The sequence below is a fragment of the Schistocerca gregaria genome, chromosome 1, assembly GCF_023897955.1.
Source record: "Schistocerca gregaria isolate iqSchGreg1 chromosome 1, iqSchGreg1.2, whole genome shotgun sequence".
NCBI lineage: Eukaryota > Metazoa > Arthropoda > Insecta > Orthoptera > Acrididae > Schistocerca > Schistocerca gregaria.
The window spans coordinates 263,674,184-264,827,616 of NC_064920.1; the positions used below are offsets into that span (position 1 = coordinate 263,674,184).

At 41.9% G+C, this 1,153,433-nt stretch overlaps 2 protein-coding genes across 2 annotated transcripts; one reads left to right on the forward strand and one right to left on the reverse strand.

The window, feature by feature from the left end:
- The first annotated feature begins 28,891 nt into the window (after positions 1–28,891).
- On the forward strand, positions 28,892–103,414 carry LOC126339971 (uncharacterized). Its single transcript, XM_050001676.1, has 8 exons — positions 28,892–29,248; positions 49,169–49,376; positions 59,866–60,151; positions 70,937–71,105; positions 77,741–78,019; positions 90,259–90,456; positions 97,507–97,672; positions 102,313–103,414. Exons 1-8 carry the CDS (start codon positions 29,102–29,104, stop codon positions 102,450–102,452), a joined length of 1,593 nt encoding a protein of 530 aa, XP_049857633.1. The 5' UTR covers positions 28,892–29,101; the 3' UTR covers positions 102,453–103,414.
- Positions 103,415–133,726: 30,312 nt separating this feature from the next.
- LOC126339987 (prolactin-releasing peptide receptor-like) lies at positions 133,727–686,284 on the reverse strand. Its single transcript, XM_050001677.1, has 8 exons — positions 686,179–686,284; positions 665,635–666,574; positions 385,606–385,785; positions 288,973–289,064; positions 254,693–254,842; positions 192,302–192,424; positions 143,942–144,076; positions 133,727–134,387 (listed from the first exon to the last, which is right to left on the reverse strand). The coding sequence occupies exons 2-8, from the start codon at positions 666,073–666,075 to the stop codon at positions 134,183–134,185; spliced, it is 1,326 nt and encodes a 441-aa protein (XP_049857634.1). The 5' UTR covers positions 666,076–666,574; positions 686,179–686,284; the 3' UTR covers positions 133,727–134,182.
- Between the last annotated feature and the right edge of the window lie 467,149 nt (positions 686,285–1,153,433).

Consider the following 1,153,433-nt stretch of genomic DNA (forward strand, 5'->3'; position numbering starts at 1 on the left):
TAATACATTTTCGTCTGTGGTGGAGTTCAAATGCTTGAAATGGCTCTGAGCACTATGGGACTTAACTTCTGAGGTCATCAGTTCCTTAGTACTTAGAACTACTTAAACCTACCTAACCTAAGGAATCACACACATCCATGCCCGAGGCAGGATTCGAACCTGCGACCGGAGCGTTCGCACAGTTCCAGACTGTAGGGGCTAGAACCTATCGGCCACACGGCAGGCTGTGGTAGAGTGCTTGACATGTTTTTCTGTTGTAGCGGTGAACGTATCCTCTTTACCTATTATTCCCTGAAGTCTCTTGAGATAAATATCATATTTCTTAATGGAATATTTTCCAGTACCCTATCTAATTCTTCATACTACTCATCTTTCTCGTCCTCAGTTAACCTTCGGTCAGTGCATGAATATTTATGAATGTTATATCATAGCACTGGTGTTCGATTGTGATGTAAGACATTCTTTTGTGAATGGGATGGAATTCTTTAACCATTTCTTGACAGCAAAGTCAGTACCAAATTCATGCCGTTTTCATCTCCCCTCGTAAAAATGACACAACCATTCTCTGTGTGTACCACTTCTCCATGCCACTTAATTTCCAGTAGAGCTACCACATCTGACTTGTATGTTTTTAATTCAGATGTCAATGACTCTGTCCCAACTGTTTTATTAAGACTGCGAATGGTCCATGTCCCGAATGTGAAATCCCGTTTCTTGTTTCCAGCTCGTGGATTCCTGTTCCGTAGCCTAGGTCTGTATCCTTATTTACTAACAAACTGTCTGTCCGAATGAGTGACCAACAAGCTGTCCGTCCACATGAATGGCCAGCGACAAACTGTGGCCAAGGAACAGCTCGACTATCCCGTTGCTGAGCACGCCGCCCAACAGGACATTCTTCATTTCAGTGACTGCTTCACGGCCTGTGCCACTTGGATCTTTCCCAAAAACACCAGATTTTCTGAATTGTGCAGATGGAAACTCTCCCTGCAATATATCCGGCCTTCTCGTAACCCTGCTGGCCTCAGCCTTTGTGAGTCATTGCCCTTACCCATCTAGATCCTCCCTGTTCCCCTCTGGTCCACTAACGCACCCACAGTCTTTTTAATTCTCTCCTTTTCTGCTATGCCCCGGCCTCCTTCTAACCTCCTGACTGCACCTAGCTACCCTACCTTCTCTCCACCTCACCCCCGTACGCTCCCATAAGCAGCACCACCGTGCTATCCCTCCCCCCTCTCTGCCCCAGCCTCCTCCTTACCCTCACCACCCAGTTACCTTTCCCATCATGCGCTGCTGCTCAGCTGTCAGAGATTGTGATTACGTGTGTGTGAGCTGCGTTTGTGTGTGTGTGTGTGTGTGGTGTGTGTGTGTGTGTGTGTGTGTGTGTGTGTGTGTGTGTGTTGTCTACTTTCGAAAAAGGCCTTGTTGGCAAAAATCTCACTTTCCGACAGTAATTTTGTTGCGCCTATCTGCGACACGCATCTCCAGTATGTGATGTGTAGCAACTATTCTTTTCACAATACTGTTACATTCCATCCTGGATTTTGCATTGTTTCGTTTTAAATATAGGGTATTGCAGTGGCTTTGGCACCGACATGTGCATTGCGGGTTGTATACAGAATAGCAGAATACAGTTTATGCCGTGACTTACCAATTAATAACACATCTGAATTACTGCCTCGCCTATCTGGCGTCGCCAGTGCGGCTGTTGTATGTCTGCCATCTTTGGGTTGATGCATATTAGCTAGTTGGCGGACGCAGCCCAACTTTGAGGTGGGTTATGGCTTGGTGGGGCAGCAGAAAGGAGCCCGGTGACAAGAAGCGTAGCTGCAACAACCTGCTGGAGAGGTGTGGCGCAGGGATCGTGTGTGTGTCTTGGCGTGGCTAGTCCAGTGCAGTGTTTCCTTTTCTGATCCAGGCAATGGAGGGAGGTTCGGAATCAAGTGTTGTTAGTTTCGGCGTTTCTTCCGTTACCACAGTTAGAGGAGAATTCTATTGCAGATGGTTGTGCTTGGGATGTCCAAATCTAGTTACGAAATGACTGCGTTTGTTAAACACAACGAATTCCTGGTCAGGCCTTGCTTATTCTAGTTCGAGATGCTGTACTGGTGATAGAATGTTCAGTGAAACATTTATCTGTCATCCTGCTGGTACATTTTATTTTATTGTTTATATTTTCAGCAGAGAGTAATTAGGGCCAGTGTTGGTTGGGTGTTGGAGGGTAACATTCTTTACTGTATATTTTCTTCTTCTCCTATCATTGTATGTTATGATTTGGATATATTTGTTAACGTACTTTAAACTGAACTGAGTCTGCACTGGCGTATTATACACGTAGTTTGTCAATTTCTGTTGCAGACTTCTAGGACTTGTAGAGGGGAATGAGTACATGCTACAGAGCGTGAATTTTATAGATTTTGGCGGCTGTTAATGTGTGTATAGGTAAAGGGTGATTCCGGGATGAAGTTTCAGGCTCTCATGGTTGATGAAAGGGGTAAGTGTGTTAATTTGAGGTACGGAGCCTTCATCAGGAAGCCGTTGAGTCGAAAGTTATAAACGCAAACCCTTCTGATACTTCTGACAGTGGAATACATGTACTGGTACTGTTGTTGCTAAGAGTGAAGCGGAGGCAACAATCACAGGTTGCCAAACAAGAAAAAATATACAGTAAACATGACCTCTACACTCCATACTTTAAGAGCTATGAGCACTTGTTCAATACAGGAGATATGTTCCACTCTAGCGAAGATGAACGAGAGCTCATAGTTCTTAAGATATGGATTTTAGAGCCCATGTTTACTGGACATTTTTTCTTCTCTTCGTCCATACTACCACTTCAGAAAGTTGCATACTGCCAAATTTTTTGCCACAACAGTGCCGGTATATGTTTTCCTCTGCCAGAGGTATCCGAACGATTTTCGCTTGTAACGTTCGACTCGTTCGTTTCCGAACCAAGGGCCATTTCCCCAATTTGTTACACTTACGCGTCTCCATCATCATTGAAAGTTTGTAACTTCATCTCGGAATCACCCTGTATATACATATATTTACTAGCGCCAGTACCTATACACCTACATCTACATAGGTAATCTGCAAACCACCGTAAGGTGAGTGGCGGAGGGTACTCTGTATCACTACTTGTCGTATCCCCTCCTGTTTCACTTGCAAATGGAGCAAGGCAAAAACGACTGACTGTACACCTCGGTACGAGCCCTAATTTCTCGTGATGCTTATGCTCGATGTATGTTGGCGGGAGCAGAATCGTTCGGAGGTCAGCTTTAAATGGCAGTTCCCCAAATTTTCTTAATAGTGTTTCCCGAAAAGAATGCCATCTTCCGTCCAGGGATTTCCGTTTGAGCTCCCGAAGCATCTTTGTAATACTTACGGGTTGATCGAGCAAACCGGTAACAAATATAGCAGTCCTCCTTTGAACTGCTTCGATGTCTCCCTTCAATCCGACCTGGTTCGGATCCCAAACACTCGAGCATTACTCAAGGATAGGTCGTAACAGCGTCCTATATGCGGTCTCCTTTACAGGTAAATCACTCTTTCCTAAAATTCTCTCAATAAAACGAAGTTGACCATTTCCCTTCCCACCACAGTTTTCGCATTCTCATTCCACCTCATATAGCTTTGCAACGTTACTCCCAGATATTTAAACGACATGTCTGTGTCAAGCTGGACACTAGTAATACTGTACCGAAAATTACAGGTTTATTCTTCCTACTTATCGGCATTAACTCACGTTTTTCCACGTTTAGGGCTGACTGCCATTTATCACACCAACTAGAAATTTTGTCTAATTCGTCTTGTATCTTCCTATAGTCACTCAACTTTGACACCTTAGCGTACACCACGGCATCATCAGCAAACAACCGTAGATTGCTGCCCACACTGTCCGCCATGTCTTTTGTATGTATAAAGAACAACAGCGGGCCTGTCACGCATCCCTGTGGCTCTCATGGCGATATCACTGTCTGTGATGAACATTAGCTGTCGACGACAACATACTGGGTTCCATTGTTTCAGAAGTCTTCGATCGACTCACACATCTGTGAACGTATTCCACATGATCGATCCTTGGTTTACAGACAGCAATGGTGCACCTAGTCAAACGCTTTTCGTAAATCTAGAAATACCGCCCCTGCCTGTTAACCTTGATCCGTAGTTCCTAGTATATCATGTGAGAAAAGGGCAAGGTGAGTTTCGTAGGAGCGATCCTTTCTAAAACCATGTTGATTCGTGGACATAAACTGCTTAGCCTGAACAGTCTATTATATTCGAGCCGAGAATGTGTCCAAGGATTCTGCAGCAGACAGAAATTAGTTTGGCGCTCTGTAACATCGTTGGATAACGATCGCGGTCATGGGTTCATGGGTTCCCCTTCAGAATGTAATGTACTCACTCCCCTCTGCAAGTGTTAAAAGTCTGTAGTGGGAATTTCCGAGCACCGTGTATAAAACTGCACTGTATTGCAATAGGTAGGAAGTGGACTTTTGAGGACTGTGTGCTGACTCCTTTTGTTCTCCTTTGCTGTGTGTGCTCGAAATTGTTTATATTGCTTAATAAGTTGACTTTAATATTGTTAAGAATTTACACCCACACAACCTCAAGTCACTTTCCACTCGCCACAATCCATGATTACAGCCACTATGTATAACACACACTTGTATTGAAAAACAAAATGCAGACTGGTTGTTTCATTCCATGATATCTACTTTTGTTGAGCACACTGTTCATCTTTCTTTTGTAATCCACCAATTTCTTTTTCAGTTGGAATACTCTATGAAGTTGCTGGAATTTGTTTGCCGAACTACGGAAAATTGCGAGGTCTGCATTTAACAAACGTTAGGGGTAACGTAGGACTGTCCGACACCATACTCCATATCTACATCTACATCTACATCTACATCCATACTCCGCAAGCCACCTGACGGTGTGTGGCGGAGGGTACCTTCAGTACCTCTATTGGTTCTCCCTTCTATTCCAGTCTCGTATTGTTCGTGGAAAGAAGGATAGTCGGTATGCCTCTGTGTGGCCTCTAATCTCTCTGACTTTATCCTCATGGTCTCCTCGCGAGATATACGTAGGAGGGAGCAATATACTGCTTCACTCCTCGGTGAAGGTATGTTCTCGAAACTTCAAAAAAAGCCCGAAGCCGAGCTACTGAGCGTCTCTCCTGCAGAGTCTTCCACTGGAGTTTATCTATCATCTCTGTAACGCTTTCGCGATTACTAAATGATCCTGTAACGAAGCGCGCTGCTCTCCGTTGGATCTTCTCTATCTCTTCTATCAACCTTATCTGGTACGGATCCCACACTGCTGAGCAGTATTCAAGCAAAGGGCGAACAAGCGTACTGTAACCTACTTCCTTTGTTTTCGGATTGCATTTCCTTAGGATTCTTCCAATGAATCTCAGTCTGGCATCTGCTTTACCGAGTATCAACTTTTTATGATCATTCCATTTTAAATCACTCCTAATACGTACTCCCAGATTATTTATGGAATTAACTGCTTCCAGTTGCTGTGAAGGAAAGACCGACATAGCCACAATCGGGCATAGAAATAATTCGATGACGTAAGTTGAAAATTTATAGCGATCCCAGAACCTCGCGTTAAATTCAAGCTCTTGGCTTAACCGCCTCGAACATCCAGACACGCTTCCCGTCGGACCAAATTCTGAACTTGTCACATGCTTGAGTCGTGCACTGACTGTTCACCTAGTTGCCTGCATCGAGTCCTATATTCGTGCAATAGGCGCAGACCCTGTTGTGCATCCGCACTGAAGTTACCAAGCGGTCACCCCTACAGATAAGCTATGTATTCAGGGCGGTCAGAAACAGCCTGAAAAGCTTGTATGGGTGTTGCAGCGTGGATGAAGCTAAGGAAGAATTGTTAAGGAAAAGATTCGATACGATACAGCATTCTCGAGTTAATTAGCATTAAAGTTAGCCCATTAGTCATAATTGTCCCATTTTTAATTGGACTTTGAAATTGACAGAATATTATAGACCAAATTCAAACAATATGTTACATGTGCGATGCAATTTGTCCATACCCTTAAAGACAGAGTAAGTACATAATTTCATTGACCACACAAGATACAAAAAACTCAATATGATAAACATAGTAGCAATTGTTTTACTATATGGTACACAAATTTCCTCTTCTTCTTGGAACGTATATCTTACACTTTGTAGCACACGGTCTAATGATGCGTCAGATATAATGTCTTTTACTGTACTTTCTTGTTTTAGCCAAACCATAAAATGACGTATTCAATACTTGCATAAAATTCCTTGTATTTATGGCATACAAATGCTACTTAGTGGAGAGTACTGCAACCCACATGTCAACAATTGTTCTGCTTCTTCACTGATTGAAAATGAGCCCAAAGCAACAAGATGGGATTGATGCTAAAATTACGTATAAGGTCACAAATTCTTATTAGAGGTATCAGTACTCACGATAAACAGGAAACATCTGGCCTTGAGTACAGCAGATGTCTGACTACTGGTTTACTTAGAGCCTCTCGAAAGATATAAATACTAGGTTTGCTCTACTAGGAACTGTGCAGACGCTGGAAATAACATTGTTTGTTATTGTTGTTGTTTCAGATGCTGATCAGCAGCACTGACGTTTTTATCATTTCTCACAGCGTTCTTCGTGTTGCGCTAGTTACTGTTGTTGTTGATTCTGAAGTTTTTCTTGCAGATCTAAGAATTTAAGTACGTGGCACTCATTTCTATGAATGTAAAAAGTATTGTTCATGAAGTAGGCCCTTCTTACCTCACGAAACACGAGTAGCAATGTTCCCACTCCGTAGTGCGCAACCCACAATGCGTTTAATACCAGTAAGCGCGTTGACTGTTCAGTCTGACATGTCCGACCCAGAAGGAACACGTACACTGCGAGGTCGGAAACAGTGTGCAAGTCTTGTAAGGAATTTGAAAGGAAAACTGCGCTGAGAAATGACTGTTAAGAAAGTAATTCTATACGTTGCGTCGTTTCCGAGTTAATTAAAACTGAAGTTAGCCAACCAGGCCGGTGTGCGCGGAAATTCGAGCACCCACCAGATACAGTGACAGTTGTTCCCACAGCGTAGACGGTAGCGCTCGAGACTGCTTTGTTCTTGGCTGGGGATGGATCCTTACTGCAGTCAAATTTTTGTGTCTCTGTCTTGTTCGGTTTTAGGACATTACCTCCGGCCGGCTGCTTCAATCTGCTCCCACAATGGCCTGACGGACTAACTACAAGCAGATTATTTCGCAAGTGTAAAATATATCAAAGCACAGCTCATACTTCTAAAAATTTTAAACGTGACTTTACTAAAGAATACTGACCGCAGAATTTTCCAAACAAAACCTGAACCAACAAATTTAAGGAAATCAATGTTAAGTGACACTTCCAACTAAATTGGCCATTACAGTTTAGCTCTTGGCAGAATTTAAATAATATGAACCTTAAAAACAAGTTGCCAACAAGATTCACTATCGCAGTGTAAGAAAAGCACCTGTTGGCAGCGTTTGGTAAATCATCTAAAGAGTTAAACTTAGATATACTGTAATACGTTAAAGAAAGAAACCATTCACAGAATTACATAAATGATTCAACTGACCACCAGAATTACTCTTGTAAGTAAATCGGGCAACTGCTGTAAGAACTTAATAAAATAATCTGCGACACGACCATGCCAGCACCTGCTCACCACGTCTCACTGAAAATAACTGATGGCAAAATTTAAGAAAAAAAAGATCCCTATGAAACAGCAGCCACCCACGGATTTTATTATTATAATTTATGGAAAACACCTGGTGTCAGAATTTAATAACATGATGCAATGAATTAAACAGCAGCTGCCAACCAGATTAACAGTTGCAAACTACAGAAAACAAGTGCTGGCAGAGTTTATCGAAATAATCCGATTAATTAAACAGCTAGCTATTAGGTTTGCGCTGGCCGGAGTGGCCGAGCGGTTCTAGGCGCTACAGTCTGGAACCGCGCGACCGCTACGGTCGTAGTTTCGAATCCTGCCTCGGGCATGGATGTGTGTGATATCCGTAGGTTAATTTGGTTTAAGTAGTTCTAAGTTATACGGGACTGATGACCTCAGAAGTTAAGTCCCATAGTGCTCAGAGCCATTTATTAGGATCGCTCTCAGAATGTCACTGGTAGCAGAATGTAACTAAATGATCTAATGTATTGAACAGCTACTGCCTTCCGAATTTGTTGTTATAAGTTATGGAAATCACCTGGTGATAAAATTTAATAAAAAAGAAGCAATGAATTAAATAACAACTGTTCACCAGATGAACAATTAAAACTTACAGATGGCAGCTGGGGCAGAATTTAATAAAATGGTCCGACTACTTAAATAGCAACTGCCGTCCAGGTTTTCTGATACAAATTAAGATACGCTAGTGCCGTTTTGGGGTCAATGAGCACACAAAATAAAGAGACAAATTTACGAGTGGCACTTTGCATAACACACGAAACACACATGAACAATCAAACTTGTTACAGCCTATACATACAGAGAACAGATCACCTTGAAGTTAAGAAACCACATCTGCTATGTCACAGAAACGACTTACATTTCATATAGCATTGCCATTAGAAATGGGCCCACAACACCACCCGATTTCACGTAGGAGCTCCACCGGTACTATAAGCCTAATAACAAACTATCGATAGGAAATCTCTTAGTAGCCTACCTTTCCTAATTACTCCATTTGCTTCACGGTAAATGATGACAGCCAAAACAGTCGCAGGATAAAGATTTGTTAAAATTCTGGACCACGGTTTCGGTATATCTATATATACCTTCATTAGAAGTAAATACCTAAAATTACATCCTGCAACGGGGATTAACAAAACAGTTGTGTCAAAGGCGTCGTCAGTAGTCAAAACATCATCTCCATTTATACTACTGGTAATACTTTGGCACAATTGTTTTATTAATCTCCGTTGCAGGATGTAATTTTAGGTACTTTACTTCTGATGAAGGTATATTTAGATATACCGAAACCGTGGTCAAGAATTTTAATAAATTTTTATCCTGCAACTGTTTTGACTGTCATCATTTACCGTGAAGAACTACAACAGTTGCTGTTTCAGCCATGTTTAAAATCTTTTCCAATTGCTCTACTGTGATTCTGAAATTTTTTTGCGTAACCTTAGAGGCTAGCACACAGACGGGCAGATCGCATAACGACAGAGTAGTCGTAAAAATAAGACGCTCAGTGTAATTTCTGAGGATGGTTGTAAAAATCATTAGCAGCCGAGAAAGCTACCTTTCGCTGACAGCTGTAGTTCAGGAACAAACTGGCTGTGAACCACAGGCATTCTATAATCATAATCACAGAGAGGTTGGAAATCCGCCTTCACATCTGACACAGAGTTTCTTCAAATATTCAAATGCTGAGCATAAGCCAAGGTTCAACAGTCATGCCTGAACAAAATTTCCCAGCGGGCGATATTCACTGGCCAAACAGCAAAACGTGGCACATCGGACACAGCACATACTAGCGTTTGAAGCATACCTGCTTCCCAAGCCTACGGCCGGTCCCGAAGACACCTCCCTTGCCTGTGGCTCAATGCTGGCCCGCAACTGAGCGTCCGCCCTTAAATCGCTCGTCACATTATGCGACCTTCCTTCTGGTGGCGAATGCACCGCTCACTTCATCTAGCTCTAACCAGGGCTGCTGCCAACCTGATGCATAAATCGATAGAGCATGGAAAGAAAATATGCCGAGTCGGTAAATAAACATTCCCATTCCTAACACGTCATGTGTCTCATACAAATGTAACAAATTGATATTGAAAGATTCCCTTTAGTTTTATTAGGCATATACCATAAATTAACAATTAATTTGTTACGTACCATGATTTGTAAACGCAGCTAGATGATATTTATGACCCTGCTGGTATGAATTAGGTAAAAGTTTTAAATTACTTATGAATAGTTTTTGTTAGGCTAAAGGAATCTTTTCCAAGAAGAAATTGAATATCTTCAGCATTTTCTAAATTCAAACAGAATACCATCACCTCAAGAATATTTGGAAGCCATCTGCGTATTATGAATACCTCTTAAGCATTTCGGGACGTTAGACACTAATCTCCTCCTCCTTCTCTTAAGCATTTCTGAACCATGTAGGCAATTTTTTTTCACATGCAACTGGTATTATGACCCCACTAAATCAGTTTAGGTGTAAAGATGTTTCATGTAAAAGGGCCCCAGAACACAGGATATTTATAAAGCAGTTTTTCAAAACTACTCTTTAATTGTGAAAGGGATAAATAAACACTGAATGCAGTACACCTTGAAGTTTTATTCCCGCCTAACGCCATTAGTTCCTGATGTTCCCGCTAGGTGGCACGCGCAAAAGAGTTATTACAACCTTCATCATGGAGTTATATCATGGTGCAGAGCGTGCACCGTGTCGTTTCTACTTTAATGAATCCAAATCCACACCTAAGTCCAGAGACAATTCAAGACTAAACATCGCGAGCCATCATCTCAAAGACAAACTTATTAACTGGTGTACAATCGTCTCAACGAAACTGAATGTGTGTCACATACGATGCTGGGACAGGGTTGGCTAGCAGTCTCAGACGCACAAATTGATTAAGTCCAGGTAAATCAATGAAACGTGTAGGCTCAGAATTGAAAATGCTTAGTGTTACGGTGTGGAAGGTACTTCGGAAACACCTGTCGTCTGAACCCTACAAATGGGAATTATTCCAAGCTTTAAGAATGAGTGACAAAGTAAAACGAGCTGAGTATTGTGTAGAAATGTATAATAAAATGTAGAGTGGAGATACTTTTCTTTATAAAATTATTTTCAGTTACGAAGCCTTTTTCCGTACCTGCGGTAAAGTGAATTGGCATAATGATTAGATACGGGGCGAAAAGAAACCACATCACGTAATCAAAAATGAGCGGATCTCGCCTAAGGGAAATATTTATTTTCGGCTGTAAGCTGTAAGAAGATTTACGCTCTTTTGGTTTTTGACGAGAACTGTAACTCGCATCTCATACTTGGACATGCTTGGACATTATCTAGTGCCTCAGTTACAACAGGATATTGGCACAAACTTTATTTTCGAGCCACCACACTATAATAGTGAAGTAGTCACATATCTCGTTAGGAATGTGTCGATGTGGATCGGACGTGGAGGATCTTAAGATTTAGATCTGTCTGTTTCCTCTTTGCCATGTTTCGCGTGTTACCATTTGTAGACTTTTGTCTACAAGAGGTAGTTAGCTTTTAATTACATTCCTTGCATTCAACTCGAAAAAAAATTAACACTTAAAATACCGTAACCTTCAAAGTTCTTGTTACAATGAAATTTGTTACATGAGGGTCTGAAAACGAGTTGGTAATTCAACATAACCAAAGTTACTGACTGGCTGGCCTGGCAGTATGGTTCAGTATGTGACTGACTGCCGGCAGCTTCAATTCTAATGCTCTTCCTTCTAGTACAGCCATATGCTTTCAGACACTACACAAAAGACAAAAAAAAAAAAAAACACTACCAATGTAGAATTATTCACATGTTTTGTGACAACGCAGTGATTAAACTTTGGCGATGGAAATATCAATTATTGTTGGTTTAGATAATAATAAATAGCAATTATCTAAAAATAACGCCATTGTTATCGCTACCATGATTTGACCATAGTTAATTTACTCAGTCAACATGAGGAGTCAATGCTCGGAGCCATTATGTATTACTGTGAATTAATTGGGATCAAATTATGATTACGAAACCCCAAACCACTCACCACAATTATAAATAAGGGAAATCAAGATTTAGACTGTTTCTATTGTTTCTTATTGTTACAACCATGTCATCGAGTTCATAGAAACGTGATTTGCGCTACAGCACTCGATGACAACCAAATTAATAGAACAATTTTTTAACTATTAACACAATGCAGTCAATGATTTTGTAGTCTTTTCCGTTTTAAATCCGCTTAGTTAAAGTTTTAGGGTAATTTTCTCGTATTTACTGATTTAGCTGTGTTTTTCAGTAGATCTATGTGATTGCGACCGCAGATGGCCGCGTACACACTGAGATATCTGATAGTTTGAAGCAGGCTTATGGGGAGCTTCAAACTTGAAATATTCATTTGATTAGCGTTTGTACAAGTTTTCTGATTTTTGCAAGTATTTTAAGCAGGGTCCAGTACGTGTCTGCGGTGTGTACTGTCAGAAAAATTGTAGTTGTAGTTGTTGTGGTCTTCAGTCCAGAGACTGTTTAGATGCAGCTCTCCATGCTACTCTATCCGGTGCAAGCTTCTTCAACTCCGAGTAATTACTGCATCCTACATCCTTCTTAATCTGTTTAGTGTATTCATCTCTTGGTCTCCTTCTGCAGTTTTTACCCTCCGCGCTGCCTTTCAATATTGAATTGGTGATCGCTTGATACCTCAGAACATGTCTGACCAACCGATCCCGTCTTCTGACCGAGTTGTGCCACAAATTCTTCTTCTCCCCAACTCTATTCAGTACCTCCTCATTAGTTACGTCATCTACCCATCAAACATCAGCATTATTCTGTAGTACGACGTTTCGAAAGCTTCTATTCTCTTAAATCTATACTCGACGTAAACCAATTTTTCTTCTTCAGAAACACCACTTCTTGCCATAGCCAGTCTACATTTTATATCCTCTCTACTTCAACCATCATCGGTTATTTTGCTCCCCAAATAGCAAAAAGTCATCTACTGCTTTAAGAGTCTCAGTTAATGATCTAATTCCCTCGCCGTCGCGTGATTTAATTCGGCTGCATCCCTTTATCTTCATTTAACTTTAGTTGACATTCATCTTATATTCTCGTTTCAAGACACTGTCCCTTCCATTCAACTGCTCTTCCAGGTCCTTTGCTGTCTCTGCAAGAATAACGAAGTCATCGGCAAACCGCAAAGTTTTTATTTCTTCTCCATGGATTTTTATTCCTACTCCAAATTTTTCTGTTGTTACCTTTACTGCTTGCTCAAACTACATATTGAATAGCATCGGGGATGGGCTACAACCTAGTCTCACTCCCTTCCCAACCACGGCTTCCCTTTCGTGCCTTTGACTCCTATAGCTGCCATCTGGTTTCTGTACAAACTGTAAATAGCCTTTCGCTCCCTGTATTTGACCTTTTCCACCTTCAGAATTTGAAAGAGAGTATTCTAGACAGCTTTATCAAAAGCCTTCTCTAAATGTACTAACGCTAGAAACGTAGGTTTGCCTGTGCTTGATCTAACTTCTAAAATAAGTCGTAGAGCCAGATTTGCCTCACGTGTTCCAACATTTCTACGGAATCCGAACTGATCTTTCCCAAGGTCGGCTTCTACCTGTTTTTCCATTCGCCTGTAAAGAATTCGTGTCAGTATTTTGCAGTCTTGACTTATTAAGCTGACAGTTCGGGAATTTCCACACCCGTCAACACCTGCTTTCTTTGGGGTTGGAATTATTATATTTTCTTGAAGTCTGAGGGTATTTCGCCTGTCTCTTACAGAAGATAGAGTTTTGTGCTGTTTAGCTCTCCCAAGGCTATCACTAGTCCTAATGGAATGTTGTCTACTCCCAGGGCCTTCTTTCGAATTCGGTCTGTCAGTGTTCTGTCAGATTCTTCACGCAGTATCATATCTCCCATTTCATCTTCACCTATGCCCTCTTGTATTTCCATAATATTGCCCTCATGTACTTCGCCCTTACATGTACCTTCTATATGCACGTTCCACCTTTCACTTTTCACTTCTTTGCTTAGAACTGGTTTTCCATCTGAGCTCTTGATATTAATACAAGTGGTTCGTCTCTTTCATTTTCCTGTAGGCAGTATCTATCTTACCCCTAGTTCAAAATTGGCTCCAAGCACTATGGGACTTATCATCTAACCTAATGACATCACACACGTCATGCCCGAGGCAGGATACGAACCTGCGACTGTAGCAGCATTACCCCTAGTGATATATGCAGCTACATCCTTACATTTGCCCTCTAGCCATCCCTGCTTAGCCATTTTGCATTTCTCCAGTCGATCTCATTGTTGAGACGTTTGTATTCCTTTCTCCCTGCTTCATTTACTGCATTTTTATATTTTCTCCTTTCATCAGTTAAAGTCAATATCTCTTCTGTTACCCAAGGATTTATACTAGGCCTCGTGTTTTTATCTACATGATCCTCTGCGGCCTTCACTATTTCATGTATCAAAGCTACCCATTCTTCTCCTTCTGTGTTTCTTACCCCTGATCTTTCAATCCTCCTCAAATTCTTACCTTTTTGTAGTTTCTTAAGTTTAATCTACAGTTCATAGCCAACAGATTATGGTCATAGTCCACATTTGCACCTGGAAATGTCTTACAGTTTAAAATCTGGTTCCTAAATCTCTTTCTTACCATTGCATAATCTATCTGAAACCTTCCAGTGTCCCCAGGCGTCTTCCACGTATACAACTTTCTTTCTTGATTCTCAAACCAAGTGTTAACTATGATTAAGTTATGCTCTGTGAAAACTACTACCAGGCGTCTTCCTCTTTCATTCCTCACCCCCATTCCTTCTCTTACTTTTCCTACTATCAAGTTCCAGTCCGCTATGACTATTAAATTTTTGTATCCCTTCACTATCTGAATAATTTCTTTTATCTCATCATACATTTTTTCAATCTCATCGTCATCTCCGAAGCTAGTTGGCATATAAACTTGTACTACTGTGGTAGGCGTGGACTTCATGCCTATCTTGGCTACAATAATGTGTTCACTATGCTGTACTTAATAGGCGACCCGCGCTCCTGTTATTTTATTCTTATTAAACCTACTGCTCCGCTACCCCTATTTCTCTTCCCACGCAGCCATGAAAGCCCAAAGGTACCGACTGGCCGTCGTGTCATCCTCAGCCCACAGGTGGCACTGGATGCGGATACGGGGGGGACATGTGGTTAGCGTACCGCTCTCCCGGCAACAGGTCAGTTTTCGAGACCGGAGCCACTACTTCTCAATCAAGTAGCTCCTCAGTTAGCCTCACAAGGGCTGAGCGCACCCCGCTTGCCAACAGCGCTCGGCAGACTGGATGGTCACCAACTCAAGTGCTAGCCCACCCTGACAGGGCTTAACCTTCTGACAGGAACCGGTGTTACACTGCGGCAAGGCCATTGACATTGCTCCTATTTGATTTTATATTTATAAGCCTGCATTCACCTGACCACAAGTCTCTTCCACTGAACTTTACTAATTCCCACTATATCTAACTTTAACCAATCCATTTTCCTTTTTAAATTTTCTACCTGCCCAATTAAGGGATCTGACATTCTACGCTCCTATCCGTAGAACGCCAGTTTTCTTTGTCCTGATAACGACGTCCTCCTGGGTAGTCCCCTCCCGGAGATCCGAATGGCTGACTGTTTTATCTCCGGAAAGTTTTGCCCAAGTGGATGCCATCATCATTTAACCATACAGTAAAACTGCATGCCCTCAGGAAAAATTACGGCTTTCAGCCGTTCGCAGTGCCTGCACAGAAAGGCGGTTTTGGTTAATGTTACAAGGCCAGATGAGTCAATGATCCAGACTGTTGCCTCTGCAACTACTGAAAAGGCAGGTCCCACTTCAGGAATCACACATTTGTCTGGCCTTTTCACAGATATCCCTCCGTTGATGTTGCGCCTATGGTGCGGCTATCTCCATCGCTGAGGCACGAAGGTCTCCCCACAAACGGCATGGTCCATGGTAAACGTTATTCCTATTACGTAGAACATCCACTTCCTTTCACATTTGCGACGTCATATATCAATTAAAATAATTGTCTTCTCTTCTGTAACGCCCAGAGTCTTTTATAATTAATATCTTATTTGTTGTTACATTTACACCTCGTTCCTGGCATTGATCGTTATTTGGTTGTAGTGCGGGGAGTAATGGTTACTTATGTTGGAAAGGATGGAAAATTTTGAGCAATGTGCACAGAAATACGTATAGATGCCTTTAAAATAGCGCAGTAGCACTTTTATCTATTTTAAGCTAAACAGGTATTTTTCTTCACTCACCAAACGTAAGTGTCCATGGTGATGTCTGCAGTTGGTGTGGGAAGAGGGGGGGGGGGGGGGGGGGGCAGGGAGAGCACTTGTTCTTCCTACTCCCTCGTGGAACTTTGAGTACAGAGCTTTTATTAATTACAGCATCTAACTATAAAAATATTTATTATATAACCTCTATTATCCGGAACGTATTACGTCACCTTCAAATGCGTCCGCTACATGTTGGCTGGCTTGTTAGTGGCTGTTAAAATAAGCGTGATCTTTGGTTTTTGGTATAGACAGAGAGATCATTGACAAGAAGGGATCCATGGCTTTTTCTCTAAGGAGCAGAGGTTGGCAGGTGTCACGTGTTGAGCTGTGACGGTTCAGAAATTGGTGCGCTGTGACACGCCATCGAGACATTGACTCTCTGTGGTACGGGGTCGCAGGCAGCTAGAAAGAGAAATAGGCACTGTCTCTTCAGACTTATTAGAGGTAGAGATAAAATCAAACGGGCACGTTGCTGCTTCGTTATGAAGCTTCATCAGAGTTGAGAATGTTTGGCTACGAGGGTCGATGAATGCAGTCAATGATTTTGTAGTCTTTCCAGGTTTAATTCCTCTTAAACAAAGTTTTAGGGAAATTTTATCCTGTTTATTGATTTGTTCTATATTTTTCAATAGGTCTATTTGACTGTGACCGCATGTGGCCACATAGTTTTGAGATGTCTGATTGTCTGAAGTAGGATTGTGAGGTGCTTCACATTCGAAATATTCATTTAAATAACGTTTTTACGAGTTTTCTGATTTTTTGCTATCTGTTTTTGCATTTAAGTCAATTTTTCTATTTTTTTAATGAACTTGGTGCTATGGTGCTAACCAGAGTCTTAAGTAATTCAGGACAGTTCAATTTTTCCCTGCCTCCTTCCCCAATTTAAATTATTTCTGAGGTACTTTCTAACCTATTCAGAGATTTACGCACGTAAAGTTTGTGATAAATTAAACAGAGCATTAGATACACTTTCAAGGCTTCTTTTGGTACATTATTTTAATTTTGGTGAAAGTCTTTGGTTGAATTGGCACACGTGATGCGAAGTGAACACGTATAGCGAGTGACTTGTAGATGCTAAGTCGTTGCTTCGTACCTCTATCTTAATTTTCTTGGACCATGAGGGATCTCTCGCGATAAATCGCAGTAACAACTGATGCGATTTTCGTGATGCTTGCATTACGTGGCCTTCCTCGTGGGTCAGAAGGAGGCTGGTACCCAACCGATGCCAGTGGTGCACACTCACTATTAATCACTCCTGCTTGTAATTCCCCAATCCCCCCCCCCCTCCCCCGCAGAATGATTGGAGAAAGTTATTTCTATGGAAATATGCCAGTAATCGAGCTGTGCAAAGAACCTTTTATCATGTGCCATTCTTTGTCCCACACGTGAACGATTGTTAACTGTATTGCGTGAAGCCTTGTATTTCCTTGTGAAGTGAACAAAAAGTTTGGAGTTTATATTACTAAGACTGAGAACTAGCATATGTAATCTGCACTTTAATAAATGATGAACTATTTGAACTTCCACACCTCAATTAAATTACAAAAACGATGCCCCTTCCGTTGATTTGATGAAGCATGGGCCTATTGTTCTAATACTATGGGGCCCATGACGTTGAACAGATTATTTTTACTTAGCCAGTTACCATGCACAAAATGGCGATATGCCCAAGACTCAACAGACCTGTTGCAATCTACAAAATTTAGTTCTCGTTGCGTGACACACCTTGAAAATGATCAGCTCATTTATATCAATTTTAGAAGCTGCACCCCCCCCCCCCCCCTCCACCAACCCCATCACTCTTTCTCTACTTTATGCAGACTCCACGGATAAAGGTATGAATTAATCATTTACGACAGATCATGATCTGCGGGTGTGATATTCTATATAATGGAGGCGGTACAATACATACAAGCAGGCCGGCTGGAATGGCCGTGCGGTTCTAGGCGCTACAGTCTGGAGCCGAGCAACCGCTGCGGTCGCAGGTTCGAATCCTACCTCGGGCATGGATATGTGTGATGTCATTAGGTTAGTTAGGTTTAATTAGTTCTAAGCTCTAGGCGACTCATGACCTCAGAAGTTAAGTTGCATTTTTGAAAATGGAAGCAGAAAAACAAAAATATCATTTCTAACATTAGCATTTAAGAATACTCAAAGTTTCATTTCGTCCGATTTTCCGTTTTGCGGTATAACCTCAAAGAGATGCAAGAGAGGCAGAAAATCACACATGCAAAAACATCACCTAAAACATTTATGTAAAAACATGGGAAAATGCAGATGAAATAAATGAGAATAAATTTACGAAACACTTTGCGCTACTCATGAAAAAAAGTAACTGTTACAGTTTTCATTATGTAAATCATGCAGGAAAGCTGTTATGAACGGCATCTCCTTGGCTTCTGTAAATGTAGGATCTAACAGTAAAAGCAAAAACTCTGAGCACGGAATAAGAAGAGATTATCCACGGTAAGCAAATGTAAGCTGGCAATAGTGTTCAAATGAAAAGTTTCCCTTTCAGACGTTATAGGAAATCACATCCGTATTTTATTTTAATGAAGCGTTGAAATAATTTGGCTTCCCATTTCACAGTTTACTTACCCACAATCTTGAGTGGGCTCCTTCTTCACTATTGGTGTAGACAACGTAGTCAAAATCCAGAAATTGTGATTTACTCTGTATTAATTCAGACATAAATGACACATGTATACTATTTTGAGACAAAGGAATGGAGCTTATAGGAAATGTTGCAGTGCCTATAGGATACTTGTTAGTGTGTATCTGGATAAACTTCATAATGAATAGAAAAATTTGACTTTACAGTGTCAGCGTTGTTCGGAAATACGATGCAGTGTTCCTTCAGACATGTATGCATGTCCAAAAGAACAGACACTGCGGCGACTACTGCCATTATGATATACACGGAATGTATTTGCAGTTGTGAATATGGACAAACCATCAGCTGTATAATGCAATGACGACAGTGAAAATTTGTACCGAAGCAGGACTTGAAGTCGTGTTTCCAGCTTATCGCAAGCGGTCGGATTACCATTTTTTTCTCTTCTTATTTTTTAATTTTTTTGTTTCATGAGGGCACGCTCATTTTCTGACTCACAATTGAAAATAAAGTGATGTTATTTTCCTTCGGAAATTTATAAAATTGAATATTCGTTTATTACAATTTTCGCTTGAAAAATATATAGAATTAAAAAAAAAGTAAAGATAAATGTTTTGCCCTATGGGAGATTAGTATCTAAGACCTTCCGATTACCATACTCTCATGTAGTTCGTATTTTTTCTTTCGTTACTCAGGTCGTATACTGTTATTTTCTTTTAAAAGTTGAGCTGTAACATTTTTCTACGTTTTCTTGTGGGTTAATGGACCCAAATGGTCACAATAATAATATTTGTAATAAAATTGTAGTGCAAGATGACACCTGATGGCCAGCATTGTATTTTATTACTAAATAGTATAAAACAGAATACATCCAAGCTGAGGATATCATTCCGGGAGCAGAGTGTAAGAAGGAAGAACATTCAAAATTGACAGAAAATTAAGGCCGTCTGATTCCAACTCTCCATAGCTGGGACACGGGTACTTCTTCTCGGAATACAGGCTTGTTCAAATGATGATATCGAGATTCAGAGTTTGAATCAGCTTCTCTTACCAGGTATTACTCAGGGTTCAGGGAGAATCCTTGAACACATTGGATGTGTACTGTAATTGATCGTATCGTTCCTGTGCGAAAGTCCAAAACTCAAGCACATCCTTGAGACTACTCCGAAAAACGTAGCGCGCACAAAGTCCTTTGATTTGGCTAATCGTATTGGGATAGTAGGTCTTCAGCGAGCAAAGGAGCGTTTCGGGCTCGATCGTATGGGGCGGAACTCGAAAATACGGGGCAAGCATCTTTTGAATTAGAAGCCACACACCTGTTGAAGATCCACATTCCAGGCGATGATCATCCGTGTCCATCACACGACACCGTATACGCACTAAAGAAGCTAGAACTACGAGGGTCAGTCAAAAAGTAATGCCTCCTATTTTTTTTTCTACGTTTAATTGTCAGGAAATTTAAATGCAATTACATAGGTTGAAAACCACAACATTGAGGATCATTTTGTCATTTTTCAATGTAATCTCCGCCCATCTCTACAGTTTTGGTCCATCTTTGAACAAGGGCATGTATCCCAGCACGGTAAAAATCACAGCTCTGCTTCCTAAGCCATTGACGCACGGATGTTTTGACGGCCTCCTCATCTTCAAAATGAATCCCACGATGAGCTTCTTTTAGTGGCCCGAACAGATGGAAGTCTGATGGTGCCAGGTCAGGGCTGTATGGGGGATGAGGCAAAACTTCCCATCCAATTTTGACAATCTCGTCAGAGGTGTGACGACTGGTGTGTGGTCTTGCATTGTCATCTGCCATTGATTTTGTTGGGCGAACTCGCTGAAGACGTGCTTTAAGTTTTTTGAGGGTTGTGACGTATTGAACAGAATTTATTGTGCATCCCTGCTCCAAAAAATCAACCAGAATCACACCCTCTGTATCCCAGAAAACTGTTGCCATAACTTTCCCTGCCGATCGCACAGTTTTGAATTTTTTCTTCCTCGGCGAGCTTGTGTGACGCCACTCCATTGACTGCCTCTTTGATTCGGGTTCAAAAAAAAAAAAAAAATGCACCCATGTTTCGTCCCCGGTCACAATTTTTTTCAGAAACTCATCTCCCTCCAAACGGAAGCGCTGCAAGTGTTGGGAGGCTATTGTTTTCCTTGCCTCTTTATTCTGATCGGTTAACATTCTTGGAACCCACCGTGCACAAACTTTTGAGTACCCCAATTGTTTAATAATCGTGATCACACTGCCCTTTACTAAGATAAATAATGCGACACACTTCATCTGCAGTCACCCGGCCGGCCGCGGTGGTCTCGCGGTTCTAGGCGCGCAGTCCGGAACCGTGCGACTGCTACGGTCGCAGGTTCGAATCCTGCCTCGGGCATGGATGTGTGTGATGTCATTAGGTTAGTTAGGTTTAAGTAGTTCTAAGTTCTAGGGGACTAATAACCACAGCAGTTGAGTCCCATAGTGCTCAGAGCCATTTGAACCATTTTTTTGCAGTCACCCGACGGTCACCACGAATGATGTCATCAACTTGCTGAATGTTGTGTGGAGTCACTGCACTCACCGGCCTGCCGCTCCGCTTTTCGTCAGTCAACGGTGTTTGCCCTTCAGCTTCCTTACAACGACGAACCCATCGTCTAACAGTGCTGACATCCACTGTCACAACACCATACACCTTCTTCAGTCTTTCATGAATGCGTATGGGCGTTTCACCTTCTGCATTCAAGAATTCAATCACATAACGTTGTCTCAAACGAACATCGATGTCGGCCATCTTACAAACTTCTGCTGTGCTGCCACCTGTTGACACAGAAAGTTACTACTGCAGTGGATTGCAGAAGAAGGTTTGAGGAATGGCGCCAAATTCAAATTTTTCACTTAACTTAATTTTTTTAAGTAGAAAAAAAATGGGAGGCATTACTTTTTCACCGACCCTCGTATGTTGTGTAGCCCACCTCTTGCAAGAAACTCTTCGACAACGAAGAGGTACGGGTTGGTGCGGGTCTACGTCGTAAATGTTTTTTGATGAATCGCGCCCCACACCACTACAGGCCAAGCCACTCCTGGGTGACGTCTTTCAACTACATTCCAAGGATGATTCGTCATCAGCTGGCCATACACATCACGCGGTGTAGGTACCCTGGTACAGGGGAGATTAGTGTTTACGTAGTTATAATCAAGGTCGAATCGTTTGGTACTGGAGAGCACAAGAGGGATGTGAGCGAATGCAACGGGGGGCAGGGCCATTTCATCAGTGAGGATACCGGTGAAGCTGTCGACGATGGCTTGATGTAACGGACCGCACGCGCTCGAACGTTGATCAGTCCCAATACTCCTCTTGGAGGGGGAGGGGGGGTGGAGGATGAGAGCATTTATATCGTATCTTGAAGAGAAATTTGTAACTAACGAAGTAACCAAAGGCCACCTGGATCTGCTGTGTCATCAATGGAGTGACTGTTAGAATTTGCCCCAAATGAAATATCTGGAACGTCAAGTGGGTTTTAATGAAGGCGACTTTTCTTTGCCATATCTAGAGCTCGGAGAAGATGGCCTCAGAGGCCTGTGTAGAAATCCTGTAACAGTCATTTGTAGTTCAGCGCCGTCGTACGCGGACATCTTTCGTAAATACGATGACCAAACAGTGAAGTGAATACATCGTCCGTAAGGGGACTACACTCAGCCGATTTCCATTGCACTTGACTTGATCACGTTGATGTTGACGCCTGCCGTATTCCCATATTTCTCCATCCTTCTTAGCGACATCCGGATGTTCTCAGAGTACCATTAGGCTATCGGAAAATGTTTTAGCCCCAGACAATAACGTCCACACGTCATCAACCATGTATCTACAACCTGCATTCGTGCATCCGTTTTACAGTATATATTCCCTCAAAGGGGAGATATTTTAATTGAAAATCGTTTGTCCTGTGTCGGCGGATAAATACGATATTGCATCATTCCATTATACAGCTGATGTTTGTCTAAATTTGCAGCTGCGAGTGTAATCCATATTGTATAACGGACGTTGTCGCCGCAGTGCCTGTTCATTTGGATTTGCATGCGTGTTCGGAGGAGCACTGCATCTGAGATCTGAACGGTACAGACACTGTAATATCGATCTATCCGCCAACACAGGGCAAGCGACTCTCCATTAATATGTCTCCCATGTACTAGAATATACATCTACATCTACATCTACATCTACAAGACGACTCTGCAATTCACATCTAAGTGCTTGGCAGAGGGTTCATCGAACCACAATCATACTATCTCTCTACCATTCCATCCCTAAGAGCGCGCGGGAAAAACGAACACCTAAACCTTTCTGTTCGAGCTCGGATTTGTCGTATTTTATTTTGATGATCATTCCTACCTATGTAGGTTGGGCTCAACAAAATATTTTCGCATTCGGAATAGAAAGTTGGTGACTGAAATTTCGTAAAAAGATCTCGCCGCGACGAAAAACGTCTTTGCTGTAATGACTTCCATCCCAATCCGCGTATCATATCTGCCACACTCTCTCCCCTATTACGTGATAATACAAAACGAGCTGCCCTTTTTTGCACCCTTTCGATATCCTCCGTCAATCCCACCTGGTAAGGATCCCACACCGCGCAGCAATATTCTATCAGAGGACGAACGAGTGTAGGGTAAGCTGTCTCTTTAGTGGACTTGTTGCATCTTCTAAGTGTCCTGCCAATGAAACGCAACTTTTGGCTCGCCTTCCCCGCAATATTATCTATGTGGTCTTTCCAACTGAAGTTGTTCGTAATTTTAACACCCAGGTACTTAGTTGAATTGACAGCCTTGAGAATTGTACTAATTATCGAGTAATCGAATTCCAACGGATTTCTTTTGGAACTCATGTGGATCACCTCACACTTTTCGTTATTTAGCGTCAACTGCCACCTGCCACACCATACAGCAATCTTTTTTAAATCGCTTTGTAACTGATACTGGTCTTCGGATGACCTTCCTAGACGGTACATTACAGCATCATCTGCGAGCAACCTAAGAGAACTGTTCAGATTGTCACCCAGGTCATTTATATAGATCAGGAACAGCAGAGGTCCCAGGACGCTTCCCTGGGGAACACCTGATATCACTTCAGTTTTACATAATGGATATACGAGTGCCTATCGCAGATACGACCCGACACCTCGCGATAAGCGGGAAATCCGAATTTGAGTTCTCGTCCAGCGAAAATGTTCATTCTCGTCTTGCCATGTCTTTTAATTAGTAGCGGAGTCTGCACTGATTGCCGGCCGGAGTGGCCGATCGGTTCTAGGCGCTACAGTCTGGAACCGCGCGACCGCTACGGTCGCAGGTTCGAATCCTCCCTCGAGCATGGATGTGTGTGATGTCCTTAGGTTATTTAGGTTTAAGTAGTTCTAAGTTCTTGGGGACTGATGACCTTAGAAGTTAAGTCCCATAGTCCTCAGAGACATTTGAACCATTTGTCACCGTTTTTAAATTCCTTCGCAGGTTAACGCTGTGTGCCAGACAAAATCTTAAAACCGAAAACATGTTTCAGTGGTATCATCGAATAAGCGTCATTGAGTAATTTAATCTTTCTCTCTTCTTGTGTGTCTTTTTACAAATGCAGCTGTGTCTTTCCACATTTATGTTATTCAGAATTACTTTGCGAACTATATGTGTGCTGACATCCTCTCGAGGCATGCCTAACTATTTTCGCCACATCAGAACTATGTTAACGAAACATTAACAATCTATTTCAATATGAAGTAGTTAATGATTACATACGTAATATATAGTACATAATTACGTTACATAAACATATGGATTAAGTAATTTTGACTATAAGTCGTTATTTTTCTATTGCAAGGACAGATGAAACTTACCAAATATACAGTAACTGTGCCTCGGTATAGAGGTATTGTCAATAATTTTGCAGGTCGTAATTGGTATTAATTCAGAAGCTTGTAATTTTTGCCAAAGTGGTGGTTTCCTTTCTAACGAAGGTTTCTGCGCTGAGTATAAAAGATTCTCCGTACATGAATACACCAGAGAGGCACCCGAGAAGCATTTCTCGCCTTTAACAGACGCCTGTGACCAATTGCCTAATTGAGTAGTTTGCCAAAAAATTTGCAGATGGGTGCAGCTGTGTCGGCTATGAAAAGCAGAGCCTCCGTGCAGTCGGCTATTTTTTTTTCTCGAAATAACAGAGGTTTTAAACACTCCCGACAGCAAGAGCTCTGCCCCACTGGGACCCGAGGGTTTCTGCAGTAGCGGCATGCTAACATTTAGGAGTCGGGTTGAGACAGTTTACAGCCACTAAAAGGAAGATAAAAGAATGCCGGTTAGTGGGAGAAGCAATAAATAGTCTTAATGCGCCCTATTTGCGACAATCTTATCATCCAGAATTACGATGGGAAATCGTAATTACGACTGCATTACGACCACCAACGCCCGCACGCAACCGATAAACTGCCAGATTCTACTGCCGTGTGCAAGTATTAGGCAGTACCTCACTTTCTGGCCCTCAATTACGTGTTTTATTTCCTCAGTTTGAATGTGTTTGGTTATTTATGCTTGTTGTTTTTTTGGCCTAGCTTTGGCCAGCGCGGCTGACTGTTGTTTGGAGGACCCGGGTTCGATTCCCGGTGCTCCCAGGGATTTTTTCTTAGTGGAAGGACTGGAACGAGGTTCACTCAGCCATGTAAGGCCAAATGAGGAACTACTCGACCGATTAGTGGCGGCTCCCAGAAACCGGACGACTGCCGGGAGAGCAGTGTGCTGGTCACATTCCTCTAGACCTCAGTTAGAAAGCAGCCATTATTGGAAGAGGACAAGGCGGTCGGTCGAGACCGAGTGGCCCATCCAGGGCCTGAACGTGAAACTTAACTTACACTTACGTGGATCAGTTGTTTCTTCCTGGTCCAGTAATAAACACCTTGTATCCAAGAACTTTCGCTGCCTATTTCAGTGCCTCTTTTCTCTTGTTTAGTCGATAGATACTCTTTATTAATGGCATTGACGGAAAAAGATAACAACACGAAAAAATAATGACTATAGAGTAATGACGTTTAGATAATAAATTTATCTAGGTAACGTGTTTAAGTGATTAAAACGAGTAGATCACAGGCTAAGGGAACCACACCGTGGTTCAGGTCGAAAAAAATTGATATTCGGTTTTCATCATATTTCGATAGATTAACGTTTTATTTAAGTACTCCGAAAAGGATTTTGCTGAAAAAAAATTTTTTTGAGCATTTAAAGGGTATTTTCCTACCATGTGTGTTTATCTTCCATGTCCACTTTTCTGTCACCCACTGTCAACTCACCCACTGTCTACTCCAAGCCATATGGAGATGCCATTACTAGCAAAATAGAATGTGTAGGCCATGTTCAAAAACGTTTGGGAACAAGGCCTAGAAAACTAACTGTTGATATGAGAGGAAAAAAAATTAGAAGATGGAAAACTGTGACTGGACAGGGTCAGTTAACTAAAACTGAAAAAGAAAACTTGCAGGTATACTACAGGTGGCAATTATGAGAAATAAAGAAAATCCGGAGGCAATGAAGAAAGATGTTTGGGCCATATTCTTCCATGAGTCCTCTACTGATGATAAGCCATATCATGGATTGTGTCCAACAGGAGAAAATTCGTGGTGCAAATACAATATGGCTCAAGTAACTGGAGAATCTTATTCTCACCAGCATTCTTTTCCTGCTGCTGTCATTACAGCAGTTAAACCTATTTTCAGAGACTTGGCTCTTCCTGACCTTCTAAGGAAATGTCTGCATGGGCAAACAAAGAACCCAAATGAATGTTTCAACAGCATAATTTGGAACCGCCTTCCTAAAACTATTTGTAGGCATGCATACAATGAAACCAGGAGTTCATGATGCAGTTGTTACATTCAATTGTGGTAATATTGGGAAGTGTTGGGTACTGAAAAAGCTGGGAATTAATCCTGGTGAAACAATAATCACTGGGCTGCAACATTGTGATAAAATGAGGATATCCGATGCAGGCAGGTCTGCATCTAATATGGCCAAGAAAGCAAGACAAAGATCCAGAAAGGTGAAAAAGAAGCTGGAAGACCTACTAGAGGCCAAAGAAGGGCCAGCAGGACAGTTTTAGGTAACTGTAAGTAACAAATTTCAAGTTTTTTCTTTCAAATCAATTTCCCGCAAACTAAAATTTTCAGTACATATGCCCCGTTATATCAGAAACTACATAGATAAATGAATGAAATTTTCAGAGACTCTGCATAATAGAAAAAAAACACCCCTGGTACTACATTCACTAATATTCCTCCATTAGGAAATTCACAAAAAAGTATTTTCTGCAGAAAAACTTAATATTTTTTGTTAATAAATTTAAAAAAGTATTTGTTAAAAACTATAAAATAGATAAAGTAGATTTTAGCACAGTTGACTCTTAGCATCATGTAACAAACAGTAAAAATATTATGGTCCTGCATCATATAGTTTTCTCAGAAATGGGTCACATACTCGCCTAAATTAACATGGGTTAGATAGGCAGGGTATGGTCCCTTTTTGTAAGCGTGAGATAAACCATTTCAAATGAGAAATTCTGGTACATTAAAACCAGTGTAACAGCCAGAACGTCGAATGCAAGCGCGAACAGTATTCCAGGAGGTGTGTTCCAGCAGGATAACTCTCTCCCACAACACCTCTGTTGAAACCCAACATGCTCTTCAGTCTGTCAAAATGTTGCCTGATAGATCATCAGATCTCAGATTGCTGAGTTCAGGTCGCATCACCAGACTGACGTACAAATTTGCAGTTAGGCTGCATATGTCAACCACGAGAGTGCTCCAGTTCTCATACAACCAGTTTTCATCAGCAGGCGAAACAGACCTCCACCATGCCCTCCAACGAGCTCTCGTTTGCACCATGGAAGTCACAAATGTCATTGGTTTCGGATCAGTGGAGTGCACGTTAAAGGGCGTCTCACTCGGGACTGTCCTGTAAGTAACTGATTTGTAACATATCGTTGTGTCAATGTGGTGACAACTTCTGATCAAACTGCTGCTGCAGATGCAACAGATGCGCCAGAGCCAAGCGCGAACACGATGGAATTCCCTCTGGTTAGTGCCACGTGGCCATCCAGAGCCCGGTCTCCTTGCGACGGTACATTCTCATGCTCATCACTGCCATCAATCATGTACATTCGTGACAAAAAATATAAACACCAACAGCCGTCCTTATGATATTATTTTATTTTGTCGCTACCGGTTTCAACGCTTCATTGCGTCATCTTCAGGCTGTTTTGATGTGGTACAGGTTGATACGATCCCCATGCATAATCCATAAGTTTCCAACATTACTGGATTCACAGATAATGTGTCAGCATTCCAACCATCAACTTCCAATGGTTGGAGTGCATTGGCAGTTGATGGTTGGAGTGCTGACACATATCTGCGAATCCAGTAATGTTGGCAACTGATGGAGTATGCATGGCGATCGTATCAACCTATACCGCATCAAAACAGTCTGAAGATGACGCAATGAAGCGTTGGAAATGGTAGCGACAAAATAAAATAAAATCATAAGGACGGCTGTAGGTGTTTTTATTTTTTGTCACGATAATAAACGGCCGTCGTCCCAGAGACCACCTGCTAAGATGATGGACATACAAAATCATGTACATTGCCTATATTCCTGCGAAATCTTTCTGCAGTATCACGGAAGGGACAACCAGATTCTCGTAGTTCTATTAGACGACGTAATTAAAACGGAGTGAGGTGTTGATTAAGGCGTCTTTGTCGACTTAAACGCATTCTTGACTAACATCAACCCCCCCCCCCCCCCCCCACGTCCTATCTAGAAGGTACCTGCGACCCACGAATTTTCCAGTTTGTATTTAATGCAAATCTGATTTGCATACTCATAACGGCGCGACTAGCGTGATTCTTGGTGTGGAAGTTTAATAGACATGTTCTTCCATGTGTAGAAACACGCCTACCAACTCTCGTTTACGTCGCACAGTTCCTGATTGGTGTTGTGATTTATTCCTTCGCCGTATCTGAGGGTCTTTGATCAAAACATAGATATTTCATTTACTGCGTTCTCATCTGTTATTGTAATAGACTTGAGTGACCCCCTTCCGTCCTTAATCGTTTATCACGCCTAACCTACTCCACTGTGCGTGCGAAGTAAAGTCGTGTCACGCCTGTAGCAGGTGATGAAGTCGTGGGTTTCGGCAGGGTCAGGCAAGTGAGTAGGGTAGTGGGTCGGCGAGTCCAAGCCGCACAGCTGGCAACGTCGTTCCACGTTTCGCAGAAGCAAGCCTCGCTTCCAACAGTGCAGAAACATCGTTATTTTGCCTCTGCTACAGTTATCCTAAGCTCACTTGCTTTATCGGCGTAGCTGTTGACTGCACAAGATAAGATGACAGATGTAGCCAGGAGGGTGAGCCTGCGCTATCGTAGTCCACCATGGCCACGACCGGGGTCGGCGAGCAGGAGAGCCGGCACGTGCTGAGCGGACCGCCGCTGACTGAGGCCGAGGTGGCGGGGGCGGAGCTGCCCCTGGCGTCCTACCTCATCCAGAAGCTGGCCGCCCACGGAGACCGCGTTCTGCAGGTCGGTGCGTGTGCTCCACAGGAGCAGCAGAGGCGCAGCGGTTTAGGAGACACCTGTAGAACATCTGGTGTAAATTCCCTGGCCATGTTGTAATACTAAGTGTTGATTGCAGCTTACTGGCTGTGGTCTGGTAGAGTGACAGAGTGGCTCAAGTCCTTAGGGCGCCTAGTAGCGTCATGGAATGTGCGAAATTTGTCTAAATGCTAATCCGAATATTTCTTTAAGCATTTAACCAGAGAACCAACACGTGAATGTAACATTTTAGACCTGCTGGTGACAAAGTGACCCGTACTTTTCGTCTTAATTAGTGCAGAAAAGAGAATCAGTCATCATTAGGCCATGACGGCATCTCTGAGTAGGGCTATAAATAGGAATACTTCTACATCTACATCTACATCCATACTCCGCAAGCCACCAGACGGTGTGTGGCGGAGGGAACCTTGAGTACCTCTATCGGTTCTCCCTTCTATTCCAGTATCGTGTTGTTCGTGGAAAGAAGGACTGTCGGTATGCTTCTGTATGGGCTCTAATCTCTGATTTTATCATCATGGTCTCTTCGCGAGATATACGTTAGATGGAGCAATATACTGCTTGAATCTTCGGTGAAGGTATGTTCTCAAAACTTCAACAAAAGCCCGTACCGAGCTACTGAGCGTCTCTCCTGCAGACTCTTCCGCTGGAGTTTATCTGTCATCTCCGTAACGCTTTCGCGATTACTAAATGATCCTGTAACAAAGCGCGCTGCTCTCCGTTTGATCTTCTCTATCTCTTCTATCAACCCTCTCTGGTACGGATCCCACACTGTTGAGCAGTATTCAAGCAGTGGGCGAACAAGCGTACTGTAACCTACTTCCTTTGTTTTCGGATTGCATTTCCTTATGATTCTTCCAGTGAGTCTCAGTCTGGCATTTGCTTTACCGACGAACAGCTTTATATGATCATTCCATTTTAAATCACTCCTAATGCCTACTCCCAGATGATTTACGGAATTAACTGCTTCCAGTTGCTGACCTGCTATATTGTAGCTAAATGATAAGGGATCTATCTTTCTATGTATTCGCAGCACATTACACTTGTCTACATTGAGATTCAATTGCCATTCCCTGCACCATACGTCAATTCGCTGCAAATCCTCCTCCATTTCAGTACAATTTTCCAATGTTACAACTTCTCGATATACCACAGCATTATATCCAAAAAGCCTCAGTGAACTTCCGATGTCATCCACAAGGTCATTTATATATATTGTGAATAGCAACGGTCCTAGGACACTCCCCTGTGGCACAGCTGAAATCACTCTTACTTCGGAAGACTTCTCTCCATTGGGAATGACATGCTGTGTTCTGTTATCTAGGAACTCTTCAATCCAGTCACACAATTGGTCTGATAGTCCATATGCTCTTACTTTGTTCATTAAACGACTGTATCGAAAGCCTTGCGGAAGCCAAGAAACACGGCGTATGCCTGTGAACCCGTGTCTATGGCCCTATGAGTCTCGTGGACGAATAGCGCGTGCTGGGTTTCCACGATCGTCTTTTCGGAACCCATGCTGATTCCTACAGAGTAGGTTTCTAGTCTCCAGAAAAGTCATTATGCTCGAACATAATACGTGTTCCAAAATTCTACAACTGATCGACGGTAGAGATATAGGTTTATCGTTCTGCACATCTGTTCGACGTCCCTTCTTGAAAACGGGGATGACCTGTGCCCTTTTCCAAACCTTTGGAACGGTACGCTCTTCTAGAGTCCTGCGGTACACCGCTGCAAGAAGGGGGGCAAATTCCTTCGCGTACTCTGTGTAAAATCGAACTGGTATCCCATCAGGTCCAGCGGCCTTCCCTCTTTTGAGCGATTTTAATTCTTTCTCTATCCCTCTGTTGCCTATTTCGATATCTACCATTTTGTCATCTGTGCGACAATCTAGAGAAGGAACTACAGTTCAATCTTCCTCTGTGAAACAGCTTTGGAGAAAGACAATTAGTATTTCGGCCTTTAGTCTGTCATCCTCTGTTCCAATACCATTTTGGTCACAGAGTGTCTGGACATTTTGTTTTGATCCACTTACCGCTTTGACATAAGACCAAAATTTCTTAGGATTTTCTGCCAAGTCAGTACATAGAACTATACTTTCTAATTCATTGAACGCCTCTCGCATAGCCCTCCTCCCACTACATTTCGCTTCGCGTGATTTTAGGTTGTCTGGAAGGCTTTGGCTATGTTTATGTTTGCTGTGAAGTTCCCTTTGCTTCCGCAACAGTTTTCTAACTCGGTTGTTGTACCACTGTGGCTCTTTTCCATCTCTTACGATCTTGCTTGGCACATACTCATCTAACGCATATTGTACGATGGTTTTGAACTTTGTCCACTGATCCTCAACACTCTCTGTACTTGAGACAAAACTTTTGTGTTGAGCCGTCAGGTACTCTGTAATCTGCTTTTTGTCACTTTCGCTAAACAGTAAAATCTTCCTACCCTTTTTAATATTTCTATTTACGGCTGAAATCATCGATGGAGTAACGGCTTTATGATCGCTGATTCCCTGTTCTGCGTTAACTGTTTCAAATAGTTCGGGTCTGTTTGCCACCAGAAGGTCCAAAATGTTATCTCCACGAGTCCGTTCTCTGTTTAACTGCTCAAGGTAGTTTTCAGATAAAGCAATTAAAAACATTTCACTGAATTCTTTGTCCCTGCCACTCGTTATGAACGTTTGAGTCTCCCAGTCTACATCCGGCAAATTAATATCTCCACCCAGAACTATAACATAGTGGGGAAATCTACTCGAAATATTTTCCAAATTATCCTTCAGGTGCTCAGCCACAACAACTGCTGAGCCAGGGGGCCTATAGATTCATCCAATTACCATGTCTGAGCCTGCTTTAACCGTGACCTTCACCCAAATTGTTTCACATTTAGGATCTCCGTCAATTCCCTTCGATACTATTGCACTTCTTATCGCTATACAAAGAAAGATAGGAAGACCTTTCTTCCTCGCTCTGCTTAGCATGAGCGACGTCTCAGATTATCTCTGCGGGCAGCATCAAAATTCCATCTCCAGCACTAAGGACGTTGAGTCTCAATAGATATGTTCAAGAGCATTGCACAATACGTTGTAGACAGGTACGTGGCGAGCAAAGTTGTGAGGGATGGAAAAGACCAGCGTGGTTCGTTGGCCGTCTTAGAAAGCTACTATGAAAGTAAAGAGACTTTCACACCAAATTTAAACGGAGACAAAGCTCCCAAAACAAACAAAAATAAAACAAAAAATAGCTTAACAAAAGTCACACGTGAAACATTCCACGAATTCAAATGTAAAATTCAGTCTACCCTGTGGAGAGAAAATCCTGAGAAATTTTGGTCTTACTTTAAATCAGAAGAAGAATCAAAGATATATTTCTCACTGTGACCTTAATCAGGATTGTGAACTTAATGAAGGACAACGAAATATGAGGGACGATCAAAATATTTCCTTCTGAGGGCGTTACTAGTAGCATAACTATAAGATCAAAATTATCCGGACACCTAGATGAAAATGACTTACAAGTTCGTGGCGTCCTTCATCGGTACTGCTGGAATTCAATATGGTGTTGACCCACCCTTAGCCTTGATGACAGATTTCACTCTCGCATGCATACGTTCAGTGAGGTGCTGGAAGTTTTCTTGGGGAATGGCAGTCCATTCTTCACGAAGTGCTGCACTGAGGAGAGTTACTGATGTCGATCGGTGAGGCCTGGCACGAAGTCGGCGTTCCAAAACATCCCAAAGCTATTCTATAGGATTCAGGTCAGGACCCTGTGCAGGCCAGACCATTGCAGGGATGTTATTGTGGTGTAACCACTCCGCCACAGACCATGCATTATGAACAGGTGCTCGATCGTGTTGAAAGATGCAATCGCCCTCCCCGAATTGATCTTCAACAGTGAGAAGCAAGAAGGTGCTTAAAACATCAATGTAGGCCAGTGCTGTGATTCTGCCACGCAAAACAACACTGCGTACAAGCCCACTCCATGAAAAACACGACCACAGCATAACACCACCGCCTTCGAAATTTATAGTTGGTACTACACACGTTGGCAGATGAGGTACACCGGGCATTCCCCTTACCCAAACACTGTCATCGGATCGCCATGTTGTGTACCGTGATTCGTCACTCCACACAACGTTTTTTCACAGTTCAATCGTCCAATGTTTACGCTCCTTACACCAAGCGAGGCGTCGTTTGGCATTTATCGGAATGATGTACGGCCTATCGGCAGCCGCTCGACCAGGAAATGCAAGTTTTCTCACCTCCAGCCTAACTGTCGTAGTACTTGCAATGGATCCTGATGCTGACTGTAGTTGCTGTGTGATGGTCTGGATAGATGTGTGCCTATTACACAGTACGACAGTCTTCAATTGTCAGTGGTCTCTGTCAGCCAACAGACGAGGTCGGCCTCTACGCTTTTGTACTGTACGTGCCTTTTCACTTTTCTTCTTTACTATCCCAGCGGAAACAGTGGACCTAGGAATGTTTAGGAGTGTGGAAATCTCGCTCGTAGACGTATGACACTAGTGACACCCAATCACCTGACCACGTTCGAAGTAAGTGAGTTCCGCGGAGCGCCCCTGCTCTCTCACAACGCTGATGCGGAGTACCTGGCAGTAGGTGGTAGCATAATCCGCCCAACATGAAAAACATAGGTTTTGGTAGTGTCCGGATACTTTTGATCATATAGTGTATATGCAACGTTGCGCAATTCTGATGTGAATACATAAACGCTGACATGTAGGCAAGGGATTAGTGTGGCATTCGTGTATTTTTGACGAGCATGCGGTAAATGTGAAAACGTGAACTATGGCAACGTTAGTGCCAACGGAGCAACGTGCTGTTATTCTGGTTTCTCCTAGTGAAGCACAAGCACCGGTAGATATCCGCCGTTGAGTGAAGAATGTGCATGGTGCAGAATGTTTGTCGAAAGCCACAGCTGGTCTGGATTTGACACGACACGGTGGTCGAACTCAAATGGAATACACTCGAGCACAATCCACATGCGATTAAAACGGCTTCAGTTCCCTGAACAAGACCGTGAAGCGTCGACAATTCTTGTTGGACCAAGATGTGCATCAGGCAATTACGGACTTCTTTCCGCAGCATGACACGGTATTTTACCAATCTGGTATCTTCAAACACATGCTGCGGTGGGATGATTGCCTCAATGCTCAAGGTAATTTTCCCAAAGTGGCGTACCAATGCTGGACTGTACGGAAACTAGTTGATCGCCTCTCATATTAAACGTGTATGTGCAAAACTGCTTCACAGAAGAAGATCGCTTCGTAAGACCTCTTTTCAATCTTAGCACGAAGGATAAAATGGCTGATATCGAAATAACTGAAATCTCTCAATAGAGGAAAGGCTACTGGAGTTCATAGGATGTCAGTACGATTGCGCATAGGGTATGCGAAACAACCTACTCCTCTTTTGGCACCAGTGTACCGTACGTTTCTACGAGAGAAATGTTTCTGATGATTGGATTAAAACACATAATTCTTATTTTCATGGAGCATTATCGAACAGTCGCACAAAATTGTAAGCCTATACCTCTGTCGCCGGTTTGTTGAATTATCTGGAATGCGTTTTATGCTCGCGTATTATGAAATTTCTGGAGACCGAGAATTTCCTCTGTAAGAGTCAATACAGGTACTGAAAACTACGGTTGATGGAAAAATAGCTGGCTCTGTTTGCCCAGGAGAGCAGAAAGCGGTAGATAGAGGCACCGAGGTAGATTCCGTGTACCTTAACTTTCTTAAGGTCGAAATGGTTCAATTGGGTCTGAGCACTATGGGACTTAACTTCTAAGGTCATCAGTTCCCTAGAACTTAGAACAACTTAAACCTAACTAACGTAAGGACATCACACACATCCATCCCAGAAGCAGGAATCGAACCTGCGACCGTAGTGGCCTAGCGGTTCCAGACTGCAGCGTCTAGAACCGCTCGGCCACCCCCGCCGGCCTTTCTTAAGGCGTTAGATACACTTCCACACAGCCACCTAATGAACACAATACCAGTGAACAGTTTATCAGACCAGTTTCATGACTGGACTGAAGAGATTCTAGCAGGAGACAGCATGTCACCTCCAATGGAGAGGAGTCTCCAGATGTAAAAGTAACTTAGGGATACCACGAGTGATTGTTGTAGCTCTACCACTTTTCGCAGTGTATATAAATGACATACTAGACAACATTGGAAGTTCTTCGGCGTTTTCGTGGATTATGCTGTTGTACTCAGAGAAGTTGGTAGTCTATAAAACAGAACCAAAGTATATGGAGATCAGCAAAAGGCTGACGATTGGTGCAGAGAATGGCAAACTGACTTTCAGCATAAAGAAACGTAACCTACTGCGTAGAGATAGATCGATTTAAAGAGAAACTAATCACAAGGAAATGCGGTGTTACTTACTGTCGCTCAATGATATATTCACTAGGAAAGTTTTTCAAAGGGCCGACATTAATTAGAAGCTAACAAGCGATGTGAGTTTGATACTCAGCAGTCGCGACATGGAGGCAACCCAAACTGATGATGAGCAATCTCAACAGATGGCATCACGCAGTGCAGCTCGTTAAACTTTCTCTTGCTTTAACTGAAACATTGCCTTATCAGGATCCATCGTGAGAACGTTTTCTTTTAGTTGGGATTGCATCAGGTCAGTGAGCAGGCTGCCGTGCGTCATTGTTCATCTACATCTACATCTACATCTACGTGATTACTCTGCTATTCACAATAAAGTACCTGCATAAGAAATAACCGATCGAATCGACGCATTTTTCACAATAAGATGTTACGTTAAGCAAGGGAAATAATCGGATAATGTATCTCTGTGGCGTTATGACTCACTGTTGTAGAACAGTTGACGAAAGAACACCGATGGTGTTCGGTCGTCTACCTACGAGCAATCCAGTTCTCTCCTGTTGTTTCACCAAAACACATATAAGAATAAAATATAAAATGGAAAATTATATGCATATAGGATGAAGGTGCTTGTGAAATAATGATCTCGACTAATTATGGTGAAATAGATAATTATTAAGATAGCAAAATTACAATCAATTCAAATTACATCTTTTCCGCACAAACTATCATAAACGAAAGACAAAGTGAAAGTGCTGAAACGAGTGAAACTGTCTTGGTCCTTTTTTCGTAGTGACGTTGTTTTAACTTATGTGGCATTCTGAGAGATTCTTCCAGTGTAAATGTTCACTGGAATTACAAACGTGTTTTCGGGGTTGCAGATAATGAGACATTTTATCAGATATCTTTAGTGATACTTTACCGGTCTTTTCCAATAAAGCACCTCAGACATGAATTAGATTTAGAATTTGTGGATAAGATATAAAAATGTTTGACAACTGTCCCTTTAGGAAGTTTACAACCATAGTAAATCATTGAAAGATAACTTCTCTAAGCCAATTATAAATCACCTATATTCTGTAAGACTTAATCTTAGTGTACAGTTGCTACACAATGTACAGTGTGAGAAATGATAAACAACTATTGCCTGTAATTCTGGAGCAAACAGTACTCCACATATCCAAACAGCAGACAAGACTTAACATTCTAAATATATATAGATAATGAAACAAAGAGACAGAAACATGGGAAAAACAGAAGTATTCACAAATAATATTTCATGTACAAAATCTGTGTCGTATGTATTGATTTAGGTCTCCCTCCTTTACCTCCTCCCTTCTATCCTATCGGATGGAATATGAAATGTGACATTGTGTTTTATTTGGAACCATGTCAAAATGAGTCTGATACCAATTTATTACTCCAGGTCTTCTAGAGACGAAATTACAATAACGTGATAACAATCCTGCTATCTCGAATATCTGTTCCTTTGACAAACATTCGGATTCCTGATTTTTATCGTATATGCGGGCAGGTTCTCACATCACATATTCACAAGATGCCGAAACAGTTGCAGTAATCGATCACTCATGGTGATGTGCATGTGCAGAAACCGACATTGAATGATTTTTATTTCAGTCCCTTGACAGTATCTGTGGTCATCAGTCCTCTAGAACTTAGAACTACTTAAACCTAACTAACCTAAGGACATCACACACATCCATGCCCGAGGCAGGATTCGAACCTGCGACCGTAGAAGTCGCGCGGTTTCGGACTGAACGCCTAGAACCGCTAGACCACCGCGGCAGGCGATGGGTTTGGTAGTAAGGGCTAGTAGCCTCACACATTTCATTTGTACAAGTAGGAACTGGTGATCCATCATGTGCTGGTTCTTTTATAGCCGTGTCCTTGCGGTGTAGGAAAGTTATCTTATCGAGATGTCGTCATGCCATTCGGGAATGTCATGGTTTAGCACATGCTTTATGTGTTTTAACTCACGCTGAATAGCTTCACCTGTAGTATCTGACTCTGGCGATGCTCTATCACCATCTCGCTGTATCATATCTTATCGCTCATCACATAATTTTCCATTAACCAATATGTCGTTTTCATCAATTATACAATAAACAGATAAAAAGAATAAAGGGAACACTTCAGAAAGGCAGATGCATACAGATTCATTGGAAGAATCCTCAGGAAATATAGTCCGTTAACAAAGGAGGTAGCTTACAAAACACTCATTCGACAAGTACTAGGATTTGGCTTCAAGACAGACAAAATTGATAAAATAGAATATCTAAAGACGAGCAGCATGTTTCGTTACCTGTTCATGTAGTTAGCACGAAAGCGTCATGGCGACGATCAGTAAACTCCAATGGTTGATGTTCCAAGAGGGCCATTCTTCACGGTGCTCTTTACTGTTCGAGTTCCGATACCATTGTTTCCTACAAGAATCAAAAGGTATATTTTTTCTATCTAAGTATATCTCGCGATCAGGCCATGAAGACAAAATTAAAAGACATTCGTGCTAACACGGAGACCTACCGGCAACCATTCACTATTGGAACAGAAGAGGGGGAGAGTGACGGTGATACAAAAAGTACCCGCCACCAAACACCCAACATAGTTGGCGGCGTATCGATGTAGATGTAGACGTACAGTACGTGTGTTTCAGGCAACTGCTAGGTGCTATACGAAACCTTGAGGACCATCTGAGCCCGTTTAGGATGTGTGAATTTACAGCTACGAATCTGCAACTGTGTAGTCCTTGCAATGATTAACATATTGCATATTTAAGAAAGAAATTCCACTCCATGAGTCCTTTAAATCGTACCGTCAGAATTCTATGATGTTTCCTACAAAAATGACTTTCTTGCCTCATGATCCTTGTGAGACCAGTAAAAATTAGTAGCCTATACTGTTATTTTCCTTTGTCCTGTCTTTCCAACTGAAGAGTCTTTCTTTATCTTGATTGTACAAAACTCAGGAAGAGGAATATTAACGCAATCAATTTGATACTGACGTGGTAATCCACATTCAGTTCAAATCCAAGTGCGACGAATGGAAACTGTATACTTTTTCGCTCTTGATTCAGGCTACTATAAACCTTGAGTACCTCACCTATTAAACCAAGGCTTCAGCCATTTCTTCTCTACGTTTCCTTCAAACCTGGCACATGTTCAGCCAGGATTCTAAGGACTAGAAACTGTGATACTGAATTATGGAACTCCAATTGAAAGACGTTTCTTCACTCTGCGGCATTGATTTGGCGGGGTGTGTGTTCTGGAACTTATTTGCGCCAAGTTAGCTCATTTCAATAACTTCTCTTACTGAAGATGCAGTAACCCACTGTTTACTTCTGTTGAGATTTACGTATCCTGTAGTTTAACAAAAAGTGAAGGTCGAATTCCTGGGTGGTTTTTCAAAGTAAATCGACAAAATTTCACTAACAGTTCGCTAGCTTTGTTCAATTCGAGTTTGTGCTCCCTCATTATGATTTCTTCATACACAGAAGCTCCAAACAAACTGGTGTAGGTATGCGTATTGAAATACACATATATGTAAGCAGGAAGGATACAGCGCTGCGTCGGCAACGTCTATGTAAGAAGATTGTCTGGCACAATTGCTAGATCGGTTACTGCTGCTACAATGGCAGGTTATCAAGATTTAAGTGGGTTTGAACGTGGTGCTATAGTCGGCGAGAGATGGGACACAACATCTCAGAGATAGCGATGAAGTCTACAGTGAATATCAGGAATCGGGTAAAACATCATATCTCCGACATCGCTGCGACCGAAAAAAGATCCTGCAAGAACGGTGCCAACGACTACTGAAGAGAATCGTTCAACGTGACAGAAGTGCAACCCTTCCATACTTTGCTGCTGATTTCAAAGCTGGGCCACCAACAAGTGTCAGTGTGCGAACCATTCAACGAAACATCATCGATATGGGCTTTCGGAGCCCAAGGTCCACACTTCTACCCTTGATGGCTGCACGACACAAAGCTTTACTCCTTACCTGAGCCCATCAACTTCGACATTCGACGGTTGGTGGCTGGAAACATGTTGCCTGGTCGGACGAGTTTCGCTTCAAATTGTATCGAGCGGATGGACTTGTTACACCCCTTCGTATTCTTACCGATCTATGGACAGCACTGCAGGACTCATGGTATCGATTCCTTCCAGCACTACTTCAGGTATTAGTCGAGTCCATGCAACGTCGTGTTGCGACACTTCTGCGTGCTCACGGGGGCCCTGCACGATATTACCAGGTGTACAGTTTCTTTGGTTCTTCAATGTGCATGGGACACGAAACTTTAATACTTATTTCCTTCATTGGTCAAATGCGCAAAAAGAATGTAATTACTATTATTATGTTCGTTATAAGTAGTATTACCCCAAGTACACAATTTCATGGTGATTAGAAAACATTGGTTTGATGATGTTTTGTTCACACATTTTATGTGTTAATTGTGCAAAAAAGAACATACTTAGATCTTGAATGTAGATCGTTAAATGATTACCATATAATACACAATGACAAAAACAGGCAAAGAATATAAATACGAAGATATTGATGTCGATTTGAATACAGGAAATAATAAATTTGTGGACCTTACTTGGATGCTTTTCAGTAACTCACCATAAGATTAACTCAAAGTTTTCGAAACCAGACTCTGCCCATATCAGTATAACCTACACACAATATCTAACTCTCAAAACTGGATCTATGGCAGCTAGTTTAACATTCATCTGCGAAGTAAAGTATGTTTTCATTTCTGGATACCTTTTACCTCAATTTATATACTTTTTATACCTTTCTGATAGAAGGGCTGATTTAATTTCTTAAGTCAGAGGCTTCCCGTTTCCAGGATTTCCTTAAGCTCGTTTCATTATGTGAGATATTTATGAATTCACTCTTTTACGAAACCTTTCTACATCTACATTTACATCCATACTCCGCAAGCCACATGACGGTGTGTGGTGGAGCGTACTTTAAGTACCTCTATCGGTTCTCCCTTCTATTCCAGTCTCTTATTGTTCGTGGAAAGAAAAATTGCCGGTTTGCCTCTGTGTGGCCTCTACTCTCTCTGATTTTATCCTCGTAGTCTCTTCACGAGATGTACGTAGGAAGGAGCAATATACTGGCTTGACTTCTCGGTGACGGTATGTTCTCGAAACTTCAACAAAAGCCCGTACCGAGCTACTCAGCGTCTCCCTTGCAGTGTCTTCCACCGGAGTTTATCTATCATCTCCGTAACGCTTTCGCGATTACTAAATGATCCTGTAACGAAGCGCGCTGCTCCCCGTTGGATCTTCTCTGTCTCTTCTATCAACCCTATCTGGTACGGATTGAAGCAGTGGGCGAACAAGCGTACTGTAACCTACTTCCTTTGTTTTCGGATTGCATTTCCTTAGGATTCTTCCAGTCAATCTCAGTCTTACATCTGCTTTACCAACGATTAATTTTATATGGTCACTCCATTTTAAATCACTCCTAATGCCTACTCCCAAATAATTTATGGTCTTAACTGCTTCCAGTTGCTGACCTGCTATATTGTAGCTAAATGTTAAAGGATCTTTCTTTCTGTGTGTTCGAAGCGCATTACACTTGTCTACATTGAGATTCAATTGCCACTCCCTGCACCATGCATCAATTCGCTGCAGATCCTTCTGCATTTCAGTACAATTTAAATCTTTGGAATTCTACTGCGTTAAGGAGTAAGTGGACTTTACTCAGTATATTTTATTGTTATTTGCGTAACTATCCTTTGCTTTGTTTTGTGTGTGTATAAAAGCTACATTCAAGTACGAATTGAAGATAATTATTGAGGAAATGGATAGACAGGCAGTGGCTTATCAGAAGCGTTTCATTGGTAGTAAATGTTGATTTCGTACTCATTTCGAGGTTTGTGTACAGTCTATGACATTGAATGCTACGTACTTCTCGGAATTCATCGTTTGAATAGGCTACAGCTGTACTATGCGGTAAGAATAACTCAGATGATATTATGAATTCGTCAGGAGTCAAACCTAGATTTAATGAAGCAAAATATGCTATTATTATCAACTTAAGGGTTTATCCTGGATTACATTCCTCTCGTAAAACTATCAGGAAACTTTGTAATCACTGAAATAGACCTGTATTTACGGACATCCTTCCTACCTTTTTTTGCATTCTATTGGAAATAGCATCAACTCCATACTATCGTCCTTTTCTATACCGACGGTAAGGATAAATTTGGGAGAACAAAAGTTCAGGGAGAAGAAGTGGTAACTTGACAGTTTGTCGATAGCTTTTTATTTGAATATGAGACGATATGGATAGTGTGTAGAAAACAGGTTATAAGCTGATAGTCCACCAAAGCAAAACGAAGGTAAACTATATCAAAATATACATTTACATGAATGCTCTGCAAATCACACTTAAGTGCTTGGCAGGAGCTTCATCGAATTACCTACACATAAATTATCTATTATTCCAATCTCGAACAGAGCACGGTAAACTACGAACACCTATATCTTTACGTGCGAGCTCTGATTTCCTTTATTTATTATGATTACCGTTTCTCCCTATGTAGATCAGCGTCAACAACATATTTTCTCATTCGGAGGAAAAAGTTGATGACTAAAATTTCGCGAGAGGATTCTACCGCGATGAAAGACCCCTTTGTTTTAACGATATCCACCACAAACGCTGTCTCATGTCAGTGACAGCCTCTACCCGATTTCTCGATCATACAAAACGTGTTGCACTCCTTCCAACTTTCTCTATGTACTCAGTTAATCCTATTTGGGGAGTATCCCAGACCGCGCAGCAGTACTCCAAAAGAGGACGGACAGGTCTAGTGTATGCAGTCTCTGTAGTAGACCTGTTACATTTTCTAAGTGTTCTGCCAATAAAACGTACATTTGGTTCGTCTTCCTCACAACATTTTCTGTGTTTTCTTTCCATTTTAAGTTATTCGAAACTGTAATTCCTAGGTATATAGCTGAATTTACGGCCTTTGGATTTAACTAATTTATCGTGTAACCCACGTATAACCGATTGTTTTTAGCGCTCATATGGATGACCTGACATTTTTCATTATTTAGGGTCAACTGACAATTTTCGCACCTTACAGTTCTTTACTAGGCGATCAATGGCAGCATCATCTGCAAACAACCTAAGACAATTGCTCAGATTGTCTCCTAAATCGTCTATATAGATAAGGAAAAGCAGAGGGCCTATAGCACTACCACGCGCAACGCCAGAATTCAGTTCTGTTTTACTCGACGACTTTCCGTCAGTTACTACGAACCGTGACGTCCCTGACAGGAAATCACGAATCCAGTCGCATAACTGAGGCGATATTCCATAAGCACGCTATTTAACTACAAGAAAATTGTGAGGTACAGTTTCAAAGCCTTCTGGAAATCTAGAAATACAGAATCAATTTTAAATTCGTGCTCAATAACACTCATCACTTCGTGTGAATAAGGAGGTAGTTGTGTTTCGCAAGAAAGATGTTTTCTAAATCTATGTTGACGGGATGTTGTCGAACTGAATCAGGGGGTACTGAGTGAATTACATTAGGAAACGAAAAATTGGGAGGAGATGAGTGTTGCTATTTGGGGAAAAAATAAGTGACAATCGTTGAAGTAAATAGGAGATTGAATTCAGACTGGCAGTACCAAGAGAATCGTTTCTGAAAAATAGAAATTTGACAACATGGAATATAAATTAAAGTGTTAGAACGTCGTACTTGAGGGTATTTTTGTACAGTGCAGCTTAAAGGGAAGTAAAATCATAGAGGTTACAAAGATAGATAAGATTTCTATTGAAGAGGTAGTGAATGAATTGCAGAGAAAATAAATTTCTATGGATACTTGAATAAAAGAAGAGGTCGGTTGTTAAAAGACACCCCGAGACATCAAGGAATAGTTAATTTGGTGATGGGAGAGCACAAATTTTATTTAGAGGGAGATCGAGTAATTACTGGGGTAAGTAGTTCAGTCAGATGTAAGATACATTAATTGCTTCAATCATGCACAGATAAGGACACAGTCGTGGAGAACTGTATTAGACCAATGTTCGGACTGAAGAACACTACAATAAAGTATTTACAAACATTTTTGGCTGTTTCCCACATGGCCATTCGATGCAAAGCTACCCGTTTTACGCCACTGTATAAATACCACACTGTTGAAAGTATCATAATTTATTAAGTACTCATATCAGCCTACGCTATTACTAAATTCCCAAAATTAATCGTCCGTTGCCATATAACAGCATTCAGAAAATTCATGATCCGCTGACTAGTAGGCATTCTACACACCAGCGATCATCTCCAAAATGAGAAGCGTTCGATTTAGACTGTGAAACAGAAAGCCATGTGTCCCTTAGTATCACACAAATATCTTTGAAATCAGAAATCGACACTCAGTGTCGTATCCGTTTAATTCTCGAAGAGTCCCAAGTCACCTGTGAAAATTATTTTACAGTCGTGGTTTTATGTTAGTCAGCACTGCCGTTATTTATGGATTGCTTGTTGTTTGGCTCAGTGACAGATAATCCCATCAGTGCTGTCGCCTCTCACGCTGATTACACTTTTTTCTTAGCTTTATCTTCTGACAGACTATTGATAGTTTTACATCCTATCTGATGATAAGAGAAAATTCTGTTGATGTTACTGTAAACGTTATGGTATTGAAAATAAGCCATTAAGTCTTGCAGAAATCTCTTCCCGATCCCAGATATACTTAAGGAAAAGAACTAATCGCTATTATCAACTGGCTGAGTGAAATGTTTAGGCGAAAGGTGGACAAGAAAAGTTCCTTGTCTCCAACCATAGTAACTAGTGACGCTGATATCTGAGTTCCTTCCCTACAGTGAATTTGACGTGAAAACCTTAAAATACAATGTGGTTTGGACCATCAACCTATGACGAAGGCAGTTATTATCTGCCTCCTTCACATTCCATTCGTATCCGTAGAGAAAGGGAATATAATCATTAACTTCATACGATCAGTTGCACAATACCATACAATTTTATAAATGACAACCTGGTCACCTCAAACTCACACACGTCGTCTGAAACTAAAAAAAAAAGAAAATAGCAAACAGAACTGATCTCAAAATTTAATGTGCGAGACAAAATTCTCGACAAATATAAAAATATGCTTGAAAGAACCTGGAAACATAGCTTTATAAATTGGAACGAGTTAGTAGATTTAAATATCTTGGAGAAACTATGCATCGGAGTGGAATATAAATATTTGCAATGGCTCTAAGAGTTAACAAAATGAAAACAGCACATGGTTTGACAATAAATATTTGCAAGAAGAAATACATATCTAGAAAACAACACTAAAACGCTGTTCCACGGCGGTATGGCCAGGATGTTTACACACATATGAATGATAACGATGAGCTGCGAGCTAGACCGAATTGAGGTCCTTATTAGGATAGTGATGGGTACAATACAAACCACGGATACTGGAACCTGAGATTAAGGAGGAGATCAAAGAAACTGTAGAGAAAATAACAGAAATAATGGCAAAGTGAAGATTAACCTTCTTTGGACACTTTTACCGGATGAATGAGAATAAGGTAAAGAAACAAATATTGCTGTGGTGCTGGTGAAAGAAATCGCCAATATCATGGAATACAGGTATCAGAAATTAACCGGAAAGAAACTACATCAAGGAATCGGAAATAACACACAGAAACCTTTTTAAAATATAATATTAAATGTACAAGGCTTTCAAGAAAGAAGAGACAAGAAATCGGCAACGAAACGTAAAGAACAAATGAAAAAACATCATGGGGAGAGGTTGAAGTACTGGAAAAACAGAAAACAAGGAAGAAAGAACAGCCACTGAGGTTCTTGGGTGACTAGCTGTAGAACACGAAGGTAAAAAAAGAAAGGTGTGAAAATGGTGATGGAGACATCATGGTAGGACACCTATCGACATATTTGAGAGGTGCCGTCTATTTGTCGGTACCTCGGTTCTCCAACTATCTCTTTTTTCCTTCTTCCCTATCAACAATGGAAACGATGTACTGAACTCAATATGCACTCATCACAAAACACCAGTATTAAAGAGTTATAATTAATAAACAACAAGCAGCAACCTGCAAGACAAAACAAATCTGAATAACGCTCATCATAATCCATTTATTCTCATTTTCAAGGGAATTTGTTTGCATAAATACTTTTGAGTTTTGTGTTTCTCTACCTCTCTCGCACTGTTATTGTCTTTTTGAAGTTATACTGCCATCGGACAATCGCACAAATCAGTCATGGAATGTTTTTAATATACTAACGTTAGAGATAGTATTCTTTTTATTTCTACGTACAAGTGCTGTGTCTCCTCCATTACACATAATATAACACATTTGCAAATAATCACTTACACTGTCAGTTATTGTAATCAAAAGATGGTACAGAAATATTACGATAATACGGCTTCACAAACAGTTTGTATACAGTCAGAGTTGATACATTTTCTGATGATCCTCTGACCTCTGAGTGTACACATATCTTTTGTAAAACCAAAGTATCGTAATATTTTTGTAGCAATTTTTGGTAAGAGAAAGAAACACTGGTGATCAGCATCTGTGTAATATTATGCGTAATGGAAGAGGGACAATACTTGTATGTAGAAAAGAATACTAACTCCAACATTAACATAGTAAATGCATTCCAAGGCTTATGTGTCCGATTTTCTGATTGCAGTATAACTTCATGGAGACAGTGCAGTGCAAAATAGGCAGAAAAGCTCACATAAGACCGACACAGAAAATATTTATGTAAAGGAACACACATGTAAATGAGAATAATTTCTGCAAAAGGTCTTGTGATAAACGTGGAAAAGCAGAAACCGGTGCTATTTTTCAGTATATAAATCACAAAAGAAATCATTTAGCTTCAGTTAGAAAAATGTTGTTGTGGCATAACAGCTGATATGGAGAGTTTAAATCAGAGCGCAAATTATACAGATTATATTGTGACTACGTTTCAGAACGAGAACACTTGGTGACATCCAACAAACGTTAAATATAATTTCAAATCTTGTAAAATTTTATTCTCGCCAATATACTATATGTCAAATATTTAACACTAACTCGTTTGTAAAACCTGCTTTATAAGTGAGAATTGCTTTCTTTGAGGGATCAGTAGTTTACTGATTTATTTTAAATTGAATGAAAAAATTCAGGTGGTGAGGAAGGTCAGGGTGGAAATTGCTGTCCAGGACGAAGTAATTAGGGACTGAGCAGAAAATCGAATTGCGAGTGGATTTGGTATGGAAATCGATCTCATCTTTTCTAAAGTAATACGACCCTCAAATATGTGTTTTGTGGCATACGGATAACTATGCGCCACATGTTATTATCGTTGTTTCTTTTCGAACCAGAGGGCAGAATGAGATTCTCCAGCAGATCTGCCCTCTACTTGAAGTGACACTGAAACGAATGCGGTTGAAATTTTAAGGTTTTGTGATCTGTCCAAATTGTTTACATAAATTTTTGGGAGATGCTCTTAACGTGTTAACAGAGTGAATGGTTCACCTATGTTTTTTCGATAGTAGTCAACCAATCACATTACCATGCGACTTTCTTTTGCACTACTGGCCATTAAAATTGCTACACCACGAAGATGACGTGCTACAGACACGAAATTTAACCGACAGGAAGAAGATGCTTTGATATGCAACTGATTAGCTTTTCAGAGCATTCACACATACAACGGGCTGACATAACGAAAGCTTCAAACCGATTTCTCATACACAAACACCAGTTGACCGGCGTTGCCTGCTGAAACGTTGTTGCGATGCCTCGTGTAAGGAGGAGACATGCGTACCATCACGTTTCCGACTTTGATAATGGTCGGATTGTAGCCTATCGCGATTGCAGTTTATCGTATCGCGACATTGCAGCTCGCGTTGGTCGAGATCCAATGACTTTTAGCAGAACATGGAACCAGTGGGTTCAGGAGGGTAATACGGAACGCCGCGCTGGATCCCAACGGCCTCGTATCAGTAGAGGTCGAGATGACAGGCATCTTATCCGCATGGCTGTAACGGATCGTGAAGCCACGTCTCGATCCCTCAGTCAACAGATGGGGACGTTAGAAAGACAACAACAATCTGCACGAACAGTTCGACGTCGTTTGCAGCAGCATGGCCTATCAGTTCGGAGACCATGGCTGCAGTTACCCTTGACGCTGCATCACAGACAGGAGCGCCTGCGATGGTTGTACTCAACGCCGAACCTGGGTGCAAGAGTGGCAAAATATCATTTTTTGACTCTGTATGCAGCATCATGATTGTCGCAACCGTGTTTGGCGACATTGCGGTGAACGCACATTGGAAGCGTGTATTTGTTATCGCCTTACTGGCGTATCACCTGGCGTGATGGTATGGGGTACCATTGGTTACACGTCTCGGTCACCTCTTGTTACCATTGACGGCACTTTGAACATTGGGCGTTACATTTCAGATGTGTTACGACCTGTGGCTCTACCCTTCATTCGATCCCTGCGAAACCCTCCATTTCAGCAGGTTAATGCACGACCGCATGTTGCAGGTCCTGTACGGGCCTTTCTGGAGACAGAAAATGTTTGACTACTGCCCTGGCCAGCACATTCTCCAGATGTCTCAGCAACTGAAAACGTGTGGTCAATGGTGGCCGAGCAACTGGCTCGTCACAATACGACAGTCACTAATCTTGATGAACTGTAGTATCGTGTTGAAGCTGCATGGTCAGCTGAACCTGTAGGCGCTATCCAAGCTCTGTTTGACTCAATGCCCAGGCGCATCAAGGCCGTTATTCCGGCCAGAGGTGGTAGTTCTGGGTACTGATTTCTCAGGATGTATGCACCCAAATTGCGTGAAAATCTAATCACATATCAGTTCTAGTATAATATATTTGTCCAATGGGTACCTGTTTATCATTTGAACTTCTTCTTGGTGCAGCAGTTTTAATGGCCAGTAGTGTTGCTCTTCTGCGGTTTTACTTCTCTTTTAATCTCTTGTATAGCACCTTTCGCCGTTGTATTAAGACCTGTGAGATAGAGTGATTGTATGGGTCAACGAATCTGTGGGAATGAATGAACGAGTGTCATTTTGTAGGTTTTCTCCTCCCTGTGTGGGGACTTAGTTTTAGTCATTTTACTCACATACTTTTCTTTTAATACGTGTAAGGACGCCGATAACCTCGGCGTTGGGCTACAGTTCGGCGCGCGCGCAATCGCGCGTGCGCGCTCGCGCGCACACACACACACACACACACACACACACACACACACACATTCTCGAAAGGGACTAACCCGAATTTGCCTCGACCAATTACGGGTAATCTAGATGTGTACGGATCGAAGGGAATTTGGATTACTGTCTTCTGGAGTGTGCTAACACTATACCACCCGGCTTGCTGCTCAGTAGAGGACCCCGTGTCTCCTGGACGTTAATGCCTTCCAGAAATAGCTGTGTGTTTAGTGATCATGTCTGCTGGCTATGACTGTGACGGTGAGTGTGTGTGTCGTGTGGGCAGGTGGTGTTGGGCCAGGAGTGGCGGGCGGACTGGATGCTGCGGCAGGCGGCGGCGGAGCTGTCGGCGCTGCGGAAGACGGTGCCCGGCCTGCGGGAGGGAGACACCGTGGCCGTCTGCATCGGCCGCTCCGCGCTCTTCGCGCCGGCCCTGCTGGCCGCGCTCTGCTCTGGGGCCGTCTGCGCCGTCGTCAACGCCGCCCTGCCTCACGGTGAGCAACGTCTCGTGCTCTCTCTCTCTCTCGGTCTCTCTCCCTGTCTCTCTCTTTCTTTAGTTCTGTTGCATCCTTCATACACTGCTGGCCATTATGTTCCATAAAAGTTAATGATATCTGGCAGTTCTCCCGTGTTTTTATATAACAATCAGTACGCCGGGAAAGCTTTAAACATCACATACTGGCCATTATAATTGCTACAACATGAAGATATGCAGATGATAAACGGGTATTCATTGGTCATATATAATACACTTGAACTGACATGTGATTACATTTTCACGCAATTTGCGTGCATAGATCTTGAGAAATCAGTACCCAGAACAACCACCTCTGGCCGTAATAACGGCCTTGTTACGCCTGGGCAATGAGTCAAACAGACTTGGATAGCGTCTACAGGTACAGCTGCCCATGCAGCTTCAACACGATATCACAGTTCATCAAGAGTAGTGACTGGCGTATTTTGACGAGCCAGTTGCTCGGCCACCATCGACCAGATGTTTTCAATTAGTGAGAGATCTGGAGAATGTGCTGGCCAGGGCAGTAGTCAAACATTTTCTGTATTCAGAAAGGACCGTTCAGGACCTGCAAGATGCGGTCGTGCATTATCCTGCTCAAATGTAGGGTTTCTCAGGGATCGAAAGTAGGGTAGAGCCACGGGTCGTAACAAATCTGAAATGTAACGTCCATTGTCCAAAGATCCGTCAATGCGAATAAGAGGTGACCGAGACGTATAACCAATAGCACCCCATATCATCACGCCGGGTGATACGCCAATATGGCGATGACGAATACACGCTTCCAATGTGTGTTCACCGCAATGTCGCCCAACACTGATGCGACCATCATGATGCTGTAAACAGAAACTGGATTAATCCAAAAACATGACGGTTTTCCATTCGTGCACCCATGTTCTTCGTTGAGTACACCACAGTAGGCGCTCCTGTCTGTGATGCAGCGTCAAGGGTAACCGCAGCCATGGTCTCCGAGCTGACAGTGCATGCTGCTGCAAACGTCGTCGAACTCTTCGTGCAGATGGTTGTTGCCTTCCAACGTCCCCATCTGTTGACTCAAGGATCGAGCCATACGGATAAGATGCCTGTCATCTAGACTGCTAATGATTTGAGGGCGTTGGGATCCAGCACGGCGTTCCGTATTACCCTCGTGAAGCCACCGATTCCATATTCTACTAACAGTCACTGGATTTCGACGAACACGAGCGGCAGTGTAGCGATACGATAAACCGCAATCGCGATAGGCTACAATCCGATCTTGATCAAAGTCGGAAACCTGTTGGTACACAGTTCTCCTTCTTACACGAGGCATCACAGCAACGTTTCACCAGCCAACGCCGGTCAACTGCTGTTTGCGTATGAGAAAACGGCTGGAAACTTTCCTCATGGCAACATCTTGTAGGTGTCGCCACCGGCGCCAACCTTGTGTGAATTCTCTGAAAACCTAATCATTTGCATATCACAGCATCTTCTTGCTGTCGGCTAAATTTCACGTCTGTAGCACGTCATCTTCGTGGTGTAGCAATTTTAATGGCCAGTAGTGTAAATAAGCACACAAAACAAATAGTGTAGCTGTCACCAGGAGTCAGTTCGAAAATACCGTCCAATTCTGCCCGTAACCTCGACAATGATGTCAGGTTTGCGAGGAAGTGATCTCTCAAATGATTGCACGTACTCTATATCCAGCTGAATCTCCTCGTTGTTGACCAGCTCACGTTTGGGTACTAAATGGGGAAGATACTGAGTGTTACGTTTCACCCGATGTTCTAAAGAGTCCCAAACAACTCTGTTGAGCCTAGTATACACGACGACATTGGGTTGCGCCACTTGTTGTATGGAATTAGTTGCACGCAAATGGTTTCATATTTGACTGTAGACACGGCTAAACCAGTATACACTTCAGTTTCGTCGTTTTGTGGGTTCCTGAATTGAGGCTGAAATAAAAGTTTTGGCAGCTGCACGTCGCATGAGTTGTGATGGAGTCAAAGCTTGTTGCTTGGAATCGTTGCATAAGAAAAAAAAAAAAAGAAAAGAAACTGGATGAAGAAAAGACGTCAACCCGGGTGCTCAGCATCCTTGCTGAAATAATTTATAATGGAAGACTCAAGAAGTTGTTATCTTAGAACGTCACCAGAACTGTTCACGTTTCTTCTAAATAGAGTTAATTATGCGATAAGGAATAAAAATACTGTAATGCATGAACCACTGACGCCAAAACTGAAATTACATATCACATTGCGTGCATTACAATCGAGAATAGTGGGCATGCTATAAGATGCGGCTTTAATTGCTGACTCTTTTTCATTAACACCAATAAGTATTAACATTAACACGAACAGTTATTAACATTGACAGCAGTAATTATTCGAAGCAGGCCGCATTAAGAAGAGAATGGTTGACAAACTACTCTCTTGAAGGTAGATCTGTTCAGTGGCAATATTTCAAAATTCAGACATGTCAATGGGGAGCACTGCTACGACGTTTTAAACAAACGAATATTGAATAAAGAAGGCACCTTCTTGATTTCTGTAGGCTTCCCTCCCGTTAACAACATCATTAAAAAAAAAAAAAAAGAGCTGGTGAACTCGAACGATGTTAGTCTTGTAGATGAGAGCATTTCCATATCTAGAATTACATTTGCTTGTATTTTTCTTAATTGAGTTGTATATGTGCTCCTAATTCAATAAATTTTGCCCATAAGCTCAGATATTGTCAAACTATCTGTGTTCTGATCGCACGTGATGGTCTCAGGAGGAGAAATTTGTAGCTTATTTTTGTAATCAGCATCACTGAAATCCCAAAAACACTTATGCAAAGCATAGACGTCCAAAAAGCGAACATTATTCTCCGTTCCCCACCTCATATTTCAGTTTGTGTATACCCTGCGAACGTACATAACCTCAAAACTCTTGCAACTAGTGTCGCCGAAGTTGGAAGACGCCGAAAGTGTTTAGTTTCACCGAAGAGTTGCGCAAACGCGTGGCGCGCATGTGCATCTGCGGGTAGGGCAGTTGCCTGCAACCTAGTGTCGTCGTGTAAACTAGGCTTAACATCAGCATCGAGTGGTGTTACGAGCCAGTCAGAAACGATAACGTGCTCTTCAAATAGAATCTAATTCTTGATTAAGGATGTTGTTATCTGGTGGACGGGACCATCCACAACATATAACGAATGTGTAGTAGAAAAAGCAGCACTTTATCAACTAGAATAATAAAATAAACTTCTGGTTCTATGTTAACGGTAATGTAAATAAATTATGGTACCAACACCCCTAATACACCACCCAACGACTAGGGAGCAATGCCTCGCTGAGTCTGCCGTGTACTCGAAGCTTTTCATCATTTGAAAAAGAGCCAAAATTGCGACTCGTCAGCCGAAACTACGCGCCTCCAGTCCTCGACCGCCTGGTTTTTGTGTTGTTTCGCACAGTGAAGTTGTACATCTTTATATGGTGCCGTGTTTTGCGACATATCCCACTCCAAATGTCCACTGCATATCATTCTATTCGCAATATTCGCCCAGAAACTGGTTGACATAGAACTACATTCACTAACCTTATCAAGTCCTCTAGGAGTTGGAATCGATTATCAACGAAAGACGGGCACTCGTCCAGTCACTGTCGATTAGGATCATTCTTCGTCCACAGGGTCACACGGTAGCGTATGATAAACCATTCCTATTTGACGTGCTGGACAGTCAGCGCTGATAAACCAACAAATCCGGCAACTTGATTCACTATGTGGTCATGGGCACTTCCAAACAAGATAGTTCCATTCTGCCATATCATAATATCTCCACATCGACTTGATTTCTAGCGCTGATTCCATGAAATGGACTGAGACTTGCACACTCCTTCCGTGCCATGACTTTATGGCGTAACTGTGGATGACTAATATTTTTGTCGGTGCACTTCCTGTTTTTCTTACTTTTTACCTCCATGTTCTCATGTGATTCCTTCGGATATGCTGTAAGGGTTTTAACGGAATGTTACAGACATTAAGGCAAGTTAGAAAATTCTCGGAATGATGACTGACAGGTCTACAGGTATGCCGGTATACTACGTACATCAAAAGATCGAACAACCAGTTATTTTCTGATTATGTGGATTTCCGCTGTAACTCTACATTATTTGTGCCTACATCTACATAATACTCCGCAAGCCATCTAATGGTGTGTGGCGGAGGGTACCTTCGGTACCACTATCTGATCCCTACAACCCTGTTCCACTCGAGAATAGTGCTCTAATTTCTCGAAATGTATGTGGAGGGTAGTAATATGTTGTCTAACTCCCTCTGAAAAGTGCTGTCCCTCAATTTCAATAGTAAATCACTCCGTGATGTATAACGTCTCTCTTGTAACGTCTGCCAGTGAAGTTTGTTTTGCATCCCCGTAAAGATCTCTCTGCAGCTAAGCGATCCTGCGACGAAGTGTGCCGCTCTTCGTTGGATTTCATCTATCTCCTCTATCAGTCCCATCTCATAGGGATCCCATATACACTCCTGGAAATGGAAAAAAGAACACATTGACACCGGTGTGTCAGACCCACCATACTTGCTCCGGACACTGCAAGAGGGCTGTACAAGCAATGATCACACGCACGGCACAGCGGACACACCAGGAACCGAGGTGTTGGCCATCGAATGGCGCTAGCTGCGCAGCATTTGTGCACCGCCACCGTCAGTGTCAGCCAGTCTGCCGTGGCATACGGAGCTCCATCGCAGTCTTTAACACTGGTAGCATGCCGCGACAGCGTGGACGTGAACCGTATATGCAGTTGATGGACTTTGAGTGAGGGCGTATAGTGGGCATGCGGGAGGCCGGGTGGACGTACCGCCGAATTGCTCAACACGTGGGGCGTGAGGTCTCCACAGTACATCGATGTTATCGCCAGTGGTCGGCGGAAGGTGCACGTGCCCGTCGACCTGGGACCGGACCGCAGCGACGCACGGATGCACGCCAAGACCGTAGGATCCTACGCAGTGCCGTAGGGGACCGCACTGCCACTTTCCAGCAAATTAGGGACACTGTTGCTCCTGGGGTATCGGCGAGGACCATTCGCAACCGTCTCCATGAAGCTGGGCTACGGTCCCGCACATCGTTAGGCCGTCTTCCGCTCATGCCCCAACATCGTGCAGCCCGCCTCCAGTGGTGTCGCGACAGGCGTGAATGGAGGGACGAATGGAGACGTGTCGTCTTCAGCGATGAGAGTCGCTTCTGCCTTGGTGCCAATGATGGTCGTATGCGTGTTTGGCGCCGTGCAGGTGAGCGCCACAATCAGGACAGCATACGACCGAGGCACACAGGGTCAACACCCGGCATCATGGTGTGGGGAGCGATCTCCTACACTGGCTGTACACCTCTGGTGATCGTCTAGGGGACACTGAATAGTGCACGGTACATCCAAATCGTCAACGAAACCATCGTTCTACCATTCCTAGACCGGCAAGAGAACTTGCTGTTCGAACAGGACAATGCACGTTCGCATGTATCCCGTGCCACCCAACGTGCTCTAGAAGGTGTAAGTCAACTACCCTGGCCAGCAAGATCTCCGGATCTGTCCCCCATTGAGCATGTTTGGGACTGGATGAAGCGTCGTCTCACGTGGTCTGCACGTCCAGCACGAACGCTGGTCCAACTGAGGCGCCAGGTGGAAATGGCATGGCAAGCCGTTCGACAGGACTACATGCAGCATCTCTACGATCGTCTCCATGGGAGAATAGCAGCGTGCATTGCTGCGAAAGGTGGATATACACTGTACTAGTGCCGACATTGTGCATGCTCTGTTGCCTGTGTCTATGTGGCTGTGGTTCTGTCAGTGTGATCATGTGATGTATCTGACCCCAGGTATGTGTCAATAAAGTTTCCCCTTCCTGGGACAATGAATTCACGGTGTTCTTATTTCAATTTCCAGGAGTGTAGATGAACAATATTCAAGCATCTGGCGAACAAGAGCCTTATGAGCCACTTCTTTCTTGGATGAGTTATACTTCCTTAAGATTCTTCCTATGAATCTGAGTCGTGTGTCTCCCTTTTCCCACCATCTGTTTTGTGTGGTCATTACACTTAAAGGTCACTCTGGACAGTCACGCCTAGATATTTTACGGCAGACGCTCTCTCCAGCTATTCGTCATCAATAGTGTAGCTGTACAGTAGTGAATTTCTTTTCCTACGTATGCTTAATGTGTTACATATATTTACGTTCAGGATCAACTGCCAGATTCTGCACCAATTATCAATTCTCTGCAGGTCATTCTGTAAATTCTTACTTTCTTCTTGTGTTACTACTTTGGTTAAACAAATGCATTATCTGCGAATAGCCTTAAGGAGCATCCGCCTATTTCTGCTAGGTAATTTATATGTAGTATACTGTGAACATCAACGGTTCTATCACACTTACCTGTGGTACTCCGGATACTACCTTTACATCTGTCCATTTAATTCCGTTAAGAGCGAAGTGTCGAGATCTATCTCCAAGAAAGTCTTGAATCCAATCGCAGGTCTGCTCCAATACTCGGTAAGCTCGTATTTTTTTCATGAAACGGCAATGCGGGACGGTGTCAAATGCCTTTCCTGAAATCAAGGAACACGGCACCAGCCTAAGCGCCGTTGTCCACTGCCCTGTGTATCTCATGGAGGAACAGAGCGAGCTGAGATTCGGACGATCTCTGTTTGCGGAATGATTGTTGGTTTTTACAGAGGAGCTGTTCATTTTCCAAGAACGTCATAATTCTTGAGCATAAAACATGTTCCATAATTCTACAACAGCTTGACGTCGGTGATATAGGTCTATAATTGTGCGATTTTTTTCCAGTCGTTAGGTACCTTTCGTTGCTCAAGCGATCTACGATAAATTACTGCTAGGAGGGGAGCACGTTCTTTCGAATAATCTTTATAGAATCTTATAGGTATCTCATCTGGTCCTGAAGCCTTTCGATTAGGCGATCGGTTATTTCAATATCTGCTATTTAGACGATCGCACGACGATTGAGAGGAGGGCAGTGTCATGATCTTCCGCTGTGAAACAACTTCGGAAGACCGAATCAAGTATTTCGGCCTTCTCTTTGTTACCTTCCGTTTCGGTGCTGGTATGGTCACTGAGAGAATGAATAGATGATTTTGACCCACTTACTGATTTTACAAACGACCAAAATCTCTTAGGGTTTTTACTCAGGTCGGTTGACAGCGTCGTACTTTCGAAATAATTGAATGCTTCTCTCGTTGCTCTCCTTACGCTCATTTTCGCTTCGTTCAGCTTTTTTTTTTTGTCAGCTAGGTTTTTACTTCTCTTGAATCTGAAATGACATGATATTTGCTTACGTAGTGCTTTTATAACACGGCTGTTTTACCATGGTGGATATTTCCCATCCCTTAAAACCTTACTCGGAACATACTTGTCGAGGGCATATTGAACGATGCCTTTGAATTTTTTCCATTTGTTCTGCACATCTGGGTCCTCATCACCGAATATTTGATGCTGTTTGCTGAGTTATTCTGAAATTTGTATTCTGTCACTCTTGCTGAGAAAGTATATCCTCCTTCATTTCTTGAAATTCCTTGTAGGACCCATCGTCATAGATGCTGTCATAGACTTACGATCACTGATACCTTCCTCTACGTTAACCGATACGATACGTTCAGGTCTGTTTGTTGCCAGGAGGTCTAAGACGTTACCCTGACAAGTTGGTTCTCTAGCTATGTGCTCAAGGTAATTTAATTTTCGGACAAGACATCCAGAACAATGCCACACGATTCCCTGTCTATGGCACCAGTTTTGATGGCATAACACTCCCAATCTCTACCTGGCAAGTTTACGTCACCCCCTAACAACGGCATGATCAGGAAAATTACTAATGATATTCTGCAAGCTCTGTGTGAAGCTCTCTACAACTACAGATCCTGACCCAGGTGGCCTATAAAAGCATCCGATCACCATTTTTGACCGCTCTTTGATACTCAGTTTCAAACAGATTAATTGACATTCGGAATCAGTGATAACCTCACTAGATTTTATCGGATTTTTTACTGCAATAAACACGCTGCCGCAATTGGCGACTAATCTATTCTTACGATAAACAGTCCAGTCTGAACTTAGGATTTCGTTGTCCTTGTCTTCTGGTTTCAACCTGCTTTCTGTTCCAAATACTATCTGTGCATTATAACCTTCAATAAGCGATACTAATTCTGGGACCTTTCCTTTGATACTGCTGCAGTTTACTAAAGTCATATTAATCTTTTCTATCGCTGATCTGCGAGGACCAAAAATTCTCTGAGCTCGCTGTGGCTGATTTAACAGGTAAATGGTGTTCGCTCCCAAGCGAGAGGTCCTCTAACCTGAAAAAATCCCATGAGCATGCCTCACCGTTTCCTGCTTGCAGTGCACGCCTGATCAATTAAGGGGAACCCTGCAATTCTGCACCCGATAGCGGAGTTCGAGAAATTCGCATCCGATACCGTTGCAGAGCCGTCTGAGCCTGTGGTTCAGACCGTTCTACTCCAAAACAGAGGACCGCGAACAATCCTTGGAACGATGCTACAAATAGACAGCTTAGCCTACATCCCGCATGCTTTCCTAGTTGCCTTCACCGAATCAGCTAGCAGCCGCAAGGAGCCGATGGTGGCCTCGGAAAACAAGCGGCAGGCGTTATTCGTGCTGACACGTGCCACTACATGCAGCCGGTTGCAGCCAGTGCGCTCGATAGCCGCCGGCAGGGCCTCCTCCACATCACGGATGAGACCTCCCGGCGAACTGGAATGTACACTCGTCTTACCTGCTATTCCTCTTACGGGCTCCGTCACCCGCTGGTGCCCCGACGTCACCGCAACTTCAAGCATTAGCTACAAGTTTGTCGACAGTACCCAACGCAGCTTTCAGCTGTTTACGGACAGCAGCCCACTCTCCTTGTGTCCGCTCACAAGCACTGTCTCTTGCGTTATCATTCTGTGTATAAAACAGATATAAGGTGTCAAATGGTGTTACTGAGTTTGAAAATATACAAGGGAGGATAAAGTAACACTAAAAGCTGGTATGCAGATTTCTCACTGAACTACGAAACCGCAATCTATTAAAAAGAAATAAATTTCTCTACCAGGAAAATTTACGTTAGGAAGTCGCCCTACACAAGGATATTCACAAGACAAAAACAGAAACTACTATTAATTTTCTAACCACTATCTACACAGTAAAATACACAGTTCACTACTTTACAGAACCACGCGAACAAAAAACAAAGACTAAATTAATTTACAGTGTATCACACAAGTGCTACTGCTACTCTTCTGCGCGGTCTCTCGGCTCGGCGACTTGAGTGCCTGTGACATGACTCCACTTGTCAGTTTTGTCACAGCCTCGACCTGTCTAAGGTGTCATGCCATTAGGATGCAGCAGGTACGCTTAGGCACATTCTTCCTCGACACTTGCCGCAAGAGAGACAGTTTTGTAGCCGTTATAGGTTTTTATACATTGACAGAGGTAATCTGGATCGATAATACGCCTCCCAGAAGAGAGTTAAGGTTCACTGAAACCAATTTTTTTAGACTAATGGCTTACAAGAACTGTAGGAAGAGTGTGATTAAACACCCAGGGAAGTAGGAATTGTTGCTGCCATCTGCCTGACACGGAGTTTATTTGACTCTTAATGCTTATCGACGTCTCAGAAGGTGCTATTAGCCTTCATTATCACAAATTTGTTTCAATGTTTTATTGTCAAACAAATAGTAATCTTTCAACGTTTTCTCTCGCTTTGGAGGTAAGCATGTCAGACTATTGTCCACTTCTGTGGTATGCTGCATCCATTTTCCATTCTTTGGGAGATTTTATCAAATCGTTCGATTGGCTACACACTTTAAATGTGGAACTCTGATGGTGTCTCAGACGTGCTGTAGGAACTACTCTTCTTTTTTATATTGTGCTGTAGTCTATTTAATTGTGCTTCACGTTAATTACGCATTTATCTTTACAAATAAGACTGCTGTTGTTTAAAATTATCATATTGTAAATAAAGAAATAAATCTTTTACTCAAGGGACAAGTTGTTTTAGTGTTTCTTTATCAATTTTTGTTGTATTTCAGCATATCGTGAATTTTGTGGTTGACAAGTAATAATTGGTACATGATCTGGGAACAGTTTCAAATATTAACAATTCTCACTTATTTTGTATTGCTCGATTTACTGTTGATTTATTGAAATGGCATTGCGTGATAGTGTCACTGAGCAAAGGGGCAAGACTCTATGGTTCAGTATTTTTTAATGACCCAATTTTCAGCTATGTTTAACTCATACAACTTTGTCTCTATCCTGCAGTGAATATCTGTAACTCTCTCGGAATCACCTCTTCCCTATTGGAATACCTCAATTTTGCTCTTTAAGATGCTAAATATTGTTAGTAATGGCGCTTTTGGCCTTTATCTGTTAGATGCTTAAATAAGTACGGAGCTTTTTGAAATAGAAGTCTTGACGATTGTTTTCACTGCAGAGAGCCTGCACCGAGTGCTACACGAGCTGAAGCCGGTGGCGGTGCTGTGCCAGCCACAGTTCGAGAAGTCCGCCTCAGACGCCAAACCGACCGACTGCCCGCTGCAGGTGCTGGGGTCTGCTGAGTCGGTAGCTGACGCTCAGCAGCTGCTGATGCGGAGCGCCCAGGGGCTGAAGGCGGACAACACGGCCCCCGCCGTCGCAATGCTCAGTTCTGGTACCACGGGGCACCCCAAGACCATCCGGATACCACGCCGCACCTTGGCTGTAACGATGCGCTTACTAGCGTAAGGCGAATGAATTTAGCGTTTTAATAGTTGTCAACAATCTTAACAAGCCTGTCATACAGTACTCTGAATACTACAGTGGTGGCATAAGCTAGGTGAATTAATCGAAGTATAAAATATTATTTAAAGATAAATTTTTAATTTACTCTACTGTCCTAATTATAAGATAGTAAGTGTGAATTGGAACACTTTGCCTCTTTGGATCATAAACCAAAGAAAACAGAATACACAAGCAAAATATCCCAATTTAACTGTGAAGCAACACATACTTTACAACGTCAATAAAATTGCAATATGTTAGTGAAAATTTTGGGCAACGGCCTTGCCGCAATGGCTACACCGGTTCCCGCGAGATCACCAAAGTTAAGGGCTGTCGGGCGTGCCGGCACTTGGATGGCTGACTATCAAGGCCACCATGCACTGTTGCCAGTTTTCGGGGTGCACTCAGCCTCATGATGCCAATTGCGAAGCTACTCGACCCAATAGTAGCGGCTTCGGTCAAGAATACCATCATAACAACCGGGAGAGCGGTGTGCTGACCCCACGCCCTTCTATCAGCATCCTCCACTGAGGATGACACGGCGGTCGGATGGTCCCGGTAGACCACTCGTTGTCTGACGACGGAGTGCTAGTGAATATTTGTCCCCAGACTGATCAAATGGTTGTGTTGTGATTATATTTGGATATCCACTGAAATTTGAGACAACAGCTATGTGAAGAGTCTCTGATGCAGTGATGGCTGCCTGCCGTACTCTTAAATAGTAAAGGAAATTAAAGTGATACGACCCATCGCCAGCGAAAGCGTAGATATGGACCATAAGCTCGTCGTGACGAGGGATGACGAAGAGAAAGAGGCGTGCTCTTCAAATAACACATCCTGGAATTGGCCTTGTCTGATTTAGGGAGACAGAAGAAAACCTAAATCTGTGTTAGACAGAAATTTGAAACCCATTTCTCCTGAAAGCCTTTACTGATCAACAGGCAGCATCACGTCTCGTTCCTGCGTCTGTGATTTGCGCTAAAGATGAATTTCATATTCGATGTTATTGAAATATGAAATACTATCTAATTTATTTTATTCTCATCAGTCAGTTTATGTAGCACAAATATATTTTTTGACAAAATTGCTCCTGGCGAATGGAGTAACTTCTATTTTAATCTCAAAAAATGTCACTAATTTTAAAACGTTATTCATCACTAATACTTTGTATCATTTTTCATAATATCTGTTGATCCTTGAACTGAATATAATAAATCGACATCACATTGCTTTCTGTCCAGAATTCTTTTAAAGAATTTTCAAAATTATTCTTAGCTTCTGTCCCGTACATAACAATATTTTTGCCTCTGTGACACCCATTTTCGCAATTTTTGTAAACTATTTCCGAAATTTTATGAAAGAGTGGAAGTCTTAAGTTGGATTTTTGTTTATGCTGATGCATACACCAATAAATAACGGCGTGTCGTGTCCTAATTCACAACAATTCACTGAGCTGTTCAACAAAACAGATGCAGATGTAGAATGGTACAACTTCAAGATTGAATTTAAAATGTTGAAATGTCTATTTGCTATCATACAATGTCCTTTACACGCGCATGCATATCTGTAGGATCAGGCACAACTGATTATCCAAAGCTGTATTAAATATTAAGATACTGATTTGCAAATTCCGCTAGCTTTACTACACTCCTGGCCATTAAAATTGCTATACCAAGAATAAATGTGGATGATAAAAGGGTATTCATTGGACATATATATTGTACTAGAACTGACATGTGATTATATTTTCCCGCAATTTGGGTGCATAGATCCTGAGAAATCAGTACCCAGAAGTACCATCTCTGGCCATAATAACGGCCTTGATACGGCTGGGCATTGAGTCAAACAGATCTTGCATGGCGTGTTCAGGCACAGCTGCCCATGCAGCCTCAACACGATATCACAGTTCATCAACAGTAGTGACTGCCGTATTGTGACGAACCAGTTACTCGGCCACCATTGACCAGACGTTTTAAATTGCTGAGAGATCTGGAGAATGTGCTGGACAGGGCAGCAGTCGAACTTTTTCTGTCTCCAGAAAGGCCCGTACAGGACCTGCAACATGCGGTCGTGAATTATCCTCCTGAAATGCAGGGTTTCGCAGGCATCGAATGAAGGGTAGAGCCTCGTGTAGTAACACATCTGAAATGTAACGTCCACTGTTCAAAGTGCCGTCAATGCGAACAAGAGGTGATTGAGACGTTTAACCAATGGCACCCCATACCATCACGCCGTATGATACGCCAGTATGGCGATGACGAATAGACGCTTCCAATGTGCGTTCACCGCGAAGTCGCCAAATACTGATGCGACCAGAACCTGGATTCATCCGAAAAAATGACGTTTTGCCATTCGTGCATCCAGGTTCGTCATTGACTACACCACAGCAGGCGCTCCTGTTTGTGATACAGCATCAAGGGTAACCGCAACCATGGTTACCGAGCTGATGGTCCAGGCTGCTGCAAACGTCGTCGAACTGTTCGTGCAGATAGTTGTTGTCTTGCAAACGTCCCCACCTGTTGACTCAGGGATCGAGACGTGGCTGCACGATCTGTTACAGTCATGCGGATAAGATGCCAGTCATCTCGACTGCTAGTGATACGGGGCCGTTGGGATCCAGCACGCCTTTCCGTATTACCCTCTAGAACCCACCGGTTCCATATTCTGCTAAAAGTCACTGGATCTCGACCAACGCGAGAAGCAATGCAGCGATACGATAAACCGCAATCGCGATAGGCTAAAATCCGACCTTTATCAAAGTCGGAAACGTGATGGTACGCATTTCTGCTTCTTACACGAGGCATCACAACAACGTTTCACCAGGCAAGGCAGGTCAACTGATGTTTTTGTATGAGAAATCAGTTTGAAACTTTCCTCAAGTGAGCACGTTGTAGGTGTCGCCAACCGTGTGTGAATGCTCTAAAAAGCTAATTATTTGTATATCACAGCATATTCTTACTCTCGGTTAAATTTCGCGTCTGTAACACGTCATCTCCGTTGTGTAGTAATTTTAATGGCCAGTAGTGTATTTATTTGTGACACATCAGAATTTGGGCTGGACCACAACTCGAGCCTAGATTTCTTGCTTACAGAGAGGGGTTAACTTAACCTCGTTTTATATCTGTTATTTTGTTTCAATTTTTGTGGAGCAGGAAGGCAGATTAAATAAAGAATCCTTATTCACAGAACTGTGCAATTCTACTGTCAAAGAAAGTATCTAAACGACCAAAACAAAATTAAGGCACAACTACGACGTAAAGACCGACCTTAGAGCAAAAAAAAAACTTTAGACGCTACAGTCACGGCTACTAGCGACAAGACGCCAACTGATCCCTCTGACCCGCCATTGGCGTCTTGATGTCTTTACAAAGATACTATCAATATGGTTCTGTCACTTGTTCCTGTACGTAGAAGTGACACCCACGTAAGGCTAACGTCTCATACCGTGAACAACCCAACTTTGGGGAGGGTCCAAGAGGACACAGTCCAGGTAATTAGCAAAGTACTGGCGGTAAAGCGGGTGGCGTCGTACACGAGTGAAACGTTCCAATAGGAAGGTTTAAAAATTGGGAAAGTACTTGTCATCTCCTCAGTAAAGATACAGTATTCTCAAACAATTGATCCAGGTGACTGCATTTATCTTAGTTTGTGGATAAACGTTATATCAGGGAAGAGAAGGGAATTGGAGTCACTAAAGTTGGGGTCCTTCTACGAATGACGGCCAACATCAGTATCATCAACATCCACACCTCCATGGTAGACATAGACTGCACACGATGCTCATTTGTATAACGTAGATTGCTCTGGAGACGTTGTGGAGTGCCTGCCTTAAATATGGAATAGAGTATTAGATTCCGCCCTCGTTCCATAAACCCAAAAATGAGATGATTCTCGTGAAACTGTAACACAAAAAACATGAAACATTTGCATATTATTATCACCGCACTGATCATTTGTAAGGAGATTGTCAAAATAGGTGAATGCATTACAGTAAACTGGAACTGTTAACACTTACAGATTTAATATACGTAGTTATGCACTTTAAATAAATTTATCATAGGCAAAATACCTAATCTTGACTGTTGTGACCAAGTGCTGTCAAAACTGAAATGTAACAGATATTTTTACCCTGATTTAACAGTTCCTGTTAAGATATTCATCGATAGAGTAGAAGGAGTTGCCGATTAAAAACGTCTTTAAAACTGTGTTTAAACTGTGCTTTGTCTGAAACCAAGTTTTTAATGGTTGCTCGCAAATTACTGAAAATGTGTGTTCCTAAATATTGGAACCTTTTTGGACCAAGGTCCTTATGTAGATTGTCGTTATTCCTAGTACTGATAATATGTATTGACCTATAGGTTTCGAAATTGAGATATGCCAATAGCCTCTAATTTTTTATGTGGTGAATTAAGCACTTTTGCAAGCGAAGCATTGTGTATGTAGCTTTCTCTGTATCAGACCGCTTAAGAAACCCAAACTGTGATTTGGACGATATATTATCTACAGTCAGATGTTTAAGGAGACACATGAACACACCCTTTTCAGTTTTTTTTTGGAAAAGCTGGCAGAAGTGAAACTGGTCGGTAGTCTGATGGTAACTCTTTATTCCGCTTCTTGTAAAGAGGATTGACTCCAGCATATTTTAGCCATTCTCGAAATGTACCATTGATAAGAGATTGATTACACAAATAACGTAAAATAGAACTCAACTCACATAAGCACTCTTTAGTCATATCCACTAGAATACTTATGGGAGACAAGACGTCATTTCCATTTTACTGAAGTTATTTGTAAGGATTGGTCAGTGATACACCATTGCAATTTTTACCAAACCCGATAATCGTAAGCTGTCTGATCGGAAACAAAGAACTTGTTTAAGTGGTTTGCAGCACTAAATTTACTTGTTACCAATGCTTCATTTATTTCTAGAGCTACATGTTCCTCTTCCCTTTTGACCCTAACTGTCTCTGTCTTCACTATAGCCCATGAAAATTTTTAGTTTGTTGCCTGATATAATTATCATTTTCTCATAATAACGCCAGATTTCTGGTTGTGACTGATCACCAGATATCAGGCAACTCTGGCGTCTGAATCGACGAGGGCTCCGCCATGCGCTGCTAAACGAAAATTAACCATGGGAAGCAGCTTTCAGTTGGATATCTGCGATGATCTCTCATCGCCCGCAACAAACAAGCCGTCTACAAGTACAGACTCGGCAGGTCGGCGTTGATGTAACAGATTACAAAAAAAAAGAAAAAAGAAAAAGAAAGCACCTTAAGGTGTGATAGTGTCAGGGAAATATGGACACAGCAGTCTGAACTCAGTGGTTCGTGAGAGTCAGGAGCAGTTCTTTGATCAGAGTTCCAGTGAACCTGTGCTAGACAAGTCCATACATTTATCATCGAGTTGACATACAAGTAACTGGTCTAATTGGCATACTGATGATTCAGATATCGCCCTCGGTGGGGTGGGGCTCTTTGATGATCAATACTCACTGGCAAACTAACCAAAGACTGTCGGTAAACTAAGTGTCTTCTTCTTTGGGAACTGGAGTACCATAACTAGATGGAGTATCCTGATAGACATATGTGCGTTGCTGTTATCACCACAACACGTCTGGTCCACTAGACCTTGCACAGAGGCTGCCACCAATTACTGAGGACATTCATATGTAGGATATGTAGTGGACGGGAACAGGTAAGGTGTACCTTCTGTTGCCTGTCGTCCGCAGCTCGTGATCGTGCGGTAGCGTTCTCGCTTCCCGCGCCCGTGTTCCCGAGTTAGGTTCCCGACGGAGTCAGGGATTTTCTCTGCCTCGTGATGACTGGGTGTTGTGTGATGTCGTTAGGTTAGTTAAGTTTAAGTAGTTCTAAGTTCTAGGGGACTGATGACCATAGATGTCAAGTTCCATAGTGCTCAGAGCCATTTGAACCATTTGTTGCCTGTCACATACTAAGATGACCCCCAAACATTTCACTATTGGTTGTGGCACCATATCAGACAATACTGCCCAATGATATTTGGACTTATACTGACACTAAAATGCCATATCGTCAACATTCACCTGGCAGATGATGATAAGGCCTCTCATAGTTAACCCATGTAGCCGATAACGAAGTTTGTCTAACAGCGGCTCTATGGGAGTATCATAGAAAATCACTGACAGGGAGCAATCTTGGTTCAGAGAGAGAGTAACGGTGATTGTGTCTGCTGTAAGTCCGTTGATCGTAACCTTTGAAGTCACATCATTCAGAAGACGCATCACAGTGTCAATGAAGGACTGGGAGAAGGCCAGCCACCACATCACATTCTAAAGATATTAGTGACACACGCCATCAAAAGCGTGATGAAGTCCACCAACAGCATGCAGCTGTGCACAGGATAAGCCTCTGTCGGTGCGATGACTTTGTGGTATACACTGAGTGCAATTTGTATGTTGCTGTTAACACCAAGACATATCTGGTCCATAAAGACGTCTTGGGGCAGGGTACTCAGAACCCAGGCAACCAGAATCCTCGTAAAGATCTTGAATTTGCTGTTGAGCACCGTAGGAGGCCAGTAATCAGCAGTTTCCTATCTGGCAGGTGGACTGATATGAGGATGGTCTACAGAGGCAGGTGGTATCTCCACTGTACGGATCTTGCTGTATTGTAACCCACTGGGTCATCATAACATCGTGCAACATATGATAAAACACTGTCTGGAGACCATCTGAGCTTGACGATTTGTTTGTCGCCTCTTTTCGGAGGGCGTCAGAGACATACTCATCTGATATGAGGTCCATGAAGATCGCCTCCGCATGCTCATTGAGGACGTGAAGCAACGAGTATATAACTTAATCAGTCTCCATCATCGTGGTCTTCTGTGGTGTAGAGCCGCTGGTAATGATCCAAGCAGGCGTTGGCTTTGTCCTTTTGAGCCGTCAGCATTCTGTGAGATCAGCAGTGTTCATGGATCATGTGATGGATGGCCAGCGGTTCACTCCCAGTTCCGTCCTGGCTATGCAGTTGCACAAGTGTGCCCTCAAGATGGCGTCTTGTAAGTGTAGTGGTCTTCGCTTGCAAAAGTCGAACCTGAAAATGACATCCTTGTGACAGTGGTTGGGGGGATATCTCCCAGTGTGACATAAAATGACACTACATAATCTGCCATTACCAGTACTGTGTCGATCACAGTGCTTCATCGTGAACTGCAGAGCAGGTTTTTCGCAATCAGGACACTGGCACTTCGTGGAAGGAAAACTCTTGTGTCACGTCTCACATTTATCCATGTTTCTACTATCTTCTACCAACACTCCAGATCTTCAAGGAGCGTAACATTCATCTTTCACAGTCTCCTGCTCTGCCACATACTGTGTCTTATGGGGAGGTAACGAACAGGTAGGCATTATTATCGGTAAAGACTGTCGGCCATACCTCAGCATATCGGCCATAAATACCTGGGAGACCTAGATCCGGTTAGGGTGACATGTTGAATATCTGGTAATAGAGGTATTTCCCTGTCTGTCGCTATGATTATTCCTGCAGGTATCAGTGGTGTATAGGTTCTGCATTAGCCTTTGTTGTTCCCAGCACTTGCTTGAATGCGGCGTTTGATCCTGCACTGAGAGGACACAATTGATTTGCTTCCTGGTATGATATGAACTTAGCTCCCCTCTAATAAGGGTGCAGCCTCCTTTGCATAAAACCGTGAATGGTCTCTTCTTTTGTCTGTAACAGTGAGGGTGTAAATATTCAGATCCTGACGCCCAAGTCCCCCTGCTTATGGGAGGTAGGTCACACCATTGATCATGATGTGTTCCTGCATGAGAATGACCATAGCTCTGCCTTTTTCCATGCATGGACCCTGGTAAACCTCGTATCGGTAACTAGCTGGGAACTGTCGATGGCCAGCTGAGGGGGCCGAGCAGTTCTAGGTGCTACAGTCTGGATACGCGCTGCCTCGGGGATGGATGTGTGTGATGTCCTTAGGTTAGTTAGGTTTAAATAGTTCTGAGTTCTAGGGGACTGATGATCTCAGGAGTTAAGTCCCATAGCGCTCAGAGTCATTTGAACCAACTGTTGATGTATACTTTCTATAGGAGTTTTATGTCAAGATTCGCCACCACAATGTGCCACGAAACATCTGCATCTTGCTTCTTGAGGAGGTTTATGGGGCATCCAGTATCCTGGCATGGGGAGGCAATATCATTGACACTGTTGGGAGTTCTCTCTAATATCATATAATTATAATGAAGTGATGCAGCTGCAACTCTTTTAGCTACAGCAAGAAACATAATGTGCTCGAAATCATCAGGCCACACAATCAGACTTGAGCTGTAATTATGTAGCAGAATTAACAGGGTGACTGAAGGTTTCAACACATCTGTGATGGGTGCAAAGACTAAATCCGTCAGTGGGCCATTGTCCAGAAGCATGGTGCTGTGAGAGGTCTCCTATGAGTCCACTGCCGATCAAATACCAATTAAGGAACCAACAAACTTATCTTCATGCTGGTGGTGGTAACCATAATCAGGGTCCACATCCTCTGCAGACATTGTCCAGCAAGTATCAAATGAAACCACTTGGTCTCTCTTCCACCACTATGGTGTCCATCGTTTTAAGATATGAGCAAGGATGTTAAACAATGACTAAGAGTAGAAATTGGGGACAAAAGCTCCAGTCCTCATCACCAAGTCTGTGGTGGCCAACCTCTCGTTTGGGACTGTTTCCCTTCTGTATTGCAAGACTGGCGCTGTGTGTATTCGGACAGAGCTTACTGTCCGTCTGCAGAGCCCTGCCATTGTGTCACAGGCTGCCAAGGTTAGACTGAAGACCTCACTTCTGTCAACAGTCAGTGATCACACGGTACAAAACGGGGAATTCCCCCACCCCCCACCCAATTGTATGTCGATGGGAACACAACTGGACTGGGCGACATCTTGTCCTCTCATCAGGAGATGCGTGATGCGACGTTGCCTGAACGTTGATCTGAAATGTTCCTTTTGCTCACAACCCTAACACATCTTCAACTGACCGTCATAAATTATGGCGGAATGGAATTTGCATACATGCAAGTAGTACAGGACATGTCCAGTAAGGCTTCTAAGGTCTATGCACACGTGGCGCAGCCCATTCATTTTTACGTTGTATGAGTTATCAGAGTGGCATAGGGTCTCAGCGCTGTGCTCACCATCTCTTCTGCCACCTCAACAGCAGTTCGAACAAATGTTTCATCATCTGGCCTAAATTCGTGGGGCCAACTGGTCCATTCGAATGTCTGAACTGAATGTCGTTCATCTTTCTGAGGATCATTTCACAAGCTGCTTCATTCACCAGCTTAGCGTAGGCCTTATTGGTCATGACAAGGAGGTGAATACCTATTAGCTAATGATGACTGATGCGAGCATCATTACATAAAAATTCTTCACCTTTCAGCACTTTCGGTTGCTACTACTCGGACGTAAAACAAAACATCACTATCGGTTTTCGTTGTGAAAATGCCACAGTTTATCGAAGGAAGTAAGCTGCGTGGAGACGGAGGTGAGTGTTAACCACAAAATACCATCTGAGCACTATCATGGCAGGAACATAAACAGGATGTCCATACGTCACACTACGAAAGGAGACTGCGTCACTTGGCTAGCCATACACTTTTCCCGAACAGTGTGGCATATGGAGGTTTGAATTGGTGCACAGATAGTCGAAACTGTAAAGGTGACTGCTTGCGATAATTTGGAAATGTGACTTCTAGTCCCAGTTCAGCACAAGTTTTCCTGTTTTATTAACAAGTAGTACAGTATCGTCAAAACTGAATTCATAATTTGCGAATCAGTTTCGTACTATGTTGAAATATGCCATGCAGAGTTAATAAAAATCATTTGTAACCCATTAAAGATATCAGTTTACTTTTTATGCTTTCATTTGTAACAAAATAGACCTACTCTGGAATACCTGATTTCAAGCGATATGTTTTGCATGGTACCATAACACTACTATAAGGCAGAGTGCATGCAGCAAAAAAAAAAATCTTTATTTGTTTGATGGCATGTAGGGCCTCTTAACATGTCTCTCCACGCAATTATGTACTCAAATATTTAAACGCTTGGTCCAATTCAGGTTTCAGAGCATTTACAGAACTAGAGAATTCTTCCGACGCATCTTACACTTCAAAAAGCAGGATAATGTAACAGAATGTAGTGATGTATCCTATATTAAATGGCTGTAGGGTGCAAGGCATGAGGCTAGTTTAGGTGAAGGGGAGGTGGTTCAAGACCAGACAAAACGGATACAATGATTGACGTATGACGCAATGACATAGGGCATATTGAGCTGGGCATAGTGATCTTGCTGTTGCAATGTCCCAGATAATCGGAGGTTGGCAACCGATCCCGTGTCCACTCGTTATCATTACTCACTGTCAAGATAGTTATAATTTGATGAAAATGCACTACAGGTATAGTATTACCTTTAATCTTAATTATTATAATGTACTTTATTGCTAGACTTATATGTATTATGCCTTTAACAGATGTCTGACTGTTGTGGACTGATCTTTCGAAACCGATAGCGTTTGAATTTCATTTTGTACTATTTTTGGCATTGAGACTGTAGATAAAATGTAGTTGTCAGTATAACGTATTAACTTTTTTATTATATTTCTGATAAGTGGTAGTCTTTACAAATAGTATAAACGAAATTTTTACATTTCAGCGTTTAGAAGAACTTGGAATAGTTCAACTGAGCAGTCGTCGTTTGTGATTTCAGGCGAAGTGATGCTATTTTTGGAGGAGACGACACCGTTTTGTTCACAACGGGCTTCTTCTGGGTCAGTGGAACGCTGTTCACTCTTTGGAGCATCGACACCGGTATGAAGTTCGTCGTGACGCCCGAGTTTAGTCCTCAAACTCTGCTGGAACACATCGAGATGTCTAAGGTTAGACACCAATTAATAAAACAGTCTAAGGTTTAAGTACGGTTATTAGCACGTAGTACGTAATGCAACCATACTCACCATTTCAGTCTCTTACGTAATCTAAATAAAATATTAGTAAACGCCGTTTTCCCGCTTTTTTTTAAAGCTCCTTAATAGTAGATTTCACACTGGTCTGGCTCATCTTCAGATAGGAATCGTTTCTAAAATAGATACATTCCATTCACTTAAGCATTTCGAAGCAGACCTGCTAATACATAATTGCATGCGGTGTAACACGCATGGATTGTAGATAAGTTACAACAAGAAATCATTCGGAAATACGTTATTGAGGATTGAGTAAAATGGAAAAAAAAGTGTCCGTCTCCAATTTTAGATTAACAGTTATGGAGTTGGTGTCGATCACAATCATATGGTGACTTGTTAAGAACAGTGCTTCCTGTTGCATCGGACGTATCATAGGACGCTGTCCTATGATACGTAACACACACTCGTAGCTCGTAGCGTAGTCCTTACACCGCTCGTGTTGTGAAGTTCTGCTGAAGTGCTCGTTACGTGCTTCTGTTAAGGGAGCTGTTGCGGATGAATCACGCATGAAAAAATATTTACGCTCAACTTTCAAACTATTCAATACCTCTCGTTAACGATGAACGCGAATCAAAACATTTATCATATTCGTAATTTGACACAAATATTCGTGTAACAAGTGACCTAGTCCAATTGTATAGAGGGCTCGAAAGGTTTCAGCGGTCATCTCGTGTCACAGAGAATATAAATCTGACTCTCTTGTACACAGGTTTGTTTTAAACTGAATTATCTTGAATTCATAATAGTTCGTAGCCTTTCCATTTACCTCTCCTCACGACAAGACAGAGAGGAAGTTTAAAATTGGATCACATTTAGCACAATAATGACAGAAATTATAATTAATATTAGTAGCAGTCACTATTTAATCTAGTGAGTCATAGTTTACAGATTCTGTGTTTTTCATACTTGTGTCCCGCGTGCAGCTTGTAAAGTAGAAATATAGGGTGGAACTCTATATATTGAAATTAGCGTTAGAATTTGTTCGATGGTAGTCGTAAGGCCTCTGCAAACCTTGAAAAACTTCCCGAAAGAAGTGATTTCTAAGCTTATCATGCGTAGAGAATGACAAGAAATGAAAAACGAATCTTTCTAAAAGGGGAGCGCTAAATCATTCACCAATAGGTGGACCTAAGGGTAATGTTTAAAAGCACTGAATAAGACTGAATAAGAACCACGTATTGGACTTGAAAGTGCAGAGATTGTAACATATGTTTGATTTTAAAATTTCAGGGGACGAATGCACAAGGACAAATGGGTTAGTATTAAATTTAGCCATCTGGGCCAGTGTAGGCGGAAAACTAATTACCTTTAGGTACCCATCGTTATAGAAGTGATGTCGACACTGTATGCTGCGATATTTTCGTCGCTAATAGTATCAGTGCCACGACTTGTCCTTAGGCACCGGTGCTGGTAGGGCGACGTAGTGTCGAAACAGAAGCATCAGTGTGCATTACAGATTCAGAAAGTCAACATGGGTCTGGAAAAGGTGAGCAAGGCTGTACTCGTAAAACTGTTTCACCAAAACAACAGCAATAGTCTGCTGCTCTTCGCGATATCGACGCATTAAAGGAACACAGAGAGATCTTCTTTCTTCATCAGGATTGAAGACGTGCTTTGGAAGTTCGAATTAACTGGCCATTTGGGAATTACGTCTGGAAATTCTCAAGGGCCAATTGCGCAACAAATTGTTGAAGGAATTACCGTTACCTTGGTTGGGAATGCTGGACACAGTGTACTATTTCCAAGCAGTGCATGATCTGTGTGACAGCAGGTACCGTTTCAAAAGTACCGCGAACTGTTGTCCTGTAATCTCAAACGCGGTTCCAGGCTGTCGTGGATGCAAATGGTCGTCATACTCAGCAACGTTTGTAACCAGGAATATAAACACGGTACGTAATTAACGAATTTTACCCTCTCATGTGGAAATAAAAACGTGTTTCTTTCAGTGGTCTGTTGCCAATTTCTCTTCCGCTTGTTCTTACAAATTTCCACAAAACTTCGTGGTCGCACGAGTTCTTGTTTTACACGTGAGCCCTCTTTGGTAGAGAAAGATTAATCGTAATCACCCTGTAATAGCAGGTTGTTACGACGAGGAATGGACTTATACCAGAGTGACTGGCATCTTCCTGTTTTCCGTATCATGAGTCAGTCAGTTGGGTGTACAGGAAAATCTTTTTAAATGCTTTTATTTTACTGTTATCTTAAAAAAATTGTATTTTGTCTCGTGACTGTTAACTTCAATTGAAAATCGATGAATACGGTTTAACATACAATTGAAGTCAGAGAACGGTCTCTGGTAGTACAAGGATGAGAAACGACCTTTTGTCTCTTTAATAGGAACGACCACGGAATTCATCGTAATAGATTTACTCAAACTACAAAAAAAAAAATGCATATCAGGAAGGCATGACCGAAAGAACAGTCACCACATATTCACATAATTAATTCGTCTCAACGAGCAATAAATCCACAATCTTCGGTGCCAATGCACATTTGCTTTCCACTTCCTGCAGGAATCTACAATTAGCGAGTAAGGAGGATATGGTCGGGAGCTGCAGGTAGGTGGTGCTTGGTGGAAGTGTGGGTCGACAGGGAAGAGAGTCGAGATAGACCGCACACTGGTGATAAACGCCGTGTCTAGATGTCGCAGTAGTTAACGCAACTGACTAGTAAACAAGAGATTCCGGATTCGGCTCCGGAGTTAGCATTCATTTTTACTCGTCGCTGTGGACTATTCATGAAGTTCCGATTCTGCTGGTGTCATTACCTCCTCGTCTTTCCTTTCCTTCATCCCCGTTCCACTTTCCATTTGCGTGATTTGTATCACAACTGCGGATTCCACGTGGTGTCTGTTTTTTCGCACATGCACTCGTATAATAAATATACAGTGGTGTAGCTGATGGGCCAAATGTGATTTTTTTAAATACTTAATAACCGTGGACAGTCACATAAGAAAAGTATTTGATAACATTAAACAAAAATCGACTGGTAGTACTCTGCAGAACAAAGTTAAACGATCACTTTTTTGAAACCTCGTAACTGTCTCGCATTGCGATGCTGACTTTCAAAGTTGTCACAAAGGTGCCTACTCCTTCCTCTGTAATGGAGCGGAAGCGTAGCGCCCTGCAACTTTACCTTTGGTCTCGACGAGGCTTCGTAGAGCAAGGTGTTCACAAATGCGAAAAAAAGGCCCTAGCTCAGAAATTCATTTGAGTTGTAAAGTGGCTAAATGTTGTCACATTAGTATCAAGTTTCAGATTAATAGTGTTGCTCACGCAGCATATGTTCGTTTTATCGTGCAACAACAAAGTTATTGACTGTGGATGGCATCGTCAGAATGAAAATAATGAAGTCACTGTAAAAAATGTCATTAATTTTGGCACTTATCTTGAATGGATTCCCACGTAGATTTCGTCGACGTTGTTATGGCTCATCTTGTTGATTCTAGGGTGATTACACTTTGATTGCTAGAAGGTCAGATCTGTATTTTAGCAATATTTGAAGACCTAACAAATGCGTTTTTCAGGAAATTCTTAATGATCAAACAATCCCAGATCAGAACAATGGTATGGTAGAAATACTTTTTGACTTGGTGTTCACGATCCACATTTTTATTAAACTTCTTGTAAATTCACATATACTTCTTCTTAATTTGTCACATCATCAAGAAAACAGTTTTGTATCAATCTTCATATATTTAATTTCCACTTTAACCAAACACATGACTTGACTGTTCTTTTACAAAGCGAAATAACAACTTCTGCAAAGTGAAACAAACTGCTCTGTGCGCATTCGCGCCAAAACGGTTACAAAAAAGTCAAAGATTATGACAGTCTCACAGAAATGAATACACACAAGAACCATATCACTGTAATATATTGATACATCGGAATATCTATACATTAATAAAACCAAATGCGAATATGTCACAAAAATATGTCTGTTACTTTGCAGAAAAGTAGTACGATACAACTGGTATCGGGAACTGGGGTTGGAGTGCCGTAAAGGTCACGTAAATAAAGAACCATTACAGACTACATCCCTACTGAACGTTGTCGCACCCTCTTCGGAGCGGGAAGCTACTGCCGCTTTTGCTCTCGTGAAAGGCTGGAGCCACTAGGGACCATTAAAAACCATTCAACGTAATTTGGACGCGATCCGAATCAGCACTGGGTACTTAAGATTTTTCAGCTCTCTTGTTTCCCACCCTCCTGTTTTTTTCCCTCCTGTGGCTGCATTAACATGTGTGTGATTGAAACGGCCAAGAGTCAAGCTGAGTCTACTAACACAGTTTGGTAACAACCTCAGAGCTACGTGCTCAACTTTGTTGAGCACCTTACAAATGCACCTATCGGGAACTTCGACACCAGTTCAGACCGGTGGCAGCTCCAGCTCCTGAAGGTAGGCAAATCCAACTCCAGTGGTGTTGAAGGTGTTGCCTAGTTGTCAGACGCTAGAGCAGCCATCAGGACGATTTGCTGTCGAAATACCTGGAGATATATTTCTAACGTGCTCAGCAAAGGTGCGTGGATGGCATTGATGGTGGTGCCGAACTGGGAAGTCCTAGAGGGACACTGCCGCTTTATTCATTCACATGTTAATGCTGCACTCCCACCAGATCGCGCCACAGGGTGGTAGAAAACAGGATGGTTGAAGTATTTTTCGCTGCTTCATATGTATGTGACAAGTAAACCTGATGGAAGTGTTTTGGTGAAACGTAAGATGATCCAACCACAAATAATAAAACTACTACACAGAAGTAGCAAGTGAAAAATACCGTATTATTTTGCAGATCTATGAAGTAGAACCTTTAGATTTGTTAAGGTATACAAACTTTTAACTGCTCTGGTGCGTCCTTTGAAGTGCAGGAATAATTAGGTATCTGTTTCCTTCGGGTTTTTTATAATGATAAACGAAAACTAGCTGTCTTCTTTTTCTGTATTTCATAGCTAGCTCACCTAGATAATTATGCTGGCTTTATCTTGTTGGGTTTGAAGTGAGCGTTCACACGCTTTGTTTTGCAATTATTCTGCGTAACAAGTGCTTCAGTAGCTCTAGACATTTCAATTTCATGATCATTGGTGTCTCTTAAATACACTTTTACACTCAATTCTACATTAACCTGTAAACTTGCGACACAATTCCTCTATATCTACCTGCACGAAATGTACCAGTCCTCATTTTACGGTGCTATGTGTGTTTAAAATTGTCTTTATTGACAGAGTACACTCGATAATCTGTAATATTTTTATGAAGTCCATTGTTCATACTCTTAAAGCGGCAAGAAGAAGCATCGGGAGTTCGTTTCCAGTACCAACGTAAAGCAGTAACTTCCGACTGTATACACGGAGATAACGAACACACCAACGAACTCAACTTACAGCCTTCTACCTTGTGTAGCCGCACGAACAGTAACTTACACCTCACGGCAAAGAGTCAACACAGAATCTTCGATCTGGTTCCAACTGCAAGTAGTAATAATTTTGTATGCGGGATGTAACAGAATAAACGTGTTGTTGAAAAACTTCGTGTATGTAATCAGAAATTTAATTGAGTGATAGTGAAAATCTGTGTTTTGCGGTAGTAAATCCACTTTTATAAGTCAATTAGTGATATAAATTTTATTTCTCCCCGATTCAATCTACATCAGTGATCTACATCAGTTATCCGAGGTGTCCATACCGATAGCTTATCAGCTTCCAAATTTATGGATTGGATTGTTTTGGGGGAAGAGACCAAACAGCGAGGTCATCGGTCTCATCGGATTAGGGAAGTACGGGGAAGGAAGTAGGCCGTGCCCTTTCAAAGGAACCATCCCGGCATTTGCCTGCAGCGATTTAGGGAAATCACGGAAAACCTAAACCAGGACGGCCGGACGCGGGATTGAACCGTCGTCCTCCCGAATACGAGTCCAGCGTGCTAACCACTGTCCAAATTTATGGCGCGGCTCGCCCCCGTCGGAGGTTGGAGTCCTCCCTGGGGCATGGGTGTGTGTGTGTTGTCCTTAGCGTAAGTTAGTTTAAGTTAGATTAAGTAGTGTGTAAGCCTAGGGACCGATGACAAAAATGGTTCAAATGGCTCCGAGCACTATGGGACTTAACTTCTAAGGTCATCAGCCCCCTAGAACTCAGAACTACATGAACCTAACCAACCTAAGGACATCACACACATACATGCCCGAGGCAGGATTCGAACCTGCGGCCGTAGCGGTCGCGTGGTTCCAGACTGTAGCACCTTCAACCGCTTGGCCACCACGGCCGGCGGACCGATGACCTAAGCAGTTTGGTCCCTTAGGAATTTACCACCAATTTGTACAGATTTATGTTGCTTAAGACAGTTTTCAGTTATTGATTTTCTTGTAGTATGAATCATTAAGTTTCACAGCTTTTAGAATTACATATTTTACACTCTTGTCTATGAAAAATTTCTTACGGTTAAACTTAATCTTGTTTCTTGTTGTGCAAAGCTTTCGAAGTCTTGTTCTTTTCTTAATTTGGCTACACTTTGGCCATTAGTGTAACATGAAGAGTAACAGAAAATTTGCTTTACAGCCCACCGTGATGTTCATGCCGCCGAACCAATGGGTCTCGCTTGCCCGACATTGTCCGGAGGACCGACTGCGGTCAGCGCTGCAGCAGGTGCGCGTCTGCATGACGGGGGGCGCCGCGCTCAAGGCGGAGGCGCACGCCTGGATAGAGGCGCGCACGGGCCGCCCGCTGACACAGTGGTACGGCCAGACCGAGGCCTTCCCGCTCTGCATGGTCGTGAGCCGCCAAGCGCCGGCGCCCCATGGCTCCGTGGGCCGCGTCAGCGCCGGGACGCAAGCCAAGGTACGCGCAGCACACAGCTGCACGCCGGCCAGGCGAGTCACACCTCAGAGTGTCGCTTAACATTACCTCCAAAGAGATCACGGCAAGTGTCAACACCCCATTTCCCAGAGAATTAGCTCAATAGAAGAGGGGTCAAAATAAGTGAACTCCTGGATCAGCTTACACGTTGATACTCGACCATATCTGAGAAACGTGAGGTCAACGTTTTCGACATATTTGCGGGAAGTTTATACTCTTTTACCGTGTGATGTCCTACACGAAATGGTGCTAGAGTGGTTAGAGTAGCAGCTTCTTAATTTTACGCCCCGTGTATGAAACCCGATTATTACTTTTATTTTAATTTTTATTTACATACCCATGTATGTAGAAGATTACTACATGAATGTTTCCCAGTGTGTATTGATATAACGTTGTCCTTAATCGTCTACTACTTCTACGCTACTGGCCATTAAAATTGCTATACCAAGAAGAAATGCAGATGATAAACGGGTATTCACTGGACAAATATATTATACTAGAACTGACATGTGATTACATTTTCACGCAATTTGTGTGCATGGAACCTGAGAAATCAGTACCCAGAACAACCTGCTCTGGCTGTAATAGCGGCCTGGGTACGCCTGGGTATTGAGTCAAACAGAGCTTGGATGGCGTGTACAGGTACAGTTGCCCATGCAGCTTCAACACCATACCACAGCTCATCAAAAGAAGTCACTGACGTATTGTGACGAGCCAGTTGCTCGGCCAACAATTGGCCAGACTTTTTCAGTTGGTGACAGATCTGGAGAATGTGCTAGCCAGGACAGCAGTCAAACATTTTCTGCATCGACAAAGGCCCGTACAGGACCTGCAACATGCGGTCGTGCATTATCCTGCTGAAATGTAGGGTTTCGCAGTGATCGAATGAAGGTTAGAGCCACGGGTCGTAACACATCTGAAATGTAACGTCCACTGTTCAAAGTGCCGTCAATGGGAAGAAGAGGTGACCGAGACGTGTAACCAATGTCACCCCATACCATCACGCCAGGCGATACGCCAGTATGGCGATGAGGAATACATGCTTTCAATGTGCGTTCACCGCAATGTCACCAAATATGGGTGCGACCATCATGATGCAGTAAACAGAACCTGCATGACGTTTTGCCATTAGTGCATCAATTTCATCGTTGAGTACACCATCGCAGGCGCTCTTGTCTGTGATGCAGCGTCAAGGGTAACCGCAGGCACGGTCTCCGAGCTGATAGGCCATGCTGCTGCAAACGTCGTCGAACTATTCGTGTAGATGGTTGTTGTCTTGCAAACGTCCCCATCTGTTGACTCAGGGATCAAGACGAGGCTTCACGATCCGTTACAGCCATGTGGATAAGATGGCTGTCATCTCGACTGCTAACGATACGAGGCCGTTGGGATCTAACACGGCGTTCCGAATTACCCTCCTGAACCCACCGATTCCATATTCTGCTAACAGTCTTTGGATCTCGACCAACGCGAGCAGCAATGTCGCGGTACGATAAACCGCAATCGTGATAGGCTACAATCCGACCTTTATCAAAGTCGGAAACGTGCTGGTACGCATTTCTCCTCCTTACACATCACAACAACGTTTCTCCAGGCAAAGCCAGTCAACTGCTGTTTGTGTATGAGTAATCGGTTGAAAACTTTCCTCATGTCAGCACGTTGTACGTGTCGCCACCGGCGCCAGCCTTGTGAATGCTCTGAAAAGCTAATAATTTGCATATCACAGCGTCTTCTTCCTGTCGGTTAAATTTCGCGTCTGTAGCACGTCATCTTCGTGGTGCAGCAATTTTAATCGCCAGTAGTGTATGTTAGATGAATTAATTTAAAAAAAAGAAATATATTGCGATTCTTTTTGGTGAAATTCATGTAGGGTACTTTGACTCATAATCAGTCCTAGCGCCAGTTTTCGGAAAATGAACCGTTACTCACGATGTGCCACGAAATTTTCGCCATTGTTTACGACGGTTCTTCCCCGAATGAGATTCATACGATATCACTGTAGCAAACTTGCTTTCGCGCTTTGCTCGTACTGTTCGGAATACCTTTATTTCGAATGTGTCTGCGACCGGTGTCATCCAAGGGAATGTACCAAATCTTCCTGATGAATAAAAATATGAAAAAATATAATAAATAATAGAAGTATTGATATGAGAATGAAATATCAGACATGAGAATGGAAAAAGGTTTTAAGCCCTAAGCATACCATAAACAGTACCAGATACAATACCGCAACATTGCCACCGGGTACAGTGGCACTCACCGGTGTTACCACTTCAGTTCATAACACCGCAACCAACATCGCACTCCAAGCGGGTGTACCCAAGCGGGTTACCAATTAACAGAATCACTTGGCTTCAAAAAAGACGCACTAACAACCATTGGTCACTCTCAATCCAAGGCAAACCAGAATGTCAATAGGCAGTATGTTACGGTGTACTCTCACCACCGTCAGTTGTCCTTTTAAAGCGTTTTAAAATAACGGAAGGAGGTCTCCGTCACCAGGACTTCAGAGGACGACTTTCGTCACCTCCTTTAGCGACTTCCCAACATTCGACAAGTCGCTCGGGTATCCGGCAGGGTACATGCGATGTTCAACTCAAATCCGCCCAACCAAAAACCGCCGCCAGGCACTGCTGCTCCAGCTCTCCCCTCTCCGTCACGTATCGTTCACAACTCACTGCCGCCGCTCCGAGCCTCCCTACCTCAACGAGGGAAACCAAAGATAAGTCACAACGGAGGTGACTATCGATACCAGCGCCAGAGGTAGCGCGACGCTAACCGCTTAGTCACCATTTCGTCTCAGGAAATTGTCCAATAAAAGGCACATAACTCTGACTGTCGGTTTTTCAGAAACTGTCGAGTATCTACGGATAACCGAGACACGTATTCGCTCCATTCCTCTTCCACTGAGTGAAATTCCTGGGAAACTGGGTGACGGCACTTGCCGTGCTCTCCTCTTTAGCTACATATTCCACTTTTCATTTTCACAATTGCAGTCAAAATGACGAATACTTCATTTGTAGTTGTACATTTCTGGATTTTGGCCATCTATCACAACCAGTGGGAAAATGTTCCTATCGAAGCACAAAAAGGACCACATGCTCCTGTTTAAGTTGGATACCAGCTGCGTCATTCTACCAACAGATCCTTTAAATAAAAACTTTCCCGAGTATTCTGGCATGCGAACATATTCACATCCTTTTTAACGTGAAACTCACCTCTCACTATCACAAGCTCCACTAACTGTCCGCCCACTGGCCCATCCTGTAAGTCGCTCACACCAATCCACTCCCTGTTGCCCTTCCTCGCTCACTCATTCAGCCCAACTCATTGCAGTTATCTCTTTGTATCTAACTGTCCTTTCAGCCACAGTCTCCTTCGCTTTATCCTACTAATACTTGTTCTTCCTCTCTCTCTTACTGCTACTATCTCGCTTAATCCTTCCCACTTCTGCTGTCTCTTCTATCACTCTTCCTCGTTTTCATTGTCACACACTTTGTCTCTCATTATCACAGCCCCACACCCACTGCCATTCTCTCTCTCTCTCTCTCTCTCTCTCTCTCTCTCTCTCTCTCTCTCTCTCTATTCCTCTACCACTGGCACTCTCTCCACTCTTTTCCTAGCGCTGTTCTGTCACTATCATTCCACTGTCATTTTGTTCCACTCATTCTCTTCGCTCTTTCTATACCGTAACCACTGTCTACTGTCTTTATTACTTATTCGTCTCTTTCCCACTGCCACTATATAGTTCTCTCTCAGAATAAAAAGCGTGAACGCAAGCTAAAATGTTTGGGAACATTATTTAAGATGCTGACGAAGATAAAATGAGGCAGTGGGTACCCTATTGTTCATTTTTTAAAACAGGAGCATGTTAGCCACTTTGTGCTTTGATACGAACATTTTCCACTGATTTCCTTCGTTTTCCTTCGACAGCAGGGCAGGTTGGTTCTGAGCACTATGGACTTAACTTCTGAGGTCATCGGTCCTCTAGAACTTAGAACTACTTAAACCTAACTAACCTAAGGACATCACACCATCCATGCCCGAGGCAGGATTTAGAACGTGCGACAGTAGCGGTCGCGCAGGTCCAGACTGTAGCGCCTAGAACCGTTCGGCCACTCCGGCCGGCAGCTGGGCAGGTCACACGTACGCAAAGTACTCCTATGGGTCTGGAAAATTCTGATAATTTACGTATGTGGAATTGCAATAATGCAGAAATACTTTATTTTACACTTTAGATCGGGCTTTATGTGCGTAAAAATGTTGCATGTGAGTCAGCCAACAGCATGGGATTCCAAGAACGATTCTAGTGATAATGGAGACATTTTACAGCTTATTTTCCCGTGCTACGTCATTTAATAACCAACGTTTCGCATCATACCGGATTTCATGTGTACAAGTAGGATAACTTCGAACCTGTGTATTTCGGAAACGGATGAAGATATCATGAACATTCCCAATATTGTTCGAAATCGGAATCACAGGAATAGCCATTTTACTGTTCATTCCATCTTGGAACCCGCTGCTCGGTTTTGGCACCCAAAAACCATGTTTTTCTACTTTTCCCAGGAACCTCCCTTGAACGAAATGGTGCCTCTATACATCACTTACAGCGCATCGTAGACCGCATTTAATGGGCAAAGAACCAACCGAATTGCTCCATTTTCCTATGTTCGAGGAAGTGTCTGATATTCTAACTTATATCCTGTACTGTAGGATGGTTACAGTAAAAGATCCTCCTGTTTGGTGTACAAATAGTACCCAGTTGTCCAAAACACTCGACCCTACCCTTCTGCCATCAATATAGCCCGAGGTATGAGGTCCGGTAAAGCTCCGTTTTTGTACGTGGCATTTTGGAACATAAGCAGAGCATGTTGTTGTATGCCGACACTAAGCAGCAGAGTGGCTTAAAGTGAATAAACATGTACTTACTAGTTTCTCACTTGTCAGATCGCGAGTATCAGTTAAACAATGACGTCAACAATTTTCTACTACCTAACACGTGCTACCAATGGCTAATCAAATAATCATCTAAGGAAGACAAATTATTGTCCAGTAGAAATGATTTCAGTGTAGATCTAAAATTTGCCTTGCCGTCTGTTACATATTTTATATTATTGCTCTAATGTTAAAAAATTTGTGGCTGCATATTCAACTTCTTTCTAAAGTTCATAAGTGACGCCATGTTCAGGAACAGACATTCATTTGTTGTAATAAATATAGAAACACTATCTGGACCATAAGTTTTTATTTACTTACTTTCTGTTTCAATCTGCGCTGCAGATTCTCTTCATGTCTGGTGCGCGAAGAGGAGTTTGTCAGCATTGTGTGAAACCAACAAAAACATAAAACGCAAGAATATTGTTGTTTTCTATGTTAGTTTAATACAACTTTGACAAACTGCTCTTTGCGACGGGAGAGTTGAAAGTGAACTGCACCGCAGAACACCTTCCAGCACCTCTCTTTGACCATGATGAAGTGGTGCAAGCACTGGTGTCGTTAAATAAAGAGTCGATTTCTTTGTTTGTTCATTCCATCTGAACTAATGATATTTTCAGTAATGAATATATAGTGTGTTTCTTAAGAGTCTTCAGGCGCATTTTCTCTGGTGTTTCTGCAGAAATTTGCGACGTGTCACTGGAGTCATATCCAACAAATACTGCTCATAACTTCTCATGCAACGCCCAGTATCGTCCGAAAACGTCGGTTTGTATCCCGTTAAAAACGATGTTACTTTTAAAGCAGAATTTTCCGTGTCCATTAGATGGAGTGGTCCCAAATTAGTGTGATGCGATATTCGTTTTTTCGATACGTATTAATAGCGACTGTAAAACAAGAAGCAGTGCAGTAGCTACAGCATGGCCCTAGCCCGGGCTGATTGTTACCTTCATGCAGGAGCGCTGATCAGTGGCTGCTGCAGTACTGGTTATCTTTCGTCTTTTACTTTCCCTATTAATACATATCGATAAAAAGAATACCACTGTGGACAACTTTTGAGTCGCTCTATAGAATGGGCACGGAATATTCTGCTTTAAAAATAATTTTGTTTGTAACGGGAATCAAACCGAAGATTCCCGTCGTTACAACACATCGGTTAAAAGATGTGATGAGCAGTGTTTGTATGAACCGACACAAGTTACACATTGCAAAATGAAATTGGTAATATTTGCTGAAACAGCAGGCAAAACGCAGCTGACTACTCTTAGGAGGGACACCCTCCTAACACGTCGATCCAGAAGTGCACCGACAGACTCTGGCACATGTTGAGGGATACCTTCCGAGTACTTTGCTACATGCGACCCACGGTCTACGGCGGCTCTTGGGGAATGATTTTATTTGGTGTGGTTTCTTCTTGCAATTAACTTTGTAACTGCATTCCACTGAAAATAATTCATAGCGGTACAAATGTCGACGACATGACATGTGCTTCTTGTTTCTATTCCGTCGCGGTATCTGATATCAACAACAGTAACGCCCTGTTTAAGTCGTGTGCATGAAGTACTGCTCGGTTTTGTCTACACTTCTGTTTTTCGACACCGTTAGTTGGTCATACACAGCAGTACTTTAGTTAGCATTACTGATGAACATGATGGTGGACATGAGCCGCAAGTATGGGTTCATTAAATGCAGTAGAATTTGTTCTAATTTATCGACTTTCGAAACGTTCACATACAGCGATGGAAATATTATATTACAATTTATTTCGACAGTTCAGAGTATACATCGGTTTAAGTCGCAATCCGGCGCGAAATTAAATAGCCTTAACAAAGACAAATTTTACGTCCATAGTATAGTGAAATGAGTAAACCAGATGAAAATGTAACACAGGGTACACAAGCGGGTCTAGAAACGCTCTGCGCAGCGCTGATACACCAGCCTGATTGTAGCCCGCATTACGGTCCGACAACCAGGACTGATGGTTTGGGTTGCCATCTTATTTCGTAGCAGGACCCCCATGGTTGTCATCCACGGCACCCTTACAGCACTGCAGTACGTCAACGATATTCTACACCCCGTTTTGTTAAGCGTTATAGCGTCACATACTAGGTTTACATTTCAGCAGGATAATGTATGCCCGCACACGTCGAGATTTTTTACTGCTTTTTTCGTAATTTTCAAATCCTACTATGGTAAGACAGGTCGCCGGTTTTCTCCAAATATTAGAATGTTTCGGGCATTATGGACAGAGCTCTCCAACCAGTTCGGGATTTTAATCATCTAACACGGCAATTGGCCAGAATTTGGCACGATATTCCTCAGGAGGACATGCAACAATTCCATCAATGCCAAGCTGAATAACACCTGGCATAAGGACCAAAGATGGACGAACTAGTTACCGACTTGCTCAATTTGTGAAGCTCTTTCTTGTGAATTAATCATCCAAATTTTCTGAAGTTGTAATGATTTTTCTGTCTCTCCACGTACACGATATCTACCGATTTCTTCCGCATTGTTTCGTGGTGTGTCGGCTCTTCTCTTGTCTCAGAGTGTACAAAAATTCAGCAAATGAAGCAACCTCTAAGAGAGTAGAGGGGTCTAAAAAATTAACTTATCAGAAAATGTAAACTGCTGAAACAGGAATAGCTAGGTAAGAATTGCAGTGGTATCGAAGTATCCGTGATTAGGAGAAAGAGGGATGATGCCTATGGGAAAATTGAAGAGATTTTTCAAGAGAAGTTTAGTAGCTAGGTAAGAATTGCAGTGATGTAGAAGCATCCGTGATTAGGAGAAAGAGGGATGATGCCTATAGGAAAGTTGAAGAGATTTTTGAAGAGAAGTTTAGTAGTTGTATGAATATGAAAAGCTCAGATTGTAATAAGAAACGAAGGGGTAGGCTGAAAACTGGGAGTAACACATATTTTTATTTATTTATCTCACAATGACATACGATTTGTCAAGGTAATATGCTGCAAATAAATAGCCCAAAATAAACAACACATAGCATACATAAAATGATTTATGAGGATAGAAAAGGTATTTGAAATTAATTATAGCAGTCTAGGTCGCAAACGCAGCTACATTAATGTGACCAGTTTCGATCAACACATGATCATCCTCAGATCTATAACTGCAATGTAAGACAGGATATAAATTAGAGGGATACACAAAAACCCTCAAAATCAGCTGAAAATTATAAAACACAAATTATTTATAGTGATGGACAATAGCAGTGCATGGGGCATGAACCAGTGAACGACGATAGTCAACAGCTGGGGAGAGTGGTGTACCCATTTCTTAAATGCTGCCTACAGTTGACAGCATGATGTAAGCATTAGCCAGTCAGGCATACGTCGAGACAATTATGTAGAAAAAGACGTAATTATTGAAAACAGAACGTCAAAATTGCGTAAAATAATTTTGCAATAAAAAGTAGACAGCTTCTTCATGCAGCTATTGTAAAACATACATGCTAAGAGTTTTAAAAACGAAAAAAAAATACACATCACATTCGTTGTCTATAGCCTGTCCTCTAGAGGCAACCTGAAAAAATAACTGCACTCTTATTGGTGTCTGTGGAGGTGCTGGACGCCATTCCAATAATGTCGCAGCAGGGTGATTTCCAAAGAGATTGCTCTGAGTACCGATAAGAGATGTCCAGCAGAAGACCTTCCATAGTTGCAGGAAGTCGTTGATTGTTGTTGTGATGTCAAACGCTGATATTGAGTGGTTTCAAATCACGGCACCACAAATATCGATAAATGAAGCAGAGAACGCACCATTGCTGCAGCTCCAGGATAGAAATAAGCAGTGTCCGTTAAGGTACGTAGCGACCTATAGCAACAGTTGCAGATCGTAATATGCTAACAAGCAGTAACAGTAATGGCATGAAAGGCTAGTAGTATTAAAGGAAAATAGGCTCCCATATTTGAAATGATTCGTTGAAGAACAAATATAAATTAAAAATGCTGTGCTATGGCTGGCATATACGGTCAATCATTTGTAAATCTAACATTATTCAAAAATGTAAACAACATAAAATTGAAAAAAACATGTCATATACCAGTACATTTAAAAACAATAACAAAGAAGCACAATAATATAGGTTATAGTAAAAAGACTGCGAAGAAAAGTGTAAAACAGATTTGCACATTCGTTAAATCCAGACAGAGAAATTATTTTTAATCAGAGCGTTAAAAAGCTCATGGAAATGTTTATCATTGAAGTGTAGCTTTTAGTTTATAATAGATGAGGTCTATGATGTGAGTAAATTTGGATTTCTTCAAACGTATGAAGAAATAGTCCTTTAGGTGCATTTCGTAAAATTTTCGTATTGCTAGAAATGCAAACTTCAGAATGATTATGATCATCTTTCAACGTACTTCAACTAGTCTTTTATAATTAATTTCAAATATTATATTGAGTTCACTGATTTTTCTAGTAATATTTTCAAAAATAAGTAATACAGTTAGCCTATGGGGATAAGAAAGGTGGTTAAGAAACAACCGACATTTACCTTACCTGTCTAGAGAAACCACGGAAAACTCAAATCAGGAAGGACAGAAAGACCAGATTCGATAATATGAGGTCAGCGTCTTAACAGATATACTGTGTCATTCGGCAAGTCCCTGTAGCATAATATTCCTTTATTTACACACAACTTGTTTCAGGTAACTTGCAATAAAAAACATAGTTTCGTTCTTCATTGTTGCACACAGGATACCCACCGATGACTTTTTGACTATGAATTTTAGTTTCATTTTCCTGGGTTCTTGTAACTCTAAACTGGGCCTTTTTCTAGAATTATGTACAGAATTCTTATTGCAATACTTAATAATATTTCCCCCGATATGTACCACAAATGGTGGATGTAATCACTTGCTGCAATAATGATGATCAATTTCTTAAATGGCTATATACAATGACTACTACTTCCAATTATTATTCTTGTGGCCCTTTTCTGCACTTAAAAGTCATGTCAATGTTTCATGCCTTAGATCCCCAGTTAAGAATCCCATAGGTAAGAAGTGGACATAGTATGTCAGCACGAGACATCAGCTAATGCAAACTAAGCTAACATCCTAAGAGCATAACATACTGGTGACATTCATTTTGGCTAGTACATTTGTATGTTTGTTCCACGTTAGCTGCAAATCAATGCTGATCGATAAAAGGTTTTTGTTTGCTACATAGTCTATAGATTTATCATCTACGCTTAGAATGACAGTGTTGCTTCTTCTCTTTATGGTATAGTACATAATGTTAATTTTCCTTACGTTAAAAGTTAATTTATTACGTATTGTTCAGTTGCAATCATTCATGAGTGTTTCATTTGCTGTCTGTAATAGAAGTTCTGATGTTTCATCAGTTACTATGATCTTGCTGTCATCGTCAATGAGAACTTTTTCTTCGTGACTTGCATCGTCTGGAAAGTTATTGATATGCATACCAAGAACTAAACTGAAGCCAATACACTAGCCTGACGTACACCTATGTTTATTAATTTCATGTTTGACAATTATTTTACTAAAAATTTACCATCAGTATTCGTGTAAACTATCTCCACTTTTTGCCCTCTGTTTTGCTAAGTAAGACTGAAACCACTTATTCCATGTTCCTCTTATACCTAGCGCTTCTAGCTTGCTCCATGGCATTTTACAGTCACCAGTATCAAAACCCTTGGACAACTGTAAGGAAATGTCCGTAACACAATCATCCCTGCCAAGAGCTTCAAGTATAACTTTTATGTACTCTGTAATGGCCTGTGTTGTACTTCTCTCACTTCGGAATCAAACTGAGCTTCACTAAAGAGGTCATAAACTTAAAAATCTAAAGTAAACTTTGTCTTGTCCAAAACATCATCATCGATTAATTTTGAACACATCAGTGATGTTTTCCAGTAAATATAACCAAAATTCAAACTCAATAAAACCGCCTGAGAAAAGCCTCCACCCTGCTCACTTCTTACTCCCGCCTTGGAGTTTCACTGTCCACCACTTCTACAATAACCTCCAAAACTCCAGCACGTCCCCTCATAGTTGACAAACCCTGTCTCGCAGACCTACTACATTTACCTCATCCGCAAAAACTCTCTCCCAGCACCACACAGAAACCAGACTGTTAACGAACCCGACACACTATCGTGGACCTTTCGTCCAAAAGTCTTAGCCATGTAGAAATATCAGTCCTTTCAAAAGGCCTCAATTTTTGTCTCACTCCCAAATTCTGTCATGCATGACTTGTTGAAGACCTTCTCTCTTCCTCCCAGTCCCGACAGTGGAAACACTTTTCGCAACCAACCCTGCCAATGAGACTCAACAAGAAAGCGTGAGTGATGTAAATGAAGAACAGCGTTACAAAATTAATAAATGTACCTTGTTCGCCTTGTTTGCCTTGCGCGTAGAGTTTTTGGATGTTATTAGCTCTAATTACAGTAGAAAAAAAGCTTAAAATAGATGTATAAAAATTTGAAATATTCAATTACCACCAATTTCGACTTGTTTTGTGCACCAGTTCCCAGTAAAATAAACTAACTTATTTGGTGTGTAGTACACCCTAACTTTACTGTGATCCAATACTTCACAGATTATGTTAGCTACTTCAAAGAACTGCGCAAAACGAAGTAAATATGCTAAATTTACACTATCCGACTATAATGTGCCCAGAGAATGAATAATTTTAGATAACTATGAAATTTTTTCAGGTGCATAATTTTCAGTTACGCTGTTCCATTCAAATTTGTTATGTTTCATACTAGTAATCATCCACTTCTTTCCATATCGCTGTAGCTAAAATGTTTTCATTATCGAAAAGATGTAACAGGTCAACTGTGTCAATACGAACACGATACGCTCATATCCTGCAGTATGTTTCCTGAATTACTAATAATATCAGAGATTCTGAAATCTGAGAATATATAAGTTTGCATTACTACACAGTTAAAAAAAAGAGCAATTCTTGGTTTAAGGATGTTCTGTGCATCAGAAAAAAACATTGTTCTCTCCTACGTGTTATGTCTCTGCCTTCTTTCTACCAGAGAATTGATGCAAGTTGGTGTTGCGGTTTATGAAGTTAGCGCATGGCAAAGTGAATCCATTTTTCACATAGGCAGGAACCGATAATATGGGCATTCGTGGTGATTACCAGAACAAACGACTAAAATTAAAGCCTGCTGCGTTTCACGGGAGATATTTATCCAGATGTTTGTCCTGGACTCAATGCAAGGGGTTAATTGAAGTGTTGGCCTTGTGTGCTAATAAGATTTTTGACTTCTCTATCCGCAGGTTTTGGACTTAGAGACCGGAAAGTGTCTCGGTCCAGGAGTCGACGGTGAGCTGTGCTTCAAAGGATGGGCCTTCTCAGAGAAGTACACGGACAAGGAAGGCTGGGTCCACACTGGAGACGTGGGACACTACGATGCGGATGGCAACTTCTACGTCGTCGACAGAGTAAAGGAACTCGTCAAATACCGCGGTGTCCACGTGAGTTCTTTAAGTTGCGACAGTATTATGGAGACTACAACTCTATCCTATTCTCTGATACGTACCTCATATTTACTCGCAGTGAGTAACAACTGTATCAGTTTTCCTCATTACTTCGCATAAAACTGGAAAACTAGCCTCTCGCTGCTAATGTATACTTCGGCGTAAAATTGAATTTATATATATATATTCTAAAACCATTCTGTCTCAAAATTATGAAAATTCTACAAGCGACGATGTATATTTTAATGAATATTAAACTTCATATATATATTAAACTTCATTAAAATATACATCGTCCCTTGCAGAATCTTCATAATTTTGAGACAGAATGGTTTTAGAATATTTTTAAAACAATTTTTTTCAATAAGAATAGGAAGGAAGTCTTTAATTAGTATATTGTATGGAAATATAAATGATTGCTACACTCTCAATACACATGTAGCTCAGTTTACTATTGGTTCTCCTCTACTGTCAGTCTTCTTTTGTGCTCAGAAATATATGCAAGTAAGACGTTCCTAGCACGTGCCGTGTGACGATCACGAGTGATGCTGCAGTCTGTGGATCCGCTTTCTCTACTGTACCCAATATGGCATCTTTTCTTTCAAAATACATCGAAATTAGCTTTTAAAATGAAAGATGCTTGTTAAATGGGTGATGATGGCAGTAACTTGGAAAATATACGTAATATAGTTTACTGCAGGAAGTTCACTTGGAGTAGATGGTAAATGCACTCAGATTTTATATGAACAAATGGACGATCATTTATTCATTACGACGCATACTAAATTCCATGTGCTACGTCCTTATACTTTACCTTGTGCCACATCTTTTTTCCTTCTACAACACTGTATCAATGCCCTTTTTAAATAACATATTTACTTGCATAAGAACATCACGCTGGGTACACAAGCTCTTTAACTATTCCTATTAAATTTTAACTCATAAAAAACATAGATTCACTTCAAACTACTTCCAGCGTAGATGATTAATTTCTGACGTCTTCTATAGAGCCTCCACATATCTCCCGCTCAGCATGTCACCAACCTGTGAAACGAAAGCAAGTGTGACACTTTCGTACAACTGTCTACCTTCACTTCAAACCAAAGTCCACACATATGATCAATTACTAGTGTGAATTACCATAACTTTTCCGTCTGTCTCGTGAATCGTAGTTCTACTCAGTCCAATGAGCACCATTGTACGGTTCTTCACTTTTTCTGCTGTCTGAATCACCTGTGGGGTTTTGCCTTGTTTTTATGATTTCACATTGATATTTTCTCTAGCATTACTACTTAAATAAAGAAATTAATAAACATAAAAAATTGTAACTTATATATGAAATTGGGATATTTCAGATAACATAACAAAAATTTTTGGAATCTCAGTTATTACACCGAGTGCCGAGGGCCAGATTGAGCGATTTCTCGGCAGAATGACTTGCTAGAAAGTCAGCTTGATGGCACCATCTGGACGACGCCACTTGGTTGAATACCTGGGAACATTATAAACACCCGTCTGAGAAACATTGCGCTCCAGATATAAAAACAGCTGTTGAGTAATGCGACTAAGGAATTCTGTTCCTAGGAAGACAACACTATGTCTCAGAACTAGTTGAGTCCCTTGTTTTGTGTTTTACTACAACCTGAGTTACCTAAATACATAAACGCTAAAATACTTTTTGTGCATCTTGAACTACTATGTTGTGAACAAGTCCGCCACTAACAAGACTGCATGACACATGAATGAGACATCGTTTTTGAAGCACATTGTGACGAGCGCTGCAGCAGAACAGTACTCGCCTTTCTAATAACAAGTTCAGCAATTCCGTTATTTCAAAATTATAGCTGTGACTGACATGATGAAGTTCAAGCGAAGTAAATGCGTTAGCCTACCTATTGTCTCTCCTAAGATATGATACTTCCGAAATAATACTGGTAAACTTCTTCATTTATGTAGAAATTGTGTCACTTGCTGTTGATAAATACGTTGTATGACTAGTGTCTCCTGCATCTTCGGCACGGAGCCTAACTTTTGTATATGATCAAAGCTTTGGCACTCAATGTTAGGAACGTATTTCCTAACTTTAAAGCAGATAAAACCTGTTGTATGTGCTCGGTCAACTGTGGTAATTAGAAAGTAAGAATGATAGCTGTTTCCTCTAGTTCACCATTTTCAATTTTCATAAGATGATTTTCATAGATGACACCTTTGCTTATTCATTTATGTTGCAGGTCATCTACAGACATCATGTTTCGGTAGATTACAAAAACCTTTCATTAAAATAAAGCTGTGTGCCACCCACTGTTGATGGAATACTCTCTCATTGTTTGAGGTTGTACCACCTTGTTTACTTGGTTAGCTCTCATTAACACTACCAGAAGGCTATAATTACTTTGTCTCTTCTTGGGTTTGTCTTAGAAGTCCTAAAGTTTTATTAATGTAGAAAATTTGAAATTCATCCAGGCCGCCATGCGCTGTTGCATTTTTCGGGGTGCACTAAGCCTTGTGATGCCAGTCGAGGAGCTACTCGACCGAGTAGTAACGGCTTCGGTCAAGAATACTATCTTACGACCGGGAGATCGGTGCGCTGACCCCACGCCCCTCCTATCCGCATCCTCCACCTAGGATAACACGGCGGTCGGATGGTCCCGGTAGGTCACTCGTGGCCTGAAGACGGAGAAAGAAAATTTGAAATTAATCAAACGAACCTTACGCACTTTTAATAACGTTGAACAAATTATTCAGTACAGGATATGGTCTGTTACTGTAACTGCGGTATATTATATTAACAGACGTCGCAGATGGACTATCCATGCTAGGTCATCTTAGGGTTTCAGTGTTAATGCTGCCTAAGAGGTCATCCAAACCACTGAAACTGCTTGAAACTGATGTAGACTTCACTACCATCCCACGATGAGCTAGGAATATAAGTATCCACAAAAACACAGCTCTGCTTGCTGGTGTAAAGCTTATTCCATTGGAGTGCAAGAGTTTTCTTAAAAGTTGCCCATCAACAGCTGCTCCATCTCAAGCACCATCCATGTTATGGGCACAAAGCAAACCTTGAGATACAGTGATTCCTTATAGAGGTGTACACTATCTATAAGATCCAGACGCTTAAGTCGAGATCCCTGCCATCTGTGACACACGATGTTCCCTGTCACATTGCACCGTGGTCACCCAAGCAGGCCCAGAGCATAAAGTGACATAAGATATGCGGTGACCACCAGACCCCAGCTAAGGAAACCTGGTTCGTCAAACCCATCGACAGAAAATGTAGGCTGCGCTCATTGAGGTTCTCGCCATTTGGCATGACCAAGGACCTTATCCAATGTCACGGAAACAGCGAACATGGTCTCCCCAAGTACTGGTTCTTTACTGTCCATCTTTTCCTTTTTTTATTTTGGTCATCAGTCATCTGATTGATTTGATGCGACACGCTACGAATTGCCCTCCTGCGCTAACGTCTTCATCTTGGATTAGCACTTGCAGCCTACGTCCTCAATTATTTGCTGGATGTATTCCAGTCTCTGTTTCCTCAACAGTTTTTACCCTCTACAGTTCCATATAGTACCCACGTAGTTATTCCCTCATGTCTTAATCGATGTCCTATCATCCTGTCCTCCTTATCACTGTTTTACACATATTCCTTTCCTCTACAACTCTGTGCAGAAAATTCTCATTCCTTACCTTATCAGTCCAGTAATTTGCAACATTCATGTGTATTATCACATCTGAAATGCTTCGATTCTCTTCTCTTCCTGTTTTCCCACAGCTCTTGTTTCACTACCATACAATGCTTTACTCCAGATGTACTTTCTCAGAATTTTCTTCCTCAAATTAAGGCCGATATTTGATACTAGTAGACTTCTCTTGGCCAGGATTGCCCTTTTCGTAATTTCTAGCCTACTTTTGTTATCCCCCTTTCTTTGTCTGTCATTGGTTATTTTATTGCCTAGGTAGCAGAATTTCTTAACTTCATCTACTTCATGACCATCAATCATGATGCCAAGTTTGTAGCTGTACTCATTTCTACTAATTCTCATTACCTTAGTCTTCCTTTGATTACTTTCAATCCATGCTCTGTACTCATTAGACTGTTCATTCTGTCCAGCAGATCTTGTAATCCTTGAAACTTCCTGGCAGATTAAATCTGTGTGCAGGACCGAGACTTGAATTCGGGACCTTTGCCTTTCGCGGGCAAATGCTCTACCAACTGAGCTACCCAAGCACGTAATTCTTTTTCACTTTCGCTCAGGATAGCAATATGATCGGCGAATTGTATCATTGATATCCTTTCACCTTGAATTTTAATTCCACTACTAGACCTTTCTATTATTTCCATCGTTGCTTCGTCGATGTGCAGATTTAACAGTAGGGGCCAAAGGCTACATCCTTGTCTTACACCCTTTTTAATACGACCACTTCGTCCTTTGTCGTCCATTCTTGTTGTTCCCTCTCGGCTCTTGTACATATTGTATATGACCAGTCTCTCCCTATAGCTTACCCCTACTTTTCTCAGAATTTCAAATATCTTGTACCATTTTACACTGTCGAACGCCTTTTCCAGGTCTACAAATTCTATGGACGTGTCTTGATTTTTCTTTAGTCTTGCTTCCATTATTAATCGCAACGTCGGAATTGCATCTCCCGTGCCTTTACCTTTCATGAACCCAAACTAATCGTCATCTAGCGCATCCTCAATTTTCTTTTCCGTTCTTCTGTATATTATTCTTGTCAGCAGCTTGGATGCATGCGCTGTTAAGCTGATTGTGCGGTAATTCTCGCACTTGTCAGCTCTTACCGTCTTCGGAATTGTGTGGATGATATTTTCCCGAATGTCAGATGCTGTATCGCCAGACTCATACATTCTACACACCACCGTGTCGTTTTGTTGCCGCTTCCCCCAATGATTTTAGAAATTCCGATGGAATGCTATCTATCCCTTCTGCATTACTTGATCTTAAATCCATCAAAGCTCTTTTAAATTCTGATACTAATACTAGATACCTCATTTCTTCTAAATCGACTCCTGTTTCTTCTTCTTCTATTACATCAGACAAATCTTCCCCCTCATAGAGGCATTCAATATATCCTTTCCACCAATCCGCTCTCTCGTCTGCATTTAACAGGGAAATTCCCGTTGCACTCTTAATATTATCACCCTTTCTCTTAGTGCCACGGAAGGTTGTTTTGACTTTCCTGTATGCTGAGTCTGTCCTTCCGACAATATAATAATTTCTTTTTTGGTGTCTTCACATTTATCCTGCAGCCATTTCGTCTTAGTTTCCCTGCACTTCCTATTTATTTCATTCCTCAGCGACTTGTATTTCTCAATACCCGAGATTTCCGGAATATTTTTGTACTTCCTCCTTTCATCGATCAGTTGTAGTATTTCTTCTGTTATCCATGGTTTCTTTGCAATTACCCTCTTTGTTCCTATGCTTTCCTTCCCAACTTCTGTGATGGCCCTTTTTAGAGACATCCATTACTCTTCAACTGTATTGTCTATTGAGCTATTCCTTATTACTGCATCTATAGCCTTAGAGAATTTCAGCTATATCTCATCATTCCTTAGTACTTAAGTATTCCACTTCTTTGCGCATTGAATCTTCCTGACTAATGTCTTGAACTTCAGCCTACTCTTCATCGATACTATATTCTGATCTGAGTCTATATCTGCTCCTGGGTACGCCTTACATTTCAGTATCTGATTTCGAATCTCTGTCTGCTCATGATGTAACCTAACAGAAATCTTCTCGTATCACCCAGCCTTCTCCAAGTATACATCCTCCACATGTGATTCTTGAACGGAGTATTCGCTATTACTAGCTGTAATTTTTTACAAAACCCAATCAGTTTTTACCCTCTCCCAGTCCTTGTCCCAAGCCCATATTCTCCTGTAACCTTTTCTTCTACTCCTTGCCCGACAACTGTACTCCAGTGCCCTACGACTATCAGATTTTCATATCCATTTACATACTGTATTACCTCTTCAATATCCTCATACACTTTCTCTGTCACTTTATCTTCAGCATGCGACGTCGGCACGTATACCTGATCTATTGTTCTCGGTATTGTTTTGCTGTCGATTCTGATAAGAACAAACCTGTCACTAAAATGTTCACAGTAACATACTCTCTACCCTACCTTCCTATTCATAACGAATCGTACTCCCGTTATACCATTTTCTGCTGCTGTTGATATTATCCTATACTCATCTGACCTGAAATTCTTGTCTTCTTTCCACTTCACTTTACTGACCTCTACTATATCTAGACTGATCTTTTGCATTTCCCTTTTCAGATTTTCTAGTTTCGCTACTACATTCAAGCTTCTGACATTCCACACCCCGACTCGTATAACATTGTCCTTGCGGTGATTATTCAATTTTTCCTCATGGTAACCTCTCCCTTGGCTGCCCCGTCCAAGAGATCCTAATGGAGGACTATTCCGGAATATTTTAGCAAGAGATCATCATACACATTACATGCCTTTAATTCAATGGTTTACATTCCTTCTGCATCCTCATGCCGTTGATCACTGCTGATTCTTCCACCTTTAGGGTCAGTTTGCCTCCCATAGGACAAGAGAGTGTCCTAAACCTCTGTCCACACCTCCGCCGTCTTTGACACGGCCGTTGACAGAAAGGGTGACTTCTTATGCCGGAAGTGTTCGTCCGCCAATGCTGATTATCAATAAAAGTTTAAGCAGCTGCGGGATTCGTACCCGGGACCAAAAATGTTTTGGTTGTGAATCAAACACGCTACCATTATTCTTTTCTGTTTGTTAGTCTTATTTTGTTCGTAAATGATAGTTGCATTTGTTGGGGCGGATGTCCCAAGACACTTGTTGAAGTTCATCGTTGGTATATTTACTCAGTTTTTTTTATTACAGAGAGCAGATAACCCTCTGACCGAACGCGCTGAGCTACCGTGCCGGTGTCTCGTTGCCGCCGGGTGCTTGCCGTCTTATCTCAATAAGCATAATTATCAACTGCGGACTGTTCGTAGTTTGCGGTCGTGAATGAAGTGACTGTGTTGGCAGGTGTCACCATCAGAGCTGGAGGCGTGGCTGCTGGGACACCCTCAGGTGTCGGAAGCAGTGGTGGTGGGCCTGCCGCACGACGAGGACCAGGAGCACCCAGCAGCCTTCGTCGTTCTGGCCCAGGGTGCTACCGTCACTCCTGACGAGCTGAAGCAACTGGTCAAAGGTGAGGCACAACCCCTTCTCGATATCTTACAGTAATAAATGAAATGTTAATCAAATAGACACCCTAGTTGCCAATAGGTGATGATGTACTTCATTAGGGACACGTTGAAAATGTGTGCCCCGACCGGGACTCGAACCCGAGATCTCTTGCTTACATGGCAGACGCTCTATCCATCTGAGCCACCGAGGGCACAGAGGATAGTGCGACTGCAGGGACTTATCCCTTGCACGCTCACCGTGAGCCCCACATTCCCAACATGTCCACACCACTACATTCGTAGTGCGCCTAAGAGATGTTTGCCCATCATTTGATTATCATTTCATTTCTAACAAAGCTGCATGGTCATCTACGGTAACTTACAATAATAATTTAGCATTTGCTGTCTTAAGACGAATAGTGCCTACTGCGCACACACAAACACACACACACATACATACACTCAGGGTGAGTCACCTAACATTACCGCTGGATATAATTCGTAAATCACATCAAATACTGACGAATCGATTCCACAGACCGAACGTGAGAAGAGGGGCATTTTTTTAAAAAAAGTAGGTTTGTGTTAGAAAACATACTTCCGTGCATTTTTGTATGGTTTGTATTAAATAATTACACTAGCCCCTCTCCTCACGTTCGGTCTGTGGAATCGTTTCGTCAGTATTTGATGTGGTTTACGAAATATATCCTGCGGTAACGTTAGGTGACTCACTATATGTATACATATACTTATGAGAAAAATGTCGCAACACCACAGGTTAATAGACGCACAAGATAATTCATTGCAAATGCGAAATTCTGGTGTGTTAATAACGGGTGTAGCTGGTAGAAGATTGAATGAAAGCATCTAAAGTGAGTAAATTGTGTTATAATGAGCTGGATTTTAGTTTGTGGGATGGAGTTCCGTGCCTGTTGCACTTGATCGTCCCGTAGAGGGACAGTTAATGCTGTATGTGGATGACACTGGAGTTGTTGTCTGATGATGTAACACATGTGCTCTATTAGAAACAGAACTAGTGACTGAGGAGGCAACAAGTCAACACTCTGTAGAACATATTGGTCCACGACGGTCGTATGTGGGTGAGCGTCACCCTTTTGGAAAACATCCCCTGTAATGCTTTTCATGAATGTCAGCACAAGAGGCTGAAACGCCAGATTGATTTATAGATTTGCAGTCAGTTTGACTACGAGAGGAGACCCGAGACGATTAGGTAGCCCAGAGTGTCTGGCACGTGGACAGGTTGAGCGATGGCCCTCAACTGACCTTCTCCTAACGTACACATAGCGGTCACTGGCGGGGAGAAGGAACCACCTTACATCTGGAAACACAACTGACCTCCTCCCTGTCAGCTCTCGCTTGTCACCACTGGAGCCGCAAATGGCCGTGGTTTGGCGAACAAGAGATGAGACAAAGCATTGTCGAGGTAGCGATGAAGTGGAGGTTTTCCCATACGACAATTTGACGAGTGTACCGTGAATATCAGGAATCCGGTAAAACATGAGATCTACGCCATCGCTGCGGCCGGAAAAAGATCCTGCAAGAACGGGACCAACGACGACCGAAGAGAACCATTCAACGTGACAGAAGTGCAACACTTCCGCAAATTTCTACAGATTTCAATGCTGGGCCACCAACAAGTTTCAACGTGTGAACCTTTTAACGAAATATCATCGATATGTGCTTTCGGAGTCGAAGGACCACTCGTATAGTCTTGATAACTGAAGAAACCAAAGCTTTATCACTCATCCGGACCCGTCAGTACCGACATTGTGCTATTGATTACTGGAAACGTGTTGGCTGGTCGGACGAGTCTCGTTTGAAATTGTGTCAAGCGGATGGACGTGTACGGGCATGGAGACAGCTCATGAATCCATGGACCCTTTATGTGATCAGGGGACTTTTCAAGCCCGTGGAGACTTGAAATGGTGTGAGGCATGTACAGTTGGAGTGGTAGGCATGTAAGTAACCTGTTTGGTCACCTGCATCGATTCATGTCCATTGTGCATTCCGATGGGCTTGGGCAGTTCCGGTAGGACAATGCGTCATAGAATTGCTACAGAGTGGCTCATGGGTCCCTCTTCTGAGTTAAAACACTTCCGATGGCCACCAAACTCCCCAGACCTGAACATTATCTGGGATGCCTTGCACTGTGCTTTTCAGAAGAGAGCTCAACCACCTCGTACTCTTACGGATTTGTGGACAGCTTTGCAGGATTCATAGTGTTAATTCCTCCAGCACTACTTCAGACGTTAGTCAAGTCCATGTCACGTTGCTTTGCTCCATTTCTGTGTATTCGCAATAGCCCTACACTGTATTAGGTAAGTGTCCCAGTTTCTTTGGCTCTTCATTGTAAATTGCTACTGCAGGAACAGTACAGTGCCCCAGAGCCATATACTAAACACAATTCTATACCCTCTTAGTAGTGAAGCATTCGTGCGACCATAATTATGGTGGCCATCGCTGCGAGCAATTGTGTACAGTGGCTATGTTCCTGCGAAGTCTGTCTGAAATATCACAGAGGGATATCTAACTCGTCATAGCATTACTACCGGACCTTTGTGTTGATAATGGCGTCTTTATCACCTTAAATACATAGACTCAGCACGTATAATCTCAAGGGTAACTAACGCTCATCACCATTACAGCTTGTTGCAAATCTGATTTTCATTCTCATAGTGGTGTTACTAGCGCTACTCTTTTGCGACTGATGCCAAATTTGAGCAGACAGCCTCGTCTTTCAGATGTATAAACAGGCCTACAATATATATATATATATATATATATATATATATATATATATATATATATATATATATATATATATATATATATATATATATATATATATATATATGGGTATTCTAAACCTCTACTGCAGTCCGTAAGGACATGGGTTGCTTAACAACAATGAACATAATCTAAATTTTTTTATAATTCTGTTAAAGTCTGTAGTTTTCCTGAATACACTCATATGTGTGGTACTTTATTGGGTTTAGAATGAACAATTTCCGCTGATCACTAAGTTATAGAGTCATAGTCAAATAGGGCACCACGCCCCAATTACTTAAATTAGAGATAGCCATCAGTATGTCACAAAATAACAGGAAAACATTTGCTTTCAGCGATTCTATGTCGGAAATGTTGTTTATGTTGGTAACATCGCTGGTTTGCAACGTCTGCAGATTATCGTCTTTGCTGCTGTTTGACGTCTCTTTTTGTGAACTGCTTTGTTTATGACCTACAGTAAGTTTGTTGACTATGTGCCAAAGATTTGTGCATGTCTATATATTCATTAGTGTAAAATAAGTTCTAATAATGTCATATATCAACAAATTCGGGAAAAGAAAATCCAGTAGTAACTAGTTAACGAACAAAGAAGTCTGTAATATTCATAGGAATCTATGTACGTGATCTTCAGGAATGATTCAGATTTTTGTCTTGATGGTGATGCCGTTTGTAGTGGATCCTAAAATCTTCCTACTAGTTTGTTATTCAGATTCTTCCAGCCAACCTGGCCCATATTGTCCCTTCCGGAAATATAGAAACCAAGGAGCTTGCAGTAGGAGAGATGTATTTGACAGTATCGAACGTGAGCAAGCGTTTATAGCTCTCAGGTTATGCAGATGGGACCTGTGTTTGGTAGACATTTTTTCTTGCTTTCGTTCCATGGTTAGGGGGCCGCTTCTCTTAAATTTATACAGTTACCCTTCTCCATCATCCCTGATAGTTAGTCTACTTCATCACGAGATTATTCAATACATCATAGCTTATTAGGCGTCCCGCATAGAGCATCCTAGCGAGGGAAATCAGTTTCCGAAGTGTTGGCAAAACATATAACTCAACAATTGTATTGAGTCAGTATATGGATCACCACACCAACAAAAAATACACAAAAGTAGAAAAACTGAGAAGCCAGTGAGACTGGAGATGAGAAAATTGCACGAAATTGAAGGAGCTATAGTGTTGTATTTGCGACATACCTTACACCAACAGCCTCAATCCGCAGACCTAACAGCTTTACGTATCGCAGACAGTTTTGGTGATGTTTCTAAAACTTTTGGGAAGTGCTAACGAAAACTTATTTTGAAAACGATAAGAGCATTGATGGTGAACTTCTTTGGTTTTACGTTGAAGTAGTAAGCGGACAACAGTGTCATACGATTATAAAGGTTTCCTGTCTTACCTTAGATCAAACATACAGAACAATGTCGCATCCCTGATGAAGATAGCTCTCGTGGTTGAACAAATTCCATACATTTTAATTAAGAATAAAATTTCGATCATTCTAATCTTTATTAATGTTGATGATAACATGTCCCCATTAATTTCTACAGCATCACCATCAGATAGAATAGCTGATATTGTTCCAGCAACTCTCAAACTTGCTCGGTATTGCATGTCATTATGGTTATTGACATTCGGACCATACATGGTGCTTCATAATGACATTCCTCACGGGAGAGTTTGAACTGACAGTCACCAGCTACCCCTACATATGGTACTTTTCTTTCCCTTCCCTGAGAAAGGTACACCTTATATGGTGCACCACTGCAGTCTATCTAATCTAGGCTAGTCCACCCACTGCTCATCGCAGTGAAATGAAGATAGTGCAATAAAGATCGTCTTTTGTTGTTGTTTTCAGAGAAAGCGTGCGGCAGCGAGGAGAAACTGCTACATGGGGGCGTCTTCCTGGTAGAGTCCATCCCTCGCGTGGCCACTGGGAAGGTCAGCAGGGGGCAGCTGCGGCGCGCTCTCCTGGAGAGGGTCACAGGAAGGGCCTAAGCACACTCTCAGAAATAGTAGCTGACGTCTTCTGTCTTCTGGGGTTCGCTGCAGTCGCACTGGGCAACGGGTACCTTCCACACAACAGCAGGCTACACAGAAACCCACTTGCTATCCGCTGTACATCTCTGTTCGCTGGTGTAACATTATCACTGTAATAAAGTTCACAAGCCTTGCAGAATAAGAACTGTGAGTAATTCAGTTAATCACAATCAAAAGACAGACAGTTCTCCAGGACACAATGTTTAATAGTGGTTTAATGCTGGTCACTACAATTAGGGGATCAATCAATACTCTCTGGTGCATCCTAGGACGAGTAGGGAAGTAAGACGAAGGTAACTGCAATATGTCAGCGTGTGACAGGTCTTAGTATCGCTTCATCTTTATCCCTGCATTTTACTGACGTAACTGTACAATTTTCGCTTCATCCCAATTGTCTAATCTGTTGCGTATAAGTGGCTGAAAATTTTTCCCATGGTTGCATTGATATGATGGGGCAAATTGTACGAAAGCCATATCCTACGGCCTAGCTGATGTGTTGGCACGGTTGGACATGCCAGGTCCCCTATTGTTACGTCAAGCATAATCTGCGTGGAAAATACTTATATTATCCGTTAGTAATGACTTTAGTGGTAGCATTAGTCAAAGGAACGCTTATGTAGGCGTGTAACTAAATTATGTGATCTATGTAGTTAAAATCAATTTTCGATCTTCAGGTTGTTAATGCCAAGAAAATTATAATTTTTCTTTTACGTCATCGGTCTTTTGACTGGTTTGACGCTGTTCGTCATCTTCTGCGTTAACTTTTTTAATGTGTACATTCTGTATAATCAGTTTTGTGTATTCTTGTCTTTGAATACAAGTTACGAATTCCTGGATGTCTCACAAATCATTCCTCTTCTTCTAGTAACCTTCTTATGTAACTCAAATCGTGACGTAAAATAAAATAAGAAGAAGAGGAGCTTTTTTGTTTTATGAATACCACATATCTTGCAGGCTTCAAGGCTTTCGAGACGAATCTTGGAAAGTATGCTCGTGTTGTTTGCATCTAGCACTTTGGTGAACTTTCTGTATGAAAAGTTTGCTACGCAGACGATCAAACTTGAAGGCATCGATCTTTAGGGCGCTAACAGATGTCACTATAGAGAGAAAGTAAAGGCTAACAGCTCACAAAGAACCACCAGACTTGACTGTAAATGGGAGTTGTTCAAGCTTAGAACGTGCTAATGTTCTGAGCTGGTGATCCTTACGAGACGAGGTTGTGCGATGGTTTAGCATAGTAACATACTGGAAATTTTGTCACAGGCAGCCATTCAAAATACAGTGATTTATATAACAGTGCGTCAGATTACGGTTAAGTATGTCAACACACAAATTCATGACTTTGAACTCATCTTAAAGTTTCTCCACAAATAACTACCACCAGGAAGGACAGTCAGCTTCTAATCGCACACCGCTGCAACAGGGCTCCCACGCACTTCCAGTATTAGTGTGTAGTCGATGGGTTACACGACACTGTGTTGTCCGTACGTAAGGAGAAGTCCGCTGTCAGATGAGGGAAGAGGTAATGAAAGGGGAAACAACCCCGTGCACATGGAGAATACACAGAGCAATATCCTAGAAGAAGACATAGCCGTCTCATTGTCAGTGTGTGATCTGCAGAAACGACGTATTCTAATTTTGGCGATTTATAATAACGCCGAAGTGGTCCAGTATTAGCTGTCGTCATGGTTCATTTCTGAGTGACGTGAAAAAAGACCATCCACATTGATTACAGATCATTAGATGCACAATTGATGAGTCAGGTGAAAAATCTAGGTAAGTCAGTTTTTACGAAATTGAGTTATTTCTACAGCTCGATTCAGATTGATCATACGCGTCTGTTGACAGGATAAAAGTGTAAAAAACCAAGTGTGTCGAGAGACAGCATTCAAAATTTTGTTGTAAGAGCCAAGTAAGTCAACAAAAATTTTAGATTATGGAATGCAAAGGCATTGACGGAAATAGCCGAAAATTTGAGCGAAATAATCGAAGTATCCAGGCGCAAGCCATCCCCTTTCACTGTGATCGGTGTTAATCAAAAGTGGTGTTGGAATAGAAAGTACTATTGAACTCAAAGTGCGCTGCAAAATGCTGCCTGTTAAGATAGTATCATCTGAATCCAGTCACTGCCTTACGCTGAAATGTTAAAAACTTTTCAGAGAGGAATACGAACTGGCATCATCAGGACATCATAAGAACGGCGACTGATCGGTAAGCTCCTTGAGATGCCCACACCTGCTTTTAATGGGAGGTTTAACTTCGGAATTCTTTAGTTGTATTCAGCACAATAGTCTAGCTTTGCAGCTATCTGCTAGTCGCTATAATGTAACTGGAACAATTCCGTTATTTATTCTAGATCTCCTTCCAATTCCCAAGCTAAAATATGGAGGTTTTTAACTCTCCATAAAGTTTTGCCATCCTTATGCTTTGAAGTTCTTCAGTCGGCTACCTCACAATTAAATAGTCGTGATTTGAGTACTGTCACTGTGGTATCACAAATAGAAGTTGTTTAGTCATTATTAATAATGACATTATTGCGTCTTTTTTATTTGACTTACCTGTTTCTTTTCCCTCACAGAGTGACGTTTGACTACATTTTGGGAAATTATTTCCACATCCGATAAGTCGAAGGTGTATGTACTTATACATTGCAGTAATCACCGTTCAAACACTGAAACCGCATTTTCTCGTGGCCCTTCAAATTACCGATTTCTGTGATTAGAAAGGAAGAAAACGACTTGTTGTCGCTAAAACAAGGACAGCTGCATTGGTTACAATGTATTGTGACATCAATGGACAATGGAACATTGATTTCATGAAATTTTTGTAACTCTTAATCCAACGTTAAGGACCTGTCCGTTTGTGGAAGGGTAATAGTAATTATCTGTCGAGAGTCGAATTCAAGCCTAATAGAATCATCTTACTGTACCAACAATAAAGGATTGTTGTATGAAGCTTCTAATCGCACACCGCGGATTCAGTAAAATGAAGTTCATTGCTATAGCGAAGAAAACAGTTCCTTGCCAACTCCCAGACAGAAACGAGATTTTGCAGAAGAATTTCCACTGTGACAGTTTCGGTCCTTGTGTTACGAAGGACATAATTAAAGATTTTTGTGTCACACAGAAGGTCATTTCTATACGTACCAAACTTTAGCCTGTTGTCAAAGTGAAAATTATTTTCCAGTGGAAGAGCACAATGGTTAGACCTGTTCTGCAGAAAAAGGGATTTGGATGGAAGATAATGTTTATCAGGAAGATCAGTGTTAATAGATAAATAAAATATTGTAATCTGGACAACAATCTATTTGCAGGAGGCAAGAAATTTAAGGGACGTTAAGCCAGTATGTTATGTTGATGAGACTTGACTTGATTGAATTTTGACTTTCAGGAAATGCTGGAACATATGGATGTAGTAGTAGTCAAAAACAACTTAAATGCGCCAAACAGGGTGGTTGCTGTAGATCTTGGAATACAATTAGGCGTCGTTAAAGTGTGTGAATTAATTTCCGACATGGAAACAGTTGCTGACGATCGCATGGGCAGAAGAATTCTGCTAATTGTGAGATGTGGTAGAGTGGAAGGTTGTACCCAGGTTCCATCGGCGTGATAGATTAATAGTGATCTTCCCGGTGTTTAGCCGAGTTGTTGTTTCCATTACCTGCAGAAAATGGAAACAACAAATTGACTGAACTTCTGGAATCTCTCTATTAATATTGTTCCCAATTTAGCCATACTGTAAAACAATATGTTGTAGATACACACTTAATGTCGTAGGAAACATATCGATCATTCATCAGCAAAAGGTTCTCTAAACGAAGAAATGCTTCATTGTTTGAAAAGTACGGCATGACTTGTGAACAGAAAATGTGAAAATGTTCGCTCTCCACACAAATACACAGAAAACAACCCAAAGACGAGACGTATTGCCTTGATACGCTACTTGCTAGCTGTCAAAATTCTGTTATGAGGCTATCGTCGTACATATGTCATCCCAGTGCTATAGAGTTAGCCTGACGTGAAGTGAAAGTTTGTGAGGGATCGCACAATATCGAGAGAGAGTTACATGTCGTTGACCGGACTGCAGATACTTTTACATGGTAGGGCTCATAGTGCGATAGTGAAAGAATGGTTTCGTTTCTGTCCTGAAATAAAAAGTTTGAACATTATTTCTAGCAATGAGTTGGTATCACGGAAGACATCATGGACAGTTTTGTATGTAATATTGGAGAAGATGACAACCGAGAATGTGGTAACAATGAACTCAGAAAGAACAATTAGAACGAATCAATGCTTGTAGTTTAAGCTGTAGCGTCCAGGACAACTGGCAATCCCGGAAGCTGCGGCAACTTCTAGTGTAGGAATAGCAATATTAAATGGCACAGGGGTGAGGAAATGTATGGGCTAGGGCACATGGTTGAAGTTTTGTTCTGACCGTTGACAAACTTAAGTGACGACAAACATGAATTTCTTTTACATCTGAAGATTGTGTGTGACATAATCATCTCACACGATTTCCTGTACTATGACTCATTGATAGTGAAGGTAACAATCAGTAATAGTCGACATGAATACCTCCTGGGTGAACACATCCCATGGGTGTTCGTGTGTAGATATGATGAGTAGTAAAATTTGGCAATGCAATCAACACGTAACGTCAGTGATTTCCTGGCACGCAGGTGAAAAGCAACATCGGCCAATGTATTATATGCACAGCTACGAAATTGTTATTTTGGAGGAACTAACAATTAACAACAGACGACGAAGCGAAAGGGTTAAAAAATGGCAGTAAACATACCACGAACACATGAAATTAATCCGAGACGAAATTAAATCACTAGTTTCATGAAAATAACGGGTTATCAAGAGTTGTAATAATGGAAAAATAATTCAAAAAGTAAGGTATTAACGTTCCTAAAATATACGAATTGCTGTTCTTCTAATACGACGGTGTATGCCGGTCGAAGGAAACAAGACACACGAAACAAGTGGATGAAATTGAATGACGGTTCATTTCCTATATGTCTGCATCGAATTGACACCCTATGACGTGAGTGCGATGTTGCATTAACAGTAAATTTTAATGTTGCTGTTTTCCCATGTACGTTTGCATGACAGCCGGGTGGAAGAACAACTGAATATATTACCGGAAATATGGACAATAATTCCCAACAGCTGTGGTCAACTATTATCCACAAATGACAGAGAAATGGAGAGAATTGCAGTTAAATGAATTTGTAAATACTGTAACATAATATTCCTAAGAAAATTCACGAAAACCTTTGGAGTCTACGAGGTTCATCGTCCGCTAACAACTTTTTCTAGCTCTCTGCTACTATCCATCAAACATACTTTCTTGCAATGCGTCCTCCATTAGGAAGTTAAAACAAACGTAAACAACATGGCAGCATAAGTTGGGGCCGATACATTTGCATTCTTTCGAAATGGCGCAAATCATCACGATTATTGTACTCAATTTGTATTGCTACATTCAGAAGTGCAGTACTAATAATTCGCTGATTAACATGGTCTTCCATGTGCATTAATGGATTCCAGTCTGATTAATTACAGAGGAGTATACTACAAAATTCTACTGGGAAGATGAAATGTAAGCTGAAACACGGGTATTGAATCGAAACGACATTGAAGGTGCTATAGACAAGGAAACTTTAGGTACATCATACATGGGGAATATTTCTTATAAAGTATCACAATTTTGTGATACAACGGACACGTTGATGTAGAAGATGTACAGGCATATATGTCAGGGTAAGTGCTTATATTTTCTTTTAGTCTATACGGTTCTGTACTAATATTTTGTGTAGCACACAACAAGGGCCTGTAGGTAAGTAACCTGGAATTAGTGGAAAAGTGTTACCCCCAGTCTCCAACCCATCCAGTTTGAACATATTACAATTTCCATCTTTTCACAGGCACAAAATAGTAACATTTCAGGAAAACGGTGCAGCTCCTAGTGCAGTTCAGAATTAAAATTCTGTTCACAGTTGCACAAATTCTGTCTCTATCAGACAACAACCAGGCTAATCCAAAATAGATTACCTCGCCTTACGAAGAGGAAGTTTATTACTTAACTCGCCTCCCGGTTATTAAATACGAGAACCACACACATAAAACCCGCTAAACTGTGACATATGAGACAAATAATGCTGAAAGGAAGTACCTATTTTATGCACTTCGATCAAGAATAATCACAGACCCTCTCACCAACACTCAGTTCCTCCGCACAGCAAGAGCCTCTTAATACACTGACATTCAATGTCTGTCTGCAATATACTGTTCCTCAATGTGCTTCTGGGACTGTTTTGTACAGACGCTTCTCGATCCCATCAGTGCACCCAAAACGGTGCCTGAAAAAGAACCTTCTGACTCAATTAAATTTCTGCTGAATCTCTAATCTGTCAATACATACCCTTCCTCATTTTTTCTACGGTATATAAATGATTAAATAATATGGAAATTAAGTTTTGATTCTCTGTTCAAATAAATGGACCTTGTATGATTTTTAAGTAGAACTCTGAGTAGTCCTTGGCCTCTGAACTCCTTTAATAAATCATTAATCTCCTTGAAAATTTATACATATTTATCATAAAAGAGCCAGTATAGGGTGCTGCAAGGAACAGCACTCAGCTACCAGAACGCGATTTTCACTCTGCAGCGGAGTGTGCGCTGATATGAAACTTCCTGGCAGATTAAAACTGTGTGCCGGACCGAGACTCGAACTCGGGACCTTTGCCTTTCGCGGGCAAGTGCTCTACAGAGTGAGATACCTAAGCGTGACTCACGTCCTATCCTCACAGCTTTACTTCAGCCAGTACCTCGTCTGCTACCTTCCCAACTTTACAGAAGCTCTCCTGCGAGAAGCATTCAGCTTGCATGTACATATGGTTTAGAAGTTCCTGCCAAGATATTGCACTGTTTAAGTATTTTCTCATATTGCGTATTAAAGAACAAGGCTGTGACTTTCTGACTACAGACGGGCGAATCGGGCCTAACCAACCGTCATGTTGTCCTTAGCCAGTGAGATTATCTGGATGTGATAAGATGTAACTTGATGCCGGCACAACGCTGTTCCGGGCGCTGTCGGGTTTAACAGATCTGGAAGCGCTACATCTCACTCAAGTAGCTCCTCAGTTGGGATCACAGGGCAGACCTCACCCATTCCAGTCCACCCAAAGAGCAAACATCCCTAGCAGAATTGGGAATCGAACGGATGTCCCCTGCATGACAGTCAACCACGCTCACCATTCAGCTGTGGAGGTAGTCTTGTTATATACAGACTGAACATTAATAAAACCGATAAACTGGAGGGACGGATTCCTGAGTAGAAATTGAGACAAACTGTCGTATGAACATGTGTTCAGCAATGCGTCGTTGACATGTTAGATGGCGCCGACGAATGATAAATCCTCTGACCACATGGCGTGTATTCATTGTATGTTGCACGGTGTGTGATAGAGGCAGCGTACTGTAAGCAGTAGAATGGTCCAGTATTCATGTCGGGAACGAGATGGGTGTCTGTATACGCCAAGCAGTTGGAAACGATCGAGAGGCAGTACGTCTATAGCAAAAGAAGTACTCTCACAGGCGCCAACCACATTACACAACATTTCAAGCCCTTTTTGAGAGTTTGTGTGATCAGGCAACCTGTTAGACAGATGAATGTACGGAGAAGCGACGAAGTTTGCGTACATCAGATTTGAAGGACCAAGTTCTACAAGGCATTAAGACGAGACCCAGTACAAGCTTCAGGCAAGTGGCCCGACTGCTTAGTGTAAGTCAAAGTACGAGTTTGTGTATCCTGCATAATACTTCGTCCCTCAGAGGCCACTTCGAGCATGTGTCGTGACACAGATGCGATGCAGCTCTGTTCTGTATTCCGGGACGACTTGTTGTCGTTGCACGCACATGTGTACATTTCCAGTCACTAATCCGTCCCTGCAGTTTGGCTGTTTCGTTAATGATCACCCTGTATAGGAAGGGTAAGATGCAACCATATACTATAGCTTCAAAATTACGCTATTTGCAATAATACGAACATGAAAATTGTAACTAATGTGAAAGAAACTAACTGAAAGTACGTTTGACATAAATATTAATTAGCTGGCAAAGTTTAGTCACTTTTCCAAAAAAATTTCTCAAGATAATAATATATCACTTATTCTTTATTAGTCCAAGATACTAGTATTCACTCCGGTACAAAACTGGACTGCTACTTATCACAAACTTTGCCCTTCTTTATAAGTTAATGACTCTACTGTTTCCTCAAATAAATACATGATGAAATGGTTTTATCAGGTTATTCTTACTCTTAAGATATCCTCCGTGCCCCTTTTTACTTTTTTGCAATACAACGGCAAAATTTTGTCAACGTGCTGACCAATGAGAAGTTTTTATTTACGTAAAGGTGTTTTCCTCTTTACACTTAGAAGTAGCTTCGATAAGTTTATGTTATTATTAAAAATATGGATTAGTTATTAACAAGTACTATCTCCAGACGGTGGTTCGTTGCATGATCACGCTCTTGAAAAATAACAATAATGTTTATTTGACACTACAATAGTGAACACATAGTAATAGAATACAAATTTTTTCTTTAATAATTTGGTTACATTAGCGGTTTCAACGAACTACGTCGTCATTTTCAAATGTAAAACATCAGTTGTAGACTATTTAATGAGAATTATGACCATACATTTTACAAAAATTACGAGAAATAATGAGACCAGGCAACCAAGGCAATGGTGGCACTGCAAAGTCACTGCAAGTTACGCTCATGCTTTCCCAAACGTTTATTCCATATTCTAGTGTAGAATAGATAAAAACTATACCAGGATAAACATTGTCAAGAATTCTAGCAATGTATCCTGCTGTGACTCAACTATCGTATGGCTGATATAAATTCATAAATCGAAAGATTATGAAGCACAGCAAACACATAATTTTACTGTGTCCCGAACGAAGAATCTGAAAACGCACATGAAAGAACAGGTGCCTCGATCCATTAAATTAGCACAGAAGTAAAGTTTTAAGGGATTCCTCTAGCTCACCTAGTACTAGAAGTGAGATTTTATCATCAGAGAAACACACACCAACCGTTACTTCCTTTCATATCCATGCCTTATAGTGCCGACCATTTAGATCCGTTCCCCTAACATGACTAATTTAGGATCAACATATTCAATAAACAGATCATAATCAAATACAGTCTAACCGAAAGCCTTGCACGCTCAACATGTAGAGGTACGACTACTCTCTGTTTTTCGTGCAGCATTTAAATGGCGCCATCCTCGTGAGATCTCAAGCGTCTGAAGTTCTGCATCCAGCTTCAAGTCGACCTGAGTTTGCTCCGAGTTTTGTTGTCTTCGAGAAACTTCCGCAGTACGAGTTCCTTACAATCCTGTATGCGTTAAGTCAGACTTACGTTTGCGAGTCTAATCGTAATAGTTTTGAAATGTTTTTATTGTTGTATCTTTACAAAAGCACTCCTGCCATGTCAGGTAATGAAGCAGCTCAATATTATAAATCGAGCGGACAATAACACTGGATTTGCACTGTCGTGGAGTAATCTACACTCCTGGAAATGGAAAAAAGAACACATTGACACCGGTGTGTCAGACCCACCATACTTGGCCCGGACACAGCGAGAGGGCTGTACAAGCAATGATCACACGCACGGCACAGCGGACACAGCAGGAACCGCGGTGTTGGCCGTCGAATGGCACTAGCTGCGCAGCATTTGTGCACCGACGTCGTCAGTGTCAGCCAGTTTGCCGTGGCATACGGAGCTCCATCGCAGTCTTTAACACTGGTAGCATGCCGCGACAGCGTGGACATGAACCGTATGTGCAGTTGACGGACTTTGAGCGAGGGCGTATAGTGGGCATGTGGGAGGCCGGGTGGACGTACCGCCGAATTGCTCAACACGTGGGGCGTGAGGTCTCCACAGTACATCGATGTTGTCGCCAGTGGTCGGCGGAAGGTGCACGTGCCCGTCGACCTGGGACCGGACCGCAGCGACGCACGGATGCACGCCAAGACTGTAGGATCCTACACAGTGCCGTAGGGGACCGGACCGCCACTTCCCAGCAAATTAGGGACACTGTTGCTCCTGGGGTATCGGCGAGGACCATTCGCAACCGTCTCCATGAAGCTGGGCTACGGTCCCGCACACCGTTAGGTCGTCTTCCGCTCATGCCCCAACATGGTGCAGCCCACCTCCAGTGGTGTCGAGACAGGCGTGAATGGAGGGACGAATGGAGATGTGTCGTCTTCAGCGATGAGAGTCGCTTCTGCCTTGGTGCCAATGATGGTCGTATGCGTGTTTGGCGCCGTGCAGGTGAGCGCCACAATCAGGACTGCATACGACTGAGGCACACAGGGCCAACACCCGGCATCATGGTGTGGGGAGCGATCTCCTACACTGGCCGTACACCTCTTGTGATCATCGAGGGGACACTGAATAGTGCACGGTACATCCAAACCGTCATTGAACCCATCGTTCTACCATTCCTAGACCGGCAAGGGAACTTGCTGTTCCAACAGGACAATGCATGTCCGCATGTATCCCGTGCCACCCAACGTGCTCTAGAAGGTGTAAGTCAACTACCCTGGCCAGCAAGATCTCCGGATCTGTCCCCCATTGAGCATGTTTGGGACTGGATGAAGCGTCGTCTCATGCGGTCTGCACGTCCAGCACAAACGCTGGTCCAACTGAGGCGCCAGGTGGAAATGGCATGGCAAGCCGTTCCACAGGACTACATCCAACATCTCTACGATCGTCTCCATGGGAGAATAGCAGCCTGCAATGCTGCGAAAGGTGGATATACACTGTACTAGTGCCGACATTGTGCATGCTCTGTTGCCTGTGTCTATGTGCCTGTGGTTCTGTCAGTGTGATCATGTGATGTATCTGACCCCAGGAATGTGTCAATAAAGTTTCCCCTTCCTGGGACAATGAATTCACGGTGTTCTTATTTCAATTTCCAGGAGTGTATAAACACTAAGAGTAGCCGACCGACGCGCCAGCGACGTCTGCATGCCACTCACGTATACCGTATTTAAAAATATTGGTAATACATACAAAAAAAACTTTGTAAAGTACCCTATGATTTTTCTCAGGGTTAAAACTATCTCCATACCAAATTTGATCGGAATTGGTTCAGCGGTAGAGTCATCAAAACGTAACAAGCGGCAAGTTTCGCATTTAGTAATATTGGTATTAGTATCGAAGTATGGATTACACACTTTGAGAACTGAATAAGTATTTTATTGCTTGCGTTGAATCATATAATGTAGAAGATTTCAACCAATAAAAGCGTTTTCACAAATATGATAAATTTCAAAAGTGAAAGAGTAAGTAGCTTTTTCAAATAGTAGTTTGTAGTAGTTTGTAAAGCAGCCTGTTTTCCTCTCAGGGTTCAAGCTACCTCGTACCAAATTTCATCCATATAGGTTCAGCGGTTCAGTAGTGAAAAACGTAACAGGCAGAACTACTTACGCATTTACAATATTAGTGTGGAGGTGGGAACTGATATGGATTAAGCATTGTGAGGATGGTATAGCATCCTACACTACATGTTAGCCGTGGCTGCGACCGCATATCAGTAAAATGAAATGAAATGTGCGTAGGCTTTATTCACCGGGAGACCCCAACAGTGATATTCGAGACCTCGGTGCAAGTCTTTTTATCTGAAGCCACTTCGGCGACCTACACGTCGATGATGATAAAGATTACGTACACATACAGAGATGAGCGAACTTATACGACAGACCTGGGGATTGAACCCGGGATCCCATAATTATAAGTGTATAGCGCTAACCACACAACCACGATCTGTTATTGTAATTCGTGACGCTTTTTAAAAATTGTAAAAGACCAGCGAAGCTCAGCGGATAAAATGCAACGGTGTTCTGACTGTTATTAGTATGGTGGTATACATTAAACCCGTAGAAGATGGTATAAGCACTGCATTCATCTTACCCAATCGTCTTTTGTAGAAAGTATCAAAAACTAAAAACGTTTTCAGAAGTATGATGAAGTTCAAAATTCAGAGAGAAAATAGTTTTTCAAAGAGTAATTATTATTCAGTATTTTGTGTTATATCCTTAGAACCAATAAATACGTTGTAATACACACTTCTTAATTAGCCTATGTTCTTCTTCAGCGTTCAAACTATCTCCGTGTCAAATTTCATCAAAATCGTTTCAGCTGTTCAGTCGTGAAAGCGTAACAGACAGAGTTACTTTGGCATTCATGATATGCATTTCGAACCAACATTAGACCATTTACAGGTCTCCAAAGCAATTCAGATAGGCAATCTCACAGTTCTAATATCAACTGCAGCTTATAGATTGTTCCATCTACTATTTTAAAACGTCTGTGAGTAAAATTGGTCCAGCCAACAGCTGACTGGGCATAAGGATTACATACAGACAATGCATAGTAGTTAGTGGCACAGTCTATAAGTTGCAGTTGGTATTGGAACTGTTAGAACGTACAGTGAATTGCTTTTGAGACAGGAGCGCGGTCTGATGTTCGACCGAAATCGATTGTTTTCAGTGAAAAGTAGAGGTGCAGCTACATATTTTAAAATGCAATCTTTAGCCTTACTATTATCTATTAGTTCTATCTGTTTCTGGTCAATAACATTCTTGAGTGACAGTTCCTTCCAGCTATTCGGCTATTCCGGTCGATAGACATTTGCTTATGATTTGCTACAATTCTGTATGGTCCACAAGGTACAGGCACAAACGTTCTAGTCACTCGTGTTATTGTTTTTGGTTTCTCTTTCGTCCTTGTTAGTAACAGTTGCCCTGTTTTGAAAGTAGCAGGGGGAGCCTTTGCATCTTTCTTTTCTTCATGACTGTGTAGAAAAGGTATGTCAATGAGCTTCGAAATTATATTATGTGCTTTTCCTGGTTACACACATCAGTTCGCTTTCATCAAGTAAGTCTGACTAAAGCTATTTAATTCTCCCATAATCCTCGATGGAAATGCGCAGAGACTTGCATGTGTCCTATCCCCGCAGTTTATGTTTATGTCTTACATGTTGTCAGAAACAGACTGTGCAGCATTATCGACAAACTACTCTTAAACTGGCCTGCATCGATGTATAAACCTTTTCCGAGCGTTCTTATAAGCGTTCTGGCATTATTTCGTTTGATGAGATATAGTACACATATCTTCTGAGTCCATCAACCAACATGTAATCTTGCCTGCACCAACTTCTAGAAGTAGGTAAAAGTCCAAAAACTATTGCTCGCTAAATTCCACTACAGGAATAGCCCAATGAAAAGTGTTGTTTACTTATCTTACACCTTAACACACAACACAATACATCAATCTCTACGCCCCTATGCGGTAATTGTTTTCAGAAATTACTTTTCCACTCATCTGCCACTCATTTCTCAGCTCTACGATGATCATATTGTTTAGAGATATGTAGTTTACCAGTAAGTCCAATTGTTGGAATGGGAAATATAATTTCTGTTCCGTTGAATAAAATTTAATTCTCCTAAAGAAAACTGCCTAATGCAGGCAATAATATTGGTCATCTTATGATGATTGCTGTCTCCTAAGTAACAATTTACGGTCTTTGGATGACAATATCCTATTTTTCTCTTCGCAAATTTCGTCATATTTTCTTCAGGGCAGTTTCCTGCGTTATTTAGTTTAAGGAAAAAAGCGTACCTCGTCTTTTTGTTAACGGCATTTTAGATGCCTTTGATAGGAAAAAAGTGTACCTCGTCTTTTTTGATAACGGGATTTCAGATGCTTTTGATAACTTATCACATCTAGATGACCCCTCACCTAGCAAATTATTGTTCACTTCTTCATGTTTAATTTCAATGCTGATCTGCTGAAAGTACTTTGTCCACTTTATATTATAATCTAGACTGACCAACAACAAATGTTCCAATTTCTGTATTCCAGGTACTGTGTCTCTTCATATGATACCCATTAATTTCACTCTGGTAGTTGCAATGATCGACTCGAAACCTTTATTATTATTATTTGAAACACCTTGCTCCACCTCTCTTCCAACTTGAGCTCGTCGACACACAAAAGTTTCCCCAAATCTGGGTGATGCAACAGCAAACTATTGAAGAAGTTATTTTTCACTTTTCCAAATATGGGATGACATTCTTCAGTTCAAATACAGGTGGTACTTTTTTTTGCATGTTTTGCAAGCATGAAGAATAGAGTGATTGATCTATCTACGTTGAAAAAATTTAAATAGGACAAACACGTCTTTAAGAGGTTTATTATTCTCTGGTTCTTGAAACTGCCTATTAACGAGATCTGGTAATACAACTTCTCTGCTACCTACATGGCCCAAGAAAGTCATCTGGCTTTTAACGCTTTCCATTCTTCTAATTTCAATTTAATCCTCCATTTTTATATTACTTCTAACAGATTACCCAATACAACAACATCTCCTTCCAATGTGGGACATGCCAATAGTATATTTTCTAAATAAACTGCCACCTGTTTTAGTAGATCTTTCCTCAGTATCTTAGCAATAGCACTTACAAAGAAAATTACCATTATATTCGAGCCAAAAGCACCACCTGGTACTAATGTCGAACTATCTATACAAAAAGGCCACATACATCCTTGGTTCGTATGCTGGTTGTAAATTCAAATAATCACCAATTACGTCCATTGTTGCAGAAAACTAGTTCCTCTAAATTTCTGCAATGTTTCATCTTTATTGTGGCCACTTCCCCTCATTACAGTTTAATTTAAACTATGAGCATCGAATACCAGTCTTATGCTTCTAAGATGTTTGATAGTACCACCAGACGTTTATTAAACACAATTATTGCCTGCTCTCTTAACATCTCCCCAATCTAATTTTGAAATTTCAAAATCACATTTACAATCTCCTAGAGCACCTGCTCTTTCTGAGAATATATTATAATACTTGACAAACTATTCTATCGTCTTTTTTCACTGTTCCTAGATCTATGAACGTGAGACGGTATGGTATATACCACGGTTATATCAGTAATAATTCTGATTAAAGTTGGTGGACTGATAAAAAACAACTATACCGTAGTAATCTATAAATGAACAAGAGTGAATAATCTCGCATTAATGGGAAGTAGGATTACAACATCTTCTCAAGTATGAGACGTATTTATATTTGAAATCAATGTTAATTTAGATTACGTTCTGCTGTTGTTCTGTCTGTCTGTCTGAGGTATTTCTTTTGGACTTCGTGTGGCGCCGAGTGCAGTTGAGTTGTACCTGATGTCATCACACGCACATCAAAGAGGACTCTGTGCTGTAAGCTTCTCCAAGGAAAATCGACACCCCAAACGTGCGAATGACAATAATATAAAGTACATGGATTTTTTTGTAATGGTATTCGTTTGATCACTAAAATGTTAGTTAAAGTCAGTCATTCTATGTTTAAAAAAATCGTGCATTTCTTTCCAAGTCATTGGATTGCTCCTATTGTAGATTCTTAATTAACGAATAACTAAGAAATATCTGTCAGGAGTCTGTCGACTTTTACAGAATGCAGAAGTGTTTGACAGCCACAGACTACTGCAGTCCCTCATTATTCTGTTGCTTCCATTAACTCCTTATTTACCTATAAAAGGCACCATGATCATACGTTGATTTTCTAATGTCAGCTGTGCTTACATTAATTCTATCTTGATATTTTGAGAAAAACACTCGGTTCTATCATAGGGTTTCTCAACTTATCATGAAAGTTACTTCATTATCCTTGTCTCATAGATCCTTCTGCACCTGTCCCAACTGAAATGATATCTTACAGTAGCATTTAAATAACAGGGTTTTTATTTCTTCTGTTACCTGCTACTAACATTAAATGAATACAGTTAATAACTTCATTACTTTCCACTTTCTGTTTATAAGCTATACATCATTTCATAACAATTTCAGCCTTCCATAGTCCAACAGTCATCCTTCACCGCTTTATTGCATATACCCTCATCTGATACTGTCTCCTTCGGAAGTTTATCTCCACCTACAATTTCGTTGACATCTTTAGTTTCAGTTTTACGTCCAGTTGTTCATCTTAAAAGTCACTCTACTCTCTATATACTTCATGCAGCACATAATTTAGCGTATAATTCGCACAATTGTCAAATATATAAGCCTGGACTTCTCTGCCTCATTGTCAACACATCAAACGAAGACGAATTTTCAGCACTGTGTGTTCTATTTTTAATGATAGTTTACTTTTCTTGTTTATCTAACTTCCTAAAGCTTAATAAACTGTCAGCTGATTTATAAGCATAGCTGGGAGGGGGGGGGGGGGGTGGCGTTAATTTGGTGGAGAAAACCAAACAGCGAGGTAATCAGGCTCATCGGGTTATCGGATTGGGGAAAGATGTCGGCCGTACCCTTTCAAGGGAACCATTCCGGCATTTACTTGAAGCGATTTAGGGAAATTACGGAAAACCTATAGCAGGAGTCGAGTGTGCTAACCACTGCGCTACTTCGCTCGGTTATAAGCATGGTAAAACATAATATTTGTGTTACTAGATCTCACTCATATGAAGTCAAAATATTCTGTCTAGGTATCTTTACTAGTTACAGCCGGTTAGTGGGTAATTTCTGGCTGTACTGACATTTCCACCTATTAGCCTTAGTTTTCTCATAGATGGGAATTAGTTTTGCGCTTGGCACAATATTCTCCATTATAATTGGTTGCTGACTAATAGCAGTTTGCTCCTTTAATGATCTTAGAGGTAGAAAATTCCTTTCCATTCCCTATTAAATCCCTGAAATCTTAGTGGCCGTTGACCTGCTATCTCTGCCACAATAATTGCTACCAGTATTTCTGAATACTAGCCTCCTAACATTTCTAGTTTATTATGAGGCCGTTTTTTCAGAAAAAATTACACAACGTATAGAAATTGATAATGAAATAGCCATTTCATTGGAATAATTAACTGGCGCCGACGAATATGGTAGACAGGAGTACTAGTGATTGTCGGTATCTGAATAAAGTACCTGTTTACTCTTGATTTGATTCGCATGTCTCGTAGAACTGAGGGAACGTTAAAGGCATCCTAAACAGTGGGAAAAGCGTGGATCGCCAACGACAGTAGAGCTGCCAAGCGACGAGCCAATTCGTCACCAGACATGAGCAATGCTTTCGTAGCCATGCACCTCGACGTGCACTTTTGTTCTGATCTAACAAGATACTATCTCCTGTAGCGTAAAATCGTGATAAAAACGTCTGACAGCCTGGGAGTGGGGTGAGAAGGTTCATGTTGTAGCAGAAGGCACTATTGTGATCAAATATAGAAAGTCTAATGTTTTTCCAGAAAGCACCAGACGCCAGAGATAAACACACAGAAGAAATATTGTTTTGCCGCTGTTATGAGCCTTTGGAAAGGTAAGGCACCACTGAACATAGTGATTCAGCAACAAACGAATAACACAATATACAAAGAGTGAGCATTCACTAACACAGTTAAACTACAAGCTGGAGAGAGAAATAGGATTGAGACGATGAAGACCGCCTCATTGGCCATAGAGAGAGAGTGAAGGGATTGTCTTCTTTGGAAGATAGTAGGATGTAGGCCGTTGGTTAACCAGCTAGAGGGAAGCGACTAGAATTTTCTAAGGAGTATTTTTATCGGTTGACGCTGATTATATCTGAGCAGATCCAATATGAATTTAATAAGAGATGAAAAACATGGGAATTCGAGGTTTTCATCAGAAATCATTTCATTTCCAACTCCATCTCGATCTTGATGTTGGGGAGCCTCCGCTGCCAGACTCCCACGCTGGGAGTTAACTTCCGACTGCGCCGGCCTGCTGCCCCGCCTTATGCGATTTATTGACAACTTGGAAAAATTTCGGACTGAACTGCGCTTAGAAAATGGTGAGGAGGTTCGATGGTTCTGCTAATGACTGATTCTGCAGTCACATCAGCGTCCCCTGCATTACTATTGTGCTGCCGAGCTAGAACTGTGAGACGACGTTTAGGGCCATTAGCCATTATATAGTAATGTGATTAACACGAGCTTCACTCAGAAGACTTATATTTTAACTCCAGCAGACAATTTGCTTTCAACACCGAACACAGACATACGTCATATTACTATTTGTTTTCAATTAACATCTGCTAATCACCGGACACTTCGCAATTACAATTATTGCACTTGCTCCACAATAGCATATTTTCTTCCCTATTTGTATGTCAGATGCGTCAGTGCGCTACTTTATTAATATTGTCACTAGTTGTCATTCGTTTTGTCACTAATTTTATCGAAATAAATCAAAGTAATTGTGATTCGTATCTCATTTAAAAGTCATAATGTTCCCCAATCATTATTTCGGAGGGCACCCTAATGTTATTGCGACACCCGCAGAGTTTACATTCCAGTTTTAAAATCAGACCCTTCGGAATATACATCCTGGTCTACGTGTAGTTGAACGTCCTATCTTGCAGTCTACAGTTATGTGTTTGCTCTTCAGTAACACACACTCTTTGTACTGTTTCCAATAACCCAATAGATTTACTGGATTATATCTATAGGCCGGAAAGTTGTCTTTAATCATTCACAGGGCTGTCTACCTCCTAAAGCCATTAAAACAACTCCTGGTTTCATATTTTCTGTCAAATGAAACAAAACTGAGACCAACACCTTCCAAACTCTATAACTGACTCTCAACCTGGCGTAAGCTTTAACCCATTCCAGAAATCTGTAAACACATCATTCTGTTTAATGTGTTACCAATATTTGTTTAAATCTGCATTTTACACCGCTACGTTGCGTCAGATGACCATAGCAATGCATTTACTAACAAATGAACTCGTATAAATGAAATTTTTCTCATGCTCGGACCCCACACTCATCAACAGCTCCTCGAAATCATTCCTGATTGGACCAAACCGTAAAAATTTCGTCATTGGATGAAAGTCTCATGAACAGAGATCCTGGACAAACTACGATAACATATTTTCTCTTTAGTATTAGTTTTATCGCAGCTCAGATACAATCTAATTATCTATTAATTGCACGTTACTTTTAATATCACCAGCCCACATATTCTACTTTTTTAGCCAACTTTTCGGTACTCTCTGATTCACAATAAATATTTTAATCTAATTTTTCAGATTTATTGGTAAAATTAGTTTCAATCTTCAAAATCTCATTCTGCAAAGTAATGACTTAATTATATAAATTTTGTATGTCTATGAGAGTTAAGACATTTGGTCCATTACTCCTGTTACCCTTCTTTCTAACATTTTAATGTCGTTTGCACATTCTGACGATCTTGGAGACATCGGGCTTTAACTTTTTTCTTCCTTATGTATTTGGTGCCGTGCTCCTACTTAAAACTCAACAAAGCAGCATGAAGTTGAATCATATTTTTCCTTGGTTTCTTGATTCACGCTAACCATTTCTGATTGTGTACTACTCATTTGTGACTTTTATTCATCACTGATGGAATCCATTTCAGAAATTAATCTACTCATTTCTGATTTTGCACAACTCATTTCCAGGCTTAACTCACCATCCCTAGTCTGTATTCTGGAACCTACTAATTAGATCCAGTGAGGCATCTGGCCGCTTGCAACAGATTATCGTGCATTGTTTGACATGCCATTGGTCCTGATTCATCAAAATGATCACTTTCGTGATCTTATACTTGTTATGGCTCTACCTCTATGTTAAAATTACCTTCTTTGGTAAACTTCATGTTGCAAATTGGTTAGAGGCACATTGTCGTCGATGCGAGCCGTGTGGCTTCTGTCTCAGTGCCGTAGCGACACCAGAGTGCCAAAGCCGAAGAGACAAGCCTCAGCGGCCGTGAATAGGGATGGTTGTGAGGCTACTACAACGGAGCACCTGAGGTGATGGTAAACTAACTGCAGGAGTTGACAGTGTGAGCCCCATGCTTCCTCATTATTATCAACTGTGCACACTCCTGTCAGGTGGGTCAACTCCCTAACATGTGGACCTGGAACTGCCAGTGCGTTCCGACTGTTTGCTTCTGCAACAGAACGTAAGAACCTAACAAAGAACAATTTGAATTTTAAGATCAAAAATGGTTCAAATGGCTCTGAGCACTATGCCACTTAAGTTCTGAGGTCATCAGTAACCTAGAACTTAGAACTAATTAAACCTAACTAACCTAAGGACATCACACACATCCAAGCCCTAGGCAGGATTCGAACCTGCGACCATAGCGGTCGCTCGGTTCCAGACTGTAGCACCTAGAACCGCACGGCCGCTCCAGCTGGGCTTTTTTTTCATGTATGGCAAGTTTCAGCATGGTCAAAACTCCTGGCGGAACTAATATCAACCATACTGAGGCACAATAATTATTTTTGCGTTCAGGAGATTTTAAGATCAGCCAGCAGTCATTACAATATAAGCACCTACTTTAGTTCAACATAAAAAAATAAAAACCTATACAAAATGGAATACATGTGTGTCAAATAAGGAAAAACCCGAACACACAAAGAAATTATAAAATTGCAGGTGGGAGAAAAATAATACAGTAAATAATGAGATATAATAGGAATAGGCTGCTCCTTACAAATTAACTTAATAGCATCACTAAAAGGTTGACAGATACCAACAAATTCTACCTACTTTCGACCCTTACGAATTTGAATATAGCCTAAAACCTTACGCTCCAGTAAGGTAAAAGAACCACATTAATTAAAACACAAATAATCAATAGAAGAAAAAATAAATAAGTGATGAAGTATCAATCCTATGTGTAGAAAAGATCTACATAACTGAATTCTAAATTCAACACAATTAACTGTTGAATATGGAATCAATTAATATAATCAACAAAATATTTTTTTTACCGACATCATCCCTTGGTTCTAATATGGGTAAATAATCTCAGGTTAGAAACTGACCTGGCTCATGCCAGTCTGAAGTCAGATCACGTAAGAATTTAAAGGTGGAACAGCCCTAATTACAGGGCTCCTGAACCCAAAACGTTTCTCAATAGAACATTGATATCACAATCTACTTTGTCGATATGAGCAAAAAAAAAAAAAAGCTTGTTATCCTGAAGGTGATGTAATCTTATGATTATAAATTATGTATCGAAGCAACAAATAAGAGAAATAATAATGGAGAGTTTAATTATAATTCATATCACCCCAACAAAAAAATATCATCAAATATAGAAGTTACAACATAAAACTGCATAACAATAAAATGCTAAACTCTATACAGTTCTTTTCTTCCTCAAGGGAATTAAGCATTTTGACTTAAGACTTAAATTCAAAATTTTGGTGAGAGTTGATTTCTAATCAAGCCATCCATTCCAGCCACTAATTATGATATTAATGATTATGCTACCCTTGTATGGTAAAACACCATGACCCTTAAAAATTCACTATATTAACAGACCAGACCTCAAAATATTTTCAAAAGAATATATTGTTGAGAAACAGTTGGAAATGAAATATACCTAGTTCCTTACAATAAGTTAACAACAACCAACTTTTAATACATTATTACACAGATTACTTAAATCAAGGATCACAATAAATATAAAACCTAAACTAATTATAAATTCAAATTCTAAAATAATTGATTAAAATGTAATCTTAAAGATAGGTGCTTCAAAGTTTACTATTATATTCTACAACTAGTGAATTAAAAGTTAATAATTTTAAAGCTTATCCCTTAAGAATACATAAGTTAATACCTACATTTAAAATTAAGTACATGCAGTTAATAGAAAAAAATTCTGAAGAAACTAGATATCTTAGGAAATTATTAAAATTTCATTTTTATAAATAGCTTAACAATAGTTATGATACATTAACTACCAGTTATTTTAGATCAACCTATGTTGAGATAAGTAAAATAAATACAAAAATTTTGATAAACCCTGATATCAAAGGTACACCAAACTAAACCTTCTTTAACAAATTTATTCTAATATTTCATACAACACAGGACGATATATTCTGGCTTTCACTGAAGTGTTTCGAACTTAACTAAAACGTGTGGAAATTATGTTCACTAGTACAGCATATTAGCAGCCACAGAAAGCAGTTTCAAGTTACATATTACCACTCCAGTGAAAAATTTTTCTAAATAGAGCTGTCCATTTTCTGCATTTCAACCTGGTTGCAGCAGAAGCCTATGCCTCATTGTTTTTGTTTGGGAGTGAAGGTATCAATTTTGTATACACTTTTCTGCTCCTCATAATCTCCTACTGTCTTACACACTTGATTTCGAGATATTCCTACATTGCGATTTGTGACACAACAGCTGCACATCCACTACTTAACAATTTCTGCTCACATTTGACTGATCAAATATACATCTGTTGTTTACATTTGTTAGTTAAGCTACCACTGTAGTTTCAACGATGATGTAGTTTGTACACTGCTAACGAAATTAGAATGGATCATGTTTCTGCATATGGTGTAGCATTATTTCTATAACACAGCTTGTATTATAAGTATGTTCTTTTTTTTTCAATAGAAATGTCAGAAGCATACACAATCAATACCACCCAGTACTGTTCGTATCAATAGTTGTATTCCGATATTACCGATTTTTGGATGGTACTTGAGATCTATATATCGAATCCTGACACTCCAGTTGTATTTACCATATGATCCTGACACATAGATTTTTCAAATACTTTTCATGGCCTGTAGTTCTATAAGACGGATTAGGTACATACAATATTACTGTTAATGTCACATCAGCAATATGGAATCAACTGCAGCTGCTCAGCCCTTCCCTATCACATCATTGCTTTTCATCACATATCACAGTGGGTGCCCCCCCCCCCCATGAACCATGTACCTTGACGTTGGTGGGGAGGCTTGCGTGCCTCAGCGATACAGATAGCCGTACCATAGGTGCAACCACAACGGAGAGGTATCTGTTGAGAAGCCAGAAAAACATGTGGTTCCTGAAGAGGGGCAGCAGCCTTTTCAGTGGTTGCAGGGCCAACAGTCTGGATGATTGACTGACCTGGCCTTGTAACACTAACCAAAATGGCCTTGCTGTTATGGTACTGTGAACGGCTGAAAGCAAGGGGAAACTACGGCCGTAATTTTTTTCTGAGGGCATGCATCTTTACTGTATGATTAAATGATGATGGCGTCCTCTTGGGTAAAATATTCCGGAGGTAAAATAGTCCCCCATTCGTATGTCCGGGCGGGGACTACTCAAGAGGATGTCGTTATTAGGAGAAAGAAAACTGGCGTTCTACGGATCGTAGCGTGGAATGTCAGATCACTTAATCGGGCAGGTAGGTTAGAAAATTTAAAAAGGGAAATGGATAGGGTAAAGTTAGATATAGTGGGAGTTAGTGAAGTTCGGTGCCAGGAGGAACAAGACTTCTGATCAGGTGACTACAGGATTATAAACACAAAATCAAATAGGGGTAATGCAGGAGTAGGTTTAATAATGAATAGGAAAATAGGAATGCAGGTAAGCTACTACAAACAGCATAGTGAACGCATTATTGTGGCCAAGATAGATACGAATCCCACACCTACTACAGTAGTACAAGTTTGTATGCCAACTAGCTCGGCAGATGACGAAAAAAATTGAAGAAATGTATTATCAAATAAAAGAAATTATGCAGATAGTGAAGGGTCACGAAAATTTAATAGTCATGGGTGACTGGTAGTAGGAAAAGGGAGAGAAGGAAACGTAGTAGGTGAATATGGACTGGGGCAAAGAAATGAAAGAGTAAGCCGCCTCGTAGAATTTTGCACAGAGCACAACTTAATCATAGGTAACACTTGGTTCAAGAACCATAAAAGAAGGCTGTATACATGGAAGAAGCCTGGAGATACTGTCAGGTTTCAGATATATTATATAATGGTAAGACAGAGATTTAGGAACCAGGTTTTAAATTGTAAGACATTTCCAGGGGCAGATGTGGACTCTTACCACAATCTACTGGTAGATTAAAACTGAAGAAACTGCAAAAAGGTGGGAATTTAAGGAGGTGGGACCTGGATAAACTAAGAGAACCAGAGGTTGTACACAATTTCAGGGAGAGCACAAGGGACCAATTGACAGGAATGGGGGAAAGAAATACAGTAGAAGAAGAATGGGTAGCTTTCAGGGATGAAGTAGTGAAGGCAGCAGAGGATGAAATAGGTAAAAAGACGAGGGCTAGTAGAAATCGTTGGGTAACAGAAGAAATATTGAATTTAATTGATGAAAGGAGAAAATATAAAAATGCAGTAAATGAAGCAGACAAAAAGGAATACAGATGTCTCAAAAATGAGATCGACAGGAAGTGCAAAATAGCCAAGCAGGGATGGCTAGAGGACAAATGTAAGGATGTAGAGGCTTATCTCACTAGGGGTAAGATAGATTCTGCCAACAGGAAACTCAAAGAGACCTTCGAAGATAAGAGAACCACTTGTATGAGCATCAAGAGCTCAGATGGAAACCCAGTTTTAAGCGAAGAAGGGAAAGCAGAAAGGTGGAAGGAGTATATAGAGGGTCTATACAAGGGCGATGTACTTGAGGACAATATTGTGGAAATGGAAGAGAATGTAGATGAAGATGAAATGGGAGATACGATACTGCGTGAAGAGTTTGACAGAGCACTGGAAGACCTGAGTCGAAACAAGGCCCCCAGAGTAGATAACATTCCATTGGAACTACTGACGGCCTTGGGAGAGCCAGTCCTGACAAAACTCTACGATCTGGTGAGCAAGATGTATGAGACAGGCGAAATACCCTCAGACTCGAGAAGAATATGATAATTTCAATCCCAAAGAAAGCAGGTGTTGACAGATGTGAAAATTACCGAACTATCAGTTCAATAAGTCACAGCTGCAAAATACTAACTCGAATTCTTTAGACGAATGGAAAAACTAGTAGAAGCCAACCTCGGGGAAGATCACTTTGGATTTCGTAGAAATGTTGGAACGCGTGAGGCAATACTGACCCTACGACTTATCTTAGAAGCTAGATTAAGGAAGGGCAAACCTACGTTTGAACAAGCAGTGAAGGAAACAAAAGAAAAATTCGGAGTAGGCATTAAAATAAATGGAGAAGAATTAAAAACTTTGAGTTTCGCCAATGACATCGTAATTCTGTCAGAGACAGCAAAGGACTTGGAAGAGCAGTTGAATGAAATGGATAGTGTCTTGAAAGGAGGATATAAGATGAACATCAACAAAAGCAAAACGAGGATATTGGAATGTAGTCGAATTAAGTCGGGTGATGCTGAGGGAATTAGATTAGGAAATGAGACACTTAAAGTAGTAAAAGTAGTAAAAGAGTTTTGCTATTTGGGGAGCAAAATAATTGATGATGGTCGAAGTAGAGAGGATATGAAATGTGGACTGGAAACAGCAAGGAAAGCGTTTCTGAAGAAGAAAAATTTGTTAACATCAGGTATAGATTTAAATGTCAGGAAGTCATTTCTGAAAGTATTTGTATGGAGTGTAGCCATGTATGGAAGTGAAATATGGACGATAAATAGTTTGGACAAGAAGAGAATAGAAGCTTTCGAAATGTGGTGCTACAGAAGAATGCTGAAGATTAGATGGGTAGATCACATAACTAATGAGGAAGTATTGAATCGGATTGGGGAGAAGAGAAGTTTGTGGCACAACTTGACCAGAAGAAGGGATCGGTTGGTAGGACATGTTCTGAGGCATCAAGGGATCACCAATTTAGTATTGGAGGGCAGCGTGGAGGGTAAAAATCGTAGAGGGAGACCAAGAGATGGCTACACTAAGCAGATTCAGAAGGATGTAGGTTGCAGTAGGTATTGGGAGATGAAGAAGCTTGCATAGGATATAGTGGCATGGAGAGCTGCATCAAACCAGTCTCAGGACTGAAGACCACAACAACAACAACACAGTGGGTGCTGTCAACATTGCTGTGTATAACTCAGAATGTTCACAGTGTTTTACAGTTGTGCCGCTTTTGATACGACTTTCTTAATTTTGATTCAGTCTAATAGAGTAAGGTTACTGAATGGGACATGTGTGTGGAGACAACTATTGAAGCAATGTGCAGTTGCAAGGAAAGATATATCAAACATAGGTTGTCACTCCGACATTCCTGTCTCTCGCATATGCTTCGAAGCACACAATGTATATTTGGAATTAAGTTTGTGTAACCGTGCGGTTGAGAACTATGATTTCAGAGATCATTGCTGTACTGTGTATCATAAACTTTCAAGAAAAGTGAGTTAGAAGTTGACTGCCCACGTGGATCCCCCCTCAGCAGCAGGAAAGATAGTATGAGAGAGCAAGAAAGTAAAAACAGAGAAAAATGAAAAAGTTAGAGTATGTTGTGATTCATGAATAAATGCTTTTCCTTCATCTCTTCTGTTGTTAATTATCTTCCTGGTGAGCTTCAAAGTGTATTATCTTATAAATATTCCATTTCTTAAAATTTCGTCTTGATTCAATTTCTTATTAATTAAGTCAGAAACCATCAGAAACTCATATTCTTTTTGAAGCCATCAAGGTTTTAGCTTTTAACTTTTAAAACACGATTTTTCTTTTCACAATTTTGGGATGAATAGGAAAGTGAAATACTTTTTCTGCTTTTAAATGCAATTTTTGACACTTGCCTCCTAACTTCGTCGTTATTTTATATTTTTAGGCTCTTGTCGTTCAACCATCTTCACTTTAATCAAACTCTTATTAGTGAGGTATCCAAATTTTATGACCGATTTCAGGTCTATTTAAATTTATTTTATTGCTGATTTCCTCTTTGTGATAAGCTCTTGCTTCCTGAGGTAGGTAACTAAAAGAAACTGATTAAGGTGTTTCACAATTGTAATATTTATAACTTTAAGGTTTCAACAGGCTAATTATTTTACTAGGTGACATTTCAGTGCATTCAGAAACTTTTCATGTAGTAAGCGTAGACACTCGGCATACAAGAACTATTCTTCCCTGTTTCTGTTTGTCCCAGAATTCAGTCAATTATTACCATCATTTTTATTTGTTTACAGAAACCGCCTGTAGAAACTGACTGTGGTTGAAACGTTTCGTGAATATTTTGACCAACTTCTTTTGTTTAGGCATAGATTTCCATCTGTATGATGTTACCACAGTACACATGAAATATGTTTTGAACTACAGAAAAGTTGTAGTAGTTATAAAAGAATTAGTTTGCGTGAAGAACAGCTATTTCGTATCATTTAGCGTCTGTAAGCCGTTTGTTTTCGGTAAACACTGAAAAGTCCGTATCTTTCAGGCAATACATCTCTGTAAATTTTAAGGTTAGATTGCTAGCTGCCCAAATTTTGATTTTAGTCTAAACATCACACTTTAACCAAGTTCAAGAATCCACATTGGCTGTCATCCTCCCAACCCCCTCCCCAACCTGTTGAATAAGACATTTTTCTAAGTAGGACTTTTAAGGGACTGTCAATCCTTACGTTAATGAGGACAAGGCAATTGTGACAAGGAATAGGTGGTTGGTTGTAATCTGGAGTGGATCATGGTAGAGGAGCAGTATCAATTGCAGTTTCTTGCTGTACTATTATTTCAAGGTAAAAATACAGTTCAAAAGATTATTTTTATTGTACCATATCTATATTTTGTACGTGATTTGAACTGCTAAGGCTATGAAATGATACCTAAATTCGAGTGTTCGTTTTTCAGTACAATGCATTTTCTTGTGATATTCATTTGGATCCATGTTAACTTCTGAGCGTGGACACAATTAATTTTGTTTGACTGAACATGTTTACAACATCTTTGTCCAGTACCTGCTCAAACTGGCACCATGAAAAGGAAAAGATCGTATACCCAATTGCAACAGGAAATTAAATATAGTTAAGATATTAACATTTCTCATTCTTCAAAATTAGTGTATTAGTGGGTAAACATTCATAGCATATTTTTTTATTTTTTTCTGTTCCTGCTTGTGGCTTCTCGTTCTCCTTGATTTAGCAACAAGCAAGGCATGTAGTTTCTCAGACAAGCGAAACAGTTACCATTAGTGTGAATAGTGTCTGGCAAATGTAAAGACTTGTCAGAATTGGATGAAAGGATAGCAAAATCTTTATGTTGAGGTGGTTCCATTTTATGGATATGCTGACTGATGCACTCCTTATTTCAAAGCCTTTATTTTTGTTTCCTGATACATTCGCAGATCAACATTTAGCACATAAACAATCATGCAGCAAGTAAACATATTACACAGCCCCCACAAAAAGTTAGCTGCATTTAACTACAAGTGACAAAAGAATAAAGCTGGTACACTCTTTATTGAGGACACATTTTGGAAAGCTTCGTAAAGCACACACTTAGAAAAATGTATGTAAATACAACAGCTTCAGACACAACATTGAACACTTACATATGATTCGCATATAATAACATCTTGTTCGCATACATTTGCGCCTGTGGAGTAAAGCTTTATACCAGTATTATTCCTCTGATGCTGATAAATATGCAGTTTCTGAGAATAATTTTTAAGAAGTAAACATAAAATCGTATTGTAAATGTTGCTCCATGTTTACATGACGGATATACACTTATTACCAACTATTATTCTGTTGAGAATGTTAAAAACGTTCGATGCATGAAAGTGTCACCATATTTAAATAAGCTGTATTTTCGCACTGTATAAAGTAACTCGTCCTTAATTTTGAACAAACCTCGTAAATTTCCACACTGTAGCATGGATAGTGAAGCACATTAGTTACAGCAATAGTTTCCAATGGTATGATGGTGGATGTACTGCTTATGAAGAAACCGGCGGAGAACCGAGAGGAAAGCGTTATGCGTTCGTGGCAACGTACACAATATTCATTTATTTCTTCCTCTTGGTCCTTGGAATATCATTACGATCGAAAGAGGTTCAGTGACTTATTAAGATTTAGAATTCACTTTTTCAACTTTTTCAGTCATTACTTTGCACTCCTTCCCATACACAGCATAAGTTTTTACACTTCCCCAGTTGCAGTATTCCACGCAGCGTAAATTTTTCCTCCCACACAGCCCGGACAGTAGATACCTTTCAGGAATGCATAATGACCAAAAAACATAAGATTTCGACAAGTCTCTAGATGTACTTTATTGATGTGCATGTTGTGAACGTTTTGATGGAAATAAGAGCATTGGAGCAGTATCGGCAGCCAGATTCCATTTATATTAAGAAAATTAAAAGGAAAAAGTGTAGGTTTTTAGCTACGTCGTACATAGATACATCTCAGAGTGAAAGTAACAGAAGACTAAGCTCAGGGAATCGCGCTGGCTCATCGTTAAGTCTACTCGTTTTGAATATATCTGCACAAAGTGTAAGAAGTAGTTGTTTGTCATTGACGATTCATACAAATTTCCATTTGATAATGGCGCTTAATTCCGTTGTGATCGACACGAGTACGATTTCGTACAGCTTTCAGTTTACGCATTTACGCATTTACGATAATACGCACCTTCCGTGTGAAGTTCACTTGAGTTCTCTTCCATATGTGATACCGAGTGAGAAAATGTCAAGAAGAGAAACATTTCCACTGCTTGTCGATTACGATCAGTATTTGGATATCTCAATCGGAAACGACATAATGAAATTAAATTTTACTTCAACGGTGTGATATTTAAACGTACCCAGGCTGTCAGCAATGAGTCAAATGAATGTGAAGAAATGAATGAGATCTCTTAAGCTTAGCATTAAGGTGTGGTACCGTGTAGGAAATGTGCGTTAATAGTTAGTGGAAAACAGTCTGTTCATAATTTGTAAACATACTACAGATTTTCCACTGATGTTCCAGCGACGGTAGTCCGAATCGAAACTGAGAAGCTAAATTATTGGAAGCTTTGTGCAAAAGGAGTTTCGGAATGCTAACAAGCAGTCACAAAACACGAAAGCTGAAATTTTCAGACTTGTTTGGATGGGCCACTACTGGAAGTACAGGGATAGATATTATAATTATTTAGTTAATGATCATGGGAAACAGTAAAAAAAAGAACTTTTGTTCCAGTGAAGCAGGAAACGTTCGAAGAAAAATAAACTGGTAGGTGCGATTTGCGGGCGAAAGCTTGTGCTGTTCGTTGATAGCATACAGCCGGAAACATGAGTGAAATGTGAAATGAAGAGTCCAACTACTTCGCGACGGAGACAAGCCATTCACAACGAAGTATGTATGCGGAAAGCGAGGCCCACATACTGCTACCGACCTCGTTCAATAAATTCCGAATTTCACTTTGAAATTTGACAAATACTCTCCTTGCAGCCATGATATGACATCCAGTTACTATGTCCGCACATGAAATGGCTTGCTTTTTAAAGTTATGATAATAGAGACATACTGAACACATCAATTCAGGGCCCTAACTGGTGGTATTCTGTACAGAGCTTGATGACTATTCAGTGCTTCGTAGGACAATAATCATAATAGGCAAGTGTGGAACTCTCACTATAAATGTCGCTGTCTTTATAGTGACAGCAGCATTAACAGAAAGTAGACGATACGTTTGGTAAGTCATTATTGTTCCGCGAGAGATAAGTGATTCTCACGTTCCTGCAAATCATCTTGTTACGGTCCTTAAGAAACAAGAAACACTGTGTTAAGGAGACAGAAGGTCTCAGGCTGTAAAAAATAAAAAACAAAAATGTATCCAGTGGGAACCTATTGCTCTTCTATAGAGTGTGTGCTCATCTCGATCATTACAAACTGGGTAGACACGTAGTGATTATTTTCTGCTTCAATGCAACACGCATTTTAATTCCCACCTGGTTTTCGCCCTGACACAAAGGGTGCGATATAGCTACCACGTACGAGTGAACCACGGTTAATATCGGAAATGGTGGACATCGTCATTCACATAGAAGAGTTAAGTTCAAAATAAATTTCTTCTATTATTCGAATATTCTCTGTCAATTACAGATAGCAGCAAGCTAAAATGTGTCAAAACAGTCTTTGCCTTCTCAAATCTCTTTTCTAACCGAAGCATCTAGAACGGATAACCTGGAAGACAGTGAACTGCTAAATGAGATGTAAATACAATAACAACTTTAAGAGATGTTCTCTGGTAAATCAGTAAAGGATTGCGGCTGTAAGGAACTATAAACCATTCAAAGTATGCGCCAAGTCCGCCGTACTTACTGTATTTTTAAAGATATGATTGAAGTCACTGAAGAGGGAATTTATCTAATCAACCTTATGTTTGGAATTAAAGGCATATTTTGTCTCATTCATATAGTGCATTTTGTCACATTCGACGTTCAATAGTTTGACTCAAAATATTTGGAACAGTTGATGTATTCTATCTTGGCAATGCACTTTGCTTTATTAACTTTAATCTTCAGCAGTTTAATTCAAGATAACTGTAATAGTAGTGAACAGTATGTTTGGTTCTTTCTTCACGCATTTGACGACTATTTTGATATGCACTTTCCAGTTGCTGAAACAAAATTTATTCATTTGTCCACACGAACCATAGTTTTCGAATCTCCAGTAATAGAACGATGGCTGCCGGAGCATAACCTGTAACAGTGGAATAAGTACTCTGTGAATGTTTCCAGCTTGGTAAACAGACGCCGCCAGGGTTCCCGTAGCACTTGAACCGTGGGCAGAACACAGAGGGCGTGGTCGGTCGGCAGTGGGTCCTCTCCAAGGAGCCGCGCACACGGCCTGCCTGCCAGGAAGCTGAGGGCGGTTCCTCAGACTCGGACCCTGCGGCTGCTGGTGGAGGTGGGGGAGCCCACGGCGGCCTGCCCTCAGGACTTGCCCTCCCGCCCCTCCTCCACCTGCTCCTCCGGCTCCTCCCCCTCCTCCTCGTCGTCCTCCGGAGACTCCAGACCGGCTTCCGGCGGCTGCTGCTGCTGCTGCTGCACCACCGCCCCCAAGGCCGACTGGCTGCGGTTCCGTAGCCGCCGGCGCTCACCAAAGCGGAAGTACAGCCGCAGCCGCTCCTTCTCCAGCCTGTAACAAGGGACCGTCACAAGAGCTGCGTCCTCCGGAACAGAATCAAGTCAACGGAACAATCCCAAAGTACCGAGCTCTACCGATACCCATTAAAGTTGCTACGCCACTAGTGACATCATTACAGGGCAAGTGCGACAGGGAAGTTGCATTCTGAGGGTTCTTAACAGACGGACAGACAGACAAATGGGCAAGACATGAAATTATATATATTATATATATATTTTACTGCTATGTAATTACAAAGCAACAATTTTCGGATTTTTTCTTTATTTATATTGTCACACCTTGTTTCTAACCATATTTCATGGATTCTAGGTCAAAGAAAAGTGCCATATAGGTTTCGATGCGTGAATTTGCGAGTATCAGAATATGTTACATGAAAGGAAATATTTTTAAAATTCACTGACTTCGAAGCTTCGATTTTCTTGTTGGCCACGGAGTGTAGACCTCAGTGCTGGGCCGGCCTGGGTGGCCGAGCGGTTCTAGGCGCTACAGACTGGAACCGTGCGAACGGTACGGTCGCAGGTTAGAATCCTGCCGCGGGCATGGATGTGTGTGATGTCCTTAGGTTAGTAAGGTTTAAGTAGTTCTGAGTTATAGGGGACTCATGACCTCAGAAGTTAAATCCCATAGAGCTCAGAGCTATTTGAACCTCAGTGCTGGGTGGTTATAATTAAAGTGCAGCTACTTTCAAGTGTCCAGTGTTGGCTGTAATTATCGTATGGCGGAGGTACTTTGCAGATATGCTAAAGTATTAGTTCGGAACTGATTTACACTGAAAAAAAGTTCAATTTTTAGCCAACAGGTGCAAATCTGGTGCTGTACAGGATCTCGTCGACGTCAACGGTGTTCATATTAAAAAATAGTGAGAGCAGTGGTTAACAATAAAATCAGCATCATGGCTTTCTACCTTGTTTGACCTTTCCTGCCCACGTCCCATTCTTAATACATAACGTATAGAAATATTTCTGTATGTCGTTCTTGAATTCATAGAGCCAGATTTTCATCTGGTGACCAAAATTGGAACTAATTTTTTTCCAGCGTAAATTGGTTCTTTATTAACGCATTAGAATATCTGCCATGTTTCGCTGCCGTATGATAATTACATACCACAACGGACCTCTGTGAATAGCGGCAACTCAGTAATAACCACCACATATTTGACATCAATTTCAACTTGATATTTCTACCCGTTCCTAACGAAAAGGGGTTTTAACAACAAAGCGATCCTATAAGGATGAAAATGTGGAAATGCCTACCTAGGAAAGTATCCTGATTTTTCTGAAGATTTGTTTCCATTATGAGGCACAATGTCAAAGCTTGTGTCTTAAACTGTCTTAAGCCAACATGATCGTTATTTAACTGATCAGCTGCTTGCTGTCTGTGCTCTCACGTGCTGTGCTACCACAAGCTAGGGATTGACTGTCAGACTGATTGTACAATAGTTCTCGCACCTCGCATCTTGCTCTCACTAGTTTCGGGTTGTAGGGATGGTATTTTCTGAAAGTGTGATTATTTTTCTCCAGTATCAAAGATACACAAGTTGAATATCAGCTTCTTTGCAGCTTCTCGCAATGATCGCTCTAGATACACCAACGAGAAAAAAGAGGATCTGAGCAGGACGGAGGAAGCAGAGGCACTGCACACGAATTCACTGACGGCTATTAGACAATTTAAAGAGGACCACTGTACGGGCTAGTCAATGAATTATCGGGAGGAACGTCCAATAATAGCACCACTCAAATGTTAATTCTGGTAATGTCATCGTTGGTATATATAAAATATTGGTGTTGTTTTTGTTTAGGAAGGGTCTACAGGAACGCGATAGCTCCTCTGGAACGTCGACACCTAAAGAAGGACAGGCCCATGAAAGAAATCAGGAGAAGCGCCGAACTGACAGTATTAAATGAGGTAAAAATAGAATGACAGCGAGATGCGAACGATGCATAACAAAGAAAGAAGTCAAGCTTTGCGATAAAGGGTAGCGGTAGTAGGTCAAGGTGTTATATTATCTCGTGGTTATAAATGAGAGAAAATGTAACACAAGGAGTTCAGCAACTAACATGGCATACATTAGACGGGAATTTTATGCAAATAAATTATGTGTGATGGTACCAGGTTACATAAGAAACTAAATTAAACTGTTAATATGCAGCATAATAATGGATGAAGTATGTGGTAGTATAAATTCAGATAAATATTAAATTGAAAAATAAAGGTATAAATATTCTATGTGATCAAAACTATCCGGACACCTGGCTGAAAATGATCCATCGGCAATGCTGGAATTCAGTATGCTGTTGGCCCACGCTTAGCGTTGATGACAGCTTCAACTCTCGCAGGTATACGTTCAATCAGGTGTTGGAATGTTTCTTGGGGAACGACACAGAGTGCTGCACTGAGGAGAAGTATCAATGTCGGACGGTGACGCCTGGCACGAAGTCGGCGTTCCAAAACATCCCAAAGGTGTTCTACAGGATTCAGGTCAGGTCTCAGTGCAGGCCTATCCATTACAGGGATGTTATTGTCGTGTAACCACTCCGCCACAGGCCGTGGATTGTGAACAGGTGCTCGATCGTTTTGAAGGATGATATCGCCATCCCCGAATTGCTCTTCAATCGTGGGAAGCAAGAAGGTGCTTAAAACATCAATGTAGGCCTATGCTGTGATAATTCCACGCATACCAACAAGAGGTGCAAACCCCCTCAATGAAATTCCACGCAAAACAACAAGGGGTGCAAGACCCTTCCATGAATAATGGTTCAAATGGCTCTGAGCACGATGGGACTTAAAATCTGTGGTCATCAGTTCCCTATAACTTAGAACTACTTAAACCTAACTAACCTACGGACATCACACACGTCCATGGCCGAGGCAGGATTCTATCATGCCATCGTAGTGGTCACGCCGTTCCAGACCGAAGCTCCTAGAACGGCACGGCCACACCGGCCGGCCCCCTCCATGAAAAACACGAGCACACCATAACACCACCGCCTCCGAATTTTGCTGTTGGCACTACATGCGCTGGCAGATGACGATCACACACTGCCATCGGACCCCCACTTTGTGTATCGTGATCCGTCACTCCACACAATGATTTTCCGCTGTTCAGTTGTCAATGTTTACGCTCCTTATTCCAAGCGAAGCGTCTTTTGGTATTTACCGGCGTGATGTGTGGTTCTGAGCAGCCACTTGACCATGAAATCCTAGTTTTCTGACCTTCGCCTAACTGTCATAGTACTTGCAGTGGATCCTGATGCAGTTTGGAATTCCTGCATGATTGTCTGGATATATGTCTGCCTATTACACATTACAGTCCTCTTCAACTCTTGGAAGTCTCTGTCCGTCAACAGACGAGGTCGGCGACTACGTTTTTGTGCTGTACGTATCCCTTAACGCTTCCATTCCAGTATCACATCGGAAATAGTGGACCTAGGGATGTTTAGGAGTCTGGAAATCTCGCGTACAATCGTATGACAGAAGTGACACTCAATCACCTGACGACTTTCGAAGTTCGTGAGCCCTGGTTTTGACATTTTACTGGTCCTGGCATGAGTCTGCAGAATCGACGTTTCGAGTGGCCTTTTGTAATGCGCTAGATAGGAGTTTTCCACAACTGGTGCCGTAATGCCTGCATCTCCATACATTTAGCCGCGACAGGTGAAGCTGAATATTTATCCACTATCTTCCGCACACACAGTAGAATGTTAATTCTGGTAATTTTTCGTCAACGAACTCATATTCGTCAGAATAGGGGGTTTCAATTAGTTATTTGTGTCTTGACAGTTAATTCTAAAATACTGCTGCGTACAGGCTATGGGATATATATTTTTGGGGAAATCTGAAAGAGCCACCCACCTTGTGAAATGGTTGCTGTGTGTTTGCTAAATGTATCTCAATGCTCTGTTTTCTAGAAGCCAGTCACTGTGCTACATGGCCAGATCCGGTAAAACAACGCTTCCAGTGTTGTGAACTATTACTGGATTTGAGTCTTTCCAACGTGCGAACGTTGTAAAGACAAATTAACTGGCATTGGTTGGTATTTTATTGTATTATTAATTTTTTTTGCCCAGTGTTATTTTGTTGGTGCGAATGACCTTTATGTGAAGGGCTGAGACTACCATTCCCCACACATATTTCTTTATGCCCATTTCAATGAATCAATGAAATGGTCATCATTTGGATTTGCAGCTCCTTGTGTTTACCGTGTCAAAACTTTAGGATGTGAGGTCCGCCATTTATGCAAAACACCGTTTGTTCCAAGTTCCCAAACATGTTTCAGCACCACTGTGCCACCTTGAGTGAGTTTCCTTTTTATTTAATCTGTGTACTTCGTGTGCATGATTTTTCAGGACCACTTTTGTATTATTTATTACACATAGCTTATCATGTTGTTGTGTGACAAGCCCTTTTATTCTCAGCATCATGGTGAAGTGTTGAGATGCACACGTAAGTATAACACGTATTTTCACAAATAAGGTCGTAAAAACACTTTGTACTTTCACCAAAACACACTAATCTGTATGATAGGACCCTCGTGACCGGTTAAAATATCTCAACTATATCCATCCTGATCCCTTTGTTTATTCAAGACGTTTAATGAATATAGAACTATTTGCTGGACTGGAGACTTATTTGTAACATTTTCAGACGAGTTATGCCATTTGTACGGGAGATTTTGTCATTCTGCAGCCATCTCAGAAACGATGGCAGAGCACTCCAGAAGTATACCGCTACAGACAACTGTCTTCAGCCAGCCGCAGGGCTTCTCAGAAACCCTCTTTTGATGGCAGCCGAAACAAATAACAAGAGCATAGCCATCAGTTAAATGAGGTGGCTGTAGTAAATAGATGTGGATAGCGTGACATATGAAAGTTTGGGTCGGGCCAGGAGGCGTGTACGGATAGCCGAAGTTGTGAAGGTGGCCGCTCGCGATAATCGAGTTGTCTGGGTTCAAGTCCCAGACCGGGAGAAGTATTTATGTTACTAGTAGGTGGTATATCTATGCCTAATACTGCTGAAGCCAAGATCTGTACATCAGCGAATTTATTTCCAATAAAGAAACGTTAACGTAAGTATCGCCGCCCGAACAGGCCACGGAGGCCCAATGGTACCGACCGGCCGCCGTGTCATCCTCAGACCATACGTGTCACTGGATGCGGATATGGACGGGCATATTGTAAGCACACCGCTCTCCCTGCAGTATGTCAGTTTCCGAGACCGGAGCCGCTACTACTGAATCAAGTGGCTCCTGAGTTTGTTAATCACGAGAATTATGAAGACAGTTACAACAGTTTTCATGAATGATTGATGCTAGGCGACATAGACTGCCCGTGATTTCCTTCTACGTCATAGTATAACAACAAACATATAGATAATAGACTTTCTTAGGTGACAGCAAATCATTAAATATAGACAGAAATTTCTCAGATGAACTGCGTACTACTATTATTATTTTATATTTGTAGTTTGTATGCGTGGGATGGTAGTGTGAATGTATATCCTCACCTGAATTGTCTACCTGAAAAATGAGAGGCAGTCCAACCACTTAAGGTTATTTGATCGATGACAGATGGAAGTAAAGCTGTAAGTATATTGCAAGACAGCAATTTCGTTTAGCAGTATAAATACTGAAATACCAGTCAACTTTGGGCACAGAGATGGCAGTCCAGTAAAGGTGGTGGTAAATATACACAAATCAATAGATTAGTACTATTAACAGAGCTTTAAATTATTTGCTAAGATGGAAGTCATACTAACGTTTCTAATTATTAATACCGTCAACACTGCTGTCGTTTTACTGGGAGCTGGAGCCAGCCCCGTTTTCGTGTTTTGTTTGTTGTCTTCAGTTGCACATGAAAGTGTTGTTGATAAGCGTGTCTGGGTATGCTGTGTTTAGTTCGTGAGTGCTGACACGTCCTGCAACCCTGCGACGTTCCGTGGTCGATCTATGGCTGTTCAGTTCCGCTTTCGTCTTGCAGTCTTGCAGCTATGACAGCTTCGTCAGCCCCTATCGGTCTTTACGGTGGGCCTGGAGATAGTAGATTGCACTGTGGCGTCAGATGCTCCTGCTTTGTCAGTCTGCGTCTTTGCGACGCGATCAGTACTCATACAATGGCGATTTTTTTCAAGGCTCCTCGTCGATCGCCTCGACTTCTTGAAGAAACGTGCTTGAAACTCAAGCATCTGCAGTAGCTAGCGTCGTGTGTAGAGTTGTAAGTCTTCCGCAGACGTCATAAGCAAGTGTAGGCTATGGTAGTTTTCGTAGTAGGTTTGGTCACTTAAGGCGTACCTATATTACCTGTACATTAGGTGTGTCGCATACCAACTGGACGCTACCTCATAACGATCACTTACGCCATCGATGTCTTAGTAATTCTGCTAAAAAGTGGTAGCAGTTTACTGTCTAGAAACTGAAAATAGGCTCATATAAAAAACACTGTGTAAACTATGAAACAATTTTGTTCCACACAGTTATTCGCCGAGCGGTTCTAGGCGCTACAGTCTGGAACCACGCGAACGCTAGGGTCGCAGTTCGAATCCTGTCTCGGCCATGGATATGTGTGATGTCCTTAGGTTAGTTAGGTTTAAGTAGTTCTAAGTTCTAGGGGACAGATGACCTCAGAAGTTGAGTCCCATAGTGCTCAGAGCCATTTGAACCGTTTTTGAACCGTTATTCTACTGTTTGTTACTTAACCATAAAGAGTGTTTATAGCAAAATAGAATCTGTTAATGTTTAATTCTGGTGTTATTCCAAAATTATTGATTTGTAACACGAAAGGTGGGGATGTTCTAGTAAAAATAAAGAAAATAATTCAGTTTTATCATTTAACGCTTGAACATGCCATTTCCGCAACAAAACTGTAAATTAAAATGAAATCGCAAAACAAAGACATATTCAGTAATTCATCGAACTTACGTAAAACATGCTTCTGTTATTCATAAGCTACTTTCACACTTATCAATAACTATTGGCTTTGATCATGACAAAGAGCGTTCTACTAGCACAAAATAACGACTTCTAATGAACTATACTTACATGAAAAGTAATTGCTTTAGTTACATAAAGGCACAGGGGTTGCGCTATCAACTAATTTTTAGTAATTATAAAAGAAAATTCGCATTTTGTAAGGACATAAATTAGACAACAGACTAACAGTGGATGATGTGCAATTCTAGTTCTGTCCAAAACAAACGAGAAACCGAAGAGAATTTATGTTTCTTTTCCTACAAATGCTACAAATACTACGCATTATCCTAACTTACGCAAATTACTTTTCAAAGAAAATTTGTAATTAAAATTCTAATAGTAAAATGTTGTCCTTTTAGTACTTTTGGCCAATTTGGGTATTTTGCCGTTAGTCTACGTACTACACGTCCAAAAAGTTCATGAAAACGACTTGACTAAAATGCGCGACTTGATTGTGTCTGCTCCGTGGTCACCGAAATTGTCTCAATTCTAATGATGTGTCAGATTCCAAGGTTGTATGGGATATCACTCGTGATAACCAGCAAATTTTGTCCTCATTATTTCGTGGGAAGCGGAAGTGCGACAGCGATTGCGATCCATAACTGTATCTCATGAATTCTACTTGCTTGAGGATATGTTTCAGTTCGTGTTTATGTAGCAAGGCACATACCACTCCTTTTAAAGTCTTGTTAGAAGACGACGAGAAAGTATTGAATGACACTTACTACTTGGCACATGCGGAAGTACCGCATCTATAATTGGCTGCTGCCTTGAGTGTCACCTTGATAGGGGTTCGTTCCTGCTGGTGCAACAGCGAAATTGCTTCTGCCAGGTAGTTGATTCACGAACTGGAATAGTTTGTCAGTTTTCGTCGAACTTCAAAACCATAGCCTAAGATTTCTGTTCTTGCCCGACTAGCCTTCTCTTTACTCGTTTAGAAGGCGTCTGATGTCAAAGAAGTGGTGTGGACAATAGTTGTGCACAGTGAGCAGGAAAATGTCGTCTGCATGGCCTCTGTTCCACTAGATGAAGTGCAGATATTCCATTAGCTCATAGGTGCCATCTTCTTTGTCTTTCCCGATGTCATAGGAATCGCCAACCAGCTGCTTTTTCATGGTCAAAATCCGACAGCAGTACGTGTGGGTTTCGAGCTCGCAGTCAATGATGTTGTCCTCCTTATTTGCCAAAATCGTTGAAATGGGGCTGCTCTACATAGCTTAATTGGTTTTTGGTGTTGGAATAATAACCAACCTGATTTTAAACTGGGACACTTTTATATAAATTATATTGCACTTCTCTCCCATCTAAGTCCCCTAACTTGGAAATGTATCTTTGACTGCGGAATATTATTAGACACATACGACCGTCAGTAACTTATCTACGTATGATTGTACGCTTTTGAACATACACTTTTATGTTCGAGGATATCCTAGATAAATTACATGCAAGAACAGGTCTTTTTCGTGACCACGAGGAACATTGCTTCTGAGTAAGAACATGGTGGTTGTATGTAAACTTTCGGTACTTCAGCCAGTGTAGACGGAAACCGGTTTACCGTATTGGTACGCACCTTTATAGGAATGACGCATAGGGTGTGCACTGTAGGATTTGCAATGTAAGCAGATTTAGTGTCATGACCTGCCGTTACGCGCCGGTAGAGATACCACGACGAAAGCTTGAAACACAAGCATCAGACTGCATTTCAGTTGCAGCAATCAACATTTGTCTGGACGTGGTAGACAGAGCTTTATTTGTAGAGCTGTTTTATCGAAACAACAGCAATGGTATTACTACTCTTCGCGAGAATAGACGTGTTAAAGGAATAAGGGGAAAGCTCCTCTTTCCGCACTGGGATTCAAAAACGAGATTTGAAAGTTCGAATTAAAAGCTGACTTGGGAATTTCTCCTAGGAGAAGCCAAGGACGAATTGTGCTACAAATTATAGAAGAAGCTACTGTTGCCATGGCTGAGAATTCTGGACGTAAGGTGCAATCTGAAAGCAGTAAACGAGCTGTGTAACGACAGCCGAACACACCGTAGTCCATCGTTCAAAAAGTATTACGAACAATTGTGAAATGGTCAAACTTTCACGCTGCAGTGGATGCAGATGGTCGTCATACTGAGTAAGCAAGGTACACAATTGACAAATGTTACCCTCTCGTGCGGAAATTAAAATGTGTTTCCTCCAATCGTTTCTTCATTATTTCTCTTCGACATGTCCCTACAGATGTTCCCACGAAGTTTCATTATCCTACGATCACTCGTTTTTCACGGAGGCCCTCTCAAGCAGCGAAAGTTTAATTATAACCTCCCGGTATATTACCTACAGTATGAAAATGAACCTGGCAACTGTGCTTGTAAGACGGATCCTATGAATTCTGCAGTAACGCAGTGTCTCGCTGAGAATGAATATTCCATGCAATATTAAATATTAACTTCTCGCGCTTCCGTCCTGAAGCGATATATTAAATGGCTTTGTTTAGTAGCAATGAGCTCAGAGCTGCGATAAAAAGAAAAGGTGAACTACGGCCACTGCGTCACCCGGCTTTATTACACACACAGAAGTAGAGAATGTACTTACGGACTGAGAGTCCACGAGGCGTACAGTGCAGGAGTGCTGCATGTGTGCAGAAAGGCGAACCACACGAACACCGTATAGGTCACGTCGAGGTGTGCATCGTTCTCGTACGTCTCTGGGAGCACTTGTCGCACGACCCTGCAGCAAGAGACAAACACGTCGTGAGTGGCTGGTCCAATGATAACAGACGAGCAGTAATATATCTGAAGTCTGGATATTAGGTGGAACTCAGTAAATTTCCAGTCATGCCAGAAAAACTCATAAGCTATAAATTAGTTCACAGAGGATAAACATGTTTATCTGAGTTCCACAGCGACACTCAGTTTTAGTTCTGTACGAAGTTTCAGTATCTGCATAATCTCACACACTTTGTTTTAGTCAGTGTAGTAGCTACACCATAATTTAATGAGCATCGTAGTACGTATCCACGTGCACCTCATTATATACTATCCATTGTACGCTACAAACTGAAATGATACAGCGAAGTGAGGGTGTCCAGAAAAGTCAGCGTAGGTGTTTGAAATGTACAGTAAATATTCGTGTCAAAAATATTTTTATTTTTTAAATGGACCCATCTCTGTAAATTGATGTTTCATTAATATTGCTGAACATTTTGTTACACATGAAAAATAAAGACAGCGGCAGTTTCATCTTGACTGCCACATAAATATCACCTGATGCACACCGATTCCAATTAGTACGCCAAATGTGTTTTGTGCAGCGAGTAGGTCTTCGATGCTCTATATGGTAATTTTTACGATGTGGTTCACTGTAAGCATTGGTATGAAGCATGATTAGGAGGTCACCCTCTCTGAAAACGTAGAGATGTTGAAGCTTCGAGCCATACATCGTAATGCAGCTCAGTATCTCTACTGGGAAGAATACCGCTCAGTAATGAAAAGTGTCTGAATGTGAGTCTTTATCACACCGATAATCCGCTTATGCGTAAATTGCACTTCATTCTGGGAGACAGATTTTGCGAAAACGTTTTTTTGAAGTCTGGTTGAAACTTTTGAAAGGCAGGAATCTGACAACCACATCGCTCTTCAAACGGGTGCGTCGATTCCATTGCTTTTACAAGTATATATAGATAGTGTACATTTCGAACAGATAAGCTTATAATAACATATGTGGAGCATTCGGTGCTAAAAGGAAAGTGCGTGGGGTTATTAAAACCATATAGTTAGCTGATAACAGGTCGTAGGTAAAGGTAAAGTTTCATGAACCAGAAGGTTACCTGACACTACAGAGTGCTTCACACTTCCTGTGCAACAAGCTACGCAAATTTAAGTATCAAGTGCGTTTTTCTTACTTATCACTTCTTTTTCCGTGTGGTTTTTGCTTTTAGGAAGCTTTACTTTTCGAGTACTAGTAATAGTGTTCCATAGATTTCGTATTTGTTTTGAATAGAGTCCAGAGACAGTTAGTGCTTATTTTCATTATTTCCAAAAAGATGTGTCAGCTATCAGCCGCCTTTAGTGAATTAGCAGGTTAGTTAAAAGTTGATTACCTAACTCTCTACTGTAAATTGTTGATTTCTTAGGATAGATAGGATACGATGTGTGATTGTTGTGTAGGGAAGCAGGAGGAGCTGGCCACTGTTAGCGAACGGCTGAACGTGCTGACGGCCGCGGTCAGCCGTCTTTAGGCTGCTGCCTCGGAGTGTAGCGGCAGTGCGCAGTGTTGAGTCTGGTGCGTCGCATGGTACACCCCAGATGCTACACGCTTCACCACGGTCCCTACTGTCGAGACATCTTGACGGGCACCGGGCACGGTTGGGCCACCTTCTCCCCAAGGGGAGTGGCGCGTTCAGCGGCGTTCGTGTCGCACGAGGCCGAGGGTCAAAGTGGAGTCTGGCCGTGTGGTATTGCCCACTCTGCCTGTGAGTGGCCATGTGGACGAAGCAAAATCAACATACTCGTGAGATGCAGAGCAGCATACGCAAAGAACAAAAAGAGTCTTCCTTGCAAAAAAGAATCTACTAGTATCATAAATAGTCTTCAATTTGAGAATGAAATTTCTGAGATTACGTCAGGAGCACAGCATCGCAAGAAGTGAATCATAGACTGTGAAAAAACACTCTCGAATACTGCAGCACGTGTAACACAGAAAAAGTAAAGTAGCAATTAATGCACGGTAGCCGCTGTGGAAGCAAACATACTTTTTTAGGTTATTAACTGAAAAAAAGTTGTGGAATAGGATAAGTACACTACTTATTTTGAAATGAAATTACTGCGTAATATTTAGGTCATGGATGGTTTCCAACATAAAGGGAAGTTCAAAATTTAATTTTCATGAGACGTCAGACTGCAACAAACACTCAGGTACAGCTAAAATATCCCATACGAGGTGGTACAGTAGCTGAGGCACTGAACTCTTATTCTGGAATCCACTAGTCCACTTAGTTGTCTGGGCAGCATGATAAGGATTTACTCAGTTTCCATAGACCATTCTAGTTTATCGGCGGGGTAGACACTTCGGCAAAGCTGTATCCATTACTCCAACCGAGAATTCCGTTGACTTCATTGGTCACGGCATGTCAAGTTATCCCTTCACCATCAGCAGGTAAAGGATTTTCTTTCATTGTTAGATAAAGCAGAATTGCAGACATCAACACATTTAAAGACCTTGTTTCTGTATGTACCTCTCAAATCTCATTATATTTTCGTCTAAGCACCATATTACTGAGAGGACACATGAGAACCATCTAAGTGCATCCAATTTACTTTTCCTGATGTCTCGTTGTCGTCTTGCACTACGCCTTCGTCTAGGTGATAGTTGTGGCTCGACATGTTTCTCACCCAGATTACCTCTGTCCATGTACTGATATACTGAAACTGAAGCGGTAAGCTATTCCTTAAAAGACTCTAATCAAACGGATACATACTCTGTCTGACAAGAAAAGTGGAGCATGAAGAGGAGGAGCAGGAAATGAAGGCAAACATGAAATTTAAGTACATAAAAATTCTGTACACTCCCCGGGTGAAACAATGCATTCGCAATGCTAAAATCAGGCAATCTCGCTCCCTTGTATGCAGCGATCTGACGGCCACGAGTCTATGGAAGAATCTCCGTAGCTTGGGGGTCGGAAAGGCAAAATCGGAAACTACTTTTCATGTGTCAGCTAACCAATTAAACGAATTCTTCTCTGCACCTTTGAATACCCGCACGGCTAATAATTACCGTCCACAAGAATCCCCAAACAGGATAACTAACAACGATACCTTCCATCTAAAACATATAACAACAAATACAGCAAGAAAAGCAATAATGAGAATCTATTGTGATGCAATAGGCAACGACAGTATCGGTATAACCATGATTAAGAATGTTGCCGATGTCTTAGTACCTGTCTTAACTGACATATTTAATTTTTCCCTCGTGAACGGAATATACCCCACTGCATGGAAAAGAAGCATAATTCGACCCATCCCTAAGATCGAAAACCCGCAACTGCCTAGTGATTACCGACCAATTAGAATACTTCCTGCTGTTTCCAAAGCACTTGAATATATTGTTCGTGACCAAATCACTTGCATAAATTCAGCCTATATGACAAATTTCAATCAGGTTTCTGTAAACATCACAGCACAAACACTGCTCTAATTAAAGTAACTGATGACTTGAAATATGCCATCGACAATCGAAAGGCAACAATATTGACGCTACTGGACTTCAGCAAAGCTTTTGACACTGTTAACTTTGACATATTGCTCAGAAAAATGCAACCGCTTAATTTCTCTGATAGTGCAATGAGATGGTTTGAAAGCTTCTTAAAAGACAGACAGCAATGTGTTGTCTGCGTAAACGAAAAACCTTCCTGGAAACATGTTTCGTCGGGAGTGCCACAAGGATCAGTCTTAGGACCACTTTTGTTTTCTTTATATGTTAACGATATTTCGTCGGTTCTGTCCTCTTGTAAATATTATTTCTATGCCGACGACCTCCAGCTCTACCTAAGCGTCAGACCTGCAGATGTAAACACTGCAATCGCTCAGATGAATGATGATCTGTCTTCAGTAGTGACATGAGCGAAAAACCTGGTGCTTAAATTAAATGCAAAAAAGACGCAAGTAATCTTCATAGCCCATCAGAAATTAATAAGTTCAGATTTCCGCGAACAGCTACCTCCTATTGTGCTCGACGGTACTCCAATACCATATCAGAAAACAGTGAAGAACTTGGGTGTAACTTTGGATGAGCATCTCAACTGGGCGGAGAATACAGTCGCAGTGTGCCGAAAGACGTCTGCTTGTCTCTATGCTCTCAAAAAGTTTCGGAACATATTTCCACAGGACTTGAAACGCGAGCTCGTGCAAGCACTCGTTCTACCGAACCTTCACTATTGTAATGTGCTTCAACAAGGCTTGAGTAGTGAAAACAAAAGAGGGCTATAGCTAACCATGAATGCCTGTGTGCGTTACACCTGCAACATTCGCCGAGATGATCATGTTAGTGCTTCATACTCCGAGCTAGGGTGGCTGCGGCAGGACAAATTGCGTGACTACCACAATCTATGTCTACTTCACCGACTCCTCGTCGCGCAAGCACCCCTGTACCTTGCTTCATAGATTAATCGAAACACGAGGTCACTCCTATTTGGTATCCTAACTGTGCCCACTCATAAAACACAATCTTTTGCAAACTCCTTCTCAATTGCCCCTTACCTTACGCAAAATCCATTCTCCTGATGCTTTTAAGAAGAAGTTGAAGCATTTCCTACTGTTGTTGTTGTTATTGTGGTCTTCAGTCCTGAAACTGGTTTGATGCAGCTCTCCATGCTACTCTATCCTGTGCAAGCTTCTTCATCACCTAGTACCTAGTGCAACCTACATCCTTCTGAATCTGCTTAGTGTAATCATCTATTGGTCTCCCTCTACGATTTTTACCCTCCACGCTGCCCTCCAATACTAAATTGGTGATCCCTTGATGCTTCAGAACATATCCTACCAACCGATCCCTTCTTCTGGTCAAGTTGTGCCACAAACTTCTCTTCTCCCCAATCTGATTCAATACTTCCTCATTAGTTATGTGATCTACCCATCTAATCTTCAGCATTCTTCTGTAGCACCACATTTCGAAAGCTTCTATTCTCTTCTTGTCCAAACTATTTATCGTCCATGATTCACTTGCATACATGGCTACACTCCATACAAATACTTTCAGAAATGACTTCCTGACACTTAAATCTATACACGATGTTAACAAATATCTCTTCTTCAGAAGCGCTTTTCTTGCCATTGCCAGTCTACATTTTATATCCTCTCTATTTCGACCATCATCAGTTATTTTGCTCCCCAAATAGCAAAACTCCTTTACTACTTTAAGTGTCTCACTTCCTAATCTAATTCCCTCAGCATCACCCGACTTAATTCGACTACATTCCATTATCCTCGTTTTGCTTTTGTTGATGGTCATCTTATATCCTCCTTTCAAGACACTACCCATTTCGTTCAACTGCTCTTCCAAGTCCTTTGCTGTCTCTGACAGAATTACGATGTCATCGGCGAACCTCAAAGCTTTTATTTCTTCTCCATGGACTTTAATACCTACTCCGAATTTTTCTTTTGTTTCCTTCACTGCTTTCTCAATATACAGATTGAATAACATCGGGGATAGACTACAGTCCTGTCTCACTCCATTCCCAACCACTGCTTCCCTTTCATGTCCCTCGACTTTTATAACTGCTATTTGGTTTCTGTACAAATTGTAAATAGCCTTTCGCTCCCTCATAAAGTTCTCCACAAAATTAATGCACAAGCCCAATCCTCTCATCTGTCAAATAGCAAAGATAGCGTCTCCTATCTTGCTCCTGAGATGCCTTCCTCTTCATCTATCTCTATTAGCCACGCAATCTTCTTTTCCTTTATATTTTCTTAATTATGTTTCGTCATGTCTCTCTATTCTTCTCCTCCCATCGCCATGCGTCTCCCTCATACTCCCTTCTGCCAGCACTCCTATCTAAAATCTGTCTCTTCAATAATGTATAATTATAACAGTACTTATGATCTGTGAATATAAACTCTATATGTATGTATTTTTCGAGGTGCACCTTTCTAATTGTTTATTTCACTTTTTGTACTAGATGTAGTTTAACATGCCTACTAAAACATATGAACGTAAAATAAGTAGAATACCTGGTCAGATGTAAGAGAGGGCCTGATGGCCCTAATCTTGCCAGGTTAAATGAATAGATAAATAAATAAATACCACAGAAACTAGTTCTGTAACGTAGATGATGTCCGAAGGAAGGAAGGAAGGAAGCTTGGGTTTAACGTCCCGTCCACATTGAGCTCATTAGTGATAGAGCACAACCTCTGGTGCTGGCAAGGATGGGGAAGGAAATCGGCAGTGCCGTTTAAAAGGAACCATCCCGATATTTTCCTGAAGCGGTTTAGGGAATCACGGCAAACCAAAATCTGGATAGCTGGAAGCTGGTTTCTCTGGAATGCGGGAATGATGCCCGAGCTGGGCCCAGACACGTTCTATTGGGTACAGACTGTGGATTATGCTGGCCACAGGAGTATTTCAAAACCTCGCAGACAGTCTGTAGGTACAAATTTCATGTGCGTACGGGCATCGTCCTGTCGAAAAGCGGCACCGTGATACTGTCACTTGAGAGATAACACTATAAGATGTGGGTTGACCGTGGCTTACCGTCGTGCCATCAGAGTTCTATCAACCACTAACAGCCGTAACCTGGAGTCGTACCCGAAAGCCTCTCCACACCATTACGCCAGGAGTAATACCATTGTGCTTCTTCAAAACGTTGGAAGAATGCGACCTTTCCGCAGTTCACCGCCATAGTCGCCAACGATGATTATCCAGAATAGTGCAGAATCACGCTTCATGGATAAGAACAACCCGGTCAGGACATGACTTCTAACACGACAGTTCGTGTTGCGGTGTTAACAGCAGCCTATGCTGCAAGCACTCTCCGACCAAAGATGCCCGACGACTCAGAATATTTCAGTGAGTCCGTAACATGTCCTCGGATGGCAGGCATAAATATCAAGGGATTTCGGCGTGCTTGGTGCACAGTATGGCGAGTCTTCCTTGTTTGCTTAGGCATGTTCAACCGAAACCTTCATAATGAGTGCCTGCCAAGACTTTCTCATTGTCCAACTTCGCGCCGCTGTGATTCCAGATGGGCCAAAATTCTGGAGAATGCAGGTTTCGACCAGTTGACAAAATGGAGACCGATGACCTCTTCCAAATTGATAAAGCTGTCTCACATGACTTCTTGGCTTGTCCGTGTCCTTCAAAATGATCACTTAATATCAGACGCAGTTCACGCCTAATATATATCGTGCAAGAATTGCCAAGAAACCTAATCATCCACAACACCCATGCACTCTGCTGGCCGTTCTGCCTGTCACAGAGAATTCAAACTCTAATGACTTACATACCCGCCAATGGTGTGTACGTGTACGAAGTTAAATTGGTATCCCGCCATGTCTCCTGGGTGCGCCAAGTTTTTTGTCAGATTGTGTGTGTATGAGAAAAGTGTGTAGGAGTTACGTTGTCATGAACATTATCTAAGTTACAGATTCTCAGGGTAATATAAAAGCGTTAACATAGGTGAAATAGTCGCTCTTCCTTTGCTCATCACGCGAATAGAATTTGAAAGAACATTTACTTGTTCAAGAGACCTTTGGGTCCATAGTTCGTTGCAACTTTCTTGTCCAGACTATCATGAATTATAACTAATACTATTAAACGTTGCCCCAACCTACATCTACTCTCTTAACTTTAACAACACTTACATATAGTTCATATTCCGAGATTTTAAACTTGTATTTCGTGTCACAAGATAATCAGTTCTTGCCTCCTAATAGTCTGTGCTTAACAGTTTTCTCTTTATGTCACACTCCTTCCATATACACTATGTCACAGTATTCCAGCTGATATTTCTGGAATACTCGCCCCGTCATTCTTCCTAACGGATTGCAACAAACAAGTTGTGACCGTTCATGATAAATGGCAGTTTCAGCCTTCTTAATTTGTTCCCGGCGGTTGTTGTGGCATGAAAACGCTGTCTCATGTGTTCATCATGTGAAAGTTCTGCTTTCATTTTGAAGTTCAAAAATTTTATCGCCAAACCCATTCGGTCGGTATTGTGACTAACTATTCCTTTAGCGGTCGAAGTCTTCCGATTGGTTTGATGTTGCCCTCCACGAATTCCTCACCTGTAACACGCTCTTCATCTGAGGGCAGGACTTGCCTCCCACGTTCTCAATTTTTTGTTAAATTTGTTCCAGTCTCAGCCTTCCTTTACAGTATGTATCCTTTCAGCGCCTTGTCGTACCATGGAACCTATTTCTTGATGTCTTAAGGATTGTCGTACATTCTATCTCTTCGTCTTGTCAAAGTTGTCCACATGTTTCTCAGTTCGTCCGTGCTGCGGAGAATCTCCTCATTACTTATGAATACACCAAAATCTCAACATCTCCTATTGCACCACAATGACGCTTCCATTCTCTTCTTTTCTGGTTTCCCCACAGTCCATGACTCACGTCCGTAAAGTACTGGAGACCAAACGTAATATACGGAAGTACCTTCCTTCACTTAAAACCAATATGTGACACCAATAAAATCCTTTCGGGCACGAAAGCCTCTTCGCCCGTGCTTCTCTGCTTTATATGTCCTCTTTGGTTCGTCCGTTAATCATAAGCTATTCAGTCAGATATACTGTCTGTGTAGGCTTCACATCGGTTCTGTCCCTGCAACGAATGTAATGGTTCTGCGTGCTAACTTCAGTACTTCGTCCTCCACTTTGTACTGGCCGCCAGCGTGACGGCTACGTAAGTGAAGGATGGGCATATTAGAGCGCTGGTCGTTGTCTGCGCGTTGATGAGCGATGCAACAGAAGCTTCTTCTCTGAGTTCAAGCGTTGAGTTACTCAAGCGCCACTGCATCAAGTGTCTCGATACGGGAAAAAACCACGACGTCGGCAGACACTGCCATGGGCAACAGTGTTACTATGAGAAAGCAAGCTGCAACTGCCGCGCTTTGTCGCAGCATGTATATGGCCATAGTGCAATAAATTTACTTGCCTACTTACAAATAATCCGATGAGCAGCTAGCTCATCCAGAATTACCTTTTCTTTTTAGTGTCAGTACTGATATTAGTGACAAATACGAAATCACTATATCACAACAAACATCCTGAGCCCCATGGCATCTGAAACAGATACTTCATAGAATTTTCAGCTGTGTCAGCCTCTCCTTTAACCGCAACATACCGTAAATGCCTGGAGCAAAAATCTGTCTGATAGTTGGAAGAAGGCACAGTACACATCCGTCTACAAGAAGGGTAGCAAAAACGATTGAGAGAACTACTGTTGAATGTCTTTAACATACATCTGCTGTAGAATATCCTGGGATCATATTTAATAAGTTATCACGAACAGGACACTGTCATCTATGCCAGTCAACACAGATTCCTAACACATCGGTCATTTGAAGCCCTACTCACTCTTTGCTCGCAAGATATACTGAAAGATATGGAACAAGGTAGATGCAGTACTTCTCGACGTCCGAAAGTCATCTGACTCGGTACTACACCAGAGCACATTGCCGGAAGTGCGTTGATGTGGGACAACAAACAAAATTTGTAATTGGGTAGCTGGATGAACCCAACGTGTTATCTTGGATGATTCATCTATGGATTTAGAAATAACTTCAGAGCCCAATGAAAGTGTTAGGGAACCCTTTCTCTTAATGATGTGTATTAATGGCTAGGAGCATTATGGGCATTAACGTCTGAGGTCATCAGTTCCCTAGACTTAGAACTACCTGTTTCGTAATGATGCGTAACCGATGCGCTTTGCGACGTCAGCCATCGGGTCAGCGTCGCTTCTGAAGTCCTCAGTTCTTTCTTGCATTCTTGAGGTATAATGTGTGCTGGTTGAAATGCATTTCGAGTCTGATAATCATAGTACTCGTTCTAGATGAACACAGAGTGAAGTGGTTAACCTCTGCTGGTAAGCTTTCTCGATCCGAGATAACTCAAGCTCCATGCAAAAGGTTCCGTAATACACAACTTCGTTGGGATGGTTGGCGACATCTCGCAGCTCGTAGATGTAAGTAGGTGTGAGTTGGTTAATTGGACACCCTATGATGCAAGGAACTGCCTTCTCTTATGAACCACGACGTCTAAAAGTGCAAGGTCTACATTTTTCTTCAATTCCATGGTTATTCAAGCGCTCAGATGGAAAAAGTTACAATGATCCAAAAATGTAGGGAGCGTTGCTGTCTCCTGTATCCATGTCGCAAAGATGTAGCCCATATATGTCCAAAACCATTTAGGTTACAAAACCGCCGACTGTTATGCATTGTTGGCTCTGAGCACTATGGGACGTAACTGCTGTGGTCATCTGTCCCCCAGAACTTAGAACTACTTAAACCTAACTAACCTAACGACATCACAAACACCCATGCCCGAGGCAGGATTCGAACCTGCGACCGCAGCGGTCACGCGGTTCCACACTGTTGCGCCTAGAACCGCTCGGTCTCTTCGGCCGGTTGATGCATTGTTCTCGACGTCTTCCATAAGAAGGTTATCTAGTACGGGAAACAGAGCGCTACCCACAGCAGTTTGCTTAAAATACTCTTCGTTAAATAAAAAGTAAGTAAAAGTAAGCATATATTTGGAAAGCTGTGCCGTCGAAACGCACTAAGGCGCCATTTGGTTCAGGGAGAAAATTCTTCAGTCGTTGTGCAATACCTTCTAGGTTTTGAATTTGGTGTTCACATGTTTGTACCAAAGAGCTCAAAAGGGAAGTCAGATATTTTGCTAGGTAATATGTGGATGCTCCTGTACTGCTCGTAATGCAGCAAAAAGTGCAAACCCTTCGTTATGTATCTTGAGCAGGGCTAAAGTCGTGATGCAACTATTTTTATACCCTCATGCTCTTTCTCAGATAGTCAGGAAACTGGCTGCATTTCAGGAGACCGAACGCGTTCCAGTGTACTTGATCCCTTGGATCCATATGGAAATGACGATGCTCTGAGTCCTACACTAAATGTCGTCTTGACAAAGTAAGACGTTACAGGCAGAAGAACAGTAGCGGTTTCCCTTGCCAGCATGTAAAAATACAATTTCTGTGTCTTCTCTTAAAGATGTCCTGTTTCGGTTCTGACATCCGAGTTATGACTTAGCAAGTCTCTCACCTTATTTCTTCAACAGACTCACTGGGAAGTCTCAAGACACAGTGTTCAATAGCTCTGACAAAATACTTGATTGGCAAAGTCTTCAGAACGGACGCGAAATTTAGTCCCTCTTCCAACAATGATATCGCAGCGTCATTCAGTGGTGGATCTGTGCATAAGCGTCTGCTCAGTTCATCTTCTTGCGATGACTAATGCGTAAGGCGATGAATCTTGGAAGTTCTACGCGCCACGACTTGCTGGCGCATCAAGTGCGAAAGCGACCACGTAGCACTGTCCACCCACTTCCAGGAATCCGCTGACAGACAGATGAAGTGGAAGCAAGATTCTGTAGGCTGTTTAGTTCTCGCCTTGCTTAGCGGGTTTCTTCTGACACCAACGCCCTGCTGGGCCTTTTCCATCCTCTTGGTGCACACAGAGTCTATATAAAGGATAAACTTGGCAAATGTCATGTATAGTTTGCCGGTCACGAGGTCTTATAAAAGACGAGAGAGAACAACAGTCGGTTTTTCTCGCTGTTCATGTGCAGCCGTCATAACGTTATGTGACGCGGAGCCGATGAACCACTGTAGGATGAATTATATCGCTAAAAGAAAGACGACGTGCGTAGTGGAACGTCTACGCTTGTAGTTCCAAGTAACGTTTTTACAGTAAATTCAGGGGAATTTCTTTTTGCTGGACATATACGCAACGTCTTAAGATACTCTAAACCACTAAGCGAATTCAAAATGTGTAAAGTAGCAGTAGTTTACAAAAAGACGAACAACTCAACCGCTATGTGCTGCAGTTTACATTTAAGTATCACCGTAAATTTCTAGGAAAAAAAGGTGAATCATTAAAGGAGCTTGAAAACAGTACTATAGGTAGATTTCAACAAGTTCCTTTTAACGGAACAAAATCTACAGATGCGAAGGTAAAGACTGCTCGCAGATGATACGGTTGTCTGTAAGAAATTAGCAACGGCAGAAGACAGTATCGATTTGCCGAAAGACCTGCAACGTGTTGACCATGTATAAGGAAGGAAATCCACAGCTACACTGCTGACGACAAATTTCTGAAAACAATATCTATCGTAAGATATCTAGGAGTAACAATCCAGTGCGAAATTCAGTGGAATGACCACTAAAATAAATGGAATGGAAAGTTGACGCCAAACTGAGTTTCATAGGAATAACCTTAACGAAATGTAACTTATCCACGAAAGAAGCGGCCTTCAGGGTGTTTGTTTCACCGATTCTTGAGTACTGTTCATCAGTGTGGGATCTTTACCAGGTAGGAATGATAGAAGAGATAGAGAAGATCCAACGAACAGCGCTACGTTTCGTCTCCGGTCTGTTCAATCGGCGCGAGACTGTTTGAGGGATGCTCAACAAACTGCAGTGTCAGATGTTGCAAGAGAAGCGTTCTGCACCACGGAGAGTTTTATTGTCGAAATTTCAAGAGCGCACTTCTGGAGAAGAATTGGACAATATGTTACTTCTTCCCATAGACTTATTGCATAATAACAAAGACTAAAAAATTCGAGGCAATGGAGCTGATAGAGGTTAACCGTCAATTATTCCACCCACTCGGCATTCTTGAGGGGAACAGAGAAGGGATGATCAGTTAGTGATATCGGAAGCACTCCGCTATCGTGGAGAACTGCATCAAGCCGGTCATTGGAATTAAGACAACAAAAATAAGAATGTGATTTTCACATAATATGTACTACACATTCGGTGCTGACAGTGGCGTTGTAGGTTTCGTTATTATAGTTAACACAGCTACACTCAAGATTGTGTTGGAATTAATAAAGGTTTTGTTGATCATCTACTCCTGTAAAATAGTTCTGCACTTAAATTTATCCAACTTGCTTGAATTCGTTGGATTTTGTGACTGTATTATGTAGTTCTTACAGCAAAACTTTTTCAGGGACTAAGTCTGAGAATATTACATTTAACAAATGCTCGTATATTGTGATATCAGAATGTACAGAAACTCCTACGCGACATTTTTACTTTGAGCACAACTTACACGTAGCTCCTCCTGTTTGTCAAGTAGAGTAGAAGGGGGGGGTGGGGGATGGTGGAGGTAACACAACAACAAAATATGAGGCAGCCGAATGCCCATGAATGAGCAATAGCCATAGGAAAGCCTATATGCTTGAAGGAAGTATAAGGTTTAACGTTGTAAGATAACTGATTTTGGTACCGATTTTTCTTTGGAAGAGAATTCCATCAGCAGGATGCGTACCTTTCCCACAAACAAATGCAGATATTTTTATCAACATCCAAATGAAGCTACAATTCAAGTAAAATATCTAGAAAATTTATAGAAGAAGAGGGAGATGAAGTAAGTATTCTACTTTTCATGCTGCAAAAATATTTTTATGTCCTCTGGAGCAATGAATTTTCAACAAAATATGTGGTTAATGAGATCTGTTGTGATTGACAAGAACTGGAAAGAAATATCATTGACAATCAACCTGAGTGGAATCAGAGAGTAGATGGTAGAAGCTCGAAAGGAATCAGCGGCTACCTTATATCGGAGACGCTTGTGAAATAATAAAAAATATAAATAATCTTTGCTGGGACAGTAGGTTTAGAGTATTGTAAGACTTAGCCCTTAGCTCATAGGCTACCAGCATGTTTTTGGGCTCCATGTCACCTCTCCTTTATATCCTTAGGGAATATCTTCTCCTTAGGGGAATCTTTTTGGGCAAAAAATGCACATACAACCACAAGTTAAGCAATGGGTAGTTAGTTCTAAGTGCAAACATTAATACCAAGACATGAACTTGTGTGTTTCACATCTAGCTGTGTTAAAGGCATACATGAACTATTCATGAGTTTTGTGACATTAAGTGTGGTCAGAGTAGTGATAAGCAACTGAGGCTACATTCTAGTTAGAGTTCAGGCTCTGCACGAATGACTGGATCGTGTAATACAGCGTGGTGCTGGAATGCTTAATTCCCAGTCCATAAACGAACTCCTTGAAAAGTCTGGAAGTAAAGGCCGTGCCATTATTAGAAACTAACACTGGGAAAGGTTCAAAGGCACCGAAATCTCTCTTCAGACAGTATGTTGCAGATTATGTGATCACTAATGTTGTAGAAGGAACCAAGAGAACCTCAAGAAAGCCGCCATGCATACCAAAGCATGACTTGACGAACGGACCCACTCAGGCAAGAAATTCCGCGTGCTTGAACCATAATCCAAATACTCTCGTCTTTCCGGATCTTGACAAATATTTTTAAAACACCCACCCCCTACCTGAAGGTTACTGGTAGTAAGTGAGTAACGAAGATAAAACTTCCGTTTGTTCTACTATCCATGGCCTATTGCTACGTCGAATACTTCCTCATAGAATACGGCCTAATAACTTCTCTTCTTTCTATTTTTCGATTAATTTCTCTCAAGGACTCATCCTCTTTCTGATATTTGGCAGCACCATTAAACAATGCAGGAAATTCCTTCAAATGTGATTTATTCCCTGTATCTTGCTATCTTAATTCAACCCTCTGATCACAGTTTCTTCAGAATTCCTTCGAAATATACGGCTCAACACCTTTGCAATAAGATTTTCAGTTCCCCTGGCATGCCTCACTTGGAAAAGGAAAGCCAAAATTCGACTGACGCACGAAGAGATGCAGCTCGTGCACCACCGCCACCTCAGGCCCCAGTTCAGCGTCTAATTGTTGGTCTACAATTGAAAGGGTTTACGATCCATATAGAACTTGAATTTTTCCAGGTCTAACATTACTGCCAATGCCTCAAGTTGGTAAACGGAGTACTTATTTTCCAGTGGTGTTAATCCTCTAGAAGCATATGATACCAGCCATTGGTAGTTTTAAAGTAATACGCCGACTATTGTGGCATAAATTTCCACAACGAATTATTTATCAAAGTTCGGCATCGTCACAATGCGACGTCTATCAAGCCTTCCTTCAAAGCCTATAACGCTGCAACCTGTGCTGTAAGCTTTTTCGGTATCTCACTTTGTAGATTGATCGACTGCGAGAAATATCGTACTATTTTCCTAAAAAATAATTGACAATTCCCGTAAATCTTGCTATTTCCTAGAATTTCTTAGTGAGAGGCAATCTTCAACAGTTCTTTTACGTTCAAGATCAGTTTTGATTTTTTCCGGTGACAGAATGTGCCCTAAAAACGACGTGTCAGGTACTCCCTAACACACTTTTTCGGATATGAGTTTGTCCCAACTTCCTAAGGTACATAAATATTTCCCCCAAATGTTGCTGATACTCCTGTCAGTTTTTGCTAAAAATCACCACTTCATCCAGGTAATGCAACACCAACTTCAACTTTTTACTTCAATACTACATGTGCAGCGATAATCGTCCTGTGCCAGTGGTGAACCTAAAAGGCATCCTATTAAACGCAAAAAACTTCCGATCCATTGCTAGCGTCATGACACGCTTTGATTTCTTATCGAACGGAATTTGATAATATTTATGGTTCAAAACCAAGGTAGTAAAAGTATTGAAACCTGCGAAACATGCAAAACAGGTATACAAGCCTGGCAGCTTAATGGAACAGAGGACCAATTTCTTATTAAGATCTGTGTAATCCACCAACATTCTCTGTTTGACAGATGGATTATGTACAAGAAATGCGGTTGCGGAATACGGTGATTTAAAAGTGCTGCAATCCCTCTTCCGTTAGACCTTTAGTTCCTTCATGAGCAATGGCGGCAGGTGAAACGGCGGTCTCCTCACTGCCATTAATACAGTACAGTAACTAATGAAGTTAGTTAGCCTTCGTCTATGCATGAGCACATCAACAACTCTGATTTACAACTGCTGTATTTGTTCCTCCTCACTGAGTAGTAAGTGCCGTAATTGTACCAGACCACCTACCCCTTGCCTCTGCTGTAACACCGTTACTGGCGATTCAGATTGAATGCAAAATGAAAAATGTCCTATTTGTGCACAACTGGAAGTCGAAGCAATCTTGAGCCTATTTCGGGAACAATTCGGTCCTCCTAATTAAATCATTCCACGTAGTCAGTTCAATAGATAGCCCCCCCATTATTCGATGGGAGCTCCCGGATGATGAACTTAGTGAAAACCTGTCCCAACATCCACAAGGCACTAGAATGGGCCGTCATATAGTTAGGATAAGAAAGTAATAGTCCTGTCAACGAAGGAAAATTAGGGGAAAAATCATGTAGTCTTAAATTTTGATACAGTGTTAGCATAGAGTGTCATAGACAACATTTAAAATTCCCCACCGATGGAGTGTGAGCATGGGAGTAAGGGGTGCCTTTAAACGTAACATCTATACGTTTTTCTTAAATAACTCGAATAACGAGGCTTCTAGCAAGAATATTCCAAGCCGTAAATTTTTACTAGATTAAATTTCCTACAAAAAAGGTCTTATTCTTTTTTTTTCTAGCTAGGATTAATAAATCTTACATTTAAGGGAATGGGAAGATACCATATTTTTAAAATAGTATTTTAATGATGTGAAATAAATGCTTATTATTAAATAAAATGGATTAAGAATAGTTATTAAATGTATTCCACATCTAAGTTCCGTAGAGCCATATTAAGGCGTATGTTTCCTGATGGGGCTGTAACAGGGTGAAGGGTGTGGTGGTGAAAAGAAGAATCACGAGGGAATGTAAGTCGCTAGATTCATGCACTTCCTTCCTTCATAGGTCTGCAAAATGATCGAGTGGGTGATTACACATTGCATCTAGCCCACTACGTCAAAATAAGTAACTACAGGGTGTTTCACAAAGTGATAACGACACTCCACATCGCGCCTAATGCATCACTCGTGACGCTTTGAGCAGACATGTGCGGGGACGTTTACTTTCCACAAAGTGCATTAATATTACACGGAATACAAATATGAATTACTAATAGAACTAATGCAAGAATAGCAATGGGAGGAATCTACACAAATTTCTACACACAATTCAACAGAAACTAGAGGACCAATTCATGCTTGGGCTCCTTCGTACCGGAGGTTCGAGTCCTCCCTCAGGCATGGGTGTGGGTGTTGTTCTTAGCATAAGTTAGTTTAAGTAGTGTGTAAGTCTAGGGACAAATGACCTCAGCAGTTTGGTCCCTCAGAAATTCACAGACATTTGACATTCTTGGGCGTACTGTAATTTAGCCGTAGCTTTCTTCCGGGAAAAGCAACTTCTTTCACCACGAGCGATGCTCGCTCTTCATTTTGCAGACAGAAAATATCTCCTCAGAATTTCCTTGCCAGTTCTCTTACGCGAGTAGACGAAATAGCTACTGTGACTTCGTGTTTGTAAAGTGGTGTTATTTCAGCTTGTTAAATTGGTACTTATTTGCAGCTATTAAGTGAGCTTTTTATGTAAACCACTTTCCTGTTAACAATAATGAGAAGTCTTTGACTTGTAAGTATGATGTTATCAGTGACCTTTGTAGTGATGGTGGGAGAGGTACTGGAATGGTAAGTGTGGCACATTGCTACTTTCTGTCATCGCATTTGTAAAGCTCTGTGATTGTATTGTAGTCGTTCATCAACTCATCAAGAGATTAGTGGTACATTGTCATCAAACATCACACAACCGAATGTGAAATGCATATAACTGTCATAAGAATCTGTCTCAACATAATGCAAACAAACTTGCTGTCCGTGAACACAAGTACAGTAATGTCATAACTGTAACTGTCCTAATCCACATCAGGTTTGTGTAAATTATGTACGGACAAATTTTCATGATAGTTATATCAGTTTCACATTTTTTTTGTGTCGTATTTGACTACCTATAAGTATTTTTAATCCTTTGATGTATATTGTTTTCTCCTGTGAACGTAGTTGTTATAACTGAAACTGTCAGAGAAGAAATATACAGCTGTGCAGCTGATGGCGCAGGTATCTATTTTCAATATACTAATAAGTGCGTGTAGAAATGTGTATTTTCTATTTGGTACAAGTCGAACACACGAGCTCATGTCAGCGCGGTGCCGTGGTCACCTACTGAGGCCGTGTGCGGCAGTCCAAGTCACTGCAAGGTGTCAGCCGCCATCAGCGCCATGCAGAGATCCGTGATCGCATTGCCAAGAATCTCGGTGCACATTACTATACTGAAATGAAACTACTTTGTAAATAAAATATTTAAAATTCCGTTTAATTTTTTGAAGAATTCGTCTGAAGTTTTCATTGACTGTATATGTTATACGAAGTTATTGCACACCTGTGTCAATACTTATGTAAATAAATCTCGAACAGAGAAACCGATCTGTGGATGTAAAATATTTTCAGCTTGGACTTTTCATTCATGCACTAACTTCTTGCAAAGTATTCGAGATTAAAAATTTCTGATTTTCTTTGTATCAGATGACATTAATAATCCTCCAAGAAAATTACGAATAATATTTGAGGACGTAATAACTCTGGCAAAGACTGTAATCGACTTAAAAGATTCAGAGGTGATTATATTTAACAAAATTGAACGCTTGAATTAGTGAATTTTAAAACTACGCAAATGATACAGTTCACTTCTGTATGATAGGTATAATCTGCTACAAGAGAAAAGTTAACAGAAATATAATGGTGGCAAATATAAAGACAAAAATGAGAGAACATAATTACGACGTTTGTGGTGGTGGTACCGGGGACGTGATCCTACATATTAACTGAGCTTCATTCATTCCAATATAGAGAAAGTTTATTGCAGAATTAAGCAGCATTACATTACTTTCCCAGTTGGAAATAATTCAACCACAACTGTTGGATATTGATGTTAGTGACCCAGGCACAATATCTTGCACTTCTCCTCTGATCGTCTTTGGCGTTATAAGAATAATCTGTTTAGTGTATTAAGTGTCAGCTTCGAAACTAAGCTCGTTACTGGCTACGTCTAGGAGTTGCAGTGCAGATCCACAGAGAGATTCCACACCATAAATTAGTAAGCCGCGTCTGCCATATCTTGCACAGTTTGCATTGTTGCAAAATCTTTTCACGCAGAATCCCTCACAGCTTTGAACCCCCTTCCAACCCTCTCCCCTACCAACCCCGTCACGCCCCACCCCTTACACCCTCCTGCAGTCTTTGGGTCCCTTTTTTTAATGGTGGAAAAGTGGAAAATACAAGTGCAATTGTCCTATTGGTTGAGGATATTGGCAAAACATGCATGGTTGCCAAGTATTTTCCAAGATAGCTGAAACAGTCTTCAAGGTGAAGGAGACAGGAGGCAGGTGTCAGCACAGTAAGGTCTGAGATCAATAATTTCACTAACCATGAAGGTCAAGGTACCAGCCATTTCAAGGTAAGAGAAGTGCCGTATTGGACTGTAAAGCCAAGGTGGTGGCACTAGATCTCAAAGTAAAGCCAGAGAGCCTGTAAGGGAGTTCCTACACCTCTATGACGCCACAATGGATATAGTCCCACTGTGCTAAGGATACAATTAGGGTAATTCACCTTAAAAATAAAAATAATTGCGTATTGTGTGGTCTGTTTATTTGAACATTTATATCAACAGTCTAGATATTGCACCTTCTGAGGACAAGTGTGTCGCAAAATTTAGTTACTGAGTTTTTTAAGTTACGGTAGAAATCATAAAGGGATGTTATTACAGCGTTTTTTTTTTGCGCTATGACTAATGGGGAGGAATGCTGTTACTATAAATATTTGGAGCTGCAGTGTAGTGTGAGATATAAACATTTATTTACCTTGTAGCGTTGCATACTGAGTCTACACTTAGACGAGCGTGCCAGCTGCTAGACATCCCCATGACGATGCTCCTATTGAACTTCCTCCTGTCTAAAATTATTTTTGACAAATCGCTTTAATCCACTTCTGTGCTGTTTTCAGTCAGATGGATGTTTCACTCACTTATATACATAGTATCTATTTTTACAATGACAGAGGCGGGATTACACGATATTGTCCATAGGATAGAATAAAAAGGTCACATTATTTACGGTTAAAGTAGTGACTGTTGTGTTCGCCTCGCTGGTTAGTCCGAGACTGGTGGCATTTACCAAAAAGTCTCCAACTAACAGTTGATCGGGGTCCGGAAAGTACCAGTTTCTTCGCGAAAAGTGATTCACTTACACAGCTTCGAGCGTCATGGCTGTGTCACCGGCTTGCTCTCCTGGTATTCTGCTACCAAAGAGAAAATCAGGGTCAGAAAGTCTAAAAACTCCGCCACGTGGTTTGTTGTTGTGTTTTTGTAGCTTCTTTATACGATCTCCTGTCGTGTGTTATTTCATGTATCACGTTCACCACTAAAAGCAAAGGTAAACAAAGTTTCTTTCGGTATTTATGTACCAAACTTCGTTCAAATAAATCTGTAAGAACGCCAGTTACATGAGGCTGGTTGGGGGCCAACGGTTCTGGCAACGGAATGTTCAGAAGTGGACTGCAAATTGGCGGCAGCTGTTGTGTGTGACATCCATTCGCAGGCGCTACGCTTAGACTGCCACAAACAATGGAATGCCGGCATTTAACGCCCTCGCTGTTTCCAAGCGCGTTGCTTTGTCCTAGCTTATCCACGATTATTCCAAACAGGCGATGGTACCACGAATGAGCTGTTGGCGAAACTGTTTTCACTGGTGCCTGTTATGCAGCACTACTGAACAATTACACAAGACATTCACATAACGTGAAATTATTGACTACATGTGGGCATCTTGTACAGTAGAAAACAGAAATATCTCATTTTTAAATGCAGAACGTAACTATGGTACATAATTATAGACGTTTGTTGACTGTCAATCTCCCAACAATTGGGTTTGTGCGATTATGGAAGCCGCATAACTCCTGACTATGCGATTGCAGTTTCAGCTGGTGAACCGTCTGTGCATGGAGCAACACAAGTGTGCACCTGACGAAGGAAGATTGTAGAGCATGACTTCATGTAGATCGCCATCTGATACGTGTCGCGGTCTGCATTCTGAAACGACTCAAAACAGTGGTCGCAAACGTAATCTTGGAGGTTAGATGCATATGCCAACTCCGTAACGTGACGTATTCCAACCCCACAGATACTGTCCTCGAGGTTTGAATGTGGGAGCCGCGCCAGTTTTACGACAGTAACGTGTAGCAGGGCAATGCTTAGCAAAGCACTTCTTTTACTATACAAGTGTTTAATGTATTCCATAATTCTGTAACAGCTTGCCGTCTGTATTAAAGGCTTGTGTAATGTGGTTTGTGTTGCACATCTTTCATAAGTGTTAGGAAATGCATCAGACAGCTGCATTTATTTTTTTACCTTGGTCATCGATTTCGGATATATTCAGACCATTCTTGGGCGATAACAATTGTTTTCAACTGTGGATTTCACAACTGTAATAACTTATCATTTTTGAAACGTTCTATTTAGTATGACATGTGATGTACGAACTATGAACCCTTGCAGTGTATATGACTCGAGGATGGTCTGTCTTTCACGAAAATCTATATTCAAACTGAGAAAAGTAAGTACAGCAGTTTATAAAATGGTGTAGTTCTGAACATTAGTAGCTTCATAGTTGGACGGTGTTATATCACGTACTACGAACGTTGTTGTGAAATTAGTTGTTTTGTGACTGTTACCACGGATGATTCACGAAGTGGATATCAAGAATCCAACAATGTGGCCTCGACAGTGTATAAGGCTAGATATAACGAAGGATCATCAAAATATTGGAGTGGCAACAGACGTGTCAACGGCAACAGCTAGCTCAAAACTAAACTTGAGAGATATCTCGAAGGAGTCTGTAATAACGTCGTAAAGGCCTTTGGTAAAGTCACAATATTATGGAGGAGCATCCAGAACACTGTGAAACCGATATTGGCGTGTTTTAAGTGCCTCTTTGTCTCGAATTTTGAAGGAAAAAACATTTCCTCACAGATACAGTAAAAGATACGTAAAAAAAAAGTGACGTTCAGTTCCTATGTAGGCCGCATAAGAAAGAAAAATTGTGCAGTAAATAGAAGAAAGTCTACTTCCGTAATGCTTACCTTACGTCTCAGATTCTCTGTCTGAGAATCATTAATACTGAAGCGTTGTTTATCTGGAGAATCATATGCATTGGCTACTGCAGCAAGCTATGATGATTTACAGGGAATCCTATACATCACCCAAGTGTAGTTTCGGCTAGCATTAAAACTGAATACAGATAAATCAAGTACTGCAGCACCACCGATATATCGTACTATGAGGAAAAAAGGTTCGCTACAGTTACCAATTCGTGTCTGTGTTTCACATTAAATTTTTTTTTATTTGTTACAGGCGAATAAAATATAAACAAAGAAATATGTTCGTGATTTTGAACCGACGATCTATTCTAAAAGTTATTGTCTGCCTCGTTCACAAAAATCTACCTGTGAAATTGTTGGTCGAAATGTTAAAACTATGAGGGTTCTTTCTTAAATAATGCACATTTTTTGTAAATATGATTAAGCATATTTTTGTTCGTATCCTACATTCTTTTATCTATTTTTCTACATTATTTTCATTGTTGTTCGAACATTACTCATATCGCTCAACAAGGTTTTGAATTTTCTAGCCAAATAAATCTGTCGCCTGTGAAGAAACCACACGTTTGACTGAAGTCGAACTTTTTCGTCGTCGCTGAACCCTTGGCCACCAACGAACTCTTTTACGTACGGAAACAAGTGAAAAACAGTGGGTACAATATATGAATTGTAACGTAGGTGTTCCATTTGTTCTCATCCAAGAGATGTGATCGCACCTTGTACTGGTACGGAAAAATGTAGCCCTGGATTGGCCTGGAGCAGCATCGTACTGGAAGACAGTTTTCTCAAAGCCACATAGTACCAGGGCTGCGTCTGAACACGACTCGAACTCTTAAAACAATTTGTCACAGTACGGGGAATTTCTGGTGCTATTGGATCTTTCGATCGGCCCCCAGTCCAGTGGCTTCTAATGGTACAACAATTTGTCTGCTATCTGTAGTACCGTTTTTAATGCACTGTGGATTTTAATTGTAAAAATAGCTATGAAGCGTCGAGTGAAATATCTTATAGGGTGATCGTCAGGTGTAACTAAGACATCTAATAAATAAATAAAAGATTTTGAACATCCGTCTGCCCGATTGTCAAGCTTTCTAATGTTGACCGATAATAGTGTTTCCAAGATGGCTCTTGCTGCTGTAATTTAGTTTCGCGACATTATTACTACAATGAATTTGCCACGATAGGCGTTTAATTATTAATTTTCTCCCTTGTTTCATTTGAAAGTTGCCATCTCGTTTTCTGGAATGATATACCTCGTGTGTTGAAATCGACTTGGTAAATTATTGGCCTCTCTTAAAGAAATCTGGTACTTCAGTCGGTATAAGTAAAGTAATGTATCTGGAGCCCAACATTTTCGGCTTTGCTTGTCACCTTTATATAAAAATCTGCAAAAAATGTTTGTATATACAGATATTCTATAACTGTATAAGAACTCTTATTAAAGATTTGTTCAAATACAAGAGAGCAGTTTGTGCAGTGATAAGGTTTAATGCTATTTGCTATTGAGCTTTACGAAAGGGTCATATTTGAAGTAGAGGCATAGCTTGTTGTTGCCCAGTTCATGATTTGTCACGTATCCCTTGTACTCGTCCCGAGTGTGTCAAGCATCAGATAACAGTTCCAGCACGTTCGATACTGCATCGAGCGCTGCGGCCTATCGGAAAATATCGAAACCATTTGAGCGCAAATACGTTTGACCAAGCCCACAAAATACACATCAGAATTGAGCTCTCTGTCTCTCGGCATAAAATTTACTACAAAAATCTCTTTTCTCTACCAAAACACAGTTGCTATGATCTTTCGAGCTGAAACTGTTTGTTTTACTTTCCCTCTGGTCGCTCCCCAGCTCCTAAGTCCAGGTGTTTCTCCGGTGCGTCTAGCACGCAGACATGTTGCTTGCAGGCGTTAGACTGGTCTCGGTCTAATCAAAGTTATTGCTGCAGACGCACTACGGTGCACCAAAGCCATACGCCGAACACGATGGTCCTCCTTCTCGGTAGTGCCACGTAACCGTCGGGAGCCCCGTCCTATTGCAACCGTACATTTTCGTGACCACCGCTGCCAGCACCACGTACGGTGTCTACATTTCTGTCAAGTCTTCATGCGGCTTCACGTAGCCGTATTACACGACGTAGTTCAAACTCACTGAGATGTTGGTAATGGCGTCATTGCCACCTCAAAGACTTTCTTACTAACATCAAATCACCACTACAAATCCCAAAGGCAACTAACGCACCCGACCGTTACAGCGTGTATTTAAAGAAAATCTGATTTGCATCCTCATAGTGGAGCTACTTGCGCCACTCTTATACGACTGGCGCGAAATCTGAATAGACATCATATTTCATTTATAGAAACAGGCCTACCAGCTTCCGTTTATGTCTCGCAACTCCTTCTTGATGTTGCGATTATTTTCCCGTCAACATGTATTTCATTTAATATACAGTCATTTGACTAGCAGCAATTTGAGCTGTGATCTTATGGTTCAAATGGCTCTCAACACTATGGACTTAACATCTGTGGTCATCAGTCCCCTAGAACTTAGAACTACTTAAACCTAACTAACCTAAGGACATCACACACATCCATGCCCGAGGCACGATTCGAAACAGCGACCGTAGCAGTCGCTCGGTTCCGGACTGAGCGCCTAGAACCGCTAGACCACTGCGGCCGGCTATGCTCTGATGTCCCTGCCTAACAACACCATCGAAAATAGCTACATATCCGCGAAAAACGAAGCCGCAATTACAGCAATGCTCGTAGGTTGCTGCCCAACCGCACCCTCATGAGCGAAATGTTTATGACTACCAAGATTGTATGCGAAGGCGTAGCTTTGGCTGTTACCATATTTTATGCATGTTAACTTAAAACATTAACCATTCCTATATGTGTGTTGAAGGAACAAAAAAAGTGATGGTACGCTGGATGACTACTACGCTACGACTCTGCACTCTGGCTAGCTGACAAAAGCACAGCATGCAACACAATCTTGATTTCAGTGCTTGCGAAAATAACGTCACGCAGTTGGTTGATTTCGAATTTATACTCGTGTATTACAAAATGATGCAACTTAATGGAACAACACATTAAAATTCTCTACGAAACGCATCGTTTAATATTGAGACTCAGAATACCTCAGGATGTGATTTAGTTTCGAAAGGACAATTAGCGTCAATCCAGTTCAAATGGTTCAAATGGCTCTGAGCAATATGGGACTCAACTGCTGTGGTCATCAGTCCCTTAGAACTTAGAACTAATTAAACCTAACTAACCTAAGGACATCACACACATCTATGCCCGAGGCAAGATTCGAACCTACGACCGTAGCTTTCGCACGGTTCCGGACTGCGCGCCTAGAACCGCGAGACCACCGCGGCCGGCGTCAATCCAGTTCGCAAATTCATTACAGTATAATTTATGTAAAATCAAAGTGCCTTACTGTTACTTCCTGTGTTTTATATTCTGTATCCAATTAATTTGTACCATGTATTTGAATGTTGTTGCCAATGTGATTAGTGCAGTGTCGTTAGGAACACGTGTCGCTTATTCATTGTCAGCGTAAACCATGATATGCCTCTTCTCGCGCACTTAATGCTCCGGTTCATATTTAATTAAACAGTTTTCTCTCTAGAAAATCACTTACTTCAGTCCTTATTGGATATAGTTGTCGTTACCTGAATAGTAACAAACTTAAGAGTATTTACCGCGTGGTCGCCAATCTCTTGTAGCGCACTTACGAATAGTCCGCTTACCTCACGTTAAATTCCTAGTGAGAAAAACCGCGGGTGTGTTTTAATTTGTATTACAGGAATGTTCACCCGGAACGTAAGGTAAATAGAAAGAGATGTGGACAGTTTGATAGAGGGAGGGAGGGAGGGAGAGGGAGAGGGACAGAGAGAGAGAGAGAGAGAGAGAGAGAGAGAGAGAGAGAGCTCATGAATCATAAATAATCATAAATGACAGGTATCTAAAAGTTATTTCCTGGATTATCTAAACAGATCTAATGAAATGTTCGTATAGTGACGAAATTCGTTGTTACATCACACGGTAATTTTTGTCGGTATGTGCGTGCAACGAAATTGTTTAGAAATGTCACGAGCGAAGGTTTCTTAACGACGATATGAATGTCTTGTAAACAAACCAGGAAAGCTTAGAATCTGGTGCAGCATAGAAAGATTGGTACTTTGCAGTCAGGAAGTTTAACCACAGTGCCTATGGTATCAACAAACAGTAACTCCAGCAACCCAGCGTGCCGCGCCGGCTGCAGCGCTATCCCACACAACTTGTTCTACATCTACATTTATACTCCGCAAGCCACCCAACGGTGTGTGGCGGAGGGCACTTTACGTGCCACTCGCATTAACTCCCTTTCCTGTTCCAGTCGCGTATGGTTCGCGGGAAGAACGACTGTCTGAAAGCCTTCGTGCGCGCTCTAATCTCTCTAATTTTACATTCGTGTTCTCCTCTGGAGGTATAAGTAGGGGGAAGCAATATATTCAATACTTCATCCAGAAACGCACCCTCTCGAAACCTGGCGAGCAAGCTACACCGCGATGCAGAGCGCCTCTCTTGCAGAGTCTGCCACTTGAGTTTGCTAAACATCTCCGTAACGCTATCACGGTTACCAAATAATCCTGTGCCGAAACGCGCCGCTCTTCTTTGGATCTTCTCTATCTCCTCCGTCAACCCGTTCTGGTACGGATCCCACACTGATGAGCAATACTCAAGTATAGGTCGAACGAGTGTTTTGTAAGCCACCTCCTTTGTTGATGGACTACATTTTCTAAGGACTCTCCCAATGAGTCTCAATCTGGTACCCGTCAGACATACAATGGAGAAACAAAGGACATCAGTCAGCTGAAGATAAGTCAGTACGAAATCACAGAGTGTTATGTATTTGTCAAGTTTTCTTTATAGTATTTACCTAAATCCTCAACCTCTTCATGACAGAAAAAAATTGTTTGCTGCAATATGCGCTTAATACAGTAAAAGTACTTCTGAAGCCTGCAGTTGCTATCGGAGATGCTTAATGATTCGGCACCGCTGGCTCTGGATCCCAAAGCTATCAGATGGTTGTGTGTGTGTGTGTGTGTGTGTGTGTGTGTGTGTGTGTGTGTCCTGTTATATAACACCTGCTCGCGTGACATTCAGTGGGTTCGTGACTCGACTCCACAAGTTTCGTATTCATGGCACGCCTGCCGCTGCCCGGGAGGCTTGGAGCCTTATGGTTCGCCCTGCCTCGGCTCTTTATCTTGGAACCTACAGAGGCGACCAGCCACGAAGAAACGCCCCAGGAAGCTGGGTCAGGGAGCCTGGAGATTTGTACGTCACTAAAACACCGTTTTCGTTAAACAACTCATTGTAATTGAATTTAAGCTTATTGCAAATTCTCCATAAATTCACTTCCAATTCGTCTTCGAATACAGTAGCAACAAACTATAAGAACAGAGAAAATTTTCACAACCAATCAACTGATTTTTCAACGTTACAGCACAAAGTTGTTATGTCTGAGGCTCTTAGCATGTAATACATACATGGTTGGCTGCATAAAGTAAAGATTCTCAGTGATCGTTTCCTCACATTCATTCTTTATGTCGGCATTCCCCGTTCAAGTATTTCTTATAAATCATCTCAGATTGCTGTATTAGTTCCCACTAATACTGTACAACTACCGTAGGCTGCCGTAGACTATTATAAGCAAGCTTGGACTGTGGCAGTTTTCCTATTAGCTTTGGTCAGTCAAGTTCGTACCTGCATTACCTGTGTGTTAGGTGCGTTGCATATCTATCGGGCATTACATCTTAACGAGCACTTTCTTTAGACATGCGATCAGTGCCCTACTAGGTTTCCCTAGTAACTGGAAGTGGTGAACCATCTAGAAACTGAATGGGGTATATAAACGACCACATAACCTACGGAAGATTTTTCTTCTACATAATTTTCCTCCTGTCACTTACTTGAAAATACTATTTATTTCAAGTAAGCAAATACTATTTATTTAAAACAAAATTAGAACTGTCAACGTTTAATTTAGGTTTTATTTGAAATTAGCTGATTTGTAACTTGAAATGGATGTTATAGTAAGAATGAAGAAAATGAAATTTTTTGAAAAAAGGTACAATTAAAAAACGCAAAACAAAAATATGTCAAACATCGCTTCAGTACTTCGTGACTCTTATATAAAACTCGTTTCCGTTATTCATAAAAAACTATTATATTTATCAATATTAACAGGAAAGAGTATAAAAATAACGACAGTATTTGTATATACATTTTTATGTTTGCACATGTTAACTGCACTTGTATCAAAGTAATTCATTTGTTTTCGTAAATTTACGCGGTCAACTAATTTTTATGAGTTACAAAAAGCAGTTTTTAATCTGCAGGAATTCTGAATAATGTGCGATTGTAATTATATGCTAAAGAAAAAGTCGTCCGCTCCCAGTTTCCCTTTTATACATTCTTTTATGTTTCTTTCGCTACCAGCGTTACGAATACTACCCTTGTTCCTACCATTTACTAAGTCATTTACGCGCTGTGCCAAAATTACCGAACTGTAGTAATGGTGGTGTAGGAGCAGCGTCTTTGATTCATAATCAAAACGTCTTCGACCCTGGTTCGATCCCCGCCACTGACTAAATTTTGATAAATAATCAGCATTGGCGGCCGAAGGCTTCCGGCATAAGAAGTCAGCCTCATTCTGCCAACGGCCTTGTCAAAGAGGGCGGAGGACCGGATACAGGTTCAGGGCACTCTCTTGTCCTAGGGGTGGGAAAGTGCCCCTAAAGACGGAAGAATCAGCAATGATCAACGACATGAGGATGCAGAAGGCAATGAAAACCACTGCATTAAAGACACGTAACGTGTATCCACAGGACATGTGGCCTGTAGTTGAAGAAGTGTCATGATGATCTCTCCATTGGCAAAAGATTCCGGAATAGTCCCCCGATTAGGATCTGCCGGAGGGGACAGCCAAGGGGGAGGTTACCATGAAAAAAAGATTGAATAATCAACGAAAGGATAATGTTCTACGAGTCGGGGCGTGGAATGTCAGAAGCTTGAACGTGGTAGGCAAGTTAGAAAATCTGAAAAAGGGAAATTCAAAGGCTCAATCTAGATATAGTAGGGGTCAAAGAAGTGAAGTGGAAGGAAGACAAGGATTTCTGGTCAGATAAGTATGGGGTAATATCAACAGCAGCAGAAAATGGTATAACAGGTGTAGGATTCGTTATGAATAGGAAGGTAGGGCAGAGGGTGTGTTACTGTGAACAGTTCAGTGACCAGGTTGCTCTAATCAGAATCGACAACAGACCAACACCAACAACGATAGTTCAGGTACACATGCTGACGCCGCAAGCTGAAGATGAACAGATAGAGAAAGTGTATCAGGATATTGAAAGGGTAATGCAATATGTAAAGGGGGACGAAAATTTAATAGTCATGGGCGACTGGAATGCAATTGTAGGGGAAGGAGTAGAAGAAAAGGTTACAGGAGAATATGGGCTTGGGACAAGGAATGAAAGAGGAGAAAGACTAATTGAGATCTGTAACAAGTTTCAGCAAGTAATAGCGAATACCCTGTTCAAGAATCACAAGATGAGGAGATATACTTGGAAAAGGCCGGGAGATACGGGAAGATTTCAGTTAGATTACATCATGGTCAGACAGAGATTCCGAAATCAGATACTGGATTGTAAGGCGTACCCAGGAGCAGATATAGACTCAGATCACAATATAGTAGTGATGAAGAATAGGCTGAAGTTTAAGACATTAGTCAGGAAGAATCAATACGCTAAGAAGTGGGATACGAAAGTTCTAAGGAATGACGAGATACGTTTGAAGTTCTCTAACGCTATAGATACAGAAATAAGGAATAGTGCAGTAGGCAACACAGTTGAAGAGGAATGGACGTCTCTAAAAAGGGTCATCACAGAAGTTGGGAAGGAAAACATAGGTACAAAGAAGGTAGCTGCGAAGAAACCTTGGGTAACAGATGGAAATAGTTCAGTTGATTGATGAAAGGAGGAAGTACACACACGTTGCGGGAAAATCAGGAATACAGAAATAGAAGTCGCTGAGGAATGAAATAAATAGGAAGTGGAGGGAAGCTAAGACGAAATGGCTGCAGGAAAAATGTGAAGACATCGAAAATACACTCCTGGAAATTGAAATAAGAACACCGTGAATTCATTGTCCCAGGAAGGGGAAACTTTATTGACACATTCCTGGGGTCAGATACATCACATGATCACACTGACAGAACCACAGGCACATAGACACAGGCAACACAGCATGCACAATGTCGGCACTAGTACAGTGTATATCCACCTTTCGCAGCAATGCAGGCTGCTATTCTCCCATGGAGACGATCGTAGATATGCTGGATGTAGTCCTGTGGAACGGCTTGCCACGCCATTTCCACCTGGCACCTCAGTTGGACCAGCGTTCATGCTGGACGTGCAGACCGCGTGAGATGACGCTTCATCCAGCCCCAAACATGCTCAATGGGGGACAGATCCGGAGATCTTGCTGGCCAGGGTAGTTGACTTACACCTTCTAGAGCACGTTGGGTGGCACGGGATACATGCGGACGTGCATTGTCCTGTTGGAACAGCAAGTTCCCTTGCCGGTCTAGGAATGGTAGAACGATGGGTTCGATGATGGTTTGGATGTACCGTGCACTATTCAGTGTCCCCTCGACGATCACCAGAGGTGTACGGCCAGTGTAGGATATCGCTCCCCACACCATGATGCCGGGTGTTGGCCCTGTGTGCCTCGGTCGTATGCAGTCCTGATTGTGGCGCTCACCTGCACGGCGCCAAACACGCATATGACCATCATTGGCACCAAGGCAGAAGCGACTCTCATCGCTGAAGACGACACGTCTCCATTCGTCCCTCCATTCACGCCTGTCGCGACACCAATGGAGGCGAGCTGCGCGATGTTGGGGCGTGAGCGGAAGACGGCCTAACGGTGTGCAGGACCGTAGCCCAGCTTCATGGAGACGGTTGCGAATGGTCCTCGCCTACACCCCAGTAGCAACAGTTTCCCTAATTTGCTGGGAAGTGGCGGTGCGTTCCCCTACGGCACTGTGTAGGATCCTACGGTCTTGGCGTGCATCCGTGCGTCGCTGCGGTCCGGTCCCAGATCGACGGGCACGTGCACCTTCCGCCGACCACTGGCGACAACATCGATGTACTGTGAAGACCTCACGCCCCACGTTTTGAGCAATTCGGCGGTACGTCCAGCCGGCCTCCCGCATGCCCACTATACGCCCTCGCTCAAAGTCCGTCAACTGCACATACGGTTCACGTCCACGCTGTCGCGGCATGCTACCAGTGTTAAAGACTGCGATGGAGCTCCGTATGCCACGGCAAATTGGCTGACACTGACGGCGGCGGTGCACAAATGCTGCGCAGCTAGCGCTATTCGACGGCCAACACCGCGGTTCCTGGTGTGTCCGCTGTGCCGTGCGTGTGATCATTGCTTGTACAGCCCTCTCGCAGTGTCCGGAGCAAGTATGGTGGGTCTGACACACCGGTGTCAATGTGTTCCTTTTTCCATTTCCAGGAGTGTACAAGTCGCTGAGGAATGAAATAAATAGTAAGTGCAGGGAAGCTAAGACGTAATGGCTACAGGAAAAATGTGAAGATATCGAAAAGGATATGATTGTCGGAAGGACAGAGTCAGCATACAGGAAACTCAAAACAACCTTTGGTGACATTAAAAGCAACGGTGGCAACATTAAGAGTGCAACGGGAATTCCACTGTTAAATGCAGAGGAGAGATCAGATAGGTGGAAAGAATACATTGAAAGCCTGTATGAGGGTGAAGATTTGTCTGATGTGAAGAAGAAACAGGATTTAGAAGAGATAGGGGATCCAGTATTAGAATCGGAATTTAAAAGAGCTTTGGTGGACTTACGGTCAAATAAGGCAGAAGGGATAGATAACATTCCATCAGAATTTCTAAAATCATTAGGGGAAGTGACAACAAAACGGGTATTCACATTGGTGTGTAGAATATATGAGTCTGGCGACATACCATCTGACTTTCGGAAAAGCATCATCCACACAATTCCGAAGACGGCAAGAGCTGACAAGTGCGATAATTATCGCACAATCAGCTTAACAGCTTATGCACCGAAGCTGCTTACAAGAATAATACACAGAAGAATGGAAAAGAAAATTGAGAATGCGCTAGGTGACGATCAGTTTGGCTTTAGAAAAAGTAAAGGCACGAGAGGGGCAATTCTGACGTTACGGCTAATAATGGAAGCAAGGCTAAAGAAAAATCAAGACACGTTCATAGGATTTGTAGACCTGGAAAAAGCTTTCGACAATATAAAATGGTGCAAGCTGTTCAAGATTCTGAGAAAAGTTGGGGTAAGCTATAGGGAGAGACGGGTCATATACAATATATACAACAACCAAGAGGGAATAATAAGATTGGAGATCAAGAACGAAGTGCTCGTATTAAGAAGGGTGTAAGACAAGGCTGTAGCCTTTCGTCCCTACTCTTCGATCTGTACATCGAGGAAGCAATGATGGAAATAAAAGAAAGGTTCAGGAGTGGAGTTAAAATATAAGGTGAAAGGATATCAATGATACGATTCGCTGATGACATTGCTATCCTGAGTGAAAGTGAAGAAGAATTAAATGATCTGCTGAACGGAATGAACAGTCTAATGAGTACACAGTATGGTTTGAGAGTAAATCGGAGAAAGATGAAGGTAATGAGAAGCAGTAGAAATGAGAACAGCAACAAATTTAACATCAGGATTGATGGTCACGAAGTAAATGAAGTTAAGGGTTTCTGCTACCTAGGCAGTAAAATAACCAATGACGGACGGAGCAAGGAGGACATCGAAAGCAGATTCGCTATGGCGAAAAAGGCATTTCTGGGCAAGAGAAGTCTACTAATATAAAATACCGGCCTTTATTTGAGGAAGAAATTTCTGAGAATGTACGTCTGGAGTACAGCATTGTATGGTAGTGAAACATGGACTGTGGCAAAACCGGAACAGAAGAGAATCGAAGCATTTGAGAAGTGGTGCTATACACGAATGTTGAAAATTAGGTGGACTGATAAGGTAAGGAATGAGGAGGTTCGACGCAGAATCGGAGAGGGAAGGAATATGTGGAAAACTGATAAGGGGAAGGGACAGGATGATAGGACATCTGCTAAGACATGAGGGAATGATTTTCATGGTACTAGAGGGAGCTGTAGAGGGCAAAAACTGTAGAGGAAGACAGAGATTGGAATACGTCAAGCAAGTAATTGAGGACGTAGGTTGCAAGTGCTACTCTGAGATGAAGAGGTTAGCACAGTAAAGGTATTCGTGGCGGGCCGCATCAAACCAGTCAGTAGATGATGACAAAAAAAAAAAAAAATGTAATGGTAAAGCGCGACTTTAGTTCTCACCGATTACACAGGCCAACGATGGGATAACTTTTTTGCTGAAAATAACCCATTGTTATGTTTTTTGGGGTGCGAAATCCAATTAGCAAATAAACATTACAGACTTTGTGAAAAAGGTTTATCTATCATACTTTGGATCTATACTTGGTGATAAAGATAAATCTTGGGCGCCACATAGGGTATGTTATGTGTGTATTGAAGATATGAGAAAGTGATCCAAAAAGGTGAAAAGAGCCTTTACGTTTGCTGTTCCTATGATAAGGGGGGGAGCCAAGAAATCATTCCGTTGATTGCTACTTTTTCGGTGTCCTAATTCGAAAAACAATAAATTAATAAGAAGCTACCCTAACGTTCGGTCGACCATCCGACCATTGGGTGTCGTGTAGATTTTTCAGTTCCTGAACCACCAGATGATTTAAATTCTATTCCGACAGAAGTATTTTCTGATGTACAATGTGATTTAGATGAAGCAGACGATGATGAACTCCGTTATAATGTAGAAAGTCTAGAGCCCAGATTGTTTATTCAGACCGAGCTTATCAATTTAGTTAGCGATCGGGGCTTAACGAAAGAAAAAGCAGAATTGCTTGGCTCTAGATCAAAAGAAAAGAACTTTTTGGCATCTGGGACCAGCATATACATGTTTACAAAGAGAGAGGAGCAATTTTCCAAGTTTTGGCAACAAGAAGGTGATTTAGTATACTGCTAAGACATTTCCGGTCTGATGAATAAGTTTGGTATTGAATAAAAAAAGGAAGAGTGGTGGCTGTTTATTGATTCATCCAAAACTAGTTTAAAGGCTGTTTTACTGCACAATGGTAACATGAATGCATCTATACCTGTTGGACATTCTATACATATGAAAGAAAGCTATGAAAATCTAGAAACAGTGCTAAATAAAATAGGCTATTCTGCTCATGGTTGGATGATATGTGGCGATCTAAATGTAATATGCATGCTCCTTGCTGAGCAAGGTGGCTTTACCAAATTTTCATGTTTCTTGTGTGAGTGGGACAGTAGGGCTTTGGATCAAAACTGGTGAAGAAAGAACTGGCCTGTAAGGTAGTCTTTAAAACGTGGTGAGTAGAACATTCTACGCAAAAACCTTGTAGATCCAAAAAACATACTCCTACCACCTCTACATTTAAAATATAGGCTCTGACTAAAGATGGACTATGGTTTAAGTATCTTTGCCAAAAGTTTATACACCTTTCTGGAGCTAAACTAACAGAACGCTTCTTAGTCGGACCTGACATTAGAAAATTGATGTTTGATGTTAACTTTGAATCCGCAATGACCTTAAATGAGAAAGGAGCATAGGTATCATTCAAGCAAGTCGTTAAAATCTTCTTAGGCAATGAAAAAGACCCAGAAAATGTTTCTAATGTAGCTACAAATGTTAAAGAAATTTAAAACTTTATAATGTTTAATGAGCCTGAAAGTTCACTTTTTGAACAGTCACCTTCATGGGAGATGCTAGCGAGGAGCAAGGAGAGCGTTTTCACCAGGACATTAAAGTGATGGAAAAACGCTACCAAGGCCGCTGGAACACTAACATGATGGGGGGCTACTGTTGGTCACTTCACAGAGAAGTTCAGCAAGCGACTCATCATAGAAAAAGCTACACAAGAACTTTCAAATAAAAAAAGGAAAGAAAATACAAACTAATTCCATTTGACAAGTGAATCCTCTGTTAACATATTTCATTGTTTTATGTAGCTTACTGTAAATATAAGCCATGTTTATGTTGTAACAAAGCGTTTCATTAATTTCCCCGTTCATCGTGTAGCATAGGACTTTAATACCATATGATAAAGAGGATACTGCTCGAAAACTATCGGTGATACAAAAAAACTGAAGCTACATTTGGATTCAGCTCACAAAAGCTATGAAGATCAGCTATCAATGTCATTTAAAAAAAAAAAAATTCGTTGGACTGTGTTATTTTGGACACCTACCAAGATGTTGTCTGCTATAGTTATATCAGACCTGTTTCCAGACTACTCAGTACCAGACTTTCAACGCGAGAAAATTGGTGGCCTCCTGTTCATATAATAAGTTTGGCGATATTGCGCTGTATAGGATGTCTAAAAATAAAGGGAAAGCTTTCTGAGTCCTGAAGGACGAAAAGTACATCTTTCTTCAAGCTGGCAGTACCGTATATTACATAACGCCTAGTTGCAGCGTTGATGGTGTCACTGTTTCAAATAAGTGGTGATAAAGATTCATCAGATTTGTTTCCGAATTCTAATTAAGCACGCAACCCACTAGCCACCAATCCAAAGTGAACGCACGACTGAGGCTTATGTTGTCATATGTACTGCCACTGATGGAACTCAAGTGAAAGTCATTTGCTATTAGGCACCTTCATGCTGTCTAATTATGCGAGCATCGATAAGCACTTGTCTGTTCCAAGAAACTTACATATGCTTAACCGTCTGCCATCTGCAGCCAGCTGGAAGACTTGGCAGCAAAATCAGTTCGCAAGGCACAATATCTGCGGACAACGCCACACAGTCTGTTTTACCGTTTGGAACCGAGAGGCTGTGTTAATTCTTTACGTATAGACGCTTTATCTGGTGACAAGGAAGTGGGCACACTGGAGTGATTCGTGACGAGAATGTTGCCCTTTCTATTGTTTACGCTGCATTTGCATAATTATATTTTATGGAAAAAAACAAAAATATTTGGCCAAGATGCAGTTATATGAGGCACGGGCAAAGACAGGTCTTTGTTAAAACTGACCCTAGCTTACAAAATGCTCATCTCGTTGTTTCTCCACTCATAAAATAATATTATGAGACTAGCGTGACTAGTGTAGCGCCTATTCGTTGAGCGTACGGCCTGCATAGATTTTTGTTTTTATTTTATCGAATTTTTATGCTGTTTACAACTTGCAACTCCTTCTATACCTTCTACTGTAATTAGTGCCTTATAAGCATGATCTTTTCCGAATATACTTATGACCAAAACGCCATTGTGGCAGCTGGAGTCCAAATATATGTTTGCATCCAACGGAGAAGTCAAAAATCATAGATTTTCGTTTAAGTAGTTTCTTAAAAAGTTTCATCGACTATTTAATCTCCTTAGGGGTTGAATTTCAGAAACACTGAAACAAGTATTTTTTAATTTTTAACAGAGGAGTCAAATATTAATTTATATAGATGTAGCTTTAAAAATGCTCTATTTTCAACAAAGCTTTGATCCACTATATTTTACCCATTCAGTGACTTTATTACAAAAATGCTGAAACACGTATTCTTTAATTTCTGACTGAGAGACCAAATACCAGTTTTCGTAATAGCAGCTGGAACATTGTATTAATAGCGGCGTACTTTCAAAAAGCCCTTCATCCCCTATTTCACCCCTTAAGAATGAAATTTCGGGAAAAAGTTTGTCGAACTATTCCTACACTATACACACCCTTTGCTATTTCCAGTTTCTGTCCATTGCGGTCTGGCCGGGGTGATAATGAGTCAGTGAATCAGTCTATTCTTATTTTGGCCCCTTAGGAGTTGAATTTCCAAAAACGGTGAAACACGTATTTTTTCATTTACAACCAAGAAGCCTAACAAAAATGTACAAAGATTAAGTTTTAAAAATGCTTTCGCACTGAAATACTTTCATAAAAGACTTGACACTCTATTTCGTTCTCTTAGATGTTGTATTTCCGTGAGCAGTGAAGTGGTTATTTTTAATTTCTAACAGAGAAGGCAAATAAAAATTTTCACCCTTTTAGCTTTAAAAATACTTTCATAATGAAATATGTTCATACAATATCTCATCCCCTATTTCACACCCTTATGAATGGCATTTCGAAAAATCCCCTCTTAAACGACGTCTTCGGTATAAGTTCAACATCTTCTGCAAATCTCATGTTTCTGTCCTTTGAGGTTTGGGCAGGGCGATGATGAGTCAATGAGTCAGTCAGTCGGGGCACTGTCTGTGATATACAAGGGGAGATCTGGAATTAGTGCACAGTAATTTTACTACCAAAAAGTTTCATATAAAAAAATCACAAATCCGGTATAGAGATTTTTCTTTCTTTCTGTTTCTGAACGGTCATGAAAAGACACGTCGTCAATCTAAAGACACTTGTATGTGAAACTGAAGATTTAGTGTTCAGCCTCTGAACAATTTATAAAATAATCAAGATTGGATTCAGATTGAGGTTTCCACTCCGTAGCGGAGTGTGCACTGATATGAAACTTCCTGGAAGATTAAAACTGTGTGCCGTACCGAGACTCGAACTCGGGACCTTTGCCTTAGTAGGAGCGCTTCTGTGATGTTTGAAAGGTAGGAGACGAGGTACCGGCGGAAGAAGGCTGTGAGGAATGGATATAAGTCGTGCTTGGGTTACTCAGATGGTAGAGCACTTGCCCGCGAAAGGCAAAGGTCCCGAGTTGGAGTCTTGGTCCGACACACAGATTTAATCTGCCAGGAAGTTTCAAGATTGGGATTATCAAGAACTTAGTTTTCACTCCTCTGACCCTAAACCCCTATGTTCTTGAACGTCTCTAGTTCTCTTTAAATATATTTAAAGCCAGGAGAGAACAAACTGTCTTACACTTCGAGGAAGCCAGATACGTTTGTGTTACTGTGGAACTTCTGGATACGTATTAGTGGAAAAGAAGACTTAACATATCAGCTACCTCACTAGATGGCATCCTTCTAATTAATTAAGTGTTGTAATATACGGAGTGCAAAACCAATTGAGATGCACGAATTACACGTATGAGATGTAAGTCAGACACATGGTTAGTGACAAATTGCACCAGGTCTGTTGAAAGGTTCACCTTTTTCTAGGTTAACTCTTGCTAAACTCATATGTAATTATTCTGTAGCGCTATAAGAAAATTCTTAAGACTAATAAACTTAAAAAAAGTTAGATTGTGTTTATTCACAGATGGTTCAGTGGTAGTGTTTCAGGACTGTAAAAACTGGGATCATAGTCTCTTACGAACTCCAGGTTGAAGTAGGAGGTCGTTTAAGGCTTTCACATGTCCCTAAATTCATTTCTTGCGTTGTGGTATGCAAAAGTTCGAGAACAGATCGGATATGGTGATGAGAGTGGGTGCCACATATTTTTTAGAAACCTCGCAAGACGACACACATTGCAGTATTAAGATTAAGGAAGGTGCCCGAAATTTTTACCTTCAACTTGGTTGCAGAGTGCTCACTGAATGTACAGATAGTGACACAGGTGATGAAATAAGCCCAACTGTATGTTCGTTGCATGAGTCGCAGTGTGGATTAGCGTGGTATTATCCTCAACTGATGTTAAAGGTGTAACATTAACTTCATAAAACTCCACAGAAAATAATTCAAAGCGTAGTGGAAGAGGCCCCCTTTAACAGTGCATCTACTTTTTTTATGTGATGTCCAGTGGTGTCACATACTTCCAAGATCACCTTGAGCGCCGTCATTTTGCAGGCACATTATCTGGTGTCCTCTAGTGGCACCTCGTCCAACAGGGTAGGAAGAATGTCTCTGAAAAAGATCAGGTAGATCGTCTTCATCTCGTTGGGATTAAATACGGCCCAATGATACGATTACAAATTATCCAAACCTATGCGTTCACACATAACCGGTGTTGGTTACTTCTGACCAGGAACGAACGCGGTTTGGCATCTGACCAAGTTCACAGAGCTGCAACTAGTGAACATCAGTAAACGGCAAGGAATTGAGGAACTGTGGCTGAACTGGGCAGTGCTCTGGATCCCATTGCGCAAACTCTACTCCACGTGTCTGTTTGTCCACTACTATTGCCTGAATTTTCTGCCTATGATGAAGATGTAATTCACGTTCAAAGAATTTAGCTTACGCTTTAGTACGCTTGCTCCACTTGGCGAGTGATTTCTCCCGTTGGCGCATGCCAGTGCACAGTTCTTTTCGAAGTGTGCCATAAGGTTGCTTCCTACGGGAGGATCTCTAAATAAGCTTGGACTTCCGGAAACCGTTTTTGGCATCTATTACCGAACAGTATAGAGCAATAAGTATTACAGTATTTAGAAAATCGCGATACATGTCGTAAACTCCTTAGTGTCAAAGAGCACAACCGTACGTGCAGGCCAACGCAGTAAACACACTTCGGTGGACGTACACGCCACGTATCTGGAAACATGAGGACTACACAGTACTACTTGCAATTTTTCGGTCATCGTAGTCTCCTCTTAATTGTAGCAAATTTCTAATGGTGCAGCAGAGACTGAGATGACGAAAGTAATGGGGTAGCGATATGCACATACATAGATGGCATTAGTATTGCGCACACGAGAAATAAACGGCAGTGCATTTGCGGGGCTGTCATTTGTGCTCAGGGGACTCATGTGAAAATATTTCCAACGTGATTTTGGGCACATGAAGAGAGTAACGGACTTTGAAAGAGGAATCATAGTTGGAGCTAGACGCATGGGACACTCCGTTGTTAATGATATGTGAGTCACCATTCCTTTCTTTGAACACTACTTGTACGCGTTGTGTGATTCGCTTTCCCTTTCTTTGAACACTACGCAAGTCCAAGCTAACATTTCAATTTTCGTGTTACTGAAGTACCTTTTTTGAGAGCCAAGATATTTCTTGAAACGTCGTTATGATGTGGATAATTAATCTAATAATACGAAGTGCAGTGTCGTTGTGCACCTGATACTTTTAAGAGGATCTCACACAGGCAAATCATTGCTAACATTAGTAATAACAACAAACTTATCATATTTCGCTTGATTCTAATCATATACAAACACTTTGTTTGATTAAAATATAGAAACAACACGTTTTCAAAGTGCTTTTCCACTGAGTCTTAGCTACATTAGGTCCCGTTTCTTCTTGACATTATTGTGTCAATGCAGTAATTTGCAAAATGATCTTATCTCATTTCCAGTTTGTATTTACTTTGATAAACACAGTTTAACACTGTCTTCAGTGACGCCGTGATATTATATATATTTGCAACTAACCACAAACAGGCATGGAAAAGCCATTATTGCACTTTGGGCAGTCCTAATAAAGACCAATAATGTTGAATCTGTTCTACAAATTGCAGGTATCAGATGCAGTACACACCGAAATTGGTAACAACATTTAGTTGTATTTATCGAACACCTTGTTTCTCCTAACGAAATAGAGAAAATATTAAGTTTCGGTATGACCCAAAAAAATCTTAGTTTCTTTTCTTATTAGATAATTTTCTGATACCAGTCATTCTAAATGGCTTTCGACCATACTACGTGATACTGGCTATACAACAAAAGAGAGTTTAAGTGAATTCTTTCCACAGGTTGTACATTTTTACAGTTATATCACTGATAGCCATTAAATGACACAATTGAAGCTAAATTAAACAGTAGGACCAAATCTACGTGAAACAATCACGCAATGAAATTTCAGACTGGAAGATTTCAGTGGTGTGCGTCCCCAATTACAGGAGCGGCTTTGTTTGCATTTATTTGATATTGTCGCGTACTGTTTCTTGCAACCTCGATCATTTTTACTTTTTAAGAATTTGCTGCTTTTTTCCTCTCGTAGGTTGAAATCCATTGATCTTTGCCTGAATCCGGATATCGACATGTTGCTTCAAAACAAGTCGGAAGAACAAAGAGATATGTTATATGTCCAGTAGGAAGGTTTAAACAAGGTGTTGTCCACCTTCACGGCTTAGGTACCTCCTGACTGTTTGCTAATCGATAAAGATAAGATCAATTGACCATATTCAATTTGGACAAGTAAGATATTTATTAATTTAACCGTAATTAATGAACACATTTCCGTAGTTGACAGGAACCGTTACTTTCCCCGTTCCCGAGTTAATTTAGTTACCATTTAACAACTCCATTTCGAAGATTTATTTGATTAACGAATCCATGCCAAGGCACACTTTTCTATCATGTAACGCAAATTGAAGCTTCATACACTGAACTCTCTGCACAAGAGATTTGATGTAAGTGCAGTATGATCGAACCTGGATGCTCTTTACACAGAATCAAAAACTCCATGTCTTCTACATCATTAGTCAACAGCGCCCTCTGTTAAGGTACGAGACAACCAGTAATTTTCTGGAACTTCCTATCGATATGTTCCTAAAATGGCGAAGTAAAATTCAAGTTCAGGATTATTTTCAGGTTCCTTTTCTCATAACGACATTACTGGCGTTATGACAGACTTTCATTTTGTTTCCCTCATCTATAAACCGTATAAATCGTCAGCAACAGGTCTATCTTACTTTGTGCTATAGCAGGCCACATTATTGATTAATTTGCAAAGCTGGCTAAAATATTTCAGTAAAGAAACGGAACTAAATAGATATAAAACGCAATTTATTCCTTTGTTTATTTATTCAAGAAAAATCATATTTGAATTTAGGTATGAAAAGACATTTATTTTCTGCTCATTTACTCTCTTAAAGTCCATTCGTTATCAGTATATCACAAGTCACTTAAAACTTCATTATCAATAAACATGCGATAATTGCACAAGAATTTAAATGCTTCACCTTTCCGAAACGCTATAACTGCCACCTGTTCTGACGCATAAGTTAGAAATTTCAGTCAAAGTTGCCTAAAACCCTCCTGTGTAATGGTGTAAACACGTGGCGACCTACGACGTCACCCTTGGGTTCGTTGACGCTTCAAACAAGGTTTTGACACTTGCACTCAGAGGGTGGCATTGCTGGTGTCAATGCAACCACCCCTTTCCTTGGGGCGTTGATTTCCCACACATTTCACGGTCAGAGACGACAATTCGCAGTGTGATGAGCAATGGGACGACGTTCTTGATGACGTTCTACACTGCTAGCAATCCTGGGCGTTTCAACCCTGATCGATGGGCATCATAGGAATGCACACCCACTGACCGTGATCTGACGCCACTGGAGTGTAGCGAAATCTCAATTTTGGAGGTGCTGTATAGATTGGAATGCATAGGGGCTGTTAAAAACTACTAGACGAAATCTATACGTTATCCGATACAGCAAAAGTATCACATGGTTCTTCATCCCTCCATTCTTGCGCCCTTCTGTGGCGAGATTATAATGTGGGGTTACACAATAATATGTGCGTGAAAGCGTCCTTCTAAGACACCACAGTTGGGAAACTCTCAGTGACACCCATACAACTTATTTTAGCATGAAACAAATATACCTGTCAGAAACTTCGTCTCACATTCAACCTCATCGCTTGTCTACCACCTGAAGCTTAGGCAACACCTTCGACACCCTTCAGATGATGTTTGCCTGCACACAGGTGCTAGAGGTGCCGCAAGGCTCAATATTCGTCCAAGTTTGTGACAGGTATATACGAGTATGTAACGGGCTCAAGGGAGGTGCGTGAGCAGGACCTTGGCTGTTGCGTAACTTTGGGGGGCGGGGGAAGGTGACTTAGAGGGACTCTTTGCCGTTTTATTCATCACGCACATCAACGTTGCACCTCACAGTTGTCACACCATAGTACTCAAAAAGGAAGTAATAAAATGCATAATAAACTATTGCTGCTTCAGATCACGTTCAGATTTTGTCGAATGGTTTTCGTCTCTAGTGGTTTCACCATGTATACCGTAGCAAAAACTGCAGTCACACTACGCTCGGAAGGTGCCAGATCGTGTTCAGTGGGGCTGCAGCCCTACGATGCTCCAAGAGCAGGGTTAAAACAGTACACTGTGTGGCAGCAGTGTCGAAATTTCCCAAGAACATCGTCCTGTTGCTTCTAGCACTGTGAACTATAGTTTTCGATCGGGAAATGTGTGGGAATCAACACCCCAATGGAAGATGTGTTTTCGTTGATGCCCTTTATGCCAACTGCTGAGACCTTTTCGTTTCGATACTGAGCAGAGGTATGTCCAAAATGTTTCCTTCGGATACCATAAGACAAGAGCGTGATCTTAACACTGGACGGTTCCGCCCTCCATCGCTGAGGCGTCGAAAGGGTGAAATGTGGGTCAGAGGGGGTGTGACGACGTTCTCGTCGAGTGACAGGTGCGAGGTAGCTTTGATAGAATTATAGCGAAGTTTGGTGACAATGTGACATCGATAATCCACTTTAGACATGAATGCAACATGACATAACAACCTGTAGGATAGAAAAGTGCACAGATGGCGATATAATTGCGTACTCAAGATATAAAAGGTCAGTAAACTGATGGAGCTTTCGTTTTTACTCAGGTTATTCATGTGAAAAAGTTTCCGACGCAATTAAGACCTCACGACGGGAATTGACAGACTCTAAGCCCGGCATGGTAGTTGGAGCTAGATACATGGGACATTCCACTCCAGAAACGCTTAGGGAATTCAATATTTCGAGATCCACAGTGTTAAGAGTGGCCGAAAATACCAAATTTCAGGCGTTACGTCTCACCAATGGAAGACGGCCTTCACTTAACGACAGAGAGTAGCAGTCTTTGAGTAGAGTTGTCAGTGCTAATTAACTAGCAACATTGGGTGAAATAGCAGCAGAAATCAATAAGGCAAGTATGAGGTACATATCCTTTGGGAAAGTGCGACAAAATTTGGTAATAAAGGCCTCTGAGCGCAGAAGGCCGAAGTGAGTGACATTGCTAATAGCACGACATCGAACGCAGCGCCTATATTGGGCTCGTGACCGGAGAACGACTGGAGAACCGTAGCCTGGTCAAGTGAGTCTCGATTTCATTTGGTAAAATTTGATGATAGGGTTGGAGTGTGGCGCAGACCCGATGAAACCATGCCCCAAAGTCGTCAACAAGGCACTGTGCAAGCTGTTGATGGCTCTATACCGATGTGGGATGTATTTATATAAAACTGGAAATTGTTATGTTCGGTTTCTTGGAGACCTTTATGAGCCATATATGGTCATCATGTTCCCAAAAAATGACAATGCGCCAAGTCAGTGGGCCTTTTGTTCGCGATTGGTTTTGACGAAAGTTCCCAATAATTCGAACGAGTGATGTGTCCACCCAGATCGTCCGACATGAATCCCATCAAACATTTGTGTGACGTAATCTAGAGGCCCGCCCATGTACAAAATGCTGCACCAGCAACATTTTCGCAGTTATGGACAGCTATAGACGCAGCATGAGCCAATCTTTCTGTAGGGGACGTTCAAAGACATGTTGAGTCCGTGCCTTGTCGAGATGCTCCACTAGGCTGGGAAAAAGGAAGTCCGACACGGCATTACGAGGTATCCCTTTACTTCTGTCTTCCCAGTACACAGACAAACGTTGTCGTCATCCTTGAGCAAAATTTATGTGTTGGAATTAATTACTGGTTTTCAAAAGAGTGATCCATTAATTTTGTTGCGGCGTGTGGCAATTGACTTAAAATATGCCTAGAGATAGGAAGCAGAAACTTTAGCTCAGGAACAATCAATTTGGGGAAACTTAGTTGTGGCATTTTCAATTCAGTGGCAGATTTTGGCTACATCTTTTGCCCTGAATACTGTCTGTCGTTTTAGCTCAGTACAAGCTCCTTCTCGTGAAAAATTCCTACACTGTCAGTTAATTATTTACCCAATTTCAGATGTGGAGGTGAATCTGTCATCTACCTAGGTTTAGTCTTATGAATACCAAAATGGTTTACTATAAAGGAACCTGTTGGATGCGGTATGCCGATGTCCTCTTCCAACCATTGGGCTCATGCAGCCAATTAAAGAATGACCTACAAATTAACATCGGTGACGAACACTACGCGTTTCGGCATTTTTATGACTGACAAGCATGAAAGAATGCGAAAGAAATTCCGTAACCTTTATGACTGAGCCACCAAGCAAGGTAACTGAAACAGATGGTTTTGTTGAAAGTTGGATGTGAAATTAGTCACTGACTCGAATGCATTTGCTGAATACTACCAGTAAATAAGGCGTATTACGCATACATTTATAGACAGTGGAGGAGGTTGGAGGGTGATGTGGATAGGATGTCGCAGGCGCTGTCCTTGGTGTCGGCGTGACAGACGAAAGCATAACGGTAGGACTCGTGATACAGTGCGTTTGATCGCTGCCGTGCCCGCGGTCCCCGACACTTGGGAGACTCCAGTGTTGTGCACGAATTCGGTTCTTTCTGTGCTGACCTGTCAGTGTGATCTGTTTCTAAATCCATTCGGATAGGTTATTACGGAAAACGAGGTTTTGATACCAAAGTTTATGTTTCGTGTAGGATGTAGCCTCTGCTTACTCACTTTACATTCCGTGTATGGGAGAAAGAAGTTACAACTATTTTGGCCAGAACTCTGCAGTAGTTGTTCCCCTCATGGTGGCATGTAAAACGCCTTCTAGAGAACACGATTCGTCCATGTTTTGATATACCAGTAGGTGATTTGGTGTCTGCACTGCTCCGCAGTTGGGCGTAATGTCCTGCTCACATTCCCATGAGACCAAATCCGTTTTGTACTTTGAACGGAATGTTATAGACCTATCAAAGGTTCTCCAAGTAGTGCAGGGTAACGTCCTTAGGAGCAATTACTTGCCGTGGTGAAACACGTGTAATATCTGGCTTGACGTCTAGTGGTAACTTTCACTACGGAAAGTTTTCCTGGACTTCAGCCGTCGTCTAGCAGCTGCATAATTGTACAGCGAGGGCTATGAGTCCTCATATAGCTTCTTCCGTTCTGCTTCTCCCTCCTCTTTGCGTCTTACTGGTGGAGAAGCACTACCAGTCAAGTGGTAGATGTTCTGGATTAAGGTTGCTCTAAGGCACTCATTAAGTGAGCGGACTTACTCGTTTAAGACCACGTCCACATGACGTCTGTGAGCCGATGCTCCACAAACCGGTATTCCACAATCTCCCACAGAAAAAAACTCAGTACAATTGACAAGAGAAACTGGCGATTTGTGCCCTCGTAAGACAACGTTCCTGTTGCAGACTTTTCCTTTCAAGTCTATACAATGTATTCTAAAACATAGTATGTAGTCTACAACAATTCTCGTGTATTTTAGCGTGTCGTAGAGCTGAATTTCCCATTCTTTCAATTTAATATTCATTTTGCTTTTGGTGGCTCTGTGTAAGTGGAAAACACATGTTTGTGTCTTTTCTAGATTGTGACTTAGATGCTGATCTTCTGCCCATCACATGTTACACGGGGTAATTGAGGGATTTCCATGCTAGTGTCAGGTACGTCGTCGAACGCGTCGTGAGAGGGGAGAGATTCGATGTTTCAGCGATAGAAGTGGCGTAAATTAATGACAACAGTTGCAGTTGAATTGGAAGTATAGAAAGTAAATGTTCTGGTGACCAGGTAGAGATGTGGAAAACTAAAGGAACATATAGGAAGCACTGATCGAACACCTTCAACAAATGATAAACGAGGTAATAGTAAACGAGTCGCGACTAACTCGTAACAATGTTTCACAGCGATCCAGCAAATATTTGTTTTATCATAAATCCAATCATGGATCACCAAAATGTCTGTGATCCATGATTGGATTTGCCACAAAACAAAAATGGTTAATGTAAACGTAATTACAAATAGATTGTCACGTAAAGGAAACGGTTGGAATTAAAAATGTCACAAACTAAATGCGTAAACAAGGCATTGGTCAGCATACTCTTAAATAAACTCCTGTGCATAACTGAGAAACTAATACGGAACAAAAATACACCAGATCGGTGCATAATAGTTTTCTGTTGTTTCATTCTCGATCTATTTGCTTGTCCTGTATTAGTCATTAGTGGATAAGATATTGTGTGCTGAGACTGGTTCTTACGATTGGTGCACTGGATCCGAAATTTCTCCAAAACGAGAAGAAGATGTATGCAACAGACTAGTTAATATGGGATGTGAAGCGCGGAAGATATGTTGGTGTTGAATGTAAGGCGGAGTGTATGTCTCTCAAGGGATTAGTACAGATTTAGAAAGGCAGAAATGCAGGCAAAATTAGCACAAATCAGGATGAAATATTTATAGGTGAAGATGTTGAACCTAGTCGAGTGCTGCCAGTAGTTTTTAGTAGAATTCTGGCTTTCCGTTTTGTGTCGATGAGTAGCATATTCCATGGGCTAGAAATAAATACTTTTGTGTTAATGAGAGGAATGGGTCGGTTTTAGGAGCTGAGGCGGAAATCGAGGCAACAGAATCATCGAGTGGTTCAGCCAAAAATGGCTACATGGCTTTTACGAGGGTTTTCGTGAAGTTTTCATACCAGTTCATTAGGATATTCAAGTGTCGTTGGAGGGGGTGCATATTATAGCGGGAGAGAGTGGAAGGTAGCTAGGTTGGCGATGTCGGCAGTATAATGCAGAAAGTAGGGTGATGGAAGTTTGGGACTGACTGACGCTTACAAGATCCGACGGAGTGGGGACGTCGCAGAGCTTTGAGCCGGACCAGCAATAGGTTGAAAGTACTGGCAGGCGACAAGGAGCGTTGACAGACCACAGGTGCCACCAGCAATTACGTACGTAGTACTATGTCACGACTGCAGCTACCACCCTATTCGCTGATGGCCGCCAACAAAAATTAATATCACACACTGTTAGCAATAGGCATTTCATAACGCTGGCCCTTGATTAAGTAAAACAATGAGCCAATAGTGACTTGGCAGTCACACATTCAGAAGTAGTTCATTGAAATAGACAATAATCGCGGAAGCCTACACTCCTCCATGAGGACCGACAGTACATCGGAGTCGATTAACATGGTAGATGTGAGTAATTTACACTGATTCACTGGTAATGAAAGCCTGCATCCACGTATTTCTTATCCAAAATTGTTGCTGCACAAGGCATCCTGACGCCGTGTATTGTTTCGGACGCTTATAGTTAGCTTACTCATTCGAACACATCTTTGTTCATTGTCTCCTGAAACCCAGATGAAGAGCCGCGCTGAGTTTAAGGCAATGAGTGTCCACAGCAGGTGACTCACCGCAGCACCATGAGGGGGCACAGCCAGAAGCCGAAGGCGCTCACCATGAGCACCAGGTACTTGTGCGCGCGCTTCTCCTCCACCACGTCCAGCTCTGCGTCGTACAGGCCGCAGCGGTCGCTCCTGTAACACGAACAAACAAATGTCGCTATCGTGTTGAGGCTGCTTTCTTTTCTGCAGATGGTAATTGGACTGTTCGTATACAGCAAGAGCTGCCACGATATCTTCAAAATTTCAGAAGCTGCTCAGGTATATTTTCTTATTTTTCCTTTATAAGGGACAAGTGATCTACGACTCTTTACAAAATAATGCATTTTTTTTATTACCTCAATCTCATTTCGTGTTTATATTGCATTAAAATATCTGTACGTCAGTGTAAATGTCACTGCTGTTGGTCTTGTTTTGAGACAAACCACACTCATGCTCAGAAATGAAGGATTATTGCAGACTGTGGTGCCACACAACGTGGCACTACACAAAACTGGCGCTAATAGCATAGACACATAGGGAACACACTCGACACAGATCAGTGTTGGTGACAAGTTGAGAATACCGTCCCGAAACACATGTGCTACAAAAAATCACTGTTTCCCGCTCATGTACCCCGACATCAATATGGGATATGATCACCATCCACATCTACACAGGCCGCACAACGGGTTGGAATACTGTGGACCAGGTGGTAGACCAGCTTCTGGGATATAGTCTCCCATTCTTGTACCAGTGCCTGTCGGAGCTCCTGCATCGTCGTAGGGGTTTGAAGACGTGTAGCGATCCGTCGACCGAGAGAACCCCAGACGTGCTCGATGGGGTTTAGGTCTGCAGGACAGGCAGGCCACTCCATTCGTCTGATATCTTCTGTTTCAATGTACTCCTCCACAATGGCAGCTCGGTGAGCCGTGCGTTAACATCCATCAGGAGGAAGTTGGGACCCACTGCACCCCTGAAAAGGGGGACATACTGTTGCAAAATGACGTCCCGATACACCTGACCTGTTATAGTTCCTCTGTCAAAGACGTGCCGGGGTGCACGTGCACCAATCATATCATAATCCCACCCCACGACATCAAACCACGACCTCCATACAAGGACATTAATGGGTTAGTATCTGGTTCCTGGTTCACGTCGAATGAAAACCCGGTGAGAATCACTGTTAAGACTATACCTGGACTCGTCGGTAAACATAACCTGGGACCGTTGTTCCAATGACCATGTACTGTGTTCTTGACACCAGGCTTTACGGGCTCTCCTGTGACCAGGGGTCAGTGGAATGTACCTTGCAGGTCTCCGGGCGAATAAACCATGTGTGTTCAGTCGTCTGTAGACTGTGTGTCTGGAGACAACTGTTCCTGTGGGTGCGGTGAGGTCCCTAGCAAGGCTACGTGCATTACTCCGTGGCCGTCTGCGGGCACTGATGGTGATATATCGGTTTTCTTGTAGTGTTTTGCACTGTGGACGTCCCGTACTGTAGCGCCTGGACACGTTTCCTGTCGGCTGGAATAGTTGCCAGAATCTTGAGATCACACTTTGTGGCACACGGATGGCCCGTGCTACGACCTGCTGTGTTTGACCAGCCTCCAGTAGCCCTAGTATTCTACCCCTCATAACGTTATCAGTATGTGTTCTTTGAGCCATTTTCAACACACAGTCACTTTAGCACGTCTGAAAACTTCTGCACACGTACTCGCTGCACCGTACTTCCAATTAAACTGCAACTGCACCAACACACCTGTGCATATGTGGACTGGTGCCAAGGCTACTGTGCGACGACCGCAGGTCAAATGCACCGCCTGGTCATACCCCAGGGTGATTTAAACCAGGAAACCGCCCACCAAAGCGTTGTTTCACCATGTATCAGCATTAGTCTTAACTTACAAGCATGAGTGTAGTTTCATTCACAGAAGACAACAGTTATGGATTGAAATGGCTCTGAGCACTATGGGAGTTAACATCTATGGTCAGCAGTCCCCTAGGACTTAGAACTACTTAAACCTGACTAACCTAAGAACATCACACAAAACCCAGTCATCACGAGGCAGAGAAAATATCAGACCCCGCCGGTAATCGAACCCGGGAACCCGGGCGCGGAGGCGAGAACGCTCAACAGTTATGTCCACTTTACTTTTCCACCCTCAAATTAGGAGTCAGTACTGTTCGGGTTTGTTTTCCCAGAAGTGTCAGTTTTCGTGTTAACAGAGCAAGGTGGACTAGTGATTACGAGTTAGCCGATAAATACCTCATTTATTTCTGCCCTGGGCAGCTCCTGCAACTACAGAAACCACACGACAGTACTTCTGTGTTCATGCACTGGCTATGGTTTGTATAGTACACTTTGGTGATAGTACGTATTCACTTGTTTTAACTTTCTGAAATTTTTGCAATGGAAGAAGGGTACCGGGCTAAAATACTGGAAAATCTGATTAATTTTATTTGTCTCTAACCAGCCACGGGGACTGCGCGTCCCTTAAACCAAAATATTCGGAAAATATTCCTCAAAAACTTCGCGTCAATTTGGCTTTTAAGGCAAAGTTATTCCGGCAAGGCTATTCGGTGCCTCAAGGGCCATCTGCTTCAGCAAGAAGAAAAATATCTTAACGACATTCAAACAAGTATAAAATCAAAATTTTTTTAAATGATTGCGAGAGCAACACTTATTCATCAGAAAAATTGATGGATATAACTATTATGTAGACCAGACAAAAAGTACCAACGGAAAGCACTTTGAACATTGGCTGTTTAGTACTTTTCCTCCAGCAGTTAGAATGGCACACCGACCAGGCATTTATGTCAATTCTATTTTAACTCGTACCTAATCTTCTACATCTACATCTACATCTACATCTACATCTACATCTACATCTACATACATACTCCGGAATTCACCATACGGTGCGTGGCGGAGGGTACCTCGTACCACAACTAGCATCTTCTCTCCCTATTCCCCTCTCCCAAACAGAACGAGGGAAGAATGACTGTCTATATGCCTCTGTATGAGCCCTAATCTCTCTTACCTTATCTTTGTGGTCTTTCCGCGAAACGTAAGTTGGCAGCAGTAAAATTGTACTGCAGTCAGCCTCAAAAGCTGGTTCTCTAAATTTCATCAGTAGCGATTCACGAAAAGAACGCCTCCTTTCCCCTAGAGACTCCCACCCGAGTTCCTGAAGCATATTTAATCACCCGAGTTCCTGAAGCATTCCAGTAACACTCGCGTTATGATAAAACTTACCAGTAACAAATATAGCAGCCCGCATCTGAATTGCTTTTATGTCCTCCCTCAACCCAACCCGATAGGGATACCAAACGCTCGTTCTGTACTCAAGAATAGGTCGTATTAGTGTTTTATAAGCGGTCTCCTTTACAGATGAACCGCATCTTCCCAAAATTCTACCAATGAACCGAAGACGACTATTCGCCTTCTTCACAAGTGCCATTACATGCTTGTCCCACTTCATATCGCTCTGAAATGTTACGGCCAAATATTTAATCGATGTGACTGTGTCAAGCGCTACACTACTAATGGAGTATTCAAACATTACACGATTCTTTTTTCTATTCATATGCATTAATCATATGTATCTATATTTAGAGTTAGCTGCCAGTCTTTACACCAATCACAAATCCTGTCCAAGTCATATTGTATCCTCATACAGTCACTCAACGACGACACCTTCCCGTACAGCACAGCATCATCAGCAAACAGCCGCACATTGCTATCCACCCTATCCAAAAGATCATTTATGTAGATAGAAAACAACAGCGGACCTACCACACTTCCCTGGGGCACTCCAGATGATACCCTCACCTCCGATGAACACTCACCATCGAGGACAACGTACTGGGTTATATTACTTAAGAAGTCTTCGAACCACTCACATACTTGAGAACAAATCAAATTACTCGTACCTTAGTTAGGAGTCTGCAGTGGGGCACCGAGTCAAACGCTTTCCGGAAGTCAAGGAATATGGCATCGGTCTGATACCCTTCAACCATGGTTCGCATGATATCATGTGAAAAACGGGCGAGTTGCGTTTCGCAGGAGCGATGCTTTCTAAAGCCGTGCTGATGCATGGACAGCAACTTCTCTGTCTCAAGGAAATTCATTACATTCGATTTAGGTAGATTGACAGAACAAACTATTGCTCATTTCTGTAAAAGAGCTCACCGATCGCTATGAAGTGCTTAAGATAGCGTGACATTGCTACCAGTTGGTCATGCGACTCTCCACCGTTGACGTAAGACATGCCGGTGCAGTTGTTTCTATGTGACAGTCGGTTCTATGGAATCAACGATGAAAGATGGAACCACGTGAGTACGTGAAAGTAAGCTAGAAATGCGATACCGTGTTTGGATGAATCCATGACCACACCACATATCAGGTCACCTGATTTATTGGTGTATCAACGCTGTCTGTCCAACGTGTATCAGGGAATATTGTACCACTTCCACCCATGTAACACGACGTAAGAGAAAGGGTTGTATAAAGATCGTAACAGAAAATGACCACAAACTAATGCCACACTGTGTAATGACAATCGGTTTCTAAATCGTCAGTAGCTACTGCTGCCAGACACTGTAAGCTCATTTTAACAAGTTACTGGTCGAAGACTGAGAAAGGAAGTGCATAAATCGGACACTTGGGGGTCAGGTACATCGCAAAATACCATCCTGCACAGCGGCAAACTATTGTCCACGTCGTTAATCTATTTTTATTTAATTAGACATCAAGTTCCGTAGGACACAATTGAGGAGCAAATCTACAAGGTAACGGGACATGACAGTACATGAAATTACAACTTAAAAGTAATAACTGATCAAATTAAGATGTTCATGAACCCGAAAAAAGTCAATCCATAAGCTTAAGCAGACGAAATCAACAAGAGAACAAAAATCAGCTTAATTTTTCAAGTAACTCATCGACAGAATAGGAGTGACCCATGAGGAAACTATTCAGTTTCAAACTGAAAGCGCGTGAATTACTGCTAAGATTTCTGAATTCGAGTGGTGGCTTATTGAAACTTTATGCAGAAGTATACTGCACACCTTCCTGCACAAGAGTGAAGGACGTCCGATCCTAATGCAGGTTTGATTATCGCCGAGTATTAACTGAGTGAAAGCTGCTTATTCTTTGGAATAAGCTGTTGTTGTTGTTGTTGTGGTCTTCAGTCCTGAGACTGGTTTGATACACCTCTCCATGCTACTCTATCCTGTGCAAGCCTCTTCATCTCCCAGTACCCACTGCAACCTACATCCTTCTGAATCTGCGTAGTGTAGTCATCTCTTGGTCTCCCTCTACGATTTTTACTCTCCACGCTGCCCTCCAATACTAAATTGGTGATCCCTTGATGCCTCAGAACATGTCCTACCAACCGATCCCTTCTTCTGGTAAAGTTGTGCCACAATCTTCTCTTCTCCCCAATCCTATTCAATACTTCATCATTAGTTATGTGATCTACCCATCTAATCTTGAGCATTATTCTGTAGCACCACATTTCGAAAGCTTCTATTCTCTTCTTGTCCAAACTATTTATCGTCCATATTTCACTTCCATACATGGCTACACTCCATACAAATACTTTCAGAAATGTCTTCCTGACACTTAAATCTATACTCGATGTTAACAAATTTCTCTTCTTCAGAAACGCTTTCATTGCGATTGCCAGTCTACATTTTATATCATCTCTACTTCGACCATCATCAGTTATTTTGCTCCCCAAATATCAAAACTCCTTAACTACTTTACGTGTCTCATTTCCTAATCTAAATCCCTCAGCATCACGCGACTTAATTCGACTACATTCCATTATCCTAGTTTTGCTTTTGCTGATGTTCATCTTATATCCTCCTTTCAAGACACTATCCATTCCGTTCAACTGATATTACAAGTCCTTTGCTGTCTCTGACAGAGTTACAGTGTCATCGGCGAACCTCAAAGTTTTTATTTCTTCTCCATGGATTTTAATACCTACTCCGAATTTTTCTTTCGTTTCCTTCACTGCTTGCTCAATATACGGATTGAATAACATCGGGGAGAGACTACAAACCTGTCTCACTCCCTTCCCAACCACTGCTTCCCTTTCATGTCCCTCGACTCTTATAACTGCCATCTGGTTTCTGTACAAATTGTAAATAGCCTTTCGGTCCCTGTTTTACCCCTGCCACCTTCAGAATTTGAAAGAAAGTATTCCAGTCAAGGTTGTCAAAAGCTTTCTCTAAGTCTACAAATGCTAGAAACATAGGTGTGTCCTTCCTTAATCTAGCATCTAAGGTAAGTCGTAGGGTCAGTAGTGCCTCACGTGTTCCAATATTTCTAAGGAATCCAAACTGATCTTCCCCGAGGTCGGCTTCTACTAGTTTTTCCATTCGTCTGTAAAGAATTCGCGTTAGTATTTTGCAGATGTGACTTATTAAACTGATAGTTCGGTAATTTTCACATCTGTCAACACCTGGTTTCTTTGGGATTGGAATTATTATATTCTTCTTGAAGTCTGAGGGTATTTCGCCTGTCTCATACATCTTGCTCACCAGATGGTAGAGTTTTGTCAGGACTGGCTCTCCCAAGGCCGTCAGTAGTTCCAATGGAATGTTGTCTACTCTGGGGGCCTTGTTTCGACTCAAGTCTTTCAGTGCTCTGTCAAACTCTTCACACAGTATCGTATCTCCCATTTCATCTTCATCTACATCCTCTTCCATTTCCATAATATTGTCCTCAAGTACATCGCCCTTGTATAGACCCTCTATATACTCCTTCCACCTTTCTGCTTTCCCTTCTTTGCTTAGAACTGGGTTTCCATCTGAGCTCTTGATGTTCATACAAGTGTTTCTCTTATCTCCAAAGGTCTCTTTAGTATTCCTGTAGGCAGTACCTATCTTACCCCTAGTGAGATAAGCCTCTACATCCCTACATATGTCCTCTAGCCATCCCTGCTTCACCATTTTGCACTTCCTGTCGATCTCATTTTTGAGACGTTTGTATTCCTTTTTGCCTGCTTCATTTACTGCATTTTTATATATCCTCCGTTCATCAATTAAATTCAATATTTCTTCTGTTACCCAAGGATTTCTACTAGCCCTCGTTTTTTTTTACCAACTTGATCCTCTGCTGCCTCCACTACTTCATCCCTCAGAGCTACCCATTGTTCTTCTACTGTATTTATTTCCCCCATTCCTGTCAATTGTTCCCTTATGCTCTCCCTGAAAGACTGTACCCCCTGGTTCTTTCAGTTTATCCAGTTTCCATCTCCTTAAATTCCCACCTTTTTGCAGTTTCTTCAGTTTTAATCTACAGCTCACAACCAATAGATTGTGGTGAAAGTCTACATCTGCGCCTGGAAATGTCTTACAATTTAATACTTGGTTCCCAAATCTCTGTCTTACCATTATACAATCTACCTGATACCTTCTAGTATTTCCAGGATTCTTCCATGTGTACAGCCTTCTTTTATGATTCTTGAACCAAGTGTTAGCTATGATTAAATTGTGCTCTGTGCAAAATTCTACGAGGCGGCTTCCTCTTTCATTTCTTTGCCCCAGTCCATATTCACCTACTATGTTTCCTTCTCTCCGTTTTCCTACTGACGAATTCCAGTCACCCATGACTATTAAATTTTCGTCTCCCTTCACTATCTGAATAATTTCTTTTATTTGATCATACATTTCATCAATTTCTTCGTCATGTGCAGAGCTGGTTGGCATATAAACTTCTACTACTGTAGTAGGTGTGGGCTTCGTATCTATCTTGGCCACAATAATGCGTTCACTATGCTGTTTGTAGTAGCTTACCCGCATTCCTATTTTCCTGTTCATTATTAAACCTACTCCTGCATTACCCCTATTTGATTCTGAGTTGATAACCCTGTAGTCACCTGACCAGAAGTCTTGTTCCTCCTGCCACCGAACTTCACAAATTTCCACTCTATCTAACTTTAACTTATCCATTTCCCTTTTTATATTTTCTAACCTACCTGCCCGATTAAGGGATCTGTCATTCCACGCTACGTTCCGTAGAACGCCAGTTTTCTTTCTCCTGATAACGACATCCTCTTGAGTAGTCCCCGCCCGGAGATCCGAATGGTGGACTATTTTACCTCCGGAATATTTTACCCAAGAGGACGCCATCATCATTTAATCATACAGTAAAGCTGCATGCCCTCAGTTTCACCAATCATATGCCCGTTCTGTGAAGATAAAACGTCAGGTTTTGTTGAATTGGGTGTTGGAGACCGTAAAAAAATGAGTCTTAATGGGATTTAGCGTAAGTTCATTTTTTACAAGTCATGAACTTAGGTCATGAACTGCATTATTTGAAAAAGAGCCAATATTGCACAAAACATCCAAAATAAGTATTTTAGAGTTGCCTGTAATACTAGAGGTCTTATCATTTATATAAATAAAGAACAGGAGTGGCCCCAACACTGATTCCCAGGCTACCCCCCCTCCCCCCCCCCCCACTTAACTGCACCCCACTCATATCCCTCATCACAGCCATTCTCATTTGCTGTCTGTTGCTAATGTAAGATGTGAACCAATTGTGAACGACTTCCCATATTCCTTAATGATCCAGCTACTGCAGCAATATTTTGTGATCAACACAATCAAACGCCTTAGTTAAATCAATAAATGTGCCTAACGTTGGAAACATTTTGTTTTAGCCATCCAGTACCTCGCAGAGAAAAGAGAATGTAGCATTTTCAGTTTTTAAACGACTTCTAAAGCCGAACTGTACATTTGATAGCAAATCGTGTGTTATAAAATGATCAATTATCCTCTTCGATAACTTTAGCAAACACTGATGGCATAGAAATAGGTCTAAAATTGTCTACACTATCCCTTCCTCCCTTTTCATGAAGCGGCTTTACTACTGAGTACTGTAATCGTTCGGGAAACTGTCCATTCCTAAAGGAAAAAAAAAAAAAAAAATAAAAACATGGCTAAATACAGTTCTAACATGTGCAGCACAGTACTTTAATAATCTTGTAGGCACTCCATCATATCCATGAGAGTCTGCAGTGATTTAATTATTGACTCAATTTCCTCCTTGTCTGTAAAACAGCGGAGTATTTCAGACATCAGTCTTGGAAAGGCATTTTCCAAGAGAGTTATGTGATTCCCTGTAGAAACTAAATTTTGATTTAGTTCACCCAGAAAATGATTATTAAATACTGTACATATATCTGATACACCAGTAAAAGAAATATTTTTACTACGAAATGAATTTATATCAAGTACCTTGTGCTGCAGGCCAGACACTTCCTTCCCAACTGACCATATGGTTTTAATTGTATCCTGGGAATTAGCTATTCTATTTGCGTACCACATACTCCTTGCCTTCCTAATAAAATTTTTAACCACCTTACGATACTGTTTGTAATGGGCTACTGTAGCTTGATTGTGACTAATTCTAACATTGTGATCTAATTCCCGCTTTGTTCTACATGATATCCTTATCCCACTAGCCAGCCACCCAGGCTGTCTTTTACTGCTAGTACCCCGTTTAGAACGTTCTAATGAAAAGCAACTCTCAAAGAGCATGAGAAACGTGTTAAGGAAAGCATTAATCATCTATTCTATCGGCACATTAAACGTCCTGTCACTCTTGTTCCTCGAAGAGAAAGTTTCCTACATAGTTTGCAATTATATGTGACATTTGTTTTAGTACAAAAGACTTTTAGTGTTAAAATTTGTCCATTCTGGTCTGAAAGGCCATTCACTACTAACAGAATGGGGAAAACAACAGACAACAGCAAACTGGAGTCGTGTAATGAGGGCAGACGAGTCGTGATTTTGCCCTTTTCAAATGATGTAAATGTGTTTTTAGGACTGAACAATCGACATATCCTTGTGAATGTCAGAACGACCTGCACTGGGTGGCCTTACAAATTCACAGATCGGTACCATAGGATCACACGTATTTAATTGCAGCTATAACTCAGTGAACTGAACTAATCAAATAGGGGTGGCCCTAAGATACATGCATGCTGAAATTCACAAAGAAGATTGTTTTTTGGTCACTAGTCTTCTGACTGGTGTGACTCGTCCCGCCACAAATTCCTCTCCTGTGTCAACCTCTTCATTTCAGAGTAGTACTTGCATTCTACGTCCTGTATCATTTGCTAGATGTATTCCAATCTCTGCCTTCCTCTACAGTTTTTGCCTTCTACAGCTGCCTGTAGTACTATGGAAGTCATTCTCTATGTCTTAACAGATGTCCTATCATCATGCCCTCCTTATCAGTGTTTTCCACATATTCCTTTCCTCTCCGATTCTGCACAGAACCTCCTCATTCCTTACTTTATCAGTCCACCTAATTTTCAACATTCGTCTGTAGCACCACATCTCAATTTCTTCGATTCTCATCTGTCCCTGTTTTTCCACAGCCCATGTTTCCACTGCCAAGGAATTCTGTACTCCAGACGAATGTTCTCAGAAATTTCTTCCTCAAATTGTGGGCTATATTTGATTCTTCTTGGCCAGGAATCCCATTTTTGCCTTTGCTAGTGTATTTTTGATCTTCTCTCTACTCCGTACGTCAGTGGTTATTTTACTCACTAGGTAGCAGAATTCCTTAACTTGTTCTACTACGTGACCATCGATCCTCATAAATATCTCGCTGTTCTCATTTCTATTAATTTTCATTACCTTCGTCTTTCTTCGGTTTACTCGTAATCCATACTCTGTACACATTAGACTCTCCATTCCATTCAGCAGATCATGTAAATTTACATCACTTTTACTCAGGACAGCAATGTCATCAGCGAATCGTATCATTGATATCCTTTCACCTTGGTTTTTAATTCTACACCTGAATCTTCCTTTTATTTCCATCATTGCTTCCTCGATGTACAGATTGAACCGTATGGTCGAAAGGCTACATCCTTGTCTTACATTCTTTTTTAATACGAGCACTTCGTTCTCTGTCGTCCACTCTCAACATTCCCTCATGGCTGTTGTACATATTGTATATGACCCCTCTCTCCCTATAGATTACCCCTATTTTTCTCAGAATTTCAAACATCTTGCACCATTTTACACTGTCGAACTCTTTTTCCAGGTCGACAAATCCTATGAATGTACCTTAATTTTTCTTTAGTCTTGCTTCCATTATTAATCGCAACGTGAGAATTGCCTCTCCCGTGCCTTACCTTTCCTGTAGACAAACTGATCGTCATCTAGCGCATCCTCAATTTTCTTTTCCTTTCTTCTGTATATTATTCTTGTAAACAGCTTCGATGCATGAGTTATTAAATTGATTGTGTTGTAATTCTTGCACTTGTCATTTCTTGCCGTCTTCGGAATTGTGTGGATGATGTTTTTCTGAAACTCAGATGGTATGTCGACAGACTCATACATTCTACACACCGACGTGAATAGTCGTTTTATTGCTACTTACCCCAGAGGTTTCAGCAATTCTTATGGAATGTTATCTAACGCTTTTGCCCTATTTGACCTTGCGTCCTCCAAATGTCTTTTAAATTATTATTCTAATTTTGGGTCCCCTATCTCTTCTAAGTCGACTCCTGTTTCTTCTTTTACTATATCAGACAAATTCCTCGCCTTCACAGAGACTTTCAATGTATTCTTTCCACCTATCCTTTATTTCCTCTGGATTTAGCTTTGGAATTCTCGTTGTACTCTTATTGTTATCATCCTTGCTTTTAGTGTCACCGAATGTTGTTTAGAGTTTCCTGTATCCTGAGTGGGTCCTACCGACAATCATTTCTTTTTCGATTTCTTCACATTCTTCCTGCAGCCATTTCGTCTTAGCTTCTCTGAACTACCTATTTATTTCATTCCTCAGAGCTTGCATTTCTGTATTCCTGAGATACCCGGAACATTCTGCTACTTCCTCCTTTCATCGATCAATTGAAGTATTTCTTCTGTCACCCTTGGTTCCTTTCCATTTACCATTTTTGTACCTATGTTTTCCTTCCCAACTTCTGTGATGGCCCTTTTTAGAGATGTCCATTCCTCTCCAACTGTACTGCCTACTGAGGGTTTCCTTATTGCTGTATCTACAGCCTTAGAGAACTTCAAGCGTATCTCACCGTTAGTATCTCCGTATCCCACATCTTTGGGTACTGATTCCTCCTGTCTTCAGCCTACTCTTCAACATTACTTTGTTGAGATATGAATCTACATCTGCACCTGGGTTCGCCTTACAATCCAGTATCTGATTTCGGAACCACTGTCTGACTATGATGTAATCTAACTGAAGTCTTCCCGTATTATCTTGCCTTTTCCAAGTATACACCCTCTTTTTGTGATTCTTGAGCAGAGTATTCGCTATTACTATGTCAAGTTTAGTACAGTGTTCAATTAATCTTTCTCCTCTCTCATTCCTTGTCCCAAGTCCTTGTTCTCCTGTAACCTTTTCCTCTATGGCTTTCAATACAATTGCATTCCAGTCCTCCATGGGTATTAGATTTCACCTCCCTTTACACACTGTATTACCCTTTCAGTATCGTCATACTCTTTCTGTATCTCTTCACTCTCAGCTTGCGACGTCGTCATGCATAATTGATCTATCGTTGTCGGTGTTGGTTCGCTGTCGATTCTGATAAGAACAACCCTCTATCACGGAACTGTTGCAGTAGCACAATCTGTGCCCTACCTTCCTATTCATAACGAATTCTACTCCCGTTATACTATTTTCTGCTGCTGTTGATATACCTCATCTAACCAAAAATCCTTGTCTTCTTTCCACTTCACTTCACTGACCCCTACTATATCCAGGTTGAGCCTTTGCAATTCATTTTTCAGATTTTCTAGTTTCCCTACCACGTTCAAGCTTCAGTCATCCCACTTCCCGACTCGTAGGACGTTATTATTTCGTTGATTATTCCCTCTTTTTCTCATTGTAACCTCCCCCTTGGCAGTCCCCTCCCGGAGATCCGATTTAGGACTACTCCGGAATCTTTTTTCCAAAGGAGAGATCATCGTGACCCCATCTTCAATTACAGGCCACATGTCCTGTGGATACACGTTACGTGTCTTTAAGACAGTGGTTTCCATTGCCTTCTGCATGCTCAAGCCGTTGAGCTTTGTTGATTCTTCAGCCTTTAGGGGCAATTTCCCACTCCTAGGACAAGAGAGTGCCCCGAACCTCTATCCGCTCCTCCGCCCTCTTTAACATGGCCGCTAGCAGAATAAAGGGTGAGTTCTTAATCCTGAAGTCTCGGCCGCCAATGCTGATTATTAATCAAAATTTAAACAGCGGCGGGATTCGAACCGCGGAGCACATACATTTTGATTTTGAAACCAAGGACGCCAGCCCAGGACCATGGGTGTATGATGAAGACAAGCAATTCGAGAAACCATGGGCAAGAAAGTGGTCGCTTTAATGTCTTATTTATTGCACTTCCCTGTAGATGTCAAGTTAAAGACAATGTGAGCAAATAACAAAGAACAATTACATTCATGAAGTGTCAACACAGGCTACAACTGAACTAAAATATTAACATCTTGACAAAGGTTGGATAATGGCTCTGGAGTCAACAAGTTACAAACAGTCCGGTTTTTCTTTCTTTATTTATTTATTTTATTTTGGGGGGGGGGCAACAAAGTTCGCGTCACGCAAGCCACAAAGTGATTACCGATTGTTAATTAAGAAGGAAGGGAAGCACAATCGAAGGAATCAAGCAACCACCTGTTGCCTTCATTGAGCGTAAGTTGAGCTTGCAGTTACAAGTAAGAGTACTTTCTTTTTCTTTTTGTCATCAGTCTACTGATTGGTTTGATGCGGCCCGCTAATTCCTTTCCTGTGCTAACCTCTTCATCTCAGAGTAGCACTTGCAACCTACGTCCTCAATTATTTGCTTGAAGTATTCCAATCTCTGTCTTCCTCTACAGTTTTTGCCCTCTACAGCTCCCTCTAGTACCATGGAAGTCATTCCCTCATGTCTTAGCAGATGTCCTATCATCCTGTCTCTTCTCCTCATCAGTGTTTTCCACATATTCCTTTCCTCTCCGATTCTGCGTAGAACCTCCTCATTCCTTACCTTATCAGTCCACCAAATTTTCAACATTCGTCTATAGCACCACTTCTCAAATGCTTCGATTCTCTTCTTTTCCGGTTTTCCCACAGTCCATGTTGCACTACCATACAAGGCTGTACTCCAGACGTACATCCTCAGAAATTTTTTCCTTAAATTAAGGTCGGTATTTGATGTTAGTAGACTTCTCTTGGCCAGAAATGCCTTTTTTGCCATAGCGAGTCTGCTTTTGATGTCATCCTTGCTCCGTCCGTCATTGGTTATTTTACTGCCTAGGTAGCAGAATTCCTTAACTTCATTGACTTCGTGACCATCAATCCTGATGTTAAGTTTCTCGCTGTTCTCATTTCTACTACTTCTCATTAACTTCGTCTTTCTCCCATTTACTCTCAAACCATACTGTGTACTCATTAGACTGTTCATTCCGTTCAGCAGATCATTTAATTCTTCTTCACTTTCACTCAGAATAGCAATGTCATCAGCGAATCGTATCATTGATATCCTTTCACCTTGTATTTTAATTCCACTCCTGAACCTTTATTTTATTTCCATCATTGCTATCTCGATGTAAAGATTGAAGAGTAGGGGCGAAAGGCTACAGCCTTGTCTTACTCCCTTCTTGATACGAGCACTTCGTTCTTGATCGTCCACTCTTATTATTCCCTCTTCGTTGTTGTACATATTGTATATGACCCGTCTCTCCCTATAGCTTACCCCAACTTTTTTCAGAATCTTGAACAGCTTGCACCATTTTATATTGTCGAACGCTTTTTCCAGGTCGACAAATCCTATGAACGTGTCTTGATTCTTCTTTAGCCTTGCTTCCATTATTAGCTGTAACGTCAGAATTGCCTCTATCGTGCCTTTACTTTTCCTAAAGCCAAACTGATCATCACCTAGCGCATTTTCAATTTTCTTTTCCATTCTTCTGTATATTATTCTTGTAAGCAGCTTCGATGCATGAGCTGTTAAGCTGATTGTCCGATAATTCTAGCACTTGTCAGCTCTTGCCGTCTTCGGAATTGTGTGGATGATGCTTTCCCAAAGTCAGATGGTATGTCGCCAGACTCATATATTCTACACACCAACGTGAATAGTCGTTTTGTTGCCACTTCCCCTAATGAACTTAGAAATTCTGATGGAATGTTATCTATCCCTTCTACCTTATTTGACCGTAAGTCCTCCAAAGCTCTTTTAAATTCCGATTCTAATACTGGATCCCCTATCTCTTCTAAATCGACTCCTGTTTCTTCTTCTATCACATCAGACAAATCTTCTCCCTCATAGAGGCTTTCAATTTATTCTTTCCACCTATCTGATCTCTCCTCTGCATTTAACAGTGGAATTCCCGTTGCACTCTTAATGTTACCAGCGTTGCTTTTAATGTCACCATAGATTGTTTTGAGTTTCCTGTATGCTGACTCTGTCCTTCCGACAATCATATCTTTTTCGATATCTTCACATTTTTCCTGCAGCCATTTCGTCTTAGCTTCCCTGCACTTCCTATTTATTTCATTCCTCAGCGACTTTTATTTCTGTATTCCTGATTTTCCCGCAATATGTTTGTACTTCCTCCTTTCATCAATCAGCTGAAGTTTTTCTTCTGTAACCAATGGTTTCTTCGCAGCTACCTTCTTTGTACCTATGTTTTCCTTCCCAACTTCTGTGATGGCCCTTTTTAGAGATGTCCATTCCTCTTCAACTGTGTTGCCTACTGCGCTATTCCTTATTGCTGTATCTACAGCGTTAAAGAACTTCATTCCTTAGAACTTCCTTATACCACTTCTTAACGTATTGATTCTTCCTGGGTAATGTCTTGAACTTTGCCTACTCTTCATCACTACTATATTGTGATCTGAGTCTATATCTGCTCCTGGGTACGCCTTACAATCCAGTATCTGATTTTGGAATCTCTGTCTGACCATGATGTAATGTAATTGAAATCGCCCCGTATCTCCCGGCCTTTTCCAAGCATACCTCCTTCTCTTGTGATTCTTGAACAGGGTATTCGCTATTACTAGCTGAAACTTGTTACAGAACTCAATTAGTCTTTCTGCTCTTCATTCCTTGTCCCAAGCCCATATTCTCCTGTAACCTTTTCTTCTATTCCTTCCCCTACAACTGCATTCCAGTCGCCCATGACTATTATATTTTCGTCCCCCTTTACAAACTGCTTTATCCTTTCAATATCCTCATACACTTTCTCTATCTGTTTATCTTCAGCTTGCGACGTCGGCATGTATACCTGAACTATCGTTGTCGGTGTTGGTCTGCTGTCGATTCTGATTAGAACCACCCAGTCACTGAACTGTTCACAGTAACACACCCTCTGCCCTACCTTCATATTCATAACGAATCCTACACCTGTTATACCATTTTCTGCTGCTTTTGATATTACCCGATACTCATCTGATAATAAATCCTTGTCTTCGTTGCACTTCACTTCACTGACCCCTACTATATCTAGATTGAGCCTTTGCATTTCTCTTTTCCGATTTTCTAGTTTCCCTACCACGTTCAAGCTTCTGACATTCCACGCCCCGACTCGTAGAACATTATCCTTTCGATGATTATTCACTCTTTTTCTCATGGTAACCTCCCCCTTGGCAGTCCCCTCCCAGAGACCCGAATGGGGGACTATTCCGGAATCTTTTGCCAATGGAGAGATCATTATGACACTTCTTCAACTACAGGCCACATGTCCTGTGGATACACGTTACGTGTCTTTAATGCAGTGGTTTTCATTGCCTTCTGCATCCTCATGTCGTTGATCATTGCTGATTCTTCCGCCTTTTAGGGACAATTTCCCACCTCTAGGACAAGAGAGTGCCCTGAACCTCTATCCGCTCCTCCGCCCTCTTTGACAAGGCCGTTGGCGGAATGAGGCTGACTTCTTATGCCGGAAGTCTTCGGCTGCCAATGCTGATTATTTATTAAAATTTAGGCAGTGGCGGGGATCGAACTCGGGACCGAAGGCGCTGCCCCTAGATCACGGGTATAAAATGTGCAAGTCGTAGCATTATTCTGATATCTTTGCATGCCACATAAAATTAGATTTGCGAACTCCGCTGCTGCACGCCATACTTGGTCGTCCAGTGCCCACGAGTCATTGCTGTGGTGTCTGCAAAGTCGTCTGTCCAACAACGAAGGCTGCTCTACATCAGAGTCCGGAATGATCCTCTGTCTCCCATATTAATTTTGCCAGGTGAAGTCTTGTACATAGCGCTGTCAGTAAAAACGAATTTTTACTCCTACTTAGCGCGTGTGAGCCTTTGTATAATTTTGATCACCAATGACAGTGGTTCTTCATAATACCGACCAATCACATACATTCTAATGAGGCAGCATCTCCCTTCCGTTCTCAGTTTTTAAAATGATTAACAAATAGTGGGGATTTATAGTGTCTGGACTCAGAAACTCCCAATGTCTGTCCTATTTCACGTTCCAGCCAATAGGGCCTCCTCCACATACACACAGGTGACTCCTTTCTCCCACTCCAGAAATTATTTATGTTAACCAATGGTATGTGTTATTATCTGATGCCATGCTTTGAAGCTCGCAAAGGTGCGGGTGACATCTCATTCCATCTCATTGAATTATCTCTAAGCTGTTCCCTGCCTAGCTTTTCCCAGAATGTTGGATTCCTGCAGGGCTAAGGTCTTTACAGTTCTGCACCCCTGTCCCTGCTATCTTGTGGATAAAAGTTCTTGATTACTCAATAGGCTCTCTTCGCTTAGGATGCGAACACTACTGCCATCCAAGAACGAGCGGAATGCACACGTCGAGCGTGCCTCTCCTCACGCACAATCCAACAAGCCCACCGATTTTCCATCTCAAAAGGACCCCATAGGCCCGATGGACTAATGGCTCGAACTGACCCCCCTGTCTCTGTTCTGCAAGGATTTGTTCAACATACATTCATTCGATATCACTCTAAACTACGTATTTGAATAACCTCTGGAAGAAGAAATCATCATGGAGTTTTAGTAGTTAGGTCTGGAAATCAGTGACACTTATTTTATCAATACACATACTCCCTATTCTTGCCAGAAATTAATTTAGATTAGCTGGATTTATTAATTTAACGGAGTAGAAATATGACGCATGGCAGTTTTGATCAGAACAGTCACGCATCATAAGGCTTCGAGAGCACCATTGGCCCGGTAAGATGTTCCCGGAGAGCGTGGTGGCAATAGTTCAAGACGCGGTCTTTCTATAATATTTTGAGGATGTTTTCCGTATCACGAATACGGCACAGCTATTCCATTCATTTTGCTGTGAGCGTGAACCACTATGTCTATTCCTTTGTTCTCTGTAAGGAAGTGTTACACTTTCTTGTACATCTTCATGATGAGTCTGCAGTGGACACTCCCCCCTTCTCTCAACATAACAGCAGCAGTGTTCGCGGGCTGCAAGCAAATGTTGACGAGCAGTCAGACACCGTGTCGCACGCCAATTTTCTCGCTAAATCACGCTGTTCTACTTCTGCAGAAGCAGCTTCGGATTCTCTCGAACAGCACGTGGAAAGTATCAATTAACAGACTCGAAATTTGGAAACGGTGGTATGTTATCATCGTTATATGCGTGAAGACGCGTGTGGACACTCTTCTTTGCGGAACTGAGGCTGCTATCAAGAAGAGAGGCTGTGTTACCCTATAACCGTGATGTCTCCTGGAACTAATTTATTGATCACATATAATATTTTATGGTTGGAATTTCCACGTAATTTGTTGTGTAACACTTGTAAAGCGACGTGCTGCTCATGTTTCACACCACAGTGACAAAAATAACAGATGACGTACTGGAAGTTATTACATTGATGCGTAAGTTCGTAGTTTAATGAAGACATCTGTTATATATAACGGACTTGGGTTATCAATAATATATTCTTCTTGACTCTTTAGAATAGTCTGCCAACTTTCGAGTAGGTTTCCGATTTCGGGAATGTAGAAATTATATGTTTTGCGGTGAAGACTCGTCGAGCCATGTTCGGAGCTCGTTTTGATCTGGAATCGAAGTTCCTTGAAGGTTATTCGATAGAGAGCGGAGAAGTTGAAAATCTGAGGCCGCTAGATTAGTTGAATAAGGGTGGGTAGGTGGGTGCGGAATGATCTCTCATGGCAAGTTTAGTACAATTCTGACACAAAACAAGTCCGAACCCTGTTGCAGAGGCAACGGAAAAAGCATGCGGAGTTCAGAAGAACGCGAAATCCCGAAGTTCGCTAAAATTTACAGACGCGCGAAATTTGGCGCGGACTTCAATGCGAGATGCTTTTAATATGTTCCACAACGAAACATTGTCTCGAAATTTGGTAGAAAATCCGAAGAAATTCTAGTTGTATGTATAGTACTCAAGCGGCAAGACGCCGTCAATACCTTCGCTGCGCAGTGCCGATGGTACTGTTACCGACGACTGTGCCGCTAAAGCGGAGTTATTGAACGCAGTTTTACGAAATTCCTTCACCAGGGAATACGAATGGAATATTCCAGAATTTGAAACATGAACAGCTGCTAGCATGAGTTTCTTAAAAGTAGATATCTTAGGGCTTACGAAGCAACTAAAATCGCTTGATACGGGCAAGTCTTCAGGACCAGATTGTATACCGATTAGGTTCCTTTCAGATTACGCTGATACAATAGCTCCCTACTTAGCAATCATATACAACCGCTCGCTCACCGTTAGATCTCTACCTACAGATTGGAAAATTGCGCAGGTCGCACCAGTGTTTAAGAAGGGTATTAGGAGAAATCCATCGAACTACAGACCTATATCATTGACGTCGGTTTGCAGTAGGGTTTTGGAACATATACTGTATTCAAACATTATGAATCACCTCGAAGGGAACGATCTATTGATAAGTAATCAGCATGGTTTCAGAAAACATCGTTCTTGTGCAACGCAGCTAGCTCTTTATTCGCATGAAGTAATGGCCGCTATCGACAAGGGATCTCACTTCTAGATTTCCGGAAAGCTTTTGACACCGTTCCTCACTAGCGACTTCTAATCAGGCTGCGGGCCTATGGGGTATCGTCTCAGTTGTGCTACTGGATTGCTGAATTCCTGTCAGGAAGGTCGCAGTTTGTAGTAATAGACGGCAAATCATCGAGTAAAACTGAAGTGATATCAGGTGTTCCCCAAGGAAGCGGACTGGGACCTCTGCAGTTCCTGATCTGTATAAATGACCTGGGTGACAATCTGAGCAGTTCTCTTAGACTGTTCGCCGATGATGCTGTAATTTACAGTCTAGTAAGGTCATCCGAAGACCAGTATCAGTTGCAAAGCGATATTGAGAATATTGCTGTTTGGTGTGGCAGGTGGCAGTTGACGCTAAATAACGAAAAGTGTGAGGTGATTCACATGAGTTCCAAAAGAAATCCGTTGGAATTCGATTACTCGGTAAATAGTACAATTCTCAAGGCTGTCAATTCAACTAAGTACCTGGCTGTTAAAATTACGAGCAACTTCAGTTGGAAAGACCGCATAGATAATATTGTGGGGAAGGCGAGTTAAAGGTTGCGTTTCATTGGCAGGACACTTAGAAGATGCAACAAGTCCACTAAGAAGACAGCTTACACTACACTCGTGCGTCCTCTGTTAGAATATTGCTGCGCAGTGTGGGATCCTTACCACGTGGGATTGATGGAGGACATCGAAAGGGTGCAAAAAAGGGCAGCTCGTTTTGTATTATCACGTAATAGGGGAGAGAGTGTGGCAGATATGATACGCGAGTTGGGATGGAAGCCATTAAAGCAAAGACGTTTTTCGTCGCGGCGAGATGTATTTTCGAAATTTCAGTCACCAACTTTCTCTTCCGAATGCGAAAATATTTTGTTGAGCCCACCCTACATAGGTAGGAATGATCATCAAAATAAAATAAGAGAAATCAGAGTTCGAACAGAAAGGTTTAGGTGTTCGTTTTTCCTGCTCGCTGTACGGGAGTGGAATGGTAGTGAGACAGTATGATTGTGGTTCGATGAACCCTCTGCCAAGCACTTAAATGTGAATTGCAGAGTAATCATGTAGATGTAGATGTCAGTGCATCAGAATGCGGGCGTGTTTGTTGCCATTTTAACATCACTCCACAAAGTCTTTGTGGTCGTTGTTGTTGGACTGCGTCTGCAAGACGTCTCACTTGTTGGGGAAAAAAAATATCAGCAGTGATGGTTAGATCTCGGGGAAGCAGCCTGTAGTACACCACACCGTCATTATACCGCCAGATGCGTAACACTATCTTTTGTGGATGAGCGCAGCCATTTGTCCAGGGAATTGCTACTTTATTTGGCCTCAGCCATTCCTTTCTTTTCATTACGTTGGCATAAAGACATCATTTCTCGGCACCAGTAACGATACAGTATAAGAATGTTCGGTGTTGTTCACGAGTCAATTGATGATCTTAGTGATTTTGGATTAGAGCCTGCGGTAACCACACATCCTATTTTTGAACTGCATGTAAATATTGGACGTTGGTAGAATGATCGGAATTCATCACGTCTGCCAGTTATTGAGTGAAATGATGTGAATCATTGTGGATTAAGGCGCTTGAAGAATTTTCATCAAACTCCCAAAGTCTTCCCCAACGTGGAGGGTCACTAACGGTAAAACGACCATCCTTAAAACAAGAGAACCATTTGATTACTGTGTTCTGTGTAATAGAAGTTGAGCCGTGGTAAAAATTTCTGTTTTGAAGAGCGCGCCGCAGCGCGTATTGTGAATCAGTCGCCCTCCGTTTCTGGCGGCGGCGCCGCTGTGGCAATCGCAGCTTTTGTGTCTCCCTCTGGTGGGAAAGGGGAAAGGTCACCTGTTCATGTGCGTTTAAGGGGCGCTAAGAGCTCTCCAGAGGCAGTCTGGGGTCAGTCTCTCGTCCCCATTTTACTACTGTGTCTCTCGTCTGCATTTGTTAGGCAGTTAGTGTCTGTCTGTCGTTGGGAGAGCTGGTATGTCTGTCGTTCGGATCAACCTTTAAAGCCGGCAAAATGAGAAGCTTTGCACTCCGCCAGTAAGGGAAATCAGCGAGTGGTCGCCCGGTCGGGGCTTAGTTCCTGCATCTGAATCTGTGCTTTAGGCCGCCAGTCTGCTCGAGTTTGATCAGGCAATGGTCATTAGCGGTTGGATCGATCGGTTGGTCGGTCGCGCACTGACACACAAGATGACTGGTTCGTCTTGAGCGTCGGCGCATGTGAGGTCGCCACGTGAATCCAGTGAGCCGCGGCGTATAGCGAGGGGTAGTGACTTCGCACGAGAGCAACAGGAGTCAACCCACGACATGAGTCTGGCCGGTGCGAGCTGCGACTCCGTGAGACGGGAAATCGGTGCGCCTTCCTGCGTCCGTTGGAGCGGCTGGCAGCGGACGGTTCGGGACAGTGATTTGGGGGTGCTGCGCCAGGTCTTCTCGAGAAATCGCTGTTTATTAGAAGTTGAAAAATGCTTTTTGGCACAATTAAAGTGATTTACTCTTGTTAAATTGTACTTGTTTTCTTGGCGAGGTCACTTGCCGTTTTGCTTTGGGTCGTCCCACCATTCTTCTCCGTTTGCCCACCCTCGGGAATATGGTTGTTTATAAATTGTGTGGTCCGTTTTTCCCTTGTGCAGCATGGGCGGGTTAGCGCAACCATCGGTTTGGGTTGTTCGGTGATCTGCCTATCAATCTACCGTACGTTAGTAGCTGCCTCTCTCATGTTTGTCGGATTTGGTGTGTTAACGAATTTATTGCTTGGACTGTAACGGCATAATACCTGAAATATGTTTTGATCTTTGGAAACTTTGATATTATTTACTATGATCTTAAGACGCGGTATTGGTGTACTGTAGAGCATCTTAACTACGGTTTGGTCAACCTTGTAGAATTTTATATAATACCGTATTTCATGGGCTTTTATTTAAATGATCATTTTAGTATATAAAGTTGCCACCCTTTCACCGTAAGACTTTTCTTAGAAATTAAAATTTAGTTGCATCTTCGGTGGCAAGGTTAATATATTAATTGTTAGTGTTTTGTACCATTTCCATCCTTCCTACGGGGGGTGCATAGTTTGTGTACGTGCGTAAATTGTTAAGTCTCTTAGTTTAAAGTTATTTGGTGTGTTGCAGATTTGTACCAGTGTAGTCTTTCAGAGGCTGCTGTGAGCGGTCGTAACTACGGCCGTGTCAAAAGGGAGCGGCTAGGTTCTCTGCCCAAAAGCTCATACATTCAAAACTTGTTTCTTTCTGCCTAATTTACTGTACACTGAACACGACGTAGTCTTTGCGGCCTTGTGAGCTGAGGGCTGTTGCAGGGGTGGTGACGAGTGCCGTGTGAGCCTGAGGGTGTGCCGAGGCTGGTGCTAGCGATTTGCGGCAGCCGCCTGCCGGATCAGCGCCAGTATCACGGAGGCGGGGATCAGGCGGCACTCGCTGCTGCCTGCGGGCTGCGGGCTGCTCGGTGTCGTGCTAATGGCGCGTGCTGCGCCACTAATTCAGCCTCGGAGGAGCGCCCCGAGGCAGGCCTTGAATGTGAGCGGTCGGGAACTCTCCTGCCAATACCTCCCAGTGCAACATAATCTGGCGTGACTCGTAATAGTGCTGCAATAAACTGGTAATTCGACAACGTCCTGCAATTTCTTCTACGAAGAGAGTGGCGCATCATCTGTTTGCAGTATTTTCTTATAATTTCACAATACCGAAATGCCTGTTTGTTCGATATTCACACGTACAAAGTGTAACGCCCCAACGACTACCTTAAACTCAATTAAGAAAGAACATGAAGTAGGGAAAGTTAACATGGCAGTTACGACATCTTTGCCGATGAGCTAACACGAAAGAGTTTTGTCAACAATACATTGTACACCACTGAGCATATTTGTTAGCGGAAGAGAAAGAAGAAACATCATATTTCAGCAATGGACAAATATACGTGTGACAAATGTCAAATTAATAGCTCAAAAGTTAAGGCCAAAGTAAAGTCATCAGAGATAACTTTTATGTGCAAGAGAGTTTCTAACAACCCTACCACAACAAAGGTCAGCATTTAATAACGATTGTGGTGTTGGTCACACTGATAAATAGTGCATTTTCAGGCAACAACTGTCATATTATGGGGCAGGTGTCATTAGAGCACAGTTAATAAAGTCACTTCATGTAATAATCAAAAAACTAGGCATTCATCTTTTTGTGTTTCCCACGCTGTTCTCGTCGTAAAATCATGGCTCACTCGTTGAAAATCTAGGTGGTTATAACTCCAAGCTCGGATGCAAAGAGGTCTAAGTTTTATTCTGCTATATTCAAAAGTTTTGTAGATGCGCTTAACAAATCGTTCTTGAAGATTACACTTTTGCAGGGCAATGGTGACTTAAAAATCAGAACGAATTTAAGTTACGCTTCCTTTTAATTGCAATATCACGTAACACACAAACATCACTTCACAATACAAAACATACTTGAAATCATCTTCCTCACAGTCACTGTTAAAGTTCACATTTTATAAGCGGACTACAATACGTGTCTTTCCAACATTACGTCCAAGACGTCCGACTCTCTAACAACTTAACAACTAACTAACTATCGCTTACTCTCCCAAAAATGAGAGTTACAAGTACGTCAAAGACCATAGTGACAAAAGAAAGAATACACATAATAATAATATCATTGCAATAAACACATGGATGTATCAAAAGTGAAATCAAATTTGAATGTTGTCTCAGAAATATGTTAAGTAGTTAACAGAAATACAGTAGAATATTACTGGTACCGAGAGGTTCAGGTGAGGTACCATAATGTTTACATAATTCAAGTACCATTACAAGTTGTAAGCGCAACGAAGGAATTCAATGCGCCTATAATGGTCTTCCACAGAAGAAGTCGCTTGCTAGAACTCATCCAGCGCAGACGTACGAGGGCAGATCTGATCTGAATTATTGAGATTGTGAACCGTGACGAGATTGTTTTCGAGTTTACAAGTGCTTGTTGCGTGACGGGATTCACGGATTAAGAAACTTATTTTATGAACTGAGACAGGAACACATAGATTCATTTATCCGTGCACTACGGGTTAACTGAAATCTAATAACGGAATTAGTGAACATTCGACTTGACTTTAAATTAGTTGGACCTTAAGGAGAAGTGATCATTCTATGAATGAATACACGCAATTAGTCTTGAGTAGGATCCAAGTAGGCGACATCATGAAGATAACAATAAACGGTGTGGACTACGTCATTAAATAGTTAGATAAATGACTAAATCAACGACTACTCATGAAAGACTATTTCAATGAAGTGCAAATATTCACGTCATTAGCTGAGAAGTGAATTTTAAAATATTTTTGGATTACGATGCAATCTTACAAAGACTGAATCAAAGAGTATCTCTGGATCTCGCTTCATACCAGCACAACAATTCCATAGCAACGAGACAACAGCGTAAGAAAAAACTGTTAACTAAAATATTTCCTCGCAATCAGTGGTGTGTGCTATGCGAACGTCAGAAGCATTAATAACTACTGCAAATCCGGGTAACTAACAATACAATATTAATAATAAAAAGCATCAATTATACGAGTTCGCATAAGTGGAAACGCTGCGGACTTGTAATTGAGATGCAATGACTACGCGAGGAACGCCTTTTCGGAAGTTTTCAGGTTTTTTTTCTCCCGTTAATTTACGGGGACTGACGTTGTATCGCATCGTGGCTCTACCCTGCCGCGAGAGCTGTGGCAGTAGCAGCTCCACGGCATCGACTACATCAGCACGCGGTTGGAGTCCGGGGGCACGAGCCACAAAGGTAGATACTGTGGCTGACCATTTTTAGAATCCGAATCATCGTGAATCCCTAAGAAAGTAGTTGGACATAATTAATGATATTAAATGGAATTTTATAACATTACACGCGAAGAACTTATTCCCATTCTTTGGGACACTGTTTTGCTGCACAGTGGTCCCTTATGTGTTTTCTTCTTCGTATTTTAATAAAAGCGATACTTGTTACTGATATTCAAATCTTATGACTGTAGACTCCATGTCGCTTCATGCTTATGTTCATTAAAAAAAATTAGGATATATGGGTTCCACTTTCGTGGAGAGAGTCAGCTGTCATAAAAGTTTTGTCAGTGCACGGTCGTATCATGATGCAACTCAACACCTGCCACCGATGTTTCGGACGCGGTTGCAGTTGCTTCTTATGGGTCTACTGTTGTACAATTTCGTCGTAATCCCGCTAGTGGGTTAATATTACGTCACAATGCTGGAAGGGGCGGAAAACTTCAAAAAATGAGATCAAAAAGTTCAGATGTGTGTGAAATCTTATGGGACTTAACTGCAAATGTCATCAGTCCCTAACCTTACACACTACTTAACCTAAATTTTCCTAAGGACAAACACACACACCCATGCCCGAGGGAGGACTCCAATCTCCACTGGGACCAGCCGAAAATGAGATTAATCATATGAATAATTAATGAATATATCGTCGTAATACCAAGCCCAGTAGAGTGGACTTACTGAAGTACAGGATGACTCAAAATGAAGGTGACGGAACGAAAGTATTCCTGTAACTATTGTAATTACTTTATTTCAGAAATACACACACAGAATGCAAGTTTAACTCTCAGAGCTAAGGTTGCTAACAATGAAATAGTGGAAACCCACCGATGTTGTTCATAGTTCGGTTTAGTATTCAAAATGGCGGCATGTGAGCGATACAAAACGCTTATTATGCCATAGAAATCGGGCAAACATCCTCATTAATCGTTGTTGAAAGACATTTTCGGACAAAGTTTGGTAAAGTGGCACTACACTGTCACAGTAATGCTAAATGGGCAAAGCATTTCGACGAGACAGGAAGCATACGCAACAAGAAAACCACGGGATGGCCATCGGTCGAGAATGAAATGTCAGAATGAATTTATTCGACCTTCAAAAAAAAAGTACCACAAAATCTTGCGAAAGTCTCTCCAATTCAAGGTTTACAGAATTTAAGGGTTGCATGCGCTAAAACAAGCGGATAAACCAAAACTGATTTATTGATTTTAAGAACAGATTGAGGTGGAGGTTTCGAAGACAGACTTGTGTTCTACAATGAACCCGCCTTTCACTTAAATAGCAAAGTGAACAAGCGGGATTTGAGAATATGGGGCACAGAAAACGCGCATGCCTCTTTGGAACATGACCATGATTCTCTGAAATTTAATGTATTCTGCACCACAAACAACCACAGAGTTTCTAGCCCTTTCTTCTTCGTAGACTCTACCATTACACGTGAGATCTACCCAGATATACTTTGTAAGTAGGATGTTTAGGTTTTTTTATTGGTAACGCCAACGCCACGTAGCGCTCTGTATGAAAAATCACTGGCTGTGCCGTGTGCAGTCTGTGGCTGGTTTGCATAGTTGTCTGCCATTGTAGTGTTGGGCAGCTGGATGTTAACAGCGCGTAGCATTGCGCAGTTGGAGGTGAGCCGCCAGTAGTGGTGGACGTGGGGAGAGAGATGGCGGAGTTTTGAAATTTGTAAGAATTGGTGTCATGAACGACTATTAAGGTAAATACATTGGTTGTTCTCTATTAAAATCTTTCATTTGCTAACTATACCTATCAGTAGTTAGTGCCTTCCGTAGTTTGAATCTTTTATTTAGCTGGCAGTAGTGGTGCTCGCGGTATTGCTGTAGCTTGAGTAATGAAGATTTTTGTGAGGTAAGTGATTTGTGAAACGTATAGGTTAATGTTAGTCAGGGCCATTCTCTTGTAGGGATTACTGAAAGTCAGATTGCGTTGCGCTAAAAAAATATTGTGTGTCAGTTTAAGCACAGTCGCGTATCAAATGTTCTAAGGGGACGTTTCAACTTTCTCTCTGGTTGATGTCTCAGTTCACTTCGTTTTGCTGCAGGATGGAGCCTCACCACATTGACATCACTTTGTTCGTAGTCCCCTCAACGAACATCTTCCATAGCGCTGGATTGGTCATGCTCAGTCGAATGATGTGTCGTTCTCGTTGTGGCCTCCCTGGTTGCCTAATATTACACCAATGGATTTATTTATTTATTTATTTATTTTTTTGCGGGAGGGGAATGTATGAAGGTTTACGTACCCCCATTTCCGCAGGACGTAACGTCAGATAGTCAGCGTGATTAGTTACAATGTTCCAGGTACACCGGAACGGGCCTGCCAGGAAATTCAGTATCAGACAGAAGTCTGTTCTGTCTCAAATGTAGCCCACATCGAACATCTGTAAGTGTCCTAAGGTCCTGTCTCAGTTACTCTTTTAGTATACGTGTGTATTTCTGAAATAAAGTCGTTAATGCAGTCTTCTTCCCCAATTCATATATAACTGGACGACAGAGAACGTTGCAATAGTCCCAGCGGAACGCTAATGCAATCATCGACGAAATGCTCTTCTCCCTTTCTTCCTAGGCAAAAAAGATATGTAATTATCGTTTATTACGAGAGAGACGTTTCATAGAGAGTGTATTCGGAATACTCAGCAACAAATGGAGAGCCGGCCGGTGTGGCCGAGTGGTTCTAGGCGCTTCAGTCTGGAACCGCGCGACTGCTACGGTCGCAGGTTCGAATCCTGCCTCGGGCATGGATGTGTGTGATGTCCTTAGGTTACTTAGGTTTAAGTAGTTCTAAGTTCTATGAGACTGATGATCTCAGAAGTATCACAGTGCTCAGAGCCATTTGAACCATTTTCTGAACAAATGGAGAATATTCCGTCGTCCACTCAATGTTTCAATTGATTTGGCCTCAGAATAATGAAAGCATGCTGCATATTACACAATTTCGTTCGTCGTATGTATGGGTATAGACTTGAAGACACACTGAACATCGTTGGAGTACGTCGAGTCGGGGAAGCTGTAATGCCGAGAACAAGCCACTGTTATTAGAGATAAATTTGCTGAATTCTTGGCAAGTGAAGAAGGTGCAGTGAGTTGAACAAAATTTGATCTCGAGACTTCTAATATTTGTACATAATAAAGTAACATATTGTACATATAATTCTAAATGCATACCTTTTTGGTTTTTGGAACCTGTTGTTTCATTTGCAAACCCTGGAATAAACAGTTTATGCAACTCTTCACATGTTCTGCGTTTCACAATCCTGTTGCTGTGTTCGCTACATCTTGATTCCCAAATAGCAGGACGCATTTCTACCTCATAAATGAAACGCTCAGTATCAAAACTCATGGTGGTGTGAGAACGACGGATACGCTAATGAAACGCCACGTAACAGGTGTGAAAATGCCGCTGGCAGCAGCGGGCAGCCGCTCGTGCACAGATGGTCGCGCGGTTGTCCCTGCCGGTGGCGTACGAATCCCCACGTGTGTAAATTTCTCGTCTATTTGCACTATGGAACGCTGACCGATGCTGCCGTGTTGCTCAGCAGCGCTGCCGGAAATCGCACGTGCGTAAGGGGCATTTGTATTCGTATGTTTCCGCTTCCGTGTGCCAGGCTAGCTTGCAGACAGTTTTGATTTTTATGTATACGTATGTGCATGCATTACTTCAGTTAATGAATACGACGATGGTTATTCATTTTGCGCTTTATTCTGATAATTTGTCGTTCACTTTGAATATCCCTTCCGGTAGTATTGTTCTTGTCTGTCAATTCTGTGAATGTTGTTTTATTAGAAGTTGACTTAACTTGTTCTCACGAATTTCAGCTTTGAAAAATTAGAGTTCACGGCTGCAGGAGGAGGTGCATTTGTATTGGTTGGATCAGGATCGGTGGAGTGGAACAGACGCGCGTCAGAGGCCCAGACGGTAGATAGGAGAAAATTGTACGATGCGGAAACTCTAAAAGTGTAAAGAGAAGTGTCTTCCTATTAACTGTGTCAAACACATTGCCTTCTAATTTTGCGAAAGATGATATGCAGCAGGTGACGGTCATGTCGACACAAATACATGCGGATACACGAACCGACGCTGCTGTACTGTGGACTGTCATGGCCGTGCTGTCGGAATTGTTCAAATGGTTCAAATGGCTCTGAGCACTATGGGACTCAACTTCTGAGGCCATCAGTCCCCTAGAATTTAGAACTACTTAAACATAACTAACCTAAGGACATCAGACACATCCATGCCCGAGGCAGGATTCGAACCTGCGACCGTAGCGGTCTCGAGGTTCCAGACTGTAGCGCCTAGAACCGCACGGCCACGCCGGCCGGCCCTGTCGGAACGAGTGAGAGATACAGATCAGCACAGTATACGATATTCAGCCTATAATATCTCAACCTGAAGCCTCAAATAAGCTAGAAGCTTCCCACTAGAACACAGTGGATATACGAGATGATTTCACAAAGTGAGTTTCACATGTCGTCCCACTCTAAGAGCATTGCGTAACGAGAGTGGCGCATTTTTAGAAGCGACTGTATGTTCTGGATTTAGTGCTGACATATCTCTGTTGGGATGTGGACAATAGGTGAATCAGAGTGTGGGAGTGAACAGGTGCGGCAGCTGAAAACGTGAGTTAAAGTACGCGAGACATGACGACTTTGGTGGGGATAACATCTACATTGCACACAGACTCAGCCTGTTATTCTGACGGTATATAGACTAAATCCAATGGCGGTTACGGCAATAGAGAAATGCTGCCAACAGGTTCACCAAGGCCGCACGGACGTAATGAAGATCGGAAAGAGAGCGACAGAACGTAAAGTTCAGCTAATCGAGAAAACAAATCGCAGCAGTTTCCAACGGTGAGGACGTTCGCACAGCAATTCTCGCATGTCTCCATGACCAAAGAGAGGTTTTCAACTGTCTAGCCATTGGAGGACTGATTGTTTACGTCGACATGGTAACAATGTTTAAATGTAGTGTCATGTATCTGCGTCACTCTGAAATGTAATGCAGCTTTCAATAAAAATTAACATGCCTGCTATAAGAATGTGTAGTTCACTTTCCAAATCCTTTCGCTGTCCAGTATTAGGTAGTAATGTTACAGAGTGAAATTTCAACCAATAAAAGAGAAACAGAATAAGTTTCGATGGATATAACTGAAGCGCAGAAACAGATACGGCCAGTCGAACTGAGGAAAACCATGGGACTCAACAGTCACATTACGGTACAAACAGGAGCTGTGTGACACGTCTGCTCCGGGTGTATAAAACTGCCAAATAGAAGTGTTGTTGCCAGATGTGGATCAGACAGGGACATTAATCCAAAAGTTGCTCCTGGAGCTATAAAGATATTTCCGAGTCAAAGACATTGAGGAACGCTTGGAAACTACAACAATCTGACTGTTATGTGGCCACACAATCCGCAATGGCGTTTGGATGTCCCATCATGTACGAAGATTTCCGAATGAATTTGAGAAATAAAGCCATTCATACCAGACAAATTTAGAGATGTAACCCCCAGTTCCATTCCAAAATCGATATCGGAATTCGCGCTGTCTTCTAGTACTAATTTATATTTTTAGTCTGGCCTTGCAGTATATTATCAATACTCTAGCTAGGCGATAATTCCAATATTTGCACATTTCGTGGCGCCTCAACCATCAGGCTATGCTAAAATTATGGAACGTCGTACAACAAAAATCAAACTAAACCTCTTGAAAATTATTTTCATGAGTGAACCGATAATGGGACGAAATTGGACATTGTGTCCTTGCCGTCTACGGAACACACGGGATATTTCAAAATGGGTTTTTTAAGGCTCTGCTGCGTTTATTACATAAATAATACATCAAGTGAAAGAGCAGTTCAAATAGTTTTGTTTGTATATCTGTGCTCGAGCGCGTGTGTTGCTGAATGTGTCTTATTTTAGAATGCGATAATAGCAAAGATGGCGACTACTGAAAAGAATGCCTTTTGCATTTTACAGTTGGCAAGGACTGAATCTATTGTTACAGCTCAACGTGCGTACCGTACTAAGTTTCATCGTGAGTCTCCAAGTGACAAAAACATCTGTAGATGCTATCATCAGTTTGGAGACACGCTCTGTTTTTGCAGGCGCAAGAGTAAGTAACGACAAAGGATGACTGAAGAACTAATTGTTTGCATATGTAACATGGTGTGAAAGTTACAGACTACGATTTATATGCGACCTTTGCAAACTAAATTTTGCTGCAAGACGATGAATAGCTTCAGGATAGTGTTGTCTTCAGTGATGAATTGACATTTCAATAAGTGGAAATGTGAACACACATGAGGCGCGACTCTGGGGTTCAGCAAATCCTCATGAGATGGGAGAGTTGCAAAGAGACTCTTCTAAATTGAATGTTTCTTATGCCATATCTGGGTGGAAAATTTATAGGCCTTTCTATTTCGATGAGCATTTGTAACTAGTGATTCTTATCTTCACGTGCTAGAACTATGGCTCTTTCCTTAACCTGGAAGGAACTGAATCACAGAACTTCATTTGGCAGTAATATGGTGCGCCGCCTCATTGGCATAACGCAGTATGCGACTGGTTAAACGATGTTGTAACCGACCGCTAGACTGGCTACAAGGCGCCGGATGACAGAGCTTGTTTCACACAGCCTCCACTTTCACCCAGTCTGAAGCCATACGATTCTTGCTTTTGGAGGTTCATAAAGAATTACGTGTGTGTATCTACGGTACTACATCTACATCCACGTGATTACTCTGCTGTTGACAACACATTGCCTGGAAGAGGGTTCAATGAACCACCTCCAAGCTGTCTCTCTGCTGTTCCACTCTCGAAAGGCGCCCAGGAAAAACGAGTACTGATTTCTTTTATTTTATCGTGATAATTATTTCTCCCCGTGTCTGTGGGTGCCAACGGAATTTTTTCGCAATTGGAGGAGAAAATTGATGATTGAAATTTCATGATAAGATCCCGTCGCAACAAACGCATTTGTTTTAATGATTACCACTCCAATTCACATACCATGTCTGTGGCACTACATCCCCTATTTCACGATAATACAAAACAAGCCACCCTTCTTTGAAGTTTTTCAATGTCATCCGTCGCTCCCACCTGATGCGGATCCCACACCACACAGCAATACTCCAGAACAGGCCGGACGAACGTAATGTAAGAAATCTCTTTAGTAGACCTGTTGCACCTTCTAAGTGTTCAGCCAAAGAATCGCAGTCTTTAGTTTGCTCTACCCACAATATTATCTATGTGATCGTACCAATTTTGGTTATTTGTCATTGTAATCCCTAAGTATTTAGTTGAATTTACAGCCTTCAGATTTTTGTGACTTTTCGCGTAATCGAAATTTACCGGATTTCTTTCATTACTTATGTGGATAACTTCTCACTTTTCTTTATTCAGGGTCAACTGCCACTTTTAGCATCATTATCTAAATCATTTTCAATTCTGTTTGGCCATCTATTGACTTTACAAGATGGTAATTGACTGCATCATCTGCAAAAAATCGAAAACAGCTATTCAGATTGTCTTCTATGTCGTTAATATAGATCAGGATCAATAGAGGGCATATAACACTTCCTTGCGGAAAGCCGGATATTATTTCTGCTTTACTCGATGACTTTCCATCTATTACTACGAACTGTGACCTTTCAGACAGGAAATCACGAATCCAGTCGCGCAACTGATGCGATATTCCATTAGCTTTCAGTTTGGTTAGAAGACGCTTGCAAGGAACGGCGTCGAAAGCCTTCTGGAAATCTGAAAATATGAAATCAGTTTGACATCCCCTTTCGATATCACTGATTACTTCATGAGTATAAAGAGCTAGTTGTGTTTCGCAAGAACGATATTTTCTGAATCCATGCTGACTATGCGTCAATAAACCGTTTTCTTCGATGTACTTCAAACCTACTGCAAATCGACGTTTGTGATATGCGCCTGCAATTCAGCGAATTATTCCTACTTCCCATTTTGGGTATTTGTGTGACTTGAGCAGTTTTCCAGTCTTTAGGTTCGGAGCTCTGTGTGATTGAGCGGTTGAATATAATTGCTACACATGTAGCTATCGCATCAGCATACTCTGAAAGGAACCTGACTGATATACAATCTGGACCGGAGAACTTGCCTTTATTAACTGATTTAAGCTGATTTGTTACACCAAGGATATCTACTTCTATGTTTCTCGTCAGTTATTCTTGATTGGAATTGAGGAATGTTTACTTCGTCTTCTTCAGTGAAGGAGTTTCGGAAACGTTGTTTAATAACTCTTCTTTAGTGGCATTATCATCAGTGACTTCCCCCTTTGTTATCGAGCAGTGAAGGTATTGATAGCTGATGTACCAGACATATGAAACAGGATGAATCAGCTGTTGCAACAGTTACTTCAGACACACTGATCAAGTTGGGGGAAGAAGTCGCCTGTCTGCGCTACGTATGCTGTGTGACGAATGGTTCTCATATTCATCACATATTCATCACATGCAAGAAAAAGTGTTTGAGCAGCTCTTTCACTGGATGTAGCATTTATAATTGCAACATAAGTATAATAAATGAGCCTAAAACCATGATATTCATTTTCGAATAGCCGACATAGAGTACAATTCCGGTGCTTTAACAAGGGATTTGAAGTACATTGTTCAGCGCCCTTTGTTGATCAAGGGGATCCACAGCACACGAGCCCTACATGTCGCCATATCGACTCAACGACATCGTCAATTACGAATGAAGTTGGCTCGGCATCATCGAGATTAGACATGGTATCGATGAAATGGTATCGCCTGGTAGTATGAATTACAATTTTTGTTTCAGGAAGACAAAGGTCGTGTTGATACGCTGTTGTCCAGGTGAACGGCTACTCGGAACGTGCATCACACCATGGACCCTGGTCGGTGGGGCAATGCCTTCATGCTGTCGGGAACATTCACTTGAGCTTACACGGGAGCTGTGATAGTAACCGAAGGCACTATGATATCTGTAGAACGTGCGAACATTATTACGAACCATCTGCAGCCATTCATATTTGATGTCTCCATGATGGATCTTCCGGCAGCGTACCTTGCTATCTCATTAGGCCAGACTCACACTTTTGTGGGCTGAGCAGCACGATATTGAACTCACGTAGTCTTGGCCACAAAGTTCGCCTCATATGAACCCGATAGTAAACTCAGACTCGATCTGACGCCAGCTCCGCGTCCTGAAACCAGTGGGCAGAAATTTACGGGAATTGCATAATCCATGCATAGATATTTTGTGCCACATACTTCCGAAAACCTCAAGGACTTGTCGATCCATGCTACACTGAATCACTGCTGTATTATGTTACAAATGCAGGCCGGCATGCTGTCCTAAAGCTTTAGATCATGAACGTGTATACAAGCATCTGTCGGTACCTTAAACTCTCTGTCGTTATTCTCGTGATCTCTAAGCAATTATGCCGGCCGCGGTGGTCTCACGGTTCTAGGCGCGCAGTCCGGAACCGTGCGACTGCTACGGTAGCAGGTTCGAATCCTGCCTCGGGCATGGATGTGTGTGATGTCCTTAGGTTAGTTAGGTTTAAGTAGTTCTAAGTTCTAGGGGACTAATGACCACAGCAGTTGAGTCCCATAGTGCTCAGAGCCATTTGAACCATTTTCTAAGCAATTATATGATTATATAATGTTCGCACGGTCTTCTTCGAATACAAGTTCTCTAAATGAACTCTACAGACCCTCGTGAAGAGTACGCCATTTTTCTTTTGACTCTAATTTAAGCTCCTTCAGCATTTTTGTTGAACTCCATATTGTAGTTGCACCACCGTTTAGGATAGAGAAAGTCAATTTTGTGGGATATTCGGAGCACGAAGTACAGCCAGGTGCTGGTTGGATTGCAGTAAGTTACGCATACCAGCAGTTGCGAAGGCAAATAGAGACCACAGGGGCGTAGAACTGCTGGAGAGGGTGCACACAACACTTTCCATGATGCAAGTCACAGGAAGAGGAGGGCCACTGGCCAACCTAAGTGTTATGTGTACGTGACATGAATGGGTTAGTGAATCAGAGGCGCGCAGCCGAGTATAAATAGGTGTTGTTTTCTAATGAGAGTTATTCAAGTGTGGCAGCTCTCTTGAATGGAGGGGCACATTACTCTACCAGGCTACACACAGCAACAAATGGCGTGCCAGCGTCCCAGTCCACGGTGGGTCGTTGGTTCGACCCTCTGAGGCCAACGCGGGGTCCGCAGCCAGCCAGGATGGGTCATTCTTCGGCTCAATACCAAGGCAGTCGACTCGGCTCCCGAAACATGGTTTCAGACATCTCGAGGTGAGAGCCGCAGATTCGGACGCCAGATAGTGGGCGCTTGTTCGTCACCGCCGTCTCAGCCACGCTGGCGAGGAGAATGACGCAGCTGCCCGCCGTCGGCTCACACCGAGCAGCACTGAGTCGCCTGCTGGTGCAGCCATCCTGACATCATTGGAACTGAGCAAGCTGGCCAAGGCGGGCACGACACAGCGTTGCATTGCACGGGCCGCTGGGGTGCTCCCTCAGCATTGCGGGGCCATGTGATGCAGACGAAGGTAACAGAGCACTGTAGTGGAAGCAAATAAATCATTTGGAAAGTTCTCGCCGAGTTTTAATACGGCACCTCCTATCACCCACTTCATCTGTCCAGTATGGCGTTTGAGCCCACTGCCTGCAGTGCAGTCACAAGACGTGCTGAGCGCTGTCAAAATTGTTCTTTTGAGTGTTGGACGTTTTCTTTCTGTTTTTGTTTGTGTTTGGAGTATGAAGAAGTGTCAAAAGCCACATTGTAGATGTTTGCGTAGGCATAGTATATTTTGTTGTCAGAGTACGTGTCGTTAGTACGTTTAGGGAGTATCATTGTTTTGTGGCGTTTAATTACTTTTGTATTGGTTTATGATAATACTAGAATGACGATACAGAGCTGTAGGAAGTCAGATTATTCTTGTACTTAATCGTTTTGTTTCGAGATTAACTGGGAACGAAAGCAACATAATGGCAGAGTCAAGGACGCAAGGTGTGTCGGAACCAGAATGTTTGCCGATTTTGATGGAGGAGGTAGCACAATTGAAAGCAGACCATAAGCAATTGAGAAATGAATTAACATCTAGATGTGAGCGGGAAACGTCATCTGATCAGTCCTTGTTGCCTAGGGAGCAAGAGATCGATCCAGCCGCCGGAAGTTTGATCATTCAGTTTTCTGGCAAGGCATCTGAGGAAATGCGTTAGTTGGTGGAGGACTTGGAGACTTCAGCGGTGATTAATGGTTGGTCTAATGAGAAAGGCACGACAGGTTAAGCAGTTAAAGAAAGGGCTTTTACAAAGGTACAAGAAACAGATTAGCGCTTGGTACGTTAGGGGTAGGTTAAGTACAATGACAAAGAGACAGGGGGAAACGGTGGAGAAATTTGCGAACAGGATAAGGGAAATTAATGAGTATACTTACGAGTGGGGTCAGAGTGATGAAGCAAATAGTGTTCTGTTGCAGGAGGCCGAGCAAAGTGCACTTGATATATTTTTGAAAGGGTTACCGGTGCATATGTCACAGAAAGTGCGTGAAGGGGAGATTTGTATTCGGCCATTCAGCTGGCAATTCAATGTGAGGAAATAGACGTGGCAACAGGGGTACGCGAGAGGCAAACAGTATTTGCAGCGGGTATAAAATGTTATAAGTGTAGTTGTACGGGACATTTGCCGAGGCAATGTACCGAGTAACCGAGGAATAGAGGAAGGGGTGGAAATCAGCAGCGTGGAGGATGGAGAATTGGAGATAGGAGAGGTGGACAAGCGTTAAACTGCAGAGGGGGCCCAAGGACCCACCTAAGGGAGCTCCCATTTAATTTTAATACTACGAATACGTATGCAGAGGTGAAATGTTCTATGGTAGGATCCGTAGCCACTAAAAAGTTTAAGATTTTGTTGGACACAGTGGCGCAAGTGTCAGTGGTTACTAAGAATATAATGGGACGAAGGAAGTTAGAGCCACCATGTTATAGGTGGCGTGTAGTGGGGGATAAGGTCGTCACTCCTTTGGGGTCAGTAACAGTTGATTTCCGAATGCGGGAAGTCCGATTTAATGCATGCATGGAGGTGGTACCATGGGTAATCGAGGGCTACGACATGATCCTAGGAGTAGATTTTTTGCATCAACATCGTGCCAAAATTGACCTTGGACAACGAACTGTGGAACTTGGTGGAATGTCATTTCAGCTAGGGGAAACTGTCGTCAATGCAGAGCTGCCGCGAGGGAGGTTCGACGTAATGAGCAAACCAATTGAACTGCGTACATTAGCATTAAGGCTTAATTGGCATGAGTGTGTCTTGTGGCACCGGGAAGTCGCTTTGAGTAAGTGTGGAGTCAAATCTACCTGTGGGTACATTATGTGTTATAGAACCATTGGAGGATAATGAAGATTTGGGTTCATTGGATTGTTTTGTGAAACGTAGTGTTGTACGCGTACAGGAGGGGAACGACGGGAGAGTAGTTCCCGTGAAAGTGGTTAATTTCAGCGCTGTAGACTCGAATTTGAGGAAAGGAGTTTTAGTAGCAAATCTGGATGCGACAGATGACGAAGACTGGTGTTTGAGAGGTAGGCGAAGGGTTCAACCACTAACTGCCGATAAAAGTGCATTGCATGACAAAATTAAGCATTTGAAAGGAGAAGAAAGAGAGCACATGGAAGAATTATTGTGGGAATTTAAGGATTTGTTTCTTCCACATTGGTTCAACATAGGTTACCAATAGGGAACGAAGCACCTTTTTACCGTAAACCATACAGATTACCGAGGTATTTGCAGACGATTGTGGAGAATTTCATTGGTCAGCAGCTTGCGGACGTAATTACAGAGCATAGTAATAGTTCCTGGGGAGCCGGCGAGCGGGAATTGTCATTGCGCCTGAGAAATCTACGGATGGAATATAGGTCCTGTTGCGATTACTGATACCTCAATAATAAGACAGTAACGGACGCATACCCCATTCCAAACATATCGGAGACTTTGGATCACTTAGAACAGTGACAGTACTGTCCCACGATGGATTTGACAAGTGGTTATCATTAGTTAGAGGTGGCTCCAGAGGGTCGTCCAAAAACTGCGTTCTCTACACCTGGAGGTCATTACTAGTACATTAGGAGGCCATTAGTCTGAAATACGCTCCGGTAACGTTTCCGACGTTGCTAGACAGTGTCTTCAGGGGTTTCAAACCACAGCAGTGTCTTGTCTATTTGGATGACATTATAGTGTTTTCAAGTAGTATGGAGCAACATAGACAGCGGTTAAGGGTTTATGAGGTTTATGAGGTTAAGAGCAGCTCGTTCGACGTTGAGACTCGAGAAGTGTCATTTCGCATTAGAAGAAGTAAAATATTTGGGTCTGATTATCAGTAAGGACGGAGTGCGAACAGATCCGAGGTTGGTACAGGCTGTAAGGGATTTTCGGGAACCGAAAACAGTTAAGGAAGTGCAGTCATTCATCATAATTTGCTATCTCTATCGAAAGTTCGTGAAGGGTTTTGCAGATTTAGCACAACCACTGACGCTATTGTTACGGAAGGGTGTGAAATTTAAGTGGACAGAAGAGTGTCAGAAATCGTTTGACAGGCTGAAAGAAGTGTTATCATCAAGTCCGGTTTTTGTGTTTCCAAATTTTGAAAAGGAGTTTATACTAGCTTGCGATGCATCCAATCATGCATTAGGATATGTTCTTAGTCAAGAAATTGACGGGAAATCACATCCTATAGCGTATGCGTCTAGGCAGTTGAAAGCAGTAGAGAACAATTACTCAGCAGCTAAGAGGGAGATGTTTAGCGTAATCTCTGGAATCACATATTTTAAATGATATTTATGTGGAAGAAGATTTCGGGTAGTGACAGGTCATGCTGCGTTGAAGTGGTTGTTGATGTTCAAGTATCCGTCTACTAGACTCGCTAGATGGGCTGTGAGGCTTAGTGAATTCGACTACGAGGTGTTGCACAAGCCTGGCAAGAAGCACGGTAATGCGGATGCATTAAGTAGGAAGGTGGAAAAAGTAGAAGTTAATAGGCTGTCGCCTAGCAGTATGGCAAAAATTTCAGGACACGGATTACGATTGTAAATTGTATCGGACACAGCCACAGTTTAATGTGTACGACGGTCTTTTGTGCAGGGAAACGAAGTTAGGACCAAGGGTAGTAGTGCCAGCGCAGTTGAGGGATGATGTTTTAAAGGAAGCACATGATCACGTATTATCTGGTCATAGAGGGTGCAGAGCGACGAATAGGAGAGCGGTGGAAAGGTATTGATGGAGATGTAGGAAAAGAGAAGTGGATCAGTATGTCAAGAATTGTATACCATGTGCGCAGAGTGCAGATTTGAGCCGGAAACAGATACAGCTACGATTACCGAAAGCAACATGTCCATTTTCTTTGCTGGGGATTGATGTCTTACGACCTTTTAGGCGAACACCATCGGGGAACAGATTCGTTCCGACAATAATAGACCATTTTTCAAGGTATGTGGAGATGGTGGCTATGCCAAATCAACAGGCAGCAATGGTCGCGCAAGCGTTAGTAAACAACCGGATTTTTGTCACACACACTGGGTGGTTACGGCCATTTAAGGGTTGGCCGGATGTGATTCCAGGCGTGTCACAGGAAGGAAAGAGGAAGAAAGAGAGAGTGAAGAGAGACGCTAAGCGCAAAGAAAACCAGGAATGCAGAGTACTGCATGAGGTACCGTATGCTTTGCGATTTAAAACGTAGTAGAGTATTTGTAGTTTTTGATGTTATGTATCATTGGGTTTGCGTAGATTAATTAGCCATTGTATATTCGTATATGTCTTTTCGAGTACTGTGAGCCTGCAGGGGCAGCAGTCTTTTTGAAGAGGGTGGAAGGGTGATGGCGATCCCTGTCCTCAGGTCACTGAAAAGGAAAGTGTAGCGTCTGATGTATGTGGAGTGTTGTTGGAGAAGAAATCGAGCGCAGTTCTGGAGAATTAAATGCATCGGATTAAAGTTTGCGGCAAGCCATAATAAATATGGCTTGAACGATGTCAGAGTCTTACGATTTCCGTTATAAATTTTTAGTTATCGACTGAGCTGGGCCAGGAAAGTCGTGTTTATTGCACCAGTTCATATAACGTAAATTTAAGGATGAAAGTAGTGACACAATCGATGATGAGTTTGGATAAAAATAGTGAACGTTGGAGGAAAATCTGTGAAGCTACAAATATGGGATTCATGTACAGTGTAGTTATATTTAGCTATGAGGAAACGAATAGATTGTCCAAGGGACATCGTGGAGCCAAAACTGAGCTTGCAACGGATCGGGATGCATTGGATTTTCTCCACTTACGAGAATTTGGTAGCAGTAGCAAATTGTTTTGAGCGGGAAGCGTTTGCAGAAGCGAAACGTATAGGGCTCGAGGGGAGTGGAATTTTAATCAGTGGAATTAAGTGTAATATAATAGGATCAATCTTCTATCTGCCAGCGTCAGTCTCAGGAGTCACGCAATTGAATGTTACGCAACCACATCTGTACTGACCGGAAGCCTCTTTAGAGTTTTGCCAAGGCAGAGTCTGACCTTGTTAAATCAAACTCTGGAGCCAGGTCTGTTGAGGTCCGTAAACATTTTAGAGTAAGAGAGGCGCATATCAGCTGAACAGCTTGTTCAACATGTCGCTCAGTATAGGGAAAGGCAACGGAAAATAACGATCATTTTGAGCACCTCCGTGCCAAGTGTCATAGTAGCCTTAACTTTGTTATGTGTTGTTTTCTTTCTGATCAGGCGGAGAGCCAATTCCCAGAGGGATCCGAGTTTAGTCCAAGTCCCAGTAGACTGGATACCGAGTGCGTAGGTAAGGGCCTGAACGAGCGTTCAGCGGAGTGGTCATCCATTAAGGATTTTTTTTTTTCATGTTTCACCCTTTACGTCACGAGCTTAGGCGCACTGGACCATGTGCAAGTTTTCTAATAGTAAGTATGTCATAAGTGCCAATCCACACAGTTTTAAGAGTTAGTTAAAGGACGACTCGGGGCCGGGTCTTTCCGAATAATGTAGCGGCACCACCGCTTGGGGTAGCTAAAGTTAGTTTTGTGCGATATTTGGAGCACGAGTTACAGCCAGGTGCGGGCCGGATTGCAGTAAGTTAGGCATACCAGCAGTTTCAAAGGCAAATAGAGGGCACGGGGGTGTAGAAATACCAGAGAGGGCGCACACAGCAGTTTCCATGGCGCAAGTCACAGGCAGAAGAGGGCAAGTAATGGACTCCGTTCACCATTGTGTGACTTTGCTAGCCACTTGTCGGAGACTAACAGTAGCTGGACTAGTGTGAATTATCAGGTGATTAAAATGGAACACCACAGGCTTGTCTCCAAAGTATTAATTACTGAGACGACTGGTTTCAGCGCTACATGTGCAATGTGCATCATCTATTTTTTTTTTTTTGGTCGTTAGTCTACTGACTGGTTTGATGCGGCCCGCCACGAATTCCTTTCTTGTGCTAACCTCTTCATCTCAGAGTAACACATGCAACCTACGTCCTCAATTATTTGCTTGACGTATTCCAATCTCTGTCTTCCTCTACAGTTTTTGCCCTCTACAGTTCCATCTAGTACCATGGAAGTAATTCTTTCATGTCCTAGCAGATGTCCTATCATCCTGTCCTTTCTCCTTAGCAGTGTTTTCCACAGATTCCTTTCCTCTCCGATTCTGCGTAGAACCGCCTCATTCCTTACCTTATCAGTCCACCTAATTTTCAACATTCGTCTATAGCACCACATCTCAAATCCTTCGATTCTCATCTGTTCCGGTTTTCCCACAGTCCATGTTTCACTACCATACAATGCTGTTCTCCAGACGTACATCCTCAGAAATTTCTTCCTCAAATTAAGGCCGGTATTTGATGTTAGTAGACTTCTCTTGGCCAGAAATGCCTTTTTTTGCCATAGCGAGTCTGCTTTTGATGTCCTCCTTGCTCCGTCCGTCATTGGTTATTTTACTGCCTAGGTAGCAGAATTCCTTAACTTCATTGACTTCGTGACCATCAATCATAATGTTAAGTTTCTCTCTGTTCTCAATTCTACTACTTCTCATTACATTCGTCTTTCTCCGATTTACTCTCAAACCATACTGTGTACTCATTAGACTGTTCATTCCGTTCAGCAGATCATTTAATTCTTCTTCACTTTCACTCAGTATAGCAATGTCATCAGCGAATCGTATCATTGATATCCTTTCACCTTATATTTTAATTCCACTCCTGAATCTTTCTTTTATTTAAATCATTGCTTCCTCGAAGTACAGATTGAAGAGTAGGGGTGATAGGCTACAGCCTTGTCTTACTCCCTTCTTAATATGAGCACTTCGTTCTTGATCGTCCACTCATATTATTCTCCCTTGGTTGTTGTACATATTGTATATGACCCGTCTCTCCCTAAAGCTTACCCCAATTTTTTTCAGAATCTTGAACAGCTTGCACCATTTTATATTGTCGAACGCTTTTTGCAGGTCGACAAATCCTATGAACGTGTCTTGATTTTTCTTTAGCCTTGCTTCCATTATTAGCCGTAACGTCAGAATTGCCTCTCTCGTCCCTTTACTTTTCCTAAAGCCGAACTGATCGTCACCTAGCACATTCTCAAATTTCTTTTCCATTCTTCTGTATATTATTCTTGTAAGCAGCTTCGATGCATGAGCTGTTAAGCTGATTGTGCGATAATTCTCGCACTTGTCAGCTCTTGCCGTCTTCGGAACTGTGTGGATGATGTTTTTACGAAAGTCAGATGGTATGTCGCCAGACTCATATATTCTACACACCAACGTGAATAGTCGTTTTGTTGCCACTTCTCCTAATGATTTTAGAAATTCTGATTTAATGTTATCCATCCCTTCTGCCTTATTTTACCGTAAGTCCTCCAAAACTCTTTTAAATTCCGATTCTAATACTGGATCCCCTATCTCTTCGAAATCGACTCCTGTTTCTTCTTCTATCACATCAGACAAATCTTCACCCTCATAGAGGCTTTCAATATATTCTTTCCACCTATCTGCTCTCTCCTCGGAATTTAACAGTGGAATTCCCGTTGCACTCTTAATGTTACCACCGTTGCTTTTAATGTGACCAAAGGTTGTTTTGACTTTCTGTATGCTGAGTCTGTCCTTCCGACAATCATATCATTTTCGATGTTTTCACATTTTTCCTGCAGCCATTTCCACTTAGCTTCCCTGCACTTCCTATTTATTTCATTCCTCAACGACTTCTATTTCTGTATTCCTGATTTTCCCGCAACATGTTTGTACTTCCTCCTTTCATCAATCAACTGAAGTATTTCTTCTGTTACCCATGGTTTCTTCGCAGCTACCTTCTTTGTACCTATGTTTTCCTTCCCAACTTCTGTGATGGCCCTTTTTAGAGACGTCCATTCCTCTTCAATTGTGTTGCCTACTGCGCTATTCCTTATTGCTATATCTATAGCGTTAGAGAACTTCAAACGTATCTCGTCATTCCTTAGTACTTCCGTATCCCACATCTTAGCGTATTGACTCTTCCTGACTAATGTCTTGAACTTCAGCCTACTCTTCATCACTACTATATTGTGATCTGAGTCTATATCTGCTCCAGGGTAAGCCTTACAATCCAGTATCTGATTTCGGAATCTCTGTCTGATCATGATGTAATCTAATTGAAATCGCCCCGTAACTCCCGGCCTTCTCCAAGTATACCTCCTCCTCTTGTGATTCTTGAACAGGGTATTCGCTATTACTAGCTGAAACTTGTTACAGAACTCAATTAGTCTTTCTCCTCCTTCATTCCTTGCCCCAAGCCCATATTCTCCTGTAACCTTTTCTTCTATTCCTTCCCCTACAACTGCATTCCAGTTGCCCATGACTATTAGATTTTCGTCCCCCTTTACATACTGCATTACCCTTTCAATATTCTCATACACTTTCTCTAACTGTTCATCTTCAGCTTGCGACGTCGGCATGTATACCTGAACTATCGTTGTCGGTGTTGGTCTGCTGTCGATTCTGATTAGAACAACCTGGTCACTGAACTTTTCACAGCAACACACTCTCTGCCCTACCTTCCTATTCATAACGAATCCTACACTTGTTATACCATTTTCTGCTTACCCATGGTTTCTTCGCAGCTACCTTCTTTGTACCTACGTTTTCCATCCCAACTTCTGTGATGGCCCTTTTTAGAGACTTCCATTCCTCTTCAGCTGTGTTGCCTACTGCGCTATTACTTATTGCTGTATCTATAGCGTTAGAGAACTTCAAACGTGGCAACAAAACGACTATTCACGTTGGTGTATAGAATATATGAGTCTGGTGACATACCATCTGACTTTCGGGAAAGCATCATCCACACAATTCCGAAGACGGCAAGAGCTGACAAGTGCGAGAATTATCGCACAATCAGCTTAACAGCTCATGCATCGAAGCTGCTTACAAGAATAATATACAGAAGAATGGAAAAGAAAATTGAGAATGTGCTAGGTGACGATCAGTTCGGCTTTAGGAATAGTAAAGGCACGAGAGAGGCAATTCTGACATTACGGCTAATAATGGAAGCAAGGCTAAAGAAAAATCAAGACACGTTCATAGGATTTGTCGACCTGCAAAAAGCGTTCGACAATATAAAATGGTGCAAGATGTTCAAGATTCTGAAAAAAATTGGGGTAAGCTTTAGGGAGAGACGGGTCATATACAATATGTACAACAACCAAGAGAGAATAATATGAGTGGACGATCAAGAACGAAGTGCTCGTATTAAGAAGGGAGTAAGACAAGGCTGTAGCCTATCTCCCCTACTCTTCAATCTGTACTTCGAGGAAGCAATGATTTAAATAAAAGAAAGATTCAGGAGTGGAATTAAAATATAAGGTGAAAGGATATCAATGATACGATTCGCTGATGACATTGCTATTCTGAGTGAAAGTGAAGAAGAATTAAGTGATCTGCTGAACGGAATGAACAGTCTAATGAGTACACAGCATGGTTTGAGAGTAAATCGGAGAAAGACGAATGTAATGAGAAGTAGTAGAAATGAGAACAGAGAGAAACTTAACATTATGATTGATGGTCACGAAGTCAATGAAGTTAAGGAATTCTGCTACCTAGGCAGTAAAATAACCAGTGACGGACGGAGCAAGGAGTACATCAAAAGCAGACTCGCTATGGCAAAAAAGGCATTTCTGGCCAAGAGAAGTCTACTAACATCAAATACCGGCCTTAATTTGAGGAAGAAATTTCTGAATATGTACGTCTGGAGTACAGCATTGTATGGTAGTGAAACATGGACTGTGGGAAAACCGGAACAGATGAGAATCGAAGCATTTGAGATGTGGTGCTATAGACGAATGTTGAAAATTAGGTGGACTGATAAGGTAAGGAATGAGGCGGTTCTACGCAGAATCGGAGAGGAAAGGAATCTGTGGAAAACACTGCTAAGGAGAAGGGACAGGATGATAGGACATCTGCTAGGACATGAAGGAATTACTTCCATGGTACTAGAGGAAACTGTAGAGGCAAAAACTGTAGAGGAAGACAGAGATTGTAATACGTCAAGCAAATAATTGAGGACGCAGGTTGCAAGTGCTACTCTGAGATGAAGAGGTTAGCACAGGAAAGGAATTCGTGGCGGGCCGCATCAAACCAGTCAGTAGACTGATGAAAAAAAAAAACAAGTGTATCCCCTAGAACCCTCAACTACTTAAACCTAACTAACCTAAGGACATCACTCACATCCACGCCCGAGGCAGGATTCGGACCTGCGACCGTAGCGGCCGCGCGTTTCCAGACTGTAGCGCTTAGAACTGCTCGGCCACCCCAACCGGCCTACAGGTGGTCCCTAACGATGTGTCTTCTATTACTATCGCAAGCCCCATGGAAGTCCAGGTGAATGGCCCCCGGCACATAATACCGCTCCAACCGGCGTACATCCGTGGCGTGCTAAACGTTTCGAGCACCCGTTCACCTACATGACGGCATACCTGGACACGACCATCAATGAACATTAAATGAGATTCATTCGACCAGGTATTACGATTCCATTGATCCGTGGTCCAATTTCGATGATCTCACTCCCACGGTAATCATAACTGACGATGTTTTCGGTTCAACATGGAAACACGTAGGGGTGCTCTGCTGATGCACACCATTTTCAACACTGTGAACTGAACGGTGTGCTCCAAAGCACTTGAATCTGCTCCAGCGTTTTACTCTGTCATCAGACCTGCCAGAGATCGACGTCTATCTTGCTGTAGGGAACGACCAAGCCTCTGTTTCCTATGTTCGGTGATGAGGTCCTGACGTCCAACTCCTATTTGCCTTCTCTTGGTTCCAGCAGTCTCCAACCACTTTCCATAGACGCTCACGACAGCGGCACGCAAATAACCGACCAGTTTCGCCGTCTGCACGATTCTCGCTCACAGGCACTGCGCCACAACAATCTGGCTTTTGTCCAAGTCTCTTAAGTCGGCGGATTTCCGCGTTTGCGCCACTTGCAGTCGGTAGAAATCTTCCGCGTTCGCCTCCTCTGCGCCCATATACTTCTCTTACTGCGCCATGTGCTTCAGCGCCGCGAGGCAACACACAACAAAATCAGTACATATACAACTACCTCAGTACTCAGCGTTGCTCTGGTTGTATTTATTCAAATTCTACTAATCCAGCTGCTTCTTCGTTCTCTCTCTTACACTGTACGTTACCTTCTCACCCTATCTCGATTCATATGCTTCCCCCAACGCCACCTAATACCATCTTTCTCTCTCTCTGTCCCTTTTTCTGTCCATTTCCTCCTCCCACCTCTGACACCTACTCTTTTCCCTTCTCTCCTCCACCTCCTCCTCCCGCATATCTGTGTCCATCTCTGCTTCCCATTTTCTGATATACAGGACATAAAATCCCGTCCGAGGCCTGCGATCATTTTTATGTGAATAATTCGCAACCAGTGCTGTACAAACGCTATAGAGTCATGATGTTCAATTGACGTTTTTATTAGAACATGTTACGCGTTTCGGATTACACATATCTTCAGACATCTGTAACAAAAAAGTGCAAAACGTATGTGAACAGCTCACTCAACACGTCTCAACGTTACAGAAAATATCTGGCCATATGAGTTACATACCACAAACTTCAACTCCTTCCTATCTAACTAGCCTTGACAATTCAAAGAAAGAGTCGAATAACGTACGACTATAACTGTGTTTCTCTGTCTACCACCTCAATTACCCGTCTCAGTCCATCTTCTCTTGCTCCTCTCTTTCTCTTCATCTGCTCTATATCCTCCTCTACTCTTTCTCTCCAGTTCTCCTCTCTCTCACTCCACCTTCATCCTTCTCCATCTCTCCTTTCTCTGCCATTTCCTCTCCCTGTCTGTCCATCACCCCTTGCTTCGCTCAGTCCACTTCCTCCTTCTCATCTTCCAGTCCATCTTCTCCTCCCACCCTGTCTGTCCATCTCCTCTCCTCCCTTCCTCTGTCCATTCCCCCTCTAGGCTTCCTCTGCCCATTTCCCTCTCCTCTTTATCTATTCATTTCTTCCTGTCCCACATCTGTTCCCATCTCCTTCTTCCCCTCTCTGTGTCTACCTCCTGAAGCTCCCACTCTCGATCCAACTACTCCTGGAGATTTGCATGTGAATACTGTCTGTGAAAGGTGTTGCAAATAGAGTTAGTAGCAAAGAAGTAATGAATTAAAACACCACGCTTAATGCGGCAGTTTACATTATAAATAGTGAAAATATAGTAAGCGACAAACTTTTTTTTCTTTCGTCATTTTGTTGGGGTTGTGAGCAAGAGAAATTTTCGTAACGGTTTGAAACTGAGTGAAGTATGTTGCAAGTCAATAAGTGCTCTCTTTCTCCAGTACTGGATGAATCAAATCTGGCTATTCGTGCATCATGGGCTACATTCCTGTTTCATCTGTGTCCCCACCCTTCTGAAAGGCATATGGTTCTTATATGTACGGCGATCCTTTCCAGACAATAAGTGACATATGTATAAGGTTTGGTAGAAATCGGTCCAATGGTTTAGGAGGGAGATGCCGAACATACAGACGTAAATACACCTATTTTTATGTGTATGAATGCAGTATTTTAAGCATAACACCATAAATGTTTCGAACTGATACTTTAGAATCTCTGTAATCTTTAAAGAAGTTTTTCGATATATCTAACTAAAACTATCATTGTGTATATAAAATCCACACCTTGCAAGGTAAATGCTGGAAAATGTGAACTCGGTGTAAAATTTTAGTCAGCCAAGTGATGTTCCCTTTGCAGTAAATACTGTAAAAGAGCTACAGGTACATTATGAGTGATTTTATTGTGCCGCGTCTTTCAATTTTGAACTATACCCGTACTCAGCTTATCACCGACACGTCTATCATGGGGTGAGTCAAGATGCCTTGAGCTCGTGGGTCAGATAGCATTGAGATTAGGGGGCCAGCCGTCCCGCGCAATTAGCCCTCTGATTCCACTAATTGTCCCAGTTTACTCCAGATTGGATAGTCCGACCACGGAACACAATTCGTGTGCAGCCACCGAACAGGTTGGTTAATATGATTAGATGACGCCCTCTGGCGGAACAACTGCGATATCCTGGCGTTTAATTAGCGCTTACTGGCGACAAATCAGCGAAAACGCTACAAACTGAACATTTAATTTATTGTGCAATTCACTTCATTTGTAAGAACGAAGGGCATTCGATGACTTGGAAAACACAATAATCAACTTTACTATTATGTTCGAACGCTCTACATGCAAAACTAGATAAATCTGCACAAAGTGCCTTCGCTGCGATTAATCGCGGCGTGTGCAAATAATGAAAAACGAAAGTATGCTCAAAAAGGGGAAAGGGAGAATATAATTTAGCTTCACGGTGGGTATTTCGGTTCTCAAGAGATATAGTGAGGACAATAATAGTGAACAGTTCACTCAAGACTATTTCGCAGCTTACGTAGTCTAGTACACAGCACCTTATATAAGAGGGCTGTCCAAAAAATAAGTTACGATTGATCGCGAAATGAAAATCACTGTGAAAATCAGAAGTGTCTCATTTGTAACAGTTAGCTACACCTTTCAGCTGCTTCTCTACGTAGTCGCCGTTCTGACTCAGACATTCGTCGTAGCGTTGTACTTTCTAATACCCTCATCATAGAAGGCAGCCGCCAGTGCTTTCCGACAATTCTCTACGCTGGCCTAAAGCTCGTTGTCTGTGCCAAAATGTTGTCTTCATAGCCAGCGGTTAGTTTGAACAGAGATGAAACTCAGTGGGAGACAATTACGGGCTTTATTGTGGATAACCAAACATTTCCAATTGAAACGATGCAGAAACATCTTCATTGCCCCTGCAGAATGGGGCTGAGAATTGTCTTAAAGAAGAAACCGCACGACAGTTATGTAATGTTGCTTGCATAACTTCAGGGGAAAATTCTCACCAGGCCCTCGTACTTGGTGGGAGACACTATTTTCTATAACATATTTACGCGCTCACTAAGAGCTCAGAAATGAAAAGAGCGACATAAGTCTACCTAGGGTCATACTAGAGACACTGCCCAACACATCTTTGCAAAGCTTTATCGGATTTTCATAGTCGTTTGCATTTCGCGACCGATCGTAACTTACTTTCTGGACAGCCCTCTAAAACCGTTAATGTGTGATACTTAGGTGGTATTAGTTGGAAACTTACATTCTTCGACAATTTTATGATAAATGAAGACGATTGAAAAACCGCTCTATGAATTCTTTCTTCTGATTCCTACGACAGAATGCACTTGCACCATTTTTGCAGAACGTAAAATGTTCTACATTTTGTACTGGTCGAAAATACCTTTGCACCAAATACTTACCGAGATACTAAGCTTCAAAGAAAAATACACAAATTGTTCAAATAAACAGCAGAAAGAATAGGTATTGATTAGTAATTTTAAATGCTCATCTATTTTAAAGGCATTCTAGTAAGTTGTTCAAATGATCAGCACATAATACCAAGAATGCCGGCCCCGACCACACTCCTTCCTTCAGTGGGATGCTCATCTGTACAAAAGCTGCGTTAAAACGGAAAAAAATCTGGTTTTTCTTGGCAGGTACTTATAAATGACAAAGCTTAACAACTTCACCACTTCACATAGAACGTCATTTCTTCCGAGATAAATGTATGTTTAGAAATGAAAATATGTAGCAGAATACAGAATCGAACAATAAAGCATGCTTCTCATGGATGTCCAGCACGGATGATTTGCGCATAGACGGCCGCAATAATCTTTGCCAACGGCAGAGTACCGCGGCTCCTTTTTGAAGGTGCAGGCCTCTGTGTTTCATTCTTTCGCACATTCCAAGAACTGACAGTCAATAATAAATCTCGAAGTACATTTTTCGTTGTTTTAAATGCAACTATCCCTGCTCTTGTTTGCGTGAAGAACCAGAAAAGTTGAATATTTTCGTTACTCTTGCAGGTAGGTACCAGAAGTACTTCGAGTAGGCGGTAACCTCTGAAGTCGAGATTTGGGACCTGCTGCAGATTTAAAGATTTGCGAGTGGCAAAGGTCGTCCAGTGTAGACCGTACAATATCACTAGAAACGATTTCCGCGTTTTATAAATTTGGCTGTTAGAAAATAACAATGGATTTTTCTTGTGCATCGTGCTGGCTTTCTTCTTCCCTTATCCAAAGCGAACAATATAATGCTATGAGTACCACGATATCTTCGAGGCATATGTGTCAGCAAGACTATCACAAATATCAGCCTTTGATACAGCAGTGTACACTGTCGTCCCATTGGAATCTGCTATTGTCTGCTTTACCACAATGCTCTGCGTTGCGACTTTAGTGATTAGCGTTGAAACGAAGTTGCTTTTGTTGTGGGGCTGTAACGGTACCTGCTGAGAAAACTACTTTTGTGGACGACTGCAGTGAAGCCTGCTGTTTTAGCGCTATCATAACGTATGTCATTAGGGTATCTATCAAAAACGCTGATATTACATCAGAAGTCCACATAGTATACTTAGATTTGGAACACTGACTCGAACTTGGCTGTTGTATTCTATAAAACATTATACAGTAGGTACTCACCGTCCATTAATGCACATGTGCTCATCCCAGGGTCTACTTTTTTTTAGAGGAGCGAAAGCTGCATAAAATGCTAAATTTGTGTCGTTCCTGATATCATCGTCAGTCGATACGAGCATTTGGTACGGTTACAATTAGATTGTTCGGCAATGCAAATTCGTTGAAAGAAAGTAAGAGGATCGGTGGTGCACTTTCTGTCTTCAGTTTTCTTGCTAGATGCAACTGATACTAGAGCAACAACATCCGTCAAAATCTTCTCGTTCCACTTTTATGCAGCTGATGCTAATAGAGGTGACTATGAAGGAAAGTGCAAACCATCGAAAACGTATTTTGATTTGCTGCATGCTATATGTTTCGTGGGTAAGAACATAAATTCAATATGACAAAACAAGTTATTTAGTAGACATCTACCTCTAGCGGTAAATATGAAATAACTTGTTATCAGCACATGGAGCATTCGAAAACACAACAGATAATGTGATCAGATTAAGCTTTACTGAACTGATGATTAGCGCTTTCTTCTACATCTACAGCCTTCTACATATACACACGTGCTCCGCAAGCTACCGTACGGTACATGTCAGTGGGTTCCTTGTATCACCTCCTTTCCTGCTCCAATCACAAATAGAGTAGGGAAAAACGATTATCTATATGCCTCGGTATGAACCCTCATTCCTTTTATCTGTGGTCCTTTCGCGAAGTGTTCTATATTCAGCTTCAAATGTCTGTTTTCTAAATTTTCTTAATAGTGTTTCGCGAAAAGAACTTGATCTTCCCGTCAGGGATCCCTTCTTGAGTTCAGGAACTATCTACACAACACTGGCGTGTTGATAGAACCGATCGGTAACAAATCTAGCAGCCAGCCTCTGAATTTCTTCGATGTCTTCCTTTACTCTGACCTCTAGAGTGTCCCAAACATCCGAGCAGTAATATAGAAGCCCAATTAACCGAGGTCGACCGTTCACCTTCCCTGCCACAATCCTTATATGCTCGTCCCATTTCATAGAGCTTTGCAGTGTTAAGCCTAGATATTTAATCGATATGACTGTTTCGAGCAGCATACCATTAATGTAGTATTCGAACATTTCGGAACTGTTTTACCTACTCATCTGCATTAACTTATATCATACTACACTTAGAACAAGCGGCCATTAATCACACTAATTAGATATTTTGTCTAAGTCACCTGCTATCCACCAACAATTACTCGACGACGACGTCTCCTAGTACATGAAAATGTCGTAAACAAACAACTGCACATTGATGCTCACCCGGTCCGTCAGATCACTTATGAATGTAGAGAATGAGAGCAATTCTATCGCATTTTCCTAGGGCGCTCCTGACGGTACACTCATCTGATAAACACTCGTCGTCGAGGACTTTTTGTTACTTAAGAAGTCTTAGAGGCACTCACATACCTGGGAACCGTATGCTCGTACCTTCTTTAACAGTCTACAGGTAAACCCTCTCCGGAAACCTAGGAATAGGAATCTGCCTGTTGCCCTACATCCATGGTTCATGTAAGAACAGGGGAGGCTGAGTTTCTCACTAGAGAATCTTTCTAAATTATTGATGATTTTTGGACGTACAGTTTTCTGGCTAAAGGATTTTTTTTTTAAATTTTAACTCCGCAGCAAACCGATGTTAAGGATACTTTTACTTTTTGTTCTGCCTTGCGGCAGGTCGTGTCATGGGAGAAGCCTCGTCAGAGAGTTCCACCAACTGAGAGACTAGGAAAGTGATTCCAGTGGTGGTTTTCCGTTGCCTTCCACTGATGATGATGAGACAATAATGACGACAACACGATACCCAGTCCCTGAGCGGAGAAAATCTCTGACCCAACGGGGAATCGAAACTGGGGCCCTTGGCGAGACATTACGCTACGCTGACCACTCAACTTTCAAGACGGACATGGGTATTGGTATGTAATTCTGCGTTTTAATTCTTTTACCCTTGTTATATACGCAGTTACCTGCGTTTTTCTGAGTCGTGACTATGTGCTGGACGCAATATTCGCGATAGATGCAAGCTAAGTATAAAGCCAATGCCCTAGATTACTTTCTGTAGAACCGAAATGAGATTCAATTGATAGAGGCCAATCTCATTAATTCATAGAGCTAAATTAATGTTTATCTCATGGTGACCAGTTTTTCCGGCACTACGTGACACTATCTCCTTAGACTCAACGCTTGATGGATGTTTAGACAACGCTGTTCGTTTTGTTTAGATTTTCCTCTTAGATATTCCTCCTGTTAAGCTTCGATGAAGTCTCCATAGACTACCCAAAATGGAGTACTGAGTTCATAGAGCACAAGTCCAAATTTTAACCTCAGACAGACATGGTAAGCGGTGGCTGGAGGTGGATGACACCGACTGCTTTGCGTCTCCTGGCCACCCAGCTCTCCAATCTATATGTGGGGGAGGGGGCTGGGAGGAATTCTCATGTAGCTGATAAGCTTATTATGTTTTTAATAAATGTTAGAACATTAAAGTTATATTGCTAACAGGTACCCTTTATGCAGATTTTTGATCATGAAGGAATCTGTGTTCCATTAATGCTCTCTGTCTTGGCAATCATATTTTGTAAAAAGAAGTGCAACGAGTGCAAATTGTCGAAAATTAAACGCTACACAAAAAAGATTTAAATATATGTGTCGCATAGTGCGAGGCAAAATATTTATGTAGAAAAACCATGATACGTGCCAAAATTTCGCGGTTTTCCGTTTTCCTCTGTGCAGCACAGAGGATAAGTCTTAAAATTGGATTTCACACTACAGTCCACTTACACACAACAAATAAACTGCAATAACCATAGTTACAATGCATTAGTTTCTTGTTTCTCCGGCTACGTAACCCCAGGTAAGAAAAGTTGTTTTTCAACTCTTCAGTATGAAAACTGGTTTCATGCCACTCTTCAAGCTATTTTATCCCGCACATCTTCGCCTCCAAGTAACTACCGCAGCTTCCATTCACTTGAACCTCATCCCTGGAACTAGAGTCTCTGTTTACCTGCAGCCTTCAATTTAGGCCATACTGCAGTACAGTCAGGTTTGCCGGGTTGCCCAATCCCGCAGACGACAGCAATAAAAATACCGCCTTTACCAGCGGGCACACAAAATATTATTTCCCAGCGCTTACCACGAGACAGCAAGTGAGCGCGACACATAACCTTCCGCAGATCCGATATTTTTGGAGCACCAAAGCTCCAGTTCCGGTTGCAGCACCACTTCAATGAGTTACGTTAGACTTCAGAAAACATACAAGCCTTGATCATCGGGACGCCATTTGCCGAACATCTAGCTCTCCCCGGCAATAAGTACTTGTTTAGCGTCTAAGCGATTATTTAACTTTCTTAGTTTGGACTTAACATCCAGAGGGTCATTTACCTCTCTTAGTTTCGATTTTTTGCAAAAAAAAAAAAGTGATCATTTGACTTTACTCTTCAGATTTGTGTGTTCTTCACGATTCATGAACTAGGGTAACAAATATTCAGACTTTTCACTTGAGTTAAGCTGTATGCACTGTGACTTTAATAAGGACGTGGATTATAGTGAGACTGTCACTGGTAGTTATGTTGCATCCTGAGAAGAAACTGACAATTTTCGGCTTGGAATACAGCACTGTGTGACTGCCATCCCAACATCTCAGGAAATTAACTACTGCTTAAGACCTCAGGATGGGTCCAATCAAAGTATTGATTCTTTTAGTCAAATTGTACCATAAAATTCTTTTTTCCTCATATTCGAATTAGTATCCCTTTCTGGTTACCTGATATAATCTTCTGATCTTACGTATTCTTTTGTAAAATTAGAATTAAAAAAAAATTATTCACTCATTTCCTGAACTGTTTGTCGCCAACGTTTTATTTCCATACATGGGTACATTCCAAGAAAATTATTTCTGAAAACACTTCATAAAATCGATATTTATTTTTGATCCAATCTCTTTCTCGTTTTCATGACAGTTTTTCTTGTTGTTGCCAGTATGAGATTTATACCGTCTATACTTCTTGAACGGTGAATTAATTTTGATTCCGACAGCACAACTACATTTGGCGCAAATTGTTTTTGCTTCCTGTCTGGCCCAGTGGGAGCCACAACAAAACTTAGCGCACACCTTCCATGAAGCGAGCGACTCAGTGTGACCTGCCCACTGCAAACCGTTCGTAGATGAAATTTCTGTCTCTAGTTACACGCAAGACTATCTGATTCATTACAGCACGACAGCACCCAAACTCTGTCGAATCCAAAGCCCATAGAATACCAAACGAGGTTTAATAAGGTGTAAGCGCTGGTGAAGGAATATAGTGTGTCAAGATAAGTCTAGTTGAGATGTTGACGAACTCTAAGAAAAAACTTGAGCAACAATTTTAATTACTCGGAGAGATTGCCCGTCAGTAACGTACCGTGGTAGATACGTGGTCATTATACACTGAAGAGTAAAAGAAACTGGTGCACCTACGTAATATCGTGTAGGGCCCTGCGAGCACGCCGAAGTGCTCCAACACGGCGTGACATGTACTCGACTAATGTCTCAACTAGTGATGGAGGGAATCGACAGCATGAGTTCTGCAGGGCTGTCCTTAAATCCATAAGAATACGAAGGGGTGTAAATGTCTTATGAACAGCACGTTTGCAAGGCATCCCAGATATTCTCAATGATGTTCATATTTGGGGAGTTTGGTGCAGAACGGTAGTGTTTAAACAAAGAAGAGTGTTCCTGGAGTCACTCTATAGCATATCTGGACGTGTATGGCATCGCATTGTCCTGCCTGCTGGACAGAGTTCGCAGATGAAATTTCTGTGTAGGTACACATTCCATTGTGCATTCCAAAGGGCCGTATAAATGATATTTCGTTGAATGGTTCGCACGCTGACACTTGTTGATTGCCCAGATTGAAATCTGCAGCAATTTGCGGAAGGATTGTGCTTCTGTCACGTAGAACGATTCTCTTTAGTCGTCGTTGGTCCCGTTCTTGCTGACTTTTCTTCCGGTCGCAACGATGTCGGAGATTCGAAGTTCAGACGGATCCCTGATGTTCATTGTAGACTCGTGAAATAGTCGTACAGGAAAATCTCCACTTCATCGCTACCTGGGAGATGCTGTGTCACGTCGCTTGTGGGCTGACTATAATAACACGTCCAAAATCACTTACATCTTGTAACCTGCAATTGTAGCAACAGTAACCGATCGGACATCGGCGCCATACAGGTGTTGTGCCGGCCGCGGTGGTCTCGCGGTTCTAGGCGCGCAGTCCGGAACCGTGCAACTGCTACGGTCGCAGGTTCAAATCCTGCCTCGGCATGGATGTGTGTGATGTCCTTAGGTTAGTTAGGTTTAAGTAGTTCTAAGTTCTAGGGGACTAATGACCACAGCAGTTGAGTCCCATAGTGCTCAGAGCCATTTGAACCATTTGAACAGGTGTTGTTTTTTTATAGGCGTTGCTGACCGCAGTGCAGTACTCTGCCCGTTCACATGTCTCTGTATTTGAATACGCATGCCTCTACCAGTTACTTTGGAACTTTAGGGTATAAAAACGGAGGCGGCAACACTGTATGTGTGGAACTGCCCTTAGATCCATAATGTTTATTACTTACTTGGGGAAGTAGATTCAAAAAGTTAGCTATAAAAACAGTAGATGTCTAAGTTGAAACTATTTTGACAACAAACATGAGGGGTAAATAAATATGTCAGACTAAGTGGAAAAAAGTTGATGTTCTTGGGTACATGGCATGATACAAGTAAGTGGAAAGAAAATATAGTGACAGAAATCTGTGACAGACTGAGACTCGATTGCGTGTTTCATAGTTATTGTGAGGAAGCGAAGTAACAATTAGGCTTTCTTTCCACCTGTGGCTTCCGAACACCATTACCAGCTGTAATTTTAGAGGGTGTGACGGACTAGGCCTGGTAGGGGAACGGTGTCGGTGGAGGACAGTGGCTTAATGGTGTTTGGAAACCAGCATAGTACCAGTTTAGCGTGACAATGATTCAACACGTTCTTGGCGGATTTCCGGAAGTACGAGGCACTAGATGTCTAAGCACAAAACACGTAAATCCCAAGCATTATTGGACCAGTAGTTTGTGGGCCTATAACTGTCACCCAACGGCTTCCCAGATGTCTTTCGTTGGGGTTGAGATAAGGAGAATTCGCTGTCCTAGACATCGACGTGAGTTCGCTATCATGCATCTCAAATCACTATTGTACGATTGTGACCTTTTAAGACAACGTTTATACAACTGTAATTTGTCATCGTCGTATGGAAAGATGTCAAAAATGAAGACATGCAGGTCCTTGACAATGAAGCTCACATAGTCCACAGCTGCCATGGTGCCTTTTCCTATTGTTTAGGTCACACGGAAACGTAGGTGGGTGTTTCACATTGCTTAACACTGCCCTCATTGGCCGGCGTCCGTATTGTAGTCGATGTGTCGAGAAGCTGTTCGCCTGGCTGACGGGGCACGCATATGTGATGACGGACGTGGTGTAACAAAACATGTATCATCCAATTTATCGACACGTTTCCTACGATCCACGGTCCAGTCTCGACGATCCTGTGTCAAAATCACAATAATTGTCGATACAGTTGCTCCACACTGGGACAAGTAGAGGTCGTCCGCTATGGAGCGGGACGCGCTGAACCGTGTGCCTCGACACAGTTGTGCCTTCACCAGCCTTCAACAGCGGTGTACTCTGTCGTCAGACCTGAAACGGATCATCCCCCATTCTGCCCTATAGACCGGGCAAGCCTCCGAGCTCAACGTCATGAGATGAAGCGTTACCCTTGACACCTTGTCTCACACGGGTGATTTCACATTTGGTAGACACGACAGTAGCACGTTAACAACCGACTGGTGTCGCCGTTTCCGAGAAGTTTGTCTCCAGGTGCCGGGCAATGTCTTTCTGCTATATGTCTAAGAGGCGCCATTAGATTTCCCTATGTGCAGCTCCTATTGTCAGTAGAATGACTCACCATTCGTTTCCGTCCCACTTACATAATTTCCTTACCGCATCTCATATCAATTGATGAAAGTAGAAAATATAAAAATACAGTAAGTGAAGCAGGCAAAAAGGAACACAAATTCTCAAAAATGAGATTGATAGGAGGTGCAAAATGGCTAAGCAGGGATGTCTAGAGAACAAATATAAGGATGTAGAGGCATATGTCACTAGGGGTAATATAGATACTACCTACAGGAAAATTAAAGAGACCTTTGGTGAAAAGAGAACCACTTGTATGAATATCAAGAGCTCATAGGAAACCCAGTTCTAAGCAAAGGACGGAAAGCAGAAAGATGGAAGGAGTATATAGAGGGCTACATACTTGAGGACAATGTTATGGAAATGGAAGAGGATGCAGATGAAGATGAAATGGGAGATATGATACTGCGCGAAGAATTTGACAGACCACTGAAAGACCTAACTTGAAACAAGGCCCCTGGAGTAGACAACATAGCCTTGGGAGAGCCAGCCCTAAAAAAAAACTCTACCATTTGGTGAGCAAGATGTGTGTGACACGCGAAATACTTCAAGAAGAATATAATAATTCCAAACCTAAGGAAAGCAGGTGTTCACAGATGTGAAAATTACCGAACTATCAGTTTAATAAGTCGCAGCTGCAAAATACCAACACGATTTCTTTATGGACGAATGATAAAACTGGTAGAAGCCGACATCGGGGATGATCAGTTTGGGTTCCGTAGAAACGTTTGAACACGTGAGGCGATACTGACCCTACTGACCTACGTTTCTAGCATTTGTAGACTTAGAGAAAGCTTTTGCCAATGTTGACTGGAATACTCTCTTTCATATTCTGAAGGTGGCAAGGGTAAAATGCAGGGAGTGAAAGGCTATTTACAATTTGTACAGGAACCAGATGGCAGTTATAAGAGATGAGGGACACGAAAGGGAAGCAGTGGTCGGGAAGGGAGTGGGACAGGGTTGTAGCCTATCACAGATGTTGCTCAATCTGTATAATGAGAAAACAGTAAAGGAGATAAATGAAAAATTCGGAGTAGGAATTAGAATCCATGGAGCAGAAATCAAAACTTTGAGGTTTGCCGATGACATTGTAATTCTGTCAGTGGCAGCAAAGGACTTGGAAGAGCAGTTGAATGGAAAGGACAGTGTCTCGAAACGAGGATATAAGATGAACATAAACAAAAGCAAAACGAGGGTAATGGAATGTAGTCGAATTAAGTCGGGTGATGCTGAGGGAATTAGATTAGGAAATTAGACACTTACAGTGGTAAAGGAGTTTTACTATTTGGGGAGCAAAATAACTGATGGTGGACAAATTACAGAAGATATAAAATGTACAGTGGCAATGGCAAGGAAAGTGTTTCTGAAGAAGAGAAATTTGTTAACATCGAGCATAGATTCAAGTGTCAGGAAGCCGTTTCTGAACGTATTTGTATATAGTATAGCCATGTATGAAAGTGAAACATAGACAATAAATAGTTTAGGCAACAAGAGAATAGAAGCTTTCAAAATGTGGTGATACGGAATAATGCTGAAGATTAGATGGTTAGAACACGTAACTAATGAGGAGGTACTGAATATAATTGGTGAGAAGAGAAATTTGTGGCACAACGTGACTAGAAGAAACGATCGGTTTGTAGGACACGTTCTAACGCATCAAGGGATCACCAAATCTATTAAGTGCTTCAGCACAAATTTAGTTTTGTTCTTTCTTTCTTTGAATGCTTCATAAAAGCGCCGTTGAAGTTGTAATTTTATCGTTCCATCTTGTGGAAAATGGTTATGCTGTTAATGGCTGTCAGCACTATGCGACTTAACTTCTGAGGTCATCAGTCGCCTAGAACTTAGAACTAATTAAACCTAACTAACCGAAGGACATCACACACATCCATGCCCGAGGGAGGATTCGAATCTGCTACCGTAGCGAGCGCTCGGCTATAGACTGTAGCGCCTAGAACCGCGCGGCCACTCTGGCCGGCTATGATGTTAAAACCTAAAAACCATAAACTTCACATCGGACCGGCTACTTCCAGATTTATTTGGTCTTGGAGATCCGAAACGCTTCCACTGAGACGAATGAACCTTAGTTTCGACTCATTTTCGCCTCAACCCATGTTTCATCACCTATTATGACGTGTTGCAGCAGTTTTCCATCGTCGATGACTTCATCTAGTAAGTCCTGAACATCCTGAATTCTTCGACGTTTTTGTTCGAAATTAAAGAATTCTTATATCACTCGTAGTCTCTTATTTTACTGATAGAAGTGTCACTAAAAGCGAATGTAATACCTCTAAAACTTTGCTGCACTACATTCCGTTTTTAGCACAATTTAATACAAATTCCCTGATCCATTTTACACAAAATAAATAGTTGACAGTACTACCAAAAGAACATGTGATCGTTTCGGCAACTGGCAGCAGATGAAATATTTCGTGTGGTTAATACTGTACAAATATTTTTCAGACGAATTTACGAACACAAGGTAAAAATATTTAATACAACACGGGCAAATACAAAATTTCCTTCACACTTTGAAAGGCATCACGAGTGAGTTGCTAGTGCTGAAGTCAACTGGACTGTGTGCACGCCTTGGACAGTGAAGGCATGGCTACAAAAATGGTTCAAATGGCTCTGAGCACTATGGGACTTAACTTCTCAAGTCATCAGTCTCCCATAACTTAGAGCTTTAAGTAGTTCAATAGTATTATGTATTTCCAGTGGAGGATGTGATATTAGTGCATTTTACTTCTGAAGAAGGTATATTTAGATATACCGTAACCGTGGTCAAGAATTTTAATAAATCTTTTCCTGAAACTATTTGGCTGTTATCATTTACCGTGCGCAGTTTTTCCTGGCAGGTAATTAATGCAAAGCAACGACCGGAAGGGCCTCAAAATACTTCCATTGGGCACTCCAGAAATTACTCCTACATCTGTCGATAATACGCTGCTTGGTACCTTCCAAGATGTACCGTGTGTAGTGACAAATTTAACTCGTTGTGAAAACGAGCTACATGATTACCGGGACACAAGGACACCTGCAACTGTCTGACTGCCTCGATATATGGGTTTCAGGTTGTCATGCGAGAAGAGCACAATTTGCGTTTCCTATGACGAAGTTTTCGGAATACGTGCGACTTGACATGGAGGAGGTCATTGTGCTTGAGAGTCGACAGGTAAAGACTATTAGGAGAATGCAAATTACAAAATGAAGGCATTCACGACCGAATGACATTGCTGCGAATGAACCTGTCGGGGTACAAGGTCATGATTCCCGAAATTTATCCGTTCCAAACGTGTAGTAAAGAACTGCCCGAAATATTTTCAGAGGCGTACCAGTCGGCAAGATTCCAGGAAGGAGCAACGCCTCTGAAGATGTTCAGCGCAAGTTCTGCGAGAAACGTTAGGAATAGAAGCGTTTCGTGAACCATGACCTTACACCCGAAAGTTTTAGCAGTAGCAAAGCAACTAACAGCCTCGAACATGTCCTGTATTTGTGATTGGGAGTGTTGTGCAGTAGGATTTTCCGCTGCTGAGCGCCGCCCATGCCGCGCGCCTCACCTGTAGCTGTGGCAGGCCGAGTGGCTACGGCCGTGTTCGTCGCGGCCGCGAGCCTCGTACATCATCACGGCCAGCGGGCCGCCCTGACTCTTCAGCTCCTGAGACACCCGCACGAACAGGTACGCCATCGTCGACAGCGGCAGCACGTACCTGCAACACGTACCAGCGTCAGGCATTACCCCTACAGTGGAAGGAAAAAAAAAAACCTGTAGGGTATCTGACGAGTCAGCAACGTACAACGACTAGCGAAAACATCATGACCTCCTGATTAATACCAAGTTCACGCTGATTTGCATCGCAGTACACCAGGGATTCGACGTTCTCGGTAGGTTTTTGACGTATGAGGCACAAGACATCTATTTATAGTTCACTCAGTTCCCCGTAAATTACACGCCGATTTGGTTTTTTTTTTAATTCTATCCTTGTGACAAAAATTGTTATCTTAATGTGAGATGTCGAGAAAGACGTGAAGCACGAAGAGATGCAGATGTTCTGTAATAACATTATCGTTGTCCACAGGTGTCATGGTGTCTTATATTACTACTATAGGCCCCATGCAAATGGTAGTGAGTTCGCTCCATACCATAATACTGCCCTCACCCGCCTCCGCCTGCTCCATGAGGCATCTTCTGAGCAGTCGTTCAGCTGCTTTCTGGCATACACAGACAGATTCTCTGTTCAGTGCAACAAGGAATGTCCCTCCCTCTACCAAGTGACTCGTTCTCATTGATACATGATCAAATCTCGATGTTTCCGGAATGAGATTTCATTCTGCAGTGGAATGTGAGCTGATATGAAACTTCCTGGCAGATTAAAACTGTGTACCAGACGGAGACTCGAACTCGGGACCTTTGCCTTTCGCGGGCAAGTGCTCCACCAAATCAGCTACCCAAGCACGACGCACGGCCCGTCCCCACAGCTTTACATCTGCCAGTACCTCGTCTCCTACATTCCAAACTTTACAGAAGGTCTCCTGCGAACCTTGCAGAACCAGCTCACCCGAAAGAAAGGATACTGCGGAGGCTTGGCTTAGTCACAACCTAGAGCACGTTTTAATGTGTCAGGAAGTTTCAAATCTCGGTGATCCTAAGCCCACTACAACTGTAAATTGATGATGACAGCCTTTCGATGCAGATACCTATTTTCAACAATGAACACTGAACGGTGCGCTTTGATGCACTGAAATGAAACTGAAATATCGTGTGGCTAGGGCCTCCCGTCGGGTAAGACGGTCGCCTGGTGCAAGTCTTTTTAGATCATGCCACTCCGGCGACTTGCGTATTGATAAAGATGAAATTAATATAGAGACAACACAACACCCAGTCCCTGAGCGGAGAAAATCTCTGACCCAGCCGGGAGCCGAACCCGGGCCCCTCGCATGGCATTCCGCCACGCTGACCACTCAGCTATGAGGACGGACTTTGAAGCACTTATACCTTGCTGCCATCGTGCTGAGTTGTCAGATCGGCCACAGACCATCGCTTATCTTGCTTTATGGGGTGGGCGACCCTACGACCTCCAAACTCCATGATGAAGCATGGGCGTCCAACACCTTGTCGCCTACTCATGGTTTCTCGTCCTTCAGCCACTTCTATACATGGCCAGATGGTGGCACACGAACAGCCAACCAGCTTCTTGTTTACAGTATGCTCGTTACCAGGCGTTGGGTCACGACAGTGTCTCATCTGGTAAAGTCTCTGATATATTAGGATTACCTTATTTCTGACTTCTGACCCTTGCAGTAATAAAAGATTCTCGAATCAGGTCAACTCAACTTATATACTTTCCCTGCAACGTTACGTGACCACGATGCCAGTATCCGTCAATCGATTTCACAGTGAGTTGTGGTCATTGTTTTTTCCCGATTTGTGTACATTCAGCTCAAGGACTGAGATGTGGAGCACATATGGGTAAAGCTCCAAACTATTCTATGATAACACGCCTAATTCCGAACGAGGAATGAGAGATGAGAAACATCTGTCAACATTCAGCAGCCATGTAATAAAATATCTACGAGAGAATAAGAAAGGTTTCTGAGTTTCTTGCTCTTGCTTTCATACTTTTTGCTGTGTGTGGATTGTACGTCCTACAGACCGGCTACTCTTCAAACAGCAATGGTATACCAGCTGCCTGACCGTGAAGGGGTTTCGACCATGCACGCTGCCTCGTGGGCCAGCAGTCTGCTGAGAAAGTGCAGCGGTAGGTTGACGGCTCCGCAGACCTGTTTGCTTTTGTGGGCCACTTGGGTATTTAGGATGACACAAAGCCACTCCGAGCATCTTTCGTAGAATTCTAGGCCAAGCGCTGGCTGCACAATCAGTTCTTCAGTCACTCTCTCGGCAGCAATCCTCACCACATACAATCCCGTGCAGCAGCTGTCACCACTCACTGAGGGAGCCGCCAGTGTCTGCCTTTAGAATCATCATGACTTTCTCTCTGCATCGAAGAGGAGCAGGAAGTTGCTACAGGCGTCTGCCTTCACTGAGTCATTTCCTTCTGGTTGCAAGTGAACATTAACTTTTTTTCGTCATTAATGGCTTCCAAGTTTGTCTAATTTCAGCCGTTAATGACAAAATTTTGCTAACTATTGTAGTGATTAACTTCTCTTGAAAGGAGGAGCATTTTGATGTATGTCCTTTTCAATAAAATTGTTCTACATCGTTCACCTAGGCCGTGTTCTCAATGCACCTCAACAGACGCAAGACTTAGGGCTTCTGCTTCGCCTCTTCTTCCATAAGTCAATACTGCAAATAATTAGGTTTTATAATCAATCGCTGTTCTCACAATTCCACGCGCGATACGCCGTGTGATGATATCGACTACTTACATTTATATTTCCAACGAAATGAACGCACCTCGCCCTCGTAAATTCTTCAGTCTACTGCTGTTCGTTGCACGGGTGCTCACATTTATCTCGTATGTGACTGTTTTTCTGGTTTATATGCAACAACTTAACACATGATTATTATTAAATCGGTTTCTTATATCTAATGACCTCTTCGTAATTACAGAGGAATGACGAATTATAGTTTCACCAATTAGGATACGAGACACACAAAAACTTCAGTAGGAAAATGAATGGAAATGCTGGCTGGCTCCTTGGTTGTTCGTTCAGTGTTGTAAATTATGAAAATGAAGGAGGGACAAGAGCAACAGTTACAGGAAGACCTCGTAAACTTACAAAAAGGTATAGTTCTGAATGTGACTTGCAATTAGATAATAGGACACGAAGGAAAGCAGCGGTAGGAAAAATATGTGGACTGGGGAAAGGAATGAAAGCGGGAGCAACCTGGTGGAGTTTTCTGGAACACACGATTGAAATACAGAAGTGGCTTGATTTTAAAAAAATGAAAGGTAATTGTATCTGTGGAAAATATGTGCGAATTCATAAGACTTTATATAACGTAATGGTAAAATAGGTGACTAGAACATTTCCAGAATAAGGCCTGGATTCTGTTCATAATTCATTGGTTAGGAATCCCAGATTGAGGATGAGGAATTGCTAGAAATATAGGAAATTGATGTGACTGGACTTGGATAAGTTGCCACAACAGAGTTTGCTGAAAGTTTAAAAGAGAACATGAGGTAATTACTAACCAAAACAAGGAAAGGAACGCAGCAGGAGAGGAATGGGACGCTTTGAGAGATGAATTAGTGAAGGCAACAGAGAAAAAGGCAGCAAGGAGAAGCCTAGAAGAAATGCTTAGAAAACAAAGAAGATAATGTAGCAAGTTAAACACTAAATGGAATATGGACGCCTAAATATTGATAGGAGGCGCATAGTGGAAAGGGTGAAATGGCTAAATAAGAATCACGCTGCACTATATTACAGTTAGCTGTTAAAGGAAAGTTGAAGAAACATCTGGAGAAAAGAGTCTGTGTCAACATCAATACCTCAGATAATAATCCACTACAGTGCTGAGAGCTTAAGATTGGGAAGGAAAGGACAGTTCATAGAAGAGCTATATAATGGAAAGAAACTTGATGACAGTTTCATGCAAAGAGAAGAGGAAGTGGATGTAGGTGAGATGGATGGTTAATATTGCTAGAAGAATTTGACAAGGCTTCTGGAGCAAACCAACATTGGCAGAACCAACAATGACAATATTGTTCCACTTCATATTTTGAATGGCGCCCGCCAAGTTCAACAAGAATTTAATAATTCCATTGCTAAACAAGTTACGTGTTGGAAGGCGTCTTCCGAATCACCTGTTTAACAAGTCACTGTTGAAAAATTGTGACACACCTTATCTATGGAAAGATGCAATAAGTGTCAGAATCGAAACTAGGGAAAAGTCAGTTGGGAACCGAAGAAGTGTAGTAGCACCCGAAGAAAATACGGATCCTAAAGCTATTGGCTAAAGTAAGGAAAACCTACGATTGTAGCAATTATAGACATAGGGGAAGTTTTTCACAATGTTGGCTGGAAACGTTCTATAAAACCCTGAAAGTATTGGGGGTAAAATACATGGAGCGAAGTTCGTACACAAGAAACCAAAATGCATGTAAATGGGTCGAACGAACCAAAAGAAGACAGGAGAGAGGAGGTGGACACTGAGTAGTTTCTTTGTTATTCAGTCTGCACATTGAGGAAGCAGTAAAGGAAACTAATGAGAAATTTGAAAAGGCCTGCTGATGACATTGAAATTCTGATATGCGACAAAAAACTTCTAAAATCTGTTTAACAAAATGCATAGTATCTTGAAAAGCGTTTATAGAATGAATACCGACATAAGTGAAACAAAGGAAATGAAATTTAGTCAAATTAAATTAGGCGATGCTGAGGAAATTGGATTAAGAAATAAGGCGCCAAACGTAGCTGAGTTTCGACAGCGTGCATTTAATATTTTCTGCATTTCACTCATCGTCTGTTATTTTGCTGGTGAAATAGCAAAACGCATCGGTTTCTTTTAGTATTTCATTTCGTAAACGATTTCCTTTGATTTAATTCGACTACACTATATCCGTTGGTTTATTGTCATTGATATTCATCTCACAGCCTGTTTTGAAGACACTATACGTTCTGTTCAACTGTTGTTCGAAGTACTTTTCCATGTCTTTTCCATTTCAGTGCCATCAGTGAACATCATAAGATTTATTTCTTCTACCGGGACTTTAATTCTCTTTCTGAATTTCTTCACAGCTAGACGAAGTACAGATTGAATTATTTCGGAGACAGGATGCAATATTGTCTCATTTCCTTATCTACTATTGTTTACTTTTGACGTCGTTAGATGCCTATAACTGCACTGTGATTTCTGTACAAGTTGTGAATAACTTTTTGCTTGCAACTTTTTTTCTCTGCTGGTTTTAGAATGTCAAAGAATGCAATACAGTCAACACTGTCAAAAGCTGTCCCTAAATCTACAAATAAGATATACTTAAATTTGGAATTTATTTAACCTATCTTCCAAAACACGTCAAACACCAAGCATTGTCTCGTATTTTCATTTCTCCTCAACCCAAACAGATATTACCTGGAATTAGCCTCTACCAGTTTTTCCATTCTTACGCAACCAATTAGTATCAGTATTTTGCAGCCATGACTTATTAAACTCATAGTTCGATAATATACATGTCTTTTTTGGAATTGTTCTTATTATGGCTCTGAGCACTATGGGACTTAACATCTATGGTCATCAGTCCCCTAGAACTACTTAAACCTAACTAACCTAAAGACATCACACAACACCCAGCCATCACGAGGCAGAGAAAATCCCTGACCCCGCTGGGAATCGAACCTGGGAACCCGGGCGTGGGAAGCGAGAGTTATTATTACATTCTTCTATGAGTCTATGAGGGTATTTCCCCAGTCTCATATATCTTTTACACTAAATGGAATAGTTCTGTCATGGCTGGCCATTCAACCTCTCCCTCCCCTCCGTTGTAAAACAGTGTCTTCAAATTCATTTCTCGTGAATACCCCTTCTAAGTATTCCTTCTACTTGACAACATCCTCTTCTTTGCTTAGAAGTGACTTACTATCTAATCTCTCGGCATACATACACTGCTTCTCTTTCCCTCCAAGTTCCTATCTGCAGCATCTATCTTTCCCACAGTCTCGAAGCTTACTACAACTTCCATTTGTCCTTTAACCATTTTGTCTTTGTCATCTTGTATTTCTGTTAATCTCATTTCTTGGACATCTAACTCTATTTGTGCAGTCTGAAAACGAAGAAAAGATAATAATTAAGCACCCATAAGGCGTAGCCGTATTTTAGTTCTATATACATGCACACCACCGGTGCGTATGTAAATGAGTCGTAGTTCTCTGGGGCAGGCAAAATGGCACCACAGTGGATTGGTTTTATTCTTGTTTGGTGTTGTTATCAGATCTGGTAGCGTATATAAGGAGCGTAAACAGTGTCGTATAATGGCAGATTACTGTGAGTCACACGAAGATGTAACATACTCATATGAGCAAGCATTATCAGGATCTGACAGTGCTGAAATGGGTATCTTTGTGGGTCTCCATTTGATCAGCTGTTAAATTCGTCCAATATGCTGATTTGCCGAGGATTGGGAATTAGAAATCGCCCGATGTTTGACTGCACGGGAACATGAGAGCAAGCACACTCTTTTTCTAAGATTGTTTTCGATCACGTCTGACAACAACAAAGGAGGATTGCCGTAATGGGTGCCATCTGAGGAAAAGTGATGGATTCCCTGTAAAATTCTGTATCGTCCCACGCCATGGGTCGGAGACTACGAGCTGTCGTACAAGGAGATTCTTCTTCCATGCCTAAGCTCCGTTAACAACATAACATTGAAGGTTGCGTTTGGAATGATCCCATGACCGGGAATAATGGACCACTGAAGAATCATAGCATGGTGATCAGCAATAATTCACAATTTTGCACTACCCGGATTGCCATCATTGGCTAATATGGTCGCGACCCGGGGATTAGGTCCCGTTCTTCCAGTACTATGGAGATGCATAGCGGTATCACTCCTGACGTCAGGATATGCGATGCTATCGGACATGACCTGAGATCACGCCTAGTAGTATTTGAGGGAACTCTGGCAGCACCACGGTGAGTCAGTGTCATTCTGTATGCTGTCGTTAACTCTCATGTGATAGCATTGTGATACAATTTCTCAACAGGAGAATGCTCATAAACAGATGGCACGAGTCTCTATGAACAATATACGTCGTGTCAGCAAGATATTCAAACTGTCTCTGATAGAATGTGTGTGGCACCTTTTCGCACCTCAACTCCGACTCACTGCCAGTATATAGGATTTAAAGATCGAGTCAGATACGATGTCGGTCACTTTGCTTTTAGGACGGTATGTAATGGCCTTATAACACCGTTCGGAACCAAACCAATTCAAGAATCCTGGAAAGAGTGTATGTAACGTGAAAGTGACGAGTTCGCTCACACTGCCAAGTTCTCTGTACGTTTGACTCTGTATTGTAATCACTAAAACAATATCACATACACTGTCAACCGTGCCGTTTAATTTCGTCGCCTTCTTCTCTTGTGGGCAGTTCATCTTTATTCTCAGGCAGTGTCCCAGTTACAGTTGTTGCCTTTTTATATTATCTCCTTTCGATAATAAAATACGCAATGTCTCCTACCAATTCAACTGAGCCTTGTCTTTTTCTGTTTGGCCGGCATCTGTCTTCGCTCTTCTGTATGTCAAAGCTGTCCAGCCTTCCTCTATTGAATTTCTTCCGCCTGTTTGTCAGTCGTTGCGTTATGCTCTCTTTAGAACTCTGAACAACCTCCGATTCCTCCAGTTTATGCAGCTCATATATTCTTTACTTTCCACCTTTCTCCCCTTTAAATGCTTTTACTGCGTGACGATTATCGTAACAATTACAGGATTATTAAAAGACTCATCCATGGAAAAAATACTGAATTTTACCTTGCTTCTACAAGGCAGTCCCCTTCCAAGTCATGGGACTTGGTCTAATGTGGTTGCAGTACTGTTATGCATTTCTGTTTTTCGGTTTCCTTGGACAGTTCGCAAAATATTCATTTATTTCTGACATAACTTGCTGGTTGCTGTCAAAATGTCTTTCACGTACCAGTCTCTTAGTGGTAGTAATAAATGGAGATCAGAGGTTGCTAATGTCGTATCTGTTCTACCAGTTGTTATTTAATATTTCCGTGCTTTCCAAATCTCAAAGCATCAAAGAAGATGAGTAACGTCTTTAGTCAGTAGGAATTGTCACATCTATTTAGTTCAGAGTACCTCAGTATTATTGGTAAGTTATTGTTTTACCGTCTGTAACGTATACATTAAGAAAATTACTTGTTCTGTGCTAAAAATGTCGATCATAAGGTTCGGGATAGATGAAATAACTTTCTTTTCATTTGCATTTGCTTACATTTCCGTTTCGTTTCTGAAGGTGATACGCTCATTTCTCATCAAAGTAGCAGATTTCAGTGAAAGATGAAGTTGGAGTATTTCTAACATAGTCAGAATACTGTCCAGAAATTCTGTAGAATTTGTGTTCAGCTTTCAGAATCACCTGTCCACCTTCCACAGAGTTTCGTCATTGTTTGTTTGAGTAAATGGTAGCATGCTGTTTGTTCTTACATGCATCTGACGTCAATTACTTCCTACCTGTTTAATCGCCTCTCCTGCTGCAACATATGGCTCAGATTCTCGGATTACTCTTCTGTGACGGTCGAGACTGGGCCAACCAGTAGACCTTTGGACAAATTTTTGCTGAAGGCTAATTGCAAGAAGCGAATGATTTTAAATGGCAATTGTATTGCAATGTACCTATTTGAAATAAGCGTACGCAGCACGATTACTAAAAAAAAAGTCTTATAAACAAAACTTGTCTATAGATTGCATTCGAACCACTCGAACCTAATACGCGATAGCAAAACTTCATTGATGTCGGCACTCTCTGAGTTTCATTTCTCTTAAGATTCATAAATGTCTTATTCTTATGACTGAGAGAGTCTTAAAATATAAAGGAGACTCGCCTATTCTCAGCTCCTTCATAATGTTCCATACGAGTGTGCATTCCTAATACACTACTCGAATTAACGCTGAATCAGCCTGGAGCCGCAGCTGTAAGTGCCAGCCGGGCGAAACGAGTTCGTAAGCCGTCAAACAAATTCGGAGCTGTTTGGAAGTTGGCTAAGCGGCGGCAGGTGAAGTTCCCGGAGGCACGCAGCCTCGTCAGAGGCGAGTCCTCCGCTGTGGGCCGGAGTTGGGCCGCGCTATCGCTCCGCTGTTAAAACGTCTCCCGGGGTTCCGGCGGCCGTAAAGTCCCTCCCTGCTTGCGCTGCGTTCCCCTTCCATCCCCTTCTGGCCGAAATGGGACGAGCGTAGCGGGAAGAGCGCTGCGCAAGTGTGTTTGGGATACGGACTCAGTTAGGAGAAGAGAGTACTGCCGTACGGAATGCGACACTACGGTGACGGCACGCAAATCAGTTCCGAGCGACTTCCTTAAGTAAAGACATTTTGTCTAGTAGCCAGTTGTTTATTCTTCGCGACAGCAAATTTCCTTTCTTTTCTTTATAGTCTGTTATGCTATATGTGCCAAAGGTATTAAATTTTCATTTACCATTTCTCTTTCTTCAATTTTATTTCATATCTTCACTAATTTCTTTTTCTCTCTTCAGGCCACCTTACACCTGTTTCCTCACCGCTGTTTCCTTGGGAATTGAATTTAAACTCTTTCCATCTTAAAAAAAAAAAAAAAAAATTGTTTCTTATGGTCTTACATACTTTTCGTTACGTTTGTCTAAATTTTAACTTCTCGAATGCAACTTCTTGTTAATATCTTACCACAGAGATACGTAAAGGTCTATTTTGTTAGCCGATTGTCCTTGATTATTTTTAAATGTCCAAAAAATTTTAGTCCCTTTTACCTTATTGTTGCTGGGTGTTTCGAAACATTCCATCACTACTTCATGGTTTCTAGGACACAATGTTTCCTACTGGACCCAAAAGTTTTACATGTTTTCTATTTCTAATACTTTGTGTTGTGCCGTACTAAAGTACCTTCACTTGCACACCGGTGTGATTTTTGCTTTGCTCCTGGAGAAGATGAAGTGGAAATATAACATATAAAATATTAGTTCACTTTATTAAAATATACAATTCCCATTAAAATTTCTAGGACGTTTAGAGAGCATTGAGTATATAATATTTTGAACTGAAACCCATGTCCAGCAAAGTACCGTTTCCATGGTACAGCCACCTGAAAACTTGGCTACGAAGTCTTTCGCGACGTATTTCTTGAATAAAAATCTCTCGGAGTACACGCCGCGTCAATTCAGGATAAAAGTCCAAGTTTTCGACCACTACCTCCATGGTCGTGGTCAGGGCTAAAACTGACTGTAGTAAACTAGATTTTTTTTCTTTATTGTGTCAGCAGCCCAATCCGCCGCTCTTCAGCCGAGTGACGCTACAACTAAAACAAGAATAAAATGATAAATACATAAGGAGATAAAAAAGGGGAACATAAGACAGAGTAAGGGGAGAAAAATTGAGGTAAAATAGACACTGACATGGAGACGTTCATGGGGAACAGTTAAAACAAGTCACCAGAAAGTTAAAAAACACAATTGGCGATTCTTAAAACACAGAGAAGACACTGAATGCCCTGGCACAGGTTAAAAGTCGGCCACAGTAGTAAAAACACTCCTGAACAACACATTAAAAACCCACTTGGAGCACACACGATGAACAATAAAACTGCCAGTTGGGACCTGCCGAGGGAAAAGGTCAGAGTATGGAAAAGGAGGGGAGAGCAAGGGGCAGCTGGGGAAGCGGCGGGATGAAGAGAGGAGGAGCAACAGTGGGTTCACGAAGAGGCAGGAGACACGTGGGGCGGCAGAAAAGAGGGAAGACAGGGCAGGAGGGAGCACTGAGACACTGGAAGGAGGCACAAGAGATGAAGGGGGAGTAGGAGGGGGAAGCCGCTCAGGAGAAGGGAGGTGGAGGAAAGGGAGCCCATAGGAGGAGGCAGGAAGAAGGGGTTAGAGTTGGTAGGAAGGGTAGATGTCAGGGCGAAGCTCATCATCCGGGAGGGGTAGACAGTGAAAGCTGTGTTGGGAAAGGAGATGGAGGGTGTGGAGATGGAGAGAGGGTGGGACACAACAGTAAAGGCGCGGCAACTGGTTGGGGGTTGAGAGGATGGGAGAAACCAGGGAGCGAGGGGGAGTAGTAAACTAGCGAGGCTTCCACTTTTATATGCAAAGGACAGTTTCTGATAGGCTGGAATACGACATAGCAACAGCGATATTGCACGTAGTGAAGTGGTGCTCTCTACTTCCATAGATGTAGTTTCTATCCCGTGTTGCTTACAGCGCCATCCCTTAGAATCAGGAGTTACTGAAAACTTGATTGTTACAGATGTGTGCAACAGGGTACTCACGGTGGTGAGCGCTTATGTCTGATCGGTTGATGTCATTTGAATGGTTGGAGCATCATCCACGTGTCTGTGTGTGTTAGAGCAATATGGTTGTGTAGACGTTTGCAGAATACACCGAAGTGATCCTGTGTTCTGAAGCTCACGGTAGCGGAAGAACTGCTGGTGGCCTTGTTTAAGATCGTGACCCATAACTTCAACTTCATAATATACACACAATTACACAATACTCCGAGAAAAAGTACTTTCACCGTCAGCATGCGTGACAGTGGTGCTCTAAGGAGACGCCAAGCACCTGAATCGGTTCAAAAATGGTTCAAATGGCTCTGAGCACTATGGGACTTAACATCTATGATCATCAGTCCCCTAGAACTTAGAACTACTTAAACCTAAGGATATCACACAACACCCAGCCATCACTAAGCAGAGAAAATCCCTGACCCCGCCGGGAATCGAACCCAGGAAACCGCGCGTGGGAAGCGAGAACGCTACCGCACGCCTAATAAATTACTTGTAAGAATGGTGGTGTTAACAACATATTTTCAAATGACTATTGCACGGAAACGGTATGTTTTGTTTCTTGTGTTCTTACACACTTTTCGTAACGTTTGTCTAAATTTTAACTTCTCTAATGCAAATTCTTGTTCATATCTCAACACAGAGATACATGAATGTCTATTTTGTTAGCCGATTGTTCCAATTCAAAATGTTGTCACTCCCCAATACAAGTCCTGTAAGTATAGCACGCGATTTTTCGAACACCATACCGATATGAAGCTACCTATCTAGATCGATGCTGTCGTCTTGATCACTGACTGCGAACTGCTTGAGCGTTCCTCTGTTCAACCGTAGATAGACAATTCATTGCTGCGATGTGGCAAAATACTAGGACGCGTGGCAACGTCGGCGCCTGTCATTCATCGGCGTGGCATGCAGCGAATATACATTTCTGTGGCTTCGTTTCCAGGTGCCAACCTTGCTTTGGCAGCCTCCTCTTGGGACTATACCACGCTTCATTTATCCAGTTTACAGTTTAGTCCAGACACGTGTTTAAATAAAAGCATTACAGTCTCTTTACCGACTTGTGACTTTTTAGCTTTACAGGGTGACAATTACTGAACTATAAGAAATACAATCTTCATAACTTTTGAACGGTTTGCGTTAGGACTTTCAAACTGCACTCTTAGCCGCGGGGCATGACGGGAATTAGTATGACCACGTAAGGTTTCGTTTAGCAACGACGAAGCCCACTTTCATTTGGATAGGTTCCGCATTTTGGGGATTAAGAATCCGCATTACGTGAAGTCTCTTCACCATCAACGGGTGACTGTGTGGTGTGCAACGTACAGCAAAGGAATAATTGATACGATATTCTCTGATGTCACTTTGGGAGATGATTTCATCCCCGTTATCCATCATGATTTCGACATAATGTGGTTCATGCAAGACGGAGCTCGCCCCATCGAAACAGGAGAGTGTTATGTCCTGGAGAAGCACTCTGGGGACATTGTAACCATCGTTGATGATTTGAAAGTCTTAGAGATATTTGAGACTGCGCCAGTAAGGGTGATTAGAGTTGTCAGATGAAATACGTTTTAAGATATTATTTATTATGATAATGTGTTTGGATATGCATTGACTAATTGTGTACTACGGTCGGCGTGTTGGATCCTTATATTTACAAATGATGATCCCGGCGGAGGTTCGAGTCCTTCCTCGGGTATGGGTGTGTGTGTTTGGGTAGTGTGTAGGCTTAGGGACTGATGACCTTAGCAGTTAAGTCCCACAAGATTTCACACACATTTGAACATTTTTTACAAATGATAGGGCTGTCGCAATAACCTACCTGAACACTCCACCACACGATGTGGGAGAAGCGAGCATGAGCTCTGCAATAACCCGAATGGAAGTTTTGATGGGAGTCAGCAGCCAATCAGAAGATAAGCCCGTATAGTTTAACGAGCACTTTATGAGGCCGGGTGGTGGGTCAGATTCCGATCGAAACTGCACTTCGGATTAACGGGCGTAGCCTTGGTAAACCGACTAGTCTCAGAAAATGTAATACACGATAAGAGGAAATATATGACGCGATCCAGAGACAGATGTCGAATAAGGCTTCCCTCTTTCAGGTTAACTGATGACCGTGGTGACAGAACGTGACAGAACGGGTGATCAGCTATACAGACAAAATAAATTTCCCTAATGAAAACAGGACAGATAAGAGCTGGGAAAGAGATTGAGCGGGAGAGAGAGAGAGAGAGAGAGAGAGAGAGAGAGAGAGAGAGAGAGAGAGAGAGGCGGATCAAGATGAAGTAGCTGCCATTGTGTAGTACTATCGGCGCTTCCTCTTCCATCTAAATGATCTCTCTGTAGCAGCTCCGGATTGGAAAGAACTGAAGATTAGTTCCCAAGATAAATCCTTCAATCTAGATAGGAGAGTTTTCTGTTGTACCTTCACGCGACCTGTGTCTCGAAATCAGGTATTTGGTTTCTTCAGCTGCTACCAGTGAAAGAAAGAAATCAGATATCCTGCTTAATGTCTGCATACTTTCGCAAAATCATTTTACAGCAAAGAATCATAGTCAAGAAGAAGGCTCGAAAACTCTAATCTCCATTTCAATATTCTGACTGGATTTTTTGGTTTCAGTAAATAATTTCATGAGAAAGTAAGAGACTCAATAGTCAGAGTAAATACTAAAAATCACTTTTTGGACTTCCTGTCATGCTGCAGGTTTTCCATAGTTACCGTAAACCGCCTAACACAGAGGGGGAGTATGGAAGGAGAATAAAGAGGTATTTTCTGTGGACAACCAAGTACCTTGTGAAAGACTAGCGTCTACTCTAATGATCTCATCTTCGGCACCACGTATTTATTACTAGTCGTCCTCGAAAATTACGCTATTCTGTTCACAATAAATAAAATTTGTACCAAAACGAAGACAGTGCAACATAAAAAGTTTGTCGTAAAGTAACTGTTGACTGGACGACGCGGATGCGTTGGTTCAGTCACCTGATCGGGAAAAGATTCCATCCTCTGTGCACAGTCGGCCTCTTTGATTTATTATTTAATTCAATGTTTTGAACAAAGTCTGGTGTTCAGAAAATTTGCGCCTCTATATGGTCGAATACCGGTGCTAATAATTTATTTCACCATTAAGAATCGCACTTACTATCTTAGAGTTGAGAGACACTGCGCAGACATAGGTTAGCAACCTTGATTACGGCGGTGGTTGATATATAGTGAAAAGTAACATTGACGTCCTAGAAAACTTTGAGGAGTTGTTATACTTCGGGTAGGTGACGATAACGACTGCATTGTCGGCGGGAAAACAAGTGTGTTTTACTAGTTTCGAATAGCAGAACGAGTTGTTATCTGTGATCAATTGAGATATGCATGTTCGGAATTACAAGGAGAGCTAAGAAAACAAAAACCTTGGCATTCTGAACTCACTCGTCCATCGTGCTAAAGTAATCTCACACGCTTAGAAGCAAAATAGTCTCCCGGAATAGTGGCTACAATCACCACCAGGTACCATAGACTATATTTGGTAAGACGCCTAGAAAAAATACCACTCAAGAAGACACCAACAAACTTGCTCTTTTGCCTTTATATGGCATATAATCGGGAAAAATATGCCGGTTCCTGACCAGCGACAAAAATCTGACCAGTGTTCAGGCCACCGATTAAAGTACGAGCCCTGATGATGCCCGTGAAGGACGATATAGGGATCAGAACCTGGAACGTAAAACATACGTTGTTAGTATGTCTGCTACTACATCGGCCGAACACTACGCACTATGGAGCAAGACGAACGGAACTCTTGAGATGATTACGTCTATGCTATCCTCAAAGATCAATGGCGGAAGAACACGCTTTAGACACTCGACACCGGATTGTGTTCGGCGAATCATCTATCACGGAATTGTTATTGGGATAGCATTATACGAGTAAACGAAGCTATACAAATAAAAATATCTTAAAACTCCATTAATAATGATGATCATTTGCAGCTCAGCACGGTCCACGACTCAACCACCGGAAAGTTGAAGCGGGTGCGACGGACACGAGATGAAACCATTACCATAATTGCTGAGGAACCAGTGAAGTCAAAGCACTCAGAGCGGTTATACAGGGTGGTCAGAAATAGTCTGTACAGATTGTAAATTTCTTGCATTGTAGGTTACGCCGAGAAGTAACTGTTAAAAAAAAGTGTAATGCGTTGCGGCGTTTCCGAGTTAATATGCATTGAGGCTAGCCAATTACGCAGTTTAGAGCGTAAATTCAAGAGGTCCGCCCAGAGACGGGGGCGCAAAACGTGTTCTTCGTTTGGTTTCTTAAAACTGAGCAAGACAGCGATAAAAAATTCGATGTGAGGCGGTAGGAAGATCGAACCCGACACAAAGGCTGAAGAGTCTCGTGCGTGCTACACTCTGAGAAAAATTCCTTCTGGTGGCCACGTGAATTTTTGCGCTCAAGAATCGGATAGGCTAACTCCATTGCTAATTAACTCGTATTTTTTTAACAATTACTTCTCAATACACCTTACTTTGAAACGCCCTTACAAGCTTTTCAGACCGTCGCTGACCACCCAATACAGCCACAGCGACACAGCAGTTATTTACCATATGACAATGACAGAGGCTCGTAGGATTTTAGCCATCTGATGCAGCTGGAAGCCCGTGAAGATTTGATTAAAAATAAAAAATATATTGTGCTAGCGAAATAAAATGTAGCTCGCTCAGACATGTAGCTATGCGAAACGACGAAAGGTGTCGCAAGGAAATTGTTTGTTAGATTGAGGAGATAGCAAATATCGAGAAGATCAGCTAATGGAATGTAACAATGTCACCCATCGTTTCACACAGGTGTTCTAGGGACCTTGGTCAAAAGAGCATAAGCTGTCTCTGATGCCGAGAATTTATTGTATGAGCTACAATACCTTAAGGACGTGTTTAATGATAACGGCTATATAGACCGATTCGACGTGCTTTTGCGTTTGGATCACTGCCTAAAGTTGCTGCAGACTGTTTTAGTGCTGTGGCTTTTGTTCCACGTACTGGGAACGTGTCTGCCAAGATACGTGGTGGTTTTAAGAAACATGAAATCAGATGTGTTCCGGCCGTCAGCTAAGATTAGAGCACCTCTTCGCTCTGTTGAGGACTATTTATATTTGAGGAAGCATGACGTTCACAAAATAAGTGAAATGGGTTAACATATACAGAGGGCAAACTATTTGTATCGTCAGTGCCAGATGTGCTGAATACTATCGCCGTACGCGATTATTACAATCTGACAAATCTGCGACGACTGAGCACTGTATTACCGGGGACATAGGATACTATACAATGATACAAAACTCATTGCAAACGCTTCGCGTTGCTAGGATTGCGTTTTAAAAGAATCTGTCGAAATCAGACTAACAGAAAATATCATTAACCGTGATAATGGATACCCACTAAGTGAAAACTGGAATCCTCTTTCATCAGACGTGAAGAAACAATAGCATCTGAATCGGCGGCCGTGAGTAATAATTTTTAACGGTATTTGTATCGTTTTTCGACAGTATTCACCACTGGAAACGCTGCAACTGTTCTTGCACCATGGCACCAAGCATTAAGAACTTGCGCATTTTACCTTAGCGCACGCGCTTTCGTATTTTAGTTCCATGGTCTGAATCAGTTGTTGGTCAGGTGGACCGAGGAACTAATGTGTGCAGATGACAGTTTCATCCGGCTGAAGGCCGGACAAGAATTTGAAGAGCCAATGGATGGTTCCAAATTACGTTAGATTTCAAAAGCTGAAGTCAGGAGGAGATCTTGTCCGCCAGATGTTGAATTTTTTATGAAAACGATGATGTTGACTTTACTACTAAGCACTGACGACTTAACGTTGTAGTAGATTGTACACATTTTTTTACCCTGAAATGGAATTACATTCTCTGATACTAAAGGTAGTCATCAAAACAGATTGATATAGATTGTTAGTTTTTGAAGGATGTTCAGTTCTTTTTGGATAATTTTTTTCACTTTCCTCATTGCCTCTCCAGCATGAAAGTTAAAGGTCGCGATAAGTAATTAAGTGTATGTAGTATTCCACATTTATACTCCTGTTTAGATTATTTGGCTACCGTTAACCACATATCCAACAGTGTACAATATTTCGACACTTTCTTTGACTTCAAATGTATCATTCCAGCCAGCACCCATACATTAACACATCCCACGTTTTCTTTGTTGTTCCTGCATTGTAGTTTAGTCATTCAGTCCTACTTTACTCAGTTACTTGGACTACATACTCGAGAAAGAGGTAGTTTAGAGCGTCATCTGATTTAGTGAAATACACTGCCAGTAAAAAAATTTGTACAGTTTTTTAGAGTCTTCTAATTCACTCAACATTTATTATTGCAACACAGTGCGTATGGAGTAAATGAAATGGCTACAAGTGATTTCAGTCTTTCTCAGCCTAATCCGCTGCTGAATTCTTCTCGGCTTATCAGCCGAGTGGTGTCGCCGTCTTGTCGCAACGTTTCAATGAGTTTCGTACCCATCATCTTCTGGCGAAGCGTCGGGATTCTGTGTTCTGCATTTCTACATAGTTGCTGGCCGTCGTCCGCTACTGTAGGCAGGCCAGTCACGTTCCTCGGGAAGGGGGTACCGCGTCCGTCGGTAGTGGGGGGAGGGGGGGGGGGGTGCGGCGTCTAGATCCGGTGGCTATCCAATCTGTCTGCGGACGCCGCTGCCTTCAAATCGGAGCATTCCTGACGTATTTTGTCAATTGTAGGATTCCTCGCTGCACTGAGATGAAAACCGCTATCCTTGTTTACTAAATTGTTGTGCAGGCGTTTGTCCATTGCCTCCCAGAAACCGTTGGCGCTGCACAACTTCTTTCGAACTCTAACGTGTGTCCCTCGATAATGCTGTGCTCTCCTAACGCGGACTTGTTTGTCTGTCGTAGTCGTTCGTTCCTGATGTGTTCAGTACTGCCATGGGAAAAACATCGTTATGTCTGTCCGATATTTTCCATCCCACATACGCACTCAATACCGTAAATGCCCAGCTGGTCTTTGGTTGCGCCAAGTATATCTTTTTCTTCGGTGCGTGAAAAATGGTTGTTATTTTCGTGCTTCTTTAATATTCTTGCGATCTTGGCTTCTTGTGGTTCCTTCTCCCGCCTCTTGTCTGCTCGCAAGGCGTGTCTTATTTGTCTCTCGGTGTAGCCCTTCTTTCGGAAGGTTTCCCACAGATGTGCTAACTTACGCGGCAAACTCTCGCTGTCACAGATCGACTTGGCTCTTTATACTAAGGTGTTCAGTACTGAGTTACGTTACGCTGGATGGTGGCAGCTCCGAGCATTCAGGTGTAAGTCCGTGTGTGTCTTTTTCCTGTAGATCGAGTGTCCAAACGTACCGTCCGGATTTTTCTTGATCAAAGTATCTAAGAAGGGAAGGTAGCTGCTCTCTTCTATCTGCATGGTGAATTTGATTCTGTCATGTACGCCACAGATGGCTTAAGGAACTCCTGCAGTTTTTCCTTGCCACGGGGCCACACTACAAAAGTGTCGTCTACATATCTGTAGAACACCTTTGGTTCATGGCTGATAACCCAAGAAGAATTCAACAGAAATGGCTACATTCTCAGTTCAGTAGAACAAGCGTTTCTTAGGTATCAGGTATCAAACCTTGATGAAAGCCGGCCGGGGTAGCCGAGCTGTTCTAGGCGCTACAGTCTGGAACCGCGCTACAGCTACGCTCTCAGACTCGAATCTTGCCTCGGTCATGGATGTGTGTGATGTCCTTAGGTGAGTTAGGTTTTACTAGTTCTAAGTTCTATGGGAGTGACCTCAGTAGTTAAGTCCCACAGTGCTCAGAGCCATTTGAACCATTTGATGAAACACCCATGCTACTACTTGTGGCCCCCACAGGCAGTAGTGCATGTGCAGAGCATACAGATTGCGAATGCTGCCCTGGGATACGTCATGCAGTGAGTGTTAGACTTGTTCAAATAGTTCTGTAAGAGATGTTGGTTGACGAGTTGCACGAGTCACATCTCGTCCACTCCTACCGCACTCGCGTACGGTTGGAGACAAGTCCGAGGATTGTGCTAACCAAGAAGGTTATCGCACGTCTTGTGGTGCACGTTGTTTCGCTTGCAAAGTGTGGGTGAGCGTTATCCTGTTCGAGCAACATCTCACTCTCCTTTGCAAGAACAGCACAAGAAGTCTCACAACAATCCGCACACGTACCGAGGGCTGCTTAGCAATAATGAACGAGAATTTTAACTAATCGCACACTTAACCATAGGACACGGAGTGGGGCCACTGTACCTTGGGCGAATGCACTCTATGACGAGGCACTGACTAGACCTGCTTCAACCGCGCAAATGACCTTCACTTGCGCGCAAGCAGAACCTACTTTCAACGCTGATGACCATGGTGCGCCATTCCGTCTTCCAAGTCATCCTCTGATGACACCAGTCGAGCCGTGCACGTCGATGCTATGGTGTGAGTGGAAGACGTGCTGGAGATGTGCGTGCCCATTGCCCCACAACTTGTACCTAGTGCTCAAAACTTCGTGTTGACATGTCTGGGCTCACATATCCTCTCGTGTGTTCTGCGGCAGCTGTGCGATCCCCCATTGCTGCCCTTAAGGTAAGACGTTACTGGCGGACGACTGTGCCGTCCCGATGTCCAGAACCTCGTCTACGGGTGTGAGAATGTCACGTGATCACTATAGTTTCATAACTGATGTTAAGTGCAGCTTGTGTGGCAGTTTAACCCCTTTGGAACACACTCATTTGGCCATAGGAAGCGCCAGTTCGTGTCCGTGGCATCGTTGCCTGCTTGCTTCAAACGTTTGCACCACATTCAGCCTTCTGGCTGTGAGCATTCCGTGTTAAACGGTAGGCTGTTCCACCACGATATCTGTCGCTGGACGACGCTGAAACCATTATTCACTACATCCGCCAGATAGTGTATGCCGTCATCGTATCAAAATCGAAGTCGTCTTTCGTGGTGTACTAATTTTTGCGGGCAACGTATTGTTCCCGTAGCAATGCGTGTAACATTTAATCAGAATTATAAAATTTAGGAAAGTGAAGTCTTTATTTTTGTTGTCATTTTCCATCAACTGAAAGTAAAAAATGCTAAACTATAATCGCATCTTTGTTATTCCCGAAAAGCAGAAGGTATTACCTTGTGGCTCCGATTCTTATCAGAAATGATACAGTTTTGTTTTATCCCATGCCACCAGTTCCACACAAATTGGTAAAAGGAATAAAACAAAAACAAAAACACAATCCGAACAGACTGGGAAGATGCCATGGTAATGACCGACCGCCGTGATATCCTCAGCCGATAGGCGTCACTGGATGCGGATCCCGGGGGGCGATTGTTGTCAGCACACCGCTCTCTCGGCCGTTGTCAGCTTCTGTGACTGCAGCCACTGTTTCTCATACAAGTAGCTGCTCAATTGGCCTCACAGTGGCTGAGTGCACTCCGCTTACCAATAGCGCTCGCCAAACTCGTACGGCTCCTCATCCAAGTCCTAGAAAAGCCCAACAGTACTTAACTACGGTGTTAACATTGTGGCAAGGACGTTGGCTGTACAAGGAATAAACGGCAGAAAAACTGAAGAAGCAGTTTAGAGATGTTACCTGGTCGTACAACGTAATTTATATGTTGTGTTATACTTGCGGATTTCCTTTAGTATAGTTTCTTGAAAAGAGCATTATGTATGTATGTAACGCAATCACACAATTGTAATTGCCATCTCAAGTTGTCTTATTATCTGTTCTCAACTAAAGTGGCTCAGAGAGAAAGTCATCTTACTGAGAGTGTAGATGGCAGCACTCTGGCTTTCAGCTGAAAGTAAATCCATAGAATGTGCAAAAGAAGTGTCCGATATATTGAGGGGAAGCTATGCCCACAACGAATCTCGAGCCATGATTATGTGACATATCAGGAGAAATGTTAGAGTGGTGTCGAAAGAGGTCAATATAATTATTTCACAAAGAAGATGAATTAAGGTACAACACACGGCCAGTAAGAACGATATAAGCAAAATCTTAAACATGGCTGCGATTCAGCAATTGTATGAATTTGAAGAGGCTGAAAACAATCAGCGAACCAGTGGCAAACCAAAGATTTATTTAGCCCCTGACGTAGGTTTAAACACTCGTATTTATAAAAAATCTTCTTCTGAAGGTGTGAGCCTTGTTATATCATATTGTGGTAAATTGCAGTAGCTGAAGCCGAACGACCCTTGTCTTTGGAACCGGTTGGCTGATTTTTTGCAAACTATTGAAAAGTTGTAAGCTCCATGAATAAGTCTGATGGAAACCGGTAAAAACCGAGGAAGGTAGCTTTGAATATAGTACTCTACCTGAGATTCTTCTGGGATATTACTGTTCAGATGAAGACGTCTGTTACACACTTCTGGAAAAAAATACGATTCCAATTCCAATTCTCTGCAGGTGACACCATACTACCTTATAGATGTAGCTGCAAGACGGGTGTCCATTCAAATATGCTGTCTCGATACATCTGGCGCCTTCAGACTGTCCCTGCTGATGCTGAAGCACAATAACTTTCTTTGCTGACAGTTGTTAATGTACTTTGTGAGGATTAGCATCGTGTGAGCTGACTTTAGACAGTAATAATTAGCCAGGAACCCTGTGCTTAGCACAGTTTTACATTTTATTCAAATGTAGCGTTAGTTCGACTCTGTTTGCAGTTGTACGAGTATATCTTATTATGTACTTATTGGTAGGTTTAGTTGGGTAGGTACTAAAAATATTGCATTCAAAAGCAGTGCGTATTACGTCAGTGTGTATGAAATGTTTTGTCAAATATTTGACGCCATTTATCAAGCGCAAACACAGCACTGCCTTGCAAATGGAGGCTTCAAACTGCAAACTCTACAACTGCACCAGTAAGATGTCTTGTTAATCGTAGTAAGCCTTTGTTTCTCATGTACCGACGTAGTTTCGTGACACACCGCCATTTACACACTACAGTTCCGAACCATTTAGCAGCACAGGGCTGCAAACAGAGGTTGAATCACCTAAAATTTGCACTGCAAACATTGCGGAAATGGAAAGTGCTATTGATGTGCGGTTTCAACAGAATGGATTGGTAGTCAGGGGCTCGTGTTGTTAGACAATCAACAGCTCGTAATTACAGTTAGAAAGTGTATTTTTTGTGAAATAACACACTCTTTTAAAAGTAACGATGCCCACTGACATTAACAGACTAAATGTAGGGTAAATTAGAATACCCGAGGTATTTGTTGCAGGATTCTAGTACCAGTCGTTTACGAGATATCGTATTTTTAAACGCTCCCACACCGGCACTTGTAGAATACCTGTGGTAGTACACATTAATGAAGAAGTGCGTACACTAGTTGCGTGAATTCCAAACAATAACTAGAGAACTGACCGTGAAAATGACCACTGGCAGCGGTAGGACACTCTTACGCTTCCAGTCTGGTTAGAACGTGCTAGAATTTCAGCGGTGATGCACTAATAGGTCGTTGTATATCTTCGATTGCAGTTGGTATGTCCTTGTAGACAGCGTTTTCCAGCTCTCCCCACAGAGAAAACTCTACAGGCGTCAAATCTGGGGAAAGTAACGGCCAAGGTGCAGCTAATACGCGTCCAGCCGAAAGATTTGGAAACAATTCATGAAGACATGCTGGTACTTCGTGCACTATGGGCTCGACAGCCATCATGTTGGTACCACAGGTTCCTCCTAGCCTGTAGAGGAATGGCTTCTAGCACACGTGGAAGATGGTGTTTGAGGAGGCTGTGATACTTATTCGAGTGCAGTGTTCCATCTATGAAACACGGGCCTATGAGCTCACGGTTCACTATCCCACAGCACGTGTTTAGACTTGATGGACAGGGTCGCTCCATCTGACGAAGCCAATGTGGGTTCTCATCAGACTAATAGGAGTGCATGTTTCAGCGGTTTACCTGGCCGTGATTGGTAAATATGGTTTCATCACTACACAAGGTACATGATACATCTAGAGCAATCGTGTCTTAATGTCCATGTACAAAGGTTAACACTGTTCTCATAATCGTTCCAAGCAGCCTTCTATGCAACCAGGTACGATAGGGATGGAACCTATGGCGATGAAGAACGTGTAGGACGCTTGCCTGACCCATGACGCTTCGTCGTGCGATTGCGCGGGAGGTAACGTGCGGGTCAAAGGGAACAAGAGCAAGAGCATTAACTTTCCCCTCTTCTGTGGCCACTTTTTCCTTCTGTTACGTTGTATAATTGTTGAACTACCACTTTCACGTAACTGGTTCAAGAGATGGATAAAAACTGCCACTTGGCGAATACACCGTGCGAGAACGAACTGTATTCTTCTTTTCCTTTCCATATACCGTGAACATGTCGGCTTTTCCAGCATTCGTAAATGCCATCGTCCACGGCTTGTCACATACTGAGTAGTAAGTCGCAGTGCTCTCAAGGAACACACAAGCACACGTTGGAAGACATAACATCATTCCTAGCAACTACGCAGGTTGAAGGCACAAGCAAATGTTGGTGTGGAAACTTATCTAAATACTATATCTCGTAAACGACTCGCACTAGAATTCCGCAACTAACATTATTGACATTGCGTGACCGCTACGGTCGCAGGTTCGAATCCTGCCTCGGGCATGAGGTGTGTGATGTCCTTACGTTAGTTAGGTTTAAATAGTTCTAAGTTCTAGGGGGCTGATGACCTCAGAAGTTAAGTCCTATAGTGCTCAGAGCAATTTGAATCATTACTGACATTCTGATTTACGCTACTTTTGGTGTTTTAAAGTCAGTAGGCATTGTCTATTTACAAAAGCGTATGTCTGTGGAAATATTACACTTTCTATCTTTACAATCTGCTTACTGGCTAACAATACTAGATCCGGACTGCCAACGCATTCTGTGAATGCAGCCTCGCATCAACAGCACTTTCCATTTCCGCAGTATTAGTGGTGCAACTTTTAGGTGATTCACCCTGTTTGTAGACACGAAAATAAAGATGTACACTGTTAATAACATTTATTCTACTTTAAAAGGCTTTAAGAGTTTTCATTAATAAAATTCTAGCCATTACTTTCCTGTACGACCTCATTCCTTTTCCTTTGCGGCTTATACACGTTATCACATCACTTATTTTACGACTGTTGTCGTCCACAAGTTACTGGGAAGAGTAGTAGCTAAACGGATGCTGTTGTGGTATGAAGTGAAACTGCGTCCTCGCTGATTTCTGTAACGATAAGATCATTAGGTGTATCTTCGCGGATACGTGACTGGATGGAGCAATATTTGACTAACAGCTCCCATGAACGGTGGGTGTTCCACAGAAACGAAAGTAACAGCGAGCGTGTCTCGAGAAAGTGTACTGCGACCTTTAGTGTTTCAGTATATACAAACCGTTTATTAAGCGTATCAACAGTGAGATTGTTCGCTGTTTAAGTGCTTAAAAAGTATCATTGTAGACGATCGTAAGGAAGTTCGCGAAGACTTGAATAACGTTTGCTCTTGTTAGTGTAATGAGAAACGTCCCTCCTTCAGTGTGATTAAATATGAGATAATGCTCATAGCACACAGAGAGAACGGTATAGTACCTGATTACATCTCCATCTGCTGTTACATCTGCCCTCCGCAAGCCACTTTGCGGAAAGATAGGTGAGAGGAAGCAATATATCTGTTGACTCTCTCGAAAGTTTAACAGTAAATCACACCGTGATGCGGGACGCCTCTCTTGCAGCGTCTGCTACTGGAATTGGTTAACCATTTCTGTGACGCCTTCGTTCTTACTAAATGAACTTGTAGCGAAACACGCTGTTTTTCTTTGCATCTTCTCTATTTCCTGTATCAATTCTACCTGTAGTATGGATCCCATATTCAACGAGCAATATTCAAGTACAGATTGAACGAGGATTCTGTAAGTTACCTCTGTTGTTTACAGACTACGTTTCCTCAGGGCTCTACCAATCAATCTCAGTCTGGCATGTGCCTTTCCTGGGATGTGGTCGTTGCACTTTAAATATCTCCGTAAGCGTACTTTTACATATTTTATGGAACCCACAGCTTCCAGTGATTGGTCTGCATTCTTGTAATCATACAGTACTTGGTCTTTTCATCCAAGAAATACTTTACATTTGTTTATGTTGAGGGCCAATTGCCACTCCCTGCACCAAGCGTCAATTCTGTAAAGGTTTTACTGCATTTTGTAACAATTGTGTACCGCTACAACTTTTCTGTTCAAAACATCTTCCGTGAAAAGCCACTAGAAACTTGTCTATTACTCTACTTCATTCATATACATCGTGAAAATTAGTTGACCTAGAGCACTCCCTTGGGGTTCGCCGGTAGCCATTTTTACATTTGAAGGCTTCTCCCTGTTTTTTCCAGGAACTCTTCTGTTCAATTACGTGGTTGATCCGCTACTGCATATGCACATCTTTTGTTTACTAAGCGGCAGTGCGGAGCCGTATCGAATGTCTTACGGAAGTCAAGAAACACATAATTTACTTTGGGACCGATATCTGCAGCCTTCTGTGCTCGTGGACAAACAGCACGAGCTGGATGTCACACAATCGCTGTTTTCGGGATCCATGTTGAGTGCTACACAGGAGATTAGCAGTTAACGTCATGAAAACATCACTTCGCATAATGCTTAGAAAGGATGTGAAATGGGACATTAATGAAAAATCAATATCAGCAGAGGCTGGTGGATGGGAGGTTTGTTGGAAGGGTTCTGGAAAAGTGCACAGCACTAGCGAAGGAAGTCGTTGAAAGTTGCGTTCCGGCGTTTGGATTTCATATCAGATAGGAATGAAATATTTTACATAGTGTGGAACGGAACGAGGTAAGATTCCAGGTTCCAGAAAATAACATTTGAACTAGAAAATACAGTTCATTGAAAAAAAAATGAAGTTCAAATGTTTATCAGTTTATTTAGCACGTCTTTAGTAAGAGAAACTTCAGTAAATTCCGGGTAAGGATAATACAATGTTAGAATTATAAACTGAATGACTTAACTTGGGATAGCCAACCCTTTGTTGAACTCAATCATTTTAGTAGGACTGCTCCTTTGATTCGATGTTTTAACATTTATGCTGAAGAAAGTTGGAAGAAGGAGGTCCACGATGGCATCAAGCTAACAAGGAATTACAATCTAAGTTTTATGGTGATTGCACATGATGTAAGTGTACTACAAAAGACAGAAGCAGACTTATAACACGCGGTGTACAGGTTATATGAATTGGGAAGACAGCTTTACAATCCAAAAATATCTGCCACTAAAACAAACCTATTGGCTCACTATTGAAAATTCCCATTTAGATCTATGATTGCTGTCGAAAACATTGTATATAAGCAAGTCTCTAGTTGCAGTTATTCTGGAAGCGACATCATACCGGACACAGAGAAAGAAACAGAAAAGAAAAACGACAAATTACTGCATATATAAAAATTGAACCTGTTTAAATCTATGGCTGTGTCTGTGCTACTTCATTGCCTCGAATCCTGGATAGAAAGAAAATGTGATAAAATTAACAAACAGTCAACAAAAATGATTTTTTTAAGATGTGTCAAAGTTTCTCGAAGGAGGAACTACATAAAATCAATGACATCCAGGCAGAATTGGCAGTTAATAGCTGTAATAGAAAGGCTGGAAAATACGGGAAAGAATGGAGACAACATGTAAAGCAGATGGATGAAGACATAATTCCACTCATTGGAAACAAGCACAAGCCGCGAGAAAGAAGAAATATAGGACGGCCAAGCAGGAGATGGAGGTAATCATGTCACGTCGGAACAGGCACACTGCCTAAGCCGTAAAGTACTGAAGAAGTTCTGTTCCAACATAGATTAAACAAGCACATATGAACTAAGACAGAGATTAAAAAATTTCCAGTAGAAAACATAATCAGCTGTAAAACTAACGTTATGGACATTTAGTTACCAGCTCATTTGTAAAACAAATGAGCAACGATAAAATATGTTTGAGTAGGGTTTAAAACAAAACGGTCGGTAGGCTTCAACGGAAAGCAATATTTTAATCCTGCGAGCCAAAGCAGACGTAAATAACACTGCTTAATTAAAAACTGGGCTCTGACACAATAAACAGCAATATTTGTAGTATGAACAGATACAGGCCACTAGCAGTGTACACGGCTTGATTTAAAATTCCACCGACGCGTACATAAATAAAATTTGGACCAAAGCGCCAACACAGTTTCAGCTACAACAGAAAAACTGAACTTTCCTTTTGCCGAGTAGGTATCACAGGAATCATGCGTAATATTCATAAATTACCAAAAGAGCACAAAAGCAAGAGAAACAAATAAGTTTCAAGTAAAGGCAAGTTTATTCATATAGTTACAGGTAAATGCCTCTTAACGACACTGACTTTAACAGTATAAGAACCCCCACGGCACAACAAATAGCTCCACATTAAGATGCTCACCAAACAAGTCCATATGGATCGGCCAGTTCGTTCTGCATGTAATTTCTGGAGATGCGATACAGCAGACACAGTACCAAGACCGTCTTCCATCACAGTCGAGCGTCGTTTTTCTCAGTCGTGTAATTGACAGGCTGGCAATATAGACTTTCCTCATAGCGGAACTCAATTTCGGCAGCGGCTTGTAGCGTCCGTGCCCTACATAATCGCCAGTAGCTATAGACGGATGTCTACTGTCCTGTTATCCACGAACAAAAAGGTGAGACCGAGCTGGCGCGTGGTAGCGTTAAATCGAGCGGGGAAACACATGCCTACCTGAGACGCTATTTCAGATTGTCTAGGTTGTCAGGCGTTAAACAAAGAGGCTGAAGTGCGCTTTCGATATGCTCACAGCATCATGATAGACATCGGACTAATACAGAGATCCGCCGCTAGGTTCGTCACAGGTAGCCAACTTGAAAGTGTAACAAGTTCGGGGAACATAATATAGGCTGCAATCCCTGGAAGAAAGACTGTGTTGTTATAGTGAGACCCTATTCGGTAAATTTTGAGATTTGATTTCGAAGATGAGTTGCAACCGTTATGTTGCCACGAAAGTATATCTCGTGTAGGGATCTTGAGAGAAACAAGAGATATTAGAGCGGTTATAGAAACATTCTGACAGTTATTTTTCTCTTGCTCAGTATGTAAATGAAACAGAAATATAATACAATGTAGGCTGGATGTACCCTCTGTCTTGCATTGTACAAGATATTGAAAAGTATTTATGTAGGCGTACATGGTGAGACAAGATGAAATAAACCGTACTCATGTGAGACGCTGCTGATGCCTATCGGCTCAGGTAGACACTGGTTGATCATTAGGTGTAATTCAAGGTCTCCATGAACCTTCATCAACCACCCAACCACCGTCTCTCCACCTCCAGAAACTCTTTAAGTCGCTTCCGCAGCAGTGTCAGGCGTAATTCATTGTGTAGCAGACGCTGCTGACTCTGACGGTGCCGACGTGGGATTAAAACAATCACGTGAAATTGACTCATAACTTATTACCAACATGTACTTTAACTGACGTTTTCGCAATTCCTACCTTAAGTACATTTTACTTAAACAGCGGCTCGAAACTCATGATGACATTATATATATATATATATATATATATATATATATATATATATATATATATATATATATATACTCCTGGAAATGGAAAAAAGAACACATTGACACCGGTGTGTCAGACCCACCATACTTGCTCCGGACACTGCGAGAGCACTGTACAAGCAATGATCACACGCACGGCACTGCGGACACACCAGGAACCGCGGTGTTGGCCGTCGAATGGCGCTAGCTGCGCAGCATTTGTGCACCGCCGCCGTCAGTGTCAGCCAGTTTGCCGTGGCATACGGAGCTCCATCGCAGTCTTTAACACTGGTAGCATGCCGCGACAGCGTGGACGTGAACCGTATGTGCAGTTGACGGACTTTGAGCGATGGCGTATAGTGGGCATTCGGGAGGCCGGGTGGACCTACCGCCGAATTGCTCAACACGTGGGACGTGAGGTCTCCTCAGTACATCGATGTTGTCGCCAGTGGTCGGCGGAAGGTGCACGTGCCCGTCGACCTGGGACCGGATCGCAGCGACGCACGGATTCACGCCAAGACCGTAGGATCCTACGTAGTGCCGTAGGGGACCGCAACGCCACTTCCCAGCAAATTAGGGACACTGTTGCTCCTGGGGTATCGGCGAGGACAATTCGCAACCGTCTCCATGATGCTGGGCTACGGTCCCGCACACCGTTAGGCCGTCTTCCGCTCACGCCCCAACATCGTGCAGCCCGCCTCCAGTGGTGTCGCGACAGGCGTGAATGGAGGAACGAATGGAGACGTGTCGTCTTCAGCGATGAGAGTCGCATCTGTCTTGGTGCCAATGATGGTCGTATGCGTGTTTGGCGCCGTGCAGGTGAGCGCCACAATCAGGACTGCATACGACTGAGGCACACAGGGCCAACACCCGGCATCATGGTGTGGGGAGCGATCTCCTACACTGGCCGTACACCTCTGGTGATCGTCGAGGGTACACTGAATAGTGCACGGTACATCCAAACCGTCATCGAACCCATCGTTCTACCATTCCTAGACCGGCAAGGGAACTTGCTGTTCCAACAGGACAATGCACGTCCGCATGTATCCCGTGCCACCCAACGTACTCTAGAAGGTGTAAGTCAACTACCCTGGCCAGCAAGATCTCCGGATCTGTCCCCCATTGAGCATGTTTGGGACTGGATGAAGCGTCGTCACACGCGGTCTGCACGTCCAACACGAACGCTGGTCCAACTGAGGCGCCAGGTGGAAATGGCATGGCAAGCTGTTCCACAGGACTACATCCAGCATCTCTACGATCGTCTCCATGGGAGAATAGCAGCCTGCATTGCTGCGAAAGGTGGATATACACTGTACTAGTGCCGACATTGTGCATGCTCTGTTGCCTGTGTCTATGTGCCTGTGGTTGTGTCAGTGTGATCATGTGATGTATCTGACCCCAGGAATGTGTCAATAAAGTTTCCCCTTCCTGGGACAATGAATTCACGGTGTTCTTATTTCAATTTCCAGGAGCGTATTTAACAGCAGAATTTCCGTTGGACTGTTAATGTTATCACTCTTGCTTTTAATCTCACAGAAGGTTCCTTTGACTGCTCCTAACGCTGAGTCAGTTCTTTCGATGACCATTTAGTTTTCGAGTTCTTCATATTTTTTCTACAGTCATTTCTCTTGACTGCCCTGCACTTCCTACTTATTTGAGTCCTAAGTGATTTATAATTCTATATTCCTCTTTTTCCCTGAAAATTTTCATCCTTTCTTCGATTAGCTGAAGTAATTCTTCTGTCAGACAAAGTTTCTTTGGTGTTACTTTTCTTCTACCTGTATCTGACTGATCAACATATGTGACTGCTTTTTCCATAAATGTCCTCTCCTCTTCAACTGAACTGCGTAATGTGATATTCAGTATCACAATATCCACATTCTTAACGGATTTCAGACGGGTCTCGTCATTCCTTAATACTTCATTGCCCCATTTGCACCCACACTGATTCTTCCGCATGATTCTCTTAAACTCAAACCTACTCTTCATCATTACCTAATAGTGATTTGAGTATGTGTCTGTTCCTTGGTATGCCTTACTATTCAGTATCTGATTTTTGAATCTCTGCCTGCCCATGATGTAATCTAAGTGAAATCTTCTCGTATCTCCAGGCCTTTTTCAACTACACCTCGTCTCCTTGTGATTTTTGAACAGAGTATTCGCTATTACCAACTGAAATTTGTTGCTAAACTCAACTACCCTTTCTACTCTGTCATTCTTACAGCCAGCATCATATTCTCCGGTATTTCTTTATTCCGTTCCATTCTTTGCAACTGCGTTCCAGAACCCCTTCCCCATGATTATTAGTTTTTCATCTTCCTATAAATACTGAATTATCTGTTCAATAGCCTCATATACTTTCTGTCTCTCTTCATCTTCTGCTTGTGTTGTCTTCATGTATAGCTGAATTACCGTTGATGACGTTACTTTGCTAGTGAATCTGACGAGAACAACCTTATCACTGAAATATTTGTAATGATCTACATGCTACCCTTCCTTCCCATTCATAACGAAGCCTATTCTCGTCATACCATTTTCTGCTTCATTTGATATTAGCCTATATTCGTCTTAGCCTGAAATCGTTACCTTATTTTCATTTAATTCAGAAAACCCCACTTTATCTTGGCTGAGAGTTTGCATTTCCATTTTGAGCATTTGTAGCTTTCCCAATAAGTTCAAACTCCTAACATCCCATTCTCCGACTCTTAGAAAGTTATTCCGGTCTCAGTTATTCCATCTTTTTGCCATTTCCACCTCTCTCTTGTCAGCCCCTCCCAGTGATCCGAATGGGGGACTAATCCGGAATCATTTGCCAACGGAGAGATCATCACGAGATTTTTCCACTGAAAGGCCGTATCTTCTGTGTGTCTTTCATGCAGTGGTTTCCATTGCCTTTTGCGTCCCCATGTAATTGACCAATGCTGATTCTTCCGGCTAATAAGGGCCATTTCCACCCCAAGGGCAACTGAATGCCAGAACCTCTGTCCATTCCTCGGCCCTCTTGTATTTCTTAAGACGGAAGTCATCGACCGTCATTGCTGATGATTTTTATTCAGAATTTTAACAGCGGCTAGGTTAGAACGCGGGACCCATGACTTATGAATACTAATCAAATACGGAACCGTTAGACAGAAAGTTCACGTATAATTGTTCATAGAGGGCTATCAACATACCCACGACTGAAGAAAATATGTTTAAATTACAATAATTCTATCTGTCAAAAGAATATCATGGTTACATTAGTAATCTTGCACAATCGTAGAAGATATGTTACTGTAGAAAATCATAAGTAGCGGCATTTTAGAGGTGTTTCATGTTTGTATGTCAGTTTTGAAAAGTATATATTGGGTAAACTAATGGTGGGCTATTATTATCATTAGTCTGTTTAAAGCAAACAAAAGAGAGTTTTAGGAAACGGGTGAAAACTGAGGGAGAAAAATAAGAACTGTAAGGCTTAATAGCGGGTTTGTAACTCTATCAGAGACGGCTAATGACTTGAAAGACCAGTTAAACAGAATGGATAATGTCTTGAAGACAGTTTATAAATACTGATATAGATAGTTTTGATATTTGGTTGCCAAAAAAATTGCTGACTGCAGTATAAAGATATTATAAAACCGTAACTAGGAAGATTTTGAAATGTTCGCATCTAATACAGATTTGCAGTATTAGGGAGTCATTTATAAAACTTGAGAATATAATTTTCTTTTATATAACATGGAGATTTGACAGCGATCTGCTGTATATTATCAATTAGTAAATCAGTAAATACTTATTTATTTAAAAATGATGACCAGTTTCGGTCTTTACGATGACTGCAGCAATATGGGAAAATGCTACGTTATTTTAACTCTTCCTGGTCTTTCATTTTACACACAGTATATTAGTTGTCAACTTCTTATTTGTTGGCTTCCCTGTTTAATGTGGGGCTCTTCATGTCTTCACAGTGCGTTACATCTGAAATTGTGCGGGATTAAGGCCGAGTTCGGTCATTTGTTTTTAAATAAATGATAATTGAAACTTGACTGCCTCATTAATCGATTCGGAATGGAAGTTTTTAAACGTGAAGCAGAGGAATATGTTTGCGTCGAGTAATCAGCGTCGGATGCATGCCGTCAGTAACTCTCTGTAGAATGTGCATCCAGCGTCCTATTACTTGTTCAATATATTCCTGGCTCTACCTTTTCCGTGCAGTTTCTACCTTCTACAGCTGCCTCAAGTTTCTTATATATTATTCATAAATGGCTTAAAAGCATCTCCTATGTACTGTCCCTTCGTCTTGCCAATGTTTTTCTCCTCGTCGATTCTTTGGAGAACATCATTTAGTATGAGCCCACCTAATTTTCGACATACTTCTATAACAGCACATGTCTAATGCCCTTCTTTTCCAGTTCCTCCACAGCGTATCATTCACTTCCATAGAATGCTCTGATTGAAACGAATATTCTCAGAAATTTCTGTCATGAATTGAGGCAATCTAGAATGAGATTTTCACTTTGTAGTGGAGTGTGCGCTGATATGAAACTTCCTGGCAGATTAGAACCTTCGCAGAAGAACTTCTGTGAAGTTTCAAAGGTAGGAGTCGCGGTACTGAAACAACTGAAACTGTGAGGACGGGTCGTGCGTCGTGCTTGAGTAGCTCCGATGGTAGAGCACTTGCCCACGAAAGGTAAAGGTCTCGAAGTCGAGTTTCGGTCAGGCACACAGTCGTAACCTGCCAGGAAGTTTCAGATAAGGAAATGCTTGATATTAATAGTCATTTTTGTCTTCTTTATTTGTGATAGTCTGCTTTGTATGTTCTCCTTCTTTCGGCCGTAATGTGTTATTTTGCTTCGAAGGCAACAGGACACGTTCACTTCGTCTTCTTCGATAGTCCACAAGTTGATTAGTTTATTGCCGAGCTAATTTCTGATACTTCTCATTATATTCGTCAAGGTTCGGTTTACTCTCTGTCCATAGCATGGGCTTATTTAACTATTTCTTAGGTTTGAAAGGTTCTGGGTTTATTTGTCACTTTCACTAGAGGTAGCAATGTTATTAAAGAATCTCATCGTTCATATCGTTTGACCCTGACTTTTAATCCCACTCTGGAACCATTGTTTTATTTCTGTTGTTGGTTGTTCGATGTATGTACTGAACAGTAGAGGCGACAAACTACCTCCCTGCACGGTACTCTTTCGAAAATGAGCTCTTCGTTCTTGGTCTTTCATTGCATATTCATAGAAATATTCTGCTAACTAGCAATTATAATTCATAGAATAGTAATGAAACTGTGATTCTTTTATACCAAGTTAGGTTCGAAGTAAGTGCCTTCAAGGATTGTGTACTTACGTAAATAGGAAGAGACCCCGCATGTAGTCTTGCATGCTGGCCACGAGGTTGACGATGCAGAAGCCAGTACCCTCGAGCGGCTTCCACAGCAGCTGCAACAGACAACGAGCAACTGTTAGGCCCGATCCTGCTGACGTGTTTGTGAGGGGGGCGGGAGAGGGTGGTCTGCTGACGCACATGTTGCGCAGCAGTGTACGCAAACAACAGAGATGTGTAGTCAGGAATAGCACGAGCGGTGCGGCTTCCCTTGTGGACAACACGAGCAAAGCTACTTGCGCTCCCACATACGGTGCCTGGGCGATTACGGCACTCGCTAATTCAATCAACTAGCTGCAAAGCGCAAAACTGTTACGGGCGTGTCCAATGATCACTGTTAATGGAAGAAAATCGAATTACTATGTACCAACGGAAACAAGATGGCGGACTGTTACAATGTAGATTTTTTCGCAGCCCTAGCCACAATATATCATTTTGCACGTTTTCATCATTTTCTTATACAATCAAAATACTGGTTTTTGGAATTAGCACTATGCTTTGACTGCCGAGATAATCTGACACTTGCGCTAGTAATTATACGGACTATCCAGCAACGCCGAGAATATACTTTTCGTAAATTTGTTGTTAGATTTGGGTATTCATTATCAGGTTTTGATACTTATCTTTTAATCCTGTCTGTCTGTTCTTTTTGTTTTGCCAGAGGAAGTCTAATTTTTATTGGTGCTGAGGGTGTCAAAACTGGAGTGCGGATTATTTTTTGAAAGCGCTGGGCGTCGAATTGTACATAAGTTTTCCAGAAACGCACTGGTCATGCTGCAGTTTGATCTCTATATTCCTAAGGTGTTGGCATCCTATCGTTGTACCCACGAAATTCACTTTAGGTCTTCATTTCAGTTTGATACATACCCTTTGTGTCGTTTCTGTCTGAGATTCACGTTTCGTTCCTTACAATTCGGTTGTTAACGACACCCCAGTGCCTGCCTTTGTAGTTTGCACGCGCAGTTGTGTAGAACTCCAGACGGCATATTAACGTCCCTAATCAATGAGACTTCTTCCTTCATTTTTGGTACTGAAATGCATATACAGGGTGTTACAAAAAGGTACGGCCAAACTTTCAGTCAACATTCCTCACATACAAGGAAAGAAAATATGTTACGTGGACATGTGTCCGAAAACGCTTACTTTCCATGTTATAGCTCTTTTTATTACTTTTCTTGAAATCACATTGATCATGGAATGGAAACACACAGCAACAGAACGTACCAGAGTGACTTCAAACACTTTGTTACAGGAAGTGTTCAAAATGTCCTCCGTTAGCGAGGATGCATGCATCCACCCTCCGTCGCATGGAATCCTGATGCGCTGATGCTGCCCTGGAGAATGGCCGACCACAATACGAGCACGAAGAGTCCCTATATTTGGTACCGGGGTTGCGTAGACAAGAGCTTTCAAATGCCCTCATGAATGAAAGTCAAGAGGGTTGAGGTCAGGACAGCGTGAAGGCCATGGAATTGGTCCGCCTCTACCAATCCATCGGTCACCGAATCTGTTGTTGAGAAGCGTACGATCACTTCGACTGAAATGTGCAGTAGCTCCATCGCGCATGAACAACATGTTGTGTCGTACTTGTAAAGGAATATGTTCTAGCAGCACAGGTAGAGTATCCCGAATGAAATCGTGATACCGTGCTCCATTGAGCGTAGGTAGACGAAACTAAAATGAACTCTAACATGGAAATTAAGCGTCTCCGTTCACATGTCCACATAACATCTTTTCTTTATTTGTGTGTGAGGAATGTTTCCTGAAAGTTTGGCCGTACCTTTCTGTAACACCCTGTATAATGTCATTCCAACTACACTCCTGGAAATTGAAATAAGAACACCGTGAATTCATTGTCCCAGGAAGGGGAAACTTTATTGACACATTCCTGGGGTCAGATATATCACATGATCACACTGATAGAACCACAGGCACATAGACACAGGCAACAGAGCATGTACAATGTCGGCACTAGTACAGTGTATATCCACCTTACGCAGCAATGCAGGCTGCTATTCTCCCATGGAGACGATCGTAGAGATGCTGGATGTAGTCCTGTGGAACGGCTTGCCATGCCATTTCCACCTGGCGCCTCAGTTGGACCAGCGTTCGTGCTGGACGTGCAGACCGCGTGAGACGAAGCTTCATCCAGTCCCAAACATGCTCAATGGGGGACAGATCCGGAGATCTTGCTGGCCAGGGTAGTTGACTTACACCTTCTAGAGCACGTTGGGTGGCACTGGATACATGCGGACGTGCATTGTCCTGTTGGAACAGCAAGTTCCCTTGCCGGTCTAGGAATGGTAGAACGATGGGTTCGATGACGGTTTGGATGTACCGTGCACTATTCAGTGTCCCCTCGACGATCACCAGAGGTGTACGGCCAGTGTAGGAGATCACTCCCCACACCATGATGCCGGGTGTTGGCCCTGTGTGCCTCGGTCGTATGCAGTCCTGATTGTGGCGCTCACCTGCACGGCGCCAAACACGCATACGACCATCATTGGCACCAAGGCAGAAGCGACTCTCATCGCTGAAGATGACACGTCTCCATTCTTCCCTCCATTCACGCCTGTCGCGACACCACTGGAGGAGGGCTGCACGATGTTGGGGCGTGAGCGGAGGACGGCGGGGACCGTACCCCAGCTTCATGGAGACGGTTGCGAATGGTCCTCGCCGATACCCCAGAAGCAAGTGTCCCTAATTTGCTGGGAAGTGGCGGTGCGGTCCCCTACGGCACTGCGTAGGATCCTACGGTCTTGGCGTGCATCCGTGCCGCGATGGAGCTCCGTATGCCACGGCAAACTGGCTGACACTGACGGCGGCGGTGCACAAATGCTGCGCAGCTAGCGCCATTCGACGGCCAACACCGCGTTTCCTGGTGTGTCCGCTGTGCCGTGCGTGTGATCATTGCTTGTACAGCCCTCTCGCAGTGTCCAGAGCAAGTATGATGGGTCTGACACACCGGTGTCAATGTGTTCTTTTTTCCATTTCCAGGAGTGTTTAATTGCTTCCCTTAGTCCATTAACCACGCTAATAGGGTCTGAGAGAGGACATGTATTAATCACTTCGTATAATGTCGCTACTTAAACTTAAGTTTACACTGAAATGCACTGTAATTTTAGTACACATACTTGGCCACCCTTTGTGGCCGAGCGGTTCTAGGCGCTTCATTCTGGATCCGCACGACCGCTACTGTCGCAGGTTCGAACCCTGCCTCGGGCAGGGATGTGTGTGATGTCCTTAGGTTAGTTGAGTTTAAGTAGTTTTAAGTTCTAGGGGTCTGATGGCCTCAGATGTTAAGTCCCATAGTGCTCAGAGCCATTTGAACCATTTGGACACATTCCTGTTAGAACTCTGGAAGAGAAGGAATTAGTCATCTATTTATCGAGTGTTTAGTACGAAATTGAGGTCTAACAGTGGTAACATGGCAACACTGTGGTCACATGTACGCCAGGCACCTTCATTCAAAATATTATAATCAGCATTGAAATGTGGCTGGGTAAAGGGGAGCGAAATTATTCACTTCAATTATGTGACTCCGCTTCTTGTCGGAAAAGTAAGAATTCAGTGCTCCAGAATGCTCAAAGAATAAATAAATCTTCAAAATTGCAGTATTAAATCCCATTGCATTCCATATTCTGCGCCACTATTGTTCAATTGCACGTGATGAGTCCAAGATCTGCTATAACTACCGTATAACTTTTGGAAGCCCTATGCTGTAACATGAAAAATAAAATCAGTGAAGAAAAACAAATACACCTACACCAGGAACTGCAGGAAAAGAACCCAGAACTATTCATGTTGCACTAACTAGACAACACCATTACACCGCACCGAGTGAAGATCCTAATAGTGCATGTGGTTAGTATGTTTCAAGACTTACGTCGTCTGACCATAGTTTTTTTATGGAACGAAATATTATTGCCGATATTTTGCTTGCCAGTGTACAAGGAATTATGCTATGAAGTTCGAGTGCGTGGATCTTGTACGACGCTTCAATGGGGAGGAGTCTCAGTCACGCACGTTTTCTTAAAGTGAAGGAGCTGTACAACAGTTGCTAAATCTACAATGTTTTTATTGCTTACACGAGCGGCGCCGGAATATCAAAATTCCATTACCATCATCAGGTGTAAACTATAGGGAGCTAACGGATATATTACAAGAGTAGAGCAACAAATCATTAAAAAGTTAAAAACGTAACAGGTAAGCAACTGTACATATTTAAGGACTTTTGTTGTTTTAGTGTCGTTTTGGTAAATGTCTATGTTCCCCTTTTTATAACTGAGACACAAATCTTATGTTCCACGACAACACTGGGGTTGAAGATGACCTCAGTCAGTGAAGTAGTTTCTATGTGAATAACATCCAGTTTCATTTTCTCTTGAGTGTGTATAGGTGCTTATCCGTTACACTTTTAATTTTTTGAGGATTTCTTGCTCTAGTCCAGTAATAAATTCTATTAATCCTCATAGTTTACACCCGATGATTGAATTTTAGTATTGGGAAACCAGTTGTGTAAACAATAAAGATATTGTTGATTCAGCAAATTCTTTCAGTTTAGAACATGAGCTTGTACAGCTATAGCTGCCCCCCGAGCAGATGTCTTTTAGGCCATACACACTTCATTGTTTGGGAGGGTAAATGTGAGTCTGAATTAAATGTTTAAAATGCTATTGAAGAATAGAACTGCAATGCATCTCTAGGTGGACTTACTGAAGACAGTGAAGATGGAAATCATGACCCAGGTAGTTAATACATCAAAAAGATCAGGTTTGGCAGTGGTCGGAAGCACGTAAGGCACCTACCTGGAAAGGTACATCATTGAACCCAAGACTGAAAATACTATGTTCATTTTACGATCATTTTACAATACCGTCGGGCATCTACAATCTTCAGATGTATGAAAAGAAACGAATCTGAGTGTTGCTGTTTTGAAATTAATGTGATCGTTACTTTACTTTTTTTTTAAATGTTCATTCAGTGGAGTCTTTAGTCTCCACGACGATAAAGATGCTGTATTCACTTTCATCTTCATGCAGTGATAAGAGTGGATAACGAGTAAAACTGAATAGAAATGATCGTAAAACACGAAGATTATTCTTCAAGGTCATTTACCTGTAAAACTTTGCGTATTTGTGCAGTCAATGTTTGGAGGTCAACGATTCAACTAACAAAAGGAGCACATGTCGCTGAATAAGACGATTATGGCCTGCAGATTCGCAAGAATCGCAATGGCGTATTAATTGGCGAAAATGTCAAAACTTTCTCGAAAACAGAAATTACTGAATTCTAAATTTTTGCCTTGCTTCCTATAGTAGTGCAAATGTGGGTTTGAAAGACAGCTGAAACACAGTGGAATCAGAACTACGAGGAAGGTGTTGGGAAGTCAATTGTTCAGTACTGTACAGATTTTGCGGTACGTTGTTGCAAAAGCCAAGACGCTAATTTTGTCTCAGTTTATTATTCTGTCTATGGTATCGTAAGGAATCAGATTCTTACGCCGTTAGCCCAATACTCATCAAGAGGGTGGTAGGGATTCTTTTTCTATTATGGGGCTGAAAGGCAGACTTGTATTGCTCAAAACATTTGCTCAAAATACCATTTCAGTTGGCAGGTTGTTTATACAGATGGTAGACTAAATCCGTGAGTTTCGTTAATGACAGGTGGCTGCTTTGTGACCAAGGAAAAAGTAATATCAGGCTTTCAATTAGTGTCGATGATACCGCCATTAGAGATGGAACGTAAGTTCCGACTCTGGAAGGATGGGGAATGAAATTGGTCATGTCCTTTTGACAAGAACCATTCCGACGTATATTTCAAATAATTGAGAAGAAAACGGGAAACCTCAGTTTGGACGGAGGTTTTATGGCAAATGGGATCGGTGTAAGATGGTTGTTTTTTGATGATATTATTGGATATGTTAGTATTTGCAAAGGAATGTGATATATTTGGAGACCTGCGGTCAGACAAAAACTTGTTAGGCATCATTATCTGTGTCTGGGATGGCAGCAGCAGCAGTGTACAGCAGGCAGGAGTTCATTGAGTGTAATGTGTATTGGATAGACGAAGTTTTGGAGTTGCAGATTTGTTACGGGGAGGAACGATAACTCACACCACTGGTTGGATAGCATACGGAAACAAAAAAGGTTTTGAAGCGAAGAACAAGGTATTATTTGATGAGGTGAAAGGTTTATTTTTATTTTTGTAGACTTGTATTGTTGTTCTGCTTTACCTTCGTCATAGGCGAGTTCATGATAATTTTTCTATTGATTGGCCTTCTGAGTTAATTCACTGTACCATGGAAGTTATCAGATTAAATGACTTATCATGTTACAGTGTATAACAGTTTTATTTAGTAAGTTCCTTCATAACTTAAAATTCAGAACTTAAACGTCGAGATACGTGTTTCATTGGCATTCTGTGTCAAGATTATGAACCCAAATTCTATGAACCAACTGTAACCAGATTTTAGCAGGATTTATTTAGCTGTTGTGGAGTCTTGGTGTGTTGCTGTTCCTGCCAGTACTTCATTTTGCAGGTGATATTCATAATAATCACACCATTAGAGCTACTGACGGCCTTGGGAGAGGCACTCCTGACGAAACTCCACCATTTGGTGAGCAAGATGTATGAGACAGGCGAAATACCCTCAGACTTCAAGAATAATATAATAATTCCAATCCCAAAGAAAGCGGATGTTGACAGATGTGAAAATTACCAAACAATCATTTTAATAAGCCACAACTGCAAAATACTAACGCGAATTCCTTACAGACGAATGGAAAAACTGATAGAAGTCGACCTCGGGGAAGATAAGTTTGGATTTCGTAGAAATATTCTAACACGTGAGGCAATACTGACCCTACGACTTATCTTAGAAGCTAGATTAAGGAAGGCAAACCTACGTTTCTAGCATTTGTAGACTTAGAGAAAGCATTTGAAAATGTTGACTGGAATACTCTCTTTCAAATTCTGAAGGTGGCAGGGGTAAAATACACGGAGCGAAAGGCTATTTATAATTTGTACAGAAACCAGATGGCAATTATAAGAGTCGAGGGATATGAAAGGGAAGCAGTGGTTGGGAAGCGAGTGAGACGGGGTTGTAGCCTGTCCCAAATGTTATTCAATCTGTATATTGAGAAATCAGTGAAGGAAACAAAAGAAAAATTCGGAGTAGGTATTAAAATCCATGGAGAAGAAATAAAAACTTTGAGGCTCGCCGATGACATTGTAATTCTGTCAGAGACAGCAAACGACCTGGAAGAGCAGTTGAATGGAATGGACAGTGTCTTGAAAGGAGGATATAAGATGAACATCAACAAAAGCAAAACGAGGATAATTGAATGTAGTCGAATTAAGTCGCTTGATGCTGAGGGAATTAGATTAGGAAATGTGACACTTAAAGTAGTAAAGAAGTTTTGCTATTTGGGGAGCGAAATAACTGATGATGGTCGAAGTAGAGTGGATATAAAATGTAGACTGGCAATGGCAAGGAAAGCGTTTCTGAAGAAGAGAAATTTGTTAACATCGAATATATATTTAAGTGTCAGGAAGTCATTTCTGAAAGTATTTGCATGGAGTGTGGCCATACTGGAAGTGAAACATAGACGATAAACAGTTTGGACAAGAAGAGAATAGAAGCTTTCGAAATGTAGTGCTACAGAAGAATGCTGAAGATTAGATGGGTAGATCACATAGCTAATGTGGAGGTATTGAATAGGATTGGAGAGAAGATAAGTTTGTGGCAGAAAGTGACTAGAAGAAGGGATTGGTTGGTACGACATGTTCTGAGGCATCAAGGGATCACCAATTTAGTATTGGAGGGCAGCGTGGAGGGTAAAAATCGTAGAGGGAGACCAAGAGATGAATACACTAAACAGATTCAAAAGGATGTAGGTTGCAGCAGGTACTGGAAGATGAAGAAACTTGAACAGGATAGAGTAGCATGGAGAGCTGCATCAAACCAGTCTCAGGACTGAAGACCACAACAACATCAACAATTCATAATAAGTGATTGTTTCGTTTCCTCTGTGCAACGTAAGTTGTGCCAGTTGCTTTAGTTTAGTAGGGACATATGGCAGTGCAAAACATTTCGTGTGTTTCAGGTCACATTCTTATACAGGTCGACTTTTTTTTTACAGTTACGTTTTTTAAACAGTTCTCACTGACCAAGTCTACTGAGCGCGAAATTATTGGTCTGCTTATTTATTCGCTTATGAATTAGATCGGTTTCCACACACACAGGATTCTTTTCAGTTTCATGTAAGTGATGTAGCTTTGAACTCAGTTGCATCTTTTGGTTGTCCACTCACATGCCCAGGTTTGTATTCACGATAAAACACACACAAGTAAAGGCTACTCTCATACATCGGTTAAGTGCTTTCACAAGAACTATTCCTGCATTTATCTTCATTGATGAATAAACCATGGAAAATCTCAATTTTCTTGGTGGTCTTGACATTCGTTCTTCCTAGTGAGAGACATTGTTTCACCGATACGTCAAATCGCTCAGGAGGGTAGAATCAGTCTGTGTTTCAGGGTGTTTTGCATACTAGTCGAACCAAATGGTGAGCTAGTTACTATTCTTGGCCTTAGAGTCACAACACACAATCAGCTGTAACACAAATTTCGAATATTTACACCATCTCATACAAACACTCTACACGTGTTTGCCCCTAGAGAAGGACCGAAAACTTCTAAGTTTTCTCCATGAGGTCACCGATCGCGAAATGAAGACATCTCTCTGTTCCTCCGTAAGAGACAACAGCGCTCCAAGGAACAAAACGTAATAGTAGTTTCAGAGGTGCTCCAAGGAAGTCTGATAGGAGAGTGACGGTTTACGACGTACATAAATGATGTAGTAGAAAGCGTAGGAAGCTCTTTAAGAGCGTTCGAAAGTGATGGGGTTGTCAAAAAGAAAGTGGTGACACCAGAAGACAGTATCGATTTGCCTAATATACTGTAAAGGATTGATGTATGGTACAGACTGAGGCAGTCTGAAGACAAATAAATGCATCATATTGCGTCTACATAGGGAAAGAAATACACTGTTGTACAACAACACTACTGATGACAAACTGCTGGGAGTAGTGTACATAGGAGTTTCCAGAGCGACCTTAAGTGGAAAGACCACATAAAACAAATCGTAGGAAAACCATATTCCAGACTGCGCGTCCTAGAAAGAATCTTCGTGAAATGTACTTCCACGAAGGAAGTAGCTTACAGTGCGTTTGTTTCACCAGTTACTGAGTACTGTTCATCAGTATGGGACCCTTATAGAGTAGAACTGATAGGAGAGATAGAAAAGATCCAACGAGGAGCGGCGCTTTCCCTCATGTGATCGTTTAGTCGGAGCGTGAGCGTAACATAGCTGCTTAACAAATTGAAGTGACAGGCGTAACGAGAGAGGTGTTGTGCACCTGGAAATGTTTATTTAAATTTGGAGACAGAACTTTCCGGGAAGAGTCGGACGACATATTGCACCTCACACGCAACTAGCGAAGTGACCACGACGAAAAAATTAAAGAAATTAGAGCTAATACAGGGGCTTACCAACGATCATTCATCCCAGGCACCATTGGCGAGTGGAACGGGGAAGGGTGGATCAATTAGTGGTATCAGACACACACTCCTCCACATGCCGTTAGGTTGCTTGCGGAGTAGATGTAGATGTAGGGCCACATAAGTCTTCATACACAACGTTATCAGCACCTACGTAATAGCAGTTATGCCCACCTTTGGCAAGGGTAACAGCTGTGGCCGGTCGTGGCTTGGAAGCAATGAGGCCTTGGTAGGTCGCTGGAGGGAGTTGACACCACATGTGCACACACAAGTCACCTAATTCATGCAAATTTTGGGGAAGACTTATGAGTTCTGATGCGACGTTCAATCACATCCCAAATATGTTCTATCGGGTTCAGATCTGAGGAGTTGGGGGGGGGGGAGTACATCAATTGGATCTCGCCATTGTGTTCCTTGAACCATTTTATCACACTACTGGCCTTGTGACACGGCGCATTGTTTGCTGAAAAATGTCACTGCCGTCGAAAAACAGGATCGTCATTAACTAGTGTACATTGTATGGTATACGATACACCTTAGCCATTGCGGTGCCTTGCACGAGCTCGACTGGATCCATGGGCGCCCACGCGAGTACTCCCCAGAGCATAAATGGAGCCGCCGCCAGCACGTCACCCTCCTGTATTACAGTAGTAAAGGAGCCATTCTCGTGGGACGCGAAGGATTCGCGCCCTCTCAACGGCGTGATGAAGAAGGAATCTGGATTCATCAGACTATGCAATGCCCTGCCACTTGGCCAACGTTCAGTCCCGATTGTCATCTGTCCATTTCAGTCGTAGCTGCCGATGTCGTGGAGTTAAACGTTGGCTCATGCACAGATTGTCGGCTGTTGAGGCCCATCGTTAGGAGTTTTTGGTGCTCTGAGTGTTCAAACACACCTGTGCTCTGCTCAGGACTAAAGTCTGATGTTAGTTCTACCACAGTTTGCCGCAAGTCCCGTTTTACCTGCCATCCCCTCTTACAACATCCGGCATCTGTAATGAGAGATGGCCGTCCAACTCCACGACGTCTGGACGTTCGTAATACACTCCTGGAAATGGAAAAAAGAACACATTGACACCGGTGTTTCAGGCCCACCATACTTGCTCCGAACACTACGAGAGGGCTGTACAAGCAATGATCACACGTACGCCACAGCGGACACACCAGAAACTGCGGTGTTGGCCGTCGAATGGCGCTAGCTGCGCAGCATTTGTGCACCGCCGCCATCAGTGTCAGCCAGTTTGCCGTGGCATACGGAGCTCCATCGCAGTGTTTAACACTGGTAGCATGCCGCGACAGCGTGGACGTGAACCGTATGTGCAGTTGACGGACTTTGAGCGAGGGCGTATAGTGGGCATGCGGGAGGCCGGGTGGACGTACCGCCGAATTGCTCAACACGTGGGGCGTGAGGTCTCCACAGTACATCGTTGTTGCCGCTAGTGGTTGGCGGAAGGTGCACGTGCCCGTCGACCTGGGACCGGACCGCAGCGACGCACGGATGCACGCCAAGACCGTAGGATCCTACGCAGTGCCGTAGGGGACCGCACCGCCACTTCCCAGCAAATTAGGGACACTGTTGCTCCTGGGGTATCGGCGAGGACCATTCGCAACCGTCTCCATGAAGCTGGGCTACGGTCCCGCACACCGTTAGGCCGTCTTCCGCTCACGCCCCAACATCGTGCAGCCCGCCTCCAGTAGTGTCGCGACAGGCGTGAATGGAGGGACGAATGGAGACGTGTCGTCTTCAGCAATGAGAGTCGCTTATGCCTTGGTGCCAATGATGGTCGTATGCGTGTTTGGCGCCGTGCAGGTGAGCGCCACAATCAGGACTGCATACGACCGAGGCACACAGGGCCAACACCCGGCATCATGGTGTGGGGAGCGATCTCCTACACTGGCCGTACACCTCTGGTGATCGTCGAGGGGACACTGAATAGTGCACGGTACATCCAAACCGTCATCGAACCCATCGTTCTACCATTCCTAGACCGTCAAGGGAACTTGCTGTTCCAACAGGACAATGCACGTCCGCATGTATCCCGTGCCACCCAACGTGGTCTAGAAGGTGTAAGTCAACTACCGTGGCCAGCAAGATCTCCGGATCTGTCCCCCATTGAGCATGTTTGGGACTGGATGAAGCGTCGTCTCACGCGGTCTGCACGTCCAGCACGAACGCTGGTCCAGCTGAGGCGCCAGGTGGAAATGGCATGGCAAGCCGTTCCACAGGACTACATCCAGCATCTCTACGATCGTCTCCATGGGAGAATAGGAGCCTGCATTGCTGCGAAAGGTGGTTATACACTGTACTAGTGCCGACATTGTGCATGCTCTGTTGCCTGTGTCTATGTGCCTGTGGTTCTGTCAGTGTGATCATGTGATGTATCTGACCCCAGGAATGTGTCAATAAAGTTTCCCCTTCCTGGGACAATGAATTCACGGTGTTCTTATTTCAGTTTCCAGGAGTGTATGTTGGTTTCGTCACCTATTGAAGACACTCGCCACAGCTCTCCTCGAACACCCTAAAAGTCGTGAGGTTTCCGAAACGCTTTCGGCGAGCTTTCGGATCGACACAATCTGCTCTCGTTCGAATTCAGGTGTATAGCGCCGCTTCCCCATTAAACACGTGGACAGCACGCTCACTGATATTACATGCACCGTGCGTGTGTCTGACTAGTAGTTATTCCTTGCCAGGTGACGCTGCTATCATCTGCACGGGTTGTATCGATAGTAGGCCGATGGTCATAATATTCTGGCTGATCAGTATAGGTCAATATGTTTCTAAAATCGTGACTACTGGATTGTAATAGCACACTTAGACTGTGAGAGCTATAATTAAATTACTCGTGTAACGAAGATCAGTGGAAACTAAGACTGAAAGCCATAACACGCTGAAATCCTTGGATGAATGAATACATGTTCATGTAGCATTTGCGATTTGATTTCTTGAATATCTAACATAGAGTATTTACGCGTCAATGTCATGGCAACTAGTATAGCGGTATAATATTCGTCTACAACGTAGCCGCAATGTTGCAGCATCATAGAATATCTGTAAGTAGTTCCTATAACACTGTAATTTGCAAAGGATATGAAGTCGAGTAAAGAGGAGGTTGAATGGGAAATAAATAACCGTAGATTGCGCCCTTCACAATACGTCTGCCGCGCGGGATTTGCCGAACGGTCTCGGGCGCTGCAATCATGGACTGTGCGCCTGCTCCCGGCGGAGGTTTGAGCCCTTCCTCGGACATGGGTGTGTGTGATTGTCCTTAGGATAATTTAGGTTAAGTAGTGTGTAAGCTTAGGGACTGATGACCTTAGCAGTTAATTCCCATAAGATTTCACACACATTTGAACATTTGAACGATATGTCTTTTTCACTACTACACTCACCTCTAAATGTGGAACAGTTACTGCACTGCCTGGCGTAGATGAAGCGTCCTAGTACTGTAATCTTACACGATGTTCGGAATCTTCGACTGTTTATTCTACGCATTATCAAAGTCTTCACAGCCAGTAGTAGTGAGATTGCTGCCTGCAAATTGCTCTGGGAGTTACTTCGCGTTGCACTTTGCATAGTGCCTTTTTCCTTTGATCGGGATGTCCACAAATTCTCTCTTTGTGTCTCTCTCAGAGGGAAGCTGGCAGACACACACACACACACACACCCACACACACACACACACACACACACACACACACACAATTTGTCAATTCGGCTTTTCTCTTTGTTCTCCGTTCAAAAGTACTTCGTGAGACCACCTCGCAGCGTCAAAAGCTTTTTCACGAGCAAAACGTTTTTTCCATTTGAGCAGAGGCCAATGAAGGAGATGGAAAGCTGTGGACGGCGCTTGGTGTGGTGGGAACGCATCGAGATAACAGGAATAGCAATAAAGTTAGCAGAAGGAGGAGCAGGCCGCGCCTGTGCCGGGAGAAACGTGTCCTAACGTAATTTCAACTGAAGACGCGCTCCGCCTCTGAGGGTATTTCCAGGACGCGGAACTACGACGCGTCCTCAAGAGAACAGCAGTTTCAGCAATATTAAGCACTTAAACTCATTAAAGTGCTACTATCCTTCTCCACCACTTGTTTTCTCCTATTGTTTTTTCAACCTTATGAGACATCTCGTTTTGGTCCTCTCTTATTTCGGATTAGGCTTTCACATATTTAAAGCATCTTACTTAAAGACTGAAAAACTATTTTAAACAGCTATATCGATGGTAGAAATAGTTCTAGCAATGTCGGCGAGGTAATTAACGTCATATTGGTTCGCATCTCGTGGTCTAGTGGCTAGCGTTGCTGCCTCTGGATCGCGAGGTCTCGGATTAGATTCCCGGCCGGGTTGGGATTTCCTGTGCCCGGGTACTGGGTGTGTGTGTTGTCCTCTTCATTTAATCATGATCATGCTTAACAGTGTCTAGACTGGACAATGTAAATATTTGGACTTCGTACGGCCGCTGATGACTGCGCAGTTGACCGTCCCACAAACCAAACATTACCATCAACGTCATTTTGAATCGCAATAAAGACTGAGAATAAACAGTAACAGGAATTTATTGAATATAAGGTCCCAGTGTTATGCGAAAAACTGTTTTCGTATATAGACAAAAAACGGTTCAACAATTTTGTACCATGTTCAGTGGGTTTTCTTTATTTAAATCTCTGAAAGTTGAACATGTTTCAAGTAATAACTAATAAACGAAAATTAAACCTCACAGATTTCTTGTCTGTCTTTTTCTCTGTTCATCTTTTTTTATATATAGAGTTATGCAGGACCTTCTGCAGTTTATCTTGTATAAGTCAGCATAAACTACACTCCTGGAAATTGAAATAAGAACACCGTGAATTCATTGTCCCAGGAAGGGGAAACTTTATTGATACATTCCTGGGGTCAGATACATCACATGATCACACTGACAGAACCACAGGCACATAGACACAGGCAACAGAGCATGCACAATATCGGCACTAGTACAGTGTATATCCACCTTTCGCAGCAATGCAGGCTGCTATTCTCCCATGGAGACGATCGTAGAGATGCTGGATGTAGTCCTGTGGAACGGCTTGCCATGCCATTTCCACCTGGCGCCTCAGTTGGACCAGCGTTCGTGCTGGACGTGCAGACCGCGTGAGACAACGCTTCATCCAGTCCCAAACATGCTCAATGGGGGACAGATCCGGACATCTTGCTGGCCAGGGTAGTTGACTTACACCTTCTAGAGCACGTTGGGTGGCACGGGTTACATGCGGACGTGCATTGTCCTGTTGGAACAGCAAGTTCCCTTGCCGGTCTAGGAATGGTAGAATGATGGGTTCGATGACGGTTTGGATGTACCGTGCACTATTCAGTGTCCCCTCGACGATCACCAGAGGTGTACGGCCAGTGTAGGAGATCGCTCCCCACACTATGATGCCGGGTGTTGGCCCTGTGTGCCTCGGTCGTATGCAGTCCTGATTGTGGCGCTCACCTGCACGGCGCCAAACACGCATACGACCATCATTGGCACCAAGGCTGAAGCGACTCTCATCGCTGAAGACGACACGTCTCCATTCGTCCCTCCATTCACGCCTGTCGCGACACCACTGGAGGCGGGCTACACGATGTTGGGGCGTGAGCGGAAGACGGCCTAACGGTGTGCGGGACCGTAGCCCAGCTTCATGGAGACGGTTGCGAATGGTCCTCGCTGATACCCCAGGAGCAACAGTGTCCCTAATTTGCTGGGAAGTGGCGGTGCGGTCCCCTACGGCACTGCGTAGGATCCTACGGTCTTGGCGTGCATCCGTGCGTCACTGTGGTCCGGTCCCAGGTCGACGGGCACGTGCACCTTCCGCCGACCACTGGCGACAACATCGATGTACTGTGGAGGCCTCACGCCCCACGTGTTGAGCAATTCAGCGGTACGTCCACCAGGCCTCCCGCATGCCCACTATACACCCTCGCTCAAAGTCCGTCAACTGCACATACGGTTCACGTCCACGCTGTCGCGGCATGCTACCAGTGTTAAAGACTGCGATGGAGCTCCGTATGCCACGGCAAACTGGCTGACACTGACGGCAGCGGTGCACAAATGCTGCGCACCTAGCGCCATTCGACGGCCAACACCGCGGTTCCTGGTGTGTCCGCTGTGCTGTGCGTGTGATCATTGCTTGTACAGCCCTCTCGCAGTGTCCGGAGTAAGTATGGTGGGTCTGACACACCGGTGTCAATGTGTTCTTTTTTCCATTTCCAGGAGTGTATAATGCAAAAAAACGAAAAGAAAAAAGTTAATTGCAACAACAAACAAAAACGGTTTTTGTCTCTTTAAAGATGACGAATACGGAGTAATTGCAGGGAAGCAACTTGTGTTAATCAGTACAACGGAAAGCAGCCTAGATGAAATATGCAACATGGCTGTTTTTCCTTTCTATAGACGCAAAACATGTTCAAATAAAGTGAAACGCGCTGTTAGCATCCAGCTGCCGCTGCCCAACACTACAATGGCAGACAACAATGCAAACCAACCGCAGACTGCACACGGCACAGCCAGTGATCTTCAAACAGAGCGCTATCTGGCGTTACCAATAAAAAAACCTAAACAGCCTACTTACATAGCCCCCATGCTCCCACAAAAAATTTACAAATTGTTTTGGGCAGTGGCCAATACAATTTGAAAATTTTTTTAATAATTACAATGACAAAGAAATGAAATGCACACACTTATCGATACAATGTTGGTCAAAAGCTAAAATTTTCTCACAGTCCGTAAAGACAGTCCTGGTCATTCATCACAGTATTAATTACAATTTTATGCACAAAGTCTGTGCATTAAAAGAAAATGCACACGGAAGTAGTGGATTTCCATGCAGTCTTGAAGAAGTTGTGTTGTCCTTCCAACAGAAAGACAGTGCTAACTCTTGACATGCAGACAGGTAATGGGCCCCAACAGAGCAAAAGCCCAGCACAGTCAGTCGAAGTTTTGAAGAATATTGGTAGGTAGGTCATCACAGAGCAGACCCACTGTAGTCCTGGTAGAGATTACGGTATTGGTGGGCCATCAGAGGTGCAGACCCACTGCAGTCCTTGTAGAAATAATGGTATTGGTGGGTCATCAAAGTTGTAGACCCACTGTAGTCCTTGTAGAGATAGCCAGCAGCCATCTGTTGTGACTGTGCAGGCGCACAATCACCATTGAAGAGTCTTGCGGATAATATAGCAAGTCCATAACCACCACTTGTGCACTCACAAAAATTGTTTTTGAAATGTCCTTAAATCCAGCAATGCTGTTATCCAGTCCCTTACTGAATTATTAACACATATGCAAACACTATCACTCCCTACTTCTCACATATTGTCCATATACTATGACCAACACAAACGTGTGCAGTGAAATGTAATTTACAAGTTACTTAATTTGATGAACTGGTATCAATTACAATTTTATAACATAAGAATGCAATAACAAAGGTACAAAATATATCATTAAAGAACATAATAGTACAGATAATATTTGCAGTAATACAGGCTTTACAAAAGAATCGAAACAACAAATACATCAGTGTTACAAAAATTATGACATAAGTACATACATAAAAGATCAGAATATCTCTTGAAACATCAACTTCACACATGAGCATTAAAACAAAACACAATAAATAATGTCTGAACATATTTACAAAGAAAATAACATAGTATTTGAAAAAATCTACAACATAAATCTTATTAGCTAAACACATAAAGACAGGAAAAAGACAAATACACTAGGGTACATAAACACATAGAGGGATAATACGAAAGGAAAGGACAGGGTTTGTTTTACTGCAGTATTTTGCATATAGATCTCCCTTAGTTCATCATTATTCCCAAAAAGTCCTATCTAAACCTGCTTTCTGTATTCTGTTCACATCCTCTTTCAAAAATAGTTTTTCTCCACTGTACACTACTTTTTTTGGCCATAAGGGGACGTTTCAAAAGGAGCGCCACTGAAGATGGGACAAAGTCGCTGAAACATGTTTGGAGCTATATAAAGAAATGGCGTTTTGCGCAACAGGCGTAAGTTACAACCAATAATTTTTATATGCCAACAGGGTCAGTACAAAAGCGGAAAAACGAAATGATAAATAAAAGCAGTAATAATAACAATAATAACAATCATAATGAGGTCGCTTGTGACGTTTGGAGGAGACGACCGACCTTGATGAAATAAGCTGAAGAATTCGTAGTCCTGCTTCACTGACTGGAACACATCACAGACGGAAGATGACAGCACTAGCAACAGTATGTGTATAAAACATGTTGGAAGGGTAGCGGAAAACAGTGCAGTTGTTGTCGCAATTAGGAAAAGTAGCTATTTATCTGACGTCCGGAACGACATTCACCTTTGTCTTTCGGGACGAGGATGGAAACACTTTGGAAACGGCTAAGTCTCTAAATTATTCGCCTGCCTTTGAGATCAAACTGTACCGTCCGCGGCAAAACGGTGGTATTCAAAACCGACCCCGAAGCAACTTGGCACCATGGGCCTTAAATACACTACTGGCCATTAAAATTGCTACACCACGAACATGACATGCTACAGACGCGAAATTTAACCGACAGGAAGAAGATGCTGTGATATGCAAATGATTAGCTTTCAGAGCATTCCCACAAGGTTGGCGGAGGTGCCGACACGTACAAAGTGTTGACATGAGGAAAGTTTCCAACCGATTTCTCATACGCAAACAGCAGTTGACCGGCGTTGCCTGGTGAAACGTTGTTGTGATGCCTCGTGTAAGGAGGAGAAATGCGTACCATCACGGATTGTAGCCTATCGCGATTGCGGTTTATTGTCTCGCAACAGTGCTGCTCGCGTTGGTCGAGATCCACTGGTTGTTAGCAGAATATGGAAGCGTTGGGTTCAGGAGGATAATACGGGACGCCATACTGGAACCCAACGGCCTCGTATCACTAGCAGTCGAAATGACAGGCATCTTATCCGCATGCCTGTAACGGATCGTGCAGCCACGTCTCGATCCCTGAGTCAACAGATGGGGACGTTTGCAAGACAACAACCATCTGCACGAACAGTTCGACGACGTTTGCAGCAGCATGGACTATCTGCTCGGAGACCTGGCTACGGTTACCCTTGACGCTGCATCTTAGACAGGAGCGTCTGCGATGGTGTATTCAACGACGTATCTGGGTGGACGAATGGCAAAACGTCACTTTTTCGGATAAATTCAGGTTCTGTTTACAGCATCATGATGGTCGCATCCGTTTTTGGTGACATCGCGGTGAACGCACATTGGAAGCGTGTATTCGTTATCGCCATAGTAGATGTTACATTTCAGATGTGTTACGACCCGTGGCTCTACCCTTCATTCGATCCCTGCGAAACCCCACATTTCTGCAGGATAATGCACGACCGCATAATGCAGGTTCTGTAAGGGCCTTTCTGGTTACAGAGAATGTTGGACTGCTGCCCGGGCCAGCACATTCTCCAGATCTCTCATCAATTGAAAACGGATGGTCAATGGTGGCCGAGCAACTGGCTCATCACAGTACGCCAGTCTCTATTCTTGATGAAGTGTGGCGTTGTCTTGAAGCTGCATGGGCAGCTGTTCGTGTACACGCCATCCAAGCTCTGTTTGACTCAATGCCCAGGCGTATCAAGGCCGTTATTACGGCCAGAGGTGGTTGTTTTGGGTACTGATTTCTCAGGATATATGCACCCAAATTGCGTGAAAATGTATTCACATGTCAGTTCGAGTATAATATATTTGTCCATTGAGTACCCGTTTATCATCTGCATTTCTTCTTGGTGTAGCAATTTTAAAGGCCAGTTGTGTATCATAGGTTAAAGAAGGCTGCGTACACTTGTATGGACGAACAGATGTGTAATTTTTGAGTAACATACAGCCCAAATGAACCAAGTGGATATGAACGGGCCGGCTGGAGTGGCTGTGCGGTTCTAGGCGCTACAGTCTGGAGCCGAGCGACCGCTACGGTAGCAGGTTCGAATCTTGCCTCGGGCATGGATGTGTGTGATGTCCTTAGGTTAGTTAGGTTTAATTAGTTCTACGTTCTAGGCGACTGATGACCTCAGAAGTTAAGTTGCATAGTGCTCAGAGCCATTTGAACCATTTTGTGATATGAACGGCGTCTCGGCGTCTCCTCATGGATCGTTCAGCAAGCGCCTTGTTCATTTACCTTAGCGGACTGCTGTTCATCGGCGACGAAGGCTGGCGTTTGAAAACCATTAACGCAACTGAATGTCCAATGAGTGCTGATGCGAAGCCTTTTCAGATGACAAACGGCCGATGGCGCATACAGCGTGAAACGTCTAAAGGCAATCACTCTACAACAATCATCGGAAGGTTTTAGGCCGTATGAGGGAACGTAATGGTCTGGGGATGTGGCATTCCCTGAGTAATCTCGTCATTCTGGAACGCACAACGGATCGACACAAGTTGGCATCTGTCCTTTGGGACCATGTCCACATGTCCACCCTTACATACAGTTTGGTTTACCTCAGCACGATGTAATCTACCAGCAGGATGATGCAAAGTGTCACACAGCTCGCAGTAGAAGTAGGTGTTTTGAAGAGCACGAGGATGAGTTTATCGTACTCCCCTGGCTACCAAACTCCTCTGATATAAACCAGTCGAGAATCTGTGCGACAACTTCGAGCAACAGGCCACTGCACTTCAGTCGGTATGCTTTCGCATCCCTGTCGGTACCTTCCGGAACCTCAGTGGCTCTTCCTGCACGCCTCACAGATGTCCGCGTTGCAAAAGGTGTTTGTTCAGGCTTTTGAGAGGTGGTGTCATTAATGTGACAGGAGCATATACTCTAGATGTGTACCGACAGCATCCGACTTCTTCTTCTCTCTTTCTCTCTCTCTTGTTACAGGGAGCCCGATACAGGATGCTGTCACAACTGTGTCTTTTCAGGGTAAACGGCAATCTGATACATGGTTTCATAAAATACGGTAGCCTATCACGGTTCAGCTACAGTTCCGAAGTGATTTAGTCGAAATCCTCGAGATGTAAGGGGTATCAAAGGATATTACGAAAGTCTCAAAGAGACTGCTATTGATGGTGACAAGACAAGAAGCGGTAGAATTGGAGCGAGTAACGGTGCTGTTGATACCGTGCGCACAACATTTCAAAGCAGTCAGCGGTAAACGACGCGTCATGTTTCCGGAGAAATAAAAATGGAAAATTTGTGGTAAGCTCCTATGGGACCAGACTGCAGAGGTCATCGGTCCCTAAGCCTATACACTACTTAATCTAACTTGAACTAACTTACACTATGGACAACACACGCACCCATGCCTGAGGAAGGACTCGAACCACCGACGTGGGCAGCCGCACGAACCGTGAAAAGGCGCCTGAGACCGCGCAGCTACCCAGAGAAATAGACTCACCTCACTGCACTGTGCTGAAGACTTTACGACTACAGTATTTCCTTGCGTAAAGTGTGCCACTTCTGCAAGATTTGTAACCAGGCGTGCTGAATTTGCTAGAAACATGCTAAAATGAACCGGTGCGGACAATGACTTCCATAATGAAGTTTGTTTTTCCGAGGAAGCGACATTTCTCATCTCCAGAGAAGTAAATAGGCATGATGTCCGATTCTGAGTTTCGGAGAACGCACATATCACGGTATGGCTGCTAATAGCGCGAAGTTGCATGCGTGTTGTGGCTTAATGTACACCTCAGATATTGGACCGTTCTTTTACACTGAATCTTCCATTACGATAACACGTAACCTAAATGTGCTGGGCTTACCGTTGAATCTCAGTTACAGGAATTTCAAGCATGGGAAGTGTTTTAGCAACATTGTACACCGTCAAAGTGGCGGGGTTATTTTCTCACCAGTTCCAGGACGGACGGCCGCTGTGGCGGAGCGTTTCTAGACGCTTCAGTCCGGAACTGCAATGCTGCTACGGTTGCTGGTTCGAATCCTGCCTCGGGCATGGATGTGTGTGATGTCTTTAGGTTAGTTAGGTTTAAGTAGTTATAATTTTAGGGGACTGATGACCTCAGATGCTAAGTCCCATGGAGCTTAGAGTCATTTGATTCAAGTTCCTGGTCGTAACCTACGCGACACATGGATCTGTAGAAACGGCCCGGAATTATCTTCGCCATGAATTGTTCGTGGGCTTACGAAAAGATGTGCACTCAGTTACCGCACGAGAACGAGATACCGTCGAGATGATGACAGCAGAGATGTTGGTTGGAAAAGTGAGGGGAACTGGGTATGTCCTAGACCTCCTACAGATAACAAACGGTGCACGTGTGGAAGCATATCCATAAAAAAATTTGTAAGAATCACGGCAACATATGCAATAAAACGCGTAACTGTATGTAACACACTACCTTAGAAATAAGTTACTAAAATCAGGGAAAACGTCATGCTCGCCCTGTATGTAAGCCGCGCAGACATGATTGGTGAATCATTCTTTCTTCAGATGGGGGCAACCAGTGACATAAATGACTTTGACAAATTGCAGTTGCTATGGCTAGGCTCTAGAGTTACCATGTGATTGTAAAAAATTTGAGCAGTAACGTTTCATCTTAACGTGTGATGTCTAAAGTGTTAGATATACGTGCAGTGCATGCAGGCAATGTAGTGCTTTTCCATGTTGGTTTTACAAGTGCCTGACAATGACAAGTAGTCGAAATAAGCTAATCGCATAATAAAATTAAAATCATGTTACTGCTTGCTATGGACCATGTTTACGTTTATTAAGCATCTTTTCCTGTGATAAAAAGTTCTAAGGTTTGCAGACACACCAATTGACTAAAATTTCACGAGCCTTCCATCAGGCAAACCTTGGCCATTGTCAAATGCTATGACTGTCAATGGCTTGCTGGTACGCTCCTATATACAAGGATGCCCTCTGTAACGTCACGGGCCGTCGCTGCATTGCCATGTAGGGGCACACGTTAACTCTGCGTTTGATACCGCTGCTTCAACGACGCTTTCGACGGATTCCATACCACGATGAGCTGATGGCAACCATCTAAGTTTTTTTATTTAAATGACTTCTTTCAGTAGCCGTGCGGGATTAGCCGAGCGATCTCAGGCGGTGCAGTCAGATACTGTGCGGCTGGTCCCGGCGGAGGTTCGAGACCTCCCTCGGGCATGGGTGTGTGTGTTTTTCCTTAGGATAATTTAGGTTAAGTAGTGTGTAAGCTTAGGGACTGATGACCTTAGCAGTTAAGTCCCATAAGATTTCACACACATTTCATTTTCAACTTCTTTCATTACACAGTCCCAGAAGACGCTAGTGCGAGCCACCACAAAAGTAACGTTCAATTTTAAGCGATGCCCTTTCTCCAAAGCACGCTCCGCTGACGCAAATTTCTCGAAATAGAGTACGTGATAAAACCTCTCATACTCGTTCCAGCGTTAGTGCGTAGTGCGTACTGTTAGACCGACGTAAGAATGGCCACATTCCCAAGTTATGTAGTAGACACCGCTACGACCGCTACAACGTTAACTGGCGTCAGTAAATGGCGGATTTTTGTTGGAAGCCAGAAGATCGATTTGATCTTTCATCTCTTCAGCAGTCTACTTATCTTCCTCGACATGTAGTCACAGAAAGGCAAGAAAGCGAATTTCTTTTCCTGCTCCTAGTCGGTGGATTAGTGCTTGAATTCACTTCACGTCTCAAACTCATTAACAGTAACACCCAGTTCACGATGGAGATAGAAAAAGACCGTGTATTACCCATCGTAGACGTCCTCGTCTGCCGCAAACGGAATGCAGGCCACAGCGTCTATAGAATGCCAGCTCACAACGACTTGTAATTGCACACCATCAGCCATCAACAAACGACACAACAATGCACTGTGTAAAAAAGATTGTTGCATCGCGCGAGAATGATATCAACGCTGATAGCCGGTACCGCAAGCCATCCGCGCAGGTTCTCCAGGAATAATTGCCGTAACGTTCATCAAAACAACGAAGTGATTTTAGGCAAGAGTCACAAGAAGAACAACGACGAGGAGCAGGAAAGGAAACTTGATTTCGTGCATTTCTTTGCCTCAATATTGGTAAAGATAAGTCGGCTACAGATAAAATCGATCTTTACACTTGCAACAAAAATCCGTCAAAGACCCGTTATAGTCGCAGCCCTTCTCAGAACAGCTGGTGTCTAGAAAAGTGCTTGGGAGTGTGGTCATCCTTAACTCGCACAAACTGTACGCACCATGAATCAGTGCAGGAAGGAGCGGAGAGATTTTATAGCCTACGCTATCCCGAGAATTCCGCTTTAGCTCAGCATGTTTTGGAAAAACTGGGAACGAATAAATTTTGACGGAACCTTTGTCGTGTTTTCCGCTAAGATTTGTCAGTCCTTCATTTTTCTGGATTGTGCGTGAAGCATCGGGTTATTCAAAATAAAAAGAAATCATCTAATAGTGGCATCTGTTATTCGATTTTCATAAACACCCCGATTTATACTATTTTCTTATGGGCCAACTCCTGTATAATGAATATGGACATTTGCCTGACAGGAGGGTTTATTTTCCAGATACGTGTAACGGACACCGTAAACTGTTTTTTCTGAATTTATACTGTTTCAGCATTAGATGGATGTGCGTCTAACAGGACCAGGGTTTCTCTGTGGAATTTTCCATGTCGGTCGCTCTTGTTACAGACTATCAGGTTCTAGAGCTGCCCCTAAGAAATCTCGAGAGCACTCGTAAACTGTTGACGTTGTAAGTGGCTTCCTTCGACAGGGGCGTGGCACGGAATACGGCAGACTTATTGGCACTTTGTAAATATTCTTTTCCATTGCACGGAAACTGTCTCCTTAAAATGGTCTAACTAAGAAGCAGAAAGTTTGAATATGTCAAGTACAAAAACAGTGGTAAATATGAGAGACATATAAACCCTGCAGATTTCCGATATTGAGTTTTACCGCAAGGTACTACTATTGGATTAGAAATGTGTTCTGAAGCAGCAGCTGCTATTGTCTCGGTGCAACGAAATAGAGGATTAGTTCGTTCTTACGGGAGTGTAGTATTTAATGTTTGGTTATTTATACCAATTAACAGGATATACAACGCCTTATAGCAACAGAAAATTGGCTGTGAAGAAGAATGCTGAAAATAAGGAAGAGAGAGAGAGAGAGAGAGAGAGAGAGAGAGAGAGAGAGAGAGAGAGAGAAAGTCTGAGACGGTCCTCGAGGAAGTAGAACAAACAAGTGAATTGACCGCTGTTATAGAAAAGAAGAAAACAAAATTAATTGGCCGCACTGTGCGTCACAGAGACTTCTTAAAACCTGTACTGAAAGGTAAGATTTTAGAGAAGAAAGGAAGATCGCGGAATGTCATCTCGATTCTGTGACGGATGGACTTAAATTAAAACAGTAACTTGACCTGAAACGCTCAGCTGAGGAGAGGTAAGTATGTTTGCAACGGGAAAGCACAGCCTTTAAAAGATGATTATTAATATTTTCTCACGTAGTCTAACAGCTATAAAATAACAAAACATGTTTTCAACATTCTGTAGATGTATAAAGTTTCATGACGATATAAGTACTCTGCTGTTGTTAAATTATCTGCTGGCAGCGGAAAAACTTTTATTAATGAAAGGAAAATGTAGGCTCTTCTAGTGAAATACTAGAAATTTTCCTACGGAACTCCAGTGAATAGAACGGAGACATTTTCATTCTCGGCTACTTACCTGAAACTTGTGAAGACTGTTAACGCGCTGCCACCTGCGTCTGTGAGTGGTTGTTGAACATTGACGTCGAACGTAAGAATTCCTCACATTAATGGGACTAATTCGTATAAGTTTAATAAGCGGTATTTGCCTTCACGTTAGATTTCATCTGTCACTTTATTCCACTACTGAAAACATTTTTATACGTACTTTCTTGCAAAACCGCGCAAGATAGCAGTTCTCTAGAACAAGCATGTTATGAGGTGCTCGGTTACTGCCACCAAGTGGAACGGTTTTAATGAAACATGTCACAGAGTATGACTGCTGTATAAACCGGAAAACACATTCTGATGCAATAGTTTCAAATAGTTTCCTTGGAATACGAGTAGTATTGTTTATTACGAGATAATATAGTTGAGGTTACCAGGTCATGAACAACATATTGTCAGTTAGATAGATCCAAGTACTGTAAACATCTTTCTTAACAGTAGTCCATATTTTGCACGGCAAACACCGCAAGTTAAGACATCTGATGAGTACATAACCAATAGAAATGAGTTTTACTTTGATTTAATAATTCATAAAATAAAAGTGCTTTCCTAAAGCTAATCCTTAAAAGGAAGCATCAGTACTTTAAAAGTTGCTACCCACGTGCAAAACAGTTGTATGAGCATTTATTTGCGTATGAAATTGATTTAAATACATACCAAAAGTCACCGACTTTATTATGCGCAGAACTCCTACTTTGAAACAAATACATAAAACGGCGTAGAAGAAGTTCTGAGATGATTTGGGATCTGTGTTTCCAGCAAAAGCCGAAGTTGAAGTTATGTCTTCGATTCCTTCCCGTCGGCAATCAGTGACTCTGACGTTAACAGAACGGCAAAGGTAATAAAGTTGGGTGGATTGAGGGGAAAGTTCACCTTTTATGTGCTCTCTGAGATTGCTGCATCGGGGAAATCTGCAGACAGTCAACTGAACCAATCAAATTCCGCCGGCAACAGGAGAAAAGGAGCTTCCTCTCGAACTTCAAGCTTCAAAGACAAGCAAAAGGAGAGAAAGAGCCGGAAATGGAGGACAAATGGAAGGAATACATTCCCTCATTCTTTGGAGGCTTACTTCCAGCTATGTAACATCTAAGTTTCAAAAGCCTACTAACAGAACGTTTATAACACTATTAAAATTTATTTCTGTTATCAGACATCAGTCATAAAAGCCATAGTGAGAATACTCTTGTTTTTCAGCCTGACATGTTTCACAAGAGAAAAAATTGATAGCTGAATAAATGGTTCAGTGGAGCTTTATTAATATATTCTACAGGTTTTACACTACATATGATTATAACATAGTACATATAATTCGGCGGCAGGACGAACAGAACTTCTAGTCAGTTACGTATGGGGTTAGAAATACAACTCAAATAAAGGTAATGTAGCAATAAGTTTAATAATAAATAAGAAAATACGGTTGCGGGTAAGCAACTATGAATAGCATAGTGAACGCGTTATCGTAGACAAGACAGACACGAAGCCGACATCCACAACATGCCAACTATCTCCATGTATAATGAAAAGATTGAAAAAATACATGAAGAGGTAAAAGAAATTATTCAAATGGTTAAGGAAAACGAAAATTTAGATATGATGGGAGACTGGAATTAGATAGCAGTAAAAGGAACAGAAGGAGAAATAGTAGATGAATGTGGACTGGGGTGAAACGAATGAAAGAGGAAGCTAGGTGGCAGAATTATACATAAAGCACAATTTAATCGTCGCTAACACCTGGTTTAAGAACCATTAAGGAAGGTTTCATACGTGGAATAGACTTGGAAACACCTGATAGTTTCATGTTGGTTATATAATGGTAGCCGCGGATTACGATATTTTCGAACAGGAGAAAAAACTTTATAGTGCCCCCTTTCCCCCTCCCTACCCGCCAATCTATCATTTCAGATAGGACGTGAAAAACAGAAAATACGATTTTTTAAAATAAGTTCATTTTGTAGCGCATGTATTTCTGAAGAGTTAGATGTATAAAAATAAATGTTCAACGAAATGTAAGATACAGTATTCGGTCTTAAGTATGCCAAATTGCAGTGCCACGCCTCTTCACACAGCATTCATCTACCGCAAGTCACTGTATTTCAAAAGTATATATTTGGTAGTGGAAGCCTTCAAATCTATATTCAGGGCATTGGAAATTAAAATGTCCTGTGGTGCCTCTCTTGGTGCCAGTCGGCTGGTTTGACATCCTACGCCCCTTAAAAACAAAGACTCGAAATTAAACTGCGTGGGATTATTTGCGACAGGGCGAATAAAAACTACACAGAAAATTTACATTCTTTATTACCTATTAGCTAATAACTTTCTCCTTTTCGTGACATAAAATTAAATATTGGAAACATAAAACCAATAAGGACAAGAGACAAGCAAGTCAGCACACATTTCTTCAATTCTTAGGCACCAGTACTTTTTGTCTTCAATCTGGCTACAGCTTTACCCAGTGTGCTTTCCTTTCTGCGAAGAAATCTTTTACCTCGAAGTTCGTCAAACGTTTTGCTACACGAAAAGTAAAAATGTCGTTGTCTAATACTGAAAATCTTGTTAACACGAAAAGTACCCAAGACTGGCGTGGTTCCTGGACTTGATTAGGCCTACTTTGTCACTGTCTACTAGATAAAACGAAATAAGCCTTTCTAATGTGGCAGCAGTAGTAATACATGCCAAATATGCGAGCCTATTTTGAGGCAAAATGTCATTCTTACGTACCTCATTTACATAAATAACACGACAGAACATAATTCAAGAAATACCAGTATCAAACGCCTATTAGGTCTAATAATAGCAAAAAGTTTTATCTTAGGAAATAGTTTCACATTTCATTCATACACTCCTAGCATGAGATCGAAATTTTTTTTATATAAATTTGTTTATATATTCCACATAATTCGTGTCATGTCCCCGTGTCTTCTCTTTCCTCGTTCTTACAAGAAATCTTGCTATCACTAATTTTGTAACTATTCCCGCCATTGTCAAAATTTATTCTCCCATTAACTTCAATAACTCTACCATAATCACTAGTTTAGTTATCCCCCATTTACTCTTCGGTTAGGCGTTGTTACGTGTTCGTACGGCGCCTTCTCCGCGCTGTTCCTAGAATAGAACTTAAAACGGCTGCTACTGTTTGACTGGTAGTGTGGCGATCTGGTATAAATTTTTTGGCAAAATTTTATTTTCTTGGATACACCGAGAAGATAATATGTAATCTTTCTTAACTGTTATTTCTGTTAGACGTTTATTTCCACTCTGGTAATTGAATCTGTGGATCCCGCTAGTAATTATAACAACACTGACCATTCACTCACCCAATCAACCACATAAACAAATAGCAATTGGCATTCAACCGTTCTTGTTCATTAGGCTCAGCTCTTATAGCCCCGTCCCCTTTTGTCAGCCTCAGAGTATTTTATTTTTAGATGCGACGTTGATTCCCCTGGCAAAGAAATCAGGTACACTATGCACGCATTAAAAAATTAACTTACGATTCATTCAGAAATCAGAAATAATCGACAGAGCAACGTGCGCTGGATGATAGACGCTTTGTGAAACAAGTTTTTGTTTCTTCAAGAATTTGAATTTGGCGCCCCTGAATTGCTGCAAGAATATTCTTAAAAAATTATTTTATTTACTATCGATTCATCAAGAACATTAACACATTTAATCACACTATGTAAGGATGGAAGTAGTTGCCAGGGAGTAACTTATGAAGTCATAACCAAATTTATTTTAACAAATGGGAATTTTAATCACTTTAATAATGCCTAAAAGCATTTTTTTAAAGAAACAGATTTAAAATTATAATCAGCAAGCACCCTGTAAGTATCAAAGTTAGAATTTATTCAGACGCAGAAAGAAACAAGTCTTGACTCTATGAGCTTTCGGGCAGAGAACCTTGCCACTCCCTTTTGACACGGCCGTAGTTACGAACGCTCACAACAGCCTCTGAAAGAATACAATGGTGCAAATCTGCAACACACCAGATAACTTTTAACTAAGAGTTTTAACAATTTACACAAGAGCACAAACCATGCACCCCGCGTAGGAGGGATGGAAATGGTACAAAACACTAACAATTAAAATATTAACCTTCCCACCGAAGGTGCAACTTGATTTTAACTTCTAAGAAAAGTCTCACGGTGAAAGGGTGGCAACTTTATATACTAAAATGATCATTTAAATAAAAGCCCATGAAATCTTATATAAAATTCTACAAGGTTGGCCAAACCATAGTTGAGATGCTCTACAGTACACCAATACCGCCTCTTAAGATCATAGTAAATAATATCAAAGTTTCCAAAGATCAAAACATATTTCAGGTATTAGGCCGTTACACTCCAAGCAATAAATTCGTTAACACACCAAATCCGACAAACATAACACAGGCATCTACTAACGTACGGTAGATTGATAGGCAGATCACCGAACAACCCAAACCGATGGTTGCACTAATCCGCCCCTGCTCCACAAGGGAAAAACGGACCACCCAATTTATAAACAACCACCTTCCCGAGGGTGGGCAAACGGACACGAATGGCCGGACGACCCCAAAGCAAAACGGCTAGTGACCTCGCCAAGAAAACAAGTAGAATTTATTAAGAGTAAATCAAACAACATATTACCAATCACTTAACTTCTAATAAACAGCGATTTCTCCAGAAGACCTGGCGCAGCACCCCCAAATCGCTCTCCCGAACCGTCCGCTTCCAGCCGCTTCAACGGACGCAGGAAGCCGCGCCGATCTCCCGTCTCACGGCGTCGCAGCTCGCACCGGCCTGACTGATGTCGTGGGTTGACTCCTGTTGCTCTCGTGTCGACCTCGAAGTCACTATCCCTCGCTATACGCCGCGGCCCACTGGACTCACGTGGCGACCTCACATGCGCCGATACTCAAGACGAACAAGTCATCTTGTGTCTTAGTGCGCCACCAGCCAACCGATCGGTACAACCGTCAATGACCATTGCCTGAGCAAACTCGAGCAGACTGGCGGCCTAACGCGTAGACTCATATGCAGGAACTAAGCCCCGACCGGGCGACCACTCGCTGAGTTCTCTTGCAGGCGGAGTGCAAAGGCTCACATTTTGCCGGCTTTAAAGGTTGATCCGAATGACGGACATACTAGCACTCCGAGCGACAGACAGACACTAACTGCCAAACAAATACGGACGAGAGACAGACTAGCAAGCTGGGAACGAGAGACTCATCCAGAGTGACCGACTGGCGAGCTCATAGCGCCCCTTAAATGCACGTGAACAGGCAACCTTTCCTCTTTCCCACCAGAGGGAGACACCGAAGCTGCGATTGCCACAGTGTCGCCACCGCCAGAAACTGAGGGCGACTGCTTTACACTGCGCGCTGCGGTGCGCTCTTAAAAACAGCAATTTTTACCACAGCTCAGCGCCGATTATAAAACCACTTTCAAACTCACTTGAGTACCTGTTATTATGGCAGCAGTAACCGATCTACCAACTACGCCAGAGACGTGTTGTCTTATATAGGCGTTACCGGCTGCAGCGCCGCATTCTGCCTTTTTACACATATCTCTATTTGTGTACGCATGTCTACACAAGTTTCTTTGGAGCTTCAGTGTAAATGACCCGCTCTAGTTCAACAGTGTTATAAAGCATACCATAATTGGGATGAAAACGGATAAAACTGCATTTTGATCTCGGTTGCATTTAATACGTTTCCTAACAGTGTTTCTCAAACAGTAAAGACAGCGGAGTCCCCTTAAATGCACGTGAACAGGCAACCTTTCCTCTTTCCCACCAGAGGGAGACACCGAAGCTGCGATTGCCACAGTGTCGCCACCGCCAGAAACTGAGGGCGACTGCTTTACACTGCGCGCTGCGGTGCGCTCTTAAAAACAGCAATTTTTACCACAGCTCAGCGCCGATTATAAAACCACTTTCAAACTCACTTGAGTACCTGTTATTATGGCAGCAGTAACCGATCTACCAACTACGCCAGAGACGTGTTGTCTTATATAGGCGTTACCGGCTGCAGCGCCGCATTCTGCCTTTTTACACATATCTCTATTTGTGTACGCATGTCTACACAAGTTTCTTTGGAGCTTCAGTGTAAATGACCCGCTCTAGTTCAACAGTGTTATAAAGCATACCATAATTGGGATGAAAACGGATAAAACTGCATTTTGATCTCGGTTGCATTTAATACGTTTCCTAACAGTGTTTCTCAAACAGTAAAGACAGCGGAGTCTCAAGTTGGTAAAATGACATGACCTACTAAGCTTCCTTGGATATGAAAGGAGATCCAGAATGAGAGTTTCATCATAGGAGATATTTAAAACAGTTGACGAAAGGAGGAAATATAAGAATGCTGCAAAAGTCGCTCGCGAGAGGCAAAAAAAAAAAAAAAAAAAAAAATAGAGAGAGAGAGAGAGAGAAGAAAAGAAACATTGATTGGAAATGCAAAGCGGCTAAGAAGGAATGGATAGAGGGCAAGTGTAAAAATTTTGAAGGGTAGATCAGTAGGTGTAAGATAGATACCGCCTAAAAAATAAAAATATTAAAGACGCATTTGGATGAAAGAGAAAGCGCTATATGGAAAACCAATTCCAAACTAAGAAGGAAAACCGAAATGTAAAACGGGTATATAGAGGTTCTATGCAACGAAGATGACGTTGAAGGCGATATTATAGAAAAGGAAGAGGACGCAGATGAAGATGAGTTTAGAGATATGATACTGCGAAGTTAATTACACAAGAACTGAAAAACCTATGTCGAAACAAGGCCCATGGAGTAGACATTCCTTCAAAACTGTTGATAGCCTAGGGAGAGCCAGCCATTGTAGATGCTACTCTATCTGGGGTGCAAGATGTATGAAACAGTATAACACCGTCACACGTCAAGAACAATGTAATAATTCCGATTCCAAAAAAAGCGAGCACTAACTGATCTCAATATTATCCAACTACCAGTTCAATAAGTCATGAGTGAAAGGTACTAACGCGAGATATTTACAAAAGTATGGAAAATCTAGTGGGAGCTTGTTGTGGGAAAGACAACTCTGGATTCCAGAGAAAGGCAGGAACACGCAAGGCAATCGTATCACTAAGACTCACATTAGAAGATAGGTTAAAGAAAGGCAAAGCTACAGTTATAGCATTTATAGACTTAGAAAAAACGTTTGACAATGTTGACTGGATTACTCTCTTTGAAATTATGAAGGTAGTAGGTGTAAGAGTCGAGGGGCATGGAAGGGTAAGAGTGGTTGATAAGGGAAGGCGACAAGCTAGCAGCATATTCCAAACGTTGTTAAATTTGTCACTGGGCAAGCAGTAAAGGAAAGCAAAGAAAAGTGTGGAGCAGGAACTAAGGTTTAGAAATACAGGGAGGAGAGATTACAATTTTGTTGCTTGCCGATGACATTGTAATTCCGTCAGAGATAGCAAACAGCTTGGAAGGGGAGTTGAAGAGGATGGACCGTGTGTTGGAAGGAGTATATAAGACGAACATCAACGAAAGTAAAACTAAGATAAAGGAATGTGAGCGAATTACATCAGGTAATGCTGAGGGAATGCCATTAGTAAACGAGACACTTAAAGTAGTGTTTTACTATTTGGGCAGCTATATAATAGAGACTTTTGAAATGTTGTGCTACAGAATAATGCTGAGGATTAGATGGTGAGTACGTACTGAACAGAAATTGAGAGAAAAGAAATTTGTGGTACAAATTAACTAAAAAAAGGAATATGTTGATAGGACGCATTGTGAGACATCAAGGTATGGCCAATTTAGTATTGGAAACCGAGAGAAGAACAAATAAACAGTTTCAGATGGATGTAGGTTCCAAGATGGATGTTGATGACCAACTAGAATCGAGACTCACCTGAGTAGTTGGGGTGCAGCCGATGGCTCGCGAACCCAGGAGAAGCACTGCAGGCTATGCCTTTCTCTTAGCGGAGGTATTCGCGTCAGTCACCAGCTGCCAAGGCCAATTAATGCAAAATTTCGAAGCGCTTTCTGAACGCGAACGTTCGTCGTACGTCTCATATTGATTTCTGTGGTTATTTCATGCATGTTGCCTGTCTTTTAGCACTGACAACCGTACGAAAATGCCGCTGCTCTTGGTCATTAAGCGTAGGTCATAGACCTCTGAGTTGTTCGTGGTGAGAGGTAAGAAATATGGTATTGTTGCCATACTCTGGACACTGTGGGTCTCCGAACATTAAATTCCCTAACGATTTCTGAAACCGAACGTCCCGTGTCTCGAGCTCCAGCTACTGTCCCGTAATCAACGCCTGTCGTGTGGCCATAATCACGTCAGACACCTTTGTACATGTGTCCCCTAAGATGACAACTCCGCCAATGCACTACACTTTCGTACCTTGTTTACACAATACGGCCGCCATCTGTAAATGAGCATATCGCTATGCTACGAAGTTTGTTTTGCACCTCGGTGTAGCTTCTGTCTTGCAGGGGATGCAAAAATAGAAAATCGTTCAAATTATGGTTTTAACGGTATAAAATTAACGTTTAATGCCCATTGAACTTTGAAATAACAGAGAAAGTACATTAGTTGTTATAAAATAACATCTTACCTTGAGTGGGTACACTTCAAACATCAACAACTCATCATCATCACCACCACCACCTTCCAGGACGAGTAGCGGCGCATACGTCATACGCATACCCAGGGAAGTTCCACAAGTCATGGAACATGTAATGCCGGCTTTCCGGCATCCACATAGTTACACATCCTGCAGAACACCGGCAGTAAATGTTGTTCAGTATAGCTTCAGGTGCCACTGGGTCTTCGATTGTCATTTCACCTCCTCCCGGTTCCGAATCCACGCGGTCTGCAGTAGAGGTTGCTGAACCATTTTTGTATGTGTAAATAAGTAACCAATCACATGTCAGTAACAAGGAATGTTACAGAAGAAAAGTATTATAGGAGTATAGCAGATTTATAAAATTAATATACCTGTGAATGAGCTCTAAAAGGGCGCTGGTGTGCAGCTCCTGTAGTTGGCGATAATGAGGCGAGGTCTGGCTTAGGCTTTATAGATGCTTTTAAGAATGCAACATACAGGAGTTTATTTAGCTCTTGCTGATATTCAGATGTTTGGTAAATTTCCAGAAACATTTCCTGACAGCGTGCACGACCTTCTCTGATGTTGTCCACGTGTTAGTGAAGATATCGCACATAGACTTCATTTTCTAGGTCACTGACAACATCAATCTCACTGTTTAAAAACTGGAATTGTCTATAGGAACATACTTTATGCAAAAATGAGCAAATGAGTACTCATTTAAGAAACTGAAAGTCGCTCCACTGTTTAGACAATAGCACAGTCTAGTCACATAGAAGAGTTGATCAGGAAATAGTAGGGAGGTTATAATCGATTATTCTGTGTGTAAAGTTCTTTCCCAGAAGTAAACCACAACAGCGATGTGCAAAGATTTACCCAGATACTATTCGTGCGTAAAGTTTATTGGTAACTAGTATCTGTGTACCATTTAGTGTTAACTGATTTTTGTGGAAAATAAACACTTCCCAGATCTGATGGCGCACAACGGCTTCTGACAGGAATAAAACAATCTCGAGGTTTACCTGCACACTGCGACGTTACTAATTTACTATGCGTACTGTGCAAGGGTCAGTATGATTGCTTCCTGAGACGTGGTGCTGTGGGGAGAGTGGGGAATCGCTCGCTCTTTGTTTTGCAGACGCACAATATGAGGGACGTGACCTTATTCTGGTGACCTGCCTTCCCTCACATTTCCACTCTCCATACTTGCTCCCTCCCACAGTCACATGTCATATCCCCAGAACACAATTAATCCCTCAGTAGGGCTCTTCTGTACTTATATATGGTACAGCCATTTAATATTTGTTCTTCATGCACTTCGTTTAACAATAAGTATTAATTTTTTGCCATTAAAACTACACTTTTAAAAAATGGCTCTGATCACTATGGGACTCAACTGCTGTGGTCATCAGTCCCCTAGAACTTAGAACTACTGAAACCTAACTAACCTAAGGACATCACAGACATCCATGCCCGAGGCAGGATTCGTACCTGCGACCGTAGCAGTCGCACGGTTCCGGACTGTGCGCCTAGAATACACTTTTAAGGATTTGCGCTTTTTCTACCCGCTGCTTCGTAAAAACTATTAGTTCGAGATAAAAAAATTAAAAGAGCCTTATTTGTAGGAAATGTTTTCGCTAGAAGCTGTGGCTTTCGAGCCATTCAAGAAAAACGTAAAAAAACTGACCTTTAAGCTCCCCCTCCTCCCTCTCTATAGTTTGGATCACTTGGATCACACAGGCGGGGTTTTTCAGGGTATTCTCATCACACTGTACAAAAATTGAGCCTGCACGAATTTTTTCCCCTATTCGCTCTTTTTTGGTATTCGTTGACAGGTTAACTGCGGAGCGCGACGTTGTGTGCCTTGCCACGTTGTTAAATGTGTTTGCAGTTGCGGCCGCTGTATGTAGTGTGTCACTTCTTGTCTGTAACTGTCATCTACTGCTGTAGTTGGCCACAGTCGACCTCCTCGACTCCCTCGGTCATTGGTGCTCGTGGTGCAGAATGCTCCGCATGCCCGTCAAACAGTGCTGTGAGCAATACCAATTACTGGTATTATGCACGTCACGTTTCGCCCTTCTTCCAGTTTCCCGATGATTAGTCCCCGCGTGAAGTCATCCAAATGTCGTCTCCGGACCATGTAGTAATTTTTAGTTGGCTAGATAGTTACATGTTCCGTATATCACCAGAACGAATCTCTTATCGAAGTGATGTGGAACATAAGTTAATATTAATAAGCACATTATTATTATCAGTCCTAGTTATGCAACGACATGTAAATTGTTTCCTGGTTACCAGTTTTTAAATAAAAACTCAAAATGGAACAGAAGAAGTTAACCATGAGGAACGATTGTAAATTAGATTTAAATTAGCTTCGCTACCTGCCAGATATTTTATGATATTAGGCAAGTGAAGAACACGACCACTGCCCACCGTAACTGCTCGCTGATCGACACACACTGTCTTTTCCTGATCCTTCAGCTGCATCGCGTGGCGCGGCCGTCCTCACTTTGCGGTCGAGTCACCTTGATCTCACGCCACGTACGTCTAACAGCCGCTTCCGGGACAAGGTGGTACGCTAGAGTCGGATCGAATCTTCCCAACGGATTAACGACTACAGAGTGACGTCCAGCCTTCAAGTATTTTTCAGGCAGTCTCACATCAGACTAGGTGAATATCGGGTTGTTGCCCAAGCCCCGCCTCAGTCACACGATTCGCAAAAGTTTGTAAAGTTTTGCACATTTTCACATGAATAACACTACATACAGATTGCTGGGGTGCACATATTCCGTCCCGGTGTGTAACGAAGTGGCGACAGGAAGAGCATCCGGTCAACTCTTAATTTAACCACGTCAAACCTGTTAACACTTTGCCGCCCGGCGACGCCACAGTTTTGTGTGTTTGTGTTGTGCTCTTCAGTCCTGAGACGGGTTTGATGCAGCTCTCCATGCTACTCTATCTTGTGCAAGCTTCTTCATCTCCCAGTACCTACTGCAACCTACATCCTTCTGAATCTGCTTACTGTATTCATCTCTTGGTCTCCCTCTATGATTTTTACACTCCACGCTGCCCTCCAATACTACATTGGTGATCCCTTGATGCCTCGGACCATGTCTTACAAACCGATCCCTTCTTCTAGTCAAGTTGTGCCACAAATTCTCTTCTCCACAATCCTATTCAATACCTCGTCATTAGTTACGTGATCTAACCATCTAATCTTCAGCATTCTTCTGTAGCACCACATTTCGAAAGCTTCTATTCTCTTCTTGTCCAAACTATTTATCGTCTATGTTTATCTTCCATACATGGCTACACACAACACAAATACTTTGAGAAACGACTTCCTGACACTTAAATGTATACTCGATGTTAACAAATTTCTCTTCTTCGGAAACGCTTTCCTTGCCATTGCCAGTCTACATTTTATATCCTCTCTACTTCGACCATCATCAGTTATTTTGCTCCCCAAATAGCAAAACTCATTTACTACTTTAAGTGTCTCATTTCCTAATCTAATTCCCTCAGCATCACCCGACTTAATTCGACTACATTCCATTATCCTCGTTTTGCTTTTGTTGATGTTCATCTCATACCCTCCTTTCAAGACACTGTCCATTCCGTTCAACTGCTCTTCCAAGTCCTTTGCTGTCTCTGATAAAATTTCAATGTCATCGGCAAACCTCAAAGTTTTTATTTCTTCTCCATGGATTTTAATACCTACTCCGAATTTTTCTTTTGTTTCCTTCACTGCTTCGTCAATATACAGATTGAATAACATTGGGGAGAGGCTGCAACCCTGTCTCACTCCCTTCTCAACCACTACTTCCCTTTCATGTCCCTCGACTCTTATAACTAACATCTGATTTCTGTACAAATTGTAGATGGCCTCTCGCTCCCTGTATTTTACCCCTGTCATCTTCAGAATTTGAAAGAGAGTACTCCAGTCAACATTGTCAAAAGGTTTCTCTAAGTCTACAAATGCTAGAAACGTAGGTTTGCTTTTCCTTAATCTAGCTTCTAAGATAAGTCGTAGGGTCAGTATTGCCTCACGTGTTCCAATATTTCTACGGAATCCAACTGATCTTCCCCATGTTTTTCCATTCGTCTGTAAGGAATCCGCGTTAGTATTTTGCAGCCGTGACTTATTAAACTGATAGTTCGGTAATTTTCACATCTGTCAACAACTGCTTTATTTGGGATTGGAATTACTATATTCTTCTTGAAGTCTGAGGTTATTTCGCCTGTCTCATACATCTTGCTCACCACATGGTAGAGTTTTGTGAGGACTGGCTCTCCCAAGGCTGTCAGTAGTTCTAATGGAATGTTGTCTACTCCCTGGGCCTTGTTTCGACTCAGGTCTCTCAGTGCTCTGACAAACTCTTCACGCAGTATCATATCTCCCATTTCATCTTCATCTACATCCTCTTCCATTTCCAGAATATTGTCCTAAAGTACATCGCCCTTGTATAGACCCTCTATATACTCCTTCCACCTTTGTGCTTTCCCTTCTTTGCTTAGAACTGGGTTTCCATCTGAGCTCTTGATATTCATACAAGTGGTTCTCTTTTCTCATAAGGTCTCTTTAATTTTCCTGTAGGCAGTATCTATCTTGCCCCAAGTGAGATAAGCCTCAACATCCTTACATTTATCCTCTAGCCATCCCTGCTTAGCCATTTTGCACTTCCTGTCGATCTCATTTTTGAGACGTTTGTATTCCTTTTTGCCTGCTTCATTTACTGCATTTTTATATTTTCTCCTTTCATCAATTAAGTGCAATATTTCTTCTGTTACCCAAGGATTTCTAGCAGCCCTTGTCTTTTTACCTACTTTATCCTGTGCTGCCTTTACTACTTCATCCCTCAAAGCTACCCATTCTTCTTCTACTGTATTTCTTTCCCCCCCATTCCTGTCAATTGTTCCCTTGTGCTCTCCTTGAAACTCTGTACAACCTCTGGTTCTTTCAGTTTATCCAGGTCCCATCTCCATAAATTCCTACCTTTTTGCAGTTTCTTCAGTTTTAATCTACAGTTCATAACCAACAGATTGTGGTCAGAGTCCACATCTGCCCCTGGAAATGTCTTACAGTTTAAAACCTTGTTCCTAAATCTCTGTCTTACCATTATATAATCTATCCGATACCTTTTAGAATATCCAGGGTTCTTCCACATATACAACTTTCTTTTATGATTCTTGAACAAAGTGTTAGCTATGATTAAGTTGTGCTCTGTGCAAAATTCTACCAGTCGACTTCCTCTTTCATTTCTTCCCCCCAACCCATATTCACCTACTACGTTTCCTTCTCTCCCTTTTTCTACTACCGAATTCCAGTCACTCATGACTATTAAATTTTCGTCTCCCTTCACTAGTTGAATAATTTCTTTTATTTCATCATACATTTCTTCAATTTCTTCGTCATCTGCAGAGCTAGTTGGCATATAAACTTGTACTACTGTAGTAGGCGTGGGCTTCGTGTCTATCGTGGCCACAATAATGCGTTCACTATGCTGTTCGTAGTATCTTACCCGCACTCCTACTTTTTATTCATTATTAAACCTACTCCTACATTACCCCTATTTGATTTTGTATTTATAACCCTGTATTCGCCTGACCAAAATTCGTGTTCCTCCTGCCACCGAACTTCACTGATTCCCACTATATTTAACTTTAGCCTATCCATTTCCCTTTTTAAATTTTCTAACCTACCTGCCCGATTAAGGGATCTGACATTCCACGCTCCGATCCGTAGAACGTCAGTTTTCTTTCTCCTGATAACGACGTCCTCCTGAGTAGTGCCCGCCCGGAGATCCGAATGGGGGACTATTTTACCTCCGGAATATTTTACCCAAGAGGACGCCATCATCATTTAACCATACAGTAAAGCTGCATGCCCACGGGAAAAATTACAGCTGTAGTTTCCCCTTGCTTTCAGCCGTACCACAGTGTTGTCGTGAGCGAAATAGCAGTCAACGGCCGGCGACGCCACAGTGGTGTCGTGTGCATAACACCGCGCAGTGCCGATGACAGCTCTTTAGTATCTTTTTGATTCTGTTGTTTTGTTTAGGTAACAATACATTCCACACGTCAACAAGTTTTTTTTGTTTTTATAAGTTCTTGCGCATTTTCATCAAGGCAGACGAAAGAGATGATACGATTATTTACGATGAATGTGCAGACGTCTTGGTTCAAATGGTTCAAATGGCTCTGAGCACTATGTGACTCAACATCTTAGGTCATAAGTCCCCTAGAACTTAGAACTACTTAAACCTAACTAACCTAAGGACATCACACACACCCATGCCCGAGGCAGGATTCGAACCTGCGACCGTAGCAGCCCCGCGGTTCCGGACTGCAGCGCCAGAACCGCACCGCCACAGCGGCCGGCAGACGTCTTGTCTTACGTTCCGGACAACTTGGCCGATTGGGAAAAAGACACTGTATATAAAAAATAATGAAAGTGAAGCAGAATCGTCAGAAGAAAGTGAAATACGTTCAAGAAGAATACGGCGAACGCCAAGGTTGCCAACTGATTCGGATGAATCAGACGAAGAAGAAAGACTATGATTTAGTGAGGACCAATAATAAATATGAAGGATCTCCGGATCAGCACATATTTCCCAAAGATACATAGAGCGTCGTGGATATCGTAGAATTATATATTGGTGGCGATCTATTTGAATATATTAGCAACGAAACCACAAGTATTACAGTCAACATTGCAATAGAAGGAAACTGGATAAAAAAAATGCCAAATTTGTCGACGTTACGGGACCCGAAAGTAGAAAATGGTTTGGGCTTGCTATCCTAATGGGAATTGTAAAAAGAGCAAGGATCGATGATTACTGGTCAACGAATCTGTTGATAGACACACCGATATTTCGCAAAAGGATGTCCCGCAACCTACTCTGACAAATATTATCTATGTTACATTTTTCCGATAACAAGAATAAACCGGCTAATGCCGACCGCCTTTTCAAAGAGCAGTTTGTAATTGATTATTTTCCCAAAAAGTCTAAAGAAACGTTTAATATAAGTCAAAACATCTCAATTAATGAAGGAATGATACCATGGCGTGGACGGTTAAATTTGAAAGTTTACAGTGCATAGAAAATTCCGAAATATGGCATGCTCACTCGGATACTGTGTGATTCGAGAACGGGATACATTTCCTCATTCAAAATATATTCCGGCGCTGGGCAACCTTTAGCAAAAAGAGTGATGGAACTACTGACACCTTCTTATGGAAAGTGGCATCACCTCTACATGGATAATTAATATAACAGTGTATAACTTGCAGAGAAGTTACTTGAAAAGAAAATTTGAGTATGTGGAAAGATACGTCAAAATAGAAGACTCGCGGAAAAAATAAAGTCCGCAAAATTAATGTAGTTGAAGCTTGTCATCACCGGAAAGGTGACATGCGGCCGGCGACAAGACAAGTAATCCGAATTAGCTCTGCCGGCGACAAGCGTATAAATTTTTAGAATAAGTTCCGACGACATAGTGTTAATAACTGTCCCGAGCCTGCCAACATACGCTACGCGGGGTAGCCGAGTGGTCTTAGGCGCCTTGCACGGTTCGAGTGGCTCCCCACGTCGGAGGTTCGAATACTCCCTAGGGCGTGTGTGTGTGTGTTGTCCTTAGCGTAAGTTAGTTTAAGTTAGATTAAGTAGGTGTAAGCTTAGAGGCCGATAACCTTAGAGTTTATTCCCATAAGACGTTACTACAAATTTCCAAATTTCCTCCCCTCATATGGCAGAAAGGCGGAGCAAAAAGAAAACTTTTCCGTAAAGGGAACGAGAAATGTGGTATGCATGAAACCATCAAGCATCCTTTCGAGGTCTTTATGCAAAGCTGAAGAACTTATGTCACATCGCATGTATATCATATCGGTAAACGCAATTCCAGGGTAATCACAATTTATCTGTACAATTTCTTTAATGGAGCGCATCGTTTTATATATACACTGATGTCTGAAGATCAGAACGTTATTGAGACGTGTCGGCTTGTATCGATTGCGGTCTGTGGATGGAATCTCTGGTTCGTTTTCCCTATGGTCGTCGGACGGCGCTCTTGTGCCGCATCTTCCGATATGAAGTGTTTGCGAGGCCGGCGATCGCGGAACGAACAGTCACCGGAGACGAGGAGGAAGAAAGTCGATTGGACGAAATGTGTGTTGACAGGCGCCGGTGGTACGTGGCTTCACCGATTCGCTCTGAGTGAACCGTCGTAGCGGAAACGACTTTGATTATGAATAGTTGATTCCGGTGCGCTGAAAGGGCACCTCTTTCCTCTTGTGTAGCTCTTTGGCGGCGTTAGCGGGCTCTGTTGTTAGTGCCCTTCCCTATGCGATTCTTCCCTGAGTTGAGAATTTGTGCTTCCCGAGAAATTTGAATCAGCAGTAAGTGTGGTCTTTATCACTTATAGAAACTGTTTAAGCCTGCCCGCCTCGGTGTTTTTGCTGGGGTCCCTATGCTGTTTTCCCGAAAAGTAACTTAGTTGTGATTGTGATGCTAGCGGTGAGAATTTTTTACTATTTGGCTTTAAGATACGTCTGGAAGCTGAGTTATTTTCGCCACGGTGAACCTTCTCTCCTAATAGTCTTTATCCTTGCCAAATAATACCTAACATCATTACTGTTTCCGTCTGTAGATGCAGTGAGAATGTGACGCCGGTCGCAAGGGCTGTTATGAACATTTATGATTGATGTGCTCTTTTAATTATGTTTTAGATTCTCATGTGGCCATATCTATTAGTACATCGGGTGAACTGCTGGAGGGCTGTGAAATTTTCAGTGTTGGCACCCTTGGGTCTTGTAAGGGGAGATTCTTTACTTGGTTCTTGGAGCCTGATTAGGTCTGCGGGCCGTCTTGTACTGGTACATGACCGTTGTTCATAGAACCAGCATTTTAACCCGGAAAGTAAGTTCAAAATTGTTGTTTAAAATCTACTTAAACTATGTTTATTGCTTGGTTATATTAATGTACTTATTTTTGGGTCTTGTCAGCGTTACACTATTCTTGAAATTCTTAGCTTAGTTTGTCATTCACCGTTTTCCGGCTGTTGTAGTAGCTTATTCAGGCAGCTGTTTGTTAAAAATGTGTTATCCTACTAATTGACTTGTTGGCGTCTCTAGGCTGTTCTTGTGCATGACGCTTATTTTACGAGCGTGCTGCTGTTTCTGCAACCTCCGCGTGCACCTAGTCCTGCCTGACAAGGCTGAAAGCACCGGCGACACGATATTACTGGCCGAAATTTGGGATTCACCTCTGCCGTTACCTCATGTGAAGCTACTCTAAGGTACGGCGACTGCTGCTTGAGTTAAGTCTTTTCTTCACAGTTTTCTTGGGCGTGCATCTTCCAAAGTTCGCCTATTTTTTGCCTTTTCGCTTGGAACCCTTCTGGTGCCGTGCCCTTTCTGCATCAGGTTTTCCGTAGTCAGCCGGACCATCTGCTGGCCATTGTATTGCTTAAATTCCTCGGGTCTCTTTAAGGACCAAGTTAAATTTTGGCCAGTAATTTAAAACCACTATGTTAGCTTGTAAATTTAAATTTGTTTCAACATTTTACCTGTTACTGAATTTGTGCTAGTCATCGTTACATTTGACCTTCAAAAATTTTGCTCTACATTTGTCAGGTCTCTTAAAGGACCATGTTCAATCTTGGTGCTGCAATTTAAAACCATTGTATTAGCATGGAACATTAAGGTATCATATTTGTGTTAACGTTTTGCTATCATTTTTAAATTGATTAAGGCATTGTGGTCCTTTGAACTGAAAGCATTCCACTCATTATTTTAAGAATTACTAATTTCTAAAACATTATATAATCGTGTTTTACTATTGTAAGTTTTGTAAGAAAGTAGTTTAATAAATGTCAGTCTCTTGGGAAAGAATGAATGATGTCATAATCTGGGCCTAGCCCTTCCTTGAATTCCTATTAACCTGGATTGCTGGAGATCAGATACGACCACCTGCTTGATAATTAGTACATTTCCAGTGGCATCTGGACATGCTATTTCCGAAAATTAAGAGTCGCTGGTTCGTGGGCGTGAAGCTGCCAACGGATGGCGTCCAGAGGTACCATCTAGTTGAGATCAGACGAATTTGATGACCAAGACATCCATGTGCCTTCACTATCATACTCTGTAAACCACTGCTGCAAGATTCTATCCTTGTATCACTGAGAACTATTCTGATGGAAGATCCCATCGCCGTCGGGAAAGATGTCAAGCATGAAGAGAGTCAGCTGTTTCATAACAATTTTCACGCACTCTACAGCTATCATGGTTTCTTCGATTACTACCGTAGGTCCCACGGAAGTCCAAGTGAATGTTCCCCGTATTACATCTGCTTCGGGACAACGCATTAATTACTACACAAAAAACATGGATGCAATGTAACCACTTGATAGTACACAATTACAGCCTGTGTCTGATACTTGTTAATTGTAGAACACGCTAAGGAAATAATCCGGACGAACAAGTCAGTTCGTCAATGATCCATAGAACAACAGTCCTGAACGTATTAGTCTACCACAATAGTGTTTCACCTGAGACAGAGGGCTCTGCAGTGGCCTTATCGTGAGCTTTTTTGTAATATTTCATAAGGAAACGCTGAACCACTTGGTAGTGTATGCACAAATGTTTTACAGTCATTCATAGTGCAATGTGCTTATCTTAGTCACCACTGTACTTGGTTACTTTAACGTCACCGCGGGTGTCCTGTAAGTAGGCTGTTTAGGTTTTCATATTGGTAACGCCACATAGCGCTCTGTATGAAAAATTCGCTGGCTGTGCTGTGCGCAGTCTGTGGCTGGTTTGCATTGTTGTCTGCCATTGTAGTGTTGGGCAGCTGGATGTTAGCGGCGCGTAGCGTTGCGCAGTTGGAGGTGAGCCGCCAGCAGTGGTGGATGTGGGGAGAGAAATGGCGGAGTTTTGAAATTTGTGAGACTGGGTGTGATGAACTGCTATATATATTATGACTTTTGATGATATTAAGGTAAATACATTGTTTGTTCTCTATTAAAATCTTTCATTTGCAAACTATCCCTCTCAGTAGTTAGTGCCTTCCGTAGTTTGAATCCTTTATTTAGCTGGCAGTAGTGGCGCTCGCTGTATTGCAGTAGTTCGAGTAACCAAGATTTTTGTGAGGTAAGCGATTTGTGAAACGTATAGGTTAATGTTAGTCAGGGCCATTTTTTTTGTAGGGATTTTTGAAAATCAGATTGCGTTGCTCTAAAAATATTATGTGCCAGTTTAAGCACATTCGTGTATAATTGTTCAAAGTGGACGTTTCAGTCCAACAACGTCCACGGGGGTCGAGTGCAGTAAGCCCGCGAATGGGTAGCAGTCGAGTTGAACACTAACAAAATGTCAGGTCACGAAAATACGGTGTAAGAGACGTAATGACTTAGCACAGCACGATTCGAAGAGCCTCACAACACCGCGATCGCCAGATTTTATCTCCGGCTTGACATCAGCGGCAAGGGCCATGTGACGTAATACCGCTCTCACTGGCCTGAGCAGTCATCACACGGTGAACGTTTCACCTAGATGGCTGCATATCCTGAAATTATCATTAGATTTAAACTCTCGTTGACAACGTGTGACGAAGCAGACGTTTTTATTGATGGTAATACAAGGAAGAAAGTGGGTTGAGTTGTTTTTTTTTTTTTTTTTCAAAGTATTTGACTAGAGATAATTTGGGAAACTACGGTAAACACACATTTGGATGGCTGGACTGAGATTTGTGAGATATAAACCCCTGATATCTAAATTCTCTCGTATGCAAGTTGGTTGCGCTAACCAATGCGCTACCCGATGCTTATAGAGGTACTGAACTGTCAGACCCGAAAGCTAACAAAATTTCGGACGTTGTGCAAGAATATTTTCTGAGTATGTTGGTAAGGAGGAACCGTGGTCTATAGTGTCTCATTTCAGAGTAATAATGTACAGAGTTATGATTTATTCTGTTTGTTGCCTCAATTCCCCCTTTTTATGTGACATGACATTCACAACAGTGAAAGGGTCGCTATAAGAGACCACTGAAACGTGCAACACAAAGCACATTGCAACGCAAACCCTACAAATGTAAGAGTTCTGTGATGCGCTTACGATGAACGCGGGAACAACGCAGCATACCGACGTGGTGCAGCAATTCCGCCACATTCAGCAAACCTAAAAACGAGGTGCATGTCGGCAGCTCTTCGTCTGGAAACCAATCTATACTGCTGTCAATCCTGCTAACATACAACTAACACTGCCGGAAAACAAACCTGAGACAAAATCGAGTAGTTCTGAACGCACACTTGACGGCGAAAAGTAGAGTCGGAATTATCTATCTACAGGAAATACCGTCAAGAAATGGAACAAGCACAGCGCATATGTCGACATTTGCAGATGTTTTCGGTGCAATAGAGATCACTGATGGATAGAAATGGAAACAAGCCCTATGAAGTAGGCGGCAGTCCCTCAGAATTACTGAGATCCTCAGGAAAGCCCTCCGTAAGAAACAATTGAACCTGACGTGCAAGATATACCACACAAGTGAACTACCCTCAAACTTTAAGAAGAACATACTAAATCCAATTCCAAAGAAAGGAGTAATCAGTGTCAATACTACCGAACCGTATATTTACTAACTCACGGTTGCAAAATACTCGCGTGAATCATTTACACAAGAATGGAAAAACACGCCGATCTCAAAGATGATCACTTTTGGTTCAATAGAAGCGCAGTAGCACGTGATTTATCTCAGCGGACGGATTGATGAAAAGGGCGGTCAATAACATTTACTGGTTTAGGGAACGCTGTTATTAATAATGTTAACTGCAATTCGCTCTTTCTGATTCCAAAGATAACAGGGATGAGATACAGGAAGCGAAAGGTTATTCACGACTTGTACAGCAACCAGACTGGAATTATAAAGGTTGAGAAACGTTATTTACAATTTTACAGAAATCAACCTGCGTAACGGTGGAAATACAAATAAGGAAAGCAGTGATTGAGAAGATAGTGAGACAGTGCTCTAGCGTATCTCCGATACTGCTCAATGTGTACACTGAGAAAGCAGTGAAGAAAACCAAAGAGAAATTTGGAAAGGGAATTTAAGTTCAAGGAAATAAGAAAATAAAAACTTTGCCGTTTTTCATTGACGTAATACTATCACACAAGGTAAAGGACTAGGAAGAATGGCTGAATGGAATGGATAGCGCCTTGAAAAGAGATTATAACATGAAAATCAACGGAAGTACAAGAAGTACCATGGAGTTTAGTCGTTAAAGAAGGGGACGCTGAAGGTATTAGTTTGGGAAATGAGACACTAAAAGTAATTGATGAGTTATGATTTCCATGCAGAGAAATAACTGATGATAGCCGATGTAAAAAAGACATAACATGAAGACTGGATATAGCAAGAAAAGTGTTCTGAAAAAGAGGAATTCCTGTAAATTCAACACTAATTTAGGCCTTATAAAACTTTTTTCTACAGGTATTTGCACAGAGTGTAGACTTGTGCGGAAGTGAAACGTGGATGATTAGTAGTTCACACAAGCAGAGAACAGTAGGTTTTGAAATGTGACGCTACAGAATAATACTGATGATTAGATGGGTAGATCGAATAACTAACAAATAGATACTGACTCGCACTGAGGAGAAAAGAAATTAATTTGGAAAAGTGATGATAAGAAGTGTGTAGGACACACACTGGGGCTCCGAGGAGTCGTAAATTTTGTAATAAAAGGAAGTGGCGGTAAAAATTGTAGAAGTAGTGCAATCTTGGATACAGTTAGCAGTTTCAAAAGAATGTGGCCTTGATTGAGACCTCTACAGATGTCACAATGGCCGAGTCTGGGGTGCAGCTAAGAAGGCCAGTCGGTGCGTTGGGCGTTGGTGGATCAACATTAGCGTAACAAGAATAAATTCATGAAATTTTACAGTCGTATATTCTCCTCTGTGTTGGCGCCCCAGGCCAATGGCGGTGTGAGCACCACAGCTTCGCAAAGTTACTGATGCTGTCTCAGCAAACTTCAGGTGGGCATCGCCTTCGGCGCGGGGAGCAGATTGTGTAATCACGGCGTCGTGCGGGTGGCAGGTTTCGGAGGCGAACGGCGTAGCTCGTTGGAGAGCCGTGGCCACCAGGACGCAGATGGAAATTTATCAGAGAACCGTCGTTGACGTCGAAGTGTTTGGATACTCTCTCAGCAGCTCTGCATGCCGTGGAGTCGACCCACAGTAACCATCCTCTCAATAGCATGACGTGTGTAGTCAGTTTAAGTTCATGCATCTAGGGAGCATCGTCATACGCCTACAACAAATACTTCACACGGTGAGACATTAAAAACTCACACATTAAAAGCATGACCACCGGTTCAGAGTGCGTTAGGTAACTTCCAAGTAATACCTGACTTGTATTCCACCTGATTTGCATGTAACCCACATAACTTAGCTTTGTGTAGATCATCTGATCTCTTTCGGTACTGTCGTGTGACTATACAAAATGGTTACTATAACGGGCCACTAAATAAATGTACCCTGTATGCAAATTAATACTGCGATAATGCATACGTCATAAAACAGGTTATTAGAGATGACGCATTCTTTACAGCTAGTAAACTCAAATAAATTACAAGAAATGACTTTTCAAAAATCAAATGTCAACTACAAATTACATGACGAAAATTGTTTTTACTGAAACACGATCCCGGACCCACATCACCAACTATTGTCGCTGGTAACCAACCACGAAGGTCGTAAATACTGAAATATGATTACAGGCACAATGCAAAAGATGTGCACATGTTAAGATCTCAGTCACAAGGAGAAAAGTGTGCTCTGTGTTATTACTTTTTACTTTATTATATTTTGTATGTATGAAAATTTTTCGAAATAACTGTAAACGAAGCACCTGCGTCTTCACTTTAAATTTGCACATTTACGTGAATATATCGACTCCTAAAAACTTATATCTAATCGCTGCACTAATTTCTTTCGTCTGATATTTTTTCAATTCAATTTCAAAATTTAAAAGTTTTCGATGGTGTATAATTTTCCTTATACGCTACAATTTTTGCTTCACAGCGTACTCGATACGATGCATTGGCTGTATTAACACGTTGCGCCATACTTATTGGGATGACAATATGTACAACTACCATATGGTAACCCTTTTATAAATTTATATTAAATAATTAAAATTACCATATCTGGATCTATTTAAAGGTTGTAACGTTTCAGCAAATGTTAAGATTTCATTCACAAGTAACAAGGTGTGAACTTCTTAAATTAGAATTGAAGTACCGTAAAGTTTGATGCCGTACGAAGAATAGAACCCACCAGATAATCGGGGTGTTAATCAAGCACAATCAGATACTAGATAACGAAATTTTTTACCGATAGGGATGTGACTGAAACGGAAATGGCGAGAAGAAAAGTTTTGCCTTTTAATTAGAACCTAACTCTTATCGTCGTTTTCTAGTCTTGAACAGACGTCAAATATTGGATTACTTCACCAATAGCGACGTGTGCATAAGCCTGCATTGGAAATAAAGTGACGAAAAGTTCTGCTATGACGAAGAGTCGAACCCTACACATATCATCGTTGTTGACTACATACGAACAGGAATCAACTTCTGGATTGTTTTCCACTAGTAACTAGTTGCAGAGTGTTTGAATCAGAAACGGCATGGCAAAAATTCTCTGTCTGACATGGAGTCGAAATCTGTACCAATCAGTGCCTTTGAAAGTGCACAGAGGGCCGTAACAACTGTAATTGCTGTTACCTGTGGTTGGTGTGCTCTTGCTACAGCTGGACACAATGCAAAAGTTCCTATGTGACAGCTGTAACTCGAACATCATAAATAAAAAGGAAGCAAAATTATGTGAATGCTCTTGTTCTCCAGTGCCCGCCTCTATAGCAGAGTGGTCAACGCGATGGACTTTAATGTGGGGGACTCGGGTTAGATTCCCTGTACTACCAGGGATTTTTACTTGGTCGGAGGACTGGACTGGGATGCACTCAGTCTTGAAATGCCTACTGAGGAGCCACTTGACTCAAAAGTAGCGGCTACAAGGTCGATACGTCGACAATGGTCGGGTGTGCGGTGAGCTGACCTGATGACCCTCCATACCATATCCGCTAATGAATGGCTACAGTTCTGATACTCAGCCGGAACAACACTTTCTTTGCCGTCTTTCACAAGGCACACAACACTTTCTTTCAGAGAAGGTCGCAAATTATTCTGGACTACCAGGTGGTCTTCGGGACCGAAACGTGGGGTTTATTTTATTGTGTATGTGTGTGTTTTTTTTGTCTCTTTTTTTGTTTTCTGACATAAACCAACGGTCATATTATAAATGTTATGAGGAGGATACATTTTTTGTTCTTATGAACTTAAAAAAGAATTTTTCTTAAGAACACTTCCATAGTTCCATAGCGCTGTCTTGAAAGCTACGTATAATATTTCAAATTAAGAAAGAGAAGTGGATTCAGATCTTCGCAAAGAAATGAACCCTGCGAGTAACTGGAGTACTCATTTGATTCTTGCGTAAAACGAAAGTAGAAGCTGATGACATGAACAAAAGTAAAAAGGAACACAAAACACTGTCAGTATTGTCTAGAATACGTCTTCATTACGCATAACTGCCATTCAGTCTGCAATAATCAAAAGAACAAATACTATCATTTCCTCTAAATGATTACAATAAACTGTCTGATATTGCTTTGCCAGTTAAAGCGAGATATTTATGATAACTGAGTGTGTCAACATGCAGTACTCTCCAGACAGAAGGAAACCAGAATATCAGTAAGAAGTCCATCAAGATGAGCCTGGTGCGAAGTTCCTATGCAGCACCTCGCCAACGGCGACGTTTGTTCTTCTCTTAGTTATTAATGATCTTTTACTAGAGAAGCACCTAGGCTATCAGAAACCTCATATGAGCATTATTATGAATGCAAATTTGTTAAAACAGGCTGCTGCGTTGAATAGTACTCTACTTGTTGCTGAATGTGACTCAGTCGGTGACGCTATTTTTAGTTTCAGTTCGCCTGCTGAATTTCACCTGCTGACGATGTCCAGAAAAGTTGCGAACTGCTCTGAAAGTGGTGTTGCGTGCCTTGTGAAAGACGCCAAGAAAGTGTTATTCCCGCTGAGTATCAGAACTGGTTGCAGGTATGTGCAAAGCTCTTCATTGTTGTACAGGATTCTCTCTTCGCCTAACTTGTTGCGCAGTACGGTAATTCGTTGCTTGCTGCAGTTACTGTGCTAATTCGACTGGTGTTTTCATAGCAAATCTTATCATTGTAATACACAAGTCATATAGCGGTAACTGCGTGTGTTCTACATGTTACAATTTGAAATATAATCATTTCACATCCGCTAAACGTCCATGGTTCAGGACCTTACTGAAAGTTAGTGTACCCTGCACGAAATTTCTACAGAATACAATGCATTTTTGTACACTCGTTCCCGTTAACAACTCGCTTTCGGGACACTACCTCGAAATCACAAGTCACCGCCTCTCAACGCTGAAAACAACGGCCAAAACCCGAGATATTTGCTGGTACTGAATGTCTGGTCATACTAGGCAAGTAACTAACGTACTGTATCGGAATAGGTCATTACTGATATTTTACATAGGGACCTCTACAATCGACAATTTTTGTGAAACAATGATATCTTCGTTTGATAACCTAAAATAAGAGAAAATATTTTTTCTAGGTGTGGTTTTACAAAATAATGCTGGATGCTGTCTGACGTGATAAAAAATAAGGAGTATCGCTGAAGAAAGGACTACGTGTGAAATATTATTAACTGCAGCAAGGTGATAGAACACGTGTTCAGATTTCAGAAAAAAAACATCTACGGTACTAGAGAAAGCTGTAGATGAAAGAAACTCTAGGCTAAGACAGAGACTGGAATATATGCAAGTTGCTGCTTATGTAGTTGTGGTCTTGAGAACGGAAATTGATTTCATGTTAGTCGAATATATGCATTCTCTTTATACAACTACTGCAACATGTAACCACTTGGTCCTGCTTACTATGTTCAGACGTTTGTCGTCCTCAACCCTACTTACATTTTGTCTAACCTTGCCCCCTTCCTCCACTCCCGCCCTCCACTCACACACACATACACACACACACACACACACACACACACACACACACACACACACACACACACACACACACACAAACACACTTACACAAATAAATTCAACTACATTTCATTATCTTTATTATAACATTTTGTCGATAGTTATAATCTCTTTCCGTGAGACTATCCACTAAGTTCAACAGCTCTTAGAAAGTCTTGCCACTACCGACATTATTACAGCAGATTTGCTGATCTGGCTGGCAACTGCAAAGCTCACACTTCGGCACATTGATGAGGAGCCGTAATAGTCTCTCCCCCCACCCCTGCCCCCGCTCTCCACGAACCATGGACCTAGCCGTATGTGGGGAGGCTTGCGTGTCTAAGGGGAAAATACAGCCGTAATTTTTTCCTAGGGTGTACAGATTTACTGTATGGTTAACTGAGGATGGCGTACTCGCGGGTAAAACATTTCGGAGGTAAGATAGTGCCTCATTCGGATCTCCGGGCGTGGACTACTCAGGAGGACGTCGTTATCAGGAGAAACTAAACTGGTGATCTACGGATCGGAGCATGGAATGTCAGATCCCTTAATCGGGCAGGTAGGTTTGAAAATTTAAAAAGGGAAATGTATAGGTTAAAGTTATAGTGGGGACAGTAACAAGACTTTCCAGGCAAATACCCAGTTACAAACACAAAATCGGATAGAGGTAATTCCGGAGTAGGTTTTTCATTGAATAAAAAGTTGGGAGAGCACGTAAGCTATGACGAACAGTAAGTGAATGCATTATTCTCGCCAAGATTGATGCGAAGGCCACAGCTACCACAGTAGTACAAATTTACATGCCTACTAGTTCCGCTGATGATGAAGAGATTGAAGAAATCTATGATACGATAAAAGAAATCATTCAGATAGGGAAGGGAGACGAAAATTTAATAGTCATGGGAGACTGGAATTCGATAGTAGGAAAAAAAAGAACGAAAAGTAGAATGTGAATATGGAATGAGGTTAAGGGGTGAAAGACGATGTGACGTGGTAGAATTTTGCACAGAGCAAAACTAAATCACAGCTAACACTTGTATACGTGGAAGAGGCTTGGTGACAGTGGAAGATTTCAGATAGATTATATAATATTTACACATTGGTTTAGGAACCAGGTTCTAAATTGTAAGACATTTCCAGGAGCAGATGTGGACAGTGACCAAAATCTATCCGTTAGGAAAAAGGAGGGGTAACAGAAGAGATATTGAATTTAATAGAGAAGAAAATGTAAGAATGCAGTACATGAAGCAGGAAGTGCAAAATGGCTAAGTTGGGATGGCTACAGGACAAATTTAAGGATTTGCGGTAAGATAGACAGCGCCTACAGGAAAATTAAAGAGACCTCTGCAAAAAAGAGAGCCACTTGTATTAATGTCAAGAACTCAGATGGAAAACCAGTTCTAACCAAAAAAAGGGACTGCAGAAAGGTGGAAGGAATAGAGGGTGTACATAAGAGTGATGTACTTTAGGGAAATATTATGGAAATGGAGGAGGACGTAGATGAAGATGAAATGAGAGATATGATACTGCGTGAGGAGTTTGACAGAGCACTGGAAGGCCTAAAACGAAACCAGGCCCCTGGAGTAGACAACCTTCATTGGAACTACTGATAGTCTTGGGAGAGCCAACATTGACAAAACTCTACGATCGTTTGAGCAAGATGTATGAGACAGGCGAAATAGCCTCAGACGTCAAGAAGAATGTAATAATTCAATCACAAAGAAAGCCGGCGTTGACAGGTGTGAAAATTATCGAACTATCAGTTCAATAAGTCACGGGTGCAAAATACTGACACGAATTGTTTACAGACGAGTGGAAAAACTGGTGGAAGCAACCTAGTGGAACATCAATTTGAATTCCGTAGAAATGTTGGAACATGCGAGGCAATACTGATCCTACGATTTAGAAGATAAATTAAGGAAGACAAACCTACTTTTTCTAGCATTTGTAGACTTAGAGAAAGTTTTTGACAATGTTGACTAGAGTGCTCTCTTTCAAATTCTGAAAAAGACAGGGGTCAAATACAACGAACTAAAGGCTATTTACAAGTTCTACAGATACCAGATGGCAGTTATAAGAGTCAAGGGGCATGAAACGGAAGTAGTTGTTGGGAAGGAAGTGAGACAGATTTGCAGCCTATTACCGATGTTATTCAATCTGAATTTTCAGCAAGTAGTAACGAAAAAAAGAAAAATTTGAAGTTGGAACTAAAATCTACTGTGAAGAAATAAAAACTTTGATGTTTTCCTATGACATAGTAATTCTGCTAGACACCGCAAAAGACATGGAAGAACAATTGAACATAATGGTCAGTGTCTTGAAATTAGGAAATAAGATGAACAACTAAAACGAGAATAATGCAATGAAGTTAGATTTGGAATAGTAGATGACTTCTGCTATTTGCGGATCAAAATAACTGATGATGGCCGAATTAGAGAGGATATAAAATGTAGACTGGCAATGGCAAGGAAAGTGATTCTGAAGAAGAGAAATTTGTTCACATCGACAGTTAAGCGTCTAGAAGTCTTTTCTGAAAGTATTTGCATGGTGTGTAGCAATGTATGGAAGTGAAACATGGACGATAAATATTTTACACAAGAAGAGAATAGAAGCTTTCAGAATGTAGTGCAACGGAAGAATGATGAAAATTAGTTGGGTAAATCATGTAGCTAATGAGTAGGTACTGAATAGAATTTGGGAGATGGGGAATTTGTGGTACAACTTGACTATAAGAAGGGATAGGTTGGTGGGATGCGTTCTGAAGCATCAAAGGATCATCAATTTAGTAATGGAGGAAATAGAGGAGGGTAAAAGTCGAAGAGTGAGACCAAGAGATGAATACACTAAGCAGATTCAGAAGGATGTAGGTTGCAGTAGTTTCTCAGAGATGAAGAAGCTTGTACATAACAGAGTAGCATGAAGAACTCAATCAAACCAGGCTCTGGACTGAAGAACACAACTACAACAACATCCCCATTACTTTTATTCTCATTTCTGTGACTATGAGTTGGATCCGGAAAGTAGATACGGGTAATATCCACGTGCACCGACTCCAGCTCGTACATTACTTGTTTGGCTCTTCGCTTCATTAGCTGACGTAGTTATTCTTATTCTTTCTCTCCTATATTTGTTGCAAACTTATAAACTTATTCACCGGAAATAGCTCTCTTTTCAGTCATGACTAGAATGCTGTTAACACTATGGATGAATAGCATTATTATTTAATGTTATATAAACGAAAATAATTTCCCTTGAGAATGATGTTATTGGCACCACCTCTAATACATAATAACACAAATGAAAAGACAATATAATACTGATTAGAAACAGGGAACATCCTGAAGGAAATTTCATAAGCTGCGGAAAACATACAGTATCAAAGCAGAAAAGCAAACTATCTAAGGAAATCTTGTGAAATGAAGAAGAAACAGTACTCAAAACGACGCGAAGAGAATGAATTGCTTGCCAGTGTGGCCGACCTGTTCTAGGTGCTTTAGTCCGGAACCGCGCGACTGCTACGGTCGCAGGTTCGAATCCTGCCTCGGGCATGGTGTGTGTGATGTCCTTAGGTTAGTTAGGTTTAAGTAGTTCTAAGTTCTAGGGGACTGATGACCTCAGATGTTAAGTCCCATAGTGCTCAGAGCCATTTGAACCATGAATGAAATGAGCGAATTTGTGCAATTCGATTACTTTAGATAATGTTGGAGACTATGTTTATGATATTCAACGAATTTATTATTTTATCTGTTGTGTTCCATAAACTGTCGAACAAATGAAATTATACGTACGCTGTAGCAATAAAAATTAATTATAACATGTCACTGTATCTTTGTGACATAAGGCTTGTAAACTATAACAAAGTACGCATAACACGATAGTCCCCAAATCGTCATGAATTATAAAGATATTACCCACTTTTGGTCTAAAACCCATAAGTGTCTACGTACAGTCCAAGATCATAGTGAAGTTGCGTTACAGAACTACCGCGGAAGTATATAAATGTAGCAGTGGGGGCAGACACAAACGAAAACCAGTTAATAAATTTTTATTCAAAATGAAATTACTCCAGCTGTACTTATGATTTTATATTTACTCCGCCACTAGTTTCGACGTTGCGCCACCTCATCTTCAGACCCGTACAGTTTGATGAAATCAGTTGTGTGTGGCTCAGTCTAGAAGTCCGCGGTAGACCAACACGTGCCACACACAACAGATTTCATCAAAGTGTACGGGCCTGAAGATGGCGTTGACGCAACGTCGAAACTAGTAGCGAAGTAAATATAAAATCTTAAGTACAGCTGGAGGTATTTCATTTTTAATAAAAATTATACCAGCTGTGTCGCACCTTCATATGGATGTACTAAGGAAAAGAAGTTAGTAAATTATTCACTTCCGCAATTAAGTTAGTACAATCGTTTTTTAATCATCTTCGCGGCAACAAGAAAAGAAGGCATTAACATGTGTACAAATCAGCTAGCTCTTCACCTTTAGATTTACAGGGTACTGAATCATGAGTCTCAGTGACTAATTCATTAAGTCGATTTCATTATGGGTCTACTCTCACTGACAGGTTTGCATACTTCAATGGTAATCCCGAAATTCTACTTGGTAGCTTTTTTCTTTTTTTTTTTTAAGGAAAAAAGACGTCAGAGCTGACAAGGATGTGGTTTAGTCCAAAATCAAGTTTTTGTCAGCTTCATACTTAAATGTCCCTTATGTATGGTACCATCGTCAGCTTGCCTCGGTCTCCCCTAGTTATTACGAGAGCGGAAGACTTCTCAGAAGGTCCTCTATAAAGAGATCAATAGCGACAAATCGAAGGGAGAGAAACATTTATTTGCACATCGTTACATTGGAGCTGGAATTCTTTGTTGGGAACGCAAATCTTTGGTGTAGCAAACCAGCCAAACTGTAATGAACCCACACCGCGAGTTAGGAGAAATGAGAAAGTGATCCAGTTTTGCGCGCCGCTGCATGCCATGCGTGCGCGCCATTCGCAGACCTGCTGTGCGTGGCTCGGATGGCCTCGGCTGCCTCGCCTCAGCTCGTCTGCTCAATGGACCGGCCCTCAGGTGCCGCAGGGCAGGTCCGGACTGTAGGCTTTCATATTTAGGGCCAGCCGCCTTTGAGATCGATAGAGCAGGCTTGCAACAAGGCGGAACACGAGCTGGTTGCGTTTCCTCCTCCGTCCCTGATCCAAGCCTGATATTTCGCGAAAGGCAAGACAGTCTTTTCCACCACCTCTGAAGAAGCTACACTACTGGCCATTAAAATTGCTACACCACGAAGATGACGTGCTACAGACGCGAAATTTAACCGACAGGAAGAAGATGGCGTGATATGCAAATGACTAGCTTTTCAGAGCATTCACACATGGTTGGTGCCGGTGGCGACACCTAAAACGTGCTGACATGAAGAAAGTTTCCAACCGATTTCTCACACACAAACACAGGTGACCGGCTGGTGAAACGTTGTTGTGATGCCTCGTGTAAGGAGGAGAAATGCGCACCAACACGTTTCCGACCTTTGATAAAGTTCGGATTGTAGCCTATCGCGATAGCGGTTTATCGTATCGCGACTTTGCTGTTGGCTTTGGTGGAGGTCCAATGACTGTTAGCAGAATATGGAATCTGTTTGTTCAGAAGGGTAATACAGAAATCCGTGCTGGAACCCAACGGCCTCGTATCACTAGCAGTCGAGATGACAGGTATCTTATCCGCATGGCTGTAGCGGATCGTACAGCCCTTCTCGATTCCTGAGTCAACAGATGGGGACGTTTGCAAGACAACAACCACTGCGTGAACAGTTCGACGACATTCGCAGCAGCATGGATTATAAGCTCGGACGTCATGGCTGCTGTTACCCTTGACACTGCATCACAGACAAGGAGCGCCTGCGAGCCTGCGATAGTGTTAAACGGCGAACCAGAGTGCACGAATTTTTTCTGATGAATCCAGGTTCTGTCGCATCCGTGATTGGCGACATCGCGGTGAACGCACATTGGAAGCGTGTATTCGTCATCGCCATACTGGCGTATCACCCGGCGTGATAGTATGGGGTGCCGTTGGTTACACGTCTCGGTCACCTCTTGTTCGCATTGACGGCAATTTGAACAGTGGACGTTACATTTCAGATGTGTTACGACCAGCGGCTCTACCCTTCATTCGATCCGTGCGAAGCCCTACATTTCAGCAGGATAATGCACGACCGCATGTTGTAGGTCCCGTACGGGCCTTTCTGGATACAGAAAATGTTCGACTGCTGCCCTGGCCAGCACATATTCTAGCTCTCTCACCAATTGAAAACGTCTGGCAAATGCCGGCCGAGCAACTGGTTCGTCACAATACGTCAGTGGGCTCGTCACAATACGTCAGTGACTACTCTTGATGAACTGTGGTATCGTGTTGAAGCTGCGTGGGCAGCTGTAACTGTACGCGCCATCCAAGCTCTGTTTGACTCAATGTCCAGGTGTATCAGTGCCGTTATTACCGCCAGAGGTATTGTTCTGGGTACAGATTTCTCAGGATATATGCACCCAAATTGCTTGAAAATGTAATCACATGCCAGTTCTAGCATAATATATTTGTCCAATGAATACCCGTTTATCATCTTCATCTTCTTGGTTTATCAATGTTAATGGCCAACAGTGTATTTTCCGACACTTCAGACTTACGATTAATTAAGTGCATCATTAGAGAATTAGAACTGACTACTTACTGTGATGTACGAGGAAAGTTCAACACCGCGCGGAGTTCCCTTAGGAACTGACATACGTTTGAACATTTGAACTTTTGGAGAGGTCGAAAGGTAACACAACAAATTTTCTTTCTGAACGCAGGCTAGTTTTATTCAGGATTCCAATAACTAACGTTATTCCCGATTCTTTTGTCTACAAAAATCAACTTTTCAACATACTCTCCGTTCAACGCGCTGCTTCGCGTCAACTTACTGGGAGGGCCTGTTTTCCGCATGCTACCATTCAACGTCATGACCAGCATCTCGCTGCATCAGTAACCTCCCCATCATTCACATATTGCTTCTCGCAGAGTGCATCCTTCCTTGGGCCAAACACATGGAATTCGGAAAGAGAGAGATTCGGGTGGTATGGTGGATGAGGAAGAGCAGTCCAAATGCGTTTTATGAAATGCCCTGTGGTGCGCAGATTTGCGTGAGGCCTTGCGTTGTCACAGAAAACTGGGAAGGGACTCCTTTCAAATTATATCGAGCAGATGGACGTGTACAGGTATGGAGACATACGGGTATGGAGACAGCCTCATGAATCCCTGGACCATGTATGTCAGCAAGGGTTGTTGAAGCTGGTGGAGGCTCTGTAATGGTGTTAGGCTGTGTTGTTATAGTGATATGGTATGGGACTCCTATTATGTCTAGATACGACTCTAACAAGTGGCAGGTACGGAAACACATGTCTGATCACCTGCATCCATTCATGTCCATTGTGCATTCCAACGGACTTCGGCAATTCCAGCAGGACAATGCGATACCCCACACATCCAGAATTGTTACGGAGGGGCTGCAGGTACACTCACCTGAGTTTCAACACTTCCCCTGGCCACCAAACTCCCCAGACATGAACATTACTAAGCGCTGTTCAGAAGAGATCTCCATCGTAGTGTTACGGATTTATGGACAATCCTGCAGTATTCATGGTGTCAGTTCCCTCCAGCATTACTTCAGATATTAGTCGAGTCCGTGCCACGTCGTTTTGCGGCTCTTTTGCTTGCTAAGGGGTCCTACACGATATTAGGTGGATTTACCAGTTTCCTTGGCACTTGAGTGTATTACGAATGCGATAATCTGCTCGGAATGTCGCAGGAAGCGACCTGCCCTAAGCAGATTACATACCTGGTTAAAGCACCGAAAAAATGTCTGAAGCTGTAGGCGAATGTAGGCACTGAAGAAATAATAAAGGTTGGAAAGCAAGCTGTTAAATGCATAATACACGTTTATTACAACAGTATGTTATTTAAATACATGAATAAATGTGCCAATGCTCACAAAAGTGCCAAAACAGGACCAGAAATAATTCATAATTTACCTGAAACAGAGCGTTAAACGAAGGAGAGTCTCCCGGAAAGGTTAGCACAAATTGTAGCAATACTTATAGAACCCGAGTCAAGTGTATAGAAAAGTATATGCAACATTGTTTTTCAAGAAAATATGCATAGGGTGTATTTCATGCATAGTTAATACGTGGGGAATGTGGCACACGCGCAATAGGCACAAACAAATTTCCTGCTGATGTTAGACATGTAATGTGCTAATGCGATGCATGGTAGACAGATGTTGCAGCGTCTATGCCTTAGCCTCAACGATCGCCTGAGCGCAATCATCTAGATTTCTCAGTCTGGTGCCGTCACAAAGGTGAAGTGCACAGCACTGACGTTGACAAAGTTGAAGAAATGGACAAATACGAGGACCACATGTGGGACATCTACTGTAACTGGTTCGGCCGCACAATTCATTACATACAACACACTGAAGAAGTATTGGATTTCTTATTATGGTAGACTACAGGAGAAATTTAACGAAAGTAAATGACGACTTAACTGACTAGGAGAATATTTTACACTGAAGTCAGAGATGAATCGTAACCAAAATTCGCAAAACGGTACCTTCGCGGACCTATGTTTAGGAACCTTTTCGCTACTATTATAGCATATACTATTATAGCATATACTAGCTAAATATTTACCTAGTATGTCTTCATTTCTGAATTTCTGTCTTTGTCCTATTCTTTCCTGTCTCTGTTCTTCTTCTCCTTCCCCTCTCTGTCCACCTATCTCCTCCTTCCCCTTGTGAGTCCTCATTATGACACTCACCCTAATAGAAGGTCTCTATTGATCCATCACGGACAGGGGACATCTGCTGGTCAAGTAATTATGAATAAAACTCACCAACAGCCGTGTAATTGAGATGTTATTTTATTTCGACTACAAGTTTCGGTATTCCACTGTGGCATCTTCAGACCCCATCTCTCAAAAATTAACGATATTGTCGTACGCTGCCATATATTCCTCGACCTCGTGAAATCAAAACAGTAACCCAAGTGCATCATTCTGAGACTGGACTGCTTCAAATGAAGTACCGGGGATACGGTTTTGGGTTCACTACATCCAGGAATATGTGGCAGCGTATGACAATAGCGTTTATATTTGAGAGATGCAAATGGAGCCTGAAGAAGGCTTAGTGGTATGCGGAAACTAGTAGTCAAAATGAAATAAAATAACATCTCAAGCTGTCGATTTTCATTGGGTTGTTGTTGACTACTACCCCATACTGTTGCTTTCCAAAGCAATAACTATTATGTTTACCAAGTTTGGTTGAAATCGATTCAAGGATTTACGAAATCTCTTTTACCCGTGGATTTGTCCTCGTATGACCATGTCACATATTTTTAACATACACTCCTGGAAATTGAAATAAGAACACCGTGAATTCATTGTCCCAGGAAGGGGAAACTTTATTGACACATTCCTGGGGTCAGATACATCACATGATCACACTGACAGAACCACAGGCACATAGACACAGGCAACAGAGCATGCACAATGTCGGCACTAGTACAGTCTATATCCACCATTCGCAGCAATGCAGGCTGCTATTCTCCCATGGAGACGATCGTAGAGATGCTGGATGTAGTCCTGTGGAACGGCTTGCCATGCCATTTCCACCTGGCGCCTCAGTTGGACCAGCGTTCATGCCGGACGTCCAGTCCCAAACATGCTTAATGGGGGACAGATCCGGAAATCTTGCTGGCCAGGGTAGTTGACTTACACCTTCTAGAGCACGTTGGGTGGCACGGGATACATGCGGACGTGCATTGTCCTGTTGGAACAGCAAGTTCCCTTGCCGGTCTAGGAATGGTAGAACGATGGGTTCGATGACGGTTTGGATGTACCGTGCACTATTCAGTGTCCCCTCGACGATCACCAGAGATGTACGGCCAGTGTAGGAGATCGCTCCCCACACCATGATGCCGGGTGTTGGCCCTGTGTGCCTCGGTCGTATGCAGTCCTGATTGTGGCGCTCACCTGTACGGCGCCAAACACGCATACGACCATCATTGGCACCAAGGCAGAAGCGACTCTCATCGCTGAAGACGACACGTCTCCATTCGTCCCTCCATTCACGCCTGTCGCGACACCACTGGAGGCGGGTTGCACGATGTCGGGTCGTGAGCGGAAGACGACCTAACGGTGTTCGGGACCGTAGCCCAGCTTCATGGAGACGGTTGCGAATGGTCCTCGCCGATACCCCAGGAGCAACAGTGTCCCTAATTTGCTGGGAAGTGGCGGTGCGGTCCCCTACGGCACTGCGTAGGATCCTACGGTCTTGGCGTGCATCCGTGCGTCGCTGCTGTCCGGTCCCAGGTCGACGAGCACGTGCACCTTCCGCCGACCACTGGCGACAACATCGATGTACTGTGGAGACCTCACACCCCACGTGTTGAGCAATTCGGCCGTACGTCCACCCGGCCTCTCGCATGCCCACTATACGCCCTCGCTCAAAGTCCGTCAACTGCACATACGGTTCACGTCCACGCTGTCGCGGCATGCTACCAGTGTTAAAGACTGCGATGGAGCTCCGTATGCCACGGCAAACTGGGTGACACTGACGGCGGCGGTGCACAAATGCTGCGCAGCTAGCGCCATTCGACGGCCAACACCGCGGTTCCTGGTGTGTCCGCTGTGCTGTGCGTGTGATCATTGCTTGTACAGCCCTCTCGCAGTGTCGGGAGCAAGTATGGTGGGTCTGACACACCGGTGTCAATGTGTTCTTTTTTCCATTTCCAGAAGTGTATATTATTCTAGAACTAACATGTGATTACATTTTCACGCAATTTTGGTGCATGGATCCTGAGAAATCAGTACCAGAACAACCACCTATGACCGTAATGACGACCTTGATACGCCTGGGCATTGAGTCAAACCGAGCTTGGATGGCGTTTACAGGTACAGCTGCCCGTGAAGATTCAATACGATACCACGTAATTTACGTCTCGTACAAGATATAATTTTGTAGACACATTCAACGGAATGTGTGGACACTGTCAGCGAATTTTTTTCGGGAGTACAGTTACTAGCTAGAAAGTGGTAAACATAAATGGCTTGCGTGATGGGGCAGTTTTCACTCATCTCAGTATTTATGACATTACTGCGTGTCGTAATGTAATTTGATGTTACAAGTTAATTTAAGCATTGTTTGCAACAGTGACGCGAATACAGTTAGTAGTAAGTAAGTAATAAATTAAAACGTCAAGCCTGATGTGACAGTTTTACTGAAGAAAAAAGAACATTGGAGGAAGCGAGAAACGTTTTCATTCCATCATTTTGTAGAGGCAGTCTTGTAAATATTTGAAAATAAGTGCAGAGTTAACAGAATCTTCCATTGGTTTTTGGTAGTGCAGCGTTGGTTCCGAGTCACTAAGTGCTCTCTCTCTTAAGTAATGGATGACTAGAGTTTGGGTATTAGAACGTTGTGGGTTACACTGCTTTTTCACTACCCATCCCCTTCGATAGGTAGATGGAACTTACGCCTTCAACGATTATTTCCAGGCAGTAAGCAATATTTTTACGAAGTCTGGTTGAAACGTTTTGCCACCTAGTGCACAAAATTTCGATCCCGGTTCTATGAAAACGATTTTTGAGCAGAATGTTTGGAGGTGGCTTTTCGACATCATGCATATTTTCAAATATTTTGCCGCTTAGGGAAGTTTGTAGAGATCGGAATAAATGGAAATCCTGTGGTCAATGTCCTTTGAGTATGGTGGCCGAGGCAATACCTCCTACTTCAATTTATTAAAGTTTTTCAGGGTTAGTCTTGCGCAGTCTGATTTGCATGATAGTGTTGTTGAATAACGCCTTTCCTGTTGACAGTCGCTGGGCACTTATCAATTACAGATTGATTTACTGTAGCTGTTCCCTGTAAAGATCTGCATTCAGGATGCCCAGGTATCAGCCGTACTCCAGTGATCAAACGATGAAAACACGCTTGTCTATTGTGCCACCTAAGCAGTAAGTTGCATGTCGTGAATTGCTTAGCTTTGTTTCTCTTTACCACCCTGCTGCTGCTGCAAATGTAAGGTTGGTCAGCGATGTTTGACAATTCCTTGATGTCTGATACGGATTTGCTTCCATTTCCGCCCTTAACGTGTCGTTGTCTAAACTTGTTGGTCTTCCTGATCGATACGAGCCTGAAAGATCAAAATTACTGGATTTGAACGTAGATAATAAAGTTAGTGATTTACGAACGTGTAAAGCACTTACATAAACATTGCAGTTTTTTTGACAGCAGCTATTGCATTACTATCCTTGCGAGCTCAAGAAGCGTTCAGTGCCGTATGGTAACTCTTCTGGTTATTTCACCGTAAGATTTACTTATCTACGGGTAAGCAAGTCATTCTACCGTAAAATGTCGTTGGTTTTACCTTGATTACACAGCTGATAAATGACAAACGAATATCCACATGCGCAGAAATTACATTACTTCCCAGTCTCTATAATGCGAGTATAAAAACATTTTTAACTGGAAGTTCGTAATACTGGTGAATTACAAAAGGAAGTTCCTACAATGATATCTCCACAAACCAGTACTTACTGAGATGTGCGACAATCTGTTTTCTCATTCCCATCTGTCTATTACGTAGAAGTAGACACCACTGTCATTGCTGTTTGTAGTTATCATGCGTTCTGACACGTTACTTAGCCATTATTCAGGGTCAGTCACACACTCTTTCAGATAGATTTGGCACCATTCGGACTGCGTCACATGCACTGGTTGCATGCTCTTCGGTTGTCAATGAGATGAGCACAGGCTAGTGCCTTTAAATATCCCCGTGGCCGGAAATCCAACAGATTCAGTTCCGATGAGCCGTACCACAGGACCTCCTTTACCAGTACATCGTCCATGTAACGTTGCGGTGAGGTACCGTCTCATGATCCACAGGAAAATGGGATGATTCCTTGTCGAGCATAGACCACAATCGTTCTCTTTCTCCAATGGTAGGGTTTTCCAATACCGACGGTAGTCGATCTTGCAGAAATCTGTGATGCACATCATCTTCTCCTTCCTTTCTCTGTCCACCTCTTCTTCCCCATCTCTATCCCTCTCTTCCTCTCACGTCCAACCCAGTGGGCAGCTAGATGATTCTTACTGTAAAGTATTTCTTTTCAGCCATTAAGTGTTATGTGTATCAGGTTTGGTTGAAATTGAGCCAGTAGTTTGTTTAGAAGGAGTTGAGGAACAGAAGCTCACGCATGCCCGCACCACGCACGCACGCTCACACCCGCTCACCCACATATCCACCCACACACACCCACCCACCCACCCACACACACACACACACACACACACATATATATATATATATATATATATATATATATATATATATATATATATATATATATATATATATATATACATCTGTGTGTGTGTGTGTGTGTGTGTGTGTGTGTGTGTGTGTGTGTGTGAGCCACCGGTTATTTGGTCAGCGCCTGTTAGCTCAGAGGGCTCGACAGTGAGTGAGTTTTCTTGAACTCAAAACTCCCGTCGAGATCCTTTGCGATTTCACCAACAAAAGCTCAACTAAAACCAATACTCACACGGAACAATGTGAAAGACTCTACTACTCTTGGTACCAGTCAGTAAGATTTGGGACCATACATGTCATGAGGAGAAGAACAGAAAACCCTTTAATACTAAGATAATATTTTACATGGGAACACTCAACACGAAAACCCTACTAAAACCAGGTAAATTGAAACAGCTGAAAAAACAACATGGATAAATTCAATATCAAAATTCTGCCAATACAGGAGACACGATTCTCAGAAGAGACCGGGTTTGACTAATAAAAAAAACAGAGTACTCAAGCGGAAACCAGCCAGATCTCACTTCAAAATTAGAATATGCGAATACTTATGATATGATCTTCAAACAAAGCGTATGCACCAATCAATGCACATGCCCCCATCTTCCCCTCTCCATCCCCCCCCCCCTTCCGTGAAAAACTACAACAAAGGAAACAGATGATGGAGAATTTCTGGGAAGATGTGGAAGAATCCACGGACAAAATCCACACGAAGCATGTGAAAGTGGTACCAGAAGATTGTGACGCGCAATTCGGTAGGAAAAGAAAATTCAAGGGCACAACAGGAAAATCCACGGCCCATAAGAGGACGAATTAGAATGGAGGCAACTTGGTAAGCTTCTGCAAGAATTTCGATCTCGACATCATGTCAACGTAATTCCAGAAACTACACAAGAAACTACGGAATTGGAAATCCCCCAGCAATACTCAAGAAGGATTTCCGATAGACCACATAGTGATATCCAGGAAAAGCACCAGAGAAATTATGAATAAGGTAACAAAGGAGGGATTTTTCGAATCCGATCATCAACTACTTGAAAGAAAAGCGAAATTTGTACCCAACAGACAAATCAAGAGAGCCAACAGAAATTTCAGAACAGACCTACAGTACTTACGACCACACCAGAAAGTAATAACAGTTAAAATTACGAAACTCGGCGGTAATGACTAGACAAAACTGTCAGAGAAAATTGAGGAACTGATAAGATGGGGACAACCACCGAGAAAAACTTTACACAGATGGTTGAACATGACATATGACAGAGCCACGGAAGACGGAACACAAGCCAAAAAAAGTCTAACAGTCATAGTACATCCGAAAAATGGGAAGAATTCAACAGTATAGAAAAGACCACTTGGGAAATGATCCGTAGAGAACAACATTTCCTAGCAAATATATCTGGAACATCAAAAAGATATTAAAAAGTTACTTCGACAGGAACAGTTGTAAGGCAGGTGCTCATGAAAGTAAATGCTATGATACATTCTAAAACGTAATCAAATATATTAGTTTCAACACAAACTTTTGTTTTGTTTGTTAAACGGACACCTCGTATTCTTTCTTACGTAATCAGTAACACGAAAAAACACAAAACGAAAGGCGTTTGTGGCATCAAAATACGTCAATTACAGCACGAGGAATTGCAAAGCGAAGTTGATGCTTGAAATAAACGGAATCAGCCCCAATTGCACACCTTGAGAAGCATTGACGTACGTAATCTCACTTTCACCATTATCACGAAGGCCGACAACAATAACAGGATTTCCTGTCTCAAACACTGATACGTGCATAAGTATCCCTCTTGAGTGTTTGATTTATCTACGTGTACACTACGGAAGGATGTTCGCCAACGATCGCCGAGCACTTACATTAACTATGATATGTCCTCTCACCTCCGCAGTTGCGTACTGGAAGCGTGGTCGCCGAATTTCGCTCACATAGACTTTTTATCTGAGGACATGTGAAAAATGTGCTGTATCAGCAAGTGTCAACAACAATGGACAATTTGGAAGCCAGTGTGACCGCTAAAAGTGTTGCAATAATTCCGAAATCCTGACAGCAGTGGGTCGATCAGTGCTGGAGTCTGCACAGCTGTGTTACATGTAAATGCTATTTCTTCGAACACACACAGCTTTCCTACTGTGAGACATGTGACCGCATACCGCCGTACATTTTATGCGTTTCTGAGAGGCCGTTTTGTTAACGTAGTCATTAAATATGTTCAATGTCATGTACCATTATGTAATTGATGTACAACTGCATACAGCTAGTATTTACCCCTCGGTAAGATCCTTCGTCATCCTTTAATCATGTTTATCCTGGCCGGTGATATTGAGTATTTCGTTACTATTATGGGAAATGTGAAGTTCACACTTGAATCTCGGGATGTACAATAGCGACGCGTTTGTTTATTTCAAGCGTCAACTTTGCTCAGAAATTTCTGGTATCTATTGACTTACCAGGTCTAGAAGTATGAAACCAGAATTTCCCTATAGATTGGGCTAACCGTCAGTGTATGGCCCGTGAGACCGCATCTGCAGTGCCTTTTGCTTACTGCAACGGCTGACGACGAATGTCAACACACTGTAATCCAAATACCATCGGTATGTGGTTCAAACCCTTAAAAATACCGAGTTTTGTGCATATGAACTACGAATTTCGGACAGCATTGATTTCATATTATCATTTGAAGAAAGCTGCTGCAGAATCGCATCGAATGCTTGTCAAAGCTTTCGGCGAACCTGCTCTTGGGAAAACTCAGTGTTTAGGGTTGTTCAACCAATACAGAAATGGTGATTTTGACGTGAGAAATGAGGAGCGTGAGAAACAACCGCAAAAGTTCCAAGGCTATGAATTGCACGCCTTATTGGATGAAGATGGGACTCAAACTCAACAGGAACTAACAAAACAATTGAATGTGACGCTGAAAGCCCTTTATCTTCGTTTGAAAGCTATGGGAAAGATCCAAAAAGTGGGAAAATGGGTTCCGCATGAACTGAATAAAAGACAGCTATCAAATCGAAACACTTGTGAAATGCTGCTCGACAGATATAAAAGAAAGTCGTTTCTCCATCGAATAGTAACAGGTGATGAAAAATGGATATATTTGGAGAATCATAAGCGTCGTAAATCGTGGGTGAATAGGGGCTGCAAGACCAAAATCGCTTCGGAATGAAGATAATGCTCTGTGTTTGTTGGAATCAGAGGGGTATAATCTATTATGAGCTACGAAAACCTGATGAAACCGTTAACACTGATCGCTACCAACAGCAAATGATACATTCAAATTGACCATTACGTTAAAAACGACCGGAATATGGAAAAAGGCAAGACAAAGTTTTATTGGACCATGATGACGCCCCTACAAACAGAGGATTACAGGTCAGGGAAACGATCGAGGCGTTTGGAAATACTAGGGGATGCGGCTTATTCTCCAGACTTGGCACCGTCCGATTATCATCTATTTGCATCACTGGGACATGCTGTCTCTGAACAACACATGTATTCGTATGAAAATGTACGAAAATGGCTCGATAACTGGTTCGCTTCGTGGGAGAAATGTATGAATAGCAGTGGAGATTATTTTGCTTAAAATTTAATTTAACAGTTTCGAAATCCAGGGGTGTAATTATTGCAACCAAATTCCGGTTTCATACTTCTACACCTTGTGTTGTGATGCAGCCAACGCCATTGTTTTTGTGATATATATATATCCTCTCTTTGTCCATCTCCTCTTCTCCACGAACGTGTAATTCCTGTCCCCCTCTGTGCATCTCCCCTTACCCCTGTCTCTGACCTTTATCCTAGTTTATTGTTGCTGTAAATTCGAATTCTGTAATGATATTCTAATAAGCCGATAATGCATAAATAAAACTTTCCTGTTTGCTGCCAACGTTAAGCTATTTGTGTCCAAAAGCTTTTTACAGTAACATGCAAAAATCAGAAGGAAATCAATCAAGAACTCTTTCACATTTGTTGGTAACAAAAACATTTAGAAACAACCGATAAAGATTCATTTGATTTGAGGCTTTGTACCAAGGAATATTTATTTTTATTTACACTGAAGAGCCAAGGAAAATGGTCCACTGCCTGATATCGTGTAAGGCTCTCGCGAGCACGCAGAAGTGCCGCAACACGATGTGACATGGGCTCTACTTATGTCTGAGGCAGTGTTGCAGGGAATTGACACCATGAATCGTGCAGGCTGTATATAAATTCGTAATAGTACGAGAGGGTGGAGATGTCTTCTAAAGAGCACGTTTCATTGAATCGCAGATATGCTCTATAACGTTCATGTCTGGAGAGTTTCGTGGCCAGCTGAAGTTTTTAAAGTCAATAGAGTGTTCCTGAAGGACCTGCAGCGGTTCTGGATGTGTGGGGTATCGCATTGTCGTGCTGGAATTGCCCAAGGCCGTCGGACTGGACATGAATGGTTGCAGGTGATCATACAGGATGCTTCCGTACATGTTACCTGTCAGTGTCGCATTGGATGTATCAGGGGTCCCATATCACTCCAAATGGACACGCCCCACACCACTACAGAACCTCCTCCAGCTTGAACAGTCCCCAGAAGACATGCAGGGTCCATGGATTTTTGAGGTTATCTCCATACCCGTACATGTCCACACGCTCGACAGAATTTGAAACTAGACTCGTCCGACCAGGCAACATGTTTCCAGCCATCAACAATCCACAGCCGATGTTGACCGACCTAGGCGAGGCCTAAAGCTTTGTGTCGTGCCGTCATCAAGGGTACATGAGTGGACCTTCGGCTTCGAAAGAACATATCGATGATGTTTCGTTCAATGGTTCTCATGCTGGCACTTGTGGTGGCCCAGGATTGAAATCTGCAGCAATTTGTTGAACGGTTAACCTTCTGACTCATTGAAAGTTTCATTTCAGTCGTCGTTGGTCACGTTTCTTGCAGGATTTTTTTCCAGCTCAGCGATCTCAGAGATTGCACGTTTTACCGGCTTCTTGATATTCACAGTACAGTCGTGAATGGTCGTATAGGAAATTCCGCACTTCATCGTTCCCTTAGGGATGCTGTCTTCCATCGCTCGTTCGCTGACTATTAACACCACGTTCAAATTCACTTAAATCTTGATAACCTGCCATTGTAGCAACAGTAACCTGTCCAACAACTACGCCAGACAAATGTTGTCTTATGTAGGCGTTACCGACCGCTGCGCCATATTCTGCCTCTTACAAACCTCTGTATTTGAATACCCGAGCCTATACCAGTTTCTTTTGGACTTAAGTGTATATAGACAAAGGAAAGGTAGGAGGAAATTAATGCAGTGAGGTATTCACTTGCAGGTGGGAATTACACTGATTGAATGACGTGGGTTGGTACTGCATCCTGCTTGGAAGGCGTAACAATAACAGTGATATGCACGCCAGCTATTTTCCAGTTGCGTTGTGGCTTTAGTCAAATGAGGTCTATTTTTTATATGTTTGATGTAAGTTTTGCCAACGGCTTTTCAGCAGTGGTAACACCGGTTCCCGTCAGATTACCGAAGTTAAGCGCTGCTGGGTTGGGCTAGCACTTGAATGGGTGATCATCTGGTCTGCCGAGCGATGTTGGCAAGCGTGGTGCATTCAGCCCTTGTGAGGAAACTGAGGAGATACTTGATTGAGAAACAATGGCTCCGATCTCGTAAACTGACATACGATTGGGAGAGCGGTGTTCTGACCACATGCCCCTCCACATCCGCATCCAGTGACTCCTGTGGGCTGAGGATGACACGGCGGCCTGTCGGTACCGTTGGGCCTTCCAAGGCCTGTTCGGCGGAGTTTAGTTTTTTAGTCAGACGTAATTTTTTTCAGCTATATTTTAATAGGTAACTGCTGCTGTGAGCTGCTTTAGTATAATGTTTTTCATAGAAAGTACTTGCTCTGGGTGTAATCTTTAACTGTAGATTTGTCTGGGTATTTGAACTAGGTACCGAGTATTGCTTAGGTTAGTCACCGAACTCACTGGAATATTGGCATGCCCCTGTTCAAGTGCGTGTTACTCCTCCTTGATAATGAGAGTAGTAGGTTATGTTTTCAATTCCAATGAAATGTTTTAATTTCTGATGAGCAGAGACTATAAATGAAACACCCTCAAAGGATAATCGGCCCAAGAGGAACTTCATAACGATTTTGAGGCCATAAAATACAGCTACGCTGTATAGAGAATGAAACCGAAAAATGACGAACATCCAAAACCTGGAAGAAGCCCCACACTTTCAATCAAAAGGAAAATTAGATTATTACGATGGCCTACCTGCTCTATGACATTACATGCTTCAATCTGTGAGGCTAACAAAATCGCAAACGATTTTCGTAAGTCAGCTAGATTAACTGGAAGATATTGTCTAGTTGTATTTTAAAAAGAAACCCGAGTATTAGCTTGAGATATGTTGAGAATGATTCCATTAATACATTTCTCATGCTATTTGAGAGTAGCCTTCCATTAGAACGATCAAAAAAGTGGTACTAGCAGTAAAAGTCAGCCTGGGTGGCTGAATAGTAGGATAAGGATTTCATGTAGAACAAAGCGGGAAGTATATCAAGAGCTACAGTAACCCATTAAAAACAGTATTGTAAGGTGCTTAAATATGTTATTAAGAAGCAAAGAGTAGGTGATACGCAAATAGAATAACTAATTCACCGTATAAATATGTTCAGTTGTGAAGAAAGTGGCTGGTTAGCAGCACAAGGGCGCCGATATAAAGTCAATTCGTAGTAAAATTATTTCTGTTATGATAACTCAGATGCACAGTAGTTACCAATCTTTTTATCAGCATTACTGATGAATTAGATAAAAACTATAGTTTCTACAGGGAATCATACAACTCTCTTGGAAAATGCCTTTCCGAGATTGAAATACCTCTGTGATTTTGACAAGGGGGAGATTGAGTCAATACTTAAATCACTGAAGACTAAGGACTCTCATGGATATGATAGAGTGCCTAGCGGAATATTAAATTACTGTGCTGCACGTGTTAGCCCTGCACTTAGCCATATTTGTAATTTTACATTTAATAATGGCCATTTTCCTGAACGATTAAAGTACTCAATAGTAAAGCTGCTTTATAAGAAGGGAGAAAGGGATAATTTAGACAATTTTAGACCTATTTCTATGCCATCAGTTTTGGATAAAGTTATTGAACAGGCTGTGTATGTAAGGATAATTCATTTTGCATAACATAATTTGCTATCAAATGTACAGTTCGGCTTTAGAAATCGTTCATATCTTTTTATTTAACTAGCTCCAGTCAAATGGGTGGGGGGGGGGGGGAGGAGGGGGGTGTCGGGAGGCATCAGTATTGGATTACTTCTTATTTATACAAATGATGTGCCCTCTATTACTACACGTAATTCTAAAATTGTTCTGTTTGTTGGTGACACTAGCTTGGTAGTAAAGGATGTTGTGTGCAACACTGGCTCTGCTTCAAATAATGCAGTTGATGACATAAGTTAATGGCTCAGTTTGTAACACACGATTCAAAAAAACCCGACGTTTTAATTTCAAAGAATGTACATATGATTAGTGAAACTCAAGAGTTCGAATTTCTTGGTGTTCAGATAGATCATAAACTGTGATGAAAAGCCCACGTTTAGAATCTTATTGAAAGACTGACATTTTTACTATTAGAACGGTGATCGTTCGACACAACAATTAGTTTACTTTACTTATTTTTATCCGCTTAAGTCGTATGATATTAGATATTGGGATAACTTCCCATTCTCAATGGATACTTTTGGCTCAGAAACAAGCACTTTAGGCAATAAGTGGTGTAAGTTCGCTAACCTCTCGTCGACTCCTGTTCACTAGTGTGGGTATTCCGACATTGGCCTCTCAATATACATATATTCCTAACTGTCGTTTCTTGTTAACAGTATGGGCTTAGTCCCAAGACTTTGCAACTTTCACTCAGTTATCACGAGGCGGAAGTCTAATCTGCATTTTATCGCACTCCCTTAACTCTTCTGGAGAATGGTCTGCAGTATACTTCTGTATTCATTTTCAATAAGCTACCACAAGAATTGAAAAATCTTAGCAGTAATCCAGGCGCTTTCAAATGGAAACTGAAGCGTTTCCTCAAGAGTCTTTGCTTCAAATGGCTCTGAGCACTATGGGACTTAATTTCTGAGGTCAACAGTCCCCTACAACTTAGAACTAGTTAAACCTAACTAACCTACGGACATCACACACATCCATGCCCGAGGCAGGATTCGAACCTGCGAACGTAGCGGTTGCGCGGTTCCAGACTGCAGCGCCTAGAACCGCTCGGCCAATCCGGCCGGCCTCACGGCTCTGTTGTCTCGAGGAGTTACTTGAAAATTAAACTAATTGTTTGACTTTTTTGCGTTCATAAACATTTTAATTTATCCGTTATTTCTTTTATGTTGTATTTTCATGCATTGACACGTTCCATGACGTCGGTTATTTGCTCCTCATTTCGATCCTACGGAACTAGAAGTGTAAATACACGAAAATCTGAAGCAACTAGCATTAAGAGAACAGACATGTTGTATATTTTAAAAATGTTGGACTGGTCTCTGAGAAATATGTAGAGGGTCGAGTATTCAATGTCAACGGAACTGTCATAATTACTATATAGAAGCCCAAGAGAATCTTTTCTCGTAAAGTTCCTGTACAAATATCAGGAGGGGGGGGGGATGAGGAGAGAAGCTTCCTCTTGGTAAATGGAAGAAAACATACAGCGACCAAGGTGCACCGTCCGCATATCATTTCCCCCGTGTTCTTGTGCCCTTCGGTTTGCTTCTGACCTAGCATTCCTTGATTGCATGTGCCTATGCAGGTTTTAGTAGTTGATTCGTACGTTGCTCATAACGAATGTATAGATGGTGAGAGACTTTTTAGCAAGTGAATAATTTTTTTTTTTTTTTTTTTTTTTTTTTAGCGCTTACAATACCTAGGACCATAGTGCCTCGATATGTAAAGCCCAGCCTACAGGTTTCTGTCTCTCGTCACATTGTACCTAAGTCGTGTTATGAACCGCTTTCTGTGTGCATATTCCTGACGTCCTTATATTAATAAAGGTAAATTATAATATGTAGTTTTGTAAGGCGCCAATGGATAATGTCTGTGCCTCAGATGCTTTTACTTTGTAACTAACGTACTTTGTAGTATGTACAGGAAATGTATGCGCAAATGTGTGTTTTGCATTGGTATGTGGCAAGCAGTTACAGTAAAGTTGCTTTTGAGTAGTAATGAGTGGTTATACCGGGGGGGCTGTGTGTGCGCTGCTTGGACAGCGCTATCTGGTGGCCGGTTGTGAACCACTAAAACCACAGCAGGTAAGCCTGCGGTGAATAGTGCAGTGATGATGCCGACCGGTGTTAGGCGAGCAGTGGTAGTTTCATCTGGTGACTTCAGTTTTATATTTTATGGAAAGAACGACAATGAGAGCAGTTTTTTATTATTTTTATTGGTTGTGACAATGATTTTATCAGATGGTCTGCCTCACATGCCATGATGTCCATATGATTTTATATGTGTTAATCCACATGTCAACGGTGTTGCTCTATAGTGCACACACTGTCATCGTGTCACAAACTGCTGAAAGAATCTGGGAGATTCTTGGGGAGATTCGTTTCGAAATGAACTTGTGTCTTTGTCTGTATTTGAGGCTGCATTAAAATTTCCAGAAAAAATTATTTTAGTGCCTTTTTCAGTAAAAGGAGATAAAACGTTCTTATGAATTCCACCTCATTCCAGTAGGTAAAATATTATTTACTTTGTGCAATACAGTGTAAAAGTGCCTGTATATGTTGTACAGAAGTGAACAGACAAAGCTTGCATGCGCTATCTGGAGACAAAATGTTCCACGGTTTCTGCAGTCAATGAATTACTGAAAATGTGACTTAAAACGTATTAGTTGTCAGGTTGATCGTAGTTCTGCTCGAAATAATTTTGCTTGTGAGAAACATTAATAATGAAAGTGTTAATAAAACACAATTTGAGTCAATCATGTTGTGTCTGTAACAAACAAGACTTCACGTTATAAAGTTGAACGATTACATAAGGTTAACGAGTGGAAAGGAAATGAAAAATGTCCATTCATTTACGGCCTAGGATGAGATTTTCACTCTGCAGCGAAGCGTGCGCTGATATGAAACTTCCTGGCAGATTAAAACTGTGTGCCGGACCGAGACTCCAACTCGAGACCTTTGCCTTTCGCGGGCAAGTGCTCTACCAGCTGAGTAACCCAACCACGACTCACGCCCCGTCCTCACAGCTTTACTTCTGGCAGTACGTCGTCTTCTACCTTCCAACCCTTACAGAAGCTCTCTTGAGAACCTTGCAGAAATAGCACTCCTGAAAGAAAGGATATTGCGGAGACATGGCTTAACCGCAGTCTCGGTCCTGCACAGTGTTTTAATCTGCCAGGAAGTTTCACATTTACGGCCTGCTGTGAAATTGCTGTTTGTATAAGAAAGTTTAGTTTTGTAAAACACTTTCATAATTAAAGGGCTTATTTCAATAATGGTACAAGTCCATTTTTGTTCATTCTGAGATACAGAGTCCAAAAGTTAAAAGAGCGCTGAAAAATCTGCAGTTGAGATAGCAGAAGTATTGAAATACTTATAATGAACAAAAATGGACTTGCACCACTATTGAAATGAGATCTTCAATTGACCTGTCAACAACATACACATGTGTGGTGTTTCTCAGACAGGTCTGGTGAATAGGGTTGAGAGTACTGGAAGTAAGGTAGCACGAATGGTCACAGGCTTGTTTGAACTGATAGAAGAATTGTAAAAATTTAAATATCAAGAATTTTAAGAAACGCACCGACTCCTTTAAGAATAATAACACTAGCTCACTCATATGCGAGTTATGTCAGTTTTATAATGAAAAGAAAGCAAATATATGTTACAAAACAGAGTTTCCTTTGGCATGCATTTCACAATATGCTGTGCGCCACAGTTACAACTATTTGTAGAAGCACTGCGAATCAGTTAAAAGTCAACACGAATAGAATTATCCTCATAGGAACTTTTCCCTTTCTCAGAATTTTTTGGTGGGTGTTTCAGTCTGAACCGACAGTAGAAGTTAATAATTACATATACGCCTACGAAACTCCTTCGAATATAATCCTTTAAAATGAAAGAACGCCTACATTCTGTAAGGAAACGGAACTGTTGAATATTTCAGTGTAAATAAACTTGTCACCTTTTTCGACTCTTTCGACCAGCTTTAAAGCTGGTGCCGACGGTATAGTAACGGAAACTCTCGGGCGCGCCTGCAGATTATGCAAATCTGCATACAAATAAAGTTACTCGAGGTGGCAAGAACTCGCCTCCTCTCGACTCCTCGCGCTCGCTGCCTGAGTGACTATCATTTCGCGAGAGCGGCTATGTTGTGGGGTGTGCGGTGGGGTTGGTGGTGTGGGTGTGGGTGGGGGTGAGTTTCGGTCTCGGCGCCGCCGCGCTTCATTTCGGCCTGGAATTCCCAGAGGCATTCTCCGACTGCTGCCGCAACGAGAACGAGCTAACAGGCCGTTGTCTGCACCGCTCCGGGGCCCGATACTAGGGCAGGACTAAGCCACTGTAGACTAACTTAATCACGGGACCTGGTGATTCGCCAGAGGTAGGCTACACGTTGGAGTCCGGCTTCCAAATCAAGATAACACCCTCTCATACTGCCTCTTTTATATGTAAATATTATGATCTAATTATGAACATATGACTTAAAGTTTATTTTATTTGGAGTAATTGAGAAGTAAGTCTGCCTCTGCAATGCAACGTTATATAAGAAAGTAAATTTTAAGTACGAAATAATTTCTTGCAGTAAAGCGCCAAATTATTTAATTAAAAGTTAGCGATATAAATTTAAAAATAATAACAAATTCAAATATTTTGTCAACTTAACAGCCTGTCACGCTGTTATACTTCGTATTGGGGACTTGGAGTTTAGTCTCCATTTGCTCTTCTCTGCCGGTAGCTTCCTGCTTATGGTAAACAAATTCATTACCTCTATGTCTTTTTCTTCAACTGGCCTACTTTTGTACTCTATATCTTCATTCATAGTATAACTTTGGGCAGACGTCAGTCTGTTATTCTCTATAGCCATCTTAATGTCTGTTATGTTGTATATCCGATATAATATGCATTTCCCAAAAATTCCTTATGTGTTCATTTGTGTTCAGACACCATTATTTTCTTCATTAATCGAGACATATATTTTTTTTCTCATTTACCAATCGAAAACCTCTGAATTGTGCTCACAGGCTTTTGTCAGAGCTAAAGCTTTTCCTGTGGAAGTGTACTGCTTCTTGTTTCAACAACATTGTATGTCGCTGCCATTCTATTAAGGACTTTGGTCTAGGTAAGTTTTAAGACTACATAATACGTTCTATTTCCTACTTTAGTTCTTTCTTTATTTATTTTATGTCTGCATTGTTAGTGTAATGTTGTTGCCTTAAGGTTTTTCTTTTTCCACTCCACTACATCCCAAATATCAAACAATTTTTCCGTTGTCATTGCTACTTACTTAATATAATACATAGAACCCATAAAATGGTAACGGTTAGCGAGAATAAATCTTGAATAAAAAGTATCATTAATTATTTTGACTTTAATGTATATGTGGCAAGTTTAAAAGTTAATTCTTTTAGTTTCTCCTCCACAAGTCCATATATGACATAAAAACTCGTATGTACACAGTTTAAGTAATCTGACTTTGCGGGTGTTTCAGATTTCCTCCTTATATTTAGGAGTATCTGTCGGTATCTGCTGTCATAGATCAGTTTGAAATCTAGAAACAGTGTGTTGGAATCTACAATGCGTTCCCATCCCTACTCATTTACTTGTCTTAGAGCGCTTCTGCTTCTGCGGAAACCGCATTGGCAATGCCAAAGCAGTTCTTCAGTTATAAGGATCTCCAAATCGGTTTTACAAATAACTACCATTAACGCTATTCTTCTGTAGTAATTGCAGACAAGGGGATCATTCTTCTTAAATATGCGGCATAGAATTTCGTTTCTCCAGTCTGCGTATAGGATTTCATCTTCCAACGGGGTTTTGTTACATAGTTCTAATCCTAGCTCTGATCTTCAAATTTTTTATAGCTGAGCGTGTATCTGATGCTTGCAGTATTTCATTTACTGGTAATATTTTGACTTGTATGTTCTGTACCATGTCCTTCCCAAATTTAAAGTAGGACTGTGCATAATTGCTGTGTCTTCCATGTTCACTGTATGACACTCTTGTTGATCACCATTTCCTCCCTTGATCTTTAGTTAACTGTTCCATTGTCGGAATACTTTTCTGTATTTTGATACATTTGCCTCGCCCTGTGATGCTTGAAATCATCCTTTGTTTCTCTTATCATATAGTTGTAGTAATTCCTCTTGTCTCGTCTTAGGATTCGTTTTGTTTGCTGGAGGATAGCATAACATATCTCCTGCAGAGTGACATTGTTACTTTGTACACTTCATTTTTTTTTTCTTTCCTCCAGTATTTTCTTTGGCCATTTTATGTGAAACGAAGTTCTGTTCGGTCGTTTTCTTTTTGGTATAACTCATTAAGTTACATCTCGAATACTGTTCTTCAGGTGTCTCCCATCTACCTTTCCATTTCTTTCGTAACGTTACTTTTTATATTTTATTCTACGAATTTCCTAAGGTATGTCTAGTATAAAGCATGCTGTTTATATGCAGTTTACTATATATTTAACTGTATAAAACACGAAATTATAAATTTTTCATTTCCAGTGGCATACATTACGGAAAAGCGTTTTACAAACATAATAGAGTAATAGTGGATGTACCATATTTACCTATATCTGCCACCCACGTAAGGAAACAGCGCAAAACACTCTCAACGAACTTTCAGAGCAATCAGTTATAATCTGAAAAATTTCTTTTTCTTGACTTCTGGATCATGCTGTAGGCTGATGGGTCGCATGTCCTCTTGCCACTGTGGCCAAAAACTAACCCGGTAATTGTGCACCATCTAGTATGTGCCTGCTGCACAATGTAGTGATGCGGAAAACATGATGCATACTGGCGCGTGTTCTGCCTGCTCCCGTACCCAAGGAAGCTGAAGCAGCTCTCATCTAGAGATACAAAAAACTGAGGATCGAATTCGATCGAGGAATGTCCTGAGTTGTTACGATGTTCACGTTCACGAAAAATGTCGCTCTGTGGTTAACGCTTGCCAACTCTAATGAGGACTGACGCATGAGAAATCGTAGCGTAGTGTTACACGGTTTGAAGGAGCAGACAATACATTACAGCGTGCTCAACTATGACGCTTATTAGATGCTAAACGCGCACCAACAGCTGGTTTCACCGGTAGTTTGCGGAAATACGCTTGTAATCACGTAACACGGAACGCCCATTGCGAACCACATGGCCTTGGCATAATGAAATTACGGCACAGGTCGATGTGGTAATAACGTCACGTAACAGTGTTCTCGTTACTGCTCTGGGACGGCTTCGGGGCTCGTTGGGGATATTCATTGTGTGACGTTGTGCCCTGCGCATCGAACGAGTCTTTAGCTGTTACTGTCTTCCACTGTCTCACCCCGTTACAAACATAAAACTAACGTGTATTTATTACTAATGCTCTACCAGTTTATTCACATAGTAATGAAATTGATCACTACTCTACCACGAAATTTATATAACTTTGGATACTTATTGCATCAGTTTCGTTTATTAACTAACATAATTTAGAATTGTTTCAGCAGCATCTGGCTATCTTCATATACTAGTATATTGTCTTTCGAACACGATCTTTTTTTTCTTGTTATACCAGCTGAAGTAGAGTTCTATGGTGACCGCCATTTATTAAGGCCTTTATGAGGTCCTTTAACGGATTTGTTTTCAAAACACACATGTAACAACAGTGTCGTTTCTTGTATAATTCCGTGCAGCATGAGGAAGCAACGCAGGATATTTTACGACTAACGAAGACCGGATACTTTAACAGCAGTAGGTAGTACCATATCATCGTCTAACCAATGTCAAGTTCTTGAAATTGAAGTTGAGTAGCTGTACGAATTTGAACCTAACGGATTTAAGCTGCTAATTGTCCTACTCTGAATTAGCAGATTATTTTTTGTATTTGGCCTTCAGCATGAGTAAACTACGCAGCTATGATCTATTTCATTATTTACCCTTAAAACGTACAGTAATGTACTGGATTATGAAGTCAGTAAAATTTTTAGGCAATGGTGCCTCTAGCTTTCTCAATTCTGCAGGGGATGGTTCTCTCTGTGGCTGTAATTTAGAACTTACAATGACTTCATTACTAATATCTCCATCGTCTGAATTACTGCATTCACAAGTGTTCGAATTTCGTAGTTGCAACGCGATACAAATGAATTCAGCGACGATTCTGCGGCGAATTCGCATGTTATGAGGTGTATGTGGTAGCACCCAGGTAAACACTTTTCTATTCGCATTTGATGTTACACATTCCTCTTCTTATTGGGACCTGAATCCTGTTTTTATTTGAGGTACTTACAATAAGTCCGTGGAAACTAGGTGCGTAAGATCCAGATATAGCGGCTTTCTTGGCCAGTTGGCTTAATGTTTAGTTTTACAGAGTGGCTCAATGTTCTTTCATCCAAACGAAATTAGTACGTTTATCTCTTCGCGAACATGCAGTTACTTCGTGGTCTACGTCGATGGAAAATTTACTATTGTGCGCTTCCCAGCTTCAAATTTCTATTGCACGAAATAAGCTTTCCGAATAAGAGCTAACCAAAATATTTTCGTTGTTTGGAGTTAAGGAGTACTTAGTGGCCATCATTTTTGCCGCTGCTTCCACTGCATAAGAAGAGGCCACTGACGGAAGCCTATACTCCTATAGAGACCCGTTCATGGACACAAGAAGGAACACATATCGTCAGCTTCCGACACGATTCTTGAAACATTTCTGTACATATGATTATCTGCCCTCTTTTTTATTATTATTTTTATTTTTTGTTTGTTTTTCCACGGAATACGTTCTGGCTACCAAGATGTGTTCCCTGTTAGTGTTTACATTAAAATGCATGTAAAACGATGGAGCAGAATGCGTGCAGAGGCGGAAAGGTTATTCATATGTAGCGAACGTCCTCGTTGTTTTGATTCTTTTGTATGGAATTTTCAGCGACTGAGAATGTCTATAAAATCTCAGCATCGATCTAATTACGCGGGGTAGTGCGCAACGGGTGTCACATTCCTTGAGGGATGTGTGAGTCGTTAACGTTATCCCGCCCATATGAAATTGAAGGCAAGTCACTGACAATTAAAATGGAGAGGCATTTCCAGTTTCTCTGCTCATATTGCATTTTTAGGGGTAAACCTCATCTTCTCAGAGCAACTCATCACACAGCCATGTTGTAAAGTATATAATTTAAGAACATACTTTACACTAGTATTACAGTACACAATACTCGAACATGGGCCTAATTAATGCTCGTTATACGGTCAATAAAACGTTGGTGGGGGCATCTTACGAGACTATGATTACAGGTCTGATGAAGTTAATGATAGGGAGACAAGCATTAATATTGGAGTAATAAATAATTGTTAATAGTAGATTAATCAACAGTAGTCCTTTGCTGTTCTTATTTTCAGTAAAAAAATATCTTTAGTAGCAAAACCATCGCTTTACACAGTGTGCTTGTACAATTGCTTTCAAAACAAATTTTTATTATTTTTTATTTTTAAACAAAAACAAAATAAGTGTCTGGTTTGGGTACTTTCCTCTAATGTTATTTGTGTTTCTGACAAGCGAGAGATTGAACTAAGTATGGGTTTTAAATGAAACGATATTGCAATCTCGTGAAAAGATGAATACGGTGATCTAACAGTTGTTGATGATGACGTGTCCTGTTTTGAATACTTCCTTTTAGTGTTTTTCACTGATGTATCAATCGAGAAATTGAACTAAGTAATGTTTTTTTAAGTGGAATGATATTCAAATCTCTTGAAAAGACGAATACAGTGACCTAACAATTGACAATGTTTTGAAACTTTTAGGATAAGTACCGGAGAAATGAGAGAGATACGGCCGCCGGCATAGACCACAGCCTTGTAAACAGTGCTAAACAGCGCTGTCCGCGCTGTATGCAGCTAGAAGATAAGCCGAAGTTACTACTAGAAGATAAGACACATTCAGCTACATTTTTCGTAAATGTTACTGTATGTTAACATTTGGCATACAAGAATGAGGTTAGATAACATGTTTAAAACATTTCCTATAATAACTCGACGACTAGCAACGAAATGCTCGGATTAAAACGGGTCTGGAACAGGGATCCAATGTTTTGCCCCAACTGTTCAGTCTGTACACCAAAGAAGCAATGAAGGAAATAAACGAAAGGTTCAAAGCAGGATTAAAATTTAGGGTGAAAGGATATCAATAATAGGATTTGCTGATGATATTGCTATACTTAGTGAAAGTGAAGACGAATTGAAGGATGTGTTGAGTGGAGTGAACATTCGAATGAGTGCAACACATGGATTGAGAGTAAATCAAAGAAAGAAAGTTCTAATGAGAAGTAGCAGTAATGAGAAAAGCGAGAAACTCGACATCTCAGATGGTAATCAGGATGTAGACGACGTTAAGGATATCTGATAGGCTTGTGGGGCACTCAACACCGTGATTTGCATTGAATATTGCTGCGCGATATGGGACCCTTACCAGGTAGGATTGACGGAGGACACCGAAAAAGTGCAAAGAAGGGCAGCTCGTTTCGTGTTATCGCGCAATAGGGTGAGCGTGTCACTGATATGATACGCGAGTTCGGGTGGCAGTCACTGATACAAAGGCGGTTTTCTTTACGGCAAGATCTATTTACGAAGTTTCAATCACCAACTTTCTCTTCCGAATGCGGAAATATTTTGTTGACACCCACCTACGTAGGGAGAAATGATCATCGTAATAAAATAAGAGAAATCAGAGCTCTAAAGGAAAGATTTAGGTGTTCCTTTTTCGAGAGTGGAATGGTAGAGAAGTAGTATGAAAATCGTTCGATTAACCCTCTGCCAGACATTTGAGTGTGAATTGCGGAGTAACCATTTAGATGTGGATGTGGTCATCATCCTTGGCCAGCGGCCGTCGTGTGTGTCGACCGAGATTCTCTTGAGGAACAAGTGTGTTCGCCAGCGTACATTCACACAGCGCTGCGAATTTCCACGACGCCATTAAGAGGAAGCGCGGCTCTACATCTCTTTAGATGCAGATGTGCAACTGTACTTACACCGCTCATTTCAGCGTATGGCATGCGGACAATTGTATCAACAGCTTATTCATTTCTCTCCAGTGCTGTTTTGTGCTGGCCCTACTGTCGATGTACCCTGAAACGAGTGCAGTGTTTCTGACATTTACGTTTATGCCTCCTCTATGAAACTACCTTTTACAACTTTCATTACGCACGATGGCTCCCATGCTCCGCATTCTTCGTAAATCAGCTGAGCCTATTCCCCAATGTAAATACCAATTTAAGAAATTACCTATTGTTCCGAAGCTACCATGCAGCTTCAACGTATGTAGAAAAGACGTTCATGGGCGGCTATACAAGGCTGATACATTTTCCTGTTCCAACTTACACAATACATTTTCTCGGCTCTCTGCATGGATCCAGAAATATTCAACAACTTCTGTTCCTCTGTCTTAGGTCGTACTGCAGTCGTTCGCCATGTAAAATCGAAATTGCTCAATAAGCTGACGAAACACATTCCGATGAGGTACAGGTGTTTGTTCGGATTTCTTAGGAAATGCCTCCTGCCCAAACTGCTTGATCGGAGAATATCTTCAACAAGAAAAATATGTTCCTCAGTTTGAAAACAAATTGAACATCTCAACATCACACAACGCATTCTATAACTTTCATTAAGTGAATAAAATAGCTAAATAATATGAAACTGTTACGAATCTAAGAAAAAACATTTCTAAGACTAGGAGTCTGACAAATTTCTTTCGAACTTCCAAAGTAATTTAAATCCTTAGTCCAGAGACTGGTGCACAGTGATATTTCGAACGCACTGTAGTTAAATTTCTAATTGACATTAGCCTTGAGTAGCTAAACAACACCTAGAAATCAGTCAATGACTGGCGTATACGATATCTGTTCACTGTTTTCCTGATGAAACCGATTCCTAATCTGTCTCCCACGAAATGACATTTCAATGATCTTTGTAACTTATGCTACTTTCACAATTTGATTGCCTTGCAACGCCAGAGTCATATTTCAACGTGCGTGTGAACACGTATTACTTAACGTACGTCAGTGACCACAAATGTTGCTTTTTTTACTTTTACGTGAGACAAAATCTTACAGGGGTGCCATTACGTACAATTTATACCTATGCCGTAAAGTGTAATCAAATATTTATGCTTGGCAACGGCATAGCGTCGAAATTTCAGCACAAGAATAAAAGCTTATGCAATCAAAAGCGGGAAGTGAAGTCCTTCAAAAACTGTTGTGAGTTTCAGGCTATGCATTCTAAATATCTTCAAGTAACATTTCTTTTTCCTTGTACCGACACCGAGCTGTCAGTCACAGAAAAAATTTATTTTATTCTCGACGTCGCCTTAAATTTGTATATCAGTTTTAAAGTGACTTCACTAGAAGCAATAGAATCATTTGAAAAACCATAGTAACAAAACTGAAAATGTATGAACTACTAAGACTCACTCTCCATTACGTCTCGTGGTCAAAATGTATGACGAGTTCAGGTCGCTGATTCTTCAAATCTAAACGTGTTTCAGTCAGTAGCCATCCAAGCATAGTCTTGCACTGTAACACCCATTATGTCAGAGTCACTGTTTGTTTATATGATGTTATACCATAGATACCCCTCTCTTTATGAACTTTTCTAGTAGGTATAAGCATATCCAGTACACTACCATACATTCGTTGAAATAGGAAATTATAACTGTACGCCTACGGGAAAATTTATACTAGCGAGATGTAGTTGTAGAATACGGACAAAACAACACACGACTGTTTTGATGCACATTCTGGGCTGAATGCTGTGAAAGAGGATACGGTGGAGTTTCTTCTTCATCTTACAGCAACTCAAGATTGCGCTATAACTGTGATAACCTCGTTGTCAGTGGGATTAAACCCTAGTCTTCTCCCCTTTCATAGGTGTTCAACCAAAAATTCTCAAATGATTACAATATTTTTTAACAGACACTAAAATTATGATTTGAATATTGATATTGCTATCAAAATTCCGCAGTCAGTCTTCTAAAATATGCAGTATATCAAAACAAGTACCTGAGCTCTCGTCATAATTACGTAAAGGAAATATCTGAAATTATAGTATTATTTCGTCTCTGTTTTCTGTGTATTATGACTCCGATATCTTCGTCTCCTCAAACTGTCAATGTCATGCTGTCAAACTGCAACGTTAAAGTACTGTACCTCGCAATATTTACAGTTATTTTATAGCTTTGCCTGTTAGAGGTCTGAACATGATGTGGTTGAGGAATTGATTAACCGTATGCTTGAGCTGGGCAGTATTAAGTGCTGGTTAAAATCTCTGATGTCATTTCCAGTTGCGACCCACAAAATTTTAACCCACTTACAGCAGCATCTTCATCTACGTATCTATAAATTATGAAGAATAACATCAATGTATTAAGTTTTTTGGAAATTTGTGGTAAGGTACAATGGGACTAAACTACTGAGGTTATCGGTCCCTAGGCTTACACACTACTTAATCTAACTTAAACTAACTTACGCCAAGGGCAGGACATACACCCACGCCCGAGGAAGGACTCGTACCACCGACGGGGGCAGCCGCGCGATGTAGGCCATATAAAGCTTTGTGTTAGACGTTAGGCTATGGGCATATTTAACACCTCGTTGTGCTTACATATAATACAACTTTATTTTTGTAGATGTATGGCTTATATTCCAATAGGCATGCATTTTCATGTCTCATGATGACAATTTAGGTGTGACTATACTTAAATTTTGGACCTTCACTGTGGTGGCCAGATATGAGAAGTCTCACAATAACTCGTCAGTAATTTTATTTATTTGTGTGTTATCGGCTATGACACTGTCTGTAGAAACCTTACATGTCTCACTGCCACCGTTTCTGGTCGAGCGTTCATAGAAGTTCCTTTCAATCTGCAGTTTATACATCGCAATAAACAACCTTAGTCCTTCCCTCCCTAATGCGACAATTGGGCTGTGTACATGTGTGTGTGTGTGTGTGTGTGTGTGTGTGTGTGTGTGTGTGTGTGTGTGTGTGTGTGTGTGTTTCTGTGTGTGTTTGGTGTAGTTGATTAAACGTTTTATTATTTTCACCATGTGTGGTTTCCTAAAATCCAGACACACAAATTTATTTAGGAACTGAACACAATGTAAACATTACACATATTTTAGAATATTGTGACATCACAGAAGTTGATTTGAGCCTTACAGGTTTTTTTCTTTGTTATTACACTCAACTAAACCCTTCATGATCTATGTAAACGTCGCACTTTTCGTTTTACTGCATTAGGTTACTGTTACATCTGGCTTGTGGAAGGTAATACAGTCCATAAAGCTTTTACAGAGCCTTGACGCCATAGTTCTGGTTACAAACTTCGTCAGGCCTTTGTCATTTTCAATAATTATCATTCAGTAAGATCGATTACGTTTTTACTAATGAATATCACGGTTTAGTTTCTCTATTCCTCATAAAATGATGCTTGAGAACAATATGAACGCGGACATATCTAATATCAGGGTGTATTGTGACCTATATCAAGAGTAGGCCTCAGGCGTAATTAGTTACATTGACACTGTCAACTTGTTGCATGCCTTCCTGCTTAGTGTTGTATTTCAGATAACACGTGTCTTTTGTGTAATTATAAGCCTGGTCAAGTTAGTTTTGCGACGTTGATTCCGTACGTCTACATTCTAAAATGTTAGCTGTTATTAGACATTAAAATTTGCACTTGAATACCTACATTATAGCTTTGGGTGCTAATTTGGCGAACATGTGTATATTTGGAAATTTTCTTTACTTTTTAGACGTATATTTACAGACGTTTTAGAATTCTGAAACATCTTGTCTGTGGAAAATAGTTAAATTACGAACATCTTGCGTTTTTGACAGTGGAGCTACCTATTGGTGGCAGCAAGAACTAATCTTGGTGCAACGAACGAACGAACGAAGGATTCACATTTTCGACAGTGAAGCGATTTTTTGGTGACAATAGTAACCCAAAGAAAGTCTTGGTACAGCATCAAACCATTATCGTTTTCGAAAGCGCAGCCATCAACTGGTGATAGGAGCATTCATTTTGTAGAGTGCTCGCACCAGCTGGTGACACTAAGTACTGGGCTGTGAAACAGGACTTTATTTCTTTCACTATTTCTTTCACGTTTTCTGGGTTTGTGGGATAGATTTAAGGTATAACTAATGTTCAAGAAATACGAATTCCTAATTCGTTATATCTATTTTAGAAGTAAATGTTGGTTTTGAATTATTTGTAGAGATATCTAGAGATAGCTTCAAATAAAGTATATCAATGTGACACTTGAGCCAGTCCTTAAAGTCAGTAGTGCAAACATAGTTGATAAAATTTTCCATATTGTAAGCAATTCAGTTACGTTATCATATTTGGCTTCTGCGTGGAGGCACAGGGCGTTGTACACTGACAGTCCACTTGTTAACTAGACGCCTCTGCTGTGCATTAGAGTAAACTGAAATCTCATTGACTGAAGTATTATTGTCTTCAGTGATCAGTCCCACTTCGAACCGAGCCCTGATGAACAGCGAAGACATGCCTGGAGACATCACAGACAGCGGTGGGGTACGAACCTTGCTGTCACCTGTCATGTGGCCTGACACCCAGGAGTAATAGGTCTGCAGTGCCATTTCTTGCCATTGCAGGAGCCGTTTGGTTATCTGCCACGGCGCGATTACAGCACAGTAGTACATTGACAATATTCTATGACCCGCTTTGGTGCCCTTCATGGCAAGCCATTCAAGGCTTACGTTTCAGCAAGGTAATGCTCGCTCGCACGGCAGGAGTTTCTGCTGCTTGCCTTCATGCTTACTGAACCCTACGTTGGCCTGCAAAGTCCCTGGATCTCTCCCCAGCTGAGAATGTTTGAAGCATTAGAGCCAGGGCCCTCCAACTAGCTCAGGATTTAGACGATTTAATGTATCAGTTGGATAGAATTTGTCACGATATCCTTTAGTAGGGCTCTAAGATACCTTTCAGACAATGCTAAGCTGAATAACTGCATGCAGGACCGAAGGTGAACCAATATGATACTGACTTGATCAGCTGGTGACGGTCTTTCACCCTGAATCATTCCTCCAATTTTTATGAAATATGAAACATTTGTTTGTCTGTACATGTGCCGATTCCATCCCATATTCTTAATTCATTCGTGTTGCGTTAACGCATTTTTTTTTTGCATCGGTATTCATTTTAAAGCATTTGCTGAAATATGAGTCCTAATACTTTGAGTTTTAATATTTTCCACTAGGACGTAGCCCTATGACTCTGTCATTGTGCTTTGGTACTGTGGCAGGGCGCCTAAGAAAACCGCTGAAATTATATATTTAGTGTCTTACAGCCAACTGCAATAAATATACCTCTATATCTAACTGCTGCGATGAGCGTGAATTCACTCTGGCAACGATGTGTACAGATATGATTTCTCATAGTAAATTATTAAGTTAAATTTGAAAATACAAGTCGCTGAGGAATGAAATAAATACGAAGCGCAGGGAAGCTAGGGCGAAATGGCTGCATGAAGAATGGGAAGAAACGAAATAGAAATGATTCTCGGAAGTACAGTCTCAGCATACAGGAAAGTGAAAAAGACCATCTGTAACATTGAAAGCGATGGTGGTAACATTAAGATTGCAACGCGAATACCACTGAAAAATAAAAAGGAGAGAGCGGATGGGTGGAAAGAATACATTACAAGCCGTTATCAGGAGGAAGATTTTCGGATGTGGTAGAAGAAGAAACAGGAGTCGATTTACAAGAGATAGGGGATCGTGTATTAGAATCAGACTTTAAGATAAAATGAAGCAGAAGGGATAAATAACATTCCATCAGAATTTCTGAAATCATTGGGAGAAATAGCAACAAAACGAGTGTTCCCGTTGGAGTGTAAAATGTATGAGTCTGGCTACATACCATCTGACTTTCGAAAAAATATCACCAACAAAATTCCGAAGACTGCAAGAGTTGACATGTGTGAGAATTTTCGCACAATCAGCTTAAAAGCTCATACATCCAAGTTACTGACAAGAATAATACACAGAAGAATGAAAAATAAAATTGAGTATGTGCTATATTGCGATTAGTTTGGTGTTAGGAAAAGTAAAGCCACGAGTGAGGCAATTCTGACGTTGCGGTTGATAATGGACACAAGACTAAAGAAAATTGAAGACACGTCCATAGGACTTGTCGACCAAGAAAAAACGTTCGACAGTGTAAAATGGTGAAAGATGTTCGAAATTCTGAGAAAAATATGGGGAGAGACGCGTAATATGCAACATGTAGAAGAGCCAAGAGGAAATAATAAGAGTGGGCGACGAAGATCGAAGTGCTCGGGTTACAAAGGGTGAAAGACAGGGATTTAGTCCTTCGCCCCTACTGTTCAATCTGTACATCGAAGAAGCAATGATGGAAATAAAAGAAATATTAGTGAGTGAAATTAAAATGCAAGTTGGAAAGATATCAATGATACAATTCTCTGATGAAAACAAAGAAGAATTACATGATCTGCTGAGTGGTAGGGACAATGTAATGAATACAGATTACTGATTGAGAGTAAATCGAAGAAAGACTAAAGTAATGAGAAGTAGCAGAATGAGAACAATGAGAAAAATTAACATCATGATTGTTGCTCACGATGTAGATGAAGTTAAGGAATTCTGCTTCCTAGGCAGTAAAATAACCAATGACAGATGTAACAAGGAGCACATCAAAAGCAGACTAACAATGTCGAGAAGAGCATACCTGGCCAAGAGAAGTCTACTAGTATCTAACACAGGCCTTACTTAGAGGCAAAAAATTTCTTAGAATGTACGTCTGGAGTACAGCATTGCATGGTAGTGAAACATGGACTGTGGGAAAATGGGAACAAGAGGGAATCGAAGGATTTGAGATGTGGTGCTACAGACGAATTTTTAAAATTAGGTGAACTGAGAATTTAATGGATGAGAAAGTTCTGCGCAGAATCGGAGAGAAAAGAAATATGTACAAAACATTGATAAGGAGAAGGGGCAGGATGATAGGACGTCTGTTAAGAAATGAGGGAATTACTTTCTTGGTACTAGAGGAAGCTGTACATGACAAAAACTGTAGAGGAAGACAGAGATTACAATCCATCCAGCAAATATCTGAGGACGTAGGTTGCAAGTGCTAATCTGGTTGGTTCAAATGGATCTGAGCACTATGGCACTTAACATCTATGGTCATCAGTCCCCTAGAACTTAGAACTACTTAAACCTAACTAATCTAAGGACATCACACAACACCCAGCCATCACAAGGCAGAGAAAATCCTTGACCCCGCCGGGAATCGAACCCGGGAACCCGGGTGTGGGAAGCGAGAACGCTACCGCACGACCACGAGATGCTGCTAATCTGAGATGAAGAGTTTAGCACAAGAGAGGAATTCTTGGCGGGTCGCATCAAACCAGTCAGAAGACTGATGACCTTCCCCCAAAAAAATTGTCCCATCGCCATTGTTGACTAAAAGGTTCGCATTGTTCCAAAGCATCGCAGACGCGCTGGCTATAATGCTAATGGGTGCTAGTGAGATGTGTAAGCTATGTTCTATTGAATGATGCCTCCCCCCGTTTGCGAACTTAGGGGTAGTGGGGACTGCTGAGGTTTCAGATTCCCAATGTTGTGAATGTCACAGTAAAGTAGAGTTACGGTCGTTTACTGGTTTTGGTAGGGTCCGAAGGTTTGAAAGTGTAGCAACCAGCGCGGTCTAAACTGAGCAGTAATACCTCAGTGCTGTCAGCATATAAGGCCTCATATCTGTGGATAGTTTATTCAGCCCCTTTCATTGAGTGTCAAGATGAAGTGCTGTGTGATGATTGTACATATGAAGGTTCTCACAGTCGATGCAGCCTTAGTATTCAGCAATTTTTCTGTTGTGTATGCAATTGTGAATTGAGACGGTACTGGTTCACTTATTGTGGCTTTAAAGATTATGTCTTGTGGCTGAACCACGCCACCTCAAGGTATTTATTTTTTTGCAAGTGCTGTATGTATATTTAATATCAGGGGTGGTAATGCTTAAATATTTATCTGAATAGTTGTTTCTAAGTGTTGACAAGTTTTCTTCCGATTTCAGTGGTATTCGATCACCTCACTGCGAGTACAAAATGACGTATTTTGTGAAATTTATTGTGGATTTGTAAGTGCAGAATATACATGTGATATCAGGAATGTTATTGCCCCTTTTACACATTTTAGTTGAATACTTTTCTGCTCTAATGATTTCATAAGCTGATGCATATTCATATTATTGTGGTCGCATGTACTTACACGTGTACTTGAGACCGCCATCTTGGATTGTGAGTTCATCGGGCTGTGCTTATAACTCTAGATACATAGTTTATTTTTTAATTTCCCACAGTTTCATTCTTACAAAACTGGACTATTTTGAATTTCCCATCGTTGTTATTAATTTCGTATTATTTCAAACGTAGGGAGCATGGGCAAGTTATGCTTTCTTGGATTTCACTTTATTTGTTTGGTGGACATATACAACATATTGGACCGTGTTCTAACATATTTAGCCCAAATTTTCGGATCAGACCTATGGTACTGAAGAAGGTGCAGACCTATGGTACCCAGTATCTGATAGGCAACGTATTAAGTATGTCTGCAAGACACTGTTAAGGATGTATATTTTCATGCCAGCATCCAGCCATCAGTCTTAATTATGTGACGCAGAATCCGTGGCAAGTACGGCTACAACTTCCAGAAGATTAGTTGTGGAGGATATTTGTTTCCATACCACAACGAATACAAGAGTGTATTCGTGCCATTGGGGTCCATACTTCATACTGAAGCTGATTGTGGACACGAGTACTGAATTAAATGAAAGTGAAATAATTTAATAACCGTTGAGTGATGAACATATCCGCAAAGTTTATTAAATATCGGACAGCTACCTCACCATGTAACATCTTCCACTTCTGTCAATGTAGTCCGTTTATCACCCTTTACACTAAGGAACAGTGCACCAAGTACAATTATCTCTTACACAACAAATAAAATCTCAGAATTAGTTCATTGTTATTGTTTATACGTGATGTCAGTGTCGTATTTATAAACTTTTTATCGACGTAGCTCAACATCTGATACTATTAGATATGTTTTTCGTTGAAGATAGACTTTCTAGTCAGCACCAATCTGTTTCTGATGTACGTCTTGTTTCTGCTCTCCTATGCACTCTTATTTCCTAGTGAGATAATTGTTTTTTTTTCTTTTCGTATACAACTTGTTTTGCCTAGGACGATTATTAAGCAAGTTACTCTGTCATCTTCCTATAAAATCATAACTTTTAAACAACTCACAATTTTTACGAAAAATAAAAAGCAGATAAAAATGCTCCTAACACCTTGTTAAGAGGCAGTCGTCATTCCTTCCGGCATAGCTATGAAATTGTAGACCAGATGTGGCTTGGAATTAATGAAATAGTATCGACTGGAATGGAGAGATTTATACGAAATAAATTAATATTAGACAGAACTGACTCCCCATCGGACAAAAAACAGATCAGAACACTGTTGCAGAAGCAACGAAGAGCGCAACTCAAAATGAAAAGAACGTAAAGAACCTAATATTGGCACAGTTTTAGAGAAGCTCGAAAATAAGCACGAAATTCATTGTGAAATACTTTTAATAGTTTCCATAACGAAATTTTCTCTCGAGATCTTGCGAAAAATACAGATATTTTCGTCGTATTTGACGTAAACCTGCGGCAAGACACAATCAGTATCTTTACTGCAAGATAGTTATTCTGATGTTACTGATGACAGTGCCACTAAAACAGAGTTACTCAACATAATTTTCTGAAATTTCTTCACAAAGAACTCGTATCAAGAACTGCTGTCAAGAGGATTAGCTTAAAAGTAGATATCCTCAGCATAGAGCAGTTTAAATCATTTAATAAACGCAAGTCGTCCGATCCAGATTGTGTATCAACTAGATTCCTTCTAGAATATGCTTAGAAAATGGTTCCTTCTTAAAAATCATCTACAACCGTTCGCTTGACGAAACATCCGTATACAGAGACTGGAAAGTTGCGCAGGTCACGCCATTACTCAAGAAAGCAAACGGCCAAGAAAATAAATAGGAGTAATATGATGAATTGTAGACCCATATCGCTTAGGTCGATTTGCACTACGATTTTTAAACAAATGCTGTGATCGAACATTACGAACTATCTCGAGGAAAATGATCTGTTGACGCGTAGTCAGCACAGAGTCTGAAATATCACTCTTGTGATACACAAGTACCTTTTTCTTGCCGCGAAGTAATGAGTGCTGTCGACAGGGAATCTGAAATCGATACTGTATTTTTAGATTTCCAAGAGGCTTTTGACACCGTTCCTTACAAGAATCATCGAATCAAACTGCGTGTCTATGGAGCATCGTATCAGTCGTGCGACTGGATTCTTGAGATACTGTTCGTAGTAATTGACGGCATGTCGTCGAGTGAAGCAGAAGTGATATGTAGCGTTCCCCTAGGAAATTCTATGCAATACGTGCCTCTGCTGTCCTTAAGCTATATAAACGAGGTGCCAGTCTGAGCATCATTCCTAGATTTTCTGCAGAAGCTGAAGTCATTTAACGTCTAGCAAAAGCATCAGAATGTAAGTTGGAAAATGATTTAGATAAAATATCTGTATGGTGCGAAAAGTGGCAGATTGACCCTAAATAATGGAAAGTGTAACGTCATCCACATGAGTGCTGAAAATAATCCCTTAAATAAAGGTTACACGATAAATCATACAAATGTCAGTTCAACTAAATACCCAGAAATTGCAATTACGAACGATTTGTACTGAAACGACCACACAGATAATGTTGTGGGGAGGGCTAACCAAAGTCTATGTTTTATTGGTGGGATGTTTAGAAAATGCAACAGATCTACTAAAGAAATTGCCTGCACAACGCTTCACGGTGCTCTGCTGGAGTACTGCTGTGAAGTATGGGATCCTTACCAGATTGGACTGACGGAGAGCATCGGAAAAGTTCAGAGGAGAGCAACTCGCTTTGTATTATCGCGGAATAGAGGAGAAGAAAGTTATGGATGTGACACGCGAATTTCGGTGGCAGTCATTGAAACAAAAGCGTGTTTCGTTACGGCGAGATCTTTTCACGAAACTTCGATCTCCAACTGTCTTCTCCAAATGTGGAAATATTTTGTTGGCATGAACATACAAGCGGAGAAATGAGAACGAAAATAAGCGAAATCAGATCTCGAGCAGAAAGATTCAAGTGTTCGTATTTTTCGCGGGCTGTTGCAGTGTGGAACGGCAGGGAAATAGCGTGAAAGTGGTTCGATGAACCAACTGCCAGGCACTTAAGAGTGAATTGCAGAGTAGTCACGTAGATGTAGATGTAGTGTTGTCCTTTTTTGTCCATAAACCGTTTTATGTCCCACCTACATGGGAAAAAGACATGGAATGATAGATATTCCAAGTTGGCTGTCTAATTCACTGAGACATTATACTGAGAGACAAATTTATTGAACTATTACTTTAGTAATGTATCAGTCAGGAAAACTGATGCATCCTCAATCTATTTCCTTGTTGCAAGAGATAGTGGATAGATGTTGAGGGAAACCAAATGAAATCAGTAACATAGAACTAACCCCTAGAATAATTTTCTCTCTCACTGTTGGGTAATATCGCAGAAATTACTTTGTAATCAACGGCCGTCACTTAAATGCCATTCGTGTTCTTTTTTTCTTTCGTACAATTAAGAGCTCTTCACCTTTATGGTACTGAATTTGATCACAGACTTCACAAAGTAAAAGTTCACCGACAACGAAAAAAGGTGGGTAGGAGAAGGAGTATGATAAAGTGGTATGTGAGTTCTGTGCTTGAATAAAGATTATATTTGATTTTTGACATTAATCCTGTTGTTCTGTTCGGGTCTATATGACCCTAACAGTTATAAATTTCGTTTCTTGTTATTTAAATATTAAAATAACTTTATGAAATTTGGTGACTTTGTCTGTAGATGCAAGGGCAGAATGTGGTTAAAAGGTTTTCAAATATTTTAAGTCATCTGGTCATAAACGTTGATGATGATGATGATGTCCCATACGCCGAGGAGTGTAGGGGACGATGCGGGAGACCCGAAGCACCGTACACTGGAGGTGGTTTGCCATTGCCTTCCACCGACCGTAAGGGGGATGACTGATGACGATGAAGACATCCCACTGCCGTTTGGGGCGTCTCCATATACGTCTTCGCTCGTTACCGGGACTCATTTCGAAGAAGGACTCATCCCGACGACAAATTCCACTCTAGTCAATGAGATTCCAGGCCAATGACGAGTCCGGTGACGCCACAGGCAGCTGTGAGATACGAACCTGACTGCCGCGCGTCTTACGGCCGGACAAATAGCGGTCACGGTTTGGCGTGCCATTTCTGCCATTTCCCTTTCACAGCAGGATCTCATTGTTTGTCATCTGCGGCACACTTACGGCACAGCCATACGTCGATGTTATTCTGTGCCTTGTTTTGTTTCCCTTCATGGCAAGCAATACTGGGCTTGCTTTTCAGCAAGATAATACCCACCCGCACACGGCGAGAGTTACTTCTACTTGCATAGGGGGCAGCGGTGAACAAACGCGTTTTTCACTTACTCAAACTGTCAAGCTCCGTCAATAGAATAAGTCATCCATTTTTTTCTGAAACTGTGATAGTTTGTTTTTTCGAACATCTACATTACACCTACCAATATCCGTCGCATTCGAATAATTCCTTCTTAGTGTTTCACTTTTATTTATTTTTAGAAGATACGTTATTTTTTCCAATGTTTATACAGGTTGTTGGGTGCAGCAGTTACGTTGAGATGGAAGGATTAACACAAGATAGTGAAAGATGAAGGAAAGCATCAAAACATTAATTAGGACTTATAGAAAATGCAGCCGGTGTTGGAACGTTAAGAATAAGCACTGTGATAAAAGGTAATGGAGTTCCATCGACGCAACGAAACTGCATCTGTAAAGGATTTGAAGTTTTCACTTTCGGCTGTCAGACGTGACGCGGTACTTACCCCCAGGTCGAGGTACGTGAGGTAGAAGGGGTAGGGCACGACTATGCAGACGGCGAGCAGCCACGAGCCGATGGCGCAGATGCAGAGCGGCACCCGCGGCTTGTACGGGTACAGCACCAGCCGGTAGCGGTCCGTCGCCAGCAGCACGAACGTCAGCATCGTCACGTGTAGCGGGATGTCCTGCAACACGTGGGCACGTCTGTATACACACGTACACACACACACACACACACACACACACACACACACACACACACACACAAGCACACACACACGTCAACATCGTCACGTGCAGTGGGATGTCCTGCAACACGTGGGCACGTCTGTACACACACACACACACACACACACACACACACACACGTCAACATCGTCACGTGCAGTGGGATGTCCTGCAACACGTGGGCACATCTGTATACACACGTACACATGCATACACACACAAACACACACACACACACACACACACACACACACACACACACACACACACACACACACACACACACGTCAGCATCGTCACGTGCAGCGGGATGTCCTGCAACACGGGGCCCGTCTGTATACACACGTACACACACACACACACACACACACACACACACACACACACACACACACACACACACACAAGCACACACACACACGTCAACATCGTCATGTGCAGTGGGATGTCCTGCAACACGTGGGCACGTCTGTATACACACGTACACATGCATACACACACACACACACATACACACACACACACACACACACACGGACACACGGACACACACACGGACACACACATACACAGAGAGGGTGTTGTCATCTCGTCGCCGGAAACATCAAAGGCATGAGAGGTGGAAGACGGCAGTCCGGGACATGCTAACAGTTATTCATATGCTGTACTCCTATTCTGGAAGAGATAGTTCAAAATAAAAGTATTTCAAAGCGAATGAATGGGATTGAAAACAGTGCAAATAGTAGTCGATCAAGAAGAGGTAGGGGATGCAGTATTAGACTCAGAATTTAAACAGCTCTGGGAGATTTTTTTTTAACACGGCTGCATGATTAGTGACCATTTACAAAGTAAAATGAAAGCAATAACAGCTTCTTTTTTCGAGTGAAGGCTGTTATTACTTTACTTTATCTTTGTAAACGGTCACTGATCATGCAGCCATGTTAAAAACTTTAAGATTTCTGCCTGCCCAATCATTCACGGCTGCCTCTAAATGTAAGGATTTAATGAAGAAACTGCTAAGTACTGGTATATCCATTCAGTTTAATAAGCAATGTGAAAAAAGAGGAGTAGTCCTTAATTACGTGAAAGCATATATTAAATTCACGACTTGTATGAAAGTTCCCAAATTTTTAAACCTGCGGTTAAATGTTAAAAAGCTATGAGCTAAAAAAGATGTTTTCAGTGAAGAAGCATATTATCTATATTTAGAGCTCACAGATATCATCCGTATCAATTATAAATTTAGCATTGGAGGGCAGCGTGGAGGGTAAAAATCGTAGAGGGAGATCGAGAGACGAGTACACTAAGCAGATTCAGAAGGATGTAGGTTGCAGTAGGTACTGGGAGATGAAGCAGCTTGCACAGGATAGAGTAGCATGGAGAGCTGCATCAAACCAGTCTCAGGAATGAAGACAACAACAACAACAACAATTATAATTTTAACGTTGACGATTTCTGGATACAGATTAACGAAAATTTAGAAATTTGTAAACAAGGCATATTGCGTAGATACGAAAATAAGCTTAGTAAATTTTGTTCTGTTTCCTGCTGAAAATGTTCTCAAAGTACCTTTAAGGAAAAAAGTCATCTATTTTATAAAAGAAATTTAAATAAGACTGTGTTGTTGTGGTGTTTAGTCCAGAGAATGGTTTGATGCAGCTCTCCATGCTACTCTATCCTGTGCAAGCTTCTTCATCTCCAAGTAACAGCAGCATCCTACATCCTTCTGAATCTGTATAGTGTATTCATTTCTTGGTCTCCGTCTGCTATTTTTACCCTCCACACTGCCCTCTAATACTAAACTGGTTATTCCTTGATGTCTGGGAAAACGTCCTACCGACCGGTCCCCGATTTCGTTGTCCCTCAAATTCCTCTTCTCCTCAATTTTATTCAGAACCTCCTCATTAGTTACGTGATCTACCCATTTAATCTTAAGCATTCTTCTGTATCACCACATTTCGAAAGCTTCCATTCTCTTCTTGTCTAATCTATTTATCATCCATGTTTCACTTCCATACAAGGCTACACTCCATACAAATACATTCAGAAAAGACTTCCTGACGCTTAAATCTAGACTCAATGTTATATTTCTGTTCTTTATAAACCGTTTCCTTTCCATTTTTAGACCACATTTTATATCCTCTCTACTTCAACCATCATCTGTTATTTTGCTCCCCAAATAGAAAAACTCATCTACTACTTTAAGTGTCTCATTTCCTAATTTAATTCCCTCAGCATCACGTGATTTAATTCGACTACATTCCATTATCCTCACTTTCCTTTTGTTGACGTTCATCTTATATCCTTCTTTCAAGACACTGTCCATTCCTTTCAACTGCTCTTCCAGATCCTTTGCTGTCTCTGACAGAATTTTCCCAAAACAGACATAATGTCTGATGGCCTACCGCAATCTCTGGTTATACAATGTTACTTATAATCCGTCTCGATTGCAAAATATATATATATATATATATATATATATATATATATATATATATATATATATATATATATATATATATATATATTTACATGACCAGTTTCACCTCAAGACGGATTATAAGTAAGAGTGTGTAACAGGATTACAGTGCCATTGGCAAACCTTAAGGCTTTTATTTCTTCTCCATGGGGATTTTAATTCCTATTCAAAATTTTTGTTTAAATGTTCAAATGTGTGTGAATTTCTAAGAGACCAAACTGGTCATCGGCCGAGCCATCGGTGTAAACCACTTCATGGCCTCGGTACATGAAAGAATTAAGAGGTAGTGGTAGCAGTGAGCCACAGAGTTGACTGAGTCCTTAGGTCCATTTGGAAGGTCCAGGCGAAGCTGCAGCCTAGGTGTACATGGAGATGTATGTGAATGGACTTCAAGTATAGGTGTTGAAGGCGAAGACTCCAGTTAAAAAAGAAGGAATCAGACACAAACTGTAATTAGCTGTCCTGATCTGGGCGTCGATGTTGGAGATGAACCGCTCAAGTTGCTTGGCGAAAGCCACAGTGGTGCACTGGGTCGAGTAAACGCAACACCGAGGGTGCAGCCGAACCATAAACCAGACTGCCTTAGTCAAGGCGGAATTTAACAACATCTCCGTACAGCTGCAGTAGAGAGATCTGCGCCCCAGTTGGTGTTGCTCAGGCAGTGGAGGACATTGAGGTGCTGCCAGCATTTCTGTGTAAGCTGACAAAGGTGAGGAAGTCAATTCAAATATGGGTCGACAACCAATCCTATGAATCTACATGTCTCCACTACAATGAGTGGATACTCATTAAGGTAAACTTCTGGTTCCGGATACGACGCCGACAGAAATGCATAACACACAACTTTGAGGCCGTAAACAGAAAACCGCGGGTTAGAGCCCTTGACTTCGCCTTGTGGATGGCTCCCTGTAGGCGCTACTCAGCTACACCAGTATTGGTGGAGCAGTACGAAATGCAGAAGTCGTCTAAATACAGAGAAGATAAGACGGACGGTCCTACAGCTGCTGGTAGACCATTAATGGCCACTAAAATATACACCCAATACAGAGTCCTGCGAGACCCCATTCTCCTAGATATAGGGAGAACTAAGGGAGGTACCAACTCGGACAAGGAAAGTACAAAGCGACAGGAAATTTAGGATAAAAATCGGGAGGAGGCCTTAGGGATCCCACTAGTATAATGTGTCAAGGGTATGATGTCACCAGGTCATGGCATAAACTTTTCGTAAATAAAAAAAGACGACAACCAGATGTTGGCGACTGGAAAATTCTGTTTGGATGGCAGACGAGAGGGACACAAGATTATTAGTGGTAGAGCGACCCTGGCGGAAGCCGCTCTGACATGGTGCCAGCAGGCCATGTGACTCCAGTACCCAACCCTACTGCCGATACACCATACATTCCAGCAGCTTACAAAGAACGTTGGTGAGGCTGATTGGCCGACAGCTATCTACATCAAGCGGGTTTTACCGGGTTTGGGCACCGGAATGTTGGTGCTCTGCCGCCATTTCAATGGAAAGACGACATCCCACCAGAACTAGTTGAAAATGTCGCCTGTAATCAGATGAGACATGTTTAATCATTTGACTGTGGATCTGATCTGGCCCTGGGAGCAGTGTCAGGTTGATGTGCAAGAGCACTCAGGCACTGCCGCTCTGTTAATGGGGCGTTATGAGCTTGACTGTGGCGTGTAGTGAACTAGAGAACTTTCCCTTCCAGCCATCGCTTGTGAGTGCGAAAGGCTGGGGGTTATTCTCCAATGCAGAGGCTTGAGCATAGTGCTCAGCAAATTGCTCAGCAATCCCGATCGGTAGATAACACGCATTTAAGTTAACACTGGGAACACCTGTTGGGATCTCGTACCCGAAAACACATTTGATCCTTGCCCAGAATTGGAAGGTGACGTATGGCACCCAATGGTCGAGACGTATCTCTCCCAACACTCCTGCTTCTGTCATTATCTGGTGAACACAGGCACAGAGCCTTTTAAAGCTCCAGAGATAGGTGCCGCTTATGCCATAGTAGAACTCGTGACGCTCCTTAATTCTTCAGCGTCTTCCTGCGACCACCAAAGGACTGCCTTTCACCAGATGCACCCTAAAGAGCGAGTGATCGCGTTTTCTGCCACCAAAAGGGTTGTTGTACTTACCTTCTCAGTCATCACATCGATGTTCCCTTGTGTGTGTGTGTGGGGGGGGGGGGGGGGAATTCAATGGTGACAGCAGTCTGCCTCATTTAAAGCCCATCTGGGCAGGCGTCCTTGGGCCTGACGCTGGGGCAGTGACAGGAAGATGAGGAAGTTATTTCTACAATACAGGTCGTCATGTGCTCTCCAGTGGATAGATGGGAGAACTCCTTGGCTGCAAATTGATAAATCAATTTCCGAGTAACTACCATGAGCCACACTGAATTGTGTGGTGGCCTCAGTATTTAAGACACAGAGGTCGAGTTGCGACAGTAAAGTTTCGACATATCTGCCTCGGCCAGTAAGCACAAGGGGTTACGGGCATTAAAATCTTCAAGAAGTAGGAAAGGTTTAGGGAGTTGATCAACCAGTGCAGCTAATACATTCAGGGGTGCTGCACGATATGGAGGAAAATATACATTGCAAACAGTTATTTCCTGCGTCGTCCGTATTCTAACAGCCACAGCTTCAAGAGGGGTTTGAAAGTCCATCGGTTAGGACATAAACAAAAACTCCACCTGACACTCGATTATAGTTGCTGTGGTTCCTGTAGTACTCCTTATAGCCGTGGAGGGCAGGGTCCACATTGCTGGGAACAAGCTTTCCTGGACGGCAATGCAGAAAGCAGGTGTAAAGCTTAACAGTTATTATAGCTCAGCCAGCCTATGGAAAAAGACCGCCGCAGTTCCACTGCAGGATGAGGTTATCGTGAGACTGGGAAGGCATGGAGCATTCAGGGTCATCTGCTGCCACCGAAGTATTGCCTGAACAGTCTATATCCTTTGTGTCTGAGGCTCTAGCGAGATAAAGGTCCTCAGAGGACGCCAGAATCTCCATCTCAACTGCAGATGAAGAGCTTGTAGGTAGCAGTAGACTGGGTGCCACTACAGTTCCCTTGGTCTGGGGGATCTTCCTGTAGGATTTCTCTTGCTGATCCTTACGTTTCCCTGGCTGGGGGGACTTCACTGAATCAGTCTCCGGGACTGAGGATGCGTGTGAAGTCCTACAACCAGCTGCTTTTGGTCTTTTCAGAGACTGGTGGATGTCATCTTGTCCACTAGAAGAAACCTGGGAAGGGAATGACCCAAGGGACCCCTTCCTAGTGACAGAATCTGAAGAAGACTTACGCTTCTATGGCGAATAAGAGGGGCTCATATCCCCAATGGTTTGAGGTATGTTGCTCCCAAAGTAGGTGGTGCAGGGGCGACAGGAAGGGAAGTGACCCCCACCATTAAGGGGCAGGTGTAGTCTTCTGGCACTGAGGTGACTGGGTTTGGCAGAGTTCGTGGGGCCATAACTGTTGTAGTGGCAGCGTAAGACAATGTCATACATGAAGGATGTAGGCGTTCAAATTTACTCTTAACTGGCATGATAGAGGAAAGGACAGATGAGGAATTTGTATATGTGGAGTATGGTGGAAGGAATCAGTCCCCGTGTCCAGCCAGATGGGAGTTTCAGGAGGCGGAGGCAGGAATGGGCTTCCTGCTGGATGGTCAGGAGATGAAGGGTCCAGATGAGGTGACGGTCGAGGGTGAGGTCAAGGTATCTCAGGGTGGAGGAGATCAGGATTGGGTGCAGGTTTTGTGACCTATGATGGTTGCTTGGTTTTTGGAGTGGCTGATACAAAGGATACCCGCAGGGGGCTCCCATCTTGGGAGTATCTGGGTGGCAACCACACAGGCAATTAGCTAAGCCTGGCATTACTTCCACTTACTTGTGTCAGGCTTCTCCTGTTTCTTTCCTATCCAGCCCCCCTCGGCCAACTCTTGGGGTCTTCGACCCCAACAGTATTAGGTTTCCGAGGGTGTCTTTCACTTTCCTCTCTAGTATCTATTATCTACCCTTCGACTCAACGGAGAAACGAGCGGAAGAAGAATCTTATATCCCAGGTTCTCAACGATCGTGGAGACGGGAGAGGTCATGCCAGAAGAACTGGCTGTAAAGGCTCCGCTCAGCCATCATTGAGCTCGCAGCAGTTCATTGCAGTTCTGGTACCTGAAGTCACATGTCACATACATATGTGCTGCGATGAATTGTTCCAGAATCATATTGTGTGAGTCACTTCCTCGGAAGCTGTAATCCACCTTAAACAAATTCACGCAAATGGCAATTTCTCCTGTCATTTTCTCTAAAGACCAATGGCGATGGGATAAGGACGATGGTAGCAGGCTCCGAGTGAGGCTGGAAGCTACTAGTCTGGACCTGCACATTGGCGGCAGGTGTGTGATGGTCGCCTTCCTGAGAACCCGTGTGACTACCCGGGAATCCGGTCCTGTATCTGCGACTGGACAGGACTATTTAGGATGACCGCTGCCCACTCTGAATGGGGAAGGCCCTAGAAAATGTGGGCTAAACATCGGAAGTCACACTTGAACCGGGCTGGAAATCCGCACCCAGTAGGTCATTCCTTATAATACGCATCTAAACAAAAGAAGAATGAAATGATTATGAGAATAGGGACATGGAATGTCAGGACCCTCCTGGACGTAAACAATTAGAGGGCCGAGAGAAGAACCACTCTTATCACCCAAGAACTAACCCGGCTAGATATAGACATAGCTGCCTTGAGTGAGACAAGACTCTCAGGTGAGGGACACATTAGTGAGGTACGTTCAGGGTACACCATCTTCTGGAAGGTAAAGGCTGCAAGAGAACCACTCATCCATGGTGCAGGATTTGCCGTAAAAACGAAAATAGTGAAAGATCTTCGACTTACACCTATCTCAATTAATGAAAGACTGATGGCTCTTAGAGTACCCATTGGTTCAGACAGATTCATCACTTTCGTCTCTGCATTTGCTCCTACTTTAGACAGTGATGAAGACACAAAGAATCAGTTCTACCACCAACTGAACAGTTCTCTCTCTAAAATACCCATTCAAGACATATTAATTCTACTTGGTGATTTCAATGCCAGAATGGGAAGGGACAACCGTTTTTGGAGAGACGTCATGAGTAAACAAGGTGTAGGAAACTGCAATGCAAATGGGTTGTTACTTCTTCGTCTACGTGCTGAGCATGAGATTTTCATCTCCAATACCCAATTCCGTTTGCGTAACTGCTATAAGACCACATGGATACACCCACGCTCCAAACATTGGCATCTTATAGACTACGTTATTACGGGACAGCGTGACAATAAAGACATTCTCATTACAAAAGCAGCACTAAACATGGATGAGTGCTGAATTGACCATAGACTTTTAGTCAGCCGTTTGAGAGTACCAAAGTATCGCAAGCCACGATCCCACTTTTGAAACCCACCACGCAGAAAATTCAACATAAGCAATCTGAACAACAAAAAGGTTCGCTCACACTTCCAAGACATACTGTCTGAATAACTTAAAGCTCCAGCAACCACTGATGACGTCGAACAAGAATGGACCACATTAAAAGAACATCATCAAAGAAACTGCTGAGAATGTTGTTGGTTTTAGTGCATGGAAAAGAAGTGACTGGTTTGATGACAACCATGGAGAAATCCAAGCCATCATCAATGCAAAGCGGGATGCTTACCTATCCCTTGCCCAAGATCCGTCCTGCGCAGACAAGAAAGCACACTTTCAAGAACTCAAACAGATATGTCAAAGTGAAATACGAGTAATCAAGAACAAATGGTGGCAACAGAAAGCAACAGAACTCCAAAATCTTTCCGATGCATGGAACCTGCGTGGCTTCTACGCTGGTATTAAAGAGCTGTATGGACCTATCCTCTCCTCATAAGGAACACTGAAAGCCGCTGACAACTCCACCATTCTTACTGAAAGTCAGGACATCTTAAAAAGTTGGAAGAGCACTTCAGCTCACTGTTAAACCGCCCTTCTACTGCCGCTAGAGGTTTTCTCAAAAATGTCCCACAGCACACTCCAAAACCCTGGATGGCTGATCCTACAACTTTTCAAGAATTCTGCAAGGCACTCAAGAGTGTGAAACCTGGGAAGGCTCCTGGACCTGACAGCATCCAAGTGGAGTTTATTGAGGGTGGCGGCTTGCCTCTAAAAACTAGACTCTTCTCACTCATTCTGTTAATGTGGGAAACCCGCAAGGTACCAGCTGACTTGAAGAACTCTATAACTGTCATCATCTTCAAGAAGGGCGACAGAAGCGTCTGTGCTAACTACCGGGGAATCCTTTTAAATCGCCTCCAGACACTTTCAGAGACTATACTACCTGAGTCTCAATACGGGTTTCGACCTTCAAGAGGGACAATTGACATGATTTTCCGTGCACGACAACTACAGGAGAAGTGCAGAAAACAGCAAAAGCCTTTACTACTTGTTTTCTACGATCTAGAAAAGGCCTTTGATACAGTTCCCAGAGAAGCCATGTGGATGGTCTTAAAACGCTTCAGCTGCCCTGAACATTTTGTTGACCTGATTGAAGCTCTCCATGATGATATAACTAGACAGGTCCTCTGCCAGAACGAAACGACTGGTGAATTCCCTATAACAAGTGGGCTTAAACAAGGATGCGTTCTTGCACCAACATTATTTGCATTGTATCTGACAGCTATGCTTTACGAGACAACCGTAAACAATGCAGGAATAGAACTAAAGTACAGGTTAGATGGGGGATTGTTCAACCAGTCCAGACTCCACTCAAAAAGGTTCTCCAGTACCACTCGTGTGACAGAGCTGCAGTATGCTGATGACAATGCTTCTCCAGCTCATTCACCTGCAGAGTTGCAGCTATCAGTTGATTCCTTCAGCAGGGCATACGAACGATTTGGTCTCCCCATCAATATTCCAAAGACAAAGGTGGTGGATCAGCCAACTCTTGGCTCCTCCGTCCCTGACTTCAGCATATCCATTTATGATATACCCTTGGAACAAGCGGACCATTTCCTCTACCTGGGAAGCATACTGTCATCTAACTGCTCATCTGGAAGAGACGTGGAGAATAGATTACGTGCTGCCCAAGTAGCATTTGGACGTCTTACAAAGCGTGTCTTCCTGAATAAAGACCTAACACTGTACACCAAACTGATGGTATACAAAGCTGTAGTCATTTGCACCCTGCTATATGGTTGCGAAACGTGGACGTTATATCGCTGTGACCTGAAGAAACTAGAACGCTTCAACCAACAGAAGCTAAGATATATCGTGAACCTGAAATGGGATGACTGCATATCCAACACAGCTGTTCTTGAGAAAGCAAAAATGTATGGCATGGAAGCTCTTATCATTGGGCACCATCTCAGATGGGTCGGACATGTCCAGCGGATGAAAAATGACAGACTTCCACGCCAAATGATGTACAGCGAAGTGAGCACAGGTAAAAGGCCACAAGGTGCCCCTCTCAAACGTTATAAGGATCAGTACAAGAAAAATCTGAAAAACTTGAACAGCGATCCGAGTAACAGGTCAACAATAGCAGAAGACCGAAGTGGCTGGCGCTCAGTTACCTCAAATGCTCTTCAAAACTTTGAGCTGGAACGTCAAAGAATGGAGGATGACAAACGTCAGAGACGTAAACTCCTCCAGGCTCAGCCACGTCCTCCACCTACCATCAGCTGTAATGTCTGTGGCCGCCTATTCCACGCTAGGATTGGATTGCTAAGCCATCAACGACACTTCCACGCCTGAACTGTGACAAAGGAAATCTCAGGAGAGAAATGAAAACTCGGATACGATACAAAGGAACCACTCGTTACACCAAGTCGTGAACTGGTCGAGGTGGGTTTGGAGGGTGTGTTGGGACTGTTAAAGGGCAGGATAGAGATGCATGAGGGCAGTGTCATAAGCATGTTGGAGGAGGTGGACAGATGGGGGTGGCTTGGGCATATCGGTGGTGTACAGGAGATAGAGGGAGACTATGGGCCCCTGGGAGACGTCAGTAATGGGGTAAAAGATACAGGAGTTCGTATCATGGAGTGTGACATAGGAAGGACGGCATGAGAGGAAGGAAGTGACTAGACCGACAAAACTGATAGGCAGGGCATAGGGTTGGAATTTAAAGAGGAGACCTGGATGCCACAAATAGACGAAGGCATTTTGGAAGTCGAGGGGAACAAAAATGGTGGAGTTAAGTGGAGGGAGAGAAGATGGACAAAGTTAAGGAGTTGGTCTTTGGTAGAGAAGAAGGTTCGAAAGCCACACTGAGTAAGGGGGAGGAGGTGCTGGTGATTGAGTTGGTGATGGATAAGACGGGAGAGGATTGATTCAAAGACCTTAATGAAGATGCAGCTGAGGCAGAAGAGATGATAGGAAGAGGCTATGGAAGGAGGTTTTGTTGGGTTTGAGGAATAAGGGGAAGCAGGAAGTCTTCCACAGGTCGGGGTAGAAGCCGGTAAAGGGGATGACGTTGTATAAATTGGCAAACACAGTCAGGAAGTAGAAGGGGCATTCTCAGAGGTGGTGGTAGGTGACACATTGGTGATCAGGGCCCTTGTTGCGTTTTAACTGGAGGATAAGTTTAATGTCTTGTGATTGGAGTGTTTATGTCAGAAAGGGCAAATGCCGCAAGTGCTGAAGACTGGGAGCAAGTGGAGCGACCGAGTTATCAGTGCATTGCATGACCGTGGGGAAAAGGGAATAATCAAAGTGGGAGTCATCAGGGACGGAGAATGCCTCAGAAAGGTGCGAAACGAAGTGGTTGACCTTACTGAGGTTGTTAGGATGGGGGCGGTTGTTATGGAGGAGGGGCTAATGGGGTGCGGACTGGGAACCAGTAAGGCGATGGAAGGCTGTCCAGTACTTCGAGGAGTTGATAGGGAGGGTGGCTTTGAGTCTTCTGCCGGTTTGGCGCCATTCCCGGCGTTTCTTTGCTGTATTGAGGTTCCTTGCGTGTCGCTGCATTTGCCGGTGGCGTTGGATTGTATCAATGTCACGAGTGAGATGATGGCTAGCTCACATCGCTAACTTTATACCAAAAAACGTGGCGCGGAGACGCATTTGCAAAGCCAACCGCTATATGGATGACCTCTACAGAGTTTCGTGCTTTCTTGGAATATTGCTCCATGTATGGCATGCAGACGCATGCACAATGATGATGCTACATGCGCGCACTCCGTCAGAATGTGGGCTTTCGGAGCTAATATACAGACGTCATATTTATAAAGTTAGGTTTCACTAGGTGTGTCACTAGTTATATAGTCATAAGATATTTCCTTTCTGAAGATATTAAAGAAATCACCTTGACCCGCGCCTTATCCAAATGTTATTAACCTTGATGGCGGATTTCCACTGTATCAGGCGCGGAACGCGCTGATATCTTTAATATGTGCAGAAACGAAACATTTTATGATTAGCGACACGTCTAGTGACACTGAACTTTATTAATGTTAATTCCACAAAATCAAATAGATAACATTTCATCAGAATTTGAGAAATCATTGGAAGAAGTGCCAACAAAACGAATATTGACGTTCGTGTGTAGAACGTATGAGTCTGGCGACATGCCATCTCACTTTCGGGGAAAATATCGTAGACACTATTGCGAAGACTGCAAGAACCGACAAGCGCGAGAATCAGCACGCAATCAACTTAACAGCTAAGGCATCTAAGTTGCTTACAAGAATAATACACAGAAGAATGGAATACAAAATTGAGGATGTGTAAGATGATGATCAGTTTTGCTTTAGGAAATGTAAAGGCACCAGAGTGGCAATTCTGGAGTTGCGATTGATAATGGAAGTAAGAGTACAGAAAAATCAAGACACGTTAACAGGATTTGTCGACCTGGATAAAGCGTTCGACAATGTAGAATGGTGCAAGATTGTCGAAGTTCTGAGAAGAAGAAGGGTAAGCTATAGAGAGAGACGGATAATGTACAATATGTACAAGAGCCAAGAGAATAATAAGAGTGGACGACCAAGAACGAAGTGCTCAGTTAGAAATGGGTGTAAGACAGGGATGTAATCTTTGCCTCTACCGTTCAATCTGCTGATCGAAGAAGCACTGATAGAATCAAAAGAAAGGTTCAGGAGTGAAATTAATATTCAAGTTGAAAGGATATCAGTGATAAGATTCTCTGATGAATTTCTATCCTGAGTGGAAGATCTGCTGAATGGAATTAATGCCATAATGAGTTCAGAATATGGAATGAGACTAAATCGAAGATACACGAAAGTAGTGAGAAGTAGCAGAAATGAGAATAGTCAGAAAACAACAGTATTGATGGTCACGATGTAGATGATGTTGAGGTATTCTACTGTCTAGGCAGCAAAATAACCAGTAACGGACAGAGAAAGGACGACATCAAAATCGGAATATCACTGGCAAGCAGGGCATTCCTGGCCAAGGGTAGTCTATTGGTACCTAGCATAGGCCAATTTGAAGAAGGAATTTCTGAGAACGCACGTTTGGAGCACAGAACTGTATGGTAGTGTGATGTGGGAAAACAGGAACAGAAGAGAATCGAAGCTCAAATGGTTCAAATGGCTCTGAGCACTATGGGACTCAACTGCTGTGGTCATCAGTCCCCTAGAACTTAGAACTACTTAAACCTAACTAACCTAAGGACATCACACACATCCATGCCCAAGGCAGGATTCGAACCTGCGACAGTAGCAGTCGCACGGTTCCGGACTGCGCGCCTAGAACCGCGACACCACCGCGGCCGGCAGAATCGAAGCATTTGAGATGTGGTACTACAGACGAATGTTGAAAATTAGTGAACTGGTAAGGTAAGGAATGAGGAGGTTATGTGGAGAATCGGAGAGGAAAGGAATATTTGCAAACACAGAGAAGGAGAAGGGATGAGATGATAGGACATCTGTTAAGACATCTGGGAATAACTTCTATGCTACTAGAGGGAGCTGTAAAGGGCAAAATCTATAGAAGAATACAGAGATTGGAATAGATTCAGCAAATAATTGAGGACGTTGGTTGCAACTGCCACTCTGGGATGAAGATGTTGGCACAGGAGAGGAATTCAATTCATGGCGGGCCGCTTCAGTCCAGTCAGAAGATTGATTATTCGAAAGAAAATAAAAGCCGGAAGTCCTACAGAGAGCGCCAACGTGTTATCACGTGCTAGAACTTCATAGGTGGATTAATGTTCTAAGAGAGCGCGAAACTCGACAGCGATCGCTCACGTAGCGGATGCCTCTGCGCAAGAGTCTCCACGTCAAATGTCGGTATAAAGTTAGCTGTGTCGACTAGAAATCTCCAGTGCTGCAAACTCGCCTGAAGATGGCTAAATGGTTGACAGGCGAGATATCGCGACAAGAAGTCGACGTCATCCAGCTGCAATCCCGAAACTCAATGGATCACATTTTACGGCGGAAAAATTTCAAGAAGTTTTAGTAACATTTCAGTCTACATCTGCTAAGCTTGAATAATAAATCGTATTAATATATTAATTAGATATCAGTGAAGAACAAAAATGAGATAATTTTAGTAATTACTGGGACGATAACTTGGCTGGAGATGGAAACATTTACGAATGGAGCGACGTATTCTTAGGTTGGGGTTGGGTTGGGTTTTTGGGGAAAGGAGACCAGACAGCGAGGTCATCGGTCTCATCGGAGTAGGGAAGGACGGGGAAGGAAGTCGACCGTGCCCTTTCAAAGGAACCATCCCGGCATTTGCCTGGAGCGATTTAAGGAAATCGCGGAAAACCTAAATCAGGATGGCCGGACGCGGGACTAAACCGTCGTCCTCCCGAAGGCGAGTCCATTGTGCTAGCCACTGCGCCACCACCTCGCTCGTATTGTGAGTGCGGTCGTGTTGCCTGTGGCAACAACAACATGTTCCACTCTCAGTACGACGCCACAGCTCCACTAAATTCGCTGCAAGATCTCCCCACAAAGGACAACGACGCGTCCGCTTGCATAGCCTCAGGCGATCTATATTTGGCTCACTGCAACAAAGGCGTGTGTTCGCAGACTAATGCGCGGCCGCAGTCTCAACGGCTCGAGCTTTCCTCGCAAACACAGAAAGAAGTGGTATGACAAGAGTCCTAAATCGTTATAAAATTTTTTGAAGTGTTATTTTATACAAAAATGTACACTTCAGTTTTTATTGGCATATACTTAACTTGTATGGTGAGATTGGTAGTAAAATCGCGCAAGAAAATTCGGCGTCATTCGAAAATTTACCGTAGGTTCACATTTGATGTGGGCATCTATCCATGCAAATTAGAACATGTATTCTGCACAGTCGCTGAAGATTTCAATGACTGTGGCTGTGAAGAAAGCCTAGCCGGCCGCTGTAGCCAGGTGGTTCTAGGCCCTTGAGTCCGGAACCGCGCTGCTGCTACGGTCGCAGGTTCTAATCCTGCCTTGGCCATGGATGTGTGTGATGTCCCTTGGTTAAGTAGTTTTTAGTCTAGGGGACTGATGACTTCAGCTGTTAAGTCCCATAGTGGTTAGAGCCATTTGAACCATTTGAAGAAAGCTATATATATTTTCGCGAGGCACACTTACTCGCACCACACTGAGACCTGTCAGCAACATAATAATTCCTTAGAATACGAACATTGAGGATTAGAGCAAATGGAGTTGTTGGAAAAGCTTCAGCGATCAGCTGAAAAGTTCTAAGGTACTTCATGTGAGTACGGGGCTTAGAAACACCCGAGAATCAGTGTTGCAAGTGACAATGCCCACATAGGAATCGTAATGTGAATCATTCCATTCATCGTTGAGCAACTGATTTGGTATTATCATTGGGGGCTACTCTCTATCTCTCTGGGCACATGATCTTACAATTGTAAGGCTGCCAGTAAGTCGCCTGAGACTCTAAAATATTCTAACGCCAGACCCCTAACAATTTTCAAGATAACAGGAAGGTGACCAAGTAATAGTAGGAGAGAGAGCAGAGACTAGCTTCCTTTAAAAAATCCCGGATAGCAGGAACTAGTTTGTGCCATCTGAGAAAAATCCCACCACTGATTAATTCATAAAAATTGCTTGAAGCTGCTTGTAGGTCATGGGAAGGAGGAAGAGATGATGTCTTGGTACATCTAATGCCAGTGGGGGACGTATGTTGGGGCACATGTTTGGCAGATACAGTCTTTATGTAGAGATGGTGTGGCTTTTGAAACAGACAGAAATTAAGGAAACGATGTAACTGCCTAGCTCCGTATGAACGAAACGGAAACATTCTATTCAAAATGCTCCTAACTAGTGCAAGTTATTTTACTTCACTATTTAGTTGGCAAGTTCGTCTGCAGCCTGGGCATATTTTTAAAAAATCATTGTGATGTGTTTAACGGCAAAGGTTGAGTTACTCAACTGTCTCTTTATATAGCTGAACTAAAAAGCGGCCAATGATGATGGGCGCCATGCCCGATCTAGTTTAGCGAAATAAAGAAATATTGAACTTAGCCAAATCGCAATAAATTTCATTACACCTCCATGAATGTTATATGTTTATCCTTGCACTGCACATGCGCCACTTATGATAGTTTGAGTGAATGCAATGACAAGGGTTCTAAATTGGTAGAAAATGATTTGAAGTAGGTTAAACAAGCATTATGTGACACGTCTGTCTCGTGCTGCCACTGATCTAGTTTCCAACAGTACCATGAGTAAAGTAACACTGCAGATTTCATGCCTTCTGCGGCCCTCAAAATGCCAAGCTTTTGGAAAGTTATGGCTTCTCCAGTGGACTACTGTACACTTCTGCAGCTCTCGCTTCCCCTCATATGCCTATAAGTCACTAATATGTTTAACGATTTAAGTTTTAGTTGTATGTGACAATTTTCAAATTCTAGTTAACTTTCCCGTACAATTTTTCTTTGGAATTCGCGAGAGAATGTTTTGAACATGTATTATGAACATTTCTTTGACCAGTCAGAGAATCATATCGTGAAGGTAATGTCTTAGATCTTCTGTAGACTAAAATATATAAGTTTTGCATTCAGTGGTCATTGGTCGTAAGGGTGACTACAGATGTTAAAAGGAATTTTAATAAAAATAGAAAAATAGCTATGGCATTCTTTAGATTAGCTGAGCGATCGGTAGCAAAGAGTCGTCTCTAGGGACGCAAATGTGAATCACCAAAGTAAAAGTTGGAAACAGTGAGCAATATGCGTTTGACATCCATTTGTAGAGCACTATTCTCAAATGCGGAAATGACCAACATTTAGAAAGTTGATACAAAAGCAGAGGTAGCAGAATTCTAGATTTTAAAAAAAGTTGAAAACTTACTGACAAACAAAATGATCGCAGGAGAGGAATGAACAAAGTTTTTAAAGTATTCGAAAGAACTGTTTAGCGTACTGATTACACTAAGCAAGAATTAAATTCATTACTCTTTCTTCAAGATGGTAAAGCGATAAAAACATTTACACAAAGTGATTACACTGGCACCGAAACGAAAGTAGCGAGATAGCAGGCCGAAGTACTGAATTCGATCTTGAAGAAGATTGCATACAGTTCCCCCTTTCAACTATCGAACAAATGTCGGAAATGTTGATATTTACACTCCTGGAAATGGAAAAAAGAACACATTGACACCGTTGTGTCAGACCCACCATACTTGCTCCGGACACTGCGAGAGGGCTGTACAAGCAATGATCACACGCACGGTACAGCGGACACACCAGGAACTGCGGTGTTGGCCGTCGAATGGCGCTAGCTGCGCAGCATTTCTGCACCGCCGCCGTCAGTGTCAGCCAGTTTGCCGTGGCATACGGAGCTCCATCGCAGTCTTTAACACTGGTAGCATGCCGCGACAGCGTGGACGTGAACCGTATGTGCAGTTGACGGACTTTGAGCGAGGGCGTATAGTGGGCATGCGGGAGGCCGGGTGGACGTACCGCCGAATTGCTCAACACGTGGGGCGTGAGGTCTCCACAGTACATCGATGATGTCGCCAGTGGTCGGCGGAAGGTGCACGTGCCCGTCGACCTGGGACCGGACCGCAGCGACGCACGGATTCACGCCAAGACCGTAGGATCCTACGCAGTGCCGTAGGGGACCGCACCGCCACTTCCCAGCAAATTAGGGACACTGTTGCTCCTGGGGTATCGGCTAGGACCATTCGCAACCGTCTCCATGAAGCTGGGCTACCGTCCCGCACACCGTTAGGCGGTCTTCCGCTCACGCCCCAACATCGTGCAGCCCGCCTCCAGTGGTGTCGCGACAGGCGTGAATGGAGGGACGAATGGAGACGTGTCGTCTTCAGCGATGAGAGTCGCTTCTACCTTGGTGCCAATGATGGTCGTATGCGTGTTTGGCGCCGTGCAGGTGAGCGTCACAATCAGGACTGCATACGACCGAGGCACACGGGGCCAACACCCGGCATCATGGTGTGGGGAGCGATCTCCTACACTAGCCGTACACCTCTGGTGATCGTCGAGGGGACACTGAATAGTGCACGGTACATCCAAACCGTCATCGAACCCATCGTTCTACCATTCCTAGACCGGCAAGGGAACTTGCTGTTCCAACAGGACAATGCACGTCCGCATGTATCCCGTACCACCCAACGTGCTCTAGAAGGTGTAAGTCAACTACCCTGGCCAGCAAGATCTCCGGATCTGTCCCCCATTGAGCATGTTTGGGACTGGATGAAGCGTCGTCTCACGCGGTCTGCACGTCCAGCACGAACGCTGGTCCAACTGCGGCGCCAGGTGGAAATGGCATGGCAAGCCGTTCCACAGGACTACATCCAGCATCTCTACGATCGTCTCCATGGGAGAATAGCAGCCTGCATTGCTGCGAAAGGTGGATATACACTGTACTAGTGCCGACATTATGCATGCTCTGTTGCCTGTGTCTATGTGCGTGTGGTTCTGTCAGTGTGATCATGTGATGTATCTGACCACAGGAATGTGTCAATAAAGTTTCCCCTTCCTGAATTCATTATTCACGGTGTTCTTATTTCAATTTCCAGGAGTGTAGTTAAGTGGTCACAAAAAAGAAAATCAGCTAAAATTATTCAACGAGTGAAAGGCATCTGGATCTGCCTGTACAATTTTGTGGAGAAGTAACGTTGGTGGAAATAGGAATACTCTCCATCACACATTATAAGGATGCTTGTGCTATAGATTGAGAAAAGCAGTTGTAGACGTGGAAAGCAAGTTTCATTACCTTGATGAATTTCCATGACAATAAAAAAGTACTTTAAAAATAAATTTGGCTGCGCACTAACTAAGTACGGTACAGGTAGCTTCGTATCTTACTTCTTTACTTTATCTTTTTTTAGAACTTTTTAAGCTTTTACGGGATATTTTGAGTTCTTCCTTTTGTATCTATTTGTATGAAGATTCGAGATCTATTTCTTCATCGCAACTACCCATTTCTTTGAAGAAAATGTGTTGAGTTAAGGGTATTAACTTTTCATTTGATTGTTGTAGCTAAATCACTCTGAAAGGATAGAGAATATAAAGAAATTTTTTTTAAGCGTATCATATCAAAGCACTGCTTCTGAAGAACGTGCGCCAATGAACCAACTGAAACAACTTAATGAAGGCTCTTTATACGTCTTCCACATCGGGCTACCAAGCAGGTGCTTCTTCATTCTTTTATTTTCGCTAAGTCGCAGAAAACATACACAAACGCACTTACACATGTTTTATAATGGACGGGCCACAGGATACTAATGGTTTTCTTTAAGTATGACGTTGCCTTCGGTACTATGTGCTGTGTTCGGAATTAGTATGTATAAAGTGTCAGATGTAGCTACCACCGCATTCACCAGGAACTTTATAAATTCCAGGAACAATGACAGCAAGAGTGTTTCAGTGGGTTGTGTTTCATTGGTCGGTCGATACATGTGCATGGCAAGAAATATGAGGAACATTCATCTGGCTAAAGAAGGTCATTGGTTCAAATGGCTCTGAGCACTATGGGACTTAACATCTATGGTCATCAGTCCCCTAGAACTTAGAACGACTTAAACCTAAGTAACCTAAGGACATCACACAATACCCAGTCATCACGAGGCAGAGAAAATCCCTGACCCCGCCGGGAATCGAACCCGGGAACCTGGGCGTGGGAAGCGATAACGCTACCGCACGACCATGAGCTGCGGACAAAGAAGCTGATCATCGATTTGGTAGCTCTGGAAGTGAATCATTATAGGGTAGTGAAATGTTATGAAAGTATAACGTGGCGCACGAGTAATCCGAAGAGAAACTGAATACATTTTGGATAGAGTTGCTTTCGAGGAGTGTTAAAAATGAAATGGACAGGTATGATACGAAAAATCACGATGCCTGATTCTTGCAGTTTACAGAGGTATTCTCCACAGCATCAGGTAAGCACCTATAGTAAGGGACATCGAAAGAACAGACAAAAAGCAGAATAATCAAAACAGATGGAGTGGGAGTGAAGTGGTTATTAGTTGTAGTAGTTAACTGAAGGATGAGGTGGAAGGCGAGACCAAACATTTGAAAGTTCAAAGTATTTGATGTTGTGTTAAAATATAATAAAACAAGAATACCTGCTTGTGTACTGTTGTCAGTTAAGAAAGCGCAACGCCAACGTTTGTTGGAAATATTGTTCAACGTTTCCCTCCTCTATGCTTGACAGTAGAGTCAATATTTACGTGCCAGCTCTGCAGCAATAACCCACATTGCCGTCAGGTACTGGAGTTTATCACACAGCGGTGCTGAGTGATCAAAAGTGCACTGCCGTCAGGGCATTTGGATGGCAGCCACAATTTTCCTGGAGCGCGTCCAACATCTCTCAAGTTGTCTGCGATTTTTCGCCGCCTGATACGTAAATGAGGTCAGCAGATGAGTGTTATGGTTCTATGGATTACACTATTTGAATCATTCTTGGTGTTAGTGCAGCTGTTGATGAGCAAAGATTTTGATTTGCAGGCTGACCACAAACAAACAGGATTGCCTTGGTATTTGCCAGATTTTTGTGTAACGTTCACAGAATCCAGATTGTATGATAAAAAAATCTTTGAAAATTCGTTGTAAGACCTTCAGCCAATGAATAATTGTTCTTGAATATAATCTGCTTGTAAACTAGGGGCTAACAATTTGTACATCGTCTACCCACTAACGATACACCTGAAGTATGATATTGTGAAGTACCATACTGCTTCCGATCTTACAGTTAGGACTGTTTGTAGAGGGTGGTTTCGATTTTTGCTGAACATGGGAGAATTTGTCACGTCTTGAACTATATTACATCTATGCCAATAAACATGACACCCAACTTAAAAAATAATAAAAACAAGGAAGACGTCTTTTATGTCCACTCTCGTACCAAACGCACAAACAGTAATGAAAAATAAAGTGTCCATAAACTTACAAACTACAACTGGACTGTACGCACTCCGCAAGTAGAATATATTTCAAGTCTGCATACCAAATCATAAAACGTAGACAACTCCCATTCTGATGTGCTACATACAAGAAGAGATCAAACAGTTACCGCTAGATGGCGTTGCTGCAGCATATTTGCAGGTAGCGTTGACTCCTATGCTGGTGTATAACCACGGACATGTAGATAACAGCTTAGTGTGGCTTCTTGTGTTTCCGTGTCGTGGCGCGTTAGGTAAATGCGAAAATGTGAACTGTTTATTTCGTTTTTTAACCCTTTTGTTGTAAGTAGCACTTTGTTTCTTTTTTCAACCCAATAGTTTTAATTCAGCGGGAATAGGCCAGGAGGGCCTCAGAGCCTTGGACGGTTTTAATTGCACATTCAGATTTGTATTGGATACAGAGACTGGGAATGAGGATTCATTTACCAAAGACCCATTAGCAGAGCTTGGTGCACTAGCGCCTTGCTGAAGAGAAATTGGAACAGGAAAATTAGATGAGGAACGAAGATTATTAGCAGCTATTGAGATATCTGGTTGAAGAGGAGTGGTAACAGAAATGTGAGATGAATAAGAGAAAAATATGTAGAATGATTTTCTGCTAGAATAAAAGATAAGCGTAATCTGGAATACCATCCATAAAATGGATAGTTATCTACATCTGCAACTTCATATATACTCCGCTAGCCACCAAGCGGTGTATGGCGGAGGGCACAATTCGCGCCAAAGTCATATCCCCCCCCCTCCCCTTTTCTGTTCCACTCGCGGATAACGCGAGATATAAACGACTGTCTGAACGCCTCAGTAAGAGCCTTTATTTCCCTTACCTTTGAATGGTGATGATTGCGCGATTTGGAAGTTGGTGGTAATAATATATGCTCTACATCCTCGGCGAAGATCGGATTTCGGAATTTAGTGAGCACACCCTTCTGTTTAGCGCGTTGTCTATCTGCAAGTGTGTCCCACTTCAAACTCTCTATGAGATTTGTAACGCTCTCGCGATGGTGAAATGTACCAGTCATGAATCTTGCCGCACTTCTTTGCACCTTCTCAATCTCTTGAATCAGACCCATCTGGTAAGGGTCCCATACAGACGAAAAACCCTCCAAGATTCGACGAACTAATAAATTGTAAGCTATTTCCTTTGTTGAAGGACTGCATTGCTTCAGGATTCTACCAATAAACCGCAATCTAGAGTTCGCCTTACCCGTTACTTGTGTAACTGCACCTCTAAATGCTGAAATGCCATTCCGATCGTCAGCAAATCGGATACATGCAGAATTTACGAGATCTGGAAATACGAGTATCTTTAACTCCGTTGTTCTGCCCTATGAATATCTGGCAAGTGTCTTTCCAATACGTCTGTAATGATTTGAAAGCAAGTCTGTCCAATAACGGAAGATAATGTGTGGTACGACTCGGTAGGCAGATCATACTGATATTATTCCTGGCTACTTCTACAAAGTGGCATTGTTCATTTGCGAATTACGGTCACCCAACAACACAAGACTTTTCCTCGAAGACGTTCTGGCAATGAGACGGTTTAGTAACCAAACCATGAACAAATCAGCGTTATTCTAGGCTGATTCAGGCGTCATTTTGATAACTGCCCCTGGAGGGCGGCCATATAGAATTCTGACTTGCTGTAGGCGCCCTTAATTATACAGGAAGGGGGTAAGAAGTGGCATTCTGCCTGACACCCCACCAAACCAGTACCTATTTCACCTTCCTCTGACGATATCTTATGCAACTCCGATACCTTTATTACCAATCACTTGTCCAGTAACATTATTCATCAGGTGTCCAGTTTCATCAGCATTTCACTTCGGACAGAAGTTCAAAGTAATCAGATACCCCTTTTCTTTGCATGCCTTCTGTTCTTGGTTGCGAACAACCTTCACGTTTCCTTATCCAGAGTTGAGGATTAGATATACTTTCCCGCAATATTCTCACTTTTATTAAATGAGATCCGCTGTATTGTAGGTTACATCCTTAATAGCTCTTCTTGATGGAGCAAATCCTACAGTCTGAAGCTCTAGAATATGTTTTAACCCGGTTTTTTGCCTGATGTCCTAATTGTGCGGGAGGTCCGAGACCTCCTTCACTGAAATTATTGTTTTCTATTGTAGTGATTAGAATTTCTTGCGTATACTGAACAGCTTGCTCGCTGCCCGCAAGTAAAGAGTTTCATTCATCAGACCGTTGGGCGCATTTCATAAAACATCTTCCAATCAGTTCGTTAGCTATCCGAATATAGGTATTCGGAATGATGTATTTAACCTGCAAGCACTTCACAGGTATGTCAACTAACCCAATGCGGAAGTGAAAAGATGTATCGTGCCATTCCGGTACAAAAATTGCTGACTAGCATGAAACACTCTACGCGCTGTTATCATTAACCTATCCATCGGTTGCAGCATTCCGTTTTTCATTAATTCCTTTACATGCCAGTAACACAGTGTGGTGAGAAACAGTTCGGAAAGCTTGTAAGGGTGTTATCAGGTGGGATGTGCCGAGAAACAGTTGTTAAGAGAAAATTTGGTACGTTGCGTCGTTTCCGAGTTAACAAACCAATCTGGCCGTCAATAAAGCAGATTAAAACAGCCCGCGAGAGGCGATGTCGCCAAACTCGTTCTTCTTTTGGTTTGATAAGATCTAACAAGTGAGCGATGGAATAATTGATCGTGGGACGCTAGTAAGGATCGACCCCTACCCAAGGGCTGAGCAGTCACGCGCGATATCTGCGTCATAAGGACAACTGGCACTGATTGAATCTGGCGGGCCACTTGAATCTGCTCCCACTCGCTATCTCCATTGCTACTCAACTCAGAAATAGCGAGACGCGACAGGTATTTTTCTTAAGAATTTATTCTCACATAACGTACCCTGCGACACACTTATGTACAAGCCCTTCATCTCGTTTCTGATCACCCTTTGCAACAATGTTTCAATATGTTCGTTAGATGTCAGACATTCACCCTAGTTAGCTGGTGAGCCAGTTCCCCCCTAAAACTTACGAATGTGTTACCATTGGGACAGAATTGGCAGCACTCTTGTCTTTTACAGCTTCTAACTGGCCACTAACGCACTGATGCTGCCACAAACCGACAAGAACGAAAACGGAAAGTGCATCCTCTCTCCTACCCTTGTCATCTTTACTAGCCTATGAAGGAGTTTTGTCAACACAGTTTCGATTCAGTTGTGAGTAGTTTTAAGTGTATTGAATGCTTACACTTAGAACAACACATTTACTTAATAACATTTAATGGACGAAGTCCCCCATAAAACCTGTAAGCACACTAGCCAAAAAAAAAGTTGTCACCCCTAGTAGAAACAATATTATGTGGTTGTGAAAACACATTTGTTTGTGAGTGAGCCGTGTTGGGCTCATATTTTGCGTTGGTTTAAACCTTGGTTCCTATTCTGTGATTGGTTTCCCGCGGTGTTGCGATTGTGCTATTGTTCGGCGGTGTGTATCGATATTCGCACCTTGTACTATCTTTGGTCTGGTACTTACAGTTTCCGACTGTGCTGTGTGAGGGCAATCGGTCGGTTGGCGTGGAGCAGCGAGGAAATCTTCGCGGGGCTAAGTTTGGTCGGGCCAGCTGGCGGTGTAAGTAAGCTGTTTAGATTTTTTATGTTGGTAACGCCACGTAGCGCTCTGTATGAAAATCACTGACTGTGCTGTGTGCAGTCTGTGGCTGGTTTGCATTGTTGAAATATTTTCTATTATAGTATTGGGCAGTTGGATGTGAACATAGCAAAGCGTTGTGCAGTTGGAGGTGAGCTGGCAGCAGTGGTGGATGTGGGGAGAGAGATGGCAGAATTTTGAGAGCGGACGATACGAACGTGTGTCCATCAGAAAGATAAATTTGTAATACTGAATATCATGATGATGACATTATTAAGGTAAATACATTGTTTATTCTCTATCAAAATCTTTCATTTGCTAACTATGCCTATGAGTAGGTAGTGCCGTCAGTAGTTAGACTCTTTTATTTAGCTGGCAGTATTGGCGCTCGCTGTATTGCAGTAGTTCCAGTAACGAAGATTTTTGTGAGGTAAGTGATTCATGAAAGGTATAAATTACTGTTAGTCAGGGCCACTCGTTGGTGGGGATTACTGAAAGTCAAATTGCGTTGCGATATAAATTTTGTGTGTCAGTTTAGTGATGATAAGAATAAGTAAAGAGAGAAATGTCTGAGTAGGTTCAGTTTTGCTCATCTGTTTGAAAATCAAATAATGTAAGAGATTTACCAGCACTGTAATTTATAATTTTCAAAAGGGGATGTTCCGGCTGTTTCTACGCAGTGTCGGATTGTGTGGGGCTGTTCCCACTGCTACGAGGTCCGTGGCTCACCGACCCTGGACACGAAAGTTGAGTTTCGATTTAATTTATCAGCAAGTCAACACTGTTCACACTGTGTCATCTGGTTCTCTTTGTTGGCTGTTGGGATATTGCCGCGAGCAACGACCTGTGTGGCGAAGATTTAGCCACTTTCCGGTGGAGTATTTGGTTATTTGCAATTGAAGTGCACCAGCGGAATTTTCAGCCTTGTGGCCGTTAACGTTCCGGTTATCTGCCCTGGCTCTTGACGTATTTTCAGGCAGTGTCCTTTCCTCACTATGTTCTCGCTGTCTAGTATGGTGTGTAGTGTGACAGCTTAATGTATGCTCGGTTATGGGCATCCATGCCTTTTACGTTTTGCATTGAACTCCTGGTTGTGTGCTGGTCGAATGGAGCCCAAGTTACCTTGTCGGTGGGTCCGTTGACTGTCTGTTGGTTGGGTTGTCATCGGATCGAGAATGGTTGGGACGCCTGCCTGTCTCACCTAAGTGATCGTTAGTATTTCAAGTGCTGGCCGACCCCAGAAAGTTCTGAGAGCCGTTAGCTGCACGGCCTTTTCTTATGTTCTGTTGTGTGTTTTTGTATGGCTTATAGACGATGGTTTTGAATTAGTTTAATTGTTTTTAGTGGTGTTTTTAATCATGGGTCTTCAGTCGCCTTAAAATGAAAATACCTTGCTTGTCAAGTGTTAGATTGTTTGGGCCTTCAGCCTGATTACTATATTGTTTAAAGATAAAGCCTTGGCCTTCTGTCTATTAAAATTGTTTTAGTTGTGTTTTGAGTCATGGGCCTTCAGCCGTTTTAAAATTAAAGTTCCTTGCTTGTCAAGTGTTAGGTTGCTTGGAACCTTGAGCCTTCTGCCTTGTGTTTTTTATTTAATTTTACCTTGAGGCCTAAATCGTTGGCCTTCAGCCGTCTTTAAATCAAGGTTGTTTGCTTTTTAAGTGTTAGATTTTGGGCCTTCAGCCAAATTGTAGAACTTACTTAACATGAGGCCTCCTGCCCTCAAAATATTCTCTTTGGCGTCTGAATTTTGAGTTAATGGCTTTTAGACGTTTTGCTCCTTAATTAAAGTTGTTGTGACCTTAAGATATAAGATAGTGTTGCGTATTCAGCCGATAACTAAGTTTGAGAATTAGTACTGTAATGTTTGGTCATATAAATAAGGTTACATGTGTTGGAGTGTAACTGTCAGCCGCTCATTTTGGCCCCTTTCCACAATTCCAACTACCTTTGTTTCCTGTGGGTTTAGCAGGGCGTTTCAGTGCGTGTATGCGCGAGCGCTCGGGTGCCTTATTCTTTGTGTCTGTGATGGTGTGTGTTAACATGATTTCATAAATCGTTTTATGTGCGAGTGTGTATGCACACACTTACACACACAGAAAGAGAGAGAGAGAGAGAGAGAGAGAGAGAGAAATAAGTCACAAAGATGTCGAAAAGACACATTGAACAGCTTGTAATAAGATTCAATAGTTCGCAACCCCACCCAACACACAACATCATGTAGTCTGTAAGTAGAAATATTGACTATCACTACATCATAGTGCATAAGCAGAAAGTGCTAGACCTCTTTATAACCTCTATATACAATGTCTTTAAGCTAAAAAGAAATAATAATAATTTAAACACAAATGTGATTTTCTTTCATATCCACTGAAGATGTCTTCCAGATAACGAAGGTGAAACGCACGTGGAAAGGAAAAATGGTTTTATTCAGGTATGATGAGATGGTTCTAATGAAATAATTATCAACGTAACATTATAAGCAATTGAGAACGATAGAACGGGAAATATTTAAAAATTTGTATTCTTTCGAAGACAGCATGGAGTGTAGATAAAGAAAATGATCTACCAAAGCCGGATCATGAAAGTAATTTATTTCAAACGATTAGCTTCGGCATAACACTTACGCCAGCTTCAGGTGCACTATGAACGAAAAGAGGTCATCCACTTCTTGATCCCTGTGTCGCAGAACCCACATAATAGTAGGTGTCATGGATTGCATACATCATGAGTGTCCATGTGGTGACAGTGGCGACAACACATTGTGAAGTATGCACTCCTAGTGTATGCAATCCACGATATTTAGTTTTTTATATAGGTTCTACTACAGATGGTCCAAAGAATGACAATATTTTTGTAGTGGACCTGAAGATGGCGTAAGTGTTGCGCCGAAATTAGTCGTTTGGAATAAATTTCTTTGCAAATACATTTTTGTGAGGTCGTTCTCTTTTTTTCTGTGACAGACCGCTATTCCACGTCCGTGAGAATGATACACTCCCGCAGGCATAAAATAAAATTCGGTTGCGATGAAGAAAATAATGGGCAGTACTGTGCACGCTTTATTTTATCGTCGTTCGTAAGAGCGAATAAAGACAAAAGTTACAACGAGATCATTTTGGGTGCTCCGACAGTAGTAGAGAGAGGTGATACACCGCCGGCAGCTGCCGGTGCCCGCCGGTAGCGCCGCTGTTTACGCCGCAGTCAGCCCGCAGGCGCAGCGGAGTAAGCAGAGCCTCGTTGCTTGTCCGGAGAGGTTTTTGCGGTACGCGCCGTGTATACACCGCACCGGCTCGCCTCGCCCCACGGCATCAGGTTGCGCCCGCGGAGCTATCGACAAAGCCACCGGCGGCTAAAATAAGTTCCCGAGGCGCCTCCGAAAATTATATGGACGCGGCCGGAATAAATAGCCTTCCAGCTATAATCGGCAGCAGCGAAACAAACTTAGACCCCGATGCCGGTGTGGGCGGGATATACGACAGCCTGCGCGCAGGAATCTACTCCCATCTGTTGTCGTCGCCGCCGTCCACATCGTTCAAGATAATATTCGTAATATATGTACCACAATTCCACGCATGAACGCACATAAAATTTTTCCCTTCTCTCTGTTGTCAAATTGTTGTAAAAAGATTTACATTCAATGTAAGATCTCTGTACGCGTTGCTCTGGTTGATATTTAGAATCACCCGTAGCCCCCATCCTCTTTAAGAATACAATAATTTTGAGATTGATGTACACCTGTGTTTCACCCAAACATCCAGATGTCAGGCATTCGGGTCAGTACGAAAACTGTTATATATACACATCAAAAAAGTTTTGCATCGCCTCGGTTCCGAGAGTTCCGGAGCCTGTACAGAAAATTGGAATAGAGGTCAACATAAGCATCTTATCCGCCCTTCTTATTGCTCATGAAAACCACACATTGAGTGCTGTACCACCATAGAGCGAGACTTTCAGAGATGGTGCTCCAGCTTGCTGTATACACCGGTACACCTAAGTACCCCTAATACTCAGTACCACGTCCTTTTGTACTTACGCATGCCAGTATTCGTCGTGGCATACCATCCACGGGTTCATCAAGGCAGTGTTGTTCCAGATTGTCCGACTCTCCAACGGCTATTCGGCGTAGATCCTAAGAGTAGTTGGTTGGTCACATCGTCCATAAACAGCCCTTTTCAGTCTATCCCAGTCATGTTCAATATGGTTCATGTCTGGAGAACATGCTGGCCACTCTATCCGAGCGATGTCGTTGTCCTGAGTGAAGTCAAATGGTTCAAATGGCTCTGAGCACTATGGGACTTAACATCTGTGGTCATTAGTCCCCCAGAACTTAGAACTACTTAAACCTAACTAACCTAAGGACATCACACACAGCCATGCCCGAGGCAGGATTCGAACCAGCGACCGCAGCAGTCGCGCGGTTCCGGACCGAGCGCCTTAATCGCGAGACCACCGCGGCCGGCTGAGGGAAGTCGTTCACAAGATGTGCACGATGGGGGCGCGAACTGTCGTCCATGACGACGAATGCTTCGGAAATATGCTACCGTTATCGGTCAGAATATGGCATTCACGTAACGTGTAGCCGTTAAGACGCCTTCCATGACCACCAGTGGCCTACGTTGGCCTCACATAATGCCACCTCAAAACATCAGTGAACCTCCAACTTGCTACAGAGTGTGTCTAAGGCGTTGAGCCTCACCAAGTTGTCTCCAAATACGTCTCCAACGATTGTCTGATTAAAGGCACATGCGACACTCATTGGTGAAGAGAACGTCATGCCCATCCTGAGCGGCCCATTCAGCATGTTGTTGGGTCCGTCTGTACCGCGTTGCGTGGTGCTGTGGTTACAGAGATGGACCTCTCCATGGACGTCAGGAATGAAGTGGCGCATCATGCAGCCTATTGCGCACAGTTTGAGTCGTAACACGACGTTCCTTGGCAGCCCTAAAAGCATTATTCAACATGGTGGCGTCGCTGTCAGGGTTCCTCCGAGCCGTAATCAGTAGGTAGCGGTCATCCTATGAGGTAGTAGCCCTTGGGCGGACTGAGTGAGGCATGTCATCGACAGTTCCTGTCTCTCTGTGTCTCCTCTATGTCCGAACAACATCGGTTTGGTTCACTTCGAGATTCCTTGTCACTTCTCTTGTTGAGAGCCCTTCCTGGCACAAAGTCACAATGCGGATGGGATCGGATGGCGGTGTTGACCGTCTAGGCGTGGTTGAACTACAGACACACGAGCCGTGTAACTTCTTCCTGGTGGAATGACTGGCACTGATCGGTTATCGAACTCCTTCCGTGTAATAGGCGCTGTTAATGCATCGTTGTTTACATCATCGGGAGGATTTAGTGAGATCTCTGAACAGTCAAAGGGTATGTGTCTGTTCTAGAATATCCACATTCAACGTCTATCTTCAGGAGTTCTGGCAGCCGGGGTGATGCAAAACTTTTTTTTGATATGTGTATATGGAACATCAAACAAAACACCGATTATTTCCTTCTATGTGCTTTCGTCGAGTAGAAAACTCGAGGTGGCAATTAAACTACGTCAGAGACATGGAGCACAGGGAAGTTGCATCCGTGAGTGATAGTTTCATAGATCTCGCATGGGTGAGTGCACAGAGTTTGAGATAGTCCTGCCAAATGTCCCGTGTTACAGCCCCACTGATTACAATCTGTCTTAACTGTTTATACGTGAATCTCTTGCTTGAGAGAACATTTTTCTGACATGAAAAGGAGTTTGTACCAAAATTCTTTTGGAAGTCTGTTTTACCTTCGTTAGTTGGTAGCATCAAATCTACAGAGTACATTTGTATAGATAGGTGAGACGTTCTGTCGGACATGTGCCACAGAATAGACAAAAACAAATGGAAGAGCATATTATAGAAACAATTGCGTCGCACTTGCGGAAGTATTAAGAGTCCAATACAACACTTTCTCGCATAACACAGTAAAAATATTGTCTTCATTGGGGTATGAACCCAGGACCCTTCATAAGACGATGGAACGCTCTACCAACTTCCCCCTATAAATATTAGTTACTCACAGTTAAGCTTTTCCTGTGCTGCCTGGTTGTGGTGATACTTTTAATTAACATTTAGGCCCATTATGATGGACGACAGCACCCAGTACGAACTTAACCGGAGTTTTGGATGATACTCTAGCGACATACAACGTCCGGTACCCATCTGAGTGTCTGACATTTGGAGGTTTAGGTATCAGACAAGGGTTAGAGACCTCTCTGGGGTGTGTGAATAAAATACGTGTTTCAATTCTTAATCTTATCATTCAAAGCCGTACAGCTTGCGTGAAATACTTTAAAGTGTAGACGACGTTACTACCATTACTAAGTTGGTTAAGAATACCATAATTCATCATTTGGTGCGTTTCTAAAATAATTTCCATAGTATTTTTTACCGACACCAGACAAGAATAATTTTGATTTGATTCCAAATCCTTTTACCTGAGGAATGAAAATTAGAAACATCCATCACTAAAATCTCAAGAGGAATTCAGTCTTGTGATTCAAATCAAAAGATTTTATAAGAATAGACACTAATCTATTTTGGCTTGGTGTTGAAGCAGAATTACTGGTATTATCGAATTTAGGCATTGCCAGTTCCTCTGGCGTTTGTTACCGATTGTTTGTGTGAACTATCATTTTCAATAACAGTGGCCTTTAAAGCAAGCTATAGCTGTTCTACAGAACGTCGAGATTGTCACACGACAAACAGTAAGAAACATCAACGTACCCTTTGAGCTACTGTGTCAGAATACACACACACGTTCATAATATTACTTTTTTATCTTCTTCCTATTGTCAGTAAAATATCCTCTTTTATATTCGAATAACGTGATTAGGTAATAATGATTTTTTCAAATTTTATTAACTCTACGATTACTCCCTTTGAACTGCCGATGTTTAAATCAACTATTTCATCATAATTCTTCAACGACTCATCCTTTTTGCTACAAGTAGGCTTTCTCTAAGAACTTACTCGATAAGAGATTCTGCGAAAATAGTCTTTGGGGCAGGGATCATGCAGAAAAATACTCGTAGAAACTAGCAATGGATTAGCTGTCTAACATCTTTGTATTAATTAAATTTATGACTAGTGTTCGCGAAGAAATGAGGGTTTAAGAAAGCGTTCGCCGATGAAAAGTTTTGAGAGGGCCTTACGTGTGTAACGAAGGGCCAGTAATAGTCACACTGCCGGTTTATCTGGAGTACAGTTACGATGGTACAGACCATTTACCGTTTCATTTGCACTTCATCTTTTGTGTTAACAACAGTCCCAATTGTTGCAACGCTTGTCTTCCACCTAAACTTGTAACTACATCTAAGTGTGGTTCATTGTTGAAAGCCACATGAGAACTCGCTTTCGAATGGAACACGAGAACCAAGTAACTTCTTTTACCTTTTATTTGTGGATAATTGGTAACGACTGTCTGAGTACCGTGCTAATTGACAGAAGAAGCAGACAAAGAAGGCATTCCTGGTCCAAACAAATCGACTTCTGTCAACATAGACCTTAATTTTATGAAGAGGTTTCTAATAGTGCATGAGTGGTGCACAGTGTTGTATCGGCGTGAAACATGGTTTTGGGAAAACAGAAAAAGGAGATAATCAAAGCGATTGAGATGTGCAGGCTTAAGGAAAAAATGTTAAAAATTAAGTGGGCTTATCTTCCGTAGTACAAGAAGTAGCAGCAGAGAGTGGTAACAGTAGGAGATGACAGAAATCTGAATATATCCAATAAATAATTGCAGAATTTAGCTGTAAGTGATATTTTGAGATACAGAGGTTGACACAGAATAGAAACTCGTCATTGGTCGCGTCAAACCAGGCAAAATAATGATGAATAAAAAAGAAAACATTAGGACATTATATGAATATATGAATATTGGTAGTCCTCTAGACCAAAAAAGTTTAGGGAAGTTGATCGAAAATTACACAACTGAGCAAACTCGAACTACGTAGCGTCAAAGTAATATCAATCCAGCGTTATAGGCCCAATTTGTGGAAAGACATTTGTTTTTGTCCGCTGTTGCCTACAATACCTTATATCGTGAGAACAGAGAACTTGTATGGTAATAGTGGTGATTTACTACGACAAGGCCGCCAGATATCTCGAATAACTGCATCAGCATCAACTTGCCTGGACTATTGAAGTTTGTCTCCGGAATAAACGTACGCGCCACACGCAAGCACAATGTAGCCCTTGAGCAAAATGCAAAGTAAATGCGTGGAACACGTTTCTCATGAAATCAATATTAAGTATTCAAGCTTGGAGGCCAGACACACGTCGTAGCATTGGTAGACCAAGGAAGAGGTGTGAGACAATGAATTTGGCAAGGCAAGATGTACGAGAAACCCTATATAATACACAAGCAGATCAGATGCACAATTTAGCCGTTGCGGCTATGAACAAACATTGAGTAAGAACATTTAACATCCATCCAAAACATCAAATCACAGAATCAAAACAAAATAACTTTACGTATAGTTCAGAAACATACCTGTGAGTCAGAGAACCTATTTGTAAGCCACCTACATTTACATATAGTTAATACGGAGGATTCCGGTGAGCTTGTAAGCGTATTGTAGTATCCCTGCCTCTCCCGCATGCTGATATCGGTTCACCTCTCTAGTAACCGCAGGATTAACTTCCATAATACATTATCACGCCTTGTCGATACCGCGGCTGAACGCAATTTACTGTAGTTCCGTGGAAGTAATTAAAATTTTTGCCATGGAAGTGTGTAATTCATAACATTGCTTACGGTTAAGTGTCGGCGATTCATTTGAGAGCGGCATTTCTGAAATCGTGTCTCGCGAACAGCAATTAACCGCGTAGGGACGGTTACGGGACAAGTAACGCGTTGGTAGACATTTATCTGCGATCTGCGTGAACGTTAAATATGAGAGATACATAATCGGTATGACCAAATATTCCGAGCACAGATACTTTTCGTAGGGATATTGTACCGCCAAAGGCTACAAACAGCCGCATCTCGATCACTTACGCGTATGCTCGTTGAACATAACTACGCTCATGCTCATAAATCAAGGATAATTGCAGGATGTGGAGCCACACAACGTGGCACTACACAAAACTGGCGTTAATAGCATAGGCACACAGGAAACACACACGACACAGATCTGTAAGTCCACGGTATTGACGATAAGTTGAGAAAACCGTCCCGAAACACGTGTGCTACAAAACGCCACTGTTTCTTGCGCGTGTACCCCGACATCATTATGGGATATGATCACCATGCACTTTTGGGTGAACTTGAATGACGCCACTGAATTGACTATTGTATCGATTCGGCGTTGGTGTGTGAAATCCACGTCTCGTCGTCTGTAGCAATGTGGGAAAACAAGTCATTTTCGTCTTGTGTACTGCGCTCCAAACACTGTCGCACACTACGCATTCTTTATTCTTTGTGCTGATCAGTTAGCAGTTTTGTAGCCCATCTCGCGCACAATTTGTGCTATCAAAGCTGTTCAGTGACAGTCCTGTAATCTGGGGTAGCAACAACATTTGGCAATTTATTAGGCAGACCACTTATCGTCAATCGCCGTCCACTTCATATTTCTTGGTTGACTTGACCAATGACGTCGTTGGTCCGAATGCTGAGACTGTCACTTCGCCGTTCATCGTGTACTTTGTGCGGCCATTTTAAAATTCTCGAAACCATTTTCGAACATTTTTGTCGCTCATTGTTTCAGGTCCGTACACTAGGCACAAGTAACGTCGAGTTTCAGCAGCAGAAGATGCTTTTGACAGTAAAATTCTAATCACACGGCGCGCTTCACAACTGGCGGGATCTATGGTTGTCTCGGCCACTGCAGTCTGCTCTCACCGACTGCCAAACGACTACTAAATCAAACCGACATTGCAGCAGTTCCCGAAAGAGTCTGTGAACAGCGCTGCTTGCGTAAAACTATTCATTTTATTTTAATGTTTTTTATTTACACGTCAAGTTCCATAGGACCAAAATGAGGAGCAAATAACAGATAAAAATAACTGTTCATGAAACTGAAAAAAGTAAGTCCATATGTTTAAGTAAACGCTACCAGCAATACAATAAGAATCAGGTTAATTTTTCAAGGAACTCCTCGACAGAATAGGACTGACCCATGAGAAAACTCTTCAGTTTAGATTTGAAAGATCGCGAATTACTGCTAAGATTTTTGAATTCGAGTGGCAGCTTATTGAAAATAGATGCAGCAGTACACTGCACAACTTTTTGCACAAGAGTCACAGAAGTGCCATCCAAATGCAGGTTTGATTTTTGCCGAGTATTAACCGAATGAAAGCTACTTATTCTTGATAATAAACTAATATTGGTAACAAGAAACGGCAATAAGGAATAACCATATTGAGAGGCCAGTGTCAAAATACTAAAATGTAGACTTTCACGACAGGAAATATTATGTCCATTATAATTATCCGGGCTGTTATGCCGTGGTCGGTTGATGAATTCGGTGTCGATTCCCAACGTTTCGTCTCCGACTGCGGGAGACATCTTCAAGGGCGTCCGTAGCTCGATGGAGGGTCCAACACACCCATGGCTCGCTACTGACTGCCGCTAAATTCAGAGTCCGCGCGCTCCCGCGGCGCGGCGTGACGTCACGTGTTTTGAAAACGTCAGTGCAATTGGCCGCTGTCCGTCGCTGTCGATCGCCGTTGCCGTCACCCAGTAGTGGACGGGTGGTACACATCATCTTTAACGCCTGCGTCCATATACCGTTTAATTTCACACCCTCCTCCTTTTGACGACCACATACTTCAAGTGGAATGAACAGTTTTATGAGCAAACGGATGGCGTGGCTATGGGAAACCCCCTGAGTCCCGTAATTGCAGACTTGTTTATGGAGCAATTCGAAGAGCAGGCCTTAGGTACTGCCAGCAAAAAACCAAATGTATGGTTCCGATATGTGGATGACACGTTTGTGCTGTGGAGACATGGTCGGGAGGAACTAAGTCGGTTCCACGAACATCTGAACAGTATATACTCGAGAATCCAGTTTACAATTGAGGAGGTAGACGGCAAATTACATTGCCTCGATGTGCTTGTTTTTAGAAACGAAAATTGTAGTTTGGGCCGCTCAGTATACCGCAAACCCACGCACACGGACCGTTATTTGCACCGGGATTCGAACCACCACCCACAACAGAAGCAAGGTGTTATCAAGACGTTAGCGGACTGAGCTAGAAATATTTGTGAACCTAAGTTACTCGACGATAAGATGGAACAGCTCCACAATGCACTAATGAAGAACGGACATTCGTCCGCCGAAATAAAACGTGCGTTGAGGCAGCCACGCAGGAAACATACTGACGTACAGGCTACTGCAAAATCTAAGTTTTTCCTGCCGTTTGTTAAAAATGTAACGGAAAGAATAGGGAGGATCTTGACGAAGCGGAATATTACCGTAATTAACAAGCCCACCAGGAAGATACAGGAATACCTTAAGCCTGCCAAGGACGCTCGCAAACCATTGGAAAAAGCTGAAGTGTATAGGATCCCATGCAGCTGTGGTGAAGTTTATGTGGGTACCGCTAAAAGAACTGTTTCTAAACGTCTGGAAGAGCACAAGGGAAATTGTAGAAGAGGAAAAACGGAACGATCAGTTGTTGCGGAACATGCTTTTCAGCCAGGGAACCACAATATTCGTTTCGAGGAGACGCAAGTACTAGCGGCCACAAACGATATTACGAAAGGCTCTACAGGGAGGCAATCGAGTTAGCTAAACACCCAAATAATTTCAACCGATAGGAGGAGGGTGTGAAATTACACGGTATATGGATGCCGGTGTTAAAGAAGATGTGTACCACCCGTCCACTACTGGGTGATGGCAAAGGCGATCGACGGCGACGGACAGCGGCCAATTGCACTGACGTTTTCAAAACACGTGACGTCACCCCGCGGCGCGGGGACGCGCGTACACAGAATTTAGCGGCAGTCAGTAGCGAGCCATGGGTGTGTTGGATCTTCCATCGAGCTACGGACCTCCTTGAAGATGTCTCCCGCAGTCGGAGACGAAACGTTGGGAATCGACACCGAGTTCATCAACCGACCACGGCATAACAGCTCGGTTAATTATAATGGACAGTGTCAAAATACCCAGATTCGTGAACAGAGGTCGACAAGAGGTTTGTGAACTCAAACCACTTATTGCCCGAACCGCCTGTTTGTGAGTCAAAAACATCCTTGTAGAACTGGAAGAGTCACCCCAAAATATAATACTATACTACATAAGCGAATTAAAATAAAAAACTTTCGTGTCGAAGTATCACTCACTTCTGATACCGTTCGAATAGTAAAAATGTCAGTATTAAGTTTTTGAACAAGATCCTGAACGTGGGCTTTCCACAACAGCTTACTATCTATCTGAACACCAGAAATTTGAGCTGTTCAATTTCAGTAATCATATGCCCGTTCTGTGAAATTAAAACGTCAGGTTTTGTTGAATTTGTGTTAGAAACCGTAAAAACTGAGTCTTACTGTGATTTAACGTTAGTTTATTTTCTACAACCCATTTACTAAGGTCATGTACTGCACTATTTGAAACCGAGTCATTGTTGCACACAACATCCTTTACTACCAAGGTTTTGTCATCAGCAAACAGAAATATCTTAGAGTTATCTGTAATACCAGAGGGCATATCATTTATATAAATAAGGAACAGGAGTGGCCCCAACACTGATCCCTGGGGCACCCCCCCCCCCCCCACTTGACAGTACCCCACTCATCAGATCCCACATCACAGCCGTTATCAACATTGTGAATAATGAACTTTTGCTTCCTGTTGCTAAAGTAAGAGTTCAACCAATTGTGAGCTACTTCCCCTATTCCGTAATGGTCCAACTTCTGGAGCAATATTTTGTGGTCAACTCAATAAAATGCCTTAGTTAAATTTTAAAAAAATGCGCCAAGCGTTCGAAACTTTTTTGTTTAGTCCATCCAGTACCACACAGAGAAAAGAGAATACAGCATTTTCAGTTGTTAAAAGACTTCTAAGGCCGAACTGTACAAATATAACAAATGATATAAAATGATCAATTATCCTTAAATGATCAATTATCCTTAAATACATAGCCTCTTCAATAATTGTTGCAAACACTGATGGCTTAGAAATAGGTCTAAAATCATCTATATTATCCCTTTCTCCCTTTTTATATAGAGGCTTTACTACTGAGTACTTTAATCGCTCAGGAAACTGACCATTCGTAAAGGAAGAATTACAAATATGGCTAAATACAAGGCTAACATGTGCAGCACAGTACTTTAATATGCTTCTAGACACTCCATCATGACCACGAGAGTCCTTAGTCTTCAGTTATTTCATTATTGATTCAATCTCCCTCTTGTCTGTATCACAGAGGAGTATTTCAGACATTAATCTTGGATAGACATTTGCCAAGAGAGTTATATGATTTCCTGTAGAAACTAAATTTTTATTTTTATTCAGCAGCCGGCCATCTGTCAAATATTGGTTATTGGACTTTAGCTTTGAGATACGCCTTGTGCAAAGGCAAATGGGAGTAGGAGAGCAAATGCAACTTACGAGTAAAAAATCTGGAAAGAGCCATCACAGACTGTGGGTAATTTACACCGAAACGCTCCGCCGACGTTTTATTGGTAGAGTTCGTGTTCATCCCGAATAAGGGATAACACTTAAATTATGACAATGGCAACCCGTAAGGATCGCAGAAGTTCATGACCAGTTGGTTGAGGCATTAGCAGTTAACATCAGGCCCGCAGTGTTTGGCCACCTTTCTCTGCTCACACAACGGCACACGACGCCTCGCTTTCATGGAACTGCGCTCCCGGCTGTGGCGGCACGGCGACGGGTCGGCCTCCACTGCCCGAGTTCTTCGATCGGCCGGCCTGCGTTCACCGCCCGTCCCTCAACAAACACACCTCCGGCACAGGGCCGCACTGATTGCGTGCGCCTTCCTCTGACTTGTATTGCTTCTTTCTGAATACGTGGCGCCGGCTAACATTCGTTTACATGAATTCTAGAGGTGACATTGCCCCGCAGGCGTTGGCTGCGATAGATACCGCGGAAAATATCAGACAACGCCCGAAGGCCAATGCTTTGAATACGTGGAACTTGCGGGGGATACGGGCAGGCACCGTTTCTATAATGCAACCCGTATTTTTTACCTTTAAAATGTTACAACTTTATTAACTTTATTTTAAAATAGCGAGTGAACATTCGTTATCATGAGCAGCAAGTTCCTCAATATAGTTCGTTAATGAAGTTCCTGAAGTATTTTAACAGATCAAAGAAAAGCTTTCTATCAATTTACAGCCCTTAAAACTCGAAATCCTTTTCTAAGCAAAGGAAAGAAAATACAAATTGCATAATGCAAGGTTAAATAAAAGATTTTAACGCCACATGGCAATACCAAAATCTTCGTAGATGTGATCTTTAGAGGCGATAAAATATTGATCACAAAATTTTTAATTAAAATAACTTAAATGAAATCTTAACAGTAGCTCCGATGTTCACTCAAACCCCGTGACCTCTACACTGCGCGCCGTATCACAAAATATTTTCCTTCCTTTTAAATATTTTGCACCATAAACAAGCTTACGTGTGATGCATACTACCGCCAACGAATTATGGCAAATAATTAAGCATAAATGTTACATTTAACCAGGCATGCACAATTTTCCTTCCAAAATAAAAAAACAAATCAATTCTTAAGCTCAGTGGCTACATCCGTTAAAAAAAGTATACAATACATTTTTATTTCATCGTGGTCATGCACTGCTGTGCACCGTGCTATCCTTCAGAATCACGTGCCCCATGGGAAAGATTTTCCACGGGGCGGAGCCAACCTACACAACTTGCATTCTAGGATTATACGTCGATGTGGATGTGGCTCGCAAATCTTAAAACGGGCGAGGGAGAATATTCGGTACTCCTGAACACTTCGACTATACCGCACCTCAGCAACCAGCAGAGCGGTGGGGTGGACAAAAGACAAATCAACAACTATTGGAAGGCAACCTCAGGAAGGCATTAACAAATTATATGTGACTTTAAACGCTTGCGAGGACCACATCATACCACAGAATGATGTCCAAACCTAAATTATTAAAATAGTATCTGCGATTTCGCCACGACAAGTAGAACCGTAAAATACCATAAGAAGTCAACTACAAGTAGAAGCGTAAAATACTGTAAATAGTGAATTGCAATTAACATAATTCATAAGCGCCCGACTGAAAAGCTCCACAGTCATTCCCTTACTACAAACACTTAACAGTAGCTCCGATGTTCACTCGTGGACACTACCAGAGTGCCAATTACTCGTTATAACTGCAGATAACAAGTTTAATACACCGGGAGCCGACTTAGGGTTCTTAATAAGACAAGCAATGATTCGGTCCTTCACTTGGTTCCACCTTCGATCCAAAACAGTCCTTTACCTTAAAGCAGCTAAATATATGACAATGCCGATATCAACGCTCTCCTCCTAAGCAGCCCTCTAACTGGAGACTGCACTACCGAAGCAAAGCTTACACCACTCACGTCTGGTATACTCGCCACGAACGTGTACCTTTTTAGAATTCTTATGTTCACCTCATATACCAAACTTGCCGTAATTCTTCGTCGGAATCCAAGGGCAGAATCATGAAATCACTTCTAGCCGTTGAACGACCACACGATGATCGCCATCGGGACAACACCGGTCCTCCACACATTGGGATCTTCGAGCCCACGACTTTCAGTGCCAATCGACTGCTTCTGCGGCCCCGCAGACCAAGCTGCCTTGTTCTCCGACACAGGCGTTGCTTCTCAGGCACAGTCCGGCGCCAGATCCTAGCAACCCTCTTCTTTCTCGTTCTGTCCATCTAGCAGCGCGTGGGACACCAACTCGCCAAAGATATGCGGCGACCAGAGATTCCAATAGTCTCGATATTGACATCGCGGCGAATACTGAGAAGGCGGGTGGTTTAAAAAAAAAAATAAAGAAACAAATAGCGAGCCCTACTGGCTCAACTGGATGCTCCTTTCTATGGCAATAAGTTTTTTATTTCTCTAAAACGCAACTGTCCGGATATTTATTGTGACTTTCCTTCTTTTGCTTTGTTTACGGTAGCTGCTTTCTATTGTGTTACTAGCAACTGCAGGATAATTTCTATCTTTTATCCAGTACGTAATGTATTGTTTTTAAGTATTAACAGAGCTTCTGTTGCACACTATTTGACGAAAAGTATCCGGACACCCATATGTGGACATTAAAGTGGAATGTCTCTACCATTGGCTTTTTGACGGTTTGATCTCTGCAGAGGTCATTTTCAAGAAGATGAATGAAGGTCAGTCGTGAAATAACAGCATATTCTTCCTCAAGCGCTAAACCAGAGAAGGTTACGTGTTGGACATTCAGATTTCAAGCGAAGTAGACGTCGTGTCTCAAGCCACAGATGTTCCACTGGGTTACGGCCGAGAATCGGACAGCTCTGTTTAGGGATGTTTCTGTCCACAAACCACTGCCTCACTCAGGCTGATTTATAACAAAACAAAACTGATACAAACAATAATCTTCTCCGAACAGTTACTCTACTGTACACAGGAGACAATGTTGTAAAATATATTCAAATTTTTCCTCATTCAGCGTTTTCTTTAGAACAATAAGTCCGCCCCGATAGCTGAGTGGTCAGCGTGGCGGTCTGTCACTCCTCCGGGTTGGATTCCCGACTGGGTCGGAGATTTTCTCCGCTCGGGGACTTGGTGTTGTGTTGTCCTCATTATCATTCCATCATCATCAGTGGACTAAGAACAATGATGGAACCAACCGCTAAGTACGAGAAACACGCCTCTGGGCTTCGTTTTTGGCAGTACACATGATGGCAGGTGACGATCTTCAGACAATCACCTGACCCAGACATCTCCATCAGATTTGCACAGGATGTATTTAGATTCATGATGCCAAATCACTCGCTTCCAATCATCCATTGTCCACTGCCGTCCTCTTTACAACACGTCAAACGTCGCGTAGCATTGATTATAGAAACGTGTGGCTTATGCTCATGAGGAGCCACTTGACCACTGTACCCATTCTTTTAATTTCTGCGTACAGTCAACGAGCTACCTTTGCTCCTAGTCATACTTTACAATTCACGAATTATTCCTTTAGCTGATTTGAGTTTGTTTTTTTTACTGCCGACTCCCCAATGGTCGACAGGTCCTGTCAATCAGTGTATGAGGTCTACTTGGTTTTAGTTTAGCTGTGGTTATTCCTTCGGATTTCTGCTTCAGTCAGATCGCCAGCGGCCGGCATGGGCAGATTTATAAGCGTCGTAATGTCCTTGACAGATCTGTTGCTCGGGCGGCAACCATTTACTAATCCACGTTCGAGATCAGTGAGCTGTCCTGAATGACTCATTCTGCTCTTTCTGTTTCCGTACTAGCAAACAAAATACTGCCCGCCTCCTTTTGTACTAGCCGGTCCACCTTCCTCACACCTGGTGATCAATTCGCATTACATGAGAGTGTCCGGATACTTTTCATCACATGGTGTTGATTTGGTTTCCCGTACTATTATTTCGATAATACATTCCGCAAGTTGTGTATTAGTATGAGATGTGGTATTTAATATGCTTCTCGGAGCTTCCGTGGCGTTATGTTAAGTCACCCTTATGACTGCGACTAAAATCCACGTACTCTAGGCGATTCGCAGCACGCGAAGAAAATGAGACGACCTATTGTCCCGCATATTTTCTCGAAAGAGCTTATTGGTGGACGTGGATTCTTTCTATACGTCGCCACACCTATACCGCTATTAGATACTAGCATCTTCTGTATAAACAAATCGGAGGAGTAGTTTCCAGTTAAGAAGGAGAAGGATGTCCAAAACAACACCTATGTTGGCACAGGAACAAATGCAAATCCAGGTCGTTATTATCAAACTCTATCTTTAGCTAGTTGAGCCCTTCTGATACGCGACTACTGTCCACCCAGGAAGTGCTCGCTCATAAAGTCGAACCGTTTCTCAGAATAACTTTCAGTTTTCCGCAGCCTAAAAGCAGTTTTATCGACCTCTCAGGATGACTCACTGTCAACTTCATACAGACACACAACTGTTACAAGACCAAAGCTCCGTTCTACAGTGACCCCGGCTGCGCTCCTACCCCCGCGAAAACTGTCGATTCGCCATTTCGAGAATGCCAAAAAATTATTTTAACCTACAAGACTTGCAACCACTCGACGTCCACAGCAGAAGTGACACCATTTCATGATTAGTTCCCTGCTGACGCTCATAGTACTTGCTAAAAGGTGCTGCTACCTGTCACCAATTACAGGAGCTGGTTTGGCAAAGGATATTAGGAAACACCGGCAACCCTGTGAAAACAACTACTTTTGAAAAAAAACATTATGGTCTGTCTTGATCACCACCCATTTTAACCCGATTAAGGGATGACCTACCCCTTATCTGCAGTATGGAGAACAGACCTGTGCCTCAGAAACTGGAAAACGGATTTCGGTGTTCACAACGGTGACCACTGTTAGACGATGGGTGCTGCCAGGAGAGGTACGTCACAGCGTTAAAGATTAGCCCGCTGCATCTGCATTATAATAATTTTGTAAACAAAATCCTAATAGAAAATATTCGACCATCAAATTTTATTTCTAGTAAATTTCAAATAGAGGTTCAGTCACTTGTACAAATGTGGATAAACTTTCACATTTCATTAAAATCCCTATGATCATTACCCACCGTCACCTTTAATATTTGAAACGGTTTTCTTCAGGGGGACGTATCTGATTCCCTCTAGGGATGTTCTTATATTATTCATCACGTCATTCATGCGATATCCATTCTCAAAGGAAAGCGTCGGTTGATTTCCCGTTGCATGGAAAAGATACACTCCTGGAAATGGAAAAAAGAACACATTGACACCGGTGTGTCAGACCCACCATACTTGCTCCGGACACTGCGAGAGGGCTGTACAAGCAATGATCACACGCACGGCACAGCGGACACACCAGGAACAGCGGTGTTGGCCGACGAATGGCGCTAGCTGCGCAACATTTATGCACTGCCGCAGTCAGTGTCAGCCAGTTTCCCGTGACATACGGAGCTCCATCGCAGTCTTTAACACGGGTAGCATGCTGCGACAGCGTGGACGTGAACCGTATGTGCAGTTGACGGACTTTGAGCGAGGGCGTATAGTGGGCATGCGGGAGGCCGGGTGGACGTACCGCCGAATTGCTCAACACGTGGGGCGTGAGGTCTCCACAGTACATCGATGTTGTCGCCAGTGGTCGGCGGAAGGTGCACGTGCCCGTCGACCTGGGACCGGACCGCAGCGACGCACCGATGCACGCCAAGACCGTAGGATCCTACGCAGTGCCGTAGGGGACCGCACCGCCACTTCCCAGCAAATTAGGAACACTGTTACTCCTGGGGTATCGGCGAGGACCATTCGCAACCGTCTCCATGAAGCTGGGCTACGGTCCCGCACACCGTTAGGCCGTCTTCCGCTCACGCCCCAACCTCGTGCAGCCCGCCTCCAGTGGTGTCGCGACAGGCGTGAATAGAGGGACGAATGGCGACGTGTCGTCTTCAGCGATGAGAGTCGCTTCTGCCTTGGTGCCAATGATGGTCGTATGCGTGTTTGGCGCCGTGCAGGTGAGCACCACAATCAGGACTGCATACGACCGAGGCACACAGGGCCAACACCCGGCATCATGGTGTGGGGAGCGATCTCCTACACTGGCCGTACACCTCTGGTGATCGTCGAGGGGACACTGAATAGTGCACGGTACATCCAAACCGTCATCGAACCCATCGTTGTACCATTCCTAGACCGGCAAGGGAACTTGCTGTTCCAACAGGACAATGCACGTCTGCATGTATCCCGTGCCACCCAACGTGCTCTAGAAGGTGTAAGTCAACAACCATGGCCAGCAAGATCTCCGGATCTGTCACCCATTGAGCATGTTTGGGACTGGATGAATCGTCGTCTCACGCGGTCTGCACGTTCAGCCACGAACGCTGGTCCAACTGCGGCGCCAGGTGGAAATGGCATGGCAAGCCGTTCCACAGGACTACATCCAGCATCTCTACGATCGTCTCCATGGGAGAATATCAACCTGCATTGCTGCGAAAGATGGATATACACTGTACTGGTCCCGACATTGTGCATGCTCTGTTGCCTGTGTCTATATGCCTGTGGTTCTGTCAGTGTGATCATGTGATGTATCTGACCCCAGGAATGTGTCAATGAAGTTTCCCCTTCCTGGGACAATGAATTCACGGTGTTCTTATTTCAATTTCCAGGAGTGTATTTAAGCCGGAATTAGTCCAGTCCGATATTTACCTTTTCGATACGTATTAACAGTGACAGGAAACACGAAGAATGGATAGCACTCCAGCAGTGATAGCGCTGCCGTGGTCTAACCTGAATACTTCCGCCAAGCGTGCAGAGCTATTAAGTCGCGTCTGGATTTCTGTTCAGTTTTAGTGTTTCACTGTCCCTTTTAATAGATATCGATAAAACTAATTTTGGAAGAGAGTAATCTGCGAGCGCTCTATCGAGTGGGTGCGTAAATTTCAGCTTTAAAAATGATTTTGTTTGTAATAGACTGACTCTTTCTGCTGTCGTGAGAGACGTGACAACCATAAATTTCTTAGGCGTCTTCCACCAACAAAAACGAAAACGAAAATGCAAATCTCTCTCTGAACACTAGAGAAGATGTGGCTGACGACTCCTGGGAGAGACACACAGCATATATCACTTGCCAACTCACGTTACTATACTGTTGTGTCAATTGCCAGTTCAAAATCAAAATTCCTACTGTGGGATGGTTGTAGAGGAGGCTACTTCCCCGTCCTACTGTGGTAGATGATTGGCAATCAAAAGAAAATCGGCAGCTCATATACGTGACAATTATTTCCAGCAGCGCGAAGTCGATAGTACACTGCAGTTCTCCTGAGGCTGCGTATTTATACTGACGAAATTGCGTCTGGTGGAGTTTGTGGCTGGCAGAACCCAAGCCGCCCATTTAAGTGAAATAGCTGTCAGCGAGGCTGTCGTCAGCTGGTGTCCATGCTCTCTGCGAGCCAGTTGCTCCACAAGACCCCACTTCATCAGGATAAACAAATGGCCTCAAGTGAAATCTTGACGTCTCAGCCCTGGAAAACGCAGTCCCTTGGTAGAAGTTGCCGTGGTGCGGTTGCCTGCTAGTCACCTAGCTGAAAAAGGAAGAAGGAAAATTGGGTTTAACGTCCCGTAACGTAGAAGTCATTTGAGACTGAATACGACCTCAGGTAGCGTCAAGGGTGGGTAAGGAAATCGGCCGGGGCCTTTTCAAAGGAACCAATTTATCATTTGCCTTGAGTGATTTAAGAAATCTAAATTTGGATCGCTGGAAGCTGGTCTGCAACGTAGTCCTACCGAATACGAGTCCAGTGTGATAACCACTACGACAAATAGCTCGCTTATAACTGAGGAGTACTGGCAAACAGTGTTGTGTATAACTATACCAAAGCGGGATCTTCGTTCTAAACTGTCCAGTGACGTTCCAGTATAGTGCAATGACACTTGCGAACCCGAATAAGAAGATCATCACCCGGAATCCACAGTTTTATCGTACTGAAAAGAATTGCCGCGAAGATGCTCGAATCCTGATCTTAATGATTGTTTTTCATTCCACAAAGAGGTGTTCTAATGCCCAAAATGATTTTTGTAGCACTTAATGTGGAAGTTTACTAAACAGCTAAAAATAAAATGATGTCCCTAGTGTTGAAATCGTTAGTCGATCGACGCCTATTTGGATTGAAAAATAGGCGAAGTGCCTAGTAAAATACGTAGGGATCCTCACGTATGACGGGAGCTCTTCGTCCTGCATCGGAGAATTTCATTTGCGATATGTGTTACCACCCATTCCTAGGGCTATGGCAGCAGGAGAGTGGGTTTTAACCGAATCAGGCAGAGACTGGATAGTAATTGAAAAGACTGACTTCAGAATGGTGTTCAAAAATAGTTCAAATGGCTCTGAGCACAATGGGACTCAACATCTGAGGTCACCAGTCCCCTAGAACTTAGAACTACTTAAACCTAACTAACCTAAGGACATCACACACATCCATGACCGAGGCAAGATTCGAAACTGCGACCGTAGTGATCACGTGGTTCCAAAGTGAAGAGCCTAGAACCGCAAGGCCACACCGGTCGGCTCAGAGTGGTGTCTCGGTAGCATTTACGAAAGGTCTTTGTCCAAGAACAAACCAGACGACGGTACAAACGCGCGTCTGGGCATCCCGATTTACGTTTTCCGTGATTTCCCTAAATCGATCCAGGCAAATGTCAGGATGGTTCCTTCGAAAGGCCCAGCCGACTTCCTTCTCCATCCTCCCCTAATCCCATGCGATCGATGACTTCGCTGTTTGGTCCTCTCCCCCAAATCAACCAACCAATCAACACAACCATCGCTACACTTTGAGCATGCAATTGTCTGTCGGAATTTGTGCCTTTCAGAGAGGTCGATCCCCAAATATTCCTTTTACCACTAAAGTATGATTCCGTTTATCAGGGTCCTTGAACTCGTAAACAAATATTAGCCTCCTGACAATTGACGCTGGCTACATGAAGAGCCTCATTACTATGTGAAAACAAATTAGTGATGTGCAGTTAGTGCTAGAAAGTACCATACCTTCCGATAGGTTTGTCAACAATACACTCAATCGTTGTTTTAGATTAACACCTGGTTTATTATATGTGACTGTAGGCTTTCCCGGCGTAAACTGTTGATGAAGGTATATCGGGTCTCCATCCAAGTGGTAGCGTTGACATATTACGAAGTTTCAGGAAGTGTCATACTACCCATCTTCTGGCGAACAGACCACCCGGCTGGAGACTCGAGAAACCTTCATCAACTACACTACTGGTCATTAAAATTGCTACACCACGAAGATGACCTGCTACAGAAGCGAAATTTAACCGACAGGAAGAAGATGTTGTGGTATGCTAATGATTAGCTCTTCCGAGCATTCACACAAGGTTGCTGCCGGTGGCGACACCTACAACGTGCTGACATGAGGAAAGTTTTCAACCGATTTCTCATACACAAACAGCAGTTAGCCGGCGTTGCCTGGTGAAACGTTGTTTTCGTGCCTGGTGTAAAGAGGAGAAATGCGTACTATCACGTTTCCTTTTTTGATAAAGGTCGGACTGTAGCCTATCGCGATTGCGGTTTATCGTATCGCGACATTGCTGCTAGCGTTGGTCGAGATCGAATAACTGTTAGCAGGACATGGAATCGGTGGGTTCAGGAGGGTAATATGGAACGCCCTGCTGGATTCCTACGGCCTCGTATCACTAGCAGTCGAGATGACAGGCATCTTATCAACATGGCTGTAACATATCGTGCAGCCACGTCTCAATCCCTGAGTCAATAGGTAGGGACGTTTGCAAGACAACAACCATCTGTACGAACAGTTCGACGAAGTTTGCAGCAGCATGGACTATCAGCTCGGAGACCGTGGCTGCGGTTACCAAAAAGGTTCAAATGGCTCTGAGCACTATGCGACTTAACTTCTGAGGTCAGTAGTCGCGTAGAACTTAGAACTAATTAAACCTAACTGACCTAAGGACATCACACACATCCATGCCCGAGGCAGGGTTCGAACCTGCGACCGGAGCTGTCGCTCGGCTCCAGACTGTAGCGCCTAGAACCGCATGGCCACTCCGGCCGGCCACTGAGGTACTTAACGATGAACCTGGATGCACAAATGGCAAAACGTAATTTTTTCAGATGAATCCAGGTTCTGTTTACAGTATCATGATGATCGCATCCGTGTTTGGCGACATCGTGGTGAACGCACATTGGAAGCATGTATTCGTCATCGCCATACTGGCGTATCACCCGGCATGGTGGTATGCGGTGCCACTGGTTACACGTCTCGGTCACCTCTTGTTCGCATTGACGGCACTTTGAACAGTGGAAGTTACATTTCAGATGTGTTACGACCCGTGGCTCTACCCTTCTTTCGATACCTGCGAAAGCCTACATGTCAGCAGGATAATTCACGACAGAATGTTGCAGGTCCTGTACGAGCCTTTCTGGATAGAGAAAATGTTCGACTGCTGCCCTGGCCAGCACTTTCTCCAGATCTCTCACCAACTGAAAACGTCTGGTCAATGGTGGGCGAGCAACTGGCTCATCACAATACGCCAGTCACTACTCCTGAGGAACTGTGGTCTCGTGTTGAAGCTGCATGGGCAGCTGTACCTGTACACGCCATCCAAGCTCTGTTTGACTCAATGCCCAGGCGTATCAAGGCCGTTATCACGGCCAGAGGTGGATGCTCTGGGTAGTGATTTCTCCGGATCTATGCACCCAAATTGCGTGAAAATGTAATAACATTTCAGTTCTAGTATAATATAATTTGTCCAATGAATACCCGTTTATCATCTGCGTTTTTTCTTGGTGTAGCAATTTTAATGACCAGTAGTGTATGTTATTTATTAGACACATTTATCTGAAGACATGTACCAACAGTGCCCCTTTCAGTATCATCACGTCTTTTTGATAACAGAATAATTCCTATTTATGTTGCACTAATTGCACTGTCGTTATTTTGTAAGTTTTAATTTTGACTTGATTCGGAGCTGTGTGAACACACTGCACTGGCTCTCCGGTCTTAAATGCTAAATGGAGTTATTTTCTTTTCAACTTCTTTCCAAGGCTGCTCCTAACTCTTCCAGCTCTATTAAAGCTAAAACGACACTTTTCAGAGTTTGAGGAACGATCAGGCGCAAATGCGGCGCTCAGAACACGGTTGCTTGGTGTTTGTCACGAATGACGCAGTACTTGAGATGCCCGTGAGACATCTTACATTATGACGATTTAGAAACGTTAGACCTGGTTTATAATCTGGTGAAAAATTACCTTTACTGATGCCATGTTTGAATATCTTTAGTGTGACCTTCTCCAGAAATGGATTGGTACACAAACACTGAACTCTGCTGTTCGAGTTGACGTTAGAATTGGCTCCATGAGATGAATTCAACAGACTGACCAGAGGCACCACTTCCCTGCTGAAGATTGGTGTCCTGCACACGTTTTGACGTGTTATCATTTAACCCACTAGACATTGTCCATTAACCAAGATGTCTAAAATCGTAAAGGAAAAGTAAACTTCTCTATCACGTTTCTACCCGTAAATTTCATTCACATCTGAAGATTCCTTCACGACATTGTAGATTTACATTTTTAAGAAATCAGTTACCATCACCACAAATAGTAGCGGCAGCAGCAGGTGGATCACATGAGTGGAATATCTTTGCAATGGAAGATATAACGTGACAAGATGCAGAATCCTGCGTAACACAACAGTGTGAAACCTGCTGTACATGTATAAAAAAACCTAAATCCATCTTTGTAGTTAGTTTCTCTGTGAAACTTATTTTCCCATAAAAATTAAAAATCACCATTTTTTGATTTGAGCATATTCTCCCAAATGCTGTCATTCTCATTCGATCTAGCGGAAATTATTCGATAAAGGGATTTGATTGCTTTGTATCTTATAGTCTCACATTGTAACTTCATAATAAACAGATCTTTTTTAGTTCTTACTCATAATTATAATAATAATTAAAAAGTATGTCATCCAGCAGACATATTTAGATGAGTTCTCACTGAAAAATGTAGTTACTGACCAGTTTATGTTTGGTTCATTTCAGGTCATACATTGCTCTGTTACAGCTAATACACTGAATTTTTTTTATAGCTGTTAAGTATCAAATCTCCAACAAAATCAAAATCTCAAGTCAACAGGTGATATTCACAGCATTTCACAATTCCAGTTACAGGTTTCGAGGATTTGTAGCAGGTACTTAGAAGATAAGCTTACTAATTAGGAAAGATAACATTCTGATATAAAAAGAAGTTTGGATATTGTATTACTTTCAGAATACCCCCTTCACAGTATCGGTGTAAACAGAGACGAGGGCGCCATCTTCAGTCCCTGTCGTAATCACGAAATCACATATGATTTTCTCTGATTACAACAATGGCTGTGAGAATAGTAGTTGAGGCGACGCAAGAAGGTCCTTTACAGTTGGCAGTGCCATTGTCAACTGAACTACAAAGTGCAGACGGGTGCAGGTGAAACGATAACTGTCTATCGGGCTGTGAGAACGTTGAGGCGTTGCCAAAGAGACGTTTACAAGAGCCCGTTAGCCAACATGACTGTTGCGATACGCACGCGAAGCTGCCACATCCAGCCCACTACAACTTTCTAGGTTCTCCTTACACTGACTGGACTGTAGGATAGTTGCCCGTGGTGCTCCACTAATGCACTGCACTCTTGACTTTGTAGAAAACATCAATCATCAAATAAGACACAATGGCGAGTCTTAGAAAAATTGTCCACACCATGGGCTCCTGTAGAATAAACAGATCACATCTTATTGTGAGTGTACCGTTAAGTGGGAAATTTGAAATTGATTAGATCTTCAAATTTATTTTACACCCGAATGGTATGTTTCTAGGGATGGGCTCCTTATCAAACGTTTATATACTAAGTGCTCTCTGCCGCCTCTAGAAATCATGGAACAGCAACTACTAAACATGTTGCAATTGCAGCTGGAGACTACGAGCTATGGCGGGACGCATTTGAAGCTAAGGTTGCTTGCCACGAGGAACTGAGATACTTTTAGCTCTTTCATACATGGTTTGGAAAGTCTATTCAACACACACTCTGATTTTACATTGTGTTAGCAGCTATTTCCGTTTTAAAACTGGAGATAGACGATTGGAGTTCCAGCGGCAGAGTTAGCTTAGCAACACAACAAAAACTAACGTGTTTTGTAAGCTAGAATATGAATTGGCACATGCAAACCTTCACATGTACAATTTTGTTAATTTGACTCTTCTGTCTTATTGTCGATTCTTCGCTGAACAAACATAGACACAGTATCCTTTGAAATATCTTATAATAAATTATAATGCATGCTTCCGCCGATACTTCATCGTTATTGGTCATTTATTCACCTTTAAAATGAAAGAATCATCAAATTACATGTATATTTTTATGTCAACAAGTATGTTAGACATTTTTCCAGGTATCCAACAATCCATCATACAGACTGAAATACTTTACAAATCACATAGTTTATAATTTTCATAAGTATTTCTTCTGTCTTATCGCTAGTCGCATGTTAAAAAGTCCTTATAGGACTCCACGATAATTGCTGCTGAATTAGTCAGTTTCCTATATTGTGCCATAAAAGGCTACACGTAACTTTTGAACAATACGAGGAATGCAGGAGCTTTCAGAACTTGTCAGCGTTGATGAGGCTCTGAATAAAAAAGAGTAATGTTATTGGGAAAACCAAATGGGTAATTCTGTTGTAATTTCTCCTCACCCTGCAGTCTTGATTGTGGTTATAATACACTCCTGGAAATTGAAATAAGAACACCGTGAATTCATTGTCCCAGGAAGGGGAAACTTTATTGACACATTCCTGGGGTCAGATACATCACATGATCACACTGACAGAACCACAGGCACATAGACACAGGCAACAGAGCATGCACAATGTCGGCACTAGTACAGTGTATATCCACCTTTCGCAGCAATGCAGGCTGCTATTCTCCCATGGAGACGATCGTAGAGATGCTGGATGCAGTCCTGTGGAACGGCTTGCCATGCCATTTCCACCTGGCGCCTCAGTTGGACCAGCGTTCGTGCTGGACATGCGGACCACGTGAGACGACGCTTCATCCAGTCCCAAACATGCCCAATGGGGGACAGATCCGGAGATCTTGCTGGCCAGGGTAGTTGACTTACACCTTCTAGAGCACGTTGGGTGGCACGGGATACATGCGGACGTGCATTGTCCTGTTGGAACAGCAAGTTCCCTTGCCGATCTAGGAATGGTAGAACGATGGGTTCGATGACGGTTTGGATGTACCGTGCACTATTCAGTGTCCCCTCGACGATCACCAGAGGTGTACGGCCAGTGTAGGAGATCGCTCCCCACACCATGATGCCGGGTGTTGGTCCTGTGTGCCTCGGTCGTATGCAGTCCTGATTGTGGCGCTCACCTGCACGGCGCCAAACACGCATACGACCATCATTGGCACCAAGGCAGAAGCGACTCTCATAGCTGAAGACGACACGTCTCCATTCGTCCCTCCATTCACGCCTGTCGCGACACCACTGGAGGCGGGCTGCACGATGTTGGGGCGTGAGCGGAAGACGGCCTAACGGTGTGCGGGACCGTAGCCCAACTTCATGGAGACGGTTGCGAATGGTCCTCGCCGATACCCCAGGAGCAACAGTGTCCCTAATTTGCTGGGAAGTGGCGGTGCGGTCCCCTACGGCACTGCGTAGGATCCTACGGTCTTGGCGTGCATCCGTGAGTCGCTGCGGTCCGGTCCCCGGTCGACGGGCACATGCACCTTCCGCCGACCACTGGCGACAACATCGATGTACTGTGGAGACCTCACGCCCCACGTGTTGAGCAATTCTGCGGTACGTCCACCCGGCCTCCCGCATGCCCACTATACGCCCTCGCTCAAAGTCCGTCAACTGCACATACGGTTCACTTCCACGCTGTCGCGGCATGCTACCAGTGTTACAGACTGCGATGGAGCTCCGTATGGCACGGCAAACTGGCTGACACTGACGGCGGCGGTGCACAAATGCTGCGCAGCTAGCGCCATTCGACGGCCAACACCGCGGTTCCTGGTGTGTCCGCTGTGCCGTGCGTGTGATCATTGCTTGTACAGCCCTCTCGCAGTGTCCGGAGTAAGTATGGTGGGTCTGACACATCGGTGTCAATGTGTTCTTTTTTCCATTTCCAGGAGTGTAATAGAGCGCTGAAAAGAAACACTTACCGACATGTTTTCTGTCTCTACTTACATATTCTGAAAAATTTAGAAATATTCACAGCATGCAACATTTCTCTTGTTACTGTCCTCGTATTCGTTAATAGTTACGTCCCAAATAGTTTCCTCTACTTCTGTTAGCAATATTCTGTGTTGATCTTCTCCACAGCTGAAGGCTACACATCCTCTCAGTCCCGAACACAGCCTCCAGATGGCGCCCACTAATCAGGGCCACTTTCTCCTTCCGCGGAATATCCATCAGCTTGTTGTATACTCCACCGACAGTGTTGGCAGCCGCCAAAGACAGCGCTGTCAGCTGGGTTCTGCTTTGCTTCCGACTAGTACTGGCGGAGATGGAGATCCTTCGGCCGACAGGCAGAAGAGAAAACGCGTGGCAGACATCCTCTCAGTTCAGTTCCTACATTTCGGCTTTTCTGTCAAGGCCGAGCATTTCTTTCATTACGCTACGGAGCACAGTTCCACACGTTCCGTCCAGAAGACTGCACTATTACTATTTACGGAGGACTAAGACAGTCAAATGAGTATCTGCAGAATTACTTTCAGTCATAGTGACTAAATTAAAGACTGCCAAGCGACAGCAAAGTCATTTAGATGTCATTGTATTAGGTATATGACATCAAGCGCCATATATCAAACAGTTACCAAGGTTAATAAATTTTGTTGATTGCTTCCTATTGTGATGCCACAATATGTTCTAATGCCAGCCTCAAACGGGCGTATAGTTTGATAGTAGTTGTGTCCAGCCTGCCGCCCATTTTACTGAAATCCAACATCACTTACAATATGTAACAATATTAGGGAGGTAATGACAGTAGCACGTAAAGTGCCCTCCGCCACACACTGTTGGGTGGCTTGCGGAGTATAAATGTAGATGTAGATCTAGATATGCCAACAAACATAATACAATCTTAAGCCTAGTATAAGATGAAAGGATAATCTGAAATTAGTAATATGCAACACAAGCGTTTGGTGTTTATGTATTAACTGATACCGTTGTTTCGTCTTGAGAGAACTTCTTTACAGTTATATGTCAAAGGCACCAATTGTGTATGTTCTATTGTTTTCCATCAATAATTTAGTGATTTTTTCTTTAAATTGTCTTACTAGCTCCAAATGACATAAAGTAATATATGTACTTGGAACAGGACCAGTCTGAGAACATACAACACATGACTACAAAGTTCTGTGAATAGTCCTGTAACATTAACTTAGATGAACTAGAGCTAAAGTTACCTTACTGTGCTTCGAAATAGTCACTTCCCATAACAATACACTACTGAGCTCTTCGATACATGGCCTGGAAACTTTGCACGAAGTCTTCCCTTGGGATGGTGTTCAAAAGACGCGTCACGTTTCTTGGGATGTCAGGAATATCTTCAAATCTCTTTACTTTCAAGGGTAGTATGAGTCGTGGGAATACGGAGAAGTTTGAAGGATTGAGATCCGGCGAATATGGTGGATGTTGAAGTTGCTCCGCCCACTTTTTGCCAGGAACTGTTTGAGGATTTTGGCTGTGTGTGGACGAGCGTTGTTGTGAACAATACACCAGGATCTATGTTGTGCGTACTGGGGTCGTACACTGCGTAGACGTTGTATAAAACGGGTCGAAATTTCAATGTACCATGCTGCGTTCAACGTCATTCAATCAGGTAGAAATTCCTTGTGGATTATGCTCTGACTATCGAAAAAGGTTGCGAGCATCGTTCTGATGCGTGATTTTTCAACTCTGACTTTTTTCCGATGAGGTGATGTCAAAGAACGCCATTCCACTCTTTGCCGTTTCGTTTCAGGGTCATACCGGAGGCACCAGGTTTCGTCCTCAGTGAGATTACTCTTTAATAAATTTCGGTCGCACCCTCCGTTTCGACAAAATCCTGTGAAGCCTCTAATCCTGCCCGCTTCTGATCGTCAGTCAACTCCTGGGTAAGGACCTGCCGCACGGATTGACGGTTCATCTACGGTTCCTCCGCTTTCATCAGTAGAGTTAATTTGTGACTGATGTCCTCACTTTCTCAATGTTTTCGTCACTGATGGTGGTCACCGGTGATCCGCTACGGGGATTGTCAGAAACAATTTACCGGGCTCGTCGTAAACTGGCGAACCACCTGTACACACACTTCATGGACATTGCTTGATCCCCATAAACATGTACAAGTATTGCATGTGTTTCTTTTGGTGTCTCGGCAGGCTTAAAACAAAACATTAAATTTATCCTTTGATATTTCATTATCCTGCTCTCAGTTCAGAACCAAATACTAAACAAGCACTTAGTCCAACAGGTCTCCAACACGGAACACACACGATGCTCAAATAACTACGGTGAGGACGGGTTGTCAACACCGGCCGCTACTCAGGTGCAGCGTTGTGAGTCTCCAGTGTTGCCCAATCGACCGTTCTGACTTCATTCACCGAACGCTTTATTGTTAGAGGTAGTATTTCCACACTCAACCACTTGCCACATCTCCCCTTTTCTCCTTCCCCTCTCAGCCCCCGCCCCCACCCACCCTCTTGTGCACAGTTTTATTCGTGTCAGTTTTCGCTACTAACTATGATACAAATGTATACAAATCTTACGCTTGGACGTCCCCCCCCCCCCCCCCCCCCACCGCCCACAGCTTGGCGTTCCAATGGGATGCTACTACTTGTATTACACCCTGTGTGATAATCTTAGGGTTGTGATGGCTCTGGTGTTCTTAGGTTGGTGCCCCAAGCGGCAGGTGGCCCTAAATGAGCCTTGGTAATTCGGTATTAGAATTCCTAAACGTTTGAAGTTATTTACGTAAGTTACTGTATTAAACTGTGTGTTCTGCAAAATATTTTTGTTGTTTACTAGCGAAAAAACAGCATATTTATTTGAACTACATTACCGGAGAAATTAATTCCGCAGTAAGTGAAAATGTGCATAAGCACCTAGAGTCTTATCTGTTTATTAACGCAGCGGAACAAACATGTAACTTCACAGCACTTTGATTAGCTTGTCACATAAAGATTCAATTTGAAGTTGCTGCCCATCTTGAAACCAAGACACATTACCAGTGGTATTTCATTTAAATTATGATCTATATGATTTGCACGGTACTAAAAGGCATATATATTTTGCTTTATTTTGGGAATTTCTTCCGAGGCGGGAACTGTGACCAGATCTTATCTGGCAAATGTGTTGCACAAGTGCTGTTCATACCGATCAGGCAAAGTCATTTGTTATGTGTAGACAAAGTTTGAGCTGCATAGTGATTCTTGTACGTAAAGTGTGGGCAGTGGCATCATTCATCTCGATCTACGTGAAGACGTCCCTGCGGGCGTATGAACAAGCATATTATAGGGAGCCCCCACTTGACTGCTGCTGACTTGGTTGACATTGCTGACAGATGTTTGTCATTCGGCGCTGGAGTATAATTAGAACTGAGAGCGTTCCATATTTTTTTCCTGTTTGCGCGCGGCCGGCGCGGCCTGCTGAGAGGCGTACTCAGCGGCTGGGATCGGTTGCTGGCTGCCACAACACCGCCACCGCTGAGTGACCGTATGTTGTTACTAGCCCCCGCCCCTCTCCAAACGAGACCGAGTGATATTCAGAATTCATTAATAATACAAGATTCCGTAATTTGGCATCTAAATTCAGGAGTTGGATGTGACTGAAGTTCATCAGGTTTCGCTAAGGTCATGTGTCAAGTAATAAGCACTTCTAGCTCGTTAGAACTCAGTTAGTCTGCGTTGGTACTTGCATTCAAATTATGCCGTTGGAACGAGTCTTACGACGTCTGAAAGTATCTTGTTCCTTCCTTGGCACTTCAAAGCAAATAATTTTGTTTCGGAGGACACAGGATATTCAAACAAATTTTACGCTCGGCTATATTTGTTATTTACTTTCAGTCGATTTAGAATCAATTGATTGCTTCGCCTTCAAGCACTAACACTCAGAAATCAAAGTGTGAGTGTATTTAATTTCAACCTATGTGCATATGTGCTCCAGGATAAAGCCACAATTGGCTTGGGAATCGAGTCCTAAAATTATAAACAACGAACCACGACATGTGGAAAATCAGAATTAAAATAATGTGTGTACTCCGAATCTAAAAGTCTAGCGAATGGTAACGGTAACACTAAGCAGACTGTGGTTCATCAGTCCACTCTGGATATTTTTATTCCACTGGTTCAGTTCTACATGTATGGCGAATATGGTCTCACCAGTGGCTAACATGCTGGATAATTTTTTATATTCACTTCGACATTTGTGATAAGTTTAATACACTCCTGGAAATGGAAAAAAGAACACATTGACACCAGTGTGTCAGACCCCCCATACTTGCTCCGGACACTGCGAGAGGGCTGTACAAGCAAATGATCACACGCACGGCACAGCGGACACACCAGGAACCGCGGTGTTGGCCGTCGAATGGCGCTAGCTGCGCAGCATTTGTGCACCGCCGCCGTCAGTGTCAGCCAGTTTGCCGTGGCATACGGAGCTCCATCGCAGTCTTTAACACTGGTAGCATGCCGCGACAGCGTGGAAGTGAACCGTATGTGCAGTTGACGGACTTTGAGCGAGGGCGTATAGTGGGCATGCGGGAGGCCGGGTGGACGTACCGCCGAATTGCTCAACACGTTGGGCGTGAGGTGTCCACAGTACATCGATGTTGTCGCCAGTGGTCGGCGGAAGGTGCACGTGCCCGTCGACCTGGGACCGGAACGCAGCGACGCACAGATGCACGCCAAGACCGTAGGATCCTACGCAGTGCCGTAGGGGACCGCACCGCCACTTCCCAGCAAATTAGGGACACTGTTGCTCCTGGGGTATCGGCGAGGACCATTCGCAACCGTCTCCATGAAGCTGGGCTACGGTCCCGCACACCGTTAGGCCGTCTTCCGCTCACGCCCCAACATCGTGCAGCCTGCCTCCAGTGGTGTCGCGACAGGCGTGAATAGAGGGACGAATAGCGACGTGTCGTCTTCAGCGATGAGAGTCGCTTCTGCCTTGGTGCCAATGATGGTCGTATGCGTGTTTGGCGCCGTGCAGGTGAGCGCCACAATCAGGACTGCATACGACCGAGGCACACAGGGCCCACACCCGGCATCATGGTGTGGGGAGCGATCTCCTGCACTGACCGTACAGCTCTGGTGATCGTCGAGGGGACACTGAATAGTGCACGGTACATCCAAACCGTCATCGAACCCATCGTTCTACCATTCCTAGACCGGCAAGGGAACTTGCTGTTCCAACAGGACAATGCACGTCCGCATGTATCCCGTGCCACCCAACGTGCTCTAGAAGGTATAACTAAACTACCCTGGCCAGCAAGATCTCCGGATCTGTCCCCCATTGAGCATGTTTGGGACTGGATGAAGAGTCGTCTCACGCGGTCTGCACGTCCAGCAGGAACGTTGGTCCAACTGAGGCGCCAGGTGGAAATGGCATGGCAAGCCGTTCCACAGTACTACATCCAGCATCTCTACGATCGTGTCCATGGGAGAATAGCAGCCTGCATTGCTGCGGAAGGTGGATATGCATTGTACTAGTGCCGACATTGTGCATGCTCTGTTGCCTGTGTCTATGTGCCTGTGGTTCTGTCAGTGTGATCATGTGATGTATCTGACCCCAGGAATGTGTCAATAAAGTTTCCCCTTCCTGGGACAATGAATTCACGGTGTTCTTATTTCAATTTCCAAGAGTGTACAATGAGGCTGCTAGATTAAAACTAAAATCTAGTAACTGAATCGATAAGTAACAGACAGTTCATAAGGTTAAAACGTATCTTTATTGATGACGGCATTTGATTTCTGCAAAGATGACTCTACTTTTAATGCCAGTTGCACCAAGCATTTCTCCTGACTCGAACGGGTACACGTAGCCTAAGTAGGCTTACTTAAGATGTAATTGCACATAAATCGAAGTAGCGTCTACAGCTTCATAATGAGCAAAATGGTCCGTGTATCTGATGCATTATTTCATTATTGCTGGATTGCCTGTTGCAGACTTGAGAGCATGGTAGGAAGTCATGTAAGGATGAGAAGTAGATCCATTTCTGAAACTTCCTGGCAGATTAAAACTGTGTGCCGGGCCGCGACTCGAACTCGGGACCTTTGTCTTTCGTGGGCAAGTGCTCTATCATCTGAGCTACCCAAGCACAATTCACGCCCGTCCTCACAGCTTTACTTCTGCCAGTACCTCATCTCCTACCTTCCAAACTTTACACAAGCTGTCCTGTGAACGGGGCGTGAGTCGTGCTTGGGTAGCTCAGATGCTAGAGCACTTGCCCGCGAGAGGTAAAGGTCCAGAGTTCGAGTCTCGGCCCGGCGCACAGTTTTAATCTGTCAGGAAGTTTCATATCAGCGCACACTACGCTGCAGAGTGAAAATGTCATTCTAGATCCAATTTTTTTTCGTCCGAGCTAAGTCACTTACTAAAGGAGAAATAGCCAAGTTGTACTCTACTGTATTAAACCGGGGACCTAGAAAAGACGGAGAGGCTTCGCCTCGCCGCAGCCCTCAGTGGTTCACAACCCCACAACAGCCCACAGAAGTCCACCCACCCCACCGCCGCCCCACACCGAACCCAGGGTTATTGTGCGGTTCGGGCCCCAGTGGACACCGCCGGGACAGTCTCATACCAGACGAGTGCAACCGTAAATATTTGCGTGGTGATGTGTGTTACGTGGATAGTTTGCGCAACAATCGTCGACACAGTGTAACTGAGGCGGAGTAAGGGTAACCAGCCCGCATTCGCCGAGGTAGATGGAAAAACCCCTGTTCCTAACGCACGGCCTGTGGCTTGCCAGAACACCGGACCTCGACGCTAATCCACCGGAAGGCAGCGCGTTAGACTGTGCAGCTAGCCAGGCGGGCTAGCAGCTGTATACTGTTCATTGGTTCTCAGTTCTTCATTCTAACTTCTACATGGACGGTCGACGCTGGGTAGGTAAACATTATTTTAGAGCTGAAATGTAATGCTGATCGTCAAGAAAGGAATTAATTTAGTGTTTAAAGTCCTGCCCACAAGGTTACCATAGACAGACCACCAACACAGACTGTGGAAGGTCGGGGAAATAAACCTACCTTTTAATTGTAATGTTAATGACAGCCCATGCTCTCACAGATTTAATTTATTTAATCGTAGAAGTTTTACGAACATTGTCCTTACAAAAACGGCTATCAATAAAACTATAATAAAATTATATCAACAAAAGCAATCTCAATCGCATGTTATTTCATGTGGCGACCGGTTTCGGTCTCTACTAGGATCATCATCAGATCATTTTAATCATTGGTGACATCAGAAGACGACAGCATGGAGTAGACTACTCAGGGAACGTGTAAAGAACACTGCAGCACATGTTGGGGTGTGTTCCGTGGAGGATGAGTGGTCACCATTTGATATTTCTCTAATAGGCGCAGAGCATGGATGGGCTTTGTTGGAGGCCTTCGGATGACATCTGGAGGTACTGACCAAACTGGCCAATCAACTGGGTGTAAAGTGCCAGAGTTTTCTCATTTACAGTCTCCAAACCACTTGTCACTGCCCATGATGAGGAAACTGAGGAACATTATTGACCAACTTTGGCTGGTCGAATAATCGGCCTTCAATATCCCCCTTTGCATCACAGATTTACTTGGTACGCAAGCCCTGTGGAGAAGGATATCGTCTTGTGGTTGACCATTGGGCCCTCAATCGGAAGGTTTTCTGCAACCAGTACCGTTTCCCGATCTGCATCATTGCTTCACACGCTGTTCTAGAACTCACTTCTTAACCATACTCGACCTAATCCAGTCTACTACCAGGCGACTCCCGTGGAAGAGTCTAGCCTAATGACAGCGTTTTCCACAGATTGGAAACTCTTGTAACATCCGTTCGGGTTGGCTATAGGTGTACCCTTACTGTCGTGGCTGTTTGAATCTATCTGGCGGGAAATAAAAATTACAGTCCCCTTTGGACGATGTGATTGTTTACAGCAAAACTTTTGACAACTACTTGGACCATGCGTGGCATGTCCTTCGCCATCTGTGGGAAATGAGGACGACAATAAATCTTTATAATGTCAACCAGGCTCAAATGGAGCTTTTTTTTCTGTTTCATAGAGTATCTGTGGAAGATGTGAAAGTCGGCCATGACTGCACCAAGGCCATTGGCCTGTTCTCCAGTCTTACACTATGTGATCAAAAGTATCTGGACATCTGGCTGAAAATGACTTACATGTTCGTGGCGCCCTCCATCGGTAATGGTGGAATTCAATATGGTGTTAGCCCTTCCCCAGCCTTGATGACAGCTTTCACTCGCCCAGTCATACATTCAATAGTGGAAGGTTTCTTGAGGTAAGGCAGCCCATTCTTCCCAAATTGCTGCATTGAGGAGAAGTATTGATGTCGGTTGGTGAGGCCTGGCACAAAGTCGACGTTCCAACCACAAAGGTTTTCTTTAGGATTCAGGTCAGGACTCTGCTCAGGCCAGTGCATTAGAGCCGTCCGTTACGAACAGGTGGTTGATCGTATTGGAAGATGCAATCGCCATCCCCAATTGCTCTTCAACAGTGGAAAGCAAGAAGGGCTTAAAACATCAATGTAGGCCTGGGCTGTGATAGTGCGACGCATAATGACTATGGGCCCAAACCCTGTCCATGAGAAAAAGGACCACACCATAACACCACTGCCTCTGAATTTCACTGTTAGCACTACACACTTTCAGAGATCACGTTCACTGGGCTTTCGCCATACCCAGACCTTACCATCGATCGCCACACTGTGTACCGTAATTCATCACTCCACACAACGTTTCTCCACTGTTCAATCGCCCAATGTTTACGTTCCTTACACCAAGCGAGGCGTCGTTTGGCATTTACCGGCGTGATGTGTGGCTTACGAGCAGCCGCTCGACCATGAAATCCAAGTCTTTTCACATCCCGCCTGTCACAGTACTGTCAGTGGATCATAATGCAGTTTGGAATTCCTGTGTGATGGTGTGGATAGATGTCTGTCTATTACACATTACGACCCTCTTCAACTGCCGTTAGTCTGTGTCAGTCAACAGACGAGCTCGGCGTGTACGCTTTGGTGCTGCACGTGTCCCTTCAAGTTCCCAATTCACTATCACATCGGAAACAGTGGACATATGGATGTTTAGGAGTGTGGAAATCTCACGTACTGACGTATGACGTAAGTGAGACCCAATCGTCTGACCACGTTCGAAGTACGTGGGTTCCGAGGAGCGCCCCATTCTGTTCTCTCACCATGTCTAATGACTATTAAGGCCGCTGATATGGAGTACCTGGCAATAGGTGGCAGCACAATGCACCTAATATGAAAGACATTTTTTTATGGGCTGTCCCCATACTTTTGATCATGTGGTGTAAGTACAAGAAGGATATAGCTAGGTTCACAGGCGCAGTAAATTGCTTCCGTAAATTCATTCCTGGTGTTGTCCAGCAGGCCTTGCTCTTAAACAGCAATAGTTTCCTTCGATGCCTTGAACGCAGCTAGTGCACCTTCCTGGCTGTGCTTGGTTTCTACGAAGAATTTGTTTTTTTGTTTAGCAGCCAGATGCGTCTAATAGCGCGCCACGGCACTGCTTCACCAAGACAATGAAGAAGAGCAAAAGAATATCGTGTATGCCTCCACATCCGTATTGGTTGCGGAGAGCAAGCAGCGTGCGAATTCGAGATGCTCCTTGTGTTATTTGGCTTAGAACCTTTCAAGTTTTATTTGGAGCATAAATTGATCGTCCTAGAAATGGACATGCAGGAATTTCCATTTGTGTTAAGTAGATCATGGAAGTCGGAGGAATAGCTCGATAGGCTGTGAGGATCTCCACCTTCTATTTTGCCACGTGACATGTAAAATAGGAGGGTAATCATATGGTTGACGCTCTTAGTCGAATTTTTCAGCACAAGGATCCGGTAGAGTTCTTTCTGAAAAGCGCCCAGAAATGTGCTTGCATGGGGTCATCGGAGAGATTCGGTGACTTTTCGGGGATTTAGCAAGGAAACCACAGTTACAGGACATAAAACAACTTCAGACAGGGTAAAGAGGTGAAAGAGTACTCAGTCAACAATAGAATGCTCTGCTATCACACGTGCTATGACAGAAAGAACAAAATCTACGTGTCCCAGGAGCTAAGCTCTCCCGCATTTATATATTTTCATCATTCCTTATTTGGAGGACAGTTAGGAGTACTTAAAACTATCAACAAGCTTAAGTAACATCTCATTTCGCCTGAATTAAAGTATTATGTCCGAAAATACGGTTAGCCGTGTCGAGAATGGATGAGAGCTATTGCTACTCTCAATATCAGGAAATGGAAACAGCTCTTATAAGGAATAACTTGAAATGGATAAAGTTTACATCCATTGCCTAGGTCTCCTAAACAACGCAAAAGGAACTTATAAGTGTTGTTGCACGAATTAATCGTTTGCGTTTTCCTAGTGATGAGCAGGTCAGGTACCATAACTTAAGTATTAAGCTTATTAGTCAGATTTCTTTTTCTACGCAGATCAAAAAAAGGTTTGCATCACCGCGGTTCCCAGAACTCCTCAAAGTAGTTGAGTGTGGATATTGTATTACAGACACAGTCTCTTTGACTGTTCAGAGATGTCACTAAAACGCCCAAAGATGTAAACAACCATGCGTGAGCAGCGCTTATTAAATGGAATGGGTCCAACAGCCGATGAGTTCCAGTCTTTCCACCAGCAAGGAGGTACACAGTTCGTGTTGTCTGTAGTTCAAACATGCCCAGAAATTCAATACCGCGGTTCGATCGCATCCGCATTGTTACTTTGTGCCAGGAAGGGCTCTAAACAAGGGAAGAGTCCAGGCGTCTGAGTGAAACAAAGCGATGTTCTTCGGACTGGAAGAGGTACAGAGAGACGGGAACTGTCGATAACATGTCTCGCTCAGTCCGCCCATGGGGTACTACTGCAGTGGATGACGCTACCTACGGATTATGGCTCGGAGGAACCCTGACTGCAACGCCACCATGTTGAATAATTCTTTTCGTGCAGTCGTGTTACGACTTAAACTGTGCGCAATAGGCTGCATGATGCGCAACTTCTCTCCCTAATTCCATGGCAAGGTCCATAGTTGCAGCGACGTCCCAATGACACCATGCAGCGATGTACAGATGGGCCAAATAACATGCCGAATGGACCGCACAGAATTACAATCACGTTCTCTTCATTTATGAGTGTCGCATATGCCTTCAGACAGACAATTGTCGGACACGTACTTGGAGGCAACTCGGTTAGGCTGAACGCCTTAGACACACTGTTCAGCGAGTGCAGTAGGGTGAAGGTTCCCTGATGTTTTTGGGTGGCATTACGTAGGTGCACGTATGCCGCTGGTGATCATGGAAGGCGAAGTAGCGGCTTTAAGATACGTGACTGCTTTCCTCCGACCGATAGTGCAACCACCTCGGCAACATATTGGCGAGGCATTCGTCTTCATGGATGACAATTCGCGCCCCCATCGTGCACATCTTGTGAATTACTTCTTTCAGGATAACGACACCGTTCAACTTGAGTGGCCATCACGTTCTCTAGACATGAACCCTGTCGAACATGCCTGGTTTGGATTGAAAAGGGCTGTTTATGGACAACGTGACCCACCAACCACTCTGAGAGAGGCCGGCCGCGGTGGCCGAGCGGTTCTAGGCGCTTCAGTCCACAGCCGCGTGACTGCTACGGTCGCAGGTTCGAATTCTGCCAGGGGCATGGATGTGTGTGACGTCCTTAGGTTAGTTAGGTTTAAGTAGTTCTTAGTTGTAGGGGACTGGTGACCTCAGATGTTAGTCCCATACTGCTCAGAGCCATTTGAACCATTTTTTGAACTCTGAGGGACTTACGCCGAATCGCCGTTGAGGAGTGGAACAATCTGGACCAACAGAGCCCTGATGAACTTGTGGATAGTATGCCATCATGAACACTGGCATGCATCAATGCAAGAGGACGTACTACTGGGTATTAGGAGTACCGGTGTATACAGGACCACCATCTCCAAACATCTCGCTGTATGCTGGTACAACATGCAATGTGTGGTGAGCAGTAAAAAGAGCGAAATGATCTTTACCTTGGTCTGTGTTCCAATTTTCTACACTGGTTCTGGAACTCTCCGAACTGAGGTGATGCAATACTGATGCATGTATTTTTTCGATCCACCAAGATGATTTGTTCTGTACCTGTTAATGAAACACTGCCGAATTTGTGATCCATTGACCTCTTCCTGCCTTACGATAATCATGCCAACGTCATCACGAAGAACAGGGAAGCTGACAGTAATAACGTAAGATGCACATCAGAGTGAGACTGTCGATACAACAAACTTTCTTTGGCTGCGAGACTTAGTCTCCTTAAGAATATGTGTGCGCGAAGCAAAGGGGGATAGAAAGTCACTTGTAAGATGTTGCCACGGTTTGTAGTACCTTAGAAGGTAGTCAAGATGGCATTCCCAGGGAGCTTCCTGGTCCAAGACGCAACCACTTGCAAACTCACAAGGGATCACGGAAAGGTAAGGGAAAGAGAGAAGAAAAAACGAAAAGAAAATTAAGCAGGAGATTCAAACGGAGTAAAGGAACCACTCACATTGTGCAGGGAGGTCCGGCTTTGAGACCCTGTCGAGCACAATTTTTCACTCATTGTTATTGAGTCATTTCAATGCCAAAATGCGGCTAATGTAATTGAAAACCTTTGAATTGTATTTGCATGGCTTCTGGCTCACACAGACATACACACACACACACACACACACACACACACACACACACACACACACACAGCAGATTAGCGGCTTAGGCCTAATCACGTTGTAACAGAATAATACCCTAGAATATGAGGAAGCCCACCAATGATATTCATTCAAATTATGTATTGCCTAAAGGCTATAATTTTTTAACAGACGCAAATTACTGGCCCATGGCCAATCAAATGTTTGCGATGAGTGAGATTTATGTAAATGTTAAACATACACCGAGTACTAGTATAGATGACTGTGGACGAGAAAGTGAATTTAAATTTTAAAATAGTCTGCCAACAGCAAATGCAGTAATATACCAAGAGACACCTCTCGATGGTGGTATTAAGCATTTTCATAAATTGGTTTAGCAGGAAGATTTGGTATCAACGGCCTTGAAAAAATACTTAGATTAAGCTTGGTGCCAGTCATTCAGGTTGTTAAGAAAGTTATAAATTTAACGCTGAGCGTGCTAGGTCTTCTAGCAAAAAATCATTTGCTAATACAGAAGTGAAATAAAAACAGAACCGCCTTGTGACATCTGAATTAAATAAATAATCGACTAGAGTAACCAACAGCTAAAACAATTAATGGCTGTCTGCTGCCAGCAATACAGGAAATAAATACATCAGCTTACACACACTGTGGCAGCAGAGGGAGGCAAACACACTATGTGATATTAGCTCAAGAAATGGGCACACTCGAATGCAAAAGAATAGTAAACAACTTGTAGTAAAGTACATACATTAAATCAGGTGCCTTGCTGTTTTACAAAGACGAAAGATACCTTTGTCCGATGGTGCCTCTTCCTGCACCACCCACCCCAGCAGTCTTTCTATTACTTTTTTTAATTAGCTGTGAACTTCTGTTCGAAGGCACACAGGACATTAGAGGAAGACCCACTGTCTGGCTCCCTCTTGAATTGGGTGCAATAGTACTTATGGAATGACCGTTAGCCCCCTGTAACATGTGAGCTGCATTAATTCTAGTACCATCAGAGTAATAGAACACTTGCATCAACAAGTGGGTGAGAATGGCGACCACAATAAGTACCTTCCGAACATCACATTAGCTCTCTTCCAGACCTTGCAGAGCTAGCACTCTTGGAAGAAAGAATAATGGGGAGAACATGGCTTAGCCACAGCCTTAGGGATGTTTCCAGAATGAAATTTTCACTCTGCAGCGAAGAGTGCGCTGATATGATACAACCTGGCAGATTAAAACTGTGTGCCGGACGATACTCGAATTCGGGACCTTTTCCTTTGAGAGTCTGTGGTTAAGCAATATTCTCCGCAGTATCTTTTCTTCAGGGAGTGCTAATTCTGTACGTAGTTCTGGGTCTAAGTGCCACCACCACATTGACCTATAAAGAATAATATCTGCGCCACCTCAGGCAACGTTCCCTAACTACAACTATCCCAATAGTGCTATCTAAGCTAAGAACTGAGGGAAGGAAAAGGGATACTTACGTAGCAGAAAAGTATGCTTTTTTTTGAGTGATCACGTAGTGTTTTAGGAATTTTTTAAAATTTCGTTCTATAGTTTATTTCTACATCTATATCAACATGAATACTCTGACAATCACATTTAAGTGCCTGGCAGAGGGTTCGTTGAACCACCCTCACAATTCTCTATTATTCCAATTTCGTTTACCGCGCGGAAGCTCTGATTTGCCTTATTTTATCGCGGTTATTGTTTATCCCTATGTAGTTCGGTGTTAACAAATTATTTTCCCATTCGGAGGAGAAAGTTGGTGATTGGAATTTTGTGAAAAGATCCCGTCGCAACGAGAAACGCCTTTCTTAAATGGTGTCCTACCCAAATCCTATGTCATTTAAGTGACACACTCTCCCATATTTATCGATAATACAAAACTTGCTGCCCTTCTTTGAAATTTTTCGATTTACTCCGTCAGTCTTATTTGGTAAGGATCCCACACCGCGCAGCAGTATTCTAAAAGAGGACGGACAAGAGTAGTGTAGGCAGTCTCCTTAGTAGAATTGTTACTTTTTCTATGTGTCGTGTCAATAAAACGAAGTCTTTGGTTAGCCCTCCCCACAACATTTTCTGTGTGTTCCTTCCAACTTAAGACGTTCGTAATTGTATTTCGTAGGTATTTAGTTGAATTAATGGTATTTAGATTTGACTGATTTATCGTGTAACTGAAGTTTAACGAATTCCTTTTAGAACTCATGTGGATGGCCTCACACAATTCATTATTTAGGGCCAACTGCCAATTTCGCACCATTCAAATACTTTTCTAAATCGTTTTGCAATTTCTTTTGATCTTCTGATGACTTTATTAGTCGATAAACGACAGCGTCATCTGCGAACAACCTAAGACGGCTGCTCAGATTGCCTCCAAATCGTTCATATAGATAAGTAACAGCAAAGGGCCTGTAATAATACCTTGGGGAACGCCAGAATTAACTTCTATTTTACTCGATGACTTTCCGTCAGTTACTTCGAACTGTGACCTCCATGACAGGAAATCACGAATCCAGTCACATAACTGACACGATATTCCATAAGCACGCAATTTCACTGCAAGCATCTTGTGTGGAAATCCATAAATACGGAATCAATTTGAAATCCCTTGTCAGTAGCACTCAACACTTGATGCGAGTAAAGCGCTAGTTGTGTTTTACAAGATGTTTTCCAAACCCTTGTTGACTCTTTGTAAATAGACCGTTTTCTTCCAGGTAATTCATAATGTTCGAACACAATATGTGTTCCAAAATCCTGCTGCATATCGACGTTAATGATATGGCGCTGTAATTAAGTGGATTACTCCTACTACCTTTCTTGAATATTGGTGTGACCTTTGCCATTTTCCAGTATTTGGGTACGGATTTTTGGTCTAGCGAACGGCTGTATATGATTGTAAAGTATGGAGCTAATGCAACAGCATACTCTGAAAGCAACCTAATTGTTATACAGTCTGGACCAGAAGACTTGCTTTTATTAAGTGATTTAGGTTTCTTCACTACTCCGAGGATATTTACTTCTACGTTATACATGTTGGCAGCTGTTCTTGATTCGAATTCTGGAATATTTACTTCGTCTTCTTTCGTGAAGGCATTTTGGAAGGCTGTGCTTAACAACTCTGCTTTGGCGGCAATGTCTTTGATAGTATCTCCATTACTATTTACTTCTTTAACTGTAGGGTGAAGTACGTGAAGCCGCCCATAGCAGTGAAAAAATCCACGTACGTCTTCTCGAAAATAAAGGGGAATACCGCTAGTGATCATAGTACTAAAAATCGAAAAACAGTGCATCAGATCAGACCAAATGGTCGCTGCAGGGCCATTCTACCTACGTGGCGGGTCGTAGAAAGCACTCCAAAGGAATGGTTTTGGGTGTATTTCGGATTATGGGCAATGTTGGAATGTCGTTCGTTCGCGGAAGTTCAAATTTTGAGAATACTCTTGTCGCCAGTTGTAAGAAAATGTCGAACTGTTAGGCTACGTAACCATTTCACACAGTGAATACACGTCATCCGAGAACAACATCAGGTGCGGTATAATTCGGTTAGCAGTGGCACCTGCCTGGAAGGCCAGAGATCGCTGGACCAAGTTGCAGACGCCTACGGCTGGGTCAGAAAAGAAGCGATGATCGTCCGCGTCACCCATCCCGCAAGCGACGTAAAGCGGAGAGTTGGAGAGGTGAACCTGATGGAGGCGAAACGATTGTGCTGTTTTCCCGTTGACGGACACACACTACTCGGGCCTTACAGTATTGTCAAGGCAAAGGATCGTTCACCACAAGCCATATGTTGACACACCTGTAGTTCAAATGGATCAAATGGCTCTAAGCACTATGACTCACCACAAGCCATATGTTGACACACCTGTAGTTCAAATGGATCAAATGGCTCTAAGCACCAAGGGACTTAACATCTGAGGTCATCAGTCCCCTAGAGTTAGAACTACTTAAACCTAACTGACCTAAGGACATCACACACATCCATATGTGAGGCAGGATTTGAAACTGCGACCGTAGCAGCAGCGCGGTTCCAGACTGAAGCACCTAGAACCTATCGGGCACCTAAGTACATCTTCACACTGGGGCGCGGGCCATTTGTATCTCAGTGTAGACCGCATTCGTCGATGTCAAACGCACAGGCGGCATAGAGGCAGAAAAGTAAGTATGTACTCAATTTCGTATGTGTTATTCGCATAATTAGTTACACAGTATGTGGCAGATGTATAAATACACAGCTTTTAAGACACAGCTCAATATAAATGACATCTGTTTTTTTTTGTTCCTAAACTTTTTTTATGTGAAATAATTTTTTCTGGACATATATATTTGTTGTAATTGTGATGATACACCTTTATAAAACTTTGAGTTGAATACTTGGGTGTTAGCAAATGTTATTACAAGCACAGAGTATTATAGCATACTATCGCGCACCCCTGCTTTCTCTAAAGCAGTCAGCTAAGTAAGTACATCCAATGTTAAAGTTGACTGTATCCTTACTGTTTGCTATAGTTACTACAATAACATTAAAAAGTATTGGCTTAACGCTGCCATATGTGTGCAACGTCTTCTTAGTTATTGTATTACGGCTTTGCTGATACACTACCCGCACTGTAGATTGTTAACGAGTAATTAAAGATTTTGTATGATAGTTACTTAATAAGTACCTTTTGTGTGTTACTTATATATGTATTATTCCTCCGTTCACTTCCTACCCCCTCGTCTTTCCTCATCTCCCCCCCCCCCCCCCCCCCTCCTATCCAAAATCCCCTGCCTTAACAGATTTCATGTTCCGTGATAAGCTCATCTTAGTATCCATAACGTATCTTCGTAACCATTAAAAATTTCAATCACAGGTATGTAAACGATTAGTGTTGCAATTCTCTGTGACAGGTAGAATAGCCATCAGAGTGCATTTGTTTTATTAATGTTTACTGTTGTTGCCAAGCCTGGTAGGATACGTAAGACGTGTGAGCAGCGCCAGTTGTTAAATGATCGCTATGAAGGACAAACAGGTGCCACGTATTCGTTTGAGACAATCAGCACTTAACACAGTTGAAAGGGGTCTTATTGTGGACCTCCATTTGGCTGGGTCGAATCGTCCCATGTCCAGATTTATTGGACATCCAGTTGTAGCCACTCGTCATGCCACGACTGGCACATTGAGCACATCGTAAGCGCTTCACATCGGCGGCTGCCATCCGAGAACAAGTAATGGACTCCGCTCAATATTCTGTTTCATCCCGCACCGTTGGTCGGAGACTAACAGCACTGGAATAGAGAATTACCGTGCGTAGACAGCCACTGACACCACAAAATGAACGTTTGTGTTTGCAGAGAAGCATGAACTGCTGATAAACACTGCCCTCTCCTCTCCCCACTTCCCCACTTCCAAGAAGAAAACGAACTCACGTCTATCGCTGTGAAACATTATCAGTTTGAAGAGAGTACATACATGCGATGGATACCTGTAGCAAATGTACACAGAGCCATTTGTCACTGTCATTAAACAATTCAGTCATTCAACGTTATATTTACGTCAATTTCCAGTAATCCCCCCCCCCCCCCCCCCCCCGCTCCCCAGCCTCTCTACATACCCGTTCTGCCTCCTTAGCAAGATCCTGGGCTGTAATTAAAATCCAAGGTGTATACTGGCTGGTATATTTGGTTTGTGGGAATGCTTTTTCGTGGAAATTTAAGAATACGCCTTCACGTTCTGCAAATTGAATTCCTTGTGGATGTGAAACCACTGCTGAGGGCAGCTGCTCCAAGAGCAGTAGCAGTAAATATAAGATATGTAGATAGCAACATTAATATCTTAGAAATATTTACAGCACAGAACTTTCATTGGTTTTTGGGTAAGTAACTTAGCATATTGACCGTTAACGCGAAACCCGAGCCTTTTGTTTCTTACGAAAAGCTTCTGCTCAAAGTAAAATTGCAAAAAAAAAAGGAAAACTCATTCCATGTTTGTTTACCCTTCCATTTTAAAGTTTCTGTCTTATAATGAGGAAATTGCAGCTTCCACAAACAAAGATAAAGGGAACAAAATAGTAAGATTTTACTTCCTCGATTTGTGAGAGGCGTGTTTTTCACGAGAGGAAGGCTGCTGGTAGATCAGTACGGTAACTACAAGAGCGTTCCTCCATTTTATATTTTACAACATTACAGGACGGCTCTCAGACAAGCGGAAAGAAAATCTGAAATCTAATTAATTCTGTTCTACTGCTCGGAGGGCACAGCTCTGTTTAATCCATCCCAGTTTCATTACTGCTGTTCACGTCACAGAGAGGTCTTAACCTCTTCTGTTTGATGTTAAGAACCTCCCATTACTGTGATTATTCCTATACACTACGTTGTGTGTGGCTGGTATGTGAAAGGAGCACATCGAAATATAATATGTTATTGCTTTATCAATATGACGTAATATTAATACAGGAGACGGAGAATTCCGCGATCAATATGAATTGAGAAAAGTGACTGAAGCTTAAACAAATCATCGTTTCTGACAACATAGTAGCATTCATGGTAACACAGGCATGATTATAAACGCCGGCTTTCATCGATCCGTAAAATCTTATTGGAACACCTCATCGAATTATTAAACGATATGCTTGTTGTTGACAACATATTAAATTATAATAATGACAATAATAATAGTTATTATTATAATTTAACTAGCTGGTGTACCCGGCTTCGCCCAGGGAGTTGATATGGGTTGTGGGAAAGTTGAAAAAAAAGGATAAACTTTAAAGTATAAGAGATGAAAAAATATTTGAAACGTTTTCTATTTATAATACTTGTTACAGAATAAGAGGTAAAAAATACTGGCAACATATTTATAATATTTGTTTACAAACAATATCTTTCATTTGTTATCGGGGGAATATATGTACAAATGTTTAGAATTTCCTAATCGAGAGAAAGCTGCGTAAAGTTCACCGCAGGAGAAGCAGGAGTCATTGACGTTGACGCCGGAGTATTTTAAAGTTTTCCTTTTGCATTGTCAATTTTAAAACTGTAGGATAATTTCATTGCAGATTCCAGTCTTTTGAATTGGAATGACAATTAAGCAGAGATCTCTGGTGTTCTCGAGGTAAATAATGTGTTTCCTTTGTACTTTCGGGTCACAAGTTCGACATCGATTATGTTATTCGATAACTGTTTGACCATAATCCTTTTGGTGAGCAGAGATTTCTGAGTAGCAGGATTCGAGATTCAGTTTCAAATCGGAGACATTGTAATGGGATTCCTGGTACTTGCAAAGAGTTTAGAAATTCTGTAGGGAAGATCACCCTTTCTTCAACGTTTACCATCGTGTTGAGGGATTTATATACACTCTTTTCACCGGAAATTTCTTCTTGAATATTAAAATACATATCATGGACTATATTAATTTTAGTTGCCAAACTTGTCCTTTCAAATAACCGTTACGGATAGGTATAATTGTGAAGATTGTTTGAATAAAGTTGGTAGATGAATTTGTTTTCGGCAGTGGCTATGTTGGAACAGTCACTGTTAAGTTTAAAGAGGCCCCCGGTTTGGAAAGTAGGATATATGCCTTCGACTACTTGTAGAAATTGTGAGAAAAATGCGCTCTTGTTTCGTCTTTCGGTAGTTCAACATTCATATTTTTTTTTAGTAGCAGAATTTGTATGTGTGGCTAGAAATGTGATTTTTTAAAGCATGCATTGATCTCGACTGCTGGTGTTTTCTTGGGCTAACTGTTGAGTGTTGGTCGAAAATCTCCTCAGGGTATGAACAGAGCTCCTACCAGCACTTCAGAGTTTCCTAGCAAGTCTTGTAATGTTCTGTCCATGGCTTTGAATGATTATGTGCCATTGTGCACTCCTCCCAGAAGATAATTTTATCTCTCTACAGAAGTTCACCTTGTCAAGATGCTCTTGAGATTTTACATACCGGGACTTGTTCTTCGGCTATATTCAACGTTAGTTGTTGGGCGGAACGAGAAGTATGTCCTCCTTCCATACGTGTGACTGCAATGCCACAGAATGCCGGTGGAAGTGCGATTTGTTCTTTATCATGTATTTCTGCCAACAATAAGTGTATTAGAAACGTTTTCCCGGTGCCGCCTGGTGCGTCCGAGTAAGTAATTCCGCCAGTGTTGTCGATCCGGTCCATGATAACGTTGTAAATTTCTGTTTGACTGTCATTAAGGATTGATTTTTATGAACAATGTATTGAAATAGTTCGTTGGAGTTCTAGCTTTTTTACTTTGTAATTTCGAAGTTTAGCACACCGATAGCATATTTTCGTGGTGCTTACATCCCAGTTTGTAGTAAGATCAGGTTGTTTATTGCTAAACGTTTATCTCCTAGGCGAATGAGTGTTTCACTGAAGATGTCGTCGTTTAATTCGATGGTCTATTCAGAGTGAGCTTGCCGGATTCGGTACAGTATGTCATCACTCGCACTGTGTTTGAAGGAGTCCCGGAGCTGTTTTGGATTCGATAGGCTGCATGTTGTTAGATTTATGACACATACGTCAATAATTTGTTCCGCTGAGGCTCTGAGTGAGGCTTCTTGTAGAGATAATTCCCCGTCGTTGTCGTTTTCCAGTAGTCCTAAGCATTGGCATGCTTCTCTGTACGTCTGGTGCAGGTAGCCGTCCATAGTCTTGAGCCCCTTGTAATTCGGTATTATTGGGATGTAGGGTGTATACTCGGTATAGGACGCCAGTTTCCATGAGTCCTGGAAGACCTACTACTGGAATTCCGTGAGTTAGTGGTTGAAAGATTTTTCATGTTGTGTTACGCTTTTATTAGTAATCTTTTCGCGAATGGATCCGTTTGGCACAGTTGGTAAAACACTGTTAACGTTGTATTCTGGGGTGGTTTGCGTGCAATATTTCTAGCCGTGTCTTTTGCGAAGTAAATTCTCTGCCCATTCTCCAAATGTGCGGCTAGATGTTTCACAGTTGGTTCGCGTTCTTGTATGGGAAAGCCGAAAATCCTCCAGGCTGCATACCACTGTTGATGTATCTTGTCATCTGGTGTATGAGGATCTCTTCGCTCCTCGTTTGTTGTACACTGTCTTCGGATATTTGAAATACTGCTCACACATTTACAAAATATTCAATGGATTTCCCTGTATTTCAATATTCTACGTTTATATGTACTTGGAACATTTGTAAAAATAGTGTGTTGTATGGTAGTAGCCATTGATTATCTATTTCCAGTTCGACTGTGTCTCGTATTACTATTTTTGCTGTGAAGGAACCGTTTTTGGGGGATCGTCTTGTCTATTTGAATAGCAATCAACTCCGGTTAGTGTGCAGTCCAAGTATGATCCTGGGAATTTTTTGTACCTTTTCCATCGCTGATAAATAGCAAATTCGGATTTAATGGGCGGCATAGTCCTGATTCACGTTTTCCACTACTATGTCTTACAGTACCAGATCTTCGTATGGCCTGATAAATTCAGCTTGGATGATTTTGTCGATATCAGTGGGATAAATTCTGTCGTATAGCTATATGAGACCATATGAGTGCATCTAACATCTAACGGTTCCAAAGACGTGGTATTTTGTGATGAATTCAATAAATCTCTTTTGTTTTTTTAGGAAAATTTGGGGTAGTATGTCGTGTCGATGTACCGGGATCGTCATTATCTTAGTTGCTCTTTGATTTCTAGCTGCAGGTAAATGTTATGACGAGTTCAGGCCGTCCATATTTTCTTATGAAGGTCATGAATTCTTGAGGGTATTACTGCATGTGTCCCGGACTTTCTATATAGGATGAGGGTAAGATTACCATTGTTCCAATGTCGTCAATGTTTCCGTCATTTATGATAGCATCTCGAAGGTGTATGTATTCTGCCGTGCGTAGTTTCTTCTGATTTAGCATTATGTAAAGCCTCTGTTCCGCTTCTGTTTTTCCCTACGAACCTACCAGAAATTGTTGAAATAAACATCTAATTTTGAGAATGTCATTGTTTGTTTCATTGTCACTGAACATTAAGCAATACGCCTGGAACTCTTTGAAAGTTACCTTTCTGTTTGTTTCTACGCCTGTTTCAGGGTGGATTCGTTTCATATTAAAATCATATCCATTCTCTCCGTGAAGATATATTAATGGGTACTGGGGGGCATAATGTGAGCAGTGTGTTTGCAGTGCGCTAGAGTCCTTCTCTTCTTCCTTGCACAATTATGCCACGGCTTGCGTTTTCATTGACCACAACTGGGATGGCGACTTCTATCTGAGATGCATTAAATAGAAGTTCGTGTTCTCCATGTGGTCTTTTGTCTCTTCAAATTATAACTTTATACTCTTCAGAAATCATTCGGTCTAGCGCTGTTTTGAATGTGGATCAGTTGACTGTATTCGGGTGTGATCCCCTGTACATCTTAGACTACTTCTCGTCTCGGTCCACTGATATTTCTGCTTCTTTGATCAGTTTCTGTTCCTTCATTTCCGATGAAATATGCTTGCAAGAATTTATGTTCTTCGTTGGGTAGTGGTGGTTAAGATCCCATGTTGTGATAGATTTATCCTTGGATAGGAAAAACATAATCGTTTTCATCTCAGTTAGTGTTGATCGAAGTGACACCAAAAGTATTCATTTGGAAGCAGCTATTGTACGATTTTATATTTTGAAGAAAGTGTTTTGATTCTGGAGTTTCATCGGCCAGGTAATGTAAAAATTCCAGTGGAGTATTTGCATTGGTGGTAATCGAATATGCCATTCACGATACAGAATCCTGGTGTTTCTCTACAGACATTTTCTGAGTTGCAAATTTGGCAAATGTTATTCATTTTTCCGATTACGATGTGTGTGCGTTCGTTATATTCTTTCGTCAGGTCTTAATGAAACGCTTCATTTGTTAGGTTGTACTGTTTACATGTCCTCTTTCGTGCTTCTCGTAGAGTGATATTTTCATGGCTGGCTGAGTTCGCAGTCTTTTTTTATAAGATTGTGTCACATTTCTTGATTCTTCAGTCCCTTCATTTCGTTATTATTCGGTTTCTCTGCTTCTCACTGTGCTCATTCTCGTTCTTTGCAAATCTTAAATTTGTTTCATGCTTTTCGTCTGTTTCGTTTCTTCGCTATCCTTTTTGTTTTTGCCGTTTTGCCTCAGAACTGGCAAGCCTGCTCTTCGTTTACGTATTGGCATTGTGTGAAATATAAATCAAATCAATGTTTTATTATCAAAATAATACACTACGTTCACTTCACATACTTTTCACACTTTATTGTCTATTTATATTCAGTCATTGTTTCAGTTTGACTGCTCAAAACAAGCTTCCTCGATGTGCTGTTAGACCGCCGACTGTCGCCACACACGGCCCCTATACCCGACAGCTCGAGCCACACAAACAAACGGGGCTCAATATACCATAGTTACTGACATCGGATAAAGATGGCATACACGAACGAGGAGTACGTTGATATGTTGCTGATGCTCGGCGAGGGCTGACATGATGCCACTGAAGCAGCCATGGCGTACGCCGTCAGATATCCTAGGCGAAGAGCTCCGGCAGCCATTATGTTATTACGTGCCGAACAACGACTTCGGGAAACAGGCAGCTTGATAATGAGGCGCAGTAACAGACGAAGAACTGCAAGAAGTAGAGAGACGGAGGTGTTTGTTTTAGCTGCGGTACACCACGATCATTATGTCACCTTACGAGCCGTTGCTCCAGTCGCTGGTGTCAATCTCACATCTGTGTGGCGCGTAGTACACGGCCACAGGTTTCACCTGTACAGCCTGTCACTGACCCAGGAGCTGCATGGCGACGATTTCCGTGCGAGAGTTACATTCAGTGAATGGGTCATGCGCAAATTCTCTCTGGAGTCTTTACAAGGTGTTATGTTCTCTAATGAGTCCACGTTCACAAATTATGGCCCATTGAATCACCATAATGCTCACTACCGGGCCGCAGACAATCTATGGTTGGTACGACCTGCCGACCGTCAACGTAGGTGGTCTATTAATGTATGGTGTGGAATGTCTGGGGATGAAGTCATCGGTCCACACTACTTCCCAGATACTGTTAAAGATGAGCTATATCGCGCGATTACGGTCGACAGTTTGGGTGGTCTCCATGAAAATGTGTGTCTACACACGACAGTCCATATGTGGATGCAGCTCGATGGTCACCCAGCCCATTCTGCGCGTGCTATTGTGGAAGAACTAAACAACAGGTTTGCAGGAAGGTGGTTGGGGCGCCATGGTCCTCATTCATGGCCCACAAGATCGCCCGATTTAACACCACTAGATTTTTTTTGGGGTGGGGGGGGGGGGATATCTAAGGGATCGTGTTTGTCATTGAGCCCACATGATCTAAAACGGCGCATCGAGGACGCAAGTTGCTCCGTGACACTTGCGATGTTACATCTCGTCCGCAAATCCTTTAGACGGCGCATTGCATTGTGCATTCAGGAACATTGACACACATTTGAACATCTCATTTAAATCAACTTACCACCGCCAGAACATCCATTACCCACCATACAGCCATGTATTATGTGCATCATATGTTATATGCCCCTGAAACTTTGGTGGGTTGTAGCTCCCAAACTAAAAGTGGTAGGGATGTAATTTATAGTGATGTAAACACAGCTGGTGTTACTGATGCCAGTGCATGATAGAAATAACTACTGTTCCATGAAAAAAAATATCTTTTTGATGTAACTCTTTGGATAATAAGACAATAAACTATGTTCATAGATCCGCAGAGAGTGTAACGTTTTTTATGCTGATCTACCGCAATAAATATGTCCGTCGCCTATTACTTCGTAACTTACAGAGTGAACACATTTAGTGAAACAGCCTGTATATTGATCTTTCGACGATCATGGTGTCGGGCTGTTACGCCAGCGACATGCATGACAACATAAACCGCTTAGAGACCAGTTACGTTGTTACATCTGTCACTTGATAATGTAACGCCGGCCGGTGTGGCCGAGTGGTTCTAGGCGCTTCAGTCTGTAATCGCTCGACGGCTACGGTAGCAGGTTCGAATCCTGCCTCGGGCATGGATGTGTGTGACGTTCTTAGGTTAGTTAGGTTTAAGTAGTTCTATGTTCTAGGAGAGTGATGACCTCAGATGTTAAGTGCTCAGAGCCATTTGAACCATTTTTGGTAATGTAACAGTCTGAAATTGCAATCATGAATAAAAAATTTAATGGTGGTTCAAGCAGTAAACCGATACTCTATGTAGCATACTGTCTATGGAATGGGCCACATTTTATGCAACGATCAGAGACTGCCTATGGACAACTCCACTCACTTCGTCTTAGTTGCGTCACTTTAGGATGTTGGGTTCTTTGGCAGAAAATATAGTTTAGAAAAAAGATACACTGGTAAAAGTTTAATATACATTCCACTGGATGTACTGATGTAAAACGAAATAGCAGCCAGAGATATATACAGGCATTATGCTAACAAGAACTCTTGCTTGAGCTTTAGTCACTGTCTGATAACAAGCAGAGGCCTGAGTCTGTTCCACTTGTACTAGCAACTCTATCTCACCTAAGCTGATTTTGGGCAAAGACCGAAGACTGAAGACTATGGACACTAGAACACTGTAGCCAGAACTGTGGAGCCCGAACACTGGAGACCCTTGCGACGCCCATCCAACGGGGCGTGACTCTTAGGCAGCCAGCGGTTGTACGAAACGGTCGCTCGCGTCTACCTCCGGCGTTACCCTGTGTAATCGCCATTGCCAACCTGTGGAATGATGACCCTTGCGTGGTACTGACTGCTGATAGTAAGACAGCTTGTCGTACTTGAAACAACAGTATGCCTCTCCGTATACCACGAATATTGTGTTGAGATTAAGCTTAAAGGCTGGGGATGTCGCTGAATGCAGACTGATGATATTTTCATATTTAACCCTTAGCTCACGAGGTGACGTTTCTGTAACGTATACGATAAGGTGGGGTATCTGGGATCCCTATGTTTCAATTGAGGTTCAGGCTAAAATCATATGAAATTTTTAATTTTTTCTGTATAAGATTCATTATTAAAATTATTTGAGTGTTGTTTAAATACTTCTAGTTTATTTTATTGCACTGAACAAAGCCTCTTACTATTCATCACACAAAAGCACATAATTTTGTGCAGTTCTATTCAATTGTGCTCATAAATTGGCTGTTACTGAAATTATCATTCTGAAAAAGTATGAAATCTATTAGCAAATAAATTTACAAATAAAACTAAGTACTAGGGTTTAAATTTGCGCATAAAAATTCCACCACATGGGTACAAAAATGGCTGTAGAATTGACATTCACTGCTGGGAACTACATTTTTATCACAACTCAGAACACCCAACAAAGCAATGTATTGGGGACAACAGTGTCACAAATTTACTATAGTAATTTTTCTTATAATTTTACTTCGTCACCAGTTAAGGTGGCTATGGTGGCTTCTGCGCATTGACGAGAGCCTATGACGTGTCGCTGTATGTTTGCGACAATTGGGGCATGGTGAATATTACTTTCCTCCTGGCGTAGACACTGGTCGATGGCGATGTCTTGCGTCGTCGCTAGGCTACTGAGTTACCGTCGAGCTTGTCGTTCTGCTATTCCGTAGGCGAGCTGCAATGGAACTGCTCGTTAAGCTGTGCATCGAGACAGTATATGCTAGTTTTCTCAGTGATCTGAAACTTGGCTCTGCTTGTTATAATAATTGACTGGAATGTTCCTGGAAAATTAAAACTATGCGCCCAGCCGCGACTCAAACCTGGAAGTTCGCATTTTGCGGACAGTGCCCTCACAGACTGAGAAATCCTTGCAAGACTGACAACCTCTTCTCACAGCTCACCTCTGTCAGTTTTTCCGAATACGACAATCAGGAAGTTACAAGTTGCCATGAGCCTAGAGTGATCACATTTGGTGTAAGGTGCTGGTGTCAGTAGAAACTAAATATTCATTTCCCACGATAAGTTACTCACCTCCTCGTCTACCGTCTGCACAATATCATCTCTAAAGGCCTGGGAAAGCCCTTGCGCTTCGACTTGGCGCTACGCTGTCAGCAGTTAAACGAGCCCATTAGCGTAATGTGAACGAACGACCGGCTCAGCAGGCTAAACCCGATTATGCGGGGCGCCATACGTCGTGGCCAGCGCTGCCCTCAGCCTCAGCAGCTGGTCCTGCCTCACCTTAACTGATTAATGAGGGGCTCACGTTTAGCAAGAGGCGGAGAGGGTCAGGTAAAATACTCTCGCCTCTTCTGGGAATCCAGGCGTATCCGAAGAAGGAATGAGCGCACGTGGATTGTCAACGCAGCTGCTTCACGCTGAACATCTGAACGGATGATTTATCCCTAGGACGCCTAAGGGGGGGGGGGGGGGGGGGTTGCTGAACCCACAATTTTTTATTTCCCCTGCTTTTGCCCAAGTAACTTTCATACTACATATTCCCTTTGAGTTATTGTTTGTTGGCTGTTTTATAAAACATTAGTGTCAATATATTTTATAGAAAATTCCAGCTTTGAAAGAAAAAATAAACTTATTATGGGTCCAACAACATCCCCCCCCCCCCCATTGGGCTTGCATGCTATGGAAAATTTCCATTAGCAGGATTTCGTATTGCTCATCTCCACAACAATGCAAGTTAGTTCATTGTTGGTTGGTTTTCTTCATATTCACAACAATCGGTTTATTTTCTGAGGAAGTGATTGTTGATGTCAGTCAGTTGTTACTTATCTTGTAAACTTGCAGTGAGTTAGTGCAGTTCCCAACACGTAGGCCTCCAGTAACTTTGGTGTCCTACAGAGCAAAAACGAAACCAAGTAAAAACTTACTAATGTTGTCAACAATGCACCAAGATAAAGGCACTGTAAGAGGATACAAGAATAAAACCGAGATAAATGCATATTATAATTCCACTAAAGGTGGGACTGATACTGTTGATCAAATGGCGCTTATGTACACCTGCAAGAGGGCAACAAAGAGGTGACCTCTATCTGTATTTTACTCTCTCGTCGACATTTGTGCTATCAATGCAACCACCATATTCATCCAGCAACATCCAAGATGGAATGAAAAGAAAAACAACAAATGGAAACTTTATCTTCTGCAAGCTGGGATGGAACTAGCGAAATTGCAGGTAGAAGAAAGAAGTGCCAATTCAAGAGGGTTATCTAACCAAATTGTTCAATCAGTGGCGACTATTCTACAAAAGAAAATCAAAGAAGTGACAACAGAAGCACATCAGCCTCTTGCAGGGAAACGTCGGTGCCATATTTGTGTAAGAGAAGCTAAAACAAAGAAGCAGAAGTACAACAATGTAAGTAAATCAAAACAGTATTGAGGACAGTGTTATAAACATGAGTGTAACAGACATTCAGAAAAAATTGTGAAGTGTGTCTCTTGCCTTGAAATTGAGGAATCAGAGTAGTCTATTGTATTTGAACACATCTGTATTTTGTATTGTAACATGTCAATTTCTTATTCACTCAATCCAATTTTTATAACAATTAACAACATTTACAAAACAATGTCTTAGTTAAAATACATAAACCACTTTGAAAGTTTAATCTTTAGTCAGTAAACTTATTTAATACCTGTGGGCTCGCCGAACCCCCCCCCCCCCCCTATAGGCATCCAAGTTAGAAAAAAAGGCTTGGGCGTCCTAGGATTAAGATTCACTTCAAAATAGCTCTAAGATCTTCCATTTACTGCCTGTTTCATTATTCTACCAATTCCAAATGCATTTTGGAGTGAATTTTTACACTATTTACCTTCTATACATTTTAATGACCGATTAAAATTATACAGTGGTTTGGAGTATTATATCCATCCTTATTTTATTACGGTATCAATGGCAAAAAGCATTTCAAATTGCAGTTACCTCCTTGGATCTGCTATCTATCTTCACTACACTCGAGATGAAATTCCTTTTAATTCTCTGATCTTTTCGTAAATCAAAGACCGGTAGCGACCATTTGATCCACTCGTAATCAACTGCATCAGATGGTTGGCCCTTCGTTCATGATAACCTAAAATTTCACACGAGAAACTGTTTCGCATGTTACATAAAATAGCTTTAAATTATCTTGCTCTTTCCAACTGATTTTTTTATGTGTTGTTATGTTGACAGCATTCTTCGGATAGGGCAAATTATAGTACTCAATTTGGGTTTCAGAAATTATATCCGCGATTACTAACATGTAATGGAAGACATAACCACAGTGAAATAGAAGATTCCGTAGGGTATAGTTCAACGAAATAATCCTGCAAAGCCTGATACAACCACACTGCTCAACTTACTTTTCGGCAGTTTCTTAGAAAAGCATTCTGAAGTTTCACAGTCCTCGAACGACTTCCAAATACCTCGAGACAGGTAATTTATCTTATCTGCACAACATTGTTATATTTCATTAAATCTCTAATAGGACTGCCTCGATAACTTATGAGATACTTTGCCCTAGATTTGTCCTCCATGCTTGAAATACAATCAGAAGTTAAGTCGCAGTGCTCAGAGCCATTTGAACCATTTGAAATACAATCACGGTATTTATTAATTCAGCGTTGACTGTAGAGTGCAAAGCAGTGCGCGACATGCTGTGGTGAGACCCCATTAGACAAGGTCTTCGAGATTGGTCCCATCGGCCTCTAGTAGGCATGTCTGAATAGGATGCAGCAGCGACACATGCATACGTTCATATTTGTCATACTGCAACTGAAATACTGAGTGGCGTCATAGGTACTACGAGTGCGTTATTCCAGTGTCTGCAGGCCCTACACACGCTTTTTTAATTTTTTTTTTTTTTAGATGTATCCATATGTAGAAATGGGAAGGGTTGAGGTCAGGCGACCGCGCGGCAGGCCGTTGGACCGGACCATCTATAAGCTGAGTAGATTCTGACGTACTGATTAGATGCCTTCAGATAGATATGCGAAACTGACCTGACCTTCACTATGCAGTGGCCACATTACCATCAAAGACACGTTTTCCTGTGAGGTGTTGTGGAAGAGCGACTGGCCCAGGAGGTAGTAGCCAAAAATCCCGAACCAGACATTGAAGCTTATCCGGCGCTCACGGTTTGCTGCCACCACACCTTGGGGAGTCTCCACAATCCACAGTTGGCTGCTGTGTACAATGACGACATCTCCTTTCGTAAAGGTAGCCTCATCTGCCAATAGATTGCATGGCAGAAATCCCAGTTCTACGATGACCACTGAGATGATAACCGTCACTGCTTAGGAAAAATCCTTAGGTAAAAAGATTGCGCCCGTGGCAAGTGATGGAGATTGTGATACTTGTCGTGGAAAATGTTCCACAAGGTCGTCTGATCCCACCTGCCTGACGGTGATACCAGAGGTATACTCTACAGAAGTCAACACTTGATACTTCCAGACCTCTGTATGTACTGGGCACATCTGTCTTTCACAGTCAAAAAAGTCTTTCTCACGCTAACAATGGAGTATTGTGCCCAACATTTTACGGTGCGGTTTCTGTCGGGGGGTTCACTTTTCTCGGTACAGTCCTACTGCCACCCGCCCATTACCACTTTCCTGTGTTTATGTAAATATCACCTCGGTCTGTTTCTGTTTGGTATGCAGGGTCATCGTCTCTCAGCACTGAACTGCTTCACACACCTCCGCTCCAGAGTGAATCTGAAACTACAGTGAAGCATAAGCCCCCTGGTACTTACATCTGAGGGCACCACCGTGTTGAGCTTGGAGCTGAAACACTAGTACACACAGAACATTCTCATTTGACTGGTGTGTTCCCATTTGTCCTTCAACATTGAAACACAAACTGTCAAGGGTCCTACACCTCCATTTTAATTTCTTATTTTTTTTATTTATTTGTATCCTCTCAAGGATCCTTTCCTGCAGTGTAAACCCTTTGGACAGTATCGCCTTATATATATGAACCCAATTATGTTTAAAAAGGTTGTTGACATTTTGTAGAGGTTTTTGTTTTTGTGAAATGTTAGCCCTACTATCCTCATGTCAGGCCGGTTCATTCAATATATTATCAATATGATTCGGATGTACAGAGAACTTGCAGTCGTTGATAGTCCACGAATGTAATTACGATGTCCCTAATCATTCTGAAAACTAACCTTTACTTCCATTGCATACTGTGGAACACGTCATTCGATTCATAAAACAACAGTAATTCTGACGCAGGCTTATCTGACGTCAAATAAAAGAGACTACAAGGTACCAAAAGAAAAGGAGTCGTTTCAGCTGACGGAGGAAATTTGGGAACAATTCTGGGCAGCGTGCAGTTAAATAACCCAGTGCTTCCCATCGTTCGCCGGCCGCTGGTGGCCGAGCGGTTCTAGGCGCTTCAGTCTGGAACCGCGCGACCGCTACGGTACCAGGTTTGAATCCTGCCTCGGGCGTGGATGTGTGTGATGTCCTTAGGTTAGTTAGGTTTAAGTAGTTCTAAATTCTAGGGGACTGATGACCTGAGATAAGTCCCATAGTGCTCAGAGCCATTTGAACCCATCGTTCGATTCTGTTAAGTAGAATGGTGACAACACTGCCTGTGTTGCGTGGAAGTGGAATAATATATACTTGTTTTCTCCTGAATGGTAATAAACAAATATTGCACAAAGCTTTGCCTAGTGACCTAGTCACCTCGAACATTATTTCAGGCCGCTGACCTGTTAAAACCTTGCAAACGACTACGAGATAAGCATAAAGAAACCTACGAGGGCTATGGATTTTAGAATGCGCTGTCGATCAGACTTTTCAAACCGAACCGCCAATAATTCTTTATTTCCCAAATTGCTTAATTGTAGACGTTGCAAGTGATGACGTAGGGTTTCCTTTGCGTTGTCAATGTTATTACATGTGGTGCGCACAGATATCCTAGAAGTGTTTATGTTGACCACAGAATAGAAATCTTGCGTCACCGCTTGCAGCGTGTGTGCAGATTGATAATGACTAGCGATTGGTCGAACCTGTAACTTCATTTTGAAATGTTTTGTTATTCAGGAAGTTATAAAGTGGAAAAAAGGTAGTCAGTCAATCAGTTGTTATGCGTTGACATTACGTAATATTTCCCAGCCTGATATACCTTTGTGACACACTGTAGACGTTTTCCCCAGCCCTTAACTTAAAAGAATAGGAGTAGACCGAAAGTTCAACAGAAATCTCCTCCAGAAGCATAGTACAGTGTGCGCAACATGCGGATTTGAGCCGTAAACAGGCGTTATTGCTCAGGTTACCAGAAGCAACAGATTCTTTTAGTTTTTTTATGTATGTGTTAGAACCGTTCAACGTAACGCTATCAGGAAACTGCTTTGTGCTAATCTTTTTCTCATTACATCGGGATGGTGCCAATGCCAGACCAACAGGCAAACACAATTGCGTAAGTGTTGGTAAATAGACCAGTATTGAAGTTTGGAGAGCCAGAAACACTAATGTGATCAGCAAACAATCTTCTTGTCGGACCTGGTGAAGGAGCTGTGTCGGCTGTTGAAGATAAAGAAGTTAAGAAGTAGTCCACTTCAGCTTCGAGAAAATGGTAGGACGGAAAGGATTCATCAGAAGATTGAGAAAATACTTAGTTACTACGTGAGCGCCCACCACTGAGATTGGGATATACATTTATCTTCCGCACTGAGCACACATAATTCAAATATAGAGTTTAGCACAGGGTTATCGCCATCTGAAGTGGTGAACGGTAAGATGGCATCGGCATACGACATGATTAAGCAGAAATGGAACAGGAGCGGTGAGCCAGCGTGCGAATTTGCGAAAACGATGAGAGCGGTTTGGAAGAAGAAACCCATGACACTGGAAAGCAAGAAGAGGCGGTGCATCATGTGGAAACGGTATCTTAATAAAAGTGGGCCATTAGTTGACGTTAGCCAATCTGTACACCACAAACGGGAAGACGAAAAACTTGTGACGGGCTACCATGGCCTGTACCAAGTAACTGAAGACACGTCACCTGTGAATATGAGGATCGACTTGCCAGCTAGGTCGAAGATTGTGCTCTTCGGGCGTGTAGGACCATTCAAGTGGCACCAAAAGTACTTCTGAGGAGAGTGTTAGTAGAATCGAAAAAAACTGGAAATTTGTGGTAAGATATTATGGACCAAACTGCTGAGGTCATCAGTCCCTAAGCTTACAAACTACTTAACCTAACTTAAACTTGCGCTAAGGACAACACACACACCCATTCCCGAGAGAGGACACGAACCTCCGATAGGGGGAGCCACCCGGGCCATGACAACACTCCCTAGACAACGCGGCCAGTAGAATCGAGGAAGAAGGTGAGGCAAGTAGAAGGATAAGAAAAAGGAGATTGAGGTCCATGCACAGTTTGAGTCAAGAATAGGGAAGTAGTCTTCTTTTTGTGAGTTACTTTTCTTGTATCTGTTGAAGTTCTTATGAATGTATTGTATGCGTTAGTGAAAGGATTACCCTTAGTGTTAATCAGAGTGTCGTGTGGAGGTGTGCCCAGGATTTTAAACAGCTAGAAAGTCATAACAGAGTGCTTAGTGAAGTAGAAAAAGACAACAATTTTCTCAGGACGTATGAACAATTGAAGAAACAGATGCAGTGAGAAACACGGAGGGTGAAACGGGTTGGATGGATGCTGGAGGTACTGAATTTGCAGCAACGGAAGCGAACGATGTATGCAAGCTAAACGAAATAGCGGAAACCTCAAGGAAACCAGCAGAGAGGAATGGGGCGACTGTGAAGTGGCGTTCTGCATGTAAATTTTGACTACATAGTCTAAGGAGAGGAGCGACCTAATGCAATATTTAAGTTAAAAAGGAACAGTCGAGGTCGCTATAATATTTTTTTATTAACCGGTTTCGGCTTATGTACAAACCATCTTCGGATGTTTTTGGCCCTCTATGGCTAGTACCACCGTGGTATCACGAGAAATCCGAGGAGCCGCCGGTACCAGCTGCAGACGTTCTTTCCATTTTAACCATACAGCTAATCCCTCGAATAAACAGCATTGAGGTTGGAAGAAGTTACTCCCCCATACACAGCGAGTAGCATAAGTGAGCCAAACGGTTATCTTCTAATCTCACTGACGTTATTCAGTTGTAGAATATTCAGAGCTCAAACATAATGAGGTCCCTCTAACAGAGTGACGTCATCCATGTCACTGTAGAACACATCGCACAGTGACTTTTTTCACGAACGACATCCCAAAAGCAATGGGTCAATTTGGTAGATGCAGTATTTCATGACTTCCAAAGAGCATTTGACTCAGCAATACAATAACACTTATTAAGATTGCTTACGAAGCCAAAATTGTGACTGGGTATAGGATTTGTTAATAAGCAGGACACAGCAAGTTATTTTGGGTGGAGTGTTATGAGCAGAAAAAGACAAAAGAGATAACTAGAGGCGTCCCGCCGGTAAGTGCATGGGGACCATTGCGGTTCGCGTTGTATATTAAGGAGCTGTAGGAAAATGTTAATAGTAACCTCAACATTTTGGGATTATTCAGCTCTGTATAATAAAGTACTATGTAATGAAATATGCATAACCATTCAGTCAAATCTTGGTAAGATTTTAAAGAAGGAAAACGTTTCACAACTTGTTTAAAATGAACATAAATGTAAAAAAGGGCACTTCGCAAAAAGCAGTAGGATAATACCTTGCGACTACAAATCAGCGAGGCACAATTGGAATCACACAACTCTATAAACATCTGGGTGCAACAGTTAGTATGGATATGGAATGGAATGACCACGAATGCTCAGTTATACACTCCTGGAAATGGAAAAAAGAACACATTGACACCGGTGTGTCTGACCCACCATACTTGCTCCGGACACTGCGAGAGGGCTGTACAAGCAATGATCACACGAACGGCACAGCGGACACACCAGGAACCGCGGTGTTGGCTGTCGAATGGCGCTAGCTGCGCAGCATTTGTGCACCGCCGCCGTCAGTGTCAGCCACTTTGCCGTGGCATACGGAGTTCCATCGCAGTCTTTAACATTGGTAGCATGCCGCGACAGCGTGGACGTGAACCGTATGTGCAGTTGACGGACTTTGAGCGAGGGCGTATAGTGGGCATGCGGGAGGCCGGGTGGACGTACCGCCGAATTGTTCAACACGTGGGGCGTGAGGTCTCCACAGTACATCGATGTTGTCGCCAGTGGTCGGCGGAAGGTGCAGGTGCCCGTCGACCTGGGACCGGACCGCAGCGACGCACGGATGCACGCCAAGACCATAGGATCCTACGCAGTGCCGTAGGGGACCGCACCGCCACTTCCCAGCAAATTAGGGACACTGTTGTTCCAGGGGTATCGGCAAGGACCATTCGCAACCGTCTCCATGAAGCTGGGCTACGGTCCCGCACACCGTTGGGCCGTCTTCCGCTCACGCCCCAACATCGTGCAGCCCGCCTCCAGTGGTGTCGCGACAGGCGTGAATGGAGGGACGAATGGAGACGTGTCGTCTTCAGCGATGAGAGTCGCTTCTGCCTTGGTGCCAATGATGGTCGTATGCGTGTTTGGCGCCGTGCAGGTGAGCGCCACAATCAGGACTGCATACGACCGAGGCACACAGGGCCAACACCCGGCATCATGGTGTGGGGAGCGATCTCCTACACTGGCCGTACACCTCTGGTGATCGTCGAGGGGACACTGAATAGTGCACGGTACATCCAAACCGTCATCGAACCCATCGTTCTACCATTCCTAGACCGGCAAGGTAACTTGCTGTTCCAACAGGACAATGCACGTTCGCATGTATCCCGTGCCACCCAACGTGCTGTAGAAGGTGTAAGTCAACTACCCTGGCCAGCAAGATCTCCGGATCTGTCCCCCATTGAGCATGTTTGGGACTGGATGAAGCGTCGTCTCACGCGGTCTGCACGTCCAGCACGAACGCTGGTCCAACTGAGGCGCCAGGTGGAAATGGCATGGCAAGCCGTTCCACAGGACTACATGCAGCATCTCTACGATCGTCTCCACGGGAGAATAGCAGCCTGCATTGCTGGGAAAGGTGGATATACACTGTACTAGTGCCGACATTGTGCATGCTCTGTTGCCTGTGTCTATGTGCCTGTGGTTCTGTCAGTGTGATCCTGTGATGTATCTGACCCCAAGAATGTGTCAATAAAGTTTCTCCTTCGTGGGACAATGAATTCACGGTGTTCTTATTTCAATTTCCAGGAGTGTAGATAAAGCAGGTGGCAGACCTTGATACAGTGGTGGTAGGATACTGGGGAACTACAATCTGTTTAAAAAGAAGACTGTTTACAGAACACTTGGGCAACCTATTTTACAAAAGTTCTCAAGTGTGGTGGAGCCCACATCAAGTTGGACTAAAAAGGAAAGCTTTACGGAATGCTGGACGACCAAACTTGATAGACGCTAAAAAGACTGCAATTATCTGGGGAAACATATTTACAAAATTTTAAGAATCTGGGAGTATAATTCAGCCACCTACTTGTCGTTTCAATAGGGAATACACAAAAATCTTTAAGAAAAATTGTTCTTGTTTCTCTTCATACGCGAGTGGAACGGAAAGAAACCATAATTCGTGGTTGTACGACGGCGACTTGTGGCAAACAATTTGCTGTATAGCATCCAGTATTCAGTTTTCTTGTATACGCCGAAGCAACAATCACGAAATGTCTCTCTAAGATTTTTGTTTCTTTCTGTCTCCACACTTAATAACAGTGTTTTGTGAGAAGACGATCATGCTAACGATAACGGCTCCAGTTTATGTTATGTTACAATCTTCATAATACTTCATAGAATTTTCGGTACGTAATATTGCTTCATTGCTGTGGACATTGTTGACCACCGTTGTAAACTGTGCAGCAATGCTGAAATCTTAGTTTTTCAGACGCCTTGCATTCATGTCTTCGACTCAAGTGTCGTAAACTCAACGATTAAAACCGCGCTTCTAGAAAAGATCCTTCCCTTGTCATATTCCACAATCGTGCCCAGAAGCATTTATTTGAATGTTGAGTGCAATGGCAGTCAGGTAAATGTAATAAAGCCTGCGAATATGCCGAAATAAACTAGTAAAATGCTCTCTGAGTAAATACAAACAAGAAAAAGTAAAAAAAATTGGAGTAAGTTAAATTATTCAGTAAGAGATTTTGAGGGACAAAGGAATCTATATTTCAAGCCAGTACCCAGGAGACAGAACTAAATTTGTAGCTACTGTACATTATCGCTTTAGATGTTTAACAAGTGTGGGCATAGGAGAATATTACACCAATAGACAGTCACAGTCTAACATATTATAAACATAACAGGTGTGGAAATTAGTTTGATTAAATACCTGCAGGAAACAATGACAGAAGGTGGTTATTGAGCACAAAACTGTGGTATAGAATTGCTGAAAACCATAATCCTTTTCCACTGGAAGTTAGTTACGACCTTAAGGACATTCTGAAATTTTAATGATTTTTTTTCCTTGTTCGCAACTCACTTGAAACAAAACCTCTTATTCGTGTGTTTTCTATGTATCGCATACAATCCTATTGTACAGAGAAGTGTCGCGTATTGTACCTAGTTACATTCATTTTCTATCTCTAGCAGTTTAACAACGTAAAGTGAACCTCTTATAGTTATAAACTGCAAGACTAACTTTACTCCCAGAAAGAAAGAGAAATATCCATAGACGTAAAACAACGATGCTTTCACTCAAGGCGCGTGGGAGAAAGAATGAAATTTCTTTTCTTTTATGCTAATGAAGCACTCCACAGATCCTCTGTGATAGTACACAGGTTTAACGCGATGATAAATTTCCTCCAGTAATACATGACAGAAGGTAAAGGATATCAGCCTACACCACGTCATAAGCTACTGTACAAGAGCCTGCACTTAAAGAAATGTTGCATTCTGGATACTTACACGGACTGCTCTTATATGTAAAATGGCAAACTCTGACGCTAGTTCTCGACGTCCACTGGGAAGTGAAGTATTCTTAACCCCATAGGCAACTTGAATGTCGTACTGTAACATGGGAAGAGATATTACGTGAACACCAATAGTGATCCGTGTTTTAACAAATGTCGCTATGTTCTCATCGAATGTGAGGTGTACATTCCTTGAGTTGTGCCACATTTATTAATTTTCTAAAACCTTTTTGTTTTTCTTATGAACCTTCATGTAATGCTCTTGCCATTTTTCCACCCCATATAACGTATTTTGTTTTTATTTACTGTAATACAACACGACATTCGAATCCCCATCACAGACAGTAGGTTCTTAAGTTAAAATAAAAATTGAAAAACAGGTAGGAATTTTGTAAGAGAAAAATAGAAACCTGTAATTGTATGAAAATTATTACAATTTAATGAGGAATGAGAATCAGGTACAAGCTAAGGAGCACAATTTGCGAATACGTAATCATAAATCAGCTTATGCAACGTTGGAATACTTTCACCTACAATGAGGATTCTACATGGACTTTTTTATAACATAAATTTCCTTTGTTTTGTTTATGGTGCAATGGACAAAATTTTGTATTATTTACAACAGTTGTAAACGTTAAAGCAGTGTCTATTGTTTCAGACATGGACGCTTCTATGAAGAACATTGTAATGTAAGATACAGACACTGTACAAACACCGAAACTTAAGTAATCAATAATATTAAAAATTAGATAAAAGTGTCACAACTTAGAATGCCATTCTACTTGAATGTACGCTTGCCAGTACCATCGCTGAAGCGACACTGTTCTTGCCGTGGTAAATCATGAAGTAACCTACAAGCAAATTTACACAATTGCCCCGAAGTGGACAAATTGCGAGATAAGGACGTGAAGTTTTTCGTGCACGTGGGCTACTCCACACGTATTTTTCAGTCACACCAACAAAAAATTGCCGTTTCTTGACTCGTGTAACTTTTCTTGCTGGAATGTGATACCGTATACAACCGCAGCAGTTCAGGCTAACTTTAGTATTCACGTTAGTTAAAAGTAAAGGACTCAGTTTGAGGAATTACTTCTATGCCCTTTACTTCATATGCAAGCCCGTTGACCTTTCCGTAAGTCCTTCTCGACTCAAACTTCAGTGCGTGAAAATATTCTGTCAACTTCAGTACATAATGCTGCTGTTCATTGAATTGATCTTGACACAGCAGCAAAGCGGTTCATACTGTGTCTGGTTGAAGTCAGATTGCGCTGTTATGCACAGTCTTTTTGAGCCAAATGCAAACGTTGATATTCGAGGAAGATTTCACGGTATATCTGAGAAATTCTAATTTACCATTTTGTCTCAGTTATGCAGTTTTAAAGCAGAAATGTAATTCAGACGGAAATAAATGGAACCATTACATTAAAAATGTATCATTCCATTACCAAATATAAATTTTTTGCTTCCAAAACTGAAGAAATGAACTATGGTACTTGGCATCCACCTTTTTCTCTCTGTCTTTTGCACACACACACACACACATATATATATATATATATATATATATATATATATATATATATATATATATATATATATAAAGGCAATTAGGCGTCAATGATAAAATATTTGTTTGGAATAGCCTCTTAAATTGATTCTATCAACATTGATAGGCAGAGAAATAAATGAATGACCGCTACAGACTCAACAGATATTTTTCCAGCGTTATTTTCGCTATCGGAAAAGCTATTGTTACATAAAAATGGACTTTTTAGTATACAAACACTGTGAACATGGCTTCGTCACAGCTTTCATTTTAATTAGAGCTCTGTACTTCTTTCTCGTAAAAAGCACGTGATTTTATCCCATTATTTCATCGTAACTGGTCTTCAGTTAAGCGAGGGATGATTCCATTCATTCCCATTGCTGGCAATCAAATCCTGTTTTACGCCCATCAAAGTATGAGAACTCTGCCATTTGTTAATTACCGCTCCGATCTGCAGCGTCAATATCGAAGTGCGTACTGGCTTCGTTTGATGGTGAAAACATCGCAATTAAACTTTACCGACAATGTCCTGACTACCTTAAACGTGCCAAATACTCATGTGTAGCGATCATCATCTTTCAAAACTTTATGAAAACCACCTTTCCCATGTCACCGCCTCCATAGAATTCGTTTGTCGTCTTACGACGGCACTGTATGAAAGGGTTACCAGTTATTTTTAAGCGAAGCTGCGTAAAGCTAGAAAACTTATCAGCTGTAATCAGTATAATGGGTTTTACATGACACAAAAATTCTTTATTTTGAAATTTCTGCAGAAAAATACTAATTTCGGTGGGCAATAAGTACTAGTGACGTGCTGTGTAGGTCATAGCGGAAGATTATTTTTAAAAACCATTACTTCTGGTTACCGTCAGAACGGTCTAGGAAATAGTGTGGACTATACATTGAATGATCGGCATAATCGGTAATATCAAGATATTCAGTTGCACACATTCAATACTTTTCGAGAGCGCGAATAATTACAACGCGAATAATTACAACCTTCCTCTGAGCTCCAGTAGCTTTTTTCCCTGGTAATACTTCCCTCCCTAAGTATCTACACTCCTGGAAATTGAAATAAGAACACCGTGAATTCATTGTCCCAGGAAGGGGAAACTTTATTGACACATTCCTGGGGTCAGATACATCACATAATCACACTGACAGAACCACAGGCACATAGACACAGGCAACAGAGCATGCACAATGTCGGCACTAGTACAGTGTATATCCACCTTTCGCAGCAATGCAGGCTGCTATTCTCTCATGGAGACGATTGTAGAGATGCTGGATGTAGTCCTGTGGAACGGCTTGCCATGCCATTTCCACCTGGCGCCTCAGTTGGACCAGCGTTCGTGCTGGACGTGCAGACCGCGTGAGACGACGCTTCATCCAGTCCCAAACATGCTCAATGGGAGACAGAGCCGGAGATCTTGCTGGCCAGGGTAGTTGACTTACACCTTGTAGAGCACGTTGGGTGGCATGGGATACATGCGGACGTGCATTGTCCTGTTGGAACAGCAAGTTACCTTGCCGGTCTAGGAATGGTAGAACGATGGGTTCGATGACGGTTTGGATGTACTGTGCACTATTCAGTGTCCCCTCGACGATCACCAGAGGTGTACGGCCAGTGTAGGAGATCGCTCCCCACACCATGATGCCGGGTGTTGGCCCTGTGTGCCTCGGTCGTATGCAGTCCTGATTGTGGAGCTCACCTGCACGGCGCCAAACACGCATACGACCATCATCGGCACCAAGGCAGAAGCGACTCTCATCGCTGAAGACGACACGTCTCCATTCGTCCCTCCATTCACGCCTGTCGCGACACCACTGGAGGCGGGCTGCACGATGTTGGGGCGTGAGCGGAAGACGGCCTAACGGTGTGCGGGACCGTAGCCCAGCTTCATGGAGACGGTTGCGAATGGTCCTCGCCGATACCCCAGGAGCAACAGTGTCCCTAATTTGCTGGGAAGTGCGGTCCCCTACGGCACTGCGTAGGATCCTACGGTCTTGGCGTGCATCCGTGCGTCGCTGCGGCCGGTCCCAGGTCGACGGGCACGTGCACCTTCCGCCGACCACTGGCGACAACATCGATGTACTGTGGAGACCTCATGCCCCACGTGTTGAGCAATTCGGCGGTACGTCCACCCGGCCTCCCGCATGCCCACTATACGCCCTCACTCAAAGTCCGTCAACTGCACATACGGTTCACGTCCACGCTGTCTCGTGATGCTACCAGTGTTAAAGACTGCGATGGAGCTCCGTATGCCACGGCAAACTGGCTGACACTGACGGCGGCGGTGCACAAATGCTGCGCAGCTAGCGCCATTCGACGGCCAACACCGCGGTTCCTGGTGTGTCCGCTGTGCCGTGCGTGTGATCATTCCTTGTACAGCCCTCACGCAGTGTCCGGAGCAAGTATGGTGGGTCTGACACACCGGTGTCAATGTGTTCTTTTTTCATTTTCAGGAGTGTATATGTACCATTTTTCGTTTTCAAAACACAAGGAGTGAAAGGTGCCATTCTCAAAGCTAGTAATTCCTGGCGTTTATGGATGTCAGTGAATTCAGCGTGTTATATTAACACGCGCTGCAGACAGTCCGTCCTTAGCGGAATATTGTAAATTCCATACTTCCTGGGAAGCGGGATAATGGCGTGCAAACAAAGAATGCAATTAGCCACGCATAAAAGAAGATAAAGTTTGCAATATCTCCGTGCTTTCTGAGCATCAGGAACGATGCGTTTTCTACGTGAGAAACAGGAACGTAGCTGCTCTGTGCTGCGTTAGGGGCAAGACGCTCGGGGCTAGCAGGAGTTACATACTGGCATAAGACGAAGCTTTGCGGCTATGGCGACACAGTAACAGCTCATGGAAATTTTAGAGAATCTAAATTCCACTTTACACTGCTGTTAGAAAGGGTTGTTTTATGAACCAGAACTGAAGAGTGGAGAAAGGTCCCGTCTTAAGCAGTGGTTGTTACTAAATAAACCAACTAGGGAAACTGAAAAGACAAACTGTCCAATGTGAGGATTGAGGAGGGGCACACTTGTGCTTAGTTAGTAAGCTTGTGACACATGTGGACAATACCGCCCTCACTTACAACTGAGCGTTCCGAGGGTAACTATAGTTACGTGGGCAATAGCTACACGCTTCTGACACACTTGGCACAAGTCTTTGGGATACGCTACGAGTGCCAGCTGCGACTAAGAGACGCTTCGGTGGGTCACTGGTTCCCTTAGATACTGCTGTGTGGAGACCAGATATCGTACAATTCCCCCTTCCTGCAACTATCGTAGGCTAACCAGTGTGTTAGAAGATCATAAGCTAGTTGTCTGAATTTATCTCTAACGTCTTTATCAGCCAAGTGAAATAGAACAAAAATCATTTCAAATCACAACAGTGTATTAGAAGGATATTCCAGGTCGTTTAAAAACAGTAAAAGTAGTTTAGTCAAGCTTGTGGTCTTCTGAAGAGGCTAACTATAGGAAAATTTATCTGTGGGCTAATTCGGTGATTTTTATGACTCACTAGTGATTCTAACATATTTGTAGTCTGTTCCTACAAGAAGCACACTTCATTTTCTCTCTCTCTCTCTCTCTCTCTCTCTCTCTCTCTCTGTCTCTTTTCCACTCAAGAGTCATGTGGCGTTGTTGGTTGGCATATCACTATGGGTGGATTAAGCCGTCTAAGGGCCTTTCCTCCTCGCATACATGGCCTCTTTCATTCCGGACATAATTGTGACGTACGTGCATATGTGGAGTATATGTGAGTGTAATGGATCCACGTATAATTTACTTCTGTGTTTGTGTTGGATGATGATGATGAGTGAAAGGAGAGGAGGAAACCCAGTGCGATCTCACAGCCTATTCCTCTCGAATAGCACCGAGCTTAAGATCATCATCCAACGGACGAATCACCCCCAACAGCGTCACACAATCTCATGAGACACTGAGGAGACGATTGGAATTCAGTGCAGGATATAGATGTAAATACTAATAGCCAGCCGGCCGCTGTGACCGAGAGGTTCTTGGCGCTTCAGTCCGGAACCGCGCTGTTGCTACGGTCGCAGGCTCGAATCCTCCCTCGGGCATGGATGTGTGTGATGTTTTTAGGTAAGTTAGGTTTAAGTAGTTATGTCTAGGGGACTGATGATCTCAGAAGTTAAGTCCCATAGTGCCTAGAGCCATTTTTGAACTAATAGCCACAAACTTTAGGCCACCACTTCTCGTCTTCTAGCCGAGCAAATATTAGTAGTGAAAATTTCTTTCACCTCCGTGATTCGAGCTGGCTGACCTCGGAGTGGAACGCTACCTCACATGCGTGTGTTAGCGGCCTCGACTGCGTGTGGCGATTGTCCGTACAATCACAATCTAAGATGGTTAGCAGTTATCGACAATAGCCGTTAGCCCACTGCGCCAGTACGTAAACTCAAAGATTCTTATCAATGAAGTGTATCTGAATTAGATTAAAACGACCGAAGCAAGCTGAAAATGAGTGATAACAATAACTTCGTTGGTAGAGGAGGAGGCATATTTGGAAACGGCCGGGAGATACGGGAAGATTTCACGTACACGACATCATGGTCAGGCAAAAATTATGAAATAACATTTTGGGTTGTAAGGCGTCCATAGGAGCAGATATAGAATGAGATAAAAAATGAATAATGATGAAAAGCATCCTGAAGAACTAGTCAGCAGGATTCAATGCGCAAAGAAGTGGGAGAGGGAAGTACTAAGGAAAGAAGTGACGTGCTTGAAGAAGTGTGATAATGAATAGCTCAATAGGCAGTAAAGGTGAAGAGGAACGGATATCTCTAAAGATAACAATCACACAAGATGGAACGAAAACCGTCGGAGGCCGACTGCGGAGAAACTGCAGATAACACATGAAATGCTTCAGCTGATCGCCAAAAGGAGGAAGACAAAAATACTCAGGAAAATACAGGGCTACAGAAATAAGGACGAAATGAACAGAAAGTGCAGGCAAACCAAGGCAAAATGGCTACATGAAAAATGTGAAAAAAATCTAAAAAGAAGTGATTTTCGGAAAGACTGACTCAAAATAAAGAAAAGCCCAATGAACCTTCGGTAAAATTAGAAGCAAGAATGGTAACTGGTAAGAGCTCAGTGGGACTCTTTTGTTTTTACGGTCATCAGTCTTCTCACTGGTTTGATGTGGCTAGCCACGAATTCCTCTCCTGTGCCAATCTCTACATTTCAGAGTAGCACTTGCAACTTACGTCCTCAATTATTTGCTGGTTGTATTCCAACCTCTGTCTTCCTCTACAGTTTTTGCCCTTTACAGCTCCCTCTAGTACCAAGGAAGTCATTCCCTCGTGTCTTACAGATGTTCTATCATCCTGTCCATTCTCTTGGTCAGTGTTTTCCCCATATTTCTCTTCCTTGCACCTCTCTAAGAATGAAATTACAATGACATCGAACCATTAGCTGCTTACAGGCGTTGATAAATATCAACAGGGACAGATTAAAACGTCTCCCCCAACAGGAACTCAAACCTGGGACCTCCTATTTACACGGCAGACGCTCTATCTGACTGAGCCACCGAGGACACAGAGGATAGTGTAACTGCAGGGACTTATCTCTGCCACCCTCCGCGTGAGACCCACATTTTCAACTTACTGTCCACAGACTGTATTTGTAGTTCCCCTGACCATTATACTTATTACTCGCGGCAGTCAATCAACCAATTCCCGTAAGAGTGTGAGCAATATGAGAGCATCCGCACTGAAGAAGATCATTGGCCGATTAGCCTTATCTATATGAAGGTGGTACCTATATGAAGATGGTAATTGTCCGAAAGAACAGATACCATTGGAGATCTTGCAGCTCACGAATAATGAAATTACAATGACCTCCAGACCATTAGCTGCTTACAGGCGTAGTGTGTGGAAAGGAAGTATGAAATGTGGGTCTCATGGGGAGCTTGCCAGAGATAAGTCCCTGCAGTAGCACTGTCATCTGTGTCCACGGTGGCTCAGTAGTCGAACCTCGGCGGCCGTGGCGTGTGGAAGGGAGCCGTGTTTACGTCTCCGGCGCTAGCGGTCGTGCGCTGTTGTCAGTTAGTGTAACGCCGTAGAGGGTTCATAACTTATTCGCGCAGAGCCCATTGGATTTCTAATGACAGAACCTGTAATGAAAGACACTTTGAAGCTTATGTTTGACAATAACTAGGCACGACATAAATCTTTCTGGAAGAAGTAGTTAAAAGCTGAGTTCATCTGTCGATCAGTAGTAGTACCGTCTATCTTGAGTTATCAACTGCTTTTAAGCTCCGATACATAGGTACACTGCGCCACCAGCGACGACGCCATGCACGTCGCAGAGGCATTGCCGAGACACGTTAACACACTGCGCCGCAGTACGGATCGTCATTCGCTCAGCGAACGTCGTGGAGTACGGAAGCATAGCACCTTTTTCTTTCTGTTTTACCTTACGACAGGTCTTGTCAAGGGGTAAGCCTCGTCAGAGCGGTCCCCCACATGAGCGTCTAGGGAAGTGATTCCAGTGGTGGTTTCCCGTTGCCTTTCACTGATGATGATGAAATCATAATGAGGACAACACAACACCCAGCCCCTGAGCGGAGATAATCTTCGACCCAGCCGGGAATCGAAACCGGGCCCCTTGGCGTGACAGACTTCTGCGCTGGCCATTCAGCTATCTGGGCGGACGTAATCCCGAAAAGTGTGACTAAATTGTATGATATGGGAACAATTTACAGTTCAAACATTCTGACGGCAATTTTGGTAACGTTAAAGTTATTCACGCTGGTCTTGCAACCAGAAGTAGTAGAGTTTTCGAACTACAGTTTGAAATAACCTCAGAGCAGATTAATGCAGTGTTGACGCCTTATGGCACCGTTGTAAGTAACATTGCTGAGAAGTGGTCCGATGCACATAAATTCCCGGTCTTGAATGGTGTGCGGCTGGTTAAAATTTTCTTGGTAAAGCATATTCCCGCTTATGTTAAAGTCTGTGGATATAGAGCCATTGTCATTTATGAGGGGCAGCCTAGAATACGAGCAGGATGTGGCTCCACGGGATACGTACGCGCTCAGTGTCTGCAGCGCCGAGTTACACAACTACCGACGGGTAACGCATGTCGCAGCAGCTAGTGGAACCCCAGTTACGACATCAGAGGCAGTTATTGATAACACTACAGGCCATAACGAAGAGGACACTCCAATGAGAAGGACCACTGCAGAAGAAACTAGAAGGTACAGTTACAGCTGAACGAGGCAGCGAGGCAGGCATTGACACGACCCTAGCCCCGAACAAGCAGTCTTCACGTGAAATTGAAGCACAGATGTCAAACGACGAAACACCAGCACACTCCACCAACCAAAATCAAAATAAAAAACGCAGGATTGCCCATCAAGCAGCTGAAAAAACTGCGCCCACCTTTAGAGAAAAAGCGCAGCAGGTACGACAGAAACTACATGACATGCCTTCGGACAGCCAGAATGAAGATCAACAAATGTCAAAGAAATCAAGAAGAGCAGTACTGTCAGATCAAGGAACAGGAAAATTAGAGGAATCCACAAACACCATAATGATTCAAAAAGGCGCAGTAAACACGAACAACCAACCTACAGAAGCCCTGATGGGGGGAAAAGAACGACGGAGAGCCAACCATCTAGGGACATAGGAGGAGGATAAGGAAGTCGGTATTCAAAACCGAGCAATGGCAGCGACACCTGAAGACAAGGCATGAAGAATAGGAGGAGCGTGACTCCGTACAACACGAGACCCTCCCCCCCCCCCCCCAATAGCAAACAGCAGACACTGAATGTACCGTCTTAGGAAAAACGTTTCGTAACAAATCGCCAAGCAGCGAATCCGCGACTTTTGGCACAGAACATAGTGACAGCCGTACTGACAATCTCGCTCCCAATAGTATGGACGTGTCTGTAACACCACAGGACAATTAACCTCGGCATGAGGACACGGAGGAGTGTATTCCGCCGTCAACACACGGTGGCGGACGCGATCCGTTGAAGCTCGGAGGAACTGATGCAGACCTGGAAGACAAATTCTACTACCACACAGCTATTAATCGAAGTCTCACAGAAATGGGTATTAGCACTGATCTACAATAGTTAGTATCGCAACAGTTAACATTAATGTAATCACTATTTTGACAAAAATTGAATGCCTACGTGATTTTATATTGCTTTCGATATACACATAGTCGTGTTGCAAGAAGTGTGTACGGACAGAGTGGAATATATCGCAGGATGCAACGCTATCCTCAACAGAGGACCTGAAAGCGGCACTGCCACATTATTCAAGGACGGGATTATAACTAGCCGTGCTAAAAAGTTAGCAAGTGGAAGAGGAATTTCTGTCTAAACAGACGCAATTCAGCTTATTAATATTTACTCTCCGTCCGGTTCGCAAGATAGACTGGATCGATCTGCCTTCTTTCAAGAAAGTACAATTGAGTTAATCACTCCCACGAACGAGAACATCATCCTTGCTGGTGACTTTAGCTGTGTTCTTACCGCTGCCGACCATACGCCCAATCCTAACTTATGCCTCAAACTGGGAGACTTAGTGACAGACTGCACCTCATGGACACCTGGCATATCCAGCCAAGGGCGAACCCATGGTTCACTTATATCACCAGCCATTGCATGAGTAGGACAGACCGCATCTACATCTCTCGTCGCCTAAAGATAGTGTTCTCAGCGTTGAAACCTTCTCCAGTGAGTTTTTCTGAAAATTTAACATTTGTGGCTACGGTTAACATGGCCAGGCAAAGGATATTTCGGGGTAGGGGTGTCTGTAGATTCAATATCTCACACCTGTTAGACACTGGACTTGAGCACAAGTTAACGAGAGGTTGGAAAATGTGCTTAAGGAATATGTGGCGTTACAGGACTAAAATGGAATGGTGGGTAACCTTCTCTTCTAGACCTAAAATTTTATTACAGTCCCCCATGACTATGAAATTTTCATATGCCTTTACGTACTGTGTATTACCCTTTCAGTATCCTCATATATTTTCTGTATCTCTTCATCTTCTGGTTGCAACGTCGGCATGTATACCTGAAGTATCGTAATCGGTGTTGGTTCGCTGTCGATTCGATCAAGAACAATTCTATCACTGAATTGTTCGCTGTAATGTGTATCCTGTGGATACACATTAGGTGTCCTTAATGTAGTGGTTTCCATTGCCTTCTGCATCCTCACGTCTTTGATCGGTGCTGGTTCTTCCGCCTTTAGGGCAGTTTCCAATTCTAAGGAATATAGAGTGTCCTGAACCTCTGTCCGCTCCATCGTAGTTTTTCACAGGGCCATTGGCAGAAACAGGGCGACTTCTTATGACGGTAGTCTTCGGTCGCCAGTACCGATTAATAATCAAAATATAAGCCGTCGCGAGTTTCGAAGCCAGTGCTGAGGACATTTTGATTACTAATCAAAGACGCAACCTCTTTTTTTTTAATAGAGATTCGCGCCTTATGGGAGTGGTTGCCTTAACAACCTATTTTTTTTTGCTTTTTTACTGTTTGTTAAACGTCTACAACATGAGTAAAATGTTGTAGGTAAAGACAAAGCAAATAAAAGTCTCTTAAACAATGTTCTTCATAAACTAAAGAGTATTTCTAGAAAACATAAACATGTATCACTTTTTTTCAGGGCATGTATCACACCCCTTTTTTCGTTTGTTATTTCATTTGTTTGGACTACATAGGATGTGCAATTACAATCAATGACAAACCAAACATAGATGGGATAAAAAATACTCTCCTGGAAGAACAAACAAAATGGCATCCGCACCCCGCTAACTTGTAGTTAGAGGCACTCAGAATCGCATGTTTTTCTACGGTTGCAGGTTCGAATCCTGCCTCGGGCATGGCTGTGTCTGATGTTCTTAGGTCAGTTTTGTTTAAGTAGTTCTAAGTCTAGGGGACTTATGACCTCAGATGTTAAGTCCCATAGTGCTCAGAGCCATTTGAACCATTTGCATTCCATTTTAGTAAGGCATGTTCCGGGCACGGGGTCTTCGTGAACAGTATTCCATTCTGACGGTACATTGGACCGGGTCCTGGTATTAACAACCACACTGAGATCACCTTCCCATATCCGGGACACCACATCTGTAGGGGTGTCAAGGACATCACTACCCAAAGACTTGGCATAGTATTGATGGTATCGCGGATGGAGCATGAGAAAAGTAAAGCGGTCTTGCAGGAATGTCCAAAAGTCCAGAACTCTCTTATCCCCTTCATGTAACGAATATAAGATCGAGAGGTCTTTTATCCGGTCCACCGTACCCGTCTTCGTACGTCGAAAATAAGTCTCATTTGGGAACAGAAGTGTCTTCGGTGTAATGGCATGGGGAGCCACAAGTATAAATAAGGCAAGCATTTTCTGAATCAGCTGGCCAGACCTCTGCGAAAGATCCACAAATCATTCGATGTTCGTCCGTATCAAGCACGTGATAACGACGGCATAGCGCCAAATATGGCATGTTTATGGCATGTAGACGAAGTCTACATCGGCTTTCCACAACATTCCGAGTATGATTTATCGTCGTTAGGTGGTAAATAGCACTTGGGGTATGGTTCCTGGTACTAGGCAAGTCGGCATGGACATAACTGTATTCGATGAAAGATGACCTGACATGTGAGACAGAGGAAGAAATATGAGCTACTGTGACGGGTGCCACTCGGGAGTCTTCCTGACAATCCGGTTGGGCGGCGAGTCCACGATATAACCACCGTACTTAACATAAAGGGCAGTTGTTGTCGCTTGGACGTTGACACGGCCGACGCCGCCGTCTCGGGGAGGATGTGTCCACGTGTCGTAGCGGACTTTGGAGATAAGACCCGCACTTACAAGTAAGCGAATGCCACCTGCAGTCTGTTCAAAAATGATTCAAATGGCTCTGAGCACTATGGGACTTAACATTTTGAGGTCATGAGGCCCCTAGAACTTACAACTATTTAAACCTAACTAACCTAAGAACATCACACACATTCATGCCCGAGGCAGGATTCGAACCTGCGACCGTAGCGGTCGCGCTGTTTAAGACAGTAGCGCCTAGAACCGCTCGGCCACCCCGGACGGCACCTGCAATCTATGCGTCATTGCCTTTGGCATCGGTAAAATCTGTTTTAAATGGGGTAGTCCCGAGGGCAGATGAGTATTAACAAAATCCGCCCATTGCAAAATGTCCAGTGCTTTCAGGAGGTTGCCACGAATGATCGTACGGATAGCTTGAAGCAGGCGTTTATAGTTAAATGAGATCGTGTGCTGTATATCACTCGTGAAAGTGATCGCCAAACATTTGTGCTCGTCCACTATACGCAATGGAGCCGCATTCCCTGCTGGGAAACCTCTACCAACGAACATAGCACTATATTTCGTCAGTTTCACACGGTTGCGACTATAGTCCCGTACCGCTGATCCTTTCCGGTGCCTCTTGCACTTCACCCTCCGATAGAACCAAGAACACCATGCTCCCTCACTGTAATCCCTGTCAACCTGCTCCCTGTAACAGTGGCTAAAGGGTGATGGAGAAAACGAGCAAACGAGCATCGACAGCGAACATCCCTGGCGGACCGACCTGATGTTAGTAGGGCCACTGAGCAGCACTCGCGACGTGGCAACTTGGAGGAGTCGCAAAACGATGTTTATAAACGTGTGTGTGTTTGTGTGTGTGTGTGTGTGTGTGTGTGTGTGTGTGTGTGTGTGAGAGAGAGAGAGAGAGAGAGAGAGAGAGAGAGAGAGTGGGGGGGGGGGGGGGGGGGCGTGACTGCGACAGGTCGTAGGCAGGGCTATGATGTCACGGTAATTGCTGAAATCTGTCTGAATTTAACTGTCACCACCAAAGCACGATTGATCGATAGGGATGACTTGAGAAATGAGGCGCCGAAGGCAAGTGGAAATAATCCAAGTAAAAATCTTGAAATCACAATTTAACATGGTCAACGGCCGATATTGTCCAACTCCCCGACCTTCCGACGGCTTGGGGACCCGGATAAGTAAGCTTTCTACGAATCCCCGTGGGAGGGGAAGGTTAGGGTTCATTATTTCTTCATACATCGCAGTCCAGCATGAAGCCATGAAGTCGTGGAATGTGTTGTGGAACTCCAGCGGAAAGCCATTTGGACCTCGGACTTTGTTCGCAGCACCCTCATGTCGAGCGTCAGCGACTTCATCAGCCGTAATCGTCGCTGTGAATATACCCGCAGCGGCCCTGTCCAGGGTTCCTGTTAATGAACGTAAGACATCAGTCATTACAGCGATGTGCTGGTCCTCCGCTCAATAGAACGTTTTGTAGTGATCCACAAATGCGTCTGCGATATCATTCTGGGACGTCAATCGGCGACCATCTGGCATGTCGAGGGCGTTGGCCAGTCTTCTGGGACACCGCTGCTTCCGTCGGATAATATGATGCATGGACGGGGGTTATCCTGGCATCCAGTCGTGACATCTGCGAGTACAATTGTACCTTCAAGGCGGAGACGCATAATCGAAATTGTCTTCACCTTAATCGGTCGAATTTCAACCTGTCGCTGAACAGAGGGAGTATGGCTTGAGACTTCACAGAGAATTGTAGTATTCCACGGTATGTCGTTGCCGTAGTATTATGTCGCTACCTACTGTAGTTATTATGGAACGACGTAAAGCAGGGCTGGCGCAGTCGAGCCACAGCTGGTGTGTTGAAGGAAACGCTGGAAGATGTCTCACACAATTTTTCCACGTCGTCTCTACGAACTGCTTGCATTCTGAATCCTTGAGATGGGCGACATGCAGCTTACACAGGCCTCGACCGCGCAACACCTTCTGCCTCTGGAGCGAAGAAGTGCAAATTTAGGCAGTACGGTCAGAGGAGGCAGTAGGCCACAACATAGCGTCAAGATTGTCAGTTAAGATTCCTTGGGAAACATAGACAAGGTCAAGACGGCTTGCTGAATGGCTGGTGACATTCGTATCTCCAGGTCGATCACCATGCACGCCTCAGGTTCAGTTCATGCACGAGCAGCTTGAGTTCCTGGTATATTGTGAAATGGGGATGTTGGTCCTTCTGGAATAACATAAGATAGAAATCGCGGCCAATAATAATATGGTCATAGAGGCCCACAAGCAAAGGAGCGACCTCTTACGAATAGAATCGCGACCGTTCCCTATGCTTGCTTGATCATGCCCAAGGGAGCGTAAAAATTGATCATTTGGAGAACATGGAAAGTCACAGCAAGACCCCTAGCTGATGATAGGTAAACCAAGTCATCTACTCCAATTACTTCCCTTAAATGGATAGCCGTCCCACTGCCAATGTCAGCACACGGCGTGAGGCAAGAAACATATACATAATTAGTAGGAAACGTCGCTAGGCTAACTTCCTGCAGAAGGGCAACATTGAGGTCCGACGCCCTCAAGATTTCGCTGAGCAATTGTAGTTTGACAGTGGTGCCAATGATGTTGACATTGGTGAAGCAAATCCTGTAAGCTTGTCATGGGATTGGCACTACTGGGACGCTCATGGACGCACAAAGAGCAGCAGCGAACACAAACGTTGTCCGAGTAGGCTGCACGTCCCCATCCAGTAACCCCGTCGTTTAGCAACCGGGGGTTGGAGAAGCAGCATTCCCTGCTGCCACAGCTCTGCAGTTACGTCACCGACGTGTCCATCCGAGTGACGGAAGTGAAGACCACTTCGAGTTGAACGTAGAATTTTGCTGCTTACTTATTCGTTAATCAGTTTCACGTATATCACACTGCTCTCAACAGGCAGGTGGATGCTAAAAGGGTCGCTACAATCAATCTCCACTTCCTCTCTGAAAAATGTTCATATCAAGTGCTTTTCGTCTGCTATATTCCAATGAATAGCTGATTTTCAGTGGCCATTTTCTGTGGGCATAAGCCATTCTCTTTGTAAGGAAGTACAGCGTGATAAGACGGCATCATCACGTAAACAGCACCGCGAACGAGCTCCGCGGGGAGGACGTAAACAAGACGTCATTGCCGCTAGCCTGCCAAAGGGCAACTGCCTCTAGACCATGGTTGCAATTGACGTACCAAATGGTTAGATGTGTGTGAATTCCTAAGGGACGAAATTGCTGGGGTCATCGGCCCCTATACTTACACACTACTTAACCTGACTTATGCTAAGAACAACAGACTCCATGTCCGAGGGAGGACTCGAACATTCTGCGGGAGGGGCCGTGCAATCCCAGACATGGCGCCTGAAACCGCGCGGCCTCTCCGCGCGACTGGACGTACCACTCTTAAATGCAAAGAGGGGAGCGTATAGGTGGAAAGAGTACACTGAATACCTCTACGAGGAGGAGGACTTGTGTGATGACGTAATACAAGAAGTAATAGAAGTCGACGACAAAAAAGATAGGGTATCTAATACTAAAATCAGAGTCTGAATGACCTTTGGAAGACTTAAGATCAAATAAGGCAGAAGGGACAGATAACATAACTTTGGAATTTATAAAAGCATTTAAGTGAACCTGAGAGGCAGCTCTGATATTACGGTTGATTATGGAAGCAAGACTGAAGAAAAATTGGGACACGCTCATAGTATCTGTTGACCGGGGAAAAGCCATAGACAATGTAAAATGGCTCAAGGTGTTCGAAATTCTGAGAAAAATAGGGATAAACTATAGGGGAAGAAGGTAATACATAAAATATGCAAAGGCCAAGAGGGAGTAATAAGAGTGCAAGACCAAGAAGCAATCGTCACTGAGTCTGATAACATCTGACAATGAAGGTAGAACTAAATTGCTGATAATAAACTTCGCCTTGGTATACATTTTATCTATAAAAGTCTTTCCGATCTTTTTTTGAAACTAGGGAAATATAGTGGTTTTTCGTCTCCCTTGCCAAGCGTCGCTGAATGTCGTATTATTTCTATTTATTCAATTCTGTTGCGAAATCATTATGCTATTTCAATTATTTCCTCTTTAACCATCCTGTGAATACTGAAGTTTTTATTTCTGTTTTACCTACAAAATTTTTTTTGCATAAGGCAGAATTACTCTCGTTTTCAACTTTATTTTTTTGTATCGTGCATAACTCTGCGTTCCTGTACTAACGGAGCTCTTTTGTATTTTCTTTTTACATTAGTTGGAAGTTTGGAGACGAGATGCTAGCACACCACAAGCGTTCTATCGTCTTCTCATTTCAACAATTATAAGTAGAATTACAATCCATGTTTTTAAACAAAGTCTGATTATTACTATGTAAACTATTTCTTTGCATTGAAAATTAACAACAACACAGTTTCTTGTCGCCACGCTTGCTGCATTCCAACGACTACTTCTTGGCCTGTAGCTAACGGTTCCGTGGGAAGGAAATCAAACTCCCAATCTCCTATATAATCTCTTTCTCGGTAAGAAAAGCAAGCAACACCTTCATTCTAATTTCATGTTAGTATGTTTTCTTTTCGTTTCGTTTGATGTACCCTTTCTTCGATAACATGAACAAATTTAAAATAACAAAAGGTGACACATTACGAACGCAGATTTTCTTTTAAGTGCCTGAAAAGGAGAAACTCACTGTATGTCAACTGAGACTGTAAGATCGATGTTTCAGTGAGCGGTCAGTTGCTCAAGTGTTGCACGTCTGTTCATAATCTCCTCAGTCGTTGTTTTGTCGTCGTTAACCGGTTCGGAAATCCCTCCACCAACCTTTGTTCCGAAAGCCAAAGATCTTAACCATTTAGATGTCAGTTAAATCGCTCCGTTTCCACATTACGACTAGTACTGCACTGTTTTTCCGCGTCCCCTACACCCTACCCTCTAGAACAAGCTTCATATACCGTCTACTGCTAGTGATCCGATCTGCCTTCCGCTAGTAGTTACTGACGTTGACTTTGAACACAGACGGTGGTCACATTAATGTTACTAGGCAGTATATTAAAAATATAACAAGATTGGAACTTTCGGGCTGGAAAAACAACACGAGTGTACGATACGGTTCCAGAGAATTTTTTGGTCAACATCTACCTATAATGTAGGCGCTGAGATTTTCCAAACTTTGCATTGTTGTGCCGTAGAGTGTGGCTGCATATAAGGTAACAGCTTCTTGTTTCTCACTTTTGTGCGTTTTGCGTGGAAGTGAAAGAAATTTTTAGATTGGTATTTAACAGCTTTGCTGGGCTGTAACAGTAAATGTGTGTCCTGTTACAGCTGAACCTTGAATATTATCTTTCAGACGCTAGAGCACAGCAAACAGTCGTTTTCTTTCAGCTTTTATTAGGAAAATCTATATTTCGGCTAGTACCTAGCCATTATCAGTACTAAAAAATACAAGACGTACGAAGACGATACTATAAATAGTTACAATTCGGAGGATAGCCTATATGGCTTATACATTAGATTACATACAACTATTTCATCGTATCACTACATGTCCTAGCACATCGGCTGGTTGTAATGAAGTACGTAATAAATAACACTCAAAGAGAAGCAGCTAAGTTATCTAGCAAAAACCCGAACACGGTGATGAAGTGGCAATAGTGAGGCACATTGCAATAACTATCCAAATGACTTAGTAAGTAGTATATATAAAACATAGCTAATGAATACGAAAATAAGATGACGATTAAAGAAAATAATAAGTCTGTTAGTGTATCTTAGGATGGAAAAAAAGTGTACAAGGATTGCAACTGTCTTAAGAAAGTACAATGTGACAGTGACTTTTGAAACAAATATAACTTACGATGTATCTTGTAACATACTGTAGATACAAAGAGCCTATCTAATGCTTCTGAAGTTTATGAAATTGATTCCCCGGACTGTGAGGTCTGTTACGTTGCCAAACGGGAAGTGGACTGGAAATTAGGCTTGGGCAGCGCGACGGGTTGGGCAAAAAAAAAAAAAAAAAAAAAAAAAATGCCACGGAGAAGTCGAGTATGGCTGCTCATTTACTTACAACGAAACCTTGACATTAAATTTGAGATTGCTGCATAATATAATTGTGAGACGGGCAGGTTCTTTGAATGTTATATATTACATAGTTCACATACAGAGCGCCATATGAATACATCATCCGATCCCTGACCATCGTCCTCCAGAAGCTCCACCCCTTCCAATGCTGCCACGCCCTCCACCTGATTTCTCTTGCCACCTGCTTCATTTTTCATTTGAATACCTTGGCCACATACTCTGACAACCAGGCTCACTTCACCCGCCTAGACACCCTCGTGTAATCCTCTCTCTTCCTCCCTTCACTCCCTCCCCATCCTGCCTAACAGTATTGTCTCCTATACCTAACCATTCGCCATCTCCCTGCCAACCTCTTCGTGGACGCCCTGTCCCAGCACCAGGTCAACTCCTGCATCCTTAACGAAGCCTTCCTCCAACCTCACGATGTTGTATGCAACCCTCCCTATCTCCTACACCACAGCAACAACCTCCTTCCCCTCACACAAGGTGGAGTCGCTATTGGCCATCTCAAGCACACACCCCTCTGGCCACAAACCCCTCCTCAGTAACCCGACTGAACACTTTATCATCATTGTCATTTTTCCCTCCCACACTGTCACCTGTCCTACTATCTCTGTCCGCCCTCAGCTCCTCTTCTCTACAACTTGATCTCCCATATTGACTGCACCTTCTCTACCTATGTGATTGCTGCAGATCTCAACGTCCAGAGCCATGACCCTGCCATGCTTCAGCAGTGGCATCAGTTCCTAGCCATCGTCCATGGTGACTTTGTTCCCCTCCAACAGCACACCTTCCTCCAAAATAACCTCACTCAGGATATCCTCACTTCCCCCAATCTCCTTGGTCATATTGCCGCTGATCTCCTTGACCTCATTGGTAGCAACCACTTCCTTCTCACTATCTCCTCAGCCCATTGTCCTCCTCCTGCCACCTGCCTTGCTGCCCCTCTGAAGTCCATCCATGACTACCACTGCACTGTCTAGGATGCCTACTGGGAATGCATTGCCTCACAGGCTGAAAGCCATCCACTTACTTTTCTCCATCCTGCTGACAGCATCCATGCTTCATCCCTCCTCCAGAAGACCATCGCTGACGCTGTCGAGGCCCATGTTCTTACCAAATTTATTCATCCTCACTGGTCTGCTCTTCCTCCACAGGCTGTCTTTCTTGGTGAAACTCACAGGCTCTACAACTTCTTCCTCCACACCTGTGACTGGTATACAGTCCTCCACCACGAGCAATTACTACAGCACATCCGGAACCTCCTAACAGCAGAGAAATCCTGGGACTGGCTTCAGATATGTATATGACTCAACTCCAATCTCCCTGTCAACCTCCAAGTACTAGTCCACCTCTCACAACTTTAGTGGCAGCCATCCCACACCACATTACCCCCTTCTCCACGACAACTGCCCTGTCTGTGGAAACCTCAGTAAGGCTAACTATTTAGCTTCCCACCTTACTTCTCCATTCCCAATTATCCACATTTAGATTACTCCCTCTTCCCTCAGTCCTTAAACACACAGATACCTCTGTCCTCCCCCATACCCCCAATTTTTTGTACTTGGATCATTTCCCGATCACACATTAACACTCCGATTACCAAACACGACATCAGACTCACCCTCTGCTCCAAACACAACACCACCCCTGGTCACAATGGTGTCACCTATTTGCACCTCAAGGAGTCCCATCCTCCTCCTTCATGGCTGTCCTTGCAACCCTGTATGATGTCCTTCTCTCCACCAGCTTTTAACCTGAACTGTGGAAGACTTCCTCACATCCTACTATTCCTGAAATCCAACAATCCCCCCCCCCCCCCCCTTTGACACCTTTTCCTATTGTCCCATCTGCATCACTTCTTTGCTTAGTAAGTTCTTCGAATCCATCCTCTCTTACTGTATTTACTACGACCTTAACCAGAACCACCTCCTTCCACTCACCCAGTTTGGCTTCTGGCCCTCCTTCTCAGCTGATCACCAGCTCCATAACCTTACCAACCTTCTTTCCCTACTTTGTACCCTCGAATATCCAGAATGCATACGACTTTTTCTGGCATCTCAAGCTCTTGTTTAAACTCAAGATGTACGCTCTTCCCATCGATTTCGTCCATCTAGTTGATTCCTTCCTCTTTTGTCATCTCTCATATGCAATTATCCACAATAACAACTCCTGTACTTTCTATTCCACCGCCAGCATGCCCAAGGCTCCGTCCTTTCCCCCTATCCTCTATTTGGTGTATACTGCAGATATGCCCAAATCTTCCCTGCCTGTTCACCTTCTCCAATTTGCTGATGACACCGCCTTCCTGGCCCTTTATCCTACTTTTCAACGGTCGCAACACACCTCTGAGAAATCCACCTCGACCAGTTCACTGCCTGGAGTAACTAGTGGCTCCGTTGAATTAACTTTCCCAAAACCCAGGCAAACATCATAGGTTGTGCCACCCACTCCTTCTAGCTCCAAGATTTTTACCTTACCATTTATGGTAACCCTATCCACCCCACTCCTACCCTGAAGACCTTGACCTTACGCTAGAGCATCTCCTCACCTTGACTCGATGTCTCCTTACAATCCAACACAAAGTCCACAATAGACTCCACATCCTGAAAGTCCTGTTTGGCTGGGGTACTGCATCCTTCCACCATCCTTCACACCTACAAATTCTTGATTCATCCCATCATTTCGTATGCCAGTGTCACCTGGATTTGTGTCCTTCCCAGAATCTATAAAGCCCTCCAAATTCTTGAATGCGATGTACTCCACCTCACCTACTGTATCCACATCCCATCCCCCACTCAGATCCACTATGACCTCATCCCTTTCCTACATCTTCTCCTTTTCCTTGAACACATCCATACCCTGTACATCACCTGCATAATCGATCCCTCCCACCACCTGGTGTCTTCTATCCACTCACCCCCAGCCCATTGTCGTACCTCTACCATGGTGTCCAACTCTCTCTCCATCTCGATAGCCTTCACCTCCATTCCCATTGTAACTTCACCTCCATTCCCATTGTAACTTCTAGCACCTACCCTCCCAGATGATGGATTTTGCCCTGATAGCTAACTGTCCTACAAACTCCTTCCCCCCTCCCACTCTGCAGGGCTCCCTCTTCCCTTCCCCTGAGTGGTTTTTTCCTTATTCCTCCACCCATTCCTTGCCAGTAGACCTCTTCTGTGTCCCCACGCACCCTCTTGCCTTCCCACTCCATCGCCCATGCTGCCTGTCTGCTGCTCCTTAGTGCGCCCCCATCCTCTTTATCCCACCCCCTCCTGCCCCCCTTCTCCGCTGCCCCTTCCTCGCCTCCTTTTTTCCCTCCCTCAGCAGATCCCTCCTGGCAGGTTTTACTCTAGGTTGTGTGTACTTTGAATTGTACAGATGTCTTTAAGTGTCATCGTTCTGGAGTGTTTTAATTCTGTGCCCAACTTTTAACTTGTGTGTGTTACTTAAGTGCTTCTTCTGTGCCACATTTTGTAACTTCATGTCTATTTTTTTTAACTTTGCTACATGACAGTGTTCATGTACATGTATATTTTAACCCCACATATCTCCCCTTACTATGTTCTGATGTGTCCTTTATCGGCTTCTATGCGTCTCGTTTTTCTCTTCGTATTAACTGTACCACAGGGCTGAAGAGCGGCGGATTGAGTCGCTGCCTGTCCTCTCCTGTCCATATGGGGCAGAGAAATGAAATCACAATAAAGTAATAAAAGAGGGTGCCTATGACCAACCGATGTGTTCTCCGCAAAGCCTATGTACGTTATACAGTAGCCGGCCGCGGTGGTCTAGCGGTTCTAGGCGCTCAGTCCGGAACCACGTGACTGCTACGGTCGCAGGTTCGAATCCTGTCTCGGGCATGGATGTGTGTGATGTCATTAGGTTAGTTAGGTTTAAGTAGTTCTAAGTTCTAGGGGACTGATGACCACAGATGTTAAGTCCCATAGTGCTCAGAGCCATTTGAATCGTTATACAGTAGTCTTGAGCGAACTGTGATAGAAGTACGAACACCACGGGACTGACGTACTAGGACATGCGCTGACATCATGAAACAGTGGTGTGTAATCTAATGTATAAGCCATATACCTTATGCCACAAGTTGTAACTAGTTATAGTATCGCCTGACTATATGCTTCTTGTATTTTTTAGCATTGATAATAGCTGAGCAATAGCCGAAATCTCCCTTTCCTTAATCAAACCTGGAAAAAAGGACGACTCGTTGCTGTGCTATATCATTTGAAAGTAGAATCACAGTCGTTGAATGAACATAAATTCCTAATGGAAGGTAAGTTGATTGAAAATTATGCCTGAGGGTATAACAAAGACTATCTTTGGTCTATAGGTGTAGAAACGATGCTGCCCCATTCAAACATCACCTCCTCCTTCCATACATCGCTCCGTTCCCAGCATATTTTCTTAAAGCACCCTCGAAATATCTAGTTACAATTCCATTTAGAGGCAGAAACAACAATATTAAGAGGATGACCCTTGGGCTGAGTAGCTTGCCTGGTCCCTTTCAACAAGGCCGTAGTCATGACCGCTCAGAACTACCTCTGAAAGAGTACACTGGTTCAAATCTGCAACACACCAGATTACTTTAAACAAAAAATGTTAGCAAGTCACACAAATGCGTAAACTATACACACCGTAAGAGGGACGTAACTGGCACAACACTCAAATTATTTGCCATCGAAAGTAATTCTTTTAAGGATTCTTACCGTGGAAGGGTGGCAACCTTGTAGCCTATAAATAAAACCCATAAAATGCAACCTTACATAAAATGTACAATATGCTTTACATTACACATATTCAAGAATTCGGCCTTTAAGCAATAAATTAGTTAGCACCGAATCCGACAAACATAACAGAGACAGCTATTAACGTATGGCAGATTGACAGGGGGGGGGGGGGGGTTACTAAACAACCCGAACCGCAGATTTCTCTAAATCTCCCCAATTCCACAAGGGAGAAACGGACCACCCATTTCACAAACAACCACCTTCCCGCGGGTGCGCAAACGGAGAAGGATGGTGGAACGAGCCCAACACAAAGCGGCAGGTGACCTCACCCAGATAACATGTAGATTTTAACAAGTAAGTGAAACGACATATCTCCAATCTCTTAACTTCTAATAAACTGCGATTTCTGGCGAAGACCTGGCGCAGCACTCACAACGCTCTCTCGCACCGTCCGCTGCCAGCCGCTTCAACGGACACAGGAAGGCGCGCCGATCTCCCGTCTTACGGCGTCGCAGCTCGCCCCGGCCAGCCCAATGTTGTGTTTTCGCTCCTGTTGCTCTCGTGTGAAACGCAAAGCCACTACCCCTATTTGTACGGCGCTGCCCACTGGACTCACGTGAGGACCTCACATGCACCGACGCTCAAGACGGACAAGTCATCCCGTGTGTCAGTGCGCGACCGACCAACCGACCGATCCAACTGCTAGTGACCGGTGCCCGAGCAACTCGAGCAGACTGGCGGCCTATCGCTTAGACTCAGATGCACGAACTCAGCCCTGACCGGGCGACCAATAGTTGAGTCCTGTTACTGCGGCACGGCAAGACTCTCTTTTTCTGGCTTTAAAGGTTGATCCAAACGACAGACACAGTAGCACTCCGACGAAAGACAAAGTGCTGCACAAATGCAAACGAGAGACAGACCAGCAACTGGTGACGAGAGACTGATCTAGTCTCATTCCGACTGACCGACTGCCGAGATCATAGCGCCTCTTAAATACACGTGAACAGGCAACCTTTCCCTTCTCCCACAAGAGTGAGACACCAAAGCTGCGATTGCCACAGCGCTGCCAACACCAGAAACGGAAGGCGACTTCTTTACACTACGCGCTGCGGCGCGATCTTCAATACATCAAATTTTACCACGCCTCAATGTTAAGAATTCAACGGCACATCGACACCAACCTCTTCAGAGCCGAGCAGCTGAGACAGTGAAAGATAGCCATTCCGATATTCACCTAAGTGAATTAGTAGAACCATCGAAAATTTTTCACGAGACGGCGGGACGGATAGCTACATTTCGATCCTCCCGATAGTTAGCGACGTGGTATATTTCTCGGTATCTACGAGCATAATGGTGAAAGAGTGTTGAAAACATTTTATGTTAAACCTCCTCAAGCTTTTTAGATGAAACATACGTTACGAACATTGTACATCTCTATTCTTCATGTCTATATATTTATTTCTCAACATAGTCACCCTGGCGACGAACACATTTCTTCCAACGAGGGATCTATTTATATACCGTCACTGTAGAATGTTTGACTTAGATGATGGAGCCACAGTCTCAGCTCTGCTTTCACTACTTCATCACTGTCAAGGTGAAGACCTCGAAGGTGTTCTTTAAGTGTTAGATGAATATCGGATGGGGCCGAGTCGAGAATGTACGGAGGCTGATCCATGGCAGTTTTTATGACTTCTGCACCACTTGTTAGCAGCAGATATAGTGGCTGCACCAATGACTGAGACAGCGTGGAGTTTTACAATTATTTATTGAACTTCCTTTACAATTTATCCCTCGTCGTCGCTGCCCAGCTCTGCGGATCCTTCCGCCTGGCTGCTGCTGTGTATATTCTCTGACAATGCGCGCGCCGCGGATCGCACTCTGGAGACTCAGGCCACCAGTGCTCCGCTGAAGCCAGGATGCCCTGTGGTTGAGATGAACTCGTCGCCGCTCGGCGCCCCCCATACGGGCACGCCCACGGAGCTGCGTCGCCGTGAGGTCAGCTGCAGAAGCCTGCTGCACGGGCAGCTGGGAAGCCATCAGTCGTGATGTCCATGAGGTCTCGTCATGGACGGACCAGGCCCCGTGAGGCCAGCTGCCGTGAAGTCCGGGTATCAGTTCCCGGTGGCGCCTGTGACGAAGACCGCGCTGCGGCCGGTCCTGTTGGAAGTTCTCGCAGTAGTTAGTCAGCCATGGTGCCGAACAACTCGGGCCGACCTCCAGAGGTGAAGTTGATATCTGGTGGTGAACAGATGACTCCTGCGAGCTGGAACAGACTTCTGGAATCGTCACCTACGAAGATTGAACATTCGGACACGGACCACACCCGTGCTGAGATCCGAGCTGCTTCCTAATGGCTTCTGTCTGTTGCTGCCTGCGCTCCACTATTTATATCCTGCAGGGGGGCGTTATCTACCCTCGGTGGTACCTTTTTGTTATTACTCCCGCAGTATATTGCAGCGTAACTTAACGTGCTGGCCTCACTTCCCCTTACTCAGCACTCTCCAGGCTTCGCTCGGCGCTCGGTCTGTGTGCGTCCTTGCATCAGCCTGTGGGAAGACTGGTGCTGTCAGCAAGGCTATCTGTGCCTGCCTACTTCGCAACGCCCCTTTCGCCGGCCTGCCTCTGTTTTGCCATTCTCCACTGCGTGAAGCAACGCTTACTACATGTGGCCGCAACATAGTGAACACAAGGTGTCGGGTTACTGCAGATATCGCAGCGCTTGTTTGTGGTCAGGTGCTGTCATGCTGAAGGAGAGGGTGCCCCATGTGTGGTCGAACTCGTCGAATCAGAAACTTCGTTACAGCACCCTCACGCACCTACACTGTTACGTTACGCGCCGAAATGTTACACACAATCATTTGGAGCCCTCTAGTGGCAGACGGATGGAAATACGTAGACATGAAGAACGAAAATGTAGAATGTTAATATCGCCTGTTTCATTTAAAAAGCCTTAAGAGTTTTCATGTAACATGTTCGGAGGCGTTATTCTTCAGCACACCCTCTTGTATTGGATGACGCTGATTACTTTCACAGTGTAAGAAACTGAATCGGCGTTATTGTAATTCGACCGAAAATTAAATCATCTAAAATAATACTTACGCTAATGTCAGTATGATTTTACATATGTACGCGACTGCAATAAATTATTACAATACTGAAACTATGTTTGACATTTCAGAGATCTTGCCAAAAGCAAGTTTACACTGTTTGGATGTGTGTCTTGCATTTTAGTTTGCACTAAAAATGATATGAGCTCAGTTTTTACCGAACCGTCATTCGAAATTATAACAAGACTCACGTTACCAGTTTCAACAATTGAACGTTTGTCTTTCACCATTCCTTAATGAATATTCATAAACTAGCGTTGTTCGTGTTCCGATTTTAGAAGAAATAGAAATTCAAGTATAGGCATTTAGTTTGCGCACGTCCACCGTTTCCGTTCTGGATGTGCACTGAAGAGAGAAATATTAGGAGTAGAAACAATGAGGATGACGCCCATGTTCTTTTCGGAGTACCCATACTTGTATTTCCCTTAAAAGATTTAGGGAAACTCGGATAATCGAAACCTGCATAGCCAGACTTAAATTTAAACCCTTGTCCTCCCCAGCGCGGGTAAGTATGTTGACCATTGCACTACACTGCTGGTTAAAGATAACGTATCTCTGTTTAGGTGACAAACTGAAGAAAAATATTTAAACAATAATGTGTGGAAAATTGACGTATATGCGTTTCATGAGTTACTCCACCTTCGCAAAGACGACGTGTATACAGAGGGGTTAGTAAAATTTATTGAAATAAAAAATGGTTCAAATGGCTCTGAGTACTATGGGACTCAACTTCTGAGGTCATTAGTCCCCTAGAACGTAGAACTAGCTAAACCGAACTAACCTAAGGACATCACACACATCCATGCCCGAGGCAGGATTCGAACCTGTGACCGTAGCGGTCTAGCGGTTCTAGACTGCAGCGCCTAGAACCGCACGACCACTTTATTGGAGGTACACTGTATTCAGTTTTGGAATGTTACGAAAATGACAGTGATATGATGTTAAAATACCAGCGACTGTAAGCAGCAATCTGCCAGGTGCCCATGAATATCAAAATAGAAGATGAATTAGTAACATTAAGCGTTATCCCGTGAAACATATTTCGTCTAGGTTGACAGGCTCTAACCTCTTCGGGGCACGCTGTTTCATATTATTCCAGTCTCATGTTACCCTTTGCTTCAATCTATTAAGGTTTCTTCATCCACTCCACACATATATCCTGGTACATTCGTGGTCCTAGGCAGAAAAGAGAATCAGATAAAAATGCGACAGTATTCTATCTTACGCACTGTATAACATTAAAACTCTTGATAATGGCACATACAAGACGATGTCATAATCGCGTAAATGTAAAACTGCAAATAAAAAACAGTCTAATGGCAGTACTGACTTTAAAGAAATACACAGGGTGGTCCATTGATAGTGATCGGGCCAAATATCTCACTAAATAAGCGTCAAACGAAAAACCTAAAAAGAACGAAACTTGTTTAGCTTGAAGGGGGAAACCAGATGGCGCTATGGTTGGCCCGCTAGATGGCGCTGCCATAGGTCAAAGGATATCACCTGCGTTTTTTTAAATAGTAACCCCCGTTTTTTATTATATATTCGTGTAGTACGTGAAGAAATATGAATGTTGGACCACTTTTTGGCTTTGTGATAGATGGCGCTGTAATAGTCACAAACATATGGCTCAAAATTTTAGACGAACAGTTGGTAACAGGGAGAGTTTTTAAATTAAAATACAGAACGTAGGTAAGTTTGAACATTTTATTTCGGTTGTTCCAAAGTGATACATTTACCTTTGTGAATTTATCAGTCTTCGACGACCAATCCTCCTGTCATGAAATATGCTATTCAATACCGCTTCAACCGCACGTGAGCTATGTGCTGTACATTCACCATGTTGGAAGTATATCGCCATTCTGTCATGCAGTTAAGCATCTTGTAGCAACATCGGTAGAACATTACGTAGGAAATCAGCATATATTGCACCTTTTAGATTGCCATCGATAAAATGGCGGCCAATTATCCTTCCTCTCATAATGCCGCACCATACATTAAGGCGCCAAGGTCTCTGATGCTGCACTTGTCGCAACAACCCTGGATTTTCCCTTGCCCAATAGTGCATATTATGCCGGTTTACGTCACCGCTGTTGGTGAATGACGCTAAATAGAAGGCGCGCAAAAAATCTTTCATCGTCCCGTAATTTCTCTCCCCTGTGGCAGAACTGTACACGACGTTCAAAGTTGTCGCCATGCAATTCCTGGTGCATAGAAATGCGTTACGGGTGCAATCGATGTTGATGTAACATTCTCAAAACCGACGTTTTTCAGATTCCTGATTCTCGCGCAGTTTGTCTGCTACTGATGTGAGGATTAGCCGTGACAGCAGCTAAAACACCTACTTGGGCATCATCATTTGTTGCAGGTCGTGGTTGACGTTTCGCATGTAGCTTAACACTTTCTGTTTCCTTAAATAACGTAACTATCCGGCGAACTGTCCGGACACTTAGATGATGTTGTCCAGGATACCGAGCAGCATACATAGCACACGCCCGTTTGGCATTTTCATCACAATAGCCATACATCAACACGATGTCGTCCTTTTCCACAATTGTTAAACGGTTCATTATAACACGGGTAATGTATCACGATACAAATACCGTTCGTACTGGCGGAATGTTACGAGACACCACGTACATATGCGTTTGTGACTATTCAGCTCTATGTATCACAAAGCGAAAAAAATGGTCCAACAAAAACCTTCATATTTCTTTTCGTACTGCACGAATATGTAGTAAAAATAGGGGTTCGTATCTAAAAAAAAGAAAAAAACCGCAGTTGATATCCGATGACCTATGCCAGCGGCATCTAGCGGGCCAACCATAGCGCCATCTGGTTTCCCCTTTCAAGTTAAACGAGTTTCGTTCTTTGTAGTTTTTTCGTTTGATGCTTATTTCATGAGATATTTGGCTCGGTCACTATCAGTGGACCACCCTGTATTATAACTGCGGCCCCACATTATAAAAAAATAATCAGATAAAAAGTTTCCTGATGCCGAAACTTCTCACAAGGCTTTTCTTGACACAAGTTCGACTATTTGTTTTAGAGACAAATCCCAACTTTATTTCCAACCGTATTATGCAGGAAGCGAAGACAAAAACCAGTTTCTTTCATACCATTGCCTCAGTCTGTTTCATAACGATCGGAGACATTAGTCACGCTGAGCTCTTGGAGAAAATGTCAAATTACTAAGTAGTTGAGATGATTTTTTATATCCGTGAAATGATAGTCAGTAACACATTCGAATGGCGCCAGGCTTACGGTGTAATTTACCACATAATTCACGTTATCGGAATGAAAAAAGTGATATGGCATTACATTTGTATCCTATCCAAATGTGCCTGCCTACTTTAATTGTTCTAGTTATTAGTGTGTAGCCTGATGTGTAAGTACTAGCGGAAGGTAATTAATCATTAAGGAGACTTTAAATTTCTCTAGTCTCTAAATATTCCTGGAGCCTCAGACTTATATACACTTCCAAGACAAACGCCGCAAACAGAACAACAACCGCTGAAGTTACCTCCAACGGCTAAACTAGTATGTGTACAAACAGAGTAGTGAAAACAAACCAGTCCGTGTATGCGTGAAGACGAGCATCATTGAATGGAAAGGCGACAAGTTTTCTAGCTACAGTAATTATACGAAAAACAAAACATTTATAGAAAGTTGTAGATTGAGTTTGCCCTCTGGGATAACTGTTTGAAACAATACAAAATAGCACACAAAACCTACAGCTTTTGACTGAAGAGGTTGTTATGTTGTGACTAGGTTAAGAAGCTATGAAAATGTCCCATTTTCAACTGTTGTGTTTTGCCACTCTCCGTGGTTCTTTTACAAAATTCAATGTCAGAAAATGTTCAGAGAATATTTTTCTTCGACACTGAATCTGGTGATGGCTTTAAAGGCAGTAATGAGTCGCTTTTTGAGTGTATATGTTGTCGCAAGGGGAGTGATTAATATTCACGGGTATGACAGGAACGAACATTCGAAGCAAAAATGTATAATAAATGTGGGGTGTAAAACGAATATGTAAGACGTAGGAGGACTACATCTTCGATACTGTAACACAAACCTTTTACACTACAAGCTCTTTGGTTTCCATACTTTGAGAGGTAGTTGTATGGACCAAAACAAGGAAAAAAGTCCCGTAGACTTGGATCCTAAAGTCCATATCTTACAAGCTATTAGTTGGTGTTCAATTCCGCTACTGTGAAACACGTACGCACTTCAGAGACCAGGTTTATCAGACTTCCTTGCTTCGCATGGTAGTTCCTGTCGTATCCTTGAATACTGACCATTTCTCCTGGGATACTGAAATCTACCACCTCTCCTCTACTTCCATCTACAGTCCACATTGCACAATTCCGTTTATGAAGATTTGAGAGGAGTGAAGATTACTATAAAATTTCTAGTTTAATTAGCTTGTCTTGTTGAGATGGCTCCAGTTCTTATCAAGGGGTGAGATTCTTTGCATTTCTCAAAACTTCAGATCATGTCCTCATGGTCTCATTGAACTGAGTAAATCCGAAGGTTGTTGTTGCAGCATTTTCTTTTTTACTTAAATATATTTGTCACATTTTAGTTTATCAAACAGTAATTTGAATTTTCGCACTAACAAAGCCTAAATTACATTGTTCACATAAAAATACGTGCGGGCACATCAGAGACATGCTTACGACTCACAGGCTCAGCGGAAATAACTATATTCCAAAGGGTTTACACTTTTTCTTAACAAGTGTATTCTACTAGTTTTTGTTTCATTATTAACTTCGATTATTATTTCATATCCAGAAATAAACATAGTAAATAATATAGAATTGCGTAATTAATAATACAAATTGTAAGTGTGACAATAATTCGTAATTTCAAATGTTTCTAAAAAAAGAAAATAATGTTAACTGTACATACCGAACTAGTACTTGCTGATTCTAATGTCAAAACTATAATATTTTATAAAGCACTTCGTTTCCATAAATTTTAGCTTGAAATATAATATACTGTGTATACAATTACATGAAAGTTTTCAGAAAAGCAACTGAGGTAATACTAACCTGCCCAAAATTCAAAAAATAATATTGATATCGACAACTACTGTTGAGGAAATGTAACGCTAGAGGATGATGTCCCGTTACAGCATTCTGTATAAGACCTGCTGTAGATCACAGGAACTCTATTTCATCAATGAGACGCCGCATCTACTACCTTTTGTTTATGGAATCACTAGAAAGTAAATAATGTAGCTTTAATACTTTTTGAAACTAGATAAAGCCCCCGTTCCTGTTCTTGTTCGATTCGACATGTAACTTGCAAAAGAAATTACTAAAGATAGTTTTAGGAGAGAAGGAAACTGATTGTCGTGAATTGGAGTACAATGCTCTAAATGTCATACACTAAGAAACCGTTCATTGCAAGAACATCTAAACAACTTTCTTGTATTTTTCTCATGATTCTTGACCAAATTAGAAAAACACAGCTAAAAAATTTATCTGTCATTTTCAACACTGTGTTCTCATTAGTTACGGATTTTCCTTGCAGCGTGGACATGCATAACTTTGAAAGGTCAAAGAAAATAACTGCACTATATCGGTTGGGTACAGAATGGAACAACATATTAAAATTAAGTTCCAGAAACAAAAAATATTTTTCCCATTGACAATGCTCGAATCTCTGATATATCGAGTATGTTAAAAGTAACGAAAATATAAAACGCACTTGAATGAAGGAAACTGATGAAATTAGCCTCAGTCTGAAATTAGACAATTTAAAAGATCAGTCGATTCAATAACAAAACTATAGGGCGCAGAAAAGTAATAAAGTAGATTTTCTCCAAGTACATTGTTCATTTTGGGCTGACATGATGATTTACTCACAGGTGGCTACTGCAAGCTCAGAAGGAACTCCTTCGCGCCTTTTTGTTTATATATGTAATAATTACCATCGTCCGCGGTGTGAGCTACATATCAACATTTCATGTAGCATCAGCTGAAGTATTACCGAATAATATCACCATGGGACTGTGCATTCGCACATAACAAGAAATTACTTGCACTTGATTCAGTCACCTATTACTAGGTCATATTAGAAGACAAGAGTACAGTTTCATTGTAGTAAATGTTTTAAGTGTTATTTGGGTATCACATTGCAACTATAATGAATCAACGTCTGAAAAACTATGACAGAAGCCTAAACAGTTTCGAATACTTTGTCAGATAGAATCGTAACAGATAGAGTTCTTTAAGAAAAAAAAAAAAAAAATTGGAATCAGGAAATAAATTCACTGTGCTATTTCCGATGGCATCAAATTTCGAAAAGGTCAACGCAAAACCACATTTAACCTAAAGGAAGAAGCAATGGACGATGTTGACAAAGGATTTTAATTAAATTGCAGCCAAAGCGCTATTTTCTTCAAGTAATTATTGCGTATCTTGACTTACGTGGCACACATTCCAAAATGTTTCATGTCATTACTCCAGTAACAGCAGCGCCAAAAATGGAAATGATGTAACTGCGTAAAAATACAACTTATAAATCTATTCAAGAAAAGAATTTACGATTGGAGGTGACAGTTTGTGATGGGAAAGTAATTTGTAATCTCTTTACTCTCAGAGGCGGAAAATAAGTAAGGATACCAGTATATATGATCTTACAAGGATGTCGTGTTTTATCGGTCAGAGAACTATCGAAATATTGGTGACATTGCGTTATAAAATACACACTGAGTGGCCAAGTTTTATGGGAAGACACTGACTGGAATGGTGAAAGCGAGCCAGTCATCTGCGAGCACTGAAAACTGCAGTAACATGTCAAGATACGGACGCTGTCAAGTGCTGGAATTGTGCTGGAGATAAACTGATCCACACATAATCCAGTCCTCGTGACAGTTATTTCGCGTGGTTGGTGTTTCTTTTCAGTAAATCTACACGATATCGACAGCTTGTCACTCGACTAATTTCGGATAGTCTTAGACACGGTCGCGAGTTAACTGGAGTAATCGTGAACACTGCTCCATGCAACCTAAAATCGGTTACATCTTGCTTTACCCTGTTGAAATATCTCCATCAAAATACCCTAATAATAGAAAGAGAGCCGGCCCTAGTGGCTGTGCGGTTCTAAGCGCTGCAGTCTGGAACCGCGAGACCGCTACGGTCGCAGGTTCGAATCCTGCCTCGGTCATGGATGTGTTTGATGTTCTTAGGTTAGTTAGGTTTAACTAGTTCTAAGTACTAGGGGGCTAATGACCTCAGAAGTTGAGTACCATAGTGCTCAGAGCCATTTCTGAATAGAAAGAGACGTTGATTTTCACGAAGAACGTGCACCTTTGCTTGTCAATGCAGCAGGACAATTGGGCCTAACTGTGACTGTAACTGCGCCGCCTGGGCACAAACTTGTTGACACACAGGATACACATGTTCGTGAGACATGCACCACAATCCTCCCCACCTGACCGTCCGGTACGTGTGTAAACGGGATTCATAGGACCATCCCGCGTGCCGCGGCTCTCCCGTGGTCCACTGACGAGGACTGCGGGCCTATGCCAGTCGTTGAGATCTGCGTCGAGGCATCAGCAAAGGTTGAAGAGTCGATCATCGACTACTGAATCCTTCATGTCCGTACTATCCATGTATGCGTCGCATGGGAACCGGCGGCGATCAGGCTCACGCTCAACCACGGTTTATGCATGTGTAAACACTGTCTCTCTGATATTCAAGATCAGTCGCAATCACTCTTGACCTCGGAAACCAGAATCCTTGGATCCGTGAATCCTGCTCCGTTTAGAATTCAAAGTCGAATACCTCATGACGTGCTCCAAGGTCCACAGAACATCTGACAGTCCAATACTGCTCACGTGTCACTTCTAGATTAGCTCCATAACTTGCGTCTGTACTGTGCAACACAATTAAAGTATGAGGTTCTCGAAAACCGTTGTTGTCTTTCTTTTCGATGTAGAAATTTGAAATTTGGCTAGTCCCTAATGGTATAAAGGTGTGGCCCCCTCTGATGTCACCCCAGGATTCGACAGCATTTCATCCAGCAAGTTGTCCAGGACACATGCGAAAAAATATCCAGAGCTCCGAAGTTCATGTGACGTGTGAAGTGGATTAATCATGTCACATGGGCGCCAAATGTCATCACAATTCTGCCCAACGCTACCGTTGACTTACCACACTACGTGTTACCCACGTTTTATCCCTTCCTTTTACTCCTCTGTGATGGAGGTCATAACCGAGACGTGAATTGCTGAACCTACGCGTAAGCCAAGAAAACATTTCAGACACTCCGCCACTCGGAATCGATAGGAGAACGCCTCAGGGGTTGCCATAAAGATTGTTCATGAAACCACCTCTTTCCTTGGGACGTTGATTCCCACACATTTCGTAGTCGGAAACGACATTTCGCTTAGCGGTGAGTAACAGGACGATGTGCTTGACAACGTTTGACAACGCTGAAACCCACGGACGTTCCAAACCCTCTCTAAGGACACTGTGAAGCTCAATCCTCATTCAACGAGTTTTCACCTCTTTGGGGTGAAGTGGTATCGCAGTTTTTTCTCTCATGTACAGGTTGGGACCACTGCAGCCTATTGAAAACCATTCAACGAATTTTCTATCAAAGACCACCTAGTTCGCCAGCACACCGGAAATGTGCTTCCACAGAGACGCGCTGCGAAATACTCCTAGGCGAGCAAGCCCAAAGTTGTCCTGCAGGTGGGCATCTGGAATCGGATACATGTAGAGGGGTTGCCTGCCTGCAGGCGCATAGGACTACTTAGCATGTTGTCTCTGTACATGTACGCTTTCAAAAGTTCCAGCAAATGTAGTCGGGTACCGCTGGAGGTGTTCACAAACTGGGGGGGGGGGGGGCTTGGATGGATCCTTTGCTGTTTTAATCACGCATGTATTAGTGTCAGAACCTCCCCCTCCCCCAAGTACTTACGTCACAGAAAGGTTGAAAATACATAAGCACCCTTTGCAGCTTCGGATTATGTACAGATTTCACCCAATTGTTTTCGAAGGGAACTAGAGTTTCAAGCTTGCACACCAGAGCAAAAGGTTCGGTACCACAGAAGGGGTGTGATCACTTTGAATAGGGATGGAACCTAAAAATATTCTTCTATAAGGCTCGGAACATCCGAGGGTGAGAGAAGTGTCGACGGTTGTCACGAACATCGACCTGTTACTAGTCACACTGTGCGCTGTGGTTTCCTGCCGCTAAAAGTGTAGTCCCAAGGAAAGGATTGTATGAGTCAGCAAGTCATGCCACCCCATGAGATCTTTCCGTGTCGATTATAAGCGTCGGTGTGTCTGAAATGTTTTCCTCGGCGATCAGTAAGAACGCGTGTTTTCAAGTTTGCTTATCACTATTCAAAAGTTCTTCGCAGAGACGTCAGAGGGGAGGGTAAAATGTGGGTAAGAGGTTGTGTGACGACCTCCATATCGTGAGACAGGATCACGGTGGCGCTGGGTAGAATTTTGGTAAAATTTGGAGCCAATGTGACATTATGAACTCACCTTAAACTTGTGGACTATGGCCTTAGTCGCATGTGTCGACGCTTTCCTGCTCGAGGCGATGTCGAACCCAGTGACGTCACAGGGAGCCATAACTTTTCTCCGTTACTCATGCTTCACATACGGCACATTATCAAATTGGACAATCCTTTCTCTGATATTTGGACACTCAGTTCACAATGTACTGGTTCTCCTCGATTACTCTACAATATCAAACAGTTGTAACCCAAGAAACTTACATGGGACAGGTTTAGTGAGGTGATAAGTAGCTAATTTTTACGCTGTGTTTCATGAAAGATATAATGCTAGAATTTCTAATTAGTCAGTCTCGTTATTGCTGAGAATACTGAATCATATTATGTAGTATCTAACGGCCGGTATTTGCGTCATTGCTGATATTTGTTTCCTGGCCTGAAGGCCGTAGTCCAAGGCATAATTCCCTGCATAAAATTTTGTCATCGAATGCTGGAGACATCATCATGTGTTAACACAGTGGTCTTTCGTGATGTCGTCAGCCCGCTGCATAAAATCGCGGAGTCGCACCGACATACGTTATGCAGCCTGTAGTGGACCACAGTTCACACTCTTCGTTTTATATAGTACTAAGGCCAACTACTTGTCTAATTTCAGCCGCTCTTTTTTTGATCTTCTGATGATCTCTCCAGCATTAGAAGAAGCAACATTATGCACAGAACTATGCCCTGGACAACTTCGTTATGCCCATAAAGCTAGTATCAATAATAACACAGAAACCGGCCGATAATTCCTGTATTCTGTGATTAAATACTCTCAGTTTCTGCTGTACTGAAGTCGCTTTGGATACATGTAATGCATTTCACAAAATTTGTAAGGTATTGTGCAAGATAGGTTCTAAATGATGAAGAGCAGACAATAGCGCTACATTTCACATAAAGACCTTTTGCAGACCATTGCTCGGCCATTAATGAGAAGGCAATGTGACAATGTAACTGAGCCACGAAGAAACAATATGCAAGAGCTACGACACAGGGCCTATATGAGCAACCGGATAAAGAAGAAGCTGCCATCGATTCCCGTATTCTATGCGTCTCTGCAGCGGCGTGTGTGGCCCGTAAATATAACTCGATCTATAAAGGTCACCTCGTTCGAGACACCCACACAGCAAAGAGCAACCTTTCATCCTAGTCAGCCGCGAATAATGTGCAGCGGAAACGGCTCTCTCACGACTATCCAATCTCTGCGGCGTGGCTGGCGCAGACAGAAAGACTTTTTTCCCATCGGGCGCAATGGATAAGAATGTCAATTCGTATTCGACAGAAGTGAGTCTGGTTTTCTTTCCCGCTAACCATTTTCATTTTGTCTCTAAATCAGTTAAGATGAATGCTCGACTGGTTCTTAAAGTGAGGTTATGGCCAGTTTAATTTCCCAAAATGAACTAGCGAACTTCCTCTAACAACTGCAGTGTGTTACTTAAGGCCAGCGACTAGAGAACTGTGGAGCGATTTTTAGTCGCTTTCATGCAGACAGGGAGCAGAAACACACCGTTCGACGAGATTGAGGTGGGAAATCTTAACCTGTCGAAACATATAATGTAAAACCTAATTTCCTTAAAGGTGGGCACGTTCGAGATACCATTCCTCTGGACACGGACCACAGCAACTAAAGTTTGTGATAAAAAGGATGGGAATTATTACTAATTTCTTTTCTGAATTTGAGGCCATGATCTAACAAATGAAATGTAGAATAATTTCACATGTTACAGTAAATCTTGTTTAGATATTATATATGCTAATACGCACAGCTACACCCAAAATCCTGATAGTCCCTGGCCGCCGAGATTAATAAACTGTATCTCTTTCTCTACCTGTCTTGGCATAATACAAGTTCAATGAATTCAATTTATATGTGTAAAAGGCCCAACTAATCAAAAATGTGATGGCACTGTTTTCTCGCATCTACAAAGAAGGAGTTCCTGGCCAAACGAAGTCTGCTAGTGTCAATTAAAAGACCTGTTGAATGGAATCGACAGTGTGCTGGATACATATTACCGATTGAAAGAAAACTGAAGGAAGACTAAAGAGGAGAAGCAAAAATGATTAACGATAAACTTAAAACTAAAACTGCTAGTAATGGAAGCAGATTAACTTAAAGAATCATTCTACCTGACGCAGAAACAAGGAGCGTTTTCAAAGAGAACGTTCTTGACCAAAGGAAGTCGATTAGTTATATTGCAACAAATAAGCCCTCGGTCACAAATATTAAGTCACAATAGACCTGATTTCGACGCTACTATGAGCGTCGTCTTCAGAATTAGACTAACTGTACTAAAACATTAGGTATACAGTACATTAAAAAAATTAAAGTTTGTACTCACTCGAAAAGATGCAGTACTTACAAGTCACATATTAAAAAAAGATCTCAGCCGGAAAGGCGTCGTTATGAACACTTACCAGATGGCGATCCGCTAAGGGCTGCTCGCCATATGATAAGTGTTCATGACGTCGCCTTTCCGGCTGAGATCTTTTTTAATATGTGACTTGTAAGTACTGCATCTTTTCGAGTCAGTAAAAACTTTAATTTTATTAATGTACTATAAACCTAATGTTTTAGTACAATTAGTCTAATTCTGAAGACGACGCTCATAGTAGCGTCGAAATCAGGTCTGTTGTGACTTAATATTTGTGACCGACGGCTTATTTGCTGCAATATAATTCTGGCACGGTCACTAAACCTTAGCAGATATGTTCAAAGTTTTAAGTCGATTAGTTTCAAACATATGTATTAATTAGGGGAAAAATGATAAGAACGCACTTTTCGAGTACATAAATGCCTGGACGGGAGCTGTGGACTGTGGGGACACGGGAAAAGAAGAGAAACGAAACGGATGATATGTAGTGCTATTGAAGTATGTTGAAAAACCAAGACTCGATACGAAACGACGAATTTTTTCTACAGCCTCGGTCGAGATAGAACCATATGGGAAGCACTTAGCAGAACAAGGGACAGAACGATAGTACGTGTGTTAAGAAATCAGGATATAAATTCCATGGCACTAAAGGGGGCCGTAGAGGATAACAATTGTAGGGGAAAAGAGCGATTGGTGTACATCTAACAACTAATTGGGTACGTGTGGTACAAGTGCTAGTCTGGGATGAAGAGGTTAGCACCGGAGACGTAGTTGCGGCGTACAGCTTTGCACTCTTCCCTTTCTTTTTCTTTTCGTCTTTAATGTCACGTTGTTCGATCGGGGTTTTACCGTATCCTCCTTCCAGGGATGCAGGACTACATAGCGTAATACGAAACTGCATTACTCCAACGTCCTTGGTCGTTTTTCGTAGCTAACGTAAAGTATATTTTGAGAAAGAGACTACTTTAAGTGGAGTAAATACAGCTCCTCCACCTCAATTGCTTTTCAGGTAGTCAACATCTAAAAAGTTGGTCTCCTTCCTCAGTATTTTAATATTGTAGTCCTACTTTATGAAAAAAGTTACCGTGAGTGGTTGGCGCTGAAAGCATACCGAGATCTTGACGTGATGTCGGTTCTACAAGGTTTCTGTAAAGCGCAGGGCAGAAAGTGGTAAAACAAGTTTCAAGCACACAGAGATTCATATATAAATGGCAGAGAAAGACGCTCTTGGCTACAGTTACCGAAAGAGGCAGCCACTTCACATATAGGGGAGCTGAGTTCAACAAGCGTGCAATTTTATTCAGGCATATGAATTTCTCTCCTTATTGGGTGGTACCCACTGGCGTGGGTCATTCGAGGACCAATGTATGGTCGAAATTAACTTCAGAGAATTTGCGAATGAGTTAGCTTCACCCTACACCATGATTTACCGCAGACGCCTAAAGCAAGAAAATTTTCTATGCAAGGGTGAATCGATCTGCAAACAAAGTGATAACAGAAGAGATCCCGTTAACTACCGTCCCGTACCTCTCACTTTTTGTCGTAAACAAAGAGCCGGGGGTGAGACATAACGAAAAACAGTGATTAGACAGAAATATGGAAACTCTGCGATAACGCTTGAACATAAACGCAGGTGCTAGCCAAGCCCACAGGTTGTGCTGTTGTATTTTACCACGAGCGGCACCTGTACAGTGTCCTCAATGCGTTGCAAATGTCATTAGTGGTGAGAACAGTGTTCTGTATAGCTGTGAGTGTATTCGTCGAATCTAAGTGAATTGAAACGTGCTCAAATTTTTGGTGCTCCTTTGGTGGCTGTTTCCATAATCAAGAAACCCGAAATCTTTGGTGTTTGAAGCGGTAAAACATCGAAGATCTATACCGCAAGGTAGGGCAAACGGAGAAGAGGCATTCGCTACGTCGCAATCCAGACGGAAGTGTTCGTGGATAGTTCGTGCAGAAGGAGACAGCGGAGAAACGCCATTCGATAAGTCACAATGCAGACGAAAGAGGGTGTGGAGAGTTCCTGACACAAGACCATAGAAGAGGATTTTAAAGATAAATAAGGGGACCATTCTTTATTAGTTCTGTATTGATGACATCCCTGCAGAACTAATAAAGAATGCTTGTGACGGCATGAAAATGATGCTGCTTAAACTTATTAGGTCCATCTATAACACAGGAGGGATACCGACAGACTTCCAGAAATGTATCATTGTTCCTATACCAAAGAAGGCAGCAGCTACAAAATGTGAACAGCACCGAACTCTTAGCCTAATATCACATGCATCAAAAATTCTCATAAAAATAGTTCTGAAGAGAATTGAAGAGAAGGTGGAGGATATGCTGAGTGAAGATCAGTTTGGTTTCAGAAGGGGATTGGGAACAAGAGAGGCGATTCTGGCACTAAGACTCATTATCGAAAAGCAATTACAGAAAAATAAACCAACTTATATTGCCTTTATAGACATGGAAAAGGCATTTGATAACGTTATCTGGCAAGAGATGTTCAGAGTGCTGAGGAAAATTGGAATAAAGTACAAAGACATCCGCGTGATACTCAGTTTCTATAAGAATGAGGTGGCAGTGATTAGGAACTGTCACCAGGAACAACAAGCAAATATTAGAAAAGGGGTAAGACAAGGATGTGCTCTCTCTCCTCTTATATTCAACGCTTACATCCAGGAAGCTATAGACCAAGTTCGAGAAACTACTGAGGTGGGGATCAAAATTAATGGGCAGAAGATAGACATGGTACGTTATGCAGATGATATTGCTACAGTCACGGAGACAGAAGAAGATCTAGAGGAAGTCCTCAGAACAACGGAAAAAATTCTATACAATCAGTATGGAATGAGAATAAACAAGAAAAAGACTAAAGTGATGGTATGCAGTACAGGAGCAGAATATGAACCTCCGAGAATTAGAATTGGAAGAGAGGAGCTGGAAGTGATACAAGAATTTACTTACCTGGGAAGCAAAATCACAAGGGATGGTAGAAGCCGGAAAGAAATTGCGACCAGAATACAAAAGGCCAAAATTGCATTTAATCGGAGAAGGAACTTACTCACCAGCAACAACATCAGTCTGAAAATAAGGAAACGCATCATGAAAGGTTTCGTTTGGAGTGTGGCCCTATATGGATGTGAAACTTGGACAGTTGGAAGAGCAGAGAGAAGACGGCTAGAGGCCCTGGAGATGTGGTGCTATAGAAGGATGATGAAGATCAGCTGGACAGTAACAAATGAAGAGGTGCTTAGAAGAGTACAGGAAACCAGATCTCTGTGGAGGCACATCCAAACAAGAAGAGACAAACTTGTAGGGCACATCCTACGACACAACAATATCATTGGAACAATAGCAGAAGGAGTTATTGAGGGAAGGAATCGGCGGGGGCGACCAAGGATATCATACATGCAACAGATCATGAATGACGTTGGATGTAACACATATGTGGAAATGAAGAGGAAAGCAGACAGAAGAGAGGAATGGCGCTCTGCTGCAAACCAACCTCAGGGTTGAACACTAAAGAAAGGAAGAAAGAAGGGGACCAAAGCTGAGAAAAAGTCAATACTGAACTAAATGTAGCTCTCACGAACCTTGTCAGTAACAAAAACCACACAAATTAAATTCGATAAGCAGGAAATTGGACAGAAGTGTGCGTGATCGCTATATTTCTCCATCATCATTAGCTGCTCTTCCCACTGTATCTTAGGAAGAATGCTATAAGAAACCCTTGTGAAGCTTACAGAACCTGTATGTAGCTATCCATTCCGGGAAGACTGGAAGTTGTTTTGATGCCAACGTACTAGGCGTGGTAATCGCTTGTCTTTTTGGTGTTCCCTTATTTTTGTCCAGCCCCTGAATGTGGAAAAATGAAACACGAATATCGTATGAAGTGTGAAAACGTTGATCTTATAAACTTGAATTCACTTTCTTGCAGAAGATACCTTAAGTGCTATAATGGACTGTTAGTCTGGCACACTAGCCAGATCGGATGTGTTTTTTCCGCAGATTATCACACTCTCTTAGGGAAATGACGGACTGATTTTGCTTGCCCTTTTTTCATATGCTGCGGGCTATTGATTAGAGGCAAAATTCCGATTTCAAGTTTCCAGATTTTCGAAAAATGTTTGTCCCACTGCAGATTTTTAACAAATGTACGAGAATGCGGAATAGATTCCCAGGTGTTTGAGTAGCTCGAATACTTCTTACGAAATGGAACCTATTATCAGGTTACCTTCGAATCGGAAAGTGGTTGCACTCAGCGACTGTTATATTGACTTGTAAATTATAGATTGCAGCAATCAGTCGTCCTTTTTAAATTTTACTATGCAGATCTAGATTTCGGCTAGAAGCTAGCCATTCTCAATGCACTATTATTTTCGCTTAAAGCATGTAAGTCTCTGTTGGTCTGGCTTCACCCTCAGTTCATTGTATAACAGCGCTTTGGGAATGACTAGCTTCTAGCCGAAATCTAGATGTGCATAATAAAATTTAAAAAGGACGTCTGATTGCTACAATCTATAATTTACAAGGAAATAATTATGTTGTCCTCGACGGCTGGGGTTCATCAGAGGCAGGAATTCTTCAGGAAGATGTGACGGACCGCTATTATTCTCTGTGTACGTAAATGATTTGACGAGCAGAGTGAGCAACCATCTGTGGTTGTTGGCTGATGATGCTTTGATGTACGGAAAGTGTCGTCGTTGAGCGACTGAGGGAGCGTACAGGATCGTTTAGAAAAATTTGCAGTTGCTATAGAATGGCAGATACTTCCAAATGTTGAGAACTGTACGTTAATGCAGATGAGTAGGAAAAATAAAGCCATAATATTCGGGTGCAGAATTAGCTTTGTGTTGCTTGACAAAGTCACGCCGATTAAATACCCAAGCGCAACGTTGCCAATCGATTTGAAATAGAACGAGCACGAGAAGATTGTAATAGGGATGGCGGATGGTCGATTTACGTTTATTGGGATAAATTTGGTTCAGATGGTCCAAATGGCTCTGAGCACTATGGGACTTAACATCTGAGGTCATCAGTCCTCTAGAACTTAGAACTACCTAAAACTAACTAACCTGGGAACATCACACACATCCATGGCCGAGGAAGGATTCGAACCTGAGACCGTAGCAGTTGCGCGGTTCCAGAGTGAAGCGCCTAGAACCACTCAGCCACTGCGGCAGGCGATAAATTTGCAGGCAGGCTGCTAGATTTGTTACAAGTAGGTTCCATCAACTAGCAGGATCGATGGGAGTTCACTAAGTAATGAAACCGGATTTTTTCTATAAGCAGCTTGGTTTTATTCCGAATTCCGGTACGGTACACGGTATTAACCCCCTTCCCCTCCCCCGTAACCTCTTTTGCCTTCAAAATCCTATTTTTCACCATCTCCATTCAATATACCGTACTGGGAAGGCATGCATTCCCGCATGGTACAACTCTACTGTCTGCCTGTACGACTGAGTGGTAACGCGTTTGCGTATCATGCAGCGGGCTCGGGTTCGATTCCCGACCGTGTTGGAAATATTCTCCGCTCGTGTACTGATTGTTGTGTTGTCCTCATCATCCTTTCATGGTCATCAACGACACGCATTTCGCCCAGTGTGGCGTCTCCTGAAATAAGACTTGCAACCCGGGGGACAAACGTTCCCAGATGGGGCCTCCTGGCCAACAATGCCACACGAGCATTTAATTTATTTTCACCACTATACTGGTCAAGGTCTGAGCCAATGTCTTGCTACATCAATAACCTCCCCATATTCCACGTACGTTTTCCTCCTTGTGCATCCCTCACTGGCCAAACAGGTGAAAGTAGGTAGATGTGAGATCTGACGTTTAATGGGCTCCTCTTGGGTGTGCAGACTTGTATGAAGCACTGCGTTGTTATGAAGAAAGATAGTTTGCATTTTTGTGAACACGTACGTACTAAAGCCGTTTCTTGAGTTTTCTAAGGGTAACACAATACGTATCGCTGTCCATCGTTGCGCTATGAGGGCGGATATAAAATACAATGACCCTTGCAAAGTCCCAGGAGACTGTCGCCATGACTTTACCGGCTGAAGGTGGGGCTTTGAGCTTTCCCTTCGTAAGAGAGGTGGTGTGAGGCCACTCCATGAACTGCCGTTTTGTTTCCGTTTCGAAGCGATGAGACCATGTTTCATCGTCTGTGACTATGGTTGACAAAAATTGTCGAGATCAGTCTACTAGCGCGCAAGATATTCCGCCCAGATACTGCTTCGTTGTTGCTTATGGTCTTACGTAAAAAGGAAATCAGCAGCACATATCTTGATGTACTCCACCAGGAGGACGCGTCGCCCAACGACTCATCATGCTTTCTCCAAACGTGTCCAAATGTCTGCGATACTCTGAATTTTCGGCAAAAAAGAAAATCAATAACATCTCTCTGCTTGGAAGGCACATCCACTACAGACACCGTTTTGAGGGCTACCTACAGCGCCGCCTCCTATCTAACTGCATGAAATTGTATGAGTTGAAGTGAGAAATCTTCCACTATATCCCACAAAAATTGCGCAATTTTTCAACCGAAATTGACCGAGTAAAGATGTCTTGCATTCCTTGCTGAAAAACGTCAGGAAATCAAATGGGAACCCTTGCATGGAAGGCGACTCTTTTCGAGGAACTCAATTGAGAAATTTTAGTTAATTGCGGTCTGCATAATGATTCTAATGACGCCAAAGTACAATTCGCTTAATGACTTGGAATATAAGAGAAAAAGGACACTGTGTGGAGGCCTGCAGACACTCGTAATTTCTTCTCCCTGCCTGAGAGTGGAACGGGAAAGGAACTGGCCAGCAGTGGTACGGAAAGTGCGGTGGCTTTCACAATAGATGTAGATGCGGATGTAGATTCGTAATCGATGCGCTCAGGAAACATCACAAAGCAGCCATTCAGACGCAATAACGTGCAGGTGTTGGTTTACACGACCCACAAACAGATGATGCATACGACGTTCTGTCCTACGATTAATTGAAGACAGCTACACTCTTAGAACAGTGCATGAAAGGAAATTTTCTATGCCGTAATATTACCCAATGAAAATGTAGCAAAGTCTGTATGTGTCTGTATTTGTGTACTCTGAAAACCACCCAACAGTATGTGCAGAGGTTACAATTTGTACCAAAATCGTTTACTCCATGGTTCCTACATTCGGGGATGGGATGGTGAAGTAGAATTTTCGGGACTCCAATGTGTACACTTTACTAAGACTGTACTGAGTTTCTTGATTCACATTTTAACTTCAACTGCCAGACGTTTGAGATTAACCAATACGTGATACCGACATTATTTAGTATATTGTTGAGTTTACAGAGAATTTTAAATCGTGCTTGATCTCGGAACAGACTTGACGATGTGTACAGATATTTTTTGAAATACTCTTCTTTTTTATCCTAAATCTGCTTGGTAGGTGTCCAAGGCCCATTAATAATATTCAGGAATTAATCTAACAAGGATTTTGTAAGACATTTCTTTCGTCACTTAATTCTGACTCATTAAGATAGAATAAAAGGGTTTGATATGTGGCTTTATAACAAGTTCAAGTTCATCCGATAGATATCAGTCTGGGTAACGGTTTCTCTTCATCTACATCTTCATCCTACAAGCCACCTGACGGTGCATGAAGGAGGGTACTCTGAGTACCTCCATCAGTTCTCCCTTCTATTCCAGTCTCGTATTGTTCGTGGAAAGAAAGGTTGTCGGTATGCCTCTGTGTGGGCTCTAATCTCTCTAATTTTATCATCATGGTCTCTTCGCGAGATATACGTAGGAGGGAGCAACATACTCCTTGACTCATCGCTGAAGGTATGTTCTCGAAACTTCAACAAAAGCCCGTACCGAGCTACTGAGCGTATCTCTTGCACAGTCTTCCACTGGAGTTTATTTATCATCTCCGTGACGCTTTCGCGATTACTAAATGATCCTGTAAGGAAGCGCGCTGCTCTCCGTTGGATCTTCTCTATCTCTTCTATCAACCCTATCTGGTACGGATCCCAAACTGTTGAGAAATATTCAAGCAGTGGGCGAACAAGTGTACTGTAACGTACTTCCTTTGTTTTCGGATTGCATTTCCTTAGGATTCTTCCAATGAATCTCAGTCTGGCATCTGCTTTACCGACGATCAACTTCATATGGACATTCCATTTTAAATCACTCCTAATGCCTACTCCCAGATAATTCATGGGATTAACTGCTTCCAGTTGCTGACCTGCTATATTGTAGCTAAATGATAAGGGATCGTTCTTTCTATGTATTAACAGCACATTACACTTGTCTACATTGAGATTCAATTGTCATTCCCTGCACCATGCGTCAATTCGCTGCAGATCCTCCTGCATTTCAGTACAATTTTCCATTGTTATAGCCTCTCGATATACCACAGCATCATCTGCACAAAGCCTCAGTGAACTTCCGGTGTTATCACCAAGGTCATTTATGTATATTGTGAATAGCAACGGTCCTACGACACTCCCCTGCGGCACACCTGAAATCACCCTTACTTCAGAAAACTTCTCTCCATTGAGACTGACATGCAGCGTTCTGTTATCTAGGAACTCTTCAATTCAATCATACAATTGGTATGATAGTCCATATGCTCATTTATGGCAGATTTGCTGGTGCACTGCCGGCCGTGCGCGTAAGTGATGGGAATTTACGTCTTTTTATGCGCATTGAATCACATTTACCTATGCTCCGTGAAATAAGCGTAGAATCTAATGTGAAACGTACGGCAAACATATTCGTCAGCACAGCGCGGCAATATTGGCGTTAATGGTAGAAAGCAGCATACGATAGACGCGACTGCTTTTGCTAACAGTACGACGTCGCCTGCAGCGCGTCCCCCGGACTCGTGACCACGTCATGTGGCCCCGGACTATTGGAAAGCCACGGCCTGCTCATATGAGTCCCGATTTCAGTGGATAAGCACTGATGGTGGGGTTGGAGGGCGGCGGCGACCTCATGAAGCCATGGATCCAAGTTGTCAACAAGGCACTGTGGAGGTTGTTGTGGACTGTGTTTTTATGGAATGAATTGGGTCGTCTGGACAAACTGAGTCAATAATTGACTAGCAACTGTTATGTTAGATTGGATTAGTCTCGCGAATGATTTGACACCCAAATCGCCAGACATTAATCCCATCGAAGATTTATGTAACATAATCTAGAGGTCAGTTCGAACAGAAAATTCTGCACCGGCAACACCTCCGCAATTATGGTCTGCCATCGAGGTTACGTGGCTCAACATTTCTACGGAAGACTTCCAACGAACTGTTGAGTCCATGACAAGTTAAGTTGCCGCACTATCCAAAAGGCATGCTTTCAGCTACTCAGCCAAAATTTTGACAGGAACGGAACATTTTTTTCTTTCTCTAGTTATATTTCGTTTTATCAAAAACAGAATTCATTCTTGTACCGACCGTTTCAGATAAAGTCGATGATCAAACCATTGTATAGTAACACGACAAAATTTTCTACCAACGCAATTTAAGATTTCAGCTTTCCATTTATGCTTTTTTACCCTCTCGTTCAGGGCCAAGAAGATCCACTGTAAGTTATAAGCTCTACATACTAGAAGATTCTACATAGAATCTGAGTTTTCCGGCATTCTATAAGAGAAATTTTATAAATGCCTAATTAGGGAATGGTGATAACGCATGAATCGTTTTGTAGATGTAAAAACCTTTGGCTGTCGATGCTGCCTCTTGAGTTGTGAGAGACTATTAATTGTTCTTAACTAAGAACGTACCTATTAAATCAGAGTGAAGCTGTTTCATCGTTTACTACTTTATTTGATACATGTTTATGTGCTTCTAGATAGATGTTACTTTTAAACTCATCACCATTCCCCTACACGTATCGATAGAAGGATTCATGATACCTTCTCATTTTGATAGCAATGTGTTAGCAAATATTTTTCTACTTCGCCAGACATTAGCCAATGGCCTTGCCACATTCGTAACACCAGTTTTCGCCCGATAGCCGAAGTTAAGCAAAGTTGGGCCGAACAAGTACTTGGATGGGTGACCGTTCCGGGAAAAATTGGACGCCATTGTGTTTTAGGACACGTAAGTCGCCGAAGTGGTGGCCAGTTGAAAGACTTGCACCAGGCCGTTGTGCCACACGACATATATTTTATTTTACCAGACATTAAACTGCTCGTTAGAAACCAGAGGATTTTTCGAGGAAGTAGGTTCACCATAGCTCAGTTTAATTCTATTTATATGTAATACACGTCGAAGCAGAGTATAGATCATGTATGCGTTAGTGGAATTACAAATGAAAAAGGGTAGGAAAACATGGTGCTGTAATAAAATGGAACACTTCACTTTTCTTTAATAGAAGCCTACGTATCTTGATTACTTAGGTCGAGTTACATGGAAACGATTAGGGGTTTGATGTGTAAGACTTGCCACTGTGAATATATTCCAGTAAGTCTATGTGAATCTCATCAATGCTAAAATTTTGTTACAATCCACATAGTATGGTGTAATTCGATAAGTTAAATGAACTTTTGTAAATGAATCTGTCAATGAGTTACTTATTTTAACCTTGCTCGAATAGACCACGGGTGTACTGCCGGTCCATAGTGTCCAACGGGCACAATATTTCGGCGATCAGACATGTCGCCATCGTCAGGTGCGCTGACGAACTGAGCTCCTGAGGGCGGGCGGCCGTCCTAAATCCCCCCCCCCCCCCCCGCGAGGCGTTCTCTCCGCGGTACGCGCCTGCGGCCGGGCGTCGGACGTCGCTGAGAGGCTGGCGTCGGCGTCTGTGGTGGCGTCGGTGTAACTGCCTCGTCCGCCCTGGTCGCTCGTTCGTTTTCTTTGCTGAGCCTCTTTTTAATTAGACTCAGTGTTGGTTCCCATTCCTTGCTACGGTTATAGCCGCAATCTCTGTTGATGAGTCCGTCCCTGGTACGAATTTCGATAGCCTCTCCAACGACGCTGTCCCAGGATTTAGATGTCTGTGCCAAGACCCTAGTATGTTGGTAGTCCATTTCGTGATTTTCGGACAAAAAGTGCTCTGCGACTGCCGACTTGTTGGGGTACATCAGTCGAGTGTGCCTCTGATGTTCTCGACAACGATCTTCGATGGTGCGCACTGTCTGTACATTGTAAGTCTTCCCACACTCACATGGAATCTGGTATATGCCGGCCATCCGCAAACCGTCTTTGACACTTCCCAAGAACGCTCGTGTTTTATTGGGTGGGCGAAAGACAGTTCCTCCTCGGTGTTTCCTCAATATTCGTCCTATTTTACCCGATAGTGTGCCAGTATACGGAATATAGGCGGTGGCTATCTCTTCCTCCGTGACTCCGTCCATCCCCACATGCTATACTGTAGAGGTGGGACGGAGAGCGCGTTTTATCTGCCATTCAGAGTACCCGTTTTTCCGAAATACAGTTTTGAAGTGTTCCAGTTCATGGGGCAGACAATCTGCGTCCGAGATGGTGCGCGTCCTGTGCACCAGTGTTTTTAGTACCCCATTCCTCTGCGAAGGGTGGTGGCAGCTATTTGCATGCATATACAGGTCCGTGTGAGTTTTCTTCCTGTATACCCCATGGCCCAGGGTGCCATCCGCTCTTCTTTTCACCATGACGTCCAGGAATGGTAAACTTCCTTCTGCTTCGGTCTCCATAGTGAATTTGATGTCGGGTGTATGAAGTTCAGGTGTGTAAGGAGTTCTAGGAGCGTGTCCCTTCCATGGGGACAGATCACGAACGTTTCGTCAACATAACGTAGAAAACAAGTAGGTTTCCATTTGGATGAAGCAAAAGCTTCCTCCTCGAAATACTCCATATAGAATTTCGCGACCATTGCGACTCCTTCTGTTTGCTCATAGTATTCTCCATTAAACAGAATATACGTGTAGGTCATCTCAGGTTCGAATCCTGCCTCGATCATGGATGTATGTGATGTCCTTAGGTTAGTTAGGTTTAAGTAGTTCTAAGTTCTAGGGGACTGTTGACCTTAGAAGTTGTCCCATATTGCTCAGAGCCATTTCTTGAACGTGTAAGTCAGAACGTGCCTGAAAAGGTCGGTCGTCTTCTCGTCAGATTTCTGTGCAATGAGCTCAACTGACTCTGGAAGAGGCACCCTGGTGAATAACGAGACAACGAGGGTGCCGAAATATTGTGCCCGTTGGACAATATGGACCGGCAGTACACCCGTGGACTGTTCGAGCAAGAAATACGCCGGGAGAAGTTGAAGAATAATATTTTAACCTTGTTTTTCTCAGTTTTTTCTTTGTTTTTATTTACAATCCCTATACGGTTCATTAATCGTTTAGGTAGATGGTCCCGTGTATATTTTATATACAAAATAAGAACTGTTTTTGTAAGTATTTCATTTTTATGAACACCATTTGAGTGCAAAATGTTTCATAAAGCGCTATATGAGAGCAGCTGTTTCTCTTCATTTAGCTGGAACGGGCTACGTGTCAAATTTTTGTCGCCACAACTTCAATGAGAAGGTTGTAACTCCATTATAACAACCTTGCGGGTCGTATCAAAACTGATTCAGCTAGAAAATTTTTTATGGCGAAGATTGCACGTCTCTTAGCTTTCTGTTATATTTACAATTATCTTCGTATCAATAAATATCAATAATGTATCTGTATTTTGTGACACACCTTATCGATTCCACTGTTTATAAAATCCTCCTCGGATATAAAATATGACTTAATTCGTTTCTTACTGTGATAATTTATGAACCTTTCAATTAAATTTAATTTTCTGTGGACGTCTTCTCTTCAGTCTTCAAAGAAATAGTCACATATGATTATGACTAAAGGGAGCTAACTAGCTCTCACTATGTGATATTCATCTACCAGGTTCCACTAGACAGTTGGTATAGTTTCTTATGCACAATAATGTTACTCTTAAGAAGTACTCGACAGAAACTGTCTTTTTTAAATATCTCCTTCTCCGTGCATGCATAAAATCATTCATTTTTGTTAATGTGCCCTTTGATCTACGCAAAGCCGCTGAGAGTGAAGTTTATTGTCATATACAACAAGCAGTAAGCTACATTTATGATTCATGCAGCAATTATTTACTACGAAATGTCTTCAATTTTAGCGTTGCCTGAGTGCTTTTATAGATCCAGTTTAGCCTCGTGTTACGTTTCCTCCAGTATTTTCTGCTTATTTTTATTCTTTACGTTGTACAGGGAGTTAGGAGTGTAAGTGTAGATACGAAGGGCGTTCAATAAGAACGGTACACGTTTCTTTTCTGTAAGCATGTTAGTTTCAATCAGGATTCCAATACACCCATTTTATTTCCCACTCTTTTGGCTTCAAAACCCTACTTCCGACATAACCTCCATTCAAAGAGATGGACTCACTCCAGATTGCCGGGAACGTCTGTGTGCCCCCATGGTGCCACTCTACTAGTTGACGTCAGAGCGAACATCCTGCTGCATTAATAACCTCCCAATTACCAACGTACTGCTTCCCGTGGACGGTATCATTCATTGGGCGAAGCAGATGGAAGCTGCAAGGTGTGTGATCCGAGCTGTAGGGTGGATGAGGAAGAAAGAGCAAAATAAAGTTTATGACCCCCTCTTTGGTTTTCAGGCTTGTGTGAGACCTTACGTTATCGTGGAGGAGAAATTCTTTTATTTATTTTACTGTGGCTAAGATTTTGAAGTTGTTTTTTCATCTTCACAGTTCTGTGTAACCGGGCGGCACGTGAGAGATTGGACAGGTTTGCGCAACCTTATTGTGATAACAACAGACAGTTTGCCCAACGACTCACCGTGTTTTTGTTCGCTGCCATGTCCCAGTATATATTCTACAACTGCCTATGAAGACCTGCGATGCTCTGGTTTTCCTCCAAAAGAGACTCAAAAACAGTTCTCTGTTTGGAACGCATCTCTATCACCGACGGCATTTTGAGCACTAAGTGTAGCTCCGTCACCTATTGGGATTTCGTGAAACTATAGTGGCTGAAGCAGGAATATTCCTAAATGACACAACATATTCCGTATTTTATCAACTGAACTGGACGAGAAAAAGTTTATTGCATTACTTATCGAACACGCCTCGTATTTGTATTGTTGGCTTAGTGCAGTGTATTAAACAGCGTTACATTAGTATTTACTTCATTTGCAGAATAATAATTATAGTCATTAGGAGTAATGGCAAGACGAAGTCATTAACGCTAATTTTCCCTTGACAGGTCAGATGTAGGAAGTGTGGAGGTGTGGATTAATATTGGTTAGGCTATACTGAGAGGCGTGGTGCTCTTTGTGGTGCGGTTACAACCGGACACAAAACGTCAGGTAGTAAATTATGTGATGTGCTATCGGAAAGACTGTTAACAAAAAATACTGAATTGGGCACACATTATATTAATTATGGTACCAATGAACACAGTATCTGCGCTTCTACCCCTGACATCCTGTGTATTGTATAAAATTGTAAGAAGAGAAATAACAAATATTCTACGTCTCGGAGTTGCACACAAAGCATCTGAAGGCTAAACCAGTTGTATCTGATATGCAAAATAAGTGTTGTTTACGTAAGTATTCCAGTTGATGAAACGCAGTATAGGAGCAGCTTTTTCTGTTCATTCGACAGGAACGTGCTCTTTTGCATTCTTCAGTTGACTGTATCAAGCTTGAAATACGTTATGCAAGAATTCCCGCTTTATACAGCTCTGGCTGAAATGAAAGGACTGAACTACTGTGACCTGAAGGCATATACATACAGATATGAAACTAGCTACTGCCATGGGTCATATCAGAAATATTTTTTTCTAAATGGGAAAATTATGCTCTGTGTAATGACCACTCTGTCGTTCTGCGCGATGGGATATGCACTGGAAAGGCGCTGTTTCTAAATGTGACATTAGCATCAAGGACATTGTTGTAGGTTTAGGCACAACTTGAAAATATCTAAATCTTCATCTAAAATATAGACATATACTTATATTCTGCGAACCGCTATAAAATGTATGCCAGAGCACACTTGTCATATTAGCATGTGCCAAGCTTTACTTCCGTTTCATTGACAGATGGAAACAGGAACGCTTGATGGTGCATCTCTGTGCCAGCTGTTTACTGAGTAATTCTGTTGTCACTGTTTCTCCGAGATCGACGAATTGTCAGACGAATATTCGTGACTTCGGATCTGATAGCCGGTCCTTCAGTTTGCTAAGCAATATGTGCAAAATCAACTCTCTTCAAGTGCCGTCTGCTGGATATTTCTCAGCGTCTCAGTTACAATATCTTGCTATTTAAACAATAATGTGACCATTTACGTCATCAACTATGGCATACTTTATATTTTCTCGCTCAACCTGAGCTGACGCCAAAGCACTAAGTAAATACTCATTAGGTAATTGTTTTTTTTTTTACTTTATGAATAATTTTAGCACTAAATATATCATGCCACCTTAAAGCAAAAATAAAATGTGTCCTATATGAAACAATAGAACATCACCAAAGCTTCAAAGAATTTCTTACGTTTCTAGTTCCTCCAAGATTTATTCACTATTGTCAGTATCTGTCACACATTCATACGCTCAAATTAATTAGCCGACATTGTCGACATTAGTATCAAAAAATGACATTAACATAAGATGAATAGTCATTTCACACATTACATGCATACTTTCAGCTGACGTAATCGAAATAATACCTATACCTTTCAATTAGATTCATTATTTCCTTCTTTTTTCAATTATTTTATTTTATTTCATTTTTTTTAAGAAACTGAGGTAACATTTCTTCGACACTCTTGCTCTTATACGACTATAATGGAATGCTAAAGGAATATCATTTTTTGACATTCGTGTACTAGATCTAACTGTCAATATTCTTTTATACTTTTGATTTTGTTATGTAATCTCTGGATTTATCGGCTACGTTTAATTTAACAGTAGGAGTTTTTCTCTTCTAGCTTACAATGGAAGGGTCTGATAAGTGGATAACCGATTTCGATAAAGTTTCTCAAGGATGATGTTTACTGAAAGTGAAGAGACACTTGTTTCGACCTTCTGCTACACAGTCCCTAATTTTTTAAAAAATCGTAGTCAAAGTTCATGACGTAAAATCGTATTTTCAGTGCTGTGCACAGAAATATCGTCTAACAAGAAATATTTTTTATTAATATAATTTGGGAGCCAAAGTTAACAATGTTCGAATTATTAATGTTTTTGTGTTTTCATTTTGTACGTATGACACCCGCCATTCTACGTGTCTGCCAGTGGGAGGTCGGCGGTTGAGCGGTCAAGGCGATAGACGAATAAATTGCTGGTTCGTGTACAATTCTTGGACATGGTTTCTTTCATTCGATATTTTTAATGTTGTATCTGACGATGTTCTGATAATCGGAGTTCTTTAATTCCGCTTTTTCAAGTAAAACATCGGGGGGTATGATTGCACTCACTGTTATAGCAGAAAATCACTTAAGAACGCGTAATGAATACAATATTTACCGTGTTCAGTGCTTTACTTAACTTATGGTAAATCTCAGTGTCGGTCATCCTTGTTGAGCTAAATTTAGTAAATCGTTTCATATTGCGTTAATTCAGGACGTAGCAGCCAAAGGTATAATTTCGTTGCAATCCAGCGATATAGTGATAGCTGCCTCTGCAATACGATTAATTCTCTTACGATCTTAGAACGTTATTTCTTACTATCCCTATTACTTCTTTTCTTTCTTTTTAAATCCATGAAATAACCGTTAAGTGAGTAACAAAGTTAATACCTTTGTCTTTTCTTTAGTGAAGTCTAATTAAATGTTCTTATCTAATTATTAATTTTTAAATCGTAATAAAAATTTCAATATGACATTGATGTCTTAAGTCTAGCTCAGATCTGGAATAACTGACTTACACTATGTGATCAAAAATATCAGGACACCCCAAAAACTTGCGTTTTTCATATTAGGTGCATTGTGCTGCCACCTACAGCCAGGTACTCCATATTAGCGAACTCAGTAGTCGTTAGACAGGTTGAGAGCAGAATGGGGCGCACCGCGGAACTCACGGACTTAGAACTTGGATGTCACTTGTGTCATATGTCTGTACACGAGATCTCCACACTCCCAAACAACCACAAGTCCACTGTCTCCGATGTGATAATGGAGTGGAAACGTGAAGGGACACGTACAGCCCAAAAGCGTACAGGCCGACGTCGTCTGTTGACTGACAGAGACCGCCGACATTTGAAGAGGGTCGTAAAGTGTAATGGGTCTACCTAGGCCATCACACAGGAATTCCAGAATGCATCAGGATCCACTGCAAGTATTATAACAATTAGGCGGACGATGAGAAAACTTGCATTACATGGTGGAGTGGCTGCTCAAAATACAAAAATCACGCCGATAAATATCAAATAACGCCTCGCTTGGTGTAAGGAGCGAAAACACTGGACGATTAAACAGTGGAAAAACGTTGTGTGGAGTGACGAATCACGGTACACAATGTGGCGATCCTATAGCAGGGTGTGGATACGGCGAATGTTCGGTGAACGTCATCTGAAAGCGTGTGTGGTGTCAACAGTAAAATTCGGAGTCGGTGGGGTTCTGGTGTAGTCGTGTTTCTCATCGAGGGGGCTTGGATCCCGTGTTGTTTTGCGTGGCACTGTCACACCACAGGCCTCCATTGATGTTTTAGGCACCTTCTTGTTTCCCACTGTTGAAGAGCAATTCGGAGATGGCGATTGCATCTTAGAACACGATCTAGAACTTGTTCATAAGGTCGTGGTGTAGTGGTTACACGACAATAATATCCCTGTAATGGACTGGCCTGCACAGTGTCCTGACCTGAATCCTATAAAACACCTTTGGGATGTTTTGGAACTCCGACTTCCTCACAGGCCTCACCGACCGACATCGATACCTCTCCTCACTGCAGCACTCCGTAAAGAATGGGCTGCCATTTCCCACGAAACTTTCCAGCACCTGATTGAACGTATGTCAGCGAGAATGGAAGCTGTCATCAACGCTAACTATGGGCCAACACTATACTGAATTCCAGCATTACCTATGGAGGACGCCACGAACTTGTAAGTGATTTGCAGCCAGGTGTCCGGATACTTTTGGTCCCATAGTGTATCTTAGCAAGGATGGCTTGTAACTACCTTACATCACTGTAGATTTTTATTATTTACGTCACCTGTATGTCTTTAAGTGGGGATTCTTTCCTTTCCATCGTAAAATTAGCCTCTGAACTCAGATATCACTTTGACTTTTCTTAATTAGGACCTAATTATCATCTCAGATACATCTCTCATGTGAGCGAGTTACATTCAAAAAATCTACCCCCCCCCCCCTCCAAATGGGATAATATTATTAATAGATCTTGGACACCTACCAAGCAGGTTTAGGATAAAAAAAGAAGAGTATTTCAAAGAGTATCTGCACACGTCGTCAAGTGTGTTCCGATGTCAAGCACGATTTACAGTTCTCAGTGAACTCGACAAGATATTAAATAATGTCGGTATTACGTATAGATTACTCTCAAACTTCTGGCAGCTGAAGTTAAAATGTGAATCAAGAAACACATTAAATTCTTCAATCTCGATTAATTAAAACCAGGGTACAGTTAGGGCAGTAAAGTAAACAGATTGGAGTCCCGAAAATTCTACTTAGACTATCCCCGAATGCAGGCACGATGGAGTAAACGATTTTAAAACAATTTGTAACATCTGCCACACACTATATGCCCGCATCTCGTGGTCCTGCGGTAGCGTTCTCGCTTCCCACGCCCGGGTTCCCGGGTTCGATTCCCGGCGGGGTCAGTGATTTTCTCTGCCTCGTGATGGCTGGGTGTAGTCTGATGTCCTTAGGTTAGTTAGGTTTAAGTAGTTATAAGTTCTAGGGGACTGATGACCACAGATGTTAAGTCCCATAGTGCTCAGAGCACACTGTATGGTGGCTTCCAGAGTACCCAAGTGCAGACACACACAGATTTCGCTACAATTTCGTTCGGTAAAATTATGGCACAGCAAGTTTCATTGCTTACACGGTTCCAAGTTTGAAACTAAAGCTATTAAAAAATTCATCTTTCTTTGTCTCTGTCCTGGCCTTTCTCCATTTCTTCACAAGGTCGGCTGTTGTTCTGAGTTTGCCATTGTTAGTGGTAGCGGATGACAGCGCGCCCTTCCTGACATCACGATTTATGAACCTCAAAGCAGCTGATACAGCTCATTTGCTCGCTCTTCTTCTTCTTTTACTACTGCTACTGCTACTACTACTACTACTAATACTAATGCTACTACTACTATGTGTTCTACGCGACGTCGCTGAAGGTTTACTTTGTACTGGTAACACCACGGATGGATGGTGTTCCTGCAGTCAAAATCGTCCAAGGAAGGAATGTGGTATGTATCATCTATCTGTGGGACGTGTAAACCTTCATCTGCACATTACGGCGTCTGAATGGTTGTTTTATGATGTTTCCTGAACCCACCGATTACAAATATACATCCGCCTCTATGTCTACTCTGGAAGCCTATGCACACTGCGTACTACTACACGCATCAAAAAAGTATTGTGTCACTTCGGTTCCGAGAGATCCGGAACCTGTACAGAGAATTGGGTCACAGATCAACACAAACAACATTTCCAAGCCCTTTAATAATAATGAAAACCATACATTACATGGTGTACCACCACACAGCGAGACCTTCAGAGTTGGTGGTCCAGATTGCTGTACACACTAGTACTCCTAATACCCAGTAGCACGTCCTCCTGCATTGAGGCAAGCCTTTATTTGTCGTGGCATACTATCAACAAGTTCTTCAAGGCACTATTGGTCCAGATTGTCACACTCCTCGACGGCGATTCGGCGTAGATAGAGTGGTTGGTGGGTCACGTCGTCCATAGACAGCTCTTTTCAATCGGTCCCAGGCATGTTGCGATAGGGTTCTTGTCTGGAGAACATGCTGACCACCAGAGTGCCGAGGATACAAGTTTTCGGGCATTACAAGTCACCAAGGAAACGTTCTGGCCGACTGTCTTCAATTAAAGATCGAGAGGAGCGTGCTTTGGTCGAGCGATGTCGTTATACTGAAGGAAGTCATTCACAAGATGTGCACGATGGGGACGCAAATTGTCGTCTATGAAGACAAATGCCTCGCCAGCGTGCTGCCTAAATGGTTGTACTATCGATAGGAGGATGGCATTCATGTGTCGTACAACTGTTAAGGCGCCTTACATGACCACCAGATACATAGTGCCACCCCAAAAATCATGGAACCTCCACCTTGCTGCAGTCGCTGGACAGTGTCTAAGACGTTCACACTGACCGGGTTGCCTCCAAACACGTATTCGACGATTGTCTGGTTGAAGGCGTATGCGACACTAATCGGCGAATAAAACGTGATGCAAGTCTTGAGCGGTCTATTTGGCATGTTGTTGGATCCATCTGTATCACGCTGCATGGTGTCGTGGTTGCAAAGATGTACATCGCCGTGGACGTCGAGAGTGAAGTTGCGCATCATGCAGCTTAATGCGCACAGTTTGAGTCGTAACGTGACGTCCTGTGGCTGCACCAAAAGCATCATTCAACATGGTCTCGCTGCTGTCAGGGTTCCACTGAGGCATTATCCGTAGGTAACAGTCATCCACTGCAGTAGTAGCCCCTGGGCGGCCTGAGCGAAGCGTGTCTCTGTATCTCCTCCAAACAACATCGCTTTGGTTCACTCTGAGCCTCCTGGACACATCTCTTGTTGAGAGCCCTTCTTGGCACAAAGTAACAATGCGAACGCGATAGAATCGCGGTATTGACCGTTTAGGCATTGTTGAACTATGGACAACACGAGCCGTGTACATCCGTCCTATTGGTATGACTGGAACTGATTGGCTTTCTGACCCTCTGTGTAATAGGCACTATTCATGCATGGATGATTACATCTTTGGACGGATTTAGTGACATCTCTGAACAGCCAAAGGAACTGTGTCTGTTACACAATATCCACAGTCAACGACTATCTTCAGGAGTTCTGGCAACCAGGGCGATGCAAACTTTTTTTGATGTATGTTTTAGTCAATTGCTTTCCCGTTCCACTCTCAAATAGAGCGAAGGAATTACGACTGTCTATATACCTCCTTCCGATCCCCAGTTTCTCTTATCTTCCAGGTCATTACTCGAAATGTACTTTGGTGGCATTAGAATCGTTGTGTAGTCAGCATCAAATGACGGTTCTCTAAATTTTATCAGTAGTGTTCCTCGAGAAGAACGTCGCTTTCCATCCAGGGATTCCCATTTGAATTCCCGAGGCATATCCGTAACATAAAGAGTGTTCATTAAGTAATGCAACATATTTTTTCTGATCTGTATACGCAAAGCACGCTGCTCTCGATCTTTAATTGAAGACAGTCGGCCACAGCGTTTCCTTGGTGACTTGTAATGCCCGAAAACTCGTATCCGCGGCATTCTCTGGACACTTTGTATCTCACAATATTGAATTTAAAAGGACTTCCGAAATGTAATACGCAATTCTTCTAGTTCCAACTATTTAAAGCTATCGTACGGCCTTAATCACGTGGGAAAGGTCTTCATATGAATCACCTGAGTACCAACGACACTACGGCCAATGCCCTGCCCTTCTGTACCTTGTGTACGTGTTAGTAACAGCATCTACCCCATGACATTTTCCACATGAGTGCATCTCCACCGCATAGTTTTTAAACATTGTTTTTTTGACACTGACAACTGTGACCGAAAAAGACGCATCTGTGCAGGTGCTTGATTTTATTTTATATGCTAATTGTGTAAATACTGAAAACAAGAATTTTAAGTCCTTATATATATGCGGAACACTACCTAAAAATTTCATATACGAAGAAAGTAGAAAAACAACATTATGTGATCAACACGTTTGACTTCCAACCATGACACAAGAGTAGGAAACGTGGTTGATTGGGAAATCCATGTCAAATCCGATCTTGATAACATATAGGGACTGTGCAAGAGAGTTTCCAATAGATAATGAACCTACTATCAGTAACAAATAATGCCAGATGGTCCTCGCATAGTCACCCATATAGTAGAAGTGAGTATGGCTAATCTAGAGACCGATGAAAATTTTACAAGGAAATTAATTTTTGAAGAAGATGAGAAACAGTATCATTTCCATAGATGTTTACAGAACGATGCGTAATTAAGGTATAATTATTATTGGGGAAGAGACGTTTTACCAATCAAAAATTTAACAAAAATGATTTAGGAGGCATCACACATTAGAATCCTTGAACTTTTCAATTGCATTATTTCGCAAATCTTGATCACAGGCGGCACAGGCAGGTGTCACATTTCTAGATTTCCAGAAATGAGTTTGATAGCGAGTCACTGTTGACTTATCGAAAAGGTGGAAATGTGAGTGGTTGAAAAAATATTTGACTTAGAGGACCCAGAAAACTGTCCAGGAAAAAAAAATGCCCACTGTTACTCGACCGTCGATGGAAGTCCCGAAATACATACGAAAAACAACACCAGACGCATTTCGCTTTATTGAGGTAAAGCATCATCAGTGTTCTGTAATTAAGTTATCTACATTCTGATTTGCTTTTATATCGAAAAACAGTTCGTTAAGAATAAATTGATTTTTACTTACGGTTTATTTCATGCTTGTATCGGGAAATGCCGCCTGCTTGGGCATCGTAGTTTTTCTGCGTTAGACATTGTGTTTTTTGGTCTAATTTTTAGATGTTCTGCAGTGTCTAACGAAGAAAAATCGATAATTGTGGTCTAATTTTTAGATTGTGTGTATTGTCTAACGCAGAAGAATAACGATGTGCCAGCAGACGGCATTTCCAAATGTAAGCGAGAAATCAACTGAAAATCACCATAAGTACAAATCAATTTATTCTTAACGAACTGTTTTTCTATCTAAATGGAAATCAGAATGTAAATAACTTAATTACATACGACTGATGATGCTTTACCTCAATAAAGCGAGACGTCTCTGATGAAAAAAAAGCAGGCATTTTTTGTAGTTACAATGACAGAACAAAAGAACCTCAAGAATTATAGAGCAACTACGGAGACTATGGCTACACAAATGAAAAGAACAGTTTTGTGTAATTTACAAGAAATTTCAATTCCAAATGGACGTGGCCTAGTTTGAATTACGAAATGGAAATCGTGAAGTACTCTTCTCCTTACCTGTCCGAATGAGTATCTCTATACTGTCCCCAAACACTGGCGATCCCTGACCCTGTCACTACCCGGTCGTTCGCACAAAGCACCTCTCTTCTACTCTTCTCTGGCTAAGATCTCAGCACCTCATTTCTTCCAAGGGACATCCCACCTATACTCCTCGTTCCCTCTACAGTGCTCGCTCTTTCCTGATGCAACCTTGTCAGCCTCTACACATACTGTAATTACTACAGCTATCTCGAAATTCAGTCAGAACATACATAGACCGAAAAAAAGAAATACCAAGAAAAGTTGTGAGACATGAACGAAACTTGGTGGGCGTGTTTCTATCTCTATTCAAATTTTGTGGCGCTAATTGTGCCACTTTTAGGATGAAAACCACGTTTCCTTTAAGTGCACACTGTAACGGCCAGGAGAGTTAGTTGGCTTCGAGATTGGACTTGGTGAGTTGATGTTAGCGACTGTCTTTCATGCGAAGAAGATACTACTATCAACACCTCATTGAGTTTGAACGAGGTCGTGTAACAGGACTATGAAAATCTGGATGTTCCTTTTGCGACACAGCAGAAAAACCTGGCAGAAAAGTAGCCAAAGTACATGATTGCTCGCAGTAATGGTCACAAGGCTATGCGGCCGTAAGAAGACAGTGCTCCAGACGGCCACGTCACACTACCGACAGGAAATACCACCGTATTCAGTATATGGCTCTGGTGCGTCGTACAGCATCTGCAGAAGCAGTTTGAGCATCAGTTGGCATCAGTGTGACACAACGACCTGTTACAAATCGGTTACTTCAAGGAAAACTCCGACAAAGAGAACCTGTAGCATGTATTCCACTGATTCCAAACTACAGCCAACTGCGACTACAGTGGTGTCAGGCAAAACCTCATTAAAATTGTGTTGTGTTTTCTGCTGACCTGGTTCTGCTTCATTGCCAGTGATGGCCGTGTGTTGGTTAGAAGGTGACCATTTGAGGGCCTGCAGCCTACCTGTCTGTATGGTAGACACTCTGATTCGACACCTGGAGTCATGGTGTGGAGTCCCACGCTCCCTGACTGCAAGTTTGTATGTCAGTCTGGTGATTTGACCTGTTGCCCTGCCATTCATGAACAGCATTCCCGGAAGTGCTGTTCAAATTGTTCAAATGGCTCTGACCACTATGGGACTCAACATCTTAGGTCATAAGTTCCCTAGGACTCAGAACTACTTAAACCTAACTAACCTAAGGACATCACACACACCCATGGTGTACTCAACGACAAATCTGGGTGCACGAATGGCAAAACGTCATTTTTTTTCGGATGAATCCAGGTTCTGTTTAAAGCGTCATGATGGTCACAGCCGTGTTTGGCGACATCGCGGTGAACGCACATTGGAATTGAGTATTCGTCATCGCCATACTGGAGTATCACCCGGCGTGATGGTATGGGATGCCATTGGTTACATGCCATTGGTTACACGCCTCGGTCACCTCTTGGTCACATTTACGGCACATTGAACTGTGGACGTTACATTTCAGATGTGTTACGAGCCGTGGCTCTATACTTCATTCGATCCCTGCGAAACCCTACATATCAGCTGGATAATATACGACCGCATGCTACAGGTCCTGTACGGGTCTTTCTGGATACAGAAAATGTTCGACTGCTGCCCTGGCCAGCACATTCTCCAGATCTCTCACCAATTGAAAACGTCTGGTCAATGGTGGACGACCCACTGACTCGTCACAATACGCCACTCACTACTCGAACTGTGGTATCGTGTTGAAGCTTCATGAGCAGCTTTACATGTACACGCCATCCAAGCTCTGTTTGACGCAATGCCCCTGCGTATCCAGGCCGTTATTACGGTCAGAGTTGGTTGTTCTGGGTATTGATTTTTCAGGATCTATGCATCCAAATTGGGTGAAAATGTAATTACATGTCAGTTCTAGTATAATATATTTGTCCCATGAATACCTGTTTATCATCTGCATTTCTTCTTTCTTCTTGGTGTAGCAATTTTAAGGCCAGTAGTGTAATTACAGTGTGTAACTGGTGTAATTTCAGATATTTTTACTGATGATTGAACAAAATTACATCAGTATTTACTTCATTTACATATTAAAAAGTATAGCTTTTAGCAGTAGTACGGTCTTACTTTGGTTAGTACCTCCAAGTACTTGTGGCAAGATCAAGCCGTTAACGCTTGTTTTCAAAAATGTGTATGGATTCCTAAGGGACCAAACTACTGAAGTGATCGGTCCCTATTCTTCCACACAAACTAACTTATGCTAAGAACAACAAACACATTCATGCCCGAGGGAAGACTCGAACCTCGGGCGGGAGGGGCCACGCAATCCGTGACATAGCGCTTCAAACCACGTAGCCACTCATCGCGGCCGCTTATTTTACTTTGGGCATCTGGAAAGGTGCTGAAGTACGGACAAGTGCATGCATACCCGATAGCCTATATTGACAAGTACACTCCTGGAAATGGAAAAAAAGAACACATTGACACCGGTGTGTCAGACCCACCATACTTCCTCCGGACACTGCGAGAGGGCTGTACAAGCAATGATCACAAGCACGGCACAGCAGACACACCAGGAACCGCGGTGTTGGCCGTCGAATGGCGCTAGCTGCGCAGCATTTGTGCACCGCCGCCGTCAGTGTCAGCCAGTTTGGCGTGGTATACGGAGCTCCATCGCAGTCTTTAACACTGGTAGCATGCCGCGACAGCGTGGACGTGAACCGTATGTGCAGTTGACGGACTTTGAGCGAGGGCGTATAGTGGGCATGCGGGAGGCCGGGTGGACGTACCGCCGAATTGCTCAACACGTGGGGCGTGAGGTCTCCTCAGTACATCGATGTTGTCGCCAGTGGTCGGCGGAAGGTGCACGTGCCCGTCAACCTGGGACCGGACCGCAGCGACGCACGGATGCACGCCAAGACCGTAGGATCCTACGCAGTGCCGTAGGGGACCGCACCGCCACTTCCCAGCAAATTAGGGACACTGTTGCTCCTGGGGTCTCGGCGAGGACCATTCGCAACCGTCTCCATGATGCTAGGCTACGGTTCCGCACACCGTTAGGCCGACTTCCGCTCACGCCCCAACATCGTGCAGCCCACCTCCAGTGGTGTCGCGACAGGCGTGAATGGAGGGACGAATGGAGACGTGTCGTCTTCAGCGATGAGAGTCGCTTCTGCCTTGGTGCCAATGATGGTCGTATGCGTGTTTGGCGCCGTGCAGGTGAGCGCCACAATCAGGACTGCATACGACCGAGGCACACAGGGCCAACACCCGGCATCATAGTGTGGGGAGCGATCTCCTGCACTGGCCGTACACCTCTGGTGATCGTCGAGGGGACACTGAATAGTGCACGGTACATCCAAACCGTCATCGAACCCATCGTTCTACCATTCCTAGACCGGCAAGGGAACTTGCTGTTCCAACAGGACAATGCACGTCTGCATGTGTCCCGTGCCACCCAACGTGCTCTAGAAGGTGTAAGTCAACTACCCTGGCCAGCAAGATCTCCGGATCTGTCCCCCATTGAGCATGTTTGGGACTGGATGAAGCGTCGTCTCACGCGGTCTGCACGTCCAGCACGAATGCTGGTCCAACTGAGGCGCCAGGTGGAAATGGCATGGCAAGCCGTTCCACAAGACTACATCCAGCATCCCTACGATCGTCTCCATGGGAGAATAGCAGCCTGAATTGCTGCGAAAGGTGGATATACACTGTACTAGTGCCGACATTGTGCATGCTCTGTTGCCTGTGTCTATGTGCCTGTGGTTCTGTCAGTGTGATCATGTGATGTATCTGACACCAGGAATGTATCAATAAAGTTTCCCCTTCCTGGGACAATGAATTCACGGTGTTCTTATTTCAATTTCCAGGAGTGTATTATGTAACTAGTGGTGCAGTTAGGACTGTGCAATTTTTGGGAAGACAGTTCGGAACAGAGGAAAAACAACCAACACAGTGATGTGTATACATATTAAGGTACCACATATTAAAATATCAGCACCTATACAAGCTGCACCCTGTATTTCTACAGTGGTATCACGAAGGGACAGCGCGTGAGCTGGAGCAGGAATATAACACTGGATACGCCCTTGTGAGGACAGCTATTCATATCCACGTCCACCTTTTTTGTTTAGTGTGGTTTCTCTAAGTCGCTTAAAGTGGATGCTGCAGTGGCTCCTTTAAAAAGAGTATTGCCGATTTACATCCCTATCTTGTCTGGTGCGATCTTCTGCTCTGCCTCATTCCTAAACTCTAATCGATCCCATTTGTCCGAAGAGGAAAATTGTCGTAAAGACAGAAAGCTACAAGTTTTTCTTCGGTGTTTACATTTACAAATACGTAGAGCAGTGACAAAGGTAGACTTTTACATGTTACTGGAATGTGCTTTCAAAAAAATGACTCTGAGCACTATGGGACTCAACTTCTGAGGTCATTAGTCCCCTAGAACTTAGAACTAGTTAAACCTAACTAACCTAAGGACATTACACACATCCATGCTCGAGGCAGGATTCGAACCTGTGACCGTAGCTGTCTGGCGGTCCCAGACTGCAGCGCCTAGAACCGGACAGCCACTTCGGCCGGCAGAATTTGCTTTCAGCTAGTATACAGAACTGAGCTAGCAGACAACATTATAGATATGAAACTTCCTGGCAGATTAAAACTGTGTGCCTAACCGAGACTCGAATTCGGGACCTTTGCCTTTCGCGGGCAAGTGCTCTACCATCTCAAGTGCTCTACCATCTGAGCTACCGAAGCACGACTCACGCCCGGTACTCACAGCTTTACTTCTGCCACTATCCGTCTCCTACCTTCCAAACTTTACAGATGCTCTCCTGCGAACCTTACAGAACTATCCTTTCTTTCGGGAGTGCTTGTTTTGCAAGGTTCGCAGGAGAGCTTCTGTAAAGTTTGGAAGGTAGGAGACGGATACTGGCAGAAGTAAAGCTGTGAGTACCGGGCGGGAGTCGTGCTTCGGTAGCTCACATGGTAGAGCACTTGCCCGCGAAAGACAAAGGTCCCGAGTTCGAGTCTCGGTCGGGCACACAGTTTTAATCTGCCAGGAAGTTTCACATCAACGTACACTCCGCTGCAGAGTGAAAATCTTATTCTGGAAACATTATAGATGTATTTAGATTCACATAGTATACAGAATTGAGCTAGCAGACAGCATTATAGATGTATTTAGATTCACATGTCATTCGAGAGACCTCGAGCTCACCAGGCTTTCAACTGACCAACAATGCTGCGCAGTCAGATCCCACCTGAGCAGCCAGTGCTAATTAGCTAAGCTGTGCAACAGTGTTTAAAGAAGACATTCGGCTATGGGGTGCTGAGCATTGTATCCTCAGTGGATCTCAATCAATTTTCTATTAATTCTGCCTTTGGATGTGCGCTTTATTAACAAGGATAGGAAAATCAAGAAGCACAGAACAATATAGTCATAATTTATTCCACAGTTGGCATTTTAAATATTGAAGGAATTAAACATTCATTATCCACAGTTCTGTATCAAGTAATAACTAGGTGGTCAAATTAATATATCTGATTTTTGGCAAGGCCCCGATGTGGGCTGGAACCGTAATTATATAACGCCGATTTCCTGTCAGCGTTATCCTATGGTAAATTTAAACAAGTATGCAATAGTTCCAAGGCTAGGGATAACCGTCAACCGAAGTCAAGCTTGTAACTGGGCCACAGCGACCAATTAAGGGTTCATGCTTCTATAAAGTCAACAAGTCAACACACCTATTCAGCTAAAGTTTGCTATCGCTGCAACGTGTCCTTACTGGAGTCAGAGGTGGCCGGCGTCGAGCAGCAGTTGTGTCTGTCTGCGTTTCAAGTCTCCTCTCGCCCTGTCTGCGTTTCAAGTCTCCTCTCGCCCTGTCTCTCTAGCTTAATTCCGTGTTCTCTTGTCTCCTCCGGCTAAATTCTCACTCCTGACTAAAAACGCTACTCGTCTTTGTCTGACGGCTGTTTTCCGTGCGCCTACAATTATCCGACCAGTCACTGAAACTACAGCCAGTACTGGCCACTATTTTTATCGTTTTTCGTTCTTCCTCCAGCGTCTCCATAAAATTAGTCTCCCAATCAACAGCGTTGCCACTCTACACAATCTAAAAAGTGGGGCTCAGGTCCTACATCACATACCACCCTCAGTGCACGATCGTGCTTTCCGTGCCACCGTATTTTCGCCACTGTGGGAAAACAATAAGGAAAAAATCGTCCTGCTCGTTTTATGTCAGCTTTGCGGGCCATCAAATATGCAATAAAGTCAAACTCCTTGGTGTTTTGGTTACGCTTTGTAGAGATGTTATCTGCAGCTGGAGCCTATTCTTCTGCAAAGACAGAAATATCGGCACTACTTCTCTGAAATTCCTCTCACCACCGGGGAAGTTCTTCTCTCTAACCCCCTGTGTGCGAATGGTACAGCTGGCAAGTTATGGAGGAAGAAGGGGGGGGGGGGGGATGGCTTCACTCCACTCTTCCCTGGCTTTCGTCAGCTCACTGCGTGACTCGGTAGGTCAGCACCTCGTACGTCCCCAGCGCATTCCTCCCTCTCCTTCCTGCGCTCACTCTGCCCTAATGCTAGATCGTTCACCTCTAAACATAATTACTCCAGAATCCAGGTAATCCACTCAGAATGTAAAGCACAGAGAGTTAATATTGCCATAGCAATAATTGTCATACCCCTCCTTTAAACTGCGAGAGCAATTGTAGAGTTTAATTGTTATGAACATGCTAGTTCGTCACATGACCTCGCACTTGGACGAGATGTAGCTTGCTAGAATATTTATCCACCTTTTAGTCATGACGATATTAATACACCGCATCTTGTCAATTGTGTTTACTCCCCAAGAAGTAATATTCACGTAACGAGTCTTATACCAAGTATCGTCCGTGGAAGTGCATAGGATATCAGAAACTGAATAAGCGTCACAGCACCGTTTCTTTTTTCATTAGATTTATGCAGTACCGTCATACGGATAACGGTAGAGAGGTGATAAGGGCAACAGGTGATGGGAAGCTGTTGAGGAGTGATAGATGAGGCGAGGTGAATGATGGTTGACAGCAGATGACTGACGAACGATGGGAAGTTAAACTTGAATCGATAAGTTAAACATTATAAACACTCACTTTCGTGTAGTCCAGAAAGGTGTCATTTCCTTCCTGCATGCGTTAAGTCTATTATTCGAACGTAAAAATAAATCTGCATGTTAAAGCGTAAATAATAAATGTGGCTATTTACGAGAAAGAATTTCATAAGGACTTCTTCATCTGTACCGAACGCAGAATGTACTTTCGTACCAGAAAAACTGACTGTGGAAGCATTTTATATGCACAAATAGTTTGTAGATAGCATTATAAGTGCGTGCTGTAGCGTATTTTATTATGCTATTTACCTCTCCCTTCCCTGTTCCTCACGCGAACCGAAAACGGTAAAGATATCCGACTGTACGCTTCTGTTCCGCCGTAAGTGCCATAATAATTCTTATCTTGTTTCACTAGAGGAGGTAGACTCATTTAAAAGTTTATCTCGAATATTGGCTCTCTAAACTTGGCCAACATACTTCGATGTGGAGCCTCGCTTGTACCCCAGTTTCTCATGTTAGACTTCAGTACACACTCAAAACAACGACGTACTAGATGAACAAGTTGCTTTCTTATCTATATAACATCCATGAATTTTTATGTTGTGTGTTTTCCTTCTTTCCTCCAACCCTTGTTTCTGAGGGTCGCAGTTCCCAGTCGCACTCCTAAAGATATCGCACAGTAGCTTTGCACACCGTCAAGTATGGGAACAAAATATACTGTCTTCCCTACAACTGCTTTCGTTGTAATCATCTCAGTGGTTTTATGTTTGTTACTTTAGTCAGAGGCGTATCACTAATGTTGTACGGTACAGCTAATGCTTTTATACTCACACTGACTGCAAATACTTACCATTTAGCAGCGTTTGATACAAGCAGCGATTCACAGCATTTCTTCTTCTTTAGTCGCCTTCTCCTGACAGACACACTTACTTAACGTAGGCAGCTCTGAGCGTGACCTTGTAATATGAAAGGATCCTCTGACGTGCAGTTGTAGCGTAAGCCACGAGTTCCTTCGCTCCAGGCAGATCTTTTTCGTTGTATTTTCTTTCAATGATTAATTGTACAATCTAGTATCCTTTGCCTCTTTTAATGTGTTCCAGATATTGAGTTTTCCTGTTTTACATTGAGCAATAGTTCGTTTTGCTTTGTCCTGTGAGAGACAACGATACAGATACATTTCAAAAGCTTCAGTTCTTTTCCCAAGATACTGGTCAATGGTCCAGCTTTTCGCACCCGTAGAGAAGAAAGCAGAATTTGTAGCAACGAATCATTCATTTTCACTGACGAAGACTGAACTCCAATATGATAAAGAGTTCTTTGGTGCTAACAAATAGACTCCTAGCCTATTCTATTTCAGATCTGATCTTCTCGCAATCATCCTGTTCATCGATCATAGTGCTCAAGTATTTCGAGGAGGATACTTGTTCTATGTTATTTATTACACTTTTATTACATAGGTTTCTCGGATTCTTCTCTTAGAGAAGACTGCAACTTCGGTCTCTAAAGTGTTGACAAACAAATGACCTCTTTACTTCGCTGGATTCAATCGTCCTTGTGTGGGAGCGCAGGCAGATCATTCGCTATGACAACAGTGTCATGTACGTAGTTAATATGGTTAATTATCTTTCCATTTAATAATACCCAGTTGTACTTTCTTCCTCCAGATTTTCCCGGAAAATTGCTTCTGAGTGACTGTTTCCAAGACATCGCATTGACAGTACGTAAATCATTTTGGTCAATACCAGTTGACCTCAAAACCTGCAACACTGTTTTATGTCTCACGCTGGTCAATGATACATGAGTACCCATCGACAGTCATATCTGTGCTGTACTATCTCTACTGTATCTATATTGAGAGATGAGTAACCATCCCGGATAGCCACGTTGCAGCACCCAGCAGATGATGGGACGAATTAGTGCTTTCATAACAACAAAACTCGACAGTTGCACAGTGAATTTGGAGAAGCTATAGGATAGTGATTGTACTTGCAGTACTAAATCTTTGTGCTTTTGTACTGCCGGAGAAGAAAATTAACGCATAGTAATGAAATTTCGGGAATACATTTGCCTAAGTAAGTGATTCACATCCTAAATTTGTAAATGTTTGGTAAGTTCCTATGGGACCAAACTGTTGGGGTCATCGGTCCCTAGGCTTACACACTACTTTATATTACTTACATTAGCTTCCATTAAGTATATCACACACACACTCATGCCCGACGGAGGACTCGAATCTCCGACCGGTGGAGCCGCGCGAACCGTGGTAAGGCACCTGGGACCGCGCGACTACCCCGCGAGGCTTAACATTCTAAGGTCACAGGTTAATGTATGTACGAGATAAGCCACTGCAGATGTATAATGCTTGTAAAATTACAGCCGATGTAACCGCTAGAATGCAAGCGTGCATGCAAACGTGCATGCACTGTATTGTACAGGTGCCGGATGTTAGTTTGTGGGTTGCATGTTACACTTGGTCTCGCAATACAGGACGGTTAATGCTGTTTGTGCATGACGCTGGAGTTGTCCTCTGATAACGCCACAAATGTGCTCGACAGGACAAAGATCTGGCAATTGAGGAGGCCAAGGAAATATATTGACACTATGTAGAGAATGTTGGGTTATAACAGCGGTATGGCCGGCCGCGGTAGCCGTGCTGTTCTGGCGCTGCAGTCCGGAACCGCGGGACTGCTACGTTCGCAGGTTCGAATCCTGCCTACAAAGACGAGTAGCGTTTTTAGTCAGGAGTAAGAATTTATCCGGAGAAGACAAGAGAACACGGAATTAAGTTAGAGAGACAGGGCGAGAGGAGACTTGAAACGCAGACAGGGCGAGAGGAGACTTGAAACGCAGACAGACACAACTGCTGCTCGACGCCGGCCACCTCTGACTCCAGTAAGGACACGTTGCTGAGATAGCAAACTTTATCTGAATAGGTGTGTTGGCTTGTTGACTTTATAGAAGCATGAACCCTTAATTGGTCGCTGTGCCCCAGTTACAAGCTTGACTTCGGTTGACGGTTATCCCTAGCCTTGGAACTATTACATACTTGTTTAAATTTACCATAGGATAACGCTGACAGGAAATCGGCGTTATCTAATTACGGTTCCAGCCCACATCGGGGACTTGCCAAAAATCAGATATATTAATATGACCACCTAGTTATTACTTGATACAGAACTGTGGATGCATAGATCCTGAAAAATCAATACCCAGAACAACCAGCTCTGGCCGTAATAACGGCCTGGATACGCATTGGCATTGCGTCAAACAGACCTTGGATGGCGTGTACAGGTAAAGCTGCCCATGAAGCTTCAGCACGATACCACAGTTCGAGTAGTGAGTGGCGTATTGTGACGAGTCAGTTGGTCGTCCACCATTGACCAGACGTTTTCAATTGGTGAGAGATCTGGAGAATGTGCTGGCCAGGGCAGCAGTCGAACATTTTCTGTATCCAGAAAGACCCGTACAGGACCTATAGCATGCGGTCGTATATTATCCAGCTGATATGTAGGGTTTCGCAGGGATCGAATGAAGTATAGAGCCACGGCTCGTAACACATCTGAAATGTAACGTCCACAGTTCAATGTGCCGTAAATGTGACCAAGAGGTGACCGAGGCGTGTAACCAATAGCATCCCATACCATCACGCCGGGTGATACTCCAGTATGGCGATGACGAATACACAATTCCAATGTGCGTTCACCGCGATGTCGCCAAACACGGCTGTGACCATCATGACGCTGTAAACAGAACCTGGATTAATCCGAAAAAAATGACGTTTTGCCATTCGTGCACCCAGGTTTGTCGTTGAGGACACCATGGGTGTGTGTGATGTCCTTAGGTTAGTTAGGTTTAAGTAGTTCTGAGTCCTAGGGAACTTATGACCTAAGATGTTGAGTCCCATAGTGGTCAGAGCCATTTGAACAATTTGAACAGCACTTCCGGGAATGCTGTTCATGAATGGCAGGGCAACAGGTCAAATCACCAGACTGACATACAAACTTGCAGTCAGGGAGCGTGGGACTCCACACCATGACTCCAGGTGTCGAATCAGAGTGTCTACCATACAGACAGGTAGGCTGCAGGCCCTCAAATGGTCACCTTCTAACCAACACACGGCCATCACTGGCAATGAAGCAGAACCAGCTGCAAACGTCGTCGAACTGTTCGTGCAGATGGTTGTTGTCTTGCAAACGTCCCCATCTGTTGACTCAGGGATCGAGATGTGGTTGCACGATCCGTTATAGCCATGCGGATAAGATGCTGTTCACCTCGACTGTTGGTGATACGAGGCCGTTGGGATCCAGCACGGCGTTCCGTATTACCCTCCTGAAACCACCGATTCCATATTCTGCCACCTCTGGCCGTAATAACGGCCTTGATAAGCTTGGGCAGTGAGTAAAAAAAAAATGGCTCTGAGCACTATGGGACTCAACTGCTGTGGTCATTATTCCCCTAGAACTTAGAACTACTTAAACCTAAAGAACCTAAGGACATCACACACATCCATGCCCGAGGCAGGATTCGAACCTGCGACCGTAGCAGACGCACGGTTCCGGACCGCGCGACTAGAACCGCGAGACCACCGCGGCCGGCGGCAGTGAGTCAAACAGAGCTTGGATGGCGGGAACAGGTCCACATGCCCATGCAGCTTCAACACGATTCCACAATTAATCAAGAGTAGTGACTGGCGTATTGTGACGAGCCATTTGCTTGGCCACCATTAACCACATGTTTCAATTGGTGTGAGATCTGGAGAATGTGCTGCCTAGGACAGCAGTCGAACATTTTCTGTATCCAGAAAGGCCCGTACAGGACCTGCAACATGCAGTCGTGCATTAACCTGCTGAAATGTAGGGTTTCGCAGGGATAGAATGGAGGATGGAGCCACGGGTCGTAACACATCTGAAATGTCCACTGTTCAAAGTGCTGTCAATGCGAACAAGAGGTAACCGAGAATTGTGAGCAATGGCACACCATACCATCACGCCAGCATGTGCGTTCACCGCCATATCGCCAAACACGGATGCGACCAGCATGATGCTGTAAACAGAACCTGAATTCATCCAAAAAATGACGTTTTGCCATTCGTGCACCCAGGTTCGTCGTTGAGTACACCATCCCAGGCGCTCCTGTCTGTGATGCAGCGTCAAGGGTAACCGCAGCCATGGTCTCCGAGCTGATAGTCCATGCTGCTGCAAATGTCGTCGAACTGTTCGTGCAGCTGGTTGTTGTCTTGCAAACGTCTCCATCTGTGGACTCAGGGATCGAGACCTGGCTGCACTATCCATTACAGCCACGCGGGTAAGATGCCACTCATCTCGACTGCTAGTGACACGAGGCCGTTGGGATCCAGCAAGGCGTTGCGTATTACTCTCCTGAACGCACCGTCGCCAACCTTGTGTGAATTCTCTGAAAAGCTAATCATTTGCATATCACAGCATTTTCTTCCTGTCGGTTAAATTTCGCGTCTGTACCACGTAATCTTCGTGGTGTAGCAAATTTAATGGGCAGAAGTGGACTTAAATACTCCATGTTTCTCACGTAATGTTCCTATCGTGTGTTTTGTTTTGATGTTTTAGTTTGTGGGGCGCTCAACTGCGTTGTCATCAGCGCTCGTACGAAGTCCCAATTTTTTTCACATTCAGTTTTTTTACACGGTGCAGTTGAGCCACTGTCACGAACGATGATGATAGTTTAAATGATGAGGACAACACAAACACCCAATCTCCGGGCTGAGAAAATCCCCAAATCGGCCGGGAATCCGGGAATATAACCCGTGACCCAGTGGTCCAGAGGAAGCAACGCTAGCCACTAGACCATGAGCTGCAGACTGAGTTATTTGTGGTTTTGTATTATGTTTGTATGTCAAGTATTTTAAGTTGGACAGAGTAAATTTTGCAAATTTCGGTCTCCTTGAGTGAGAGGTTAGCACATCTGGCTGCCATTCAGTGGACTCAGTTCCGATTTTCTATTAAGTCGGTATTTGCTCCACTCGGGGACTGGGTGTTGTATTTTCCTCGTCATCATTTTATTATCACCGATATACAAGTCAGCCAAAGCAGCGTCAACTGAAAAAATTTGCAACTTGGTGGCAGAACTTCCCCAGGTGGGGACTCCCAGCCATCGATGGCATACAATCATTTCATTTTTTAGAACAGCACACTTCACTGGCTACGTACCAGCTTTAGGTTTTGTGAAGAAATGGGCTACGGAATATGTTTGTTGGATCCTGACGACAATGTGGTGCAGCTGTCATTTTATACGGTAAACTCAGAAACGTGGACAAAGAAAAGCTTACAGAAATCTGAGAAACGGCGACAACGTGCCAAGTATTGAAGAATAATGTGTTAAGTGTATATTAGATTTCAGTCTTAGAACGCTAATATGAAATACGAGCATCAACATACTGTCAATCGCTGACGATACCATACTAAATATGAGTGTGGTATCGGAAGCAATGATAAAGTGAAGGACCTGTTTACCTTGAAAATACTTGCTGGGAAGTAAGACGTGATACTGATACGCCCACGTATTCTTCACAGATGTCAAAAGAACATCAACAACAGAATCCTAGCAAATATTCTAACAGTAATGCAGTTCGCCACTGCGATAAATCGTGTGACAGATATGTGTTTTGAGAATTTTTATGTAGTTTTAAAACTACTGTAAGATTTTGGACAGTTCAAAGTTATATCTGGCATCCGATGCGCAGACTCCTTGCCTATCGTAATTTTCAATGTCGTCGCAGAAAAGATTGAAAGTGAAACACAAATTAGCAAACCTAGGTTTGTACAAAGAGGAAGAGGGACACTGTGTCGTATTGCTCGTGCTCACGAAGGCCTCATAAGTAGAAAGTGAGGAAGCTACGTTTTCAGGTGTAGCAAATACGTATGACCAAAGTTGAGGCAGGAAGCAGGATGATCAGTAAAGTGGACAACAGAATAACGCCTCGACAATTACGACTTTCAAATTTCTCTGCCACCATCTGCTATATGCCCGTTCACAGAAGCCGAAAATAATTTTCCATGCTTGTGTTTCATAGTACCAGTCTTATCCAAAGTCTTACAATCGAAAAACATTCGCTTGTTCGAAGATGGATAATTTCATGCACCGCTCACTAACGCTGGAATCTATACCGCTCTCCAGTCTTCCTCCAAACCTGAACATGAGCCTGATCATCCTCCAGACATAATTACTGAAAACTTAATAAAGGAATTGTGGATAAGTAGCCACATACTTTCCTGAAAAATACTACCAGGTTCTCTGCAACAAGACTATTACTTTATTTTGTTTAAGAAATACTACACACAGATCGTTAGAAGTAACTCAAGGTCGTAAATCCTCAAATGAAATAATATTCTAAGTCATTAGGTATTTTTGAAAATGCGTCTGTATGTTTTTTGAGTGTGACAGAAAAATATCCTGAGCAGGGACGCTACATAAAGGGTAGTCGTTTAAAAACTTTTGTATGTCGTGGCAGGTCACATCTACCGTCTCATAGTTCATAAGATAGTGATTGTCTTTGGCTTTTTTCTACGTCACCTTCACGACCAATAATGGTTAAGTTAAGAATGGTTTTACGTACTTAAATTCGGCCCAACGAACACTATACAGTCATGTTTAGATAAAAGCAGATCTTTAACAACTAAGATAGGACGTTCATATTCACAGGACATGTACATTAGTATTTTCTATAGAAATCCTTTGCAATTGAATCACCTCTGTTCAGCATGTGCCCTGGCGCCTAAATAGGCACAGGGTCCGCCGTGATTCCTGATAACTTGTTCCATGACTGATAGCATCAACGCGTGTAAGGCGCGAATAGCGTCCTGTGGTATAGTCATCTATGCTACAATCACCTAGTTACAAAGTTCATCTGTGGTGGTTAGAATTGGGTCGCAGCACTGCACCTGTCGTATCACCATATCGCTCACATTTTCCGTTGGTGACAATTCTTGTGATCTGGTGGACCAAGGTGGAAGGCAGTCATCCTGTGACACTAAGAAGGCATGTTTTCATGCAGCAACAAGTGCTCATGCACTATCTTTCTGAAAAATTGCGTCTGAGGTGTTGCACCGAAAGGATATGACTACATGTCGCAGGATGTCATTCGCGTAGGTCACACTGGTCACAGTGCAATGCACATGCACCAACTGTGATCTATGGTTGTCCCCAGTATCACTCACCCAACACAATAAGATGTTGAGCTGGCACTGTATGTCTTGTGTGAATGCAGTCACTGCTATGCCACTCCCCCTGTCGGAGGCGAACCAAAACAGGCTTAACTTGAATTCGTCCGAAAACACTGTCTGATGCCATTCGTATCCCCAGTAACGTCGCACCATACAACACTGCCGTCTATCATGTGATCCACAGCTCCACTGTTGCGCCAGAGCCTAGGAAGAGGCAGATCTGTCTTGTAATGCCGTTCGGATGAGATGTCGAGCATCTCCATTACCTAAGGTTTATAGTGACAACGAGATCTGCAGGCACATTTACTCGTAGATGGTGCTGCGCTGTCATATCTGTGTTGATATTGAACCAGTGGGCACACATGTTTCAACTGCTAATCATTTCTGCAGTACGAACTAATGTACATGTCCTGTTAATGTGAAAGTCCTATCTCTAGTCATTATAGATGCTCTGTTTTTTTTTTTTTTTTTTTTTTTTTTTTTTTTTTTTTTTTTTTTTCGAACGCGAGTGTCACTAACTATGTTGCACAACGAATAACTTGGATTTAACCAAGAATGTGATAGAAGATGGAGAAGCGGAGTTTGAATTAAGATTTATTTCATGTCACGTTCCTTTGCCTGACTCTTACTTTCTTTTAGAACACGTCTAAGTTTCATTTCCATTAATCTTTCAAGGTGGTCCTGTCTACTTGATCACTGAAGTGGTTCTCGAGATATTAACAGTAAGATTACGTGTTCACAAAGTCTTAAAGGAAGGGAAGTCACATCGAAGCCGGTATAAAAAGGCACAACTACTGCCGTTCACAGTTGACGTTATGACAAACGGCAAATATAAAAATTTTGGATAAAGTCAAATTGATTGAATAAATTCCTAAAAATTAAAATTAATATCTGGCCAAAATGGTCATTGATCGTTGCAACGCGCTTGGTGAATAACCGTGTAAGCAGTTAGTATTCATACAAGGTAAATTGTAATAACTTATTCGGACTTCGTATAAAGATTGAGGTTCGACTACCAGAAGGTTAAACAACTAAGAACAGAGCGCTTATGGCGCTCGATCTTGCGTCGCCTAGCAGGTTGTTTCAAACTTGAATTAAATGACCGAAAGTCACTTTTCTTCATACAGTTAATACAGGAGAACTCAAAGGTTGATCGTTTCATAAAACAGAACTAATTTTTGAAATAAAATGGTCCAATTATTATTAGCAAAATGTTTACAACGAACTCTCTTACATGTGTATCGTGCTCCTGCCAAAAAAGGGAAGAGGGAAACAAATTCATGTAGCATTTTACGCATACGAAAAAATCATGACTTCTTTAGTAAATATTAATATTATATAAGAGGTTTACAGAGGTTAATTTGAATAGCACTCTGTCCTTTGTAAGTATAGTATTTTACTGTTCATTTAGAAAACATCTTAACCGAAATGATATCAGGACATCTTACACAGAGGTCAATAATGAAAAACATTAATTTTTGGCCTCGTAAAAAGGTTAATTATATTATATATGGTGTTACTTTACTCAAACAAGTAATTTTCGCCAATATACACTAGGCACCACATTTGCAATACTGAATTTTCCAAACAGAAAGAGGAATAACAAGTTTAACAATCGTTTCCACTTCGTTACTATTCATTACATAAGGGGGTCCCTCAACACATATCTAAATGGAATACGAAGGAGATCTATTGTGCCGTAATCAGTCCCACATTAGGCAATCTGAAGCTACCAAACAGATGAAACACGAATCATTTAACACACACGGATTTTTCTCAGCGAGAGAGCGGGAATCGTTTATTTCTACAATTTACTCCCATCAAGGCAACTAATGAATGTTCATAGGCGGCAGTGAGCTGTATTGTCAGCGACGCGTGGTCACAAAAATCTTGTTACGAATCGAAAAATTGGTACAGTTATTGAGTGAGTGTATAATTTCACGGTCTACAACATGAATTGTGGCGGCCAGTGGAAACTGTGAAACCAGAAACACCTGGGGCCTAACGGACAAAATTAGTTCCGACGGACAAAAAAGTTCATCAGCTAAAAAATAATGAACGTAATACGAAATTGGCCTCTCCGTCCAAGAGATAATAGACAATCGAGTAGCAAAAGGGGAGCACAAAATGGCCAATGCTTCCGACAACGCTGGCTTGTGGTGTTAAAAAAAGGAGCATTACTTTCCTAATGCGAGAAGTTAAGTAAAATCATCAGAAAAGGGGACCATAAAACGTTAGCCTAACATAACGTCGATGAAATAAATGGAGTAAGCCATTCCATACGGTACAATATCGCTTTAAAGTCCCTGCATCCTCAGTCAGACAAGTCTACTCAAGACAGAATTTCCGCCCACTTATCAAAACGCTGCAAGAATGGCGGAAACGAAACTGGCAGAAACAGTTCCTCTTATCCGGCAGGAGGAGGGGAGAAATCTTCTTATGTGTGACCAACCACGGGCCGAGCCTTCATTTTTCACACTACCACTGCTTTCCGCTCTCAACTGCATCTTTCCAATAGATTAAGTTGAAGAAGCATACCGTCTATTCATTTTACCTGTGGATGTCAGTGGAATTATTTGAAATGTACTCATACAGACATCCATCCATTAATTCATCATAATTTGTGCAATAAATGGATAACGGAGAGGCAACCAAAATAAATTAACAAACTGGCTTGTCCTTTCTCTAGAGGCGGAATAATGTCTGTCGAGAGCTGAGTACTGTTAGCATAACTACACGCGTTATATGTGCGAGGTTTATGAAACAAATTCAAACGTCCCCTGTTATTATACTGCTACAGAAACGGGAGTCTCATGTTGCTGTCTTTCTTAAATGTCTAAGCTCTACACGTTTTGTGTTAAATATAATATCACATTTCTGGTACAAAAATGCGAATAAAATTACTTACTTCTGTTTTAGTTTGCCAGTGTCTTTGGGTTCCATTTTGTGAGATAAGTTCTCACTGAAAAAAAAAGTGTTTGTTTCTCACAGTTCTACAACTAGGATAATGTATCCACTGTAGGATTTCTTGTAGACGTATAAACAGGTGAGCATGCTGACGGCAATAGCCCAGTCTGTTAACTCCCTTAAGAACTCTGTTGTCAACAATTAATCAAAGTATCTAAGGACAGCATCATTCATAAATGTAGTACTAGAAAGAGAAATTGTTTGCAAGTACACTTTCCAAAACTTCGCCTTAATGCGTTGTAGACATGAGTGGGTATATAGCGACAAAAATCTTTGAGAATCTACAGAGTCATATAATAATATTAACTTCAAACATGAATTGAAATCACATTTGCTTAACAGCTCAGTCCACGTCTTAGAAAAAAATTCTGACTGTGTGTGTGTGTGTGTGTGTGTGTGCGTGCGTGTGTGTGTGTGTGTGGGGGGGGGGGGGGTGCCGGCCTTTGTTCGAGAAAGTGTAAATTATTGTACACACGAAAAAAAGGAGAAAAATAAAAACTTTAGATATGGTGTAAATTATCAGCATTTTGCCACGTTTTGTGAACCTGACTTGCAATTATGGCATAGGGGAACATAGAAACTACTTAGCAACCCAGCATCGTGAAGACAGAATCATCGATTATTAGGACTGGACAGTGGCGTCACAAACGCCCCATACAGTTACGATCAATATCCTATTTCAGTTTGTTCGGCCAACTGAAGGATCGTTTCTAAGATCCTCAATGGCTGACAATGACGTTCAATGAGCGACAACAAAACCGGATACTTTGCCCAATAGACATACTGTACTTCGAATAAAGTACATTTTATAAAGGCCTACAATAACTTCTTCTGGACGGATCCATTCATTGAACAGGCGACTTTTTAATTAGAAACTGCTAACATGAGTAGCTAAGAAAAGGCAATTGATTAAGAGTAGTATGTTCACTGTTAGTAAATTTAGGCCACCGTGTCACTTGCTATTCTGTAAATGACCGGTTTGTAGCTCTACAAACAAATCATATACACATTGACTATAAACTGTGTAGTTCAACAACTTTTCGATGAAAAATCCCGCATATAATTTACGGAAATGAACTTGAATTTGAAGTACATAATTCGCGATCAATACAGACTGCTAAGACAGATAGTTACGTACTAACTTGTAAAAATGACAAAATAGCAATACTTTTACTCATGCAGCCTCACTGTCTTAGTTTATCACTGCCAAGATAGACTGGATTGTCTAGTACGTATTGGGCGATCTTGGGCCCATTGAATTTCAAATGGACGTACACACAATTAGTGGAACTGTGTTATTCAGTTTCAGTATAAACTGCAGTGGAACCTCATCAGAGGGATAGGAGTTCTGTTTAATTACAAAATCACCAAACAGAAATGGAGACGAGTGCTGCGCGCTCAGGAACGGAAGTGCAATGGTAAACAGAGGGGAACTTGGCGGCAGGCTCTGACAACCAAAGCAGACACGTTAAACTCGGAAGCGAAAAGTCGGAAGGGAGGGCATAGACAGGGCCGCCGCCGTCCACGTCATACGCCTCGCTGTCGTTGTAATCGCAGGCGTCGTGCACGTGTTTGCAATAAGAGGAAATTCACGCCGTTGGAAGGGAACGGTCCAATTCGACACGTCTAAAGCTGGTCTGTAACTTTTTGTACGGAAAGAATATGCCGAAACAAACTCAATGTCAAAATTTTAGCTGCTATGACACATTAAAATATATATATATATATATATATATATATATATATATATATATATATATATATATATATATATACTGAAAACTTCCAAATCCGTAGCTCGCAGGAGAAATGTGACATATGCCGTGGCTGAAGCAGACAGAGCATGCGCAACACGGCGGGTACATATCCTTGACTGTTTATCTGGTGTTTGTCCCTTTGGACATGCCCGAAAGAACAGACAGACATATATAATTAATACATGAAATTTATACGCGGTTGCGAGAATGTACAATCATCATCTGTATAATGGAATGACGAGAATGAAAATTTGTGCCTTACTGAGCCTCAGACCCGGATTTCGGCTTATCGCGAACGGCCGCCTTTGGGTATTCGAACAGGCGTCTCAGCCACACCCAAACATCCGTATGTTGTCAAACATTTGTCTATAACCTGTTCGCATACATCCATCACGTATATTCCCATACACGGAATACATTTACTTCATAGTCGCTTGCACACTGTCAGCGTATAAACGGATAGTTGCAGTGTCCGTGTTATTCCGATTTCCGATACAAACTTTCTTCGGACACACATGCATGTGTTCAGTATCTTTGAAGCATAAAGAAAACAAATGCAGTAATAATTTCAGTTTTTTTCTGAACCAGTGAAATGGGGGAGAATACAATTAAATTTAAGAAGTGTGCAAAGCCAATTTAGTTTCGTAAAACCGGAACATGAACAGTACAAACAGAAGAAATATTTACGAGAAGGGCGAAGAACGCACCAAAATGAAACTAGCAAAACTGTGAAAGAAAAATTATTCTCAATATTTAGAACTACCGGTGAATGTCAATGGACTATTAACGAGGGAGATATACGAGACTGGAGCTCAGAATTACAAGTGAGATGGACCTTATTGATAAGAGATTCAGGAAATCATACGGGAAAGGAAGGCTCAAAATTACGAAGTGTGTCATTAATTCGTAATACTGTAGAGAGATTCATAGCTGACGTGAATACCAAGCTTCTTGTTTGCCCCTGAAAGGCTGTGTAGAAAAGTTGTCAATTATATTTCGCTCAAGAACTTCGTGGATAACACGTTTTATCTTTTTGAGCGAAATATTGACAGAGTCGTTTGCAGAGTGGATGAATGCTATACCACATTATTATGCGACAATGCCAGTTACTTACAATTTCTGCAGCTTTACAGCTTCTTTTAGAAGATCAAGGCAAATCAGCAAAAAACTACCTGCAAAAATCTTTTACTATTCGTGGCACGATCTGGTAAGTGGGGGAAAATAGCTTTTGACGATACACCCGAAACCTCGTCTTATGATTTGCAAAAAATAAGTCAGTGTTGGTCTCTTGTGCTGGAAATAACGACATCTCGCGCATTACAAGGATATAATTCATATCCCACCCGTAACTAAGATTATTATTCGGCCTACCGATAAAAATTCTTCAAGAGTGTACAGTATTTTTCAGAAAATTGTCACAGCTTAATTTCCAATAGCTCTGTATCGTTTCATATTTATCAGCGGAACAATACTGATAAGTTTCAGTCATTTCTGGAATGTCGGTTTGCATCACAACATTTTACGAATTTGATCAGTGCTGTATATATATAAAACTATTAATTAATGTCAAGTACCCGAATGCCTGGTTTACGGAAAATGTTTGTTTTCACCAGACGCTACGCATTTTTTTGTCATTTACAAGGAATCGACAAGAATAGTTTTGTAGGCTGTAAAATATAGGTTACTCAACAACTCTCATAAGAACTTTGCAACAGGAACTGTTATAAAACACTTTACGTCAAGAAACGGAAGACCCGATTCATGGAAGTCGTTTGTAACGTACGATCATACTGATCTTTATCTTTCTTTCCTGTTTTAGTCACCTGTCTAGCAATTACACCTACACCAGTTCAACTGTGGAAGTGAACTGCAACTTATTCAAAAATAGTGAATAGTTTTATTCATCTCCGGTATGGTCTAATTGCTTAAATTCACGTGTATGCGCTTAAGACTTCGCGCTACATGGCAGTACGTTCTCTTGTCACAACAGGGTCTGCTTACTCGCCTATCACACGCTAAGCAGGAAGGTCTGTACAAACCACCTTTATAAAGTGCTCCCCGAGTGGCAAAAATGAGGGGCTTTAAGTCTTCTTAAAAATTTTTTGATGGTGCATTCTTTCGGTGTATGCTTCCTACATGAAATTTTTTTGGGTAGGTTCTGACATGTCGAACTGGACCATATCTTATTAGTTGTATCTGCACTTAACCCGACGGTCCGCGGAATAGAATGGGGCTGCAATGCTTCTGCTCGTTGGCTCTTGTCGTATAACCCGGAAATGACCTCCTACCGTTTCTACCGCCAGACACGAGCCCTTAACTCCTGTTAAAGTGAATGAATGAAATACTCTCTGGATGCTGCTGACCTACAAGTACAAACGTTAACCAGAGTACAGTCTAGGAGGCAGAAGTCAAATGACCAATCGAATGCGTGTGCTAAGTTCCCTAAAATGCAACAATTTTTATTCATTCCTAAATACAATTCACTGGTGGTATCTTCCAAACATTTACAGAACTTATTAATAATTACTCGAGCTCCCAATAGAGGTACTGAACATACATTTCAATAAAAGCTGTTGAATGATGAAGAAAATCGATTGATATTTAGCAAAGCGATCACCTCGTTAGAACACGGCCTAATCCCGATGATCTGAAGTTCACTAGACACTATCGCGAATTTCACACGGCACTGTTTCAGAATCAGTCACCTAAATATAGTGAAACCAATTAGAGCCCAGCCAGACAGTATCAGAAACGACGTCATGCTGGTGTCCCAAAACACAGCTCCCACAGCAGCGCTTCAGTGGCTGCGGCGACACTCGAATGGAAACAGAGTTCGAGAGCTACGACTTTGAAGCCAAGTCCCGTTCCCGTTTCCTTACAAAACCAGTCACCAAAAGACACAAAGCATGCAAAGAACAAGTCCCATCCATGTTCCACAACGAAAATGTCTTAAGTATACACTCTTCGCGAAATATTCCGTTTTCGCCCACACACGAAACTCGGCTACGTCACGTAACTAATTTCCATTGAATACCACTACTTTGCATAACTTTTTACATAGAAGAACAATCTTAATTCCCTTTGGACAGTTATATCCGAGCTAAAATTCTCATCAAAAAATGTGCATTACACAAATTTCTAGCTGCAGTGGTTTGGCCAGAAGTGTTGTTTTATTGTTTATCAATTATCTTCGCAGTGAGCGAAAATACTTTTTGTCCATTTGTGCCACTGAATAGCTTTACAAGTGATTATAAGACAGCATTTTCTATATGGATTTGAAGCGCTCTATCTAATGATTGAACAGATATAGGGTAAAATGCAAAAAATTTAATAAATAAAGAGAATATATAATATAACTAACTAATCATGTTAAAATATGTATAACGACACTCGCTGCCGTACACTGACTTGCTATTCATGTATCTGTCTTGCATTATTTGTTTTGATTATCTATTAGTCAGAGATTAATAAAATCGGTATTTTAAAGTGAAATATTAATGCTGAAAATTATGCTAGTATTTCAGTCATTGCGTTTCGACAAGGTCTTTAAAATGAACACTCGCTCTACTCCGTATCTGGTTTGGTTGTGTACTATTTAGTAAATGGCACGTACTAAAGAAGTTTTTCTTTAAAATCTTTTCATTCAAAATTCGTTTGAATCCTATCAGCATCTCGGCTGATTAGTCTCAAATTCCTCTTTCATCGGCCGTATTGTACTTTGTCGTACTAATTTGCATTTGCGTGTGCTCAATGCAAACGTGGATAAACCACTCTCTTAAAGCCTTGCAACGAAACGGGGTTAGATATCGTGGCGTCACGTAACCGCTAGCCATTTGAAACTGACAGGTCACATAGAGCGATCTGCCGCTGACCACTAGCTCGCCGCGCCGCCATCTTCCATCCGGCTCTAGCCCGTTGCCCTTCGCTGGGCGCGCGATAATAAAGCACGACCCGCGATCAAAGGTCTCTCCCTCCAAATGACATCAAATGCCTGTCGTGTCATATGTCTAGAAAGTCAATGACAGATAAATGCGAGAACTATTGCACAATCACCAATTGATGATGATGATGTTTGGGTTGTATGTCCCTCAATTGCGCGATCATCAGCGCCCGTATAAAGTCCCAATTTTTTCACAATCTAATTTTTTACACATTCCAATCTAACCACAGTCGAGAATGATGATTATGATGATGAAATGATGAGGGCAACAGAAACACCCAGTCCCCGGGCAGAGAAAATCCCCAACCCGGGATCACCAGTTTAGCTTGGCATGAAAGTTACGAAAAGTCATACTATGCAGGTGAATGGAGAAGTATACTGAGGATCTGCTAGGCTAAGATCAGTTGACTTTGCAAAAGATAAAAGTACCTTGTCAGCCTCGCATAGCGTATCCAGACCAGTATCTGTCCAGACACTGCTAATCTCCAGCCCCCGCATCCCTGCCCCAATTCCACACTTACATTCTCAGAAATACGGTGCTACTATAATTATGTGCCATACACATTTGATATTTGTTCCTAACCCACTTTACCTAACAATAAACACTAATTTTTGTAAAGGACAATTTTTATAATCTGCTTTCACTATCTCCCGTGGAAACTATCAGTCCTAGAGATACATTAACAGAACACATCTTATAGGAATTCAGTGTAGTTTCATTTTGTGCTGGGTAACATTTCCTTTAAAAGCCGCGGATCTAGCAATATATAAGAAAAGCACAAATTAGTGGCCTTTAAGTGCTCACCACCAATCGCGCCCCCGTCTTCACAAGTCATGGGACAGGATTTTTGGTATGTTCTTCATGAAAACACCCCCCCCCCCCCCCAAACACACAAACACACACACACGCAACCTCTACAACTACACGCCCGGAACTTTACCACTAATTTTCCATCGTTGACCACACTAATTCCTAGTGAAGCAGTTCTGAAAGTGCACTCTACAATGGATGCAATACTGAAATAAATTCAAAAGACCTTCACGGTATTTGTCGTCCAGGATATCAGCTTTCTACGACGTAGAACTTTGCAAGAGAGTAGGACTCCCCCCCCCCCCCCCCCCTCCCCCCCCAAAAAAAAATAAGTTGTTTGTAACACACTCTGTGGAAAGAAAACGACACATCACGAAAGAATTAACCAAATAGGATGGAATTCTTCAGATGTGAATGTACAAATACAGACAAACAAATTATTACAATTTTAGAAAAATTTGATGATTTTCTCAAGCGAAAGAGGTTCAGAGAATCAGCACTACATATTAATCCAAAAAAATGGTTCAAACGACTCTGAGCACTATGGGACTTAACACCTGAGTTCATCAGTCCCCTAAAACTTAGAACCACTTAAACGTAACTAACCTAAGGACATCACACACAGGATTCGAACCTGCGACTGTAGCAGTCGCGCGCTTCCAAACTGAAGCGTCTAGAACCGCTCAGCCACATCGGCCGGCTGTTGGTCCACATCTCGCCCATATGCAAGCACGTATTCGACTTAGCACTGTTGTTGTTGCTGTGGTCTTCAGTCCTGAGACTCGTTTCATGCAGCTCTCCATGCTACTCTATCCTGTGCAAACTTCTTCATCTCGCAATTCCTACTGCAGCCTACATCCTTCTGAATCTGCTTAGTGTATTCACCTCTTGGCCTCCCTCTACGATTTATCCCCTCAACGCTGCCCTCCAGTACCAAATTCGTGGTCCCTTGATGCCTCAGGACATGTCCTACCAACCGATCCCTTCTTCTAGTCAAGTTGTGCCACAGACTTCTCTCCTCAGCAATTCTATTCAATACCTCCTCATTAGTTATGTGAGCTACTCACCTAATCTTCAGCAATTTTCTGTAGCACCATATTTCGAAAGCTGCTATTCTCTTCTTGTCTAAACTATTTATTGTCTATGTTTCACTTCCATACATGGCTACACTCCATACAAATACTTTCAGAAACGAGTTCCTCTAACTTAAGCCAATAACCCGATGTTAATAAATTTCTCTTTTTCAGAAACGCTTTCCTTGCCATTGCCAGTCAACATTTTATGTCCTCTCTACTTCGACCATCATCAGTTAGTTCGCTCCCCAAATAGCAAAACTCCTTTACTACTTTACGTGTCTCATTTCCTAATCTAATTCCCTCAGCATCACCCGATTTAATTCGACTACATTGTATATCCCCGTTTTGCTTTTGTTGACGTTCATCTTATACCCTCCTTTCAAGACACTGTCCATTCCGTTCAACTGCAGTTCCAAGTCCTTTGCTGTCTCTGACAGAATTACAATGTCACCGGCAAACCTCAAAGTTTTTATTTCTTCTCCATGGATTGTAATACCTACTCCGAACTTTTCTGTTGTTTCCTTTACTGCTTGCTCAATATACAGATTGAATAGCATCGGGGAGAGGCTACAACCCTGTCTCACTCCCTTTCCCAACCACTGCTTCCCTTTCATGTCCCTCGACTCTTATAACTGCCATCTGATGTCGGTACAAATTGTAAATAGCCTCTCGCACCCTGTATTTTACCCCTGCCACCTTCATAATTTGAAAGAGAGTATTCCAGTCAACATTGTCAAAAGCTTTCTCTAAGTACACATATGCTACAAACGTAGGTTTGCCTTTTCTTAATCTTTCTTCTAAGATAATTCGTAAGGTCAGCATTGCCTCACGTGTTCCAACATTTTTACGGAATCCCAACAGATCTTCCCCGAGGTCAGCTTCTACCAGTTTTTCCATTCGTCTGTAAAGAATTCACCTTAGTATTTTGCACCTGTGACTTATTAAACTAACAGTTCGGTAATTTTCACATATGTCAAACGTGCTTTCTATGGGATTGGAATTACTATATTCTTCTTGAAGTCTGACGGAATTTCGCCTGTCTCATACATCTTGCTTACCAGTCCGTAGAGTTTTGTTAGGTCTGGCTCTCCCAAGGCTGTCAGTAGTTCTAATTGAATGTTGTCTACTACCGGAGCCTTGTTTCGGTTTAGGTCTTTCAGTGTTCTGTCAAACTCTTCACGCAGTTTTATATCTCCCATTTCATCTTAATCTAGCTCCTCGTCCATTTCTATAATATTGTCCTCAAGAACATCGCCCCTGTATAGACCCTCTATATATTCCTTCCACCTTTCTGCTTTCCCTTCTTTGCTTAGAAGTGTGTTTCACATCTGAGCTCTTGATATTCATGCAAGTGGTTCTCTTTTCTCCAAAGTTCTCTTTAATTTTCCTGTAGGCAGTATCTATCTTAAGCCTCTACATTCTTACATTTGCCTTCTAGACAACCCTGCTTAGCCATTTTGCACTTCCTGTCGATCTCATTTTTGAGACGTTTGTATTTCATTTTCCTGCTCCATTTACAGCATTTTGTATTTTCTCCTTTCAACAATTAAATTCAGTATCTCTTCTGTTACCCAAGGATTTCTACTAGTCCTAGTCTTTTTACCTACTTGATCCTCTGCTGCTTTCACTATTTCATTCCTCAAAGCTACCCATTCTTCTTCTACTGCATTCCTTTCCCCCATTCATGCCATTTGTTCCCTTACGCTCTCCCTGAAACTCTGTACAACCTCTGGTTCTTTCAGTTCATCTAGATCCCGTCTCCTTTAATCCCCACCTTTTTGCAGTTTCTTCAATTTTAATCCACATTTCATAACCAATATATTGTGGTCAGAGTCCACATCTGCCCCTGGAAATGTCTTACAATTTAAAATCTGGTTCCTAAATCTCTATCTTACCATTATATAATGTATCTGAAACCTGTCAGAATCTCCAGGCTTCTTCCATGTATACAACCTTCTTTCATGATTCTTGAACCAGTTATTAGCTATGATTATGTTATGCTCTGTGTAAAATTCTACCAGGCGGCTTCCTCTTTCATATTTAGCCCCAATCCATATTCTCCTACTACGTTTCCTTCTCTTCCTTTCCCTACTGTCGAATTCCAGTCACCCATTACTATTAAATTTTCGTCTCCCTTCACTACCTAAATAATTTCTTTTATCTCATCATAAATTTCATCAATTTCTTCATCATCTGCTGAACTAGTTGGCATATAAACTTGTACTACTGTAGCAGGCGTGGGCGACAATAATGCGTTCAATATGCTGTTTGTAGTAGCTTACCCGCACTCCTATTTTTTATTAATTATTAAAGCTACTCTTGCATTACCCCTGTTTGATTTTGTATTTATAACCCTGTATTCACCTGACCAAAAGTCTTGTTCCTCCTGCTTAGCACTGATTGACTTGAAAATAAAGGAAGTTCCCGCAAACGACCTCGAGCCCACGAACCTCGGTTACAGATCGGCACACTGTCCGCTGCGCCATCCGCTGCCTGGAATCGCCGCTAGTATAACTGGCTCATGCCTCACTCAACCTGCGCCACACATGAATTTTTTTTAAATATTTGGCCATATGGAGCCCCGACTTCTGACTATAAATTGCGACGAAATAGATGATAACGAGTACGCACCGTCGGCTTGTGAATGTAAATAAAAGTGTTATGATTGCAAAATGGTTGTTCCCAGTTAATAACATAGAATATTAAATACAAACATATCTTCTACGAATTAGAATCAGAAAGTTGTTATAAATACTCACAATGCAAACAACAGCGCACCGTAAACATTTAACACAAATTATCACTCAGTTACTTGAAATAGTACGTCCCCTAACACACCCTCCTTATTCATCAATTGTACATAAGAATCATATTCGAAAGATAACAGTTGACGCCATGTGCGTGATATCTTCTGCTAGACATATCTGTAGGCTTCCAATAGAAGATGTAAAATAAGTGATTACACCACTGGAAGCTAGACAAGAGTGAAAAAAAAAGACTCATAAATTTTGATGTTTTATTATCAAACTATGAAGGTAGTTAAATTAACCACAAAGAGAACTAGAGCCTATTCAATCAATTTAGTAAGTATTTCAGTCCATAACACTGCAAAATTTTAAACAAAGCCTTGCTGTTTTCTTCTGGGATTAATACTTCGGTGAGTAACTACCTTACACCGATATTTGACATGGTAATAATTTAATATTCATACTGATCAGAAACAAACAGACTTACCACTCACGTGTAGTTAGGTGGCCGTAAATCTCGGAATGCTATTGATGGACATCTAAATTAATGTTAAGCAAGTGCTACCTCGCAGTAGTCTTATGATTTGTGTCTTTGATTATTCTTACAGGCACCTGAGCTGGATGATCTTTCGGTACTTATTTTGAATCTGAAGCTGTATATGTAATGCATCTCTTAAATTACCTTGATCTTTTGCACCGTTAGTCAGCCCCTGATGTCTAATGCAAATGACGTCTAACGCAAATACTTCTTATTATTAACCTACATCATTTCTTATTTAGGAATCACCGATCTTCATGTATTTATTATTCGACGCGGCTAAAGTTGGTCACCCCGAAATATTTCTATCAATCATACTGTAAAATACTTAAAAAATAAATAAACAGAAACGCTCTCGTTGACATTATATGTTGTGTTCCAGTGATTTTCAACCAATGGGAAAAACAGAAAATTCTGAATCTATTTGTTTCAAGCGTGACTGTCGATCTTCTGTCGAGAATTTTTTGTCTCTGCCTACTAATGGGCAGTAATGGAGTACTTGAGAGATTCATTCAGGCTTAGAGTTAAATTGCTGCGTGTCTTAAAGTGAGAGATCAAGCAACAGGAGTTCAGCACGAGGACATATTGTACACTTGAATCGACTCATATATTGTGTACTGAAAATTTAGATATAAAATGTAACTCCACTGCTACCAGCAACCAACAGTGATTTGTAATGACCACTGTGGGACTGAAATTCAACCATAGCTGCTACCTACAATATCTCCATAGAATTTATTGGCTGCTGTCAGCACATTGCAATTACGTTGTGGTTCAGAAGGTCAGCCACAAATCTAGACTCAGAAGGGAATGCGACTCGCTGTTTAAGGATCTGGTTACAATGAAACAATAATTTCTTTTCCTTCATTGCTATAACAACGATGGAAACTGAATGAAGAAATTCTTTAATTTGCTGCTTAAAAACTGCTAGTAAATTCTGGTCGATGAGATTGATTGTGAGGGCGCATGTGGGGGATGAGTTAGGGTTGGGAGGAGGATAGAGGCAAGGATATGTGGTTCACGACAATTGATGAAGCGTTGTAAATGAAAAGGAGGGGCTAGATAATACTTTAATACGTCGGATAGACTGTTGCAGTTAATGGAAAGAAAAGGTAGTGCTGTAAATTTAGAACTACCTGGATTAGTGGACCCAGACGCCAACTGCGAAAAAAATTCTTCATGCCTCGAATCATCTTGTCCCTGCCAGTGTGTTACTGTTTTTGCCAGATTACAATATCAATTATCTGTAACTATGATTACGCAACTGGCATACGTTACTCACTTTGCTTGTTACCTTTGTGCTGTTTGCGCCTTATACCGCAAACTATTAACATACCATTTCTTTTTAATTTAGGGGGATGGCTAGCACTGAAACTCTCATTGAAAACGCCTGGGTGGAGATATTGAATTCATTCCGCCAAAGATGTCTTTATGAAAACGTGAAACAGAAGAAATCGATACAGCACCCTCTCACCCAAGTGACGGGAAACTGTTTGAAGTTGGAAAATCTAGCAATGACCAACGTCTTGCGATACGGTAAGCCAACGGAAAAGTACGCGGAGGAAAATAAGCTATGGCAATTATAAAACTATGGTACATGGCCACATACTCTTAAACTGTCGAAATAGGATAAGATGGGCATCATAAAAATAATGTTTGCAGTAAAAATGTGTAATGGTTTGCTAAGTAGCTTAAGGAAGGAAGATATTACAACAAAATACCTACGTTTAATTTGTGAAGTAAGAAAAACGTTGGAACATTCTTGGTATCAGATGTTAGAAATTCTGACGAGCGTATGATTAAACGCTGTAACTGTGAATGAATGGTCGAGTTTTTGAGTCAATAAATGAAGTGGACATTTCTCAAGCGTTCCTCCAAAATAGACGAGAAACTAGTGATCAGAATGTTCTCCAAGTCTGTTGCTTGCCATTCGCGTTTGAGGTAAAAGGAATTCCGAAATCGCTTTCTTTGTTATTCTCCAAAGCAGCGCCATTTCATGTAACGAGTAAGTAGCATATTGAAAGCCTTATCGCACCAAAGATAAGCTTTCTGATGTTGCACCGTTTTACTTCTGTAAAAAAACTTGCTCATGCTGAGCTCCAGCGCAGAATTTACACTAATGTTAATGGTTAATTAAAGCCACCTAATCTGCATTATTACAAATTTTTAATTTGCTTACAAAAATAACAACATGATTGTTGTAACTGTTTTTATCCTGTAGTCACGATCATTTTGTATGATAGCCATTACTGTATGTAATTACTTCACTCTCGGCAGTGTAATCAGCCACTCACTCCATCATCTGTCTATTTAAGATATTTTAATTCCTTCTGTCCAGCTACAAGAAGTGCATATTTTCGTCTCCAAACGCGTTTATTATTATTGAAATTAAACATCATCGATTGTCTATAATGAAAGTTATTTACAAATTGGCTGTCTTTCCCCAGCGAAAAACAGTTAGTTACAGAATCTGCAGGTTTTAATTACGGTGTTTTACGTCTGGTTTTCGCTCACATCAGGGAACTCTGTCCGCGTGCACATTTTTGAGTTAATCCTATATTTCGCACTGTTCATTCTGGTCTAATCCCATACTGCTTTTCACACCTATGCATTTGTGGACGATAAACACATCACAATACAAGCACCACTATTGTTTCTTTGCATCAGCATTGGTGCTAAATTATGGCGTCTTTAATATCAAAAAATGCATAATTTCGCAAAGCAACAGTTCCACACAAAGGAATATATCAAAGCTGTGCAGGGAGACGGTAATTGTTGATGCAAACGAAAACCATCTATAAAATACCGTAAGTAAAATCAACATCTTTTGTAACGATCTCCTTTTTTGATCTAGAAAGGAAGCCAGTTTGTAAATATCTCTCATTTCAGAGCATCGATGTCATTTAATTTCAAAAAAATTAATCGTGTTTAATGAAAAGAACGAGTTTTTTCTCGTACTTGTAAAATCCGAATGAAAATACCTCCAATAAAAGTAAAGCGCGACGGATAACATGGTCACACAAATGAAGAATTGTGTCTACGTAACGACGATACATCTTCGTGTAACTACTGGCATTTGCGTTTTAGCTCCCACATATTGTAACTACCTTGTTCATGAGTTAGAGTCTATCTGTGCTTTCGTAATTATTGTCTGTGACATGTTATACATAACTGTTTACAACGGTAAATTACAATCACTCACTTGCTGAAGCACCGTCGAGTGACGTTGCAGTTTTTTGTAAGCACTGTGGTCTGTTCCCATGGCTATTGCGTACTATAGTTTTATTAGCCTTTGTCTGTATGTATTTCTGTAAATTTATTGGCTAATTATGTAGCTGTATTCTCATCCCTAAAAATTTATGTATTTAAGTTTTTGTCTTTATTTGTAACAATTATGATAGCATAATCGACTACCGGACTTAACAGAGGTCAAGTACTATGTCTATATGTTAACCTCTCACATGGAGCGACCCTTCCAGCATAGTCTAGTGGACAAAGGATACCATGTCTGCTCACCATACATCCACCAGACGGTCAGCAGTATGTTTTCGAATCTGGTCTTTAACATCATATACGGGAACAGACCATTTATATCACGATTTTGGCAAAAACCGGTGAGGTTTAATGTAACAATACTGACACGGGTAGTTGGTTATATCACTCGTCAAAATGCTATAACTTTTACCCAATTTCTCGCTTTGTGTAACTGTAAGAAACTTGTAGATGTCACAAGAACTTTCGTACCCCAATAAATGTGTAATAATACACCTGAGCGGGTTTTCATTGATCACTAGCTTAGCACTCACGTGGAATGTAGGATCTGCACGGATTTTTATGCTTCTCTTTAATAGAATTTTTATTCTCTTCTACAATTTTTACTCTCATTAAGGCCACAGAAGCAGGGTCTTTTCCGAATGTACTTCTGACCAAAAAGCGATTCTGGTAGTTGAAAGCCAAGCATTTTTTTCCTTGTGGTGATATTGTCACAGAAACTTTCATCCCTTTCAGATTTAGCTTTAAAAATGCTAACGCAATGGAATATTTTCAAAAAACATTTCATCCTTCATTTCAGCAGCCCTAGGAGCTGAATTTCCAAAAAGAGGGAAATGGGGCCTTTTTTATTTCTAACCGAGAAGCCATGTTCAAATTTAGCATTGTTTCCAAACGAAATATCCTCATATAAAGTTTCATTCCCTATCTAGCCCCCCCCCCTCCCCCCCCCCCCCCAATGTTTGAATTTCCAGAAAAGTGTGGAACACTTACTTTCTTATTTGTAACGAAGAAATCAAAAACCAATTTGTATAGATGGAGCTTCAAAAATACTTTAGTAGTTCTTTAACAATGATTTATTTAAAAAAGAGAAAGATTTGACTTCTTATTTCGTCCCCAAAGGGGTAAAATTTTCAGAAATACTGAAATAGGTATTTCTTTATTTCTGACGAGGAACCCATGTATCAAACTTCATAGCTCTATCTTCAAGGTTTCCTTAACAGCTAAATGTGTTCAAAAAAGCTTTGAGGCCCTTAGGCGTAGAATTTCGAAAAACCCGTTCGTAAACGGCACCTACGGTATAAGATCAACACCATCTGAAAATTTCAAGTTCCTATCCGTGCGGGTTTGGCCTGGGCGATGATGAATCAATGAGTCAGTCAGTGTGGTCATTACCTTATATTACTGCAAGGGGTACACATTTGAATTAGTTTTCTCTAGTATGATGGAAAGCTGTCAAGCTATCTGCTGAGCTAAACTTCTGATACCGACTGAAAGCCACGCACAAAACATAACCACCTTCTCTGAGGCGTATTGTGAGTGCTACCCAAGCACATGGTCCAAGTCCAAAACAGTGTTCTAAGATACTTTCTTTCACACAGTATACATTACAAAATGAGGCTGAAAGAAGGGAAAGCCAAAAACAAGAGCAAAAAACAATAACAAAAAAAACCTAAAAATACACACATCAAAAAAGTATTGTGTCACATCGGCTCTGACAGTTCAGGAACTTATGCAAAAACTTGGAATAGAAATCAACATAAACATCATTTCCGCCTATTTATAGTTCATGAAAACCACACATTGCATATTGTACCACTATACAGCGAGAACTTCAGAGGTGGTGGTCCAGACTGCTGTACACACCGGTTCCCCTAATACCCAGTAGCACGTCCCCTTGCACTGATGCATGCCTGTATTCGTCGTGGGATACGATACACAAGTTCAAGGCACTGTTGGTCCAGACTGTCCCACTCCTCAACGGTGATTCGGCATAGATCCCTCTAAGTGGTTGGTGAGCCACGTCGTTCATAGAGAGCCCTGTTCAATCTCTCCAAGACATGTTCAATAGGGTTCATATCTGGAGAACATGCTGGCCACTCTTTTCGAACGATGACGTTATCTTGAAAAGTCATCCACAAGATGTGCACGATAGGGGCGCCAATTGACGTCCACGAAGACGTGTGCATCGCAAATATGCTGCCGATATGGTTGCAGTATCGGTCGGAGGATGGCATTCACGTACCTAACAGCCGTTAAAGCGCCTTCCATGACCTCCAGCGGTGTACGTCGGCCCCACACAATGCCACTCCGAAACAGCAGGGAACCTCCACCTTGCTACACTCGCTGGACAGTGTGTATAAGGCGTTCAGCCTGACCAGGTTACCTCCAACCACGTCTCCGACGATTGTGTGGTTCAAGGCATAAGCGACACTCTTCGGCGAAAAGAACGTGATGCCAATCCTGAGCGGTCCATTCGGAATATTGTTGGGTTCTTTTGTACCGCGCTGCATGGTGTCTTGGTAGCCAAGATGGACCTCGCCATGGACGCCTGGAGTGAAGTTACGCATCATGCAGTCTATTGCGCACAGTTTGAGTCGTAACACGGATGTCCTGTGGCTGCACGAAAAGTATTATTTAACATGCTGGCATTGCTGTCAGGGGTCCTCCGAGCCATAATCCGTAGGTTTTGCAGCAATAGTAGCCCTCGGGCGGCCTGAGCGAGGCATGTCATCGACGATTCCTGTCTGTCTGTATCTCCTCCATGTCCGAACAAAATAGATTAGGTTCCCTCCGAGACGCCTGGACACTTCCCTTGTTGAGTGCTCTTCATGGCACAAAGTAATAGTGCGAACGTGATTGAACGGCGGTATTGAGTGTCTAGACGTGGTTGAACTATAGCCAATACGAACCGTGTAGCTCCTTCCTGGTGGAATGACTGGAACTAATAGGCTGACGGACTCCCTCCGTCTAGTACGCCTTGCTCATGCATGGTTCTTTACATTTTTGGACGGGTTAAGTGGCATCTCTGAACAGTCAAAGGTACTGTGTGTGTGATACAGTATCCAACGTCTATCTAAAGGAGTTCTGGGAACTGGGGTGATGCAAAGCTTATTTTGGTGTCTGTAGATATATGTACCGAGACTTGTAGATTTATTGAGCCAACTGAAGCTGGGAAAAACACAGAAATACGTACATATAAGTGTTTTCACAGATAAAAAATGAAACCTGCATGAAAAAGCAAGTAACAATTTCAGGTTTCACAACTCTTCGCTGGAAGCATACGGAAGAAGATATGAAACAAATTTCGTAGGCAGGAGTCGTACATGTTATATGTTGGATGAGGAAGAAGCTAAAGAAACTAACGAGTCGATATGTGTTCTTAGAAAACTATGTTAACAACAACGTTGACAGATAAGGAAAGAAATGAACTGCTATTAAATGACGCTGGGAAATTGAAGGGAATGGGTATTAAAGCTAAACTTTGATTAGTACGTACTGAAAGATGTACCAATTAGCACGGGTAGGCCTAGAAAGATTCTGGATATAACAAAAAAATTATTTGAAAGAATGAGTAGTTTGTGTTGAAACTTTCCATACGGATAATTTTGGAAATGTGGTTTTGGCACAAAGATTGCTTCCCTACGTTTTACAATATCATAGCTTATGTGAATACAGAATACGGAACATGCTTTTTTTTTTTTTTTTTTTGACTGGGTATGATGCACCCGATACCCCCTGACGGTGATGGAAATTAATTTTACTTGCAAAAAAGCAGAAATCAAAACTGTTTTATATTATTTCCATAAAGTGAAATCCTCTTAGTCACATCATAACAAGAGTTCTCCAGCAAAAGGACAAGTCGTTTTAGTGTTTCTGTGTCTGATAATAATGTGTCATGAGTAAATATTGGTAGTACTTTATTATAAACCTAATATTTTCGGTGTTTCTACAGAGCGAGGTATTTGAGACTGTGTATCTTTAGATTTACTGCTGCACTTTCCTTCTGAGTCTCATGAAGAGAGTGCAGTATAATGGCGTTTGTTGATATTTCGACAATTGTTTTTCCTATGAATAAACCGGTATTTTTTTAAAATACAAAAACTGATAATTTGGCAGTCTGCAGTGTTTAACAACATTAGAATGTAAACATCGTATAATGGGGTACTAGCTTTTGCAATTGGCTGTTATATGCAGAATCTACCTCTATTGTTTTTCGAAGAGCTTCCCGTCAAACGTCCATAGCCATAATACAATTATTTCCTTATTAGTACGAGCTTCCTTAGCAATGCTGTGAACATTGCGTAGCCTAGACAATTTCAGGATGTCTAATTTTTGTATGCAATTGCACACATAATTTTTAAGAAGGTTGACCAATCTCAATAGGACTGACGATTAGAATTTGCACCACCTCAGAACTCGACTAGCTGCCTACGCTTGCTTGCTCGTGGAGCGTCTACACGTGTGCTGTTTGTGTTCTTTGCGTGTGTGCGTCTGGCCGGCAGTTAATACATTTCTCCGCCTCATGTGCAGTCCAGATGTCCGGCATTTGTTTTTCTTTGTTAGCGTTCAGCAAATATTTCAGGGAACTCCGCCCACACCTGCTGCTGAGAACAGGAAATCACCGAAATGTGTCACATACCTAAATGAACCTATATGAAGCAAAGAGTTAGTTGCTTAAAAAAGGTAGTAAAGAGAGACACATGACATTTTAAAGAGACGAAATCTTATTGACAGTCATGGTTGTATTGTCGTTTCATTCATTACCCCTGTGTTCGGCTAGATACCATTCTCCTTTACCACTGACTTCCAGCTGCCTTCTCCATTTCATTATAACTATTCGCATTCCACATCACTCACAGTCTACTTTATACACCGCTCTCTAGGACTGCCTCTCCGATTATTTACTTCCACTGTTTCTCGGCACATATTCTACTAATAACCCATGTAGTAATACGCGCCATCTCCTCGATTTGTTGTGTCCTTTAGTATTTTTTGTCCTTGACTTGTTGCCTGACATCTGAGCTCCATACTCGAATTCTCTCTCAGACTTTCGGCAATCTCGAGAGTAACACCAAATTTCGGAACTTTCTAGTCTTGTCAAATCTGTATTTTCTTTGTCCATTGTTTCGATTATACACACATACAGAGCTGTGTCTCCAAAAGAGCTTCTCAAGAACTTTTTGCGCTCGACATATATCGTTTACCGTGTGACAAGGTCATCAGAAGACGAAAATCAGTTGGAAAAATGATTTAGGCAAGATCTGTGTATTCTGCCAAAAGTAACAACTGACTGTTAATGAAATGTGTGCAGTCATCCACTTACGTTCTGTAAGGAATCTGTTAAATATCGTTTAAACAACAAGTCACACAAATGTAAGGCTCGTCAGTTAAACTAACGAGTACTCAGGAATCGCAAGTAAGAACAGTTAAAACTGAAATATCACACAGAAAATTTTCTGTGGTAGGCGCACCAAAGACTGCGTTTCATTGGCAGAACTCTTAGAAGATGGTACAGATCTACATAAGCGACTGCATTTGTCCTTCTCGAGTATTGTTATGCGATATGGGTTTCTTACCAGACAACTTTGAAGGAAGACATCGAAATAGTTCAATGAAGGGCATATCGTTTTATATAATCGCTTAATAGGGATGTTATTCGCGAGATAGAATGTCAATCATTGAAACAAAGGCGTTCTTCATCGCTGCGGTATCTTTTCATCAAATCTGAATCAACAACTTACCCATCCCGAATGCGAAAATGTTTTGTGGATGTCCACGTATATAGGAGGAATCGTAGCAAAAGAAATCTGAGCCAGTACGGAAGGCTTGTTCGAGAGTGGAACGTTGGAGAAACAGTGTGTATGTAGTTCGATGAATCCTCTACCGGACACATAAGTTTGAATCGCAGAAGGGGTCACGGGGTGTAGATAAAGATTTAAAATTTTGGATGGTAGCTGATGATAGCTTTGTCAGCAAGCCGGTTTGCCTTGCTAAGTCCTTGCTACGCTTTTTTTGTGTTCTATCCTTATCCGTTCCAGTGACGATAAAGCAATATACGTCCACATTTCATAACTTCCCCATGTCGCATTTAAGAGCATCAGCCTGACGTGCAAAAAATCATCGTCGGCTTGTTTTTGTTTGAGTAGACTAGTTATTATAGACTTGTGTTATGGATGTAAAATGACTTAATGGAGAGTAACCAAACAGTTTTAAGTGAGAAATGGTTGTGAAAGAGAAGTGAAGATCTATATGCAGTAACAGTTTTATTAAGCCGTGAGGTAAGTGGCTGCTACGGTACGGCTGGAAAGTTCTGCTTCCGAACAACCTCATCTGTCAGTCAAATGGCTCTGATAGTGAAACACCTAAAATGAGTTTACTCTGCGGCAATCTATGCAGCTCCACAGGTGTAGATAAGATATACGAGAAGGGAACACGCGTTTCCCTTAATGTAACGAAAAGGATCGGCAGACAACTGCTACACCAAAACTGTAACCACATACGCCCAGTAGAGGGCTGTTAGACAATGTAGTACTCCGATGCGTTTTCGACGATTGACAAAGAGAGCAAGAAACTCAACGAGAGAGGGAGAGAAAACGTAAAAAAAAACAAAAAAAACATAAAAATAACAGCTAGTCGCAACTGCCAAGTATCTAAGTAAGAATAAAACAGTTGAAAGATATAAAACATATGACAATTCACGAAAACTTTCGATAAGTACATTAAAGAACGAAATAGCACAGCACAGTATATTTATACTGAATTTTGTGGAAGCTCTTAAATGAATGCTGACTGATGATCCGTATTACAAAATAGAATATTTGCTTCACAACGAGCACGAGAAATATCTTACTTTCCTCATCTGTGTGTGATACAGTGTTGATTTACAGACAACACATCTGCGTATACTAGACGAGTGGTGTCGGGAAACTGTTTCATATGAAAATGGCTGTATAGCAGCTTGCGCCCTTGAGGCACAACTGTTGTGTTAACCTTACGAAATATACCCTTGTGTCTGCATGACTGAAGTAATTGGTTCAGAATGGTGGGTAGTGAATCACCTCTCTAAGGCAATAGCGTCCTTCATTAATTTCACGTTGTCTCCCAATAGCTGTATTACAGGGTTGTCTGGTCTTTGTTATACTACGCTGGTCATGTTACTATAACGAAAAGTACTCGTTCTGACATCTTTTTTCTGGGTTTGGCTTTCAACCATTCAATAAATTTTTATTTTCTTTTCGGTGATATATGGACTGATTTAGATGCCAATATTCTAAAAGTGCTTCTACTGCCCCACTACTGTTACTTTGTTTTCGACGTTGTACCTTCAGACTTTAATCTTAAGCGAATCTATGTTCCTTTTACAAACACGCCACTTTTTTCCACAAATAAAACAGTGTGATCTTACTGTCGATCTTTACGCAGCCACATCTGAGCTTCAAATAACTCGTTTTCTTTTTTCGCATCCGTTTTAACAAAAGTTGCATAGATTTAATTTTTCCTACCAGGTCATAGTATCCTCTTTTTCATACTCATTGCTAAGGAATAGTACAGAACATGAGTTATATACATCTATGTTACACAGAACATAACAAAATATTTGCAGAATAAATAGAAATCATTTACAGTCAAATAATGCGTTGTTTGTAACTGAAAATACGCTCTGTTACTTTCTGTTAGACAGAATCTCCGACACAAGTGTCCTCAAGCGAGGAGCTCTGTATTCACGTTCTGTACATTCCTGATACGTGCTGTAGTACTTATCACTCTTGAATTGCTGAAAAAGATAGAATGAAAAATCAAAGAGAAATAAAGGAAGAGTGGTTGCAACATATTTGCAAATTTTTACGTTTTACTTGTCTTAAGCGTCAAGTGCATCTCCAGTATTAAAGGAGAGAATAATGTTGGTAAGTATAATTTTTGATACGTAAGCTTTCGTTGACATACAGTTCTCACTTTAATATACTTCCCTGCTAGTTATTAAATTTGTGGGAACATTGTCATTAGATTTCGGCAGTATGGGCACATGAACATGTGGTAGTAATTTATTCGTAGTTAGCATCAGCTACAAAATGTTGTCCAGTCTCATGAATTTATAAGACAATTTCGATGGCTTTTACTGAAGTGTTCTTTAAGGTAAACAGTTATGCAGTGTAGCGGCAGCCGCCGAGCCAAGAAGACGCGCAGCAGTAGCAGTTTCAACAGCACTTGTCTGATAAACGGCAAATTAATGTAGTTTTTGTTTTCTTGTTTGTTTTTTCTATACGTGCTTCTGTAAAGAAGTGAAATATACGGGGGTATTTTACTGTGTAGATTACTGGCTAGAAAATAAATCGCGTTTTTGCGTAAGCCTTGTGAACATCTTTGTGTAGGGCGGCTTCCTAGTGTAAATTTTCCCGTCGGCAGAAACTTCGTCACGTCACAAAGTTTTGCTAGTAGACACCATACAGATAACATCAGTGCATTCTAGTGTGAATAATTATATTGTGCAGTAAAGTTTCGGTAATTAGTATTTCTAATAACAGGCATATGTAAATACGTCAACTTCAGTAGAGAAATTTATTTCTGTTTAATAGCTTGCGGTCTCTGAGTAAAGCAACTTCTAGTGTTACTTTATTCTCCTCTCATATGTTCTGTATACATTTGAAGCGCCATTTGAGACCTTGTATCTATTTTATACATAGTTGTGCATGTTGTGAGCAGACACAAAGAGGGGTTGGCTCTTGTGCGAAAACAGTTGGAAGCTACGTTGCCTACCGTCGACAAGCTTCTAGCTAATGTTCAATGTTGCGGTGACGTTGGGGCGCCACTGACGAGACGTGAGACACCCTTGGTGCCATTGGAATCCCTTCGTGACTCATATCGCTGCGGCGTCTGATACGCAACATCTGACTGGTCCGTCCTCGCTCCAGAGTGGGTGGCAGACAGTGATGAGGTCGCGTGTCACTGGGCGGAAGGCGAAAGAGGGAGCAGGCCGTGCGGCTGGCCCCTACGTCTCAGAAGCAGGTACGTGCTTCCCAGTCTTGATGATAACTCTGAGCCAACTGGGCCAGCGGTCGATTTTCCTACCCAGTCCAGACAAGTACAGAGGGTGGGTATGTTTGTCATTGAGAAGTCCAATGTTAGGAGGGTGAAGGAGTCTCTCAGGGAGATAGTGGACAAGGCGGGAAATAATTCCAGTGTGTTTGCCGGGGAGTCTCATCCGTGGTGTGGAGGACGCCCTGCCGACGTCTATCGAGCCCACTGGGTGCAACCGACTACATGTAGTGGCACATGTCAACACGCTTGGGTTCTGAGGCCGTCCTCGGCTCCTTTGGGGGGCTGGCTGATTTGGTGAAGCAACTAAAAACTCACGCATGGTGCAGTCTAAGCTGTCTCTTTGTAGCATCATATCCAGGGTTGATCGCTGTCCTCTTGTTTGAAGCAGAGTGGAAGGTCTAAAACAGATGCTCAGACGACTCTGAGATAGTATCGGATGCGAATTTCTCGACCTCCGCTATCTGGTGTAGGCTGGTGTCGAATTGTAGGTTCCCCTTAATTGGTCAGGCTTGCACTACACGTAAGGAGCGGCTACTAGGTGTGGCGTGCACATGGGGCTTTTGTAGATTGGAGAACCCCTGCCTTGGGATCAAAGACGATTTACCTTATCTGGTGTAGAAGTGTAGGGTTCCCCGTAATTGGTCAGGCGTGCGCTACACGTAAGAAGCGGCTAGTAGGTGTGGCGTGCACATGGGGCTTTTGTAGGTTGGAGAACCCGTGCCTTAGGGTCAAAGACGATATGCCTGTTAAATCAGCCACAGTGACCTCAGGGAAATTTGGTCCCCGTAGATCAGAGATAGAAAACATCAATATGATTTCAGTAAACTGCAGTAGTATCCAAGGAAAGGTCCCAGAATTAGTTTCGCTTACTGAGGGTTATAATGCACAGATAGTATTGGGAAGAGAAATGACAACTAAATCGTAAGTTCAGATTGGAATGTTTATCGTAAGGTTAGGTTAGTCACTAGTGCTGTCGGCGTCTTTATTGAAGTAAAAATTACGATAAAATCTAGCGAGGGTATCACGGATTCCGAATGTAAATTAATCTGGATGAAACTGAGTATCAAAGAACGGTCTAAAATAGTGGCTGGATACTTCTACAGAGCGCCTGGGTCAAACCTGTAGTTGTAGAGCGCTTCAGACGGAACTTGCCGAATATCGTTAGTTATTTTCCTGATTATGGCGTTGTAATAGTGACTGACCAACTTGACAGGTATAGATTGGGAGTGTTATGCCATAAAGATAGAAAACCAACTCGAGAGGGTAGCTTCTTAGACCTGGCAACAGGCAGACCTGAACCTATCGAGTCAGCTGGCGTAGAGGAAGGTATCAGTGATCACATGGCTGTGACAGCATCTGTGACGACGGGTAGTAAAAGAAATGTTAAGAAAGATACGAAGGCATATTTGCTCAGCAAGGGTGACAGGATACAAATTTCAGAATACCTCAGCTGTCAGCATCAAGTATTCGGTGATGAGGACGAAGATGTGGAGAACAAATTGGAAGGCATTGTTCAGGATACCACAAACAAGTATTTTCGTGTAATGTTTTAAGGGATGGAAAAGATCCAGTATGGTTTGATAGACATGTTAGAAAAGCGCTACGTAATAGAAAGAGCACTTCATCTTAGATTGAAAAGAAGAAAAAACCTAGCTGACAAACAAAAGCTGAAGGAACCGAAAATGAGCGTAAGGAGAGCAACGAGAGATTTTGGTCGTATATAAAATTAGTAAGTGGGTCAAAATCATCTATCCATTCCGTCAGCGACCATACCGCCACGTAAACTGAAGATAACAGAGAGAAGGCCAAAACAATGAATTCGGCCTTCCGAAGTTGTTTCACCACGGAAGATCGTAACACTTCCGTCCATTCAATCGTCATGCGAACGTCGAAATAGCAGATATTCAGATAACCGATCGCGGAATTGCGAGTCATTTAGAATCTCTTAGTAGTGGAAAGGAATGGGGGCCAGATGAGATATCTGTAAGATTCCATAAAGATTATGTGAAAGAACTTGCTCCCCTTCTAGCTGCAATTTGTCGCAGATCGCTTGAGCAACGAAAGGTATCCAACGACTGGAAAAATTGTTCAAATGGCTCTAAGCACAGTGGGACTTAACATCTCAGGTCAACAGACTTAGAGCTACTTAAACCTGACTAACCTAAGGACATCACACAAATCCTTGCCCGAGGCAGGATTCGAACCTTTGACCGTAGCGCATAGAACCGCTTGGCCACAGCAGCAGGCGAGTAGAGAAAAAGCGTAGGTCATTCGCGTATTTAAGAAAGGCCTTAAGACAGATCCACACATCTACAGACGTATATCTTTGACGTCAATCCTTTGTAGAATTATGGGAGATGTTTTATGACGTTTTTGGAAAACGAACATCTCGTCTAGATAAATCAACATGGATTCCGCAAACAGTGACCGTGCAAAATTCAGGTCGCTCTGTTCCTCCATGAGGTCCACAGCGCAGTGGACAACGGCGCTCAGGTTGATGCCGCATTCCTTGATTTCAGTAAGGCATTTCACACAGCCCCACGTTGTTGTCTAATGGAAAAATATGAGCGTACAGAGTATCAGAGCAAACTTGAGATTGGAATTAAGACTCAACCCGTCGCTCTTAACGAAACTAAATCGACAGACGTAAATCGGAATCACTGGGAAGTGTGATAATACCGTTGCTGTTTATAATATAGTTATAAATTATCTAGAGGGAAGATTCGGATGCTCTTTAAGGCTGTTCCAAGATGATGCAGTTGTCTATATCAAAGTAACAACTGCAGAAAATAGTAAGAATGTACACAACGATCTGCAGAGAAAAGATGACCGTAGCGGTCGCGCGGTTCCAGACTGAAGCGCCCAGAACCGCTCGCCCACCACGGCCAGCGCATACATAGGAAAAGAAATTCACTACTCTACAGCTACACTATTGACGACCAACAGCTAAAGACAGCGTCTGGCGTAAAATATCTAGGCGTAACTATCCAAATGGCCTTAAGTGAAATTATGATATAAAACAGATAGTGGGAAAAGCAGAGACCAGACTCAGATTCAACGGAAGAGTCTTAAGGAAATGTAAATTATCCATTAAAGAAGTGGCTTATAAGGAGCCTGATTGTTGAGTATTGTTCCACTATCTGGGATCGCTACCAGGTAGGACTTATAGAGGAGATAGAGAAGATCCAACGAAGAGAGCGCGTTTCGTCACTGGATGGTTTAGCTATCGAGAGAGCGATACGGAGATGCTAAACAAACTCCACAGGCATCCGTTACAAGAGAGTGGTTGTGCATATCGGAGAGTGTTACCACTACCGTATTGACCATGAGGAGAAAATTCGAAAAATTAGGGCCAATACAGGGGCTTACCGACAGTTATTCTTCCCAACCACTATTCGCGAGTGGAACAGTTATGGAGGGATCAGATAGTGGTTCTGAAAGTACCCGCCACCACACATCTCTAGGTGGTTTTCGGAGTACGATGTACATGTAAATAAAGAATAGAATTTTTTTAATGTGAAATTACCTTAGATGCAATGAAGTTAGATCGTATTTTTTATTAATTCATTGATCATCTGGTTGTTAGCAGACTACGTACGTAAACTTTTTAATTCATTTTAGAGCTGAAAAACTTCTCTTGTCTAAGACACTTGATTGAAAAATAAGCCAAATGAGCTTAAAGAGTTTTACCGTTTCACATTATGCATTCTGGAGCCCATTTGACAATGAAGTTCAACCGTCGATCTGCACATTTACGACACATTTCTCTGGAAATATACACCACCATTAACTACCATCTTCAAACGTAAAAAGTAAAAAGAATAGTCCATAGCAGTTTTAGTGATTGTAATGCACGTTCAGAGTAACGCTGTCTGTATTGATCAAAATCATGTACATGTAGGAGATACCTAGTTGAATCTTTCTTGTAACTGGCCCATCACTGTGACTAGAATTCGTAGCGTTGATTCTTCTAAAATTGGTTTCCGAATTAATTTCACCATTATGTATACGACATTTGGTTGGTGGTTCATTTACATGTTGGTGATGAATAATTCTGTACCATATTATTTTAAATCTGTCAAGCTTGGTTTTTAACACTTCTTAGTAACCATTAATTTTTATTACACTGTTGCCAATAATGTTCTCTCTGTCTAGCAAAATATCAAGTAAATCATTAGTGAGAGGCAAAATATCTACCGAATTGTGTAGAACAAAAGTGATACTGACATCTCACATCGTAATTTCGTGCTTAAAGTGGCATCTTCGCACCACTTCCTTCTGCGTCTATTATCTTCACAAACAGTGATACAACCTCGTTGTGATATAAAGTTTCCCTGTGTAAGGTACCGAGCTCCATCAGCCAGTTCTTTACTTTTTCACCTGTTCTATTGGTTGACTCGAAAGAACAGTAGCAAGATCATTCGGAGTGAAGAACAAAATTCTACAATGATTAACCTGGCTTGCGACAGCACTGAATACAGTCAGGAGAACAAACGGCGAACGAACACTGCAGCCGGAAACATATTTATCGCTCTTAATTGCAATTCATTCAAATGACCAGCCATAGCTGTAGCTCGATCATATCTCTCAGTACATTCATGAATTTTGAAAACTTTTCACAGACATCACCAGCAACTGCGGAATAGTAATGAAGACACTTGCGAGTAATGACACGTCGCTTGTTACGTCCAGAATAACTGATACAAGATTCTACTCAATTATTTCCTTTCTTATTTTACTTAAGAGAGTGTTGGAAACAAAATCAGCCACTTTGTAGTATTTGATACAAGCTACAGGGCTATTTCTTATTGTATTGGAAACTGCCGGCCGCGGTGGTCTCGCGGTTCTAGGCGCGCAGTCCGGAACCGCGCAACTGCTACGGTCGCAGGTTCGATTCCTGCCTCGGCCATGGATGTGTGTGATGTCCTTAGGTTAGTGAGGTTTAATTAGTTCTAAGTTCTAGGCGACTAATGACCTAAGATGTTAAGTTCCATAGTGTTCAGAGCCACTTGAACCATTTTTTTTTTTGGAAATTGACTTGATAATGGAAGTAGAAAATGAGCAATCAAGAGATATTCATAAGATTAGTTGACGTATAAAAAACGATTGGCAATATGAAATTGCGCAAGATGTTGCAATCCTGAGGAAAACTGTTGCAGTCTATAGGGACAGACGAGCCATATACAGTATGTACACAATGTCGTCAAAAGTATCCGGACACTCCCAAAGACATACGTTTTTCATATTAGGTGCATTGTGCTGCCACCAACTGCCAGGTACTGCATATTAGCGACCTAAGTAGTCGTTTGACATCATGAGGGAGCAGAATGGGGCGCTCCGCGGGACTCACGGACTTCGAACGTGGTCAGGTCATTGAGTGACTCTTGTGTCATATGTCTGTACCAGGGATTCCACACTCCTAAAGTTCCCTAGGTCCACTGTTTCCTATGTGATAATGAAGTGGAACTGTGAAGGGATATGTACAGCACGGAAGCGCACGGGCCGACCTTGTCCGTTGACTGACAAACACCGCTGACAGTTGAAGGTGGTCTATGCAGACGATCACACAGGAATTCCGAACTGTTTCCGGATCCACTGCACGTACTATGACAGTTAGGCGGAAGGTGAGAAAACTTGGATGTCATGGTCGAGCGGCTGCTCATAAGCTACACATCACGTCGGTAATATATCAAACAACACCTAGCTTGGTGTAAGGAGCGTAAACATTTGTCGATTGAACAGTAGAAAAACGTTGTGTGGAGTGACGAATCACGGTACAGAATGTGGCGATCCGATAACAGGGTGTGGGCACGGCGAATGAGCGGTGAACGTCAGGTGCCAGCGTGTGTAGTGCCAACAGTAAAATCTGGAGGCGGTAGTGTTTCGGTGTGGTCGTGTTTTCATGGAGGAGGGGTTGCACCTCTTGATGTTTTGCGTAGCACTATCACAGCACAGGCCTACATTGGTGTTTTAAGCACCTTCTTGCTTCCCACTGTTGCATCTTTCAACACTATCGAGCACCTATTCATAATGCAAGGGTTGTGGGGGGGTAGTTCCACGACAGTAACATTCCTGTAAAGGACTGGCCTGCACAGAGTCCTGATCTGAATCCTATAGGCGACTTTTGGGATGTTTTGGAATGCCGCCTTGCCTTCGTGCCACGCCTCACAGACCGACATCGATCTCTCTCCTCAGTGCAGCACTCGAAGAACGGGGAGCCATTATCCAAGAAACCTTCCAGCACCTTATTGAACGTATATCTGCGAGAGTGGAAACTGTCATCAAGGCCAAGGATGGGCCATCACCATATTGAATTCCAATATATAATAAATTATCAGCCTCCATTGCGGTAATGAAACCAACCTTCCCTTAGATTTCAGCCCAAATAATTGAGCCTTCTTCAGAAGATATACCTGAATCTATGACTTGTCTAAGACGGCATGGTCTGGAAATAAAACTAAAACCACCTGAATAGACGTAGTCACATTTTAAAAATGCGTTACATATACAGGGTGGCCCATTGATCGTGACCGGGCCAAATATCTCACGAAATAAGCGTCACATGAAAAAACTACAAAGAACGCAACTTGTCTAGCTTGAAGGGGGGAAACCAGATGGCGCTATGGTTGGCCCGCTAGATGGCGCTGCCATAGGTCAAACGGATATCAACTGCGTTTTTTTAAAACAGGAACCTTCCAGCACCTTATTGAACGTATATCTGCGAGAGTGGAAACTGTCATCAAGGCCAAGGATGGGCCATCACCATATTGAATTCCAATATATAATAAATTATCAGCCTCCATTGCGGTAATGAAACCAACCTTCCCTTAGATTTCAGCCCAAATAATTGAGCCTTCTTCAGAAGATATACCTGAATCTATGACTTGTCTAAGACGGCATGGTCTGGAAATAAAACTAAAACAACCTGAATAGACGTAGTCACATTTTAAAAATGCGTTACATATGGCCCATTGATCGTGACCGGGCCAAATATCTCACGAAATAAGCGTCACATGAAAAAACTACAAAGAACGCAACTTGTCTAGCTTGAAGGGGGGAAACCAGATGGCGCTATGGTTGACCCGCTAGATGGTGCTGCCATAGGTCAAACGGATATCAACTGCGTTTTTTTAAAACAGGAACCCTCATTTTTTACTTCATTCATCTACATCTACATCCATATTCCGCAAGCAACGTGACGGTGTGTGGCGGAGGGTACCTTGAGTCCCTCTATCGGTTCTCCCCTCTATCGCAGTCTCATATTGTTCGTGGAAAGAAGGATTGTCGGTATGCTTCTGTGTGAGCTGTAATCTCTCTGATTTTATACTCATGGTCTCTTCGCGAGATATACGTAGGAGGGAGCAATATGCTGCTTGACTCTTCGGTGAAGGTATGTTCTCGAAACTTCAACAAAAGCTCGTACCGAGCTACTGAGCGTCTCTCCTGCAGAGTCTTCCACTGGAGTTTATCTACGAAATGCTTTCGCGATTACTAAATGATCCTGTAACGAAGGGCGCTCCTCTCCGTTGGATCTTCTCTATCTCTTCTATCAACCCTATCTGGTACGGATCAGCAGTGGGCGAACAAACATACTGTAACCTACCTCCTTTGTTTTCGGATTGCCTTTCCTTAGGATTCTTCCAATGAATCTCAGACTGGCATCTGCTTTACCAACGATCAACTTTATATGATCATTCCATTTTAAATCACTCCTAATGCGTACTCCCAGATAATTTATGGAATTAACTGCTTACAGTTGCTGACCTGCTATATTGTAGCTAAATGATAAGGCATCTATCTTTCTGTGTATTCGCAGCACATTACACTTGTCTGCATTGAGATTCAATTGCTATTCCCTGCACCATGTGTCAATTCGCTGCAGATCCTCATGCATTTCAGTACTATTTTCCAATGTTACAACCTCTCGATATACCACAGCATCATCCACAAAATGCCCCAGTGAATTTCAGATGTCATCCACAAAGTCATTTATGTATATTGTGAATAGCAACGGTCCTACGACACTCCCCTGCGGCACGCCTGAAATCACCCTTACTTCGGAAGATTTGTCTCCGTTGAGAATGACTTGCTGCGTTCTGTTATCTAGGAACTATATTTGTGTAGTACGTAAAGAAATATGAATGTTTTACTCCGACCACTTTTTTCGATAACACATGGCTCACAATTTTAGGCGAACAGTTGGTAACAGGTAGGTTTTGTAAATTAAAATACAGAATGTAGGTACGTTTGAACATTTTATTTCGGTTGTTCCAATGTGATACATGTACCGTTGTGAACTTATCATTTATGAGAACGCATGCTGCTACAGCGTGATTACTTGTAAATACCACATTAATGCAATAAATGCTCAAAATCATGTCCGTCAATCTCAATGCATTTGGCAGTACGTGTAACGACATTCCTCTCAACAGCGAGTAGTTCACATTCAGTAATGTTAACACATGCATGACAATGCGCTGACGCATCTCGTCAGGCGTTTTCGGTGGATCACGATAGCAAATATCCTACAACTCTCCCCACAGAAAGAAATCTGAAGACGTCAGATCAGGTGAACGTGTGGGCCATGGTATGGTACTTCGACGACCACTCCACCTGTCATGAAATATGCTATTCAATATAGCTTCAACCGCACGCGAGCTATGCGCCGGACATCCATCATGTTAGAAGGACATCGCCATTTTGTCATGTAGTGAAACATCTTGTAGTAACATCGGTAGAACACTACGTAGGAAATCGGCATACACTGAACCAGTTAGACTGCCATCGATAAAATGGGGGCCAGGTATCCTTCCACCCATAATGTCGCACCATAAATTAACCCGCCAAGGTCGCTGATGTTCCACTTGCCGCAGCCTTCGTGGATTTTCCGTTGCCCAATAGTGCATATAATGCCGGTTTACGTGACCGCTGTTGGTGAATGACGCTTCGTCGCTAAATAGAACGCTTGCAAAAAATCTGTCATCGTCCCGTAATTTCTCTTGTGCCCAGTGGCAGAACTGTACCCGACGTTCAAAGTCATCGCCATGCAATTCCTTGTGCATAGAAATATGGTACGGGTGCCATCTCTGTTGATGTAACAATCTCATCACCGACGTTTTAGAGATTCCCGATTCTCGTGCAATTTGTCTCCTACTGATGTGCGGATTAGCCGCGACACCAGCTAAAACACCTGCTTGGGCATCATCATTTGTTGCAGGTCGTGGTTGACGTTTCGCATGTGGCTGAACACTTCCTGTTTCCTTAACTAACGTAACTATCCGGCGAACGATCCGGGCACTTGGATGATGTCGTCCAGGATACCGAGCAGCATACATTGCACACGCGCGTTGGGCATTTTGGTCACCATAGCAATACATCAACACGATATCGACCTTTACCGCAATCGGTTAACGGTTCATTTTAACACGGGTAATGTATCACGAATCAAATACCGTCCGCACTGGCGGAATGTTACATGATACCACGTACTTTACATTTGTGACTATTACAGCGCCATTTATCACAAAGCGAAAACGTGTTCCAACTAAAACACTCATATTTCTTTACGTGCTACACGAATATGTAACAAAAATGGGGGTTCCTATTTCAAAAACGCAGTTCATATCCGTTTGACGTATGGCTGCGCCATCTAGCGGGCCAACCACAGCGCCATCTGGTTTCCCCTTTCAAGCTTGACGAGATTCGTTCTTTGTGGTTTTTTCGTTTGATGCTTATTTCGTGAGATATTTGGCCCGGTCACTATCAATGGACCACCCTGTACATATTAGATTATAACGATTGCTGACTGGGCTGGAATGTTGAATGTACTAAAATACTGAATTCCAGCATTACCGATGGAGGGCGCCACGAACTTGTAAGGCATTTTCAGCCAGTTGTACGGATACTTTTGATGACATAAAGTACGTAGTTACTACGTAATGTAAGTTACGAATGTCGCCTTACACTAAGTACGTTGCGCAACGTGAGTGGCACATTGCCAGAGGAGAGTACATGGTTCCATTTTCTGCAGACGCAGTTCTGCCGCGGCACGGATTACAAGTGCGGCACAGTGCGCAAGCTAAATTGCGCGGTAACTGAAAACGTACTCCGAAGCCGAAGTACGCCGGATAGTATCATCCTTTTAGCGAAGTAGTGCAAGACGCACACATATTTGCCGTGAAATTCTGGAAGTGTGTGGACCAAATGCAATGCTGTGTCCAGCGGTAGAGAAATGCTGGCAATGATTTGTCCAAGACCGCAAACATGGATGGTGGTGACCTGGAAGGACTGGCCGTCGACATCGAGTACACTCGACAGTATGCAGGCAAATGGCAACGGGCCGCCATGAATTCTTATTCTGCGCCAAACTTTTCGCTTCAGAGTAACACGTGCATCTTATGTCATCAATTATTTGTTGTATGTGTTCCAATCTCTGCCGTCTCCTACAGTACCTTTACCATCTATAGCTCCCTCCAGTACCGCGGAGATTATCTGCTGATGCTTCAACAGATGTCCTACCATCCTTTACTTTCTCCTAGAAAGCGTTTTCAGTGTGTTCCCTTCTTCGCGGATTCTGCAGAGATCCTCCTCATTCCTCATCTCATCCTCCCAGCAAATGATGGAAGGATGTCAATGATATGATTTGCTAATGACGTTGCTATCCTCTGTATAAACGGGAACTACAGCAACTGTAGAATGGTATCGTTTACTAACCGTAGAATATCTCAAAGTTTTAAACATGGCTGCTTGATTGAGTGACCGTCTATAAATTAAAGTTGAAACCAATGAGCCCTCGGTCACAATTTGTAGTCTTAACTATAAAAATTGTGGCCGAGGGCTTATTTGTTTCAACTTAAATTGCGTAGAATATCGATTGAAGGTAAACTCAATAAATATGAAAAATAGAGAAACACTGGTTTGATGCGGGTATGACTCCCGCAGCGAGAGTTCCATACCAACTGTTCTTTGTACACAGGAAGTTCATCCATTCTGGGACCGGGAATATCAACGATGTCTGCCTGTTATCGACAATCGTACGGGCAGGATATCACAGGGATTCCAAGACTCACTGGAATACTTTAGTTTCAAGTCTGAAGTAGGAAAACAAATGACAAAAGAAACATTTTTCTCTTGTAATTTGATTACAACAACTTCTTTGCTTGCAGTGTGTGACCTTGTTTCTTGGCCAATTTCATGGTTATAGGTCAACGAAAATAACCCGGCAGGTTTTGATGCCTGAGTTTGGAAGTATCAAAACATGAAGAGCAAATTTCTTTCATTAACGCCAATGACCACAGAACTTTTAGCCCTCAGACTACCGCTTCTGGTCAGCAATGACCATCTTCAGATTGGTTTTATAACACGTTTAGTCATCATTGGTCGAAATAAAGGAAATTCATTCTATGCTTCCTGGATCACTGTTTCAATCAACTACCATGTCAGAACTTCTAATCTAAATATGTGACATAAATGGCCGTTTCTTTTGATTGCGCTGACTTAGAATACGTTTATTATACCGCCAAGAGACCACAGGCTTCAGTGTGTGAAATAAATTTTAACGTGGTACGTCTACCCGTTCCTCCGAAAGATGATGTTGAAACGTCTGCCATTTACTGAAGAAAAAAAGAAAAGAGATCTGAGCAGTTGGACAGACACAGAGAGACATACTGACAACAAAGTGGTCCTGTAATGTTTCATTTTACACTGGTTGGATACAGAAGCGGAAACAGCAGAAATGAGACTAGTGACAAATCTAGCATAAAATTTGAGTACCACGTAAATCAAGAAGTTAAGATACACACATATAATAACGTTTTAAAACACCGCGGTTCCTAGAACTCCTGAAGACAGACTTCGACTGTGGATACTGTATCACAGACACAGTGCCTTTGACTGTTCAGAGACGTCACTAAACACCTCCCCCCCCCCCCCCCCCAAAAGATGTAACAACCATGCATGAGCAACGCGTATTAGACGGAGGGGGTCCGACAGCCCATCAGTTCCAGTCATTCCACCTGGAAGGAGGTAGATCAACCATGCTTTGACGGTCAATACCGCGGTTCGATCTCATCCGCATTGTTTCTTTGTGCCAGGAAGAGCTCTCAACAAGGGAAGTGTCTAGGCGTCTCGAAGTGAACCAAAGCGATGTTGTTCGGACATGGAGGAGATACAGAGAGAAAGGAACCGTCGATGTCATGCTTCGCTCAGAACGCCCGAGGGTCACTACTGCACTGGATGGCCGCTTCCTACGGATTATGGATCAGAAGATCCCTAACAGCAACGCCACCATGTTCGTGCAGCCACAGAATGTCGTGTTACGACTCTAACTGTGCGCAATAGGCTGCATGACGCGCAATTTCACTCCCGACATCCATGGCGAGATCCATCTTGGCTACCACGACACCATGCAGAGCGGTACAGATGGTTCCAACAACATGCCGAATGGACCGTCCAGGATTGGCATCACTTTCTCTTCACCGATGAGTGTCGCATATGTATTCAACCAGAAAATCGTCGGAGACGTGTTTACAGGCAGCCTGGACTGGCTGCACGCCTTAGACACACTGACCGTCGAGTGAAGCAAGGTGGAGGTTAGCTGATGTTTTGTTGTGGCGTTACTTTTGGCAGACATACGCCGCTCGTGGCCCCGGACTGCGCCGTTAACGGCTGTACGTTACGGAAATGACATCCTCCGACCGATAATACAACCATATGGGCAGCATTTGTCTTCACGGACGACAATTTGCTCCCCCATCATGCACATCTTGTGAATGACTTCCTTCAGGATAACGACATCGCTCGATTAGAGTGGCCAGCATGTTCTCCAGACATGAACACTATCAAAAATGCCTGCTATGTATTGAAAAGAGCTTTTTATGGACGATGTGATCCAGAAACCACTCTGAGGGACCTACGTCGAACGGTCGTTGAGGTGTGGGACAATCTGGACGAACAGTGCCTTGATGTACTTCTGGATAATATGCCACGACGGATGCTGGCATGCATCAATGCAAGAGGACATCCTACTGGGTATTGGAGATACCGGACAGTACAGCAATCTGGACTGCCACGTCTGAAAGTCTCGCTGTGTCGCGGTAGAACACGCAATGTGTGGTTTTCATGAGCAATAATAGGGGCGGAAATGGTGTTTTTGTTGATCTCTACTCCAATTTTCTGTATAACTTCGGGAACTCTACAGTGAGAACGCAATTTCTCAGACTTTCCCTGTGGTTCACAGCATTGTAAGGAAGGAATCATGTACTTCCGGTAAACCGGAACCGTACCGAAATGTTGGATACGCAACGAGAGAATACTGAAAATTTAGTACACTGGTAAGTAATGTGGAGGTTCTTGGGCGGAAACGAATATACGAGAAACTCTAAGTACAGGAAAAGAAACAGTTGTAGTATGGTGTCACCGCCAGACACCACACTTGCTAGGTGGTAGCCTTTAAATCGGCCGCGGTCCGTTAGTATACGTCGGACCGCGTGTCGCCACTATCAGTGATTGCAGACCGAGCGCCGCCACACGGCAGGTCTAGTCTAGACTCCCTAGTACTCGCCTCAGTTGGACAGCCGACTTTGCTAGCGATGGTTCACTGCCTACAAAACGCTTTCATTTGCCGAGAGGACAGTTTAGCATAGCCTTCTGCTACGTCATTTGCTACGACCTAGCAAGGCGCCATATTCAGTTACCAGAATGTATTCTGAAAAGATAATATTGTGACTCATGTACCGTCACGAGCGACGTTCATAATTAATGGATTAAAATTAGGTATCAATCTAATTACGTTCGCTTTCTGAATTCTAATTCCTTGTCATGTTGCAGACCTCACGTTAGTATAGTTCTTCCCTCCTCACGCCAGCCTGCGTCAGCTAAAACGCGTGCATTTCGACCTCCAATCGTAACACGGTGTTGGCTCTTCTGCAACACAACATGAAGAAAATGTGATAAGACGTAAGGCAGTACCGTCTATCCTACTACACAGAGCCGCAAATAACAAAAACAGTAGGCGATGACGCAGGTTAAAATATTCAGGCCCTACAACGCGTAAATGAGGAAACCGGGTGTGTTACTGTGAGATGAAGTAATTGCTGCAGCAGAGCAAAATCGACCAGGATTGTGATTTTCGAAGAAACGGGACAAGAAGAAATGGCTCAAATGGCTCTGAGCACTATGGGACTTAACATCTGTGGTCATCAGTCTCCTAGAACTACTTAAATCTAACTAAGGACATCACACAACACCCAGTCATCACGAGGCAGAGAAAATCCCTGACCCCGCCGGGAATCGAACCCTGGAACCCGGGCGTGGCAAGCGAGAACGCTACCGCACGACCACGAGCTGCGGACAGGACAAGAAGAGACCCTGTATAGATTATCAGAGGAGAAGCTATCCAGACCGTTGTCACGTTGTTACAGTTAGTTCGTTGGTTGGTTGTTTTGGGGAAGGAGACCAGACAGCGTGGTCATCGGTCTCATCGGATTAGGGAAGGATGAGGAAGGAAGTCGCCGTGCCCTTTCAGAGGAACCATCCCGGCATTTGCCTGGAGTGATTTATTGAAATCACGGAAAACCTAAATCAGAATGGCAGGACGCGGGATTGAACCGTCGTCCTCCCGAATGCGAGTCCAGCGTCTAACCACTGTGCCACTTCGATCGGTGTTACAGTTAGTGAACTGGAGATAACGGCCCACTGGCGGTCTGGTGTGCCTTCAGTGAGAGCGGCAGGCGTGACCGATGTCCGGCAGGCCTTGTAGGGTGCGGAGGCGGCGCAGCGCTGCGGAAGGTGCGCGTATTTTTAGCGCCGATGGCGTTGCCAGAACTCCCGCGCAGCCGGCTGGATTTCCGAGAGGCGTCCACCTCCGATTGTGTGTGGAATCCCTCCAACCCGAGCGGCCAAGTCTCCCGTCAGCTGGGAAAGGTGCCACAGTGGCCTCCCTTCCCGTGCACTTCTGAAAGTTGCAGGAGGCGGAAGCAAAGGTTCGATGAATGCAAGGGATATGAAGAATGTGTGACTGAGGCTCTGCAGACGTAGGGAACCTTTCCAGTATAATCATTTTTAAGCGTAATCAGAAAGGTAAGTATTACATCAAATGCACGGAATTGACGTCAGAATGAAAACGTAAAATCAGAGGCTACATATGAAAAATGAATGAGCTCTAAGTGCGAAAAATTATCGGCCCCAAGAAATAGGCCCGCCATATATTTTTTTTGATTCGACCGAGGACGTATTGTCATATTTTTTGGATCCGACCCAGAATATGTTTTTGATACTACTTAAAAGTCTTAACAGTTTAGTGAAAAATTAAAATTTATTTGTTGCCTTGTATTTTCAATTAAAGATAACATTTTTTTCAGAAGCTATTTGTGTGTAATATAGGCTCAAGAAACAGTTCCTAAAACAGCTCTATCTACGACAGGTGTTCAGTCTACACTTCCCTTTTCTGAAAGCATCTTGAGTTTATCCTGAAATTCAAATACATTCCCCACTCTCTTGTCTACAAAACCCTGGTTTTGAACTTAATCTCCGTTCAGTGGAACGGCCTTAAGCTTTCTTACCCAGGGGGCCTGTAAGCCGGTAGGGTACCACTCTACTGGGCAATGTCAGAGGCAACGTCTTGCAGCATCAGTATCTCCCCTCCCCCCCTTCCCCCTCCGCTCAATCATCCACGTACTACTTTCTGCAGAGAGGATCCTTCATTGGGCCAAACTCGTTTCATCTCATGGTCTTCTTTTATGTGGGAAGGGTGCCCAGCGAGCACATAGCTTTCAATACCACAACTGGTCTACTAATGTGTCAGTACTACGAACAGAGGCGCCCAGTTAAGTTGAGAGGTGTTTCATTGTGATCAATGGATCACCTCGAATGATAATGTTTGCAATTTCTGACATTGCAGGAATCACAGCTGCATGCAAACGTCTAGCTCGCTGGAGGTAAGCATTTGTTGACTGCCACGACACAGTAGACATTCTGCAGGCGCCTATGAACATCTGCGATGCTATGGTTTGCCGCCAGAAGAAATTCATTGACATTTCTCTGATTGGAACGTATCTCCGTTACAAACGCCTTTTTGAAGCCTACAATAGTGCCGCCACCTACCGGAACTCTTTGAAACCATAGATCGATGGTACGGTTCGCTGAAGACATTGCTATCCTGAGTGAAAGTGAATAAGAACTACACGATCTGCTGAATGGAATGAAGACTCTAATGAGGGCAGAAAATGGACTAAGAGGAAATCGAAGACAGACGAAAGCAGTGAGACACAGCATAAATGGGACCAGCGAGAAACTTAGTCTTGAAGTAGATGAAGTTAAGGAATTCCGTTACCGATGCAGAAATAACAAATGACGGATGGAGCATGGAGGACGACAAAAGCAGTCTCGCACTGTCTACTAGTATAAAACATAGGCCTTAATTTGAGGCCTCACCTCCATGCCCACTAAGTTCTTCGAGTCCATCCTCTCCTGTCGTATCCATTGCCATGAAAGTTAATACCATTTCCTCTGCTTACCCAGTGTGGTTTCCAGCCCTCCTTCTCCAGCGACAACCAGCTCCTTAACCTTACCCAGCTCCTCTCCCTCCACCATAAGTCCTGTCATACGTCATACAGCTATTTTTATCATCAGAACGCCTATGACTGTGTATAGCATTCTCAGCTCTTTTTCAAGTTCCAGACCTATACGCTGCCTATCAACTTCATCTGTCTGCCTGCTTCCTCTCTCCCCCACTGTCCTTCCTATGTCACCATCCAATATACCACTTGCGATACCTTCTGCCCCTACTCAAGGTGTGCCTCAGGGCTAAAGCTGTTGTTCTCTCTTGTATCTCTTGCACATCTTCTTCAAGATGACATTGCCTTCCTTGCTCTCTGTCCTACCCTTCACCAGTCCCAGCGCTTCCTCCAAACTCAACTAGATCAGTTTATTGCTTGGTGCAACCAGGGACTTCTTTGAATCAATCCTTCCAAAACCCAACCAATCATAATATGACAATTCACACCCTCCTTCATGCTTCATGTTTTCTACTTGACCATCTATGACCCTCTGCTGTAATTTGCTCCCACCTTGAAATACCTAGGCCTCACCTTTGAACATCACCTCACCCGGACTCGCCATACAGTAGACTCGGCCTCCTCCAGCTCCCATATGGCCTGACATGGGGACTTCATCCTTCTGCCATCCTTCATACCTACGAATCCTTGATCCATCCCATCCTTTGTTGCACCAGTGTTGCTTGATTTCCTCCCCTCTTAACTCTAGAAGGTCCTCCAAATCATTAAATGCCATGGCTCCACTTCACTTTCCACATTCATCGCCCATTCCCCGCATGGATCCTCTATGACCTGATCCTGTTACCAAATCTCCTCGTTTCATTGAACACACCTGTATCCCCTTCATCAACCGTCACCTGGATCTCCCTCACCCCTTGATGTTTCCTTCCCTCTCCACTCCCCACCAGCTTCAGTCTCTCTACCGATATGTCCCGTCCTCTCTCTATGTCCACACCCTCCACCTCCTCTCCCAAAAAAACTTCCAGGGTGTCCTTACCTTGGATGGTGTGCTTCACATCGATATTTATCCTTCATTCCAACTCCTTCTCCTCTCTCTCCTCCCTAAAGCTTAATCTCCTTCTGTTTCCTCCTCTGCTGTTTCCTCCCTCCTACCATCCCCTCCCTCTCACTTCCCTTTTCCCAGTCCTCCCTCCTTCCCAGGTTGCTCTCTCCCCATTCACCCCCTTCGTGTGCTACCGGTTCTCTTCTTCAGACCCTTCCTGCTTCCACCCTCTTCACCACTCCCCCTTCTCTTTTCCCTCTCTCCCTCCTCTCTGACCTCCTCTCCCCCCTCCCATTGGCTGGTCCTGCCTATTTTAATCCAATTACTCTATTGTCGATTGGTGCTCGCCGTGGTATTACGTAAGTTCAGAGTGTGTTCAGTGTCGTCATCCCACACTCTGAACGCTATTTTTAATTGTTCTGATCGTTTTGCCAGTGCTTACATGCTACATCTTCGTTGAGTGTTATTTTAACTATATGTGGATCTTATGTAAACATGCTGCGTCAAACTAAAGCTTCTTATATATCTTCAATTGTTTCTCTTTTCGTGTGCAAAGCTCATCTTTCATCCCTGTATTTTATATATGTAGCGTTCACCTGTGATATTTTATGTGATCTCTGGGTTGAAGAGCGGCGAATGGTGCCGCTGCAGCACAACCCTGCCCATATGGGGCACGGGTACAGAATAAACACAAAGGTAAAAGCACACACAGCCACTGGAAAAAATCTGTATAAAAATTTGAGCCATTTCACTTGGCTCTGCATCGAAATTTAAATGATTTCCTTGAATTGCCTACTCCTGACAGAAATACCTTGCAATGACAGGAAACAGTTTTGCTTCACTTCTGTTCGAGCTAACTGTCCATCGGTACTGTTACCTAATGAATGTTTACCAAAGCACATTATCAAATATAAATGACGAAATATCATAACTGTCTCGGATTTTGCTTCTAGCAGATGAAAGTTTTGGGTCATATGACTTTTTAACCAGTTGAGATAGGCAGTCCGATGTTTATAAATTGAATTCGTCTCTAGCAATGTGATATTAAAATTTAGCCTTTCGCAGCACACCTCAGAACACAATGCCTATCTTTGGTCTAAAAAAAAGTTTTATATCTGGTAAGAGAGTAGCATAAGTAGCATTCTTATGTTCAGTAGTTTTCTCGTGGTCTTACATGCAACAGAAATTTCTTCTTTCATAGTGTACAATTAACCCATTTACTTTTACTGTGAATAGAAGATTTAAGAAAAAAAACGTATTCTGTTGTAGTATATCATTAAACATACACTTTATTTTGCCTATTGCTACAATATGAAACAAAAAGAGAATAGAGAGAAAATGATCGAAAACTTCTAGACGAGTTACTTCACATACGAAAACATCATAAAGAAATTGCCCCCTTTTGTGTAGCGAAATGACTAGCAGTGAGGGAAACGTTGTGGCGGAACTGGAAGCCACGCCTTCTCATAGGGTCTCCGTAACTCCATCTTTATACTAGATGGTTGCGGGACCTCGGCTATTCAGTATAAACTGTCGAATCAGAACAGTTTCAGCCGTATACATTTTCAGTATTTCTTTTATTTGTACTACCAGTTTCAGTGTTACATAATGCCACCATCAAACCCGTTGGTCGAGTTGTAGCGAGAATCCAACTGTTGTACAACTGAAACAGGGGCTAGCATACATTCACTGACATAAGTAGATTTCTTCTTCATAAAGCGTTCCCTTCGATCATCACTTGCAGATTAGGCATAATGTAGCGCTGAAACTAGAATCGCAAATAAAACAAATACTTGGAAATTTAGACGGCTGAAGATGTTTTGATTTGCCATTTCCCCCTCATCGATGTCAGAGCAGGCTTCAGAATCGAGTAAGGGAGGCATGATCATAAGAGAAGGTTTAAAAACGTCATGTAGCACATATAGATTTATATTGAAAAAAATACTCGCCGGCCATAAAATTCTCAAGCCCCGGATATTATTGCAACCCCGGACGTTACCCTGGTTCGTAGAAAATGCCAGGACTATCCGAGATAGTGCGAGACGTATGATAAGCCGAGAAATGAAGTAAACTTTAGTGAGTGTACACCTGTTTACGTCGACGGTTGGGCTACACGAAGAGAGGTGGTTCAAACTCGCAATCGGCAGTACGGCCAAATGGCTCTGAGCACTTTGCGACTTAACTTCTGAGGTCATCAGTCGCCTAGAACTTAGAACACACCGGCCGGCCGCAGTACGGCAGTTTAAATCCTTCTCCTGGTTTTACCTTACAAAATACTGATTTGTTATATTCAGACCGTCTGTTTTCATAATTAATACACCGTTTCAGTCAACCTGAAACATTCGGACACACATTCATACGCAACCGAACATTATTGTCCAGACTGTGGAGAGCGCCATGAATGTAACCTGTTCAAAGAGTTCGTGGTTTCCTTCAATAGGTTTTGTTTTTACCCAAGTACCAAAAGAACAAAAAGAAACTGTGGTAGTCTAAGGGAGTCATGGTGGCAATTCAAGTACTTCCCTTTGAAATGCTGTCAAGGTGCGATCTTCAAGCTAATACATACTGTGCATTCGCTTCATCATACTGGAAGTGGAGCTGATGATAGCTATCCATATTGAGGATGATTCATGGTGTTACCTCTTCCGAGTACTTTTCTCGAATGAAATTTCCGTCCATAAAGGACGTCTCAACTACACCACGTAGCAACACAGCAGTCAATACATTTACACCAGGTTGATTTAGCACACACTCCGAAACAATCAAATGAAAACATGGTTCAAGCAGGATCCAATCTTTTTATTTTTTGTGCAACTGGTCAGTTTCATCCGTAGGTTATTTTCAAGCACGTATCATAAGCTTCCAGTTTCTGGCGGTTTTCCGTGAACCAATAACTACAGTTATGGCGGTACAGATGTCTTGCCAACATGAATTTGGCATTGTCAGACCACAAAACGTTGCGAAATGATTTCTGATCGACCGAAGCTGATCGGGCATAATTTCACAAAACTGTAGCCACCTATCTGGTTCATCTTCCAGTGATTCACGCATCAGGTGTAGAATGTACACTTTGAAGTTCTGCTCACGCAATACTCTTTGGAGCGGTAAGCGCAATATTTCTGTCAACTCGTTGAATGTCTTGAGGACTTATGTCGACCAATCACAAGAGCAAAACGTGTTTTGAATTCGTTATTGTCAGTTCGTATTGTCCAAGCGGCACACTGTAGGCTGTATCCAAACCAGAACCATCTGTTTCAAGTTTTTGAACTGTGAACAGCCTTATGTGTTAGTGGATTTGACTCGAAATATTCTTCCCACAGCTTTGTTGAGCTGCCTTCAGAGCAAAAGTCCTTTTTCCTTCGTTCACATTTCACGCAAACTGGATTACGCCTCCGGCTAGTTGCAAGTGGAAGGACTGGGAAGGGGTGTTAACCGAACATCGCCCCCGACATTGACAAGTTTCAGAACAACTTTTATTAACATTTAATGACAGTAAAAAAAACGGAAATCAAAGTAGGAAAGTTGAATAGCACAGCTGCAATCTTGAAAAGTGAGAGTAATTTAACTAAATAGTTAAAGCCGGCTGGCTGAAAGTGGAACATTTCATTTACTTCTAAAAACATGAAACTCGTTTGCCAAGATCAATTGCACTTAATAATACAAAGAGCTGAGAATCCATATGTTGCTTAAGGAGTTTAAAAAAGACATTTATTAGGACCTGGAAGTCAGTAACATGAGAATAAACTTTACCGGTTCCTGTCTGAAACACAATGAAGATAAATGACCCAAAGTGCCCGTCGCCACTGGTCCGAAATGAAGACATTTAAATCGAATAGCTCAGAATTTTAGCCCTCGCGCTGTAGAAAGCACAGTCGGTAGACACCGTCAAGAATAATAGCATGTGACTACACAGGTACATAATACAGATTGTTCCCGCAAGGGCGTGCAAAAATGTACCAGGACATAGAGAAGAATTTGAGGTAAGGAACCTGGGATCGAAAGTGAGCTTACATAGAAATGGGAGTAAACTTCTCTACCGCTTTGACTAGCATGTCTGTTTTCCAGCTTATTTACTCGTACTGTGCTGTTTATTTACGTGCACATTCTTTATTTCCCACAAGGGAGCGAGGGGGACGAGCCTGATTACTTGGGAGTATTGCCTGGTCACTGAACATGAAGTGGAGGTCCTATTCCATAACCTGCGAGGTTACTTGGCCTGAATCGCCTTGATTATTTCTTATGGGGATATATAAAATGATCTGTGTCTGACACCCCAGTGGATACGGAGATGGGATTATTTGCCAGAATTGAACCTGTTCGCCGATGTCATGCTGGCATTGGGGATGATGGTAGTCTGTTTCAGCACATTTTGTGAGATAGAGTACTAAAGGTACGTTCATTGCGTCAACCATAGTAAATAAGAAAGTACACAGTACTGTGATTTATTTCTATTATCTCCTGAAGCTGGCTCGTCCGACCCCAGGCCCCTATCTCGTTCAAGAGCGCATCCTTTATGTCCTGTTAAACTTTTGCATACTCTTACGCAAATACCCTGTATAGTTAACAACTGGAGAATTTAACATCAGTGGCAGAGGCAGAGGAGCCTGCGTCAGGCAGCAGTGTAACTCCCAAGAAATTATAACCGGAGACCGACATGACAGTCACCAAATTTGCTTACCAGTTACAGAGCGATTGCAGGGCGCTATTGCGCCGACTGCACAATCGGTAGACACTGTCAAGAATAATAGCAATAAGTAAGCGACAGACAATCATTCAGTAATTTGTAATAAGAAAACCTCTAAAACCAGGCAACAAATTTAGCAGGTTGGAAAGGATTCCTCCCACGTGGCTCCTGTAGACCGGAATAAATTTTACTGGCAACCGTTAATCAAGTTTAATTATTACGCCCTTCGTGCAGAACCGAAAGGAACGCACGTGTCGGCAGGTGGGACAGACTAATTCGCGTGCATTCATACTACCGAACGGTTGGCTAGAGAAACTCCTCCGCGCTATGTCAGCAAGCTTTTATTGGCGGTCGGCAGTGATTAATGGTTCACAAGTAATTACCATAGAACGCCGTGAGTGTTAAGTTTCTAGACACATCTCATCCCCGGCTGGCAACCAAAACAAGAGTTCAATAGTAATGCATGAAACACAAGTAAACAGGAAAGGAATTATCTTTAACAAACTTAACTACAATAATTTGTTGAACCTTAAGCCAAATGCGACGCTAGCGTGGCCCACCGGCAAGCGGTTAGAAGCGGCTTGCGCGAAGGCTGTTACATTCGAATTTAGAGACAGTACGTGGGCAGCAACCACGAAACTCTGCGTTGGGAGGCTGAGCTGAAGCAGGAACCGGGAGGCAACGCACCTCGCTAAGTTAAGTCACAGAGTAACGAGCGAAACAGAGGCTCCTAGTGCAACAGTCGGGACACAAGGAAAACCAAACACAGGCGCAGAATCGACCCTTGCTCGGTTGTTAGCGCCGAGATCTCTGAGAGTTCCCAGACGTGCTCAGCGGGAAGATCTTGTGCGGAGTCAGACGAAGAAAAACTCCCGGTATTGTCTGAAGGTCGGGCGGTGCAGCAAACGGCTTCCTCTCGCCTGCTCCGCTCAGATTGTGCCCGCCTCGATCCATTGAGTTGCCTTCTAGTTGGCAGCCCTGACGCCGGCTAGGAGCGCTTTTCGCTTGCTGTGTTACGAGATAAGCAATTTAGAAAGTAATTAATTGTTTTTCCTGTGTATTTTGTAGTGCCAGATAGACTTGATAAATTGAATATTTCTGTTTGTATTTGTGTCTGAATAGGAAAAGCGAAGTTTCTGTTTAGGACACTTTCAGGTGTACACAAACGTTTATTTTCATTCTTAACTGACGTTAAATATGTGTGATTATCAATTAAGGTAATGTACAATACTCAGTATTTACGTTTATTAGTGCCCTCTTGTCCTCTAGAATCGATACATTGAAGGTAGTAGTTTTTATGTTTTAGTAGGTCATTTTTCGCTTGTACGCACACGTTTGTTTACGTTATAAATACGAGGGTAAATAAGTTTAAGTTAGTGTACAATACTCAGTATTAACCTTTATTAGTGTCATTTAGACTCGATGCATTGAAGGTAGCAGTTTTTTAAACGGTTTATTAGGAAAAGTGAATTCTAACCACTTGTATACGTTTCACTAGCGCAACCTGTGAGCGTTAACAGTTTAACTCTTTAAAATTCGACATATGTCTAAAATAGATATACTTAACTGAATAGAATAATGTATTTTAATGTTCGCTCCACGTCTTTCACTTTATGGCCGTACACCGGTTGCGGAACACTGAGCTATAAAACGCGCCTTAAAGGGATACAAGTCAAGCTCTCTTACAGTGCACCATCAGAAAGAGAACCTTTTTTCCCCCGAGGAGCCAGAATATCGCTGCGTTCTTGGCTCCATTGGTCGCTAATTGTTATCTTGAAGTATGGTTTTCTGTGGCTATTGCACAAGAATGGTGGACTCCAGGCAATTACTTTTAATCTTTATTGTCTTTTATTCTGCGATGGAAGAGTTAATTGATTTTCCACCTCATTACTCGCGATTCGGTTCTATAGTGGGAGCTAATTTCTCTTAGTAGCAGAGCTATCCGTCTTTTCGTTCTTTTCGTTAATTAGCTCTGCCACTATTTTACATTTCCGGAGTTTTAATTCACTATCCATCGTTTTCATACATTACCAGAAGTAGATTTCTGTAACACACGTATATTATTTATGTTACGTAATACTAGTTGACTAGTTGACATTTATTATTGCGTTGGCTCCTATTTCATGGAAACACAGTACTTGACAGTGGTAACTGCAGTTCTATTTGTTTCTTTCAATTTTCTCATTAACATGTGCGTATTTTAAAGCCTCGAGTAAACAATGTATCTCTTTACATTTCATTTATGTCCCTTGTTGCCCTGCTTCACTTTCTCGACATTAAACTCATCAAAAACTACAGGGATAATAAAGACATTCAGACTAAATTAATCATATACGCAAGCATGATGAGACATTATGTTTGTAGAAGTAATTATACTTTTATATATCATAACAAATTCATTTCGAAGTTAATACAGTTCTCAGAATACCTCATTTATTAATCATCAATACTTTTTAGGTACACGCAATAAGAAAATCTCTTCGAAAGCATAAAAAAATTTAACTCGTTTACAGATGTTTACTGGGTTTTCTAATTTCTACCTAGTTTTGCAACTAAAATGTTATCATACTTTCAAGTGTTTTATGTACTTCATACCAGACAACCAACTGTTCTTCATCTTATTTACGATTTGTTCCTTCAAGCACTCTTTCTCTCCCCCAGATCTGTTAGTCTTTCCAGGTCTCAGAAGGCGATCTATTTCATTAATTATTTCTTTATGTTTTGTGTTTCCTTTCTGTCCCATGTTTTCTTGTAAAAAACCGTTTCATTCGCTTCTCAACTCAGTACTTTCGTTATCTATATATTGGTTCCAAAATTGGATCACTGATCGTTTGTAGCAAAGATAACGTTTAATCTTTCTTCCCGCAAATGTTTCCATCATTGTACTATCTATGTACCGTATCTCTGTTTCTTCACGTCTGTCATTTTTTCATCTTGATTATTTGTTATCTCTTCATCATGAGTTTTCACTCTTTTTCCTGTCAGCTATGAGGGATTTTATTGTTAGTGTCGAACATCTCACTTCAGTTCACTTCCGGGTCTCACTGTAAATGCGGAGCCGCCTCATACTCTGTGCTCACGAGCGTCTGTGGACAATCTTGGTTTCTTGCAAATAGAATTGTCTTCTCCTCTGTTACTATCCCAACGTTTCAACGTTGGGAAGTACTGTTCGTCGCCATGTTCGGTGGCGATTATGAAGAGGGCGGTGCAGCTAACAGCGAACCGTCGCCGTCAGTTTCAGACCAACGTGGTAGCAGTGGTACATCAGGAACGAGAATACATCGATACTGCCTTACGAAGACGAAACCTCTAATCACGACCTGGCAGTCATCAACACAATTCTAGCATGCAAGGTTTCATGAAGCTGGCCGATGCGGCAATGACGGAACTGTAAGAACGACAGATGGTCCTAAGGCAGCTTCATAACAAGCACCGAGCACAGCGACGCATACATCAATCAACGACGCTGTATATCGCCAGTGAAAGACTGCGAGCATTTCTGACGATTTCTATGAACAGAGTAATACTTAGTACGTAGTAATCGCAGAAACTGCGCAAAAAGAGAAAACTAGTTTGGAGATTGCATCCGATTCTTTCAGGTCGACTGGTACATAAGCAGCTCGATCTGTAGACCACAAAGAGCGTTAGCCAATTACTTATTTAGCCGTTCGAAATACTGTTTACGTGCCTGAAGAAAAATATACAGGGTGAGGGATATTTGTCGAAACACACATCGGATTTAAAAAGAAATCGATAATGAACTTTGTTCACCTCGAAGAGAGATATCCTTTAACATAACGCTAGAAACCGCCCACCCTGGGCACCACCACAAGGGGGGGGGGGGGGAGGTGTGACTCTGAAATCTTAAATAGGAATCCCTATTTCTTATTCCAGATTTGGATTCTCCATGAAACCATATGTAACTTTCATATGAAACATTTCTTTCGTTTCATGATAGATGGTGCTGTAACCGGCAAACGTGAAAATGATGTGACAACTATTGCGAAATGGTACTGTCTCAAAGAAATACACATCTCATTAAGAAATTCAAAGTACATCTTTGATATATTTGATAATGCTGTCATGTGACACCTCGCACGATTGAATGAAGCACAGACAGTGTTCATGCACTCTGTCTGCAGTCAGCCAGTGCATATTACTTAAAAAATTAGGACTGTCCACATCTCGTCCCTTCCCCCACCCCTGTAGCGAGCCAACAGTATCGTCTCCAATCCTCAAACATTCGCTTCCTCCCTGCCAACAAATACCTCTTCACGCACTCCCTGTCCCAGCACCATGAAGACTCCACCGTCCTTAACAAAACCTTCCTTCAACCTCACCATGTTGTCCACACCTCTCCCTACCTCCTTCACTGAAACGACAATCGCTACTGGCCACCTCAAGTGTATCCCTGTCCGGGCACAAACCAAACTCAATGACCCAGTGGAACACCTCAGTGTCTTTTTCCCTCCCTTACCGTCACCTGTGCCATTATCTAGTCCGTCCTGCAGCTCCTCTCCCCTATGACTTCATCTCCCATGTTTTACTGCACCTTCTCTACCTATGTGATTGCTGCAGACTTCGTGACCCTGCTTCCCTGGCATCAGTTCCTAGCCACCCTCACTGTGACCCTGTTGTCCTCCCACAGCCCACCTGTCCCAAAAATAACTCTACTTCGAATGTCGTCCTTGCTTTCGCCAACCTCCTAGGTTGGAAATCCTTCAACCCATTGGTAGCGACCACCGCCCTGTCTTTCTTATCAAATCCTCGGCCCATCGCGCCCTCCTGGGCCCCACCCAGATGTCTCTCCAAAGTCTCCCCATGACTACTGCCATGCTGACTAGGATGCCTACTGGCAATCCATTGCCTCACAGGTCGAATGCCACCAACTTACATTTCACCATCTTGCTGACATCACCCATGCCTCTTCATTCCTCCAGAAGACATAATGTGGAGGCCCACGTTCCTACCAAACTTATCCACCCTCACTGCCCAACTCTTCTTTTTCCATGAATCCTCCAGTCTCTACTGTTCCTTCCTTTCCATTGGGACCGAGATTAACTCCTCCACCACCAGCAACTACAACAACACATTCAAAATCTACTGACAGCAAAGAAACGCTGCGATTTGCGCCAGACATGTAAACAACTCCATCCCCCTCCTGTCAATTCCTCGAACTACTGGTCTGCTTTCCACCATGTTACTGGTAGCCATCTCGACCCTTGCATTATCTCTTGTCCATGACGACCTGCCATTTCCTGACAAACTCGGTAAGGCAAATCATTTGGCTTCCCAAATCTTCGAGGTCTTCTCCATTCACAACAATCCTCACTTTGATTACTCCGTCTCCCCATGACCTTGAATGTTCCAATTAATCTGTACTGTCACTCACCACTTTCCAGTACTTTGATCAGATATAAGCATCCCATTACTGCACACAACATCAAACTCATCCTCTGGTCCACATGCAACACCAATGGTGTCACTTATCACCAACTCAAGAAATCTCCCCTTCTTCCTCACTGTCCTTAGTACCCTGTATAATGTCCTCCTCTCCACCAGCTTTTTCCCTGTCCTGTGATAAGTTTCCCACATCCTACTGTTCTCTAAACCCAACAAATTTCCCCAGAACACCTATCGTCCCATCTATCTCACCTCCAGTAAGGTCTTTGAGTCCATCCTCTCCCACCATATTCTTCACCACATTCTTTCCCTTACCCATTGTGGCTTCCGGCCCTCCTTCTCAAGTGACAACCAGCTCCTTAACTTTACCTGTCCCATTCCTCTGCCATCTCCAGGCCTACGCTCTTCTCATCAATTTCATCCATCTCGTTGCTTCCTTTCTGTCCCATCGTCCCTCCTATATCACTATCCACAATACCAGCTCCTGTAATTTCTATCCCACCACCAGCATGCCCCAAGGACCTGTCCTTTCTCCTCCCCTCTAACTCAAAACTCCCCCACCTGTTCATCTCCCTTGTCCCAATGTACCCTTCAAATCCACCTTGACCTGTTCACTGCCTGGTGTAGCCAGTGGCTTCTTTACATCAACCCTTTCAAGACCCAGACAGTCGTCATAGATCATACCAGCTGCTCTTTCCAGCTCCCTGATTTTTACCTCATCTCTTATGAGCCAGTCCACCTCACTTCTATCCTGAAATACCTTGGTGTCACCTTCGATTGCCACCTCACCTGGATTCCTCATCTCCTTACAATCCAACACAAAGCCCAGCTGGATATGGGGACTGCATCCCTCCACCATCCTCGACACCTACAAGTCCTTGATCTGTTCTATCCTTTGTTATACCAGTGTTGCCTGTACTTCCACCCCACCAAGATTCTGAAAAGCCTTTAAAGTCCTTGAATGCCATGCACTGTGCTTCACCATATTCATCCACCACCTGTCGCCACACAGATCCTCTAAGACCTCATCCCTTTCCACATCTTCTCCTTCTCCTCAAATACATCCACACCCTGTACATCATCCACAGACTCAGTCCCTCCATCCTCTGGTATCTTCTGTTGTTTCTACCCCAGCCTATTGCCGCAACTTTTCCGTGGTGTCCTCCCCTCTTTCCATCTCCACATTCTCCACCTCCTTTCCCAATGCAACTTCTGTGCCTATCCCTCCGGGACGATGAGCTTCACCCTCCCAACTCTAAACCCATATTTTCCCTCCCCCTTCTCAGTGCTCTCTCTCCCCCCTCTACCCATCCCCTGAGCGGTATTTTCCTTCCTCCTCCAGCCTCCTCCCTTTCCACTGTGCCCATTCTATGTCTCTGCACTCCCTCCCAACTTGCCATCCCTCTCCATCTACCACCCCACCTGACTTCTGGCTGTTGTTGTGCCTCCCGACCCCCTTTCTTTTCATCTCATCCCCTCCTGTCCCCCTCCTCCTCACCCCTCTCACTCCCTCCTTTGGCCAGACGTGGTGGCCGAGCGGTTCTAGGCGCTTCAGTTCGGAACAGCGCGACTACTCCAGTCGAAGGTTCGAATCCTGCCTCGGGCATGGATGTGTGTGATGTCCTTAGGTTAGTTAGGTTTAAGTAGTTCTAAGTTCTAGGGGAGTGATGACCTCAGATTTTAAGTCCCATAGTACTCAGAGCCATTTGAACTCCCTCCTTTTGGGTCTCCCCTCCCATGGCGAGTCCCTCCTGGCAGTTTATGTCCTTCGTTCTGAGTGCTCCATTTTGTGCAGTGGTTTTAAAGTGGAGTGGTTTTAAAGTTGTTCTGGAGTGTTTTAATACTGTGGCCCACTTTTAACTTGTGCATCTGACTTCATTGTATTTTATGTGCTCCATGAATCGCTAACTGTGGTTTTTATCTTAATGTGGACATTTTGAACTGTCCCACAATCGACGCCTCCATGTACGTGTAAAATTTAATCCCCCACTGTCTCCGCTTATAATGTTCTTATGTCCCCCTTTTTATCTCTTTTTGTAAGTATCGTTTTCATCTTTTTATTAAACATATCACTTGGCTGAAGAGGAGCGGACTGTGCTGCTGCCAGACCCCTGTCCGTATGGGGCAGGGAATGAAATCACAATAAAGGGAAAAATGCACATCTCTTTGCAATTGTCCCACGATGTTAACGTTGCAGAGAGCGTCGATATCACTGCTACGTACTTTTAAGACTCATGGAAATATTAACAAGGCTCGTCAATGGTAAGTTACTCTTGTCCCTAATAGGAATTTACCGTCTGCAACGACGTTTCGAAGTCTTGTCCATCTATATACTGCAATGGGAAGCGTTACACCTAGAGAAAGAGTCCGAGCGCGGCTTGTGACAAACAAAAATAACATAATGATTGTTTTAGCGGTAGTTGTTGCAAATTCTCACATTAGTCTTCAGTTAAAACTTCCGGGCTGAGAGGCCGTGGTCGATGTATAAAATTTCCACCTGACGTTTCGTCTCCAGCTGCGGGAGACATCTTCCGAGGTCGTCCGGCCTTGTGAAAGAGGGTGGAGGAGCGGAAAGACGTTCAGAGCATTCTCTTGTTCAAAAACATTAAAAAGCGTGTGAATTCCTAAGGGACCAACCTGCTGAGGTCATCGGTCCCGAGGCTTACAAACTTCTTAAACTAACTTACGTTAAGAACGACAGGGAGTACTCGAACCTTCAGTGGGAGGGGCCGCACAATCCGTGACACGGAGCCTCAAACCACGTGGCCACTCAATGCGGCTCACTCTCTTGCCATAGGGGTGGGAAACTACGTCTAATGCGGAAGTATAGGCAATGTTCAATGGCATGAGCATGCAAAGGCAATGGAAACTACTGCTTTAGAGACACATAATGTGTATCTGCAGGACATGTGGCCAGTAATTGAGGAAGTGTCATGATGATCTCTCCATTGGCAACAGATTCCGGAATAGTCTCCCATACGGATCTCCGGGTGGGGACAGGGAAGGGGTAGGTGGCGATGAGAAAAAGATTAATCAACTAATGGATAAAGTTCTAAAGGTCGGGGCGTGGGCTCCCGAGCATGAATGTGGTAGGAAAACTAAAAAATCTGAAAAGGGATATGCAAAGGCTCAATCTAGATGCAGTAGGGGCCAGTGAAGTGAAATGGAGAGGGGGCAAGGATTTATGGTCAGATGAGTAAAGGGTAATATCAACAGGAGCAGAAAATGGTATAACGGGAGTAGGATTCGTTATGAACAGGAAGGTAGGGAAGAGAGCGTGATTCTGTTAACAGTTCAGTGATAGTGTTGTTCTTATCAGAATCGACAGCAAACCAACAACTATGACTATAGTTCAGATATGCATGTCGACTTCGCAAGCTGAAGATGGAAAGACAGATAAAGTGTATGAGGATACTGGAAGGGTAATACACTCCTGGAAATTGAAAAAAGAACACATTGACACCGGTGTGTCAGACCCACCATACTTGCTCCGGACACTGCGAGAGGGCTGTACAAGCAATGATCACACGCACGGCACAGCGGACACACCAGGAACTGCGGTGTTGGCCGTCGAATGGCGCTAGCTGCGCAGCATTTGTGCACCGCCGCCGTCAGTGTCAGCCAGTTTGCCGTGGCATACGGAGCTCCATCGCAGTCTTTAACACTGGTAGCATGCCGCGACAGCGTGGAAGTGAACCGTATGTGCAGTTGACGGACTTTGAGCGAGGGCGTATAGTGGGCATGCGGGAGGCAGGGTGGACGTACCGCCGAATTGCTCAATACGTGAGGCGTGAGGTCTCCACAGTACATCGATGTTGTCGCCAGTGGTCGGCGGAAGGTGCACGTGCCCGTCGACCTGGGACTGGACCGCAGCGACGCACGGATGCACGCCAAGACCGTAGGATCCTACTCAGTGCCGTAGGGGACCGCACCGCCACTTCCCAGCAAATTAGGGACACTGTTGCTCCTGGGGTATCGGCGAGGACCATTCGCAAACGTCTCCATGAAGCTGGGCTACGGTCCCGCACACCGTTACGCCGTCTTCCGCTCACGCCCCAACATCGTGCAGCCCACCTCCATTGGTGTCGCGACAGGCGTGAATGGAGGGACGAATGGAGACGTGTCGTCTTCAGCGACGAGAGTCGCTTCTGCCTTGGTGCCAATGATGGTCGTATGCGTGTTTGGCGCCGTGCAGGTGAGCGCCACAATCAGGACTGCATACGACCGAGACACACAGGGCCAACACCCGGCATCATGGTGTGGGGAGCGATCTCCTACACGGGCCGTACACCTCTGGTGATTGTCGAGGGGACACTGAATAGTGCACGGTACATCCAAACCGTCATCGAACCCATCGTTCTACCATTCCTAGACCGGCAAGGGAACTTGCTGTTCCAACAGGACAATGCACGTCCGCATGTATCCCGTGCCACCCAACGTGCTCTAGAAGGTGTAAGTCAACTACCCTGGCCAGCAAGATCTCCGGATCTGTCCCCCATTGAGCATGTTTGGGACTGGATGAAGCGTCGTCTCACGCGGTCTGCACGTCCAGCACGAACGCTGGTCCAACTGAGGCGCCAGGTGGAAATGGCATGGCAAGCCGTTCCACAGGACTACATCCAGCATCTCTACGATCGTCTCCATGGGAGAATAGCAGCCTGCATTGCTGCGAAATGTGGATATACACTGCACTAGTGCCGACATTGTGCATGCTCTGTTGCCTGTGTCTATGTGCCTGTGGTTCTGTCAGTGTGATCATGTGATGTATCTGACCCCAGGAATGTGTCAATAAAGTTTCCCCTTCCTGGGACAATGAATTCACGGTGTTCTTATTTCAGTTTCCAGGAGTGTAGAATATGTAAAGGGAGATGAAAATCTAATAGTCATGGGGAACTGGAATGCAGTTGGAGGGGAAGGAATAGAAGAAAAGGTTACAAGAGAATGTGGGATTGGGACAAATAAGAGGGAGAAGAAAGGCTAATTGAGTTCTGTAACAAGTTTCAGCTAGTAACAGCGAATTCAGAGTTCACAAGTATACTTCGAGAAGACCGGCCGATACGAGAAGATCTCAGTCAGACAGACATTCCTAAATCCGATACTGGATTGTAAGGCGTACCCAGGAGCAGATATAGACTCAGATGACAATATAGTAGTGATGAAGAGTAGGTAGAAGACATTAGTCAGGAAGAAATTGGATACAGAAGTACTAACGAATGACGAAAGACTGCATGAGAAATGCGAGAAATAAATGTTAGAGGGACAGACTCAGCATACAGGAAAGTCAAAAGAACTTACAGTGAAATTAAAAGCAAGGGGGGTAATATTAAGAGTTCAACGGAAATTCCACAGTTAAATGCACAGAAGCGAAAGGAGACGTGGAAAGAACACATTGAAAGCCTCTACGGGGTGGAAGATTTGTGTGATGTGATAGAAGAAGTAACTGGAGTCAATTTAGAAGAGGTAGGCGATAATGGAATGTAGTCCAATAAAGTCTGGTAATGCTGAGGGAATTAGATTAGGAAATGAGACACTTAAAGTAGTAAATGAGTTTTGCTATATGGGGAGCAAAACAACTGATGACGGTCGAAGTAGAGAGGGTATAAATCGTAGGCTGGCAATGGCGAGGAATGCGTTTCTAAAGAAGAGAAATTTGTTAACATCGAGTATAGATTTTGACATTTGATGTGATTTTAGGTTGCGTTAGCTATAGCATGAATGACAGCCGAACTGGGAATGGCAGGCCCTTCTGAATTGAACACGGATTCCAGTGGCAAGGTGAAGGGAGTAACTATCGTAAAACCAGTTATATACGGCAATATTGCGCGCTATTTTGGCAAAAAGCGAGTAGAAGATGGCCATAAACATCTGTGGACAGTTTATGTCAGACCGTATGATAACGAGGATATGTACATTTAAACTCCCCGATAGCTAAGCGGAGACGAATAGAGCTGTTCTGAAATCACCCTATGAAGTTACAGAAACTGGTTGGGGAGAGTTTGAAATAGTAATCAAGATCTATTTCCACGACCCTGATGAAAGACCGACTGTTACTTTGTTTCACATCCTGTAGCTCTTCCAGTCAAGGTCATTCTTTCGTAGGGATTATTGAAAGTCAGATTGCGTTGCGCTAAAAATATTGTATGTCAGTTTAGTGTTGATCAGAATAGGTAAAGAGCGAAATGTCTGAGTACGTTAAATTCTGCTCAGCTGTTTGAAAAGCAAATAATGTAAGAGGTCTATCAGCACAGTCATTCATTAATTTTTCTAACGGGGCGTTTCGATTTAAGTGTCAGGAAATCGTTTCTGAAAGTATTAGTATGCAGTGTAGCCATATATGGAACAGAAACATGGACGATAACTAGTTTGGACAAGAAGAGAATAGAAGCTTTCGAAATGTGGTGCTACAGAAGAATGCTGAAGATTAGATGGGTGGATCACATAACTAATGAGGAGGTATATTGAATAGAATTGGGGAGAAGAGGAGCTTGTGGCGCAATTTGATTAGAAGAAGGGGTCGGTTGGTTGGACATGTTCTGAGGCATCAGGGGATCACAAGTTTGGCATTGGAGGGCAGTGTGGAAGGTAACAATTGTAGAGGGAGACCAAAAGATGAATACGCTTAGCAGCTTCAGAAGGATGTAGGTTGCAGTAAGTACAGGGAGATGAAGAAGCTTGCACAGGATAGAGTAGGATGGAGAGCTGCGTGAAACCAGTCTCAGGACTGAAGGCCACAGCAACAACAGGGGATTCAGTATTAGAATCAGAATTTAAAAAAAGCTTTGGAGGACTTAGGATCAAATAAGGCACAATGGCACTTAAAAATTCTAAAACTTTTTAATTTATTCCTCGACTGAAATGTATTTTGCGGTTACGGAGCAAAAAATATAATTATATTGTAATTTTATGGTCATGTTGTTGCAAAATATCTTGAATCCTATGTGTGCATTCTTGTAAATGCCTTAAAACTTGAAATTAAAATATACGAAAAATTTCCGTCATTGACATTAAAGGCTACAGAGACGCGTCAAATTCAGTTGTGATGGCACAGATGAAGTTAATGTCACGGTAATAGCTCTCCATGTCTTGTCCTTTACCTGGAATTAGAATAGTGTCAGAAGAGATGGCTAGAACAGCTAGAGATATAAAGGAGCAGTCATAAATATTTACTGCATTTACAAAAATCACAATACACCTTATAGGGAGATAACGTGCTTCTGGCTGCTAAGGAAGATTAGCAGAAAATCTCCTGTTACTGATGCCAGTAGACTTTTCTGCAGATTAAGACTGGGACATGTGAAGGATCAAAAGGAAATATTATGTAAAGTTTCACCATGGTTGTCTGTTTCGTCAAGTTTCACCATGGTTGTCTGTTTCGTCTTAACGTGTTGCAGCGATGGTAGGATTGTAAGTAAAATCTTTTGAATGGGTATTTGATGTTATAATTATGTGTTGCTCATTTGTGTTCTTGCGAACCATATTATATTTTACCAGTTCTGGTGTGTAGCTGAAATTCAAATGAAAGCTTCAAAGACGCGTCTTATCGTGTGAAAACAGCACAAGCGGTTCAAGTGGAAAATGTTATTTTGATCGCAGCCGGCCACAGGAAGAAGAGTCGAAGGCCGTCGAAAAATTGATTTAATTGCTAAAATAATGGTATCACCTTACATTTGTTTAGTAGATTCCTCCTAAATGGAATTACAGGGAGATTATGTATGTATTAAACCGGGGACCTAGAAACGACGGAGAGTACTGTACAAACAGTGGCTCTGTTTTGAACTACTACATTTCCGAATGGTGCTCTGTGCATTCGTAGCCGAGAACTTTCCGTATCCTAAGCGAAGATTTGGAAACATACGTGCAAACATTCGACCACTGAAATCCGTATGTATTATCGGCGTCAGAGTGATAAAAAAACGTGCTACTAAAAAGTAGTTGTACTGTAAGTGTGACTTGATTATTACAGACTGTGTTCGGTTTCAAACTTCTTGCACATAAACGCCAACTACTGGACATATGGTGGCGTATATTTATTCATAAAAGTGACAGTACATTAGAGACAACAGGCAATGACTTTCTCTCATTTGGTAGTTAATCATAGCTGAAACATAAGATAACTAGCACTTACAGGGCCTTTTCGGTCGAAAAACATGACTCGTCGTGCCATGACAGATATTGTGCCGAAGACTGCACCAAAGATAAGTGAAAGAGCTACATAAGGCAACAAATCGCTACAGTAATACGTTTGGTACACTGAAGAGTCAATACCGTTCCTAATATCGTGTAGGACCCCCGCAGGCACGCATAAGTGCTGCAACACGACATGGAATGGACTCAACTAATGTCTGAAGTAGTGCTGGAGGTAACTGACACCATAAATTTTGCAGGGCTCTCCATAAATCCGTAAGAGTACGAGGGGTGGAGATCTTTTCCGAACAGAAAATTTCAAAGCATCCCAGATGTGCTCAATAGCCTCGCGGAGTAGCTGGGTGGTCTGGGGCGAAATGTCATGGATTGCGCGACCCCTCCCGCCGTTGGTTCGAGACCTCCCTCTGGCATTGGTATGCAGGTTGTTCTTAGCATAGGTTAGTTTAAGGTAGTTTGAGTAGTGTGTAAGTCTAGGGACCTATGACCTCAAAAGTTTCGTCCATTAGGGATTCACACACATTTGAAAATTTTTAAGCTCACTAATGTTCAAGTCTGGGGAATTTGGTGGCCAGCGGTAGTGTTTAAACTGAGAAGAATGTTCCTGGAGCCACTCAGCAGCAATTCTTAAAGTGTGGGGTATAGCATTGTCCTGCTGGAATGGCCCAAGTCCGTCGGAATGCACAATGGATACGACAGGATGCTTACGTACGTGTCACTTATCATAATCTAGGCGTATTAGGGGAACCATATCACTACAACTGGCCCCCCCCTCCCCCCCCCCCCCCCCCCACACACACACACCACTAAAGAGCCTCCACCAGCTGAAACATACCCTGATCACAGTTGTTGTCCTTGTACCTATACACGTCCACTGCTCAATACAATTTGCAACGAGACTTGTCCGACCAGGCAACATGTTCACATTCATCAAAAGTCCAATGTCGGTGTTGACGCGCCCAGACAAGGCGTTACCGGATTCTTGATATTCGCGCTACACCCGTGAAATGGTCGTACGAGAAAGGCCCAACTTCATCGCTACCTCGGGGATGGCTGTTGTCCCACCGCTAGTTTCTAACTCACTTATCTCTTTATAACCAGCCGTTGTAGCATCAGCAACCAACGTAACAACTGCGCCAGATACCTGTTGTCTTATATATACGTTGGCGAGTGCAGCGCCGTATTCTGCCTGTTGACATACCTCTGTATCTGAATGAGCACGCCGATACCAGTTTATTTGGAGTTTCACCCTACATTCAGTACACGAAAGAACTTCAGAAATTACAATGACAGGAAAAATAAAAGTTGTAAACAACATGGCGAAAAAATGAGACAGTTTTCGTATGTTTTTGAAACGTATAAACACAATGATAATTGTCGGGTAAGTAGATTTGGTCTGCGGGCCATGGCAGTAGTGAACTTGAGAGAACAGATAGAATACTGGAGATAGAGGAAGACGGCAAGTGATAAAAACGCATGATGTGAGGAAAACTGAGAGAACACTGTAAGGATTGTGTGTGTATTGTGTATTGAACTGTGGACCTAGAAATGACAGAGAGGCTTCGTTCCGCCGTAGCCCTCAGTGGTTCACAACCCCACAACAGGCATAGATAGAGGAAGAAGGCAAGTGATAAAAACGCATGATGTGAGGAAAACTGAGAGAACACTGTAAGGATTGTGTGTATATTGAGTATTGAACTGTGGACCTAGAAATGACAGCGAGGCTTCGTTCCGCCGTAGCCCTCAGTGGTTCACAACCCCACAACAGGCATAGATAGAGGAAGAAGGCCAGTGATAAAAACGCATGACGTGAGGAAAACTGAGAGAACACTGTAAGGATTGTGTGTATATTGAGTATTGAACTGTGAACCTAGAAATGACAGCGAGGCTTCGTTCCGCCGTAGCCCTCAGTGGTTCACAACCCCACAACAGGCCCCAGCAGACCACCCACCCCACCGCCGCCCCACACCGAACTCAGGGTTATTGTGCGAGTCGGCTACCAGTGGATCCTTCAGGAACGTCTCATACCAGACTAGAGTACCACCAAATGTTTGTGTGGAAGAGTAATTAAGGTGTACGCGTACGTGGAGAAAGTGTTAGCGCAGCAATAGCCGACATAGTGTAATTGAGGCGGAATAAGGGGAACCAGCCCGCATTCGCCGAGGGAGATGGAAAACCGCCTTAAAAACCATCCACAGACTGGCCGGCGCACCGTACCTCGACACTAATCCGTCGGGTGGGTTGGTGCGAGGGACCGTCATGCCTTCCTGCTCTGGAAGCAGCGCGTTAGATCGCGCGGCTAACCGGTCGGGCTGTGGTAACGATATTGGCTGAGAAAATAAAATAAAAAAGTCAGTAATTGCTCCACTATTAGATAAAGAGAGATGATTTTTCCTTAATTTTTGGCAGATTGGCATGTAATTTAGCTGGAAAAAGTGGGAGAGATAGCTTGTTTCGGAAGCTTTTAACTGCATTCTCGCTTAAGATGGGTAGAGCTAAAGCTGTAACTCCCGCGATAACGCAGATGAAATTTCATATGATACGTAAGGCTCCTCATTTTGTGTAAACTCTACAGTTAATCTTTCAACACTATAACACACCAATTATAGAGCCTCTAATGACATCCCTTTTGACAGCAAAAGATGTAACAATTAGTTATCCTGACCTTGACGGTAGCTGCTGGCAACAAAATATTAACACTATTGAAAGTCTGGCCAACAGAAATACAAGGGAACTAACGATATCTATTCCACGGAAAGAACTAAAAGGAAGTTTATCAGATGATCACTTAATCTACGAAGCATGAAACTCTAAATAAAGAATTCAAAATATAGGCTTTAGGAAGATTAAAATTCAGACGTGACAAAGTGATAAGGATTACATTCATCCTAGAAACGAGTTGTAGCCGCATCGAGCTCTACGTTCGATGCGACCATAATGAAAAACTTCAATGGAGACGTTAATTCGCTCTGTTGTAGACGTCGCGATAGAAGCACGCTTATTGACCGATACGAGATTGTTTCAGACCGATCTGGAAATTAAGTTCTTCATGTATCGTCTTGACGTATTCGTCAAAGTTCTGAAGAAAAGAGATAGAACATTTATCGTTTAGCCAGACGACGGAACAGATATTATACACGAGGGAAAAGTAACTCGTGTGATACATAATCAATTCTGGGACATAGTCGTCGTGGTCTGTGATCGTCACGAACATTGAAGGACACAGCAATATACCAAACGCCGACATAAACTCTACACATAGACGTGAATAGGAAACATATGCACGCAATCATGAAGAATTCACAGGTACGCCGTGTTGTCGGTAGCTGTAGTCAATATCAGAATTGATGACGTAAATCGTAGCTTCAATTCCCTGAATGACAGATCGGTGTGCTTTCTCATGCAGTGTTTAAATAATTCAGATGTACAATAAACTCAGGTATAATTTTAATACTTCGTGTTGTCTACATCATTTAATTCATCTTTAATGTGTAACTGTGAAACAATTATTTTCTTGACAGAAGGCCGAAGCTAAAGGTGACTGAGTGACCTTATTAACAGTGAACAGTAATTGAACATTTTGTTACGGCGCTTTCTGTTCGTTATTTAGAGAAAACGTTACTCTGGATTTACGACGTAGGAGTTGTTGAATTAGCACCGAAGCGACGCATTAACGACGCTATAATACTTCACAAATCAACATTATCGCAAGACTATAATATGGCATCGGCTTGAATGGTGGAACTTATAATTCGAGATATCATATTATCTACCTTTGAACATTCATTTGCAAACCGGGATTAGAAACTACTGTTATCAAGTTTCGCGTAAGCTTATAAGGCCGTCGCGAGCACGCGAAGGATATTTAGTTCATTGTTTCAGATAAAGGGAGTTGTTGCGGCACTGAGTGGTACAGTCGCTGTGTGTGGCAGTAAAGAAGACAGACATCCTTCGAACACTTTTGCTTCAACTATAAGCGACAGCCGCTTATACATTTAGGCATGCTGCTCCATCGATACGTGGATATCTGTTAAAGGACGATAGTATCTGAAACCAACCAAACAAAGCTAGGAGTTTGTTTTAACAGTTACAGATCGGAGTTGACACGATCGACGGACGCTGACCTGTGTCAGCCAGACTTGCACAACCATCCCCATCGAGCACACACACACACACACACACACACACACACACACACACACACACACAAACGCCACAACACGTATCATCATGGTACAGTAACTCCAACAAACAGTCATGATTCCCTTCTCCTTCTCGCGTTACTGCCTCCGCAGGACTAGACTATAGGTAGCTACTTCATGGATTGCGTTTTCCTCTTGTCCTCCCAGAACTTCTTCGTTCCTTTCTTTTCTATTCTCTCACTCCTCTTACGAGAACTTCAGTATGTTCTCCTCTTGTCAGCTCCACAAGTGTCTCTTTGTCCTTTTCGTATATGCTTTTCTGTGGTCGATTTTTCGTATAATGGTCGGTCTCTAATTCTCTTTTCGTCCCACCTTGATCTGCAGTTCCGGTCAATATTTCTGGAGTTCCTCAACTGAAACAACTGAATATTAGGACAGCGTAAGAGGATGCAGTAGTCAATCTCAAAATGGCTGCTTTCATTGCACGCTCTTCGTAAAGCTACATCTCAAAATACCAATGTTTGCTATTAGTATTGCAGTGTTTATGTAAGCAAAGAAACGTTCATTGTGTCGAATTAGTTGTGAAAACCGGGTGAATGGCCTAAAGACTCGACTACGTCTGTCTTAATTCCTCTGCACAAAGAAGGACCAGGTAGGGACTGCCCCAACTATATGACCATAGTATTAATATCACATGGTAGTAAAGTCCTCCTCAGCGAATCTGGATTTCCAAAACACTTGCTTTCCTTAGTAAAAGGTCTTCATAATAGCCATACCGCAACCATAAAAGATGATGGTGAACACTCGAAATTTCTCGATGTGACAAACGGCATCAGACTAGGTTGCATACTTGCACGCCAACTCTACAATAACTACACAGTGTGTGTTATCAGGAAAGCGCTGGATGGCTGGGACGGTGGGATTTCGATTGGCGGCAGGAAACTCAACAATTTACGCTTCACAGATGATACTACACTCATAGCAGGAAGTGAGGAAGAACTTGGTAATCTGCTCTCAAGAGTGAAAGGTATTAGTCAAAACCATGGCCTAGAGATATACATGAAAATCCCAAGCTAATGGTTATAAATTGCCAAAGCGTCGATCAAAACCAACATACAGGATGCTTAAGTAATCTGGAGATAGTGAATGATTATGTATATCTAGGCTCTCCGATCAAATGCACAGAAAAGCGTGATAAAGAGAGAAGACGACGAATCGCTCTTGGCCAAGCCGCAATGGTCAAACTCACTAAGATATGGTAGAATCGGCCAATATCCAAGACAACGAAGGTGCGTTGGGTAGAAGCATTGGTGTTTCCTGTATTCTTATACGGATGCGAGACCTGTACCGTTAAAAGTAGTGATAAGAGCCGCATTGATGCCTTCGAGATGTGGTGTTGGCGGAGGATGCTAAGTGTAGCGTGGACACAAAAAGAACTAATGTTTCAATAACAGAATAGCTTAAACTCACAAGAGAGTTATCGTCTCGTGTCACCCAAAGATACCTTCACTTCCTTGGGCACATCTTCAGAAGGATAGGGGGATAATTTAGAGAAGACCATCATGCAGAGAAAAATTGAGGGCAGAAGACCTCGTGGGAGAGAAGTAAACAGATGGTTGGATCAAGCGAAGGAGATTATCAGCCTGCCTCTTCACATCATATTAAGAAAGGCTGAAGATTGCTGTGAATGGAGACATCTGTCTGAAGTCTTAAGTACGTAAGAATGAATGAAGAAATGAGGTCACCACACTTAGTAATGAGTAAAATGACTAATGTGAGAATCGAATTAATCATGAAAATCTGGCACTCTGTGCCGTTGGCTGCTGTTCCAGTTAATGACAAAGTCTGATTATTGTGTCCTTTTTTGCGAAACTGGCTTTCTTCTAATTTAAAATGTTTGGACAGAGTCCTGTATGCTCCTTCATGTGTAAGTGATACGCTATATCATAGTTATTTGGGAAACACTTTGTTTGTCTAATTGTAAAATCCGCATTTTCATCATTACATGACTTTACAAACACTTCAGTTATAATCCAGGTGTGTGCATGTGATGCGTTACACTGCCCTACCATTTTCAAATTGCTGCCCAGTCGAAAATGCACAGTAATAATAACTGCAGAATAATCCAAAAAGTGAATGCCATAACGGTGAGTTGCTTTCATTCATAACATTGAGTTGTCTCTGAATCCGACCTATGAAGAAATACATTATTCCTGATGGTTAGCATTTAGTATTGGAAGTTTGTGAATCCTTCTGGCAGATTAAAATTGTGTCTCAGAGAGGTTTTAATTTGCCAGGAAGTTTCAAATCAGAGCACTCTCCGTTGCTAGATGAAAGGCTAATTCTGGAATGCAACTATAATTTCTGAAGCCAGTTTTGGCTCAACATACGAGATAATACTAACTTCTTCATAGTGGGCACCGTAGCCACGAATTTATTAGAAATAGGCTGTATTACGTTTAGACCGTTTTTATTAAGACCTCTTTTTCGTTTTTCAATTAATATAGGTATTTTAAGCCATGGTCGAGTGTTCAGCTATAGAAAAAGCACACTACATTACCACCACGAAACGAAAGCACAGTGGTGTGCACGTAACTTAACGAGCACATGGTGCTCTTCGGTTGAATTTGGTTTTTATATAGATAAACAATCGAAAATTGCCCGCTCTATGAGTACTGTGTAACTAAGAACAAATCGAAGTAAATACAGCGTGAGTGTAAAAATGCCAATTTCATTTGCGTTAATACCAGTATCAAAAGAAATCTACGATTGTAGATCGTGAGCTTGACTATTGACGTTATACTTATGTCTAGTGTGGCGTAAGCTTCCTTGTGCACAATTAGAACTGCCTGTTTTTAAGTAGAGCACGCAATTGTTATATTTCCTTTGGTTTGTAGAGAAATTATATTTTTGATTCCTAGTGTGTACTGTGGATTCCATAACAACTATACAGATTTTTTACTATGTTTCATGCCTGTACTCTGTACTGCATATCGCAATTTTCACTTGAACATTATAGCTGAAGATTATTTTGCTATACTAGCTTCGCTTTCTATACGATTTTATAAGTTCGTGTTGCTCATACTGTCCTCCACTAGTGCTCTAGGTAATTTTCCACGGTAAGTGTTTTATATTCTTGCCTATAAACAGTTAAAATTCTTTCGGTTAGATGCTGATGCATGTATCATGTATTCGTAAGTGCGTGTTCCAATCTCCACAGGAGCTATACAGTATAGGTAAAATGTAATATCTGACACTGGCTTTGTTTTCTTTACGATAATTCTTTTTAAATTTCTACTGTTTGTCGCGTTATCCTTAGGCGCTTTAGAGAATTTTCAGTATTAATCTGCAACTGAACATCGAAGATGTGACTTTACTGACGCAACGTTTATGTAGTGTGACACATGTTGACTGCTAGTGTAGCAATATTCATTTTATCCTAACACCATTTTCATATTACCGAGAAACTTAACCCACTTCTTCAACAGTTCAGAGAATTTTAAAATCAGTGCCACGTAGACAGATAAGTCAACACTAGAAGAATAGTTGCTATGATTATATGTCCCGAAACCTGTACCTGTTCAGATATGGGCCGTGGTACTTGTGTCGTGTAATGTGTAGTATTTAGTGGTGTAGTCCATCTCACTTTTCCCAAGAGATGGCATTGTAAATTACGATAAAACGCACTGTGGGTAGAAGCAAATTCTCGAGAAACGGAGAGGCATTAAGATCGCTTCAGTGCAGTAAATTATCAGCACTATTGGGGAACGTGACTATTGCAGAAAGACAACGAATGTGGTTTGTGCACGATAGGATACCACCCCAGTTTCTAAGGATCGTGCGACAGAGTAAGAAAATGAAATTCGGGTACGACATTGTTGGCCGGGAGTCCCGCGACAGTACCTCACCTCAATGTTGCATGTGTGGTGGATCAGTCGAGATCCAGGGATCCGTCGGTTTCTGGTTACAGGAATGTTTAAGGGCACCGAAAACGTGGAGAGTTACAGGAGCTAAATCCGAAAGGGGGCAAAGTGCATTTGAAAGAGTGAGTGATTCCTGCGAAGAAGGGCTGAAGGATTTGTTAGGATGCGTGGTACCCATGTGCAGCAGTGGCTGTAGTGTATACTTCTATAAATCAGACATATAGGGATGAGAGTAGAGATCTGGCCATACCTAAACAGCGTTGTTTTTCGGACCTATAGTTGTACTCGCTTTTTTCTAGTTGTGACCAACATTATACTTTTTGGGCTATCTGAAACTTTTTTAAAAACACCATGTATATGTAATAATTCATTATCTGTGCTGATAGCGAACAAAATTCAGCTCAATGAATAATTTGAATTTTTCATATGCACCAGCAAAAATTCTTAAGGTATAATCGGATTGATGAAACATGATATGTTTCTAATCTTAGCTGCTGTAGACGCATCGAGGTACATTAGTGAAAACCTGAAATGACGCCTCTTATTCGCAACCTGATCTGTGTGTTTTTCGCTACAACTATGGTTTACAAATATGCCTTAGGATCCACTCACATTGTATCATACCTTATTTATCATTTTTATTCAGCTTAAAAGGAGCGGTAAAACAACAATCATTCAAACTTTTAGCTGCCATCCAGGTCTGAAAGTTATGCTCTAACAAGACCCGCCGAGGACTGACGAACACTGTAGCTCGTTACACGTATATCCGTTGTATTAGACAAACACAAAGGTTCTTGAAAACTGCTGAAGAGACAATGGAGCTGATTTGTGGGCTATTGCCGGACTGCAGAGAATAGTGACATGCCGGTTACACACAACGGGTAGCATGTCAGTACCGGTCCAACACTATGTCCAACTTCCCAAGAGAGAAACAGAGACTAATTCACTTGTCGCTGCCAAGTCATTGAAGTGTTACAGTGTCACAGCTCCAAGTCAAACAATTACAAATGATTATAGCCGATAAATGCATGTCTCTGATGTTAGCATTTGCGCTGTAAGCTGAACTGACGTACTCTGTGGTGGTCGCATCTCCTCCATAACGTCGAATGCAGAATGTTTGCGCTGCCCGCTAACTGATCGCTCGGTGTCGTCACTTAACGATCGTTCTGGAAACAGGTCAGCACGCACAATGGCGGCCATTCTCCTCTGCCCACAGGCTTTTCTCTCTTGTGGTGAGAAATACCCTGTGTACCAGTTTTGTTTGCCGAACCTGAGTAATGAAAATTTGAATTCAATAAAATTTCAGCACCACACCAAGTAACGTGTCTTTTACAACAAATGAGGATTTTACAACAAAAATTAAGAAATATTACTTAAAAAGGCTTGTACATTCTTCTTCTTCTGCTGTGTTGTGCGGTTCACTAGTGCTGACTAGGTGCTCCAAGGATATATTGCCATTATTTGTATTGAAGTACTTTCAGCACAGACCAAGAGATTTGCATACAATCTTTTTCATTTAGTTTTGCGACAGTATATTGAACATTTTGCTTTTCTGCATGAGAAGGAGTGAGAGGGTGAATAGAAAAGACCCGAGGAGGCTACCTGAAAGCATATTATCAAACGTCACTAAATAGCTTGGTTAATAGTCACTGTTTTTCGTAAGCAGTGCTCAGACTTCAAGATTAATTTATTGTGTACAGAACTGCCCTGCCTCGGCGTTGAGCGAAGACGTATTATATACATTAAAGTGAGATTAAGGAATTTTCTGCAGTACGTTTATAAGGTATTAACTAATTGGTGCAACCCCGTTTTCTCCCTTTTGGTCAGCGTCCTGAAGGATTCTAAGCTTTTTGTCTTTATATCTTGAGTTGATTTTTTCATCTGTACTTACCTGTTGCAACTAATAATCGCGTTTTCAGTTTTACTTGTTCTAATCTGTCTTTACCGTCGCCACTCGCATGGAGATAGTCTAACACGTGAGTCAGAGATTCTGATTGAGTTTTGCAACGACGTTCAATGTCGATATTAAAGAAAAATATGTTCCCGCTTTTTGCTAGACATTCCCTAGTTTAAAAAAAAAAAACTGAAAAGTCGGAAGTGATGACGGATAATTGTATTTTCAACGATATACGTTCAACGATTGTCTAAAACAAACAATTTTATTAACATAACAAGGGGCCCAAACTTAATAATGTTCGAGTTACTCACGTCTTTGTGTTTTCATTCCAAAGCTTGGGTACTCGTCATTCCACATCCCTAGCGCAGCGAGAACAGCGGTGGAGGGGTCGTCATTTGTGAGGAGATATGTTTTCCGGCTGTCAAAACCAAAGTCATACTCTGACTAAAAGATAGGATGCTCAGCTATATCTACGACGACGGAGACAAATAAGGCCTCGGCTTTTCGTGCAGGCTACAGAACGCTCAAGACGATATGGAGCGATGACCAAAATACTGGACTATGCTTGTCAAGTATTTGCGTGGTGTATTCGTGTCCACCCTGCCCAACTGGGGCGTCATGAGAGTTATGCCTACTCCTCTCCTATGCCTTCTCTTCCCGTTGTTCTCGCTACATCTGCGTCTTTCGCCCCTGCCTTCACAAAGGTGAGTGCATCCTTCACCGCGCAAGCGAGACCACATCAGGCAGGATATTAACATTTTACGGTCTCTTCCCACGTCACCTCTGTTGGGACTGAATACACCGATGCGGCGAAGAAACTGGGATAGGCGTGCGCATTGAAATTCACAGACACGAAAACACGCAAAATACGGAAACGCCTATATAAGACAATAGGTGTACGGCGCTGTTGTTAGTGCGGTCACTGATGCTGAAATGGCAGGTTATCAAGATTTAAGTGAGTTTGAACGTGGTATTACAGTCGGTGCATGAGCGATGGGTAATAGAATCTCAGAGATAGCGATGAAGTAGGGATTTTTCAGTACGACGATATCACGAGTGTACCATGAATATCAGAAATCTGGTAAAACGTCAAATCGTCGACATAGCTGAGGCCGGAATAAGATCCAGCAAGAACGGGACTGAAGAGAGCCACCAACAAGTGTTCGTAATCGATATGGGCTTTTGGAGCCCACATTGGGCTACTGATGACTTTAAACATGTTGCCTGGTCGAAAGAGTCGTTTCAAATTCCATCGAGCGGATAGACGTGTACGGGTATAGTGACAACCTCATGAATCCATGGATCCTTCATCTTAGCATGGGACTCCTCAAGCTGGTGGAGGCTCTGTAATGGTGTAGGGCGTGTGCAGTTGGAATGGTATGGGACCCCTGATATGTCTAGATACGAATGTGACATGTGAAACGTACGAAAGCAATCTGCCTTATCACCTGCATCCGTTAATGTCCATTGTGCGTTCCGGTGGACTTGGTCAATTCCAGGAGGACAATGCGACACCCAACACGTCCAGAACTACTACAGAATGGACCCAGGAACACTCTTCTGAGTTGAAACACATCCGCTTGCCACCTAACTCCCCAGACCTGAACATTATTGAGCATATCTGGGATGCCTTACAATGTGCTGCTCAGAAGAGATCTCCACCCCCTCTTACTCTTATGGATTCATAGTGTAAATTCCTTCCAGCACTACTTCAGACATTAATCGAGTCCATGCCACTTTTTCGTGCTAGCGGGGGTCATGCACGATATTAGGCAGGTGTACCCGTTTCTTTGGCTCTACAGTGTAAATAAAGGTAGTCTGCTCACCCTGCCTTAACTACCCCACGGACCTCCCTCCCATGCATCCGACTGCAAATACGTCAGAGGGCACTGTGGCCAGGCCTTTTTTACGACCCATGTCCTCCCTGCCCCAAGGATCCACCGATGGACAGATCTATAGCTCCAATTGTTTCACGTCTTCCCAGCCTTCCCTTATAAAGTACATCACAATGTAAATACGTTTTTCTATTGCTCCTTTTTGGTTTAGCTAGTAAAATTATGTATAAAGATGAAACTCAATGGAAAAAAATAAAAAATAAATAAAAATAAAACATTGAAAAGCGCTCAAGTCACTGAAGTACCAAACCGCTGGTCCGTGTTCCATTCCTGCTCGTCGCCTCTTGTTCATTCAGAACTTTTTTATTTGTACCCGGTAATATTCTTTTAATCAGTAAGTAAAACACCGGGATGTGTGATTAAATATCAAATAAATATGTATAATGTATTGACTGTTATTTTCAACGCCATAGGTAGTATAAAAATACGCTTAAAGTATTTTATTGCGTAAGCCAAAGTGATCGTCAATTCATGACGTCCTCTGAGTTAGTGGGGTTGGGACATATGATGGAAGCATGAGAAACATAAATATTTCTCGCACAATGCCGAACAGACAAACGAAATCTCGCCGCATTGACGTAATTTCTATTACACTGGAAAACATATCTCATTCATGTTTCTAAAAGCAGATCCATCCAATATCAGTTTGCAAGCGTACCAAGCGTATAAAAGCATATCATGATATGAAAGTGCGGGCCACTGGTTAGGACCACTGCAAGAATTTTGATAGAATCCATACTGTTTGGTAATTCTCTGCTTTCCTGTGATATGGTGTGATTTTTGAACTCGTACGGTGAATTTCTGGATAGAAAAAATTAACGCCATACGGCTCGGTGGTACCACTTTCTTGGTGCCGGCAGTTTGGGAGTCGTTATTTAACACAAAGAAAATCACACGCCACTGAAAAATTGCTTGTATTTTCCTCGCACTTCCTCTACAGTAACTGTGCTCGTTTGTCGTGTCCTATCGAGTCTTAACATTTGTTGACTACCTGACTGCAAATTTTTATCAGTAGGGTTTAATTTTGTGAGTTATTGCAATCACCGGCAGTATGAATGTTATTAGAGCTTTTCTTCCTTAAAAAGTTGTGCAAAACTGTACATGCAAGAACGATTCCATCAACAGTTTTTACGTCAACCGCTATTGGCGTTAATAACACTCTAAAGCCGGCCGCGGTGATCTAGCGGTTCTAGGCGCGCAGTCCGGAACCGCGTGACTGCTACGGTCGCAGGTTCGAATCCTGCCTCGGGCATGGATGTGTGTGATGTCCTTAGGTTAGTTAGGTTTAAGTAGTTCTACGTTCTATGGGACTGATGACCACAGATGTTCAGTCCCATAGTGCTGAGAGCCATTTGAACCATTTTTTTAACACTCTAAATCTGTTTGCCATTATTCCAAAAGTATTCTCAACTACCCGCCCAGCTCTCCTAAGCCTGTAATTGAAGATCTTTTTCTCCCTTGTTAAGTTCCATTGAGGATACGGTCTCATTAAATTCGGCATCAAAGGGAAAGCTTCATCACCTACAAACCATGTTACCAAATGGAGCTCTGGAGATTAAAATCTTCAGGGGATGACAGAGACTGTAATGTACCAGCATGTATGAAACAAATTATTGAGGACGTTGATCGTAGGTGCTAGGTACTGCTCCGAGCTAAGGAGGTTGTGGCTTGCCGCATCACGTAGATCAGAAGACTGATGACGCAAAAAGGAAAAAATGGTCGCGTGCCCCTCCAATACCGTTGTAAGTCTTGGCAGTTGTGTGTGTGGTTGTCGGTTGTATGGAAGCAGCCCAGTAATACGGGTCAACATAGAGACGTGACAGAATGGCGGAAACGAATTATCGCGTTTGGACGTTCCCATGTCGAGTAAATATATGGGATAGTTTTTTAAATACTAGGCACGTCAATTATCAGACGTCATATCCAGAAATACCAGATGACCAGAAATAGCTCCCCTTGAGTAGAAACAGGACCAGTAGGCAGGAAATCAGGGCATGTATGTGTACGTGGGGTGGCTCATTATCCATATAGTAGGATTTATCGTCTTGCCCACGAGGAGGTCATTAGCGATGGAGCAGTGCTGTCGTAGTACACGGATGAGAAGGAAACTCAACCAAGTCCCTTTCGAAGGAGCCATCCCGGCATTCATACAAGATAGGCTGCCCAGACCAGAAGTAAAATGAGCTTATCACGATTCCGAGTCCAGGGTGCTAACCACTGTCCAACTTAGCTTAGTCACTGTCCAATTCGACTATGAAGGGTACCTCAATTTCCTAATGCAATGCTTATCATTTACGATCTGCAAAATTGAAATACAGAGTTGTAGAGAATTTAGTACAAATTAATCTGATTTTCCGCCCTTATTGTACACCGGTGTGACCTATGCTACCTTCCAATCATTAGGCATGGTTTTTGTTGGAAGAGTGTATGGTATAGAAATTGGGTATAGAATGTCATACGGATTCCGCCGGGCCCTGAAGCTCTGTTTAATTTAAGGGATTTTATCTGCTGCGCAACGCCACTGACACTAACAGCTAAATTGATGTATTTGCCGTGGCAATACTTGTGGATTTTAATTTGTAAACGAGCATTTTAAAAAAAGATCATTAAATCCACGTTTGCTTTACTACAGTCAATTTCAAATCCTGTCTCATTCATTTGGAGATGGGCACTAACATCGTGCCTATTACACACGTAATGTACGATCGTAATTTTTTGTTTTGCGAGGGACCTTTAAACGATATTGTTCTGCGGTAGTCGATGAAGGCTTCACGCATTACCCAGTTAACCCCTTTTAATTCAGCATATTTCAATGTAAGGCGGTATGCTTTTATTTTACGCCTGTTATACAGGCTGAAACATACTCCCGTACCCGCGTGTACAGTCTTCTGGTTGAAGCAATATTATACCACTCCAGATTATCGTTAATGTAACGCGGATTACTATTTCCAGTAAAGCAAACATCGATTACTGTTTAGTTTCTAAAGCTGTCCATCCGTAGCAAAGTTTTCTTATGAATAACAAGACGTTGTACCTGAGGTTCAGGTCGACCACCGCAGCACTTTTGGAGATTTCCCCCCGGAGCAATATGTCTTCAGCGCTGTCTGATCTTCTGTAACTTCCAGGCAGGCCCTATAACGGACTGAAAGTGCCTCCCGTGCGAACTCTGACAAAGCAGCTGTCCGTAGCTCTCGTTCCTAAACAGATGCCAGCGACGAACGACAACTGTTAGAGGGAGGGAGAGGATGGAGGAGGGATGGGAGGAGAAGAAAGAGGAGGACGAGGCTGCTCACGACATTAAGTAAGTGCTTCTTCTGCCGTATCAGCACTATTTTTCGATATTTCCCTTACACTGTGACCAGTTTTTGCTTCCTTCATCAACTCACTTGCAGTTTACTTAATGTGCACAAAGCTTCGCTCCACATCCTTGTCTTCTGTCTTCACCGCATCGCTAGCAAGCTGCTCTGCCTTCGCTACTGAGCTGACCGAGAAAGTAGAAAATTTTATTTTTATCCGTTGTGGATATGAGATAGTGGCTGAAAAAAAACGATGTTAAAATGTCGATTCAACCGTTTATTACCAGCGTAAAAAACATTACAATCTACGTGTGGCATTTCCTCGTCATCGTCAGCTAATAAAATAAAAAGGGGGTGGAAAATATCGTCCCCCCGATACTTGCAGTCCCACAATAACAAGCTTACGCGTGCGTACCCTGTGTATCTTCCTGGAAGTAGCATCCGTCACATCAGAGAAGCACAAAAGTAACGCAAGGGTGCGTTTCATGAATGTATACATGAAATCAAAGAGGTACCGAATAAACAAAGATGATGTACAACCGGTCCGGTTATACCGGAATTTGATATTCCGCCATGAATAACGGCGTGCTATAGAAACGATGAATAATTACAGATATTAAAAAATTTGCAAACTTTCTGAAACAAGTTTTTGTGCTACCAGTAGCCTAAGATCACTAGTGTCGTGAATATGCATGCCTACGTACTACGTCATTTAACTTAATGGACCAATCAGTTTTACTTCAGTAGTTCGCGTTCCAAACGTGGCAACGAATTTTGTAGAGACCAGTTCTTTCGCGTTTCTCGATTACATGCTGGAAAATTTTCCGTACCTTAATTCAAGGCAGTTGTTAAATACGGTATCGACTTTAAGAGATTTGAAAATATGGACCACGCTTTGAAAAACAATACCAAAGTTCGAGGGTATGACTGTTAACAATCCGGGAGGCATTTTCCTTACATTCGTGCGTTGTTCCTTGCGTATTACTTTATTCACCGTGTTTTAGTAATAAACAGTAATCTGGCCAACTGTTTTATGACGTTTAGTCCAAACCTTTTGTATTGATTATACATCTGTACTCTAAATACTCTACTTATTGAACATCCAAAGGCTATTCTTCTATTTAAAGTATATGTTGCAGTCGGTTTCCTGAATACTTTGAAGGCATGTTTACCATCTTGATTCATAATATTTAAGTAGGGAAATTGTAGTCATTACTTTTTTCATTAATTTTATTGCGCTAGTCATTAAATTTACTTATAATTTCGTCAGCTTCTTTTCATTCTCTGTCGATCAGAAGCACTCTATTGTTCACACAGCGCTCTTTGAAAATTAAAAATATTTATGTGAATGTACCTGTTAATGACACCGCTAAGAAGGTCATCAAAGCTACTTTGCTGAAGTATGGAAGCCTGTCTCAGCAAGATATTTTCCAATTTACTGAACTAGGATTTGTTCTCGAATGTAATCATTTTTTCGCTTACAATAAATTTTTAGACGGACTGGCTATGGACTGTTATACCTCTGGAACCATAACAGTACTCTCATCAATCATCTTAACACTCTATGGATAAAATCATATGGCACAAATTTCTGATGGATTGTAGGTCAGAAGAAGTTACTGAAATTGTGAATAAATTTAATGAGTTGTACAATAAAATTCAATTCACTGAATAAAATGAGAAAATTTGTGAACTACAGTTTCTAGATTTAAGTAACATATGTCAAGACGGCATACACGCATTGAAAGTAGTCAGGAAACAGACTAAAACAGATAATTTAATACACAGTAACTTTTGTCATCCGAACAGCCAAACACGTTCTGCCTTTCGATGTCTAATAGATAGAAAATTTAGAGTCCCGATAAATAAGCAGGACAAAGTGAATGAGTTAAATGTCGTAAAACAGCTAGCCAGAGCTAACGCTTATCACGAAAACACCAAGAATTCACTAACACGGAAGGAACAGTGCGAGAAAATAAAGGAGAGCGCCGCGCCGAGTACTAGGAGAGTCACAAATACGTATTCGGTAATATTTCTCAGAAAGTGATAACCTTTTCAGAACTTTTAAAATCGATGCCTTATTTAAGACCAGCAACTTAAAATATGAATCCGACAAATACAAGAGAACTGGTGTCTACAAAATTTGACGTAACACCCGCAGTACAAACTACACAGACAATCGAAATTTCGATAAGTCAGCCGTAGCCATGTATAAATTAGCACTCCGATGTTGAAAATTCAGGATCTCGAAATTTTGCGTAAACAAGATAAAGGTAAGAAACTGGAAGAATAAGAGAGTACCATAAACAACGTGGAAAATAATGATACACAAAATGAGCAACTCATAATAACTTTACAGCTTTTCTTTTGATATCTGTAACTACTGAACGTATTTAGATACCCTGCAAGGTTATTTCAGATTTTTGTTTCTTCGGTAGGCGATCTCATTTCTTTCATGTTTAAACTCACGAAGATTTCAGTTGCGGGACTTCTGGGATGTGATGTGACTTTCAGAAAGATATACGGCCTGTGCACGCATATAGACATTATAGTGGCACAGCTCTCGTTTATGTTCTATATTGGTGGCTCAGATGTTTCTTGTACAGTTATTCTGAAGATGGCGGTGAGATGAGATGAGATGAGATGAGATGAAAATGGAAAGGTAGTGGGAATTGATGAGATTCCTGCAGAACTGTTAGTCATTGGAGAATGAAGGGGAAAGGGAGTTGATTGAATTGTGAAATCAAATATACATGATAGGAAAATGCCAACTTAAAACCACAGAAAAGAAAAAGAACATCAAAAAGTGTGAGGAACATAGAACATTGAGCCTGATATCGCATTCAGCCAGTCTTGCTTGCCAAATGTAACATCTGGTGAATTACACTATATGGCGCGGAGACCTGGACGTTGAGGAAGGAAGATGAAAGAAGACTAGAGACGTGGACATGGAGAAGAATGGCAAAAGTGAAATGGGAAGACCGACTAAGGAATGAAGAAGTATTAAGAAGAGTTGGAGAAAAAAGAAACATGCTGAAAATCGTCAGAAAGAGAAAACGGAATGGGATTGGACATTGTTTGAGGAGGGACTGTTTATTAAGGAAGGAATAGAAGGAATGGTGGAGGGAAAAAGGGGAAGAGGAAAAAGAAAATATCAAATGTTGGACAATATCAAAAGAGACATATGTTCAGAAATGAAAAGACTGGCTATGGACAGACAAAAGTGGAAGAGGCTTATCCCATGACAAGACCTGTCGTAAGGCAGAATACCATACTACTACTACTACTACTACTACTACTACTAATCTGAAGATTGGAATGTTCTTCGAAGCGTTTAAATTCTGGTGGTATTTTACACTGTAAATAGTTGGCTGAGCACACATAGTAACAGCCGGCCGGGGTGGCAGAGCGGTTCTAGGCGCTACAGTCTGGAACCGCTCGACCGCTAAGGTCGCAGGTTCGAATTCTGCCTCGTGCATGGATGTGTGTGATGCCCTTAGGTAGGTTAGGTTTAAGTAGTTCTAAGTTCTAGGGGACTGATGACTTCAAAAGTTAAGTTCCATAGCGCTCAGAGCCATTTGAACCATTTGAACCACATGGTAACACAGGAACAGAAATTTATCACAGAATAAGGAAAACACATCAAGTTAGGAGGACAGTAGCCTTGTACTAATGCGTTATGAAAACAAAAATTAAAATAGCTTCTCGTGTTATTTTGAAACGTAGATAGCGTTATGCCAGCGGCGTTCTTCGAGAATCGTCTTAGTTTGAGCGCAAATATTGCAAACAAACTATTATAAGCAGTGGAATATTTAAAACTAAAATTAGAGTGAGGAGGTACTCTGCAGTCTTGAGACATTCTCTTTTTGGCTCAGACACCTTTAATAATTATCTAGCTGTAACAAATGTTAGGATATTCAGGTTATCTGAACACACATACGTATGTGGCTTATCAGTAATGTTAACTCTATGGAAAGACGACAAATAAGAATGAAAGAAACTTCCGGGATCAGGGACCTGCAGAAGGCTTACGAGTGGCTGTGCCCTTCTAAACGAATGTAAGGATGTTTTATAACTACGTGAAAAAGTTTTCCCATATAATTTCAATTCCATATAAAGCATTAACAGTTCTAAAACAATGAAGAGAAATGGAGGGTATCATAAGCGGCAAATAGAAAACCAAGAATGGTTATACAAGGTGACTTTTCGAAACTTACAGAAAATTAAGTGACTATTAGTAAATGCCTAAGCATAACTATTTTACACTGAAAACAATATTTATTGAGATATCGCTACTTTTCTGTTGCTGACATACAACAAGCAGAAGAATATAGAACTCTTAGATGCATATGTATTATGATTACATTGCTGTGCGGAGTGGCCGCTCTGTTAGAAGCACCATGTCACAGATTGAACGGCCCCTCCCGCCGGTGGTTCGAGTCCTCCCTCGGGCATGTGTGTGTGTGTGTGTGTGTTGTTAATAGCAAAAGTTAGTTTACGTTGTGTGTAAGTCTAGGGACCGATGACTTCAGCAGTTTGTTCCCTTAGCAATTCACAGACATCTGAACATTTTTGATTACATTATAAATGCTACATGGCGCTGCTTTGTCACGCGAAAGACATTGCTCGAAAATAACACGAAAATTTCATTAATAAAAGATGTAAAGTCGTGTGGCATAGTTGGTTGGGAGACCCCGAGGGGCAGGTTTTCTTATCCTTCGAGCACACTGGCACCTTACCTTTGCAAAGTGGGAGAGTCGTATGTTAAATGTATGTCACCTGTGTAGTTTCTTTGTGTGTGTTTGTGTGTGTGTGTGTGTGTGTGTGTGTGTGTGTGTGTGTGTGTGTGCGTGCGTTGGGGCAGATTTGTGTGTGGGTGTGTAGTGGGTGTGTTTGTGGGGGGGGGGGGGGGCGCCAAGCTTACTTTTCCTGTCCGTGGACGGATAAAATGAAACAATGTGATGCTGTCAACCCATGAGACACTATGAAGAGGTATGAAATTCAATCCAAGACACTGGCCCAAAGTCAGGAACTTTACGTCATTATACGCTGCCAACAGCGCGTGCCGTACCAGGGCAGTTACCCATCCACGTATCGGCAAACGCCCGATATTACCTGACGCGAACCGCGGTATTCAACGGGGGAAGAACGTATGAAATTCCTGTAGTGAACCAACCAATAGCTCCGCGCTTGCTTGGAAGCGCTTATCTGGCGGATGTCTTCGAGCGAATGTTCCATACCTTCCCTTGAACGAATCCGACACAAATCATCAACATTAAACTTGCATTCGTGTGCTTGTTCTGACGTGTGTGGCTGCCTGGCCTCGGCACAGTTAGTTTTGCAAAGGTTATCACAGTAAACAAAAACTCAGATGTTAAGTATTGAGTAACACGTTGGCCAGACTAAAGACGGAAGAGGAATTTTCCTACGAAAAAAAAAAAAACCGTGCCTTGGATGCACGTACGAGGTGGGGAATCCTGCAAAGTGAATAAGCGATACCTTCATATTCCTTGCGTCAAGATGTCAGTGCGGTTGATCATGATGAGAACTCAGTTTTGTGAAAATATTCCGCATAGAAGCAATGACGATCCGATTGTTCGCCTAAAAACTTTTCGTTCATGATAATTTCAGGATAAAGCTGGAGAACAGTGAACCTACGTTTCAACCCCTGTAACAGTATGAAAGCCAAAGCTGGACTGTTACCAAAAAGTGGAAAAGAAATTAAAGTATTTGAAATCTGAAATGGAAGAGGAAGGGCGAATTAGGAATAACCGAGACATAACAGGTTTAGAGACACGTAATAGAGAAATATCTGGGATGCATGCAGTACCATCCACGTGAAGAAATATATATTACAAAACTTCGCACGAATGTCGGGTGTCGTGCTTATGTAGTAATGAAAAGTGTATCAAAGCTTTGAATGACTGGCGAACCAGAACAAACCAAGCAGAAGATAAATGACCATTAACAATATTTCCTTCCATCTTTTCCTTTAATAAGTGAAAGATTATTAACTGCATCTGGATTTTATACCGCAAAATGTAGTAAGAAAATTTGAGTGCTGCGAAGATATGAATTCTGCTTTTACTTTATTTAGACCTGTTACACCAGGTAGTTAGGTTCGCAATTTGCCACGAGGGCTCTATCCAAGATAGTCACCAAAAAATCTTTCTAGGGAGCCATAGAGCCAGAAGATTTAGCAGGCGTAAGCTGTTAGTAAGAAACGCTCAAAATGCTCATAAGAAATTCTCCGATAATTTTGTGTCATTACGCTTACACGGTTACTGTTTCAGAGCGACATTGATTGGCTGGCGCAATATCGCGTGGTAAAAGTAGATATTTTACCAGTATCAACTAGCAGATTTTGTTAAATAAGAAGTCAGAAATGAGTAGTGCGAATCAATGCCTTCCGTTAAGAAATAAAAAAAAGTATGTAAAGAAAAAAAGAACAACTCGTTCTCAAGTTATCACGAGGTTTGTGGAACTGCTTGCGTTCCATTATACAACAACGCGGTAGAAAACATAAGCCACCAAGTTCGATACATGTTTACTACAGCGCAACGTTGGTATTTTCTACTTACTGGGTGCGGAAGGAAGAATCTAATTTCTCATGTTGGGGTTGAGTATGTTGAATCGTGGGAAATTTTCCAGGAAATGCACCATTATGGAGCTATCGGTATGAAACGGCAGACAGTCAGCAACGTTGGACCTAACTTGCCCCATCCAATAGCTGTTGTGCTAAGCGGCGCTGTGGCTTTTAAATTAGGTCAAGGTAAACGTTTAAGATGAACACACAAACTCGGCAAACTTTTAATAACTGTGTGCTGTTGACTTCATTAGAAGCGATTTCTTTATCAAGGTTACAACGTGAAAGTTGACTATTAAATCAGCTACGCGCGAAGACCGTAATTAAGTTACTGTATTAAAATAATACAGTGTGCTGCAAAAACAGCACTACAGTAAAACAGACGACTTGAGGTACTGTAAGGTGCAGCATTTTTTACATTGAAATCTACGTTTTGCTAAAGTACCGAGGGCACACAAGGACTTTTATTTAGAGATCTGAGACAATGGTAGAAAAGATGACATAAACGGAGATTTAAACGCTGTTGTTCCTTTAAAGATAAGTTTCTGACAATTCACGATTCAATTTTTTTCTTCAATGTTTCTGCATAATCGACATCCTCGAATAATAATTAACTTATGTTCTAAAAAATTCCTGACGTTTTGTGATTATCGCGGCCTCCAAGTTCCTTGAGTCCCACACTTCTTTGTGTTGATTTACCCGCATTTGTCAACTATTGACTGCTCCTTTGCAGCTGTAGCCCCACAACGATGTATTTCAGTGCTTGATTCGAGAACCGCTATATTTGCTCCGAACATATCAACAATTTTTCCTGTGCTAACTATGTCCTTAGCTATGGGGAGGGCGGAGTCGCACAGCTGTCATCCTTCAGGGCCTACACTAAGCCACTAAATCAAGTCAGTGACTACTGTGATGCGTCTGTGAGATTTGCTACACGGATTGGCAACTGAGCCTGTACGCAAATAATTGCATCCTAACGCTCAAAACCCGGCGAAGAATTCCATTACTGTGCGATTAAGCTATTGGCAACAAATCACTGGGTAAATACAATCTGGTGGACACATAGGAGTAACGATACGTAGCAACCTAAAGTGAAATAACTACATGCAACAATCTGAAGGACAAGCATATGCCAGGACAACAGTCACTGAGAGCGTCTTAACCAGGCAGTAATGTGCGCTCCCTCTGGTTTTCCAAATATCTTCAATACTTTAACATAGAGATTAGTCGTTCAATCAACTATAAGTTATTATTATGGTTTAATATTATTGTATATCATTAATATGAGAACAATTATTTATTAATTATTTGTCACATGTCAGTCACAAATATTGAGTCATAAGCTTTCAGTTTCTCATCCAATGTAAAATACTCACTGACAGAGAAAACCTTCTAACAGTTCTTCACAGATTGGACAAGAAAGTCTCTAATTGGAGCCAATGTTTCTAGCTCCTTCTAGGCTGTTCGAGTTTCTTGGTCATCAGAACTGAGGACAGCGCAAGTGTAACCTGAATCTTTGGAGGAACGAATTACCACAAGAAATCTTTGTCCCTGTTCCATGAGATGCCCAAAGTTATTCAAAATACAGTCGACTTGCCTTGTGGGTTGCTGAGAAGTCATGAGCCCTCTAAGTTTATTTCGTGCTTCGTTATAAGTTTCAGTACGTTTTCTCTGTACGGGCTTATTTGCAAAGAGGAATTTTTTTCAATAATATCAGAATATATAAAAATATTACAATATTTTAATGATGTGGTACATTGTTTGGCAAATGAGTAGTAGTATGCGACCTTGTTTTAACATTAAGTCACGAAAGTTCTTTCCTCCGTTTAGTTGTTCAATTTTTTTCCCAAGTGAAAACCGTCACTTACCTCATCTGCATCGTTTTCTTCCCCTTCCTGTTCCGATGATCGTGATCACTGACTATGACATCATCCTTTTCATCTCCATCATCGGAATCAATTGACTCCACATCAAGTACGAGATAAATCAATTCTCAAACTTTGCCCCCTTCTGGCCCACAACAATCCATATACAACAATAACTGCTGTTAACTGTACGATCAAATATCATATCTCATACGAAATACGAACAGAAATCCAACGAGAGCTACTTTTACGTTTTCTTGTTACAGGGAGACAGTGGTTTGTTGGAGTTTCACCAACCCCAGAATGCTCAAACTTGTTTCAACAGCGCCTCACAAAGTCCTATTTTCAACTAAAGTTGCAAAAATACACTTGTAACTCTCTAATGAAATCTCGTATCAGCTATATGGAACCACACAGCAGTGTGCCATGACATCTAGCAATTAATTATAGAAATTCGTCATAAGAGGTGTACTACATCCCAACAGACTTCTACCAGGTTAAGGGAAGAAATGTATCTCCAAAAAAAATACCTAACAAAATATGTGACTGATGGATTGTTTAGTACTTTTAATCGGTTTCGGACTCATACCAAGTTGGATTAATAGAAGACATAAAGAACATCCATTGATGAGGCGCATTTCTTCGTGGGATCGCTTAGTCGGCGATACAAAAATGGTATAGACTGTGAGAAAGCTAGAAGAAAAGTGAAGGGAAACGTCATGGTGTGAAATATTGTTGAAAGTCCAATGGAACGAAAGAAAGAGAGGAGCTTCGCCGCAGAATAGACGAGAAAAGGGCTACGTGGAAAACATATAAGCCTACAAGCAGAAGAGAGAGAATGGTAGGCCATGTTTCAAGACGTCAGGGAATAACTTCCATGGTACTAAATGGAGCTGCAAAGGATAAAAATTGAAGGGAAAACGGATTGAAATAATGCAAAAATTGATTGAGGACTTCGTTACTAAGAACCTATTCAGGACTTCCTGAAGGCGGCTAATAATTCAACTTAGTTAATACCATATGTTCTATTATGAATGCTACTCTTAGTTTGTGTCCGTTAGTGTGAATAATCTACGATCTTCGATATGTTATAGTTTTACCTAACTTTCTCGGGAGAAATTTTGTTGCATATTGTGGCTCATTGATAGACTTCCCCATATTCACGGCTGCTCCGACTACAACTGTTTCTCTGCCTGAGGTATTCGAGGTTAGTGTGGCTTCGACCACTGTCTAGCGAGGGCGTCGTCGCTACACATACCTTTCCTCTTTGCAAGGAAAATAAGACACTCTATTTCAGACCATTCCTTTTGGGTTCCTTTGGACTGAAGTTGTTTGTGTTTATGTGACGTGGCATGTGTTTTGGCACGGATTGGGCTCGGTATAAGTCCTTTATGGTAGTGTAGATTCAGGCGGAAGAGTATATTACGGTAATTTTTTTTTCTCAATTTTTACCCTACTTACACCGCAAATAAACCGAAATGCTCAATATATTATAGTTCTTAAATATAATAATATGAAAAGGAAGGGCAAACGAAATTTAGAGATAGCAAATAGGTTTCCAAGAACGGATTGTATTGGCAGAGTCTATGAGGAATGTACAAATAACTCTCCAAGACGGTACTGTAATTAAAGCGTAAGGGCTACGACAATCTGTTAGTTTTATTTTTATCTTCGAGCAGTGTCACTTTTGGTCTGCAGTAGACTGTACGGTGAGAGATGAACTGTTACATTTTCTACGTGCTATATAAACCATTCTGTATGTGAGAAAAATGTAATGAATCGCTACGTGTATATATATGAATGCATTCATATGAAACGATGTCAGTAATGACCAAAGAGCTATTCTCTTTTTATATCTCCATAATTGAAGCGAACATACATCGAAGAAGCCAACCTTGTGGGATTGTGTGCAACGAATACCTTATGTTGTTCATAACAAACGAATTTATATACTTTTAATTGTTTTGTAGATGCTTTTGTATCTCTTTTCTGTGTGAGATCGGAGAGATCAGATATACTGTATGTGTACTCTATTCTTATTTGGAGGCAATAATTGACTTCTTCTTTACCCTCAGGTGCGTTTAATTATTTATGAATCAATTACATTCCTCATTTCCATTCTCATGAACGTAATTTTCATTGTATTTTGATGAATTCCGGTGGCCGACGTCGAGAAGATGGAAGCGCATTTTCCGATGAAGAAACGACGGATCACTATGGTGCAGTTGTCCACTTTGGCGTTTTTAAACTTCAGTGGATACACCCCTCTGGTGCTGTACCCTGGGTGTATTTTCAGCCTCAGAACAGATTAGAAACGCCATAGTAGTTTCATCAAGAGCTGCCAGCTGCTGCGGACAACTGCACCACACGGTTAATTCTTCAGTAATCGAATACAGAATCCCTCTGAGACTAATTTGGCTTTCGTTTCCTGTATCTCATACATTTTTCTGCAGAGAACTGTACTCAACTGATTGGTCACACATCACTAAACAATGACGTCCCCCAGCATACACACTGGTCTGCTTCGGTCCCACATTTATTTTTCTAATAATGACATCTTTAAGTATAATGATTTCTCATTTCCAGAATCCTTAACTTACTTGCATTCCACGGTGTTCCCACGATGTTTTACCCCTAGTCAGCATGCATTATTGTCTGGCTACTAACCATACTACTCGCAATATTTTGGTCGCATACTGAGAAATTTTTCAGTGAATCTTTTTCCAAGAAAGGCCCGTTTCAGAGAGAACCTGTGATGATTGTTAACCATGTTTGTTTTTCTGCAGAAATTTAAAAGCAACCAAATAATTGTAAAAATGCAAGCTGTATAACGCGTGAAAGGTGCGAGCAAGTTGCTGGTTCCCTGTTCTGCGGTCAATATAAGCCCAGGACGTATAAATCATCGACTGTAGTAGAATGACAAAAGTGTCAGATTTATATGTAAACGTCTTAACATTCTTTCCTTGAAATTTTTTTCGATGTTGAAATAATGTCTCAATTTCCAAGAAAGGCGCGATTCAGAGAGAACTTTTGATGAATGTTAATCATGTTTGTTTTTCTGTAGAAATTTAAAAACAGCAATTTAATTGTAAAAATGCAACGGGTATAACGTGTGAAATGTGCCGAGCAAGTTTCTGCTTGCCCTGTTTTACGGTCAGTATAAGCCCAGGACGTATAAATCATCGACTGTAGTAGAATGATAAAAGTGTCAGATTTCTATTAGAACTTGTCGCGTACGTCTTACCATTCTTTCTTCGAAATTTGTTTCGCTGTTGTAACTATAATCCTTCCTTCGAAATTTATTTGTTGTGGTAAATTTTCGTTCGCCTTTCCATTTCATGCCTTTTCTGAAAGTATTTGTTAAGAGAATATAATGAGCATTATTTTTGTTTCTTTGCAGTGTAAGTAGCTTAAAAAAATGAAAACAAAATAGGTTCCTTGGGTTAGATAGAGCAGCAATCAGTCGTAGAATTGAGTTGCTTTAATATGACATTTACAGTCACAACGCAGATGAGATTTCGATCTGTGTCAGGTCATTATCAATGCTAAAACAAATACAAGAGTATATATTACATTGTAATATATACTCTTGTATATACATTTTCCTTAGGTCTTGAGTCGCAACGGATATAATATTGGTATTCTGTTCTCTCCACAGTAGGCATATAAAATAATCAGTTATGACTTATCGAAGTGCAATGCCGGCCGTAAAATAGCCTCATACAAATATTGTCATTAGATTAGCTTAATAAATAACCTTGCAGATATTCAGTGATAATTTTGGATATTGGCTCAGCGTTGTGCAATGCTCCCCGCATTGAAACTGTTACAAACGTTAATATTTTTCTGATTCTGGCACATTAACATTTTTCTGACTCTGATTGAAATAGAATATCTTTAAAAAAATATTCATTGGATTTAAACAAACACGGCAACTGCTACTGCCCTCTGTGCGCCCTTACTTATAATCGATTCTACCACTCAGGCAACACCTTTTGTTGAGTGGTGTCAAAGATCTAATCTCTTCTACATGTGGTAACTATTTCATGTCAGTTTTCTTGAAATACATTACAAATTTGGACCCCACGTACTAGTGGACGGCTCACAACAGTAACACAGAATAGCCACAAGGCTAGCACAAATGACTGATACTGAGTTAATGACAGGACTATCGTTCTTATTCGCTTGATAGTTCAATTGGAACCACTTCTACTCAGAGGAATTTATTCAAGTATGAAGCATCTACTAGTATTAGAAAAATGTTTTCAGATGATAAGATTGCATCGAGATCTGCAAGACAATAGCTATTTCGTCGTATCATAGTGGTCCGTGACAATGTTACATTACTAAGTCAGGGTAATCAATTGAGGATCATTTAAGACGCCAAGAGAATTTCCGTTGCCTAACATACGCTTGTTTGTGCCGAAGTATTCATGAGGGCAGTCATATTGCGTATTAGTATCACTACTTTTGGACTTTGTCTCTTGTGATGACGGCACCATTAATCATGTTACTTTGAATTGTAACTTCAATGCCATTAGCGAAGTCAGATGCAATTTAACAGAGACTATACAAATGTGATATGTAATAATGCCGTGAATTTAATAACGCCATAGATAAATCGGAGATTTTATTCACCAAGACGTTGGAGCAACATATTACCTCATACTAAGTACGCTCGCCAAATGGCCACAATAAGGAAATTTGTGCATTTACTGGGACTTTACAACAGTCGTTCTACCTGTGCAATATTCACTAATGGAACAGAGGAGGGAAGACAATACTAAGGTGCTACACACAGTGTACTCCCACATTCCTTTAAGCGGCTTGCTGAGTATTTTTGTGGATACAGAATTATTTTAAGGCACAACTAAAACTTATATTTGAAACATCTGTCATTGTCTTCTCCCTTAGGAAAGGGACGCAATTCAGATGATCTGGGTACCAATTGCAAAGAAATTGCCGAAAGGCAGTGGAAGGTGACCGAGGCGGGAGGCCGATGACAAATTTCTGATGACCTCTCATATCGGTAGGGCGTGCTCTGGCTGCGTTCCAACCGTGGCCGCTGTCCACACAGCATGGCAAGAAGAGCGGGGAACAGTGTTAGTCAAGAAATATCGTGAGCTGCCGACTCTGCCGAGAAAAATCGTACTTGCATTCTTACATGTTGCTACTGCTAACACAGGTTTATGATCTGGAGTCTCGTGCTAATCACCAAGCACGGCACGCCATCACTCATTACTTACTTCATAATACATCAAGTAGAGAGGAGCCAGTTTGTAGAATGCCTCCACACGAACCGGTGGAACCCATTGTAACATGTACAAGAAGATTAACCGTTAAGCTAGATGTTTTTTGACTAATTTTAGAATTGCTATTTTAGCTGAAACAAAAAAAAAAGAAAAAAAGAAAAGAACTTTAAGATACTTGAAAATGATCGGCAGCTCGGAGCTGGTTGTAAATAAAGTACTATTTACAGCGCGTTTCAAATACTTCAGATCTATAAGGCGTCACTTACCCAAAACATATTGTAACATGACTAGAAACACTTAATTTAGCGTTTACTTCTCTTCGCTCTATTACATATATACAGTAAACGCAAGAGGGAGAGGACCCACATGTAACTATCCCCCCCCCCCCCCCCCCCCGAAGTTCACGCACTGCATGCTTATGCTTCTGTTGCATTGCGCTTCGATTCAACCACCGATCCATAATTAATGAGGAAGCAACTGTTTTGTAACTACAATGGCGTGCCGAAATTTAATTTCCGACGATATTTTTTTCTGTTCTCAATACCGATTAACGTGCTACATGTCTTGCATGTTCCTCGATCGACTTCCCTTCTTCGCTGATGCAAGCAACACTATGCGATCAAAAGTATCCGAATACCCACAAAAACATACGTTTTTCAAATTAGGTGAATTACTCTTCCACCTACTGCCAGGTACTCCATACCAGCGACCGCAGTAGTCATTACACATCGTGAGAGAGCAGAATGGGGCGCTCCGCGAAATTCACAGACCTCGAACGTTGTCCTGTGGTTGGATGTCACTTGTGTCATACGTCTGTACGTGAGATTTGCACACTCCTAAACAACCCTAGGACCACTGTTTCCCATATGATACTGAAATGGATACGTGAAAGGACACGTACAGCACAAAAGCGCACAGGCCGACCTTGGCACACTCCTAAACAACCCTAGGACCACTGTTTCCCATATGATACTGAAATGGATACGTGAAAGGACACGTACAGCACAAAAGCGCACAGGCCGACCTTGGCTGTTGACTGACAGAGCTCGCCGACAGTTGAAGAGGGCCGTAATGTGTGACAAGCAGACATCTACCCAGCGCATCACCCAGAGATTCCAAAATGCATCATAATACACTGTAAGTACTACAACAATTAGGCGGGAGGTGAGGAAAGATGGATTTAATGGTCGAGCGGCTGCTCATAAGCCACACATCACGGCGGTAAAGTGCCGGCCGTTGTGGCCGAACGGTTCTGGGCGCTTCAGTCTGTAACCGCGCGACCGTTACGGTCGCGGGTTCGAATCCTGTCTCTTGCATGGATCTGCGTGTTGTCCTTAGCTTAGTTAGGTCTACGTAGTTCTAAGTGCTAGGTGACTGATGACCTCAGATGTTAAGTCATGTGCTCAGAGCCATTTGAACAATTTTGAACGACGGTAAATGCCAAACGACGCCTCGATTGGTTAAGGATTGAAAATATTAAACGATTGAACAGTGGTAAACCGTTGTGTGGAGTGACGAATCACGGTACACCATGTGGTGATCCGACGGCAGGGTGTAGGTATGGCGAATGCCCGCTGAACGTCATCTGCCAGCGTGTGCAGTGCCAACAGTAAAATTCGGAGACGGTAGTGTGACGGTGTGGTTGTGTTTCTTGTGGAGGGGTTTTCCACCCCTTGTTGTTTTGCGTGGCACTAGCACAGCATAGGCCTTCATTGATCTTTTAAGCACGTTCTTCCTTCCCACTGTTGAACAGCAATTCGGGGATGGCGATTTTATCTTTCAACACGATCGAGCACTTGTTCACAATGGACGGCTTGTGGCGGAGTGGTTACACGTCAATAACATCCCTATAAGAGACGGGTCTGCACAGAGTCCTGACCTTAATTCCAATAGATCACCTCTGGGATGTTTTCGGACGCCGACTTCGTGCCAGTCCTCAACGACCGACATCGATACCTCTCATTAGTGCAGCACTCCGTGAAGAATTGACTGTCATTCCCGAAGAAACCTTCCAGCACCTGATTCAACGTATGCCTGCGATAGTGGAAGCTATCATTAAAGCTAAGGGTAAACCAACACCAAACTGAATTCCAGTATTACCGACGGAGGGCGCAACGAACTTGTAAGTCATTTTCAGTCCGGTGTCCGGATACTTTTGATCATATAGTGGCACACGTTTGCTACTGGAGGGCTCCGAAATGAAGTGTTTAGCATTGCGATGTGTAACACAACTACGTCAGTGCGTGAGATGCAGTGTGCTGTAACCGAGATTCTAGCCCAGAAACTGGGGCTCCATTTGAAATCCGTATAAGAATGAAATCGTTTCGAGCGTGAGGGTAACGGGTTCCTTAGCAAAATTGTGTCAGTTGATGAAATCTCTATTCACTATTGTGACACCGAAATCAAGGTAGCGTCTGTGGGGATCCTCCACAAAGCTTCACCAACACCAAAATGTTCGAGGCCAAGCCATGAGCTCGTAAAGTTAAGGTCACAGCGTTCTGGGATGTAGAACGTGCCGTGCACTTGGAATTCATGCTTACAGACACCGCCATAAACTTTGCATGGTGTGGTATCGATAGCAACGATGCCACGGCACAGTTTCAAAGGTTAGCACTGCCACGAGACACCGACGACAGCGCCCTCTAGCTGGTGGTGTGGAGCTCTAAGAGTTCTGCCATAGATTCTGCCCATTTTCATCAGCTGCAGACAGCCAGGAAACATCGCTTCAGCTTAGTCTGCTCTTGAGACTTTGCATCAGTTACGATGGTCCCACAACGTCGCACCTACATTCATCACCTAAAGTTATGTAATAGGTTTGCATCTGTTTATACACTAGTAAAGGTGCTTTAACTGTATCTGCAATACCGACACATGGTTCACATGGCTATGGGAACTATGGGACTCAACATCTGAGGTCATCAGTCCCCTAGGACTTAGAACTGCTTAAACCTAACTAATCTGACATCACACACATCCATGCCCGAGGCAGGATTCGAACCTGCCTTCATAGTGGTCGCGCGGTTCCAGACTGAAGCGCCTAGAACCGCTCGGCCATAGTGGCCAGCGCAGTACCGACGTGGATTATCCTTTCCTGCTCCCACCCACTCGTCGCCTTCCAGGCGGGATAAAAAACATGATAGATTCGTAAACTGAAAGCACGAATTAAGAGTTCGACCACGCGTGGAGCACCGTCACCTTCAGTATGATAGTGCCAGACCACACACGAGTGCTGCGACTTCTTCCACAGACCGACACCCAGGCTACACTGTCATCAATCATCCACCTTACAGTTCCTAGTTGGCCACATCTGATTTCCACCTGTTTCCCAAACTTGAAGAACGCCTTCGAGAACTTCGCTCTGATGGTGATGAAGCGGTGCAAGTATAGGTGTGTTTGTGAGCAAAGTCAAACACTCTACAGCGACGGTACCAAAAACTGGTCTCTTGTTGGGTGAAATGTGACTATGTTGAGAAATGAAATTACATATTTCATACGTGTACATGACGAATAAAGCTTTATAATGTTAACAAATTTTATTTACAAAGCTTTAAGAATCTTCGCATGAAAAAATCAGTAAATCATCGTTTATTTTAAAGTTTGTGTCTCGCAGAATATGTAGCAAATTGAATCAACGGAAACTTTATAAATTTTTCTGCAAGTAGATGAACCACCACCAGCTCCTTCTTTTTGTTAATTTCTCTTCTGCGACAAAAATACTTCCGTTTTTGAAAAGGAGCCGAAACAAATTTTTCTTGTGATGATGATATAATAATATCTAAGCTAGTTTCTTTGCTCATTTTCATTTCGTCTTAAACAAGATACTTTCATCCGATTTTTCGGCAATGTGAAATGTTTCAAGGTATTTGTAATTCAAAGAAAATACGCATAAAGTGTACAGAAAGACGGGCCATATGTAATACATACAAGACGTAAGTGGCGAAAATAAGAAATTGAAACGAAGAGTAATGTGCTTTGTTTAAAAAGGGCGTAAGATAAAACTGTGGTACTCGTCAATCACCGTTCAGCATGCATACCAAGGAAGCAATAATGGAAGTATATGAGAGGTCCAGTCGTGAGATTCAGATTCAGGGCAAAGATAGCAGTATTAATATTCGTTGATGACTTCCTACCCACGATCAAAGAGAAGAAAAAATGCAGGACATACTCAATGGAATGAACTGGTTTATGACACGTAACACCGACTAAGAACAGATAAAAGAAAGATAAAAGTAACGAGGAGTAACAGAAATGAGATTAGCGGTAAACTTAACATCAAAACTTACAGCTATGTGGTGGAGGAAGCGAAGGAACTTCCTACCTGGAAGCAAAGTAACGCATGACAGACAAAGTAAGACACCAGAAGCTGACTGGAAAGTAAAAAGGGCACGGCTCACTAAAAGCAGTCTACAGGTTTTTCAGAATATACGGCTTGAGAACATAAATGTAAAAAAAAAAAAAAAGGAAGTGAAGGTAACCGAAATATTTGAGATGCTGTATTATAGAAGGATACTGAAAAAATGACTGATAGTAAGAAAAGACTGGGTTCACCACAGAATCAAAAGGAAAGGGATATACGGAAAACACTTACCTGAAAATGGAAGGGTGTATTAACAACGAACCTCTTGAATGTGACGTCGCAAAAGACAAACGATGTTTATGGCATTCGACGCTCCACGCATAGCCTACCATGCAAACGCAATACTGACTGCTAATGACAACAGCGGATGGGACTGGAGGTATCCATTAGTGACCACAGCATGACGCTACGTAGTGTGGCTGACACCATTGCTACAGTTCTAGTGCTGTTGATATGAATTAGAGCAATTCCACCGATAAACAAAGGAAACATTGCATTACATGTACAGCAAAAGTTGCAGAAGGTGACAACTCGTCAGGAAGGAACTATGAGGAATTTCGCAGAGTGAAAAAGTAGTGGTAAATGGAATATTAGCTTTTCTGCAAAATGAGTCAGTGGAATGTGCGGTGCCGTATAAGTTCGACTGCGTGGACAATGTACATGAGGAGTACAATGTAGACGATTCGTGTTAAGAAGCGAAAGTGATACTGAAGCACATTTAGAGCAATGTAGTATATCGTCCTTCTATGGGATGTATGTATTGGAGTTCAGAATACGCATATCATCGACATTCAAGAAATTTTGAAGACAAGCCATTAACTTGCACAATGAACACCGAATGAAAAATTGCGCGCAAAAGTGATCACAAAGTTTCGCTACATCAAGTGCGAAGGCGACCTCCTTGGGGGCTACAAATGATGCAGGACTATCAGCTAGGTACCTACTCTAAAAATAATGCGTATAGAATGATATTGATGTAACGGGGTGATGAGAACTGATGGATTGTGAAAGAATGCAACCGAATACGAAAAAGTTTGTCTTGGAGCTTATCATGAAACTGCCCAACCTTTACGCCGTAGCTGCACATAGTGTGGCAATATGTTATATAGGGGCGAAAAAAAAAAAACTAGCGACTGAATCCGTCTAGTTGTTACAGGTCGTATAAATTGAAATATCAGAAACTGTGCTTTTAACAACTAGGAAGATGGTTCAAATGGCTCTGAGCACTATGCGACTTAACATCTGAGGTCATCAGTCCCCTAGAACTGAGAGCTACTTAAACCTAACTAACCTAAGGACATCACACACATCCATGCCCGGGGCAGGAATCGAACCTGCGACCGTAGCGGTCGTTGCAGACTGAAGCGCCTAGAACCGCTCGGGCACACAGGCCGGCAACAAGAAAGAATCGAGTGGCAAAAGAATAACAGTACATCATAAAAAAGGAGGAACGTAGGGAACAGTGTGAAAGAGTTCGGAAATCATAATTGTGCTTATGTGTCGGTGATAAAGTGGTAGTGCGACCACCAGACCAGATGAGAGGAAACGCAGATCACAGCAAGGCATCCCACTGATGATGCCTTAGGACAAGGAAAACGAAACGCGTCTTGGAAAAACAAATATTTGCAGCAAGAAAAGATGTTTCTATTTACAAAACAAACATAATCAGCGAATGACTTCCATGGTACTAGACGGATCTGTAGAGTGCAAAAACTGTAGAGGAAGACAGAGATTGGAATACATCTACTAAAAAGTTGAGGACGTAGGTTGCAAAGGCACTGCCGGCGTTTCAAAAGGCACTCGCATCATTCGTCTGCTGCCATAGCCCATGAACACTAAATATCGCCACACTGTCCTAACGGATACGTTAATCGTGCGTGCCACGTTCATTTCTGCGGTTATTTCACGTGGTGTTTCATGTCCGTTAGCACTGACTATACAGAAGCCGGTGCTCTCGGTCGTTAAGCCGAGTATTACACGACGATCCGCCGCGAACCACCATCTAGTGTTACGCGACGATCCGCCGCGAACGACCATCTAGTGGAAGAACGGGTGAAACTATGAAAATCAGAAGACACATTATCTGCGCGCCAGAATAGAGAGATGTTCTAAAACTGCCGTCAATCCGCTTATGCGCAGTAGGCAGCGATAACTCGCGCATGCGCAGAAGGGGACAGCACAGTGATTTATGCTTAATTATGTGCTTATTGTTAGTCAGCTAGTGGCTAATTTCATATTTTCGTGTTTTTTTCAGTAAGTGGGTTCCATAACTGCAGAAAAAAAACTTTATGTGAAAGGTTTTTTTATTGATTGCCTCGTATTCTAGAAATGAAATGGAGCAAAGAGGCGTTAAGCGTCTTAATTCAGGCATACAGTAAGGAAAGCTGGATGTATGACCCGCTGTATCATTACAAGGTACGTCGGCAATCGTTTCTTTCTAAGTAATATGCATATAACCTTATACGGTGATTTTCGATTTGTATCGTAATGCCTTAGTTTACGAAAGCTCATTTTTGATTTGATTACATCGCTTGCTTTATTTCAGCATACCGGAAAAGAGAAATTGGCACCTATACGGGAGTTAGTTTGGTCCAGTGCGACAGACGAGAGAACTGCAAAACTCTTAGTAGCACATACATACATATTACAAGCTTGGAAAAACAACACATATGCACCTTTAAGTATTGGCCCTTTAAAGTGTTTCAAATTGCAGTGCATGTATCCACAACGACTTTTGAAATGATGAGCTGTGTTATTCTGTGGCTAAAATCCAGACTCTTAAAAGATTCCTCAGTAGCCAGCACATGTTGTAACAAGCCTGCAACGTAAAAGGGCATTTACCGGTATTTTATTCGTGATCTAGGCTGGTATGATCACAAAAAGTGTAAACATATGATTTAACTCTTACTTTCGAGAATGTGATACAGCCTCCCTCGTGATTGTGTTACACTTGCTAATTCCATCTGCTATCGTAGACAGCAGCTTCTCGAAAGATGCCATGTCTATCCTCACGAAGCTTCGAAATTCATGCGAATGTTCGAGCCTCAATTCTTTCATAAGCAGTGAATATAACTCCTTGCCTTGTCCCTTCTTTTCAGCCTAGATGGAACTCAACAACGTCTGGCTTTCCGCTTTCGCCGTCGTTCTGCCTTAATCCGAAGATTTACTGCCACCGCCGGGGCAGTAGCTAGCAAAACAAGTGGGTCCTCCATGTGAAAAATGCTGTATAAATACATAGTTTTGTGTAACAAAGTCTCATAATATAAAACTAACAGTTGAGTTAGTAATTCATAACAGCAGCAATCTACATAAAAAATAACAATTAATAAATAATGATAAAAAACATTTTCTTCTGAAATACGAACCCTGAGTCACATAAATAATGGGAACGGATGACGTTACAATATGTTACACAGTCCCCCTTGTGCCTCGAGCGGTAGAATGAACGACTTTATAACAGATCAGACTGTTCAGTTTGCGTTTCGCACTTTATCACTCTCTACTGCGCATGTGTCCCACGATGGTGTAATAGGATGGTGTAATAGATCTACGTGAACCACCCTGTGGTTACAGATAAGTACACTTGGGGCGCTAGTGACTAGGTCTATGGCTTAGGCGAATCGTGTAATACGGGCTTAAGTGAAGGCAGCAGCCAGACATTGCGTTTTCTGTGGTGAGATGTAATGCCTGAAATTCGTTATTCTTGGCACACTTTGCACTGTGGATCTAGGACCATTCAACTTCTTAACGATTTTCGAAATGGAAGGTCCCATGCGCCTATCTCCAGCTACCATTTCGAGTTCAAAGTCTGTTACTTCCCGTCTTGCGACCATAATCATGTCAGAAAATATTTCACATGGATCAACTGGGTAAAAATGACAGCACTATCGGTGAACTTCACTTTTAGACTTTGTGCATGCGATACCAGCGCCGTCTGTGTTTGTGCCTATCGGTATCCCACAACATTCCTCAGATTCTGTAAAGAGGATAACATTGGCGTGTGTTTAAAGTCATCCGCTTTGCCAAGAGTGATTCCGTTGTTCAAGAAAACCTATCTCCAATAAAAAGTATAGGGACTAATAAAGCTTATGTGGAGATCGACTTCTTAATTATTGAAAAGTTTCCCAACGCATTTTGTTTTCAATGATGCTAGCCTACAAAAGTTTACGAAATATATTATGCACTGTAGCATATTTACACTGAAGTATTTGTGACAAAAGTTTAAATTAATCTGTAAATGAAAGCAAATTTTAACTCTGTCTCACTCAGGAAATGTAGAACAAACATTAGTTACTTTATAAATATGTGTCATTTATTTTTATTGTTGTGATATGTTGCACCTCCTCCAAGCAGTCCTCACTACGTGGACACAGAAAGAATATATACATATCATAAAAGTGAATGTACCTATGTATAAATGTATGTATGTATTTTTCATATCTCCTGCTAAACCACATATCATTTAAGGTGAAGAATTCATCATCTTTTAATTTATCACTTCTGTACTATTTACTGTATTCGAGACACATTTAACGGATAGTATTCACATAAACCATTAAAAGTACCTGCAAAGCATATCATTGTATGACACACAGTTCAAGAGATATGACGTCCACTGGGATGCGTGAGAAACTGCTGCATCATGCTTGACGTTCCAATTTATCATTTATCTGATACTAACTCTATTGGCAATACATTTCACATACAGTATTCACTGATTCCGTTGAATTAAACCACAAAAATATATTACGGTACAACAGGCAGTTCAGGAGATGTCATATTATGAACACTCAGATGCGTGAAAACGTAACTGCAGGACGAAATTCGCTGGAGATGTCGGTGAATTGTGTGGATATGCAAATACGGGTGCTTCGTGGTAACTATATGTGACAAGTGCGTAAGGAAGCAAGCCTTCGGTAGAAAACTCCTAAGAAATCTCTGAATAGACATACTGTCTACTGCCCGGAAAGAAATACTGTGGGGATAAGAACGAGCAACCTCCTACTGGTCTAAGGGTGATGACGTGGAGCCAGAAGGAGGTAGGAGACGGATAGAGATATGGGGAAAGAAGAGACTGACAGGGAAAGAGAGAGAAGGAGATGGACAGAGAAAGGAAAGAGGAGGAAACGAAAAGGGGGAGGGGGCGAGGAGATGGATCTACAGAAGGGAAGGAGGGGTTAAATAAATGAATAGAGAGGAGGAATGCAGGGGTTGTATAGGAGGAGGAGGAAACATGGAGAATGAGGAGGTAGACTAATAGAAGAATGGAATAGATACACATCTGGGTAACGGAGGAACTCAGTTAGTAGTAGATGCTACACCGTGGTGTCTTGAGACTTCGGTGTAATGTGATAAAGACTATACTCTGATCCAGATTTTATTGACTTGATGACATACTTGCCACAAACACTGTCCTGTCCCGATACATTGAGATGGTTCTGGCAAGATAATGATCTCATGATTTACTGGAGAAAAGGTCGTTAGAGACAGACCATAACGAGGATTGGGGAAGGATCGGGACGGAGATTATCTGTGTCCAATCAAAGAAACCATATTGGCATTCGACTTCAACTGTTTACAGAAATCATTGACAACTGATGTCCTTACGTGGATATGAACCGTCATTCTCTCGAATACGAGTCCCATGCATTAACCACAGCACCATCTCGCTCGTTACGGCAGGCCGTAGTTTGCTAAGTACGCAGAAGAAGTTGCTATTCTCTTCTTCACTGCTCAGAGCTCAATCGAACGTCGGTGATGTCTTTTAGAGAACTGGATAGCAATGTGAATGTGAAAAATCTTTTTCTGACTAGAGGAATATAATCTCATCCATAAGGAAGATTTTGAATTTCATGGTCGTTGATAGAGATGAAAAGAAAAGTGTTGGACAAGTGATGCACAACAGAGATCCAGGTCTTCGTGCACAGTGACAGGGCAATCACCCCGCTTGATAATTCGCGAATTGCAAGTATCCACGTCTGTGCCACTCTGGGTTACTTTGAATATCGGGTCAATGTTTTTAGGTAGAGTAATAACCCTCAAGAAATTATTACACTGAACGATGATATGTGGATTTGAAGAGAAGGAAAGATAGAGAGATCTACCTATTAGAAACTGAGTCTGTGACAGTAACAAAAATGGTAGACCAAAATGTGCGCGTAATGATGAAGTCTCCAGTTTGTAGATATGGCCTAGTTCATAAAGTACGAGATGTCAAATGATTGATGACATTATGATTGCAGTAAGAATATGCTTTCGTATGAAATCAGAAGAATTTACAAGGATACGTTGCAGCATCAGTATTTAAAAAAAATAAAAAGATAAATCTTTCACAAATTCTGGATCGAAAGCCAGAGAAATTAATGGAAAACCGCATGTGTTTCTCGTAGATGTGAGAATAAATTTATGATTTTATCTCTCATGTATACTGTGTACATTCTTTTAAGCGTTTATATGTAGAATGTACATAATGCAAAATACTTATCACTAGTATTCTGTTTTACTCCATTACGTTAGTTTTTTTTATATAAGAGCGTTTTTCGTTCTTTAGAATAAAACGCCGTCTGACGCCGTCTATCTTTCGTTTCGTCACGTTGCATGAAGTGTGGTTCACATGGAACGCGTCTTGTTTCGTTTGACAGCATAAGCGCCTGGTACTATCGGTTGCAGAGATGAAGTAGTACTGAAGGTCTATGGGCTCCCATAGCTAGTGGCGTGTTCGAAAACAGTTTTTACCGACCGCAGTGTACGTAGAGATACGTCAGATAAATCACTAGCTTTTTACTTATATAAAAGGGTACCTGGTTTTCTCCTTTATTGAGCCCCAGCTACGTAGTCCCATTCATTTGCTCCGGCGACAATGCTCATTATGCAGCAAAAATTGTATATCAGTTAAATATATATAAACTATATAGTTTAATTACTTTTTTTTCTACGCAATTGAACAGTCACGACTTCCAATTCTACCCTCGTCATTTTTTCTAATTGGTTGAAGATCCTGAACAATTTGTCGTTTGGCAATCGTTATAAATCTAATTTACAATCGGAATATGATAACAATAGACGCCTGTATTGAATTACGTTTTATATACGTATCCTTCTGCATGTTTCGTCCTCCACCGAACTAAAACTGCCACTAAAGATAAATTAAGAAAATTCTTCTGAAGTTCCATTATTTTCGAAACTGTGCTTAAATTAGCGTTAATATTTCGTAAACGTCTTTCTAGAATAAGCGGCACGCTAATAAACTGACTGTATGGGTCGTTTGACTCAAAATGATTCTCTAGAAAAACTGAGGAGGATTAATTCATTTCAACAATGAATGGATTAGAACTCCTTAATTTCACTGGAAACATGTACCTATTTCCATATATTAAATACTCACCTGTTTAGCTTGACTCTAGAGTGGGAAGTTGAACCTTAACAGTTACCTGTTTTGCACACTGATCAGTCTTAATAATCATTTAGCGTAATTTTCCAGATATTCTAGTATCGTCCTGAAATCATTTAGCCTAGTATAGATAACATCATTGGCAACATACACGATCAGATCACATTAATGTGACTACCGCCTATGTTCGACATTAATGTCCAGTAACCAATTACCGATGGAAGCTGGCAGCACCAGCAATGCAGAGTATATAAAACGTACCTAGGAGAAGCGGAAAAGAGTGCAGTCGTTGTCATAATGTGGAAGTGTGCTTATCTGACGTCCCAAATGACATGATCATTGAGTTTGGGGCCGTCACTGGAAGCGTGTCCGAAAGAGCTAGGTTTCGTAACCCATTCACGTCCCACCGTGGTTGAAGTATACCGTGTATGACAAAATGGCACTACTAACAACCGGCAATGTGACAACGATGTTGCACCATGGGCCATAGATGACATGGCTGAACGGGAGCCGTGGACTTGTGTACTAGTGAACAGACGTGCAACTGTTGATAAACTGGCCGCCCACGTGAATCAAGAGGCTATCAACAGTGTCTCCTCAACGACCGTTCAGCAAATGCTGTTACGTATGGTCCTCAGCGGCAGACGCCTGATGCCTTCCCCTAGGATAAGTGCAGTTCATGAGCGACGAAGACAGGAATTTTCACTGACTCGTGATAGAAGGCCTTTCCTGATTAATTGAATTTTATGCTCCATAAGGCACATGGCCTTTGACGTGTACACTATGAAAGCAAACACCCTGAAACAAGCACCGCAAGGGTACATTCCTGGGTAATGTTGTCATTCTGGAAGGCACACTGGATCATCATAAGTATGCATTTATTCTTGGGGACCATGTCCTCCCCTACATGTAGTTTGTTTCCACTCGGCAAGATTGCAGCTATCGGCGGGGCAATGCAGTCTTACACAGCTCGCATTGTTAAGTGGGTGGTTCGAAGAGTACCAGGACGAGTTTACCTTACTCCCTTGGCCATCAAACTTCCAGGATTCAAACTCAATCGAGAATCTGTGGGACCACATGCATCGGACTTTTCACGTCATGGATAATCATCCTACAAACCGAGAGCAGTTGGTCATGGAGAAGGAGTCGGCATGCCTCTAAAGCTTTGTCGGTATCTTCCAGTTTGTCATTATATCTCTTTCTGCACGTCTTGCAACGGTATACGCTACAAAGTTTGGTAATTCAGGTTTTTTACAGGTCCTCGCATCAGTGCGACTGAACAAAGTAATAGGAAAACAGAGCGTTTGGCACGAAATGTCTTGAGCCAGGACAACTTGCAGAGTACGCAACGACGACGGTAAGTCAAAACCATGGTTTTTACTTACTCGTTCATCATCACTACATGTAAGTAAACGTTCCTAGCCCTCACTATCGGTGTTTCGAATTATACATGAGCAAAGTTACCAAAAACGTAGCAACAACTCTCAAACAAAGCAACCTCGGCTATATTTTGTAATGAGACATAGTTTAATTTGTACTACAGTTTCCATTTTACCACCTTCTTGTCAATAATTACGAATCATCATGTATATTAAAATAAAGGTGCGGTAGTCATTCTGCATCACGAACAATTACTGCCCTCTTTACTGAGTGTTTAATCTAACTACTATTTCCTCGACAGTTTAACTGAAGTTTTGGAGACGATGGTTCATTTTGAAGATACGGCGTGTGTCACTTCCGAATTATGTGACTCGTTGCGGCGTTTGGTCCTAGTGTATACAATATATCTGAACAGTCTATTGCAGATAAATGTATCACTGAACATGGCAGCAATTTGCGATCTAAGCGTCATTGAAAGCGTGAAGGTAATCGGTCCAATCGAACTCTTCGATCACAAGATATCTGAGACTGCCCAAAAGTTTCCAAAGTCAACAATGTTTAGCGAGGCTCTGTAATATCGCAGATACAACTTTCATTCATGCTCCCGTCTCTGTCAACCAACTAGTCAACTTCTTATTCTCACTACACATCGGGGTGTACACTTTTATGAAATTTTCTGCGACAAATGTGAGGCAGGTAGAGATTCCGTGGAGGATACCCTTACCGAGTGTGTTCCGTTGGTAATAGCTTAATTTGCGAAAGAGACGGTCGATAAACATAACATGATAAGTTTAATCTTCTTCTGCTATTTTGTCTAAAACTGACATGGTGAGACCGTGGCTGTGTACAATTAATGTAGGTTAATTCTTACAAAGAAGAAAACAGCAAGAAACAGCAAACGATAATGTAAAGTGTATCTTGAGAATCATGTGAACAGCTGTCTGATGATGAACTTGCCAGTTCGAAACCGGTAACGTCGCTATTTACACAAATAAATAGCAGTATTAATAGTGGCTGGTTGCTGTTTTCTTTTTTCTAAGAATTAACCTACATTAATCTTCTTCGTTTTAGCGTTATGTAAAATGCAAAATCGTTGAGTAATTACTTATACCTCGTCTGTAAGGCTGGAGTTTAGGCTTACACTGTTGCTAGTAAGGTTGGGTTGTCCGAAAAAGGTATTAGCCGAACGCTAGTATGTCACTTCATGTTATCAACGCTTGGGAGGGTGCTCGATCGACCAGTAAGCCGGTGACATCTTTGGCAGGTCAGCAGCCGTCGGCCACTCGGTCACGCCCGCACTTAGTTGATTAAGAGACCTGTTGTCCTGTTTGATCAAGAAGGGTGTGTGCTTGTTTGTCCTACGGCTGCTGCACACTGTTCATGAATGACTTGTTATGTTATTTATATTTTAGCATTTCCATCCAGTAATTACCTTCCTTGCGGGCCAGTGAACTACGTAATGACTTCTTGCGTCACTGGCCAATAAAACAATAATAGTGGATGTAACCAGTTCAGAAAATGTTACGAACGCTCGGGAGGACGCGTGGTAAGGCTATAACTGCTTACGGTGACTGATGCCTTAGCGTACCGCTAGAACAAATTTAATATGTAGCCAGGGTTCGGCTACAATGAGGAAGTACTTCGCCAAGTGAACGAGATAAGTTTCACTGCAAATAGTAGGCGCTTACCGTATAACACCAGGACAACCTCCAATGATCATTTCAGGGTTTGGCTCTTTGATCATATCGTAGGACGTAGAGGACGTAAAGAGAATTGTTATTATGGGCAAATTGGAAATAAAAATTGAAGTTTAGCTGGACGCATGGGATAATAGGAACACTTGATGTGAAACGTGCTTCACAAATATTCCCAAAGAGGAGGAAATATGGCTGCTGAGGAATATTCACAAAATAGCCGATTGTTCAGCACTGTATCTTCCCACGGGCCACATACCTCTACAAGAAACGAAGCAACGCATGTAAAGGTGGCGTATGAGACTGTGGACAACCTGAGTCGCTGAAGAATTTTATCATGGTGTGTATAATGCATAAGTTTGTTACAAAGGAAGAACTGTGTGCTTCGAGAAAAAAAGTATACATACAATACTCAGATGCTTAATATCAAACTTCCTGTTGAAGGTGAAATTTTAGAAACCATAATAATTTGATGCGATAATGAGTTTCGTTTACGCACCGTTGCATTCTAAATATTCCTACAGCAAGGCTTACGTTGCATTCCCAAATTCAGTTGGCCTGGTTCTTGTTTCTGAATTCAGCTAACAATGACAGACACGTCAGTCGGTGGTTTGCGTAATATCCCATGTCTTCTGTGAATCATAGCTGTAGCTAACCTGGCCTCCTGGCGTGATCAAACGTGGTGAGAGGCCTTCTCTCTACCAGGAAGCAGACTAGAGTGTCGAAAAGGATCGATAAAGTGGAACTAACGCTCACAGCAAACTCAATGACAAACAAAGAGAGTTGTAGACGAAATTATTCAAGATTCAGACACCAGACACACCTAATAATGATCACTGATGGACCAGACGGATCATGCAGAACGTTCTTTTAAAAAACTTTGGTCCCACATCCTACGCGATGAAAATAAGTCTGTCTTGCCAATAGCTTTGACAGGAATTGCGGCGATCCTATTGCCCTGTTGGAGAACTTCACATTCTCTCTTTCAACCTGCCTGTTCGTATCCACAAAACCTCCTTGTAGCCTATGAGGCTTAATTTGTAACAAGCTGAATTAGCACGAACAGGGTCATTAATAATTTGGCATGAAGTTTCAGTGGTACCAAAACACGCTCTTCGGATCATCGATCGGGACCTTTCTTGAAGAGAGCATACGATGAAGAGCCAAAGAAATTAGTAAACCTACATAATACCCTGTAGGGTCCCCGAGAACCCGCAGAAACACCGCAAGATGACGTGGATCCGACTCGATTAAAGCATGAAACAGTGTTGGAGGGAATTGACACCTTGAATGTTACATGGCTGCCCGTAAATCCTTAAGAGTACAAGGGAGTCGAAATCTTTTCAGAACATGATGTTGCAAGGCATCGCAGATATGCTCAATAATGCTCATGTCTGGGGAGTTTTGTGGTCAGCGGACGTTTAAACTCGGAAGAGTGGTCCTGGAGCTACTATCTAGAAATTCTGGACTTGTGAGGTGTCGCAGTGTCGTGCTGAAATTCTCCAAGTCCGTCGGCATGCACAATGGACATGAATAAATGCAGATGATCAGACAGGGTGCCAACGTACATGTCACCCGTCACAGTCGTATTTAGATGTATCGGGGGTCCCACATCACTCCAACTGCACATGTCCCACACCATCACAGAGCCTCCACCGGCTTGAACTGTCCTGCTGACATGCAGGGTCCATGGATTCATGGCGTTGTCTCCATAACCGTACACGTCCATTCGCTCGATACATATTGCATCGAGACTCGTCTGACGAGGCAACATGTTTCTAGTCATCAACAGCCCAAAGCTGGTGTTGACGGGCCCAGGTGAAGCGTAAAGCTTTGTGTCGTGTAGCCATCAAGGGTACACGAGAGCTCCTTCGGCTCCAAAAGCCCATACGATAATGTTTCGTTGAATGGTTCGCTCGCTATCACTTGTTGATGGCCCAGTATTGAAACCTTCAGCAATTTGCGGAAGGGCTGCGCTTCCGTCATGTTGAACGATTCTCTTCAGTCGTCGTTGGTCCCGTTCATGCAGGATGTTTTTCCGGCTTCAGCGATGTCCGAGATTTGACGTTTTACCCGATTCTTGATATTCACAGTACACTCGTGAAATGGTCGTACGGGAAAATTCTCACTTCATCGCTGTCTCCGAGATGCTGTGTCCCATAGCTTGCGTGCCGACTACAACAGCACATTCAAACTCACTTAAATCTTGATACCTTGCCATTGTAGCAGCAGTAAAGGATCTAACAGCTGCACCAGACAATTATTGTGTTACTGTATATAGGTGTTGCCAACCGCAGTGCCGTACTCTGCCTGTTTACACATCTCTGTATTTGAATACACATGCCTATACCAGTTTCTTTGGCGTGTCAGTGTACAACGCTCACCATTATCAGAAATATGCGCACAGATGATCAAGAACATAGTACTTTACTCTACAACTAGGTAACGGACAACTTGATATGGAATAGTAAGTCTCACCGGACACCTTAAGGATTACAAAAAAAATCTACAGTTAACAAGACGACCTAGTTCCAAAAATATTTCCAACTATATTAGTGCCGAAAACGTGAAGGAACTTATCAACACATCAATACTGTATCCAAAAAAGAAGAGGGCACGAAAATAATTAAAGAAATTGTGAAGAACGTTATGGAGCGAAATGAAAAGCTTTATTGCATTTCTGTCTCCGTACAGTCAGACGAGGGGGTGACAAGGAGTTACATACAGTAGTACAGTAAATATGTCGTCGTTACCGTACCATAAAGAAAACACTATCGTCATATTGATACGAAACCTGAAATCTAAAAAGGGCGTAGTCAATGGAGATTGCATAACTATAACGAAACTGAATGATTTTACAATACTTAGGCGATTGTGATAGGGAAAACTGTTATTATACAATGGAGAAACTTAACACCATCTGAACAAAGCATGCATTTTCAGTTGACAAAAAGACCACTAAAAAGGCATCCCCTATCGCTATAACGACGACTGTGGGATAAACTCTTCAAAGAGCAGGATCGTATTTAGCTAACGCATCCGTAGCGTTTTTAAGAGTCACAAAATCAACTAACCTTTTTTTATCTATTCAAGATACTGGAAAACAAAAAGGGCACAAATATTACACTATTATGTCAAATATAGTTTACAATGAGATATTGTAGTGCTCTGTAAAGAACGTTGCTCCAAATTACACTATGTGATGAGAAGTATCTGGACACCTGGCTGAAAATGACTTACAAGTTCGTGGCGCCCTCCATCGGTAATACTGGAATTCAGTTTGGTTTTGGCCCACTCTTAGCCTTGATGACAGCTTCCATACGTTTAATCAGATGCTGGAAGGTTTGTTGGGGGATGGCAGCCAATTCTTCACGGTGTGCTGCAGTGAGGAGAAGTATCGATGTCGAACGGTGAGGACTGGAACGAAGTCAGTGTTCCAAAACATTCCAAAGGTTTTGTGTAGGAATCAGGTCAGGACTCTGTGCAGGTCAGTCCATTTCTGAGATGTTATTGTCGTGTAACCACTCGGCCACAGGCCGAGTATTGTGAAAACGTGCTCGATAGTGTTGAAAGATGCAGTCGCCATCCCCGAATTGCTCTTCAACAGTGGGAAGCAATAAGGTGCTTAAAACATCAATGTAGGCCTGTGCTGTGATAGTGCCATGCGCCCTCCATGAAAAACACGACTACATCGTAACACCATCGCCTTCGAATTTCACTGTTGGCACTACACGTTCTGGCGGCTGACGTTCACCGGGTATTCGCTATGCCCTGCTGTCGGATCACCACAGTGTATGATTCGTCACTCCAAACAACGTTTTTCCACCGTTCAATCGTTTAATGTTTACACTTCTTACATCGAGCGGGTCGTTGTTTTGACATTTACCGGCGTGATGAGTAGCTCATGAGCAGTCGCTCGACCATGAAATCCACGTCTTCCCCCCCCCCCCTCCCCCCCTCCGCCTGACATAGTACTTGAGTGGATCCTGATCAGTATGGAGTTCCTGTGTGATGGTCTGGGTACATGTCTGCATATTACACATTACGACCCTCCTCAACTGTCTGCGGTCTGTTTCAGTCAACAGACATATGACAAGTGACACCCATTGACATGACCATGTTCGAAGTCCTATGAATTCCGCTGAGCGCCCCATTCTGCTCTTTCACAATGTCTAATTACTACTGAGGTCGCTGATATGGAGTACCTGGCAGTCGTTGGCAGCACAATGAACCTAATATGAAAGACGTATGTTTTTGGGGGTATCCGGATCCTTTTGATCACATAGTGTATGTTAGGCTCGTCCAGACTGTGTCCCTGGGGCGCTAGCGCCAGCGCCCCGGGCCAATTCGTATGTTGCTCCAGTGGCCGAACCGTGCCGCTTACCTGGCCGTGCGGACCGTCCGAACGCCAACCGATAGATATATTCGTTCGCCCGTTTCCCCTTCGGGCACAGGACGTCTCACAAGTGCTTCAACTAGAGCTTTTTGACCAACAGTGCCACATCCGCCTGAAGGACTGCTTTCTTATGTGTAAAACTTTGGATGATTTCTACAGCTGTCTTCCCCAAGAGAAATATCCTCTTTTGCACAAGCACGCGGCCAAAGTTCTCTCAATGTTTGGTTGCACGTATATTTGTGACCGCTTTTTCTCTCTTTTAAAGCTTGCTAAAGCTAACAACCGTTCATCTCTTGGCGGTAAAAATTTGACAAATTCTTTGAGGTTAGCAGTCTCACGGAATATTGTACCTAGCCTAGACAAAATCGATTCCTCGAAAAAGAAAAACGCGTAAAATGTTGTCTTCTTTAACAATGTTGAGTGTAAGAATTCAGGAGCTTTATAACCTTAATTATATTCTAATAAGTTTACAAACTTGGTCAGTTAAAATTATTACGTACAAAACAGCAAACTAAGGATCCGATTTCTAAACTCTGAAAAGGGATACAAAAAACTGTAGCACGAAGTATAACAAAAAATACTTACTTGTAACTATTAACAGTAAGAATGAGACTCTATATCCCTTACATAAAAATAATTCTAAAATAGAATATTTTGTTTTCGTTAGATCTGGCCGCGGGACAGTCCAGCGCAGAGCTGTGCTGTGCTGTGCGGTCTCTCTCTCTCTCTCTCTCTCTCTCTCTCTCTCTCTCTCTCTCTCTCCTCCCTCTCTGTCACTCTCTCGCTCCTATGTCGACACCAGCGATACACGGTCGCGGACGGGGCGCTGAACTACTCTGTCTTGCGCCCGCGGGCCGCGGGCGCGCCCGCCAGGCGCAATTCTTGGATGAGCCTGGTGTATGTGCATGGCAGAATACGAGAATTTGTGTTTATTATTTTAGGTCACCAGGTTCACTTTTAAAGATGTTTTCCCTTCATTCCCACACCTCGTAATATCTCAGAGACTATACTTATTCCAGATACTCTCAGTTATTAAGGTTATTAATGTGCGAAAGATTCTCACGGGTCTCCTAGTAAAAACCAACGGGATACCGTTTGTAAGTGTGCGATGCATGCGACGTTTGAAGAGCTTGGAATTTGCTCGAATACCATAATTTCTAGAAGTCTGAACCACGACTGAAAACACTAAGTCTCGGTAAGATTCTGACTGCTAAAGGTGATGTGAGTGAATCTTATCGAAACGTTCCGCATTTCCAGTTGGCTCTGTCGACTGCGCGGCTTACAGCTTGATCTGACCAGACGTGAGCGGCTGACGTACCTGCATCATGGGCAGGCAGTAGCAGAGCGTGCGGCCGAAGACCCAGTTGTTGAGGATGAGCACGGCGAAGGTGGCGGGCAGCACGGCGGCCGCCTGCGCCAGGTTGGCCACGGCGAGGTTGGCGAAGAGGGCGCGCGTGCCGCGGTCGTGCAGCTGCGCGCGGCACGCCACGGCGGCCAGCATGGCCACGTTGAGGGCGGCGCCGGCCACCGCCAGCAGGCCGTACAGCGCCGCCAGCGCCGGCCACGCCGCCTGCAGGGAGCCCTTCACCTGCGGCCGCGCCGCCCACGCCACGGCCGCCGCCTCCTGCTCCTGCTCCAGCTCCAGGCTGGAGTTGCCGCCGCCAGCGTCGGGCGCGGCGCTTCCCGCCTGCGCGCTCGCCACGTGCCGCAGCAGGTTCTGCAGGAAGTCGCCGTTCCCCCATATGTCTCCATCCTCCATGGCGACCCTCCTCTTCTTCCTGTTCCCGGGTGTCTGATTCTGTCACGTCACTTTACACGACTCTTTGCACACTATCTGCGTTCCTTAGAGCGAACAGTGTTATAACACATTTACGAACTTCAGTTGTCACTAGCCGGTAATGGTGAATTCTGTCCACTTCTTATTTCATCCTACAGTTATACATAAAACGGATATTTCACCACTGCAGTAGCATCTATGCATTGTTTCGGCTACACAGTTTTACGTACGTCTCTCTCACAACAGCACACACACACGAAAACTTGCATGTACTTATCCAAAAGAATTATCCGCATTGCTTACGCGTGTCAGGCGCTGCCGGCATTTCTTTTTCTCACAAGTGCTACACTACTGGAGAGAGTAAGTTAATCCAACACACGAGCCAACAAGCTGAGATCACTAATGATGGGTGATGACGCCAGTGAACGATACTCCGTCGTCGTAGTTCGAGTGGACTGCTCCTCGTAACCAGGTTTGCCTCCTACAACAGATAACGTAACTCATGCCAGTGTCTCACTATTGTCAGTTTATAAATTATATCACTTGAGTTAAAAGAGTTAATAGCATACAACAACAACGATGCTGAAGTGATATTCTTTAGGAATAATTTTATTAGTTGGGAAGAGGTCCGTAGGCTTTGAATTTCTTACTGTCTGATTAATTACCACACCTCTCGATGTAATAGTTCTTCTGCCTTTTCGTATGGAGCGAAAACAGGCTGTCAAACACTGCCTTGTGCCGAGTGAAACTAATTATTTCAATTTGAGCCATACCTGTTTCAAAAGTTTTGTTCACCTACCGTTGGTAAGGTAATTGAATGGAAAATAATTAAATGTAAATGCGCTCAGTCTGTTTGAAAATTAAAGACAAAAATTACTTACTGAAATGGGTGATAATGCTTTTCACTGCCTTCTGTAACGTAGGATATTGTCGAGGTCATTAATTGCTCCTTTACGGATTATTACTGCATGGCTTTCATTTTTCTTTTTGTTTTTTGGACAATTGGTCAACAATAAACACTATGAGAATATATGTAATTAATTTATGTTTCATAAAACAAAACTACTATCTTAAGATGCAAAGAAGTACTGCAGTCAGTGGCAGAATCCAGAGTTTATTGCAGATTTCAACCTTAACATAGTCATCATACTTGGGTTACCAGAAGAGTCAAATGGGCATAACCATCTCAGATTGTAAACATGTGACAACTGACGCTAGCATTTACATGGTAGAAACAAAAATGAAGAAATCTGTTTTTGTCATGTAAACGGTAGTGTCATTTCACATGTTTGCGCTCTGCCATGGTGATTCCTATATTACTTTTCTGGTAATATATCGATGATTACTATGTTATATTCGAAATACAGATTTACAATAAATGTGGATCTCGCGACTGACTGCTGCACTTCTTTACATTTGAATACTTAGTGCTTGCTGTTCATCACCGTTATCCAATGAAGCGTGCGTTATTCTTAGGATATGTTTAGTATAGCTCGTCGTCTTCAATGAAAAGAGTAGTTTGTTTAAGTCATGCAATGAAATCTTTCACGGCGGGAATTTACGCGTTGTTTATTTCTTTTTGTGGGCATTATATCCTGACCTAAGACGTATTTCCAAGCCTAAATGTTGCGTCGTCCAGTGCTGCGACGTCATCAGTGACCGCAACGACTCAGCAGGGCCGGTCACGGCGTGCCAGACGTTACGCGTGCAGCGTGCGCGGGCCACGGTCGAGACAAGGGCCGGCCTCTCACTCGGCTTTACTCGGCCCTTCTCGGAAATATCCGCTGAGCGCGACATTTCTATTAGCATTGCAGTACGGCATTTTTCGGTCGACACACCTTTCTAAGTTCGGCAGAAGCGTGCGGTGAACGCTGTTTACCCTTCGCTATGATGGACTTTCACAGGTCCAGTGTCTTTGTGCACAAAAAGTAGAGCTCTGGAGATATATCACCACAATCCTTTAAAATGAACGTGAATGACAGAAGGATGGAAACAGTCAATTCGCATAAACGACGGGTACTGCTTATTTGCTACAAAACGACGTTATAGTACCCTGAAGAAATAATGCAAACTTTTAGATGACAGTGATAGAGCAAAAAACTGCAATGATTGACAGACGGGACTCATTGCTCTATGCATCAAGAAGCACTTTGTCGTTAATTTGCTGGCATGGAGCAATTGAAGCAATAGTAAAATTTCTGAAGTCGCTCTAATTAATTCAATGTTGGCGGCAACAGTTACCAATGGAAATGAACGAACAGTACGGAGACTCCACATATGACTGAGAAGTGCGTTGGTTAAGTCAAGAGGTACGCATGGAACGATTTTTAGATTTAAATCTCGGTCGTATTGAATTTATGAAAGAAAAAGGAGTGCAATAACGAAAGTGAGAACATCCGGAATGTATTGGAAACTTTGCGTTTAAAGTAGATTTGACTCCGCATTGCCCACAGCGGGACATTGCAAGATAACTTCTTTCTGAAACTTTCTGGCAGATTAAAACTGCGTGCCCGACCGAGACTCGAACTCGGGATTTTTGCCTTTCGCGGGCAAGTGCTCTACCAACTGAGCTACCCAAGCACGACTCACGGCCCGTCCTCACAGGCTTACTTCTGCCACTATCTCGTCTCCTACCTTCCAAACTATACAGAAGCTCTCCTGCGAACCTTGCAGAACTAGCACTCCTCAAAAGAAAGGATATTGCGGAGACATGGCTTAGCCACAGCCTGGGGGATGTTTCGTAAATGGATTGGAAGGTAGGAGACGAGATACTGGCAGAAGTAAGGCTGTAAGGACGGGGTGTGAGTCGTGCTTGGGTACCTCAGTTGGTAGAGCACTTGCCCGTAAAAGGCAAAGGTCCCGAGTTCGAGTCTCGGACCGGCACACAGTTTTAATCTGCCAGGAAGTTTCGTATCAGCACACACACCGCTGTAGAGTTCTGGTTTGATGGGGATGGATTTACAGAGAAAATGGCGTTTCAGGAGGGTCACATTGTGACTAAGGCAAACCAGTTTCCTTAGGTCACTGGCGGTCAAGAAAGCTCGAGGTCTGAGCAATTCATTGTGGCCTTAGAAGAATTACAATAGTCTTAATAAAATTTTTGAGGACAGTTTCAACCTTACATCTATTCTCCCGCAGTTTTTGAGAGCGTTTGCCGTTTCATTAGAAAGCGCCCTGTGTCTGTGCAAATGTAATTGATTGATCTGCAAGGTAATTACAGTTTCTGATAGAAATCTTTTTACGTTAAAACTGTCCACGATGTCTTTCTCACTTAAATTGGAAGTCTCCATAATGAGGTTGCAAAAGTCAGTAATATTTAGATCCACATATTTTTGTAAAAAACTTTTTTTCGATTATGAAACTAATTAAATCATGGTTACTTGACAACTTGTGTGCAACGTCCTGTGTAATTATCTGCGTTAGTCCATATGCCGACACTTTGTGCCAGATAGCAATTATATTATGCCTTTCGTGCGCCAAACGTAATTAATTAATAGTGGTAAGCTATGTTGTTTGTACTGCAAGGTGTTTACAAATGTGAAAAACAAAACCAAGTCATATGCAGTAGGCCTTTACTGCCATTTAAATGCGACGCGTTTGCTGTTTTCCACTCTTCCCTCTCTTCGCGCTCAGACAGCGCGCCGTTGCGGTGGGGGATATGTGAAACGAGGCTGAGCACTCCGGCACACTGCACGGGCATGGCCCGCGAGCCGAGGTCTTGGCCTCCCTTGATGTACAGTCTCAAACAAGCACAGAAAGCCGGACTCTTTACTCGACCCCATGCAAGATGTATCTCAGCTAGATGTTAGGAACAACGTCTTTCTCTGGTATTCTGGAATATGCGACCGCATACTTTCCTCCTTTGACGAGACAGACCCCTGTCAGACCTATTAATAGCAATAGGATTCATACCTGAGGGACATCACTCTCTTGTTCTGCAAACTATCGAATCTCTTATGCTTCTGCCTACTAATTGATACTGCAGAATGTACCTCTACGGTTCGCTACCTGAAGCTATTCCCACATGCCAGGATACAACCTTTCACTGATGAAAAATACCTTAAAATTAACCCGGCCGTATCGCATAAGCAGAGTACTCAGAAGACACGGTATGGACAGTGTGATTAAAACGAACAAGAAAGGTACGCCAACATTTTACCACTGCAAAGGTTATACGTCCTCCACTTGCCACACCAGAACTATAGGATCTACAAAAAGAGGCAGAGAAATTAACATCCGATTTAAGAAACACAAAGGCAGTCGTCTCGACAACAGGGATAAGTCGGCAGTAACAGATCGTTCAATCCGAGCAGGGAACCAACACATTTGTTTCTCCGATACTACGGTTATACCACGATCCAATCACTGAAAAAGGTCAATGAAATTTAAAACCACAGAAACGATTTAAACAGAAAATTTTAGTCATATTTCCTTCTAGGGGGACCACAGTCATGCAGAAATTTTTGAACGAAATTTCCACAGTTTGATGTAGATTTGTACCCATTACAGTTCGCTAATGTTTCTCTGCTACGCACAATTTCAGCCATATTATGTGCCTTTGACTTGCTCTCATATCCTTTAATACTACGACTCGCATGTAAGACCACGTATGCGTTACCCTGACGCGTCTTTTTATGCAGTTCGAACTAATTTTTGAGATTTTAAATATCACTTGATAATGAGTATAAGACTAAATTCATAATTGTGTAAAAGAAATGAATGCAAATCTGCAGCGAAATGGCGGAAATTTCTTTCAAGAAGCTTAAAAGGGAAGCAGAAGGATTGAAGTTAGACAATTTGTGGGTATTAGGGATAAGTAAAGCAAACAACGCCAAGTCTTCCCCATTATAAGCTCTAAGACACACATCGGCCCGACTCCGTAATCTTAAGCAGCAATCTAATGACGTCACGAACCGACTGCTCGGTGGATAGGTGTAAATCGTCTTCCTGAGTTCGTTTGAGATTTTAACTACTTTCTGTGTAGTTGTGGTTTCTCATGACGTCTTCAGCATTGGAGGCAGAGAAATATGCCTTGGACCGTGGTCTATAATCCATAAAAAAGTCACTATGTTAGTTGAAACCTTTTTATGCTATAAAGAAAATCATTTTAATGAAAGAAGTAGGAAGATATATGTGATTTTATTAGAAACGAATTTGATGTTTTGTGTAAGACAGAACTGCAGAGGTATAATTTTTCTAAAATACATTTCACTTCGTGCTATTCAGACAACTACAATTTCATCAACAGTACCAATTAGCTGTAAGTATTGTTATTGTATTTGCACTGATGCCACGTATTTGTTTAAGAGAAGACTTCAGATTCTCTTTCCCAACAAGTAAATTTTTTATGATTTCTTGAATTTTACAAACGTAGATATTAAATACCAGCAAACAGAAACCGATTGTTCTGTAAATGAAAAAAATCTAACATTACTGTAAAATAAGCTGTTATCTTAGGAATCGTGATGTCACTGTATCAACAAATAAATAAATAAATAAACGGACTTGATTGCTCTAGCAGATTAGCGATGATTCGGACAGGAATCAAGCAACGTAAACCCTAGTACCATATATTTTCACTAATAAATGGTTCAAATGGCTCTGAGCACTATAGGACTTAACTGCTGAGGTCATTAGTCCCCTAGGACTTAGAACTACTTAAACTTAACCTGAGGACATCACACACTTCCATGCCCGAGGCAGGATTCGAACCTGCGATCGTAGCGGTCGCGCTGTTCCAGACCGTAGCGCCTAGAACCACTCGGCCACTCCGTCCGGCATCTCACTGACAATACAAACCAATCTCTCTATGTAGTATGTACCAAAAAAATTGATATAAGTGATGTTTAAAGCATGAGCTCGCTACGTACTATTAGAGATTTGTTGATATTTCATAATCTGTGAAGTAATTGTGTCTTAAAACGACATATTATGTCTTAGACATCATTTCCTGCGTGAAATTGTAGTGTACAGTGTTGCATGACAATTCAATTTAGAATTCAATATACAAGAAATGAAACTGGGGCAATATTTCCGTTTTAATGTCACTTCTATGCGTAGTTTTGTGGTACTCACTGCACAGTTCACCACAAGAGACGGTTAAAGCGTGAACTCACAAAATATGTATTCTGCCACTTGTGATTCTAGAAATTATTCCTATCCGCTGAGAATACAGTACTCCTACAGTTATTCTGTTATTCCTCTATTTATTGTAATATTATTCTACCTTTGTATGAATTGGGAGTTGGGGCTGAGATTTCTTTTATACATTATCTGAGGTTTTTTGCCTGATCGCTCACATATCCGGCTACTTTTACTCAATATGATGATGCCCCAAGAGGGCGAAACGTGTCGTTGTCGTTAAATAATTTCTCAAGGGAGTATATTTTTCTCTGAAACTACATTAGAAATATTTATTGCAGGTGCTGTGCGTTTTTTGTTTGAAGTTTCGAAATAAATTACGTGAATGTTTGTTTAGAAGGCCTGGGTTCATGCTTCCGACTTTTATCCAGGTTTAGGACTTTTCAGCATGTCCCCAAATCACTTTCCTGTAACGAATCAGTGGGTGGCACATTTCTCATCCTTGCCAGGTAGTAATACGATAGGACCTTAACGACTTCGAAAGAGGCGGGAATTAACACTGGCCGGTCTTACGTTCTTGCACTGAATCAGTGATCCCCAACCTAGGCCCCTGGGCCCACACTTCAGGGGGGGGGGGGGAGAGGGAGGAGAGGAAGGCGTGGTAGGTTTACTGTGGCAGGGGCGGTGGGGGGGGGGGAGTCGGGCGCGGACAGCTCAGTAGAAGTAGAAATTTGTCCTTATATTGCAGTTAGAGAACTAATTTTTTTGTACAGTTGGCAATATCAGTTTTGCCTTGCGCGTCATCAAGTTAATGCTGACTCAACACATTCTTCAGTTCGTGCGCTACATTCATAACTCAGTTTTATGACTGTTGTGCTCTGTAAAAAAAGAAAAACAAATACTATGTAAGTTATGTGAAAAAGATGAGTGAAAATGTCTGCTAGACCGACACATTCCGACCCGTGTATCTTGAACGTCATCTAACAACAGCATTGAAAATTAATGTAAAAGAGTTATCCCTTCAAAAAATAAATTTTTTAAGTGATATGAAACTGGACTCTACTGGAACCTAACAGCATGAAAATGAAAAAAAGTTTGAAATGGCATATAAAATTTCTATGTTCATTTTCTTTAGCCCTCATACTATTGGCGAAACGTTAATCAAACGATACATTCATAAAGCAGCAAGGACTGTTTTAGGAGAAGACACTCAGTGAAATACGATCAACAGTGTGATACCAAAGATCAAAGAAATGGCCCCGAGTGTGAAAGAAGAGCTACTTAAAAGACTGAAAAGTTTCCGTTTTTTGCCACGGTGTGACGATTCAACTGATATAGCTCAACACTCACTCAATAGTATATTACCAGCTTGTGGAAGAAGAAAATAATAGAAGAAATATTGGTTTTTTCTAAAAACTTGACAACAAAATCAAAAGGTTCTGATGTATTTTCCGCCTTAAATGAATCTTTTGTTGATAACGGTTTGTCTTGGGGAGTTATTGGACGCTGCACCGATGGAACACCAACCATGTTAAATTCACATATTGGCTTCTTAAGTATTGCCAAAGGAAAAGTACGTAAACTTAATTGACTCTCGTTTGATCCAAAGACAAGCCCTAGCTCCTAAAATTTTTCCTGAACAACTGTGCTCCGCACTGCGAGTGGCTATCAGTGTAGTTCACCAAATTAGGTCACGTGCTGTGTATACTCTTTTTCTCCAAGTATTATACAATGATCTGACTTCTGAACACCAATGTTCAATCTCTCATCCACAAGACTGTATGATAGGAAATAAGAGGGAGAAAGGTTCTTTTTGAGCAAATGGAAAGCTGAGCTTCATTGTTTGATGACCTTTTTGTATTCAACACAGCGTACCTTGAAACTTCTTTGAAACTTTTAATAATATGAATTTGTAGCTAGAAGGTACAAACCGAAAATAATGGAGGTCACTGATACCATAAGGGCCTTCTTGGAAAAGACACAGCTATGGAAGCGTCGCCTTGTCATTTCATCGATGGCCTGAACTTCTCGATAGGAAACTGTGTTTTGTCCAGGAGTGGAGAGTTATCATCAGTTAACACCTAGCACGACTACAAAAACTTGTATATTTCTATATCAACGAAAAGGATTATTTCGCGAAATCTGTTATCGTTTGGTTGAAGTTTGTTACCGGGTGCCGACACGCTTATGCATGTAGAATGCATACGAGATGCTTCTAATAATTTCCACAACGAAACTCAGCCTAGGAATCTCGAAGAAAACCCAAAGAGATTTTGGTCATACATAAAGCTTACCAGTGGAAAGATGTAATCAATACCTTCACTGCGCGATAACAACGGTGAAGTCACTGATGACAGAGCCACTAAAGTAGAGTTATTAAATACCGATTCCCGAAACTCCCTCAGCAAAGAAGACGAAGTAAATATTCCTGAATTCCAATCAACAACAACTGCCAAGATGAGAAACATAGTAGTAGATATCCTCGGTGTAGTAAATCAGCTGAAATCATTAAATAAGGATCCATATTGTATGGCAGTCAGTTTCCTTTCCGAGTATGCTGCCACAATAGCTTCATAATTGACACATACAACCGCTCGCACAAACAAAGATCCGCACCTAAAGAAAAAAAGGAAATAGGAGTATTCCGCAGAATTACTGGCCCATAGTACTAACGTTGACTCGCAGTAGGTATTTGGAACACACATTATTTTCGAACATTATAAATTACCTCGAAGAAAACGATTTATTGTCACAGAGTAAGCATTGATTCAGAAAATATCGTTCTTGAGAAACACAACTAGCACTTTATACTCATGAAGTAATGAGCGCTATTCACAGAGGATGTCAAATTGATTCCATATTTTTAGATTTCCAGAAGACTTTCGACACTGTTCCTCACAAGCGTCTGATAACCAAACTGCATGCCAGTCGAACAACGCCTCAATTGCGCGACTGGATTCGTAATTCCCTGTCAAGAGAGTCACATTTCATAGTAATAGCCGGTCGGCGTGGCCGACCGGTTGTAGGCGCTTCACTCTGGAACAGGGCGACCGCTACGGTCGCTGGTTCGAATCCTGCCTCGGGCATGTATGATGTGTGTGATGTCCTCATGTCAGTTCGGTTTAAGTAATTTTAAGTTCTAGGGGCTGATGACCTCAGATGTTTAGTCCCATAGTGCTCAGAGCCATTTGAACCATAATAATAGACGGAAAGTCATCGGGTAAAGTAGAAGTAATATCTGGCTTTCCTCAAGTAAGCGGTATACGCCCTTCATGGTTCCTGATCTATATTAACGACATTGGAGACAATCTGAGTCGCCCTGTTAGATTTTTTTGCAAATTATGCTGTCATTTATCGTCTTACAAACTCATCAGATGACCAAACCGAACTGCAAAATTGTTTATGAAAGATATCTGTATGGTTCGAAAAGTGGCAATTGACCCTGAATAAAGAAAATTCTGAAGCTATTCGCATGAGTACGAAATTATATCGGCTAATTTTAGAGTGTCCGATAAGTCACACAAATCTGAAGGCTGTAAATTCAACTAAATACTTAGGGATTACAATTACAAATAACCTAAATTGGAGCGATGATATAGGCAATGTTGCGGGTAGAACAAACTAAATACTGTGGTTAATTGGCAGAACATTTAGAAGGTCCAACACGTCTACTAAAGACATTGCAATACCTCACGCTTGTCCGAACTATTCTGAGTATTGCTGTGCGGTGTGAGATCGGCATCATGTGGGACTGTCTGATGACGTAGTAAAAGTTAAAAGGCAGTTCGTTTTGTGTTATCGTGGAATAGGGGTGATAGTGCCACAGATATGATACACGAATTGGAGTGGCAATCATTAAAACAAATGCATTTTTCGTTGCGACGGGATCTTCTCACGAAATTTCTATCACCAGTTTTCTCCTCCGATTGCAAAAACATTCTGATGGCATCCACCTACGTAGGAAGAAATGAACATCTAGATAAAATAATAGAAATCTGGGCTCGCACAGAAAAATTACTCAGTTTTCCCGCGCGGCATTCGAGAGTGGAACGGTGGAGGGAGCTTGAAGGTGGTTCATTGAACCCTCTGCTACGCACTTTATTGTGAGTAGTAGAGTAATCATTTAGATATACATGCTGATGTAGATGGCACAGGATCTGAAGAGAACAAGCACGTTTACACGCGCGCGCACACAGACGCACATGCACGCGCGCGTGCATACACACACACACACACACACACACACACACACACACACACACACACACACATTCGACAGTGAACCAAACAAATTCAGTATGCTAATGTCTGTTACTTGGCTGGCTACACGACGGGGAGTAAGAGAGGGTTTGAGGGGTGGAGGGAGGGGGAAGAGGAAGAGAACGAGAAAAAGACATACGGAAGTAAATATATGCATTATCCAAAAATTACAGCTTTCTGACAAGAACTGACAAGCAATAATAACTTCCAGTGGCTTCCGAAATAAATTTCTACCATTTATATGACACAGCTTTTTCAGGCATTGGTTCAAATGGCTCTGAGCACTATAGGACTAAACATCTGTGGTCATCAATCCCCTAGAACTTAGAACTACTTAAACCTAACTAACCTAAGGACATCACACACATCCATGCCCGAGGCAGGATTCGAACCTGCAATTTTAGCAGTCGCGCGATTCCGGACTGAGCGCCTAGAACCGCGACACCACCACGGCCGGCAAAACAGGCATTCCTAGTGTTCAAAATAAAAATATCACAAATATTGTCAGTCAAAGACCTCATATCCACATAACAGCAGGGATCGAATTCATATCCCATTCACGAAATTCATTGCAGCAACAAGTCGGATAGTGAATAATTATTAATTTACTGAGTGATTTTAATTGAAATTAAACTTTCAAAACGCTGTAGAAATAACACCACTTATCAGAATGACGTCAGTCGAAACGGAATGTTATCGGAGAAGTGGAAAAACGTGTGGCAGAAGAAAAAGCAATAGTTAAAAATTAATCAACAGATGGCGGTGTTTGTGTCACAATACGTAAATGACAACACCTGACATGTGCACGATCCATTGAAGTTGGTGTACATGACTTTTCCTCCTTTCGCCATTGGACATACTGGTGAGCACGGCGCCTAAAATCCTGCGAAACATACTTCTTTTCTATAGATTCAAAATTACTCATGTGCATGAGTTGCTTCCTATTGAGCTGCCAGCAAGAGAGACCTTTGTTTTAGAATTTCTTGCTCGCATAGAAGTGGACAGTGAGTTGCACCGTAAAATTTTGTAGGTCACTTCCGTCTGACAGGCTATGTCAATACACAGAATAGTCGAATATGGGTAACGAAAAATCCACACGCAGATCAGCCAGTACCACTTCAATCTGAAAAGGTCATTGTGTGGTGCGGATTTGCGGCATCATTTATTATAGGGCCATATTTTCTCGAAGAGACAGGTGCTTCCCGTCCTGTTACCTCTACCGTCACTGGTGAGCGCTATGATGGTCTTTTGCGCAACCATGTCATTCCAGCTCTCCAACAGCATGGATATGAGGATGGAATCATTTTTACGCAAGAAGGCGCACCTCCGCACTTTAGAAATCCAGTTCAGCAGCAGCTGAAGACCCATTTCGGAAATGCTACAATTATCAGCTGCCATTTCCCTACAGCCTGGCCGTCCCGATCACCTGATCTTAATCCGTGCGACATATGGCTATGGTGGTGGTGAGTGTATAACGTCCCGTCGCCAACGAGGTCATTAGAGACGGTGCGCAAGCTCGGGTTAGGGAAGGATTGGGAAGGAAATCGGTCGTGCCCTTTCAAAGGAACCATCCCTGCATTTGCCTGAAAAGATTTAGGGAAATCACTGGAAACCTAAATCAGGATGGCTGGAGACGGCCATATGGCTATGGGGCCTTGTGTAAGATGTTGTGTTCAGTGTTGCGATAGCAAGCTTAGCTGCATTGAAGGCACGTACTGCGCAACACATTCTGAACGTGACCCCGGAAACATTTCGATTACTAATGGAGAATGCTGTTCCTCGATTTCAAGTTTTTGCAGAAAACGCTGGACAGCATACTGGACATGTTTTGCGTCAGTTACACGGAAATTAATAATGCGATTTGATTTTGATTGATGCGGTTTTTGGTCCCAGGACAATTAAAATCCGATGTGATTGATGTTTTTGTATGCGGTTTCTGACGTCACCACAGTTAAAAACCGATGTGAGTGATGTTTTATGCGGTTTTTGGCCTCAGGACAATTGTAAACCGATTTTTCCCATGATCTTGCCGTGGTGGATGAGCTTACGTAACTAACAGTATCCCAGTTGCACACCGATGCACACTGAGAAGTAGAGTCTGTTTAACGTCAGACGTACATCTTAGGCATTGTTTGTATGTTTGATTTGTCAATTTTGGTCGATCACTATTAAATTATGATGCCTACAACGCCCCGTCTATTGTTATATATTAGAACTATTTATTTTTCTTCTGCCATAAGTTTCCCTCCTCGTCCGAAAATATTCAGTTGCAATTTGACGTCCCAGTGGCGTTATTTCTAGTGCGGTTTGAAAGTTTAACATTAATTATAATCACCCTGTATATTAGCTGCAGCTGGCAATAAGTACAGTGATAATGTCTTACACTCAGTTTCACTGTACTGTCAATATATACTTGATTATTAGGGGCTAATTATGCACCACCGTAGGTAATTTCAGTCCGCACATTTCTCTCGCTTAATCAGCTTCGGAATATTTACCGATAACGAATGAAGTTGTTAAAGATAAATGCAGAATTTGAGAGCTGTAATTCTGTGATATTGAATAATATCGAATGAACGCCCAATTTTTGTACGTAGACTATAGTTTTCGTACCTCTTTTTCGTTGAGCAACTTGTTTCTGCTTTTTATGCCATTGTCGATTGTTTAGCTATAAGAAAATCGTGTTCCATTACCCTACGAAACAGAAACACCTATAGATCAAATAAACGCTAGACAAACCGAAAATATCTGTACAACGATGAATAGGTCTAAATACCACCCAAGCGCCAAATGCCGTCTCTCTTTGATGAGTTTGTGGCTTTCGTGCCCACTTTGAACAATATGCCGAAAAAGACTAAAACTACTAATAACTACAAGTTGGAGTAATTTGAGAGAGATTCTGGTAACATTCAACGGAAAGGATTGAAATCGCTTTATTCTGTGCTTACCTGGGAGACATAACAGATCATCCGGCCTCTATCGCCGGTGCTCCACACTGAGCCGTTGTTTCTTAGAGTAGGGGTGTTCTCAGGTTCTCGAGCACTCTGTGATACAATTCTCTTCGAATCGCTACGCTTTACATAAATTGCTTCAGACGAATAATATTTTGTCCAGCCTAAATTCTGCCTACTAAAATTTAGGTAACGTAACAGGCCTTTTCGGCCACTAAACAAAATTGCTTGAATGTACCTGTCCCTTTCCTTTTCCATTCTTTTGCTTGTGCATTCTTCATCGGAATTCGCCGTGAATTTAAAATTTCTTTGTTTTATTTCCCTTTCAGAAATTTCCACAGCTTTACTAACATTGTTTACTAGAAGTCTGAACCGCCCCTTATTCGCAATGAGGAAACAGGTTTTGTGTGGAATAGCGTCTATCAACTAATGCTCGGAAGCATGATACGAGAGCACTGTTCATCTTAATTTTGAAACTTACTTTGAAAAGCTGTTTTGAAAGAATTAACGTATTTCAGTCGAAACAGATGAGTTATCTCCATTCTAACAACTGGATTTAGATTAAAATAGATTAAAAAGGTTGTTTTCTTTAGTGTTAATTAATTAAAATCTCTATAAAGCTAGAGATTTCTTAATACTGTATCTCCGCTGAAACCTATTTTCAACCTCCCGCCGGAGGTTCGAGTCCCCCCTCGGGCATGGGTGTGTGTGTTGCACTTAGCGTAAGTTAGTTTAAGTAGTGGATAAGACTAGAGACCGATGACCTCAGCAGTTTGGTCCCATTGGAATTCAAACACATTTGAACATTTTCCTGTTTCGGTTTCGTAGTCCTTGGAGCAAATGTAATGCTTCGGTGTACATAACAGCAGCTCATCGCAGTTGCTAAATATGTGTGGGAATTGGAAATATGTCCCAGTCTCCTGGTACTCTCTCTCTCTCTCTCTTTCTCTCTGTCCATCTTCTCCCTCTCTCTATGTCTGTGTCCTCCTTCCCTTTCTTTGTTGATCTCCTCATCCTACACCCCCCCCCCTCCCTCTCTCTCTCTCTCTCGCTCCCCATGACCTTTTTCCCCTCTACCTACGTCTCCTTCTACCAAGTTCTCTGTCCGTCTACTTCTTCCCCATCTCTATGTCGATTTACTCCCCTTCCCCCTCCGCCTTTGTACATCTACTTCTTCGCTTCCCTCTCAGATCTTTAACCTTCTTTATTGTTATCCCAAGTTCAGAATCCGGAGTAGTATCCTAATAACAAGCAGAATACTGACAAATACAACTTGCCTCCTTTCTGTGAGAAATGTCTTTAAGGAACAAAGCTAAATAACACGTCGTTGTTTATACAGTTTTTGGTTAAAAGTGCATATAACGTAAAAGAACTTGTGTGGGCTAATAATCCTACCGTTGTGGTCTTCACTCCAAAGGCTGGTTTGATGCAGCTCTGTATGCTACTCTATCCTGTTCAAGCCTCTTCATTTCCGAGTAACTATTACAATCCACATCCCTCTGAATTTGCTTACTGGTTTCCCTCTACGATTTTACCCCTTCCCCCCCCCTCCCCATGCTTTCCTCCAGCACTAAATTAGTGATTCCTTGGTGCCTGAGAATGTGTCTTATCAACCGATATGTTCTTTTAGTCAGGTTGCAACACTAAATTCCCTTCTCCCCAATTCTATTCAGTACCTCATTTGTTACTTGATCTACCCATCTAATCTTCAGCATTCTTCTGTATCACCACATTTCGAAAGTTTCTACTTTATTCTTGTCTAACTGTTTATCGCCCATGTTTCACTTCCATACATACCTACACTACATACAAATACTTTAAGAAAGGATTTCCTGACACTTAAATCTACACTCGATGTTCAAAATTTCCCTTTTCAGAAACGCTTTTCTTGTCATTGCCAGTAAACACTTTATATCCTTCCTATTTCGGCCATCATCTATTATTTTGCTTTGCAAATAGTAAAACTAAATTTTTACTTTAAGGGTTTCATCTCCTAATCTAATTCCCTCAGCATCACCTGTTTAATTCGAGTGCATTCCATTATCCTCGTGTTGCTTTTATTGATGATCATCTTATTTTCTCCTTTCGAGATACTGTCCATACAACTGAACAGCTCTGTTAAGTCCTTCGCTGTCTCTAACAGAATTACAGTGTCATCGGCAAACCTGAAATTCCCACAATATGTAATTTCAACCTATCGATTTCCCTTTTTAAATTTTCTAACCTATCTGCCCAATTAAGGGATCTGACATTACACCCTCCGATCCGTAGAATACCAGTTTTGTTTCTCCTGTTAAAGACGTCCTCCTGCGTAGTCCCGCGTTGAGATACGAATGGGGGACTATTTTACCTCAGGAATACTTTACTCAAGAGAATGCCACCATCATTTAACCTTTCAGTACAGCTTCATAACTTCGCAAAAAATTACGACTGCAGTTTCCTTTTCCTTTCAGGCGTCGGCAGTACCACCACAGCAGTGCCGGTTTGGTTGATGTTACAAGGCCAGATCAATCATCCAGACTGTTGTCCCGGCAATTACTGAAAAGGCTGCTGTCCCTTCTCAGGAACAGCACGTTTGTCTGGCCTCTGAACAGATACCCCTCTGCAGTGGTTGCACATACCGGCAAGATCTATGGTTCAGGGACTATCATAGTTAAAACTGTCTGTGAGAAAGAAAACAAAACCATACATATTCACAACATACCACATCACAGCGTTTTCTTCCTCGCAGTCGGTTTTAACAGAAACCTTTACAGTGCTGTTTTAAAAAATGTGCAACCTTTGTCGATAGGAATGTTTGTTACAGTATCCTGTAAAAATTGGAATTAGATCAGTCAAGAACCTTTCGAGAGTTTTAGTAACACGTTTTCTCTTCGTATATTACACAAATAAATATACTACATATACAAAAAATGTACAGGAGATGCACATCCGAAAATTCGTTACAGTATAGTGTAAAAATTTAAACTAAATTGGAAATGATTTTTTCGTGGTTTTTAGTAAAAATATTACCCTTTTACACATACACAAACACATTCCACATTGTGTGTGTGTGTGTGTAATATATATATATATATATATATATATATATATATATATATATTACTTATGTTCGTAGAATATGTCTGTCAGAAGGTTTATCAGAGTATATTTTAAAATTTGTAGCAAGTCGGTCAATAACTTCCCCAGATTTTAACTAAAACATTTCCCCATTATGTAGCATGTGTATATTTACATACCGTACATACTTAAAAATGGATACCTTATGTCTGTCCGAACGTTTATTAGAGCATCATGCAGAAGTTTGGAGAACTTCAATCAAGAATTTCCCGATATTTTTGGTAACAAGCTTAAACAAAGATTTGTTGTTATATAGCAGCACAATAAGATGGAACTCCAGTAGGTATATAAAAACACGCGCATATTCGAATGCGACGTTCTGTCAACATTTCAAAGAAATAGGTGAAGAACTTTCGGAGATATAAGACCTTGAACAAAGGAACATTCACATTTTTATTGATATCGAATATTCTAACAAGATTTGTTTTTATATACACAGTTCAATCGGTATGTTATAAGCATAACTTGCATGTGAAGAGCACCTGCAGTTGGTGACGGGCTCCGAATTTCATCAGTGCTGCTTAAAAGTACACGAACATTAAAAGCTGCAGCCTTAGCTGAAGGGTGATGAGGGGGGTCGGGGGGGGGGGGGGGCATTCTGTAATAACAAATGCGTAGTTCAGTGGGCGGTTGTTGCGGTCGTATCCTAGGCACGCTGTCTGCTGCTGCAGATTTGCTGTTTTCAAGATCGTGCTGTACTGTTCTGGCCAAGCATGAAGCTGTGAGATAGTTTAGTTTTAGTGCATACAGCTATCGTTGTTGTTTCCGTTATCGAAGCCAAATCAACAACAATTACACGTAATCTTAGTTGTTGTTTGTCATTCATAAATGTAAAAGGTCACCTCAAATAAGAACAAACAAAAATATGGGACCGTGGACCTGCTACCTTGGACAACCAACGACAACAAGAGAAGTATATCCACCAACAGCTGCGGGTTTGAGAATAACAACAAGGAACTGTACTGAAAATAAATAGTGACTGAATTACGGAAGGTGACTATGCTCGGAGGCGTTGTGTCGGGAACCTACCTCACAAATATGCCTTCTTTTGATATCTTAGAGGCTGAGCTGCCATCGTCCGTGACGATAAAAGTGTAGATAATTAACCTCAGTCCTCTTAGTTTCTTTGGGAGATGTAATTAAAGGCTAAACTGTGGCACTGTCGCAGTTTGTATCTTGCAACCTACAGCTATGTTATCGTCATCTATACTGGATCTACATATCAACGAAGAAAAAGCTATTGACGAAGCAGTAAGGTCATTCCCGTGGGCATCTATGAGAAACGCTGTAACGTTGGGCGGCAGGAACTTTGTAAACAGTCTCAAATGGTTCATCGTGTGACATGATTAGCTCGCTACTTAATGCAGTCCATAAAAATAAAGGCAAGAGGGAGTGGGAGAACGGTGGCGTTGAGGTACCACAGAAAACATACTGACGGCGCAACCGTACTTTTAGCTCGAGAACGAAGACCATTTACAGTGACCCCTCTATCGATTCGACAGAATGAATTGCTAGGTTTCGAATCGACATCACTTAATCCCCGTTGTGATAATTTGCGTTCCTCGCCTACGTGTTGAGAATATCGTGTTTTAAAATTGCAGTGTTATGGTGGCACCGTCCGTGGAGAAGTTTTCCTCACCTGCGGGAGTGACTGTTGCAGAAAATGTCAGTGACGTTCCTACCACTTGTTGATCTCACTGGTGCTGGTGGAGGTAGCCATGACAGGTATGTGACGTTGTTCCTGTTCCGGACAGTTTGTGAATAAATTATGAAGATGCTGCCGATATTCACACAGCAACTAATGAAGTTCTTTACTATCGCGGCATTGGTTGTACATCGGAGTGCTGCGAACTAATCTCACCCCACCATACGTTACAGTTTTCGCTAAGCGTACCCAGTATTCTGTAACTGATAGCCTGGGCTGCTTAAGCTTTTCTCACCTTCGAAAAAAAAAATTGCAAATCTACCTCGGCGCCAGGCGTGTGGAAATAATTGTACCAAAAAATAATCAAGATTCATTTGATGAAAATAGTGGTTGTCGAGATGGACTACCCTGAGCAGGTATAACTTATATAATGAATAAATTACAGAAATCTGGAAAAGGTTTTTTAGGAGGGACAGAAGGGAACTTCGCTCTGTAATGAATAAAAGTTGCTTACCAAAGCACTTGAAGGTTGTGTCAGCAATGTTCGCGAATATCAGAATGAAAGAAAAATTAGAAGCGAAGTCATATGCTTCGTACGACAGTACTTCATATATAAACTGAATTATTCTCAGGGAGTGATTTCTAAAACAATATGGGGACTTGAATTAAATCAGAGCAAATGTATCAATAGAATACTAATATCGATGTCGGTAGCTATTACACTGTCGTATGTGAAAGTAAAGCGAACTCCAAAGAGCACTCCAGAAACTGGATCTACTGTATAACAAACATAATACGATAGAATCAACACAAACGACGAAAGCCATGTACTGCTAGGAAATATGAACAGTTAGAAAAATAAGGTACCAGTCAATCGGTCTGAAAAGAACTGCTGCAAAGTCCGCCAAAACGTTGGCATTTTACTTGTTTTAGTGGTCCCTAATAATGCGGCCCACTACCCAAAATTATTTTTACTTAGAACAATCATTTGCATCTATGATGAACATATGGAACCCTTCAAGCGTTTCGAACGACATAATATGTAGTGAAAATTAGAACATAAACAAATAAGATAAATTGATTTCATTCAATACATACGTGGTGCAATGTGAGTAACGCTAAATATTATTACTGGCAAGGACACATCGTTAAACTGTGCAAGACTGCGGCGATGACTACTGTACGACATTGATGTGAGAACTGGCTCTCAACTCAGAACGAATAATACTAATAATAATAATTATAATAATAATGAACAGGAAGTTGAAATATATTTTCTTGTGGAGCACTAAGGTTATTCTCATTCTATGTTTCAACTCAGCTGGGTTAATTGCTTACTTTACTTGAGTCAGATTTCGATGCTTTTTATTGCTAAATCTTCAGGCTCCTGGGCGTCGTTACCGAAATGAAATACGTAAGCAAGTGTACCATAGCAAATTGTAATGCAGAAAACGTAAGAATTATTATGGTTTTTTTATTGCACCTAACTGACTGAAGATGAAACAACGAAAGGGTTCGAAATCGATTTCGAATAAACAGCAAACACAGCGAAGTGAAATGTGGCTCTGTGCTCAGAAATAAATAAATACATTTGCTGTGCCCATAACGCAGCGTAAAGAAAGCAGCGAAATGATTAGCTGAATTGAAGCTTCTTGAAAGAACTAATTGGTTGGGTTTCGCTGGTAGCTATTTGGGGATAGGGTAACAACAGAATATAGATGCTGTAAATAATAAATTCCAGAGTTGTATACAGAAAATAAAATACCGTTTCGCACGAACGATTGATAAGAAGGAATTATTGCAAGAGTTTTCTGCAGAGAAGAAGTAAAAAATGTGATGTGTGATGGAAGTGCGAAACTGGAATGTGGGGCTGTCTAGTTGCAGAAGGAAGAAGACAAAGAAGTGGGAAATAAATACGACACGTCCAGTGAATCAGAAGTAGTCGAGCACGTACTGGCTAGGAAGGGACGAATGCTGATTGGGCAAGGCGTGGCGGGGCGTGTGCGCAGTGCTCGTAATGTTCGGTACCTGGAAGCAGCGCGGCGAGCCTCCGGACAGTCGTAACCTCGACTCGGCGACGGCGGCGAGCGCTGGGCTGTCACGGACGCGCCGGGAGCGGACTTGGCGGCGCACTGGACTCCGTTGGCCACGGCCGCCGCCGCCGCCGCCGCCGCCACCTCCGCCGCCGCAGCCTCCACCGCCCCACGCGCCGCGCAAGCGCCGTGTCGCCGCTCTGGCCGCCCCGTGCGTGCGTGGCGTGGTATGACTCCGCTCTGCCTTCAGGGACCTATCACGCCACAATCTCCTTTCCCTTACCAGGGACGCAAACGACGTGCGTTCCTTTTCTCTCTGTAAAAGACTAACTTTCTATGCCAGTACTTATACGGATATGGTGTCTGTTCTTCTGGACATGTCCGATAGAACGGACACCATATCCATATAGGTATACAGGGTGTTACAAAAAGGTACGGCCAAACTTTCAGGAAACATTCCTCACACACAAATAAAGAAAAGATGTTATGTGGACATGTGTCCGGAAACGCTTAATTTCCATGTTACAGTTCATTTCAGTTTCGTCAGTATGTACTGTACTTCCTCGATTCACCGCCAGCTGGCCCAACTGAAGGAAGGTAATGTTGACTTCGGTGCTTGTGTTGACATGCGACTCATTGCTCTACAGTTCTAGCATCAAGCACATCAGTACGTAGCATCAACAGGTTAGTATTCATCACGAACGTGGTTTTGCAGTCAGCGCAATGTTTACAAATGCGGAGTTTGCAGATGTCCATTTGATGTATGGATTATCACGGGGCAATAGCCGTGGCGCGGTACGTTTGTATCGAGACACATTTCCAGAACGAAGGAGTCCCGACAGGAAGACGTTCGAAGTAACTGATCGGCGTCTCAGGGAGCGAGGAACATTCCAGCCAATGATTTGCGACTAGGTAAGACCTAGAACGACGAGGACACCTGCAATGAACGAGGCAATTCTTCGTGCAGTTGACCGTAACCCTAATGTCAGCGTCAGAGAAGTTGCTGCTGTTCAACGTAACGTTGATCACATCACAGTATGGAGAGTGCTACGGGAGAAACAGCTGTTTCCGTAGCATGTACAGCGTGTGCAAGCACTATCAGCAGCTGATTGGCCTCCACGGGTACACTTCTGCGAATGGTTCATCCAACAATGTGTCAATCCTCATTTCCGTGCAAATGTTCTCTTTACGGATGAGGCTTCATTCAAAGGTGATCGAATTGAAAATTTTCGCAATCCATATGTGTGGGCTGACGAGAATCCGCACGCAAATGTGCAATCACGTCATCAACACAGATTTTCCGTGAACGTTTGGGCAGGAATTGTTGGGCCCCATGTACTTCCACCTATGCTCAGTGGAGCACGTTATCATGATTTCATACGGGATACTCTGCTGTGCTGCTAGAACATGTGCCTTTACAAGTACGACATAACATGTGGTTCATGCGCGATGGAACTCCTGCACATGTCAGTCGAAGTGTTCGTACGCTTCTCAACAACAGTTTCGGTGACCGATGTATTGGTAGAGGCGGCCCAATTCCATGGCCTCCACGCTCTCCTTACCTAAACCCTCTTGAATTTCATTTATGGCGGCATTTGAAAGCTCTTGTATACGCAACCCCGGTACCAAATGTAGAGACTCTTCGTGCTCGTATTGCGGACGGCTGTGATACAATACGCCATTCTCCAGGGCTGCATCAGCGCACCAGGAATTGCACGCGACGGAGGTTGGATGCATGTATCCTCGCTAACGGAGGACATTTTGAACATTTCCTCTAACAAACTGTTTGAAGCCACGCTGGTACGTTCTGTTGCTGTGTGTTTCCATTCCATAATTAATGTGATTTGAAGAGAAGTAATAAAATAGGTAGAGCGTCTGACATGTAAGCAGGAGATCCCAGGTTCGAGTCCCCGTAGGGGCACACATTTTGACCTGTCACCGTTAATATACAGGGTGCTCCATTGACCGTGATCGCATCAAATATCTCATGAAATGAGCGTCAAACGAAAAAACTACAGAGAAGGACACTTGTCTAGCTACAAGAGGGAAACCAGATGGCGCTATGGTTGGCCCGCTATATGGCGCTTCCTTAGGTCAAACGGATATCAACTGCGTTTTTAAAAAATAGGAACCCCCATTTTTATTACATATTCGTGTAGTGCGTAAAGAAATATGAATGTTTCAGCTGGACAACTTTTTCCGCTTTGTGATAGAAGGCGCGGTAATATTTACAAACAAATGGCTCACTATTCTAGACGAACACTTGGTAAAAGGTAGGTTTTTTAAATTAAAATACAGAACGTAGGTACGTGTGAACTCTTTATTTCGGTTGTTCCAATGTGATACATTTACCTTTGTGAACTTACCATTTCTGAGAACGCATGCTGTTGCAGCGTGACAACCTGTAAATACCACATTAATGCAATAAATGCTCAAAATGATCTCCGTCAACCTCAATGCATTTGGCAATACATGTAACGAGATTCCTCTCAGCAGCGGGTAGTTCGCCTTCCGTAATGTTCGCACATGCATTGAAAATGCGCTGACGAATGTTATCAGGCGTTTTCGGTGGATCACGATGGCAAATATCATTCAACTTTCTCCACAGAAAGAAATCCAGGGACGTCAGATCCGGTGAAGGTGCGGGCCATGGTATGGTGCCTCGACGACCTATCCACCAGTCATAAAATATGCTATCCAATACCGCTTCAACCGCACGCGAGCTATGTGCCGTACATCCGTCATGTTGGAAGTACTTCGCCATTCTGTCATGCAGTAGCAACATCGGTAGAACACTACGTAGGAAATCAGCATACATTGCACCATTTAGATTGCCATAGATAAAATGGGGGTCAATTATCCTTTCTCCCATAATGCCACACCATACAATAACCCACCAAGATCGCTGATGTTCCTCTTGTCGCAGCCATCGTGGATTTTCCGTTGCCCAACAGTGCATATTATGCCGGTTTACGTTACGACGCTTCTCCGCTAAATAGAACGCCTGCAAAAAAATCTGTCAGCGTCCCGTAATTTCTCTTGTGCCCAGTGGCAGAACTGTGCACGACGTTCAAAGTCGTCGCTATGCAATTCCGGATGCATAGAAATATGGTACCGGTGCAGTCGATGTTGATGTAGCATTCTCAACAACGACGTTTTTGAGATTCCCGATTACTCCGCAATTTGTCTGCTACTGATGTGCGGATTAGCCGCGACAGCAGCTAAAACACCTACTTAGGCATCATCATATTTTGCAGGTCGTGGTTGACGTTTTACACGTGGCTGAACACTTCCAGTTTTCTTAAATAACGTAACTATCCGGCGAACGGTCCGGATACTTGGATTATGTCATCCCGGATACCGTGCAGCATACATAGCACACGCCCGTTGGTCGTTTTGATCACAATAGCCACACATCAACACGGTATCGATCTTTTCCGTAATTGGCGTAATTGGTAAACGGTCCATTTTAACACGGGTAAAGTGTCACGAAGCAAAGACGTCCCCAATGGCGGAATGTTACGTTATACCACGTACTCACACGTTTGTGAATAGTAAAGCGCCGTCTGTCACAAAGCGAAAACAGTGGTCCAACAGAAACATTCATATTTCTTTACGTACTACACGAATACGTAATAAAAATGGGTGTTCCTGTTTAAAAAAAACGCAATTGATATCTATTTGACCTATGGCGGCGCCATCTATGGGGCCAGCCATAGCGCCATCTTGTTTCCCCCTTCAAGCTAGACGAGTTTCGTTCTTTGTAGTTTTTTCGTTTGGTGTTTATTTTGTGAGATATTTGGCCCGGTCACTATCAATGGACCAGCCTGTAAATCAACGCCCGTTAGCAGCTGAATGTATTAATATAATTCTAATTTCGTTGTATTTAAGTGGTTTCCCATCTTTCTGCGTCCTGCGTCCTGCGTCACGCATCGGCGGTAGCCATAAACGTTTAACTACCACTCATAAAGAATTAAGTTACGTAGTAAATTTCTCTTGTTTTCACATGCGTGATATGTAGTTCTGCTGGACACTGAAATCCTTGTGAAACGTAACCGTAGAAAGCCAAAACAAGAGCGAAAACAAAGTGGCGTAACATGCCCATACTCGTGTGTTTGGTAATTTGTTTCCTACAATGAATCGTAGTGAGTTGTCGGAACTCCTGAGATCCGGAATTGGAAGATCAAAAGTTAACTTGGCAAGATGGGGATACACTGATCGAAATGGTGCTCGGTGTGACTGTGAAGAAGAACTATTCTGTAGGAATCACCATGGCTTTCGAAAAAGACGATCGTGTGAAACCCAGCTCGCGCTATTCGTCTACGAGACTCAGAGGGCCATAGACACGGGTTCCCAGGTAGATGCCCTGTTTCTTGACTTCCGCAAGGCGTTTGATACAGTTCCCCACAGTCGTTTAATGAACAAAGTAAGAGCATATGGACTATCAGACCAATTGTGTGCTTGAGTTGAGGAGTTCCACGGTAACAGAACGCAGCATCTCATTCTCAATGGAGAGAAGTCTTCCGAAGTAAGAGTGATTTCTGGCGTGCCGCAGGGGAGTGATGTATGACCGTTGCTGTTCACAATATATGTAAATGACCTTGTGGATAACATCGGAAGTTCACTGAGGCTTTTTGCGGATGAACCTGTAGTATATCGAGAGGTTGTAACAATGGAGAATTGTGCTGAAATGCAGGAGGATCTATAGCGAATTGACGCGTGGTGCAGGGAAAGGCAACTGAATCTCAATGTAGACAAGTGTAATGTGCTGCGAATACATAGAAAGAAACATCCCTTATCATTTAGCTACAATATAGCAGGTCGGCAACTGGAAGCAGTTAATTCCATAAATTATCTGGAAGCAGGCATTAGGAGTGATTTAAAATGGAATGACCGTATAAAATTAAACATAGGTAAAGTAGATGCCAAAGTGAGATTCATTGGAAGAATCCTAAAGAAATGCAGTCCAAAAACAAAGGACGTAGGTTAGGTACACTTGTTCGCCCACTGCTTGAAATCTGCTCACCAGTGTGGGATCCGTACCAGATAGGGTTGATTGAAGAGATAGAGAAGATCCAACGCAGAGCAGCGCGCTTCGTTACAGGATCATTTAGTAATCGCGTAAACGTTACGGAGATGATAGATAAACTCCGGTGGAAGGCTGTGCAAGAGAGACGCTCAGTAGCTCGGTACGGACTTTTGTTGAAGTTTCGAGAACATACCTTCACCGAGTTGTCAAGCAGTATATTGCTCCCTCCTACGTATATCTCACGAAGAGACCATGAGGATAAAATCAGAGAGATTAGAGCCCACACAGAGGCATACCGACAATCTTTCTTTCCACGAACAATACGAGACTGGAGCATAGAGACACTCAAGGTGTCCTCCGCCACACACCGTCAGGTGGGTTGTGTAATATGGATGTAGATGTTTCAAATGGCTCTCATCACTATGGGACTTAACATCTATGGTCATCAGTCCCCTAGAACTTAGAACTACTTAAACCTAACTAACCTAAGAACATCACACTACACCCAGTCATTATGGATGTAGATGTAGTACAGACAGTTCGCCACATCATTCAGTGTTGACTGTGCCCAGTGTCCTGTACAGAAGATGATCTTCAACAAGCGACAGAAAATGCACTTGAAGTGGCCAAGTTTTGGTGAAAAGTAGTTTAATCGTAACCGTGTAAAATTTTTGTGCAAGTACCTGAATGTTTCTGACACGAGAAGATAATAAATCCTAGTACTCTTCAAACCACGCACGTACAGTGCAGGCAGAATCACACATTACATTTTCTTGGTGTAAATACCATCACGCAGAGGAAAGAACAAACTGTATGGAGGGATGAACATGGCCCCGAGAATAGATGCTTCCTTGTGTTGATCTACTGTGACATCCAGTATGACCAGATCACAGAGAGAATGTCACAAAAACGTTACCCAGAACGTAACACTCCGTCCTTCGGCTTCGACATTTCCGACTATTGTTTCAGCACCGTGGCGATGGCGATCTGTCCCATGGAGCGTAAAACGTGGTTGATCTGAAAAAGTCACCTGTTGTCACTCGGTGGACATCCATTTGCGGTACTGGGGTGCAAATTGCAGCCTCCTTCCCCATGAACAGCCGTTATCATGGGTTGATGAACCAGGCTCCTTCTGTGGAGGTCCACACGCTTCAATGTTCGCCGAACGATCGTTGGTGGTCCCTTGGTTCGACTGACCTGACAGTTGCTCGACAATCGCACGTCTGTTCACCTGTACAAATCTACGTAGCCGTCGCTCACCCTTGTCATCTATGTCCTATGGTGCAACAGTGCGGCGTTTTCCACGCGAGGTCGCACGGGAACAGTTTGCAAACGTATCCGTTTCCTTCCACTTTTGCCCCTAACAGCAATGATATTGAGCCGTGCACGGCACGTGATCATGTCATTTATTCATCGTCATCTTCTATTACGGTACTGCCGCACCATTTTCTTATTCCATTTGCTGGCGTCCCTAACTTCCTGCCTTACTTGCCGGCGAGTGGCACCAGCAGCGCGTATCGATAAGTGCACTGTCGTACCACCGCTGGAGCGACCGAGAGTATTTACGGTCGTCGTGTGTCTGGCTGTCAGTTGGAGACGGGCCAGCAGTGCAGTCGGGACGCAGCAGCAGTGAAGTCGGGGACGGGCGCCGGTGAGGGGCAGACAGCCAGTGCTCGCCGACTGCTGGGGACACACAAGAACTGTCCGACGGAGGCAGATTGGAGCGGGACGACTGTTGGTTGGTCGTTCGGTTGGTCGTCTCATCGGCGGACGTATATTTGGTCCATTCACCGTTTCCGGTTCTGGATGGTCGGCCGGTTGGCATGGAGCAGCGACGAATTCTCCGTGGGACGTACTTTGGCTGGGGCCGCTGTCGGTCTCGACTGAGTGTGTAGGGTTGTTCCGTTTCTACAATTTACTTGGCTCACCGACCCTGGACATCAAAGTTGAGTTTTGATTTAATCTACCGGCAAGTAAAGACTGTTTATATTACGTCTTTTGGAGTTCGTTGTCGGCTGTTGGAATATTCCCGCGAGCAACAACGTGGTTTTCAAGTTAGGAATTGTAGACAGTCTCTGGTGGAGTTTAACTGTATTTAGTTATTTGAATTGAAGTGCAGCAGCGGAATCTTCTGCCTTGTGGCCGTTAACGTTCTGGTTACCTGCCCTGGCCTTTGAAGTAAAATTCAGTAAGTGTAGTTTCCTCATCGTGTTGTTGCTGTCCAGCACGGTGTGTAGTTTGACAAAAAAAAATGGTTCAAGTGTCTCTGAGCACTATGGGACTTAACTTCTGAGGTCATAAGTCCACTAGAACTTAGAACTACTTAAACCTAACTAACCTAAGGACATCACACACACCCATGCCCGAGGCAGGATTGAAACCTGCGACCGTAGCGGTCTGGCGGTTCCAGACTGTAGCTCCTAGAAACGCTCGGCCACCTCGGCCGGCTGTAGTTTGACAGTTCCATGTATGATTGGTTGTGGGCGCCAATACCTTCTACGTTGTTCCATTCAACTCTCTGTTGTGCCATGATTGGGTGAACTGGAAGTTATCCTGTCAGTGGGTTCGTTGACTGTCAGTCCGTTGGGTTGTCGTTGGGTCGTGAATGGTCGGCCCGTCTGCCTGTCTCATCTAACCGAACGTTGATGTTTGAACTACAGGCCGACACTCGAACATCTGAGCGCTCTTGGGTGTACTGTCTTTTTCTATTTGTTCTTGTTGTTTGTACTTTTATGGCTTCTAGTTAATATATATATATTTTATATTAAGATTGTTTTGCCCTTAAGGCGTAAGATTCTTTAGTTCTTGAGCCTAATTTAAAGAACTTTTTCACGTAAGACCTTTGGCATTTTAAACATTTTAATGTTGTTGAATTTTAAGTTGTGGGCCTTCAGCCGATTTTGAGCGTGTGTTGTTTTGTTCTTAAGGCCTTCAGCCTAAATTAAAGAACTGTTTCATGTAAGTCCTTTGGTATCTAAAAAAATTAATCTTACGGAGTGTTAGGCCTTCATCCGATGTGAATTTAACTTATTTGCCCTTGAAGTGTCTGATTGTTTGGACCTTCAGCCTAACTAAAGAACTGTATTAAGATAAGGCTTGCCTTTTAAATTTTTGATTATGCTTCCGTTTTAAGTTTTGGCCTTCAGCCGTTTTTAAATTAAAGTGGCTTTCAGCCGGTAATTAAGTCCCAAAGATCAAAGCTGTGTGTTTAGAAAAATTTCTTGGGGCTTTTGTAATGTTTGATCAAATAATAAAGTTGTATGTTCAAGTGTATCTGACAGCCCCTTAATTTGGCCCCTTTCCACAATTTAAACTAACTGCCCTGTCCTGCGGGTTAAGCCAGGTGTATCAGACATGCCCTTTTGGACGTCAGATAAATTGCTCCGTTTCCTCATTACGATAACGAGTGCACCGATCTCTAAGTTCCCCTACACGCTCTGTAAATAAGCTCCACTGCAGCTACTGCCACATGAAGTCCGTGATTGGTTATTGCATACTGACGTTGAAAATAGGCGGTTGTGACAGTAACGTGACTGGACTGTGTATCCAAAGTGGTTAGGTGGCGTGGATATACCAGTGGAGTAAAGTATAAATGACGAAGAACGAAATGGCAGACCTTTGGTCTATGATGAACCAGGAATCGCAAGAGGAAAGGAGACTCTGCTTCTCGAGGACCAATGTATCGCACTCGAGGCTGCAGCGGAAAACAAATTAAAATCACTGGTGGGTCACTTTTCAACAGCCTGTGGATGGTTTTTAAGGCGGTTTTCCATCTACCTCGACGAATGCGGGATGGCTCCCGTTATTCCACCTCAGTTACACCGTGTCGGCGATTGCTGCACTTACACCGTTTCCACCATAATTAATCCACCACGCAAACAATGCGGCTACACTCGTATGAGACTTTCCCGGAAGAGGGGGGGGGGGGGGGGGTTCGTTGTGTGGTGGCAGTGAGGTGGGTGGATTGCTATTGCCTGTTGAGGGGCTACGGCGTAAGTAAGCCTCTCCGTCATTTTTAGGTCCAGGGTTTAACACATTTTTTTTTTGTCATCAGTCTACTGACTGGTTTGATGCGGCCCGCCACGAATTCCTTTCCTGTGCTAACCTCTTCATCTCAGAGTAGCACTTGCAACCTACGTCCTCAATTATTTGCTTGACGTATTCCAATCTCTGTTTTCCTCTACAGTTTTTGCCCTCTACAGTTCCCTCTAGTACCATGGAAGTCATTCCCTAATATCTTAGCATATGTCCTATCATCCTGTCTCTTCTCAGTGTTTTCCTCATATTCCTTTCCTCTCCGATTCTGCGTAGAACCTCCTCATTCCTTACCTTACCAGTCCACCTAATTTTCAACATTCGTCTATAGCACCACATCTCAAATGCTTCGATTCTCTTCTGTTCCGGTTTTCCCACAGTCCATGTTTCACTACCATACAATGCTGTACTCCAGACGTACATCCTCAGAAATTTCTTCCTCAAATTAAGGCCGGTATTTGATATTAGTAGACTTCTCTTGACCAGAAATGCCTTTTTTGCCATAACGAGTCTGCTTTTGATGTCCTCCTTGCTCCGTAAGTCATTGGTTCTTTTACTACCTAGGTAGCAGAATTCCTTAACTTCATTGACTTCGTGACCATCAATCCTAATGTTAAGTTTCTCGCTGTTCTCTTTTCTACTACTTCTCATTAACTTCGTCTTCCTCCGATTTACTCTCAAACGGTACTGTGTACTCATTAGACTGTTCATTCCGTTCAGCAGATCATTTAAAACTTCTTCACTTTCACTCAGGATAGCAATGTCATCAGCGACTCGTATCATTGATATCCTTTCACCTTGTATTCTAATTCCACTCCTGAACCTTTCTTTTATTTCCATCATTGCTTCCTCAATGTACAGATTGAAGAGTAGGGGCGAAAGGCTACAGCCTTGTCTTACTCCCTTCTCAATACGAGCACTTCGTTCTTGATCGTCCACTTTTATTATTCCCTCTTGGTTGTTGTACATATTGTATATGAGTGGTCTCTCCCTATATCTTACCTCTACTTTTTTTCAGTATCTCGAACAGCTTGCACCATTTTATATTGTCGAACGCTTTTTCCAGGTCGACAGATCATATGAACGTGTCTCGATTTTTCTTTAGTCTTGCTTCCATTATCAGCCGTAACGTCAGAATTGCCTCTCTCGTGCCTTTACTTTTCCTAACCCCAAACTGATCGTCACCTAGCGCATTCTCAATTTTCTTTTCCATTCTTCTGTATATTATTCTTGTAAGCAGCTTCGATGCATGAGCTGTTTGTGCGATAATTCTCTCAAACTGTCAGCTCTTGCCGCCTTCGGAATTGTGTGGATGATGCTTCTCCGAAAGTCAGTTGGTATGTGGCCAAAGTCATATATTCCACACACCAAGGTGAAAAGTCGTTTTGTTGCCACTTCCCCTAATGATTTTAGAAATTCTGATGGAATGCTATCTATCCCTTCTGCCTTATTTGACCGTAAGTCCTCCAAATCTCTTTTAAATTCCGATTCTAATACTGGATCCCCTATCTCTTCTAAATCGACTCCTGTTTCTTCTTCTATCACATCAGAGTAATCTTCACCCTCATAGAGGCTTCCAATGTATCCTTTCCACCTATCTGCTCTCTCCTCTGCATTTAACAGTGGAATTCCCGTTGCAGTCTTAATGTTACCACCGTTGTTTTTAATGTCACCAAAGGTTGTTTCGACTTTCCTGTATGCTGAATCTGTCCTTCCGACAATCATATCTTTTTCGATGTCTTCACATTTTTCCTGCAGCCATTTCGTCTTAGCTTCCCTGCACTTCCTATTTATTTCATTCCTGAGCGACTTGTATTTCTGTATTCCGGATTTTTCCGGAATATGTTTGTACTTCCTCCTTTCATCAATCAACTGAAGTACTTCTTCTGTTACCCATGGTTTCTTCGCAGCTACCTTCTTTGTACTTATGTTTTCCTTCCCTTTTGTGATGGCACTTATTAGATACGTTCATTCCTGTTCAACTGTGTTGCCTACTGCGCTATTCCTTATTGCTGTATCTATAGCGTTAGAGAACTTCAAACGTATCTCGTGATTCCTTAGAACTTCCGTATCCTACTTCTTAGCGTAATGATTCTTCCTGACTCTTGTCTTGAACTTCAGCCTACTCTTCATCACTACTATATTGTGATCTAAGTCTATATCTGCTCCTGGGTACGCCTTACAATCCAGTATCTGATTTCGGAATCTCTGTCTGACCATGATGTAATCTAATTGAAATCTTCCCGTATCTCCCGACCTTTTTCAAGTGTACCTCCTCCTCTTCTGATTCTTGAACAGGGTATTCGCTATTACTAGCTGAAACTTGTTACAGAACTCAATTAGCCTTTCTCCTCTTTCATTCCTTGTCCCAAGCCCATATTCTCCCGTAACCTTTTCTTCTACTCCTTCCCCTACAACTGCACTCCAGTCGCCCATGACTATTAGGTTTTCGTCCCGCTTTACATACTGCATTACCCTTTCAATGTTCTCATACACTTTCTCTATCTGTCCATCTTCAGCTTGCGACGTCGGCATGTATACCTGAACTATTGTTGTCGGTGTTGGTCTGCTGTTGATTCTGATTAGAACAAGCCGGTCACTTAACTGTTCACAGTAACACACCCTCTGCCCTACCTTCCTATTCATAACGAACCTTACACCTGTTATACCATTTTCTGCTGCTGTTCATATTACCCGATACTCATCTGACCAGAAATCCTTGTCTTCCTTCCACTTCACTTCACTGACCACTACTATATCTAGATTGAGCCTTTGCATTTCCCTTTTCTGATTTTCTAGTTTCCCTACCACGTTCAAGCTTCTGACATTCCACGCCCCGACTCGTAGAACGTTATCCTTTCGTTGATTATTCAATCCTTTTCTCATGGTTACCTCCCCCTTGGCGGTCCCCTTCCGGAGATCCGAATAGGGGACTATTCCGGAATCTTTTGCCAATGGAGAGATCATCATGACACTTCTTCAACTACAGGCCACATGTCCTGTGGATACACGTTACGTGTCTTTAATGCAGTGGTTTACATTGTCTTCTGCATCCTCATGTCGTTGATTATTGCTGATTATTCCGCCTTTAGGGGCAATTGCCCACCCCTAGGACAAGAGAGTGCCCTGAACCTCTATCCGCTCCTCCGCCATCTTTGACAAGGCCGTTGGCAGAATGAGGCTGACTTCTTATGCCGGAAGTCTTCGGCCGCCAATGCTGATTATTTATCAAAATTTAGGCAGTGGCGGAGATCGAACGCGGGACCGAAGACGTTTTGATTATGAATCAAAGACGCTACCCCTAGACCACGGATACCTTTTCAATACATACCAGGTGCAAAACAGGTACTGTAAACCTAGGGCTGTATCACCGCCAGAAAATATGAAGACCCATAACCAAGCCGCCTGTATTTTTACGATTACCATGGCATGGTACTAAAATATTGTAGTCGTAAGGAGCAAACCATCACACAGGAAATTTTACGGAAATCTCCTGCCGAGGTTACGACAGGGAGTCAAGACAAAGTGACGCGTGATGCTGTCCAAGGCGTTGCTTTTCAGCTACGAGAGTGCATCTACTCATTCTGCACAGGACCCAGTCACACATTCCCCTCGTTTGGGCTAACAAATACGTCCTTCTCTCACATATTCTCCTGACTTCACATTGTATGACTTCTTCTTCTTCCCACAAATGAGGACAGCACTGGGTAATAGGAACTTACAGAACGCAATCGTGATTTTAGAGGTCGAACAGGCAAAATGTAGACTTCTGAAATCAAGGTATTCACCAGGTGATCCATCGTTGAGAAAATGTGTGTCACATTGACAGGTGATTGTGTAGAGAAAGACTAACATCACTAAGTTTCGAGGTCGCCGCTTAACTTTTTTACTTAAAGCTGAATGCCTACCCCTTACATTACCGCTACTCGCAGTGAAATTCAGTACATAAATAAATTTTTGACAGAAGAAGATGTTCCTACTTGTAAAGCAACGACAAATAAAAACCATGTTAATATTGAAGAAAGTAAAAATAGTTCAATTTTGTAGATTTTATTAAGCAAAAAACCTAATATTGGTGAACAGCGCAACCAACGACAAATGATTTAAAATGCTTTTACTTTTATTTTAGAGTGATAACTTGTTTTGAGCATTGATGTACATCTTCAGATGCCTAATGTTTCCAGATATATATGTGTTGTCAACAGCAGCACGTTGTCAGCTCCAGCACTATATAAGAATATGTGGATGGTTGCTGCCACTTGTATGTTGTTTGGATGGTAAAAAAGCGCGCTATTGTCGATGAATTTAATTAGATGTAAGGCGATTCACTAGTGTACACCTACACATTTAACAGTGGACGGTGTTTCGTCTTCCTATGGTCCCTCTACTCTTACAGGGCAATGTACAAGCTGTTGTACTGTAAATCAAACACACATTTTAAACACATCGCTGTGACGTATGAAACACAGTTCAAAATATTCACCACTCTACTCTGGGCTCCAGAATGTTCTTTAACTCGATATTTTTATTTGGAAAGACCAAAGAGCACCCACTTTAGAAAGATACCAATGTATTGTTATTGGGCAAAGACCTAAACTAAGCAAAGAAAATATGGTAAATATGTTAAAAACAGAAAAAGGATTTACTCGAAGAGTGAACTTAATGAACGTATTATTTGAACGTTCTAGAATAAATAGTTCACAGGACGTTTTTCATTAGTCAACTGATAGCTGAATTTCATTGAAACATTGTAATCGAATGAAAAGCTGTTCACAGAAATTAAACGATGAGAAATGAAATTGCCTCTCTGCAATATAAACCACCTGCACCACATAGCTGATAACAAATGCAATGGATGAAAAGAAGCAGAGGTTTAAATAAATACACTAATTAGCTACACTTAATAGCCAATAATATTATTTATATTTTACATCTAAAAATAATCGTAAGTATAATTATCATGTATTCATATTAAAACTTATTTTCTTATGAACTAAATTAAGTTCTAACACTAAAATAGAGCGACTATATTGCGGCATCGTCCGACCATCTATTTTTTTAAATTTTGCATTCGTTTCAGGTAGCTTAAGAACTGTAATTATCATCATAATCTCTGTATGTAAGGTAGCTATGTGTATACACATGTATGTATAATTTATCTGATAATTATACTGTTTCACTGAAATTCTGTTACGAGTTGATTTTAAAAAATTTAAAAGAAAAGGTGCAGTTTACAATACAACAGTTTGTACATTGCGTTGGAAAGCATTAGGACAATGGGAAGACGATGCACAGCCTATACCATATTATATCAAAATTCCAGACATCATAGCATTTTTTTTTTTAACAGTCGAAACATACAGAAGTGGCACTAAACATTCATACAAACATGAATGCCCGAAACCCGCTGTAGCTCTAAAATAAAAAGAAAAGCATATTAAAATAATTTGTGGCTGATTACGTTACTCACCAGGATTCATTAACGGCCACGGAGTTCACAAGAGCGAATGGAGACGAAACAACAGAATAAAATTTAGTTATACTACTGGTCTTGGCTCTTTCTAATTACCCACTGTTTTTTGCAGTTGTGCCATGTCTCCTGGGGTCAAGCTCTTTGATAACCTGGGAGTCAGTCAGTGGCCGTGCTGTCAGTGCGTTGTTCTGTTCTCGACTGTACACGTGCGTTTTTGGTAACCGCTTAGTCGTTGGAGTCGACTGGAGGCAGTCACAATTTAGTGGAGTTGCGTTGAGTTTAATAGAAATATATATGAGTTTCTGTATCTACATATATACAGGTACTCCGCTATCCAGCAAGCGTTGTGTGTCGGAGGGCACAATTCGCGCCAAAGTCATGTTCCCCCCCCCCCCCCCCCTCTCCTCCTAGTGTTCCACTCTCGGATCCTGCTAGGGAAAAGCGATTGTCCGAACGCCTGAGTACAAGTTCTAATTTCCGTTACCTTTGAATGGTGATCAGATTTCGGAATTTAGTGAGCAGCCTCTTCCGTTTAGTGCGTCGTCTATCTGCAAATGTGTCCCACTTCAAACTTTCTATGAGATTTGCAACGCTCTCGGCATGGCTAAAGGTTAAAGTCACGAATCTTGCCGCTCTTTTTTGGACTTTAACCATCTCTTGAATGAGACCCAACTGGTAAGGGTCCCATACAGACTAACAATACTCTAATACTGGACGAACTATTGTATTGTAAGCAATTTCGTTTGTTGAAGGACTGCATCGCTTCAGGATTCAACCATTAACCGAAATCTAGAGTTCGCCTTGGCCGTTGCTTGCGTAAGCTGATCGTTCGAGATCATTTCGAATAGTCACACCCAGATACTTGACAGATACCGTTTCCAAAGACTGGGTATCTATTTTGTACTCGTACATTACTAGGGATTTTTCCCTTTGTTATACGCAGTAGGTTGTACTTCATAACATTGAGAGCTAATTGCCTGTCATTACACCACTCATTTATTTTCTGCTAATCCTCATTGATTCATTGACAACTTCCCTGTGATACTACTTTCCTGTAGGCTACAGCATCATCGGAAAACAGTCTAATGCCGCTGTCAATACCGTCAACCAGATCATTATATAAATCTTAAGAAATAGAGGACCCATTACGCTGCCGTGGGGCACACCTGAAGTTACGCTTGTTTCTGTTGAAGTCACCCCATTCAGGACGACATATTGCTCTCTGTCTGTTAGAAAACTTTCTATCCACCCGCACATGTCATCGGATAGACCGTAAGCGTGCACTTTTTGGAGCAAGCGACAGTGCGGAACTGAGTCTAACGCCTTTCGAATGTCGAGAAATATGGCATCAAACCGGGAGCCTGTATCTACAGCCCGTTGTATATCATACACAAAGAGGGCCAGTTGTTTCTCGCATGACCGCTGTTTCCAAAAACGGTACTGGTTTCTGCAGATGAACTTCTCAGAGTCTAGAACGGTCATTATGTCTGAACACAAAATATATTCCATGATTATACAACAAATCGATGCCAGCGAAATTGGCCGGTAATTATGTGCAACCGACTTTCTACCCCTTTTATAGATTGCTATGACCTGGGCCTTCTTCCAGTCCCTTGGAATTTCCCGCTGTTCCAATGATCTCTGATAGATAATGGATAAGAATGGTGCTATATTTATATCATAGTCAACATATGATCTTACGTGGATACCACCTGCGCCAGATGTATTCCTGGCGTCTAAGGATCTTATCTGATCTACAATCCCAGATACCCTAAACACTATGTCAGTCATCCTTGCGTTCTTTCTATAATTGAAAGGGGGAATGGTGCTGCAGTCCTCTACCGTAAATGAAGTCTTGAAAGCTAGGTTTAGAATTTCGGCCTTCTGTTTATCATCATCCATTACATTACCCGTACTGTCAGCAAGAGAAGGAATAGAATTACACTCCTGGAAATTGAAATAAGAACACCGTGAATTCATTGTCCCAGGAAGGGGAAACTTTATTGACACATTCCTGGGGTCAGAAACATCACATGATCACACTAACAGAACCACAGGCACATAGACACAGGCAACAGAGCATGCACAATGTCGGCACTAGTACAGTGTATATCCACCTTTCGCAGCAATGCAGGCTGCTATTCTCCCATGGACACGATCGTAGAGTTGCTGGATGTAGTCCTGTGGAACGGCTTGCCATGCCATTTCCACCTGGCACCTCAGTTGGACCAGCGTTCGTGCTGGACGTGCAGACCGCATGAGACGACGCTTCATCCAGTCCCGAACATGCTCAATGGGGGACAGATCCGGAGATCTTGCTGGCCAGAGTAGTTGACTTACACCTTCTAGAGCACGTTGGGTGGCACGGGATACATGCGGACGTGCATTGTCCTGTTGGAACAGAAAGTTCCCTTGCCGGTCTAGGAATGGTAGAACGATGGGTTCGATGACGGTTTGGATGTACCGTGCACTATTCAGTGTCCCCTCGACGATCACCAGAGGTGTAGGGCCAGTGTAGGAGATCGCTCCCCACACCATGATTCCGGGTGTTGGCCCTGTGTGCCTCAGTCGTATGCAGTCCTGATTGTGGCGCTCACCTGCACTGCGCCAAACACGCATACGACCATCATTGGCACCAAGGCAGAAGCGACTCTCATCGCTGAAGACGACACGTCTCCATTCGTCCCTCCATTCACGCCTGTCGCGACACCACTGGAGGCGGGCTGCACGATGTTGGGGCGTGAACGGAAGACGGCCTAACGGTGTGCGGGACCGTAGCCCAGCTTCATGGACACGGTTGCGAATGGTCCTCGCCGATACCCCAGGAGCAACAGTGCCCCTAATTTGCTGGGAAGTGGCGGTGCGGTCCCCTACGGCACTGCGTAGGATCCTACGGTCTTGGCGTGCATCCGTGCGTCGCTGCGGTCAGGTCCCAGGTCGACGGGCACGTGCCCTTCCGCCGACCACTGGCGACAACATCGATGTACTGTGGAGACCTCACGCCCCACGTGTTGAGGAATTCGGCGGTACGTCCACCCGGCCTCCCGCATGCCCACTCTACGCCCTCGCTCAAAGTCCGTCAAGTGCACATACGGTTCACGTCCACGCTGTCGCGGCATGCTACCAGTGTTAAAGACTGCGATGGAGCTCCGTATGCTACGGCAAACTGGCTGACACTGACGGCGGCGGTGCACAAATGCTGCGCAGCTAGCGCCATTCGACGGCCAACACCGCGGTTCCTGGTGTGTCCGCTGTGCCGTGCGTGTGATCGATGCTTGTACAGCCCTCTCGCAGTGTCCGGAGCAAGTATGGTGGGTCTGACACACCGGTGTCAATGTATTCTTTTATCCATTTCCAGGAGTGTATTTGTTGCTTTTATGTAGATGTAGATGTAGAAGTGTGGTACAGCAATAGAAAGATGATGTAAGCTTGAATATGAATTAGTAATGACGTGAAGAGATAGTGCGATGGAATGCTCAAAAAAGTAGTGTTTTAATTTGTTTTATTTATTGGCTTTCGAAACGTGTCCTCACAGACATCTCAACACTAGAAGTTTTATATTAAAGTTCGTTTTGAAAATTTGGAGTATACATTATCTTCTATTGTCGCCTGTTACTAAGTTACATAGACTAATTGTGACATAAAACTAGGTTTACAACCAAGGTATACGGAATTGAGTAAACAAGACGAAAATGTAACACAAGATACACAGAGGTACTATGCCATAAAATTCCTACTGACAGTACAATAAGAAATAATAAACGTGGCTGGTACCTATAACTATGTATCTAAATTAACAATAAAACATTTTTGAATATCCTGCAAGATTAGTTCAAGAACTGCGGACAGAGAACTGAATATTTGGGGACGTCTGTAAGTACCTTAGACAGAACAGGAGAAAAATGTACAAGAGCCACGTTTGGCAAGACCGTCATACGTACAGTGACACCAGTATTCAGAAACATACATATAGGAGGTACATAGTTGTACACGTTTAGAGCCTGAGCGTACAATACAGGGTGATGCATTGATCGTGACCGGGCCGGATAACTCACGAAATAAGAGTCAAACGAAAAAAATAAAAGGAAGGACACTTGTCTAGCTTGAAGGGGGAAACCAGATGGCGCTATGCTTGGCCCGCTAGATGGCGCTACCATAGGTCAAACGGATATCAACTGCGTGTTTTAAAACAGGAACCCCCATTTTTATTACATATTCATGTAGTATGTAAAGAAATATGAATTTTTTAGTTGGACCGCTAATTTCGCTTTGTAATAGATGGCGTTGGAAAAGTCACAAACATATGGCTCACAATTTTAGACGAACAGTTGGTAAGAGGCAGGGTTTTTAATTAAAACTCGGAACGTAGGTACGTTTGAACGTTTTATTTCGGTTGTTCCAATGTGTTCCAAGTACCTTTGTAAACTTATCATTTCTGAGAACGCTTGCTGTTACAGTGTGATTACCTGTAAATGTAATAAATGTAATAAATGCTCAAAATGATGTCCGTCAAGCTCAATACATTTGGCAATACGTGAAACGACATTCCTCTCACCAGCAAGTACTTCGCCTCCCGTGATGGAATTCGAGACTGAGGAGAGCAAGTCAACAACGATTTCTACCCAATAGACCCAACATTTCAGACAGACCGAGCAACCGACATCAGTCGTGGCTAGGAGGATTACCAAATAGAAGCTCTAGCACTACCTTAAATATAACTACGAGAGCACATAAATGCCACGGCGACCAAACTCCTTAACACAAGAATAAGTACACAGTATCACTGAATAAAGTTAAATATGCCTACCTACTTAAGCACAACACGTTTTAGCGAACATTAACATCACCTCGTATTTCAGATTTCCATAAAATTAATTGGATACAGCTCACTATATCTCTACGCCAGACAGTACAATGTTATTTAAACAACGTGCTTATCTAAACAGTGACCTTCGCCGTCCATTGGGAAACAACGGCTTGCAGAAGATTCACAGACATAAAAAATCCTTTTCTTGTCTTTCTTTACGACGCGCGCCTTAAGTAAGTCAGGATGGCGTTCAAATGCACGATCATGCAAGAGGGCAGTAACACACAGGCACGCCAATTTCCGATCACAAACTCAAAACAGAGAAGGTTGCCACACAGTTATTAATAGCTCCCACAACACCGGGAGATTGGCCAGCCAGACGACGACCGTTGCTCTAACTAGATGAAAAATCTTACTTTCAGTAACGACACCACCGTCTGGAGGTTATTGGCAGCCTCAGGCGGACTTCATAGCTTTCCTAGTCCATGAACGGAAATCAAACGTTGCCCACAGATTTACGTCCGTCCTCACGGCCCAGGTTTTTGGGACCATCCACACTTATCATAGTGGGACCGAGCGTCCCGCTGCAGAACGGTCGTCCAGGGCCTCGTCCGCCCTCCGCACGGCACACACTAGAGTGCTGCAACGCTCAATGTTTGACCGGTCACGGCTCGCCAGTTGAAGGGGGGACCGAGCCTCTCGTGTCCGGCCCTACACGACTCGGCTCGGTCACGTACTCGCCCCATGTCTGATGTCCTGATTCCGGACACGCGGATAACCGAGCATGACCGGTCACCGCTGACGTCTCCCTTCGCCTCGCCCCGGCTCGCTGCACTGTACTGTACAAATCCAACGTCTCTCTCTCTCTCTCTTTCTCTTTCTCTTTCTCTTTCTCTCTCTCTCTCTCTCTCTCTCTCTCTCTCTCTCTCTCTCTCTCTCTCTCTCTCTCTCACACACACACACACACACACACACACAATGTATTTATCTCTGTCTCTCTCTCTTTTTTAATACAAAAGTAACGTTTCCAAGAACGGGTACGTAACACAGCTAAATACATAGAGCACTTTCTTTTATAATATTTGCTCCCGCCTTCTTAACGTCCGGCCATCCTGATTTAGGTTTTCCGTGATTTCCTTAAATCGCTCCAGGCAAATGCCGGGGTGGTTCCTTTCAAAGGACACGGCCGACATCCTTCCTCGTACGTCCCTAATCCTATGAGACCGATGACCTCGCTGTCTGGTCTTCTTCCCCAAAACAGCCAAACAACCTATCGTCCGGGAATTTTGTTGTAAATAAAACATTGATCACAAGAGACCAATCTGTGTCAATGTAATGTGTTGCAAGCGTCATATAGTGCATCTGATTATGTAAATCAGTCCACATATCAACTCTCGCAGCAAATGTTTTATTAATAACTTCCGCCGGACGGTGTGGCCGAGCGGTTCTAGGCGCTACAGTCTGGAACCGAGCGAGCGTTACGGTCTCAGGTTTGAATCCCGCCCCGGGCATAGATGTGTGTGATGTCCTTAGGTTAGTTAGGTTTAAGTAGTTCTAAGTTCTAGGGGACTGATGACCTTAGAAGTTAAGTCCCATAGTGCTCAGAGCCATTTGAACCATTTAATAACTTCCGCAATAACAGAAGGCATTATGTTGTTTGGTATTGCATCAGCTTGTCCTTTGACATATCTGCTTATAGTAGAGGGATGTGGCATGACATCTGCCACGTTAACTTCTCTATAATGGGCACCTAGATGTATTAATTATTGTCCTAGTTCTCTGAAACTACCAGAAACAGCATTAAAAGGTGTCATATCTTTAGCAGACATTGCAACACACTTTGCTGTAATATTTTTTATTATTGCCGGTATTCCGGAAGGAGCTGTATGTTTGTGAGGTTTCTTGCAACTGTGTTTCTTTAAATGAGTGGTTCCCGATTGGAAACACAATAATGTGGAGCAGTTTATGCACGATACGTACCCAGTAGACGTACTGTTTTCGTCTACAACCAACAAAAATGTGCTCCATACTTGGCTTTTTAGACCTTCCCGTCTCTTCAATGTGTAAACATTGGTTTCAATCTTACGTCTTACTGCACTGGCTTCCTCGCACTGCATGATTACAGAGAGAGAGAGACACACCACAAATGAGAAGCCCCTACTGGCTGCGGTCTCACACGGATAATGACACGTGTAATGTGTTTGAAGTTACGTGCTACGTATTCGGTCACGGCTTCTATGCTCGGTCACAAGAACTAGTGCGGGCAGCCTATACAGTTAGGTTAGTGCTTGCCCCATCTCGTATTTTGTGCTCGCTTACGCGGTCATGCATGACTCTAGCACACATACCTCCTGCCCCAGGCGCGCTAGCAGCGCTCTCGGAGGCTCAGCAACGCCCTTAGGAAAGCGCGGAAACTCAAACAGAAGTAAAGCAAGGGAAAAACAGGAACCATCTCAAACGGCACGGTTCAGAGTAATAAGGTGGGCTGCATTGACACGAACGCTCCAGCAATTATTCTGAAGACTTTGGACTGGGTAGCGTCGAGTTCTTTGAGAGAGCTGTGTGATGCTGATCCGTGGCACAGGTGTCCGTAACTAAAGTCTGTCCCTAGTAGTGACCGGTATGAGGTCATCGCTGTCCGCCAAGCACGGCCTCGACTCCAGTCGCAGTTCCGTTGAGATTGCAGATTCTGTCACATGTGGTAAAGATATGTTGGATATTAGAAATCCAGCATTGTTTATCGTCAGTAACCAACTCAACAGTTTTGTCCTAACCTCAAGAGCCAGATGAAGATGAAGAACGCAAGACTAGAGAAGGCAGTGAAACGACGTCGGCCAATGGTGCGCTGACCAGGAAGGGAATATACACTCCTGGAAACTGAAAAAAGAACACCGTGAATTCATTGTCCCAGGAAGGGGAAACTTTATTGACACATTCCTGGGGTCAGAAACATCACATGATCACACTGACAGAACCACAGGCACATAGACACAGGCAACAGAACATGCACAATGTCGGCACTAGTACAGTGTATATCCACCTTTCGCAGCAATGCAGGCTGCTATTCTCCCATGGAGACGATCGTAGAGATGCTGGATGTAGTCCTGTGGAACGGCTTGCCAAGCCATTTCCACCTGGCGCCTCAGTTGGACCAGCGTTCGTGCTGGACGTGCAGACCGCGTGAGACGACGCTTCACCAGTCCCAAACATGCTCAATGGGGGACAGATCCGGAGATCTTGCTGGCCAGGGTAGTTGACTTACACCTTCTAGAGCACGTTGGGTGGCACGGGATACATGCGGACGTGCATTGTCCTGTTGGAACAGCGAGTTCCCTTGCCGGTCTAGGAATGGTAGAACTATGGGTTCGATGACGGTTTGGATGTACCGTGCACTATTCAGTGTCCCCTCGACGATCACCAGAGGTGTACGGCCAGTGTAGGCGATCGCTCCCCATACCATGATTCCGGGTGTTGGCCCTGTGTGCCTCGGTCGTATGCAGTCCTGATAGTGGCGCTCACCAGCACGGCGCCAAACACACATACGACCATCATTGGCACCAAGGCAGAAGCGACTCTCATCGCTGAAGACGACACGTCTCCATTCGTCCCTCCATTCACGCCTGTCGCGACACCACTGGAGGCTGGTTGCACGATGTTGGGGCGTGAGCGGAAGACGGCCTAATGGTGTGCGGGACCGTAGCCCAGCTTCATGGAGACTGTTGCGAATGGTCCTCGCCGATATCCCAGGAGCAACAGTGTCCCTAATTTGCTGGGAAGTGGCGGTGCGGTCCCCTACGGCACTGCGTAGGATCCTAAGGTCTTGGCGTGCATCCGTGCGTCGCTGCGGTCCGGTCCCAGGTCGACGGGCACGCGCACCTTCCGCCGACCACTGGCGACAACATCGATGTACTGTGGAGACCTCACGCCCCACGTGTTGAGCAATTCGGCGGTACGTCCATCCGGCCTCCCGCATGCCCACTATACGCCCTCCCTCAAAGTCCGTCAAGTGCACATACGGTTCACGTCCACGCTGTCGCGGCATGCTACCAGTGTTAAAGACTGCGATGGAGCTCCGTATACCACGGCAAACTGGCTGACACTGACGGCGGCGGTGCACAAATGCTGCGCAGCTAGCGCCATTCGACGGCCAACACCGCGGTTCCTGGTGTGTCCGCTGTGCCGTGCGTGTGATCATTGCTTGTACAGCCCTCTCGCAGTGTCCGGAGCAAGTATGGTGGGTCTGACACACCGGTGTCAATGTGTTCTTTTTTCCATTTCCAGGAGTGTATATACCGCCGAAGGGAATATAAGCGCCGGTTCTGCCAACATTGGCCGGATGTTAGTGCACAATATTCGCCGAGTAGAAGGACGGCCTAGCAGACGGTGCTACGAGAACAGTTATTAGTGATTCATATCCATTGCTTGTTTGGACTTTCTCCATAGCGAAGAACATTACTATTTGCATGTCGCCCGTCGCCTGTGACACCATTGTTAATTCACGGTAAGTATTGTCAATCCGCTTTATTGAAATAAAAGTACTAATGTTATTTGCTTGAACTGTTGCATAGCGTTCTGAGAATAATTTCGGCACCCTATACGAGACGAGTGGGCAGGGCCCCACGTTTTGCGATGAGGACTCAACATCTGGCGACGAGGAGCTCGAAACGAACCCTGTGCCCGACGGAGGAAAATATATTGTGCTGGCGCTGTAATTCTCTCTTTTCTTTACTTGTGGGATCGCTTAATTGCTTTAACCGTTTCCTGTTGTTATTGGTAACAAGTGTTTTCAGGTGGGCGTTGCAGAAATTTTCTTTACTCTTTTTGTTTGCTTTTTGCAATTGTGTCTTCCAACATGCCAAACCCACCTGACCCGACCCCTGCTCAGGCGCGCAGCAGCAAGCGTTGGATGTAACACTGCCAATGCAGATGTTTCAGTTGCAGATGCAGCAGATCTCAGCACTTCTGAACACGGTGCAGCAACTACTCGCCAACGCTGCGCGCCCTATGGAACAAACACCACTTTTTCGACAGTTTGGTGAACAAGACGAGGAATGGCTCGAGTGGCTGCACCAGTTCGATGCCCATATGCTAGCTCACAATGTCCGAGGTACCATGAAACATCGCCGCGCAGAGTGGCCTTCAGTTTGAGGCGCCTTGTCACGAACTGCGCAGCCCCTCCCGCCGGAGGTTCGAGTCCTCCCTCAGGCATGGGTGAGTCTGTTGTTCTTAGCATTATGAAATCCTTGGTCTAGCAGGACAGAGCAAGTGAGGTTACATTTATAGAAACGGGCCAAAATAAGTTGCTGTCAGTTACACTCTACATATGAATTTTATTAGTTAAAACACGCAATAACATAGGCAAGAATTAAAAATTTCAAAGTTTTAATGAACGAGCTCATTTTATTTGATTTAAATCGGCTGACAGCCACATACGAAAATCCAGGGCCCAAGGCCTAAGCAAGGAATTGAGGTCCAGGAGTTCTTTCGCAAGTTTTATTTCTTTCAATAAAAATAGGCTGAAGGCCACACATTAAGCAAGAACAGTGTTACGGCTTAAGGCCAAAACAAAAATTTTAAATCTTAATTCTAAATAGGCTGACACCCAGCTGATGGCCGCGTATCAACCAAACAATTTATTGGCTTAAAACCTAGGAAGACTTTATGGAAGAGCAAGATTTTAAATTTTTGTTTTAAGTGAAATTAAAACTCGGTTTAAGCTGGCATACTTATGAATAACAGACTCGTGACATAAGGGCAAGAAAAAATTTTGAATTTTCAGTTTAAGAGAGATTAAACTCAGCTGAAGGCCAAAAAATGGTTCAAATGGCTCTGAGCACTATGGGACTCAACTGCTGTGGTCATAAGTCCCCTAGAACTTAGAACTACTTAAACCTAACTAACCTAAGGACATCACACACATCCATGACCGAGGCAGGATTCGAACCTGCGACCGTAGCCGTCGCACGGTTCCGGACTGCGTGCCTAGAACCGCGAGACCACCGCGGTCGGCCAGCTGAAGGCCACATACTAAACAATAACGATCTTATGATTAAAGGGCAAGGCAAAATTTTGAGTTTTCAATCTAAGAGAGATTAAACTCGGCAGAGGGCCACATACTAAAGACTACCGATCTTATGATCTAAGGGCAAAACCAAAATTTTGAAATTTTAATTTAAAAGAGATTAAAACTCGACTGAAAGCCAGACACCATGTCTTCCTAGGCTTAAGGCCTAGGAAGAAGAGCTTTGAAATTGTAAAGGCTGTGGGCCTTAGCTTAAAACATTTCAACCAAACACGACTAAAGACCTCATACCCCCAAAAATAACAATGTTGTGACTAAACTTCAAGAGCAAGATTTTAAATTTTAAGTTTAAGATGGTTTAAAGCTCGACTGAAGGCCACACACCATGGAGAAAACAATTTCACGACTTAAGGCCTAAAGAGAAAAAAACTTACAATTTTAATTAGCTGAAACTCGGCAAATGACCCCATAGATTACTTAAGACCAAAAGAAAGTCACCACTTAAAATACAGGAGCGGCGCTCAGAAGGTTCCAAGGGTCAGTCTGAGAAGTAACACTAACCCCCCTTTTAGGTGAGACCGGTAGTCAGACAGACAACTTCTTAATCAGAAGGCAACCCAACCAACGGCCAGCCGACAAACCAGCCAACCAAATCATTTCTGCTCCACCCGACGAGCAAAATGTCAACAAGACGTCAGTAGCTCCATGTTCTTGATACTGGTGCCCAATCCAGCTAAGTTAGAATAAACGCCCAAAACTACCAACACACCTCAGCTGTCGAAATACCCGCCGTGCTAGACAGCAAAAACACGACGAGGACAATACACTGCCAAAAACTAAGTCAACACCCAGGGAAGGTAAACGGAAAGTTAACGGCCACAAGGCAGAATATACCTCTGGTGCACTTCACTAATGAAGGAGTAAATTAAATTAAGTTAATCCCATCCAAGAATACGGCTGCAAATCTAGACGAGTTCAATGCACACACGTTGTTGTTCGCGGGAATCTCGCAGAACGCAACAACCAGTATCAAACGAAGTGAAGTGATGGCAGTTGAGGCTTGATAGTAGGTTAAGTGAGCACTCAAATTTAGAGTCGAAAATCTGTGGGCGACGTACTTCGTAACCCTCGCAAGAAGCGGCTCACAACTCCATCAGCGCGTGCACGCCGCCAGCGGCTCTGGCCCGACTCCACGCGATGGGTACATTCGAGCTGCTCTGCGTCAAACCACAGACTCCCACACCCGGAAACGGTCAAAAGATCAAATACACGTCGGCAGATGAGACGACCGACCGGACGACCAACCAACGGTCGTTCCCGCTCCTGTCTTCTTCCGTCGGGCAGTACATGTGTGCCGCCAGCGGTCGACAAGTACTGTCTGTCAACACCTCACTGGCGCTCCATCCCCGACGCTGCTCCGTGCCCGGTTGCACTCCTGGTCCATCTCCAATCGACTTCGCGACACACGACGATCCGGAAATGCTACCGGTCGCTCCATAGATGGTACGACAGTGCACTATCGATAAGCGCTGATACTGCCACTCACGGGCAAGTAAGTTAGGAAGTTAGTGACGTCAGTAAATGGAATGAGAAAACGAGGCAGCAGTACCTAAACAGAAGATGACAAAGAATAAATGGAATGAACACTTGCCGTGCACGGCTCTCATAAGTTAAGTAGTGTGTAAGACTAGGGGCTGATGACCTCAGAATTCACAAACATTCGAAAATTTTTGGAACCATGAAACTTCCCTATTTATTATCTACGGTAGGAAGTGCAGTGTTCAGATTAATTCAAAAAGTCTTTCCTAACATCACTCTCAGTGAACATAATTACGACCAGGTTATTGCTCTGTTAACTAACTATTATGATCAACAACTGAATGTGGTTGCAGCTATGTATCAAATCTTTAATTGCAAAAAACAGTTAGAACAAACTTATCGCTAGTGGGTAATAGATTTCCAGGGTGTGATAAGGTTCAAATGAAATGGTTCAAATGGCTCTGAGCACTATGGGACTTAACAATTGGTTCAAATGGCTCTGAGCATTATGTGACTTAACAATTGGTTCAAATGGCTCTGAACACTATGAGACTTAACATATGAGGTATACTTAGAACTACTTAAACCTAACTAACCTAAGGGTATCACACACATCCATGCCCGAGGCAGGATTCGAACCTGCGACCTTAGCGGTCGCGCTGTTCCGCACTGAAGCGCCTAGAACCACAGCGGCCGGTTGTGTGATAAGGAAATACAAATTCTAATGTGCTTATGGTGCTTTACATTCAGACTTGTGCGGTGTGATCGTGTACAATGTACCTGATGTCAAACTCAGAGAACAGATTTTGAAACCGTCCGATCTATCATTTCAGCAGGTAGTGCAAATAATAGAGCAGTACGATTCCGGCGCCTTTTCAGCTGATAAATCTGAGTAGCCAGCTATTTGTCGGCTTGAGTCCCTTAGTTGCGATCGCCCCATTCCGCACCGGCGGCGTGCACTAGCCACGCCCAGTAAACAACCTTTCATGCCGCATAAGCAGTTCGCTAAACTGGCGGCTACGCAGGCCAACAGAATTAAGTCTTGCCCACGGCACAAACACCAAGACTGCCCCTCCTGACAAGCTCAGTGTTACACTTGTGGTAAGAAAGGACATATGCAATTTGTATGTTTGCAGTGGCACAAACATAAGAATTCGGCCCACTCACAAAATTGTAGTCACAAGGCTCATATCATACTCCAAGTTTGCAAGAGGCATTAGCAAAACTAGCAAGCATGCAGTTTCTTCAGTGACACACCAAACAAAATTTTTGTTCATTCACTTCGTTGTGAGAACGTGTGAAATTTCAGTTGTACACGGGTGCGTCTGTCGTACTGCTCAATCGTCACAAAAAAATGTTCAAATGTGTGTGAAATCTTATAGGACTTCACTGATAAGGTCATCAGTTCCAAAGTTTACACACTACTTAACCTAAATTATTCTAAGGACATAATTTAGTTTAAGTAATCTACATACTTAGGGACTGATGACCTAAGCAGCTAAGTCCCATAAGACTTCACAGACCTTTTTTTTTTTTTTTTTTGAACATCCTAAGGACAAACACACATACCCATGCCCGATGGAGGACTCGAACCTCCGCCGGGCGAACTGTTAGGCTGTCCACGCCTATCTAAAACGGGTACGCAACTGACAGCTTATAATGGACAAGACATTCCCGTTCGTGGAACATGTACATTGCCTGCTATGTATCGCTTGTTTGTGTGAATAGTGACGTTTACAGTGCTACAATAACGTGAGTGTGAGAACACATTTGGTCTGGATTCTTTTGATTTGTTTGGCTTTAATATTCAGGTCAATGTGTTTTCAGTGTCTACATTCAATGCGAAAGACAGTGTAGCTAGCTTGCTAAAAGAATTCCCGTAACTTTTTTCTGAAGGTTTAGGCAAAGTTAAAATGTTGCTCCACATATTAGACTGAAAGACAATGCTCGGCCGAAATTTTGCAAGCCAGAACTGTTCTCAATGCATTACGGGACAAAGTCGCTGCTGAACTTGAAGACTTGCTAGATAGCGGAGTTATTGCAGCAATACCAGCTAGGCAGTGGGCCAGTCTACGGGTTTTGTTCCTCAAACCCTCTGGTCGCATTCGCCTTTGTGTTGACAAAGTCTACATTCAAACCACTGACTGTCATTGATTCTCATCTTTTGCCTTCCCCTTGGACAAATTAGGCGCTGGATACAACTTTTCAAAAATTGATTTGTGCGATGTCTATCTTCAAATACCACTCGATAAAGAATCTCAAAAACTTCGTGTAGTGAATACTCATTTGGGCTTGTTTAAATATTTGCTTTCGCCTTTTGGCAGCGTTTCCGCACTCGCCATTTTCCAACGGTAGTTGGAACAGCTGACTGCGCAGGTACCAAATTGTTAAAACCATTAGCACAATGTTGTCATAGCAGGTCATACACCTGAAGAACATATTGTCAATTTGCGTGCAGTTTTTAGTGTTTTATATGAGTTGTAGTATCTTGGTCATGTCATAAACAGTCAATGTGTACATTCTCTTTAGTCACACACGTTAACCATAAGAGAGTGGCCAGTTCCTTACAATATCATGGAATTGCAGTCAGATTTAGGGAAAATGAACTATTATATTCGGTTCATGCCGAATACTGCACAAATCGCAGCTCCATTGCATCGCTCGAGTCGTAAGAATGTCCCCTTTTTTTTGGACAGATGAGTACCAAGTAGCTTTTCAAAAAATTAAAGATGCATTGTGCATTTAATCCTGACAATCCAGTTATATCACAAGTTGACACATCCTCTTACGGAATTGGTACAGTGCTTTCACACAGAATTGGTGACAAAGACAGACCTACCGCTTTCGCGTAAGAAGTTTTGTCCAAAGCCCAGTATAACTATTTACAAATTGAGACAGATGCTTTGGCTGTTGTGTATGGTGTCATAAAATTCCACCACTATTTGTATTGCAGAAACTTCTTCTTAGTAACGGATCTCAAGCCTTTGTAGTTCTTGTTTCATCCGACGAAACCGGTTCATGTACGAACTGCACAAAAACTGGAAATATGGGCTTTGTTGTTTTCTCTGTACCAGTACGAGATTGTGTATCTTCCGACGGCTCAACGTGGTAACGCGGACGTTCTTTCTCGACTTCCGATTGGCCCTGACACACACTTTGACGCTTCTGCTGCTTCCTGTTGTCACATCGCTGATCATAATTCTGAATTTCTTCAGTCTTTTCCGCTGAACTACAAGAAAATTGCACAGGCCACGGAAGCTAATCCAGATTTGAACATTTTGCTCAACTGCATTCTCACATCTTGGCCTCACTCATTGAATAGCATAAAGAACTCTGTAGTGCTCCGAAACTTTGCACGTCGGCATTGCCTCGCTGTACAGAAGGGTGTGATTCTTGTTCAAAATGACAGTGGACAGTCATGTGTATTGATCCCTATAGGTTTGCAAAAAGTGGTTCACCAAGGACACTGGGGGATTTGTTCGGACGAAACAGTTAGCTCTTCGACACTGTGCTTGGCAGGGTATGGACTCCCAAACTGAACAGATGACGTCGCAGTGTGACGCATGTGCGGAAAATCAGTCCACTCCGCCACAAAAATTCCTTTCTTGGTCTAATTCGCAATCGCCATGGCAACGTCTACACATGGAATTTGCGGGACCTTGTTGGAACGCTCGTTGGTGGATTGTGGTTGGCTCGTAAAGCAATTTTCCTTTTTCTGTGCCAATGAACTCGACAACGCCCGTAGTACAATTCAGGCATTGTCATCGATTTTTGCCTAGAAGGTTTACCTGAAATTATAGTGTCAGACAACGGACCTCAGTTCACCTCAAATGAATTTAAAGTACTCCTTGAACACAAGGGCATACAGTATCTAACTAGTGAACCGTTCCATCCACAGTCAAACAGTCAAGCGGAACATAGATTTCTTAAGCAGCAGTTGGCCAGCCTTCGCTCCGCACACGACAGGTATCAAGCAGTGCAATTGTTTCTCACCTCATATCCTTCGCGCCTAGGAGATGGACCATCGCTGGCGGAATTGCTTCACGGCCACCGCCATGGGACTCTGCTCCACTTGCTACATCATCCTCAGCATTCAAAGCCGAAGAAATGCCGCAAGTATCGCTTCGCACCGTGTGATATTGTCTTTAACAGGGCTTTTAGCGTCAACAACTTGGCGCTAGCATGTATCTTCTTTCACGTCCAGATGGCTTGCAGCTCCACCATCAAAATCAATTTCGCCCCTGTCATGTACATGATGATCTTTTAATCTTTTAGTCTCTCTTCCCCCATATTCACGGGTTCGGAGGACAGCGCGGCCTCAGCAGCCGCCCGAAGCTGTCCTCACTACACAGTGAAACGATCCCATGGAGACGGAGCTTTTGACTCATCCGCCTCCTCTAGTCCTACCCGCCAATACCACAGCAGTAGCCGCATTCTTCATCTGGTTCATGGCAGCAGCAGGTGGAAGCTTACCTTCTGGTCGTTTTCCGGGAGACGTTTTCACCAGAGCGCAGGCCGGATGGCGGGGTACTACCGGAAGCTTGACGTCCCCTGCAACGACAGCTTTCGGCCCGTCGATGGGACCACACTTCTGCCTCCCACGACGTGGTCGCACTCCCTACACGACAACGTTTCGTAACTTGGGGGGATAGAGGAGGAACGTTCTGGCGTAAACACAAGGGTCGAAACGAAGATGACGAACACAAGACTAGAAAAGGTGATGAAACGACGTTCGGCAATAGTGCGCTGATTATCACCACACCACGACAGGAGCGCCCCCTAGCCGAAGGGAATGTAAGCGCCGCTCCTGGCAGCTTCTGCCGGACATTAGTGGTCAGTATTCGCAGAGTGTAAGCACGGCCTAGCAGAGAGTGCTACGAGAACAGTTATTAGTGATGCATATCCATTGGTTGTTTGAACTTCGTCTATAGCGAAGAACATTAGGTCTGCATGTCGCTCGCCGCTGGCGACGCCATTGTTAATTCTAGTTAAGTATTGCAAACCTGCTTTATTGAAATCAAAGTATTAATTTTATTTGCTTGTACTGTTGTATAGTATTCCGAGAACGCAGCATCCTTTGGGCACCCCACACCAAGACATTGAGCTATTTTTGCAACAGGAAAAGAATGTTGTCCCGACTGTATTGCCTAGGGAATAGGACAACTATGGCAAATAAAAATCGTAAGAATAGACTTCCTATTAAATATTTCAAAGCCACTTTCTGTACACTGATCATGCAGATGTAAGAGAGCAGTGTGCATATTTAGATGACAGGACTAAAGAGTTCTGTCTCCAGAATATAAGTGTACATCATCTTCGTATTCTAATATTTGGACGTCACTGACGAAGAAGTTACGAATATCTGCTATATGCACTACTGGCCTTTAAAATTGCTACACCACGAAGATGACATGCTACAGACGCGAAATTTACCCAAGAGGAACAACTTGCTGTGATATGCAAATTATTAGCTTTTCAGAACATTCACGCAAGGTTGGCGCCGGTGGCGACAGCAACAACGTGCTGACATGACGAAAGTTTCCAACCGATTTCTCATACACAAACAGCAGTAGACCGATGTTGCCTGGTGAAACGTTGTTGTGATGCCTCGTGTAAGGAGGAGAAATGCGTACCATCACGTTTCAGACTTTGATAAAGGTCGGATTGTAGTCTATCGCGATTGCGGTTTACCGTATCACGACATTTCTGCTCGCGTTGGTCGATATCCCATGACTCTTAGCAGAATATGGAATCATTGGGTTCAGGAGGGTAATACGGAACGCCGTACTGGATCCCAACGGCCTCGTATCACTAACAGTGATGACAGGCATCTTATCTGCATGGCTGTAACGGATCGTACAGCCACGTCTCAATCCCTGAGTCAACAGATGGGGACGTTTGCAAGATAACAACCATCTGCACCAACAGTTCGACGACGTTTGCAGCACCATGGACTATCAGCTCGGAGACCATGGCTGCGGTTACCCTTGACGCTGCATCACAGACAGGAGCGCCTGGGATGGTGTACTCAACAACGGACAAGGGTGCACGAATGCCAAAACGTCATTTTTTCGGGTGATTACAGGTTCTGTTTACAGCATCATGATGGTCGCATCCGTGTTTGGCGACATCGCGGTGAACGCACATTGGAAGCGTGTTTTCGTCATCGGCATACTGGCGTATCTTCCGGCGGGATGGTATGGGGCGCCATTGGTTACACCTCTCGGTCACCTCTTGTTCGCATTGACGGTACTTTGAATAGTGGACGTTACATTTCAGATGTGTTACGACCCGTGGATCTACCCTTCATTCGATCCCTGCGAAACCCTACATTTCAGCAGGATAATGCATGACCGCATGTTGCAGGTCCTGTACGGGTCTTTCTGGATACAGGAAATGTTCGACTGCTGCCCTGACCAGCACCTCCTCCAGATCACTCACCAATTGAAAACGTATGGTCAATGGTGGCCGAGCAACTGGCTTTTCGCAATACGCCAGTCACTACTCTTGATGAACTGTGGTATGGTGTTGAAGGTGCATGGGCAGCTGTACCTGTACACACCATCCAAGTTCTGTTTGACTCAATGCCCAGGCATATCAAGGCCGTCATTATGGCCAGAGGTGGTTGTTCTGGGTACTGATTTTTCAGTATCTATGCACCCAAATTGCGGGAAAATGTAGTCAGATGTCAGTTCTAGTATAATATATTTGTCCAATGAATACCCGTTTATCATCTGAATTTCTTCTTGGTGTAGCAATTTTGATGGCCAGTAGTGTATTCCTTAAATAGTCTGGGAGTCGGCACCGATCCATGTGGGAGCCCCTTGCTAGTTCCTCTCGGTCCCAGTGTAGTTCTATGTTGCAAAATGACTGCCGCCGTATTGGACAGAATGCAGGAGTAGTATTGTAATCTGATGTTTCCCTATTTCTTAAATCTAAGACTGACAAGACGACGTTGTCGTAAGCTTCATTTAATTTTATGAATGCAACTATCATGTAATTATTCTGAGAAGCGTAACAGCATGAGAGTACCTGACTATAGAAGAATTTGAGTTGCCCCTTTTTCTTTTTGAAAAACCAAGTTTTTTCTGTACTATTTTCTTGTTTTACACCGCCATTCTAAGCATCACTTATAAGCTTATCCATTACGTTCGCCGCACACAGTAGTAAGGTGATAGGCCGATAGAACTGATGAGACGTACTGAGACCCGATAGTCTCTTTCAGTATCTACAGTTTTGGTAATGGATTTCAGTTTTTCTTTCAGCAGCGTTTCGTAAAGATTTCAATTGACACTGTTTTGTATTCTATTTCCGGCTAACTGCCTGTTTGTCACCCAAGGATCTACGGCCATTATGATTTTAACCGGCAAGTGACCCGAACCTAATGATCTGGTATTACTTCTTGTGTTATTTCGGTAGACTGTGCAGGGTTTGCCATACTCAAGTCCACTGCCGTCGGTACTTCATTTGGTGAGACTATTCGTATGGGTGAGCCCACCTTTCGTACTATAAGGTTTTCCGAATCTACAACATACATTAGTATTTTTCCCATGGCGTTGGGAGCTCCGCAGCCCAGCAGTGTATGGTGCTCAGTGAAAGTCACCTAGAAGCAGAGGGGATTTCCTGATGTAGGAAATAATTATTGTTCATTGTTATTTGGAAAGTTTGTCGCTAGGTGCTTGATATCTTGTTTTACCGACAAACTTCACCGCCGTAGCCGTCATCTCTATCTTCTTTAATAATAGAGATGCCTTGGACTTTGAATGATTTGTTCGGTTTTAACCATCTTTTGATGATGGAACAAATGTTTACGTTAGTTTTGAGCAGAAAATGTCAAATACTTTAGCTTTCAGTGATGATGCTTTACTCTGGATAATTTTATAGGACATTCTGATGTTTTGGTATGTAAGGAGTGGGAAAATGGCACCCCATTCTTCATGGAGCCCAGCGCTGAGGAGAGGCATCGATGTCTGTCAGTGAGGCCTGGCACGAAATGAGCGTCCCAAAACGTCCCAAAAGTGTTCTATAGGATTCAGGTCAGGACTCTGTACAGGCCAGTCCATTACAGGGATGTCATAGCCGCGTAACCACACAGGCCGTGCATCATAAACAGGTGCTCGATTGTGTTGAAAGATGCAATCGCCATCCTCGAATTGCTCTTTAACAGTGGGAAGCAAGAAGGTGCTTAAAACATCAGTGTAGGCCTGTGTTGTGATAGTGCCACGCTAAACAACAAGGAGTCCAAGCCCTCTCCATGAAAAAACACGACCAACCATAACATCACCACCCCCGAATTTTCCTGTTGGCACTACACACGCTGGCAGATGAGGTTCACTTGGCATTCGCCATACCCAACCCTGCCATCGGATCGTCACATTGTATACTGTGATTTGTCACTTCACACAACGTTTTCCCACTGTTCAATCGTCCACTGTTTATGCTCCTTATATCAAGCTAGGCGTCGTTTGGCATTCACCGGCGTGATGTGTGGTTTATGAGCAGCCCCTCGACCATTAAATCCAAGTTTTCTCACATCCCGCCTAGCTATCATAGTACTGGATCTCTATGCAGTTTGGAATTCCTGTATGATGGTCTGAGTAGATGTCCGCCTATTACAGATTACGACAGTCTTCAACTGTCGGCGGTCTCTGTGAGTCAACGGACGAGGTCGGCCTGTACGCTTTTGTGTTTTACGTGTCCCTACACGTTTCCACTTCATGAGCACATCGGAAAAAGTAATTCTAGGGATGAAACTTCCTTTCAGATTTTGTGCCGGACCGAGAGTTGAACTCGAGACCACTGCTTTTAGCGGGCAAGTGCTCTACCAACTGAGCTAACCAAGACCGAATCACGACCCGTCCTCACAGCTTCAATTCCGCCAGTGCCTGGTCTCCTACCTTCCAAACTTCGCAGAATTTCTTCTGCGAAGCTGTGAGGACGGGTTGTGAGTCGTGCTTGGGTAGCTCAGTTGATAGAGCACTTTCCCGCGAAAGGCAATGGTCCCGAGTTCGAGTGTCTGTCGGCACACCGTTTTAATCTGCCAGGATGTTTTATATCAGCGCACACTCCGCTGCAGAGTGAAAATCTCATTCTGGAGACCTAGGGATGTTTAGGAGCGTGGAAATCTTGCCTACAGACGGATGTCACAAGTCACATACAATCACCTGATCATATTCGAAGTGCATGTGTTCCGCAGAGCGCCCCATTCTGCTCTCTCACGATGTCTAATGCTACTAAGGTCACTGATATAGAGTGTCTGGCTGTAGGTGGCAGCACAATGGGCCTAACATGAAAAACCTATGTTTTTGTGGTATTCGGATAATTTTAGTCACAAAGCGTACCTGCATTCACATAAGGCCTGTTCTCAAGCACAGCTGCTGCCTCTCGGAAGGTAATTTGGAGAGATATAATTTTGTAAATTTCGTTTTGTTTGAGACGGATTGCGCAGGCTAGAGACAGGACACTGTGACCACTGTTACCACGAATACTGACAGGTTGACTGGCACGCCCATAGGTATCATTTCTTGTAGACTTGTACAGTACTGACATCTTGTGTTCATCTTGTGTTACTCATGCATTGTCTGCTGCTATATCCAAATCGCAAACACTTACAGTATTTGAAGTATGAGATTACATACAAGTCCACTGCATAGCGGAATCGCCGGCCGCGTTGGTCTCGCGGTTAAGGCGCTCAGTCCGGAACCGCGTGACTGCTGCGGTCGCAGGTTCGAATCCTGCCTCGGGCATGGATGTGTGTGATGTCCTTAGGTTAGTTAGGTTTAAGTAGTTCTAAGTTCTAGGGGACTGATGACCACAGATGTTAAGTCCCATAGTTCTCAGAGCCATTTGAACCATAGCGGAATCCATGAATGTAAACAAACTGCGTAAGTCGCTGCGATATAGATGGCACAACAAAGACTGGAGAGGTCTTTGTTACCCTGCTCATACAGGATTATAATTTTACTTTGCAGACACACATATCTTTTAGTAACTCATTCTCCTTAAGGGAGGTTTCGACATTATTGATGTTTCCTTGTTTAGCAGTGAAGAAGTTTCGAACAGAACCATCCAGATTTAAATTATTTGAAAAAGAATGTCGAACGAAGTCATTGGAAGTTAAGACTGTGAGTCTCAATTTTAACATGGTTATTCCCTGCTTTTGTGTGCTTGAATAACGACTCGTATTCCCGTTATTTTGCCTAGTGACATAGGATGGAGCCTGCCTATCTTTCTGCCTTTACTTACAACAAATAACATGAGAGGATCTTATTTCAGAACAAATTGTCACTATGTACACCGTACCAGCATTGTTCGTGTACTTACAGGGTGACAATAATTGAAGTGTATGAAAAAAGGTACGGCAGTTACAAACTACAGCATGTACGTGATGTACCCAACATGTAACGTTACTAATGATATTCGAATTTAGATGATGGCATGTTCATTGTGCCTTCCATCATTGGCAATCATGCATACCGAAATTCTGCATGACTCGCTAAAGTGTTATAACATGTATGTTGTCGATAATCTTCATGGCTGTTTTCAGCTCGGCAATGGTTTTGGGGTTATTGTCCTTAGTGTATTGTCTTTGATGTTATTGTCTTTAATATAGCCTCCCCCCCTCAAAAAATGGAGTCGCATGCTTTCAGATACGAAGAATATGACGGCAATTCGACGCCCACGCCAGTGGCTTCTGAGCAACCCAGAGACAGAATGCCCAAACACATCTTGTCATTATCAGCGACTCTTTGCATAATGGGGATGAAATCATTTTCCAGTACCTTCATGTACCGTTCGATAGTCACCTTGCCATCAAGGAATATCACACTGATTATTCCGTGATTTGAAATTGCACACTACACAGTCACCCGTTAAGGGTGAAGAGACTTCTCTATCGCGGAAAGCGGGTTATCAGTATTCGAAATGCGCCAGTTTTGCTTATTGATGAACCCATCCAAACGAAAGTGGGCTTCGCCGCTAAACCATGCATGTATGCGCATACTAATTCATATCATGCGCCGGAGCCAACCGTGCAGTTTGAACGTCCTAACGCAAACCGTTACGAAATTAAAACGATTTTATTTCATATAATTCAACAATTGTCTCCGTGCTCATTGTTGTGCGCCAGTGTTGTTTCTTCCGCTCCCAGAAGCGAACTGTACTCTTAGTAATGGTAATCACGTTACAGTATGTCTTAAAAGTTACATGTGAGAAATAAAAAATCATAATTCTCATATACTGTGTTGCCACATTTTTTTATGGGGAATAATCCAAATGAGACCGCCCATTTCTACAGTATTGTAACGATAGTGACGAACTGGAAATTTTAGTGTTCACATGCTTATTAAATATACAATGTCTACGACTACATGTTCTGTGCATTCTGAATTATCTCATGTTGACACTTGTAACACTATTACCTATTTGAATTTAAATAAATAATAACAAATTTTATTTAAATCGCAAGAGAGAAGTATGATAGGCGTTTAGCATAGGCTCACATATCTACATACATATTCCGGTCTTTATCTGCACGTGAGCTCCACCCTCCAACTATATTAATTCCTATTGTCTTCAGTTAATATTGTGATCGGTAATGTCAGTTAACGGTAGCTCGGAGTGAAGGTACAAGGTGAAGTTAAACCGAAGCGTTTAGGCAGCGTATCAGTATTCCAAATCACGAAAACTATTCGTGATTGAATGTAGTGCATGCCAAAAGTCATTTTTCAAGGTAACTCCGATCTCAACTTTCGTTTTCCTGGCTAATTTACACGAGGATCTAATTTCAAACTTACGAATTACATCGAATCGAAGGGGTATTCATTCTGCTACAATAACGGACACTGATCACCAACCTACAGTTAAAATTTACTGTGAGCCGGTAGCGATGAGAACAGATAAATAAAGACAAAAATAGAAATGGCATGTAGCGCTTTTGGTAAGTTAAGCAATTTTAAAAACTAGACTGCCATTGTGTGTCAAAGTGAAATTTTCTAGTAGTATGTATTATTATTTTTCACTTATTGCAGTGAGACGTGAACTTAAAATTCGAAACCCCTTCTGAAACTAAGCGTTACGCAAGTAGAAGTGAAGGGATGTGTATAACGAGTCATTAGGACACACAGGAAAATATAGAAATAGTCCATGGTACAGTCTGAAATGGAAGGCATAATTACGGGTATAATGAAAGCGAAATTGTAGTGGATTGGCAATGAAGCCATGGGAATGAATAATAAAGAACCCACGGACACTTTCTCCTGGAGATCATGAAAGACCGAAACAAATACCAAGACAACAATAAAGAATGTGGTAAAAGCAACAGGTATGTATATCGCTGCATACAAAAGTGTTGAAGAAGCTAGAACCCAGCAGTGGATTTCAGTTTTAAGGGGCCATCAAAAAGTTTCTATTCGAAGGCAGTACAGCCCAAAACTGGTATGCCAATCAGGCAAGATCACCGTGAGCATTGAGGCAATCGTCCCACTGACACACTAGTCTAAAGATACCCGTTAGGTGAAACACCGCGTCATGCTGCGCGAAGGTGTCTGTAACTGCCTGCTGAACGTCCTCGTCCGACAAGAAGCGTCGACCCATGAAGGCCGTTTTAAGTGACCAAAGGCGTGATAATCGCAAGGGGAGAGATCGGGAGCATAATACGGGTTTTGAGGTGTCACCCACTTGAATTAGCTCTGTGTTACGACTTTTGCAATAAGGCGACGTGAATTATCATGAATGAGCAGCATCTCTTGTCGCAGTTGTCGTGGTTTTCGGGAATTGCGCATGCCAGTACACATCTTCTTTCTCAGATGGATGTCTACCAGAATTTGTCCATCATCAGATAGAAAAAGAATAACAGCATATTGTTTGGCTCTGTTCAGACGTATTCGGTAATAACGTCGCTATGATTCACGTTTCCACTTTATCGCACACACATCGGAAAGACATGAGTGCGACAATAACCCTATGCCTACCTGTCAGTCCTTGTATACCCGCATCGGACCCGTGTTACGTTGAATATACGCTTCAGTAACGTCCTCAAAAGGAAACATTTCGAACACCCCTCCCAACTGATGACCACTATGCTGATCTACTAAATACTATACCGTGCATTGCGGGGTGAGTATTTGTTTCTTTTTTTATTTTTCCATTTCAAGTTTAATGATTTGAAAATCCAGAGCCAGTATTTGAATTCTTTCTTTACGCTTGCGCTCTGACACTTAGACAATCCTCTGAAACAGATACCACCCCACCAAAACCGTGCACTACAATGTAGAGTCTAATCAAAAGGCGTTAGCAGTGAATAGATTTTAAAAAAATGTTTTGGAGTCATAATATTCGAAACTTTTTTGTTTTTACGGCATAAAAAAATTGACATTACACCCAGGGCTACTGCTATAAGGAGTTTTGGGACGTAATGTAAACACGTGGTAAGACGACTGCCTCAAACCACTGGTCTCATCGACGACGCTCAGCAGAAATACTTCAAGACTTTCTGGGCGCAGAGAGGGTAGGTCATTCTCATAATTCAGTCAAGGAGCCGGAAGTCAACGATCATGTTTCTGTCGTTATGAAAGGCAAAGCGTTTATAATAAAAGTTATTACCTTTTTCTTTTACTTATTGTAAGCTAATGTTATTGCCTCTGCGGGCAGGTCGTTAACAGAGAGTATTTGTAGAACATAGAAGCAGAGATTAAAAAGTTGAATTGATAACATATTAATATTATAAAAGTTATTGTAATGACAGTTCAATATTGAAGATAACATAAAAAATGGTTGTTGTCTTTTCAAACAAAATTACTGCTGGCATTTCAGGTAATAATAATGAACTACTTAATCGCACTGCACTCAATAGTGGGACCTGCATCAGGCCCCGTGGAGTGGCCGCGCGGTCACAGTTTGTGCGGCCCCTCCCGCCGGAGGTCGGCCCCTCCCGCCGGAGGTTCGAGTCCTCCCTCGGGCATAGGTTAGTATGTGTTGTTCTTAGGATAAGTTAGTTTAAGTAGTGTGTAAGTCTAGGGACCGATGACCTCAGCAGTTTTGTCCCTTAGGAATTCACACACATTTGAACATTTGAACCTGCATCAGGGAAGGATATGTTAGTATTATGGAGGTGAGGTGGTATCCAAGATGTTGGTTGGAACTGGTGGTTAGGTATGAGTGGTTGTGCAGTGTGGAAGCATAAGATTTGGGACACTGCTGAGGATCATGACGGCTATGTTATGCTTACAGATAACTGAGAAAAGTAAGGAGAAAATAGAAGTGAGCCCTGATATGAAAAAAGTAGAGGGAGAAATGGTCATTATCTGCGGGGATATGTTGCATTTTCATATCTGTGAAGAGAATGTTTTGTAGGTTCCAAGAGGAGTCAGGCAATACAGCAATTCCTCACACACATATCTCACAAAATGACCACGACAAGATACAGAACTGGGGTTCATTTGCAAGTTTACCGATACTCATTTTTCACACGCACCATTAACAAGTGAAAGAGGTATGTGGTACCACAGGTGCTCTACGCTACAGACTATGCGGGGTGTAGAGGTAGATGTTCGCTACAATTAGCAGCCAATAATATCTTACATAAGAGATGAACTGAGTACGTTTGATTTAAACCGAATTTGATAGAACTTTAGGCGTCACCTATAGATACATCTCGCTCAATGTATACAGCATTCAAACAAGGCAGCAAAATTTAGCCAAAAGAGTCCTTATTTAAACTACGCCATCCATAGGACACAGTTAAAACAAAACTGTTACCACTTGCTACATAATACTGCCTGAGAAAAGGAAGAAAAGTGTCAAGAAGACATCGTTTGATGTCAGTTCTTACACGTACTGCCAATTGGCAGATCCATAAGTGATTAGATAATATGACGACCGAGAACAACATTCCACACTCGTCAACATTTTGAATATTACTACTGCCGTACTAGCGTACGTAAATGACTAATAATTGAAAGTCTTTGAAGTTACTTTTCCATATTATTAAACCAGCTTAGAAAACGTGGAAGGTATAAATATTTATAGACAGGTGCAGTGAATCAGAATATTTATCATAAATTTCGTAATATAATGATGTGAAATGGAGATTGTTTTAAGACGGAAAAATTGCTTTAAAAGAGAAAGGACCGGAAGTGGTCTGGTCCTTTCTTGAGTCTTTGCGTATTCTGCATTACTTCAAACAACATAACTAATAGCAATCAGTTCCAGTTACGAAATTTACAAAGCAAAACTAAAAATATTCTCTAAATACGACAACCCACTTTCTCCAAAGCTTTATCTTCTTTAATGATTCCAAGCTGCAGCAACAGCACTCCGAAACCAGTCACCACGCCAGCACACATTTTTGCCTCAGCCAGTCTCGACACCCAAGTCTCTCTCTCTTGTGGACTGAGTACTTGACTAAAACAAACATAAGGAACCCAGAGAGTCTCCATTACAATCACACTCAGGAAAAGAGATTACTGTCGTCAACATCAAGGACAAAACTGCAATTTCTGATAATGTAACAGCCTTCCAACTATATTGTTGGCACACTTCGGTAGGTTCGATCCGCTGGCAGTGATAAACATTGTGGACAGATCTAAAGTAACGCTGTTTGTTATAGACTGGACAGTGTGAAATAAACCTGTAGAGAGAAATATCCGTACAAGGTAAACTTCCCATCGATTATACTACACTACCAATGATGTGTGCAAATGGCAGCCGTATATTATATATCAGAGATTTGGAATTTCTTTCCTCATCCAATAAAAACAGACTTGCGGACACCCATTGCAGCTTGCGATATCCGATTGTTAAATTTGTCTGAAAGTGGCGCGTCGGACATGGCAACGTTCATTTACATAACTTGATTTCAACTTGTAGCAGTGGAATGCAACTTCAAAGAATTTGTCTGCTATCCGTTATCACACAGATAAGTCAAGTCATAATTAGGGTCACAACTGAACATTTTTGTGCAGTTTGGAACAATGGTTGACTATTCAGCTAACATTCCATGGAGTAATAAGTGCTTAGATGTACATTAAGATGTTATTTATTTCAGTGTTAGTCTATGTGTTTGCCGTTGTAAAAGAAATTATTGAGACCACGTATAAAATTTGTACAGCAATACAGTTATCGCATGTGGCAGGTCATAGAGGATTAAACATAATGTACACAATAGACTGAGCTGACAAAAGTCATAGGGTAACTCGTAATATCGTGTCGGACCTCCTTTTACCCCGCCTAGTGCAGCAGCGCGACGTTGCTCCGGCACACTAGTCGTTAGAACTCCCCTGCAGAAAAATTGAGCCATACTGTGTGTACAGCCCTCTATAATTGCGGAAGTGCTTTTGTCTACGAACTGGTCTCCGACTATATCCAATAAATGTTCGATGGGATGCATGTCGGACAATCTGGGTGACCAGATCATTCATTCGATTTGTCAAGGATGTTCTTTAAACCAGTCATGAATAATTATGCTCTGGTGAAATGGCGCATTGTTGTTTGGGAACATGAAGTTCATGAATGGCTCAAAATGGTCTCCAAGTAGTCCAACGTAATATTTTCCAGTCAGTGATTGGTTCAGTTTGAGTAGAGGACTGAGTCCATTCCATGTATACACTGTTCACACCGTTATGTAGCCACCACTGTCTTGCACAGTGCCTCATTGACTACTTCAATACTTGGCTTCGTGTGGTTTGCGTCACAGTCAAACTCTACTAGCACCTCTACCCAGCTGAAATCGTGACTCGTCTGACCAGGGCACGGTTTTCCAATCGTCTAGGGTCCGATATGTTTAAGAGCCTTTGCTGCCACAGCCCGTTAACTTCAAATTTCGTCGCACTAGCCTAACGGATAATTTCGTTGTACGTCCCACACTGATTTTTCCGGTTTTTTCAAGCAGTGTTGGTTGTCTGTCAGTGCTGACAACTCTACGCAAGCGCCTCTGCTGTCGGTCGTTAAGTGATGTCCGTTGGCACCGAGTTGTCCGTAGTGAAAGGTAATGCCTTGGCACTGTGAATCTCGGAAAACTGAATTACCAACGATTTCCGAAATATAATGTCCGATGCGTGTAGCTGCAGCTACCATTCCGCGTTCAAAGTCTGTTTATTCTCGTCGCGCGACAGCGGTTACGCCGGGAACCACTTCACATGAAACACCTGAGTATAAGTGCAGTGCCCTACACTGCGACACTACAGTCCTCTGCATGTGTGCATATCGCTAGGTACTTTAAATACATTAAACACAGAAGACTCATATGTAGCATAGTTTACGGTTATATGCAGTCTAGAGTCAGCATGAAATTACCTCATATACACAGTCAGATTCAATTCTAAAGGATTTACTGACGTGCTAAATAAGAAAATCTCTTTTGAATTATTATACTTAGACGTTAGCACAGATATAGAAACGATAAAGTTGAATAGTTAGTCATTTAATATTCTTTGTGTGTTGTCTGTGAAATTAACATTTACATCGTGTACGTCTTTTACGTTGCATACACAAATAAGTTCGTGCTTGCGAGATTTCATTTAACATGTGTTTATATAAAACTGGTGTCAAAGTTTTCAAAAACATGTTCAAACACTGAAATTTAAAGTTTGTCTCAAGCATATTGAAGTTGTAAGCTGTAGTGTAGTAGCACACACCTCATTATATACCTCCTACTAATCAAGCAACACGAAGGTGACAGTAGACTCAACTGCTAAAACTACTAACCAGCTGAACATGCGGATTTCATCTTTCCACAATGTTGCACATCTATAAGTATCCTATGAGACCACTTTTCCACTATGCGACAGGACACTACTGGCCATTAAAATTGCTACACCAAGAAGAAATGTAGATGATAAATGTGTATTCATTGGACAAATATATTATACTAGAACTGACATCTGACTACATTTTCCCGCAATTTGGGTGCATAGATCCTGAGAAATCAGTACCCAGAATAACCACCTCTGGCCGTAATAACGGCCTTGATACGCCTGGGCATTGAATCAAACAGAGCTTCGATGACTTGTACAGATATAGCTGCCCATGCAGCTTCAACACGATACCACAGTTCATCAAGAGTAGTGACTGGCGTATTATGACGAGCCAGTTGCTTGGCTACCATTGACCATACGTTTTCAATTGGTGGAGATCTGGAGAATGTGCTGGCCAGGGCAGCAGAAGAACATTTTCTGTATCCTGAAAGGCCCATACTGGACCTGCAACATGCGGTTGTGCATTATCCTGCTCTTGTGCATTATCCTGCTGAAATGTAGGGTTTCGCAGGGATCAAATGGAGGGTAGAGCCACGGGTTGTAACACATCTGAAATGTAACGTCCACTGTTCAAAGTGCGGTCAGTGCACACAAGAGGTGACCGAGACGTATAACTAATGGCACTCCATACCATCACGCTGGGTGATACGCCAGTATGGCGATGACGAATACACGCTTCCAATGTGCGTTCACGGCGATGTCGCCAAACATGGATGCGACCGTCATGATGCTGTAAACAGGACCTGGATTCATCCGGAAAAAAATGACGTTTTGCCATTCGTGCACCCTGGTTCGTCGTTTAGTACACCATCGCAGGCGCTCCTGTCTGTGATGCAGCGTCAAGGGTATCCTCAGCCATGGTCTCCGAGCTGATAGTCCACGCTGGTGCAAACGTCGTCGAACTATTCTTGCAGATGGTTGTTGTCTTGCAAACGACCCCATCTGTTGACTCAGGGATCGAGACGTGGCTACACGAACCGTTACAGCCGTGAGGAGAAGATGCCTCTCATCTCAACTGCTAGCGATACGAGGCCTTTGGGATCCAGCACGGCGTTCCATATTAACCTCGTCAAACCACCGATTTCATATTCTCCTAACAGTCACTGGAACTTGACTAACGCGAGCAGCAATTTCGCTATACGATAAACCGCAATCGCGATAGGCTACAATCTGACCTTTATGAAAGTCGGAAACGTGATGGTACGCATTTATCCTCCTTACACGATGCATCCAAACAACGTTTCACCAGGCAACGCCGGTCAACTGCTGTTTGTGTATGAAAAATCTGTTGGAAACTTTCCTTATGTTAGCACGTCGTAGGTTTCCGCACCGGCGCCAACCTTGTCTGAATGTTCTGAAAAGCTAATGATTTGCATATCACAGCATCTTCTTCATGTAGGTTAAATTTCGCATCTGTAGCACGTCATCTTAGTCATGTAGCAATTTTAATGGCCATTAGTGTATCATGTCTTTGTGCCCTAACAACATTCTCTCAAGACCTGCAGATCCTGTGATGCCGAACAGTTCTCCTAGACTTTCGGAACCTTCTATCACTTTATCAGATTTCCCACACTTTACTTCCATTTAGGACGTCTACTAATACTTGACAGAAAGCTCTGTGTAGTTGCTCTCCTACTTTCCGACATTTCTACTCCCCTGTACCAACACTCTCGCTCATCAGCACTCCCACGCACTCGCCACCTCCTGCCACAATGCAGCTTTAATCGCCTCTCCTTTGCCAAATATGAACACCTACCAGATGTGAACCCGTCGTACCACATCTAGCGGGAAGCTCCTTGTCAGGGCTTGTATCCTCATCACAGTATCTATATCCCAAGACTTGGTTCTCCCTAACCCCCATCATCTTCCCAGTTCCCTTGACCAAACACCCACTCACGTAAAACCAATACCATACATTACACGAAACCCCTCAAATCCTATAATACCTCTACTTATGAAGTCTTCCACTTCATTCTTCTGTGTCATCAGTTTAAACATACAGCAAATCCTTTAACAAAACCAAAATCGCCATCTGTATTTTAATTTTTGAAAACATTCAATTTTTAACGCCATTCAATTTTTTCCTGTATTTTAAATTTTTAAAATATTTTGATTGAACATTAAAAAATGTATTTCAAACTTTGTAGTAAGAGTCCCGCAGTCTGTAACCACCCTCAGCCCGCGTGGTGTGATGGACATGACATATAAAAAAATGCATTGTAACCCATTTGAGCTCTTTCTTACTACACATATTACGCTCACTTCCGTTAAATATCCTGGTGAAATTGTCCAACGTAATTTTCCTTGCTCGTTCAACATATTGGCTAGTTCTCTGTTAGCCTGCACATATCTTTCAATTTACCCGAGTGTATCCATAAGCCTTGCTCTCTTAATTGTATGTAACAATTGTAGGACTATGTCGGCCTCTGAAATATTGTGGGCTGCCTCTGCGAAATACACGGAGCGATGTGGCACTCTGGTCAGTACATTAGACTCGCATCAGGAAGGACGACGGTTCGAATCCGCATCTGGCCGTGCAGACTAAGGTTTCCCGTGATTTTCCAGGCAAACTCATGGGAGGTTCTTTTGAAAAAGCGCAAGACTGATTTCCTTCCTCATCCGCTTGTAATCCGAGGTTGTGCTCCGTCACTAATGGTCTCACTGTCGCCGGGACGTTACACTCCAATCTTGCTTCCTTCATTCTTGAAAAGATATTGCCGCTGTGTAAATATTGGTCTCAGTAAAACTAGTATGCTCTTTAAATCTGGTGAATGTATTACGTCCCGTCTGTCCTACATAAAACTGTTGCATCCATCGCCATTAATCTTGTAGAGCTCTGATCTTGACAAGGGATTCATTTTGTTTTTCGTGCGATGTATCAATGTACTTAGTATATGGTCAGTACGGAAACTGATTTTTATCTAAAAATAAATAAATAAAATAAGAATAGAAAAGATTTTACCAAGATACGGAACCGAGGCGTATATATTGTTACGCACTACTTCGTCTTATCCAGCCACGGTAATTTCCGTGTCGGTTGTTTCTGTTTATTGGCTTTAATTTGTATGGGAATCATCTGATTACTATATCTGGTTTTAAACCATTGTTTTCAGCTACGGGGCACACATTTAACATTATCTGTCTGCCACGCCGTTTATTAATGAAATGCTAATCACGGGGTATAGTCAGAACTTAAATACGGATTTTATGCAAGTTTTGTTGGAACGATTTAGTACAGCTTTTGACATCCGTTGTGTGTTTTTATGATAAATCCTCACCTTACGCTCTGCTTAACATTCGTAATTTTAACATATAGCAAGCTTATACCGGAGCGGGTTTAATTTTCCATTGCGAATTTCATTCCGTAATGCAAGCTATCACGTGCGGTCGATAAAAAATGGAAATTTTGTGAGAAGTAGCTCGAAGCAACAGTTTGAATCTACATATTGTAAATAGAATATTAGCAGATAATTGGAGAAGATGAAGTGAGTAAAACTAAATACGCCTTAGTACCAAACATCGGTAAAATTGCAGATAGAATTGCGCTAGATCCTTTTTATCATTATTTTTTAAGGAAACCTAAATAATTTCCTCCGTACTGAACATACATTATATAGGTTGATGCACAACAAAACAGATTCACTGTCAGAATACCTACAAAATTATCTTCTGTGATGTGTGCCAAAACTTTTGCGTGGACAGGAGGTACATAATTTCAAACCAGTTTTAAGGAGCACACTAGATTGACAGATCACTACTTAAACAGTACCAACACGTTTGAAAGAGACAGTTGCAATATTTCAGAGGTCGGTAAACACCTACAAATGCTACCAACAAATATGAAACGAAAAGATATGGAGGTGCACCAGGTGAGACAGGAACAATAAATCGTACGGACAGACAGAATTACATAGCATAATCTTATTACAGAAATTTATCCAAGTATTTATTGACTTGAAGCGGTTTAAATGTAACTAATAAATGTCCATGTATTTTATAGCGACTTTTGTGTTATTATAATACATCTACATCCATACTCCGCAAGCTACCTGACGGTGTGTGGCGGAGTGTACCTTGAGTATCTCTATCGGTTCTCCCTTCTATTCCAGTCTCGTATTGTTCATGGGAAGAAGAATTGTCGGTATGCCTCTGTGTGGGCTCTAATCTCTCTGATTATATCCTCATGGTCTCTTCGCGACATATACGTAGGAGGAAGCAATATACTGCTTGACTCCTCAGTGAAGGTATGTTCTCGAAACTTCAACAAAAGCCCGCACCGAGCTACTGAGCGTCTCTCCTGCAGATTCTCCCACTGGAGTTTATCTATCATCTCCGTAAGGCTCCGTTGGATCTCCTCTCTCCCTCTTCCATCAACCCTATTTGGTAAGGATTCCACACTGCTGAGCAGTATTCAAGCAGTGGGCGAAGAAGCGTACTGTAACCTACTTACTTTGTTTTCGGATTGAATTTCCTTAGGATTCTTCCAATGAATCTCAGTCTGGCTTCTGCTTTACCGACGATCAACTTTATATGATCATTCCATTTTAAATCACTCCTAATGCGTAATCCTAGATATTTTATGGAATTAACTGTTTCCAGTTGCTGACCTGCTATATTGTAGCTAAATGATAAAGGATCTTTCTTTCTATGTATTCGCAGCACATTACACTTGTCTACACTGAGATTTAATTCTCTTTCCCTGCACCATGCGGCAATTCGCTGCAGATCCTCCTGAATCAGTATAATTTTCCATTGTTACAACTTCTTGATATACCACAGCGTCATCTGCAAAAAGCCTCAGTGAACTTCCGATGTCATCCACAAGGTCATTTGTGTATATTGTGAATAGCAACGCTCCTACGACACTCCCCTGCGGCACACCTGAAATCACTCTTACTTCGGAAGACGTCTCTCCATTGAGAATGACATGCTGCGTTCTGTTATCTAGGAACTCTTCACTCCAATCAGACAATTGGTCTCATAGTCCATATACTCTTACTTTGTTCATTAAACGACTGTGGGGAACTGCATAGAACGCCTTGCCGAAGTCAAGAAACACGGCATCTACCTGGGAACCCGCGTCTATGGCCCTCTGAGTCTCGTGGACGATTGGCACGAGCTGGTTTCACACGATCGTCTTTTCATAAACCCATTTGATTCCTACAGAGTCGATTTCTAGTCTCCAGAAAAGTCATTATACTCGAACATAATACGTGTTCCAAAATTCTACAACTGATCAACGTTAGAGATATAGGTCTATAGTTCTGCACATCTGTTCGACGTTCCTTCTTAAAAACTGGGATAACCTGTGCCCTTTGGCAATTCTTTGGAATGCTACGCTCTTCTAGAGACCTACGGTACACCGCTGCAAGAAGGGGGCAAGTTCATTCGCGTACTCTGTGTAAAATCGAACTGGTATCCCATCAGGTCCAGCGGCCTTTCCTGTTTTGAGCGATTTTAATTGTTTCTCTATCCCTTTGTCGTCTATTTAGATATCTACCATTTTGTCATCTGCTCGAAAATCTATAGAAACGATTTCTGCTGCTCTCTGCTTTGGAAAAAGGCATTTAGTATTTCGGCCTTTAGTCTGTCATCCTCGGTTTCAGTATCATTTTGGTCACAGACTTTCTGAAAATCTTGTTTTGATCCACCTACCTCTTTGACATAAGACCAAAATTTCTTACGATTTTCTGCCAAGTCAGGACATATAACTTTACTTTCTAATTCATTGAACGCCTCTCGCATAGCCCTCCTCACACTATATGTCGCTTCGCGTAATTTTTGTTTGTCTGCTAGTCTTTGACTATGTTTATGTTTGCTGTGAAGTTCCCTTTGCTTCCGCAGCAGTTTTCTAACTCGTTTGTTGTACCACGGTGGCTCTTTTCCATCTCTTACGATCTTGCTTGGCACATACGCATCTAACGCATATTGAACGATGGTTTTGAACTTTGTCCACTGATCCTCAGGACTATCTGTAGTTGAGACAAAACGTTTGTGTTGAGCCGTCAGGTAGTCTGAAATCTGCTTTTTGTCACTTTTGCTAAACAGAAAACCTTTTTTAATATTTCTATTTACAGTTGAAATCATCGATGCAGTAGCCGCTTGATGATCGCTGATTCCCTGTTCTGCGTTAACTGTTTCAAATAGTTTCGGTCTGTTTGTCACCAGAAGGTCTAATATGTTATTGCCATGAGACGGTTCTCTGTGTACCTGCTCAAGGTAGCTCTCAGATAAAGCACTTGAAAAAATTTCACTGTATTCTTTGTCCCGGCCACCCGTTATGAACGTTTGAGTCTCACAGTCTATATCGGGCAATTTAAACTCTCCACCCAGAACTATAACATGGTGGGGAAATCTAGAGTTTCTATACTTTTGTGAAAGTTTTTAAATTTCAGTGTCTCCAGCTTTCTTTAAAATTTTGAATTCAATTTTATAGAGTGACTTACTGCATGAAATGGCGTAAACCTGAACGTATGTTTATGCGTGAAGTGCAGAAGATATACATGATGTAATGTTAAAGCCATCAGCACTTAAGCTATAATAAGGCACCATGTCCCCTGCACACAGCGAATGGTTAAATCAGCTGGGCAGTGATGACTGTTGTTGAGATCCTTTAAATGTTAATGACTGTACATTGGAGAGTGGCATTATCAGCTCTTGAACAGTAACATGAGCTAATAATTAATTACGTATGACGTAATAGTGAAATGCTAGTCAAATGGTTGTTGAGTACAGATCGGTGTTCTCATTCGAATCTGCTACGTCAGCAATGACATATGTCAATAAAAGATGTGTATTCTATATCCAATCCTGTCTACTAATTCCAAATTCAGGTACCCTGCTGCGCCGTTACAACCACTATCCCACAATCCATGCATGTTCTTGACTTATCCATCTTTCGCCCCAGAACTTCAACCTACACCAACTAGCCACAACACTATAATAAAATCAAATCTGAGACAAGCCCCTCTACCCAGTCCCAGTCACAACTCTACACCACGCACCGTCCTTCCATTCCTCCACCCTTTCTCTTAGCTCCCACTCAATGGCCATTATTCATTCCCTGCATTTCCACGAGGCTCCACTCATACTCGTCATTCCCCCTCCACCATGAACATGACCATTTTCACACGTTTACAACATTACCTCGCTCAGAAAGGGCTGGCCCTCCTAAAGTGTAGCACTCATCAAAAGTCTGCCATTGAGTAAAAAATACATGGGGACACTTGAGCACAGAGCAGATATTCCTATAACAAATATTTGTGTTAGTTGTGGAGTAGATGCTTACTTGAGGATTCAGGAACAGAGGAAAGCACTTCAGTCAATTTCTGACGCTGTGTATTTCACTTAGCAGACAGAAGCCAGCTCTGGGTAATGTCATTATTAAGAAATAGTGTGGCAAGGTGAGAAATCCCAATTTACGCGTCAGCCGTCGCAAGGTTGGAAATTTTCACACACTGCCAATATTTGGAGGCATGGACGGAAAACATGCCCACGAATGACAAACGCAATACGACGGTAGATGTAGCAGAGAGACCAGCAACAAAATGGCGAAGATGAAGCAGCCAACAAAAGGTAGCCAAAAAAATCAGTGCGATCAAGTGGTCAGTCAGATGAAGAGGTCAGACGTTTAGTGAGTTGGCGAGAGGCAGTCAGCTATGCTAACTCGTGCATCGGAGTATCAATGGATAGGGTTCACCAACAGCCAATCTGAGAGAGAAATGCCGAGAGGAGAATAGAACAGGATGAGAGAGAGTCAGTTCGCCTTCTGAAAGCACGTCGATCTACTGTCGACTATGTTTTCGGACGAATCACATCCCTGCATTCATTCCACTGTCTATAGGCACTGTATGAAACACTCATTTTCCACTTCATGGTACAGTCGTGGAAAAAACAAGCGAGACCCCTCGCCTTTTCGTTATGCTAATCCGCACAGCATTAAAGTCTGCTACACAGCATAACTGGCAAGGAGACGAAGTGCTACCAACATACTATGCACGGGCGTGAAATTGTAAAACCATCCGAACTATGTCAGACTGTTTACAATCTTGTGTAAGACTATATTAGTGCTGATTGTTGTGTTAAACACAACACGTAAATATAAGATTTAAGTGAAAGAAGGAACGCTAATTAGTATGAACATTAATAATGAAAATGAATTTCAGCTTATGGAGATATCATAACTGTTTTAGTAATACGAAGTACCCCAGATCGTTACGAACTAGCAAAATAATATGCTCATTCGACCGCGAACCGTTCTGTGTCAAAGTTCATACCAGTCGTGCTGGATTACCGTCGCTGATCTACCATGAAAGTGTGCAAATTTAGCAATTTCATAACGAAATTCAGTTAAAAATCATTCAGTGCCACAATTAAGTCAATTCAGTTATTGACAGAAGAGGAAAACGTAGTCGGTAACAAATATGAAATTCTGCGAGAGTTTCATATCGACATCCACAGGGAGCCGGTTCTGAACAAAGGTGTGGTGTCACCGCCAGACACCACACTTGCTAGGTGGTAGCCTTTAAATCGGCCGCGGTCCGGTAGTATACGTCCGACCCGTGTGTCGCCACTATCAGTGATTTCAGACCGAGCGCCGCCACACGGCAGGTCTGCAGACGCTTCCTAGCACTCGCCCAGTTGTACAGCCGACTTTGCTAGCGATGGTTCACTGACTTCTACGCTCTCATTTGCCGAGACGATAGTTAGCATAGCCTTCAGCTACGTTATTTGCTACGACCTAGCAAGGCGCCAGTATCCGTACTACTGATATTGTGAATCATGTACCATAAAGAGCGACGTTCTCCATGAATGGATTAAAGTTAAGTATTCCACCAGCCACGTCCGTTTTTCTCAATTCTAATTCCCTTGTCATGTTTCAGATCTCACGTCAGCCTGCGTGAGCTAAAACGCGTGCATTTCGGCCTCCTTTAGGTATACGGGTAGGCTCTCCTTCCAACCACAACAAAAGGTAGCAATAAAATTGCTTTACTGATAGTCTAAGAGTGGGACGGTAGAGAAATAGTCCGAAGTTGGTTCGATAAACCCTCTGCCAGGCACATAAGTCTGGATTGCAAGGAAATCCTGTAGATTTAATCATGTAGATATAACAACGAAATTATGTTGTAGTCGCGACATGTTTTTTATATTTGATTTGAACATCGAAGTAGTTTGCTATTTATTTATTTTTGTTCATTATTTTCAGCCATAGACAAATACCTAGGTGCGTTAAATTGATACTGAAATAAAGTGTCATGCGTGGACCAATAACAATAAATTCTTAACTATCTGATATACACTCCTGGAAATTGAAATAAGAACACCGTGAATTCATTGTCCCAGGAAGGGGAAACTTTATTGACACATTCCTGGGGTCAAATACATCACGTGATCACACTGACAGAACCACAGGCATATAGACACAGGCAACAGAGCATGCACAATGTCGGCACTAGTACAGTGTATATCCACCTTTCGCAGCAATGCAGGCTGCTATTCTCCGATGGAGACGATCGTAGAGATGCTCGATGTAGTCCTGTGGAACGGCTTGCCATGCCATTTCCACCTGGCGCCTCAGTTGGACCAGCGTTCGTGCTGGATGTGCAGACCGCGTGAGACGACGCTTCATCCAGTCCCAAACATGCTCAATGGGGGACAGATCCGGAGATCTTGCTGGCCAGGGTAGTTGACTTACACCTTCTAGAGCACGTTGGGCGGCACGGGATACATGCGGACGTGCATTGTCCTGTTGGAACAGCAAGTTCCCTTGCCGGTCTAGGAATGGTAGAACGATGGGTTCGATGACGGTTTGGATGTACCGTGCACTATTCAGTGTCCCCTCGACGATCACCAGAGGTGTACGGCCAGTGTAGGAGATCGCTCCCCACACCATGAAGCCGGGTGTTGGCCCTGTGTGCCTTGGTCGTATGCAGTCCTGATTGTGGCGCTCACCTGCACGGCGCCAAACACGCATACGACCATCATTGGCACCAAGGCAGAAGCGACTCTCATCGCTGAAGACGACACGTCTCCATTCGTCCCTCCATTCACGCCTGTCGCGACACCACTGGAGGCGGGCTGCACGATGTTGGGGCGTGAACGGAAGACGGCCTAACGGTGTGCGGGACCGTAGCCCAGCTTCATGGAGACTGTTGCGAATGGTCCTCGCCGATACCCCAGGAGCAACAGTGTCCCTAATTTGCTGGGAAGTGGCGGTGCGGTCCCCTACGGCACTGCATAGGATCCTACGGTCTTGGCGTGCATCCGTGCGTCGCTGCGGTCCGGTCCCAGGTCGACGGGCACGTGCACCTTCCGCCGACCACTGGCGACAACATCGATGTACTGTGGAGACCTCACGCCCCACGTGTTGAGCAATTCGACGGTACGTCCACCCGGCCTCCCGTATGCCCACTATACGCCCTCGCTCAAAGTCCGTCAACTGCACATACGGTTCACGTCCACGCTGTCGCGGCATGCTACCAGTGTTAAAGACTGCGATGGAGCTCCGTATGCCACGGCAAACTGGCTGACACTGACGGCGGCGGTGCACAAATGCTGCGCAGCTAGCGCCATTCGATGGCCAACACCGCGGTTCCTGGTGTGTCCGCTGTGCCGTGCGTGTGATCATTGCTTGTACAGCCCTCTCACAGTGTCCGGAGCAAGTATGGTGGGTCTGACACACCGGTGTCAATGTGTTCTTTTTCCCATTTCCAAGAGTGTAGTACTGCAGTATCTGGCAGCGTCTTCAGAAGTGGATATCGCGCACGACGTTCCTAGGGTGTGTGTAAGTGGCTATGTAGATGAACAAAATTTGAATGTAGTTTCGCAAAAGTTCCGCGATCAAACGATCTGAGTTGCTTTGCGAATACAGTTTGTCCTCACTAGACAGTATCTTTTGCCTTTATACATGAGGTGAGAAGGGTTTAGCCGGGTGCGGTGGCTGAGCGGTTCTTCTTTTCTTTTTCTTTTTCTTTTTTTTTTCATCTTGTTCGTTGTGTTTGGCCGTCGCGGTTGTCACAAGCCATTCGGTAAAATTCGTTTGTTGATCCTTCCACTCAGTTTTCTCTTATTACAGATGCCAACCAGCTGTCTGACCGGCACGCTGAGCTACCGTGCCGGCGTTCTAGACGCTTCAGTGACGAACCGCGCGGCTGCTTCAGTCGTAGGTTGGAATCGTACCTTGAACATGGATGTATGTGATGTCCTTAGGTGGTTTCAGTAGTTCTAGGTCTAGTGGACTGATGACCTAAGTAGTTTGGTCGCATAGTTCTCAGAGCCATTATTTTGCCCTTTCACGTAAATTTGCTTTACATAAACGGCCGTAACTTTAGATTGCGTTGAAATAGCTCACTTTTTTTACACCACCAAGGGACCATAAACCGAAGGATGTGTGATACATTTCCGCTTATTATGTCTTCGCGTACTCGAGGTAAACAGGTTTTAAGGGTTGGGTAGACCGGCAGACAGTCAAGAAAGTGAGAATATTAGGGTTCCATTTTTACCGATTTAAGTGACGAAAATAGCGACGACAGTTACTGAAGCTGAGGGCCGTATAAATAACTACCCTTACTTTTTATTCGAAATGTCATAGTTGCAGTCGAAACATCAGCATATTACTCGTAGCTACCCTTTCGATCCAAATCACGTTTACAGGAATGCAAATAAAATCTATTTGCCTATACACGTGGTGATTCAGATCCCAATATTAATGCCACCTCATTTTAGAAGTGCTAGCATTACCCATTGCTAGCTAGCTTAAGAAACACTTCGGCTAATGAACGTTTTCTGGCTGTGACGAGTCTAATGGAGAATTCGAAACATTGTAGAATTCGTTTGGCAGCTATGTCGCCGTTTATTTCCTGGGGTGGTGCAGAATTATCTTACCAAATTTACTAGCTATTTTATTTCGATAAATATCCCGAATGATTGTCACATAAGCGGTGACATAAAGGTAGAAAATTCACGTTTTTGTGTCCAGAAAGCTCTAGGCAACAAACTGCAGATCATTTTGCCATTTTCATTGCGAAATTGCCCACTTATTCATGTCTGGGGTAATAGAGGGCTGTTTGCCTGGATTGTTTGCTAACGTAGCGAAAGGTGTATGCCACTACAAGGGAGGCCTGGTTTGTTTTCGGTTCTAATCTGATGGAGGCGGATAGACTACCATTAAAGCAAGTTTAAGAAATTATCGCGCGCCCAATACGTTTTATTGCTACTTTTATTCTGTACCAGCGCTCTGTGGACGGGATATGAATTGACTTAAGTGTGGCACTGAATGATTTTTAACTGAATTTCGATATGAATCTTCATGCATTACTAAATTTTGCACACTTTCTTGGTTGGTCAGCAGTATGACTGGTCTGAACGTTGACACAGACCGTTTCGCGGCCGAATGAGGATATAATATTGCTAATTCGTAACGATCTGGGGTACTTTGTATTACTAAAACAGTTACGTTATCTCAATGAACTGAAATTCATTTTTATTAGTACAGTTCATACTAATTAGCGTTTCTTCATCCAATTATATCTTATATTTACGTGTTGCGTTTAACACACTAATCAACATTAATAGTCTTACACATTATTGAAAACATTGTGACATAGTTCGGATAGTTTTTAAATTTCACACCTGTGCATAGTATGTTGGTAGCACTTCGTCTCCTTGCCTGTTATGGTGCGTAACACACTTTAAAGCTGTGCGGATCAGCATAACGAAAAGGTGAGGGATCTAACTCGTTTTGTTCACGACTGTACATAAATATGACTAGTACTCCGATGCTCAAGTCATTAAGAACCCGGCTGCACACTCTCCATGTATTGTACTTCTCCGGGATAATCACCATAGGCAACAGTTGCTGGGAATAGAAGAACAGGAACACCTGTGAGTTTAGATCAGCGCATGTGGATGAAGGAGCGGATTAAGTCACAGAACGCAGTAGATGAAACTACCTTCTGTCAACCCACATCCACACAAACAGACAACAGATGAGCGATCCATCACATTGATCTCTCATCTGACAACCACTCCATCATGATGAACTAATTCCATTGAGTGATGAGATACTTAATTTCTCCCTAACTTGCCTCCTTACTAAGTGTTTCTGCCCAGTCAAACAGGCCATAATATTTATATTTGTACTGATTATTTAATAATAATTTTGAATGCTTCCATACATTAACCCATCAGTCATTTATTTTCACTACGACCTGATCTGCCTATAAAATAGGGTTTTATTAAATTTTTATAGGGTAAGTATGGGTTCTCCTAAAGTGTATTTAAAAAAGAACGTAAAAATTATTTTAAATATTTATATTCTTTGGCAGATATGGTCTCATTCGCTAGAAGCCTGATGCTACGTGGATGAATTCAAACTAGTTAATTGTACAGGATGACTTCATGAAGTTATGAGGATGTAGTATGTATATATAAGCAACTACCGAAACAGGAAATGCTTCACAATTGCTAAATATGCATGAGAATTAGACATACATTTTGATATCCTTCTGCTGCCCTACTCCCTCCCCCCCCCTCAGTCCATCTCCTCCTCTCTCTTTGTTTGTCTCCTCATTCTCCCCCTCTATCCGCCAATCACCTCCTCCGCTCTCACTCCATCTCTCTTCTCCTCCTCCTATCTCTCTCCATCTCCTCCATCCCTCTCTCTCGGCCTATCTCTTACATATTCCCTCTATGTCCATTTCCAGCACCTCCCTGCCATATGTCCACTTCCCCCTACTCCTCTCTCACTCAACGTGAGCCTTATGAGCCATATTTGTTGTTGTATTCGACGGAACCTTTACTCGGAGTTGAAGACGCTCACAAAAATCGGTGTGGACGATTGGTATAAAGGAGATAAGAGACGTGTCACGCTGCTGGATCTGTGAGAATAGTAGGTTCAATGACAGTATTTAGCTTAGTTCAGTCGGCAAACGGGTATGATAAAAAAAATTTCGGACGATGCATATTCCATAGTAGTAGTCCACTCACACCCCCGTAAGCCATAAATAAAACTTCTGTTTTCTGTTAAAACTGACTGCGACGCTAAAAGAAAAGCAAAACAGGACGTAAAGAGAGAGAATATATTTGAGAGTTTGTCTAATGATTTAAATGTCCTGCTATCGTAGTTAAAATTAAATAGACTACAAAAAAGAAAACGACATGGGCATACTTTTCACAGAACAGCATAGTCTTTCTCACAATTGGTTTCAATAGAAAACATGTACGTTATTATTTGAAAAATGTATAGTGCACGTCCAAATGAATGTTTGTTAGAATCTCGTGTAAAAAGGTGAAGTACTGTAACTTACGCATTTTCTATTAAAAAGGAATACGAAGAAAAAAATTAAAAAAAACACGACGTAAAGAGAGAGAATATATATGACGAACAAAAATTTTCGAAACTTCTGCTTCCAACTTTGGACTACATTTTGTATGTGCCTCCAAATTTGTATTACGCTAAAGCGTAAAAATTTTAAGTAAATCGGTCAAGAAAGATTCAAGCCATTTGGTAACAGTGTCTACCGTCTACATGTCTTCATTTAGTGGTATAAGTTTTAAATATATTTATATACCGTAAATGCTAGGAAAACCCTTGAATGTGAAAAGTCGTTGATATTAGCTGATAAGATGAAAGTAATTATGTGTGGTCACAAGACACAAAAGGTTGAAACAGAACTGTTTTTTATTGATTCGTAGATGTGGTATTTGATTTTAAAAACTTCTCCGAGGAATGAAATAGAATACAACGATTTTTTCGGTACATTCAACATTATATAGAAGTGACTGAAGACATAGTAGTATCTGACGAAAATCAGTCTCAAACGTACCGTAGCGTCAGAAGTAGCAACGAGTCAGTACTTCAGAAAAATATTTTTAATTATTTCTCGAGTTAAATTTCTTTAATTAACTCGATACGCGTATAAGCTTCAGAGACCTAACATGTCTCATTAGGCACTCTCGATTTTTTGATTATATGTAATTAACTCCAATGTACAAAATTTACGAGAAAATGTAAAGTTCGCAACTGTGGAGGGTAAAGGTTTCTCAAAATCATTGGATTCCGTTTTGATTTGTTGCAGTTAACAGATAAAAAACTAAGCTTCAACTTACACAGTGGGTATGTGAAGTGTAGTTGGTGAGTTTTCTTTAGAAGCACACTTACGCCACACATGCTGAGATCACAAATCAGTATGTCATTTGCTGTGATACTTTGAAACACGTTCTGAAAAACAATTATTTTACAAGCTGCGGCATTGTAGCAAATAAAACAGTGACCCGTGTATACAATAGTTTCCTTTAATTTACATCTATTGTCACAAACTTTTTGTTAACAGATTACCGGTTAAGGTCTATAATGACCATCATCAGATCTGTTTTATAAAAACAAAGCCCTAATGTACTTCAGCCATAGTGGCATCGTCAAATGTTAATTCTGGTGCTGATTTTGCATTTAACATTTGACGGAAACTTACAAATTATTTTACTTCGTCTTTCTCTACTGTCTTTTACTGGATATTAAAATATCAGAGTTAGCATCTCTTTCGGAAAGATATCTTCATCTTCAGGAAAATGTCTCTGTTCCTTTCAGCTATTTTTAATCCTCAGCATTATTCTCCAGCGCGCAGTTCGTCTCGTATTGGAAAAGTTTCATTGCTTTCCTTTGTTATTCGCGTGCCCATTAAACTGAACAGGAAGTCCAACGGTTGACTGGATGCAAATGAATGGTCGCATTTTCAAACATTAATTACTTCTTTCTTTGTAGATGCAATAGATGGAGTACATTAATAGGGCAAAGATAAAAGAAATGTGAATACTACCGTTCATGAGTGACGCTATTACTTCTTGTTGTGGTTTTAAGACATTCTAAAATTTCAGAAAAATTTAATATTACGAAAGTGAAGGAGGAAGTTGTTTTTCCTAAATTACTCCATTCGGCTGTCAAACATTTAAGTTGAGCCATGTAAGTTCAGTCCCCAATCTACACTTCATATCTTTTTTTTAATTTGCTACTTTTTGTCATTAACCTCTGTAGAAAAACAGTTACGCTTAAAAAACGTAAATTTCCTCTGTGAACGTTGGTGATAATTACAACGTGCATGAAAATGAACCGCAGGCTTCTAACATAAAGTATACATTAATCGTTTCATAAGGCCATAGTGACTATAGTTACCGTTTTTAGTTTTTCCTTAAAAAACATCCGAAAGTAGTTCGGTGCAATATATATAGTTACTCGTATCTAACTAAGAGAATAAAAATCACAACTAACGTTTGCACACATAAGGTAATGACGAAAGCGCGTTTTCTGTTGAAACTTTCTTTTACTTTGGAAACGTATCGTATACATGTTGCCATCGAAACTTTGTCAAACAGTTGGCAATTTTTCATTTTATCCAAGTTTTGTAACTACCATATTTAAACTTAAAGAAAAGAATGTGATTCAGAAGGCGCAATAAAACGACGCAGAATTGCTGGTCGATCTTTCGGGCTGTTTGGTAGTGGGGAATGGAAATTTTCATTCGTGGCTGTGCTGAATATCCACTCAGCAATACTCAACAGCACCAGGAGCACCTCATAAGATGCTCTGGACGAAACGCCAGGAACGGGAAAGCTTAAAGGACCACTACCATACAAGCCGGAGGGACTCAACAGCAGCCAAGACACGTCATCTATGTCGTACCAACTTCAGTCTTCCTATGGCTTACTAGAGTTAATATCGTGAAGTGTTACGATGTTAAACAATCTGTCATGTTTCGCTAATAAGGTTATTCACGAACTTCTGGGGGTAGTCCCATTAATATCAGTGTGGTTGACAAGTGATCCAAGTATGTACACATGTCTGTGCATGCAACAGATGAAGACAGTAGCTCGATGGTTTGTCTGATATTTATTGCAATTTTATAACTACAGTAGGGCAAAAAGTAGGTGGGACAATGTGGTTAAGCCGGCCAATGTGGCCGTGCAGTTCTAGGCGCATCAATCTGGAACCGCCAGACCGCTACGGTCGCAGGTTTGAATCCTGCTTCGAGCATGGATATGTGTGAGGTCCTTCGGTTAGTCAGGTTTAAGTAGTTCTAAGTTCTAGGGGACTGATGACCACAGATGTTAAGTCCCATAGTGTTCAAAGCCATTTGAACCATTTGAACCAGCAATGTGGTTAGCTGTGAACCGCTGACTGACAATGTTGTTATGGTTCTTCGGTCGTCATTTCAAAAACAGGATATATGTAGCTTTCTACGCTAATCCATCATGTGCTAGCACCTTCATCTCTCCATAACTACTGAATCCTACATACATTTAACACTGGTTACTGTAGACAAGCCTTGGACAACTTTAGACACTGAAAGAGTTGGCACCGAGGAAGTCAAACTTCCTTCAGTTAGCCCTGGAGCTGGTCGGACTACAACGCACCAAAATTTCAAAAATATCTTCTTGCAATGTTTTCAAGCTACATATAGAAAGTCCGTATACTGAATATTGACTTTCTTTGTTATGCAGTGTATCATTCCTTGAACATTCAGTTATTCCATTGAAGATAGCAAGATGTTGTCAAGTCGGAAACATTATCAATTGCGTACTAATTAAAACGTTTTTCATAGAATCTTCCATCTATTCTTTGATTGTTGAGAAGCCGCTTGAGAAAGAATTTCTCCGGGAGGGTTCCATAACACGTCATGTGGCGGGGTAATATTCGTCTCGCAACCCTTCTTGTAATCGTGAAGTCCTTTTGACGTCACGCACAATATCATGAGGCACACCACAATGTCGACAGTCGATTCGACGCGCATCACATTTGTATTGGAATATTTAGCTGTTTCGTATTATAACTTGGAGTATGCCGTTTCAAGGGTATGGGACATTCCGTACGTAGCTCATAGTCTAGTGGCTAGCGTTGCTGCCTCTGGCTCATGGGGTTCCGGATTCGATTCCCGGCCTGGTGTTGTCCTCATCGATCCAAAATCATTATCATCCGTGACGGTGGCTAAATTGGACTGTGTAAAACAATTGGACTAAGCAAAAATTGGGACTTTGTAACAAGCGCTGATGACAGTGCAGTTGAGCGCCTCATAAATCAGATATCATAATATGGCACATTCTAAATGTGTCACAAAACATGTCACCCTTATCACTAAATGTCAGTTAATAACACATCAACGATATAAGCCAGTAAGATATACTACGATGACTGAGACTTTAGACATACCTCACAGAAGAAGGCTGTAGCCTGATGGTGAAGGTGGTGGGTTAGGAACTGACAGATAGATTCGCATCTCACAGCATGCTAATATTCTTATTTGTCTTAGTACTGTTAACACATTCTGGGTCTTTCTTATGAATCTCATACCAGTATTTACGCAATTTTCGATGTTATTTAACATTTTTATGTGGTTACAGAACGAAAGATGAAATAAATATTTGGCTGTGTATTTCTGAAAATGTAGAAATTTACTAATGTGTGGATCGACAGGAATCTAAGAGGACAACTTAAATTTCTGCGAGCGATACGATGAATAATAACATCCATATCCTTCCTTGCTACAAAGATTTCGCAGGTAACAACCGTTTAACAACTGCTCCTGTAAACCAATGGCACTTGCCAGTTGGTGTATTTCTGCCGCTAAGAATATGATGAACAGTCACCCGTGTGAGGGAAGCCCACAACACTAACGAAAGCTGACAGCTGTTCCTGCAGTCGTTCGTAATGCGCGTGACGTCAGTGCTTTATCATATCACGCAATCACGTCGTAAGGCGACGCCACGCCGCCACTCCATATTAGGAGTATCTCAAACATAAAAATTCCCACCAAATCAAAACAGCATCACGCTAACTTTTCAACTAGCAAACGCTAATTGTGTTAGCCGAGCCTAGTTCAAGATATGTGTGCTTCCTAGATCATGCCAGATCGCTGACAGTACTAACGCCATTCAAAGACTCGTATATGTTGAAAAGAAAACCACGTCTACCCACTCGTAGGCCACGTTCAAGATTGAGTAATCGTGGAAAACAATAAAGTACTTACGTACGTAACTAACTCATTACACAAACCAAAAGTGGTAGCACTACACCTCCTATTTCTCTTTTCAGATTTGTTTCTCTGTATAGGTATAGTTCATTTCTAATAACTATTTGCTTTAATCGTGACTTTAGGTCACAAATATTGTAGTTTTTACCAGTAATGTGTTTAAACTAGTATGTGGTAATTATGGTGTATTCATCAAATTGTGGGTTGTGTAACATTTGAGCCGGTGAGTCAACTTACACTATATTTCTAGGTGTATAATTAAATCCTTTCGTTGTGGTACCTCACGGTAATTAAATATTTGCATGTGAGTTTGCGAATGGGAAAGAGTCTTGTCTCTATACTTTTACTTCAACTGTCAATGCTAGAGAATAGTTTCTTCCCTTAATTGAAAGGAGGACCTTTCTTTTCAGAATCTTCTGTATTCTAAGAACTAACTTACATTAAACTGATCAGGATATTAATGATGCCTCAACAGCATCTGAAGTAACATCATTTGACTGGAACTCTTTTGGTTCAACTGGTGACCTGCAAAATTCTGTAAATGATTCTTGCTTACTGACCAACTGGTCTATTTATAACAACTTTTCCCTGTGAAACTACACAAACCCCACACCCAGAATTTTTTCCCGAAAGTCGGTAGAATGTTCCTATCCCATAAATATTGGTCATAAGTTATTAACCTACGTGTCATTTTTACGGCTTTGTTACAAAGTGCGGTGAAATTTGGAAAGGTGTTTGGTAGATAGCGGGCAAACATGTCATGTACCGTGGATAACAGTGAAAATGTAATAAAACATAGAAACGTATGAAGGGTAAGTATTAATAAGCTTAATCATTCATTACATTAACTCTGAAGAGAAAAAATTAATTTTACTGAGCAACTATGTACTCTTCACATACTCAAAAAATAGTTCTCTTATGCCTAGGCACCTGTGGTCTAGGGGTAGCGTATTTGATTTGTCATCAAAATGTCCTTGGTTCCTACTTCGAAAGCCACCACTACTTAAACTTAATTAAATAATCAGCAATGGCGGCCGAAGACTTCCTGCATAAGAAGTCATGCTCATTCTGCCAACGGCATAGTCAAAGTGGGTCGTGGATCGGACAGAGGTACAAGGCACTCTCTTCTTCTTTGGTGGGAAACTGCCCCTAAAGGCGGAAGAATGATCGACGACATGGGTATGTAAAAGGCTATGGAAACCTCTGCATTAATTTCAGATAACGTGTATCCACATGACATGTGGATTGTAATTGAGAAAGTGTGATAATAATATCTCCATTGGCAAAATAGTCCGGAATAGTCTCCCATTAAGATCTAGGGAGATGGGGGCGGGGTACTACCAAGGGGGAGGTTACCACGAGAAAAGAATTGAATAACCAACGAAAGGATAACGTTTTACGAGTCGGGGCGTGGAATGTCAGAAGCTAAAAAATCTGAATATTTAAATGCAATGGCTCAATCTAGATACAGTTGTGGTCTGTGAAGTGAAATGGAAAAAAGACAAGGATTTCTGGTCAGATGAGTATAGCACAATATCCATAGCAGCAGAAAATGGTATAACGGGAGTAGGATTCGTTATGCATAGGAAAGTAGGGCAGAGAGTGTGCTACTGCGAACAGGTCAGTGATATGTCGACGTCATAGGTTGAAGATGAAGAGATAGAGAAAGTATATGAAGATATAGGAAAGATAATAAAAAACGTGAAGGGAGATGCAAATCTAATAGTCATGGGGGACTTGAATGCAGTTGGAGAGAAGGAATAGAAGAAAAGGTTATAGGAGAATGTGGGCTTGGGACAAGGAATGAGAGAGGACAAGGGCTAATTGCATTCTGTAATAAACTTCAGCGAGTAATAACGAATAGTCTGCTCAAGAATCATAAGAGGAGGAGGTATACTTGGAAAAAGCCGGGTGATACGGGAACATTTCAGTTAGATTACATCACGGTCAGAGATCCCGAAATCAGATACTGGTTTGTAAGGCGTACCCAGATGCAGATACAGACTCAGATTACAATGTAATACTGATGAAGAGTAGGCTGAAGTTTACGAGATTAGGCAGGAAGAATGATTACGCAAAGAAGTGGGGTACAGAAGTATTAAGGAATAACGATATTTGCTTGAAGTTTTCTAAGGCTATAGGCACAGCAATAAGGAGTAGCTCAGTAGGCAGTACAGTTGAAGTGGAATGGATAATTCTAAAAAGCATAGGTACAAAGAAGGTAACTGCAAAAAACCATGGGTAACAGAAGAAATACTACAGTTGATCTATGAAATGAGGAAGTACAAAAATACGCAGGAAAATTCAGGAATACAGAAATACAAGTCACTGAGGAATGACGTAACTAGACAGAGTAGGTGAGCTAAGGCGAAATGGCTGCATAAAAATGTGAAGAAGTCGCAAACAAATTATTGTCGACAGGACTGACTCAGCATATAGCAAACTCAAAATAACTTGCAGTGGAATTAAAAGGTAGTAACATTAAGAGTGCAACGGGAATTCCACTGTTAAATGCAGAGTAGAGAGCGGATATCTGGAATGAATACATTGATGTCTCTATGGGCGGAAGATCCATCAGATGTAATAGAAGAAGAAACAGGAGTCGGTTTAGATAAGACAGGGGATCCATTATTATAATCAGAATTTAGAAGAGCTTTGGAGGACTTAGGAGCAAACAAGACATAAGCGATGAATAACAGTCTATCAGAATTTTTAAAAACGTTGCGGAAAGTAACACAAAATGAATATTCACGTTGGTGTTTAGAATGTATGATTCGGGGGACATACCACATGACTTTAAAAAAAATATCATCCACACAATTCGTAAGACGGCAAGAGCTGACAAGTGCGAGAATTATCGCGCAATTAGCTCAACAGCTCATGCAGCCAAGTTGATTGCAATAATAATATCAGAAGAATGGAAAAGAAAATTGAGTATGTGTTACGATGACGATCGGTTTGGCTTTAGGAAAGGTAAAGGCACAAGAGAGGCAATTCGGACGTTGCGGTTGATAAGAGAAGCAAGATTCAAAAACAATCAAGACACGTTCATGGGATTTGTCGACCTGGAAAAAACGTTCGACAATGCAAAATGGACCAAAAAATAGGGGTAAGCTATATGTACAGACGAATAATATACAATATGTATAAAAACCTAGAGGGAATAATATGAGCGGAACGCAGTGCTCCAATTATGTAAGGTGTAAGAATGGGATGTAGTCTTTCGTCCATAATGTTCAATCTGTAGATCGAAGAAGCAACAATGGAAATAAAAGAAAGGTTCTGGGGTGGAATTAAAATTCAGGGTGAAAGAATATCAGTGAATGGAATGAACAGAATATGGCTTGAGAGTAAATCGAAGAAAGATGAAAGTAGTTAGAAGTAGCGGAAATGAGGACCGCGAGAGACTGTTGGTCACGAAGTAGATGCAACTAAGGAATTATACTGCCTAGGCAGCAAAATAACTAATGGCGGACGCAGCAAGGAAGACATCCAAAGCAGACTAACAATGAAAAAATGGCATTCCTGGCCAAGAAAAGTACTAGTATCAAACATAGGTCTTAATTTGAGGAAGAAATTTCTGAGAATGGGAGGTTAATGTTGTGATAGTGAAATATTGACTGTGGGAAAACCGGAAAAGTAGAGAATCGAAACATTTGAGATTTGGTGCTACAAACGAATATTTGAAAATGTAGTGGACTGGTAAGTTTCTACGCAGAATCAGAGAGGAAAGGAATATGTGGAAAACACTGACAAGGAGAAGGAACAGAAGATAGGACATCTGTTAAGAAATGAGGGAATGACTTCCATGTTACTACAGGGAGCTGTGGAGGGCAAAAACTGTAGAAAAAAACAGACTCGACTGCATCCAGCAAATAATTGAGTACATAGGTTGGTATTTATTTTGTACCACTACAAGTACTTTAACAACCACTTTCGCTTACTTTATCCTACATCTTGCTATACCGCCAACTTCTATAGAGATCACCTCCTGGCATATCCTCTCATTTCTACACTTACTACTACCTCATCCAATCCTTGCTTACTACTTCTTATTTCGCCCCTGACCGTCTGCTTAGGCACCTGATTCCTTAGGCAATAAAACACATTATATACTATTATCAACTTGTACCTAAAAACTATATAAAAACAGAATTTTAAATTCATTTTGTATGCCTTTTTTTCTAGGCAAAGACACTTTGATAATTGACGTCATCTATAAGTAATCACTTATTATTTGTTATGAAAGGATTAAGTTTTGAGTGTTATTAATATTTTTCACGATTTTTGTAACTGGGTCTGTCAGTATTGTTGCTTTAGGGTGTAGCAGTCTTGCAATTTGCAAAAGCTCCTCCATACGAAGGATAATAATTAGTTAACATTTTATTCTTAGAAATACGTTTATGGTTTTCACTAAAGCCGGGTCAATTGTCTTACAGGATGTTGGAGTACCTGTTTTTCACCTATTTTTCCTCTTTTTTACTTTTTAATTAAGAATTGTTTAATATTATTCCTCGTCAGAATCTGGGACGATTCATTTACTTCTGGTGGCCCAGCGGTTCTAGGCGCTTCAGTTCGGAATCGCGCTGCTGATATGGTCGCAGGTTCGAATCCTGCCTCGGGCATGGATGTGTGTGATGTCTTTAGGTTAGTTAGGCTTAAATAGTTATACGTCTAGGGGACTGATGACCTCAGATGTTAAGCCTCATAGTGCTTAGAGCCATTTGAACCATTTTCTACTGGCCATTCTATATATTTCAATACAGATTCTCGATCTACTCGTCAAGGTAATCGACTTATAATTACTTCCAGCAAATGTTCTTCTCTAGCGTAGTCAACTATATGCTTAGCTTTATTGAAATGGTGCTCCACAGAATCTTGGAATTTGAGCGTGCTCCATTGTGCGTCGTTTCCTATTAAACAACTGAATACATGTCGTATTCAATTATGTCCACTCAACGCTTCAGGTATTATTCCTTTGAAAGAAATCACCGGGAGTATATCACCAGATACGGAAAACTTTGGCAAATTATTCTTTAATCTCCTACTCAACATAGCGGAAAAGTTTTCGTCTGTACGAAACAGTGACTTAGACGTATTTAAATCAACACCGAGGTCCTTTTCTTTCCTCGTGCCGAGCACAATCAGGTTGTCAATACCTCCGTTATTTGTATGCGTGTTACAGTTTCTCTCTTCTAAATTGCTGGAGATCATGTAAATTTCCGTAGATGAGATATTGAAAGTAGTTGTGTAAATTAGCTTTTGTTTTCAAACGTCTTTCTTCAAAATATCTATCCTATTAAGCCGATCATCTTATGTGGCTTTTATTGCATGTGTATAGTTTAGATTGCTGTCAAGTTTATACTGGGTGAGTCAGGAGGAAAGGTACGTGTTTTGACGCGTGGTAGCATTATTGGTTCTCAACAAAAAACTTGATGTGGACGTAGGCCCTATTCCGAATGATTTCTGAGATAGAACACTTTTAATGTACATTTCTATTCATTTTCTGTATTATTCATTGTACCACAGTAACATAAAGCAAGCGGAGACGAACATTTTGATGCAGGACACTTGTGGTCTTTCAAGCCGGGAAACTATCTCAAAGTGGCTTACAAAAAGTGCGAAAGCTACAGTGCACGCTCGTTGCGCGTTACTTTCAGTATCCTCGCGATCTCTCGGCGCAAACTGTTAGTCCTAGACAAAGAATAAATAGGACATTTATGTAGCAAATTTAATTTACGTTAATTCAGTACTGAGACACGTTTTTATTGGAGTGTGTGAATTTTGAGTTATTAAAGAAAAACGTACAAAAGTGATATTAAAAGTGTTATATCTCGGAAACCATTAGCAATAGGACACATGTCAATATTAATTTTATTGTTCAGAATCACTAATATTATCGCGTCTCAAAGCAAATACATTTCCTCCTGACTCACCCAGTATTCTGGTACCACCAAAAGTTTATCTCTGCAAAGTGATTAAACGCCACATCTAATCTTCGTTCTAAGCGATCCATTCTCGCATTTATCTGAGATGTAAATTCAGACGTTTTCCCTTTCCTGATTAAAAATCTATCATTCGCTCGTTCTTCAAAATTCGAGATTTTATTATCTTTGTGTGTAAATTCGTTTTGAAACAGCATAAAACTTTCATTTATTTTTTGATCAAATTATGTAAACCTTTTAATCATCTGCAGGTTGTTCAATTACTTTCAGTATAAATCTCTCCTTCGTCATACCTTCCTCTGTAAATGTAACTACAGACGCTAAAACAATTAATATTAGGTACTCAACGTTAAAATAGATATACGCGTTTCCTACGTAATTTTTTTGCTGAATACACAGCAACAATAATCCAAGCTACAAAAGGATTACAAACTGTGTCCCGTGGTCTAGGGGTAGCGTCTTTGATTCATAATCAAAACGTCTTTGGTCCCGCGTTCGATACCCCCGTCACTGGCTAATTTTGATAAATAATCAGCATTGGCGGCCGAAGACTTCCGGCATAAGAAGTCGGCCTCATTCTGCCAACGGCATTGTGAAAGAGGGCGGAGGAGCGGATAGAGGTTCAGGGCACTCTCTTGTCTTCGGGGTGGGAAATTGCCCCTATAGGCGGAAGAATCAGCAATGATGAACGACATGAGGATGCAGAAGGCAATGCAAACCACTGCATTAAAGACACGTAACGTGTATCCACAGGACATGTGGCCTGTAGCTGAAGAAGTTTCATGATGATCTCTCCATTGGCAAAAGATTCCGGAATAGTCCCCCATTCGGATATCCCTGAGGGGACTGCCAAGGGTGAGGTTTTAATGAGAAAATGATTGAATAATCAACGAAAGGATAATGTTCTACGAGTCGGGTCGTGGAATGTCAGAAGCTTGAACGTGGTAGGGAAACTAGAAAATCTGAAAAGGGAAATGCAAAGGCTCAATCAAGATATAGTAGGCGTCAGTGAAGTGAAGTGGAAGGAAGACAAGGATTTCAGGTCAGATGAGTATCGGGTAATATCAACAGCAGCAGAAAATGGTATAACAGGTGTAGGATTCGTTATGAATAGGAAGGTAGGGCAGAGGGTGTGTTACTGTGAACAGTTAAGTGACCGGGTTGTTCTAATCAGAATCGACAGCAGACCAACACGGACAACGATAGTTCAGGTATACATGCCGACGTCGCAATCTGAAGATGAACAGATAGAGAAAGTGTATGAGGATATTGAAAGGGTAATGCAGTATGTAAAGGGGGACGAAAATCTAATAGTCATGGGCGACTGCAATGCAGTTGTAGGGGAAGGAGTAGAAGAAAAGGTTACAGGAGAATATGGGCTTGGGACAAGGAATGAAAGAGGAGATAGGCTAATTGAGTTCGCAAAGAAGTAGGATACGGAAGTTCTAAGAAATGACGAGATACGTTTGAAGTTCTTTAACGCGATAGATACAGCAATAAGGAATAGCGCAGTAGGCAACACAGTTGAAGAGGAATGGACATCTCTAAAAAGGGCAATCACAAAAGTTGGGAAGGAAAACATAGGTACAAAGAAGGTAGCTGCGAAGAAACCATGGGTAACAGAAGAAATACTTCAGTTGATTGATGAAAGGAGGAAGTACAAACATGTTCCGGGAAAATCAGGAATACAGAAATAAAAGTCGCTAAGGAATGAAATAAATAGGAAGTGCAGGGAAGCTAAGATGAAATGGCTGCAGGAAAAATGTGAAGACATCGAAAAAGATATGATTGTCGGAAGGACAGACTCAGCATACAGGACAGTCAAAACAACCTTTCGTGACATTAAAAGTAACGGTGGTAACATTAAGAGTGCAACGGGAATTCCACTGTTAAATGCAGAGGAGAGAGCAGATAGGTGGAGAGAATACATTGAAAGCCTCTATGAGGATGCAGATTTGTCTGATGTGATAAAAGATACAGGAGTCAATTTAGAAGAGATAGAGGATCCAGTATTAGAATCGGAATTTAAAAGAGCTTTGGAGGACTTACGGTCAAATAAGGCTGAGGGATAGATAACATTCCATCAGAATTTCTAAAATCATTAGGGGAAGTGGCAAGAAAACGACTATTCACGTTGGTGTGTAGAATAAGAGTCTGGCGACATACCATCTGACTTTCGGAAAAGCATCACCCACACAATTCCGAAGCCGGCAAGGGCTGACAAGTGCGAGAATTATCAGACAATCAGCTTAACAGCTCATGCATCGAAGCTGCTTACAAGAATAATATACAGAATAATGGAAAAGAAAATTGAGAATGCGCTAGGTGACGATCAGTTTGGCTTTAGGAAACGTAAAGGCACGAGAGAGGCAATTCTGACGTTACGGCTAATGAAGGAAGCAAGGCTAAAGAAAAATCAAGACACGTTCATAGGATTTGTCGACCTGGAAAAAACGTTCGTCAGTACAAAATGGTGCAAGCTGTTCAAGATTCTGAAAAAAGTAGGGGTAATCTATAGGGAAAGACGGGTCATATACAATATGTACAACTACCAAGAGGGGATAATCAGAGTGGACGATCAAGAACGAAGTGTTCGTATTAAGAAAGGTGTAAGACAAGGCTGTAGACTTTCACCCCTACTCTTCAATATGTACATCGAGGAAGCAATGATGGAAATAAAAGAAAGGTTCAGGAGTGGAATTAAAATAAAAGGTGAAAGGATATCAATGATACGATTCGCTGATGACATTGCTATCCTGAGTGAAAGTGAAGAAGAATTAAATGATCTGCTGAACGGAATGAACAGTCTAATGAGTACACAGTATGGTATGAGAGTAAATCGGAGAAAGACGAAGGTAATGAGAAATAGTAGAAATGAGAACAGCGAGAAACTTAACATCAGGATTGATGGTCACGAAGTCAGTGAAGTTAAGGAATTCTGCTACCTAGGCAATAAAATAACCAATGACGGACGGAGCAAGGAGGACATCAAAAGCAGACTCGCTATGGCAAAAAAGGCATTTCTGTCCAAGAGAAGTTTACTAATATTAAATACCGGCTACAATTTAAAGAAGAAATTTCAGAGGATGTACGTCTATGGTAGTGAAACATGGACTGTGGGAAAACTGGAACATAAGATAATCGAAGCATTTGAGATGTGGTGCTATAGACGAATGTTGAAAATTAGGACTGATAAGGTAAGGAATGAGGAGATTCTACGCAGAATCGGAGAGGAAAGGAATATGTGGAAAACACTGATAAGGAGAAGGGACAGGATGATAGGACATCTGCTAAGACACGAGGGAATGACTTCCATTGTACTAGAGGGAGCTGCAGAGGTCAAAAACTGTGGAGGGAGACAGAGTTTGGACTACGTCAAGCAAATAATTGAGGACTTAGGTTGCAAGTGCTACTCTGAGTTGAAGAGGTTAGCACAGGAAAGGAATTCGTGGCGGGCCGCATCAAACCATCAGTAGCATGATGACCAACAAAAAAACTGTGTGCCGGACGCACAGGATAGTTGTTAATTGCTGATGATTTGTAACGACTGCTACTGAAGTCGGTCCGAGCGAGTAGAGGCGGACACAGCTATTGGGAGTCCCGACGTGTTTATACAACCGCCGCGGATGCTGCCAACTACCCCTGGTGCAAGTATATACTCTGGCTGCCGTGACGGATGAATGTAATCACAGACATCGGGTCTTCTTAGGGCCAGTTAATCTTATTGTGAAGTTGGTAACGACTCAGCGGATTCTAGTTAGGTAGATCATCATCCATTTGTCGGAATCTCAGCACTAAACATTGATTAATTATTCACTAAATATTGAAGTGACATCTCATTGATTCTTATTTGGTGTGGTTGAGAAGTTCAAATCGCTCTAAGGAAGACTGCCTTCCTCTTCTTCAACCACAGAAAATAGTGTGTTCATCCCCACGCGGTTGTGCAATCTGACGCTGGTAGTGTCTTACTACGCGAGCATGCCACGAGAGAAAATTAAATCGCAATCAGTTGAAACTCTTGATACAGTTTGCGCACAGCAAAAATTTCTCAAACATAAATGGCGTTCGCCGCTTGCAAAGGTGCCTCCAAAGCAGTTACTACCTTAGTTCAGTTGTAATTTAAGTTGCGAAGCTGCTACTCGTACCATGTTGTAATTTGTCTCTTGGTACGATCGTATGGCTGTGTCACAACTTGTAAAGGTTCGTGCCATCTAATTGCAGCTTCTTAGAGTTAGGCTCGACGCTGAAACAACGACAACTCAGCAAAAGCTCAAAAATGCTTCAAATGGCTTTAAGCACTATGGGACTTAACATCTAAGGTCGTCAATCCCCTAGACGTAGAACTACTTAGATCTAATTAAGGACATCACACATATTTATGCCCGAGGCAAGATTCGAACCTGTGACCGTAGCAGTTATATTATCCGCAAGACTCTTCAATGGTAATTGTGCGCCTGCACAGTCAAACAGATGGCTGCTGGCCATCTCTACATGGACTACAGTGGGTCTAAACCTTTGATGACTCACCAATACCATTATTTCTACAAGGACTGCAGTGGGTCTGCAATTATACTGTGATGAACTATCAGGACTGTCTTTATGCACTGTGAGAAAATTTTAGCTTCTGACCAACATTGTATCGATAAGTGTGTGCATTTCATTTCTTTGTTATTGTAATTATGAAAAAATTTTTCAAATCTGTATTGGCCACTGCCCAAAACAATTTGTAAATTTTTTTGTGGGGAGCATGGGGGCTATGTAAGTAGGATGTTTATGTTTTTTTTTGTAACGCCGCCGCCACGTAGCGCTCTGTATGAAAATCACTGGCTGTGCCGTGTGCAGTCTGTGGCTGGTTTGCATTGTTGTCTGCCATTGTAGTGTTGGGCAGCGGCAACTGGATGCTAACAGCGCGTAGCGTTGCGCAGTTGGAGGTGAGCCGCCAGCAGTGGTGGACGTTGGGAGAGAGATGACGGAGTTTTGAAATTTGTAAGACTGGATGTCATGAACTGATATATATATTATGACTATTAAGGTACATACATTGTTTCTTCTCTATTAAAATCTTTTATTTGCTAACTATGCCTACCAGTAGTTAGTGCCTTCCGTCCTTTGAATCTTTTATTTAGCTAGGAGTAGTGGCGCTCGCTGTATTGCAATAGTTGGAGTAACCAAGATTTTTGTGAGGTAAGTGATATGTGAAACGTATAGGTTAATGTTAGTCAGGGCCATTCTTTTGTAGGGATTTTAGAAAGTCAGATTGCGTTGCGCTAAAAATATTGTGTGTCAATTTAAGCACAGTCTTGTACAATATTTCTAAGGGGACGTTTCACTTGTAATACAAAGAATCCTGGGGCAAAGAATTAAGAAGCCATTAGGCATCGAGAACCAACAATTAGTTAAATGTTGCTTCGCAGCTACCCCTATTTTATTCACTTTCCAGTATTTGTCTTTTGATGTCCATCCACTGTCCGTTATTTTTCTAAGACTCGCTTTTCAGACGCGCCGCCTACGACGTGACAAGAACATTATCACAGGTGAGGCATTTGAGCTGGGCTATTCTAGTACTGACCAACAGGAAAAGAGCGGCTATGTGAGTGCATGTCCATGGGGTGCGTCGCGTCGCATCAAACACACAGTAGGAAGGGCACACTGTCATAATTGCACAGTTTAGCAAGCGAATTTCGTGTTCATTTCCCTTTACTAAGGTGCAAGAAATCCTGTTGTTTGGGCCACCGTACTTGACTAATTACCCCCATGCCAACAACCCCCAAACTGATTCGCTGCCAGAGATTCGAATAGCATAGCGTCGGAAAATTTTATCCAAGAGGACGCCATCATTAAGAAACTGCATGTCTTCCACGGAATAGATCGGCTGTACTTGCATTTTTCCCGTTCGAGAAAATAATCGAGAAAAAATCAAGACACACCCATACTATACACAGTGGTCCATTGATCGTGACTGGGCCAAATATCTCACGAAATAAGCGTCAAACGGAGAACCTACAAACAACGAAACTTGTCTAGCTTGAAGGGGGAAACCAGATGTCGCTATGGTTGGCCCGCTAGATGGTGCTGCCATAGCTCAGTCGGATTTCAACTGCATTTTTTTACAAATAGAAACCCCCATTTCTTTACATATTCGTGTAGTACGTAAATGAATATGAATGATTTTTTTCGCTTTGTGATGGATGGCGCTGTAATATTCTTCAACTTTCCCCACAGAAAGAAATCCGGGGACGTCAGATCCAGTGAACTTCGACGACCAGTCCTATTCAACATCGCTTCAACCACACGCGAGCTATGTGCCGGACATCCATCAAGTACATCGCCATTCTGTCATGCAATGAAACATCTTGTAGTAATATTGGTAGGACATTCCATAGGAAACCAGCATACATTGCACCATTTAGATTGCCATCGATAAAATGGGTGCCAATTATCCTTCCTCCCATAATGCCACACCACACATTAACCCGCCAAAATCGCTGATGTTCCACTTGTCGCAGCCATCGTTGATTTTCCGTTGCCCACCTTTACTGTATGATTAAATGATGGCGTCCTCTTGGGGAAAATATTAGAATAGATTCCTGACGTTATGCAGACAGGAGTGACACCACCAGCAGTCGACCAATGGTGTAAACGCCCAGAAGATGACTCCTACGTCGGGTTGAAACCGATAGCGGTATAATAATAATAATGCGATTAACACTGGTTTTGAATAATTGACACTGTTGGTCGTCTCCGAGTGCGAGTACGACTTGCGACGCGCATGAATGACACCTCAGCGAAGTGAATATTCAATCATTTAACATACATTCTCTCTTCTATTGACATTGCACACTAAAGCATCTCGATCGTGTATACTCAAGTCTCCCGAGAACCGCGCCGAAGCCGCTGATTGTTAGTTTAGACGACGCGACACACGTATTCCATAATAATATTTATATAACTGTTCCTACACCTATTCCGACGGAACGCATACATCCATTATCCAGACATGACATCTTTTATTATGGCTGTGTTCGTTTGAAAGTGACTTCATATATCTTGACCCAACACCCGTCAATACGCCCGGTCGCGTCCACGTCTATTCAGTACTCTAGTACTCTAGTACTCTAGTACTGAAGTTACATACGAGCTACCACATGGAGGAAAAGGATAAAAGAAATCAAATGGCTCTGAGCACTATGTGACTTAACGTCTGAGGTCAGCAGTCCCCTAGAACTTAGAACTACTTAAACCTATCTAGCCTAAGGACATCACACGCATCCATGCCCGAGGCAGGATTCGAACCTGCGACCGTAGCCGTCGCGCGGTTCCGGACTGAAGCGCCTAGAACCGATCGGTCACAGCGGGCGGCGACAAGGGTCATTGGTAGGGCTTGGGCTATTGCTTGCGTGGTTAGTTAACATAAAATGTGAGAAAAGGTGAAGTTAAATCGAGTTATTTGAAATTTAATCTATATTAACAAATGACGAAAGGTCTAAAAAATTTCTAGTGGAATGTTACCTATTGAGCTCCTCACAAAGGCAAAAGAAACTGATTTTGTGTGTTTAATACAAGTACTAAGCAAATTTAAAATTTCGAAATGCTGCCATAATCTACCCATTAAGAGATTGAGTCTTACGTTAAAGGGCTAACCAAATAAGTCAGGTATTAAATCTGAACACTGTATATGTCGTGAGACAACGAAACTCACGTTGAAGAAATTATCCAGACTCTATTCATACAATAGATGCAAATGAGAGTACTTAAAATTTTCCAAAAATCTTTACACATAAACTGAAACATTTTCAAAACTGCTTTCCCATTGATATCTACAAAATAATGAAATAAATGTTTATCACTCACTGTATTTTCGCTGTGTATGCCATGAAACTACAGCTTTAGGCATAACGTTGTAATTTACTAGTTAACTACTTGGCGTTGCCTCGTACGTTATTACTTCTTCTATTAGCTGGGCTACCCGGCGTCGCTCAAGGAGTTGATATGAGACTGTGTGGCACTTGGAATAAAAGGATAAACTGAAAACTGTAAGATGTAAAAAAAAATTACACAGTTTTTGGTAATTCAGATTTCAGAGTAGTACGATCGGAGATCCAATTTTAAATCGAATGGCATTTATGACACATGCATATAGTTTAAAAATTCCGTAGGGTAGATTACACTTCCTCCAACGTTTACAATCGTGTCGATCGATTTGTACATTCTCTCTTCGTCGGGAATTTTCTTTTGATATCGTCGACAATATTATTCTTAGTTGCCAAAATTGCCGTTTCAAACAGCCAGTCCGGATTTGCGTATTTTTGGATAAATTTGGTCGAAGAGTTTATTTTCAGCAGTGACTATGTTGCAGAAATCACTGTTGAGTATAATGGGACCGGGCGTCTGGTCGTTAGGAAATGTGCCTTCGCCTACTGGTACAAGTTAAAGAGCAAAACGTTGTGTTGTTTCTTCCTTCGACAGTTCAGCTCTCACATTGTTTGTTAGTCGCAGCTTTTGTATGTGTGGCCAGAGATGAGATTTTCTTAAGGATGCATTGATCTAGTCTGATGCTGTTGACCTGGGGAGAGCTGGGAGTGTTTATCGAAAATATCCTCAGAGTATGAGTAGAGCTCATCCCATCACTTCAGTTTCCTCGCAAGTCGTGTAATGTTCTGTCCATAGCTCCGAGTGATTTTTTGCGTGCCATTGTGCATTCGTCCCAGGAGATAATTTTAGGTAGCTGTAGAGATCTACCCCGTCCAGATGAAATTGAGATTTTACATACATGGCATTGTTCTTCGGTTACATTTAACGGTAGCTATAGGCGTTGTGGGTAGCTCGCCCTCTTTCCAGAAGTGTGGCTGCAATGCTGGATGAGGCCGGTGCAGGTATGATGTGTCGTTTAGCACGTATTCCCACCAAAAACCGATTTATTAGAAATATTTTACCGGTACCGCCTGGTACGTCCAAATAAATAATTTCACCAATGTTATTGTGAATTGATGATAACATTGTAAATTTTCTTTTGATTTTCACTGAGGATTGTTTTGTTGTGAGAGATATACTGAATTAGTTCGTTGATGCTGTAGCTTTTTTACTTTGCAAATTTTCAAGTTTAGGGCACTGATAGCATCTTTTCGTGGTGCTTTCATCGGAGGCTATAGTAAGATCTGGTTGTTTATTGCTAAACACATATCTTCTGGGGGGAATGAGTGTTTCATTGAAGATCTCGTAGCGGCATTCGATGTTCAGAACGAACGTAGCGCGTTTGGTGATGTATGTCATCACTCATACTCTATTTGAAGGAGACCCATAACGGTTTTGGATTCGATGGGTCACATGTTGTTAGAATGATGACTAATAAATTTCTCATTTGTTCACTTTGGCCTTTGAGAGAGGCTTCTTGTAGTGTTAATTTCTGTGGTTCTAATTTTCGCGTAGTCTTAAGTGTTATCATGCTCCTCTGTACGTCTTGTGTGGGTAGCTGTCAACAGAGATCTATGAAACCCGTTGGTTCCGTATTTCGTGAGCAACATCCAGAGATACGATCATTCGACGTTGTTCGGATGTACGGTGTATATCCGGCATAGGGCGTCAGTTTTCATAATTGCGGATAATCTTCTACCCGAACTCCTTGTTTTCGTCGTTAAAGATTTTTCTTGTTGTGGTCCCCGTATAACGATAGTGACGTCGACATGTAATAATGTTTATTCCGAAGGGATCCGTTTGACACAGTTGGAAAAAAACTGTTGATGTTGTGTTCTGAGGTGGTTCCCTTGCAACTTTTCTGGAGGTTTCTTTTGTGAAGTAAACTTCCCGTCCATTCCCCAAATCTACTACTATGCGTTGCACAGCTGGTTCCTGGTTCGCGTTCGTGTATGGGAAACCCGAAAATCCTCCACGCTGCTTAGTTAAAAAATGGCTCTGAGCGCTATGGGACTTAACTTCTGAGGTCAGCAGTCCCCTAGAACTTAGAACTACTTAAACCTAACTAACCTAATGACATCACAGACATCCATGCCCGAGGCCGGAATCGAACATGCGACCGTAGCGGTTGCGCGGTTCCATACTGTAGGGCCTGGAACCGCTCGGCCACCCCGGCCGGCGCTGCTTAGTTACTGTTGATCTATCTACCCATTTAGTACATGAGGATCTGGTCGTTTCTCTTTAGTTGTTCGCTGACTTTGTTGACATACTTACGGATATATTCGAAGGATTTTACTGAATTGGTGTATTGTACGTTTATGTGCCCTTGGAACATTTTGGAAAGTAGAGTGTTATATGGCACTACACATTGATTATTTATTTCCAGTTCGTCGCTGTCTCGTATTCGTATTTTTGCTATGAAGCCACCGTTTCTGTCTGATCATCTTCTGTATTTGGGATAGCCATCAACTCCGGTTTGTGTATCATCCAAGTAAAGTTTTGGGCACTTTTTGTACACTTTACATCACTGATACATGGCGAACTGGGGTTTAATGGTCCGCAATGACCCTGAATCATGTTTTTAACTACTCTGTCGTACAGTTGCAGATCTTCTTGTGGATTGCGAAATTCACGTTGGATGACATTGTCAATATCTGACGGGAGGAATTCGGTCGTGTAGCCATAAGAGGTTGTGTGAGTGAGGCAGTCCTCATTTTTGGGATTCGATTCTGTGCATCCAGCATGCAACGGTTCCAAAGATGTGGTATTTTGTGATGATTTCCGGAAAACTCGGGCTATTATGTCCTGTCGAAGTCTGGGTGATTGTCAGTATTTAAGCTGCTCTTTGATTTGTGGCCACGACGAGTTACATGTGAATGCCATGAAGAGTCTCGTCGCCCATATTTTCTTACGTAGGTCATGGCATCTTAAGTGTGATCGTGCAAATGCCTCGAACTTCCTATCTACGATGAGGGTTAGAATACCATTGTTCCAATGTCGTCAATGTTTCCATCATTTATGATTGTGCCTCGAAGGTGGACGTATTAATGGATATTGGAGGGAATCACATGAACGGTGTGTGCAATGCGTTGCAGTTCATATCGCCTTCGTTGTGGTTATGTCACGGCTTGTGTTTTAAATGTGCACAATTGCAATGCCGACGTCGTCTAACCGAAGTACATTAAATCGACGTTCGTGTTTTCGAAGTGGTTTTTTGTCGACTTGAATTATAGCTTTATAAGCATCAGAAATCATCTGCCCTAACACCGTTTTGAACAGGTGTATCAGTTGACTGTATTTGTGTAAGATCCTCTGTACATCCTGGACTAGTTGTCGTCTAAATCCACTGATAATAATGTATCATTAGTCATTTATACTTCTTTATTTCCGATGAAATACACTTGCAGAAATTTATGGTCTTCGTTGGGTAGTGGTAAAAATGATCACATGTTGTAATAGATTTATCCTTGAATCGGAAAAACAGAATCGACTTCATCTCTATTAGTGTTGATCGAAGTGACACCAAAAGAAATCATTTGGAAGTAAGCTTTGTACGTTTTTTATATTTTGAAGAAAGTGTTTTTATTCTGGTGTTACGCCGTTCATGTTATTGTTGTTGTGGTCTTCAGTCCTGAGATGTAGCTCTCCATGATATTCTATCCTGTGCAAGTTTCCTCATCTCCCAGTACCTACATCAACCTACATCCTTCTGAATCTATTTGTGTATTCATCTCTTGGTCCCCCTTTACGATTTTTACCCTCCACGCTGCACTCAAATACTAAACTGGTGATTCCTTCTTGTCAAGCTGGGCCACAAACTCCTCTTCTTCCCAGTTCTATTTAATACTTCCTCATTAGTTATGTGATCTACCCATCTAATTTTCAACATTCTTCTGTAGCACCACATTACGAAAGCTTCTATTCTCTTCTTGCCCAAACTATTTATCGTCAATGTTTCACTTCCATACTGACTACACTCCATACAAATACTTTCAGAAACGACTTCCTGACACTTAAATCTATACTCGATGTTAACAAATTTCTCTTCTTCAGAAACGCTTTGCTTGCCATTGCCAATCTGCAATTTATATCCTCTTTACTTCGACCATCATCACTTAATTTGCTCCCCAAATAGCAAAACTCCTTTACTACTTTAAGTGTCTCATTTCCTAATCTAATTCCTTCAGCATCACCCGTCTTAATTCGACTACATTCCATTATCCTCGTTTTGCTTTTGTTGATGTTTATCTTATATCGTCCTTTCAAGATATTATCCATTCCGTTCAACTGGTCTCAAAGTTTTTATTTCTTTTCCATTGATTTTAATACCTACTCCGAATTTTCATTTAATGTCATTCAAAAATTCCTGAGGAGTTGCTTCCAGCGGTGGTAATAGAATCTTGGTCTACTTAATTTGTTCGCGTTAAAAGATTGGCAAGAGTTATCCGTTTTTTCGATTAAGACGTGTTTGTGTTTCTTATACTCTTTTGTCGGGTCGTGGTGGACTGATTCATTCGTAAGGCTTTTCTGTTTACTTGTCCTCTCCCTCGCTTCTGGTAGCGTGAGATTTTCATGGATTGCATGGATTTACAGTCTTTTATTATAGGATTGTGTCGGAATTCTTGTTTCTTCAATCCGTTCTGTTCGTTTCTCTTCGGTTTCTTTGCTTTTCATGGTGTTCATTTTCGTTCGTTGGGAACTTAAACGGGCTTCGCGCTCTTTGTCTGTTTCGTTTGTTCGCTCTTCTTCTTGTTTTGGCTCAAAACTGGCAAGATATCCTCATCTTTTACGTTTGGGCATTGTCTAAAATAAAAATACTATACTTCTGTTACTAACAAATATACAAAATACACGTAAGACACTTTTCACATTTTATTTTCGATTTATGTTCAGACACTGCATCGCTTTGACCACTCACACTTCACTCTTTGTTTTTATTTACTCACTGGACTACTTTTTTGGTTTATCTCTTCGTCACTGATAAGAAACTGACGTTCGAACCCACGACGGGTCTTGCTTCACATACTCCTACCAATGGGTGGCCCCAACAGTGGCGAATCAACAAAATAACAAAAATTTGAATCGTACAGAATGTTCCAGCTCATTTCATTGCATTGGAAAGTGTTCTGGAATGTTCGAATATGATCTGGAATGGTTCGGAATGTTTTCGAACATTCTGAAATTTTCCGGAATGCCATTCTCGGACGTTCCAGAACATCCCGGATCATTGTGGATCATTCTAGAATGTTGTGGAATGTCACTAATCTACTGAAATATTCTGAAATGTTGTCGATTCCTTTCGAAGGTTCTGGAACGTTTTAGAAATTTCTGTCCAGACCTTACGTCTTCAAAAGCACGCCTTCAAGTAAAAAGTGGAACCTTCTTCATTATGTGGGATAGAGCATTACTACATCATATAACACCCATGATCATACCGGCCCTCGTTTCTGGGTTTTAGTGGCACTTACATTGTACACTTACTTTTATGTAGATACTGACTACTTCCTTAGCACTAATGCTGCTTGCAACACACTAGATTTTCATAAAATGATGCCGAAATTACGTACTCTCATCTAATATCTGCTAATGAGAATACTTACTCACTTCCAATAAAGTTTAAATATGGCTTTTCACATAGGGTATCGGTTCTTTAAGGGATCTTTAAGGGTATGGGGGATTGTTGGTGGTGTGAGAAGTTATTGGCAATCAACGAACAATAAATTTCATGACACTACAGAGGAACCGAATGATTGCTAATATCTACGAAGCAAAGAATACATAAGGAACAACCGCTTCTTTAACAAATCTGAATGCTATTCATTACAAGGTAGTTATCCAACTGGTAAATTTATATTATTTGTTGTGAAACCGAGGTGCAACTCTATCACGAAGTCACTAGCGAGATTATGGTGTAACCTGTGATATTCTTAATTTGAAAAAAAAACTTGTATGTCAGATTAAATAAATCGCAATTTTGGACAACTGGTGTGTCATAATCTCGCTAGTGACATCGCAAAAATTGACTCTGTACCGACATTCGGCGTAAACGTTAAGAAAATCAATGTCGAAATTCGCTTATGCAAGGTGAAATACTGTGCAACTGAAAGAAGCTGAAATTTAAGAAAATAGAAGAACATTAAATAAATGGTTGAGACTTAACGAAGAGATGCGAAATAAATGTGAGACTAAGGAAGTGCTTACAACTCTGTCAGGAGGAGGAGAGAATTGTAGCCAGACATGAGGTTAAATATCCTCGTTTAGTTGGTATACCAGTGGAGAATGATAGTAAAGATTATTGAATACTACGGGCATATAAGATATTCACACATAAACAGATCTATATGCACCACAGGAAATGGAAGTATAGTTTTAACCAGAGAATAATGAGATATAACAGATGGACTTGTCCCAATAAGAACTTATTTTTCAGACAGTATATCTTGATGAAACACCGACTTTTAAAAGAAAACAACACTGATATCTACACAACGGCTTTTCGCGTATGGATGTGCCATCTGGAAAGAATCATTGTGGCTGTCGGAACACCCAACTTTCAGATGTATTGGGCTGGGGGCGAAAAATAAGCACAAATATTTCCGAATGAGATCACCTAGCGGCTGACGTAAAATGCGTTTAGTTGATTCGTAATAGATTTTTAAAAGTATGGATAACTGTTTGCCTCATATGAGAGCAGTTCATTATTGTGTCAATCAAGTTGCGAGAATGAGCACTGCATCGAGTAAATTTCTTTGTTACAGTGTTTCGGTGCCGAAGGTCGAGCCACATGGCTGAATATTATAGATAAATGTAACATCCTTTTCCCAGTCATATGACATATCTGAATGCAATGTATAATACATATGGATATGTTCAACATCTTTTCTTGAGCCTCTGGATCGATTTCAGTAAAACATTGTACACATATTACTTACTATTTTGAAACGAATGCTGTTCGACAAAAACCCACCAGCCCCACATCCAGGTGGGGGTGATAACGGGCTGATGAATAGAAAAGGGGGCTGGTGGACACGAGGACAAAGAGAGAGAGCATGAGGAGACAGAGGGAAGAGTAGGTGGCGGACAAGAGAGGGAGAGTTGGATAGAGAGGGAATGAGAGGAAAGGTGAAGAGTGGAGATGGACATAGACAGGAGAGATAGAGGTCGGGAGAGACGTAGATGGACAGAGAGATGCGGATTAGGATATGGACAGAGAGAGTGAGAATAGGGCAGAGAGAGTGAAAGAAGGAGATGAAAGGAAAGAGTGTTGTAAGGGCAAGATGTGGGGCTAGGAGATGGACAGAGAGGGAGGGGGATGAGAAGGTACACTGAGACACTGGGGAGGAGGAGATGGATAGAGACAGGTGGGTTGGATAGACAGATGGATAGGAAAATGAAGATAGGCAGAGGGAGAGGAGGAGATGGACAGAGAGAGGAGGAGGAGGTGTTGAAGACAGAGTAAAGTTGGAAACAAAGGTAGAAGTGGCTAATAGAGTAATAGAACGCACAAATACTCGAGCATCGCTGGGTTTCTCAGTTAGTTGTGCAATATGAGAACAATCAACCTATAACCTTCGTAGGTCGACATTTACGAAGAAAATGGGACTGGTAATAGGACAGAGATACGAGTAAATCGCAGCTATTAATAGCGAATTCTCTGCTCAAGAATCTGAAGATAAAGACATGTACGTATTTGGAAAAGGGCTGGAGATATGAGAAATTTCTGTTAGATTACATTACGGTCAGACCGACGTTCCGAAGTCAGATACTGCGTTACAAGGTATCCGCAGGAGTAGAGATAGATACAAATCAGAATTTAGTAATGGTGAAAAGTAGGCCGACGTTTAGGAGAATCACTGCGAAATGAAGTGGGATACGAATACACTAACGAAAGACGACTTAACGTCCATTTTATGAACATGTGATGGATGCGAGCGAACGTTAATCTATTACGATTTCACAATCACACGAGCCAAAGGGTGAACGTATACTCAACTTTGGACAGTAGGAAATCTTCTGCCTAAAATAAGCCTCTCGTTGAATGGAATAGAGAAATGGCGCGTTAATGGGGACCGGACGGCCCTGAGTTGACATCCTAAGATTTCCGACACACTGCAAGCTCGCGGGGCGAGGTTTACTAGTATCGACCACTGTACACATATCTGAAAACAGGAAAACATGAACGGCAGACACATTATAGTACATACAAGTTACACAAATATATTTATAAAAATCAATACCTTAATATAAACATATTACAAGTTGACGAATGAGCAGAATCTACATCTTCATCTACATCCATACTCCGCAAGCCACCTGACGGTGTTTGGCGGAGGGTACTTTGCGTACATCTATCGGTTCTCCCTTATATTCCAGTCTTGTATTGTTCGTGGAAAGCAGTATTGTCGGTATACTTCTGTGAGGGCTCTAATCTCTATGATTTTATCCTCATGGTCTCTTCGCGAGATGTACGTAGGAGGGACCAAAATATTGCTTGACTCCTCGGTGAAGATATGTTCTCGAAACTTCAATAAAAGCCCGTCCGAGCTACTGAGCGTCTCTCTTGCAGAGTCTTCCACTGTAGTTTATCTATCGTCTCAGTAAGCTTTCGCGATTATTAAATGGTCCTATAACGAAGCGCGCTGCTCTCCGTTGGATCTTCCCTATCTCTTCTATCAACCCTATCTGGTACGGATCCCACACCGGTGAGCAGTATTCAAGCAGTGGGCGAACAAGCGTACTGAATCCTACTTCCTTTGTTTTCGGATTACATTTCCTAAGTATTCTTCCAATGAACCTCAGTCTAGCATCTGCTTTACCGATGATCAACAACGATGATTAGCTTCCTTTGTCGAAAAAAAAAATCTCGATACTACGTGAAAAGATGTATCAGTTCACACCCAATGACTTAAGGTCTGCCTTACAAGATAATCTGTCTTTGCTGAATGGCTGACGACACATAAATCAAACGTTCAGTACCTAACGCGACAATCAACTTTCAGATAGGTATTTGAAATTCCAATAGGAAACTAAAGTCAGTTCAGTAGGTTGCCAATGCAATAAGCACGGACGCTATGGTCACAGACCAAAATACACAAGGTCTCTATCCGATCGTAAAACTCAATTCGTAAAACCAGAAAATCCTAAATCTATAGCTAAATTAAGAAACTACGTTTAAGTGAACCCTCTATCGTCACCCTGCCACTAAGCGCCAAATCCAAACTTACAAATGCGAGGCGCTATTTCCAGCCACTTTAGTAAAATAATTTCATATCTGTTCCAGAACACAACTCGCCTCGCCACCACTGCAGTGAATGTTTAGCTGGCCACTAGCACGAGCAACTCCAACAATCAACAGTCCTTAAGCACACAATAGTGTTCACTATATATATAAGGAGGAATCCACCACGAACGTTTGGCCATTCATTTTTTCTTCTTCATGTGAAATTCACACGCCATCCATCCACATAGCTCTCGAGGTACTAGCAAATCCTTGTCTCCACTGGCCAGCCGTGTCAATACTACTTAAATGCTTTCCAATAGCGGCCCATGCTTCTTCGTTGCTCCAACTCAACAGGCCCTCACGGCATACCGTTGTGCCATGTGACATGGTATCGCCAACTCCCCACAACGACAACATCGGAAGCACGTCACGTCACAGACTGACTCGGCTCACGCGCGGACCCAGTCTCCTCGACTAGCGCACGTGCGCCACCATAAATAGCCTGCCACAAAGGCGCAAAGAGAACAAGGCACAGAGACAACGATCAAAGATGAAATTAATAATCGGTTTCGCCTGGCACCAGAAACCCACCGGCTCATGAAAGACTGACTCAGAATAAACGAAAGTGAAAACACTCTCCAAAGAAATTAAAAGCAATGGGTTTAACACTGAGGGCGTAAACGGAATTTTATTCTTAAAGGCCGAGGGGGAAGCAGATAGGTGTCAAGAATACGAGTATGTAGAAGGCCTGTATGAGATAATTTATCTGATAACTGGATAGAAGGAAAAACAGAGGTAAATGGGAGATCCAGTATTAGAAGCAGAATTTAGAAGAGCTTTGGAATACTTAAAATCAAATAAAGTAGAAGGGATTGATAACATAGGATTAGAATTTGTAAAATAACTGGAAGAAGTATTTGTATTTGTTTCGTTTTAGGGCTAAAAACAGCTATGGCCATACGCGCCTTGTCAAAACTGTGAAACACGAAGACAGACAGGAGTTACAAACGACTATACAGGGTGTTACAAAAAGGTAAAGCCGAACTATCAGGAAACATTCCTCACACACATATAAACAAAAGATGTTATGTGGACATGTGCCCGGAGACGCTTAATTTCCATGTTAGACCTCATATTAGTTTCCTCCACGTACGCTCAATGGAGCACGTTATCATGATTTCGTACGGGATACTCTACCTGTGCTGCTAGAACATGTGCCTTTACAAGTACGACACAACATGTGGTTCATGCACGATGGAACTCCTGCACATTTTAGTCGAAGTGTTCGTACGCTTCTCAACAACAGATTCGGTGACCGATGGATTGGTAGAGGCGGACCAATTGCATGGCCTCCACGCTCTCCTGACCTCAACTCTCTTGACTTTCATTTGTGGGGGTATTTGAAATCTCTTGTCTACGCAACCCTGGTACCAAATGTAGAGACTCTTCGTGCTCGTATTATGGACGGCTGTGATACAATACGCCATTCCCCAGGGCTGCATTAGCGCATCAGGGATTGCATGCGACGGAGGGTGGATGCATGTATCCTCGCTAACGGAGGACATTTTGAACCCTTCCTGTAACAAAATGTTTGAAGTCACGCTGGGACGTTCTTTTGACGTGTGTTTCCATTCCATAATTAATATGGTGTGAAGAAAAGTAATAAAATGAGCTCTAACATGGAACGTAAGCGTTTCCGGACACATGTCCACATAACATATTTTCTTTCTTTGTGTGTGAGGAATGTTTCCTGAAAGATTGGCCGTACCTTTTTGTAACACCCTGTATATCAGTCCCTATCGACAGAAGACATCTAAAAACAGGCAAATGGAGAGAGATCTATAAAATACGCCATAGGGAAACGGAGGTCCAGACTAAAAATTAAATAGCCTTCCCCATGTTGCTACAACGGATAAAAAGAAATACGCAATCGACAGCCCGCGTCTCGTTCGTTAAACCGGTCGATAACGCAGACGGCAAAGGCAAGCAGGAACGTAAACGATTAAAAATGGTTTGGTTCAAATGGCTCTAAGCACTATGGTACTTAACATCTGAGATCATCACTCCCACAGAACATAGAACTACTTAAACGTAAGTAACCTAAGGGCATCACACACATCCACGCCCGAGGCAGGATTCGAACCGGCGACCGTAGCAGCAGCGCAGTTCCGAACTGAAGCGCCTAGAACCGCTCGGCCATAACGGCTAGCAAAAAAAAGTTAAATAAAATAAAACAAAACAAAGGGCAAGAAATGGCTGGAAATTAAAGGCTGGGTGCAATGTGCACAAGGTGGTCGGGGAGGACCATTTAACAAATGACAATTGCTTAAAGGGCAGTGACTATTACACAGTCTAGTTGTAAGTAGGCTGTTTAGGTTTTTTATTGGTAACGCCGCCGCCACGTAGCGCTCTGTATAAAAATCACTGGCTGTGCCGTGTGCAGTCTGAGGCTGGTTTGCATTGTTGTCTGCCACTGTAGTGTTGGGCAGAGGCAGCTGGATGCTAACAGCGCGTAGCGTTGCGCAGTTGGAGGTGAGCCGCCAGCAGTGGTGGACGTGGGGAGAGAGATGGTGGAGTTTTGCAATTTGTAAGACTGGATGTCATGAACTACCATATATATTTTGACTATTAAGGTAAATACATTGTTTGTTCTGTATTAAAATCTTTCATTTGCTAGTTAGTGCCTTCAGTAGTTTGAATCTTTTATTTAGCTGGCAGTAGTGGCGCTCGCTATATTGCAGTAGCTTGAGTAACGAAGATTTTTGTGAGGTAAGTGATTTGTGAAACGTATAGGTTATTGTTAGTCAGGGCCATTCTTTCGTAGGGATTTTTGAAAGTCAGATTGCGTTGCGCTAAAAAAATATTGTGTGTCAGTTTTAGCAGTCTTGTATAATTTTTTAAGGGGACGTTTCATAGTTAAAATGACTTCCTTGCGGCGAGAGGGCCGAGAAGGAGGTTGTCCAAGCTGCTGGGAGCGGCTTAATAACCTGCAGCTTGTTCTCATAAAGGAAGGACCAGTGGCGATGAGAAAGTGACGCGACCTCCTGACAGACGACAACATAGAGACCATCGGAGATAGTTTAAGAACTAGTGAGCAACTAGTGGGCTAAGGTACGACGACTACAACCTTGGCAACAGCGTCAGGAGTCTCGGTTCCTGTCAATCCGGCATGAGCAGGAATCTAGATCAACAGCACACTGGCTTCATCAAGTGTGGGCTATTGACAGATTTCCTGGACCCGTTGCACTAAGGGGGTGGGGGTGCACAGCACACAGAGGCTTTGAAGGGCGCTGAGAGAGCCTGAGCAGATGACAATTGGAAAGCCTGTGTCACCGGATACACACTGTGGCCTGATACAGAGTGATGAGCTCTGCTGTAAATACTGAACAGTGTGCCGGAAGCTGACACCGAAAAACATTGGCGCCAGTGACGAAGGCACACCGAAGACCATGTCAGATCCAGAGTCATCAGTGTACACAAAGGTACTATCGTGAAGTTCCATGCAAAGTTCGTGAAGCTGAAGGCGATAGAGCGAGACTGGAATAGTTCCTTAGGAAGCGAATGAAGGTGAAGGTGAAGGTGAAAACGGGCAGCTGCACAAAGCCAAGGTGGTCAAGGGTTAACAGCCATCGGGAAAGCTGCAGGTAGTATGAAGTTAAACTGCCGGAGCAAGAGCCGAAAGCTAACTACAGGAAGTGCCCCATACTTTATCAAAGTAGTCATCAAAGCAGGAGGCATACGATGAATGGCTTCGCACTGCACACAATTGACATGCATAACTGCTGAGGAGAAAGTCACGGCGGTAGTAAGCGGCAGTTTAGCAGTTTCTAGATACAAACTCTTAAAAGGGCTAGTGTAAAAGGCGTCAGTGGCTAAACCGATGCCACAATGGTGAATAATATTGAGACGGCGTAAGAGAGACGGACGTGCAGATACGTAAACAAAGCACCCATAGTCTAGTTTCAAAAGGACAAGGGACCGAAACAAACGGAGAAGGGTGATTCAATCTGCACCACCAGGAAGTACCATTGATGACACGTATGACACTGAGGGACTGTGTACAGTGGGCTGCCATGTAAGACACGTGGGAAGACCAAAAGAGTTTCCTATCGAGCATGAACCCCAGGAATGACGCAGTTTCAATGAACGGAAGAGCAACAGGTCCAATATGTGAAGATGGTGGAAGAACCTACAACACAAATTCATACAAACGGTTTTGTCAGTGGAAAAATGAAAGTTATTGTCTATGCTCCATCGAGACATTGTTGAAGACGCCTCTCAGTTACACAGGCCCATGGAGAATTGCAATAGATGGCTAAATCGTCAACAAAAAGTTAGCCGGATATACCTTGCGGGAGGCAGGCAATTACAGGTTTAATGGCGTTACCAAAGAGGACGACGCTCAGAAAGGAACACAGAGGCACAACGTTTTCCTGGATGAAGGTGTCCAACAAGGCAGAGATCAAACGAACCATGAAAACTAAGTCTTTTAAAATTTCCTCTAGAAAATGGGACAGGCAGGCACAGAAGCCCAACGTGTAGTGAGTGTGGAGGACGCCAGTCCTCCAAACCGAAAACCAAGGCCACAGTCTGCGACTGCCGTAGAAAAATATTCATGACATGGGTGGACAAAGTGACGAAATGGTCAACAGGGAACGGCGCACTGGAAATCCACATAGTGCAGTGATTAGTAAGTTGCGAGACTCGAGCCAACATACCAGTCGGACATAAATCATACTTTCCACTACCTTGCAAACACAGGTGGTGACAGAGATGTGGCGGTAGTTCGAAGGAGGGTATTTGTCCTTACCGGGATTAGGAATGGATATGACAGTGGGTACGCGCCAGCTGCTGGGAAACGAGCCCTCAGCACAGATGTGGTTGTATGCACTAAGCAGAAACTGCTTGCCTGCAAGAGAAAGGTGCTGCAACATGCGAATGTGAACAGTGTCTGGCCCTGGGGCGGAAGGTCGGGATGAAGTGATAGCATGATCTAGCTCCCTCACAGTAAAGGTGGCATTTTAGCACTCACGATTCAGAGTAGAGAATGGTATCGTCCGAGCCTCCTCCGCTTGTTCCCGATGGAGGAAGGTAGAGTGATAATGGGAAGAGCTCGAATTTTTACAAAATGACGGCGCAAGATGTTCGATATAGAAACAGAGTCCTTGAAAATTAACCCTTTGGTGCTGTTATATAAAATGATTGAGAATGTATGCAAAATTTAGTTTACTAACAATATTTATTTTCCCAAAACAAAGACAGACAAAAATTATGCTAAACAAGTTATTGATTGAATACCATTGACAACTAACGGTTGGTTGAAGAGTCCAATGGACAAGAATCTTGGGTGGCAGAAGTGAATAACGTACTCTGACCCTAACATTGTGGAAAACCCAATATGAATTGATCTGACTCTGAGCAGACGTTGATTGATTAAATGTACTGTGGTTTCACTACATAGGTGCAGCGGAGAGCAAGTGGCGATAGAGATCTGTACGCCCTGACAATACCAGAGCAGCAGTACGTTTCCCTGGTTGCTTTCTGCGGCGAAGTAACTTTCAGCTGGCGAGATGGGTGCGGCGGAGGCGAGGCGTAGGGCGGTACCAGTGAACCGATCGCGGCCACGAAAGACACGCAAAATCTCACGGTCTAGCGATCAGACAGACGGATCGCAGCTTACTCTCTACCAGCGTCCAGATATCACGGTAAATTTCAATGTGTGACACACCCACTCGCTGGACATACCAAGCATCAACTTGGCTCACTTATACAACAGAGCGCACAAGGATACCAAACGTGAAGATTGGTAAACCAAAACTGAATAAAAGTGCCCTCAGCAAACGCGTAGTCCGAGATGTTTGAAGTCACACTGTCGGTACAATACGAACTTCACCACAGGCTCTCCAGTGTAACTAATCGCACGTGATATGAGTCTCAGAATAGGTCCCACGCACCAACAACACATGCTAGAGCTTCGACCAGACGTGTCCTACCAGACCAAGTTAAGCACCTGAGTGCCTAGCACCTCTTCAGAAAAATTTCCGCTTCCACGCAAACTGCACAAACGACACCGCCTTCACGCCATCTTCAGCCAATCATAGGGCTCTAGAGGTGCTAAATCTCCCCTCCCACATGACAGCACGAACTACATCTACATCTACATCTACATGACTGCAATTCACATTTAAGTGCTTGGCAGAGGGTTCATCGAACCACAATCATACTATCTCTCTACTATTCCACTCCCGAACAGCGAGCGGGAAAAACGAACACCTAAACCTTTCTGTTCGAGCTCTGATTTCTCTTATTTTATTTTGATGATCATTCCTACCTATGTAGGTTGGGCTCAACAAAATATTTTCGCATTCGGAAGAGAAAGTTGGTGACTGAAATTTCGTAAAAAGGTCTCGCCGCGACGAAAAACGTCTATGCTGTAATGACTTCCATCCCAACTCGTGTATCATATCTGCCACACTCTCTCCCCTATAACGCGATAATACAAAACGAGCTGCCCTTCTTTGCACCCTCTCGATGTCCTCCGTCAATCCCACCTGGTAAGGATCCCACACCGCGCAGCAATATTCTAACAGAGGACGAACGAGTGTAGTGTAAGCTGTCTCTTTAGTGGACTTGTTGCATCTTCTAAGTGTCCTGCCAATGAAACGCAACCTTTGGCTCGCCTTCCCGACAATATTATCTATGTGGTCCTTCCAACTGAAGTTGTTTGTAATTTTAACACCCAGGTACTTAGTTGAATTGACAGCCTTGAGAATTGTACTATTTATCGAGTAATCGAATTCCAACGGATTTCTTTTGGAACTCATGTGGATCATCTCACACTTTTCGTTATTTAGCGTCAACTGCCACCTGACACACCATACAGCAATCTTTTCTAAATCGCTTTGCAGCTGATACTGGTCTTCGGATGACCTTACTAGACGGTAAATTACAGCATCATCTGCGAACAACCTAAGAGAACTGCTCAGATTGTCACCCAGGTCATTTATATAGATCAGGAACAGTAGAGGTCCCAGGACGCTTCCCTGGGGAACACCTGATATCACTTCAGTTTTACTCGATGATTTGCCGTCTATTACTACGAACTGCGACCTTCCTGACAGGAAATCACGAATCCAGTCGCACAACTGAGACGATACCCCATAGCTCCGCAGCTTGATTAGAAGTCGCTTGTGAGGAACGGTGTCAAAAGCTTTCCGGAAATCTAGAAATACGGAATCAACTTGAGATCCCCTGTCGATAGCGGCCATTACTTCGTGCGAATAAAGAGCTAGCTGCGTTGCACAAGAGCGATGTTTTCTGAAGCCATGCTGATTACGTGTCAATGTCGAACCACGGCAGGAGTTAAGAAAGCTATGTCTCTGGAAAAAATGAAACCGCCAGTTACAGGCTCTTTTAAGTTTTTGCAGAGGGAGAAGATGATTTTCTCCGAAGTCGTGTTGCTTCCTGTGGCAACAAGCGAATACATACAATCTTAAAGATCTTTCTCTAAATCACCTATGCCTTGGAGATTGTTAGTCCTAGCTATGAGGTGTAATAAAAATTCTATCTCTCAACGTTTCTCAGACACCTGAGTGCCGATGGAAGTGTGTCACAGGCCTAGTTGCATTATCACTGAACACGAAAAGTCGTGAATTTTTATTACGCGAGGCTCTGCACACAATGCCTCTTTTATGACTCCACTGTGAAGACGCATTTCTTTAGTCCATTGCCTCCAGCCCAGGCTTCGGCTGGCGTCAATGCGGGCATCACGGCAGTCTACATCTACATTATTACTCTGCAATTCACATTGAAGTGCTTGGCTGAGGGTTCATCGAACCACAATCATACTATCTCTCTACCATTCCACTCCCGAACGGCGTTCGGGAAAAACGAACACCTAAACCTTTCTGTTCGAGCTCTGATTTATCTTATTTTATTTTGATGATCGTTCCTACCTATTTACGTTGGGCTCAACAAAATATTTTCGCATTCGGAAGAGAAATTTGGTGACTGAAATTTCGTAAATAGATCTTGCCGCTACGAAAAACGTCTTTGCTTTAATGACTTCCATCCCAACTCGCGTATCATATCTGCCACACTCTCTTCCCTATTACGTGGTAATACAAAACAAGCTGCCCTTTTTTACACCCTTTCGATGTCCTCCGTCAATCCCACTTGGCAAGGATCTCACACCGCGCAGCAATATTCTAACAGAGGACGAACGAGTGTAGTGTAAGCATTGTTCTGTTGGAGACCTGTCTCAACGAAGGGTTGCTCTGTCAACCCTGTAGGACTGTGGGCCTGTCCGGCAAGGTATACTGAGGGCTGGTCTCGCCGCGAATTCCTTCAAACATGCCATTTCTACGAGAACCATAAAAATACCTAATGCTTTGAGCACCATATCAGGCTCCATCAACATTTGCTCAGGCCGTTAACTTTTTACAGTCTCATTCAAGGTGCATCAGCTTGTAACAAAATCTTTAATAATTTTCCGTATACGTAAAATAAGTGAGAGAGTAACTTGTCCTCTGTCATCCTCACCAGATAGGATTGACGGAGTGTGTCGAAAAAGTTCGAAGTAGGGCAGCACGTTTTGTATTATCGTAAAATATGCGAGAGAATGCCAATGAAATGATACAGGATTTGGAGTCGACATCATTGAAACAAAGGCATTTTCGTTGCGAAATGAATCTTCTCACGAAATTCCAATCATCAACTTTCTCCTCCGAATGCGAAAATATTTTGTTGACATTGAGCTACATAGGGAACATTTTGTTGACACCGACTTACATAGGGAGAAACGATAAAAAAGGGAAATAAGATCTCGTATGGAAAGATATAGGTATTCATTCTTTCTACACGTATTCGAAACTCAAATAATAGATAATTATGAAGGTGGTTTGATGAACCATATGCCTGGCACTTAAATGTGATTTGCAGAGTATCCACGTAGATGTGTATGTAGACAATGACATCGTCTTCTACTATCGGGTCGCAAATTGGGGAATTGATCTTGGTCTCAGAGAACCGCCAGCGATCAGCCCACACGACTGGGGAGGGATTGGAACTGTTAAAAGAACTTGTGAAAAGAATCCAGCTGGTTTTTTTGCTATCCTGAAGAACGTGACGCCACTGTGCTCACATCAGTTTATAATGAATGAAGTTTGACTCGTAGGATAATTGTTAAAAACGAAAAGAGCACGTCTCTGAGCGCGAAATGCATCGCAGCACGCCTCAGTTCACCAGGGACTGGGACATGGAGGGTTAAAGAGGAAGTGTGAGAAATGGGATGTTCTACAGCGGTAAGGATAACATTTGTGTGATATTTCCCCTGGTCATCATCACTTGGGATGTCGTTTTCGTCAAAGATCGCCAAGGAGGAATAGAACCACCAAACAGCCTTAGTAAGACTGCATTTGGGCGTGTATGCAGGTGGAGTAGGAGTCAGCAGACGGATAGCATATGGGAAATGGACCACTGAAGACTATGAGCAAGATGGGCAGTGTAGGATAGGTCCAAATGGGAATAGGGGTGTGAGGATTCAGAAAAGATTGTGGGTGCTCCTGTGTTAAGGCAGAAGAGGTTATGTTGATTAAGAAGGTCAGCCAAGAGGGTTCCTCTCTGACAGGTTCTGGGAGAACACCAAAGGGAATAGTGCACATTAAAGTCACCGACTGGCAGAAATGGGTGAGGGAGCTGCCCAAGAAGCAGGCTGGAATCCACTCTGGTGGCTTCAAATGATGGAGTGATGCAAATGGTAAGAAGGGAAACAAACAACTGAGGAAGGAAACGGGGACTTACAACAGATTGAAGACAGGTAGTCAGGGAGACAGGCTCACTAGGAACGTCATGAGCAGCAAGACCCCCCACTCCCACGAGACTGAATGCCGACCTTGGAGGGAAGATCAAAATGGACCGGGAAGAAATGCGAAATCTCAAAGCGATCGTGAGGACGCAATTTTGTTTCCTGAAGGACACTGCAGTTCTAAAAGCAGCTACAATTCCTCTTTGTTGGATGGAAGGTCGCGAACGTTCCACTGGAGGAGAGTCGTTATGAGGAGAAAAGAAAGGGATGTCAGCTCGGCGGCTGCCGAGTGCCCGCCTGCGAAGCCTCACTGTGAGAGGCCGGAGGATCCTGCTCCTTGAGATCCACAGAAGAGTCGACTTCCTTGTGCTGTCGGCCTGCGCCGTCCAACGCAGGAAAACGGTTGGTGGTGCACACTGGCTACACGGAGGCCATCTGCGTGAAGGTATTACGTGACGACACCGTCAAAGAGAATCTTTTAGTTGGCGAAGGAGAAGACCGTTTGCTTTACTGGACTTCTTCGAGCCTTTCCAGTGAGCAGAGGAAGACTCAGGTTTCGTTGCCTGGAGTAACGTAGGAAGTCTTCATGGGAGTATTCCTTCTGTGTATTCTGGCCTGCCGGTTGTGTAGCTGGCGACTTGATGGCTTGTTGCACAGCTGGACGAAGAGACGGCGATGCTACAATGACACTGGGCGACTTCACAACGTCAGAGCTGAATTTGGGGTCGCATGTCTTGGTGGCCATGTCCTTCATGGAGCGAGATAATGTAAGTGCAAGATGGTAGAACGCAGGATCTGCAACTAGCCAATAACTTGCAAGTGACCAGGTAAAGAGCTTTTTTCCTTTACCCTGATCTCCTCGATAGGCCACTAATAGAGGTACAATTGACAGTCTCGAGAGGAGGCTGCTCGGTGGCCATTGCAGCTGATGCAGTGGGGAGAAGCTGGCAGGCAATCATCCTCACGCACATCCCTACCACGGGCTACACATTATGTCAGGTGTCAACAAGACATTGAAGTGCAGTTGAAACAATGACAGTGGTAGGAGTGCATGGGATTTGGAATATAAGATCGGCCTGTAATAACTTCATAGCCTGCTTTGTTCTTGGGTAGAGGCACCACTCCATCAAAGGTGAGGAACAGAGAGCGTGTGGGCACTATGGAGGCATCTACCATTTTCATCACCCGTTGGATGGGAATGACGACCTGATTGGAGAGGTATGTTTGGCAATTTTTTCATAATGCTGGGCCACAGTCATAATATATTTCTTTAAAGTCAGTACTGCCATTAGACTGTTGTTTATTTACAGTGTTACATTTACACTTACACACTCATGATTTCGGCTTCAAGGTGCCATTGTCAAGTGTTTTAATGTTATAAATTGCCATACGACAGTATGGCGTCTTAGGCAATTTATGAGAATTAAAACACTTGATAATGGCACATTGAAGCCGAAATCATGATTGTGTAAGTGTAAAGTAAGTGTAAATGTAAAATTGTAATTAAACAACAGCCTAATGGCGGTGCTGACTTTAAAGGAAAGTATGTTTGGGTTTCGGCCTCAGTTAGACAGTCGAGTAGCCTATTGTAAATAACACAACGGGAAGAATTCAGAGTTCTATAGGCCTGAGCACGAATAGGATAGTCATGGTCAAGCGATGCGGTAAGCAGCAGTTGTCCTTGACAATCAGAAATAGTCTTCTAAAGCAAAATGCCATTCCATAAACGAGAGCAGGAATTCACAGGGCGGGCAACTCCATCAACATCTTTCTAAGTAATAAACAGAAAAATTGGAAATTTATTGTAAATTCTAAGGGACCAAACTGCTGAGGTCATCGGTCCCTAAGCTTACACAATACTTAATGTAACTTAAAATAACGTACGATAAGAACAACACAAACATCCATGCCTAAGAGAGGACTTGAATCTCCGACAGAGGCAGCTGTGTGAACTGTGCCAAGGCGCCTCATATCGCACGGCTACTCTGCACGGCTAATAAACACATTAACCTTTGTGAAGAACTGACCGACTTGAAACCACAAAGAACCGCATTGCTGCTGGAAGGGTCTTTGAATCGTTAGCTTCATTCCGTTTACGTTTCATTCACAGAATGATTGGCTCATTGCGAGAAAATCCCCCATGATTGGCAGTTCGTCCGATGGCGTGCTCCTTCCAACTGGGGACCTCCTCCACAAGGGGGCGCACCTGCCTTAGGTGATTGTTCAATTCTCAGGTCACACCTCCCGAACACCTGACAGGCGGACCAGTCGACAATCTGGGAAGGTAGCAGTTCAAGTAATTATCCTTCCCTGCGCCTGTCCTGTACAAGGGGTCAGCATGCGAACCCTACCGGTCGTTCCGGGGCTGGGATTTACGCATTACCCAGTCACCTGTTATGTGTCAAACGGGGACAGCCTTCAGGAGCACACAGGGAGGCAGACGAAAAGTAGGCACCTCAAACGCCAAAGTGGAGAAAGGATAGGAGAGGATGAACGAAGAAAGGAAAATGGAATAAGAAACAGTGGTGAGGCTGTTCATGTCAGTTGTGGACAATGCAGTAGCCAAGCAGGAACCCAGCAAGAGCGGCAAGCCGTCTGTGGGAATTGGAGGAAATGTCAACAAAACGATTATGCACGTTGGTGTGTGGAATGTACGAGACTGGTGAAATGTCACCACACTTTCAGAAAAACCTTATTCACACAAGAGCCGAAATGTGCGAGAATTACCGAACAATAAGCTTGGCAGCTCTTGCATTCAAGTTGCAGACAAGAATAATACACAAAAGAGAGGAAAAGAAAACTGATGATCTGCTAGATGACGATCGGATTTAGGAAAGGTAAAGGCACCAGAGAAAGAGTTCTGACGTGCGGTTGATACTTGAAACAAGAGTGAAAAGCATTATACGATCTAAAACCGTGTTCGACGTTTGAATTTCTCGGAAAAAAAATGTGTAAGCGGTCAGGTGAGACGTGTAGACTAATACAATATTTACAAGAACCAAGAGGAAATTTGTGACAAGGTGTTATGGGACCAAACTGCTGAGGTATCGGTCCCTAAGCTTACGCACTACTTAATCTAACTTAAACTCACTTACGCTAATGACAACAAATACACCCATGCCCGAGGGAGTACTCAACTTCCGACGGTGGGAGCCGCACGAACCGTGACAAGGCGCCTCAAACGGCGCAGCTACCCCGTGCGGCGAACCAAGCGGGAACGACTGAAAGACCAAGAACGAAGGCAGGACCGTATGTACACACTCGCCCCAAATGTTCAGTACATACTTGGAAGAACCAGTGAAGAAATTTAAAGAAAAGTTCAAGGGTTGGATTAAAACTCAAGTTGTAAGGGTATCATTTTTTAGATTCGATAAATAAAATTCCTATAAAGGGAACAAAAAGCACAGGATCTATTGAATGGAAAGGTCTAGTTCGTACAGAATTTAGCTTGAAAGTAAATCGAAGAACAATGGAAGTAATGACAACTAGCAGAAAAGAGAACAGCGAGAAATTTAACACAATTGAGGAGCACGAAGTAGATGCAATTAAGGAATTATGCTACCTAGTCAGCGATGTAACTCGTAATGGATTTAGAAAGGTGGGGATAAAAAGCAGAATAGAACTAGCAAGAAAGGAATTCCTGCCGGAGAGAAGTATCAAATATAGGCCTTAATTTGAGGAAGAAATTCCGAGTATGTACGTTTGAAGCATATGTTTCTTGTATGTTAGTGAAACATGGACTGAGGGAAAACCGGAACAGAAGAGAATTGAAATCTTTCAGATGTTACACTAGAGAAGATTGTTGAAAACTAGGTTGCCTGATAAGGTAAGGAATTAGTAAGTTCTCCACAGAATCGGCGAGGAAGGGAATCTATCGAAAACACTGAGAAGAAGAAGAGACGGAGTGCTATGACATCTTTTAAGGCGTCAGGTAGTAATTGATATGATACTAGATGTAGCTGTCGAGAGTAAAAGCTGTAGAAGAAAACAGAGATAGGAATACATCCAGCAAATAATTGAGGACGTAGGTTGCAACTGCTACTCGGAGATGAAAGGACTGGCAGAGGAGAGAAATCTGTGGGGGCCGCATCAAACACTCAGAACACTGATAATAACAAAAAAAGCAGTACATATTGTTTCATCTCTTCTTGCTTCAATGGGTTTCAATATTAGCCATTTTCAGGCCACCATTCGAGATAACACGGGTGTGAACTGACCTTAATCCTGTGGTTAGGCTGCTTCATTATCCTGAGGGATCATTCCTTTCTTATTTTCGGGTTTCATTAATCTGTTCAGTTATTTACGCGCTTTGGAAACCAATCGCTGACTGTCCACTCGGTACGTCATATGAATAACTAATGCTTTTATAAGGGTTAGGTCATCCTCAATCTGCCAACGGCATCGTCAAAGACGGAGGAGGAGTAGACAGAGACTCAGGGCATTCTCTTGCCATTAGGGTAGCGAACTGGCACTGAACGCGGAAGAATCAGCAATGATCAACAGTGTGAGGATGCAGAAATTAATGGAAAGTCCGGCATTAAAGTATCCTGTGTATCCACAGGACATGTGGACTGTAACTGAAAAAGTGTCATGATGATCTCTACATTGGCGAAAGATTCCGGAATAATACCCAGTTTGTTTCTCCCGGAGGGTTAGTGCCATGGGGGAGGTGACCTTGAGAAAAAGTCAATAACTAACGAGTAGACAACGTTCTACGAGTCAGGGCGTGAAATATCAGAAATTTGAGCATGGTAGGCAAGCTACTAAATCTAAAAAGGGGAATGCAGAGGCTTAATCTAGATGTCGGTGGTGTCAGTGAAGTGAAATTGAGAGAAAAAAGTACTTGTGGCACGTAATTCAGAACGTGAAAAGAAATGAATATCTTATAGTCATGGGGACTGGGATGCAGTTTTAGAGAAGGAATAGAATAAAGGGGTATGGGAGAATACGAAATTGTTACAGGGAATGGGAGACGATAAAGACTGAATTACTGAATTCTGTAACAAATTTCAGCTAATAATAGCGAATACTATGTTCAAGAAACACGTGAGAGGTAGATATGCTTGGAAATGGCCGCCAGAATGTTTCAGTTAGGGTGCATCATGGACAGACAGGAGCAAATATACTTATATCAGAATCTAGTAGTGGTGAAGGGTAGGCTGAAGTTTCAGAGATTAATCAGAAAGAATCAATACACAAGGAAGTGGAATACGGAATTTTTAAGGAAGGAAGATATATAGTGGAAGTTCTTTATGGGTATAGATTCTGCGATAAGGAAAAGCTCAGCAGGCAGTTCAGTTGAAGAGGATGGGATATCTCTAAAACGGACAATCCTAGAAGATGTAAAGAAGAAACGTAGGTAAGAAAAGATAACTACGAAGAAGCCAATGCTAACAAAAGAAATACTTCAGTTAATCGTGGAAATGAGAAAGTAAAAATGCTGAGGAAAATTCAGAAGTGCGGGGAAGCCTGGGCGAAATGACTGAATGAAAGATGTGAAGAAATCGGAAAAGAAATGATTATCGAAAGCACTAACTCAGCACGCAGAAAAGTCAAAACAACCTTAGCTGAAATTAAAAGCAAGGCTTTTATCAATTAGTGGGCACTGTTAAACGCAGAAGAGAGAGCGGATAGGTGGAAGGACTAAGTTGAAGGCATCTATTAGGGGAAAGCCATGTCTGATGTGATAGAAGAAGGAACAGGAGTAACTGTAGAAGACATAGGGCATCCAGAATTAGAATTTAAAAGAGCAGTGGAAGGCTTGAGATCAAATAAAGCAGGGGAAGTGGCAACAAAACGACAGTTAACTTTCATTGTGTAAAGTATATGTCTGCCTATCTTCCATCTGAGTTACGGAAAAATATCAATCACTTCAATAGACCGTAAGAGCTAACATGTGTGAGAATTATTACTCAGTCAGCTTAACAGATCATGCATCCTTCTTGCTGATAAGAGTAATGTACGAAGCAATGAAAAAAATCATTTCAAATGAATGATGGTTAGTTTGGCTTCAGGAAAGATAAGGGACAAAAGAGGCAGTTTTGACGTTGCGGTTTATCATGGAAACAAGAGTAATCAAGGCACTGTCATTAGGTTTGTTGACCTGGTCGAAAGTGTCGAAAGGTGCAAGACGTTTGAAATTCTGATGAAAATATGGGTGAGGTACAGGGATTTACCGGTGATACTCAACACTTATAAGACCCAAGGAGGAACAATATGAGTGGAGTATCAAGAAAGAAGTGCTCGTATTAAAAAGTGTGTGATCCATGGATGTAGCCTTTCGCCGTTACTGTTGTATCTACACATCAAACAATACTGGAAATAAGGTTTAGGAGTGGGACAACAATAATACGATTCGCTGATGACATTGCTTCCTCACTGAAAGCGTAAGAAAAACTGCAATATCTGCTGAATTAAATGAACAGTCTCTTGAGTGCTGAATATGGATTGAGAATAAATGGAAGGAAGACGAGAGTAATGTGGATTAGTAGAAATGTGTATAGTGAGAAACATAACATCAAAATTGTTGAACACGAAGCTGATTAAGTTAAGGAATTCTGCTACCTAGACATCAAAATATCACATGTCGGACGATGCAAGAAGGACATAAGAAGCAGACTAGCACCAGCAGAATATGGGATACCTGGCCAAGAGTAGTCTGCTAGTATCAAACCTAGGCCGTAACTTCAATAAGAAATATCTGCTAATGTACGTTTGGAGCACAGTGTTGTGTAGTAGTGAAACATGGATTAGGAATATGGTCTATGAGAAAATACTAACGGAAGAGAATGGAAGAATTTGTGATGTGATGCTGCTGACGAACGTTGAAAATTATATTGACTGAATAAGGTAAGAAATGAGGAGGTTCTGGGCCGAACCTGAGAGGAAAGGAACATATGAAAAACTCTGACACGAGAACGGGAAAGGATTATAGATCATCTGTTAAGACATCACGGAATAACTTTCATGATAATAATTGGAGCTGAAGATAGTAAATGCTGTAGAGAAAGGCAGATATTGGAATACATCCAGTAAATAATTGAGGACGTAGGTTGCAAGTGCTACTCTGAGATGAAAATGTTGGCAGGAGAGATGAAATCGTGTGGCGGTACGCGTCAACAGTACGTATCAGTTACCACAAACCCCAGTGTCAATTCGTTCAAATCATCCTGCAGCCGGAGTTGATGCTTTGTGGATGTGGCTTCAAACCTAACGGTGCAATATTCCCCAGCAGCATGTTCTAGCGCTCTTTGTTTCCAGACCAGGACGTATAGTGGCTCTGATTACAGCACGTGGCAGTGCATCTCCACAGTCACAGTGTCCGTAGAGGCCTGTAATGCTAATTACGTCACGTTCCTAATCGGTAGAATAAATTTCATTGTTATCACATCTGTCGATTTTGGTGTTTCACTTTTTCGAATCAGTAGTGTGGTTGTTCACACTGCAGTAGCATATTGTCCAGTTGTAAAAGGAATGACAGATTGTACATATAGGTTGGGTCTCTTATGGAAACCAAGGTCTTAATAATGTTGATTCAAATGTGTTTGTGCTTAATTAGTGGTAGCTCTATGGAGGCCTGCAACGAAAATCGCAACGCCAGCTGGGAGCTGGCTCGCCAAGTTTTCCGCGGAGCGTACCGCGTAGTGGCACACGACTTACGTACCGCGCCTGAGCAAATAAACGGACGCTCCGTTCGACGAAAATGTGCTGTAGCCAGCGAACCTCTTTGTTCAAATATTTGCTCCACCTCCAAAAATATTGCAGGTTCTCGCCGTGATAGCTGTGTGCTATCGGGGTTTAATTCAGGGGCGTTTGCGTGCTTCATCAACCAACAGGTAAGCTTACTACTTTAACTTTTTATTTTCTTTCAATACTCATATCATCATATACCTTGTGCCGTCATTACTTGTGAAAAACAGCTTGACACCTGCCTTCTGAAATATAAATATGGCTTTATGTAGGCTAAACAATGCCGTACTCAATGGAGATACATTTTCCAGAAACCCCAACCAGCCTTGCCTAATTCACCAGAAGCTCTACAGAACCCACACGTCCACTTCCTCCTGTTCTCTATATATTCATTTCAGCATTTAATCTATCATCAACTGCGCTGAGAGTTCAAATGAGAGCCTAGATTGTCCTACACTGAGATTTGGGGAAAAGTGCAAGAAGCATGTCTTAGCAATTATTGCTGTCCATCTACACTGCTTTAATTTTTGCTTCAAGTCTCTGAAACCACCTATTTCGGTCCAAAATTAAGAACGTTGCGCTATTGTTGCATTAGTGTGAAGAGTAGCACATCTCATCAGCAGTTTACATTATACGTCACTCATTCATGTGAAACCGAAATTTAATCATTTAAATAAATTAAGGCAGTCTATACGTTGTTTTACAACAAGTGTTGGATGCTTTTGATGAAGACAATGTCAATCATTGCAAAATACGTATTAGGCAGGAACTAGACACTTGTTTGAAAACATCCAGTGCACTTAGAACTGAGGTTAGCTGTTCTTCATTTATCGAACCATTATCTGGCCCTTGTGGCGAAACAGACTTCATTCGCCGCTCGGGATTAGCCGAGCGGTCTCAGGCGCTGCAGTCACGGACTGTGGGGCTGGTTCCGGTGGAGGTTCGAGTCCTCCCTTGGGCATGCGTGTGAGTGTTTGTCCTTAGGATAATTTAGGTTAAGTAGTGTGTAAGCTTAGGGATTGATGACCTTAGGAGTTAAGTCCCATCAGATTTCACACATACACACAAACTTCATTCCTTGTTTCCGGAGATATTTGACATTATATGTTATACCTGAAACATTACCTGAACGACGACAGCTCACTGTTTGAGCGATATATGACTGACACTTGTTTTTCGTAGGTGTAGGCACAAAAAATGGTTCAAATGGCTCTGAGCACTATGAGACATAACAACTGAGGTCTTCAGTCGTCTAGAACTTAGAACTACTTAAACCTAACTAACCTAAGCACATCACACACATCCATGCCCGAGGCAGAATTTGAGCCTGCGACCGTGGCGGTCGCGCGGTTTCAAACTTAGCTCCCAGAACAGCTCAGCCACTCTGGCCGGCTGTATGCACATTAATAATTACAAATGAGCCTTTTTCTATATACTGATGATTAATGTCTGTAATACTTACTTCCATACTGTCATTGGCATCAACACTTTTTAATAAAATCAGTATCTGTAATCGTGGGATAATAGTAACTAGTGGTCAAAATAACCAAGAAACAGTGAAATCACTCACATACCTCAAAAATCACTGGCACATACGCACATTTTAACTTAAAACTGAAGAGTGACCTCTTTTGAGAATTAGTCGAGTAACATACATGATTAAATCACCGACGGCTATCCACGTAAATAATATCGGTGGATTTTTCACAACCAGACATTAACACACGTAAGTCACAGTAGGTTCGTCAACTGCTGCGCAAGAAAATTGAAACTACTTGGCGCCATTTAGCATGTATTGACGGCACTACATCACCAAATAGTATATGCTAAACATCCAAATGAAACCAGCAGAGGGCTGTAAAACTCTTGGCATAAGAGTGGTCAAAGCAAATGCGGCGGTCAGAGTAAACTCGTTTTACGGTAGTCAAAATCGTTTTGTTGCCCCCGGAAGTCAGACAGAGAACTAGCAACAGAGCTTCGGTGACCATTGCATGGGTTATGGTTCAAATGTCTTTAAGCACTATGGGACTTAACATCTTAGGTCATCAGTCCCCTAGACTTAGAACTAATTAAACCTAACTAACCTAAGGACATCACAGACAACCATTTCCGAGGCACAACTCGAATCTGCGACCGTAGCAGCAGCGCTGTTCCGGACTGAAGCCCCTAAAACCGCTCGACCACAACGGCTGGCTTCATGGGTGACATTGCGATCACAGTGGCACCTAGCACGGCCGTCAGACGGCTCGCCAGATGTCGCCTTGAAACTTCGGCAGACAGCTTAGTCACAGTGCATCCGACCACCGTCAGTTTTTGGCAGGTTCAACGAGATTAGATTAAGTTATAATCTATTCTATGTATGAAGTTGGTTAGATTTTAACCTCGTAGCGTGGGATGGATACGACAATGCATCTACGCTTGGAAATGAATGTTGCATTGCGGCTTTTGTTATTAAAAAGACGAGGTAGGCATGTGAATAAGCTCCATGTGTCTCGAAAAATCGTGCTGAGAACGGTACCTCCTTTCTTCGGTTATTGGAGTAATCAGTCGTGTTTTATGAACATGTGAGACGAAGAGAAAAACGTTCTGTTACAAACAAATACTCTAGATGATACGTGATGTGACTGAAAAGCACGATTAGGCTCTTAGAAACTTCAAATAAATTAAGCAAAAGATCGAAGTCATTTAGAATTTAATGACTGTCACTAAGCGTACATTTGAAGGAAAAACATGAATTTTAAAATAAATTGCTTGTAACACTTTAAGCACTGACGACTTAAAAAACGGACACCACGTTTGTAAGCTACCTCATGTAGCCGAGAAACCAGTAAGCAGTAAATATAATTGGTAGCGAGCTTACGTCCTCTTACCACAACCTAGAAAAGATCCACTACAGAAGCTTTAAAAATACAAGTCATCCTCCTTATTTGTAAAAATTGTTTTATGAGGTTGTTATTTCCGCAGAAATTTTTTGATATAGTTTTTACCTACTCGTTGTTCTCGATAAAGCTGACATTTCAGTTCTTGGATTCCGGGCTATATCCAGTTTATGTAACTTTTCAACCGTAGAATTGCAGGAACTCCTTCTTTCATGAACTAAATTTATCAGTTTCTCCCAGTCCGTATTTCCTATGCGAGAACGCTGGCCGGTTTTACTCAAGAAGACAAACCAATTTCAGTTTCACTGAAATATTGTTCGATGTCCGTACTCACGGACGATGAGAAATTGGTTAGATTTTAACCTCGTCGGGTGGGATGGATACGACAACGCCTCTACGTATAGAGGTGAATGTTACATTACGGCTTTTGTTAATAGAAGGCGCCGTAGGCATGTGAATAAGCTCCATCCTTCTCGAAAAACCGTGTTGAGTACAGTACGTTCTTTCTTTGGTTATTGGAGTAATCATATATGTTTTTACGAACATGTGAGACGCTCGGTCCTCTTTGGCTGACACCTGTCGTCGCCGATATTCAACAAAGTCGGTCCCACTGTAACCGCAGTCTTAGCCCTACCGTAACATAAATTTCCATCAATCATGTCCCGTCTAAATCATTTTGCATTTCGTTTTATAATCTGATGATTTTACTTGACCGTAAACGACAGTACAGTCTACAGATAATCTAACAGAGCTGCTGACACTATCCCGCAAATCGTTTATATACACTACTGACCATTAAAATTGCTACACCAAGGAGAAATGCAGATGATGAACGGGTGTTCATTGGACAAATATATTATACTAGAACTGACGTATGATTACATTTTCACGCATTTTGGGTGCATAGATCCTGAGGAATCAGTACCCAGAACAACCAGCTCTGGCCGTCATAGCGGCCTTGATACTCCTGGGCATTGAGCCAAACAAAGCTTGGGTGGCGTGTACAGGTACAGCTGCCCATGCAGCTTCCATACGATGCCACAGTTCGTCAAGAGTAGTGACTGGCGCATTGTGACGAGCCAGTCGCTCGGCCACCATTGACCAGACATTTTCAGTTGGTGAGAGATCTGGAGAATGTGTTAGCCAGGGCAGCAGTAGAACACACTCTGTATTCAGAAAGGCCCGTACAGGACCTGCAACATGCGGTCGTGCATTATCCTGCTAAAATGTAGGGTTTCTCAGGGATCGAATGAAGGGTAGAGCCACGGGTCGTAACACATCTGAAACGTAAAGCATGTTGTTCAAAGTGCCGTCATGCGAACAAGAGGTGACCGAGACGTGTAACCAGTGGCACCCCATACCATCACGCCGGGCGGTATGCCAGTATGGCGATGACGAATACACCTGCATTCATCCGACAAAATGATGTTTTGCCATTCGTTGAGTACACCGTCGCAGGTGCTCCTGTCTGTGATGCAGCGTCAAGGGTGCTGGGAACGTCGTCGAACTGTTTGTGCAGATTGTAGTTGTCTTTCAAACGTCCCCATCTGTTGACTCAGGAATCGAGACGTGGCTGCACGGTCCGTTAAATCCATGCGGATAAGATGCCTGTCATCTCGACTGCTACTGATACGAGGCCGTCGGGATACAGTACGGCGTTCCATATTACCCTCCTCAACCCACCGATTTCATATTCTGCAAACAGTCATTGGATCTCGACCAACGTGAGCAGCAATGTCACGTTACGATAAACTTCAATCGCAATAGGCTACAATCCGACCTTTATCAAAGTCGGCAACGAAATGGTACGCATTTCTCCTCCTTACACGAGGCATCACAACAACGTTTCACCCGGCAACACCGGTCAACTGCTGTTTGTGTATGAGAAATCGGTTGGAAACTTTCCTCATGTCAGCACGTTTTATGTGTCGCCACCGGCGGCAACCTTGTGTGAATACTCTGAAAAGCTAATCATTTACATATCACAGCATCTTCTTCCTGTCGGTTAAATTTCGCGTCTGTAGGACGCCATCTTCGTGGTGTAGCAATTTTAATGTCCAGTAGAGTACATCAGGAACAACACTGGTGTACAACACTTCACTGGGGAACACCAGATGTCGTTTCCGTTTTACTTGATGACTCTCTGTAAGTTAACGCAAGCCATGTCCTATGAGGCAGGAAATCACGAATCAAGTGGCGACAACTGCTTCGACACCCCATAGGAAATATCATTAGGAGCTACTTGTGATATAAGGAGTCAAAAACTTCTGGAAATCTAGAAGTGTGGAAGAGATTTGAGATGATTTCTCGAAATCACTGTTTACTTCGAGTTAATAAACAGCCACATGTGTTTTAAAAGAGTTATGTTTATGAAATCGCTGTTGAGTGTACCTCAATGGGCAGTTTATTTCCTGGTCATTCATAATACTCGAACCTGGTATATGTTGTAAAATGTAACTGCCAACCGACGTCAGTGACGTGGTTCTGTACTTCAGTACGTTACTTCTATTTCCTTTCTTGTGAATTGGTTTAAGCAGCGTGCCTTTGCCATCCTTACGCACGGATATTGCATACGACTGGTAAACATGGAGGTGTTACATGAGCATCCTCCGAATGGAACCTAATTGGTATACAGTCTGGACTGAAAGGCTGGCTTTTATTAAATGATTTGTTTCGCTACACCTTGAGTTAGATGGCGTGGTGTCTATTGGAACTAGCTCTAGGCATCATATTCAAGAAAGTGACGGGGCCTTGACTCCGAGGTGTGGCTATTAATACGCACACAGTAGGCGACCTCTCCTTTGCAAAGATTGTCGTGAAATGACAGTCTGAAGGTAAATGATTATTACTTATGAATAGATGTTCTAATTAGACACTGCCGCCGGCCGTGGCGGCCAAGCAGTTCTAGGCGCTACAGTCTGGAACCGCGCGACCGCTACGGTCGCAGGTTCGAATCCTTCTCCGGGCAGGGATGTGTGTGATGTCCTTAGATTAGTTAGGTTTAAGTAGTTCTAAGTTCTAGGGGACTGATGAGCTCAGATGTTAAGTTCCATAGTGCTTAGGGCCATTTAAACCATTTGATTTAGAAAGACGTAATTACACTCAATCTTTGGTCTGTCTTGTCAACATATCAGGATAGAAGCTATGAATACACATCTCATGGTTAAAATTACGACATAGTCGACAGAGTGACTATGTAACAGTGCTTAGCGGTAATGGAAATGAGCACAGCCATCACGTGGATATAAATTGTTCATTCATTGTCTAGACTTCCGTGTTCTTGTTTCGATGTCACAGAAACGCGAAAGCGTTTTCTGAGAATCGTAAACTAATAATTATTGATTATGTGCAGAATGGTGAAACTACAGCAAGTTCGTCTCGTGTGTGTGGTGTACTGAATGAGCGATCAGGAATGGGTGAAAGAAGAGAATCAACTTAGAGGTTTTGTAAACACAGTCGAAAGTGATGTGCAAATGGACAGAAAAAGGACTAAATAGGAAAGGACGGTGAACTTGACGAATATCTTTATAGCGGTTTTTAATAATTGGAAGTGAAGGTACGTCGCTTTCCAAACCAGTTATTGAAGCCCAAGTTGAAAATTTTAACTTCGATTTACTTACCAGCAAAGATATTATAGCTTCTGACTCGTGGAAAGTCGTCATGGAATTTACTAAACGACCATTGACGAAGAAGCAAGGTCTAGCAACAGTGAATCTGATTCACAGTTTCCTGAAATATTACATTTTTCTAGTATGTAAAAATGTCATCATTAAATTTCACTTAAAGCCGTTCAAACAATGCTTGGCTAACAAGTGACATTTTCACCAACTGGATTCAAGATGGGTTTGTTCCGTGATTGAGGAAGCACCTACAGGCACTTTAGCTGAGAGAAGTCTACTAATACATGAACACTGTCCAGCTCATCCATCTGCTGATGTGTTGCAATCAGAAGGCGAAAAAATGAAAAGGTCCTTTTTGCCAAAAAACTCTATGGCATTAATTCAGCGGCTGGATCAGGGCATCAAACGAACATTTTAGGCTCATTATCGCCAAGAGCTGCTCACTTAAGAAGTAAATTCAGATGAGGAAACGGAAATGTTCTTAAAATCTGAAACTTTAATTGTGTTGCTTATTCATTAGGCCTGGTGCAGGAAAGGAACGTTCCTACCACAATCAGGAATTGCTGGTACGAGTGTTCACTGAAGAACATGCAACAGGAACACATATAGTGCCATAGAGTTCAACAGCAGTGATATCCAGTCTGCATGTGATGTCTTATAGTTCAATATTTATCTTTAATACTTGAAGCGTTGGGTAGTAGTCGACAAAGAAAGAACCAATTTCGGAGGTCATAGACAACAAATACATTATTTAATCTGTTCGAAATGAGAGCTGTGAGGCAGACGAGGACGAGGATGAAGATGATGATGATGAAGCTAAAGAAGAGAGTATGTAGGGGAGACGCGGCGGAAAGGGTCGCCAAACGTTTGGAGCAAATTTTAGAGGTCTCAATGATGAAAAAACATTTCTAGGAAAGTAAGGAACTGTTTATTCAAACATTTCGCTAATAACATTTGCAAATGCAGATGACATAATGTAAGACATTTCGTTTGTTGTACCAGTAAACTAAATAAGAGTCTTTAAGTAGGTTCCACCCCGTCCACGAGACAGAATGGAACCCCTCCCTTTTCCAAATTCCTTTTTGTGTCGACGATTCATCTTGCAGTCTTATAACTAAGCTAAGCTCAGATTCAGTACACGAGTTACGAGCTCACTGCATGCCCTGCTCCCTGAAAGTGTGATTGGCGAGCGAAAAATGCAGGGACTCAATTTCTGCAGCCATTTTGGTTTCGTTGTAGAAAAAGTTAGGACGTCCGTTTCTTTCTGCAAGTCGATACGTTAATCTGCGCAGTTTTTTCATAATCATACCAAAACGTAGCCTTTGATTATCCTTAGGATATTTGACATGTTCACTTATTCCTTACTGAAAACACATTTTCCGAAGATATTGGCTGGTTGTTGTGACCGAGTGGTTCTAGGCGCTTCAGTCGGGAACCGAGATGCTGCTCCGGCTGCAGGTTCGAATTCTGCCTCGGGCATGGATGTGTGTGATGTCCTTAGGTTAGTTAGGTTTAAGTAGTTCTAAGTCTAGGGGACTGATGACGTAAGATGTTAAGTCCCATAGTGCTTTGAGCCAATTTTTTCCGAAGACTTTGAAACAGGATTGTCTTCTTCTTTTTTACGTATCGTTTTAAAGAGGTGAAAGTCACGACAAATTGTGTCGATGCCTTTTCGTGTGCCACCGTTTTACTAATTACCGACTCAACAGCTTGTACCGTGTTCTTCCTGGACGGGATATGTATCTCCATTTTCCGTACATAGTGACGTAACATCTGCAAACGAGAAGGCAAACAGTGCTGTATAATTAGTCGAATGAAGAATAAAAGGCGATCGGAGAGGAATGTACTATACTAGTAGGCACCGCGAGTTGTAGCCGTGCGGTCCGGGCGTCCTGTCACGGTTCGCGTGGCTCTCCCTGTCGGAGGTTCGAGTCCTCCCTCGGGCAGGGGTAGATGTGTCGTCCTTAGCGTAAGTTAGTTTAAGGTAGATTAAGTAGTGTGTAAGTCTAGAGACCGATGACCTCAGCAGTTTGGTCCCATAGAAACTTACCACGAAATTCCAATTAATACCAGTAGGCCATTTCGTCCCAAACGCTCATATATTGAGAAAATATTCGGTAACCACCGTAAACATTTTTTCCAACTGAATTTTATACAAAGACAGCTAAAAACATGCTCATATAGGTGAACTAAACGTTGACTGAAGAGAAAAATATGATAGACTTACCTTAGTTGAAATGGCCCGTAAAATAATGATGATTTCGCTCACTTTTATATGCAGACTAAGCAACTCGAGCATAACAGCTGCAAGCTTAGTAAGCAATTACAGATATTGGTTTGTTAAACATTGTCCGTCTGAGCGCACCCTAGCGCCTGCAGACAAAATTAGACGACCAAGACTCTTCTGGCTCGGTAGTCCATTCCACCCGGTCTCTCCTGTGATGTCTCCAGTACGCGGGAAATGTTAGATAATATAAATAAAGTGATTACGTTCATGGGACGAGAAAGTGAACCAAACCAAACTCAGTTGTGGCACCTGATGAGCATTAAACAATACGCGGTAAAGAAACTGCTCGAAACGAGTCGCCAAAGAAAGGTAAATGACTTCTTTAAAGTAGTGGAATAATAACGTACTGTAGCTTGTAGAGAGTGTTATAAATTATCATACTGTGTTTGATAGTGTACTTTACATACCGTTTTCAAACTCGTGTTATTGTTTGGTCAACGTTTCAGTGAAATTGGTCTAATTGCTGTACCATATTTGGTAACTTTCTAAAATATTTTATTTCTAACATTATTTAAATTTAAATGCAGCCTAGTGCGATATATGTAACAGTGACTTATCTATTCTCCCCAACTTTCTGTAGTTCGACATTTGGCTTCTCAGTCATAATACACCGCGGGAACGATATAACGCGGGAGTTAAGTACGTCCCCGATAATGCGCTAGATTTAGACTGAAAATTCATCTTATTGCTCGTCAGTTTTTAAATGTATCTCCACACAAGAGCTTTGTTTACCCCCTTTTCATTAATGTATTTCTATATGAAAGGTAGTAATGTCTCACTATGTAAGCACCCTGACATTTTCGTCTCTTCTGTACAAATAACATATGTGTAAGTTGCACGTTATGTTTATCTGTGTTTGCGACATTCAGTTTTCATGTGAAGATGGCCTGAAAACTGGAAAACCGTGACCAAATAAATATAATTTTTCAGAATATTAATAAGAGCTTTCATCTTTGATATTACCATAATTCTCTACCAAGCACCGATAAAAGATTCAGCTAATGCTAAAAGACGTTAAATACTCCATGACCGCTGGTAATTGCTTACCAACTTCCCAGAAACAAAGTTCATTCAATGACCGTTCTCCAGTGGTATTTCCATTTGTAGGTGAACTAGCGCTGAAGATAAAATATAGATAGGTCTAAAATTAACAGTCAAAAATCCACATTAATCGTAAACTCAATTATGCACACCATTCTGTACAGTTTGTATTAAATCAATTCCTTTGCGAATCTTGGATGGTGGTGGTAATGAGGCTGGGTAGAGGGTGGGGGAGCACTTCATGTGGTGTAGTTGCAAACATATTCTTCATTTGCTGCTTTCGCTGCTACTCGTCCTTACAAAGCACAATTGTATTTTAATGGTGGCTTTCTGATAGATGGCTATGCTGAGAGCCAGTATAGGAATGCACTGTTTATGTCGCCTGGCGTCGGAGGGGTGTCGAATGGTCGTCTGCCTGCCAGGCATCTAGATCTACTTCTCAGATTTTCTTCGAAAATGTACATTTTTAAAATTCTCAGTTAATGAGGAACAGTATCAGCGAGGTATTGCCGAATTGAAGAGGTCTTAGAGGGGAATCTTGGCCGTTTTATTCACGCGTGTGGCAATGCCGCACCCCTCCGTGATCACGTCACAGGAGGGCGTGAAGTAGAACTGAAACTCTCACACATGGACGAGAGGTATCACAATACGTGGAGGACTATATTGGCACGAGTGGCAAAATAAGAGCTGTAGCGGCAGATTTTACTAAGTCTGTTGTCTGGTCAGTCGTCCGCAAACAGTGAGTGTATCCCCACTATGTGCAGCGTGTCCAAGCTCTGTTGCCTCAGTATGGCCCGACAGGTTACAATTCTGCATGTGGTTTCTCCAACTGTGTGCTCATGATCCGCAGATCACGGTGAAGGTGGTAACTGACAAGATAGGTTTCACGAGAGACGGCAATGTAAATTGACGATGACATCCCGCTTGCACTTTAAGAGAGACGATACCAGCACACATTTACTAACAACGTTAGAGCAGGAGTCCTTTTGGACAGGTTGCTAGGAACCTACGTCGTTCACAATACATTAACTGATGAGACCTATCGTCACTTCCTTCAGAACCAATTACCTGTTTTGCTGGGGAATGTTCCAGTACATGAACGACTGCAAATGTCGTACATGCATGATGGATCACCAGCCTAATTTCAAATTTGGTTGAAGTGATATCTAATACGAGGCTTTCAGCAAGGATGGATTAGTCGGGAAGGGCAAATACATTTGCCTGACCGTTCTCATGCTCTTAACCCTGTACGTTTTTGGCTTTAGGAACACATAAACACCTTGGTGTATGTGGTTACCATACACGCTGTGGATACTATACGAGAATAAGCGTTCAATTCCCTCAACGCAATCCGGTAGTAGTCAGGAGTGTTCCAACGAAGGAGTGATTCCATGAGACAGAAGCTGCAAGGCTGCACGGTTGCGGATGACGGTCGCAGGGGCACAAGCTACGAAGAATAGCATGGTGACAGTGAACAGAAGCTCCGAAGATATGACGTTGCGACCAAGGTTAATGCACTACTGGCCATTAAAATTGCTACACCATGAACATGACGTGCTACAGACGCGAAAATTAACCGACAGGAAGAAGATGCAGTGATATGCAAATGATTAGCTTTTCAGAGCATTCACCAAGGTTGGCGCCGGTGGCAGCACCTAAAACGTGCTGACATGAGGAAAGTTTCCAACCGTTTCCTCATACACAAACAGCAGTTGACTGGCTTCGCCTGGTGAAACGTTGTTGTGATGCCTCGTGTAAGGAGGAGAAATGCTTACCATCACGTTTCCGACTTTGATAGAGGTCGTATTGTAGCCTATCACGATTGCGGTTTATCGTATCGCGTCATTGCTGCTCCCGTTGGTCGAGATCCAATGACTGTTAGCAGAATATGGAATCGATGGGATCAGGAGGGTAATAAGGAACGCCGTGCTGGATCCCAACGGCCTCGTATCACTAGGATTCGAGATGACAGGCATCTTATCCGCATGGCTGTAACGCATAGTGCAGTCACGTCTCGATACCTGAGTCAACAGATGGGGACGTTTGCAAGACAACCATCATCTACACGACCAGTTCGACGACGTTTGTAGCAGCATGGAATATCAGCTCAGAGACCATGGCTGCGGTTACCCTTGACGCTTCATCACAGACAGGGGCACCTGCAGTGGTGTACTCAACGACGAACCTCGATACACGAATGGCAAAACGTCATTTTTTCGGATGAATTCAGGTTCTATTTACAGCATTATGATGATCGCATCAATGTTTGGCGACATCGCGGTGAACGCACTTTGGAAACGTGTATTCGTCATCGCCTACTGTCGTATCACCCGGCGTGATGGTATGGGGTGCCATTGGTTACAAGTCTCGGTCACCTCTTGTTCTCAGTGAAGGCACTTTGAACAGTGGACGTTGCATTTCAGATGTGTTACGACCCATGGCTCTACCCTTCATTCGATCCCTGAGAAACCCTACATTTCAGCAGGATAATGCACGACCGCGTGTTGCAGGTCCTGTACGGGCCCTGGCCAGCACATTCCCTAGATCTCTCACTAATTGAATAGATCTGGTCAATGGTGGCTGAGCAACTGGCTCGTCACAATACGCCAGTCACTACTCTTGATGAACTGTGGTATCGTGTTGAAGCTGAATGGGAAGCTATACACTCCATCCAAGCTCTGACTCAATGCCCAAGAGTATCACGGCCGTTATTACGGCCAGAGGAGGTTGCTCTGGGTACTGATTTCTCAGGATCTATGCACCCAAATTGCGTGAAAATGTGATCACATGCCAGTTTTTTTTAATCTTATGGGACATAAGTGCTAAGGTCCTCAGTCCCTAAGCTTACACACTACTTAACCTAAATTATCCTAAGTACAAACATACACAAACCCATGCCCGAGAGAGGACTCGAACCTCCACCAGTACCAGCCGCACAGTCCACATGTCACTTTCAGTATAATATATTTGTCCAATGAATACCCGTTTATCATCTGCATTTCCTCTTGGTGCAGCAATTTTAATGGCCAGTAGTGTTGTTACTTAATCTTCCCTTGTGTCACACTGCATCCACAGTAAATTCGACATAACCAATCTATCATTTGATAAGAATGGCGATGTCCATAAGTACAGCACCAGTAAAAAGAATTGCCGTTATTACTAATAGTTAAAGGTCTCAGTGGCTGAGACTACAATTCAATGCGCAGCATCTAACTTAGCTAATTACATGAAATGTCTGAGATGTAGGAAAGCAAGCGTTAAACATAACCCAAAATCATTTCTGCTGGACAAGTCCTTTTATTCCGTGGACGAATTTTTATTTCAATTCTGGTATCGTCAAAAAATAAATAAATTTTATAAAAATTAAAAATAAAATGACCAGTTTTTATGTATAGGTGAATGAATACGACTAAAAATAAGTTCATTAATGTTAACACTAATCATGTACACATATCCTGTAAAGTTCTTACACGATATTTTGATAAAAGAATCGTTCACACGATCTATGCAACAAGTAAAAGTATCTACCACGAATCTGCTAGGAATGTGGACCAAGTATATGTTTGAAAACTTGTAACTACCGTTATTTATCTTTAAATAGGTGTGAGAGCTACCCTACCGATTTCAGCACATTACTTTGTGATGATGGTGCTTTTCTTATTTTAATCATTGCTAACATAGTCGGTAAAATAACATTCCTTTTGCAATTTAGAGTACGTCACACAGTGATTTTCCTGAATCTATATATGCGAGTCATATATATGAGTAATTTTTTTCTCCATAACAATTGATTTGTGATCGAAATACTTTGGTTCGCCTTTCAGTTTCTTCGATGTACAAATTATACTACAGAGACGAGAAGTTACAACTGTTCTGTACAAGATAGTAAAATGACTCAGAGATCAAAAGCCCGGGAGGGGAACGGACGTTCCAAATGCCGCTAGGATATGCGAACCGTAAAAATAAGTCTCTCTGTCTGCTCGTCATACTACGCTACCGCCAAATACCTTCCCAATCCTTGGCCATTTGGTCTTGTGTACAGCCTTCAATTTCCTCACTGTCACATGGACAACGAGTCTATATCCCTCTTCCACTTTCCTTCCTCACTTATTTGTCTATTGTGAATTTCAAGTTTTTCAACATCCCTCCTAGTCCGCTCTTCTAAGCTTTTGTAAGTAGAGTTGATTTTATTCTTCAAACGATTACACACTCCCCCCCCCCCCCCTTCCTATTCACTTGTACAAAGTGCTGTGTTTCACCAAGATTCGCTACTTATCGAGTTTTGTTCAACGATCTCCTCCATACGCCATTGTTAACATAATAAGAGCACTATAGATTGGTGTCATGGAAAAAAAACTATGAAAAGCGGACTACTGTATCTCCTGGGTGCTCTTGATAAGAAAATCAGGAACTAAAAGACCACAATACCGATTAGGTCCAGTTCTCTTTCACTCATGCCACGTCTACATCTGTTGGTCTTCCTGCTGTAATCAGGAATCGCAACCGCAGTTAACGTCCGTCCATGAAATATTGAATTTCTAACTGTTATCTTCCTCTTTCCATTTATCATTTTGTCTTCAAGCTGATTAAAAGATCCTGTCATTTGTACTCTATATTTCAATATGTCAACAGCTTTGCTAAGCTAATTTAAAACCAGTTACAACATCCACACAAAAAACTGCGCTGTGCTTAGTCATGTAATATTTAGTGAAGGACAATATTTTCGCCTTTCACTGTTAGGTTTACTTACAAAATGACCAGAAGTTTTATAAACACCTGCCATCGGTATGAGTGCTCTTATAGGTGGCTTGTTGAAGTACTATTGGAGCTCGCATGCTGGTACGATTTAATGCTATTTCCTCCTGAGCTTCTCGAAACTTTCAACTTTAAATATAGGTATAACTTCTTGATCTGGCTAGTTCGGAGTTTCTAGTTTATCACTTGCACTCACTCTGCAGGAATGAAATGGCTTGTGGTTCTTTGGAAAGTATTCAGTACTGTTTACTGCACTGCAGCACATCGAGAAATCTCGCGCCCGTTCGACTTCCATTAAGAGGCGCTACGGAATAAAATTTGTGATATTTTTATATTATTTGATCATAAACTTAGGAGCCTAAGAGCTGTTTCTGCTTGGAGATCAGTTTCATTCAAGGCGTATAAATGACTTCAGCACACAAATGCCAAACGTAGACAACAGATATGCTGCATATCAGTCAGTTGTGAGTTAGCAGTGTTAAACATTTGACGTGTGACAATAGTATGAGGACATTGTGTGACAAACCGCAGTGGACCAACATCTCTAAATCAAATGTTCATGATTATCTCCACAACGTTTTTAAGAAGAGTAACGTTTGTGTCAAGTTTGTCCAGCACGTTCTTTACTTAGAAGTAAAACACTGTTCCTGAACGTCTTCTTAGATTTTATTTGAATGCAGGAAGCGGAAAATTTCTTTCTGGAAGAAAATTATCACAGATGAAAAAATTTTTTATTATCGATACAAACATGTTATAAAACACAATGATGAAATTGATACTTTGACTACAAATCGGCATTCAAGCCACCAACTGAATAACATTCCAAAAAGGTCTGTTTCAACTGTGTCACAGGGCTACATATCCTGTGTGTTGTATTCGAGTGAGAGGAGGCTATGCAGACACCTGTAACGTTAAAACCACCATCTTAACTCTTCTGTATTTGTTAATACCATCTCGAAACTTTTTGGAACAAAGGGGTATAAGCCGCAGTACGTTCCTTATTTATGGAATCTGATGTTCAGTGTTGTGTGTTGTTAAGTTTGTACGTATACTGCACGGATAAAATCTGATTTTAGCTAAACCGAAGAATCTGACCAACTGAAACTTGTGAGGAAAGTTCATCAACTATACTGTCAAACTAATGGAAACACACTGTGTGGGTCGGCGGGTTGATTACAATAATGATAATAATCGTAATCCATAAATCATGGGGGATAACTGAAATTGTAAATATTGTTCCTCGTCTTTTACGAGAGCTTGGCCACTATCTCCGTGATGAGCCAGAAAGCGATGCACAACATACTGACCATAGTTCCCAGTCTGCAAGTTCACATTCTTATCCAGCCCACTGAAAGAAATGATCGTATGCTTTACTTGCTCAGCGGGATCAGGACTGCGATTATAAATGAAGATTTTGAGTTCTAATTGAAACATATAATTGGTAAAGTTTAACACGCACAGCATTTTAATATTCATTATGTTCATACTGACAGTAAATCTCTCTCTCCCAAACAGCACTACGAGCAGTTCGGAGACTACCTCTAAGGAAAGTTCCTACTAAATTTTCTTTCACCCTGACTACCGATAATCAAAATAAACGCTCGCCAGAAAAGTGGAAAATAATTGTCACCACTTGCGACGTGGATTTGTTAACACTACGGCAGCACACTAATAGTTACTTTTGCGAAATCTAAGCGATCCGGGACGGTGTACAGTACTCGTGAGTTCACTTTCTATTATTACTGAAAAAAACCTGTCACCGACGAGATCCGAGGCAGCGCGTTTCTAACTGGCTGCTTTCTCCGACACACTACATTTAATAACAATGTTATAAATCAATTTACAATCTTTGTAATTTTTACATGCATGTAAGTAAGTTGGTTAAAATCACAGAAAAAGTTCTAGCTCGCATGCATTAAATGTTGCCTTCTAGAATTTTTAGAATGTAACTGAAAGTTCAACATGACCTCAGTAATACAACGTTAAGCGACGTTATTAACATCAAGGTCCTAAAACAAGTTATAGCTCTACTATGTAATAGGATTCATCACGTGCTGTAACCAAGACTTTCTAGCATTAATATAACAGATACTTAATCTACTACAAATAAGGACTTTTTGTTCCAAATGAAGTACCCAGTAAATTCCTCGAGAACTATTAAAAGTAACTTAATGGAGCCTCGTAGTTATTATTTTTATGTTGAACTGAAGCGTCATACAAATTTTCACCTTTCTAAATCTAACAATTAGCACCTTCAATTTTTCTTAAAACCGCTGACCGAAATATTGTTTTAATCACTTGGAGACTTGTACCAGTTAATTTTGACATACCTCTACACATTATGGCCAATTTCTGGCTTCCTAGCTTTATTATTTAGAGCCCCCTTATTTTTTTCTTAAAACGATGGATTTGGGTAGAAATATTGACCTAATCTATCTGAGAATTGGCAGGTTAAACGTTATTACACTAAAGGATATGTTGGCAAAGTTTGAAAAAACTAACTTTTAATTTCATTCTTAATTATGGTGCAATACTGGTGTGCTACCCAATGACACGTTATGGTGACTTGGTGCTACTAGCAGTGAACTGGGGTAAGTCCTGTCAAACCTCTGTAAGTTTTACATTTATTTGGCCCAATTATCGTATGGATTAGTATGCTACTGAAGTCATTGGTTCAATACCACTTACTTTGCGTTGTTGTTCACATCATTAGAAAGCTGTTTTTATTAGAATATATCAACGCTTTACGATCTGCATTTCTTAACACATTTGTTGGATTTTGTTGTTTGTTTTCATCACTTAAGTAACAATCTGCTTTAAGCAAGATTAAGCTTTTCTCAAATCTTTTTATGAGATGTGAAGGAAATTACTCATAAATTTTCCAGCATTTAACCATATATGTCAGCCTACTGACTTCATTTCTCCTGTTTCTCCCCATTTTCATTTATACATTAGTTTCGACGCTTCTTTCTCCCTTTTCTATTCGTCAGCCTACTGACCTCATTATTTACTTATACGTTTAGTGTGGTCCTAACACCACTTCCACACATCTCCTTTAATTAATATAATAGGGGTACTATATTCTTACCCTTTCTTACTTTCAGACAACTTTATTCCCAATTGAAAATTATTACTTATACAGAGTCTATTGGATCAGATTTTAGGCATTTCCAGCTTCAATAACTTCTCTTAATGCAAAGTTTCTCTCTAATTTCGTATTTACTAACCCTTTTTATGTATATAAGTTATTATTTATTTATTGTAGCCATGCTTTTTCTATTACTGGTGCACAAAGTTGCCAATTATTATTTTACGCTTTAGAAATTACTTCTGCAACCTACCTGTCACATTCTTTTGTAAGGCATCATTTGGGTATAGTCATTTTCGGGAATCATTCGTATTCACTAGGAAGACATGACAAACTAATAGCCTATGTATAACATGAAGACATATGTTCATTATTTACTATGATAGAACAGAAGATGGGAATGAAACTTGAAAGAGAAATAAAGTTTCATCTAGCTGGGACCGCACAGTACACCAAATCGTGTATCCACCAAAGAGAGGCATACTCCCTACAGTATCTAGCTAAGATTATTTCTAAATTTCTTCAGATCTGCGATGTTTCGTAGACCAAGCTCTTTCTCATTCTTCGGCTATTCCAAGCGGTATGCGGTCGCATGAGGTTTTCTTGCAACCGTGAATGGTCCTTGACAGAAATGCATAAACTTCATTCTTTCCGCTGAAATTTTCGTAGATGTTTCTTTAGTCATGACCAGTAATAGTTCACCAATGCTTAAACAAGTGGGAGAGGCTTCTACGTCATGATTTCTTTTCCTATTCAAAGCCCCTTTATCTGAAAATTGATTAGTTGGCTGTATCTTAACACCTATGTCTTTTAGTACACAGTTCTCTTCTGCATTAGGATCTTGCACATTGTTACTGAATTCAGTATCTTCCTGTAACTATTCTTTATTCTTCATCACCCTAATAGGCAGTTCCCAGGTTTCATTATTACCGCTTATAAAACTTCCTATAAAAGCTCTTTTATTACCTGAGAGTAAGGTAAGGTTAAAACTAAGTTGTTTTGGTCAAAATCAATACTCCTCCGATAGTTTGTTAAAAAAATCTTTAGCTATTAATATATCAACACTCCAACAGAGCACGATAAGCAAGGAAGATCCATTATCACCCATACGAATGGGTATCAGAGATTCGTGCTATACTGGTCTAGAAACGTTTCCAGTAGCACCTGTTTCTCAAACCACTTACTTTCGTGAGCGTTACTTTACACTTATTGGGAATAGAATCAAAATAATGCTTGTGATGAAGCACTTGCCTCACTGCCACTGTCAAGAAGACGATGCACTGTTACTCTTGAGATGATAGTTTTTATATTAGGATGAGTTATTTTACTCTGAACAGGTATCTCATAAACATCTTCTAATAAATCCTTCCCAATTTGTTTCCACCTGATGTAGATTTTTCAGTTGCGAGTACATTCAGATTGAGATTCTTGGGTTCATCAACCACTACATTTTTCTAAATTGTACATCAATTTTAAATCAAAGCACTTGACCACTCCACTTTGCTGCACATCAGCTAAACTTTTCTCTACCTCAGAGCAACTGCGTCCCTGCGCAATATTCCTACCTATAATATTGTCGTCGGCTTTTACAGTTTGCGGCAAGTCAATGCAGCTATTAGATCCCTTGACCTCATTATTACTGCTACCCCCCTTCATTTACCAATTCCTCCACTTTAAAACTTTGCAAAACTTATTCTACTGCATCTACTGCAACTTTAGCCTTCAGATTGCCATCATTGTCGAAGATAAAAGCTTCCAACTAAAAAAAAAAAAAAATGGCTCTGACCACTATGGGACTTAACTGCTGAGGTCATCAGCCCCCTAGAACTTAGAACTACTTAAACCTAACTAACCTAAGGACATCACACACATACATGCCCGAAGCAGGATTCGAAACTGTGACCGTTGCGGTAGCGCGGTTCCAGACTGTATCGGCTAGAACTGCTCGGCCACACCGACCAGCCTTTCACCTCATATTCGTCCATATCAGACTCAACCTTCACCCCCCCCCCCCAATTATCTATAGCGTTTTCTTGCTCTTTTTTGACCCATTTTTCGAAAGTATCCAAAATGCTGTCAATTATGTTACGAGAGTGGTTTAACACATCACAGGTACTATACGTTCCTGTTTCATCATCCCTGTTTTCTGTTTTGGTGTGTTGGCTGACTGGGGTCGGTGTTTTTATTACTGCCTGTGTTACTGTTAACGCCTTGTGAGCGCCAATTTCCTCATAGACGGGATTTAGTTTCCTACACGCGGCCTGTTGTGTTCATTTTATACAGCATCCACATATGGTAGCATTCTGCTGTCCGAATTGTCTGAGCAGTACCGTATTTCTGCTTTCGTCATAATAACTATTGCGAAACTGTGGTGACTGTCTACCCCTCTTCCTCTATCACGGTCTTGATTGTGAAACGTAAAGGGTTTGGGGCTATATAAAAATGATTGAGATCCCGGCAGTGGACGCCAGTAAGTAATCACGTACACGTATTGAATGAAGAAATATAACTTGTAATTGAGTGAAAATGAGAGTGGTACTGTATGATCATTGAACATGATAATAAAACATAGCACGTTATTTTAGCTGACAACATAACGTTTCTGTGAGCATTTCTCCAACAAAGATTTTTAACTTTTATCTTAACGCCAAACAGCCCTTTTACATTGCTTCTTTAAAACACGATCCCTTCCCGTCTGTTGCGCAGATGTGATCGTAATTACAAGTTGACACAATAACTTCAGATTATTTGTTGTTTAACGCATCTAGTAGGTACCAAGACATTAACTGTTTCTCTGACTAACCGGCATCGTTTGTCGACCATCTGATGCCTGTATCACTCAGCTAAATTTTCTCAAGGAAGGCTTAACCAACAAGACGATGTGGTCTACCCTATACCAGGGCCAGTAACACTTCTTGGTGGCAGAAGAACTCGGATCCCCGTGAGGTGCAGCTTTTGCTCTGGAGTTTCGATGAAAGTAGCTGACGGTGCAGAGGCGTCCCCTTTTTCATAGTCAACCTATGCTCGTTTTTGTAGTCTGCTCGGACAGATCTGGTTGCCAGTCACTGAGTTTATTAGCGGCCAGAACCGCTTCTCTGGCACCTCTCTGGTGCATGTACACGCGAATGAGCATTCTAGTGTAACACAGAGGTCTCCCTTACAACGGTCAACACCCTAGGGGTGAAAATCACTTACTTCTAAATTGATTGCAATTACAGCCAACAAAGCAAACAATATGTCTACATAGGGGCAATATTATTGTCCATTTGGCATCTCTTGTCTGCACTCAGAACACGTACAAAGCGATGAATCAAATTACACCCTAATGTAGTAATACAATCGCTGGCCTGAAAGCCTCATTAATCTCTAATTTACCTAGATCTGATGCGATAATAGTTGCCACCTCTGGTAAGTCTGGCGTCACAATACGTTTCCCGTCGCTTTTCCTTCATTTGACATATTATCAACTTGAAACAATTGCCTATGCGTGTTTACCTTCAACTATATGATCCGCAGTTATCATGAAAGCGGCTGACAGTACAGTACGGCCATTAGATAATCAAAGCCAATTGTAGGGCACGTCAAAGTGACTAACGCATGATCTTTTTTTCTGAAAGTGGGCGTAATAAACCATACAACATCACAGTATGCTGTTTTAACACTTTTCTTTTTAATAATCATTATCTTTTTGTTATTTTCGAATATAGTCGGTTACCAGTTTCGTTCGTAATGGCCAGATTCAAATGATATAAATCGCAACGTACTTTAATGTTGTCGACGTCATACAGGTCGACAAAATAGAGAAGCACTGAAGACGTCAGATAACGTCCGAAATTGGAAATCAGCTTGTTAAATCGTAAATAAATAACCAATTGTAACTGTCGAGCTTTTGCTGCATCTCTCCACGCACATGTGCGTGGCCATACGTTGCTTAAAGCTTATACATCTTGAATAGTTAGTTTTGAAAAACTAAACTCCTTGTGAGTCAGTAGCTCCAAAATGACCGTCTGTAATTTTGGTTTTTAGTGGTAGACTTTAGATTACCACGAGTATACGTCAAAAAGCAAGTTACCATGTCTCCGCCTAGTAAGTCCATTGCGCAACAACAGCCACACATTATATGATCAGAGTACGTGTTCTGGGTTCCCTACTGACACAGTACTGCTTCGATACGAATAAAGGTGCGTCACAGTGTGGTTATGAAATAGCACAGCAGCTGAACATGTGCCCCGAATTTTAAGTACGCAGATAAGTAAGATTCTTTTGGGGAAAATTTCTAAATTGGGAACATATTCCCCGCGAAATTCTGATAAAATGTGGACTAAATGCAATGCCACGCCCAGATATAGTGCAATGGTGTTAGAATATGACCAAGGCCACACAGATGTGGGTAATGCTGATCAGCAATGAAGGCCATCGATATCGACCACAGATTATAATGTCGAGGCAGTCAAAGAACTGGTTCGCAGCAGTCGCAGATATTCCTACTACGAGGACGTTCACAGATCGGTTCTCGAATGGCTCCGCGACCAAGGAGCGGATTTCTAGTTCTGAGGAACTGAAGGATTAGTAGAAACGTTGTCCGCCTCCGTAGCGCAGCGGTAGCGTTACCGCATACCATGCAATGGAGCCCGGGTTCGATTCCAGGCAGGGGACTTGGTGTTGTGTGTACTTCATTGTCATTTTCATCATCATTGGCACACAAGTCACCGATGTGGCTTCAAGTAAAAGGACTTGCAATACAGCAGCCTCACCCCGAAAGAAATATCCTGGCCAATAAATGCCATAGGATCATTTCATTTCAATAGAACTGTTGTTTAGAGAGGCGTGGTGACTGTTTTGAAAATTGTACCTTGTATGTGTGTCACTTTGAGATGTAGTTCAGCACTCAATAAAAATAACATGTCTTACCATAATAATGTGTAACTTACTTATAAGTCCCTTCGTTTTGCAGATATATAGGTTCATACCGACACATTAGTGTGTATATATGTTTAAAACTGACGAACATAACTCTTGCTGTGGAACGCAATTCCCGCTCATGGCGCTATCCAGTGTATTCAGATGTTTTATAGGACGCTGCGCACAGCCTGGCGATGCATTGCCTGGCAACTTGTCTCTGGTTGCCCTCATCGCCCTGTTGGATCCGCGCCGTAAGTCTGTTTGCGCGTACTACACACAGCCGGACCTCTGTGTACACGTCATGGGATCGTGTTTTAAACAAACAACGTAAAAGGATTGTTTGGCTTTAAGACAGAGGTTATAAATGTTTGTTGAAGTAATGCTCACGGTAAAGTTGTCAACCGTCACGTTTCATCTTTATCCGGATGTGAATACCGGATTAAGTTTCAAACAAAACCAGTGGGTAGAGAACGAGGAAGAACAGCCCTCTCATAGAGTTAACATGAAGTACGAATGCATCAATTATAAACACTTCATGTGTTCGATGGTTTCAAGTGTTTGATACTTTTAGAACTCAATATTTGCCACTAGTAGTATGAAAGTCACCGCCCACAATAGATTAAATCGCATTATTCGTGAACACATGTCAAATGACGTATAATGACGGAAAAAAACCAGTACCAAGGAAGAGTTGTGCGACATAAATAAAAGTTAGTAGAACTGTTTCTACATCTGAATTCTGATGTCTATTCATACTTCAAGCCAGTCGTATAAGAGGGCTCTAGTATCGCCATATGAGAATGCAAATGAGGTTTGCTTTAAATACACGCTGTAGGGTCACGAGTGCTATTTACCATTGACACTGTATGTGGTAAATTGATGTTAATCAAAAATGCCTTTAAGATGTCAAAGACTCCATTTATCACAGCAAAATGGTTCAATTGGCTCTAAGCACTATGGGACATAACATGTGAAACCTAAGTAACCTAAGGACATCACACACATCCAAGCTCCAGGCAGGATTCGAACCTGCGACCTTAGCAGCAGCGCAATTCCGGACTTCATCACAACCTCACTGTGTTTGAACGAGGTCGTGTAACAGGGCTACGAGAAGCTGGATGTTATTTCCGGGGTATTTCAGAAGGACTTGGCAGGAATGTAGCCACTGTACGTGATTTCTGACAGCGGTGGTCAGGAGAAGATCGGACTCCGGACGACCATGTGGCATTACCGAAAGGGAAGACCATCGTGTTCGACGTATGGCTCTGGAGTATCGTACTGCATCTATTTCAGCAACTTAAGCAGCATTTGGCACCACGGACAGCTCGTAGACAGACGCGCTGCAGAGTGTATTCCATTGACTCCAAACCACCGCCATTTGCCACTGCAATAGTATCAGGCAAGAACTCATTGGAGAGCAGGTTGGAAGTCAACCGACTGATGTAACCTGGCTCTGCCCCTGTGCCAGTGAAGTCCTTGTTGGTTAGAAAGAGGCCAGTCGAGGGCATGCAAACAACCCGTCTACCTGCTAGACACACAGGACTTGCACCTGGAGTTAACGTCTGGGGTGCAACTTCGTGCTGATGCACTCTCGTGATATTCCCACTCAACCTGACAGTAAATTTTTACGCCAGTCTGGTGATTCGATCTGTTGTGCTGCCATTCATGAACAGTATTCCAGGAGGTGTTTTCTAACAGAACAACGCTCGTCCACATACCGGTGTTGTAAGTCAACATGCTTTACAGAGTGTCGACATGTTGTCTTAGCCTTCTCGATCATCATGTCTGGAGCACATGAGACATCACCCGACAACAACCCCAGAATTAACCGTGGCTATACTGAGTGACCAGCTGCAACTGTCATGGAGCTCCATCCACAGACTGACAACCGGCACATGCACAACACAGTGCCTGCACGTTTTGCATGCTTGCATGCACCGTTTTGGCAGTTACAAGGGTTATTTATGTACCAGCATTTCACGTTTACAATGGCTTATCTTGTGCTTACGTTTCCCTGTGATCATGTAAATTTAATTGCTTGAACATAGTACCTACACAAATGTATTTCCGAAATCTCATTAGTTACATAAATAATTTTAGAGTGTTATAACTTTCTTTCGGTCGTTTTATTTACCATCAACACATTGGTCATAGTGTTTACACGTATAGCCAAAGATATATATTATCATCGATCGATTAGCAAGCAATAAATTTTCTTTTCTCGCTTTTGATTAGGGAAATAACGCAGTCGTGGTGAAAGTATTTCACAGTTTTCTACAGTTTATATTGGGACCGGCCCGCCGCGGTGGCCGAGTTGTTCTAGGCGCTTCAGTCCGGAACCGCGCGACTGCTACGGTCGCAGGTTCGAATCCTGCCTCGGGCATGGATGTTTGTGATGTCGTTAGGTTAGTTAGGTTTAAGTAGGTGTAAGTTGTAGGAGACTGATTACCTCAGATGTTAAGTCCCATAGTGCTCAGAGCCATTTAAACAATTTATTGGGACCGTAAGTTGCAATTTCATATGTGATAAAAGAGGAGAGTGTACCTAAAAGGAGATGTAGGGTCGTCGTAAAAATGCTAGATATTTTTTTTCCCTGCTGCCACCAGTTTTGTTGATCAGCGATAGATGACAGAATAATTACACAACCCCCAAACGATGCCAAAGTTACGCCATAGGACTCCTGTCTAATGGCATAACTGAGGGCTTTTGTGTTTGGCGCTAGACGTGAACTAGGTGCAGTCAGAGAGCTTTATGTGCTAGTCCATCTGAACACGCTTTATATGGGAATAGCGTCACCGAAGGAACGGATTTGGTGGAATGCTAGGGATTGCTTTGGCCTAGGAGTAGGCAAAAATATATTAGCGAGCTCCTAAGGAATTTAGAGAGTGTCTTCGAGAAGGAATTGAGAATGGGAACCCATGTTATGCAACGTCAACCACCAACGTCCTTGTCACACAGGAAAAGACCTGCCGCAAGGCGATCCTCGCGAAAGCAGACGTCTGTTGCAGTGCTGCCGCTACCTCCATCTCTGCTCTTAGTGGTCTCCACAGTGTTGTGAAAGCCACGTCACGTGAATAGCAGTGTCAGGCCTACAGTGAAGATTTGGGCCTGCGGCGTTTGCGGCCAAAGGGGCGACATAGCACCATGCCATTTACCCTTCAACTTCAGTGTTCTGCAGCGTCGAAAGGATGACGTTTCCGCATAGAGACTACTATCCTATAGCACTTCAAAGTTCTTCTGGTATATTTTCGTCACATCGTGTAAGTCAGGTGAATGAAATTCACTGGACAGAAATTAGTAAATGAGTATGAAAACAATAAAGAGACAATGATACAAAAGGAAATATTATCATTTGTCATGATATATTCATTTCACCACAAATATAGCATTTTTTAACGGTTTTCAGTAACGTAATTTCGCGTCATCGTAACTTCATTTTCGTCCTGGTTGACTCAGTTCGTATTTTTTTTCACTGACTCTAGTTCGGTGTAAATACATAAAATTAGGCCAAAGTTTAAAGAAAGAATTAATACTCATGATGCCAGTTGGTGGCGGTGTGCTGCGCAGGTATCATAGATCCACAAATGTCAATTGATGAAGAAATTAATAGAGTTGTTCCTTAAGTACACGATGCTCCACCAATCGCATAACGCACTACGCCAGGAAACGTCAGTACTGTATACAGGAAGTGAAGCCGTTTGCACAATAAGATGTTCACGGACTAGTTTCACAAAAAGTTAATAACAAATGGAGAAATGCCTACATTGCACTATAAAACATAGCTCTCACAACAAACATTTCATTGAAATGTAATAAAAATATTTACAAGACAGGCAACCAGTGATAATCTGCTTCCATAATGTAGACTGCATTTTGTGAGATTTGCAGATAACAAAGAGATCGTACGCCTGCAATGACAGTGCTCGGGTGACGTCTCCACATCCCAAATGGAAGGTGTAGAAGTATCGATATGGACCATCCAGCGGAAGACAGCGACTGACGTTAAGAATTCTGGAATGTAGGGAGGCATGCAGAGGTGCATGTGAGATATTTCATATTGCTCATAGAGAGTGGTACAAGTAAAAATAAAACGTGTGTAACGACGATAGTTACCAAGGAGCAGGCGAAGAAGTCTCGATATGCACATTTTAACGGAAGATGAATTCAAAGCTGCGACTACTGCTAGCGGTCACGTAGTACTGACATGGAGGTAAAGAGCTGTAGGACCGCATTTCAGACGCCACTGATGCATGTGACGCAGTTACCAACAAGTAAAGTAAGTGTATGCCAACGGCCTTGCCGGGGCTGGTAACACCGGTTCGCGTCAGATCACCGAAGTTGTGCGCTGTCGGGTTGGGCTAGCACTAGAGTGGGTGACCATGCGGGATCTGCCGAGAGCTGTTGGCAAGCTGGGTGCATTTAGCCCTTGCGAGCAAACTGAGGAGCTACTTGACTGAGAAGTAGCAACTCCGGTCTCGGAAACTGACTTACGGCCGGGATAGCGATGTGCTGACCCCATACCTCTCCATATCTGCATCCAATGACGCCTGGCTGAAGATGACACGGCGGCCGGTCGGTACCGTTAGGCCTCAATGGGAGGGAGGAGTTTACTTGTAGTAAGTGTATGTGATATATGTTACATTACAGGAAGCACTGTACCGCTGAACTGTAGTAAAAACTTCACGGGGCGATCATGGTCGTCGTAACTGAAGAACATAAAGAGTCTCAAAACTATGAAATAATTATTTACAATTTCATAACACGTAAAAACCGTGAAAAATTCGATAAATTAATTACAAGCATGATACTGTCGTAAAACGTCATGATCCATCATCGCAGCCATAAATTAAAAACAATTAGCAGCTAAAACTCTAGAAGATTCTGTGAAATAGTGCTTACAGTTCCGTAACATAAGCCAGTGATGAAAAATTGATAAAAGTAGTTACAAGCATTAAATCAAAAAATGTTATTTGTAACAGACTTTCAACAGTTGTTAACAGTTCCTTATCAAATTACAGTCACGAAAAAATGTCTTTAGGTATTGTTACAGGAACGAAACAAAAATCGTTATGTCCAAAATAAAAACATTAAATAAGATCAAGAGAGCAAGATTGTTTTCAACTCAGTTTTAAAATATTTTATCCAGACCGGTGGTAATCTCCGTGAGAAATGCTTTAAAAAGTTACATATTTCGCATAGTTCATACTCAGAATTATACCCTCTCACATAGTTTAACACTCATCTCCCTTGACTGAAAGGCACAGAGGTGAGCCACCCCACGATAATACCATCGCGGCGTTGGTCTGGTACAATGGCCAGTTTCAGTGCCAGGTAGTTTTGCCCGCTTGCTTAGAAAAATGCTGCGCTTGCCCCGAATTTCCCCCTCAGAAAGGTACACAAACTGTAACACAGGATAACACATAAAACAGTTCTTACTTTATTGACAGCCAAATGGCGCACAGTCCTGCCTTAAAGGGCCTACCCATCCACAATTAAATAGCGTGGTGATCTGTAGACGTAAAAATCTGTACCCTTTTCTGAATTGAAGTTTGGCAGCTACATAGCGTCAAGTTCCAGAATTTTCAGTTGGCTTTAAAACATCGGCGCGCCTGCTGTTTTTATTTATTTATTTGGTTATTTAAGTATTATTGTCCACATGCTTAGTTGGCTGATAACGTGTTCGCCTCCCATGCAAGCTGGCCTGGGTTCGATTCCCGACTGAGTTGGAGATTTTCTCCGCTCGGGGACCCAGTGTTGTGTTGTCCTCAAAATCTTTTCATCCTCGTCACCGGCGCGTAAGTAGCTAAATGTGGCGTTGACTGAAATATGACTTACACTTGGCGGCCGTACTTTTCCCGGACGGGGCCTCGGGGCCAACAATACCATACACTCATTTCATCATCATTTTATGTATTATTTTATTTTTTCAGAGTAGGATAATGAAATAAATTAAGAAAGTATCTGTAACATCAGTAAATCATAAATGTGCACCATTTTCTGGATCACGATGACAGCAGCTAGACTGAAGACAAGAAGACTGTGTGAACTGTTTGATTATCGGAGAGAACTGCGCAGGCGTACGACGTGCCTGCACTGCGCACTTGCGTTTGATAATCGTACAGTGTATCCCTCAGAAATGAAACCTCAGCATAAAGACAGATACACCCATTTTTACATATATTAACTTTTTGTGTTTCATACTGTCTCCTACTTAAACTAGTTTATGTTAATCTCTACTAACAGCGCAGTCTATTCACTCTTTTTATATCTAAAAAGACTTTTGATCTGTTCCGCTATGTGTGGGATATTGTGAACTATGTATATATACGTAAAATGTGTTTCTCAAGTGTACTAACTGTTGTGGTTGGCAGGAGAGCCAACCCTGTGTTATTAAAGGAGCCGAAATGCACGCGTTTTAGCTCATGCAGACTGGCGTGAGGTCTGGAACATGACAAGGGAATTAGAATTGAGAAAAACGGACGTAGCTGTTGGAATACTTAACTTTAATCCATTCATGGAGAACGTCGCTCTTTATGGTACATGATTCACAATATCAATAGTACGGATACTGGCGCCTTGCTAGGTCGTAGCAAATAACGTAGCTGAAGGCTATGCTAACTATCGTCTCGGCAAATGAGAGCGTAATTTGTCAGTGAACCATCGCTAGCAAAGTCGGCTGTACAGCTGAGGCGAGTGCTAGGAAGTCTCTATAGACCTGCCGTGTGGCGGCGCTCGGTCTGCAATCACTGATAGTGGCGACACGCGTGTCCGACGTATACTACCGGACCGCGGGCGATTTAAAGGCTACCACCTAGCAAGTGTGGTGTCTGGCGGTGACACCACACTAACATTTTTTATTTTGTATCCAATAACTGTTAATAGACGGCCGGGGTGGCCGAGTGGTTCTAGGCGCTCCAGTCTGTAATCGAGCAACCGCTATTGTCGCAGGTACGAATCCTGCCTCGGGCATGGATGTGTGTGATGTCCTTAGTTAGGTTTATGTAGCTCTGAGTTCTAGGAGACTGATGACCTCAGATGTTAACTCCCATAGTCCTCAGAGCCATTTGAACCATTTGAACTGTTAATATAGTTGTACACAACTGGCCATTAAATTGCTACACCACGAAGATGACGTGCTACAGACGCATAATTTAACCGACAGGAAGACGAAGCTGTGATATGGAAATGATTAGCTTTTCAGAGCATTCACACAAGGTTGGTGCCTGTGACGACACCTACAAGGAGCAAAAGTATCCAACCGATTTCTCATACACAAACAGCATTTGACCGGCGTTGCCTGGTGAAACGTTGTTGTGATGCCTCGTGTAAGAAGAAGAAATGCATACCATCACGTTTGTGACTTTGATAAAAGTCGGATTGTAGCCTATCGCGATTGCGGTTTATCGTATAGCGACATTACTGCTCGTGTTGGTCGACAGCCAATGACTGTTAGCAGAATATGGGGATCGGTGGGATCAGGAGGGTAATACGGAACGCCGTGCTGGATCCCAACGGTCTCGTATCACTAGTAGTGAACAAGACAGGCATCTTATCCGCATGGCTCTAACGTCTCGATCCCTGAGTCAACAGATGGGGACTTTTGCAAGACAACAACCATCTGCACGAACAGTTCAACGACGTTTGCAGCACCGTGGACTATCAGCTCGGAGACCATGGCTTTGGTTACCCTTCATGCTGCATCACAGACAGGAGCGCCTGTGATGGTGTACTCAACGACGAACCTGGGTGCACGAATGGCAAAACGTCATTTTTTCGGATGAATCGAGATTCTGTTTACAGCATCATGACGGTCGCATCCGTGTTTGGCGACATCGCGGTGAATGCACATTGGAAGTGTGTATTCGTCATCACCATACTGGCGTATCACTTGGCGTGATGGTATGGAGTGCCATTGGTTACACGTATCGGTCACCTCTTGTTTGCATTGACGGCACTTTGAACAGTGGACGTTACATATTTCGGGTGTGTTACGACCCGTGGTTTTACCCTCCATTCGATCCCTGTGAAACCCTACATTTCAGCAGGATAATAAACGACCGCATGTTGCAGGTCCTGTACGGGCCTTTCTGGATTCAGAAAATCTTCGACTGTTGCCCTGGCCAGCACATTCTCCAGATCTCTCACCAATTGAAAACGTCTGGTCAATGGCGGCTGTGCAACTGGCTCGTCACAATACGCCAGTAGTCTTGATGAACTGTGGTATCGTGTTGAAGTTGCATGGGCAGCTGTACCTGTACACGTCATCGAAGCTCTGTTTGATTCAATGCCCAGGCGTATCAAAGCCGTTATTTCAGCCAGATGTGGTTGTTCTGGGTACTGATTTCTCAGGTGAAAATGTAGCCACATGTCGGTTCTAGTAGAACATATTTGTCCTATGAATACCAGTTTATCATCTACATATCTTTTTGGTGTAGACATTTTAATGGCCAGTAGTGTAATAAACTGCCAGGAAACCCATCCATATCCAACTTTCGTGTGAGGAGGACAACTTGATTCGAGTTTAAATCAAAATCATACTATTAATACAGGGTGCGTACACACCTCGCTTTCTTGACTACTTGATCTGCTGTGGGGACAATCAGTGAAGTGTCTGAGTAACGGCAGTTCCTTCCTTCTTAAGCCAGAGAAGGCAGCGATGTTTGATGTTGGAGCTTGGAGCACATTCGATTGTCTAACGCTTTCTAAAACAGTTCCACTGGATTGAGGTTGTGATATTTGACATGCCATTCCATTTCAGAAATGTCGTTGAGTATAAACCACATTGATTCACAGACACTGGTTTCTGACAAGGAGAATTGTCATGCTGACACAAACAGTCATAATTTCCGAGTTGTTCCCCTAACAGTACGCAGCAGAGAATGCTCCAGACTGCGTTCTTAACCACCCTCATTTGGCGCTTTGTGAGGGGAAAGAAGGGGACCACTCCCTAGCCACAAAATAAAGTCCCTTACCTATACACCACCTCCTCGGTACTTCATTGTTGGCACTACACACAATGGCAGGTAACGTTCTGCAACCATTCACCATACCGAGACCCTTCCGCTTGTACGCCACAGGACACAGCGTGATTCATCGCTCTATATTGCTCCTTCCCAGTCTTACACTATGCAGAAGCGTCTCTCTTTACCTCAAGCGTCGCTAGATCTGACTAAAAATAGTACTTGACTTATGAGGGACTACTGGACCACTCTACCTCATTTTTAAACTCCCTACGCACATTGTATTAGTTGGAGTGCTCGTGGTACTTTGGAACGCACAAGCTACTACTTCCTTTGATTTTTATGTGACTTTTTGCAGCCACCCTCAGCTCAGCAATGCCCATCTGTGAGTAAGTGAGTTCTGCGTGGTGTTAAAATAGCTGTGATTGTTTCTATTCGACAGTCACATCACAAACAGTCCACTTGGGTAGCTTTAGAAGGGTTGAAATGTCCGTGTTGGATTCTTACTCTGGTGACAACCAATGACTAGTTAACGTTTGAAGCCACTGAGCTCGCCTGACGTTCCGCTGTTAATACTTGTCTACTGTCAACACAATATTCCACGCATCTTTTAGATTGGCGGGAGAAGACTCCCAGCTTGAGATGTTACCATCATTCTCCATACAGCCTTATCAAATGGGGCGGAGGAGTGGACAGAACTGGGGTGGGAAAATGCCCACGAAAGCGGAGGAGTCAGCAACGATCAACGGCATGAGGATGCAAAAGGCAGTGGGAACCACTGCATCAAAGACACATAACGTCTATCCACAGAAAATGTGGCTTATAATTGAAAAAAATGTTATGATGATCTGTCCATTGTCCAAATATTCCGGAATAGTCCCCCATTCGGATCTTCGGGATAGAACTGCCAAAGGGAGGTGACCATGAGAAAACGATTGGATAACCAACGAAAGGATAACGGTCTACGAGTAGGCGCGTGGAATGTCAGAAGCTTCAACGTGGCAGGGAAACTATAAAATCTGAAGAGGGAGATGCTAAGACTGAAGCTGATTATGGTAGGGGTCAGTGATGTGAAATGGAAAGAAAACAAGGCTTCCTGGTCAGATGAGTATAGGGTAATATTTACAGAAGTGGAAAATGCTATAACGGGAGTAGGATTCGTTATGAATAGGAAGGTAGAGGACAGTGTTTTACTGTGGACAGTTCACCGATAGGTTTGTTCTTATCAGAAACGACAGTAAACCAACACCGACAACGAAAATTTAGATATACATGCCGACGACGCAAGCTGATGATGACGAGCTAGAGAAAGTATACGACGGTACTGAAAGGTTAATACAATACGTAAAGGGAGATGAAAATCTAATAGTCATTGGAGACTGGAATGTAATGGTAGGAGAAGGAGTAAAAGAAAAGATTATATGAGGATATGGGCCTGGGACAAGAAGTGAGAGAGGAAGAAGACAAATGGAGTTTTGGAATAAATTATAGCTAGTAATAGCGAGGAGGTATACTTGGAAAAGGCCGGGTAATACGGGAAGATTTCAGTAAGATTACATCATGGTCAGGCAGAGATTACGAAATCAGAACGTAAGGCGTAGCCAGGAGCACATATAAACTTCTATCACAATTTAGTAGTGATTAAGAGGAAGCTGAAGTTTAAGACATTAGTTAAGTCGAATACAGAAGTATCGAGAAATGACGAGATACGGTTAAACTTCTCTAAATCTGTAGATACAGCAATACGGAAGCACTCAGTTGGCAGTAGAGTTGAAGAGGAATGGACATCTCTAAACAGAGCGATCGCAGAAATTGCAAAGAAAAACGTAGGTACTGAGCCGTGCGCGGCTCGTGTTCGTGCCGTTATTGCTTGACATTCCGTCTTGGCAGTACTGCCGTCCCGTTTCTTATTCGATTTATTGGCGTCACTGAGTTGTTGGCCTGCCTGCCCGTGAGTGGCAGCAGCCGCGCTTATCGATAAGAGCACTGCCATACTATCTGTGGAGCGACTGCTAGTATTTCCGGGTCGTCGTGCGTCCGGAGTTGAGTCGGGATGGAACTCCAGTAAGGTCTAAACAACCAGTACTCGCCGACCGCTGGCGACACACACGGACTGTCCGGTGGAAGGAGACTTGAGCGGGGACGACCTGGGATTGTCCGTTCGATCGGTCCCCTCATCGGGTGACGTGTATTTGGTCTTCTGACCGCTTCTAGGAACCTTCAATTGGTCATCTTGATGGACTTGCGTCGGTTCCTTCCTTGTGCAGAGACGTTGGGTGGCCATTAGGCCAGTGTTCCCTCTGCATGGGTTGTGTCGGAGCCAGTGTCTCCGGGTCGTCGTGTGTCAGAGTTAATCGGCCAGTGTGGCCGTGTGTTTCTAGGCGCTTCAGTCTGGAACCGCGTGACCGCTAGGTTTGCAGGTTCGAATCCTGCCTCGGGCATGGATGTTTATTAGGTTTAATTAGTTCTAAGTTCTAGGGGACTGATGACCACAGATGTTAAGTACCATAGTGCTCAGAGCCATTGGAACCATTTGTGTCCGAGTTGCGAACGGACATCAACAGGTATGGGAAGGGGAGGTTGGCAAAGCTTATAGGTGACAGCATAGGTGGGGTTGGTGGGATCAGTCATGGGAAAACTCCTGCAGTAGTGGGTGTTGGAGCTACAGCTTTTTTTACATTGAAGTCAGCTGACAGGTATTCCTGCTTAAGTCTCTCTAACAAAGGAACCACTTTTGACAAATATTAGGTATCCGAGTAATAAGGGAATTAGTATATTTCATCAAAATATACAAGGTATTAGAGATAAAAATAGTGAACTGCTTATAGATTTGCTGCTTAGGAAATTAGTATATTTCATCAAATTATACTAGGTATTAGAAAAAATGGTTCAAATGGCTCTGAGCACTATGGAACTTAACATCTGTGGTCATCAGTCCCCTAGAACGTAGAACTAATTAAACCTAACTAACCTAAGGACATCTCACACATCCATGCCCGAGGCAGGATACGAACCTGCGACCGTAGCAGTCGCGCGGTTCCGGACTGAGCCACTGAACCGCTAGAACACCGCGGCCGGCCAAGGTATTAGAGATATAGTAAACTGCTTATAGATGTTGACTCTGAAATTATTGGTATATCTGAACACTTCTTAAATAAGGAGATAATTGAGAGACTTCCTTTACCAGGATACAGGTTGGCTGGCAGCTTTTCTACGAGCTCTTTGCGGTGTGGGGGAGAAGCCATGTATGTGAAAAACGGCATCCCATTTGAGTCAATTGATGTTTCAAAGTACTGCACTGATAAGGTGTTTGAATGTTGTGCAGGTGTGGTTAAATTTAACGGAGCTAAACTTCTAACTGTTGTTATTTATAGATCCCCAGACTCCGATTTCACAACATTTTTGCTAAAGCTAGAGGAGGTTCTTTGTTCACTTTATAGGAAATAAAAAAAGTTAATTATATGTGGTGACTTCAATATTAATTGTATAAGTGATTGTGCAAGGAAGAGGATGCTGGTAGACCTCCTTAATTCAGATAATGTTATGCAAACCGTATTCTTTCCAACGAGAGTACAAGGGAACAGTAGAACAACCATAGACAACATTTTTGGTCATTCCTCATTACTAGAAGGGCATTCTGTTAGCAAAAAGGTGAATGGCCTTTCAGATCATGATGCACAAATTTTAACTCTAAAAGATTTTTGTGCTGCAACACGTGTTAAATATAGTTATCAGCTGTTTAGGAAAGCTGATCCAGTTGCTGTAGAGACCTTTGTAAACCTTATCAAGGAACAAGAGTGGCAAGATGTTTATGGCGCTGATACAGTAGACGATAAATAGAATGCTTTTCTCAAGACTTTTCTCATGCTCTTTGAAAGCTGCTTTCCGTTAGAACGTTCAAAACAGGGTACTAGCACAAACAGGCAGCCTGGGTGGCTGACTAGAGGGATAACAATACCTTGTAGAACAAAGTGGCAATTATATAAAAACGTTAGAAACAGTCAAAATCCAAATGCAGCAGCCCATTACAAACAGTATTGTAAGGTGCTGAAAAATGTTATTAGGAAGGCAAAAAGTATGTGGTATGCAGATGGAATAGCTAAGTCTCAGGATAAAATTAAAACCATATGGTCAGTCGTAAAGGAAGCGGCTGGTCTGCAGAGACAGGTCGAGGATACAGAATCAGTGCGTAGTGGTAATGTCCGTGTTACTGATAAGTCGCATATATGTACAGTATTTAATAATCACTTTCTGAATATAGCAGGTGAACTAAATAGAAACCTAGTCCCAACAGTGAAACATATAGCGCTCTTAGAAAAAAGTGTTCCGAGACTGTTACCTGAAATATTCCTCCATGATACTGACAAGAGGGGGATTCAGTTAATAATTAAATCACTAAAGACCAAGAACTCTCATGTATATGACGGGGTATCTAGCAGAATACAGAAGTATTGTTCTATGTATGTTAGCCCAGTATTTAGCCATATCTGTAACTTTTCCTTTAGGAGTGGTCGGTTTCCTGACCGATTAAAGTACTCGGTAGTGAAGCCACTTTATAGAAAGGGAGACATTGATAATGTTGACAATTTTAGACCTATTTCTACGCCATCGGTGTTTGCTAAAGTTATCGAGAAGGTTGTATATACAAGGTTACTGGAGTATTTAAATTCCAATAATTTACTGTCAAATGTTCAGTTTGGTTTTAGAAATGGTTTAACAACTGAAAATGTTATATTCTCTTTTCTCTGTGAGGTTTTGGCTGGATTAAATAAAAGGATATAAACGCTAGGTGTTTTCTTTAATTTAACGAAGGCTTTTGACTGTGTTGGCCACAAAATATTACTGCAGAAGTTGGACCATTATGGAGTAAGGGGAGTAGCTTCCAATTGTTTCGTCTCTTACTTTAAGTACGGAAAGCAGAAGGTAATTCTCCGCAATATTGAGAGTGGTAGTGATGTTCAGTCACAATGGGGCACTGTTAAGGGGGGCGTTCGCCAAGGGTCGGTGCTGGGGCCACTGCTGTTTCTTATTTATATAAATGATATGCCTTCTAGTATTACAGGTGATTCAAAAATATTTCTGTTTGCTGATGACACCAGCTTGATAGTGAAGGATCTTGTGTGTAATATTGAAAAAGTAATAAATAATGTAGTTCATGAAATACGTTCGTGGCTTGTGGAAAATAATTTGATGTTAAATCACAGTAAGACTCAGTTTTTACAGTTTCTAACTCACAATTCAATAAGAGCGGATATTTTGATCAGACAGAATGGGCATATTATAAGCGAGACGAAACAGTTCCAAGTTCCTAGGCGTTCGGATAGATAGTAAGCTGTTGTGGAAAGCCCATGTCCAGGATCTTGTTCAGAAACTAAATGTTGCTTTCTTCACCATTAGAACAGTATCTGAAATAAGTGACACTTCAACATGAACAGGAGTCTACTTCGCAAATTTTCATACGCTTATGTCGTATGGTATTATTTTTTGGGGTAATTCTTCTGATTCAAAAAGGTTATTTTTGGCTCAAAAACGGGCTGTTCGAGCTGTATGTGGTGTAAGTTCGAGAACCTCTTGTCGACCCCTATTCAATAGTCTGGGAATTCTGATATTGCACTCACAGTATATATTTTCTTTAATGTCGTTTGTTGTTAGCAATATTAGCCTATTCCCTAGGGTTAGCAGCTTTCACTCAGTTAATACTAGGCAGAAATCCAATCTGTATGTGGAATGCACTTCCTTGACTCTTGTGCAGAAAGGAGTGCAGTATTCTGCTGCATCCATTTTCAATAAGCTACCACAAGAACTCAAAAATCTTAGCAGTAGCCCAAACTCTTTTAAGTCTAAACTGAAGAGTGTCCTCATGGCTCACTCCTGGAAGAGCTAAAAAATTAAGCAAATTCCAGTGTTACATTGTTGATTTTCTTTATTTAAACTGACGACTTGTCACCTGAATATGTTTTTTTTTTATATTTCATTTTATCTGTTTCTAATATCGTGTTATAATATCATGTATTGACTCGTTCCATGACCATGGAGACTTCTCCTTAATTTGGTCCCACGGAGCAACAAATAAATAAATAAATAAATAAAAATAGTGGGGAGGGAGCGCCAGTGAAATCCGACAGCCCGTACTCGCTGACCGATGGCGACACACTAGTGTGCGACGGAAGGAGATTGGAGCGGGAAAGACCGTTCTTGCTCTTTCGGTTGGTTGTCTCAATAGGCAACGTGCATTTGCTCTTTTGTCCGTTTCTGGGCCTCGTCAGTTGGTCATCTTTCCGGATGTGGGTCGGTTCCTTCCTTGTGCGGAGATGTCGTGTCCAATGGGCAAGAGTTACCACCGCATGGTTGGGTCCGAGCCAGTGTGCCGGGTCACCGTGTCTCCGAGTTCCGAACGGACACGGAGTTGAGTCGGATTGGAACTGCAGTGAGCTCCGGACAGTCGACACTCGCCTGACACTTGCCGACCCACATAACTTGAGTGGGAACGATCCTGGTCGGTCGGTCCGTCGGCCGTCTCATCGGACGACGTGTATTTGGTCGCCGGCCGCTTTTGGAAACTCTGTGTGAGTCGACTTGTCATTTCTCGTTATTGCTCCATGGTGATTGATTTTAGGATTACCGGATTTCTTGGTGCAAGTGTTTACGTGGAAATGTGAGTCGCTTCTGTGATTTCCACTCAGCAGATGAATGCTGTCTGCGCAATGGAGTAACCAGTTAGTCGGTTGCGACAGAGGCACTTGCTTATGTTGATGGTTGGTACTTCAGCCGTTCCTAGGTCGTGCTGTCACCTGATTTTTTAGTGTTACGCTTGGCTGCCTGTCTGTCTCACCTAAACTGTTGTTAGAGTATCCTCGCCAGACCAACCCTTGGAACACTTCTGAGCATCACTGTTCTGTTGTTTATGATTGTGATTGTCTTTTGTCGCAAGTACTGTGCCAGGCCTTCAGCCGTGTATCAATTTTGTCTGTTTTATGTTTAGTATATGGCCCTCAGTCGAACCTTATGTGTATTATTTTAAGATTAAGCCTTCAGCCGTGTTTTATTTAAAATTCTTGTTTTCTCTGTATTTAGGCCTTCAGCCGCGTTTGTTTTAAAATTTGTGGCTTTCAGCTGTAATGTGTAACTTTCTGTCCTTAAGGTTTCTCTTTAAAGTGGCTTTTAGCCGCAATGTGGAAATGTTTTTTTTAAGTTACGTCTTTAACTACTTTGAATAATTATTGGGCCTTCATCCGAAGAATTATTTCAAATTTTCCTTAATATGCCTTCTAACCGAAATTTGTAAATGCTTGCCTTTTAAAGAATTTGCTTTGGTCTCTGGAATATTATTTTGGCCGTAAGCCGAGAAGATATTTTAATTTTACTTAAGTAAGGCCTCCATCCGTTTGTGTAAATCCTTGTTTTAAAATGAATTATTTAAACCCTTTGTTACTGAGAAGTGACTTGGGTCCTCAGCCGTGAATTGATCCTTGTTGTTTTAAAGAAGAATATGTTTGTGTTTTAAAAGCAATAAAGTTGTGTTTTCATGTGTAACAAACAGTAACTGGTCTTGACCCCTTTCCACATCCTGATCCAAAGAATTTGCTTTGGTCTCTGGAATATTATTTTGGCCGTAAGCCGAGAAGATATTTTAATTTTACTTAAGTAAGGCCTCCATCCGTTTGTGTAAATCCTTGTTTTAAAATGAATTATTTAAACCCTTTGTTACTGAGAAGTGACTTGGGTCCTCAGCCGTGAATTGATCCTTGTTGTTTTAAAGAAGAATATGTTTGTGTTTTAAAAGCAATAAAGTTGTGTTTTCATGTGTAACAAACAGTAACTGGTCTTGACCCCTTTCCACATCCTGATCCGATTTGTCCTGCGAAACCAGATTTCAGGTACAAAGAAGATAACTGCGAAGAAAACAAGGGTAACAGAAGATATACTTCAGTTGAGAGACGAAATAAGGAAGTACAAAAATGTTCAGGGAAATTCATGAAACAGCATTGTAAATCGTGGAGGAATGAAATAAATGGGAAGTGCAGGGAACCTAAGACGAAACGGCTCAATAAAAAATGTGGGGAAATCGAAAAAGAAATGATTGTCAGAAGGACTGACACAGGATATAGGAAATTCAAAATATCCTTATGCGAAATTAAAAGCAAAGGTGGTAACACTAAGAGTGCAAATGGAATTCCGATGGTAAATGCAGAGGAGAGAATGGATTGGTGGAAAGAGTGCATTGAAGTTCTCTATAGGGCGGAAGATTTGTCTGATGTCAGAGAAAAATTATCAGTATTCGATATAGATGAGAAAGGGGATCTAGTATTAGAATCAGACTTTAAGAGAGCTCTGGAGGACTTAAGATCAAATAAGGTAGAAGTGACAGATAACATTCCATCAGGATTTCCAAAGTCTTTGGGGAAACCGCAAAAAAAGGAAAACAAAACAGTCACTGTTCATGTTGGTGTGTAGTATGTATAAATCTGGCGATGTACCATCTGACTTTCGGGAAACTATCATCCACGCAATTCCCAAGACAGCAAGAGCTGACAAGTGCGAGAAACACCGCACAATCAGCTTAACAGCTCGTGCACCCAGACTGCTGACAAGAACAATGAACAGAAGAATGGAAGAGAAAATTGAGAATGTGCTAGACGACGATCAGTTTAGGTTTACGAAAGGTGGTGTCACCAGAGAGGCGATTCTGACGTTGTTGTTGAAAATGGAAGCAAGACTAAAGAAAAATCAAACCTGTTCGTAGGACTGTTCGATCTGGAAAAACGTTCGTCAATGTAAAAAGGTGAAAGATGTTCGAAATTCTGAGAAAAATAGGAGCAAGCTATATGGAGAGACGGATAATCTACAATATGTAAATGAGCCAAAAGGGAATGACACTCTCAAATCATTGCAGCTGTATGACAGTCTCTTACGCATTCTTTCTAAACTCTATATTTCTGCAGGTCTCTTACGCATTCTTTCTAAATTCTATATTTCTGCAGGATGCTCTCATCATTAAAGCAGTACACGAATTAACATGGAAAATCAGAATAATAAGTGTGGACTACAAAAAACGAAGTGCTCGGATTGAAGAGGTTATAAGACAGAGATGTGGTCTTTCGCCCCCCACTGTTCAGCCTGTTCGTCGAAGAAGCAATGATGCAAAGAAAATAAAGTTTCAATAGGGGATTTAAAATTAAAGGTGATGGATATCAATGAAACGATTAGGTGAGTGAAAGTGAATAAGAATTACGTCAGGACCTGACGGTGAGGAATTAGGTGCGTTAAGGAATTCTGCTACCTAGGCAGCAAATTCACCAATGGCAAACTGCCTATTGGCTTCTGTCTCGGGTTCTTCGGTCGACGTTCATCTAATGATTTTTCTGACGTTTCGCCAGCACGAGTGGCTGGCATTGTCAAAGCTTCACCCTGTATTGCCAGTGGTGAACTGGAGGCGAGCTCGCGGCCGCAGACTATATGTACCTGGCGCGCAAACGTCCGAGGGCTTCTCCGCGGTCATTTCCGGTGCGGTTCTCCTCTTGTTACCTGCGACGGTCGTTCGCTGCAGTACGGGAAGCCAGGATCCGTTTACCTTAAGGCTTTCCTCTTTCTTGTTCAAACTGTTCGCGTGTTTTTGTATTTTTACAGCTTCTCTGAACAAGCGCGTGTGATACTGCTTCTCTACAGCCTGAACTACATTGTCGGCGAACTATATTACGTGGTCGGTCTCATTGAGTGCGTGCTCTGCCACGGACGATTTCTCCACCTGTCCCAACCTGCAATGTCGCTTATGCTCTTTGATCCTGGTGTTAATTGATCGTCCAGTCATTCCGACATAAATTTTTCCGCCTGTGCATGGTATACGGTATATTCCCGACATTGCAAGTGTGTCTCTTTACTCCTTCACCGATCTAAGACACTCTTTGATCTTCCTTGTCGGTTTGAAAATCGTCTTTACGTCTTGTTTGCGCAATATACGGCCGATTCTGTCCGTCACTCTGGGAATGTATGGCAGAAAGGCCGTACCCGACATTTCTTTTTCTGGTTCCTTCAGCGAGTGTTTAACTCTGTTACACTTCTAATATAATTTGTGGAGTACCTATTGCTCCTCAGAACAGTTTCCAGGTGTTGCATTTCTCGTTTGAGGTGTTGCGGCTCACATATTCGTCATGCTCTCTTTACGAGCGTACTTATCATGCCTCTTTTCTGGCTCATGTGGTAGGTTGACATATTGTGCATGTATCGGTCCGTGTGTGTCGGTTTTCGATACACGCTGTGTCCCAGGTTTTCGCCGTCCCTTGTGACCAGCACATCTAGAAATGGCAGTTTCTTGTCCTTTTCTACTTCCATGGTAACGTTGGCATGGGGACTATTCAAGTGTCTTAGGAAGTAACCTAGCTATTCTCCACCATGGATCCACATAGAGAAACTATCATCGACATACCTGTACCACACCTTAGGTTTGCAAGTCGCCGAGTCCAGTGCCTGTGCTTCGAATTGTTCAATGAAGAAGCTGGCCACCACTGGACTGAGAGGACTAATCTTGGCGACGCCTTCCAGCTGTTCGTAGAAATCGGCATTCCACGTGAAATAGCTCGTGGTGAGACATGCATGGAAGAGCTTTTTGCAGGAAAATGGAACCGATGTGCTCCAGAGCGTCACTGAGTGGCACTTTCGTAAATAACGAAACAACATCAAAGCTGATCAGGATGCCGTTTGATGTAAGTTTCAGTTTCTTCAGCTTCTCAATGAAACGTCCTGAGTCGTTAACGTATGTGTCAGTCTTCCCCATGTGTGGCTGGAGCAGAGAGGCCAAGTGTTTAGCCAGTTTATAAGTCGGTGAGCCAGGAGCGCTAACGATCGGTCTCAGTGGAACGTTGTTCTTATGGATCTTGGGTAATCCATACAGCCGAGGTGGTAGGGCTTCTGTGTTGCGCAGATTTCTCTGTATGTCCACCGGCAGAGAAGACGATTAATGTTGGACGGAATAAAGAGAACATCAAAAGCAGATTAGCGCTGGCCAAAAGATCATTCTTGGCCAAGAGAAGTGTACTGGTATCAAACCAGTCTTAGTTCAGGGAAGACATTTCTAAAAATATACGGTTGGTGTACAGCATTGTATGATAGTGAAACGTGGACTGTGGGAAAACCAGGACAGAAGAGCATCAAGGCATTTCCGATGTGGTGCTACAGACGAATGCTTAAAATTAGGTAGACTGATAAGGTAAGGAATGAAGATGTTCTGCACAGAATCGTAAAAGAAAGGAATACGTGGAAAACACTTATAAGGAGAAGGGATAGAACATCTGTCGAGATATCAGAAAATGACTTCCAAGGTACTAGAGGGAGCTGTAGAGGGCAAAAACAGTAGAGGAAAACAGAGATCGGAATACACCAAGCAAATAATTGAGGACGTAGGTTGACAGTGCTACTGTGAGATGATGAGGTTGGTACAGTAGAGGAATACGTGGCGGGCCGCATCAAACCGGTTAGAAAGCTAATGACTCCAAAAAATTTATAATGACGAGACCTTCTCTCGTGATGTCTAGTGGTCTGCGCATTAGACATGGGTGCCCAGATACTTTTGACCAGAGATTCAAATGGTTCAAATGGCTCTGAGCACTATGGGACATAACAGCGGAGGTCATCAGTCCCCTAGAACTTAGAACTATTTAAACCTAACTAACCTAAGGACATCACATACATCCATGCCCGAGGCAAGATTCCGTAGCGGTCGCAAGGTTCCAAACTGAAGCGCCTAGAACTGCTCGGACACTCCGGCTGGCTTGACGAGAGACTGGAAGTGGGTACGGAGAATGGCATGCGGTGAGTGTGGCGCGAGGAGGCATCCACATCTAATCTACTACATTGCAAAACGATGAGACTCCGACGGAAATGCCATCAGCTGATAGCTGATGACTAGGAATTTGTTGGAAATGAGCTATAAAAAGAAATGCTGTAGTCCGCATCCTCGTTTTAAAGTCGTTTTTATTGGTAGATAATAATTCAGACTAAAACAATTTGGGTCAATTTTAACATATCTGAAACGTTCAAAAGGTGTTCCTATGTTCCGCCAACAACAGTTCTCACTTGAAGATGTCTAATTTTTTGTGATTACCATTTAATTAATAGCTAAAAATATTAATGGGTGAAAGCAATGAACTGAGGCAGAGAAAAAAATGATTGCTTCATTTCGCATAGTACGCTCACGTTCAGAAGAAACGGAAACCTTGAACCACTAGAGACAGGACGTTCTTAAACATAGGACTTGTATAGGACTAGTATAGGACTAGTGTGTTCAGCAGGAATGATCAGCGTTTCAGTCATCCCAGTTCAGCATGTATTCTGTTGCCTAAATGGCACAGGGTCCGCCATTGGACCTGATACTTTGTTCGATGCGTAATAGCATCGACACGTGACACGTGAATGGCTACCTGGACTGCAGCTATACATGCTGCGTTCGCTTGGTTCCAGAGTTCATCTGTGGTGGTTGGCCTTGGGACACAGCGCTGCACTTGGTGTTTCACCATATCCGACAACTTTTCGACTGGCGGCAAGTCTGGTGCTCTGGTAGGCCAGAGCAAAAGGCTGACATTCCGTGACACCAAGAAGTCATGTGTTCGTGCAGCGACATGAAGCCGTGCATTGTCTTGCCGTAAGATCTGGGGTGTTGTGCAGAAAGGATATGGCTACGGGTGGCAGAATATCTTTCACGTATCAACAGCGATTTGTTGTTGAACCCAATAGCTGACCACACAATAAGACCTTGAGATGGCGCTGTATGTCTTCTACGAATTCAGACACTGTGAAGCCACTCGCCTTGTCTGCCGCGAACCAAAATTCGGCCGTCGTTTTCAAACAAAAAGAACCTGGTTGCGTCCGAAAACACTATTTTATGCCAATACTTTTCTCACTGTCGTCGTCACATACATCATTACCACCTAGCATGTTCTGCACATTCTTCAAAGGTAAGCGGAGGAATGGACGACTCGCATGTAACCCGTGACGTAATAAACGACTACGGATTGTCACCTCTGTGTACGGTGTGGTCCCCTGTGTCGCCACAGCCGAGGAGGACGCAGATCTGTCCTGCAATTCCATGCGCATCAGGTGTCGATCTTCTCGGGGAGTTGTCTGAGTGGTGCGGCGTGACCCATCTCGTTGTGTTCTACGACCTTCCGCGTACCAATCGGCTTAACGGAGCCACGCATTGCGTAATCACTATCATATTGAAGTCCTCGACGCTGCTCTTCTAAGATTTGGGGAGAGATGAAAGTTGTACGGCGCCAAGCCGAGACTGATGGAGCATGTTCGATGACAGTGAACCCAACGTGTCGGATTGTTGCAAATATCGCAGCACTTGTCTATTACCTGGCGTTCTCGTGCTGAAGGAGAGGATCCTCTATGTGTGGACGAATTCCATGAATTTGAAACTCAATTACAACACGTTGTTCCTTAAGCATCGACGAAGTTAAGTTACACACCGCCATGTTACACGCTAACGGTTCTTCAATAACGGTTCTTTTATTTAAAAAGAAATGAGACACTTAAAGTAGTAAAGGAGTTTTGCTATTTGGGGAGCAAAGGTAACTGACGATGGTCGCAGTAGAGAGGATATAAAATGTAGACTGGCAATTGCAAGGAAAGCGTTTCTAGAGAAGAGAAATTTGTTAGCATCGGTATAGATTTAAGTGTCAGGAAGTCGTTTCTGAAAGTATTTGTATGGAGTTTAGCCAGGTATGGAAGTGAAACATGGACAATAAATAGTTTAGACAAGAAGAGAATAGAAGGTTTCGCAATGTGGTGCTACAGTAGAATGCTGAAGATTAGGTGGGCAGATCACATAACTAATGAGGAGATATTGAATAGGATTGGGGAGAAGAGGATTTTGTGGCACAACTTGACCAGAAGAAGGGATCGGTTAGTAGAACATGTTGTGAGACATAAAAGGGATCGGCAATTTAGTACTGGAGGGCAGCGTGGAGGGGAAAAATCGTAGAGAGAGACCAAGAGATGAATACACTAAGCAGATTCGGAAGGTTGTAGGCTGCAGTAGGTACTGGGAGATGAAGAAGCTTGCACAGGATAGAGTAGCATGGAGAGCTGCATCGAACCAGTCTCAGGACTGAAGACCATAACCACAATAACGTATTTAAAAAGCGTTCAGCGGTTTCAGATTAAAAACTAACAGGCTCTACTTTTCAGTATGCCCTCGTAATTTTTACTGCAATTTTGCTATTCTGTAGAGAACAATACTAAGCATGATGATGAACGAATGCGATTCGCTATTCAGTTGCTAGGTTGCAAATGTGAACGATACAGGTTTACAGTTGTAACGACATTGTTAATCTTCCTTTTTCTTTATTAGATGAAACACTATTTGGCTGGGTAAGCTACTACAAACAGCGTAGTGAACGCATTATTGTGACCACGATAGACACAAAGCCGATGCCTACTACAGTAGTACAAGTTTATATGCCAACTAGCTCTGCAGATGATGAAGAAATTGATGAAATGTATGATGAGATAAAAGAAATTATTCAGGTAGTGAAGGGAGACGAAAATTTAATAGTCATGGGTGACTGGAATTCGTCAGTAGGAAAAGGGAGAGAAGGAAACATAGTAGGTGATTATGGATTGGGGCTAAGAAATGAAAGAGGAAGCCGCCTGGTAGAATTTTGCACAGAGCATAACTTAATCATAGCTAACACTTGGTTCAAGAATCATAAAAGAAGGTTGTATACATGGAAGAATCCTGGAGATACTGAAAGGTATCAGATAGATTATATAATGGTAAGACAGAGATTTAGGAATCAGGTTTTAAATTGTAGGACATTTCCAGGGGCAGATGTGGACTCTGACCACAATCTATTGGCTATGACCTGTAGGCTAAAACTGAAGAAACTGCAAAAAGGTGGGAATTTAAGGACATGGGATCTGGATAAGCTGAAAGAACCAGAAGTTGTACAGAGTTTCAAGGAGAGCATAAGGGAACAATTGACAGCAATGGGGGAAAGAAACACAGTAGAGGAATAATGGCTAGCTCTGAGGGATGAAGTAGTGAAGGCAGCAGAGGATAAAGTAGGTAAAAAGACGAGGGCTGCTAGAAATCCTTGGGTAACAGAAGAAATATTGAATTTAATTGATGAAAGGAGAAAATATAAAAATGCAGTAAATGAAACAGGCAAAAAGGAATACAAACGTCTCAAAAATGAGATCGACAGGAAGTGCAAAATGGCTAAGCAAGGATGGCTAGAGGACAAATGTAAGGATGTAGAGGCTTATCTCACTACGGGTAAGATAGATACTGCCTACAGGAAAATTAAAGAGACCTTTGGAGAGAAGAGAACCACGTGTATGAATATCAAGAGCTCAGATGGCAACCCAGTTGTAAGCAAAGAAGGGAAGGCAGAAAGGTGGAAGGAGTATATAGAAGGTTTATACAAGGGCGAGAGGATGTAGATGAAGACGAAATGGGAGGTAAGATACTGCGTGAAGAGTTTGACAGAGCACTGAAAGACCTGAGTCGAAACAAGGCCCCCGGGGTAGACAACATTCCATTAGAACTACTGACGGCCTTGGGAGAGCCAGTCATGACAAAACTCTACCAGCTGGTGAGCAAGATGTATGAGACAGGTGAAATACCATCAGACTTCAAGAGGAATATAATAATTCCAATCCCAAAGAAAGCAGGTGCTGACAGATGTGAAAATTACCGAACTATTAGTTTAATAAGTCACGTCTGCAAAATACTAACGCGAATTCTTTACAGACGAATGGAAAAACTGGTAGATGCGGACCTCGGGGAGGATCAGTTTGGATTCCGTAGAAATGTTGGAACACGTGAGGCAATACTCACCTTACGACTTATCTTAGAAGAAACCTTTATAGGAAACAATAGAAAAATTCGGAGTAGTAGTTAATATCCATAGAGAAGAAATAAAATCTTCATCGTTCACTCATGACATTGTAATTCTGTCAGAGACGGCAAAGGACTTGGAAGAGCAGTTGAACGAAATGGACAGTGTCTTGAAAGGAGGATATAAGATGAAGATCAACAAAAGCAAAACGAGGATAATGGAATGTAGTCAAATTAAATATGGTGATGCTGAGGGAATTAGATTAGGAAATGAGACACTTGAAGTAGTAAAGGAGTTTTGCTATTTAGGAAGTAAAATAACTGATGATGGTCGAAGTAGAGACGATGTAAAATGTAGACTGGCAATGGCAAGGAAAGCGTTTCTGAAGAAGAGAAATTTGTTAACATCGAATAGAGATTTATGTATCAGGAAGTCGTTTCTGAAAGTATTTGTTTGGAGTGTAGCCATGTATGGAAGTGAAACATGGACGATAACTAGTTTGGACAAGAAGAGAATAAAGTTTTCGAAATGTGGTGCTACAGAAGAATACTGAAGATAAGGTGGATAGATCACGTAACTAATGAGGAGGTATTGAATAGGATTGGGGAGAAGAGAAGTTTGTGGCACAACTTGACTAGAAGAAGGGATCGGTTGGTAGGACATTTTTTGAGGCATCAAGGGATCACAAATTTAGCATTGTATGGCAGCGTGGAGGGTAAAAATCGTAGAGGGAGACCAAGAGATGAATACACTAAGCAGATTCAGAAGGATGTGGGTTGCAGTAGGTACTGGGAGATGAAGCAGCTTGCACAGGATAGAGTAGCATGGAGAGCTGCATCAAACCAGTCTCAGGACTGAAGACAACAACAACAACTTGTGAAACCAGGAAAAGAGCGGATCCAGTTCGATGGGACTACTGCTAGGAAGGGAGAGATGTGTCCCTAGATCAAGGCTTCCCAAAGTGTGGTCCGCGGACCTGTTAGGGGTTCGCCTGCTCTTTCTAGGGGGTCCACGGCCACCCTTCACCAAATCGTGTAAAATAATGAGTGAAATTATTGAATAAAAATGTGAAAATCAAATTCATCACTTTTTTTCGTGTGAAAAACATCTGTACTTTTACTGCAGGTCGTATTCCTATGCAGCCTTTCCAGTCCCTATGTAGAACGCATACACAGTTTAGTGCCGAACAATGCGGCTTCTCTGATCGACTGTTTCGCATCAATATAGCGGTTGTGTGTTATTCAGCTCACTGCAGTAGATGCGCTGAAACCTTTTACACATGCGCGAAGCCTGCTTTTTCGACCAATCACAGCGCTCGCTGGCACATATGCGGCCCCAGGCATCATTAAATGTTAAACTTGCTTTGTCAGTGCACTACCTATTTCATAAGTCGATTTTTGACCTTAAAGTTGTTTTCATTCATCTCTAAACCAAAGACTATTGATATTTTGGAGGGAGGGGGCGTCATTGGGAAGATGGAACTTGCATTAAGCAGCTTTCAATTCCGATGGGTTTCGCTCTGAAATTTAAAGTTACTCTGCTCTTAACTGTCTAGGGGTCCATCATGGATTTTCGACTGAAGAAGGGGTCCACCAGCTCAAAAGGTTGGGAAGTCCTGCCCTAGATCCTAGGTTCATTTCTTAACAGCTTCCCCTTACCGAGCTACAGTAAATGCTCCATTCCTTAAGATCGCCTTTCGGAGGTAGTGGATGATTCCGAAAGTAACTGAAAGTAATAGAAGGTATGCAAAGTGGATTTAAAAAGCTACAAACTCGACAGTTTTGAACACTCCATGTGGCATACAATATTGGGCCGATAATGCGTTAGCGGCAGCGCATGTGTCTGACAGTTTCTTTGTGTCGGGCCTGAAAGCCCGCCGGGCTAAGTGGCCCCAGAAGCCGGCGCCTCCATTAGTGTTATTGCGCTTACGTGAATGGGGCCTAGCCTCGCTCTCCTCCTTGTGTTACGCAGGCAGGGGACCCATGCCAGCAGCCAACAGCGCCTGTCTCCTGAAACAAAAGCTGCTCGTGATGCGCGCTTGTTTGTGTGGTGGCGGTGGGAGGGGGTGGTAGGGGGCGTGAGGATGGCGAAGGATAGGGTAGGGGGTGGGGGTGGGGGTGGTGGCAGCTGCCTGTTGACGGCACGGGGGCTGTCAGTGAAAGGACGTCACAAACAAGAAAGTGCACAACGAATTCGGTGTCCACCGTCAAATTTTCTTAGGTTATTAGAGGGTATTTTCTGAATATTACGGGCCCATGGTTTTCAGTGGGCTGCTGCAGAGCAATGTAATTACTAACGAAATGACATCCGCTTCAGTTGTAATTACTGTTTATTCAATTCACCACGTTGCAGGACGTTGAAATGACATCTACACGTGTGAAAATTATTGTAGTTAATAACAAGTGGTCAGAGGAGTCTGTGGAAAACCTCTAAACCACTGCATCTTAGTCGAAAACTCCCCGCCGTCTGACAGCCACACGCCAATGATGTGACTGCCTGAAAACTAACAGTTTCCGCCTAAGATTCAACGATTTTGAGCCATTCCACTGACTGATCTGATCGCATGTTATGCATGGCCAAGTAGGAGGGTCAATGAAAACTTAGTGCGTCCTGTTTCTTTAATTTTTTTTTTTTACTTGCCAAGAATTTCAAATGCAGTTTGAAAGCCACAACACTAACGATTAATTTATGACATTTGAATACAATTTCCGTCACTTTCCCCAGTTTGACCCATCTTTTAACAAATGCGTTTATTCCACTGTGGTAAAATGCTAGGTCTTGCTTCCGAAGCCATTGATGCATGGAACTTTTTAAAGCCTCCACATCTTCCAAGTGATTTATTATGCAAGGTCATTGTTTATATGTATGATTTCCTAATTGCTACACCTACATGGTGGCAACATTTGATATTGTTAGAGAGAGTGATAAAGAAAATTTTAGACCCTGGTGTTACTCCCAAATTTGAAAAATCTGACTGTGTTAAGAATCAGATAAAATTCTTGGGCCTTTTTATATGTACTAACGAGACTTTTCCTCTTCCGTATGAAACTAAATTTATAGAGACGTTTTCTGCTCCTACGACGAAGAAATAGTTGACGGCATGCTATGGTTTGGCATCATTCTTTAGAAAATTTGCTCTCAACCAGCCCCTCAATACTCAAGAATTGTTGGATCTATTAAAGAAGAAAGCTCCCTGGATATAGACAAGGGTAGGAACCTTTTAACAAAATCAAGCGTAAGTGTTTTCAAATACACACAATAAACCAGATACAGAAATAATTTTTTGCATTACATCTGATGCGTCCTGTACTGGACTTGGAGCAAGTCTGTTTCAGTTAGTATAAAAGGATGGAAAAAACGAAATTAACGTGATCAGCTTAGCAAGTGGAATGTATTCTGAATCCAAAGGTACATACTCGGTGACAGAATTGAAGGCCCTGACTGTCATCTAATCTTTAAAATGTTAAATTATTACATTTACAGTCGTGATATTAAAGTTTATTGTGACCATAAGCATTAATCACTCTTCTGACTTGCAAGCTAGATCATCCGTGACTAACCAGCTGATACCTTTCCTTGAAATAATATAGTTCAGAAATCACGTCCACATATATTAGAGGAAATGAGAATATGATTGCTGGTGCACTTTACAGACTACCGCAGGGGTTGTCGGAATGTACTGTGTTTCTGTTATAGCATGTGTGCAATTACAAAATCTATTTAAATATACTATGCTTCACAGCTGTTATCTCGAGATGTGTAAGAAGAACATGTGGGCACTGCAAGATGCAGATCACAGGTGGCGGAGAGTAAAACTAACTGTCCAGCAACAAACCTTCACATAACTAACAAAATTCTACAACTTGAATAATGATATACTGTTTCACTGCAGAAAACCCGAATCGGGGTCATGGCACGTGTGCATGCCTCATACCCATCAGGATCACCTGGCGTGGGGACGAGTGGGGGTTGGGAAGTGTAATCGGAAAATTACATCCTATTGTTATGCGCTAAACATACACAGATGTGTGCACCATTTACTACAAACCTACGCCATCTGTCAGAGGGTGAAATCGATCAACCTATCTACAAAGGTACCACTGAACTCAATACAAACATCTGAACCAGAGAACTGACGCTGCAGGGCCTTACCGTCAAGTTAGAAGAGGCTCTAAATACCTCATGGCTATGCATGGTTTATTTTCCAAACATGTACAGCTGTACATAACCAAGTCAACTAAAGCAGAGGCTGTTGTTTAAAGAATGAGTGAAGATTACTTGTCTCGATGTGGGACACCCAAACCAATACTACCTGACAACGCCTCGAACTTTATTGGCAATATCTGGCGACCTCTTCTAGAATAATGTAGTATAAAGCAAATTTTGCTATCCCGATTTCCTCTTGAAACGAACTACTCTGGGAGGATTTTGTGGTACTTCAACAGGTTCATGCAAACTTATGCACCTAACCTGCAATCTTGGTGTGTAGATTTTGATATACCCTTTGAACAGGTAAAGAGTGTATCACTTATATTACTGCACCTTTTCAGAGGATGCACTGCTAGCGAACTCCAGCTAAAAAAGGAAGAGAGAAAAGAATGTGTAAACCCGCTTCTTCGCGCAGAAATTGACACTCACCTGAGAGGAAAATGTCTGCCAAGCAGTTACTTCGTTGAAGACTTCTGCTCAAGCGAGAAAGAGTGCTTATGACAAGTGGCCAGGCTGCAGTCCAACCTTTTCTGAAGGGCATTTGATTTTATTAAGGAAATATTCAAAACATTCTCTCCCGAAGTCCAAAATCAAAAAGTAGCAACTGCTGTACAGTGGCCTTTTCATAAATGTGAAAATCCCTTATAAAGCATTCTGTCTTTCATCTTATCCTAATTCTGATAAGGTTAAGGCCTCTGTCACCACAGACATTTAAAAACCTATATTCAGTAAGGTAAATCTCAACCAACAAGAATTAACCTAAATATGATGTTTTGTAGGTTTTACTGTGCGACTGTACGCTAGTATATCGTTCTGTGATATGATGTGTTATTTTTGTTTTTTAATGATCTATGAAGGGATATTTCACGACGTGAAGTTCCATGTTCTCCATGTAAATATAATATGTAGGTATATGTGTCACATCAATTAACTGTTAGATGAATCCATCATTAAATCCACTGTTTGAAAAATACTTTATGTTAACATGAAGACTTCCAGTTCACTCCGTAAGACTAAGTGATCATAATTGCCATAGCAAAGTCCAACAGAATCAGAAAAACGTATAGCTAATATGTCATCTAGTGACGTTTCTGTGAATTTCTCAAAGATGTGAAAACCACTTTAGAGTTTACATTTATGTTATTACTTAACAGTGAAAATATCTGAACAGCGATTACTTGAAGATGAAAAGAAATTTGAAAGCCAAATGCTGTGAAATATCAGAATCTACTGTTGTACACGCACGCACGCACGCACGCACACACGCACACACACACACACACACACACACACACACACACACACACACACATCAACAAAGGAAGGACCCTTCTTATTCACAATAATTGCTTGCTGCAGTTTCACTAATCGACTAATCTTACAGAAAGAAAAGCATGATGCCTTACCTAACTACGTACTATCGTGAAACATATCATTATTCTTTTTCTTCCTATACTTGTGTGGCTGTGAAACGCAAAGCAACTATGTACCTATGTAATGAGCATAACCTATGGATCTTATACTGAGATTTATTTTCATCAAATTGCCTTTTAATACGATTAAAACTGATGAAATACCCGACTTTATGGGCAAAGCAATGAAGTCTCTTCATCGAATGGAATAGCCTCAAGCCTTCCAGGGACGATGAACTGTTATTTATTGTAGGAACCATAAGTTTTCATTAATATCTGAAAAGAACCAGTCTCAAGTACACATGTCTTTACTGAAATGGTCGCTGAAATAGGACAGAGAAGGAAAAAATGTTTTCTTTTTCTTTCCTTAAGTTTGCGTGCTGTCACTCGTTTTGTTTTTCTTTCGTAGTTTGTCGTAGCAAGTGAACATGCTGTGTAAGTTTTGTAAAATACACTTATTTTTTTGTTTGCTGGTTTTAGAGTACTTAAATGTGTTATCTGTTGAGAACTTTTGTAACTATTTTAAATTTACCTCCTTCAGATTGGATAATTTACATTATTTTTTGCAAATAATACAGCGAAGTTGGTAGAACGTTGCAAAGACGTGCAATGACCGAACGCGTATTGCGTTCAGTCATAAGTATGTACTTGCTCATAGCAATCATTATCTGCTCAGCAGTCAGTCCAGCGTTGTGGATCGATGCAGCCGGCTCCATGGAAGTCCACCTGCCTATCTGGAGTCTGAAGATGATCCTTAAGGATTGAAACCGGTCACACCGATTTAAAAAAATAAAACATTAGCGATCAAGACTGTTTTAAATTACCACACGAAAACACATGCAGCAAGAGTTACCCCGGTTAGACGAATAAGCTTACTGGGTCTTAATAACTAAAGAAAGCGACTTGACGATTTAGTGGACAACATACAAGTCAAAAAGATAGTTCGAAATTCCTAAATAATGACGCATTACACATTACAGCAATTTACAAAACCCTAATAATGTAAAACACACCATCAAATAATAACTCTAAGATAATTACCAAACGGAAGTTTGTAACATTATGTGATTGTCTTATCATTTTAAATCATTCACTAATCGAGCAGTCGCTCGGCAACAGCTACAGTTAGCAAATAATATTGCGAGAATGTAAAAGGTGAACGACCTGTGACGTAACTTGTTTATTGTCGAAGCGCCGTCAGAAATGCAGTGAGTTATTGACTTTGAAAACCGCAACGTGAAAAACGGACAGAAGAACACTTTTACACATTTCCTTTTTTTATTTACGAGATGTTCTCGATGAACAGTTACTCATTCTTCTCTTGTCTCTTGTAACTTGTGTCGGACGCGCATGTCTTGCAGCCGTATTATTATCGTTAAAAATAATATTATTTTAATGTAAAGTAAAGTGCAATACTGCGTAGCAGTAAATTTATTGTGCGACGTGTATGTGAAAACGTCAAAGGAATTATTGTCATTACCAGAAGAGAAGTGCCAGAGAAAAACGGCATCCATGTTAAATCTTTCATTGCAGTGTAAGTTCTTCTATTAATTGCCATAACTTCAGATTTAAATGGAGTTGGTGTATGGACTATTTATTTAGTGTAGAATCTATGTCTCACTCCTCCATGAAGTTATTTAATTTTCTTTATGTTTCTGCCAAATAGACAGTTCACAGTCACGAATTCTTTCGTCGAAATCGGACGGAAGTTGTATGCGGCGAAATATTTTCTCCGCGCCACGTTCTACTGGTAAATGCATGATAAACTACGATCCCTTAGGAAATTCATGTTGAGCTATCCAAAAATAATTATATTTTGAATAGGCATTTACTCTCCTCTGCTATGGAACTTCCGACTCATCCAACAAGAAACAGCCGCACACGGTCGGCGTTCGCAAATATATTTTTACCGCTGATTACAGCTCTATGTTGCAGCGTAAAAGAAACATATTGTTATAATTAGCGACTACGAACGGGGACGTTTATAACGTATGTTTATGTATACACATTAAGTAAACATATCGTTATAAGTTATTATACATTATTCGTTAATTAAAACTTCCGGGCTGAATTGCCGTGGTCCTTATACATAAAACTTCTTCTCCTTTCTGACGTTTCGTTGCCTACTACGGGCAACATCTTCTGAGGTGACTGGCGACTGTATGCTAGGCGCTGGTGATCCCACTTATATAGAGCGCTTAGATGTGACAATCGATTACCTGTAATCGAGAGAGATGGCACTAGTGAAAGATAGTTTTAAAATCGAAAGCACGTGACGAGTGGTGGCGCCATATAAGCGCTCAATATAAGTGGGACCACCAGCGTCTACCAGCCAGTCGCCGACTCACCTCAGAAGATGTTGCCCGCAGTGGGCAACGAAACGACAGGAAGGAGAAGAAGTTTTTATGTGGACCACGGCAATTCAACCCAGAAGTTTTAATAAATGAAGATGCCGTCCGTGAAAGCTTACATGTTATGAAGCGAAGTTATTATGTTGTGATACAAGCGACACGTTAATGTTAAAAAAAAGATATCGGCTCAACCATTTGTTTATAATGTAAAACTCTACGTCTGACTCGTTTCGGAAGTCAAGCTTCCATCATCAGAATAACGAAAAGGACCTGTTAAAACTCGCTAAAATGGAACATGCACCAGGCACAATAAAATTGATAACAAAATTAAAACATCGTGGCTACTTCCCTTGTTGGAGCCGTGTCTTCCAAGGTGCATCTCGACATAGTCGTCAAAATATAAAAAACTCTAAAATGGTGTCGCCTATGGAGTTCAACATCTAACCACATGGCTCTCTCCTCTATCGCCGTAAACCGCCCGTGCGTCTTCGTTGATACCACACAACACGTAGCCAAACACGACACTGAAATGCGAGTGAGCTCACGCGCACGTAAACAAGGAAGTCACAGAGATGTCTATACTAACAGATAACGTATACATGTTCCAAAGATCCAAAGACCTCATGAAATGATGGTATCCTGCCAATTGCTAAAAACGTAGTTACTAAAAGGAACCAGTGAAATGTTTGAAAAAGTTATTTGCATCACCAGTTACCTGTTCATTCAGTGTGTTCTGATTATCCATGCTATCTATCGTAATTTCCAGCTGTTCTAGTAGATCCACCTTTTTGCCTTTGTCCTGTCTATGTAAAATAACGAGAGCCTGATCTATTCCCAACATGGGGTGTCCCGTTTCCCAAATATGCTTGGCTACAGCTGACGTTTCGAAATTATTAAGCCGGAATGGATCGATATGTTCTTTGTAACGTACTTTAAAGTTTAGCCAACATAGCTTGTCTTGCAAGTGTTACACTGAATTTTATACACCCCAGCTCTCTCATATTTATCGCTTTCCTACTGTAAATTATTTCATATTATTGGTCTGTAAAGCGGTATCAACTTTAAAAGGTTTGAAAATGTTAGCCACTTTTTACGAAATATCACCGAAGTATGGTATTGTGACTCTCGTAATATTTTTTGCGGTATTCTTCCTTGCATTCGCGCGCTGCTTCTGTCGTATTCATTTATTGACGACGTTTTGGTGATATCCGTTAGCTCTTGCTAAATGTTTCACTATGTTGAGCTCAGTCTGTCTTCTTCATTCATAGGGATTCTAAAGGCTCTATCTAACAAAGATCTAAAAGCACAAAGTTTCAGACTATTAGGATGGCAGGAATTATTTTGTATCAACACATGAGTTGTGGTTGGTTTCCTAAATATTTTAAAAGCATGCCTACCATTTTGTTTCCAACAACTTAGGTCGAGAAATTGCATTTCACCATTTCTCTCTTCTTCCACAGTGAATTCAATTTTACCGTGTAACTCGTTAAATTTATTTACTATTTCTGCAACTTCTTTTTCTTGTACATCAATAAGAAGCACCGTATCATCTACATAGCTTTTGTCATATACAACCACGACCTCTCATCGAGTACGGATAAAATCAAAATGACACGTTCCTCAAATCGCCTGGCCAGACAGGAACAGAGAACGACAACAAAAGATGATTGGACCGAATCCGATATAGAAGCACCAAGGCATAAATACGGGCAGTAAACGAGCCAGTCACAATTATCACGCTCACAGCGTCGAGCAAGAGTCTTTACGAATGCCGCGAGGTCTCGGCACTTAAGGAACGAAATAAAAATAGCTTAGCGAGCACAGAAAACTGCTGTGTGGCGAAAAACTGTGGAAAAACTTGGAGCCGCCAGAAGATGTGTGGATGACAACTACCCAGCGCTCGTCTCCAGAGATGATCAGCAAAAGAAATAATGTGTCCACTCCTATTTCCAGTGCAGGTCCCTACTCTTCGTAAGACGATAGCCTACCAAACTGGAAGTCACACGGGTTGTAAAACAAACAGCCGGCTCGCTGCCTCACAGACCTGCGCTGTCCGTGCTGCTTCCAAGGCTGCCTCTCCGCGGAATTGGTACTCGCAGCAAACACGCCACGCCACTTCACGCCAAAGATTGTGTTCCAGGGGAGGTGGCGTGAGCTATCGATCGCGGAACGGTTTCAGATGGAAGTTTGAAGATATTTGCGCGAAATACCGTTGATGATGTTTGTAGTATTATTATTTGCACCACTATTCTACTACACTCACGACCAATCTCTCGTAAGTATTGTAATGTAGTACGCAGGTATAGAAACACTTTTCACTCTGCCATGGATTGCAATGTATATTGGTAGCCATAGAACAAAGCTGCTGCAAAGAAGTAAATACCGTTACCAGTTTCGTTCATGTTAGAAACAGATGCATTATAAACCATCAATGGTTTCAAATGAACCAATGTTGACTGACTGGTATTTATAAATGGTTAATAAACAGAATCGACAAAGGTGTGATGTGCTTATATATAAGTAAACTTTTGTTTTCTGCTTCCATTATAGTAGTCGGACGCCGTATGCTTGGACGCTCAACTAAAAACTTGCAGGAGTTGCGGGAGTTAAATGCGGCATTTGCTCCAGTGACCCGGATCATTACCCCGTCCGCTGTACAAGTACAAAGTTGTTAGCTCCCCAGTGGAGGATTTTCCCAAAAAGTCATTAAGTAACATCTTACATTTAATGTACGCAGTGTTAACCTTAATGCGAAGGGCCACCATTTGTGTAATGTTCAGTTTAATCGCTTGCTACCTCAGTGTCCCTCCCTACACAATGCCACTAAATGCCAGACCAAGTCCTTGCAGTCAACCAGTCTCAGCGTCACGCAAAAGAAATGAAATCACTACTTTCTTTGCATCATAATAATTGTCAGCTTGTCTCAGTCTTTCAAAAGTAATATTTCCGTTCTGCTTACACTGCCCCTGGTACACTACCTTCAAACAGCCCCAGGGCTATTTTCCTTTCTTTCTTTTTTTTTACTTTTCTTCATGTACCGAGGCCAAATATGAGTCATCAGAAGTTCTTTCACTTCATTTGGGCAATAGGGCAATGAACATGTAAATACCATTTCGTAACAATTTATAGCAATACATTTTCTTTTAAATTAGTTTATATTTTGAAACGTCCCGTTAGAAAAATTGTACAGGACTGTGCTTAAGCTGACACACAATCTTTTTTAGCGCAACGCAATCTGACTTTCAATAATCCTTATAAGAGAATGGCCCTGACAAATTAACCTATACGTTTCACAAATCACTTACCTCACAAAAATCTTCGTTACACAAGCTACTGCAAAACAGTGAGCGCCACTACTGCCAGCTAAATAAAAGATTCAAACTACTGAAGGCACTAACTACTAATAGGCATAGTTAGCAAATGAAAGATTTTGATAGAGAACAAACAATGTTTTCACCTTATAGTGTTCAAAGGTCAAAATATATATAGCAGTTCATGACATCCAGTGTTACAAATTTACTGTCTCTGTCCAGATCATCCGCTTTTGCAACTCCGCCATCTCAGTCCCCACATCCACCACTGCTGGCGGCTCACCTCCAACTGCGCAACGCTACGTGCTGTTAACAGGCAATTGCCCAACACTACAATGGCAAACCAACCACAGACTGCACACAGCACAGCCAGTGATTTTCATACAGAGCGCTATGTGCAGTTACCAATAAAAAAATCTAAACAGCCTACTTACATAGCCCCCATGCTCCCCAAAAAAATTTTACAAATTGTTTTGGGCAGGGGCCAATACAGATTTTAAAAAAAATTCATAATTACAATAACAAAGAAATCAAATGCACACAGTTATTGATACAATGTTGGTCAAAAACAAAAATTTTTTTACAGTCCATAAAGACAGTCCTTATCATTCATCACAGTAAAATTGCAGTGTTTTTTTTTTTCTTCTCAAAGTCTGAGCAGTAAAAGAGAATGCACACAGAAGTAGTGGATTTCCATGCAGTCTTGAAGAAGAAGTGTTGTCCTTCTAATGGAAAGACAGAGCTGACTCTTGACATGCAGACAGGTAATGGGCCACAACAGAGCAACCCACAGCAGAGTCAGTCGAAGTTTTGAAGGATGTTGGTAGGTAGGTCATCACAGAGCAGACCCACTATAGTCCTGCTAGAAATTATTTTATTAGTGTGCCACCGGAGGTGCAGACCCACTGCTGTCCTTGTAGAAATAATGGTACTGGTGAGTCATAAAAGGTGTAGACCCACTATAGTCCTTGCAGAAATAATGGTATTGGTGGGTCATCAAAGATGCAGACCCACTGTAGTCTTTGTAGCGATAGCCAGCAGCCATCTGTTGTGACAGTGCTAGTGTACAATCACCATTGAAGAGTCTTGTGGATAATATAGCAAGTCCATAACCACCACTTACGCACTCACAAAGTTTTTGGAATTGTCCTTAGAACCAGCAATGCTGTTATCCAGTCCCTTGCTGAATTATTAACACACATGCAAACACTAACCGTTCCAACTTCTCACTTACTGTGCATATATCATGACCAACAGAAACGTGCGCACTGAAATGAAACTTAATTTGGTGTCTATACAATTATGAATTTACAGCATGAGAATACAATTACAAAGATACAAAATACTTAATTAAAGAACATAACAGTTCAAATAACATTTGCAGTAACACAGGCTTTACAAAAAATTAGAAATAAACATATACATCAGTGTTACAGCAATTATGATATAAGTAAATACATAAAAGATCAGAATAGCTTTTGAAACATCAACTTCACACATGAGCGTTAAAGCAAATCTGAATAAAGAATGTCTAAACATCTTTACAAAGTAAATAACATACACTCGTAGAAATTGAAATAAGAACACCGTGAATTCATTATCCCAGGAAGGGGAAACTTTATTGACACATTCCTGGGGTCAGATACATCACATGATCACACTGACAGAACCACAGGCACATAGACACAGGCAACAGAGCATGCACAATGTCGGCACTAGTACAGTGTATATCCACCTTTTACAGCAATGCAGGCTGCTATTCTCCCATGGAGACGATCGTAGAGATGCTGGATGTAGTCCTGTGGAACGGCTTGCCATGCCATTTCCACCTGGCGTCTCAGCTGGACCAGCGTTCGTGCTGGACGTGCAGACCGCGTGAGACGACGCTTCATCCAGTCCCAAACATGCTCAATGGGGGACAGATCCGGAGATCTTGCTGGCCAGGGTAGTTGACTTACACCTTCTAGAGCACGTTGGGTGGCACGGGATACATGCGGACGTGCATTGTCCTGTGGGAGCAGCAAGTTCCCTTGCCGGTCTAGGAATGGTACAACGATGGGTTCGATGACGGTTTGGATGTATCGTGCACTATTCAGTGTCCCCTCGACGATCACCAGAGGTGTACGGCCAGTGTAGGAGATCGCTCCCCACACCATGATGCCGGGAGTTGGCCCTGTGTGCCTCGGTCGTATGCAGTTCTGATTGTGACGCTCACCTGCACGGCGCCAAACACGCATACGACCATCATTGGCACCAAGACAGAAGCGACTCTCGTCGCTGAAGACGACACGTCTCCATTCGTCCCTCCATTCACGCCTGTCGCGACACCACTGGAGGCGGGCTGCACGATGTTGGGGCGTGAGCGGAAGACGACCTAACGGTGTGCGGGACCGTAGCCCAGCTTCATGGAGACGGTTGCGAATGGTCCTCGCCGATACCCCAGGAGCAACAGTGTCCCTAATTTGCTGGGAAGTGGCGGTGCGGTTTCCTACGGCACTGCATAGGATCCTACGGTCTGGGCATGCATCCGTGCGTCGCTGCGGTCCGGTCCCAGGTCGACGGGCACGTGCACCTTCCGCCGACCACTGGCGACAACATCGATGTACTGTGGAGACCTCACGCCCCACGTGTTGAGCAATTCGGTGGTACGTCCACCCGGCCTCCCGCATGCCCACTATACGCCCTCGCTCAAAGCCCGTCAACTGCACATACGGTTCATGTCCACGCTGTCGCAGCATGCTACCAGTGTTAAAAACTGCGATGGAGCTCCGTATGCCACGGCAAACTGGCTGACACTGACGGCGGTGGTGCACAAATGCTGCGCAGCTAGCGCTATTCGACGGCCAACACCGCGGTTCCTGGTGTGTCTGCTGTGCCGTGCGTGTGATCATTGCTTGTAAAGCCCTCTCGCAGTGTCCGGAGCAAGTATGGTGGGTATGACACACCGGTGTCAATGTGTTCTTTTTTCCATTTCCAGGAGTGTATTATTAGCAAAATTCTACAACATAACTCTTATCACCTAAACACATAAAGACAGGAAACACACAAATACCCAAGGGTACGCCAACATATAGTTGGATAACACAAGGGGAAATGGCAGGGTTTGTTTTCAGTGTAACATTTGCTACTGCAGTCCAACCCAAAACTTCATTCCATAGATCGGTCGTCTTATTTATACATTTGCTCCAGCCAAAAAAAAAAAAAAAAGAAAAATCCTATCCAAGCATGCTTTCTGTATTCTGTTCACATCCTCTTTCAAAAATAGTTAATCTCAACTGTACACTGCTTTTTTGGCCAAACCACTTTCTTATAGCTTCTCAATGCATTTCTTCCAATCCATCATAGTTAGTTTCTAATATAGTCTACCTGCTCTTAAGCTAACTTAAATCTACTGAGCTTAGATGCTAAACTAAGGGACGACGCAATGCAGCAGCATAAAAGAACTAACACAAACAGCAATGACAAAGAAATGCTCATTGGCAAAGCAATCAGCAGTAAATGTAATAACTTATACCTAAATATCACAAACACACAAGCAGAAAAAAAAGTACACTAAAGACAACAATGCAGATAAGGGAAATGTAAATTCACATGTTAATGTCTGTATAATTAAAGCGGAGCACCACAAAAACATATTCTATAAAAAATTACAGAGTAGTTGAGAAACAATTTTGTATGCAGTTACTGTTATTAATCTCTTCTTATTGTTCTTTCAATTCCAAATGCTCCTTTTTCGAAGAATGTGGATCATAACATTATTATTTAATAGATATGTTGACAGAAAGTTTTCACATTAGCAAATGCATTTAATTTTATTTCATAAAACCAATGCTGTAACACAGCTGGAAACAAGATATCAAAGAAATAAGCAACTATCTAAAGCAAAGCATAAAAATAAAATTCAATACTCATGTGACATTTCATAAGTTAGTAGAAGAAATTCTCTCAAATCTCGTAGAAAGACACTTGTCATTATCAGGTGTGCAGATGTACGAATATTTCCCATCAGTTCATAAGCATTTCAGTAAGTATCACAAAGCACGTGCTCCACAGTATAATCATATGTTTCCAAGTTTGAGTGTGTCGTATTTGCGATGCCTTCTACAAAGAAATGTCAATAGCGAGGATAATGACCTCTTTTTTTCTCCACCTATGCCTCTCAAAGGCACACACTAATGACTTTTTTCCTGGTGACTGAAGCGCAGTTGGGTGCCTACGACGCATTACGTGAAGGTGGTCACTGAACTTTCTTACCGAAATATTTACGACAGCAGTGACAGTCTCATATAAAAATTTCCCAGGTCGAGTATTTGCGGCTCAAATGTGTAGAAACAAAATCCTATCAATATAACAGAGTCCAAAAAATTTTCGGCGGCCTTGTGATACATTGACACATGTGCACACATTTCATAACTCTTAAAGTACGATTCTCAGCTTATTGATCATAAACATACCTCAACAGCATAATACACATCGTCATCGCAAATAATATCATGACAGATCAATCACATCTCAGAATCGTCGCAGCTTCTTTCAATTATTTCAAGACCTTCATTAAAGCCATATACCTCAAACGTACTTCAAAAATCACAATCCCTTACCAAATTCATCATTCTAAGCTCTCATATTATCCCAATGGTTCCAAAAAAAGTGAACAGTTCACAAAGTACGGACAAAATACAATTTCATACGTGTGAAGTTATCCAACTGTGTAATTATATAAACATCTGTCACTGACATAGTAAAAAAATATTTGTTTCTCAGTTAAATAATCAGGCAGCTGTGTAATTCTGTGTTGGTGAAGTATGGTACCGATATGTAAAGTTGTAGAAGCAAATATTATATTAGCTAAGGCTCCTTGTGCTTGCCACACATATGGTACACAAAGTAAGCGTGTACCCCTCTGATTAATGTAATTATACCCTCAGGTGTTACAGATTACAGCAATGGAATGAAATGTATCACGGAAAACTTTCTTTGTAATTCAAAAATATTTAAAAATACATGTTTTAAGTTCAAAATTAATCCCTCAAATGCGTGTCATGTAGCGCAAAATTGTGCGTCTTGTTGTAACATAATCTCTGTCATTACTTAAGAGTAAAAATGTGCCAAGTGTCGTAATTATCGTCGTCTGCAAGCAAAGTTCTGTGGAAGTCAATGTACTTACCTCGTCAGAAACAAAAGGGAAATGCTATGCGTATAGATATCCTAGTTATTGCGTACAGTACCGTGTTCAAGAAAGTACTACACTGTAACGTATTGTTGTGCTACAAAAAAGGCAGTCTTATTGTAGCTATACCACAAAGTTACTACTAAAACATGTTTTACTTTCCAGAAGAATTCAGGAAAACAGATACACTGCAAAAGCAACAATGTAAATCAAGTCACACATTTGTAGTATCGTGATATAATAGTGTAGCTGTCAAATAAACTAACCACTTTGTCATCTGGTATCTCTCAGAAAGTACTTTAAATCCAGAACGTTTTTTCAAGTAAACCAAAATGTTGCATTAATATCTCATTAGCCGTTCCAGTATATGTTCTAAGTTTGAGAGCCTTACAGTCGTTACGTAATCTTGCAACTAACAATCAAGAATGTACACACACAATAACACTGTGTCGACTGTTCACTATAACAATGCATTCGTAATTTCTGTTTATATAAGTTCTCTTGGTTCTTGACTAGATATGTAACTCCAAACATTGCAGATTATCTTCCAATAAACGGTTTTACATGTGAAATGTGGTGCAATCCTTCACAGTACTCAAGAGTTTCAATTTGAACGCAATTATCATACGGTATACGTCGGTAAAGAATACTGGAATTTTTCTCAAGGTTAGCGCCCATGTTATTTTTCTCTGAGCCAGCCGGCGCACGTGGCTGCCTGCGGTGCGAGTCATTGTCTGTCTCTTTGTTGGTGCACGTCTTTATTGGGATTAGGAGACCTAACTTCTACAAATTCACCTTGTCGAGAGGTCCCTGCCCTGTTTGACTCCCGCCAGTTCTGATGAAATTTAGGTCTGTCGTTACGATTATATCGTCTGTCGTCATGTCGGTAGTTCCTTTAGTTTCTTTGTTGTCGGTTAAGTGGTGGAGAATTTCTCCCTGAATTATCACTGCACGGTGGACCTTTGCGTCTGAAGTTACTCTGTCTCTCTTGATAATAATTATTTCGGTTCCCAAATTGTCTGTTACTCTGATTGTCTTAGTGATATTCATTACCACGGAAATGCGATCTTTCCCTGTAATTATTACTACTCTGCTAGGTGGTGTCTGTTTTGGTCACGATTTACGTTGTGAGAATAGCCTTGTCGTGTCCATTTATTATTTCTGTCATCGCGGAATTGTGACAGATGTGACCTGTAATTGTTGTGCTCCTGTTTTCGCGTTTCGCGATTGTCAGTGTCAATTTCCAATTCTTGTAAGAGTCCCTGAAAAGCTTCAATGTCGTCTTTGCAACGTCCTGCCAAAATAATATGTCGTAAATGTTCAGGCAATTTGATTAAGGAAATGCGGATGAGCTCTGAAGGGCTTTAAGGATTTGACAGGTACTGATTCTTGTGCAACACGTCTTCAAAATATTTCACAAGACTGCAAAGTCCAGATTGTTCGAAATGTTTCATCATTATGATGCTATGTCTTACTCGGTCTTGTGCTATGTTTTACTCGGTCTTGTGTACCAATATGCTGAGAGGAAGGCATGATAAAATTCTCCTTCAGTGCGGCAATCGTGAATGATCTATCGCATTCTTACAGCTGGTTCATTCTCTAAATAGCCACACATAAATTGGAATCTGTGCTCTAATGACCAGTTGGGGGGGGGGGGGGGCGGGGAACAATGAGAGAACTGTTGAAGCTACGATTGTGGATGAATGTCGTTGCCAGAATTCTTCAATGATTTGAATTTACGCGTAGTAATAAACAGCTAATAGTCAAAATCATCGTGTCGGCGATTAGCATATCGGTCACTGTTGCGTTGTGTCGGCGTTTCCATCTCAAAATTCGGTGCACTTTGCCAATTTCTTTCATAATTTCCGAAATGCCATGTGTTATTATTTTGTGGCTTTTCCGTATTTCTAAGTTCCTCTGTCCGTGTTGGAGCGCGAATGTCCTCTGAAATATGTAATTTTTGTATTACTTATGCCAACTGATCTTGTACTTCCCGGATTTCTCTTTTGTACTGCGTATTAATTTGTTTCTGATTTTGTTTGAATTTCTTAATTTGTTCATACTGTTCTGTGTCAGTGATGACTACAGGTCTTATGTCTTTCAGATCATCATCTACCATTGCAGATAAGATAGTGAACTGATCCGAAAGCTCGGCTACTTTCTCCGATAGTGTACTTATTCCCTCAGTGTGTTTTTCTGAACCAAATTTCAGAGTGTCCATTTGTATTGAAATCGTATCTACTGTGTTCTTTAAGTTTTCCTGAGTTTTTGCTAGTAGCGTAACCGAATCGGCAGATTCCACTGAGTCAATTTTTTCGTGCAAGATCTCATGATTTTCATGGACACTAGTTTGCATTTCTTTTATGACTGCTTTGTGATTCTGTAATGCATTTTCATGCCACGAAACAATAGGCTGAAAATGGTCACAAATTTGTGTTTTTACGTCATTACAGACTTTTTGACATTTGGATTCAATGTTATGCAACTCAGTGTTTGTTCTAGTGTGCTGTCTAACTTCCGAAGATTGTGTTCCTTTGTGTATAACTTTTGAAGCTTTTGCTGTGTTTGTCTCTGATTTGTTCCATTTTGTCTAACGTTTGAAGATTTTGCTGTGTTTGTCTCTGATTTTGTTCCATTGTGCCTAACTTTTGAAGCTGATTTTGTTCCATTTGTTGCATTAAACGCAATAATAATGTAATAGTGTCTGGGATCTGTTTATCTATGCTTTTTGGCATTGCATTTTCACCGGCATCATTCACATTTTGACAAGCAGAAAATGTGTCTTGACTCATTTGAGGAAACGGTAAGAAGCCAAAACCTGAATTTACAGTATTTGCAAGATTGTATTCTGTCATTTCAGATTCCTGAAGCGAGCTGTTGCCGACAGATCGATCGATAATGCTTCGCTGTTCACTAATTGTTTCACTGCCTACGCCATTATTTGCAGCCCGCCCCATTTCCCTATGCACAATTACCAAATTACTACATTGAATGTCTGTTATTCATTACACAGTGGTGCTGATAAGCTACGCTCGTCGTCACTACTATTTCTCAGTTTACTTTGGAGCCTAGTGTTACGTTTTTCAAACGCCATTATTGTCACAATATTTCACACGACAACACAGAAAAGCACAATTTGAAGAGCAAAAATAAGAGAACACATTAACATAGCACTGAAAATAATATCTAGTTAATTGCAAGCGTAGCTACAAAATACTTGGTGCAAATCTACATGCATGCCACAACTGATTTACTGTACAACAATGAAAGACTGCAACTACAAAGGAGACTCTCTCTACAATTATGCGCCAGCAATAAACAAAATCTACACTAAGTACACAAACTATTAGAAAAAAATCAGAAGATTCCAGTGAGGTATCGTTGGCTAAGCGTCGACATATGAAACGTCCCCTTAGAAAAATTGTACATGACTGTGCTTAAACTGACACACAATATTTCTTAGCGCAACGCAGTCTGACTTTCAATAATCCCTACAAGAGAATGGCCCTGACTAAATTAACCTATACGTTTCACAAATCAGCGAGCGCCACTACTGCCAGCTAAATAAAAGAATCAAACTACTGAAGGCACTAATTACTGATGCTCATAGTTAGCAAATGAAAGTTTTGATAGAGAACAAACAATGTATGTACCTTATAGTGTTCAAAGGTCATAATATACACTCCTGGGAATGGAAAAAAGAACACATTGACACCAGTGTGTCATACCCACCATACTTGCTCCGGACACTGCGAGAGGGCTGTACAAGCAATGATCACACGCACGGCACAGTGGACACACCAGGAACGCGGTGTTGGCCGTCGAATGGCGCTAGCTGCGCAGCTTTTGTGCACCACCGCCGTCAGTGTCAGCCACTTTACCGTGGCATACGGAGCTCCATCGCAGTCTTTAACACTGGTAGCATGCCGCGACAGCTTGGACGTGAACCGTATGTGCAGTTGTCGGACTTTGAGCGAGGGCGTATAGTGGGCATGCGGGACGCCGGGTGGACGTACCGCCGAATTGCTCAACACGTGGGGCGTGAGGTCTCCACAGTACATCGATGTTGTCGCCAGTGGTCGGCGGAAGGTGCACGTGCCCGTCGACCTGGGACCGGACCGCAGCGACGCACGGATGCACGCCAAGACCGTAAGATCCTACGCAGTGCCGTAGGGGACCGCACCGCCACTTCCCAGCACATTAGGGACACTGTTGCTCCTGGGGTATCGGCGAGGACCATTCGCAACCGTCTCCATGAAGCTGGGCTACGGTCCCGCACACCGTTAGGCCGTCTTCCGTCCACGCCCCAACATCGTGCAGCCCGCCTCCAGTGGTGTCGCGACAGGCGTGAATGGAGGGACGAATGGAGACGTGTCGTCTTCAGCGATGAGAGTCGCTTCTGCCTTGGTGCCAATGATGGTCGTATGCGTGTTTGGAGCCATGCATGAGAGCGCCACAATCAGGACGGCATACGACCGAGGCACATAGGGCCAACACCCGGCATCATGGTGTGGGGAGCGATCTCCTACACTGGCCGTACACCTCTGGTGATCGTCGAGGGGACACTGAATAGTGCACGGTACATCCAAACCGTCATCGAACCCATCGTTCTACCATTCCTAGACCAGCAAGGAAACTTGCTGTTCCAACAGGACAATGCACATCCGCATTTATCCCGTGCCACCCAACGTGCTCTAGAAGGTGTAAGTCAACTACCCTGGCCAGCAAGATCTCCGGATCTGTCCCCCATTGAGCATGTTTGGGATTGGATGAAGCGTCGTCTCACGCGGTCTGCACGTCCAGCACGAACGCTGGTCCAACTGAGGCGCCAGGTGGAAATGGCATGGCAAGCTGTTCCACAGGACTACATCCAGCATCTCTACGATCGTCTCCATGGGAAATAGCAGCCTGCATTGCTGCGAAAGGTGGATATACACTGTACTAGTGCCGACATTGTGCATGCTCTGTTGCCTGTGTCTATGTGCCTGTGGTTCTGTCAGTGTGATCATGTGATGTATCTGACCCCAAGAATGTGTCAATAAAGTTTCCCCTTCCTGGGATAATGAATTCACGGTGTTCTTATTTCAATTTCCAGGAGTGTATATAGCAGTTCATGACATCCAGTCTTACAAATTTACTGTCTCTGTCCAGGTCATCCGCTCTCACAACTCCGCCATCTCAGTCCCCACATCCACCAATGCTGGCGGCTCACCTCCAACTGATCAACGTTACGCGCTGTTAACAGCCAACTGCCCAACACTACAATGGCCAACAACAATGCAAACCAGCCACAGACTGCTTACAGCACAGCCAGTGATTTTCATACAGAACGCTACGTGGCATTACCAATAAAAATATCTAAACAGCCTGCTTACAATTTTACTAACTGTATTACAAACTCAGATCATACACTGGGAAGGAAAAATGAAAAGTAAAGAAGGAAGTAAGTAAGAAACAGAACTGACGAAATCTGATATACAACTTAAGTATCATCATTTCTTATGTTTTCTGAAGAGTTGCTTCTCTATTTTGGTGCCTATGCAACTAAATGCAAAGGCACATTCATTTGTGACAATTGCGTTTCACTTCTTCCTGTTTCTGAAGTACTTCCTATGGTATGTAATACATGATTATTTTACATGTCTTATAACTGTATTTCATAGTAATTGTATATATGTTATATTAATATAGATTTTTGTTGCTATATGAGTAACAATTTTCTGGTGCAGAACTTTTTGTTCCTATTTACGATTTTTGATCCCATTAATCCATATGAGCTGTCGTGAAGTTGTACTTAGTTAATCTGCATCTAAGAAAATTTCTGATTTTCCGCGTTTTCCTACCACCTTCCTCTGACCAGCTTATATTTACCGTTCGTTGTGTCATGGTTTTTTTTCACCTTTTGTTTGTCTTGTAGTGTCTGTGGGTAGCTTCATTTCGGTTGTTTGCTGTGGCCTATGTTTGGTGTGTGTGTTTGACGTGTGTTTTTTGTCCTGTATAGTAGGTTGAATCGTTGTTCTTTCAGCATATTGCTATTGTTTGTGCTGACTTGTGTTTGTGTGTTAAATTTTTCGATTTATATTTTTAGTCGAACAGATACCAAGGAGTTAGTATAAACCAGCTTAAATGTCAACATTGCAAATCAGTGTATTTGGGAATGACAGGCACCAACATCAAAACCCCATGAGGATCATATGAGGAACTGGAAATGAAATAAAAGCAATTCTACGTTTGCTCAAGATCAAATGAAACAGAGGCACGAACTGTCTAACACAGAACAGGACATGAAAAATCTTAATGGTAAAACAAAACATTAACATAAACCGAGTCTTTCAACAACTGAGGAACAAATAAATAAAAAAAATCATTGTACCTAAATACTAAACTTAAAAGAAATATGAAACTATGTGATTCGAATGAGACAGAAAATTTGAAACATCACAAGGAGAACATACTCAAAACACTGGAATATAGTCACTGGCAAATACAACTTGCAATGGAAATACAACAAAGTAAAGCACACGCATCAACATGCATTCCACCCAAAAAGTATACAAACTCACAGATAAAGAATTAATACAGAAAGAAACAATCTTTTGTTGTGCAGCATATACTAAAAGTTATCTAACTCACCATGGGAAATGAGGCAAGAGAACAAGAACACTTCTTGGAAATTACAATAAAAAGGAGGGATTGCAAAGATGTTAAACAAAACGGATTATGCAAGTAAGGTAGATGTCTTTTTCTAGTCAGTGCAGCTACAAAAACTACAGAGAGAAAAAAACAGTTAGTTACAACGATCAGGCTAAGCATATAATAAACAAGTGCTGCAATATCTTTTCTGACCATTCCTATAAGAGCATTCTGCAAATGAACCCTAGAGCACCACAGCTGAATGGTTTACCGATGCTCCACCAACAAGAAGTTCCATTTTACAAGGTGGTATCTGCAGTACAAGCTCCAGTACACAAGATTTCCACGAGAATCAACACCATCTTGAAGAAGAAAGTGAACTTCAAAGGGCAATATAGCATTAAGAACAGTTTAGATTTAGTTAACAAGGTAACTGATGTTAAGGTACCAACAAATACAAAATTAGTCTCTTTTGATGTGCATAGTTTGTTCACCTGAATTCCAGTGAAAGACTTCATAGATATTGTGACACAATCATTGTATTCTAATAACATAAATTCTGAAGAGCAGTTGCGCATCAGTTGCGCATTGTTAGTACAGTGATATTTTGTTTACATGAATATTATTTCTGCCTTCAATAGAGCTATCATCGTCAGGCAGATGGTCTGGCAATGGGGATGCCTTTATCCCCCTTGAAGATGCCTAATTCAGCCTTTGCAGAATATTACCTTAAGAATAACGACGATTACACAATTTATGTAGAAGTCCTACACACAGAGCAAAAGGAGGCCAAAGTCAACCAATCAGAAATTTTATAAATCAAAAAGTAGTTCTGTGTGTTCCCAAACCTATTATTAAATGAGCTAATCCAATTCAATTATTCACCTCTATCAGATGACACTACAACCTCAGGATACAAGAAGTCTGGTCATTCTAGTTTATCTGGTGAATCTATAATAATGTATGAAATTTGTTAAAAATGGTCATTGATGTAAATGTAAATTAAGCTATGGATCGACACCTTAAGAAGTTGAGATGATTATTTTTGCCCTGTCATCATGTTTATCTGTGCATGATCATCTTTGTAAACCAGTAATGTACTTGAAAATGGGCTTATAACCTGAAACCTAGACTGTGCAATAACATTAATAATAAATTGGGAGACGAGGGTAAAAAGAGAGATGACCATAAGAACATTTTTGATGTTTGCAGAAATTCAACAGCAACAGACACCATCATATATGCCCACATCAGAGAAACCTTTAACACATGATACGCAGACTGAATAAAATTATCCACACTAGGGAAAACGATGAAAAAGAATGAGAAACAATACAGTTAATACCCAGAAACAATGAGTGTATAACATCAATATAATACAAAAAATCAGCCACAAAATCAGAACATAACTTACCTATTATGAAAATAGACACAGAGCATAAGCAACAACAAATTTAAAAACAAGATACACACTGTGACAGACAATAAGACACAAGATGAGGCCACCCACGTAATGTCTAACGGAACGAAGCGTATACTTTAATATAGAAACAAAAATCAACATACGGAATATCTAGTACATTGGATTATAGAAGCAGTGTAGAAGCTTGCCCTCTTAAACAAGACAACTATTATGTTCCATGTGAGCGCACAGTTGAATAAAAGATATATAAGAAAATAGATACTCTGGACAAGGAATCTGTATACACTGGTCCAGTGAAATATGATATGGTGCCACCCAACGATACCCTTCATAACATCAGAATATAACCAGGGTACGATGGCATGAGGTCTCCAACAGTCCTAGGAAATTAAAGGGAGGCACTATGCCACAATGGTGCCCAATGTCCCATCACATCCATAGTATCAAAAGTGCACGTAAAACAGAAATTTTATGTGACAATATCATCTCTTTGCTACAGTCAAGGGAGGTCTTGGCATCATCTCTGCCTCTTCGACGTGGTCACTTCATCTTCCTATGTCTGTGGCAGTGACGAAGTTGTTAGCCACATTAGCCTCAGTTTCCACAGAAGGTTTCAAGAGACTACTAACTACTACAGTATCTGACGACGTGTGGAAATACCTTGCCAACATTCATCAAAAAGCTTTCAGCGTCAGCATACACAAACACGAATGAGATCTTATACGATTTTATTACAGTGGGTGAAATAAAATGTAGGCTTAAAGAATATTTTTTATGTTATAGTACACGGAATATGTTAATTTACTTGCATCGTTTACTTAAGTTTAAATGTACGTAACAGATATTTTCTGTTTTTATGGTCTGAGGCTGGCTGTATGGGTGATGCCCAAAAGCAATAAATAAATAAAAGCAGACAAGCAAATCTGCTGAACACAGGAGAATTACGCTCGGAATACAGAACACGAAACGCACGATATTCACGCTTACCAAGAAGAAAGGAAAGTACAGACATTAAAGAACGAGGAATAAATACCAGTTACAATATCAAAATTGTATATCAGTGTATCTGTGAATTACACACAGAAATTTTAAACTAGATGTAATGAACAGAAACGAAGTTTCTTCTGCTTTTGCTCCTGAGTGCAAACGTGTATTAAGGCCCATGAAAAACAGCGGCGACTGCATTTCGGGTATGGACACAGTCTCTTTCAAAAAGCGGTTCTCTCGACGGTTTCTACCGTCCTTCCAAAGTCGGCGACTGCAAAGGACAATGCGAATTATCATTCAGCGGTTATAGAGAAAACACTAGATAGCGGGTTTTGTGTCCTGGTACAAAAACGGAAATATTCTGCACAGTATACATCACATTCATGCACAACTCCTGCACCTTGTTAATTGAAACAGGTCACGATACTAAAAGTGTGAGCTTGGCTTGCTTGTACACGAATGTGGTCAAACAGTTTTATGTTTTCACCCCAACCGATATCAGTATAATCTGACTGAATTAATTTAGGTACAAGTTAAAGGCTATGTGGTAGAAACAAAACATTTAAGGTAGCAAATAGTGAATCGTTTGTGTATCATGCAATAGACAACATTTCCCCCTCATCGTGCACAGATAGTGTGCAGCTCAATGGAAATCTTAAGAAAGAAGGCCTTTAGGGAGGTGAGGATGAAATTAACGTTGATTGAATCATTTTAAATTTTCAAACAGATAAAAATAACGATGGAACTATGATGTGACTTTCAAAGATACAAAGCAGATAGTTTTCTGTCTTAAAAACCTTTGAATTAAGAAAATTAAAAAAAAGTTTTGGTTTGTCAACATAAAAATTGCATATATGGTATAAGAAACGATTCTAACCGTTATTGATTAGAAATTTGTATCTGAAGCAGTAAGCTTCCACTTCTGAGAAGTACTCGGAGATCTAGATCGACATCTACATCTACATTTATACTCCGCAAGCCACCCAACGGTGAGTGGTGGAGGGCACTTTACGTGCCACTGTCATTACCTCCCTTTTCTGTTCGAGTCGCGTATGGTTCGCGGGAAGAACGACTATCTGAAAGCCTCCGTGCGCGCTCTAATTATACATTCGTGATCTCCTCGGGAGGTATAAGTAGGGGGAAACAATATACTCGATTTCTCATCCAGAAACGCACCCTCGCGAAACCTGGCGAGCAACTTACACCGCGATGCAGAGCGCCTCTCTTGCAGAGTGTGCCACTTAAGTTTGCTAAACATCTCCGTATCGATATCACGGTTACCAGATAACCCTGTGACGAAACGCGCCGCTCTTCTTTGGATCCTCTCTATCTCCTCCGTCAACCCGATCTGCTACGGATCCCACAGTGATGAGCAATACTCAAGTATAGGTCGAATGAGTGTTTTGTAAGCCACCTCTTTTGTTGATGAACTACATTTTCTAAGGACTCTCCCAATGAATCTCAACCTGGTACCCACCTTACCAACAATTAATTTTATATGATCATTTCACTTCAAAACGTTCCGCACGCATACTCCCAGATATTTTACAGAAGTAACTGCAACCAGTCTGTTCCGCTATCGTATAATCAGACAGTAAACGATCATTCTTTCTATGTATTAGCAATACGTTACATTGGTCCATGTTAAGGGTCAATTGCCACTCCCTGCGCCAAGTGCCTATGCGCTGCAGATCTTTCCGCATTTCGCTACAATTTTCTAATGCTCCAACTTCTCTGTATACTACAGCATCATCCGCGAAAAGCCGCATGGAACTTCCGACACTTATCTACTAGGTCGTTTACATATGTTGCGAAAAGCAATGGCCCCATAACACTCGTCTGTGGCACGCCAGAGGTTACTTTAACGTCTGTAGACGTCTCTCCACTGATAACAACATGCTGTGATCTGTTTGCTAAAAACTCTTCAATCCAGCCACACAGCTGGTCTGATATTCCGTAGGCTCTTACTTTGTTTATCAGGCGACAGTGCGGAACTGTATCGAACGCGTTTCGGAAGTCAAGGAAAATAGCACTTACTTGGGAGCCTGTATCGAATATTTTCTGGGTCTCATGAACAAATAAAGCGAGTTGGGTCTCACACGATCGCTGTTTCCGGAATCCATGTTGATTCCTACAGAGTAGATTCTGGGTTTCCAAAAACGACATGATACGCGAGCAAAAAACAAATTCTAAAAATCTACAGCAGATCGACGTCAGAGATATAGGTCTATAGTTTTGCGCATCTGCTCGATGACCCTTCTTGAAGACTGGGACTACCTGTGCTCTTTTCCAATCATTTGGAACCTTCTGTTCCTCTAGAGACTTGCGGTACACGGCTGTCAGAAGGGGGGCAAGTTCTTTCGCGTACTCTGTGTAGAATCGAATTGGTATCCCATCAGGTCCAGTGGACTTTCCTCTGTTGAGTGATTCCAGTTGCTTTTCTATTCATTGGACAGTTATTTCGATGTCAGCCACTTTTTCGTTTGTGCGAGGATTTAGAGAAGGAACTGTAGTGCGGTCTTCCTCTGTGAAACAGCTTTGGAAAAAGGTGTTTAGTATTTCACCTTTACTAGTGTCGTCCTCTGTTTCGATGCCATCATCATTCCGGAGTGTCTGGATATGCTGTTTTGAACCACTTACTGATTAAACGTAAGACCAGAACTTCCTAGGATTTTCTGTCAGGTAGGTACATAGAATTTTAGTTTCGAATTTACTGAACGCGTCACGCATAGCGCTCCTTACGGTAACTTTGACATCGTTTAGCTTCTGTTTGTCTGAGCGGTTTTGGCTGCGTTTAAACTTGGAGTGAAGCTCTCTTTGCTTTCGCAGTAGTTTCCTAACCTTGTAGTTAAACCACGGTGGGTTTTTCACGTCCCTCACAGTTTTACTCGGCACGTACTTGTCTAAAAAGCATTTTACAATTGCCTTGAACTTTTTCCATAAACTCTCAACATTGTCAGTGTCGAAGGAGAAATTTTCGTTTTGATCTGTTAGGCAGTCTGAAATCTGCCTTCTATTACTCTTGCTAAACAGATAAACCTTCCTCCCTTTTTCTATATTCGTATTAACTTCCATATTCAGGGATGATGCAACGGCCTTATGATCACTGATTCCCTGTTCTGCACTTAGAGAGTCGAAAAGTTTGGGTATGTTTATTATCAGTAGGTCCAAGGTGTTATCTCCACGAGTCGGTTCTCTGTTTAATTGCTCGAGGTAATTTTCGGATAGCGCACTCAGTATAATGTCACTCGATGCTCTGTTCCTACCACCCATCCAAAACATCTGAGTGTCCCAGTCTATATCTGGTAAATTGAAATCTCCACCTAAGACTAGAACATGCTGAGCAAATTTATGTGAAATGTATTCCAAATTTTCTTTCAGTTGTTCTGCCACTAATGCTGCTGAGTCGGGAGGTCGGTAAAAGGAGCCAATTATTAACCTAGCTCGGTTGTTGGGTGTAACTTCCACCCATAATAATTCACAGGAACTATCCACCTCTACTTCACTACAGGATAAAGTACTACTAACAGCGTCAAACACGCCACCACTGGTTGCATGCAATTTATCCTCTCTGGACACCGTCTGTGTCTTTGTAAATATTTCGCAGAATTTATCTCTGGCTTCAGCCAGCTTTCTGTACCTATAACGATTTCAGCTTCGGTGCTTTCTATCAGCGCTTGAAGTTCCGGTACTTCACCAATGCAGCTTCGGCAGTTTACAATTACAATACCGATTGCTGCTCGGTCCCCGCATGTCCTGACTTTGCCCCGCACCCTTTGAGGCTGTTGCTCTCATATCAGAAGACTCTATGGGCCTCATATGGTGTTGGTGTATATTTTTCTTATTTTCCTAAGACTTTCTCATTATTTATAATAAACCAAAACTATCATCTTCTATACTACAGTCTTTTATTTGGCCTGTGGTGGATTGATGTTTCTTCATGTTTTTATGTAACTGTCTGTCTCCTCATTCCCTGATGTTTACTTACTTCATTTAAGAACGGTTGCGCACGAGAGGGTAGGGTGGTGAGCTGCATCAAACCAGTCTCTGGACTGAAGACCTCAACAACAACACAAACGTACACAGAAGCAAGCTGAAGCTTAAGAAATTATGGAACATGTCAGAGTCAAGGACAAAGCGAGAAGGACACGGTAGCATACAGCACCTATGAAGGTAATAGTCATAATAAAATTGAACCATGATCTGCAAACAGTAAAAGTCTTCTTTAGACTGAAATAAAAGCTGAGAATGAAAGTAAGGCTTGGACAGAATTGAGAAACAGAGTCGATACCGTTCTTAAATGCAGTAAATAAACATCAGGGAATGTGGAGACAGTTTCATAAAAACATGAAGAAATATCAATCCACCACAGGCCAAATAAAAGACTGTGGTATAGAAGATGATAGTTTATCTCGATTAGAAATAATGAGAAAGTCTTAGGAAAATAAAAAAATACAGTAGGAGCCAGTGAAGTTAAATGAAAAGATAAACAAGGTTTATAGACAGATGAGTATAGGTTAAAATCAATAGCAGCAGAAGATGGATAAGAGTACTAGTATTCGTTATGAATAGAATGGTAGGGTTGAGAATATGTTACTGTGAACAGTTCAGTGATAGATTTGTTGTTGCAAGAATCGACAGAAAACCAACACCGGTAACGACAGTTCAGGTATAGATGCCAACGTCATAAGCTGGAGATGAAGATATAGAGAAAGAATATGAGTATACTGAAAGTGAATACAGCATGTAAAGGGAGATTAGAATCTAATAGTCATGAGGGACTGCAATAGGGTTGTAGGTGAAGAAGTAGCAGAAGAGGTAACAAGAGAATATGGACTTGGCTCAAGGAATGACAGAGGCGAAAGACTGATTGGGTTCTGCAATAAATTTCAGCTAGTAATGGTGAGTATTTTGTCCAAGAATCTCAAGAGGAGGAGCTATATTTGGAAAAGGAAGATGATACGGGAAGGTTTCGCTTAGATTACATCACTTTCAGGCAGAGATTCGGAAATCAGATACTCGATTTAAGGTGTACTCAGGAGCAGATACAGACTCAGATCAAAATTTAGTATTAATGAAGAGTAGGTTGAAGCTTAAGAGAATAGTCACGAAGAATGAATGTGCCAAGAAGTGGAATATGAAAGTACTAAGGAATGACGATACAAATTTGAAGTCCTCTAAGGCTGTAGATATAGCAATAAGGAATAGATCAGTAAACAGTACAGCTGAAAAAGAATGGACATCTTGAAAAGTCAATAACAGAAGCCGAAAATAGAAACTTAGGTACGAAGAATGGAATTGCGAAGAAAAAATGGGCAACAGACGATATACTTCAGCTGACTGATGAAAGAAGGAAATAAAAAATTGCGAGTAAAGTTCATAAATCCAGAAATACAAATCATTAAAGAAGGAAATAAATAGGAAGTACATGGAAGGTAAGAAGAAATGGTTCCGTTAAAAATTAGAAGAAATCAAGAAACAAATGATTGTTAGAAGGACTGACTCAACATACAGGAAAGTCAAATGAGTCTTCGGTGAAATGAAAAGCAAGGGTATTATCCTTCAGAGCGTAACAGGAATTCCACTGCTAAATATAGAGGAGAGAGAGTTGATAGGTGGAAAGAGCACACTGAAGGACTCTAAAAAGGGGAGGAATTGTCTAATGTGATAGAAGAAGAAACAGGATTCGATTTAGATGAGCTAGGGGATCCAGCATTAAAATTAGAGTTTAAGAGAGCTTTGGACGACTTAAGATCTCATAAGACAGAAGTGATAGAAAACGTTCCATCAGAATTTCTAAAATCATTGGGGGCAGTGGCAGCAGAAAGATTACTCACGTTGGTGTTTAGAATGTATGACTCTGGCAGCAAACCATCTATCAGAAAAATTTATACACAAGATTCTAAAGCCTGAGAGAGCTGACAATTGCGAGAATTATCGCACAGTCAGCTTAACATGTCATGTATCCAAGCTCCTGACAAGAATAATATTGTCCCATGATAAGATGAGTAGCAGCGTGGTGTAGAGGATACGTTGATGAAGTGTTGCATGGAGCGACGTGAGTTGAAAGCTCCCCTGGACTATAAAATTTTAATTTCTATATTCGGTTCCAGTACATTCTAGAAGTATATACAAATGTCAAACATCATTGTACTGGAATGTTCTGTAGCTGTATAAATACTGTATGGGTTCTGGCCGGAAGCAGTTCACTCCTCTCTTGTATGTGCAAGTACTGAATAAACCTTCGTAAAGTGAAGTTAAAATTCCTCATTCATCTAATTACACCGACTTCTACATGAAATTATTCTGGTGGAGATGCTGGGTATTGGAACTTGTGATAGCGCACATTATCGACGACACAGTGGCTTCCATAAGGCCACGACAGAGCCACTGTTTACGTGACGAGAAACCTGAGTTCAAGCCATATTCAACAGATCGCAATCTCCCGGAGAGAGGAGTAGAAGAGGGTGTTACGATCACAGCAACTGTGTGCTACCACATGAGACATCCTTCCGGGTTCTCTGGTGTCGACGGCCAAAGTCCAAAGAAGAGGCTAAAGGTATATGAGCATGTAACCAAATTTAACAAATGGGATGACACCGTGTGTTTGGCTAACGTATTTTTCTACTTGGAGGGCACTGCCAAACAATGGTATGAGAATAGCGAGGAGAAGTTTACAAGCTGGGAAGTGTTCCAGGCGGAACTGCGCAAGTATTTCGGCGACACACGACAGAAATGCAAGACTGAAAATAAAGTGCAGGGCACAGCGGCCAGGAGAAACAACAGCATCCTACGTTCAAGACGTCTTGGAAATGTGTAAAATAGTGTATCCTAGAATGATGGAGGAAGACAAAGTTGTACATCTCATGAAGGATGTTGCTGAAGACATGTAACAAGCCCTACTCCTGAAAGAAGTTTCTACAACAGACGACTTCATAAAATGGTGCCAGTATATCGAAACAATGCACCAAGAACGAATTACAAGCAAGAAGTTTGAACGGTTTCCAAACGTCGTATCGATGTCTGTGATGGACGAAGCAAATGATTTCACAAGTGTTCGTCAGATAATGAGAGGGAATTTCAGAAGGCACTTGGATTGAACGGGGAGCAAAAAACCGAGACGCTTAAAGAGGTCATGAGGGAGGAAGTGGAACAGACATTAAACCGAATCTCTCGTCCATTTCCCTTGAAAGCAGTGAAAAAGTCGAGACCCAGTCGAAGTTACGTTCCTACAATGCCGCTTGAGGAACCTGTTTGGGTACCAAGGAAGACTGACGCCTGGAGGACCCAGGACAACCAGTCTGTGTGTTTCTACTGCGGACGACTGGGACATGTGGTTCGCTATTGATGAGGAAGGCCCGCATCAGAAGACCGCAGACCGATCTTAACCGACGCCAACTCCGGGATGACGAAGATGAAGATGAAGAGGTAGGTGCAGGACAACGTAGGTCATCATCGCCGCAAGCTAGCCGCTGCAGAGAACGCTCCCCAACACGCCGATCAAGGTCTCCAACGCCATTTAGAAGCTCCAGCCGATCACCTAGCCGCCGCAACCTGGAAATCTAAAGGGTGGGAACTTCCTTGGAGGTGAGGCCGCCGAAGAGAAAGAACCTCCGCCGTCGATCACTACAAATTATAGGAAACTACGTCGATATCCTCGTGGATGGCCGACTAGCCTAAGGTCTTGTGGACTCTGGAGCATCATATTCAGTCATTTCGGAGAAGCACTGTCGCCAGTTGCAGAAAGCCGTAATCGTTGACAACGAAATGTATCTGCTAAAGGTGGCTAATGGGAAATATGTAATACAGGAAAATGTACCATTCATGTGGGCATAAGTGGCCATACATAGCCCTTAAAATTCATCGTATTACAAGAGTGTAGTCGTGACGTCATTCTCGAATGGGACTTTTTGAAAGCTTCTCAAGCAATTATAGATTGCGGTCGCTCGAAGATTATGCTGGACGAGACGAGATACTGCGGACAGGAGGATGCGCAACCGAGTGTGTGGAGACTATGTGTGCTGGATAAAGTGATCATTCCTGCAGTCGGCGCTAGAAAGGTAACTGGCAAGTGTCATGCCATGCGTCAACCCGTGGATCTTGTAATGGAATGTAAAAGAAGCATACCACTGAAGAGTAACTTGGTTATCCCGGACTCTGTCATCTCGTTTAAGAACGGATTCTGTGAATTGTGGATAGTTAACGGTCGCCGAGAACCGCAGATCCTTCCAAGACGCATGTGCGTAGCAAACGCTGAGCTGTTAACTGAAGAACAGCTGAGCGTCATAGAAACCTCCCTTGCCGGGTCTGAGAGCGATATTAGCGCTTCCACTACGAGACAAGATCTCCTAGCTCTAATATCCCAGATCTCACTAAGGAACAACAGAAGAAGCTACTTGCCATTCTTCAAGAGTTCTCTGAATGCTTCAATCCACAGGCGAAGAGCAAATTAGACATATCGACGGTGAAGCGCCGGATTAGCACTGGAGGCCATCAACCAATAAGCCAGAGAGCATACCGTGTGTCAGCAACGGAACGTCGAATAGTTGGCGACGAGGTAGAGAAAATGATGAAGAATGACATAATTTAGCTTTCGCAGACCCCATGGTCGTCACCAGTGGTCCTCGTCTGGAAGAAGGATGGCAGTTGGCGCTTTTGCGTTGATTTCAGGAAGCTCAATAAGATAACTAAAAACGACGTTTACCGTCTTCCGCCAATTGACGGTACACTAGATTGTCTGAAGGGGGCCGAGTTCTTCTCAATCATGGACATGTACTCAGGATACTGGCAAATCGAAGTAGATGAGGCTGATCGTGAGAAAACTGCATTCATCACCCCTGAGGGCCTGTATGAGTTTAAGGTAATGCCATTTGTATAATGCACCAGCAACTTTTGAACGGATGATGGATAATCTCCTACATCACCTGAAGTGGACGATGTGTCTTTGCTATTTAGATAACATTATAGTGTTCTCAGAGACATTTGATGAACATATAAAAAGACTGAGGGCCGTTCTCAAGTGTTTCCATCAAAGCGGCTGAAACTTAATCCAAGAAAGTGTCTCTTTGGAGGAAAAGAAATCAAAATACCTGGACACATTGTGTCAAACGAAGGTGTGCGGCCAGGCCCAGAAAAGGTGACATCTGTAACGGAATTTCCTATTCCTAAAAATATTAGAGATGTGGGAAGTATCCTCCGATTATGTTCTTATTACCGTCGTTATATCAAAAACTTTTGTATCAAAACCAGGTCATTCCAAGTGTTGTTAAAAGCTGGGGTGGTGCTCAACAAGATTCATTCCATGTTACGCGAAAAGCTCTGACCTCTCACCCTGTACTTGGTGTGTATGATGAGAGATCTCCTACAGATGCCAGTGGGTATGGGATCGGTGCCGTTATGGTGCAAGTTTCGGATAAAAGAGAATGTTATAGCCTATGCTCCTAGGACACTTACAAAATCCGAGAGAAACCACTCAACTACAGAAAGGGAATGTGATCTGGGCTATGTTCACATTTCGTTAGTATCTCTATGGAAGGCCATTCACAGTTGTTACAGACCATCATTCACTGACAGGTCTTAAGGATCCAATAGGATGACTCGCCAGGTGGGCACTACGTCTTCAAGAGAATGAAATTACCAAAGCGTAAAAAACTGGAGTAAAACACCAAGATGCCGACTGTCTCTCAAGAAACCCTGTGCAAGACCATCAAGACTATGATGAAGATAGTGACTATCTCGCTGCACTCCAGGATCTCTCTGCTGAGCAGAAGAAGAACGACAAGATATCTCAAATTATGCTTGCCTTAAATTGGTCAGATGATGTGAAAGGACAATTTAAGTGGTAGTTAATGGATTACTTTGCAAGAAAAACTTTGATCCCTTTGGAAAGAGATCGCTACCAGTGATTCCTAAACAGATGCTCTAAGATGTTCTACAGAAATTCCATGACACACCTGAGGCCTGACATTTAGGATTTATTAAGACATACGATAGAATCCGCAAGAGATTTTTCTGGTCAGGTTTGTTTAGGAGTGTCCATCACTATGTGTTGCACTATGGAGAGTGCCAGAGGAGAAAGGCAGACACCCAGAAACCACCTGGCCAACTCATGCCAATTCCACCAGCCGAAACGCTTTTCCAGCCTGTTGGGATTGATCTCCTCAGACGATTTCCAATGTCTGCTAGTGGGAATAGATTGTTTGCACTGATTATCTAACACGCTATGCCATTACAAAAGCCATGAAAACAGCCGAAGCACAGGAGGTCGCCAAATTCATCGTGGAAGACATTTTATTAAAATACGGTGCCCCAAGGTCGTTAATTACGGATCGAGAGAAAGTTTTCAATCGATTCTTGTGACAGAGATAAACTGTTGTTGCAACGTTACTCATCACATGACGACTGCCTACGATCTGCAAACTAACGGGGTTACTGAACGCTGTAATAAGATCCGGGCGTATATTAAAATTCGAGTTGAAAGGATATCAATGATACGATTCGGTCATGAGATTGCAATCCTGAAGGAAAGTGAGGAAGAATTACATGATATGTGGAACGGAGTAGATAGTGTAATGAGTACAGAGTATGGATTGAGAATAAATCGAAGAAAGACGAAAGTAATAAGAAGTATCAGAAATTAGAAGGATTGATAGTCATGAAGTTAAGGATTCTGCTATCGAGGCAGCAAAATAACCAGCTACATATCGAAGGAGGAGGACTTCAAAAGCAGATTGGCAATGGTAAAAAGAGCATTCCTTGACAAGCCGATACTACTAGTATAACAAATAGGCCTTAATCTGAGGAAGAAACTTCTGAGAATGTACGTCAGTAGTACAGCATTGTCTGGTAGTGAAACACGGACTGTGGGAAAACCGGAAAGAAAGAGAATCGAAGCATTTGAGATGTGGTGCTACAGACGGATGTTGAAAACCAGGTGGACTGATAAGGTAATTTATGAGAAGGTTTTGAGTAGGATTGGAGAGGATAGGAATATATGGAAACCACTGATAAGGAAAAGAGACAGGATGACAGGTAATCTGTTGAGACCTCAGGGGATAGCGTTAAGGTGGAGCGGTAGAGGGGAAAAGCTGTTGGGAAAGATAGAGATTGGAAAACATTAAGCAGGTAATTGAGGTTGTAGGTTGAAAGTGCTGCTCTGACATGAAGTGGTTGTTACAGGAGAGGAATTTGTGACTTGCCGCAGCAAACCAGTCAGAAGACTGCGAGTGCCTTCGCTAAGAACATGACATCGCCTGCAGTGCCTCCCATAGACTCGTGACCATGTCGGTTGAACCGTACACGACAGGAAAACCATGGCCTGGTAAGATGACTCTCGATTTCGGTTGGTGAGAGCTGACGGCACGGTTCGAGTGTGGCGTAGACACCACGAAGCCTTGGGCTCATGTTGTCAACAGGGCAGTGTGGAACCTGTTGGTGGCATCATAATGGTGTTGCCTGTGTTTACATGGAAAGGAGTGAGTTCTGATTAAGTTAGGCCACTAGTAGCAATGAATGTTCTTCTAGTTCCCAAACACCCATTGCCTTTTGCAGATGACAGTGCACCAGGCTCCAGTTATTCGTGGCTGATTTGAAGATCATTATAGACAGTTTGCTCGAATCATTTGTCCTGCCAGAATGCTCGACATGAATCCTTTCGAACATTGTGGGGACATAATTGGGAGATCCGTTCATGCACAAAACTGTGCACCAGCAACACTGTCGTAATTATAGATGGCTGTAGAAGCACTATGGCTCAGTGTTTCTGCATGGGACCTCAAGAAACTTGTTTAGCCCATGTCATGTCGAGTTGCTGCACTACGTGGGGCAAAAGTGGGTACGACACGATATTAGGATGAAGCCCATGTCTTGGCATCTCAGTGTATATATCCGTAAGAAACCGCAGGAAAATCGAGCTATGATTGTACCTTCTTGTGTAACGTGAGTTACGGGATAAAATATTACCTATCTTGGTTGAAGCATTCAGTAGCGGAAGAGAATACGTTTGCGGTTCGGAAGTTCTGTAGAAATGGACGTTTTAACGGAGGTTAGACAAAGAGCACTGAATGCAGTGCAGGTCGGAAAGGCGCGACGCGACTGCTGTGAGAGAGCCCGCACACGACGAGGTGGCAAGTGAAAGGGCTGGAGGAGATGGCATTAGCAGACTCACGCGGATGCAGGGCTTAAGGGCAAACTCGCTAATCCGAGGACAAGCGCTCGTTAGATTCCCTCGCCTGCGTTTGCTCTCCGTATCCTTTTAGCAAAGGGGTTTAGCTCGCTCCAATCTGGGAGGCAGACACAAGGACCCAGTGTTAGTTCGACACACTTGTACCTTCCCGCTACAATCTCCGTTAACCTTTTGCTCACAAGGAAACTGTAAAGCATCGTACAATGTACATTACAATGATTTCTGTTTCAGTGGAAATAGTAGGTATAAATCGTAATGTTAAATGGGAGACAATCTTTATTTTGAATCATCAGTCTTCTGGTTGATTTAATGCGGTCCACCACGAATTCCTTTCCTGTGCCGTCTTGTAAACTCTGAGTAGTAATTGTAACACACTTCGTGAATTATTTGCACGATACATTTCCATCTCTGTCCTCCACAACAATTTTGTATAATCTACAGGTCTCTATAGTGCCATGAAAGTTAATCCCTGGTGTCTTAACAAATCTTCTGTCATTCTTCTCAGTTTCACTTCACAGGACATCCACAGCTCTTATTCATTATCAGTTATCAATCCGCTACAGCTGTAAAAATTATTCATTCCTTAAAACGACAGGGGTACTCGCTTTCAGAACGTATGTTCCATTTTCAGATGCATCTAAAAAAATTTCAAATGCATAAAAAAACTTAATCACATGCTGAAGGCCATCAGAGATAACAGAACTAACATAAATTCTTAGAAAAAGTACCCTATGCGTATATTAAAATGTGAATGTACGAAGCACGCTTAATTAATGTTAAAATAGATTAAAATAAGTTAAAATAGTGCATCCTTGATGCAGGCGAAGATCCTCTTCAATCGTATGTCCTCCAGAAAGTCTTTTTCTGAGGACTACCTACGATACATAGAATGAAATACGTGAAGAATTAACGGTCCTATATGCTAAATGCAATATTACAGAAGTTACAATGGTCCATGTTTAGGGGTGCACCACACATCGATCTGCATGAAGACGGATACGCGGCCTTTCGAACAGAGAAATATCCAAATCATGGGCTATACAGGTTGCCCACCTGAAGAAAACAATGCAACTCCCTCCATAAAGTTTGCAACTCACCTGTGCTTCATAAACAACCATCTGCCCTGTACGGAGCAAAAATCGAGGTCGAAATAGTGGTGGCAGCGGCCATGAACCCGTGACGTTAGCGAGTGGACTACTCACGCGATCTGATGGTCAAAATTTAGCTTAATGTACACGTCAACAACAGGTCTGAGAAATCACAATCTCTCATATACTGCAGTGAAATCTAACTTCTCTCATGTACCAGCAAGGCACAGATTACCGTATATGTACGTGAATGCATTTGCAAACCGACCATCAGGATAAAACGAAAGTAAATTGAGGTAATACCTGTAATGTCACTACCGTATATTGCTGTGCCACAAGCGCAAATTCTCCGAAATTTCTACCTCATATTAAGGCCTATTCCTCATACTACTAGACTTCTCTTGCGTGCTGCGCAAAATATTATTTACTTTGTCATGAACTGGTCTTCGTCTTTTTAGTCATAGAATGTCGAACCGCATCGCAAGTGACTTTAGTCTTATGCAGTTGTACCTGTATCTAATTATTGTATGTAGATTCTGCATGTACATCAGAGTGTTTACAACGGAAACTTGCACTGATGAGCTAATATATTATGACCGCGTGCGTAATAGGTTGTTTATCCGTCTTTCGAATGAAATACCTCACTGTTTCTGCTTATCAGCGATCCGTCAGTTTGTTGGTAGGTTTGTGGAGGTATGTAGCATTAGGTATCTACGCATAGGTCACGTCATTCGGGAAAATAACGAGCCGCTGATCTGGATACTAGGTGTGGTGCCCGATAGCGCCCCAGATGAGTTCCATAGGATTTATAGCAGGCGACTTTGGTCGTCGAGGCATCGACGTGAGGACAGTATAACGCTCCTCAAACAATTGCAGTTCGATTCTGGATCCGAGACACGGACAGTTACACCACTGAAAGACGACATCGCTCTCGAAATAGACTTCAAACATGAAGGGATGCAAGTGGTTCAAAGCGGTTTTTGATTACTACCACATGCTCCATGCAAGCGAGGAGAATGTCTCCCATAGTATAATACTGCTCCCATCAACCTGCGTCTGTGGCGCGCTGCGCGTCCGATGACGGCTTTGTGGAAATGACCAGCAACAGTGTAGAAAAATGTGATTCACCTGAAGGGCCGACACGTTCCCATTGATCGGCGGTCGAATTCTCTTGGTCTCGCGCCCACTGCAATCGGAACTGACGATGTCGTTGGGTCAACATGTGAACGCATAGGGGCGGTCTGCTCCGGAGGTCCAAGTTCAACAACGTACGATTAACGGTGTGCTCTGAAACACTTATGCGTGCATCGTTTGTGCTCTTTCGGCCGAGAAGCCACAGATCACCATCTATCCTGCCTTACTGAGCAGACAAATCTCCGAACACCACGTTATGTGAAGTATTGTCGCTGTCCAACCATTTACCGCAGTGTGATAGATGCTCAAGACAGTTTTCGAAATACTCTTCCGCAGGCTCTGCGTAATAATAATGTGCCCCTTGTCAAACTCGCTTATCTCAATGGGTTTGCCCACTTGCAGCTTTTTTCTTCGCTATGATCATCCTACGTCAGCGTATGCTCTGTACGTTTGTTACCGAGACACCTTCCTGCAACGCAACCAGGTGGCATCCCACGTCGCGATGGGCAGTGCTCATAATGTTTTGACTGATGAGTGTATTCTGTTGTAAGTTACACTAAAAAACAGGAAATTAAAATAATGTTTTACATGTTACTTGGAGATAGTGAAATTTAACTAAAGAGGGAAATGAATTTTAATTTATTATTTTACTCTAGTATTTGCATCAAGGAAAAAATTTAAAAAGAACTGTATTTGGTCATTTATATTTAAGCAAGAATGTCCTGCGAATATGAACGTCCTACGTCTAGTCGTACCACGTGTTCACTTTTCCATCTTTAAAGGTTTCTCCTAATAGTAAAGGCAACGTTTGAAGAATCCCCTGATGAAGCTTTTCTCTTAAGCAATCAAAACTATTTGTGGGTTGGTCACGTCTTTAAGAACTAATCTCTAAACTTCTGTGTGCAAAGTTAAATGTATAACGCAAAAATTACGGCTCTAGGCACTGCTCTCAAAATGATGAACTTACACCAAATTTGACTCCTGCTGAGTGGATCCGTGCATCTGATACGACTTTCCTCTGATTGCTAACATCGTCCTGGACCCAGATTAGGAGCCTACAGCTGAAAGTGAGTGCAGGATCGAAAAGAAAATAGGATTAGATTCAATACTAGCATTTATTGACGAACACCTGCACGGGATCAATCTATAGTATTAAATTACTTCTTGCCCTCTTAAAAATTTACTCCCTGTCGAAGTTCAAAGATGACTGACAACTATTTAATAATGTGATTCTCGATCGGTAAAATGACTGAAAGTTGGTTGCAAAAACCTGGAAGCCCATACATTAATTCGCAGTGCAAAAGCAGATGAAACAGAAAATCGTTCTGGATTCCACCAGTATTAGATCAAATTGAACTGCTCTGACAGTGCTGCGATTTATGCTCACCATAATTACTAGGGTTGCCCAGAAAATAATGCAGCACGTATTTTTTCTAAGCCGAAAACAATGTTACGAATGCGAAACTTTACGTATGTATTATTCGAAGTCTCCTAAGTGAGGGCGCCAAGTTTCCGTCGCGACCGACAGATAGCGCAGCTGCAGGACTGTTTCAAAACGGCGTCTGTAGATGACATACGTTACAAACAACATGTATTTACTGAATTTCAAACTGCAGAGGAAGAAACTGCGGGGAACATTCACAAATGTATGCGCAAAGTCTGTGGAGCATCTGCTGTCGAGAGAAGTACAGTTAGTCACTGGGCACGTAGGATGTGGTCATCAGAAGGCGGTTCGGCAGAGCTCCACGATTTGCAGCGGTCGGGAAGACCATCCACGGCTGTTACACCTGACAGCTCTGACATAAGGATGCCATTCGTGAAAGACACTTTGAGGTCGATGAAGTAGTGAGTCACACAGTGAACCGCTGGCTCCGCCACCAGGACAGGGCATATAAGACCTTGTTTTGCGCTGGAGGAAGGACATAGGATGGGATGGAGATTAGGTGGCAAAATAGGTTGTGTAGATAAAACACCATTCTTTCGTGTCTGTAATTCTCATTACGTTGCATAAAGAACTGTTGAAGAAAAAAATACGGTTCATTACTTTCTAGGCAATCCTCATATGACCGTGCTACACTGTGTGCCGATGTCGTGAAAACCTTTCGAGGGCTCCAAGATGTGACAGACTCCACTGTGCTGCTATGCCAAGTCGATCAGAACACCATGGTATTGAGCGACCGCTGTGCTGTGGAATACGATGTGTTCTCTCTCACGTACTAATTCGATCTGCTTCTCTAACAGGACTCACTTTCTTGGCGCCAAAAGGTGCAAGTTACCAATCGCAAAATTACGAACCACTGTGTTCCAGCCTCGAAGTTTCCTTCCAACAGTGAAACCGCCAAAAATAGGGTGTCTTTTTCAGCTTGAAACTGTTTCCTACTACCAAACATCATCCATTTCAGTGCTGCAGATTGACGAGACACATACTTTCACCACCTAAAAGTTCTTCTACCAGTGCCAACAGCTTAGAAACTGGGTGCGATAAATTCAGAGAGGACTGCTACGAGGCCAGAGTTTGTTTCCTGTGGCCCTCACTTTCTCAAAGTGGCAGTCAGGAGACGTGGAAAGGCGACCCCGATTCCCACACAAAGCGTCGTATTCCCTTCCAGCTGGACATTAGCCGCAAGCAGTCGAGTGGGAGGACAATGCCTGGAGATCTCAGTAGCTTGTAGTTTAGCTACATCATTTCAAGAACCTAACGCCACCCAGGCCGCCGTCCCGTCCACCAGTCAGCGACCTGCTTGGCTGAGGCATCTCCGACTGCTCTGTGCAAGTCCAGTGCAGTGCAGGATTGTCTCTGTTGTCAGACTCAGAGTGACAAATATATCCTAATCAAAGTATTTAATTAAATCAAAACAACTAAAGCGGAAGTTCGACTTCGAGCTCTGTTTTTATCCAGTTCGAAACTGAAATTCTATATGAAAGTCGGTAACGGAATTTCAAAATGAATCGGTCAAATATTTTTAGAATACTGTAGGTGGACATATATAGGTGGACTGGACACTTATTTGCGGGGAGGTTCTGAATGAAGGGAGATTACATGTTACGAGAATGAAGCAGTCGCTTGGGGCATTGTGGAATAGTCTACTTACGGCACTGACAATAGTGCCTTTCGCTCAGTAGTAGACAGGAGAATAGTCGAGTGTTGGACGTAGTGTAAGCTAACAGAATTGTTAGTGTAGGAGGATTTTGCTCAAGAAAATTGTTATAATTTTTTCTGGCGCGTACTGATATTGTTAGAAATTCTTGCAACATGACATTCCAACTCCCCACCTCAGTTTAGGTCATATCAGTTTAATTCGTTTCCATTTACGTAATCATAAAAGCATTGACTTGTAAGACTTTTGTGAAGAACGTAAAGTTTTTGGGTTTCTGTGAGTTTTATGTTCTTGAAGAACAGGAGTTTAAAATACAGCACTGTCAAAATAATGAACGGATTAGTTTTCATTTCGAGTAAGAAGTTTTTTTTTTCTATGACTAAATCATCCCAATGTTTCTCCCAGTACTTCAGTTTTTCTTTAGCATATTTTAGCCGATGAGATTTCTTCATGCTGTGGTGTTGGTGCTGATTATGCTGTAATTTTTCAGATGAGATTATTTTCTTTTTTGTTGGTTCTTCGGTTTCTCATCTCACGTTCCCATTGTGCAGATTCTAAGTGTTTCCTATGTAATTCAGATTTTTAATTGCCCGTGAACAGTGTGAGTTTCATAGTGTTCCTACGCAATATCTGTGCTTGAATGTTGTGGGCTGTGCACAGTTTGATTTTGGTAGTGGTTTTTGAATAACAATTTTGATATAATTTCCTTCACAGTGAAGGCCAGTTACTTTTATCTTCATCTAAATTGTAATGTTGTTGCATTAATTTGTGCTGAAAGCGGTGCTGCTATTCAAGAACATAAAAGTTGGTTAAAAGCTGTGAGCTGTCTGAGGAAGTTAACCTTGCATTACTGAGCAACTATTTCACCAGGTATCCAGTCTAACTTTCCAAATTCCCAACCAGACTAACATTAACTATAATCTTTTAATAGTCATACGACAACCGGATAATTTAAATAAAAAGTAATAATTCAGTTTATATTTGGAAATTTCTTTTAACATTGATCATTGAAATTTCAGCATATTAAACTTGATTCATAACTAAACAGGTGCCTTATTTAGGATTGCGAAAATGTTAATTTGTAATCTGACGGAACACATCAAATATGGAGCCCAGATTGGGAGACTGCATACAACACTGCACTGCATTCGTCATGTAATTGCCACACACTGTTATACTAAATTTATACTAACTCTCTGTGAAATCTTCCCGAAAAGAATAGCTGAGGGCTACTTTGATGATTACACCACATGCTACACGTGGTCAACTTGGTTTACACAAAGAGTGTAACTCCACAACAATTCTGATAATTAAAATAAATTAGATCGAAAAGCAATTTACAAAAGAAAAAGCTTGAACTGGTTACTATCGTCTTACTACTAACCTGATGGGTCAAACAACCGTATAAGCACGTGGTACTGGTCTCACAAAGTACACCCCACGAGGGTTGAACATAAGGAAAAGTCGCTATATTGAAAAATATTGTCAAGACGAGACGTTATAATCTTCACACTCGAATTACACTGTGTTGCAATTTAAGATAACATAAAATGTTTTAGAGCTAAACCTGAAATAAAGGTGATTAAATTCTCAGTTAGGCTCAACTTAAGAAATCCATTGTTCTACGGACTTAGCAGACACTCTGGGAAAAGACTGTGCAGGGAATTGTCTGGCCATGCTAGGACATTCCCAAGCAGGCTTCTCACACCCACCTTAAACCAAAAATGTAAAGAAAAGGCAAAGGGTCGCCAGCTACTTGCTAAAATACAATAATTTCAACACATCTATAGAATCTACCAATTTCAAAGAAAAAAAATCTGTGACACCTATTTAAAAGACAGTCTCGACCTAATTCGGTCAGCAAGTAAAAACAATGGTTCCTGTGTTATTAATATGAAAACAATTTCTGGTTGTTACCCTTATGGAGTTCACCAGTAATTGCTCATTGCAAGACCCAACTGATCACAGGAAAATTTATGACTGTTTATTAACAAGTAAAATTTATGAAAATAGCGAAAGTGCCACAGAAATAAAAAATAAACATGAAAATAACATCAATATTACAAAACAGAACATTACAAAGCACAATCCGCAAAAGCAAAAAAAAAAGATAAGAGAAAAAACATGTTTTATGAAGCGGTTATCGCAAAAAAATTCTATATCTCATAAAACTAATAATTTGTAGAATTAAAATAACATTGTGGCACTAATTTAATCACTCTACCATATTTCAGTTAGTTAGCAATGATCACTGTGTCATTATAGTGGAACTACAATTAATTATGTGATTGTTACCCTTAAGGGATTCCTCACTATAAATACGCCCCATGCAAAGGCTAATCGATCACAGTCCAATGAGAATGAATAACTATCTGACTGATAAACGAAGCAATGCCACAGGAATGAATTTACGAAACAAAATATCACAAATGTAATACATCACACAAGAACAAACATTGATCAATAAAACAGCTCTAAAAGTACAACAGTCAAAGTCTAAAAGAAATCACCAATAAATAAAACACCTGCAAAATACAAGAGTCAGTCTAATGAACACTAATAAATCGAACCCCTGCAAAACACACGAGTCAAAGTTTCTTTGACAGAACTCACGTATATGCATTGGAGTAAGAACCGTATAATCACTGTTCACTGACACACACAGTAGTTCCACTGTTCCGAGGCACAATATATGGGGAGGGGGTTTCGTCGCCGCAGCTCTCAGTAGGTTTTTTGTTTTTGTCCATCTGTTGCGCGCACTCCCGCCGTGTCTGCCCTCTCATGAAGTTTCTCTTGGTGGCCCGTGTCACGTACATCTCGATTTGGTTCCATGCTTGTGTTGTCAAATTCGTGCGGTATCCTCGTTTGACACGCAGGGGTTGATATTCCTGGGCAAGGATGAGACTTAATGGCTCTTCATTGTGCCACCCTTAGAAACCAGAGAACATCGAACCATGATTTACTGTCGCTTGACAGTGGGCATCCGTCAGGAAATGTTGATAGTCGTCGTTGAAGTCTGCCATTTTCTCTGGACAGTACCTGTCAAAAGGCTCCACGCCCCTTTATCCCCTGTCTTCTGTCGTTTCACCGCGCCCATATCGCCACGCGGTCGATTGCGTGTAGTGCGTTGCCAGCAGATGGATTTCCGCATGGTGTACCGCTCGGCCATCTCAGGTCATCGCCTCCACGAAGGGTCGCACTGGTGCGGCCGCCCATTAGCTCCAGGTGCTAGGGAAAGTGTTTGCCGCGTACCCTTCTTTTGTTGTCGACCGCGCTCCCGAAGTGGTCCGGTTGACAGTGTGTCCTGCTGGGAAATCCGGGTTCGATTTTCGACGGGGTCAGGGATTTTCTCTGCCTCGTGATGGCTGGGTGTTTTGTGATGTCCTTAGGTTAGTTAGGTTTAAGTAGTTCTAAGTTCCAGGGGACTGATGACCATAGATGTTAAGTCCCATAGTGCTCAGAGCCATTTGAACCATTTTGCTGGGAAACCCGCCAGTTTACAACTAGCCTTCATCCTCGCTGCTCCCGCTGTCTCGTAAGAGTTTAGCCGGTTCGCTTTCACGTTCTCAACTGCATTCACAGAAATTGTTCTCATAGTTATTTGATTACAAAATGTCATACATAATACCACTTAGTATTGTCTTTCACAATTTTTAAGAACAAAAGTGAGATTAAATTTTTTTAAATAAAAACGTTAGATGAATCGACAATATAAAAATAAAAGTTAAATGACTTCACAATATAAAAAAAAGTGAAATGACTTGACAGTATAAAAATAAAAATTAAATAAACTGACAATATAATATCTAAATCCATATCATTAATGTGGTTCACTTGCGTTTAAATAAATCAAATGCTGCTTATTAATTCACTAAAATGAATAGGATTATGCCTTGTGCAAGTATAGGTCAAGACAGCATAGGGTTCACACATACATGCACACCTGTTGACTATTCTACAAACTAACTACCCATAAACATGCATTACTCAAAATTTTACTTCAGTCCACTACTAGATAATCCAACAAGCTACTTCAATGCTACTTCAACACAGTGTTTATACCACTGCAACATTGCTCTAAGTCGTCCTCTTCCTGACGCTCGCGGCGTATGTCTTGTCACATAATAAATATGGGGAAACTTTCCTTAAACATACACAGTAAAAAAAAACAATGGTTATTTACAATCCAAAACATTTATACCAGTTGACACACCTGATAAGAGACTCGCAAATATACATTTATCATTCTCATACGTTCATACATAAAACAGTAAGACAGTTTCATCTAAAATTACGTTATCACAAGAATTAATCACACAGATTACTCTCAAAAGGGTAAAGATATTTTCGTTATGCAGGTTATACTACATTTTCTTATCCATTTTGCTCCAATTTCGTTCATTATTTAAGTTACCTTTCGCTTCCAAATCAGTTATTTCGCCTGTGGTGGTTATTCTCGATTCATTTCTCATGAATGGCAAAATTGTGGTCTTCTCTATTCTGTAAAACAGTTTCATCTTAACATATTGAACTTAAAACAGACACAAAAGATCCGAATCCTCCTGTAGTTTAAATGACAAATGTTTTGCTTCATCCTTATTACATTAAACCAAGCTTTCCTTCGGTCCCATAATCAAAATTATTTAATCTTCCTCTACCTTCAAGAGGGAAATTTCCTCAGTACAAATCACATAAGCTGCAGTGCATCCCGCACCAGCGAAAATAGTAAGCTGTAATGCTCACAGCATCAGCAAAACACATAAAAGTCACTTTTTTAGGACAAGTATTAACGCAGAATAATTTTTCAGGCTCTGGCTCAACAACAATCAACACTACAAAAAAAATCCATATTTTTGTTCCATTCTACATTTGCTGAAAAACTGCTCGTATTTTACTACCACAATAATATTTCAGGGCCACGTAAATTACACAAGCCACTTACGAAATCCACAGACAGCACTTTATGTACTCAGCTATAAAGAACAAAAAAGACATATATCATCAATATTAACATATTAGCGTATATTGGGAAACAATTGGTTAAACAATCGTATTATCGCATTCTGTTTTCAAGATTCCAAACTTACTCATTCCTTTTTCAGAGTTCTACTATATTAAAATATTCATACAGCACGCATACTATAGTAAGAGATCCTCATTTATACTGACAGATATAGAATAGTAACAGATAGATAACAGCACCGAAAGCAGAAAATCGGAAACAAGGCTACTAACAGCTGGGGACCTGGGTTTGCCAGACCCATAATACCCACAGATCGGATATTCCCCTGAGTTTTGCATTAATTCAACACAGATCTTGCTTCTCTCAGGAGCCACTCTTTTCAATTTACACAAAAAAAACCATACAGCATTTCAATCGTTCACAAAGAAACCTTTTATCTTCACATTTGAACCAACCTAAATCCTAATTGCACAAGGGAAGAAAAAAAAACTAAAAGCATCACTTTAATCAATCACATACAAACATCTTTATCATTATTTTTTACCAACATATTATTCAAAATGCATACATCACAAATTTAAACTAATCAATTCTTTCTCCTCACCATCCTCTCTACTTCTCACTGTCCTATCTACTCATTTGCCATGTCGCTCATTTGTTCCGATTGGGCGCCTTCTGCGCTGATCGTTTGTCATTGCCTGTTTTGTTCATTTCCATTTGCTGGATTGTACCTAGGGTTAGGCGGCCGAATTTCAACATCATGAGGAGCTCCGCCTACAGTTCTATTCCCACCGTATTCATCGTAGTATCGATTCTGGTTGCCGTACCTGTAGCGTTGACGATCTTGTCCACGTTCTCGATAATTTCCGTTGTTCCACCTTTGTTCGCGACTGTTACCCCAGTTTCTATACGGCCGGTTCCGATTATTGTTCCGTTCGCGTCGCGATGACCAGTCACGCCGTTGATTAGTACTACGGCCACGACTACGATCGCGCTGCTGTGCCCCGTAATAACTTTGTGCCTGATTAGGTGGGCATTCTCCTGTATTATATTCCAACTCTTGGAGAAGTGTCTTAAACGTTTCCACGTCCTCTTTGCATCGTCCCGCAAGAATGACGTGGCGCAAGTGCACCGGCAGTTTGGTGATGCATACATATCCTAATTAGTTCCGCAGGTCCGTATGGATAGTATAGAAATTGATTCGCTTGCAGCATGTGGTCGAATAGGCGTGATGGGCTGCCGAAACCAGACTGGTTCAAATGTGGCAGCATAATTATGCCATGCTTGACCCTATCTTGTGCCGCTTCCGACCAATAGGCGGAGAGAAAGGCTTGTCGAAACTCCCGAGTGGAGTTGCAGTGATTCGCTGCCGACCTCATGCGAATCGCTGGTTCGCCTTCCAAATAGCACACATATATTCTATCTTATGTGAACTTGCCCAGTCGGGGGGAAGACAGAACTCAAATTGCTCGAGCCATGCTCGTGGATGTCTTCCTTTTTCCGAATTTCGAAATATCTCAAACATACTCACCGTAAGGAAATGTTTGAAATCAAATCCCCGCATTTACTCCCGGCGAGGCCCTTGAATGTTTCTATTTGTCTCATGTCTGCCCCTCAAAATACATTCTTCTCTGTCGTCAAAATCACCCTCGGGGCTGGAGTCCCTCTCTGCACTGTTCGTACAGCTATTTTTAGTGCTATTGGCGAGTTCGGATTCACACCCCATGCGGCTTTCCAGATGCGCCACGCGTTCCTGTAATTCGCCTGTTACAACTTTGTGCCACCTGTTCACTTCGAACTGTCCCTTCTGAACTCTAAGAAGCGAACGCACTTCTTCGGCCTCTACGACCGCTACCGGTGTAATATTGTTACCGCTCTCCGTCACTTTCATCGTGCCTACGATGTCCGCTAATGCCGCAATCTTATCATGTATTTGTATGTTGTCCTCCGCCCCAGTCTGCTTCAATTGTTCTACTTGCTGTTTGAGTGCGTGAATCGCTTGACTGTTGTCAGCTACTGTGTTGCTAACGGAAGCGGGACAATGCGTTTCCGCCTCCTGGACCCTGGAGAGAACATGCTTGTATTCCCTTTGGCATTCTTCTCTCAGCGCTTGGAAATTCTTAAGTAGCTGTTCTTCGCTCTCTTTCGATTCCGCATCGCGACTCCGCTTGCCCTGTTCTAAGGCTTGCAGACGGTCATCGATTTGTTCAAATGTACGGCCTAATTCTTTCATAATATCACTTTTTATTTCACTTGCCACATTGTTTATCTTTGTGAGATATCACCGGACACCCTCAGCATCGACTTGTCGATTTTATTTGTCTGCTGGATTAGTTTTTCGTCTATTTGTTCGCCTAGCTCGCGGAACGACTTTTCAGATTTCTGCGTCATTTGTTCGCCTAGCTCTCGGATCGATTTTTTAGATTTATGCGTCATTTGTTCGCCTAGCTCCCGAATCGATTTTTCAGATGACTCTTTTTGTTCTCGGAACAATTTTTTCTGATTTCTCTGAGTTTTCTTTATTTTGTTGCAATAAGGCTTTCATAAGTTCTGCCAAATCAATTTGGTTAGTAGGAGGCCAATTAATTTCTGGCTCTGGTGTGAGCCTGTTCGTCATATTTTGCATTTCCTCTGAAGTATTCCCCATTACATTTTCGGAACCGTTCGACACGTTAATATTCGAAATCAAATCACCCCCTTGGTCCATGTTGTTTAAGTCGTTGGACCGCTTACTTTTAGCTTCGTTACGTGTCTGCATTCGTTCAATTTACACCCGGTACGCAACACACTAATCACAATAAATGTATCCCCCAAAAATTACGATAGTTTCACGAAACCTACACAACCTAATACGCTCTTTTCCACACGCAAAAGAAATTTTTATCTTTGATCGAAACAGAGCAATTTACAAGCGAGAAAAAAAACATACACACACATATAAAACACACAAATACAGAAAACAAAAGAACAAGACAAACAACACAACGCCGCTCAACAACGCCGTGAATCATTTGAATGTCTGCTCAGAAACAACGCAGAAGTTGTTTGAGCGCTGCAGGAAAAAAAAATTAAAATTATACAACGCTCGCAATCTAACGTTTCAGAGATTCCAGAGTCTAGCGGAATCACAGAAAAGGGTCGCCATGTGTAATGTTGTTGCATTAATTTGTGCTGAAAGCGGTGCTGCTATTCAAGACCATAAAAGTGGGTTAAAGGCTGTGAGCTGTCTGGGGAAGTTAACCTTGCATTTCTGAGCAACTGTTTCACCAGGTATCCAGTCTAGCTTACCAAATTCTCAACCAGACTAACATTAATTATAATTTGGAATTTTATTTTAACATTGATCATTGAAATTTCAGCATATTAAACTTGATTCATAACGAAACTGGTGCCTTATTTAGGATTGCGAAAATGTTAGTTTGTAATCTTACGGAACACATCAAATATGGAGCAAAGTTTGGGAGACTGCATACAACACTGCAGTGCATTGGTCATGTAATTGCCACACACTGTTATACTAAATTCATCCTAACTCTCTGTGAAATCTTCCCTAAAAGAATAGCTGAGGGCTACTTTGATGATTACACCATATGCTTCACGTGGTCAACTTGGTTTATACAAAGAGTGTAATTCCACAACAATTCTGGTAATTAAAATAAATTAGATCGAAAAGCAATTTACAAAAGAAAAACCTTGAACTGGTTACTATCGTCTTACTACTAACCTGATGGGTCAAACAACTGTATAACCACGTGGTACTGGTTTCACAAAGTACACCCCACGAGGGTTGAACATAAAGAAAAGTCGCTATATTGAAAAATATTGTCAAGACGAGACGTTATAATCTCACGCACATTCGCATTTAAGACTGATGATCTTAGTTAGAGTTACTGATCAACACGTGTTTCCACTTTACTCACAAAGTAATTACCACACACTGTTCTACTAAATTCATACTAACTCACTGTGAAATCTTCCCGAAAAGAATAGAAATACATTTGCTCATTCACCCTCTCACACAGAAGGGAAGGGGGATGACAGTATCTTATCATATACAGTATATAAAAGAAAGCGGATGTAGGTTCCGTATGAGCAGCTACCGGAATACATTTCGAACTTCACACTCGAAGAGCTAAACCTGAAATAAAGGTGATTAAATTTTTAAGTTAGGCTGAACTTAAGAAATCCATTGTCCTACGGACTTAGCAGACACGCGCTTAGCCGGAGATCTTACCACTTCAGACGCTCGCCGCGGACAGACTGACCTGCGCTCATACCAAGGGTGCTTCCGTATACCAAACGGAAGTGACCAAAGGGGCAGCTTCCTATACCAACATGACAAGGGACCGACAGAACCATACTAAGGATAGAAACCTCTTTGCTTTTAGAAAGGGTAGCTACTTGTTCCGACGTTGGTCCTACTGTTCTCTAGCAGACAGGTTTGTCTGCTACCATCCATCATGCAACTAGAAATACATTTGCTCATTCATCCTCTCACACAGAAGGAAAGGGGGATGACAGTATTTTATCATATACAGCATATAAAAGAAAGCGGATGTAGGTTCCGTATGAGACTGTGTGACATGAATTACATATAAAGTGTGTTTTAAAGTGTAGTAGTGTGACAGATCGTTCTTGTTTATGTGTAAAAGTAACACGTTCCACTGCTCAGTCTCCTCCCAGATAGTCAGAAACACCACAAAAAAATTTAGAAGAGGAATTTATGCCGTAAATGGCAAGAGATTTAAGAAATTAACATGAAAGGAATCCAACACAGACCTTTCAAAATGTGTGTCCTAAGACTCGATGTCCGCAATTGTAATGTCATTTCAAACTTTTTATAACAGAGGACACTGCATTCAGTTTTAAGTAAAAAACAGGAAAACATTTTAACGCTCATATACGAACGATCGATCGAGTAAGATCAAATAACTTTCAGTATTCAGTTAAGTAGCTTGTTGAACATGCAGGTAGAATAACGGGAAATACGAAATAATTTTCGAAAGATAGAGACTGATTTTCTGTTAGTCTGTTACATGTATGCAATGTGTGCATCATGCAAGAAACACGACACCTGCTCTTTAAAAAGACTTCGGCAAAGGGGATGGTGGCAGTATACGAAAAGACAGACGTCGACTGCTGCTGGCTGTTATTAACTGCTTTCCGGTAACGAACCTTCTTTAATTAGGTCACTGCAGTGTCTTTAGCGTCTCTAGAACGACTATAAAAAGAGTAAGGGTACATGAAATTCAGTTATTCATAACAGTTCAATGGTGAATCTCTGCTTCTGTGGACCAGACGTATACACAGACGTAGTTGTTAGTTGTAGATGTGTTAAATACAGATTCTGCTGCTAACTGAGGTTCATACCGGCCACAAATATCTTTTGATGACATTTAATCTCACTCGATTCCCTTAATCCAATGAATCATCTCAAATCTTTTTAGTGGGCACTTGTGGGTACAGGGCTAGGAAAACGGTCAAATCTGAAATAAAGGAAACGAACTCTGTTCTTTTAGATAATTCTCATTTAATGTTGTATTTCATTTGTACATATTTAATAGATTATATGTTTCGACCCCTCTCTATCATCTTCGGATCTAAGTAGATGCATCAGCAACCCGTTTCGTCTACTGAAAATCACATATCAGAGTACCACAGTACTCTGATATATGGTTCTGAGTAGGCAAGACGGATAGCCGACGCAGATACTTAGATCTGAAGATGATTCAGAGAGATCGAAACATGCAATCTAATTACAAATGTGCAACTGAGACAGAACAGTTAACATCAATTATCTAAAATATTTATACAATTTCTGAATCTCTCAAGACGATTTTTTTTACTATAGTGATACTTTGTTTTTCTTATATTTTGCTTAACTGCTGTTCCGTCCTATCGCTTCTCTCTACCGTAGGTTAGTAACAGTTATTTGATCATGGTGAACGTAAGCCACATTCCTAGGAACAGAAAAGAAATTAACCACAGGGTACTGCGCCTTAGGTACCCGAAACTCAAAATATTAAATCATATGATATCTCATGATATTAACCATTCCTTGTACATAACGAAAATTTGCTAAACTTAGAAGTATGGTCGAGAAAGGAAGGTCACTTTTTTTGTTTGTCGAGGAATTAAAGTGGCAATGGCAGTTACATGCATGTCGGGTTTTTAAAGACTCTCTTACAATATATCTTAACGGCGTTACAACCTCATTCGACATCTCTAGAAAGCTAAAGTTCACTGTACAATTCTGGCTATGGGAAATGATCGTTGGAAACAAATTAAATAACTACAAATCTGTAAGACCATGATTTAAATTCACTGTTACATTTTGTACAAAAATTTTAAGTATCTCTGTAATCTTGGCTTCTGACATTGTTATATTGGCGTTTTGTAAAGGATAAGTTGAATGCAATAAGAAAAAAATTTTTGGCGAAACGTTCTCGATATACAATGCAGTGGAAAGCCCATTTGAAAACTATGTCATAAATATCTGAAATTACAGCACTCGCTACTTTAATGCGTAATATGCTAGATGTAAAATATATAGGAGCTACTTTAGCATGTATCACTCTAGCAGACAAATTATGTAATGGCCTTCTTGTTCGATGAGCTAGTGTACAACTGGCTCATAATTCTCAGAGCTATTTTGCTTGGATGGGCCACAGAATACATTTGTGTGATATAATCGTAATACAAAACTTTGTGGGATAGGTGAGTGCTAGTAGGTAGACAACGTTGTGCACTCCACTGCCGGCCAATGTAAATCTACACTCCTGGAAATTGAAATAAGAACACCGTGAATTCATTGTCCCAGGAAGGGGAAACTTTATTGACACATTCCTGGGGTCAGATACATCACATGATCACACTGACCGAACCACAGGCACATAGACACAGGCAACAGAGCATGCACAATGTCGGCACTAGTACAGTGTATATCCACCTTTCACAGCAATGCAGGCTGCTATTCTCCCATGGAGACGATCGTAGAGATGCTGGATGTAGTCCTGTGGAACGGCTTGCCATGCCATTTCCACCTGGCGCCTCAGTTGGACCAGCGTTCGTGCTGGACGTGCAGACCGCGTGAGACGACGCTTCATCCAGTCCCAAACATGCTCAATGGGGGACAGATCCGGAGATCTTGCTGGCCAGGGTAGTTGACTTATACCTTCTAGAGCACGTTGGGTGGCACGGGATACATGCGGACCTGCATTGTCCTGTTGGAACAGCAAGTTCCCTTGCCGGTCTAGGAATGGGTTCGATGACGGTTTGGATGTACCGTGCACTATTCAGTGTCCCCTCGACGATCACCAGAGGTGTACGGCCAGTGTAGGAGATCGCTCCCCACACCGTGATGCCGGGTGTTGGCCATGTGTGCCTCGGTCGTATGCAGTCCTGATTGTGGCGCTCACCTGCACGGCACCAAACACGCATACGACCATCATTGGCACAAGGCAGAAGCGACTCTCATCGCTGAAGACGACACGTCTCCATTCGTCCCTCCATTCACGCCTGTCGCGACACCACTGGAGGCTGGTTGCACGATGTTGGGGCGTGAGCGGAAGACGGCCTAATGGTGTGCGGGACCGTAGCCCAGCTTCATGGAGACGGTTGCGAATGGTCCTCGCCGATACCCCAGGAGCAACAGTGTCCCTAATTTGCTGGGAAGTGGTGGTGCGGTCCCCTACGGCACTGCGTAGGATCCTACGGTCTTGGCGTGCATCGGTGCGTCGCTGCCGTCCGGTCCCAGGTCGACGGGCACGTGCACCTTCCGCCGACCACTGGCGATAACATCGATGTACTGTGGAGACCTCACGCTCCACGTGTTGAGCAATTCGGCGGTACGTCCACCCGGCCTCCCGCATGCCCACTATACGCCCTCGCTCAAAGTCCGTCAACTGCACATACGGTTCACGTCCACGCTGTCGCGGCATGCTACCAGTGTTAAAGACTGCGATGGAGCTCCGTATGGCACGTCAAACTGGCTGACACTGACGGCGGAGGTGCACAAATGCTGCGCAGCTAGCGCCATTCGATGGCCAACACCGCGGTTCCTGGTGTGTCCGCTGTGCCGTGCGTGTGATCATTGCTTGTACAGCCCTCTCGCAGTGTCCGGAGCAAGTATGGTGGGTCTGACACACCGGTGTCAATGTGTTCTTTTTTCCATTTCCAGGAGTGTATTTGGTAGTGTAATACTAATACGAATTCTTCACAGACCAATGGAAAAAGTGGTAGAAGCTGACCTCGGGGAATATCAGTTTGGATTCCGTAGAAATGTTGGAACACTTGATGCAATACTGACCCTACGACGTGTCTTAGAAAATAGATTAAGGGAAGGCAAACCTAAGTTTCTCGCATTGGACTTAGAGAAAGCTTTTGAGAATGTTGACTGGACTACTGTTTTTCAAATTCTGAAGGTGGCAGGGGTAAAATACAGGGAGCGAAAGGCTACTTACAATCTGTACAGAAAGCAGATGGCAGATATAAGAGTCGAGGGTCATGAAAGGTAAGCAGTGGTTGGGGAAAGAGTGAGACAGGGTTGTAGCCTCTCCCCGATGTTATTCAATCCGTATATTGAGCAAGCAGTAAAGGAAAGAAAAGAAAAATTCCGAGTAGGAACTAAAATCCATAAAGAAGAATAAAAACTTTGAGGTTCGCGGATGACATTGTAATTCTGTCAGAGACAGCAAAGGACCTGGAAGAGAAGCTGAACGAAATGGACAGTGTCTTAAAAGGAGAACATAAGATGAACATCAGCAAAAGCAAAACGAGGATAATGGACTGTAGTCGAATTAAATCGGGGGACGCTTCGGGAATTACATTAGGAAATGAGTTTTGCTATTTGGGGAGCAAAATAACTGATGATGGTCGAAGTAGAAAGGCTATAAAATGTAGACTAGCAATTACAAGGAAAGAGTTTTTGAAGAAGAGAAATTTGTTAACATCGAGTATAGGAATTAAGTAACAGGATGTGGTTTCTGAAAGTATTTCTATGGAGTGTAGCCACGTATGTAAGTGAAATGTGGAGGATAACTAGTTTGGACAAGAAGAGAATAGAAGCTTTCGAAATGTGCTGCTACAGAAGAATGCTGAAGATTATATGGGCAGATCACATAACTAATGAGGAGGTACTGAATAGAATTGGAGCGAAGGGAAATTTGTGGCACATCTTGACTAGAAGAAGGGATCGGTTGGTAGGACATGTTCTGAGGCATTAGGGGATCACCAGTTTAGATTGGAGGGCAGCGTGGAGGGTAAAAATTGTAGAGGGAGACCAAGAGATGAATACACTAAACAAATTCAGAAGGATGTAGGTTCCAGTAGGTACTGGGAGATGAAGAAGCTTGCACAGGGTAGAGTAGCATGGAGAGCTGCATCAAACCAATCACAGGACTGAAGACCACAACAACAACAGTGACTCTCCGGCTGCATCTTCTCTTTCTTTGATACAACTGTCACCACTGACCGTGCTCTGTTGCTCTAGATACGTCATCCATAATTGCGGTACAAATTATTCCTACAATGATAAAAAATTTCCCTTTACTTTATATTAAACTTTTATACAGTTGTATGCGGATGTTATCAGTTATGAGAAATTTTGTTATGTCGATACTAGAAACATCTAGAACAAGTTACGTTATATTTTTTTGAAGGAATGCAGCTCTAGCATGTGGTTTTATTGCGATTGCATCCTTTAGGGTAGCACATTCCGGAGCTAAAATAATCCACTACTTGCACTTCTGGGCGGGGGCTACTCTGGAACATGTTGTTGGGGTCTGGCCGCGTAATGCTAGGTCCCCTATTTGAGTAGAAAAAATAGAGAGATTGAAAACGTAAATTGGTATGCTGATGTCAGCATTAGTGAAGTATGATGGCAAGAAGAACAAGATTACTGGTTACGAGAGTACACGTTTCTCAACAAAGATTCTTTGCTGTTTCGTTGACGAAGGAACAGGCTTGTTATTACGCTATATTTCTATCGCAAGCTCTGTGTTCCTCAAAACTAAATATGGCTTTAAAAAAGCTGGTCGGTGGCAAAATAATAGTCGCAGGATGTTTCTGGATCCGTTTTCCTTGTTCATTATTCGTTTCGGGTTCCACCCATCTTCAGACGACCTGGTGACAAATGTATTTTGTTACAGTCTTGCCAAATTACTCACGTGTAACAATGGAGTCCCTACACTAAACCACCATATAGGAACAAGACAATGAAGACGTGAAACATACCCTTTGATACAAAGTAAACAAACAACTTTAACCATGTTGTCAAGTAACGTCAAAAGCGATATAAATTTCACAGTTCCACATTTCAAAATGAGATTTCAACTCATTCCCGCTGAAGAGAGCTATTTGGCGCTAGGTGGCGTACGCCTTGTGGTGCTGCCATCATGGCTGATGCGTCGTTACAAATAGAAGTAATATTGACAGTTACAAAATTTATACAGTTTCTTCGTAAACAGAGGTCTTTTTCTTTAAAAAAATTCCAAACAGGGGCGAAGATAAACTTAAGTCACGTACGGTTTTATTTTACAGAGCGTGCTTGTTAACTCTGGCTAGCGTCAGTACTGAGGTACTATCGTGCATGACGCATACGTAATTACAATTTGCAACTTTTAAACATGTTAGATTGAACAGCAGACTGTACATGAACTTTTCTTCCCTTCCCATCTTACGCTATACACACTACACTATACCAACATGAGAAACGGCAGTTACAATCAATCTACTGATACTTTCAATAAAACTATTTAAACATATACAATAAAAAGGAAATTTAAAGCCTATGTCCAAATGTAAATCCTTATACATGAAACTTAGTGTATAGAGAAGAGCAATGCCTACTCCAGTGAAACATGGAGCTAAAGTTATTTATCTTTTTATTGATTTATTTATTTTTGTGTGTGAGTATCTATGCTTTTTCAATCCACATGGCAATATGTGACAGTAAGTACTGTCCATAGAATATTAACTATTCTGTGTAGTAATTTAGTAAATTCATTGCTTTTTTTTTTAAAGTTGTGACCATGTTTCTACATTGTGTTGCAAAGCGTATTTTCTTTGCGTGATTCATTCAGTCTGTCATTCCTTGGAAACAAAATAATGAATCTTATATTTAAAAGAAAACCGCTTGTTATCCGTTATGGTCCTATCCAATCCTTGACGCATTAATGAGGTGGCAATACAGATGAACGTGGATGAAAGTTAATGCCACATTCTGATTTTTGCTACATGACTAGAGTAAGGTCAAGTTTTCTGTTCCACACTATGATAAAGTTCGTGAGACTCAACCCGAATAGCTTTTACATTGCCACGTACATGTTACATGGGAAATTTTTCATAATTCATGGTGGCAAGAATTAGTTTTTGATTCCCCCTCACCAGCACGATTCTAGTTTTGATAATGATAGTGTACTTCCTCTCTTCCAGTAAACATGTGATTTTATTGCAGAATTACGGACGGCGTGATTTAGCAGCTTTTTTCCGAACTATACTGAAATGCCTTGCTAAAGTGTATAAATGTTTCTTGTTCCGTACTGATTAGAACCGTATCTGTGAATATAAGTTACGGTGTTCACTTGAAATGGTTCATCAGGCTCCACTTTCCGTCACATTTAGTGAACAAGCACATGAACACACGCGCTCTATGTTTCTTCATATGCGGAGTTGTAATGGTATGAATGGGAATTGCTATGGGTGCATCTCTTTGAACAGTCAAACAAAAATCTTCCATATCAGCTCTGTAGTCTGAATTTCTTTCCCTACTAACTGACGTGTTGACAGAACTCTCAGGTAGGTATAGCCCACCGTCTAAGAGCGAGAGACACTGCGGATTAGAAGCAGAGCGTAAACTCCTTTTCTACAAGAAAGTAGATGGATAGCAATCATATCCAGTCGAAGGCACCAGTCTGTCATTCACTTGAAGTAAATCGCTGCGAAAACCTGAATCTGCATGAGCGAAATAGGATGCAAACACTACTCTACCAGAACAGTATTTCCATAGTCTTTAATATAGCGTCACCTTCTTTTCAGTCCACGATCGGTGACTTCTGAATCATTTGTTAAATACTTCACTGCAGTAGTTGTGCACTGAATTGTCGATATATGCTACGAAATGTATTTCTTTTAATAAAAATGTCTTACCTCTTTTCTATCCGAACTGTCACCTGCATCAAACAACGCACCAGTTGCAATATAGTACAGCAGTCGATGCTTACAATGAGACAGCCAGTAGTTACTTACTTAAAATGCAGCATTGGTCCAAAAACATCTACGTAGACTAGATACTCCACAAGAAATCTTACGGGGCATGGAAAAGTACGGGAAGGCAAGTGATCCAAGATTTTAACAATGAGAATTATTTTCAGGTAGGTGTCAGTATCAACAATAAAGAAAGAATATGAGAGAGAAGAATTTCTGTTATGAGCCGTGGGATGGTAAGTCGTGAACGTTATAGTCATAAAAAAATTGATAAAGCTTTTGTACAGACACTTCCATTTACGCCTTCAGCTCTGAAGAAAAGCTTTACTCGAAGGTAATAGAAGACGTAGGAAATGCTAGAAATCTGGAGAATTTTCGATACGAGGACATCTAGAATGTAATATCGGCATCGTCATTCAGCGAACGGAACTAGATCGAAGCTATAAACGAATGTTTTCTTTTCCGCGACTGTGAAGTAGGGCACAGAGCTCGCAGATAGTCGTCGTTGGCAAATATTTTCCGATTACAATGATGTTCTCAGGCCACTGAACTTCGACGGAGAATTACCTCGACCGATGAACTTTTTGTTACTCCATAACAGTGTATTCCTTTGCGGAAATTAGGAATCACGCTTCATACAAACAAACTGCCGTAAATTATGATTCTAGTAGAACGCTTTCTACAAGTACTCGAGAAGCTGATGTTGATTTCCGTGGGAACCACTAATTAACCATGGTGAGGACAGACTTACGCTTCATCTTGCTTAACTTTCTGTTGTGCCGTAGCTAGTTCCAACCATTCTCTGAGAACTTGCATTGTGGAATACTCCTGAACAATTTTCCGATTTTTCTTCTAGCTTCAGCGTTGTCGCAAACGACTGAAATGTTGTTAGACAAAATAATTTATAATTTTAATAAGGCGTTATTGGATAATGTTGCTGGGGAATATATCAACGGTCTCTGGGAAGGAAGCATTAAACCACGAAACTGTTGTGGTTGGCAGGAGAGCCAACACAGTATTACTAAAGGAGGCCGAAATGCACGCGTCTCTGCCCACGCCAGCCTGCGTGAGCTGAGACGCTTGCATTTCGGCCTCCTTTAGTAATACTGTGTTGGCTCTCCTGCCAACCACAACAGAAACAAAATAAAATAAATGGGCATCTAACTTATCACACCGTAACTACATAATTAAATAGGAGAGAACAAAAATTTTGTTTTGCAAGATTCGGGAATTGTGGAGGGATTAAATGCTGCGAATACAGCAGATATAAGTTGTTAAACATCCTTAGATAATATCGTGACAAACATTTTTGGTCCAGGAACCAACGCTGCACATTTTCAGCAATAAATAATATACGTAATGATTTTACATAATTTTTTACATAAGTGTAAACGAATTCAATGCATTCTGTTAGTATGTTGTTATATTCTACGTGGCATTGTTGGTGTGTAATTCATATAAAAATGTAGATTGATTTGGTACGACTGGGAGCGCGACTGTGCGGAATTTCTTAAGACATGAGCAACAAACAAAAGTGAATTAGTTGCAGTAGCGGATGAAATTGAAATAGAATGTGTAGATGATTCATTAATCCACAAATAATAGCAAAGCTACTGATATGGGTGACATAAACGCTGAACTGCTAACATATTGGAAGGACCATACTACAAAATAGACATTTATTTTATATGTGCTGGAGCAACTGAGCTATTCTAGAAGAATGGTTAAAACAAAAGGCAATATCATCGTTTAAAAAGGGAGACAGCAATAGTGCAAGAGCTATATAGGAGTCAGCTTACTGGGCAACATCTACAAAGTTCATGCAAGAATAGTGAACAAGAGGTTAAACGGTGTATCTGACTATTTACTAGGCGAAAAAAAAAATGATTTTCGGAGGGACAGATGCACAACAGATGCAGTACTTAGAATTAAACAATTAATCGAAAAACAGAGAGTGTATAATGTGGAAAGCCATTGAGCATTCATTGATTTTTACTAAGACCTTCAATAATGTTGATAGAAACTGTGAAGAATTAAAATGTGTCGAGAAATACATAAGGGAAATTCTTGTCATAAATGATACTCTGGCACAGCCTATAACCGCAAAGAAAAGAAGCAAGACAAGGGTGCAGCATTCCAATCACACGTGTTAACGTTTATTCAGATGATGCAGTCAGGAACTGAAAGGCGAATTTTAACGGAGGAATTAATATTAACATAAGTTACAACATGAATTGCCTTTTATATACAGACGATGTCACATAGCTGACGGGAAATGAAGGGGAATGCAGGAATACACGACACAGACGTAGAGAAGTATATATGGAACAATAAACAGATGTCTAAAGAATTAAACGAGATGAGGAACAAGATTGCACTTTCAAAAGACAATGGCAGTTCCCACGCTTATTTATGGAAGAGAATCGTGTGTTGCACATAAACACCAAGAAAGTAGCATAGAAGCACCAGAGATGAGATTTCTAAGAGCAGTCAAAGATGCACAAGAGACAACTGATTTCGATATTTTGAACTTAGGCAAGAACTAAATACGAGATACGAGGCGTGTTTTTTTAACTAGGTACCGTTTTGAAATTTAAAAAAAAAACATGCTAAGGTATCTCAGTAATTTTATTTTTATATGAAAGCCTGTACCTCAACCTACTTTTCTACATAATTTCTGTCAATACTGAGGTACTTGTCATAACGTTGTACCAGTTATTGAATACCCTCCTCATAGAAGTCGGCCGCCTGACTTGTTAACCACTGCATCACCACTGTTTTGACTTCGTCATCGTCTTTAAGACGCTGACCACCCAGGTGTTTCTTCAGGTGCAGGAACAGATGGTAGTCACTGGGCGCAGGATCGGGGCGGTACGGAGGGTGATCTAGAGTTTCCCATCGAAAAGATGTTATGAGATCTTTTGTCTGACTCGCCACATGCGGACGGGCATTGTCTTGTAGCAAAACGATGCCCTTCCTCAACTTCCATGGACTGTTGCTTTGATTCCGGTGTGACGTAGGCCACCCATGTTTCATCGCCCGTAACAATTTGGCTTCAGTAATCATCACCGTCGTTGTGGTACCACTCAAGAAAAGTTAATGCACTGTCTTGACGTTTGGTTTTGTGCAAAACCGTCAACATTTTCGGTACGCAACGTGCGCACAATTTTTGGTAATTCAAGTGCTTGATCACAGTGCCACACAAAACAGTACGAGAAACATTAGGAAAGTCATCCCACAAGGAGGAAATCATAAAGCTTCTGTTTTCCCTCACCTTATTGTCCACTTCCTGCACCAAACTTTCATTAACTACCGAAGGATGCCCACTCCGTTGTTCATCATGCACAAATATTCGGCCATCTTTAAATGCTCTCACCCACTTTCTTACCACTCCATCACTCATAATGTTTTCTCCGTAAACTGCACAGATCTCACGATGAATATCGATCGCTTTTAGGTCTTTAGCACTAAGAAATCTTATAACAGTCCGTACTTCACAGTCGGCGCGACTCACGATAATCGGAGGCATCTTAACATCTCAGTACACAACGTAAGTAAGGAAGAATCAGACTGTAATGGCGTCAGTGCGTAGATTAAGGTACAGGATTTCATGTAAAAACAACATTATTGAGATGTCTTAGCATGTCTTTTTTTAATTTCAAAACGGTACGTACTTAAGAAACACGCCTCGTATATTTAGAATGTCGCATCAAAACACCTTTCATCCATCTGAATTTTCAGCTGTTATTTTGCCAAGCAACAAGTTCCGGCGACATATAACGTCATCTTCATTCCCCATGACCGACGTGTCGGAACGACCTCTGATCCTGTTAAAATAGAGGCCAGCATTCAGTGATTGGTATTCATAGAGTGTTGACACAACGACGCCTCTGGTTACTCCAAAATATATAAACTGGAAATTTATACAAATGAAAGGTCTTTCGATTCGACATTCTGTACTGAACAGACGAGATTACAAAACTTCGTGCAAAAAGATTGGAGTGCAGAGAATAATATATTTAATCCACTCAATAAATTAAAAGGAAAGAGGATCTGGAACGAACTTCTCGACAGAAAGAGCGGTGAAAGAATACCTGCCCAGATAAGACTGAAGCCACTTGGGATAAAAAGTCAATGAAAACCGAGGAATAAATGGGTTTCTGAACAGGTAAAATAAGAGAAACACCTGTTGCTTGGAGAGAAAACGATGGTACTTGTGACTAAATAACGCCCAAAGTCATTAACGAAGCATAGTTTCAGATCACATAAAACGCTCGTCACTTCGATGAGAGAAAATAATAAGTCGAAATTGGTCTTTACAAGTGTCTTAGGACAAACTATCCTCTCATGCTGCAAACTGGCAACTTGAACACAAAATATTACGTCTTGAATAAGGGTCAAATTTAAAATTACATTATGACAGTATATGACCGCACTATAAAATCGGATTTCTGCAACATAACATAACTAGATTTTACATACTACCTATAAGTAATAATTATCTCAATCTTATGGTGACGATGGCAGCTGCAGAGATCGCAGCCAAGCCGGCTAATTCTGACTGCAAAAACTCAACGTAAGCTGAGCTATTAATGCTTAATCTTGTGATTAATATGATGGAGCGCAATTCAATGTAGTCCTTCTCATCGTGACTTATTATTTAATAAACAGACTAGCATGGAGGAAATATGCTTACCGACAGAAGCAAGAAGGAAAGCATAAAAACAGATAACAAGAAAAGACTATAAACACGTTACATAAAATAGCAGAGTCTCCTTTCTTTCTCACGGCGATAATCGTCTTCATAAGAATTCAAGTCCAAACAATAACCAAGTCCTTTTCTCGTGAAGACAATATTACTTCCCATTCAGTAAAACCTCACTGGCTTTTCAAATTCAATTATGCACTCTAAGAAATAAAAGAAAATGGGCAACCATGATCTCAGATGTTACCAAATTTTTCTACCCCAACCAGGATATGTAGTAAACATATTGACAAGAAACCGAGTTAATACTGATTTTTCATCCAGTTCTAAACTATGTTTAAATTTTCAAGTCTCTAACTCATCGAAAAGTTAGCTTAAAATCAATTGCAAAATTAGGAGTGAACATACAGAGACAAGAAAATGACCTAATGAAACGTGTTGGAACGCATCCATTTGTATCATTTCATATCGTCACCCATTAATGAAACTGAATTTGACACACATGATCCCATACAGTGTAGTAATGATCGTATGATAGAATCCTTATAAAATCCTTTTCCATTCGATATTAATTTTTGGATACTGACTGTTCAATAATTCATAACAGTTTATCGTTCAGCAATTTCTCACAAGAAAAGCATCTCTAATGACGTACAAATGTGTATAACCATACCGTTGAGACCAAGATGTGACTTATCGATCTAAAAGACTTTAGAAATATTGGTGTAGTTTTATATTTGTACCTGTTTTAAGTAGCTGTGAAAATGTACATGTGTGTGTGTGTAGACCAACGTCACATATTATGGGCAAGAGCAGACTAACCTCGTACAGATTTGCCGAAAGCATTCGTTAAGCTGTTGCCGTCAGTGATAGCAAGTTATCGTTTAGATATCCTTCAGTGTTATTCAAACATACAAAAGCAGCACTGCAGGTTTATCTAGGCAATCAGTTAGCACATTAACAGTTATAGCCATTTGAATATTCGTAGCCAGAGTGTACCTAAAACTGAAAATCCGCTATTAGTTTCTTCATTTAAGAATGCCATTGCAAACGAAAATGAAATCGCTGGCAAAAAAGCTAAGTAAAAAGAAAACTAACGGTGGTATTGATGCCTAATATTATTAAATAGCAGATGGAAGTTGATAATGAATGCACTAACTGTAAAATACAAAAAAGCTTCATCATATAATTATTTGTAGCAATGGGGTATTTTTATGAACTATTGTTTGATGGTACCTCGTATTGATGAGGAACTAATCCTTTAAGTAAATATTCTGAAACTTTCGCATTATAACCATGACTGTCTACTTAATATTTATTTGGAACAAACCCTGTATAAGCTGATTGGAGACGAATAAGGAATTATTCCACAGATAATATTGTTCACTGTTGGCAATGTCCACTGACACACGCAATTTTGACGAAGCTCAGATTGTTGTGGTCCAGTACATGGGAACGTGCGATCAACTTGATCGATTGTTCCCATGCTATTGTTGACAGCACAAAGGATGGCCAGTGCAAGGGTGGTGAAACAACGGGAAGACGACAAGGTGTTCTACATCCAAGTTTCAGGGCAAAAGGTTGAAGTCGGAGCCGTGTCCACCCACTAAAGTAGGACAGGTGGCAATCTGTAGCAGACACAGTACAGCGCCTTTTTTTGCGAGCACACATTGTTCACGGCACGTTGTTGAACACTGGCCTTCACAGCAGACGACCCCTTACCGTTCCCGTGTTCGTACAGCACCATCATCAATCACGATTGCAGTCGTCACGGGACCATCAGGACTATAAATTAGCGGCACGCAGTTTACGAGATTCACGTGACCCATGTGTACAAATCTGGAACCATATTTCGCCGGAGTCCTACGGAGGACTTGACGAAACCAGAGCAAGCAGAATTGCTGCTGTACGGCGGCGTTTCAAAGTCGGGCTGACTCACCACTAAGCAGGTGGCCATTACGTTTCGGCTCATCGTGTATTGCAGATTATAGTACCTCAGCTCCTGTTCGTCAGCATCATTGTATGACTGTTGGTAACGTAACACAAGATGTGGAGAAACTGGTTCTCTACTTCTGAAAGAAAACCTTTTAAATAATAAAACATTACCTATACAAGGAATCTGACTACACCTGATAGTCATGGACGAAAAAAAAAATATTTCGCTTAGTCTTTGTCAGAACGTGCAGAATCTTATATGGGGCCAATAAGGTGTCAATTTTAATCTAAATATGGTATGCCAATGATTATGTAATAAAAATATAAATTAGGTAATTCAGTACAATTATTGTATAAATGTGATAAATCACGTTAACGGGGGCCAAATGAACAATTAAAGTCAAATCCACAGAAAAAAGTCTTGTAGGGGCCTACATAGACATCGCGCATCTGCTAGATGACCACGAAATATGTAATTTTGTTGTGAAGCTGACAGCCAATGAGAAAATAGGTGCAAACATACTATTCGTCAGTTTTCAAGCAGTAATGACGGACAGCATCAGCTGGTAATAAACGTAATTTTATGGTAGCTAATTTTACTGCACAAAATATAAAATATGTACTCCCTCCAAAAGAAGTTACACACAAGCATTAAAATAAACAATGATGAGCAACAAAACGTCTGAGAAGAATTTTGAAAGAAAATTATATTAATTTAACTTTCATTTGGCGGGTTTTCAAAACTGTCAAGAAGACGAAATAACGGAAAGCATACTTATTGAAACTAAATAAAATTGAACGTTGATATTGTAACGGTATTTTTGTTGTTGTTGTTGTGGTCTTCAGTCCTGAGACTGGTTCGATGCAGCTTTCCATGTTACTCTATCCTGTGCAAGCTTCTTCATCTCCCAGTGCCTACTGCAACCTTCATCCTTCTGAATCTGCTTAGTGTAGTCATCTCTTGGTCTCCCTCTACGATTTTTACCCTCCACGCTGCCCTCCAATACGAAACTGGTGATCCCTTCATGCCTCAGAACATGTCCTACCAACCGATCCCTTCTTCTGGTCAAGTTGTGCCACAAACTTCTCTTCTCCCCAATCCGATTCAACACTTCCTCATTAGTTATGTGATCTATCCATCTAATCTTAAGCATTCTTCTGTAGCAGCACATTTGGAAAGCTTCTATTCTCTTCTTGTCCTAACTATTTATCGTCCAAGATTCACTTCCATACATGGTTATACTCCATACAAATACTTTCAGAAATGACTTCCTGACATTTAAATCTATACTCGATGTTAACAAACTTCTCCTCCTCAGAAACGCTTTCCTTGCCATTGCCAGTCTACATTTTATATCCTCTCTACTTCGAGCATAATCACTTATTTTGTTCCCCAAATAGCAAAACTCCTTTACTACTTTAAGTATCTCACTTCCTAATCTAATTCCCTCTGCATCGCCCGACTTAATTCGACTACATTCCATTATCCTCGTTTTGCTTTTGTTGATGGTCATCTTATATCCTCCTTTCAAGACACTATCCATTCCGTTCAACTGCTCTTCCAAGTCCTTTGCTGTCTCTGACAGAATTACGATGTCATCAGCGAACCTCAAAGTTTTTATTTCTTCCCCATGGACTTTAATACCTACTCCGAATTTTTCTTTTGTTTCCTTCACTGCTTGCTCAATATACAGATTGAATAACATCGGGGAGAGCCTACAGTCCTGTCTCACTCCCTTCCCAACCACTGCTTCCCTTTCATGTCCCTCGACTCTTATAACTGCCATCTGGTTTCTGTACAAATTGTAAATAGCCTTTCGCTCCCTTTATTTTACCCCTGCCTCCTTCAGAATTAGAAAGAGAGCACTTTTAAAATAGATAATTTAACAGCAATTGTCGTTAATTTTGCAATGAGGTAGAGTGTAATAATTTTCTTTTAATGTCTTAACTGTTGCTGCAGGCAGTGCGATGACGTCAGCGGTGGTCCGCGCGGACGATGTGTGAAGTTAATCCTGGTTCGTGGCGTGAAGATAATGATGGGTCCTCGTATTTCATTAATATTCCAGTTACGGCGGTGGTCCACGTCTCCGTTGTAGTCGAATCAACTGGCAGCGCTGGTGCTATAATAATAGTTCCAGCGTGTGCGTTGTCGTTACACGCGCAACGTTTTACTATTAAATGTTTATTAGTCACGCGGTGCGGGTAGGTCGGAATTATGCAATGTCTTTAGTATTTACGATATATAGCCGGTTAATGCCAATACTTCGCACATTTCTTTCACCATGTTGCCACAGGAAAACAATCTCATGTGTTTATCACTAAAGCACTCCGTTAAACATCAGTTCAAAAATGGTTCAAATGGCTCTAAGCACTATGCGACCTAACATCTGAGGTCATCAGTCCCCTACATTTAGAACTACTTAAACCTAACTAACCTAAGGACATCACACACATCCATGCCCGAGGCAGGATTCGAACCTGCGACCGTGGCAGGTGCTTGGTTCCCGACTGAATCGCCTAGAACCGCTCGGCCACCGCGACCGGCGAACATCATCAATTTACGTCGTCGTCTGTAAGTCAGATTGGATGATATAATAAATGTTTCTTGATCAAATCACAGCACTGTTCTTTTACTTAACATTTTGGTTTGTTCCACTTTCACGCAATTCTAACAGTTAGTGTCTCTACGCGACAATGGTGTCAGGCTGACGGCTAATTGTATCAAGTACACACAGTATGTAAAATCGTCACTGCAAACACTCGATATACTTTTCAGGTTTTACTGTTCACTTAATAATGCACGATCTCCTATTAACACAGCAGACGCACTGTAATTGATTTTTCCTTCGCGTTGATACGCCGAACTTTGCAACGTTTCGCTACCCGCGAGCCGGCCACGATACCACAACAACTCGCAAGCTCTCTATCGATAGTCGATCGCTCTCTCTCTCACACACAGTACTTCTCCTAGCCTAACCAAAGATTTACAAAGCATATAAAACGAGAACATTCATATTCTTACAATATAAAATATAAAACAGTAGCAAAATGAGTGAAGAATCAATGTGACGTATTAACAAATAAAGAGTAGTTGAAATAAATGATACGTAGTACTAAGACAAGCTAATGCACAAAAGAAAAAAAATATTATCGACTTGCGGGGAAAGCATGTCATTACAAAGTGTAAGATATTTGTGTACATACACCTTCTAGAGCACGTTGGGTGGCACGGGATACATGCGGACGTGCATTGTCCTGTTGGAACAGAAAGTTCCCTTGCCGGTCTAGGAATGGTAGAACGATGGGTTCGATGACGGTTTGGATGTACCGTGCACTATTCAGTCTCCCCTCGACGATCACCAGAGGTGTACGGCCAGTGTAGGAGATCGCTCCCTACACCATGATGCCGGGTGTTGGCCCTGTGTGCCTCGGTCGTATGCAGTCCTGATTGTGGCGTTCACCTGCACGGCGCCAAACAAGCATACGACCATCCTTGGCACCAAGGCAGAAGCGACTCTCATCGCTGAAGACGACACGTCTCCATTCGTCCCTCCATTCACGCCTGTCGCCACACCACTGGAGGCGGGCTGCACGATGTTAGGGCGTGAGCGGAAGACGGCCTAACGGTGTGCGGGACCGTAGCCCAGCTTCATGGAGACGGTTGCGAATGGTCCTCACCGATACCCCAGGAGCAACAGTGTCCCTAATTGGCTGGGAAGTGGTGGTGCGGTCCCCTACGGCACTGCGTAGGATCCTACGGTCTTGGCGTGCATCCGTGCGTCGCTGCCGTCCGGTCCCAGGTCGACGGGCACGTGCACCTTCCGCCGACCACTGGCGATAACATCGATGTACTGTGGAGACCTCACGCTCCACGTGTTGAGCAATTCGGCGGTACGTCCACCCGGCCTCCCGCATGCCCACTATTCGCCCTCGCTCAAAGTCCGTCAACTGCACATACGGTTCCCGTCCACGCTGTCGCGGCATGCTACCAGTGTTAAAGACTGCGATGGAGCTCCGTATGCCACGGCAAACTGGCTGACACTGACGGCGGAGGTGCACAAATGCTGCGCAGCTAGCGCCATTCGATGGCCAACACCGCGGTTCCTGGTGTGTCCGCTGTGCCATGCGTGTGATCATTGCTTGTACAGCCCTCTCGCAGTGTCCGGAGCAAGTATGGTGGGTCTGACACACCGGTGTCAATGTGTTCTTTTTTCCATTTCCAGGAGTGTACTAATGATGCATGTAAAGAGAATTATCAGTGACTATGCTATGTCAGTGTTGTCAAACAGCTACCAGCTACACGAGTGATATCGAGTCGTGGCACTCCACGCTCTCACGTTAACAACATTGTTAGATCAATTTTCATACTTTAGGTCATGACCTCAGTGTTCTCCAGTACTAAATTTGGCAAGTGTAGCTTATGACATTTTTACGCGAGGAAATTCTGGCCGGTATTTTCTTATTATTGCAGTGCATGTGTAACCTGTAGAGAACGTGTACCCGAGAGGGGGGGGGGGGGGCGTAGTGGAGGCGGCAGAGAACTGGGAGAGGGATAAATTGGGAGTCATAAATTCTGCATCCAGCGATCAGACTAACTGAGTGGCCCTGGGAAGCAACATTCAGATGTACTTCTAACCAGTCTCCTCCTTCCACTCTGAATCTGACAGGAGGGTGTGGAGGAAGCCATTGAAGAGAATGTGTGTGAATTCCTAAGGGACCAAACTGAAGAGGTCATCGGACCTTAAACTTACACAGCACTTAAACTAATTTAAGCTAACTTATGCTAATTGCAATACACACGCCGATGCCCGAGTGAGGAATCGAACCTCTGGCTACAATGAGTATCGGGTAAGTCGATACCTCGGCTGATGGCAGTTTTCGGCCTCCCTGATGTTGAGTCCAAAACTTTTGCCTTAGTTGTTCAGCTCACTGTTTTAACATGTCTTCGTGTCCTCTAATCACTAACAGATCGCCTTTATGCCCATCTCCGACCTGTGAACTTTACTCTTCCAGCAGAAGTTGGTAGAATAAATAATAAATTAATGTATATTTGTCAGCTCCTTCTTGATATCAGTTATTTTGGAGTTGATATTACTTCCCAGTCACATCTCTGTGTCAAAATATTGTTCGTCGCTGGACGTTTCCAAATCGAGCCTCCTCTGGGCAGTCGTATCGTCAGAGACAGATTAGAATATTGTTTGGCCCCGTCTCGGCCTACTTATTTTTCCGATGGAAATGGCGTAATCGTGGTACTGAGTAGTCGATAACTTCTTCCCACCAATGTTCGACCTTTTCGCATTGGCCTCAGTGACACAGACTTGTGCAGTCGTTAATATGAAACGGATACATCGTGTCATCGACAGGTCGGCTGCAGACAAAGGCGTTGGAGTCGGCTCCGCAGCTAATTGGCTTTTCTTACTAGGACGACGGAAGCGGCAGTCTCCCGATTTAACCTTCTTTCCAAGAACGAAGAACAATATGGTTATGTTGCTTATCGGTAATTATGTTCATTACGTGATGGAGAGCGACTACGATGCGGTCCCTTGTACCTTTTACCAGTAAATGGTCCAACCGACATGGCAAAGGATGCCACGCTGTAGCGAGGTTTTTGTGAATATGCAGTATTTGGTATTTGATGGTTAAAGAGATGAATGAACTGTAGAATCCCTTTTCTGTAGGAACGTTTCGTTATTATTACCGTGCTTTCGGTAAACTTTACCAAAAAAGAAGGTGTTAACTAAGCGTCTTAGTATTCTCGTCGTGGTCCCTATTCACGTGTATTGTTAGAGACTTTATTTCAATTTTATGGTCTTGCTTGTCTCGGTTTTTCTCATTTAATAAACAAAAAAGATTAACGAAACATGTTGCACGCCACACCTAGAATTGATTGTTTACTTTTTAAGAGGCAGAAATCCTGTTATATTAAGTCTGGTTACGTTTCTTTCTTTTTTGAGTCGAAGTAGAAAGAGAACGTAAATAACAAGTGAATGATAATTAAATAGAATGTCAGAATCTGAGGTGAGTAAATATTTATCTCCTGCCATTAATTACATAGCAGATTGCTTCTTTTGTTTTAAAAATTGAGCTACAGCCTTTAACTAAAAGGAAGTCAGTAGAAGAGAGCTTTGCCGGTGACGTAAATAACCTGTGGCGAATTGGACCACATTGCAGAAACGTCGGATCGACTACGAACTTCTTTTCAGGAAAAAGCGCTGCACGACGTACGTTCATCGAGTAGCGAAACTGAAAAACTATTACACGGCAGTAGTTCACATTGAGGATTTGGAGCATATTTTCTTGCATGGTTACACCAGTGAAACAGTGTATTAGCGACATGATTTTGATTACACACATCCCCATGTTCTCGTAATAGCTCTAGCGCCCCAACTGATAATTCAGGAAGTGCAGCAACATATATTCAAAGAACTGTGATACATTTTAGTAAATCCTACCAGCGGATTGCAGCCTATCACACTGTATAGCACTGCAAATGTGAAGACTAAATACAGTCATTCTAGCAAAATTTAGCTCTCGTTGCTATAGAAAATCCTCTTCATTCACTTTGGATACAGTTTTTGGCTCACTATCCTGGTGATCGAATTTAAAATAATATTCAGTAGTTACTGTACTTCGTCCGCATCACGGACGAAATCCGATACATACACGGCTATTTTGTGCATTAGCAAGTCACTTCAGTATGACCTGGCGCTGAGTGCGGGCTATCCTGAGAAGCTCCTAGTTATAAACTCAACCTGACATAAATCCGGTGTTTCAGTTCTAAATACTTGTCTTCTCACTTCTTCAAGCTGCGGATACAAACATACATTGCTCTGCACGTGCACGACACTCTAGTCCCGCCATGTGGTGTCCAGAGTGAAGTTCAGGCTGTCACGCAACACTTTCACAAACATTAGAAGCCCTGAGACGGCATTGTGCGACTTCGCCCTGGAAATTGCGTGCAATGTTCGTCGCAAACAATAAATACGAGCGCAATTCGAAAAGTAAAGATACAATGGCTCACAGTCCTTAAATAGAACATTTATTTAGAAAACATCAGTTACATCTTATTAACTGGATTATTTGTTATTTTTCGACATAATAACCCTCGTTATCCAAACACTTGTTAAGTCGGTACACAAGCTTTTGTATCCCACAGTCATAGAAGGTTGCCGCCTGTTGTCAGGACCACATTTCAACTTAATCTTTGATTTCTTCATCGTCGTGGAATGATTTTCCACCAAGATGTGATTCAGGTAACGGAAGATATGGAAGTCGGTGGGCGCAAGGTCCGGGCTCTATGGCGGATGGCCCAATACGTCCAATTTGAATTCTTTGAGTAGTGCTTTGGTTACGAGCGCTATGTGAGGCAGAGCGTTGTCATGAAGCAAGCAGACTCCACTTGACAGCATTTCCCTGCGTTTGTTTTGAATTGCCCTTCGAAGACGTTTCAAAGTCTGGCAATATGCAGCAGCATTAATTGTCTTTCCAGGAGGCATAAATTCCAGAAGAATAATGCTTTGTCTGTCCCAAAAAACAGAAGCCATGATTTTCTTCGCTGAAATAGACGTTTTGCATTTCTTGTCTTTTGGTGAATTCTAATGGAGCCATTTCATTGATTGTTGCTTGGATTCAGATGTCACGTCTTGTCCCCTGTCACAATGTGATCAAGGAACTCATCATCTGCAACAGCATAGCGTTTGAGGAAGTCGAGTGTGAAGCCCATCGTTTTCTTTTTGTGTTCTTCTGTTAACAATTTTGGAACCCAGCGCGCACACAATTTCCTGTGCCCTAACTTGACAGTCAAAACGTCTTAAAGAGTTGTCATTGACACGTCCGGTATGATCTGATGCAATTCTTTCAATGTGAGACGTCCATTCACACGAATTGCTTCCTCCGTTCTCCGAAGAACGGCATCAAAGATCACAGATGTCCGACATGTTCTTTGTTCGTCACGAACATCGGTCCTACCTTCAGAGAAATGACGACATCATTTCGTTAAATTTTGTCGATTCATAACGTTCCCATAAACAGGAACAATTTCTTTGTGAATATCCGCTGGTCGCTGACCTTTTGCATGAAGAAAACATATGACGAAGCGCACTTCGCATTTGGAGGGATTCTGAATCGACGCAGCCATTTTAAACACGGTCTACTCCAACCAGAAGCAAAGTTAAACTGACAAACGATCGCGAGGAGAAAGCTAACGGTTCAAGGTTAACACCAGTGTTACCAACTTGCTCGCCAAAACTCTACTGTTCCTCTGGTGTACGGTGTATCTTTACTTTCCGAAATACCCTCGTAGATAGTGTTAGCTGTATCCAAATCTAAATCGAAATCATCAGGGCAGTATTCGACTCGGTATTACAATGTCCACTAACATTAATCTAACCACTCGTAAAACAACTGAATAACCACATCTGCTACGCTGCAAGACGTACAGAGAAAGAGTCAGTGAGGTTCTGGAATTTACCGACAGGAATGTGGAGTCGTTCCGACTCCATTGTCGGGGCCAGCTGCGCTAACATCCTCGGTTGAGGATCCATGGCTCCAACAGTCTGATCGAGGTCGTCTCGCAGGCTCTCCACTGGGTGTAAATCGTTGGAGTTTCTTGGCCAAGGGAGTACGGTAAACTCATCCTGGTACTCTTCGAACCATTCATGTGTGCTGCGAGCTGTGTGACACAATGCATTGTCCTGCTGGTAGACGCCGTCGTGCCGAGGAAAAACAACTGCACTTAGCCATGGAACTGGTCCCCAAGGGATGTCCCCCAGCCTGAACACTTCCGAGAATCGTTGCAGGTTATTTGCTTTCAGGCGCTTCACGCAGCACACACAAATGGTCAGTCACTTTGTGTACCGGGCGAGTTGGCGCATTTGTTAGCGCACTGGACTCGCATTCGGGAGGACTACAGTTTAGTCCCGTGTCCACACATTCTGATTTGGGTTTCCCATGATTTCCTTAAATCGCTTCAGGCAAATGCCGGAATGGTTCCTTCCCTAATCCAATGAGGCCGATGAACTCGCTGTTTGGTCTCTTCCCCCAAATCAGTCCAATCCAATCACATGTCATATTAAACTAAGTCATCTGAAAAGGCCACTCAACTGCGGTGCAAGCGCCAGCCTTTATCGTCGGTGAACAGCGGTCAACATGGACGCACATACCATGCGTATGCTGTGCAGGATCATACGCGCCAACGTACGCTGAAGGCTCCTTGAGGGAAAACAGCACAGCTGCCATCCCATACCCTTGGCTATTCTGAATGGTTTGAAGCGGCCCGCCACGATTTTCCCCCTGTGCCAACCTTTTCATATCAGAGTGTCACCTGCAACCTACATCCTCAATTGTTTAGTGCATGCATTCTAATTTCTGCCCTCTTCCACAGTTTTTTCCCTCTACAGCTCCATCTAGTATTATTCCATGATGGTTTAACACATGTTCTATCATCCTGTCCCTTCCTCTTGTCAGTGTTTTCCATATTTTCCTTTCCTCGACGATGCTGTGGAGAAGCACCTCATTCCTTTCATTATGAATACACCTAATATTCAGCATTGTTCTGTAGCACCACATCTCAAATGCTTCGACTCTCCTCCCTTTCAGTTTTCCCGCAGTCAATGTTTCTGTGCTGTGCTGTGCTCCAATCGTACAGTCTAAGAAATTTCTCTTTCAGATTAAGGCCTATGTTTGATACTAGCAGACCTGTCTTGACTAGAAATTCCCTTTTTGCCTGTGCTAGACGGCCTTTAATGTCCTCATTGCTCCGTAGGTCATGGATTATTTTACTGCTTAGGTAGCAAAGTTCCTTAATTTCTGATGTTAATTTTCTCGCTGTTTTCACTTCTGCTATTTCTCATTACTAAAGTCTTTCTTCGATTTACTTTCATTCCATACTATGTACTCTTCGTACTGCTGATTGTACTCAAACATCGTGTAATTTTTCTTCACTTTCACTGAGAATAGCATGGGCAATAATATATCTTATCATTGATATCCTTTCACTTTGAATTTTAGTACCACTCTTCAACGTTTCTTCTATTTCCGTCAGTGCTTCACCGATGTATGGATTCAACAGAATGGGCGACAGACTTCATCCTTGTCTTACGAGCACTTTGTACTTGGTCATCCTCTCTTACTGTTCCCTCTTAGTTCGTGTACATATTGTATATCAACTATCTTCCCCTATAACTTACTATTTTACTCATAATTTCGAACATCTTGCACCATTTTACATTGTCGAAAGATTTTTTAAATTTGACATATACTGTGAAGGCGGCTGTAATCTTCAGTCTTATTTCTGTTATCAAACTGCAACGTCAAAACTGCTTCTTTCGTGTCATTCCCGTTCGTGAAGCCAAATTCATAGTTAACTAACAGAACCTCACTTTTCTATTATTCTTGTCAGCAACTTGTGCGCATGATCTGATAAGCTGATTGTGCGATAATTCTTGCACTCGTCAGCTCGTCTTCCGAATTATGTGGATGATATTTTTTCGAAAGTCATATGGTATGTTGCCAGACTTATACATTCTACACATCCACTTGTTGCCACCTTCCCAAACGATTTCAGAAATTGTGATGGAATGTTTTCTATCCCTTCTATCCTATTTGGTCTTAAGTCCTCCAGAGCTCTCTTAAAGTCTGACTCTATTACTGGCTCCCCTATCTCTTCTAAATCGACTTATGTTTTTCTTCTATGACTTTAGACATTTCTTCCCCCTCACAGAGGCCTTCAATGTACTCTCTCCACCTGTTCGCTCTCTCCTCTGCATTTAGCAGTAGAATTCCCGTTACCACCTTAGCTTTTAATTTCACCGATTGTTGTTTTGACTTTTCTATAAGCTGAACCAGCCATTCAGGCTATCATTTCTTTTTCGATTTCCCCACATTTTCCATACAACAAATTCGTCCTAATATCCCTGCACTTCCTATTTATTTCATTCCTAAGTGAATTGTAATTATGTAGTCCTTAATTTCTCAAACAATTTTGTACTTCCTTCTTCAGCCCATCAACTGAAGAATTTATTCTGTTATAAATGGTTTCTTCACACTTTCGTTTCTAGTACACGGATGTCTCTTTATAAGAGATGCACATTCCTCTTCAGCTTAACTGCCTAGCGAACTATTCACTATCGCACTATATACAGCCTCGGAGAGTTTCATTCCTTAGTCTTTCCGTATCCCACTTCTTTGCGCATTAAGTGTACCTGACTAGTTTCTTAAACTTCAGCCTACTCTTCATCTTTACTAAACTGTAGTCTGTGGCAGTGTCTAGTCCTGGCTCAACCTTACAATCCAATATTTGGTTTCGGAATCTCGGCCTGACAGTGATGTTATCCAACTGAAATCTTCTTGTATCTACCAGTCTTTTCCACGCATACCTCTACCTCTGGTGGATCTCGAGCTGAGTACTCGCTATCACCAGCTGCAATTTGTTGTAGAACTCAATTAGTCTTACTCTTCTCTCCGTCCTAGTACATAGCACATATTATCCTGTCACCCTTTCTTCCACTCCTTCCCCTACAACCGCATTCCCATCCCCCGTGACTATTACATTTTCATCTCCCACTACTTACCGTATTTCCCAACTCAATATCCCCGTGCACTTTCTCTATCTCACCCACTTCTGCTTGCGACGTTGACATGCATAACTGAACTATTGTCGTCTGTGTTTATATGCTGCCGAATCTGATAAGAACAATCCTATCACTGAACTGTACGCTGTAGCTCACTCTCTGCCCTACTTACCAATCCGTAATTAATTATACTCCTGTTGTACTGTGTTAAAGTACTCTTGATATTACCCTTAATTCATCTGATCCTAATTCCTGGTCTTCTTTCCATTTCACTAATGTGACCTGCACTAAAAGTGGAGAGAGCCTTAGCATTTCATTTACCAGATTTTCTATCTTCTCTACACAGTCAAAGTCCTTATTTTCCATGCCCCGATTCGTAGAACATTACCTTTTCGTTGGTTATTCAATATTTTTCTCACGGTCACCTTCGCAATACCAGTCCTCTCCCGTAGCTTCGAAGTGGAATTTTGGAATTTGTGGTATGTACCTGTGGGACCAAACTGTTGAGGTCATCGGTTCCTAGGCTTACACACTACATAATATAACTTAAACTAACTTACGCTAAGGACAACACACACACTCACGCCCGAGGGAGGACTCGAACCTCCGATGGGGGAAGCCGCGTGGACCGTGGTAAGGTTCTTCAGACAGCGTTGCTACCGCAGGCGGCCTCCGGAAGGGATCTAGTGTAAAGTCCCTTTTTTCAATGGACAGATCTTCTTGAGTCTTTTTCGATTATAGGCCACTTGTCTTGTGGATACAAATTATGTCTTTAATCAAGTGATTTCCATTGCCTTCTGCCTCATCTTGCAGTTGATCATTGCTGATTATTCCGCCTCTTAGGGGCGGTTTCCCATCCCAGTGGCAAGAGGGAGCCCCGAACATCAGCCTGCTCAGCTGTGCTCTTTGAAACGCCATTGGCAGAACGATGGTGGCTTTTTATGGCGGAAGTCTTCAGCCGCTATTGCTGATGACTTTAATTCCGGGTTTTAGCAGTGGATAGTTTCGTTGCTAGACTATGGGTGCATTGCACGGCTGTTCGTCCGGAATCATGTGCACAGCCGTCGTGTACTCTTGTCATCTATGATCCGTGATGCACCACAGTTGTCACAGTGCAGGTCTTAGACCTCATGAATTTGCCATGCATAGTATGCTTTAAACAAGGTGGCATAAGAGAAAACTTCGCCGTTTCGAAAGTGGTTCCACCCTTAGCGTGAAAGATAATGTTCAGGTACTGTTGGACATCAGACAAATACTGTACTGTTTTCCCGCGTTCTTGCGATACGCTTTCTACACTCCCCACTCCTAGTGCTGACACCTGCCGTCTGTGAGTGGTTATTGCGCGTTATGTTGAACATGAATGGTGCTCACATTAATTCGACTGGACCGCGTGTAATGGTGCACAAAGGCGGGTTCCATGTACAGTGTGCGAACTGGCTCTCTCGCAGAGCGCACTTATTGAAAGGGGCCGGAAAACCAAAGGATTCAACCAACAAAGTCGCACAGTTCAAAGTGCAAGCTTCACCTACTATCGAGGCGACTAATTTATACCATCTCCTCATTGCTGTCAGCTGGTCGAATATGCTAGTCTCTGGCGAGGGGGAAATGAATACTCTTCCTCTCTTCAAACGACCCAACGTGTCACAGAATACCTGAAATGGTAGCTGTATCGACGACAGACACATCAGCTAGGTTGAAGGGCGTATAGTATTCCGTAACGGTGTCGCCTCTTGAGATAACAAAAGCCGGAAGTTGTGTGGCTGGATAGATAGGCGGTGTACATGAGTTGCTTCCTGGCTCCGTCAGAACTTTGTAGTTGCCGCTGAAACTCCCTGTGGGTCATGAGCTCATAACGGGCGGAGGTGGCTGCAGCGATGGCGATCACAGCAATGCAACATCGTGCTAATGCCTCGGTGTACTGTCGGGAGCGGACAAAAATTCGAAAAACGTTGTCCAATAGTGTAAGCAGCTGAAGGAGTGTGGAATTCTATTGGTACCGTGGATGAAGTTTGCATTTATGACGCCACAGGTTACTTCGTCCCGCCGCGCAATCAGACATTTACGGCAGCTGTTACTGAGAACGACATACGGCTGGCGACCCGTACGTGGGAGCGGTAATGAAGAGGTGTTCCGTCGTCCTGGCCCGCAACTAAGCGAGTACAATTAGTGGTCGTCGCCAAAGCAATAGCTCGGCGGCGCAGTTAAAGCCGAAAGGGGAGGACCTGTAAGACGCCAGAAAACCAGTAAGGGCTGCCTCAGATGGAGCCGCAGCCATGATGTTCAGCATCAGAGTCTTAAATTCTGTGCTCAACCCTCTTCTGCGGAATTTGACTTCCGAGTGAGACGAGTCCACTACGTTTGAAAAACTGGCTGTCTTCAAATACCACGAATTAACTACCATTGCCAGAGAGTAAAGTCCGTGACACACCACTGTAATGAACCAGTTTAACGAAAATGTGGCGATTCTATTCATATTCACTGTGAAAGGTATATGTATATTTTCTCGTGTGCTGACGAATATCTTTGGACAACACCCCATCAACATCTTTATTAGTTCATTTAATAATAATGCTACTAATTTATAGAGTACTTAAGTTAATAAGACATTAGCAATACTATTCTTTGATGCAATTTCAACATTTTGTTGCTAAAAATACCAGCAACTCAAATTCGACTACTACTTGCTTACTTTTCTCAATCTTTTGTCTACAATTTATCGGTGGTGACTAATTTCAAAAGTCAACGTTCATTCAAATACCGTTGCGTGCATTTCAAGTGTTTGAAAGAGTTTAACCTCACCTACACAAATAGAATGGAATGAACTCTAAGGCGTAACGCACCGTACACAACGAGGCTGTTAAGAGACGTTCACAGATATACTTACAAGACGACTACATCAAAACAGATGTGCATAATAAATGTAGTGTGACCACACAGCTCGTGGTCGAGTGCTGCTCCCTGGATCACTGGGTCCCGAGTTTGGGATTTTCTCTGCCCGGGGACTGGGTGTGTACGTTGTCCTCATCATTTCATCATTCGTGATGGTGGCTGGATTGGACTGCTTAAAAAATTGGAGTGTGAAAAAATTTTGACTTTGTATGGGCACTGATGACCTCGCAGTTGAGCACCTAACAAACCAAACATCATCAACACCATTACCGTAATAGAGAAGTGGTGTATGCAAGTACAAGACTGTCTCCTGAATGTGCCATTTCTGTATTGTGAATACATCTTGTAAGAGTATCGGTAGAATTATTTTTGCAATGGTTTCCGAATGAACGTTAATATTCGTAACTAGTCACCACCATTAAACCCGTACGCGACTATCGGAGAAACATGAATAAATAATAAACTTTTCTCCTCCAGTATTCGATACCGCATATTACCGAATAGATTCCTTGCCCGGAGCAGTATGTAGTAAAGAGAAGTCGAAACACTTGTGGCGCTGTTACCACCAGATGGAGTTGCTACACAGCAAGGATCTTACATTACGTCACTGAAATTCCCAGTAGAATATCTAGGGGTAAAAACAAAATTAATTTGATTTCTTTTAACTATTAGCTTAGCTGCAACAGTCAAAACTGTCTGTAACGTTACTGAACATTATAATTTTGAAGAAGTTGCATTACCTACCAACTCTTTTTCTTGTGCTGCAGATGATCAACCAAGGTAATATACAGGGTGTAAATTTTAAGTTGAAAAACCATAATAACCCGAAAAACAAGCTTCTCACGAAAAAATGTGTAGAATCCAAAGTTGATTATTTTCCAGGGGAACATCTGCTGATGCTAAAATTAGCCCTCCACCCCAGCCCCCTAGGGATGGGGTGTGAGACAACTTTAGAATTTTTAGAATTTCAAAAGGGAACCTCGTTTTTTAATTGCAGAATCAGATTCTGCATAAGAAACTACGTACATTTTGTATTAAACATTTGTTTTGATTATTGGTAGTTGGCGATGTTAATTCAAGAAAATCCATGTTTTCATTTTTGCGTGGCGATATAAAGGCAGTCCTAGCAAAGCCGGAAGTGAGGTATAGTATATGAGGTCGATTCGTGGGTGGTATTAGGGCTCTGTACTCTATGTACACTAGCTAACAGCATTGAGGGGACTGGTAAGTGAATAAGTGTCAAGAAATCGATTGTTAAGTATTCGTCCTATAAATTCTCTGTCGTTTTCTGAACAAGAAAAAGTTTACTTCGATGAAATTGTGCCGAAGGAAGATCCAAAACTAGAGGAATTTAAAAGCGGCTGCACATTTGATGACGTCACCTTCACGCTAATAGCAATTTTGAAAACAGAATTTGTTTCCCACCTGTTTGTTTCTTACTACTCCTCAGTCTCTAACGTTGGCTGATCTGTGAAAGCGTCATGACTGATTCGTTTTGTTTACAAAAACAGTTAAGTAACTGCTTTGCTGCTGTATGTGGGAACCCTTCTGGTAGGACTGAATGGTCAAAAATATATGTCCTGGATACTCTGCTGTTTTTAAGTGAAGGGGTGATCTCACAGTTTAAGATCAAGGAATTTATAGGAGTTCCTGGTGGACGAAATGTTCGAAGGTCTTTAACTGTCATCACGGGAAGCATAGGTAGGGTTCGAAGACGCCAGAGAAACAAGAACCAGAAGAATACGTCTGGTAAAGAAAAGGAAGGGGGAACATCAGAAACAAGATGAATACGGACCTGGGATACATTAGTGTTATGTAGTGCACGTAGAGAAGCAAGCTTTAAGTTTAATTTGAATTTCCTGAAATTCACTTACTTGATGTTCTGGTACACAATGTTTGAAAACTACTAGAGGCAGAGCGCTGAAATTTTCTATACTGTCTCAAAACATACCGAGCTAATAAGCATATTATTATTATTACTTAAATACTAGAATTAATAACTTTTTTTGAAGTAAACATTGAGTAAACTACTAAAATTTTTTATAAATTCATTTTTGAACTTTTTAAAAGTCTGCTATAAATAAAAAATTGTAAAAAAAATTTCCAAACAAATCAAGTTTCTATCTTTATTTTTTTGAGGTTTGTGTATCTCTGATGTACGTAAATATTTACCTTGTTTTATTTCACTTGTAGACAGAACTTTAGAAGATTAGTCTGCAGAAATCAGTGCGCAGAGAAGTGGGATACGGAGGTACTGAGGCCTGAGGTGATACGCTTAAAGTTCTTCGAGGCTGTATATACTGCGATAAGGAATAGGTTAGTCAACATTCCGGATGAAGAGGAACAGACATCTCGGAAAAGGGTAATAACAGAAGGTGGAGAGAAAAACATACGTACAAAGAAGATAACTGAAAAAAACAAGGGTAACACAAAATTGACTTCAATTGATACACGAAAGAAGGGATTATTCGTCTGTAGACGTGACAGGAGAAGAAACAGAAGCCAATAGAGAAGAGGTAGGGGGTCCAGTATTAGAATCAGAATTTCGGAGAGCTTTGGAGTACTTAAAGTCTAGCGAGGATGAAGGGAAAGACAACATTTCATCAGAATTTATAAAATCATTGGGTGAAATGACAACAAAACGACTATTTAGTTGGGGTGTAAAATACATGAATCTGACGATATACCATCTGACTTTCGGAAAAACACATCCACACAATTCCGAAGATGGCCAGGGTAGAGAGAAGTGAGAATTAATTCACTGTCAGCTTAACAGATGATGCATTCAAATTTCTGAAAAGAATACTATACACAAGATTGAAAAGCAAAATCGAGAATCCGTTAGACGACCATCAGTTTGGCTTTATGAAAGGTAGAGACACCAGACAGGCGGTTGTGACATTACGGTTCATAATGGAAGCAAAACCAAGGAAACACAAACACACGTTAATATCACCTGTTGCCCTAGAAAAAGCGTTCGACTATGTAAAACAGGGGAAGATATTCGAAATATTGATAAAAATAGGTGTAAGCTATAACGGACGACACCTGGTATATAAGACGTTCGAAGTGGGAACAATGAAAGTGGAAGATCAAGAATGAAGGGCTCGTATGGGGAAGGATGTAGAACAAGCTGTACTTTCTCACCCCTACTGTTCCATTTACACAACGAATAAGCTGTGATGGAAATGGAAAACCGGTTCAAGAGTGAAAATAAAATTCAAGGTGAAAGGATTCAATGTTAAGATACGCTGATGACTTGCTATCCTTAGCGGAAGTCAAGAAGAATTATAGGACCTGCTGGTTGGAATGAACTACCTAATCAGTACAGAATTTGGATTGACATAAGTAGAAGAAAGATGAAAGTAATGACAAGTAGTAGAAATGAGAACAGCGAGAAACTGTACATCAGGTTTGATAGTTACAAAATAAATGAAGCTAAGGAATTTTGCTACCTTAGCAGCAAAATATATCATGACGATTGCACCAAGGAGGACATCAAAAGAAAAGAAAAAAGGTCATTCCGGTCCAAGAGAAGTCTGTTAGTATCAAACACAGGTGTTATTTAGAGAAAGGAATTTCTGAGAATCTACGTTTGGAGCACAGCATTGTATGGTAGTGGTACATGAATTGTGGGAAAACCAGAAAAGAAGAGATGTGGTGTTACGGAAGAATGTTGAAAATTAGGTGGACCAATAAGGTCAGGAATGAGGAAATCCTCCGAATCGGCGAGGAAACACTAACAAGAAAAAGTGACAAAATGGTAGATCACCTGTTAAGATATCAGGAAATTTTCACGGTATTGGGTGGAACTGTATAAGGTAAAAACTGTGGAGGAAGACAGAGAGTGGAATACATTTAGTAAGTAATTGAGAATGTAATTTGCAATTCGTAGGGGGCTGCATTAAGTCAGTCAGAGGGACCGATGACCAAGAGGTTTGGTCCCTCTCCCCCTTCACCCCCTTTAAACCAACCAACCAACCAGACTAGTCAGAAGACCGATGACAAAAAGAAAGCACAAAAAACAGAGCAGGAAAGGGTAAGGCAGAATGCTGGTTCACACATCAAAATGTTCCCAGATGGTACTTTACAACTCTTGTTCTTTGACCTGACGAATTTTTCAACATTTCCCAGGACGTTCACGAACCAGTCAAGGCAGCACCGCAAGGAGAAATACGTCTTGAAAGCGAAATCAGAACCAGTGTCAAAACAGAGTAATTGTTAAAACACTCTGGCCAACGAAGCTGAATTGAAGACGACACGCTAAGATGGATGTCCGCTCATGCTACCCTCGAAATGTCACAATATGTGACTGGGAATTCTTCTATAGAATATCTCATATATTCGATGGCGCAAAGCTGACAGCCAGTCGTGGTAACCGAACGGTTGTAGGTGCTTCAGTCTGGAACCTGGAATCCTGCCTCGGGCATGGATGTGTGTGCTGTCCTTAGGTTACTTAGGTTTAAGTAGTTCTAAGTTCTAGGGGACTGATGACCACAGATGTTAAGTCCCACAGTGCTCAGAGCCATTTGAACCATTTTTGAATCAAAGCTGACGGTCTCCTCCATAACGAATTCGACATCGTGTTCCATCGGGACATGGCGTAAGCGTTAGTTTGTCGTGAGGTGAACCTACTATGAATGTTACAATTACTAACATGGCCAACCTCGGAAACAGCTCTGCTTTTCTCTCTCGAAGTTAGGACATAAGACTAAACAGGTCGATTAATCTGAAATGATTTGTTATTGAAGTGGTACTTGTTACCACACAGAAGTACGTGGAACTTTTACTCCACAAATTGGGACCAAGACTTCTTTCTCTACCTGCGGATAGGTTTGTTACACCGGGGACATGGTTTTGGACTCTAATGTTGTAAGATGTTACATCCCATTGGCCTGTGGGACATAACGGCGTCAAAGTCAAACTGTGACGCGTGTGCCACGAATATTGCGTGTTTTCCGGCTGTAAACGCCAATAAACATAGAGTGTATTTGAGAGAAATCTTTGAGACTTAACACCTCATTCATACAAGATGCTGACAAGAATAATATACAGAAGAATGGAAAAGATAATTGAGGATGTACTAGATAACAATCAGTTTGGGTTAGGGAAAGATAAAGACACGAGAGTGGCAATTCTGACGTTGCGGTTGATAATGGAAGAGAAACTAAAGACAAATCAGAACACGTTCAGAGAACTTGTCGACTTGGGAAAAGCGTTCGGCAATGTAATGATGGAAGATGTTCGAAATTCTGAGAAAAATAGGAGTGAGCTTCAGAGAGAGACGGGTAATACACAATATGTACAAGGTCCAAGACGGAATAATAAGAGTGGACGACCGGGAACGAAGTGCTCGAATATAAAAGGGCGTAAGACAGGGATGTAGTTTTTCTACCCTACTGTTCAATCTGTACATCGACGAAGCAATGAAGGAAATAAACTAAGGTTCAGGAATGGACTGGAAATTCGAGGTGAAAGGATGTCAATGATAAGCTTCTCTGCCGATATTGCTATCCTCAGTGAAAGCGAAGAATAATGACGTGATCTACTGAATGGAATGAACTGTCTAATGAGTACAGAATTTGGATTGAGAGTAAACCAAAGAAATATAAAAGTAACGAGAAACAGCACAAGTGAGAACAGCGGGAAATTTAACATCAGGACTGATGGTCATGAAGTGGATGAAGTTAGGGAATTCTGCTACTTAGGCAGAAAATAATTCCCGACGGAGGAGCAAGGAGGACGTCAAAAGCAGACTAGCATTGGAAGAATGGGCCTTCCTGCCCAAGAGAAGTCTGCTAGCATCAAATATAGGCCTTATTTTGAGGAAGAAATTTTTGAGTATGTACGTTTGGAGCATAGCATTATATGATAGGGAAACACGGACTGTGAGTAAACAGGAAGAGAATAGAATTCAGCATCTGAAATGTAGCGGTGCAGATGAATGTTCAAATTTAGGTGGACTGATAAGGTCTGAAACGAGGAAGTTCTGCGCGGATCCGGAGAGGAAATGAATTTGAGGAATACATTGAAAAGGAAAAGGGACAGGACGATAGGACATTTGTTACGATATGAGAGAATAACTTCCATTGTACTAGTGGGAGCTGTAGAGGGTAAAAACTGTAGAGGAAGACACAGATTGGAATACAACCAGGAAATAATTGGGGCCGTTCGTTGCAAGTGCTACACTGAGATGAAGAGGTTGGCACAGGAGACACACCCCTGGCGGGCCGCACCAAACCCGTCAGAAAGATGATTAAAAAGCTAAAAAAAAACTACCTTTCTGTATCGGGAAGGATGAAAATGTATTAACCGCAGCAGCTACCAACCAGCCAGGTTCTATTACGAAGTACTAATCTACGAGATGCTACTGACGGTACGTCACCGTCAAACGACATGCGTAAATGACGCAACTTCAAACAATTACATAATCTGGGCTACGTCATGTAGGCTGTCAGAAGTTCTTAAAGCTAGCGGGTCCGCAACGTCTCGAATCAGGGTATTCGCATATGAAACATATCAGTGAGAACAACCGAATTGCTATTTTGTAATGAAACATTGTGGATCCAGGCCCATGCCACGTAAGACTGATCAGGGCGTTCCTGGCACTGACCTCTGAGTGTCCAATTATAATGTAGGATTGCTGCCCATAGTGGCTGTACAAAAAATGGCGGATGGTATTGAAATGTTGCTCAGAAGGGTAAATATTTCTTCACTGCTTTCAAAAATTGAATGAAAGATATTTTCTATGTCGAAACTATTCACAGTCAAAAAAAGCGTTATTTAAGAATGAAAAATTGTTTTACTTCTGAGATGCTGCGGTTGCTAGTTATGGGTTTATGAGTAAATATCTAAAGACACCGGTTTGATTGCACCCTAGGACGGTATCAATGTACCTTATCTGGCTGTGTCTAAAATAAATTCTGCCAGAAAGTGTTTGGAATGTTTTCATAGGGTTTATCTAATGTGGACCATAGGTCAGGTCGGTATTCATCAAGTGGGATGTGGGAAACCACCTAAGTACCAAATCTAGGCTGGGCGGCACGCCGGCCCTCGTCCTTAATCCAACACGTAATTTCGAACCGTGTATTTCGCGGCTTCCTGTTTTGAAAGCGGGAGTTTTAACGTACCTGAATGTCTGTGAGGGTCTCCAAGGATGCCAAAACATGTTAGATATTTATGGCTTGCCACAGTTCGTCTATCTTAACAATTGAGACTGCGACATACACTGAAGAGCTACAACAACTGGTACAACTGCCAAATATCGGTAGGGTCCCCGAGAGAGTCTTAACAATAGAGACTGACACATACACTAAGAGCTACAAAAACTGGTACACCTGCCTAATATCGGTAGGGTCCCCGAGAGCACGCAGAAGTGCAGCAACACGACATAACATTGTCTAGACTAAAGTCTGAAGAGGTGCTGCAGGAAATTCACACCACGACTCCTGCAGGGCTGTCCATAAATCCGTTCGAGTACGAGGGGGTGAAGATCTCTTCCGAATAGCACATTGCGAGACATCAGAGAAAAGTTTTACAATGTTCACATCTGGGGAGTGTCTTTAAACTCAGAAGAGTGTTCTTGGAACCACTCACTAGCAATACTGGACTTGTGGGGTATCGCACTGTCCTGCTGGAATTGTCCCATGTCGTTAGAATGCACGACGGACATGAATGGATTCAGGTGATCAGAAAGGATGCTTACGTACGTGTCTCCTGTCACAGTCATATCTAGACGTATAAGCGGTCCAGTGTCACTCCTACTGCACACGCCCCATACCATTGCCGAGCCTCCACCAGCTTGAACACTCTCCAGCTGACATGCAGGGTCCATGGATTCATGAGGATGTCTCGATACCCGTACATGCCCATCCGATCGATACCATTTGAAACGAGACTCGTTTGACCAGGAAATGTCGGTGTTGACGGGCCTAGGCGAGGCGTAAAGCTTTCTGTCGTGCAGTCATCCAGCGTACACGAGTGTGTCTTCAGCTCCGAAAACCCATATCGACTATGTTACGTTGAACAGTTCGCATGATGACACTTTTAATCGCCCAGCATTGAAATCCCCAGCAATTTGCGAAAATGTTGCACTTCTGTGACGTTGAACGATGCTTTTCAGTCATCGTTGGTGCCGTTCTTTCAGGATCTTTTACCGTCAGCAGCGATGTCGGAGATCTTATGTTTTACCGGATTTTTTATATTCGCGGTGCACTCGTGAAATGGTTGTACGGGAAAATCCACACTACATCACATGCTGTGTCCCAATGCTCGTGCGCCGACTGTAACACCACCTTCAAATTCACTTAAATCTTGATAACCTGCCATAGTAGCAGCAGTAATCGGTCTAATAAGTGCGGCAGACGCGCGTCGTCTTATATAGGCGTTGCCGACCTCTGAGACGTATTCTGTCTCTTTATATATTTTTGTATTTGGATAGGAATGCCTATACTAATTTCTTCGGCGCTTGGTGTAATTTGGAGAATATTACACACCTAGCTGTGTTTTTCTCCTATTGTTTCACTGAGCAGATTTCTTACCCAAAAAACTAATTGACCACTACTCAGTGTTTACTTGCATGGAATCTTGAGGCAATTCTCTTGTCATAGGACTTCACTTCCTGAACCCTAGCTGGGTTTATTATTGGACCTGTAGAGATTTCTCGATGAGAGGATATGGAACAAAAGGATCTAGTGAAATTACGCTCGGTTTTCAAGCTAGAAACCATTTATCCAACCATACATTGTCACGAAGGCTGCTGTGTAACACGTGCTGTACCACGTAGCCATAGTTACAGTAGGGATGGTTTCTTCCTGGAGGGTGGTACTGTTCCTCATACTACATGCCATAGTGTACCGTCGTGCTATAGTAATTGGTAATGTTGTGAACGATTCACTACTCTTCTTGACTCACCCTGTGTTGCACAAAATTGTTCCTTTTTCGAATCGAGAGCTTGCCGACATGGTGTTAACTGATGGAAAGGCAAATGGAAATGTGTGGCGGGTGCAACCTTTTATCAGGAGACCTATCCCCTCCGATAACAATCACACCATTCAATGTTTGCAGTAATGTTTCGCCGTTTGAAGCAGGATAGTTTCAGATTCTTGTAGTCTTCACTCCGAAAACTGGTTTGATGCATCTCTCCATGCTAATGTATCTCGTGGAAGCCTCTTCCTCTCTGAATAACTACTGCTACCTATACGCACATTTGAGCCTGTTTACGGTATTATCCCTCTCTATTTTTACACCCCAATCCTTTCTCATTAACGAACTGACAATTCCTGGAAGCCTTACGATGTTTATTATTAACTGTTCCCTCCTTTTAGTCAAGTTCTCGCATAAATGTCTTTTTTCCGCAATTCGATTCAGTATCTCTAATTTAGATCCTAGACCTACTCTTCAAATATTTAACATCCTTCTGTACACCACGTATCAAATGTTTCTGTCTTCATATGAACCGTTTATCGTCCAAGTTTCTTTTCTATACAAGGCTAAACTCCAGTCAAATATCTTTTACTTAATATTTTGTTTGATACTGTCGCCCGTCTACGTTTTACATCCTCTCCAAGTCGGCCAACAGTATTTATTCTGCTGCCCAAATAGGAAAACTCATATATTACTTTAAAATGTGTTGGCTGTATTATGGACATTTAGTGTTTCATTTCATAACCGCCTTATTTAATCAGAATGCATTCTGTGACCATTACTTTATTTTTAATGCTGTATTTCTTTTAATTTCGTTTCCGGACAAAACACGTAACTTTTCTTTATCTGCCCGAGATATCAATCATGATGTTTGTCGGTTTGCAACTGCAGAGATTACTCGGAAACGAGTAACTGGACCAGTTGCAATGTACTTTCTAGCACCACAACCAGTTGAAACTGGCAAGGCCATTTTCAAATAGTTTTCTGTACAACATTGAAAATCACGGTGCAAATACAAAACGTTATACAAGAAGAGTAATTAACAGCATACACCATCAAAACATAACAGCGAAGTTAAATAAATCATGTTATTTAATAATTCGTCCTGCATTAAAAAGTGACCAATGTAAGACAACATTACGGGTTTAGGGTCGTGGGGTACACGGTCGGTGGTGAAACATATGAAGAGGCAACGCCTAATTAGTTGAGGGGCTAGCTACAATGAGAGCCTGTATAGCGCAGGAGAGAAGGACGTGAGAAGCGCTTAATAAGGACTAAGTAGAATCCTTAAGAGATAAATGAAAGAACACACAAGATTTAAACCATTTACATAGATACATAAGAAAAAAGAATCGTAAGAAGATGTTGCACAAAAATTAAAGACAACAGAGGACACTCTCAGAACATTGATGAAAGAAGTATCGAGCTTGGAAAGCCAGCTACAGCAAATAATGGATCAGTACATCTCTGTTAGGAAAGAAGATGTTTAAGCGACATGAAGCTTGAGGTACTGAACCTGAGGCACATATACCGTGTACAGATAAGTGACGGCACTAATTTCATTTACATTATAACATTTCTATCACATTCAGGTGAACACCAATAGCAGAAAAATGAAAAAAATTATCAAACGAGTTTTCTTAAAGTGAGAAATAAAACAGTTTAAAGAAACATTTGACATACCTTTGTATCGTGCTAGAAATGATGCACAGAAAATGAGGTGCCAATTGAGAATTTGAAGTTCAATGTTTTACTTAGAACTTTAAAGAGTACTAGAGTATATTTGTCTGGAGGGTTTTACAGACTGTGCATTCTGATGTGTGGCCTTGAGATAATACTGGAATGTGAATTCAAGAAAAAAAATTATGAATATAGATACTGTTGCTATGGCACGTCAAGCGGTTAAATGTTTGCCCAAAATATTTATTATTGATACGTAAATAATTAACGGTAGCGGCCAAGATGGTCATGCATTAGTGACGTAAGCAGACCACTGAGTGTAGTTAGTCAACTGATGATAGCTGCTATCTGATAAAAGGCTGCAATTTTTCCAATTTTTTCCGATTAAACTTCTTTTACTGAAAAATGTTAAGTAGCAACAACAATGTAATCAATAACACCACCTTCTCGCATAACTGATAAAAATATACCATGGCCATATGACAGAACACTGTAGAGTCTACGTAACACACCACGCAAATATCCTCTAAGATTTTAAATTACACATTGAATGTTAAATTCCCTCATCTGTAGTACATGATTTCAAGCATCATTCTAAGGTGTCTCAAATATTTCTCTACTGTTGTATTTTTTTCTTTTACAAAAATCATTTCACTAAACATTACTCTACTTTTTTGTTCTTACAGTTTGCTCAGAAAGCATGAAATAGAATACATTTTAAAACGTTGATTTTGTATTGCCTTCTTAATTGCCTTTATTATTTTTAATCAATTAAACGTGTGTTTTTCAGAACTAGACATTATGCTCGTGAATGAGATACCACATACATCCATGTGCACATTTGACTGCGAAAAACCAGAAACAAACCCATGGTGTAATTTTGAGAGAGCCCTAAGAGTTCTCACATAAAAACGTTTTGAGACATCAGATTTCAGCACTCCCTCGCACAACACATATTTTTTCTAAAGATCACACCAAAATAATTGTATTATCTCCGTTCAAATATTGACGAATAACAATGAATTTTAAAGTTTTTCCGTTCATTCGAAATGTTGTTCGTATTGTGTTGCACAGGATATTCGTACGGGTAGCCTCCTTCACTGTATACAAAATTCTACCATTATTCTCTATGTTACTGAAACTGTCTCTGCTGTGATGTAATGGGAAGCAAATGTAGCCTTATCTTCCACATTTTCTTTCCTTTTTTTCCATGTACTTGTATTTCGTTTTGAAGTTCTGCCTTTTAATGATCTAATAACCAAAGCAGGTAAGGGTAATACGGCCCATATAGCCCATGAAAAAGAATATATTTCTAAATACGTAACTTCTTCACAGAAAACAGCATCATCGAGATGAAGTCAGCTGCCAGCAATTTATTTCAAAATGAAATATAAAGGCCTATGGAAGTTCAGATTTTTTGCTTTATAAATATGAAAGGGAACTTCTAAACTCATTAATCTACTGACACCAAGGATGTGGGCCCAATTTTTATCTAATGAAAAAATGACAGTAAGACCAGTTGTCAGTGCGAGTATCGGTGCATGCTGCGAAACTCCTAGGAACATGCGCTGTTGGATATACTTTACTGTTTCTGTAAAAATTACTAGATTACAAATTTCTGCTAGTTAAATGAATCACTTATCATACCAAAAGGCAACTGATTTGTTTCCACTGATACTACCAATCTTGCAAGTTTTATATTCTAATGTTAGAAAATACATCTTTTTGTTAGTCCACTTATAAGCACAGTAAGTATATGCAGACAAAAAAACTAGTTTCTAATATTGAAACTTATAAATTACAAGAGTTACATTTTCTAATTGCAGTAAGGCCACAAAACGCGGTAGAAAAGAAGGAGTGGTAGAACAGCTCTCACGCAAAGTTCATCTATGAACCCACAAAATATTTGCTCATCGTAATGAGGATGCGGCACGCTACAATTCGAAGCCCTCTAGCGGCAAAGGACTGAAAATATAGAATGTTTCAAAGAAATATCCATAAGCTTCGATCTACCATTTCCCTCCCCCCCCCCCCCCCCCCCCCAGGGAAGAAGGTACCACCACGTAGCATCAACGAGCCAGTAGCTCCAAGGAAACTGATTTCTACATTACACGACCAAATTTATGTGATCCACTACATGAATTCAGAGCAGCGACTGAAAAATAATCTTACTCTATGCAAAATTCACACGATATTATCATTACGTAAACCTCCGTGCATGAAACGGTTATCGATGTTAATATCGAGAAACTTTTAATCCTAAAAATGATTTGGAATCTATTTTTCAATCTTATTAATAATAGTATTTTGGTCAGAACTATGCAGATAGTGCTAAACATCAATAACGTTAATCTGTCAACACGTTGGGAACGTTGTTTAAAGAGCTCCTAAACGAAATTTCCAGTAGTTTCGAATTTATGGAAAATGTGGTTTCTACATAATTAACTAGATTTAAAGTTGATTTTGATACACCTGTAGATGTTTGAATGGCCATTTTAGATATTACGAACATTCTTATTGTACATATACATTTAGGGTATTCACTGGTGAAATTTGGGGTAAACAAGTTACTGTGTATTACACAGCCACAAATTGCTTAATACACCATGTAAATACGTTAAATTTTTGTGATTTTCCGAAAAGTGATGTGCACGTGTGGTTTAACACTTCTTATTACGCTGATGATAACATTTGTAACACCCCATCCATCCATAAAAGGAAAATAAGTTTAATGAAAGACGAATTACTAGGAGACATTATTACTGATTATCAGCACTGAGCACAAATACAATACACGTAAACACAATACTTAATGCATAGAGCAATATGGTGCCAGTAGTTTCTGCTAAGGAATGAAGCACTGTTGATCTCCAAGAATTAGTATAAAATGATTTTCATAAATCCACTGTTTAGCACATAATTCGATTCTTGCTATACAATGTAAAGTTTCTACTGTAAAGCAATTAAAATTGTTGTTATAGACAAAAACGATGATCACAGTATATTTGATGATAAAGTGAGCACTGCAGTACGGGGTCATTTCCGAGAAGACATGGCTAGTCAGTAACTGTGTGCATTGCAGAAGATGAGTTAAAATTGATTTAGCGAGACAGTAAAGGTTGAAAATGGAAACGAAGTTATAACCTATTGGTTGAAGACTAATTCACTGACAGTGATACCACCTGCTTAGCTGGGTGGTAACGTGCTCGCCTCCTTCATAAGCGGGCCCGGGTTCGATTCCAGGCTGGGTGAAAGATTTTCTCCGCTCAGGGACTGGGTGCTGTGGTGCTATACCCTCATTTCACTTTTTTTTTACTGGCACTGTAATCCAAGTTTTGCAGCTGTAGAAAATATGTAAATAGAAAATTTAATGGGCATGTGATGTTAATATAATGTCCTGTTATTGTAACTTGTACATTGCAAATACAGAAAAAATGGAAACTAAAAAATATGCATACTGGTTGTGGATGTGTCATAGAAATCTTCCACAGCATATTGGGCTACATATCTGTATTTTTATTGTCTTTTGTTCTGTAACAAGAGAACAAGTGCCTGGGTGAAATCGCATGGCAAACAGACTATTCCATTCCATCACATTCATCAATTAGCACAGTTGCCTACCTTATTTCAACTGGCTTACTTTGTGAGTGAGGGCATGTGAAAGCACTTGTTTGTGTGCCTACAGGACAAATCATTATAAAATACTATGCAGCTGCTTGGTAGAAGCCTTAAGCAGCAACACAAGGCTGGAGGAGGATAGGGAAACGGCATGAAAACGTCACATATTTCTCCCTGCCCTCCTCTTGCGTAGATGTTCTCTGGGTCTCTTGTGGCATATTTTGATACAAAGTCGCAACAAACCTGTTCTTATGATGTAAAGTACGCATTTCTCTTCTACTGAAGCAACAATTGGCCTTTAGTTGCAAATACGGAGATGTTATTCGATAATCCATCACATCATCTCCACTCTGTTCCACCTCCAGGGTTACATCAAGATGGACAAGTTTGGTGGGATTTTTTCCAGCAAAGGTAACAAGAGTGCCAGTGCGAGGGACTTCATCATTGTCTTCTTCCAACTCCTGCACTCTTCCGTTCTTCCCACATACCGAAAGAGAGCTTCTTGCAGAACCAAAATATCAACGATTTCAATCCTCAACGTTCATCCATTTCGGCGAGTACTGCAGCGCTCACAGAAATCTACTGCGATTTTCTCACCGAGTCTGAATTCTCAAGCTACTTACGATTTGTAATGTGAGTCATGTTGGTAACGTAGTAAGCCCCAACCCGCCATTTTCGATGGCTGGTCTCGAACTGAGTGCGGTTTCATTATTCATGAGCACTATCTGTACCCCATCCTCGTCTGTAATGGAGCGTTCGAGTATTTTTCTAGGACATATGTTGGCTGAACCGACCACTCTTTCCCATCACTCCCCCAACCAAGCCAAACGGCATAAAATGTTCAAATGTAAGTGAATTCCTAAGGGACCAAACTGCTGAGGTCATCCGTCCCTAGAATTACACACTACTTAAACTAAATTATGCTATGTATAACACACACACCCATGCCCCAAGGAGGACCCGAACCTCCTGTGGGAGGGGCCGTGCAATCCGTGACATGACGCCTCGAACCACGCGGCCCAAATGGGATATATGAACATCCGATTTATACTTTGTTCTGAAAGATATTAATGGGTCGTATCAGTAGATACACCATCCACAGTTCCGTTGCCCCATTGTTGAATATTAGGGCATTGTCGCTGTAAAGTGTGTGCGGAATTCAGCGTATGCCACTAAATCTTTGTAGTACAGACAAAAACATATTTGCTCTACGTGAAGAAGTATAGTCACAGCACAGGTAAACTCTACATTATAGAATTTAGTTGCGGTATATCTAATTTCGGCACACAATAGCCAAAGAAAAATCAACACCAAGGGCTTTAAAGGGCCAGTGTGGTGTTACCCTGTCAGCTGCCAGTGGACATTCTATTTCTTGACCAGCAACACTGAGCGCTACTTTCTTTAGGAGGCGGCGACAGGTGTCAAGGAACATATCTCAAAAGACGACTGAAACACCAAGTTGGTGTAACTGGAAATTGATATGTAGATTTAAAATCCTCCTGGTGTGACGGTTTTCAACCAGGACAATCAAATGGTTAATTTGGCAATTTGTAAACGGCCACGTAGTGGCTCAAATGGTTCAAATGGCTCTGAGCACTATGGGACTCAAATGCTGTTGTGATGTCCGGAATTAGAAAAAAAAGCAGGGTGGTAATTTTTTGTTTTTCGTTTTGTTGAAAGGAAAGAAAGAAAAAAGGGTGAATAAAGGTGAAGGGAAGTGGTTCTATTTTTACTGGAATGAACTTATTGATGGACATCACAAAAATTTATTTTACCTATATATTTTTTTTTTTACTCATCGAAGAAGACAACACAACACATATAAAAGAAATCATCACACTAATATTATCCACAGAATGATCGTTTCACAAGACACTTTCTAGCTCGACTGACTCTTAAGACTGAACTAGACTCGACTGACTCTACTCTCTCTCTGCACCACAGCCTCTTCACGTCCCTCTGGACCAGAGATTTCAACTGTGATTCGCACGCCGATTATTTAATTAATCGTACAGCCGCTGGGCGCGCGCTTGGCGCGTCATTTAAATGGGGTTAAACGCACACCGCGAGAGGCGTGGGCTAGCGGTGTCTTACAGGTATCGCCACACAGCCCCCTCTACTGGTGCGTAAGTTTTTCAAACTTCGCGGCAGTACCAGATTTGAGTTGACGAACAAGGTTGTGCAGTGTTTGCACCAGCATTATACAACATTTTCAAACATATGACAAGTACATACATATATAAAGAATTATAGCCTAAAGTACAAAGTTTAAGTAAATATACATAAATTGTTGCACATTACAAAATAGCCACTTTGAAATTGATCAATGGATGATTCATTTTTTTTAGAGAGATGCCTGCACCGTTGGCAGTCCTGTTATTAAAACAATAGCTGCTACCCTGTATTCACAGTTCTTATTGTGTCGACCAGTGAGCACTATGCTTTGCCTCAGTTCAGTGTGGTGCGTCGTCCGAAGCACAGTAAAAGTCACAGCACCACAACTTTGTTTACTTTACAGTTTGCACATCAGGACAATAGGTAATGAATCTGCTAACGACAAAAGAACACAAAAGGTCATACAATTTGGTTTTAAGTTGTCGATGACAACAAAGTTCATGTCAGTATTGTTGGTGTTTAAGAGTGGCTGTGCGTGCACGAGTGCAGTAATTTTGATGAAGTGGTCCATCCACCACGCACCGCGGCACTGCGTACAGCCTCGCGCTCGGGTCCGCTGTTGAGGTATTATAGGCGGCGACACGTCTGGCGGCGCCACCCCTTACGACGGACGCGACAGTACTGGTAGCCGCATCCGAAGACCGTACAACGCAGACTTCCAAGCACTTTCCAAGGTAGGGATCACTGTGATACGCATCATTGCACTTTATCGTAGAATTTGAGATTAAACTTATCACTTTGAACGGAAAACACTTTTCTATCATATTTTTACTCTTGACTGGTTGATTTCTCTTTATCAACACTATTTGACTTTTTTTACACTGTTCAGAAGGGAGGTTCGACGTCCTGTTCCTTCTGAGAACACATTTTCACAGACACTTCACTTTTGAGCAAAATTACACTTTGCATCTTTTCTCCTTTTATATTAGGTGCACATAGTAAGACTGTTTTGTGTGTAGCCTTCACAAGAGGACATTTAAGTTTTGAATAGTCAAGTTCAAAATTACATAGAAAAAATGGACATGTACATATACATAAAATGATTACCTACTATAGACATGAAATTCAATATACCTAATACAAATGAACTTCTTCGTAGCTAAGTTGCTACATAGCCATTGAAATACTTTGCTAGTCGTGACCTGTGAAACTCTCCCAAAATTCATATTTATATAGAGAATACTAGTTGTTTACATCTTCAAAAACTTACAATTAGACATGTTTTGCTAGTCGTGTCCTATGAAACTTTACAAAATTCAGATTTATATTGAGATTGCTAGTTGTTTACATTTACAAAATTTTACAATTAGACATGACATGACATATTTATGTACACGAAATTCAGGTTGTGCCATCTATTTCTTGCTGTGCATGTGCACTAACGGAGTACTATCTCCTTCTTTACAGAATATTGAAATCTATGGCATCTGTCATCAAGAATTCTGCAAAACTCGACGAGAGACCCTAAGTGCTGCAAATTATGAATGGACAAAATATACAAAAGAATAGTGCAAAAACCTCACTACCCCACTATCAATCGTCCAGCAGTGGGCAAGGAGGTGGGAGTAGGATCAAGATAGAAGGATTGGGTTATATTCATATTTACAAAATCTTCATCAATACAGTAGTGTTTTCACACATGTGTGCGACGAATAGTGTATCTGTTTGCGCAACGTATGCATCATAAACTTTGCCATTGCGCAAGTGTCACTGACTTTAAGCCAATTCATGTTGTATTCAGTTTCATCCTTTAAAGTTGATCCGAATTGCTGTTTGAGCAAAAAGAAATTCAATGATCATTGTCAATCACTTCCTGTAAATCAGTCAAAGATTTTTGCAAGAATCAATGTGAGTACCGTATATGGTTTAATTCACTCGTTGAATCAGTCATGTTTAGGTAAATACGCGCTTAGTGACACGGTAGTTTATATTCCTGAAATTAATTCGGTCAGTAAACGTACTAATAAATGACTATAGGATCCTTCCATAAGAGGTGTACTTTAGTGAGTATCACGTAGCAAAATAAATATATGAATTTCCTGTAGGTAAAGGAAAATGAATGCGCTTTAGTTTCCATAAAGACAAGAAAATCGCTGTGTCCACGAAGACAGCTGCGTCGTACTGCTTCACACACAAATCTTCAAAAACTTATCCACTTTGCTGAAAGAGAAAGAAAAATCTCATACACTAAAGTATGTTTTCTTGTAATCGTGAATTGTACGTCGTACCGGTAGTCGTGTAGTTTTTGTTTCCTGGTCGAGAACATGAGCAGAGAGCGGGAGACTTCGTATCCTAGCAATTGTTTTATGAGAGTCGCATTTTCTTAACTCTGGTCCAGACATAACGACATAAAATTGCATTACTTATATACTATCCCACTTACACAAATACATATGTCCATGTCCTCACAGTATCCAGTAATGAGTGCTAGATTTCACCTAAATTACTTCACAGGATAAAAACATTTTTTTAAATAGTATTAATGTTAGTGAGTTCATAAGTTCGTAATCATTAAACACGACCTTCGTAAATGTAGAATACGAATCTTACGAAGGCAGCCTGCATGCATGGTACTACACAATTAGCCTGTGTAAAGAATGAGATTCTATAACGACAGCAATTTTTATTTGCTACGTAAGCAGATTATTTATTTCGCTGTGGCTGATAAACATTTTTCCTCCACAATGACCTATGTACAAAATTTACGTTTGTTACGATGGAGAGCACACAAACTCTTTATGCCAAGCGTGAGATAATGGTTTTTTAAATAGGGCACATACCAAATAAGTTTTTCTTTCTCTCTTTTTTTTATTGCCTACACGGCGAATCATTTCTCATTAACATCTATCAGTATTCATACACACGTATCGTTTTCATTCATACAGCTTCATATAATTAATATTCACCTTTCTTCTCATAGAACAGCTTCAATATAAATCGCAAATCATCAAATAATACTTCGTGGTGGCATCATTGGCTCACACACAACGAAATCCTCATCATCATCATAAAAACTACCTTATAAACTAAAATTCACATTCATTCTTTCACACTCATTTCAGCACAATCATTCACTTATGCTGGCGTATAGTATAGCATTCTGGTGGCTCTCAAATTCATCACAGTTATTAACATAATAAAATCTTTTTTCTTGTACATAGTTTCCTGTTCTAGAAAATGCCTGTTTAAGGAGTAAGTTTGGTCGCTAACTTCGTTGTCCTTGGCTAGTAGTCAAATTATTCGTAGCATAGTAAATATAACGTAGATTAAATAGTTCTTGGATTGCATGTAATGTTTAACGTAGATTTGCTATAGTTTAATGCGTTATGATTCTTTGCATTGACTAACAATTAACACTAACATTTTAGCTGTAACTAGCACATCCTTTCTCTTTCTCTTACTTTACATACTGCTTTAAGTGGTGGTGGGCGTAAAGTCCTTTAACTTTCTGTGTTGTAGGGTATGCTAATAAATAACATCCAGGGTGAGGAATATCGACGATCCGGTATGGACCTGAGTAAACTAATTGCCATTTCTTAAGCAAACGTTTTAGCCTCGTAGATTTGGGATGGGTTGTGAGCAATACCAAATCATCAATTTCGAACACACGTGTGGGTCTGACCCGTTTATCAAATTTTTTCTTCCGGAGCTCCGCAGTGTGTGCCAGGGTAATGGCAGCTTGCCTTACCTTTTCCTGCAAAGAAATATCGTTCGAAGACAACTTAGACTGGGGACTTGACCATGAGTTTTTTTCTGGTTCGTCTGATAATAACTCGGCAGGTGAGAATCCGGTTGAACTATGTGGCAAATTGTTCACAATGTACTCGAACGGAGCGAGGTATTCTATCCATTTGGAATGTTTTGTAGAAGAATGGATGCGCATAAATTGATTAAATTCTTTAAAAATTCGCTCAACGGGGTTACCCTGTGGGTGAAATCGGGAAGTAAGAACATGTTTAATATCGGAATCTTGCAGAAATGATTGCCACTTTGCACTCGTAAAGTACGATGCATTGTCCGTTAGGACAGCGACAGGTTTTCCGACGTGGGCTAGGTAGTCGGCCGAAAAGCGTCGAATGATAGCCGCAACAGTGGCTGTGCGCAAGGCGTACAATTTCACATACTTAGTAAAAACGTCCAATATAGCCAAAATGTATTTAGCACCACCGCGGGATTGTGGATAGGGTCCGCCAATGTCTACGGAAATCAAATCAAGCGGTTGCTTTGGAAGAATGGGATGCAATTCAATTGATGCATGTTTGTTCAAATATTTTGCCTTCTGGCAAATGATACATTTGCGAATGACCTGCAGGACTCTACGTCGCATGTTAGGAAAATAGCAGAAGCGTAGGATCTTGGCGGCACATTTATTAATGCCATAATGTCCCCAGGTTTTGTGGGTGAACAAAATGAAGTCGTCAACATAAGCTTCCGGTAAACATACCAACCAACGCTCTGACACGAGATGGGAACGATGAAACAGTACACCATTGTTGATCTTGTAGTAATTTTGAAGATTAGCATTTGAATTCTGACATAATTTTGTTTTTACTGTAGACCACCTAGGATCGGCATCTTGTAACTGTGCAAAATCCCTGCAGATTCGGTGATAGTAGCGGTTGTAGGATTCGTCATACATTAACATGACCTGAAAGTCGGAAGTTTGCTCATGCAAATCTGAAAGATTTTTCGCATCGTGCGGAAGACGAGAAAGAGCGTCCGCAACAATATTGGTTTCGCCGGAGATGTAAATAATTTCGAAATCGTATTCTTGTAACGACAAACACCAACGAGTGAGGCGGGAATGAAGTAATTTGCAAGACAGTAAAAATGATAAAGCTTGGTGGTCTGTATAGATGCGTGTATGTTTTCCCCAGAGAAAATATTGAAATTTTCGCATAGACCAAATAATTGCAAGGGTCTCGCGTTCCGTAACTGAATACGATCTCTCGCATTCAGTTAAGGTGCGACTGGCAAAACTGATAGGTTTTACTATTGTTCGATCATGTTCAACAGACAGCTGAAACAAAAAGGCCCCAAGTCCATAAGATGACGCATCGGTCGATAGGCAGAAGTCTTTTGACATGTCCGGATGACAGAGGAGTGGTGCGTGGATTAATGATTGTTTAATTTTTTCAAAATCGGCTTGACATTCTGTAGTCCATCGCCAAAGGGAATTTTTCTTTAGAAGATTTAGAAGATGTGGGCTGTTAAGAGCTTGCTGTGTCACGAACTTTCTGAAAAATGACGAAAGACCCAAAAATGCTTTAAGTTGTTTTTTGGTTCGGGGTGCAGGAAAGTTGCGAATTGCTTCAGTCTTTTTAGAGTCCGGCCTGATGCCTTCCGGCGTGATGATGTGGCCAAGGAACTTAATCTGTTGTCGGGCGAACCTTGATTTTTCCAAATTGATTGTCACGCCTGCATCGGCGAATTTAATCAAAATTTGTCTTAGAAGATCGACATGTTCTTCCCAGGTGGCAGTCGCCACAACTAAATCATCCACATAGGGAGTGATTTGTGAAAGTAAATCTGGCCCGAGGACGTCGTCAAGCGCCTCGATAAAGATTCCTGCACTTATTCGTAACCCGAATGGCAAAACCCGGAATTGGTATGATCGTCCTTCGCACAAAAATGCGGTAAATTTACGTGATTCAGGATGTAGAAGAACTTGGTAGTAGGACGATCGTAGGTCGATATTAGTCAGAAATTTGGCGTTGTGAAATTTCAGGAGTTGTTCGTCCAGATTTACAGGGCGAGTATTTACCGGTATAATAATTTTGTTGATTTCGCGTGCATCGAGAACAAGACGCACGCTTCCATCGGGTTTCGAAACTGACAACAAAGGGTTGCAATACGGCGAGTGCGATTTTTCTATGATTTTCCAACGTAGCATTCTGTTAATTTCCTGCATAACCGCTGGTTTTTTAGACCACGGTATATTGTAGTGTGTACGACAAAATGTTAGGTGGGGTTTGACATCCATCTTGTACACATACCCACGTATGATACCAGGTTTATCTTGAAAGACTACTGAAAATTGTTGAAGAAGGTGAAACAGATTCTGTTTTTGCAAATCAGTTAGATGGTAGGCTTCGGCACACTTTTCCCACAGAGTTTTACTATCAGCGTTGTAAGAAGAATTGCAATTGTTTGTCATAGAAAAATTAGTGATGGGCACAGATTGTACTTTCAAGTGACGTACGTCCCGATAAGAATTGTTGTTATTAATTGTTTTAGATAAAGGTATCAAAATTCTTTGCTTTTCAACCGTCAATTGACAGATACCATTCCCTAAGTCAATCACTGCTCGATACTGATTTAAGAAATCGATGCCGAAAAGACATGGAACTGTTAAATTATCCACAACAAGGAAATGATAACGAACATGCACGTTGGAAACAACAAAAGTTAGAAGAGCTTGTAATTTGACATTTTTTGATTTGTTTCCAGTGGCACCGATGATTCGGCAGTTCTGCACTGGAAACGTCGGAAGTTTAGAACCTTTATCTAGATCCAAGTAGAGGGAACTAGAAATCACGCTTGCTGACGCTCCAGTGTCGAATAACACTTCTACAATGGATTTCTCTAACGATAAAACAGCAGTTGCCTGAACCATTACCTTTACTTTGTCGTTATTACTAGATTTATTATTCTCGGCAAGAAGGTCATGTTCCATAGTGTGTCCGTCTTGGAATCTCAAAAAACAATTTGCAAGATTATTTGCGCCCGTGCTCACGTTCTCGACCGGGGGTTGGGCGCTTACGCCGGTCTGCTCATGTTTTCCGCCGCGTTATTAGGCGACGCATTTTGGTCATCACTTACCTCAATAATATTTATCCTTTGTTCATGGACATGTTTGGTATTCGGTGGAGTTTGATTACCGCAGTCCTGATTATTAGCATTGTTTGTTGGTACAAAGTGTCGTGCATTCGGAAACATATAATTGTAGTTGTGTGGTGTATAGTTCGGGTTTCCCCACTGCGGGGGTGGATAACTGACTCTAGAATTTTGACAATTTGAATTATTCTGCTGATATGGCGAATTTCTCTCAAAATAACCAGGGTTGTATCTTCCATCCTGACGTCTGTTTTGATTGTTGTTGTTTCGGTTACGGTTGTTGTTGCCTCTGGAGTACTGATTGTTGTTGAAACTACCATTGCGTCTGTTGCCATTACTATTACTTTTTCGGTAAAATTGACCATTACCAAAACTGTTGTAATTGTTGGAATTTTGGAATCGGGGATCGCAAGATTGCTGCGAATATTGTGTGAAGTTGGGCTGTTGTGATTTTTGCCCCTGATTTTGAGGAAGCGGGTTTGCATTCCACATGTTACCGCTGTTGTTATTTTGATTGAAATTATGGCAATTGTTTTGGCGAGAGTTGGAATCAGCAGTATAAATATGTGGAGTGTTCCCTGAATCTCCTCTAAACACAAGGTCTACTTCATTCAAATAATCTAGAAATTTCTTGATGTTAGTTTCCGGAACACCAGTTAATTGTGTCCGGTAATGCAGGGGTAAATGACTTTTTAAGGTGTTAATCACATCGGCAAGATCGGCCGGTTTTGACCAATAAAGTGTTTTGTCCAGGTATCTTTCAAAATATTGACGCAAAGTTTCTTTACGAGGGTTGTATGGTTCGGGATTGTGAACTTCACGTCGAAGTTGTTTTTGCTCATGTTCTGACCAGAATTCCTGCAGAAAAGCCTCTTCAAATTGCTTGAAAGTTAAATTTTGCCTTTTTATTTCAGCTCCCCATCTGGATACTCGCCCCCTCAACAGATTACTTACAAAAAAAATCTTTTCCGCATCTGACCAGTTGTGCGGAAACATTCCGTCAAAAGACCTAATAAAAACAATCGGGTGCACCGCTTGGGTATCATCGGAACTGAACGTTGGAAAATAGGCATGTTTAATCATGTTACCGTCAACAATACCGGCAGGCACTATAGGGCCTGAACTATTGTTCCCTGGTGAAACTTCATGGCACAAGGGTGGTTGAGAATTACTGTTTTGTGCGATCACTGAGAACGGCTCTGTTTGATGTTTTTCGCTCGCAAGTGATTCGCTGTTAGACTGTGGAACAAACTGCACAGTGAAATTAGGAGGTGAACTCGTTGTGAGTGGGGTTGTAGGCGGAACAGTAACTACGTTAGAATCGGGAGTTAATAACTGAGAAATTTGGTTTTTTAAAGTGTTGGTCTCGGTTTGCACCTGCGACATGGCCTGGTGTAAAATCTCTTTTGTAACGGTTTCTACCCTTTGCTCAATGAGCTTATTGCAAATACCACATTCGTGCACTAATTTTTCTGCAATGTTTGCGTTACACTCTAAAGAAAGCGATTCTGTTTTTTCCTCCAAATGGGAAATTTTTTCTTTCATTTCTAATTGTTGTAAGCATACTACGCTAACTTGTTGAGTAATACCTTCGATATCCATCGAAATTTTATTTTGTGAGGTGGTTTGATTTTGCACGAAATTCTGAACTAGATCATTGACCTGAGCCTGAGCGTTCGTGACCTGATCCAACTTGGTTTTACATGACTGCATTTCGGAATTTGTCACTGTTTGATATTTAACAAAGGAATTTTCGTGAGTGTTTACACGACATGACAATTCGTTGAAACTTTCGGTCAATTGTGTCGTTTTTGAATTAAGTTCTGAGATTTGGTTAGCCTGTTTTTCCAGAGTAGATGTTACCTCAGAAGACAATTGATCGATTTTGCTGTTTAATTCTTTTGTACTCTGCTCCTGTTTATCAAATCTAGTGTCTAGTTTATCAAACCTTTCATTAAGGATGCTATCCATACTTCGCGTAAGAAGTTGTATTAAAATTCCGTACTGATTCGGATCAATGTTTGGATCATTGTTCCTTTCACTAGAGTTGTGCAAAATAGGATCGGAGTGGGAAATCCCTAGTTGGACACGTCTACTATCGTTTTCCATAGGGTCAGGATTATTGGGTGTGTCACCTGATGAATTACTTTCGTTACTTAGTATTATTTGATGTGATACACCTGCAGTAAATTCCATAGATTCTGGGCTGGAAAAGCCTAGGAAAGGGGATGCTGATGATACAGTAGCATCACCGTTATCAGTTTGCTGTTGCTGTTGTTCCATTTTTGCCAATAATTAACAAATGTGAAATATACAAATAGTACACCCAGAATGGCGATGGCTTGCAAAGTACAAAAGATAAATAAAATTTAAATAGTTAGACGGTAATAACTATTACTTGATAGAATTTCCAAAAATGTCTGAATTATTATTGTGGTTGTAACCGTATTCGCGTAGCTAATCTGAAAGTGGTGACATGACGTAACAAACAGGATTGACTCATAACAATGACTTCTGCATATCTTACTGTTGAATTTCAATGTTACAATAATAGAAATTCCATTGACAAAGGGTATGATTCTTGTTTAGGGAAAGGCATGGGAAATGGGAATAAAAGTTAGCATAGGCGGGAGGCGCACGCTGGACAATGGCATAGCAGAACAAATGCTTTTGCACTACTCACCGCGCTGCGTTGAAGCTTGCAGAAATCTTGTTAATCTTGAAACAACGTTAGCTCTCGTTTTCATATTGGGCATGAAAGAGAAAATTACAGTTTTTTAGCCAATGTACAAGACAATAAATATTACTACACGTATGATTTTACTTTAATTTGCCCTTGTTAAGTTCATTCCAGTAAAATCCGAAGATTGGCGTCCTGTAAACGGTCGCCAGGGTGATGTCCGGAATTAGAAAGAAAAAGGAGGGTGGTAATTTTTTGTTTTTTGTTTTGTTGAAAGGAAAGAAAGAAAAAAGGGTGAATAAAGGTGAAGGGAAGTGGTTCTATTTTTACTGGAATGAACTTATTGATGGACATCACAAAAATTTATTTTACCTATTTTTTTTTTACTCATCGAAGAAGACAACACAACACATATAAAAGAAATCATCACACTAATATTATCCACAGAATGATCGTTTCACAAGACACTTTCTAGCTCGACTGACTCTTAAGACTGAACTAGACTGACTCTACTCTCTCTCTGCACCACAGCCTCTTCACGTCCCTCTGGACCAGAGATTTCAACTGTGATTCGCACGCCGATTATTTAATTAATCGTACAGCCGCTGGGCGCGCGCTTGGCGCGTCATTTAGATGGGGTTAAACGCACACCGCGAGAGGCGTGGGCTAGCGGTGTCTTATCGTATGCCACTAAATCTTTGTAGTACAGACAAAAACATATTTGCTCTACGTGAAGAAGTATAGTCACAGCACAGGTAAACTCTACATTATAGAATTTAGTTGCGGTATATCTAATTTCGGCACACAATAGCCCAAGAAAAATCAACGCCAAGGGCTTTAAAGGGCCAGTGTGGTGTTACCCTGTCAGCTGCCAGTGGACATTCTATTTCTTGACCAGCAACACTGAGCGCTACTTTCTTTAGGAGGCGGCGACAGGTGTCAAGGAACATATCTCAAAAGACGACTGAAACACCAAGTTGGTGTAACTGGAAATTAATATGTAGATTTAAAATCCTCCTGGTGTGACGGTTTTCAACCAGGACAATCAAATGGTTAATTTGGCAATTTGTAAAGGGCCACGTAGTGGCTCAAATGGTTCAAATGGCTCTGAGCACTATGGGACTCAAATGCTGTGGTCATCAGTCCCCTAGAACTTAGAACTACTTAAACCTAACTAACCTGAGGACATCACACACATCCATGCCCGAGGCATGATTCGAACCTGCGACCGTAGCAGTCGCACGGTTCCGGACTGCGCGCCTAGAACTGCGAGACCACCGCAGCCGGCTCGGCCACGTAGTATATTCAACAAATATTTTTTCTCTTATCATCTGTAAACTCGAACAACGACAACAAAATTGTCTGAAAGCTTGGATAAGCTATTTGCACACGGACGTTTTTGCATGTCAACGTGTTTGCAGGTTTATCTTCATGCAAGTTTGAAAGTACTAGATACAGCCAAGAATCTCATACACTCATTTCAACAACAAAAATCTCACATATATGAATTCTGAGACTGACAAAATGCAATTACTTTTCAATCATTTCAAACCGAAATATCGCACTTTTGAGTAGTTTGGAATTGTGTTCCTGCTTCTTTATATGCAAGTATCTAATTCCTTGTTTTAGTTAGCCATTTTACAGAAACATATACATACACAAACAAAAGAAGCATAGGCAACGCCACAGAGCTGAAACAAAAAATCTATGATATCAATCTACCCACAATGGCCATACGCCCATCATTCGACATCATATCTACGTACACGAATTCTCCCATCACTGAAACCATCACCGTTATCAAACAACGATTAGAAAAACATAATGTCATTCCCAAACTCCACATAAAAAACAGTTACCACTCTAAAGCTGGTCACAGAGTAAATTTATTTCTCATTTGACAACCAATTTTCAAAAAATTGTTCAAATGACTTTGAGCATTATGGGACATAACTTCTGAGATCTTCAGTCCCCTAGAACTTAGAACTACTTGAACGTAACTAACCTAATAACAACCACACACATCCATGCCCGAGGCAGGATTTGAACTTGCGACCGTAGCGTTCGCGCGGTTCCTGACTGTAGCGCCTAGAACCGCTCGGCCACAGCAGCCAGCGACAATGAATTTTACTCACAATGTGATGGACTTCCCAAGAAGTCACCAATCTATGAATTCCTAACTTCTTCTTCTTCAGTAGCATTAAAAACATAATATTTGAAACAATAGTAAGATCCAAGCAGTACAGGATAGTGTGTTGATATTGCTACGTACCGGTACAAGACATTATATGTCTTCTCTATGAAAAGCCCAATCGCATACAACATTTCCACAATATAAACATACTTGATCCCAAAATAAAATTCACCATAGAAAGGGAAATTAACAAAATGTTAAATTTCTTTGACCTTCCAATACAACCTTCACCAATACTCCATATTCAGAAAAGTCACCACCACCAGCACTACCATACACAGGAACTCTCATCATCTGGCTGTGGATAATCTAGCTAATTTCCGGTATATGCTGCACAGAGTGACCAAAGCTCCACTCAGTGAAGAAACAACCGAAATGAATTACAGACAATCAAACGAATAGCTGTAGAGAATGGATGTGATACAATTATTATAGAGAAACTGAATCACAAAATTATAACAAAAATAAAGGTGATACTCAGCACACAAAACCAAACAACCTGTCACCAACTTACAAACACAGACATACAGAACATAAACACAAAGAACACAAACACACAGATAACACACTTTCACAAGCACAGATCAATAACAGACACCAATAACAACAAGCAAATTATATACTCTCACTTACAACAACAAAGCATTTCATAGATTAACCAATGTGTTCAAGAAACAAGAACTGAAAACAACCTGAAGAACAGAGCAACCAACACAAGCACAGACATAAAAAACACATCTGGTATTTACCAACTGACATGTCCAGAGTGCAAATCAATCTGTATAGAGCAGACATGCAGAATTTTTAATCCTATCTGCACAGACACAAAAGACCATTAAAGAGTAACACACGTCATTCTAAACTTGCTGAACACTTTATAGGCAGGAACCACAGCCCAACAGACATGAACAATGATCTAAAAATTCTGAAAATACGACGACAACCCCCTACAGAACACTGTTCTCTACCTTCATAGAAATGCCAGAAAACGCCAACCCATAAACATCCTAAATACCCTCCCAAACATATACACAGTTTTAAAATATAAAAATAAAGAAGTAGTAATTAAATAAACCACCAATGCACGCACGCAAGCACACCTGCAGACAACACACATACAGACAGAAAATGACGGGAACACTCCATCCACCCAGAAAGCATTCAACTGTTCAGCTGTCCGCCATATTGTTTCTGGTGCTTGTAAACAGTGACATGAAAAGTTACGCAGAGCAGGCGTTCACAGTGAAGATACTGGGGAAACTATCAAAAGTAAGTGAAACGTATTGCAAAGACACACACACAATATTCCACATAGTATTAGTCAGTGGTTAGTATAACCTTAACAAGCCGTCACAAATCTTCGAATTAAATAACTGTTACGCTTTAACTTTATCTGGTTGCAGATGACAAACAGTGAAACAAAGTGACTACATGGAATTACATAAAATCAATGAAATCCACAGCATGTGGTAACTAGGTATATGTACAGACAGTTTTATACATTGTTTTCAAATATGTAAATACTGACTTTATAAATTCCAATTTATAAGTGTATTAGTAGTAAAAAGAAAATTTCGTGTTTTAGGGAAGATAACAGAAAACCATTAATGATGCTGTAACTTCGGCGAAACATGTCTGTGGATTGAAACTTAAAGTAAGAGGTTGTGTTTTGCTCAAGGTGGACCCTCTCCAATATCAAAACTATTGTATCACAACTATAGGGCAATACAAGGAATCATTGAAATAAAATAATCACAAAAAATATCTGAACCCAGTGGAAGAGAGTCATCATATCTAAAAATCAACAGATAATGGGAAATCAATAAATTCGTATAAAAACTACTCAGAGACTCACATATGAAGTATACACAAATACAATGCACACACGCTGTGTTTCGCATGAACGGAACACACCACCGTCCGTTTTAATAGCAATAGATTTCTTTTTGTGTATATATGTAAAGACGTCCCGCGCTACTGCTACGGTCGCAGGTTCGGATCTTGCCTAGGGCATGGATGTGTGTGATGTCCTTAGATTAGTTTGTTTTAATTAGTTCTAAGTTCTAGGGGAATGATGACCTCAGATGTTAAGTCCCATAGTGCTCAGGGCCATTTTTTTTATGTCATCAAACCCACAATCGCAGACGATTTCAAGTAGGTTGTTGCAGAAGCTTGTCGTTCGCGAAAACAGCAACTTACTTCTAGTCCGCAGATCGTTTAGAGGGCACACAGAATTGTGCTTTCAGGAAAACGATCTCTCGCTTGAACATTTCACTTGAACGAACATTCCGTTAGCAGAACATGCATTTTAATACAGCCAATTACTCTCAGCATGTAGCGCCCACCCCTGTAACTAAAAACTTTTAAGACGCCTAACGAAAATTCATAGAAATTTGATTCAAATTTATTTATATGATTTGTTTGCGATTGAAACTCAGCAGCTTCATGACTGATAAAACAACGTTCTATTCACAAAATTACAAGTCACTGATTAACTTTATGAAGAATATCTAAATAAAATGTGTTCATAAGTCTGCTGAAAGAATAACGTTTCTTGTGCTTACCTACCTAATAAGCATTCTCATCATTCATTATTTTGTAAGTTACGGATAACAACATCTTGTCTGAAACTCTTTGTATGTTGACGACCTTGTTTACGTACCAAAGTAATTATCAAACGACATCCGTATTTCTGTTGAATTCAACTGTACCATAAAGAACAACGCTGGCGTATATGAGAATACATTCAGGAAAGGAGCTGAATCATACATTGGCATTGCTTGTAGAGTGAGATCAGTGCTGCCGTGCTTCAAATTCGTTATTTTCAGTTGCTCTCTGCCCAACTCTGACATTTGCAGCAGGGAAAACGAGGTTACTAATCAATAATTCAACTGACATAGCATCTGGACAGTGAGCTGTCCTCTACACAGTTCGTCCTCTATTCGATTCCGTATGCCGAATCACACACAGCGACAAGACAATTTACGACACTACAGCGGAAAATACGCGTTGTAATGGTGTTCGGTAAGCTCTGGTTGGCACGATGTACAGCCGTAACTTGTTGTCCACGGGTCCTTCTCACTATAGCCTGGCGCAGCGGACGTGGTTGGCCCCGTGCTGTGGCCGGTGTAATGCGAGGGCTGAGTCACGGCATGAACAATGCATGGCGAACAAAAGGACGGGGGCTCATCTTGCTAAACGTGCAAAGACCAAGCGAAAGTAGGAATTCGAGAAACGGTAACCCGCAACTAAACGAGAAGAATTTCTGCTATTACTCTAACAAATAACGGGTGAGCCTTTCGGTAAAACCGTAAAAAGTAACACAAAAATACTACAATACCTATCATTAATCCTCCAGAGCTAATTTTATTGTCTATCTTCTTATTCGTGGAAATTATCATAAAGAATGCCAATTCTGTTTCACCGTGTTGCTCCTGAAGCGACATCACAGTAAAATGGCTCCATTTGAAACTTCCTCATGGCGTAATTTCATGTGCTTTTTTCGACCACGTCCAACAGAAGAGATTTAGACGGTAAACTCTTCGTTGGTGTAGAACTGTTCATCTATTTATGATCTCAGACAACACCCCAGGAGCCGGCAACGGTGATCTAGCGGTTCTAGGCACGCAGTCCGGAACCGCGAGACTGCTACGGTCGTAGGTTCGAATCCTGCCTCGGGCATGGATGTGTGTGATGTCCTTAGGTTAGTTAGGTTTAAGTAGTTCTAAGTTCTAGGGGACTGATGACCACAGATATTAAGTCCCACAGTGCTCAGAGCCATTTGAACCATTTTTTGAACACCCCAGGAAAGTTAGTTTAACCTGGACGTTTCAGCAGATTCTATTCTAAAACAAGAGAATAAGTTAGTAGGGCACTAATTTGCCATATCAGCTCTCATCGCAGCTCAAGAACCTATCAATATCATTGATCTATTTCAAAAAACCTAGTGACATAATTATAGGGCTAGACAACGATTAATCTTTACAAGAAAGATTAAGTGGGCGTCGCCTGAACCGAGAAAATAGAACGACATTTGTCAACACAGGTTAGAAAGACTGATGAGAAAAGAAAAAAAGTCTTCCAAGGAACGTCGGACTTTTCTTGGGACGCGTGTGGAATGTAAAAACCACACATCCTTCCTCTTCAATAACATATCGTCAAGAATAATGTTTCCTTGAAGGATCATACAGATTTTCATGTTTGCTGTAGAAGAGCAAATCCGTGACGTTTCATATACAAATACGACACAAGTGCTGTGTACGGCACTGCTCGGGAATCGATACCAGGGATATAAGCTCTGCGAAATACGGTCCTGAAAATCCCCCGTACTTTGGCAGGTGCTTTCCTGACGCGCTGGGAGAGACCTAGGAAAGACGTCCAAGAAAATGTGGGTGTGTGAATACCTAGGGGATCAAACTGCTTAGGTCATCAGTCCCTACACTTACACACTACCTAAAGTAACTTAAACTAACTTAAGAACAACACACACATCCACGCCGGTGGGAGAACTCAATCCTCCTACAGGAGGGGCCGCGCATTCCGTGACATGATGCCTCAAACTGCGCGGCCACTCCGAGCGGCTCCAAGAAAATCATTGTGTTATTTACAATCTCAGACTAGCATGTCGGATTGATGACCCTGTAGTTTGGTCCCTTTACTCTCCAACCCGACAAACCAACCAACTGGCATGTGGTAGCGCCGTTTCGCAGAACCCTGTATAAACGCAAACTGTAAGCTCATGATGTAATCTGTAGTATACCGATTGACCAATTCAGATAATGTCACTCACTGTCGTTACTGCATTTGGCAGTTGCATGCTTCGCACATCGGAGAGTCTGATTTCTAAATAGTCTTTTCTGATGCTGCATTAAATCCGGTGTGTGGTTTGCAGAAGAACCGACTTTGAAGAGCTTAAAAGGCTTTTAAGCTCTTCAAAGTCTCTTGTGCATGGTGCGAAAACAGAAGTGCGGTGTTCAAATAGTGGAACAAGAATAGCTGAGTCAATCTATTTTCGACTGAACGGTAACACCTGATAATTGTGAGTAATTTACTGCGACATATATTCAGAGGATGTCATTACATACACAAAGCAATCAACATTATTTCGAATAGCCGACATTCTAGAGCTACACGTCTTAGGGGAGTTGAGTGTGCCTACTTTCGAGGTCACCGTCGTGGTGGCTTTCAACAAGATAATTTAAGAACGTGTGTTGTTCTGATCTATCTCGATACAAAATGTCTTCGACAATTTCCATGCGCTTTCTGCAGATTAGGCAACAGACGGGTACATAACCACTTTGCCAACCAGTATGACAGATGAACTCGGGAACAGAGTTGATGCAGTATGGAATGACGTCACTCAAGATCAGTTGGACATGACGCTAATTCGTGCTGCCGAAAACGGCAATTTCATGTACAAAATTTCACAGCCCGTACACCACCAATACACAAACAAATTTAGTAACGTTTTCTTCGTATTTTGCTATATACGGACGGAAAGTAAAATTTCGTAACGTTCTATGGTTTCCTGGATTACACAAAAAAGATCTTCGGAGGTCTTCACTCCCCTAGAACTTAGAACTACTTATAACTAACTAACCTAAGGACATCACACACATCCATGCCCGAGGCAGGATTCGAACCTGCGTCTGTAGCGGTCACGCGTTTCCAGACTGTAGCGCCTAGAACCGGTCGGCCACTCCGGCCGGCTCCGGGATTACAGTTTCAATGCCCCGCAGTGTAATTGGGGGAACGCAGCTGTACCTTTAAAACACCGAATAACGTAAAGCTCGCCTCTGAGGAAAACCTTTTGAAATATCCTAGAATGGTTTTTATCACGTTCGTAGCGGAGGTCATTTATAAACGTAAATGTTGTTGCGTTGGATTGTCTGGTGGCCAGCCGGCCGCGGTGGTCTCGTGGTTCTAGGCGCGCAGTCCGGAACGGTGCGACCGCTACGGTCGCAGGTTCGAATCCTGCCTCGGGCATGGATGTGTGTGATGTCCTTAGGTTAGTTAGGTTTAAGTAGTTCTAAGTTCTAGGGGACTAATGACCACAGCAGTAGAGTCCCATAGTGCTCAGAGCCATTTGAACCATTTTTTGTCTGGTGGCCAGAAAAATGCTTATAGAGGAAAATATGTTTATCACCAGTTCTGCGACGACAAGGGGACAGGAGTAATCGTATGCGCGAGTGTCCTGTATCATGATGTGAGAACGTATGACACAACTGGTGGTGGACCACGAATCGGAACCATGACCTCCGACTCCCCCGCTAGCACCTAACACTTTTAGAGATGAGAATATTATGCAAGGGCAACGGGTTTGACCCTCTACTTTCAGATTACATTTGAAACTGAGTGCTCTAATGTGAACTCAAAGGCGAAAAAATGTCGTGTAACGGGCAAAAGCTCTACCGCCCAAACTACCGACGCACAACCCATCATCACAGTTTCGCTTCGCCCAGCATATATCCCCTAATTTCCAACTTCATTGCATTATACTTGAATTTATAAAAGAAATAACACTTGACGTATAAAACATTTCGTAACAAAGACAACCAGTTCGCGTTGTTAAGTTTCTACGAAACGTCGTCTGCAACAATTCAAGACATTTAAATTTTGCTATTCAGTTCGTTAGAGTGTTATGAATCATTAAAATTAAGAATGTGGCAAACCTCAATTATCCTGTTACCACCGTCTGATGCCAAGTGATTGTCACAACTTCGAGTGATTTCTTTGTTTAATTGACAGTAGGAGCCGGCCGGGGTGGCCGAGCGGTTCTAGGTGCTAAAGTCTGGAACCGCGCGACCGCTACGGTCGCAGGCTCGAATCCTGCCTCGGGCATGGATGTGTGTGATGTCCTTAGGTTAGTTAGGTTTAAGTAGTTGTAAGTTCTAGGGGACTGATGACCTCAGCAGTTAAGTCCCATAGTGCTCAGAGCCATTTGACGGTAGGAGGCACTTCGTAGAAACCCAACAAGAAAAAATTGTTCAAATGGCTCTGAGCACTATGGGACTTAACATCTGTGGTCATCAGTCCCCTAGAACTTAGAACTACTTAAACCTAACTAACCTAAGGACATCACACACATCCATGCCCGAGGTAGGATTCGAACCTGCGACCGTAGCAGTCGCGCGGTTCCGGACTGAGAGCCTAGAACCGCTAGACCACCGCGGCCGGCGAACCCAATAAGAGCCATGCAGTCACTTCAAGAATGTGTTACAGGTATTGGACACTTTGACATTCTTACGATTTACTTTGTGTATTACGTATGGCATAACGTAATTACTAACTGGTAACTGTTATGGAAAAGTCACTATGGACGGTGGGTGTGGTTACTCTTTACCTGTATGATTTATCTCGATCACTGGAAAAATCTACCGACAATATATTATGTCTGTAATCATCTGTTACCTGAAATGATCGTAGTCCACAACTTGCAACGTAGGATTATTCACCTTTATTCGTTGTGACTCGATATGTCGTTCGCTTTCTAAGCGGCAATACACTTTCTTACAATTGCATTGCGACTGTTGTTTCACTTAACTGAAGACTGAATCCCAAGCACTAAGTTTTAAATTACCTGCATCAGATGCATCACCACCGTAGGAGGCTTAATATAGAAATCCCTCGAAAATTTTGAGTTACCGCTTTAAGGATGGGCAACCGACTGCTTCCAATAATGTTCCGCTTGACAAAGAACACAAAATCAGAAAACAGGGAATAAATAGCTGCCTCAGCTTCACGTAGCAATAAGAAACTGAACACAGCACTATACTGATGGACAAAATCTCACATCAGTCAGTTTATTTTGTAAAAGAAATGACCTATCGTTGAGAAAACATCAGAGTAATTGAAAAATATCATGTTATCACAATGAGCTGCTGATGAAATTCTTTACACAGCTACTTTCGGTCGACTGACCATCCTCAGGTTCTCGTGCACATATTAAAATAAAACATAAGTTACATTACAGATCATAAACAGCCTCGAGATTGTTAGCTGATGTAAATGTTATCGACAACACAAACGCAACAAAATGTCACCTCCTCAAATAAACGTACCCCCAGTATCATGTTAGTCGTAGTATAAAATTATTACCGTCGGATGATAAACACGTCGTTGGTTGACTTGCGGGGGGGGACCAAACAACGAGGTAATCGGCTCGATTGGGTTAGTAACCATCCCTGAAGTTTCCTGGAGCGATAAACCCATGAATTAGACACTGGCAATAAGTACACCACTGCACAGTGACGTGACTCATTACGAACAATACAATACGGGTATGGAGACAACCTCATGAATCCATCGACCCAGCATGTCATCAGGGGACTGTTGAAGCTAGTGGAGCCTAAGTAATGGTGTGGGGCGTGTGCAGCTGGAGTAATATGGGACCGATGGTACGTCTAGATACAACTCTGACAGGTGACGTGTACTTAAGCATCCTGTGTAATCACCTGCATTCATTCATGTCCATTGTTCATTCCGACGGACTTGGGCAATTCCAGCAAGACAATGCGACACCCCACACACCCGGAATTCCTGCAGAATTGCTCCAGGAACACGCGTCTGAGTGTAAACACTCCCGCTGACCACCAGACTCCCCAGACAGGAACGTTACTGAATTTATCTGAGATGCCTTGCAAAGTGCTGTTTAGAAAAGGTTTCCACCCCGTCGGATTTATGGACTACCCTGCGAGATTCATGGCGTCAGTTTCCTTGAGCACTACTTCAGACATTAGTCAAGTACATGTCATGTCACTTCTGCGTGCTCGGGGGCCCCTACACGCTATTACGCAGGTGCACCAGTTTCTTTGACTCTTGAGTGTATAAAAACTCTCCTTGTTAGTGCGCTCATTCGTGTTGTAACTGCAGTAAGCGTTAACGCTGTCAGAAAATTCCAAGCGCAAAGAGTCGACTCCGTAGCTGATCACTGTTTACTGGTAGAACCACATCTGATAACAGAGATCTACATCCGTCGACAGTTGCTATCAGCTTACGATTAACAAGCTGTGTTGCTACGATAAGTACATATGACAGTCATAAAAGATATTCTGCATGTTGTATGTTGCATATAATAGTAAATTACACTATAACAATCACTGTTGTGGTAACAGAAAACATAACACATATAAATAACAGCTTACTGGTACTCATAAGCATCATGCGTTAACATTTGAAGTAAATGATTTTATGTTTCGCCTGACATGATGCTGTGAGTATTTTTTGTGGATACGTAACAGTCTATTACACAATGAGACTTTCACTTTGCAGCGGAGTGTGCGCTGACATGAAACTTCCTGGCAGATTAAAACTGAGTGCCGCACCGAGCCTCGAACTCGGGAACTTCGCCTTTCGCCGGCATGTGCTCTACCATCTGAGCCACCCAAGCACGACTCAGTTGGTAGAGCACTAGCCCGAAAGGCAAAGATCCCGAGTTCGAGTCTCGCTCCGGCACATAGTTTTAATCTGCCAGGAAGTTTCAGTCTATTACATGTTTGTTATCATTAATATTCACATAACACTGTAGTGATTGTCTAAGCCTTTAATGTACCTTAATAATGATTTTAATTGGTGTAAAGAAATCTGATGATGGACAATAGACCGAAACCGGATAGTAAGTACAGAATTTGATCAGCAGCTCAAGAAGATAACATGACATTTTTCAAAGGTTTACTACCTGTCTAGCACCACCCCTTGAAAAGGTACTGAATTCAGACTATATTCTACAAATAAAATTATAGGTATTGAGCCTCACAGAAATAACTTCCTCTCTGGAGCAAATATATATCTATCAGATCAGACCGAACTCATACAGCATGTTAGTTTTCTTGTTTCTCCACGACTACAGTGGCTTGTGGATTTCTTACCGTCTAGACCACTGTTCTCCCTGTTACTTGAAGCTGGCTGGCGACTAGGACTTTCTTTGACGATTAAGCGAAACAGTTTTCTCCAAAACTCACTGACTACATGTGTGTTTCGTCAGTACGATTGCGCTTTTAAATGGTAGCGTAGGGGGGGGGGGGGGAGGGGGGAACATAATATCCAGTTCCACCATCACCATCTACACCTTCAGGACCAGAGGCCTCGTTTAGTTCTGTTTCTGATCCTCGGTTGGAAGAGCGCTCTTGTTCATTGACAGAGCAGAAATTGCTGTGCAGTGAACAAAGACACGGAAGTAGACGGAACGCTGTCCCTCACCATCGACCTTTGTTCGGTGGACAACGCAAGAATTTCTACAACCAGTAGGAGGCTCGGTTCGCGACTGAGCAGATGGACTCATTGCCGAGCCCAGACATACTCAGTTTCACTGGTTTTACCCAACTATACCCAAAGTTAGCCACTGATTGTAAGCCTTAATGCCACGTCTGAGACGGTGGGGACGTAGAATCGAAGATACTTCTACTCTCTGGTTTCCATCTGAAAGTATTATCTTAGCACTGAATGAAGAACGTATTTAACGGGACGTTACAGCGTGCTTCTTCATGCTGTGGCTGAACTACGGCAATTTCCTTCGTCGCTAATGTGTGCCTTCAAAAGATATCTGACGCTTAAAACGAACATAGGAGGTGTCAAAAACCAGATTTTTCTAATTTTTATCTTTAAAAATATTCTCTGTAGTTTTATGAACAAGGAAAAGTTTCCTTCAGTGATATTGTATCGAAGAAATCCACAAAATTGGAGGAATTTCTGTAAAATAATCTCTCGAGGAAACTTCACCAAAGGAAGCCCAAAAATTAGAGAAATTTCTGTAAAATAATTATAATTTACCTAGCGTTAAGTACGTTAAAACATGGACCTCGTTTATAAGAGTACATGGTAAAACTTACTACTAAAAATCATCCCTGAAATAAGTTATAATGAACTTTAAACTTCCTGGCAGATTAAAACTGTGTGCCGGACCAAGACTCCAACTCGGGATCTTTGCCTCTCGCGGGCAAGTGCTTTACTATCCGAGCTACCCAAGCATGACTCACGCCCCGTCCTCACAGCTTTACTTCTGCCAGTATCTCATCTCCTACCTTCCAAACTCTACAGAAGCTCTCCTGCGAGTCTCGATCCGGCACACAGTTTTAATCTGCCAGGGAGTTTCATATCAGCGCACACTCCGCTGCAGAGTGGAAATCTCATTCTACAATGGACTTAGTATATCAACAGATATCACTTCTTCCTATACTAAAATCACACAATCATACATGAAATGAAGAGAATGACAGCTGAAGGCATCAAGAAATCATTGAGAAATATTCATCGCAGCTGCAGACTCTATTCCGTTGAAAACTTAATAGTTTCTGCGCACATGACGATTCCCCCATATCACACACACACACACACACACACAGCTGAGTTAAAACAGGATTTTGTTCTCACTTGTGCGTTAATTATGACTGTTTAGTTGCTCACGTCTTAGTGACGTAAGATTATTAGAGAAGTAATTACAGCAAGAACTCAAAATTCAAATGACAGTTTTAACAACTCTATATGTGAGCGGATAAAAAACTGTCCTAGTATGACTAAGTACTTTGAAAATATGTATGCTGGATTCTAAGCTGCATTTCAATGACGGTGCAATGGTGGGAGCGTCTGGTGGACTAAATATGCCAAGAACTTTAATTGCCATTGACCGCAAGAAACTCTCCGAAGCGGAGAAATCAGTACTGTACGCCGCTAAATAAGCCAGAATAAGCGTAAGAAGAAGAAACCACAAAAATAAAATGGAAGGAAAAAATCAGATCTGTATGGACGTGGGACGCATTAATGTTAAACAGGCTAAACAGGGAAACCCCTTTTTAACTTTAACTTGAATCTTCCAAAGGTTTTCGATGTTCCGGAACACATTGGTTGAAACCTATTGAAGATGGAGAGATCAAACTATCTTAAATTATACTTAACCTAAAGCAGACTATTATTATGACTTAAATTTGAAAACTAAAAATGTTTTCAAAGAAAAACTATACGTTACAGAAACTTTTCAAATCATAATTAAAATTTTCTTGATCATAAACTTTTTTTAAATCTGCTTTAAATATACACCATTGGCCATTAAAATTGCTACACCAAGAAGAAATGCACATCATAAACGGGTATTCATTGGACAAATATATTATACTAGAACTGACATGTGATTACATTTTCACTCAATTTGGGTGCATGATCCTGAGAAATCAGTAATCAGAACAACCACCTCTGGCCATAATAACGGCCTTGATACGCCTGGGCATTGAGTCAAACAGAGCTTGCCTGGCGTGTACACGTACAGCTGCCCATGTAGCTTCAACACGATACCACACTTCATCAAGAGTAGTGACTGGTGTATTGTGACGTGCCAGTTGTTTGGCCACCATTGACCAGACGTTTTCAATTGGTGAGAGATCTGGAAAATGTGCTGGCCAGGGCAGCAGTCGAACATTTTCTGTATCCAGAAAGTCCGGTACACGACCTGCAACATGCGGTGATGCATTATCCTGCTGAAATGTGGGTTTTCGCGGGGATCGAATGAAGGGTAGAGCCACGGGTCGTAACACATCGGAAATGTAACGTCCACTGTTCAAAGTGCCGTCAATGCGAACAAGAGGTGACCGAGACGTGTAACCAATGGCACCCCATACCATCACGCCGGGTGATACGCCAGTATGGTGATGACAAATACACGCTTCTACTGTGCGTTCACCGCAATGTCGCCAAACACGGATGCCACCATCATGACGCTGTAAACATAACCTGGATTCTTCCGAAAAAATGACATTTTGCCATTCGTGCACCCAGCTTCGTCGTTGAGTACACCATCGCAGGCACTCCTGTCTCTGATGCAGCGTCAAGGGTAACCGCAGCCATGGCCTCCGAACTAATAGTCCATGCTGCTACAAACGTCGTCGAACTGTTCGTGCAGATCGTTGTCTTGCAAACGTCCCCATCTGTTCACTCAGGGATCGAGACGTGGCTGCGCGATCCGTTACAGCCAGGTGGATAAGATGCCTGTCATCTCGACTGCTAGCGATACGAGGCCGTTGTGATCTAGCACGGCGTCCCGTATTACCCTCCTGAACCCACCGATTCCATATTCTGCTAACAGTCATTGGATCTCGACCAACGCGAGGAGCAATATCGCGATATGATAAACCGCAATCGCGATAGGCCACAATCCGACCTTTATCAAAGTCGGAAACGTGTTGGTTCGCATTTTCCCGTCTTACACGACGCATCGCAAAACCGTTTCACCAAGCAACGCTGGTCAAATGCTGTTTGTGTATGCGAAATCGGTTGGAAACTTTCCTCATGTCAGCACATTGTAGGTGTCACCACCGGCGCCATCGCGTGAATGCTCTGAAAAGGTAATCATTTCCATATCACAGAATCTCCTTCTTGTCGGTTAAATTTCGCGTCAGTAGCACGTATCTTCGTGGTGTAGCAATTTTAATGGCCAGTAGTGTAATACTATGAAGAACAAACAGAAAAAACTCAATCTTTTACTTGATTTCTACTTTGAGACATGTGTACCTATGCCGTACATAAATAATTAACGTGCTTTACTTCACTTGGAACATCAAATATAATTTTTTTAATGTGACCAAAAGCTGTGGTTGATACATTAAAGGGTTCTCAAAAGATCTATTAAATATGGTGAGCATTACATAGGCTTACAAATCCTATTCTTTGAGCTACACTATTTGGGAAGTTGACAGGTTTTTCAAGATTTCCCCTTGCGTTGACGAACTGGTAGCTTTAATATGCCTAACAGAATGATAATGAATGTTTCAATCTCGACATGTAACTCTTTTGAGGTATTCATTTTATAGTAGAAACGGATGCTAATAGATTTCTGCCATCGACATTGTATTTTGTGTAGCAGTGATCCCACTTGATTGTTTGAGTGAATGATGCTTAGTCAAGTGACGGCCGAAACTTCTTTCACTGTCCAAATAAATTTTTTGATCATAATAGTCTTGTATCTTTATCACTGAATGCTAACAATTATCTCCATTCCAAAATTTCTAGCACAACGGATGTGTGTCTCGTGTATTACTGACTCCAACGCATACTTGCCACGACGGTCTCAATAGAAGGCTTTCGTATCTAATTAAATTGCATAAGCTCGATACAAAAACAGAAATAATTTTACATGTAATTATAAGTTTTGACGTAATTAACGTGTTAGAAAGCTTAGCATTGTATCTCAATGAACTTATATTTTTCATTTAGACGAAATGCAATAGACTGTGAGCTAAACTCGCGGAGACGAAATGGTGTTAAAGAAAACATCCCGTCGATTATGAGGTCACTGGAGATGTAGCAGCAGATTGGTAAGTAGGGATGAGGAGGGGAGAGGGTCTGGCTCGTTCCAAGTGACCCAGCCGTGATTCCACCTCGGTGCATTTAAAGAACCAGCGGAAGATCTAAAACTGGATGCTTTTTAGGCGGATTTTAACTTAAGCTTCTCCCGAGTTGGAGACCAGTGGTCCCGACAATGTGCAGCGTCGCTCGGTCTGCTTTTCAGATGGTATTGGTATCGGCATGCGTATTTAGATACAGAGATATGTAGACAGACAGAGTACGCCGCTGCAGTCGCCGACGCCTACATAGGTCAAGTGTCTGGCGCAGTTTTTACATCGATTACTGCTGCTACAATGCCAGGTTATCAAGATTTACCTGAGTTTGAAAGTAGTCTTATAGGCGGCGTACGTGCAAGCATTTTCGAGGTAGCGATAAAGTGTTGATTTTCCCCTACGACCATTTCACGAGTGTACCGTGAATATCAGTAATCCCGTAAAACATCAAATCTCCGGCATCGCTGAGGCCGGAAAAAGGTACTGCAAGAACGGGACCGACGAACACTCAAGTGAGTCGTTCAACGTGACAGAAGTGCAATCCTTCCGCAAATTGCTGCAGCTATCAGTACTGGGTCACCAACAAGTGTCAGTGTGCGATCTATTCTACGAACAATCGTCGATATGGAGTATCGAAACAGAAGCCCGGCTCGTGTACGTTAATGACTGCACGACACAATGCCTTACGCCTCGCCTGGGCTCATCAGCGCCTACATAGGATTGTTGATGACTAGAAACCTGTTGCCTGTTGGACGAGTTTCGTTTCAAGTTGTATCGTATTCGTTTAAATGACAATGCATTCCGAGCCCTGTAAGCGAATCCTTGCGTGTTAGACAAATTATTTTCTCACTACTGTTAATGAGGAGTTTACGCCGATATTATTAAACACATTCTTTCCAGTCCGATGACGACAGAAATACGGCAAAAGTCAAGTAATTTACTCATTCTGTCATCAGTTGTGTGCATTAGGTGCACAGATAACGCTTACTGTAAAAACACAGATTTAGACACAACATTGGATTTGACCTCACATATTAACATTTTGAGTACTGAGTACGTTATAGAAATATCACCATCTCGAAGAATTTTGTCTTTGTACAAGGTGATTCCATGATGATATTACGAACTCTCAGGTATGATGGAGAAGGATGGATTACATGTAACAGTACTGTTGTTGCTAAGATTGTAAAGTAGGCTACTTTTTAAGCAGTAGTATGGACCAAAGAAGAAGAAAATTTCTGTTAAATATGAGATCTAAAATGTAGGACTTTACAGTTATTATCATTTGTTTAGTAAAAGAAATGTGTCCCACAGTAGCTCATAGATCATATGATACGCATTTTAAAGGCCTTTTTTTCTTGACCATAATATCACATCTGAAAGTTGCTTACCCAACAATCATAGCGTCAATAGTGTCAGTACATACCGAGAGGTTATAATTAAACTTTCCCTATTTAACGCATTATAACAAGGAAGTTAATTACCGTACGAGAACCAAACTTGGTAACATTAATGTCACGAACATAGGGAAAAGAAATATATCAATTCAATTGGAACACTATTAATGTGCTCCTACGATACATCTTACCATTACTTACCGGTACCACTACTGCTACAAAAGTGGCTGACAATGGCCTCCACCATTGTCCAGAAGTGTCTGAAAGCGCAGGAGCTAAGTATGTCCATAATTATGCTGGCTGCTACTCTTCATATGCTGCGCTTCAGATCAGGCCACGTGTGGATTCTCCATTGGTAAACCCTGTCCTTCAGGTAGCGCCACAACCAGATTATCTCAGGGAGTGAGGTCAGGTAATAGCGCAATCCGAGCATTTGGGCACGATCGGCTGATAATTCGATCGCTTCCAAATGTGTTGGGAGAAGCAGGTGAACTTCACGAGTGGTGTGTGAAAACGAGATCAATGAGTCTCTCTTCTGAAGGGCGGGTACGAATTGCTGGCAAAGCATATCGCAGTAGCGCCTGTGGGGCGGCGAAGAAGTTGTCGAATGAGTTGTTTGAATGTTCATTTCACGTAACAGACTATTGCCGATGCAACATATGTGGGACGGCGAAGAAGTCGTTGTTTAATGTTGAATGAAAGTTGAACATTGCCACCTTAAATCACGCGAGCCTGGCAACTAATTTGGTGGCCAGTCAGAAAGCGAAGGGAAACTTACTGACCTTAGTTCCCAGTCTGCACGGCCACATTCCTGTACAGCCCAGCTAAACGAAAAATATCCATAGTTCTTCACGGGATTAGGGCTGCTTCAATAAAATTTAAAGTTCCAAACAAGATTTTATTATCTTAAAGGCTCACACAAATTACTCGAAACTTCTGAAAATGCTAAAGACATTAAATATGGTTAATTCAGCCAATCGTTTAATAGTTCAGAGGCGACTTCTACAGCAAGTTCCTCCCGAATAGTTCATTACTCTAACTAACGGTGCTCTATTAATAGTTCGCAATAATGTTAAAAAAAAAGATTAATGCTCGCCTTAAAAGTGGAGTTAGTCACCACTTGCCACGCGGAATTATACTTCACACGGACGGCACAATAACAGTTTGTTACCGAAGTCTAAACGATCTAGGACGGTGTACAGTCCTCGCGATTTTCAATGTCCGTTTACATTGCTAAGTACGCGCATGTCACAGCCCGCTATGACGTCACCCGAGGCGAGGCGCGATCGGACGTTAAGCTCGCGTGGACTAGGCGTTGGTCTAATGCGGAGTGAGCTTACTACTGCCTCTGCCGCTCTTTTTATATAGCTCCGGCGCGTACCGCCAAGAGAGCATCTGTTCTTTCCGTTCCTATGCAGATGCCTGCAGCCTCCAAATGATCGCTATCTCAGGCACATAATCTTAAATATCACATTTAATAATAGCTTTACAAACTTCTCAATTTTTGTATACATACATCTGAGCAGTACAGAAGCACGTAGAAAATCTCAGCCCGCTAAAATTAAAACTTTACTCTCTAGAATTTTTACAATGGAACTAACGGTAGATTGTTACCTCTGAACCATAGCTTTATCAAGACTTGTATCAGCTGTTAATTATGCTACAAGACTAAAACTTGGTGTAGCTTTGTTAATTGTCCTATCTGATCATTGGTCTTAAAGAATTTGTTTTATCATTAAAATTTAAAGTACTTAATCTATAATGCTTATGTACATTTTACTCACAAAAGTAGTTTTTACTAAATTACTAAAAAACTAGAAGAGGTAACTGATTGTGGTATTTCCATTATTATTATTAGGGTGAACTGAAGCATCCTACCAATTTTCAATATTGTAGCTCTATTATTTCGCGCCTCTGATTTTTCCGAAAAACGCGGATTCTGGAGTCAATTTTAGTTTTATGGTTTTGGAAACCAGCACCACTCATTAATGACTTCTTACTGCACCTTCTCACCAAATTTTGGCTACCTAGCGTCATTATTTAGCGCCTCCTATTTTTCTTTCAAAACGTGAATTTTACGTAAACTACTAATTTTATAACATTAAGATTTGTTACCTGAAACATTATTACATAGAACTATACTTTAACAAAGTTTTACACACAAATCTTAATTTTTACTTTTATGTTAAATGTGGTGCAATACTATATGCAGGCGCGTTACGATGACGTGACGCTACTAGCAGTGAACTAGGGTAAGTCCCGTGCACTCGCTCGCCTCTGTATCTTATACATGATACAGCGCTTGCTTTGCTTCATCACCCCCTTTTTAATTTTCGTGAAAATCTATTTTTGAACAAAATTAAATTTCTAAAAGAACAAACAAGCGATGGATTACTTTAGTATACCTCTTTCAACTTAAGTTGCTTCTTCTTAGGAAATTCCTTATTACTACATACACAAAATAACCATACTCATATACACATAGAAAACCTAGTACAGAAGACATTCACAAATTATTTACATACATTTACATGGAAATATAAATTTTTCAATGGTTACAAAATAGTTATTTTTTTTTTCTTTAAAATCAGTCTCTTCCTGAAAATGAAAATACACACGACTTTTATCACTGCAACGCACTCACATTTTTCTTTTACTATAATACTTGGCACTGTGGTGGGTGTCCTATTGTAACACTCATTTAATTTCACTGATTGACAAAATTGTGGGAGGAAATTGTATTCACTGTGGTTTGCGTCTCTACTTCCAATCTCCCTACCGCTTGTTGTCAGTCATTCATGCAGCCTGCATGTCCCTGAGAAACAGACAATACAGTCTAAGTTTCTGTTTTCAACTTATATCTAAGGTAGGACAAGGTACATTTTATAGTTTATATTCTGGCACTATTTTACTAATTGTGAAGTTGTCAGAAAGACATTTAGCACTAAGTCGTATCTGATACAATAGCTCCTACTTTCTTCTTTCATAAATAATCTTTTAGGTTCCTAAATAGTGAAAATTCTTTTAGCAAATTAATATATTAAGATCTTGCTTCAACTTAGAAAATTGAGTAACCTTTTAGTTTTAATGTACTCTGGCTTAATTATCGTATGGATTAGTTCATCAAAGAAGTCATTTGCTGACCAGCACTTTGCTTTATTGTATGAATTACTAAAGAAATTAGTTATTTTCAGTATACCGATTCCAAATTTCTGCATTTTCCAATATTTGTGTGTTTCTGTTGTCTGTTTAACTATTTATTTGCCTCAAGCAAGATTTAGCGTTTTTCACCATTTCACGAGACGTGAGGGAATTATTCTTTAATCCTACATCATTTACTTCAATTTACTTACTTCACTTCTTCACCTTATTCATTTTCTCCCTTTTCTTCCCGATTCAAAATACTTCATTTCTCCACTTCTTTCTCCCTTTTCCTTTTGTCAGCCTATTGACGTCCTGTTTCTATATATTTGGTGCGATCCTCACACCACTTCCACACATCTCCATTTATTTAATTCTAAAACGCCATTGCTTGCCTCTATGAGCATTACCTTCTTACGCTGTTTTCCTTCAGACAACCTTATTTCTAGCAACATACTACCTTCTGCATAATCTCATGGATTATTCATATTCATACCGTACTTCGTATACTGCAAAGTGTCTCTCTTAGTTGTAGTTTCTAACCCTTTACAATTACATGAAATATTTTAATTTATTTATTTTAGCCATGTTTGCCTCTTATTGGTACTCAGACTTTTGTTTTGCCATTCACTAGGTAGATCCTTACTAAGAATACTTAAAACCTAATAGCATATATACAACATGAAGACGTATGTGATTCTTACCTGTTATGATAGACCAGAAGAAGGGAATGAAACTTGAAAAGGAAATAAAGTTTCACCCAGCTGGGACTGCACGGTACGCCAAACCGTGTATCCGCCAAAGAGTGGCAGACTCCCTACAGTAATTAATTACTGTTAATTTTAAATTCCTTTAGATCCACAATATTTCTTAGACCTAGTTCTCTCTTACTCTTTGGATATTCCAAACGATAGGCATTTGCATGAGGTTTACTTACTATTCTAAATTGTCCATGATATACATGCATAAACTTTTTAGTTTCTGCAGAAATTTTCTTTGATTTTTCTTTTGTTTTGACCAGCACTAGCTCACCAATTTTAAAACTAGTGGGGGAAGCCCTTGCATCATGCCTCTTTTTCCTATCTAAAGCTCTTTTGCGTATATTTGCCCTGGCCTGTGCTTTCTTCTCATCCAATGTACTCTGACTTAGAACTGGAAAGTCAATCATACTCGGAATGATATTATGTGGTTCCTGATTGAACATCAGCTCACATGGAGCAAAACCTGTGGCATCGTGTTTCAGATTATTAATTATCTCTTCAAAATACTTAATATGATCAGCCCATGTTGAATGCTTCCTAGCACAGTAGGTTCTACATAGTCTATTCAGTTCTCGCATAACCCTTTCACTCATATTTCCTTGCGGAAAGTATGCTGAAATCCTTATATGCCGAGTTCCGCTCCTTTCAAGACACAACTTAAATTTTTCTGATACAAATTGAGGACCATTATCTGACAATAGGTTCTTTGGCTTGCCAATTTTCACAAAATAATCTTTCTCCAATTTATCTACAAGTGTTTTGGCATTGGCTCTCTTAATCGGATACAGTTTAACATATTTACTAAACCCATCAATCACCACAAAAACATGCGTACATCCTCCTTTAGATGTCGGGAGAGGTCCAAAAAGATCAACTGCACATAACTCTAATGGTTCACTTGGGTCTACATGATGCATATCCCCTTGCACTATTTTATTTACTGCTCTTACCTTTTGACAAATAACACAGGATGCTAACCTTTCTGCAACTCTACGATGCATGTTATCAAAGATGACTTTCTCATTTAGTTTAGCAATGCACTTTTTTGTACCATAATGACCATACCTTAGATGTACATAATCTATTAGCAGATCTACGTGCTGTGAAGGAAAACACACTTTCCATTCTGCTAAAGTTACCTTCCTCCTATGGAACAAAATTCCTTTGTGTAGACAGTAATATTGTGCTACCTTTGGATAATTAGGGTCCCCTAAATAGCTTTTAACTAGCTTCAATTGATCATCCTCATTCTGTTCTCGTCTTAAATTCTTAAATACTTTCTTTAAGGCACTCTCCTCTCTGAGCTCATGTACTGTCAACATACTTACCTCATTCCTTTCTGCCAAAGGAAGTTCTGATTCATTCCATAATTCAGCACTTCTTGATAGCCCATCTGCTACCAAATTGCTCTTTCCCTGTATATAATTAATTTCAAGATCAAACTGCTGAAGGTACATGGCCCACCTTGTCAACCTTGGATGCCTTAGTTTACAAGTCTTCAAAAATGTAAGTGCTTTGTGATCACTATAGATAATTACCTTCTGTCCTAACAAATAGTGCTCAAACTTCTGCATACCAAATACTATGGCTAGTGCCTCTAATTCTGAGATAGCATAATTTCGCTCAGCAGATTGTAATGAACGACTTGCAAAAGCAATAGTTTTATGAACCTCCTGGTCGCCTTCTGTTTCTAGCTGAAACAATTCTACAGCAATCCCATAACCACTTGCATCCACTGACATGCAAAAGGGTCTTGTAAAATCGGGATGGTGCAAGAGCGGACTATTAATCAAACAATCTTTTAATCCCTCAAAAGCAGACTGGCATTCTGGAGTCCAAACCCATGGGGTATTCTTTTTTAGCAGGTTGAGTAAACATGGATCATTAAATAAATGATCTTTAACAAAACGTCGGTAGAATCCAAACAAACCGAACATTGACCTGAGTTGCTTTTTATTTCGGGGCGCTTCAAACTTTTCAATACATGATAATTTGGATGGATCAGGTAATATACACTCTCTGCTAATTTCATGGCCCAGGAATTTTATTCTGTCCTTTACACATTCAGTCTTTTCTAACTTTAATTTCATACCTCCATTTTCAAGAGCTTCTAGTACCCTGTCCAACAGACTGATATGTTCTTCCCATGTGGGAGTTGCCAACAGAATATCGTCTACGTAAATGGTTACTTGATCTAATAATTCCTGTCCTAATACATGAGCCATAACTCTTAGAAAGGCACACACTGAAATATTCAATCCGAACGGAACTACTTTATACTGATAGCATACTCCTTCATACAAAAATGCTGTATACTTACGTGATTCCTTAGCCAGCGGCAAATTCCAGTAACCACATGTTATGTCCATAGAAGTAAAGTACTTAACCCCTCGGAACTTTTGAATTAACTCATCCATATTTTGAGGACGATCACTTTCTCTGATGACAATTTCATTTAACCAGCGTGCATCCAGTACTAATCTAACACTTCCATCACGCTTAGGCACTACAACAAGAGGACTATTGTATTCACTAATTGCTTGCTCTATGACACCCCATGCCAACATACGTTTAATTTCATTTCGCACTGCTTGTTTCCTTGCAACATGTATTGGATAAGGCTTCTTAAAAAATACCTTCCCAGGCTTGATATTCAAATGGCATTCATAACCTTTAACTTCACCAGGTGCGTTTGAGAATACATTACTATGCTTAGTTAACACATTCTTTAACTCTGATCTTTGTTCGTCAGCAATTTGCTTTGTTGATTGTACCTTTTCATCTATTTCCTTTAGGATGTGTCTCTCTTCAACCTTAGCACTTTCCTCATTCTCACTGAAAACCAAATTTTCCTGCAAGTATCCTTTATTCTTTATTACTCTAATAGGCAGTTCCCAAATTTCATTACTACCGCCTATATGACTTCCTATAAAACACTCTCTTATCACTTTAGAGTCAGGTAAAGTTAAAATTAAGTTGTTCTGATCAAAATTGTTCTTTCCCTGGTACTTTGATAAGAAATCAGTACCAATCAACATATCAACACTTAAGCCTAGCACAATCAAACAAGGATGATCTATTACTACGTCATTTATACCAATGGGTATCAAAGCTTCGTGTTGAACTGGTCTAGAGACTTTTCCAGTAGCACCTATAATCTTTAAGCCACTTACTTTCATAACTGTTAACTTCTCTTTATTGGGTATGGTGTCAAAAAATGTTTGTGATAAAGCACTTGCTTCACTGCCACTGTCAAGCAGACAACGCACAGTGACTCCTGATATGTTTACTTTGATAACAGGGTGAGTTATTTTACATTGAACAGGTTGCTCACACACCTCGTCTAATAAATCTCGTTCTATGTTCTTCCAGCTAAAGTAATTCTGATCAGTTGCAATTACATTTACATTTACATCCTGGGGCTCATCATGCTCTATAATCTTAGCTGCTTTCTCTAATCTGTCCACTAACTTTAAATCGAAGCATCTGACGACTTTTTCTACTTTTGTTTGCTGCACATCAGCCAAACTATCCTCTACCTCTGAGCAACTGCGTCCCTGCGCAATATTGCTGTTCATAAGAATGTCGTCACCTTCAACCATTTGTGGCACGTTTACACAGCTACTAGATTCTTTCACCTCGTTACTATTTCTACCCCCTTCATTCATCATTTCCTCCTCTCTAAAGTTTTGCAGTACTGATTCTACTTCTGCTACTTCTACTTCAGCTTTTAGATTGCCATTTTCATCGAAGATGTAAGCTTTTACTTCATCATTATTCCCATCAGACTCAAACCCATTATCTATTTCTTCCCCATTATCTACCTTGAGTTCCTGTTCTTCCTTGACCCATTTTTCTAGTGTATCCAAAATACTATCCACTATTTTGTGAGAGTGGCTTAACACATCACTGGTATTATCTGTATTTATTTCGTCATCCATGTTGTCTGTCTGTGTATGTTGGCTGATTGTCTGTGTTTCCGTTACTGGCTGTGTTACTGTTACCGCCTGGTGAGCGCCAGTTTCCTCATAGACGGGATTTAGTTTCCCACACGCGGCCTGTTGTGTTCATCTGTGACACCACTAGATATAGTAGCATCATGACTCCCTTCTTGTCTTAATGGCATAGTATTTACTTCTCCACTTTCGTCATAGTAGTTGTTACGAAAGCGTGGTGAGTATCTACCCCCTCTTCCTCTGCCACGGCTTTGGTTTCGATAGTTTGTTTTGGTGTGCCTAACTTCCATATTTCTAACGTTCACGTTTCCATTATTTTGTACGTGATTGTTAGAAGATTTGTTATTCTGCTGCACCTGCTCCTCAGCAGCAGCTACTCTTTCCACTCTTTCCAGATATTCAATAAATTTGTTTATATTATCTCTAGGGGCGGAAATGATCCTCTTCTGCCAGTACCACGGCAGCTTACCTTCTAAACCCATAATGATCATATCTGGCTTCATCTTTTCTGTCAAATGTGACAGTCTTGAAACCCACTTCCTAGCGAAATCCTTTACTGATTCACACCCTGGGAAAAACTTCTTACCACTCCAGAATTCCCTTAACACATCATTTTGTTTGTTATGTGACCAGTATTCGTTGAGAAATGCAGACTTAAATTCAGATAAAGTTTTACATTTGATCATTACATCCGCTGACCATCGCAAAGCATCACCTGACAAATGACTTCTTATAAATGAAATTTTTTCTCTTTCTGACCAAGTGTTGGGGAGAACATCCTCAAAGTCATTCCAAAATTCAAGAGGGTGAATGTACTTATCAGGATCAAAGCGCAAAAACTGTCGACACCCTATAAAAGCGGCGTCAACTGAAGTCACATGCTGTACAGTAGAATGACTAGAATTAACAGAGGTTACTCTATTTTCTAGGTTAGCAATGTTAGTATTTAATTCCTCTACTTGTGACTCTACTGCTTCTATCCTGGCAGAACATCTTTGTTCCACTGCACCACGAATTTCGGTACAGGTTTCTTTTACTTTCTCAATGTTTTTCTGACAAGTATCTACTTTAATTTGTACCTCTTTAACTTTGTCAGAGCAAAGTTTGGACTCGTTGCTCAATCTTTCGGACAACCTCACTTCCAAAAGTTCATCTGCCTCTTGATAATTTTTTTGAATTTGATCTATTTCACATTTGAAAGTACTATGCATTTTAGTTAACTGTTGCCCTACTTTTACTTGAATGTCATGATGAATAGCATCTATCTTATAATTCAAACTATTCCATTTTGATTGCAGTTCTTCTTTTAGTTCTTTATTACTATCCTCAATTTTAGCCTCAATTTTATTTTGGTTTGATTCGAGTTTGGCAAACAGTATTTGCATCCAATCCGGAGCTTCTACCTTGATACTTTGTATCTCTTGACTTGACTGAGCTGGAGATATATTGAGCTCACTTTCACTACCTAACAAAGTTAGCAACTCTACTGGCTCCCTTTTGACTTCTATTTCACTTATTGATTGCATCCCTGCACTCTCATTTAAATGAAAGTCATAATTTACTGGTGACAAATTACGTTCTAGTTCAATATTTGAGGGATTAATGGAACCATCCTCATTAAACTCAATTCCTGATCCTGAGGATTCTTGGTCAGAGACCGGTTCCCTTCTGAAATGTACACTACTTTCCATATCTTTTAGTTTGTTAGCAGCAGTTAATAAATATTTTAAAAGTCTTTGACTTAACTTAAATGCTTGATTTCGACGAATGATGTCGTCGCGGTGTACCAGCAATCGTGATGCGACGCGTCGCGACGTATTGAAGGCAGCAGCAGCAGCTGTAGCGTCGAGTACCGCCACAGGAATCGCCTACTGCAATAGCTCCAGGGGGGGGGGGGGGGGGGGGCAGCAAGGCACCGTTGACCGCTCGGCGCAGCCGGCAGCTGTCTCGCAGATCAGCGCAGCTCCGCGATGACGCACCGTCTTCCTTTAGTCTCAGCGCCGTCGGCAGCCGCGATCCAGCATCGTCGCCTTCCTCACCATCGTCACTAACCAACGTACAGCGGTAGACACTTATTGTTTATACACTACACCCGCCTTTACTGGTAACACTGTTCCCACACTAGTTCAATTCAGTGTCCTGTTATTGCCTACCGAGTTCGTTAATTTATACCAATCGCTTTCACACATCGAGCACTTTTATTTGCTTTTAATTCAGTTTTCCCGGCCGATAAGCACCATATGTGGGGCGGCGAAGAAGTTTTCCCGGCCGATACACCATATGTGGGGCGGCGAAGAAGTTTTCCCGGCCGATGCACCATATGTGGGGCGGCGAAGAAGTTGTCGAATGAGTTATTTGAATGTTCATTTCACGTAACAGACTATTGCCGATGCAACATATGTGGGACGGCGAAGAAGTCGTTGTTTAATGTTGAATGAAAGTTGAACATTGCCACCTTAAATCACGCGAGCCTGGCAACTAATTTGGTCGCCAGTCAGAAAGCGAAGGGAAACTTACTGACCTTAGTTCCCAGTCTGCACGGCCACATTCCTTTACAGCCCAGCTAAACGAAAAATATCCATAGTTCTTCACGGGATTAGGGCTGCTTCAATAAAATTTAAAGTTCCAAACAAGATTTTATTATCTTAAAGGCTCACACAAATTACTCGAAACTTCTGAAAATGCTAAAGACATTAAATATGGTTAATTCAGCCAATCGTTTAATAGTTCAGAGGCGACTTCTACAGCAAGTTCCTCCCGAATAGTTCATTACTCTAACTAACGGTGCTCTATTAATAGTTCGCAATAATGTTAAAAAAAAAGATTAATGCTCGCCTTAAAAGTGGAGTTAGTCACCACTTGCCACGCGGAATTATACTTCACACGGACGGCACAATAACAGTTTGTTACCGAAGTCTAAACGATCCAGGACGGTGTACAGTCCTCGCGATTTTCAATGTCCGTTTACATTGCTAAGTACGCGCATGTCACAGCCTGCTATGACGTCACCCGAGGCGAGGCGCGATCGGACGTTAAGCTCGCGTGGACTAGGCGTTGGTCTAATGCGGAGTGAGCTTACTACTGCCTCTGCCGCTCTTTTTATATAGCTCCGGCGCGTACCGCCAAGAGAGCATCTGTTCTTTCCGTTCCTATGCAGATGCCTGCAGCCTCCAAATGATCGCTATCTCAGGCACATAATCTTAAATATCACATTTAATAATAGCTTTACAAACTTCTCAATTTTTGTATACATACATCTGAGCAGTACAGAAGCACGTAGAAAATCTCAGCCCGCTAAAATTAAAACTTTACTCTCTAGAATTTTTACAATGGAACTAACGGTAGATTGTTACCTCTGAACCATAGCTTTATCAAGACTTGTATCAGCTGTTAATTATGCTACAAGACTAAAACTTGGTGTAGCTTTGTTAATTGTCCTATCTGATCATTGGTCTTAAAGAATTTGTTTTATCATTAAAATTTAAAGTACTTAATCTATAATGCTTATGTACATTTTACTCACAAAAGTAGTTTTTACTAAATTACTAAAAAACTAGAAGAGGTAACTGATTGTGGTATTTCCATTATTATTATTAGGGTGAACTGAAGCATCCTACCAATTTTCAATATTGTAGCTCTATTATTTCGCGCCTCTGATTTTTCCGAAAAACGCGGATTCTGGAGTCAATTTTAGTTTTATGGTTTTGGAAACCAGCACCACTCATTAATGACTTCTTACTGCACCTTCTCACCAAATTTTGGCTTCCTAGCGTCATTATTTAGCGCCTCCTATTTTTCTTTCAAAACGTGAATTTTACGTAAACTACTAATTTTATAACATTAAGATTTGTTACCTGAAACATTATTACATAGAACTATACTTTAACAAAGTTTTACACACAAATCTTAATTTTTACTTTTATGTTAAATGTGGTGCAATACTATATGCAAGCGCGTTACGATGACGTGACGCTACTAGCAGTGAACTAGGGTAAGTCCCGTGCACTCGCTCGCCTCTGTATCTTATACATGATACAGCGCTTGCTTTGCTTCATCACCCCCTTTTTAATTTTCGTGAAAATCTATTTTTGAACAAAATTAAATTTCTAAAAGAACAAACAAGCGATGGATTACTTTAGTATACCTCTTTCAACTTAAGTTGCTTCTTCTTAGGAAATTCCTTATTACTACATACACAAAATAACCATACTCATATACACATAGAAAACCTAGTACAGAAGACATTCACAAATTATTTACATACATTTACATGGAAATATAAATTTTTCAATGGTTACAAAATAGTTATTTTTTTTTCTTTAAAATCAGTCTCTTCCTGAAAATGAAAATACACACGACTTTTATCACTGCAACGCACTCACATTTTTCTTTTACTATAATACTCGGCACTGTGGTGGGTGTCCTATTGTAACACTCATTTAATTTCACTGATTGACAAAATTGTGGGAGGAAGTTGTATTCACTGTGGTTTGCGTCTCTACTTCCAATCTCCCTACCGCTTGTTGTCAGTCATTCATGCAGCCTGCATGTCCCTGAGAAACAGACAATACAGTCTAAGTTTCTGTTTTCAACTTATATCTAAGGTAGGACAAGGTACATTTTATAGTTTATATTCTGGCACTATTTTACTAATTGTGAAGTTGTCAGAAAGACATTTAGCACTAAGTCGTATCTGATACAATAGCTCCTACTTTCTTCTTTCATAAATAATCTTTTAGGTTCCTAAATAGTGAAAATTCTTTTAGCAAATTAATATATTAAGATCTTGCTTCAACTTAGAAAATTGAGTAACCTTTTAGTTTTAATGTACTCTGGCTTAATTATCGTATGGATTAGTTCATCAAAGAAGTCATTTGCTGACCAGCACTTTGCTTTATTGTATGAATTACTAAAGAAATTAGTTATTTTCAGTATACCGATTCCAAATTTCTGCATTTTCCAATATTTGTGTGTTTCTGTTGTCTGTTTAACTATTTATTTGCCTCAAGCAAGATTTAGCGTTTTTCACCATTTCACGAGACGTGAGGGAATTATTCTTTAATCCTACATCATTTACTTCAATTTACTTACTTCACTTCTTCACCTTATTCATTTTCTCCCTTTTCTTCCCGATTCAAAATACTTCATTTCTCCACTTCTTTCTCCCTTTTCCTTTTGTCAGCCTATTGACGTCCTGTTTCTATATATTTGGTGCGATCCTCACACCACTTCCACACATCTCCATTTATTTAATTCTAAAACGCCATTGCTTGCCTCTATGAGCATTACCTTCTTACGCTGTTTTCCTTCAGACAACCTTATTTCTAGCAACATACTACCTTCTGCAAAATCTCATGGATTATTCATATTCATACCGTACTTCGTATACTGCAAAGTGTCTCTCTTAGTTGTAGTTTCTAACCCTTTACAATTACATGAAATATTTTAATTTATTTATTTTAGCCATGTTTGCCTCTTATTGGTACTCAGACTTTTGTTTTGCCATTCACTAGGTAGATCCTTACTAAGAATACTTAAAACCTAATAGCATATATACAACATGAAGACGTATGTGATTCTTACCTGTTATGATAGACCAGAAGAAGGGAATGAAACTTGAAAAGGAAATAAAGTTTCACCCAGCTGGGACTGCACGGTACGCCAAACCGTGTATCCGCCAAAGAGTGGCAGACTCCCTACAGTAATTAATTACTGTTAATTTTAAATTCCTTTAGATCCACAATATTTCTTAGACCTAGTTCTCTCTTACTCTTTGGATATTCCAAACGATAGGCATTTGCATGAGGTTTACTTACTATTCTAAATTGTCCATGATATACATGCATAAACTTTTTAGTTTCTGCAGAAATTTTCTTTGATTTTTCTTTTGTTTTGACCAGCACTAGCTCACCAATTTTAAAACTAGTGGGGGAAGCCCTTGCATCATGCCTCTTTTTCCTATCTAAAGCTCTTTTGCGTATATTTGCCCTGGCCTGTGCTTTCTTCTCATCCAATGTACTCTGACTTAGAACTGGAAAGTCAATCATACTCGGAATGATATTATGTGGTTCCTGATTGAACATCAGCTCACATGGAGCAAAACCTGTGGCATCGTGTTTCAGATTATTAATTATCTCTTCAAAATACTTAATATGATCAGCCCATGTTGAATGCTTCCTAGCACAGTAGGTTCTACATAGTCTATTCAGTTCTCGCATAACCCTTTCACTCATATTTCCTTGCGGAAAGTATGCTGAAATCCTTATATGCCGAGTTCCGCTCCTTTCAAGACACAACTTAAATTTTTCTGATACAAATTGAGGACCATTATCTGACAATAGGTTCTTTGGCTTGCCAATTTTCACAAAATAATCTTTCTCCAATTTATCTACAAGTGTTTTGGCATTGGCTCTCTTAATCGGATACAGTTTAACATATTTACTAAACCCATCAATCACCACAAAAACATGCGTACATCCTCCTTTAGATGTCGGGAGAGGTCCAAAAAGATCAACTGCACATAACTCTAATGGTTCACTTGGGTCTACATGATGCATATCCCCTTGCACTATTTTATTTACTGCTCTTACCTTTTGACAAATAACACAGGATGCTAACCTTTCTGCAACTCTACGATGCATGTTATCAAAGATGACTTTCTCATTTAGTTTAGCAATGCACTTTTTTGTACCATAATGACCATACCTTAGATGTACATAATCTATTAGCAGATCTACGTGCTGTGAAGGAAAACACACTTTCCATTCTGCTAAAGTTACCTTCCTCCTATGGAACAAAATTCCTTTGTGTAGACAGTAATATTGTGCTACCTTTGGATAATTAGGGTCCCCTAAATAGCTTTTAACTAGCTTCAATTGATCATCCTCATTCTGTTCTCGTCTTAAATTCTTAAATACTTTCTTTAAGGCACTCTCCTCTCTGAGCTCATGTACTGTCAACATACTTACCTCATTCCTTTCTGCCAAAGGAAGTTCTGATTCATTCCATAATTCAGCACTTCTTGATAGCCCATCTGCTACCAAATTGCTCTTTCCCTGTATATAATTAATTTCAAGATCAAACTGCTGAAGGTACATGGCCCACCTTGTCAACCTTGGATGCATACCAAATACTATGGCTAGTGCCTCTAATTCTGAGATAGCATAATTTCGCTCAGCAGATTGTAATGAACGACTTGCAAAAGCAATAGTTTTATGAACCTCCTGGTCGCCTTCTGTTTCTAGCTGAAACAATTCTACAGCAATCCCATAACCACTTGCATCCACTGACATGCAAAAGGGTCTTGTAAAATCGGGATGGTGCAAGAGCGGACTATTAATCAAACAATCTTTTAATCCCTCAAAAGCAGACTGGCATTCTGGAGTCCAAACCCATGGGGTATTCTTTTTTAGCAGGTTGAGTAAACATGGATCATTAAATAAATGATCTTTAACAAAACGTCGGTAGAATCCAAACAAACCGAACATTGACCTGAGTTGCTTTTTATTTCGGGGCGCTTCAAACTTTTCAATACATGATAATTTGGATGGATCAGGTAATATACACTCTCTGCTAATTTCATGGCCCAGGAATTTTATTCTGTCCTTTACACATTCAGTCTTTTCTAACTTTAATTTCATACCTCCATTTTCAAGAGCTTCTAGTACCCTGTCCAACAGACTGATATGTTCTTCCCATGTGGGAGTTGCCAACAGAATATCGTCTACGTAAATGGTTACTTGATCTAATAATTCCTGTCCTAATACATGAGCCATAACTCTTAGAAAGGCACACACTGAAATATTCAATCCGAACGGAACTACTTTATACTGATAGCATACTCCTTCATACAAAAATGCTGTATACTTACGTGATTCCTTAGCCAGCGGCAAATTCCAGTAACCACATGTTATGTCCATAGAAGTAAAGTACTTAACCCCTCGGAACTTTTGAATTAACTCATCCATATTTTGAGGACGATCACTTTCTCTGATGACAATTTCATTTAACCAGCGTGCATCCAGTACTAATCTAACACTTCCATCACGCTTAGGCACTACAACAAGAGGACTATTGTATTCACTAATTGCTTGCTCTATGACACCCCATGCCAACATACGTTTAATTTCATTTCGCACTGCTTGTTTCCTTGCAACATGTATTGGATAAGGCTTCTTAAAAAATACCTTCCCAGGCTTGATATTCAAATGGCATTCATAACCTTTAACTTCACCAGGTGCGTTTGAGAATACATTACTATGCTTAGTTAACACATTCTTTAACTCTGATCTTTGTTCGTCAGCAATTTGCTTTGTTGATTGTACCTTTTCATCTATTTCCTTTAGGATGTGTCTCTCTTCAACCTTAGCACTTTCCTCATTCTCACTGAAAACCAAATTTTCCTGCAAGTATCCTTTATTCTTTATTACTCTAATAGGCAGTTCCCAAATTTCATTACTACCGCCTATATGACTTCCTATAAAAGACTCTCTTATCACTTTAGAGTCAGGTAAAGTTAAAATTAAGTTGTTCTGATCAAAATTGTTCTTTTCCTGGTACTTTGATAAGAAATCAGTACCAATCAACATATCAACACTTAAGCCTAGCACAATCAAACAAGGATGATCTATTACTACGTCATTTATACCAATAGGTATCAAAGCTTCGTGTTGAACTGGTCTAGAGACTTTTCCAGTAGCACCTATAATCTTTAAGCCACTTACTTTCATAACTGTTAACTTCTCTTTATTGGGTATGGTGTCAAAAAATGTTTGTGATAAAGCACTTGCTTCACTGCCACTGTCAAGCAGACAACGCACAGTGACTCCTGATATGTTTACTTTGATAACAGGGTGAGTTATTTTACATTGAACAGGTTGCTCACACACCTCGTCTAATAAATCTCGTTCTATGTTCTTCCAGCTAAAGTAATTCTGATCAGTTGCAATTACATTTACATTTACATCCTGGGGCTCATCATGCTCTATAATCTTAGCTGCTTTCTCTAATCTGTCCACTAACTTTAAATCGAAGCATCTGACGACTTTTTCTACTTTTGTTTGCTGCACATCAGCCAAACTATCCTCTACCTCTGAGCAACTGCGTCCCTGCGCAATATTGCTGTTCATAAGAATGTCGTCACCTTCAACCATTTGTGGCACGTTTACACAGCTACTAGATTCTTTCACCTCGTTACTATTTCTACCCCCTTCATTCATCATTTCCTCCTCTCTAAAGTTTTGCAGTACTGATTCTACTTCTGCTACTTCTACTTCAGCTTTTAGATTGCCATTTTCATCGAAGATGTAAGCTTTTACTTCATCATTATTCCCATCAGACTCAAACCCATTATCTATTTCTTCCCCATTATCTACCTTGAGTTCCTGTTCTTCCTTGACCCATTTTTCTAGTGTATCCAAAATACTATCCACTATTTTGTGAGAGTGGCTTAACACATCACTGGTATTATCTGTATTTATTTCGTCATCCATGTTGTCTGTCTGTGTATGTTGGCTGATTGTCTGTGTTTCCGTTACTGGCTGTGTTACTGTTACCGCCTGGTGAGCGCCAGTTTCCTCATAGACGGGATTTAGTTTCCCACACGCGGCCTGTTGTGTTCATCTGTGACACCACTAGATATAGTAGCATCATGACTCCCTTCTTGTCTTAATGGCATAGTATTTACTTCTCCACTTTCGTCATAGTAGTTGTTACGAAAGCGTGGTGAGTATCTACCCCCTCTTCCTCTGCCACGGCTTTGGTTTCGATAGTTTGTTTTGGTGTGCCTAACTTCCATATTTCTAACGTTCACGTTTCCATTATTTTGTACGTGATTGTTAGAAGATTTGTTATTCTGCTGCACCTGCTCCTCAGCAGCAGCTACTCTTTCCACTCTTTCCAGATATTCAATAAATTTGTTTATATTATCTCTAGGGGCGGAAATGATCCTCTTCTGCCAGTACCACGGCAGCTTACCTTCTAAACCCATAATGATCATATCTGGCTTCATCTTTTCTGTCAAATGTGACAGTCTTGAAACCCACTTCCTAGCGAAATCCTTTACTGATTCACACCCTGGGAAAAACTTCTTACCACTCCAGAATTCCCTTAACACATCATTTTGTTTGTTATGTGACCAGTATTCGTTGAGAAATGCAGACTTAAATTCAGATAAAGTTTTACATTTGATCATTACATCCGCTGACCATCGCAAAGCATCACCTGACAAATGACTTCTTATAAATGAAATTTTTTCTCTTTCTGACCAAGTGTTGGGGAGAACATCCTCAAAGTCATTCCAAAATTCAAGAGGGTGAATGTACTTATCAGGATCAAAGCGCAAAAACTGTCGACACCCTATAAAAGCGGCGTCAACTGAAGTCACATGCTGTACAGTAGAATGACTAGAATTAACAGAGGTTACTCTATTTTCTAGGTTAGCAATGTTAGTATTTAATTCCTCTACTTGTGACTCTACTGCTTCTATCCTGGCAGAACATCTTTGTTCCACTGCACCACGAATTTCGGTACAGGTTTCTTTTACTTTCTCAATGTTTTTCTGACAAGTATCTACTTTAATTTGTACCTCTTTAACTTTGTCAGAGCAAAGTTTGGACTCGTTGCTCAATCTTTCGGACAACCTCACTTCCAAAAGTTCATCTGCCTCTTGATAATTTTTTTGAATTTGATCTATTTCACATTTGAAAGTACTATGCATTTTAGTTAACTGTTGCCCTACTTTTACTTGAATGTCATGATGAATAGCATCTATCTTATAATTCAAACTATTCCATTTTGATTGCAGTTCTTCTTTTAGTTCTTTATTACTATCCTCAATTTTAGCCTCAATTTTATTTTGGTTTGATTCGAGTTTGGCAAACAGTATTTGCATCCAATCCGGAGCTTCTACCTTGATACTTTGTATCTCTTGACTTGACTGAGCTGGAGATATATTGAGCTCACTTTCACTACCTAACAAAGTTAGCAACTCTACTGGCTCCCTTTTGACTTCTATTTCACTTATTGATTGCATCCCTGCACTCTCATTTAAATGAAAGTCATAATTTACTGGTGACAAATTACGTTCTAGTTCAATATTTGAGGGATTAATGGAACCATCCTCATTAAACTCAATTCCTGATCCTGAGGATTCTTGGTCAGAGACCGGTTCCCTTCTGAAATGTACACTACTTTCCATATCTTTTAGTTTGTTAGCAGCAGTTAATAAATATTTTAAAAGTCTTTGACTTAACTTAAATGCTTGATTTCGACGAATGATGTCGTCGCGGTGTACCAGCAATCGTGATGCGACGCGTCGCGACGTATTGAAGGCAGCAGCAGCAGCTGTAGCGTCGAGTACCGCCACAGGAATCGCCTACTGCAATAGCTCCAGGGGGGGGGGGGGGGGGGCAGCAAGGCACCGTTGACCGCTCGGCGCAGCCGGCAGCTGTCTCGCAGATCAGCGCAGCTCCGCGATGACGCACCGTCTTCCTTTAGTCTCAGCGCCGTCGGCAGCCGCGATCCAGCATCGTCGCCTTCCTCACCATCGTCACTAACCAACGTACAGCGGTAGACACTTATTGTTTATACACTACACCCGCCTTTACTGGTAACACTGTTCCCACACTAGTTCAATTCAGTGTCCTGTTATTGCCTACCGAGTTCGTTAATTTATACCAATCGCTTTCACACATCGAGCACTTTTATTTGCTTTTAATTCAGTTTTCCCGGCCGATAAGCACCATATGTGGGGCGGCGAAGAAGTTTTCCCGGCCGATACACCATATGTGGGGCGGCGAAGAAGTTTTCCCGGCCGATGCACCATATGTGGGGCGGCGAAGAAGTTGTCGAATGAGTTATTTGAATGTTCATTTCACGTAACAGACTATTGCCGATGCAACATATGTGGGACGGCGAAGAAGTCGTTGTTTAATGTTGAATGAAAGTTGAACATTGCCACCTTAAATCACGCGAGCCTGGCAACTAATTTGGTCGCCAGTCAGAAAGCGAAGGGAAACTTACTGACCTTAGTTCCCAGTCTGCACGGCCACATTCCTTTACAGCCCAGCTAAACGAAAAATATCCATAGTTCTTCACGGGATTAGGGCTGCTTCAATAAAATTTAAAGTTCCAAACAAGATTTTATTATCTTAAAGGCTCACACAAATTACTCGAAACTTCTGAAAATGCTAAAGACATTAAATATGGTTAATTCAGCCAATCGTTTAATAGTTCAGAGGCGACTTCTACAGCAAGTTCCTCCCGAATAGTTCATTACTCTAACTAACGGTGCTCTATTAATAGTTCGCAATAATGTTAAAAAAAAAGATTAATGCTCGCCTTAAAAGTGGAGTTAGTCACCACTTGCCACGCGGAATTATACTTCACACGGACGGCACAATAACAGTTTGTTACCGAAGTCTAAACGATCCAGGACGGTGTACAGTCCTCGCGATTTTCAATGTCCGTTTACATTGCTAAGTACGCGCATGTCACAGCCTGCTATGACGTCACCCGAGGCGAGGCGCGATCGGACGTTAAGCTCGCGTGGACTAGGCGTTGGTCTAATGCGGAGTGAGCTTACTGCTGCCTCTGCCGCTCTTTTTATATAGCTCCGGCGCGTACCGCCAAGAGAGCATCTGTTCTTTCCGTTCCTATGCAGATGCCTGCAGCCTCCAAATGATCGCTATCTCAGGCACATAATCTTAAATATCACATTTAATAATAGCTTTACAAACTTCTCAATTTTTGTATACATACATCTGAGCAGTACAGAAGCACGTAGAAAATCTCAGCCCGCTAAAATTAAAACTTTACTCTCTAGAATTTTTACAATGGAACTAACGGTAGATTGTTACCTCTGAACCATAGCTTTATCAAGACTTGTATCAGCTGTTAATTATGCTACAAGACTAAAACTTGGTGTAGCTTTGTTAATTGTCCTATCTGATCATTGGTCTTAAAGAATTTGTTTTATCATTAAAATTTAAAGTACTTAATCTATAATGCTTATGTACATTTTACTCACAAAAGTAGTTTTTACTAAATTACTAAAAAACTAGAAGAGGTAACTGATTGTGGTATTTCCATTATTATTATTAGGGTGAACTGAAGCATCCTACCAATTTTCAATATTGTAGCTCTATTATTTCGCGCCTCTGATTTTTCCGAAAAACGCGGATTCTGGAGTCAATTTTAGTTTTATGGTTTTGGAAACCAGCACCACTCATTAATGACTTCTTACTGCACCTTCTCACCAAATTTTGGCTTCCTAGCGTCATTATTTAGCGCCTCCTATTTTTCTTTCAAAACGTGAATTTTACGTAAACTACTAATTTTATAACATTAAGATTTGTTACCTGAAACATTATTACATAGAACTATACTTTAACAAAGTTTTACACACAAATCTTAATTTTTACTTTTATGTTAAATGTGGTGCAATACTATATGCAGGCGCGTTACGATGACGTGACGCTACTAGCAGTGAACTAGGGTAAGTCCCGTGCACTCGCTCGCCTCTGTATCTTATACATGATACAGCGCTTGCTTTGCTTCATCACCCCCTTTTTAATTTTCGTGAAAATCTATTTTTGAACAAAATTAAATTTCTAAAAGAACAAACAAGCGATGGATTACTTTAGTATACCTCTTTCAACTTAAGTTGCTTCTTCTTAGGAAATTCCTTATTACTACATACACAAAATAACCATACTCATATACACATAGAAAACCTAGTACAGAAGACATTCACAAATTATTTACATACATTTACATGGAAATATAAATTTTTCAATGGTTACAAAATAGTTATTTTTTTTTTCTTTAAAATCAGTCTCTTCCTGAAAATGAAAATACACACGACTTTTATCACTGCAACGCACTCACATTTTTCTTTTACTATAATACTCGGCACTGTGGTGGGTGTCCTATTGTAACACTCATTTAATTTCACTGATTGACAAAATTGTGGGAGGAAGTTGTATTCACTGTGGTTTGCGTCTCTACTTCCAATCTCCCTACCGCTTGTTGTCAGTCATTCATGCAGCCTGCATGTCCCTGAGAAACAGACAATACAGTCTAAGTTTCTGTTTTCAACTTATATCTAAGGTAGGACAAGGTACATTTTATAGTTTATATTCTGGCACTATTTTACTAATTGTGAAGTTGTCAGAAAGACATTTAGCACTAAGTCGTATCTGATACAATAGCTCCTACTTTCTTCTTTCATAAATAATCTTTTAGGTTCCTAAATAGTGAAAATTCTTTTAGCAAATTAATATATTAAGATCTTGCTTCAACTTAGAAAATTGAGTAACCTTTTAGTTTTAATGTACTCTGGCTTAATTATCGTATGGATTAGTTCATCAAAGAAGTCATTTGCTGACCAGCACTTTGCTTTATTGTATGAATTACTAAAGAAATTAGTTATTTTCAGTATACCGATTCCAAATTTCTGCATTTTCCAATATTTGTGTGTTTCTGTTGTCTGTTTAACTATTTATTTGCCTCAAGCAAGATTTAGCGTTTTTCACCATTTCACGAGACGTGAGGGAATTATTCTTTAATCCTACATCATTTACTTCAATTTACTTACTTCACTTCTTCACCTTATTCATTTTCTCCCTTTTCTTCCCGATTCAAAATACTTCATTTCTCCACTTCTTTCTCCCTTTTCCTTTTGTCAGCCTATTGACGTCCTGTTTCTATATATTTGGTGCGATCCTCACACCACTTCCACACATCTCCATTTATTTAATTCTAAAACGCCATTGCTTGCCTCTATGAGCATTACCTTCTTACGCTGTTTTCCTTCAGACAACCTTATTTCTAGCAACATACTACCTTCTGCAAAATCTCATGGATTATTCATATTCATACCGTACTTCGTATACTGCAAAGTGTCTCTCTTAGTTGTAGTTTCTAACCCTTTACAATTACATGAAATATTTTAATTTATTTATTTTAGCCATGTTTGCCTCTTATTGGTACTCAGACTTTTGTTTTGCCATTCACTAGGTAGATCCTTACTAAGAATACTTAAAACCTAATAGCATATATACAACATGAAGACGTATGTGATTCTTACCTGTTATGATAGACCAGAAGAAGGGAATGAAACTTGAAAAGGAAATAAAGTTTCACCCAGCTGGGACTGCACGGTACGCCAAACCGTGTATCCGCCAAAGAGTGGCAGACTCCCTACAGTAATTAATTACTGTTAATTTTAAATTCCTTTAGATCCACAATATTTCTTAGACCTAGTTCTCTCTTACTCTTTGGATATTCCAAACGATAGGCATTTGCATGAGGTTTACTTACTATTCTAAATTGTCCATGATATACATGCATAAACTTTTTAGTTTCTGCAGAAATTTTCTTTGATTTTTCTTTTGTTTTGACCAGCACTAGCTCACCAATTTTAAAACTAGTGGGGGAAGCCCTTGCATCATGCCTCTTTTTCCTATCTAAAGCTCTTTTGCGTATATTTGCCCTGGCCTGTGCTTTCTTCTCATCCAATGTACTCTGACTTAGAACTGGAAAGTCAATCATACTCGGAATGATATTATGTGGTTCCTGATTGAACATCAGCTCACATGGAGCAAAACCTGTGGCATCGTGTTTCAGATTATTAATTATCTCTTCAAAATACTTAATATGATCAGCCCATGTTGAATGCTTCCTAGCACAGTAGGTTCTACATAGTCTATTCAGTTCTCGCATAACCCTTTCACTCATATTTCCTTGCGGAAAGTATGCTGAAATCCTTATATGCCGAGTTCCGCTCCTTTCAAGACACAACTTAAATTTTTCTGATACAAATTGAGGACCATTATCTGACAATAGGTTCTTTGGCTTGCCAATTTTCACAAAATAATCTTTCTCCAATTTATCTACAAGTGTTTTGGCATTGGCTCTCTTAATCGGATACAGTTTAACATATTTACTAAACCCATCAATCACCACAAAAACATGCGTACATCCTCCTTTAGATGTCGGGAGAGGTCCAAAAAGATCAACTGCACATAACTCTAATGGTTCACTTGGGTCTACATGATGCATATCCCCTTGCACTATTTTATTTACTGCTCTTACCTTTTGACAAATAACACAGGATGCTAACCTTTCTGCAACTCTACGATGCATGTTATCAAAGATGACTTTCTCATTTAGTTTAGCAATGCACTTTTTTGTACCATAATGACCATACCTTAGATGTACATAATCTATTAGCAGATCTACGTGCTGTGAAGGAAAACACACTTTCCATTCTGCTAAAGTTACCTTCCTCCTATGGAACAAAATTCCTTTGTGTAGACAGTAATATTGTGCTACCTTTGGATAATTAGGGTCCCCTAAATAGCTTTTAACTAGCTTCAATTGATCATCCTCATTCTGTTCTCGTCTTAAATTCTTAAATACTTTCTTTAAGGCACTCTCCTCTCTGAGCTCATGTACTGTCAACATACTTACCTCATTCCTTTCTGCCAAAGGAAGTTCTGATTCATTCCATAATTCAGCACTTCTTGATAGCCCATCTGCTACCAAATTGCTCTTTCCCTGTATATAATTAATTTCAAGATCAAACTGCTGAAGGTACATGGCCCACCTTGTCAACCTTGGATGCCTTAGTTTACAAGTCTTCAAAAATGTAAGTGCTTTGTGATCACTATAGATAATTACCTTCTGTCCTAACAAATAGTGCTCAAACTTCTGCATACCAAATACTATGGCTAGTGCCTCTAATTCTGAGATAGCATAATTTCGCTCAGCAGATTGTAATGAACGACTTGCAAAAGCAATAGTTTTATGAACCTCCTGGTCGCCTTCTGTTTCTAGCTGAAACAATTCTACAGCAATCCCATAACCACTTGCATCCACTGACATGCAAAAGGGTCTTGTAAAATCGGGATGGTGCAAGAGCGGACTATTAATCAAACAATCTTTTAATCCCTCAAAAGCAGACTGGCATTCTGGAGTCCAAACCCATGGGGTATTCTTTTTTAGCAGGTTGAGTAAACATGGATCATTAAATAAATGATCTTTAACAAAACGTCGGTAGAATCCAAACAAACCGAACATTGACCTGAGTTGCTTTTTATTTCGGGGCGCTTCAAACTTTTCAATACATGATAATTTGGATGGATCAGGTAATATACACTCTCTGCTAATTTCATGGCCCAGGAATTTTATTCTGTCCTTTACACATTCAGTCTTTTCTAACTTTAATTTCATACCTCCATTTTCAAGAGCTTCTAGTACCCTGTCCAACAGACTGATATGTTCTTCCCATGTGGGAGTTGCCAACAGAATATCGTCTACGTAAATGGTTACTTGATCTAATAATTCCTGTCCTAATACATGAGCCATAACTCTTACAAAGGCACACACTGAAATATTCAATCCGAACGGAACTACTTTATACTGATAGCATACTCCTTCATACAAAAATGCTGTATACTTACGTGATTCCTTAGCCAGCGGCAAATTCCAGTAACCACATGTTATGTCCATAGAAGTAAAGTACTTAACCCCTCGGAACTTTTGAATTAACTCATCCATATTTTGAGGACGATCACTTTCTCTGATGACAATTTCATTTAACCAGCGTGCATCCAATACTAATCTAACACTTCCATCACGCTTAGGCACTACAACAAGAGGACTATTGTATTCACTAATTGCTTACTCTATGACACCCCATGCCAACATACGTTTAATTTCATTTCGCACTGCTTGTTTCCTTGCAACATGTATTGGATAAGGCTTCTTAAAAAATACCTTCCCAGGCTTGATATTCAAATGGCATTCATAACCTTTAACTTCACCAGGTGCGTTTGAGAATACATTACTATGCTTAGTTAACACATTCTTTAACTCTGATCTTTGTTCGTCAGCAATTTGCTTTGTTGATTGTACCTTTTCCTCTATTTCCTTTAGGATGTGTCTCTCTTCAACCTTAGCACTTTCCTCATTCTCACTGAAAACCAAATTTTCCTGCAAGTATCCTTTATTCTTTATTACTCTAATAGGCAGTTCCCAAATTTCATTACTACCGCCTATATGACTTCCTATAAAAGACTCTCTTATCACTTTAGAGTCAGGTAAAGTTAAAATTAAGTTGTTCTGATCAAAATTGTTCTTTCCCTGGTACTTTGATAAGAAATCAGTACCAATCAACATATCAACACTTAAGCCTAGCACAATCAAACAAGGATGATCTATTACTACGTCATTTATACCAATGGGTATCAAAGCTTCGTGTTGAACTGGTCTAGAGACTTTTCCAGTAGCACCTATAATCTTTAAGCCACTTACTTTCATAACTGTTAACTTCTCTTTATTGGGTATGGTGTCAAAAAATGTTTGTGATAAAGCACTTGCTTCACTGCCACTGTCAAGCAGACAACGCACAGTGACTCCTGATATGTTTACTTTGATAACAGGGTGAGTTATTTTACATTGAACAGGTTGCTCACACACCTCGTCTAATAAATCTCGTTCTATGTTCTTCCAGCTAAAGTAATTCTGATCAGTTGCAATTACATTTACATTTACATCCTGGGGCTCATCATGCTCTATAATCTTAGCTGCTTTCTCTAATCTGTCCACTAACTTTAAATCGAAGCATCTGACGACTTTTTCTACTTTTGTTTGCTGCACATCAGCCAAACTATCCTCTACCTCTGAGCAACTGCGTCCCTGCGCAATATTGCTGTTCATAAGAATGTCGTCACCTTCAACCATTTGTGGCACGTTTACACAGCTACTAGATTCTTTCACCTCGTTACTATTTCTACCCCCTTCATTCATCATTTCCTCCTCTCTAAAGTTTTGCAGTACTGATTCTACTTCTGCTACTTCTACTTCAGCTTTTAGATTGCCATTTTCATCGAAGATGTAAGCTTTTACTTCATCATTATTCCCATCAGACTCAAACCCATTATCTATTTCTTCCCCATTATCTACCTTGAGTTCCTGTTCTTCCTTGACCCATTTTTCTAGTGTATCCAAAATACTATCCACTACTTTGTGAGAGTGGCTTAACACATCACTGGTATTATCTGTATTTATTTCGTCATCCATGTTGTCTGTCTGTGTATGTTGGCTGATTGTCTGTGTTTCCGTTACTGGCTGTGTTACTGTTACCGCCTGGTGAGCGCCAATTTCCTCATAGACGGGATTTAGTTTCCCACACGCGGCCTGTTGTGTTCATCTGTGACACCACTAGATATAGTAGCATCATGACTCCCTTCTTGTCTTAATGGCATAGTATTTACTTCTCCACTTTCGTCATAGTAGTTGTTACGAAAGCGTGGTGAGTATCTACCCCCTCTTCCTCTGCCACGGCTTTGGTTTCGATAGTTTGTTTTGGTGTGCCTAACTTCCATATTTCTAACGTTCACGTTTCCATTATTTTGTACGTGATTGTTAGAAGATTTGTTATTCTGCTGCACCTGCTCCTCAGCAGCAGCTACTCTTTCCACTCTTTCCAGATATTCAATAAATTTGTTTATATTATCTCTAGGGGCGGAAATGATCCTCTTCTGCCAGTACCACGGCAGCTTACCTTCTAAACCCATAATGATCATATCTGGCTTCATCTTTTCTGTCAAATGTGACAGTCTTGAAACCCACTTCCTAGCGAAATCCTTTACTGATTCACGCCCTGGGAAAAACTTCTTACCACTCCAGAATTCCCTTAACACATCATTTTGTTTGTTATGTGACCGGTATTCGTTGAGAAATGCAGACTTAAATTCAGATAAAGTTTTACATTTGATCATTACATCCGCTGACCATCGCAAAGCATCACCTGACAAATGACTTCTTATAAATGAAATTTTTTCTCTTTCTGACCAAGTGTTGGGGAGAACATCCTCAAAGTCATTCCAAAATTCAAGAGGGTGAATGTACTTATCAGGATCAAAGCGCAAAAACTGTCGACACCCTATAAAAGCGGCGTCAACTGAAGTCACATGCTGTACAGTAGAATGACTAGAATTAACAGAGGTTACTCTATTTTCTAGGTTAGCAATGTTAGTATTTAATTCCTCTACTTGTGACTCTACTGCTTCTATCCTGGCAGAACATCTTTGTTCCACTGCACCACGAATTTCGGTACAGGTTTCTTTTACTTTCTCAATGTTTTTCTGACAAGTATCTACTTTAATTTGTACCTCTTTAACTTTGTCAGAGCAAAGTTTGGACTCGTTGCTCAATCTTTCGGACAACCTCACTTCCAAAAGTTCATCTGCCTCTTGATAATTTTTTTGAATTTGATCTATTTCACATTTGAAAGTACTATGCATTTTAGTTAACTGTTGCCCTACTTTTACTTGAATGTCATGATGAATAGCATCTATCTTATAATTCAAACTATTCCATTTTGATTGCAGTTCTTCTTTTAGTTCTTTATTACTATCCTCAATTTTAGCCTCAATTTTATTTTGGTTTGATTCGAGTTTGGCAAACAGTATTTGCATCCAATCCGGAGCTTCTACCTTGATACTTTGTATCTCTTGACTTGACTGAGCTGGAGATATATTGAGCTCACTTTCACTACCTAACAAAGTTAGCAACTCTACTGGCTCCCTTTTGACTTCTATTTCACTTATTGATTGCATCCCTGCACTCTCATTTAAATGAAAGTCATAATTTACTGGTGACAAATTACGTTCTAGTTCAATATTTGAGGGATTAATGGAACCATCCTCATTAAACTCAATTCCTGATCCTGAGGATTCTTGGTCAGAGACCGGTTCCCTTCTGAAATGTACACTACTTTCCATATCTTTTAGTTTGTTAGCAGCAGTTAATAAATATTTTAAAAGTCTTTGACTTAACTTAAATGCTTGATTTCGACGAATGATGTCGTCGCGGTGTACCAGCAATCGTGATGCGACGCGTCGCGACGTATTGAAGGCAGCAGCAGCAGCTGTAGCGTCGAGTACCGCCACAGGAATCGCCTACTGCAATAGCTCCAGGGGGGGGGGGGGGGGGGGGCAGCAAGGCACCGTTGACCGCTCGGCGCAGCCGGCAGCTGTCTCGCAGATCAGCGCAGCTCCGCGATGACGCACCGTCTTCCTTTAGTCTCAGCGCCGTCGGCAGCCGCGATCCAGCATCGTCGCCTTCCTCACCATCGTCACTAACCAACGTACAGCGGTAGACACTTATTGTTTATACACTACACCCGCCTTTACTGGTAACACTGTTCCCACACTAGTTCAATTCAGTGTCCTGTTATTGCCTACCGAGTTCGTTAATTTATACCAATCGCTTTCACACATCGAGCACTTTTATTTGCTTTTAATTCAGTTTTCCCGGCCGATAAGCACCATATGTGGGGCGGCGAAGAAGTTTTCCCGGCCGATACACCATATGTGGGGCGGCGAAGAAGTTTTCCCGGCCGATGCACCATATGTGGGGCGGCGAAGAAGTTGTCGAATGAGTTATTTGAATGTTCATTTCACGTAACAGACTATTGCCGATGCAACATATGTGGGACGGCGAAGAAGTCGTTGTTTAATGTTGAATGAAAGTTGAACATTGCCACCTTAAATCACGCGAGCCTGGCAACTAATTTGGTGGCCAGTCAGAAAGCGAAGGGAAACTTACTGACCTTAGTTCCCAGTCTGCACGGCCACATTCCTGTACAGCCCAGCTAAACGAAAAATATCCATAGTTCTTCACGGGATTAGGGCTGCTTCAATAAAATTTAAAGTTCCAAACAAGATTTTATTATCTTAAAGGCTCACACAAATTACTCGAAACTTCTGAAAATGCTAAAGACATTAAATATTGTTAATTCAGCCAATCGTTTAATAGTTCAGAGGCGACTTCTACAGCAAGTTCCTCCCGAATAGTTCATTACTCTAACTAACGGTGCTCTATTAATAGTTCGCAATAATGTTAAAAAAAAAGATTAATGCTCGCCTTAAAAGTGGAGTTAGTCACCACTTGCCACGCGGAATTATACTTCACACGGACGGCACAATAACAGTTTGTTACCGAAGTCTAAACGATCCAGGACGGTGTACAGTCCTCGCGATTTTCAATGTCCGTTTACATTGCTAAGTACGCGCATGTCACAGCCCGCTATGACGTCACCCGAGGCGAGGCGCGATCGGACGTTAAGCTCGCGTGGACTAGGCGTTGGTCTAATGCGGAGTGAGCTTACTACTGCCTCTGCCGCTCTTTTTATATAGCTCCGGCGCGTACCGCCAAGAGAGCATCTGTTCTTTCCGTTCCTATGCAGATGCCTGCAGCCTCCAAATGATCGCTATCTCAGGCACATAATCTTAAATATCACATTTAATAATAGCTTTACAAACTTCTCAATTTTTGTATACATACATCTGAGCAGTACAGAAGCACGTAGAAAATCTCAGCCCGCTAAAATTAAAACTTTACTCTCTAGAATTTTTACAATGGAACTAACGGTAGATTGTTACCTCTGAACCATAGCTTTATCAAGACTTGTATCAGCTGTTAATTATGCTACAAGACTAAAACTTGGTGTAGCTTTGTTAATTGTCCTATCTGATCATTGGTCTTAAAGAATTTGTTTTATCATTAAAATTTAAAGTACTTAATCTATAATGCTTATGTACATTTTACTCACAAAAGTAGTTTTTACTAAATTACTAAAAAACTAGAAGAGGTAACTGATTGTGGTATTTCCATTATTATTATTAGGGTGAACTGAAGCATCCTACCAATTTTCAATATTGTAGCTCTATTATTTCGCGCCTCTGATTTTTCCGAAAAACGCGGATTCTGGAGTCAATTTTAGTTTTATGGTTTTGGAAACCAGCACCACTCATTAATGACTTCTTACTGCACCTTCTCACCAAATTTTGGCTTCCTAGCGTCATTATTTAGCGCCTCCTATTTTTCTTTCAAAACGTGAATTTTACGTAAACTACTAATTTTATAACATTAAGATTTGTTACCTGAAACATTATTACATAGAACTATACTTTAACAAAGTTTTACACACAAATCTTAATTTTTACTTTTATGTTAAATGTGGTGCAATACTATATGCAGGCGCGTTACGATGACGTGACGCTACTAGCAGTGAACTAGGGTAAGTCCCGTGCACTCGCTCGCCTCTGTATCTTATACATGATACAGCGCTTGCTTTGCTTCACGCCGTCTAGTCCCGTGGTACGTCTTTGGCCCTTGAGCGCCAACTTGTTCAAAAAAAAAGAATGGGCCAACGATGAAGGTAGCCGTGAAACCACACCATACAGTGACACATTCACATACAGAGGAACTTCAAGCACAGTGACTGGAGATGAAGATCTCAACACTCAGTAGTTCTGTGTGTTCACCTCACCCATCAGAGAAAAATGAGCTTTGTCAGTCCATAGGATGCTTCAGGGCTAGCCTTTGTCAACTTCAATCCTTGCGTAGCCGCGTGGCCTATGGCGCCTTGCCGCGATTCGTGTGGCTCTCCCCGTCGGAGGTTCGAGTTCTCTTTCTGGCATGTTTATGCGTGTTGCCCTTAGCGTAAGTTACTTTAAATTAGGTTAAGTAGTGTGTAAACCTAGGGACCGATGATCCCAGCAGTTTGGATCCAAAGGAACTTACCACAAATTTCCAAATTTTTCAGTCCTTGCAAGAAAGTGGAGGCCGAAGGCAACACATCGTTGTGCGTCCTGTGGTGCAAGCTGCTGTACGATATGGATCTTGTACGGATACCATTTGAGAACGGTTCGAAGCACCTCCCATACAGTGGACCACGGCATGTTCAACTGTCGTGACACAGCACGCGCACTACCTGAAGACCGTTGTCTACCACAGCAACAGCGATTTCATCAACCACCGGTGGTGCAACCGGTCATCGGCCTCTTTTCGGAGCGACGCCCAGTGCTTGAGTTAATTCAAACTTATTCGTCATCCGTATAACAGGTGGAGGAAGAGGACGCTTCCGTAATCCTTTCAGCCGGAAATATTCTCAAAGTGCAGATGGAGGTTTACCGCTGTTTTGATAATAAAGCTTCACCAGTAATGCCCTGCTCCTTTTGTCGACGCTCATGGTGACACATCAACAAGTGCACTGCGATTGGTCAGGTGTGTGAGACTACAAATCACGATGACTGATATCACCTGGTGGCCATAGTTGTAAATGGACGATGGCATTGTGACGCTTGGAAATCACGCACCGCATATCCTGGACATTAACACTACCAATTTTGGTACTCTGACGGTTATTAGTTTCCGTTATAGCGTGTTAAACAGGGAAAGTTTCATTATTACCGCCAGGTATATTCCACTGTCCACAATTTCCAATTAATGATCGACTCGGGTAGTTTCCGAACCAGGGTCCCTACCTCAGACTGATACATTTACCTTTCTTCACCGTCCTTGAAAGTTTGTAATATCATCAAGGAAACACGCTGTTAAGTTATTCTGCACGGAATCCATAGTTAATGGGACGCATCACTAGCACGATGCACTACGTCGTAAACACGTATACAACGAAATCTTCAGGGGAGGGTGAATGTAACATGAGGAGCTCTGTAGACGGTAAGTGCAAACCCCTGGCTACGAAATGTAGCTTTTCACCTATTACGGAGTAAATTACGCTTGTGAATTGCATAAACCAATCGTAGCAGTAATTCCTGCAGCTCCTAAAATTCCGAGTAATTACACTCTCCACCTCAGATACTGTAAAGACGACAGCATATTTTTAAAGAAGCGGAGAGAGTGGCGAAGAAGATAGAAAGGCAAGGACATCGAAACGCAAGAGGAAATTTGGGAAGTTCATGTTAGCAGAGGCAGCGTTAAAAGGACTAATGTCTTGCTTTTGTGGACTTTCTGAAACAGCTTTTCCTAATATCGAGATGTAATTCGGTATCCGTAACTGCCGTTCACTGTGTAAGAATTAACATCGATGTGTAAAAAACAGTGGTAGTATCATCATGAGAAAAAGCGTAATCACGGAGAATAATGTTGTTCGTGACACAATCTGAAGATGACAAGTTTCTAGCAGAATCTTTCCACCGAAGACCTGACTCTACGCAAAATACTAGGCAGATTAGTCCTCGTGGGGTAATCGTGAATCGGAGAAAGACTGGAGCAACGCTTCAGTGTTTGGGAGATAACAAGACGAATTATTGAAAAAGAAAGTATGTCTGTGTGGTGTCTTCATTTGCGCAAGTGCGTATCGCGGTGCGTCAAAGATACGGACCTGCAAACAGAGATACTGCTTACCAAATCAGAAAACACTGCCAATGAGCTCCCGAAACTCAATCAAAGATAAGTAACGCCCACTCACACGCTGTCAGCGAAACTGCGCTTTGGTGTGTTGTATTGTGATCGGATGTTATGCTGTGAACAGGGCGCAAATGCGTTTTACTGCATAACAGACCGAGAAATTGTATGTACATATAAAATTTCTATTCCCACTACTCGTCTAGTAGTGTGCAGTAGTGAGCAGTATTAGGCAGCAAACGCCAGCGGAGAAACAGCAGTAACAGAGAAGTAACCTATTTTATAACATTTTACGAATTCTTATATAGCTTCATCTGTGGACTTCGGTAGTTAAGCTTTATTTTTTTTTAATTTCTGTGTTTAATGTAATATTTAATAGATACAGATCTCACGTTTGCGTTTGTGTCGGAAAGTAAACCGAATTAACGACATTTTTCGAGTTCCTAACCAGAAACGTATTATTTAGTCTCACCTAATTTTTTTGAAATTCTGCATTTTGATTTAATGTTCAATGGAAACAGTTCTCGTGCTTTTATGCTGGAAAGTAAACCAATTTCGTGGCATTTTACAAGTTCCTACTAGGAACGAACCATATTGTTTCATTTGTATGTTTCGGTGCTTTAGTTTTCGAATCTCATTGTCTTATTATAATTTATAAGATACTATTCCTGCTTTTTGTCAGTGTCTATAGTATAGTTCCGCAGTACGTGCCGATTGTCTTTTGTGTGTCTGTGTACTGTAGTTATATACGGCCTTTGGTGTGGATAGTGGTTCTCCAGTGTACGGATGTGTGCTGAATTGTTGATACTTCGTTCTCAGGTCCAGGCTGTGTTGGCTTCCGTTAATCAGCTTGAGGATGCAGTGGATGGGCATAACTGTGGCACTCCAGCCGTGGGGATCCAATGGATGTCCAGTCCGACCCGAGTACGCCGATCGGTCCGCACCACAGGACAGCCCAGTTATTGCTTAAACTGCGGGTGACCCCTCACCTCTGGGTGAGTGGGAGATCGCCTTGGGCCGTGGCAGGCTGCGTAAGACATTTCGACACGTCGAAAATGAGGTCTCCTCATTTAGTCTGACAAACTGGTTTCAGTTGTTGTCTGTGGGTGACACTGTGTCTCAGCCGGAATCAGTCACTTGTCCAGTTTTAGAGGAAGCATCTCAGGCTGAAAGTTCTGGTCGTCACAGAGGGTGAGATTACTGGTAGTTCGGAGCTCAAGTGTTAGGTGCTTTATGAGGCACCTCCAGATCATGTTTTCCTAGGACGAGAAGGAAGCTATTGTGCACTCCATGTGCACACCGTGTGGTGCTATTCTAGACATCGAACGGGTCCTTCCAGATGCCTTGAAGAGCACAGTGTGCAGCAAACTGCAGGTGGAGGCTCACGTCGGTAACAATGACGTGTGTTGCTTGGGATTGAAGGGGTTTTCTCTGGGTTCGAGAAGCTATTTGAAGTAATAAAGACTGCTAGTCCTGTTTGTGAGATGTACGGTATATTCGACAGGGCTAGTTTCAGACCTCTGGTACCAAGTCAGGTGCAGATTCTGCGATTGTGTAGGCTGCACATACCTCGACTTGTGGCACAGGATGGTAGGGTTTACCTTAATAGGCCAGAGTCCAGTAGGCGCAGTAAGCGGGTACATGGGTAGTGGAGGCTGTATGGCGTGGATTGGGCGGTCTTTTAGGTTAGAGAGTTTCGGCAAAACACAAAAAAGGCTTCAGTGTTAAAGAGTGAAGGTCGAACGTAGGAAGAATGTAGATCTAGGAACAATCGGTGTAAAAGTTGTAAGCGGTTGCAATACAAGTATCAGAGATTCAAGCGCTAGTAGATAACACTGATGTAAAAATCACTGTAGATACTTAAAGCTGGCTAAAGCCAGAGATAAGTTCAACCGAAATTTTTCAAAGGACCTAATGATGCTCAAAAAAGATAAGCTAAATATAGCTGGCGGTAGCATGCTTGTTGATGTTAGAGGTAATTCATATTGTAGAGAAATGGGAATAGATGGTTCCTGTGACTTTTGGCAACCGAAAAAAAATAATAATTGGATTATTTTACCGATCTACCAACTCAGAAGATGTAGTTAGTGAAAGGTTCAAAGAAAACTTGAATATAATTTCAAACACGTGTCCGACTCTTACAATTACAGTCGGTAGTGGCTTCACATTACCTTCGATAAGTGGGAGAAAATACATGCTTAAATCCGGAGGTACGCATAAAACTTCATCCGAAATTGTGCTAAATGCTTTCTCTGAAAATTATTTTGAGCAGTTTGCTCCTGAGCCCACTTAAAAAGTAAACGGTTGTCAAAACACACCTGACTTCTTAGTAATAAATAATCCTCGGCTAACAACGAGTATCATAGGGAATAGTAAACACAGGGTTGCCATAGCGATACTGAATACGGTAACTCCCAAACCCACCAAACAGAAACGAAATACTTCCCAGTTCCATTAAGCAGACAAAAATTCGCTTGACGCCTTACTGAAGGACAATCTTTACTCCTTTCAAATTAACGAAGTAATCACAGACCAGATGTGGCTTGAATTAAACGAAACAATATCGACAGCAGTGAGAAATTTACGCCACATAAGGTACAAAACGATGTAGCTGATCTCCTCTGGTGTATAAAACAGGTTAGAACACTGCTGCAGACGTATCGAGGAAACCATACCAAATTTAAACGTACGCAAAATGCTCGAGGTTGCCGGTCTTTAACAAAAACTCGAAATCCAGAGCAGGCTTCCATGCGAGATGGTCGTAAAGTTTATTTTCACAATGAGACTTTGTCTAGAAAACTGACAGTAAATCCAAAGAGATGCTGATCGTATGGAAAGTATGCTTGAGGCAAGGCAGAACCAATGTCTTTCCTACGAGATGGCAATGGAAATACTGTTGGTGAGAGTGCTGCTAAAGCAAAGTTACTAAACACAGCCTTTCAAAATTCATTCACCAAAGAAGACGAAGTGAATATCCCAGAATTCGAATGAAGAATATCTTCCAATATGAGCAATTTAGAAATAGATAGCCTCAGCGTAATGAAGCAGCTTAACATACACTGTTTTTAGCCTTGTTTCACAGATCATTATTAACATTATTGCGCAACCTATGTTTCGGGTTATAAGCAAATTTTCAAGTACGTTACTGATTCCCAAAGCTGATAATGTACAGATAAATATGATGACAAGGCAAAGACAATGATCTCAGTTTCGGCAGGTATCAATCCATACCTTAATGTACAATTACGTCAGTGACCATTTTTACCTAATTACATACATTATTACACATTCACCAATTACACTACAATGACCTGACTAAAGTTATGTATCAGCCAAGAGCTATTTAACTCTGAAGGGCTGGGGCCAAAAGTTTTGCTTCTATCTTGACGTTGTGATCTCATCTAAAAGAATTGAATAAATGAATTGGGTTTGTTCGTTTAATCATACATCTGACAATGTAGACATCTGCTTCTTAATGTCAAAAATTTCTAAGTGGTTGAGTTTGGCCTCTTTTCCATCCTCGTTTAGGACATGTATATATTTTGTGTATTTGTGGTTATTATTCAGGCAATGTTTTGCAAAGACTGTATCATGCATCTCCGTATGTTGTTGGGGTTTTCAGTCCAAAGACTAGTTTCATGCAGCTCTCCATGCTACTCTATCCTGTGCAAGATTCTTCATCTCCCAGTACCTACGGCCACCTACTTCCTTCTGAATCTGTTTAGTGTTTTTCATCTCTTGGTCACCTCTACGATGTTTACCCTCCACACTACCCTCCAGTACTACATTGGCGATCCCTTGATGCCTCAGAACAGGTCCTACTAGTCATGTGCCCTTCCTCTAGTCAAGTTGTGTCACAAATTTCTCTTCTCCCCAATTCTGTTCACTACCTCCTCATTAGTTATGTGATCTCCCCATCTAATCATCAGCATTCTTCTGTAGCTTAAAGAGTCGAAAACTTCCATTCTCTTCTTGTCTAAACTATTTATCGTCCTTGTTTCACTTCCATACACTCCATACATATACTTTCAGAAACGACTTCCTGACACTTAAAACTATACTCGATGTTAACAAGGTTCTCTTCATTAGAAACGCTTTCCTTGCCATATCCAGTATACATTTCTTATCGTCTCTACTTCTACCATCATCAATTATTTTACTCCCCAAATTGCAAACCTCATCTACTACTTTAAGTGTCTCATTTCCTAATCTAATTTTACCTTTTATTAACACAGCTGTGTGTGTGACATGGGGGAATCGTCATGTGGGCAGAAATTATTAAAATATCAATGGAATAGAGTTTGCAGCTGCGATGAATATTTCTGACTGATTTCGTGATGCCTTCAGCTGTCATTCTCTTCATTTCGTGTACGATTGTGTCATTTTGGTATAGGGAGAAGTCATATCTGTTGATATACTAAGTTCAGCATCACCCGATTTAATTCAACTACATTTCATTAACCTCCTTTTGTCTTGGTCGATATTCGTCTTATATCCTCCTTTCAAGGCACTGTCGATTCCGTTCATCTGCACTTCCAAGGCCTTTCCTGTCTCTGACAGAATTACAATGTCATCGGCGAACCTCAAAGTATTTATTTCTTCTCCATGGATTTTAATCAAAAATGGCTCTGTGCACTATGCGACTTAACATCTGGGGTCATCAGTCGCCTACAACGTAGAACTAATTAAACCTAACTAAACTATGGACATCACACACATCCATGCCCGAGGCAGCATTAGAACTTGCGACCGTAGCGGTCGCTCGGTTCCAGACTGTAGCGCCTAGAAACGCACGGCCACTTCGGGCGGCTATTAATCCCTACTCCGATTTTTTCTTTTGTTTCCTTTACTGCTTGCTCAATATAGAGATTGAATAACATCGGGTAGAGGCTACAACCCTGTCCCTCTCGATTCCCAAGCACTGCCTACCTTTCATATCCCTCGTCTCTTGTAACTGCCATCTGGTTTTTGTACAAATTGAAAATAACCTTACACTCTCTTTATTTTACCCCTGAAACCTTCAGAATTTGAAAGAGAGTATTCCAGTTAACTTTGTCAATAGCTTTCTCCAAACAAATGCGAGACACGTAGGTTTGCCTTTCCTTAATCTATCTTCTAAGATAAATGTTAGGGTCAGTATTGCTGCAAGTGTTCTAACACGTCTAAGGAATCCAAACTGATCTTCTCCGTGGTCGCTTTCTATCAGATTTTCCATTCGTCTGAAAAGAATTCGTGTTAGTATTTTGCAGCTGTAACTTATTAAACTCGTGGTTCTGTAAGTTTCACATCTGTCAACACTTTCTTTCTTTGGAATTGGAATTATTATATTCTTCTTTAAGTCTGAGGGTATTTCGCCTATTTCATATATCTTGCTCACCAGATGGTAGAGTTTTGTCAGTACTGGATCTCCCAGTAGTTCTAATGGAATGTTATCTACTCCCAGCGCCCTGTCTCGACTTAGGTCTTTCAGTGCTCTGTCAAACTCTTCACACCGTATCATATCTCACATTTTATCTTCATCTACGTCCTCTTCCATTTCCATAATATTGCTCTCAAGAATATCACCCTTGTATGGCCCTTCTATATACCCCTTTCACCCTTTCTGATTTCCCTTCTTTGCTTAGAACTGGGTGTCCATCTGAGCTCTTGATATTCATGCAAGTGGTTCTCTTTCCGCAGAAGGTGTCTTTAATTTGCCTGCAGGCACTATCTATCTCACCCCCAGTGATACACGCCTCTACAACCTTACATTTGTCCTCTAGCCATCCCTGCTTAGCCATTTTGCACTTATTGTCGATCTCATTTCGAAACGTTTGTATTCCTTTTTGTCTACTTCATTTTGTGCATTTTTATCTTTTCTCCTTTCATCAATTACATTCAAAATATATTTTGCTACCCAAGGATTTCTACCAGCCCTCGTCTTTTTACCTACTTGATCCTCTGCTGCCTTCACTATTTCATCTCTCATAGCCACCCATTCATCTTCTACTGTATTTCCTTATGCCGTCCTTTTCAATCGTTCCATATTGCTCCTCTGAAACTTTCTACAACGTCTGGGTCTTTCAGTTTGTCCAGGTCCCATCTCCTTAAATTCCCTCCTTTTTGCAGTTTCTTCAGTTTCAATCTACAGTTCATAACCAATAAATTGTGGTCAGAGTCCACATCTGCCCCTGGAAATGTCTTACAATTTAAAACCAGTTTCCTACATCTCTGTCTTACCATTATATAATCTATCTTAAATCTGTCAGTATCTCCAGGGTTCTTCCATGTATACAGTCTTCTTTCGTGATTCTGGATCTAAGTGTTAGCTATGATTAAATCGCGCTCAGTGCAGAATTCTACCAGGAGGCTTCCTCTTTCATTCCTTACCCCCATTCCATATTCACCTCCTACTACGGTTCCTTCTCTTCCTTTTCCTAGTATCTAATTCCAGTCAGCCATGCCTATTACATTTTCGTCTCCCTTCGCTATCTGAATAATTTCTTTTATCTCATCATACATTTTATCAGTCTCTTCGTCACCTGTGGCATATAAACTTGTACTACAGTGGTGGATGTGGCCTTCGTGTCTGTCTTTGCTACAATAGTGAGTTTGTAGTAGCTTACCCGCGCTCCTATTTTTTTTATTCATTATTAAACCTACTCCCACATTATCCCTATTTGATTTTGCATTTATAACCCTGTATTCGCCTGATCAAAAGTCTTGTCCGTCCTGCCACCGAACTTCACTAATTCCCACTATATCTAGCTTTAACCTAACCATTTCCCTTTTTAAATTTTCTAACCTACCTTACCGATTAAGGGATCTGACATTCCACGCTCTGATCTGTAGAACATCAGTTTTCTATCTCCTGATAACGATGTCCTCCTGAGTAGTCTCCGCCTGGGGATCCTAATGGGGGACTATTTTACCTCCGGAGCATTTTACCCTAGAGGATGCCATCATCATTTAACTATACAATAAAGATGCATGCCCTCGGGAAAAACTACGGCTTTAGTTTCCCCTTGCTTTCAGCTGTTCGCAGTACTAGCACAGCAAAGATGTTTTGGTTAATGTTGCAAAGCTAGCTCAGTCCATCATGCAGACTGTTGCCCCTCCAACTACTGAAAAGGCTGCTGCTCCTCTTCAGGAAACACACGTTTGTCTGGCCTGTCGCCAGATAACACTCCGTTGTGGTTGCACCTACAGTATGGCTATCTGTATCGCTGAGGCACGCATGCCTCCCCACCAACGGCAAGGTCCATTGTTCATGGAGGGCCCATATATGGCACAATTTGGCCACCCACAGGCACAAAACTAAGGTACAATCTTTTTTCTTATTTTCCGACAACTTCTTCATGCGTTGTCTGACAACCTGTCTTTGTTTATTTGACATCTTACTTCTGGATGTGGTCTTTGTTGTTGGACAGGAGTGTTGGACAGGAGTGTTCTCATATCCTTTCTTCTCACTTAGAGCTATTCCGTGGTGTTCTTTAATTTCAAAATGAAATTAAAAAATTTTTCGTTAGTCCAGTGCCCGTCATTCTGTAACGATGACTGTAAAACTTTAATCCTGCGTTCCTTGTTCTGTCTCTAATCGTTTCTATGTTTCTGTATACATATGTGTTTGTCCTCTTTGTTATCTTTGTTTTTTTGTGGATGTAAAATTTTTCTGAGTGCTTTCCTTTCCTTCTCTTCCAGTTCTAATTGTTAACCTCTTTTATTCAGTCATAGGCACACAAATTCTTCCGGTGTAATTACTGTTACGAAAAGTTTAAATTTTCCCAGGAGTGATACTGGTCTTTTATTATATCGGTTTTAGAGAGTTTGGGGGTAATTCCATTTTCTTCGATCTTTCAATACTTGTGGTGGTATCTAATCCGTATGATACTTATCAACCCTTTGGACATACCTGTGTTGTGTTTGTATACACTTTTCTCTGTTGTGTTTATTTCAAGTTAATCTGTGTTCTCATGCGATATTTGTAACCCGGGTTTTGCTGCAATTTCGTGAAGTATTTGCGTCATTATCTTTGTATCTGCTTTTTCCTCGAAAATTATTGCAATATCGTATTCAAAAGCGAGACATTTCACCCTGATCTTCCTTTTCCTTGGCTAGATGGACTCCTTCAGTGTTTTTCTCTGTTAGTTCTTTATTCCGTTCTCTCATCACTTTGTCTAAGACCATATTGAAGAGAATCGGTGAGAGCTGTCGTATCGCCTAACACCTGCATTAATCAAGAGAATTCATTATCCTCTCTAGAGATTTTAACTTTTTAAACTGTGTCCGTGAGTGTCTGTTCGACTAACTGTCTGGTGGTTTTCTCAGTATCTCCTTCTTCCAATGTTAGGAACACTGTCTGTCAATCTAGAGAATCGTAAGCTTTTGTTTGAAATCAGTGAATGTAGCAACTGTTCTACCGCTTCATATCGTTCTGATCCTGAGAATAGCTTTCAGGTAAAAAATTTGCTCAGGGCACGCTCTATCCTTTCTGAACCTTTCATGGTACTCGCCAGTTGTGTGTCCTGCTTGATCTTCTGTCTTATTCAGTAAAACTATGGATATAATTTCATGGGTGTCTACATGCAGAGGTATGCCTCGGTAATTGTTGGTATGTAGCGGATGGATTGTGGCTTATTTCCAGTCTTCCGGTACTCTTTTCCCTCAGACATCTTTAATAGCCCCGTAATTGGTTGCAGGTGCCCGTTTCCTTCTTAGTTTCCACATCATAGTAAATATCCGTCTTAACATGACGCTCTGTTGTTTTTCAGCTGGCCAATGTATTGTTCAATTTGATACACTGATGATGGTTCTGAAGGTTGTCCTCCTTCTGAGGCCGTCCGAGAATTAGTCATTGTGTTGATTCCTCGCCGTTTTGAGAAATTTGGAAGTAATTTGCTTGTAGCTAACTGTTGTCTTCGTCGTTGGTAACCGGCTTCCTTTTTAAATCTTTAAAGTCAAGGTTCATCGGCTAGTATTCTGTTATTACTTCTCCGAAAACATTGTAGATGTCCCTAGTGTTGCACTGCTGGAAATTTGTATCTATTTCCTCGAATTGTTTTTGTCATATTTCTGTTTCTCTGTTCAAATAATTTTTGATGTCTGTTTTCTGACCTCAGTGTTCGACGCCCTTTTGTTTTTGCAGCAATTTCATATTTTCTAAGCTGTTGTTTTGCAGTGTCACATTATCACATATCATATACCATCACCGATAAATCCTTTTTTACGTTACTGTAGTTGTGTCAGTTCTGTGGACTTCTTTAATATTGGGGTTTGGATTTCTGTTAAAATTGGACTGTATCTATTCCTAGTCTTCTCATGACACGTACTTTCGTGATTTCTTTGTAGTTTTGTTTGGTTATTACCACATGATCCAGTTGACATTAGCACAAATGACTATCAGAAGAAGACCAGGTCTTCATTCTCTTTGGTAACTTTCTGAAAATGGTTCACGTTTCTAGAATGAAATTTTCACTCTACAGCGGAGTGTGCGTTAATATGAAACTTCCTGGAAGATTAAAACTGTGTGCCGGACCGATACTCGAACTCGGGACCTTTGCCTTTCGCGGGCATGTGCTCTACCAACTTTTTTTTCTCGTTGTTGATCGTTGTGGACCAACTGAGCTACCCAAGCACGACTCACGCCCGGTCCTCACAGCTTTACTTCTGCCAGTACCTCGTCTTCTGCCTTACCAACTTTACAGAAACTCTCCTGAGAACCTTGCAGAACTAGCACCCCTGAAAGAAAGGATATTGCGGAGACGCGGAGACATGGCTTAGCCACAGCCTGGGGGGGGGGGGGGGTGTTTCCAGAATGAAATTTTCACTCTACAGTGGAGTGGTATATGTATGGTGCGCATGTTACGCATACACACGGCATGGGAAGACACTCTGTTTGCTGCATTCTACTAAAGGCAAGTATACATCGACACATGGACGTACGACTGATGATGATACGTGAATGATTCTGATAGAAACAGAAACATTCTCTCACAGGTGCTCTCTGATGCTGGACGGAGAAGGAAAACAGTGAGCTCCTCTGAGCTTCACAACGTCCCGCCATGTCGGCGCAGTGATTTCGAGGAGAAAGAATGTAGAGTGTAGCAACTTCCCGTAAAGAGCAACTAAGTATGTCAATTTAACAGTTCGAACAGGAGATGTGGCATTTGCGCAAATGAAGACTATTATAACAAAAGAAAATCTGATACAGCACCTAACGAAGTATGCAGTGTAGACTGCTGACAGTGTAACATCATTTTTTTATTTCGTGGTCTGAAAAACATTATGTGACCGGCATACACTTCTTGGTAGATGAGCAAATATATTCTTAGAAAAAAAATACTCGGGCCTTAAGATCCAAGAATTTAGTTTCCCGGTATTCATTCTAATAATCGCCCCGCCCCTACTCCCGTTTTCTGTGTTTTCAAACGGAACATCTTTTGCTGAATTACTAAAAAGTTCAAACCGTCCACGACACTAACTGTGAGACACGAGGTCACAAAGTACAATGCAACAGTTTCGAATTATGTAGTGCTTGAAAAGAGTGATGTCAAAAAAAGTTTGAGGAAATTACAAGGAAAATATAAACTCTGAGTTCTCAGCACTGTTGAGAAGAAACTTGCCACTGAAGCTTCGCCTCTCTTTCTGCTTGCTCATTAATTTTAATACGTAACAGCCGTTTCCGTCTTTGTTTATTATTTAATACCCCGTTATAAAATACTGTAGCAGTCGCTGAGGATGCTAGAATTGCTGATTTCTTTTCAGCACCTGACGCCCTGATAGCTTGCCCCATGTGTATGCGGTAGTGATTTGCGCCTTTTCTTAACACACAGGACTTCTCAGTTCGCTTCAGACAGAGCTCTGTGGGGTACTTTTAGAAACGAGTAAACAGGCAGTAACTACAGCTCAGCACAGGACTTACAGAAACAAAGTTTGAATTCACTAAGAGACTTACCGAATAAATAGTCGGTCAGCATATTATTCTGCACGTCCCATCCTATTTCGGCAATACAGATAGTACTGATCGTTACTGTACCTGGATTAGAAAGATTCATACTGCTAGTCACTTCCCTCTCCACAGTCTCTTCACCTCTTTCTCATACTGTCCTCAACTGTCTACTATGTACAGTTCGCTTTTGATCATACTGTAAGGCAATAATTAGCATCCTCGTGAAACGACAGAAATTGATTATCCACTAAGAGACAGTTGATATGAACAGTTTGTGTCGCACAAAGTTCTAGTATTCAAACATATGTACAGTTTTTAAAGAGATTTTTTTATATTATCCAACATGTGAGTTGTTATCTTCCAACGACAAGCGCATGTTCGTTATATTGTGCATATAATCTTTCATCAGTAACGGTACAGCATTCTAGTTTCATCTATTTGGGTATGATATGAACATAGTGGCGAACAACAAATCCAATAATGTTTTAGATACAGTACAAACTATAATCACAGCCTATAATGAATGATTACTAAGCAACTCATTGTCATTAAACTAGAAGAAAACCTACGATTCACAGTGCAAGAAGTACAACAAATTTTCTTTCAATGTATGAGTAAAGTATAGGAATAATGTTGTATACTGGAATATTTCTGAGTGAGGTGGCCAAATAACTATAAGACGATTTATATTGTCACACGAATTCAAGAATATTCTGCAGAAATGAGTTCAAAAAACTGTGAATAGGAACGACTATTTCTCCGTTCCTTGTTAGTGACATTTCTCACAGACAGTACCTTTCCCACCCAGACCGATAATTACATCACAGAAACATTAACAGGAGTTATTAGAATTATAAAATCTTATGGTCACTTACTTTGATCCAGAAATGTGTTGCTATTGAAAAACACCATATTTCAATAACTTCAAATACATAATCAAAGGTTTAGTTACTAATTATATGTAGTGTCTGACAATTCAGAGGATTCACTGGTCGATAACTTCTTTAACTCCCACGGCTTATTTCTTAAGGGGGCTATATGATGTGTATGTTATTAACAATATCACTTAGATCGAGTGCTGAGTAAAATGAAAGAATTAATACAGTCGTTGTAAGTACGCTTTGTTTCGATGACAGCTGTAGACATGTACAGTTCTTTGGTAAGTTTATATTACCTTGTAAATGAGTCACGTATAAAATAGTTTTGGTTCTTTTCATATCCTAGGGTTCTCTTCGTTAATGATATACTCTACGCCCGACAAGAAAGTGAAGCATCCATAAAGTGAGGAGGAAACTATGTCAGACTCTACTAGCTGAGAGCGTGTGTTATCGCAATCATTACCAAATCCAGTTAAATTTACAAAGAGCTTGGCAGTATAACCCCATTTGTTACTACGACATTGCAACTTCGCTGGCCTGGATGTATGCACTGATCGACTGGGAAGGGTATCATGAAGCTGTTGTGTACTCTCTTCAGGCAAGTTGGTCCACATCTGTTATTACTGGTTCTTGGTATCCTGGGTACTGATAATGGAACGGCGTCGATGTTCGATTTGGTAGTAATAAGTTCCTATGGAAACAAACTACTGAGGTCGTCCATTTTTAGACTTAGACACTATTCAATCTAACTTAAACTAACTTGCGTTAAGAACAACTCACACAACGATGCCCGAGGGAGGACTAGGAAGACTCGAACCTCCGACGGATGGGGGGGGGGGGGGGGAGGGGGGCGGGGGGGGGGGGGGGGGGGAGATTGATGTTCGAGCTGGGACAACTCATTTTCTTTTGGGAACAGCATTAGTGACCTTGCTGGCCACCGTAGCACTTTAGCGGCGTGTACGTAGTTCATACAGCAGACACGCGCCATGTGCAGACTAGCATTGCCTGTCAAGAACTGGCCCCATGGTACTGTCACATGATTGGCAACACATCAGGAGGCATAACGTCCGTGTCATATATTGTGCTGTCACCGTTCGTTCAGTTACTGCCATCCGACGCTATTCACGCCAAAAGTTTAGAGAAGCATACCTGGTGAAAAACACTCAAACTTACAACAGTAAAGCATTTTGATGGCCACAAGGAACTGTAACCTTTTTGACACCCTGTGGGGTGTTACACTCTTGTGCTTGCTTCTGGGCATGCGTAATTTGAGATGTTTCAAAGGGGCTGCCTAGGTATCGGTCAAGGGTTGTCTATAAACATGAAAATTTACACTCTAAGACAAAAACCGGTAGACTAAGCGCGAAGAAATTATCCGAAGATGACGTAAATTGGTGTAAGTGATGCACAAGAACTGTTTGAAAAATTCCGGAACATTCATTATTTCACGCCAATGGTGTCTTGGAATGAAATGCGGTCGGCATTCCTGGACAAGCCTGTGTCTTATGTGTAACTGCCGGGTGATTCATTGTTGCATGTCTGGTAGTTATTGTCCAGTGCTGCACAGTTAGAGGAGTATCGCGTGAAACTCAAGAAAACCTTTACAGAGACACACCAAATGGTGCAGAAGGCCTACGGCGATGAGTTATTAAGCTGTACTCGCTGTTCCGAATGGTCTACAGGGCTTAAAAATGGCAGACGGAAAAGGACTCGATGAGGAAGCCCTTCGACGTCTACCGAAGACGCCCATGTTAGGGACGTCAACAAAATTGTGAGTGCGAAAGGATGACTAACTGTCCGAGAGATTGTAGAAGAATATAACATTCCAATTGGGTAATGACATAAAATCCTAAAACAGCATTTTTGAATGCATCGCGTTGCCGCCATGTTAGCCCCACGGCTTATGAGTCAGGACCAGAAAGACTTCGCTTCGCAATCTGTGAAGAGCTTTCGGATCGAGCATATGAGAACGATATGTTCCTTAAGAGAATCTGAAGTGGTCATGAGACGTGAGCCCACGATTATGAGCTGAGACCACGGTTCAATCTTCACCCTGTTCTCCGATGTTCCCCAAGACCAAAAATAGCGCGTCAGCTCCGGTCAAATGTCGAAGCCATGCTAATACCGTTCTTTGACTATGAAGGATTAGTTCATCATGAATTCGTCCCACAGGGACAAACTTAACTGATGGTACTATAGGTATGTGTAGCGAAGCCTGCGAGGAAAATGTGAGGAGGAAATGGCCTGAAATAAGGCCAGACAACTCAAGGCTCTGGCATGATGATAATCCACCCACACATTCATCCCTGTTGTTGCGTACTATTCAAAATAGAACGGAATCACTGTGGTGCCTCGCCTTTCGTACTCTCCATATCTGGCCCATACGGATTTCAAAAGTTAAACACCCCGTTGAAAGGACTAAGATTTGTAACGAAAGACAACATAAAACAAAATTCGCACATGGAGCTTTACGCGATCCAGAAAGAGGTGAACCAAGATTGCTTCCGGAAGTGGAAACGGCGTTAGGAGATGTGTATCAATTGTAGGGGAGAGTATTTCGGAGACCACGCGCAATAAATAAGACGTAAACATAGGAAAAAATTTGTGGACAAAGTTCCATAATTTTTTGGACACGCCTCGTACATGTACAGCCAAACAATTGGTTACAGTTTCAGAAAAACTGGGTGATTTGTTCAAGAAAAAGAGCTTTACGAATTGATCAAGTCAATAATGTGTCGATACACGTCTGGTTACCATAGAAGCTTTTATTAGGCTTAGAATTGGTTGAATGAGTTCTTAGATTTTCTCCTGGGGAGTATCGTGCCAAACTCTGTCCTATTACTGACAAAATCCGGAACTGGTTGGAGAGCCCGCCGGAGATACGGTTAACTTGCTGGTCATTGTAGGGTTTGGTAAGACACTCTAGCCGTGTGCAGGCGGGCATTTTGTTGCTGAAAAGAAATGGCACACCACACCACTCTTTCTGGTTTTCGGACGGTGTGTTAGGCCATAGTGAGGTTCCTACTCCACTCCTGCATGGGGCGTCTCCTCACACGTCTTCGTTGGTCATCGGGGCTAATTTCAAAGCGGGACTCAACACTGAAGACAATTTTACTCCAGTCAATGAGATTCCACGTCAAAGTCGTGCCTAGGAAAGCCTCCCGTAGCGGTGGGACGGTCCGACCGGAATGGATGACCTGAGGTGCCATTTCGTTTCGTATAAGGACCCCTTCGTCAACCGCGGCACACTTACCACACAGCGCTTTCCTTCTTTTTTTTCAGCCTCCTGTCTGGTTTGATGCGTCCCACCGCCGGCCTGAGTGGCCTAGCGGTTCTAGGTGCTTCAGTCTGGAACCGCGCAGTCGCTGCGGTCGCAGGTTCGAATCCTGCCTCGTACACGTACAGCCAAGCAATTGGTCACAGTTTCAGAAAAACTCGGAGATTTATTCAAGAAAAAGAGAGATACACGTCTGGTTACATTACAATCGAGCTTGGATGTGTGTGATGTCCTTAGGTTAGCTAGGTTTAAGTAGTTCTGAGTCTAGGGGACTGATTACCTCAGATGTCACGTCCCATAGTGCTCAGAGCCATTTGAACCATTTTGCGTCCCACCACGAATTCCACTCCTGTGCTAACCTCTTCATCCCAGAGTAGCCCTTACACCTACGTCCTCATTTATTTGCTAGATGTATTCCTATCTCTGTATTTTACAGTTTTGCCATCTACAGCTCCCTCTAGTGCCATGACAGTCATTCCCTCATGTCTGTCCCTTCTGCTCATCAGTGTTTGCCACATGTTCCTTTCCTCTCGGATTCCGTGCAGAACCTCCTCATTCCTTACCTTATCGATCCACCTAATTTTCAGCATTCGTATGTAGAACCACATCACAAATGCTGCGATTCTCTTCTGTTCCGGTTTTCCCACAGTCGATGCTTCACTACCATACAATGCTCTACTCCAAACGAACTTTCTCAGAAATTTCTCTCTCAAATTGTGGCTGATATTTGATATTGTTAGTTTTCTCTTGGCCAGGAATGTCCTTTTTGTCATTGCTAGTCTGCTTTTGACGTCCTCCTAGCTCCCTACGTCATTGGTAATTTTACTGCCTAGGTAGAAGAATTCCTTAACTTCATCTACTTCGTGACCATAAATCCTGATGTTAAGTTTCTCGCTGTTCTCATTTCTACTATCCCGCGTCCGGCCATCCTGATTTACGTTTTCCGTGATTTCCCTAAATCGCTTCTTTGCTACGGCCGGGATGGCTCCTTTTACAGGGCACGGCCAACTTTCCCATCCTTCCCTAATCAGATGAGACCGATGACCTCGCTGGTTGATCTCTTCCCCCAAATCAACCCAACATCTCGTTTCTACTACTTATTACCTTCGTCTTTCTTCGATTTACTCTCAATCCGTACTCTGTACTCATGAGACCTCTCATTCAGTTCAGCAGATCATGTATTTCTGCTTCACTCTCAATCAAGAAAGCAATATTAGCGAATCGTATCATTCATATCCTTTCAGATTGAATTTTACTCCATTTCTAAACCTTTCTTTTATTTCCATCATTGCTTCCTCGAAGTACAGATTGAACAGTAGGGGCTACAATCCTGTCTTACACCCTTTGTAATACGAGCACTTCATTCTTGGTCGTCCACTCTAATTATTCAGTTTTGGCTGTTGTACATATTGTATATGAACTGTCTCTCGCTATAGCTTACCTCCACTTTTTTCAGAATTTCGAACATCTTACACCATTTTACATAGTCGAACGCTTTTTCGAGGTCGACAAATCCTATGAACATGTATTGATTTTTAATTAGTCTTGCTTCCATTATTAACTGCAACGTCAAAATTGCCTCTCTCGTGCCTCTACCTTTCCTAAAGCTAAAGTGATCCGCATGTAGCGCACCTTCAATTTTCTTTTCCATTCTTCTGTATATTATTCTTGTAAGCAACTTAGATGCATCTGCTGTTAAGCTGATTGTGCGATAATTCTCGCACTTGTCAGCTCTTGCCGTCTTCGGAATTGTGTGGATGATGCTTTTCCGAAAGTCAGATGGTATGTCAACAGAGTCATTCATTCTACACACCAACGTGAATAGTCGTTTTGTTGCCACTTCCCCCAATGATTTTAGAAATTGTGATGGAATTTTATCTATCGCTACTGCTTTATTTGATCTTAAGTCGACCAAAGCACTGTTACTTTCAAATTCGCGTAGTGGATCCCTACCTCTTCTAAATCGACTCCTTTTTCCTCTTCTATCATATTAGGCAAATCGACCCCTCATAGAATCTTTCGATTTATTCTTTCCACCTGTCCGCTCTCTCCACTGGACTTAACAATGGAATTCCCATTGCACTCTTAATGTTATCACCCTTGCTTTTAATGTCACCGAAGGTTGTTTTGACATTCCTGTATGCTGAGTCAGTACTGTTGTTGTTGTTGTGGTGGTCTTTAGTCCTGAGACTGGTTTGATGCAGCTCTCCATGCTACTCTATCCTGTGCAAGCTTCTTCATCTCCCAGTACCTACTGCAACCTACATCCTTCTGAATCTGTTTAGTGTATTCATCTCTTGGTCTCACTCTACGATTTTTACCCTCCACGTTGCCCTCCAATTCTAAATTGGCTATCCCTTGATGCCTCAGAACATGTTCTACCAACCGATCTCTTCTTCTTGTCAAGTTGTGCCACAAACATCTCTTTTCCCCAATCCTATTCAGTACCTCCTCATTAGTTATGTGATCCACCCATCTGTACTACCGACAATTATTTCTTTTTCGATGTCTTCACATTTTTCCTGCAGCCATTTCGTCTTAGCTTCCTTCCACGCCGCCACGTCTCCTCAGCCACTCCTCTATTCCTGAGTTTCCTGGAACATTTTTGTACTTCCTCCTTTCATCGATGAATTGAAGTATTTCTTCTATTACCCATGGTTTCTTCGCAGTTATCTTCTTTGTACCACAGCGATACGTCGACTCTATTCTGCGCCCAGTTTTGCTGCTCTTCAATGCAAGCCATCCTGGTCTAATAGTTCAGCGGATAAAATCCGCCCGCACACGACTAGAGTTTCCACAGCTTGTCTTCAACCTTGCCAGACCCTACTTTATTCTGCACGGTCGCTAGATCTCTCCCAGTTGACTATTGTTGGTATCATCCTTGAACTAGATCGAGATTTTGACGATCTACTGTCCCTATTGGACAGAATGAGGCACTATATCACACAGAAGGACTCAAAAACTCTATTAATCATTCCCAAGCCCAATAACTGCTTGCGTGACGGCCAGTGTGGACCAACGCTTTACTGACATGATCGATTTGTGAAGTTCTTTCTCTTGAATAAATCATCAACTTCTTCTGACTTTTTATCATTCGTTTATCCGTACAATTACATCACTCTGCCGATTCCACCCCTTCGGATAATTTCTTGGCTGAGCGTCGTTTTCTTTGTCTTACAGAGTACGATGTTATACTGATATTCGACCATGTCTTCTGGGTGCTTCAATTTTTGTCTCGCTATGTATATTAAACACCTCTCATTTTCTAGCGTATTCGTCATTTTCTTACTATTGAATTAAATAACAAACCATATATTTAATATAGTCTAATTCTACCAGATACGAAACTTTCGACGTTTGCGCTAATAGATTCCTAAAGAACGGAGAAAACCTGAGAGGAAGTATCTGCAAATTATTTCTTAGGTTAATTAATGTTAATTATTAGTTGGAGCTGTCGCCGAAACATGCTATACCAATTTAGCTCCAATGGTGCCATGAATGAGCTCATCCTAGTGCTCCTATTACTGTATCGTGGACGTGAAATTCGTTACTCTGTTCACAACATCGGTTGAGGTATTACATGTCGTGCACATTACTCTGTCGTCTTTCTTGTTTCGCTGACGCTAATTGCGCCCCTCTGCCTCTAAAGAGCTCCGAATTTCAGTGTGTAACTTAGCGGTGTGAAATGTAACGACGTCGGAGAACGAGAAGCAGCATGCTGTAATTGAGTTTCTATCTGCAGAAAACTTGTTTCAGATGGGATTTCATTGAAAAATGAAAGCTGCGTACCGTGAAGATTCTGTCTACGTCATTAGGTCTATTGCACATCGTCTGCAACCATTCGTCGCCTTGTGTTTACTGTCATCGATCATCCTCCATAACGACCCGACTTGGCCACATCTGTTTCCAAAACGGAGGGAGAGGTGAGATTGCGGTTTCATCAACAAAGTCGATTATTAGACAGTAGTGACATGTTGAGAAATAAATACGAAAACATTAAGAATAAAGATGTAGAATGCTAATAAAGTTCGTTTTATTTAATAGCTTTTAATACTATTTACATAAAAAAATTTGGAGGCTTTAGTTCTCGCCACGCCCTCGTTTATCAATTATACATCTTATACGTAAAGTTGCTGATTATACAAATTGTTTCAGGAGCTCACTGTAACTATTGGAAAAGTTAGGCCACACACAGAGAATAGCTGTCGTTCATTTCTTAGCTAAAGACCACATCATTTTCAATGTAAGACTAGTAAGCTACAGAGAAGATTGACAGGCACAGGACGTGACGTTTGTAGCTTCTGTCTTGCTCATAAATGTGGTTCTACATCTTCACTGCGTCTTGGTAATTTTTGGTATTACGTAAACATGAGACTCTTAAAAAAATGGTTCAAATGTCTCTGAGCACTATGGGACTCAAATGCTGTGGTCATTAGTCTTCTAGAACTTAGAACTACTTAAACCTAACTAACCTAAGGACATCACAGACATCCATGCCCGAGGCAGGATTCGAACCTGCGACCGTAGCAGGCGCACGGTTCCGGACTGCGCGCCTAGAACCGCGAGACCACCGCAGCCGGCATGAGACTCTAGAGACAGTATGGGATTCGAGGTATTTAAACACTATTTACGTGTTACGTTAGGCGAGAGCCATTGGAGGAGGCGCTTATTGCATTTAAAATCACCATCGAGCGATGTGCCGCAGTGGTAACATCCTGGAAACGTATTCTGGGGACTACGGCTCACCTCTCAGTCCTGCCATCCACATATACGTTTTCTGTGGTCTACATGATACGCTTAAGGCAAATACCAGAACAGTTCATTTGGAGCCGGCCACGGTGGCCGTGCTGTTCTGACGCTGCAGTCCGGAACCGCGGGGCTGCTACGGTCGCAGGTTCGAATCCTGCGTCGGGCATGGGTGTGTGTGATGTCCTTAGGTTAGTTAGGTTTAAGTAGTTCTAAGTTCTATAGGACTTATGACCTAATATGTTGAGTCCCATAGCGCTCAGAGCCATTTGAAGCAAGTTCATTTGGAAGAGAAGCGGTGACACCATTTTACATCCTCATCCAACCTATTCTTTTTCCCCATCTCTAACGACCTCGTCGCCGACGGGACGTTAAACATGAAATTTATTTAATTATGGAAGCTCGGTTTCATAAAAATAGACATACAGAACTTGTTCTTTGGATGCTTGCGAGAAATCGTCTTCCTTTCGATAAAATTGAGTTAGGACGTCTGATGTTAGAACACCAGATTTTGAGAATTTCGCAATAGCTTGGCAATCAGTATTCTTCCTGTATGCTCTTACACGTAACTCGGAAAATATTGGAGGGATAGCCTAAAACAACTGCACGAACCACAGCAGTCTCATTTTCTTTCAAATCGTCCATGATTGAATTTCAATCGTAGTTGCTCTTACGTAAAACCTTCGTCGTATTGTCCGATTGCTTATACGTACGCCTGAACTTCACTGCTTACCATGCCGAGTCAGCTTAAGAAGGAAGCTACACAAGCCGACGATTGGGGCTCCAAGTTTAGAGGGGTGCCAGAGACGTGGAATTGTATGATTTCTATACAGGACGAATCGCAATTAGTAGCCCCTGTTTGTTGGAGCAAAGCTACGAGGGGTGCCCAAGCGCAAAATTTGTGTACAGCGCGTGTCACAATTAGCATCTAAAACTGACACGGCTGGAAATAAACAGGGGAAAGGATTGGAAGATAGCGGGTGGTGAAGGAGGGGTTGGATGGGTGAGGGGAGGTGCCGAAAGATAAGTCACCTGTGCGGAAAAATATAGTCGAACCAGCTCTGTTGCCATGTTCCTTAGTAGGGCGGAAGGTTTTCGATTCGTAACCGCGTTCGTGTCGTACGCTGCACGTGGATTATGATATTCGACTAGGAAATATTGTATTCGTGATGGCTGCCCAAGGTAGCGACCCCTTCCACTAACCCGGCAACCACTCCGTTCACGTAAAGATCGCAATCACGTTTTATCCAGTAAAAATAAATTTTTGTCCTTCTTCTGGAAGTATATTACGTGGTGCTCCCCTTATTGGTATGATTCAAATCTAGTATTCATTGTGATTCATGAATGTCGTCCGTTACTCTATCTCACTGCTCTGTTTGCCACAGAACTGTACTATTTATTCATTTCACTTAACAACGCACGGATGATTAAAGGGTCTCTTTATGTTATAAAGTTCTGTATGAAATTTTCACAACTATTTCTACGATTCGCTACTACAGATCTCAAAAAACCTTAGGCCGAACCACAGCAAGAATGAAAAGTAGCAAGGATATCATCTGGAATAAGTTATTTTGAGAAGAAATGAATTGAAGTTGGAAAGTTGTCTCTTTTGAAAACGGGCATGAAACAGTAAAAACAGAAACATAGAAAGTAGAATAAAATGAGAGGAAAAAAGGATTAATAATACATGATGGGGTCACAGAATAAAAAAAAGGGCTGATAAAACTGAGAGAAGACTTGGTTGCTTCAGATTTAGCGGTAAGATACATTGACGGTAAGGTGAGCGGTAGGGAAGGAGGAGAAATGGAGATATGTGGGCGTTGTTTCCAGGACTCTTGGGTGTCCGGCGGAATGCGATCGTTGAAGTCCCACGTTATTTCGGCGAATAACCTTTCTGCGATTAACAGATGGTTCTGATGGAATGAACAGTAAGGTTTTTCGCCGAAATATCGTGGGACTTCAACGATCGCATCCGGCCGGACACCCGAGAACACTGGAAACAAAAACAGCTATAAGTGGAAAGTTTGCAGAATACATTTGTAGATACAAAATGTATGAAGATGGAAGCCAGAAAAACTAAACATTCCTTCGAAAATTACAGTGGTACTGGCGCTTGTGCAAACTGGAGAATCATGTTCTTCAGGGAGTTCGGCAGCAACAAAGAAAGAGGCCTTTTTTCATTAATTACAAGAACAACCAAGGACCTTGTCCATTACTATTTGCGCTACAAGTGCTACAGTGTGATGACGCCTAACTCCTTAAAGGTTCTCTCTCTTTAATACAGTTGGGGCCCTGTACTCTGGGAAGACTCTATATACGTGAGGAGAGCTGTAAACATTAGCTGTGCGCTGATTCCCATTGTCACTCTGACTGCCGCGAACACTTCGCAGCTCGGCTAGCGAGCGCGATGACTGCTTGGCAACGGATGTTTCTGCCGAGAGGAGGCGCTTTTGTTCCAAAAACAACAAGCTGCCTCTCTGTTTAAAAGTGGAACGCAAATCCTGGGAAATACGGACTTGGTGCACAGCTGTGCTCTCGAAATACGACCTGAACATCTGTAACTCGTCACGGCCCACCAGAGTGCTCATTCATTTTACTCCGCCAAAGGTAAACATACATACATCTGAGTCATAAGTCCTTTGCGACTGTCAAAACACATAGCACGATGTTTATGTGATCCTGAGAAATCGCTTTCGTACTTCTATGTCATCAGTTACAGGTAGTGTATAATAATGCAGGTAAGTGTAATAAAAATTCTGGGAAAATTATTACATCATTTTCTTTTACATCTTTCACTAACAACGTTTCTCTTTCAGGCAATCATACAATTGCAGTCTGACTTTCTTACCGGACTGATCTCCTACTTCCAATAGTATCTTCACACAGATAGGGTGGTTTTGTCCCACCTAGGGGAAACAGCCCCTTCGTTTTATAATTTTGTAAGCAACGAAAAATCTAGATAGGTATCATGCTACCACCGAATTTAATCACAACACGTCCTCTGAAGATCTAAAATACCGAAAGCATGATACCAATCACCGGAACCCTCGAAGTATGAGAGACACATACTTTGGTTGTTTGATATTAAGTGTTTATTGCATCATTACATTTGTCGTTGCCTCTTCTTTGCAGTTGTTGGTTTAATGATGTTATTTGTCTTTATTTAGGACTTGAATTTCACTACCATATGCTTGTTAAACGTTCTACGCAGATCTCCCGAAGCATCGAAAGAGCGTGACCGCTGCACAGCAGGAGACTGAATTTCTAATGGAAGAGTAGAAGAAACGCAACGCAATAAAGACAGTGTCTAAGCGGAACAGGGAAGAATGTGGAAACGTCACAGCGACGATACCGGCTGCAAATATGGAAGTATTATAAAGCACTTGGGAACTAGAATCTCGGAAATGGCGAGGCTGTGCTACTGTCGTTTGCAGCGACGAAAAGTGAAGGTTAATGAAGCCACGAGTAGGTGACAATGTGCTGGATGACAAACCCTCGTCATGTAACGTGGAAATCAAAAACTTGCGCGCCCTGTCAAGAAGGGCAGGCAGCGATATGCTGCAGAACTGATGACAGTGAGTATTTTGGCTGCAGACACTGGTGTTTTGGAGCACACCGTACAGCAGAAATGGTTGAACATGGAGTTACACACCAGACTATTGGAATGATCACGGAGTAATCCAGATTGTGCTTTAGATCAACGGAAACATCTTATCTAGTCCGATGACTCGAACTTTTTAATACACTATGGCGACACTCGTGTCTGGATACGATGTCAGCCAGGTGGACGGATGCTCGAAACATGAAACACACCCCGGATGCAAGCCGTTGGTTGCAGTATTGTGCACCTGGGTTTCTATAGATCTGACACCATTACAGATATTGACTCCGTCAACGTTATCGTAGACTACCAGTATACCTTCATGCCACATGTCTTCCCTAATGGCATGACGCAAGGGCTTTTAATGACAGACCGTGTATTCCTACGTACATTCCTACAATAATAGTGTAACCAAAAATGTTCAAATGTCTGTGAAATCTTATGGGACTTAACTGCTAAGGTCATCAGTCCCTAAGCTTACACACTACATGACCTAAATTATCCTAAGGACAAACACACACGCCCATGCCCGAGGGAGATTCGAACCTCCGCCGGAACCAGCCGCACAGTCCATGACTGCAGAGCCTAGACCGCACAGCTAATACCGCGCGGCAATAGTGTGACGAATATATTGAACGTTTGATAGCGATGGAAACTGCACAATACTTAGTCACCGGTAAAGGAGCGGAGTAATTCTTCCGGTGACTTGCAAGTTGGAGAAATGAATGTTATTAGTAAGCATTCTGTCTGTCAGTACAGCTTGTTTTTTATTTTTAATAAACAATCTAGTCCCCTTCATGTGCAGTTTTAAATATACTCCTTTTCCAGCAGCCACAGATATAATAAGTCTATCATCACATTTTAAAGGAGCAGCTGTACGTTTTCTGCTTTTATCCATGTTCTGTGGATAGCTGCTGCATCACCAGCTACGGACCCTATTACTTGCAGGCACACTAATGCTGGAATTCTGAACGGAAGGAATCCATTCAATGTGCTAAGCATTGATTCGACTAGAGGTGTTTTAACCAGTTTTCTTTTTGAGACATTTTTATCTGCTGCCAATGATAATTCAGTGTTGTTTCTGAAACTCTTTTCATGCCCTTCTAGTTCTTATTCTTCAGCGGCTGATGAGCGGCGATAATAACTGAATTGAAATTTACCCACATACACAACTTAAATTCTGCATGCATCGCTTTATGACCTATTGGGGTAGCAAATAACGTGACTGATACGATACCCATTCTTTCACTTACTTCTTTGACCCAGTCGATAAAAATTGGGTCTATAGCATGACGTTCTGTAGAGCCATATTTTCTGCACGGGCAGGCCTCATCTAAAAGACTGATTCCCTTTTCCCTAGGTGTGAGGCTTTTTCCTAGCTTGGTACCTAGTCTGCAGTAGTTGTATGTGACGATATGATGTTTTATGTGTAGCTTTCTGGGAATATAAATACCTCAACTGATGCACATCCTATCATGAATATTAGGCTATGTGATATTTGAGGTTTGTCTTCCTTGTCATGTAGAAAATAATCCAACTATTCAATGAGGAAAGGATTCTGGGCCATTTCAAAGGAGTCCTATTGCCCCACTATCTTCTCATATGCTATTTCGGAAAGCTTTCCAGTTCACTGCACGTCTGTAATTCTTTTGTGTAAAATCTACAGGCAGTTAGAAACGTTTATCTCTGTTGCTGCTTGTGTTAAAGATGTAAGTTATAGAGTTTATGCACTTTGGAAACTGTACATACCTCCATTTACCAGTTTGGTAGCTAAGATTTCTCAAAAGCTGCCTTATGTTTTGAAATACATCCCAACTCAACTAAATTAAATTTACGTTTGTGCAGATCTTTTATTGTAATATAGCTTTTAATTGTACTCAAAATCTTATTATCATTAACGTGAATTGGTTTCATTTTTATTTTCCTGCGTACGGCCAGTAACAAATGTTTTGTGGAGAATGACACTCCATTTATACGAACTGCAGAGGAAAATATTCACGCATATTTCGGCTTTTATTGTTCCCTTCAAATTCTCTATGATTCATGCTTTCCTCTGAGAAGAAGTTGATTACTGGTATGTTCCATGTCATTCCGTTACCGTTTGGAAACATCTATTCTAATAGTCACCATGATGATGCGTTAGAAGACTGTCCGAGAAGCAAGTAGTTTCTTTCTGCATCAAATGACCAAATACCTCTGCAACTGCTTTCATCACCTTTGTTTTTACAGGAAAGACCCAGACAAATTCCAAGTGCGTATCACTAATCATTAAAATATACTTTAAAAAATACAAGGTTACACGGTGTTGCCTTGTGAATTGTTTATCCACAACTCGTTTGGTCATAGATCATCCACATAGTGATTATTAAATAAAAATTTTCACTCGGAAGCGGAGTGTGCTCTGATATGAAACTTCCTGGCATATTAAAACTGTCCGGACCGAGACTCGAACTCGTGACCTTTGCCTTTCGTGGGCAAGTGCTCCATCATCTGAGCTACCCAAGCACGACTCATGCCCTCTCCTCACAGCTTTACTTCTGCCAGTACCTCGTCTCCTACCTTCCAAACTTTACAGAGGCTCTCCTGCGAAATTTGCAGAACTACCACTCCTGGAGCAAAGGATATTGCGGAGACATAGTTTTGCTACAGCCTGGTGGATGTTCCCAGAGTAAAATTTTCACTTTTCAGCGGGGTGTGCGCTGATACCCAACTTCCTGGCAGATTAAAACTGTCTGCCAGACCGAGACTCGCAGGAGAGCTTCTCTGAAATTTGGAAGGTAGGCGACGAGATGCTAGCGGAAGTAAAGCTTTGAGGACGAGGCCTCAGTCGTGCTTGGGTAGCTCAGCTGATGGCTCTGAGCACTAAGGGACTTAACTGCTGAGGTCATCAGTCCCCTAGAACTTAGAACTACTTAAACCTATCTAACCTAAGGACATCACACACATCCATGCCCGAGGCAGGATTCGAATCTGCGACCGTTGCGGTCGCGCGGTTCCAGACTGAAGTGCCTAGAACCGCTCGGCCACACCGGCCGGCAGCTCAGCTGATGCCGGCACGGTCAGAGAGCTGGCTGGTCTACGATCATATACAACGAACAATAACGAACAAAATGGAAAATCGAAAAAAAAAACTGATAGAGCACTGGACCGCGAAAGACAATGATCTCGAGTTGCAGTTTCGGTCTGGCACATAGTTTTAATGTGCCAGGAAGTTTCATAGTGATTCTTTTTTGTTGCCACTGAAAAATTTTTTGCAATTATCTGTGACTGAAACCAGCTGCCACTAACAAATTTACAAGAGATCACTGTTTCATCATGTTTCGAAGATGCTGTTAATTGTTGCTTGTTAAAAACATTCATTAAAATGTACTTGTAACATTTGTACCCCATGAAAATTGTCTCATTCGTACAAGATACCTCTTCAATAAGTCACACAAACCTTGGGTACTATTTGGCAGTGTGGAAATGTTTATTGACTGTTTTATTGAGCTCCTGAGCAGTAGTGTTCATAATTCTACAGTATACTGTAGAACAAAAGCAAACTGGTGTTTTTCATTTATTACCATGTTGCTCTACCAAGAACCGACGGAAGATTCAGTTAACATGATAAAATGTGCCACAACAGCGTGATTATCCGTCTTTTACAGTAAATTACTGAGACTAAAGCAAAGTCAACACATTTGGTTTAACAAACAGTGATTGTAAGCCGACGCAAATACGTCTCCATAAGGTTAAGAGGAACGTCTGCCGCTGCAAATAAAGCCATTGACGTCGTAATATACGATACTATTTTCTCGAAGCTCTGAAATTATTAAAGTGATTTCATTCGAATGAGCCGTGTTCCCAGCTGCAGCTCATGTAATGAGCAGTTGCCATTCTTGAGCTATTTCCTAGGTGTAAGGTGTGATTAGTTCTTAATTTTCTTATTTTGAATGCTGAAAATTTCCTGCCGTGTATGTTCGCTAACACAGGTTACTAATGTTTCAGGATTTCGAACTGTTGGGAATTTTTTGTTCCAACTCCGTTGGCTTTCTAATATACCACTGTCATACATTTCGATACCTTTCGGTGAACAGCTATCGAGTTCTGTAGTTGTTAAGAATATTATATTCAGTGAACCAGGTGTTCCTTAAATTCTCTGTCGCTGATCTTATAGGTTAGTTGCATGGCGTATGTGAATTTTCTCTAGTTAGCATGTACCATCTGTTCTGGCGCAACCACAAGCGCCGGAACGAAGATGCGGAACGCAAGACCAGAGAAGGTGGTGAGGGAACGTCGGCCAGGGGTTCTCGGAATTGGATCGCGCCGCGCCGGGAGCGCCCCCTGCAGAAAGTGAACAAAAGCGACGCTCCTGTCAGCCTCGGCTGCTCAGACCTGCTCAGTGCACAGACGTTAGTGGGACGTATTTGCGGAGCGTGCTTCAAAACAACTAGCTGTCTTCCTTATCAGTTACTTGACTGGACTTTGTCTATAGCGATGAACATTTACTGTTTGCATGTCACCTCTCGCTAGCGATATTTGCTGTAATCGAAGGTCAGTATTGTCAATTGATTTACAGAAATAAAGCTACTGATGTTATTTCTTTGAATTGTTGTATAGCATTCCGAGAACGTATCATCCTTTAGGCGCCTTATAAGCGACGAGTGGGCGACATCCAACAACATCAGTACGAATGTCACAGCAATGCTTAATGAAATCACCAGTAATATCTTCTTTTACTTCTTCTTTAACCTTCAAGAGTCATTTGAGAGCACCAGTAACATGTTTAAACTTGTCTCTGAGGGACTGATCTCCTTATAAATGACCTGACCTAGGTAATTGAAGTTTCTCTCTTGTAACCTTAATAGTTCAGCAGTTTTATATTTTGTCATCATATTGTAGTATACCAATCAGACGTCGATACATCACAGAACTTGTGCACACATCCGTTCTCTGAATAGTATAACAGGACGTTGTCGGTCAAGTCCTGTTCCGCTATATGAAGAATCGTCGAGTCAGCAAAAGATGTTCAAGATGTTTAAATAAAGTAGGGGAGTCAGATATAGACCTAATGTGTGTAACGGTATCTGTTCCTATAGAAAGAGCGTACGAGGAGAGATGTAGGTGCTGTGCGCGGAAGGCAGGAGAATGCTGACTACTTTGCCAGGCGTCTTGTATGCAGTCCAAGGACCCATAAGATTGGCACAGAATAAATGGTATTATAATCATACAATGTAGGCTTTCACGGCCGGTAATATCTTCAGTTGAAACTTCCGGGCTTAGAGGCCGCGGTCGATGTATAAAATTTCCACCTAACGTTTCGTCTCCATCTGCGCAAGACATCTTCTGAGGTCGTCCGGCTACTGCCACTGAGGCTCCATCTCGCATTTATAGAGCGCATAGAGAGCACCACCATCCGTCCCGTGATGCCGGCGGTATGCCTATCTTTGGAAGGCGTCATCATCGGAACTACGGAAAGAAGTGTAAACACCCGCTCAACCGAACATAAAAGAAACTGTCGCTTAGGACACATCAAAAGATCTGCCGTACCCGTAGCTGAGCATGTTTTTCGAGATGGGAACCATGAAATTAAATTTAATGAGACCAGTGTTCTGGCATGAACATCCCATTATCATGGGTGCATGTATAGTGAAGCAATAGAGATTTACAAACATCATAATAATTTTAATAGAAAAGAGGAAGTTTTAAAGTTGGTCAGGATATGGATATCGACGTTGCGCCAGAAGAATGACAATCTATTGCTCTTAATCGATAATGATGACGCCTCCAAAGATAGGCATACCGTCGGCATCACGTGACGAATGGTGGTGCCATCAATGTGCTCCATAAATGCGAGAGTACCTGGAGCCTCAGTGGCAGTAGCCGGACGACCTCAGAAGATGCCTCCCGCAGAAGGAGACGAAACGTTATGTGCAAATTTCATACATCGACCACGACTTCTCAGCCCGCAAGTTTCGAGCGAAGAAAATGTTATTATATAATCACGTAGGCAAAAAACAAATGATTCTTTATTATAACGTTAAAAAGCTTTCGGATTACTGTTAGATCGGCGGCGTTCTTGTTGGAGCTCTAACAGAGGAAGAATGTATCAGCGTTATGTTAATGGACTGAATTGTAAATGCAGTTACGCAATAAACATACGGAAAATGATGGCTGAAAGTGAAAATGCGCGTTTAGTTGTCATTCGATACTATAAATACTACGACACAGGATACTGTAGAGGTTAATATTAATACAAAAAGGGATTCATACAAGATACTATTACTAATAAGGTAACTGAAACAGTGATTTCACAGGCCAAATAAGAGAGCAGGCAACAAAGTTAACAGATATCCATACGAAGATCAAAAGTCTCACAGAAAATTTACCCACTAAAGTAAATTAAGTAGTACCTATGGAGTTTAACCAATATTTTCGTAATGTTATGGAAAAGTTTGACAAAGAATAACTCGAAATTTCCAATACGAATATATGGGTATACTCTTTAGAGCATAACAGTCTCTGAGATCATGAAGACACTGTTTTGCAAACAAACTTCAAAATTTTTTGAGAAATAACTTAAGTCTGCAGAACCACCTTTGAGGATAATTTACATTCCCAAGAAGAATTACAAAGAATTTGGAGTTGTAATATTATAGGATTTCGTATGCTCTGTATATAAAATATTTGTCATAAAAGAGAAGAACAGTCATAGTGCTGTAGTTGGTGAAGTGTTATATTTTTGTAATGTGTGTCTAGAGAAAGACTCGCGTCTTGTATTAACTGCTTAAAATAAACACTATGACCAGCTGGGAGCAGATATTTAAATCATTGCTGCAGCGCTCGATAGTAATATGATGCGAAACATATGAATGATAAAAACCTATCTTTTGTTATATATAGTTCTAGAGACTTGATTACCTTTTACTGTTTCGTTGCTGACATGTGAAGAAGTGCAGTGTAGCATCGCTACAAGTAATACTATATTTTGTGTACTAGAAAATGTAAATCATCGTTCAAACGCTTCGATAAACCGTTTGACGCAATGAAATACTCACGCGCACACAAGGACATCTCATTTCAAGGAAATATTGGAGCCGTGCGGGATTAGCCGAGCGATCTCAGGCGCTGCAGTCATGGACTGTGAGGCTGATTCTGGTGGAGGTTCGAGACCTCCCTCGGGTATGAGTGTGTGTGTTTATCCTTAGGATAATTTAGGTTATGTAGTGTGTAAACTTACGGAATGATGACCTTAGCAGTTAAGTCGCATAAGATTTCACACACATTTGAACATTCGAAAATACTGGACAGACAAAACATGACATTGTTGTAGCACGCAATGTGTGAAAGAAACATCAACTGGAAGTTTTATGTTCCATTGATGGCTGTCTATGTTTAGTGGTATGGATTATTTTCGAATAGATTGATGGGTCATAATGAAATCTTTTTATTTCTTTCCTTTAAGTATAGTCAGTTTTTTATGTAGGCTAACTATGTTAGAGGTCAGCTCTTTATATCGGTATCTCGGTTGTTTTCGGGAGGCTACTAATATATTCAAGCTCAGATTTGATAACCATAACCAAAAAACACATTCGTGTATCCATCTATTTGACCTTCTCTCTTTTTTCGCGATTTACTCTGGAGAGAGCAATTACAGACGCTCCAAACAGCTTGCAAAATAAATTGGAAATGGTGTAGGTTTACCTGAGGACCTAATAGACGATGTTAAATTAAGCAGCGGCTTAAATTTGGCGAAACTGTTCACCAACTTTAGGTCAGAGGGGAGGTTGACCCAATCTGTTTCTGAAGAGTATTTAATATATCATTCCCCAGTAATCAGAGTGATCACAAGAGAATAGATTTCATTTAGGATATTTATCCAAGGACGCATTAGAATGTGGCGGCGCTCTTTCTGAAGATTTTAAAACATGGAGGAATTCCAAGGGAAGGTTAAGAGGTCATACTGGTCTTTCAGTGCCTATGAGAAACTTGCAATTGAACTCTTAGGCCCAAAGTACTGCAACAGGTCGTGGGTTTTTACAAGAAGTATATCGGACTGACTTTAACTAAAGCAACCTATTTTCGTGTTACATGAAAGTGATTTAGTAAGAAGGTTCATCTGTAGGCTACCTCACTACGCCAGAAAAGAAATACTTTATGGGGATGGTCGAATGTAGCAGATCTAATCATATTGTCGTGTTGCAGTTCTTCTTATGTCCATGCTTGCTATGAAAAAAGGACGAAGAGTTCCACCTTATGCAACACAATTTTCCCAGTTTGTTTTATCCAAACACTTTTCAGCATTTTTTGTGCTATCTTTGGTGGTTGTTCGTTTTTTACTGTAAAATTATTGTTACTTATTGACATTTAAGGAAACTTTTGGTACAAAATATTTACAATTGTGAATGAATAATTGTTGTAAAATATTATACATAATTTTTTACAGTTCACAGTTGAGATGTGTATAAACGATCTGATGTTTATTACATTGTGTCTTAAGTTCTAGTTATAGCTTAATTGGCAAAAGAGTGGATGTATGCATTAGTTTACATGCACACACACACACACACACACACACACACACACACACACACACACACACACACACACCACAGACGCCAAATACACTTCAAACTTGTGCACCGCACACAGACTAACACGCGACGAAACAAATGAATACTACACAGTTACAACAACACGTAATGGCAGGGAACACTCTGCCCATGTTTAAAAATTCGTCGAAAGTGCGTTGTCAAATGACCATAAGTCAAAGAAATCAGCTGAAGCACCTCGCCTAAACATATCAGAAAGCACTACACCATCAGAGCCGTAAGTTACACACAAAACAGCGTGATTTATACTCATTTCTGTTCATAAATGCATAAATTCATCTGTTTGCAGATGACAAGTTGTAGATTGTGTAGCAGACTAGCTATCAACATAAATACCCAATAGCTTCGTGTAAGGTATGTAAAGAGATGCATGCATCTACTCTTTTCCCAATTAAGCTATAACTAGAACTTTAGACATAATGTAATAAACAAAAGACAGTGAATCAGATCGTTAAAACACATCTCAACTGTGAACTGTAAAAAAATGATGTACAATATTTTACAACAATTATTCATTCACAACTGTAAATATTTTGAACCAAAAGTGTACCTAAATATTAATACACTCCTGGAAATTGAAATAAGAACACTGTGAATTCATTGTCCCAGGAAGGGGAAACTTTATTGACACATTCCTGGGGTCTAGGAATGGTAGAACGATGGGTTCGATGACGGTTTGGATGTGCACTATTCAGTGTCCCCTCGACAATCACCAGAGGTGTACGGCCAGTGTAGGAGATCGCTCCCCACACCATGATGCCAGGTGTTGGCCCTGTGTGCCTCAGTCGTATGGAGTCCTGATTGTAGCGCTCACCTGCACGGCGCCAAACACGCATACGACCATCAAGGGCACCAAGGCAGAAGCGACTCTCATCGCTGAAGACGACACGTCTCCATTCGTCCCTCCTTTCACGCCTGTCGCGACACCACTGGAGGCGGGCTGTACGATGTTGGGGCGTGAGCGGAAAACGGCCTAACGGTGTGCGGGACCTTAGCCCAGCTTCATGGAGACGGTTGCGAATGGTCCTCGCCGATACCGCAGGAGCAACAGTGTCCCTAATTTGCTGGGAAGTGGCGGTGTGGTCCCCTACGGCACTGCGTAGGGTCCTACGGTCTTGGCGTGCATCCGTGCGTCGCTGCGGTCCAGTCCCAGGTCGACGGGCACGTGCACCTTCCGCCGACCACTGGCGACAACATCGATGTACTGTGGAGACCTCACGCCCCACGTGTTGAGCAATTCGGCGGTACGTCCACCCGGCCTCCCGCATGCCCACTATACGCCCTCGCTCAAAGTCCGTCAACTGCACATACGGTTCACGTCCTCGCTGTCGCGGCATGCTACCAGTGTTAAAGACTGCGATGGAGCTCCGTATGCCACGGAAAACTGGCTGACACTGACGGCGGCGGTGCACAAATGCTGCGCAGCTAGCGCCATTTGACGGCCATCACCGCGGTTCCTGGTGTGTCCGCTGTGCCGTGCGTGTGATCATTGCTTGTACAGCCCTCTCGCAGTGTCTGGAGCAAGTATGGTGGGTCTGACACACCGGTGTCAACGTGTTCTTTTTTCCATTTCCAGGAGTGTATATAACAACAATTGTACATAAATAAAATAAAAAATGACACTGAAGATAGCGCAGATAGTGCTGAAACGTATCTGGGTAAAACGAAACTGAAAAAGTGTCTCGCATATGGAGGAATGCCTCATCCTATGTAGGAGTAGGTAGACGACTTAAATACATAAAAGAACGAAGAGGAGAGTGACCAGAAGAGAAACATTAATAAGAGAAATAGGAAACCATCACTAAGTTCAGGTTACATGTTAACAATGTGAGAAAAGTAAAGTCAAGTGCTTGTATCTCACAAGTACCTGACAACTTAGGCTAGTGTGCCATGTGTAGTGGTAATAAACACTAACCAAGAAATGAGGTAAAGTAGCCATCCAGTGATCATCATGGAGAGAATCCTGGGTCCAGGGCCAAGTACAAGGAAGAGACCGAACACTATGTGGGCCATATGTTGAAAAATACGTAGCTGTCAGGAGACAAATATCCATCAACAAATGGTTATTAGAGAACAAACCCATTAACGATGAGTAATCGTTTAAACCTATAGTGTCTGGATATTTGTGTCGGAATAATGTACAGATATATGAATACTCAGGTAGTGAAATTTCTCTAAAAGCTGAAGAGTTGTTTACAACATGCAAAACGAAGGAAATATTATCGACATTACTAGTAACTGGAGTATGTGTAGTCGGAATATCCGGAAATAAAGGCAAGTTAATTGAACAAGAAACAGGTATCATGATACAAATTGGACCTCTTTCTTTCACACAAACTTTGTTAGTGGTACCTAGCATAAATACCTAGTATGCAAGCATTGTTAGGATTAGATAGGTTACTGAAACAAGTGGTTGAGAAACAAATAGTTGAGATGGCTCTGAGTACTATGGAACTTAACATCTGAGGCCATCAGTCACCTAGATCTTAAAACTACTTAAACCTAACTAACCTAGGACATCACACACTTCCATGCCCGCAGCAGGATTTGAACCTGCGACCGTAGCGTCCTCGGGCCTCCAGACTGAAGCGCCTAGAAGCGCTCGGCCACATTGGCCTGCGTTACTGAAACATCATGTAATAATTGACATTTCCAATATAACTTTTAGATGTAATCTGTTTCTGTGGACTATAGGGTATAAGTACCTTTTAGGCCAAGTTCACTTGTTACTTCAGGAACATTTCATCCAAGAAAAAAAGGCATACTAACTAGTGCTGTTACTTCAGGAACATTTCATCCAAGAAAAAAAGGCATACTAACTAGTGCTGACATATTAGTGAGATAGAGTACTAAAGAAGTTCAGTATCAATCCAGAAAACATATTCTGATAAAAGTGTTCCAAACAAATTTATTGACGAATACACAGAAACGGGAGCTGTATGACATCTGAAGTGCATTTAGCAGTGTGTTTTCAGACAAACCAGGTGAAATTTGCTGTTATATCTGCAGTTTTGAAATGAAAGAGACAGACTATTTCTTCTGTAAACCATATCAAGTATCAGTTAGCGTCAAGACTACTATACAGGGGAGATTAATAAAATGATAGACCAACATATAATTGAACACAGTATTAACGCCTATAAAATCCTAGTAGTAAAGAAAACTACATGTGATGTCCAAATATTGTCATCAAAACAGAAGGAGACAGGCCTGTCACCATAGGTAAGTTATTAGCTAAATTTGCAAAAGCTAAATACACTCCTGGAAATTGAAATAAGAACACCGTGAATTCATTGTCCCAGGAAGGGGAAACTTTATTGACACATTCCTGGGGTCAGATACATCACATGATCACACTGACAGAACCACAGGCACATACACACAGGCAACAGAGCATGCACAATGTCGGCACTAGTACAGTGTATATCCACCTTTCGCAGCAATGCAGGCTGCTATTCTCCCATGGAGACGATCGTAGAGATGCTGGATGTAGTCCTGTGGAACGGCTTGCCATGCCATTTCCACCTGGCGCCTCAGTTGGACCATTGTTCGTGCTGGACGTGCAGACCGCGTGAGACGACGCTTCATACAGTCCCAAATATGCTCAATGGGGGACAGATCCGGAGATCTTGCTGGCCAGGGTAGTTGACTTACACCTTCTAGAGCACGTTGGGTGGCACGGGATACATGCGGACGTGCATTGTCCTGTTGGAACAGCAAGTTCCCTTGCCGGTCTAGGAATGGTAGAACGATGGGTTCGATGACGGTTTGGAGGTACCGTGCACTATTCAGTGTCCCCTCAACGATCACCAGAGGTGTACGGCCAGTGTAGGAGATCGCTCCCCACACCACGATGCCGGGTTTTTGCCCTGTGTGCCTCGGTCGTATGCAGTCCTGATTGTGGCGCTCACCTCCACGGAGCCAAACACGCATACGATCATCATTGGCACCAAGGTAGAAGCGACTCTCATCGCTGAAGACGACACGTCTCCATTCGTCCCTCCATTCACGCCTGTCGCGACACCACTGGAGGCGGGCTGTACGATGTTGGGGCGTGAGCGGAAGACGGCCTAACGGTGTGCGGGACCGGAGCCCAGCTTCATGGAGACGGTTGCGAATGGTCCTCGCCGATACCCCAGGAGCAACAGTGTCCCTAACTTGCTGGGAAGTGGCGGTGCGGTCCCCTACGGCACTGCGTAGGACCCTACGGTCTTGGCGTGCATCCGTGCGTCGCTGCGGTCCGGTCCTAGGTCGACGAGCACGTGCACCTCCCGCCGACCACTGGCGACAACATCGATGTACTGTGGACACCTCACGCCCCACATGTTGAGCAATTCGGCGGTACGTCCACCCGGCCTCCCGCATGCCCACTATACGCCCTCGCTCAAAGTCCACGCTGTCGCGGATTGCTACCAGTGTTAAAGACTGCGATGGAGCTCCGTATGCCACGGCAAACTGGCTGACACTGACGGCGGCGGTGCACAAATGCTGCGCAGCTAGCGCCATTTGACGGCCATCACCACGGTTCCTGGTGTGTCCGCTGTGCCGTGCATGTGATCATTGCTTGTACAGCCCTCTCGCAGTGTCTGGAGCAAGTATGGTGGGTCTGACACACCGGTGTCAATGTGTTCTTTTTTGCATTTCCAGGAGTGTATTTTACCTCAAAGGGTTTAGCACTGGTTAGTGGCAACTAAAATTAACTGAGGAAAATAAACAATATCCCGCATTTTTATGCGATGGGAGATCATAACAATTTCAAGTACTCCCATTCGGACGGCATATTTCAGTGTCAGTTTATACAACAGTACTAGATCAACTTTTAGGGAACTCTTAGTATACACTGACAAAATACTTTTGGTTTCAACCGATTGGGAAGAACATTGTAAGCTTATGATTAAAACCCTGAGCAAGTTTAGAGTAAAGCGTATCACTATCAAAATTTCCAAGTCTTATTTCGGTAGATAAGTCCCCAGGACATCTTGAGGGAGCGAACGGTATTAATCCTGACCGTGAAAGAATTAGAGGAATCAGAAATTATCCAGAAGCAAGAAACGTGAAATAATTCCCTGTGGGATTCTGCCTTGGGTTCTTTGGCCGACGTTCATCTGATGATTTTGATGTCAAGTGGATCAAATGGCTCTGAGCACTATGGGACTTAACTGCTGAGGTCATCAGTCCCCTAGAACTTAGAACTACTTAAACCTAACTAACCTAATGACAACACAAACATCCACGCCCGAGGCAGGATTCCGTAGCGGTTGCGCGGTTCCAGACTATAGTGCCTAGAACCGCTCGGCCACTCCGGCCGGCTTTTGATGACATTTCACCAGCTTGGGTGGGTGGCACCGTCACAGCTTTACCCTCCATTGCTCCTCAGAGCTCGCAGTAGCATACAATATGCACCTGGCGCGTCAACGTCTAACGGCTTCCTCGCAGTTATTTACTTGGCAGATCTCCTCTTGCTATCTACAACGGTCGTTCGCTGCAGCTTGGGAAGCCAGGATATGTTTACCTTGAGGCTTTCTTCTTTCTTATAGGAGCTATTCTCTTGTTTATGTACTGCTATATCTTCGCTGAACAAAAAGGTCTGATAGCTCTTCTCATCCATGTCGACGATTTTAGTACGTGGGCGGTCCCACAGAGTGCGTGCTCTGTCACGGAAGATTTCTCCACCTGTCCCATTTCCACCAATGTAACTTATGTGCTGTGATCCTGGAGGTGAGTGATCGTCCAGTCTTTAAACACAAACTTTTCCGCGTTTCCAGATTTAGATTTTCACTCTGAAGCGGAGTGGGCACTGAATGAAACTTCCTGGCAAATTGAAACACACAATTCATGCAGTATGCAGTATGAGGCATACTTCCTGGTTGAGCCATTCACTTAATTCTGTCCGTGCAGTGATCCTGTTAGTGTCCTGCCTAAAGCAGGACAATCACAAAGAAAATTACACTACACTCTCCGTATCCACTGAGAGCCACATTGGTACCACTACACAAATTTGTTTAAACCTTATATCATGAGGATTTACAAATCACTGGAGATGCATTCCCGAATGGAGTAAAGTTTCAGCTCAAAGCGAAGAACTGGTTCTTCCCTTTGCTTATATCTGAATTGGAGGAATAAACTCTATGAAATCACATTTTCCAGCAAAGTGTCATGTTGAATGAGAAGTATGAGTATGCAGTAAATATTCAGCAAGAGCTCAACTTTTCAGAATTAGAGGAATATGCAAAGATTTTTTAGTTACACTTGTACAATTATTTACATATATTTTGTAACGGTTCTGGATTATATGACTGACCTACTCTCTGGATCCACCATTCTACTTTACTGTGCCAGGGCTTTGCTGCAAGGAAATGCTCAAACTCTCACAAACAAACCGTTGGCCTGATAAATTACCAGTTCATGACACTGATGTGGGTGTGATAACTGTAAAAATTGTTAGTTCGCATAAACAGGTCATTCCAAAAGATTTAAATATTCTAAATCCCATGTTAGTAAATAGTAGAGGTGTCTGTAGCAAGATCCCCGAGTTAGTCTCCGAAATGAACAGTAGCATTGACAATATTGTATTAGGCACCGAAAACTGGCTGAAACCAAACATAAAAAGCAGCGAAATTGTGAACTCAGGTTGTAAAACGTTTAGGAAGAGTTCTATGAGAGGTGGTGTGTTCATTGCAGTTTAAAGCTGTTTAACGCAGTTGGGATCGATACTGGGTCGGATTGTGAAACAGTCTGGGTAAAGCTGTCAATCAGATAAGGATTGACCATTGTATTAGGATGTGTTTATACATCATCCGCATCCGCAACATATTTCACAGAAAGTTTCAAGGAAAGTCTTGAGTAAATAGGAAAGAAATATCCAAATTATCCATTAGTTATAGACGGAGACTGCAATCTGGCATCCACTGACTCGGAAAATTACACTTTTATCACAGGGGGCAGAAGCAAAGACTCGTGTGAAGTTATTCTAGGATCGCTCTCAACATACAACCTTGAGATGGGAACATATTAAATATCTTGTCGGCAAACAGACGAGATATTTTTGAGGAAGTTAATCTAGAAGAAGGTATTAGCGATCATAATGTCTTTGTGCTTGTATGTGAGTGGAAATTGCAAAATGAAAACAAAGAAACAGCGTAGAGGTTTCTTGTTTGGGAAAGCAAATGAAACTGTCATTAATGAACATCATCATAACCAGCTCCAAGTATTCACCACAAGACACAAAGATATTGAGCATCTTTCGTTGGAATTTAAAGATATCGTCCACCACGTGCTGGAGAAGTATATGCCTAGCAAAAATAGAGGAAAGGGAAAGGACCCTCCTTGGTAAAACAAACATATAAGGAAGTTGCTAAGGAGGAAGAGAATTTTGCACAGTCGTTTTAAACGTAGTCACTGCACCGCTGACAAACAGAAATCATGCGATTTGAAAGCAGCTGTCAAAAGGTCAACGAGAGCTTCTTTTAACGAATTTGAAAGCAATATATTATCTGCAGATTCTAAAAATAACCTCAAGAAATTTTGGCCGTACGTAAAACCTATGAACGCTACAAATAATTCAGGACCCTCTCTTGCTGACAGTACGGGTAATGTAACAGATGATGATAAACAGAAAGCCGAAATTTTAAAGCCAGTTTTCAAAAACTTGTTTACGGTAGAGGACTGCAGCATCATTCCCCCTTTCAATAATTATCAAAGAAACGCAAGGATGGCTGACAGAGTATTTACTGTACCTCGGACTGTGAAACAGTTAAGATCCTTTGACGCCAGGAAGGCATCTGACCCAGACGGTATCTCCGTAAGATTATATGTGGACTATGCTACAAATATACCATTCTTATCCATCATCTATCAGAGATCACTGGAACAGCGAAAAGTTCCACGGGACTGGAAGAAGGCCCAGGTCATAGGAACCTATAAAAAGGATAGAAAATCAGATGTACATAATTACCGGACAATTTGACCAACCTTGATTTGTTGTAGAATCATGGAACATATTTTGTGTGCAGACACAATGACTTTTCTAGACTCTGAGAAGTTCATCTGCAGAAACCAGCACGGTTTTAGGAAACAGCGGTCATGCGGGACACAGCTGGCCCCCTCTGTGTATGATATACAGCAGGCTATAGGTACCGGGTCCCAGGTGATGCCATATTTCTCGACTTTCGAAAGGCGTTCGACTCAGTTCCGCACTGTCGATTGCCCCAAAAAGTGCGAGCTAACGGTCTATCCTATGGCGTATGCGGTTGGACAGAAAGTTTTCTAACAGACTGAGAGTAGTATGTCATCCTGAATGGAGTGACTTCAACAGAAACAAGAGTAACTTTAGATGTGCCCAGGGCAGCGTAATAGGTCCGCTGCTTTTTGCGATTTACATAAACTATCAGGTTGATGGTATTGACAGCGGCATTAGACTGTTTGCCGATGATGCTATAGTCTACAAGAAAGTAATATTACACGAAAGATGTGAACAAATCAATGAGGATATGCAGAATATAAATGGGTGGTGTAATGGCTGGCAGTTAATTCTGAATATTACCAAGTGTAACCTACGGTGTATAACAAGGCGAACATCCCCATTAATGTTCGAGTACGAAATATATGCCCAGTCTTTGGAAACGGTAACATCCGTCAAGTATCTGGCTGTGACTATTCGAAATGATCTAAAATGGAATGATCAGATTACACAAGTAAAGGGCAAGACGAACTTAAGATTGCGGGTAATTGGCAGGATCCTGAAGCGATGGAGTCCTTCAACAAAGGAAATTGCTTAAAATACGTTAGTTCGTCCAGTCTTAGAGTATTGTTCGTCTCTATGGGACTCTTACCAGTTGGGCCTCATTCAAGAGATTGAGAAGGTCCAAAGAAGAGCAGCAATATTCATGACTGGTACATTTAGCCATCGCGAGACCGTTACAAATCTTATAGAAAGTTTCAAGTGGGATGCACTTGCAGATAGACAACGCTGTAAACGGAAGGGGCTGCTCACTAAATTCCGAAAACCGATCTTGGCCCCGGATGTAGAGTATATATTATTACCATCAACTTTCAAATGCCGCAATGATTACCACTCAAAGATTAGGGAAATTAGAGCTCGTACTGAGGCGTTCAGACAGTCTTTTTTCCCTCGTGCGATCCGCTAGTGGACCGGGGGGTGGGGGAAATATGATTTTGGCGTGAATAGTGCCCTCTGCCACACACCGCTTGGTGGCTAGTGAAGTATATAACTATGTAGATATACATGTATCATTACTCAACTTTTAATCAGTCATTTATGACATTTCTTTGAGGGATTCAGAAGTTTGCTAATGTGCTTTAAAATGGGTTAAAAATTGTCTGGGCCACAATACAATATTTATTCGTAATTTGCAATGAAGAAAGTGGTTTCTCTAATGGATCATGGTATAAATGATCTGAATATGGTCAAATTCTGGCCAAAACCGGTTACCATTACATATAAATCTTTTATTGTGGTCCAGAATGTTTTTAATTTATGTTAATAACTCTTAATCGATTCTGACATGCTGTTGCTTTTGAGGGTGTAAGTAGGTATGCCAAGACGAATAACGCGTGAAAACGTGAACAGTTCAATTAAACAGTCGACAATTTGAGTTACATTGTCTTCTTGGAATAACACAGGTATGCCACAGAACAATATCTATCTATTGGAGAGTTCCGATGGCTAAGGAAATCGCCAAGATAGATAATTTCTCATATCTTGCAACGAATTGTGAAACACGATACATTTTAGAGGTACATATAATGTACCCCATTAGATTTCAAGACACATATAGTGCACAACTCCAAGTTCCATAGAATGTTTCCCACCAAAATCTGTTGATGTCGCTGAAGAGAACAGAAGGAAATTACCATAGCCTTCAGCTGTGCCTTTATTTGGGATTGAAACTTGATGGAATCTCCTGTGCTATTTACTTCAAGCAACGTCCCTACGAGAGACAATACACTGATAGGGCTATCGCTAAAGATGTGCAGTTTGTGGTCTGAATCGCTCTCACAGTTGATTACATGGAATGCCTTCATAGTACTGTTGGTGGTGCTCCAACTCCCCATCTTCATATGACGCACAAAGTCGGTATTTAATTTCGAAGACATGATATGCATACTGTATCACAGCTGAGAATTGGTCTTTCATGAAATGATAATAAACTTAACATTTGTACAGATAGAATCCGAACCCTACTGTATGGGAAATATTCACTTGTGTGAAGGAGTATCTGCATATAATATGTGTGGTATACATATCGAAAATGTATATGTGCATGCCGAGTGGTATGACCCACATATCATGGTGTGTATATAGGTGTACATATGTATATGAGTGTATGTAAGTGTGAATGGGCGAATATTTGAGAAATGGCATCTTGTGTATTCAAATCACTTTCGTTTTCAAACTACATATGTTCATTATATTGTTTGCACACCAAGTGTGTACTATATATTCATGCATCTTATATGCACTGTATACATTGTCTATATATTAGATTAGGTTTCATTGCTCCTGGTCATATCAAAAAGACCACATTTAATTTAATTTTATGTCACCCCAAGGAACTCTAAATTACTTTTGTCAAGAGTAGGTGCATCAAGCATAAAATGTATTCAAAAATCATGTAAGGCCATCAGTTTTTCTATGCTGTAATACAAAATTCTAAGCTATGTTGCAGCTGTTCCAGCTGAGAGAGAAAAGTACAACTGCATCAAACATGTGTCAGTGGGACAAGGACTGTATATATATAGTTGATTCTGTACTTGGTATTGTTTTGTAAACATTTTATACAGATGTCTTTGTGCCTTTTGTGTAAAGTGTATGAATAACTCCAGCTTGTGTAGAACCACATGGTGTATGAATTGCTCCAACATATATTCTGTATAAAAAGAGAAAATCTGAACTGTTAAACCATTATGAGGAAAAGAAAAAGATTAGTTAAAGAGATCTGGTTTCAGATCACACCAATACACGAATATACATATATATTTATTTCAATATATATATATATATATATATATATATATATATATATATATATATATATATATTGACTCTATCACATTTTGCATTGTCCTGCTGGTAGATTCCATTGTGCCAAGGAAAAACAAACTGCATATAGGGATGGACATGATCCCTGAGGATAGATGGATAATTTTGTTGATCTATTTCACCTTTTACAATGATGAAATCATCCATGTAATGCCATGGAAGCACTCGCTAACCATAACGCTTTCTTTTCTGATCTGGACCCCTATGAAAATTGTTACAGGGCGTTTTCTTTCAGACGTTTCACATCAAACATGCCAACAGCCATCTTTTAACTAAAATGCCAACTGCTGTCACTCATTGGACGTCAAGTTCCGGTATTGGTGTGCCAATTCCAGCCTTCAACGCAGATGAACAGCAGTTAGCATAGGGTCATGAAATAGGTGGCTGCTTTGGAGACCAATATGCAGCTACAGTCCATGAATGATGATTTGGGAAACGCTGTTGGTATCCCCTGGGTTCATCTGTGTATTCGGTTACTCAAGAATTTCGTGTTTATTCTCCCATTCACATTTCCACAAACACTATTCATCCCTGTTATCTATGCCCCATGATGCACAACAGTTGCCTCGGTGGCACTTTTGAATTGCGCTATTTCGCCATGCATGGTAAGCTTTAACCATAATGGCATGCTAATAGGTTACAAACTCAATGATCACACCCTTTTGGATGTCTGATAAGTCGCTCCATTTCTGCATAAATATGCTTTCTGTGTCCCCCCTGATATGCTAGACACAGACACTCACACTCACATACACATACTCACACACAGACAGACAGACAGACACATAGACACACAGACACACACACACACACACACACACACACACACACACACACACACACACATATATATATATATATATATATATATATATATATATATATCATATGGCTTTTCTATGAGATAAAACCCAATTGCCTTTCCTGCGATGTATTAAATTTACAGTAGGCAGACGTATCCATTTGTACTGCACACATCGAAAATATGTATTTACACTTCATTAAAAGCGATCAGTTTTACAATGGCTATATTTATCTGTATTGTAAGTGCCCTTTCTAAAAGAACGGATGCATTTACATTAAATTCAAAGTTTTGCAATGAAATGTCACCACCAAGCATTGTTTTCATTTCACGCTGAATAGTCTGCTGCAGTGGCAGAAGTGCGATATATAGGTGGTGGCTGGACTTCATACATTCAGCGGTGACCTTTTTGGATACACAGAAACTTTGTGATGTGTACTGAAATAACCCTACCACACTTTTGTTTTAATAGAGTCGCATTGTTCCTACACTGTTCTTATTACACAGCACATAGTTTTAAACCTAGGGTAAGCCATTTCCAATCTTAAGGCGTCAATTATTCAAACTGGACAAGTTGGGTTGCAACTGGTGTGGAGAAATTTATTTAAACTGTGGCTACAGAGGGGTTGGGTGAACATTTTTTAACATGTATTCTTTAATGTTTTCAAGGTTAAGGAAGAAACAGACATCGTTTGAATTTCCTGCCTATTTACACTTAGAATAAGGTTGTCAACCAAGAAGATATGAAGTCTGATCCCCATGCAAGCTGTCATCTTATGATCAGTTTGACCACCTTCGATTTAAGTGACCTGCCAATCATGTAGACTGTCCTCACATCTTCAGGCGGCCATCTCGAATCGCTATCTTGGATTGTGATAACATAGAGACTGTCATCGTATTTGTAGCTCGCCATTTTGGGTCACCTTCTTTGACTGTGCCATCATAGTGACTTTCCTCAAATTTCCAGGTCGCCATATTTTTTTGTGACATCATCAAGACTCCAGGTTTGTCACCTTCGATACCTGTCTTAAATATCTGAATTTCTCACCAAAACAGCTATACCCCTTCTACGATTTAATGAATTTCTCACCATTTTACACTTTGTACAATTGACCTGCTTCCACGATGATTGGGATGAGTGGAGGAAAACTTGTAGCATAAATGGATTAGTTTGAATTTCCACCCCTTTTCCCATGACTCTATACATAGTGAGGGTGGGGCAATATCTGGCTACAATATGGCTGTCCTCATATAGCCACAGTACTACAACTCGGGTTGTCTTAGAGAAGTGTCTCATATTCTGCCATTCCATAGAGCTGATGGCAACTAGAAAACGGTATATACACATAAATGACGGTAAACCATGGTTGTTGGGATGTGGGTCACTTTGCATATTTCGAGAATGGTCAATTTTCAGAGTGGTGAAGGTAGTATTCGTCTTGACGTTCATTATTTATTTCTGGTTACTAGCATATATCTTCTTGTGACTGTGAAACAGTGGAATGTCAGGTACTCTGAACAACATCCACAACACTGCCTGTCATCTGAAAAAAAATCTCTGACAGCTATAACTGCTATTTGCAGGACTACTTGCAACAAGGACAGGAGATCGTGGTAGACCGCATGTTGTTATGGAGGCAGATGTAGAGGAGGTAGTGATGCGGTGAGCAGAAAGTCTGGAGAAAGTGTGCAAAGAATTGGAGATACTCGAATAATTAATAAAGATCTTGCGTGGTCAGTTCTGCATGAGCAGCCACTTTATACGTATTACTTACAGCGTGTGGAAACACTCGCGCCGCAGGATTACAGTTTTTCCAGTCCAGTTTCTGATGGAGAGCTGAAAAAATGAATGAATTTTATTTACTGGTGAGGTGGCACAATGTATTACCACAAGAAGCGCATGTGAATAGGTGCAAATCCAAAAGGGAAACAAGGTATCAGGTTCTATTTAGTAGCAATATACGATAAGGAACGTAGCGTTGTGGACTCTTACGACCATACGATTATCCTGTTTGTCACTCATTTTTGAGCAAAACTTGCCGTGTCACTTATAAACACCGAGTCACCATCCCATTTCCTGTGACAGTACATAATAGAAATGTTTAATGATCAATGGATTTGTTGACGTGGTTTAGTAGCATGGCGTCCCCATTCACTCCATCTAATCATGTTTATCTCTGATCATGAGGTTATTTAAAGGTATTTACATATTTAGCGCCCGCCAACTGCGTGCACACGTTAGAGAGGTTGTGCATCCTAATCCAATGGTTGCCAGGTGTGATCGCACGATTTTGTCACTAGTAGGAAAGCAGGGCTGAGAGAAATAATATTGAGTGAAAACCAGTTTCAGTACTTCCTACTTTAGTGCGTGTCTGCCACAAGACAGTAAGAGCTATATCCCAACAACAATTTTTTTCCAGAAACATGTGTTGAGAGTAGATAATTCTTACCCCTACAGTGATAAGTCACACATGTATCGTTTTTGCTGAAATCAATGCAGTGGTTTAGGGGGCGATGCAGAACATACATAAATTCATACACAAATGCACTCATTTCTATAACATACATGTATGTAACAAATTAGTATTTCGTGAAATCAGAATTTATCGATGTTGTCAGAAACACAGAACATACTGAAACTACACTAATCTCAAATTTTTGAACTCTTTAGAGTTGATATTTGCGTCTTTACTGTCTGTAATTAGATGAGAGTTGATTTCTACGAAAAAAAAGAAAAAAAAACAGACGAGGTCAGACTGCTGTGAAGTGGTTACTTCAACATTTTCATAAGATTTTGAAATCAGGAGCCAATTTGTATGGAATTTTATTGTAAAAAGACATCAGTTATTACAAAGAATTCGTAATAAATCCGCGATGTTAGTATTCGTAGTCATTGCAGGCAACGACCCAGCCCAACTAATTTCAGATCTTGAAGTCCACTTCTGGAGGACTGCAGCAATTCCTAAAGATAAGTTAAGCCAAACATACAGCAGCCACATAACATAATAATTTTACACTTTGCAAAACAGTGATGTACATTCTGGTACTTTTCAATTATTTATTGGTCATGTATTGCGTTGGCTTGATATAATCTCTACTATCGAAATAACCTTCATCTAACGAAGGCACCCACGAGCTGACACTGCAGTGCGTCGTTGTATAGCATGCTAACAACAAAGCCCTGTTGACAAATAATGACTGACATGGGCATCGAAAAGAATGAGATAAACACAAGAAAGATTCAAAAAGGGTTGTAGCAGAAGTTCTCATGGACTAACAATGTACCACAGGCAGCTGTGTTCGTACGTGCTTGTACCATTAAACCTGTCGCTTGTATTCGACATTTTATTTTTTCCTGTTTAAAACAGATGTGTTCCATTGGTACAGCTTAGCATAGTAAAGTGTGATTTCATCTTATTGAGAATGTTAATAAGCATATGGTTATAACTTAAGCCACTAACTTTTTTTGAGATGGTGTATGCACGGTACCGCTTCCTTTCAGTCACACAATGTCAGTAATTAATTGCATGAATGAAGAAAACATCTACGTGTCTTGTACCAAATAAAAAGCGTATGTGTCGAATACAATAAAATAAATACAGCACGAAAATAGAATTATACAACTTTATCTTTTAACAGATCAGAAATGTGCAAGATCTTCGTATTGATGTGTTTATTCCGAGCAGCTACAAACCGCGGTGTGGTGTAGGATGTGATAGTATCAGTCGGTATAGAGTTTCCTTAACCGTGAAGTACAGTAGGCTGCACTCTATAGACGTCTAGAACCTGACAGAGATTGTTGCTTTGATCCATGAACATGTTGTAAAACGAAAATTCTTCCAGTAACCGCCCAATAAATAATTTTGCGATACCATTCGTCCAGTATTTGTTAATGGAAATTGCTTCCTGTGAGGATTATCATCTTACGCAGAAGCAGATCACCATTCGAAGATGATGGAATGTAATTCCAACGCTGCTAACTGTCTTATCACTATGGTGGGAACAATAGATACCACTCTTAACATTAAAGTACGTGTATAGTTCTTATCTTTTGATAGGAAGCTTTATCGTCTTATGGACAACTTCGTCAGTACGAAACTGCAATGCCTGTGTTATAAAGAGGTACGATGCAGCATTCTTTCGGAGAACCATCAATGTCTGAAGGAACATGACACCGTATTTCATGACATAGGCACTGAAATATAGTATTTATGGGGTAATACCGGACCCGCGAGTTACAAATACAGTATTTCCCCTTTATGGTAATAACATTAATGAGGTGTACGAGTATAGGTGTGCGTACAAACTACGACATTAGGAACTTAGGGTCTGGCACATATATTCACTGGCTTCTTTGCATAACACAGATGGAGATCATTCATATTCAGAAATGCTAATAAATTTCATGTAGTGTGTCAGCACAATGCCAGGCTTACTGTTTTTACCAACAGCGGTCTCTACTGACGTACATGGATTAGCCCACACGAATTACACTGTCTGAAATTTTATGTAAATGTTGCTCTTGAGATGAAACGACACACTGGTAAGAGGAAAAATAAAACTTAGCTATTAGTTCGAAGAATTATAGTTTTGCATTGAGGACTTCATTAGGCTAAATTATTGTACATAGCAAAATAGTAATCCGAAATTCATTTTCTTGCAGCTTATCCCTAGCTTATTCCAAGGATACAGTCAGAATTGACAACTAACATTTTCTCTGTTCACAGAATCAGATTACGTAGTCTAATTTTCTTAACAATATAGTCATTAAATTGCTCCTAAAGTATTTGACAGTGGACCTAGTTAACAACGGTTCTGCCACGGGATAATCCAGGCTATACTTCAGTTAAACTGACATCAAATACGTTAAGAAGAGGCAGTTCATCAGCACCCAGATCTTGACAAGTTTTGACGACCGCACACAAGGCTGCCGGAGTCACAAAGCTTGCCTACGTCACAGCTGGTACTGAAGAAATTGTGGGGGTTCTGACCCTATCGGGGCAGCATACCTCAAATCTCTACGTTCTTGCGACATACGTATTCGTCGAAATTTGAACGCAGCATGTGCTAATGATGATTGTATGCATCAGCAGACAAATCGCTCAAAATATTTATGAATAGTGTTAGAATGAAATCAGTTTATAGTTTTCTTCGCTTGAGGATGCCTTGGCTTTTGTCGATCCTATTCGTAAAGAACCGCGAGAGCCGTAAGATCGTTCTTCATGCTTCCTTCACTTCCCTTCCAGGAGTGAAAGGGTACAGAATAAGGTCTGTTGGTGAGTACTTAACTGATCAGATCGTCTCTCACTCAATTTCAAAGTGGATGTATTGGCAAAAGCCTTTCCCTGTTCAAAGGGAGTCTGGCTTCTAAGCAGTAAATTTAGATGAAACAATGCCGTTGCTGATTGACATTTGTTTGATGTAATTGTGAAACTGCATTTGTTAGTTTACACGGGAGCAACGACCCTTGTAATGACTAGTGAAGGCTGTTTAGAAAAATCTGACAGTGTACTTAAAACACTTGTAACTACTTATTTGGGAAGAAAATGCTCATTATGCCAGGAAAATACAATAAAACTGATACAGGTCCGTCCCTTGTCTTTATTACCTACAGATTCCATTTTGCCAGATTTACCTTGAAGTCTTAGATCGTGGTTTTGCCAAACCGCTTCCAGTCTTAGATTCTTGCACAAACATTATCACACACGTTTTCCACGAACTATGCTTTGCATAGCCCTCTGAAAATGAACATGACCTGTTTTTTTTTTTTTTTTTCGTGGGCACCGTTCCCTGTAGCATACAACTAGTCATTGAACGCGTCTGCTCCTCTCGTACTCAGACGTAATGACACAAGAAGTACTCGAGACATAATACGCACTAGGTGCGTATGTGCACACATGCGGCTAGCGACAATGGTGCATTTAAATTACAGTTTCGAAAATTTTCTATGATGGACAGTTCATCCGTTCACTAACACGGATCATTTCCGCGTCTCTCACATAAATGTCTTACTAGGCAGTTTACTTTACGCACGCCGTACACTGACAGCCGCCACGGAAGTCAAGAAATACGCAGACGTATGCATTTTGTCTGCACGCCACACAAATGAAGTGGCACAAGTGACAAAAACAAAGCACCGTAACAGATTCGGTAAATTGAAACCGAATGCGTGCATGACCGTAGTCAGCCGGTAGGAGCAATAGACAAGTGCGACGTGGTACTGGGTGCAGATGAGTATGCTCGGAGAAACACGGAATGCTTTAAGAAACCTACTTCGTCAAACACTAGACAACGTTTAACAATTTCTCATGTTATTCACAAAGTCCATACGTGAACCATCTATCAATGTCCATCTGACTATTATTCCTGAAAATCTAGCGAAACATTCTGAAGAAAGATTAAAATCCAGAGACAGGAGCCTGGAAGAAGAAAACCGTTTGTGATTAGGTGGAAGACACTTTCAGTGCATTGCTGAATCTCCTCGAAAAGAAAGCCTACCAAACTTTGAGAAGACTCGTCGTTCGCAACATGAAAAATGGTCAGCACGAACAGTGGTATTGTTATAAGCAATGTCTACTCTTTGGTGTTCCATGACTCTAGTCGACAAACAGCAAATTTGTATACAACTGCTACACCTCATTCTCTTCAGACGCACTAAAAAAGTGCAAGTAGTTTCACTTACAGCAAGGTTTAATTACTGTGAACAATAGCCAGCCCTCAGTAATCGCAGATGCGGAAGTATTTCCAAAATGCTTGGTGTCAAACAGGTTGTAAATCAGTCACAGGGTAAACAAAAGTCGGCTTGTCGGCTTATGATAAAAGAAAATATTTGTATGAGTGAGTGATGTCTGTTCTTTCGAACACATCTGGAATCCCAGTCTGGCTCACATTTTCACTTGTCGCCGCTGATTCCATGTAATGTCCCATGCAGCTGACATCATCAATCACTTCCCTTTCCTTTCCCTTCTCCCTCTTCAGGTTACATAAAGGAAATTTCAACAAAATAAGAGAGGGCAAATAAAATATACAGTTAATAATTTTACCAAAATGCTTTACAGTTTTCAAGAGTAATTTCTATCTACTTTGAATTTTTCCTCATTTGTATAAACTTGGCAAATAACTGTTGTTATCGATCAGTTGAGATCTCTATACGTGAAATTTCAAGGAAAATGGTGAGTGAACCGGAACAAGACCTTCAGGCAACATGTTTAAACTACTGAAAGCTTTTCACTGATTTTAAATCTCAGCATTGTTATAACTAAGGCATAATTTACATAGTCATAAGATTCCATAAGAATCTCATGTAAGGGGAAGCAATCACGAATTCTTCTCGTGGGTGCCACTATGCTTTAAGAATGAGTGTCATTTGAAAATACACAGTCCGTCACACAGAAAGGTGACTGGCGTGAAATAAAATATAAGATGTTGATTGTCTGTAGTGTGTGAGTGACGTGGGTACTATTCTGTCATTCTGTGCAACGGATTAATCTGAGATGTACCCTTTACCCTGTGGCTCCTGCAAGATGCAATTTCCACCCCTACACTACTACAGAAGTCAGATAGACGCTCCCAACGTTCTAAAGAAAAATACCTAAGAAACTTTCAGCAATAAATATCTTCTGGAGTCGTCCGCAGTAAGGAAATGACACAAAAATTCACAAAATTTCTACGTAACTAGTGGCATACTTGGGTTCTGGAGTTAGTGTAAGAAAAACATGAAACTAACGAAAGTTATTATTTATTTTGCAAAAATTCTGAGAAATCACAATGGTACTTTTAGTTATGAACTGAACACGTTATTTCCAGGTTCTTTTTGGAATGTGAAGTTACCTCTTAAGGATAGGATTCGCTAATGAAATTTCTATACAAAGTGTAAGATTGTTACTGACTTGGCAGAATGGCTGAGAGTTGTACCTACTCAACTTGAATAATTATCTGTTAGAATGTTTCTAGGTACGTTCAGGGCTGTTGCTTGAGAAATGCAGTGAAATGTACTGTTGTGGAGGAAATATGAGACTCGCAAGAGCTGTAGGGCATATTACTGTAAGCTGCGATGACTGCAGTCTGCGCCGCTCGCTGCTGGCAAATAAGATAACTCGTTCTATCTGGATGGAACCTTCGCCGATCAAACTCTCCCTACGCCTTTATGAAGTCAAGAACTCCTATCTGCCCCTACTCTATTGGCGTGGTACACCGGTCAGATAACCAGTCCACCGCGATACCACTCAAAAATTCGCTTGCAGGCATTTAACTATAACTCTGTCCGTTCGTACCACACACAGTGAACATTGCTTAATCGCAAGGACCCAATATAGAGTCACACTCCGATTCGCTCTTGACAGACGTGCTCTCCCAGTGAAGTACTGAGGAGAGACTTGTTCCTCGCTCTTTGAGTACACATACGAGCGCGCACGCCCTCGTTACGTGTTCTCGCTACCAGAGCGACAACGGAACGGCCCCTCTCCACGCCAGACGTGAAGGGGTATATCTATCAGTCTCTTCCATTAATCCTTCAGCTGAAGGCGTCAGAAATATCGTCTGCCAATCAGCATTGCGCTTCTAAAACGGGAGAATGACGTTTCGTTTAAGGCGACCAATCCGGATATCTGTAGCATCGGCGTTTGGCGTTTGCTGTCTCCTTGTGAAAATATTTGAAACTGCGTGTTATATTTATGAAGAATGCGTAGGCTGGGTGCTCCCACACAATGTAGCAGAATTTGCTTTAAGCCAAACACGGGGTCGTTCCCCCTTTCACTCGGGCACAAGCTGTCCGCTTCACTGGTCGACGTAGATAGGTTGGGACCAGCCTCCTGGCGTGCAGTTGCTTTTGTGACTGTCGTGTCCGGAATGTATGCGTGTACGCCGAGTATTTCAACCACGGTGCGCTTTCTTGTTATTTGCATATCGCTTTCATGAATTCATATAACATTGACTCTATCTTATCGAGTTTGAGTTCGAATGAAGCGTCTCGATGTGCAGAATATGATTGGGAGGGCGGAATATGTAAGCAAGGAAGGTCAAGACACCACAATGTCTTACAAGTGTACATACCGTTTTTACTCAAAATTACCTCAATGTAAGTTAATACAAAACTGTAAGCGTTGCAAAAATTGCTCAAAACAATTCTGTCAGATAGCAGATGGAAGTGCCTTTAGCACCACTGTCGTAGCCTTGTGAATATCGGAAATCGTGCCGAAACACCGACCTTTCATCACCATTTTCATTTTGGAAAGTACCCAGGAGTCGGACGGAGCCAAATCTGGCGAATAAGGAGAGTGGTTAAGTGCAATGGTACCTTCTTGAGTCAAGAGATGGCGTACGATCTTGCTTTTCTGCGCCAGAGCATTATCGTGCAACATACACCATGTTCCTTGCTTGAGGTATTCGGGTCTCACATGAACAATCATCACCCATAAAGTAGTCAGGAAAATCAAGTAATGATGTGCCCTCTCCATTTGACCTTCTGGAGCGAATTCTTTATGGATAATTCCTTTGGAATCAAAGAAAACTCTGAGCAGTGTCTTGACACGACATTTCTGCATTCCCACTCTTTTCGATTTCCGATATTCTGGACCTTTTCATTCCGAGCTCTGGCGCTTTGTAAGCGGCTTGTACTGAAAACCATGTACCATCACCTGTTACGATGCAGGACCAGAAATACAGGTGCCTCAACGGCCGACTGTTTCTTGTCCCTGCAGTGTTTCACTCTGGTCGTCCGCGAGTCAGTGGTGCGCGAAGTGACACCAGACCTTCCTTTTGCCCAAATTTTCAGTCAAAATGCGATGGGCAGTTGCTTTAAGAAATCCAGTGAGTCCTGAAATTGAACTGGTAGATGAACAACTATCATTTTGAACTCTTTCTGCCATATTTAGAACATTTTCTTTGACTCGAATTGTCGCTATCGCCCCAGGAGGTCGATCGTCTTCAATGCTCTCTCTGCCATCGCAAACTCTCGCACACCCGTTAAAAGCGTTTTTATTACTCTTTGCTTCACTACTACAAAAGAAAAGTTTCTGTGGCACTCTCACCCAATTTGAAGCAAACCTTTATGTCCGCACATTCCTCCATTGCTCTTTACACGACGGAGGGTCAAAATATACTGTTACAGTTTTGTTTTCTGCGAGCAGTCTGTAATGCCAGCGCTGTTCCTTTTAAAACAGCTGGTACTCGAAACAGCACGCTACTTAATTCCTGCATCGGGTCGCAAATGACTGCAGATTTTACACAAATATAAAATCAGTCACATTTTCTCTGAGACGGACTGTGGATAAGGAAGTTTTACACTTCTATGATTCATCAACTCGTATCTCAGCAGAAACGTTTTGAAACTCCTGAGTGAAATTTTAACACATGGGTGCTTCAGTAAATTGGATGGAGCTCTTACGTAGCACGCCCGATAAATGAGCTGTTGCCGAGTCAGCAATTACTATTATAGTGCGCAACGGCTCCATCGTCCCCCGCAACCCGATACTAACCTGATTAGAGACTTAAAATCGTGCTACGCTTTGATCAATCAAGACACTAACAAGCGAACCGAATCAGGTAAATTATTTTGGATAACCAGACAAATTTTCCCCTCACGTAAAATTGGCAAACTGCGAAGCTTCATAGCGAGTATTTGGGCATGGAACCTGTCGCTAAAAACCGCCCAAAAAACGAAAATAATTTTATTTGATTCGAGATCAGTTCTGCCCTTTACAGAAAATAATAAACTATGGCAGTCTGGCTTAAGACAGATACGGAAGAATTAGAAACGAATGCTCCACAGACACTAAAAGAATTTATCAGATGTGTGCAAGTGCACCCAATTTACAAGGAGCTAGCCTCTGTCAACAACAATCATGATGTGCATGTCACCTTAGACGATGATGCAGTTTTACAATACTTGCAGGGTAGTAAACAGTCTGTACATGACAACTAACAAATTTGAAAAAGCCGCATAATATGTGAAAATAGATAAAACATACACAAGGAAAATGAAAACAGACAAATCTAGGCTAACACATAAAGCATATTAATAGAGTTTACCCATAAATACGAGGAAAACTTTCGGAATTTACGAATTTATGAATCCATAAAAGCTGATAGTAAAAGGAATATAATGTTATTGGGATCCTACTTGAAAAACTATGGTCACAATAGGGATTAACTTCCGATTAGCTGTACATTTGTATATAAAGAGTGTAATTATCATTTCTGCTCGTCTCATGTATACTTCTTTCAGTTACCTTGTGTGCTACACAGTTGGAGTTCTTTCAATGCATGGTCCAAATTTCAACGAACTACGTTGCTTGAGAGTGATACATCCAGTGAAAGCTACTTTCGACCTTCAGTCTTGCACACTGTTGTGTACAGAAAAACTTCTTAACCTCAAAGTGAGTAAGCAGTGACAGAACTCAAAGCACAATAACTTGAGCACGTAATCTTATCCAAATCAATAATAACTTACACAATTTTTTGAACGTTTTGGCAGTGGAGATTTAATCGCTGCAACGACACTGAAAGGTCGGATTTGTAAAGATTTACGGAAACACTGTTGTAGACAGAAATGAATGCTCTCTATATAGACACTAATTTTTGCTAGTACGACATTCGTCACTTTTATGTAAACTATTCATGATTGAAAATACCACTACAGTTGTATAACTTTTGCTTATTGAAGATTTTTTCACAACGCAGCTTTGGAGTGTCAGCTCCTACTTTAGGTGCTTAGCCTGGATATATGTATATATTGGACAGATTTTTTGGCACCTAAATATGGGTCTGCGACCCCCAAATGGCGTAGTGTAAAAAACTTCAGTAACATGCACATTAAAAACTTTGAAAATAGACAATTCAAGGGTAACACATAGAGCATGCTCAATAGCTTAGCCATTATTAAAAGGGGGACTCTTAACAATTCTGAACAGAAAATTATAAATCCAGAAATGCTAATAATATTAAATAAGAATATGAAGAATATAGTTAACAATCTTAAATAATTGTAGCCCCCATATGGACTGACTACAGATTAAGTACCATAGATAAGGCACTTACAGCAATAAACATCAACATCGGAAACACAAACAGAATAGTATGTTGCCTAGCTTGCACATATGTGGACAAATAAATAGGTACACTGCTTTGCGGAACATAAGGAACTGGTAACTTTTGCATGATGTGTCATTACCAAGTAACATACTCCATAAAACTTGGGATCATACATATAAATAATTGCTGCAGTATGTGGACAAGGAAGCTGAAAGAAATACACAGTGAGGAAAACACAAAAAAAACTTGATTCAAAGACAATAATTACATTGTGGTCGTCGTGATGTGTGATGTTGCTATGGATATACAGCAAAAGGTGTTGCATGCTTCTTAACAGGGTGTGTGATGACCATACACATCAATTCATACTCTTCAGTTTGCTCCTGTTCTAGCCAGGAGGTAGGTAAGAAGTTCTTCTGATAAGGCGCTTCATTCCTCAGTCAACACAGTCATCAACTGCTGGATGGCTGCAGAGGCATGCGGACGTGCTGCAGTACATCTCTCCAACGCATTCCACATATATTCGATGGGATTCCAATTAGGGGTAGGCCAGTTCTTTCCCAAATATCCTCATAGTCCAAGAGCTCCTCCACCTCCACAGTTCTATGCTTATTATCGTCCATAAAAATGAAGTTAGGGGTGAAAGCACGTTTGAAAAGAGGCATGTGGCATGCGGTATGTGTCACAATAACGTTGACTTATGAGTGTACTGTGTTCAAAAACTTGGAGGTCAGTACGTCCATGCAGCATTATACCTCTCCACACAGTGACATCCTGACCACCAACACAATCACGATCCTGGGTGCATTATGTGTTCTGAGATGTCACCATATTAGGGTACATAATACAACCCAGAATATTGTCGTACATAATCGATTTAGCGATCTAGGGGAGGCATAATTCTGGATGGATGCACTGCCAACCAAAGTTACAAACATGGTACACTAACTGATCAAGGGACTGTTAACCTTAGCAGTTAAGTCCCATAAGAATTCACACGCATTTATGGAACTGATCAATGTTATCTTCACACTACACTCCTTCCGATGTGCATCTTTGAAGGCGTGCATTCCGCCCTGACTTCATTATAGATCGCAAAATGAGAACGCATCGAATTGCGCCGTTCGACAAGAGGACATTTAGCTAATAGATTCCCCTGCCCTACTTTAATCCCAACGACTAATTGTGGGATTCAGTGGGAAAACGTATTGCAGGACGTTCACATGCGCCAATGACCATCCACCACTTGTCACACTGATGAAGGGATGGAACGCCCTACTCGATGATATCTTTACCAACTTTGTGATCGGGAAGGAGCTCGTTGCACAGTAGGCATGCCATCCTTCGTGGTAGCACACTTTTGTAGTATCCAGCGAACCATCATAAATCACTATGAATTGTGCGTAATTACTAAAGAAGGGATTTTAATTTGTATCACATCTCCGAAACTATAGCTATTTTACATGGGCAGGACAATATATGCCTTCGGAGAATGAAAGAAACCAAATTAGCACCATTTGTTACTGCAATTTCCACCTTACTCTTCTATGCTACGATTAAGCACATTTCCCCCATTCTTATCTGCATCTATGATAGACTACACAGAAATATTTTTATCTTTTTGAACAGAATTTTAAGATTTTGTTTAATTAGAAGTCAACAATGGCCAATAAATACTAAAATATAATTTATGAAGAGCACTAGTAGCTATTCATAGTCCAGCAACAACGTCCAACCTCATCAACAATAGTCAACCTGCAGCTGTGGAATCCAATAAAACTTAAGTAATAACGCTGAAACAGTTGAAGCCTAAATTTAGTTAATGCTGGTATTAATTTGACGTTTTCTGTCTATAGACTGTGTACTGCCTAGTTGGTCTTGTTAATGTTTTACCATAACTGACTTTTTAACATCACACTCATGCCCAAGGTTGAGACAGAGACCGTTTGTGCTCCTTCAGAATAATTCAAGACACTTTTTATCAGAACTGATGAAATCATTCTTCGAAGTGACATCTGTGAAATATATAATACAATCGAAGACAAACATGAAATAAACATGATAATCAACAAATCCCAAACGATAAACGTTTAAAGGATACAATATCGCCAGTAGAAACGTAAGAAAGCAAATCTGCACATCTTTGCTTCAGGATCTGAAATGCAGCGGTCATTGTGTTAGTTTAGAGGGAGTCTTACCATGGCATTAATCCAGTCAGAAATTCCAGTCTACAAGGTAAACACTCCTACATTCAAATCACCATTTGAGGAGTACACACAAATGTCAATATTTGATGAGAGCTTTCTGCGAAAACGTTACACACAGCGAATTTTATACTGTTTTAGAGAAAATAAAACAGAGGGTAGGCAAACATATTGTGGAATTCGTTATAGATGAAACTGTCGATGAGTCGCAGAGATATATTTTGGATGTGTTTGTGTTTCCATTATCTAGTGAGTGGGAAAACCCTATGCTTTTAAAATGTACCAACTTGAGAAGACAAATGGCTGCACGATAATGCAATCATTCAATGACTCAGCTATGACCTTGTGGTCAGAAGGAAAACAAGACCAAACATTCAAACTTTCGGTGATTGTTGCAGCACATTGCAAGCTTTCGGATTCGCAATAACTGAAGAGTATGTATTCTAACCTTGATCATACGGCATTTATGGCGCAAGATCTACACCGTGTTTGGGAAAGTATGAGGGACAATTACTGCTGGATAAGTCGCTTCACTGCTGTTCTGACGAAGAGTCTGGTAAAGACTCTCAATGTTTCGTATCACGAAATGACAGGGCTCCCACCTTACATAGTATCTTGTACTCACGAGGTGCGATACTTGCATAAGACGCCCAGTTTTCTTGTGCAAAACTTTGACAAAGTCAGATATTTCGTAACATGTGCCCTCGACTCGAATGAAGCATCAGAAATCTAACAAACCCAAGAATTAGTCAACAATGAAAACCTAGAGTTGGAATTTTTGGAGTGCATAGCTACAAGTGCTTTCCTAATGTGATTCAGGATTATGGAAGAAGAAGTAATGGAAAGTGGAGGACCACTGGGAGACTTTGATTTATGATATGCACGTTTCTTATGGATATGCTGAAGAAAAATCGAATGAAATTTGAAGAGCAATACAGGTGAGGAAGCCTTCGAATCTATGACTGAACTTCATGTATGAGTGCTGACATCATGTGCTCCACTGGTTCCTGTAGATCTCCAGCGGAGTTTCTCTGTATATAAGGAACTATTGCGCTGAAAGAGCTAAAAACGTATTGTCAAAAAGATTGAAATGATTTCTGTTCAAAAAGATTGAAATGATTTCTGTAATCCAGTATAACAGAATTTTGTACATCGGACAAAGAAAACTAATGTAGATTTTTTAAACTCAAACAAAGTAATTTTACTAGCACATTTTTTACCTCTTTTTGTATTTCTTTTCAGAACTGCGTCCCCTATTTTCTGAATATAATTTGCAACATAAAATACTTCCACTACTAATTACTTTAATTTCTTTTTGTCTTTCTGTGTACTTTTTTAACTTATCTTCTGCACTATATCATAGTAGTTCTTTCTATGTATGCTCCAAGTTTCATTGAGCGATCATACTTGTCAGTGACACATTATGCAAAAGTTACTTTGTACATCCAGTTTTGCACACCACTGTATATACAGTAGAAATACTGCTTAAACTCAATAGCAATAAAGAAGACAGAGCCCTTTCATAATAACTTGCGCATGTAACCTCACTCATCACTTTTTATTATGGTAGGGAAGCTATAACCCTAATAACAGAAAACACAGCCAGTACTAGAAACCTCTGCAAGGTCACTCAAAAAATAAAAGTTAGCGGAGCTTAGTCTTGCAGTGACCATCTATGCAAACACACAACCTACACTGTTGTGGCAGACAAGAGTACAGAAAAACTTTTGTTTTAAACGATATCCATATGGATTAATATTTTAGTACTCCTCTCATGATACATAATCCGCTGCTAGCGTATTACGCATAATAGCCTACAGTCTGTCACTAGCCCAACCCTTCAGGCTGTTCTATGTACAGGCCAAGGTCTCCAGAGATGCAGGATACTGACTGGATCTCCTGCAATGGACCTGGAGGTGGAAGCATCGAACCTGTGTGTCCAAAATCGCCTGACAGACAAGGACGTCAAGCTATGTCTCCAGCGAAGCACTTGGTCCACAGTTCCTAGCGTTTTTGCGGCTAGCTAGACTTAAAGACGTTAAGTGAGGAAACCATATTGACAATGGTAGGGTCAGACATGTGGGCACCGATTTAAATGAAGTTTTGCAGAGACATTCCCGCCTAAAAATAAAGTGACACATATTTCGGATTTTTGCTAGGCAATCCCTAGTATTTAAAAAAAAATCGCACTCAAAGTTGATGAAGGAAAACGCAGCATTTGATGCTATACATCGAAAGATCGGCTAAGAACAATTTTTTATCAGTATAATGAGGGATTCACAATTAATAGTGTCCGAACTATTAATGTTTTTGCGTTTTCATGCTGTAGCTTGGGTAACCGTCATTCTACACCTCTAGTAGAGTGACATCGGCGTTCAAGCAGTCGAGGTGGTCAGCTGTCTTATTAAACCACCGGTGTCGTTCATGTAGTCAGACAGTCAACATCGAAACTCCTTGAAGAGAGACTACAACGTTATCACACTGTTTCACATCACTGTCGACGTATGTGTTTAAGTACACTACCAGTCATTAAAATTGATACGTCACGAAGATGACGTGCTACAGACGCGAAATTTAACCTACAGGAAGAAGATGCTCTGATATGCAAATTATTAGTTTTTAAGAGCATTCACATAAGGATGGCACAGGTGGAAACACCTACAACGTGCTGACATGAGGAAAGTTTCCCATCGATTTCTCATACACAAACAGCAGTTGACCGGCGTTTCCTAGTGAAACGTTGTTGTCATGCCTCGTGTAAGGAGGAGAAATGCGTACCATCACGTTTCCCACTTTGATAAAGGTCCGATTGTAGCTTTTCGCGATTGCGGTTTATCGTATCGCGACAATGCTGCTCGCATTGGTCGAGATCCAATGACTGTTAGCAGAATATGGAATATGGATTCAGGAAGCTGACACGGAATGCCGTGCTGGATCCCAACGGCCTCGTATCAGTAGCAGTCGAGATGACAGGCATGTTATCCGCATGGCTGTAACGGATCATGCAGCCACGTTTCAATCCCTGAATCAACAGATGGGGACGTTTGACAGACACCAACCATCTGCACGAACAGTTCGACGACGTTTGCAGCAGCATGGACTGTCAGCTCTGAGACCATGGCTGCGGTTACCCTTGACGCTGCATTACAGACAGCAGCGCCTGCGATGGTGGACTCAACGACGAACCTGGGTGCACGAATGGCAAAACAACATTTTTTCGGATGAATCCAGGTTCTGTGTACAGCATCATGATGGTCGCATCCGTGTTTGGCGACATCGCGGTGAACGCACATTGGAAGCGTGTATTCGTCATCGCCTTACTGGCGCATCACCCGGCGTGATGGTATGGGGTGCCATTGGTCACACGTCTCTGTCACCTCTTGTTCTTATTGACAGCACTTTGAACAGTGGACGTTACATTTCATATGTGTTACGACCCGTGGCCCTACCCTTCATTCAATCCCTGCGAAAACCCTACATGTCAGCAGGGTAATGCACGAACGCATGTTGCAGGTCCTGTACGAGCCTTTCTGGATGCAGAAAACGTTCGACTGCTGCCCTGGCCAGCACATTCTACAGATCTCTCACCAACTGATAATGTCTGGTCAATGGTGGCCGAGCAACTGGATCGTCACAATACGTCAGTCACCACTCTTGATGAACTGTGGTATCGTGTTGAAGCTGCATGGGCAGCTGTACCTGTACACACCATCCAAGCTCTGTTTGTATCAATGCCCAGGCGTATCAAGGCCGTTATTACGGCCAGAGGTGGTTGTTCTGGGTACTGATTTCTCTGGATCTATGCACCTAAATTGCGTGAAAATGTAATCACATGTCAGTTCTAGTAAAGTATAACTGTGCAATCAATACACGGTTACCACCTGCATTTCTTCTTGGTGTAGCAACTTTAATGGCCAGTAGTTTAATTACCGAAATGGCAGAGAATCAATAACATACGACATGTTCGCCAGTAGAATGTGAAATTCAATATTTTGAAGGTCTCGCAGATATCAGTGAAAATATGTGTGAAGAAAGCAAACAAAAACTCGCCCACACTGTATTAGTTTTTCTCACACTTATTTTGAGACAAGCCTGCCGTTGTGGCCGAGCAATTCTAGGCTGCAGCTACGGTCGCACGTTCGAATCCTGCCTCGCGCATGGATGTGTGTGCCGTCCCTAGGTTAGTTAGGTTTAAGTAGTTCTAAGTCTAGGGGACTGATGACCTCAGATGTTAAGTCTCACAGTGCTTAGAGCCATTTGAACCATTTATTTTGTGACAGTGGCTTTGCACTCTCAGCTGCGTGTGCACCGGTATATGAAACATCTCGATTAATCGGTTATGAACTGTATCAACGATTTTAGGTTTTGCACTGGAAAATGGGGTCTATGAAAAATCACACCGATGCTCTTCCTGATTTTGTCGAAAGTACCAATTTCACCGACGACTGAAGTGCATCAAATCATCAGCTTCGAAATCAAGAGTAGAAGGTGAGAAGGCGTAGTGTGAACCAGAACGAAACAGATTCAACGCGTGCGCGCAAGTATCGTTGGATGTCAGAATAACTGTGGTGGCGTAGGCGAAACGACATCCTAACTAGAGTTTGAGAACACTGCGGAACACGGGAGATTCGAACTTAACGAGAAAGGATATCTTGCAAACGAGGGAACCAACATTTTAAACGGAGATAATGAAATACATAAATTAAATGTTGTAGGAAAATAACAGGGCACTAAGACCTAATTGTAAAAAGACTCCGGGAGTAAACAACTGTGGGTAGCCTTGGGAGAGCCAGCCCTGACACAACTCTACCATCTGGTGAGCAAGATGTATGAGACAGGCGAAAGCAAGTGTTGACAGGTGTGAAAATTACCGAACTATCAGTTTAATAAGTCACGGCTCCAAAATACTAGTACGAATTCTGTGCAGACGAATGGAAAAAGTGGTCGAACCCGAGCTCGGGGAAGATCAGCTTGGGTTCTGTAGAAATGCTGGAACGCGTGAGGCAACACTGAGACTACGACGTATCTTGGAAGATAGATTAAGGAAAGCAAACCTACGTTTCTAGCATTTGTAGAGTTGGAAAAAGCTTTTGGCAATGTTGACTGAAATACTCTCTTTCAAATTCTGAAGATGGCAGTGGTAAAATACAGGAGTCATGTGGCTGTTATAAGAGTCGAGAGGCACGATAGGGAAGTTGTGGTTGAGAAGGGAGTGAGACAGGGTTGTAGCCTATCCCCGATGTTATTCAATCTGCGTATTGAGCAATCAGTAAAGGAAACAAAAGATAAATTTTCGGTAGGAATTAAAATCCATGGAAAATGAATAAGAACTTTGAGGTTTGCCGATGGCATTGTAGATCTGTCAGAGACTGCAAACGACAGAATGGACAGTGACTTGAAAGAACAATACGAGATGAACATCAACAAAGCAAAACGAGGATAATGGAATGCAGTCTAATTATATCAGGTGATGTTGAGGGAATTAGATTAGATAATGAGACATTTAAAGTAGCGGATGTGGTTTGCTATTTAGGGAGGAAGCTAACTGATGGTGGTCGAAGCACAGAGGATATAAAATGTAGACAGGCAATGTCAACTAAAAGCGTTTATGAGGAAGACAATCTTGTTAACATCGAGTATAGATTAAAGTGACAGGAAGTCCCTTCTCAAAGTATTTGTATGGAGTGTAGACATGTACGAAAGTGAAACATGGACGATAAACAGTTTAGAGAAGAGGAGAATAGAAGTGTTCGATTTGTGGTGCTACAGAAGAATACTGAAGATTAGATAGGTAGATCACATAACTAATGAGGTGGTAATGAATGGAACTGGGGAAAAGAGGAATTTGTGGCTGAACTTGACTAGAAGAAGGGATCAGTTGGTGAGACACGTTCTGCGACATTAAGGTATCACCAATTTAGTATTGGACGGAAGAGTGGAGGGTAAAATTCGTAGAGGGAGACCAAGAGACGAGTGCACTTGAAACGTCCCCTTAGAAAAATTATATGTGACTGTGCTTAAACTGATACACAATATTTTTAGCGCAACGCAATCTGACTTTCAGTAATCGCTACAAAGAATGGACCTGACTAACATTAACCTATACGTTTCACAAATCACTTACCTCACAAAAATCTTCGTTACTCGAACTACTGCAATACAGCGAGCGCCACTACTGCCAGCTAAATAAAAGATTCAAACTACTGAAGGCACTAACTACTGATAGGCACAGTTAGCAAAAGAAAGATTTTGATAGAGAACAAACAATGTATTTACCTTAATAGTCATAATAAATATGGTAGTTCATGACATCCAGTCTTACAAATTTCAAAACTCCGCCATTTCTCTCCCCACATCCACCATTGCTGGCGGCTAACCTCCAACTGCGCAACGCTACGCGCTGTTAACATCCAGCTGCCCAACACTACGATGGCGAGTATTACAACAATGTCAACCAGCCACTGACTGCACAGGCAGTGATTTTCATACAGAGCGCTACGTGGCGTTACCAATAAAAACACCTAAACAGCCTACTTACACACTAAGCAGATTCAGAAGAATGTTGGTTACAGTAGTTATTCGGAGATATTGAGGCCTGCACAGGATAGAGTACCATAGAGAACTGCATCAAAGCAGTCTCTGGATTGCAGACCACAACAACAACAACAACAACAGGTAAATGGATGTTATGATTCGTTGAAGGCAGCAAACGTGCAGAGCAAACAGGATGAACTCTTCAGGAATGTTTTACAGCAGAAAAGATGCAGTATAAATCAGAGGAAACTGATTTTCAATTCACGACCTCATCATCATCTGTAAGTATGTTATTTAGGTTTTTTTATTGGTAACACCACCTCTGTATGAAAATCACTGGCTGTGCTGTGTGCAGTTTGTGGCTGGTTGGCATTGTTGTAATACTCGCCATTGTAGCGTTGGGCAGTTGGCTGATAGCGGCGCGTAGCGTTGCGTAGTTGGAGGTGAGCCGCCAGCAGTGGACGTGGGGAGAGAGATGGCGGAGTTTTGTAATTTGTAAGACGGGATGTCATGAACTATCATATATATTATGACTATTAAGGTAAATACATTGTTTGTTCTCTATTAAAATCTTTCATTTGCTAACTATACCTATCAGTAGTTAGTGCCTTCCGTAGTTTGAATCTTTTATTTAGCTGGCAGTAGTGGCGCTCGCTGTATTGCAGTAGTTCGAGTAACCAAGATTTTTGTGAGGTATGTGATATGTGAAACGTATAGGTTAATGTTAAACAGGGCCATTCTTTTGTAGGGATTTTTGAAAGTCAGATTGCGTTGCGCTAAAAACTATTGTGTGTCAGTTTAACCACAATCTTGTATAATTTTTCTAAGGGGACGTTTCAAATGTCGACCTTTAGCCGAAGATACCTCACTGGAATCTTCTGATTTTTTTTCTTGTAGTTTGTGTAATTAGTGTCCCTTTTGTTCATTGCTAGTGGGTAATTGTAGAGAGAATTTCCTTTGTAGTTTTAGTTCTTCATTGTTGTACAGGAAAACAGTTGTGGCATGCATGTAGATTTGCGCCAAGTATTTCGCAGAGGTGCTTGCAATTAACTAGATATTATTTTCAGTGCTATGTTTATGTGTTCTCTTATTTTTGCTCTTCAAATTGTGTTTTTCTGTGTTATCGAGTGAAATATTGTGACAATAATGGTGAGTGAAAAACGTAATACTGGGCTCCAAAGTAAACTGAGAAATGACAGTGAAGACGAAAGCAGTGTGTTAGCGCCACCATGTAATGAATTAACTAATGTTCAAAGTAGTAATTTGGTAATATTGCATAGGGAAACGGAGCGGGCTGCAAATAATGGTGTAGGCAATGAAACAATTACTGAACAGGGAAGCATTATCGATCGATCGGTTGGCAACAGCTCGCGTCAGGAATCCGAAATGATAGGACACAATCTAGGAAATTCTGCACATTCAGGTTTTGCGTCTTCACCGTTTTCTCACATAAGTAAAGACACATTTTCTGCTTGTCAAAATGTGAATGTTGCCGGTGCAAATGCCCTGCCGAAAAGCATAGAGGAACAGATTCCAGACACTAATACATTATTATTGCAATTAACACAACAAATTAAACAAAATCAGAGACAAACACAGCAACAGTTAGACACAATGGAACAAAATCTTCAAAAGTTAGACACAATGGAACAAAATCATAGACAAACACAGCAAAAGCTTCAAAAGTTGGACACAATGGAACAAAATCAGAGACAAACACAACAAAAGCTTCAAACGTTAGACACAATGTAACAAAATCATCAAAAGTTAGACACAATGGAACAACACCAGAGACAAACACAGCAACAGTTAGACACAATGGAACAAAAGCTTCAAAAGTCAAACTCAGTGGAACATATGCTGGAACAAACACGAGAAGATTTAACTACTGAGTTACATAAAATCGAATCGAAATGTCAAAAAGGCTGTAATGATGTAAAAACACAAATTTGTGAGCATTTTTAACCTATTTCTTCGCGGCATGAAAATGCATTACAGAATCATGAATCAGCCATAAAAGAACTGCAAACTATTGTTCGTGAAAATCACGACACCTTGCAAGCTAAAATGGACTCAGTTGCATCCATCCATTCGGTTACGCAACTTGCAAGAACCTAGGAAAACTTAAATGACACAGTAGATTCGATTTCAACACAAATGGACACACTGAAACTTGATTCAGAAAAACACACTGAGGAAATGTGTTCACTATCGGAGAAAGTAGCCGAACTTTCGGATCAGTTCACTAACTTATCTACAAAGGTAGATGATGATCTGAATTACACAAGACCCGTAGCCAGCACTGACACAGAAGAGTATGAACAAATTAGATAATTCAAGCAAAATCACAATCAAATCAATACACAGTGCAAAAGAGATATCCGGGAAGTACAAGATCAGTTGACGCAAGTAATACAAAAATTACATATTTCAGAGGACACTCGCGCTCCAACACGGGAAGAGGAACTTAGAAATACGGAAAAGCCACAAAATAATAACACAGGGCATTTCGGAAATCATGAAAGAAATTGCCAAGGCGCACCGAATTTCGAGATGGAACCGCCGACACGACGTAACAATGGCCGATATGCTACTCGCCGACACGATGATTTTGACTATAATCTGTTCATTACTGCACGTAAATTCAAAACATTTAAGAATTCTGGCAACGACATTCATCCACAGGCGTGGCTCCATCAATTCTCTCATTGTTTTCCTCCTAACTGGTCATTAGAGCACAGATTAGAATTTATATGTTGCTACTTAGAGAATGAACCGGCTGTAAGAATGTGATCGGTCATTCACGATTGTCACAGTGAAGGAGAATTTTATCATGCCTTCCTCTCAGCATATTGGTCTCAAGCTACACAAGACCGAGTAAAACATAGCATCATTATGATGAAACATTTCGAACAATCTGAATTTTCCAGTCTTTCGAAATATTTTGAAAACATGTTACATAAGAATCAGTATCTTTCAAACCCATACAGCCCCTCAGAACCCATCCGCATTTGCTTAATCAAATTGCCTCAACATTTACGACATATTATTTTGGCAGGACGTTGCAAAGAGGACATTGAAGCTTTCCAGGGACTGTTACAAGAATTGGAAATTGACACTGACAATCGCGGAGCGGGAAAACAGGAACACAACAATTACAGGTCACATCTGTCACAATTACGCGATGAAAGAAATAATAACTGGACACGACAAGGCTATTCTCACAATACAAATCTTGACCAAAATAGACACCACCCGTATGACAACCGTTGGCAGAGTAGTAATAATCACAGGGAAAGATCACCTCAACGTGGTAGTAACTATCACAGAGACAATCAGATAAACAGACACTATGGGAACCAAAACTATTATTATCACGGGAGACAGAATAACTTAAGACGCAACAGTCCAGCAGTTACGATTCTGGGAGAAATTCTCCACCATGTGACCGACAAGAAAGAAACTTTGGAATCTACCGACATGACGACAGACGATATGATCGTAACGACAGACCTGAATCTATCAGAACTGGCGGGATTCAAACAGAGCTGGGCCCTCTCGGCAAGGTGAATTTGTAGAAGTTAGGTCTCCTAATCCCAATAACGACGCACGCCAACTAAGAGGCAGACAATGACTCGCACCGCAGGCAGCCACGTGCGTCGGCTGGCTCAGAGAAAAATAACATAGACGCTAACCTTGAGAACAACATGATAATTGCTTTGAAGTTGAAAGTTAGCGCACTATATAGGGTAAAAAATTGCACCAAATTTCACATGCAAAACCGTTTATTGAAAGATAATCTAATTTTTAACTTTCTCTTTGCCATAAAACATTTCACTTCACATTTGTAGTATGCTTTGTCACACTGAGAAACTGTCAACATGCAACAATGTTTTGAAGTTAAGTATCCAGTCTAAAACCTAGCGAACATTTTTAAACAGAAATTACGAATGCATTGTTATAGTGAACAGACGACACAGTGTTGTTATTTGTACATTCTTGCTTGTTAGTTGCATGATTACATAATGACTATAAGGCTCACATACTTAGAACAAGTACCAGTACTGCTAATGAGATTTTAATGCAACATTTTGGTTTATCTGAAGATACATTCTGGATTTAAAGTACTTTATGTGAGATTAAAGATGACTTACCATTTGGTTTCTTTGATAGCTATCATATCACGACGCTATTAATGTGTGACACAATTTACATTGTGCTTTTGCGGTGTATCTGTTTTATATCTGCACAGTTTTTCTGAATTATTCTGGAAATTAAAACATGTTTTACTAGTAACTTTTGTGGTGTAGCTACAATGAGACAGCCTTTTCTGTAGCACAACAATACTTTACAGTATAGTACTTTCTTGATCACGATAAGGTACATAATAACTATGATATCTATACACATAGCATTTCACTTCTGTTTATCATGAGGTAAATACATTGACTTCTGGAGAACTTAGCTTTCAGAGGACGATAACTACGACACCTCCACAGAGACTATCTTACAACAAGACGCACAGTTTAGCGCTTCAGTACACATATTTGAATGATTAATTTTGTACTTAAAACATTTATTTTTAAAGATATTTGAAGTACAATGATACAAAGATTTTCCGTGATACATTTCATTCCATTGCTGTAATCTGTAACACCTGAGGATATAATTACATTAATCCTCAGGGGGTACACGCTTACTTTGTGTACCATGTGTATGGCAAGCACAAGGAGTCCTAGCTAATATGGTATTTGTTTATACAACTTTACACGTTGGTACCATATTTCTCTAACACAGAATTACACAGCTATCTGATCATTTAACTGAGAGACACAAATATTTATTTTACTACATCAGTGACAGATGTTTACGTAATTACACGGTTGGATAACTTCACACTTATGAAATTGTATTTTGTCTGTACTTTGTGAAATGTTCATATTTTTTCGGAACCATTGTGATACTATGAGAGCTTTGAATGATGTATTTGGTATGGGATCATGATTTTTAAAGTACGTTTGAGGCAGATGACAGTTTTGACATGAGCAGAGAATTTTTTTAGGTTTTGAAATTATTGGAGGAAGCTACGGCGATTTAGAGAGTTGACTGAGGTGTTGTGATGTTATTATTATTACGATGACTATGTGTATTATGCTGTTGCGGTATGTTTATGATCAATAAGCTGATGCTATATGAGTTATTTGATTATGCTACGTATCTGTTATGATGAAATGTTGAAGAAGTTTCGACGAATAAGGTAAGGAATAAAGAGAAGTGGTTAGGGACTCTGGTTTGTGAAAAAGTTTGTTGGAAACGAAGAATCGTACTTTAAGAGCTATGAAATGTATGTAAATGTGTGAATGTATTACAATGCCGACGAAAATTTCAATAGGATTTTGTTTTTACAGATGTGTAACCCAAATTCTTGACCTGTGAATTTTTTTATATGAGACTGCCACTGTAGCGGAAACTGGTGTCGTAAATATTTCGGTAAGAGAGTTAAGTGACCACCTGCACGTAATGCGCCGTGGTCGCCAGCTGAGCGACAGCCACCTGGAAACAAAAACAAGCCATTAGTGTGTGCCTTTCAGAGGCACAGGTGGAGAAAAAAAAGTGCCTTTCAGAGGCACAGGTGGAGAAAAAAAAAGAGGCTATTATCCTCGCTATTGACATTCCTTTGTAGAAAGCACCGCAAAGACGACACGCTCATTACTTGGAAACATTCTTACATCTGCACACCTGATTATGACAAGTGTCTTTCTACGAGAGTTAAGAGAACTTCCACTGACTTATGAAATGCCACATAGCTACTGAATGAAGTTTTTATTCTTTACATTGCATAATTGCTTATTTCATTTGATATCTGTTTTCCAGCTGTGTTACAGCATTGGTTTTATAAAATAAAATTATATGCATTTGCTAATGTGAAAACTTTCTGTCAACAGATCTGTTAAATAATAAGGAGCACTTGGAAAGGAAAGAACAATAAGAAGGGACTAGTAACAGTAACTGCATACATAATTTTCTTTTCAATTACTTGGTAATTTATTTCATAGAATAAGCTTTTGTGGTGGACCACTTTAATTATATAGACATTAAGATGTGAATATACATTTCCCTTATCTGCATTATTGTCTTTAGTGTATTATTTGTTCTGCTTGAGCTTTGTCATGTTTAGACTTAAATTATTGCATTTGCTGCTGCTGTTTGCCAGGTATAGTGCTACTAAATTTCACTTTGTATTACTATGTTAAGCTAGTTTTACTACTGATTTATTTTTCTTGTTGCTGCAGATTGGCTCATATTAGTGATAATGTTGCATCGTCTTTGCTAAATTATATATATGTATATATTGCTGCGTACTTTGGCAATTTGAATTTTTTATTGCTGTTTGTATTAATTGTTTTGTGCTGCTGCATTGCGTCATCCCTTAGTTTAGCATCTGAGCTCAGTAGGTTTAAGATAGCTTAAGACGGGGGAGACTATATAAGAAACTAACTATGATGAATGGGAAGAAAAGCATTGAGAAGCTATAAGAAAATGGTTTGGCCAAAAAAGTAGTGTACAGTGGAGAAAAACTATTTTTGAAAGAGTATGTGAACAGAATACAGAAAGCATGCTTGGATACGATTTTTTTGTTTGGCTGGAGCAAATATTGAAATAAGAGGGACTATCTATGGAATGAAGTTTTGGGTTGGACTGCAGTACCAAATGTTACCCTGAAAACAAACCCTATCCTTTCCTTTTGTGTTATCCCACTATGTGTTTGTGTACCCTTGTGTATTTATTTTCTTCCTGTCTCTGAGTACTGTTTCATAGAATTTTCTCTCTTCTAATACTAAGCTACATTCACTATGATGAGGAATACTGTTATCCTCAAATGCCATTTGCATTAACAACATGTTATTTATTTCATAAAGATGTTTACACATTATTTATTCTGTTTCAAAAGTTATGCTGATCTTTCATGTATGTACTTATGTCGTAATTTTTGTAACAGTGATGTATTTGTTATTTCGATTCTTTTGTAAAGCCTGTATTACTGCAAATTTTATCTGTACTATTATGTTCTTTAATGATATATTTTGTACCTTTGTTATTGTATTCTCATGTTATAAAATTGTAATTAATACCAGTTCATCAAATTAACTAACTTGTAAATTACATTTGACTGCACACATTTCTGTTGGTCATAGTATATGGACAGCATGTGAGATGTTGGGACTGATAGTGTTTGCACATGTGTTAATAATTCAGCAAAGGACTGGATAACAGCATTGCTGGTTCTAGGGACATTTCAAACAAATTCTTTATGAGTGGACAAGTGGTGGTTTATGGACTTGCTATATTGTCCACAAGACTCTTCGATGGTGATTGTGCACCTGCACAGTAGCAACAGTTGGCTGCTAGCCGTCTCTACAAGGACTACAGTGGGTCTGCACCTTTGATGACTCACCAATACCATTATTTCTACAAGGACTGCAGTGGGTCTGCACCTCTGGTGGCCCACCAATAGCATAATCTCTACCAGGACTACAGTGGGTCTGCTCTGTGATGACCTACCTACCAATAGTCTTCAACTTCGACTGACTCTGTTGTGGGTTTGCTCTGTTATGGCCCATTACCTGTCAGCATGTCAAGAGTCAGCACTGTCTTTCCATTGGAAGGACAACACTACTTCTTCAAGACTGCATGGAAATCCACTGGTTCCGTGTGCATTTTCTTTTACTGCTCAGACATTGAGCAAAAACACTGCTATTTTACTGTGATGAACGATCAGGACTGTCTTTATGGACTGTGAGAAAATTTTCGCTTTTGACCAACATTGTATCGATAAGTGTGTGCATTTCTTTCTTTGTTATTGTAATTATGAAAAAGTTTTTCAAATCTGTATTGACCACTGCCCAAAATAATTTGTAACTTTTTTTGTGGGGAGCGTGTGGGCTATGTAAGTAGGTTGTTTAGGTTTTTTTATTGGTAACACCACCTCTGTATGAAAATCACTGGCTGTGCTGTGTGCAGTTTGTGGCTGGTTGGCATTGTTGTAATAGTCGCCATTGTAGCGTTGGGCAGTTGACTGTTAGCGGCGCATAGCGTTGCGCAGTTGGAGGTGAGCCGCCAGCAGTGGTGGACGTGGGGAGAGAGATGGTGGAGTTTTGTAATTTGTAAGACTGGATGTCATGAACTACCATATATATTATGACTATTAAGGTAAATACATTGTTTTCTATTAAAATCTTTCATTTGCTAACTATACCTATTAGTAGTTAGTGCCTTCCGTAGTTTGAATCTTTTATTTAGCTGGCAGTAGTGGCGCTCGCTGTATTGCAGTAGTTCGAGTAACGAAGATTTTTGTGAGGTAAGTGATATGTGAAACGTGTAGGTTAATGTTAGTCAGGGCCGTTCTTTTGTAGGGATTTTTGAAAGTCAGATTGCGTTGCGCTAAGAAATATTGTGTGTCAGTTTAAGCACAGTCTTGTATAATTTTTCTAAGGGGACGTTTCGCATCGGAATAGTGGTACTAAGCGAGACAGAGAATATGCCAACTTCATGTTACCAAATACGATTTGCAAGAAAGAATAAACATCTGTTGAAAAATCACTTAAAGCTGCCTAGCTGCTTCAACGACCGATCAAAGGCTTGACTGCAATCTATGTACGAGATTTTGTTATAAACATCGACCATTAAAAATATGGATATCGTGTCACTATGAAAGATATGTTGCCACCGTGTGAAAAAAAATTACATGCTCGTACTGTGCAAGCTGCATATTGCCACAGTGTGAATAAAATTACATGCGCGTACTTCGCAGTATTCTTTTACTGCAGAGCCACGCAGGATTAGCCGAGTGGTCTAATGCGCCGCAGTCATGAGCTGTGCGGCTGGTCCCGGCGGAGGTTCGAGTCCTCCCTCGGGCATAGGCGTCCGTGTTTGTCCTTAGGATAATTTAGGTTAGGTAGTGTGTACGCTTAGGGACTGATGACATTAGCAGTTAAGTCCCATAAGATTTCACACACATTTGAACATTCGAACATTACTGCATACGCAAAACTCCTGCTGACAGCATTTTTTGTTTGCAAGAAGCAAACGGAAAACTCAGTCCACGAGCATCTCAACGTGATCAAGCTCTGCTGAGGATATTTCCAGACGTTTTCGTCACATGCTGAAAATCGGAGAAGTAGAGCTCCCAACTATCAATATTTTGGTCACGTTGTGAAATCTTCTGTGCAGCAAAATACGAATTCCTGGTATTCGATTATTGTCTGGCCACTCCGATATGAGGCGCTACAATAGGACTTTCTTAGTTGACGACGATCAATCGACATTCTCCTTGAAACCTATGCCATCGAAATATATACGTCTATTTATCAACCGTTTCACGTTTACTTTTTATAACAGATAACGAATTTTATCCCACAGCTCCGAAATCATGTGACATCATAGAACAGCAGGAATAACAATATAAGGCGGATGTTATCGCATTACATGCATTGGTCCGTATACAGTTGTCCACCCAGTCTTTCAAGATAAACTTTATAGGCTTTGTACTCATCTTAACTAATACCAGATACATATGTGTTTTGCAATGTGAATCAGGTATGCAAAGTAGGATGGAGAGCAGCAGCGGCCGTTAAGTTTTGATCCGTTACTTATCGATTTAAACTTCTGAGCTACACAAAAAATAAATGGTAAAATGGCTCTGAGCACTATGCAACTTAACTTCTGAGATCATCAGTCCCCTAGAACTTAGAACTACTTGAACCTAACTAACCTAAGGACACCACACAACACCCAGTCATCACGAGGTAGAGGTAGAGGTAGAGAAAATCCCTGACCCCGCCGGCAATCGAACCCGGGAACCCAGACACGCGAAGCGAGAACGCTACCGCACGACCACGAGCTCCGGACGGACAGGTGTCTACTCCTATACTCCCAATTGATGGAGGAAATTAGTTTCTTTTATATTAACAGCTAACTTGTGATCAAGTATACTTACAGTGGAAAAAAAGTAATATATCTTGTTTTTAAAAACACACTGATGGAAAAAAATCGTTATAGCCAGAAACAATTAATACAATTTCGGAAAAGTATATTTAAGTGGTTGACACTGTAAGATCACACTTTAACGAAACTGCGAGTTAAACTATTGCAAATGTGGAATGATGGTACATTAGTAACTGATGTAACCGTCTGATTGTTGAATCTAGGCATGAAGATGTGCATGTATTGTGTTGAACAGGTGCCAGACGTCAATTTGTAGGCTGGAGTTCTATGTTTGTTGCACGTGGTTGGTTAATACAGGGGCATTCAATGATTGTTGTCGATGACGCTGGAGTTGTCGTCCGATGACGTCGCATACGTCCCCATTTGGAAACAGTTCTGGTGACTGAGTAGGCCAACTCAATACATTGACACTCAGTAGAACCCAACAGCAGTATGGGGCGGAGTCTTATCTTCTTCGAACCCCTCCCCCCGCCCACACCGCCACCTCCTTGAATGTCAGCACAATAGGTCGAACGAATCACCAGACTGAGGTACAAATTTGCAGTCAGAGTGTGTGAGATAACCCCAAGAGTGCTCGTGCTGTCATACGAAATAGCACCTGAGATCGTAGCTCCTGATGAAGGTCTAGTGTGGCTAGCAGACAAACAAATTGGCTGCAGACCTTCAAACGGCCTCCTACTAACCAAAACACCGCCATCACTTGGACCGACACAGATTCAACTTTCATCGGAAAACACAACAGACCTTTACCCTGCCTGTCAGCATAGCATGGAATTCAACCTTTTACACGACACAGACTCAGCACAATTGGCTGTGGGGTGGTAGGACTGGACCAAGTGACACATCAGGAAACCACCATCGACAGTTGCAGTGAACATTTATTTGGCACATTTTAACAAGAAAAATAACAAATAAAACCATCAACATATTTTTAAAACTACCACACATCTTTAAAATTACCATTCAGATGAGAGGAAGTTAATTCAAAGTTTGAACATTCATAAGCCATGGCACTTATGGCCTATTACACATTTAGTGAAATTTGTAAACTCTGATCAAACTGAAGAACAATTCACTAAAATTTAACGAGAAAATGTAGTCCTTAGTTTCTGCAGTGACTGGTATTACAAGTGTAATTCAGAGTACCGGCAACAACAAATCAGATATTATGGCACACAACCACATTACTTAGATGGCAGCACCCTACAATGTAGGATAAAAAATATAAAATTTCATTGGTCCAAACAACCTCGTGGAACTCAACAAACTACGCCCAGAAGTGGACGCACGCTCACTCAGCTGTTTTCAATACAGGCTCGGAATGGACCCCTAAATGGAAGCAGCAACGGTCACGAATAGGCACGAAAAATCTAGTGGGTATCTAAAACAGACTGATATCTGCCTTAAGTAACTAGAAAAACAATAATTCATTACAGCACATCATCTGTAGAATTAATCAACCTATTAAACCAACTAAGCGGTATAATTCTACTATCTTATGTGCGTAGGGCCAACTATACATTAATCCGCGAGTGAACTAAATACACGGGCAGCCGGCACGCGCCGGTAAAGGGGGCCGAAAATACACCTCAAGCAGGACGCAGTCTAGGACCTCTCACCCGGTACCGAGACAAACAGGAGAAGTCCCGATAAAACGAAATCAAGATGCAAGTAACTACCGTGCAGGCTAACGGTATATCGAGTTGCCTCATCCCTACCTGAGGCAAAACACAAAGCGACTTACAGCAAATAGTCACACTTAAATTTGTGATTACATCAGAATTAATTACTACATCCACATACTGTCATTGAAGGAATTCTTGTACTTTCGTTAATAGAATCAGTTTCGAACTATTTATACACACAATAATAACTGGCCTCTCAGTAACTCGTAAGAATTTATGAAACTACTCATTTAGACTTAGACACGTATCTTTCAGACACACTATTTCTTCAGATAGAAACGTAACATCAATGTTATTGCAATTCACGGCAAAATATATCCACAGAAAATTTTATCCATGTACATCTACAGCAATTGGCCAGCTTATCTTCGTCGTGTGATATAAATACAATAACCAGGCGGCACTTAGAGAAGGACCTGCCAAACTGTTTTCAATGACGGTTAAACACTGGCAGTAGCAATCTACAAACGGAACGTTCAGCACTCCAGGCCCTAATAAATGTTAATCATCACACACAGAAACACCACAACATTGCGTACTAAGCAAGTTTAAATTAAACACATTGGAGGACAGACTCAGTAGGAGTAACAACGGCAGGCCAAAAAAATGAAGTCAACAGCACAGAGCCCAGTATTCGATTCCGGCCACAATTTACAGCTCAAGCAAGGCCCTCACCCTTTAGCGTGTTCGACGAAGCCAGCCGCCGCTGATCCCAGTGCCAGGAGACATGCAGGAAACGAAATACACCAACGGCTTCCCAGTAACGTGACGGCTTCCACGCTGGCGATATTTGCCATGGCGCCGTCACCCGGGTAAACAGCCCCCTTTAGATGTGCTCTCCCTGCTGCCTCCCACGGCGCCTGTACTGTCCGTTAGACTTCCTAAACGACGTTACTGCTAAGCGTCTCTGAAGTCGAAAATGGCGGTGGTTTGAGGTTAGTGTAATGCACACTTAGGGGCGTCTAGCTCGGAGCTATCCTTGAAGTAACCGATTTCTAACATATCGTTGTATCACTGTGGTGATAACGAATGCTCGAAATGCTCGAATAGGTGCTGCAGTTGCAGTACATTGCCACAGAGCCATACGGCGAAGACGATGGGCTTCCCTCTCGGTAGAGCAACGTAACTGTATATTCTCGCGGCCACTGCTGGCATCAATCATGTACATAGGCTCATCCTGTGAATCGTCTGCAAATTCTCTGGCGCCTTCCTTGTTGTTGTTGTGGTCTTCAGTCCTGAGACTGGTTTGATGCAGCTCTCCAAGGTACTCTATCCTGTGCAAGCTTCTTCATCTCCCAGTACCTACTGCAACCTACATCCTTCTGAATCTGCTTGGTGTATTCATCTCTTGGTCTCCCTCTACGATTTTTACCCTCCACGCTGCCCTCCAATGCTACATTGATAATCCCTTGATGCCTCAGAACATGTCCTACCAATCGATCCCTCCTTCTGATCACGTTGCGCCACAAACTTCTCTTCTCCCCAATCCTATTCAATACCTTCTCATTAGTTACGTGATCTACCCATCTAATCTTCAGCATTATTCTGTAGCACCACATTTCGAAAGCTTCTATTCTCTTCTTGTCTAAAATATTTATCGTCCACGTTTCACTTCCATACATGGCTACACTCCATACAAATACTTTCAGAAACGACTTCTTGACACTTGAATCTATACTCGATGTTAACAAATTTCAGAAACGCTTTTTTGCCATTGCCAGTCTACATTTTATATCTTCTCTACTTCGACCATCAGCAGTTATTTTGCTCCCCAAACAGAAAAATCCTTTACTACTTTAAGTGTCACATTTCTGAGGGTATTAACCCTCAGAATCTCCCTACTTAATTCGTCTACATTCCATTACCATCGTTTTGATGTTCATCATATATCCTCCTTTCAAGACGGTATCCATTCCGTTCAACTGCTCTTCCAAGTCTTTTGCTGTCTCTGACAGAATTACAATGTCATCGTCGAACGTCAACGTTTTTATTTCTTCTCCTTGGATTTCGATACCTACTCCGAATTTTTCGTTTGTTTCCTTCACTGCTTGATCAATATACAGATTGAATAACATCGGGGAGAGGCTGCAACCCTGTCTCACTCCCTTCCCAAATATTTCTTCCCTTTCATGCCCCTCGACTCTTATAACTGCCATCTGGTTCCTGTACAAATTGTAAATAGCCTTTAGCTCCCTGTATTTTACCCCTGCCACCTTCAGAATCTGAAACAGAGTATTCCGGTCAAAATTGTCAAAAGCTTTCTCTATGTCTAGAAATGCTAGAAACGTGGGTTTACCTTTCCTGAATCTATCTTCCAAGATAAGTCGTAGTCTCAGTATTGCCTCACGCGTTCCAGCATTTCTACAGAACCCAAGCTGATCTTCCCCAAGCTCGGATTCGACCACTTTTTCCATTCGTCTGCACAGAATTCGTAGTAGTATTTTGGAGCCGTGACTTATTAAAGTGATAGTTCGCTAATTTTCACATCTGTCAACAACTGCTTTCTTGGGATTGGAATTATTATATTCTTCTTTAAGTCTGAGGGTATTTCGCCTGTCTCATACATTTTGCTCACCAGATGGTAGAGTTTTGTCAGGACTGGCTCTGCCAAGGCAGTCAGTAGTTCTAATGGAATGTTATCAACTTCCGCGGCCTTGTTTCGACTTATTTCTTTCAGTGCTCTGTCAAACTTTTCACGCAGTATCATATCTCATATTTCATCTTCACCTACATCATGATCGATTTCCATAATATTGACCTCAAGTACATCGCCCCTGTATAGACCCTCTATACATTCTTTCCACCTTTCTGCTTTCCCTTCTTTGCTTATAACTGGGTTTCCATCTGAGCTCTTGATATTCATACAAGTGGTTCTCTTTTCTCCAAAGGTCTCTTTAATTTTCCTGTAGGCTGTATCCTTAGCACGCTGGATATCCACTGGCGAAGAGTCGGATCAAATCTGTGTCCGGTCGTAGAGATTTAGGTTTTCCTGACTTCCTTAAACCGGTTCAGGCAACTTCTGGGATCGTTCCTCTTAAAGGGCATAGCCGATTTCTTTCCCTATCCTTAAAAAAAAAAAAAGCTTATGCTCCATCTTCACAACCTCTGTGTCGACGGGACGATAAACCTCAATCTTCCTTCATTCTTTGGTACTTCTCCCCCAATTTTAAATCGACGGTAGTTGTAACACTCGAAAGATATCAATAATTTGACATGTGCTCCACAAAAATTTGAATATGTGAAATAGACTAAGAAGAGGACAGCTGATTTGTATCGGAATACATGAATTGAACGCCATAACAATATTTTCTGTTCATATTTTATGCGTACAGTATCTAACTTCCTTATATCATGTTCTGTCGCGATTAGTCTGAAACGTTGATCTTTGACTTAATCCCCTCATGTTACTGACTAGTTGTCCGCCCACGGTAGCTGTGTGGTCAGCGCGACAGAATGTCAGTCCTAAGGGGCCGGGTTCGATTCCCGGCTGGATCGGAGATTTTCTCCGCTCAGGGACTGGGTGTTGTGTTGTCCGAATCATCATCGTTTCATTCCTCTCGACGCACAAGTCACCGAAGTGGCGTCAAATCGAAAGACTTGCACTGGGCAAAAGGTCTACCGGGCGGGAGGCCGTAGTCACACAACATTTACATTTTATTTATGACTAATTGAGCTGCGGGATTACGCAGATCAAAAAGTCCTTTATAGCTATCGGCTTCCTCAAAATTTGCATACATCCAATTAGTATTCTCATTTACATGATGGGTTTTTGTTTTTAATTTTTCGCACCAAAAGGTAATTTGCCGCTTGGCATCACAAGTCCATTTCACATTATCGACTTTTAGCATTTTATTATGACACAAATTATACGCTCTCCATTGGTTGTTGAGAATCGTTATATGAAGCAATCAAATGACTCCCCATCTATTTCATGTCAACACACGCAATGAGAGGATGGTAGAAAACATGATTTTTTCCTTACGTGGCTTTATTGATCGCATCCTTAGGAAACACGAAAGTAATTCTACCACAATCATCACGTCAGCTCATCACAATTAAACTGAATCGTGTTAATTTTGAACTTCAACACCGTATGCGTTTTTGTTCGGTCTGTAACGGGATGAGATATTTATAAGTGCACAACATCTCGCTGTATGATTTTAATTTTATAGGCCCATTATTTGTTCGTGGTATGAAGAAAGGCAGTACTTGTAATGGACACTTGCTGGTAGCAAGTACACTCAGAGCATTTATCGTGTCACCACAGAACTACTTCGTAATGAACGGAGAACCAAGTCTCTGTTCTAAATTACTTTACGATCGCAGCTACGAAAGAAGTAGTGGGACAAAGTGGTGGGATACACATCACGCAGGAGGCACCACATGCATTCAGCCCCTAAAATATACTGATGCCCTGGATGTCGTCTCCAAGTTATTGGACATGTATCTGGACTAAGAGGCCTTTCATAAGCCAAATACTCAAACAAGACGACACAAAAGAGAGACAGTGTATGTTCTGGCCCAGATAGTTGACCCTGAATCTGTTAGCACTTCTCTCCTGTTGTCATATTGCACCTATGCATGTTGTCTTGAAGATCAGTGCACGAACATGGCAAGATTACCCAAGGGAGGTGAGGAGAGGGGAGAGTGTGGGAGACAGAGCCGATCCCTAGTACCCCCATATTGCTATTACCCAATAAGGAATCATTCGAATTCTCTCCTCTGCAGGGAGACGACAGATTGATCAAGTTCTGTAACAAATTACTATTGAAAAATTATCTGATCAATGGAAGGAGAGTCGCAACGCCAGCATTATCGCTGATATCGACACCTCACCAACGCAACGTGTTGTCTGTACTTGTGGTTTGCGAGTGTCTGCATTGTCACGATTGTGAAACTTTCCCCTGTTGTCCTGCAGTTTATGTGAACACAGTAAGGTGATGTCAAAAAGAAATGGTTCTAATGGCTCTGAGCACTATGGGACTTGACATCTATGGTCATCAGTCCCCTAAAACTTAGAACTACTTAAACCTAAGTACACCACACAACACCCAGCCATCACGAGGCAGAGAAAATCCCTGACCCCGCCGGGAATCGAACTCGGGAACCCGGGTGTGAGAAGCGAGAACGCTACCGCACGACCACGAGGTGCTGGCAAGGTGATGTCCTTTGCATCATGCTGCGGACATCTGCTGTCTAACTGCCACTGACTGAGGAGAGAACGAGACAGACCATCAGAAAACATATCCCGATAATAGAGATGCAAATACAAATTAGATAGGGGCCATATTAATTACATTGTACTCCTTAATGACCATACATTTTCAACTGAGGAATTCCAAACAATCTGAAGATTATTCCCATAGTATTTGGCACCCACTCGGGACAGTAAATATTTGTAATAGAACTTCTCAAATGTACTGCACTTGCATGAGTAAATACGCCATCAGATGACTTACATTCAAACACATCTCCAATATAATTGCATGCATATCTGTATACTCCACAGTGCTAACCGAGACATACATGAGACCGAGACACACATGAGTTAAGCACAAGCTGGAGTTAGGCCACAGCGCTTCAGAGAGGAGCAATAAAATTATTGTACAGTCATGGACATTGAAATTGGCCGCCACAGAGAGTACGTCCGAGTCGTTCACTTAAGGTGGCCAATAAAATCAACCACCCCTGAAAACCCTAATCCGGTCATCTGCACAATCAGTGAACACTGTAAGATGCGGAAGTGTCAGGAGGAAGTATTGAGGAAGTATTGTCTACTTCCGGGATGTTACTGTGTAGTGTGAGCACATAGTCTAATGGTAATCGTCGTCAATTCTGATCTTACAGTTGCGTGTTTACGTCCAACTGTATCTCCTTTAATTCATTTTGACCAAATTTTGGCCCTCGTCTAAAGTTATTAGTCTGATTGAACACTGAAGATAATTCGCTTTACATTTTACTCACCAGTAATAAGAAATACTGCCAGAAACAATTCCGCAGGACAGCACTTAAGACATCAGACACTACGAATCGAAACAGACAGCCTTGTTCATCAATTAAATATCAAAGGACGGATGTCCAGGCTACCACAGGGTGTTACAATACAGTTACAGGGGCAGATGAAAATTTGTGCCTTACCAGGCTCGAACCAGGATTTGTGGTATCTTTTCTTTTGGACATGTCTGAAAGAACAGACACCACACATATATGCATATGCAGGCTGTTTCAGGAGGAAAAGTAGATACTGTAACAGGTGGTAGTATAGACGAATTGCTTAAAAAATTCCAATCAATGTGTCCACTTTTTATTGAGTACAGAAGTACACCTGTTAGTGCATAATTCCAAAAAAAACTTAAAGCGAAGTCTAATTTGGTCGTTCAAAATTGATTTTCAAAAATCCCCCCACCAACTTCTAAGCACTTTTGACTTTTCTTGATAACACCAAGCGTAGCTCTTCTGATGACGTCTTTCAGTTCCTTTATGAGGACTCCACTATTCACAATCTGAACGATAAAATCTACCTTTAGGCTTACTTTTTCTCTGTAGACGTGGCTTTGCAGCTATCCCCACTGGCAAAAATCCAAAGAGATAAGGCCTGGGAAGCATTGTGGCCAAGATAAGTGCCCATATCTACTGATCCATCTTCCGGGAGATGTTAGTTTCCGATGATCTGTCACTTGACGATTAGTATGAGCAACGTACCCCGTCATAAGCATTTTTGTCGATAAAGGAACCTCTACCAACTTCTGAATTGAGCCATGCAGAAATAGCTCACTGCTCTGGGGAACTCGTCTATGTTGCATTTTTTCCATTACGTAACAAGCACAAAAACACTACGCTCATTCTGCTGAAGAATCTTCGAACGGTAGTAACGAATGAAATGAAACAGGCTTTTGGACCAAAGAATGAAGAGCTCCCTGCTTTTTGCGTTTCCGATAGGGCCTACAATAAGAATCTGGTGCCTCATTATGTTTCAGAACCCTAAATCGTTAACTTTTTTCACTTCATTCTAAAACAAAAGCAATGATATGAGTAGAGGAATTGACTTATATGCTTCTTAGAAACTTTAGTTTTTTGTTTCATTTTCTCACTTCATACTAAAACAGGGGCTTTGATATGAGAGGAGGCAATGAAGTATATGTTTCCCTGTGAGCTACTACTGAGTGCCTGAAAGCTCTGCAGTTACTTTTTGTGTGTTGGATAAATATTGGTATCAATTGAGATTACTTTCTGAGGAGGTTCTTAATTTCTTGGGATTCAAATAGAGTGGACATTTCATCACTGTTTAATATTCTGATGACTAATGACATGATACCCATTCGAATTTCTTCATGGCACCTGTGAGTAGGGTCACATGCTGGTTACCTTAAGAATATGCAGGCAGTGATGTCCACTCACTGCAATCAGAACCAAGGTGATATCTTTCTGTTTATGGCGAGGCGTCTACTAAAACGTCCACGCTCAGTGAACATAAACAAATCGTGCGGCTTTGGGCTCTGCTAATCGCTGTACTTGTCGCGAGCCCTGACAACAAGAGCGCACTGTCTGTGTAAACGACATTATGGAGTTTGTGCATCTAAATTACTTAGCGTAATATGCAAGGCAGGTGTGGGTAAGAATTCAGTTTAAAGTAACAAGCTATTGCATTTAAATACTTAACAGCTATATTTGCTGCAATATTTATTGTTGCTTGGCTCTCTAATATTACTGGTATTGATTCAGATTGTGCGTGCAGACGAAAACACAAAGACGCTGCCGGCGGGGCTGGCCGTTCGGTTCTAGACGCTTCATTCCGGAAACGCGCGACTGCTACTCGTCACAGGTTCGAATCCTGAATCAGGCATGGATCTGTGTGATGTCCTGAGGTTAATTAGGTTTAAGTAGTTCTATGTTCTAGGGGACTGATTATCTCAGATGTTAAGTCCCACAGTGCTCAGAGCCATTTGAACAATTTTTGAACTCACACGCACATACAGACACACACACACACACACACACACACACACACATTGATTAAGTGAGTGGGTCAGCTGCTGTCCGTTGAGCAACATATGCTCCAATCAGTTCCTCAGTTGCCGTCGAGTGGATGAGATATCTCAGTTAACCTGCATTGCAAGGATTGTGCCCGCATCTCGTGGTCGTGCGGTAGCGTTCTCGCTTCCCTCGCCCGGGTTCCCGGGTTCGATTCCCGGCGGGGTCAGGAATTTTCTCTGCATCGTGATGGGTGGGTGTTGCGTGTTGTCCTTAGGTTAGTTAGGTTTAAGTAGTTCTAAGTTCTAGGGGACTGATGACCATGGATGTTAAGTCCCATAGTGGTCAGAGCCATTTGAACCATTTTGCAAGAATTGTGAGGAGGACACCGAAAGTAAATGGAGTTGTATGCTAAGGAGCTTTGACAGAGCGAAGCTTGACTGAGTATTAGATTATTGTCGACATGGGTTTTGTGGACGTGTATACTTTTAGTAACCAACCAGCCCACCATCATTACGATTTACGTCTTCGATAGTGTAGCGCGATGGTTTACTCCTCACAATAAGCTTTCTATATTCGTTCATTTGTAGGTCCACATCACAGTGACCTCGTTACCTCTGTCCGCATACGAGGTCATGTGATCGTGGAACTAATGGCAACAGCTTTATTCTCTCTTAGCTCTGAAACCAATCTTGCCTGCTCTGCTCTGATGGATGGGGCTATGATCATGTAAATAATTTCTTATCTCGTTACTTCGTATATTTAAGTAATGTATTTGCAACGACCATTATTACTGTCCACAGTGTTTACGAATTCAGGCACTGTCATAGATATGTGATCTACATTCAACAGTCCGATAAGGAAAGTGTTTTATCATGTGATGAGAGTGGTAGTCGGAAATCCACATTAACAATGACTGGCCGGATCCGATTAGAACTATCTCGTATCGAACTGAAATTACAGAAATCGGATAATTTGAACGTCTGTATTGCAACAATGCTCCACGCATAAATTCTTTTGATCGTTGCAACCGTCTAAGAAAAAGTGGAGTATATGTCTACTAGAAACAGTGTAACGTAATTATAACTTGTATTTATGTGATGCAAATATTGAATCGAACAATACATATCAGTGGCGGGAAGATACACCATATCGGATTTGATGATGACATAGTAATAATAATAATAATAATAATAATAATAATAATAATCCCTTGTGAGATGGTTAGATCCTCCATCGGGCGCCTCCCCAGGTAGCGGACAGACGAAAGCCTCCCAGATTAAGGGCTGTACCGAGGAAACCAAACACTTTGTGTGGGCCAAATACTATGACAATCCTCAACGGACATTCAACCCGTTGAACCCAAAATCTAGACACGTCTGACTGAAAATCACTGGTACTCTGCTTATCGTCTCTTACATCAGTGAGCTCGGCTGAAAGTACTTCGTTCCGCATGCTTCAACAACTTCTGGTTCTATCTGGTCCTGGTATCATCCAGGCCAAACCAATGAAACACAAGCAAACAATAAATCTGCAAGTAAATGCAACTTTAGTCCAGGTGGTACACTACCCGCCCGTCGACAGAAGGCAGCTGCACTTCCGGATTCTGGATTAGCACAGCAAAAAATATCGGAGATCTCTTTTACACTTTCCTAGTAGCAGAAAATATTCCTTGGAACACTAAATAACAGTACATTGATCCAAACTGGAAAACTGCATAATCTCACGTACTAAATTGACCGACGAAATATTCTTATCCTTGCTCTTCAAGAAACATGGCTTACTGACAATGAAACCATGCATTACGGAAACTATTGCATCTTCAACAGCAAAACAACACAAAAGGTAGGGAAACCAGTATTCGGCATGGCATATCTCTTACACAGATCCATCATCAGCTCTGCCAAAGAAATCACACCCATCAACAATCGACTTATGACTATGCGCATTCAGAGCGCCAATAAAAAATATACACTCATCCATGCACATGCCACCGCCAACATAGAAAATAAGAAAGACCCCGAAAATTTCGAAAAATTCTGGAACACACTCGAAGAACCCATGAGCAGAATTCACCAAGATGGTGTGGAAGTCCTAATGGGAGACCAACGCTCAATTTGGGACAGATAAAACCTAGAGAAAAATTATCGGTAAAAATTCAGCACAAAAAACACTAACACCAACGGCGCACGTCTGATTGACATTTGCCAGTCCTCATAATGGCGTCTAACCACTTAAAAGAAAAACAAAAAAACAGAAAAACAGAAAACATGGTGAACCCCGATCCAGCATCTTGGTGAATACCAGATCGGCCACGTTGCCATCTCCTACGCCCACTATAGAATCATACACGATATTCAAATCTGACGAGGCGCGGTCATTGACTCAGACCACTAACTCACACGAGTTAAAGTTAAATTCTCTCCGAAGAGAGCTCATCTCAATAACTCTGCAGAAGAATTAATCCCAATTTTTAAAAAAGCAAAACACCCGTGGTGGAACTCGTACTGCGATCAAGCCATCATCAACTGCCGACTCGCCTTCCAAAACTAAAACAACAACAAATCGATAGGAATCCTACAACACCTCCTCGACATCCGCAAACAGACAAACAGAACCATCAAAAAAACCAAACGCAACCACATCACCGAACTGAAATCAATTGAGGACAACTTTATAAACTATAATAGCAGAAATTTCTACAGAATTTTCGAAAACAAATTTAAAGTTTATTCACCACAAAATTTGACCTTCCAGAAACAAAATGGGAAACTCGCCCTTACCAAACAAAGAAAAATGTGACGAATTGGCATATTAACTGCCCCGAAATACCAGGATATCGGAATCATCTCAGAACTACTGAAAAATCTTGGCTCACGATCACTACAAGAAATCACACAGATCATTCAGGAAATCGAGCGAAGTGAAAAACTCCCAAGCTGCAAATGTGCACTGATCCACCGACACCACAAAACAGAGACAAATTTGATGTGAATAACAACAGAGGAATTTCCCTCCTTCACTCTTACAAAATCATCTCCGTGTGCCTCTTACAACGCGCACAAGAAGAAGCCGAACCCCTAATTGGAGAATATCAAGCAGGTTCCTGACCACACAGATACGGCGCCGAAGAAATTTCCAACCTGAAATCCACACTGATAACACGAGCCATAGGAAATCTCTCAACCATCTGCATATTCGTTGACTTCAGGAAAGCCTAGGACTCCATCGAGAGACAATCCCTTTTCAATATATTCGAAAAAAAGCAATATATACTCTAAAACACGAGGTTGCATTCAACGAACAATAACAGACGAAACACTCAATGTATAGTTCAACAGTGATACCTCACAATCCTTCTCCATCGAGAAGGGCTTCTGGCAGGGCGACGACCTCTCTCCATTACTCTTCAATAACGTCCTAGAGAAAGCCTTCGAAGAATGGAAAAGAAATGAGAAGCAGAAACATCTGGAACCAATCAGGCTATGAAGACAAGAGCGTAACATGAACGTCACATGCCTAGACTTTCCTGACGATCTTGCGTTCCTTTCCGAAGATGATCCAACTGCAAGTCATCAGATCGAAGTCCTCAAAAAGTGCAGAGAAAGTGGGGCTACAAATTTCTTTCTGAAAAACCATGGTCACAAAACACAGAATGTGATCAGGAATTACGGCACGATAAACAAGGTAAACTACTTTAAATACTTAGTTGAAATCATTGAACAGGTACAGAAAGAGTAGCACAAAAAAACATGGGAACTCAAAAGGAAGAAAGCATATGGAAAAATCAAAGGCATGTACATCAAAATCAAAATTCGACCTTACACGACTGTTATCAAACCTGAAACACTCTACGCCAATGAAACCCTAAAACTCATTTACAAAGGGGACCTCGAGAATATCAAGAAAGTTGCAAGAAAAATCATCCGAAGAATCCTTGGGCAAAAACTCACATGAAGGAGATCGTCTACAATCACACACAGTAATAGAAAAATACTGCAACGCCGAAACCGATTCCCAAAAACGATGACTGAAATTCTACGGTTACATAACGAAACTAGATGACACCCTAGTAACAAAGAAAATGTTGATTTATCTACAGAAACTAGAAACTAGAAGTCTGGATCAAACAAGTCCAAATTGATCTCAAAAATGCCAACATCACACCTACAGACATTGTCGATTAAAAGTCTTTAGACATAAAATACAGCGCTGGGGAACTGTAGCAGAAGATAAACCCAACATATCTAGGAGAGAATGGACAGAGGAACGTCGCGCTGAAGGCAGCGAGATGATGAAATAATTCTGGAAGAGCAAGAAAAATAACAGCAACAGAACATAATTTGCTGTATGTCATGCCCTATGGGTCTAAACAAAGTAAGTAAACGATTAAATAATAACAATAATGATAATCATAATAATAACATTACTAGTAGCAGTAGTAGTAGCAGAAATTTCAGAAAATAAAAATGACTATGCCGGTGTCATCCAACACATTATGAAAGAGAAGATTCAAAGTAACATCTAATTAGTCAAACCATAGAATGGATGGCAATGAGGATAAATACTAATGAGATGAACGCAGACAGAAAAACATTGAGTACTAAAAGTTAATGACGTGGAGCTCCTCAAATACGCCGAATGTGGCCTTTTGTTAATAATAACAGATGCTTAGTAAAAGTGAACAGAAGAATTGTAATGACAAAGCAAGCATTTATAGCGAAGACGTTTCGCCAATGAAACACATCAAAGCTGTGATACATAAATGCAATGCAAAATCAACTGTACGGAATTTACATCTCTATAGCTCTGGGGAACCAAGCAGAGAACTTTCTGGAAGCAACAGGAGTTTACATGCAGCGGACAGTGACTACGACAATATATCCATATTGTAGTACAATGAAAAATCTGAAAGCACTACGATACGCAAAGACAGGCAAATAGAGAAAATACACAGAAGGAAGATGCAAATAATTTGATACATCTTCATATACATCATCGTCCTCATCAGTGTATTTACGAACAACGTACGAGGCTAGGGGCTACGAGGGGAAGGGGAATCTCTACTTTCAGGATAATATGATCAGAACAAAATGCAACAACAGTATTAGGAACATCAAGAGACTACCAAACGACGGAATATGGTTTCTTCGATAAATTGTAGGCCATAGGAAAAGAGTGACTCAGCATTTGCGACTATAAAACAGCTTTGATGCTACTCACAGTTAATACTGCAGGAAACTGATGTCTCCTTGAGGGTACAGCATCTCAGCTCCTGGGTTCGTTATACACTCCTGGAAATTGAAATAAGAACACCGTGAATTCATTGTCCCAGGAAGGGGAAACTTTATTGACACATTCCTGGGGTCAGATACATCACATGATCACACTGACAGAACCACAGGCACATAGACACAGGCAACAGAGCATGCACAATGTCGGCACTAGTACAGTGTATATCCACCTTTCGCAGCAATGCAGGCTGCTATTCTCCCATGGAGACGATCGTAGATATGCTGGATGTAGTCCTGTGGAACGACTTGCCACTCCATTTCCACCTGGCACCTCAGTTGGACCAGCGTTCGTGCTGGACGTGCAGACCGCGTGAGACGACGCTTCATCCAGTCCCAAACATGCTCAATGGGGGACAGATCCGGAGATCTTGCTGGCCAGGGTAGTTGACTTACACCTTCTAGAGAACGTTGGGTGGCACGGGATACATGCGGACGTGCATTGTCCTGTTGGAACAGCAAGTTCCCTTGCCGGTCTAGGAATGGTAGAACGATGGGTTCGATGACAGTTTGGATGTACCGTGCACTATTCCGTGTCCCCTCGACGATCACCAGAGGCAGAAGCGACTCTCATCGCTGAAGACGACACGTCTCCATTCGTTCCTCCATTCACGCCTGTCGCGACACCACTGGAGGCGGGGTGCACGATGTTGGGGCGTGAGCGGAAGACGGCCTAACGGTGTGCGGGACCGTAACCCAGCTTCATGGAGACGGTTGCGAATGGTCCTCGCCGATACCCCAGGAGCAACAGTGTCCCTAATTTGCTGGGAAGTGGCGGTGCGGTCCCCTACGGCACTGCGTAGGATCCTACGGTCTTGGCGTGCATCCGTGCGTCGCTGCGGTCCGGTCCCAGGTCGACGGGCACGTGCACCTTCCGCCGACCACTGGCGGCGACATCGATGTACTGTGGAGACCTCACGCCCCACGTGTTGAGCAATTCGGCGGACGTCCACCCGGCCTCCCGCATGCCCACTATACGCCCTCGTTCAAAGTACGTCAACTGCACATACGGTTCACGTCCACGCTGTCGCGGCATGCTACCAGTGTTAAAGATTGCGATGGAGCTCCGTATGCCACGGCAAACTGACTGACACTGACGGCGGCGGTGCACAAATGCTGCGCAGCTAGCGCCATTCGACGGCCAACACCGCGGTTCCTGGTGTGTCCGCTGTGCCGTGCGTGTGATCATTGCTTGTACAGCCCTCTCGCAGTGTCCGGAGCAAGTATGGTGGGTCTGACACACCGGTGTCAATGTGTTCTTTTTTCCATTTCCAGGAGTGTATGTTGTAAGATACTAACATCTGTTGAGGTTCCCCTCAGTATGCCACAGGGGCCCTCCTCGCCGCCGAGATTAAGCCCCAAATGCCAACAGAAAAGCGTCAATTTCTCTCTCTTTCCATGAGATACTTCGGACTGAAACGCTCTCCCCGTGGGCGGTACACCAAATAATATCAAACGTATTTATCTGTTAATAAAAATGCTGACGAATTCAACACAATTACGTGTGTAACAAAGACGATACCAAACAAAATGAACGACAAGTCAAGAAAAGTATTTTACAGCATCTAATCTGCGTTGTACTATCGTAAAGTCACTTCTATCGAAAACAATTTCATTTACGATTCTATATATAAAAATTCTATTGATATATCACCTGAACCGGAGCACTGGTAACTGAAGAAAGTATTTTCTCATCACAAAATGTGAGTCTGCTCCAGTCATACTTGATATACTCTCCCGCTAAAGTCATACGGACGATATTCTGATAATCCGTCAAGCTTTGCTATACAGTAGCTTTTCCACATAAAAGTCCATGACATTTTAGTCTCCTTCTCATAGTTCTCGCACAACCAAGAAACATAGAAGCCTCTCCCAATTGACGGGAGCTGTGGAATGGATTGGTGTATACATTGTCCATCAGACATCGTTCGTTCGTCTCAATGGCCACACGGGGTCGACCACTTCCACTTTTCCGCCCGATACGGCCTGTTTCTTTAAAGTTTTTCCAGCAACGTCTAGCCGTCCTCTTTGGTATTCCGCATCTCTCTCCGGCTTCAGGCGGGCAGTAATTTCCGTCGTCAATCAGTGCGATAACACGAACTCTTTGTCTCTTCATTCCAGTGAACATGCATTATGACTGGTGCTTTTGTGCTGTGAAGCACAATTTTTGTACCATGTGTGTGTGTGTTTGTGTGTGTGTTTGTGTGTGTGTGTGTGTTTGGAGAGAGGTGGAGGTGGAAGGGAAAGGGGGGGGGGGGAGGTTAGAGGCGCTCAAAGGCGAGGTTATCAGCGACCTCACGTAAGCTACATATAGTTTATTAGTACAGCGACGAACACAAATGTATTAAATTGAAAATCACAAGTTTAGCTAGCTAATGAGATAGAAAACGAAAATAGTTAAAGAGTTGGATAAATCAATAAGGTTAAGGAGTAAAAAGAAAATGAAGTACTACAATCCGGATTAAAAATCCCTGTGAAATATTATAATGCGATGGAAAGTTACAAATTGAATTTACACCCAAGCTATGTCTTGCATATTACGTGAAGTAAGTGACGTGCATTGTCTCCCTAATATCCTTAGGCTCTGACTGCAGTGAGTGGACATCACTGCCTGCATGTCCTTATAGTAACCAGCGTCTGACCCTAATCACTGGTGCCATGGAGCAATTGGAATGGGTATCATGTCATTAGTCATCAGAATATTAAACAGTGGTGAAATGTCCACACTATTTGAATCCCAAGAAAATAGGAACCTTCTCAGAAAGTAATCTGACGTGATAGGAAAATTTATCAAACACTCAAAAATTAACTTCAGTATCATACAAGGAAACCTATACTTCATTTCCTCCTTTAGTACGAAGTGAGAAAATAAAAACAAAAAGCCAAAGTATCTAAGAAGCATCTAAGTCAGTTCCCCCTCTCATATGATGCTTTGGTTTTAGAATGAAGTGAAAACAAAGATGAGTTCCCGAAAGCAGTGAGGCTGTTTGTGCATGGCTGTATTCCGAAATTACTGACAGCTGCCACAACAATTTACATAATTAATGCTGCAGGCAACACAACTGTGAGTGCACTTCAGACTTCATTCAGTAAGTCGTCAGGAAACGGACGGAAACATCAAATTAAATTCCGAGCAAATCCAAAATGAGGATTTGTTAAGGTAGTACAGTGTTCTAGCAACTATCCTTTGACAATTCCCATGTGAGTATTCCGATAGCCAAAAGAACACGTTAGTGAGAAACCATCGGGAACTACATTAACACCAGACTGCAAGAACTTGATACAATTCTCTTAGCTGGGTAACCTCTTACTGTAATAAAGGATTCTCTCTGTCCTAGACTTAATGCAAATCGACTTTACATTCCGCAATTATTGACAAACATCAACAACTTGTAACCTCTGTGAGTAACAACTGTGTGATGATAATGATGAAGGTTTTCAGTGGATGTCAAACTGCTTACAGTAATGTTAATGGTGTAGCACATAATCTAGCGCTGGCTACCTAAGTAAAGATAGTGTGGCGGTGTCGTCGCTTCATTTTATGGACTTCAGATTAAGTTACCTGATTTAATGAAGATAGCACTGCATTCTCGAGCTGCTAATGATATCATTTGGCTGCAGATATCATCGTGCTGGTATTACATTATTCTGCAGTGAATGGCTTTACAAATATTACCGTCAGCTACCAGCTTAAATGACTCACTAGACAGGTACTCTATGTGGCACTCGGTTAAGTGATCAGCTCGCTGCAATCCTGCTTCTGCTGCAATCCTGCTTCTGCTGTCCGTAAATACTTGTGTACTGTCATTCATTATTTGATTAAATATGCGCTGCATTGTGACTCGCATGTATATGACATAGGTTAGCGCAATCACAAAGTAGTGACTTAATGACTAAGGAATTGTCCCGTTACATTGATGGCAAGGTAAATGTTCTAAAAGCACCTGTATTGCTTCTAGAAACAATTGTATCTTAAATGTCGAAGAACAACGTCCACACTATCACAGGGCGTTGAAATACAGCAACGGCGGCAGATGAAATTTTGGGCCCGACCGGGGTTCAAATGTGGACCTCCTGCTTACTAGACACACCCACTGACCATTCCACTATCTTTTCTTCTTTTTTTTCCTTTTTTTTCTTTTTTTCTTTTTTTCTTTTAGGGCTTCACTTGTCCCCTCACAGCCTACCCATACGCTCACTTTCTCCGATTAAGCTAACTATTTTTTGTAACCACTTTTTTTTCTTTTTCCGTTTTTGCTAACATAGAGGAGATAAATATTTCTTCTTAATATTAGCTAAAGGATAGTAATCTTCCTCTTGAGAATTGAGAGACAAGTGTATTAAATGTAAATGAACGTGAAGTCTCTCAGCTTTATAAGGCATACATAAATCTTGTTTCCCCTTGAAGTTAAAACTTGTTTAGAACATAAAACTTCTTGTCGCATAAGGGTGTTAAAAAATAAACTAAAGGAAATTTTTGCCTACATTCTTCATGAGGATTTACTCTTTCTCTTCGTGCCACGGACTTCTTTTTCTGCAATGTCTCGTAAAAGGATCTAAGACATTTTTGTGCCAGTTATCTGCAATAGTGCAAGGCTATCATCTCTGAAGTCCGTAAGAATCTTTATCTCTTACTGTTCGCTGTAGCATTTTGTTCCATGATTCTAGTTAAGTAGCATGCGTAATTTTTTCAGTCTTTTGTCCTCATGAGATGATGCTGCTGAGTCGTTAGGCACACCTTGTAATGTTCTTTGCATTTATTTTCGGCCTTCAAGATATAATGCAGCGTGTGCCCTTTTACTCAGTTAACAGTGTTTCTTTTCGTATTAGGATATGGCACTGGGTCTGGTTAGAAAATCTGCGACGGTGAAGATGGTTGGAAATGTTGTGTTGACGGCTGCTACCTTCTGCTTAACCATATGACAAACTTCTCTAACTCTTCCACATACAAATCGGTGTTCTTCAGTATCAAGAGGGTTACATGATGCGCACATAGTCGAATTTGTGAGATGTATAGCATGCAGTTTGGAATTAGTTGATATTTTTCTGTTGACTGCGTTATACCTAGTTGCTTTCACCTTGGAGGGTAAGTTCAGATCGTGGACGTTTTTCCAAATTGCAGACCAGTCGTTGTTAGAGTATTTTTTTCTATGATATTTCCTTCCTTAGCTTCCACCAAACATATACAGATGTCCTCTACTTTCGTCAATCGCTGTTCTGAGAGCATCGATGAGATAAGAGTATGCAACGAGAAACGTTTTTAGGTGACAAAGACCAGATGGTGTAAGCTGCACATCTATTAGTGGCTGCTTGCTTGCAGGAGCAATTTTGTTCATTAAGTGGGCCGTTAAGCTGTCAGGCAGCTGTTTCCATTGCATGTGCATTCGACACACATATAACGCTGGTGATTCGTAACTGACATCAACGAGGTTTAAGCCTTTTTTCCTTGTGGGGAGTGTTAGTGTATCGAACTTCACTTTGAAAATGTTGCCTTCGCTTACAAAGCTTCCCATCGCCGACAGAATTCTTCTGGCTGTTTCTAATGGCATCGGCAAAGCTTGTGCAACATAGTTAAGCTTGGATGTTATCTGCACATTTACTAGATTTTTTTTCTGTATCTAGTCCAGTTGCCTCATACTGTTCATCCGTGCAGATGCTCGTATGCTTGCAAGTAGTTTTTTTTATAACTGACGGTAATGGTATGTTGGATGTTGCTCCTAAATTCAATACACAAACATTTCAATTTGCATACTTCCGTCAGCTGTCCCTGGCTGCATGCGTATTCCTCTGCCTACGTTCATGATACCTCATTTCCTTTTGTTTAGTTTGGCACCAGAAGCAAGTTCATAAGTGAGCACAATCTGAAGAGCTTTCGCCACTTTGTCTTCAATTATGACCACGACGCCAGCATCAGCTGCGTAGGCGTTGCACACTATTCTCTTGCCTTTTATATGCAATCCTTGTAGGTGATGCGTGACTGTCGCGAGGAGAAGTTCTATTGCTATTGCGAAAAGGGCCATTGACATTGGGGAACCTTGACGTACGGATCCAGTCATCTCAATCTCTTTGCTTAGTAGCCCGGTTATCGTTATTCGTGCTATTATGTTTTTAAATATTTATTGAATAATCGTCACGAACCGTGGTGGGAATTCCACTACTTCCATGATTCCGAGGAGATATTTATTATCTACTTTGTCCATCGCAATCTCGAAGTCTAATGACAATAATGCACGTTTTATTCGACAGACATTTACGGCTGACAGATGTTACTGTCTTTGCCTATACATGTTTGGTACGTGGCAATTATAGAGTTAATAACCATTTTCATTCATCTTGCTAAATTTTGTAATCACTGTGTAGTAATGTTACTGGGCGAAAGTTTTCAATTCATTTGCTAAGTGAGTTTTAGGAATTAGAACTATGGTCAGCCGGCCGGAGTGGCCGTGCGGTTCTAGGCGCTACAGTCTGGAACCGCGCGACCGCTACGGTTCCCCGTTCGAATCCTGCCTCGGGCATGGATGTGTGTGATGTCCGTAGGCTAGTTAGGTTTAAGTAGTTCTAAGTTCTAGGGGACTGATGACTTCAGAAGTTAAGTCCCATAGTGCTCAGAGCCATTTGAACTATGGTCATTTCCGGAAATTTTTAGGGAAAGTCAGCATTTCCGTTCATGGGTTAGTTTAACATGCACAGCAACTTGCATTTTATTGGTGACCGGAACACTTTGTAGAATTTCACGGGGATACCATCATGTCCTGGAGATTTATTTTTAGGACTCTGTGCTACTGCATCTTTCAATTCGTCCTCCATTATTTCAGACGTGAGATTTTCTATTTGTTCTGTTCTAATTTTGCCTGATACGTTCCTAACAAGAACGCGCAGCGCCTCGTCGTGGGCAGGTTTGCTGGACATCGTAGATATATTTATGAAACGCATCTTGAATTTCACTGTGCTCTGCGAGACTGGTTACATCTGGTAACTTAACTTCTGTCAATATTTTTCTGTTTCCTCTCTTATTCTCAATCATAATATCGTACAATGCTATTTTTCTCCCTTCTACAATGTTTTATATCCTCGCTCTGATTTTAAAACCTTCTGACTGTCGCCGCTTCGGTGCTACAAGTTTTGTTTCAATTTTCTGAACCCGTGTATAGTTGTCCAATAATCGTGTGTCCAGATTGTACAGGTCTCAAAAGCAGCTAAAATAAAACTCCGTCGTCTGTTTAATCCAGAAGCTTTCCTGTTGTCAGTAGTTGATCAGCTTTCTTCTTATTTTAGGTTTAGCACATTGTAGCCACCAAACTGTAGTAGAATTGTATAGCGGGAAACGTTTTTCGCATTCTTTCCACACATTAGTAAATGCCAGGTGACAGTCCTCGTCTTGTAGATGTGTAATGTTGAGTTTCCATAAGCCCCTCGCTCGGTAAGTATCTTATTTTCTACATTTATTGTGGTGATGTACGCGGCGTGCTCAGACCTCAAACTGGAGAACATGGTTCTTTAGGTTGAACGATACTTAAATCCTGTCCAGCCTGCTTGCTGAGTGCCTGATAAAATGTGTGAAAACGGGCTGTGCGCCATAGGCATGTTCCCAAGTGTCGGTTAACTGCAGTTGGTGGACTGTTCTTTCCAGTTCTAAGGACTTGTTAAAATTCGGTATCTGGTCTTTCCGACTAAGGACAAAATTAAAATCTCCGGCTAGTATTATATAATGTGTGCCGAATAGATGAACGATGTCACTTTTTTAAAGAATCCGCTCTAGCACGCCTATTATTGTTACCAGACGGTGCGTAAACATTGATGATGTGGGCGTTATTAACAGTCACTGCAATTCCTCTACTGTTTGGAATTTTTGCTGTTTGTGTGACACGGATGCCTTCTATTGTGAGAATAGCGGAGCCAGCTCTGAACCGATACCAGGATTAATTATGGCGTTGTACCCGTGTGTCTTTTCTAATATAATATCTGATACTTACTGTAACAGTAGTACATCAACTTCAGCTGCGTGTCGGAAGTCTTGCAGATGTTGTAAATGCAAAGAGGATCGTATCTTATTAAAATTCAACTTGGCGATTTTGTAGGCTGCTGCTGAATTAATATAGTCTTATTAATTATCGATGTCAATATTCGTCATAAGAAGTGCTGACGGACATATATTCTTTTTCACATGTATGTTCCAGCAGTGTTGTATCCATCGTGATCTCGTTGGGCAGGAATCCAGTTTCCTTCATTTCTTCATCTTGATTCATTTCGTCCGATTTGTCAGTCCAGTTTTTGTGCTGATTAGCTCTCGATGAGTCTTTTTCTGCATTTATAGTCTCAGGTAGAATTTTCTCTGTATCACAATTTGCTATCACCTTCAATCTTTCGTATGACAAATGGTCCAGTGACATGGGGGATGGTATACTTGATTTGGCTTGATACAAACAGATTACTATGTGGTTCTTCATGTAGTTTGTTTTAGTCTGCTTTGCTTTTTCTCTCAAGGGCGGTGCCAGTTGTTCAACGCCCTTGTGCGCCAGTGTCCTCTTTTTATGCCTCCTTGTAGGAATGCCTCTTGGGGAGGTTTTGGCTTTTTCCGTTGCCTCGTGTGTCGCTTGCGCTCGGTCCACTAAGTTGACAAATAGTGGCTCAGTTTCCTTGTTATTTTCTGGAGTCTGCTCCTTCTGAAGGACTGTAGTCAGTTGCTCCTTCCGAAGGACTGTAGTCGCTTCCAGCGTTTGTTCTATTGCAACAGCCTGATACTAACTTTTTCTTTTTCTTGAGTCGTCGATTGTGTTGTCACTCTGAAGTCATTAACGTCCATTTTCAATTCATTGTCGCCAGCAGTGACATCCAGGGTAGCGGCAGGAGCGCGACGCGTATGGAGTTGTCCAGCGGCTGCCGCTACGTAAGTCAAAGGCAGCGTTGACATGGCTGAGGGTCTCACAGCTGCGCCCGCAGGTAGCTGGGCCACTCGGCGTTGTGTACACTGCGAGTGAACATGGCCGGTACCGCCGCACGACGTGCATGTTCTTCTCTGCCCATCATATATCACTATAGCACGATGTTGTGTACATAGTTCCGCGTAGTCAGCGCACACACAACTTTCCCACTAGAGCGCCCCCTCCACCCCCCCCCCCCCCCCCCCCCCAAGAACAGAGCAGCGCTGGCGCAGCGCTCGTGCGTAGACGGAGAGGGCGATGTCTTAGAGATGGACCAATTTCTGCTTCCACCGATCCGCGTATTAATATGTCACGCAGCCAATGAGATTGCTGCTACCATAGAACATTTTCTGCTCTCGGATCACACTCGCGCTGTGTTACCTGAACGCGCGAGGTATTATAACGAGTGTACAGACCTCCGATTAGTCAGTCTGCATTTGTCTGCATTTTTCTTTACCAGTCTATGGTTAAGTTTCAGTCTAAACCTGTTGTTGTTGTCTACAGTCCTGAGACTGGTTTGATGCAGCTCTCCATGCTACTCTATCCTGTGTAAGCTGCTTCATCTCCCTGTACCTACTGTAACCTACATCCTTCTGAATCTGCTTAGTGTACTCATCTCTCGGTCTCCCTCTACGACTTTTACCCTCCACGCTGCCCTCCAATGCTAAATTTGTGATCCCTTGATGCCTCAAAACATGTCCTACCAACAGATCCCTTCTTCTAGTCAAGTTGTGCCACAAACTTCTCTTCTCCCCAATCCTATTCAATACCTCCTCATTAGTTACGTGATCTATCCACCTTATCTTCAGTATTCTTCTGTAGCACCACATTTCGAAAGCTTCTACTCTCTTCTTGTCCAGACTAGTTATCGTCCATGTTACACTTCCATACATGGCTACACTCCAAACAAATACTTTCAGAAACGGCTTCCTGATACATAAATCTATATTCGATGTTAACAAATTTCTCTTCTTCAGAAACGCTATCCTTGCCATTGCCAGTCTACATTTTATATCCTCTCTACATCGACCATCATCAGTTATTTTACTTCCTAAATAGCAAAACTTCTTTACTACTTTAAGTGTCTCATTTCCTAATCTAATTCCCTCAGCATCACCCGATTTAATTTGACTACATTCCATTATCCACGTTTTGCTTTTGTTGATGTTCATCTTATATCCTCCTTTCAAGACACTGCCCATTCCATTCAACTGCTCTTCCAAGTCCTTTGCTGTCTCTGACAGAATTACAATGTCATCGGCGAACCTCAAAGTTTTTATTTCTTCTCCATGGATTTTAATACCTACTCCGAATTTTTCTTCTGTTTCCTTTACTGCTTGCTCAATATACAGATTGAATAACATCGGGGAAAGGCTTCAACCCTGTCTCACTCCTTTCCCAACCACTGCTTCCCTTTCATGTCCCTCGACTCTTATGACTGCCATCTGCTCTCTGTACAAATTGTAAATAGCCTTTCGCTCCCTGTATTTTACCCCTGCCACCTTTAGAATTTGAAATAGAGTATTCCAGTCAACATTGTCAAAAGCTTTCTCTAAATCTACAAATGCTAGAAACGTAGGTTTGTCTTTTCTTTATCTTTCTTCTAAGATAAGTCGTAAGGTCAGTATTGCCTCACGTGTTCCAACATTTCTACGGAATCCAAACTGATCCTCCCCGAGGTCCGCATCTACCAGTTTTTTCATTCGTCTGTAAAGAATTCGCGTTAGTATTTTGCAGCTGTGAATTATTAAACTGATAGTGCAAAATGGCTAAGCAGGGACGGCTAGAGGACAAATGTAAGGCTGTAGAGGCTTATCTCACTAGGGGTAAGATAGATACTGCCTACAGGAAAATTAAAGAGATGTTTGGAGAAAAGAGAACCACTTGCATGAATATCAAGGGCTCCGATGGAAACCCAGTTATAACTAAAGAGGGGAAAGCAGAAAGCTGGAAGGAGTATATAGAGGGTCTATACAGGGGCAATGTTCTTGAGGACAATATGATGGAAATGGAAGAGGATGTAGATGAAGATGAAACGGGAGATACAATACTGCGTGAAGAGTTTGACAGAGCACTGAAAGACCTGAGTCGAAACAAGGCCCCCAGAGTAGACAACATTGCCTTAGAACTACTGACAGCCTTGGGAGAGCCAGTCCTGACAAAACTCAACCAGCTGGTGAGCAAGATGTATGAGACAGGCGAAATATCCTCAGACTTCAGGAAGAATATAATAATTCCAATCCAAAAGAAAGCAGGTGTTGATAGATCTGAAAATTACCGAACAATCAGTTTAATAAGCTACAGCTATAAAATACTACCACGAATTCTTTAAAGCCGAATGGAAAAACTAGTAGAAGCCGACTTCGGGGAAGATTAGTTTGGATTCCGTAGAAATACTGGATCACGTGAGGCAATACTCACCTTACGACTTATCTTAGAAGCTAGATTAAGGAAAGGCAAACCTAAGTTTCTAGCATTTGTAGACTTGGAGAAAGCTTTTGACAATGTTGACTGGAATACTCTATTTCAAATTCTAAAGGTGGCAGGGGTAAAATACAGGGAGCGAAAGGCTATTTACAATTTGTACAGAGACCAGATGGCAGTCATAAGAGTCGAGGGACATGAAAGGGAAGCAGTGGTTGGGAAAGGAGTGAGACAGGGTTGTAGCCTTTCCCCGATGTTATTCAATCTGTATATTGAGCAAGCAGTAAAGGAAACAGAAGAAAAATTCGGAGTAGGTATTAAAATCCATGGAGGAGAAATAAAAACTTTGTGGTTCGCCGATGACATTGTAATTCTGTCAGAGACAGCAAAGGACTTGGAAGAGCAGTTGAATGGAATGGACAGTGTCTTGAAAGGAGGATATAAGATGAACATCAACAAAAGCAAAACGAGGATAATGGAACGTAGTCGAATTAAGTCGGGTGATGCTGAGGGAATTAGATTAGGAAATGAGACACTTAAAGTAGTAAATGAGTTTTGCTATTTGGGGAGCAGAATAACTGATGATGGTCGAAGTAGAGAGGATATAAAATGTAGACTGGCAATGGCAAGGAAAGCGTTTCTGAAGAAGAGAAGTTTGTTAACATCGAGTATAGATTTAAGTGTCAGGAAGTCTTTTCTGAAAGTATTTGTATGGAGTGTAGCCATGTATGGAAATGGAACATGGACAATAAATAGTTTAGACAAGAAGAGAATAGAAGCTTTTGAAATGTGGTGTTACAGAAGAATACTGAAGATTAGGTGGGTAGATCACATAACTAATGAGGAAGTATTAAATAGGATTGGGGAGAAGAGAAGTTTGTGGCACAACTTGACCAGAAGAATGGAGCGGTTGCTAGGACATGTTCTGAGGCATCAAGGGATAACCAGTTTAGTATTAGAGGGCAGTGTGGAGGGTAAAAATCGTAGAGGGAGACCAAGAGATGAATACACTAAGCAGATTCAGAAGGATGTAGGTTGCAGTAGGTACTGAGGTACTGGGAGATGAAGAAGCTTGCACTGGATAGAGTAGCATGGAGAGCTGCATCAAACCAGTCTCAGGACTGAAGACCACAACAACAACATTTATTGGACATTTTTTCTCGTTTTTGTCCACACTGCCACCACTGAAAGTTACCAACCCTACACTCTGCGCAACACAAGATCCTGTACATGCATTCAACTGTCAGAGGTATCACAACGGTTTTCGATTCTAGCTTTCGACTCTTTCGTTTCCGGTACAGGGTTCCTTACTTCAAAGTAAAACATTTATCGTTCTCCCTCATCCTAGAAAGTCTGTAACATCATCGCGGAATTACCCCACGTATACGTAAATTTACAGACGCCCGCGCCTATAACTTTGACGCTCTGTAGTCTTGTTGGATGGCGTTTCCGGAATTGGGATCCAATTCAAAATACGATATACTCGCTCCCCTCTACAAGTCGTAGAAGTCTGTAACGGGAATTTCCGACCAGCCTGTATATATATATATATATATAAATGGTTCAAATGGCTATAAGCACTATGGAACTTAACATCCAAGGTCATCAGTCCCCTAGACTTAGAACTACTTAAACCTAACTAACCTAAGGAAATCACACACATCCATGCCCGAGGCAGGATGTGAACCTGCGACCGTAGCAGTAGCGTGGTTCTAGACTGAAGCGTCTAAAACCGCTCGGTCACGGCGGCCGCCATTACCCATTTTCCCCCATAGCTTACCCCCTATCTTTCTCAGAATTTCGAGCATGTTGCACCATTTTAAAATGTCCAACGCTTTTTCCAGGTCAATAAAATCTTGGAAAATATCTTGATAAATGTTTCAAGTGTTGCCTCCATTATCAACCGCAACGTCTGAACTGTCTCTCTGGAGCATTTACCTTTCCTAAAGCCAAACTTCGCGTCGTCGAAAAGATTTTCTTTCCCATTCTTCTGTAGCTGATCGTGCGATGATTTTCGCACTTGGCGGTGCTTGAAATCGTAGTAATTGTGTGGATGAAGTTTCTCCGAAAGTCGGGTGGTTTATTGCAAATTCATAGATTCCACATATCAACGTGAACAGTCGTTTTGTAGCCTCTTCCTCAAATATTTTAGAAATTGTGAAGAAATTTTATTTATCGGTTGTGCCATATTTGATCTTAAGCCTTCCAAAGACTTTTTTTTTTTAATTCTGATCTTAATACTAGTGCAAAATAACCTTCCAGTACTGGTGGTGGGAAAACTGGACCTAAGTAGGAAGATAACCGCCGCTTTGTCATGTCCTACAGCTCCTGCAAGCTACCGTCTGTAGTAAATGGTTCCTTAAATTCGTATGGTCCACGAAATTACTGGCCCCTACGAGCTATTGACAGAAGGTTTTAACAGACCGGTAAACATTTGAATGCAACGGATAACGCAATAATTTTTGAACCACTACAGAAGGCACCTAAAATGGGCTTAATATGCAGTACATATATTTTATTTGCTTTCATGACCCAGGAGTCTACTGAGGTAGTGACTTTCACTTATTCTTTATGATGGAGGGAGTAAATAATCAGTCGAGGGTAGAGATTCATTGACATTTATTCAGTACCTGTGGCATTTCTACAACTAGCTGTGTTTCTGTTGCAATATACATCATCAAAACTGGTCACTCTAGTTAACATGGTTCAGTTTCGCCACATAATTATGGAATGGGACAGCGGAGTGAGGACCTGGCCTCGACGATTTTATACAAACACACAATTATACCTATTCCCATGCTTATTACTTTCCATTGATACAGGTGACTCAGAACAAGTTCAGCAAAGACACTGCAAGCAAACCTGGACATCTTTATCAAATCAATGGGCATTAAAAACTGATACTTTTCCTAGTGGCACGAGTTTAAACCCTGAATTTACTTAACAAACAACATTGCCAACAAATCAAATAGTAACGGGGGATCTCAAGAAACATCATCACTTCAATGCTATTCAACACACGTGGACAAGTTTCGGTACCCAACAGAAAACCAGGAAACTACGTACACACAAGAATATTCGTTCCCTATTTTACACTCGCCCACTGTCGTATGATTATACATCGTGTACAATACATTTTCAGACCGAAATTACAATTTATCAATGTGGCGGTTGCTCCAACCGACCACGTGGCACGAAAGCAAGTTCGCAATGGAAACACATGGAAAGTAAACAAGAAACCACCAATATTTTACTGTAAATGAATGAGCAGATTAAAATAGATTAATTGAGTTAATTTTCTTTACGCACAGAACAATAATGTGAGTGTGACCTCAAAGCCCATGGTGCGTGGCCTGATCAAGGCACACACGCCAATTTCTACTGAAATTCGAAAAAAATATGAGAATTAATTCCCTATTGTTCTTTATTGGTAATCTCACACTTGATTTCGACACCTGGACTTCATTACCGAGCAGATCTTAGACAATCTAATACATTTGTTAACAATACCAAAATCTAGAGCTGCGTCTCCATGTCTGTCCAGCGCCGCAACCCAGGAACAAATGGATCGCCAGACAGCTCGCCTAACCGTTCTTCATTCAAAAGGTAGTGGAGGGGATGGTTCGCCAACCTAACAGAGCCAATACGCGTGCCTTCGAGATCTCTCTGACCGGGCTCGCCCACCATCTTTGCTAAAATAGTTCACGTTTAGGGGGTTGGTACTATCCTACCACTGAATGACTCTACACATGCAATACCAAGACCTCTGACCAGAGCTTTCTGCTACATAAAATACTATCTCATTCATACCGTCCAAGGTAGCATACGGGAAAGGATATAAGGAAAGGTGGCTCACATGAAATAAAATGAATAAATAAGTAAACACCACTTGGTCCATTCTGTTCGCTATAGGCGGAATTCACTTCTGGAGAGTCAAAACACTCTAGCTATAGTTGTCCTGTACCGGAATTTATTGGAAACATATGGAACGAGACAAATTCCATTTGATCACTCCTGGGTATGTTCGAAGAAAATAGACTCAGTTTTGTCTTTCCAATGTAACGATAGTCGAAGACATTTTTTGCAATGGGTACCACGAGGAGGTGCCCTAATCTCCATGCTACACCAACCTATTATTTTTTGTTAAGCTTGGCAAGGTTGAACGTACATCAATTGAAATAGTTAAGTTGCCAAGACAACACACCAGTGTACCACTGGCACAGTGGCCATTGCCACGAATGTTAAGAACATCACAGAAATGATATAGATGAAATCAACCTAAGCAATTAATTACATTTATATCAATTACAGATTGGTACTCATCATATATAAACAAACTAAATCATCCTAAGAATCAAATACTGATGACATGGGTGACTGTTAGTGTATCTCAACAAAAGCACAGTATGTTCTATGCAAAGCATTAAAATAGGACTAAGCATTCACTGCAGTCATTAACATAAAACACTCAACCTATAATGGCTTCAGAACTTTTCCTCCTACGTCCATTATACATTCATCAATTGTGCAAAAAACGACACTGAGAAAAAATAGTAATTCAATTAATCATACAAAACATCCAGCCTCCGAAAGCTCAACAAAAATTTACCGTTATGTATATTCCCTGGTCACTAATCAGAAACTCTGACAAAGAAAATACACATTTGAAACAGATACTACTGTACAACATTTTACGTAATTACTAATTGATCAAGTTCAAATCTCTAATGAAACTAGTACAAAAATGTACAGTGCCACATTACGTAGATCACAAATTTCATTGGAAAAGTAACTTTGTATTTTGACACGTACCAACCAGCAATCAAATTATTAACTTCTCACAAGCAATGTAATGAACTACCCTTATCTACTGAACTCACAGAGTGAGAGTCCTTTTAAACGTTATGATCAGATAACACTTGACTACGTTGTATCTACTATATTCAGGTTTAACGCCACCTTGACAGTCCAAAAATACAGTGCTTGTCAGAAAGGAATAAGAGAAACACCGTCGAGCTACTGCCTGATTGAGTTATTAGGCAACATTTTGCCTTGAGCCAGCCAACGTTTGTTGATCTTACTGCCACATTTTCAGGCTGATAAATCACAAAAACAACATACCATCGATCGCGCTCCTAAGATTACAGCTAACTTCATTATATTAAAACAAAACAGAAAAAAAATCCCTCCTTCCTCTCTGCTCAATGTTTCGTCTAGCTACGAGAAATCGATGTTACTCTGATCGTCCTCAATGCCTTCAAAACCAGATTAAAATTACAAAAGGTTTATATTATTTGTTAAAACCTTGAAATAGGAGTCTTTCCAAAAATGAGGCAAATTAAGAGAAGTGGGAGTAGACAGAATTAAAGAAACAGCTGTTCTAACTGATATTCCTCCAGCAACACATGAGATGACAGTATTGTCATGGGCAGATCTACAATTTATATGCCCTTTGCACTAGGTGGATACAGTGTATACAACTCAACAAAGCCACACTTCCAAATATTTCCATCATCACCTACCAATACAGGTAGCCAGCTATAGTAGCTAGCACAGATCATAAAGAATTTTCAGGTTTCTTGTAAGTTGTGATTCAAAACTACATTTACAAACTGGTGTGGCACATTGTTTATACGACAAGGATCAGTAATCACAAAGGCCATCTGCGGCTACTAAATGTCGTTGCTGTTTAGTCAAATGCTACAAATGGACAGCCACTGCAGGAGATGCTCAAAGCTTGCTCCAGATGCATCAAGGCATGCTTGATATACTTGGATATAATGGTTGAGCGTCTGCTCATACGCCACACATCACGTCAGTAAATGCCAAACGACGCCTCGCTTGGTGTAATCAGCGTAAACATTGGACGATTGAACAGTGGAAAAACGTTGTGTGGAATGACGAATCACGGTACACAATGTGACGATCCGATGGCAGGGTGAGGGTACTGCAAATACCGGTGAACGTCATCTATCAGCGTGTGTAGAGCCAATAGCAAAATTCGAAGGCGGTTATGTTGTGGTGTGGTCATGTTTTTCATGGAGGGATCTTGCACCCCTTGTGGTTTTGCGTGGCACCATCACAGCACAGGCTTACACTGATGTTTTAAGCACCTTCTGGCTTCCCACTGTTGAATAGCAATTCGGGGATGGCAATTGCATCTTTCAACACGATCGAGCACCTGTTCATAATGCATGGCCTGTGGCAGGGTGACTGCACGACAATAACATCCCTGTAATGGACTGGCCTGCACAGAGTCCTCACCTGAATCCTATAGAAGAACTTTGGGATAAGAAACCTTCCAGCACCTAATGGAACGTATGCCTGTGAGAGTGGAAGCTGTCATCAAGGCTAAGGATGAGCCAACACCAGACTGAACTGCAGTATTACCGATGGAAGCGCCATGAACTTGTAAGTCATTTTCAGCCAGGTATCCGGATACTTTTGATCAAATAGTACTCTTGTATATCTTAGCTGGCATTATGGTGTATATAGACACGCTTACAGTTAGATTTGAGATGTATTTAAATAAGTATCATCTTTTGTTGTATTTTCACGACTTTTTGGTGCAACACATGTTGGGGCTAGGTGTAAATACGAGTAGGTACTAATACAAATATTTACTTTATTGCGTGGATACCAAACATTTTAGGATCATCTTCAGACTGCCATTCCTCTGCTGAGAAAATGCGATCTTCGAGGAGCGCATTGAATTTAATATGCACAAGATTTTAATCTGTATATATATATATGTATATATATATATATATATATATATATATATATATATATATATATATATATATAATCAGGTAAACTTTTTTAATATCTCTTCTATCCTCATGTGATACCTATCAGATAGCACCCACCAGCAGCCCAACGTCAAGGACATTTTCTTGATGTGTTGACAAAAACTGTGCAACACCGTGTTTATATAAAGGTTTGCAAAATTTAAGGGTGGTGAGTCTGGGGAAATTTTGTGGTCATGACATAACTGACTTCTTGCATACTGAGAGTTCACCATGTAGATGACAGTGCTGGCATCATATGAGTGCAATACTTACACTATGTCAGTGTGAAACTTGTGTTGCAGAGCGCTGCCATCGATCGAATAATTTTTTGAAATAATGATTTGTTACGAAGATTGATCAGAGTGTCTCATCACCACAGAAACAAAATGATTCGTGTTGGTTGAGAGCAGCATGGTGAAGGTACGGGAGAGAACATGGTTCACATTGGATGACCCACACTCTTCCTCATGCCTTCTCATACTTGTGCTGGGTGAGCTTATCGCAGGCTAATGACACTGGGGAATAGTTCTGATGGAGGCTGAGCCAGCGATTTGGGCCATAAAATAACTGGCTCTTCCATTCAGAACTATGTCAGACTTGACCTGAGACAAAACTCACCATATAAGAAATATTTTAATGCTTCTGCACCAGAAGAACTGTACTTGTTGAAATTTAATTTGATAGTTCTGCCGTCCTGTAAAATTTTGTAATTCATGTCGGTCAACCCTGTTCTTAATCCATTATCATGGATTTCTCTATGTTCAGCCAATTTTTTTTAATCCCACAGTAATACGGTATATGAGTAAATCATATTCAGAACACCAACTTTGATCCTGTCTAATTTATTATTTTCTCTGGTATCCCAGTTGCAAATCTACAATGTATGTATAATATTATGTAAAAGATAAAAATACTAGTCATTTCATACTGTCAATTTCTTCTGGGTTTGCTGTTCACAACTGTGCATGAAATTTATTTATTTATTTTTTATGAAACAACTATGGGTTATCGACATCTCTTAATACAGATGTGCTTGAGACTGGACAGTGCCCACAACTAGTAGTGCAAAAATATTTTATACTCAGTCTGGTGGAATGATCTCCTTAAAATACTAGTCACTTATACCACTAAACTCAATGTGCTGTTTAGGATTATTCCTGGCGCTTTCCATATGTAAAAAGTTGTAAATACAGAAACAAAAATTATTGACGATCGGAAAGTTTTTAAAATTCAATGGAGTGTAATTTGTATTATTATTCTGCATTGTACTTAGTCATTCCCTTTAACACCTCTGAACTGTATTATTTATGCCAAAAGGCATCAGTAATTGTCAACGCTATAGAAAGATACATTTAAAAATTTTATTCCTTTTTAATTACATTCCTTACGCCAACAGTCATAAATAATTCTATACGCTATATAAGGTTTCAGTTAAAAATTCAGCCCCTTTTTATTGACGTAGTTCTTATCAGTCTAACTGTGTATATGAAATTGTTTTGTGTTCTACCAACTGACTTGTGCTTTATGTGTCAGTAATGGCTTTGATGTTCATATGTTCAGCTCGCAGATATCCCTTACCTTATCCCATGCTACGCAGTAAAACTATCAAACAAGTAAAAGACACATAACAACCCTAGTGCCATTGAAATGTGAGTGAAGCTGCCATTCCGAACACGATGCAGACGGCAGTGATCGGATGAACAGCACCACTGGTTCACATTGTTTGCAATCTGAGGCGTGCGGAAAACTGCGGAAGCGGCGTCTGCCGCCGTATATTTGGTTCGGCGCCAGACCGCACATCCGATGACAAACCAGTAGTGTCGCTGCCGTGGAACAACACAGCGAACAGAGAGTGCTTTTGCTTGCTGAACACTGCAAATTCAGTGAAAATGAGTTTCTCTGACTCTGATGAAGGAAAGTTCATCAACAGTTTGGCAAAACATTTTGTAATTTATGATGCAGTATATGTAGAATACCGAATTATTTTGTGAAAGACAAAGTCTGCAAAGCTGTAATATAGGAATTAAATAAAACCAGTAATTGTATTCAAAAATTACTTATTAACAAATATATCCACATGTGCATTTACTATCATAAAATGAGTATACGGAAAAGGCAAGGATATGCACGTTTCATCTTACATAAATCGTTATTTATAGTTGATTGATTATATGCAACCTATTGTTAACAGCTGCCTCTTGCCACACCACAGAACCATATTCACTGGACAAAAAGATTTAAGGCTGTCTCTCTTTTCAGAACCACTGCTGAGCAGAAATCCACCTAGACGAGAAAAGCTATGAATACTGTTAAGGCTGGTTGCTCCGTGAACATTACAGCTATAAAATGGAATAAAATGGCGATAAAACGAGGTCGTAAGCCACGTCACGCACCACAGGAATAGGACGATAAAATAATCTAAATACTTGGCTTAACAGCCCAAAGGTGTTATCTGACGCTCGCGAGCACGGCGTAATTTATAGTCATAGATCTGTTTATGTCGATGTGATGTAGAAACTACTCTGGAATAAGGTTTCATTATACAATAAATGGAAGAAAACACTTCGTCTTCTATCAGGAAAAATGGTAAGTTCACAGTTGTACCCTGAAAGCATTTTTGTATATGTATATTAAACTTCTTTGCGGCTATTTTCTTACCCCTAGACGATTTCTGAAATATCCCTTTATCAGTCTCTTTGTCAACAACAACGCCTATGGATTTATAATTCGCGTTCACAAACCCCCCAAATTAACTGCAAAATCTTTGCAATAAAAAAAAAATCGACTTAGTCTTCTCTAATGCTCTTATGTGAACATGTTTCCCCCTGTAGCGCCTATACAATTAGGTGCATTCCTTTTTAGGCAGAATTCTTATCCAGTACCTATGAAACCTGATTCATTAGAAGGTGGAATCAACATGTGTAACAGCCCTGTTCATAAAATCTACAAAATCCTTTTCACAATTCTTATATGTAAGATGGTAACATGGGATACGCGAATGACAAAGACCGGTAACTTTCACTTAAGGTCAAGAACCTAAAAAAAAAAAAAAAATAATAATCTTGATTTCAGTCACACAGCCCAAATTAATAAACATGGATACAGCACCTTCAAAGACTAAATGCCCAGTGGGTCAAATCCCACGATTGAAAAACCGCAAGTGGTCTATTCGGATTCTGGGGAGAACACAGAAGTGTGCACGGATGTAAATTGGAGTGCCTCAAAACCCCGTAATAATGAAAAAAAACAAAATTTAGAATTTGGCTAATGACATTTAACGTAAATTCCCTCTTAATTATGGGAAAACTAAAAAACATCCTGGACATATCCAGAGAATGTAAAATTAAAATTATCGCATTTCAAGAATCACGATATATAGATGAAAACCCTTTTGATTCAGAACGATACAAGATATACAAAGGAAAACCTGGAAAACGAACCATGGCAAATTGTCCACAATTTGGAACTGGATTCATAGTAGATACAGCAATACTTTATTCAGTCACGACTTTCAAATTTTACTCGGGCCAGCTCTCCACGATGACAATAAAATCAACTAATAAGATATACACTCTAATTAACGGACATGTACCAACTAACATCACTAGCAAAAACAAAGTAGAAGAAGTAGCAGAATTCTGTAACCAATTAGATAAATAGCTCCAAAAAATCCCAGATAACCATGTCAAAATCCTTATGGTCGATTTCAATTCAGGAAATTGGTAAAGAAAAGAAATATCGATATTGCGTAGATGGTCAGGACATACACATACCAACCGGAATGGCATGCGAATCATTGAAATCCGCAAAAACCAAGACCTATTTTTCAAATTGACATTTTTCAGGAAAAGACCCCCGTAGAGCAAAACTTGGGTTTCACTTAATCCATTACTAGATGAATATCAGTTGGATCATGTAATGATCTCCAACGTAAATACAGTAGAAATCATTAAATTTGAAGAAAAAAGAAAATTCACTAAGAAATCTCCACACCCAAAAAATGATGTACAAAAGATAAGTGGTAATTAACAATCTAGAAAAGAAACACAAAATTTGCAACCCAAAAATTGGCAGCAACTGCAAGCAGGACTTTTAAAAGCAGCTGAAACTGCAGCACCGCAGACAAAACACGTAAACAATGGTGGACAGATGAGTGTGACCAACTGATAAATCTCAGACAAAAAGCGTGACAAAATTGGTTGTGTAACAAAAATCAAAGATACCAGGAAAACAGTCACAAAAGCAATACGAACAGTCCGTAAACAACACGAAGACAAAAAATTGCAAGACACAGAAGATGATCTCAAAAAAACAATTCCCGAAATTTCTACAGAGTATACAAAAAAAAAATTAACGAAGTACTCTCCTCCATCTCTCCAATTCAAAAATGAACATTGGGAAATTGCCCATACCATCACCGAAAACTGCGAAATTTGTGCAAAATACTTTTCTAAAATACTGAATTGTGCAATGCCTGCAGAAAAATTTGAGTTCCGTCATACCAACGAAGCCCAGACTCAAAGCCACCAAGTTTACAGTAGATTAAAGAAGTAATTCAGTCACTGGAAAATGACAAAGCAACAGAAGGAGACCAAAACATCGCTGAACTATAGAAAAATGCAGGAGAAAATGTTATTGTAAACCTCAAAGAAATTATAGATGTAACCGGGAAAACTGAAAAAATTCCCACAGATTGGAAGACAGCAATCATACTTCCTTTGTACAAAAAAGGAAATAAACCAGAGTCCAACAACTTTCGTGGAGTCTCTATATTGTCAATAACATACAAAATTCTGTGTAAAGCCCTACTAAACCGATGAGAACCTGAGATGGATTCAAAACTAAGCGAATACAAAGGTGGATTCACGAAAGGTCGATCAAGAGTAGAACAAATCATTAACTTCAAAAATTGGATGAAATATTTGTATAGCTCTTCAAACGAAAGTTATGTCATCACGTTTGTCGACTTTAAAAAAGTATATGACAGTACAGGCCGAGAATCCGTTTTTGAAGTGTTAGCAGAATTTGGACCAGATCAAAAGACAACAAACATCATAAACGAAGCACTCACGGAGACCAAATCCAAAGTAAAATTTATCGGAGAAGTGAGCACAGAATTTGAAATAGACACAGTAGTACGGCAAGGGGATGGACTGTCTCCATTGCTCTTGAGTTGTGTTCTTGAAAAAGGTGTTCGAGAAAGGAGAAAAGCAGGTGCACCAGCACACAGACTGGGATAAAAACGTAAGTTCATATAAGAAGACTGTTTAGCATTTGCTGACGACATGGCACTGATTTCCCAAGACATTACCGATGCACAGAAACAGCTGGAGTTATTACAAGAGCAGGCAGCAAATATACGATTAGAGATTTCATTCAAAAAAAAAATAATAAAAAAAATTATAACTGACATCAAAGATGCACCTTCTGATCTAAAAATTGGTAATAATTATATCTCTCGAGTACAAGAATATAATATTTAGGTGAATGGATTGTAGAAAATTGTAATTAAAAGAAATCTGTCAGATCAAGACTCCAGAAAATGGAGACGGCGTTTCAGTTAACAAAAAGCGTTCACAACAAAAATAATCTCTCGTGAAACTGCAAATTACGACACTACACAACAGTAATTAAACCAGAAGCTCTCTGCGCATCTGAGACTCTAAATCTTCAACACAGAACGTAAAATAATGAGGAAAATCCTAGGACCAAGAACTAAAGTTGATGTGCATTATCCAAAACCCAATGCAGTAATATATAAAAATATTTCCAAAATAGCAGACACAATACGCATGAGAAGAATCCAATTCATGGGACATTTGGAAAGAAGGGACTCAAACAGGTTAACGCACAAAATCCATACATTTTTAAGAGCAAAATTACAAGACCTAAATGATACAAACAGACGCAAAGAGACCTGAGAGAATTACGGTCTCCTAATCTACATGATAGAAATACAGTTTCCATTTACCCTTCATGACTATAATGAGCAGTCGAAGTTTTTAAGGGACGGTTACCAGAGTTTTAAGAAGAAAAGCAAATTAAGAACAGTCTCTGATAACTCAAAAACTAAGAGACACGAAAGCATTATTTCGTTAATAGAGTTCCGCAACAATGACATGGAGGAACAAATTAACACTGACGTCATCACAGTCAAGAACACAAGAAAGCCAAGAAGAGAATGGAAACGAAACAAGTCAACTGGACCTTTCGGCATCACAGGAAGAAGGTGTGGCAGTAACACATACAACACAAAACGAGGGTCTAAGACGTCTGCGGCAACGAACGATGACCGTTGTACCAGCGCTGAAAAGAAGACTTAGTAAATGCCAATGTAGTAATGATTCAACATTAGAAACGTGAAAAGAAATTAATGAAACTAGGCTAAAGTTTCTAAAAACATATATAGAACACAAAGATGGCAATACTGACTTATTTTTCCGTTATATCAGCCCGGTTGCAAGGAATTCACCTCCGGTTAATAACAGAGAAGGCAAAAGGAAAACCGAATGAGGTTTCGCAGTGGTTAGCACACTCGACTCGCATTCGGGAGGACGACGATTCAATTCCGCGTCCGGCCATCCTGACTTAGGTCTTCCGTGACTTCCCTAATCCGACGAGACCGATGATCTCGTTGTTTTGTCTCCTCCCCCAAAGTCCGCGGCTTGTGGTCGTGCGATAGCGTTCTCGCTTCCCGCGACTGGCTTCCCGGGTTCAATTCGCGGCGGGGTCAGGGATTTTCTCTGCCTCGTGATGACTGGGTGTTACGTGATGTCCTTAGGTTAGTTAGGTTTAAGTAACTCTAAGTTCTAGGGAACTGATGACCATAGATGTTAAGTCTCATAGTGCTCAGAGCCATTTGAACCATTTTTTCTCGTCCCCCAAACAACCCAACATAAAAGAAAAATTAGTAATACTGTTTCTGAGTATGAAATAATGGCTGCAAAGTGAAACACACATCAGCCAAATGATACCTCTTTCACCAACTCTTGGAATTGCAGCACAACATTATGACGTATAAAATCTTGTGGTCGTGCGGTAGCGTTCTCGCTTCCCGTGCCCGGGTTCCCGGGTTCTATTCCCGGCGGGGTCATGTCAAGTATAATTTTTCTTGTGCACTTACTGCATTTCTTTGGAGTTGTGGTTTTAGGTCACCCTTAATAAAAGTGAGCACGAAATTATACTGTCTTTTGGTTAATCGACAATAGCTCCTAAATATAATTTAATCACTTACTTTTTTTTCGGTGCTCTGTAACTATCTTCCACAGTTTATATAAACGCATTACCAGCGTCCATCCTTCCCTGGAATGTAACAAGAAAATGCCATCATGTTCTTCTTCCAATAACCGTGGTGCAGTTAACAGATGTCTCGCCTCGCGAAGTTCTTACAAGAGACAGCATTGCTTTTCTGTCACTCCGTTCCACTACACATCGAATGCCGTGCGCAGTTGCAGTCGGCCGCTGTAGCCGCGTTCGGAATCGCACCTTAAGACCTTCAGCCAAAGAAATAGATGCAGAACTGTGGCAGACATGTTAAAAATTAAAAATGTCCTCTGTTGGGGGCTTTATAGAGTCTCAGTAAGAAAATATTTAACAATACTATAGTTTACGAAAATGTAAATTATATTTCTTGTCTCTACCAGAGATACAGGCCAGTTAAATTAAATCTCTGCCACAATCTTGCTTACAGACTCTGGGCTAAGAGAGGCAGACAATATAAATTATACCAGCGCTCCAGGCATTGGTGTAGCAAGCAATTAATATTTTCTCTAAGTTATTAAAAACTGAAAATAATAAATAATGTTCCTGTGAGCATTACGATAAGCAACAATCACATTATTTCACTTTCCATGACGTTACTGCCAACGGAAATTTACCTTACTGTGTAATATTATTTCCTGGTTATGGTGAAGAGTCAACTGAGCTAGAAATAATCTCATCGTAGTATGCTATCCCTTATAAAATAAATCTTGCTAATAGACTTTTATTTCTGTGAGTAGCAATTTACTTTACCTGTCTCATTTTGTCAAAGAATTTGACGTTTTCAGTTTATTACGTATTCAGGTGATAGGATCTAACAGCAGAACGTAGATATTTTACACCATCGCTACACCACTTGCCATTTGCATTATGTTTGGTGCAGCTTGCTGTTCTGTAGAACCATGTACTGCACGTTGAGATTTTATTTTCGTTTCTTACTGCTGTGAGGTTAATATTACATGCGTCATTGCGATTGTCTGTTGTATAATATCGAACACTTCCAGAAGAGAGTTCGTCAAATATTATTCGGTGGAAAGTTCGTCGTTGTTCTCCCGAACGAGGCATTCCAATATGTATCCACTCGAGAGAAATGAGTTGCGTGTTATGTGCTCACACCATAAATACTTTTTATTGATCATCGTCGCAGTCAATCTATTGTTGTTGGCAAGATGCCCGACATGGGAAAGTAAAGTAGGAGACGATTGATTATCCTCAACGTAGCTATATCAGAGTATGTGGAGTTTATCGAACTAACAGGTACCACTCCATAAACCACGATTCCATAGGTAAGAAATCAGTGAGAGGTAAGAAACGAATGTGCGTGCAGTCACTGTGCTGCCATCCTAACAGAATTGACTTGGGCCTTGTTAAAACGGGTGTAGGCAGCAACAACGTTCATAATAGTCTGCTTATTCAGTCAGCAAGATGTATGAGACAGCGAAATATCCTCACTCTTCAAGAAGAATATAATACTTCCAGTCCCATAGAAAGAAGTGTTGACATGTGTGACAATTACCGAAGTGTCAGTTTAGTAAGTCACGCCTGCAAAATACTAACGCTAATTCCTTACAGACGAATAGAAAAACAGGTAGAAGCCGACCTCGGGGAAGATCGGTTTGGATTCCATAAAAATGTTGGAATACGTGAGTCAATATTGATCCTACAACTTATCTTAGAAGATAGATTAAGGAAAGGCAAACCTATGTTTCTAGCATTTGTAGAACTAGAGAAAGCTTTTGACAATGTTGACTGGAATGCTCTTTTTCAAATTCTGAAGGTGGCAGGGGTAAAATACAGAGGGTGAAAGGCTATTTGCAATTTGTACAGAAACCAGATGGCATTTATAAGAGTCGCGGGGCATCAACGGGAAGCAGTGGTTGGAAAGGGAGTGAGACAGCGTTGGAGCCTATCTCCGATGATATTCAATTTGTATATTGAGCAACCAGTAAAGGAAACAAAAGAAAAATTCGGAGTAGGTATTAAAATCCACGGAGGAGAAATAAAAACTTCGAGCTTCCCCGATGATATTGTAATTCTGTCAGAGACAGCTAAGGACCTGGAAGAGCAGCTGAACGGTATGTACAGTGTCATGAAAGGAAGACAAAGAAAGCAAAAAAGAGGATAGTGGAACGTAGTCTAATTAAATAAGGAGTTGCTAAGGTTACTAAGTAGTAAATGAGTTTTGCTATTTGGGGAGCAGAATAACTGATTATGGTCGAAGTAGAGAGGATATAAAATGGAGACTGGCAATGGCAAATAAAGCGTCTTTGAAGAAGAGAATTAACATCGAATATAGATTTAAGTGTCAGGAAGTCGTTTCTGAAAGTATTTGTACGGAGTGTAGGCATGTGTGGAAGTGAAACATGGACGATAAATAGTTTGGATCAGAAGAGAATAGAAACTTTCGAAATGTGGTACTAAAAAAGAATGCTGACCATTAGATGGGTAGATCACATAACTAATGAGGAGGTATTGAGTAGAATTGGGGAGAAAAATTTGTGGCACAAGTTGACTAGAAGAAGGGATCGGTTGGTAGGAAATGTTCTGAGGCACCATGGGATCACCAATTCAGTATAGGAGGGCAGCGTGGAGGGTAAAAGTCGTAGTGGGAGACCAAGAGATCAATGTACTAAGCAGATTCAGAAGGATGTAGATTGCAGTAGGTACTGGGAGATGAAGAAGCTTACACAGGATAGAGTGCCATGGAGAGCTGCATCAAACCAGTCTCTGGACAGAAGACCACATCAATAACACCAACATTCAGTCAAGATTGATAAAAATATGACATTGCTTTGTACATCTCAAGCATTAGCTCAATCAACTTGCGCTTTTTTTATTTTTATTTTTTTTTTTTTTTTTTGGTGGCAATGGAATAGAGGAAGTCACACGGAAATAATTTTATAAAATTGCTACCAGCTTACGTCTTAACAGGCAGAAAATCAATTGTATTAGGATGAAATGGCAGAAACCATATAAAATTATTGTGCAGTCTAAGTACTCATTAATGAAGTTATGAGGTAAATCACTGAATTAGGGAAAAGAGGCATTAATGGTACTCATTGTATCATGGGTAAAATCTTGACAAAATGAAGCTACTTAATAAAATTCAGTAGAGGAATGATGGCTCTGTCAGATAATGACAATTACCGTCTGCCTTCAAAAGATCCATTGCCACCAGGAAAAAGGTGCGCAAGTACATTCAGCTGAATGTAAAGCAACATCATATTTTTATAAATCTTGACTTAATAAGAAAGCTGTTATCAACGTCGAAATCGAGATCATGGTCACTTAAGGAAATAACTCTTTATCAGACAAATAGATTTCTCTTACTTTTTGTATTATTGTCATATTGGTACTGTTGTGTGGCTATTTTTCTCTCTTCCACACCTACAAGATTCCTCGTTTTGTGTGAAATGCATATTTTTCTTTTCTACATGTGTTGAAGTCTTGGTCAGAAAATATCATAATGTGTTAATCACAAACCTAGCGATCTATGTTAGTAATGAATCCAAATGGGTCACCGCTTACGCTCTGATGTTACATTTTACTCAAAATGTCTCGTGCTGTAGGCCTCTGACGATTCTCTGATTTGAATCAAATGAAAATATGAATTATTCTTAAATTTTGTTCGCCTAGTGTTTTCACCTACATTCAATAAGAAGAAGTGTTTCCCGCACGTCGAAAATTCTGTAACGACACTAGAAGACACCTCTTCCTAAATTCTCTACATATCTTTGATGAAATCTTCTGGGGTTATGAGCCGAGTAGTAGAGTAGTCTTCTCGTAACCCTTCGACGTGTTTCCAACTCATCAGACACAGACGACATTTTGGAAACTCGTCAGATCGTTGCGACAAGACCACGCTAGACTCAGCTGATAACCCGAGTTGATTTCATCAATGAAATCCGCCAAGAGAGCCCATATTCCAATATCCGTATAACGCCTTAAAAATTTGTAACTGCTAATGAAACAAAAGTGAAAAATTAGTACAGCCCTTCCAGAACAAGCTGGAAGTTTCGTGCTTATACAATGAATATTTAGCAAGTTAGAGAGAGTTGAATGAAATGTGAGAGTAAGTGTGTGTTCTTTGCAGGGTGTAGCACGTGTTCTCGGCGCATGAAGATACTCCTGCCCAAGAGTCAATCCAGAAGTGATTTTGAACAGGGAAAAGCAAAGCATGAATTGCTTCTTCGCCCCACATCCTTTTCTTCTCTGGACTGTACCAGGTACGTTGTAGCTGACTGTCACTATCCATGCACTTAATATTTTCCCTTTGAGATTTTCGTGGTGTATTCCGCCAAAATTCGTTATCTTTGTCTTCTGACAACCATATGTTGTTTATTCTTAAAAGAGTAAATTCCAGAATCACTTCTGGATTATTTATTGGCATTATTGTAGCTTCACTATCAACACATATGTATTTCTCAGCAACTAAGGGCAAACTGGACTACAAAAGTTTATTACCAACGCATGAAACACTAAAAGCAGCAGATGCGTTTTGCAATTTGGGCAGCGAAGTAACTGAAGATGTAAAAAGTAAGGTGGATATGAAAAGAAGATTGGCTGTAGCAAAGGGCACTTCGGAAAGAAAAGTCAGTTGTTAGCATCAAAAATTAATATAAATGTTATTAGGTGTAATAGATCTTTAAAGGAAAAAGAAAAATTCTGTATGGAATAAATATGCCGAGTAGAGGCTAAGAATCAGTTTATATACATGTAGCAGGCATAATTTTTCTTACTAAAGAAAAAGACAAAAACTTTCAATTCCTATTCTTCTATTCTGCGTGTTACGGTTTCGAGGGGAACGTCTTACTGTCTTCTAGACGCTGTACAATTATGTAATTGATAAATTAAGTCATCAAAAGTATCGGCGTTTTATTTAAGATGGCAGTATACCAAGCACAATCGCTTCTGTCGTAACAAAATTTCTATGTGTGTAATAATACTTGTCAGCAATCAGAGTGATGATAACTGACGAAGGACTGTTAACTAGCGGTCTCATACAGTAATACGCGTCCTTTCAGACCAGCAAACAGTATGTTTTAAATATCGAAGTCTGGTGTTTTCTTGTCCGGTGACAGTAGGTTACAAAAAAACATGTTAATTGTTTAAATTACGAGATCTATTAACCCTTCCATGATTTACGAAAATCACTCAAAGGAAAGTCACCATAAAAGTGAAGCAAAGTTACAGTAACATTAAAACTGACATTTTATTTGGGAGACTGCAACTCTAAACTGTAATACGAACATTTAACTCATTTCACGAATACGCCAATCTTTAGTGGACTTTTCTGGAGTTATTTTTCTGGTGTAATCTTGTGTTAATGTGAAACGAGTAGCGCAGATGAAAAACCGAAGATTATATGAATGGTTCGAAATATCAGATAGGAGTCAGTGGAACAAATTTGGGAGAAAAGAAATTTGTGTCAGAGTTAAAGGACTATCATGAGACATGAAGAAATAGTTTTTAAATGGAAGGAGGTGTGAAAGATAAAAATTGAAGACTGAGGCCAAAGCTTATACACAACTGGCCATTAAAATTGCTACACTATGAAGATGACGTGCTACAGACGCGAAATTTAACCAACAGGAAGAAGATGCTGTGATATGCAAATTATTAGTTTTTAAGAGCATTCACACAAGGTGGGCGCCGGTGGCGACACATACAACGTGCTGACATGAGGAAAGTTTCCAACCGATTTCTCATACACAAATAGCAGTTGACCGGCATTGCCTGTGTAAGGAGGAGAAATGCATACCATCACGTTTCCGACTTTGATAAAGGTCAAATTGTAGCCTATCGTGATTGCGGTTGGTCGTATCGCGACATTGCTGCTCGCGTTGGTCGAGATCCAATGACTGTTAGCAGAATATGGAATCGGTGGGTTCAGGAGGATAATAAGGAACGCCGTGTTGGATCCCAACGGCCTCGTATCACTAGCGGTCGAGATGTCAGGCATCTTATCCGCATGGCTGTAACGAATCGTGCAGCCACGTCTCGATCCCTGAGTCAACACATGGGGACGTTTGCTAGACAACAACCATCTGAACGAACATTTAGATGACGTTTGCAGCAGCATGGACTATCAGCTCGGAGACCATGGCTGCGGTTACCCTTGACGCTGCATCACAGAGAGGAGCGCTTGCGATGGTGTACTCGACGACGAACCTGAGTGCGCGAATGGAAAAACGTAATTTTTTTTCGGAGGAATCCAGATTCTGTTTACAGCATCATGATGGTCGCATCCGTGTTTGCCGACGTCGCGGTGAACGCATATTGAAAGCGTGTATTCGTCATCACCATACTGGCTTATCACCCGGCGTGATGGTATGGGGTGCCATTGGTTACACGTCTCGGCCACCTCTTGTTCGCATTGACGGCGCTTTGAACAGTGGACGTTACATTTCAGATGTGTTACGACCCGTGGCTCTACCTTTCATTCGATCCCTGCGAAACCCTACATTTCAGCAGGATAATACACGACCGCATGTTGCAGGTCCTGTACGGGGCTTTCTGGATACAGAAAATGTTCAACTGCTGCCCTGGCCAGTACATTCTCCAGATCTCTGTTTGACTCAATGCCCAGGCGTATCAAGGCCGTTATTACGGCCAGAGGTGGTTGTTCTGGGTACTGATTTCTCAGCATCTATGCACCCAAATTGCGTGAAAATGTAATCACATGTCAGTTCTAGTATAATATATTTGTCCAATGAATACCCGTTTATCATCTGCAATTTTAATTTCCAGTAGTGTACATACTAAGCATGTTAAACTAGATACAGGTTGCAGCAGTTATGCTGAAATGAAGAGGCTTGGACAACATAGACAAGCTTGGAGAGTCACATAAAATCAGACTGCAGACTGATGACCACAACATCAATTGCAATGGAAAGGAAACGTGCCGAGAGAATGAGCACGTTATATTATTAAATTTGAGTTTCTCTAAGGAAAAACTTTATTTTTTGTTGGTCACTTTTTTCAAGCTTGAAGCTATACAGCATTTTTGAGTATTTGCACGTATGTAACTTATTTTGCTTATTTTCGGTAGTTTGAATCACGTTCACATGCTACCATCTGCTGGCATACTTTTCGTTATCAGTTGTGGTTCTGGCCGACATTAGCACTTTATAATTCTTTCGGAGAGCTGAGGGTTACATCGGGTTCATGGATAATTATACGAGTCTCCTTTCGGTCAATGAGACCATTTTTTTCGTTAAATACTTGTATTCTCTTTGGGGGAAATAGTTACTTTAGCAAAGAAGTGAATTCCGCAGGATACGGGATACTGCAAGCAAATAAAATATCACGAGGGCAAATTATTGGTTCATCGCAATTCTCAGAGGATGACAATATTGGACAGAAGAGAACTGAATACTCGATAATAGCTGCTGTGGCTCATTATCCAACGTTCTGTCGTTATCAAGCAACGTAGAGATGTACTCAGAAAAGAAAATTAACATGTGCCACTAACTGCACGGAAGTGCATCGAAACTGGTAAACATTCTGAAAATTTATTGTAAATCTTTTAAAACTGTCGATGAACTGTTACGAATATAATGTACATTGTTCAGAAACGGTTCTGAATTTGTAATCTAATTAATGGGTGTGGTCGTAGCTGTAGGAAGTTGTAAGATGTCGGGCTAACGTTAGTTCACGCATGTTTCTTAAAAAAAATTACTAATAAGAAATTCCTTCTCAACCTTTAAAACAAAATATCTTGCCCAACCCATCTTTTAAAAAGAAAAACCATTAAAAATGATGGCAAATGGCAGTGATACTGCGATGTCAAATTTAAGCTCAGGAGAATTACAGGCACTTCTATTAAGAGTTTCATGCTGAATTATTTGATATTAAAATTTAAATCCACAAAGCTATCTTTAAAAGGCATATTGTAAAACCTTAAAATTTATAATTTGAAACTGACATCAAATCAAATTCCAAAACTATCTGCAGATGAAATCATTATAGCAACAGAACTTACACACTAATCATTACAGTAGGACCCCCTACTCAACTTTTACACATACCAGTTTCGCCTAGGGCACAGTTTAAGATAAACTCAAGCACTGTAGGAAAGTACCGGACAATGTGAAAACCTTCTGATGAAAGTGAAATAACAAGACGTAAATTGTTGGATTATAGTGGTTATTATTTAATTTAAAGAACGATCTGCACTGTAGAAGTAATCCACAGGTACCTTAGTGGACTTACAGTGCAGTAAGCATGAAACATATTTTATTTCACACTTGAGTCCTTCATACACTTCTTGAGGATACATTACACACATCATTTAATCGGCCGCAGTGACTGTGTAGTGACGGCTGTACAGAACTTCCACGTTTGCTTTGAGCGACAATCTCTTCTAGACAATAGATACAGAATCTGAAAGCGTAGACATCGTTCAGTGTAGACACATCTGTGAATACCAGTACTGTGCGCCAAGCAAACACTTGAATCCAGAAGACGTGGTTCTTTTCAAAGAAACGGTCCTCCACTCCAAAGACGACGTGCCATCACTCCAGGTCGTGAACAGACATTTTCTGACACAAACACGGATCTGACGTCAGCACCGGCTTTGTTCGACGCTTTCCTCGTGCTGCTACTAACCCAAAACATCTTCATAGACCCGCACGTGTTACCTTGCGAACCACGTTCACACAATAGCTTACTCTCTTGCAAAGAGAATCTGTACCACCACCGACTCCACCACAGGGACATGAAGTCGGAAAAATAGAAAATAACTTTCGAGAGGGTTTAGCGCGTGGCACACTAATAAATAGTAATAAGAAATACATAAAATAAGATAAGAGATTCAAACCATTTCGTAATGTTAACAGATATGTACATCCTTTCGAAGTAGACTATCTGTTTAATGAACCATTGTGCTTCACAAGACCATTTCTTCCGCCCCACTGGAACTCAATGTAGAACTGTACGGTAAATGATTGAAAACTGTACATGGTCAAGCTGATGAAGCCACGTATGGTAGTGAATGAAAATCTGAAATGTTTCTCAGCACGAATGGGTCGCAATGGTGGAAGACGTTTATCAAAGTACATCAGAAACAAAGGAAAGCTAACTATTCTTGTGTCGTTGTAGTGTCAATTTGGACGACATTTTTGCGTATACTTGTCAGGCTTGCTGTATTATTCATATTATTTATTTATTACCAACTGAGTACTCGGAATTGGCCTGGTACGCATTTTTTCCGATGTCCTATTAGCCCCTGTCTTCCTCGTCTCTATAAGTGGACTCCTCCTTCCCCCTCTGTCCCCTGAAAATACTTTGTCAGGGCCTACCACAGAATGCCAAACGTCATGCGGACATGTGTGTCGACTGCGGCCAGGCCAAGGCTCTGCCTGTCTTAGCTTTGCTCGTTCCTTCCCCGAAATACATGGTACAGCGCGATATTTCAGTCAGCACTGCAGTGCAGAACGTTTTGCCCTGCACGACTCTCTTCCGTTCGGCAGAATCGTAGTGTCAACGCTTAACATTCGCTATTTGTTTGTAGCATGTCAGGTTCCATAGGTACAACGTCTATTTCCACAAGAAAGGTGGCCCATCAACTTGTCGTTATAAACCTTTAAACCGATTGTTATTAACAGAAGAGAGGAATGAGGGTTCTCAGTTTCTATTACACAGTTGCATAATCGACGTGTACTGCAACTCTATTGTGAAACGACATTACAACACCAACCACAACGAATTCTTAGACTTATTCGATATAAAACATCAAAAAATTACATCGATCGACAGAGGGGGATCATTCTACTGTACTTCAAGAAGCACGTTGTACTAAATTTACAAGCAAGTAGGACGTAAAAAAGTTGAATTGAATTTCTGAATGTCGCGCGCGATGTTCTACTGTGTGCTGCACCAGCGTTCGAGGGAATGAAGAGTCTGGAGACTTAACACATTACTGCGAAGTACGTTCATTAAAACTAGTGCATGCCTGGAACGATTATTCGAATTGAAGCCCGCTATCGAATTTATGAAGGAAAAAGAGTGCAGGAACGAAAAGTCAGACATCTGGAATAGATTTTAGACCCCGCATTTTGAGTGGACTTCACTGCACCCTATCCATAGTAAGACGTTGCAAATAGTTTATGATTTGATCTGGATGCATTTGAAAAGAAAATCTCAATGCAGAAGGGAAAACTTCTGTCAAAAAACGCTGTCCACTTCTCTTACCTCACACATCTTAAGGAAAGTTCGGGGTTTGAAGATTTCATTGTGACCTTGAAAGCATTACAAGCGTAGGTTTCTAAAAATTTTTGAGTACAGTGTTTGTCTTACATGTGTTTTAGAGACCCTTTGCCCTTTCATTTTCAAACCACCTGTCCATATGCAAATATACCTGATTGATCTACACTGTAATCCTGTTTCAAATAAAACTCCTTTTATGTTCAAGCCGTCCAGAATGTCTGCAATGATTTACTAGGGAAGTGTTTCCATATATCTATAGTGAGTTTGTAAACGTGTTAAAATATTTCACCCAGATTGTGTATGTGAAAGGCTTTTTTCCATTATCAAACTAAATAAGTCACGACTATATGGGAACCTGACTGCGAAAATTTCTGTCGGTCAGTATGTCAACAGTTTGTAACAGACAAATTTATATTATGTCTTCAGCGTGCCGAAAACAAGTAATACTGAAAGTGTATTTCATTTGATGTACGTTGTTGACAAATATATGTAGTGTCACTGCATTGACATTTAAATACCGTGCGTTCGCCATTTACCCCTCCTCCCCCTCTTCCCACTCACTATGCTTGACCTCGTGGTGGAGGAATCGCGCAATCTCTCTGAGCGCTATGGCACATGGGCCGAGGCATGGCTCATGAGCCAAATTCCTGGCACTCCTCCTCCTCCTCTAAGTCCATCTCCTCCTTCCCCTCACTCTTTCAGCCTCACCTTCCACCAGTGTCTGTCCATCTTCTACCCCTCTCTCTGTTCATCTCCTCTTCACCCCTTTCTATGTGCATCTCTTCTTCTTTCCTCTCTCTGTCCTTCTCCTCCGCTTCACTTTATATCCATTTCTGCCTCAGCCACATCGTCCTCCCCAAGATCATTCCCTCCTTGCCCCTTTCAAAAATGGTTCAAATGGCTCTGAGCACTATCTATGGGAGTTAAAGGTCTGAGGTCATCAGTCCCCTAGAACTTAGAACTAATTAAACCCAACTAACCTAAGGACAACACACACATCCATACCCGAGGTAGGATTCGAGCCTACGACCGTAGCGGTCGTGTAGTTACAGAATGTAGCGCCTAGAACCGCTCGACACAGCGGCTTTCTGTCTATCCCCTTTCTGTCTATCCATCTCCTCCTCTCCAATTCTCTCTCGCTCCATGTTATCAATGGGAGGTTTTACTGCATAAACAGCATTAATGCAATAAGGGATAAACATTTTTTATGGAGGGTGTGAGCGACAAATGTCTCGTGAATGTCTGAAATTGTTGCAATTCATTAAGTGCTCTCGTCCTGAAATATTGGATGAATATAATCTGGGTATGCTACTTCCTCACCCTTACTCCGTCTCTTCGAGTAGTAGGTGGCTCTTACCCATAGAGTGGTTCTTTCGAGGTTCATAAGAAGGACAGTAAGAGACGTGAGTACCAAGTTCCCCGGGTTCCCGGGTTCGATTCCCAGCAGTGTCAGGGATTTTCTCTGCCTCGTGATGACTGGGTGTTGTGTGATGTCCTTAGGTTAGTTAGGTTGAAGAAGTTCTAAGTTCTAGGGGACTGATGACCATAGATGTTAAGTCCCATAGTGCACAGAGCCATTTGAACCATTGGAAGTACCAAGTACGAATGAAATCGAACCAGTGATTTCGGAGGTGTGCAACATATATGCATCCACTTTTATAATATGCATGGATGTGGTACGGCCACAGTGCCGGTAACCTACAATCCAACAGTCATATTTCCACAGAGTTGCAGAAAGTTTCATTCGCTTCCTGACTTGTAAAGTAGTTTAAAATAACTGGTGAAATAAATGTGGAATAGAGTATGAAAAGGTAGACATACCTTCAAACCTTGACACTACATTTGTTGATCACCTACATTACCGCCGCAGCAGGTGCCTTACTGTCAGCTCCATATCCCAAAAACTGGAGCAACTCAGGGTTAAGACAGCTGTAGCCGTCAGGAAACCTATATTGCTGAATTCTACAGCAGTGATCAATTGGAGTATTATTTTTGGCTATAAGAGTTGCCGGTGGCTAAGGACAGCAAGAAAAATCCCTAAAACGGGAGTTCCATAAAACCCATGCCATCCTAAACTATTCCTTAGCATACACGAGTCGGCATTGAGCTGAAGCATTGTCGTGGCACGGAAGTGCGGCTCTCGCTGACTCGCAGAGCAGAGCGGATGACCTCTGCTGGCGGCGGACTCTGGGGTCGGCGGCGGCGGCCGAAGCCATCGATCGAAACCCAGCCAGCTTCCCCGCCCCTAGCACACGTGTTGCTCGCTGCGCGGAGCTGCCTCTTCCTGAGTCGACCGCGCTAAGGCTTCCATAGGCATTAATCACAGCCACATTCACTATTGCTTACTAATTACTAGAGTGATAAATCAAAAATTATATTGTCATAAGGAGCACAACACATGGCGTTGACACCATCTACATTTTGACAAAGGATTAAAGATCCACCAAGTATAACGCTAAGTGATAACATGCATAGTACAAAATGAGATCGTAGGTGTGCACTCAGAAGTGACATGCAGCATCGTGCCACACAAGTCAAATTATGATGTCTTATTCGCTGACGTACTTATTAATTCTTTCCATTTTTCTCTTACGTTACTTCAAATGGTTCAAATGGCTCTGAGCACTATGCGACTTAACTTCTGAGGTCATCCGTCCCCTAGAACGTTGAACTACTTAAACCTAACTATCCTAAGGTTATCACACACATCCATGCCCGAGGCAGGATTCGAACCTGTGACCGTAGCGGTCGCGCGGTTCCAGACTGTAGCGCCTAGAACCGCTCGGCCACTCCGGCCGGCTACGTCACTTCCTCCGCACATACACTTACGTTTCTTTCTCTTAGAATCGCCTGGCACAGGAAGGGAGGAAGGGAGCTTTATATGTGTTGAAAATGGCTCTGAGCAATATGGCACTTAACATCTATGGTTATCGGTCCCCTAGAACTTAGAACTACTTAAACCTTACTAACCTAAGGACATCACACAACACCCAGTCATCACGAGGCAGAGAAAATCCCTCACCCCGCTGAGAATCGAACCCGGGAACCCGGGCGCGGGAAGCGAGAACGCTACCGCACGACCACGAGCTGCGGACCTTTTATGTGTCAGTGATTGTGTAACACCGTCACACCACAATAGATTAAACCACAATGACCATGTGATTGTAAGCATGACAGTTCAGAAAGACGCCATCCATATGAGACGGGAACAGTTACATTACATGCTTAAAATGACAATCTACCCTAATCTGCACTTAAGATAAAATGATGTCATAATTTAAACAAATCAATATGAAGCAGTAGAAATCCTCACTAATGGACAAAAAGTAAAAAAAAAAAATGCATATGAAACGGTAGAAATCATCGCTAATGGACAAAACGCAAAACAAGAAAAAAAAAACCAAAATAATTATTAAACACTAGGCTGTCGCCCGTCCACTAAGCACAGTACTACAGGGTACCAAATTAATTACTGAAACACTGATCTCATAGTTTAGACGAATACACGCATTTGTCATTACGTAAGTCCGTCGACAATACAAAGCGAAAATTTCCACAATTCGTTGAAAATGAGCTTTAATTCAAAGATTTTGCGAAATTTTGATGAAATTCTGTAATCGCGCCTTGCAGCAGTGACGGCAGCAGCTACCACCACCTGATGATGTCGAGCAGCTGCATGGATGAAATACTGTGCGAGTTGCAGAACACGATCCTGCGGCAAACACGAGAAGCGTTTTTGCAGTTCTATAGCCGATTTTCCGAAAGACAGTCCCTTAGAAATGCATGGCACAGTTGGTTTGCGGTTCTGCCTCGACAAAGCACGTAAACGTATTTTGTAAGCGTATTGTGGCAAAGCGTCAAAATTTTCGGAACCCTATAGACGGCTACTGGTTTCACTTGCAATCGTTTGCGCTTCGCAGTTGAAAGACAGTAACTGCGGTATTAGCTGCCTGTGTACTACTTCCGCCGATTATCCCGTAGCATATAACATGAACTGCAGCTACTGTGCCTCAAAGAGCATACTCGTATGCACTACAAAACAAATGTGTCGCTCCACAAGTCTGTACAGTCTGAAGTTACTGAAACTATTAAAACCACTATCCTGAATGACACATGAAACAAATTTTCAGTCAAAACCATAATTCAGTGCCAAGGAACAACAAGTTCGCTTTACGCAGTCGAAAATAACTGATTAAAGACGAGAAAAGTAATTACATTAACTTGTTGGCCCCGATAATTATTCAGATTTAAGACTAAATGTCCCTAGCAAACAGCAACTGCTAAGCCAGCTCAGTGAGATGGTTCCTCCAACCACACAACCATATTAATATTATTTAACCGGCACTGGCACTGAGGCTGTCTTTTTCATCGTTAACAATTTAAAGGACATTTCTTAGACATTGTGAACGATCCGATTACCGTCGCATCGGATGACAATCATGTTCAATAGTCCTTCCGGCACTCCATGTGGAGTATGGCGTACGTCCTGCACCGATGCCTGAACTCCGTAGATAGGAAAGAAATACAGCAACCAGCCAGTTGTTTCATCACTTTATTTATGCCAATACGCTTCTCAGACATTGAAGCATCTTCAACTGGCATATAAGTCTACACTGTGCTCACGAAAGTCATGCGATACCCCTTAACATTGTGTCGGACCTCCTTTCAGTGGCATACTGCAGCAACCCCGGCGTGGTATGGAGTCCAATCGCTGCAAGTCCCCTGCTGAAATATTGATCCATGCTGCCTCTATAGCTGTAGATAATCGCGAAAGTGTTGTCGATGCAGTACTTTGTGCACGAACTTTTCGATTATGCCCATTAAATGTTCGATGTGATTGATCCCGAGAGATTTGGGTGGTCAAATAATTCGCTAAAACTGTCCAAAATGTTCTCCACACCAATCGCGAACAACTGTAGCACGTTGACATGGCCCATTATCATCGATAGACAATGAATTCCGTGAATGGCTGAAAGTGGTTTCCAAGTAGCCGAACGTAACCACTTCCTGTCAGTGATCCAAACGAACCCAGCCCAAACCATTATGGAGTCGTCACCAGCTTGCGGACTTCCTTGTTCACAACGTGAGACCATGGCTTCATGGAGTCTGGCGACGCTCCAACTTACCGTCAGCTCAAACCAGCAGAAATCGGATCTAATGTGACCATACGACTATTTTCTAGTAGTCTGAAGTCCAGACCATGAGAAACAGAGTGAATAATCAACGAAAGGATAATGTTCCACGAGTCTGGGTGTAGAATGTCAGAAGTTTGAATGTGGTAGGGAAGTTGGAAAATCTGAAAAGGGAAATGCAAAGGCTCAATCTAGAAACAACAGGGATCAGTGAGGTGAAATAGAAAGAAGACAAGGATTTATGGTCGATGAATGTAGGATAATATCAACAGAAGCAGGAAATGCTATAACGGAAGTGGGATTCATTATAAATAGAAAGGTAGGGTAGACAATGTGTGAAGAGATGTGTGATAGAGCTGTTCTTATCAGAATCGACAGCAAACCACCATACACAACGATAGTTGTGTTCCGTGCTTATCCTTATTCAATGATACAAAATTACACTTAAGTATCAATTTTTTTAGTCACCACCTTATACCGTGTACATTACCTACATTTAGTGCTCCCAAATTTCCTTTCTCTCTTTATCTTTATGAATGAGTGAGAGGGTGTTTATGTTGAATTTGTCTTTTATACGGCAACAGTACAGCATATTTCTGTCTGCTGTGGTGGCAGCAGTGCAAAGTAGCTTTCTCAGTCAAGGCAAATAGATTTGTACCCATTTCGACAGATGTTGGTAGCGGAAAGGACTCCTCTAGTCTCTTCCGGCTACCTGGGGGAAGTTCGTTGCAGGGAGAGCGAACTCTCTGCACCTTGGGTGAATGAATGTGGTGGTCGTAGGAGCGACTTGGCAAGTGTGTTCATGTGTGATGTTGTACAGCTATTCTGATGAACACATTTGATTTGCTAGTCAATTTTAAATTTCGGTAGTCGAATTCTTATGTTTTTCAGGGTGTAATCACGAGTATATTTTCCGTATTCAGCAAATTTTCCGGTCCTTGATTTTTGGTGTGAAAAGTTTGTTACTCCAGCATAGGTTGAAAATTCAATTCCTGACTTCTCTGTCAACTAAGGTGTATATTTGAGCTTTTCTCGTGTGTGTGTGTATGTCTGTTTTATTTTTCTACTTTTCATTTCTTTGTAGTTTTAACATTGTGTAGCTTTGTTTATACCACGTGGTGGTGATGTTGCTGTGTTTAATTTCAGTACAGTCTTGATAAGCTTTACTCTTAATTCCGTGAGATGTTTTATTGCTGCTTGTATCCATAAGGTTTGCGTTTCTGTTCTTGATGTTATCATAGGTTTTAGTAACTTTCTTTGTTCATGAGTATTCACGGCATTTGCGGGTGTTTCACGCCAGGGTACCTTAGTTTCAAGTGTAAGGTGATGCAGATAAATTTACTTGTTGGAGAGTATTCCAAGTATTCAAATTCACATTAACCCAATAATAGCGACGGGGTTGAACTCCTATGGCTTTCACTTACTGTGACGGGCTAAATTCGTTTATCTGTATCTTGTGTAAGTTAATCGTGTATGTTTGTGTGAACTTTTCCCTTGTGCGCCTCAGATTTCTTTTTCATTTATCACCGCAACATATGTCAGCACTCAGTATTATAATATAAGTGACTTAATTAATTAAATAACACACAACAAGAGATCATAGACTCGAATTACTTCATGAATTTTCAATACAATATCTTACTTTAATAAACTGTGTTAAACTGTCATGACTATTTCTCAGACAAACCACGCTCCTTTTCTAAGATTATTTTTAATACATTCCACCTGACGTTTCTGAAGCGCAAAAGGTAGATCTTATATCTATAGACTTTTTTCTGAGCACCTTATTTTTTGATTGAGGCTTAAGCTTCCTCTGAATTACTTGATTTTTGCTTGGTGCTTAAAATTTTCCCCTAAGTTCATTCCATGCATTCACTTAGTCCTTTTTATTAATATTAACATGTTAGTTATGCTTTTCGATTCAGTGATTAATTCAGTTCTTATATGAAATTTTCCCAATTTTAACTAAATTGGGTGGCGACCCTGTAAAATACCATGGTTCACGAAACTTACAGTAGACTGCTGAGTTCCACAGTGACTAACTTCCCCATGTTTCTGTTTGCAAACAACTTTCAAGATAACCATTCCTCCACTAACAACCATTTACTGGTTCATTTTTACCTTCGGATTGGAGAACGCACTTGTCATTCAATGCTAACATCCGTTTCCATAACAACTGAATGTCATACAGGACAAAATACGCGCTAATAGCACTTGTTTTAAAGCAAATGGATAGACTTCCCTACAGCTTTAGATACAGAACCATGACTGGATGAAAATTTAGTAACAGATGGTTCGTAGTAACTAATGCTACATGTATGGTCAGTCACTAATACGGATTTCGGCTATACACAAGGGAAGGAAATTGGAATCATTAGTGCCTATATCAGTGACTGAATATTTGCATATAATACATGTAGTATCAGAATTTTTATAGATTACTCAGAGGTACCAGGAAAAATTTGCTATATACAATGGAATCTATGCAGAATACCAACATGATGTTGATTATGTGATTTGAGTGCAGAGAGATTCAAAGCGAAAAATTTCACTACAAGTAAGAACGTAGTATCGTTGTTTTCCTGTATTGCTAGGCTAGACAATAAAAATTACATTAGTCGTCACACATGTATTAGTTAGCAAGAGTACACGCATCTGTGAAATGTAGCGAATGCTACGAGACAGGAAACTTAATTAGTAGGGACACTTCATTAGTATGATAACGGAACGCTGCAATTAGCGTACAAAGATCAATACAGATCATTAGTACGGTATTCATTTTATGCCCAATTGAAGGGAGACATTGACCGGATGCTCCAGACAGTAGAAACAATTGCAGGCATACTTGGTAGTCGTAAGGGCGTAACAAAACAGCGTAGATATATCAAGAACAGGCATATCGAAAACCTCATGAATACCTGTTTAGAAAATTCTGCAGTAAAGCTATAGAAAACTTCAAGAAACACACTTAGCAATCGTTTTTATATAATTTTTCTTGTGCCAGCACGTCTTTCACGTTTTTCATTCGTTTTTCAGTTGGCGAAATTAACTTGTATCTTCATTATTATTTTAACGTCGCATCCATTTAGAGCGCTGCAAAATAAAAATCCCTTAAGCTATCACGCTGCCCGTGCCTCATTAACAATTGTGTCAGTTAAGTTTTTGCACCTTTTAACTCTCATTTATACACATAAAACACACACTTTTAGATTCACTGAAATACTAATGTATTAGTTAACAAAGGGCAGAGGCAAAGCACATAGTTCAGTCAGCCTAAACTTAATAATGATAATGATAGACTGAGGTGACAAAATTAATGGGACTGCGATATTCACAAACACAGATGGCGGCAGTATCACGCACACAAGGTAGAAAAGGGAAGCGAATTTGCGCAGCTGGTATTTGTACTCAGGTAATTCATGTGAGAAGGTTTCGGAAGTGACTGTGGCCGCGCGACGGGCATTAAAAAGTTGAACGCAGAATGGTTGTTGGAGTTAGGTCTATGGGACATTACATTTCGAAAATCGTTAGTAGTCTCAGTATTCCCATATCCACAGTCAAAAGTGTGCCGAGAATACCAAATTTCAGCCATTACCTCTCACCACGAACAACGCAGTGGCCGATGACCTTCACTTAACGACGAAGAGCAACTACGTTTACGTATACTTGTCAGTGCTAACAGACAAACAGCTCTCCATGAAGTAACCGCAAAAATGAGTGTGAGACAAACAACGAAATTATTCGTTAAGACAAGGGGCGAAATTTTAAGATAATGGGCTAAAGCAGCAAATAACCGACGTGGGAGCCTTTGCTAACAGCACGACATGACCTACAGTGCCTCTCCTGAGCTTGCGACCATATCGACTGGACCCTTTTCCTTTTTTTGAATCATCGATCTCCTAATTTGATGCTGCCCATCACCCCTTCCTCAAAAAAAAAAAAAAAAAGTTCTGATCCTGTGCCAACCTCTTTATCTCAGAACAGTACTTGCAACATACAAAACCAATCATTTGCTGGATGTTTTCCAATCTCTATCTTCCTCTAGAGTTTATGCCCTCTACAGCTCCCTCTAGTAACATTCCCTGATGTCTTAACATATGTCATGTCCTCCTGTCCCTTCTCGTAGTCAATGTTTTCCACATATTACTACCTTCCTCTACGATTCAGCGAAGAAGCTCTTCATTTCTTACGTTAACAGTCCATCTAATTTTCAGCATCCATCAGCACCACATCTCATATTCTCAGAATCCCTTCTGTTCCGGTTTTCCCTCAGTCTATGTTTCAGTCTCATACAATGCTGTGGTCAAGACGTACATTCTCAGAAATTTCTTCCGCAATTTAAAGCCTGTGTTTGATGTGAGTAGAGTTCTCTTGGCCAGAAAGGCCCCTTTTGCCAGAGTTAACCTCCTTTTGAAGTCCTCCTTGCTCCATCTATCACTGGTTATTTTGATGCTCAGGTAGCAGAATTCCTTAACATCATCTACTTCGTGACCATCAATCCCGATATTAAGTTTCTCGCTGTTCTAATTTCTGCTCCTTCTCATTAGTTTCGTGTTTCCTCGAAGTTCTCTGTGTCTATATTCTGTACTCATTAGACTGTTCATTCTATGTAGCTGATCATGTAATTCCTTTTCACTTTCACTCAGGGTAACAATGGCATCTGCGAAACGTATCATCGAGGTCATTTCTCATTGAATTTTAATTTCACTCCTTAACCTTACTTTTATCTCCATTAGGGGCGAAAGACTACATCTTACACCCTTTTTAATCTGAGGACTTCGTTCTTGTTCGTCCACCCTTATTATCTCCTCTTGGCTCAGGTACATATTGTATACTGTCAGCACAATACGGTCAGTATGTCACCATTGTAACACACGCATAACAGACAAATTGCTATGAAACCTAACTATATAATAAATTGGAGGAACCACATTTTGCCCAATAGTTATGGCACAGATGCCAAGATTACATAAATGAGGGTACAGTTCATGGACTGATTTTAGAAAATGTTTAATGAGGGAATGTAGTGGGCCTGACTGCATTCCAGTATAGTCAGCACTGTTGCCATACCTCCTTAGAGAAACAAAATTTGTCGCACTGATAGTAATCTCCATCTCCTTCCACCTTCCATCTTCCTCATCGTTCTAGACCATTTGAGTGAGATTTAAATGAAGAAAAATGTAAAGGATCATTACATTATTGCTCAGGAAAGTTTATGCAGCCTGCATGATAGTCAGACATCCCAGGTGCGTTTAGGATCTGATTTATGAGTCAGTTATCATAATGGTTATAATTTATGATCTTTATGTAAATAAACTAGCTACCTGTGCTCTTATTCACTATGTATTCATGTTTAGTTTATGACCCTCTTTGGTCTAATTACCACAATGTATGACACAAAAGTGATGTTACAGTAAAACACAGCTGCCTCATCACTATCTTTCTTACTTGATTTTTTGAGACATAGGCCCACCACGAATTACTCTCCTGCGACAAACTTTTCGCTTCAGAGTAGCACCTGCAACCTATGTCCTCAGTTATTCTGGGGGAAGTAATTCAATCTCTGTTTCCTTCTGTAGTTTTTAGCACCTCTAGTACCATATGCTGTAATACTTAAACAGTGTCCTAATATCCAGTACCTTATTATTGTCAGTATTTCCCATATATTTGTTTCCTCACCGGTTCTCCATAGACCCCTCACTCATTACCTTATCGGTCTTCTCCAAGTGTTAAAGAGACGTATCAACTCGTGGTGTAGAGATACGCTTCGCGCTCTGTATACGTAAAGTCGCGCATTCGAGTCCACTCCATTGACTATATTGTTCAAATCGCTTATCGGATATCTATTAAATTTGTAAGTCTCGGCACCTCAAACATAATTCGTTTCATCTCTAAATCCACCAGCAATAGAAAAATGTTGCAGGAAATTTTCCGGTAAACAAGTCTCTGGCTACATCAAGATCACAACAGCTTCTGCACAAGAATTTCCTCGTCACACAGCAGCTACCAGCTACCGTCCATACACAGCCCGCTTCAAGCTTCATACGCCTCCTAAGACGTTAACATGGCGTGGAGCTGAGTCTATTTACCAATTGTCGCTATCTAGCAGTCGAGAATTCAACTTTGAATATCTGCAACTTATGGACGTGGTTCAAGTATGATAAAGCATGGTCATAAGCGGGAAAAGGTCAAACATTTTCGACCCATTATTTCCTTCTGATTTAGTACAAAGCTGAAGGGAACAGAGGCAGCTCTGAAAGTTTGTGTTGTCTGGGGCGAGCGTTTTTTGGCAAAACATGTCAGAAAAGGAAATTTCTCCTACAAGAAACATTGTTCTGGCAGGAATGATTTTGCACATTCAGGAAGGCTCGATAACAGGCACATGTGATGGAACGGGACTATGTAAACGTTTTGGTACATTTGCATTAAATAGTCGAGATCCCCAAGTTCGGAGCAATAGTACTGTATGCTCCAATTTAAAACAGCAAAAATCAAATGGGTGATTACTACTACATTTTTCCTTATCGTCATCAGTTGGCTCATTGAGAACCCCAATGCAGCACCACTATTGGTAACTTATTATAGTATCCTTATATTAAACTCTTAAGAAGTATTAACGGTTGAGTCCTAATAAAAAAACACATACACGAGCAAAGGCAGTTTGAACATAATATTTTGCGTAAGTTGGCTCAGAAATACTGTTTTGCATAAAGGAAATTTCCCAGGGACCATTATAACGCACCTACTAATTTTTGTTAACAACGAAGTATCTGTCGCAGTGTAAGAAAAACGACCTCCAAGAATTCATCATGTGTTGATACTACGCAATAACGCACTTTGCGGCATTTTATCCTATGGCTACAGCTTCAGTAGCTCTCAGCTAGTGAGGAATCAAGAACGGGAAAAACATTCTATCGTTGGTGTAGTACAGACCAAGGCAGAGAGAAACAGTTCAGTTATTTATTTTATGTTTAACTTAACATGTCGCAATGCATTTCAATCGCGTTTTGCTCGTCGTCAATCGCTTATGCACATAGATAGTTGTTACATGAAGATAGATGCTCTTAGTCTAGTTTAATGTAAAACTGTTTTGTTCACTGTTCGTTGATGAAAAGGCTAATGGAGTACTTGGGAGTGCGGGTGTCAGTGTCAACGTCAAAGGCTGCCTTCTACTGGCGTCAAGCTTTGTCTCACGATTGTACCACAGCCTGTGTGGGAAACAGTTTCTCTGCAGTTATTATGCTCCGGTATTGTGTGAGACACTCTTCAAAAGTCAGAATTCACTGACAATTAACGTTCCCCAAAGTTCGTTTGCATTTTTGGTATTCTGGAGCAGTTGTAACAGTACACTGTTTCACTGCTTAATCTGATATTTTTTTGGTCGTAATTATTTCACAGAATCTTTGTTCCTAATCTTGGCAACAATGGCAAGAATTATTAAAGATAGAAACATGATTCCCACACGGTATCTGACTAGAAACATTGTAATTGTCCCGTTGAATAACATTGTTGCATTCCAAAACTTAAAGTTTCGAACACATGTTACGTATGACGCACGAATTGTCCAGGAAGTTCTGTCGAAATTACAAGTAACTTCTAATGAACTAAGTAGGATAATTTAGTTCCGAATCCCGAATTCCATCGACTGAGCGGCCACATATTTACTGGTAGCATTTTTTTATGCAATAGTTTTCTGAGGAAACACAACTGATTTGTGAAAATCTGTCTCTCTATATGTGTAATGGAGATTTAACGGCATCCTTTCCTTTTGTGATGGCGCCAAAACATGTCAACACACGTGACCCAGAGTGTACCCGCCTATCTATTCAAATAACTAATGATCAGTATATTTCAGAACACTAGAAGGAACGTTGAAACCAGTTGATTACTCAACTAACTGTAACATACAGAACCTATGTAGTGGCTGTCATTTCAGTCACGTAGCAGACGGTTATGTATTAAGCAAATACACGTTGTGATCAAAAGTATCCGGACACACCCAAAAACATACGTTTTTCATATTAGGTGCATTGCGCTGGCATCGACTGCCAGGTACTCCATATCAGCGACCTCAGTAGTCATTAAACATCGTGAGAGAGCAGTATGGGCGCTCTGCGGAAATCAATGACTTCGAACGTGGTCAGGTGACTGGGTGTCACTTGCGTCATAGGTCTGTACGCGAGATTTTCGCACTCCTAAACATCCCTAGGTCCACTTTCTCCCATGTGATAGGGAAGTGGAAACGTGAAGGGACACGTACTGCACAAAGGCGAACAGACCGACCTCGTCTGTTAACTAGCAGAGACTGCCGACATTGTAATAAGCAGCCAACTATCCAGACCATTACACAGGAATTCCAATCTGCATCAGGATTCACTGCAAGTACTATGACAGTTAGGCAGGAGGTAGGAGAACTTGAATTTCGTGGTCGAGCGGCTGCTCATCAGCCTCACATTACGCCGGTAAATGCCAAACGACGCCTTGCTTTGTGTAAGAAGCGTAAACATTGGACGATTGACCGGTGGAAAAACGTTGTGTGGAGTGACGAATCATGGTACACAATATGGCGAATCGATGGCAAGGTGTGGGTATGGCGAATGCCCTGTCAACGTCATCCGCCAGCTTGTGTAGTGCCAACAGTAAAATGCGGAGGCGGTGGTGTTATGGTGTGGTCGTGTTTTTCATGGAGGGTGCTTGCTCCCCTTTTTGTTTCGCGTCGCACTATCACAGCCCAGGCCCACATTGATGTTTTAAGCACCTTCTTGCTTCCCATTGTTAAAGATAAATTCGGGGATTGTGACTGCAGCTTTCAACACGATATAGAGCACCTGTTCTTAACGTACGGCCTGTGGCTGAGTGGTTACACGACAATAACTTCCCTGTAATGGACTGGCCTGCACAGAGTATTGACCTGAATCCTATAGAACACTTTTGGGATGTTTCGGAAAGCTGACTTCGTGCCAGCTCTCACAGACCGACATCGATACCTCTCCTCATTGCAGCATTCCGTGGCGAATGGGCTGCCATTCTCCAAGAAACCTTCCAGCGCCTGACTGAACGTATGCCTGCGAGAGTCGAAGCTGTCATCAAGGCTAATGGTTGGTCAACACCATACCGAATTCCAGCATCACCGATGGAGGGCGCCACAAACATGTAAGCCATTTTCAGCCAGGTGTCCGGATACTTTTGATCACGTAGTGGATCTACAGACTTTGTGTATTTACCACAAGAACGAACTCTGTGTCGGCTTGGTGTCACTGAAATAGCTGTTACACACATTACGTTGAGCAGATTGATGGATGTTTCCCTTCTATTGTTAAGAGTTTTTGTATGCGTTAATTGCTCTTCTTGAGGGTAAAGTGACGCGGCATATTAGGGCAGATATTCATAATCACTCATCAGTGTACATTGCGGAACAGGATGATATAGGTAGAGCTCAAGAAAAGTTCTTGGTAACAAGAAGCGACAACGAGGTGACGTCATCTTTACTTAGATAGCCAAAGTCTGATAAAGTGCACGACCAGTAACGTTATTCAGAACAAGTGGGTTATGCACCACCACCACCACATTTTGTGAGCGCCCACACCATTCTCATCATAGATTTGTAACTGTCATTTACTCGTGATGGTTACAGTATAATTGCTGCTGATGCTTTGCTAAGAAAAGCGAAAAGCATCTTTTTGAAAACAGTTTCCAGAACTCAAGTTATTACTGTTCGATCTTAAATAATTCCTGGTAGTTTGACGCACTAACCGGTCATTTATGCCGTCCAAATATTCGTTTGTGAATTACCAAGGTGCAATTGCTGGAACATGCACCTACCATAAGTGATACTCCATTACGGATTAGATATGACTCGGAAAGCGCTGTTAACTTGACTTTCAATCCATCTCTTCACGATTTATAAAAAGATGTCGGAAATGTTCTATAGTGGTGTTCCCTATCATATCAATTCTGTACGCGGTCGTGGAGCTGTCAGTCAGCTGAAAGCATACATACAGAAAGGTCATCACTGCTGTATGGGCTACTCTCCTCTACACGTTCCCCATACCGTAATTAGCAACATAACATAAGGCTGATTCCGCTGCAAATACTTATCTGCACAAGCCTGTCAATAAGAATCTGCGTGTAGCAATAATGCATGAAAGGACAGAGACTGTTGATTTTTGTGACACTTGCGATCGGGATTGTGATAAAGATATGGGGTCACATTACGCTTCAGAATCCTAAAATGTTATTTTTGTCAATTCATATTAAAACAAATGCTGTGAAATGAGAGGAAGAAATTAATGAAATGCTTGTCCGAATAATTATTTTATTGCGTATTGCAATCAAGTGCAGAAAAGCTTCCTAGTTCTTTTTGTGTATTGGGTAAATTTTGGCGTCGCCTCATCTTACTTTTTGAGAAGGTTGTTTTATCTTGGGGTCAAAAGAGAGTGGACCTTATCAGCGGTTAGTTTTCTGATGTCTAATGGCATGATACTTGTTCCACTTGTTCCACTGGATATGTGAACAGCTTTTCACTTTCACTGTTCAAAGAACGTGCCAAATTCTGTGGGGAACATTCTTGTTTCACAAGTAACTGTTGCCAAGATTGCTAAGGATTCCGTGAATAGTACCATCCAAATCAGTGTCAGATTAAGTAGTGCAACAGTGTTACATTACAACGCTGCTGCTCCAGAGCGCCAGAAAAGCCACTGAAGTTTGCGGAACTCAAATCGTAAGTGAACACCGATATATAAAAAGTGTATCACACGATACCACGCCACAAGATCTACTGCAAAACTATATTCCCCACACAGTCTACGAAGTCACTGACAACGAGATACAGCCCCACGCCAGCAGAAGGAATCATTAGAAGTTGATTTCTGGCCACTCACTGAAATCCCAAACCCCAGATACTCGGACAGCGACTCCAGCAGCGAACAGTGAAGAAAACAGTGCTATGTCAAGTTACATTAAGATAATTCAACTCAGGGGGTGAGGTAAGTAGTGTTGATGCTATTGACGCACCGATGGGCAACCCTTTCACAGTTATAAATAACATATAGCCAATAATCTGATGTAGTGGTAGTTTGGCGTTATGATTCAGCAGAATATGAACAGTCTCTGAAGATTCTAACACTGTCTGCCCATCTGTGGTGGTGCAACTGAACTCAAAAATTCTCATATAACTGTTGTGGTAACCAAGAGGAGTCGTTGGACTAAATTAATAAAACTCTGCTCAAGAGATGCATAGAGTGTCAGCCACACGACCAGCTTGGTGATCCTTTTGTTACTTCGGGTTCTCTTAAGGACACTGTACGTTGAAAAGCTCCTCAAACGTGTGAGCATTTCAGTTTTGTTAATAAAGCTTCAGCAGAAGATACATTTTAAACATAACGATTTACTCAAGGATCACTTAATCTAGAATTAACTGTTAGCGTTTTGTTTTCATTTTTACACTCCCTCATAACAACTGCTTCTACTTTCGCTTTAGCAGATGCAGGAATCGATGTTCCGCTGCCTACATTCACCAGTTAAATTTTCTACTGAATTTTAAGCCTGCATTTTCTGTCATTTCTTACGGTACCCTGCATAGTAGCCTTGATTGATTTTGAGCTTCATGTTATCCGTAGCTTACGAAGTCTCCCTGTGAATGTCACGTTTGCAAACAGCACTGTGTTGTTGGCCCTTCATTTATGAGTGTATCTTTCATGGATAGTACCATTGACATCAGTTTCAAGAAAAATATTTTCCAAGTTTATTATTACAAAAAAGATGTGTTGCCAACTAATAATGTTTACTGTATAACTGCTGCAGATGTTCTAAGATGTTGCAACTTTTCTGGCGATGAGCCTTTTACTTTCAGCATGCTTAAGACGAAAAAAAAAATTGTGACGCTTAGAGGTTTGTGCTGTTTAGTTTGCAGTCAGCATACCTGAATATTACAAGTAACGACATTGTATTCCCTAAACCCGGTTACAAAAACGCAAATAAGACTCAATAACATATACTTGGTGTATATCAGCGCTCGGCAGCCATGTCTTTGAGACAAGAACTGTAGTCACTTCCTAGACAGCTCAAGGCTGGTATTTCCTACTAGAAGTATAACTGAAACTTGGCAACAACACACGACATATTTGGCAACAATGTAACCGACATGTTACTTCGTGCATGACACAGAATTAAGCTACAAAATTCGCTTCATACATCATCTCATTTTACAATGCCTTCCTTCTTATGTGAGGCATTGTAGTGACAAGGAAACGACTCTGCCTTCCTTCTCTGGTTCCTTAATTACTGACCTGGTATCTTGCTGCTTCGGTTATCCCTTGTCGCAGTAGTAGCGCTCAGGCGCCAGGTTCAATGTAGGTTTGTGCTCCTGCTGAAAAGGGGTGTGTCAGGATGCCAGATCTTAAAGGTTAACACCGTTTTGTAAGACTTTATAACACGTGTCACAGAGTTTTCAATATGGTAGCTGTTGGCTACTTCGTTACACTCAACACTTTACAAAAACGTTATCACTTTCAATACTCGTTACTGCCCACGACACGTGGCATTCACTGATAATTAATACCGATCACTTTAACTTTATATCTTGTTTATCACTTCTATATTTCTGGTCAGTCGTGCGTTCTCCTACGGCCACTGCCTACTCGCGACCGTCCTTTTGGAGCCGCCTCCGGTTACTCGACCGTGCGTTTTGAGTGACGCCTTGCTACTAACTTCGCACCGTCTTCCCCAATCACAAGACAGACCCGCCCTTTCCACTCGTCTTCTATGCGTATAGATATTAAAACTCTCAGCCAATGGGAGTTCAGATCGCTGCTGCCAGGCGGATCTGACGTCACGTTTGTGGACAGTGTGTCGAAGTTTGTCTCGGAACACTTTCTCAGATTGTAAGATCCTACTCCCGAATAGTCTGATCTTGTCCCTAATAAGGTTGCACAACATTGGCTCTTATGATGTCATCGTTAGTGCTCCTTTCTGATGCCCAATTGTTAGCTGGACACGTATCCTGGCTGCTACAGAACATTCCCGAGCGTTTAGATCTCGCAAAGGTTCATAAATGTGCGTAATAATTAGCACAAACACGTGAAGTCAATGCACGTATGCATCACAATTTCCATTAAGTGAACTGTGTGATGTTCACTTAAGAGTATGGTATGAAACAAAGTTGTTAATTTATAGCTTTGAGTCGAGGGAAGTCATTCGACTTGGAAATTGGAAATAATCTTGTTTTTTTTTTTTTTTTTAATTTGCGAGCTTATGCATCCTATCCAGCTGTGCAGCAATAAGAGAGAACACAACGCTACAGTGAGGTGAAGTTGTCACCTGTAAACTGGGGGCTGTTTTAATTCCTAGTTCCAGGCTCAGTGCAGAATACATTTTAGCCGTTTCGTGACAGAGCTATAAGCAGTCAGATCGATAATCGGTAAGTTAATTTCATTACTTTTAATCATGAAACGTGACGTTTCCATTCTACACCGTTGCGACACAGGACAGCAAATAAGCACAGACCGTTTCAAATCCAGAATGAGTAATACTTTACCAATTCATGCTGATATACACATGTTTCTGCTACAGGTAGTTAATGTTTCATTAAAGTAAACTTTCGTCGAAAGGATATCATGGTAAACTGAATTTCAATTAATAGCGATTGCCATTATTTTATTGAATACAACAGTAAACATTCGAGAGAAATTAATAATCAACAGTATTTGTGTCGTGTAACCGTAAACATTCTGAGACCACTCAGGTACTTTAGCGATTCCACGACAATAAAAACCTGTTCGATCTGAGTTAAGGACGTCGTCAAACCAAATTTGAAGGGCGTTTCCCTCGTGTGAGGGGTATCCTTGATTGTCTTTCGGTGATACGGTTGCAAACTAAACATTTGATGGATAAGATCAGAAGAAAAAGTGTGTGATGGATGACTCTGCAAACTCTTGGGTAGTTTTGTTAGTGACGTCGGCACAGCGCGTTATTTTCTAGTATCAACGCACGATGAAGTCTTGGGGTCGTTTTTCTCACCCTGCCACCGACACACGTCTTAGTTGACAAAAATATTAGGTGCGGTGATATCTTCCCTGGGGAACTTTTCATAATGCACAACACCATTTCTGAGCCAACTTACGCAAAATATTATGTTCAAACTGCCTTTGATCGTGTATGTGTCTTTTATTAGGACTCAACCATATATTATTCTTAAGAAGTTAATATACAGATACCGTAATGAATTACCAATAGTAGCACTGCATTGGATTTTAAAGGAGCAACTGATGACTATCAAGCAAAAATCCATTACTAGTCACCCGTTTGATTTTTGTTGCATCGGAGCATGCAATACTAATGCTCTCAACTTCGCGAACCTTGCCTACTGAATACAAACGACGCACGACGGTTACAAGGTCCCATTCCATCACGAATGCCTGTTACAGAGGCTTCCTGAATGTGCAGAATCATTCCTGCCAGAACGATGTTTCCTGAAGCAGAAATATCTTTCTCTGACGCGTTTTGCCCAATAACACTCGCCCCACACAACACAAAATTTCAGAGTTAACTCTGTTGCCTTCACTCTTCTACTAAACCCGAGGGAAATAACATAACGAAAATGTTAGACCTTTTCCCACTTGTGACTACATTTTATCATGCTTGAGTCCATAAGTTTCGGACATTAAAAGTACTAATCGTGACTGCGTGATACCGATAGCCGAAAAACAGACTCACTGCCACGCCACGTTAACGTATTTGGAAGCGTCTGAAGTTGGTAGCGGATAGTGTATGGATGGTAGCTAGTAGCTGCTGTGGGGCGAGGAAACTCTTGTGCGTAAAATATTGTGATCCTGACGGAGCCAGACGACTGTCTGGCTGAAAAGTTTCCTCGAACTTCTTGCTATTTCAGGTGGATTTGCAGATGAAACGAGTTATGTTTGAGGTTACACGAGACTCACAACTTTTGACAGATATCCGATTTACGATTTTAAGTATATAGTCAATGGAGTGGACTCGAATGCATGAATTTACGTTTACAGAGCACGAAGCCTATCACTACACCACGAGCAGATACATCTCCATACGCTTTCGCATCCTACTGTTTTCCCAAATCCTGATAGGGATTTCGTCTCTGCGGAAAGTGACCAGCGAGCAGGTTTTATGTTTGACACTGTACTTGCTTGTCATCGCGTTGTACTATCTTAAGTGGTTTCCATTTAAGATGTTACTCGGGGTAAGTAAAATCGTTGTTTAAACCAAATATTTGACGTTTGCCACCTAAGCTGAGATTGCTCTCTAATGGAGCATGCCAAGGAAACTACATTAAGAAATATAGACCTAATGATGGAAGGTACAACGCATTAGTGTCCTGTGGCTTACTGATAACACGCTCGATATTCACTGCCGTGGATGAAATACAAGTCGGTTCACATCTCGCCGGAGAAACACTGTTGCTTGTAAATCTTTTTCTCGCTTTCTTTATTCGATTTACAAACGACCACAACATAAATCAGTGACTAAATCATAAGACAAGCTCTGCATCATAAGCCATCTCAGAGCCCCCATTCAATACATTGTAGGATAAATCAGAATTCTATGTTTTGGAAATACTGACTTACTTCACAAGACAGGCTCTGAAAAGGCGCCAAGGGATCATTGATAACAGTAATTTATCTGTTGTTTATGGGTCATCACTTCAGGCATACATTACGGAAGTAATGATTATACTAAGGTAAATATGGAGGTGAAAAACATATTGAATAGCAGAATTGCACGGTTTTAATCTCTTTCTTTATGTATCTGCGTCTGAAGAGATGTATTTTTCTTGCAAGTATACATGTTGATTACTGTGTGATGAGCTTGAATCAGTTCACAACTATAAATGAAAACAACGGTTTTTATCCATTGCATCAAAATTTCATCGTAAGACATATCCGATAAGTTTATATACTTCGACTGCAGTTTCTGATACACTTCAATCATGGTGATAGATTCTCAAGACGAGCAATTGTCACATCAGTAACTTGGCCGCCACTGTGTGGAAATTTCATGATACTTCTGTTAGCAGCCATTAGGTTATCACACTCTCTCACGCACAGCATTTCCAAAACAAGTACATCTGATAAAACCTGACAGAATACTTACAGTATCACTTTTTGTTAGCTTAAGTTCCTCGTAACTCCGTTCACGGAATTCAAAGTCAGATGGACTGTTTGCATTGCCGTCGAAAAAGCTATGCGCTGCTTTCATTTCTTTTTCGTGTAAAAGGTGTGGAATCACAGATCATGTCATATTATTTCGTAACCGTATCGTTCGCCATTGGTAAAATGGCGTAGTGCCTAATGTTCAAATGTTTGTGAATTTCTAAGGGACCAAACTGTTGAGGTCATCGGTTCCTAGACTTACACACTACTTAAATTAATGTATCCTAAGAACAACAAACACACCCATGCCCGAGGGAGGACTCGAACCTCCGGCGGGAGGGGCCACGTAGCTAGTGACATGGAGTAGTTCCTAATGCGATCAGTTTCCAATCTGCAGATAGACGTTTGGAATACTGTCACTTACATGAACTTTAATTGGTGGTAAGAGTTACTAGTTTGGGAGTTCCAAAACAATTATTAAGTATTCACAGTTTTAGAGTATTATGCCCACAACGCAGGTCTCGCGCCACTTTTTCTCTCTGTGTATTGTGATTTCTGATTGGCATCATAAGAAAGTGATATCTCTTTTGTGTTTTCTTTAGTATTGACGTCCGGCCTGCGTGTAAATAGAGAGGAGACTAATTAATATGATGCATTTTCTAGACATAAAATAACTAAACACTTTCTCTTTGATGCCTTCATTGGCACTGACTTCATGCCCCCTGCCCCAAGTGACAAAAATATTAGTTTTATGTGTGATCAAAGATCGCAAAATAATATAAAATGAAGAGTCCATTGAATGACTGAATAAAGTGAAATTGAGAGCCTGTTTATTATGTATAACCTGCTCCTGTTTTCTCTTAAAAAACTAAAAAATGTAAGACAAGCGAATTTTCAAGTTTTTCGAGGTAGAACAAAACATTCATTTGTCATAAACAATTTCTTCCTAACAACACAATTATCCAGTACCGTATCGAGTTTCCGTTCTCATCTACAACTGCTTTTCGCCGCCAGGGAAGAGAGACAACACGTTTTATGATGAATCTGTTACTCTGTGACAACTCTTTCCTTGCGTCATGAACCGCTTCGGATCACACTGTCTTGGTTGTCGGTGCCAGGCTTCTACACCTAATGATTTTCCCTATCTCTGGCCATATGTGCTCTATAGGTTTGAGCACCTTTGCGAGCCCAGTCCAATAGCTCAAAGTCTCCGTTTATTTGAAACCTGTGTCTTACCCAGTTCGCTGAATATACAGGATAGCGGTCACTTTGGAAGATAATTCTGCCTTCCGAAAATCCATGATTTCGCGTTTGTAGTGGATAGAAAACGACAGTCCTTATGCCACGGCACGCGTCAGCATTTAGTCGAACTAAATAGTCGCTGTATTTGTTCCACTGCTTCTAAAACTGACCAAGAAGCATTAAATGCGTCCTTCAAGCAGGCGTGTAGCAGCAGCACAGCGAAGAGGTTGGTACCCATAAATTGAACTAATAAACGAAGTATTTGGTAACTTAATACTTTTGAATGGTATTTCTCGATCTAAGAAATTACTTGAAATATTGCAAATTTCAAAATGGCTGCGAATCGATGTTATGAGAGCCTCCTAGTTGTCAGGTGTGGGTTCACTTCTTATTACCAACGTGTATTTTAAACGCAAACGAACAGATCTCTTTTATCTCTAGTGATGGGAGGAGAAGGAGGTCAGGTTGCATAGTAGTTCAGACTCCGCATTATAAACAACATATCCTTTGCCTAACAAATGGGGCAGAGCCGGCATAGCTCGGGCTGTAGCAGAGGCGGAAGTCGCTACAAACAGAATCTTTGTCGCCAGTCACCTTCTTTACACTAGAAACTGTATTTTGTATGGTGAACCAGTGGTCTTTTAAGGTCAAAGGGCTCTTATTTCATTTGAACTTGAGACGGTGAAAAATTTGATGCTGGATCGGGATTCGAATTGAGATCTCTTTCTTTGTATCTGACCCAAGTGAAACGATACAGTTCGACCATTTCGTTGTTTTCCTCAAGACTGCAAACTCCTCCAGTTCCACATGAAAGGCACGTACCCCTATGTGGGCTGCAATCCTGATCAAGCACAAAAATATCGATCGTTTTATTTCAAGCACTACCATATGCAAACCTAACTATTAGTAATAGTTTCCATTTTTAATGTATCTGCATATGTTGTCAACAACAACGATAAGTGCCGTTATTTCTCCTTAGACATGCAGACATACTGCTACTGGCGAGCAAGCAATTCCTGGATAGGATATCAGGGCGGTAGATGCTGATTTCGATTCCCCGTCAGGCAGAAAAATTATGTGCACATTTCAGATTCAAACATATCGCTGCTGGTAAAAAAATTCGATATCCAACGTTTGATTTTACTTAGTTGACGATCTGATTACCTTCTGGGTTCGGTGCCCGTCACAAAACTACAATCATGGGATTTCGTTTTAAACACGTGCAAAATTTGTCACTTGATATTATATTAAGCGTTTTTCATGTTTAGTTAACAGGGAGATAAGGGTCTTGACAGAATTCCAGCAGGGCACAAAAGTTTCAAGTTTGGATTTTCTAACTGGCACTGATAAAAATTTGGATATTTCTCAACTTCTTATGCCTAGTCACCAGTGACGAACGTTGAAAGATGAACTCTGGGTCCAACAAGAATGCTTTACAGTGGCTACATGTGCTTGGTTTCAACACTGATCCAAAACACAAAAAGTACTTCTTGTCGCGTAAAGTTCAAACATGTACACATATTATTGCTCAGTCATGAATACAGAGATACTGGTGATAGGATGTCAATGTTGAGGATTCAACGTATCACTTGCCAATGATAAATGTGGATCTTCGTTTTATGTAACTCAAGAAACACTTGTCCCCTATGGTGGAACTCTATTATGTTCTTTCCCCTCAAATCTATACTGAAAGTGCTTGATAGCCTCCGGATTTGACAACAATACTTTCGCTTTACTGCGTAGCTGTCTCTCTAATTCCCCTTTCTCACGCTCAGAAGCGTTTTATTTACCTGTTCATTAATTTCATCCACAAGTCCATCATCTACGTAAACAGGTTCATCTGTCAAAACATACCACTGCAATTTTTCCTCTATCTCTTCCTCCACAATTAGCGTACTTAACCTTGTATATTCCCCCATGGCCTCTTCATGCGCACTGAAAGCAAAGAGTAATATTGCCGAAAGTCACATTACATTTGCCCATGTCTAATATTACCTCTTGGTTCAGAAATTTTGCACTAAAAACCGGGTGTACCAATAAATGTGTACTAATTATCAAACAGTTAGGAAGTTTGATTCTTTTATGCTTCCTTGACATTTAAATGCGATTCTCGTTTACCTTATGAAGTCATCGATATGATCCAAAATTGGTCCTTTCATTTTCCACTTTCTAGTTTAGAATACTGGAAGTTCACTTTCAGCATTACAGCGATTAAAGAATTGTTCATAGATGGCAGTCACTTCACTACCACTATCAATTACAGCGTTGGCGAACACATATGATTTCAGATTTAATCAGATATACTTCAGAGGGCAAATTCCTTTCGTCTTCTTGTATCAACACTTGCACAATCGAATCATAAAAAAGTCGGTCAACCTTAATATTAGGAACCAAGCTTAGTGATGGTTGTACATCGACCGTCGTCTCCTCTTCCGTGTCTACTACACCATTCTTTACTGGAAAAGTTTCTCCATAATCGCAAGCGTACGCTTGCACTATGGCGTAATAATGCCCGGAAATATATACATCTTGTTTTATTGAAGACTGCAAGCCAGCTTTTGGTTCAGTTAGTCGTATGTTACCCTTCTGAGCTTCACTTTCACTACCCTTCGCATCAAACATTTATAATTAAGAATTTAACCAATTTTCATCTTCAGTTCGTGTCATCTCGAGTGTCGGGACTTAAGTCTCATCATCCATCAAATTCCAGTCAATATTATCTCTACACGCTAATCGAGACTCTTGATATGTGTTTGGCCTCGGATACTCTTTCTTCCTTCTCTGTGTCATACGTGAGTCTGTTAATCTGGTTACTGGCATCTTGACAAATTTCTTTGATCACGCATTATCGTCTTGGCTCCAACGATCCAGTCTCGTAAATTTGTACGTTTACATGGATTAGGTTGCCTAATCTCAACCTCAGATTGTGGTTCGCTTCTCCTCTACAGTTATCGGAAAAACTGCATTCCCACGCGAAAACAGGCAAAGAAGTAAGCCTATTTACTTCGCCAACAACGTACCACAACTTCAAAACTATGACAAGTTGTATATTGTGTAGCAGAGCACCTACCAAAGTAAGTGGAAAATAACATCATGTAAGTTAAAAATAAAAATAGAGCCCACTGACGATAGAACAAAAGTGCTGAAACATGTATGGGTGAAAAAAAAGAAAAAAGGTGTCTTGCATATGGTGGAACTTCTCATCCCATTTTCTTAGCAAGCACTGAGACAAGAAGAACTGCACCACAATATAATTACTTCTTTATTATGTTCTCAAACAAATTTATTGGGCTCTCCTCTTTTGAATTTTCGTATGTCGTCTTCTAAAGCAACTCATATTTGACAGTGTTCTGAACATCAGTATAGTGAAAAAAATGAAGATTTAAACTCGTCATAGGACTTAAGGTTTCTGCTATTCTTTGCATTGTTTCCACGATAGCACCGTCCATATGGGCACGAATGTCCGCCTGCTTAGCTGAATAGTAACGCGCTCGCCTCCCATGCAAGCGTGCCCGGGTTCGATTCCCGGCCAGGTTGGAAATTTCTTCCGCTCAGGGACTGGGTGTTGTGTTGTCCTCTCCATCATTTCTTCCTCATCACAGGAGCACAAGTCTCCCAATGTGGCGTAAAATGAAATAAGACTTCCACTTGGCCGAATTTCCCCGAAAAGGGCCTCCCGGCCAACAGTGCCATACGCTCATTTCCATTTTCCATGGGCACGAATGATTATGTGGTATATGCCAATGTGCCACTTGAAACTGATTAACAAATGTTCTTGGATGCACGGAATTTCCATCCTCTTTATAACGTTGAAACTTTCTCACAATGAGGAAGCAGTCATTGTCAAATTTCGTTATGGCACCATAGGGTGTTCGTTGTAATACACCAATCCTCTCTTCAGTCGTACCTCGATTATTTGAATCGGTCTACTGTATCGCCATTGGCTATAGCAGACTTCCAGGGTCCGCCAAACATGTGTTACTACGTCGCAACGGTAGACACTAGTTTTCATATATCCATTGTGAATGACGAATTGTGACTGTGATTTAAGTTGTCGATTTATCTGGTAGGAAATATGCAACTAGTCGCCATTTTACGATTTATTCGACCACGGACATGTTTTCGAGCCACTGTAGGCTCATCATCGGATGGAGGTGTTACATGAATATTAAGTTGTGAACCTAAAAGAAAATAAAACATAAACAGCACCAGCACTGCATCTAGCTACACTTGGTCAACAAAAAAATGTTCTTGTAACACCTCCATATGATGGTAAGCCTGCAGTGGCTAGAAAACACGTTCATGATTGAATAAACCGTAAAAAGGTGACGGGTTGCATATTTATTACTAAATAAATCGATAACACACTTATATTCCTAAAATTACGCGGTATGTTCCGAATTACCTGTCACTGGTAATAGTTCGCGACCTTGGCGCTGTTAACAATAGGATGTATCCAGTTTCGCCTGTGCCATTGGACTAGGGTACAGCATGTACTGCTCATTGCATCCACTTGTTGCTACACGATTCAACTTTTTTGGCGCAGGATATTGATCTCTTAGACCCTGATCTGCGTAAGCCACACATTGGCAACCCTGTCAGGATTTTCTGATTGTTAGTAGCCTGGGGGTAATATCCTAGTGGAAGTCCGAACTGCAAAACTTCTGCCAGAATATTTAAGTGTTATGGACTCAGTAGTAGCGTATTCTAGGTTGCTTATTTGATTAATAATGTGTAAGTTAACAACTATTACAATGTGTATTGTCTTATTTAAAAATAGAGAGAAAGTGTTACCCCAAACTTGTGTTAATACAGTCAGAGAAATTTAAAGTAAACCCGACGTAACTGCTGAGATACTTTAAATTATATAATTTGGAAAAAACTTCAGTGTTAGACTCAGTAATTATAGTTGTTGGGAAATTTATTTGTGTTGTGTGAATACATGTGAATACATAGGGCTGGTCTGCTGCGCAGCTTCATGTCCAACAGTGAACAGTGTGCTCCAATACACTTGTCCTTACAGCAACGTTGTGCCTTATTGGCAGAGTTGCCACCGGTCACCATCTTACCCTGCTTTACAGAACAGACAAGAGTCGTGGACGTCTAACAATGAGCACCTAGTGGCTATTTCACTGTCCTTCTGTTTCTTTCCCTAGATGCTCACGATAGTAACAAGGGAACATTCGACCAACTTCTACGTTTTCGAGATACTGTATAATAATAATCGGGCCTTTGTCAAAATCACTCATCTCGGTGGATTTCCCCATTTGCTGCCCATAACTTCTCTAGGGTGTCCCCTGAACATGTCTCCTCCACTTCTATATTTTTCTTATCGTACCACGTGCCCACAACGCCATCAGCCGCCTCCGTCGTCACGGTGGGCAGTGGTCATAATGTTTTGGCGTATCATTGTAGAGATCTTCACCGAAAGATAATTTTTTCCCATCAGACACAGCGGTCTGATTCTTATCTAAGGCTTGAGCTGTGTCCCACCCCTGAAGAGGTAAGCATTCGTCAGGTCCTTGAACCATATGACAGCATGGTGCTTGATTCCTTCCTCCAGAAGGGGAAGGAATTCCATACTCACCGTCATTGGAGGGTGTGTAGGTAACATGCCATTATCCATTGCACGAGCTTCCAGATACCATGCATCGATAGACATGTGAGACGGTGCCCATCAGTGTCCTCCCTGTGGCACTGAGCACATAAGTGTTAGTTTGCCAGTCGAAAACACTGATGTTTCTGGTATGTCGGGAATTTACCATTGATAATGTAGTACCACAGGGATTGTGCATAGGGCGTAAAGCATGCAAGTTGTCCAACGGATATCTGGCCAGAGATTCTTCAATGTATCTGCAATTGTGGGAACAACTTTCTAAAACTCTTTCGTTCATGCTGCACACATGGTAACAAAGGAATTCCACATGTAACTGAGGTTGAAGAATTAAGTCAATATGTGGGAAGATGTTGGGCAAATGTGGGCGGCATTGACTGGTGAGACAGGGTAGACGAACGTAAGAACGTCCAAGAGGTTGTATGTACTCGTAAGGAATGTGCCTGCGCGAACGTCTTGTCACATGTAGTTGGCGCAAAGTGGATATGACGGTTTTAACTAGGACAAGACCGAGCCCTCCTGGGGAAGTACAAAAATGGCTCTGACCACTATGGGACTTAACATCTGAGGTCATCAGTCCCCTAGACTTAGAACTACTTAAACCTAACTAACCTAAGGACATCACACACAATCATGCCCGAAGCAGGATTCGAAACTGCGACTGTAGCAGCGGCGCGGTTCCGGATTGAAGCGCCTAAAACCGCTCGGCCACACCGGCCAGCGTGGAAGTAAAGGTGTCGTGAAAGAACCCAAATATTTCCTGGAATCGACGTCCTAGGACACTGGGAGAGAGATGACTTGTGCAAATGCACCAGCTTGGCCGCGACATAGGTATGATGTGGGTCGCTCGCCGTAGTGGGTGCAGGCTGTGGTGTAGATTGTGTTGCATGTCGTCTCCTATGGTCTGAAACAAACGACGGTAGGCACACAACGCCGTATCGTGGTTATGTCTGGTAAAGGTGATATTCAGATAATAGAGTTTGCCTACTGTGGGTAGTGGCAGTGTCCATCTTGAAAGAAACATCCCGTGTTCATAATAACTGATTTGGCGACACTGAGGATGTTTCCAGTGGTTCTTCCATACTGTCGCCTCCATGCGATGGCGCTGTATATTTCTATCGGCGTACGTGCCAAGAGAAATAGGTCGTCTGCATATGCCTGGTAACGGAAGGTGTGGCTGCGTAATAATTCGGCTATGGTGGAGCGTAAAAAGGAACAGTTTGTGCGGGAAAAGAAATGCTTCAGTAGTTACAGGTCGCAGTTTTGTTTATTTGTATTCAACCATCTATTTCCCCAGATCTATTAAGTCAAAAAGGGCGTGAGGTTCCTGAAGAAAATGATACTGAACTCTGGACAGTTCAGAGAAGCAAAGTAACATCTATTTTCACTCCATTCTGGAACAATTGTTCACTGAAAACGTCGTCCTTGTTTTCATCCTTGTTTCGTACGACCTGACCGCACTGCTTTCACTGAGATTACTCGCTAATTAAATGATCACCCCAGCTGAAATTATCCCCGCCTGTAGGTCCTGAATCGTCCCTCATTGCGACGCGGCGGGAGCAGACGACAAAGGCAAGCGCCAGCCCGGCTCCTGTGCACACATTGCCGTCTGCCAAATGACAAGCGTCCAAACAGGTGACGGGACTGGGGAATTAATTAATCTGCCCGCTGCACGGCGCCCCGCCTTCGACTGGAACGAGGCGATGGAACCAACCCCTCATCTGCTGCTCTGCTTTCCTCTGCTATCGCTGGTTTCCAGCTGCCAACTGACAGCTGGCTACAGTCGATGAAGCGCTTCGGAAAACCACCCCCTTCCTCACAATGGCGCTGGGTCAGTCAGGTTGAATATTTCGTACGTTGTGCACCAGCAGAGCTCTGATTAAGTTCCCCGTCTACATAACATGAGTTCCCTGTCTACATAACAGACACGGTGCCCTTTGCGTCACACAGGAGCTACTCCTGTGGAAACTGGAAAATGAACGCCTTATATCTCACTCTCTCTCTCTTTCTCTCTCTCTCTATCTCTGTCTCTCTCTCCCCTCGTGTGTGTGTGTGTGTGTGTGTGTGTGTGTGTGTGTGTGTGTGTGTGTATGTGTGTGTGTGTGAACTAGGCACCTTGGACCATACACAGAGATAACAGCTACAGTACAGCACTGAAGATAACTAAAAGAAGTATGCTACGAGGGAAACACTTTGTTCACAGGCAGTAATTACACTGAAGTCACCGTCATTTATGATGGTCCCCTGGATATTAGACAATGCGGGCTGTGTTTCTCAATACAGATTGTGATGAACACAGACGACAAAGCATGCTCTGCAGCTGGCCACCAATTTGGCCACAATGTTGCTAAGCAGTTCTTGTAGTATTCTGTTTCGTTCCGCCTTCGCTGTTGACAACCCAACGCATCCCGTATGTGCTGCATGGGATTTATATCGGGAAAACGGAAGGCCAGTCCATTCCCCGGATTTCCTCGCATTGCAAGAGCTCCTCCAACTGCGCTCTTCGATGTGCTCGCGCATTGTCATCCAAAACAATAAAGCCAGGACCGAACGCACTCCTCAACAGATGTTAACGGATACCGTTTTCACTGTAACAATACTAATACTCGGTGAGTGAACCGTGTTAAAATATTTGGAGGTCTATATGCCCATACAACATCATGGCTCTCCACGGCATAACCACCAAAACGACTTCCTGGATGCGTTCCGTGTTTTGTCCAGCATCTCAATTCTCGTACCACCCGTCGTCGGCGAACTTGGGGTGTACATTGCCGCTCTTCAGCCAGAACGGTAATAAAATATACGAACATAGCTTCTAAAAAAATTAAAGTTTCTACATATTTACCATTAATCAAAGAGTTGCTTTTACAACGATGACGTCTATATTAGAATAAAATCACATTTCAATAATCGTAAAACCAGATCACTTGTAGTGACACAAGGTGCGATACTGGGGTAGAGTTAGCTACTTACAGGTATATACCTAAAGTGATAATGACGTGAATGACGGAAATGACAAGTGAACATCTTGGCTGCTGGTCGTTTCCTAGAGGTGGATTTTCTGTAGTAATAGTTTCTTGTGATAGAAAGTGAGGGCAGGGCCGTGAACTTCTAACTCGTCGAAGGAAACAAAGACAGTCTCTCGACTTCACCAGGAAACATAACAGCGCCAGGTTCTTAGTTAGTTAATGGAGCTTAGCAAGTCTACATTACCAGTTGCTCTGGAAGCCTGAAAGGACCCAGTCCAGCAGATTATCTGAAGCCAACGACCGAAAAAAGGCCAATAGTTTTCGCTGTGGAACAAGAGCTCATTTCTAAACGGGCGGTGTTGAGACATGCCGTGCAACCCTCTCCATGAAGGATTAGCCGGTCCTGACGCCAGATCCGTGCGTCACTAAGATCGCTGTCGCCGCAACAAAGCACACACACGTCCGCTAAACGGGTAAAATCTTCATCAGTTTCACCTCTCTGGTGCAGCTGTTCCTTCGATTTCAGTTGACGCTCAACGGAAGAGTGTTCATGCTTCGCACCATAGCCTGTTGGTAAAACGATTCATTTTATAAATTCTTTCGCATGACCAGCCAAAATAATACATTCTATTTTTATACCACCAATCACGTCTGGAATCGAACTACGGTAACAATACTGCCGCCCATTAACGCAAGTATAAACAACTCGGTGTCATTCGATTCAGGGAACTTCTACGCCAATTAATGAGTATCGTTGTACTTTATGAAGTTCCATATAACAGTGATATGAAGTATATCGGTCCAAATTTATTGCCCGTTAGTGTCTACCATTATTACAGCAGTATTTGTAGCAAGTAGTCAAGACGAAACTATAAGTATTTGAAAATTTTTACCCAACGAATAATTGACGTCACTCTCCAGGAATGTCGGTTCATGCTCAACCAGCTATTTGTTCTTTAATAAGAACACAGTCAAAAGAACTCATTACATCCAGTAAGTTCATAGTTTTGTTAGTAGTCCTTCACAGATAACTAGCAAAGAGCTTCGTGCACTGTTCAGCGTTGACCAGTTTCATACGACCCGCTGCGAATTCTTCTCTTGTGACAGCGTCTTCATCTCAGAATAGCACTTGCAGGCTACGTTCTCAATTTTCTGAATGTATTCCAATCT

What these genes read in the sequence shown, in the direction of transcription:
- LOC126339971 (XM_050001676.1), top strand. Translation starts at nt 29,102, where the DNA reads ATGGCCACGACCGGGGTCGGCGAGCAGGAGAGCCGGCACGTGCTGAGC. An exon ending in ACGGAGACCGCGTTCTGCAG is followed by an intron (nt 29,249 to 49,168) that starts GTCGGTGCGTGT and finishes TCGTGTGGGCAG; the next exon opens with GTGGTGTTGGGCCAGGAGTG. An exon ending in GCTGAAGCAACTGGTCAAAG is followed by an intron (nt 97,673 to 102,312) that starts GTGAGGCACAAC and finishes TGTTGTTTTCAG; the next exon opens with AGAAAGCGTGCGGCAGCGAG.
- LOC126339987 (XM_050001677.1), bottom strand. Translation starts at nt 666,075, where the DNA reads ATGGAGGATGGAGACATATGGGGGAACGGCGACTTCCTGCAGAACCTG. An exon ending in ACTGCCTGCCCATGATGCAG is followed by an intron (nt 385,786 to 665,634) that starts GTACGTCAGCCG and finishes CACGTGTTGCAG; the next exon opens with GACATCCCGCTACACGTGAC. An exon ending in TGCCCCCTCATGGTGCTGCG is followed by an intron (nt 144,077 to 192,301) that starts GTGAGTCACCTG and finishes CTCTTGCTGCAG; the next exon opens with GGTCGTGCGACAAGTGCTCC.